This window comes from Bos javanicus, chromosome 25, assembly GCF_032452875.1.
Source record: "Bos javanicus breed banteng chromosome 25, ARS-OSU_banteng_1.0, whole genome shotgun sequence".
Lineage (NCBI taxonomy): Eukaryota > Metazoa > Chordata > Mammalia > Artiodactyla > Bovidae > Bos > Bos javanicus.
In genome coordinates, this window is record NC_083892.1 from 24,656,244 (window position 1) to 25,784,951 (window position 1,128,708).

Genomic DNA, 1,128,708 nt, shown 5'->3' on the forward strand with positions numbered 1-1,128,708 from the left:
TATGATCAGAGCATGGAGGAGGGCATGGCAACCCATTCCAGGATCCTTTTCTGGAGAATCCCATGGACAGAGGAGTCTGAAGGGTTACAGTCCAAAGGGACGCAGAGTCAGACACAACTGAAGTGATTTTGCACACGCACATGCATGATCAGAGCATAGACAAGACACACTCTGGGTTGTGTGCGATGGCTCCAGGAAAACAAAGTCAGAAATGGGTCCACATCCCTGATGGATCCCATCTCATTCACAGAACCTGGCACAGTTCCTGACACAGAGTTGAAACTCAATAAATATTTGTTGAATTAATTTTTATTCCACCTAATTCATTTCAACCAATCTTCCTGTGCCTTTAAACTGAAGAAAGAGAAAAAGAAATGCTTAAATCCACAGATAGGTATAGAATGCATACCAGAGTTCTGAAAAATGCTGGTACCACGGATGAAATGGCAAAGTAGAGCTAAGAGGCAGCCACAGCCCATCTGAAAGCTACTAACAATTGGGAAGTCACTCTTTTGTGGAACCTCCACTCTTCTTTACACAACTGCCATGACCTCCTCTCTCCACTAACAGGCTTCTTCTGTGATTCAGGGGTCCCAAATGACTGCTCCAACCCTGAATCTACTTGGCAATCCACTACCAATGGGGAACTTCCCTCTGAGTGTTGTTCAAATTCCAGGAGAGAAGCTAGCTGATTGGCTAAGCCCATCCAGGCTACACCAGTGATAGGTGGTGCGCCAACCTATACACTGGCTGTTCTCAGGTCACATGGTCACTGCTGGTCCAATCAGCCATGATTGGAAAGAGATGGGTGGAGTCACCTTTAACAGATGATGGCAATTTAAGGTGGCCAGGGCTGTGAGGTGGAAGTTTCCTGCAGAAAGAGAGGTGGATGCAGGAGCAAATTAGCATCTCTAGTTCTTTTAACCTGAGGTTCCTGAGGACCGAAATGTTATCCCTCAGGGAACCTGCCTCCTGGGATCTAAGAAATAGAGTGGTTTACATGAGTGTCTTTTACAATATTTATCTCGAGCTGGAAAATAAATATGACAAGGATTAAGAGTAGAGGCTGTACATTAAAAAGAATAAACTAATGCTATTTGCAGAAACATGGCTGGACCTAGAGATTATCATACTGAGTGAAGTAGGTCAGACAGAGAGGGAGAAACATCACATGACATCCCTTACATGTGGAATCCAAAAAGAAATGATACAAATAAACTTACTTACAAAGCAGAAAGAGACTCACAGGCTTAGGGAGTGAACTTATGGTTACCAGGGGAAGGATGGAGAAAGGGAGAGTTAGGGAGTTGGGGATGGCCATGTACTCACTACTGTATTTAAAATGGATAACCAACAAGAACCTACTGTCTAGCACATGAACTCTGCTCAATGCAATGTGGCAGCCTGGATGGGAGGGGAGTTTGGAGGAGAATGGATGTATGTATATGTACAGCCGAATCCCTTTGTTATTCACCTGTAACCATCACAACATTGTTAATCAGCTATATCCCCAATACAAAATAAAAAGTTTAAAAAGAAAAAAAAAAGGAGTACAGGCTGTAGAGTCAGTCAAATGAACAGTGATCTAATCCAGGGTCTGCCACCTATTGGTGTGTGTCCTTAGGCAAGTTACTAAATGTCTCTGAGCCTTCATTGTCTCCGGTGCATAAAGTAATCCTAGAAACTACTTCACAGAATTGTGCAGATTAAAGGTGATGGGATATGATGCCGAGTGTTAGCCCAGCACCTGGAACAAAGTTAATGCCCAATAAATGCCAGCTTTTTTCTTCTGAACAGAGAGCCTTCATCCACGGACTCCTGGTCACATCATTGGAGCACCTTGGATGCTTGAAGTCATCTGCCTTGGACTTTTTGGATAAATAAGCAAATAAATTCCCTATTGTTTGCACAGTCTTGTTTCAACTGGTTCTATATCACTCGTAGCCAAAAGTAGAAAAAAAAGTCCTGACAAAAACGCTGTAAAAAATTATTCTCACTCACTCGCTTTCCGATTAGCTTTCTTTCACAGAGAAAGCAAGCAGTGGGTTTGTAGCCAGGCACTCAGGATTGCACATAACCCAGAGTCTGTTTATCTATGCTTCTGGTCACCGGCTAGATGTGCCTGTGACATGATATTCCTGTGGGTATCATTTGCCCCACGTGTCATGACTCGGGGCAAGGAGGTTGAGAGCCTTTGGTCTAGACTGAACGGCGGTGCTGACACAGGGCTGTCCCCCAACTCCAAGCTGACTACTGTCAGCCCAGACACAGCCCAGCCTCTGAAGATGTGTCTGAAGTATAGGGGTCTCCACACACTCCCTACCCCCTCTACACACACACGTATGCACACAATCCCTGGGTGTTTCTGACAGTGCCAGTCAATGGGCAGAGACTAGGGTCCTGGCTCAAGCTGTCTGGACTACCTGGGGTAAGGAGCACTTCATTCTGCCAAAGACTCTTTCTATCATTCAGTTGAACACCCATTCTTCCCCTAAATGCACTCTTCTTCTGTGCCACACTCTGTTCTGGGCTTGGGGTCACAGAATGAATGACCCCTGTCTTGTGGCATGAGAGCGCCCCATCCAGCAGGGCTCTCAGCCACAGACATAGCTGGTACGGTAAAATGTAGCACAGTAAGAGGGGAAGAACAGCTTCTCTGGCGGCTCAGACAGTAAAGAACCCGCCTGCAATGCAGGACACCCGGGTTTGACCCCAGGGTCAGGAAGAGCCCCTAGAGAAGGGGGTGGCTACCCACTCCAGTATTCTTGCCTGAAGAATCCCATAGACAGAGGAGCCTGGTAGGCCACAGTCCATGGGGTTGCAAAGAGTCGGACATGACTGAGTGACTAACATTTTTTTTAGAACAGTCCCAGATCTGCATTTTCAGAAGTAAATGCCAGGACTCACAGCCTCACAAATACAGCCTCATTCACAAGGACATGATCAGGGATGTAGAGACTCTGAGGGATGGAGTATGGCCAGTGATGAGAGTGGTGACAGAGCAGGGCATGGCGAGAAATGGGGACGAGGTCAGGGATGGAAATGTGGTCAATGGGAAAGTCCCCAGGGTTGTTCAGGGATGTTCGGTTCCTCTGCCTTATGTCATGTGGTAGGACTGCACTTCTTTTGACATTAGCTGTGGCTCGGTGACTTGCCATGGCCATGATATGTCAGTGGAAGGGATATATGTCATTTTTGAGTGGGCAATGTGGGACACCCCAGGCGGTGGAGACTCTGTCCACCAGGTTCCTGACTGAGGAGAAACCCACGAGGGACATTTAGAAACCCATAAGGGAGAACGAAACCTTTGTGGTTCCGAGCTACTGAGACTGAGATAAGAGAGATGCTTGTTACTGCGGCAGCACGTGGTGTGCCCTGACTGCTGTGGGTGGGGAGGGGGTGAGGACAGGGCCAGTGCTGAGCAGAGAGAGGGAAGGGGAAGGATGGGACTAGGAGATCCTGCCCCTCTCCTCCCCACCTTCCGTAGGAGTCTGGCCCCACAGACCCTCTGAGCACAGCCAGCTGTCTTTATCTTCATTCCAGAAATTTCACTTGATTTCCCTGGAAGGGACCTGGGGAGCTCTCTCTCTTTCTCTTTATTACATTCTGAGGATGCCTCATCCCCTCTGTGGAGCCTGCGTTTATCCTAAACTCTATCAGCTCCACTGAGCAGCCATAAACCAGGAGCTGTCAGAAAGAGAATCTGCAGAGAAGAAAGTCAAAGCCCAGTTCCTCAGGCACAGAAGGGGCCTCTGAGAACAGATGCCCCAGAATGGTGCCAGGCCCTCCAACTCTAGTAGCAGGCTCTGCAAGGGGTCCAGGCACCACCACCCCAACCCAAGCAGCTAATGGTGGTACCAAATTCTGCCTCCTGGGATCAACAAGGACCATATTTCAACAAATCTTAGATGTCACTGATTGTCCGATGCATCTTCATGTGCCACTGAGAAAGAAAGAACACTGCCAACTAAACCAAGACACAATGCTTTATTATCACTTAGAATTTTTATTTTATATGTATTGAAAGGGCTCTCTTAGACTTATTTAAAAGTAGATTTTTATCATATGTCACTATTGTGCATATATAAAATGGTAAACATCAGCAAAATAAATTGGTCAAGTCATCCCACAACATCTTTGCTTTCGGAATTTGACTTTTGTGAGTCTCTTTTCAACTCAGAGTCATTGATGTTTGTTTTTCATACAATATCATCTTCTGAGACATCAAGAGCTTAGGAGATATAACATTTCTTAAAAGAGTGTTCCACCACGGTCTCTGAGATTTTATCTCAAGTAGACACTCATTCTTCAAGTTCTGACACTAGCACTTTAAAAAAAAAAAAAAACCTTGTCAAAAGGCCCCAGGCAATGACGAGTGTGTCACACTGCCATCAGGCCAATAACAACCGAGAAACGCCATTGATGATACAGTGAAGCCTGTTTTCAGGAGGGGAGAAAACGTGTGTCTCTGAATCAAAGGACGGTGCACCCGCCTTCCCTGGTTCTACTTCTAATGTAATAGACCAGAGTTTGGGGTCATAAACATGTGGGTTCGAACTCCATGTTAGTTAACAAGTTCAAATCCACTTGTTAGCTGCGTGACATAACCTCATGTTATTGTGCTTCACAGATACTGTGCTTTTTACACATTGAAGGTTTGTGAGCCTGAATCAAGCACGTCTGTCAGCAGCGTTTTTCCAACAGCAGTTGCTCAGCCTGTGTCTCTGGGTCATATCCGGGTGATTCTTGCTGTGTTTCAAGCTTGTCCATTAGTATTGGACTTGTTACCGTGATCTATAATCGATGCTCTTTGATACTACCCCTGCAACTTGCTGAAGGCTCAGATGATTGGTTAGCATTTTTAGCAGTAAAGTATGTTAAATTAAGGTATGTACATTTTCACTCACTCCAGTATTCTTGCCTGGAAAATCCTATTGAGAGAGGAGCCTGGTGGGCTACAGCCCACAGGATCACAGAGTCAGACACAACTGAGCATCTGAACACACACACACACACACACACACACACACACACATATATATTTTTTAGACATAATGCTATTCCACAGACTACAGTATAGTGTTAGCATCATTTTTATATGTACTAGGAGACAAAAATTTTGTGTGACTTTCTTTATTGCATATTCATTTTACTGCTGTGGTCTGGAATCAAACCTACAACATCTTTGCGGTCTGCCTGTGTTCACCAGGGTAGACTGAGATCTGCTTCAGTAACAATCCCAAAATCTCAGTAGCTTAATACAGTCAAAGTTTGTGTTCATGCAAACCTACTCAAGGTCAGGACCCCTTGTCAGGGCAGCTGCCCTCCACACGCTAACTGCCTAGAATACGTGGCTCCATTGCCTGTGAATCTGAGGTTCTTGTGTCATCTCAAAAGAATTCAGAGATGAAGTAATAGGTAAGAAGAGAACTTATTTAGAGAAAAACACACTCCACAGGCAGAGTATGGGCTGTCTCAGAGGCAAGAGGGTCTCAAAATATGGTGTGGTTAGTTTTTATGGGGTGGGTAATTTCCTAGGCTGATGAGTGGGAGGATTATTCCAATTTTTTCAAGGAAGTGGCAGGGATTTCCAGGAATTGGGCCACCACTAGCTTTCTGGCCTTTTATGGTTACACCCAGAACTGTCATGGCACTGGTGGGTGTGGCATTGAACTGATGTATTACAGTGAGCATGTGAGGCTCAAATTCTGCTGGAAGTCAAATCTCCTGCCATCTTGGCCCTAGATGGTTCTAATCAGTCTTTGTCATGTCCTGTGGTTAAATCACTCTTGCAAAGGTTGTGCCCTGCCCCCTTCCCTCCTGGTTCAGTTCCACCACTGGAGTTATAAGGCAGTAGCAGGGGGTGGGAAGACAGAATCCATTACTTCAGAGGGGCATTTCCCTCCTTCAGCCAGGAGGTGACACCCATCACTCCTACCCATATTTCAAGGACCAGAACTAATCATACGGCCCTGCCGAATGTAGGGCTGGAAAATGTTCTTTTCCGTGTAGGCAGGAAGGAGAAAAGACCGAAATATTCATGCCAGTAGTAAAACCAAGCACAGTGCTGCTAGGCAATTTGCTAAATCTCTCTAAACCTTTGTTTCTTGACAAAAGGGAGGTTATGACTGTGCCTATTCCTTTGGCTGGGTAAAGGATGACCCACGGGACACACACTGTATAGTGACCCACACAAGGTGAGCACCCGCTGAATATCGGATGCAATGTACTGTGACCTCCTGAAGTCACATGGAACCGCCTTCCCACCTGAAAATGACTATGTCCCCCCCGCAACGTGACACCCGCGCCCCCGCTGAGCCATATCTTCTCTCCACTAAAACAGTCCCAGCCCCCCTCACCCCCAATCCCTTCTCATGATTTTGCTCCCCAGAAGAGACCCTCAGAATCACTCATCACCCCTTCTTTGTATCTCTGGTATCCGACAGCCCTCATTCCCGCCTACTGTCTCCAAACACTTGCTGTGTGACCCCTGCCGAGCACACAGGCCTCTCCGGGCCTCGGCTGCCTCATCCATAACATATAGGATGGTGACAGAGCTCCCTACCTTGAAAGAGGCCTGGAAGTAACATCAGCAGGAAACTGGGTCCAGACTCTTGAGAAATGCAGGGGCCCACCCCCTGTCTGGTAGGTCAATGCTGCTCTAGCCCACAGTGGGGTGGCGAGCAGGCGGGGGACAAGTGTTTGTTACCAGAGCTTTTCGTTTTTCATAAAAAGGTGTGAAATCTGCTGGTTTTTTAATGTCAACAACTATTTCTTAGGAAAACAATTAACCCTGTGCATGCCGCTTCCCCGATGGGAATGCAGCAGACACAGAAGACGCAGGTTCAATCCCTGGGTCAGGAAGATCCCCTGGAGAAGGAAATGGCAACCCACTCCAGTATTCTTGCCTGGAAAACCCCATGGACAGAAGAGCCTGGTGGGCAAGAGTCCAAGGGGTCTCAGACACGACTAAGTGCGCAAGCCGAACAACACACGTCAATGAGGAATTTTTCCACCTCTCAGGAGAAGAACAGGGAGAGAGGTCAAATTTGCCAGTGACTGCAATGTTTCTGCTAATAGGACTTGGTCAAAACCAAGTTATCAGTAGGAACATCCGTGAATAAACCTGTAACAGTCCCCACTGCGGGCCAGGCTTGGGCCCTTGGGGAAAAATCAGATCCAGACTTCTGCCTTCAGAAGCTCCTGCATACCGGCGAAGATTGATAGATAAGCAGACCACTGGGCTTCCCTGGTGGTCCAGTGGCTAAGGAATCCACCTGCCAATGCAGGGGACATGGGTTCGATCCCTGGTCTGGGAAGATTCCACATGCCATGGGGCAACTAAGCCCCTGTGACACAGCTACTGAAGCTTGCATGCTCCAGAGCCTTTGAGCCACAACTACTGAGCCCATGCATCGCAGTCACTGAAGTCTGAGCACCCCAGAGCCTGTGCTCTGCAACAGAAGTCACCTTAATGGGAAGACTGGGCACCACAACTAGAGTAGCCCCACTCACCACAACCAGAGAAAGCCTGCATGCAGCAATGAAGACTCAGTGTAGCCAAAAATAAACGCATAAATTATTTTTAAAAAAGAAAAAGAAAGACAAACAGGCCCCTGAAGTAACAGGTGTGGAGACACCCCTGCCTGGGAAAGGTGGCTGGGAAGGACTGCCCAGAGAGGAGGCATCAGTCCAGGTGCTAACTAAAAATCTAGTGTTTTCCTTCCAGGGAGAAGTGACTGGAGGTGAGAACATGCTTGTTCCTTGAAGAAAAAAGGGACACTACAAAAAGGCTAGAGTCTCAGAGACACTAGGCATGTGGGAGGAAGGGAGACAAGCGAGCTGGGGAGGACAAGTCCCCACCCCCCAACTTCCTGGGGGTTCGCCTGGCGCAGAGCCTGCCACTAGCTGACATCATTCAAAATGTCTTCCCAGTGGGACTCCACTCCAGCAGCCCGTTTGGATCACCTACAGAGCTGTCAAGAATTACCACGGCCTGGGCCCCACCAGCGCCCAGGTAATCGGTTCAAAAGGTCCCCCAGGTGATTGTAATGAGCAGCCTGAGTGGAGAAAGAAGTAACAGAGAGGTGACGCTGAGAGCGTCATTGGGGCACTCACGAGGTGCCAAGCACTTCTGCAAGAGTTTTCTGTGGACCATCCCTCCGTCCTCAAAGCCGCACCGTGAGGCTCGTCCGGGAGTCCTCGCTGCCCAGACGCACAACGGGTGATGCACAAAAGTTAACAACTTGCCCAGAGACGTTTGGCCAACAGTAGAATTTCTAGTCCAACTCCAGAGTCCAGAAGGAAGTGAGAAAGAAGAGCAGGAGGGAGGAAGTTGGAGAGATGGATGGATGGAGAGAGAAATGAATGGATGGTGAGTGGGCGGTGAAAGAGAGGAAAGAAGGAAGGGAGGAATAGAGAAGGGAGAAAGGGAAGAAGGAAGGCTGGGAAGGAAGTGTGAGGGTCGAAGGAACGAAGAAAGAAAGGATGGGTCAATTAATGAAGTCAACCAACCGCGCGCATCAAATTTTGGTTGAACCCGCGGATACAGAGGGCCGGCTGTAGTATCTCAGTGTCTACAAGGGATGTGAGCATCCGCAGATTTTTGGTATCCGCGGGCGTCCTGGAAGCAATTCCCCGCGGAAACCCAGGGTGGGATGAAAAGGGATGAAGGGGCAGTGAGATGCTGCCCTGGACCAGCTCTGATCCTAGGGTACCAGAATTAGTCAGAGCGGAGGGCGACGAGGGGCAGATCTCAGGCCGGCGCCCTCCGGCCCCCGCAGCCCTGAGCCAGCTCGGGTCGCCGCCCCGCCGCCGGCTTTTGCATCCCGCCGCCGCTGCCGGGGACGTGGTCTGCATGCAAGAAGCCGAGCGGGGAGCCGCGCCATCCGCAGGGCCCTGCTGCACCCTAGCGGCCGAGCGCGGCACTGCAGCGCGGGGCGGCGGCTGGACTTGGCACCGGCCACCTTCCCCCGGGACCCGAGCCGCCCTCGTTCTCTAGCAACCGGCCCTAAAAGCTACCTCCCTCTCGGCGACTGCAGCGCGCGGGCTGCAAACTTTAGCATCTCCGGGCCTGGCATCCGCTGGAGGGAAGAGAAAGAGAAGCGTCTCCAGTAGCTTTTTCCTGAAAAGGTTTTCTCTTCTCGCCTCCGTGAAAAAGGATAACGAGGTGGGGGTGGGAGAAGGAAATGGTTTAAGTTAATTTAAACTGTGTCTGCCGCAGGCAACAATCCAGGAAAGGTTTCTCCTTGTTTTTTATTTTTTTTTAAGAATCACGTTTGAAGCATTGAAGGAAGCTCTTTGCTGCAGCCCAACGGCCACTCCTAGACCTTGGAAAGTCTCGGGAGAGAACTTGATTAGTTAGAAAGGGTCCCACGGAGGAATAGAATCTAGGTGTCGGGGTGCCCGTGGCCGGTGGATTCAAGACTAGCCCGCGACCCTTGAAAGGGCATGGCTAACACTGACTGTGGCGCTAGTGGTAATATTGTAAAGTTAAATAAATAAATAAAAAGAAAAAAAAAAAAAGAACCTGCCTGCCAGTGCAGGTACATATAAGAGATGTGGGTTTGATTCCTGGGTTGGGAAGATCCCCCGGAGAAGGGAATGGAAACCCACTCCAGCATCCTTGCCTGGAGAATCCCATGGACAAGAGGAGCCTGGTGGGCTACAGTCCATAGAGCTGCAAAGAGTCTGACACGACTGAAGCCACTTAGCACAAACATTGGCAGAGGGCTTCCCGTTTGCCAGGCATTTTCCCTACGTGGGCTTGTTTTAAACGCGGTGAGCAGTGAGGTTAGCTGATATCTGCCATAACTGCTATAAATGGGTGTTAGCACCCCTCTCACTGGACAAATACACTGAGACCTCCACAGGCTTATTCAAACTTGCTTGTATACAGTCTGCTGCCCAGACCTTCCCTCCCACCTTCACCCCTGAAATTTCCCCCTTGAAGTCTCAAACAGCCCCTTGGGCTGGTGGAGAAGTGTTAGCAGCCAACCTCCAAGGTGACCTGAGGCTGTAGTCCCTGTCAGCACCCCTGATGACACAGGCTTGTACAGAGGACAGGAGAGCTCAAGGCCTGAGCCACAATTCCTTCCCTGCTGTCTCCTGCCTCCATCTGCCATGTCTAGAGACAGAGCACTGACGACTCATGAGACTTCATTCTACCCGACATCTATTGATACAATCAACCAATATTTATCGAGCAGCTGCAGATGCCAGACACGATGCTGGACAGTGCGGGAGCCAGTGATGGGCAGGTTACTTCTTGATAAACTGAAAGTGGTTCAGTCGTGTCCGACTCTTTGCGACCTCATGGACTATACAGTCCAGGGAATTCTCCAGGCCAGGATACTGGTATGGGTAGCCTTTCCCTTCTCCAGGGGATCTTCCCAACCCGGGGATCGAACTCAGGTCTCCCGCATTGCAGGTGGATTCTTTACCAGCTGAGCCACCAGGGAAGCCCTGATAAAGACTGGCAACACACAAATCAACCAACCAGTGAACAAGATGATTGTGGATACCAAGTGCAGAGAAATGAATGAAACAAGTGATGTACTAGGAAGAGAGTGGGATGGGAGCATTGCTGTTATTACTCTTGTTTGAACCTAGTTTTACAGTTGCACCTGTTGGGTTCTGAGGTGTGTGCCTGTGTCTGCACCTGTCCCCCCACGATGAGATGAGATGGCTTGGAGGCAAAGCCCATCCTCCCATCCCTGCATCTGCACCCCAGGGCCTGGTGCCGGGCGGCATCTCAAGAAAGGAAGCAGAACTGATACGACTCATGCTGAGTGAAGGGGCCCAGAGATGGCTGGGAAGTCTACCTCATGGCATTGAATCAGACTCTAGCTTCAGGAGGGGAGATCCCAGTGATGGTCAAAGTGCTCTGAGCCCTTGCTCTGCTCAGCCATTTGCATACCTCATCTCCATCAATCCTTGCAGTAGTCTTTCAGATAGACACCATTGCTAACCCCATTTTACAGATGTGGAAACTGAGGTCGCACCTCTAAAGAAGGAGAACCAAGATTTGAATGAAGATGGCCTGGATTCAGCATTTGATTGAAGGTGCTGGGTTCATGGCCTTAGCACCATGATCCTAACACTGCACCCCACAGTTTGCCACCCAGGGGCCTTACACTCAGTAGTAGATGCTTGGTTGGGGTGGGGGGGGTAGTATTACCTTGAGCAAGTCACTTGTCCTCTCTGAGTCTCATTTCCTCAGGTGCATGAATCAGGGGAGAAGTGGCGTAAGTAACCCTACCTTGGCTTGGTTCATTTCAGGGTTTCAATAAGACAATGCAAGAAGCCTGCCCAGCAATACAGGAATTCAGGAATAAATTTCTTAATTCCATAATGAAGGGGACAACAGAAGATGAGATGGTTGGATGGCATCCCTGATTCGATGGACATGAGTTTGAGCAAGCTCTGGGAATTGGTGATGGACAGGGAAGCCTGGCATGCTGCAGTCCGTGGGGTCTCAAAGAGTCAGACACGACTGACCAACTGAACTGAACTGAAATGAATGCATGAGCTTGTAAATGTTAGTTCCCTTCCTTGTTCTTCAATTCTGTAATAATAGGGGAAAAAACTAAAAAGCATCTGCTAGGGCTGCTGCTTTGCCCAAATTCCTGCACACTACAGACGTATCCCCTCAGGCATCCCTAACAGCGTGCACACATTGCTGAGGGGCTTGCAGCCTCTCTCTAGAGCAGAGCTCACAGGGCAGCAGAAGCCACAGTTTGTGGCTAAAGTGTGAGGCAAGAGATCCCATCTGACTCCTTCTGCACAGGGTGGTCTTGAATCAGACAGACCCAGGTCTCCAAATCCCCATCACCTTTTTGCTGTGTGATCTTGGACAGATGTCTCAACCTCTCTGCTGTCTGGATTCTTCACTTGTTGAGAAGACACCTGCCACATAAGGCAGTTCTAGGAAGTCACACAAGTCCCCTTTCCCTGTGAAGCAGAGAGGTTGAGCAAAAGGGACGAGTCCAAAGGGGTGACGTTTCCACACACACATAGCTGTGAGTTTCCTGAGCTTTAAGTGAGGCCGAAATTGAGTCATCCATTACTCTCTTCCCCATTCTCCTTTCTCACATTGCCTTACCCCTTTGCTCACACCTAATCCACCAGGCATTCCTGTCAGTTTCGACTCAGACTACAACCCTGACCCCATGCTCTTCTCTGCATCCTGACCACTCCATCTCGGGTCCAATCTACCGTCATCATCCCTGGGGATAACTAGAAGAACCTCCCCAGTTGCTCTCCCCACCCAGTCTATTCCCCAGACTGCAGCCAGAGAGGTCAAGTTCATCCCGGATCAGATCACTCCCCAGCTTAGACCTGCAGCGGCCCCTTTTGGAATGAAGTGCACACTGGAGCCGCCCCTTCCATGTCCTGCCTGATCTTCCTATTTGTCCCCCAGGTCACTCTTTATCCTCTGTCCTGCTTGGTGTTGACCTGATTCAACATCAACTTTTGCCCTCTGGCTTCTGGTGGGGATGGCCAATGAGAGGTGCCCGCAGGGAGGTGCCAGATGGGAGGGGAGAGGCAGGGCATCACTCCCAGCTTCCTGTCTGCCTGGCCGTGGGTTGGCATGGCTGGCCCCTTCCTATAAGAGCTCCACATAGTCTCCTACAGCCACGACTCTTTCTCTTTCCCCTCCCAGCTCCTCCCTGGCTCCATCAGGAGTAGTGTGGCAACAAGGGCCCACTGCTATGGGTCCTGAAGTGCTTCATCCTTCCTTACTAGCCTCCTTTAACCCCACCCAACCTCCATCAACAGTCCCCTCATTAAACTTTCATCTCTCACCCTCCCTAAGGGTTCCATCTGTTTCATGCCTGGACAGCAACCAATAAGACCCTCAGGATCTAGCCCCTGCCTGGCGGTCTGTTCTCAGCTCACTCTTCACGATGTTCTGGCCACACCTGGCTTCTCTCTGACCCTCCAACACACCAAGTGTGGGGCCTCCTTGGTGCCACTCTGTTTGCCGTTCCATCCAGACTGGGACTCTGCTCTGGATCCTCACATAGTGGGTCTCAGGGAGGCTGTCCTCAACCACCTATCACACACTGTTTTTTCTATTTTTTCTCTAACACCTGGAACATCAAGATGTGAGGGTTTTTTTTCACACTAACAATCAATTCTCCAGCTCTCCACACACCAACTGGGTGTCAATAATTCAATGCAATCTGACACTGAGTACCTGAGGTTAGCACAGACCCCACAAGTTAAGGGTCCTGTCCCACAAATGCCCCCCACTTCAGACTCCAGTTGCAAGCCACTGGCCTCCCATACTCCTGACATACCAGCTATAAATCAGTAAATATTTATGGAATTAATACAAGATGTATATGTTAACTTAGAAGGAGAGATGGGGGACACCCACTCGGGAGCCCTGGAAGGCAATAGGAGAGCTTGGGTATCTTTTTCAAGCTGTGATCATGGCTTTGTTGCCTGAAACCTCTTTGTGAATCCTCTGAGGGCCTTGGATCTCTTGCAGTTCAGTTACAATCCCAGGTGTGTTTCCTGAGAAACAGGTGGATAAAAGAGCCTAGCTCAGGAGTCAGACACATCTGGGCTTCAATCCTGGCTCTGCTCTGCTTTCCACTTCCCTGAACCTCAGCCTGAAATAAAAGCACTGAAGGAATGGTAGCTATTGAAATCATGATGCAAGTTTGACTGTACATTGGCATCACCAAAGAAGCTTCAGGAAAGCTCTGAGGTAACAAAAGAGTGAAGCTTGTATTCTGAAAATTACAAAAAAAAAAAGTGATGCGTAAATGAAAGAAAAAGCATCCCATGTTCATAGATCAGAAAGTGAAGTGTTGCCGTTTTGACCAGGCTTCCCAAATTGATCTACAGATTCAGTGCAATCCCTGTTAATATCCCACCTGGCTTCTTTTTAAAAATCAATAAGCTTATCCTAAAACTCACAAGGAAACTCAAGAAATCCACAATAAAATCTTACAATCTTGAAAGAAAAAGTTGGAGGACTCCTAGTTTCCAACTTCAAAAGTTACTGCAAAACTACAGTAGTCAAGACAGGGTGGTATTGGCATAAATATCAGCAGAATAAAATTGGGAACTCAGAAATACACCCATATATCCATGGTCAGTTGATTTTTGGCAAGGGATAAAGAATAATCTTTCTAACAAAGTGTGCTGAAACAACTAGATAGCCACTGCTGCTGCTACTGCTGCTAAGTCACTTCAGTCGTGTCCGACTCTGTATGACCCCATAGACGGCAGCCCACCAGGCTCCCCCATCCCTGGGATTCTCCAGGCAAGAACACTGGAGTGGGTAGATAGCCACCTGTAAGAGTAAATGGAGTTGTTGTACCCCTACCTCACACCATGTAAAAAAATGGATCAAAATGGATCAAAGACCTAAGCGTAAGAGCTAAAACTATAAAACTCTTTAAAGAAAACATAAGTATAACCTCTGTAACCTTGAGTTTGGATCTTACATTTGACACCTAAATCACAAGCAGCCAAAGAAAGATGGAGGAATTGGACTTCATCAAAATTAAAAACTTTGTCCTTCAAACAACACCATCAAGAGTGGAAAGATGACCCACAGAATGAGAAAGTTTTTGCAAATTATATGTCTGACTCTAATGTAGACTAAATAAAAACATAATTCAATTTTTAATGAACAAAGGGTCTGAGTAGATAACTGTCCAAAGGAAATATGCAAATGGCCGATAAGCACATGAAAAGATGCTCAATATTATTATTCATCAGAAAAATTCAAATCAAAAACAAAGTGAAATACCATTTCACACCCTCCAGGAAGCCTATAATCAAAAAGATAATAAGTTCTGGTGGTGATGTGAAACAAAATGTAAGAAACACTCTTGCAGTTCTGGTATATGAATGTAAAAAGGTACAGCTGCTTTGGAAAACAGTTCCTCAAAAGGTTAAACACAGAAGCATCATATGACCCAACAATTCCACTCCTAGTATATACCTAAGAGAATGAAAACATAGATCCACACAATCTTGTACAAGAATATTTATGGTGGCTTCATTCATAATAGCCAAGAAATGGAAACAATCCCAGTTTCCATTAGCTGATGAACGGATAAACAAAATGTGGTGTATCTATATTGTAGAAGATTATTCAGCAATTTAAAAAATTAAGTACTGATACATCCTACAACATGGTGAACCTTGAAATCGTTATGCTAAGTGAAAGAAGCCATCACGAAGGACCACGTATTGTATGATTCCATTTATAAGAAATGTCCAGAGTACACGAATCTGAATGGACAGAAGGTAGATTACTGGTTGCCTGCAGCCAGGGGTGGAGAGTAGGGAAAGGTGGGGGGGGGGATTTGGGATGTGAAGGGGTGCATTGATATCTTCTTGGAGCAATGAAAATGCTTTTAAATTGATGATGGTGATGGATGCACAAGTTTAGGCACACAGTAAAAGGAATTAAATTGTAAGAAAGAAAGAAAGAGAAAGGAAAAAAGAAAGAAGAGACGAGAAAAGAAGAAAGAAGGAGGGAGGGTGAAGGAAAGGAAAAGGAAGAGAAAAGATGCTGAGAGACCTCCTGTTTGGTCCAGTGGTTAAGACTCTGGGCTTCCACTGCAGGGGGCACAGATTTGATCGCTGGTTGGGGAGTTAAGATCCTGAAAGCAATGTGGCATGGCCAAAAAACTTGAAAAAAGAAAAAATGATGATATCTAGGCCCCACTCCAAGGAAATCTTTAATTGGTCAGGAGGGCAAGTGTCTGAATCCCTACAGGCTCTGCGTACCAAGTCCAGAGCTCATAACACTGATCCTGCCAAAGGTAGCTCCTTCTTCTGACTCACATTAAGGTCCTGTGGTGATGCTTTGCAGGTGACTCAGTCCTGCTCTGACGAAGGGATGGAATACCAATCTTCCCTTCTTGTCCCATGAGACTCTGGTGTGCCTGACCCTCGCTGGTCCAGGGATAAGGACGTGACCCAAGCCTGGCCAATCAGAGTGCTCCATTCCCCTGGGTAGTGATTGGCTCAAAGATAATCATGTGACCTAAAATGATCCAATAAGATTCTCTCTCACAAGAATTTGAATCTTGAATGAAGTGACACAAGATGGAAAGTGGTTACAGCCGATTCGTCCTGATGGTGAAGCTGCCCAGGCTCTGCCTCCCAGACCACCCCCTGCCACAAGCCAGTCATCATGATGTAGCAGTTCCTCCACCACCGGGAACCAGCCCACACCCTTCATGAAGAAGGTATATATGCTTATGCAGTAAACACACTTCAAGCTCTCCGAGAGGAAGAACTCTTAGGAATTGCTGGGAAAAAAGAAAGTAAAAGGGGCTTCCATGGTGGCTCAGACAGCAAAGATCCACCTACAACGAAAGAGACCTGGGTTCAATTGCTGGGTTGGGAAGATCCCCTGGAGAAGCGAATGGCAACCCATTCCAGTATTCTTACCTGAAGAATCCCATGGACAGAGGAAGATGACAGACTACAGTCCATGAGGTCGCAAAGAGTTGGTAAACACGCTTCAAGATCTCCTAGGGGAAAAGTTCCTAGGAGTTGGTACTGCTCACCAAATACCCATGTGCTCCGGTGTTTACCAGACTCTCTTGCAGCTGGATTGAAGCCACACGGCCAGTGAAGGGGACGGGACTGCCATGTGCCCCTTCTGGACCAAGGTAGTTAAGAGCCAGACACTTCCACCTTCTAGCTCTCCTTCCTTGAAGGCCTTGTGTTCCAGACAGCACTTCTGTAAGATGGAAGAGGACAGCACCAGACTTCAGCCTGAGTAGGAAGTAAATCTTAGTTGGATTAAGACACTGAGATTGCTGGGTTTATTTGTTACTGCAGCAAAGCCTGTCCTATCCTTACTAAAACTTCCCACATTGTACTCCACACACTCATTTCTAGCTCTACGATGAAGAGAGCAGCATCCTTCACTTCTTAAGACAGGGGAAAAATAAGGCTCGCAGGATAGCATTTTATAAAGACATCTTACTCACCAACCCTTTTCCCTCCTCTTCATTTTCAGTTCTTTTCTATTTCTGAAGCATTGACAGGTAAAAGAGGACCGAAAGTTGGAGCACGTGTTTCCATCTACTTTATTTGACAGTCTACATAGAGAATTGGCATCTCACTTTGAAGCTGTTTGTCTATCTTATCTTGGTGCCTAATTGAAACCTCAGTTTTAACATCTAATTACACAAGACTGTCCTGACATAGCAAGACTGAATAATTTTCATTACCATTCCATGAGTGAAGTTATGCTCAACAAGTGATATTTATTATCACATTTAGTCCTATCTGGAGAAGGCAATGGCACCCCACTCCAGTACTCTTGCTTGGAAAATCCCATGGATGGAGGAGCCTGTTAGGCTGCAATCCATGGGGTCGCTAAGAGTCGGACACGACTGAGCGACTTCACTTTCACTTTTCACTTTCATGCATTGGAGAAGGAAATGGCAGCCCACTCCAGTGTTCTTGCCTGGAGAATCCCAGGTACGGGAGAGCCTGGTGGGCTGCCGTCTATGGGGTCACACAGAGTCGGACACGACTTAAGTGACTTAGCATAGCATAGCATTGGTCCTATCAGCAGCTCTTAGAGATGTTACTGTTATCATGGTCTCCACTTTACAGATGAAGAAGCAGGTTTGATGAGGTAAGTAACTTGCCCAAAGTCACACACTAGGAAGCAACAGAACAGGGATTTGAACCCAAGTCAGATTGGTGCCAAAGCCCCTGCTGTTAAGACCTATTACCCTCCCTGCCCTAAAATTCCTCAGTAGTAAGTTAGGGGATGGAAGTCTCCGCATGCTCCCTGCTGGTCAACCGTGGGAGTGACAAAACCATCAGGGTGCCAAGGTCACAGTCATCAAAGCTGGTGCCTACCCTGCCTCCATGCTTGTGAAAATCACTCATTCATGTCTGACTCTTTGCAACCCCATGGACTCTACAGTCCATGGAATTCTCCAGGCCAGAATACTGGAGTGGGTAGCCTTTCCCTTCTCCAGGGGATCTTCCCAATCCAGGGATCGAACCCAGGTCTCCCGCATTGCAGGTGTATTCTTTACTGTCTGAGACACCAGGGAGGCCTGAGAATACTGAAATGAGTAGCCTGTCCCTTCTCCAGCGGATCTTCTCAACCCCGGAATTGAACCCCGGTCTCCTGCATTGCAGGAGATTCTTCACCAGCTGAGCTACCAGGGAAGCCCTCATGTTTGTGAGGCACCCAGAATACAGTAGGGATATGGTGGTGTCAGCATCCCCTTCCATCTACAGGGAAATTAACCCAGTTTATCAACCTGGTGAGCTTCCCTGGTAGCTCAGCAGTGGGGGAAAAAAAAAAAAAAAACCTGCCTGCCAATGTAGGAGACATGGGTTCAATCCATGGGTCAGGAAGATCCCTGGAGAAATAAATGGCTACCCACTCCGGTATTCTTGCCTGGAGAATCCCACGGACAAAGGAGCCTGATGGGCTACAGTCCAAAAGAGTTGCAAAAGAGTCTGACATGACTTAGGGACTATTGTTGTTCAAGATGGCAGAGTAGAAGGACGTGCACTCATCTTCTCCAGTGAGAACACCAAAATCACAACTAGCTGCTGAACAGCCATCGACAGGAAAATGTTCAGTTCAGTTCAGTTCAGTTCAATTCAGTTGCTCAGTCCTGTCCAACTCTTTGCGACCCCATGAATCGCAGCACACCAGGCCTCCCTGTCCATCACCAACTCCCAGAGTTCACTCAGACTCACGGCCATTGAGTCAGTGATGCCATCCAGCCATCTCATCCTCTGTCGTGCCCTTCTCCTCCCACTCCCAATCCCTCCCAGCATCAGAGTCTTTTCCAATGAGTCAACATGAGGTGGCCAAAGTACTGGAGTTTCAGCTTTAGCATCATTCCTTCCAAAGAAATCCCAGGGCTGATCTCCTTCAGAATGGACTGGTTGGACCTCCTTGCAGTCCAAGGGACTCTCAAGAGTCTTCTCCAACACCACAGTTCAAAAGCATCAATTCTTCGGCGCTCAGCCTTCTTCACAGTCCAACTCTCACATCCATACATGAACACAGGAAAAACCATAGCCTTGACTAGACAGACCTTTGTTGGCAAAATAATATCTCTGCTTTTTAATATGCTATCTAGGTTGGTCATAATTTCCTTCCAAGGAGTAAGCATCTTTTAATTTCATGGCTAGAGTCACCATCTGCAGTGATTTTGGAGCCCCCCAAAATAAAGTCTGACACTGTTTCCCCATCTATTTCCCATGAAGTGATGGGACCAGATGCCATGATCTTCGTTTTCTGAATGTTGAGCTTTAAGCCAACTTTTTCACTCTCCTCTTTCACCTTCATCAAGAGGCTCTTTAGTTCCTTTTCACTTTCTGCCATAAGGGTGGTGTCATCTGCATATCTGAGGTTATTGATATTTCTCCCGGCAATCTTGATTCCAGCTTGTGCTTCTTCTTCAAGCCCAGCGTTTCTCATGATGTACTCTGCATATAAGTTAAATAAGCAGGGTGACAATATACAGCCTTGATGTACTCCTTTTCCTATTTGGAACCAGAATGTTGTTCCATGTCCAGTTCTAACTGTTGCTTCCTGACTTGCATACAGGTTTCTCAAGAGGCAGGTCAGGTGGTTTGGTATTCCCATCTCTTTCAGAATTTCCCACAGTTTATTGTGATCCACATAATCAAAGGCTTTGGCATAGTCAATAAAGCAGAAATAGATGTTTTTCTGGAACTCTCTTGCTTTTCTGATGATCCGGCGGATGTTTGAAATTTGATCTCTGGTTCCTCTGCCTTTTCTAAGTCCAGCTTGAACATCTGAAAGTTCACAGTTCACATATTGCTGAAGCCTGGCTTGGAGAATTTTGAGCATCACTTTGCTGGCGTGTGAGATGAGTGCAATTGTGCGGTAGTTTGAACATTCTTTGGCATTGCCTTTCTTTGGGATTGGAATGAAAACTAACCTTTTCCAGTCCTGTGGCCACTGCTGAGTTTTCCAAATTTGCTGGCATATTGAGTGCAGCACTTTCACAGCATCTTCCTTCAGGATTTGAAATAGCTCAACTGGAATTCCATCACGTCCACTAGCTTTGTTTGTAGTGATGCTTTCTAAGGCCCACTTGACTTCACATTCCAGGATATCTGGCTCTACATGAGTGATCACACCATCATGATTATCTGGGTCATGAAGATCTTTTTTGTATAGTTCTTCTGTGTATTCTTGCCACCTCTTCTTAATATCTTCTGCTTCTGTTAGGTCCATACCATTTCTGTCCTTTATCGATCCCATCTTTGCATTAAATGTTCCCTTGGTATCTCTAATTTTCTTGAAGAGATCTCTAGTCTTTCCCATTCTGTTGTTTTCCTCTATTTCTTTGCATTGATTGCTGAGGAAGGCTTTCTTATCTTTTCTTGCTATTCTTTGGAACTCTGCATTCAGATGTTTATATCTTTCCTTTTCTCCTTTGCTTTTCACTTCTCTTCTTTTCACAGCTATTTGTAAGGCCTCCCCAGACAGCCATTTAGCTTTTTTGCATTTCTTTTCCATGGGGATGGTCTTGATCCCTGTCTCCTGTACAATGTCATGAACCTCAGTCCATAGTTCATCAGGCACTCTATCTATCAGATCTAGGCCCTTAAATCTATTTCTCACTTCCACTGTATAATCATAAGGGATTTGATTTAGATCATACCTGAATGGTCTAGTGGTTTTCCCTACTTTCTTCAATTTAAGTCTGAATTTGGTAATAAGGAGTTCATGATCTGAGCCACAGTCAGCTCCTGGTCTTGTTTTTGTTGACTGTATAGAGCTTCTCTATCTTTGGCTGCAAAGAATATAATCAATCCGATTTCAGTGTTGACCATCTGGTGATGTCCATGTGTAGAGTCTTCTCTTGTGTTTTTGGAAGAGGGTGTTTGCTATGACCAGTGCATTTTCTTGGCAAAACTCTATTAGTCTTTGCCCTGCTTCATTCCGTACTCCAAGGCCAAATTTGCCTGTTACTCCCGGTGTTTCTTGACTTCCTGCTTTTGCATTCCAGTCCCTGATAATGAAAAGGACATCTTTTTGGGGTGTTAGTTCTAAAAGGTCTTGTAGGTCTTCATAGAACTGTTCAGCTTCAGCTTCTTCAGCATTACTGGTTGGGGCATAGACTTGGATTACTGTGATATTGAATGGTTTGCCATGGAAACGAACAGAGATCATTCTGTCGTTTTTGAGATTGCAGCCAAGTACTGAATTTTGGACTCTTTTGTTGACCATGATGGCCACTCCATTTCTTCTAAGGGATTCCTGCCCACAGTAGTAGATATAATGGTCATCTGAGTTAAATTCACCCATTCCAGTCCATTTTAGTTTGCTGATTCTTAGAATGTCGACGTTCACTCTTGCCATCTCCTGTTTGACCACTTCCAATTTGCCTTGATTCATGGACCTGACATTCCAGGTTCCTATGCAATTTTGCTCTTTACAGCATCGGACCTTGCTTCTATCACCAGTCACATCCACAGCTGGGTATTGTTTTTGCTTTGGCTCCATCTCTTCATTCTTTCTGGAGTTATTTCTCCACTGATCTCCAGTAGCATATTGGGCACCTACCGACCTGGGGAGTTCCTCTTTCAGTATCCTCTCATTTTGCCTTTTCATATTGTTCATGGGGTTCTCGAGGCAAGAATACTGATGTGGCTTGCCATTCCCTTCTCCAGTGGACCACATTCTGTCAGACTGCTCCACCATGCCTGCCCATCTTAGGTGGCCCTACAAGGCATGGCTTAGTTTCATTGAGTTAGACAAGGCCAAACTCAAACTTGAAGAAAGTAGGGAAAACCACTAGACCATTAAGATACGACCTAAATCAAATCCCTTACAATTATACAGTGGAAGTGAGAAATAGATTTAAGGGCCTAGATCTGATAGATAGAGTGCCTGATGAACTATAGATGGAGGTTCATGACATTGTACAGGAAACGGGGATCAAGACCATCCCCAAGAAAAAGGGAACATTTCATGCAAAGATGGGCTCGATAAAGGACAGAAATGGTATGGACCTAACAGAAGCAGAAGACATTAAGAAGAGGTGGCAAGAATACACAGAAGAACTATACAAAAAAGATCTTCATGACCCAGATAATCATGATGGTGTGATCACTCATGTAGAGCCAGACATCCTGGAATGTGAAGTCAAGTGGGCCTTAGAAAGCATCACTACAAACAAAGCTAGTGGACGTGATGGAATTCCAGTTGAGCTATTTCAAATCCTGAAGGAAGATGCTGTGAAAAGTGCTGCACTCAATATGCCAGCAAATTTGGAAAACTCAGCAGTGGCCACAGGACTGGAAAAGGTCAGTTTTCATTCAGCAATACGTGAACTGTGAACTTTCAGATGTTCAAGCTGGACTTAGAAAAGGCAGAGGAACCAGAGATCAAATTTCAAACATCCGCCGGATCATCAGAAAAGCAAGAGAGTTCCAGAAAAACATCTATTTCTGCTTTATTGACTATGCCAAAGCCTTTGATTATGTGGATCACAATAAACTGTGGGAAATTCTGAAAGAGATGGGAATACCAAACCACCTGACCTGCCTCTTGAGAAACCTGTATGCAGGTCAGGAAGCAACAGTTAGAACTGGACATGGAACAACATTCTGGTTCCAAATAGGAAAAGGAGTACATCAAGGCTGTATATTGTCACCCTGCTTATTTAACTTACATGCAGAGTACATCATGAGAAATGCTGGGCTTGAAGAAGAAGCACAAGCTGGAATCAAGATTGCCGGGAGAAATATCAATAACCTCAGATATGCAGATGACACCACCCTTATGGCAGAAAGTGAAGAAGAACTAAAGAGTTCTTATTCTTAATGAAAGTAAAAGAGGAGAGTGAAAAAGTTGGCTTAAAGCTCAACATTCAGAAAACGAAGATCATGGCATCTGGTCCCATCACTTCATGGGAAATAGATGGGGAAACAGTGGAAACAGTGACAGACTTTATTTTGGGGGGCTCCAAAATCACTGCAGATGGTGACTGCAGCCATGAAATTAAAAGATGCTTACTCCTTGGAAGGAAATTATGACCAACCTAGATAGCATATTAAAAAGCAGAGACATTACTTTGCCAACAAAGGTCTGTCTAGTCAAGGCTGTGGTTTTTCCAGTAGTCATGTATGGATGTGAGAGTTAGACTATAAAGAAAGCTGAGTGCCAAAGAATTGATGCTTTTGAACTGTGGTGTTGGAGAAGACTCTTGAGAGTCCCTTGGACTGCAAGGAGATCCAACAAGTCCATCCTAAAGGAAATCAGTCCTGAATATTCATTGGAAGGACTGATGTTGAAGCTGAAACTCCAATACTTTGGCCACTTGATGCGAAGAGTGGACTCATTTAAAAAGACCCTGATGCTGGGAAAGAGTAAAGGAAGGAGGAGAAGGGGATGACAGAGGATGAGATGGATGGATGGCATCACTGACTCAATGGACATGAGTTTGAGTAAACTACAGGAGCTGGTGATGGGCAGGGAGGCCTGGCGTGCTGCAGTTCATGGGGTTGCAAAGAGTCAGACATGACTGATCTACTGAACTGAACTGAACTTGCCCACCCAGTTTTCCCCACATTCAGTCCCTCCCATCAGGAAGTTTCCACAAGCCTCTTATTCCCATCTATCAGAGAGCAGACAGAATGAAAGCCACAATCACGGAAAACTAACCAAACTGATCACATGGATCACAACCTTGTCTAACTCAATGAAACTATGAGCCATGCTGTGTAGGGCCACCCAAGATGGACGGGTCTTGGTGGAGAAAAAACGTGGTCCACTAGGGAAGGAAATGGCAAACCATTCCAGCATTCTTGCCTTGAGAGCCCCATGAACAGTGTGGAAAGACTTAATAACTAAACAACAACAATCAACCTGGTCACTTTCTTCTGGAGGAGCTTCATTCTCTCTGGAAGATCCAGGAAGCGTATCCAAGGTCCCTAGGATGTATACACACACATAGGGGCTTCCAGGTGGAACTAGTGGGAAATAATCTGCCTGCCAATACAGGAGACATAAGAGATTTTCAATCCCTGGGTTGGGAAGTTTCCCTGGAGAAGGAAATGGCAACTCACTCCAGTATTCTTGCCTGGAGAATCCCATGGACAGAGGGACCTGGTGGGTTACAGTCCATAGTATCTCCGAGAGTCAGACATGACTGAAGCGACTTAGCATGCACACACACTCACACGCCCATTGCCATGACCATCCCATAAGAAGCCCCATCTGTTTTAAGCCTATCTTCAGAAAGACCTAATCCTCTTCTCCCTCCTCCCAGCATCCCGCACCGCTATCTGCCCTTGGCACTCACTCCAGACATATTATTCATGGTGAATTCATTTGCCCCAAATGTAGATATAAGATGTAATTCCCGAAGAATTCAAATGTAATTTAAAGTTATTTTCCAATATCTAATTTGCCTTTTATTTATTTAGGGCAATATTTCAGCAGGCGCCTCCCAGCCAAAGTGCCAGGGTTTGTTTACAGCATAAGGCCCGGCAATGGAGGGAATCCACGTGCCCGAGACACAGACGTTACCAATTTAAAAAGTAATTACAACATTGAACACAGCCTTAAATAAAAGCGAAAAGGCAGGAGACAGGAGGGGAAGCAAAAACATAAATTGGGAACAATGCCGTTTTCCCCAGACGTTTTGTAATATTTGCAGCCTGTCTGGAACTGGCGCCCTGCCTTGGATGCATCGGGCACAAACAAAGCACCCAGCAAGGAGGGACAGGGTAGCTCCATTCTGTAAAGAGCTGGAAAGATATTTCTAATTATGAGAAATCATCTATCTGCCTGTCTGTCTTTTTGGGTAATATCTTTCTCTAATGAGAACACTCTTACACCGGTTCTCAGGAAATAAATTAGTAAACTATACCATGAGAAGTGACCAAAACTCAGCCCAGCTCAAACGGACCTAACTAGAAAATGGGTATGTTCTGGCTCATGAAAGGACATCAGTATAAAGGCAGGAGGAGAAGGGGATGACAGAGGATGAGATGGTTGGATGGCATCACCGATTCAATGGACATGACTTTGAGCAAATTCCGGGAAGTGCTGAAGGACAGGGAAGCCTGGTGTGCAGAGTCAGACATGACCAAGCGAGTGAACAACATCAAGGGTTAGCATCAGATGTGGCTGGATCTAGGTGCTCAAAGTCTTCAAGAATCTCTTCATCTCAACTTTTGCCTCTGTTCCCTGCAGAGTTGACTTCATTTTCAGTCAGGCTTTCTCCACCCAGTGGCTAAGATAGTATCCCAACAACTTCAAGCTTACATCCTCTCAGCCTAGTGTTCTCAGCAGAAAGAGTGTGCTTCTTTTCCCACAGTTCTAGTGAAAATCTCAGGTCACGCTTTCACTGGTCCTCCCTGGGTCACGTGCTGATCCTTGAACCTGTCACTGTAGCTGGGGAGTTTCAGTGCTGTGATTGGCCAGGCCTGGGTCAGAGTCCCGCCCCTTGAGAACAGAGGAAGGACCAGTCTTGCCCAAACCACTTGGACTGAGAGTGGGGAGGGAAGGGTGACTCCTGAAAAGGAAATTGGGGTCCTCTGAGAGTTGAAGAAGCAGTGGGACTATGGACAGGCAAAGGCAGCTGATTTCTCCCATAGATATGAATGATTTCTGTCTGTTTTTAATCCCTGTGCTCTTCCTACATCATTTCTGGACCATGTTTAGAGATATGTGAGCATAGAAGGGGGTAATCTACGCTTCACTCTCAGGAGGATAACAAGACTGTCCTGAAGAACATCATACCTCTGGTTTCCTCCCTCAACTTTACTTGGGTCAAAGTCGCTCAGTCGTGTCCAACTCTTTCAACCCCATGGGCTATACAGTCCATGGAATTCTCCTGGCCAGAATACTGGAGTGGATAGCCTTTCCCTTCTCCAGGGTATCTTCCCAACCCAGGGATCAAACCCAGGTCTCCCACACTGCAGGCACATTCCTTACCAGCTGAGCCACAAGAGAAGCCCCAACCTTACTTAAAGAAGCTGTCAATTACAGATAGCATGACTGGAGCAGATGGCCTTTTGTGATCACTGAGCATAGCCTGCAGCATAGGGACAGGTACAAAGCAAGCTGCCCTTAAAGTGGATTACCTTCAAGACGTAACCTTCAAGATGTAGCAAGAGCTTTGAGGCTTGAGTGAGTCAAATAATTGCTTGTTGTTGTCATTGTTCAGTTGCTAAGTTGTGTCCATCTCTTTGCAACCCCATGGACTATAGCACACCAGGCTTCCCTATCCTTCAGTATCTCCAGGAGTTTGCTCAAACTCATGTCCATGGGTGGGTGATGCCATCCAACCTCCTCATCCTCTGTCGCCCCCTTCTCCTTTTTCCCTCAATCTTTCCCAACATCAGGGTCTTTTCCGATGAGTTGGCTCTTCTTCAAATAATTGCCAGTTGTCTAATAATTAGATCAGAGGGGAAGCAGGATATAATGGTTATGAGCTGACTCCAAACCAGTGACTGTGGGTCCATCTTTTACCCAAAGAGTGACTGTATATGTGAAACAACTAAGTTGACCATCGAGCTGTAACCGTGGGGCCAAATATGTGTAATTCGCAGCCAAGCATAGCATTGAAGAAGTGAGATACCCAGAAAGTAAACCCATGGTAACCACAGAACAAAGCATCCCCAAAACTGCAGAATTTAGCTTCAACAGTGACCCCTTTGGTAAGAAAAAGCAGCTTCAGCAGTGAACTTGCTATGAATGAACTGGAGGAAGACAAATTCCCTTGTGAACCAAGAAATTCTTTGAGGTTCAGAGAGCATGCAAGGGAGAGGTGGGGGCCAGGAAAGAACCTTAAGAGAACAGTAGTAAATGACCTACCAATAAGGCAGGTGAGTGTTGAAATAATTGATCAGAAAGATGCAAGCAGTTATTTATGCCCCCATGGAGGTGGAAAGCTCTTGCTGATGACACAAGAAATAGATAAGAGACTAAGTCTAAGTGACCATTCCTGGTAGGTTTGTTGTCATTTAGTTGCTCAGTTGCGTCTGACTCTTGTGACCCCATGGACTGTAGCCCCACCAGGCTCCTCTGTCCATGGGATTTCGCAGACAAGAATACTGGAGTGGGTTGCCATTTCCTTCTCCAGAGGATCTTCCTGACGCAGGGATCAAGCCCTCATCTCCTGCTTGGCAGGCAGATTCTTTATCATTGAGCCCCCAGGGGGGTCCTTCCTGGTACATAGTAAAGGCTAATATTGTCATTGTTGTCCAGGTACCATGGTCATCTTTCACTCAATACTACCTCATTTTCTTTAATCCTTTCAGAAATGCTGTGAGGTAAGTAGCCTTATTACTATTCATCCTCACATTCAGTTCAGTTCAGTCGCTCAGTCATGTCTGACTCTTTGCAACCCCATGGACTGCAGCACACCAGGCTTCCCTGTCCATCAAGAGTTCAGAAAGATGAGCAGAGATGCCCAAAGTCACATCATGGACTAAATCCGGACTTCTTACTTTCCACTCCAGTGCTTTCACTAACAGAAGTCTTTCTGTTTTTGAAGGGAGGGGGCAAAAGGAGATAGGAAACTTGTGTTTATCAGGCACTTATATTGCCTGGCCCTGTGCTCAGCACTTCCCCCATTAGCCTACTTCATCTTCCCCACAGTCCAGTGAGACCATTATATTATTTCAGCCCCGTGTTAGTAATGGAAAGTGGAGACTCAGAGAAGTGAGGTACCTTTCCCTGCATTACTTTACCAGATTGGGCCTCTGGTGAGATTCAGCACAAGAAGAAACCTAGAAATTCTCCAGGAACAGAACTCCTCACTCACCAGGGCTGGCACAGCCTCGTCTCCACCCCAACCCCCGAGACATCACTGGGATGCCCTTGCTTCCCAAGAAACCAAGTCTGTGCACAACCCTGGACCCACTGAGGGACCCCCCAGCTCTGCTAGCTGGGTGCGTCCAAGAGAGAGATGTCCAGGCTAACAGTGTGATGCCCGGTGATTCTAAGGTACAGAGAGAGGCACAGACAGTCAGAGCCCGCGAGGACTGGCAGAGAACCGGCAAGGAGAGGAGAGAAAGGGAAAGTGGAAGGGAGAGGACAGGAAGGAGTTAAGAGGAAGGGAGGAGAGTGGGCAATGGCAAAGTGGCAGAGGAGGAGGAGAAAGAGGAGGGGGCATCTGGGTGTAAACATACAGAGATTTTGTCATAAAGGAAAAAGGCAAGCTCTTTGTTAAACAGAGTCAACCCCTAACCTGTACTAACCACTGCCAAGATACAGTCATCACTCTTGAGCGTGTAAATGAACAAGTGTAAAATGATGCACAATCGATGCTGTGATTGTGGAGGGACTAGATTCCCCTGGAGACGTCAGGTAAGCCTTCACTGAGCTGCTGATGGGGATGCCAAGAGCGTGGAAAGTTTCCCATGTGGACAGGGGAAGCATTCCAGACGATGGGAACAGCATAAGCAGAGATCCAAGGATATAAGGGAGTGTGTGGAGTCCGGGAATGGCAAGGAGCTAGTAAAGGCTGCAGTGAAGAATGGAACAGGGCCCAGAAATGAGGCAGTGCTAGATCCTGCTAGAAACTGGGATTTTTATCTTGAGGACCAGTGTCTAAAAACTTTCATAAAGGGTCCCTGAGAGCTTGCTGATTTACACTTAGGGATTTATGAGTGCTCAGCAAGAACCTGTAAAATGTTGGTGTGTTCACTAGCAGGGTCTGATCATCTCCCTGACAACCAGCATGGGATGTCAGTGAACAGGTGATGTTTTTGTCTATGATCACTTTGAGGTCTAGTTACAACGTTTTAATTGTCCCAAGACTAAGGGAAAAGAACATAAGTAGACCAGATACAGAAATGATGTGTTTGTAACAGATAAAAGCCAATGGATGGCTTGCCATGACAATTAAAGGTGCTCAGAGAGAAAAGGGTAGAAGAATTGAGTCTCCACACCAAATAGTAAAGGCAGCTGGACTCAAAAGAACCTTTGCTAGGACAGCAATTCATCTTAGTAAGTGGCAGTTTAGTGTCACCAAAACGACATCACCTGTTTTCTTAAGGAAATAGACTAATTTGAATTTTATCCCTTTCATTTGCACTTAGTTTCTCATTTTCTTTATTCTTACAGCCATTTGTGAGCTTTGTCATTGATTCGAGAACAACTATAGAATTGGGATGCATCTCAAAATTTAGAGCCTCTTACGATTGACAGCACTTTTCCCTCTTACTGCTACAAAAACTAGTAACGCACGTTTGTGCATTTTACTTTTTAAATTAATTTTTGGAGTACAGTTGGAGTATAGTGTACATACAGTAAATATATCAGAGTATAGTTGCTTTACAATATTGTGTTAGTTCCTGCTGTACAGCAAAGTGAATCAGCTGTACGCATACATATATCCCCTCTCTTTTGGATTTCCTTCCCATTTAGGTCACCCACAGAGCACTGAGTAGAGTTCCCTGAGCTATACAGTAGGGTCTCATTAGTTATCCACCTTATACATATTATCAATAGTGCGTATATGTCAAAACCAATCTCCCAATTCATCCCACTTCAGTGCATTTTAGATTCAATGAAGATAGCACTTAGGGAATGAGATCAAATTTAGTTTTTTCTGTAAATAACTAAGTAACATAAAAAATTTTAAGTCAATGTGGAGCCCATAGAATGTCTTCCATAAAAACAATTTATATTGTTTTTATATAAATCAGTAGTCGATTTGGAATATCACTGATGACCATGAGGCAATAAGAAAAAGTTTTAATCACAGCAGTCAAATTTCCAGATTAGAAAGATGCCCTAGCACTATGTTGGAGAGAAACAGGGAGGCCAGTTTTGCAGGGGACCAGCTGAGAAATCATGAAGACCCAGACTGAAGAAATATAAGGGAAGATGAGGACTTAACTTGAAAAGATACGCAGGAGGCAGACTCGATCAGATTTAGTGACTGATTAGATGTAGAAGGGCGAGGATGTGTGGAGAGGGAAAGAGGGAGAAGCCGTATCCAAGGATGAGAGGGACTCACATGCCCCGGGTACAGAAAGGTAATGAAGATTGGGATGCTGTGCTTGTGCCAGTGACGATGCTGCTACGGACTGTCCTGTCACAGGCTGCGCTGGTGATGGGTGGTGACGGGGATGCTGAGAGTGAGGATGGAGACGATGGAGGTGGTGATGTGACAGAGCTGATGGTGTGAAAAGCGAAAGTGAAGTCGCTTAGTCGTGTCCGACTCTTTGCTGCCTCATGGACTGTAGCTTACTAGGCTCCTCCATCCATGGGATTTTCCAGGCAAGAGTACCAGAGTGGGTTGCCATTTCCTTCTCCAGGGGATCTTCCCAACCCAGGGATTGAACCTGGGTCTCCCACATTGCGGGCAGACGCTTTACCCTCTGAGCCACCAGGGAAGGCGATGGTGTGGTATTGATAAAACCGGCTTGGGTAGTGATAATGGTGAAAAGAGTGGTGATGATAATGGTGCTGACGGTGCTGCTGGTGGTGCTGATGGTGATAAAACTGGTTAAAGAGGTGATCATGGTTGTAGTGGTAGCGGTGGTAGCACTAGTGATGACAACGATGACTGTAGCAGAATTATAGTCAAGACGTTATATATGACCAGGAAACCTAGAAGTAAATTGACCCCTCAGCTTCCCCATCTTGACACCAGGTACCTACTGGGGAAGATCCTACCTTCTCCTGGCCCCATCCATGAAACAAAAATCACACCTCTCTTTCCCCCCATCGCAATGGTAGCTATCACTCTCCTGCTCTACTCACTCAATGAGAAATAAATTAAAAGTGAGCACTGGAACCAACGGATTCCCTCCACAGCAGGGAATATCCATTATTTACCCATAAAAATATTTCAAGGGTTATTAGCATGTAAACTGTGATTAATTAAATTCACAAAAATTGTTTCTGAGGCATGCAAATGAGATGGTTCCTGCTGGGTGAGACTGAGGTTTTACTCTATCTGCTGCTGCTAGCAGGTGGGGGTGGGGTGGACTTTACTGAACTTGTCTCCCATTCCAGAAACTTCAGAAAAAGTAAAACTATAGGGTCCATCTTAAGTGAGGTTCTGCTCTGAGCTCTTCCCAGTCTGCACAATTAAGGAGATACGTTCGGATGCTGCTTTCCCTATTTGGAAAATTATTCACACCCATGAATCTAGAAGGAGCCTGAAGGTCACGGAACTTGAGGGAACCAGAGGGAGTAAAACAGCTAGCAGTGGTCTACTCTGACCACTGAATCCAGGAAAAGGCCAAGACTAGATCCAAGTTACATTGACTCTTCTAGGGCTCTATGTGTGTCTCCCTAAATTCTTACGGGATTTTCATGAAGTCCTCAAGACCCTGACTGCATACCCAAAGGAAACTGGCCCAGAATTTGTGGCCAGAAAAAAAAGGGGGTGGGGGCAAAGGAAGATGGACAGACCAGATTGAGTTGAATTGCAGTGATCTCCAGCACCCAACGGGATTGTCCACTGTCTCAGTCTTTTAAGCCTCCAAGATCCATGTGGCTGTCTCTCTAGGCATTTGGTGCCACAAAGGGCTCACAAGGGTTTCAATTATCCAAGAACTCGTCCAGGTCCCCAGTGCCCACCCTGGTACAGACAGTCCTCAGCAAAGGTTGCTCTTCCTGCAGCCTCCACGAGTTCAGTCTTCTTTTCTCCAACCCCAGCAGTGCCCACCTCACCCAGACATCTGCCTGGGTCGGGATGTCTGGAGAAGAAACACACTGTGTGTGTCTGCATGGAAGTCCCGGCGAGTCGGCACCTCGGGGACACGCCCTCTCCTGCTAGGACCCGCCCACATCCAGATACGAGGAGGACTCGTCTACGCCTATGGGCGGCTCTGGTGTGTGTTTTCACTCACAGCCCTGCAAGTGATGCCATTACTCAGGTTTTCCTGATGGGGAAGTGGGGTCAGCCATGCCCGAGGGTACTAGAGAGTAGCCCCCGCTCACCACAACTAGAGAAAGCCGGCGGACAGCAACGAAGACCCAGCACGGCCAAAAGTAGAAAAATTGTAGGCGGGAAAAGCAACTGGTTTGGTATCCAAATCTCCCAAGTTGTTTTTTTTTTTTTTCTGCTATTCACAAATAAAGGGATAAGTAAGAGATACAATCAGTAACCAGACTTAGGAGATGAGGGTTCGATCCCTGGGTCAGGAAGAACAGAAATGGCAACCCACTCCAGTATTCCTGCCTGGGAAATCCCATGGACGGAGGAGCCTGGTGGGCTACTGTCCACGGGGTCACAAAGAGTCGGGCATGACTGAGCACAGAACAATTGAAGTATCAGAGGGCGCAGAGTCAAAAGGTAATTTCCCCATCTAATCCTGTCCCCCGTAGTCATTTTCAATCCCCACAGCGACCACTGGAACAATCTCAGGGGTATCCCTTCCAGGGAGGGTCAAGAATACACAAGCAGACATGAATACCTCCCTCGGCTTCTCCTCTCCCTTCCAGATGGAGACACGCCATCAAGACTCTCCCCATCTTGCTTTCCCCCCTTAATCTTTATTGAAGACTATGCCATTACAATATGTGCAAATCTGTCTCATAATTCTAAACAGCTATGGATAACCACAATTTATTTAATGAGTCCCCTTCTGAAAGGCCTTTAATAAGTTATTAAATGCATCCCATTTAATCCTCACAATCACCTCTGAGACACATGTTATTCCTGTTGAACAATTCAGTGCAATTCAAAGGCCATCCTTGTACCATCTAAAATGATTAGGAGTCCTGAGATATAGTGATTATGATTTATAATAAGAAATATGTATATTTGGCTTTTGTCCCTGTTCCTAGCACAGAGCTCCTAAAACCCTTGGAATTTCCTGGGTGAAAAGAGCAATAAAGGTGTCCTGATAATTATAACAAACCCCTTTTGACCGCATCTGAGTTTATGTTAATGAGATGACTTTTGGAAAGTACTTCTAAGGGGAACCAACCACATGATTGGAGGGTTAGACCATTCAATCTGTCGACTTAAAAAAGTATTCACAACCTGAAAGTTGAGAGTTATGTCTTATTTGGTGGGAATTTTTAGGACTTCAAGCCCAGGAGGCAGCATCTTAAGTAACCCTAAGAGAACTGCTCCAAGGAGGCAAGGAAGGGGAGAAGCCTGATTATATAGAAGCTTTGCATCAAAGGGCAGGTAGTCTGAACATCAAAAGATTTATTGTTAGTTAAAGACAACCAGATATCCCAAGTTAAGGAATTTAGCACTTTTCTATGTATGGAAAGATGCAAGGGTCTGGTCTTCCGAAATCACTCCTCTCATATGCATGTTCCTATCTGGAGCCAGTACCCTACTACATTCTGAGCTCCCTGGGGACTCACCATAGGGAGTGGCTGCAGTCGGGTGGCTATTAGAGCACAAGTATTCTTCTCATTTCTCTGTGCCCTCAGGGTTCACTGGCTCATATTGGAGGGCTGCAATTGCTGATGACTGTGACATCCTTATTTACTGACAAGGCAGGAAATAATCCATTTCTCAAATCCTACCCCCTGACCTTCCAAGAAGGGAGAGGGGCTGGAAATTGGATCAGTCTCCATTGGTCACTGATTTAATCAATTGTGCTTATGTAGTGAAGCCTCCATAAAAACCCAAAGACCTGGATTCAGAGAGCTCCCTGGTTGGTAAACACATGGAGATCTGGGGAGAGAGGTGTACTTAGGGAGAGCCTGGAAGCCTCACTTGCTTTCCTATGCCTTGCCTTGAGCATCTCTTCCATCAGGCTGTTGTTGAATTATACCCTTTTACAATAAGCCAGCAATCTATTAAATAAAATGTTTCTCTGAGTTCAGAGAGAGCTCCAGCAAATCTTTGGACCCTAAGGAGGGGATCTTGTGAAACTCTGACTTGTGCCCAGTCAGTCAGAAGCACAGGTGATGAGCTGGATTTTGACTGGTATCTGTGGTTGGGGTGGTATTGTAGTACTGAGTCCTTCTGCTGCTACCTCCAGGTAGACAGTGTCAGGACTGAACTGAATTATAGGACACCCCACTGGTATTCATGAATTGCTCTGTGTACAGTTGGCATCAGAACCATAAATCCTCAATCCTGGCTGGACCACAGAATTACCCACGGAGCCAGGCTGCCACTCAGAGGTTCTGGTCCCGAGGGGCCTATACTCCACCCCATCCCTGGCCTCAGCTGCTGGATACTGTGTGGGGCATGGTCCAGCTTTGTGATGATCAGCCCATCCATTTTTATTTGGTATTAAATGTGCTATTTCTACCGACTGCCACTGCCACCAGGCTACTTCGGGACATTAACCTTTATGGCCAGCCCTCCTCTGCCACTGTATCTTGGGTAGCATTTTACTCCTCTCAGGAGACCTGGGGACAAAGCAACTGTGGCAACAGTAACTGGAGAGTTAACCCTCCACGGCCCTTAAAGGACTGCCCTTCGAAGCTGGGACTGGTGGCATTTGGTTCCGTCCCCTAGATTGTGATGGATCCATACACAAATATAGTAAAAGAGCAGCTGAGAGGATGGAAACAAGATACCAAGGGAGGCAGAAAAAACAAGAGTTTTGCCCTTGTCTCAATTATACAAAGGTGATGTATGAATTGGCTCAAGGGCATTTTAATTTTTTTTTTTTACTTATATATTTGTGTTTGGCTGTGCTGGGTCTTTGTTGCTGCGCTCAGCCTTTCTCTAGTTGTGGCGAGTGGGAGCTACTCTCTAGCTGGGGTGTGCAGGCTTCTCATGGCAGTAGCTTCTCTTGTGGCGCACAGGCTCTAGAGCATGCAGGCTTCAGCAGTTGTGGCTTGCAGACTCTATAGAATACCAGCTCAGTAGTTGTTTCACAGCAGTGGGATCTTCCCGGACCGAGGATCGAACCCACGTACCCTGTACTGGCAGGCAGATTCTTAACCATTGGACCACCAGGGAAGTCCCAAGAGCATATTAAATCAGATAAATCATCATTTATTAAGACACTACTATCAATAAAAAGCATTATCCAGAGTGCCCTACTGGATGCCAAAGGTAATATAGACATCACTTCTAGTTCTCTCTGAAATCCTACAAGGAGGTATTATTGCAAAGAAACTAGACTACAGCCCAGAGGATTAAGTGTCTTTACTCAAGTGTATCAGTCAGTGGAGACTAGGTCTTGCTGTGGTAACAAACAGTCCCCCACATCCCAGTGTCATGAAACACTAGAGAGCAGAAAGCTAGCTCCTGCTCAAGCTACATGTCCAACAAGGGACGGCACTGACTCCGCTCCATGTCACCTTCTTTTGTGGACACTCTGCTTCACCCCCAAGACAGAGGATGAAGGACCTAGTCCTCAGTAATGTTCTGGTACATCTTCAATAACAGTTCTCTGGGAGGAAAAAATACATAGATACACATATTTGTTATTTTGCTTGATATCAAGACCGTATAGTGTACAGTTTATATAAAATAATAAAATACGTAATATTCTTTATTGCAAATTCCATATAGCCCAATAATTCTCACAGAATGCTGTTATTGGTTTTTACTGAACTCATACATCCACAGCCTACCGACAGTAGCAATTCAACAATGATTTGACATATTTTTACTATTCACAATGTAACAGCTACCCATAACACTTAGTCTGCCTTTTTTTTCTATCACTTTCTCAAGTCTTGACAGTCAGCCAAACAAAAGATAACGCCCTGACTGGTAGCATTTGCCACTTTCGGTGGGATGGATTTCAAGCTGCTGAGGTCACCGAATGCGGAGCTGGAGTTGCATGACAGCACTCAGCATGTAGTGTTTTCGGTGAAATAAAATGTAGCAAAGCAATTACTTCCTCAAGCAATGAGTTTTGAGTACTTATTACCTTTGTTTCTAATAAAAAGTATCTAACTATACACTTATGTAATTTAATTTTCAGTGAGGACTATATTTAATAACCGACTCAACCAAATTCCTGAACATTTAATAATGGGTTCTCGTGGGCTGATAGAAGCCAGCTCCAGTGCATCGCTACTACTCTCCAGCTGCTGGGAGCACTGCCTTCCGCCCACAGCTGTCATTCCTCTCCAGGAATGGCTCTCAGCTGAAGAACTCCATCTCCTCCAAGATCGCATCCCCTTCCTAAGGGTAACTTACATCCAGTGAGTGACTGACGTGAAGTATGAAAGCTCAGACCATTGCCTCAATGTGGGACATGTCTGAAAGAACACCCCAGCTTCAGATCTCTTTGCAGAGTCCAAATTCTCCATCTGCCCAACCTTACTTTCTTTCCTTCACCCATGAGCATGGGCCCTGAGAGTATCACTTTGAAACTTCATGCGGGTTATATCCTTTTCAGAATCTGCTTCCCAAACAGCCCAGCCTTCACTCTGAGGTCTGGGTTGGCAGATCAACACATCTGGAACATTTGTGTGGGTCATTATGGAAGAAGGAAAGAGACGTTTCTGAAGGGTGTCACTTCTGCTCACAACCCACTGACCAGAGCTAGTCACATGATTCTCTAACCATCCTATTTCATTCCCCCCAAATGGGTGCTCCAGAATATTTGGCAAACAGCACCGGTGATTACCACTGCACAGACACACGGCTGGGAAATAGCAGCTCTGGGATGGGACTCCAGGTTTCTCTGGCCACAGAGTCTATGGTCTTTCCTTCAGAACCTTCAGGTCCTTCTTCCTCACTAGGTCCTGAGAATATGAAGATGAGTAATATCCATTCTTCACCCTGAACACCACTCTGAAGCACCCATAATACAAATGCTGATTCGTAGATGTGTCAGGTCAGAAATTCACACACTGACTGGATCTTAGTACCCCCAAGAGACCCCAAGAGACCACCAGTTGAGGTGGGCAAATACACTCCATCCTCCCACCTCACATGATACATTGGTGACATCACTAATCAATCGTGACACTTCTTCCCAATAAACATGGATGTGGTGAGATCTCCACTGATGGTTCCAGACAGACATTACTAATCAATCAGAGGAAGCACATAATTTAAAACCACTTGCCATTCTGAAATCCTCCATTTTAAATATAAGGAAACTGAAGCCAGAGAAGAAAAGATTATAAACCACATCCATGCTAAGTCAGTTTGGCCACACTGTCATTGCAGTGAAGACATACATCCTAGAAAGTCAGAGGACAGTCTGCCTGAAACTAATCCACCTTGCTTGGTTGATAATAACTAACAGCAAAAAAAACAATGATGTTTGTCTTTTGTTGGGCACATTCCCTGTGTGAGCCCCAGTGGTAAGTCCTTGAAATGCACGAATCATCTCTCATCCTTACACCATCCTCAGGTTAGCCATAGGTAGCATGATGTCTACCCATTTCGAAGATGGAGAAACTGAGACTTAGAGAGTGAAGGTCCTATCTTTCCTGCAGCGGGTTTATTACATGGCAGGTTCCGCCTGTTTTGATCCTCAGAGCAGCCCTATGAAAGGGATAGTATCACCCCCTATTTGGCAGACTGAGCCCACTGGGGCTCAGTCAAGGTTGTGTCTGTGACCTAAAGTCTGGAATCCAGACCATCTGACTCTATCATCCAGCTCACGGTGGTGCGTGCGTGCATGCGAAGTCTCTCAGTCGTGTCCGACTCTATGTGACCCTATGGGCTATAGCCTGCCAGGGTCCTCTGTTCATGGGATTCTCCAGGCAAGAATACTGGCGTGGGCAGCCATGCCCTCCTCCAGGAGATCTTCCCGACCCAGGGATAGAACCTGCGTCTCTTACATCTCCTGCCTTGGCAGGCGGGTTCTTTACCACTAGCGCCACCTGGGAATCCCCTCTCATTGGTAGTGAATGATGATAAACAGAGAAGTTAGCATCTGAACCCCCGGTTAGTCTGACACCGTCAACCACTAAGCTTTACCGACAGTGCTCACTGCCCATCTGAGGGTGATGCTAAGGAGAGGCTTGGGGCTGGATCTGGGGTGCAGAGACCTTGCGGTCTGCAGAGCAGGGCAGGGCAAGAGAGTGGGATGGCCCACCCAAGGCAAGAGGTGATTGGCCAACAGGAAACTGATCCGGGAACAGAGTGTTCTGATTGGCCAGATCTCATGCCCACCACTGGGCTATAGTCCCCACAGCTCAGTGCAATGCCCAATAAAGAGTAGGCACCCACGAAATACTCGTTGAGTGATTATTTCAGTTTACTTTTACTGCATAGAAACTACCCCTAGCTGCAGTGGCTTGAAACAACAATCACTTCATGTACACACTGCTATATTTTAAATGGCTAACCAACAAGTTCCTACTATATAACATAGGGAACCGTTCTCAATGTTATGCGGCAGCCTGGATGGGAGGGGAGTCTGGAGAAGAATGGATACACGTGTATGTATGACTGAATCACTCTGCTGTGAGCCTGAAACTATCACTATTGTTAATCGGCTATCAGATCAGATCAGCCACTCAGTCGTGTCCGACTCTTTGCGACCCCATGAATTGCAGCACGCCAGGCCTCCCTGTCCATCACCAACTCCCGGAGCTCACCCAGACCCACGTCCATCGAGTCAGTGACGCCATCCAGCCATCTCATCCTCTGTCGTCCCCTTCTCCTCCTGCCCTCAATCCCTCCCGGCACCAGAGTCTTTTCCAATGAGTCAACATGAGGTGGCCAAAGTACTGGAGTTTCAGCTTTAGCATCATTCCTTCCAAAGAAATCCCAGGGCTGATCTCCTTTCAGAATGGACTGGTTGGATCTCCTTGCAGTCCAAGGGACTCTCAAGAGTCTTCTCCAACACCACAGTTCAAAAGCATCAATTCTTCGGCGCTCAGCCTTCTTCACAGTCCAACTCTCACATCCATACATGACCACAGGAAAAACCATAGCCTTGACTAGACTGACCTTTGTTGGCAAAGTAATGTCTCTGCTTTTCAATATGCTTATCTACGTTGGTCATAACCTTCCTTCCAAGGAGTAAGCGTCTTTTAATTTCATGGCTGCAGTCACCATCTGCAGTGATTTTGGAGCCCAGAAAAATAAAGTCTGACACTGTTTCCACTGTTTCCCCATCTATTTCCCGTGAAGTGATGGGACCGGATGCCATGATCTTCGTTTTCTGAATGTTGAGCTTTAAGCCAACTTTTTCACTCTCCACTTTCACTTTCATCAAGAGGCTTTTTAGTTCCTCTTCACTTTCTGCCATAAGGGTGGTGTCATCTGCATATCTGAGGTTATTGATATTTCTCCTGGAAATCTTAATTCCAGCTTGTGTTTCTTCCAGTCCAGCATTTCTCATGATGTACTCTGCATATAAGTTAAATAAACAGGGTGACATTATACAGCCTTGATGAACTCCTTTTCCTATTTGGAACCAGTCTGTTGTTCCATGTCCAGTTCTAACTGTTGCTTCCTGATCTGCATAGAGATTTCCCAAGAGGCAGGTCAGGTGGTCTGGCATTCCCATCTCTTTCAGAATTTCCCACAGTTTATTGTGATCCACACAGTCAAAGGCTTTGGCATAGTCAATAAAGCAGAAATAGATGTTTTTCTGGAACTCTCTTGCTTTTTCTATGATCCAGCGGATGGTGGCAATTTGATCTCTGGTTCCTCTGCCTTTTCTAAAACCATCTGAACATCAGGAAGTTCACGGTTCACATATTGCTGAAGCCTGGCTTGGAGAATTTTGAGCATTACTTTACTAGCATGTGAGATGAGTGCAATTGTGCAGTAGTTTGAGCATTCTTTGGCATTGCCTTTCTTTGGGATTGGAATGAAAACTGACCTTTTCCAGTCCTGTGGCCACTGCTGAGTTTTCCAAATTTGCTGGCATATTGAGTGCAGCACTTTCACAGCATCATCTTTCAGGAATTGGAATAGTTCAACTGGAATTCCATCACCTCCCCTAGCTTTGTTCATAGTGATGCTTTCTAAGGCCCACTTGACTTCACATTCCAGGATGTCTGGCTCTAGGTCAGTGATCATTTTGTACAGTTCTTCTGTGTATTCTTGCCATCTCGTCTTAATAACTTCTGCTTCTGTTAGGTCCATACCATTTCTGTCCTTTATCAAGCTCATCTTTGCATGAAATGTTCCTTTGGTATCTCTGATTTTCTTGAAGAGATCCCTAGTCTTTCCCATTCTGTTGTTTTCCTCTATTTCTTTGCATTGATTGCTGAAGAAGGCTTTCTTATCTCTTCTTGCTATTCTTTGGAACTCTGCATTCAGATGTTTATATCTTTCCTTTTCTCCTTTGCTTTTCGCTTCTCTTCTTTTCACAGCTATTTGTAAGGCCTCCCCAGACAGCCATTTTGCTTTTTTGCATTTCTTTTCCATGGGGATGGTCTTGATCCCTGTCTCCTGTACAATGTCACAAACCTCATTTCATAGTTCATCAGGCACTCTATCTATCAGATCTAGGCCCTTAAATCTATTTCTCACTTCCACTGTATAATCATAAGGGATTTGATTTAGGTCATACCTGAATGGTCTAGTGGTTTTCCCTACTTTCTTCAATTTAAGTCTGAATTTGGCAATAAGGAATTCATGGTCTGAGCCACAGTCAGCTCCTGGTCTTGTTTTTGCTGATTGTATAGAGCTTCTCCATCTTTGGCTGCAAAGAATATAATCAATCTGATTTTGGTGTTGACCATCTGGTGATGTCTATGTATAGAGTCTTCTCTAATCGGCTATACACCAATATAAAATAAAAATTAAAAAAAAAAAAAAAAGGTCACTGCATTTAGCTCGTGGATTCAGTAGAGTTGCTGGGGAGGCTCATTGGAGTTGGATGGTCTGAAGAGGGTTCATGCACATGTTAGCAGGCTGGTTAGCATCAGCCGGGCTGCTCAATTGTGTTTCACGTCATCTTTACTCATCCAACAGGTTCGCCCAGGCTTCTCCACGTGGAGTCTCAAGGCAGCTCAAGGGAACTAACAGCTGGCACTGTGCTTGCCAGCATCCCATTGGCCAAAGGCCGTCCATAACCAAGCTCAAATCCACGATTTGGAGTAGAGTTCACTTCCTAGTGGACGAAATGCATTGCCAAGGGGCTGGATAATGGAAGAATTTTTGTTGCCACCTCACACAGTGATTAAATAAACAAGTAGATGAGTAAATAGAAAGGCAGAATGGAACCAACAAAAAGGTTATGTCCAGGTTGAGCCTCTGAATTCTGTCCAACCTCAGAAACTCTTATATTCCTCTGTCCACGGCAAGGACTGGGGGACAGAGCACCCACAGCCCTCCGAGGGGATGAAGTGGCTGTGGAGAAGCCAGCAGGATTGAGAAGCTGAGCAGGTCCAGGTGCTCAGCTGAGTCTGAGCTCCAGGAAACTCCCGTCCAGGGCCCAGGTCCCCAGCTAGCCCTGGGGAGGAGAGACGGGCTTGTGTGGTCACCAGGTCCCTGGGTACCATCCTCCCACCTTCGCCTGCCCCTCCCTGAAGTCTGCACCCCAGCCTCTTGTCCCAGCCACCCCTCTGCCCACCTGAGCATTCTTCCAAATCCCGCCGGTGCCCCATGTGACGCACAGTGCAAGGGAGTGTAATTGCTGAAGTGATTACTTACAGCCATTACATTAAGTTTTAAAATGCTCCCTTCAAATTGAACAATGTTTTTTCAAAGTCAACAGCTGGTTCACAGCTTGAATGCAACCGTTAGTATAAATTAAATAAAAGGGGTAATAAAATCACAGCCTAAATTTAATTTCTGAAGAGTGCAAAGACTCAAAAAAAAAAAAAAAAAAAGCATTTAAATAATGCCTTTAAAATACAGCCAGAAAAGCAGAAGTTAACTCACTCCCTGATTATGTCAGCTAATGGACACACTGTCATGATTAACCACAAAATTGCCCTCGTGTAGACAAAGTCCTGAACTCACTCTCAGGGTTCTGCTATACAGCCTGCAGGGTCTGCGTGGGAAGGGGTTCTCAGAGAGGGGACTGTATATTCAGAGATCCCCACAAACTGGCTAACACAAACACCCACACACACACAGGTGAGCACATCATCTATAAGGGACCGGCTGTCCCTTGAAACAAACTAACAGCAAAGAGAATGTACAAGGCAGGCCTCCATCCCAAAGCATCTTCCCATTACCTGCAGCTACCTGAGCCACCTTTACCTGGCAGTATGGCTGAAGCTTCTTTGAACTTGCTTGTATGCAAGTTGCAAAATCCAGCTATAAAACCCTTTGGCTCTAAGAGGCTGCAGAATATACCAGCCCAAAATATACTTCTTTGGCCTAAGTATTCTTTTGAGCTAAAGGCAATTGAAATTAAGAGGATATAATAAAAGCTCTCCATCATCCCCCATTTGTCTAAAAGCAAGACATATATTTGTAGAGGTGTCCCTCCTCTCTGCCAGGATGGACAGAGGTTCATCAGAGACAAGGCTAGGCTCTCGTCAGCATCGAAATGGCACCAGAGGAGTCCACACACAACCAACCTACTAACTAGCTCTCATCTTCCGTTTTTGTTGTCATTCACTCAGTCGTGTCTGACTCTTTGTGACCCCAGGCATCCCTGCCCTTCACCATCTCCCGGAGCTTGCTCAAACTCATGTCCATCAACTCAGTGATGCCATCCAACCATCTCGTCCTCTGTTGTCCCCTTCTCCTCCTGCCCTCTATCTTTTCCAGCATCAGGGTCTTTTCCAATGAGTCAGCTCTTTGTATAAGGTGGCCAAAGTATTGGAGCTTCAGCTTCAGCATCAGTCCTTCTAAGGAATATTCAGGGTTGATTTCCATCTTCCATTAGTTTCCCCAAACAGTTACCTTCCCACTGTTTGCCATCCTGGATACCAAAATCCGTTCCCTTTTCATGTCACTTCTCTAGCACTATACTGTGCCTTCATTAAGATGTTATGTAAGGGCTTCTCTGGTGGTTCAGCGGTTAAGAATCCGCCTGCAAATGCAGGGGACATGGGTTTGATCTCTGGTCCATGCACAGCAAGGGAATTCCCTGGTAGTTCAGTTGGTAAAAAATCTGCCTGCAGTGCAGGAGACCCAGGGTTCAACCCCTGGGGTTAGGAAGATCCCCTGGAGAAGGAAATGGCAATCCATCCCAGTATTCTTGCCTGGAAAATCCCATGGACAGAGGAGCCTGGTGGGCTACAGTCCATGGGTTTGCAAGAGTTGGACACGACTTAGCCACTAAACCACCGCCACGCACAGCAACAAAGACACAGCACAGCCAAAAATAAATAAATAAAAATAGAGAAATTTTTTTAAAATTTAAAAGATGTTATAGAAACCCAAGCTCTAACCACCCCTTTGAGTTACATGACACTGTATACTCTCCCATGTGTATGCTGAACTTACATGTTAACAAACTTCTTGTTTGTGTCCCTCTTGTGAATCTGGCTTCTGTGGGTCTAATTCACAGGGCCCCAGCCACTGAATCTAAGATGGGTCCAGGTTCGATCCCTGGTCAGGGAACTAGATCCCACACATCACAACTAAGACCTAACAACAATTAATAAATATCTTAAATGAAAGAAAGAAAAGAAATCCCTGCTTGAATGAACATAGATCCTAGCAGGCCAGACAAACAATGAAAATAAGCAGGAAGCAATATGCATAGACTGGGAGAAGGTAATTCGCGTTTGGGGAAAATAAGGAAGAGGAAGGAGGGAGTGGGTGTTGTAGTTTTAAATAAGGTGTTTGGGGAAGGTTCTGCTGAGAGGGGGCGATTGGAGTAAAGCCTGAAGGAGGGCAGGGAGCCAGCCACGTGGATATCAGCTGACGAGCATCCAGGCAGAGGGAGGAGAATCGCAAAGGTCCTGAGGCGGGAAGGAGGTTAGTGTGTCTGGAGCAGAGTGAGCAAGACAGTGGCAGCAAGCGACGTCAGAGAGCTGCCAGGGGAATAATTAGATCCAACGCAAAGGGCTAATCCATTCATTTGATCCGTATTTAACATACACATCAGACAGGTTTGTTGTGAGAATTAAATAAGATCAAGCAAGGGCAGTTCCTGGGGCTGACTAAGCTCTCCCTACATAGGAGCCACTATGACTGCAGAGAGGGGGACTCCTGCATTCTGGGTCAGGGGAGGTAGACTCACTGCTCAGGGGAGCCTGGGTCCTGGCTTTGCCCCCTGGTCAGGCTGCGGACTCACTGCCAGTGAACCTGGCTCCAAAGCCAGAGCCTGAAAGTGTAAACTGTCCTTTCATGGGCTGCCCAAGGCGTTGGGCTCCTCTGGCGGCTCAGACAGTAAAGAATCTGCCTGTAATGTGGGAGGCCTGGGTTCAATCCCTGGGTTGGGAAGATCCCCTGGAGAAGGGAACAGCTGCCCACTCCAGTATTCTGATCTGGAGGATTCCATGAGCTGTATAGTCCATGATGTCGCAGAGTCGGACACGATTGAGCGACTTTCACGTATACTTTTCGGGTGGCTGGGGGATTTCTCCCTGGCCTCTAGTCCAGGCATGGAAGGTCTGCATCACAGTAAGAACTCTGCTGTCCCCTCTGCCCTTAGAGGAGAGGGACACAGGAGCTGGTCCCATGGAGGGAACCAGGGCAGAGAGTGAGAAATCAAGAGAAGGTACTCCTGCTCTGGAAACTGCCCTGCGCAGCCTTGGCTAGTGTGCACGTGTGCGTGTGCGTGTGCGTGTGCGTGTGTGTGTGTGTGTAGGCAATCCACCTCTAAAGTCCACCTGCTACCCTGCGATTATTCACTCTTCCTTTACTTACTATGCCATCCAGCCTGGGCACCCAGGTTCACTCACTACCTGAGTTGGCCACAAGGGGGCTCTCAAGGTTCCCCTTTCCTCTCCCTCATCCCATGAAGGTTTCAGACCAAGCCCCTCACATACACACACACACACACACACATATCCTTCTCCATCTTCTCTCAGTTCTTACTCTTGAAAGTTCTGGTCCCAGGGCTGGCATGGTAAGGGGGAACTCAAGGTCTCCTCTGGCTTCCGAAGGACGTTCACCCTGGGATGGCCTGATGGGTCACATGGGTCAGAGTTCTACAGAAGCACTGGGGCAATGCCTTCCTCTCTCCACTACTGTGCCCTAAGATGGTGTCTCCTCACCTGAGTGATATAAGATCTTAAAAAAAGAGCAGCTGATGCTTCGTCCTTTCAGGACGAAGATGGGGTGAATGAGACTCCCGTGGGCCCCCACGTCCCCCCACCTTAGGCTGTGGCATAGAAAAGATTGTCCAGGGAAGCTTCACAAACACTCGGGTGCCTATGGACTCCCTGGGCTTCTTGTGAAATTGCAGACCCTGACTCAGAAATTCTGGGAGGGGCCTGAGAATCAGCATTTATAACCAGCTCCTCCTGGACACTCTGATGCAGTTGGTCCAAGACCTCATGAGTAGAAAGGATGGGGGCTTATATGCAGTTTCCACCTTTATCACACCCTCTGTTGCAATACCCCCACTCTTCCCCTCTCTGGACAGAGAGCAGGGATTCACTGAAGCACTATTTACTTTTTAAGAAATATTTGACGTAACTCAAGTATCCATCTGTAGGAGTCTAGTTAGCTATTATACTATACTAAATTTTAGTATAGCCCTACAATTAGTGGAGTACCTTACGTGTTCATGGCATCCAGCCCTCTGAGAAGGGAAGCTCTGATTGGTAGAGCTTGCCCACTTCTGTGGAACAAATACTTCCTCCAAGGCCAGTTTCAAGCTACCAACATGGTGTCAGCCAGCTCACACAATTTCTGACAGTTTTACAAGCAGTTCTACTGATTCCAGCACAGACTACTATGCAGCTATAGAAATATATATATATATATATATAATAGTAGTAGAATAGTTAGAAAGCTTGCTCTGTTGACAGAGGTCCAGAATATACTGGTAAGTGGGAGGAAAAAAGAAAGATATAAAACAGTACATACAGTTTGATACCTTTGGTGTGATAAAGGAGGGAAATACACACACACGCACAAACACTTGATTGTATTTGCATAAAGAACTGTCAGGAAAAGTTGCACAAAAGTAATAAACGTGGCCATCTAAGGAGAGAGAGAGAAAAAAAATACAGTGAACAGAGATGAGTAAAAGAGTGATGTTGTTTTGTAAATATTTCCTTATATTACTTTGCTTTTTGAACGATGTAAACACATACAGCAGCAATTCAAAAATTTATGAAAGAAGGCATATCCAAAAGGCAAGCAAGTGAATGTGACATTCTTATTGGGGCCACAGCTATGAATTGTTCCATAACTCCCGAAGTAAAGATATGTTCCATTTCTTTAGATTTCTAAATCAAGTCATATCCCCATTAATAAATTCAATTATAGTCAATTTCTGGAGCCTCCTCCTTTCTGTGGATCATAGGATGATTCTAGGGTTTGGTCCAAAATAATTAGGTATGATCCCGTTTTCAGCTCCTGTGATCATCACCCTCACAGTTACTGCCTGTGGCTGTGGATCACAGGGACCAAGCACAGACTCTACAGCTTACTGCCTGTATTTAAACCTCAGCTCTCCTTTTCACTGGCTGTGTGACCTTGGGCAAGCTGCTAAACCTCTCTGTGCCTCAGTGTCCTTGTCTGCAAATGGGAGTAATAAACAAGACCTATGATTTCATGTATTAAATAGGAGACCAATCCAATGCCTGGCCCTAGGGAACGATTGATAAATGTTTGCTACTGACCTTGTCACCATCCTGCACAATGCCTCTGTCAACAGCTGCCCTTTGGGATAGGTGACAGATGCTCTTCAAGGGTACTCTTCACTGATGCAGGGCTGTCTGGGGCCCCATGGATCATATTCCCAAGACTGCAGGATGGAGAGTCCAGTTCCCAAAGCCCTAATGGACCCACGCCACTGAGGATGTACCACTGGGAGGGCCCTTTGCAAGAAGGCCTCACCCATCTCACCATTACCTCCAGAACTTCAGCATCCCCTCACCCTGTCTCAGAGGCTAAAAGATACCTCTTTCCCCTCCAAGCACCAGCCCCTTGCACCTCTGCAGCCCAGACTTGCATGCTCAGTCGCTCAGTTGTGTCCGACTGCTTATCGTCCCATGGATTGTAGCCCACTGTCCACGGAATCCTCCAGGCAAGAAGACTGGAGTGGGTTGCCATTTCCTTCTCCAGGGGATCTTCATGACCCGAGATCAAACCCACCTCTCCTGTATTTGCAGACAGATTCTTTACCACTAAGTCACCTGGGAAGCCCTCTACCTCCCAAAGGAGCCAGCTAAATTCCCCTCCATGGAGCCTCAAATATCCAGCCTTCTAACCAACAACATCAGAGTCTCCTAAGTGCCTGTTTAAAATGCAGAGTCCCGGGCCCACCCCAGAAGTGGGGGTGGGAGAGGCGGGTTCGGGAATCTGTGTTTTCAGCCAGCCCTCTTCATTCTGCATAGCTGCTCTCATGGGTGTGAAGCCTCCAATTTTGCAGCAGGTCCTGGGGAAAAGAGAAGATCCCTTTCATTGCTTTCTGATGAGCCTAGAGCCGTAGAGGAAAAAGTTGGTGGGGAGGGGAGGGGGGAAGACACCAATTAATTTTTTCAGTAATTCACACTGCTCCCTAGGAATAACTTTGAATCAGCTCTAATTCTGTTAAAGTTAATCATTCCTTGTGTGGTAGCCACGCGTTCCGGGAAACAAACTCACTCAGAAGGACAGTGCAGATAGTAGAGTGCAGTTTATTACACCGGCGGGCCCAAGGCAGAGTCTCCTCTTAGCCAAGGACCCCGACCAGTTGTTGTGAAAACCTCATATACCCTAAGTGTACTTGCTCAAACCCACCTCCCCAAATTCCTTGAAACTAGTCTGGACAAGGTAAAAGAGAGATAGGATCAAAGTTAGCCCATGATTCATGCGTCATGAGACTAGATAAACAGTGGACATTTATCAATAGGCCTGTGGTCATATCCCGATAAACATAATGAAATTTACCACTTTGTTCTGTTACAGAGATAATTACCATATTCTTTTAGGCAACGGAGAGTCCAAGTCCAAGTCCTGAGGCTCTTTTATCCGGGGGTCTGGTTTTCCATTGGTATGCCATTTCTATAGACGCCGGGCACGAAGTTCAGAGTCCATTGGGAGGGTGACCATGCGTGTAGCCTAATGTTCACAGCCTGGCCTAAGTTGGAGCCCAGCTCTGTCTGTTTCCTCCTTCACTTGACTTCGGTACTTTAACAGCTTTTAATATCAAATGACTGTGATCAGCCTCACCTCCAATTACAGCCCTCCACCGCACATTTGGGAGCCCAGTAGTAGGGTCTCAACTGTTTTAACACTCAGAAAACTTTTTGCTCACCAAATCTTGTCTGGAACTCCAAAACCGAGTGTCCCATTTTATGCAAATTTGCATCATGTGACTTGGAAATCGGGTGAGTTAAAAATATTAATACAGACTCACCGTATGCTCCGATTTTGAAATCATGCAGATCTTGCTTTACGTTTATCCCTCCGGGAAATTTAGTCTTGAATAATGCATGGCTTTGGCAATGAGTCCCTCTCAAAAATCTGATGAGAACCAATCTGCTCTGATGTGGGGAGGGGACCCCACACTTAACCCTTTCTTCCCCTCTCTCACCCTCCCGATGTCTCCCACAGGAGCCTGTAGCCTGCAGTCAGCTTGGGTGTACATTCAGCTTTTTAGCTAGGATTTCCTGACCAGTCACCCTGCTGAGACCTGCCCTCTCATCTGTTCAATCCTAATCTGCTAAGTGCCTACTGCGTGCCCATCCTGTAATGCTGGTGTATCATCTTCACAGAGTCCACACACTGGACCAGTCTTCCCAACAGGCTGAGAAGCCAGCATTATGCCCGTCCCCAGCTCAAGATGAGGAAACTGAGGCTCAGGTCAAGGTCACCCAACAACTATGTTGTGCAGAAGCCACCGCTGAAAGCAGGTTGTCTGATTCCATCTGTTGGTTGAGGGGCAGGATATTGGGTAGGGGGAGGGGGCGTCCCAGATCCTAGCCAAATACTGTTGCATCTCAACTACGGGTCTGTGTGGGGAGGTCACTGAGGTTGTGATCATGCTTCTGTGGTCAACCCTGGAGAGGTGGACAATGCCCATGTCACAGGAACCTCCTACCGCAAGAGAGGTCGGGAAGGCGTTTGGTGAGCACCTGGTTGACCCTTCCTATAAATATAAATATATATATATATGAGTTCTGTTATCAGAAGGGGGAGTGGATATTGAGAAGGCAATCCAGAGTGTTTTGTGCAGAAAGGAAGCTTGAGGAGGAGTCTGGGAGAATGATGGGAATGTTCCAGTTGAACAAAGGCAGGGGAAAAGGCTCTGCATACTGTAACTTTCAGAGGCGGGAGAAGGCAGCTGTTGAGCTGGAGACCCAGAGACGGAAGAGAGGGCCCGGGGGCAGAGAACAGGATGGAAGACAAGGCTCTGAGCTGCTGTGAGGAGATATCATCAGACTCGCAGGTTCCGACAGGTAGGACCCCGGTGGGAAGGAAGAGGGGTAAGAGCTTCTCGTCACACCTGTATGGATTCACAGAAGGACGACCCGTCTCCACGTGGATGTGGTTTGAGCTCCTGCGAGTTAAGCCTCTTCTTCATAAGACTGTGGTACTTTCTCCCTGGGAAAGTCTAGATTCTATGAAACGTTACATCTCACCTTGTTTCTGTAAAACCAGCCCCAAGGCCCTCACTCCTCTCGCTCTGAATTCTGCATATAAAGAGAAATGGCGCACGGGGGGCCCTGGTGCCTGGGACGGTGGGCATCTCCCTTCTGTGCCTGGCATGTGGCAGGTGCGGAGTTAATGACCATCTAACCTGGGGGGCCCCAGGCCCACTTGCCTGATTAATGGCAGTGACTCAGATTTACCTGCTTTGACAAGAATTTCTGGCCTCCAGAGTCCTGTCTTCCCAACAGCAGTATTTACGGGATTACTCAAAAGTACTCACCTGCATGTATGCTCAGTCGCTGTTACCTCAGTTGCTCAAAGGTTGTGTTTAACTCTTTGCGACCCCACGGACTATAGCCCACCAGGCTCCTCTGTCCATGGGATTTTCTAGGCAAGAATACTGGAGTGAAAAAATAAAGAATACTGGAGGGGGTTGCCGTTCCCTCCTCCAGGGGATCTTCCTGATCCAGGGATTGAACCCGTGTCTCTTTCATCTCCTGCATTGGCAGGCAGATTCTTTACCACTTTACCACCTGGGAAGCCCTTAAAAGTACCCACATAATACTCACAAATACTGGGTTGGCCAAAAAGCTCATCTGGGTTTTTCTGTAGATGTGATGGAAAACGTGAATGAACTCTTTGGCCAACCCAACAGATCTGAGCCCACCAGGAGTAGGTGCTTCCTCGCCAGGCATCAACGTTCCCATCACCCCAGTCCCCCAGGTATCACTGCTGTGTACCCTGTGGGGCAGGAGGGAAAGCAGGGGAGGAACATGGATTTTTTTTTTTAATTCACTGTTACAGCAGCCTCGTGTCAAAGTCCCTTGGGGCCAGTGTGTTCCAGAATGAAAGAGCTCTTTCTGTTTTGAGAGACAGCCAACCTCCCCCCACCCCCCTGCTCCCAGAGTAGGGGCTGCCAAGAAGTCTGAGTGGCCTCTTTGGCTCCAGCCGCAGAAACTTTCTAGACTACGTTTAGATCCTTGGGGATATGTGTACAGCTCCCAACAAATCCTCCTTCCCAAGGGCTGCCAAAGGGAGGGAGTCCAGCAAGAGATTCGCCCAGCTCCCTGGACACAGCGAAGGGACCAGCCTGAGAAGCTGACCCAAATGAACTTCTCGTGAGAACTGGATGCTGAGACCAAGAGACATGGCGTCTCTGTCTGTGAGGACCAGAATTTGCAACCATGGCCCCTCAAGAGGCAAAAATCTGAGAAATCTCACCCATGCTCTGGGCCAGGCAGAAACAGAGATAACAGGCACAAGAAAAAAGCACATGGATGATCGTCCTCTTCCCAGGTCCAGGCCTCTCCTTCCCCGTGACTTCCACGAGGCCTCTGTATCGTCCATGCTGGTCAGGGCTCTTGGGTACCTGCAACCGGCTCCACTCAAGTCAGTTGAGGAAATAAAGGCATTCATCAGACAATGTTCTCTGAGTCTCCAGAAGAATTAGAGAATCGAGCTTGAAGCCCACAAAGCCAGGAAGAGTCCCCAACAAAGATAATCACAAAGATACTGCAAAGATAATCACAGCTGAGACCCTGCAGTGACCACTCACACTGTGGGGGCTGGACCCACGGCACTCCTGCTGTCGAAAGCATGGTCCACACCCAAGCTGCAAGGGGGCTGCCAGACCACACCCCCTGGCTTCTATCTTGAGGAGGAAGGGCTACAAAGAAAGACAGTCTCCCAAAGGTGTTCAAAAGAAATCACAGATGTCCACTACATCACTGGAGTAGTCTCTCTCTCTCTCTATCTCTCTGCTTTGTCAGTGGCTGCTACAAAGTCTGATGATGAAACTCTGGGCTCAGCATCTTGACCTGACTCTGACCGCTAGAGCAGCTGAACCAGTCTGGCTTCTTACCAGGATCAGGAGAGGTGAGACAAGTATAGTGCTGGGGATGCAAAGCTTAAGGAGGCACTACTCTCAGGCTCATGGACGTGCAGGGCTGGGACCCGGGAGTGAGTATCTCCTTAAATAGGGTGTCTTTGCCTTGCTCTAGTCCAGGCCCTGCCCCTTGCTGCTCCCCAGAGCTTTGCTCTTCAGGTATCTCAGTCTTCACATAAACACAGACAGGGGAACCTACACCCCCCGCCATTCCCGGCACATTTCAGCATGTCTGAATCCACTTAAAATCCATAGGAACCACTGACATATTTGTTTGGTTGACTGATTAACAATGAGCGAAACAAGCAAAAAAAACACTAATCACACACTGATCTTGTGCCAAATGCTTGAGTATTTCATCAACCCCACAGCTCTTTGAGACTGATACTTGGATTATCCCCATTTTACAACTTCTAAGTCACAGAGAAGTTAAAGGACTCGTCCAAGGTCACACAGCTAGTAAACAGCAGAACCACGAATCGGCCCCAAATCTCCGCACTGCCTCTTCCAAGCCCTCTTCAAGGAAACCAGATGCTTGGCTGTGAGAGTCGCAGAAACAGTGGAAATGAACATTCTGAGTTCACCGAAGGTGTTTAGAATGGCCACAAGGTAGTTGGGTCATCACCTGAATCTACCAGCTATTGCTAAAATTAGCAGCCTAAGTGTCAGTGCCCCAAACATGACTATGGACCAATTCTTTTTTTTTAATAAAAGATGGTTAGCTTTTGCATTGCCTTTATTAAAGGGAGCATTTTTCAAACTTCAGTTTTTCTTTTTTGTTGCTTTAGAATTCCATTCCCATTATTTACCGTTGTCTCATCCTACCGCTGTTTCTCTTTTTATTCATTTGTTTATTTGGCTGTGTCGGGTCTTAGTTGCTGCTTGCAGGCTCCAGGGCGTGAAGGCTGCATAGCTGCACTGCAGGCTTAGTTGCTCCAAGGCATGTGGGATCCGAGTTCCTTGACTAGGGATGGATCCTGCATCCCCTGCATTGCAAGGTGGATTCTTAACCACTGGACCACCAGGGATGTCCTGGAGCAATTCTTTGTGTTGGGTTTAGGTGGGTGATCCATGTAACCTTCACTACAAGTAGAAGAGATGTCATTATCCCAATTTTACAGTTGGGGAAACTGAAGCACAAACAAAAGTCAAGTGAGTTGCCCACAATCACACAGCTAAGAAGTAACATCAGAGCTCCATGCGGGCGGAGTGATGGGGTGGGTGTGGGTGCAGACGGGCAAGAAGAGCCCATGAAACACATCCAACCTGTCAACCACAGATTCTTGAAATGGACTGAAATCTGCCTCCTCCCTACTGCTCTTTTGGGACCAAATTAAGGTCCCCAGGTGCCCCTTCCCTCCCCACAGCCTGTTCAGAGGAAAGATCATTTTCCCCGGAATCCCCACACAGTCTCCAAAAGACCAAAGCCTTCCAGAGGCCCCGCATGACCCTGGTGACGGTAACCAGATTTCTCCCATCTGTCAGCCAAGTGACATTTAATTCAGGCATATAAAACCCATCTAACATGTGGTAACAATTATATCACCATATTGAGGGTGAGAAGCAGTAAAGTTCAGCATTCAGTCAGTCAGACGAGCATGAAGAGGCCTGGAAAAGGGTGGCGGGGGCAAGGGTCCTTTCTGGTGACTCCCAAGCAAAGCCAACAGAAATCCGTGGGTTGGACTGGGCTAGGGGATACCAGGAGGGGAAGTGCGAGCTGGGTTCTGGGATGTGCTCTGGTATTGGGTGAGCACACAAATTTTATAAGATTCAATTCTGTTCAAAGTGGGGCTTCCCTGGTGGCTCAGATGATAAAGAATCTGTGTGCAATGCAGGAGACCCGGGTTCCATCCCTGGGTTAGGAAGATCTCCTGGAGCAGGGCATGGCAACCCACTCTAGTATTCTTGCTTGGAGAATCCCCATGGACCAAGGAGCCTGAAGGGCTACAGCTCATAGGGTTGCAAAGAGTTGGACACGATGGAGCTGACTTAGCACACACAGCACATTCTTTTCAAAGTAACTGTTAAGTCAGAGATGGTGATTAGTATGACATTCATGAGGTTCCACTAATAACTGATGCTGATAATGATTTGCACATGAATCACCGTCCCCTTCTGAGTCATGTTTACACCTTGGCATTTAACACAAGGTGCTTCAAATACAGGGGAGACTCATAAAGTACCTGTGACTCATCCTGAATTGTATCGGTGGTGATGAAAACAGGAGTGATGGTAGCGGTGAAAGCGGAGGTGGTGGGGATGGCGGTGGTGCTGGTGATGCGATGACGGGGAAAGTCAAGCGGTGGTGACAGCGGTGGCTCGTGGGGAGTGGTGACGGTGAACAGGCTCACAGTGTAAGGACGGTGACGGGGCAGTGCTGCTGGGGCTGATAACAGTGATGGCGCGGTGACGAGGGTGCCATGCTGATGGCAGACGTGGCACCACTGATGGTTTGGTGATAGAGGCAGTGGTCGGTGATGGTGGCAATGCCATGGGTGATGGTCATGATGTAACATGATCCTAAAGTAACAAGGACAGGGGGCTGGTGGTGAGAGGGTGGAGCATGGTGAACAGGAATATTTATAATAGGATGATGGTGATGGTGATGAAGGCTGTGTCCGTGTAAATGAAGGAAGATAAAGGAGGATGGAGAAGAAGGGGAAAGAATCTTGGGGCACTGATGTCATCAGCCCTGATTGACAGAGGCTTTGTTTCATCCCCTTTGGTCACTGGAGGTCAAAAAGCTCATCGTCCTCCAGGCGAGGGACCTCTCCCAGTACCCCCACTTCCGCCAGAATTCACAACCTCAACATGCACGTGCGTGCTAAGTCGCTTCAGTCGTGTCTGACTCTTTGTGAACCCAGGGACTGTGGCCTGCCAGGCTCCTCTGTCCATGGGATTCTTCAGGCAAGAATACTGGAGTGGGGTGCCATGCCCTCCTCCAGGAGATCTTCCCAACCCAGGGATAGAACCTGTGTCTTTTACATCTCCTGCATCGGCAGGCAGGTTCTTTACCACTGAGCCACCTGGAAGGAAATCCCTTCCTAGAGGGAAAACTGGCCTGGACCAGGTTTCATAAATACATAGATGCCTTCCCTCCCTCCATTGTCTAAATCATGAAGTCGGCTCCAAGGGAGTAAATACGCAAGATGATGTGGAAGTCAAGAATCTGGGCTCCGGAGTTCTCCCAGATTTGAATCCTTGCATGTGTCGTTCAGTTCAGTTCAGTTCAGTTGGTTAATCATGTCCGACTCTTTGCGACCCCATGGACTGCAGCACGCCAGACTTCCCAGTCCATCACCAACTGCCGGAGTTTACTCAAACTCATGTCCATTGAGTCGGTGATGCCATCCAACCACCTCATCCTCTGTCATCCCCTTCTCCTCCCTCCTTTAAGCATTCCCAGCATCTGGGTCTTTTCAAACGAGTCAGTTCTTCGAATCAGGTGGCCAAAGTATTGGAGTTTCAGCTTCAGCAGCAGTTGTGTCCGACTCTTTGCAACCTCATGGACTCTTTGTGACCCCACAGACTGCACAGTCCATGGAATTCTCCAGGCCAGCATACTGGAGTGGGTAGCCTTTCCCTTCTCCAGGGGATTTTCCCAACCTGGGGATCAAACCCAGATCTCCCACATTGCAGGTGGATTCTTTACCAGCTGAGCCACAACGGAAGCCCTGATGGTGCTGTGTGACCTTAAATAAGTTACTGAACCTTTCTGAGACTTGGTCCCTTCATATTTAAAATGAAGTTCATAACAGCATCTATCTCCCATGATTGTTGTGAAGACGCTGGGAGACAATGCCTTAAAACATGTGATTCAGTGTGGGGATTCAATAATGTTAGTTATTAGTATTACTGGCCACCACTGCTGTTAGACAAATAGAAGGGACTTCAACAAAGGGTCAGGTCCCCCGGATTCTATGGAGCAGGGGGACTGGCAACAAGAGGCTCTCTCTCCCGGGCTCTGCATGCTGTCTGCTGCCATCTGTCCATGGGAACCCAAGGGAGAGACAACCTGCTTTCAGAGCAGCAATGCAGAGGTCAGAGTGGGAGCCCTGTAAGACTGGGTTGCCTTTGGCTGGGGATGGCAGGGATCGAGTTTCCATCAGAGCAGCCTGTTGCTCTAATTTAGCTGTTCCTCCTGTCTCCACAGCCTCCAAACCTGACAGGAGCCCTCTGGAAATGCTGTGATCGACACATTCATTTGTTATTCCTCTTCAGCTTAAGATTGCTGGAGTGGCTTCTGTGGTCTGCAACAAAGAAACTTAATGGAAACAGCTGTGTTCCCTTGTTTATGGCCCACCTCCTCTGATCAGATGCTGTCCGTGCTCAGCCACACAGCTTTACTTTAGTCCCTCACCTTCTCCCAGGCACTGCCTGGAGCAGTTTTGCCTAAAGAGCCTACACCCCAAATCTCAGAGGACTGGGCACTAACCAATATTTCCCTCCTTCATCCAGTCTTAATGGATCAGGAGTCGGCTAAGCAGACTTCCCTGGTGGCACAATGGATAAGAATCCACCTGCCAATGCAGGGAACATGGGTTTGATCTCTGGTCTGGGAAGATTTCACGTGCCACGGAGCAACTGAGCCCGCGCACCACAGCTACTGAAGCCTGTACACTCCAGGGGCCGCAACAGAACTAATGAGCAGCTGTGCCGCAACTAGTGAAGCCCACACACCCTACAGCCAGTAAATTGCAACTACTGAGCCCGTGCTCCGCACGCAACGAGAGAAGCCACTGCAATGAGAGAGGCTGGTGCCCTGCAACAGAGTGGCCCCCACTCTCCACAAGCCCACACACAGCAACAAAGACCCAACACAGCCAAAAATAAATAAATAAAAAGTCGTTTGTACATGTCCGAAAAATAAAAGGCAAACGTTAAAAAAAAAGAAAAAGAATCTGCTAAGTATCTCACAGTCCCATGGGAAACCATTATCGCAAGAGGAGTGTGCCAGGGTGGGAACATCAATAAGAATGGTGTAATAACATGATTTAACAGGCACTCAGCCCTGGCCAGATAGCAAATGTTTTTCGAAGCACTATAATTCACTTAATTCCCACAGCAACATGATGAGATAGATCATAATATTCCCACTTTATAGATAAGGAAATCGAGACACAGACAGACTGAGCCACTTGGCCAGATTCTTAACGGCTTCAAGTAGAAAGTCGGGATCTGAAGCCCAACAACTGAACCCGAGTTCAGCTCATAACCACGCTGCTATCCTGTTTCTCTGAGGTTATTTAGGAGCACATACCAGAAGCACCAGACCGAGTTTTGTTTTATTTTGTTTTGTTTGGGGGCAGGGGCGCACAGGAGGAAGGGCAGGTAGCCTGGAAACAGTGGTGCTACCTCAGGGCCTGAAAGATTCCTGGGCAACAATGTGGGGAAGAGAGGGCGAAAGAATGTTCTTGGCAGAAGGGTTAGGAACTGCTTGTGCAAAGGCTCAGAGGCAAAAGGAAGCCCAGTACATGCCTCTGATCTATTCCAAATGCAACAGTACGTGGAGAGTTGTGAAACGATAGCGAATGGGAGGAAGATAATCATTCGTTGCTTGCTTTGTGCGTGCCAGGCACTGCATTAGTTAGGATAAGTAATTCCAGATGCTGTAACAAACAACCCCCAGTAAAAAGTAACTTCTTGCTCAGGGTCAGTCAGTCCAACATGGTGACTCCTGGCAGGCCTGCGGCCTTCTGTGTGGTTACTCAGGGGTCCAAGCTCCTCCTGTCTGTAGCTCCGCTATCTTCTAGGGCCAGGGTCGGCAAACATTTCTATCAAGGCCCAGACAGCACATAGTTTTGTTTTTTTGGGTCATAGAGACTCTGTCACAATTACTTAACTCTGCCATTAGAGCACAAATACACAGTAATAGATGATCTATAAATGAATGGACATGGCCGTGTCCAAATAAATTTTATTTACAAAAACAGGCAGCACATGAGATCTAACTCAGTTCAGTTCAGTCGCTCAGTCGTGTCCGACTCTTTGCGACCCCATGAATCGCAGCACGCCAGGCCTCCCTGTCCATCACCAACTCCTGGAGTTCACTCAGACTCACGTCCATCGAGTCAGTGATGCCATGCAGCCATCTCATCCTCTGTCGTCCCCTTCTCCTCCTGCCCCCCCCACAATCCCTCCCAGCATCAGAGTCTTTTCCAATGAGTCAACTCTTCGCATGAGGTGGCCAAAGTACTGGAGTTTCAGCTTTAGCATCATTCCTTCCAAAGAAATCCCAGGGCTGATCTCCTTTAGAATAGACTGGTTGGATCTCCTTGCAGTCCAAGGGACTCTCAAGAGTCTTCTCCAACACCACAGTTCAAAAGCATCAATTCTTTGGCACTCAGCTTTCTTCACAGTCCAACTCTCACATCCATACATGACTACTGGAAAAACCATAGCCTTGACTAGATGGAACTATGGGGCATTATTTGCCAACCCCCAGGTGGTGCTAATGGTAAAGAACCTGCCTGCCAATGCAGGAGACATAAGATACCCGGGTTCGATCCCTGGATTGGGAAGATCCCCTGGAGGAGGGCATGGCAATCCACTCCAATATTCTTGCCTAGACAATCCCATGGACAGAGAAGTCTGCCAGGATACAGTCCATACGGTCACAAAGGGACATGATTGAAGTGACTTAGCACACAGGCTTTCTTTTTCTTTTTTAATATTTATTTTTATCTATTTGGCCATGCTGGGTCTTCATTGTGGCACGTGGGTTCTTTAGTTGAAGCATGAAGGGTCAGTTCCCTGACAAGGGATCAAACCCGTGCCCCCTGCATTGGGAGTGCAGTCTTAGTCACTGAACCACCAGGTAAGTTCCACCAACCCTATTCTAAGTTATTAGAGCCTTCCACTGGAGCTTCACAATCAGCCAGGAGACAGGGAGAGTAAGAAGGATCTTGTCTGGCTTGGAATTAACGGCATCACTTAGGCCCACATTCCACTGGCCAGAACATAGTCACATGGCCACATTCAACAGCAAGTGGGACTGGGAAACATAGGCTATGCGCCCAGAGGAAAAAGGAAAGGGATTTTGGTGGACATACAGCTGTCTCTGCCACACACACTTTACATACATCCTCTCACTAACTGCCAGGTAGGTAGCAAGAAGGTATCAGTGGTCCCAACATACAGCTGAGTACACTGAGGCTCAAAGAGGGCTAGAAACTGGCTGAGGTCGCCCAGTCAGTGGCAAAGGCCTGACACTTCCAAAAGCAGTCTCGAGGGAGAAGAGGAAAAGGTAAGGAAGTCAGCCCTCAGCGAGGAGAGTATAAGTAAAAATCCTCCACAATGGAGGATGAATTTGGACTAAAATTTGCTCGAGCCAAAAACCCAGGCGTGGACTTCCCTGATGGGCCAGTGGGTTAAGAATCTACCTGCCAGTGCAGCAGACACAGGTTCAATGTTGCCCACGTGCCGCGAAGCCCAGGCACCATAACTAGAGTGCATGCCCTGGAGCCCACGCGCTGCAACAAGAGAGGCCACCGCAGTGAGAAGCCTGGGCACCGCCGGCTAGAGAGTAGCCCCCACTCACTGCAACTAGAGAAAGCTCATGCTCAGGAATGAACCCAGCACAGCCCCCAAAAATGTTGTATAAATACCCCAAGCATCATTCCCTGATGTCTCCCTTTCCCTCACCTGGTACAGCTCCTCAATCCAGGCGAGAGAGGATCCCACACTTTGGAGAACACTGCCTCCATCTCCCGTGGCCGCCACATCCTGGCACAGAACCCCCAAGAAGTCACAGAAATCCTAATGTAAACCTGGCTTCCCCAGGCCTACAAACAGCTGTCTCCCAGGCCTGGAGAGCAGAGGGTGTTTCATTTCATAATGGTGTTGGCTTGACCTCTAAATATTAGACACATGTGGGGATCCCCATTGGTGCTCTTGCCCTGGTCCTGCCAACAGTAGGAGTGGGGGACCATCCTTACCCTGCAACTCCACTTCTTAACCATGGCAAGTACCATCTCACCTATCTGTGCCTAAGATATTTCCTGAATTCACCCACTTCACTCCAACTCCACTGCTTCCACCCTAGTCCATGCCATCTTCACCTCTGCCTAGGCTGGAGTGATGAATGGCCTCCTAACGGGGCTCCCTGCTTCCCTTGGACCCCTCTCTGTCCTTTCCCCGTACAGCAGCCAGAACCACTATTGCTAAATGCAGTTCAAATCCCATTACTTCTCTACTCAACATCCCCCGGTTTCTGCCTGTTGTTCTTAATATGTTATCCGATTCTCATCACGAGAGCCATGTCTCATGTTCATCTATTGCTCGTTGCCTGCTACTGCTCAAGCATTTGCCACTCCTTCAGCAAGCCAAGCCTGTTCCTACCTCAGGGCCTTTGCACTTGCTATGTCCTCTGCCTGGACCACTCTTCCTCTGGAGAGCTGCATCTTATACAGGATTCCCCCACAATCCGAAAGTAAGAGTGTCCTATGAAACCTTTCGTAAGCTGAAATGGTACAAAGCAAAGAAGCAATTACCTCAGGACACATCTTGTTCACGGACGCACAAAATAAAACAAGACAAAGCACAGATGCTCACAGACACAGTTCAGAGCAGTGGTGGCTTGATGATGAGCTGCTGAGTGTGGCTCCCAGGGAAGGAGTTTGACAGGGCCACTCACTGCTGAGGGTGCTCCACACCTGTGTTTAACAGCTTGCATGAGTGCTAAGTCGCTTCAGTTGTGTCCCACTCTTTGCAACCCCATGGACTGTAGCCAGCCAGGCTCTTCTGCCCATAGGATTCTCCAGGCAAGAACACTCGAGTGGGTTGCTGTGCCTTCCTCCAGGGGATCATCCCGACCCAGGGAGGTCTCCTGCATTGGCAGGTGGATCCTTTACCACTGTGTCACCTGGGAAGCCTGTTTAAGAGCTTACTGGAAAACAAACCCTGACTACGGCTGATTCAGGTTGATGTTTGGCAAAAACCAGCACAACACTGTGTTTTGTGCCTCTGTTTCCCTATATGTACAACGAGGATAGTAGTAGTTCTAACCTCATAGGGTTGCAGTGTGGATTTAATTGACTCGACATTTGCAAAGCACTATGTGAGACAGTACATAAAGGATGCTGTGCCCGACACACAGTAAGTGCCCTGTTAAATAAATAACCTATCTCTCCCTTCACCTCAAGGGAAACACCAACTGAATAACCAAAGTCATGAGCTTGTAGCTATTCCTCTCTCTCTGAGAGTAATAGCCCCGAGGTGGCACTTACTTGTCTCTCGCTGCTCCTGCGAAGCGGCTTGTTCAAATGCCAGCTGCCACGTGTCACCTTAGCTGGCGGAAAGTTGTTCCACTTGGTCACAGCCCAGAAATTATGACGCTTTGCTGTTCTGCATGGAAGTACAGGCTGGGGCAATTTGTAAATTTCAGCACCTGCCAGTCTCAGCAGAGCTGATGGGGGAGAGAAAAATCCAAGGCCAGGAGCAGGCCGATGAAAAGCCCTCGTGGTTTTTCCGCGGGGCTCTTGCGCCGAGATGCATGAAATGGGTCAGGTCTCTCCTTCTCTGAACCCTCCAGCCCAGCTAGCCTGATAACTCCCTAAAAGAGTCTCAAGGTCAACTCCAGCCCAGCCCTAAAGGCTTTCTCCCACTTAGAGACGCTGGACCCCTTCACTCCTTAAGTAAGGAGGAGATAAGAATTGGTCCAAGGACTCCCCTAGTGGACCAGTGATTAAGAATCTGCTTGCCAATGCAGGGGACATGAGTTCGATCCCTGGTCCGGGAAGATCCCACATGCTATGGAGCAATGAAGCCTGTGCGCCATGACTACTGAGCCTGAATACCTAGAGCCCACGCACCGCAACTACTGAGCCTGGGGGCTGCATCTCCTGAAGCCCACGCACCTAGCGCCTGAGCTCCTCAACAAGAAGAGCCTCCGTGCACTGCAAGAGAGAGTAGCCCCCTCTCGACACAAGTAGAGAAAGCCCGCACGCAGTGATGAAGACCCAGTGCAGCCACAAATAAATAAAAGAATCGGTCCACTCTGATTGAAAGTCAGTGTCACAGAAGGGGGCCAAACTGGACCCTGAAGGAGGGTGACAGCGGCCCTGAAGCTCAGACACAGATGGGGTTTCTCAGGAAATATATCCGTTGTTTGAATTTTTCAGTAACTCACTGAATCTCTGACTCTTGTCCTTCGTTTTGTTGTGCCAGCAAAAGAGTCAAATTCAGTGTACTTGACTTTCCCATTCCTTCCTGGGGCTGGGGCTTGGCTCTTGGGTTCCACCCAGGGTTCAGATGTTTCTATCGGTTTCAGCAGGGTATGGGTCACCATCCACATGGTTACCACTGAGACTTCCAGCCTTCCATCCACATGACCACTTCAGAAGCAGAAGCTCTCTGTCACTTTCAGAACACCCTGGGGACCCCAGACACTTCACTGAAGCTGTGTCTGGCCCCGTCATCCCGAGGTCAAGACGTGAGATGCCCACAGAGTCCAGGCCAGTCAGAGACAGAAGCCAGGTGGACTGGCTGTGATGCAGGCGAGGGTTCTCTAGAAGTAGCAAGTTCAAGTCAGGCCCAAGGGTTGCGGAGGGGTGAGCACAGGCCCAGGGTTTCACGATCTCTTTTTCATGTGAAACTGCAAATCCAAAGCGGAATTTTCAAGCATTAGTCATCTCTCAGTAGTGTCTGACTCTGCCACCACATGGACTGTAGCCCACCAGGCTCCTCTGTCCATGGGATTCTCCAGGCAAGCATACCGGATGGGGTTGCCATTCCCTTCTTCAGGAGATCTTTCCCACCCTGGAATCGAACCCAGGTCTGCGGCATTGCAGGCAGATTCACCAACTGAGCCACTGAGAATTGGGAAATATCCAATCTCTTAAATGTTGACCAAAATAAATGGAAAAAAGTTAGGACAACTCTTGTGCCAAACCTAGCATCTCTGTGGGCAGGATTCGACAGAGGCGAGGCTGAGCTGGGGTCTCCCGCCTTAGAGGCGGCCTCCTGGCTGAGACCTGGTTGGGGAGGTGCCCGGAAGTAGAGTTCAGCTCAGGCCCCAGCTCCCTTCATCACCCCTCCCTTGCCCCAGTCACAGGAAGTCTCTCTGCAGCCTGGGGAGGGGATCGTTCTCCCGTTCTCCCCACTGTTATTCAAGACATTTCCGCGGTACCTCAAATCCCCTGCGGCCTCTTCGAGGAGAACGCTCTAAATTCTCCAGAAAGAGAAAAAAAAAAAAAAAGCCGAGAAAGACTTATGGATTATTTCTTCCTCCCCTTCTGCTGTATCTCTCCCCTGAGGCAACAGCTGCCTGCCCCGATGAGAAGGGAAAAGGGGGATCTGGAAGCAGAGGAAACAACAGAAAACATAAAGTCGTATATCAAGATAGGATGCCGCTTTGCGTACAAAAGCAAACAGGAGGACGTGGGTGAGGGGACGGAGCGGAGAGGACTGAAGTCCCTGGGACTGGACTGGGATTGAGGCCATTCCTCCCTGTGGGGCAGAGGGATGGACTGGGTTACTGGTTGAGATGAAACAGTCAGGGAAGGCCTCTCCTTCTGAGAGGTGACATTTGAGGTGAAACCTGAAGGATAAAGGAGTCGTCGGTGTGGAACTAACCAGAGAGAAGGCGTTCCAGCAAGTACAAAGCTCCCTGAGTGCTGCGTGCTAAGTAGCGTCGGACTCTGCGACCCCATGGACTGTAGCCCGCCGGGCTCCTCTGTCCATGGGATTCTCCAGGCAAGAATACTGGAGCGGGTTGCCGTTTCCTTCTCCAGGGGATCTTCCTGACCCAGGGATCCTACCCCTGCTTCCTGCATTCCAGCCAGATTCTTTACTAACTGAGCTACCAGGGAAGCCTCTCTTCTGGATCTTTTTACAAATTTTCTCTCAATCTGTGACACCCTCCTTCCCTTTGTTTCCTACTCAGCTCTCTTCATAGAACTCAATTCAGACCCAGGGATCGAACCTGCGTCTCCCGCATTTCAGGCAGATTCTTTACTGCTGAGCCACCAGGGAAGCCCAAAAAGGCCAATGGGCCCCCCAAAATGAAAATATTTGAAGTGAGCCGAAAATATTTCCTGAGCACCTACTATATGCCAAGCACAGTTCAGCAGGGAACAAGGCAGGCCAGTTCCTGCAATCAGGAGCTGCAGTCTACAGAGCAGACAGGAAATAATCATTTAGAACTTCCCTAGCAGTCCAGTGACAGGCATCTGCACTTCCACTGTAGGGGCCACAGATTCAATCCCTGGTCAGGGAGGATCCTGAGCTGTGCCAGTGCAGGCAAAAAAAAAAAAAAATTTATTTAAAATGCACGTCATGAGGATTTGCCTGGTGGTCTGACGGTTAAGAATCAGCTTTCCAATACAGGGGATGCAGGTTCAATCCCCGGTCGGGGAACTAAGATCCCACATGCCACAGGTCAACATAAGCCTGCATGCCACAAGGAAGAGCCCACCTGTGGCAACTGTTAAGACCTGATGCAGCCAAATAAATTAAAATAAAATTTTTAAAAAACACATGTCATGTTAAGAAGGCTGTGAGTGTTAGGGAGAAAGAGAAACCAGCAGAGAGAGGAGAGGAAGGCCAGAGCTATAATGTTAACTATTAGGTTCTGAGAAGGGATGTCGAGCATGGCTGTGAGAACAGTGACCCCTGGAGACTGGAGGTGGAGGAGGAGCACTCCAGGCAGAGGAAGCCAGAGCCTCAGAGGCCCTGAGGATGGGGAGCATCTGGAATGTTCTAGAAGCAGGAAGGAGCTGGGGTGGCTGGAACAGACAGAGTGAGGCAAGCAGGAGGACCACATTAGCAGGGCCCTGTGGACCATGGGAAGGACTCTGGGTACCCCCCGAGTGAAATGGGGAATAAGCAGAGGGTCCAACTCACCAAGGTCCACTCCCCTCGGCTACTCTGCTGCCCTCCCCCACATACCCATCAACCCCCTTGAGTCCTAGGGAAGGCCGGACATAGCCCCCTCTTCTCACGGGCTTTTCTAGCCCAGCTGTCATCCCTGGGGCCAGCAGTGTATGTGATTTACAAGTCCCTCCCCGGGATGCTGGATCTGGGGGCATCTGGTCCGTTTTTATTGCTTCTGGACAGGGCTTTGGTACTCCTTCACAGATCAAATCACTGCCTGCCTTCCCGCTAATTCAAACAGCTGGTTACCGCTCACCGATTCTCCCGTTCTAATTGCCAAGGGAAGAATTATAAATAAATGTGTACAAGCAAACAGATGCTGTCATTTGAAAAATCGATCCACCTAGCAAAAATGCCCCACTTAGGATTGAAGCGGCAGACTGCAGAGCATGTGTCTTGGTGACATTTTTAATGAAATCAGAAAAACAATGGCGCTAATGGATTCCCAAGGAGGAAAAGACCAAGGACGGAAGGAGGGACGAGGGGGTATGGACCCACTTTGCAGCTCCAACACATGGGACTCAGAGCCATAGCAGAGACACAGGACTCCAGCACTGTTCTGAATGAGCATCTCTGTTTCCCCCTCCTCCCAGCCTTCGCCTGCCTTTTCAACCTGTTGTGACGTCAAGTCAGATCATTTGTTACTGCTCTGAGTCTCAGATGCTACTGGTGGTCCTCACTTGTGGTTTCCAGGAATCTCAGTCCAGGATGAAGTGTCATCATCCCCTTTGCTGTCCTGAACGCACAGTGAGACTATCTCCCACCCTTCCTGGTGGCCAACTTTGCCCTGAGAGGTCACTGGAACCTAGAACAGAAATGACCACTGTCAGACATGGCCCATAAAAATCTCCCACGTGAGATCCACCACCATCTTTCCCATCCTCAGACAGAAGGAAGAAGACTTTGAGAGCCCTGCAGAGGGTGGAGCCTCAACTGGAAGGAGTGCAGGTCCTTGAATGACTGTATGGAGCAGAGCCCCCTTGTGTGTCAACACTGGGATGTGGTGAGAGGGAGAACTGCGTCTGGCCAGAATCTTGGGTTAGTTTCTTCCTGTAGGGATCCTACCCCAACAAATACAGAAATCATTTATTCACTCACTCACTGAGCACATAGTAAAAACAATATCTAATTGTTTCCTTCAGACATCACAACAATCTGGTGTAATGAATGTCACGAGCCCAGTTTTCAGATCGAGAAACTGAGGTTTGGAAAGATTAAGTAACCTGCTAAAAGACACAGAGCCAATAATAATAACAATGGCTCTCGTTAATGAACACTTCATATGTGCCAAATACTGTACTAAATGCCTCATCTGCAGAAAAGATACTTTTTTATTCCTCATAAAAATTCTTGTTGTTGTTCAGTTGCTCAGTCATATCAGACTCTGCAGCACCAAGGACTGCAGCGTGGCAGGCTTCCTTGTCCTTCACTGTCTCCCAGAGTTTGCTCAAACTCATGTGCATTGTGCTGTTGATGCCATCCAACCATTTCATCCTGGCTCCCCATTCTCCTCCTGCCCTCAATCTTTCCCAGCATCAGGGTCTTTTCCAGTGAGTCAGTAAGGAGATCAAACCATCAATCCTAAAGGAAATTAACCCTGAATATTCGTTGGAAGGACTGATTCTGAAGCTGAAGCTCCAGTACTTTGGCCACCTGATGGGAAGGGCTGATTCAATGGAAAAATTCTCATAGGTATTTTTATTATCCCTATTTTACAGATGAGGAAACTGAGGCTTAGAGAGATTAATCAAAGGGAGGAAGGGAGAAAAGAAGGGAAGAAGGAAGGGATAGAGGGAGGAGTAGGGGAGTAAATAAAAGCAGAAGGATTTAAGCTTTCTAGTTTGAACAGGCTAGCTAACACTGCCTGTTCTTACAATCCCAAGGAGTCTCTAATAAATGAATCACACTGCATCTTATCTCAAATCACACCAGCTTATCTCAAATCAAGTCAGCCCTAGAGAAACACACACACACACACTCCATAAAGGTTAAAACAGTTACATCAAAATAAAACATATGGCCACCCAAATCTGCATTTATTACATCTAATTGGAAGAGACGCAGTCAAGTACATGAATATTTTAGCAGTTTCCAACATGCAAATCACCGTGCCAAGACCCAGTTACTCTCTAATCGGCACGTGGCCCGCTGCTGGTGGTGCTGAGTTGGAACGGGCTCTATCCTTCCTCTCTGAGGACGCGGTGTTTGGGTGGTCTCTCATTCTGAGAGTTTGCATTTGTTTCTGCCTTTAAAGAGCACCCCAGGAACAGAAAGAGTTGAAAATCTCCCACTCACCAGGTTTATACCCTTGATTAGTGTCTGGGGAACACTATCAGCGAGCTATTTGGCTCTAAAACCAAACAGAAAATTCAAATCTTTTCATGTAATCTCTGACTAATCAGCTTTAATGAAGAGATTCTAGTGATTGTTGTTTAAGCCATTGGACATACAGGGAACAAATGGGAATTAACAGAGATTTATTTTTCTGGCCAATCCTGATAAAGGCCAGAGTTCCCATGCAGAGATCAAGATGAGAACACAACAGCAGTATTTCCCCAAATGCTACTCATTTAAGTCCTTGCCCTGAGGATTTCCACCATATCTGAGTATCATGTAGCAAGTAAGTCACTTATTTTTCTTTGAACTAATTCACTTTTTATTTTGGTAAATTTTGCATGAAATGAAAACCCAGTAACACTCTATTTAAGGTGTATTAAGTGATGCAGCAATAACATTTGATCCCAAGAGTTCAAAGGTTTCACATAACACTTGTTTCATTTTCAGAGTGGGTTGGCAGAAGACCCGCTTCACTCAGTCAATGAGTTTTGGGCAGAGAAAAGCAATATCATCTTAGAACAGCCAGAGAGAACAGGAGGGTTGCTCACAGGCTTTTAAATCTTCTACGCACAGCCCATTGGCCATGGATAGTCACATGGCCCTGTCAAAATCAGGGAACTGGGATATGGGGGTGGGGGGCGTGGGGGGTGGTGAGTGTGCATACTGATAAGCAGTGAACGTCTCTGTTCCAAAGAGTAACTGCCAAAGTAAAATAAATAGATACGATTAAATTCTACCTAGAAGGCTGTGCTGTAAGAATGCTCTGAACCAGAACATTAAAAAAGAAAAGAAATGAACATGTGTTAGAAATGTGTTAAAGACATTTGCAGCACCAAACTGAGACCTCCTCCTTGATGCCAGGAGAAGGACTAAGACAGCATGGAGAAGGCAATGATTGTCTCACAATGTGGCTTTAATGTTATTTAATGTACGTCCCTCTATCCACTAAAACCATCATCAAGAAAAACCACACCAGGAAAGAGTTTCTTTGAGGCAAAATAGAAACCAGATGGGAGTGAAAGACATTTTGAGTAAAATAAGAATCCTTGGTTGTGTAGCAGCTTTGCTAACGTGACAGATATTTTCCAAAAATGATGGTACCAGTATATCCCAACTCATAAGCTCGTACCATGTGACAATAACAGACCTCCACCCAACAGGCAGAGAATCTGCGGTCTCTCCCCTTCGTTCTGATTACAACAGAAGGGAAACCCATGACTTCTGAAGCTATGCTTAATAAAGTGATACACCCCAGTGGCAGTGAGCACACCTACCACCCGAATCTTGGCTTCTAATACCATCCTTCAATAAAAAGGAACCAGGGCTCCTTTGAGAAATGGCTGATTCTAGACAAGATCAAGAAACAGACACAATGAGACCGGAACATCTTGTAGAACCAAAATGTAAGGAAGTGAACACACACACACACACACACACACGATGAGAGGAGTGAAAGAGACACAGGAGTCAACCTGAAAGAGCGCCCAGTGGGGGCCAAAGCTAGAATTCTAGCAACAAAAAAAGAACATACCCTGAGCACAATACCGAGCATGAGCCAATACTGACATAAATCAATGGTTGCACACATAAATAAATGAGGGAGACTAGACAAATCTCCCAGGCAGAAGAATTTCACATAATTTATGTTAGATACTCTACCCTTAAGAAGATGGAGCCCGACTCCCCACTCCTTAAGCATGGGCTGTGAATATTACGTGACTTCCTTCCTCAAAATACAGTACGAAAGCAGGGGGGTGGGGGGAGAGTGATTTTACAGTGGAAAAAACTCACAGTCACCACCTCAGCCACCTGATCAAGATTAACATCAACAGTGAACAGTCATGCTGACGGTATGTGCCCTTGGTATGATGTGATAGGAACCACATTCACCACTGTGGTTTTCTACCCCCCCAAACCCATAACCCCAGCCTATTCATGATAAAAAAAACATCCAAGAGATCCCAATTGAGGGTCTCAAAATTGTCAAAGTCATCAAAAACTAAGGAAGTATGAGACACCGTCATAGCCCCAGGGCATCACGGAGACTAAATGTCCTGTGGTAGCCTAGATGGAACCCTAGGACAGAAAGGGGATGTTTGGTAAAAATTTTCATGGCAAATAGATGAGGAAACAATGGAAACAGTGACAGACTATTTCTTTGGGCTTCAAAATCACTGTGAACAGTGAACTGCAGCCATGAAATTAAGAGAGTTGCTCCTTGGAAGAAAAGCTATGATAAAACTAGACAGAGACTAAAAAGCAGAGACATTACTTTGCCAACAAAAGTGCATATATTCAAAGCTATGGTTTTTGCAGTAGTCATGTATGGATGTGAGAGCTGGACCATAAAGGTGGCTGAGCACTGAAGAATTGATGCTTTCAAACTGTGGTGTTGCAGAAGACTCTTGGGAGTCCCTTGGACTGCAAGGAGATCAAACCAATCAATCTTAAAGGAAATCAATCCTGAATATTCATTGGAAGGACTGATGCTGAAGCTGAACCTCCATTCTTTGGAGCTGACTCACTGGAAAAGACCCTGATGCTGAAAAAGATTGAGGGCAGGAGAAGGGGGCGACAGAGGTTGAGATAGTTAGATAGCATCACCGACTCAATGAACATGAGACTGAGCAAACTCTGAGAGATAGTGAAGGACAGAGAAGCCTGGTGTGCTGCAGCCCATGGGGTCGCAAAGAGACACAACTGAGCGAACAACAAAGGAGATCTGAGCAAAGTATGAGCTTTAGTTATAGAATTGTATCGATATCAGTTCATTAACTGTGATACATGAACAACACTAACCCAAGAGAATAGGAGAGACTGGGCATCAAGTATTTGGAAACTCTCTATGTTATCTTGGCAAGTTTTCTGTTAAATCTAGAGCTATTTGAAAATTGCTTTGATTTTTTTTAAGTGACAAAGCTTCCTTCTGGTACTCTTACTTGGGGCATACAACTTGGGTGCCCTGCATTGACATGTAGAAGTCCAGCACCCTGACACCATCTGGGTGCAGAGACTGTGTAGCAGCTGCCTGAATTCTCCCAGCCCAGGAACCAGACATGTGGGTGAGCGGCCTTTCAGCTGTCTCCAGCCCCTGGCCTTCCAGCTGCCCCAGGTGACATGAAATAGAAACATAGGCAAGCAATCCCCATCCATATCCAGTTCAAATTGTAGACTGGGGCACAAAATGAGTGTTAGAGGTTCTAAGTCACTACATATTGTGGTGGTTTGTTAGGCAGCATTAGATAAATGGAACCACGGGTCTGCAAAATCGACTTTGATGACTGATTGATTTCTTTTACACATATGTGTTGAGCTTTGATAGGTGCAGGGCAGTGGAAACAGCAATTTACAAGACCTGGTGCCTGCTCTTGAAGAACTCATTCCAGAGAAAGAAGCTGAGCTCTAGGAGAGTAAAAACAAATGAGAAAAATAGCAGATTTGATCGAAGAGATGGATGCAGCGTTTCAGACAGAGAGAAGATAGTAAATGACTCAGAGATCCTGAGATGTAAGCAAAGAGGAGAAAGAACAAGCATTTACTGAGCACACAATATTATGCTGTTCTGTGTTACAAGAGTCATGTGGATTAATCCTCCAATTGACCATATATATATATATATATATATATATATATATATATACACACACGTATACCCACACACACAAGTATTATATTATATAGATATATTTAAGAGACTTCCCTGGTGATTCAGAGGGTAAAGAATCTGCCTGCAATGCAGAAGACCCAGGCTCATCCCTGGGTTGGGAAGATCCCCTGGAGAAGGAAATGGCAACCCCCTCCAGTATTCTTGCCTTGAGAATACCATGGACAGAGGAGCCTGGCGGGCTACAGTCCATGGGTTCGCAGAGTCGGACACAACTGAGCAACTAACATATATACACACACACACACACACACACACATATATATATATGTAATCCTTCCAATTAACTCTATATTTAAAAATATGTACATATATATGTATGTATGCGTGTGTATATATATATTGCTACCCCACACAGCATGCAGAATGTTAGTCACCCAACCAGCGATCACACCTGTGCCACCCGCAGTGGGAGTTCAAAGTCTTTAGATTTAATTAATTAATGTATGTATTTATGGCTGTGCTGAACCTTTGTTGCTGCTTGCAAGCTTTCTCTGGCTGCTGCAAGCAGGGGCTACCCTCTAGTTGTATGCTTGGGCTTCTCACCATGGTGGCTTCTCTTATTGTGGAACATGGGCTCTAGAGATTCGGTAGTTGCAACACTTGGTCTCAGTAGTTGTGGCACATGGGTTTATTTGCCCCAAGGCATGGGAGATCTTAGTTCCTGGACCAGGGATCGAACCAATGTCCCCTGCATTGGCAGGCAGATTCTTAACCACTGACAATGGTGGGGAATCACAACCAATGCCAGTGAAGTCCCTCCAGTTAATTCTATGATGTCATTGTTCTAGTTGGTTTAAAGATAAGGAAACTGAGGCTTGGGGAAGTGAAGAGATTGCTTAGGGCCAGTCAGGTGGCAGAGATGGGATTTGAAGTTTCTCCCATCTATAAAATGAGGGTATCAGATAATGCACACCAAGGCCATTTCTGCCTCTGAGGTTGTGTTATGTATGGGTTTTGCCTGCTCAGCATCTGCTTCCTTTCTTCCAGTAACAGCATCCCAATTTTCGACAACAGAACTGCCCAATCCCGACTCTCAGTTAAGGGGGAACACATACCCAGTCTCAGCCAAGCAGAGTATCACAGCCAGCTTACACAGTGATTGGTTCAGGCATATACATGGGGACCCAGGCCAGCCAATGAGAGTTTTCTTCAAGACTTTGGTTACAACTCTTTGGAAAGAGGCACCCTATTTCCCCTGGAGTTTCTAAGCCCAAGTTGTAAACTTGTAGCTGCCAGGGGCCACCATAGGAAGAGAGTCTACCTAGAAATAAAGCCAATCAATTCAGCAGAAAGAAGAGAGACCAAGAGATGTTGCAACATCATCTGAGTGCCTAGATCCAGCCTTGCCTGAAGCCATAAATCCTTAAGATTCTCTGTGATGTGATTCAGTAAATGTGACCATTTCAGCTAGATTTCTATAATCAAAATATGTCTAATATAAATCAAAGAGGATGATATGTGATAGTTTGTCCTTATTCTTACTCTCCCTACTACTAATGTTAAGTTGCCAAGGACATAAAATATGCCCTTCCATCTTTGTAGCTTCATCCTCCCCACCCCCACAAGAGTCTAACAGTGCCTGGCTTATCAGAGGACTCAGGAAGTTATTTATGGAATTGCCCTGATGGGGATCACTGATCAATTTCACTCCACACTTCTCCAGCTCCTCCACTAGAGGCAAGTCCTCTGAAGGGTTGGGGTACTCAAGATTTGGTCTGCTCCCTTAAGGAACATGAGGTTCTGGGCAATTAAAGTGCCTTCCCACATTTTCTGCAATCAACCAGGACTAGAGAACTAGGGGACAGCTGTGCCCCAGTAATTGTATGACCTTGGGTAGGTAACTGCTTCAAGTTTCCCTTTTCCCTACTTTATAATGGACATCTAAGGACTTCCCTGATGGTCCAGTGGTTCAGTTCAGTTCAGTTCAGTTGCTCAGTCATGTCCGACTCTTTACGACCCCATGAATTGCAGCACGCCAGGCCTCCCTGTCCATCACCAACTCCCAGAGTTCACCCAAACCCATGTCCATCGAGTCGGTGATGCAATCCAGCCATCTCATCCTCTGTCATCCCTTCTCTTCCTGCCCCCAATCCCTCCCAGCATCAGGGATTTTTCCAATGAGTCAACTCTTCGTATGAGGTGGCCAAAGTATTGGAGTTTCAGCTTTAGCATCAGTCCTTCCAATGAACACCCAGGACTGATCTCCTTTAGGATGGACTGGTTGAATCTCCTTGCAGTCCAAGGGACTCTCAAGAGTCTTCTCCAACACCACAGTTCAAAAGCATCAATTCTTCGGCACTCAGCTTTCTTCACAGTCCAACTCTCACATCCATACATGACCACTGGAAAAACCATAGCCTTGACTAGACGGACCTTTGTTGGCAAAGTAATGTCTCTGCTTTTCAATATGCTATCTAGGTTGGTCATAACTTTCTTTCCAAGGAGTAAGCATCTTTTAATTTCATGCCTGCAATCACCATCTGCAGTGATTTTGGAGCCCAGAAAAATAAAGTCTGACACTGTTTCCACTGTTTCCCCATCTATTTCCTATGAAGTGATGGGACCAGATGGCATGATCTTCATTTTCTGAATGTTGAGCTTAAAGCCAACTTTTTCACTCTCCTCTTTCACTTTCATCAAGAGGTTCTTTAGTTCCTCTTCACTTTCTGCCATAAGGGTGGTGTCATCTGCATATCTGAACTTATTGATATTTCTCCCGGCAATCTTGATTCCAGCTTGTGCTTCTTCCAGCCCAGCATTTCTCATGATGTACTCTGCATATAAGTTAAATAAGCAGGGTGAGAATATACAGCCTTGATGTACTCCTTTTCCTATTTGGAACCAGTCTGTTGTTCCATGTCCAGTTCTAACTGTTGCTTCCTGACCTGCATACAAGTTTCTCAAGAAGCATGTCAGGTGGTCTGGCATTCCCATCTCTTTCAGAATTTTCCACAGTTTATTGTGATCCACACAGTTAAAGGCTTTGGCATAGTCAATAAAGCAGAAATAGATGTTTTTCTGGAACTCTCTTGCTTTTTCCATGATCCAGCGGATGTTGGCAATTTGATCTCTGGTTCCTCTGCCTTTTCTAAAACCAGCTTGAACATCTGGAAGTTCATAGTTCATGTATTGCTGAAGCCTGGCTTGGAGAATTTTGAACATTACTTTACTAGCATGTGAGATCCGTGTGAGGTCCAGTGGTTAGGGCTCCACAAATTCACTGCAGAATATGTGGGTTTGATCCTTGGTCAGGGAACTACCCGGAGAAGGCAGTGGCACCCCACTCAGGTACTCTTGCCTGGAAAATCCCATGGACGGAGGAGCCTGGAAGGCTGCATCCCATGGGGTCACTGAGGGTCGGACACGATTGAGCGACTTCACTTTCACTTTTCACTTTCATGCATTGGAGAAGGAAATGGCAACCCACTCCAGTGTTCTTGCCTGGAGAATCCCGGGGTTGGAGGAGCCTGGTGGGCTGCCGTCTATGGAGTCACACAGAGTCAGACACGACTGAAGCGACTTAGCAGCAGCAGCAGGGAACTAACATCCCACAAGCTGTGTGGTGTGACAAATAAACAAAATGAAATGAAATAAAATAAAAATAGAGTTTTAGTATCAAGGTCTCTGGAACTACAAGCAAAGAGAAAAGATGACAATGTGTATATAAAGCACCCGGTTCCTAAACACTCTAGAAATGGTAACTATTTCCACTGTTGAAAACAAAGGTTATCACAATCATGATGATGATAATGATAATGATGATGATGTTAAATGGCTCTTCCGGTCCCCTGGGGAAAAATCAATTAAGCTCTTTGTCCGTATTTGCCCCCTCACTGCTCACTGATGACAGCCTCTCCCGATGGACACAGGGATGAACACAAGCGAGGACAGGGCGTCCTGTCTGACTCTTGCTTCTGCTTCATCCTCAGAGGCATCATCACACCAGGCTGAGCGCAGCTCCCAGAAACCTCCTGCAGCTGGGGGACGGCAGGGCAAACAGGTAGCCAGTCTGAGAGAGATGCCTTGGCAGCTGGGACTAGAATGTTCTGTGAGGAGCAGAGCCCAAGCTGTCCCCTCTCAGGACAGCCCAGAGTCTCACACTTCTTCCCTCCCCTCTTTCAGTCTGCACTGAAATTCCTGAAGGAAGGACGACAGAACAGCGAGATCGCAGGTGGGCATTGGAGATATAAGAAAAACAGAGCGATGGCGCTGAGCCGGGAGCCAGCATTCCCCAAAGCGGGAGAAAATGTCTCCCCAGGCAGTCCTTAGATCACCAGTGGGAGTACCCACACTTTGGGGGTCTTTACTCTAAATCACCCCTACAGTCTCTTCTGCCCCCTCACCCTCCAGACACCCTGTTTACTCTGCCTGGAACAGCCCCCCTCCTCATGGAAGGTATCTGAATTCCTCCCCTTCCCTTTATTTAACTCTGAACTATCTCAAGCTCATTCATACAACCATTATACCATGCTTGCAGAGTTGATGGGGTGGGAAATGACATGGCAGAGACAGCTTGTCTCTACTCCATCATAACCAGGGTTCGGCTGGGAAGACTTGCATGCCTAGGGCTAGAATATTCAGAAGTCTTATTCACTCCAGCGCCCAGTACCTGGGCTTCAGGGTGGTCAGATGTCTTATATGGCCACTCTGGGCTCTGAGACTTCCAGCAAACCAAGCAGAAGCTTCATCAGTTTCTAAGACTCAGCCCCAGAACTCCCATAGCATCACTCCTGCCATATTCCACTGGTCAAAGTAGTCACAACCCTGCCAGAGACAAGGAACAGGAAGGGGAAGGGGAACCTGGACCAGTAGGTGAAGTTGGGACATATGGATTCTGGGACAAACAAGAGAATAGGGGATATAGCTTGAGACATATATTGTCTCATTAATACTCACCATGTAGTAGTCACGGGTATGCAGGTTCTCATACCCATTTCCTGGAGAAGAACACTAGGGCTCATAAAAGCAGTAAGTGTTCCGGTCTGTCTGACTTGACGTCAGAGATTTCTTGCCTCCATCCCGGTGGAATCCAGCTAACAACACACCATGTTTTTTCCTGCCCAGACTTCTAAGATCATCTTCAATTTACTAACACCTTGCTGAGGCAGTGAAGATCACATGCCAAAGTGGAATGAAGGCACAGAACAGGTAAGTGACCAGCCCTCAGTCACACAGCAAACCACTGGAAGAGCCAGTATATGGGAGGTTTTCACACCGTCTTCCAACAATGGGAGTGAATTAAACGTCTCTTCTGTTGCCAGGCTAAGTGTTGTTTTCCAGTTTGAGTTTTGTTTGCATGTGTATATTTTAAATAAATGTGATAATTAAGCCACAAACATCCCCAGCACACTGGGGTATATTAAAATTACAGGCTGCTGATCAAATGGAGAAAAATCACAAACAGGGACATAAATGATGCCTTTTATTTGCTCAGTGCTTCTTGAAGCACTCAAATGGGTCTGTCAGCTTGATGGCCAATTCCAAGGCTGCGGGAAATGAGGGGAGGTGGGGTGGGGGTGAATTGGTGAGGCTGCAGGAAGGGGAACCCCATGGTGAAAGACTGTGGTTCTTTTCTTTTCTAAAACATTTCATCTGTGCCCCTACTTCACCTCAGCCAGTTTTGAAAACACAAACAAGCTGGCAAAAGGGGTATTTATCATTGTCTGACTGGCAGCACTTCCCACTCAATGTTAAAGACCAGAATCTATTTCCTGATTGTGGAAGAAAATCAGAGTACCCTTCTAGAATCAGGGGGTCCTGGTTTCGAATCTCTTTTGGCCCCTGTAGTGGGGTCTGTCTGGGCTCCTACAGGCCAAGTGCCCCACTACTGCAGTCTCTGTCCATCCACTGTCAAATAAAAGTAAAATCAGACTTAGTAAGGGGAGGCTTTGATTTGAAAAGAGGATTGCAAAGGGGAAAGGGGGCTATTGTATCAGACACTGCTGTGACTATAGTTCTGCAAGCACCTCAGTGAAAGTGAAGTCATTCAGTCATGTCCAACTCTTTGGAACCCCATGGACCATAGCCCACCAGGCTCCTCCATCCATGGGATTTTCCAGGTAGGAGTACTGGAGTAGGTTGCAGGATCTTCTTGACCTAGGGATTGAACCCGGGTCTCCTGCATTGCAGGCAGATTCTCTACCATCTGAGCCACCAGGGAAGTTAGGGAATATTTTGTCCTGAGGCCAGTCTCTTCTCAGGAGGGGTTAGGCTGAGAGTGGGCCAAAATTAAGGGATTTGGGGGAAGGAGAGAATTTAACCAAAGTTTAGTTAACAAAGGTCAATCAAAAAAAACCTCACAACCTAAACAGTGAGAGTTATGTTTTGTTCAGACATTACTAAGGACTAGAGCCCACGATGGGACTTCCCAGGTGGCTAAGTGGCCAGCGTTTTCCCTGCCAATGCAGGAGAAAAAGGAGACATGGGTTCAATTCTTGGGTCTAGAAGACCCCCTGGAGGAGGAAATGACAACCCATTCCAGTATTCTTGCCTGAAAAATTCCACGGACAGAGGAGCCTGGTGGGTTGCAGTTCATGGTGGTCTCAAAGATTTGGACACGACTGAGCATGCATGCATAGCTCAGGATACAGCCTCTCAGATAGGAACTGTTCCAAAGTAGTGAGGGAGAAGCCAAGATATAGAGGAGATTTTGTAAAACAAACAAGCAACAACCAAAAACCCATGAAGTGGAACATCAAAAGATTGTTGCTAATTACAATACCAGATATCACAAGTTAACAATTTTTGAGCTTTTCTATGTTTGGGAAGATGCAAGAGTGTGAGCTCATTAAAATTTTCCTTGGGATATGCATCTTAACTATGGAGGGCCAGTATCCTGTTTTCTATATCCTGAATCCTCAAGGCTCACTGACAGGGGTGGCTCTAGTGGCCCATGGCTTGATGATGGGCAACATTTGTTGTTTACGGGCAACATTTTCATTTGTCCACAAGAAAATTTGGTTCAGATTGACTGCTGGAGACAAGTAGTTCAGTTAATCACTTATGAGGCAAAGAACAGGGATTCAGAGAGTCTGTGACTGGCCTTGTCATAGGTAAACAAGTAGGCATCCATGAGTTTTCCCCAGGTCATAGGGGGAAGGGTGGTTCTTTGCAGCAAGTGGTTTTCCAGAACGAAAAAAAGGGTAAGGGGACTTCCTTTCATCCTGTTTCCCAGGAGCATAGAGTACAATTGAACCCTATCATCACTCAACTGGGGATGATAATTAAAATAGCTATCTATGATTTTAATACTTTTAAAGTAACTTGGAAGCACTGAGTGCAGAGTAAAGGCTCAATAAATATCCATGACTCTCATCGTGAGGTCCATAAGGGCCGGGTAAGTTGATTCAGTGTGTTTTCTTAGGTGCTAGCACAGTTGCCAAAATCCACTGATCAGCTGAAGTGGCCTTCAGCAAGCTTCAGTATCCTGGACTATAAATGAGACATTTGTAGTCTATAGGACCAAAGGACCATCTATAGGAGATAGATGGGCCCCAGACTGAGCAGCTGAAGTTTGTCCCAGTGGACAGATATTCCAAGATGAAGAGTTAGAGGAGATGAACCCCGCCCAGACAAAAGACAGAGACCACAGATTTGTCATCCTCAAAGTCAAGGAGATCGTCCCAACTATACATTTGCACAGAAAGTTCCCTTGGAGGTCAAAAAAGGAGTGCTGCCATCCAACCCATAAGCCTCTACTGGAATCCATCTTGGCTAAGAGACACATGGGCATACAGGGAAAGACCATGAGAGTAACCACATAGGGACTCAGAGCCAGGCAAAGCAAGATGATTGGTCAAAGGGAATCCAGAGGAAATGCCTCATAGGAGTGACTCAAACTACCAAGAGGGCATGACTCTTTCACTGAGTCCACCCGTGTGTCTATTCCCAAGCACTCTTTTCCCTCCTAATAAACACCGTACTTGCTTCACTACTCTCTATGTGGAAAAGCATTTCCATAGAGCTTACGAGCCAGGGCCTTGTCACTGGCCTCTGCCCTGGTGGTCTAGGGGCTAGATTTAGCACCCTCATTATCAAGGCCTGACTTCAGTCTCTGGCCAGGGAACTGAAATTTTGCTTCAAGCTACTGCCAGGTCAAGGTCACTGAGATCAACATGATAATCTTGACTGCACAGGGTTGTGGAAAAAGCTGGTTTAAAACTTAACATGCAAAAAAACGAAGATCACGGCATCTGGTGCCATCATTTCATGGCAAATAGATGGGGAAACAATGGAAACAGTGACAGTCTTTATTTTCTTGGACTCCAAAATGACTGCAGATGGTGACTGCAGACATGAAATTAAAAGACATTTGTCCTTGGAAGAAAAGCTATGACAAATCTATACATTAGGTTTGTATAGGTGATTAAAAAGCAGAGACATTACTTTGCTAACAAAGTTCTGTCTAGTCAAAGCTATGGTTTTTCCAGTAGTCATATATGGATGTGAGAGTTGGACCATAAAGAAGGCCGAGCTCCAAAAAATTGATGCTTTCGAACTGTGGTGTTGGTAAAGACTCTTGAGAATCCCTTGGACTGCAAGAAGATCAAACCAGTCAATCCTGAAGGAGGACTTGCCTTGAAGCTCAGTCGGTAAAGAATCTGCCTGCAATACAGGAGACCTGGGTTTGATTCCTGGGTCAGGAAGATCCCTTGAAGAAGGAAATGGCAACCTACTTCAGTATTCTTGCCTGGAAAATCCCATGGACAGAGGAGCCTGGCAGGCTACAGTCCATGGAGTCCCAAGAGTCGGACACGACTTAGCAACTAAACCACCACCAATCCCAAAAGAAATCAATCCTGAATATTCATTGGAATGACTGATGCTGAGACTGAAGCTTCAATACTTTGGCCACCTGATGCAAAGAGCCGACTCACTGGAAAAGATTCTGATGCTGGGAAAGATTGAAGACAGGAGGAGAAGGGGACAGCAGAGGATGAGATGGCTGAATGGCATCACTCAGTGGACATGAGTTTGAGCAAGCTCTGGGAGATGGTGAAGCATAGGGAAGCCTGGGGTGCTGCAGTCCATGGGGTCACAAAGAGTTGGACATGACTCAGCAACTGAACAACACAGGGTTGTGGAGACAATTATGTAATTTTGGGAAATCTAAGGGGCCCGGACAACGCCCGACACATCCCTGGTAACCAGTGACAAAGACTCTCCTCAACTTAACTCTAGTCAGACTCTTCTGAAGAGTCCTCTTTGTAACTAGACCATGCCCTTGGGCTCTGCTTTTAATCTGTTTAGTCTAGTTTCACCAAGAATTCTGATGGGTCATTTTAGCAAAAATCCCCGACCCTTCATATCTGATCACAATCCTTATCCTCTGCCCTTGATATCTTATCACCCTGGCCTGCCATCAGCAAAAATTCTGTGAATTTGGTGCAGTTAGAATTCCCCTTACCCATGATGCTTCCTCTTAGTAAGTTTCTGTCCACTGAGCCAGATCTTGCTCCTTGGTTATCAATCCACTTGTCCTTCCTCTGTTCAGAGCTTTACTCCATCTCTATGCTATCACAACATACCGCACTCCCACCCCATGCTCCACTGCAGCAGTCTTCCATGGATAAAGTCTGGTTTTAGGGCTTCCCAGGTGGCTTAGTGGTAAAAAACTCACCTGCCAATGCAGAAGACCCAGGTTTGAACCCTGGGTCAGGAAGATCCCTTGGAGAAAGAAATGATAGCCCACTCCAGTATTCTTGCCTGGAAGATCCCATGGACAGAAAAGCTTCCCAGGCGCCATTCCATGGGGTTGCAAAGGGTTGGACATGACTTAGTGACTAAACAATACCTTCTTTAACAAATGTCACAAATAAAATTTTCTTTAACACCAGTAAATGAGTTTCCTTCCATTTCTACCCAGCCTCCAAAACCAGTATGAGCCAAACTCTTAGCATTCTGCTCAGTGCTTCAAATGCATCTGCTCAGCGCTTCCAACGGCCTGGTCCTTTAAGGTCATAGGGTGAATGATCAAAACCAGACGCCCTGGGGTGATGCCCACACCACCCAACATCAAGGCAGCAGTGGCAGAAGTGAAGGCTCTGACCCCCTGCATGCCACTCCACACTGACACCCTGGTCCTCTTCACTTCCACAGGCCATGGATGCAGCACTTGAGGGTGAACTTTGAAAAGTCAGCATCTGCGACTTTCCTAAAGTACAAATATTTGGCCACTTTATTTCACTGAACCTTGATTCTGCTGTTGTTCAGTAGTGCCCGACTCTTTGCAAGCCCATGAACTGCAGCACGCCAGGCTTCCCTGTCCTTCACCCTCTCCAGGAACTTGCTCAAACTCATGTCCATCCAGTCGGTGATGCCATCCAACCATCTCATCCTCTGTCATTCCCTCTTCCTCCTGCCTTGAATCTTTCCCAGCATCAGGGTCTTTTCTAATGAACCGGTTCTTCACATCAGGTGGCCAAAGTACTGGAGCTTCGGCTTCAACATCAGTCCTTCTAATTAATATTGAGGATTGATTTCCTTTAGGATGGACTGGTTTACCTTGATTCATCTCTCTGTAAAAAGAGGACTGACTGATAAAATGTGGGTGAGAAACTGCTTTGTATACGAAGTTACCGTTACAGAAGTAATCGCACGTGTCCCCACGCCACAGAGGAGAAACAAAGGGAAAGGCCCAACAACCCTAGGCCATAGCTCCACCCTCCCGCCTTTAAAATGGGCGGGGCGGGGCCACGGCATCGATCACTCGGCGCTTCGCTAGGCATGCCTTGGTGGGCAATCGAGCTGCGAGTGATCGATACTCCGGCAAGCCTCTGACTACTCGAAGAGGGCTGGAGCGTTCGGTTTTCAAAGTACAAATCGTCGCCGTCCTTCGGCGAGTCGATACGGTCCAAATCTGAGCCAGGTAGGTGAGCAACTCGAGAGGAGTGGGCAGCTCTGCCTCCTTAGAAGCGGAGGCCGGACTAAGGGGGAGGACTGCGCAGGCGTCCGATGTAGATGGAAAGCGGGCAGGGACCGTCTCGCGCGTGCGCCTTGGAAAGTCCGGGGGCAGCCCTTCAAAGCCCGAAACTCAGCGGGGCCTTGGGGAGGGGAAAACCGGGGCGGCGCATGCGCTCTGAGAACGCAGTTTAGCCGACCGACTCTCCAGAGCCGCCGAGGAGAGGGCCTAGGTCCCGCGCGTGCGTAGTGCTCTCCTTATGACAGGTATTGCTTTTTGCGCTTGCGTACGACCAGGTTGTTGTGCGCTTGCGCGGTTTTTGGTGTCTGGTTGGTTCGTAGCTCAGGGCTTGTCTGATAGCTCAGCGGGTAAAGAATCCGCCTGCAATGCAGGAGATCCCCGGGTTCGATTCCTAGGTCGGGAAGATCCCCTGGAGAAGGGCTAGGCTACCCACTCCAGTATTCTTGGGCTTCCCTGGTGGCTCAGCTGGTAAAGAATCCTCCAGCAATGGGGGAGACCTGGGTTCAATCCCTGAGTTGGGAAGATCCGTTGGAGGGGAAGGGAAAGGCACCCCACTACAGTATTCTGGCCTGGAGAATTCCATGGATTGTAGAGTCCACAGGGTCGCAAAGAGTCGGACACGACTGAGCAACTTTCACTGATGCGACTCGAAGGCCCCTACGCTTCACAGTGGTTGTACCGGCAGGTGCATGCCACCCATCTCTGCCTGGCCAGTTACCCTTTGTTGATCTAGAACTAGGAAGACTGAGCAGGCTTGAACCATCGGGCCCCGAGGGAAATAAAGTCCCGGGAGAGGCGCTGGGAAGGGAAAAGGTGTGAAACTTCCCCGTGGAGGCATGGTGGGGATACATAGAGCCCGTCCAGCCCACCCTTCCTGGAGGACCCGATGGGGCCTGTGCATGTGGCCGCCTGGAGGAAGGGGGTGTCTGACTCAATAGGGGTTAACTCTGAGCATAGGTGTCGCATTATGCGCCCTCGGAATCCAGCAAAGATAAGTCCTGGTGCTTAGCAGGGTTAGAGCAAGTCAGGGCAGGTGTTCAGATCACACCAGCCAGCTCCAGCCCAAGCCTTTCTGCACTTTACAGAACTGAGCAGTCTGTTCCCAGAAAGCTAGATTGAAGCTGATATATTCCGAGAAGCACTTCAGAGCCTTAAAGATAATTTATGAGAATTCTGGGATGACTGCAGTGGCTTCCTTGAAGGCTTTATTTTAGAGCTGACAGGAACCCACTTGGGTTGTTGTCTAACAGCCAACCAGACACCACCTTCCAATGATGTACTCCATCTGGATGTGAATTCATGAAGCTCATGACCCGAGTTAGGCCGTTGGTTGTATACAGCCTGTACTTGGCTCCTTGGTGTTTTAGGTGACCAGCAAGAAGCTGTTTTGAAGTTCACTTTAGAGTGGTCTGTACAGCCAAGACAAAAGTCACTTTGAGAGGCTATCTCATACAGTCTTTTTCTGACAACCCCCCCAGTACCACCCCTGCCTTTTCAAGATTATTTCATATGTCAGCAAACAGACCTTTATTGAAGAAGTCAAGACAGTACACTGAGAAGAGCAATTCTATGCAGCTGGTACCGACCTTCCCATGAAAGCTGTCTTACATGGAGAGGCCAATGCAGACAGGTGGTGCTCTGGGAGGTCAGTTTACAAAGCTAGGACACAGGAACATTCTCTGGAAGGTTCGTTCATTTAATACAACCTTTTATAAAAGGCAATTCACCTCTACCCTCACCCCTTTCAAAAAACAGCCATCTATAACGAACAAGACATCTTTTAAGGCCAATACCAGTTAATCCCAGGGAGACTGATTTTAAGGTGAATTTACAAGGCCACTCGGGCTTTTTCATATGGCAACATTCAGAAAACTAAGATCATGGCATCTGTTCACATCACTTCATGGCAAATAGATGGGGAAACAGTGGAAACAGTGACAGACTTTATTTTCTTGGGCTCCAAAATCACTGCTGATGGTGACTGCAGTCATTAAGTTAAAAGACACTTGCTCCTTGGAAGAAAAATTATGACCTAGACAGCTTATTAAAAAGCAGAGACATTACTTTGCCAACAAAGGTCCATCTAGTCAAAGCTATGGTGTTTCCAGTAGTCATGTATGGATGTGAGAGTTGGACTATAAAGAAAGATAAGTGCCGAAGAATTGATGTTTTTGAACCGTGGTGTTGGAGAAGACTCTTGAGAGTCCCTTGGACAGCAAGGAGATTCAACCAGTCCATCTTAAAGGAAATCAGTCCTGAATATTCATTGGAAGGATTGATGCTGAAGCTGAAACTCCAATACTCTGGCCACCTGATGCGAAGAACTGACTATTTGAAAAGACCCTGATGCTGGGAAAGATTGAAAGCGGGAGGAAAAGGGGATGACAGAGAATGAGCTGGTTGGATGGCATCACGGACTCAGTGGACATTAGTTTAGGTAAACTCCAGGAGTTGGTGATGGACAGGGAGGCCTGGCATGCTGCAGTCCATGGGATTGCAAAGAGTCGGACATGACTGAGCGACTGAACTGAACTGAACGGATGATTTGGGGGACTGTGGGTCTCAATTTGCCTGGAATAATGCCAGTTTATGACTTGTCCCTGAAAGCTGCTTCCAGTATTCAGCACTTCCAGCATTCGACTTGTGTAAGGTGAAATTCCTACATGCAGAAATGACAGTCCCAAGCAGTAAAGAACAGAGAAAATGATGAGAATAAACGATTTTGAAAGAGAAAAATAAATGTGTATTTTACCAAGCTTAGGCTTATCAATAAAAGGCTTATATATATAGCATTCTGCTTCCCAGGCGAAGAATCCACCTGCCAGTGCAGGAGACATGGGAGCCTCAGGTTTGAACCCTGGGTTGGAAAGATCCCCTGGAGTAGGAAATGGCAACCCACTCAAGTATTCTTGCTTGGGACATTCCACGGACAGAGGAGCCTGGTAGGCTACAGTCCATGAGGTCACAAAAGAGTTGAACATGACTGAGCAACTCAGCACTGCCTGGCATCCTGGTTTGTATGGTAAATTCTGTGGTTAACCGACCTATAGCTGATTACCAGAGGCTGTTTGTGCAACATGCTTATCCCTTTTATGTGGAGCTCTTGGTCAGGTGTGGGGGGTGGGCAGGTGGGCAGTGTAAAGGCCAGTCCACAGTCCCACTCTGAAAGATTGTTCATACAATTTACCCTGATTCCCTCCTCTGGAAGGCCCCTTCATTTACTACAACCTTTTATTAAAAAGGAAATTCAGTGAGGAACTCTGGGAAGCAAATCAGCAAAGCCAGGCCATGAGGCTATTCAGGCTGATACCCTTCTCCAGAAAATTGCTTGGTAACAATTGTCAAGAAACCTTTCTGTCAGACCAATGGGGAATGCTGGAAGCCTGATTTGTAAAGCCTGGATGTGAGGCCTGAATGGGGGCTTCCCAGTGGTGCTACTGGTAAAGAACCTGCCTGCAAGTGCAGGAGATGTAAGAGATGCATGTATGATCCCTGGATTGGGAAGATTCCCTGGAGGAGGGCATGGCAACCCACTCCAGTATTCTTGCCTGGAGAATCCCATGGACAGAGGAGCCTGGTGGGCTACAGTTCACAGGGTTGCAAAGAGTCAGACACGACTGAAGTGACTTAGCACACATGCACCAAAGTGAGGCCATTCAGAAAAGCAGTGTCATGTAGCCTATTCCTGACCTTCACTGAAAGGCTGTATCAACTGGTCATGTGAAAGCTGCTGCTTACAGCCTCGTAAGGCCAGCTCCTCTGGATGACTGTTTCATACAGCCAGGGAGGGGCCTTTCTTCTCTAAGCCCATTTCAGATGGCTAACAGGAATCACAGAAGATAGATTTGTAAAGCTAAGACAAAGTCCAGGCCTCCTCTGGCCCTGACACAAGAGCCCAATATGTAAAGAAGCCAGTTTTTAAAGCAGATCATGAGACCACTTTGGAAGAGATTTATATAATAGAATGTGACTCCTCCCCTGAAGGCTGTTTGAAGTGGCAACTATTTAAAAAGCCAAATCAGGAAATGTTCTGGGAGGCCTGTGGGACCAAGTCGTGTATAAGACTACTCCCAGGAGGTGCTAGTGGTAAAGAACCCGCCTGCCAAGGCAAGAGATGGAAGAGACGGGAGTTCACTCCCTGCATCGGGAAGATCCCCATGAGGAGGGCATGGCAACCCACTCCAGTATTCATGCCTGGAGAATCCCATGGACAGAGGAGCCTGGCAGGCTATGGTCCGTGGGGTCGCAAAGAGTTGGACAGGATTGAAGTGACTTAACGCACACGTATGCACACACACAGATGGTGGCCAGCATGGCACCTCACTGTGGCTGCCACGTGGTGCCCTCGTAAGGCTCTCTGGGAGGCTAGTGTTTAAGGTCAATCATGAGACCTGCAGGGCCATTTCAGTGACTCATACAGAGGCAACCTATAAAACTATTTTGAAAACGAACTCAGCTATCCTGAAGCTCCCACCTCTGAAAGGCTGTGTCGTGCAGTGTCAGCATAAGATTCTGAAGGCCTGGTTGTAAGACATTTGCTGAGGAACTCTGGATCCAAAGTAAATTACTCTGGCTATTTAATGTGGCCAAGAGGAGGCTGTTTTGTACAGCCATCTTGGGGCCCTCCCTCTCAGAAGGGTGGCCCATGTGGCCATCCACCTGAGGCTCTCCCGCAACCAGTTGGCAAAGCAGCCATTCTGCCACCTTTCGTTTGTATTTATGGAAACCAAATACAAGACCACCTGGGGAAGCCGTTTTGCAAAGCAGCACATGAGGGCACCTTGAAGGCTGGTTTTGTCAGGCCTGTGTGAGCTCTGCAAGGTACCTGGGGAGGCCGGTTTGCAAAGGTTAAAATTCTGCATCCCAGGGAACTAGTTTATAGGTCATTTGAAACCCTCTGGGAGGCTATTTAATAAGGCCACAAAAGACCAATTTACAGAGCTGGTACATAGGCCCAGTAGAAGCCGTTTTTCCATTAAGGCAAATAAGTGGTCTTCTGGGAGACCTTTTTATAGACCTTTGTGAGAAGCCAGAATATGAGGCCTCTGAGGTCTTTCCACACCCAAGATGAGATTTTTCAAATACGACTCAGGGAGCTCAAACCAGTGCTCTGCGACAACCTAGAGGGGTGGGATGAGGGGAGGGGGAGGGAGCAGGGGGGTTCAAGAGGGAGGGGACGTATGTATAGCTGTGGCTGATTCATGTTGCTGTATGGCAGTGAAAGGCGCTCAGTCCTGTCCGACTCTTTGCAACCCCATGGACTATACAGTCCATGGAATTCTCCAGGCCAGAATACTGGAGTGGGTAGCCTATCCATTCTCCAGGGGAACTTCCTGGAGAATCGAACCAGGGTCTCCTGCATAGCAGGTGGATTCTTTACCAACTGAGCTATCAGGGAAGCCCCCCTGTATGGCAGAAACTAACACAATATTGTAAAGCAATTATCCTTGAATCAAAAGCAAATAAAAAAATTTTAAATATGGAAGCAGAAAAGAAAGAAGAAAATTAAAATTACTCATGGTTTTGCCACTTGAAAAAAAATTGCTTTATAAGACTTATGTGAGACACTCAGGGAGATGAGCCCTGGGGCCACCCAGTTGGTGGGTCCACGTGCTCTTCTGCGTGTGGCTGGTGGATAAGACCACCAGCGCTGGAAAGCTGCACTGTGAAACTCTTCTAAGATTGCTATTAACGAGGCCAATGCAATTTGTTTAAGAATCTTCTAGGAGCTAGAGATAGGAATCATCCTGGCAGGCTTGGGCCAGGCCACTCAGGCTGTCCGAGTCTTGTCATGCAGTAAGCCAGCTGGGAAGGATAACCACTGTGAACCAAGGCTTGAAGTGGGATCCAGAGCTCCAAAAGCTGACACAGTCCTTATGCCTGAACACAAAGCGTGTTCTGGGTACACACTGCCACTTGCTATAAAGTTTAGGACAAATTGCTTATTTTCTCAAATCTCATTTCACTCACCTGTAAAACCTTACATTGTAGAATTGCGAGGGATATGTTAGATAATGTACACAAAGCAGGCAGCATTGGAGATTCCCTGGCGATCCAGAAGCTTGGACTTGGCGCTTTCACTGCAGGAGCGCGGGTTCAGTCTTAGCTGGGGAGCTACGATCTGCAAGCTGCATGACGAGGCCCAAAAGACAGACAAACCATGGAGCATTGATGTGGTACAGAGGAAAAGGGCATGGAGGTTGACCAGAAGTTTTAAGTCCTGTCTCTGTGCCCTTGATTGACTGTGGTGTTTTGGTTGAGTCACTTCGTTTTTTCTCCTGGACTTTAGTTTCCTCATCAGCAAAATAGGAGGGTCGGGTTTCAGGGGAAATGACCACATATATCCATGTTCATTTCCCAATATTGTGAGGAACAAAATTAGACGGGGATGCTAGGGAAACCATAATAGACTGCTCTTACTTTTGCACAGGACCAGGATGAGGTCCCTCAAAAACAGTAACAAGTGGGAAAGGTTCACCCTTCTCTTATGGGAAGTGATAGGATTTTCTCATCTGTAGAATGAGGATAATAATAATTCCTCAGAGTTTTCTTCAGAGTTAACCTAGGGAATTCCCCGGCGGCCCAGTGGTTAGGACTCCATGCTTCCATCACAGGGGCCATGGGTTCAATCCCTGGCCTGGGAACTAAGATCCCACATGCTCCATGGTGTGCCCAAAAAGAAAAATGGAATTAACCCAGATGTCTGGCTTCACCATGTGTTGGCTCGTGGTCTTGTGGCTCTGTTTCCTCATCTATAAGATCATGGACTGGGGGACTAGACTGAGGTTTGGGTTTTTTTTTTTTATGTTGGCTGTGCTAAGTTGTCCTTGCTGCGTGCGGGCTTTTCCTAATTGCAGAGAGCAGGGGTTACTCTCTTGGGTTAATCCCAAGCAGCGCTTGGGATTCGCATTCAGGTGGCATCTCTTGTTGCAGAGTGTGGTTTCTAGAGCACAGGTTCATGGTTGTGGCGCACAGGCTTAGTTGCCCCGAGGCATGGGGAATCTTTACGGACCAGGGATCGAACTGGTGTCCCCTGCACTGGCAGGTGGATTCTTAACCACTGGACCACCAGGGAAGTCCTGCCTGAGTTTGAAATTTCTGCTGCACCTCTTAAACTAGCTGAATTGCTTTAGGAAGTCATTTAACTTCTCTGCTGTAGCTTCCTTATCTGTAAGATGGAGGTGATAATACTTTTCTCAGAGTTTCTGTAAGAACTGAGTATATATAAAGTACTTGGAGCGTTCCTGGCTTACAGTAAACACTTCATGTACGTTATCAGCTTTGTAGGGTCATCATTTAGGGGAGGGGATGAGGCAATTCATATAATACTCTTATGGATTCTACCTGCTGAATACCAAATATTCCTGAGCTGGTAGGAAGTGAGCTGGAATGGGGCCCAGAAATAGGAATGGCTTGCCTGGCGCACCTTCAGGGGCCATATCTCTAGCATCCTTCATGCAAGTTTGCTTCTCTATCTACTCTGACCTCTTCACACACATTAGGGCCGAAGGGAGCCATGTCTGTCTTCCTGTTCTCTCTGAGTTATAGATAGAGTCCCAAGGTGTCCAGGAAATCTGGTAGAAGTGTTTATTATCTTCTGTTGTTCAGTCACTAAGTCGTGTCTGACTCTTTGCGACCCCATGGACTGCAGCACGCCAGGCCTCCCTGTCCCTCACCATCTCCCGGAGTTTGCCCCAAGTTCATGTCCATTGAGTTAGTGATGCCATCCAACCATCTCATCCTCTCCCGCTGTCTTCTCCTTTTGCCTTATTATCTATTACTGTGTAACAAATCACCATAAATTTAGTGGCTTAAAACAACACATGTTTCTTATCTCAGTTTCTGCAGGTTGGGAGTCTGGGCGTGGCTAGCTGGTTTTTTCCTGCATCAGGATCTCTCACAAGGCTCCAATTATGGTGTCAATGCTGACCTCTTATCTGAAGGTTCAACTGAGCAAAGATCTAAGCACCTGTATGCATGCATGCTCAGTCACTCAGTCGGGTCCAACTCTGTGACCTAATGAACTATAGCCTGCCAGGCTCCTCTGTCCATAGAATTCTCCAGTCACAAGTACTGGAGTGGGTTACCATTTCCTACTTCACTAAGCACCTGTGGTTGTTGGGAAAATTCAGTTCCTGAAGGGCTGTTGGATTCCAGGAGGGCCCTCAGTTCCTAGTTTGCTGTTGTTCTAAGCCACCCTGCGTTCTTTGTCATATGGGCCCCTACAGCAGGGCCACTTGCTCATCAGTGCATGCAAACCAAGAAGGCAGTAGAGAGAGTCTGCCAGCAAAATGAATGTTCCAGTCTTATGGAACCTGGTCCCAGAAATGACATCTCATCTCTTAGGCCAAAAAGTTAATAGCTACACATGGCTCAGATGGTAAAGAATGTGCCTGCAATGCAAGAGACCTGGGTTCCATCCCCTGGTTGGGAAGATCCCCTGGAGAAGGGAACAGCTATCCACTCCAGTATTCTTCTTGGAGAATTCTATGGACAGAGGAGCCTGGCAGGCCACAGTCCATGGAGTCGCAAAGAGTCAGACATGACTGAGAGTCCAGCACACTTAACACACACCAGACCTACACAGCTGTTGGTCGGAGGCATGTATTAATAGTTTTCTATTGTTGATGTAACTAATTATCACAAACTTGGTGACTTAAAGCAATATTTAAGCAATTTATTAGCTTACAGTTCTGTAGGCCAAAAGTGCAACATGGAATCAAAATCAAGGTCTCAGGAGGGCTTCATCCTCTTCTGAAGGCTCTAGGGGAGAATCTGTTTCTGTGCCTTTTCCACCTTTTAGAGACTGCCCATGTTCCCTGGCTTGGGACTCCCTTCCTCCATCTTCAAAGCAACACTGCATCTCTCTGACAATTCTGTAATCACATTTCCCTCTGACCCTTACTTTAGCCAGGAAGGATCATGTCAAGGACTTCAGTGTTAGGTTGGGCCCAGCCAGATAACCCAGGATAATCCCTTATTCTTAGTCACATCTGCAAAGTTCCTTTTGCCATGTTAGGTAACATCCTCACAGGTTCTGGGGTTTAGGACGTGGACATCTTTGGGGGACATTATTCTGCCTACCACTCAAATTACAGGTCCTGCCCATATTCAAGAGAAGGGGGATTAGATGGGGGATTCATAATAGCAAGCAAGGATCCCTGGGCTCTCTTCTGCCAGAGGGTGACTGGCTTTCTTCTGTCACAAGAAGTGAAGCATCTGATGGGGCTTTATCACAAGCAAGTCTTCATTCTTGCCTTCACCATCCATCTACCAGTGGCTCCTGAGTGTGAAGGGTTCTTTCATTATGAACCTCAGAAACCAACCCTGGCTGACATAAGCAACAGGAAATTTCTTGGAAGGCTGTTGGAGCCCATGGAATAGACAAAAAGCTGGAGAACTGTACTTGGAAAAGACAAGAACTAAAATGGTTCTGCATCCTAGGACTTGTAGACCATGATTGTGAGACCCTAGCAAGAGCAATCTGGTCCAGAAGCTGCCACTAGGAAGAATGAAATGTCAGCTGTCTCTGGTCTAGTTGATCTTGTTAAAGTTTACATTCAAAAGAGGCAACTCATTGACTAGCTTGGGTCCCATACCCACCCCTTGGCAACATCCCACCACACTGAACTCAGGGGGCATGATGGAATCTCTCAAAAGGAAATGGAGATGTGTTGTTAAGAAAGAGAAAAGATTTCAAGCCACCAAAACTCAACAAATGCCCGCTGTGTTCTCTGGCTCTCTTTCCTCTGCACCAGAAGGAAGTTACTGATCAGTCAGGGCAGGATAACTGTTACTGCAGGCATCAGCACTGTAGTGGCTAAACACAAGTTTAGTTTTTGCTCACGAAGCATTCCAGCATGGACATTCCTAGTTAGGGGGCTGTCTTGCGGCTCTGCCATCCCCTGGGGCCTCAGAGTCCTTCCCTTCCAGTCAGTGGGTAGGGGTAGCGTGGAGGATCGTATAGGAAGTGTTTATGGACCAGGCCTGGACCCTTCCATGCCCCGTTCCATGCATTAGCTGGAACGTGGTGTCATGCTCACATCTAACTGCAAGTGAGACAGAGAAATGAGGTCTAACTGTGTGCCCAGGAAGAAGATGGAACGGACTGTGGCGAACTTTAAGCCAGAGTTTGTTTTTGTAAATCACGTTTCATTGGGACACACCATAGCCATTTGTGTACACGCTGTAAAGTTGCTTTCGTGCTACAGCAACAGAGCAGCAGCAGCAGTGACTGTATGGCCTGCAAAGCCTAAAATATTTGATATCTGCACAGGAAAAGTTTGTTGACCCCCAGCATACAGCAGTCTCTGCAAAAGCATGATGGTCCCTATTTCTTAGTTTCAAATGTGATAGGGATATGACAGCTGTTAGTATAACACCTACAACTTGTGTGCATGCTCAGTCGCGTCCAACTCTTCGCAACCCCATGGACTGTAGCCCGCCAGGCTTTTCTGTCCTTGGGATTTCCCAGGCAAGAATAGTGGAGTGGGGTGCCCTGCCTTCTCCAGCAGATCTTCTCAGCCCAGGAATCGAACCGGCATCCTTTGTGTCTCCTGCGTTGGCAGGCAGATTCTCTACCACTGAGCCACCTGGGAAGCCATCACCTACAACATAGTAATGCAAATAGATAACCGTAAGTTGTGAGCAGTAGACTATTCACCTATTAGTAATTATTCCTGGAGACTGGACTGCCATCTGTAGATAATGTCCAGGCTAAAATTACTAAAGGCATCAACTGTGATAAACCTTTTTGTATAGGATTTATGTATTTCCAGGTTTCTTCCTGAGACGGTTAAGGTATCATTCCTTCAGTAGTCTGAATTTAGTGCCTACTATGAGCCTGACTGCAAGAAACTCAAGAGCCGTTCAAACCCAAAACACGGTCAGGGAATCTTGGCTCACTTCACATAGGGGATCATTTAAGATGGGCCTTAAAGGTTGGATAGGAGTTTGCCAGAGAGAAGGGGTGTTGGAGGCATTCCAGACAAGGACAGTACATGTTCCTCTCTGAACAAACATGGGTCCAGTGACCACTGTGTGCCTAGTATTATGCCAGGCTCTGAAGATACACTGGTGACCCCAGACAGATGGGGACCCTGCCCTCACAGGAAAAGACCACTGCTGAAGAATCAATGCAGATAAGGTGTACATTACACGGGACAAGTAGGGAAGCCTTGGGAACCTGTAGGGGACCAGGTCTGGGTATGGTCTCTAGATCTCTTTATCTAGGAAAATTCTTTATATATATTGGGTTGGCCAAAAAGTTCATTTGGGTTTTTGAAAAATCTCAGTGGTTGACATTCTGGCCACTGGATGTCATCACACACCTAGCTTGCTTCCCTACAGCCTTATTTTTTGAAAATACAGAACCATGGGTATATAGGCATAGAACGTGATGTTTTGCTGTAACTTAGTTTTCCCTGTGTGTGCATGCTAAGTCGCTTCAGTTGTGTCTGGCTCTTTGCAACCCTGCAACCCTGCCAGGTTCCTCTGTCCATGGGATTCTCCAGGGAAGAATACTGGAGTGAGTTGCCATGCCCTCCTCCAGGGGATCTTCCCAACCCCGGGATCAAACCCACGTCTCTGACATCTCCCGCCTTGGCAGGTGGGTTCTTTACCACTAGCGCCATCTGGGAAGCTATCTATATAGATATATAGATGGGCTTGTTTTATATATATATATATATTTATATATATGTATATATTTGTTTGTTCATATATATATATTTTTCCCTCTAGCACCTATCAGACTGAGCTGCCTGGCCCGATGGCGGGGCCCAGCACGCTCTGGGAGACCCTCCAGGCCCTCCTGCCCCACACGAAAGAGGAGCTGAAGCTGGAGCTGGGAGAGAAGGTGGAGGGCAGCGTGCTGATGCTGCTGCAGGAAGCCGCCGAGCTCTTCCTCGGGGGCCAGCGGCGCGAGTGTCTGCAGACCTGCGAGGTGCTCCTGGACTACTCCTGGGAGAAGCTCAATACGGGGCCCTGGCAGCACGTGGACAAGGACTGGCGGCGAGTGTACGCCTTCGGCTGCCTCCTAAAAGCCGTGTGTCTATGCGAGCCGCCCGGGGACGCCGCCTCCGTAGCCGCCGCCCTGAAAGCCTGCGACATGGGCCTGCTGATGGGGGCGGCCATCCTCGGAGACATCCTCCTCAAAGTCGCCGCCGTCCTCCAGAAGCACCTGCTGTCCGGAAAGAGGCCTGCCCCCGGCCCGAGCCAGGAGCCACCCGGCACAAAGGCATGGGGGGGTCGGGGCAGCCAGTGACCACGCCCAACAAAATCCATCAGCCCTATTTTCCTAGAAGTCACGGGTCAGCTCTCCCCTGGGGGGAAACCCCCTGGCGTGCTGACCCCTGTTGAAAAATGGCATCTGCATAAGTTTGGAAACAGAGCAACCTCTTTCCTTAATTTTTTTTTTTTCCAGCTTGTGCAAAAGCCGTGCCCCTTGGGGAGAGAGGGAGGGTGGGAGCTTTGTGGTTCCTGAGAAAAAGGACTCAGAGGGTTGGTGTGGCTGAGCCCTATATCCAACAGGAGCCTGTCTCGTTCAACTTCTTTCTGGCCCCTTGGTGGAAGTGTCACACACTTTTCTGGCTGCCTCTGTCTCTGTGTGGCCGAGTTTTTATGAGATGCTACAACTTGTGTGACTGATTGGTCCTGCCCTTTAGATACTTGCCTATGTCCTCGTGGGCTTCCCTGGTGACTCAGTGGTAAAGAATCTGCCTGCAATGTGGGAGACCTGGGTTAGATCCCTGGGTTGGGAAGATTCCCTGGAGAAGGGAATGGCAACCCATTCCAGTATTCTTCCCTGGAGAATCCCATGGACAGAGGAGTCTGGCGGGCTTTAGTCCATGGGGTTGCAAAGAGTCTGACACGACTGAGTAATTAACACTTATGTCCTCGCTGGTGTTTAAGGGCACGTGCCAGAGAATACCCCACAGATCCTCAGGGTTGTGGCCAATGGCTCAGTCATGTCCAGCTGTTTGCAACCCCATGGACTGCAGCACGCCAGGCTTCCCTGTCCTTCACCATCTCCCGGAGTTTGCTCAAACTCATGTCCATTGAGTTGGTTGATGCCATCAAACCATCTCATCCTCTGTCGCCCCCTTCTCCTCCTGCCTTCAGTCTTTCCCAGCATCAGGGTCTTTTCCAATGAGTCAGCTCTTCCCATCAAGTGGACAGAGTATTGGAGCGTCAGCTTCAGCGTCAGTCCTTCCAATGAATATTCAGTGTTGATATCCTTTAGGATTAACTGGTTTGATCTCCGTGTGGTCTGGGGAACTCTTAGGAGTCTTCTCCAGCTCCACAGTAATACTGATAATAAAGGTTAACTGTTGCTATCGTTCCTAAGCACACCTCCACTCTCCTAGCATTGATGCAAATTCCTGGTGAAATGCCTCAAATTCTGACCTTTCTGTGGTTGTCTCCATCTTGCTTTTCTGAACAGAAAGCGAGGAATGACCACGTGCCAATTCCAGACGTGACGACAGAAAGAACAGTGCCCCGGCTTCACTGTCCATCCCTCCAGTATTTCAAGAAGCATTTTTTGGTTCCAGGGAGGCCTGTGATTTTGGAAGGTGTGGCCAACCACTGGCCGTGCATGAAGAAGTGGAGGTGGGTGTCTGCCGAGGGCTGCAGGGTTCTTCTTCCCAACTTAGCATCCCCAAAGACTCCCAAATTCCTCCTTCCATGACCCCCCAAGAGAACACAGCCTCATAGACGCTTAACTGCCGGTTAAGTGGGACAGACTGCTGAGGGGTTAAACCTACATGGAAGGCACAGTCCTCTGAAGCAGTGCCAGAGATTATAAGGTCCTTACCGGCTGCAGTCTGCTTGCCCTAAGCAGTTTTTCATGACTGCATCATGGCAGTCCAGTGTTAACTGTATTATGCCATTTTGCAGGATCTCAGGAATTCTGTGAACTTTCTCAGGGGTCCCCGAGGCTTGAAAGTAGAAATAAGAACCCAAGACAGCCCCACCCCCTCTCCGCGGGCTCTTGGGTTTGCTGTCTCCTCATGGCTGCTTTGAGTCCCTCCCCAGGTTCATGGTGGAGGCGTCAGATCAGGCAGCTGGATGGTGGCCTTGAAACGAGGAGGCGTGTCTCAGGCAGGTGACGGAGCCAGCCTGAGTCTTGGCGGTGGCTTTGTGGGAGTTATTGTTTTCCCTGACGGGATGGGCACTGTCGTCACCTACGTTTTATAGACGAGGAACAAGGGCTCAGAGAGGTGAAGAAACTTGCCATGGGCCCCCTGGTGGGTGACAGGCAGGGCTGGACATGGCACCTGGCCACCAGAGCTGAGGACTCACCAGGCACCTCACCACCCTGTACTGTCCACCACTGGCCCAAATAAGGTCTCTCTGCTTGTGACAAGGCATGCGAGAGAGAAGTTAGGAGGCTAGGCCAGCTGGAAAATAGAGCTGCCCAGCAAGAACCAGATTCATCAGTTTTATCTGCAAACAGCTACCCAGTGCCAGGCGGGCAAGTGACCTCAGCTCTTCGCACCTGCATCTCCTCTGCAGTGAAGTGGGGTCTCCCTCCACCTTGTGAGCTTTTGTGCCAATGAAAGGAGCCCAGCGTGAAGCACGTTTAGCAGGGTGCCCAGCAGGTCTTAGCATAACGATGGCAATGCTGACCCCTGTCTTCCAAATAGTCTGGAGTACATCCAGGAAGTCGCTGGCTGCCGCACCGTCCCCGTGGAGGTCGGGTCCAGGTACACGGACGAGGAGTGGTCCCAGACGCTCATGACGGTCAACGAGTTCATCAGCAAGTACATCAGGGAAGAGGTGTGTCGTTCAACTGCACCCCACTAATACTCCGGAGGCAGGCAACGCATTACATGTGTGGGCAGAATAACTTCCATATGTCACCAGGGGAGGTTTTGGAGGAGTCAAGAAATCATACTTGAATGGCCTGTGGTCAGTAGGCTGGCCAAATCAAGGAAGGCAGGATGTATGGGTCCCCATTTCAGGTCCTTTTGTTTTTTGGAGGGTTTTGTTTATTTTTGAGTTAACAATTCAGTGCTTTTTGGTATATTTACAAGATGGTGCAACCATCACTGATTTGTAATTCCAGAACATTCTCATCACCCTAAAGAAACCCCATGCTCATGAGCAGTCACTTCCCGTATCTCCTCCCCACCTATCCCCAGGCAACCATGAATCTGCTTTCTGTTTCTGTGGATTTGCCAATTCTGGATATTTCACATAGTTGGAATCATACAACACGTGACCTTCTGTGTCTGGCTTCCTTCATTTAGCATAATGTTTTCCAGGATCTCTGTCATAGCACATACCTTTTTATGGCCAAATACTATCCCTTTGATGGATAGACCACATCTTGTTTATCCGTTCCTCAGTGGATGGCCATTTGGGTTGTGTCCACTTTTCAGCTGGTATGAAAAATGCTATGAACATTCACACGCACGTTTGTGCGTGGACGTGTGAGTCCACTTTTAGGTCTGTATGCGGAGTGGGATTGCTGGATCAGGTAGCCACGCTGTGTGTAACCTTCTGAGGAACTGCCAGATTGTCTTCCATTTTGTCGTTTCTTAACAGTGAGGACCTTGGGTTATCTTCCTCTTCCTGATACCTGTTGGCCGCTCTGGCCACTCTTGGGGTCAGTGGCGCCCAGCATTGCATCTAACCTGCCCCCATCTGACCCTTGCAGAAGCCCTCAGGCATATTCAGAGAATCCCTCAGCATCCAGGAGCCCGATTTGAAAAGCACTGATCTTTTCTTTCGTCTGCTCGGCAGAATTTTTCACAAAATGATCATCTCCTGTGTGGTCAGAGATGTGGGAAAGTGGGCACTCCCATTAACAGCTGGCGAGGGTATAAATGCTGTAGTGTTGGGAAAACAGCCTGGCAGAAGCTGTTAAGATCTAAAATGTGTGTAATGCGTGTGCTCCTCGAGCGCACTGTTCTACTTTTGGAGGCTTGTACACAGAAGGACCAGAGCATTCGGCTGTTCGGGCTTCCCAAGTGGCGCTAGTGGTAAAGAACCGCCTGCCAATGCAGGAGACATAAGAGACGCGGGTTGGAAAGATCCCCTGGAGAAGGGCATGGCACCCCACTCCAGTATTCTTGCCTCAAGAATCCCATGGACAGAGGAGCCTGGCAGGCTACAGCCCATGGGGTGGCAAAGAGCCGGACACAACTGAAGCGACTCAGCACGCACACATGCGTGCGTTCAACTGTTTACTGAAACACCATGGTAGAACCACGTGAATGTCTACCAGCTGGGGGATGGTTGAATGGATGATGATGCATCCTGTCTATAAAGCATGCATCCATCAAAAGAATGAGCCACATATGCAAGTATCCACTTAAAGAGACAGTCATGATGTGTCATTAAATTGAAAAGCAGACTTCAAAGTAATGCATATTGTATGATTCCATTTTTATTTTTAAAAAATCCTTATGTGTGTGCAGCCCCTTCACATTTCATGGAAAGTGAGCCCCGGGGCCCTGGGTGACTTACTCAGGTCCACCTCTGTAGCACAGGCAGTACCAGATCCTGAGTGCCCCCATCAGCCCATTCCTGCTGGCTGGTGAGGGATGACATTGGCCCTGGGGTCAGAGGAGGGGGACTAAGTGGGATGAAGAGGAGGCCCCTTGGGTGGTTGCCACAGGCCGGATGCTGAGAGCCAGCTGAACTGGCAGCTCCAGGGGCCTCTCTCTCACAACTAACAGGGCTTTCTGTGTCCCCTCTGGTTTTTCTCCCGTGGAGCAGCCGAAGGACATCGGGTACCTTGCTCAGCACCAGCTCTTCGACCAGGTAAGTCAGACCACGCCCCTCCATCCTTCACCCGCTCACCTTCTCCCACCTTCCTTCTGGGGCACCAGCCCCAGGGGGCAGGAAAGGGGTAGTAGCCTCAGTTGCTTCCTCCTGGTCCTGCCCCTGCTCTGAGCAGGGGGCACTCACCTGGTGCCCTTCTCACCAGCAGGCAGCAGAGGGCAGGCCAGGCCCCGGGACTGGGCGAGGGATGAGGAGGCCACCTCTGTGTGGCCCCCGGGGGATGAGTCGGAAGCCCGAGTGTGGTCAGAACTGGTTCTGAGAGCCAGGTGAGGGTGGCAGGCTCCAACCTGACCCAGAACAAGTGAGTTCCTGCTGATCTTGACCCCTAGCCCCAGCTGGGACTCTGCCAGCCTCTGGGAGCTGCAGGTCCAAAGCGGGGAGGCGGCGATGGGGCCAGGTGAGCTATGGTCTCTTGCCCAGGCTTCCCCATGTAAGGACTCATGGGTCCTTTCCCTGTCCTCTCTTGCTAAATGAGGGAAAGGGGGATTTGAGTTGATCAGGCCTCTGCTGTGTGGTCTCAAGAGACTGGCCTGTCCCATCCCCTGGCCTCCATCGTATCAGGGCTCAGCTCTCAGCTTGGCTCCCTATCCTGGAGCAGCTAATTGCCATTTGACTAGAATACAAGGAAGCACATTGAGGAGAAGGCAAAAACATGATTATTTTTAAGATGGACAAAGGCTTTGAAGCCGTTTTTGTCTTAGGCCCCCAGAGGTTTGTTTTCTCCTCTGTTGTTCCAACTACCATGGGGACAGTCTGAGCAACCAGAGCCCTGGGACCGCCATGCAGCACAGAAGGGACGCCCGGCTGGCTTCTGCATGGCTTCTGGGGCCTTCTCCACCAAGCTCAAGGTCTCCCACCCAAAACCTTTTGCCCCAAAACCTCTTACTGACTTTCCTCCCAGTGACCCCATGTTTCAGAATATTTTGTGCTAGGCCTGCCTTCAAGTCTAGCCCCACCTGGAACAGTTTCTCCTCTTAGGGTCTCTGAATCCTTGGCCCGTGCCTCCTATTACATCATCTGGCCAACCAGTCACCTCTCAGGAATCCCGATGATGTCACCAGGGACCAGTCAGCTTCCCAGCATCCCACACGGCCGGGGTCTGGTGTAATCCCAGCCAGAAACTGTGTGGTGACAGTGAGCCTGGCAGGGGAGAAGCAGGTGCTTCCCAGAGGCCTTGGGGATCCTGCATGTAGCTTGAGGACCACCACCCCCCCTCCCCCCCCCCCACCGCCCCCGCAACCCACCCACAGGACAAGGCACCTCAGGTCATGAACTTCTCCGTCAGCGCAAAGCAGTGAACACAGCAGCTTTTTTACATGCAAAACAGCCCAAGCTCCCCGCAGGGAGAGCATTCCAGCCTTCCCTAGTGATGTGTGCACTAAAGGAACGGCCAATCCGCCTGCAGGTGTCCCTTCAGACCTGGAGAGCTCACTCTGAAGATCCCTGATTAAACTAGCAGAGTGGGTCCCCTTTGCAACATTTTGGGGACCAAACTTGATTCTATGTTTAATTTCCCAGAGTCCCTGAGCACTTGCCAGCATAGCAGACAGTCTTGTCAGTTGGGGTTCAGCAGGGCTACGGTAGATTGGCCTCGTTTGGAAAGAACCAGAGTCTCAGAGGAAACCACTCACACTGGCTGAAACCACTTCCTGACCAGACCTGTAGAAGGCAGCTCCGGCCCCTCCCTCTGGGCGCTGGATTCCTCACCAGCCCTGGCCACGGAGCCCCAGCTGCATTCAGTCTGGTCGGAAAGTAGGGTGGGTGTGGGGGATAGGAAGACATGAGGGGGCTACACAAGGGTACTTGCTGTTTTAAAGTAGAGTCCCCAAATTATGATTATTCAACTTCATGGTCGTACCAAAGTGATAGGCATCAGTAGAAACTGTACTTTGGATTTTGAATTGTGTTCTCTTCCTGGACTGAGTGGTATGTTTACCATACTGTGTGATGCTGGGCTGGGCCTCCCAGTCCCTCAAGGCAGTCCATCACACAGTCACACCGGTAAGCAACGGATACACTTCCAGCCACTCTGGACCTGGATCACATTCTGGTTTTCACTTTCAGTACGGTATCCAATACATTGGGTGATACCGGTCAACACTCCATTATAAAATAGACTTTGCCTTTGATGCTTTTGCCCAGCTGTAGGCTAACGGAAGTGTTCTGGGCACGTTTAAGCCAGGCTAGGCGCAGCTATGATGTTCTGTTCTCAGCTTCTGATATTTTCAAACTACCATGGGCTTATTGGGACGCAACCCCACCATAAGCCGAGGGAGACTCTTATCTCATTAGAGATGTTCACTGATGATGCTGGGGCCAGTGAGCCCACCCACCTGCTCGTGCAGCCTTGCCTGCCTGCCCCCCACCTCCCCCGGAGCCCCAGCGTCAGTCCTCCTGGAGGACACCCCCATCCCAGGACACCTCCACACAAAGGCACAGCACAAGCTCACTTCCAACTGGTCAAGGTCTGCACGGCTTTAAGATGTCCACACATGATCACTTGAGGCCACCCGCAGCCTGGCATGGGGCTGCCCACTTCACCACACCCTCAGCACCCCTGGGTGTTATCACTTCTTCTGTCTTTGCTCATTTGACTAGTAGGAAATGATGACAGTATTTAATTTGTATTTCTTTGCTGATGGGACTGAAAGCCTTTTTATGTATGATCTTTGTCCTTTGCTTATTTGTGTAACTTTACCTATTGGGATCCCTATTATTTTATATGAATGCTCTACGTTAACCATCATTTACCACAGTTCAGATGTTTTCCATTTTATTGGAATACACTTATTTTATATTAATACACTTACTTTCATTTACCTTAAATGTACTGATTGTGATTGCTTTACCATCAGTAAATTTTGGGAAAACCTTCCTCTCCAGAGATTTGATAAATAAATACTTAGTCCCATCTTTTTTTCTTTGACTTTCTAAAATGTGATAGCTTTAGAAAATGGTAAGCTGGTTTATTTTTAAGACAAAGTAGTGGTGTCAGGTTTTTTAAAAAAGGAAATAAAGATAAAATGCATGTGACATGGAAAGAAATCTGAAAATTATAACCCTTCCCTAGTAATTATATATTTACTTTTTAAAACTGATTTTTTAATTCCTATGCAGTAAAATGTGGCTAGCGTCATATTACACAAGACGACGGTATTGGCCTTCTGGTTAAGAGGCGGTTGACATCTAGGTTGCTGAGTCGCACAGGCCTGGCCTTAACCCACCTCATCTGCTTTGTCAGATCCCGGAGCTGAAGCAGGACATCAGCATCCCTGATTACTGCTGCCTGGGCGACGGGGAGGAGGAGGAGATCACCATCAACGCCTGGTTTGGTCCACAAGGCACTGTCTCCCCACTCCACCAGGATCCCCAGCAGAACTTCCTAGCCCAGGTTGGAGCTGCTCAGAACCTCGGCCTTCCCCCTCCTCCTGGCCCAGCCACACATTTTCCATGTTTAAACACCACGGAGATGAACCACAGACGGGGGCGTGGACCAAAGTGAAACCAGAGACAAGGCACTGGGCCTCAGGGAGGCGAGGGGCTGCTTCCAGACTCCTGCATCGTCTGGGATCCCATCAGACGCCTCACGCAGGCAGAGCAGGGCCGGGGTGCCATCCCAGCATGGGGCAAGTGCCCCCACGGCTGCCGCCCGCCTGCTGTCCATCAGAGCTGGGCTGGCTTCTGCCAGAACCCTCTCCAAACACAGGGAAGCTGCTCAGCCACTGGGCGGTTTTCCTGGGACGCAGACAGGGGAGCCTGCGTGTGTTATAAGGGGAGGGGCCTGGCGGGGGGACATCTGTTATAAAACCTTCCGTCATAGGCAGAGAGGTTTGACAAGCCAGAGTGTTCTTCCAGCCCAGGGCCCATTCCCCGGGCGCGGCAGAGAGGCTGGGAGCCAGACCACCTGGTATGAAGACAGCTGTCCCCTCTCAGCTTTGCGAACGTGGGCAGCTCGGCCTCTCTGTGCCTCCACATCCTCACCTGTAAAACGGGGCGAGGGGATGATAAACCACCTTGGTCATGGCGAGGATTAGCTAACACACATAAAGCACTTAAACAGCAGTGGCCACACCCAAGTGCGTACTGACTGTTCAGGACAGTAGCAAAGGCACACGACCTAACACGAATGCTGGGAGTGGGGCAGCCTGGGCGGGGAGGGCGTGCGCGGGGACAGCGGGCACCTGCTCATGGAGGGGGTCTCTTCCCTGCAGGTGATGGGCAGGAAGTACATCCGGCTGTACTCCCCGCAGGAGTCAGAGGTGCTGTACCCCCATGACACACACCTTCTTCACAACACCAGCCAGGTGGGCCTAGGGGACCCGGTGGGACCCCCACCCTGTCTCTTGAAACCAGACGGGTGACTCCCTTTGCTTTCTCAGGTCGACGTGGAGAATCCTGACCTGGAGAAGTTCCCCAGGTTTGCTGAGGCCCCCTTCCTGTCCTGCATCCTGTCCCCGGGCGAGGTCCTCTTCATCCCGGTGAAGCACTGGCATTACGTGCGGGCCCTGGACCTGAGCTTCTCCGTCAGCTTCTGGTGGTCGTAGCCGAGAGCAGGGGGCCGGGCACGCAGAACGTTCTCGTGGTCACACACATCCTTCACACTGTGCCCGGCCCAGGGACCAGCTGCCTGAGGACACCTTCGTCAGAGACACGCAGGCCCAGGGGCGGCCCGGCCACTGTGGGTGGCGGAGGCAGGCAGGCAGGCCCCCAGGAGGACAGTCCAGGTCCACAACGCGCATGGACGCTCCTGGGCTCCGAGGTGGGCTGCCTGGATTCAGGCCCGGCCCCATCGCTGAACTGCTGTGTGGTTTGGGGCAGGCAGCTCCGCTGTGTGTGTCTCCATCTGGAACACAGGGCAGCGCTGGCCCTCGCCACAGAGGGCTCCAGGGATGGGGCACGGGCGGAGCTGTGCTGCAGACCTCAGCTGCTGTCACCAGGCTTCATCAGTGGTTCGGTTGTTAACACCGGTCTGTGCTGACTGGTCCGTCAGGACAGCCGCAGCCTGCGGGCTCTGGAGCACGGTGGCCGTGGCCCAGTCACAGGGGCGGGGACCCAGCTCAGGCCTCTGCTGGGTGGTGGGGAGTCTGGGGTGGTTTCTGTCTTTGTTACCCAAGTGTAACCTGCCTTCAGAGATGTGCTCACCCCCACTCGCTTGGTGGATTTTCCACTCTGCACCCTCCCACCAACTGGTTTCCAGTCAAGAAAGAGAACGTCTGGTAGGCTCCCCTCCTGTGCCTTGCTGTCTCCATTACCCAGGGGTCACTACTCTCCAAAGAGGGTTTTAGGTCAGGAGAGACGGAGGCTTCAGACTTCACATAAACACATTTGTTTCGTTTGTATAAAACATTGGTTTTGAGTTTTGACCAGGTGAGGATGCTGGGGGCAGGGGTATCACAGACCTGTAGGAAGAGCTGCGGAGGAAGCCCGGGGCCAGGCCTCCACCCACCAGGCCTCCTTCCCTCCCCCCACGCATGTCTGCTGGTCTGGCCTTGGTTTCCATCTTTCCTCTCTTGCAGGTGGGTAGCTTTCTCCCCTGGGGGAGATGGCCCCAGCAGGTCAACTCCAGATCCCTGCCCCTTGACCCACAGCTCAGAAACCCCAGGGAGGGTTCTGACCGGCAGGCCTGGGACCTGGGCCCACCCAGGTGCAACGCCAGGATGCCAGGGTGGCTGCTCTGATTGGTGAGGCCCATCTCGCAGGCCTCCCCCTGAACCCCACTCCAGCTACTGGGAGAGGCAGGGATAGAAAGCATTGATGGGCAGCCAAAACTAGCTCCTAATGTCCTCTGTAATCGGGCCAAGGAACTTGAACCTCACCACGTGGGTCTTGGGGCTTCAGAGTTTTGAGCGGAGAGACCTTAAGAATAGGCCCTAGAGGAAGCTGCCTCTTGGCCAAGAAGAGCGGGGGCTGATGGTCAAAGCTGCAGGGAGGCCGAGGGACTGATTCTGTGAGTGAGCCCAGGCCAGGGCCTGGCCTGATGGATGGGGAAATAAGAGAGCCATTTAGAAAGGAACTGAGGGCTCTGAGCAGGTGCTCGTGAGGTCGTTTATCCCCCTACCCGGCAATATCAATAGTTATTTACCTGATTTTTCATATGAAGAATTTATAGTAAAAACACCGCTGAAGGTAGTGAGGCATAAAACAGGAAAGCCACCGTATCCACAGGCTCGCCACCAGTGAGGAGCATGGCCGCGGGGCCGCAGACGAGCTGTTGCTCCGGAGCTGCCTGTGGAGCCCTCACCCCTCCCTGGCTCCAGCTCCCACAGCGGCCCGGTCCTGCTCTGAGCCGCGGATGACGGACGAGGAGCGGGTCATCTGGGTTCTGGTTCTGAAGTTAGGGACTAGGGGAAATGTTCTTTAGAACATATCACGGCCTGGCCGCCTGAGCAGATGTCCCATGTCAGATGGAGACGTCACAGTGGACATCTGAGTAGAAGCCTGATGGACCTGGAATCCGGAACTGACAGTGAGACTTGAGGAAGGTGCTCCCCGCAGCAGCTGCAGGGGCCCTGGGGCAGGAATGCCTTGGCGAGGAAGGGGACTGTGCAGCACTGGAGAGGGCGTGTGGGGTCAGCAGGGCCTGGACTGTCCCAGGGCAGGAGGGACGAGGTCTGCTGGAGCTGCCCTGTGAGGACAGAAGGGGGAGGCCTGAGAGCAGGTAAGCAGTGAGTGTCCCTGGTCCAGTGACCCCTGGGGTAACACGGTCAGGGTACCAGTGGGAGCGCTGGGCAGTGGAGGACAGGCTGTGCTGGGGGACAGGCGGAGCAGATCACACGGGCCCTGAGTGCCTGCAAACTGGGGGTTGGGGTCCCCAGGAAGTTCACACTGGTGGCCATGCAGGGGAGAGGGCAGCAGGGCAGCGCCCAGCAGCAGGTGCTCAGAGCCTCCTCTGCACCAGCCGGGTGCGACCCTGCCTCCTCGACCGCCCAGCCCCCTGCTCAGACAGGCAGCAGGCCGCGGGGTGCTGCTCTGCTCCGGGCCCCCAGCCTCCTGCCCCCTTGCCTAGAACAGCACTGTGGAGGACCCCCTCTCCCCAGGGGTGCAGCCTTGGAGAGTGCGGCAGCTGGGCTGCCTGCATCTTAAGGGTACAGCAGAGGATGGACGGGATAGTGGGAGCTGCTGTTTGGTGCCCACTGTGGCTAGGGAAGGGGTCTCACCAGCCAGAACGCCCGAGTCCAAGACTGTCTTTTCTGGAGCAGCTCTCCTGACTTGCTGTGCTTTCAGCGAGCTTCCTCAGAGCCTTGTGAGAAATCCCTTTTCTGGGTAAGCTGATGGGGGTGGTTTCCATAGTGTGCTTGGCACACACACCCGCCCCCACTAGTCGGGGCTCCTACAGGGCTTCATGAAGGCTTGCATTTGCCCTCAGAAGGCTGGGCCAAGGTCCAGCCTGGCTCATACGGGCTCCAGCTGAACACCTTTCACCGCCTGGGAGGCGGGCCTCAAGGCCCAGGCTGGACCTGGGTCACACTCCACACCCATCGACAGAGGTGAATCGGGCACAATGTCCCTCTCTGCACGGGTGGAGGACACCCCACTCTTTCAGCGCCCACGGCTCGTTCCCTCTCTGCCCATAACATCATATTCAATTTGCTGAAACTTCTTCCTCACTCGGCCATGTGGCTCAGGAGGGGCTCCTTCCTGTGGCTGAGGGGAGACCCAGGTCACCAGTGCCCCCTGGACTCTCCCACCCCACTTCCACAAGTATGCAGACTGGATGTTTGCTGAGATGAGGGCGCCACTAAATGAGACCTGCCCTCTTCCTCCTGACAGTGGGGACTGGGTGAGCGGCTGGCTCCAGGAAGTACAACGGCCATTTTGCTACCATGAAGAAAAGAGGCTGATTTGCTGGAAGACCATGTTTTAGCCCCAGCACGAGGCCAACACATGACAACAGGGTGGGGACAGCGATGCAGATGCATGGGGATGCCCCTGGACCCACTACATCAAGCCTCTTGAAGAGCCCCCCCGGCCTTCCGTGCTGACGCCAGTCTGAGTTGGGTTTTGTATCATGACTGAAGGGGTCCTGATTGATACTGGGGTGGAAGGGAGGTGAGTCAGGGAATTAAAGTAGTGTGGCAAGTGATGGTCGAGGACGTGCAGGGAGGTGGGGGACCAGGCATGGAGGTGTTGACCGCCTCGCCAAGATCTAAAGGGTGAACAGGTGTTGTCGGGAAGGGCAGGACACGCGGGGGGAGAGCAGGCAGGCGGAGGGACCATGTGTGCAGGCTGCGGGGTGAGAACAGGAAAGTTCATTCAGGAACAGAGAAACGCCACGCCCTGGGAAGTGGGAGTGGGGAGAGTGAAACGCACAGGGCCCCTTTGTGGCCTAAGCCTCAGGGCCACGGGGGCCATCAGGAGCTTCAGCAGGGGCGGCCAGGCACCACGGGAGGGTGACCCTGGGGGAGAAGCCGGGAGCAGTGCGCAGGGGAGGGGAGCTGGGCCAGCCTGGGTGGTGGCCATGGGGCTGAGGGCCATCCGGCAGGTGGGCTGCATGAGATTTGGTGGTAGGCTTGATGCAGGAGGCCCAGGGGAAGGAGGCGTCCAGGCCGACTTCCTCGGTCTGGCTTGGGGCAGCTGCAGGCGGGGCAGAGCGCCCAGTGAGGACACATGGCCACAGCCCCTCCCGCAGCCTCGTGCCGTTCAGGCCGGTGGGTGCATCTCGGGCCAGGGAGGATGCAGGGCATGGGGCGGGCCCAAGGCCAAGGCTCCCACACGTCCAGTAAGTCAGGCCGGCCAGTGTGAGTAGGACCAGTGACCAAAGCTGGGGACCGAAGGCAACGCTGCCCTGAGCAAGTAGCCTTGGGCCGTGCTGGGCAGGAGGCGCTCGGCCAGCCTCAGCCCGGACCCAAGGCTGGGCCCCCAGCTCTCAGTGAGTGCCAGGAGAAGGGCGCACCACCAGACAAGGCCACAGAGGCTGCTGAGCAAGTTTATTCCAAACCTGTTAACAAGCGAACGTAAAAGATAAAAAGGTGATCCATGTGAACCGTGAAACTGATGCCTCTCTTCCAAATGGGGCAGGCGGTCACTCCCCCGAAGGCAGGGGCCTGGCTAGTGCTGCCGAGACCGCGAGGGCCTTTTGTTCGATCTGGACATACCGGTCTCCCTCTCCTTTTCGGGGTCGAAGACTTCTGTACAGAAAAGCCAGAGGTACTGTGAGTGACGGGGCTGGTGGACGCCCCCAGCCACAAGCCTGTGCCAAGGACTCTGTCCCACGGAACAGTTCACCCTCCAGGGAGGCAGGATGAGCCCCAGTCTGGGGATGTGCTTTCACCTCCCCTCCAGAGACAGCTGCGGGGGAGCACGTCTACTGTACCAGACCCTTGCATGTCTCGGGGTTTCTGCTGGGTTCCAGAGCACCTTGCTGGACCAATGCCAGCAAGCAGGCTGGCCTCCATGCACTGCAGAAGGTACTTCAGTACACGGGGCCCGGGCCCGCACACATGTGGAGCCCTTGCTGGGGTGCCCTGTCCACCCCCCGCCCTGGTGCCCCCTCAGGGCCAGGCACGAACACTCCGGCATACACACGGCCTTGCCATACACACAGCCCTGCTACAGGCCAGGAGGAAAGCGAGTGGCTGGGGGACACAGACCTGGCACCTCGTGGGGCCAGTAGTCGTTACAGTGGGGGCAGTGTGGCTCCGAGCTGGACTGGAAGTACTTGGCCACACAAGGTAAGTGCATCCTGATTCCACACGTCTCGCAGCTTTGACCCTGAAATGAGAAGGTGATGGCTTGAGAGCCCGCTACACACCTCCATGTTCATAACCCTTCAGGAGACTGCAAGGAAGGCATCCCACTGGCTCGGTTATTTGTCTTCCAGGCCCCAAACTGATAATGAGAACAACTCTGAGTCTTCAGCGCAGTGGGTTTTAGTAAAGCAGCTGACGAGTGAGCGCAAAGGGAAGAAGCTCAGGGCTCCAGAGGCCACAGCAGGGCAGAGTGGGTGGCGGCCAGGCTCTTGGAGCAGCAAGGTCGCCCCCAAGCCTGGACTCTGAACACGAGTGGGCCCTGAAGGGGGCATGAAGACGACCACGGCTTTCAGAAGGCACTTCAGCAACATGGGGCAGAGCTTTAAACAGCTGTGTGCACGCTCTGTTCTAGAAATTCCACTCCTGGGATTCCAACCTAAGAAAAATAACCACCAGGTGCCCAAGGATGCATGTGCCAAGAGGCCCAGCCCAGTCCAAGTGATAACTGCAAAAAGAATGAAAAAGGAGGAAACACAGGGGCTTCCCTGGTGCTCCTGGGGTTCAGACTTCATCTTCCAGCACAGGGGGTGCGGGTGCGATCCCTAGTCAGGGACCTGATGTCCTACCTGCCTCACTGCTGAAAAACCAAACCATAGAAAAACAGAAGCAACGCTGTAACAAATTCAATAGAGGCCTTAAAAACAGTTCGCATCAAAAAAAATCTAAAGCAGAAAGACAAACACAGAATCCACCAGCACTGGTCCAGCTGCTCTGGTCTGAAGCTGTACAACGTACTCAGACGCAAACAGACAACAGGAATCTGTGGATGAGACAGAAAGATGCTTGGCGCATTGCTGCCAAGATAATATGGGCCACACAGACTTCTGAGAGCCATTCTGAGGAAAAAAATAAAAAGCGCCTGGGACAGAACTGAAGGACCAGGGAGAAGCAGGCCTTCGTGCACTTGTTGTCAGACGTTTCTGAGGAGATGCCCGTCGTCAGAGGCCTGGGCCCTGAGTGAGTCTTGGAGAGTGTGCCCCGCCCGGCCCGGGGTACCTGGATAAGCAGGCTGCGGCAGATGTTGCAGACCTTCACGGCGTCGGGGTATGTCTCCCGGATGTACTGATCCATCTCCAGGATGGCCCGGCCGTGCAGGGTGAACTCCCCTTCCTTCTGCGGGGACGCAAGGCGGGGGCATCTTTTATGAACTGGCACACCCGGCCCGCTTCCCACCCAGGAGGTACCTCTGTTCCCACGGCCCAAGGCCAGGAAGGGGCAGAGGTCCACACACCCCTCGCCCCGCAGGCATTCACACCGACCCCTTGTACAGTCTAAAGTAGGGAAAACTTAGGTGAGACCTGAAAGAAAAGCGAGGCGAGGACCCCCGCCCCACATTTCCTTAGCACCTTCCTCGTGCCTTCACAGACGAGAATCCTGGAGCTGCCCCAGCACCCCCGGATGAGGACAGAGGCCGGGAAAGGGAGCCGCGACCCCATGGAGTGAACCCCACAGCCCTGAGCCAGGCCCCTACTCCTTCCTCTCCCTTCCCCAGTGCCTCCCACCCCGACCCCAGGGAGCAGCACTGCAGTGCCTCCCAGCACCACTGCCTGGAGACTCTGCCTGGGCCATCCAAGATCACTTCCGCCCACACCACTTCACAGACGATGCTGGAGGTGGTCCAGGGAGGCCCCAAACCAAGTGGTGTGGGGCGTGGTGAGGCCTCCTGGTTCCCATATACAGACAGTCCACACGCTGTGTAACCCCAAATCATGGGAAAGCCAGAAATATGGAAAAACTTGGCTGACCCTACGGCCAACTCACAACGAAGAGGCAGGATGAGGAAGACCTGACTGGAGACAAGTGTCACAGAAGCTCATGGACATTTATGCATCCAAGTCAACTAAGGAACTCGGATGGAACTTCTTGAGCACATGTTGTAGCCCTGGGGGAGGAAGGGCTGCCAGTGGGGTCCTGGGCAAAGGTGCACAGTAGGGCAGGGGGCAAGCCTTGCAGGGGCCGCCCCCAGAGCCTGCAGCGCCGGGTTGGCTCAGCGCCCCTGCGCCGCTTCTCTACCTAACGCCACACATGAGGGGCTGCTGCTCCCACCCCACACCCCATCCCCACGACTCCTGCCTCCATCCAGCGTGTGCGGTGCCACCCGGCCAGGGAAGTGCGTTCATCCTGGGCCTCCAGTGTCAGGCAAGTGACCACCCAGGAGGAGATGGGCACAGGCGCAGAGTTAGAGAGCCAGAATTCCGACCGTGGGGAACAGGGCAAGCAGGCAGGACAGAGCCCGAGGACTCCCGCAAGTGGAGGGAGGCCCAGCACGAGGCAGTGGTGCCCTGCACCGCAGAGTCGGGCCAGTCAGGAAGGGGACAGGAGCTCTGTGCCCCGTGGTGCTGGGCATGAGAGGGCGGGGCCCAAGGCCGTCCGGGGGCCTGTGGCCGCTACCTTCTCAAAAGCCCCAAGTCCACAACAAGGCTGTCTCCATGGCCACCACCCTGATCTATCCTCCCCCTGCTCGCCCCTCTGGGACCCTCTTTGGAGACCTGACCTCTGTGAGGCCCAGCCCCTGAGGCGCTGCCATTCTTGGGCTGAAGAACCGAACCCCTGTCTGCCCACCTCCAGGCTCATTTTGTGCCCTTCCCCAGAGCACCCGGCCCCTCTCAGCTCCCTGAGCCCACCCTGCCCGCTCGGGTGCAGGCCGCTCCCTCTACCCTGGACCGTCGTCCCCACCCCAATCAGCTGCCTCCTCCCCAGCCTGCAGCGGGGTGCCACTTCCTCCACTGAGGGCAGGTCCCCTGTGAGCGCTGCTTCCTCTCTGTCTGCAACTCTTACTTCAGCGAGAGTGGGGCTGACCTCCATCTCTCTCCCCAGACTGTGAGCCAGGCCTGGTTTTGCTCACCCTGTGTCCCTAGCACCTGACGTGTGGCCCAGCACTCGGCCGTGTCATGATAAACATCTAAGGGGAAGAGTATATAACAGCCCTCGCATCGATCCCAAGGAGGAATGCCAAGGCTGAAGTGAGCAAGTTCAAGTTCAGAGTCAGGTTTGAGTCACATTTACTAAACGCCTACTAGCTGCCTGGAAGTGCCCCGTGCTCATCACTCACGATGGCGCTCACTCCTCTGTCACTAGGAGGGGCGGACTTCCCTCGATCTCCAAGGAAGATCCAACCCCAAGTGACCTCCCAGGCCTGACAACCATCCTGAGCTGGGGCCCTGCGTTGGGGACTGGTCCCTAGGCCGTGCGGACGTGCAGCTGCCAGCAGATGCCCAGGTTCCGAGCATCCACACTTCTCTGAGGCAGCCTCTGTCTCAGAGCCTCGCCCACTGATCCCAACCACCGCCCCCCAGGGCCCCCGAGGGGCTGCACAGCTGCCTCAGCAGCTCCGTGCCAAGGCAGAGCCTTGCACAGGGCAGGGCTCTCCTGGGACTTGGCTGGGGGGAAGGGGTCTCATCATAATGAATACAGTGCTGCTGGGGGACAGGTCCCCCAGCATGGCTTCTGAGGAAAGCCCCATTTCTGAGAGGCCAAGAGTGAGACTCAAACATGGTCCCTCCGGTCAAGGTGCTGCTCCAGGAAGGCTGATCAGAGCACCAGCCAGCACTCACCCCATAGCCCCTCAGCTGGTCCTTCAAAGTGACACAGAACACATGGCCATGACCGTGTTGATCAGCCTAGGGAGCACTCCACCCTCAGGACAAACACCGGCCAGCCAGCACGGTCCTCATCTTTCAGATGGGAAACGGGCTCAGAAGCGAGAAGCCACCTCCAGAGGGAACGGCCAGGCCAGAAGAGGACTCTGGGGTGTCTCACCACCATGCCCTCCCCTTCCCTGGCCTGTTTCTTCGTCCACGTGAGGCCCAAGGGATCAGTCAGCAAGGAGGGCTCCCTCAAGACTTGCGGGGCTCTGGAGGCCAGTACTCACAGAACCCCCAGGCCTCAGGAAGGCAGCACCAGCACCTCCAGTCCAGTTCCCCGAGGAGGAAGCAGAGAGGACAAGAGCTGGGGTCCGAGCCAAGTCCAGCAGACCCCCAGATGCGTTGTTTCCTCCAGTCGTCCCCGCTCTGGGCAGCAAAGCATCAGTCCTGATAAAGTCGGGCACCCAGCCCTGCATCGTAATGTGACAGCATCTAAGTGCGCGGGACCCACATGGCCAGCCGTGGGCCCAAAGCCGGGCACAGAGGCTGTACCAGGGCGCCAGAGGGTGAGGCCCAGGGAGACGACAGGTGTTCGTACCAACGTGGACTGTATGAGTGCCGGTACCTTCTAATCTACGAGGAGTTCTTGTATCATCTGGGGGGTACGTGTGAGATACATTCGGTTCTCTGGAACTTCAACTACCCGCTCGGCCACGTTCAGTAAGCAGCGCCTCCAGGAGTGACGAGGTACAAAGATGAGGTCCCAGTCCCTGCCCTTAGAAAGCTTGGCCCGAGGACAGAGTGCGGTCGGTTATGACCCGAGCTGTCCGAGAACATTCCGTATTGCCAAATCCACCCAAGAGAGGAAGAAAAACTGTGACGAAGCAATTGATGGGGGCCTGCAGTCACACTCGCGGGAGCCTGGACACGGCTCGGCCACTTGCCAGGTGGGGGACTTCACCCAGATCACGGAGCTGCAGTGGGTTCAGCTACAGAACAGAGCGAAGGGCTCCCCGCGGTCGCAGGGGCTGAGCACACGAGCACACGATGTGCAGACATGCCCAGAGGCGCTGACCCCACGAGCGGTTCCCACTACTCCTGCCCTCACCACTGTGGCCTCTCCAGACAGTTCCTCCTGTCCAGAAAGCACTGCAGGAACTGGATGTTTCTGGTCAGACTGCCAGGGCAGCCCACCCCGAGATCAACAACTCAGAGCACGGTTGCCACGACTCCAGAGCTGAGCTCTCCCCGGAAAGGAAGTGAGCATCATGTCACCACAGCAGCGGCCTCCAGCCACAGGTCTGACCACCAAGTGAGGAAGTTGAGGGCCCCTCTGAGCAGTCCTGCCCAGACACAGCCCAGAGGGGCAGGAGTGGGGTGAGCAAGGCGGCACGGAGCCTGTCTGGCTCGGGTTTCTTGGAAACTGTGGTGCATTTGTGGAAAAAGAACTGAAACGTCTGACTGTTCCAGCCAAAAGAAATAGACACAGGGTGTCAAGAAACTCGAACCTTTCAAAGATTGCTACAGCTCCTCTCCAAAAGCTTGTCGACACGTCCTCTTGGCTCTTTGAGGGCCACCATCTAAGAGAAAGGATCCCAACAGCACTGGCCTTGGAGAACTTGACAGTGATAACCATGATGGGGACAGTGACTCCTGTGGGCGCCCAGCACCGGGGCGTGACTCCCACGCCCTCATCCCGCTCCTCACTCACCTGGAGGTGGAGCTATTCCTCCCCTCTCACAGCCGAGGCACACGGGGCACCTGCGGCGGAATCTGGCAGCAGCACCGTGCTCCTGCCGACCGCACTACACCGCCTGCTTGGGGCTCAGAGTCCAGGGCCTGCACAGCTGCCTGAGACCCTGGCTCTGCCACTTCCAGTTGGACCTTCCCACCCAGGTCACTTGAGTAAACAGGGTCCTCCTTGCAGGGTCACTGTGGGCTTCATGCAGACAGCAGGGGTTCCTGACCTCCAGGATCTAAAGCCTGACAATCTGAATGTGGAGCTGACGTAAAAATGCACAGTGGGCTTCCCCAGGGCCCAGACGGTAAAAAATCCACCTGCAGTGCCAGAGACCAGGGATCGATCCCTGGGTGCGGACGATCCCCTGGAGAAGGGAATGTAATGCAATGCAATGCGCTTGAATCATCCCAAAACCATCCCCCCTCCTCAGTCTGTGGAAAAGCTGACTTTCACGAAATCAGTCCCTGGTGCCAAAGAGGTCTGGGATTGCTGAGATAAAGGGACCTGAACGGCCTCAGCTCAACAGACACCCATTAAATACGATACAATCTTGGAGGAAACAGTGTGATTCATGGTAAAAAGTGAGCCAAGCTGGAAAACCCACAGCGAGAAATACCTCAATCAGCCACTTGTTTTGTACGAACTTCTGCAGCACATGCTCAGCTTCCTTCTTCCTCATCTTCTTGCCTTTAAGCTGATCAACCAGGTTCAAAATATTTGTGGAAGACGCAAAGCCAGTGTCTGAGTCAATAATCAGCTCCAACTGGAAGAGACAGGAGCCATGTCCATCTATTAGACTGGGGAGAACAACTCTTAGGCCATAATGCCGATCCTGGCGGGATGCAGTGAGACTACTCATGTCACAGGCAGAACTGAGGGACTCTTCAGGAAAACAGCTTAACAATATGCATCAAAAGCCATAGATATGTTTTGACCCAAGTTGCTCCTGTAACAGCATTCCAAATGAAGGACCTTAATGCCCCCTGAATCAAGAAGGATCACTTTACCTCCCTGAAGATGGAGAAGATAAGGAACGAATGAATAAGGAAATGGGGCAGCACCCCTCCTACTCAGAGGTGGGCAGGCTGGAACCCGGAATGGAAGGCACCAGGGTGGCCCAGCAAGAGAACACACCGGGGAGCCACAGAGCTGCTGTGGACTGGGGCTAGGAGAAGCTGGCTGGAAGGTGCCTTAAAACTTCTGCCCACAGCAGAGCAGAGGAACCGGGAAGATAGGCTGCTTGTGTGCACACACGTGCACACACACACACAGCCATGTATTTACCATCTTAGAATCCGATTCTCAACCCTGGCTGCTAATCAGCCCCAGAGGCGGCTTAGGAAGGAATGATTCTAGGACTCAGGCCTCAGAGACCTGGACTCACAGACCTGGAGGGAGGCCAGAGCGCCCGCGTTACTTTCACCTCCTCAGTTACTGCGGGCACCCAGGGCTGAGAACCACTGTCCTAACCAGGTGCTCACCCGGGTGAGTGGCAAGGCGGCCGAGTGAACGGCTCTTAAGCCGGGCATGCAGAGCAGCACCCCTCCAATGACTGGGTAGATGGATCACTGGGCACCTTCTCAGAATTCAGGCTGGGATTCAGCAGTCTGGGTGGAGACTAGGGTTCAGCCTTTCCGGCAAGCTCCCCGGGGATGTTTTTGACCCTGGGACTCGAGCAGCAACACCTGCTCAGCTGCATCCCATACCCAGGAGGTCACTGCTATTCAACCAGTTGGAGTCAAACCCAGACCAGCTCTTCTTTCCCAGGCGGCCGTGGCAAGCTCCCCAGCAATCACCTGGCGGCTATGAATTCTGAGAGGGCCACTTGGTGACATGCCCCTGCAAAGGGCTTTCTCAGGCAGCAGGGGGACCCTTCCTGGGGTTGAAGTTTCCATTTCTAATGAAAGACGGACGTTTTCTGTAAGAAGCCTGGCTGATGGGCAATGGGAGTTGCTGTACTTACAGCCTTTCTAAAGAGATCCAGCTCATTCTCTGCAAAATCTGATGCCATTTTAGAAACTGAAGTCGTTGCAAGATTCACCTAAAAAATAAGTTAGCGTGAGAGTCAGGCTGTGCCCTTCACTTGTCACAGTTAAGTCACCTGCAGGCTCTTCCTTCCTCCCCTCCCCCTCCCCACCTCACCAGTCCTGGAGCACTTTGTGTCCAGGCACTGTGGGCCACGGGGATAAATTTGGAACCAGTCTTACAAGCTTAAATCTTTAGCTCAATCAATATGTCTAATTTTCAGAGATTTCAGAATTCCCAAGGTTGTGTGACAGCTCCAAACTCAGATGAATTCGGGAAGCCTGTCTGCATGCTAGTGGGGCTTCAAATGCAGAAGGCACTGAGAACTCTGGCAGTAAACAATACTGATTCACCGACTTAACCCAACATTTCCACAGCCCTTTCTTCCACAGAATAGGGTTTGGGAAACCCTGGGCTAAAGCCCCGTTCTGTGTGGGCCTGGCTGGTAGAAGCGTGGTCTCTGAAGGCCTAAAGGAGTTCCCTACCCAAAGATGGGGGCTTGTATCTCACATCCTTTTCCCTAGCCAGGAGGGAAAAAAAAAAAAATGTGAACACAGCAGGAGGCCCCAACGAGGTCTCAATCCTTAGTGACCTCACGTTTCTTTCTTTCCAAAGTTTCTATGTCTTGTTCTAAACGAAAAGGCATTTTTATCCCTTTACCCCTAATATTCCATTCATCTAGGGTGACTTGCAGATGCCTGGCAACAACCAAAATAAAAGCTAAGGCATGCTGCCCAGTCTCAGGGTAGAGGGGGCATTCCAGGTGGGGCAATAAAGCCAGCGCTGCGTTGAGAGCCAGGCCCAGGTTCTATTACCCCCAACCTTGATGGCTGCAGAGGACACTACAGACCAGGGGGCCGGCAGGGAGCATGGAGAGACGAGACTGGGTCAGGGAGGTGGCCAGGCCCAGTGTCTTTCGCCCTCCACGCCCCTGGTGAGGCGGGTGCACCTTCATCTGCACCCCAGGAAGGAGGGCAGAGGCTGTCTCCACTGCAGTTCCCTAAACATCCACCAGGGGGCTCTGTCTGCTCTCACCAGCGCGTAAATAGGTCTCCCGTCATCTTCAGTGACACCTTTCTTTATCTCTATGTACAAGGACTCCAAGACACTGTTAATTGTGTTGATGAAGTCCTCCAACTTCTCTACGGTAGCATTACCTGGAAATAAAGAGGCGAAAGAAAAAAAGCGGAGGGTGCTGTATCAAAAGTGTAGCTTGTTTCAATCTGCCATCAACCTGCACACGAAGCAGCAAAGCCACACCTGGGCAAAGGCGCGGCCCTGCTGGGTACTCGAGTGCCGGTGCCTGTGGCTTCTTCCTTCCTGGAGCATTCAAACAGACGGCGCTGTGAGGCGGAAAGCCTGCCGAGGTCTTCCTGTCTCGGCCGGCAGTCCCGGCCTCCTCACCCTCCCACCCCCACCCCCACCCCTAGTTCCCTGCTGCCCGGTCACCGTCCCCCCCAGGCGCCTCGGTGCCATGGGCATCACAACCAGACTCCCCGACAGAGCCTCCGTCCCTGCCCGCCTCACACAGGGATCACGTCCACCTCTGTCCTTCCTCCCTTCATTCAACACACAAGCACGGACTGAACACTGACACACAGGCCCTGTGTCATGCCCGGGGCTGCAACAGTGAAGAACAACCCCATGGTAGGAACAGCAGAGTACCCATCCCGGGTAAGGCCCTGATCTGAGCATTGTTCACACAGTTATGAACCCATCCTACCTGCAGAGGGGGGCACACTTGCCCAGGGTTCACTGGGAGCCCCTGACCTGAGTGCCAACCACCTCCTGCTGCCCCTGATGGCAGGAGGTGCTGCCCAGAGATGTACAAGGAAGCCAGCACCCTTCTCCAGGGCCATCAGCCCGGGACAGAGCCCGGGGAGCACTGCAGGGCCGGGGAGGATGGACAGCAGACTGGCTGAGGAAGGAGGGATGGCTGGGAGGGCTGCAGAGGCTGCAGTGGAAGGTGGGAGCCAGATGGCCCAGGGCCCCGTGAGCCGCAGGGTACAGAGGTGTGTGCCCGTCCTCCGGGGGCCACGGGAGCCTTTCAGAGCTGGGAGCACAGGAGGGACATGGTCAGCCTTGTGTCCTGGAATCACCCTGCTGAACTGAGAGACATTTCTTTTGTTTTTGTTTTTGTTTTTGGTCTCATCTCACTGCATGTGGGATCTCAGTTCCCCAACCAGGGACCCCAACCAGGGATCAAACCTGTGCCCTTGGCAACAGAAGAGCAGGGATTTTAATCACTGGACCACCAGGGAAGTCCCTGTGAGACTTTTAAACCCAGAGCACGTATTACTGCTTTCACTTACTAAAATAACAAATTTCGAAAAATTTGTGCCTTAGAAAAATAATCACTCCAAGGGAAAAAAAAAAAAAAAAAGGGCAGAAAAACACACAACATAACATTTATGAATAAAGCAATAATAAAATCAACAAAACAAAATGCTGCAGGAAAAAAGGTTATCTACCACACTGATGACCAAGGCCACTGCTAGGAAGGGAACTAAGGTGAGCCGGGGGTCAGCCCAGGGCACTTGATATCTGTTTGGCTTCTTACAGAGAGAGGTATGTGTAAGCTCTTTGAATTGCTAAATACTATGAAAGTCTAGAAAAACAAAAGGTCACTCTGGTGGCAGTGGAGGTCATGGCCAATGTAAGGGCAACAGCCGTGTCACAGGCACAGCTGAGGAGACCAGGACAGAAATACTGATGCGCATCACAGCAGGGGTCTAACCTTCCTTGATTTAAGTCACTTAAGTTAAAAAAAAAAAAAGTAACTGAAAGAAAAAATTCATATTAATAAACATGGTACATGGACGTGGCAAAAATTGTTCAGTAATGTGACGATGTGGCCACAGATGCTGTAAAACTGTGATCAGAGGAGTGAGACACGCTCACGTTTCCTGCCTCTGTGCCTCTGAGCCTCTGAGCAAGAGCCCTCCTTCTCACTAGTACGAAAGCCAACTTGCAGGACACTATTTTCCAAAAGCTGCTCTGGTGCTCCCCTCCTCTCCCACGCCACGCAGAGCACCTCCACCGTGGACTCCTCGACCCAGAAAAATTCGGCCGTGGAGAGGGGAGGCCCAGGCACCAAGACCCCCCTTCTGCTGATGGACAGGAGCTACCCCATCTACCCCAAGTGACACACAGCGGCAAGTCCCACCTCCTTTGAAAGTGAGAATTCAGTTTTTCCACTGAAAAGCCCTCTCCTGGGTGCCATTCAGAAAAATGTACTCGGGGGGCGGATCAAAAGCCTTCTGCTGCCTCGGACTTTCCAGAAAGCCCGTCTGCAGAGATGAGCTAATAGCCGCCCTGTGCTTCCCTTCGCCCACCACCTCTGGTTCATTGTCCAGCCTTGCTTTTCAGAAACATGAATGTTTTCAAAATATTTTCATCTAAGGAAAAAAAAAACCCACTTCCTATCGCTGTCCTTGCAGCAGCCCACCCCCTGCTCAGGGGCTCCTGTCTGCTCCACTCACCCCGCCCTCCGTTGAGTGTGAGCGTCCGTCAGGGCTCAGCCACAGTCCTCACCTCGGCTGACCTGCACGTGGTTCCCACAGACACGCGGTACCACGTCATCACCTGGGAATAAGCTTTCCTCCTGTTCAGCAGCACCCCCTCCCCAACTGGATTTCTTGGGGGCAACCAAGGCAGCAGGAGGGCCAGCCCAGGCCCGCCCCACCCCTCTGGGGCCCCCGAGGCCCGCCTCTCCCTTCCTCTGATCTCTGAAGGCCACCTGGTGCCTCACGGCCTCACACATACCTAGGAAACTTCCCTCTACCCTCTCTCCTCCACCGCCCCAGCTCCAACCAGCCAAGCTCCACCCCTCAGGCTCCCAGACGCCCCCTCGCTGCCCTGCCCACTAGACAAGGGTCCTGGGCTCTGCCTTGTCCCCCCAGAGTCCTCAGGCACATCCTCCCCTCTCACACTTTGTTCCAGGCACCAGAGCTGGCTGTCCTACTCCTGGAGTTTTTCTGCCATATGTGTGACTTTGGGGGGAGAAGAGACCCCACAACCAGAGAACCGGAGGGCAGGAAGCTGGGCAGGGTCGGGGGTCAGGTCCCAGGTCAGCCAACAGTGGGCCCAGGACCCATGTGCAGCCTATCAGACAGCCTCTCAGTCTGAGTGAGCGACCCAGGGCAGGCTGGGGGTGGCTCCAGCGCAGCCGCTGCAGAGGGAGAGGGGCTGTGACCGTGAGGTGCTGCTGTGCTTTCCGTGCCTTCAAAGCAGCTACTTTTCACTGCTCTGCCCCCTCTCCCTGGAGCCCCTAGTAGAGAAGCTACAGCTGGCAAGTCTGGGCTACACGAGTGTCTAATGATCCATTTGGCCCCAGTATCCCATGAGTCCAGGGTCATGATACCGGGCATGAGACACCGAGTGTATCACGTGATTCTGAAGCAACTATTTCTAGTCTTGGTTCTACCACTTCCAGGGACTTTAGCAAACTAACAAATAACATGGCTCTTCCCTTCAGATTCCAAATCAACTAAGGAAAAATGATAGGCTTTAGGTATCAGTGTATCCAGTTTCTGTGGGTAGCTCTGGGTCAGAGGCTGGGTCCCTCCACACTAATGACCATGCTCGGCACCATGGCTGGACCAAGCAAGGGTCTGTAGATCCTCGGCGCCCCTGTGCTGTCTCTCCCTGTATGCACAGCATGCGTACCCATGCCTTTCTTGTGGGCTGTGGTGAAGTTCTACTGCTGGGTTGAGAACAACGGGCCTGTAAATGCAGGGCTCGTTTCATCACTGCAAGAACACTAACTCCATAAGGTGAGTTGCTATCATCAGCTTTACATACCAGAGTTAAAGCACTTGCCCCGAGCTCCTCCAAGCGGAAATGAAGCCCAGGTCAAGCATGGACTTGAAGAAGAGCCCTCGGGGCCTCTGGGGAGCAGAGCAAGTGTCCCCTGGGAACATTCCCTGCCCCAGACCCCACCAAAGTCACATCTAATTCCTCTAGAACTTGCCCTTAGAGTCACAAAGAGAGACGCAGCCAACACAGAAAGAGAGTGAGTGTGCAGGCAGGGCCTGGGAAGGACGTCAGAGGGCCATGCCCAAAGGATATGCGCGGAGCTGGGCCCGGCCAACATCTCATCCATCAGCCAAGAGAGGAGGTCCAGCCCTGACCATTCGGCCAGATCACAGCTACGGGAGGAACTGAACTAGAGGACTCAAAAGAGAACAGAACTGCTCTTTCTGTAGCAGGAAGTGCCTCCCCGTAGGGGCAATTAAAAAACGGGACTCAGGGCAATGGACAGGCTGGGGCAGCAGAGAACCAACGAGACGCTTCTCTGAGGAGTTGTGGCTGGTTAAGTTGCTTTTGAGAGACTTTTTTCTGGCCATCACTGTATACATTATCTCTTTTTCTTTAAAAACAAATTTTAATTTAACCAGCAGACTTCTTATTCATCAGTCTCTGCTCCCCAGAAACCTATGAGAACCCAGGGTTCACTGCATGCTTGGGCAGCAGGAAGTCTGCTGCCCTAACTTCTGAGCAACAAATAGTTTTGTTCCAAACTAGGCACCACGGATAGGACATTTTTAGGCAGAGGAAATACTATTTCAGGCAGAGGAAATAACAGCAAAAAATAAGACCCCAGGGGACTGAACCACGCATGGGCCAACTTGCCCCATCAGAACCCTCTCATCTGGTGGGGCAAGCTGGGTGGTCCTCCTGAGTGCCGCACTGAAGACAGGGCAGCCCAGGCCCGGGCCAGACATGGGCACTGGGGCACAGCGGGCCAGGGAGCAGACCCCGGGGCTGGGCAAGGCCAGCAGGCAGGCACACTGGGACGCAGAGATATGCGAGAGGTCACGTCCCAGCCTGGGGCTTTCGTATTAACTGCCTGGGGAAGATGGTCCTCTTGACCAACAGTGCAATAGGCGAGTTGGAAGACGGGAGCTGACAATGGCACTTCCGTGGTGAGCAGTGAACAGTGCTGGGAAGAGCAGGCATGAAAGGAGGACAGCCCACAGACTAGGCAAGTTCTCTCCATCCGTAAGCACCTGCGACAGTTTCGTTCCCTCAGGATCTCATCAAAGGCCCCACAAACAACTGCCAAGGGGATACAGTAGAGTCTGTTTTCCAAAAGAGAACACCAAGGGTCAGAGAGGTTAAGGACTTAACCAAAATCACAGAGCAGGTGACAAAGTCTGGACCAGAAATCAAACATGTGGCCTTCAGCCTGGCACAGCAACCAAAGAACTTGAGCATTCATTTTTTAAAAAAAGGAAACAATTCTTACTCAAATATGCAATGAGGTCTGAGAACTACGTCAAAATGATACGAGGGACCGGTTAGGATCACAGATAAAATAAGATTAGTCATGAGTTGTTTTAACCGGGTGACGAGTACATGAGGCTACACTGTATTATTCTCTCTCCTTATCTCTCTTTTTCCATAATAAAAGGTTAAAAAAATATTTCAACACTCAACAATACATCCTGGTGCCATTAACCCTCAGGAGTCTGAAACAAAAAAGGGAAAAATGACAGTGTCCTGTGACAACAGAGATTAGCTCAGGGCTCTGATGGTGCAGAGTGAACAGGCTTTTAATAATGGGCTCTTTTAAAAAATCTATTGGTGAGAGATGTGTCTCCAGGTATAGACATTTCCCCCCACCAAAATCAAGAGGTTATTTCGGCTAGGAAGTCTACTCTTGGGCCTTACTTCAAATGACAGGGCATAAAACTTACTTTATAGCCCTCGGCATAGTTCCAGCATCTCGGCCACATGCATTAAGTGCCCTAAAACCCATGATAACATTGCTGGAGTGGCGACAGGGACAGACGCCAACTGTCCATATAAGTGCAGGAAGCCTACTCGTCAGCCATTCCCCTGGCCGAGGCCTATTTGTCAGTACTTCTGGCAACGGAGCAACAGGACTCCCATCATGATGGTACTGAGGCGGGGCAAAGTCCAAATTACACTGTGAGTCATCCCAGAAAACCCAACCACTTTCAGCAGAACTTCACTGCTGATGCTGTTCACGTGCCTCTCATTTTCATCTCGCCCTCTGAAAACAAGCGGTCCACCCATCACTGAGATGCGTGGCAGCCCCCACCCGCAACCATCCAAGCAGTCGAGGAGCTGATGAAGGCTCTGCAGGGCGGGGCTGCCACCCCTGCTGGACCGAGCAGCTCAGCTTCGTCCCTGAGCTTCTCCCTCAAGCTCATCTGAGCAGAGCTGTGGAGACTGACAAGCCAGATGTCCATGGAGGCCAGGCGGGAAGCACAGATGTGGCTAGCAGCGGGCACAGAGGGTGAAGTGGACAGCGAGCATCCCGTCGAAAGAGGCAGGGCTCTTCTGCACCAGGCATGTGCCCAATTTTTAGATTTTTATTAGAAAAATTGTTTTTTCTCATGTGAGAAAAGTTTAAAAAAAAAAAAAAGTTTTTAAAAATTAGAAATACTATAGGGTAAAAACTACACTTGCAAACTAGACCCCAATGACAGCACCAGTTTTCAAAATGTGGTTTGGGCTGGAACCCTGCCATAAAGACACAGGGAGACTACGGAGGCCACAGTGTCCCAGGTCCACCAGAGAAGCAACTGTGGTTTCTCAGAGGAAACAACTCAAAGGAACAACTGTGTCACACACATTCATCTGACAGACTGATGTACAAACCGACAATAACCATGTATAAAAACAGGGCTCTTATCCACAGTCGGCACGAACCAGCCCAGGAAACCAACCTATCACCTATAGGAAGCCAACAGTAAGCTCTGTAGAATGACCAAGTCTTGATTAATAACTGACAGCTTCCCTGATTTTTGTCTTAGGCCCAACCAGAGAAAGTCAAGAATGCTCCCCCAAACCCATCACAGGCTGTCCTGCCTCTAGTTAGCCTGCCTCCAGCTTCCCGAGCCGCAGCCTCCAATCGGGATACCACCGAGGCCTTCCCTCTCCCCTACCATGGAGCTTCCCCACTCCTCAGCCTGCCATCAGGTCTCCAAAACACAAGTGCCTTGAGAGAGCAAGCTCTAAGTAAACAGCTCTCGCCTGTCCTCATCTGGGTGGTCTTTGCTTAATACCCACACCTCATACACGTGGGAATTGGCTCAGCGGCCCATTCCCAGCAGGGCTTAGGAAGGGGCTGAAAGGCATGCAAGGCTGCGGTGCTGTCAGAAGAGGACTGACCACTTCCATCCTGCTCACTGCAGCCCTCCTCTGAGTCCCCACCACCTAGCCCGTCCTCCACGTGCAGCCGGGGTGAGACCAGATCCTCGCACCACCACCACCCACCTGGAAGCCACCCGTGGCTCCCACCACTCCCGGCCACACTCGTGTGTGCCTGCTCGCTCTACACTCAGTTGTGCTAGCCTTCCCCTGGCACTCACACCCCTTCGGCACCTGCACTCGTCATCTCCTTCTCCGAGGAAACGATGACCACACTTTCTAGATTTTCTAAGAAAACCCCAGTATCAGAAAATCAGCTTATAGAGGGCTTCTCTGGTGGCTCAGTGGTAAAGAATCTGCCTGCCAATGTAGGAGACACGAGTTCCATCCCTAGTCCAAGAAGATCCCACATGCCACAGACTAGCTAAGCCCATGCACCGCAACTACTGAACCTGTGCTCTAGAGCCCAGGAACCGAAAACTACTAAGCCCACGTGCCACCACCACTGAAGGCCGAGTGCCCTAGAGTCCATGCTCTGTAACGAGAGAGACTAACGCAATGAGAAGCCTGTGCATGGCAACCAAGAGCAGCCCCGCCCGCCACAACTAGCGAAAGCCCGCGCAGCAGTGAAGACCCAGTGCAGCCAAAAATAAATAATTTTAGGGAAAAAAAGAAAGAGACTGAGCTTACGAATTCCTATCGCAATTCCCACTGCACTGAGGACCAACGTCACAGACCTTCTGGGGCTCACTTCCCCACCCCCAGCCCCAGGATCTGAGAGTGGACACTATGGGGAGGGACAAGCAGGAAGGAAGGGGCCGCAAGGAGCAGGAAGTACGCTAAGCCACGCACGTCACCTAAGCTCCCTGTGTGACCCTCACAACTTTTCCATGAAGTAAATCAGATTTCCTTTACAAAACAGAAAGCAAAGACAGAAAGTGAAAAAAAAACAAAAAACCAAAAAACTTTTCCAAGTCCCTGATTTGAACTCACATCTTCAAGAAAAGGCTTCCTTGTTCCTGCCAGTGGTGTGTGTGGTGCTCCTGCTGAACTCACTGCCAGTCCTCCCACACACCCACAAGTCCGCCCCTCCTGGGGGGATGCAGTGCGAAACACATTCCGGACCTAATGAGGCCCATGCTTGGGAGAGCGTGGAGCACACCGAGGTCCCAGCTCAGCAGATCCACGCTGGCCTGGGAGGGACCATGCCCACCCCGCCACAACCTCACCCCGCGGACTTGGACGCAGTGAGTCTTTCAAGAGCCAGAGATGGGAAAGCCACAGCATTCGTTCCCTCCTGGCTGCAGAACTTCCAGAACCCAAAAGCTCCAGCCTGAGCACATATCACAGCTGCCTGCTGTGAAATTCCATATGTTTGAAAATTCATCAAGTCCCGTTGGAGATGTTACTCTTCATGCTAATTTTATGCCACTTTTCAGTTATGGGCACACGCGTAATCCCCCCTGATTAACTGGAAAGGCAAGCGGGCTGACAGCAGTAAGGTTATTATCACAGTGAAAGGAGAGGAATGTGCAATGAGATCGTTAAAAGTAGGAGGAAAACTTATCTGGAGCCAGCATCTGATCATCACTGAGTCCTCTGTGGAAAGAGAAGGTGCGTTTAAACGTGACTGCGGACACAGGATGGAATACCAAGCGGAAAGGTGGGCAGCAGCACTGCCTCGCCACTAACACAGGCCACGCGCCACGAGCCGGAGCCCTGCGCGCAGAGATGGCCGTGTAAACCCACACGAGAAAACAAAGCGAGGAGGAGAGGTCTGACAAACAGAAATATCCATCACTCCCACGTTCCTCTGACAGTGTCCCCTAACCTATTTTTGGTACATGCACTTCAGTTCACTAGTTTTTTGCCTGAACATCCTATTGCTTATTCTACTCACTGAAATAATGTGTCAATTTTTCAATCTAAGATTTTAGACATTCTACCTAATTTGTCCTTCCAACAAACTGTATATGACAACGAAATGTAACACGTGACGCTGGGGTGGCTCCTTTGCTAAAAAAGACGTGATTGGGACAACAGGAGAAACTCCAACGGGATCTGTGGACCAGATGATAGTGATGCATCAATGTTAATGTTTGGGTTTTAATGGTCGTCCTGTGGTTACGTAGGAGAATGTCTTTGCTAGAAGGAAACACCCCAAGAATGTAGGGGTAACAGAATTTCAAACTGGTAACCTACTCTCAGATGATTCAGGGTAGGGGAAGTTCTTACAACTCTCCTGTGAGTTTAGAACTACTTCAAAATACAAAATAAATTTAAAAAGCAAGGCTAGGAGCTTCAATCCAGGCAGGCCCTCAGTGAATCTGGCGCTAATGTGGAAGGCAGCACAGGGCAGTGGAGGGGGGAGCCCAGAGCCACTGTGTGAGAAGGGGCCGCACAGCAATCCACACTCCAGGGATTTCTACTTCCTGCTCTTAAGACAAGGAGGCTGCACCCAATGATTTCCTAAAACTCAACACGTTCAACCACACAAAACCAGAAAGACCAGCCCCCAGAGTTTAACAAGGCAAGTAACTTTGAGAGACTTGTTGCCATGAAACTGTGGACCGTGGTGACATTTTGCTTCTGCCCTTAAAGCCACACATTCCAACCAAGAGTCAGGTTCCGATTCGGGGCCCCTTCAATCCCCCAAGGTGGGCAACACCACTCCCTGACAGCATCATCAGGAGGAAATACCTACTCCCCAAGGGCTCCTGGGCCTCTTACAAAGGCTTCAAAATTCAGGTTTCCACGCTTGCTTTGTTTTTAGGAAACTGAACGCCAACTGTCTTGGGAGTCATTTTGAGGAGGGGGCCTCCTCACTTTGAGGAGGGGGCCTCTCCAGGTAAGCAGAAAGAATACTTCTCCTGAATGCTGCATCTATGTTCATTGAGTCCCACATTGATGACACAGGGTCTTATGAGACCAAGAGAATGAGCTACATTTTGGAAACCTGTTGACTTCCCTACACGGCACTGACAGGCCACAGAACACATGCCGCATGTTCCATTCATAAAGCTCTGGGGTTGAGTGACTTGATCAAGGTTACACAGCTACCAAGTAGCAAAGCTGGTTTAAATGCAGATTTTTTTTAAACAGCTTTGTTCAGATACAATTCACCTACAAGTTTAAAGGGCACAATTTAGTAAGACCCTTGAAACCACCACGACAATCAACATACTAAGCATATCCGTCACCACTTACAAGTCTCCTCATGTCTGTGTGTCATCCCTCTCCCACCCCTCACTACCCTCCCCTGCGCCATATCCCCAGGAGACCGCTGAACTCCTTTCTCTCACTACAGCTAAGTATGAGCTGTCCAGAACTGTGTATATATGGATTCATACAGTATATACTCCCCTTTGCTTGGCTTCCCCACTGGGCATGACCATGTTGAGATTCATTGATAACGTAGCACATAGCAATGGTTCGTTCCTTTTTAATGCTAAGTAGAACCCACCATCAGATGGATAACACCACAGTCCATGTATCAGTTCACCTGTCGATGGGACAATTAGGTTTTTTTTTTTTTTCCATTTTGGGGCCATTACAAGTAAACCTACTCTGAAGACTTAGGCGTGAGCCTTTGTGTGGACATATATCTTCATTTCTTGAGCCTAAAAACAAATACATGAGAGAGAAATAGCTGTCGTGAAACTGCCGCCCTGTTTTTCAAGATGGCTATAGCATCTTATACCCAACAGGAGGTGAGTGCTCCAGTTCTTCCGCTGTCTTGCCAACACATGATACGCAGTCTTTTAAACCACATCTATTCTGACAGGCATTTAGTGGTCTCTCACTGTGGTTTTAGTTTGCATCTCCCTAAGGTCTAATGAAAGGATAAGCATCTTTTCGTGTGCTTGTCTGCCATCCACAGAACTTCTTTGGTGAAGTGTCTGTTCAAGTCTTTTGTCCCTTTTTCAATTGGGTTGTATTTTTCTAAGTGTTGAGTTTTGAGAGTCCTCTATATATTCTGGATACAAACCCTTTATCAGATATGTGATATGCAAATATTTTCTCTCAGTATTTGGCTTGTCTTTTCATTCTCTAAGCACTAAGTATATTTCAAAGAGCAGAATTTTAAAATTTTGAAGTGCAATTATTAATTCGTTCTCTTATGGATCATATCCAAGAAATCTTGCCTAATCCAAGGTCATGAAGGTTTCTTCCTATATTTTCTTCTAGAAGTGTGATAGTGTTAGGTTTTATGTTTAGGTATATGATTAATCTTAACATTTATATACGGTGCAAAGTTGGCTCAGGTTCACTTTTTTGAAGATGGATATCTAATTATTTCAGCATTGTTTTTTGAAAAGACTATTTTCCCTGAGTTGCCTTCGCATGTCTATCAAAAATCAGCTGTCTCTATTGTATTCCACTGACCTGTAGATCTTTCTTTATGCCAATACCACACTGTCTTGATATAGTAGTTATAGAATGTCTTAAAATCAGGTCATCTTAACTGACCTAATTAACCTAATTAATCAGATAATTAATTAGCATTAATAACCCTAAGTTTGACTTCTTCAAAACAGTTTTTGCTCTTTTTGATTCTTTGGATTGCCATGTGAATTTTGGAATCAGCTTTTCAATTTCTACAAAAAAAAAAAAAAAAAGACCCTGCTGGAATTCTGATAGGAACAGAGTAAAGGGAAAAAGTAGATAATTAAACAGTTAATCCCACTAGGGGGCTGTAGGGCTTCCCTGGTGGCTCAGACAGTAAAGAATCCACCTGCAATGTGGGAGACCTGGGTTCCATCCCTGGGTTAGTAAGATTCCCTGGAGAAGGGAACAGCTACCCACCCGCTCCCGTATTACTGCCTAGAGAATTCCATGGACAGAGGAGCCTGGTAGGCTACAGTCTACCAGGCCAGAGTCGGACACGACTGAGCGACTTTCACTTTTCAGGGGACTGTAAATAAAGCAAGAAGTATGGGAGACCCCCGTAAGTTAACGATCACTCAAGAAAGCAGGTTTGCTTGACCACAAAACCAAGAAGGCTTGCTTAGCAACAAAACCATGCAGCAGGAGCATGAGACCCACCCTAAAATAACAACACTACAACAGTGGTGGCATGAGACCCACATCCTGCCCGTGAGCTAATGATTCCTAGGACACACTCCTCTGCTTGCACCAAAACTAAAAATCTAAGAATACAGTGACATTATACTAAAACCTGAAATGATTTACAATTTTTAGCATATGTTACTACCTTTTTGCTCATTTCCACTGTGCCATGACAAGTCCCAGCTTGACCATGTAGCAACAAGAAAAACTCCCCTGCCCAACCTGGAGAAGCTGATAAGGGAAGCATGATATCTACTCAAGAATAAGGAAGAAGGTAGTCTTTCAACTCCTTCCCACTTCTCTGTGATTATAAAACTGGAGCCCACTAAGTCCTCGGCACATGCCACCCTCTTGCTGGCCCATCTGTAAGCCTCACAAGCATCCTAGTCTCATAAATCACTTCTTACCTATCACTTTGCCTCTCGCTGGATTCTTTCTGTGCTGAGACATCAAGGATCAGAGTTCCCTGAAGTCCCCTGAAATGCCACCAAATCATTTCAGTCTGAGTGATATTGAGTTGAATGTATTAACACATATCATTTTGAGGAAAACTGGTATCTTAGCAATACTGAATTTTCCAGCCCATGAACATGGTGTGTCTATTTAGCTCTTTTTAAATTTTTCTCAGCAGTATTCTAGGATTTCCAGTTTACAGGGCTCCCTACAAATTTTTGTCAGATTTATTCCTAAGTATTTCATATTTTGATGCTATATAAATTTGGTGCTTTAAAAATTTTTTTCAATTTCTGATGATTCACTGCTAACACATAAAAAATGCAAATGATTTTTTGTATACTGATCTTGCAACCTGCAACTTTACTAGATCCACTTATCAGTTCTGGTAGCTTTTTCAAAGATTCCATCAGATTTTGTAATACACAGATGAGCACGTCTGGAAATGGACAATTTTACTTCTTCCTTTCCAATGTGGATGCCTTTATTTTATTTTTCCTTGCCTGAGTGCACTGGCTAGAACCTCTAGTACAATGACGAACAGAAATGATGAGAACAGACACTCCTGTCTTGCTCCTGAAATCAAGGGGAAAGTATTCAGTCTCTTACAATTAAGTATACTAGCTGTAGTTTTACATAGATCCCCTTTATTGGGTTAAGGAAATTCCCTTCCTTTCCTATTTATTCGTTGAAGGTTTTTTTTTTTCAAATCAGAATAGACTTTAGATATTTCAACTCTGTGAAGACAGTTGTTGATTCCTCTCTCCTGCTCTAAGCCTTGAGGTCCTGTTTATCTTGCTTACACCCTGCTCAGGAGGATCTCATTGGTTTTCTGTAAGAGACTTCTGCTTCATCATGTCAGCAAAGATAACTGGATTTTGTCAAATGCTTCTTCTGCACCTACTGAGATGATCTTACGGTTTTGCTTTTTTAGTTTGCTAATATAGTGAATTACTACACTGACTGATTTTCAAGTGCTTACCCCTTGCATGCTTGGAGTAAACCCTACTTGGTCATTTCATATCATCCTTTTTACATATTGCTGAATGAAACTGGCAAAAATTGTGTTTAGAATTTTAGCACCTACAGGGATTTCCCTGGTGGTCTAGTTAAGAATCCACCTGCCAAGTCAAGGGGCATGGGTTTGATCCCTGGTCGGGGAACTAAGATTCCACAAGCCTCAGGGCAACTAAGCCACAACTACTGAGCCCATGCACCACAACTACTTAAGCCCACGTGCCCTGGAGCCCGTGCTCCACAAGAGATGAGAAGCCACGGCAACGAGAAACTTACAGGCCACAAGTAGCAAAAGCCCACACACAGCAACAAAGACCCAGTATGGCCAAAAATAAATAGATAAAAAGAACTTTAGTATCTACATTTATGAGGGATCTTGGTCTTTAGTTTTCTCTCCTTGCAGTATCTATCCGGTTTTAGTATCAGGATAATGCAACTCTTACAGAATGAGTTGGGAAGTGTTCTCTTCAGTTTTCTGGAGGAGCTAAGGTAGAACTGGTATTACTTGTTCCCTGAAGGTCTGGTAGAATTCACCAGGGAAGCCATCTGGGCCTGGAACAGGCACTATTCCCAGCCCCATGTGAAAATCCCACACTGCTTCCCTAATGCTTTTTCTCAAGTGTTTCTTTCCTTAGCTTCAGGGAGCTCCTTGCTGATCAGTTCTCAGCTCGACCCTTGACAGGAGTGGAGGGGTGCTCTGCAGATCTCTACTCTTGTCTCCATGCACCTCTCTTCTCCAGTACCCTGTCCTGCAAACCCTAGCTGCTTTCATCTCCTGAGCTCTCAGCTCCTCCTCAACTCAGAGAGTCTGTCTGGCTCTGCCTGGTCCCCCTGTGCCATGGCCTGAAGACGCTCTCATGGCAGTGAGTGGAGGCAACTGTAGTGCTCACCCCCCTTTTCCCTGTGGTGTAAGAAAGATCCTTGGTCATTGTCCCTGGTTACTGGTACACAGTTCCTAAAACACTTGGAATTGCCTGAGTGACAAGGTGACAGGCAGGTCCTTTGTTCTAATGAGATGACTCTTGGCAGGTCCCTAACTAACTTCAGGATGAGGGCCGCTTGCAGAAAGACCAAGCCTTGATTTGGTGCTTGGAACTTTCAGCCTCATTCCACAAATCTGGGGAGTGGAGATTGAGCTAATCACCACTAGCCAATGATTTCATCAATCACACCTATGTGATAAAACCTGCACTAAAAAATCCCTAAATGCTGAGATATGGAGAGTTTCTCTGACGGTGAACACATCAAGGCCCTAAGAGGGTAGAGCACCCAGAGAGGGCACGGAGGTTCCAAACCACCCCTGCCTCCCAGAGCCTGGCTTTGCATCTTATCTGTACAACTGCTCTTGAGTTATATCCTCTACAATAAACTTAAAAAGCTTCCCCAATTGTGCAATGGATAAAGAATCCACCTGCAGTGCAGGAGACACAGGAGATGTGGGTTCAATCTCTAATTTGAGAAGATCCCCTGGAGGAGGAAATGGCAACCTACTCCAGTATTCTTGTCTGGAGAATCCCATGGACAGAGGAGCCTAGTGGGCTACAGTCCCTGGGGATGCAAACAGTCAGACAAATAATAAACCAGCAAAGGCAAGTAACATGTTTTTTTAAGTTTTAAGACCCATTCTACCAAAGTATTGAACCTGAGGAGGGTGTCATGAGAACCCTTGATTTACAGTCAGTCAGTCAGAAGAATGGGTGGCTCAGGACTTGCAACTGGCACAGGAAGTAGGTGCAATCTCATGGGACTAAGTCCCTCCCTCACTGGTGGGATCTGACACCTAACTCCAGGTACATAGTGTCCGAACTGAACTGAGTTCTTGGACACTGAACACTGCATACCCAGTTGGTATGCAGAGAACTGGGAAGGTAGTGTTGGGGGGAAAAAAAAAATGATGATGAGTATTTGGTGTCAAGATGGAAAAAACCCTCATTGCTCACCTCTCAAGAGATCACTGTCCTTCACTGACTAAAGTTCAGGGTTGCAAGTATTTTGTCCATTTTTCAATTGCTTCAGACAGGAAAGTAAAGAGTCCCTGTTGCTCTAACCCGGTCAAAAGGGGAAATCCTCCAGTACAAGTCTTCACCAGCACTCCACAGGCCTCCTGTACCTACGCCCATCTAGGGGGCTTACACTGAACTTGTCTGATTGTGTGTACATGACTCACAAAACCCAGAGTAAAGTTTATCTCTGTGTCATCAGCCCTTGCCCAGAGGCCTGGCCCACCGGGGAGTCTCAGGAAGTGTTGCCGGATGGCCACATGCTTGCACACAAGCCCTGGGCCAAAATTGAAGCTGCTCCAGTGCCAGGAAGAAAGGCCAAGGCTTCATACCAGGATGTCAAAAAAATAATAATAATAATAATTCTTTACTAGCCAAGAGATGTGGGGAATTGGTCTTCCCCTAATGACAGTAACAGGGGAGCCCAAATTAGGAAGTGTTTTGATAAAAGGGACAAACGCTACGGGAAACTGCAAGAATAACTTGCAGTTTCAATGACTTCTTTGCTTCGTCCTCCTTTGAGGACCTAAACATTTTTCTAGTTGGTAAATGGGGAATTTCCTAGGAATCTCTTCAAATGATAGGAGATTAATAATATTGGTCTTCTAAGCTTTTACTTAATTTTAGATGATTTCTTTTCATCATCCCTTGGGGATATTAATCTCTCAAATAACACTGACACTTAAAAACAAGCTTTTCTCTCTCGCTCTCCTTTTTTTTAATGAAAGATGGGAGAACACATCTGCAGTTCTATCCTGACTATCCTAGCCATGACCAGATCTTGATGAACAGAAATGGTACATGAAATGTGAAGAATAAATCAATTCCTAGACACATTTTACAGGACTTTCCTAAATTAGGTCATGACAACTTTAAAGGTCAAATAAAGGCAAAAACACTTTCATTCTTAGTACTGAGGCATCATACAGCTCCTTACAGTCAGCTCTGAAACTTCCCCATCAACAATAAAGCTCACAGTCAGGACTTAGATAACAAACTAAAAGAGAGAAGAAACGGTCACATAGGTAAGATTAAGAAAAACATGACTCTGCCTATCGCTGAAGGACACTCATGGCCAGGTTAAAGTCCTGCTGTATTTTTTAAAGAGCAAGAGAGGGGAGCTTAATAGGTGTAATATTCCACTTCTGTAAAGGAAAAGTGAAAGTATGAGTCACTCAGCCATGTCTCTTTGCAACCCCGTGGACTGCAGCTGGCCAGGCTCCCCTGCCCATGGGATTTTCCAGGCAAGAATACTGGAGAGGGTTGAGGCTCTCACCAAAGACCCCGATCCACCACGGTACAGGCAATCAGAGCAGATATATTTTCACCAGGAGGGAAGTCTCAAGCACAGCAATAACTATGTCACTGTCTTGCTTCAAATCCTTCCAGAAGGTCTGCAATGTCCACAGAATTAAAAAACAAAAACAAACGAACAAAAAAACCCACGACTATGGAGTACAATTATGGGCTCTTCATAACCTGTAAACCTACACACCACAAGAACATGTTCTCTTCCCACACAGCGTATGTTCTTGTCCAGAGTTTCCCAAGGTTCATACGTCAATTAAGTTTGGACACAAAGGATCAAGTGGAGTTTAAAGGGATTCCTTACTGAGGGCCCCTCCAAGTTTTTTAACTTGTTGCCATGCACCATCCAGCTCCCAGGATTTCCCATGAACATATCAGCAGACCAGCCACTTCAAACCCTGCCTCCTCTCTAAACGCCACCCCCTTCTGTCCGCCTCCTCCTGCACATCGGGAAGGACACTGCTCTGTATTCCCTGTCTTCCCTTACTGCTCTTCCCCCCTCAGCTCCTGGGGACCTGGCTTCTGCCTCCGTCACAACACAGACTACGGTTCTCTAACAAGGCAGCTAGTCTCAGGTCCCTTGACCAGTGTCCCCAGTGCCCCGCTCACACCTTACCCCAGCCCTCTTGGCTTAGCTATTTCCTTTGAAAATTAAAAATATCCAAAGAGGGCCTTCCCCGGTGGTCCAGTGGTTAAGAATCTGCCTTGCAATGCAGGGCGGGAGGAGGGGATGTGGGTCCGATCCCTGTTCGCGGAACTAAGATCCCACAAGCCGCAGAGCAACTATGCCTGACTGTTGCAACTACTGAGCTCAAACACCATAACTAGAGCGTCCGCGCATCGCAATGAAAGATCCTGCGTGACACAAGGAAGCGCCTTCATGCCGCAACTAAGGGCTGATACAGCCAAAAAAACTCACAAAACTACAGAAAGACAAAAACGTACAATAAAAAAACACTTATTCCTGTTAATCAGGACAACCACTACACTATCCTAATAATCCCATGTTTACTTCAAGTCTTTTTCTTTTTCAAAGAACAAAATAGACAATGAGGTGTCCATTGATTTCTAATGACAAAATGATCCCCCTCCTCCTCTCCCCAAAGATAAGCACCTTACAGCACACCCCACATCCTTTGAGAGTCCACTTTTAGATTTTTACACGCAGATGTATGTATTCACGAACAATAAAGATCGTTATGTCTTACAAAAAACTTAGCACAAGTACAATAGGTATAATTTACCAACTTTTTCACTCAATGAGATCTACCCACACTGACATTCAGCTGAGTAAGATCTATGAATGTGGGTTTCACTGATCTGTCCAAATGGATCCTCTTGCTTCTACTGAGACCTCCAGTTATTGAAACCAGGTCCTGTCTCTAAGTGCTCCACGTGTATTATCTTCGCTTCTCCCAACAACCCACTGAGAAGACGCTCCCAAGGCCCACAGCTGGCACAAGGCAGGGGTGAACTTTACCAGCTGGGCCAAGTCTAAGGCTGTGCCCTCCACCACTGTGCGAAGCTGCCCTCTTACGTCCACAGCCACCTGAGCGCCTCCCATGCCAGATGTGTAGTTCGTATCATGTCTCTTAAGCCTCTGAGCCACCCCGGGTGCCAAGTACAAACAAACATTCTCATTTCAGAGGTGAAGAAACTCGGACTGGAGAAGGCGCTAGAGCTTTAGTATGAACCACGACTATCCAGCCATCAGAGTCCAGGTTCTTAGCCACTGGGCTAAACGTCAGAGCTACTTTAAAAAAAAAAAATCAAGAGTTGAAGATGAGAAAGATGGGCTGGTGAAACCTGAACGCCCAGGTCAGGAGTATGGGCAGACTGGGTGCGCGGTGTGGGTCCAACGTCACTAGTCCCTGATCACACGGCAGCAGAGCAGCCTGGGAGCAGGGCAGGATACTCACAGTCATGGACCTTATAGCAGTGCTTCTGCAAGCGCTTGACGTCGCACTCTTCCAGCACACCGTGAGTCATCAGCAGCTGCAGGAATCGCCGGTGGACATCAGTCATGACACCCGTTCTCCTCGTGTTGCCCTGCATGGATGGAGGAGCTAAAAAAGGAAGCAAAGGAAATCCAGTCACGTCCGAGCACACCAGAAGTGATACGCCATGCTTCGTTCCAATTTACAAGTTTGTGATAGTTTCTAGAATCAAGTTCATCATGCTGATTAGTAAAAAGGTGAAAAGGACACACGTCAGGGACGACGCACGTTAGTACTGTGCAGAGGTAAGAAGCTTGAGCTTCCCTGGTGACTCAGTGGAAAAGAACCTGCCTGCCAATGCAGGAGACGTGGGTTCAATCCCTGGATTGGGAAGATCCCCTGGAGAAGGAAATGCAACCCACCTCTAGTGTGTTTGCCTGGGAAATCCCATGGACAGAGGAGCCGCACAGGCTACAGTCCATGGGGTCACAAAAGTCGGACACAACTTAGCAACTAAACAACAACAACTGGTGAAAAAAATGGACTCTGGAAGCAGCCAGAACGCCGGGGTTCCCAGGCTGCTCCACCACAGAGGGGTGTGAAATGGGGAAATGGACCCTCTACGCGCTTCAGCGTCTGATCTGTTAAGTGAGAATGACAGAAACATCCTCCTTAGAATTACTATGAGGATAAACGAACAAAGAACGTAACAGCCTGTGACAACTATAAATGGAGTATAACCTTTAAAAGTTGTGAATCACTCTGTTGTACCCCTGAAACTTAAAATATTGTATAACAACTATACCTCAATTTAAAATATACATATAGAAGCCTGGTGGTAACAGTCTAAATGCTATTAAAAAAAAAAAAGTTAGCCATTTTTACTAGTAGACAATTCCAAGTCTGAAAGTTGGCTCAACCTCCCACCAGGTCTATGGTCTGGGATAAATTTAGCTGAGGTCCCATTTCTCACTATAAAATTAGAATAACGTTCACTGCTTAGAGAGCTGCGAGGAAACAATAAGAGCTGGTTTCCCTCTCCTCTCCCAAACCACTGATAAAACAACTGTTGTGCTGGGACTGCAGGGTGTTGTGAAAATCTCCTTGCTCTCTACTAAAACGCTATCTTTCCACAAACCACAAAGATCAGAGCTGATAAAAGGAGCCTTGATTAAAAAAAAAAAAAAAAAAGGCACAAGTCTGATCTAAAAACCTGTTCCTGCCACAGAGAGGTGGTGCAGTGCAGGGGTAAGACCTGGGGTTTATTTAGAACTAGACGGAGGGCTCCGAGACCAGTGCTTGCCAGACTCGCCTGATCGTAAGAATCACCCAACTTGTGTATTACAAATGCAGATCTCCAGGTCTTTTCTGGAAGTTCTGACTGCAGAGGGGCTTGGAATCCTGAGGTTTTAATATCCACTTCTCATGACGCCATGATCTTATCAGAAAGTTGCTATTACCTTAGGGAAATGTAACACAGAATAAACAGAGGTTTAGCTAATATGCTTAACCTCAGTCTTTTAATCTATAAAATGGGGATAATACTATCTTTAACACATATGATGAAGTTTAAATGAAATATGACTACCAATGGTCTGCCAAGAACTAGGACCAGGAGATACGCAGGTTACTCTTCTTTCTAAAGGCATCATTGGCTAAGCCTCAAAACTAAGAAGACACACTATCTCACGACCAGCCCCTCTGCCTGCCTGCTAGCTACCCTCAAGTATATCTCACCAGCATCTCAATCTCAACCAACCCCTCAGCTGGACCCACCTTCTCCTTCCTCAACCCTTTTCCTCCCTGCAGTCCTCCTTTCGGAATCATTGGTTCCGGTGTTACAGTCCACGCAGACATAGAGACACCACAGACCTAATCTTCAAACTCTGATCCTCCTCTTCTCTGGGGTTGACTCAGCTCCAGAAAGTGCTCAAGTCCTGCCAAGTGTATTTCCTGTCATTAGGATAGGATATCTTCATTCATTCATTCAATTTTTAGGTACTGTGTGTGCATGCTCAGTTGCTCAGCTATGTCTGACTCTCTGCGACCCCGTGGACAGTAGCAAGTCAGGCTCCTCTGTCCACGAGATCTCCCAGGCAAGATACTGGAGTGGGTTACCATTTCCTACTCCAGGGGATCTTTCCAACCAGGGATCGAACCCACGTCTCCTGCATTGACAGGTGGATTCTTTACCACTGAGCCACCCGGGAAGTCCGTTTTAGTACTGAGTACACCCTTAATTGTCAGTGGTTGTTCCAGGGATAAGAACAGAATATTCTGTGGACTTTTATTCTAGAAACTATGGGTCTTTAAATAGATGATACAGCCAGGCTGTTAGATCAAAAACTTACCAAATTGAATAATGAATAAAACCTAGCTATATGACATAGAAGTTACTTCTAAAACATAAGAATGCCAAAAAATTTACAGTAAAAGGATAGGAAAATATACCAACTAACCAAATATTAATATGACACAAAATAGACTTTAGGGCAGAAATTATTACTAGAAATAAAGATGGTCCCCATAAAATGATACAAAGGTTCGGTTCCAAAGAAGCTCTAACAATTTTAAATATTTAAGCACCTAATATCAGAGCCTCCAAGTAGCTAAGGCAAAAATAATCGGACCTACAAAAACAAACATATAAATCCATAACTGTAGTGGAAGATTTTAACATAGTCCTCTCAATCACTGATAAAATGAATAAAAAGAATCTGTAAGTTTATAGAGAAGACTTGTAAAACGCAGCAAAAAGCTTAATCCGATGGACATGCATAAAACACTGCACCCAACAGCAACAGAATACAGAATCTTTAAGCATACTCAGAATAATTTTGCAAACTGGCACATACGGGCCAGAAGGCAAGTCTCAGCAAACTATGAAGGACTGGTCTCATTCAGAATATGTTCTCTGACAGCAGTGCAAGACAGGTGGAAACCAGAAATGAAAACTAGAAAAGCTGTTTAGAATTTAAGAAACATACTCCTCAATAAGCCATTGTTAAAGAGGAATTATTAATGGAAAGTAGAAAATATTTTGAACTGAAAATAACAAAATATTACACACAGAAAACCAGTGGAAGGAAACTAAAACAGAAGAAATTAACAGCCTTAAATTTTTATATATACTTGAGGGGGGAGGGCATGAAAATTAGTGAGTTAGACACCCATATCAAGAAGCTATAAAAATAATAACAGCAAATTAAATACAAAGAAAGTTAAAGAACAAAAAAAAAACAAAGACCAGAACCTAATGAAATAGAAAATAAGTACATATCTGAAAAGATCAACAGAACTAAAATTATTCTTTGAAAAAAATAATTAAGTGACAAACCTCTGACAAGATTTTTCAAGGAGAGAAAATTTATAAATAAATAACATTTGGAATGAAAAAGGGAAACCAAATGCAGACACAAACGTTTTAAAAAGATATTATAGACAAATTAATCTGAATTTTAAATATGTATAAAGTCACAAGAATTCATTCAAAACTAAAGATTATTTTAAAACGTAAACAATTTTAGAACCATTATAGACATTTTACGAGAAATTTATCTTCCCACAAAGAAAACTTCAGGTCCCAATGGATTTATCAAGAAGTTCTACCAAGTATTCTAGAAACAAATAATTTCAAATGTTACACAAACTATCACAGAGCCGGAAAAAGAGCAAGCTGTCCCCAAAGCATCTGATAAGGCTGACATAAGTCGGGCACAGAAACCTACCAAAGACGTCAAAAGAAAGTAAAATGAAAAGTTCAATATTTTTCATGAGCACAGATGCAGTAGGCCTAAGCAAAAACATTAACAAACCGAATCCAGCAACACAAAAAGAATGATATGTTGTCATCAAGCAAGGGTTTAACACTGAAAGTCAATCAAATGGCATCTGTCAATAATACTCAATAAAGCTGGAGAGGTCAGGGGACAAAATCAATGTGAGCAACCTGGGTTGGGAAGATCCCCCAGAGAAGGAAATGGCAACCCACTCCAGTACTCCTGCCTGGGAAATCCCATAGAGAGAGGAGCCTGGCGGGCTACAGTTCATGGGGTCGCAAAAGAGCTGGACACGACCTAGCAATTAAACAACAACATTAACAATCACATTAACAGAATAAAGGAGAAAAAGCACACAATCATCCTAATAGATGCAGAAAATAATAGCTAATAAAATTCAACATTCGTTCATATAAAAACTTTTAACAGACTTGGCATAAAAGGAAACTTCCTTTACTAAATGACATCTACAAAAACCACAGCACACAGAACACTTAAGGATGAAAGTTAAAAGCAGTCACTTCAAAATTCAAATTGATCCAATGTAACTGAATCAAAACAATTCCAACCAAAATCCTAACAGGCTTGGTGGGCATGACTGTGTGATTTGACAAGATGATTCTAAAATGTAAATGGAAAATGTAAACACAAAATGGCAAAGACATTCCTGGAGGACTTGTCATACCAGGCACCAAGACTTAATATCCAGCTGCTGCTGCTGCTAAGTCGCTAGTCGTGTCCGACTCTGTGCGACCCCATGGACTGCAGCCTACTAGGCTCCTCCGTCCCTGGGATTCTCCAGGCAAGAACACTGGAGTGGGTTGCCATTTCCTTCTCCAATGCATGAAAGTGAAAGTGAAGTCACTCAGTCGTGTCTGACTCTTATCGACCCCATGGACCGCAGCCTACCAGGCTCCTCCGCCCTTGGGATTTTCCAGGCAAGAGTACTGGAGTGGGGTGCCATTGCCTTCTCCGAATATATACAGCTAGAGTAATGAAAAAAGTGTGATAATAATAATAAAGTTGTGATAATAGTACAGAAATGGACAAACAAGGCCAATGGAACAGAACAGACAACTAAGGAATAGAAAAGGGTATATATATGGATACTTTGCATGCTGCAGAAATGGAACTCCAGGGCAACGCACTTTTCAATGAAAGGTGCCAGGACAGCCCATTATACATACATGAACAAAATAAAATTAGACCCTTATTTCACAGTATCCACAAAAACCAATTCTTGAGGGTTAAGGTCATAAGAAAGGAACACTATAAAACTTTTAGACAACAACACAGGAGTTTATCTTTAGGACCCAAAGGTAGGGAAGGACTTCTTTAAAAGATACGAAAAAAACAAACCATACAATACACTGATAAATCGACTTTCTTAAAATTAAGAACTTTGCTCACCAAAAACAGAAAGCAGGGGAGTCAGAAACAGAAGACAAGCTCAAACTAGAAGATATTTGAAACACATTTAAACCACAAAAGATCCATAATGAGATTTAAAAAAAAAAAAAAAAAAAAACTCTTACAAATCAGTAAGAGGAAGACAACTGGAAGAGAAAAATGAACATGGAAAATTTTACAAAGAGAATGCACAAGTGATTAATAAATTAAGATAAGAAATGTTCACTCTCTCAACAGGCAAATGAATGTTAAAACCATAGTGATTAATGTTTTATCCATCACCAGACAGGCATATATTCTTAAGAATGGCTGAGGCTGAAACTTGCATCAACTGCTGGTGAGAGTATAAGCCCTTATAATTACTTCAGATGTTTATTTGATAACATTAGCAAATCTGATATCCCCACAAAACCACTCGTAGGTATATGCCTTACAGAAGCTTTCATTTACCTCAGGAAGTAGGTTTATAAACTTCCTAAGGTAAAAGTAGCATGCTGTAACAGCAAAAATCTGGCAACAGTTTCAAGAATATCTACATAAAAGCATTTATAAACATACCATGGAATTCAAAGCAGCAATGAAGTAGAGCTACTCATGGCAATATGGATGCATCTCTTAGACATAACATTATGTGCAAAAATCAAGTCACACAAAATATATATTTGGATCCCATTTATATTAAATCCAAAAACCATACATTGCATTCATGAGATAATACTAAAAACTACAAAGAAGAACAAGGGCATGATAACACAATACTCAGAGCAGTGGTTATCTTTGGGGAGGGAAGAAAAGAATTTAATGTAGGCTTTGAGAAAATGATGTTCTATTTCTTAACTAGGTGGTGGATGGTCACTGTACTTTTGTTCTTCAAACATATATTTTATAGTTGTGTGTTACTATCTTAATAAAAAAAGAAAATGATATAAGTATGTTAAGGAATAGCCAAAATTAATGCTAATAAGCAGGAAGAGGTACAGAACCATATACAGTGCTATAATCTGGGGGAAAAGCAGTGGGGGAAGTGAAGGTGAAAAATACATAAGGCTTGTTTGTGCAGAGAAGTCAGTTGCCTCTATGAAGGGGGCAGGGGTTAACCATGGATATGTATTACCTACCCAAATAATTTATAAATAGAAGTTTGTGGAATAAGAAAATCTCAAACATAACCACCTGTGCCAAGTGTCAGACACAGTGTGAATGCTTCATGGGCACAGTCTCATTTCATCTTTGTCAGAATCTTATGAAGAAAGCATGATCCTATTTTACAGATGAGGAGCCTCAGGCTGAGAGGGAAGAAGGCAACAGATTTAGTAATGGAGACAGGGAGTGACCATACAAAAGCAGAGTTAGGAATTCTGACACCCTCGGTTCAAATATTCAAGAAATATGAGTGAACAATAAAATTATCATCCAGGTCCCTTCTCTGCAATTCTCAAATCGAACACATTCTCAAAAGCAAATCTTTTAAGTTTGAAAACCTGATCTAACCTAAGGTGAGATTATTTAGGGTTGTTATTTACCCCCATACATAAGTGTACATATGCATATATTTAGCTGAGAAAAAAGTATCAGATTACAAGACACTGCTCAAGACCCTGCTGAAGATATGACAGGACCTACAATGTATGCACATTACCTTTGGAAAATTCGAGAAATTCGGGATTCTGAACACATGTAGCCTCAGGGCTTTGAAATAAGGAGCTGCGCACTTGTACAAAGTAATAAGTTCTGTACCCAAAATAGTGGGGAAGCATAGAGGCTGTCAAGACTGAAACCATGGTCAGTGGAAGGCCGTACTTACTCAGATTAGTCAATTTTGTATTTCGCTTTTACAACTAATATTCTGATTTAAAGTATTTCTCCACCTAATATTACGGCTTTAAAACGTCCGTCTGCGTGTAACGGCCTAGCTTCCAGCCTGCCTAGCTCTGCTGCCCCTCTCGGGGCCTCAGTTTCCCCACCAGGAACTGAGAAGCCCCAGGCCCCCGGACCCCGGCGACACCCTGTGGCACAGCACGGGACCGACCCCGGGGCCTGACCCGCACCTGCTGCCCGCCCCTCGCCTTTCCAGGCGGCCGTTTTCTTTTCCCTTCAGCCTCCCGCCACGACGCCCGGATTACCCACCACAGCGCCCAAGCGCAGTCCACACAGACGACGACGAAGGCAGAAAGGAGGGTTCGGCTCCTCCTTCTAGGCGGGGCGAACGCGGATATGGCGCTCCCATTGGTTGCCATCGCAGATCTAGCCCTCCCATAGGGTGACGCACTTCCGTTCTGCAGCCCGCGCCGTTGCCATGGTGCCGCGGAATCTGTCAATTAGGTCCGGAGTTAGCGCATCCTACGCGACTCTCTGTACCTTATGGGAAAGGGCTTCCTCTTCTCGTCCTCCGCCTCCCACCTCGCAGTGGCACCCCGCGGCCCAATAAGAGGAAGAACAAGAGTACTGTGTGCCCTACTTAGTGGGTTCGATTTCATGGGCACAACTGAATGCTCTGTCCTGGGGCAGTTTCCCTATCTGTAGAACTGATAGTGTTTGCCCCATGGTCAAGAACGAGGCCTCTGTTGTCAAAGAGCCTAAACTAGAATCCTGGCTTTGCCACGTACTGGTTGCCGGATCTTCTGCAAGTCACTGAGCTGCACTGAGCCTCAGCTTCTTATTCTGTCAAATGGGGATAATAATATTACCAATGAAACAGTGTGTTTGTGAGGTTTAAAAGCGATAATGGTGCATGGAAGTGACTAAATGTTAACTACTGTCTTACCTGGGGATTGTTGTGAGAAGTAAATGACGTTATTAATAGAGGTGAAAGGACTGTTTTGCATCTCCTGGACACTCAAATTTACACATATTTGTATTCCTGACCCTGGTCTGAGTGCTGGTCGTGCAGTCTAGCAGGGGCAACAGGTAACTGATTACAGACCAGTAGAAAGTACAAGTGTCTATCCCTGTGATGATAGCTTCAAGTCTTCTTGAGGGGTTTTCCACTCCTGTGATCTTGGACAACTTCTCAGTTTGTCTGGACTTCAGTTCCCTCATCTACACGGGGAGGAAAGCAGTAGAGTACAGTCGTTAAAAGCTTGAGCTCCAGAGCTGGGCCTTCTGGATTTGAAACCTACTTAAAACTTCTGAGACCCAGGGCAAAGTACTGAAGCTCCCCACCTCAGTTTGCTCCTTCTATAAAGCAGGATAATAATAGCACTTTGTTGATAGGGTTGTTGTGAAGACTAAATGAGTTAATACATGCAAACCACTTACAAGAGTGTCTGGCACAGAGTAAACCCTCAGTAAATGTGAATTTTCATTACTAATAAAGCATACCTTATAAATTGCCTTAGGGGCAGTCAAATAAGAAAAGAACACCCCTAATGAGACTGTCCATGCTTTATTTACTCTGCAAAGTTTTTGGCAAAGTTTCAGCCCATCATCCCTATTTAAAGTAGAAGCATTTCAGTTAAAACTCTGAGGTATCTGACAGCTCTTGAAAAGTGGGGCAATGTAGTGACACTCAGCCTGCCCTTCCCCATGGCAGTGTTTGTGCAGAGCTTGGTAGAGACTACACCTGTTTGTAATGAATCGTGTGCTTCCTGGTGTGTGGAGAAATAAAAACTGAGGACCAGGAGTAGAAAACGCTGGGGACATTTCAAGATCGAAGGGCCAAGAAAGGAGGTAGAAAGAGAAGAAAGAGATTCAAGACAATGGTGTCGGGGTAAATAGGTAGGAGAGAGTTTTGAGAAGTAGGGCATGGTCAGTATCGTCAGCATTCTGGAGAGATCAAGAAAGAAGTGACACTAATTTAGAATCAGAGAGCCAATAAGAGCCCATAGAGAGGGGAGGAAGCTAGTTGGCCTCCAGGAGAAGTGGATGCATGGAAGCTGAAGTGGAGGTTGCTGACTACTTTTAGGAAAGATGGTTTAGGAAGAGGAGATGCAGGAGCAGAAGGAATAAAATAGAACAAAAACAGGGGAGACAGGAGACAGGAGAGGATGGGGTCAAGGACATAGAAAGGATTACTTTTACCCTAGACAGGAAGAGAGACACTCTGAAACAGGAAGAAAGGAGCTGAAATGACTTGATAAAGGTTCACCCCTGATATTTTCTACTTTCTCCCAAAATTAGCAAACTGTCATTCTGCTGAATAAAGGAGCTGGGGAAATGCGAGGGGACTTGAACAGAGTCAAAAGGTTTGCCGAAGAGAATGCAGAAATGAGGTTTCAGCTAAGGTTGAAACAATAAATGTGTAGAGAGGACTGGTCCTTCCCGCAATCTCCCATCCCCACGTCAGGAGCCTCAGAAGAGAAGCTCGGCATGGATTCATCCTGGGGTGGGTCTTGGTTGGGCCTATGCAACTGACTGTAGAAGGCAAAGGAACTGGAGGGCATTGGTGGGAGGACCTGTGAAGTGATCCACAGTGGTGGGCAGGCAGAGGTAGGGAAGAGGGAAAGGGCTGAGAAATTGACATAGAGGGTGCTGTAACCAGAGGTCTCATGAGGCAGGCTGGGTTCAGGAGAAGCAAGTAGAGAGTAAGGATTAGAGTTGATAAGGGAGTGACCACCTCCCACTGGGTGACCTTCCTGTCTCAGTGTGACTCCACCTTCAGAAGACAGTCCATTTTCTAGTTCGCTCAATGAATATCTGTTAGGACCTTTGCAGTGCCAGACTTTGGACTGTTTGCTACAAGACAAGCCTTTCTTTCGAAAGTTGACCTTCAGAGGTATGAGTCCCATGTCTGTAAATGTGTTGTACCAAAGGGACATGACTCAAGGTTTGGCTAACGAGGAAGCTGGGGGCAAAATCATAGGCTGGGGCAGTAGGTCTTTAACCTGAGGACCATAGACGCTATCAGAGAGGAAGTGATGAGGTCAGGTTTGTATTTTAGACAAAGAACGTTGGCACATCTGTTCTTTTCAAACACAGTGGCCGCAGAGGAAGCCTCAATAAATTCCAAAGAATCTACAGACTGTATTCACAAACCACAACGAAGTAAAATTAAAAATCAACAACAAAAAGAGAGCCAAAAAGAAACCCATTTGATTCACAGAATATACCTTAAATTAGTAACTGCAGTTACTTCTGAGGAGGGAGCCAGGAAGACAAAATGATTTGGTTTTTATCATATGCATCTATTACTCACATAAAATAAAATTGAAAATCATCAGTGTACATTTCAGTTTTATTTCTTAAGCTTATTTGTTTTATTTCTTATTATATATCTTTTTTACTTTAAAAGATTTTATAATACATCTTTAAAAGAAAAAGAACATACATTTGGAAACAGAAAAATACACATGGCTTGAAAAGAAAACCAATACAGAAATTAAAAAATATTTAGAAATAAATGACAATAAAAGCCTGACATAAAACTTGTGAGATCTAACTAGAACAATTAGAGGGGGTATTTATAGTCTTAAGGGTACTTATTCCAAAGCAAGAAAACAAAATTTAAGTGTTCCGTTTAAGAGGTACAAAAATAAAAACTGAAGAGACAATAAAAGGAAATTTTTAAAAGCAAAGAAAGAAGAGTAAAATGAAAAAAGGAAGTGAAATTGACTATGGAAACCATAGTCATATGGAGTAAAAATGTTAGAAAACATCAGAGTATACAATGAACAGCTTTATGTCAGTACATTTGAAAACCTAGATAAAAGGAGTAATTTTTGACAAAAATGCAAATTACAAAACTTGGTCCAAAAAGAATAAAAGTAGAACAACAATCATCGATGCAACTGAAAAAGTAAGATAGAAGATTGACTCCAACTGCCAAAATGCCTGGAACGAGGTAATTTTATTGGAATGATACGTATACACACAAAAAATTGCGAAAACCAAAAAACAAAACAGAACTATACAATGCAAACTTCAGTGGAATGTGAACAGGATCAAGTAGTCTATCCAACACATTCCATGAGGCTAGTCTAATCTTGATACCAAACAGCAGAATTAAAGAAAATGTCAGTTCCATGTATATTACAAATATGGATGCAAACACTGAGTCATGCAGTGTATATTCCAGAAGAGGAAATTCAGGTGGCTGCAGAGTGTGTAGAAAGATATTCAACCTTACCATTACTTGGAAATAAAAGCAAAGAGATACCGATTTCCCCCCATAAGAATGACAAAATGTTGCCAAGGGTGAGAGGAGACTGATATTCCACTACATATGTGGTCGAGTTGTAAACATTACAGCTGCTCTGGAGAGCAATTTGGTGTTACTGAAATTGAAAAACCTCATCTAGCAACTCCACTTCCAGGAAATTAAGTGGAGGAAAAACTCCCTTGTGCTCTTGAAGAGGGTTGCTGCCACAGTGTTAGCAACAGAGGAAAAAAAATGAAAATATCTTTAATAGGGAAATGAAAATGCAAAATATTCATGTACAATAGGCAATCGTGTAACATTTAAAGGGATGGATTAACTCACAAGTATTTCCATGGATGAATCTCAGAAGCATAGAATGGAGTGGGGTTAAAAAAAAAAGCAAGATACAAAAATAATGCAGCAGAATTACCACTGATGCAAAACTGGCAAAACGCATCATGGTAATAGTTTATATTTCCAAGAGATACATTTGTGCATGCAAAAATATTTTCTTTTGAAGGATTGGAAATATTGTCACAAACCTGAAACTAGAGGGCCTTTAGGAAGGTGGAGGGGGGTTTAGGATAAGGTAGAAAATAAAGAAACCTTGAAGTGTATCTATAATATGCTAACCTTAAAATAATAAAACCATATATGCATATATTATTTGTACAATATTCCAAACATTAACTTTAAAAAAGAAGACAAATATGCCAAAATGTTAACAGTGGTTAACATTGGATTGTGGGAAAATTGATGACTGGCAGTTTTTTTCTCTTTCACTTTTCTGTACTTTCTTTTAATTTCTCATAGGAAGAGTGAAAATAAGAGAACGAAAACCATATTTTTTATTTTTAAAAATATATAGCAATCAATGGAGACTAGAAACTCTTTTCAAACCCTTTTCATTTTTTTGTGACAGTCCTCTTTAGCATCTATTATTCACATAATTTGGGAATTCATTACATTTGAAGTTTGATGCAGTGGAGGTCATGGGTATGAGTTGGTGGAGCAGAAAGGCAAAGTCCCCTCTACTCATACCTTATCTTATAAGGATGGAGAGAGGCCCCAAAGGTCAACTTTTATTATATTTTATTTTTGTCTATACTGCAGCAGGCGGGATCTTAGTTCCCCGACCAGGGATTGAACCCTTGCCCCCTGCAGTGGAAGCCCAGAGTTCTTCCAAATCGCCAGATCACCAGGGAATGCCCTTTTTACCCCCTCACGGGTCAACTTTTAAAACAATCCCTGTTCAGAGTCTGAGGAGGACTCAGACAATGGATTGGGAAATATGCACACTGCTGGAGGCAGTGTAGGCTCTTCAGTCTTTGTAAAGGGCATCTTGGTTGTACTCATCACTAGTCTAGACATACCATGCTCTTTGACCTCATAAGTCCACTTCTGGAAATCTATCTGAGATCACAATCAGAGATGGACACAAAAGTTATTGTACAAAGTGTATCATAGCCTTAATTCCCTCAGAGGAAAATGGCAACAAGTTAAATGTCTCCATAAAGATCAAAAGGAGAATGACTGGCATCAATTAATATTCTGCAGAACATTTATAGCCTAAAAATCATGCTTTAAAAGAATACTTGAGGTCGGGGAAAAACCATAAAGAAGATTATTTTAAGAGAGTGAGAGAGAGAAAGCTGGAAAACAAGAAGATATACTAAAATATTATCAATGGATATCCCTCATTAGAGGGATTATGAGTTATGAGGAGGGCATGGCAACCCACTCCAGGATTCTTATCTGGAGAATCCCCACAGACAAAGGAACCTGGCAGGCCGCAGTCCATGGGGTCACAAAGAGTCAGATACGACTGAGCGACTAAGCATAGAGGGATTATAGGTAAACTTTTTCTTGTCACTTTCTTATATTTTCCAACTTTTTTCCAAAAGCCTATCTTGTTTTCTATTTATGAGGAATATTATTTTTGAAAATAAGTTGATTCTATCTGATCATAAAGATTTTGAATATAATGGAACAGACACTATAAAATCGGGATATAGTTACAGTCATGTTTATCCAGCGTCATCCGAGGATTGTTATATAGAAGGGAATTTTCAATATAACTGGATTATCCCTTTAGGCACTGATATTTTTTAAGGTTTTTCTATATTTTGTATTAATATTAATTAATTAATTTATATATTCTGTATTCTATATCAATAATTCTAAAATACTTACCTGCTGTCTTAATCTAACAATGATTTTTCTTGATGAGTACAGGGAAGTTTTCGAGGACAATTACTACTTTACTTTTACTTTTGCATAAAATACCCCAAGTTTTTAATTGTAGCATCACCTTTTTACAGTATCTCTATCTTCTTCCCTCTGTCAAGCTACCAGCAGTCCTAATTTCTTCTTGTAATTGCCTTCTTTCATGTCTCCTCATCTGAGCAAATCAGTTTTGTTGGAAAAATGGCGAAAAAGTAATAATAAAGCTAAATATTAGTAAAGTAGCCACATTTAGAATTTGCTACAGCTATTTTCACTTCTGAGACCTCTGTTTCACCTGCATCTGTGCTCCTCTTTTCTAAAGAGTGAAATTACCAGAGGAGTGAATTTCAGATAAGATGCAAGGTCATAGTGATTTCCTAACTGACTTAAAAAGAAAACTTATTAAAGTTTGCATTCAGGGCAAGCTGACGAAAACTCCAAATTCAGTGTGGTCTCAAGCAGGCCTTTTAAGAGCTCTTGAATTTCAATGACTGTTCTCATCGCATCAGAAGCATTCTGCATTCACTCTCCCAAGGGTGATCCATGGACTAGCAGCATCAGTATCACTTGGGAGATTGTGGGACATCTCAGGATGTGTCTGAGGCCCTCCCCTGACCTATTGGAGCAGAATCTGCATATTAACAAGATCCCCAAGTGAATCACAAGCAGGTCAAAGTTTCAGCAGGACTGAGTTAGAACAACACACTTAAATTTATTCGTGTGTCCCACGGCCCATGCTCTTAAAGCTTATTCAAATAAAAGCAGTTTCTCTCTCTCCTTTCTCTTTCTCATTGGGAGCAGATTGTAAATCATTTTCACTTTTACACGTATTTCTTTTAAAATGAAGAAAAGTGGAGAATTCCTTCTTCTCCATGTTTCTTACTCATGGGTTCGGCAGCTTCCGAGGACACTTTTTTCCCCTCTGATTTGAAAATTATCAATTCCTTTGGGAACAATAGACACAGAGTGCCAAACTGCTGCTTCTCTCTTGGTCTACAAAATAGTATTAAACATCAGAGTTGGGGTGGGGTGAGATGGGGAGATAAAAACCAAAGTAATCAACATGTAGTATCTGTCATGAATTAAGAGCTTAGTGAATATAAATTTTGCTCTGGTGTTTCAAAAGTATTTTATTTTTTGTCATTTAACAAATTTTTTGAAATTATGACAATCATAATATGATTGAAAACATACATAAGTATATATTGCCACTATTATTATAAAAATAGAGATATAATCATATTTTTAAATCTCTTAATTAAAACTTATGTGAAAATAGATATGGAAACCAAGATTGAAAAGAATGTATCTAGTTGACTCATCAAACTTTTCATTTTCATTCAACTTTTGACTTCATCCTAGCAAATAATTATTGAGAGTCTTATAAATGTACAGCAATGTGGTAGGATGCGAAAATTAAATCTTAGTAGTCCTTAGCCCAGCTGCTTATATATAAAGATAGCTGATTAAAAAGATAAGATAGATCCACATTGATACATGTGTGCTGAGTCGTGTCTAACTCTTTCTGACCTCATGGACTGCATCTTGCCAGGCTCTTCTGTCCATGGAATTTTCCAGGCAAGAATATTGGAGTGGGTTGCCATTTCCTCCTCCAGAGGATCTTCCCAACCCAGGCATCAAACCCTCATCTCCTGAATCTCCTACACTGGCAGGAGGAATCTTTACTGTTAAGCCACCTGGGAAACCCAGATGCACATTAATGAGTGTAATCAGAGAAGAAACTGCCAAGTACTGTAGAGTTTATCAGTTAAGATATTTTAGGTGTAATAAACTGATTATGGGAATTTAAGCAAAAAAATTATTGAAAGGATATTGGGTGTATATTATTCAGGACAGGCTAGGCTGTGGTGCTGTAACAAACATCCCCCTAATCATAATTTCTAGGTCATGCTGTAGTCCTTGTGGGTCAGCAGAAGTTCTGCTTTTCACTGACTGGGGACCCAGATGAACGGAGGCTCCACAATCTTGTAGCCACATCACCTGAAATGTGTAGCCTCCTTGGTGACCATGCAGGGATCTCTAGAGACTGGAGATTTGCACAGGGGTTTTTTCACTGCTTCAGCCTGAAAGTGACACGTGTCATTTCTACTCCATTGTCATCGGTAAGAACTAGTCACATGGTCTGCCCTAACTGCAGGGGACTGGAAATTATAAGGGGAAAATGGAATCGTTGGTGATCTTACTGTCTCTGCTACAGGTGGGTTCAGAGACTCAAAGAAAGAGCTGAAGAATCACCTCTTGCACTGAACAGGCATGACAGCAGCTTGGGGGACCCAGCTGGCAGGCGCTGTGAGGATGCGGTCAAGCTGCCATTCCTTTGCGGTTTCTTGTCACCCATCTCAGGATTTGTACCGGAAGGAGAGCGCAGCTGATTGGCCCGGTCAGGTTTTATGTCCCACCCAAGACAGAGGTAAGTGGACGGCGTGATTGACAGTTCCACCCAAAAGAAGGAGAAATCATCCATCCAACAAAATTGGTCCACTGTTACAATGGAAAGGGAGGGTGAAGGCAGCTGGGCAAAAACACACACCTGCCCCAGAGCTGATCCAAATATCCAAGGGTTCAGGATTGACATTATCGAGAAGGATTTATAGAAGAGGTGACATTCAAGCTGAGCCATGAGGATGGGATAAGTGTGATGAGGAGGAAACCTAATCTAGGCAAAGTGTATGATGCAGAAGAAGAACAGCACCTGTAAGAAAGAGGAGACTAGTTGAGTTTGATCAGAAGAAATGGTTTTCAGGCACCTTTTCAACCCCAGCACTCCCAGTTTGTCTTGGCTCCACTGGGTATCAGCTCAGGGGACACAAGGGAGTGGGGGCTGGTGGTAATGGCTCAACCTCCATCACGAGTTGGGGGCCTTGGTCTTCTGTCCTGGCCAAGATTCTCAGTTCTCCTCGTGGCCTCTCCTGGGGTTCACTTACACTTCCTTGCGCGTGGTGGTCTCCGGGTGATGAGATCGCTTATCTGATGGCTTAGGGCTCCTGAGGAGGCCCTAAGTGGAATCTGGTGCATCGTCCTGACCCAGAGTGACATAGCATCAGGCCCTCTGCAATCAAAGAGTTAAAGTATTTGACAAGACCTGTGCAGATTCAGAGTGGGAAGGAGCTGCCCAAGACTGTGGCTTGTGGATCATGGGAGATGGGCTCCACTGGGGGCCATCTTTGGAAACCAGGTACCATGGAGGGTATACTTACTCTTGGGCTTCTTACTCCCAGCCTCCAGTAGGAGGTACGTGGTGAGAAGTGAGAAGTGGGTAATGTTGCAAGAAAGGTAATTAGAGAGCTAGGTTGTCCAGGCACCAAATGTCAGCCAAAAGATTTGACACTTCTGTTTTTCATTTTTTCCCCTTATTTTTGATCACGCAGCCTGCAAGATCTTAGTTCCCCAACCAGGGGTCAAACCTGGGCCCCCTGCAGTGGAAATGCGGCATCTTAACCACTGGACCTGCAGGGAAGTCCCCAGAGTTTAAACTTTTAAAATATAGATGAGGGGATTCCCTGGTGGTCCAGTGGTTAGGACTCCACGCTTTCACTGCTGTGTGTCTGGGTTCAGTCTCTGATCGAGGAACTAAGATCCCACAAGCTATGTGGTGTGGCCAAAAATTAATAAATAAATAAAATAATAAAATATAAATGAAAATGGTAGTACTGGTGGGGGTGGGGGAACAGAGGTTTTCCTTTTCATGAGCCTCTTTCCAGATCTCCCCTGTATGTTTTATTCACCAAAACTGAATCACATCACTACCCTCTTGGTGCAAAGGAGCCTAAAATAGTGAGATCTGTCAAAGAGGATTAGAATTGCCGTTTCTGGCTTCAGTCAACCATGATTCATTCTCTGGGTATGAGCCATGGCAGCCTAAATGAACTGGGAGGGGAGCAAGCGTACAATGGTGGTGAGTAGGCTAAATACAGGAGCTGCTAGCAGCAAGAAAAAGCAGTGTGTTGCTTTAGTTCTGCTGATAAGGAGTTAGGGCTTGGACTAGGGCAGAAGCAGGAGGGAGAAGGAAATAAGGCAAACGGGAAAACGAATCGAGGAGTGGAGTGGGCAGACCATGGTGGCTCATGGCTGTCTTTCATGAGAGAGCAGGGAAAAGAGAGAGACAGACAAGGGGAAGTCATAGATGGCGACATGGTTTCCAGCTTGCTTCGTTGGATGGTGACACCATGAACTGAGGCTGAGAATACAGAAGGAGAAGTCAAGTTCGGGAAAGATGATGAGCTTGGCCTTCGGCAGTTGGAGACCATGACACTGAGGGGGAAATGTACACAAAGAGTGGGTCGTGAAACGCCGCAACTTGCGAGGACAGGCAGGGCTAGATGTAGAGATTGAAATTCGACCCAAAACCATGCTATCAAATTATGTCTGTACGAACTCCAAAAGAAGGCACATCTGAGCACTCAGAGAGATGTCTTCTGGTAAGAGGGATTGGGCGGATGGGGTGCAGGGGAGCAGATCCAAGGAAAAAACATTCACTGACTTTACATCCTTTTGTGTCTTTGAAGTTTTGATAACAGACATCTATCCAATCAGGGAAATGTAAGTTTGTAAACGAGCCGAACAAGATGGAGAGTGCTGGAAGGAAAAGAAGAGGATGTGATGAATGATCCCATTTTGAAGGCAGGATGAAAAGAAAGAGGAAAAGATGATCAGAGTCTCTGTATGGAATCTTGTGGGCTTCCATGGTGACTCAGTGGTAAAGAATCCACTTGCCAGTGCTGGAGACCTAGGTTTGACCCCTGGCTTGGGAAGATCTCCTGGAGGAGGAAATGGCAACCCCCTACTCCAGTATTTTTGCCTAGGAAATCCCCTGGACAGAGGAGCCTGGTGGCACTGCAGTCCATGTGGTCACAAAGAGTTGGACAGGACTTAGCAAATAACACCAATACTGTGGAATCTTGCAAATCCATGCAGGAGAACATTTGAGGAAGAATGGGAGGTTGCAGAGGTGAAGGAGACTGGGTAGGGCCTGGGAGGGGAAGGCCTTTGTGTGGAAGCTACTGCTGTTGACTCCAGAAAGTTCTACAAGTGTGAAGATGAAATACGGTCATATACAACTGTGATGACATAAGGAGAGAACACGCCAGCTCAAGAAAGCACTAGGGGGAGAAAAATGATATTTCTTAGCAGCAGGAGGTCAATCACATCCTTGAAATGTATTGTCCCATCGCTCTTCCCTTTGTCGATAGTATTTGACCTGTGGGACCCCCCGCACCCAGTGTAAGTGCTTGGCGAGCCTGTGCGAGGCGCATGCCAGTTATTCCTGTAACATCCTGCGACACCATGGGACCGGTAGTTGTTGTGGTAAAAGTACGTTGTGCATTTCTCTTTCCCACGAAATTTTTTCTAGCCACAAAATTAACCAGAAACAAAAGAAGCATAACCCCTGCCTCCCCCTCCCCCTTTTCTCAGCAACAGAGAGACAGAGTCCCTGATACAAGAGAATGAATAGCATGCCAAAACTAAGTTAGAAATGCCATCGAAACAAGGTGAGGATAGGCATGAGTTTCTTCGCCAGCCCCCTGCAGGCTGACCCCCGTGTTGCCATTTCGATCACGGATCGCCGCGGATTAAACGAACAGGGTTGTGTGATCAAATGGGGGCAAACTAAGCCCGAGGGGTTTGGATTGTTCACTCGTCCGTGATTTCTCCCTCCCTTGTGTGTTTTCTTTGGCTGTGCATTCACCTGTTCTCTGATGGGTACACTGCAGAGCTGCCTATGAGGCCAACACATGTATTCATGGGACAAGAAACATTACCTATCTATGACCTCCGTTGGCAGCCAGCTCTTATGTTAATATGAGTCTGGCCAAGGGAGTGGGGGCTGGAGAGTGATGCTCAGTGAAAGCCCTTACCAGGGCCCAGGAGCCCAAGATTTCCAGCCTGACACTGCCACTTTCTTTCAATAGTAACTGAGCATAAATTTCTATAATAACGGATTCAATGGAATGGCGTTCCAGGTGGCACTAGAGGTTAAAAAAAAAAAAAAAAAAAAACCCACCTACCAATACAGGAGACACAAGAGATATAGGCTCAATCCCTAGATTGGGAAGATCCCCTTGGAGGAGGGCATGGCAATCCACTCCAGTATTCTCGCCTGGAGAATCCCATGGACAGAGGAGCCTGGCAGACTACAGTCCATAGGGTTGCAAAGACTTGGATACGACTGAAACAACTTAGCATGCACACATTCAATGAAATACTTTAAGCTGCTAATACCAGAACCCCCAACTCACAGTAACCCTCATAATAAGGACATTTCAAATCCACCTTAACAGTGTTCTAAGACAGGGAGTTCGTAGATTGGGGCAGCAATTCAACAGTGTCATAAAGTTCCCTGACCCTTGCATCTTTCTGCTCTGACAATTTCAGCATGTTGACTTTTGATTTTATCTCTGCCCTAATTGTCACAGCATGGCTGCCACAGCTCCAAACGTCACCTCTCTCTCTTTAATAGTGTCCAAGGTCTCTATCTTTCTGTCTTTTTATCAGAGAGGAAAATCTTTCCCCAAAACCTCTTGCATACTTTTATTCAAGTCCTGTTGTTCAAAACTGGGGTATGTTTTCATATCACAGCTGCAAGTAAGGCTGGGAAGGTGAGTACTTTGAATTTTCAGTTTCTAGAGCAGAAAAAAAAAGGAGCTGAGAATGACTGTTGGGTAGGCAGCCAAACGTCCACAACAAGTAACAATAATGAGACATGTAATAGTAACTAATATTAATAAAGTTACTGGTATGAGATAGGCACTCTTCTAAGGAATTAATATGTTTTACCTTTGTTCATCCCAACCAAACTACAATGAGACCAGTCTCATTTTAGAGAGGCTGGGAGAGGTTTCAAAAATTTGCCTTGGCCCCCCTCTCGGGTTTTTTGGCGAAACATTTCTTGATCTCAGAAGACTCACGATTCAGAGGACAATCCAAGCCAGAAAGTAAATCATTGCAATGTGGTGAGGTAGGTGCTGATAGATACATAATAGGGTGTGAGTTAGTAAGAAACCGTCTGGCCTCAGCATCCCTTGCCCCCTCCCCTAGGCAAGCAAGACCACCCTGTGTTTCCAGTGAAAGCTCCCAGGGAGGAAAGGATCAGAGAGAAGAGCTTAGGGCAGATGAGCAGAAGCAGCCAGTTCTCCAACTGGGAAAAGGGAGATGAGGGCATTTGGAGATCATCTGACAGTGCTGTGCAGACTCAAGGTGCCCAGGGAGGTGACAGGATCCCAGATGGCATGATGATGTGATGCTATGAGGGGACGCTTCACTCAGCCACTGCCAGACTCTCGTGCCTCCCTGCTGGGAGGGACCTGGAAGGATACCCACCTTCCAGGGTCTGGCAGGATTGGACAATAGTCTCTTGGTGGTAGCCAGAGGGCTCTGCATAATTGTTTGCACTGCAAATATGCCTCCACCCTCTGTCTCACCCTGGAGGCTGAAAGAGTCTGCAGCAACTGCTTAGAGTGATTTATTATGCTCTGGGGCATGAGCTCTTAGCACCAGGCTTAATTTTATTGTGGAACAACAAATTCCTGTGTTGTGTCATACCTCCAAAGAGAGAGCCAGCCTGACTTTACAATTGCATGCACAGATAGATGGAAATGCTAAAAAAGGAATCTCTGTCTCTGCCATGGGAGAAGGGATCCAGGAATATCTCCACAGAGGAAGCACAGGTGAAGCAGGGTACTGACGGACAAACAGGAGTTCACTAGGTGGGGACAAGGGGGCTTCCCTGGTGGCTCAGATGGTAAAGCATCTGCCTGCAGTGCAGGAGACCCAGATTCGATCCCTGGGTCAGGAAGATCCTCTGGAGAAGGAAATGGCAACCTACTCTAGTACTCTTGCCTGGAAAATTCCATGGACAGAGGAGCCTGGTAGGCTCCATGGGGTCACAAAGAGTCATACACGACCGAGCAAGGGACAAAAGAGGAAAAAGATCTAGGCAAAGTCAAAGAGGTGTGAAAGACATTGCTCCTCCTCGGAACTGTCAATATTCTGAGCATCGGGCAAATGGCGTTGAAGTCAGGTGATGACTTTGGTGAAGAAGACATCGGGGTTTTACCTTTTTTTAAAAACTTTTTATTTTGTATTGGAGTATAGCCAATTAACAATGTTGTGGTAGTTTCAGGTGGACAGCAAAGGAACTCAGCCATACATGTACATGTATCCATTCTCCACCAAACTCCCCTTCTATCCAGGCTGCCACATAACATTGAGCCAAGTTCCCTGTGCTATACAGTAGGTCCTTGTTGGTTATCCATTTTACTTATTTTATTTTTGGTTGTCCTGGGTCTTCCTTGGTGCTCATGGGCTTTCTCTGGTTGCTGTGATTGGGGGCTACTCTCTCGTTGCCACGCACAGATTTCTCATTGCGGTGGCTTCTGTTTTTGCAGAACGTGGGCTCTCTAGGGACATGGGCTTCGGTAGTTGCAGCATGCGGGCTCGGTAGTTGTGGTGCACAGGTTTAATTGCTCCTTGGCATGTGGAATATTCCTGGACCAGGGATCAAACTCATGTCCCCTGCACTGGCAGGTAGATTCGTACCCACTGTACCACCAGGGAAGTCCTGATTATCCATTATAAATATAGTAGTGTGTACATGTTGAGCCACTGGAGTTTTATCTTAATCTCCAAGACCATGAGTAGGTAAGCCCACCTCTTAAAACTGCAGAAACGAGTTTGAATGAGAATTTTCCAAACCTGCACTTTTACATAGGAGAATATTTTCTTATTCAGGAAACCCTCCGTAAGCTGATATTAACTGTAACTCCAATATAAAAATCAGATGTAATAGGGACACATTTTTCCTTGACCACAACTGTCTTGAACATGATTTCACTAAAAAAATTAAATTAAGCCCCACCCTGTATGCCCAGTGGCAAGGCTGCTGAGAAAGCTTACCTTCATCGGAATGGGAGAACTCTATCACATCCAGAGTCAAGTGAAAATCCAAAGTCGAATCCAGTCCATACGGGGGATGAGAGCCTTGTGGTTTTCATCCACACAGATGACTTCCAGAATGTTGGCTGCCTTCTGCTGTCACCCCCAAGCTGACTCCCTGATGGAGGAGACAGGATTCTTCATGTGGCCCAGATTCCCTGGGGACACCAGGCAGCTGTTTCCCACTGAGCTGGCCAGGACCTCCCACCAGCCCTGTTCCCAGAGTGGAGAACCAGCCCACTTAAGCCCACTTCTGGAGGCTCCGACCTCCCCAGGCAGGCTGTCTCCAACTAAAACCTAAAGTACCCTGAGACTTCCCTGGTGGGCCCGTGGTTGGGAGTCTGCCTTCCAATGCAGGGCATGTGGGTTTGATCCCTGGTTGGGGAACTAAGATCGCACATGCCTTGGGGCAACTGAGCCCAAGCTCTCCAGAGTCCATGTGTCACAACTAAGACCCAGCCAATAAACAAATAAATACCAGAGAAAAAAAAATTTAAGTGCTTGTGCCTGTTAGTCACTCTTTGCAACCCCATGGACTGTAGCCTGTCAGGCTCCTCTGAACATGGAATTTTCCAGGCAGGAATCCTGGAGCAGGTTGCCATTAAGTGCCTTAACCAGATCTAAAGCAGTGTTTTTTCAAACTGAAGGTCATGACCCATCAGTAGCTTATAAACTCAATTTTTTGGGTCATGACTTCTAATGCTTTCACCATTATATTTATTATTTATTATCATTTAAGATTTGAAGGGTGGAATGACTCACTTTTAGAAATTTTATTGATTGATTTTTGGCTGAGCTGGGTCTTCATTGCTGCGAGGGCTTTCTCTAGTTGCGGCAAGCAGGGGCTACTCTTCATCACGGTGCTTGGGCTTCTCATTGCATTGGCTTCTCTTGTAGTTGAGCATGGGCTCTAGGGCATGCAGGCATCAGTATTTGTGGCACAGGGGCTTAGGTGCCCCGAGGCATGTGGAATCCTCTCAGACCCAGGATGGAACCCAGGTCCCCTGGCATGGCAGGTGGATTCTCAACTATTTTTTATTAATTAATTGTCTGTATGTTTTAGTCATGCACACATTTATTTTATCAGTCACCTATATCTTTTTGATGACTTTTGCCAAATATCTGATCATGAACTTATTCAAACATACCAAATGGAGAAGGCAATGGCACCGCACTCCAGTACTCTTGACTGGAAACTCCCATGGATGGAGAAGCCTGGTAGGCTGCAGTCCATGGGGTCGCTAAGAGTCGGACATGACTGAGCGACTTTACTTTCACTTTTCGCTTTCATGCATTGGAGAAGGAAATGGCAATCCCCTCCAGTGTTCTTGCCTGGAGAATCCCAGGGAGGGGGGAGCCTGGTGGGCTGACGTCTGTGGGGTCACACAGAGTCGGACACGGACACGGCTGAAGCGACTTAGTAGCAGCAGCAGCAGCAGCAGCAGAAAACATACCAAAAAGATGTAAAAAGACATATTTCCACCATCAGATTCTACTATCTAAATATATTTAAAATTTTTAGATGAAGATTATTTAAGTTTTAGATTCATCTTTAGACTATTTTTTTGGACTTCCTTGATGGCTCAGACAGTACAGCATCTGTCTGCAGTGCGGGAGACCTGGGTTCGATCCCTGGGTTGGGAAGATCCCCTGGAGAAGGAAATGGCAATCCACTCCAGTACTATTGCCTGGAAAATCCCATGGACAGAGGAGCCTGGTAGGCTACAGTCCTTGGGGTCGAAAAGAGTCGGACACAACTGAGCGACTTCACTTTCCTTTCTTAGACTATTTTTAGATTAATTTTTTACATTATAGTTTACCTACCATAAGATTCACCTACTTTAGTGTACACTTTAGCGTACCACCACAATCACGTCTCAGGATGGTGCCTTCACCACAAGAAAACTCCCCCTGCCCTCTTGCAGTGATCCTGCTTCCCACCTGGTCCCTGGCAACCACTGATCTTGTCCCTAGCAACCAGGGACCTAGCATCTCTCCCTAGAGTCTGTCATATGAACAGAACTATACGGTCGGTGGCATTTTTGAGCCTGGCTTCTTTCACAATACATCGTGTTTTGGAGATTTTCCCATAGTGTTGCGTGTATCCAAAGATTCTTCCTTTTGATTGTTGAATAGCATTCCATTGTGTGGATGAACCGAGGTTCGTGTATTCATTCACCAGCTGGGGAACATCTGGTTTTTGGCAGTTATAAATAAAGTCACTGTAAACATTTGCAGACAGATTGCTGTGTGAGGCTGGGTTTTCATCTCTAGGATAAATATCTTGGAGTGGAAAAGTGGGTCGTAACGTGTGTTTTATTTTATGAGAAACTGCCCAGCTGTTTTCCACACGACTGTAACATTTTGCATTTCCACCAGAAGTTGTAAGAATTCCAGTTGATTCACCGGCATGTGGAACTGTGATGTATTTTTTTTTAATTTAACGTTAAAACACGAGCCATTCTAATGTGTGTTGAGGTATCTCATTGTGATTTTAATTTGTAGTTCCCTAATGACAATGGAGAAGGCAATGGCACCCCACTCCAGTACTCTTGCCTGGAAAATCCCATGGACAGAGGAGCCTAGTAGACTGTAGTCCATGGGGTCGCTAGGAGTCGGACACGACCGAGCGACTTCACTTTCACTTTTCACTTTCATGCATTGGAGAAGGCAATGGCAAGCCACTCCAGTGTTCTTGCCTGGAGAATCCCAGGGATGGGGGAGCCTGGTGGGCTGCTGTCTCTGGGGTCGCACATGACTGAAGCGACAGCAATGACATGATGCTGAGCATCTTTTCATATGTTTATTTGCTATGTGTCTACATGTATTGGTCTGTTCAAGTCTTTTGTCCATTTAAAAAAACTGAGTTGTTTTTCTACTGAGTTTTAGAGCTCTTTAGATTATAGACACAGTCCTTTACTAGATACACAGTTTGCAGATATTTTCTCACTGTGTGTGGCCTGCCTCTTTATTTCCTTAGTAGTATCTTTTGAAGAAGAGAGAAATGCTTCATTTTGGTGAAGTGCAATTTGTCAGTTTATCAGTTGTTTCACTTATATCTACATTAACATGTTCAAACAGCTTTATTGACGTAAAAACCATACAATTCAGCCATTGAATGTATATAATTTAATCACCTTAGCGTGTTCACAGATTTGTGCAACCTTCAGCACAATCAAGTTCATGACCTTTTCATTAGCCCAAGAAGAGACCCTGTGTTCTTTAACCATTGGGATCCTGCCCTCTCATCCCCACGCCAATCTCTGGGCAACAGGATCTACATCCTGGCTCTTTAGAGTTGCCTGTTGTGGGCATTCTGTATATACAGAATCCACAACATATGGTCCTTCACAGGTGGCTTCTTGGAACGTTTTCAAGGTTGATCCATGTTGAAGCATGTATCAGCACTTCATTTCTTTCTATTCCCCAATAATATTCTCCTGCATGAATATGCTGCATTGTGTATATCCACTGTCAGTCAATGAACATCTGCGATGTTTCCACCTTTGGGCAATTATGAATAAACTTCCTGTTGTGTGCAAGTTTTTGTTGTTGTTTACGTATTCTAGGTACAAGTCTCTTATCAGATCTATGATTTGCAAAAATTTTCTTTGATTCTGGGGATTGTCTTTTCAATTTCTTAATGGTGTCCTTTAAAGCCCCAAAGCTTTTAAATTTGATGATGTCAAATTTACTTTTTTTTCCTCTTGTTGATTATGCTTTTTTTGTGTCATAACTAGAAACCATTGCCCAATTTAAGGTCAGGAAGATTTACAGCTATGTATTCTGGTGGCTCATGGTAAAGAATCTACCAGCCAATGCAGGAGACGCAGGTAAGATCCTGGGTCGGGAACCCACTCCGGTATTTTTGCCTGGAGAATCTCATGGACAGAGGAGCCTGGTGGGCTACAGTCCCTGGGGTCACAAAGAGTTGGACATAACTTAGCAGCTCAACAACAATAACAATTCTTCTAAGAGTCTTATGGTTCAACTCTCACATTAAGGTCATAAATGTGTTTTAAGATAATTTTTGTATCTGATGTGAGGTAAGGATCCAACTTCATTCTTTTGTATGTGAATACCCAGTTCTTCCAGCACCATTTATGACAAGGTGGCTCTTTCCTCAATCAATTGTCCTGTCGTGCATTGACAATTAATATTTACTTTATCACTTACCTGTAAACATTTCCATTCCTCTATCCACCCACCAATCTATTTTATTTTCTGATGCATTTCAGAAAGTGGGTTGTAGACATACTTCCTCCTAAGATTTCAGCATGCATATCATCAACTATAGTTCACTATTTGTTCGTGATTTTTTCTTTTTTTGTGAAATTTACATACAATGAAATACACAAAGCTGAAGTGTACCACCTGATGAGTTTTGACAGATGCACTCGCCTGTGCATGCAAATTCCTTATCAAGATATAGAACATCAACACCAACCCCAGAAAGTTCCCTCCCATGCATTTATTTTTATGTATTTATTTTTGACAAATGCATGTGCCCATGTAACCACCACCTTAATCAAGATAGAGAACATTTCCATCTCCTAAGGAAGCTCTTTCATTTCTTTGCTTTTAATCTTGCCCCACCCCATCCGCAGCCCAGACAGCCACTGATCTCATCTGTCCCACTGTAGATTAGTTTTGTCTGTTTCATAATTGCATATAAATGAAATCATATCATGTGTACTATTTTGTGATAAGCTTACTCCATCCCTGACCAACATTGGAAAAACAAAACAGAGCAGAACACAGCAGAATGATTGGCAAGTTGCTTTGTGAAATATTGCTTTGTTGATCTTTGTTTCACACATACACACATGCACGTGTGTGTGTGTGTGTGTGTTTGTGTGCGTGATCGTACTGAGCCAAAATAGAAAATGCATTTCTTACTGTGGGTTGCAGTCAAAATGATTTAAAAAAATTTTTTATTATTATTATTTTTTTTTACTTTACAATATTGTATTGGTTTTGCCATACATCAACATGCATCCGCCACGGGTGTACATGTGTTCCCCATCTGGAACCCCCCTCCCACCTCCCTCCCCATACCATCCCTCTTCCTGAACCAAAACTCTCGTGTTTTTTTCTACCTGTCTTGTCACTCTCCTTGCCCCGTCACCTTCCTTGATCTCCTATCAATTACCCCGGTAATTGGCCTCCTCAATGGCACCCCACTCTAGTACTTTTGCTTGGAAAATCCCATGGATGGAGGAGCCTGGTGGGCTGCAGTCCATGGGGTTGCTAGAGTTGGACACGACTGAGCGACTTCACTTTCACTTTTCACTTTCGTGCATTGGAGAAGGAAATGGCAACCCACTCCAGTGTTCTTGCCTGGAGAATCCCAGGGATGGCAGAGCCTGGTGGGCTGCCATCTGTGGGGTCGCACAGAGTTGGACACTACTGAAGCGACTTAGCAGCAGCAGTAGCAGTAATAACTTTGAAAAATCTGTTTCTTCCCTCAGGTTACTGTTCCCACCTCATTCTACTCACGTTCAAACTAGAGAACTCCTGCTCATCCATAGGCTGCCTCTCAGAACTGGTATGACATTGTGCCCTAATTACTTGGCCACGCTTTCCTCCAGCAGACCACAAGCTCCCTGGGGACGGGAACCATGTCTTTTTAACCTTTACAGTCTCTAGCTCCTCGGATGTGAAGAAGTACAATAGGCATCAATAAGTGTTCACTGAATGAATGAGTAAACCCCAGGGTTCTGGGTGACAGGGTTTGTTTTTTTATAATTGGAGTATAATTGCTCTACAATGTTGCGTTAGTTTCTGTTGCTCAATGACATGAATCAGCTATATGTATACATACATCCTCTCCCTCTTGAGCCTCCCACCAACCCGCCCACCACCCCACTCTTTTAGTCACCACTGGGTTTTATATAAACCAACCTGATATTTTTCCCAAGGGCCCACTCCTGCATTTTTTATTGTCCTGTATATCTCTGATTTCTTAACCATCATTTTTTATGACCTCCTTCAATCACCCTGAGACCTTAGTCTTCCAAATCTCTTCTCTCCACGCCCCACGCTAGCCCTTTCATCCTTGTAACTTCTTCCCAGACATACTGAGGCAAACGACTCCTTATGAGGATGCCATCGTATCCTTATCTTTGGGACCTTTGCCCCAGAATGGCCCCATCTTCCAAGGAGATGTTAGTGCTGTGACTGTGGATATGGGCACAGGTATGTAGGATGTAGATGCACCTATGCACAGAGAGATGGTCATAGCCAGGAGACTCACTGGCTCGTGTTGGTCTGGGTCCTGCTCTCAAGGAAAAGAAGCCCATAGCTATAGCTCCCAGATAGAATTCCAGAGGAGAAGTATAGCAGATTGGTCAAGGGTACAGGCTATGGAGGAGAGATACAGGCTATGGTCCCGTTTTTACCATATGCTAGCTGTGAGATCCTGAGCAAGTTACATAACCTCTCTGAGCCTCAGTGTCCTCATCTATAAAATGGGAATATGCAGTGTTGTTTGAAGATTTAATGGGACAATTGATTATATAACACTGGGCATATGGCAAGTTTCCAAGAAATGGAAGTGAATCCGGTCTGGGGAAATAACATTTCCCAACAGGTATGTCCGAGTGTCCGAAGAACACGAGAGAAGACCCAGCTAGAGGTAATCTGAGTTAAAGACCAAAGACACAGAGGACTTCCCTGGTGGCTCAGTGGTTAAGAATCCGCCTGCCAGTGCAGGGGACATGGGTTCGATCCCTGGTCCGTGAATATCCCACATGCCATGGGGCAAGTAAACTCGTGCATCACAACTGCTAAAGCCTGCATGCAGCAAAATGAAGACCCAGCACAGCCTAAAATAAAAAAGTCTGAAGACACAGACAGCACTAAAGGACGTCACCAAAGACAAAACAGCGTTGATTGTGCAGAGGCTGAAAGAATATCCTGGAATAAAGTCTGGAACCAGGAAGCCACTCCATTTAGGAAATGTACTCTAGGAAGGCAGGGCACATGTTGGCTTCTCCCACGTTGGAAGAATCTGGTGCTCTAGTGCCTCCTTCTTGCAAAACAGCTGGAGGGCAGGAGTGGGTGCCATCCTGTTGACAGCTTTGCAGTGGCACATTCTTCCTTCCTTCCACTGGAGACTAACCACTACAAGTATTTCCTTGCACGGGCTGAGCACCCAGTTTATGACTGCCAATGTTAAGACTGGAAAGATAACAGGTAAAAACAGGGCTTGTCACCTGGCAACGAGGGGACAAGTATGTGCGGTGACAAACCACTGATATCTACAACAAATAAAGCCTAGGTTCCTGCAGCTTTGGCCAACTAGGTGAAGAGGACAGAGCCATGCCAGCTGACAGGTGGCGGTCCTGCTGGCAGGGGAGGCCATCCTGGGAACACAGAAACACCCCAGGAAAGCATGAGAGATGGAGGCCCCGTGTGTCGAGAGCTGGTTTCCTTTTTGTTTAACTGTCCAGGCTTCAGCTCCTCCTTGGTCACTCCCCCCTGGACAATTGAGGGTGACTCACTGAAGCTTTCAGGTCTCAGCCACCTCAACCATCCCATTGGCCTCACCTTTGTTCATTCATTCATTCACTCTCCAAGCCATCTGTGGGTGCTGGGGACACAAGACTATTGTTTGCAGCTGTATGCCTGTACCTAGCATAGTGCCTGGCACATAGTAGGTGCTCAATAAATATTTGCTTCAAGGAGGAAATGAACAAGACAGAGTCAAAGTCTTCAAAGAGCTCACTGTCTAATAGAGGAAGCAAAACACAAAATCACAAGGTGCCCAAAATGCCTACACAAGGTCACTGGGTAAGTGCCCATAGGCATACAGAAGAGGAACCCCATCTGGGAACTCAAGACTTCTCCTCTGAGGAGGTGTCAGGCTTTCAAAAGAGAGGGTGGTTTCTGAAGAATGAGGAATGGAGGAAGAGCACAGCCAGGAACAGTGATGGAGAAGGGAAAGCTCATATTATTAACCACTTACTACGGGCTGGAAATTTTATACTTACTGAAGAATTGATGCTTTTGAACTGTGGTGTTGGAGAAGACTCTTGAGAGTCCCTTGAACTGCAAGGAGATCCAACCAGTCAATTCTAAAGGAAATCAGTCCTGAATATTCATTGGAAGGACTGACGTTGAAGCTGAAACTCCAATACTTTGGCCACCTGATGCGAAGAGCTGACTCATAGGAAAAGACCCTGATGCTGGGAAAGATTGAGGGCAGGAGGAGAAGGGGACAACAGAGGATGAGATGGTTGGATGGCATCACTAACTCAATGGACATGAGTTTGGGTAGGCTCTAGGAGTTGGTGATGGACAGGGAGGCCTGGCGTGCTGCAGTCCATGGGATCGCAAAGAGTCGGACATGACTGAGCAACTGAACTGAACTGAACTTACCGTCTTGGGAAAGATTAGAATCTATCCATGATGACATAGGAGGGCTCTGCCTCTTGGCACTCCTAGAGTCCTTCCGTCTCTTGCTCTCCTGTCTGCTGGGTCTCAGCTCACACTGGATGATTGCAGCACCCCAGCTGCTAACCAGCTGTGTCTCCTTCGGGTTCACCTTCCATGCAACTGCCAGAGGGATTGTTCTAAAACCCAGAGTTGAAACTCTCTTGCCTTGGTTTGAAAACCTTTTTTTAAATACCTATTTTATTTTTTGGCTGTGTTTCTATAGCTGCAGTGCACAGGTTTCTATAGTTGCAGTGCACAGGTTTAGTTGTCCTGTAGATCGAACCCGTGTCCCCTGCATTGGAAGACGGATTCTTAACTACTGGACCACCAGGGAAGTCCCAATTTGGAGTCTTTTTTTAACTGAGGATAATTGCTTTACAGGATTTTTTTGTTTTCTGCCAAATGTCCAATTTGGAATCTTTTGATGCTGCACATCACTCGAGGCTGGTAATCCAGACCTTTTGTAATACGGCCCTAAGCTGGATTGCCTGCCCCAGCCAGGCACTCCCTGAGATATACATGTACATCCCCACCCCTTGCTTGTGCTGCTTTTTCAGCCCAGAGGCCCATCTTCTTTCTAGGCTCCTTTAGAATGCTTCCACAGAAGCTCCCTCCTTTTCAGAGATGCCTTCAGGACCCATTTCAGAGGCCTTCTTCCTTGGAAGTCCCCACGCTTTCTGTTTGCATAGTTTTATCCCTGATCGCAATCTAGTTGTATTCAATCTGACTACTATCTCTTGAGTCCTCATTGCTACGAACTACAGGTCAACATCAGGGGAAGAGAAAGAAGACAAGTGAGGCTGGGTCTTTGCCCTTGGGAAGCCCACTGTATGATGGGAGGGTCTCCTGAGAGCCCCGTGGTCAAATTATCTTTTAAAGATTGGAAACCTGTTTCCTTTCGCCCAGTGGTTCTAAACCAGGGGCCACCCCCAACTCCCACTCCATGGGGCATTTGGCAAAGTCTGGAGACATATTAGTTGCTACAGTGGGCAGATGCATCTGGAATCTAGTGGGTAGAGGTCAAGGATGCAGCTGAACATCTCACAATGCATGGGACACACTCTCATGACAAAGAATTACTCAGATCAAAATGTCAGTAGTACCAAAGTTGAGAAACTCTGGTTTAACCTTTAAGCAATGGAGAGCCACAGGGAGAAGTTCACCCAAAAGAGAGAGATTTAACTCTGTGAACTCTGACAGCTGAGTCCATGGTGACTTAGAGGAAGGCAGCCTTTGGAGACAGTATAATTCAGGACTTTTTTCCCTTTCTCCCAGGAAATCAGTGAAGTAAGCACGCCTTCAGCCAGAAACACTAAGCTCTGTAGACATCGCTCTCAGATGGCGAAATGGCACACATTGCAACAAGCATGGTGTTGCTGTGTCAGTTAGGTTCCTGAGAAGAGTTTCTTTCTCCTGAGGAAGCATGCTCACTCAGCACTCATCAGCTATGCTATCTTAAGCAAGTTTCATACCCTTTCTGTGCCTTTTTCTCCTCTGTAAATGGACCCAACAATAGTACCTAGTTCCTTGAGTTTTTGTGAGGACTAATTAGTATATGACAAGAGCCTACAGCAGAGCCTGGTACACAGCGCCACATTGCTACATAAATGTTAGCTCTTAACATCATCCTCTCATCACCACCACCATCACCACCTCCATCCTTATCATCATCATCATCCTCCTCAGCTTCATCATCCCCACCATTAAAATCACCGCCATCATCACAAACGGCATCATCCCAGCCACCACCACCATGATCATCCCCATCAGCACCATCATTGCCGTCACCATCGTCATTATCACCATCATCGCTTTCTTTTGGAAGAAACCCTGTTTCCTGGCCCCCACCTTATCTGTGGTTTGATTGGATGTCAGTCAGCCCCACGGTGGTAGCAAAAGGGATCCACCCTCAGCCCCACTGATCTCTCAGACCCGTAGTCTCTCTTGCAGAGCTTGGTTCAAGGTTGTTATCAATTCCTCATGTCCTCAGTCCCCCAAAACCAGGTGAGCCAGGCCAGTTTAGAGACCCCAGTCAGCTCCAGTTCTTACAATAAACTCCCTGGATCTGTTCTGTTAAACTTCAAAATGACAAAAAGCCAAGTCACAGAAGCATAAACAGTCAAAAATTTCTCCTGTGGAGCAATGGTGTCTGGAAGTTAACCACAGCTGGTGTGATTCAGCTGTCCAAAGATGTCAGGGCCTCCACGTTGGGGAAATTCTTCTCTCCTTACCAGAATTTCAGATACCGGTGATTGCTGGAGTTGCTTCTGTAATTTGCAGGCCCCAGAACATCCACACTGCGCTTGTCTTAGCCTTCTCTCATGGCAGCAAGATGGTCTGTGTTCACAGCAGTGAGACCCCTTCTGTCGTGTGATGCTAACGGTTGTCCCAGAAGCACTTCCCCCATAATACACGGACGTCCTCGTACATTTTGTTGGCAGAGCTGGATCATCCAGCAACCCCCTCGGGCAAGGGAGGCTGGGAAAGTTGGAATGGGATTGTCGTGATTGGCTGAAACAAATCATGCTCCATTACCTCAGGGAGGGCACATGGCTGCCCTGATGAAGTCTGGGTTCTGTTGGCAAGAAAAAAAAAGGAAGGTAGGTACTGTGGGTCAGCAGCAGGTCAATACAATGGCTGCAAAACAAACTATCCCCAAACTTAGTGCATTTCTTTTGCTCCTGAATCTGTAACCTGGTCGGGCTCGGTGGAGATAGTTGGTCTCTGTGCTATTTGGCGTCAGGCTGAAACTGTCACAGCATTCATTTGGCTCGTGGCTTTGCGATCTGGTCAGGGCTCAGTGGACTCCGCTCGGCTCTGTTTCCCTTGGTGTCAGAAGTGGGAGCTGAAAACATCAGAAGTCTCCCTCGCTCACATATGGGCCTGGGCTGACAAGTTCCCAACAGCTGGGGCTCCTCAGGCCTTTCTATCTCTTTCCATGTGCTCTCTCTAGGATGAGTGGTGGCTTCAGCGTAGCTGGACTTCTCACACATGTCAGCTCAAGGATCCCAAGGTATGGGCTGAGACAGAGAGACAGAAAGGAAGGGAGAGAAAGAGAGAAGAAGGGAGGGATGGAGGGAGGGAAAGAAACAAAGAAAAATCAAGTAAGGAAGAAAGAAAGAGAAAGGAAGAAAGAAAAAGATTCTATACAGACCTTCTACCCATCACAAAAAGTAACCCAAATGGATCAGAAACCTAAATGTATAATACAAAACTATAAAACTTCTAGATGACATAGGACGAAATCTAGGATCTAGATTTGGCCATGAGTTTTTGGATACAACACCAATAGCATGATGCCCAAAAGAGAAAACTCAATAACTTGGATCTCATTAAGAGACAAAACTTCCACTTTACAAAAAAAAAAAAAAATTGTTAAGAGAATCAAAAGCCACAGGCTTGGAGAAAAATCTTTGCAAAGCACATGTCCAATTAAGGACTTGTATCCAAAATATACAAAGAATTTTTTTAAACTCAACTCTAAGAAAAGAAACAACCCAATTGAAAAATGGGCAAAAGTTCTTCACAGATGAAAAAGAAGATACACAGATGGCAAATAAGCATATGAAAATATGTTCAACATAATGTATCTTGATGGAACTTGCAAAGTAAAATGAGATAGCATTACACATCTACTAGACTGGCTGAGATCCAAAAAACCAACAGCACAAGATGTTCCAGAGCAACGGGAACTTGCATGTGTTACTGATGGAAATGCAAACTGGCTGAGCCACTTTGGAAGAGAGTTTGGCAGTTTCTTACAAAAATAAATATTCTTACCATATGATCTTAACAATCACACTCCATAGTTACCCAAAGGAGTTGAAAACATGTCCACACAAAGACCTGCACATAAGTGTTTGTAGCAGCTTTATTCATACTTGTCAAAAACTGAAAGCAATCAAGGAGTCTTTCCGTAGGTGAATAGCTAAATAAACAGTATACACCCAGACAATGGAATATCACTATTCAGTGCTAAAAAGAAATGAGGTATCAAGCCAAGAAAAGACCTGGGGGAGCCTTAAATGCGTATTACTAAAGGAAAGAAGAAGGCAATGGCAACCCACTCTAGTAATCTTGCCTAAAGAATCCCTTGGACAGAAGAGCCTGGTGGGCTGCTGTCCATGGGGTCGCACAGAGTGGGACATGACTGAAGTGACTCAGCATGCCTGCATGCATTGGAGAAGGAAATGGAAACCCATTCCAGTAATCTTGCCTGGAGAATCCCAGGGACAGTGGAGCCTATGGGCTGCCGTCTATGGGGTCGCACAGAGTTGGACACGACTGAAGCGACTTAGCAGCAGCACCAAAGGAAAGAAGCCAGTCTTAAAGAGGCTATATACTGTCAGATTACAACTATTTCTGAAAAAAGCAAAACTATAGGGACAGTAAAAAGATCAATAGCTTCCAAGGTTCAGGAGGAAGAAGAGGATGAGGCAAAGCCTAAGAGATTTTCAGGACGGTGAAACTCTTCTCTATGTTGCTATATGAGTGGAGGGGCTTCCCTGGTGGCTCAGAGGGTAAAGAATCTGCCTTCAATGCAGGAGACCCAGGTGCAATCCCTGGGTTGGGAAGATTCCCTGGAGAAGGAAATGGCTACCCACTCTAGTATTCTTGCCTGGAGAATTCCATGGGCAGAGGAGCCTGGGGGGCTACAGTCCATGGGGTTGCAAAGAGTCAGACATGATTGAGCAACTAACACTTTCACTTTCACATGAGTGGATAGAGGGCTTCCCAGGTGGTGCTAGTGGTAAAGAACCCACTTGCTAATGCAGGAGGTGTAAGAGACGCAGGTTCGATTCCTGGTTAGCGAAAATCCCCTGGAGGAGGAAATGGCAACCCATTCCAGTATTCTTGCCTGGAGAATCCCATGGACAGAGGAGCTTAGTGGGCTAAGTCCAAGGGGTTGCAAAGAGTCGGACACGACTGAAATGACCTTACACATGCACACACAGACATGCATGAATGGATAGAAGTCATTATGCATTTGTCAAAACCCATTGAACTGCTCAGGAGCAATGCTACTACTGGGCATATACCCTGACAAAACCATAATTAGATAAGACACATGTACCCCAATGTTCACTGCAGCACTATTTACAATATTTACAAACATTGTAAATATTTACAATTCACAACAGCCAACCCAGATGTCCATCGACAGAAAAAATTGTACATGTTGTGCATATACACAGTGGTATATTCAGTTCAGTTCAGTTCAGATCAGTCGCTCAGTCGTGTCTGACTCTTTGCGACCCCATGAATTGCAGCACGCCAGGCCTCCCTGTCCATCACCAACTCCCAGAGTTCACCCAAACTCATGTCCATCAAGTCAGTGATGCCATCCAGCCATCTTATCCTCTGTCGTCCCCTTCTCTTCCTGTCCCCAATCCCTCCTAGCATCAGAGTCTTTTCCAATGAGTCAACTCTTCGCATGAGGTGGCCAAAGTACTGGAGTTTCAGCTTTAGCATCAGTCCTTCCAAAGAAATCCCAGGACTGATCTCCTTTAGAATGGATGGTTGAATCTCCTTGCAGTCCAAGGGACTCTCAAGAGTCTTCTCCAACACTACTGTTCAAAAGCATCAATTCTTCAGCACTCAGCTTTCTTCACAGTCCAACTCTCACATCCATACATGACCACTGGAAAAACCATAGCCTTGACTAGACGGACCTTTGTTGGCAAAGTAATGTCTCTACTTTTGAATATACTGTTTAGGTTGATCATAACTTTTCTTCCAAGGAGTAAGTGTCTTTTAATTTCATGGCTGCAGTCACCATCTGCAGTGATTTTGGAGCCCAAAAAAATAAAGTCTGACACTGTTTCCACTATTTCCCCATCTATTTCCCATGAAGTGATGGGACCAGATGCCATGATCTTTGTTTTCTGAATGTTGAGCTTTAAGCCAACTTTTTCACCCTCCTCTTTCACTTTCATCAAAGGCTTTTTAGTTCCTCTTCACTTTCTGCCATAAGTGTGATGTCATCTGCATATCTGAGGTTATTGATATTTCTCCCGGCAATCTTGATTCCAGCTTGTGCTTCCTCCAGCCCAGCGTTTCTCATGAAGTACTCTCCATATAAGTTAAATAATTACTCAGGCTTAAAAAAAGAATGAATTTGAGTCAGTTGAACTGAAATGGATGAACCTAGAGCCTGTTCCACAGGGTGAAGGAAGTCAGAAAGGGAAAAACTAGTATCATATATTAATGCATATATATGAAATCAAGAAAAATGGTACCGTTGAGCCCATTTGCAGGGCAGGAATAGAGACGCAAACGTGGATAATAGACTTGTGGACACAGTGAGGGGAGGTGAAGGTGGGACAAATTGAGAGAGTAGCCTTGAAATATATACACTACCATGTGCAAAACAGATAAGCAGTGGGAAGCTGCTGTGTAACGCAGGGAGCTCAGCCTGGTGCTCTGTGATGATGTAGAGGGGTGGGATGGGGGTGGAGGGAGGGAGGCTCAAGAAGGAGAGGATATATATATACTATAGCTGATTCATGCTGTTGTACAGTAGAAGCCAACACAACATTGTGAAGCAATTATCCTCCAATTGCAAATGTTTTTAAATGAAAGAAAAAAGGAAGCAAGTGTGAACCTTAATGTAAACAGCACACTTTAGTTAATAATAAAGTAAAAATGCCAGGTCACTAATTGTTACCAACGTACTGCATTAAAGCAAGTTATGTTACTAATAGGGGAAGTTATGCACAGAGGAGAGGGTATATGGGAGCTCTCTATGTATTAATTTTTTGTTAAATCTACAGAAAAATTCTAAATAAATGTTAAATGTTTTTAAACCTGAAAGACAGGATTGAAAACAGGTAATATGATGCAGCGTGAGCTGAGCTGAGGACCGGAGTTTTTATTACTTTGGGGCCTCCAGGCCCCTGCCAAGGCCTGACACAGAGCAGCCACTAATAAAATTCAGGCAGCTCAGCAGGAACCCGAATAGTGCAACTGGATGCGAGATGGCAAACTTTACATTTATTATCTCTCTAGGGCTTCAGGACAGCGCCCTGTTTTCATTAGCTCTTTATTTTGACATAATTTCGGACTTACAGAAAAGTGGCAAGTACGAAGAATTCCCATATTCCCTTCCTCTGTGCTGCGTGCTAAGTCACTTCAGTCGTGTCCGACTCTTTGCAACCCGATGGACACTACGTAGCCCACCAGGCTCCTCTGTCCATGGGATTCTCCCGGCAAGAATACTGGAGTGAGTTGCCATGCCCTCCTCCAGGAGATCTTCCCAACCCAGGGATTGAACTTGTGTCTCTTACATCTCCTGCATTAGCGGGTGAGTTCTTTACCACTAGTGTCATATGGGAAACCCATTCCCTTTCTCTAGATTTCCCAATATCTTCACATCCGATCACGTCTACCCCTGCCTTTCCTAGCTGTTCAATGCTATTTTTTAAATATTTATTTCTATTTATTTATTTGACTGTCCCGGGTCTGAGATGCAGCATGCAAACTCTTAGTTGTGGCATATGGGATTTAGTTCCCAGTCCAGGGATCAAACCTCTGCCTGCCTGCATTGGAAGTGTCTAGTCTTAGCCACTGGACCATCAGGAAATTCCCTTCAGTGATATTTTTACCCCGTTTCACAACCAAGCAAACAGGCAGAGGGAGCAGGCTCTAAATTAGCTTCTTTCTTATCTTCCTTCTGATAAGAACAACAATGTACATTTATTGAGCGCCTGATATGTGCCTGGCATTGCTCCAAGCACTTTTCATGTGTTTCAGACCATAGGAAGTGGGGCCTGTGGTCATCCCCACTTTGCAGACGTGGGAGCTGAGGTACCGTGTCCGATCCACTTTGCCTCGAGTCCCATAGTAAGCAGAGGGGTTAGTGCATAGACACAGTCCATCTGGTAGAAGCTAGGGAAGAGAGAAGATGGCTTAAAGATGCAGAAAACAGGGTGGGAGCCCGGTTTGGGAGGAGAGGAGGGCAGACAGCTCAGGCCATACATTTCTAATGTGAGGCTTCTGCCATCTCTGGATAAATGCCAGTTGTTCAGTCATGTCCAACTCTTTGCAACCCCACGGGCTGTAGCCCACCAGGCTCCTCTGTCCATGGAATTCTCCAGGCAAGAATACTGAGTTGGGTTGCCATTCCCTTCTTCAATGGATCTTCCCGACCCAGGGATTGAACCTGGGATTCCCTCATTGCAGGCAGATGCACAGATTCTTTTACCGCCTGAGTCACCCACAAACTCAGAGACACCAAGACAGAGCAAAAGGTTTCAGGTTTACAAAGGGACCCCGGCACTGTCCAGCCTAAGTCTGCATACCTCCGACCTGACCTTCTTCCCCTCTCCCCTCCTGACGGCTCTCCAGTCAACCTGACCTCCAAGCAATTCCTCCAATATGCTAAGTTGGTTCCTATCCCAAGACTTTTGCACTGGTTGTTCCCCCTTCTAAACTAGTCTAGCCCCTGTCCTCCTTAGGCTCGGAGCTCAAATCTCTCGTCCCTGGGGAGGAGACAGGTCTCTCTCCCTCTCTCTCTCTCTCTCTTTTACTCTCTTCTTGGTAGCTTTTGTTACCTGAAATATTTTATTCATTTACTGTTTTTCCCCTACCTTCTGGGCTCCATCACGACTTTTAAGATGTTGCTTTTAAGGGATTAGTGATCCATGGTGCCTGGGTTCGAACCCCACACCGGCTGCATGATTCTGAACAAGTTTCTCCACAAAGGCTCTGTGCCTCGGTTTTCCCATCTAAAAAACTGGGGGACAGCACTATAGCTCCCTCACAGGGTAGCTGGCAGTTAATATTAATATATGCAGCGCCTTAGAAAGGGGGCTGCCAGACGGTACTATTAATTGAAGAATTGTTTTACTATCTAGAATTTTCTGGAATCCGGCGTATGGTAGGCGCTCCGAAAACATTTGTTGAAGGGAAGAACACACATCCGCATTCAGGAGAAGTTGGGCTTATCGGAAAAGGGAGCAGGCTTCAAGATGCCCAGCCCCCCAATCCTGCATGCACCTGCCCTCTTGCGGAAAGAGGCAGCTGGGGGCCTCAGCGGGAATGGCAGGGCCCGAGGCGACGGACGGGCTGATACCAAGTCCGGGAGCTGGGATTTTATTCTGAAAGCGAGGGGAAGCCCTGCGGAGTTCTCTTGGCTGGGGTGTTACCTCCCGTGGCCGCGGGGCCCAGGCGCTGGGGTCGCCTCCTGGAGAAATCGGAAGCCCTTCGGACTGCGGGGACTGAGGGGACAGGGACGCTGCCGGGACCTGCGGCGGCCCCAGCGGGAGGGCGCCCAGGGGAGCGCGGGGTGCCGGGGGCGGGGCGGCGCAGGCCAATGGGCGGGCACGGGGCGGGGCGCAGGAAGCGGGGCGGGCTCGCCCGACGCCCAGGAAAGCCCCGAGCGGCGCGGCCAGGGCAGGGACGGCCTCCCGGGGGGTCCCCTACTTCCCGCTCTGGGGCCGGCGCGGCGAATGGACCTGGAGCGCGCAGGTAGGACCCGGCGCCCGCGTACGGGTGAAAAGTGGGGGGAATCGGTCCGGGAGAGTCGTGGCGGCCGGGAGAGCGCTGGGCTGCCGGCGGCGGGGACCCCGGGATCACCCTATCCCCAGCGGGGATCGCCCACTTGCCGGCTTTTCTCGGCGAGCGGGGCTGCTGTGATTCCGTCCGTCCGGCTCGGCGCAGCTGAAGCAGGGCTGGGGAGGCTAGTCCTGGGTGCTTGGGAGCGTCTTGAGCGTGGCGGTGAGACGAATCTTGGGTCATCACCCTCCTCCCCCCCAACTCCCTTCCCGGTTCTTCTCTGGGTACTCACTCCCAGCCCGCGCACAGGAAGTTGGTGAGGATTCCGGGGAGAGAATGGGTGGGGAAAGTTCTGAAAACTCTGAAGTTGGAGACCGGATCAAAGAATCGAGTGAAACTAGGCCTTTCGACCTTTGCTCTCCTTATTTGAATACTAGATGGGCCCAATAATAGCGAACATTTGCTGGAACTTAGGTTGTATGGGTCTGTCCTGAGCATTGAAAGTATTCTGAGTTAAATCTCAAAATAGCCTTTCTGGTTGGTGCGCTGTGCGTATTGTGGCCATTTTGCAAATGAGGAATGCTGAGGCAGAGGCAGCTTTAATGACTCGCCCAAGCTGATGCCCACAAGGCAAGTGTGGAGCAGGATTCAGACCCAGTCATTCTGGCACCAGAGCCAGAGCAGTCCACAGAACAACAAAATTTGTCAAACTATTTTATGAACGAATTCTCCAGGGGATTCTATTAAGATGCACATTCCCAGGCTCTTTTTGGTGAGGTTCAGATTCAGTCAACCCCAGAATCTAGATGATTCTTCTCCTTCTTTTCCTTGAACAAAATCTGTATTTCTTATAATCAGGAGACACTGGGGACCAGCAAACTTGATGCCTGCTGCTAAGATTCACAGATCACCCCCCAGGCCAGCACTTACCCTGTTGGAACCCTAGCATTTGCCTTCTGTGAGGTGTGACCCCTCCCCCGCAGCTCTTCCCCTGTGGGTGGCCTTTAAGGAACACCAGGTATTTGCTGGGACATTGGAGCCTTTACGAAAATCCTCCAGTTCAGTGGGGAAACTGAGGCTCGGGTTTATGTTAGTCTGGGTTTCCCCCACAGTCAGGGCATTGCAAAGGCCACTTGAACTAGCTAGACCCACCATGAGTACAGATGAGCCTGATGAGATGTGGAAGGGGGGATGACCTACCCCAGCCATTCATTCACTCATTAGCATTCACTGGGCTCCCACTGGGCACTGCTTGAGTGCTGTTCAGGGCACTGGTGTGTGCCTTCAAGGAGCTCCCCCTGGGTGAAGGGGTTGTGGGGGCAGGGGAGAGCTATGAGAAAGAAAGGAAGCATAAGGTGAGGGTGATCAAGCTTCATGAGGCAATGGGATGGACTTCGTGGAGCAGGGACCTGTGAGCCAGCCTTGGGAGAGGAGTGGGGGAGCTTGGTAGAGGCACAATGAGAGGGAACAGCATGCTGAGCAATGGGAACAGCATAGATAAAGGCTAAGGGGTCGTGCAGGGATGGGGGGAAGAGGGGGGAAAGCCAGTGATGGATGGAAAGGTGGGACGTGTCATGAAAGGCCTTGCATGCCATGAGAGGAGTATAGGTCAACGTGTTTTACTTTTGCCCGAACCATAAAAATCACAATGCAGATTCCTGGACCCCCACCCTGGATTTCTAGAGTCAAATCTTGGGGGGAGGCTGTGGGAAGTTCTCAGGGAGGGAGAAGCACTAGCCTGTAGCCCTGATTACAACACACTCAGTTCCCAGCAGGTCTGGGATGACCTGAGCATTTCCAAATTCTGGGTAGTGACTCAGTGACTGATGCGTTTTGCTGTACAACTAAAGCCCAGGGTTGCAGAAAGCCCAGGCAGAGACAGGAATTGTCCCCGAAGGCATTTACAATGTCCTGGTGCTCAGATCCAGAAAAAAAAGCTGAGACGAAGTATCAGGGATGTGAGAAGAAAGACCCTTTCCTGGACCTCCTTTTCTCGAGCGTCCCCCACCCCCACTCTCTCACAGGAGAGAGTTCGGGATCAAATGCCCACTGCCCTCGATGCCACCTGGGAGTGGAGGAGAGACGCAAGCCCCCTGGGTGCTTCATTTCCTCACATTTGTAAAACTGAGCTTCTGTGAGTTGTTAATGACATCATGTTTCATAAGCTCCCCAGCGCAATTTCCAACACACAATACATCCACAGTCAGTCTTCATGTCTGTTGTACCTGTCGAGACGTATAGCTTGGAGGTTAAGAGCATGGACTCTGGAGCCAGGTCGCCCAGATTCAAATGCTGGCTCTGCTCATTCTTCTATTTATTTATTATTTATGGCTGAGCTGGGTCTTTGTTGCCGCGAGGGCTTTCTCTAGTTGCGAGAGCAGGGACTACTCTTTGTTGCAGTGTGAGGGCTTCTCATCGTGGTGGCTTCTCTTACAGTGGAGCACAGGCTCTAGGTGCACGGACTTCAGTGGTTGTGGAGTGTGGGCTCAGTAATTGCGGCTACTAGCAACCCACTCCAGTGCTCTCGCCTGGAAAATCCCATGGACAGAGGCGCCTGGTAGGCTACAGTCCATGGGGTTGCACAGAGTTGGACAGGACCGAGCAACTTCACTTTCACTTTCAGGCTCTAGAGCACAGGCTCAATTGTTGTGGTCCACAGGCTTAGCTGCTCTGCGGCGTGTGAGATCTTCCCAGACCAGGGATCGAACGCATGTCTTCTGCATTGACAGGCAGATTCTTAACCACTGAACAGGGATGTCCAGGTGTTACTTCTTATGGAGCCACTGTCTCAGGACCTTAGTTTCCCCATTTGTGAAATTATTATGACTACTTTATACCTTTTGTAGTGATGAACTGAATTCATAAGCATCAGGCATACAGAACAGTGCCTGGTGTGCAGTAAGCACTGTGTATTTATTAAGCAAATAAATGAATCCCATTGGATGGCGTTGAGTCTACCCACCCATTTTACAGGTAAGAAAACCAAGACTCAGAGATGTGCACAGTAGCCTTGCCTAAGGTTGTATATCTAGGAGTGATAGATGGAGGGATTCGAACCTGCTTTCCTTCCCAACCTGTGTCCTTTCCCATCATGCCAGTCTGCTGGGGTGGCTGAAAGGAGCATTCCTTAGGGCCAGAAACACGCCCAGAGTTGTTTGACCAGATTTCCTTTGGCTCGGCTAGAAGAGAGGATGATGGCTTGCCTAGACATTGTCCAAACTTGCCCTGTTAAGAGTGTGGATGGGAGGACCCCAGTGGAGGCGGGGGGTCCTGGAGAGACCAGGGGACCCTGCGTCTGATGGGCCGTATTCCCGGTTGCCTTGCTTCTCTGAGGCTGAGGCAGAGAGAAGGGCACAGGTTTTAAGTCAGGGGCCCCAGATTCAATTGTGAACTTGCTCTTCCTGTCTGTGGGATCTGGAGGAAGTTGCTTAACCTCTCAGCCTCAGTTTTCTTGTCAGTAAAATGGGTATTTGGAGGGGGGAGGGGTGGCATTTGTGAGATGATTTTTTGGAGGGACCTTGCCCATGGCTTGGTGATTGCTGTTTCTCTCCCCAGTGAGGACAGAGTCACTTCTTCACATCCAGCTCCCGACTTCCTCATTCATTTCTTCTTCGGATATTTATTGAACACCTGTGTGCCAGGCGGGGCTTCCCAGGTGTTCTTGCCTGGAGCATCCCCTGGACAGAGGAGCCTGGTGGGCTACCCAGTCCATAGGGTCACAAAGCGTCGGACACGACTGAAGCAACGTAGTCATACACACACACATGCCAGGCAAGGTGCCAGAGGACTGGCACAGAGTCCTCGTCCTCCAGGAATTTGACCTCGAGTTGTGAAAACAAGCAGTACACAAACACGCGCACAGAGCTACACTCCTTATCTAGCATTCGAAATCCACAAGCTCTGAAAACCGGAAGTGTTCTCGTCACTCAGTTGGAAGCAAGACCTGACGTGAAGTAAACACGAGGCTGTTTGGAGTCCTCATTTCTTCCCCGTGGTGTGAAGGCTCGTGTGTCTTGCTGCAGAGACACACATGTGGTTGGTCACAGGGTGCTCCTCGGGCCCTGTGGGGGGCAGGGATCGTCATGACGGGTGGTATGCTTTATACAAGATGACCTTTCTCTAATCTGAGTAATTCTGAATTTGGAAACACGTCTGGGCTGCGGGAGGACCTGTCTTCTGCAGTGTCGTGTCATGTCCCCTAGCGACAGCGCTCAGAAGAAAGTAGAGCAGGATGCGGGCGGAGTTGGGGGAGCCTCTCTGAGAAGGAACATTTAGAAGGGCAAGGGGCCCTAGAGGAGCAGGCCAGATGGAGGAAACCACAGAGGATGCTAGAAAAGGTCTTGTCCAGCCCACCGGCCCCACTTCCGGGCCTGCTGCTTGCCCCCACTCTGGGTGCACTGTTCTACGTGCGCACATCTGTGCCTTTCCAAGAAGTGGTGATGCCTCTGAGGTTTCGGGTTTGCCTCCAACTGACTCATTCTCATTCTTGGGGCCCCCTCAGGCCTCCTCACCTCCTCGTTGGCACTTAAATCGAGGTCTTCACCGAAGCAGGCGTGGGAGCTCTGACTCACTGGGCAAGCTCACCCTCTGAGCTGGTGTCTGAGTCCCCCTCCTTCTCCCTCCAGGAGAGAGGGAGGAGACAGATCCTGGTGAAGGGAGGAGAAGCCTGGCCCTCCGGGGTTTGGTGGAACAGATTTCCTGAAAAGGAGGAGGTGTTCTGAGCAACAGGACTGCAAAGGCACCAACAGCCTCCAGCCTGCAGATCCCATTTGCAAAGCTAAAAGTGACAGGCACGCACGCTGTCTCGAGTGCCTGCGTGGGGCTCGCTGCTTGCAGTCAACTCAGCAAGTGTGTGGAGGCTGTGGACACAGCAGCAACTGACACAGAAGCAAGGGTCCTCGTGGGGCTGGCTGTCTAGTGGAGGAGGTGACTTTTGAGCTAAGACCCAAAATAGAATGACAGGCAGATATCTGGGGAAAGAGCGATCCCGGCCGAAGGCTGAGGTGTGTCTGACTCAGCACAGGGAAGCTGATGTGGTTGGACGGAATTGAAACAAGGCGAAGAGGGGAGGGGAGGGAGGTCAGGAAAGCCAGCGGGAGCCAGACATCTACCTGCATTGCCTCATTCATCTTGTGCCGAAACCGTACAAGGTGGGAACTGCTCTTATCCAGATTTTACAGATATATATATAAAAAGACAGGGCAGCGGACTTAGTAACTTGTCTGGGGGTCACACAGCTGTGAACCCGACAACTCCAGCGTCCTCAGCTTTTCCCACTGTGTTTAAGCACATCATGGAAACTATTCAAGTGCTAAAGGCCCACCCGTCACCATCCACTGTTAGTGCTCACCTGCCATGGATCTGCTCAGCAACCTTTGTGCACGTGGTCAGGCCGGGCTCAAGATCGCAGGTGATCCGATCATTGTGCAGATCATTTTACTGAGTATTTTGCCAGCGAGCATCCTCTCCAACATGTCAGACAGGAAGGGCACTTTAAAGCAGAGGGGGCACGGTGGGGGTGCAGGCAGTGGGGGGACAGACTCCCCCATCAGGCGTTGTGGTACACGGAGGCAGGTAGACGCATGGGTGTCTCCCCATTTCCCTGGGGAGGAAACTGAGGCTCAGGGAAGAGTCTTAACCTGGAGACGCAACTCGGAAGTGGCAGAAGCTGCTTTCAAATCTGGGGCTGGGAAAGTATGCAAACTTTAACCACTATTCTGAGCCGTCCAGCCCACGGAGCAGAGTTTAAAAGAACTAGGTTTCTTGGTTAGAAATAAGGGAGTGTAATCACCAAGGACTATTTTGGAGAACTGTGAAAGGCCTGAGGGTTTCCAGAAACAGCCAGAAAAGTGTTTTGTCTTTTTAAAAGAGGAAATGGAACTTCTCCGGAGAGGGAGAGGAGGGATGCCAGCCCTCTGCGGGGGCAGCCCTCCAAGCCCACAGACCGACCCTTGCCCCTGGCCTCCCAACAGTCTTGCTTCTGGGGAGTAGGCCTTCTAGAAGCCAGATTCCTGCTGTTGGACAGCTCTAACTAGGAGATGTTTCCTGGGAGTTAGCCAGTTCAGCTTTCCAGGAGCTTTCACTTTCTAGCTTTGGAGGTTGTAGGCATTGCCCTCCAATCCAGCCCAATGGTTCTCTATTCCTTTCAAAACAATATTTATGTATTTATCTATTTGGCTGCACCAGGTCTTAATTGTGGCACATGGCATCTAGTTCCCTGATAGGGGATTGAACCTGGGCCCCCTGCATTGGGAGCATGGAGTCTTAGCCACTGGACGTCCAGGGAAGTCCCCTTAATGGTTCTCTCATTCAGACAACACAGCCATAATTCATTGTCATTCTTCCTGTTCAGTCTGGCTTTGTACATGATCCAGTTGTCGGAGCCCCACATACAAACCATTGCCTCTCCCAAAGCCTTCCCCAGTCAGAAAGGAGGGAGACTATCACCTGCTTGGTCTGGAACCCATACCTCTGTTGATATCACCTGTCGTCCTTCTTTGTAGTGGCCACATTCCCCTTGGGGCTGGTATTGGATTTGTCAGCTAAATCCTCCAGAATTCCCTTCTACTGTTTTGTCACTGAGTGGTGACCGACTCTTTTGCGACCCTATGGACTGTATAGCCCACCAGGCTCCTCTGTCCATCAGATTTCTCAGACAAGGATACTGGAGTGGATTGCCATTTCCTTCTCCAGGGGATCTTCCCAACCTAGGGATCGAACCTGGGTCTCCTGCATCATAGGCAGATTCTTTACCTCTGAGCCACCCAGGAAGCCCCTCTTCTACATGAGCTGCTGTCAATAAGGGTTTCTTCCATTCTGAGACTCCTTGTTTGTGGCTAACAATTGTTCTCAGTCTTTCTTGTTCCCTAATAAATCTACCTCAGGCTATAATTTTTTCTAAGTACTGCCATGACTTTATTCCACAGTTCTTGTAACACAAAGTCATTCACTACTAAAATAGTTGGTCATTTCTTCTTTGATTAAAATTGTTATATACTTTATGGTTTTTTAAGGTGGATGGAATTTTTAAGTTATATTTTGATTATTGATTTCTATGGATAGTGGTCAATATTTGTAGCTTCTATGATCTCAGTGATGGAGAATTTGTTGAGATCTTCTTTGTAGGATTTTCTGATCAGTCTTTCTGTCTGTTCCTCTTGTCGTTGAAAAGATGTGTATTTCTGGCTGGGTGTAAAGTTATAAAATATGTCTATCTAGGTCATGTTTATTAATTATATCATTTGTATTTTTCATGTTTTTTATGTAGTTTTCTCTACCTGCTTCATCTCCCACTATAATGGAAGCTCTGTTCATTTTTCCTTGACCTGCTCTCAGTTTCTTCTGTCATTTAAAAGATATTTATTTAGCTATATCAAGTTTTAGCTCTTTCATCACAGCACAAGCACACAGGCTCTCTAGTTGTGGCACGCAGGCTCAGTGATTGAGGCACACAGGCTTAGTTGCTCCAAGACACATGGGATCTTAGTTCCCTGACCGGAATTCAGGCCACATCCCCTGCACTGCAAGGTGGATTCTTAACCACTGGACCACCAGGGAAGCCCTTAGGTTTTGCTTCGTTTTTGGAAGCTATGTTTTCTGGTGCATGTAAATAGAATGTATGACTAGAAGAGGGTTCATGACTTTTACACCTTCTTAGTGAGTTGCTCCTTTTATCAATATAAAACAGCTACCTTTCTCTCTTTTAATAATACTTTGATGCCTTGAATTCCATTTTATTCAGTATTAATAGGACTCAATGGTAAAGAATCCACCTGCCGATGCAGGAGACACGGGTTTGATCTTTGGGTTGGGATCCTTCCTGGAGAAGGAAATGGAGAAGGAAACCTACTCCAGTATTCTTGCCTGGGAAATCCCATGGACACAGGAGCCTGGCGCGTTACAGTCTGTGGGGTCGCAAAAGAGTCAGACACGACTTGGCAACTAAACAACAACAGACAACAGCAACAACAATAATATTTCTATACCTGTTATCTTTATTTGCATTTTCCTTGACTAATTTTCCAATTATTTTCTTTTCTTCCCTTCTGAACTTGTAGGACTTTTCTTTGACGCTGCTCTGGTACCCAGATGAGTTTGTTTTTTTTTTAAAAAAAAAGCAAAACAAAACTTGCATCTTCATCTCAGCTCTGCAACTCACTTGCTCAGTAATCTTGGGCAAGTCATTTGCCCTCTTTGGGCTTCAATTTCCTAAACCATAAAATGGGGATATGACTTGCTTTGCCCTTCTCTAGGGTTTTTGTGAAAATAATAACATAGTGAATATGAAAGACCTTGTAAACATACCTGTACTCATATTAGTCACTCAGTGTCAATATTGGCCAGCACACCGGGCGGTGAGAATGGCACGTACAAAGGCCAGGAGGGAGCTGACCTCCAGGCAGCCTCGGGGACACCCACGATGAGGCAGCCGACTTCAGTTTCGCAGGCATTGGTTGGCTGCGTCCCGTGTTTGCAAAGAGGCATGATGAGTAAGACACAATCCTTGCCCTGGAGGACTTTTAGCCTGGAAAGACAGAGTAATGACAGGCATGTTTCACCCTTTATGAGAATGGAGAGGATATTGGGACAGAGAGACTGGCAGAGCTGTGAAGTGGGCAGAGGAAAGAGTAGGGTTTGACCAGGAACTTTCTGAGGGTGCGTAGGTGGAGGGCACCGGGAGGCAGAGGAAATGGCCCAAGGGAAGTGGGGAGTCTGTGGCACATTGGGGGACGGTGGGGCGGGGCAGGGAAGCTGTAAGGACTGTTCTTTGCCCTCCCCGTGCCTGCCCCCACTGAGGAGGAAGGCAGTGGGGCTTGCAAAATTTTGGAATTCCTCACTGAAAAAGTGTTGCGGCTCAGCCACACAAGAGTAGGCGGTGATGGCGTGCCTCTAGCCCTGCTTCCCCTCCCCACCATAACAACTGCATCCCAGAGGGACAGAAGGAAGGGAACGTTTGGGGGTGCTGGAGCTTAGAGAAGGTGCAGGGGGTCTCACCTGTTGCTCCTTTCCTCTTGTTGGGGGTCCTGGCGTCTCAGGACACTCACCTCTCTGCCCACCCCCACCCCACCCCACCCCCTGCAAGAGGACATCAGCTGGTGGTTGTAAGCCAAAAGGGATCACAAATGTGGTGTGTGGTTTTTAAAAATCAAACATTTAAAAATCAAAGTAGGAGCCTCCATCTTGAGGCCAACTTGGAGACTGGGGGAGAAGGGTCAACTCGGAGAGTACGGGAGTCCTTCACACTTACCCCACACCTTGAAAAAAAATAAAAATAAATAAATAAATAAAATAAAAATCAAAGTAATATACATAAAAATCTGGATTTCTAGCTTCTTGTGGAAAATCGAGAGTCCTAGCGAGGCCTAGGCCTTCAGGTACATGGTGCAAAGCAGAGTGGTGGGCGGCTGCCTGTTAGGGCTGGACATGCGCTCACCACTGTCCCCTCTCTACTCTCTGAGGTCGTGTGTCTGAAGTCTCTTAGATGTTTGAGTTGATGCTGGGGGAGGTGACTCTCCGTGGCCACGAGAGGTGGCTGGAAGCTGCCCCCAGAAGGAGTGAGTGCCCCATCTTTGGGGGCAAGTAGCTAGAGGGTTGATGGCGCTGTGCAAAGGCCTAGAGGGACCTGCAGTCTTACCAACCGTGAACTCCAGAGTCTTTGGGGATCCACCAGCCCTGAGAACTGGCTGTTCTGGGACCTTTGCTGACATACCCTGATCACCTTATGCATTCTCCTCTGCTCTCTTCCTTTCTGTCTCATCCATCTTTTTTTTTCTTTTCCTTTTTATTGCAATGTACATGCAGGCAAAGGCCCAGCTTCACAAAGTAAACACGAGCACGTATAACTTGATCAAGAAACGAAGCATGACCAGCACTTCCCATAGCAGTTTCTCTCCCGCCCCACCCTCTCCCAGGACACTCTGCCAATCACTAACCCCAAGATTGGTTTGTCTCCTTTTGGACTTTATCTAAATGGAGCACATATCGCCCTTCCAAGCCCAGCTTCCTTCGCTCAGCTTGTACTCTGAGACCCCGTCTGTGTGTCGCGGCATTTGCCGTGTCCTCAGGGTTGCAGAGTGGTCACTTGGCGCTGGGAGACGGGCTCTGTCACCTGTCCCGTCAGCTCTGCCCCAGGCCTCCTTGCCCAGCCATGCCAGCCACGGTCCCTTTGCCTCTCCTCAACCACCCCAGGAGGCAAAGTGGTCCTGCTCTCGTTTCACTGATAAGGAGACCGAGGCTCTGTGGTCTCCAAGGACCCCAGCTTGCCAAGGTCTCCCAGCCAGTTAGTGCCAAGCCCACGCTCAGAGTTAAGCTTCCGTGTCTTAGGTGCCCTGGGGTCCGTGCCCACATGGGTCACCCCACATGACTGACAGGTGTCCCTGACTGGGCCAAGAATGATAAGGAATGAGACAACAGAAAGAACTCCAAGGAGAGCCCCACCCCCAACCCCGCCTGTCTACAGACCGAGACCTTGAGCAGGGAGCGTTTCTCTGTGCTGCCCTATCAGGTTTGCCTAGGGGGCAAAGTCCTGGTTACTGTTAAGACATGCTCCTTGCAAGGGCTGGGCAAACAGAGTGTGTGTGCGTGTGTGCGCTCAGTCATATCCAGTTCTTTGTGATCCCATGGACTGTAGCGCGCCAGGCTCCTCTGTCCATGGGATTCTCCAGGCAAGAATACTGGAATGGGTTGCAATTTCCTACCCCAGGGGATCTTCCTGACCCAGGATCGAACCCATGTCCCTTGTGTCTCCTGCATTGACTGGCAAATTCTTCACCAGTACGCCATCTGGGAATCCTGGGCAAACAGTGGTGGAAGCCAAATTCTAGCTCATCACTTCCTTGGGACTATTACTGAACCCCTCTGAGCCTCGGTTTCCTCTTCTGTGCAAGGGAGGTTTGACCACATCTTCCACACGGGGCTTGCTGGGAGAAGCAAGCAGAGTGGCATATAAAAAGAGTGAGTTTATGGCTGCTTCCTCTAGGCCAGGTGCTGTACTGTGACTCAGAAGATCTGGGTTCACTTCCCAGGCCCACCGCTGACTCGCTGAGCATCCTCAAGCAGGTTTCTGAACCTCTCTGGGCCTCAGTTTCTCCCTGTCTACAAAGGGAATGATAATAATTTCACCTTCCATGTTTCTCGGCTGGGGAAAAGGGGTGGGCCCTATGGGCAGAGGGCCCCAGGGCCTGATCTCTAAAGACTCAAGGAACTGGGGGAAATCATGGTGACTTCTGGTGACCTTAGGAAGGAGGCGCACCAGGAGCCGTGACTATCACTAAGACGGCCAAAATCTAATCAGCATCCGGAGCTCCAGACATCTTATATCTGTGTCTTAGGGCAGTGAGCACTAATCATGATAATGCCCCAATTACCAGCTCTTGGGAGGTCAGCCCCCGCCTCCTCTCTGGGGTGGCCAAGATCCGTGTGGTGCCTGCATCGGGGTATTCAAGGAGACTCTGAGCCCAGATTGGTCAGTGCTTATCCAGCAGTGCAAGGCAGAAAACACCAGTTCTGGGAGTTGTATCCCTGCCTCCATCAGGGTTGGCTGGCCAGACCTCACTGCACACAGCCAGGGGGCACTCGTCCATTCATTCTTCCATTCAGCAAATATCTATGGAAGCCCCCTGCTGTGTGCCAGGCCCTGTGCTAGGCTGTAGGGCTATAGCAGCGAACAGGGTGGGCATAGCCTCTGGCCTTGTAGGAGCTGGCTTTCTCCAGGTGGGGGGGCGGGTTTGGACAGCACACAGCAGGTGTGCGTGAGTGATAAGCAATGAGGATAGTGTGGGCAGAGACACGAAGCAGGAGAAGGTCTTGTAGAGTGATGGAGGCTGGCTGTTGGCTCAGCAGGTGATGTCTGCACACAGGTCCCTCAGTCTCAGCTTCCTTCCTGGGGGCTCTGGTACCTTCTGAGGATGGGCGTGGCTTCCAGGATGCTAGATGGGGTCACCCAGATGCCTCTCCTGTGGACACTTGCACTCACCGTGTCCACAGCCAACCTGAGTGTCCACATTGCCATAAAGTGGCTGTTGGAGTAGGATGCCAGCCCGTCCCTGAGATGGTGACCCTCACTCTGGGAGTCTGGCCCAAGTGAGTCCCATGAAGGAGGTCCACAGTCCCCAGCCCTCTCCTGCCCCCCAGATGCGGCTGTGTCTCACTCTGCACAGCGAACCCTGGGCTTGAGCCACAGCTGATGACCCACAAACCTGTCTCCTCCAATGTGAGCCTTCCCTCTGAGCTCTGGGCTGCTCGGACATACTGCCTCCTGGATGCCTCCTGGGTCCATCACCCATTTGGACCCACCAAGTCCACAGTGCCTCAAAGCATGTGATCTTCCCCAGCAACACCACACCTCTTCCCAGCATTCCCCCACAATCCACACATCCGTCCGTGCCCCAGCCCAAGGCCACCTGCCGCTCCCAGCCACTAGGCATCACCAGGTTCTGCCACGTCCACCTCCCAGACAGAGCTGATGCTGCCTGCTCTTCTGCAGCTCCGGCAGTACCCGCTCCTGTGTCAGCTGCTCCTGTGGTCATTCACACACAGGTCAGAGTGAAATTTCTGGAAAGCAGCTCCCCTCCTGCTTAATAGCCTTCAGTGGCTCCCTATTGCCTTGGGGACGGGGTCTGAATTGCTTACCATCCCTGGTAGACAGTGTTGCCCTGCTGGAGGACCCTTACCCATCGCTGCAGCCCAGGGCCTGTCTTGTGGGATGGGAAATAGACCACACCTTCCTCCTTTTAGGCTCCTTCAGAAACTATAAAATGGGTTTCATCATTGTATTCATCTCACAGGGGTCCTTAAGCATCCTAGATCAGCGCCCTGCACTAAGGAAGCACTGTATCAGTGTAAAAACGGGAATAAAGTCAAATACACAGGCTCATTTGTGGCATTCCTGCTCTGTGCCAGGTGCGGGGCTAGGTTTCTCCTTACAGAAGGTGAAGCAGGTTTCCTGCCCTGGCGGGGCCACGTGCCTTCTGGGACATGTTCTTCCTTCCTCTCCACACACCGCTGCCCCTCCCCTGGGCGAGTCTTGTTCATTTACCCATCCCACCCGCCCTCACCGACCCTGTGGGACCAGGGGGACCTTCCCGGCCCCTCAGCACTGACAGCTCCACCCTCACAGCCTTCTACGTATCTGATGGTGGCTGACCTCAGTCCACTCCATCTTGGTGGGTGGCACCTCCATCCTTCCAATGGCTCAGGCCAAAGCCCTCAGGGTCATTTTATAAAAATTGTTTATTTATTTTTGTATTGACTGTGCTGGGTCTTTGTTGCTGCACAGAGGCTCCTCATTGTGGTGGTTTGTCTTGTTGCAGAACGTGGGCTTCAGTACTTGTGGCACACGGGCTTAGCTGCCCTGCGGCATTGTGGGATCTTCCCGGACCAGGGGTCAACCTCAAGTCCCCTGCGTTGGCAGACGGATTCTTAAGCACTGTGACCACCAGGGAAGTCCCTCAGAATCATTTTTTTTTACTTCTTCTAATCCCCTTTTCTCTGCCCCAGCCCTCAAACTCCATTCTGTCAGCAAAGCCTGTTGACTCTACCTTCAAATCAGATCTAGAATTTAACCTATTCTTACCTCTTCTTCCCTACAACCCTGGCACACCTGGCGCCTAGTACCTGGGCTAGTCCAGTGGCCTCCTCATGGGGCTCTGCTTCTGCCCTTGACCCCCCAGGCCAGAGGGAGCCTTTGATAGTCTCACCTCTGTGCCCCAGATCCTCCAGTAACTTTTCTTCTGGCTCAAATATTTGTTAAAGGCAAGGAGGAAGACATGAATGAATGAATGAATGTCCTTTTTCACATCTGTAGTAGCTGGCAGATAGTAAGTGCTAAGAAAGCACCTGCAACAAGAATATACGAGGCAGGACTTCCGTGGTAGCATAGTGGATAAGAATCTGCCTGCCAGTGCAGGGGATGCAGGTTCAATCCCTGGTCCAGGAAGATTCCACATGCTGTGGAGCAACTAAGCCCATGTGCCACAGGTACTGAAGCCCACACACGTAGAGCCCGTGTTCCGCAACAAAGAGAAGCCACTACAGTGAGACGCCCACACACACCAGGAAGAGTAGCCCCTGCTTGCTGTAACTAGAGAAAGCCCCCGAGCAGCAACGAAGACTCAGTGCAACCAAAAATAAATAAAAATGAAAAAAAAAAAAAATACGTGGGGCACGAGTGAGTGGGTGAGGATGGGAGCACACAGTAGGTACACGGGGAGCCTGGTGGGGACAGGAGCACACAGTAGGTTACATAGGGAGCCTGGTGAGGACAGGAGCACACAGTAGGTACACGGGGAGCCTGGTGAGGACAGGAGCACACAGTAGGTACACGGGAAGCCTGGTGAGGACAGGAGCACACAGTAAGTACACAGGGAGCCTGGTGGGGATGGGAGCACACAGTAGGCACACAGGGAGCCTGGTGAGGCCTGGAGCACACAGTAGGTACCTGGGGAGCCTGGTTAGGACATCAGCACACAGTAGGTACACGGGGAGCCTGGTGAGGACAGCAGCACGCAGTAGGCACACAGGGAGCCTGGTGAGGCCTGGAGCACACAGTAGGTACCTGGGGAGCCTGGTTAGGACATCAGCACACAGTAGGTACACGGGGAGCCTGGTGAGGACAGCAGCACGCAGTAGGCACACAGGGAGCCTGGTGAGGCTTGGAGCACACAGTAGGTACCTGGGGAGCCTGGTGAGGACTGAAGCACACAGAAGGTACATGGGGAGCCTAGGGAGGCCTGGAGCACACAGTAGGTACATGGGGAGCCTGGTGAGGACATCAGCACGCAGTAGGCACACAGGGAGCCTGGTGAGGCCTGGAGCACACAGTAGGTACACAGGGAGCCTGGCAGGCTCTTGAGTGAGGTGATTCTTGCTCCTGGTGGCAGCAGAAGCAGCCCTCCAACCAGCAACCCCTCCCCTCCCTTCTCGGGTTGGGAGTGGGGCAGGCAGGCAGAGCCCAGGCCATCTCGGGGCCCTGGCCTGGCCAGCCTCTGTTTTGGGTGGGGCAGCTGATGTGGCCACTGGTTCCGGGAACCCTCACTGGGCAGCAGTTCTGGGAAGGCTGTGTCTTCCTTTCCCTCCTGGCCCCCTGCCAGACCGGCTGAGCTGCCCCGGAGAGCAAGGGAAGCTGCCGGCCAGCTTCAGATTGTGAAGTTTCAGGAGTCAGCAGCTCCCAGGGGCGGTCCCCCCACGGCCCTGCTGTCCTGGGCTCCCTCTCCACGTGCTCCTTGTCACGGGGCTGGCTGCATCCTGTCCGCTGATCCACCCCCTCCACCACCACCCCTCCCTTCACTGGGTCGCAGCCAAGAGAGGAAAGAGGAGTAGGAGGCCTGTGCACCCCGCTGGGCTCAGGACGGGCAGACGGGTCAAGCAGACGGGTCACTTCCATACCCCTGCTGGCTTCTGACATTTCAGGACTCACCGCTCATCTCCCCCCAGATCAAAAGAGTGAGTTAAGTGTGTCTCCTGCCGCACACTCTGGGTGCTTCTGCTCTCTTCTTGGCTCAGACTTCCCCCAACTCTGCTGCTTCCTAACTCTGTGACCTTGGCTTTGTCACTTGTCCTCTTGAGGCTTCAGGCTTCCTCTCTGGCCAGCGGGACTGGTAACGCTGCATGCCAGGGCTTCAGGAACTGTGTTTCTAGAGGCAGTGAGTGGTTAGGTGCATGGGTTCTGGAGTGAGATTGCCTGGATTCAGATCCTAGCTCTGTGCCCACAAGCAAGTGCGCTAACCTCTCTGTGCCTCTGTGGCCTCATCATTAAAATGGGGATTGGTGGGATGGGGAGAGAGATGGGAGGGAGGTTCAAGAGGGAGAGGATGTATGTATACCTATGGCTGATTCATGTTGAGGTTTGATAGAAAACAACAAAATTCAATTATTTTTCAATTAAAAAATAAAATAAATTTTAAAAATTGAAACAAAAAAAATAAGAAAAAAGAACATAGCTGAATTTAGTAGAAAATGACCAAAATAAATGTCATTCAAATAAGAAATAACATAAAAAGATTTTTTTTTTAACTGGGGATTTTAACGGTACTTGTGAGAACTAAATTGCTCAGTATGTTATAGGCACTTAGAACCAAGTCCTGCAAGCACATAATAAGCATTATATATGCATAGCAAGTGGAATGAGCAGAGGCTTGATACATACTCCATGTTTAAAAACATTATTGTCTTCACTGTGGTTGAATTTCAACCAACATTTCATAGATGTTTCATGAGCACACACCGTGTACACGTCAGGCATTGTTTAGACACGGGGACAAAGCAATAACCACAGCTGTTTTTCTCAAAAAGATGTTTGTTTTATCGATTTGTAAGACCACTTTATATATGAAGGCCCTTCACTTTCTAGAATGCAGATTGCTACTATTTTGCTAATCTTTTGCTTGCTTGCTTTTTTTCTTCATGGTGTGTTTTGATCTGGGAAAGTTAAAAACATTTTTGTTACCAAAGCTTTGTGTCTTTGCCATCCACATCCTGAAATAAAATAAACATTCACACATATAACCTCAGTGATATGATTAGAGGTGGTGATAAGTGCATGACAGAAATAAACAAGGTGCCTAGATAAGAGGTAACGTGAGCCCTCATTGCGTGGTGTTTCCTGATATGTAGGCTGCAAAGGAGCAAAGAGACAGGAGTACATCAGAGTGTTCAGAAGGCCACTGGGATGAAAGGCGCTTGGGGAAACGGAGCAGGAATAGGAGGGAACAGTACTGGGGTCTCAGGATCCAGATCATTACGGGGATTTGGGATTTTTTTGTGTGTGCATTTTCTTAAACTTTTAATTTTATGATAATTGTTGTAAGAACGAGGGCTTCCCTGGTGACTCAGAAGGTAAAGAATCTGCCTACAATGTGGGAGACCTAGGCTTGATCCCTGACTTGGGAAGATCCCCTGGAGAAGGGCATGGCAACGCACTCCAATATTCTTGCCTGGGAAATCCCCATGGACAGAGGAGCCTGGTGGGCTACCGTCCATGGGGTCGCAAAGAGTTAGACATGACTGAGCGACTAAGCAACAACACGACAAAACAAAGAATTCGTCCACACAGTTGTAAGAAATAATACAGAGAAGTCCCTTATACTCTTTCTGCGAAAGGTAATACTGTCTTACAAAACTGGAGTTCAATATCACAACCAAGATATTGACGTGGATAGAATCCCCTGATCGTCCTCAGATAGCCCCTGTTGTGCTTGTCTGCATGTGTTTACAGGCAAGCACACACACACATGTTCTTTTTATTCATTTTGTTAGCCTGATTCTTATTAGTTTAACCTTATCACGTGCACAGGTTTTGTCTCCACAACCACAGTGAGACACAGAACAGCCCTTTCCCTCTCCAGGATCCTCGGGTTGCCTTTTATAGGCACACCCCCCTCCCTCCCTCCTTCCCTGCCACGCCCTCCCGCCGCCACCGGCAGCCACTCATCTATTCACCATTTCCATAATTTGATCATTTCAAGAACGTTACATAAATGGAATCGCACAGCGTGTACCCTTTTGGATTGGCTGTTTGCATTCCGGGGTTTGGATCTGATGCTGAGTCAGAGATGCTGTTCTGGGATGGGTTGTGAACCCTTGGGGCTCTGTGGCCCACTCCCCCCCACCCCTCCGAGTGAAGACATCTTTCAGGAGCCAGAGGCCAGTGAAGTGAGCAGATCATAGCCTGGTTTCCAATTTTAAAATGATTCTGGCTGTGACATGGGGTGCAAGATGGCAACATGGGGTGCAAGATGGGGTAACTCATGTTTGTAGTAACTGCTCACTGCCCCCCCACCCCTGGCTTCCCCTTATTCCATTGTTCTCCCTACCTCCAAACTAGGTTTTGGAAAAAAGCTTGACATGACCCTATTCAGAGATTCTCAAACACTGCTCATGGCCTATAGGAGGGCCTTTGACCTGGAGTCCTTACTTGGGCTTCAGCAAGCTCAAGTGGGCTTCCCTGGTGGTTCAGTGGTAAAGAACCTGCCTATCAGTACAGGACACAGGAGACGTGAGTTCGATCCTTGGGTTGGGAAGATCCCCTGGAGGAAGGCATGGCAACCCACTCCAGTATTCTTGCCTGGAGAATCCCATGGACCAAGGAGCCTGGCGGGCTATGGTCCATAGGGTCACAAAGAGTTGGACACAACTGAAATGACTTAGCACCCAAGCAGGCAAGCTCAAGTAACCTCTGTGTGAACCACTAAGATGGAATGCAAAATTAAATGTTTGCGCTTTTCTAGGAAAAGATCTTGGAGTTTGCAACGGATGTTTAGATGAGTCAGTGACCTCCAAAGCTTTGAGGACTCCGGTGTCTAAACACCTATAGTAGTTAAGAGCCAGCAAAGGCTCTGGATCCTGACTGCCCCTGTTCAGATCCCAGGACTGTCACCTCTCTGTAACCTCAGACAAGTCACCAAACTTTTCTGAGCCTTGGTTTCCTCATATGAAAATGGGAAAAAATAATAGTACCTACTTCATAGGGCTGTTTTAAATATTGAATGCTCAAACTACCGCACAATTGTACTCATCTCACATGCTAGTAAAGTAATGCTCAAAATTCTCCAAGCCAGGCTTCAACAGTACCTGAACCAAGAACTTCCAGATGTACAAACTGGTTTTAGAAAAGTCAGAGGAACCAGAGATCAAATTGCCAACATCTGTTGGATTATTGAAAAAGCAAGAGAGTTCCAGAAAAACATCTATTTCTGCTTTATTGACCATGCCAAAGCCTTTGACTATGTGGATCACCACAAACTGTGGAAAATTCTTAAAGAGTTGGGAATACCAGACCACCTGACCTGCCCCTTGAGAAATCTGTATGCAGGTCAGAAAGCAACAGTTAGAACTGGACATGGAACAACAGATGGGTTCCAAATAGGGAAAGGAGTACGTCAAGGCTGTATATTGTCATCGTGCTTATTTAACTTATATGCAGAGCACATCTTGAGAAACACTGGGCTGGATGAAGCACAAGCCAGAATCAAGGTTGCTGGGAGAGATATCAATAACCTCAGATATGCAGATGACATCACCCTTATGGCAGAAAGTGAAGAGGAACTAAAAAGCCTTTGATGAAAGTGAAAGAGGAGGGTGAAAAAGTTGGCTTAAAGCTCAACATTCAGAAAACAAAGATCATGGCATCTGGTCCCATCACTTCATGGCAAATAGATGGGGAAACAATGGAAACAGTGAGAGACTTTATTTTCTTGGGCTCCAAAATCACTGCAGATGGCGACTGCAACCATGAAGTGAAAAGATGCTTACTCCTTGGAAGAAAAGTTATGACCAACCTAGACAGCTATTTAAAAGCAGAGACATTACTTTGCCAACAAAGGTCCGTCTAGTCAAGGCTATGGTTTTTCCAGTAGTCATGTATGGATGTGAGAGTTGGACTATAAAGAAAGCTGAGCACTGAAGAACTGATGCTTTTGAACTGTGGTGTTGGAGAAGACTCTTGAGAGTCCTTTGGACTGCAAGGAGATCCAACCAGTCCATCTTAAAGGAAATCAGTCCTGAATATTCATTGGAAGGACTGATGTTGAAGATGAAACTCCAATACTTTGGCCACCTGATGTGAAGAACTGACTCATTTGAAAAGACTCTGATGCTGGGAAAGATTGAAGGTGGGAGGAGAAGGGGATGACAGAGGATGAGATGGTTGGATGGCATCACTGACTCAATGGACGTGAGTTTGAATAAACTCAGGAGTTGGTGAGGGACAGAGAGGGCTGGTGTACTGCAGTCCATTGGGTCGCAGAGAGTCAGATATGACTGAGAGACTGAACTGAACTGAATATATATATGTGATGTTTAGGGCTTCCCTGGTGGCTCAGTAAAGAATCTGCCTGCATTGCAGGAGACCCAGGTTCAATCCCTGGGTCAGGAAGATCCCCTGGAGAAGGGAATAGCTACCCACTCCAGGAAACTTGGCTTGTTTAAATATTGGGGTAAATATTGTATATTTGTTGACTGCATGATGAGGCTGCAGGAGATGGGAGCACAGAGCCCTTTAGGGAAGGGCCTGCTAGATCCTCTGGGGTTTTGGGGCCCTCTCTGTGTCGGTTGTCATCCTCTCAACAAGCTTCAAATCAGCAGGATTCCTTCCAAAGGGATGCAGTTACAGTTGGGTACTGTCACGTCCCTGGTCATGGCTCTCATATTTCTGTTAATATGGCTTTAGCTGGAAGGACTCTTTTGATTATTGAATTAATCTATGTAAAAAGTTTAGAAGGAAGCAGAATAACCAACTCTTCCTGGCTCATTTCGTTCCATCTTGTTGGGTTCAGTCTGTGGTTCTAGGAGAAGTTGAAGGAGTTGGTATATTGGAAGGTACCTGGGCCCAGACCCCAGCAGACCTGGATTCTGACCCTTGCCCTGCCCTCTCTCTAGCTGTGGTATCTGATGGGCAAGTTATTTGACCTCTCTGGCCTCAGTTCCCTTAGGAAGAAAGTGGGAATAACAACCCATCTTGCAGGGCTCTCCGGCTGAGTCAGTAAAGTAATAACTCTAGTGCGCTTGGCAAAGGGTCGAGTGAATACTTGACAAGCAGGGTTCTGTTTACACAATGCTTGGTTAGGATAAAGAAGCTGTTTCCAGCAGTCAGGCTCTGCTCAGAAATGACCTGGGAGTGAGCACCACGTCCATGGAGGACTACAAGCAGAAACTGGACGGCAGCGTGTGAGAAATGGAATATTGGCAGGCACCCCTGTTTGGGTTGGCATTTGGACTGGGCTCCCAACCCCAATCTCAGGAATACCACAGTGAAGGGTGGGGACTTGAAATTATTTCCTCTTGACACATGCCTTACCTTGATTGCTTGCTAATTATCCCTTTTCATTCCTTTTCTTCTCGGCACCTTTGCCTTTCATTCCCTGTGATGTTCAGAGAGCCCTTGTTGCCACCCCATCTGTGCCGTGTGAAGACGTGCACATCACATCTTGCGTTTTCCCCTGAGATGCAACACCCGCTGTCCCTGTGAAACCAGTCGGTGTGCGTATGTGGGTGTGTGTGCGAACATACATACGCCTGGATGTGCCCTCCAAGACAGATCAAAGGTAACACCCTGCCCGCTGTACATGTCATAGTTCAGTCTTCCCTGAAAGGGGCTTGCTTTGCCCTCCCACACCATTTTAGAGGACTTCACCACGTTAGCCTTCTGCTGTGTGACCCTGGACATGCATCTTGACCTCTCTGTTTCTCTTTACTCAAAATTTGGGCTGGAGTGACCCCTTTGCCATCTCTGCCACAGGATGCTGTGGATCTCTGTGATCTTTCGAGAGGGAAGATTATGCGGACTAGGCAAAGGAAACCAGCATCACAGCCCTACCGCCCCACTCCCATCCCTCCTTCCTTGGTCTTCACAGCAGCTCTGCCAGGAAGGCCAGTTCAGGTGGATACCAAGTCTCCCCTAGGGAAAGTTTTCAGCCCTGTGCTGAGCCCATCAGAGGCGCCAGATCATGTCCAAAGTGAATTCATTCATGCTTTGTACATGCTTTCCTAGCACAGGCGTTGTCCTAGGTACCAGGAGCTTGATCGTACACGACACTTGTCTGGGCTTTTGGGATGATAGATAGACAATTGAAAGGAGAAAGTCTCCCAGTCTCCTTGCCTTTCGCCCAGGGCACTTTTTGAAGAGTACAGGCCACTTACTATACAGACCACCCTTCAAGTAGGCTTGTCTGACATTTCCTCGTTTCCATGTGACTCGTGCACTGGGGACAGGCCCCCAGGGAGGGGATGCTGTGGTCCTCCGAGAGCATTGTTTTCCGAAAGCTCGTGACCTTGATTTGTCCCTGGCCATGTCAACACACACCATTTGGTTAAGGTGGTATCTGCCCGGTTTCTGTGTATAAGGCTCTATACAATTATATATACATCTATATATATAAAGTACTGTATACAAAATATCTAAAGTTATAAAGTTAATTAATGGGGCTTCCCAGGTGGTGTTAGTGGTCAAGAACCCGGCTGTCAATGCAGAAGTCCTAAGAGACGTGATTTGATCCCTGGGTCAGGAAGATTGCCTGGAGGAGGGCGTGGCAACCCACTCCAGTATTCTTGCCTGGAGAATCCCATGGACACGGGAGCCTGGTGGGCTATGTGTCCATGGGGTCCCAAAGAATCGGACATGACCGAAGCGACTTAGCATTCGTGCATAGTTAATTAATAAGTATTTGACTCATTAATTCATAATAATTAATATGAGTTTGTGGGGAGATACTTGGAGGCTGCCGTGGTGAAGTAGAGCTGTCCGTTCCCCCCACTTACTCATCTTTATCACCTTAGACTTCTGCACCCCTATTTTACCTCTTAAGGGTTACAGTTGCTTACTAAAAGATTCATTATGAGGTTCCAGTTTTGCCTGTTTTGGCCAGTGGGCACCCATTCTAGCTGGCTCTGTCTTTTCGAGAGGTCCTCATCATTCTTGGAGCCCGCCCTTACTGGCACAACAATTCTAAGCTTTCCGTGTACTTTCCCTGCTCCTAGAGTCAGCTGTTTCTCCGAGGAGCTCTGGTTTCTGTCAGTGCAGAATAATATTTAGAAGCCAAGCCCTGGGCGCTGGGATGGCATGGTCCTCAGATGCATAAAAGGGCATCGTCGGAGCAATTAGCAAAATGGAAATAGGGTCTGTGGGTTAGCTGGCATCCGTGTTAACTTCCTGCTTTTGATGGTTCTATTGTAGTTATGTTGGTGACTGTCCTTGCGTTTCTTGATAAAGTACTCGAGTATTAAGGGGTCGTTTATTCATTATGAATAAATGTATAAATAAATGAATACACGAGAGGGAGACAAGAGAGTGTGCAAGAATGAATGAGGATAGGGAGAGGAAAGGCATGGGGATGAGAATGAGTTCCTGGTGTGTTTGAAGAGTGGTGGCAGGAGGTGAAGGTGGCCAGTGGGGCAGGAGTGCCTGTGTAGGTGGGGGCCAGGTGGAGAGGAGGCGGGGCCAAGTACAGAGGGAGGCGGAGCCAGGTGCAGAGGGAGACTGGGCCCCGCTGTGGAGGGATTTCAAGTGGGACAAAGTCACTGGAAAGCTTCCGACGGAGCTTGGGGCTCCTGGCGTGGTATTAGGCCCATCTCGTGCTTCCGACTCTGTGCCAGGTGCTGTAGGTACACAGCTCACTTCCTCTTTGCAACATACCTGTGAGGTTGATCTTAGTATCTTTTCCACGGAGCAGTAAAAGGAGCCAAAACTCTGAAAGAGTAACTCTGTAAATGGCGCATGAACTTTGAAGCAGCCCGAGACCTGGCAGCTGCTTTTCCGGATGGGACCCCCACATAGAGACCGCTGCGGTGCTAGCCGGTGGCGGGGTGGGTGCGCACAGTCAAGCCAGGGGAGCCATCCCAGTCTATTGCTTCTGAGAGGGCGTTTGGCATTACGCGTCAGGAGTGGTAGGAGGAAATTGCAAACTCCGTGACCCCTCGGGAGTCGGGAGTCGGCTTCTGAGCGCTTTTCTTAGTGATGATAACTGCTGACATTACTTGACCCATTACTTTGTTCAGGTCACTGTTTGAGGACTCCACCTGTGTAGATTTATTTAATCCCTCACAACAGGGACTTCCCTGGTGGTCCAGCGGTTAAGAATCTACCTTCCAATATAGGGAACTCAGGTTCGATCCTTGGACGGCATAAGATCCCATATGCCACAGGCCTCAACTAGAGAGAAGCTCCAGTATGCCTGCAACTAAGACTCTACACAGCCTAATTAATTAATTAATTTGTAAAAGATCCTCATAACATCCCAGTGAAATGGAGCGTACTGGCCCCACCTGATGCATTAGGAAACCGAGGAACAGGGGCGTTATGCAATTTGCTCTGTCCCAAGCCACAGAGCAAGTATTTAAAGTTAAGGAAATAATCAGAGAAATGTATGGTGATGGTTCTCCAAGGAAGGGCTCATAAACCCCGCTGTTTATAGTAACAAAGTAATAAACATAATAAATAAGGGCTAAAATCTGACAATGGCCACACAATGGAATACCACTAATTAACTGCTGGGGATCTAGTGGCCTGGAATGATGTTAAAGGATGTAGTAAGTTTAAGTTTTAAGCTTTAGCATGTATTTGGTGCTGCTATTTTGGTAAATAAAATTTATATTTATCTCTCAGTTTTTATAGAACAGATATGGAAGAATAGATTTCAGTACGTAAGGGGTTCTTGCTGGGCCTTGTGATTTGGGGGGATATGAATTAGGTTTTCTTTGGGGTAACCACATTTTCTAATTTTTATTCCCCAATCATGGATTGGGTGCTGATTCTAGGAAAGACTGAGGGCAGGAGGAGAAGAGAGCAACAGAGGATGAGATGATTGGATGGAATCACCGACTCAATGGACATGAGTCTGAGCAAACTCCAGGAGATGGTGAAGGACAGGGAAGCCTGCCATGCTGCAGTCCATGGAGTTGCAAAGAGGCAGACACGACTGAGTGACTGAACAACAACAGATCATGGATTATGGGATGTCATTAACACACTAGGGGTGATGCACGATTCCATTTGTGTAAACAGCAAAAAAGCGATCCAGGGGTTAGAAGTCAGGGTGGTGGAGTAACGACTGGGGGGGACAGCAATAGTGTTGTGTAACAGCTGACCACAAAACCTCAAGGGGCATGTAACAAGAGACATTTTTAGCTCAAGCTCACGGGGGCAGCTTACCTGGGCTTGGCTGATTTTGCTGGGCTGATCTCACTAGTGCATCCAAGGTCAGCCTCCAGTTGGCCAGGCAGCCCTGCTGATCTTGACCTAACTCAAGTGACCTCACTCTCCCAAATGGGGCAGCCGCCTGTTCCCTAATGCAGCATGAAACTGCTGGGGCTGTTGCATGTCAGCATACTCCCAGAGTCTAGCCCAGGCGTGTTGTCCAGGCAGCGGCCCTGCAACAGCATGTCTCCCTGTGCATCACTTTTGCTAATGTCCTACGGGCTGGAGCTAGTCACATAGCTGAGGCCAGGGTTTAAGGGTTGGGGAGAACACCCTACCCGGAGTGCTGATGGGGGTGGGAGCACCGCAAGATTGTTGGTGTTCAGTTGCTAAGTCATGTCTGACCCTATGGACTGCAGCACGCCAGGCTTCCCTGTTGTCCACTATTTGCTCAAATTCATGTCCACTGAGTCTGTGATGCTATCCAACCATCCCATCCTCTGCCGTCCCCTCCTCCTTTTGCCTTCAATCTTGCCCAGCATCAGGGTCTTTTCCAGTGAGTCGGCACTTTGCATCAGGTGGCCAAAGTATTGGAGCTTCACCTTGAGCAACAATCCTTCCAGTGAATATTCAGGGTTGATTTCCTTTAGGATCCACTGGTTTGATCTCTTTGCTGTCCAAGGGACTGCAAAGTTACATGGGTACAGGAGGAGTGAAGAACTAAGCCATGGATGTAGTAAATCTACCACACTCAGCAGCGTCACTTTCAGTGGCTGCCTAATACTTCATGGGGACTTCCCTGTTGGCTCAGTGGGTAAAGAATCCACCTACAATTCAGGAGACACAGAAGCAAGTTCAATCCCTGGGTCAGGAAGATCCCCTGGAGAAGAAAATGGCAACCCACTCCAGCAATCCCATGGACAGAGGAGCCTGGTAGGCTACAGTCCGTGGGGTCGCAAAAGAGTCGGACACAATTGAGTGACTAAGCACAGCACACAATACTTCCTGGCATGGGTACCATCATTTATTTAACCAGCTCTGTTGCTGCTGCTGCTGCTAAGTCGTGTCAGTCGTGTCCGACTCTGTGCGACCCCATAGACGGAAGCCCACCAGGCTCCTCTGTCCCTGGGATTCTCCAGGCAAGAACACTAAAGATTGACACTTTGAAAGTATATTTCAAGGAACTGTAAACTGCTCCAGAGCTTAATTGGGGTTTTCACACACACACACACACACACACACACACAGACATAAATGAAGGTTAGATCTGGAAATAAATTTTGTAAGCCTTGGGTTAAATGAAGAAAGATAGATTCCTTTACTGTGAGACTTAACAGAACCTTCACATGTTAATGTGTATTATGAATTTGCAGAAGTCTAAGGGGTTTGCTCAAACTTAACAGACAATGGGGTTTCTTTTAAGAAGCATATCTTGGGACAGGTGTTCTGTGGCTCTGACTCTGGGCTTTGTGCGGGTGTGTTGTGTTTAGTGGTTGTAGACAGAGCTCTGGGGGGTGTGGAAGGCTTGTTGCTGGCCAGGGGAGGGTCAAGTCTGGAGGGAGGTAAGCTCTGAAAGCTGCCCTTGGGTTGATGGGGCTGGGAGATCACGAGTCAGTGCTAAACCGCTAAGCTGATTACTTGCTCCCAGCAGGCACCATAGGATCTCCAGATGGGGCGGCTTCTCTCTGTACTCCTGTTCCCAGTGAGCTGCCTGATCCTGTTATGGGTGGCCGGCTCTGGTAAGTAACCCCCCGTCAGTCATCTGTGCCTTCCTTCATTCAGCAGACCTTTGGATTGTTTCCGCACCAGGCCCCCAGGATAATCAGAGAACAACACAAAGATTTGAGGAGACCGCATGATAGTGGGAGGGGACAGCTGATGACAAATGCTTCTTAATATTAAGGAGATTCTAAAGATCCTTAGGTGCTTCCCTGATAGCTCAGCTGGTAAATAATCCACCTGCAATGCAGGAGACCCCAGTTCAATTCCTGGGTCAGGTAGATCCACTGGAGAAGGGATAGGCTACCCACTTTAGTATTAAGAGTCTGCCTGCAATACCCAGGTTCTATCCCTGAGTTGGGACGATCCCCTGGAGACGGGAAAGGCTACCTTAGAAGGTGCTGCTGTTGTTGTTCAGTCGCTAAGTTGTGTCTGACTTTGCAACCCGAGGGACTGCAGCATGCCAGGCTCCACTGTCTCCCAGAGTTTTGCTCAAATTCATTCAGAAGGTGGTGGCAAGAGACAAAATAGGGCAGATGAGGGAGGACTCGGAATGCTGGCTGGAGGGGGAGGACTGTGATTTGAAGATGGAAGGGAGGTTCAGGAAGGGAGGGGACATGGGTATACCCATGGCTGATTCTTTTTGATGTATGACAGAAAACCACAAAATTCTGTAAAGCAATTGTTCTTCAATTTAAAAATTAAAAAGTAAAATAAATTGCCTGGAGTCACAGTGGAGCAAAAATTTGAGGGAAATGGGGAGCCGAGCACACGTCCAGGTTAGGAGTGTTCTCAGTGGCGGCCCGGAGCCCAGAGCCTGCCTGGAGTGTTGGAGAGACCAAACGAGGCAGACGTAGGGGAGTCAGTGAGCAGGAGGAGGGAAGAGGTGAAGACAACTAAGTAAGCGGGGGCCCGAGCAGGGTGGGAGCTGGGAGGCAGGGAGGAGGCACCGTGAGACGGGTGGGGCCGGGACGGGCAGAGCAGAGGGGGCGGGAATTGGCATTTGGATCCATCTGAAGGTAGATTTGAAGGCAGATTGGAATTGAGATGAGAGAGACAGAGGTAGCAAGAATGACTCCAGTATTTCTAACCTGAGTGACTGGGAGGGACACAGTTGTCATTGATGAGATGCAGAGGATATTTGGAGCGGGCGGGGAATCAGGAGTTAGTTTTGGACATGAGGTGCGTTTGGGATATTTATTAGACATTTAGACTCTCCTTGGGCTTCCCTGGTGGCTCAGTGTTAAAGAATCCACCTGCCAGTGCAGAAGATACGGGTTTGATCCCTGGGTTGGAAAGATCCCCTGGAGGAGGAAATGGCAACCCACTCCAGTATTCTTGCCTGGGAAATCCCAAGGACAGAGAAGCCTGGTGGGCTACAGTCTGTGGGGTCACAAGAGAGTCTGACATGACTTAGCGACTAAACAACAGCAAGATTCTCCTTAATGTGGTAACTCCTTTATCCAGTGAACAAACGCAAGTTGATGTGAGCTGGGAGGGGCCTGGTACTGAGCGTGGGAGCCAGAAGGCACCTGGTGGCCAGGCATGGCCACCCAGAGCAGGGCAATAGCTCCCTGATGATTTGGCAAACCCAGCATTCATCTGGCTGGGTTCAGATTCCAGCTCTGCCAACAAACTCGCTGGAAGAAGTCCCCCAAACCTCTCATCCGGTCCTTCAGCATTGGCCCAAGCCAGAGGACAAGGCGTCTGGATGACAAGGCCATGAGGGTCAGCCTCCTGAACACAGAGAGGGCTGGGGAATAGATTGGGGGCAGGGAGCAAGTCAGTGGAAAATAGTGCCTCCCCCAACCCATACCATGGGATAGATGCCTGTGGTGGTGGGGTAGCAATCCCCAGACTGACATGTTTTTCCTTCAATTCAGCCACGGGCAGGTCATTGAGTTTGCAGATGATAAAAGTGCATTTGGTCTGTCCCCGCTGATGGACCCTGTCCCAGAGGGTATTTCTTCAGCTGCAGGCATCATCCCAGTGCTAGCTGGGAAACTCCCAGAGCCCGGTCTTGGCCCCCGCTCTGTAGGGACTGTGCCTGGGACAGTGGTTTCATTGTTGTGCGATGGGCCCCTTGGTCCTGTGTGGGCTGGTTTCTGACTCATCCCTCTTGGTCGTCGGGCTCCAGCTGCTCAGAGGTCTCCTGTGTCTCCCCAGGGAGCATGAGGGTCCTTCAGGATCCCACCTGCTTCTCGGACTACATCAGCAACTCCACCTGTGAGTGGGAGATGGCCGGGCCCACCAACTGCAGAGCCGAGCTCCACCTGTCCTACCAGCTGAATTTTTACTACTCTGAGTAAGCCTGGGCTGGAGCTGGGCGTTGGGGAGGGTTTGCCTTGGATTTCATCTGGCCTAGGTGGTGCCCTGGAATGCATGTGCTAAATTCAGCTCTTGGGGGCTTGACTGGGCACCGTAGAGATGAGGTGCCCTGGGGTGCAGGGTAAGAGGCAATGAGTGCATTGTGGTGCTCCAGGCTCAGTGTCACCAAGGCACCTGGCAGGTGGATGTGGTGGAATTCTGGACTAGATCAGAGGTTATCAAACATTTTTGTCTCAGGATTCTCTTGAACGCTTAAGAATTAGCGAGGACCCTAAAAGCTTTAGTCTGACATCAGCTGTTGTTGCTATTCAGTCACTAAGTCATGTCTGACACCTTGCGACCCCCATGGACTGCAGCACGTCAGGCCTCCCTGTCCTTCATTATCTCCCAGAGTTTGCTCAAACTCATGTCCATTGAGTCAGTGATGCCATCCAACCATCTCATCCTCTGTCACCCCCTTCTCTTCCTGCCCTCAGGAAGAGACCCAGCATCAGAGTCTTTTCCACTGAGTTGGCCCTTTGTATCATGTGGCCAAAGTATTGGAGCTTCAGCTTCATCATCAGTCCTTCCAATAGATATAGCCTGGGTAACTTACATCTATTGATATTTTCTGTATTAGAAATTAAAACAGAAAATTTAAATCACAAGAACCAACAAGTTCACATTCAACAGGCTGTCGGAGCAACAACATGGCCACAGATCATGTAGCCTCTGGAAAATTCCACCCTAAGCTTGTGAGAGAAAAACAGTGGAAATGACGGCTGATGTCAGAGTATTACTATGAAAACTGTTAGACCCAGTGGAACCCCAGACCACACTTTGAGAACTTCCAGGCTAGACCATTGTTTAGGGGTGCAGTGTAGTGATAGAGCTCACTGCAATGATTGGTGGACCATGGAACTTGGAATGTTTTTCCAGTTCACTGGTTCCCTGGGATATCCCATGGTACACAGGGCTAGCTGTTGTTGCACGTGGTACCCAGGACATGACCTAGTACACAAGACATACAGGTATGGAGCACAATGGGATATACAGCATACTCTATGTGGGCTACTGAGTACACCCAATGTGGCTCCCCAATTTGGGCTACCGACTGTGCTTCTGTATGCACATTGGCTTAGACTGGGGATCTGCAAACTGCCCCATGGGTCACATCTGGCCCACCACCCATGTTTTTTAAATAAAGTTTTATTGACACACATCCATGCCCATTTGTTTATGTATTGTCTATGGCTGGGGCTTTTTTGTGCTGTATCAGCAGAGTTGTATAGTTAGGACAGAAAGGGTATGTCCTGCAAAGCCACAAATATTTAGTATCTGGTCCAGTACAGAAAACATTTGCCAGCTGCTGGCCTAGCCCATGAGATGTGGGGTTGGCTATTTTGGGTGGCACATTAGGATTAGGCTGTGGGGCACAGGGCACGTGCCCAGGCTAGACAGTGCAACCGGAGAGGCACTAGGACACACACATGTCATTACAAATTCTTTTATGCCATGGGTTCTTCCCCTTCACTGGCTTTCAGGGTCCAAGCCTGGGGACAGGGGTGGATAAAAGTCCACGGTGGATGTGATGAGGAGCTGTGGGCAGCAGGGAGGTGGTCCCAGGCCATTGTCCCCACCACACCCCAGCTACTGGGATCCCAGGTCCCCAGATCTGGTCCTTGAGGCAGGGTGACCAGGAAGCTGGAAGGGCCTGTGGTTTCTTGAGGCATGTCCCGGGGACGCCGGTGAGCCACATGCCCAGCCTAATGCAACATCTGTGTTTGCAGAAACCACACATGTGTCCCCGAGAACAGAGCAGGTGTGGGGGGCACGGTGTGCGTATGCCATATGCTGATAGAGAACCCAGTCAGACAAGACATCTACCAGCTGGACCTGTGGGCAGGGAAGCAGCTACTGTGGAACAGCTCCTTCAAGCCCAGCGAGCACGGTGAGTGGGGTGGGGCGGGGCGCGGGGCGGAGGGGTGGAGGGGCGGGGCGGGGCGGGGCGGGGCGGGGCTGCAGGTATTCCTGCAGTGTGCTGGGCAGGCTTCATTCCGGGGAAAGGGCCATCCAAGCAGCCTCCTAGCTTTTCTCAAATCCGAAGGGGTTCGTGCCCCTTTCTTGGCCTCAGTCTTCCCATCTTTGAAATGGAGTTGGGCTCAAGAGGACATCAGGCCCCGTTGAGTTCAGATATTTCAACCTTCAGAATTTAAGTGCCCAGATCAACGTGTTGAATGAGGTATGTTTGGTGGAAGGCATGCTTGCTGCAGGTCAGAAACTGAATTGGGAACCATCCTTCCACCCTCTGTTGACTATTCAGCTGCTGCTGCTTTAGACAGTGTAGACCATGGGAGGCTGTCCTTATCCTGATACCCAGAGTTCCCACAGGAATCCCTGGAGAGCATGCTGGAGTGTAGTAACAGGAGTTTAAAACACCATTTATTCCTGTGTGACCTTGGGCAAGCCGTGTTACCTCTCTGAGCCTTGGTTTCTCAAAGACAGTTATTACCCCTATTTTGCAATTGAGAAGAAAAAAAGTACATAGTTCAGAGAAGGCAAGTAACCTGCCTAAGGTCACACAGCTATTAAATGGTAGAGGCAGTATTCTCACAGAGCACACAGTCTTCGCCACTACATCAGCAATTCCTGAAGGGATTTCTCATATCCAGGGTGGGGTGGGAGTGATTTAAATTGACCTATGAATGAATCTGTCAATTAAAATAATTTTTACACATGCATATTGATTTTAGGGGCTTCTCTGATAGCTCAGTTGGTTAAGAATCCACCTGCAATGCAGGAGATCCCAGTTCAACTTCTGGGTCAGGAAGATCCACTGGAGAAGGGATAGGCTACCCACTCTAGTATTCTTGGGCTTCGCTTGTGGCTCAGCTGGTAAAGAATCCACCTGTAATGTGAGAGACCTGGGTTTGATCCCTGGGTTGGGAAGATCCCCTGGAGAAGGGAAAGACTACCCACTCCAGTATTCTGGCCTGGAGAATTCCATGGACTGTTATAGTCCATGGGGTTGAAATGAGTTGGACACGACTGAGTGAGTTTTAATGCTCATTATGTACCTGTGATCTCGTGGGTATGATCATTTTAAGAGATGAAGTTTTAAAACACATGAATCAAAATAAAGAAAAATGCTTAGTAAATAATACAGTACACAGATGTGGCCAGAAGTATGAAGGATCAAAGTGGAAAAGCCAGAGTTCAGGTTACTTGGCTTATCCATTTTGCATTCACTGTGAAAAGGTAGTTAATTACCACTGAAGCGCTCAGTGGACTTCCCTGGTGGCTCAGTGGTAAAGAACCCGCCTGCCAGTACAGGAAGCTCAGGTTCGATCCCCGGGTAGGGAAGATATTCTGGAGAAGGCAATGGCAACTCACTTCAGTATTCTTGCCTGGGAAATCCCATGAACAGTGGAGCCTGGTGGGCTACAGTCCATGGGGGGTGGCAAAAAGAGTCTGACATGACTTAACACCTAAACAAGAAGAACAATCAGTGCTCAGTAGGATTTTAGCAACATGAGAATCGGGTATATGGTTATAATTCTCTGTTATGACTAAATCGATGTGGTTTCCCATTGATGTGCTGCGGGGGTGGTGGTGACTGAGAACCTGAACTGTCTACATGCCTGCATGGGCCCACCTCCTCCCGTCGCCCCAGCCACCCCTCACCAGCCACTCCTTCTCCACAGTGAAACCACCGGCCCCCAGAAACCTCACGGTTCACGCCGACATCTCCCACACGTGGCTGCTGACGTGGAACAACCCGTACCCTTCTGATAACCTCCTGTACTCCGAGCTCACCTACCTGGTCAACATCTCAAATGAAAATGACCCCACGGATGTGAGTGGGTGCCCCTCGGGGTTTCTCTGTGACCACTTGGTACTCGGGTGGGTGGAGACTCAGACTCTGGGGTGTGAGATGGAGACAGCAGCCCCCACCTGGACGTGGCTGGTCATGGCTCTGTTCAGGGACCAGTCTTTCCACCTCTCCAGGCCCCTGGTTCCCAGTGTGCAGGCAGGGAGTTTATTTTCAGACGTGGCTTCTCATCTATAAAGGAAGAACTGTGGACCACATCTGTTTCCCAGGGGTGGGGCACGTGAGATTTTAGGCGATACCTCTGCTGCTGCTGCTAAGTCGCTTCAGTTGTGTCCGACTCTGTGCGACCCCATAGATGGCAGCCCACCAGGCTCCGCCGTCCCTGGGATTCTCCAGGCAGGAACACTGGAGTGGGTTGCCATTTCCTTCTCCAGTGCATGAAAGTGAAAAGTGAAAGTGAAGTCGCTCAGTCGTGTCCAACTCTTCGAGATACCTCTAAACACACTTAAATGACTGAATCTCAGGGCGAGATGGTCACTCCCTCCTGACACTGACTATCAAGAGTCGCTTCTCAGCTGAGCTTTTTTTTTTTTTTAAGAAGATTTATTTACTTATTTATTTGACATTTGAACTAAATCTGTACTTTAGTTAATAATGCTGTATCACATGTTAATTTCCTGCTTTTTTTTTAACAACATAGTATTTAAATCCTCAGAATTGGATTAGAAGTTTCAAGCCTCATTCAAATACTTTTTTAAAGCACTATGAATAATAAACTTTCTAGACTTTTATCAGTAATACTAGATACCAAAATACATGGAACTATTATCAAAGTTTTGAATGAATATAAATTAGAAATTTGTCAGCTGAGCTTCTTTGTAACAGAGAAGGGCCTGCAGGCTCAGAGCCTTCCCTCAGAAAACATGTACAGCCATAATCTAATGCCTTTGCATGGTTTGGATTGCATTTACTTTATGAGATGTCCATGGCATCTTGATACTTGCCCCCAGTCACAGCAGTGGCAGAGGGGTTCTATTTTATTTAATTTTTTTTATTTGTGATGTTCCTTTTTAAACAAATGTATTTGGAACCAGAGGTCAAATGGCCAACATCTGTTGGATCATCGAAAAAGCAAGAGAGTTCCAGCAAAACATCTACTTCTGCTGTACTGACTACACCAAAGCCTTTGACTATGTGGATCACGACCAACTGTGGAAAATTCTTCAAGAGATGAGAATACCAGACCACCTGACCTGCCTCCTGAGAAATCTGTATGCAGGTCAGGAAGCAATAGTTAGAACTGGACATGGAACAACAAACTGGTTCCAAATCAGGAAAGGAGTACATCAAGGCTGTATATTGTCACCCTGCTTATTTAACTTATATGCAGCGTACACCATGCGAAATGCTGGGCTGGATGAAGCACGAGTTGGGAGAAATATCAATAACCTCAGGTATGCAGATGACACCACCCTTATGGCAGAAAGCAAAGAAGAACTAAAGAGTCTCTTGATGAAAGTGAAAGAGGAGAGTGAAAAATTTGGCTTAAAACTCAGCATTCAGAAAACTAAGATCATGGCATCCAGTACCATCACTTTATGGCAAATAGATGGGGAAACAATGGAAACAGTGAGAGACTTTATTTTCTTGTGCTCCAAAATCACTGCAGATGGTGACTGCAGCCATGAAATAAAAAGATACTTGCTCCTTGACAGAAAAGCTATGACCAACCTAGACAGCATATTAAAAAGCAGAGACATTACTTTGCCAACAAAGGTATGCCTAGTCAAAACTATGGTTTTTCCAGTAATCATGTATGGATGTGAGAGTTGGAATATAAAGCTGAGTGCCAAAGAATTGATGCTTTTGAACTGTGGTGTTGGAGAAAACTCTTGAGAGTCTCTTGGACTGCAAAGAGATCCAACCAGTCCATCCTAAAGGAAATCAGTCCTGAGTGTTCATCAGAAGGACTAATGCTGAAGCTGAAACTCCAACACTTTGGCCACCTGATATGAAGAACTGACTCATTTGAAAAGACCCTGATGCTGGGAAAGATTGAAGGCGGGAAGAGAAGGGGATGACAGAGGATGAGATGGTTGGATGGCATCACTGAATCAATGGACATGAGTTTGGGTAAACTCTGAGAGTTGGTGATGGGCAGGGAAGCCTAGCCTGCTGCAGTCCATGGGGTCGCAAAGAGTCAGACACAACTGAGCGACTGAACTGAACTGAACTGACTGACATTCTGGGGCTTCCCAGGTGGCACTAGTGGTAAAGAACCTGCCTGCCAATGCAGGAGACGTAAGAGACGTGGGTTCAAGCCCTAGGTGGCGAAGATCCCCTGGAGGAGGGCACGGCAACCCACTCCAGCATTCTTGTTTGGAGAATCCCATGGACAGAGGAGCCTTGTGGGCTACAGTCCACAGGGTCACAAAGAGTTGGACAAGACTGAAGCGACTTTGCACGCACAGCATTGACGTTTTTAAAACAGGGAGAGTTGATATGTAAGAAACCATCGAATAGTCTCAGGGCTATACAATGGATGGCTAAGCCCTCCTCTATTTTAGGTGCACTCACGTTCTCGCCTCAGATATTCACATTGGAGGGACGACATCTGAACGCCAGGGGCCCTGGCGCCCCGTGGAGCCAGGTTCCAGTACCTTCCCTGCCACTTGCTGCATGATCTTGAGTTTCTTGCTCACCCTCCTCTTGCCTCGGTTTCCCCATCTGTAACTTGGCGCTAACAAGAGTGCCCAACCCCGCAGGGCTGTGGAGAGCACAAAGTGGGTGACACAGACAGGCGCCCCTGGCTGGCATGACAACGTCATAAACGTCATCTTCCTTTTCCCCTGAGAGCCTCGGGCCTCAGAATCCCACCCATCTCGTCCTCCTGGACCCTGGTCTGTAACTATTGAGAGTCTGCTGGGACCATGCCTCGTGTCCTGGAAGCCAGGCCGGCCTGACCTTATCTGCCGCGGAGAGGCCCCAGACGTCTTAAGCTGCCACATCAGCTCTGTTCCTGCTTCCTCTCTTTCTGGCCAAGCCGGGGAGGTGGTGGGTGTTGATTACATCTCTCAGGTGTGGTTTCCCTCCTTGGCACTGGGCCAGGATGTGGGGCAGGAACAGGAAGGGTAGCGGGCTCGTACTGGAGAGGCTCAGAGCAGTTGGGAAGAGGGGGTTGACATAGATGCCAAAGAAGGAGGCAGTTTGGTCAGTAAATCGCCTTCCAATTCCTGGAACTGTGAAGGCTTAGCTCAGGGGATGGGCTGGAGGGGAGAAAAGGGTACCACCTATGGGATCCAAAGGAAGGTCATGTGTTTGCTCGTCACAGTTGGATCCAGTATCCTGGAGTCTCCATCGTTTGGTCCTGCCTTATTCTGTGCTGGCTTCATTTTTTTTGTTTGTTTGTTTGTTTTATTTTTGGCTGCGCTGGGTCTTTGTCGCTGCAGGCGGGCCTTCTCTAGTTGCGGTGAGTAGGGGCTACTCTGGAGCTGCGGTGCTCGAGTTTCTCAGTGCAATAGCTTCTCTTGTTGCAGAGCACAGGCTGCAGGCACGTGGGCTTCAGTAGTTGCGGCGTTTGGGCTCCTTAGTTGTGGCTCGAAGGCTCTAGAGCACAGGCTCAGTAGTTGTGGTGCCTAGGCTTAGTTGCTCCACAGGCATGTGGGATCTTCCCAGACCAGGGATTGAATCCATGTCCTCTGCCCTGACAGGCTAATTCTTTACCACTGAGCCACCAGGGAAGCCCTGGCTTCATTTTTTTTTCTTTAATAATTTCATTTATTTATTGTTTTTGGCCGTGCTGCGTCTTCATTCCTGCCCAGGCTTTCTCTGGTTGTGGGAGCGGGGGCTATTCTCTAGTTGTGGCGCCCGGGCTTCGCATTGCGGTGGCCTCTCTTGTTTCAGAACACAGGCTCTAGGACTCTCAGGCTTTAGTACTTGTGGCTTCCCAGGCTCTAGAGCACAGGCTCAGTAGTTGTTGCCCATGGGCTTAATTGCTCTGCAGCACGTGGGATCTTCCCAGATCAGGGATCGAACCCATGTCTCCTGCATTGGCAGACAAATTCCTTACCACTGAGCCACCAGGGAAGCCCTTGGCCTCATTTTTAAGCAGGCTCTTTGCTCACATAGAGGCCAATATGCCCAATAGAAGCTCCGGCCTTAAAGCCATGGTGGGAAAAGTTCTTCCCTCCGGATAGCCTCAGTAAAAGTCCCGGGGCCAGTGATCAGATACCTGCCTGGGACCACATGCCAGTCTCTGAACCTGTCACAGGCTGTAGGCAGGAGGGGGATGCTGGGGCTGTGTTCACACTGGCCAGGGGAGGATTACATTACCCACTCTGGAGCGGGTCCGGTCAACCCCGCCCAGACCAGATGGGCCGAGAATGAGGGAGGGGTGGCTCCTCAAAGGAAGTTCTGAGGAACAGGGAACAGAGACTGGGCTGGCTGAAATGCAGCTGGGTGTAGGACCTGGCACCACACTCCAGCCTGGCACCACACTCCAGCCAGTGGACAGAATCGGTCAGTGTGCCTGGGCTGTGGCTTAGTGGTCATGTAGGTGCTCAGGGTTGCCCCAGGTCTCAGAATTCCATTTCCAGCTTCTTTTGTTGATGGAGCAGAAGCTAATGAGACATCTTCCCCCAGCTTTCTCTTCCCAAGGACAAAACTGGGCTGGGAAGAATTCCCCTCATTAGTCATTGGCCAGAGATGGTCACTTGCCCCTCTCTAACCAATCACAGGCTAGGGAATGAAATAGCCATGATTGGTTTGGACCAATGAGAATTAACCCTGGAACTGGAGACAGAGGTTTACCTACCCAGAGCTTTGAGTACTTGACCCCAGTGGTATGGATGCTGGGTGGGTGTCCAGCTGTGTTTGCTACAGTACTGCAGACACCAGCTGTGGCTCAGACCGGTGGGATCAATTCTCAAAATATTAGAAACTCACTGTGGAATTCGGGAGATGGAGCTACTCCTTATCCTGGATGATTTCTGGAAAAGATTCTGTAATGGAGTTTTGGCTTGGGCATTGAAGGATGTATAGGACTTCTCTAGCGAGAGGATAGGCCAGGTAGAAGGCTTGGAGGTATGAAAATTCATGGCGTATCTGAGGATTATGGGGCTGTGGGAGTGTGTACAGTGAAAAGGCAGAAAATGAGGCCTCAAGCCTACTGAGGGCCGTGAATGCCGTGTTCGTGATCATTTCTTGAGTGCCTACTATGTGCCAAGCATGATGTGTATTGTGACTAATGGCTGGGAAAGCCCTGCAGGTGGAGAGGTGTTTGTCTCTCCCTTTAGTGATGAGGGCGCTGAGGCTTGGAGAGGTGGAATGGCTCACCCAGAGTCCCAACATTGGAAATGGCCAAGCTGGAATTCGAAGCCAGGATTTAAACTCCACAGCCTGTGCTCTTTTCCCCTCCCCTGGGATCTTTTGCCCAGAACAGCCTCCTGAACACCTGGCCCATTTGTTAAAAAAAAAAAAAAAAAACAAATGTACCGCAAGTAGTTCCTTGGAAGCTTGATTTCTTTTTTGTTTCTTAGAAAAATATTTCTCAATTCCCTGATCCTCCCTAGAGTGTATGATTCCTTCTGTGAACCAGCTCCAGCTGCTGCTTCCTGTTTATTGCAATTTAGAAAGAAAGGGACAGTAACAGTGAGAGTGCCCTTCTCTCCCTGCCCTGGGTCTCCTCCTGCCACCTCCACCCTGTACCAGCTGCCCTCCAGTTTCTCCAGCAGGCTGTTAGGACTTTGCTTCCTTTTTGTGTACAACCTCCGCTCCGCTCACTTTATACCAGACCGTGTGGCGCTAATGGTAAAGAACTCGCCTGCCAATGCAGGAGATGTAAGAGACACAGGTTCTATCCCTCGGTTGGGAGGATCCCCTGGAGGAGGGCATGGCAACCCACTCCAGTGTTCTTGCCTGGAGAATCCCATTGACAGAGGATCCTGGCAGGCTACAGTCCATAGGAGCTCAGAGAATTGGACACAACTGAGCAAGCAAACATTATAATATTACTGCAAACACGACTGCTTGAAACAGCACATATTTATTGCCCCAGAGTTTCTGGGGGTGAGGAGCCTGGGCATGGCTTAGCTGGGTCTCTCAAGGGTGCACACACATGAGTTGGCAGGGGGATTCCTTCTGAGCTCCTGTGACGTGGGCAGCATTCAGTTTCTCATGGGCTTTGAACTGAAAGCCTCGGGTTCTTGCTGGCCTTTGGCAGGAGGCCGCCCTCAGTTCCTTCCCTGGTGACCTTTTCAAAGCCAGAGTCTCCTGGCAGGTTGGAGTTACAGTCTTCCATAATGGAATCGCATCCGTGTGGTCCCTACATATTCATCACCTTTGCCATATTCTGTTGGTTCAGAATAAGTCACATGCCCTCCATCCCCCGCCCCAGGCAAGGAGAGGAGAGGGGACCGAAGGACCCAAGGACGTGACATGAGGTGAGGCTCATGGGGCCATCTCAGAGCCTGTCTGCCACCATCACTAAGCCTTCTCCCTTTCTGTTTTTAATATCAAAGCCAACAGACAACACGTGCTAGTCTTCATCCTGCCCTTTTCACTTAAGGGCAGATCTTGGAAGTTCTTTCTCATTGAGGGGCTTGGTTGGGCGGGACTGAGATGATGGGCCATTGATTCTGGGCTTGACTGGGGAGGCTCTAGAGTGGCCCTTGAAGGAGAGAGAGGCACGTGGCAACCCTGTCTGTGCTCAGAAAGATCACTCTTGTGCTCCCTGCATGCCTGGCCCAGCTTGAAGTACTGACCTGTATTAACCCACTTAATCCTCACAACAGCCCTGGGAGGACGGCACTTTTATTATCGCCATTTTGCAGAAGAAGACATCAAGGCCCAGAGAGGTTATGTCACTTATCTGAGGTCACACAGCCAGAAAGTAGCAGTAGGAACTCTTACCTTCATTTTACAGATGAGGCAACTAAAACTCAGAAGGATTCATCAGCTTGCCTCAGTAACATCAAATGGATAATCAATGAGGGGGTGTGGAGGGTAGGGAAAGAGTGGGTTCTGTGACCCATCTTGCTTGACTCTGGTCACTGTCGTGAAGCTGGCAGTGGCCTAGAGTTGGAGGAGTAACCAAATACCCAGGCTGGTGGCTCTTCAGCACTGTGGGGTCAGCGAAGGACAGCAGCCTGGGAGGGAGCTGGTTCTGCCCTCCCCCAAGCAGATGCACTGACAGCTCCCTTTCTCCCACCAGTTCAGAACCTATAATGTGACCTACATGGGGCCCACCCTGCGTGTCGCGGCCAGCACCCTGAGGTCTGGAGCTTCCTACAGCGCACAGGTGAAGGCCTGGGCTCAGAGCTACAACAGCAGCTGGAGCGCGTGGAGCCCCAGCACCAAGTGGCTTAACTGTGAGTACCCTCCCGGGAGTCCTGAGCAGTTAGCATCTCTCTCTGTCTCTGTTTTTTGGGGGGTTTCGTGAGTGTGTGTGTGTGGTTTTTCTTTTTTTTTTTTTTTTTGGCCTTAACCTCGCGGCTTGCAGGATCTCAGTTTCCCCACCAGGGCCCAGTGATTGAATTAGAGTCACTCTATGGAAAGCCTGGAACCCTAACCACTAGCAACCAGGGAATGCTCAGCAGTTAGCATCTCTGCTCCCCACTTTTATTCCGTGGCCACTTACCCCAGCCCAATATCTGGTTTCCATATCATAAGATGCCTCTAACTGCAATAACACAATTTCCATCTGATGTGGTATACAGTCAGGGTGTGGGGTAGGTTACAGTAACAAACCCACAAGTTCCACAGCTTAACACTATAGGAGTGGATTTCTCGCTCAGGTAACAGTTCAACATGAACTTTGCTGATTGCTAGCTGGTTTTCCTCCCTGTGGCTCCATCATTTTCTAGGACAAAGATTCTTAGCCTTTCTGCATCATGGACAGTCCAGCGAAGCCTGTGGACCTCATCTCAGTATTTTTTAGAGTATAGTTGATTCACAATATTATGTTAGTTTCAGGTGTACAGCAAAGTGATTAATTATACATACTCATATATCTACTCTTTTTCAGGGTTTTTTTCCCATATAGGTTATTAATGAGTACCGAGTATAGTTCCCTGTACTATATAGTATGTCCTTGTTGATTAATTCTTTTACTTAAAGTAGTGTGCATATGGCCAGTCCCAATCTCTCAGTTCATCCCTCCCCCCACACCCCTTTCCCCCTTGACAACCACAAGCCAGAATATTTTTAAATGTATGAAATAAAGTACAGAGGATTTCAATGGAAACCTAGTTGTATTGAAATGTGATTATAAAAAGATTTTAAAATATATTTGCTATCTAAGAATATAGGCTTCTTTAATAACACATTAAAAATAGGATCTAGTGGTAGTTCTCATAAGTACGGTCATTTCAAAGTAGATGAGCTTAAAGGATATTTCATGGTACTCCTGCCATCGGGTGATAAGAGAATACCTGTGGTTTCTGTTGGGGCCTGAGTGACTGATGCTGCTATTACTGTAGCTTGCTGTCTCCATTCCTAATGGGAGGAAACGCCAGGTTTCAGAAGTTTGTGAAGGCTTCCCTGGTGGTTCAGTGGTAAAGAATCTGCTTACCAATGCAGGAGACACAGGCTCAGTCCCTGATCTGGGAAGGTCCCACATGCCATGGAGCAGTTAAGCCCCTCCACCACAACTACTGAGCCTGAGCTCTACAGCCTAGGAGCCACAGCTACTGAAGTCTGCGTACCCTAGAGCCTGTGCCCCACAACGAGAGAAGCCACCACAGTGAGAAGCCCGTGCACTGCACCTAAAGAGTGGCTCCCACTCCCTGCCACTAGAGAAAAGCCTGTGCAGCAATGAAGACCCAGTACAGCCATAAATCAATCAATCAATAAAATTATATTAAAAGTTAGTGAAAATAAAGCTATCATTTCTTTCCCGTCAAAGCTCCCAGACCCCTAAATTCTAATGGCAACCATGTTGGAAGTCCCCAAGTGAAGAATCCCTGCTCTAGGGCCCTGCCATCATCTGAATCCAGCCAGCAGAAAGGGAATGAGAGTGGGGAGACCACAGCTGCTTCTTAAAAGCCTCAGCAAGAGGTGACACACATCACTTCCTCTCAAGTTCTATTGGTGGAAGGTCACATGGCCACACATCGCTGCAAGGGGTTCTGGGAATTACAGTCCCTCATCTGGTACTCTGTTCCCCTAAACAACACTTTGTGACTTTTTCAGTAAAGATATTGAATTATCTCACATAAAATGAGGCCTTACAGGGGAATTCCCCAGCCGTCCAGGCTTTACGATTCTGTGCTTCCACTGCTGAGGGCCCTTGTTCAATCTCTGGTCAGGGAACTAAGATCCCACAAGCTGCACTACGTGGCCAAAAGAAAGAAAAAAATAAAGAGGTTTAGCCAATGAATACTGCTGCTCGGTGACGTCACTCCGGAGTCTTGTCTTTCCCTCTGCCACCCCTAGCATGGTAGCATTTTGTCCTTATCTACTGTCACCTCATGGCCCCAGGCTGTCTGCTGCAAACACCCTCACGTCCCAGGCCCAAAGGGAATGGAAGGCTGCCGCAAGGAGTACATCCCGTGCACCTTTTATCAGGAAGGTGCATGGGACTGGAAAAGTCCATAGGACTGGAAAAACCGTTCCAGTCCTGGTGGACTTCCCCTTGCATCTCATCAGCCAGGACTGTCACATGGCCTCTCCCAACTGCAAGGGAGGCAGGGAACTCAAATACCTGAAAAGGGGAGAAGTTTTGGCCCATGATTGGCCCAAACCTCAGGGGGGCACATCACAGTCTGGCCAAGAAGGGGAGACAGCTGTAGGGTGGGGGAGGCTGCGTGAGGCATCATCTGAACAGTGGGAGAAGGAAGGGCTGTTGTGAACGCTCACTGTAGGAAGAGTTCTTCAAAGTGCTAGGTATAATGGCAGGTACCCCACCCCAACCCATCACGCCCCTCTCAGCATCGCTCATCCTGTTCTGTCGACGCCTCTTGACCATCTGTGTCCAGCTCTGGGCTGTAGTCCCTGTGAGTGGTGCCTGCTCCGTGTCTGTCTCCATTGTCCAGCATAGCACCAGGCACATAGTAAGTGCTTGGGAAAGTTTAATCCAATGGATTTTCCCCTTTGACCTGGAGAAGGGAAGGGAAATAGATTGTGTGGGACAGATACCATGTGCTGGACACTCATTCATTATTTCCACAAATATTTCTTGAGCTCCTACTACATATTAGACACTAGCCCAGTGCTAGATGCCGAGGGATCAGTGGTGAACAAAACAGACAAGAATCCCTGTTTCTGTGGAACTGACATTTTGGAAAGGGAGACAGTAAATAAACGAGTAAACAAAAATATAAATGAGATCTAGATCTAGTAAGTCCGAGAAGGAAATAAAGCAGGGAAAAGGGATGGGAGAAGGTAACATTAGAGAAGGGGTGAGGGAGAACTTTCTGGACCTGGCAGTGAACAAGGAGAGGGGTCCAGCTCTGTGAAAACTGCTTTGTTTCTGCAGGCCCTGCTTCACATGTATATTAAATCGTATAAGCCTCACAGCAATGAGTTAAGTAGTTATTAACCCCATTGTACAGATGAGGAAACTGAGGCACAGAGTGGGTGAGCCTCTTGTCCTGGGTTGCCAGCAAGTCTCTGACAGAGTCAGGCTTTGAACTGAAGGCATGGAACTCCAAGTCTCTGCACTTGACTTCAGTGCTTCAGGAAAGAGAGGCAAGTTCAGGCCCTGAGCTTTGGGAGAGCAGGGGACAGCGAGGAAGCCAGGGTGGCGGGGGCTCAGAGCGGGGAGTAGGAGCTGCCACGGCAGCCAGCGCACGCAGAGTCTTGGAGGGTCCCAGAGCCCCGGGCTCCTTCTCTGGGAGGTGGAGACCAGGCTGGATGTGGCGCACCGAAGGCTCACAGCTTCCCTCTGCTTCCAGACTACGAGGACACCTGGGAGCAGCGCCTCCAGCTGGGCGTCGGCATCTCATGCGTCATCGTCCTGGCGGTGTGCGTGTCCTGCTACATCAGCATCATCAAGTGAGTCCCGGGCTCCAGCCGCCCCGGAGTGTGGAGTGGGCAGGAATCTCCCCTCTCACCTGACAGCTTGCAGCCCTGTTGCTCAATGACAGATACTTACTGAGGAGCTACGATGTGCAAGGCACTGAACGGACAGGGACCCTGTGTTCTTGGGGAGGCAGAAGATGCCAGGCCAGCAAGTAACCATGGCTGTTTCCCATAGTGACCCTTGCACTGAAGGAATCGGGCCAAGATGAGCTGGGGTACATTCCAGGGGTGCCAGGGCGGGTTCCTCTGAGGGGTGATGGCCTGACGGTGGGATGGAGCTGGCCGGGGACAGGGCCTTCCTTTGGCAGAAGGGAGATGGATCGTACCCAGGGTACGCCCCAAACATTTGAAGGCAGGTGGTAATAGACAGGAATTCTAGACGATTGCCCTGCAGAATCAGGAGACCTGGGTTTGGATCCTGGCCTTGGCACTTGGTAACTGTATGACCGAGTTTCTGAACCTCTGTTTAGCCTTGGGTCCCTATTTCATCAGTCCCAAGAGTCCTAAGGGAGTCCAGGAGCTCTGGGTGCAAGGAGCCTTGTCTCCAGTGAGCATGAGCCCTAGGAATGTGGAGTCTCAGAGCCTCAGTCCCCCCACCTCTGAAATGGGACTAATGGGCCTAAGCTGACCACATAAGGAAGGGCGATGGTGGAGGGCTGATGGTGAGTGAGTATCCGCAGTCTGCCAGGCGCACAGTAGGTGTGCAGGGAATGCAAGGTCCCTTCTCCACGTCTGTCGCTGATACCTCTGAGCCCTCTGGGCTGGTCTTTCCCCTTCTCTGAGCCTCAGTTTCCCCATCATCTGTCCTCTCCACCCACCACTCTTTGTATCCTAGTTCTCCAACCTCCTTGCTGTTCTTCGAACCCCCAACCCAAGCAAGTTCTTCCCTCCAGTCCTTTGCACTCACTGTGCTCCCTGCCTGGAAAGCCCTTTCCCCAGGCATTGCTGAGACCCGCACCTCCTCCACCTTCAGTCGCCTCTCGGAAGCTACCTCCTCAGAGAGGCCTTCCTGGATCACACTCTTTATTCCTCTCTGGTCCCTTATGGCCTTTATTTTTATTCCTGGCACTTCCTGTCAGGAATGAATGATGTCATATAGTCATTTCTGCATCTGTTTGTCTGTCTCCATCTTCTAGAAGGTCTGTTCTGTGAAGGCAGGTGTTTCTGTTTGTCTTGTCCGCTGAAGCCTGGCACAGTGAGTGATACCTAGGAGGTGCTCAGTAAATGGGTGGTAACTGACTGAGTGGAGTAGGTGGAGGCTAATCAAGAGGTAGTCTGAGAAGATTCCTGCCCAGCCCTGACCCAGGAAGGGAGGAGGAACCCCTTGGCCTCTCCGGCCATGCCAGACTTCTTCTGGGCACTTTGTCCTCCGCTGCTCCAGAGGAAAGGTTGTTGAAGGGGAAACCCAGGATTCTCTCTCTGCATCTTATGTGTGTTGCGCTCAGCTGCTCGGTCATGTCTGACTCTGTGACCCCATAGTCTGTACCCCACCAGTCTCCTCTGTCCATGGGACTCTCCCGGCAAGAATACTGGAGTGGGTAGCCATTTCCTCCCCTAGGGGATCTTCCCAACCCAAGGATCGAACCCATGTCTCCTGTGGCTCCTACATCGGCAGGCAGATTCTTTACTATTTGCACCACCTGGGAAGTCCCTCTGCCGCTTGGGTCTCCCCTAATTCCCAGGGACTTGCTCCCTCTGGGGCGGAGGCGGCCGCATCAGGAATTCCACTCTGGGTAGCAAACCGCTGGACCCGAACCCAGCTCTAATGCCCCCGAGGTGGAAGAACCTGTTTCACGGGGTGAGGGTGAGGGAGCCAGAAATCTATCAGCGTGATCTCTGAGCTAATAAGTCTGGGTGACTGTGAATCTTTTTTATGGGGAGAACATCAACCTGTTAGTGATTCTCAGGGACCAACAACTTGTCCTTTCTTTTTTAGGATTAAGAAAGAATGGTGGGACCAAATTCCCAACCCAGCCCACAGCCCCCTCGTGGCTGTTGTCATCCAGGATTCTCAGGTAGGAAAAGGGGTGGGTGAGGATGCTTTGGGTCGTGTGTATCGGGAAACACATGTCAAGACACGTGGGGTGTTAGGGATATCTCTTGACTTTGCGGGTTGCACGTGGGCAGTCAGGAAGATTTCAGGGTAGGTTGAGTCAACAGCTAGAGGCTTTGGCTTCCCTTCTTTGGCTTCCATGAGTGTTCTTTCAGCTTGGGGGGTGGGGTCCTCTGGAATTGGATTTCCTGCTTTGTTGTTGTTCTGAGGTCTCTGAGGTCCTCTGCATATCATCTCCTAGGGAGGTACCTGTCCCGTGTAGGACAGGAGGTCACAAGGAGTTGAAGAGGGAACAAGTTTTCCGTTTCTTCCTCTTAAGAGCAGGAAACTGCCCCAGAAGCACCAGCAAATCTCTCCATTCTCAATGACTTGAATTACATCACAGCCTCTTTCATAAAGCACTCCCCTATAAGGAGTGGGAATACTCCTCACAGATGGACCATCCAGATGGACACTCCTGAGCTAGGAGTGTGGCCAGCTTCCCCAGTGCAGTGGCCACATGGAATTTGCCTGAGCACCATCAGGGTTCTCTAGGAAGGGGCGCAGGGGGGGATACAAGTCCTGTCTAGAACGGAAGGTCTGTGAGTCTTCAGTTCTCCAGGGACCCTGAGGCAGGCTCTGGAGTCAGCTTTGAACCCTCACTGTCGCTTATCTGCAGGGTAGACTTAACAAGCTGCTTAACTTCTCTGAGCCTCAGTTCCTTCATGTGGGTTATAGTAGTGGTTATAACAGGGCTGATGTTGGAATTCACTGAGACAATTCACAGAAAGTGAATATTACAGCACATGGTGTCATTTATGTATCAGTTAGCTCTTGCTGTATAACAAATCATCCCCAAATTTAGAAATTTTGATGATGTCAAGTCTCCTCAAGTCAAACAGGCTCTGAGCATTGCTGGATGCCAGGCTGGGTGGGAAGGCCTCTCTGCTCTGTGTCATTGGCTGTTTCCACGTTTTAGGTGTCACTGTGGAGGAAGCGGTCTCGAGGCCAGGAACCAGCCAAATGCCCGTATGTAAGGGGCTGGAATTAGGGTGGGGGGCCCCATCTTGAAGCTGGAGTCACACCCCCCTTGATGTCTGCCTTTCCTTCCTGGGTGTTCAGCACTTGTCCTGTGACACTGGGTTTTGAGGGGTGGCAGAGGGAGGGGTGGTCTGAGTAGGTCAACTGCCAACTGAGCCCCCTGAGTTTCATTGGTTGGGGGGTGGTCAGTGAACCCCTTTGGGATGCCCAGTCTGTCCTGAGCAAGGCTGATGGTGGTAACAAGCAAGGCAGCCGTGCGTGCACGCTTGCTAAGTTGCTTCAGTTGTGTCCGACTCTTTGCGACCCTGTGGACTAAACTGTAGCCCACCAGGCTCCTCTGTCCAAGGGACTCTCCAAGCAAGAATACTGGAGTGGGTTGCCATGCCCCCCTCCAGGGGATCTTCCAGACACATGGATTGAGCCCACATCTCTGATGTCTCCTGCACTGGCAAGAGGGTTCTTTACCACTATCACCACGTGGGGAGTTGATTAGAGGTCAGACAAGAAATCCTGGCAAGGCTTTATTAGAGCCCCTGCTGCAGTGGGGAGCAGGGGTGGAGAACAAGTAACAGATTCCCTTGCTGACTACCAGGGAGGGGCGAATTGGTTCATTATACAGGGTGAGGGCGGGGGTGTGTCCAGGGCTTGGGCTGGAAAGATGGCATAGGTGTTTTGCCTGATTCTCTGGTGGTGTGGTGTGCAGGGGGCATGCACAGAACCCTGCTTTTATTCCTGACACTGCTTTTGCTCCCAGCTCTTCAAAAGTGGCAGTTGAGGTTTGGGGTCTTTTTGTATCTTTTGTCCATTGTTTGCCCCAACTGTAGCATGCACACAGTTATTTTTACTTCCATATAGTTTCTTAATATTCTGTTGCTCAAGGAGAGGTTTGTTCCAGTGTGAGCATTGCAGCAGTGCAGCAAAGGGTCCCAGGTCCCAGCCTGTCTCAACACCAGTTCAGGGTGATTTTGAGCTGGGCTTTGAAGGGTGAATAGGAGTTTGTCAAGAGGAGAAAGTGAACTGTGATTAAACTTTGTTTTTGTAGACACTGGAAGACTTGTCTTGCCAAGCTCCTGCCCTGTTTACTGGAGCATGGCATGGAGAGGGATGACGACTTCTCTAAGGCTGCTAGAAATGGGCCTTCCCAGGGTTCTGGGAAAGTAGCATGGTGCCCCGTGGAGGTCAGCAAGACGATCCTCCGGCCTGAGAGCATCAGTGTGGTGCGGTGCGTGGAGCTGTTTGAGGCCCAAGTGGAGAAGGAAGAAGAGGAAGTGGAGGAAGATAAAGGGAGCTTCTGCCCATCACCTGAGAACAGCGGGGGCCTCTTCCAGGAGGGCAGAGAGGACATTGCGGCCCGGCTGACAGAGAGCCTGTTCCTGCACCTTCTCAGAGATGAGACTGGGGGCTTTAGTCCACAAGGTGTGGAGTCCTGCCTTCTTCCCCCTTTAGAAAATGCAAATGCTCAGAGGCCCTGGGCCGAATTCCCAAGGGTGGGGCCCCAGGAGGCATCATCTGAGGACAAGGAACAGCCTCTGAGCCCAGAGTCAAGTCCTCCGGCCACTCCAACCCAGAACCCAGCCGGCCTGCCTCTCCCAGAGATGCCCGCCACCATCTCAGACAACCCTGCTTACCGCAGCTTCAGCACCTTCCTGAGCCAGTCCTCGGGCCCTGGAGAGCTTGACTCAGACCCACAGCTGGCCGAATGCCTGGGGGAAGTGGACCCCAACATCCCCACCACCCCCGAGCCGGAACCAGAGACCTGGGAACAGATTCTGCGTCAGAGGGTGCTCCAGCACAGGGCGGCCCCCGGCCCCGCCTCGGCCCCTAGCAGCGGCTACCGGGAATTTGTGCAGGCGGTGAAGGAGGGTGGCACCCGGGACAGTGGGCCGGCCGGCTTCGGGCCCTCTGAAGAGGCCGGCTACAAGGCCTTCTCCAGCTTGCTTGCCAGCAGTGACAGCTGCCCTGCGACTTCTGGGGTTGACCCCAGCAGCGGGGAAGGGGGCTACAAACCCTTCCAGAGCCTTGCTTCTGGCTGCCCCAGGACCCCTTCCCCCACTCCCGTTCCCCTGTTCACTTTCGGCCTGGACACGGACCCCCCTCACAGTCCTCAGGACTCAGAGTGGCCTGAGTTGGAGCCAGCAGTCAAGGGAGACGATGGACAGAAACCCCTCTTCGCCCCCGTGCCGGTCACAGACCCTCTCAGGGACGACCTGGGCAACGGCATCATCTACTCAGCCCTCACCTGCCACCTATGTGGCCACCTGAAGCAGTGCCACGGCCAGGAGGAAGCTGGCAAGGCGCAAATTGTGGCCAGCCCCTGCTGCGGCTGCTGCTGTGGGGACAGGTCCTCGCCTCTGCTGAGTCCGCTGAAAGCCCCAGACTCCCTGCCCCAGGGGACTCCACTGGCAGCCAGCCTCTCTGCGGCCTCCCTAGCACCCTTAGGTGTCTCAGAGGAGGGTAAGTGCCCTCTGTTCAATGCCCCCAGCCATGCCCAGAGCTCAGGCCAGGCTCCTGCAGTGACTGCCATGCCCTCCCCAGGCCCCATGTGCATGGACGCTCCCTAGGTGCGTGCCCGCTCCTTGCTGAAGTCTACAGAGGAGATGGGGCCTTAATCAGGCCTGTGAAATGCCTGCCCCTGGAAGGCCGCCAGGCTGGCAGAGTTCCAGAAGACCCTGGGAACTCTGGAGTGAAGTTCTCAGACGCCAGGTCTACAGGGACTGGACGCCCCCAGCTCCCTTTGCTGGCCCCGGCTCACCACCTCCCATGGGAGTGGGGGCTCCAGGCAGCTGTGCCCACAGAGGCACCTGCAGTCATCTGGAGATTCCCCGGGCACCTTGGCTTGTGCACCTTGGCCACTTCACTGGTTCACAGATGTGCCAGCAGACTGTCCCTGGCATACTCAAGGCATATTCTGTCACTCTGACCCAGTTCTTGCCCAGACTCCGGAGTAGCTACCACCATCTCTCTAGATTGGATGCTGAGCCTAGAAACTCACCAAGCCAACTGGGGAATTGACTTGGGAGGCCTTGGGAAATTGAGGTCCAGGAAGGGTGGTCATCTGCCCAGAGATGTCTATTCATTCAACAGAAGTTGACGCTGGGGGCAAGGTCTGAGCTGCAGAGGGGTGATTAATTAAGCGGAGTTAACCAAGGACATGATAAATTGTGATTTCTGAGACGTGACAGCTTGTGGCCAGCTTCCCACGCAAGGCTGGGATTCCTGTTAAGCATTGGATCCCCAGAGAGGAGGCATGCCTGGCAACCTTGGGGCAGGCGTGTGCCCCCAGGGATGCCATTGCTGGCATCACTGCTTCAGAAGGTGTGGCTCAGGCCCCCTGATCCAGTGAGCTGGGGCGACCAAGACGCTGACACCAGGCACATCACCCACACATCATCAACTCCCACCTCAGGTTGAAGAATGCTTGTTTGTGTGCATCTCAAAAATTATTTCATCACTGGGTGTTTGTGTTTGCTGAGGAGGGTGGAATGGGAAGAGATGGAGTTTTGTATAAATAAAGGTTCTTTATCTCTTTCCCCTCCCCCGCCACCATTTATTAAACATCCTGCCAAGCATCCTTGGCAACTGTTTTATCTCTATTAACTCACAGAATCTTCCCATCCAGAGGAACGGAGACCAGCCCAAGAGGTTAAGTAACTTGCTGTCTCTTCCTGGGTTTCCCCAAGACCGGAATTCAAGTGAAGTTCATTGAAATAGGAGGTGACCCCAGGAAGTCCTGCTTGGAGAATGGGGAAGGGAGCGGGGAAGGGCAGGAAGCAATTGAGGTGTTATCACACAGAGTGCCAGCGCAGGCAACAGCTGCTTCAGCCGCTGGGAGCTTCAGAAAGCCAGGCACACCACATGCCTCGAGGTGGGGAGCTGGGCTGTTCATCCACACATTCCCATCTGTCCTTGGTTGAGGGCTGTGTCCAGGGGCATTAACTCCCCAGCACTTCCAGCTGCTCCAGGAAAGTCCTCAGGTTGAAAGTAGGGGGCACAGGGAGGAGATGTGGGCAGGGCTGTACCGGCAGCTGCTACTTTGCCAAGGTCACTCAGCCAGTGGCAGACTGAAGCTGAACCCAGGCAGGGTCTCCATTGCCCAGGCCCTTTGTAGGTGATCCGTGCTTGACATCTGGGTGGTCGGTGTATGGTGTGGGCCTCAGACATGCAGGCAGGGGATCTTAATTAAGCTCCTTTGTCTGCAATCATTCTATATTTCTGAGTTGCCGCCCTGACTGCCATGCTTGCAAAATGAGGGGCTTTTTGACGTTCCTTCTGCTCTGGCATTCTCCGTAATACACTATAGAGGTGATGGGGAACTCATTACCTCACATGCAGCCTGATGTTTGTGAGAACTGTCTCCTTTGTGCTAAACCCGAATCTATCCCTTTAGCTGCCTGAATCACCACCCTCCACACAGGTTGCTGATGGAGAAACGGCTCTAGAAGGAGCCCATGCAGTGAGACTTGAAAAGAGACTTGCCCATGCAGCGAGCTGCAGCAAGCAACGGAACCCAAACTAGTCCTCTGCAGCTGTTGTCTTCAAGGGAGCTTTGTAATAAAATGTAACAATTAAAAGTAACTATTTAGGACCAAGCAATATGCTAAGTGCCATCCACTGACTATATCACAGCTCTAGAAAGCAGGTTATTATTCCAATTTTACAGATAAGGCAGCTGGCCCAGAGAGGTTGAAGTTTAGCTTAGGGTCACACAGCTGGAAAGCCTGGGAACTAGGATTTGAGTCCAGATCTGACTGCAGGGTTCCCAACCATCATGATGTACTGTCTCATGAATAGCATGGCACCATCTCGAATGTCAGCTCTGATCCATTTAGCCTGTGAGTCATCTTAGAAAATCGAGTTTTAAAACTAAGCATCCAACAAAGAAAAAACACTCAGGTGAGTGCTGGAGAGTTCGTTGGGTTGTAAATCCAACAGAATTGAGACTGATTCGTTCTCTCCCTAGGATGTTGTGAGACCCAACTTGTCAGCTGAGGCACAAATTACAGAATCCTCTGGGCTTTGGGAAACTAGAATGGAGAACTACACAGAGACACTTCCCATCTATTTTTTCTTGCCTTGAGCACATAATGTGATCTTAGTTCCCCGACCAGGGATCAAACCCACACCCCCAGCAAGTGTGAAGGCTTAACCAGTGGACCACCTGAGAGGTCCAATCTCTTATCCGGATTTAAATCCACCCTCCCAAGTTCAGGGAAGCTGGTGGGAGGCCACTGTTCTGGCTTCCCCACCCCCCAGGGAAGGAAGAAGCAGAGAGAGCAAGAAAGCCACACATCCCACCAATGTTTCCTGAGAACCTGCTATGTGCTAGGCAGCATGCTGGATGTGAGGAAACAAAAGTCCCTTCCCTCCTGGATCTTACAGTTCAGTGGGAGAGACAGATATTAAAAAGAAAGAAGGAGGGACTTCCCTGGTGGTCCAGTGTTTAAGACTCTGGGCTCCAAATGCAGATTCAATCCCTGCTTGGGGAACTAGATGCCATATACCACAATTAAAGATTCTGCATGCTGCAACAAAGATCGAAGATCCCACATACAGCAACTAAGACCCAGTGCAGCCAAATTTTTAAAAATAGCCGGGAAGATCCCCCAGAGAAGGGAATGGCTACCCACTCCAGTATTCTTGCCTTTTACTTTCCATCTCCATGGAGATGGAAAGTAAAAGTGTTAGTCGCTCAGTTGTGTCCGACTCTGCAATGCTACGGACTGTAGTCGGCCAGGCTCCTCTGTCCATGGAATTCCCTAGGCAAGAATACTGGAGTGGGTTGCCATACCCTTCTCCAGGGGATCTTCCCAACAGGGATCAAACCTAGGTCTCCTGCTATGTGGGCAGATTTTTTTTTACTGTCTGAGCCACGAGAGAAGCCTTAGAGAATTCCATGGACAGAGGAGCAAAAAGACACGACTAAAGGACCAACATTAATATAAATACACAAAAGGAAAAAACCCCACAAACCCTGAAAGGTGCTATGAAGAAAATAGGAGTCTGAGATGGGGGGTAGGGGGTTAGCAGAGGTCTTTATGGAGGTGACATTTTAACTGAGCCCTCCTCGACTAGGAGAACCAGGATGGTCTGGAGGAAGAGTATTCTAGGCAGAGAACAGACGAAGGGCAAAGGCCCCAAGGCACAGGGAATTTGGCATGTTCACATATAGAAAGATCAGCTATAGCAGTGAGCCAGGAACAGTTCTGAGACATAAGGTCAGCCAGGACTAGAGTAAGGAATTTGTATTTGGCTTAAATGCACACTAGCCCCACCCACTGAGAAATACGGTCCAGGAGACACATCTCTCTTCCGTCTCCCCAGTCCCCAAATGAAATCCATCCACAAGCAGGAGTCCAGGAGCGGAAGTGGAGGCACTGGAGGTGTTCCTCCAATAGGACTCCCTCCCACCTTGCGTAAGCGGAGCACGAAGGTTCCTCCTGAGAACAGCAGCCGGGGTGGTTAAAATCTTCGTTGCTGACAACTCTCACTCAGAAGTAAAGTGATTCCCACCAGAAACGTGTTCATTAGCACAAGGGTGGTGACCTTCCTCGGTGGCTCAGTGGTAAAGAATCCCCCTGCCGATGCGGGAGACACGAGTTCGTGTCTGATTCGGGAAGATCCCACGTGAAGGGGAGTAACAAAGCCTGTGTGCCGCGACTACTGAGCACAGGCCCGAGAGTCCGGGAGTCACAACTACTGAAGCCTGCACGCCTAGAGCCCGCGCTCTGCAACAAGAAAAGCCACTGCAATGAGAAGCCTGCGCGCCCCAACGAGAGAGTGGCCCTCGCTCAGCACAGCGAGAGAAAAACCTGAAAAGCAGCGAAGACCCAGCACAGCCAGAAATAAATAAATAAATAAAATTATAGCACAGAGGAATGGCTGGCCGCCAGGATCTTTCTTGGGAATTTCTTTGCAAAAGATTTTTTAAAATTCCCTTAAAATCTGGTCTTGACCTCCCAGGCACTAGTCTTCAAATTAGGCAGGGATCCCTAGGGTCTTGTTAAGGCCCAGACTCTATGACTGCTCTGTCTCCTTTATCTGCCTGTGTCTTCGTTTTGTGTGTGTGTGTGTGTGTTTAATTTGTAAAATAGGAAGGATAACAAAATCTGCATTGGAAGGTCATCCTAAAGATCATCTACATTATCACCATCTTCATCATCTCCTGGGTTTACTCCATCCTGGTGGGGGGCACAGATGACAAGAGAAAAAAGGTACAACTTGCTATAAGGCGAGGGCAGAGAAACAGAGAGCAAGCTGGGCAGTCAGGCAAGAAGAGGAAATTTATTAGAGGGAAGAGAGGGTGGCGGGCTCTTAGGGAGAACCAGCGTTCTCCCTTTCTGACGGAGTCCTTCTTATACCCCACCAATGAAAAATTCTCTGAAGGGATTATCAGGCGAGTGTAATCTCCTCGGTTCTGTCTCGTCTCAACAAAAATTTGAAGTGACGGACATTAAAGCCCTAGGCGCATCACAGCTCTTGCACAGACCGTGTTACAGCTCTTAGACAGATCAGTGTTACAGCTCAGTTTTATTTAGAAAATAGCAGGAAAATACATCCTCGAGGAGGCGTGAGGGAATGCCGACCCAAAGACGCGAAGAGAAGAGAGAGCCCCGGCCCTTTGGCTCCTCTTTTTATATGTTTTTTCCTCCCCCCGGGCCTGCCCTGTGTAAGTTGGGCTAGCCAGGAGTGCTGTTTGTTCTACCTGAGGTCCTCACTCCGGTCCTCAGACCTTCCTTTGACCCTCCTTTGTTCTGTTTTTGCGGGCCTTTCCCTTCCTTGTCTTTTAGCCACTGCCATTTAGGACTCCTGTTTCCTATTTTAACAACCTACCAGGGATGGTCACGTAGCCGGAGGTCTGGAATTTGGTGGTCTCGCAGCTTTGAGAAGATAGGCACAGTGAGTTAACAGGATGCCATTTGGGCAATTTGGTCAGTCTCAAGGATCACTGTGATTTATTCTTTGTTTGGGAAGCCGACATCACGAGCCATCTTATCAGTGAGAGCCCATGTTGACCCTATCGCCTGCCTTAAGAAATCTAGAATTCTCAGCCCCAGCCACTGCTCTGGGCTTCCTCTCATGGACTAAAAAAGAAATGTTGCCATTTCAGTCAACACAAAATGGTACCTGAGCTGTGCTTAGTCGCTCAGTCGGGTCCAACTCTTTGCAACCCCATAGACTGTAGCCCACTAGGCTCCTCTTTCCATGGGGATTCTCCAGGCAAGAGTACAGGAGTGGGTTGCCATGCCCTCCTCCAGGGGAATCTTCCCAACCCAGGGATGGAACCCAGGTCTCTCGAATTGCAGGCAGATTATTTACCATCAGAGCCACCAGGGAAGCCCACCTGCCAGTCTACTAAATAACAAATGCTGCCCACCATCAAGCCATCAGTGACTGAAGCTGACAGTTTATGGTGAACAGTGTCGGATTTGTGATCTCCAAAGATTTAACTTTGGGACCAGGGGCCAGGCTTGATCACTCAAGAGCTTTTATATAGCAGAGTTTTATTAAAATATAAAAAGGGACAGAGAAAGCTTCTGACACAGACATCAGAAGGGGAACGGAGAGTGCCCTGCCCCCCGCTAGTTTTAGCAAGCTGTTTTATGTCAGTTTCATCAGTTCAGTCGCTCAGTCGTGTCCAACTCTTTGTGACCCCACGGACTGCAGCACGCCAGGCCTCCCTATCCATCACCAACTCCCGGAGTTTATGTCTGTTAGAAAGTTATTAATCAGGTAAGAGAAATGCCTCAAGGCTAACAGAGTTTCACCAGGCCCCTCTCCCACAGTATGCAATTCTGAGATAGGATGGCACGAGGTGTGACATCTCCCAGCCATAAAACAATTTATATGAATACTGGTTTGTTGAGCTATTATCAGCCAAAAGTTGGTCTTGCTGCTGCTGCTGCTGCTGCTAGGTCGCTTCAGTCGTGTCCGACTCTTCACGACCCCATGGACTGCAGCCCACCAGGCTCCTCCACCCGTGGGATTTTCCAGGCAAGAGTACTGGAGTGGGGTGCCATTGCCTTCTCTGAAAGTTGGTCTTAGGGGGAACCATTTTGAAGAAAGGCAAATTCCAAAGCAAATACATAGTTTCATTAACATAGCTTAAGAAAAACATTTCCATAAGAAAAACGCATTGGTTAGCTCAAGGTTTGAGAAAAGTTAAGTTCAGGTGGACAGGGAGGCCTGGCGTGCTGCGATTCATGGGGTCACAAAGAGTCAGACACAACTGAGCAACTGAACTGAACTGAAGTTCAGGTGGAACCAGATGTCGTCATAGCAACACAGAATTTTAAGAGACATTTGCACCCTATTTCCTCCATTTGGAGACCTCTGGCCTTCCTGCCTGTTACGCTCTCTCAGTTGCCCACCTCCCCCATGCCAGGGAGCCCCGAGCCCCGAGGGAATTCAGGATGGCGAAAAACAGGATATCGGCCCTAGATAAGATATACATCAAAGGAGTAATTTCAGTAAGCCCAGACTCTTGCTTCTTCCCATACAGAGAAAAACACTAAAATCATTAGTTTGAGATTCTGTTTTTGTAATTAGAAGTAATCTTTTGATGTTCGACTACACTTTTTTCCCCCCTCAGCAAAAACACCTGTATATCCTGGCTCCTCCCTTACCTCTTTGGAACAGAGCCTCAGAGCTATCTGAGAGGCTGTGTCTCTGGCTACTTAGTTCTCAGTAATGTCCCCAAATAAAACATAATTCTCCACTTTCAGGTTTTCAGGATGAAGAAAAACAGGATATTGGCCCTAAATAGTTAAGATGTACATCAAAGGAGTAATTTCAGTAAGCCCAGACTCTTGCTTCTTCCCATACATAAACACTAAGATCATTAGTTTGAGATGTCTGTTTTTGTAATTAGAAGTAATCTTTTGATGTTCGACTACGCTTTTTTTTCCCCTCAGCAAAAACGCCTGTATATCCTGGCTCCTCCCTTACCTCTTTGGAACAGAGCCTCAGAGCTATCTGAGAGGCTAGATAGAGCTATCTGTGGTTACATAGTTCTCGGTAATGTCCCCAAATGAAAATTAATTCTCAACATTCAGGTTGTGCCTTTTTTTTCCCAGTAGACACTCCAAACCTTCATGGGAAGCCCCCAGTAACCCCCGCTGCTATTGGCTGATCCTGACACAGAAGACCATCCCTGCCCTCCACCCTCATGCTCTAGCTTCTGCCTACTCCTTCAGAGGCAGGAGACAGATGGACTTCAAGCCAGACACTTACAACTAGCCTCCTGTTCGTATTTCTTGAAGCCAGGAATAGATGGGCTCTGGGTTAGACATTTACAGCCAGCCTCCTGCTTACACTTCAGATAGAAATAACAACAGGAACAGGGTAAATAGCTGGACTTTGCCTCCTGGGAACACTTGAAGATAACAGTAATGGCAGGGGCAGAGAGGAATTAAGCCCTGCTTGGGTAAAAAGATCAAGAAGTCACAAATTCCTCATCCTTGGTGTCAGGGAGACCTCAACTGCCCACGCACAAAATGGCACCTGCCATTCTGCGTTACGCTTAGTCACTCAGTCCCATCCAACTCTTTGTGACCCCATGGACTGTAGCCCACCAGGCTCCTCTGTCTGTGGGGATTCTCCAGGCAAGAATGCTGGAGTGGCTTGTTCCAGTTCCACTCTGAAAGTCCCCGAAGCATGACTTTCTCTAGGTTCGTATGTTGGCATGTTACTCTGCTTTTCTAATAAACGCTTTACTTTGCTCTCTACTTTCTGTCTCCTTGTCAAAATTTTTTTTCAAGGCAGATAAGAGCTAGACCCTGGTGGTCTAGTGGTTAGGATTCAGCACTCTCACCACCGCAACCCACATTCGATCTCGGCCTCACTTCCAGCTGTTGCTCACTGCTGTCTCTCCAAATTTACTTTGTGGTCAGGACTTCCTCACACCAGGCCTGGTGATTCACTCTTTCGCTGAAATATTGATTGAGTGATTACTCCTGAAGAGGAATTGTTAAAACAAAAACAAATTTCTCAAATTATGATCGTGGATCACAATTTTTACTTTATGTTTTTTAGAGAGAGAATCAGAAAAGAGAGGATATTGGTTCAAGGAACAATCTTAGAGTACCAAACTCAAGTTCATGCGTGCAATGCACAGAGAAACCAAACAAACCAAAACTTTGGAGTTTGGAGCAGAGAAATGTATATTGCTGGGCCGTGCAAGGAGAGCGGGTGGCTTATGCTCAGAAAACCCTGAACTCTCCAAACTCCAAAGGGGTTCAGCAAAGGATTTTTAAAGGGCAGGTGAGGGAGTGGGGAGTCACAGGGTGTGTGATCAGCTCATGCACTGTTCTCTGATTGGTTGATGGTGAGGTTATCAATTTTTCGGCGCTCGTAAGTCTGGGGCTCATCTGTATCAAGCAGTTAATTTCTTCCATTTGGTAGTGGTTTTAGCATCCATAAATCAGCTGAGGAAGTGTTATCTAGGGACTTTAGAGAGAAGCTACAGCAGAGGATATGGGGGAGGGGTCTGTCCCCAGATGACCCCATAGAGTCCTACTCCATGTTACATCAGGAAGGGATTTATAACAAGACAAATTGTTAGGGGAAGCACACTGATTGAAACCGCCCACCCTGGCCAGGCACCATAGTAACCATTTGCATGAGTTGTTTTATGACAGGAGATCCTGATAAGGAGCTAATAAGCCACCACCAACCGGAAGAGGTCGGGAAAGGGCTAAAGGAGACACCGCGTGTCCGTCCACTTCCCAGAATCCCTCTCGCCAACATCCATCTTGGCTGAGCGATGCGTGCGCCACCAGGAAAGACTCTGAATTAAAATGATTGGCCAAAGACCACCCGGAAACTAATCCCATCACCATAAAACCCGAGACTGCAAGCCACGCGGCAGAGCTCTTCTCCTGGGTTCCCTTACCCTACTGCTCTCCACCCGGGTGCCCTTTCCCGATAAAATCTCTTGCTTTGTCAGCACATGTGTCTCCTCGGACAATTCATTTCCGAGTGTTAGACAAGAGCCCAGTTTCGGGCCCTGGAAGGGGTCCGCCTTCCTGCCACAGAATGAGTGTCTAGAATAAGGCTATCCAACAGAGATTTTTGCTATGATGGAAATCTTTCACTTTGTCCAATACCATAGCACTAGCCACCTATGGCTGTTATACACTTGACATATGGTTAGTGTGGCTGAGGAACTGATTTTTTTAATTTTATTGAATTAATATTTAAATAGTCACAGGTGGCTAGTGATTACAGTAGGGACAGTACAGGGCTAGATTATTAGACCCCAAGGTACAACTTTATCAATTGCCTCAGCGTGGAGGAGAAAGGGTATTGGTCCGGAGAGATGAAAGGAGAGCAATGGGTCAGACTGCCTCAAATGTTAGCCCCAGAGCTATGGAGGGGCGAGGTCTAATGGATCTGGTGGGACCAGAGTGAGACTGCCCTGGCCAAGTAAGAAGCTGGCAGCCGGTGTGGGCAGAGCAAGATGCTAGCAGCGTGAGTTTCCCACCATTCCCCTCAAGTCTGGACCAGAGCTGTGGAGAGCAAGAGAGACGGCCCACAGTAGCAGCACCAAAGAGGGCTGGGCGCGCCCCTTAGGAGGTTCTCAAAACCTGGAGAGACCTCCAGAGACACTGAATTCAGGGTCTCTCCAACCCAACTCTGCATACCCCCAGCCTCGATTTTGCAAAGATTTTTCCAGGGGGGTGGGGATGGCAAGGTGGGGACTGTTTCCACTTTAGTTTTTTTTATTAAAAAAAAATAAACAAAACCCCTACTTACCAATTTTTTTCTGATTACTAAATTGGCACGTGCTGGCCTTCTCTGATTCAGAGAAAACCTAAAGGTATAAATAGGAAAGTGAAAACCACCGGAAATCCCATCCCCCGCCCAGGCACCTGGCACCACGTGGGCGGTCCCCAAATGTATGTTTGTTTTTAAAGGTGTATCTCTGTTAACATCCTGTTGAATAATCTTTCTGACATTACTTTCCCACGAAAGTTATTAATTAAACACGCACACACCCACACAAACAGCTAGAAGAAGTTTCTGAGTCCCCGCTGCAAGAGAGGCGTGATCTCACTGGATCCTCACAGCAGCCGGAGACCTCTGTGGGAGACATTTCCATGATGTACCCCGATTGCTAACCACTCTTGTCTGCCGTCTGTCTAGATTCTTCTACCCCTTTTACAGGTGAGAACGCTGAGACTCAGAGAAGCAAGGGCTCTGCACTCATCCTGCCTCAGTTTGGAACCGACCTTTGCCAATTCGGAGCTGTGTGACTGTGGACAAAGTATTGACCCCTCTGGGCCTCAGTTTCCTCCCCAGCAAAGATGGATAAGAGAAGTCCCGGGGCAGCCCATAGTGGTGGGGTGAGGAGTGCATGTCTTGATGGGTGAAAGCCAGGCGATGCCCAGCTGCTCTTGTGATTAACTTGCCTAAGCTCCCTGACAGCAGTAGAACAGTGCCAGATCTTCCATAAAATCCCACCCTTTTCCAGCTTTATTAAGGAGCTGAGGACACGAGGCCGGGGAGAGCAGATGGGCTGGAGACCAGCTCCTTGGTTCTTGCTGCCCCCTAGTGGCTCACTCTTGCCCTGCGCCTGCATCAGTGCCCAGGGAGGTGCCACACCCAGAAAACTAGACCTGGGGTATCTCCACCCTCCCAGCCTCACCTCTCTTTCATCCCTGCCTTTCTCCTCCATCTCCTCCAGCACCTGGTAAAGGGCTTGACTTACGTTAGGAACTCAGCGTGCTCCAAGGATCAGCAGTGTGGCTCAGAGCCAATCGTGCCATCTGTGCTTCCTTCCTCCTCTGTAAAATGGGAATAATAATAGTACTGATCTCGTGGATGTTAGCGGAGAAGGCAATGACACTCCACCCCTGTACTCTTGCCTGGAAAATCACATGGACGGAGGAGCCTGGTAGGCTGCAGTCCATGGGGTCGCTAAGAGTCAGACACGACTGAGCGACTTCACTTTCACTTTTCACTTTCATGCACTGGAGAAGGAAATGGCAACCCACTCCAGTTGCCTGGAGAATCCCAGGGATGGGGGAGCCTGGTGGGCTGCCGTTTATGGGGTCGCACAGAGTCGGACACGACTGAAGCGACTTAGCAGCAGCATGGATGTTAGAGTTAAATGTGTTAATACATATAGGGCTTAAAGAGGTGCCTGCACACGGTTAATGCTTTCGGAATGTTTCCTAGCATTATTGTTATTATACTGAATGGGTCTGTGGGTGTCATAGAGTAAAAGTGAAAGTCGTTCAGTCGTGTCTGACTCTTTGTGACCCCATGGACTATACAGTCCATGGAATCCTCCAGGCCAGAATACTAGAGTGGGTAGCCATTCCCTTCTCCAGGGAATTTTCCCAACCCAGGAATAGAATCTATGTCTTCTGTATTGCAAGCAGATTCTTTACCAGCTGAGCCACAAGGGAAGCCCAGGTGAGGGCATAAAACATAATTAAAGGAAATAACAACATTCTAAATTTAATGGACTGACTGGACCAATAGAAATCCGAGACAAAAATTGTCCTGAAGGAATGACCGCACCGACTGTATTTGTACGTGTCCACATCACTTCTACAAGCCATTCCGCATGCAGAGTCAGAGTTTGTACATTTGCACAGGTTTATATCATGCATTTCTCATCATATAGTCATATTTATTATATGACAGGTCTTCCCAGAGAAGGAGGGCAAAACAAGAGAGACCAAGCTACAGAGAGAGAGAAACACAAAACGAACTTCTAGTTTGAAACTTGACTCCAACCACAAAGTGACATCTGACTCAAGCTGTAGACTGATTCCTGACCCAGCTGTGGACCTATTTGCGATCCTGGCTGCACATCGACCCCAGCCACATGCTGATCCCTAGCCCTGGCCACAGAATTACCTTTGACCCCAGCCCAGAGACCAATCTCTGACTCTGGCCACCCAGATCCCTGACCCCGATACACTGACACCCCACCCTATCTGGGATTGGCATTTTCTGATTTCAGCTAGTGAATTCAGCTTGAGTTGGTCAACATATCTGGTCTGTCTTTCCTTCCTCTCTGCCATGGAACTGAGGAGAAAGCTCATAGTTCTCCTTTCTAATCAAAGAGGACAGGGTTAAGAAAGGCCCCTTTGCCACCTTCTGTTCTGCTTTGGATGTGATGTCTGGTGGTTTGGCAGCCATCTTGTGATCATGAGGGGACAAGCTTGGAGAAGAAAGATAGTGTTCTGAATGTGGCAGAGTGAGAGGGAAAAAAAAAGGGCCTGGATCTTTGATGATATCACCAAGTGATCAAATTGACCTCTGGATTCTGAAACAAACCATAAACATGCTTTTGTTTATACCATGTAGTTTTTCTTTTGTAATCACAAAGCAGCTTTAAAGACTGTAGTCAGTAGAGTAATGGACCCCTAAAAACGTTCACATCCTAATCTCTGGAAACTGTGGATGTGTTACACTGCAAGGGAGAATCAAAGTTGCAGATGGGATGACGATTGCTAATTAACTGACCTTGAGATGGGAGATTATCCTGATTATGTGGATGGGCTGATAGAATCAGAGTCTATAAGTCAAAGAGGGATGTAGGAGAGTTAGAGTCAGAGAGAGATTTGAAAATGCTACCCTGCTGGCTTTGCAGGTGGAAGAAGGAGCCGGGAGCTAAGGAAAGCAGGAAATTGCTAGAGGTTAGAAAGTCTAGGAGCAGACTCTCCTTTTGTGTCTCCAGAAGGCACACAGCCCTGCTGACATCTTGATTTTCAGCTCAGTGAGACCATGTTCAGACCTCTGACCTCCAGCACTAGAAGGTAACACATTTTTGTATTTCAGGCCACTCGATTTGCAGCATTGATTACTGCAGCAGTAGGAAACGAATCCACAGATACTTCTCCTGCATCTGGACACATCCCAGCCTTCTTTTCCTCAAGCCCTTCCTGCATCACCATCCCCCTCCCTCATTTTTGCCACCCAATCCCTGCTTCCAGAAGGTTCTGCTGTATCTCTGCCCGCTCCTTACCTCCATCAGCATCCATTATCTCTTGCTAAAGTGGACATGGTGCAGGGCTGAACCTCAAGGACAAGCCACCAGGGTCCTTGATGCTCTGAGGTCCTCTTGCTGAAAGTCCTAATCATTTTATCTTTGAACCTGAGCTGTGTAAAGGAAGTCCCATGGGACAGTGGAGCATGTGCCGAGGCGTGGAGACTCTGCTCACACCTCCCGCCGTCTGTCTGCTGCCCTGAGAGAGGGTCTTAGCCACCTACTCCAGTACCCCTTGGCCCTCTGGAAACCACTCAGCCTCACCCTTCCCACCCACATCCAGTATTCACTGGAGAGAGCTGTCCTGTCCGATTCTCTGCGACCCAATGGATTGTAGCCCGCCAGGCTCCTCTGTCTACGGGATTCTCCAGGCAAGAATCCTGGAGTGGGTTCCTATGCCCTCCTCCAGGGAATCCTCCTTACCCAGGGATCAAAACTCATCTTCTGCATCTCCTGCGTTCCAGGTGGACTCTTTTTCCCACTGAGCTGCCTGGAATGCCCATGATACACTGTGAAGCGAAGTTACTCAGTCGTGTGCGACTCTTTGCGATTCCATGGACTATAGCCTAGCAGGCTCCTTCGTCCACAGCATTTTCCAGGCAGGAGTACTGGTGTAGGCTGCTGTTTCCTTCTCCAGAGGCTATACTGTATGTAATAGTAAGGCCTTGATTTCTCATCAAGTCTCTCATGTCCTCCACGAGAAGGTAGACTTCATAGGGACAGAGATTTGGGGTTGGTTGGTTCACCGCTCTACCCCAGGGTCTTAGCACAGAGCGTGGTACATAGTAGGTGCTCAAGAAATACTTTCTGAACAAGTGAATGATCTCTCCACGGATGCATCCACATCTCAGACTCAGTGTATCCCCTGCTGAATTCTTCGTCATCCTCCCCACACCTCCCCCTTCCAGGTCCCAGTCTCAACTGCTAAATCTAAAGAGTGAGCATCACTTCAGGCATTACTCCCTCCTCCTTCCCTGCTGAGATTTAGGCACTGGCAGCCGTCTATGGGGTCGCACAGAGTCGGACACGACTGAAGCGACTTAGCAGCAGCAGCAGCCTATGCCTAGCCCCTCATCTCTTCACCTGGAATTATGCAAACAGCATCTTCTCAAACACTCTCCCCACCATGACCTGGGCTATTTTTCTGTGTCCTTTTCCTGTTCACAACTGCCTCCTGGCTTCCATTAGCCAGAATTGTGGGACACATACCCCAGGGGTAACCCAGGTAGAGACACAACCCCTGGGGTCCCTAAGATGAGAGTGGCATATGGGTGTGGAGTAAAAGAACATCAAACTGAGAAAGTGATTCCTTTTCAGTTCACTTTCTCTTGGTCCAACTAGCCCTCTAAACGCTATAGTATCCAGCCAGAATTTCACAGCTAATTTTGGGTACCATTGTCCTCATTTATATAGTTCATTTCTATCACGATAAGGAAGGCAGGCTCTCCGTTTGTGATGGTGGCAGTGTTTCTTGCAAAAATAAAGTTCTTGGGACTTTCCTGGGGATCCAGTGGCTAAGAGTCCATGACCCCAAGGCAGGAAGCCCGGGTTTGATCCCTGATCACAGAACTAGACCCTCCCCCATGCTGAAACTAAGATGAATGAATAAATAAATATTAAAAAATTAAAGTTCTTTAAATAAAAAAAGTAAATCAGTATGAAGAAAAAGTTTAAGTAAAAAGCGACGGAGAGCGACTTCCCTGGCAATCCAGTGGTTACGATTTTGCCTCCCAGTACAGGCGGTGAGGGTTTGATCCCTGGTCCGGATCCCACATGCCTCGTGACCAAAAGACCAAAACATAAAACAGCAGCACTATTGTAACAAATTCAGTAAAAACTTTGCAAGTGGTCCACATCAAAGAAAAAGTGATGGAGAAACATGTAAGTCTGGAAGAAATAAGCTGTGGCAGTGTGGCTGAGGAACAAAAGTTTGGAAGATGCAGGTCTACAGACCAGATCCCAAACCCCCTGCTCTCAGTTCCTCCCCCTCACCCCTTCAGGCCATGGTACTTGTGCTGTGCTTACTCGCTCAGTCGTGTCTGACTCTTTGCGACCCCGTGGACTGTAGCCCGCCAGGCTCCTCTATCCGTGGGACTTCCCAGGCAAGAGTACTGGAGTGGGTTGCCATTCCCTTCTCCAGGGGATCTTCCCAGCCCAGGGATCAAACCCAGGTCTCCTGCATTGCAGGCAGATTCTTTACCTTCTGAGCCACCAGGGAAGCCCCCCTCCAGCCCATAATACTCCCCAGATACAAGACCTGGTCTGATATTGGGATTTATAAGAAGAAATACGCATTTGGTCTTCTGCCTGTTACTGGCACAGGGCTCCTAAAACCCTCAGAATTTCCTAAGTGAAAAGAGCTTTTGTTATGTTAATGAGGTGACCTTTGGGAAGCCCCTAAGTCATCTAATGAAGGAGGCCGGTTGCCAGGGGAACCAACCTTGTGAAGAGAGGGGAACTGCCAACCCCTCCCTTCAGTCTCCTGGGGAGGGGGAGGGGCTGGAGACTGCATTGAATCACCAAAGGCCAATGATATAACCCATCAAGCCACTACAGAAATGCAAAGGGACAGGATTCAAGGGTTTCCAGTTTGGTGAGTATCTGGGGGTGCTGGGAGATTAGCTAGCTCTGGAGATGACCTGGAAGCTCTGTGCCCTTGCCCCATATCTTGCTCTATGCATCTCTTCTGTCTGGCTGTTTCTGAGTTAAATCTTTTCCAAATAAATGGGAATCTAGTAAATAAAACGTATCTCTCAGCCACGTGAGCTGCACTAGCAAATTAATCAAACCTGACTAGGGAGTCGTCAGAACCTCCACTCTACTGCAAGTTGATCAGAAGACAGGGGAAGTCTGGACTTGCAATTGTTGTCCGAAGGGGAGGGGCAGTTTTGTAGGACTGAGCCCTCAACCTGTGGGATCTGATGCGATCTCTGGGTAGACAGTGACAGAATGGAGTTAATAGGTGGTGTAGAAACACACACACCAGAATTGGAGTCAGAATTGTACCATGGAACTCCTAGACATCATGATGTAGCCACTGTATCCAGACCACACTATGTATTTGCAAACCCCCAAGCCTCTGCTCATGTCCTTCCATCTACCAAGTGTACCCTCCCACATGTCTCCATCAGGCAACTCCATCCTCATGCAAAGGGATTCTGCTTTTGTCTGCCCAGCATCTACTCCTTCTATTAATAGGACCTGTTCTTCCTTGGGGCCATTCTCTCCCTACTCTTAGTTCATGTCCTTCCCAAGGAAGGATGCTTTCTAATAGGATCCATGACTCAGACTCGGCCAATCAGAGAGTTCCTTCCCCACTCTGTATAGTGATTGGTTCAGGGATAGGCATGTGATTCAAACTGACCAATGAGAGTCTTTCTTGATATGCTCGCTGAGACCATTAGAAAAAAGATCTAGTCTTTTCTCTGTGCTTGTTAAACTGGTAAGTTATAAGCCTGGACTTCTGAGAACTTATTTTGCAGGGAGGAGGAGGAAGGGAACTACTGAGTTTCACTCAGCCTGCTTGAGAATGAAGCCAATACAAAAGAAACCAGATCCCAGAGGTGGAGCCCTCCAATCTGAAGAAATTACTTGAGCACCTTGATCCATCCATGCCTGAAACTGTGTAGTTGAACTTAAAAAAAAAAAAAAAACCTCTTTTTATGAGCCAGTAAATCCATTTTAGAAAGCTAGTTCTGTCACTTGCAACTGCAAGATTCCTGGTTGAAATGGCTTTTTTTTTTTTTTAAGATACAATTCACGTAACATAAAATACTCCATTTTAAACACTTCAAAATATACAAGTTACTGAGTTTTAGTATATTCACAATGTTGAGTCCATCACTACTATCTAATTCCATTATTGCCCACCAAACCCCTCCTCGGGAAAAAACCCTAATCCACCAGCAGTCATTCCCAACTTGCCCCCTTCCCGTTCCCTAGTCACTGGAGATGAAACATCCTCTTTTAAGATCCAGTTATCCTGGGCATTTCCCCATATCCTTTCACTGAACACCTGGCAGAATGGTCCTCTTTCATGCACATTTCTTTCTTATCACTTATGATCGTCAGTTTTATTTGTTGTTTTTAATAGTGGAATATTTTGAACATACAGAAAATGACTCCTCCTGTTTCTCTTACTAGACTCCTTTGAGGGCAGGAACTATAATCTATTTCTTCTGTGTCTCCTAGCCCTCAGCCCGGGGCCGGGTTCCGATGAAGTGCTCAGTGAAATAAACAAATAAGAATAAAAACAAAATGTGAACAAGGGCTCAGTCCAAACATCCCAGCGCTGGGCTGGGCCAAGACATGAAGATGCCAGCAAAGGTTTGTTGACTGACTGCTGGACATCCTTGGTAAACAATTCCACAACGGAACACCACTCTCCTCTGGATTGTGTGTGAAGGGGGTTGGGGCAGCATACTTTAGCTGAACTGATCACTTCCCACACTCTGACATTTAATTAACCCCCAAAGTAAATTTACAGTTGGTTGCCATGTCTGGGTACTCCCTAAAATTTCCCCAAGCCACACCCACTTCAGATGCTTAGTGGTAGCACAGTGGGGAGGCACGTTGACTGAATGTCTTTCATCTCAATTGTCCCATCCATACAAGGGGCTAAAAGTAGTAAGTACCCCATAAGGTCATCAGAGAATGACGTGAATGAAGACTTGTGTAGCACTTGAAAGAGCACTGGCTCATTTAAGAAGTCTACTAAACAAGATGCTTTTTCTGGGTTAATCAAGAAGTGCATGAGATTGCTAAGTCACTGCACATGCTGTTTCCCCTGCTTGGAAATACTCTTCTGTTCCCCTTACTCACTGCTTCACTCCATTGCCTTTCCGCTTAGATGCCCCCTCCTCCAGGAAGTCCTCTGGCTCCCCAGGCTTTGGTTGGCTGTCTCTCCTCTGGGTGCCTCACACCTGTGCTATTCCATCAGCATGGGTAGGGATGATCTGAGACACCTTGGGGTGCCCAGTGTTCAGCACAGGGTGGGTGCTGAGTTCAATGAAAGGACATAACAGGATACGCATCAAAGGATGAACAAATGATTTGGTTCTCATCCCTGAGCCCTTCAAACTGGGACTCCTGCCCTGCCCTGGGCATCAAGGCCCTGGCTGCATCCTCCATGTGTCCCTGGGAAGAGAAGATAGTGGACCAGTGGGTGTCAGGCCAGTTCCCACCAGCTCCCAAGAGCAACTGTGTCATCTTGACTCAACCCAGCGAACCATGACATCACATTGGTAGCTGGAAAGTGGCCAGGTGGGAGTATTTACACCACAGAAAGCGTCAAACACCACATACTGAGTTTTTGTTTTCTGCTTTTTGATGGCTGACCAGCACACCTTCAGTTGTGATTTGGGGGGGGAAACCACAGAGCCTTTGTATTGGTCTCACCAGGACATGCTTTCCCACCACCAGATTTTGTGCTCACATCTCCCCTGCCTGGACCCCTCTCCCCCTCACCCCCATGGCTAACCACAGCTCCCTCATGGTGCCTGACCTTTGAAAGACAAGCCCTGTGCTTCTTCCTCACCCTCTTTCCCTGTTGCGCCCAGCCCAGCATGCAGGCTGCCCCTGTCAGTAAATGCTTGTTGATTGACTAATGGACGATTCTTGGTAAATATTTTTTGCAAGTTTGACCTTTTCCCCATGTGAATGTGGGGAAACCACGGCAGCCTGAACTTTCAGTAAATAGGAGCCGCTTTGAGGAAGGGAGTCTTTGCAGAAACTCACCACAGCTGCCTGGAAGTCGAGTCATTGCAGCCCTTCCTCCCTTCGTGTGCAGCCACTTGGAAGCCCCAGGTGTCTCGGGGCCACGGCTCCCTCAGGTGCAAGAAGAGGGAAGAGGAGGAGGTTGGGGGCTCTGGGATAGAGGCTTGTGGTGGGGAAGGAGGCCCTGGGGGAACTGGGGGTGACTGGCACACGTGTGCATAGACACACACACGTGGGAGTATGCACATGTCTGCAAATGTATGTAAATCTGTCACTTGGAAAATGGTCTAGTTTCAGTCGGATTGACAGAGACTTGCAGAACCTCAGACCACAGAAGGTGCTGAAAATAAGGCTGCTCTCCGCCCCCAGCACAGCCACCTCTTGCCAAGACTCAGGTTGTACCCTGTGGCTCCAGCAGAGAGGTAAGGGTCTACTCCTGTGTGCACGTGCGGGCAATGGTACTCAGTCTCTGAAGCACGGGAGGGCTCAACTCTGCAGAGTGTGTGCATGTTCAGTCGCTTTCAGTCATGTCTGACTTTTTGGGACTCCATGGACTGTAGCCCCCTGAGGCTCCTCTGTCCATGAAGTTCTCCAGGCAAGAATACTGAGTGGGTTGCCATTTCCTCCTCCAGGGGATCTCTCCGACCAGAGATCAAACCTGCATCTCCTGCATTGGCAGGTGGATTCTTTACCATCTGAGCTACCTAGGACACCCCTCTGCAGAGAAAAGACTCAATAACCAGGACACGCACTGATGACAGTGTGTGCATGTCTATGCTTGCACACCCCCTCTCCATTTTACACACGTTGGGAAGATGGGAACTCTGTTTTCATCAGTATTATATCCCCAGCACAGTGTCTGGGACATAGTAGATGTTCAATAAATATTTGCTTATATCCAAGTGTGCACATGTACACATGTATGTGCCTGTGCTCACGTGACAATGTGTGTGTGCCAGCACGCTGGTGAAAGTGGGTGGATAGGAATGTTGCATGCTTTCTGTTCAGCCTTGTGAACAGGGATGTGCATGCCTGTGGGTAAATGTGCTTGAGGAGGGAGTGTGAACAAGTGGGGTGAGTCCTCGCTGGCCCACGTGACCACATGTGATGCGTCGCTGGATACATGGGAATCTACCTCTGTGAGCTCGGGTTGCTTTGCACATGGGTGATTCCATGTGCATTTGTATGTGAGATCTGTTCAGATATACACACAGGAGCGTGCATGGACATTAGTGAGAAAGATGACGGAGTGGTAGTTAGCCAATTGTCCGGGCTCAAATTCCTGTTTTCATTTCATAACTTGTCCATCTGAGCAATGAGTTACTTAAACTCTTTGTGCATCAGTTTATTCATCTGTGAGGTGGGGTGATAATAGCAGCTGCCTCCTGGACCCATTTGGGAGACTAAATAAGATACTGGCACTTGGCACACAGCGAGTCCCAATCATGCCACCTGATGCTGTTTTCTTGTTGGTTTGTTTTAAATATTTGTTTATTTGACTATTGTGCCAGGTCTTGGTTGTGGCATGCATGATCTTTGATCTTCTTTTCTGCACTGGGGATCTTTAGTTGCAGCATGCAGATTCTCAGTTGCAGCATATGGGATCTAGTTCCCTGACCGGGGATGGAACCCAGGCCACCTGCATTGGGAGCTCAGAGTCTTAACCACTGGATCACCAGGGAAGTCCTACTGCGGTTCTGTGTGTTGTGCACAGCTATACGAGCACACCTGTGTCCCCAACCTGCTCCCACTTCAGCCCCAGAGAAATAAGGGCCCTCTCAGCTGGACACCAAGATTTGCAGGTGGGTCTCAGGGAAGTAACCAGGCTCAGGTCTAAGATGGTTGGAGCGAGGTGGAGGTGGGGGAGACTGTCTGGACCCTGAACATCATAGCTCCTTCTCCTCAGCCATTCTTCCCCCCAATTCACAGAGGAGAACTTGGCCTTTCCTTGGTCACCTGACTCCATCCTCGCAGCCTGGAGAGGTTCTTTGCCACGCCACCTCACTGGGCTCAGCGGAGGCAGATATGAAATGATGGGAGGAGAGATGACTCTGAGGATAGGTAGTCCCAGGATGCATGCATGGTGATCCCATTAAGAGTGGGTGTGCCCTTTAGAGGGTCATTGGCCTGGAATCTTCCACGAATGCCATAAAATGGAAAGAGTCATGTGTCTTTGAGGGGTCTAAAAAGAGTTTCCACGCTCAGGTGGGGAGCTGTGTACCTTGGAAGGCATCAGAGGAGCCTGGCACCCATCAGAGTGATTAAGGAGGATGGGGACTTCCCATCACTCCTGCCCAGGCTCTAAAAGGGGCTGGAGGACAGGAAATGACCTCTGAGGCTAACCCAGAATGTTCATTCACCCACTGATTCACTTGAATCACATTTTCTTGAGTCCAGGAAGGTTCTAGCTCCTGGGGGATCAGAGACCCATTCCTACCCATGTGGAACTTGCAGTCAAGTAGACAAGCCCCAGTAATGCAGTGTGGTCCACTGCACAGTGAGGGAGGCATGGGCCCAGAGGTGGGACAAGTCACCTGGTCCTAGGACATCAAGGAAGTCTTCCTGTAGGAGGTGACCTCTCCATCAAAATCTGAAGGATGAGGAACAGTTTCCCAGGAGATGGTGGGGCAAGAAGGCCCCTGGTGGAGGGTACAGCACAGGTGAGGTCCTGGGGGAACAGCCTGGCCTGGCTGGGCACACAGTATGAGGTGAGTGAGATAGGAGGTGATGCCGGAGGGAAAAGCAAAGTCCTAGGAGTCACACGTGGGGTCTGAGGCCAAAAGGGACTTGTTATCTGTAGGTCAGCCTGACTTGGGGCTGCCAGGAATGCCTGTTTCCTGAGATGAGTCCAAAGTGGAGGTGGGGACTCCCCCGGTGGTCCAGTGGTTAAGAACCTGCCTGCTAGTGCAGGGGACGCGGGTTCGATCCCTGGTCCAGGAAGATCCCACGTGCCTCAGAGCAACTAAGCCCGTGCACCACAAAGACTGAACGCGCACTGTAGAGTCCACAAGCCACAGCTACCGAAGCCCTTTGGCCCTAGAGCCTGTGTTCTGCAACAAGAGAAGTCGCTGCAATAAGCCTGAGCACTGCAGCTAGAGAGTAGCCTCCATTCGCTGCAACTAGAGAAAGCCCACATGCCACAACCAACACCCAGCACAGCCAAAAAAAATAGGAAGTGTCACTCAACCCTAAGGTTTGGAGTTCACACCAAGACATCACTAGTAGAACTGGAGGTCCAGCCCCCCTCCCACCACAGCACCCTATCAGGGGTCCCCTCTGGTTTTCACTGCTGGCATCAAGAAGCCTAGGAGGCTGCTCAATGTCCTACCGGGCAGAGGACAGTCCCACAACAGAAAATTATCCAGCCCAAATGTCTAAACACTGAGGTGGAGAGCCCCAGCTCCCCCATCCTTCCAGAGCTCCTAAGAGACTGCCAGAGGGTCTGGAAGTCCCTCCCTAAATGGGAAGTGAGCCTGTGCCAAGGTGGCAGTGGTCATTGGGCAGCTGTGGCTACAGAGGCTGGCTCTTCTGTGGAACTGAACTTGACATCCGCGTGGATTTTTCTCTCCTTCTCAATTGGCCCAGGCATCTCAGCCCCTTGTGTGCTGATGGTCTCCAAGGGCCCTGTGTGGCCCCAGCCCTTCATCCTGCTGAGAGCCTTCCGTGCTCCATGTACCACCTTCCTCTCCAGTCTATGGCTTGACCACTTCCCTCTTGTCCACCCACACCAGGGCTCTTATTCCCTGAATACCCTGTGTCTCTGCTGGGGGCATGCTTCCTTCCTTTTTCAGTCTCTTCTTATCTTGATTGTTTCCCTTCTTTTATTTTCTTCTGCTTTTATCTTGTTGCTCTGTCCCCAAATTCTCAAGAGGAGTGTTTGAGACATTCCTGTATAGCTTTAGTTCTTTCCTAATTGAAGAATTTTTAAGGCTACACATTTACCTCTAAGTGTTGTTCTAGCTGCAACCTACAAGTTTCAATATGTAGTTTTTGTATCTTTAAGTTCAAGATGTTTTCCATTTCTCATTGTCTGTTAGGTGATTTAGAATTGTACTTTTGGTTTCCCCAATGACATTTTCGAAAACCGTTGGAATGGCCTCTCTTATTTTCAACATGGTGAACTGCTCTTCCTCCTTCCAAGTCCAGTTCAAGTGACCACCTCCTCTGTGAAGCCTTCCCTGGACACTTCCTCCACCTGACTCCAGGCATGTAATTGGTACTTGCCTCTTTTCTGCTCCCACGGCACTTTGTACAATCATTGCAGCACTCGAAGACACACAGTTATGTACTTTTAAGGCACACAGTCAAACTCTTTCAGTTTCAAGTGAAAGAAAATGGATTCTTTTGGCTGAAACCAAAAGGGAACTTACTGTCTCATTTCACTAAAATGTCTGGCTTTCAGGCACAGCTGGATCCAGGCGTTCTGACTCTTGATGACTCAGTTAATCTCTTGGTCATTTCCTGTGTGTTGACTCCATTCTGTGGCAAGTTCTCTCTTTGTGGCCATGAGCTATCTGCAGTAGCCCATCCTCTCTGCTCCAAGCCTGGAGTCTTTGCTCTAATTGTCTCATTAAAAGGTTCATGGAGCCTTACTGACTCTAGTAAAGAATCCGCCTGCCAATGCAGGAGATGTAAGAGATGTGGATTCAATCCCTGGGTTGGGAAGATCCCTGGAGAAGGGAATGGCAACCCATTCCAATATTCTTGCCTGGAGAATCCCATGGAGAGAGGAGCCTGGCAGGCTATGGTCCATAGGGCTGCAAGGAGTGAGACACGACTGAAGTGACTTAGCACGCATGCACGGGTCACATATTCTGACTGGACTAACTAATGGGAATAAAGTACATTGACTTAGGACAGAGTCATGCACTCCTCTGGGGAGAGAGGCAGAAAAGATGGGGACACAATTCCAGGAGAGGAGTAAGTTAGTGCTAGAAAGCAGAAAAAGTAAAAAGGCACTACTCCTAAATTCTATTATCAACACTACTAACAACAACTCTTTAAGTCAGTCATATACTCAACACCTACCATGGTCCCAAGCGCTTTACGTTTACTCCTGCATGTCCATTTCCCAATGGATGTGAGACTGTCGACAGTGAGGAAGTTCTGTTCTATTAACTGAGAAAGATCGGAGGCTGCAGGGGAGGGAGAAGGTGATCAACCCTATTAGCGACCCCAGTAGGGTCCCCCTCAGCCCTGTTAGCGTAGCTGCTGCAGGACTCTCTGTCTTAGCTCCGGCTGCTACGACAAATACCACAGACCCAGGGGCTTAAGCAACTGAAATTTATTTCTCACAGTTCTGGAGGCTGGAAAGTCCAAGCTCGAGGTGCCAACCCATTCAGCTCCTGGCGAGAACCCACTTCCTCGCTTGCAGAGAGCTGCCTCCTCCCTGGGTCCTCACATGGCCTTTCCTTGGTGCCCATGGAGAGAGGGAGAGAGGAGGAGCTCCCTGGCACCTCTTCTTGGAAGGACAACAGTCCAGTCCTTAATGACTTCCATACCGCTGCACGGGTTAGGGCCACGACATGTGAATTTCAGAGAGATACATTCAATTCAGGACACTCTCCTTCTAGCGTAAGCCCTCCCACGTCTTTCCAAAAATCAGAGCCCCACAGACACTCAACATGAAAGGAGCCTCCATGGCCCTGTGGTCCAACCACACGTTCAATCAATCCGACCATGCGCCCACATCAACAGGTGGCCAAGCCTTGGTTTGCATACCACCGGCGACCGGAAGCTCACCATCTACTTTAATTAGGCAACTGTGACTGCCGTGGTCTGGAACTAAAGGTCAGCTCTCACATCCTCCACCCTGAATCTTCCCTTCTTCAAGCTAAATACCTCTGCTTTCCCGTGGTTTTCAGACCCTCTTCACACCCCTGCCCACCAACATCTTGGTTGCCTGTTTGAATATACTCCAGTTCACCAGTGTTCTTAAAATGAACTGGACAAAGACTGCAGGTATGGCCTCTGTAGTGAGACTCACCTCCCTCGCTCTGGGCACCACGCCTCTATTAACGCAGCCTCAGGGAGTCTCAAGTTTCTCTTGGCCGTGATACGTTCTTTTATGTATATATGTATATATACATTTAGCTGGGTCAGCTCCTAGTTGTGGCATGCGGGGTCTTTTTTTGTGGCCCACGGGCTCAGTAATGGTGGTGTGTTGGCTTATTTGCTCTGCGGCGTGTGGGATCCTAGGTCTCCAACGAGGGATAGAACCCGTGTTCCCTGCATTGCAAGGAAGATTCTTAAGCACTGCACCACCACGGAATTTTTTAATTTTGATATTTAAATGGAGGACAATTGCTTTGCCATGTCGTTGGTTTCTGCTGTACAACAACGTGAACCAGCTATGAGTATACACATACCCCTTCCCCTCTTGAGCCTCCCTCCCACCCTCCACCTCACCCCTCTAGGTCATGTGACACACTCTTGGTGTTGGGAAAAACCCCCGAGCACATGTTGCTTCAGTGGTTCTAACCCTCACGCCTGTGAAATTGACTAGTTGACCCGAAGGAAATGACATTGCACTCATCCTTTTTTCCCCCCGCTCTGAGCATGTGGGATTTTAATTCTCTGATCAGGGATCCAACCTGTGCTCCTTGGTATGGAAGCGCTGAGTCTTAATCCCTGGACTGCCAGGAAGTATCACCATCATTCTTGATCAGCATCTTTGGAAGGACCACTACTCACATCTCTTTATATTTTTAATGCCTTCCCTCTTGCTGTGCCTTCTCCCCAGCATGCAGATAGATGCTTGGTGACCTTCCTTTTTTTAATTTCAAATATGAAGACAGCTTTATTATGTTCCTCAGATTCCAAAAGCGATGTATCACTTTAAAAATCAATACAGGAGGGCTTCCCTGGTGGCTCAGGGGTAAAGAATCTGCCTGCCAATGCAGGAGACACGGGTTCGATCCCTGATCTGGGAAGATCCCACATGCCTCGGAGCAACTAAGCCCATGTGCCACAACTATTAAGCCTGCGCTGTAGAGTCTGGGAGCTGTAACTACTGAAGCCCGCTCACCCTAGGGCCAAAACTGCAACAGGAGAGTGGCCCCTGCTCGCTACAACTAGAGGAAAGCCCATGCAGCAATAAAGACCCAGCACTGTCAAAAGTAAGTAAATAAATAAAAATTAATAAAAATCGATACAGGGGACTTCCCTGGTAGTTCAGTGGCTAAGACTCTATGCTCCCAACTCAGGGGGCCTGGGTTCGATCCCTGGCCAGGGAACTAAATCTTGCATGCCTCAACTATAGAGCCCACATTCGACAAAGAAGACTGAAGATCTCATGTGCTGCAACTAAGACCCGGCACAGCCAAATACATTTTTTAAAATGGACTTCCCTGGTGGTCCGGTGGTTAGGAATCCGCTTGGCAATTCAGTGGCCACGGGTTCAGTCCCTGCTCTGGGAGGATCTCACATGCCACAGGGCAACTAAGGCCGTATGCCACACCTACTGAAGCCTCTCACCTAGAGCCATAAGAAGCCACCACAATGAGAAGCCTTGGCACCGCAACTAGAGTGGGGCCCACTCAGTGAAACTAGAGAAAGATCACACAAAGCAATGAAGACCCAATGTGGCCAAAAATAAATGAATGAAAACTTAAAAAAATAAAAATCAACATAGGGAATTCCTTGGAAGTCTAGTGGTTAGGCCCCTTGATTCCACTTCAGGGAGCCACAGGTTCAGCCCCTGGTCAGGGAGCTTAGATCCTGCGTGCCATGCAGCATGGGCCAAAAAAAAAAAAAAAAAAATTTTTTAATTAAAAATTCCTACCAACTAGATATAGTCCTATTAACACTTGGAGCTAGATAGCTCAGGTTCCAACCCTGACTCGACCACTTACCAACCCAATGATCCTGAGCAAGTTGTTTAATCTCCTGCACCTTCATTTCCTTGAGTCTAAAAATGGGGGAAATTAAAAGTGATAGCTTAGTACAATGCCTGTTAGATGGTGAATTCCTTAAAAATGTAAACAATCTTGTTATTAATAATTGTGTTAGGGTTCTGTTTCTCTGTAGAGAATCTTGACTAATACAGAGAAATACGTCTTAGTCTGTTCAGGCTGCCATAACAAAATACCATAGATGGGGAGTGGGTCAGGCTTAAAGGACAGAAATTTACTTTCTCACTGTTCTGGAGGCTGGAAGTCTGAGATCAAGTCTGAGCCAGGAAGTTGGCATGGTTGGGTTTGAGTGAGGGCTCTTTCCCTGGCTTGCAGACAGCCACCTTCTTTCTGAGTCTTCACAAGGGGGCAGGGGAGTGGTAGAGAGAGAGAGGGTGGGGCAAGAACTCTGGTGTCTCTTCTTCTTATAAAGCCACAGTCTTATAAGATTTGGGTTTCACCCTTTATGACCTCATTTAACTTTAATTACCTCCCAACGGCTCTATCTCCAGATAGTATCAGATGGGGAATTTGGACTTTAAGCTATGAATGGGCAGGGGAGGTGTGTGTAATTCAGTCCTCAGCAATAATATTGGTATATGTGATGACTACTGCCTACACAGCATAACTCTATACCCAACCCTCCTTCTTTTGATGATAACCACAGAGATGGGTTGGCAATTACCCCATCAGAGCATCCCTCCCTCTGGCCACAGTAACCGGCATAGGGATTGCCAGGTGACTTAAGCTGAGCCTTCCTTGACCCCAGACTGGCACATAGATTGGTCTGTGATTCAGTCCAAGCCAATGCAGATAATTCCCTGGGAATTTTCTGGCTGGAGTCCATGGAAACTCTTCCTTTCCACGCTGACTGCAGAACTCGTGAATTGGGAGTTTGCAGTCTACAGATGCAGCAGAGAGAGAGCCCCACTGCAGAGGGAGGGAATTCCTTTCTGAGCTTTGACCTGCTACAATGCATTCCTAGGTTTACGAAACTTGCTTGGTTTGGTTTCCTCCTTCTGCAACTGGAATAATACTGTTGGTAACAGGCCCTGAGTAATACAATTTGTATAGTTTAGTTTCTAGCACTTGATAGAGATTGCTAGTTGCCTGTGTCAGTTTTAACCTTTTTCTTCCATAACAAGTCCCGGAAGGACATCTGTCCATCAGTCAGGACTGTTTCTGCATCTGTATCTTGTGTGTGTGTTCATTCGTGTCCAGTTTTTTGAGATCCCGAGGACTGTAAGTCCGCCAAGCTCCTCTGTCCATGGAATTCTTTAAGCAAGAATACTGGAGCAGGCTGCCATTTCCAACTCCAGAGGATCTTCCCAACCCAGGGGTCGAACCTGCACCTCTTGCTTCTCCTGCTTTGGCAGGTGGATTCTTTATCACTGCGCCACCTGGGAAGCCCTATCTCTATGTCTATATCTGCCTCCACATGCAAATCTGTATCTGTCTTAGTTCAAATACAGGTTCAGTTGCATGTAACAGGAACTTAAGTTCATGGTGGCTTAAATAAGAGTTTTGTGTTTTTTTTTTTCCCTCACATGTCACAGTGTAGATCGACCGAGGTGTCCAGGGTTGAGTGGTACTCCACAAGGGCATTCAGGCACCCAGGCTCCTTCTCTCCTGATTCTGGGCCATCTTTAGGATATTACCCTGGTCTGCCTTGCCCGAGATGGCCACCACAGTACCCATATTCCAGGGAGCAGGAGAAAGGAAGGGGGCAGAATGGCAAGTTACATTCCCTCTCTTTGTTTATTATTATCATTCTTTAGTGACTTTAAACAGTTTGTCATGATGATGGATTCTGTGAGTCAGACATTTGGACAGGATACAGCAGGGATACATTGCTTCTTCTCCATAGTGTCTGGAACTTGAACTGGGGAGATTTTTTTTTTTTTTTTTGACCTCACTGTGTGACTTGAAGGATCTCAGGTCTCCGACCAGGGATTGAACCCAGGCTATGACAGTAAAAACATTGAATCCTAACCACTAGACTACCAGGGGACTCCCAGTGCTGGAAAGATTTGAAAGCTTTGGGCAACTTAACAGCTGAGGGCTGGAATATCTGATGGCTGGGTCACCTGCAGGTCTGGCAGCTGGGTCATTGTTGCTGTTCAGTTGCTCAGTCGTATCTGACTCTTTGCAATCCCATGGACTGCAGCACACCAGGCTTCCCTGTCCTTCACTATCTCCTGCAGTTTGCTCAAACTCATGTTCGTTGAGTCGCTGATGCCATCGCACCATCTCATCCTCTGTTACCTCTTCTCCTCCTGCCCTCAATCTTTCCCAGCATCAGAGTCTTTTCCAGTGAGTCAGCTCTTCGCATGGGGTGGCCAAAGTATGGTCACCTGGGTCAGAGTGACTCAAAAACAGGGCAGCTGACCAGAAAACCTACACGTGATTTCTCCGTGCAGCTGGGCTTCCCCACAGGATGGCCGCCTCAGGGTGCTGAGAGTTCTTGTGCAGCAGCTCAGGACCCCAAACAGAAGTGCTCCAGTCTTGTTTTGCTTCTATAAACGTAAAGGATTTTAAAAGTATAAGGCACCTCCCTACAAAGGTATGACTCTGAAATTGCACGTGGTACTTATACTCACGAAGCTTGATTTTCTCACTTGACCTATTATACCTTTTGATTTTAAATGATATAGGAATCTATTTCTATATCATCTCTTTTACATACAAAGAAATTACCCCATTTTAATATCTGTGGAGTATTCCCTGATATCAACGTTTCATAAATTATTAATACAAACCTCTCATTCTGGTTCATTTAGACTTTGTCAGTATTTTTATATGTACCTGGCATAACTTGTTCTACCAATCTGGGTATACAGTAAGACCCTTTTTCTTTTTGATAGTCCTTTAAAACCCTGTGTAGTTAGAGGTTACATTCAGATGGTATGAGAACAACCACTGGGCTGAATTACTTAAAAGCCTATTCACCTGTGTAATGTGAAGCCTGAAGGCAAGTAGCTGCTGATACTGCTTCATAACGTGTGATATCAGCATCAAGTTCTCTGTGATTTTCTTGACCTTTCTCTTTGGTTCCAAATGGCTGCCAGAGCTCCAGCCATCACATCTATACTTCAGGCAGGATAAAGGAGGAACTGGAAGAGTAGGAGGGCCAAAGGGTGCTCTCAGAAGCCCCATTTGAAACATCTCATCATTAGCTGCAAGCAAGATTGGGAAGTGGTCTGTTAGCTGGGCATGTTGCTGACCAGAATTACACTGCGGTTCTGATAAGAGGAAGAAGTACAGGGTGGAAGCTAGGAGGCAGCAGTTGCTGCCATTCGCTTTGTAACAGATGTCGGAGCTTCGCCCCCACCCCCTCAGCTCTAGGCACTGAGACGTTCTCATTGCCTATACTTGCAGCCAGCAGCCTGAAGGCTTATTTCGGCTGCAGGTACACACCGTTGGGCAGCTGAAGTGCTCCTGGAAGCAGCCCCCTGCTAACGACACATGGGGTCCTAGCGAAGAAACAACCCGGACTTCCTCGTTCCTTAATCTGCTATGGTTTGGAGAAATTAACTGGATTAAGTTTCAGTTGCCATAAAAAGGAATGAAATTGGGTCATCTGCAGAGATGTGGATGTACCTAGAGACTGTCAGACAGAATGAAGTCAGGAAGAGAAGAACAAATATCATATATGAACGCATATATGTGGAATCTAGAAAACTGAACCTATAGGCAGGTGAACCTATATGCAGGGCGGGAATAGAGACAAAGGTGTAGAGAACAGACATGTGGGCATAGGGCAGGGGAGCGGAGGTGGGATGAACTGAGAGATTGGGATTGGCATATATACACTGCTGTGTGTTAAATAGATAGCTAGCGGGAAGCCGCTGTATAGCACAAGGAGTTCAGCTCGGTGCTCCGTAGTGACCATGTTGGGGGACCTAGAGGGGTGGAATGGGGGGTGAGTGGGAGGGAGGTTCCAAGAGGGCGGGGATATATGTATACATATAGCTGATTCACTCCATTGTGCAGCAGAAACTAACACAGTATTGTAAGGCAACCATGCATGTGTGCTAAGTCCCTTCAGTCGTATCTGACTCTTTGCGACCCCATGAACTGTAGCCCGCCAGACTCCTCTGTCCATAAGATTCTCCAGGCAAGAATACTGGAGTGGGTTGTCATTCTCTTCTCCAGGGGATCTTTCTGACCCAGGGATCAAACTGACATCTCTGACATCTCCTGCACTGCAGGTGGATTCTTTACCACTGAGCCACCAGGAATCTCCAAAGCAACTATTTTCCAATTAAAAAAAAAAAAAGTTCTAAGTTGCCATAGTAGTAATGTGTTCCTTAGAGCTCTCTAGTGGCTTCCTGCTCTGCCTCACTTCCCCACTCCCATGCAAGTGTTTCCTGGGATCACCCCTCAAATCCATCACATGTGCTTGAATCCTTGTCTTGGAAATTGTGGCTAGGGAAACCCCAAGCACCCCTCTTGCCTCAAACAGCTATAATGTGATCGATGGCTGGGAGAATCAGATCAGCCCACCAGGGAGACTAATTTGAGGAAGAGATTTACAAAATTCTATGACATCATTATCACGTACTTGAATGAGAGCCTTATTGGTTCAGTGCCTGAAATAAGCCAAGATGAGCGTTTAAGCAGGATAATCCTACCTCTTCTGTGTTACTTTAACTGAGGACAGTTAAAGTAACTGTTTATTTGTTACTGTAATTTATTTGATACTGTAGTTGTTATAGTTTAGCTGTTTATTTGTTTTCCCTTTATATTCAGCCATTGTTCTTGAAATAAATCCGCTCTATGAGGGTAACAGTGAAAAGAGGGCTCCAAGTCTCAGTCACATATGTGTAAAACCCAGCCCTCCTGCCAAGACCCTCTAGATGTTACTTTTGTCTCTGATGAGTTCTCAGTGAAACGCCTCCTGCCCTTCCTTGGCTAGGGTTCTCAGCAGAGCATCTGGCCCGTCAGAGGAGCCCTGCAGTGTTGGGGATGTTGGGGATCAAAAGCAAATGGATGAGGAAAGAGGTGCCTGAGAGAAATTTTAAAAGATCTATATAAACAGAGAGCTAGTTCTTGGGTATGGAGCAGAAGACAATATTTTTAAGATGGTACATTTCCCCTAGTTGATCTATAGATTCAACACAATCCTTGTCAAAATCCTAGGAGATATTTTTGCAGAAATTAACAAGCTAATCCTAAAACTTATGTGGAAATCCAACCAAGCCAGAATAGACAAAACAATTCTGAATAAGCCCGATAAAGTTGGATGACGTTCACTTCCAAATTTCAAAGCTTGCTACAAAGTTACTGATATCAAGAAAGTGTGGTATTGGCACAGAGATAGACCATAAAGCAATGGAACAGAATAGAGTCCTGAAATAAACCCATACATTTACAGCTAATTAATTTTCAAAATAGGTGTCGAGATAATTCCATGGAGAAAAGATACATTTTATTTAACTTATTATGCTGGGACAATGGAATGTTCACATGCAAAAAGATAAATTTAGATTGTTCTCTCACACTCTACACAAGCATTAACTCAAAATGGACCATAGAGCTAAACATAAGAAGTAAAATAATGAAACAGTTAGAAGAAAACATAAAGAAAAATTTCGTTACCTTGGGTTAGGTACAGTGTGCTTAGATATGGCACCAAAATTGCAACCTACAAAAGAAAAAAAAAATGGTGAAACAGCACTTTAACAAGCTTTAAAATGTACAGAATTTCAAGGATCAGTCTTTCCCACTGAAACACGTATGAAGCTGGCAGAAACTGTCAAAATTGACTTTTTTCCTGGAATCTAATCAAAACTGTAAAGCAACCAGGGGACTGCTTACCCCAAAAAGAGACTCTTAATCTTTGCTCAGAACGTGCTGTGGCATTTTTGCTCACCTGCTTACCGTTTCCTTCTCCCCAGCTCAGTGGTGGGTGCAGGAACAGTGGCCTGCATTTTTGGTGTGTTTTGCTGGAGGAAGAAAGGGTAACAGAGCCTTTGTTCTCAAAGAATTGTGGTTGTACCTTTTGATCTGCCTGGTAGCTTCTTGAGGGATTGGCGTAGGCATTTGCCTTTGTTTTGCACCCCCTTGAAAGTCTTTCAAGACTGGAGCTGCTTCCTAGGCAGTGTCTGTTGAAATAATTTAAAGACATACACTGCCCAATGGGGGTAAGGGGGGGATGGAAGGAACAAACGGCAGACAGACCAAAAAGCCTGGGAAGAGGAGGCTGAAGAGGAAAACACAAAGGCTCTGAAAGGCTTCCATCTGTACCACAGGATCTGGAGTGCAATGCAGATGCTGAGGGCTGAATGCATGCACACACACACAAAAACAATAGGACCCTAGGTTTGCACCTCGGGTTGATCTTTGGACTCTTCACAAACAGGTGACAAGCTAAGATGAAAGCTAAAATGTAGTTGTAGTCAGCCTGGCTAAGCACTGAAGAAGAGTCCCAGCTCAGAGCTGGTCTCTAAATGACGAGAAAATATTTTTTGTTCTGTTGTACCTTATTCATTTGGGCACCAGGCGTTTAAGGAAATCTCTATCAGATCGTTGGCTGGCTGCCAAGATAATGGAACAGAGACTACAGTGAACCTACAACAAAAAAATACATAGTTTTTGCAAAAAGAGATGGGAAGTGTCATTAAACAAAGGGATGGATGTAGCCAAAACAAACAACAAACGCTAATCCTACGGGGCAGAGGAGAGTGAATTTCCAGAGTTATCACTTTATAATATTCAACATCCAGTTTTCAACAATAACAAAAAGGCATAGGAAATCACAGCCCATTCACAAGGAACAAACAAACAACGAAAAAAGAATTTGACAGAAACTGTCCCTGAAGAAGTCCAGACATTGGACTTACTAGACAAAGATTTTAAATCTGGTGTCTTAAATATGCTCAAAATGCTAAAAGAAACCATGGATGAAGGACTAAACCCAGAATGATGTATGAACTAATACAGAATATTAATTAAAAGATAGATGTTATTAAAGGAACCAAATAAAAATTCTGGAGCTGAAAAGTAAATATTGAAATGAGAAATTTACCAGAGGGATTCAACATCAGATCCAAAGCAGTCAAAACAAAGAATCAGTGACTTGAAGATAGGCAAATTGAAATTATCCAGTTTGAGGTGTATGAAGAAAAAAAAGTGAAGAACAATGAACAGAGCTTAACTGACCTGTGGCACCCCATGTCAACATATGCATTATAAGAGTCCCAGAAGGAGGGGAAAGAAAGGGGCAGAAAGAATATTTGAATGGCCTCCACCACTTGTTACTACAAATGAGTAACCTAACTATACACTTTAAGGAAGGACTTTCCTGTAACTCAGATGGTAAAGAATCTGCCTGCAATGCAGGAGACCCGGGTTCGATCCCTGGGTAGGGAAGATCCTCTGGAAAGAGAGTGGTAACTCACTCCAGTATTCTTGCCTGGAGAATCCCCATGGACACAGGAGCCTGGTGGGCTACAGTCCATGGGATCACAAAGAGTCAGCCACGACTGAACCACTAACACTACTACTACTAGACCTCAAGGAACTAGAAAAATAAGAGCAAATTAAACCCCAAAACTGACAGAGGAAGGAAATAATAGAGATTAAAGTGGAGACAAATGAAACCAAGCATAGAAAAACAATGGAGAAGATCAACAAAACCAAGAAACTGTTCATTTGAAAAGATCAACGCAGTTGATAACACTTTAGCTGGATTAAGCAAAAAAAGAGACAATGCAACCAATTAAAATTAGAAATGGAAATGAGGTTGTTACTACCAACCTTACAGAACTAAAGATTATAAGAGAATAAACAATTATATGTCAAAAATTGGATAACCTAATTATCCATTTAGGAAGGGAAAGATTCCTTAAAAGACATAAATTGCCAAAACTGTCTCAAAATGAAATAGAAAAGCTAAACAGATGTATAAAAAAGCATTGAATTAGTAATCAAAAGCCTCCTAACAAAGAAAATTCCAGAGTCAGAAATGCTTCAGTGATAAATTTTACCAAACATTTAAGGAAGAATTAATATCTATCCTTCTCAAACTGTTCCACAAAACAGAAGAGGAAGGAACACTTCATAAGTCATTTCATGATACCAAAGCCAGATGCAGATAGCAGAAGGAAAAAACTGCATTATGTGCCAATACCCATTAGGAATATAAATACAAAATCCTCAACAAAATACCAGCAAACTGAATCTTATCACATGTTAAGAGGATTAGACACCATGACCAACTAGGGTTTTTCCAGGAATTCAAGAGTGATTCAACATAAGAAAATTAATCAATGTAGTGCAACACAATAATAAGATGAGGAAATACCTGTATGATCATCTCAACTGATGCAAAAAAAAAAAAAGCATTTGATAAAATTCAACACCCTTTCATGATAAAAACACTTAGCAAGCTAGGAATAGATTGGAAATCCCTCAACGTCATAAAGGCCATACGTGAAAAACCCACAGTTAACATCACACAAGATAAATGATGGATTAAAAGCTTTTTCCCCTGCGATCAGAAACAAGGACGCCTGCTGTCACCACTGATACTCAACATTGCACTAAAAGTTTTTGCCAGAGCAATTAAACAAGGAAAAGAAATAGAAGAAACTGGAAAGGAAGAGGTGAAATACCTCTATTTGCAGATGATATAATACTATATCTAGAAAATCCTTAAGAATCCACAAAGAAATTGTTAGGGCTAATGAACAAATTCAGCAAAATGGCAAGGTACAAGATTAACACGCAGAAGTTGGTTGTGTTTCTAAACCAATGAACAATGCAAACAGGAAATTCAAGAAGACAATTTCATATGTAACAGTATCAGAAATAATAATATACTTAGGAATAGATTTAACCAAATAGATGAAAGATTTACACCCTGGAAACTACAAAACATTGCTGAAAGAAAGTAAAGATTTAAGTAAGTGAAAAACCATCCCATGCTCATGTAATACAAGAATTAACATTGTTAAGATGGCACTATTCTTCAAAACAACCCATAAAGTTAATGCAATCCCTATGAAAATCCAAATAGCCTTTTGTTCTTTCAGTAATGGAGAAGCTGATCCTAAAATTCATAGGAACTCGGCCAGCGGGCGTGGGTAGAGGTGGGAGGAGGAGGAAGTGATAACTTGGGAGATTGGGATTGACATATCCATACTGCTGCTGCTGCTAAGTCACTTCAGTTGTGTCCGACTCTGTGCGACCCCATAGACGGCAGCCCACCAGGCTCCCCCGTCCCTGGGATTCTCCAGGCAAGAACACTGGAGTGGCTTGCCATTTCCTTCTCCAGTGCATGAAAGTGGAAAGTGAAAGTGAAGTTGCTCAGTCGTGTCTGACTCCTAGCGACCCCTTGGACTGAAGCCTACCAGGCTCCTCCGTCCATGGGATTTTCCAGGCAAGAGTACTGGAGTGGGGTGCCACTGCCTTCTCCATATCCATACTACTATATATAAAATAAGGACCTACTGTATAGCACAGGGAACTCTGCTCAGTACTCTATAATGACCTATATGGGAAAAGAATCCCCCCAAAGTGGATATATGTATATATAACTGATTCATTTTGCTATACACCTGAAACTAACCCAACATTGTAAATCAACTACATTCTAATAAAAATTTAAAAAAATGAGACAAAAACCAACCAAACAAGAACAACACAGCTGGAGGGCTCAAACTCCCGATTTCAGAACTTACTATGAAGCTCGAGTAATCACGTGTGTGTGGCTGATTCATTTTGCTGCACAGTAGAAACTAACACAACATTGTAAAGCAACGACGCTCCGACAAAAACTAGTTAAAAAAATAAAAGCAGTGTGATACCGGCCCAAGGATAGAGACAGAAATCAATGGAATTGAATCAAGAGTCTAGAAATAAATCCATGCACGTAAGGACAAGGATGCCAGGACAGTTCAACGGGTGAAAGAACAGTCTCTTACGAATCAGTGGGTGGGCAACTCAAAAAAGGAAGTTGGACCCTTGTCTCCCGTCATATACAGAAATTAATAACAAATTAAACTGTTAGAGGAAGTAAATCTTCATGTCCTTCGATTTGGTGATGGATTCTTAGACACGACACCAAAAGAATGGGCAACAAAAGGAAAAAGAGATAAACTGTACTTCATAGACATTCAAAACTTCCGTGCCTCAAAGGACACTATAAATGAAAAGATGATCACAGAATAAGAGAAAATATTTGCATATCATATATCTGATAAGGGTCTGGGATACATAAAAAGACCCTTATATATATATACACCAGGTATACTTATAATGGGTCTGGTATATATATTCTGGTATCCAGAAAGTATAATGAACCCTTATAATTCAATAGCAAAATGAGGGACTTCCGTAGCGGTCCAGTGGTTAAGAATCCACCTTGCAATGCAGAGGACGAAGGTTCGATCCCTGATCGGGGAACTTAGATACCACATGCCAAGGAGCAATTAAACCCATGTGCTGCAACTACTGAGTCCCTGAACCACAACTAGAGAAGCCTGCGCACCACAAGGAAGAGCCCGTGCGCTGCAATGAAGATCACGTGTGCCAAAACTAAGACCTGACACGGCCAAATTTTTTTAAAAAATGACAATCTGTCTTAGTCTGTTTGGGCTACCGTAACAAAACCCAGTAGACTGGGTGGCTTATAAACAACAGAAGTTACTTCTCACGGTTCTAGAGACTGGGAGGCCAAACATCAAGGTGCCAGTAGATGCCCGTAGGTGCCAGATAGAGCCCGCTTCCATGTCGTGTCCTCACATGATAGAAGGAGCAACCTATCTTTCTAGAGTCTCATTTATAAAGGCACTTTTCCCATTCATGAAGGCTCTGCCCTTGTGACCTAATCATCTCTCAGAGGCCCCACCTTCTAATACCCTTACATTTGGGGGTTAGGATTTCCACATACGATTGTTTTGGTTGGCGGGACAGACAGTCTACAGCCCAGCCCAATTTAAAAGCAGGCAAAGGAGGGACTTTCCTGGTGGTGCGTGGTTAAGAATCTGCCTTGCAATGCCAGTTCCATCCCTGGTCTGGGAAGATCCCACATGCCTGGGAGCAACTAAGCCTGCGCGCCATAACTACTGAGCCAGCACTCTAGAGTCCATGAGCCACAACTTCTGAGCCCATGAGCCACAACTACGGAGTCTGCAAACAGCAACTGCTGAAGCGCGTGCGCCTACAGCGCCTGTGCTCCACAAGGAGAGACGCCCCCGCCGCCGTGAGAAGCCGGTGCACGACGAACAGTAGCCCCTGCTCACAGCAACTAGAGAAAGTCCGCGTGCAGTATCGAAGACCCTCCATGGTCAAAAAATAAAATAAATAAATACATCTTTTAAAAATAAATGAACAAAAATAGAAACAGGCAAAGGACTTGAATAGACATTTCTCCAAAAAAAAGATCTATGAATGACTACCAAGCACATGAAAAGGTGTTCAGCATCATTAGCCATCAGGGAAATGCAAAGCAAAACCACAATGAGATACCACTTTATACCCACTAAGAAGGCTGTAAAAAGAAAGGAAAATAATAAGTGTTGGCAGGGATGTTGAGCAATTGGCACGCGCATACGTTGCGGGGGGTCATGTCAAATGGTGCAGCTGCTGTAGAAAACGTTTTGTCAGCTCTTCAGTAAGTTAAACATAGAATGAACATATGGCCCAGTCATCCACTCCTGGGTATAGTCCCAAAAGGTTTGAAATGCATGTCTGCACATAGATTTGCATGGAAATGTTCAGAGTGGTATTGTCCATAATAAAGATATGAATAATTCTTTCACAGTTCCAACAGCGAAAGAATGGGTAAACCAGAGCTGGCATACCAGTGTGACACAGTATGATTCGGTGATAAAGATGAAGTCCATGCTACCAGGCAGATGAAACGCACACACGTTATGCAAAGTGAAAGAAACCAGACATAGAAGACCACACGCATGATTCAATGTGAATCAGAAAAGAAAAAGGAAGATCAGTAGAGACAGAAAAGAGATTACTGGGGCTGAGAGTAGGAATGAGATTGCAAACAGGAACAAGGGGCCTTTTTGGAAATGTGCAAAAGATTAGGTGGTTCCAAAACTCAGCAAACTTACTAAAACTCAGTGAACTGTATACTTCTAATGGCTGATGTAAATTATACTTCAATAAAACTGCTGAAATAAAAATAAAAAAGAGGAAATGGGTGGAAGGAGGGGTTGTCTCAATTATTTTTTTCCGAGTGGGCCCCTTGGCTGAAATGCAAATTTAACCACTTCCTCCCCATTGACCAGCTTTAAATACTTGGGGGTGTTGAGAGATCTTACTTCACCCTCTTCTGAGACCTCCGAGGCCACACTCACCAGACAGGCACAGATCCAAAGAGGCCCCTTAAGGGACCCTTCCCTCAACTTAGATCTATTTCTGAGGGGACTCAGGTTCACCCCAAAAGACACGCAGCTGTTAATTTTCCACCTCCAAAAACATCTACTTTAAAAAATTTTTTATATTATTATTATTATTATTAAAAGTTTCTGGCCATGCCTCACAGTATGTGGGATCTTACTTCCCTGACCAGGGATCGAACCCACACTCTCTGAAATAGAAGCATGGAGTCTTAACCACTGGACTGCCAGGAAAGTCCCTAAAAGCATCTACTTAAAAAGAAAAATAATAACAGAAACATTTTCTTTGGGGAAAAAAAAGATTATATTGAAATAAGGAAAATATTGTTCATATTGAAAGAAGATTGTTGATTAGCAGAATAACGATAGCAGAAGTTGGCATTTTAGGCAGGCAGTCACAATTTGAAGACCAAGAAGGCATTCGAACTATTAATTGTATTAAATTGCTCTCTCAGTTCTTTAATAATCCCCACGACAGTATAGATAATTTTTATCATCTACTGCCCCGTTCTGTATCTGCATTGGTTACTGCCAGTAGACCTTGAAGGGTCCCACACATATGCATTCAACTGAAAGATGATGGCCACAGCTTCTCAAGTACTCTCTCAAGCATCTACTTTTTAAATACCAGGGATTAAGTTGCCCCTGCTACATCTCACCCACTCCCTAAGTCAAGGCTGGAGCCCTCTTTTGAAAATGTAAATCAGATTAAACCACTCTTATGATGAATCCTCAGATGACATGTGATTGCCCTTGGAACCAAATCTACCTTCTTCACTGCAGGTGGTGTGCAGCCAGTAGGACTCCCATGACTCTGCCTCCTAGCATTCCTTTGTTTGCTCACTCTGTTCCCCACACTGACCCCAAATTCCTGGAGTGAGCCACACTCCTTCCTTCTCAGCACTTCTGCCCCTGCAGGTCCTTCTGCCTGAAATGCTTCCCCTACGGCTAGGGTATTTCTTACCATCCACAGTGCCCCTTCTATGTCACTCTCTACACCTCTCATCTGCTTACTCCTTGGAAGAAAAGCTATGACAAATCTAGAAAGTGTATTAAAAAGCAGAGACATCACTTTGCCAACAAAGTCTGGAGAGTCAAAGCTATGGTTTTTCCAGTAGTCGTGTACGGATGTGAGAGTTGGACCATAAAGAAGGCTGAGCACCAAAGAATTGGTGCTTTTGAACTGTGGTGCTGGAGAAGACTCTTGAGAGTCCCTTGGACTGCAAGGAGATCCAACCAGTCAGTCCTAAAGGAAATCAATCCTGAATATTCATTGGAAGGACTGATGGTGAAGCTGAAGCTCCAATACTTTGGCCACCTGATGTGAAGAACTGACTCATTGGAAAAGACCCCGATGCTGGGAAAGACTGAGGGCAGGAAGAGAAGAGAACGACAGAGGACAAGATGTTTGGATGGCACCACTGACTCAATAGATGTGAATTTGAGCAAACTGCGGGAGATGGTGAAGGACAGGGAAGCCTGGCATGCTGCAGTCCATGGGGTCGCAAAGAGTCCCCATGACTTAGCGACTGAACAACAATGACAGTTTGCATTTAGTTTATCCATTACTTCTTTGTCTAAATTAATTAATCTATCTGTTTGGCTGTGTTGGGTCTTAGTTGCCACACACTGGACCTTCTTTCACACTCAGGATCTCCTTTCATTGTTGCATGAGGGCTTTTCACTGTGCAGTTGTTGCAAAGCATGGGCCCAGTGGCCCCATGGCATGTGGGCTCTTAGTTCCCAGACCAGGAATGGAACCTGCATCCCCTGCAAGGAGGATTCTTAACCATAGGACCACCAGGAAAGTCCCTCCATTACTTCTTTTTGTCTCCCACCAGAATACAAGGCTCCAGGAGGGCCATCACGCATATGTATTTCTGGAGAATCCGTCACATCCATAGCTAAGGGCATGTTCGGTGTTGGTGGAGAGAAGACTGGAGGGAGAGCACGGATGGTTGCTTGGGCGTGTGCCTGGAAGAATGGATGAGTGGGTAGTGGGTGACTGTGTGGGTGGAGAGAAGGGGAGAGAGGAAGGCAGGCACTTGGAAGGGAGGGTAGGAGGGCTCGACCAACCTTGGGTTAACAAACATCCAAAAGCAACTTGGTGAGTGACCAGGAATGTAAACTCAGGAGCCTGAAAGACTGAGTTCCAATCCCAACTCTGCCAGCACCAGCTGTGTGACCTTGGACAAGTCACTTAACCTCTCTGAGCCTTGGTTTCCTTGTCTGTAAAAGTAGGATGATGTCAGTGATGGTAATTGCAACTACCTTCTTCTGAGATTTAAGTGAGATGATACATTTTTTAAAAATTAATGATTTCATTATTTCTGTTTGCACTGGGCCTTCCTTGCTGCCCACAGGCTTTCTGCAGTTGTAGGGAGAGAGGGCTACTTTCTAGTTGAGTAGGCTTCTCATTTCTGTGGCTTCTCTTGTGGAGCACGGGCTTGGGTGCTTGTGCCCAGTAGTTGTAGCACAGGGGCTTAGTTGCTCCACTGCATGTGGGATCTTCCTGAACCAGGGATGGAACCTGTGTCCCCTGCGTTGCAAGGCAGATTATTAACCACTAGGCCACCAAGGAAGTCTGAGATGATCCATCTTTAAAGTCCTTATAACCCTGGCATAGAATCAGCTTTCAGCAAATATTAGCTGTTGTTTCTGCTTTTAAAAAATTTTTTTATTATTACTCCTCTTGATCTTACGTCTACGGTATCAGAAAACTCACCCTGAAGATCAGGAGAAAAAGAAAAGTTGGCTTCCTCACAAAATACATGCTCCAGAGAATATAAGATATTTTGGTTGTGAGGAAGAGAATCTCTGTAGGGCCAACATCCTTCAAATCAGCCACAGGGGAATTTGTACTAACTTCCTCAAAAACAGTTAGAAAAAGAAAAAAAAAAGGAATAAATAACAAGATGCTTTCTCTTTTTCTCTGGAGTGATCATGTGGCTTAGCTGCAAATTGTTTCCCAAAAATGACTCAGCTTGGGGGGAGATGGCATGTGTGTTTGAGCCCACCTGTGTCATCAAAATAGCACAGAGCAGCCCTCATCCACACTGGTAATTCAAGGATGAAATGTTTGGGTCCAGTTTCCACAACTTGGTGCAGACTTAGGAATCCCATCCGCCCAGGTTCACATCCCATCTAGGACACTTCTTTGCTAGTGTGATACATTCCCCCTCTGAGCCTTGGTGTCTCCCGCTGTAAAACAGGAATAATCTTATTTGCCTCACAGGGTTTGTGGAATAAATGAGATGACTTAGTGCCCCAAAAATGCAGGATACTGAAAAAAAAAAAAAAAAGCAGGATACTGACAGTATTAGCTGTGGTAGCATCAGCTCTCTTTTGAGGCTGCTGGGTGTAAACTTGCTGAATTTTGTCCCCAGGTCTCTTAAACATCAGCCAGAGACATCTGACCCTCTGGAGGGCTCCTGGCTTGTCGGCAAGATGAAAACTCTCTGGAGAATTTGTTTTCACTATTTCGTTCCCGAGTTCCCATGTATTAACGTCTAGGTCTCCCCATTGGACAGAAGGGCAAAGTGAGGCATTCAGAGCGGTGATGTGACCTGCCCAACGGCTTGTCTTCTCAATGGCATGCGGATAGCATCCTGCTCCCTGCAGCAGGAAGCTGGATTCAAAGGAAACAGGGGCAGAGAACTTGGGAGGGACGGTCCCGAACTCATACTCCTGCTGGGCCAGGCAGGCAGCGTGTATGAGTGAAGCCGGCCAGTGGGCAAACACCGCTTCTCCCCGGGACCTTGGGCAGGTCTCTGGGCTCTCACGCTTCTCGCTGAGCTAAGACCCCCGGGGACATCCCGGGTCTCGCCTTACCACCTCCGCACCTTGGGAGCCTCAGTTTCTACATCTGTGAGAAGCGGCGGCTCACCACCTCCCCGCCTGCCTTAAAGGTCAAGACCGTGAGGCCTGCGGGGGTGATGTCACCGTCCAAAGGAGGCAGACATCACCCCGGTGGCCCTAAATGTCTTGCTAACAGGCGACCTTTGGGGAGCAGTGGACCTTGCCCCGGGGCCCTGCCCCCTCCCATCTCTTTCTCCCTCCCCGGGGGAGGAGCCGGCCGCTCCGTGGGCGGGGCCTGCGGGCGCGGCGCACCACATCCTCCCCTTCCTCCCCGCCCTGCGCACGCGGCTGGGGCTCCGACGGCAGGCGCCGCCTCTGGCGGACCTGCGGGCGTCTCTGCCGAGTGACTGAAGGGCTCGGGGTCTGACTGTCTGCCCGCTTCTTCCTGAGTGTGACTGACAGCCGCGCAGCTGTCTGTCTGCCTGCGCCTGCCTACCTGTCTGTCTGCCTGGCTGGCCAGCCGTCTGTTTTGCTTGACTTCTGTCTGTCCGCGGGGCCCCAGCCCTGGTCTGCTCTCCGTTCATCCCGGGTACAGCGGATCGGCCCCTGTCCCGCAGCCTCCGCCTTCTGTCCCTGTGTGACCTCTTTGGGATGTAACTGATGGTCGCCTTTGCCTCTGCCTGGCCCGCCTGCCCGGAGCCCACCTGCCGTCCGCGGGGGTGACAGGTCCGGCCCTGTCTGATCGGTGGCTCGGGGCAGGTTGCAGCTTCCCACCCCAGACCCCTGCCTGTTCTCCCAGACCCCCATTCCCCTCCCCATCCCCCCCAACACCAAGCCCAGCTGCCACCCTTGGGAGCCCACCGGACTGCTCGGAGCGCAGAGAGAATGGATTTCTGAGAAAGAAGTAGAACAGCAGGTAACTCATCTCCAGCCACCGCTCTGGGGGCAGGCGGGGAGGGGACCTCCTCTGCCCGGGGAGGACGCACGGGAGTCCTGTGCCCTCATCACACCTGGGGACAGTGAGACCAGCAAAGTTAAGCTGGAGTCTCTTGTTCCGCCGAGCTCAGGGTGACTGGAGTGCCTTTCTGGAGATCGCAGGAGGCCCCAGGGACAGACAGGCAGAGGCATGGCTGAGACGACCCCCTGAGCTGGTGGAAACAAGCCTCCAAAAGGCAGGAGCTGGGGAGGGCATGCTGTTTCCAGACTGAACATGATGTGATAGTCAGCGTGGTTCTGGGCAGCTGAGCTGGGCAGAGGTGGACATGACTGTGATCAGGCCAGTGTGGGGAAGGGAGGAGACATTGCCTTTGTACCAGGTTCAGTGTTTTATCTCCTTTATTTTGTCTAAATCCTTTAAGACGGGTTGGTGTCCGCATTTTGAAGATGAAAACTGAGGCTCTGAGAAATAGAGTGGTTTCCCCAAGGTGACTCAACCATTGCGTAGTTGGGTGGGCAGGTGACTCGGAGGCTGGTCCTACCCTCCACGCTGTCTCCTCTTCTTTCTCAAGAAAACACAGGGGACGGGCAGCTGGTGAGAGCCAAACTGGTTCTGTGTGTGTGGAGGAGAGTGGGGTGAGGAGGCTTGGGGAGGCTGAGCCTTGAAGGATGGGTTGGATTTTGACTTGAGAAAAAGGAGGGAAGGAAGGAACAGGCAGACAGGCTCTTGGGCAGAGGGGGAGTTGACGCCTGGCGGGAAACTTAGGATTCAGAGGACCCAAGGCAGAGGAAGGGGCATTAAAATGTCAGGGGTTCCTCCTGGGAGGACATATGCTTTCCCCAGGGGGAAAGCGTGGGGCTTTTAGAAGCACATGGTAGAGTGGGGGAAAACCTGGAGGGTTCAACATCCAGCCATGTGGCTTTCTGGCTGGGTGAACTTTGATGAGTTTCTCGGCTTTTTTCTAACTTCATGGAGCCTTGGTTTTCTCATCTGTGAAATGGGCAGAATGGCAGCTCCATCTTCATAGATCTGGTTGTGAGGATTCGAGGGCATGAAATAGAAATGCTGTTGGCTGGGGGGTCTACCAGGGGAGAGAATTTGCATCATGAGAAACCTAGAGTCATCAAGAGAAAGGCCAGTTTCCAAGAGTCATGGAAGGTGCAGTGACATACTCAGGAACCTGCAGTCTTGCCTCCTCAGCCCCCTGAGTTGTGGTCCTCCCAGGCTGGAGCTCAGCATGTGACAGGCGCGTGAAGCTCTCCCATTATCCTCATGACCCCAGGTGAGGCTGCTGGCCTCTTTCAGCCCGTTTCACAGATGAGGAGACTGACACTCACTGGGGAGAAGCTTGCCCCAGATAGCTGTGACTGAAAGATGCAGAGCTCAGTTTGGAACCCCAAGGTGTCAACCTGCTAGACAGGATAGTGAAAAAGCAAGAGCCATAGCCTGGGGCACCTTCTGAGAGTGGGGCATTGAATCAAGGGGGCTAGGCAGACCCCAGAGGGGGAGCCTCGGTCACCTGTTCCCCTGGTGGGTTCAGCAGAAATCCTGGCCCTGCCTGCCCCACACCTGGCAGGAAGTCTAGAACCTTACAGCCTTGTAGGGGAGGAAACTAAGAGCCCTTATGTTAGAAGGTGGCTGAGACCCGGGGCCAGGAGAGACAGGTGAGCAAGATGAAGGATGCATCCCAGGTGCTTCAGGCTCCCACCTGCCCAGCAAAGAAGAGAAGGGGGTTGGTGGCTAAACGGGGAGACGGAGGGGGCTTGCAGGAGGAGGGGGCCACTTTAAGAGAAGATAGAACAGGTAAAGCAGGCCACTGGAAGCTTTGAGTGGGACCAGCTTCTCTGCAGCTTCGGGACCGCCCCGGGGCCTCATAAATAAATGAATGAAAGGAAAGGAAGAGCATCCTTCCTCTGAGTGAGAGAAGCCAGTGCCTACAGAATCGCCAGAATGATGGCCTGGCTTCTCCACGCAGCTGGGAGGTCTCTGCAGTCCACTGGGGGGCCTTGAATCTGGCTCACTCACACTGCCAGTTGTGATCCGGGCTTTGGAAATGGTCAGACCTGGGCTTGAGTTCCAGCTCCATTACTTAGTACCTTTGTGACCTGGAGTTAGTCACTTAACCTCTCTGAACCTTCAGTGTCCTTATCTGTTATACAGAGATAAGAACACCTATCTTGGTTTGCTGTGAGGTTTTACTCAACATGTGTTTCTGAAACACTGTCCTAGGTCCTGGGGATTCAGTGATGCTCAGACAGAGCCAGTGCAGTTATGAGTGGAAAGAGCCTTGCAGTGGCTCTCGAGAAATAGTAGCTATATGTTTTACTTTAAATATCATTGGTAATAATGTTCTCATTGTTACTCATTATTAACACTTGGTATATCTTCTGGCATATACCCAGCCCTCAATAAATGATAATTCTTATCATGACTCTACTCCCCCCTTTCTCAGATGGGAAAACTGAGGCTCTGAGAGGGGTGGAGGTTTTCTAGGGTCACCCTGGGAGTCATGCACAAGCAGAGGGAAGAAAACTGTGAAGACATGGGAAGGAGCACTTCCTCAAGGAGTAGGGGTCTTCCCCTCATCACAGTCCCTTCCTCACCTGCTTCTTCTTTCCCTGCCCTTCACTGCACACCAGCCCAGAGGGGCAGGGGAAGCGTGGCAGCAGAGAGGAGCCCCACCCCCACTTCATGGCTCACAGGTGCCCCCGCCTCCACTCCTCGCCCTGGAGCCCTGCCAAAGGGACTTTTTTACCGCTGCTCAAATGAGAGCTCTGAGTAAACTTGGAACTTCTGAAACAACCTGAAAATATTCCCCAGGGTGTGGGCAGAGGCCCCTCTGAGGGCCCTCGGGTAGCCAGGACACCTGCCAAAGCACTGCCCCCGACCCGGCCCCCAGCCTGCTGGTCCTCCCAGCCCCCAGGAAGGATCAGGCCATTCCAGTTGTCCCAGTGGATGTGGGGCAAACACAGCAGCCTGGCTCCCTGCTCAGGCCCTGGCCCTTCTTGCTGTGTGACTCTGGGCAAGCCTCTGGGCCTCTCTGGGCCTCTATTTCCTCATCTGCCAAGAGGGCTTGATGATGTAGCCTGGGACGAGGGCCTGCAGACTTTCTTCAGTATGAATCAGTAACCCCCAGTCTACTTTGGCCAGGGTCAAGCAGGCTGGTGGGGGCTTGCTGGGCAAGGACGAGGATAAAGGGCAGGTTCCCAGCCCCACACCCACCCCCCACCTCATGACTTCAAACAGCCATGGAGCAAAGCATCCTTTTTTTTCCCTCTGCCTTACAACCAGCCCCTCCTGGCAGGCGTGGTGGGGTGAATGGGGCTGGGGCAACAGGAGCTGAGGCAGGTGGCACAGTCTGGGTGTGGTCACCCAGCATGGTAGAGGGCAAATCAAGATGGCACAGGCAGGAAGAGCTTGCTGGGAGCAGGGCATGTACCTTGGCTGGCAGAGGGTGCACAGGCTAGAGAAGTTCCAGTAGGGAAAGGCCGGTCGGGCTTGGAGAACCTGCGTGGACATGGGTTCATGGCCCCCCTGGGAGGGACAGACAGACTAGAAGGGTCTACAGGCTGAGAGGTGGCCCCGGCTGGGAAGGCCTCTCCCCTCGTGTTCACCAGCTACTGACTAAGCTGCAGGTCCAGGGTCTCAGCACACCTGTCCTCAGACACCTGCCCTTTGCTACCACCTCCCTCCCCCAGATATGTAAAAAAGCAATTCCCATTACTCACACTCCAGTGTGCCCAGCACCAGCCTCACGCTCCCTCATCTAGGCCAGAGTGAGTGCCCCCATTCTACAGATGAGGAAACTGAGGCCCAGAGAAAAGAAGAGCCCAGGGTCCCACTGTAAGTTAGGGGCCAAGCCTCCTTCCTGATCCAGGGCAACCAGGCTGGAGCTCTTCCCCAGCCTGAGAGCTCTGCTTTACGTAAAAACTCACTGTGTGACCCTGTGCAACCCACTGTCCCTCTATGATGATTTCTTTCTCTTATAATTGTATATATTTTTGGCTGGACTGGGCCTTCACTGCTGCACGGGCTTTTCTGTAGTTGCAGTGAGCGGTGGCTACTCTCAAGTTGTGGTGCACGGGTTTCTCATTGTGGTGGCTTCTCTTACTGCGGAGTACGGGTTCTAGGGCTTTCCAGCTTCAGTAGCTGCCGCACGTGGGCTCAGCAGTTGCAGCTCCCAGGCCCAGCTGCCCTGTGGCGTTGTGGGATCTTCCCGGACCAGGGATCGAACCCATGTCTCCTGCATTGGCAGGCAGATTCTTAATCATTGGACAACCAGGGAAGCCCAGAAAGCATTTTTCTTGCATTTAGTCACTCATGTAATGAGTGCTTTGCCAGACACTGGTTAGCCATTGACATTCAGCGGTCATCAAGAAACATGTGGTTCTTGCCTAGAAACTGCTCAGAATGTTGCCAAAAACACCATGAGTGGTGTGCTCTGGGGGAAGGATGGACCCTAGAAGAAGGAGTGACTCATATGCCTTGGAGAGGGCAAAGAATTATGAAGGGGATGACATTTGAACTGGCTTTTGAAGCTGAATAGGAAGCTGACAGAGATCAGAGAGTTCTGGTGGCTAAAACAGCAGGTGCAAAGGTGTGGAAGGAAGTCAGATGCACGGGGGTGTTGTGAAGAGGTCCAGGTGTCAGAAACCTGGAGTACCCGGAGTCCGGGATGAAGACTAGGGGCAGAAGGAATGTTGGGGACACATGCTGACATGGTTTGAATGCTGAGCGAAGGAATTCAGGGCTTTCTCTGAAGATGTGATGGGGAGCCACAGAGAGTCATGGTGAGGCCTGGGTGGGAGGAGCCGCAGCTGGAGGCACAAGGTGGGGGAGGAGGCCACGGGAAGGGCAGTGGGCAGAAGTCCTTGGAGACCAGTGATGGGCTGGAAGCCCTGTCTTCTGTGTTCCTTCTTGGGAAGTCCCTCAGTCTTGACACTTCCCCTTCTGGCGACCTGTTGGCTCTTGTTTCTGGCACGGCTGGGGAGTCCCTCTGCCCCCATCTCGTGTCATCTGGGTCCCTATGGGAAACGGGCCATTTTACTTTCCCCCTCACCTTTTGCTTTCCAGCCCCAGTCCCCACCTGGGTCACACTGGAAATTATGATCGGCTTGAGGATCTGAAGGAGTCCCATTCCTGAATTATCAGTGAGCAAAAGAAGGAACAGGGAAATCAAGATCTTAGGTTCTTTTCAGTTTGGGGAGGTTGTAAATAATGCTGCTGTGAGCACCCTGGTATATGTCTGCTTGTGTACATGTATATTTTGCCCTTTGGTGCATAATCTAGAAAAGGGCTTCTTGGGTCTCCTGTTTAGCAGAGTTTTCCAAAGTGATTGTACCAATTCACATTCTTTAGAGAAAACTGAGTGGAGATTAAGAGTTTTGATTGCTTCCTATCCTTTTTTAGCACTTGGAATTTTTTCGTTTGTTTTCATTTTAGTCATTCTGGGTTGATGTGTAGTGCTCTCTTATTGGGATATACATTTGCATTTCTTTGATGAGTAATGATTTTAAGCACTTTTTAACATGCTTTTGGCTATTTGGATGTCCTCTTCTATGGAGTGTCTGCTTAAGCTTTTTGTCCATTAAAAAAAAAATGAGTCCTGAGTTATTTATTTATAATTGCTTTGTAGGAGTTCTCTCTATATGTTATATAGAATTATAGACATAATTTTATATATTATACATTTATATATAATATATAAAATGTGTAATATAACTATATGAAAGAAACTATATACAGATGTAGATACAATCTCCTATTTCAGTTTCTTTTATATTCTCTCTTTTTTTTTCAATTTCTCTTTTTGTTTGTGTCTTTTATAAGTGAAAACTTTTCTAAATTCAAAAGATATTTCCATTGGAGAAAAAAATGGAATTATAGTGTGACTTATTATTGTCCCTTTTTTAGAGAACAATAATAAGATTCCAATTTAATGAAGGTAGCTTTCTCCATCAACCCAGATATCTTCATCAACATGTGGCAATTTATCTGACACCTCAGTATGTTAACCTGTTACTGCCTGGTGCATATTTTTATAGATTCTAGAGTTACTCATACATAAGGTAATTGTGCAAGTACTTATTTTCCTTTTGAAAAGCAATCTGCAAAGATACTAGGACACAGAGGCATGATTTATTTACCACATTCACTATTTCTCCATACTTAAAAGTTTTTTAATAAAAAAAATAGTACATAAGTTTTGCAGTGTGACTTATAACTTCTTAAGATGAAACAGTTGACTCAAAATAGAGGTCAAAATTAGCCTTTGAATGTTGATACTTAATCATGTATCAGTTAATTTCTACAAAATTACTTAAATGTAACATTTTTTGGACCACATTGTGCATGAGAGATCTTAGTTCCCCAGTCAGGGATTGAACCTGTGTCCCTTGCGGTGGAAGCCCAAAGTCTTAACCACTGGACTGCCAGGGAAGTCCACATTCAATTTTTTAAAGATAAATTTATCAGAATCATACATTGCTATTTAAAATTTATATTCTCTATATAATTGATAGTTTATTTCATAATTTTAAATTCTCTCTAGTTTCAGTGATGGTGATATAAAGTTAAGTATTTTTTAATAAAATATTTCTTTATTTATTTGGCTGTGCTGGGTCTTAGTTGGAGCAGGCAGGATCTTTAGTTGCAGCATGTGGGATCTAGTTCCCTGACCAGGGATCAAACCTAGGCCCCCTGCATGGGTAGCTTGGAGTCTTAGCCACTGAACCATCAGGGAAGTCCCTAAAGATAAGTATTTTTAACAGCTGTGTCATTGTTATTAGAGAAAATTAATTGTATTCAAGTGTCAGTATATTTTAGTTTCTGCAGCATTACTCAGTCTTTATAAAATTGCCGAAAGCACGTGTTCAGTATTTTTGACATGTTTTGATCAAAAAGACATCGATAAAGCTATAATAAAATGCAATACTCAATGTTGGTGTAACAATATAATTTATGTGGTAGTCTGCTCATGAAATTTAACCACACTGAATAAGATGCTTTGGACTTATGCATTGCAAGTACATCACATTAAAAAAAATTTTTTGCTTCATTTTTATTGTGGCTTTTGCTCAATAATGCACCATATATTTTTTCTTTCTACCTTTCAATTCTATTCACCAATTCTTCCCACCCCTACACCTTTCTTCTGGCAAACATCAACCAGTTCTCTCTGTATCTATAAACTTATTATTATTATTTTTGGATTCTACATATGAGAGATCATACTGTATTTACCTTTCTCCATCTTTCATATTTCACTTCATCTTTCACTCAGCATAATACCCTCGAGGTTCATCCATGTTGCCACAAATGGCAAGATTTCATTATTTTTCACGGTTGAATAATATTCCATTGTGTGTGCATATCACATCTTCTTCATCCATTCACCTGTTGAAGGACACAAGTTGTTTCCAATCTTATTTATTGTCAATAAAACTGTAATGAACATAAGGGTGAAGGGTATCTTTTTGAGATAGTGATTTCATTTCTTTTCAGCGTATAACCAGAAGTGGAATTGCTAGATCATGTGGTAGTTCTATTCTTAATTTTTTAAGGAACCTCCAACTGTTTTCCATAGTGGCTGCACCTAATACATTCCCACCAGCGGTGCACAAGTGTTCCCTTTTCTTCATATCCTCAGCAACATTTGTTAAAGTCTTTTTGATAATAGCCAGTTTTTAGCAGGTGTCACGTGAAATCTGCAATCTCATTGTGATTTTGATTTGCATTTCCCTGGTAATGAATGGTGTTGAACATTTTTCATGTACCTGTTGTCCATCTGTGTGTTCTTCTTGAAAATGTCTATTCAGACCTTCTGCTCAATTTGAAATCAGATCGTATGAGGTCTTTAGTTTGCATAGTATTCTCTTATCAGATAGATGATTTTCAAATATTTGCTCCCACTCAGTAAGTTGCCTTTTCATTTTGTTGATGGTTTTCTTTGGAATGCAGAAGCTTTTTGTTATGATGTAGTCCTACTTCTCTTTCTGCTTTTGTTGCTTTTGCAGCCTACATAGAGGTCTGTCCAGACGTTTTATTTCTTCATAAGTCAGTCTTGGTAGGTTGTATGTTTCTAGGAATTATCCATTTCTCCTCCACTATCAGGTCTGTTGGTATAGGGTTATTCATCGTTGTATCTTACCATCCATTTTGCTTCTGTGGTGTCTGTTGTAATGTCTCATCTTTCCTTTCTGATTTTAGTTATTTGAATCTTCCCTTTTTCTTAGTCTAGCCAAAGGTTTGTCAACTTCGTTGATCTTTAGAAATATAATATATTTTTTATATTGGCCTCAAATTCATTGCCCTTGCTTAACAGTTATTGTCTAATAGTTTATTTACTAAGTATCTGGACTTTTAAGACAGTCTTTTACCATTCCAGTCCTTATAGTTTACTAATATTTATAAATTTATTTATTTTCCTGGCCTTATTGCATTGAACAGGACCTTCAGTACAAGACATCCTTGTCTTTTCCCTGCCCTGGAGGATAACGTGTTCAGTATCTGACCTTTCGGGATGTTAGCTGTGTATATTCTGTGTGTGTGAGTGTGTGTGTGCGCGCGCGCACTCCTCATCAGATCAAGGGAATTCTTCCTATTCCTGGTTTCCTGAGAGTGTTTTTAAAATCATGAATAAGTGTTTCAAATTATTAAATGTCACATTAAAATTATTAAATTGTCATATAGAATTTCTTTATTCTGTTAATGTGGTAAAACAGATTACTGATTTTCAAATGTCAAACAGCCTTGTATTCTTGAAATAAACCTCATGTAATAATGATGTATAATACATTTGTATATATTAATATCATCAGACATGATTTAATATTTTGTTTTCAATTTTTGTCTGTATATTTGTGAGAGAGATTAAACTATAATTTTTACTTTATTTTAATGTAAAGTATTCGTTTCAAGGTTAGGTCTTTAATTTGTGGTCACTTCATTTACATTTTATTAAAAATGTTGATGTGTTTGGGATTAAGTGTACCTTCTTACTACTTGTTTTTCTTTTGTCTTATTTATTCTTTGTTCCTTTTTCTTCTTCTTTGTCCCGTTTTCTAAATGAATAAAGTTTTTAAAATTATTGTTCTGTGTTTCCTAACTATTGGTTTGTTATACTTTGTTTTGTAACTCTTTCAGTGTTTTTCTTAGAGATTATAGCATGCATACTTGAATTTTTTGAAGTCAACCTTATACTAAGGGTTTTCCTGGTGGCTCAGACGGTCAAGAATCTACCTGCAGTGCAGGAGACCTGGGTTTGATCCCTGGATCAGGAAGATCGCCTGAAGAAGGAAATGACAACCCACTCCAGTATTCTTTCCTGGAGAATTCCATGGACACCTTATATTAGTACATTTATCACTTTCCAGACAAGACAGTGACTTTTTTTTTTTTTTAACACAGTGACCTTTATCTTTGTTCACTTCTTATATTTAGTAATCATGGTAATGTATTGAGTTGGCCAAAAAGATTGTTCAAGTTTTTCCATAACATCTAAATGATCCTTTTGGCCAACCCAATGTTCTCATTCTGCATATAGTTTAAACTTCATAAGACATTAACATTATTATTTTCATTAATTAATATTCATTTATATTTTTAATGTTCTATTACTCTTCATTCCTTCCTATAGTAAATTACTCCCCATCTGAGATTATTTTTATTTTTCCCCCAAAATTCACTTGTGATGCTGGTCTACAGGTGACAAATCCTCTCAGCATTTTTTTTTTTTTTAAGAAAAGTAAAGCTTTATTTTGTCTTTATCTAAAAACATTTGTAATTAAGGTCTGATTCATATACCATAAAATGCACTCTTTTGATGTGCACAATTAAGTAGTTTTTAGTATATTTATAAAGTCATGCAGCCATCACCACTATCTAACTGCAGAAATTTTTATTTCTCCAGAAAAGTGCTATGCCCATTAACAGTCACGCCCTATTCCCCCTCCCTCCAAAGTTCCAGCCCCCGACAACCACGAATATACTACCTATCTATGGGTTTGCCTACTCTGGACATTTCATACAAATAAAATCATACAATATGTGACTTCTTGTGTCTAAATTCTCTACTTTAAATTTTAAAGGTCCACCCATGCTTTAACATATATCCGTCCTTGATTCATTTTTATGGCGGGATAATATTCCATCGTCTGTGCAGTCTACATTTTGTTTGTCCATTCATCAACTGATGAGCATTAGAGTTGCTTTCAGTTTAGGGCTATTATAAATAAGGCTGCTATGAACACTTGTGTAGAAGGGCTTTCTCGTGAATACATGTTTTAAGTTCTTTTCCCTATGTGCCCAGGAGTCAAATTGCTTGGTCATGTGGTGACACTATCTTAACTATTGGAGAAACTGTCAAACCGGCTTTGCATAGTGGCTGCACCATCGTACATTCCCATTAGCAATGTGTGAGCCTTCCACTCTTACATCTTCACCCACGTTTTTTATTTTCCATTTTTAAAAATAGCCACCTAGTGGGTGTGAAGTGGTACCGCACTGTGGTCCTTATTTGCATTTCCCAAATGACTCATGATGATGAGCATCTTTTCATGTGTTTAATGGTCATTAGTATATCTCCTTGAGAAACATCTATTCAGATTTTTCACACAGTTTAAAATTGGGTTGGATTTTAGACCTTCAGAGTTCCTTATATATTATGAACACTAACAAATATATGGTTTGCAAGTATTTTTCCCATACTTCCTAGTGGCTCAGCTGGTAAAGAATCCACCTGCAATGCAGAAGACCTGGGTTTGATCCCTGGGTTGGGAAGATCCCCTGGAGAAGGGAATAGCTACCCACTCCAGTATTCTGGCCTTAAGAATTCCATGGACTATATAGTCCGTGGGGTCGCAAAGAGTCAGATACATCTGACTACCTTTCACTCACTAGGGATTCCCTGGTGGCTCAGAGGATAAAGAGTCTGCCTGCAGTGTGGGAGACCTGGGTTCCATCCCTGGATGGGGAAGACCCCCCTGGAGAAGGAAATGGCAACCCACACTAGTATTCTTGCCTAGGAAATCCCACGGATGATGGAGCCTGGCAGGCTACAGTCCATGGGGTTGCAAAGAGTCGGACACCAGCAAGGGACTTCAATTTCACTTTCACTTTCACGTATTGTCTTTTCACTATTTATTTATTGAGCTGTGTCGGATCTGAGGTGCCGCACGCGGGATCATCGTGTGTCAAGTGGGCTCTTCCGCTGGGGCGCACGGACTCTCTAGTTGTGGTGTGCAGGCTTAGCTGCCCCTTAGCATGTGGGATCTTGGTTCCCTGAACAGTGATTGAACCCGCATCCTCTGCATTGCAAGGCAGATTCTTAACCACTGGACCACCAGGGAAGCCTCTATCTTTTCACTTTCTTGATAGTGTATTTTGAAGCACAACAGTTAAAATTTGAAATCCTTCCATATATTTGCCTTTAGTTGCTTGTGCTTTCGGTGGCATGTCTAAGAAACTATCGATGAATTCAAGGTTCTGAAGATTTACTCCTATATTTTATCTTAAGATTTAATTCTGCCACTTCATACTAGGTCTTTGATCCATTTTGAGTTGATTTTCATATATGGTGTGAGATGGGAGTCCATTTCATTCTATTTCATGTGGTTATCCGGTTGGATGAACACCATGTATTTTAAAGACTACTCTGTAGTCCTAGAAAATTTAGCGGGAACCATTTTTGTTTGGTTGTTTACCATGTTTCATTTACTTGGTGTGGATTCTTTAAGATGCTGCATGTACAAGATCATACCATCTGCAAACAGAAATGCTTTACTTCTTTCTTTCAAATATGGATGTCTTTTGTTTCTTTTTCTTGCCTAATTGCCTTGGCTAGAACCAAAGCATCAGCACAGTGAGAGTGGATATCTCTGTTTTTTGTTTTCTAAATTTATCTATTTATTTTTGGCTGCTGGGTCCTTGCTGTTGCATGGGCTCTAGGCGCAGCGAGTGTGTACTGCTCTCTAGCTGCAGTGGGTGGGCTTCTTCTCTTGCAGCACAGCACGGGCTCTAGGGCACGAGGGCTTCGGTAGTCGTGGCGCATGGGCTCAGTAGCTGTGGCTCCTGGGCTCCGGAACACAAGCTCAATAGGTGTGGTGCATGGGCTTAATTGCCCCACAGCATGTGGGATCTTCCCAAATCAGCGATCAAACCCATGTCCCCTGTACTGGCAGGCAGATTCTTTACCACTGAGCTACCAGGGAAGCCCTGGACATCTTTGTTTAATAAAAGTCATGAGAGTGGACATCCTTGTCTTGTTTCTGATCTTAGAGGGAAAGCTTTCAGTTTTTCCTTATTAAGTATGATGTTATAACTATGGGATTTTAGTAGATTCCTTTATCATATTGAGCTTGCTTTCTTTTTCTGAAGGATATTTTTTTTCTGGATATAACATTCTAAGTTGGATTTTAAGTACATCTTTGTCTTAAATTTTTAAAGTCATTTTTCTATGATGTGCCTAGATGTGGTTTTCTTTGTATTCGTTTTGGGGGAGGGGTGGTTATAGAACTCCTTGAATCTGTAGCTTAAAGTTTCTTGTTAGCTTTGAAAAATTCTTAACCAGTTTCTCTATCATTGCTTCTGAATCATTCTCTCTCCTCTTTTTCTTGACTCCAAATACATTTGTTAGACCTTTTCACAATGTCTCATATGTCTCTTTTGATCTTTACTGTATTTTTAAACATTTTTTCTCTGCATGCTTCAATCTGATTATCTTCTACCAATCTTTCAGTTCACCAATCCCCTCTTCTGATTTTTTAATCTGTTGTTAAACCCATCTGTTGCTGCTGCTGCTAAGTCGCTTCAGTTGTGTCCGACTCTGTGCGACTCCATAGATGGCAGCCCACCAGGCTCCGCCATCCCTGGGATTCTCCAGGCAAGAACACTGGAGTGGGTTGCCATTTCCTTCTCCAATGCGTGAAAGTGAAAGGTGGAAGTGAAGTTGCTCAGTCGTGTCCGACTCTTCTCGAGCCATGGACTGCAGCCTACCAGGCTCCTCTGTCCATGGGTTTTTCCAGGCAAGAGTACTGGACTGGGTTGCCATCACCTTCTCCCAAATCCATCTGTTACATTCTTATAAATCTCAATTATTGTGTCTTTCAGCTCTCGAGTTTCTGCTGTTAAATACATTGCTTATTTCTGGTGGAATTATTGAACACATTGATCATTGTTGTTGTTGTCTAGTCGCTAAGTAATGTCCAGCTCTTTTTTGACCCCATGGACTGTTGCCTGCCAGCCTCCTTTTGTCCTTGGGATTTCCCAGGCAAGAGTACTGGAGTGGGGACCATTCCCTTCTTCAAGGGATCTTCCCTACCCAGGGATCAAACCCGGGTCTCCTACATTGGCAGGCAGATTCTCTACCACTGAGCCATCAGGGAAGACCAATCATAGTTATTTTAAATTCTGTCTAATGATCACTTATGTGTCTGTTTCTGGTTTTGTTTCTTTCTCTTGGCTTTTGGTCATTTGGTACTGTTCTCTGGTTTGTCCTGTCAATTTAATTCAATGCTGGACATTGTGTATGAAAAGAATGGAGGCTTTAGATGAAGCCAAGTTTTTCTGGATAGGTTTTGATTTTTTTTTCCTAGCTCACATATAGCATATAGGCAGATTATCTTGATGCAGTGAAGGCTGAATATTTCTGATTTTTTCCTGATTCCCAAGGCATCTTTTTTTTTCCCCCTGAATAACTGGGTATTTATCGGGGCCCATTTTTCTTAAACTTTGATTCTCTCCTTAGCACTGTGAAACTGACAAAATCTCTTCTTAGTTTTTTTAGCCTCTTAACAGATGCTTTCTGCTAGGTTTCTTGGAATGCAATGATTTGGCAAATTATTTAAGGGGGCATTGCGTGCAGAGAATTTTCCTTCTCTCTGGCACCCTGGCCTCTCAAGTACTATCTCACTTGGTTGCTTTCTCATGCTTCCTAATAGTTTGGTTTTTTTTTTCCCCCCTCCTGCTTAACAGTTGTTCTTAGTAAGAAGGTTAATTAGTTACCAACTACTTCATCATAGCCAGAAGTGAAAGTATTCTTTCACATTTTAGTTTATAATTCACTTACATTTAAAATGTTATGAAATAGTTTGGACATATACAAAAGTATAAAGGAAAATATAATCAACACCATTCACTCAGTTTTACCAAACTGTTGAGACCACTGAAGATCCCCACCTGATCACATCCCCTCCTAGTTTACACTCTTCAGAGTTTGATGTTTCTCATCCCCTTGGGTTTTTTCTATATATTCAGGACACATGGATATTCACTGAGACAATATATAGAGCTTCTTTACATGGTGTTGTGTGACACATGGGCTTTCCCGGTGGCTCAGCAGTAAAGAACCCACCTGCAATGCAGGAGCCGCAGGAGACTGGGATTTGATCCCTGGGTGGGGAAGATGCCCTGGAGCAGGGCATGGCAACCCACTCCAGTATTCTTGCCTGGAGAATCCCATGGACAGAGGAGCCTGGTGGGCTACAGTCTGTGGAGTCAAAAAGAGTCAGGCATGACTGAAGTGTCTCGAAAGTGACATAGATAGTGTTATTATGCCTGTGTTCTTTTCTAACTTACTTTTCTGTTTCTTCAGAAAGAGTCGTTTGCTTTTTTATTTTTTTTGGTTGGTTTTTTGTTTTTGTTTTTTCTGTAAGAGTCATTTGCTTTGTTGTGTGAAGCTATGATTCATTTTCACATTGGGTGATTACACCATAGTTTATCTTTCCATTCTTTTGCTGACGGAGATTTAGCTTGTTTCCGGTTTTTCAATATTTAAGTCAATGTTGTTGCAAACATTTCTGCCTCGGCTTCTTGTACACATGTGCCAGTGTTTCATCAGTAGTATACTTCACAGTGAAATTGCTGGATCTTAGGGCAAATACCTGTTCAAGTTTGTTGCTGCTGCTGCTACTAAGTTGCTTCAGTTGTGTCCGACTCTGTGCGACCCCATAGACGGCAGCCCACCAGGCTCCCCTGTACCTGGGATTCTCCAAGTAAGAACACTGGAGTGGCTTGCCATTTCCTTCTCCAATGCATGAAAGTGAAAAGTGAAAGTGAAGTCGCTCAGTCGTGTCCGACTCTTAGCGACCCCATGGACTGCAGCCCACCAGGCTCCTCCATCCATGGGATTTTCCAGGCAAGAGTACTGGAGTGGGGTGCCATTGCCTTCTCTGTAACCAGGGTGAGATGGTATCTAATTGTAGTTTTGATTTGCATTTCTCTAGTAATTAGAGATGTTGAGCATCTTTTTATGCCTGTTGGCCATCTATATGTCTTCTTTGGAGAATTGTCTAGTTTTGCCCATTTTTTTTAAATCTTTTTGAGTTGTATGAGCTGTTTATATAGGAGGTTTAGTCACTAAGTCGTGTCCAACTCTTGCGACCCCACGGACTATAGCCTGCCAGGCTCCTCTGTCTATGGGATCCTCCAGGCAAGAATACTGGAGTGGGTTGCCATTTCCTTTCTCTGTTTCCTTCTCAAGTTTGTTAGACCATGCCAAACTGTTTTCCAGACCAGTTGTATTAATTTACATTTCCACTAGCCGTAAATGAGAGTTCCCATTACGCCACGTCCTCAGCAGCATGTGATATTGTCAGACTTTCAGTTTTTACTAATCTGATAAAATTTAAATGGCATGTTATTGCGGTTTTCATTTGCATTTCCCTGTTGACTGTGAAGTTAAGCACTTTGAATTCTCCATAGCACCTGCTTCCATCTGCCTTCCTCCCCCGAGTCTGCTCCACATCCCCAGACTCTCTTGAAATTTGGCCAACTTTTAGTCTGAATGACCACAACCTCAGAAATCATTCCTAGGCACTGGAGCCTTGTGGATAAGCTCTTCTTTAGGGCTCTATCCCGTCCAGGACTGTGCTGTACTTCTGCATTTAGTGCCTGCAACAAAGATAAGAAAACAGAATCAGAGAGGCTAGGGACTTGCCCAGCGTCACACAGCTGGCACCTGGCAGATCTCAGCCTTCACTCCTTGTAGGAGGCTGCAGGGCACCCTCTGTCCTTCACTCAGGAAGCACACCTGCTGGTCTGGGTGCGCCTAGGGAGTAAGTAGCTGTTGCCCTCAGGAGTCTGCTGAGCAGGAAGCCCCGTAAAGGGATGGATTCAGGGCAGGAAGGGCCATGGGACTGGGAGGCCTTTGTACTCAGTGCTGTGGAAACCAGAGGAGATGACTTGAAGACTTCATCATTCAAGGCTGATGTTTCCCAGAACTTGAGTGGCTTGTTTTAGATGGTTTTAAATATCCCTGGACCCCCTAGTTAGAGAGTGAGACCCTTTTCAAATTTCTTTGGCTCCTCTGCTGTTGACGAGGTGGTGGTGGAGGGGGAGAATCTCAGTTTGATGCTAGTATGTCTTCAACACCTCTCTCTGATACTCTTTAATCTCCCTTTTTAAACAAAGGCAAACCAGATCTCCAACTCATCAGAGTCTTAAGCAAGGAAGAGTGTCTTGCTAAAACTCAATTTCTGTCTTTTGTTTTCCTTGTATTCAGGTTTTACATTTCATTGCATTTTGTTTCATGGTGAGTTGGTTAGTTTAAGAAACACGTATACGATGCCTATTAACATGCCAGGCACTGTTCCAAATGCTCTAAAAACACTGACAACTCTCCCAAGAACTCTATGAGGTAGGTTATTAATATCTCTATTTTACAAATGAGGCCTCAGAGGCCCCGAGAGGTTAAGTAAACTCCCCAAGGTCACACAGTGTATAATCAGCAGTGCTGAGGTTTAAACTGAGGCGGGCTGGCCCAAGTCTGTGTTTTAACCACCGTGGTGCATGCTGCCTCTCTGTTTCATACTAGTCACCTGTGGAAGGAGGGCTTCCCTGGTGGCTCAGTGGTAAAGAATCCTGCAATGCAGAAGTAAAGCCTGCAATGCAGAAGACATGGGTTCGATCCCTGGGTTGGCATGATCCCCTGGAGGAGGGCACGGCAACCCACTCTAGTATTCTTGCCTGGAGAATCCCACGGACAGAGGAGCCTGGCAAGCTATAGTCCATAGGATTGCAAAGAGTTGGACATGACTGAAGCAAATGAGCATGCATGCATGTACCTATTGATGGTCTGATTTTCCATTTTGAGATGTTTATTGGAGCAAAAACTATGAGACCAGATAAAGAGAAACAGCAAGTAGATCACAGCACTGGTAAGAACCTTGAAGGCAGTAAGTGGCAGGAGTTCTAGAACATTCCAGCATAGCTTCATGGACACAGGGATGGAGCAGGTGGGTCATGAAGACTGAGTGAGTGGCGGGGGGGGCGTGGAAGATGTCTAAGAAGCAAACTCGGCACAGGAACTTGTCTCATGCAAAGGCAGGGAGGCATGAGGAGGCCTGGGATGCTGGGGACTGGTGAGTAATTCAGAGCAACTGGCCAGTAAGAGCAAGAATCCAGCCCCCTGGACAGCACGTTACGGTTCACGGAGCACTGCGGCATCTGCTTTCCCACTGACTCTTCTTAACTGCCAGGTGCTGTGTGCATTCCTGCCCCTAGTTTAGAGATGATAACTGAGGTCAGAGAGTTAGAAAACCAAAGAAAAGCTATTCTTTGCTCCAAGATGCTCTGGCCACAAATTTGGGGCTCTTTGTTCTGTTCTACTATGTCAGGTATCTTAGATAGCAAGCCACAGAAAAATAATTCTACCAAATAGGTGGGTGGAGTGGGGGGAGGGTTGGTGTATGTTAAATCCAGGTGTGGACATCAGGTACAGCTGGATCCAGGCCCTCAAGTGCTGCCATGGGGACTCTGGATCTGTATTTCTCAGGATTGACATTTCTCTGAGATGACAGTGGAGAAGGAAATGGCAACCCACTCCAATATTCTTGCCTGGAGAATTCCATGGACAGAGGAGCCTGGCAGGCTACAGCCCATGGGGTCGTAGGAGTCGGACATGGCTTAGCAACTAAACCACCACCACCAAGAGATGACAAAGATAGCTACCAGATTTTAGCAGGCACCCAAAAGATTACCTCTTAATAGAGTTCTAGAAGAAATTCCAAGATGGCTCTCGTTGGCCTTGCCTGGGTTGGTTTCTGTGTCTGATCCCCTCACTTGACCAGGTGGGTGGAGTGCTTTATTGGTCAGAGCTGGATTAGGTGCACACCCTGGTTCAAGTCAGCTTCAGTTGGAGGGGCTGTTCGTAAAAGGGGAAGAGATGCCTGGAAGACAGAAGCAGCAGAAACATCCTCTCCTTCCCCAGGGGCTTGTTTGTCATTGGTGCAAAGCTGAGGAATGAGGGACCTTGAAACTGACAAGGAATCTTGTGCTTTTTCCTGTGGCCCCAGATGGAGCCGCTGGGAGGGATGTGGACAGAGCCATGCCAGGCCCTGTGCCGAGGCTGGAGTCAGAGATGTGGACACATCAGTGAGGGGCAGATGCACACTCCATCTTCTCTAATGGGAAGCAGGATCCCTAAAATGTGATGATCAGATTCCTCCAGGGCGTGGAGCCAGGCATGAGCAGAGCTCCTTAGAGCAGATTTAAATACTATCTGTGCCAACATTGTTTTATTTTAACAGTGATATTATTCATTTTAAAGTGTGTTGGGGAGGGAATTCCCTGGCGGTCTAGTGGTTAGGACTTGATGCTTTCCCTGCTGTGAGCCCTGGTTCAATCCCTGGTCAGGGAAATAAGATCCTGCAAGCCATGTAAGGAGGCCCCCAAAAAAGTGTATTGTGGAAAAAATGCACAACCATGAACATTATTGCTTAGGTTGAGGTTGGAGTTAAATTTTGAAGAGTTCATTTAGAGAAAATAAACAGTAGTATACATGATCTACAAATATGGCCAACTTTTTGAAAATGAGACATTTAAGAACCTCTTGGCTGGGTCGCTCAGGGAGTCTGTCCATTTCTGGTGCTCTAAAAGCCTGTATCCATCACTATTTCTTGAGCATTTACATGTCAGGGGCTCTGCCAGGGGCCCAGCAATTCTGTAAATGGAGTCTTTGAATTCTTGAAGGCATCCTGGAAGCGGGCTTTACCACCTTCCTACTTATAAGGCTCAGAGAGGGGAAGTGTCCAGCCCAGAGTTCCACAGCTGAGCCTCTCTGTGCCCTGCCACTGCTGCTTGGTGGCTTGTTAGGGAGTTCAGAGGAAGCTCTCCTGGGGGCCAGAGTAGGATCTGGGGAACCCAGGCTCAGGGATGGCATCCGGAAGAAGCCACACATGTGACCTGGTCCCTGCGTGAGTCAGTCCTCTGGGCTTCAAATCCAGCTACACCCCTGTCTCTGGGGTCAATCTGGGTGGGGTTCCTGGACCCACTGGTCTCTGACTGGTACCATCCCACGCAGGCACAGAACTGAGGGTGCAGCTGGCAAAGTGCCAGCCTGGTGAGTTGTCCCTCTGCCCAGGGTACCAAAGTCTGCTTTTCCTGGACAGGCTGACTCGGATCTCCAAAGAGGTCTCTTCTCAGTCTCACACAGATCAGGGTGAGTCTAGGGCAACTTCACGTGCTCAGGCTGGGTTCCCCGTTGCTTCCTGGTGGGCTCACCCAGGCAGGCTCTGTGGTCAAGTTATCGGGCTAAGCATATCTTAGTATTAGGCAGTGATCTCCTTTGTGGTCTAATCTTGGATTTGTTATTCAGTGAGAAGCCAATTCAGGGAAACCTGGTGTGCTGCAGTCCATGGGGTCGCAAAGAGTTAGACACCACTAAACAACAGCAACAAGAAGCCAATTAATTGGGCTAACATCAACATGGGGATTTCATGGGAAGGAAACATCTCTGCTTATCAAATACAACTTTCCAAGCCACTCTCCCTTTTCTTATCTAGATGGATAAACACACACACATCCTGCTACAGCGACAGGTTTATTGGAATCTTTGAATAGCAAGCTCCTCCCCATTTCCATCCCCCTCTCACTTGTGACTGTGCTGGGTGCCCAGGAAGAAGGCGGGGGAGATGGGGGAGGGACCCCGGGAGTGCAAATTGGCCACTTCTAAGGGACAGGAACCCTTGGGAGCAGTCACAGGCTCCTCAAACACTTCCCCCTCCCCCCGCAAAAAAAAAAACAAATCCAAGGAACTGAGAGGCAAGTCTTCAAAAGGAGGGATGCGGACCAGAGTGGGGCAGTTCAGGGCCCTTTGGTCTCTGGATGCCAGGCTCACCCTCTCGCTGTGTGTCTCTTCCAGGCTCCGGGAGGCAGCATGCCGTGTGCCTGGGCTGCGACTTTGCTCCTGCTAATGCTCCAGGGAAGTAAGTAGCTGCCCCAAGGTCTGCAGGTGGGGAGCGGCCATGCTGGCCTTGTGGGTTGCAGGGCGGGGCTAGAGGGTCTGAGCCTGTAGCATCTGTCCACTTACAGCTGACACAGATGCAGTAGCCCTCTCTGCATCAACCAGAACCCATTCAACCAGCGAGCTCCACCATCTAGAAGTGGTTCACGCGAGTCCCACGTGATCCAGCCCACCGTCCTGGGTCTCCAGGTCTCACTGGCTGGGGAAGCTGGGTCTAGGGGAGGATGAAAGACTTCATCCTTCATCTCCATGGCTCTCTGCCTTGGCCAGCTCCCAATTCTTGGAGGGAGGAAGTCCTGCCTGTGGTCTAACCTCAGTTTCTCCTCATCTCCTAGGAGATGGTTTTCAACAATCCCTGGGTTCACTGCTGGCACTGATATTCCCCAGAGATGTTAAGCCCTGAGCTGGGAGAGGCCAGGAGTTACACTTGGGGGCAGAGTCGGGGCTGAGAGATCCAGGAAGCCTGCTGGGAGGAGGCGGACACAGCACACAGGCTCAGATAGGGGCTGGACTGGGGGCAGGGTTGGGGGGGGGCGGGGCCCTCTGCCGCGGCTCTGCTGACTCATGGGCATTTCTCTCCGGTTTTTACCGAAAGACCCAGAGCTTCAAATAGCTCCGTCAGGAAACAGATGTCAGGCTCCTTTGTTTTTCCTTTCTGAGTGGTCAGCAGCCCGGCCTGGCACTAAAGGGCCTTTAGGTCACCTGCTGCCTCTCCCCACCTCGCGGGCATAAATTCCAAGCTCCTGCTGTGTCCCGGGCACCAATGGCACCCCACTCCAGTACTCTTGCCTGGAAAACCCCATGGGTAGGGGAGCCTGGTAGGCTGCGGTCCATGAGGTCGCGAAGGGTCGGACACGACTGAGCGACTTCACTTTCACTTTTCACTTTCATGCATTGGAGAAGGAAATGGCAACCGACTCCAGTGTTCTTGCCTGGAGAATCACAGGGGCAGCGGAGCCTGGTGGGCTGCCGTCTATGGGGTCGCACAGAGTCGGACACGACTGAAGCGACTTAGCAGCAGCAGCAGCAGCTGTGTCCCGGGCACCGCCAAGCAGCCTGTGAAGTTCACGCAGCCCTGACGCCCAGTTCTCTGCTGAGGAAGCTAAGGCTCAGAGAGGGTGGGCGGCAGGTTCATGGCCACACAGGCAGGCAGTTGCGGAGCTGGGATCGGTTCCCAAAATCTGCCCGATTCCCATGGTCTTAACTGCTTTTACTGCGTAAGTGCCTCGTGCAGGCCGCGTGGGCTGCCCCAGCATGATAGCATCTAAATACCTCCACATGCACACACCCCCTCAAGAAGTCAGTGTCCAATAACAGGGACTCGGAGCTGTTGTGAGTCACGTGTCCACTTTCCTTGGTTCCCACTGCCTCCCACATGCTGTGATAACCCTGTGGGGTGGGGGTGGGGGTGGAGGGATGGTGGCCCTGGGGCTCTCTGCCCAGGGCTCAGGGTACTGACCAGGTGATGGGGTTTTTACTCCTTCTGGTCCCTGATGCCACCTCCATGCTAGTTTCTGGGACTGCTGTCCCCTCCTCAATGTTTCATTCCACATTCGAGACAAATCTTGTCCCTTGGTAAGGGCTTCCCAGGTGGTTCAGTGGTAAAGAACCCACCTGCCAATGCAGGAGACATATGGGTTTGATCCCTGGGTTGGGAAGATCCCCTGGAGGAGGAAATGGCAACCCACTCCAGTATTCTTGCCTGGGAAATCCCATGGACAGAGGAACCTGGCGGATATACAGTCCATGGGATCACAAAAAAGTTGGATATGATTTAGTGGCTGAACAACAGTAGCTGTCCCTTGGTGGCCTTAAGCCTCCAAGCTCTGGAGTCCTGAGAGAGAATAACCAGGATACGAACCCAGAGAGGACATGGCCACATGGGTTTGGGTCCTGCCCAAATCTGTCCTCTTTTCTCCACAAATTATCTGAACTCGCCCTTCTGTGCCCACCGACGGGCCCTATGTTCCTCCCCAAAGGATGCCTCCTCCTAGAACAGGATTGGTTTCCACATCTCAGATCCCTTGCTAATGCTGCCAGAAGCCTTCTCAACTGTGCTAAGGATTCTGAGGCCACACCCGCTGGAAACAGTGCCGTGATCGATTAGCAATGTCTGCCATGTGTGCGGCTGTAAAGACCCAGCAGAGATTAGCTTCTGCCCTTCCTGGGTTTCATCAGCCCAGACCAAAGAGAGAGACAGGAGGCATAGCCCAGCCTCAGAGCCTCAGTATTCTCATCTGTAAAATGGTGGAAAGGAGAGTGAAAGTCGCTCAGTCGTGTCTGACTCTTTGCCTCTCCTATAGTCCATGGAATTCTCCAGGGCAGAATACTGGAGTGGGTAGCCTTTCCTTTCTCCAGGGGATCTTCCCAACCCAGGGATCGAACCCAGGTCTCCCACATTGCAGGCAGATTCCTTACCAGCTGAGCCACCAGGGAAGACTGTAAAATAGTGGTGGGATTAGAAATAAAAGCTGTTTCCAGCAACAATGTTCTTGGCTCCAAATCCAGCTTCTGAGCTAGACAGAGCCCTGGGAGGAATGTACTCCCACCCTCTGGATCTTCATTAGTCAAGGAAAAATAGGAAAAGGCCACTAAGAATGAATCCGCTTAAAAGGGGAACAGATTTCTGGTAAATAGTAGGGATATGGGGGTGGGGGATAGCAGTGTTGGCACTTGATCTTACAAAACAAAACCGAGCTAAAACTCAAGTGGATTTTGTCAAACATTTACCAAAATTTAAATTGTGATTGGACCTATATTTTTAGAACCAAAGTGAAGCAATTGACATTGGATGTGGGCGAGTATGAAATCTTCCAACAAAATTGCCTGCGAGGGCCAGACCTGTGCCACTCTGGCGGTGGTGATGGCGCTTTGGGTAGTAGGATACATACATTTTGGCAAAAATATTCAAGGGCTTCTCAGTTTTCTGAAGGCTTCTTGCTCCTTCAGAGCACTTCCGGTCACCGAGGTCTTTGTCCTGTCTGAGACCAACTGCAGGGGAATAGAACGCTCCTCCTTGTCTCTCACTGGCTGCGTGAATCCCTCTCACGGGACACGCAGATGCATCTGGCATCTGGGGCATTCAGGATGCGCCACCTTGAGAGGAAGGCTGGCCACGAGGGATGATGAGCTGGTGTCTGGACACGGGGCTTGTGGGGAGAGCCCATGGTAGGGACCTGCTTAGTTTAGGAATCTCATCCTCCCAGCCAGCCTCAAAATTTTGGAGGGCTCAAAAACAGAATTCTCAGGTGGCAAGAACCCCCCTTGCCCCAGTCCTTCATCTCAGTGGCCCTTGAATCATCATATTCATCATGGCCCAGGGACCCCCACTTCCCCTCACCATCCAGCCCTCAAGGGGTTAGGAGGTGGCGATCCCTGCAGCCCCCACCCTACCCCCTCACCAAGGCCTCTGTCTCCCCTGACTCTCCAGCCTGGGGCTGCTCCAACCTCGTCTGCTACACCGATTACATCGAGACTATCACCTGCATCCTGGACACATGGGCCAGGCACCCCGACTCGCTCACCCTCACCTGGTAAGTGACTGGGCCTCACCAGCCCTGGGGATGATATTCAGGGTAGCCCTGGAGGGCTGGGATGAGGCAGGACCACCAGAGACCTTGGATTGAATTGGACCGACTGGGTGCCTGGCAGGTTTTGTTGTTGTACAGTCTTTGTGTCTGGCTTTTTTGCGATCCCATGGACTGTAGCCCACCAGTCTCCTCTGTCTGGATTTCCCAGGCAAGAATACTGCAGTGGGTTGCCATTTCCTTCTCCAGGGGATCTTCCCAACTCAGGGATCGAACTCACATCTCCTGCATTGGCAGGCAGATTCTTTACCACTGAACCACCAGGGAAGCCCTCCTAGCAGGTAGTTAAGCAGTTTAAAAATATCTACCGCTGCGTGCGGGTTCACTCAGCCCTTTCACAATGGCACTTGGTTTCATTGTGGGCTGAGAACATGATCTGGGACCATGAGCTACTGTCTGACTGTGGTCTGGGAATCAGTCTACCCATCTTACAGATGTTCACACAGGGCTCCTGAGACTTGTCCAGTAAGCAGGGCTACAGAGACCATACTCTTGCCCACACAGGCCTGACTGTGGGTTTGAGACTTCAGGATGACCATACTCCCACGGCTGTCTTGAACACTGAATACATGCCCCACATCCAGCTATGCTTCACATGAATGATCATTTCTGAGTCTCACAGTTATTACTCCCATTTTACAAATGAGGACACTAGGGATCAGAGAGGTTATGCAGTTTGCCCAAGGTCACACAGCCCGTGAATGGTGGAGCTCAGATTCAAACACGGGCAGTCTGACTCCAAGATCCGCGGGTCCCTATTAGTGCATAATGCTAAAGAAAACATTGTTCATTGCACTTGTTAAAGAATGGTAAGGTGTATTTTTTTCACTTTATGTTTTAAAACAGAATGAGGGGTTCATGCTTTTATTTTATTTATTTATTTTTAAATTAAAAAAACAATTTGGCTGTGCTGGTTCTTTGTTGTGATGCATGGGCTTCCCTCTAGTTGCAGTACACGGGCTCAGTTGCCTCATGGCAACTTAGTTCCCGGAGCAGGGATCAAACTCACGCCCCCTGCCCTGGAAGGAAGATTCTTAACCACTGGACGACCAAGGAAGTCCCAAGGCAGATTTTATTCAAGACCATCATGATAGGTGTAGGGGCTGGGGGTTTTGGTGTGGGGAAGAAAGATTGGTCTCAAACAGAATTCAACAAGGAAAACTGGGAATTTATAGCCAAGGAGAAGGGCAGTGAATGGAAAAACACTAAGAGGAAACATCAGGGGTCGGAGGGAGTTCCAGATAAACTGACCTGAACTGATGGCAGCCCAATATGATCAGACATCACCTGGGTAATGGCTCAGGATGAGGAAATTGACCAGTTGTGAAGGATGGACGATTCTGGCTAAGCTGAGTTAACAGGATCCTTGCTGAAATTAGCCAATGCCCCAAAGTCAGCACCTAGTTAAAGAGAGACTTCCAAGGAGCCTGAGCTGAGCCTGGTCAAGGAGAGTCTTTGTCAATATACTGCTCAGGATAGAAAACAGGTGGCTTTCATTCTGTCATCACCAATTCGTTGGTTCATTCACTTACGTCTTCAGAACATATTTATTAAGCTCTTGCCAGACATTTGGAGGCACTGGGGGCTCAGTAGAGCCCAAGACTGACAAAGTCCCAGCTGTCGTGTAGCTGACACACTGCAGGGAAGACAGACAATAACCATGTAAACAGCCAACAGGATACGTTCTGAGACTGCGTGCTTTAAAGTCCAGGAGTCTCGACCCTGGAGTAGAGAGTCAGCAACATGAGGGGAGAGCGGCTTTAGCCAGGGCAGTCCAGCCAGGCCTCTCTGGGTGAGGAGAAGGCAGTCAGGGAGCTGGGGAGAGGGCATTCCAGGCAGAGGGTAGTGCATGTGCAAAGGTCCTGAGGTGGGGACAGGATGGTGAGTTTGAGGAATAGGGAGGAGGTCAGTGTGGCTGGAGCAGAGTAAGCCAGGCTAAGGGAGAACCACCAGGGAAAGAGGGGAGTGGTAGGTGGGGCCAGCTTTTATTTGTGTGGGTGGTGAGAAGCCACCTGAGGATTTTAGGCATGGAGGTGACAGGGAATTTTTAAAGGTCCCCCTGGATGCAGTCTAAGAGTCTTAGAGACCCCTTTTTTTTTCAGCAGAAGTTTCTATTCCAGTAAATACTTGGCAGAGAACTGAGTCCATGCCTCCATATTAGCCCTGGAGGGTGGTTATGTTCATAGCCTGAAGAGGTAGGTAGGGGAATAAATATCTGGTGAACTCCTATACATACTTCAAAACCCACTGTTTCTGCTCACTGGCAGTTAAAAAGCCAGAGCATTTTCCCCTAACTTTATACCAACAGCCTTCCTGAAGGCCACCCAAAGCAGGCGGTAAAGTTCATTTAGCTCTTATCTTGGCCTTGAGCACAAGCGCTTATTAGGTATGCATCAGATATTGGACAGAAAGTGGGCAAAAGGGAGACTTGAAATGCTTAGCTTCCTTCCTCTAGGACAGTGATACAGTTGATGGAACTGACAGGGATATATTTAGGTTCAGTCCAGGAAAGAATGACCCAAATTTCCAAAGTCAAAAGCTATTGCTCTCAAATGGGGCTTCCCCAGTGGCTCAGTGGTAAAGAATCTACCTGCCAATGCAGGAGACATGGGTTTGATTCCTGGGTCAGGGAGATCCCCTGGAGGAGGGCATGGCAACCCACTCCAGTATTCTGGCCTGGAGAATCCCATGGACAGGAAAGCTTGGTGCGCTACAGTCCATAGGGTTGCAAAGAATCAGACACAACAGAAGCGACTGAGTACATGTGCATGCATGCTCTTAAGTGAGGTATTGAGTTCCTGGTCCCCTGGAGGCATACAAGCCAAGCCTGGACACAGTCCATCAGGGCTGCTTCAGGGAAGGAATATCTTCCCTGGGAAAGCAGCAGTTGGACCAAGTAACCCCCCAGCCCCACCTGAAATCCCTCCCAGCACCAAGATTCTGGGCTTGGGCCCTGGCCCTGAGCCCTGAGCCCTGCTGGCTTCCAGCCATGACTGGCTGCTCTGTCTTTGAAGGCATGACACATATGGAGAACTGGAGGATGACGTCACCTCCTGCAGCCTCCTCCGGTCCACCCACAACGCCACCCACGTGGCGTACACGTGCCACATGAATGTGTTCCGCCTCATGGCTGACGACTTCTTCAATGTAAGCATGACAGACCCATCCGGCAACTACTCCCAGGAGTGTGGCAGCTTTATAGTGGCTGCGAGCAGTGAGTATCCCTCAGCCCCCAGAGTTTAGGAGAATGCATGGTCGCTGGGCTGGCCCCCCAGGCCCACCCTCTCCTTAGAGTTCTTTTTGCTATAGTGTGATGGGTTGATCAGTAGGTTTGAGTCTTAACCAAAGAGAGGCAGCAGGGTTATGGAAACAAGTTGGACTGGGACCCAGGACCTTGGCCTTCAGTTCTGGTTCAGCCCCTGCCTGTCTGTGACCTTGGACTGCTTCCCTATTTATAGAGTGAGGATTCCTTGAACCCTGACTCTTAGGGATTCTGTTCCCATGATGGGGGACATTGGGTCCCAAGAGAAAAACCTCGCTGAGTTTTCTCCCATTCATTGGCTCCTTGAGGCCCAGCATCTCCCTCCAGGCTGGCGGTAGGGGGGAATCCACAGGCAGAAGGGGCCCAATTGTCTCTCTGGAAGCAGTTGTCTCTCTGGGTCCAGAACCAGGTTGGGTCCAGGTGTGTCCGAAGTGGGATTTCCAGGGAGAGGGGGTGAGAGTCCCGTGCCCAGAGGCATGCAAACACAGACTGCTAAGAGAGTCCTGTCTTCCTCGGGAAGGCTCAGCCTCCACGGTTTGGCAGTTTCTGGCCCTGGATCCCCAACGGTGGGGCGTGGGGTGAGAAGGTGTGTGCCATTCACACCCTGGGGGTCTAGGTTTGGATCATTTCACTGTGGGTATCACACCACACAAAGTGTGAACAAAGCTTCACACACACCCAGACACACCCAGAGTCTCTCTCACATACACGCATTCATAAATACACCCTCGAACACAGGCATGGGTGTCCCACCCCCCCCTCAGCCTATCCAGCCTGGACACCTGCCCACATGCTCACTCCTACACGGGCACGCGTGCCCGCACGCTCTCTCAGCCACGCAGATCCAAGCGTGGCTAGTTCACAGAACAGGGGTGCCCTCCTGCCCCTCTGAGAGAGCCGGGCGGACAGCAAGCCTGCCCCTGCAGAGGAGAGGGACTGCTCCACTGCCCCCCACCTCACAGTGGGGCTCCAAGTCACTTTTCCCTCTGGTCCTGCCTCCCCTCCCTGCCAGGGTCTGAAGCCAGGCCTGTACCCAGATTTGGCAGGGGGCACTGTTCTCCCCTACGCCCAGACCCTTTTCTTCTCCTGGGCCCTGGACCCCTGTCCTTGACCCCATCCCTGATCCCCGGCTCTGGTCCACACCACCCAGCCCAGGACATACCAGAAAGTGGGAAACCAGGCCTCCATTGGCCTGGGGAAAAGAGGAGAGGATCTAGAAGCATTTCCAGTCCCAGGTGACAATGAAACTCCCCCTGCCCCCTACCACCTCCTGAGCGTGTGCCTTCCCCCATCACAGTTCAGGGTGCCGAGTTGTCCGCAGCTTCAGAGTTGCTGTTTGAAATCCCTGGCGGGGATGCACGTTGGTTTCACAACCATCTCTTGAGGGCCTACTGTGTGCCAGCTCTGTCCTAGGAGCTGTGGACATGGCATTGACTGGAGAACAAAACCTCTGTCCCAAGGAGCTAAGATTCCCCCAGACAGGGGCAGGTGGCAAGCAGGATCACAGAGCCCTAGAGGGCATGGTGTGGTGACTCAGATCTCTGCTCCTGCACTTTCCAGAAAATGTCCAGGAGATGACAGCATTCACATCACATCCCCAGGGCCCCTTCAGGCATCAAACTACTCCTGCAGAGCAGCCCGGCAGGCACTCAGAGGTGGTAACTTCCATCATTAACATAATTTGTGCTAATTAATTAGCCTGATGCTAATTACAGTCTCTTGACTTCTCAAGGAAGCTGCAGTTAAAAGAACACGATGCCGTCATTTAGAACAGACATGGAGAACATGTGGGTCTCGTTGGTTTTCTCCCTCTGGCCGCCGCCGGTCTGCATTCTTGCCCCCTTGAGGGGTAGCATCCCCCTTGAGACTGGGAGGGCTTGGTCTCCAAATCTGTGTCATCCATCTCTGTCCCCTGCCCAATTGGGTTGCGTTTGCAACCCAATCTCATCTAAATCTCCCGTTTCTCAGATGAGTAAACTAAGGCCAGGAGACGGGGTGCTTCACCCCAAGTCATTCAGGGTCACTAGTCTTCATCTCATCAAGAATGGATCAGGCATAAGGGAATTTATTCCCATCACCGCATCCTTCTCAGCTGCTGCAAAATCTCATCCCATTTTTCTCTTTCTGGCTTTTTCCTGTAAGTCAAGCCATCTCCCCCTTTCAACGTGACCGTGAACTTCTCTGGATATTATAATGTCTCTTGGAGTTCCAGTTCCAGTTTCAGTCCCAGTGACCGTGTCTATGCGCTGAAGGACAAACTTCAGTATGAGCTGCGGTACAGGAAGGTTGGAGAGCCCTGGGCTCAGGTGAGGCCCTCAGAGGACTGGGGTGGAGGGCGTCGGGGGCGGGAGGGACGGGATGCACAGAGCATCCAGACAGGAGGAGGGGCAGCCACAGGTGAGCCTGTAATTCACGGTCCAGAGTGGAAACCAAGGACTCGCGAGGGATGGACGCTCTCCCTGGCGCTCTCTCACTCCATGCTGCCTCGTCTCATTTTTCCCCGGGGTAGGAGACCCCTTAAAATCCCTTCCTTCCTGTCCCTGTGTCCTCTTCTATCAGCGTGCCAAAGAGGAAGGGATCGGCACCATCCCTGGTTCTATCTCAGGTCTAGTTCTGTCACAGTAGGAAAAGTTTCAGAAATGGGGCAGCCTGGAACTGTCCCATTAGACTTAGAATGGCCACTGTTGGAGACTTCCAGAAGCATTGATAACCAAGGAAGTTCAGAGGGAACGTTGTTTCAAATGTGAAGGCTTCTGAAGGCGTTCTTTGTTTAGAGTGTTGAAGAGTTCCAGAATGGCCTGATGTTTAGAACAGTCACAGCTGAAGAGTTTTAGAACTATCCATCCTTTAGAATGGTCCCAGTTGAAGACTTTCATAAATGCCATTGTTCAGACTGTCCCCAGTGGAAGACTTGCGGAGGCATCAGTTGCTAAGATGCCTGTAGTTACAGATGCCCAGAAATGCCCACTATGGAAAATACCCACTGTTGACAAATTACAGAAGTGTCCAAGGTCTGGAATGCTGTCAGTTAAATATTCCCAGGAATGGTCACTGCTGCTCCTGGGACATTTCCAAGCCCAGCCAGGAAGGGTCCCCTGCCAGGCCTGTGAGTGGATGAGCTTGGATCAGAGAGAAACAGAACAGAGCACTATATCTTAGTGAGGCCACGACTCGGTGCTGCCCAGGCCGGAGTGTCCAGAACTCAGACTGGGGCTTGATTCTTGTGGAGAGGGTTGAGACTTTGTGGGAGAGACTCCACCCCTTTCGTGGGGGCTGGTGAAGTATGGTTCTGCTGGGGATTGGCGGGGCTGGATTGGGGGTTCATGATGTGGTGCATCCTTTCCCTGTGCCAACAGAGTCCAGGGAGAAAGCTGATCTCAGAGGATTCCAGAAGCGTCTTTCTCCTCCCTTTGGAGTTCCACAGTGGGTCAAGCTACGAGCTGCAGGTGCGGGCAGGGCCCCAGCCCGGCTCCACCTTCCAGGGGACCTGGAGCGAATGGAGTGACCCAGTCGTCTTTCACACCCAGCCGGAAGGTAGATGTGAAACAGGGATGGGTGGATGGATTGACACCCACTCCTTGTACTAGATCTAGTGCGGCCACCCCGAGCCTGGCTGGAGGGTACCCACTGAGTCCTGTGCCCGCTGGTTGCCACTCCATAGCATTTCTAGGGCCCCTGCTTGCCAAGGCCTGAATTGGGTGCTAGGCACGTCTCCCGGCAGGGCATTTGATCCCCCTAATACATCTGTGAAGTAGGAATTATTATGCCCATTTTGCGGATAAGAGAAGGGAGACTCCAAGAGATTAAAATCACTTGCCTGGGGTGGGGGTTGGACCCAGGTCCATCCCACTGTGAGGTAGCAGAAGCCTTCCCACCCTCTTCCCCACCAGCCTGGACCCAGTGCCCCCCACCCACACCCGCGTGGCCTCTTATAAAAGTCAGTCAATGTCACCCAGCGTTTGCTTCCTTCCCAGAGAGAAAGGGAGACCTGTATCTTCACCTGGTTCCCATCCCGCTCATCCTGGTCTGCCTCATCTTTGTCTTCTTGGGCCTGAAGGTCCCTTGGAGGTGAGGCCAGGGCACAGGGAGGCAGGGAGGGATTCAGCCTGGGCCAGGATTTGGGGGACACCTCTAGGAGCTGGGGTGCCCAGGGCCTCCACTCCCCGACTCCTCCCCGCAGCCCCGTGGAGTTGAGGGTGGAGGAGGAGTCAGGGCTCAGAGCCGGGCAGCGTCAGCTCAGCACAGAGCAGGCAGCCCAGCCCTTGAACACTGCACCTTCAGGAGACTCGCTGCCCCATTTTACAGATATGAAAATTGAGGCCTGGGGCAGAGGGGCGGAAGGGAGGGGCCCGAGTTGTGTCTTGGAGACACTGAGTCTCCCACAGGACACATTTGGGGTGCAGCTGAGCAGGAGGCCCTGCTGCCCTCTGGGAGGACTCACCTCGTCTCTACCTTCCCAGGCCGTGGGAAAAGGTATGGTTGCAGGTGTCCAGCCCAAAGCCCTTCTTCCAGCCCCTGTACGTGGGCCACAGCGGAGACTTCAAGGTGAGCATCCCCACCCTGTGATGAGCCCCTTGGAGCCTCTCGTCTTCTGGGAGCTTGCGTCTCCCCTCACACCTGGACCCCCCAGCCCCACCCTGCAGGTCGTGGGCACCCAGATCCCTGCCCAGCCCGGAGCCAGACTTCATTCTCTCCATCCACAAAGTGCAGGAAGGAGTTCCCGTGGAGCAGGAACACTGCAGATCCTGCAGCGTTTCTCAGGCCAAGGAATCAGACTGGGGCAGAGGGGGAGCTAGGTGGTCCCTTGAGCCCCAGACTGGCCTCCCAGTCCTTTTGTAGAAACCCTTGCTCTGGAGGTGGGGAGGGAGCAGCTTCTGGGAAGGAAATGGCCCCACCTGCAAAATACATGGGGCCCCCACCCCCGCTGCCAGCACCCATGGGTTCTCTGTGCCCATTTACCGCCCCCCCCCCCCCCCCCCCCCCACCACCCCCCCGGAGGCGGCAGCCACCACAGAGAGGATGTGGTGATGGCGGGCGGGGCGGACAACCTGCTCCAGCCGAGCCTGAAAGTCAGGAGGTGTGACCTGCCGGCTGCCTGGCCATCAAGGAGCGCTGTCTCGCCTCCGCCCTTTCACCCGCGTAGCAGCCCCTGCGAGTGGGTGGCTGGGTGTTCCATTGTCCCAGGGGAGACACGAGGAGCCCAGAGGCTGAGGCTCAGAGACAGGCGGGGGCGGGGCCTAGGTTCCATCACGTTCAGCCAACCTTTCCTCTTTCCTCTGCCCTTTCTCTGAAGCTCAGCTCTCACGTCTATTCTGCGTTTGTTTTTACCAAGACTCATATAGCCCTCGCTGGTGCACTGGCTGCTCTGCTAGGAGCTCCACAGATGTTATTCAATGTATCATTTAATCCCCACAACCACTCTGTGGAGTGGGGACTGTTAGCGGGCCCATTTTACAGATGAGGAAGCACAGAGAGGCCAAGTAACTGGCCCAAGGCCACACAGCTGAGAAGTGACTTCCGATCAGGGGTGATGGGCCTCAGCAGGGTTCTGAGATGAGCTTTCTGACCAGGGAGCTCAAAACTGGGAGATTTTGGTTCTCAGGGATGTTCTCTGCCGACTGGATGGAGACCCTGTGTCATGAGGGGAACCCCTGGCAGGCAAGGGCAGGGAGACCCTTAAAGCTTAAGGATGGCTGCCTCAGTTCATCTTGCCCCGCAGCCCTTATCAGGAGATGCAGTTTTGATCCCTGGGTCAGGGAGATCCCCTGGAGAAGGAAATGGCAACTCACTCCAGGATTCTGGCCTGGGAAATCCCATGGACAGAGGAGCCTGGTGGGCTACAGTCCATGGGGTTGCAAAAGTCAGACATGAATGAGCAACTGAACCACTGCCACCACCTTATCCTTTATGAGTGGCTGGTCCTTGATTCATTCTGCTCATTCATTTACTTAATATATACTTTTTGGGTGTCTACTGTCTGCCAGGCACTGTGTGAGCCTCTAAGGGACAGCCATGACCCGAGAAGCAAGGGGCTTTGGCCTGGCCACATGTCCACCCTAGTAAGGACATAAACAGGAGAAGCAAGGTTTCGAGAAATCTCCCCAAGGAAGATAAAACAGGAGGCCTGGTGGGGACCCTGCCACTCAGTCCTCAGGGCCTCCTGCCCTCTGTCCCTGCTACTCGGGAGTCTTGACCCCACACCCACACAGATCCCAGGCCACCGAGCAGTGGATCTTCTGCGCCTGCAGGTTCCCAAGAGCCATGGCTCCTTGCTACAGGTGGGGAAACTGAGGGCCAGGGACGCAGGGACAGTGGGGGGGACCATCTCTGGACAGGGACACAGCTGGGTGCTAATCTCCCCCACCCCCATCTATCTATGTTCTGAAGTCTTCCTTTCTGTCTCTCTTTCTGTCTGTCTTGTCTCTGTGTCTGTTTATGCATAAACAGCCTACCCCCTTACCCCTGTCCGTGGGCTTCCCAGATGGCCCTAGTGGTAAAGAATCTACTTGCCAATGCAGGGGATGCAAGAGTTGCAGTTTCAATCCCTGGGTTGGAAAGATCCCCTGGAGGAGGAAGTGGCAGTGCACTCCAGGATTCTCGCCTGGAGAATCCCATGGACAGAGGAGCTTGGCGGGCTACAGTCCGAGGGGTCGCAGAGTCGGACATGACCCAGTGACTGAGCACCCTTGTCCCTGCTCCCATCCATGACTCTCCCTCCTTGCCTCTCTTGCAGAAATGGGTGGGCACACCCTTCACTGCCTCCAGCCTGGAGCTGAGGCCCTGGAGCCCAGGGGTGCACTTGGCCCTTGAGATGTGCAGCCCATGCCCACCGCAGGGTGTAGTCAAGGGGCTGGTGCCCACGGAGCTGCCGGAGCCCACAGACCTGGTAGAAGCTGACGGAGTGCCTGAGCCGGGCTCCTGGGGCCCAGTGCCCTCCACCGCCGGCAGCTTGGGCAGCTCGGTTTACAGCCAGGAGAAGGACCGGCTGTACGGCCTGGTATCCATCGACACGGTGACTGTGGTGGATGCGGAGGGGCTGTGTGGCTGGCCCTGCACCTGTGGGGACGATGGCTACCCTGCCCTGAACCTGGACACTGTCCTGGAGCCTGGTCCGGACACAGAGGAACGGCTCCTGAGCACAGGGACCACGATCCTGTCTTGTGGCTGTGTCTCGGCCGGTGGCCCCATGAGGCCGGGCAGCCTCCTTGACCGGCTAAGGCTGTCCCGTGAGGATGAGGCAGATTGGACACCTGGGCCGTCGGACAGCGAGGCGGGCTCGCCCCCGGTCGGCCTGGACATGAACACGTTTGACAGCGGCTTCGCGGACTCTGACTGTGGCAGCCCCGTGGAGAGTGACTTCAGCAGCCCCAGGGACGAGGAACCCCCCAGGAGCTACCTCCGACAGTGGGTGGTCATGGCCCCTCCACCTACGCCGCCGGGGTCCCAGGCCAGCTAGCGATGCCCCGACGGGACACCTGAGCCTGGTGTTCAGAGTGTGCATCTGGGGTTCAGGGGCCCACTGGCGTGGCTGTGCATGTGTGTGTGTGTGGCCCGCGTGCCTGGGTGGACAGGAAGCACCCCCGTGGTGATGCCATGTGTGTGTCTGTGCCGATGTGAGTTCCCCGTATGCATGAATGTGAGCGGCACGTGCCTCTGTGCACACGAGGACAGTCTCCCTCCCAGCCATGTGGGGGTGGCCCCCGGGACACGTGCCAAGAAGCCAGTCATGCGGTGGGACCAGGGCCCTGCCTGGGACAGACCACAAGCCCAGCACCCACCGCCCCCCACCCCAGGTCCTGCCTCTGGGAGCCGCACAAGATCCACACTCTTCCTCATCACCTCGAAGGGGGCGGGAAAGGGGACCAAGCGAGCCCACCGTGACCCTGGGGGTGGGAAGACTGGCGGGGGGTGGGCGATGGATGTAGCTCTGAATCCTGACTCTGACACCTCCTGGCTGTGCCATCTTCAGCGAGTCACTTCCCCTCTCTGGGCTGGAGTTTCCTGTCTGGACCATGTGGGTGGCCTGACCTACCCTGTGGAGAAATCAGAGAGGTCGCCCACATACGGTGTGCAGCCCAGACCCTCAATAAACATCAATTTCCTTCCTTCTGTGGCCAGGACCACGGTCTGTGCTGGAGGTTGGGTGGGGCTGAGAAATCAGACAGACCCAGGTACCTGCGGGCTGTCCCGCCCTGCAGAGCGGCACCTGCGGGATTCTGGGCTGAAAACCAGCTTTGTTTCTTAGAATCAGCCCCTCAGCAACCAAGATTTTGTTTTTGGGCGCCTGCTGCGCATTTGTTGTTCCCATTATGCGCCCAAGAGATATTTATTGAGCACACACAGGTGCTGGGATGCTGGGAGAGGACCCTCTTGGCATTCACGGTGGGGGAAGAACACGACTAGGCAGTAAGGACACGGTGGTCCTGGTCCCTGGCATCTTATTTGTTCATCCTGGGGAATTAGAGGAAGTCAAGTTCTTGATGGTTTGTCAGAGAGCCTGCTGAAATGTGAAATTAAGATGCTAAGAAAATACTTCTTTGCAACATTTTGAAGGCAACTTACTGAACATCAGCTTTTCACAGGAGCTGGAAATTGGTGCTGCACATTGCAAACAATTCTTACTTTAAAAAAGGAAAAAAGATCCCAGGAAAATCAGAATGGACATCTCTGTAGTGGGGCATAACGTGCAGAAGTCCTCCCCATCCCCTTCTCTGCTGCTGCTGCTGCTGCTAAGTTGCTTCAGTCGTGTCCGACTCTGTACGACCCCACAGACGGCAGCCCACCAGGCTCCCCCGTCCCTGGGATTCTCCAGGCAAGAACACTGGAGTGGCTTGCCATTTCCTTCTCCAATGCATGAAAGTGAAAAGTGAAAGTGAAGTCGCTCAGTCGTGTCCAACTCCTAGCGACCCCATGGACTGCAGCCTACCAGGCTCCTCCGTCCATGGGATTTTCCAGGCAAGAGTACTGGAGTGGGGTGCCATTGCCTTCTCCGATCCCCTTCTCTACAGCTCGATAAAAATCAAAATCAAAATCAAAAGAAAGGAAAAGAGATCATTTTTCTCCTAAGGGTGCTCACCTTTAGAGGCAGGCTTTTCGAGGCCACTGAGCCAGGTTAAAATAGCAGAGTCTGTTTCAGCCACCAGCTCTCAGAGCCCTGAGGGACTCTCTGCCCCAGCCTGGCCCTGCCTGGCCCATGGTCCTTCCCAAAAGTCAGGCTGCAGGGCACCACCTGAAGCTCTGGCCTGTCTCAGCTTTTGGATGAGGCTGACCTGTCAGTCCTGCCGATGGCTCCTCTGACTTCTCTGTAAAAGGGGGAGGGGGGCGGTGGTTGGCAGAAGTCGCTGAGAACACCGGATTCCTTGGTTCTGAAAATTCTAGAACATTGATGGTCTTAATAGTGGGGCTGGGATCAGGATGTGCGAGGTGCAGATGGGAGCACAAGTGTGAAACCACAGCTCCTGCAGGTGTGAGCAGCCCTCCCCACCCCCCACCGTCGCCCCGGAGATGCTTGGGCCAAGGTGTGCTGTGGTTTCACACCTTCAGGGAGACCACGGGCTCCAGGCACTCATGAGCCGTCGGCTCTCCGGGGAAGCAGCTCAGCTCTCCAGCACCCAGAGCTCTGGGCCCAGGTGTGGGGAGGAGGGGACACCTGTGACCCCCGCTGATGGCAGGCCAGGGTTGGGGAGGGGCACGGGTCTCTGGCCTGGGCCAGACAGGACTCCTCACCGACACTTTGGGTCCTTGAAGGGGACCCAGCTCATAAAAGTCAGTGCAGAAGGGAGACAGGAGCTGGCCCACCTGGGGGGCTGGAGTACCAGGAGGTGGGTGGGTGGATGACCGATGGACGAGTGGGTGCATTAGTGGGTGGAGAGAAGCATAGGCTGGAGGGAAGAACAGCTGGATGGATGGATGGAGATGAACAGCTGCTAGAGACAAGGATGAAATGCCAAACACAAGCTCCAGAAGGCAGCAACGTCACCTCTTGTGTTAGCTGCTTCACCCCCGAGCAGGCACATAGGGAGCCCTCCTCAGTAAAGCCTGACTTGCAGGGTTTACTTATTTCCACAGTGAAAACATTTCACCACGGTCAATTGGACTTGATGGCTTTAAATACGGGGTTGGAAGAGATGTTTATAATCGACACTCCTAGCTGGTATGAGGCAACCCCAGCACTTGGATGGGAGATCAGAGCAGGTAGTAGGAAGGCCGTGGGGGGTCTTCAGGGAGGAGGTGGTATTTGCTGGGCTCTGGAAAATGAATAGGAGCTGTAAGGGACACCAGCTACTCAGGCAGAGGGAAGAGTTTGAGCAAAGGCCTGGAGGTGTGACAGAGCCCTAAATACGGGGTGAGGGGGTCAGAGTCCAGGCCATACAGTTACTAACAACCCTGTCTTTGGAGGCAGGAGGGTGCCACCCACTGCTCCTGGCCCAGGCCTTTTCCCTCTGCAGGCTCCCAGGGGCGGGATATCCATTCAACAAATGAAGTGAAAGTGCAGAAGGGACCGGTGACTTGTCTGCGGTCACACCCTGAATTAAAGGTCAGAGTCAGAGCTTGAACTCTGGGCTCCTGACCCCAAGTCCAAACTCTCCTCACCTTGCTCTGCTGCAAGGCACCTGCATCAGGAGGGAGGAGACAACCCTGGGTGCCTGAGCTTGTGTCAGCATCACTGGGGGGCTGACCCCAGGTCTGGGAATGGCTACGTGACCCGGGCCCCCCCACCCTGCAGAGTGCATGCCATCCTCCTGGTCTCAGTGAGGGTTCAGGGTCGGACATGTGACCCTAGCTAGTCCGTATGCTTTTCCTACGTGCTATAGGGGTGGGCTAATCCTGAAGCAGCTGGGGACGGGGCTGGGTTAGAGGGGAGAGCCAGGAGGGAACAGCTCATCTGAGGTGAGGCCAACACATTGGAAAGCAGAGCTAGGAAGTGGACCCGTATTCCTGATAATACCTCTTAAGCTCTTGGATCCAGCCATGCCTGAAACTACACTCCCCATGGCATCCAGTCCCATCACTTCATGGGAAATAGATGGGGAAACAGTGGAAACAGTGTCAGACTTTATTTTGGGGGGGCTCCAAAATCACTGCAGATGGTGACTGAAATTATGGTGAAATTAAAAGATGCTTACTCCTTGGAAGGAAAGTTATGACCAACCTAGACAGCATATTCAAAAGCAGAGACATTACTTTGAACTCTGTCTAGTCAGACAAAGGTCTGTCTAGTCAAGGCTATGGTTTTTCCTGTGGTCATATATGGATGTGAGAGTTGGACTGTGAAGAAGGCTGAGCGCCAAAGAATTGATGCTTTTGAACTGTGGTGTTGGAGGACTCTTGAGAGTACCTTGGACTGCAAGGAGATCCAACCAGTCCATTCTGAAGGAGATCAGCCCTGGGATTTCTTTGGAGGGAATGATGCTAAAGCTGAAACTCCAGTACTTTGGCCACCTCATGCAAAGAGTTGACTCACTGGAAAAGACTCTGATGCTGGGAGGGATTGGGGGCAGGAGGAGAAGGGGATGACAGAGGATGAGATGGCTAGATGGCATCACTGACTCGATGGATGTGAGTCTGAGTGAACTCCGGGAGTTGGTGATGGACAGGGAGGCCTGGCATGCTGCGATTCACGGGGTCGCGAAGAGTTGGACACGACTGAGAGACTGAACTGAACTGGGCTTTTGAGGTACATCTCTGGGGGCAACAGATGTGAGCATCCTCTTTTTAAAAACTGATGGCCCCAGAAAATAAATTTTAGATTCTGCAATTTGGGGGGGCGTCTCTCAGCATCATGATGGCCACCCACCCAAGACAAACTCCATCTCTGGAAAGGAGCCTAAGCAGGGAGGGCTTTGAGGCTGGATGGCATGAGTTGGGAAACCAGGAAATCCAATTACCAGCTTTCAACCTGCAGAAACCATTTCACTTCCTCATGCTTCAGTTTTCTCATACATGGAATGGGTATATTGATCAGGACCAGGAATCAATACGTGTGAAGTATGGACAGCGGTGTCTGGCACATTGGAAGTGCTTAGAAAATGTTGTTACTTTATCATTTTTGTGGACAAGTCAGTCCCACCCTGACCCCCACTCCCATATACTTTTGTTGATCTCAACCTTAAACTTTGCTGGACAATGAGCTGTATGTGCGTGCACGTGCGTTCAGTCCTGTCCATGGCATTTTCCAGGCAAGAATACCAGCGTGGGTTGCCATTTCCTTCTTGGGGGGATCTTCTTGATCCAGGGACTGAACCTGTATCTCTTGGGTCTCCTACATTGGCAGGCGGATTCTGGGCCACCTAGGAAGCCCACACAAGCTATGAATACAGACATCTGGAGACCAGACCAACCCTCCGCAAACGGAGATGTTGGGTTGCTGCTGCCACCTGCTGGTGACCACTGGAACTTGGCTGAGGAGCCTGCTGAAGGGGGTGTCCTCCCTGCGCAGAGGTCCAGGGGCTCCACTCGCACCTGCCTGGCACTGCCAGCTGGCTACACAATTGTCACAGCAACTCAGTGCGGAGGGAATGTTCACAAGGCGAACCGGTAGGTTCTTTTGGTTACAGTGCTGTTAGTTTCAGATGTACAGCAAAATGATTTTTCTTTTTTTAATTTTTTTTTTTGCAGATTATATTTCATATAGGTTATTACAAGACATTGGGTATAATTGCTGCAAGGTAATTCTTGGTTCCCTGTTTTATGTATAGTAGCTTGTATCTGTTAATCCTAACCTTCCAATTTGTCCCTCCCCTCCTTCTCCCCTTTGGTAACCGTGGTAAGTCCTTTTTTATTATTTATTTATAGTATGTTCAATTTTTTTTCTTATAATCTTTTAAATTTAAAATTTGTTTTAAAAATTCTTATTTTTCTTTTTTAGTAGGTTCTCTTTTAAATTCAACAAGGGCTGAATTCTACTCCTTGGGAGGGTGGGCGGGCCTGCATTGGGCACCAGGCGGAATGGGTGGTGAGACCACACTAAGCAGGGAGATCACGTGTGCACACACACACATATAAAAAATACACATACACGTCACACATACAACACACATACACACAAACACATGTGGAAAATTCCCTGGCATAAGTGGGGTAAGGACCCAGGGGAAGAGTGGGTAGTCAGGTGAAGCCAGAGGACACAGATCACTCAGCCCGGGATTCTGGGTGGCCTTGGGCAAAGCGAGGCTGGAAGGGGAGGAAGGGGATGTGGGAAGCTGGCAGCTGCCAGACACTGAGCGAGATCTGATTGGGCTCCAGAAGGAAGAGAGGCGGGGCCTGGGAAGGCAGAGAAGATGCTCAGTGGGGAAAACCAGGAAGCAATTTCAGTGAAGAGGGAGTAACATCAGGACCTCAGTGCCAGGACTCCCGCCTAGACTTACCTCGTAACTCATGGCTCTCTACGTGCAGGCACCAACGTGCAAGGGCACTCCAGGGTGAACCACAGCTGGAGCTGTGTCAGTACGCAACATGCCATCACAGGTCTGTGTTTTCTCGGGGGTGGGGAGCATAAAAGGTATGTAAATGCAGAGAAAAAGGCCTGGAGAAGAAAGCAGCCTGCAGGTTTAGGTGTTTAAAGAGAATGGATTAAGTATGGCTTATGTTAGCAAAAAGGAGTAAAAATGAAGAGTGTGGGCTTCCCTGGTGGCTCAGATGGTAAAGAACCCACCTGCAATACAGGAGACCTGGGTTTGATCCCTGTGTCAGGAAGATCCCCTGATGAAGGGAGTGGCACACCACTCCTGTATGCTTGCCTGGGGAACTTCATGGACAGAGGAACCTGGTGGGCTACAGTCCATGGGGTCACAGAGTTGGGCATGACTGAACGACTCACACCTTATGTAAGTAAAAAGGAGTAAGAATGGAGTGTGGAGGGACAAGGAACCCAGAGGACAGACCTGGGGGTCTGGGCGTGCTGTCACTCGGGGTGAACAGGACATGACCCCTCTGGCTTGGTGCTCCCCACTCCCATCCCGTGTTTTACTAGGTAAGTGAAAAGTCGCTCAGTCGTGTCTGACTCTTTTCGACCCCATGAACTGGAATTCTCCAGCCCAGAATACTGGAGTGGGCAGCCGTTCCCTTCTCCAGAGGATCTTTCTAACCCAGGGATCGAACCCAGGTCTCCCACACTGCAGGCGGAGTGTTTTACTAGGTGGTCAGTGTTTAAAATCTTTTTTTTCTAAACATGAATTCTTTCTCACCCTGGGCATACAGATTTTAATTTTCCATAGTTCCTACCCTGCCTGGTATTAACCAGGCCACTTTATATTACCTGCCTGGCCCTGATCTGATCTCATAGCTTCTGGTCTACACTTCCGGTTTTGCAAACCCTGGGTGCAGAGCTTAGAAGGGCAGAGAGCTACCTTGGGTGGGGGCTAGCTGAGGGGGTAGATGGACACACGGACAGATTGATGGGATGGGTGGGGGCGGGAGGGAAGGAGGAAGTCATCCTTGCACGGGATGCCTAGATGTGGGAATGTGGGTCACCGAAACCCCCGCTCTCCACTGGAGAGCTGACTCCTCGCCCATCTCCTAGACACATGCCCGAACTGCCCCTCAACCTGGGCACACAGGGAAGGAAACAGACTTCACTGCGTCCTGCTACGTGCTTGTCCGTGGTGTTCTCCAGCTCATCTGGCCCTCCTGTGAGGGCGATGGTCTATCCCCATTTCTCAGATGAGAAAACCAAGGCTCTGGGACAGGAACATCAAGACTGGATCCCAACCCTACCTTCCTCCCGCCACGAGATGCAGTCCCACACAATCATCATCTGTATTTTCTGTTTACAAAGCAAATCATATCCATTGTTCTACTTGATTACCCAGATCACCCCAAATGCTGTTTTTTCACTTTAGAGTAAAAACGAATAAAGAAGGAAAGAAAAAAAAATGATGCCAAAACTTGGCCAGGTCTCGGCAGTGCTGGGGGTGGGGGGCGGTTCACTCTCAAGACTCTGGACCCCATGCCTCCTGTTCTTTGCCCCGTCACCCTGGAGTCTGGCCCGGGGACCAGGTCCCTGGCAGAGAGAAGCTGGAAACCCAAGGCTGCCAGGTGGGCCAGGCCATAAGCTGTAGGTTAAAGTGAGAGGAGCTCTGATGGGCCTGAGACCTGGCCTGGGGGCGGGCCAGCCGTGACTGGGGGGGGCGTGTCCCATACTTGTGACTGTCACATGCAGTATTTCTAGATCTTTCCAGAGAAGACAGAGTTCTGGATTTTTTTTTAAATGTGAAACCTCCAGTTTTAAAGAAATGTTGGTAACTAACTAAAAAACAACAAAGAAATACTGTGAGCGAAAGAGACCAGCCGTGGGCCAAATCCACACTCCAGGCTTCAACCTCAGCAGCCTGCCGGCATCGCCTCGGCCACAGGCCTGGCCTGAGTGCGGCCGGATGCCTGTTAAGGGACAGGCCGGGGCCCGGCTGAGTGGGAGGAAGGGTTTTAAGGCAATGGCGTGCGGTGAGGCAGTGCCAGGATGGGCCGAGCGAGCTCACCCCCAGCACCCAGCTGTTCCTTGGGTTTTACCGACAACGTCTATCCCCGGCTGTTCATGGTGGAAAACAACAAGCCCCCGGTGGGTCAAAGACTCTTTAGGAAATACAAAACGAAATGCGTTTTACTTCGCTTTAATTAAAAAAAAAACATATAAATACATGCCAGGGTTTTTTTATCAATAAGGAAAGAGGCTGGGAAAAAAAAAAAAAGACAAACCCCAAACCTGTAAGGACTCCCCGTTTCCAGGTGGCAGGAGTCCTGCGGGTGGCTTGCAGGCTCAGCGGTCAGGGGTCCTGCCTCCAGAGGAACGAGTCTCAATGGCAGCCTTGGCAGGGGGTCACCCAGCCCGCGCTCTATGACATGTCCCCACGAGGCCCTGTCCCTCAGAGCAAGGGGGGCTTTCTGAGGAGCACAGAGAGTCCTCCATGATGGGGTGGCCAGAAGCTGGAACATGAATCTGCGTGGATGGGGCAGACCCCTGAGGCCCACAGCTTCTGACCCCTCACTGGCCAGCAGGGGGATATCCAGAGAAGGTTCAGGGCCTGGGCAGGTGGCTCTGCTCCCGAAGGGCAGGATCGTCTCGGAAGCCCTTGGAGGACCAGCCCACCGGGGCCTCTCACTACAACCCAGGATCCAGAGAGATTGGAAACAGGAGGAGAGCAGGTGGGGAGCAGCATCGCTGAGCTCCCCCACCCAGCTCCGGGGGCGACAAAGCACAGTCCTGAAGGCTGGCCGTGGACGGGCTGGGAGCAGGCGGCCAGCTGGTCCTCCGTCCAGAGTTCCAGGCCAGAAACCACAGCCAGGGCCGGGCTGGGCACACAGTGTTCCCGTGGGCGGGATGCAGGAATCCTTGGGTCCTGACCTTGCCAGGCCGCCCCCACACGTGGGCAGAGGCCCCCAGGAGAGAATTCCCGGGAGGCTTGCCAGGACCACACGGGCCTCAGAGGTGGACCCACTTGTTCCAGCTGACCTCGTTGGGGAAGACGCGGCCGAGGCGGATGGTGCAGTCCAGCGTGGGCTCGTAGAACACCACGGGGCTCTCGTCCAGGCTCAGCGGCGCCTCTCCCACCGGCGGCTTCGAGAAGAGTGAAGCGGCCGCGGGCTTTCTCAGCACGCACTTTTTAATGCAGCCCAGGGTCTCCAGCCCCTGCAGTGGCACAGACAGACGGATTTCCAGGGGCATTTAAGGGCCATGTCCTCTGTACCCAGAGCAGCCTCCCAGAACAGACACAGGAGGGTGGCCTTGGGAGACGAGCAGGGATTGACCAGGTGGGTTTAAGCAAGAGCCCAGGGTGAGAGAGAGAAGGTCGTGGCCAGCATTTATACAGCGGTCCTGTGTAGAGCAGGGGCTGCAGACCTGGCTTCCAGACGGGGTTATTTGGCCCAGACCTGCTGTGAAGTGCAGGGAACTGTGCACTCAACTTCCTGCTCCTGCTTCTGTCGAGGAGCTGGAACTCCTGTGCACACACGGCCGGAGCCCAGGGCGGCCATCAAGCCGAGCTGCCCTTAGGAGACTGTGGGCACCTCACCAACTCTCCCTGCCACCCATGAGGGTTGGTCACTCACCTACCTGCTGGTCCCCGTGGGCACCAGGGTCTTGAGAAAGGGTCAGAGGTAAGACCCCAGGGATGCTTCTGTGTAAGCCTAGGCAGCAGCTCGGGGCTGAAGGAGGACCTGGGAGGCACAGCTGGGGCGGGAACCCGGGGCAGGGGTGGGGGCTGTGGGAGGCTGAGTGCTGAGAACTGGGGCTGGGCGCTGGCAGCGCTGAAGAGCAGATGCGGGAGGAAGGAAATCGGCGTGGGGCTCAGCCGGCGCAGTGGCCTCAGAGGGCAATGGGGCTGACCTCTCTGGGCAGGGGTTGGGAGTAAGCTTTGGGGGTGGCGGGGGGAGGATACCAGGGGCCCAAGACTTCTGAGGAGCTGGGTCTCTGCGAGGAGGCCAGTGCACCCTTGTGGGCTGAGCTGGTAAGCAGTGGCCGACCCCAGAGCTCAGCCAACGTGCCCACTGCCCCCCGCCCTCTGAGACCCCGGAAGAGGAAAGGTGCAGTGGGGACGGGGTCCCAGCAAGCACCCTCCCCGCCGAGAGGCTCACCTGGAGCAGCTCGAGCACGGCCAGTGGCTGCAGGACGCCCTTGTAGTGCTGCAGCAGGCAGCTCTCGGGCACGCCGGGCCTGGTCATGATGTGGTGCAGCACCGCCTCCATCATGCCCTTGACCACCGGCGTGTTCAGGCGGCCGTCCACGATGCGCCACGGGCGCCCGATGAAGCGCACGCTCTCACAGTCCCTGCGGCGGGTGGGGGCGGGGGAAACGGGCATCAGGCTTAGTGGGGAGGGGAGACAGCGGATTCCACGTGGCCCCCACCTCGGCAGATGGGAGCCCAGCCCACTGGCGGGGCTGAGGACCCCCTCCCTCCTGTTCTTCTGCCTCTGGCTCTCCTGCCGCCTGAAGGGACGGGCCCCAGCCCCCTCATCACCCCACACTGGTGGGGCGGGGAAGAGCCAGGACTTCTAGATGTACCAGCTCCCTCTGGGACCTGACAGAACCTGCAGGTTATTTTTTTCTTTTGTAGGGAAGACTCGACAGGACTCTTAACCTAGTAGCTGGTCCCCTCGTTTCCCAAACGGTGTAAATTCTGCTTAATGTAACTTCTTTTCCGCTTAAGCATTTGCATGACTATTGGTGCTCTGAAGTCAATTCTAAAAATGCGCAAGTTATAAATGCAGAAGAAAAGAGTCAACCTCCCAAACCAAACCTAACAAGGACCCCTGAACTTTTTCCTAGGACTGAAAGTAGGTTTCAGTTCTGCCTTTGTTATAAGTTGACCCTAAACATCTGGAAGAAAATGGAACTATCTGCGTCTTTGTATTTATTACTTGGTATCATAAAACTTATTTTCATTTAACGACAACAACAAATGGCCGCACCCCCTTCTGACCACGCTCAGGTCCGCGCGCGGCAGGTCTGCCGGTGCTGTATTCGGGGGTTCCAGGCACACTCTTCCGGAAGGTTTCTACTAACAACTAAAGCAGTGACTGGTTCAGAAGTGTTAGTTGCTCCGTCATGTCCAGCTCTTTGCGACCTCATGGACTGTAGCCCGCCAGGCTCCTCTGTCCATGGGATTCTCCAGGCAAGAATACTGGGGTGGGTTGCCCTTCTCCAGGGGATCTTCCCGACCCAGGGACTGAACCCACGTCTCCTGCATTGCAGGCAGATTCTTTACCGTCTGAGCAACCGGGGAAGTCTGACTGGCTTAGGTTTTTACTAAAAACTAAAGCAGTCACAGGTCTGCCACACAGGGTCCCAGTGTGGGACACCCCAGGCCAGCTGGACACCTGGCTCTGACCATGTGACGGGGCCCGCCCAACCTGAGCCAGCAGAACACGGCCCTTCAAGCCGAGGGTGATGCACACCCTGTGGGAGGCGCCCCTCGGACTTCCGTGACACCCACTGTTCCCAGCACACGGGGCGCTACAGCCGTCAGCACTGTGGCCTCGTCCACCTTGGGCAAGGAGCGCCTGCCTGGTCTCTGGTGAGAGGGACCCATGGTCCCTCAGGTGTCTGAGACCCCTGGCCGAGAAGTGCTGTGCTTGACAAACCTTTGTGAAAGACCTCCAGGTAATAATCTACCCCGGACCTTGGGCACCACCCTCCGAGGCTCTCATCGCCCCCTCCCAGCCCAGGCCGCTGGAGCCTGAACCACACTCACCTTTCCCATGCCACCTGGGAGAGGTTGCCAGCTACAGAACCATCTGCCAGACCTGACAAGAGGGGAGAGGCGTGGGAGACTGCAGAGGTGGGGCCCACCCGTCTCTCCCCCAACCGTTCATCCCACGGGTCCTTCTGGGTATGGCGGTAAGGCCGTGAGCACAGAGACAGCACCTCCCTCCTCGGGGCGGCAGGGTGTGGGGGCTGCACCCCCAGGACAGTATCAGATGGACAGACGGTGGGGTGCCAGTCTGGGGGCTGTGCTCAGGGCTCGGTGATGCCCCCAACCCAGGGGAGCAAGTGAGTGACTATCCTTCTCCAGAAGCCCTAACCACATAGCTGGGTGTATAAATCCCTGGGAGAATTCCAGCAGAGGAGAGGAAAGGGGTGGGGGGCACCTGCCAAGTCCCCTGGGAGGCGAGACCCTTCCCCTTCCAGCTTCCTGGTAAGGACACCTCAGGAAATGCCTCTTTGCAGAACCAGAAGAGAGCCTCGTCCTTGTAATTAATCACAGGTCGGCTAAGGAGCACGAGGCCCCTGCCCTCTAGGGGGAAGACGAGTGTCAACAGGCAAGAGACTCCCGCTGAGTCGGGGCCGAGGAAAGCTGACGCAAAGGCCCCTCTTGTGGCAGCAGCAGGCTCCTGGTCTTGAGGAAGGTGGTGTTGGCCCTTCAGGCCCCGACAGAGAAGGAGCGGGTGGGGGAAGGTGGGGTGGGGACAGGGTTTGGTACCTCTGGGGTCTTCAGGGGCCTCTGGAAGCTGGGCCTGACAGCTCAGCTGCTCCTGGCCTGGGAAGCTGGGCACCTCGACACCCTCTTGGTCCCCTGGCCCGGCTTCCGATGCACCTCCATCCTCAGGAGCCGCGAGCAGGGCAGGTGCCAGAGTCCCCAGCTCCTCTTCTGCTCTGGGCCCTGGGCTGGGGGCCAAGCGTATGTCCTGGAGTGCAGGCCTCTTTGCGGGGGGCTCCAGGGCACTCTTGGGGTCAGCAGCCCCGCCCTGGCTATTTGTGTCAGCGCCGGCCCAGCTGCCACGTCTCTTGGTGCTCTGGGGGCTCTGAGAGGGCGGTGCCTGCCTCTCTGGGGGGTTGTCCTCGCTGGAAGGCCCCTCGGGCGGTCTGGCCCGGTGGTCGTCTCTTTGAAGGTCAGCACCCCCATCTTTGTCTTTCAGCCGCACCGAGTGCAGGAGCCAGGGCTGTGCATTGGCCATGGTCACCAGGCGAGCAGTGTTCCCGCCGACTTCCAGCACCTGCTGGTGCTCTAAGAGGTCCTAGGGAAAGGGGAGACAGAGGGGTCTGCAGGGAACCCCAGGGGCATCGGGGCTCGTTCCCCTGCCTGAGTGTTTTAAGCGTCCTGAGCCAGTGGCTAGTCCACCTCCTTAGGGCAGGTGACCTCTGCCTCGACTTCTTGGAACCACAGTTGCACCCTCAAAGCTGATGTGACCTTACCAGTCTCCTGCCCGGCCATCTCCTCCCAGACTCAACACCCCGAGGCCCCAGTGCTTCTGCAAAAACAACACCCCGTGATGCCCCTGCCTCACCTGCCCTTTAAAAATGCTTTGCTGAAACCCTTCAAGGAGCTCAGGGTTGTTAAGGCATGAGCTGTCGTCTCCTGGCGTGGCCCTGCAATTAACTTTTCTCTGCTCCAAACCCTGTTGATTCATTCTGTCTGGCCTCACGGTGCATTGGGTACACGGACTTGTGCTAACAAAGCAGCGAGACTGCGGATCAGCGGCAGGGAGTCTGGAGACAGCAGAGAGCTGGGGGAGAACGAGGCCCAAGGCTTGGGTTGGGGAGGCTCCAGCCAGCTCTGCTGAAGAAACAGGGCCCAGAGAGGACAGACGGACCTTCTAACTTTCAGGAGAAGCTAGGGTTTTAGGCAATCTTCAATGTTGACAACCAATTCAACTTTTGAAAAAAAAATTCCACACGCCCCAAACCAAGCCCACCCATAGCATGCCTCTGGCCCAGGAGTTGCAACTCCTGCTTTTGCTTCTGCGGGCTACCTGAGAGCACAGCTCACCTGGACATAGTCTGTGAAGGTCCTGGTGCGCTCACTGTCTGTCCTGGCCAAGGCGAAGAACTGTTTGCTCAGCTCCAGCCGGTCCACCCCAAAGCAACCAGCTGCTGCAATGGCCTCCTGGATCTCCAGGGCGGCAAACACGTCTCCGGGCTGGTACCCAGACAGCGCCACCTGGTGGACGAACTCCTCCAAGCTGCAGGTGTCCTCCGGGCTGTTTATCAGCCTCGTGAAGGTGTCAGGGAGGCAGGAGGGCCCCACCGTCAGCTCCTCCAGAGAAGGGTCTGTGGAGACCGGGAGGACCAGCATCAGCCCTGAGAGGCCTCCTCCCCTCCCCAGACCAGTATACAAGCGATGCCGAGGCAGGTGCACGCCAACATGGACTCGCTGCTTTCCAAAAGTCAAGGGGTCGCTTTCTGAGTGGACACGGCTGGGCCCCTGGCAGTCAGGTTCCTGATACATGCCTCTGGGCCCTTGACTGCAGCCAGCTGGATCCCCGGGGCCATAAGGTTCTCCTGCTCACAACTCACAGTGAAGGGGAAAAGGCGGGGCTGGGGCCTCTGAACAGAGTGGGGGGCGGCGGTCCTCCACTCTGGCTGCCTCGGGCCCACCCTTCCTGATGCTCACATGTTCACGGCTTCTGAGACCCTCTGAGATACCCTGGGACTTCTCCATAAATCCCCACTTTTGCTCACACCCGCCGGGGCTGGTTTCTGGTACTCCCTGGACAAGGTATTTCTGCTAAGACCACAGGCCTCAGGTCGCCACATTTTTGCCCAGGCCAAGCTCCCAACACAGCGTGGGACACTGATCGTGGTTACGAAACTAGACACCTCAGACTTCCCTGGTGGTCCAGTGGATAAGAATCTGCCTGCCAATGCAGGGGACACGGGTTTGATTCCTGGTCCGGGAAGATTCCACATGCCCTGGAGCAACTACGCCCGTGTACCTCAACTACTGAGCCTGTACCTGGAGCCTGTGCTCTGCAACAAGAGACGCCACCACAGTGAGGAGCCGCAGCACCACAACCAGAGAAAGCCCGCACAAAGCAATGCAGACACAGTGCAGCCGAAAATAAACAAACTAGCTACAAGAGTAAACTCCTCAACACGTGAAAATGAAGGCGAGTCAGACGGGCCAGGGAAGGGAAGGGTGAGAAGGGCAGGGACGAGGCCGTAGCATTCTCATTATATGTGCAGCGAGGAGAGTGCCTGATATCGAGGGTGCAGGAAACGGAGGTCAAAGTAAGTCATTAACGTTTCAGAGGCAATCAATACAAGAACTCAAAAACGTGTAAAAACTGGAAAAAAAGGAGATAAGAGGTAATGGATATAAGTGGAACACTCAGCTTTCACAGCAAGGGGTCAAAAGACTTAAGTAAAAAAGATCACGCTGAGCGCTAATCACAGCAGGAACAGCCCAGGGCTCCCCAAACAAGCAGGCAACTCGGGCCGCGCGCCCACCCTCCACGGCCCGCCTCGCCCCGGTCAGCGGCTAAGGACAGGAGGGGTTTCCTTTGCTCTTCCCTTTGGTTTGGTCAGCGGTGGCTTCCCCAGGCAGCCCTGGGAGCCTGGCCATGAGCTGGGGGTCTGGGCCTTGGGGTGGGCAGGGGCGGTGCTCACCTGTGAGCGCGAGCCTGGTGGGCTTGGGGGTGCAGCGCAGGCGGAACTTGACCAGGCAGGAGTTCACCACGACGTTGTCGTTGGGGTTGAGGTTGCGGTTGCTGACGATGCCGGGGACGCAGTAGCCCTTCATCAGCAGGTAGTTGGTGTGGGAGGCCTGGTGGGCTTTCACCTCGATGCTCCGGCGCTTGGCCCCCGAGCCTTCGTCCAGGTCTTCCTCTTCATCCTCGTCCTCTTCCAAGGTGCTGTCCTTGCCTAGGCTGGGAGCAGACAATGGACCTGGGTGCCGGAGCCCGGCGGAGCCTTCTCTGCTGGTCTGGCTGCCCCCTCAGGGAGCGGTGCTCTGGCCCTGGACGGCCCTGGCATCTGGCTGAGGTCAGGTCAGCATGGCCTGGTGTCCAGATTACCCGCCTCGTCCACCTTCCCACACTCCCCTCCCCACTCCCTACACCTGCATCTTTGCAAGGGCTGGTCCTTCTGCCTGGAAACCCTTCCTGGTCTCTGTCGAAAAGACACCCATTTGTCCAGTAAACCCCACTTCAGCTCTCAAGCCCTCAAGGAATGGTCCCCCTTCTCTGCCTCCCCATGCCTCCTGGCCACACTGTCCTAGGTCCTTCTCTGGCCCAGCCCAGCCGTCCCCTCCTGTGGGTCCCCCGGTGCCTAGAGGCATCATCAGGAGGCGCTGTACTGGAATTCCCGGTTCACAGCTCCTGGGAACCACTGCCGAGACTCTGCTGTCTTGGTCCACATGATGCCAAGCACAAGGCAGAGAAGTGTGTTTGTTGAGTGAATAAAAATGAGAATGAGTGAGCAAATAAAACGGCAGACGCCCAGCCTGAGGGCAAGTGACGGTGCCTGTGGCCCTCACCTCTTAATGACCTCGTTCTCCACCATGGAGCTGTCCACCACGACGATCTGTTCTGGGATCCTGACGTCCACAGAAACAAGGCCCAGGGAGAAAAGGATCAGGGCGGTCACGCAGTTTCCTCCAGGGCCGTCCAAAGAGAACGCCACCAGGTCGCTCGCAGGCTCGCCACAGTTTTGGTCTTTGAAGGAAAAGTGATCGGCCTGGTCCCGCTTGCCCGCAGCCAGGAGTCTGCTGAAGAACTGGAACGATTCTGTGCAGACGGTGCTCGGAAACCGCCATGTGAAAATCCTAAGACAGGACGAGAAGGGGAGGGCCTTTCTGAGCTCGGGGTGCCCAAGCCTGGGGGTGGATGGGCCGCGGGCACTTCCAATCAGCCGCTGACACTGCACACGCCGGCCTCTCCCCGGAAGCCCTCTTTCCATCTCAGACGAAGGCGCTGTGCTGCAGGCTCCATGAGGCCGCTCCCCGGAGCGCCTTCAAGGGGGTGCTGTGACTCTTCACCCGAGCCAACACTCTAGGCCCCTCGGTGCTGAACTGGGGAAGATGAATGTGCGTTCTGTCGTCAGCTTTACACAAGGCGAGCCCTGGACCCCTCTGGAGGGGAGGGGACAGACGTGTGTGTTCAGTCTGTCTCCACTCGGTGCCTGCACGCAAGCCCTCGCCTCTGTGCAGAGGGGGGACTTTCATTCCTCGTAACAACACCCTCTTGCTGATAAGCCACAAACCGGGTCTGAACACGATGGCTTCCAAAGGAAGTGTGTCAGTCCACAGGGCAGACAGCCTGGTACAGCTCTGAGCCGTGGGACTAGGGACTGAGATCACTCCCAACCAGGAGGGTGCACTTTTAGCCGGCCTAATTGTTGGACACTCATTTCACCCAATTTGATGTGAAAAAAGGAAAACAAACTACCAGCAAAACTGGTAAATGCCCCCTTACGAGAGACCGCCGGCATGAACCTTATTCCCGGACAAGGAAGGACGCGCGCTGATGGGAGGCTGGTCCCAGAGGCTGGGTCTCGCACAAGAGGCCAAAGGGCCCAGGCTGCCCTGCCCGGTGACGAAGAGGGACACCGTCACTTCCGCTCCCTCGGCCGACAGGCCCGCCCTCCCTGCTCACCTGTGGTAGGCCTGGGACAGCTGGTAGGACATGGGCGCAAAGGGCAGAGCGCGGTTTTTCTTGGGGCCCAGCGTGTGGTTGACCCGGCGCCGGTTGACTAGGCTCCTCCGCTGGTAGTCCACGAAGGCCTTCACCAGGACCTGTTCCTTGTAGTCCCGGTACAGGCGGAAGGTCTGCAACACAGCAGGCCAGGCGTGAGCGGGGCTCTCCAGCCAGCAGGGCGTGGGGGTGGGAAGTGGATACACAGACGCCATGGCTGATCATCCACGGAGGAAGGCTGCTGATGGCGGGGGGCGGGAGAGGCTGGGAGGCCGGAACGGACACTTGGGGTGCAGTGGGGAAGAGCCCAGAAGAAGCCCGCAGCCCTGTGGGCAGCCTTGACCCACCAGCACATCCCCTTAGAGAGTGCAGAGGACAGGCAGGCGGAAAAGGCAGGCTGCACCCGCGCCTACTCTGGATGTATGGATGCTGGGAGCCGACGCAGAATCATCTCTGATACCAGGTATCCTTCAGCTCCCACCTGAGCCATTGGCAGATCTGCTTGGGCCGATCTACTCTGAGTATGTTCCAGAAGCATCCAGGCTGTGCCACGGTCTGTCTGGGTCACACCACGTTGCTTCTGCCTGTGACTGCCTATTCTTCCGGCTTCTACCTGGTGCTCCCTGCCCCCACCTCTGACCACTCTGCATGGCAGGCAATGTAGCCCTTTTATGCCTACATCAGACCACATGTCCTTCCCTGCCTCAAAAGCCCTGATGGCTTCCCTCTGCAGGGGGACCACCCAGTCCTAACACTGGACCCTCAAAGAATTCCCTAACCTCATCCCTGTGACCTCCCACTCCTTGCTGCCATGGGTGGGGGTCCCTGGAGAAAGGTTCTGCATCCCACTTGGGGTCAGGCGACCTCTCTCATGCGTCTTTCCATGCCCTGGGGAAGTCAGGGAGAGTGACAGCCCTTTGGCACCACTGTTATAGTCCAGGCCCCACCTGGAAACAGAGTTGAAGGAAGGAAAAGTGAGGCTGGGACAAAGCCCCACTGGGACGCAGGGACCAGGCTCCTGCTGTACCCTGGGGGCTGGACTTTCTCATGTAAAAGGTGGTTGGACCCACCCTTGAGGCTGTGCCAGCTCTAACTCCTACTGGGCAGGAGAGCTTGTCGGGGTCCTGCCCCCTCCACTCCGGTCTATGGTCTCCGGGGGTGGGACCTGGGGTCCATGTGCTCTAAGAGCTGTCCAGTTGACTCTGAGACGCCCTAAAGTTTGGGACAGCATCCATCTAAACACATCAGCGGGATAAGAAACACCACCAGCCCTTTGTTCTCTAACTTCTTCCTTCAGGTTCCAAACTGGCTTGACTTCGTCAAGTAAGCCGTAGGAGCTGAATTTTAGGTTGTGAGATTAAATACAAACATAGATAAGGCCTCCTTGGAACACACTTTTGTGATCATTAAAAATAAGGGCTTCTCTGGTGGCTCAGGGGTAATGCAGGAGACACGGGTTTGATCCCTGGTCCGGGAAGATTCCACACGCTTCAGAGCAACTAAGCCCGTGAGCCCCACTGTTGAGCCTGTGCTCCAGAGCCCGGGGGCCACAAGTGCTGAGCCCATGCGCCACAACTGCTGAAGCCAGGCACGCTAGAGCCTGTGCTCAGCAATGAGAGGCCACTGCAATGAGAAGCGTGCTCACTGCAACTAGAGAAGCGCCCACGCAGCAATGAAGACCCAGCACAGCCAAAGAAAAGGGAAAGGACGCATGAGTTCGTGCAGCAGACTCCTCTCCGCTGGGGCCTTGGAGCCACACAGACTCAGGTTTGATGAACGAGCTCTGGGATCTTGGTCATGGGCTTTTTAACTTCTCTGAGCCAAGTTTTCACACCTATAAAGTACTAAGCCCCACCACTTTCCCAAGCTCAGCACAGGGTCAAGGAGATCTGCCTTCTCCTTCGTCCTCATTCAGCTACAATCCAAGCAGCATCACGGTTCTAGTATGTTCTCAGATGTGCAAGACTCAACGCCCGCAGAAAGGCAGCTTCCCCACCGGGGGACGTTTTCTAGCAATCAAACTATGTTGACACTTGTCCACTATAATTGGAAAAGATATGCTACATAGCCAATTAGCTTCTCAGTTCTTTTGTCATGGCTCATTTCTCCTTCTGCCTAATTGTCTGCCTTCAAAGTTAGATTCAAAACCTCAGCCCTGGGAGAGATTTTGGAGGTCACCAGATCCTGTGCCCATACTTCAGTGAATGGGTGGCGGGGCGGGGGGGTCTTCCCTGGCAGTCCAGTGATGAGAACTCAGGCCTTTCACTGCAGTGGCCCAGGTTCAATCCTTGGTTAGGGAACTACTAAATCCTGCTAGCCACGTGGCAACACCAAACAAACAAAAAAAGATGAATGAAGATTTGGCTGGAGCCTCGGGGAGCAATTAGGCCCCCTGAGACCTCATAGGTAAGAAGAGAAGGAGGAGAAACCTCATGGGCCCCCAGCCTGGGAAGGGTCCCAAGTCCTGGAATGCTGCTGCAAAGGACGCTGTGTCCCCAACGCCCACCTGGAACGACTGGCAGATCTCCATCTGTCTGTCCGAGAGGGCCAGCGTGCTCTGGATCAGGTTCTGGAGCACCAGGAAGTGGATGTCATCCACGCTGCAAGAGATGCGGGGGCGGGTAGCGACATGGCCACGTGAGATGGGGGGCAGGTGCAACAGGGCCACGTGAGCCCACAGACCACGTGAGATGAGGGGGGAGCGGACAGGGTCATGTGAGTCCACGGGCCACAGGCCACCGCTCATCCTGCTGGTGGATTCTACCTCAAAAAATCTTTCCAATCTCCTGACAAGTGATACAAATGTTTCAACTAGTCATAAACCCAAACAAAAGGAATGAATGGTGGTTTTTACCCCTTACAGACTGGTCCATTTTCGAAGGGAAAAAGTTTTATTCTAGTGGGTAAGGGGTGACATAACCTAGGAATAAGTTTTCATGACAACGAACATGTGTGGTTAGTGCTTCCATTTTTTTAAAATCCAGGTTTATTTATATTAATTTTTAAACTTTTGGAGTATAGGCTGAGATGGTTGGATAGCATCATCAATTCAATGGACGTGAGTTTGAGCAAACTCAGGGAGATGGTGAAAGCCAGAGAAGCCTGGCGTGCTGCAGTCCGTGGGGCTGGTAAGAGTTGGACACAACTTAGTGACTGAACAAGAACAACACAGTCGATTAGTGCCGGGAGCCGGCATATTGCATATTGAGTGCAGCACTTTCCACAGCATCATCTTTCAGGATCTGGAGTAGCTCAACTGGAATTCTATCACTGCCGGTAGCCAGCGTGAGGTACTCCGCCCATGACAAAGGTCATGAGGAAGGAGGCTCGGCACACGCAAAGGCGGGATCGAGCCTCAGGAGTCCCCCTGGAAATTCTCGAGCATCTACCCCCAAAATCAGAGTCTGCCTACTTTCTGCTTTGTGCTTTCACCTACACCTCTGACTTTATGGGGGGCTGTCCCCCACTACCTCTCTGAAAAAAGAGTTAGCTTACAGCTCCAGTTAATAATTCCTGGGTGTGACAGTGTTTAACCTACAAACTCCTTTGGAAATCCTCTAGCCTGCCTGAATAGGTTTTTCCGGCCACATGTGATTGTTCAGAGCCTCCCAACTGTGAGAGGCAGGAGATGTTCTAAACTGTCTAAACACAGATTCTTTTGAGTAGTTAAAAGATTGATTAGAAATTGTATTGGTGAAGGGATTTTCACTTCTTGGGCCAATGTTTGCTGCTAAGTCTCCATATCCCTTACCTGCTGTGTCCCTGGCAGTGTATTGATTAATATAATTGGTGTAAATAGTAGCTTTAATGTTTGTAACCTGGGACCCTCGAGTTAATTCTTTTTCTTGTTGTAGCCCACCACACCTTTGCTCTGTAGGAATGCAACTTTATCTAATGCTTTTGGAGGGTGGCTCCTGACCAATCACCTTTAGAGAAAAATAAGTTTTCTGAAGAAAAGGTCTTAAAATGTTAACAGGCCTCCGGGCCAGAAGATGATGCAAATCACCTAAGCTTTTGCATATGATAAGTTTGCAGGAAGAAAGCCTGGTTTGCTGCCTGACTCTACCCCTTCCCCCATTATCCTCTATGCATAACTTAAGGTATAAAAACTACTTTGGAAAATAAAGTGCGGGCCTTGTTCACCGAAACTTGGTCTCACCATGTCGAAACTTGGTCTCACCATGTCGTTCTTTCTCTTACCTTCTGGCTGAATTATTCAGCCTCTTTTCTACACTGAATTTCCTCACTGAGCTATCCTTATTTCAACCGCTTTTCTCCACTAAATTTCCTCACTGAGCTATCCTCATTCTATTACTCTTTATATCCTTAATTAACATTTAATTAAGCAATTGTCACCTGATCTTCGCCTAAGCCGTCTCTCCTTCGAATACCCTGGATCAGCCAGGGCTGGTCCCCGGCAGATTAGCAATGCTGTGGTAGGTGAACAGCGAAGGGATTCAGCCATATATTTTTTTCATCCAATTTTAAACAACTGTTTCTCAAATAAGAATAGGCTTTTCACTGAATACAGACCTAAAAATCAAATATTGATTATGCAAGATGGAAAGAAAGGCTGAGTTTTCTAACCCGCATTTTCCTTGGGAAGTTCATGGGCTACGAGTTCATACCCCTTCTCCAACCCGTCCTCAGGCTGGGCTGGTGACAGGCGAGGTGATGGGTTGGCCTGCTTTTCTCATGAAGGGCCACATAATTTAGTCTCCGTGGGCCCCATGGTTTCTGTTGCAGCCCCTCAGCTCTGACGTTCTGCCCTGAAAGCAGCATGGACCACACATGGAACGGGCGAGGCCGTGTTCCAATAACACTGTATTTCCAGAAATGGGCACCAGGCTAGATTCGGCCCTCGCCGATCCCTGAGCCAGGCTGCAGGCAACCCAGTGAGGCGGCCGAGGAAAAGGCGCAGGGCCTCCAGCTGCTGTTGTTCTTTAGTCACTTAGTCATGTCCACTCTGCGACCCCATGGACTGCAGCCCGCCAGGCTCCTCCGTCCAGGGGATTCTCCAGGCAAGAATACTGGAGTGGGCTGTCATTCCCTTCTCCAGGGGATATTCCCGACCCAGGGATCACACCGGAGTCTCCTGCACCGGCAAGCGGATTCTGTACCACTGAGCCACCTGGGAAGCCTTGGGCCTATGAGTACTTGCCTCTTAAGTTCATCCTCTTTCATGACTTGATCTTTTTTGTCTCCAATCACCAAAACTCGGTATCTGCATAGGAAACAGAAGAAGCGCTTGTCAAGGGAACCCAGCCGACCTTTCTGAGCCAAGGTGATGCTCGAGTGAGGTGGCTACTATCAGCTAAACGTTGGAAAAAAATAATTGGTAAACTCCCTAAAATTCAAACTCATACATGTAAACTAAAATGAGAAAACACTGCGTTCTGCCCAGTGAATGAGCGTGTTGTAAGAACGAGGGTCGGAAAAATGAGGAAAGTTCGGTCACTGACCATCTTGAGGCGATAAGGGGACATGTTAACTTGTAGACAGTGACTGTTAACTGTTTCCGGAGGAGGAAGACAGCTGTGGGCTCATCACGATGAACAACAAGCACAGAAAGGAGCCCGGGAATAAACAACCTCACAGGGGAGGAGCTGTAGGTGATCGTGTTACACGTTAACTCCCCATCTATTTTTCTGCGCTCCATGCAATTTTTAAATTAAAAAAAATTTTTTTGGGCCACACCATGTGGCACATGGCATGTTAATTCCCCAACCGGGGATTGAACCTGTGCCCCCCGCGTTGGAAGCGTGGAGCCTCAACTACTGTGCTGCCAGGGAAGTCCCCCTGAGATCCATGTAATACTGTTTTACTGTGTTTGGACCAAGCAAATAAAAATAAACCACAGAACTCTATGAAAAAACCCACGGCCATTTATTTGTAAGTCACGTCTTGGGTTTCTACAACACTGAAGTCAAAATTCATCTCTGCAATAGTAAATTCTTCCTAAAATTTAGCAGTAAGACAAAACATCTTTTCAGAAGAATGTGAACTGGTTTTAGTCAAACGAGAAAATATTTGGGACCATTTTTCTCTCTTACTTTGCCTGCCAGAATGCTCAAGATCAAATCTAGTGGTCAGCTGTTACAACTGGAACTTTTTTTCTTTCCTCTAGATAGGTCATGAACTCACCTTTACAAATCTTTGTCTTCTTTAACAACTTAAAGTTGGCCCATGTGTTTATTAAAAACACGTGGGGATAGAAGTTACAGGTAGGTAAACAAGCTGCCTGAAACACCTTCACGACTGAAGACAAAGCACAGCACTTAGGAGTTCTGGGTAAGAGTTTGCAGCAAAAGCAAAATCTATAAGCAACTACAGAGTGCTCCTTGGCCCTGGCACAGAGTGGGCAGGACACGAACTAGTTGCTGGGTGAATGAAAGGATGAGACCCCCAACCAAAACAGAGGGCTGGCTGCAGAGGTACCACACAGCTCACAGTGGGACCTGACAGATGGACGTCGTCTCTAGAGGAAGAAATTTGGAAATACAGTGGCCACAGGGACTATGCTGATGAGGATGGTGAGGAGAAGGGATTCACATCTGGATGAGGCAGCAGAAACAGGCCTGGTTCAACAGCACTCAAGATTTTACAACTGCACAGATTCTGGGAAGCTCAAGTGTGTTCCTCTCCAGGTGCCCAGGGGTGGAGCTGTAAAGAACAGGGGCTCTGGGGTCAGACCCACCTAAGTTCAAATCCCGGCCTGGGGCGTACTAGCACCATGACCTTGGGAAGCTTCGTACATCTCAAGGTTTCCTTGTGCATAAAATAAGCAATCTTAAAAGCACTCCAATATCTGAGCAAGCCCGGAGTGAGCCAGAGCAGGGCCGCACCGGAACGGAAGGGAGCGCCCCGTGGGGTGTAGGGGATGGCGGCGTCTCCCCAGTTTCAAGCCCCCCGGAGAGGAGACGAGAAGTGCAGAGTCAGAGGGGCACAGGGCTCGCTGCCGGGTCAGGTGAACGGCTGGTGGGGGATGCACCTGTTGCTGGTGATGTACCCTCTTGCCCCAAGACCACACAGAACCTTCCTGGAGGAGCCTTACCTGGCAAACAGCTCCTCGAGCGTGTCTGGGATTTCAAGGTTTGGATTCTTTAGGGCTGAACTGAACTTCTCTCTAAGCTTTGCCACAAATTCTTTAAACTCGCTGGCACAAACCTGTTGACGTGAGAGAACGAGACCTTAAGCCCTTTCTCTCCTTGAAGGGAGGTTTCACTAACACACAATGAGGAAAATCCTGGAGCAAATGCCCAGAGCAGCGTGCCCCCAGAAACCCAGACAGAAACGCTGTATCCTGTGCCCTCTCCCAGCCCCCAAGACCACTGGGAAGGTGCCGGGTGCTCACCACTCTGGAGCCGGCGAGCCTTACACCTGCACCGCCAGCGCTTGTCCCCAAGCCCTGAACATATCCCAGGGAGTCCCTCCAATCAGCAGCCTGTGTCCCCTCACCACCTCCCTCCCTCCTCTGTGCCTCACCTGTGCACGTCGGCCTCCACCCCCACACTCAGCCGTGAGCCCCAAGCCAGCCCCTCCTCCTCTGTACCCACCCATGTCCGCCCAAGACCAGACCTGGATCATAGCGTGGCCCCTTACTGCCTCGCCACCCCAGGCTCGTGCCTCCAACTCCTCCTCCACGGTGTGGCTGGCAAACCCACCCTGTCACCCTGCCAGCTGGTGCCAGGGCTATAGGACAGGGTCACGCTCTTTCCTGATGCCTCTCGCTGAGGCCCTCCCACGGGGCGCCTCGCCCCTCTTCCTTGTCTGCCTTTCCTTGGCTGGTCCCTCGTCTCTACAGTCTGGGCTCAGTGGTGACACATCTGAAGGGCCCTGTGTGATAACAGACGGTTGCCTACTTCCTTCATCCCATTCTTCCCTAGCGGTGGAGCCAGCCCCAGCGTGGTGTGGGCAGGCAGCCTGCCCAGCCTTGGGGGCGAGTCAGGACGGATCTTCTGGAAACGGCTGTCCCCTCCTCCCTTGACACAAGGGCCCTCTCCCCACTTCTTCCTGCCTTGGGATTCTGTTGTGAGATGTCAGCCATGAGGTGACCAGCATGAAGACGGAAAGCTGACCCCCGGGGATGGGGAATGAGTGACAGAATGAACCCGGGACCCTGACGTTTCTGCTCTGCTGCCCCGTGAGGGACAGCCGACTTCCGGGCTGCTTAGCACAGTGTTAGGTTTTCCTCTGTCACTTGCATCAGTCAGTTCAGTCGCTCAGTCAAGTCCGACCCTCTGCGACCCCATGAACCACAGCACGCCAGGCCTCCCTGTCCATCACCGACTCCCGGAGTTTACTCAGACTAGTGTCCACTGAGTCACAGATGCCACCCAACCATCTCATCCTCTGTCGTCCCCTTCTCCTCCTGCCCTCAATCTTTCCCAGCATCAGGGTCTTTTCAAATGAGTCAGCTCTTCGCATCAGGTGGCCAAAGTATTGGAGTTTCAACTTCAACATTAGTCCTTCCAATGAACACACAGAACTGATCTCCTTTAGGATGGACTGGTTGGATCTCCTTGTAGTCCAAGGGACTCTCAAGAGTCTTCTTCAACACCACAGTTCAAAAGCATCAATTCTTCTGCGCTCAGCTTTCTTTATAGTCCAACTCTCACATCCAGACATGACTACTGGAAAAACCATAGCCTTGACTAGATAGACCTTTGTTGACAAAGTAATGTCTCTGCTTTTTAATATGCTGTCTAGGTTGCATCAGAAGCACTCCTAATTCTCCCTCTGTGACCTCAGCACCCTGTGCTCTCCTGTGGGGTGGCTACACTGTTCTGCGATGTCCACTTCTCTGCCTGACTCACTGGCCTCGGCTGGCACCAAGGCTGGACACACACACAGCGGAGTCCAGTGCTGGCTCAACAAATCAGGGGTAAGCAGACTGTGAGCCGCATGGCAGAGGAGTCTGGGTCTGGAAACATAAGATTCCTTCCTGGTCAGTCCCTGTCCCAGCCCTGCCCACAGAAAACTCAAAGAAAACTCATCGCCTATCCGTGAGCTTTCCAGACGTCTAAATGTTTGTAATTTCTGAAGAGCTGCCCTACTTTCTTAACAAAATAGACCCAAGGCACAGCAGCGTTGCCAAGAGGCAAGCCAAATTCTAATTGTCTTTAAAAAACTGATGCTGGATGCCAGATCAAGAGAGGTTCACAGCCAAAAACCTGACAAGTCAATTTCCCAGATGAGCGCGGGAAAAGCCCAGGCCTGCACGGCCGGCAGAGGGACCCAGAGGACCAGACCTCTGTGTCTGGAAACCTAGAAACCCTTTCCTTAGGGCAGGCTGCGCCCAGCCACCGCACGGCACCCACCTTTGGGTTTCCGTAGTCACCTTTCCGACTCAGGAACTCCCCAACAAGCGCCTTATCCTGGTACACCTCGGCGAGGCAGACCCTGCAGGAAAACGGACCACAGGGAAGCCTGGGCACTGCAACCATGCCCACGTTCAGAACCACCCAAGATTTCTAACGCTGCTGGCGTCAGCTAATCATGAAGTGTGACCGGCTTGTGTGCCTGCTGGGTGATCGCAGCTTTCGGAAATGAAGGATTCGGGGTCAGCCTGTTACTGCATACACTTTACACCTCGGCCTCTCCAAGCTCCCACTCTCCTGCCCCTCACAGGGGTTTGGCCAGGACTCTGGGAAAGATCTACGTGGAAGCATATCATAAACTTAAAAACAGGCCCCAGGGGTTGGTATTAAGAGCTCCAGGCTCCTCCATCACCCTTGTCCACCACATCCTTCTTCACATCTCTATGGTGACAGGACAGCCTGACTGCCCACCAGGAAACAGAGGGAAGACAGCCAGTGTGTGCTGAGCTCTTGGGGGCCGGGCACTTCTGACCCTCACAAGGAGCTTGCAAGGAAGAGGCTGTCATTCCATTTCACGGCTTGGCGAGCTGTAGGGACCCCCTGCCCCTGAGGTCACACAGAGGCCAAGGGTCAGGTGGAGCCCTGCTCACAGGTGGGGAAACAGCCTCTGACGGGGTAAGCGCCCCGTCCCAGGCCCCACGGCTCTGAACTGCGGTGAGGACGGAGACTCAGGCCTCCAAGCCCTGCAAGCCCTCTCATCCCCTGCCCTGGCCGCTGCAGGACGAGAGCAAGAGCGTCAGGCGGGGGCCGGGAAGCCCAAGTCCAGACCTCACTCACTGCAGCTCTCCGTCACCCAGCAAGCACCCATCCTCTCTATGCGCCTGTTTCCACTTTGGGAAAAAAGAGGACTTTGGACCAGGGGATCATAGCCTTTTCTGATAGAACATTTTAAGAGCATTCCACATGCCGGGCAAGTGGCTTCACACAGGAAGGCCCCCTGGTGTCTAACCCAGTGGTTCTCACCAGAAGCGATCTGGGCCCCGTGGGAGATGTGTGAAGACACTTTTTGCCGTCACAGTTGGGGAGGGGGGGTTGCTACTGGTGCCTAGTGGATGGAGACACGGATGCTGTTAAACATCCCACAGAGCATAGGATGCCCCACACAAATGATCCGGCCCCATGTGTCAGCAGCGCTGAGACCCAGAAGCCCAGAAGAGCTGAATCTCCTCCATGGTCAGGGCTGGGTGCCTTCCCTCCAAGCTGGCTGACTGCACGCAGCCCAGGGCTTGGGATCAACCTGGAGCCGAGCTCTCTCACTGACCCATGGCACGGGCATCAGCTGGTGGGAGTTGTTTCTCCCAACCCTGCTTGGGTCCCCTCCTGGCTCCACCCTCCTGCTGGCTGCAACCGGAGAACATCTCTGGCTTCACAAGGCATCCTGAAGTCTAAACAACACCTTATGTGTGCGAGTGCCCGGAATCACACCCAGCCCCCCGGATCAAGGGCCACCTCACTAACGGCCTCCAAAACACATCTGACGTGCTCCTGGAAGACTCAGACTTTATCCACCTGGATTCTACAGCCGACTCCTAAGCAGATGGGATGAAAAAAGAGGAAAGAACAAGCGAGAAGCCCGGGGACACCCTCGACGGGGAGTTCCGGAAGTTCAAAGGCGGCTTACTTGTAGTTCAGATAGGCTTGTGGGTTTTTGATTATGTAGCGAGCTCTTCGTCCGACCGACAGGGAGGTTTTATCCAGAGACTCTTCCAAGGTCGAGTGCAGGATGTCCCGCACAACCTGCCAGGGGACGAACGGGCCCTTCACCTGGATCAGACACAAGCCGAGATGGAAGGTCAGTGGCCCCGGAGCCCACGGCACGGGCCACTAGTGTGAGGGAGGGGAGTCGGCCTGTGCAGCCTCTTCCCTCAGCAGACACACAAAACTCGGCCACAGTTACTGGGTACTGACCACGGGCCTGGCGCCAAGTAGGGGCTGGGAAGAAAGGAGTAAGACAAACCCTTGACATCCAGTGGGAAGCGTCTCTGGGTGACTAACAGAGGTGCCTGGAGGGTGCTGGGTAGTACTGACTAGAAGGCAATGTTAGGGGAGCTCAGGAGGTCTGTGACATGGTTTGTGGAGGGTTGTGCTCAGAAACGCTGTGTGTGGCGCCTGCGGTCACACTGATGGCAACAGAACGCGCAGAGTCCCGGGCTCAGGGCCCCCCTCAGGAAACACGGGCAGGAAAATAGAGCCCAGGCGAAGAAGGGGCATGATGACAAGGTTTTTTTCTTAGTGCCTGAGCATGAGGGGGCCGGGTGTGAGTCGGGTGTGAGTCTGGTGTGAGCTGGAGTGAGTGAGTGGAGGCTCCATGTAGGCCTCTCCCATCATCACCATGATGAGACAAGGGCCAGGCATGAGGGACAGCAACACGCCATCAGGTTCCTCCTGGCAGAAGGGGCCGGGATGCAATTTAGGAACGCACAAAGAGGTAAGAAAATGATTAAGCAAAGGGGTTTAATGAGCTTAAATTAAAGGCAGAGAGCAACACACGGCCTCTGGGTGGGTGTCTTTGGCCGGTACGGCAGAAGGACAGGAAACACTGACTATGCTGTGAAGCTGCCTCACCCGTTCTGCCTGGTGGTGTTACTACCTGCCGGGGCCCCGGACGGGAGGCTGGCGGAGCCCACACTCCTGGGGGCTTCTATGGACCAGCCTGATGGGACACTGGCCTTGGTGTGGCTGGAAGGTGGGGCATGAACCCAGGCGTGAGCCTGGGGCCATAGCTACGCAAATGCGTAAGAAGCCTCTCTGCCTCTAGAAGCAGCCACTCCAGCGGGCCAAGAGGGACCAGAAGCCAGAGGAGCAGCGTGACATGTGTGTGGCCAAGGGGCGGAGCGAGGGCGCAGTAACCACTTCCTTTTGGCAGATCAATGGTGCCTTTCCAGAGATGATAAGCAGTAAATGAAAGATAAACAGGACTATTCCAGGCAGATGAGGATGGGAGGCGGGGAGCAGGCAAGGGACAGAATCCCGGTGAAGAGACAGCGAGTGCAGCTCTCAGCTGTGTGACGCTGCTTGTTGTTGCTGTTTACTAAGTCACGTCCGACTCTGCAACCCCATGGACTGTAGCCCGCCAGGCTCTTCCGTCCATGGGATTTCCTAGGGAAGAATACTGGAGTAGGTTGCCGTTTCCTTCTCCAGGGGATCTTCCCAACCCAGAGATCAAACCCGCGTCTCCTGCACTGGTAGGTGGGTTGTTTATCATCTGAGCCACCAGGGAAGCCCGAGCTGTGTGGTGTGCAGCCAGGCGAAGACACAGATGTATGAGCTGAAGGCTGGAAAGAGAGGTGCAAAAGTGAGTGTGGGGTTCACTGGGAAGATTCTGGGAGATGCTTCTCCCACAGGCCGAGTGGAGTAGATGCGATGAGTGGTCCCAGGGCCATGCTCCTCCCTGTGTGGGTCAGAAGAGAAAGAGCCTCCCAGACGAGAGGGACTCACAGTCAGAGGGCTGGAAGCTGGGGTGGGGTGGAGAGGCGAGTGGGATGAGGGGGCGCACCTTGGTGTTGAGGACGTTGCTGGCGATCCGGCAGAGCATGAGCAGCCCGTCCTCCTGCAGTGACCAGGTGACCCGCAGCCGTGTCATCCTCTGCAGGGCGCTCTGGTCCGCCTCGTCATGGTAACGCCTTTTGTTCTTGTCTTCCGGGAGCTCTTCTAAGGCGGGGATAGCACAGGGGGCTTTGAACAACTGTTTGAGAGCTGTTATTCCAGAAAGCAGAAGGGTCCCTACCCAGTGGGTGGGCCTGGATCAAGGTGTCAGTTATCAGCTTCTCATCAAGTGGGGAGTCATGTCAACTAGCCACAAAAGACTCAGCCCAACGGGACAGATTTTTTTTAACCCCTTTCATCATTTCTGTTTGGTCAGATTTCATGGTGACAGGCTGGGCAGCCTGATGCAGCCGGTTATCTGCCTGCCTCCAATCTTTCCCTCGGAGGCACTGAGCCCTCTGAAGGTGCCTCGCCTCCCTCAGAAGCCCTCTGAAGGAACCTGCTCAGGGCGTGCTCTCCAGATAAGTGGGACCCCACCATTCCCTGCTCTGCGACCTCAGAGATGCTGTGTACACTCTGGTGCAGCAGGGCGACAACAAGGCCCACTGTCCAGGGCTAAGTAACTTCAGGACTGACCCAGACGCCTTAAAAGCACCTAGAGCAGTGCCTGGTGCAAAGGAGCTGTTACCTAAGTAATATCAAGCACAAACATTATGCAATATTTGCTGGGTGCCAAACACTGGCTTAAGCTTTTTACATATATTCACTTACAATAATAATACTTGGCAACCATGCTAGGAGAAGGATACAACTATTATCCCCATTTGGCAGGTGAGGAATCTGAAATGCACAGAGACCCAGCACCTTGCCTGAAGTCAAAAATCCTAGGAAGCGGCAGTTAGGATGGGAACCCTGAGCTCTAAAACCACTGGGTTTCCCCAGACTCCACCCTCCGCTCCCCTCCCTGCTGGGAAACACTGGCAGGAGTTCCAAAGGCAGATGCCATATGCTACCGCCAATTCTAAAAGACTGTTTGCTTAGTGAGCATATTTCAAATGAGAGCAGGAGAAAAGTGGGCAAGATCATTTGCATTCAAAGCAACACCACCATTGGATTTTGCTTTGCAGTGAATTCAGGTCTTTTCGAGCCAATCTGATCTTACACGTATCTGGACAGGCTAAACGGAGGGGGCCGTTTCAGCTGATGGGAAGCTATTTGTTATGAGCACCAGCTGAGTAAATCACTAAAAATGGGTTCCTGTTAAAGCATTCTGCTCTCAGCTGAAACAGCTAAAGCTATCAGATCATTGTTAAAACGCATGGTCCACTGAAATGACATAAAAGTGACTAAGAACCAGGACACTGGTCTCCTTGCTGCCCTCCTTCACTGTGAATGGTGCCCGAATGAAGAATTCAAAATGGGAATCGAACAGGTGCCGTGCACAAGGGGTTCACAAGATCCAGAGAGATCCCGCAGGCTTAAATGACTCCCGCGCTCCCTCTGATTTAAAAACACAACTTGAAACTTTGTCCTGAGTACAAATGCTGATGTTAAAAGGTGAACCAAGAGAATAATAGGATTTGAACCGGCTGTGATGAGGCCTTGGCTAAGGATTTTTGCAAAGGTTTTTTTTTTTTCCCAGTTGAGATGAAATTAAAAATGTGAACAGAAGGAGTCACTAACTGAAATGGCTCTATATACTACCGTATATAGACTGAGAAAGCAGGGGGGGATGTATAGAAAGTTCAAGGCCCTCTCGGCCAACAGGCTGGGCTTGGAAAACAAAACACAACCACACAGTTAGCGCTGCAAGCGGAGTGGGGAACCGGAGTCTGAGGGCAGCACTCAGGCCGGGCTACAGGGAGGCTGCTGCCCGTCCCTGGCTGGACCGGGCAAAGGTGAGCCCCACAAACACAAACAATCATGGCCAAACCTTTCTTCTTCCTCTTGATCTTCTTCCCTGGGTCCTTCTTCAGCCGTTTGCGCTTCTGGCTTTTCCCACCCTTCACTTTCTGGTTCCGCTCCAGCGTGGGCTCTCGCTCCACCTCGACGTGCTCGTCTCTGTCGGCACACAGCCCCGATCCAGCTCGAGCGTCTCCCCAGACCGTCAACCTGCCGTTGCCTGGAAACAAGCAAAGGAGCCCGGCATTGCAGAAGGCCCCCGCAAAGGCTGGAACACGGCGCGGCGCAGGGGTCCCACCGGCCCAAGCTGGCCCCGTGTCCGTCGATGCTGAGCTCCCGGCCCACGTACCTCCGGCCCCAAGAGGCATCGGGCGCTTGGACAGAAACGTCTGCAGCCTCATCGTGAGCCCGTTCTCCGACGTGGTGGTCTCCTGAAAGACAAGGATGGCACTGAAGTGTGAGCTTCACTGGGCCCCCAGGAACCCAGTGCAGCCACAGCGCTGAGTGTTGAGTCCCTGATGACGAGGCGGCGCAAGGACCGCCACCTTCCTGTGGCACACACACCCTGTCTCGTGGGACCTGGCACACACACCCCGTCTCGTGGGACCGCTTAGACTTTCCTTTCTTTCTTTTTAAAAGGAATACTTGTACTCATCGAAGAATAAATTAGCATCCATGGGGGGAAAGAAAAAAGAAAGTCAGGTAGATATTTACAAAGTCCTGCTGTACCTTCGGTACTTACGGATGCAATTACTCGTGTCTCTGGTCAATTTTGGTTTGGCCAATTCAAAAACTGTGAGCTGGGACTTTCCTGGTGGTTTAGTGGTTAACAACCCACCGGCCAATGCAGGGGACACGGGTTCAATGGTCTGGAAGATCCCACATGCCGCGGGTCAACTAAGCCTGTGCGCCCCAACTACAGAAGCCCGAGCACCCTGGAGCCTGCGCTCCACAACGGAAAGAAGCCACCGTAATGAGAAGCCTGAGCACTGCAATGAAGACCAGCCCCCTCTCGCCACAACCAGAGAAAGCCCACACACAGCAATCAAGACCCAGGGCAGCCAAAAACAGAAACAGAGTAAGTAAATCTTAAAAACAAAATCTGTGAGCCAGGGAAGGGAGAGGCAGTGAGCAGTGATGGCCGGGGCTGGGTGAGATGGTCCCAGGACGGACGCCCACCTTTTTGGCCTTGTCCATGATATAGCTGGTCCAGATCCAATTGCGCTTCAGGTGTGCGTAGAAGCTGGAGTCGAGCCCCGCGGCTCCCAGGCCGTCTCCGGGGATGATGCCTTCATCCACGACCTCGCGGCTGCCCCTGGGAGTCGGGAAATAAACAGACACCGAGCCTCCTTGGGAACTGGGAAGAGAGCCCGTGGAGTGGGTGGGGACATGTACTGCAACTGCTACCTTCCCACAAAGACATCTGACAGGTAGCAGTAAAGAATTTGTCAAAAATCCAGATTTTTATGTAAAAATCCCAGTTTTTGAACTTCGGCAACTGGTTCTTTTTAGTTTTTGACAATGGGGAGGCTAACTGCCTCATGGCTGGGGCCAGAGTGAGCCATGGCCACCAACCCGCAGCCCCACAGCAGGGACTCAGGCCTCCAGGTCTGACAGGAAGCCTGACTGCGGGGGGGCGGCCCACAGCCTGCAGGACGAGACCCCTGCGGCTGTGCACTCGGGGACGGGCGGGACGCACATGGTGTACTCCATCATGGCACACTTGCGCTCCAGCGTGTACTTGTCCATGGCGTTCTCCTGCTCCTTCTGCATTCTGCCCTCCTCATCGCTGCCCTGGTCTGGGCCGCTGCTCTTCCGGGCGCGTGGGCAGCGCACTACGCCTAGGAAAGAGACACGAGCCCCGCTGAAGACACCTTTCTGCCAATGTCTGCTGCTGGGTGGCAAGAGGAGTGAATTCCCTTTCTGGGACTAGGATCCCCACCAGGGAAGAGGGGCTGAAACCGGTGGACCTCTTTGCACAAAACATCTTACATCATCATGTCGCGGGGGAGCAGGAGGAAGAGTTAGTTAGTAAGGCTGGTGGGTGAACCTGAGAAGAGACTGCACAGCCTGGATTCTATAAAGGCGGGAAGGCGAGCAGGCGACCAGAGAAACCCCAGGCCTTCTTTCTTCCTGGTGGAGGCCGCAGGGAGCCACATGCCACAGGCCCGGGCTTACCCAGGGGCTCAGTGGTAAAGAACCTGCCTGTCGATGCAGGCAACACAAGCTCGATCCCTGGGTTGGGAAGATACCCTGGAGGAGGAAATGGTAACCTACTCCAGTAAAGTATCCTTGGCCTGAAGAATCCCATGGACAGAGGAGCCTGGCGGGCTACAGCCCCTGGGGTCGCAAAGTGTGGGACACGACTGAGTGTCTGAACAACAACAGACACGACCACACAGCTCTGGGGTACACGCGCTGTCTCTTCACCAGGATCCCTGAGTGCCCTCTGCAGAGACGCATTTGCTGAGAGGAGAAAGTAAGCAAACTGCACTTCTTGAAAAGAAATGTGAAACATGATTAAAACCTTTGCTTGAGGGGCTTCCCTGGTGGTCCAGTGGTTAAGAATCCGCCTGCCAATGCAGGGGACCTGGGTTTGATCCCTGGTCCAGGAAGATCCCACATGCCATGGGACAACTAAGCCTGCGTGTCACAACTGCTGAGCCTGCGCCCTAGAGCCCGTGCTCTGCAATGAGAAGCCACTGCAATGAGAAGTCCAGTCTCCGCAACTAGAGAAAGCCCGTGCATAGCAATGAAGATCCAGCACAGCCATAAATAACCAATTAATTAATTAAAAGAATTGCTTGAGTCAGGCCAGGGAAGGTTATGATAATCTGCAGACTATCAAAGAGCCTCCTGCAACATGGTCAGCTGGAGACTTCAGCCTGACTGGTGGCAAGGGGCAACAGGCAGAGCCCGTGCCATGCACCTCTCAGCCAGAGCTTCACGTGAAACGTCTGGTTCAAGCTTCCCCTCAGCTCCACGAAGGGGCGGCGGCGGTAGTGTTCCCGGATTAGAAATGAAGAAACTGAGGCTCAGGAGGCTCCAAAGAGCTCACCCAGGGTCGTGTAACTGAATGGACTACGAACCTAAGAGGACCTCAGGCGATGCCTCACCTGGCACCGCCAAGCTGCATGTTGGGGACGCAGCCTTAGGCCACCCCCAGGACTGCTGAGCCCAAGTCCCTGGACGGCACCCAATAACCCGCATTTCAGCACGCTTCCCCAGAGCTGCCGGTGCACTCACGCTCTGCGAGTCCCACCCTGGAGGATGCCCACATCTTATTATATGATGTTTCCCCTCGGTCTGTGGGGCAGAACCCCCTCGGCCCCCGCAGATGTTTGCTGATTGAAGGGACAGTCAATGTCTGATTATCAAACTCAATAAGCCTCCCATATTTCGGCTCAAGAACACAAAAAGGGATAGAAATTCACCCGTTGTCAAGCCTGAAAGACTTTGGTGCAAATAACATACTGGTTCGCAAATTTTTATCTAGTATAAAATGCAGGGGAATTAGGGCACTTTAAAATCTGCAATGCTAAAAGCCTCGCTCATTGCTGCTGCCAGAGGAGCCTACAAAACACACTGTTTCTAACATTTGTCTGGACCCATTAAATGATCTATACAAATGCTCGTTAGCCTCTTAGCATTAAACAGTTCTACCCAAATCACAGGCTTTCCTGGTAGCTCAGGGAGGCTCAAGTTCAATCCCTTAGTCAGGAAGATCCCCTAGAGAAGGAAATGGTAACCCACTCCAGTATTCTTGCCTGTCAAATCCCATGGACAGCAGAGCCTGGCAGGCTACAGTCCATGCGGTTGCAAAGAGTCTGACACGACTGAGCACACATCAACACAATACACATGTGGCTCCTGCTTTGCAAAAATCAAAGCGTAACCTTGATCTTCAGGCGCTGTGACAGGAGGAAGACAGAAGTCCTCTCCCAGGTGCAAACGGAGTGCAGCATCCTTCTCCTGGGAGAAGTGGCAAGACAGGACCCGAGGAAAACCGGCTTAGAGGAAAGAGCACCAGAATGGCGGTTCTATCGCCCTCTACAAACCCTCCATTCATTCTTATAAACATGTTCAGGATGTCGCCTGTGTATCAGGCACTTTGAGACACGCTGGGGATGAACGCCAAATCTCCTGTGCTCAAGGGATTCCCAGAATGACATCAGATGACAGCAAAGATGCTGGAAAGGCTTTCTCGGAGAGAGAATGCTTGAAGTAGGGGCGGCTCGGAGAAGACGACGCAAGCCAACGCCTAACACAAAGCCCGAGCCACCCAAGAAATGGGCAGTCCGGTCAGTTCCTCCTCCAGACCTCCCACCTGCCCTCTGTCCTTCACTGTCACCAGAGGACCCGAGTCACAGTCTCCAGCTGGCCTCCCTGCCAGCTCTGGTGCCTCTCAGTCTATGGTCCACACAGCAGCCAGAGCAGCTTTGAAAGACATGAGATCTTGACTTACAACCACCAATGGATTCTCGCTGCTTCGAGAATAAAGCCAAAGTCTCAGGCAAGTTTGGAAGTTTGCAAGTTCTCCTGCAAGTGTCCTACAAGGCCCCCGAGTCTGACTCCTGCTTGCTTCTCCATCCCAGTGGTCAGTCTCCCTCCACATACACTGGCCGATTCTGCTTCTTAGCTCTGGTCATGCTGGCTCGGCCTCATCCTTTAGAACTCAGCTCAAACTCTCCTGCTCAGAAAGGCTGCTTCCTGACCAGCCTAGGAAAATACCCTCGATCCGACACCCAGTGCATTTCCTCCCCAGCACTTAACACACTCTGAATCTCTGTGCTGTGTGTCTTCCCCAAGAGAGCACAAGGCCTGCTGCTGTGTGATGTGTGTACGGGAAAGCGCACACAAGGTGTTCAGTAAATACCTACTCAACACGCCCAGTGAATGAAGACAGAAGTGGAGCTGTCTACTCAGTGGGGTGGGGGCTGGGGGCCCTCCCAGGTAAGATCCATCACATTCCTTTCTAAGAGAGCTTCCAGGATACTCCAGGCCTCGGGGGACAGTCTGAAAACCAGCAGGCGGTTTCTCTCCAGCTCTAACCCCACAGAAAGGAGGGAACACAGGGAATCCCGTAAAGGCGGCTGGTACCTAGTGGGGTGTTGAGGCAGACGCACTGCAGATCGAACCAGTAGTTCTCCACGTCCTGCATTGAGTTCAGGACATATGAACGCCTCTCGAAGGGCCGGCTGCTGCGGGCCACGTTGTAATGGGGGTCACAGGTGGTGGTGTCCACGATGCCCACGTTCTTCTTCAAGTAGACAAAGACCTACGAGGGAGACAGCGGACGGTGAGGGGGAAGCACAACCTCAGAGTCGGGTTAGAGGCTGGAAATGCTCAGGACCAACCACCTTCGACCGCATGTGAAGGCCGTTTACCTGATCTTTATCCTGGAACTTCTCTGTGGGGCCGAACTGGAGCAGCCCCATGAAGCAGAGCCTCTGAAGGTTCTCCACCACCGAGAAAATGAAACGTCTGTAGGCAGAGGGGGTGGCGGGCGCTCAGTCATTATCAGGGGGTCAGATGGGAGTGAGGGATGGGACTCGCTGCTTCTTCCCTCTTCTACCTGTGGGATCTCGAGGGCGGGCTTTGGGCCTGCACTGAGCTGAGACCCAGGACCCCTAGCCCATCACCACCCAGGGAAGTGGGGCACTGCTTCTACACAGGGGGGCTTGAGATCAAAAGTAACAACAGGAAAACCCACTTCATGACCTGCAGTCTTTATCAGCAGATTTTACTTTTAAAAGAACCTTGCAATCAAGGGCTAAAATGTCCCGGCCCACACTGCAATTGCCTCTGTGCTTTACGTAGGTCACAGAGTGGCTGAATTAATGACCTGGGGTCTCTACAACCTGGAAAAAGCAGAAACCTTTCCTTTTCTGGGTCAACCGTTACTCAGAAGCCTAATTCGGAGGGGCCTGCCGGGAGCCTCAGCTGCCCCGAGTGACCGCAGGGACCTCACCTCTTGTACAGAAGCTGCTGCCGGATGGACCTGGGGAGAAAGCGGATCAGCGTGTGCTTCTTCAGGGGGTCGTTCAGAAACTCCTCGAGGTGGTCCACCTAAGAGGGATTTTCAGTGCTCAGCTCACCCTGGAGGCCAGGGCAAGTTCCAAGAGCCGTGAAAAAACACTCAGCACTACGTTCTGGGCTGAGGTCTCACTGAGCCGGGTCATCTGCCCCATGGGGACCTGGATCCTCCTACTCACCCCCCACCACCTCCCACATCGCTCTCTCAGCCCTGACACCCCTCCCCTCCCACCCTTCTGCCACACTGCTGGGGACCAAACACGTGGCCTCACTCACTGCTGGTGGGCATACAATGTGCTAAAACATTCCTGGGGGAGCACTGGGAGAGGAATATATTTATTTATATTTAAAAGAAAGAAAGATGGGACTTCCCTGGTGGTCCAGTAGTGAAGACTCAGTGCTCCCAATGCAGGGGGCCCAGGTTCGATTCCTGGTCAGGGAACTAGATCCCACGTGTCACAACTAAGACCCTGAGCAGCCAAATAATTTTTTTTTTTTAAAGATAAAGGGTGCTTATTGCCTTTAAAGCCATTGATTCTGCTTCTATCCTTACCCTTAGAGAAAAAATTTTAGGAGCTACCCACAAATACAGCTACTAAAAGGTATTAATCATCGTGTCATTTACAACACCAAGAAACTGGAACTTAAACACCCCAAAATACAGTACTGGTTAAATAAACTAGGGTATGTACATAAAAGGAATACTATGGAGGGAGGTGGGAGGGGGTTTTGGGACAGGGGAACACATGTACACCCGTGGCTGATTCATGTCAATGTATGGCAAAACCCAGTACAATACTGTAAAGTAATTAGCCTTCAATTAAATTAAATTAATTTTTTTAAAAAAGAAATACTATGAATTTACTTAGTATCAAGTTAAAACAATGGTGTGGAAAACACAATACATTGTTCAGTGGTAAGAACAGATGATAAAAGAATAAACACAGTATGATCTCAACTCAGTATTTTTTTAAGAAAGGAAGCTCTCATATATACACACATTCATGTTCATACAAACACAGCATAGGAAAAAAAGAGTAGATGAAAACACAGGTAACACAAGCAGCGACGTCTCTGAGTGATACAGTTATGGCATTTCTATGGTAATTTCCGTTCTTTTTTCTGTATTTACTGAATTTGTAAAAACATTTTATTACTCCACCGTAACTGTCTATTGACTGATCTAGAAGGAACAAGTCTTTGAAATATTTCCCTTGACCCACCGTCCATCCAACCCCCACAACCTACCCTGCCTGCTTGCCTGCCTATTTAATCCATCTGTCTGTCTATCTGGCCAGCCACCCGTCACCCAGCCAGCTACAGCTGAGCGCAGGTCCCCGGTGTGGATGGAGCCACGACACCAGCCCCTGCAGCGGCCTGTGAGTTGCCGTACCTTGTAGCTGACTTGCACGACCTGGGTGAAGATGGACAGGGGCAGGCACAGAAGCAGGTCGCTGACCAGGGCCCAGCCGAAGCCGAAGTCCTTGTGGACTGGGATGGGGGGGACATAGCGCTTCCACGAGGCTTCGTCCACGAACACTAGGAGAAGACAGGGGTCACTCCCCAGACTCCCGGTCTCGGTGCTGCTCTCTCCTCCCTGGTCCTGCTTCCCTCACCACAAACTTGGGCAAAACCCTCCCCGTCGGGCAGGAGGCCCAGAGGCTCAGGAAGGCTGGGTGATGTCTGTATAGTGATTGGGGCAGTTCAGATCATAAGGAAGAGGCGCCGCCCCGGCTCCCCGCTGGACCCTGCTGTGGCGTCCCGGCCCAGGGCGTCTCACCGGTCTCCGTGGCGAGCTCCACTTCGCCCTCCCAGGTGTCCTTGGGTGCGGCATCGAAGGAGGCCTCCAGGTCACTCCTGGAGGAGGACGGGACTCCTGCCTTCCTTTCCGAGAAGCTCAGCTCCTCCACCGTGGTAGGGTGCCCGTAGATCAGGTACCACAGAAACATGTGGATCACCCGCAGGCGAGGCATTTTGGGCAGAAACCCTAGAGAGCGCCCCAGTCCAGGAACTGGGGCGAGAAGGAAGCAGGGTGGTACGTGAAAACCCCAGGCTCCCTTCGGTTCACTTCATTCAAAAACGACCGAGGGCCACTGGGTCCCAAGGAGACAGCAAATGCTTGCATCCTCGTGGGACTTACTTCCTAGACGACAGACAACACAGTACCTAAGATAGCACACTGGATGGAAACAGCTGATGCAGATGATAAAGCAAGGAAGGGAGAGCAGGGCGATACTTGTGCAGAGGCCTGAGGGGGCGGCCTGGAGCTGGTGGAGTGGGCCATGCAGACACACACACCCCAGGGCGAATGCAACGCGCCTAGCTTTCCTTCCTGGTGGCTCTGCTGGTAAAGAACCCACTTGCCAATGCTGGAGACTCCAGAGACGCGGGTTCGATCCCTGGGTCAAATCCCCTGGAGGAGGAAATGGCAACCCACTCCAGTATTCTTGTCTGGGAAATCCCATGGACAGAGGAGCCTGGTGGGCTACAGTCCATGGGTTCACAGAGTTGGACACAACTGAGTGCACATCCACACGCAGCATACTGGGGAAGGGCCAGGAGGCCCAAGGGACGGGGTAGAGCAAGGAAGCAGGGGAGTGGGAGGTGAACCGCGGGGAGCAGGGAAGGGGTCCTCCAGGACAGGCTCAAGGCTGTTCTTCTAAACACTCCAAAATCAGGTTCTTCTAAAGAGCTTATTTCTTTGACACCAAGTACCCCCTGACTTGCCCCAGACAGAAGAGACAGGTGAGAGACAAGATGTGGCGGGGAGGACAAGGGGCCCAAGGGCCCCTCCTCCGGCACCAGGCCTAGACCCTATGAGGAGCCCTTGGCTGCCTCTCACCCCGCCAGGCACGTGCGCTGCTTGGGTGCACGTCCTCGTGTGAGTTCCCCTCCCCCATTTGCACTTTCTAACTGAGAAGCCTCGAGAGGAAAGGCCGAGCCCACGTGTCTGGAGAACTCAGCAAGTGGGGTCCCTCCTGCTAGGCATCCCCGGCCGCTGGGGCCCCCGCCAGGACGTCTCCGCCTGAGGTCTGTGCCCTGTCACCGCTGGCCCCTCCACCAACGTGCACGCTGTGACCACAACTGCAACTGAAGCTCTGACTACGAAGGCCAGGCTGTGTGCACGGCCCAGCAAAGCTGACGTCAGAGCAGCTTGGGGCAGGGGTGAGGGGAGGTGCTGTTGTTCGGTCGCTCGGACGTGTCCCACTCTTTGCAACCCCACGGACTGGAGCCCACCAGGCTTCCCTGCCCTTCACCATCTCTCGGAGTTTGCTCAGACTCCTGTCCGCTGAGTTGGTGACGACATCCAACCATATATCCTTGCTGACGGGAGGCAGCCCTGTTGGAGACCTGCATCCTGGAAAACTGGATGAACGCTCATACTCATCAGTGGCTGTAACTCCCAGAGGCTGCAGGGTCGGGAGAGGCAGAGATTTTCAGTGGTTTACCGAATGATCCGGCTCAAGGATACTCAGCAGAAGGAGCTTTGTGTGTGTATGTATGTGTTAGTCACTAAGTCGTGTCCAACTCTCTTATGACCCTGTGGACTGTAGCCTGGCAGGCTCCTTTGTCCAGGGGATTCTCTAGGCAAGAACACTGGAGCGGGCAGCCATTCGCTTCCCTGAGGGTTCTTTCTGACCCAGGAATTGAACCTAACGTCTCCCACATTGCACCTCATTCACCATCTGAGCCACCAGGGAAGCCCCATCAAATAAAACACAACTGGACCCTGACAAGGAGCGGCCTTTTACCTACGACAGGGTGGTAGTTCTTCAGCTGGGTTACGCCCATTTTCTCATGGGTCTTTTTCACCCGTCCACCTTCTGGTTTCGAGGAGGCACTTGGCTGAGCGTCTCCTGATCCACTCGGGCCCTCTTCTCCTTGACTTTCCTCTTCGGCTTCCTCTTGAGGCACTGGAGGCTGGGGCGCTTTCATCCTAAAGGTCACAGGCAAGATGTGAAGACAGTACGTGAGAAAACCAAGGGCTGAGAAACGACAGGGTCTGTCCTCAAGAATTTGGCCCCGCGGAGTCAAATCAACCGCCCACAGGGGCCAGACAGGTGATCGTCAATGGACAAATTGTGTCAGGGCACTGGACATGTGGGGGTGACCTGGAGAGTAAACCCCCACCTCCGGGGCAGCTACTACCTTGCGGGCAAGGCGGCCTACTGTGCGGATCCTCTGACACTTTCATCCATGCCAGAAAACAGGAATGGGACGCGAAATTAACTGTGCAACTGATTCACAGCACCCATGGCTGAGGCACGGCTGGCCACACAAGCCAGCGTCTGCGAGTCACATGCAGCCCTGCGCCTGCTCGGGCCCCACCTCTACTTTAAACTCAACCGAGAACATTCTCCCACAAGCTTCTCTCAGTCCATTAGGTGGCTTATGAACAGAAAGAAAGAAGACCTCAGAGAGGCAACTGGTCACATCCAGCCCTGCGCCCACCCAGGCCACACCTCTAAGTTAAACTCAACTGAGAACACTCTCCCACAAGCTTTCTCTTGGTTCATTAGATGGCTTAAGAACAGAAAGACAGAAGACCTCAGAGAGGCAACTGGAATCCTTCTGAGCTGGGATGAAACTAGGCAAGTGTCGCGTGTCACAGGGCCTATGATTTGAAGCACTCTGTCCACACTCTATTAAAAAAGAATGAGGGACGTTAGGATTTTTTTTTTGTCTTAAAGAATCCAGGGACTTCCCTGGTGGTTCAGAGGTTAAGAATCTGCCTGCCGGTGCAGAGGACACAGGTCTGATTCTGGGTCTGGGAACTAAGATCCCACACGCCTCAGGGCAACAAAGCCCCAGAGCCGGTGCTCTCCAACAATAGAAGCCACCACAACGAGAAGTCCACACACGGCAACCAGAGAGGAGCCCCTGCCTGCTGCAACTGGGGAAAGCCTACGTGTCACAACGAAGACCCAGCGCAGCCAAAAATAAATAAACGATAATGAAAAAAGAATCCCGAAATGGATCCTTTTTGAGACCAAGGGATCATGAATCATAAACTCCAGACCAGTGAATTCACTGATCGCACACAGCATGAATAAAGGGCTTTTGTGGAAACGGCGTCAGGTTGGAACGCTGGCCGGGGCAGCCTTACTGTGAGCTCCTGCGGAAGCGGCCACTTGCCTGTTGGCTGTGCTTGAATTGGACATCCGGAAGCGAACCTGCTCGATGGCACTTCTCACGAGAGGGTCGTTCTGGTCCATGGACGGGTGCACCACCAGGTCAACCTGCAGAGAGGGATGCGGGGGGCTCCTGAAGGAGAAGGGAGGAGCCGGGGTAGACTCAGTCCCACACCCTGGCTCCCTGCTGGATCCCTGGTCATACCTGCTGCCATTAACTTTCCAAGCGGCACTGATGGAACCAAGTGAGATGCTGATCAGTTTACCCTTACCATTTCCGGCACCCAAATCCCTCAAGCACCCAGCCACAAAGCTCTGCCGCTGCTAACGTGCTGCTCTGACGGCTGAGGAATTCTGGCCTGGAAACAGAGCAGTCTGCCCTGCGGTTCCCCAGCTGGGCTGTCATGGCCCACTGGTCCCTGCTGCTAGCTGGGGGGCGGCTCCTGACTCCCCGCTCCTGCAAGCGGAGTATCTCCCACAGGTGCCCGGGAATCCCAAGGGCTTCCATCTGGAAGAGGAAGGCGGCTTCCATTAGTCTCCCCTCGCTGGGCACGATCGGGGGCTCCTGCCAGCTGTGCCTCTGCACACACGGGCAGAGGATTCAGGGCTGCCTGTGTTGGTCTCGTGTTTCCAAGATACTGAAGTTCAACAGGAAGGTGGTGATCATTTCTCGAGCCCTAACTAGGCTGATGGATGGACATGACTTGGTGGGGCTGAGCAGCAGAGTTGGGGTGTGACAGCCGTACAGGAGGTGGCAGGCATGGTGACCTGGACCCGGGAGGGTTGGCTTCCTCTGAGAGAAGATGGCAAGGGAAGGTCTGCTAAACAGGGAACTGTGGCCAGCAGGCTTCCTGCCCAAAATGGCCTGAGAGAGGGTGGGTCACAGGGAACCAGTGGCCACATCTGGGCGGCTGCTGCTGCTGCTAAGTCTCTTCAGTCGTGTTCGACTCTGTGTGACCCCATAGACGGCCGCCCAAAAAGCCACACTTGGCTCCATCTTTTCTGTTCCTCACTTGGAAAAGGGGACCCCTGCACTACCCTGCCAGCTCTTCTTTGTGGTTTTGTGAGGTTCAGGTGAGATTAAAAAAAGTTAAGCAACACTTCAAGAGCATCTGAAAGCCTGGGGCCAACACCCAGCACTCCTGGCTCCCCACTCTTCACAGCCAAATGGCCAGCCAACCTCCCAAAGGCCCCCGGTGGACAGAGGAGACGCAGGAGCGACAGCGAAAGGTGGGCGCCGGGCACAGCAACCCCAGCCATCGAGGCTCCAGCAGGGCGGAGGGCCGCCTGCCAGCAGCCCACGCGCTGGGTGCCAAAGTGCTACCGAGAAACTCAAGCTTATTCTAGAGGCAGATGTACAATAACACGGTGGCCCTTTCCAGCTGGCAAACAGGCTACTACGTTGGTACCCTGTGGCACGAGGCCCCCAGTACTGGGCACAGATCATCAGTGTTTACCTGGGACATGCACTCCCCATCCCCAGCTCCTTGCCCATTCCCTTGGGTACCACCTGGTGGACACGGCACCAAATAGGCGCATGGGACGTGGTGGATACCTATATATCTCTATAAACACAGACTCTCTTGACTCCTAGACAGGGTAGATATCCCTGCCTCCAGCGACTGCCCTGGGAAGGCTGCGCATTCCAAAGACCTGCTCCAGGAAGATCAACAGAAACCAGAGGTGGTGCTGCTGACCGGCTGGGCGACTGTCCCCTAGTGAGAGAGGTCACAGCCCAGGACTTCCGGCCATGCTCAGGGGGACGAGAGGCAGGCTGGCTGGGGATGGGCACGGGGCAAGGTCAAGAGGGCTCAGAGCAGGTACAAAAACTGATGAGAGCTGCCAACCTGGAATGGTAGAGATGGAGTTTCCGAAGCTACTTTTTGGGATTGCTGTTTCTCAAATTTCAAAGGTCTCAAAAAATAAGGTAAGTAAAAGAGACCCTAAATGACCTTGCCAGCTTAGTCAGAAAACAAAACATCAAAGCGGAGCTTTCTTAAGGCAAGAGATTTAAAACGTCGTCAGAAAAAAGGTCAGGGAATTGCAAATGCCCATCCCTGGAGCACCATTCTCTCTGGTCCCCATGCCTAGCCGGGTGTCTCGAATGACTCTGACCCTGAAAAATTTATGCCTTCGAATATGTGCAAAGCCGCTGAGCTACAGCTGCTTTGGGTAGGGCTCCAAGCTTTAAATTTTACGGAAATAGATCGATCGGGACAGAAGAGATCTATTGTCCTCACTGGACGCCCCGGCGGGGCATGCTCACTGACTCGCTGCCACCGTTTCCTCTGGGATGTGTTTTTTGCACATTTCTGTGGATAATGTGCTTGCTGCTTAGCCTGAATTTTCCACCTTCTCAGTGTTGCCTAATTTCTCCCAGTGCTACTCAGCTGAACTTGGATATGCCTCCCTTTCTCCTCCCCTTCGAGGCCGGCTGTGGGGCTGGGCCCCTGCCTTGGGCTTACACAGGCTGCGTCAGGCAAGTTATTCCTCTTTTCTGTCTCTAGCTTCCACAGGAAGTTGGGGTAAATCCCCTGCTGCCCCAGTGAGGAGGCCTGATGGGAAATTCCAAGTCATCGGCAACAAAGGAACAACCCGGGCACCAACGAGGATGTGAGAAGCTGGTAAGAAAATGCCCAGCTTGCGCGGTGGCCATGCGATACCTTCTTCTTGATGCCGTCCTGAATGACCGTCGTCCGGTACAGCCTCAGCAGACCTTCCTCGGACAGGTTCTGCACCAGGCGGATGATGGATTTCTTACAGCACTTGGTGGACACGCCTTCTTGCTTCTCCTGATCCATGATCATCTTTTGAATTCTGTGACACCACAAAAGCAGCCGTTTAATAGTCACAGTCTCAACATGGAAGGCCAGTCTCAACCCCAGCAACTGACGCCTGCCTGATGGGATCCAGCCTAAAGTGGGGGAGAATAACAGGCTGTTTTGCTGCTGCGAGGATGACTTCTTAAGATGGCAAAGATCATCTCTTTCTTAGATAAACGGGTTAGCTAAAGACAGGCCACCATTCACAGCAGCTTCATGTTCTGAAACTCTCACCGGGACCTGAAGAGATTATATGATTTGTGACAAAGACGGCAGAGTCTCCGTGTTAATTCAACAACCAGCCAAGGAATGGCCCAGTTTCTCACCATCGACACCCTCAGCTCTGGAGCTCTTTTGATTCTTCTCCTCCTACATCTCTCGAGCTCTTACAGAGCCACTATGGTGATGTTTCTAGATCACCAGTCACAGAACGGCAGGGTCAGACGGGGCCTCAGGAACAACCAGCTCCATGCCTCTGCGCCCAGGAGAGGAGACACAGCCAGCAGTATCCGCAGGTGGTCCCCCCTCCCCTAGTGAGGGGACTCCCGTCCTTGCCTCAAGGGTAAGGCTCCTTCCAATCAAGAGGCTTCGATCTTGACTGCCCAGAAGCCCAAGTATGCTACCCAGAACATGGTGGTGACAGTGGGTCAGAAGGACCAAACCAGAGAGCAGAGCCTCCACCGAACCCGGGACACGAAGCTCCACGTGTCCCTTCTGCTTTTGCTTTCATACGACATTTTCTGGACAAAAGGCTCCGTGGAGGCAGATGCTATTACCTGCCTACGCTTCCTCTCACCCTGTCCTGAGCACAAATGCCTAAGGAAGCAGCAGGGCAAACGCACTTCCCTGTGGCCTCAGTTTCCTGCTCCACTGTGCTTTCCCTGTCAAGTGTATGGGCAGATATTCTTCAGCGTCTACACTTTTCAAATCACACAAGCAGATTCTAATCCTTCCTACCACAAAGGGCTCCTGTGAGAATCAATACAGAAGAGAGATGCAAATGCCTCCAGGTCCTTTCTGCGGATGGTGATGACTCCCACGGGCGTTATTATTAATGTAAAACAGACAGACAGACAAACTATTGCTTACGTGAATAAGCTCTCGATTAAGCGGAGGTTGGTGACGGCCTCTATGATCAGATTCCTGCGCTTCAGCAGTCGGTAGGTCTCATGGGGCTTGTCTTGGCCTGGGCCATGCTTCCCTGTCTTCTGGGAACCGCCGCTGTCCTAGAACAGAGACCGAAAGAGAATTAAAAACAACGGACTCAGCAAGGCTTGGGGGCCAGACACCATGCCTGCCGGTATGCTTTCCCTCTTTACGGAATTCTACACCACGTTTCAAGAAAAGAAGTCAAGAGGATCACAGCTCCCACAGGATCCCACTACCTCACTACCTCAATGCTTTGAAACAGCACAGACATGCCAGAGGTTTATGAAGGTCAGCTGGCTTCAGAACAGAAACCAGACACGTCTACTCCAGCCCTTCCTGGAGAAGGGGACCGCCTTCACTCAGTTCTTACTTGCTTCTTCCACAGTGGAAGGAAGGAAATGGACAGACTGAACGCGGACTCCCTATGGTCGCACTGTGGGGCTTTCTTCATTCAAGCCTTATTATTCAGGTTCCCATTTTACGGAAGAGGAATCCAGGGCTTCCTAAGGTAAAACGACCGGATGGGGTCCAAGGGCGTGGATGCGCACCAGGATGGGCTTCTGAGTCCATGTGGAGGAAGCCACGGACAGCCTCTCCAGGGACATAAAGTAGACAGAGAGGCAGCCTCGGAGTGAGTCAGGATGAGCAGGAGAGAACAAGGTGGAGAGGAGGGCAGACGGGTGTCCTCCCCACCCTGCCACCACGCCCACACCTCTCTTCTTGCCTCCTTTCAGGAGCCCAGACCCTGACCTTATTCTATCTGCCCTCAGATCACTTACCCTAAAGCCCAAATCTGCGCCCTGCAGCGAAGGGAAATCCCAACCCCAACACATTCCTGGAAGATCCCTCCGAACAACTCAGGGCCTATTCTGCTGGACGCGCTTCTTACTTGGAGCAGCGCTTCCAGGGGAACAAGAACACGAAGAGAATACACGTGGGCAGGGGTCCCATCACCTCCCTTCTGCCACGGATGCTCTGGGAGGAGCTCACTGATTTCCTCAATCAGTGGGGCCTGGAGGGAGAGGGAGTCACAGATCCAGGAAGGGGCCCAAGAGCGGCAGAAAGACTGGCTCTCTCCTCCATTTCAGAGCAAACGCTCTGGAGGAAAACCACGTTAAAGAAACCTGCCTGCTCTCCAAGGGGCTGCCGGGCAGCAAAGTGAACACACGCTTTACCACGAGACCTCCAGACAGTGCGGATCCTGCCCCTCTTCTCAGCAAGTAGACAAAAAAGAAGGACGAGGACTCTGGGGACAGACTTCTAAGAGGAAAACACAGGGCTGAGCGAGGACCTGCAGGGCCTGGAGGGAGCGTGCTGCTAGGGGCACGAAGACCTGACGAGGAGGTGCAAAGAGCGGGGCGGGGTGAGGACGGCAGGGAAGACCCTCAGGAACCTGGTGGGCCCCACCTGCCGGCAGGCCCGGGCGCTTCAGGTGGAGACGAGACCAACCAAGACTTGAAAAAGAGTCACGGCATCTGATGACAGGATAGGGCTACAAGGTTCTAGAATGTTCCACAGAAACCCCTCACTCTCTTACACCCCACCTCACCCCTCCTTGCTGTAGGGACAGGGCCCATGCTCCGGCTTCCATGCCAGAGACAGAGAGAAGCAGGGCAGGGTGGGAGCTGCAAGCCCACAGGCTCTAATCTCCATTCTGTCATCAGCTGAGCAGGCAAGTCCCTCCATCCCTGGGGGTTTGCTCGCCTCCTCCAGGACCAGATCCGGCTTGTGTCGTCAGGGCTGCTGCGAAGCTGGAACCAAACAGCAGCACCACCACCGAGCCACGCCGGTCCCAAGTCTGTCCTGCGACGGACGACTGAGGCACCGCTGGCCTAACTTATCCGAGGCACATCCAGGAGACCGAGGACAGCACTGGGGAACTGAATCACTCAATGACAGGGCTGCTCCTGCGTCAACTGCCTTTTCATTCCTCTAATAACATAGAGGAGAATGTACTGGTGGATACAACACGATCTGACCAAAAAGAACTAAACAAGCTTTGTTTTTATCAGACCTATTTTACGGTCACTTTCTTTTTAGGGCAAATTATACTGGCTTTTCATCTAAAGCGGGGTTTTTCAACCCCAGCATTGCTGACGCTCTGGGCCGGATAACTCCGCTGCGGGCTGTCCCGCAGAGTCTAGGACATTTTGCAGCCTCCCTGGCCTCTGCCCACAGGACGCCGGCAGCGCCCTCCCCGCACTGGGACAGCTGACAACGTCTCTATGTGCACGTTCGGTCATTTCCGACGCTCTGCGTTCCCATGGACTGCAGCCCATCAGGCTTCTCAGTCCACGGGATTTCCCAGACAAGAATAATGGAGTGGATTGCCACTTCCTTCTCCAGGGGATCTTCCCGGCCCAGGCATTGAACCTGTGTCTCTTGCATCTCCTGCATTAAGACACTGCCAAATATTCCCTGGGAGGCAAAATAGGGCCAGAGTGAAAACCATTGATTTAAAGTAGCCATACGGGGACTTCCCCTGTGGTCCAGAGGTTAAGAATCTGCCTTGCCATGGAGGGGACTCAGGTTCAATCTCTGGTTGGGGAACCAAGATCCCACATGCTGTGGAGCAACTAAGCCAGAGCACTGTAACTCCTGAGGTCACTCTGAAGCCCACGCGCCACAACCAAAGATCCCGCAGGACGCAACTAAGACCCGGTGGAGCCAAGTAAATAAATATTAAAGGGGGAAAAAAAGTAGCCATACACATTTTCGCTCCAATATAAATTTAAATAAAAAGAGTGCTGCTGCTGCTGCTAAGTGCTTCAGTCGTGTCCGACTCTGTGCGACCCCAGAGACGGCAGCCCACCAGGCTCCCCCGTCCCCGGGATTCTCCAGGCAAGAACACTGGAGTGGGTTGCCATTTCCTTCTCCATGCATGACAGTGAAAAGGGAAAGTGAAGTCGCTCAGTCATGCCCGACTCGGTGCGACCCCATGGACTGCAGCCCACCAGGCTCCTCCGTGGTATGTTGTGACAAATGCCCAAGTTCTGCACAGAACAGATGCCTTCTGGTCAAGGCAGGCCGTGTGGCAGGTAAAGAAGCGCTGCGCTCCTCCCCACGGAGCCCTGCCCCCTGCCCACCCCCCGGCCCGAGCACGAGGCCCTTCTACTATTACGGGTTTTGTTGTTGTTGTGATTCGTAAGCACAGAAAAGAGAAGGCTGATGCCCACCTGCCACAGGCTCTTTCCTGGAGGAAGCAGCCTCCCAGTGGGACTCACCTTGGAGTTTTCAAGCCTGACCTCTTCGATCACGGCAATGTCGCCACCATGACTGTCCACGCAGTGGGGGCCCAAGGACATGCCGAGCTCTGAGGAGCCGCTGGTGTCCAGGTTGTCCCCACCGAAGGCGCCCCGAGAAGCTCGCTCTTCGGCGGCTCCCGGGGAGAAGGACGGCTGCTTCTTCAACGGGTGGAGGTTGATGACCTTCCAGCCCCCTGCGGCGGAGGACAGGCGTCGGTGGGATGACCATGACCGCAACAGAGGGAATGTGAGAGGGGCCGCTCCTGCTCAGCTGCCAGGCCAGAGCTGCCCAGGCCAAAGGAGCCCACGTGGTCAGTTTAAGACGAGGGTGGTCGGCCAGCAGGCTACCCCTCCCAGTGTAACTGCCCCATGCCTGATTTGCAATTCTGTCATCAGCACCAGCATCCACATGTCTAAAAAACAGCTCCCATAATTTAACTAAAATCTCGAGGAATTACATAGATCGTTGGAGGGAAATGGATAGAGGAAGTTTAGAGAATTCCATCCCTTTAATAGTTAAAATATAACAAAACATGGGTGAAGGGGAAGAGACTTGATGGCAGCCTGGAGACAGACCACACGAGGCTCTTCTGAGCGTAAGATTAAGTGATGCGTGTGACACCAACATCCCTTGCTGGCCCAGCACCCAGGCCACCCTCGGGCGTCCGCTGGACTGAACGGCCCCAGAGCCAGACTGAGAACGCGCACCCCTCCCGCCCCCGCCCCGAGCGCCCCTACCCTTGTTCGGGGTGGAGTGGTGAGGCTGGGTCCTGAGACCGCCGTTCGAGAAGGACCTCGCGTCCCGTGGAGCTCTCCTGCCTTTTCTCTTTCTGCCGCCGCCGCCGCCCTCCTCATCACTGTCCAACTCGGAGAGGAAAGCGTCCTCCCCCTCGGGCAGCAGGGACTCCTCCTGCACCGAGGCCAGGCTCACGGTGGTCAGCAGCTCATTGCGCGCCTTCTCCCTCTCGTACTGCCGGCTCAGGTCACTCTCCTCCGCAAACACGCAGGAGATGTACTTGGTGGTCCGCTGCCGCCCTTCGTCCTCCATGAAGCCCTGGGCGGGGGACACAACGTGTCTAAGACAGCAGAGGACACGGGGCCACCCAGGCCTTCAGGTGACCAGGGCTGGGAGGGTAGGGGGCCCTGCAGTGTCTGTTGGCTTATCATTCCTGCCTTTCCCCACGCCTCCTCCATCTCTTGTCTGCACCCCGGCTCAGCTCCTCAAGATGCTCCCTCCTGTCTACCAACCCTCAGCTCCTGCTCCACAGGAAGCAATCCTGACTGTCTGCTCTAGGAGACCCTGAGCCCCTTGCTGGGCAGTGCCCTCACCTGGCCTTCCACAAACTCTTGGGCCCGGGATGCCCTAGGCCCACGGGAAACAGTAAGCAGAAGTGAACAGATTCTAACTGTTGTCAAGATGCAGAGTCAGAGCCTGGGGGTCTCCAGCTCTGTTGAGCCACTGCTGTGGTGATTGGGAGTGAAGCTGACCTACTCCCTTTTGTCTTCTAGAATGGGGGGAAGGGGCTTTCTGCCCGTAATGGTAGAAAGGGTAACACCTTCCATGTACCAACCACACGCCAAGGACAGGGCTAAGCACTCGGCAATCATTAGCTCAACTGTTAACACTGACGTCCAGCAAATGGCCAAAAAGTTGGCAACAAGGGAGTGAGGCATAAAGGGCTGAGACAGCAGGTCTGGTCCCGAAAGGGGATCCCAGACCCAGTGAGCCAACTTGGTGCCCCCAGGACCCAGGCCAGGGACACAAACAAGAAGGAGGGTGGGGCGGGGACTGAGGTCTGGGGGTACCTGCTTTATTTCAAGGGGCACTTGGAGGCGCCAGCCTCAGCTGACTCCCCACGGGAATGGGGGCGGGGGAAGGTGCCTGCTCCCCAGACTGCAGCATCTCCCACTGACTTTTCAATGCTGATGACTCAGTCAGTTTTCAGAAGTTGAAAACCAACAAAATCCACGGCAGGGAGGGGGCACCGCGCAGGTGGGCTGCATTTGGCCCCCTCCCCCGGCAGCCACGTGCCCCCTTGATGGAGACCTGGGCTCCTGACCGTCGGAGACAGCCCTTTAGAACCACGCCGCGCACGCACCCAAGACAATGAGCCACGTGGGATGACTCACGCTGTTACCTTGACAACTTTGAATCTCTGAAGCAGACGGCACAGCATCCTGGCTTCCAGCTTTCCCACATTCATAGCCACTCGGATTTCAGCCTGGGAAATGCCTTTCGTGCCTCGGCGCTCAACTGTGAGAAACAATCCACTTGACCCCCAGCCTCCACCACGGAGCCCCTCTGCACAAGTCGGGTCAGCCCCCACCCACCTTTCCTAGGCACGGACATATCAACACAGGGAAGCCGACAAACAGAATAACACACCCTGCCTCCCCTCTCCCTGGGGCCCCAAGGCTCGGAACACTCTGACTCATGGCTCATTTCTAAGCGCTCCCTGTCTGCCTCCTCCATGTCAAAGGTGTAAATGTCAAGTGATCGAGGCCTGATCCACTGAGTTCCAGGGACGCCGTTTTTCTCTTGCAGCGGGAAGTGAGTGCTTTCATATGAATGAACTTTCTCAGCTAGATTAAACTCAGCCTTTTTAAAAAAAGCATGGAAGTAATTTTAATGCAGAACTTTTTCACTTTCCTGTCTTTCTCGGTAGACTCAGAGGCACCATGGACACAGATTACTGTATTACCCTGTAACAGCTGCCGGACAGCAGGGGCTAGGGAATAAAATAACCCTATTTGGGCCTGTAATAAATGATCAGTGGACAACTGTGCAATTATTTGTTCTGTCTGGTATGTCAGCCCCTGCTCTGCTACATGCTGGGCTATTACTGGATCTGCCTCTAAAGAGCTGTTTCAAATATACTCAGAGATTGGGAGGCGCCTGTGAGGGTGGGGGTAGGGGTGGGCAGGAGTCCCTCCAGTAAAACACAGCAACTATAGGGCAGATTTTGGGGGAAAATTCTGCACTGTTCAGAAAGAATTTCCCTTTCATTCCCTGATGGGTCACACACGAGGCTGCTAGGCAAAGCCAATCTGAATCAAGGCAGTTTTGCTATATTTATTGTCCATGGATAAAAATTTAAACAGCAGAATGCAAAGAAGTGATCAGCATGTGCTCCTATGTTGAACTAGCAACTTGCTACAACCAGGGATGAAAGGGTTAGGACAGTTTTATCCCTAAATTGTGTCTGAGCGGTGTTAAGCCCTCCCTATAGGCTGTGCTGATTCGCCTGGTGGCCTCCTATCTGCTGATGGAACCACACCTCCTGCGGCCCCTCACCTGCTACTCCAGACACGCTCCCCTACAGGGGACCTGCGGCCACAGCACCTACGGGACTGGGTCACAGCTGCCTTACACAGATGTTAGGAGAGTCAGGGGAAGGAGGGGAGGGGTGGAGACGTGGTTGTTCCCCACCTTCATCACTATAATCCCCAGCATGCAATGAGTGATCCCAGGCCAATTTTAGAAGCTGGAAGGTGACTCTCAAATCTTTGAATAGCAATAGTAATAGCTAATCGTTTCCGTGGTCCCTGTGTACACCAGATGTTTTAAGCCTATGCATCCAGCCGTCCTATGTGCCAGGGGGGATAATGGCCCCATTTTACAGGTGAAGGAACTAAGGCTCAGAGACCTTGCTAAAGTCTACAGCCGGCATACAAGGGGCGGAGCAAGGCTTCAGACTCAAATCTGACCCCAAAGTCGAGGGAAACGACTTTGCTCCCTGATGGAAGACATGCCCCACAGCGGGGCCCTCATTTGACGTGAGACCGAAACACGTCTCGACCCAAATCTCGGGACCCAAAGCAGGCGTGAGAACGGGACCTACTGAGCTCGTAGGTCTGCGTGAGCATGTCCCGCTCGAACACGATGTCCACCGGGGGCACGCCCTTGGAGATGACGTCCTCGTCGTCGTCGTCATCGTCCACCTTCCTCTTGAACTCCTTCAGCAGTCGGAGGCAGCGCACCATGATGTCGGTCCCTGGGGACACAGACATGCGGTTCCACAGTGACACACCAGCGCGGCTTCGGCAGAGCCAGAGCCCCCGAGGAAAGGCCACACGTGGCGCCAAGTTCCGAACATGGAAAACCACACAGCTGGGAACACGAGTCCTGAAAACTGACTCCACAAAGTTGCTTTTTAAAAAATATATATAACTAGAAAACAAGGAAATGCAAATGAAAGGAATAATGAGATGCCATGTTACGGCCTATTAAATAAACAGCAGCCTCTGCTTCAGACAAGCCCCAATGACTACAGGAAACGTGCCTGTTTTCTCCCATGGGTCCACCCCACCACCTACCACTCCACTCCGGAATAATGTCTGGAACAAAGTAGGCATGCGTGCACGGTATCGCTGCAAGGATGAAACACATCTTCTCCCTTTTAAGCCAATACCCACACCACCATGGCTTCCCTGGTGGCTGGGCAGTAAAGAATCTCCTTGCCAATGAAGGAGACACAGGTTTGATCCCTGGATCAGGAAGATCCCCTGGAAAAGGAAATGACAACCCACTCGGGTTTTCTTGCCTGGTAAACCCCGTGGACAGAGGAGCCTGGTGGCTACAGTCCAGGAGGTCACAAGGAGTCGGGCACGACTGAGACACTAAATGACAAGCCACTCCTCAGACACCTGCCAGTCCCTGAGGCTAGTCTAAGCCCTCCTGTGGGCTAGTCCTCATCATGGCCTTAGGAGATGGGCTACAATTCCCATTTCACACTTGAGAACACGAGGAGCTAAGGCACTGGCCCAAATCCCCGCCCTCAGGAGGTGAGGAAATGGGATTTATCGGGCACTTCAGCCTCGGAGCCCAGGCCCTAAGCCTCTGACCACATACGGCCCCTAATTCAAAGATACCCGTGTGACTGGGAGCCAGAGTCGCCCACATGAGAGGGGGCTTGATGCAGCGCCTAGGGCAGGCAGTTGGACATGTTCTCAGGCAAGAGCCCAGCTTTACTTCTTCCACACTTTTATAACTTCCTTAAGGGCTTAATTAGCCAAGAAAAGCTACACAGAACAGCCCTCAGAGTAAGTGGAAGTGGAAGAAGAGAAGCTGCAAGTACACTTGTGGACTCTGAGGCACCGAAAGACAACGCTCTCCGCCGTCAGCCTTCTGCTCCTCACGCCAAGGTGGTAACTGGGCTCACGGGCATCGGCCCCCAGAGCCTTCTCCCGCCAGCACAGCTGCCTCCTCTGCTGACAGCCAGGAATAAATGATGCTCAGAGGGAGGTGGGGGGATGAATGCACTCCTGGGTCGGGCACACGTGGTTTCAACCTCAGCTCTGCAACTCTGGGCAGGCGATCTGCTGTAGCTGTCTGCTCCCCACTTAGTAAAATGAGATGACCATGCTCTCTGCCTCACACACTGGTGTTAGCTTGACCTGAGATAATGTCTGTACGTTGGCACGATGTCGACTTGGCATGGAGCTGGCACGGAGCCATCACTTAACACTAATGCCCAGCTCTTGCCATGGGCCAGGCACTGTGTGCTGAGTGTTACATAAATTAACCCATTTCCCGAGGTTCTAGAGTTTTTCATGACCCAGAGAATCTTGATTTTGATTATTAAAATCCCTTCAGCTCCTGCTTGCCATTTTTTAGGGAGACTGTTCTAGAGCACAAGTCAGCTAACGGCAAAGCTGCAGGGACCAGAGTGAGACTGGTCAGCATGTCTATGCTGATGAACGTGGCCTCTCATTCCATGTGAGCCGCCAGGGAGATTTCCTGCAACCACCCTGGAGGCACGAGCCTGTTGATGATAACCCCTGACCCCTGGGTGCAGGGCATTCTTTCCAGGAACAAAAGGCAAGAGAATCGGCCAGCTCACTGCATACACTTTCAAATACACAGAGTTCTAGGCATTTCAGACACACAAAAACTTTTGTGGTGTGTATGAAAGTCAGCACTTGCACACACGCCGGTCAATGACTCAGGATGGGCACCAACTTAGAAGGAAAAGAGCCTTAATTTACACATTCTGAAGACCCAGAAAGAAAGAAGGGAAGGACAGAATCCTTACTGAGCACCCCGGATGAGCTGGGCACTGCGCTAGGTCCTTTCGGAGACTATTTTACTTAATTGTCTCCTGGCTTCTGCAAGTTATTGTCACCGTCTGAAGGAAAAAAGGAAACTGAAGCTCAGAGGGCTTGAGGGATCTAAGGGGCCCTGGACCCAGCAAGTGGCCTTCCTTACACGCCTGGCCACCTGGAGGGGTGCAAATTTCACATTTCTATCAGAAAGCACTGTTCCTTGGAAAGGAAAACCCAGAGTGGCTATGGCGTGGAACCAGTAGCTGTGTGTCTCACGTTCTCATCCGGCCCCTTAGCAGAGCGGTATCCTTGACTGTGATCAACTCGGTAAGGACCAAAAGCCAACAGAGGAGCCCAGGACAGACTTCCTCTTACAGGGTCACAGACAAAGCGACGTCCTCCTGGAAAGTCGGGCAGATGTTATATAAATTCAGAGTGCTACCCCCATCGCCCCACCAACCTCCCTCCCTGAATGGAGCTGGGCTGGTCAGCGATGGGGAGTCATTCAGATAGCCTGGGAAACTGAAATCACAGCAAGCCCATGGGACATCCTGAGGAGAGGGGCATGCCCTGGGTACCGGCAGAGGGAAAGTATTAGTTGCTCACTTGTGTCTGACTCTCTCTGACCTCATGGGCTGTGTAGCCCACCAGGCTCCTCTGTCCATGGAATTCTCCAGGCAAGAATACTGGAGTGGGTTGCCATTCCCTTCTCCAGGGGATCCTCCCAACCCAGGGATCGAACTCAGGTCTCCTGCATTACAGGCAGATTCTTTACCATCTGAGCCACCAGGGAAGCCCAGCAGAGAAGCCTGACCAGAGATGGAAGGACAGAATTGGGGGCAGCACCCAGTAGGACAGAGGAGGGGCTGCAGCCCACAACCCAGGGTGAGAAGCATGTGCTCTGGAGTCAGTGTGTCGGGTCAGAACCTGCCTCTGGCACTTACAGGCTGGATCAGCACAAAGCCCTGGGCCTCAGGCTGCTCAGCTTTGAAATGGGGACAAGACAGTATCTTCCTCACAGAGTGCTCAGTGAGTAGTGCTTGCAACTGTCTCATCAATACTCATCACAACCTCTGAAAAGCACAGCTCAGGGGCCAAGTGTCAGACCATGTCACTTGGGCGGAAACTGTCAGGAGGCTGCCTGGGGCCTTTCAATTTGATTTCACAGCATTTATTCTGTAATGGGCCCACGACATATAAAGAGGGATGAGACAGGGTTCCTGCCCCTGCAAAGGGCATGTCTGAGAGACAAAGAGGCCAAGGAGCCCAGCACAGGGTGTTGCGGCTTCTCACAGGCCTGGGTGTGTACTCTGGCTCTACTGCGGACCAGCAGTGAACCTCTCTGGGCCTCAGGCTCCTCGTCTACAAGACGGAATAATTCTACAGCGTGTCTACACTACCCTGGGGTGAGGACTAAGGGGGAGAATGCGCGTAAGTGCTCAGGGCATGCTATCTGGCTGGATGACTACAGAGGAACTGGCTACGAAGTGCTCAGGGCTCTGCTTTCATAACACACAGAGCCGGCAGAGGAGATAAGGCGCAGGACGGGCTACACAGGGGGAGAGAGAGAGGAGGGGCCACGTGGGTGGGATAGTAAAGGATACAGAAGAATGATCTTTGCAGAACAGGGCAGGCTTTCCAGGCAGGAGGAAGGGCACCAGCAAAGGCGTGGAGGTGGGAGAGGACTGTTCGGGAAGGGGCTGAGGTGGGGGGAGGCGGGAATGAGGGTGAGAATGATGAGATTCCAAAGGTTGCTAAGCCAAGGAGAGATTTATGTTTCACTCTTCCGGAAGATCCCCTGGAGGAGGGCATGGCTACCCTCTCCAGTATTCTTGCCTGGAGAATTCCAGGGACAGAGGAGCCTAGTGGGCTACAGTCCATGGGATCACAAAGAGGCAGATGAGACTGAGCACCTAACACCTTCACTTTTTCACACCGCAGGCATCCTGGTTACCCCGGATGTGGAGGGCGGCCTGGAGGGAAGAAGGCCTGAGGGATGAGTCTCCCGCCATAGAGGAGACTCACAGAAGCTCATAGAGGCTTCACCTGCGGCTCAGCCCCTCTCTCGCCCCCTTCCACTTCCTCTCAGGGAGGGGGAGGCGGGCAGAGGGACCTGATGGCTAAGGGCTCAAGAGGCCGCACGGCTGTGGTCCCCGCCCACTCCACCCCACTCCCCGCCCCAGCACAACCCAGCTCTATGACCCCAGGCAGGCAATCTGTGCTTCAGTTTCTTATCACTGAAATGAGGAGAATGAGCAGCACTGAGAAGATGGGGCGATAAAAGGATCAGAGTCAAAGAACTGACACTTGGCTCCGAGCCAGGCACATTCTCTCCATGGGTCTTCCACCCCCACCCCACAACTGACCACGAAACAGCTAACAAAGTGCAGGCTCTCCCCCAGCCCTTTCCCCCACCTTTGTCACATTCTGAGACAAGTCATCAGAGTCGAAGGTCTCTCTGGGTCGCTGTGGGGTCCTGACAACAGCACACGGGGCGCTCACACCGGCTTGGGAATCTGCACAAACGGCCTCAGGCCGGAGGTTCAGGCATCACTCTGCCTGGTGCGAGGACCGCCTCCTCAGCCTCTGGATGGATGGCTTAGGTCCCCAAAGCTCTTTGAACATGACTGACAGACGGAAAGGCCTGGGTAAAAACCAAGGTGTTGAGCAGGAAGGCCACAGTGGGCCTTTTCTTAGGGCTCCGAACCGGGCACAGTTCAAGAATGAAACCTCACCGCGCGGCGAAGCCACTCAGTCACTTCTCGGCCCCCTTGGGCCCCTCCGTGGCGAGGCTGCTCACCTGCAGGCCAGCCCCCGTGCTCACAAGCCCCAGCACTGGCCTCGGGGCTCTCCCAAGCACGGGGAGCCTTCCCATCTCATCCCCCAAACCTCAAAGTCATCAGTGGGCTACACCGTGGAAAGTTCTGCAAGGACCACATCGACCTCCGTGCCAAGTCTACTGCTGTCTGTCCCCGTCTGATTCTCCGGGATCCTGCCCCAGCCCCTCACCTGCCGCCAGCCTGCTCCTTCCACTGCATGGCCCAGGCAGGTCCATCTTTCTGCTCACGGGGGTCAGTGGAGAGGCCAGCAGGTTTGAGCCCCTGTTCCCTCCTGGGGGGACAGAGGAGATGGAGAAAAAGACTGGTTCCCCCTACGGGCGCCCCCTCGGGAGAACTGCCTCCACCCCTGAGTGAAGTCACCCAAGGCCCAGAATTTAAGTCACAGGATTCTACGCCTTTCTCTACTCTTTTAAGTCCTGTCTAATAGGTTTTTTTTTTTTTTTTTTTGCCACATTAGAAGGTCTGTTTCTTTTGTCTTAATTATTAATGATGTAAATACTCTTCATAGTTTAGCTAGTGCCCTTTAATCAATCGTGTCACTTTTAACTTAAAGAAATCACTATTTTTAACTCAACTGTTTTTCCCTCTAGTACGATTCACTGTCTAGGCTTTAAATTTTCCTGACAATTTTCTATTCTTTTCATGTTTATGCTTGCCTTCTATCCCCTCTGTTTCTGATCTCCATTCTTTTTAATTCCAGTTTTCTGGTTCCAAAGCTCTTTAAAACCTTTACATTTATTTTACTGCATTTTAATCCTTCTTGGTACGGCTCATTTCTCTTTTTTCTTAGCTGGTATACTTTAATCCTACTGTAACTTTTAAAATGTCCTCTTTTGCCATTTTAATGACCAGAATTTAGTTTGCTATTCATTGTCAAGTGTTTGTTGGATGCGGCTTTTATTTTTTATTGTTATTTTAACAGCTTTCTTGAGACGTAATTCATATGCCACACAATACACCCATTCAAACTATGCAAGTCAATGTTTTTTTTTTTTTTTGTAGAGGGGCTTTTAAAAATTTATTTACTTTTAATTGGAGGATGATTGCTTTACAATGTCCTGCTGGTTTCCGATGTACATCAACACGAATCATTCCCTGGTATACATGTCCCTGCCCTCCTGGGCCTTCCTCCCACCCCCACCCCATCCCACCCCTCTGGGCTGTCACAGAGCGCCAGGTTGAGCTCCCCGAGTTACACAGCAGCTTCCCACTAGCTGTCTATTTTACATATGCACGCGTGCATGCTAAGTTGCTTCAGCCGTGTCTGACTCTGTGCGACCCTGTGGACAGCAGCCCACCAGGCTCCTCTGTCCACAGGATTGTCTAGGCAAGAATACTGGAGTGGGTTGCCATTTCCTTCTCCAATTCTACATATGGTAATATATATATTTCAATGCTACTCTCTCAGTTTGTCCCACCTTCTCCTGCCCCTGCTGTGTCCAAAGGTCTGTTTTTTGTGTTTCTATTCATGTCCAGCAAACAGGTTCAAGTCAATTTTTTTAGTGTATTTCACAGGTATATGCACCTGTCACGAGTCAACTCTAGAACATTTTCATCCCATGCTTTAGCTACCACCCCTCTGCGCCCCCACTGCAGCCTTTAGCACTCATTACCTACTTCTAGATTCCCTATTCTGGATTCTCCCCTAAAAGGAATCACACAGTAATGGTCTTTGGTGATTGGCTTCTTCCTCTACTGAGTGGTCTTGGCACTCTGGCTGAAAGTCAGTTGACCACAGAAGTGTGTTTATTTTTCTGGCTGCGCTGCATGACATGCGGGATCTTAGATTCCCTATCAGGGATCAAACCTGTGCTCCCTGCAGTGGAAGCATGGAGTATTAACCACTGGACGGCCATGGACTTCTGCATGTGGGTTTATTTCTCACTCTCAGTTCTATCCCATCAATCTCTAGGTCTATCTTTGTGTCAATAAGTACCACGCTGTCTGGATTACTGCTGCTCTGTGGTAAGTTTTGAAATCAGAATGTGTGATACCTTCTACTTGATTCTTCTTTTCCAGGATTGTTTTAGCTTTCTGGGTACCCTTTAATTCCAGATGAATTTTAGAATTAGCTTACCAGTTTCTAGGTGACACTTCCCAGGTGGGGAGGGTGGTAAAGAACCCGCCTGCCTATGCAGGAGATGCAGGTTTGACCCCTGGGTCCCAAAGAACCCCTGCAGGAAGGCATGGCAACCCACTCCAGTATTCTTGCCTGGAGAATCCCATGGACAGAGGAGCCTGGCGGGCTATAGTCGATAGGGATGCAAAGAGTTGCACACGACTGAGCAACTGAGCATGCACACACACATCTGTTTCTACAAAGACATCAGCTGGTATTCTGATAGGAATTGTGTGGAATCTGAAGATCAGTTTGGGAAATAGGGGCATCTTAACAAGGTTAAGTCTTCTGACATAGGAATAGGGGATATTTTCCCATTTACTTACGTCTTTTACAACCATCTTTTATAGTTGTCAAGTATGTGTTTTGCATTTGTTTTAATTATTCCTGTCTTATTCTTTTTGATGCTACTGCAAACAGAACTGCTTTCTGATATTTCACTTTCGGACTGTTCATTACAAGGGCGTAGAAATACAGCTGATTTTTGTATATCGATCCTGTTCTGCAATCATGTTGAACTTGTTTTTCTGTTTTTGAAGAGTTGTTGGGTGACAGCTTAGGGAAGAGCCCACATCATAAACAGGAAGCTAAAGATGCTAAAACACTTCTTCATAGTTGGACTCACCTTGCCACAGAACCTGGAAACCCGCTAAATGCCTGCCTCAGTCATCCAGCCCCAGGGAACCCAACTTCTGTTAACTGCTTCCGACTGTGACCCTTTTCCGAGGATTACAAAGTTAACTTCTATTTCTCCTCCCTTCTGTTCTCGGCACAATTTAATAAACACAGAATGACTGCTAAACACTTGGAGAGAATAATCCAAATTTGCAAAGCAGATCAGTTCAGGGTGAATGTTTCCATTACCGAGGTTTTCTTGCTTTTGCAAAACAGGTCACAGCGGCTTTCTGTAATGCATTTGAAATATGCCGAAATCCGAACTCTTTGTTTATGGGCTTTTAGAAACAACTCGTATATATCCAGGCACACCTGTAAATTTACATGAAGCAATACATCATCTTTATTTATTATTTAAGTCTTGCTTATTCCATAACAGCTGGGAGGAAAGATTTTATGTTAATTTTGCAAACTGGGAGGACATACTTCAAGCCAGGAAAAGATGAAAACTGTGCAGTTATCCCTTATCTCTTGCATTAGGAAAGTCACTGAAGGGACACCTAAATTAAATTCCCTAAACATTTACTTAGTACCTGCTCTGCTTCCCTGGTGGCTCAGATGGTAAAGAATCTGCCTGCAATGCAGGAGACTTGAGTTCGATCCCTAAGTTGGGAAGATCCCCTGGAGAGGAAAACGACCACCCACTCCAGTATTCTTGTCTGGAGAATTTTATGGACAGAGGAGTCTGGCAGGTTAGGGTCCACGGAGTTGCAAAGAGTCAGCCAGAACTACAGGACTAACATTTTCACTTTCTACCCTGTTCCCAGCAGACAATGCATAGGCATTGGCTTCTCTGGTGGCCCAGACAGTAAAGAATCTGCCTGCAATGTGGAAGACCTGGGTTTGATCCCTGGGTTAAGAAGATCCCCTGGAGGAGGGCATGGCAACCCACTCCAGTATTCTTGCCTGGAGAATCCCCACAGACGGAGGAGCCTGGCGGGCAAGAGTCAAGACACGACTGAGCGACCAAGCACAGCACAGGCATTAAGGACAGAAATTACGTGAGGGGTGGAGCCACCACCTCAAGGAGCTCATGACTTAGTTGGGAAAAAAGTCACACAGATAAATAACAGGAGAAGGGAGGGGAAGTCTATCCAGGAACTCGCACAGCTGAGAGGTGGTAACAAGATACCAAGCAGGGCCCTGCGGGGCTCCTGGACACAAAGCCTTTCTGTGTCCCCCATTTCTCTGATTACAGGAAACATCCTTCATTCAGCCTCCAAGACATTCCTTGAGTTCCAACGGGCTTATCCAAGCAGGGGATGAAACAAAGAGTTAAGAGCAGCCTTGGGGCGAGGTTCTGTTTCCTCATCTACAGATACACACAACAATGTCTTCAAACCCCCTGCAGGTGGGAGTGCTAACAGGATGGCAGGCTGCCCACAAGCACGGAGACCCAGACCTGCTGGACCTGAAGGGTGCTGATGAAGACCCCTACCTGTGTGCTCAGTCATGTCCAACTCTGCAACCTCATGCACTGTCACCCGCCAGGCTCCTCTGCCCATGGAAGTTTCCAGGTGAGAATACTGGAGTGGTGTGCCATTTCCTTCTCCAGGGGATCCTCCTGACCCAGTGACTGAACCTGCAGCTCTTGTGTCCCCTGCGTTGGCAGGCGGATTCTTTACCATTGTGCCACTTACCTCAGCATCAGTCCCTCAGAAGAATGCAAGTTCTTCACTGCCTTGATCCATATCACCAACCCCCGACCAGAAGCCTCGCCCACAAGAGCTCTCCCTGTTCCCCAGGGAAGGGGGTACGGTTCTTGAGAAGCCAGCCTACTGTGTTCTTCTTTGCCTGACAAAGAAATAAAGCCACTTTCCTTCTCCACAACTCTGTTTCCCCATATTTCTGTTCAGCATCAGTGTACAGAGAGCCAAGGTATTGACATCACACATGGGCATGAGATGAGCCTCCTGAATGGCCAGAATGGGCTCACTGAGTGTGTGCATGACAATCTGAAAATGCTGTCATCTCCTCAGCTTAGGTATTTGCCCTCTTAACCTTACCACTGCCATCCTTAGTACCCAGCCGGCGCTGTGAGTCGTGCTCACCCTTCCTCCTGGTGTTGGGCCTCGGGAAATGAGGGTCACTCATCTTGGGACGTGAACACACCTTGAAGCTTCAGGCAGATGACATACCAGACTGAAGCCGCTGTGGGTTACACAGCAGCAAACAGGGCGCGCTTGGTAAATGGGGAAGCTGAGTCCTCTCGACAGGGGGTGGCGCCTCTCTGCCTCGCTAACTGCTAGTAAAGAAATACAGTTCAATGTCGCCTGGTTTTACTTTTAGAGAGGAGTGGAAAGTCTGACTTTGTAGGTCAAATTTCTGATTTTTAAATGCCAACAACTACAGTTAAAACAAACTCCATGACGCCAACAAAATACACTGCCAGAGGCGGCCTAAAGGCCTTGCTCTGTGTACACTGTCTCCTGTAAGTCCCACAACACTCTGGAAAGAAGCTCTAGTATTACTCCAGATAATCCTGATGAGGAAACTGAGGCAGAGAGCGGTCAAAACTCAAAGGAAATTCCACTAGGAAGTGACAGGACGAGAATTCCAACCCAGGCTGTCTTACATCAAAGTCCACTCAGGTATCTGTTAGTTTCAAGGGGCAAGTTTGAATTTCTAGGTGAGACCATGAAGGGGGCAGGTGCAACTTCTAAGAGAATGACACGGCCCATAGACGTGACATAAAATGATTAGAATCAACCAGGTGCAAGGTCGTCTTCCACTAGACCTTCCGCCTCAGTGTAATATATCAGCACACTAAATGACATACCCAGAGGAGCCACGACCACAAAGGTCGAAAAGGGGGCCGTGGCGCAAATCCTGGAAATCCCCACTTCTTCCCCCAAATAGCAGAACACTCCACCCATTCATTAGCCTATGTAACTACTCACCCCTATAAAAACTGACCAACCCACACCCTGGTGCTTCTCTTGCCTTCCAAGAGGCCCCACACTCTGTCTGTGGAGTGATTCCTCCCTGAATAAACCTTTTTTCACTTTATTATGGCTCATGCTTGAATCCTTTCCCATGGTGAAGCCAAGAATGCATATTGGTGACTGTCCCAGGGATGTGGATGTGATCTGGGATATAACCATCCTGTCACACCCCATTCTCTTTCCTGTAACACAGGGACCTCAAACCATGGAGAAATCCAGCAAAATAAACAAATATATATATATATATATATATATGTATGTATGTATGTATGTATTCACATATATATTTAAAGCTATTTTTTTCTTAGATTCATCTGCTTATATTTAATGCCTTTCTTTGAATGTGTGTGTTAGTCGCTCAGCTGTGTCTGACTCTTTGAGACCCCATGGTCTGTAGCCCACCAGGTTCCTCTGTCCATGGACTTCTCTAGGCAAGAATACTACAGTGGGTTGCCATGCCCACTCCAGGGGATCTTCCCAACCCAGGGATTGAACCCAGGTCTCCCGCACTGCAGGCAGATTCTTTACCATTTGAGCTACCAAAGTGACTTTTTTTCAATAGGTCAGAAATAAAAATGCTTATTAGAGCCACAGGTCACGCTATTTTCAGCATTCAGATAATCCTATTTCCAAATCAAATGCTAGGTGGAAATCCCTAGCACACCTCTCAGTTCCCAGAGCCTTTTCTTGCCTGCTCAGGAGCCAGGGGAACTTCCTGCTTCCCTGTCTACCAAAGGCTGATGCTCCCCACTGCTTCCCTTGAGGAATTCCAGTCATTCAACCAGTCACACACCTACTCAGCATCAAAGACACTTATAAGTTGAAGTCTGCTCGAGGGGGGCTTCCCTATCTCCAGGGGCTCCTGGTTTTTATACACCTGTTGTGTGGTCATATCAGTGTGTTACCATCTCCTTCACAAGACTTTCAGACACAAGGAAGTCAGACAGGGTGGGCAGTGATTCCAGTAACTGAAAAAGGAAGTAGAGGAAGAGACACAGCTCCCTCAGACTGGCAGTTCAGTCACTCAAAAGGCACACCACCTCCTCCTGCAGGCAGAGCTCTGGTCTGTCCTCATTTAGCACACATTCTCCAGAGCTGTTAGCAGTCTCCTTAGGTTACTTGCTATGCTCTAAGTTTTAAAACTATACACCTTTTAGTTTTAACTGGTGTTTGTATCTTTTTTTCCCATTTGCTTGGTTTTCTCTGTACAGATCACTAATACTCACTCAGAATCACTGCCAGCACACAACTTTCCCGACACACGTCCACAGGCACTCAGCACCTCATGCTTTGTATGGACTCCTGCCCTGCTAGTGTCTGTCATAATGATTTCCCTTCATCATCTCCCCAGGGCTCCCCTTGTCCTGGCTCTTTCTGGACCCCATGCTTTCCTGTCTCCTGGTTTGGTCTGTCATTTGATGGCGTACATCCTCCTGTCGCTTCCAAAAAGGGAACTTGGAAGATGAGAGATGAATTGTTTCCAATCCGCTTGTATGAAAATGTTCTCACACCTCGTTGATGGTAATGGTGAATAAAGATGTCCAAAGTGAAAGTCCATCCCTTTCAGAAAGTGGCTGATGCTGCACCAAGGTCTCCAGCTTCTGTTACTACTGGGGAAGTCGGATATCTCCTCTCTGGAGGCTCTTCAGCCCCAGGCTTCTGAAGTCCCAGTCTGTCAGATCTTGGTGTGGGTTTCTTCATGTTCACCATGCTAGACATCTGCTCGGTCTTTTGATCTAGAACTTGACTCCTTCAGATCTGGGGAAAATTCCATGTCTGTCATTTCCTGACTGTCATCTCCTCCTTTCTACTCTCCTGAACACACTCCCTTCCTCCGCCCCCAACTCAAGCCCCGACTGTGTGGAGGTTGGATCTTTGAGGCTCAGCTTCATATTTTCAACTGAACTCTCCTATTTCTATCCCTTTTGAGTTCCTATTCTTCCTGGGGAGATTTTCTCGACTTTCTCTCACTATCTTTCCTTCCACTAAATCTTGCATTGCAATGTGCTCTGCTTAGTCACTTAGTCACTCAGTCGTGTCCAGCTCTTTGCAACCCCACTGACTGTAGCCCATCATGGGGACTGTCAAAGCAAGAATACTGGAGTGGGTTGCCATACCCTCCTCAGGGGATCTTCCTGACCAGGGATCGAACCCAGGTCTCCCGTACTGCAGTAGTCCTATTTACTTCTAAGAACTCCTTTTTATTTTCTGCATGTCCCTCCTTTATTCATAGCCTCTTGCTCTGGTTTCTTGGATGCAGTATCTTCTCTTCCCCCTTTGTTTTTCTCTACTCCTCATTTTGCTTCTATTTCCTAGGTTAATTTGTGTCTCTTACATTCATGTTAAGTGTTCTCAGCTGCTTGGTGAAACATTAAAATGCTGCATTAAAATATTTTAAAACACCTGTGTTTTGCAGGCTGGGGAGAGAATGCCAGTGTGTGGACTTCCATGAAGGGTGAGCAGGCACAAGCTGGCTACTGTACTAGGAAACACCTAAATTTCAGGATCTAGAGAACTTTTTCTCTTGGACTGGTCAGTTTCTACAGAAAAGAATCCTCCAGCTGCTGGCCTCGAGGACTGTGTAAGCTTGGCTGCCAGTGTTCTAGGAGCCACGGGGGAATGCAGGGAGAACTCCTACCTCACAGTGTATGGAGATTACACATCGCCTGTTATCAGCTTTGTACCCTGTCTCCAGCTGCATCTCATGTCTGAGTCTCGAAAGCCTCCAGTGCATCTTCTCTCTTTTAAAAAACGTATTTACTTATGGCTGCAATGGGTCTTCAGTGCTTCCTGTGGGCTTTCTCTAGCTGCGGCAAGCAGGAGCTCCTCTTTGTTGTGGTGCACAGGCTTCTCGCTGTGGCGACCTCTCTTGTGAGGCGCACAGGCACTAGGGTTCAGGGGCTTAACAGCTGTGGCACACGGGCTTAGTTGCTCCTCAGCATGTGGGATCTTCCCAATGTGTCACCTGGGCTGGCCGGTGGACGCTTAACCACTGGACCACCAGGAAGTCCCCAGTGCATCCTCTCTGGAGGTATGTCCAAGGAATGAGGATTCACTGGAGGTGCTAATGAGGAAGGACTGTTAAGCCACAAAGTCCAGACCTCTGTCTTTGTGGGAACCGGCTTGCTACCTTCTATACCAACTAGGGGAGGGGACCTGGGGGGTGCAATGGTTCTTCAGACAGACTTAGCTCCATCCAAACTGGGGCTTTCAGAGGGCCCTGGTTTATCTCAGGTTTGAGGTTTCCATTTTTGGCTACTGTCCCGCACAGGCATTCAGCTTTCCAGTCTGCTTGGCCAGTTATCATTTATCCATCTGCCTCCGAGCACAAAAAAGCTGACAATCTCCTTGCTGTCACATTCCTATGATTGCTAGGGAGGAGCTGGGAAGAGTACAGATAAACACATCTATTCCTTCTGTCATCTTTTACTGACAGCTATGACCCTCAGCTTTTTAAATGATTTTCATTAATCCAGAGGGAGCATGGGATAAAAATCAAGAAGAGAGAAAAAGCAAAGGACTAAAGGTTTTTAAAGTTCCATAGTCCATTGTCCTTAGTTTAACTTTCTTGTAAGGTTCAAATCTCACCTGTGCCACTTTCTGATTGCTTAACCTCATGTATGTTACTCATCATCTCTTAAACTTAACTTTTCTTACCTTTAAAATGGTGATAATAACACCGACCTTGCAGGGCTAGAAAATGCGATCATGCAACACAGATCAGGTACTCTAAAAATACTGGCTGAAGAATGAATAAGAGGGTTTAGATAAGAAGAAAAAGAGGAATTTGGTTTCTGAACACCAGGAATGGGAGATGTTGGAGGGACATCCATATAGACATGTTTGCTGAGAATGAGCACAGGTTTCATTCAGCAAACATTTCCTGAGTGCTTTATATATAGAAGGTCCTAAGACAGGCACTGAGCAATAAAGAACTGAATAAATAACGTGATGTCATCCCACTGCAGGGCAGAATGTGGTAAGAAGACAGGCTGGTGCTTAGAGGCGAGAAGTGAAAGCCGGCCGAGCAGCCCAGTGAACGGCTGAGCCTGCCTTTACCTTTCTTGGTCTTGCAAGGTCCACGTTCAGGGTGGATCTCTTTTAAGGGAAGAGGCACCACCTTGGCCAGCCCCGCGTTCAGCATGTACTGGTACAGGCGCTTGAATGTCCTCTCGCACAGTCCCTGCAACATGTAAATGCGGCGGTTAGGTTCGAGCACGCCGTGTGAAACTACCAGAGGCCCGTGTAAATGAACAAGCGGGGACCAAGTTAACTGATGATCTTGAATGAGGAAACACTGGGGGCACTAATGAGGAAATACCACCCAGCCACCTTGTCCCGGGAACAAAATGAGTCTGGAGCAGCATAGAGACCATGCTACTTTTTGATGATGAAAGGGGGAAAGAGATTTGCCTGAAAAGATCCTGAAAGGATACACCTCAAAGGGGTGAGAATGAGGCAGTTGGGGGCAGCACTAGACGATTTCCCGTATACTTTTTCATAAGTGTTTTGGTTTTTTAACCAAGTAAGTGTACTATTAATTTCTGGGGGTGGGGGGCCATGCCATGTAGCAGGATCTTAGTTCCCTGACCAGGGATCAGATCCTCGGCCCCTGCAGTGGAAGTGTGGAGTCTTAACCACTGGACCACCAGGGAAGTCCCTACTATTAAATTATTAATAGATATATACAGACATACACACAACTCTCACAGGCAGTGAAAGAGGGAAAAAAAAATTAAATTAAAAAACTTTTAGGTTAAAGAAAAGAAAAAACCTTTAGGGACTTCCCTTGCGGTCCAGTGGAAAAACCAAAATAACCATATCTATTCCTAAAGCTGTCAGGGTTACCAAACAGCCGCCACCAGTGCAGGCCTGTGTTTCCATCTACATGCGTTTTTTTCTTTTTTTGAAGAAAGAAAGTTACTTGCCAACATTGAAAAGTGAGAGATATCATGCTAAAAAAAAAAAAAAGGAAAAAAAACCCACAACAGATTCTGGCTTCTCTCAGAAAACAGGATGTGGCAACAAGTCCTAGCTTGTGGTTCATCACAACAGTAGCCGGCGGGAGGTGAGGACCAGCTGCTCCTTCAAGACACGCACACCTGGCCTGGACGCCCCAGCCTTCCCCAGCCATCGGACCCCTTACACGGTGAGGCTGAAGGGCAGTCCTGTTTATCACCCTTTTTGTGCTGCTTTTCTCTCAGGATAGCTAAGAGGAAAGTGGAAGATTTCTTGAATCCGTACTGATGTCAAGAAAAATTTTTTGTTGTTTTTGGCTGCACCACATGGCTTCCAGGAATTCAGGTTCCCCTGGCCAGGAATGGAACACAGGCCACAGCAGTGAAAGCGCTGACTCCTAACCTCCAGGCCACCAGGGAACGCCCTCAAATACTTCATACCACCCTCCAGGCCACTAGGGGCCGTTTCATTCCGCCACCTCTAGACCAGCGAGGGAGGCGATCACCTGATCCAAAGGAGGCGCTGCCAGGAGTGGTCTGTGGCGTCTCCCAGCCTCCCTTCTACACTGTGGGGGAGAGAGAGAGCGCGTGGCCCACGGGGAGAGAGAGAGAGCGCGTGGCCCAGGGTTGCTGCGGCCGCGTATGTGGCGTCTCCCAGCCTCCCTTCTACACTCTGGGCGGGGAGAGAGAGAGCGCGTGGCCCAGGGTTGCTGCGGCCGCGTACACATGATCACCTCTCAGATGAGCCTGGCTGCTCGGCAGCAGAACATATGGTCATCAAAGAAATATAGACAACTCACAGACACATTCAGCCCCATGGCACGTAAATGGCACCTATCGTAAATCTAGCTGTGCCCCCAGCGCCATGGAAAGTCCTTGAAGACACCCATCCATCAAACCCCAGCACTCTACATATAGCCCTGAGCCCTGGACCACCCTACAGGAGAGCTGCCAAGGAGGACTCCCATGACCTGCCCACAGGATGGAGGGCGGTGGAGTCCTTCCCTTACAGGGGGCTTCCATGGAGGACTTGCACAATCTGCCCAGCTAAGGAGAGAGGTTAGCCTCCCTCCCACTCCCCTGAAAGACAGCATCCACATTCAAAGCATCCACCTCGTCTGGAGGCTAATTATTTACTAAATCCTGCTCAGCCTTCTCTACCCCTATTTCCAGCTACTGTACAGACATTATTACCAAGTCAAAGTCCCAAAGATCTCCATACTCTATAAATCCTACAATCAAATTTGTCATGAGACTTCTCCCGTGATCCAATGGCTAAGACTCCATGCTTCCAATGTAGGCAGGGGGTGAGGGTTTGATCCCAGGTCAGAGAACTAAGATCCTACAAGCCCCACAGTGAGGCAAAAAAAAAAAAAAAAATAACAACTACAACTATTATATGCCTCGTCCTTGAGCAAACTCGCTCCTCTTTCTGAACTGTCTACCTCAGTCATATACTCATTCAACAAACACGGGCTGAGCGTTCACACGTGTAGGGCCGTCCTTATGGTGGGTGGTCGGCACACAGGGTCCCTGCCAGCAGGTGCCTACCCTCAAGCTCTGGTCCACCCTAGGGAGGGGCTGTCACTCAAGACAGACAACAGATTCCTTCTCCTTTGTCCCCCTCCCCCAACACTCACACCCTAGCTTCAGTCCCTCACCAAGTCACCCCCCTATTCTGAGGCCCCAACACCCACCTCCACACCCGGCCTCCAACCTCCCCTCTGCCCACCAGCTTATTTCCTAAACATTCTTCTTCTGGACTTCTTGGTGGCTCAGAAGGTGAAGAATCCACCTGCAATGCAGGAGACCTGGGTTCGATCCCTGGGTCAGGAAGATTCCCTGGAGTAGGAAATGGCAACCCATTCTAGTATTCATGCTTGGAAAATCCCATGGACAGAGGAGCCTGGTTGGCGCCAGTCCATGGAATCCCAAAGAGTCAGACACGACTGAGCGCGCACATACTTCCACGTCATCTCTACTTAGAAACTGCCACCAGCAATTCCTCAGGCTTAAGGCTGAAACCCAACTCCTCAGCCTGGCACTTGAGACCTTCCTTATCTGGCCCCAACTTTCCTTTCCTGCCGCCTCTCTTACTACTCCTGAGGGGCACCCTGCTGCCTGGCTGCCCCTGGGTCACTGCCAACCTCGGAAACCCCCAGCACCTCCCACTGCCCCAAGCCTTTGCTCCAGCCGGTCTCCCCATGTGTCCTTGGGGCTCATCTCATCTACAAAGCCCAGCGCAGCTGGAACTCACTCTACAAAGCTTCTCCCAGCTCTCCTTTCACGGAGCTCAGACGCATCCTTCCAAGGAGCAGTCTGGCCTGAGCGTGTCGTCATGTCAGTCTCTCCCATTAGACGGCTCCGCGACAGCCTGAGACTGTCACCTTGGTTAATTTCTGTCACTGTGCTGCGGAACACAGTTCTGACTCCGAGTGGACACTCACTGAGGTATCTGTTGCGGGTTTCCCTGGTGCGTCAGTGGTAAAGAATCCGCCTGCCAATACAGGTTTGATCCCTGATCTGCGAAGATCCCATATGCTGTGGGGCGACTAAGCCCCTGAGCCCTAATGACTGAGCCCACCCGCTAGAGCCTGCTGGCTGAAACAAGAGAAGCAACTAGAGAGGAGCCCCTGCTTGCCATAACTAGAGAAAAGAAAGCACGAAGACCCAGCACGGCCAAAAATAAATAAGTTTTTTAAAAAAATTAGAGTATCTGTTGAATGAATGAATAAATAAATGAATAAACAATGTCCTTTATCAGTCAAATTCTGTCACTTAGCTCTTCCCCAGTGCTGACCTGAGACTGGATCCACCCCCTCTCTCCACCCTCGAGTAACTCCGAAGGGCAGAGGATATCAATCTCCAGTGTCCATATGGGCTGGACAGACAACAGAAAGAATACAGTGGGGCAGGTATTTCTTCACTGAACGTGTAGGAGTCTCCTTATTCTTGACTAGGGTCTCTCAGGAAGAGGCCTTGTCAGTCTACCTTTTATTCCCCACTTTTGACAGATACTCAGATACTGAGAAATACTTCCTCCTACTCAGCAGCAGTGCTCACAGAGAGACAAAAGGCACTGCCCAGGTGCCTGAGAGCTGACAGGAGGTGTAAGGGACCTGGGATGGGAGTAGAGGGGCCGGCAGGATGGGCACTGGCCAGCGAACAGCCAGCTCCATGTAACTGCTGTCACGAGAGACCACAGGCCCAGGCTGGCCAGAGCCTCTGATATTTCAAGAGAAGCTGATAACTTAAGATTTTGATGCAAAATCTCATTTCTTAAAAGACCCTACTACTACGCCAAAGTTCTTCTTAACAATGTGCAGGCCAGATCTGACCCACGAGCTCGATTCATAATCTCTGCTTTTTTATTTTTTGGCTTCATCCTGTGGCTTATAGGATGTTAGTTCCCCAAGCAGGGATTGAACCCAGGCCCTTGGAAGTAAAAGCACGGTGTCCTAACCACTGGACCATCAGGGAAGCCCCATAACTTCTGTTTCAAATAGATGGGCATGTGATGAATTGAGCCGTAGAGGAGACAGGTCTCCCTTCTCTCTGCACAGTGAGATCAGGGAGCAGGGCCTCCCCAGGGCAGCACAGGTGAGGAGCTAGAATCTTGCTGGAGGCTGTCATAAGACTGCAGGCTCTTCTGGGGACTAATTACTATGACCCGGCAAACCTTGACTTTAGGTCCTACCGTTTCACCTGCAGGGCAATCTTATTTTCTTCCCATTTTCAGTGTCGGCTCTTTCTGAACTTCTACCAAAGAGCGCTCACTTCAGACGGGAAGCAGTAGCCCCCCAACCCCAGTGCTTTCTCCCCTCACTCTCTCTTCATCACCGCCTCGGTTCCTGGGCCCAGAGATGAAGCAGGTCCACCCATAACTGCTTTATTCCCTGTGTCGTCTCACCTCTTCTCAGTACAGTCACCCTGCTATTTCAGTATAAAACTGGAAACAGGGGACTTCCCTGGTGGTCCAGCCACTAAGGCTGAGCTCCCGATGCAGGGGGCCCTGGTCAGGAACTAGATTCAATGTGGTGCAGCTAAGAATTTGCAAGCCACAACTAAAGGTCCCTCAAGCTGAAACTGAGATCCAGCTTGGCCAAGAAACAGAGGAAACACACAAACAAACAAATCTTTAAAAAAAACAAAACCTGAAACAGGAGGGAAGGGGGCAGGGCACAAACTTTAAAAGAATGACACAGCCCAGGGACATGACACAAACTGATTAAACCAAATTAAGTCCAAGATGGTGGACGAGTGGGCTTCCACTAGACCTCGAGCCTCAGCATGTGCCCATCATCACACATCAGCAAGCTAAACAACACCCCCACAGGCGCTATGACGGTTCTGGGGCTAACAGCAGAGGCCAAAAAGTGGGTGGTGACCCAATTCCTGGAAATCCCCATCCCTTCCCCTGAAATAGTTGGGATAATCCTCCCCCTCATTAGCCTATGAAACTACCCAGCCCATAAAAACCAACCACACCACATTTTTGGGCTGCTCTGCCTTTGGGGATGGCCCACACTCTATCTGTGGAGTGTGCTCCTAAGTGAATCCACTTCTTACCTATCACTTTGTCTCTCTCTGAATTCCTTCTACAAGGAGATATCAAGAAGCTGAGCTTCAAGTCCCAATCTGAGTTACATGGTTACAATACCAGTGGGAAGAAAATTATAAGCCTGATTATGAAATGAACTGATTATGAAAGTAAATCTTAATGCCCAGATTCACCGCTCCACGGGAACTTTTATAGCTGGACTTGGCACAAACCCCAGGGGAAAACCAAGGCCACCCAAGAGCAGGAGGGGTTTAAATGAAAGACTGAGCCCTTTTTCATTCTGTATAAACCAAAGGAAAACTCTGCTTGTTTCACGAGGGGCTGGGGGTGGTCAAGTCCGTAACAGAGCTCTTGACTGCAATGCACAGAGCCTTCATTTGACAAAGATGCCCACTGGGGCACGGACGCATTCAGGCCCGCACGAGGGCAGCCGGCAGCTCACCAGTTCCTCCCTCAGCTTTCCCAGGGTCTCAGTCCGGTTATTCCGTGCGCTCAGTAGAGTTGAAAGCTTCTCCATGAGGATGTCGTATTTGCTCCTCCTGTGAGAAACACAAACACTTCATTTTTTTAGACCTATTAGTAATGACTGCCTATTTTTTAAAAGATGTCAAGGTTTATATGACAACATATCAAACTACGGAACCTTGGTCTTCAGTCTCAAGAGAACAACTCCTGTCCTTTACAGTGGGAAGACTGGGGTGGGGGGGGCGGTCTGAGTGGTTCAGTCACACGGCCAAGGTCACCTAACTAGCAGCAGTGTACAGACTGCACTCTGTGGCTAAAACTTTCAGGAAATGATTGTTTAAAATGCTTACATCTTTTGATCATACTGAAGAATTTCTTTAATTTAAAACAGAGAAAAACTGGTTTGGGAAGTTTTATTTGTGGTCTGTGCTATCCCTCAATGGGTCTTACAGATGCTAAGAAAAAGATTAGAATAATCATGGTTAACAGGAAATAAATTTATGAGGAAAGATACTTTTTCCAAGAAGGTAGAAATTTTTTAAAACAGGACTTAAGTCAAATGAATAAAGACATCTTTAGATGGTTATTAAAAATGGGTTAAACAAGATGGACATTTATGTGATTAAAACACCGGGTTTTGATATTACACTTCCTAAGGTTAAATGCAACAAAAAAGGATGTCCTAACTGGTCCTCAACATTAAAAGTTAAATAAGTCATTCTATTTACCATTTACAGTTTATGTACCATTAATGTACAGTTTAAATATGTACAAAATTATATAAGTATAAATATAAATTTGGGCTTCCCTGGTGGCTCAGTGGTAAAGAATCTGCCCGCCAATGCAGGAGATGCAGGTTCGATCCCTGGGTTGGGAAGATCCCCTGCAGAAGGAAATGGGAACCCACTCCAGTATTCTTGCCTGGGAAATCCCATGGACAGAGGAGCCTGGTGGGCTACAGTCCATGAGGTTGCAAGAGTCGGACACAACTTAGTGACTAAACAACAACAACAAATAAATATAAATTATATAAAGGGAGGGCTTCTCTTGTGGCTTAGCTGGTAAAGAATCCGCCTGCAATGTGGGAGACCTGGGTTTGATCCCTGGGTTGGGAAGATCCCCTGGAGAAAGGAAAGGCTACCCACTCCAGTATTCTGGCCTGGAAAATTCCATGGACTATATAGTCTATGGGGTCGCAAAGAGCTGGACACGACTAAGCAACCTTCCCTTTTACATATAAAGGGAACAAAAAAATTTACACTGAGATAGCCAACCAGCAACTATTTGGGCCAAAGGGCCTGAGCTCCTTGGCTCAACCCTACTCTGGGGATCCCAGAGCCCTTTATATAAACTGATAAAATGGACAGGAAATAAAAGAAGGAAAGAAAAACTTCTGAAACTCCTCCTGTAAGATCAAAGCTTATTGATTAGATCCTAATGAAGACCAAAGTTAAAAGGTATCAAAGTAGACAGAATTGAGATGAAAGTGTATAAAATTGGTATATTTAACTGGGCTTTATTTAAGATGCTTACATCTCTTTTGCTTAATTATATTGTGGGGCAGACGTGTTTCATTGGGGAATGTGTCCCCCGTGTTGTATTGTAAGACCAGGTATATATCAAGAAATGTACCTCTCAGGAAATATTAACTTAACCGTTAAAGGAAACCAATAGGGTTACCTGAGCCATACAAATAAGTCAAAATGGAAATTAACATTCAAGGGCTAATAAAAATAAAAACGGTGATTTTGCTCTGGGTTTAACTTGTAAACTCAGAAGATATTTGCTGAACACCTTATACAAGCCTTTGGAGGCATGATAAATTCTAAGTTTTAGAACACAGAACTCATAAACTTTAGTTTACTTATTGTCTCACTGATAACATAAAGTCAGACAAATCAATCTTTCAGAATCATTTAGGTGACAGACCTGCTCTTGGGGGGATGTCTTTCTCTTGCAAATCTCTACAAACCAGAAATATAAAGTATAGGTCATAAGGATCTGAGATTGAGCCTCATTAATTAGGTCAATCAGGCAAGACCTGAAACCAAGAGGAAAAAAAAAAGTGGCAGTTTTAAAATTCAAACCACAGGGAATACTCCCTCGGCCAAATTTTACAAATAGTAAAGCCTTAGTCATCTGAGCAAGCAACTTCAATGTATTCCAACTGTTCTTCGTAAACTAGTAAGTTTACATTGTCTCCTGGGTCGGGAAGATCCCCTAGAGTAGGAACAGGCAACCCGCTCTAGTATTCTTGCCTGGAAAATTCCACCGACAGAGGAACCTGGCAGGCTACAGTCCATGGGATCACAGAGTCAGATCTGACTGAGCGGCTGTGCGCGCACACACAAGTTTACGCTGCGATACCTGACTCATGAGGAGCTTTTTTTTTAAGTGAAGCCATGAGATCTCCAGTTTTGCCTGTTTACACTGTATGTCTGTGCACGTGTTATACATGAGATATCTCTACCTGGGCAAAGTATTATCAACACTGAATTTACACACCATATGATGTCACTTACACGTGGACTCTAAAATATGGCACAAACAAACCTATCTATAAAACAGAAACACGCTCACAGACATAGAGCACAGACTTGTGGTTACCGAGGGGGAGGGCACGGGAAGAGAAAAGGGACTGAGAGATGGGGATGAGCAGATGTAAACTGTTACATACAGGGTGGATAAACAGCAAGCTCCTAACGCACAGCACGGGGAACTACACTCAGTACCCTGTGATAAACCATAATGGAAAAGACTATAAAAACCAATGTCTACATGTGCGTAACTGAGTAACTTGGCTATACAGTAGAGACTGGCACAGCACCGTAATCAACTATACTTCAATTAAAAAAAGCTGAATTAATAAAGCGCTCTATTCAATTTAAAAGTAAGAGCTTACAAATTAAAGAAAAGAAACTGGCCAAAATGACTTTCAGGTTCACGGGAACTGGGAAATATTCAATATTAAGCTGCTATTTGGTATTAAAGTTTAAGTTTGTTGATCGAATCATGTCTTTTTAATTTGTCTGTGGGTTGGTCCTTTTCAGGGGGGAGGGGCATGCTGGCATTTGAGGTCTTAGTTCTCAACCAGGGAAAACCAGATATGCCAAGTTAAGGAATTAAGTGCTTTTCTTCGTGTGGGAAGACGCAAGAGCCAGGGCTTACTGAAATCATTCTTTTGATGAGCTCCTCAGCTATCTAGGCCTGAATCCTACGTTCTCACATCCTGAGTTTCCTCAGGGCTCACCGGCTCAAGCAGGATGGGTGTAACTCCTGATGTCTGTGACATCCTTGCTTACTGATACGGCAGGAAATAATTCCATTCTTCACGCCCTTTGTTGCAAAACTTCTATATAACCTGGTTCTCCCTACCTCGTCTCCTCAGAGCAGTTCTCTCAGGGTTGCTTGAGATGCTGCCTTTGAGGCTTAAAGTCCTAAAAATTCCCACCGAATAAAATATAATCCTCAACTTTGAGGTTGTATTTTTTGAGTCAACAATACCGTAAAGTTTTAGGAGGCATCTATTTACACATTTCCTTATAAATCAGATGGCAAGAGAGGATAGGGATGATTTCACAAAGAAGTTCAGCTTTTTTAAAATTCAGGCACAAAATGTGAACCTAGGTCTCCTTCATTGAAATACAGTGCTCTTGTGTATTAATCAGGACACACCTCTGATTCTGCTCTCACTTTACTGGTGTGAAGGCCCTTCCCTTCCTTTGCATTTTTAATGTGAAGTGGAGGTCATAATAAATGCTCACAAGCTAATGGCCACCACAGGAAGCTATTAAAGGAGCCCAGGGCTCCTCAGCTGTGGCGAACAGGGACAGAGTGAGGGGTTTGGGGGGAAGGGGTTGTGCTAGGAGAGGGGCGGAGAGAAAGATATTGTCATGCCACTGTGGAAGGCGAACTTGGCTTTAACTACCCACACAGGTCTGGCAGCAGCAAGGGCAAATGTATGGGCTCGGGAGACTTGTTCATTTGTCCTGCCTTTCCATGAATGAAAGAATACACGAAGGCACAGATATGCACTGCTTAGGAACGAGCACCAAGCTGTGCCAGGGCCTCTCTACAGAAGAGGGAAACAGCGGTTCAGTGAGGTCAAGTGACTGTGCCCAAGTCAGGAGCAAAGAATTAAATACAGATCTTGACTTCAGCCCCTTGTTCTCTCTTCTACCCACAGAATTCTGTCGCCATAACAAATCAAATTTGACTTATCGGCTTTTCTTTCTACCCTCCCCCTAAATTTCACCGAAACGTTAACAGTCCCTACTGCTGGGCTGTGGGGCGAGAGGTATTTCTTCCCCCTTCTTTTCTATATAATTTCCAGATTTTCTAAATAAGCATGGCTTATTTGCATAATCAGAAACAGATGGAAAATATCTTTTTCCTAAAAGCTAGCCATATTTGATTTCGCCTCTAGGATTTTGGTTCTTTTTTTTTCTTTTCTTTGTTGGCTGCACTTCAAGGCACAGAACTTCCAGACCAGGCATTGAACCCGCACCCCCTGCAGGGGAAGCCAGATTCTTTACCACAGGACCACCGGGGAAGTCCCGCCTCTAGGAATTTTAAAGGCACAGGACACCAGGCTGAAATACAGAGGTAAGGAAGCGCTCCGGAGTCTACACTGTACCTGTCCATGTGAAACCGGTTCAGGAGGAGGAGGATTGAGTGCTGCTGGGCCCCGGTGGGCAATCGGATCACATGGGACTGCATCGTAATCAGCCCGTTTTTGTTCAAAATTTTCCTGTGATAGTGAAGCTTCCCAGCATCAACCCTGGAGGAGAGGAAGAGAGCAGTCATTTTGCTTTGCTGGTTACTTTCACCCCACAATGCAGAAGACGTGAATACCAGAGACACATCCCCACCCTCTCCCCCCATCCAGTCAACCTAGGAGAGCTGCTGCTATGTGACAATGGCCATGGACAGCAACCCAACCTAAGGCGCATTCTGGTTTGCCAGATGGGCTCAATTTATGCCCACTGCCTTGCATTCCTTCTGGTCAGCTCCACCTTTCACTCTCAAAATATCTAGTTTGAACGATAAATTCTATGGTCACCGTAGGGTCTGTTTTTTTTTTTTTTTTCCTATTTTTGGCCGTGCCATGCAGCATGCTGAATCTGAGTCCCCTGACCAGGGACTGAACCGGTGGCCCTTACAGTGGAAGCGCAGGGTCTTAATCACTGGACCACCATGGAAGTCCCCCCTTTTCTTTTTTTTTTCCAGGGTCTCTTCAATGAAAAAGTACCATGCCTTCAACCACCACAGATGCTGGGACTGCCCAGGTGACAGGGCCTGATGGTCAGGGAGCCCCGACATTTACAGCAGAATAGCAAAGCATCCTCTTACTTGAAAGCAGTGCTGTGGAGGTCTCGCTGGAGCTCCCCCTGCCACCGGGACCGGCCTAACCGCTCCAAGATGCAGTAGGAGAAGTCTGGGAGCTTCAAGTCGGGGTCGCCCTCAAAGCCGATCAAGGCCCGGTACCGCATGTCCTGGGAGGCAACAATGATCAGTTTCTTCCCCCACCTGCAAACCAGAAGCCACAGAGGGAAAAAAAATCACTTTAATTTTTTTAAGAAAATCGAAATGTTTAAAAGCAGAACCTTAGTGAACCATGGTTTCCTGCTTCTCCTCAGAGGTTCACAATCCCCAGTTAAGGAAGTTTCCATCCTTAGAATCACAAGAGGGTTCAGGGGGAACAGAGCCAGTCTCACCACTTCCTTGCCCGGACCCCTCCCAGTCCTGCCAGGGCCCTGGGACCCAAACCCAGACTACTCCCCACCAGAGCCTGGAACCTTCTACACACCCCCACTGCCTGGCTCTGCACCCACAATGGCCCCATTGGTCCTCTGCCCACCTCATCCTTAGGCTACTAATTCTCATCCTTTAGATCACCGCTCAGATACCAACACCTCAATTCTCCATAAAAATGCTAACCAAAAGGCCATCCCTGCCTCTGACCATTTCTGGACTCATCACACACCTGGCACTCTTAGTAATGGCCACATTTTGGGGGGCACACGTTCCTGCCATAAGCGCCCTAAGTGGGAGGGGGGCAGGTTGTCATCTGGGTCCCCAGGACATCCTCAGTGTCTTCAATGGTTACAGAAGGGCCTCTGTAACCATCTATTAAGTAAACGAACTCGCCTCCTGAACTGGACTGAGAAAACAAAACTTCAGAGTCAAGAACAGTGCCCTGTGTGATGGGTGAACCTGCAGTTCTTGAGAGCAGACCCTGGGACAAACCATTAGCTCCTCCTACGGTCTGGGTGTGTGAAAAATAATGCCTGCAAAAGAGGTCAAGCCCCCATCCCAGCAAGGCGCTTCGAGAAGCCCTGGCTTGGGATATAGACTTCTCTGATGAAGCTGAATAGTCCCCAACGCTGAAGACAAAGAGACTCTGCCCTGGGGCCTTGCCTGCTGACTTATTAATAAATGGCCGTCTTGGGCAGACTGTCTCGGATCCCAGCCCTGCTGCAGAGATCCCACGAGGGTGTGATGGCAGAGAAGCCATCCTTACTTACTCCTTGGCATAGAGACACACCAGCTGGAGGAGCTCCCTCTCCCAGGGGAGTAAGTCACTAAAGGTCTGTATGAGAGCCCACGGGCTCCCAAGCCCTCCCATCTATAGGCAGCATTTATTCCTCCCAGTCTGTGGTTTACAGATGCCTGATCCTAAGGCCTGTCTTCACTCACATCACTCAGCCTGACAGTTCTTCCTCCTGCTTCCCTCCCACTGCCAAAAAACAGATGATTCCACTGCTCCTACCGAGCAGGCAAAAAGTAAAAAGCTGAGATTGCCAATGTTTTCATTTAACTGCAACTTCCTTCGCATTGCTTGTGACCCAGTTAGTCTTCTGTACGGTCCATCTCTAAAGAGTGTTAGGCAGCAAATACGCATGATGGACAAGACAGTCTCCTTTCTGGGTCTGCACGTCACAAACTTATGACCTGTGTCCTTGAAACAGGTTCATTAAGTTAAAATGGAACAGCTCAGCTGAGAAAAGTTTGAAAACAGGGACACTGACTCGCTGCTTTAAAAATGTATTCAGGGTGGTTTACCCCCGTCCTGTGGGAACTCCAACCTTTCCCAGTAGCTGACTCTAGGACTCGTGCCCGAGGCCTGATTTGCTGACTGTGGTCATCAAATTATCCAACACTGATTAAATGCCATGCAAAGAACCAGCAATGCCAAGATAAATAAAAAATGGCATCTGCCTTTGTGGAGCTCACAGTCTAATGAAGAGAAAGACAAGAAAAGAAATCACTTATAAGGGGATGCGATAACTGAGACTGGGGTTATGAAATGACATGTACAAGGAGCCCCCAGTTCGGGCCTACGAGTGTGAAGAGAGCTTGTGGGCTGTCACCAGGGAGAGCTCTCAAAGAGGGGGGTTCCTGAGGAGGCAGGAAGCCCAGTGGGGCAGGGGCAGGAAGCAGGCGCTGCAAAGCTCCAGGAGGGGAGGGGGGATCCAGGGGGACAGAGAGCGAGTGTGGCTGTTTCTTAGAAGCTTGGCTCCAGCAACAGTCAGTCACAGGGGATCCGAGGTGGGGAGAGGGTCTTGTTTTAAGACGAACGAATCACAGTGTCAGGCTGGGGAGAAAGCAGTGTGGATAGGGAAAAGCTGAAAATAAAGGAGAAAGATGAGCCAGCTAACAGAGGCGGGAAAGAGCACAAGGTTCTGGGGAGAAAGAGAGGAAGAGAATCACCGGCGGAGACAGGGCCTGGTTTCCGTCTCCTCTGAGGTGAGGGAGGAGGGAAACGGGGGCCAAGCCTGCAAGCTGAGGAAGAAGGTGGCAGCAAGGTGAGTTCACGCTGGAAGCTTCTCCCTGTTTGTCAAGGAGGAAGGGAGGTGGGGATGGGGCGAGGGGCTTGGGAAATCGGGACCCTGACTGAAGACTCACAAAAGGACCGCTCACTAGGTAACAAAGGACGGAACCTGGACACAAAGGGAAAAGAAAGGCAGCCTTCCCCACCCCCACCCCAGCCCAGGCAAGATCAGCCCCAAAGGAAGCGGAGTGATGAGGCAGAGGGCCAGCTTAGTTAGGGCAGGGTGGACACGCTCTGAGAACACCGGGGCTGCACCCCGTCCTGGTGCACTGACCACACACCCCAGCTCAAAGCAGGACGATGCCCACCGGTCTCCCACAGTGCAAACGAGTTACCTGCCAAAGGCTTCCACCATCGTGCAGCGGGGCTGTAACATCTTGGTTCTGATGTCGTTGGTAATGTTCTTCCTCTCCTTGAAGTACCGGCATGAGCCCTGGATGCCATCTTTATTCTCCAAGATCATGTGAATGGGGTAGACATCCTCCAGAGGGACCGGGTCCCTCCTGGACTCCACGATGCCCGTTTCCAAATCAATTTCTTCATACCTAAGGCGGGGAGGTGGGGGTGGGGGGTAGTGCACAAACATCGAACTGCAGCTCAGCCTCAGAAGTAACACATGCTGGGTGTGTTCTTCTGACAACCTCTGGCCGAGGTCGGGGAGAGGGAGTAAGAGTCCCTGGTCTCCCTGCCTTCCTAACGCAGGACGTCTTGACAAGCACTGTTTCTGAGTCTCCATCCCAGACAACACAGATCTTCCCAGGAGCCTCCACGTTCACCCGCAAGGATGAATGGTGAAATTGGAACCACCTTCCTGGCCCCACCACCTTCCTTGCTTTTCATTTTCCCTGCAAATCCTGTGCCTGGTTTCCAAACCATCAAGTTTGGACTTAATGTCTCAAGGCTTCCCTACTCAGAGATGTCACCTTTCCATCTCTTTAACTACCCCTCTTCCACTTTCACCCATTTTTATGGTTTTCAATTATCACTTGGCATGTTAACAATTCTCACCATCAAATCCTTAGCCCTGTTTCTTGCCCCCAAACACTAATCCTGTTTTCAACTGTCATGTTTGATGAGATCAAAACCAAAGTTATGACGGCCACTTTTTCTCCCAGTGGCCTCTTATCAACACCATGGAGACATCCTGAGTTGTGCTTCTTTTATCCAGTCAGCTACGTTTGTCAAGTGTTCCTTCGGAATCCTGCTCACATCCTGCGCCTGTCAAATCCCATCTGCATTTGTCAGTGCCTTTCCTTCTTGCCCTGTCTGTTACCTCTGCACTACTTAACCCTCCATTCTCAAATCACACCTTGTCAATTCAGGCCATTCTGGCCTGCTGTCCTCTGGCTCTCCAGTTATAACGTCCCAGGCTTCTTTTGAAGGCTCCTGGGCCTTCATCCACCCCAGGGGCCATGTCTTAAGGCTTCCAACCACACTACACTCTCTCCCAGGGAGGGTCCTGGCCAAGAGCTTCCATTACCAGTCACAGGGGTGACTCCACGTGCCCAGCTCAGTCCCACTCTCTGACCTGCTGACCCTCCCACAAAGCTAGATGTTGACCAACCAGAATCTCCAGTGTGTTTCAAGATTCGTTCAGCATATTCCCCACTTTCCCCCAGGTTCAACCTCCCTGCTGCACTTCTGTGGTCCCCATCACAGCAAAGGGTAGCAGTCGTCAATTTTAACAGAGAAGAGCAAAACCTGGATCTGTTTCTTTTATTTAACCTTTGCCATTCGTTGCTTTTGTTAATATAATCACTAAAAGGATGCTGTCAATAGCTGTAAGCAATCAAAATGGCTTGCCTCAGGGGAACCTGCCCCAACCCACCCCCCACCCCCCCATCAGCTCTAATGGTAAACTGACTTGCCTTTGTTCAGCTCACAGGGATGCATTCTGACCCTGCCCACCTGTCAATGGCTGCAGACAATAAGAAATTAGCACATCCTTTTTCCTCTGCTGGCCCAGCCAAGAGATAGTCTGCAAGATTCCAGTATTCTTGCCTGGAAAATCCCAGGGAGAGAGGGGCCTGGCAGGTTACAGTCCATGGGGTCAGAGTCGAACACGACTTAGCAACTAAACAACTACTTCTCATGCTGGCCCAACCAAGAGATATTCTGCAAGACTAATGGCCTTTCAGGGGCTTCCCAGGTGGCCTGGAGGTAAAGAATCTGACAGCCAAGCAGGAAACACAGGTTCAATCTCTGGGTTGGAAAGATGCCCTGGGAAAGATGCCCTAACCCACTCTTGCCTGGGAAATCCCATGGACTGAGGGGCCTGGCGGGCTACAGTCCATGGAATCACAAAAGAGTTGGATATAACTTAGAGGACAGCAACAACAACAATGGCCTTTTAACTTTTTGCCTCACCTCTTCCACCCTTAACAGAAACTGGCATTCAAGAATCTGGTACTCAAGGGTGCTAGCCTGCCATCTTCATGGATGCTCAGTTTTCTGAATGAAGTCGCTATTTCTAGCCTCAACATCCTGTCTTCTGATTATTGGCCTGTCATACACTGTGGTGCTGGAGAAGACTCTTGAGAGACCCTTGGACAGGAAGGAAATCAAACCAGTCAATCCTAAAGGAAATCAGTCCTGAATATTCATTGGAAGGACTGATGTTGAAGCTGAAACTCCAATCCTTTGGCCACGTGATGCAGAGAGCTGACTCAATGGAAAAGACCCTGATGCTGGGAAAGACTGAAGGAAGGAGAAGGGGATGACAGAGGATGAGATGGTTGGATGGCATCACTGACTCAATGGAAGTGAGTTAGAGCAAACTGCTGGAGATGGTGAAGAACAGGGAAGCCTGGTGTACTGCAGTCTGTGGGGTCACAAGGAGTCAGACATGACTGAGCAACTGGACAACAAGTAACACACTCAGATGCCCAAAAGTCAGGAACTGGATGGCATCATCCTCCAGACCTACTTTTCTTTATACCCCACACCCAACCAGTCACCAAATCCTGCAGATTCTTCTGCCTCATGTCTGATTCCATCAGCTTTTTCTCTTCATTCTCACGCCCAGCATGGAAAGCCAAACCCTGACTGTTGGTTCGTGAGTGGATTACTACAGATCTCTCAGCTTCACTCTTTGCCTCTAGTCTGACCCTCCCTTTGGTGGTGTAGGCTTTAAATGGATTAGTGCAGTCCAATTGGTAAGGGCAGGCTGGATTCTGAACCAAGACTTCCTGGATTCAGTTTCTAGGTTCTGCCCCTGCTAGTAGACGACTCTGTGTCTCAGTTTTCTTTCTCTTGAAGGAGGTAGGGATAAGAATATCCTGCTTTGTATAAATAGTACTTAGTATATTCAAGAATCTTAGAACAGTCCCTGCTTACAATAACCATATACATAAATGTCAACTATTATTCTTCATTCACTACTTCCAGTTCTACACTTCAACCAAACTTATTTCTCTTCCTTTAGAAAAATTCTGCCAACTGGCTACCTAAATCCAACCTTTAAGTCTTGTTTTACACAGTATTCCCTCTGGAAACCTGACCCTCAAAACAAAAAGAAAAAAAAAAAATCACAGCTTTGGGAAGCGAATCAACATCCAGTCACCTACAACGTCCGTAACTTTGGATGGGTGACTTAATTTCTCTCCATCACTGTTTCCTCCGCTGCAAAATGGGGAAGATAGCTGGGAATTCCCTAGCAGTCCAGTGGTTAGGACTCAGTGCTGGATGGGGAACTAAGATCCCGCAAGCCACACACTGGAGCCGAAAAAATTAAAAACAAAAACAAACAAACAAAAAAAAATGGGGAAGAAAAGAGCACCTTCCTCATAGGGTCAATGCAAGAATAAAATGGGTTCAATCTCCTGAAACAACAGGAACAAGATATTGCCTAGTACCAAGTTATGTGTTTGTGCTCAGTCGCGTCTGACTCTTTTGTGACCCCATGGACTGTAGGCCGCCAAGCTCCTCTGTCCATGGAATTTTCCAGGCAAGAAGACTGGAGCGGGTTGCCATTTCCTACTCCAGGGGATCTTCCTGACCCAGGGATCAAACCTGCGTTGCCTGCTTGGCAGGGGGATTTCTTCACCACTGCACCGCCTGGGAAGCCCACAGCACCAAGGCATAAGCAGCAATAAATAAATGTTAGCTATCATTATTGTTGTTGCTGGTGTTGCTAAACTTGCTGTCTAATCCAGCACTGAATGAATGCTCCATAAAGGTTTGTTGATTTCAACTGGTCTCTAGTCTTGATCTGAACAGCCTTACTGCTTCAATCCTAAGCTCCACTTCAAAGAAAATACTCTTTAAAACCCAAAGCATACCCTCCCAAAGCATATCCTTCCAGTTCTGCTCACCATCACCCCAAACACACACGAACATAATGGAACATCACAAGGCGATCCCCCAACTCCATCAGACGCCTGGGCCCTGCCAGGCCGAAGACCCCCCAATCAGCCTTACTCTGCGCCCCCCCCCCCCAATCAGGCTCCGGGTCTTCCTTCCGCTCCACTCCTTTCTCTCCCCTCTCGTAAGAACCTGGCAGCCTCCCAGCTCCATCAGACCCCGAGCTCTGCCCTCTCCCGCCCGCAGGGCCAGGCCGCTGACCGGTCTTGGAGCTGGAGGTCTGGTCGTTCCCGAGGCTCCTCGTAGAAGCTGATGCCCGGGTTCGTGGCAAGGGCCCGCCACAGAAACTCCTGCGTGTAGGGCTCCAAAGGAAGTGGGAAGGGCGGCACTCGCGTCTCCAGACGGCTCCAAAGCGCGGGAAGGCACAGGCCATCAAGCCCCTCCAGGGCCACCTCGTCCAACAACGACTCCAGCGCGTCCATTGCTACTTCAGTTAGCTGCACCCGGGGCGCCTGCGTACCACGCCGCCAAGGGCCCCGGTCCAGGGCGCCTGCGCACAACGACTGGCAGCCAGGGAGGCGGGGCGGACCCGGGAACCGGAGGAGGAGTTCCAGACCGAGATCGTAACGTCACTCCCTTTGGGGGCGGGTTCATTCCGTGGAGCTCCTCCGCTATTGGTCCGGAACCCCGCAGTAACCAGGGGAACTTCAAACAGTGTAGAGGCCGCTTCCGGTTCGAGCTCCCGGAACCGCCGCCTCTAGAGATGGACGGTGAGTATCCGTGGGCCCCTCCGGGAGGTCGGGCAGTTACTCTCCCATTCCTCCTGAGGGCCCTCAGGGCAGAATCCTAGGCCACAGACCCCTGGACCATCACTGCCTGACCAAGGGAGTCGTCGTCGGAGGGAAAGGGAACCTAAGTGGTCCGGGATGGAAAGAGGAGGCTGGGGGGAGTGGTCAGTGATTTGGTCACTGTGCTGCCTGTGGTTGTGTTGGGACCCGGTACTGGCCGGGGCATCAGAGAAAGGGTTTAGGGTGGGTGGTGGTGGGGGGGAACCAACAACAACAAATAGAGGTCTGAGGGGGTGGGTCTTGTGTGTCATGGGTGTGGAACTATGAAATATAGGAGTTAATGAGGGTAGGCATTTACAAGGGTAGTGCAATCATCAGCTACTGGGGATGGGAGTCGGGGGAGACTAGGGAATACTCTCTGTGCTTTGATGTTAATGATACTGTTCCGTGCCAAGAACTCTGTAAATGCTGTCAAGCAGCTCGATAAGCTTCATAAATTTTTTGAGTGTTATCCCATTTTACAAATGAGGACACAGGCTCAGAGAAGTTGAAGTATCTTACCCCAAATCAAAGTCATCAAGTGGCAGAGTGAGAAAGGGACCCAGGCACTGGCTCTGGAGCTGAATTAGGGAGTTAGAGATATGGAAGGAATTTTAGAAGCCCTTCATTCCAGAAGTTGCAAATACAGACTTGCAGGGGCAAGTCTAATGGGCTGGATTGGGCTGTGATTAAAAGTCAATTTCTTTTCTGAAAGAGAAGCTTCTCACTCAGCTCAAAGCAATTATTTTCCTCGGGGGTGCTTCTCAAAATGCTGTGATGGCTAATCATGCTGAAGGCCAGATGCAGCCTGTGGGCCATCATTTGGGGATCCTCAGTAAGAATCATGGCGTCCTCAGTGGCTCAGATGGTAAAGAATCTGCCGGCAATGCAGGAGACCTGAGTTCTATCCCTTGAGCAGGAAGGTCCCCTGGAGTAGGAAATGGCAACCCACTCCAGTATTCTTGCCTGAGAAATCCCATAGACAGAGGAGCCTGGCAAGCTGCAGTCCATTGGGTCAGAAAGAGTAGGACACTACTGAGCAACTAACACTTTCACTTTCAATAAGAATCATAGAATTCTATGATTCCAAAAATAGGCTATCTTGATATCTCATTTTATAAATGGGAAGACTAAAGTCTAGAGAGATTGGTAGAGTCTACTAGCAGTAGTACCTACTGGCACACCAGTAGAGTCTACTACCAATAATTTTTCCCACTACACCACTGTCCCTCACTTCTGAAAAGTTTGTTCCTTTGTTATATCTGCCTAATACAGTATGGAAAAAAATTTTAATTGAATAATCTGTTTTACGCTTAAAAGACATCTTTGGCCTTTGGACTTCAGAGGTACTATAAAATGTCATTCACCAGTTTGCCCAGTGGAAAGGTCCATGTTAATGTTGCTATAGAACATCAAAACTCAGATCTTCTTTTTACTTAGGATGCCTTTATGCTCTTACCTCAAAAGAGCTTTGTATGTATTATGTCTGTGATATTGACCATATCAGAAATGAAAGTTGAGAAAATCTTAAATTTATCATGTATCAGTTCATTTAAAAGTAATAATAAGTGCATTACTTCTGAACATAATACTTTTAATGAAAAGAAGCTATATTCCCCACCAAAAAGATCAGTAGAAAATGTGATATTGTTTTACATTTTCTTAAATCTCTTTAATACGTGGATTAGTAGGAAATAGCTAGACTCATTTCTGCTTCATCAGTCAAACTGTGGTGGTGTTATTTTGGCTGATGTATTTGAAGAAAATGGGGCCCCACACAGACATATATTTGGGGCAGGGAATATTTTAATTGCCATTTTATATAACTATAGACATTCTTCTTTGATTCTATTCCAAAACTTAGCAAGTGGTAATTTCTCGAAGGTCAGCCACAATGTGGCATCTGAAACCATATCAGTGAACTTTTGTATTCTGTTACATTAAAACCCATTGGTCTATCTTGCCCTTTGATTGCATATTTTACCCATGTATGATTTCATAATATTAAGCATTGGTCATTTGGAAAATGTTATTTCACTGATGTATGCAAATCTTCATGTTGACATTGGAAATGACATTCCATTTATGTAGTATTAAATGGCATGTCATTACACAATGTCAAAAAATTACATTCCTTTAGTATTCCTATCATTTTTTTTTAAAGGAGTTTAAGTATTGGGAAACTATTAAACTCAAAGTGTAGACTAAACAAGTTTCCTACTTATTTCCACTGGAAAGCTTAAGATTTTTCATTGGCAACAAACCGTCAGTTGTTTCCAAAAAGAGACAGGCTTACTTTTTTTGTATTTAAGAAAATGTCTGCCACAGACTCATGTCTGAATAACTGTAGTTTGTTTTTTCGTTGTTCATTCAAGTAAAGATGACATTTGATAAAATATTTGGCTAGTTCAGCTGGCAAATTAAATAACCACACAAGTGTTTTCTAGACCAACTGTTGTACTTTGGCTTATAGCAGAAGTGTTTGATGTGTACCTTGCATTTTTTCACACAAAATATTAAAAAAAAAGTGTTCTCATGGGTTCAGGTTTAATAAAATTAATTTTTCCTGTTTCATCAGTTCAGTTCAGTTCAGTTCAGTCGCTCAGTCGTGTCCGACTCCTTACGACCCGCAGCACGCCAGGCCTCCCTGTCCATCACCAAGTCCCGGCGTCCACCCAAACCCATGTCCATCGAGTCGGTGATGCCATCCAACCATCTCATCCTGTGTCGTCCCCTTCTCCTCCTGCCCTCAATCTTTCCCAGCGTCAGGGTCTTTTCCATTGAGTTAGCTATTTGCATCAGGTGGCCAAAGTATTGGAGTTTCAGCTTTAGCATCAGTCCTTCCAAAGAACACCCAGGACTGATCTCCTTTAGAACGGACTGGTTAGATCTCCTTACAGTCCAAGGGACTCTCAAGAGTCTTCTCCAACACCACAGTTCAAAAGCATCAATTCTTTGGTGCTCAGCTTTCTTCACAGTCCAACTCTCACATCCATACATGACCACTGGAAAAACCATAGCCTTAACTAGACAGATCTTTGTTGGCAAAGTAATGTCTCTGCTTTTGAATATGCTATCTAGGTTGGTCATAACTTTCCTTCCAAGGAATAAGTGTCTTTTAATTTCATGGCTGCAGTCACCATCTGCAGTGATTTTGGAGCCCAGAAAAATAAAGTCAGCCACCATTTCCACTGTTTCCCCATCTATTTGCCATGAAGTGATGCGACCGGATGCCATGATGTTAGTTTTCTGAATGTTGAGCTTTAAGCCTACTTTTTCACTCTCTTCTTTCACTTTCATCAAGAGGCTTTTTAGTTCTTCACTTTCTGCCATAAGGGTGGTGTCATCTGCATATCTGAGGTTATTGATATTTCTCCCAGCAATCTTGATTTCAGCTTGTGCTTCCTCCAGCCCAGCATTTCTCATGATGTACTCTGCATAGAAGTTAAGTAAGTAGGGTGACCATATACAGGACCTTCTTAAGTGGAAATGTTTTGTTGTCTGTTTTGTCGTCAGTCATGGCACTAAAGAAAATAAGGACTACTGGTACAGTATGGTGCCAGTGCCTTGTAGCCACTCAAGCTATAAGCGGTTTTATTAATACCTACTGTTGTTTTTGCATCATCAGTGCAAATGCTGACCCAGTAGAAAAAGTCTTAGAATTTATAATAGAGATAATAATTGTTCAGGGAACCCCTCTTCCTCCCAGGATCTGTGGAGCACACCTTGAGAAGCATTGCTATAGACCATTGGCAAGAGGTCTGTTCAGTCACTTCTAATTGTTATCTTCTGAGCACTCCTAGAGCATTATTATGACCTGGCAGAGGAACCTGTCCATTTTTCAGACTGGTTGAAAAGTGAAAGTGAAAGTCGCTCAGTCGTGTCTGACTCTCTGCGACCCACCAGAATACTGGAATCAGTAGCCATTCCTTTTTCCAGGGGATCTTCCCAACCCAGGGATCAAACCCTGATCTCCCGCATTACAGGCGGATTCTTTACCAGCTGAGCCACCAAGGAAGCCCAAGAATATTCAAGTGGTAGCCTATCTCTTCTCCAGGGGATCTTCCCCACCCAGGAATTGAACCGAGGTCTCCTGCATTGCAGGTGGATTCTTTACCAGCTGAGCTACCAAGGAATCCCTTTCAGACTGGTTATAAAAAGAAAAAAATTGTTCTCTTTAAGAAAGTATTTGCCCTAAGATTAGATTTAGCATTCAAAGGATCCCTTTTTCCTTTGCAATTTTATAAACTTTGATCTCTACACAGTTTTGCAGGCACATATCTATTGGGTAAAGTGAAGCATACCTTGATGAATTATGATTCTAGCCAACTAGATAGATAAGCCAAGCCCAGCCTTGTTAGAAAGATGTTTACTTCCTAATCTCACAGAAGTTTAAATATCTGCTAAGTATCCCCAGACTGGATTGTAGTTTGGTGTATTCCACCTGTGCTAATCGGCATAGCTTTTCACAACATTTTCCCCTAGCTCATTGGGTTTGGCTTACGGCAGATTCTGTCTGGCTCTGAGATGAAGGTATTGTAATGCTCATAGGTTTTCTGGGCCAAATAACTCTGGACTTGGTTCTCAGTGGTATACTCTGACCTCAGTTTTCTGAGTCTCAGTTTCTCTGAGCCTCAGTTTTCCTGTCAATAAAGTGGAGATGATACTGAAGCTTGCCTTGTTTTGTATGCCAATTCGTTGGTGAATCTATAATTGTGGATTCAAGGAGACTTATGCGCAAACACACTTTACTCCAAATCTGGCATGTGAAAAGCACTCCTACATGGAGGTTATGCTGTTATTACCTGCCATTGTGCAGATTTCTTCTGTACTGCTGACAGAAGAGGGAGAAGGGAACCTGGCGAAGCTCGCTAACAAATAATAATCTTGGCACTTAGCTCACTCTTTGTTTAAAAGAAATCCCAATGTTTGACATGGTTTATTTACACAAAAGTAAATTGGCAGTGTAGGAGTCTTCTGCCTCTGAAAATGTTCACCTTTATGTCAAAGTGGAATTCCCCCCCATGCTTTTAAAATATGAGATAGCTGAGAGAAAAAAAAATTCTCCTCAGTTTTGCAGGAACATGATAATTAGACAAAAGTTCAGCGCATCGAGATAATTAGATAGGATTTTAAAGCTACGCGTTTGCTTTAGTTCCCCCCAGAGCAAATATTCGACGTCTCCCCTATTTATACTGTTCATTTGCTTAGCAAACTTTCTCTAAGAATTAATAATGCCAACATGAAATTTAGCCTCGCTTGTCTAAATAACCCCAAACTGCAAAACGGGTGATAGTTGAATTAGTATGGTTTTGCAGAAAGTACACTGTCAGCGTGTCTCATCTTTTCTGTCCTTGGGCGGTGTTTACCTGGGGTCCTGGTGATTTGTCTGTTTCTCTTCCTACTGAAAATAAATCAAGCCAAAATAATAATAATAATAACAATAAAAAAAAAACAAAGAAAGCATTCAGCAGGCAAAATAAATGTGTGGTCCATGTCGTCTGTGTGTTGGTTCTGTTCCCCTTCCTCCTTGGCTTCAGTCCTTCTATCTGATTGATTTCTTTTCCCTTGCCGTTCCTCAGCATTCATTCCATCCTGGAGTTTTAGCTCACAGGAACTTGGCACACTGTTTTGTTTATTTTTCTTTGGGGCATTCTTTCAGTGACTCCACATTTCAGCACCTCCTGTGCACTGGGATCCAGAGACATCAAGATGAATTAGACTGAATCCAGGTGAAGAGGGGCTGGGAGCTCAGTGTACTCTTCTCCGCGTTCTCTGTAAAGTTGATTTTTAAAGACATAAGTTACGATTTTTTTTATCCTTAAAAAACAGAGATGGAGAAAATTTGAAAATGAAATCTTTATATCAGAGGTTGCAAACTGAGAGCCTCTGGCTGAGTCAGCCCACGAGCATATTTATTTGGCCCATAATTTTTTTCTTTCAATTTTTTTGAATATGTTGTCACCACTGAAAAACTGGAAGATTTCTCATAAATCTCCAATTATGTTTTTTTTAAAATACTGGAAAAGTCAATTTATGAATCCCAATATATATCAATAAAGTTAATATCAAATTGAAATTCAGCATGGCAGGAGTTCCCTCTGCGGGAGCTATGTGGAGACCACCCCCTAAGAAGAGAAGATCTCTTTCCAGTCCATCACAGCCCCGACCTGGCTGGCTTCCCTCGTTGCCTCTGATAGCTACGTGGGCCCCTGTAGGTATTTGAAGTTACAGTCCTGCCCTAGTATTAACTGGGACCATTTTGAAAATCCCTGTACACTTTAGCGTGTACCACACTGTGCTTTGCTTCTTCTTTTAGCTTTAATCTGGGAGAAAAGAAAGGGGAGGCCTTATATTCTCTTCCCTTAAGAACTTCAGAGTTGGGTGAGAAAGCCATACATAAACATAACTTTAGTCCAACTTGGTGGTCCCCAGAAGATAACATTTGTAAAGGTGTTCCCCACGCCCAAAGTACTCTGGTCCACTGCTGGCTTTTGTAAATAAAGTTTTATTGGAACAGAGCCACACCTATTTATGTACAAATGTACACCCACAGTCCATGGCTGTTTTCATGCTTCAGTGGCAGAGTTGACTCATTGAGACAGGGACCATATGGCCCACAAAGCCAAAAATATTTGCTGTCTGGCCCTTCACAGGAGGAGTTTGCCAACATCAGCTGCAGAGGACTCAGTTTGGTCCTTTCGATGGCTCAATATGCTGCTGTAATTATGCTCATTTTGTACTACGAGCTAGTCAGTGGCAGAACCAGGACTCGTTTGAGTAAAGTCTACATTCTAGTGTGTCATCAAAGACCTGTCCCTGCCAGTGCTGACCCGGTTCTCACACCTGGGGAGCGAGTCTGCGAGCTTGGGGAGCGAGTCTGCAAGCGAGGCTTGCCCTTTAGGCTGGTGAAAGAAAAAACACAGTTTAAAAGACACCGTCCCGAACTACTTTCCCAGCTCTCCCTGGACTCTGAGGCTGCTCCTCTATTCCCACGTAGGAGGGGGCTTACAAGAAGCAACATGGGTGGTTAGAAGGAGGAGCTTGGAGCTGTTTATAGAGTACTTTGTGTAGGAATAAGAAAGCATCCTTGTCCTCCACATACCTTGTCCAATACCCCTGGGCTGACTATTGATGCCCCATGGGGTTTTGAATAGCCTGAGCCTTGTAGACCTAGAACAGTTGCCCTGTGGACATAGAACTTTTAACCAGAGAATTTCCCTGGGGAAGCTGTCCCCTCCCTTCCCCTATCCCTCAGTTGGCCTGCTGGTGTCCCCCTCCACCCCCTGCCCCCATCCCTGTCATTTTCAGATACTCACCCACCCATTCCCATGCTCAGAGGCTTTATACTGGGGCTATAGATGTGTTTTCCTACATTTAAAAATAATGTTCTGCTGCTAAGCTGTGTCCAACTCTTTGCAACCCCATGGACTGCAGCCCAGCAGGCCTCCTTGTCCATCACTATCTCCTGGAGTTTGCTCAAATTCATGTCCATTGAGTCAGTGATGCCATCCAACCATCTCATCCTCTGTCGCTCCCTTCTCCTCCTGCCTTAAATCTTTCCCAGCATCAGGGGCTTTTCCAATGAATCAGTTCTTTCCATCAGATGGAGCTTCAGCTTCAGCATCAGTCCTTCCAACGTATAGTCAGGGTTAGTTTCCCATAAAACCTGGACTTTTAATGTCTCCCAGTAAAGTGGAGCTTTAGCCCCACAGGGCCTGCCTTCCTACACAGCCCCAGTCCTCCAGCACTAAACAGTGGCCACCCTCTTGACCTTGGACTTGCGATGACAGTTTGACTCAGTCTTCTGGCTGGTGGTGCCAGTCATCAAGTGTTTACTTCTTACATTGAGTACACTGGGCTGGCCTTCAGGCATCTGTGATTTCAACCCCTAGCCAAGCCACCTGGGGAAGCTGGCCTCAATCATTCCAGTATCCTTTCCCACCTCCCTGCCTTGCCTTTTCTCTGCTCCCTGCCAGCCGTGCCCTTCTCTCAAGTCACTTCCATGCCATAGATTAACAGTGACTGGTGTCACGTGTGGAATTAGCTCCTCTCACGTGGTTCTGGATCCCATGACCTCTCAGGAGTGGTGCTAGATCACGGTTACTGGGCTCTGCACCTTTCTCCCTCTCTGTGCGAGGGAGAGAGACCCACTCTTGTTTCTTTGCATGCCCAACACTTGGCCCAAGGACTGGCACAGGGAGATGCCCATGAGTGTTTGCTGGGTTGACATTGTAACCAGGAAAGAGATGAGCCCATTTACTTGATCCTTAGTGAATTTCTGGCTGGTCTCCATAAAGCAGAGAAAAAGCCCTTGTAGCCAAGCCTCCAGGCCAAGTTCCAGAGACCTCAGCTGGTTTCTGTTTTTCTGGTGGACAAGGATGGTTCATCCAGACTTTGTACTTTGCAATCATTCAACCCGTCTTAACTATATTCTAGCCTAGCTACCTTTACTACACCCCAGAGCCTCTAGTTGTATTTTGTTCTTCCTCTACTTTTCATTTAGTGTTCCTGTGCTCCCCACTTCTCTATCCCAGTGAAGTCCCGGTCACTGCTATCTCCCATCTCATCTTGGAGCCTGATGCTACCTTGACCACCCTGGGTTGATGGATTCTTCAGACACGGCCCCTGACTTACGTCCCTCGGGGATAGTAAAGCTACAGGTGAATGCAGCATCACATATGTCTAGTCACCAACCACTGGACCCCTGCAGGGACCATGACACTTTTCTAAACTCTAGTGAACTTGAACTTCATGATGTGTGTATGTGTGTGTGTGGGTCCTCTCCAAAGAGGCCCAAAATAATTAGATACATTGTATAAACCCACATAAAATCACAGAAGGTTAAAGCTGGAAGGGACCTGACAGATCTAGTCTAGGATCCCATCTGGGGATGCTGATATATCTCAGAGCCCTGAAGATCCTGTAGAGATGTCATAGATGTAGAAGCCTGCAGGGACCGGGCAGGTAATATAACACAGCGGCAGCCAGGGTTTGTTTCATTATGCTGCTTTGCGTCTGGTTCTTTCAACACCTGAATATATTTTGCATATCTGGGAATTTCCTAAAGAAATCTGCCGTCTACTAATTTCTTAAAGCTTGTGGCTTCCTCCGTCTCGGTCCTCTATGTTGTTGCTGTTTAGTTGCTAAGTTGTGTCCAACTCTTTTGTGACCCCACGGACTGTAGTCCCCCAGGCTTCTCCTCTGTCCATGGGATTCTCCAGGCAAAAATACTAGAAAGTGAAAGTAGCTCAGTCGTGTCCGACTCTTTGTGACCCGATGGACTATACAGTCCATGGGATTCTCCAGGCCAGAATACTGAGTGGGTAGCCTTTCTCTTCTTCAGGGGATCTTCCCAACCCAGGGATCGAACCCAGGTGTCCCACATTGCAGGCGGATTCTTTACCAGCTGAGCTATCAGGGAAGCCCCTAGGGTTGCTATTCCCTTCTCCAGGGGATCTTCCTGACCCAGGGATTGAACCTGAGTCTCCTGCATTGGCAGGCAGGTTCTTTATCATTGAGCCACCAGGGAAGCCCTCTGTCATCTATACAATAGAGATAATAAAGGTATTCACCTCCTAAGGTTGTTGTGAGAATTAAATACATTAATAGCTGCCCAGCCCTTAGATCAAGGGTTAGCACGTAAAAAGTACACATGTAAGTACTTATGATGACAATGATTCATTCTCCCAGAAACGTGAACCCATGAACCTTCACTTGCATCTTTACTGTAGGGAAAAAACTGTGAGACCTGCTGATAAATGGCAACTTGGACTTGACCTCAGTGGCAGAGAGACAACTGGGGAGATGGGTGGGGGTAAGGAACCAGAGGGTACCACGCCATCTGGCGGGCCATTGCCCTCAGCTCCCAACAACTGTTGCTAGGCAGGAACACAGACCCCATGTCAACTGATTTTTCAGTTTTTCCAAAGAATCCAGAACTCAGGATTTATACATGTGAAATCTGCCCAGTTTTAAATGTTAGCTGGAAAAAAAACATTGTTTTTTGGAGACCAGACAAATGTATATGGGCTGGTTTCAGCCAGTAAGTGACTTTGAATGTAGTCTGATCACTATCATTTATAAGATGTGGAGGCCATGGCATGGGGGGAGGTGGGTGGTTAAAAACCCCTGACGGGCAGCCCAGGAGTGGGAGAACAAGGCCCAGATCTCTTTCAGTGCATTGCTTCTACCCCCACGACAAAGCCTTTCTCCCAGTGAGCCTGCACAGTGGGAGTTCTGCCTCCTGCTTCCATTGGGATGGAGATTTTATTTTAACCATGCAGAGGGGAACCATAAAAACCAGGGCTGAGAATTTGGACTCTCCTCTCCTTCTCTTCAAGGGTTTCCCTGGTGGCTCAGGGGTAAAGAATCTGCCTACAAGTGCAGGAGACTTGCAGGAGATGTGGGTTCAATCCCTAGGTCAGGAAGGTGCCCTGGAGAAGGAAATGGCCACCCACTCCAGTGTTCTTGACTGGGAAATCCCAAATCCCACAGTGGGCTACAGTCCATGGGGTTACAAAAGAGTTAGACACAACTTAGAGACAAACAACACAACTCCTTCTCTTCTTGTTGATGATGCTCACCTGTTGTTGTTGAGTTGGTAACTTGTGTCTACCTCTTTGTGACCCCATGGACTGCAGCATGCCAGGCTTCCCTGTCCTTCACTATCTCCCAGAGTTTGCTCAAACTCATCCTGGAGTTGACCTAAAGGGGTTTAAATTCTGGAACTCCTCTTCCCAGCCGTGTGATCTCAGCCCAGGGTGGGGGGTAGGGGGTGGGGGTTAGTTACTTCATCTCAGTACCTAGACTCTTAAATTGTAAAATGGAGTTTAATAGTAGGATCTTCCCATAGGGCTGTTGCAAGAACCAAGTGAATTCAGTTAGAACAGTTCCCAGTACTTAATGAGCTCTCAGTAAAATTAGCTGTCAGGGGAAGGATTGCATCTTTTTCCTTGGGAATTTGGGGATCTTCTGCACAGTCTCATGTCTTCCAAGATACTATTAGTTTGGAGAGAGGGTGAAAATACCCAAAGGACACTTTAATTTGAATGCACATATACATACACATATTTTCACAAATCCAGGGGCCTCACTTGTATTCCCTGGGGAACTGGAATGGGAGGCGGGGGAGTGTGGCATGGGAGTAAGTTTGGAAGCTTGTATGATGGATACAGAGGTAGACCAAAGTCCATTTTAGCCTAGGAAGCATGTCTCACAGAGACCACCAATTAGATTACAGATGTGTGGCATTTACTTATCTTTACTATTTCAAATGAAAAAAAAATCAATATTTTTCAATTATCTCCAATGGTGTATTAAACTTACTTTGTCATATTTCATTTCGCTGTCCCGGAAAGAGCAAGGGGAAAGGGTCAAGAAAACACATTGTAAGAGAAGATGAAGTCTTTATAGCCGTTCGTAATCATGCCTCCTGCCTTTCCATTCAGATATTTGGTCATTCACTCATTCATCGATTTCAGAAATGTCTCCCCAAGCCTACTCCATTCTAGGCACTGTTCCAGGTGTGGGTAATACAGTAAGTAAAAAAAAAAAAAAAAGCCAGCCAGCAGCCTCTGATCTCACAGAGCTGATATCTAGTAAGGCAGGCAGACCGCATCATCAAAAAAAGAGATCAGATAAGTGCTGTGTAGATCAAAGTCGGGAGAACTGGGCCCTAGTCCTCTCTGCGCAAGGGGGTCCCTTTAGGCTGAGACCTGATTGACAAGAAGACCTAGGGGGTAAGGACAAAGGCCCCGAGGCAGGAAGGGATCCTGAATCCAGGGAGAAGACTGGGAGCTGCAGAGGTGTGAACATAAAGGAGGGAAGAGGGAAGTGTACAAAGTGAAACACACCAGAGGATGGTCAAGCAGGCGAATGATGAGGGTCTTATTTTTAGATGGCTGCCTGGGGTGGGGTTGGGGGGGAAGCCAGGAATAGCAGAGGCTGGAGATCTACCAGGTGGTTATTGATGAGATAACGGAGTTCACAAAGGGATGATGGAGAGGAAATGGCAGATTGAGGATATGTTTGGGTACCAGAGACCACCAGAACTCCCTGAGATCCACGAACAGCTGTTTCTGGGAGAGGAAACAGCTAAGGTTTCCTCTGCTGCTAAGTACTAAGTAAGTTTCCTACTGCTGGGTACCTACTATGTGCAGGACACTTCTGTGTTTGTTTGTTTGTTTGTTTTTATTCGGCTGCCTCGGGTCCCAGTTGTGGCACACGGGCTCAGTTGCGGCTCTTGGGCTTAGTTACTCTGCAGCATGTGGGATCCTTAGCTCCCCAACCAGGGATTGAACCTGAGACCCCTGCATTGCAAGGCTGATGCTTAGCCACTGGAGCCCGGGGGAAGTCCCTTACATGTCCTACCTTAACCTTAAGATGGATGGAAATGGAGTCGGAACTATTAGGACTCACAAACAGGTAATGAGTGGCTGACCCAGAGCCCAGCCTCTTAGCCACCGCACAGCATCCCCCCCAGGCTCTCATCTGATTACAAAGCCCAGCCAGAGAATGCACGGCTAAGCATTTCTAAACCAAGCAAATGAGTGGAACGGTGTGCAGGTTATAAATAACCATTTCTAGCTGCCAGCTGCTGTTTAGGTTTGGAAAGGAAAAGAGGATCTTAGCATGACTTGTTTATCTCAGGTAATTTGGCAGTAAACTGGGCCCTGGGAATTTCATTTCTACAGAAAATGCAAAGGAAGAGTGACAGGGATATTGTTTCGGGTGTTCAGAAAACAGGATGGAACTCAAAGGAACAGAACCAGCCTGGAGGTGCACAAGAAGAATTTGAAGAGGAAAGTGTGTCTCGGAGCCAATGTTTGTTTACTTGGCTCCCAAACAGTCATGCTCTTTGTCTAATAGATTTTAGTTATTATGATGAGATTTCCTTAAAGAGGTCTCTCCCCACCCACATGCACAAGAAAGGGTCCATGACACAGATGAGGAAGTAATGGGAGGAGGGATTTTCCCATCTTCTGCCCTAGCTGTCTATTAGGTTAGAAACTAGAGGCTTCTTCTTTTTTTTTTAAGTCTTTATTGAATTTGTTACAATATTGTTTCTGTATTAGGTTTTGTGTTTTTTGGCCATGAGACATGTGGGATCTTAGTTCCCCAACCAGGGATCAAACCCACACCCCTTGCACTGGCAGGCGAAGTTTTAACCACTGGACCACCTGGGAAGTCCCAAGAGGCCTCTTTTGCTGGGCCTGTCCAGAGCACTGACATTTTTTTAATTGCTTGTCAACATTTAAAAATTAGAAGCTTTTTCACAAAACTGTGCTCTTCTGGAAGAATCTCACCCAACAAAACTGAGCCAACATTTCTGCCTGGAAACCAGCAGCTGGAGACGAATCATGATTCCTCATTAAGCTGGGCAGGGGCTCAGCCCTGTCCCCACCCTGCCGTTTTCTTCTGTCACACATGTCTCTGCAGAGGCTGTAGGTGGAAGCCAGGATCAAGGTTCAGAAAGCTGGGATGGGGCTGAAGGCCAGTGGGGCTGGGGCACTCCCATTCCTGGAGTTGAAGGACAGGCGGGCAGACTGCCAGGTGTAGTGAGCAGTGGATTAGCAGCTAGGCTGACGGGTTGCTAACCCAAGTTCTTTCCCTTTGTTGCTCTGTGACCTTGGGCAAGTTACCTTACTTCTCTGAGCTTCGTGGCTTTGCTGTTGCATATGACGGTGATGCTGGTTTAGTTGCTAAAGTCATACCTGACTCTTTGGCAACCCCATGGACTATAGCCCACCAGGCTCATCTGTCCGTGGGATTTCCCAGGCAAGAATCCTGGAGGGGGCTGCCATTCCCTTCTCCAGGGGATTTTCTTGACCCAGGGATCGAACCCGGGCCTTCTGCATTGCAGGCGGTTTCTTAACGGTTTGAGCCACCAGGGAAGCCTGTTGTAGATGATAGGGAATTCCAAGAACTGTCACCTGGGGAGGAACCTGGCAGTGGCAGGTGCTCAGTAAATACTTGGAAATCATGAGTCCGAGACAACCCATCTGGACAGGTTGTAATCTTCCTTTCCTTTTTTCTTTTTCCATTCTCACCTTGTCTAGCCATTTTATTTAAAAACAAACAAACAAAAAAAACCTTTACCCTCAAATAAACAAGCAGGTCACCACCAGCCTACTGGCTTAGTTTAGAGATTGTTTCAATGTCCAGAAACCATATTTCATCCTTATTTTATTCTTATCTCTTACACATTACAGACTGATGTCTTGAAAGAAGTAGTTTAGCAACTTCCCTGGTCCACTGCTTTAAGGCCTCAGGCTTCCACTGCAGAGGTGGGCAGAAGGCGGGGGCGGGCTTGATCCCTGGCTGGGGAACCAAGATCCCGTGGTGCAGCCAGAAAAAAAAAAGGCAGTTTGTCCTCCGATTGTGCTTTCTTTCAAGCAAGGTCCATGGAAGCTTACTTTTTTTCCCTCCCTTGCACCTTGGATTGGGAATGTCAACAGCATTTTTCACTATATTTTTAAAAAATCTGAACCAGACCTTTTGGACATTTAATATTTTAAGTCTATTCTAGTTTCTTTTTTTTTTTTTTAGAGTCCAAAATACATTTTTTGTTGTTGTTGCATTCTATGTATCATGTTTTCTGGGCTTCCCTGGTGGTTCAGATGGTAAAGAATCCACCTGCAATGAGGGAGACCTGGGTTTGATCCCTGGGTTGGGAAGATACCCTGGAGAAGGGAATAGCTACCCACTGCAGTATTCTGGCCTGGAGAATTCCATGGTCAGAGGAGCCTGGAAGGCTACAGTCCATGGGGTCACAGAGCAGAACACAACTGAGTGACTTTCACATATATCATGTTTTCTGATATACTAGTTAAATTTCTTATGCCAATTCCAATCATAGTGTGATTTCCTTTGTTTCTTGCTTTTTAATTTTTTTTTTTTTTTGGAGTTTAGTTGCTTTACATGGTTGTGTTAGTTTCTGCTGTACAGCAAAGTATTTTAGTTTCCTGAATAGGAAATATATCCATCTAAATCCTTCAAAAATAAAAACAATATAAAAAATTTACATTGAGCAGTCGCTCTCGTGCATGTGCTTTCCAGGTGGTTCTCAGTATAAATAGAACCAATACAGTCTTATTTCCCCTCTTTCACAGAGAAAAGAATCATATAATGTCAAGTTTCTGCCCCTCGAGTTTTTCACTGAACATATGGCCGTCTTATCAGCTTGCCATTCTCTCACCCAGTATTCCATTCCCTTGTGTGGATCCGCCGTATTTATTCAGCCAGTCACCCGCTGTAATAGACTTATAGGTCACTTCTCATACTTTCCATTGCAAATTACGATGCAGGGAATACCTCGTGCGTGCATTTGTTTCCTGTTTGTGGAGGTATTTCTTCCCGGTTGATTCCTAGAAATGATATTGCTAGTTTAAAGGGATACTGCCTAAAGACTCTCTGAAGATGTTGCCAAAATCCCCTCCACAGCGCCTGCATCATTTTATACGTCTCCCAACAGTACTCTAAAAGGCCTGCTTCCCAGCTCTCGTCAGCAGTATATTGTCACATCTCTGGATTTTTGCCAGCCCAATGATTGAGATGAAGTGGCATCTCAGTGGGATATTTGCCATTTAAATGAAATGACATAGATACATAAAATGAGAAAGGATGAGCCCTCGTATTTGGACAGCAGAAGAAATAAACTTCTTCAGGGATCAAACCCAGGTCTCCTACTTGGCAGGCGGATGCCAGATGCTTTACCACTGAGCCACCTGGAGAGCCCTCCTATACTGGTTTGTTTACATGTATCAATGGCTATTTTCACCCTCCAATGGCAGGGTTGAGTAGTTGCACCAGAGACCTTAAAACTGCATGACTCTATGACCTGTAAATTTTTTTTTTTTTATTTTATTCTCTGGCCCTTTATAAAGAAAGCCTATTGACTCCTGACCTGGAGGAGTGGATGTGAGAATACAGGAGATGAAGCTGGTGCATAGATCCTGGACCTTAGTAGGTGTCCTGTCCAGAACATTTCTGCTGCTGCTAAGTCGCTTCAGTCGTGTCCGACTCTGTGCGACCCCATAGACAGCAGCCCACAAGGCTCCCCTGTCCCTGGGATTCTCCAGGCAAGAACTCTGGAGTGGGTTGCCATTTCCGTCTCCAATGCATGAAAGCGAAAAGTGAAAGTGAAGTCACTCAGTTGTGTCCGACTCCTCGCGACCCCATGGACTGCAGCCTACCAGGCTCCTCCGTCCATGGGATTTTCCAGGCAAGAGTACTGGAGTGGGGTGCCATTGCCTTCTCCAGTCCAGAACATTTAACCTTCATCATATTGGTGCCCGGTTCGTGCCCCAACCTCTGACAAGTTCCTCCTACCCCAAGCCAAAAAAAATAGAGGGAAATAATTACAATAGTAATAACTTAGGGACCTCCCTGGTGGTCCAGTGGCTAAGACTCCACATCTCCCAAAGCAGGGGGAGCTGCATTCCATCCCTGGTCGGGGAAATAGATTCTGCCTGCTGCAATTAGAGATCCCACGTGCCATAACTAAGATCAGAAATCCCACGTGTCACAATTAAGACGTGGCACAGCCAAATAAATAAATAAAAATGAATATGTAAAAAAAAAGCATAGATCATAAAAATTAAAAATAGTTTAATTAGAAATATCATAAAGTTATATTTTGCATGTCTTTTATCACATACCATGCATTTCCAAATGCACCAAATATTACACATGCACATAGGTCTACATCAGTGGGTATAAAATCTTGTGTCCTGGAGACTGTTCTTTACGAGACATTTAAGGCTCTTTTCCAAGGGGAATTTTGACACTGATTTTCCCATGCCTGCCGACTGCAGAATCTAACATCCAAGGAAAATGCAACTTCCCTCTAAGTGGCAGCGATGAACATTATTATCTGCATCTAGAGCAAAGTAAAACTGAAGTGTCAGAATCTTCCAACCATTGAAAATTAATCCTAAGTGCAGATACAATCTCTCTGAAAGCCTACATGGGAGAATGGTGTTGTATTTACAACAATTCAATCCAGTCATTTTTTTTTCTTTTCCCCAGGCCCACATCTGTTTTCTAAAGTGAGGTGCACATGTAGTGTTTACATTTAGCCTTATTTATTGTTTTCTGGCTGCAGCTGGCAGGGTCACCTTGCAAAATGCGGAGGAACAGCCCCTTCATTTCGCAAGCAGCATATATTGATGTTAATGTCACCTTCTTCCCCCCTCCCTGAGTCGATCTTGGTAGGAAGCTACTCAGAGGAGCTAAGTGCAGTAGACAGGCGCCGTGTAATCTGGTTCCTTCTGTCCGTGGGGAGAAGGAGCCGTCTCCACACTGAGCTACCTGGAGAGGAGAGGGGCTCAGTGATGAGAGGACAGAGGCATTTGATAACAAACATGCATAATTAGAGTGAATTATCTTCACTGGAAAATAAGCAAATTATCTTCCAATTTAATGAATAAAGAAGCTTCTAATTAACTCCGATAGAGAAATTCGCTTGCAAATTTCAGTGGTTAAGCTCTCTGTTCTTTGCATTAATATTTTCTTTTTATTGCCCACCCTAATTTTCTTTATTGCTCTTTATTGGTATCACAGAATTTTAGAGGTGGAAAGCAAACTCATTAGGTGATTCAGCCTACTTCTCATTAAAAAAAAAAAATGAAAGAAAATATGGCCCAGAGAGAACCTGTTGGATCCTGTGAGTTATCCAAGATCTCATAACATGTCAGCAATCCCCTGGACTGGATCCTCGTGCGTGTGTGTGACCGGCACGTGAAGGGCCTCCGCCGGACTCTGGGGTCTGCTGTGTCCACCCTGAACCAGCTTTTTTCCCTCCTGCTCCTGGCCCTTGCCCTGGGCTTTGCTTGGCTCTGCAGCCATCTTTCCGACTGCTAGACCTCCCTGATCTGTCCACCCAGCAGTCCCGGTCTCCAGTCTGCTCTGTCCCCTTCCAGCTCCCGGCTCCTCACTGCATGGCCTACTACCTGGTATGTCCTCTCTGGTCTACCTTAGGGCCGACTCAGAGGCCCTCAACCAACAGCCAGAGCAGGTGTGCACAAGGGTTTGGAGGAGCCGTCCACCCTAGCTCCTGCCCAGAGCATTAGGGATCAGAAGTCAGGTTAAAATTGACATGACAACCTGGATCACCTGATCCCTAGATCCCAGGCTATTTTTTTTAATCAATAAACTTTATTTTATGGAGCAGATTTAGGTTCATAGGGAAATTGAGTGCAAAGTACAGAGTGTTTTCATCTACCCCCTGTCCACACATGTGAAACCTCCCCCGCTATGGGCATCCTGCATCACAGTGGTATCTTTTTCTGGGCTATTTTTTTTTTTAAGTAATTAATTAATTTTATTTTTGGCTGTGCTGGGCTTTGTCCAGTTGCAGTGTGTGGGTTTCTCCTTGCAGTGGCTCCTTTTGTTGCAGAACATGGGCCCTAGAGTTCTCAGGCTTCAGACGTTTTGGCTCAAGGGCTTAGTTGCCCCAAGGCGTGTGAAACTTTACCACACCAGGGATCAAACCCAGGTGCCCTGCGTTAGCAGTTGGATTCTCAGTCATTGGACCACCAGGGAAGTCCTTTTCTGGGCTCTTTTTCGTCTTTAAAACCCTAGGTTGTCTTAAGGCCAAAAAAAAAAAAAAGCAAACACACACACACGAAGAACCTAATCAAAGTAGGTGTCTGTGAAACACAAAGGCATGCATGCTGAGCGTGTCAGATCCATTCACTCCGTCTTGTCATTCTGTGTTTATCTGTCCCTAAAGCCAGTGGCTGGTGGCTGCTCACACGTGGAGGTAGCCTTGCTCCGGCCCTCTCTCTTCTCTCTTTCAGAATCAATTTCAAATGTTGGGGGCTGGGATTCTCATTGGCTGTGATTGGGTCAAGGGCCCATACCCAGTGGAGCATACCAAATTCAGGGTATGGGGTCATGTTCAGTCATGGTTGCCACAGGATCACCCTGGGGATAGAGAGGAAGGAAAGAGAGAAGGGAGCAGTCTAGGGTGTCATCATGAGCTGAGCAGATACCTCCAATGGTGTCTGCTATACTATGATACTGTATTACCCAGGGTCTCCTACAAATAGCTACCTCTTTTCTACATCCTTTTATGTATTGGCCCAAAGTTTGGCCAGTGCCAGAGGTTCATCTTTGCACCTTTGCTTTTTCCCTTATCCTTTTTTGGAAAGAGCCTCATCCCTTGACCTGAGCTTTTTTACCAGCTATGAGCAGCTCTCTGCGTCTTACTCACATGTGGACCCACCGGAAGTGACCACATGCAAAGATAAACATCTGGGACTTACCTGGCAGTCCGTGGCTAAGACTTCGTGCTCCCAGTTCAAGGAGCCCGGGTTCAATCCCCTGTCAGGGAACGAGATCTCACGTGCCACAACTAAGACCTGGCACAGCCAAATTAATTTAAAAAAGAAAGTCTTTCCTCTCTGACTCTGTCCAATTCTCTCGCCTCTCAATAAGTCATCACTCAGCCTTTCTGTTCCCACCTTCAGAATGCTCCTGGTTAACGGAACATGTGGTTGTGACATTCTCATGGATAGCCACCCGAGAGTGAAGTTGGACAATTTGTGAGACACACTGATGGTGTGCAGTGAGACTCCCATCTTATGTTCTAAAAGCAAAGGGAATCATTAATTTTCCATCAGGGACTCCGTTCATAATGGCTGCTTCCATCAGAGTTGTAAAAACTGCATTTGGAGTAGCACATTTAAACATCCTGATGTCGATCTGTGAAATGTATGCACACCTTCAGTGTTAGTCTTCTAGTTTTCTGAGAAAAGCAACAATTCTCTCTGAAATTGCCCCATTATGTGAAATGGGGCTGATTACTGCTAATCCACATTTGCACCAGCACCTATGTGGCGAGATCGGAGGTTTGCGTTGCATATTGGCACGCTCTCATCAAAGGTTGTATGTATGCGCACGGTGGAAGGCATTTTATATAATTCCAAACAATTTAATAAAAATGTAATTTGACTGGGAAAAACTACAGTCTGTCGGCCCTTGCAAAGTGCAGATAATGTTCTAGATTAAAGAGCGGAGGCTTTGTTCATTATAGTCAAATAATGTGAGTGTGTGAATTACCATTTCATTGCCGTTGGTCTATTTCAAGAGTATGCCATTTTCCCATTATCATAATAGGCTACATTTTCTTAAAATCATTTGATTATGATTGGTCCCGTCTATTCAGTTTTGCAAATAAAAAGCTTTTTTGGTGATAAACTAGCTGTTTTAAAACAGCCTCAAAATCTCTGGTTCTGCTTTTGAACTGCTACAGGTCAGACTCTGCGAAAGGCTGAGAGAAGCCGGTCCTGCTCTCGGGAGAAAAAGGAGGTAAATGAGCCACTGATGAGGGCTGGTGGGAGGCAATGGAATTTAAAAGAATCTGAGGGAATGGGCTAGTGATTTAAAGATCCCTGGATCTCCTTTTCTGAGTCTCTAGCTTAAATCCCTGACCCAATGATAGTTGGCAACTGGAGTTATCAACCCAGTGTCACTAATAATCTCTTACTGAATGTATCAGTCAGTTATGGCTGTGTAACAAGTCACCCAGATTTTAGTGACTTGAAGTAACTATGGGTTTAGTTCATGATTCTGAGGGTCAGCCATTTGGGCTCAGCTTCCCCTAAAGATTCTGCTGATGGGCCAGCACTTGCTGACCGCAGCTGGGATTTATTTATGCATTGGCCATTAATAGCTGTGTCACCCTGGGGCTGTCTGAACATCCGTTATGGTGCTTTAATTCTCCTTCAATGTCCTCCCCTCTTCCAGCAAGCTAGACAGGTTTGTTCACATTGAGGTTCAGAGGTTCAAGAGTATAAGAGTGGAAGACTCAGAAACTCCTGAGCCTTAGGCTCAGCACTTGAACGGTGTCACTTCTGCTAGCTTCTGTTTTTTAAAGCAGATCACAAGGTCAACACAGGTTCAAGGGGAAAGGGGAAATAGGCCCCAGTTCTTCATGGGAAGAGCTACAAAATATTGAAATATACCACATACTTGAAACTAACCATTCTTGAAATTTTTGAAATGTACTAAACTGAGCCCACTGGCACTGTGCTAGGCACCAGGGCTAAGACTAAGGGAGGGATGAGAGACAGGCCTTGATTTAGGGTGTGCACAGCACCGTTGGAAGGGATGTGCCACGAGATTATCACAGTACAGTGTGAAAGTGCCAGTCCCGGGAGAGAAGGACAAAGGGTGGGATTTCAATACAGAAAAGAGATCACCTACCTCTGCCAGTGGTATCAAGAAAGGCTGATGTAAAGGTTAACTCTTGAGAGTGAGTAGTTTTCTAGGCCAGATAAACAGCATGGTCAAATGCAGAAAGATACGAATAAGGAAAGTTGCAAGGTCATTGAGCCTGAGAGGGGAAGTGGCAGGTAGGACCCGTGAATGACTGAAGGGCCCTTCGATCAAGTCCCAAGCCTGTGGGAGTTTACATTTGAGTTTTATTTAGTGGCTGATGGGAGCGGGGGTCTGAAGTCTTGGGTGCTCATCACCTATATCGACGAATCTTGAAATTCATTAACACTTCAGTACTCACACTCTTGACTGTAAACAGACCTGATTCCAAAGACAGAAGGAAACTTCTCAGGCTCAGATGCATCCAGGGGCTTAAACGGCCACAGGACCTGATTCTTCCTTCCGTAGCTCGTGGTGCTGCTGCTTCTGTGATGGCCTCGCCCCAGCCAGCTCTGAGGAGGCGGGTTAGGGTGGGCCTGCAAAGGACCCTGTGTTCTTGACTATGACTCTCATCCTCTCTCCTATTACCTCCTCTCTCAGCTGTAGTCAGAACAGCCAGCATGGCTTTCCTTCCTATATAATCGACCTTCTTGGGATGAGGGCTTGGAGATAACTGAGGAACTTGGATGCTAAGAAGACTGCAGTGTCAGCCCCCAGTGGGCACTCCAGCAGCTGAACTAGGGTGGATCTTCCCACTCCTTTCTGATGGGGGCATTTTTCTGAAGAAGTATCAAATGTGAGAGTCCTTTTGAATATACAGAGTAGAAATACTTTAGGTCAGGGGTCCCCAGCCCCCAGACCATGGACCAGTACCAGTCCACGGCCCGTTAGGAACCAAGCTGCACAGCAAGAGGGCAGCAGGTGAGCAAGTGAAGCTTCGTCTGTATTTACAGCTGCTCCTCATCACTCTCGTTACCGCCTGAGCTCCACCTCCTGTCAATCAGCAGCGGCATTAGATTCTCATGGGAGTTTGAACCCTATTGTGAAATGCCCATGCGAGGGATCTAGGGACCTTATGAAAATCATCCCGAAGTCATCCCTCCCCCCATCCCACTGCTCCCCCCATGCCACCCTGATCTGCAGAAAAATTGAAAGCAAAAGTGTTAATCCCTCTGTCATGTCTGGCTCTTTGCAACCCTATGGACATTAGCCTGTCACGCTCCTCTGTCCACGGGATTTCCCAGGCAGTGGGTTGCCATTTCCTCCACCAGGGGATCTTCCCAACCCAGGGTTCCAACCTGGAGTCTGCTGCGTTGCAGGCAGATTCTCTACTGTCCACAAAATCGGCCCCTGGTGCCAAAAAGGTTGGGGACCACTGCTGCTTTAGGTGGTTTTTTTCGTGCTGCTCTTAAAATTCACGATTGATTCGTTGAAAGAAAATATTTGCAGTTGTTTCATCTGGGCAATAAGATTATGGAAGTGTTTCCCCCCCCCCTTGTGTTTTATGTACTGATTTTTATCATGAGGAATAAAGTAAACCCTAAAAATGAAAAAAGAAAAAAGCAGATGTACCTGTCTCCATGAAGATCCTTCCAGAAGCCTCAAGGTGGAGAAGCCAGAATGGGGGTGAGCACTGGCCTGCAGGCACCTGGTCTCCCCCGATTAAATGACCAAGAGCGAGTACCAGTCCTCTAAGGCCAGGAATGAATTGTTTAAACCTGAGGCCTTTGGTTGCATAATCACAGCATCTTATTTATCCACATTACGAAATTCACTGGAAAATGATGGAGCAAGGCATCCAGTAACTAGCAGAGACACTTTACCCCTCCCCTCCTCTCTCTCCTTGGCAACAGGACTCCCCTAATTGCCACTTTCCTGGCTACTCCCATCATGCCAGCCGCGGAGAGAGTTTCACATCACTCCTCTGAAAAATGCTTGAAGTGAGGGAAGACAGAGGATGGGGTTGTTTATCACAGCATCCAAGTTCAATCCTGAAAGACGTTTAAAATGGTTTCAGGCCCACTGAAAAAGAGAGTGCTGACTGTCTTAGCACAACTTTTGTTTGGTTAGAAAAACAAGAGAAAGAAACTAATAGCAAGCTGCCAGGACGCTCATCCTGTACATTATAACATGCCTTTCCACCCACCTCCTCTTTCCGCATTCCTGCCCACGTTGTCTGTGAAGTCCGCACTTCCTGACTTTCTCTGCCTTACACAGGATGCCAGGTATAGCAGAAGCTTTGTCCCCATGAGAGGCAAGGGAAAGACAGGCTGGTGAGAACAAGTAGATGGGGTCCTGTGTCGTGTTCCTTCGGGGGTCGGGTATACAGGACAGCACACACCTTGGCAGGTGGACGGGCAGTTTGTATCCTGAGTGGGGATTGGGTACCATCCTGCATGGTTGTGGGCCAGCAATGCAAAGGGAGGACGAGAAGCTGTTCTCCATGAGCTTGCCAGGCCACTTTCAGCTCCAAAGTTGTGTTTTATTTGGCCCATACCATGTGACAATCTTTTAAAATTAAGCGTTGTTGTTCTTTAGTCTCTGAGTCGTGTCTGACGCTTTTGCAGCCCTATGGACTGTAGCCCACCAGGCTCCTCTGTCCATGGGATTTCCCAGGCCCAGAATACTGGAGTGGGTAGCCATATCCTTCTCCAGGGGATTTTCCCAACCCAGTGATCAAACCTGTGTCTCCTGCTTTGGCAGGCAGATTCTTTACCACTGAGCCACCTGGGAAGCCTGAAATTAGCTGATCACATTCAAAAATTGAGAGATTTCACCCAAAAAATGCAGGCTTCTGGCTTCTCTGCAAAATGGAGAGTGGCAACATTGAGTCCTTCCTTGTTCCTATGAGGCAACAATGGGCATTTAAAAAACAAAACATTTTAGGGCTTTCCTGGTGGCTCAGTGGTAAATAATCTGCCGATCCAGGAGGATCCCACATGCCCTGGAACAACTAAGCCCATGTGCTACAGCTACTGAGACTGTGCTCTAGAGCCTGGGAACTGCAACTACTGAAACGCTTGTGGCCTAGAAACTGTACTTCGCAACAATAGAAACCACTTCAATGAGAAGCCCACTAACTGCATCTACAGAGTAGCCCTCGCTTGCTGCAACTAGAGAAAAGCCTGCACAGCAAGGAAGACCCAACACAGCCAAAAATAAATAAATAAAATTTAAATGTATATGTATGTGTGTATATAAATATGTTTGGTATGCCAGGCCTTAGTTGCAGCATGTGGGTTCTGGTTTCCCAACCAGGGATCAAACCCGGACCTCCTGCACTGGGAACTCGGAGTCTTAGCCACTGGACCACCAGGGAAGTCCCTGCGTAATGACTTTTGATGAAGACGTGTCCTCTTTTAATGGGACCCTCCCTGCCCCACCCTCCACACCTGCGCGACTGCAAGCAGGTATCAGAACCAGGCCTTGGGCTGGATGCTGGATGTCAGCGGTTCACAAATGTCACAGCATGTTTGTATCACTTGGGAGCTTTTAAACAACCTTATGCTAGGAGGGATTGAAGGCAGAAGGAGAAGAGGGAAGCAGAGGATGAGATGGTTAGATAACATCACCAACTCAGTGAACATGAATTTGAGTAAACTCCAGGAGATAGTGAAGGATGGGGAAGCCTGGCGTGCTACAGTCCGTGGGGATGTACAGAGTCGGACACGACTTAGCAACCGAACGACAGCAACAACGGCCCAGGTCTCTTTCCAGATCAGTTAAATCACAATCTCTGGGGGTGTGACCGACGCATCAGAATTTTGTAATTCCCCCCAAGTGATTCTGACATGCAGCCATGGATGAGAACCAGCATTTATGTGCGTGTCTGTTATTATTTATTTTTAATTGGAGAATAATTGCTTTGCAATGTTGTGCTGGATTTTGGCATACAACAGCATGAACCAGCCATAAGTATACTTCTGCCCCTTCCCTCTTGAGCCTCTCCCCCACCCCGCCCAGTCCCACCCCTCTAGGTTGTTACAGAGTGCCGGACTGAGCTCCCTGTCTTATTCAGCAGCTTCCCACTAGCAATCTATTTTACACATGATAGTGTATATATGAGGGCTTCCCCAGTGGTTCAGCGGTAAAGAATCTGCCTGCGATGCAGGAGACATGTGTCTGATCCCTGGGTTGGGACGATCCCCTGGAAGAGGGCATGGCAACCCACTCCAGTATTCTTGCCTGGAGAATCCCATGGACAGAGGAGCCTGGTGGGCTACAGTCCAGTGGGTTGCCAAGAGTTGGACCTAAGTGAAGCGACTGAGCACACACGCAATGTATATATGTCAATACTAATCTCCCAATTCACTCCACCCTCCCCTTTCCCACTGTTGCCCACAGATATTGAGAACCAGCGTTTATACTTATTAAGTTCTCAGCCTGGGTGCTTCCCCATGCACTGCATGCCTGCACTACCCCCTACTAGACAGACAAGCACACATCATAGCAGAAAAGCATAGAGGAGATCCAGATCAAAGCCCCAGTGGGTGTTGGAGGAGAGAGAGAAGACTTCCTGGAAGAGGCGGCTTTAACAGAGGCTTAGGAAGCGTGACAGTCATTTCTGAAAGAATATAGCTTGGATGGCTGGCCTGAAGTCAGTAGCTACTTTTGAAGTAGCTGGTAAAAATATCCTCCACCCCTTCTCTAGCAAGGATTCACGGCTCCTGCCTGTGGAGTTTATGTAGTGTTTCTGGCCTTTGGTCATGAATTGTTAATGATTTCTGAAATCATGGCCATTGTGGTTTACTCAAAAATCATTAGAAAGTAAATTTTTCATACAGTGTTAAAATTTTTAAAAAGCAAACAGGAAAACATAGAGGAGGAAGAAATATTTATTCATCAATCCCTTATTGATCAGGGCCCACACTGATGGCAACAGAAACACCGCGGGGCTCGAGAGCAAGGTGTTGAGGACACGCCCTGCTCTAACACATAGCCGTGGAGGCCCCAGGCCACTCTGTGAACGGAGCCCGCAGTGTGCTTCTGCTCAAATGCTTGTCCTGTGACCTTTAGCCTAGTCTCTTGACCCGTCTCACCTCATTTGATAATTCCCACCTTGGAGATTTGGTATACAGAATCAAGGCAGTGATAAAGCGCTTAGCGCTGTGCATAGTAAATATTCCATAAATATTAGTTGCTACATAATTGTGATCATTCCTTAGCGTGTCTAGAATTTAACAGAGACAGCCATGGCCTTGGATGGAAAAGACAGCACAATTGCACTCAGAGCTGAAGGGGTCTTCCTTGCTCCCGGCGGACTGTACGCTGATTCCAGGCTTCCGGGTTCCTGGCTGTGCGCCCCAGGCAGGCAGCTCTGGGCCCGCACTGTAAACCACTCTGAGAGCCTTTTGTGATAATGGACTGCTTCCTCATGCAGCTGATGGGAGATTCTGCAAAATGCCCCTGACAGCACTCTCCTCTGCTGAGCTCACTTTGTAAAGGACTGCAGAAGTCATTTAACTCAAGCGCCTAGAAAATGTTAAGCCTTCCCTTTGCACACACATGTAAGTGTGCACATGCACACACACGAGCACTTCCTGCTGTTAACAGAGCCTTGTGGTACAAGGACTAGAGACGTCTTTCATGTTCGCCAAGCAGAGGAGGAGACTGGGATCTCAGGGGGACCCAGCAAAGCAGGGAGGCGAGGATTCAAGGTGCCTCCAGGGACCAGGCTCTCTGGACAGCTTGTCTGTGTGCCACCATGAACACGCGTTCATTCCCCTCTGGGCCCTGGACCTGGTGCTGTCTTCATACTCCTCTCTTCCAGTTATTCCTTCTCCCGGCTCAGAGGCCAGAGAGGGTCTGATCAACCTGCCTAATCAATACTAAGGGGCAGGGACTCCCCTGGTGGTCCAGTGGTTAAGAATCTGCCCGTCAATGCAGTGGACCAGGGTTCAGTCCCTGGTTGGGAAGATCCCACATGCCACAGGGCACCTGAGCCCCACGTGCCCCAACTACTGACGCCTGTGTGCCCTAGAGCCCCAGCTTCACAGCTGGAATAGCCACAGCAATCAGAAGCCCATGCACCTCAATTAGGGTCTAACACCCCAATCGCCACAACTAGAGAAAACCATAGCATAGCAATGAAAACCCAGAACAGGCAAAAATAAAATAAATAAGTGAAATTAAAAAAAAAAAAAACCCACTAAATACATTGAAGGGTACGATGCTCTTGACATTAGCCCCCCAGTTGCCCTCCCAAGAGACAACCATTGTAATCAATTTCTGCCCTTCCAGAAATATTCTATCTGTCCTCTCTGCCCTTACCTCCACCCCCTGCCTTTTAACACAATGATAGCATGCAATACATTGTTCTGGATTTTTCTTTTTACTTAACAATGTGTCTTAGAGAATATCCTGTAGCAGCACATGTATACAAATCTCATTCATTCTTTTTTATGGCTGCCTAGTATTTCACTGTGAATGAATAAAAACCCAATCCTTTATTTGACATCTTTGGAGCCAAATGTGTTTCTAATTTTTTAGAATTTAGAAAGTAATATCCAAGTATAGCCCTGGGTCAGCATTCTGTAGTCAAATATATTAATATATGTGCAGGAAAATATGAATGTTTATACTACTATTAAGTGGGATAAAGACTTTAAATTTCATGTCAGTTCAGATCTGGTTTTGCTACTAAAAAATGACATATAGAGAATTGTGAAAGTGAGAAAGTGAAGTCGCTTAGTTGTGCCCGACTCTTTGCGATCCCATGGATAGTAGCCTGCACCAAGCTCCTCCGTCCATGGGATTTTCAAGGCAAGAGTACTGGAGTGGGTTGCCATTTCCTTCTCCAGGGAATCTTCCCAACCCAGGGATCGAACCCAGGTCTCTCACACTGTAGACAGACGCTTTACCGTCTGAGCCACCAGAGAAGTCCAAGAGAATTGTGAACTTGTCCATAAATATATGACTTGTTGTTGTTTAGGCTCTAAGCTGTGTCTGAGTCTTTTACAACCCCATGGACTGTAGGCCGCCAAAGCTCCCCTGTCCATGGGATTCTCCAGACAAGAATACTGGAGTGGGTTGCCATTTCCTTCTCCAGGGGATCTTCCTGACCCAAGGATTGAGCCAGTGTCTTAAATCTCCTGCATTGCAGGAGGATTCTTTACCACCGAACCTCCAGGAAAGCATAAATATATAACTAGTTCCCAGTTAACACCCTGGAGAAGGAAATGGCAACCCACTCCGGTATTCTTGCCTGGAGAATTCTATGGACAAAGGAGCCTGGTGGGCTACAGTCTATGGCGTTGCAAAGAGTTGGACATGACTGAGCGACTGACAAATACTTCCTGGTTAATGACTAATCTAGGCTATCAGGAGTCTTCTGCTACTGTAAGAGTTCAGTTCAGTTCAGTCGCTCAGTCGTGTCAGACTCTTCATGACCCCATGAATCGCAGCACGCCAGGCCTCCCTCTCCATCACCAACTCCCGGAGTTCACCCAGACCCACGTCCATCGAGTCAGTGATGCCATCCAGCCATCTCATCCTCTGTCATCCCCTTCTCCTCCTGACCCCAATCCCTCCCAGCATCAGAGTCTTTTCCAATGAGTCAACTCTTTGCATGAGGTGGCCAAAGTACTGGAGTTTCAGCTTTTAGCATCATTCCCTCCAAAGAAATCCCAGGGCTGATCTCCTTCAGAATGGACTGGTTGGATCTCCTTGCAGTCCAAGGGACTCTCAAGAGTCTTCTCCAACACCACAGTTCAAAAGCATCAATTCTTTGGCGCTCAGCCTTCTTCACAGTCCAACTCTCACATCCATACATGACCACAGGAAAAACCATAGCCTTGACTAGACGGACCTTTGTTGGCAAAGTAATGTCTCTGCTTTTGAATATGCTATCTAGGTTGGTCATAACTTTCCTTCCAAGGAGTAAGCGTCCAGTACTATAAGAGTACTGGAAAGAATATTCTAGAGCAGGCATCTCTGTGCAGTTGTGCAGGAATAGCCAAAGGTTAACTCTTATAAGTAGAATTAATGGATCAAAGAGGATGTGATTTTTTAAAATCAGTGTTCCTAATTTGTCTTGTAATGGTGAATGAGTGGGGCAGAGTTTTTTGTTCAGGACACCTTGTGGAATTCTGGCCAGATTTGAGTATGGCTGCCCTTGGCTGAGGCACCCACACTCAGTAGCCTCATCTGTGGTTCCCTGGTCCACTTTTCTTAGCAGGGAATGGGAGCAGGGTATTGTCCTGAAAACACGGGGGCATGTCCAGCACCTCGGTCTCCTGGGCCCTCGGCCCCAAGCACCTGTCGTGGCCAATTGTAGGAGGCCAGTGATTCTTCTTGTAAGTTTCAGACCGCGCCAGCCTGCAAACAGCAGACCCTTCCCTTTGCTCATTTCAGTTCTCAGTGTTCTTGCAGCTTCAGTTTTCTGCGGGGATCAGGAACTGCCTCTTGCATATTTACAGATCTCCACTGCTTTGTTGAAAATGTTAAAAAAAATTTTTTTTGAAAAGGAAGGGAGAGGGAAGAAAAGACAGTGGAAGCTAATGGTGCTGCATTACAAGAGCCTGTCCAGTGCAACAGCTGACATTCCAAATCTATACTTTTCTTGGAATGAAGCCTTTTAGTTCACATTTCTGGGCAGAGAGGAGTGAGATTCATTTTACATCCAACAGCTAGTTGCATTCCCTATGGTGAAGTTAGTCTTTCTGCTTCTCGTGGTCTTGGTCTCTGTAGCTTTGAGAACTTGGACAGTGGGGCCTCTGATGACATGAACAGCTTCTGATTTCTATAGGGGCAGGTCAGTCACATGGTGGGTTTAGAAGCAGCATAGCCAAGTAGTTGAGCCTGTGAACCCTGGACCCAAACAGCCCGGATTCCTAGGCTCCTGCCATCACTCAGGCAAGATACCTATCCTGTCTGTGGCTTGGCTTACTCTTCTAAAGAGTAGGAATATGGGCTTCGCCTGCCAAGGCGGTAGACATGGGTTCAATCCCTGATCCTGGAGGATCCCACGTGCCTCGGAGCAACTGAGTCTATGTACCACAACTATTGAACCTGTGCTCTAGAGTCCAGGAACCACACCTACTGAGCCCATGTGTCGCAACTACTGAAGCCTTTGCCCCCGGAGCCCTAGCTCAGCAACAAGAGAAGCCACTGAAATGAGAAGACTATGCACCATAGTTAGAGGCTTCCCTGGTGGCTTAGCTGGTGAAGAATCTGCCTGCAGTGCGGGAGACCTGGGTTCCATCCCTGGGTCGGGAAGATCCCCTGGAGAAGGGAAAGGCTACCCACTCCAGTATTCTGGCCTGGAGAATTCCATGGACTGTATAGCCCATGGGGTCACAAAGAATTGGACCCAACTGAGTGACTTGTGCTTTCCCGCTCTCCACAACTAGAAAAAAGCCCATGCAGCAACGAAGACCAAGTACAGCCAAAAATAAATAAATAAAATCATTTTTCTTTTATTTTTTCAAAAAAAGAGTAGGGATAGTATAGAACCTACGGTCTAGTGGTGACGTAAGGATCCAGTGAGCTAATGCATGTAAAGTGCTTAGAATGGTGCCTGGTACTTACTAGGAGCTGGATACGTGTTGAGTATTATAATTTAGGACTGGTATTGTAATTAGTATTATACTGAGGGCAAAATGCCCTGTTTAAAAAGCTAATCCCTTCCGAGTCAGAGGTGAGTGAGAACTCTTGCTAAGAAAAAGCAGGACACAGATTGGTCATTGTTCCTCGCCCCTTCAGTGCGATGGAACAGCACGTCATCCCTCTTGTGAGAATTACCTTGCCCTTGAAATCACCAGCCTACTCCCAGGCCCCAGCCATCAGGCTGTGAGCTGCAGGAAACGTGTACGCAGCTGCTGAGCCTGTAACCCAAGCTGAACAAACGGCAAGGCCAAGAATCGAGCTTCAAGAAGCAAAGAGAATCAATTTCTGATAAAGTGCCAGGAAGGAGATTGACACGTCTAAAACCTTCCTGGTATCAGCTGAGCTTCCAACACAAGATTAAACTTGAAGAAAAAAACCCATCAGAGAGCTGCAATTTGTGACCAGAAGGAGATAATGTTGACAGCTTCTTCCCAAGTCAGGTTTGGATAAGCAGTGTGCCCTTCACCAGAGCATCAAAATTTTCTATATCCTCAAATCCTAGGCATTAAATTGCCCTGAGTCTCCCTTTACCTCTCCACCCCGCCTCCCCAATCACTTTATAGAATGCAGAATATGATGAGAAAAGAAAATGATACTATCCAAGTGAAGGAGGTTCCTGCAAATTACTAATGAAAGGTGTGTGTCGTGGTGAATAGGAGCCCAGAACTATTGCCCAGTCTGGGAACACCTCTGGAGGAGCAGGGCCAGGGCTGTAAGAGTGCCAGGCCCCCGGGGCTCCCGTCCCAAGTTACCGTGGCTGACCGTAGGCACACCCTTGCTCCCTGCTCTGGGCCTCCGTTTCCCCTGCAACCACCCCAGGCCTGATAAGAGCTGACATCAACTTCATCAGGGCCCACAAGCCATGTCTCTGAGGCTCTGTTCAAGTGATAGTAGCCCTCCTCAGCCCAGCTTCAGGGCTTCTCTGGTGGTCCGGTGATCTGGTTGCCATGCAGGGGACACCAGTTCGATCCCTGGTTGGGGAAGATCCCATATGCTGCGGAGCAAGTCAGCCTGTGAGCCACAACTAGTGAGCCAGAGTGCAGCAACTATTGAGACCTGCATGCCGAGGGCCTGTGCTCCACCGCAGTGAGAAGCCTTCCTTTCTCAATCCAGATGCTATAAGTTAACTTTCCACTTTTATGGGTTTACCTAAACAAATATAACATGCTGTAACATCTGTTAGGCACCTTCCTTAGCCCTTCTCGGTCTCCTTAGCTCTAAAGTGGACGGTGTTCGTCCTTCCTCTCCAGATGTCCAAGGGCTCTCTGTGGATAAGGAAGATATACATGGGAAGCCCAGCCCCGCTCGGAGGATGCCCTTGCCTTTCACACCAGGCACTTTCTCTCTCCTCCCCACGGATCCTGCTGCTGGGTCAGAACTAGACAGGGTCCCAGACTCCTGGGACCACAGGGCTGGGCAGGTGAATGAGAAGCTGGGGCAGTGACTGCCAGATAAATGAAAGCCTCAGTTTTCTTGCCCGATGACCCAAGATAGTCTGACACTGGCCTTCCCCAGCTAAGCACTGTTAATGATGGCTACATTCCCATTTGTTGTTGTTGTTTTAGTCACTAAGTCGTATCCAATACTTTTGGACTGTAGCCCACCAGGCTCCTCTGTCCATGGGATTTTCCAGGCAAGAATACTGGAATAGGTTGCCAATTTCCTTCTCCAGGGGACCTTCCTGACCCAGGGATTGAACCCAAGTCTCCTGCATTGGCACGTGGATTCTTTTGCCACTGAGCCACCTGGAAAGTCCTGCATTCCCCTTGGAGGCTGCTGAAGAGATTATATGCCCCTCCTCACCCTCCGCTATGTGTAGGAAAGTCCAAGAAAGTTCTCAGCTTCTTTCTACTTTGATGGCCTTTTGCTTTTTCAATATAGAAGCCTAAACTCTTGCAAAAATCTCTTTGAACTGCCCATGCTCTGTTGGTGCCCTGGGAGATGGCTTGGCACATGAGAAACGGAATGGCAAGAGTGATCAAGGGCAGGGAATCAAGGGCTTTGGTTTGCATCCTGGTTCTAACTCTTAATTTGCTGTGTGGTCTTTGAAAGTGAAAGTAAAAGTCACTCAGTCACGTCCGACTATACAGTCCGTGGAATTCTCCAAGCCAGAATACTGGAATGGGTAGCCTTTCACTTCTCCAGGGGATCTTCCCAACCCAGGGGTCAAACCCAGGTTTCCTGCATTGCAGGTGGATTCTTTACCAGCTGAGCTTTCTTGGCACTTTACATAACCTCTCTGTGCTTCAGTTTCCATCTGCGAATGGAACTGAAAGCATGGTACCATCTCATGGGGCTGTTGAGAGAATTAAATAATACATATGAAGTACTTAGAACTGTACCTGTAAGTCCTGTTTAAAAGTATGTTATTGTTATTTGTCCAGTCCCACCGCTGGGTCCCATTCCAGAATGTTCCATCAGCTGGGGTAGCTGGGGGAGGCAGTGTTGGTGTAGTTCATATCTGCAGGCATTGACCTCAATGGGGCTGGCTCCAGACATTTTAATGTCTTTTTGATTCCAGAACTAATGCATGCCTATTGTAGAAAAATAGAAGAGGCTTAATGCTACAAAAATTCATCCTTATCCTACCATCTGTAAAGTCACTATTTTTATTTATTTTTTTATTCCCTTCTCAGTTCAGTTGCTCAGTCATGTCCAACCCTTTGCGACCCCATGGACTGCAGCACGCCAGGCTTCCCTGTCCATTACCAACTCCTGGAGCTTACTCAAACTCATGTCCACTGAGTTGGTGATGCCATCCAACCATCTTATCCTCTGTTGTCCCCTTCTTCTCCTGCTTTCCATCTTTTCCAGCATCAGAGTCTGTTCCAATTGGTCAGTTCTTTGCATCAGGTGGCCAAAGCGTGGGAGTTTCAGCTTTACCATCAGTTCTTCCAATGAATATCCAGGACTGATTTCCTTTAGGATAGACTGGTTGGATCTCCTTGCAGTCCAAGGGACTCTCAAGAGTCTTCTCCAACACCACAGTTCAAAAGCATCAATTCTTTGGCACTCAGCTTTCTTTATTATCCAACTCTCACAGCCATACATGACTACTGGAAAAACCATAGCTTTAATTAGATGAACCTTTGTTGGCAAAGTCATGTCTCTGCTTTTTAATATGGTGTCTAGGTTGATCATAGCTTTTCTTCCAAGGAACAAGTGTCTTTTAATTTCATGGCTGCAGTCACCATCTGCAGTGATTTTGGAGCCCAAGCAAGTAAAGTCTTTCACTGTTTCCATTGTTGCCCCATTTGCCATGAAGTGATGGGACTGGATGCCATGATCTTCGTTTTCTGAATGTTGAGCTTTAAGCCAACTTTTTAACTCCCCTCCTTCATTTTCATTAAGAGGCTCTTTAGTTCTTCTTCACTTTCTGCCATAAGGGTGGTGTCATCTGCGTATCTGAAGTTATTGATATTTCTCCCGGCAATCTTGATTCCAGCTTGTGCTTCTTCCAGCTTGGTGTTTCTCATGATATACTCTGCGTATAAGTTAAGAAAGCAGGGTGACAATATACAGCCTTGATGTACTCCTTTCCTGATTTGGAACCAGTCTGTTATTCCATGTCCAGTTCTAACTGTTGCTTCTTGACCTGCATACGGATTTCTCAGGAGGCAGGTCAGGTGGCCTGGTATTCCCATCTCTAAGAATTTTTCACAGTTTATTGTGATCCACACAGTCAAAGGCTTTGGCATAGTCAATAAAGCAAAAATAGATGTTTTTCTGGAACTCTTTTGCTTTTTCAGTGATCCAATGGATGTTGGCAATTTGATCTCTGGTTCCTCTGCCTTTTCTAAATCCAGCTTGAACATCTGGAAGTTCATGGTTCACGTATTGCTGAAGCCTGGCTTGGAGAATTTTGAGCATTACTTTGCTAGAGTATGAGACAAGTGCAATTGTGAGGTAGTTTGAGCAGTTTTTGGCATTGCCTTTCTTTGGGATTGGAATGAAAACTGACCTTTTCCAGTCCTGTGGCCACTGCTGAGTTTTCCAAATTTGCTGGCATATTGAGTGCAGCACTTTCATAGCATCATCTTTTAGGATTTGCAATATCTCAACTGGAATTCCATCACCTCCACTAGCTTTGTTCGTAGTGACGCTTCCTAAGGCCCATTTGACTTTGCATTCCAGAATGTCTGGCTCTAGGTGAGTGATCACACGATCATGGTTATCTGGGTCATGAAGATCTTTTTTGTATAGTTCTTCTGTGTATTCTTGCCACCTCTTCTTAATATGCAACTATATATATTTCAGGCTTAGGATCATACTAAAGGACAATTATAAATGCCTACCTTCCATTTCTTTTTTAGTTACTTTTTTATTGCGGTATAACTTCCATATGATAAAGGGGACAATCTTTGGTGTACAGTTTTATGAATTTTATGAGTGCTCCTGTGTTACCACTACCCACGTCAAAATACGGACCATTCCTAGCGATGCAGGAGGCATCTTCATGCCCGCTCCCAGGTACTGCAGCTCTCCAGGAGGGGGACCACTGTCTTGGCTCTAGTGGTATAGATTAGTTTTGCCTGTATTTGAACTTCATATAAAAGGATTCACAGAGTAAGCACAATTTTTTGGTCCTTGTTTTGTTTTTGTTGAACGTATCTGTGAGATTCATGCATGTTTTTGTTTTATTTACTTATTGTGGGGTGTGCTGGGTCTTTGTTGCTGCACGCGGGCTTTCTCTCGTTGCAGTGAGCTGGGGTTACTCTCCAGTTTGCCGTGCCCGGGCTTCTCACGGCAGTGGCTTCTCTTGTCGGGGCGCACGGGCTCTAGAGCTCCCGGCTTCAGTAGTTGCAACACACGGGCTAGTTGTAGCACAGGGGCTCGGCTGCCCCACAGCTGAGGAATCTTCCCTCACCAGGATCAAACCCATGTCCCCTGCACTGGCAGGAGGATTCGTATCCACTGGACCACCAAGGAAGTCTTCATCTGTGTTTTTTAAATGTATTAATAGTTTGCTCTTTACCACTGTGGTATTAAACCTTCAGTTATCCTTTTATTAGAATAATTAAATTGTGAATTTTAAAAATAATTTACCTGTCATTATTTTTTTAAATTTCAAGTTTGTTCACTAAATTAAAAAATGTTCTTCAAACATACCCCAACCTAATAACCCTGTCTAGAAATAACCTGGTTTTTTTTTTTTTTACTTTTTTTTTAATTTTTAAACTTTACAAATTGTATTAGTTAGAAATAACCTGTTATTTGTAGAATGTTCACCTTTCTAGACTTTTTCCTGTTTATTACAGTTCTAGTCCTTGTTTCAGTTGGAAGTGCATTTGGCTGCAAAGAATAGGAAACCCAACTAACAATGGCCTACACCAGGGATCAGCAAGCATTTTATGTCACGACTACTCAATTCTGTCATTGTAGTGCGGAAACAGCCATATCAGTATGTTAATTAGTGAATGGGGCTGTGTTTCAATAAAACTTTATTGACCAAAAAAAAATATGTGGTGGGACAGATTTGGCCTGTGGGGTATACTTTTTTGGCCCTTGGGTTAACAATAGGGATTTATTTGGCTCATGTGGCAAGAAACCTAGAAATAGCCTTATAAAAAAAGCCTAAAGATTTATATTCCTACTAAAAATATTTGAGAATGCCAGACTCTCAAACCTTGCTAATAGTGGATATTAACAGCCTATCCTGTTTTTGCCAGTACTTTTTTGTCCTTATTCCTGGGTTTGGGGAAACACCTCTGCCTGATCTTCCAACTCAGTAATTATATCTATATCTATTCTGTTCTCCATTATCTTTAAAAAAGTTATTGATTGATTTATTTTGTTTTTATTTTTTTGTTGCACTGAATCTTCACTGGTGTGCACGGACTTTCTCTAGTGGCAGCAGCTTCTCGTTGCAGTGGCTTCTCTTACTGTGGAGCACGGGCTCTAGGCACGCAGGCTTCAGTAGTTGCGGCACACAGGCTTAGTTGCTTTGCAATATGTGGAATCTTCTCAGACCAGGGATCGAACCCATGTCCCCTGCATTGGCAGGCAGACTCTTATCCACTGTACCACCAAGGAAGTCCTCTTCGTTGTCTTTTGATCTTTTTTTAGTTTTGATGATTAAATGTTTTATTCATGATTTCTTATTCTTTTCCATAGTAGGTAGTTCAAGGAGTCAGTGCCTTCTCTGATTCTTCTGATAATATTAAAAATGTTTGTAATGCCTCTGCTTGCATCGTTATCTCTTTCTTTCATTGTTTGTTTGTTGAATTCACCCTTCTCTTTCATGGTGTGAGTTTTCTTGAAATGTTTGGTAATTTGTGAATATGTGCTCTTCTATGTAATGTGATCTGTTTTGTTGTCTGTGAATGCTTTTTCTTTTTACGAGAGTTTGCTACCAGTGATTATGGGAAGAAGGGTGGAAATTACCACAAAAAATGTGATGCTTGTCTTCTGAACACAGAATTCTTCCTTTTTCTCCTGGATATATCCTGCTGTTCTGTCCCAGAGACCCACAGTCACAGCTCCTACAATCTGGATGGATTGAAGAGCCACTTCTTGGCATCCTCATAGGCATTCTCAACGCATCTCTTTCACCTTTAACCTCAGGTCCCCTCCTCTCCCTGGAGAATGTGTTGCCTCTAGGCTTGGAGCAGCCCAAGACCCCCTTCCCGTGTCACAATCCTCCTTCCGAGCTTTCGATTTGGCCTGCGCTTCTTTTCATTCATCCAGTTCTGTCTGCCAGCTTTTCTCAAGAATTTCTCAACATTTTAAATCCAGCAGTATCACCCGTCCTCATCTTCCTATGAGTTTTATTTTGTTTTTTAAAAATGTTTATTTATTTAGTTCAACGTGTTAGCTGCTCAGTCGCGTCTGACCTTTTGCGACCCCAGGGACTGTAGCCCGCAAGGCTCCTCTGTGCATGGGATTCTCCAGGCAAGAGTACTGGAGCGGGTTGCCATTTCCTTCTCCAGGGGATCTTCCCACCCCAGCAATGGATCCCGGGTCTCCTGCATGGCAGGTGGATTCTTTACTGTCTGAGCCACCAGGGAGGTTGCATGAGGTCTTAGTTGCAGCAGGTGGGGTCTTTTGCTGAGGTGCGTGGGCTTCTCTCTAGTTGCGGTGCCCAGTCTCCAGAGCCAAGGGCTCAGTAGTTGCAGCACATGGGCTTAGTTGCTCCATGGCATGTGGCATCTTAGTTCCCAGACCAGGGATCAAACAAACCGAGTCCCTCTATTGGAAGGCAGGTTCTTAACCACTGGATCACCAGGGAAGTTCCTTATGAATTTTAAATGGTATCATTTCTATGGACTTGGGTAGCAGAGGCTGCTGTGTGTACTTGCTCTTGGTCTTCCCAGCTTGATTCAGTCTCAAGGTGACTTCTTATTAAGAGTTTTTACCTTCCTGGTCACCTTCATCTGGACAAGTTCATTTTTCTCTAAAAATACACTGTCAGAACCAAACTGAGTATTCCGACTATGAACAGATCAGTATAGACCATGGAGATGGAGTGTACTTTCTAGGAAGAACTGGGTTCCCATACTAACTCCGCTCTCTGCTACACTGGTCAAGTCCCTTCACTCACCTAAGCCTCAGTTTTCTCACCTGTCAAATGGGAATAACACCCCCTCATAGGTTAATGAACGTGTCAATTGCAATAATGTGTCAAGTGTTTAACGTGGGGCCTGGCACACAGTAGGTGCCGAAACGTGTTAGTTCCCTTCTTCCCTCTGATCCTGACAAAATTTCTAACACGCATCGTGTGTGCTATGGTTGTGGCATGCTTTTGGCAGCCACATCGCCCTGTTAGCTCATACTGAATACATTAGCTAAAAGCCCTGCCTTTGTCTCGTGAACTTTTCTCAAGCAGACTTTTCCAACGCCTCTCCTTGTATAGGACCTTTACCCTGGCCATGATGCGTTTTATCAAGCCATTCTTGATCCATCTCTAGCCTGTAGAAATTGACCTGAACCCAGATGCCGTCATCCAGTTTATTCCATGTGCCACCCATCTGAACGTCATCTGCCGACTGAATAAACAGCCTTCAACAGCCAGATCTGGCCATTGATAAAATTATGGCCTGGGATAGGACCAAGGACAGAACCCCACGGCATGCCACCCTTCAGGGGAGAGTAATTTAAGTGACTGAGCAGGATGATTAATCTGTCTAGTTCCTGTAATAGTCTGTCCTTGTGACTTGATTATAATAATAATGTTAGCAACCATGTATTGGGTGTTATTTACAGGCCAGGCACTGAGGTAAGCATTTTTCATATATTATTTTTATTTTTCTTACAACAAGTCTATAAGGTAAACATTTGTCTTACTTAGGACTTGGTTGTAAAAAATAAACTCCATCTAGCTTTTGCAGTACTCTTGCCTGGAAAATCCCATGGACAGAGGAGCCTGGTGGGTTGCAGTCCATGGGGTCTCAAAGAGTTGGACATAACTGAGCGACTTCAATTTCACTTTTCACTTTTCACTTTCATGCATTGGAGAAGGAAATGGCAACCCACTCCAGTGTTCTTGCCTGGAGAATCCCAGTGATGGCGGAGCCCTGTGGGCTGCCGTCTATGGGGTCGCACAGAGTTGAACACAACTGAAGTGACTTAGCAGCTTTTGCAGAACAAGGACTATATCACTTAATTGTTGTTGTTGTTTAGCCACTAAGTCATGTCCTACTCTTTTTCAACCCCATGGACTGTAGCCCGCCAGGCTCCTCTGTCCATGGAATTTTCCAGCAAGAATTCTGGAGTGGGTTGCCATTTCCTGCTCCAGGGGTCTTCCTGACCAAGGGATCGAACCCACGTCTCCTGCATTGCAAGTACATTCTTTACCACTGAGCTACCAGGGAAGCCCATATTACCTCATTACAAGGCTCTAAAGGGGAAGTGCTCCCCAGAAGCCAAGGGCGGTGATGTTCCTGGGTGGCATGATGACAGAAACGGTGTCAAGAATGGTGAATCAGTGCCTGGGGCCCTCTGGGTTCCAAAAGTCCTCTATGGCTCTTATCTTTACATCTGTCAGTATCTGTCCTTTTTTAATTTTTTAATATTTATTTATTTGGCTGTACCAGGCCTTAGTTGCAGCATGTGGGATCTAGTTCCCTGACCAGGGATGGAACCCAAGCCCCACTTGGAGTCTTAGCCACTGGACCACCAGGGAAGTCCCTGTATCCTTCTTCTCACCTGGTACAAACCAGCTTTCTGTTTCTTGGTTCACCTAGTAGACAGTAGTCCCACTAGCACCTCTGAGTTCATGTTCCCCTTTTCGAGAAAGCAGTCAGATCTTCCCTGAGCCTGTTCATCCCAGTTCCCCAGGATTACTGGCCCTGCATGGGGACTTCCTTTAGCTCAGACAGTAAAGAATCTGCCTGCAATGAGGAGACCAGGGTTCGATCCCTGGGTTGGGAAGATCCTCTGGAGAAAGGAATAGCAACCCGCTCCAGTATTCTTGCCTGGTGAATCCTGTGGACAGAGGAGCCTGGCTGGCTACAGTCTGTGAGGTTGCAAAGAGTCAGACACGGCTGAAGGACTCACACTACCACTGGCCCTGCCTGGATCAGATGCCTGCTCCCAGGCAGCACTGGGGTCAGCTGTCTGGACATGACCTCCAGGAGTCTCGCGCTATGACCTGGTGGCCGTGGGGCCAGCAATGTCCAGAGTCCTGCCCCGTGTCATTTGTACATTTTACAAGTGAAGAGGAGACCCAGAGTCACATGGCAAGTAAGTAGAGGTACCAAGACTTAATCCTGGTCTGTCTGATGCCAAAGCTGGTGGTGTTGATGCTCTGCTCCTTATATCGGGCCATGTGGTCCCAGGGTGGCCCCTGTGGTGGCCTTGGTTAGGGCTGGCCCATGTCCCAGCCTGGGGAGCTTGAGCACCCACCTTTTGCCTCTCTGTAGTTCAGTCGCAGATCAGGACTCTGAGGTTCTTGGTTAGTTGGTTTGCTTGTTTTATTTATTTTTTTGGTGATTCGGCAGATGCTTCAGCTCTAGTCCTCACAGAACTCAGAACTTTGATGAGGGACCTGATGCTTCAGAGGTTACGCACAGACTGTGGAGTCCAGTAAAACTGGGTTCAGATTCCCGTTCTGCCACTTTTTCACTGCTGGCTCTCTGCCTCGGTTTCCATAACTATTAATATGAAATGGAGGTGATGCTACCTACTTTATCTGTTGGTGTGATGATTCAGTGAGATGCTAGAGGTAAACCACACGTGGCCCGTATAGACCAATCAATTCTATTGATGTTACCAGTTAATTAACTCAGAAACAATGGGAAAGGCACAGGAATCCAAAGGAGAAAGGCTTTTTCTAGAGAAGATTTTTTGTTGTTGTGGACCATTTTGTAGAGTCTTTATTGAATTCGTTACAATATCATTTCTGCTGTATGTTTCGGTCTTTTGACCACAAGGCAGGTGGGAATCTTAGCTCCCTGACCAGGGTTTGAACCTGCACCCCTTGCATTGGAAGGCACAGCCTTAACCATTGGACTGCCAGGGAAGACCCCTAGAGGAGATAGCCTTTTATTCGTCGACAGGGTAGGGAGTGAAAGGTAGATTGGTCAGGGTCCCAAGAGGAAAATGATGTTGAAACTTGAAAAGTGGAGAAGAGGATTGAGGGAAGGGCCAGTCTGGTAAGAACAGCTACAGGCATATGAGCACATCCAGCCATGTGAGGGACCCGTGGGTAGTTTATTGTGATAGAAGTGAAATATTGGGAGCAAATGGGGTTGTGAAGCTGGGGTCCGATCGAGAAAACATTACTTATTCGTGTGTCCATTTGGCAAATATTTGTCGATGACTTGCTGTGTGCCAGCCATTGCCCTGGGTCCTGTCGGTTCTGCAGTGAACAGAACAGGCACAAATCTGCACGTTTGTGGCACTTACTCCCAGTGGTTAGAGGTAGGCATTAAGCAAATAGATAAAATACAAAGGGAGTCAGAGGGGGAAAAAAAAAACAGGCAGGGAAGCAGAGTGGGGGCTGCTAGGAGGGTTGTTATGTCACATAGGCCCTTGGGCAGAGACTAAAGGAGGGGCAAGGGGAGAGCTTTGGGCAGAGAAGACAGTGAGAATGAAAGGCCTGAGGTTGGCGCTTGTGTGGCTGAGTTAAGGGGGACGAGGGCAGGGTGGTGGGAGGCGAGGACAGAGGGGTAAAGGCCAGTCATATAGAGCCTTGTGGCCATTTGTAAGAGCCTGTGGGCTTCCCAGGCGGTGCTGGTGGTAAAGAACCCACCCGCCGGAGCAGGAGACGTGAGATGCTGGTTTGATCCCTGGGTCGGGAAGGTCCCCTGGAGGAGGGCATGGTGACCAACTCCAGTATTCTTGCCTGGAGAATCCCCTGGACAGAGGAGCCTGGTGGGCTACAGTCCATAGGGTCGCAAAGAGTCAGACACGACTGAAGTGACTGAGCACACACAGGCTATTGAATGAGTGGGGGGGAACTCATGGGACATTTTCACTGACAGAGGGCCAGGACCGGACAGGTTTTAGCAAGATATGCTTCCTGGCTATGTGGGGAGAGTAGACAGTGGGGAAGGGCAGACGGGGAGACCCATCAGGGCTGCTGCAGAAGGTCTGTGGAGGTGACAGTGACTCGGGCCGGGGGGCAGCAGTGAAGGAGAGAAGGCAGTGGGTGCAAGACAGAGTCACTTGGATCTGTGGCTGGACCCGGACATGGACCCGGAAAGAGAGGAATCAAGAAGGACTTTAAGTTTTGGGCTGAAAAGCAGAGAGACTGGTCTTCTCCTGCGATGGGAAAGAGTGGAGACAGGTTTTAGGAGGAAGATCAGAGATTCAGCTTCAATGCTATGAAGACCTGTCAAACAGCTGGAGCAGACTTCCCTGGTGGTCCAGTGGTTAAGACTCTGAAGTCTCAAGGCAACAGGCATGGGTCCAGCCCCTCTTTGGGGAACTAAGAGGGATGGCCAATAATAATAATAATGAAGGTAGCTGAATATGGGATTCTGGAATTCAGAGGAAAATCCTGTCAAGCTGTATCCATCTGGAATGTAGAATCATTGATTCTATTTTGAGAAGAGAAGTAGGGTGGATGGAGGTCATTAGTTATGCAGGTAATATAAGAAAACAACATCCCGAAGAAAATATTTTTAACCTGTTAGATCAGCCCACAATCCCTTTTGCTGATTGCCACCCCTTCCTAATCCCCAGTCTTCCCCTCCTGGAGTAACTGTTGTCCCAGGCTGGGCATGCCTCCTTCCAGGCCTTTCTCTGTGCATCAGCATACCCCAGCGAATCCATAAACTGCATGTAGTATCTTGGGAGCGTAGTATTTTAACAAAATGGCAACATAATGAATGTGTCACATGTGCTTTCGTCACTTGTCATTTGCCCCTCTTCTCTGAACTGTGTCTTAGAGATCCGCCCTCGGTGTTACAAACAAGCCTAGCTTTTTAAAAACTTGTCACCGTATGTTATGGACAGACTGTGGGTTATTCAGCCGTTTTCCAGATGGAGGGCATTAGCATTTTGCACATTCCTCCTCCAGCACCTGTGTGGGTCTCTCTGGTAGATTCCAGGGATTGAACTGACTGGGTCTGAGTAGATTGAAGCTAGGCAGGGTTTTGTTTTGTCTTGTTTTAGTGGAGACTGCCACGCCGCTCCCCGAAGTGCCTCTGTCAGCTTCCTCACCAGCTGTGGTAGGTTTTTAATGAGGGAGGCCACGGGGATCTGTGCTTTAAAGCAAAGCACAGTGGTGGGCTGTGGGTTGGAAGGAACGAGCAGGAAGCCAAGAGACCAGGGAGTCTCTGGGCTGCTGATCCACTCTTGGGTTTCCCTGGTGGTTCAGCAGGAAAGAACCTGCCTGCAATGTAGGAGACGCAGGAGATGCAGGTTCAATCCCTGGGTCAGGAAGATCCCCTGGAGGAGGGCATGGCAACCCACTCCAGGATTCTTGCCTGGAGAGTCCCACGGACAGAGGAACCTGGTGGGCTACAGTCCATAGGGTTGCAGAGTCAGGCACGGCTGAAGCAACTTAGCACGCACTCACGTTCTGCTCTTAAGAACCCAGATTTTGGGGGAGACACAGGCTACTTTTGGGGCTGAGATGGTCCCCTTCCCTTCCTTTCCTCTTGGAAATAGATTAGCACAAATGAAATGCTGCTGTCCCGCAGCCTGCATGCCTGGCTTCTTCCCTGTCAGCCAGTTTCTATTTCTAGCCCTCCTCACCAGCCAGAAGTCATTCTCTTCTGACAAAGACACCAGTCAAGACATTATAAAATCGCTGTTTTTATTAGAGCAGACCAACTCCTCCATCATCGAGACCCTTATCCTGCCACCAGCCTGGTAGCATCCTTGCCTGACACGCTCGACGGCGCGTTCAAGGGCTGGTGCATGACCAAGGTTGTGTTTGTCACTAGCCTGGCGCCTGTTGGAAGAGTGTGATCACAGCCCCACTCCCAAGACAGACGGAATCCTACAGCCAGCTGCTCTCCTGTTCCTACACTCTCCTGTTCCTGCATGGGGAAAGCAAAGTTGTAGCCTCTGAAAAGTTACGTCATCTTTTCTTTGCCTGAATTTCAGGTGGGTGTTAACTTTGTATAAATTGCCTTCCCCGTTAGCTCAGGGAACTAGGTCTAGGGTCTAAACTTCAAGTTTAGATTTTGTGCGCTCATAATTAGAAACTTTGAAATGTTTCTCTTCAGCATCATCTTCATTGCTAACCTTTATCAAGAATGTATTACACAGCCGGCAATATTTTAAATGTTTTGTGTTTATAAAGTAGGTGCTTTTAATTACCATCCCACATTTTTTTCCTTTTTTGCATTTTTAAATTGAGATATTTTATGTAACACAAAATCCACCATTTTAACCTGTGCAATTCCTGGACTTCCCTGGTGGTCCAGTGATTAAGCCCCCGAGCTTACACTGCAGGTGCCACAGGTTCGATCCTTGGTCAGGGAATTAAGATCCCGCATGCCTTGCATTAGGCTTCCCAGATGGTTCAGTGGTAAAGAATCTGCCTGCCAAGCGATCTCCCATTGTATGGATATGCCAACAGCCTGTTTTTCCTTTCACCCATTGAAGGACAGTTGGGCTGCTTCTGCTTTGGGGCTATTATGATGCATGTCTCTAGGACCACATCTCACTTTGACAGCTGAGGAGACTCGGACACCAGCGTCATTTCTCACTCAAACAAGCCGGATGGGATTCTTACCCAGGTGCCTGGCTTCACAGCTGAGCCCTCACCACCCAACTTGGCTGTTTAGCTGACGAGTGAAGGTCTAGGAATTCTGGACCTATGCCGCATTCGTGGCATATTGCCTTCGCGGCAATTGTGTTTCCAAATTAAATATTGAACCCTGTGGTCCGAGGAGTTCATTTTGGGGGACTTGGGTCTGTCCTGTTTGAATCATCACCACTGTGGGACATCCTGGCTAAGCCAGGATTGTTCATTCAATTCAAAATGGGTTTACCAGTGGTCTTTGATGTAATTGACTCAGTCCTGCCCTGGGAGTTCATGGTCAAGTAACTGACATAGGTTCCCAGGATGCAGACTCTGGGATGGAATTGCGTGTCCAGGAGGCTGATTTGAGGCGGGGGGGGGGGGGGGGGCACTCTCAGGAACAACTGGAGGAGGAAATGCAACCCACTCCAGTATTCTTGCCTGGAGAATCCCATGGGCAGAGGAGCCTGGTGGGCCACAGTCCAAAGGGTCACAATGAGTTGGATACAACTGAGCAACTGAGCAACTGGGCACACACACTCAGGAACAACACCTTTGTGGATGAGGGAAGTAGGACTGGGCACAGGGAGGAGCTGAACTGTGATGCCAGCCGTGCCGATCCCCCAGGGAGTGGTGGGGATGGGTGGCCCTGGCAGAGGTGCTCCCAGTCGAGGCAAGGAGCCTGGGTCTCTGTTCCTTTGTCAGCAGTCAGTATCAGAGATCAGACATAACCCGGTATGAGAGGGGCTTCTCCCTGGGAAGGGACACAGCTCCCAGCAGCTAGGGACGTGACCTGGGCTCACACCCGCTATACACATCTAGCCCCACATCCATGGTGGCCCAGATCAATTCTCCGACAGAGAAGGGTCTGTGAAGATGCTGCCGCACACAGCTAAATGGAGGGTGTAACCCAGCCTGGGGTGGGAGTGATCAGGGAGGAAGGGTCATCTTAACTGTGCCGTGAAGTGGATCCCAGACCTGCATGTCCACTGCCAGCCCACGAACTGCTCCTCTTGGGTGCCTCAGTGTCTCTACCCGACTGCCCCAAACCCAGCTCAGCCCTGCGCCTCCTCCAGCCTTGACCCCCTGAGAAGGGCACTGCCATCCCTCTAGTTACACAGGCTGGAAGCTGCAGTTGGTTGGTTGCTCAGTCGCTAAGTCGCGTCCGACTCTTTGTGACCCCATGGACTGTTAGCCCGCCAGGCTACAGTTTTCCAGGCAAGAATAACTGGAATGGGTTGCCTTTTTTCTTCTCCAGGGAATCTTCCCAACCCAGGGATTGAACCCTTGTCCCCTGCATTGGCAGGTGGATTCTTTACCACTGAACCACCAGAGATGCGGCAGAGTCATCCTTAATACCTGTCCTTCCTTGCCGCCTTTTTCCAGACCATCACCCAGTCCTCCATCCTCACGTTCAAAATATGTTCTCCCTGCCTTTTCCTTGTTGCTGACACCTCTTGTCTGATCACCCACAGGAGCATCCTCCCAACACCCCCACCCAGCACCCACTTCCGCTGACTTTCATTCCAACCTCTCATCCCAACATCGCCCCTCTGCCCCAGTAATCCCACGCAGCTTCCCATTGGTGTGGGGTTAAGAGCAAAACGCCCTTCTGTGGCCCACATGGCTTTGGTGGTCTTGCCCGCCCGGTCCCGAGTCACCCGCTTGGCTCCTGTGCCCCCCATCTCCAGCCCCTCTGTTACTCCGTGTCCCTTTTACTCTCTGCTCTCACCACGTGGCCTCCACATGTGCATCCACTTTGCTTGGAGCACACACACCTCTGCGCCTCTCAGTTAACTAGCTCATCCTTCACGCTGCAGGTCTGTTGTCGCCCCTCCATGGAGCATCAGCTGACCTCCCAGCCACAGTCATGTTTCCCTCTGAAAACCAATCAGTCCTGAATATTCACTGGAAGGACTGATGCTGAAGCTGAAGCTCCAATACTTTGGCCACGTGATTTGAAGAGCCAACTCTGTGAAAAAGACCCTGATGCTGGGAAAAATTAGAGGCAGGAGGAGAAGGGGGCAGCAGAGGATGAGATGGTTGGATGGCATCACTGACTCGATGGACGTGAGTTTGAGCAAACTCTGGGAGATAGTGAAGGACAGAGGAGCCTGGTGTGCTGCAGTCCTTGGGTTCGCAAGGGGTCAGACATGACTTATCGACTGAACACCAACAAGGCATCACTCACCCACCTCCAGAAATGGTTGATGATGTACATTTGGTGGTGGGGCCCTTTGCTTAAAGTTGGTCCTCCTCCCTAGACCATCTGCTCCGAGAGGCAAAGGAACTGTCCCCATGTTGAAGAGGAAGTGCTCAGTCAACCTAAAGAGAGGGAAGGGGAGGAGGGAGAAGAGGGGGACTGGGCGGGGAGAAAAAGATCCCAGTGCCACACGGCCAGGGACGAGATAGGGGCGAACCGTCATCTCCTCTACGTGCCTGGATCTCTGGGACCTCACACGGCAGAAATCTTGACTAGTGTGTGAGATGACATCTGTTCCAGGACCCTGAGTTCCACCCACTGCACCACCCTAGATTTGAGCAGGACATTTCACTCCCCACCGCGTAGCACCCGTCATCAGCACAAACAGGCTTTGCCCCTCATGAGGCTTTGAGCTGGCCTGGAAATGTCAGAAGCCAGGGGATCACCAGTGTGCCCTGACCACTCCTCTCGTCCCAGCCTCAAGACGGCTCCCGGGTCTCCTGGTGCTGGGCCTTTGCATATACTGCTCTGCCCGGATGCCCGCCCCGTCCCTCCTCTGCCTGCCTCCACCCACTTCTGAGCTCCCTGCAGCCGGCATCCTGACCTCTCCTCTGTAGAGCCCGCCCAGCCCCGAGCCACACCGGGCACCCGTCCTCTGCACCCACAGCTCCCGGGCCAGCACCCCCCCAGCCCCCCACCGCCTCAGAGCAGTGTCTGTCAGTCGCCGCTCCTCCAGTTCCTCAAGGACAAGGAGCTGATCTTCCTTCTTTCATCTCCTTCTTTCCCTCCTTGTCCCTACCTTTCCACAAATTCACCGCCTCAGCCCCCATGGGCCTGCCATCCCAGTAGGAGAACCACAGACAAAACAAACAGAGGTAATTCCAGAGCGGGGAAGTGCCGCTGCCACGTCGAGGAGGCTGAGAAGGCCGGGGACAGTCAGAAGGGGTCCCTGGAAGGGCCCCATGTGCCCGCAAGAAAGAGGAAGCATTCCCAGCCGGGGAGACCACAAGTACCCCGGCCCTGAGAGGAGAGAGGCACGGCCTCTTGGAGAAACAGCCACAAGGGCTGCTGGGCTGAAGGGTTGTGCAGAGTGGGAATGAGATCAGGAGGGTGGTGCAGCCAGATTATTTATCGTTGTCTCTGGCCCTTAGCGCAGCACCCACCCGCTAGGAGAAGCTCAAGGAAACTGTTGGGTCGATGGGGCGGGGCCCTGAGGGCTCCCCCGTCTTCAGCGGGGTGGCGAGGGGACGGTCCTGGGAAGAGAGCGTCCACTTGGGCAGCTCCGCTTGCTGGTCAGGAAGAGTTAGGGAAGGTCCCGTTGATGGATGCACTTGGCGAGAGGTCCATTCCTTTAGAAGGAAATTTTCAGTGGATGTCCCTCGTGGTCCAGTAGTTAAGCATCCACCTGCTAAGGCAGGGGACGTGGGTCCGATCCCTGGTCCAGGAAGCTCACACATGCTGTGGAGCAGCTGAGCCCGTGAGCCACAACTGCGGAGCCCCAGCACCCTAGAGCCTGTGCTCCGCTGGAGAAGCCACCGCGATGAGAATTCCTCGTACCACAAGTAAAGAGTAGCCCTGCTCACTGCAGCTAGAGGAAAGCCCGCCCGCAGCAACAAAGACCCAGTGCAGTCAAAAATAACTAATAAAACATTTTTAAAAAGAAGCTACTCTTTATATATATATGTGAAAAAAAAGCTCTCGGATGCAAACCAAGTGGTGGAGGCGGAGACTGGAGGGAAAATTCCACCCAGGTGACGTCTCTCCTCCCATCAGGCCAAGTGATGGCGCTGTGGGCTTGGAGGCTCTGATGGGCAACAGCCGCCCTGAGTCAGTTTAGTACCAGCCTGGCAAACACCCAGAGACTGTCTGTACAACTGGGCTTGCCCGGGGGCCCTGCAGGCCTGCGTCCCCTCCCGAGCTCTCCTCAGGGTGGACGGTGGGAACAGCCTCAGCCCCTGGCAGTTCTGCTCCAAATCCTCCACTAGCCTCCTGGCTACTTCAGAGTAAGCCCAGAGTCCTCACCATGGCCTCCACCCCCGCCTCAGAGCGTTTGCACATGCTGTTCCTGCCACCTGGAAGCTCCTTTGTCCAGATTCCCATAGGGGTCTCCTCCTCCACTTCCTTCAGTCTCCTCTTGAAAGTCATTTCACCAGAGGCCTTCTCTGACCCGCTGGCTAACATAGTAGCTCCACCCTCTATTCCCTCTGTTTTTCTCGACCTCTTATTTTCCACAGCACTGAGCTTCATTTGATATAATATACCCCCTCCCCTGCTTTTTTAAAAAAATAACCTGTTTCCTCTCACTAGAATGTAAGTTTCTTGAGAGCGGAGTGTTTGATGTGCTCGCTGTGTGCCCAGAGGAGTTGTTCAATAAATACTGAGTGAATGAATGAATTGGAGAAATGAGGTCAGTGCCACCCGCCACTCGGGGTCGTGTGAATGTGGAATTTCGGGCCTTGCGCTTCCCCGCGTGTGGTTTGCATGCCTGCATTGCCCTGCAGGTGGCAAGTAAACATGCTATTTCAGAAGGTCCGTATTTCTCTTTGCCTTCTGTTTATGGCAGGCGATAATGATTTTCCATTTATGGCATTAATATAAAGTTTCCTTTTTGAAGCACGCTCATTCAAGATTAAAAAAAGAGAAAATCTCTGCCTGCCTAAAAGACAGTATATAATGCACATTGCTGTCTTATAAAAAAAAGTTTTCTGAGAATAAAAAGAAATGTTAATTCTTTTCGAGTGGCTATTGAAAAAGATTTTATAGATAGCTGTGGAAGAAAAAATGGTTTCATAAAGATAGTGTCCTGTGTCCTGGAGTTCAGGAGAAAACCCTAGATTCTGGATCTGCGTGAATATTCTAACCTGAAATGAAGCATAAAATCTCAAGGTATACATGGGTTTCAGGAAATAATGGTGCATAGGTATTTGAGAAATAACCCCAAGTCTTCCTTTAATGATCCATCTGACTTGCGCATAAGCATGTGGTTTTGTCCTTCCGTCTACCCATGGCCATGAGAAACTTTGCTTCAGTTTGTGTTGTTTTGATCCACCTCTAGGGGGCAGTCTCAACCGTTGGTTTAGATCTTGCAACCTAAGCATGCAGAATGTGGAGTATCTGTTGTTGTTTTAAGGATGGGAGTGCATCTGATATGTCAGCAAAAGCCTCAACATACAAGCTCAGAACTATACTTTTTCACTCAAGTAATATGCATTCAGGACTTACTGTGCCGTGTTGGGAAACCCGAATCACTGGGAGAACACTTGGTTGGGTTCTGAAGGCAGAGTAGGAGTTTTGTGCTGTAAGATACATTTGGATCGCCGATTTCTGGGAGCACAGGGCCATCCTTGAGAACATTCATTAAGGTTTTTTTAAAAAAATTTATTTGTTCATTTTTTATTTGGCTGTATTGGGTGTTAGTTGTGGGACACAGGCTCTTCATTTTTTCCTGGGGGATTTTTCACTGGGGCCCATGGATTCTCCAGTTGTGGCTAAGGCTCCAGAGCACGTGGGCTTAGTAGCTGTGCTGTGCTGTGGGCTTAGTTGCCCTCCGCTTGTGGGATCTTAGTTCCCCAACTGGGGATCGAACCCACGTCCCCTGCTTTGCAAGGCGGATTCTTGACCAATTGACCACCAGGGAAGTCCCTCAGGTATTATTTTAAACCTCTACTGAATGCTCCACTGTTGCTAGGACCTGGTAGTGACTTCAGGTTCAGATACCTCTTAGTATTAGTTCTACCACTGCATCACTGAGAACTCACTCAGTGTGAATCACACGCACACACACACACACACACGTGGCTTGAGTAAAGAAAATAATGTGTTAACTCTTGTGACTTAAAAGTCCAAGTAGTGCTGGCTTCAGGTGGGGCTAGATACAGGGGTTAAACATGGTTGAGAAGTTCCCGTTTCTATCTGGTCGTCTATCTGTGTCCTCAATTCTGCTGGCTCTATGTTGGTGTTACTCTTGGACAGATCTCTTCATGGAACATAGAAGGACATTTGTAACTGTGAACCTAATCAGTTGATAAAAATAGCTTCTTCATTTTGGTGACCTTTGTAGCTCACAGCTCATGCATGCATGCTAAGTCGCTTTAGTCATATCTGACTCTGTGCAACCCTATGGACTGTAGTCTGCCAAGCTCCTCTCTCTCTCTATGGCATTCTCCAAGCAAGAATACTGGAGTGGGCTGCCATGCCTTCCTCCAGGGGATCATCCCGACCCAGGGATCGAACCTGAATCTCTTACATCTCCTGCTTTGGCAAGCGGGTTCTTTACCACTACTGCCACCTGGGAAGCCCCCCTTCACAGCTCATATCAACTAATAATTCCAGGGGAAGAGAGAGAGGGGCTTTTCTAGCAGATTCAACCAATCACTGGTTTGAGTCTGTTGACCTGGCTTTGGACACAGCCCTAAACCAGTCACATGACCAGGGAGACAGACTAGCCAGATTAGCCTGGCCTTGGCTGTCCAAGCCTCAGTCATGTGCTCACCCTTGAGGAGTTGCCAGTATGATTTCCACCCACACCATGTATGCTGAGAGTGAGGAGAGATGGTTTCCCAAAGGCAAACCAAGGAGATGTAACTAGAAGAAAATGAATAGGGGCTTCCCTGATGGTCCAGTGGTTAAGACCCTGAGCTTCCACGGCACGGGGCATGGGTCTGATACCTGGTCAGGGAGCTAAGATCCTGCGTGCCCTGTGGTGCAGTCAAAAAAAAAGAAAGAAAGAAAGAAAGAAAAAAATGACAAAAACAACAGATGTCCACTATCTTCCCCTGGACATGGCTTTGGGGCAATTTGCTTCAGCTTTCAAAGCCTCCGTTTCTGCCTCTGTAAAATGGGGATAACGATCCCAGGGCATATCATTCTTGCAGACACCCACAAAAAGCACCTTAAATGGTCATTGAAGTGGCCCAAAACCTGGGCTTCAGTAACCTGTAATGTTCGCTTGTCACTCATGAATGGTTCCTACGGTAAGATGTGGCACTTGGCTGGGGGAGGGGCAGAACAGATGGAGTAAGTCAGGTGTGTGGAAGTGCTCTGTGAACTCCGCATGGTGCCCCCGACACAGCGTGTTCACAGCCTCATCATTAAGCCATTCCAAGTTATTGTTCTTCTCCGATGGGACTTGACACCTGCAAAGTCAGGTCCCCGACATCTGCCGGCCCTGGAAACCAACCCAACGCTCTCAGCTGCTCGTGAATGCAGCTCAGGCTCTGGCGCTTGCTAAATCAACCCTCTTTAGGAGAATTCCAATCTTCTGGCCTCAGAGGAGTACGTGATCCCTGAAATATAGACTCTGTCGAGCTCCTTTAAGCATAACTGATTCTAGGCGTTTCTTTCCAATTCCATTTTTTTTTCCCCCAGAGAGAATTAATAATACGGCCATTGATAAAATTCTACAAATTTTTCTGGGGCCAGCATTAGGGATAAAGATGATAAGGATAACAATGATGGCCATGGGACTTGGCTTTCATGTCACGTCCGAATTCCTTAGACCATTTGCTGTACTTAATTCGAGCCTCCTCGGCACCTGTCACTCTAGGCAAACCCAACTTCTGACTGATCCATGAGCCTTTTCAGGCTTTTTCAGACTCCCAAACCTTAGCTCCTGCCCCTCCTGCTGTGTGGACTGCCTTTCTCTTGTTGTCCAGCGAGCCTTTTAACTTTCTTTTTTTAATATCTGTGTGTGTGGTGTGTGTGTTAGTCGCTCAGTTGTACCCGACTCTTTGTGACCCCATGGACTGCGCCCCCCAGGCTCCTCTTGTCCATGGGATTTTCCAGGCAATGGTTCTGGAGTGAGTTGCCATTTCCTTCTCCAGGGCATCTTCCCAACCCAGGGATCGAACCTAGGTCTCCTGCACTGCAGGCAGATTCTTTACCAACTGAGCTAAGAGGGAAGATATTTAATATTTATTTTTATTTATTAATATTTATTTGGCTGCTCCAGGTCTTAGTTGTGGCATGCAGAATCTTCCATCTTCATTGCGGCCTGTGGGCTCTTCAGTTTTGACATGTGGGATCTAGTTCCCCGACCAGGGATCGAATCCAGGCCCCCTGCACTGACAGCACAGAGTCTTAGCCACTGGACCAGATGGAAAGTCCCCAGACTGTTTAGTTTTCAAATCTCAGCTCAAACATCTTATTTATTCATTTAATGAGGGCTCATTGTGTGCCAGGCACTGTCCTAGGGGCTTAGAATACACAAAGCGATCAAAACAGTCTCTGCCTTCATGGAGAAGTGCAGGGGGAATGGCCCAGTAATAAGAGGCATGATGACTAAGATCAAGGAGAGTTTATATTAGTGAGGGTTTGGGAGTATGTGTGTGTGTGAGTGTGTGTGTATACATGGCTTGTAATTTTTAAAAATATTTGTTTTTTCCTGCATTGGGGTTTGGTTGATCTTTGTTGTGGCTCACAGACTCTTTAGTTGTGACACCCGGGCCCAGTCCTTGTGGCGTGTGGAATCTTAGTTCCCCAACCAGAGACTGAACCCACATTCCCTGGATTGGAAGCTCGGCTTTTTAATCACTGGGCCACCAGGAAAGTCCCTGGAATTTTAAGTAGGATGCCTGGGGAGGACGTCGCCAAGAAGGTAAGATCTGAGACCAGCCTTGAAGGAGATGAGGAATCTGGGTATTTACCCTGGGGAAGGATGGTGAGTCAAAGGCCCCTGGGTGGGTGGGCACAGGCTGGGTGTTTCGGGTACCGGAGTGATGAGGTGGTCAGAGACGTGGGTGGAGGCCCAGTGGGCGGGGCCTGGTGGCCGCTGGGAATCCCCGCAGAGTCCAGAGTAGAGAAGTGAAATGATTCGGCTTCCCTTTCATCAGGACTCCCGGGCTGTCGCAGGGAGGATGGACGGCAGCGGGGAGGGCAGGAGGGGGAGGACAGTGAGGAGTCCTGAACCGGCGCGGTAGCAAGGAGGTGGGGAGAAGTGGTCAGATTAGGGAATAAGTGGTATTTTTCACATGATGCTGATGGATTGGACCTGGAGTGGGAAAGTGAGTGAGTGAGTAAGTGAGGCTCTCAGGATGACTCCCAAGGATTTGAGCCTGGCCATGCCCTCAGAAGCCTCCCCAGGCCCCTCCTTCAGATCCCTGGCATCACATTTGATACACTTTTGTTATAATCCCTTGGGGCTTCCCTGGTAACTCAGCTGGTAAAGAATCTGCCTGCAATGCTGGAGACTGCTGTTCAATTTCTCGGTTGGGAAGAAACCCTGGAGGAAGGCATGGCAACTCCAGGATTATGGTCTGGAGAATCCCATGGACAGAGCAGCCCGGCAGGTTACAGTCCACAGGGTCGCAAAGAGTCGGACACGACTGAGCCACTATTCACAGCACAGCATAATCAATTGTCTCCTTTCTGTGGCCTCAGATGCCCTTGGGAATCTGATGAAAATGATGGACTCTCTTCCTAGAAAAATACCCTTATGCATTCAACTGAATGGGTGTCCCCAGACCCCACTGCGGGCCATTCCCTAAATTATAGACCCCTGGCCAGTGTGTTGCTTGACTGAGCGCATGACAGCAGGGGCTGCCATTCACATCCCTCAGAACCGGAATGCGAGGTGGAGTTGTAAGGATCAGCCCCTGACTGAGGGTTGGGTGCAGACAAGCTGGGATCTGACTACCCACTGGGTTGAAGTTTTTGTTAAATCCTCATTGCATAGGTAACAGCCACACAGTAAACACTTGATCAACATTTGCTAAAAGATGATGATGATAAACTTGGTACTTTACAAGGTTCTGCTGTGTTTGTAGGATGTCTGATGTGTGTGCGTGCTCAGTCATGTCCGATTCTCTGCCAATTCATGGGCTGCAGCCAGCCAGGGTTCTCTGTCCATGGGATTTTCCAGGCAAGAGTACTGGAGTGGGTTGCCATTTCCTACTCCAGGGGGAAGGCTTAAATATTAATTAATACTCACTCACTCTCACATTCCACGTTCTATAGCCTGAGAAATAAAGCCTCAGCAAAGTGAAATATGCCGTGCCAGGAAGAGAGGTGTCTGGCATCTGACCAGGGTGAGAGTTAACTGGTGGGCACTGGTCATCCTCAGCGGTTACCATCACGGAGCTGGACAATGTGGAAGCTGAGACTGGGGCCCAGGGCTCCAGGCTTCCCACATGATGGTTGGTTCCCCCACTTCCGCACAGTTCTACATTCCAGAAATTTATAATCCAGCTAAGGAATCAGTAATAAGAAGAAAGAAAAGGATCCTTAATGATTTCCACTTTTATTCTTAGAGTAGATCTGCAAGGTAGACCTTATTAACATCCCCTTTTTACAGACAAGGAAACAGAGGCTCAGAGAAGGTAAGTAGCAGAGTTCAGGGCTCCCCTCCAGGTCTCCAAATCCCCAGATAATGAGTGAGCAATAGATATAGTTAAAGGCTTACAACGTAGCACTTAATTATATACGATTTCACCCTGTATTGTGTGTAACTTAATACTAATTGCAGGGTTTCAAACTGAGCTGAAGTGAGAGGGGGGTGAGAATGGCAGAGGAAGCCTCCATGGAGACTTGGGGAGCTGAGCTGGGCCTTGGAGAGGATCTGGGGGGAGCCGCAAGGGGAAGGGAATCGAATAATTAGGGCATCAGGACAGCAGTGAGCTGGGTGGGGTGGGGCGGGGCTAAGATAGTACTATTTAAATACTGAGAACTACCCAGGTGCCAGATTCCATGCTGCGGCCTTCTTATTGTTATTGCATCCAACTCACCTTCGATCCTGAGTTGTTGTTGCTGTTTAATCACTAATTCGTGTCTGTGACCCCATGCACTGTAGCCCGCCAGGCTCCTCTGTCCATGGGATTTCCCAGGCAAGCATATTGGAGTGGGTAGCCATTCCCTTCTCCAGTGGATCTTCCCAGATCAGGGATGGACCCTGTGTCTCCTACACTGGCAGGTGGATTTTTTTTTTTTTTTTTTGACCACTGAGTCACCAGGGAAGCCTATGAGGGAAAGACAGATCCAACCAGACAGGTGCTATTGTTACCTCCATTTGACAGAAACAAGTAGCACTGTTGTGACTTGAAGCTGTGTCTCCCAGGTGACGCGACTGGTAAAGAACCCACCTGGCAATGTAGGAGGCGTAAGAGATGTGGGTTTGATCCCTGGATCAGGAAAATCCCCTGGAGAGGGGAATGGCAACCCCCTCCAGTATTCTTGCCTAGGAAATCCCAGGGACGGAGGAGCCTGGCAGGCTACAGTCCATAAAGTCGCAAAGAGTTGGGCTCAAGTTAGCGACTGAGCGTGCAACCCACACGGGACTCCAAAGCTCACATTCTTCACAGCTCAAGTTCAATGCTGACCTGATTAGAGGTGGGCATATTGTGAGTAATGAGGAGTAAACAGGGCTGGTCCAGGGCCTCGCTGGCAAAGTGTGGCCCATGGGCATTGCCTGGGAGCTTGTTACAGGTGTCAGCTTGGGCTCCTGAATCAGAGCCTCGCTTTCCACACAGTCTCAGGTTATTTACACACGCATCAGCATTTGAGAAACATGGGGTTGATGAGAAGTTTTGCTGGCTCTGTGCCTGAGCTCTTCAAATCTTTCCAATGACATCTCCCTCCTGGCAGAGGCGAATAAATGTATTCCCGGAGGTGAAAACCCAGGGCAGCCCACCCCGAGCTGCGATCTCTTTGAAGTCTCATATTTCACCTAAAAATGTCATTGAATATTTCATTCCGTACCATAATATATCAGTGGCCATTTTAATTTCTCAGGATAGTTATGTAAATTACCATGGAGTAGGATCCATGTTTCTGGAAGGCACATGGGATGGATTTCCTTGTATCTTAAATGGGGTGGTAATAACCACTTCAAGGGTTGCCGCGAAGATCAAAGGAGAATCATGTATATGGAAATGCTGCGTCAACTGTCTGCCTCGTACACACGTTGTTCTGAAAAAGGAACTGAGAATCCTCTCCAGACCCCATATCCTGCAACCTACCAGCTCTCCTGAGGTCACGGTGCTTTCCTCACAGTCAAAATGAGGCAGGACTCAGTCCAGGGAGGACCAAGGAAAGTCTCTGGGCTTCTCAGGAAGCCAGGGAAATAGGAATAGGAACACCTATTGCTAGTTTGTTTAAATTTCTTATGATTTCAGAGTATCATCCTTTCTTATTATTCTTTAGTTCCTGATTGGCCAGATTAGCTAGCCCGAAAAACCCCAGGAAAACTCGGAGGCTTCAGAGACTCAGGGTGAAAGAAAAGACGGGAATCCAGCATCCTCTCCCCAGGTGGCTCAGAGAGAGGGGAGCCTGAGAGGAAAAGTGGGGGCAACAGGGAAAGAAGGAAGCAGACGGCCACAGCCTAGGGTCCTTCCTGCAGGAAAAGGAGTGAGAAGGGGGCTGGGCTGTCAGCGCTGGACTGGCAGGGACCCGTTTCCTTGGAATCAGAAGGAGACGGGAAGGCAGAGGGAGAAAGGCACAGACAGCTGAGATGGAGAGAGACAGCGACCATCCATGCCCAAGGCCAAGGAAGAAGGGCAGCCAGAGAAGGTGTGGGAGGGGAGGAGCCTCGTTCAGAACCTCGGAAGCTAGAGGGGGAGAACTTGAGGAACGGATGGGTGGGAACAGCTCCCCGTGGCCCCGGATCAATGGAAAAGGATGAAGTTGGAAAGAGCTATCATATTTGCTTAAGGAGGTTATGGGTCACCCTTGGGAAGAGTTCTGGTAGATTAATGGGGTGCAAGGCAGATTTTGAGAAGCTTAGAAGAGAATGATGGAAATTCTCTTTTTTTTTCTTCTCCCCATGATAATCGTTAGGATTTTCACACAAATTGTGTTTCTATTACAAGCGTCTCACTTGCCATTTAACATTTAATCCGTCTGACTTGTGGCTAGAATGAAGCCTACACTGTCTCTTTAGTTAAGAAGTTAAGTTAGTTAAGAAGCATAGAAGATGGCAAAGCATTGTTTACAGTATGACCCTACTTTCGTTTAAAAGAATGTGTGTGTGTGTTTATAAATATGGATATATGTATGTTACAAGCAAAGAAAAGCATCTAGTGGAATATGTATCGAATCAGAGTGGAGGTTTTACTGGTGTTACGTATGTCGCTGCATTCATTTGTTTTTGGCTGCGCACGGTCTTCGTTGCTGCTTGTGGGATTTCTCTAGTTCCCTCGAATGGGGGCTGCTCTTGGCTGGGGTGTACGAGCTTCTCCCTGCGGTGGCTTCTCTTGTTGCGGAGCACAGGCTCTAGGTTTATGGGCTTCAGGGTCTGTGGCACACGGGCTTGGTTACTCCTGGACATGTGAACTCTTCCCAGACCAGGGATTGAACCCGTGACCCCTGTATCACCAGGCAGATTCTTATCCACCTCACCACTAGGGAGGTCCGTATGTCACTTTTAATATTTATAGTTTATTATACATTTACTATCCCCCCCATAGGGCTGTAAAAATCTTTAATAGAGATAATCTTTATCTCTAATGATCAGGCCATGGTAACGACTTATATAATTCTATTGGCTGCAAATGACAGAAACTCAGTTGAAACAAAATAACGTTAGGGTCATAGCTAAGTTGTCCAGACACTTCTTCAGGCACGGGTGGATCCAGGGGCTCAAATTATGTCATTAGGACTCTCGGTCTTTGCATCGCTGGGATCTGCTATCTTCTTTCTTGACTTCGTTCTCAGGCATTGCCAAGCCTGCATCTCGTTACCTTAGCACCTGAGTGGAAAGAGAGTAGCTTTTCCCCAGGAGTATCAGTAAAGTCCTTGGGCTGACTTTCAAGGGCCAGGCTCAGGCTGAGGCTCATCCCCTGACCAGTGGATCCTTGCGGCCAGGGGAAGTACTGTGTTGATGGGCGAGACCAAGGTCAAGGTATGTGACCCGAGCGCAGACCAAAGGAACTTTCAAGGGCATCTAAGGAAGCCAGCGAACTGGGAAAAGGGACTGAACAGTTCCCCCAAAGAAATCCAGAGTTCTGTGACCAGAAGGGGAAGCAGAAAACCACGAACATCTGCTTCAAAGGAATCTTCACTCTCTGTATCGTATATTTTTGTAATGACTGAGTTGTTTATAATAAGCATGCATTTCTTTCACAGTGGCAAGAAAAAAAAAAATGAGATTTCTCTCTCAAACAACTGATTTGGGTTCCATCTGGTTAGGGCAATAGAGATCACCAAATCACGAGCATGGAGAAAACAGTAAAGCCCAAATCTTCTCAGAGTCCTTGATTTTATTAGGGCATGGGAGGAATGAACAGTGAGGCTGGGGAATCAAATCACCCTTCTCCTTTTCGTAGACTGTTAGTTGCGTATGTTCTAGATCCACTGGGCCGTCAGACAGTCTCTGGGGCTCTGGGTCGCCAGGGTGATGCGCCCAGGGAGCGGGGCCTTCGTCAAGGTCAGCCTCTGCCTCTCGGCCTCCCGTGGGGCGTGTGCTGTACCTGGGCCTCAGTAAACGCTCCCCTACATTCCGACATCACACCGCTCTGTTTCTTCATTTCAGGGTTACACTAAGGACATGGTGACAGACTTTGATGAGAAGCACGATGAGTATTTAATATTGCTCCAGCAGAGGAACCGGTAAGATGCAGCCGCCCGACAGCAGCCCTGATATTAACCAAATCAAAAGCCTATTTAGAGTTATTAACAGCGTGCAGGCTCGGTTTCACATCGGAACGGGCTGCAGTCGCCCTCCACGCAGAGGCTTGGAATAATATCTGCCATCCCAGTTCCTATTTCTCCATTCATTGATTTAATCGCATCTTTCGATTGAGCTGTAGCAAACCGTCGGACGTGTGGGGCCCGCTTCTCGTCTCCGTGCCTCCGTTCTGGGAGAAGCTGGGTTTGTTAAGAAAAGCTAGAATTTGGCAGGGCCGGTGTGTGAATAACCTAGCCTGTGATCTCACAGGCTTTGAAGGTCCCTGGAAATCTGAGCCTATAATCATGCCTTGTTATGTAAAGGGAGAGTCCTTTTACACTTGTGTTTGAAGTTGGTCAATGTCGTTTAAAGCTGTCAGTCCTGATTTGACTCTGGAGTGCCGGTTCTCATAAAAAACCTGCAGCCCGATGCCATGTGTACTGAGGTCAAAGCTTGTGGTCTGGCTGGAGAGTATTATGTTCTCCAGGCCTTTGCAAGGCTATGCAAGTTCACCTGCAGTTCATTGTGGTTTGTCTTCAGGCCCTGGAACCTTGGGGAAAGCTGGGTTTGCAAACTTAGATGCTAGGAGGGGTCAGGCAGTGAGTGAAGCTAGCTCGGTGGGGACAGTGGGTGCCTGGAACTCTCACGGGCCCAGGGGTTCATATCCTCCAAGGAGACAGGAGACACTGAAAATCTGGACTTGTGTGGTGAAATATCCTGAGTTTTAAAATGTTGGTGTGTACATGCTAAGAAGCTTCAGTTGTGTCCAGCTCTTTGCGACCCTATGGATTGTAGACTGCCAGGCTCCCCTGTCCATGGGATTCTCCAGGCAAGAAAAATGGAGTGGGTTGCCATGCCCCCTCCAGGGGATCTTCCTGACCCAGGGATCGAACCTGCATCTCTTGGGTCTCTTGCATTGGCAGGCAGATTCTTTACCCCTAGCACCACCTGGAAACCCCTACAAGATGTTGGTAATGAATTCAAATCAAAGCGCAAGACAGACAGAAGGATACTACAGCTCCACACCCCCCAGATCTGCAGGAGCGGGAAGGACAGGGGAACTTATTTGGGACTTTGTGCTTTGGGGCTGGCTGTGCTTGGGGTCTTGTAGGCAAGAGTCTGGGGGTTGTTATTCTGAATATGAATTCAGCCCTTGTCTGGTGGGCTGGATTCCGAGTACTTGTCACCTGGGGCCCTGGAGGCGTGTTGCACGGGGAGAGCTTTTAATGTACAGGATTGCCCCATGTGTTGTAGGAGTTTAGCGTCCCTGCCTACCTGTCCTCTTACTAAATGTCACTAAGACCTCCAGTATCTATGACGACGAGACCTGCCCCCATTCCAGATGCCTGCAAGCAAGGCAATCCTGCCCCCAGTAGAGCACCTTTGAATAGATAAACTCTCCAAGACCAGCCAGAAATGCCAGGCAACATCCCATGTGCCCAGCTGCTCTGTGCTCATCTCCCTCCGTCCCAGGGGCAACCTCAAACCCAGGCTTGCGCTGATTAGACCAATGTGGGTTTTTATCATCCTTAATGCCGGGGCACAGAATGTTTTTATTCAGTTTCTGGCAGGCTGGATGGTGCCACCGAACACCTGGGTGATCATTGAATCGTATACATGTGACTTGTCTGGGAGGAGAGTGTCATAGTTCCTCATGAGCAAATGGCTTCTCATTAATCGAGGGATCAATACGTGTGTGATCAAAGAGGCGCCGGCCAATAGCATAGCTGAGAAGAGCTAGAGAGGAGGTCGCAGCACAAAGGCAATTAAAAAATATGTCAGAATGAAGCTGCCATAAGATTTGGGAGATGAGTTTGTCACCGAGAGGGAGCTGGCTTGATGACAGGGAATTAGAAGGTAAAGCTAGAAACGCCTCCAAATGGAGACATATGCAGAGTGGGAGTGCCCTGGAGCTGGCCTCAGATCAAGCCTGAAGAGGCACCTTTGCTGAAGTGCCAGCTGTGTGGCAGGCAGCTTGCCCCCATCCTCTCGTTTTATCCACACACTGCCCAATAAGGCAGTTATTTCACCAGTTTTACAGATGAGGAAGTGGAGACCAGGACAGCAAGCATTTGCCCAGTGTCATGCACCCAGGAAGTGGTGGAGCTGGGCCCTACATTTTTTTTCTTTTTCAGCCGTGCCATGCAGCATGTGGGATCTTAGTTCCCAGACCAGGGATTGAATCTGCGCCTCCTGTGGTGGAAATACAGAGTCCTAACCACTGGACCACCAGCAAAGTCTCCGTACTTTCTTATTTACGTTTTGTTTGACGCTGTCATCAGTAATCCAGGGGAGAGAAATCTGCCAGGGTTGCCAGTGGCTCTAAGTTCACTATGGAGGGGTTTTGTAGGGGTAAACTGAAATTGAGTTGGAAATCTACTTATAAGACTGGGTAGAGTGGGAAGGAGGTTCAAGAGGGAGGGTACATATACACGTGTATATAGATCTATACATATAGATACGTACACATATAGCTGATTCACTTTGCAGCACAGGAGAAACTCAGACAACATTGTAAAGCAATTATACACCAATTTAAAAAACGACTAGGTTGAAAACCAGCCGCTGAGCCTTTTTAAAACTTTTTTTTTTCTACGTGGACCATTTTTAAAGTCTTTACTGAATTTGTTACAATGCTGCTTCTGCTTTTTGTTTTGGTTTTTTGACCACAAGGCATGTGGGATCTTAACTCTTCAACCAGTGATCAAACCCTCACCCCCTGCATTGGAAGGTGAAATTGTGACTACTGGACCACCAGGGAAATCCTAGCCTCTGAACTTCATATTGGGCACAGAAGGAGGTGAAAACCCAGTCTGCATACTGGGTTGCCTGTGACCCAAGAAGAGGGTGTGTAATCACTGGGCTGAGTTCTTAGAGACCTGTTTGGAACACAGCTACCCACAAAATGCTGATCAGGTTTTTCTTTTATTCTTTCAGCAGGATTCCACTGAGTACCTTCTCAGTACCTGCCACTAGTACTAAGGAGAACATTGCAATGAGGGAGACACAGGCAGCCTTAGTCAGTGCTCCTCTGCTCTAAGGGACAGGAACCCAGAGTAAATGACTTTAAACAGTGAAACTTATTGCCTTGCAAAATAAACAAATCTGGGATGATATTCGGGCTTCAGGCATAGTTGGATCCAGGTACTCAAAGTGGGTCACTGCAATCAGTCACTCTCCATCTCTCAGTTCTGTTTTCTCACCTTGGAACCACCTCACAAAGGTACCTCCCTCAGAGAGGCCAAGGCAGTCCCCGGAAACCCACTGACATCCTACCTCTAGAGGAAGAAAACACATCTTTCTTAATAGTTCCAGCCCATCCTCACTCAAAAGTCCTGAGTTTCCATCCATGAGCCAACCACCGCCCTGAGCCTGGTGGGGTGGCAGAGTCTGCCTGGCCCCTCCTGGGCCACCCCATGAAGCTGGGCAAGGGTGTGAGTCTCGCTCAAACCAGGTGGAGTAAGGGGAGGAAGGGGGCAGTTCTCAAGGGGAATCTGAGCTGTGTTTGGAAGACGGGGGCGAGTGACTGGACAGGTGAAAAGGACAGGTGTCTGGCACACAGCCCTGGCCTTCGAGGAACTCCCTCCAGGTGAGCACAAGGCTACCCAGGACTGGGCCAGAAGGGGCAGAGAGTGACCGTGAGCTCCGGGAGAGGACCAGGGAGGGTGGGGGGATGCGGCAGCTCTTGTTGACCCGCGCACAACCCTCGCCCAGAGGATGCTTAGTGATTCTGCTCACTCGGCGTCCTCATGAAAGATGTAATCATGCCTAACAGGACCCATGAAAAAGCAGCCCAAATCATCAAAGGGCTGAGACAGGAGGAACAGTCAAGAGCTAACGGCCGAGCGGGGCTGTAATATACATGCTAGAGGGCGGCAGGTCTAAGATCTAAGAAGCCAGCAATGGTATTGTTTTTTTTTTTAAAAAAAAGGTTGTTTGAGGGAAACTTACAGGAAAATGTACCCAGTTGAGAGGTAAACCCACTGCCCCATGAGAAGATTTAGGCAGAAGGAAGAAAGGGGAGAACCAGCTCTGAGGGGGTCTTGCACAGACCAATCTCTGAGCTGGAACTTCATCTGGCATCCCCTTCCATCCTCATGAGCTTAGACATCCTGGGTCTCATTTTACAGAAGAAGAGACAGGCCCCGGAGGTGTAGGGACTTGCCCATGAAAGCTGGGAAATGGCAGAGCCCCCAGCACGGAGCTCGGTCCTCTGCACCACGCCACCTCCACCCACACGGATGGGGGCTGGTGACTTCCTAGAGGACAAATACTGGAGCTTGTGAGCCACTAGGTTCCAGGAGGAACGGCAGGCTCCTTGCACCACTGTCCCCTGTCTCTCCATCCTTCAAGGCTTCATTCAAATGCCACTGCCTCCAAAAAGCCCTGCCTGGGAGCCACTGCTTCTCCTCTGCACTCTCCTTGTATGGAGCTCTGTGGCGTGATGCCTAGTGAGGAGACAAGAAACGGCAGGATGACGTGGCAGGGAGATGAGCTCTGGAGCCTCATGGACCAGAATTTAAATCCCAGCCACTTCCTCGACTCTCTGACCTTGACAAGTACATCTATAAAACAGGCCAATGCCAGGATCTTAATTCCTGGGCCAGTGAAGGATTGAGCAGGACAAGGTGTTTGAGGGTCTGCAGTAAGCCCACCCATCCAAGTATGCGTTCTCCATCATCATCGTCATCTTTTTGGTGATAAATATGTCTTCTTGAAAGTGAGCTGAGGGACTTCTCTGGGTGTTGTAGCGGCTGGGACTCCGCACTCCCAGTGCAGGGGGCCTGGGTTCGATCCCTGGTTCGGGAACTAGATTCCACATGCCACAACTAAGACCTGGCACAGCGAAATTAAAAAAAGTGAGCGGACATCCAGATAATCCTTGGATGCCTGACACTTAGAGAGCCCCTCAGCTGACCCTGGGGTTTCCTGAGATCCAAAGGAGGCACGTGGCCAGCCCACAGTCACACAGCAGCAAGGCGCCTATAGACCAAGACAGCTGTTATAAGCCTGGTCACGAGCAGACCTGTGAGCAACGCGCTCCCTGCCCTTGGAGCTCAGCTAAGTCCTCTCCTCACCTGAACCCCTGCTTGTGCCCCGACCACCCATGTCAAGCATCTCACGTCCCCCGTCACAGCCCCTTGTGCCACCCTGTGCTCTAACTCAGTGTTTCCACTTCGTCTTCTGTACAAAAGAGCTCTCTGCACAAGTGCCCCCGAAGGTCATCACGAGATAAGCAGAAACGATGCCTGCGACATGGTTAGATACCCGGGGGCTGGATTAGAATGCACATCCATGCCTTCTCTCTCCTGCTAGACCTTGAGTTCCAGAAATAGGTTCTGAGAGTATTCCTCACCTTTCCTTGCCCTCAGTACAGACCCCACACCCGGGGTGGGGGGCATGAAGGGAGAATGAACAGGCACGCAGATACTACACTGCAGTGTGAGGCAGGGAGACTCGTGACATGAAACGTACAGAATCTATAAGTCAGTGGTCCCAAACCCACTTTGGCACCAGGGACTGGTTATGTGGAAGATGATTTTTCCGTGGGCCAGGTGAGGGGGATGGTCTCAGGGTGGTTCAAACACATTACACATATTGTGCTCTTTATTTCTATTATCATTCCATCAGCTCTATCCTCAGATCATCAGGCGTTAGGTCCCAGAGGCTGGGGACCCCTGAGCAAGTGCCTGGAGGCTCCATCTCCATCAGGGCAGGGGACTGAATCTGATTTTCCTGAATCCTGGACACCAAGGGCAGTTTTTTATGCAAAGTAGGCTATCCATTAAAAAAAAAAAACACCCACTTTTCTTCGATGCCACGTGGGTATTCCTGATGCACTCAGCTGCAGTAGAGGAGTTCCTCTAGTGAGTCTTTTCACAGTCTGACTAATTATCTCCTCGTTTATCAGTTTCATAAATCCACATTTTCATAAATCAGTCTGCTTAAAGAGAGACCCACGTGGAGCACCAGCCACAGAGCTTGGGTAGCAGGATGCCACGGTGACCAGTCAGGAAGTATCAGGAGAAAAGGTGGTCTCTGAAAGGAAGTTGAGGCAGGCGCTGCCTGGCCAGGTGGTCAGATTTTTGCACCTGCCGACCATCTCAGGGTCTCGCAGGGCCTGGGTTCCCTGCTCTCCCTCCCCGGGGATCACTGGTATCCACTGCGTCCTTTGATTGTTTGCGCCAGAGAGCGCAGCTACTGCCGTGTTTGGAAACTGTCTCTTAGTTACTTGTGTTTTCCTTCTGTTTTATGCTGTTGCCCAACAATCAGGCATCTCCCAGGCTTCAGAGGCTGGCAAGAGATAAGCAGTCTGTAATGAATGTTCCTGCCACGATTGCCGAAAAGATGGATGTATCAACCGCCAAAGAAACATTTAAAAAAGCAAACAAAGAAATCACCCACAATGCCACCACCCTCCCTCAACAGCTGATTTAATTTTCACATTTATCACCTTCCAGTCTGGGTCCCACAAACACACTTTTTTCCAACTTTGCGCTTATCGGCTAGGTACTGTTTTTATCCTGCCTTCTCCCCCCATCTCTGAACAGATCACAAACATCCCCCATGTTTCGACAGAATCTTCATAATTATAATAGCTACAAGAGATCTCCTTTTCCACTACCCTAGTGTGGGACATTCCGGTCGCTCTTGTGGTTTTGTTAGGACTGAATGCCGGCCATTGTTCCTGATCAGAAACTATTTGCTGACTGAGCGAAGACCAAGTGCATCGCATGTTCTGTTTCCAGCCATGTCTAAGCTTGTCAGTTTCAGCTTGCTAGCTCTTGAAGTTGTCTTTGTTGTGGCGAAGATTCTGGAGCCACACTGCTTCAATTTGCATCCCAGCCTCACTGCCATACTAGCTGTGTGACCTCGGGCAAGTTACTTAACCTCTCTGTGCTCCAGTTTCCTTATCTATTAAATGAGGTTAAGAAAATTAATGACCCCATAGGGTTGTTGTACAGATTAAAGTCTTAATACAGTCAATCCTTATTCCACATTTGCAGATTTATCCACCCACTACAATATATTTGTAGCCCCTGAATCCACACTTCCAGTGCTTTTTAACAATCGGATACTGTGTGTGCATGCTCAGTAGCGTCTGACTCTGTGACCCCACGGACTGTAGCCCACCAGACTCCTCTGTCCATGGGATCTCCCAGGCAAGAATATGGGAACGGGTTGTCATTTCTTCCTCCAGGGGATCTTCCTGACCCAGGGATCAAACCCACATCTCCCGCATCTCTGCGTTGGCAGGTGAATTATCACTGTGCTGCCCGGGAAGCCCTTACCTTATACAGTAAAGTGTCCTTTTTCTGTTTTACTTAGTGTCCTGTTTTTTATATTTTTGTGTTTTTCAGCGGTGACTTCCCTGTTTAAACTGGTCCCTGGTATAAGGTTTAAGTGCAGCTGTCCCACATTCTTAAGCCCAAGAAGGCTATGATGTCTCTTGTGGAGAAAATACACGTGTTAGTTAAGCTTCATTCAGTCATGAGTTGGAGTGCTGCCGGCATGAGTTCAGTGATACTGTATTAAGTATCAATATATATTAAATACTGGAGTGGGTAACCTTTCCCTTCTCCAGGGGATCTTTCCAACCCAGGGATCGAACCCAGGTCTCCTGCATTGCAGGCAGTTTTTTTTTACCAGCTGAGCCACAAGAGCAGCCCAATATATTAAATAAGGTGCATTTAAACGGAAACACACATAAAGCAAGGTTTTATTTTGATCAGTTGATGAACACGTTGTGACCAGAGGCTCACAGGAACCAAATCCTGTATTTTGCCCTAGAAACAGTGGTTCAGTATTCACAAATTCAGTGTTTGCCTCAACTTTATAGAACTTATCTCAAACAATGGGAGTTGGCTCTAATTTAGAGGGGCTTCCCAGGTGGCGCTAGAGGTAAAGAACCCACCTGCCAATGCAGGCGATGTAAGAGATTCTGGTTCATTCCATCCCTGGGTCAGGAAGACCCCTTGGAGAAGGGCACGGCAACCCACTCCGGTATTTATGCCTGGAGAATCCCATGGACAGAGGCGCCTGGCAGACAAAAGTCCATGGGGTCACAAAGAGTCAGACACGACTGACATGACTAAGCCCACACTGCACACAAAGCGTTTAGAACAGAGTTTGGCTTTCTACCTTTTATGGTTTTACCATTACTATTATATTTAAAAATATCTCTTTACTGGGTTGTGTCGGGGCATAGTTGCAACAGACAGGCTGCTCTAGTTGTAGTGTGCAGACTCTAGAGCACACAGGCTCAGTCGTTGTGTGGCCAGTGGGCTTAGTTGTCCCGTGGCATGTGAGATCTTAGACCAGGAATCAAACCTGTGTTCCCTGCATTGGAAGTCGGATCCTTATCCAGTGGACTATCAGGGAAATCCCACTATTGTTTTTAAAAATTTACATTTTGCTGCTTTGGTAAGAACTTATTTAATCACTGAAGAGGATCCACTTTTTAATTTTTTTTTTTGCCACCGTGGTTGTTTGTATTTCTCCTTCTGCGAAAAGAAATCTAGTTGGTGTAGGAGTGTGTGCAGGCATTTGTAAAGGCTCTGAAGGGTTTGACGTCAGATGGGAGCAATTCCGAAATGGGCATTGGGCACTGTCTATGGCAGGGACCATCAGGAGTGGGGAAAGGACAAAGCCAAAGTGTGAGGTTGGACTCTGGAGAAAGATGAACAAGGAACCTGGCCACGCTCACGCCAAGCCCCTTTCAGGCAAAGGGTTTGATCATCACATCATTAATCTTGAACAAAGCCTGCACTGGTATATTTTTAAACTGCATCTGAATGTAAAATGATGACATTTGGGATATCAGGGGTGTTGGAGAACACATTTATGTCTTGAAGCCAAAAATCAGTCTGCCTGGCGTGATGGCAGCTGTTTTCTAATGTGAGGATGTGTTCCGTGAAATCTCTCACAGAGGCTTAGACCACATTTTGTTCCACGTGGAACAAAGTGCTGCTGTCCACCAAGGGGAGGTGCGTGACATTGGGCTCACCCCAGGAAACCCAGGCCGTGTGCAGCAGCATGCACACACCTGCTTTTGCCCCTGTGCCACCATGGGGCAAGGGTGGTACCCGGGTTTTGGCTGAAGTACCTTTGAGCCTCAGAATGAAAGCAGAGCCCGTGGAGCCTCCCCCTCCCTGCTCCTCCATGTGCGTAATGGGCCTCTTAGGGCTGTTTATAGAGGAACAGCTGGGCGCCTGCCACCCAGCCTCTGATTAGAAACGCTTGCCTGTCAGAGCGGCAGGTCCCTCCCCACACGGGGGTGGGCGGTGGCTCAGGCTCCTCGGATGAGACGCTGGTGATCGTTTCTCTTCCAGGATATTAAAGCATCTGAAAACCAAGGACCCCGTGCAGTTAAGGCTGGAGCACCTGGAACAGGGCTTCTCAGTCTATGTCAACGGGGCCAACTCTGAACTGAAGACGTCCCCTCGGAAAGCCGTCCACTCCGACTTTTCCAGAAGCGCCTCCCACACCGAGGGGACTCATGGTGAGCACAGTACTGCCAGGTCAGCACCAGCTCTGCTGACAAATGAGGGACGATGGAGCCACATCCCACGCACAGAAACCAGTGAGCCCGTGCAAGTTAACTCTGTCCACTTGGCCACAAAGAGACAGCATGAAAATGAGAGAGAGAGAGAGAGAGAGAGAGATCCTTTTTTTTTTTTTTAACTTCTTTTTAAACTAGTCTTGGCGTCCACTCCCACAGGGCAAAGGAGACCAGAGAAGTCAATTCCTGGCTTTTAACATTTCCTGGATCTCACATACCAGTCGTTTAAGGAAAGGTCTAGGATAATTTTGGTGAGACCTGCTTTTCACTCACTGTGTCTTAACTTCAGTACCTAACCCCTGTGATAATTGATTCCACTGTTCAGGTCTGAATTCAGTTAATCCATACTCTACAGACTTTAATCGGATTTCACGTATCTTATAATAAAAGGATACATGGAATAAAATCTGGAAGTGGAATAGGAGATGCCCGATCCAGCAGCTGGCCCCATACGGGCCCCCAGAATGATTTGGTGGTGGTTGGCAAGTCCCACGGACAGAGGAGGCTGGTGGGCCACAGTCCATAAAGAGGTCATAGAGAGTCGGACACGACTGAAGCGACTTAGCACGAATGAATGCAATGGCAGCACGTAGGAGTCAGACTGGGGCTTCCCAGGTGGCGAAGTGCCTGCCAACGCAGGAGACACGGGTTCGACCCCTGGGTAGGGAAGAGCCCCTGGAGTAGGAAATGGCGAAATCCCATGAACAGAGGAGCCTTGTGGGCTACAGTCCATGGCGCCGCAAACAGTCGGACGTGACTGAGTGACTGAGTGTGCGTGCGCACACACACACACACACACACACACACACACAGGAGTCAGACACAGTTTGGCCGTGTTGCTTCGGGGAAGCTGTTTGGTCTCACCGCACCTCTGTTTTTCTCATCTTTAACATGGGACCAATGAGTGCCAGAGTGCCTTTCAAGACTGTCATTTTGTCTGAGAGCCCAGTGTGCTACTTACTTACGAGAAGAGGATTTGGAACAAGGCTGGGTTGGGTTCAAACCCTATTCTGCCCCTTTCTAGCTCTGAGACCTCTGACAATTGGGTCCTCTCTGATCCTCAGTAAAATGGGAGTGATTACGCCCACCTTGCAGATTTCCCAGAAGGACTGAATGATAAGAAGTCTAAAGTGTCCAGCACACAATAATCTTTTTTAAAACGTTTTACTTTATATTGGAGTATAGCTGATTCACAATGTTGTGATACTCTCAGGTGGACAGCAAAAGGAACTCAGCCATACATATCCATGTGTGCATTCTCCCCCAAACTCCCCTCCCATCCCGGCTGCCACATAACATTGAGCAGAGTTCCCTGTAGCATACTATTCTTGATTTGTGTTCCAACTCATTGGCTCATAGGTATGTAAGATCCCAAGCCGTTAACAGGCAATAAAAATGAATACAACAAGGGGATAAAAGGAGAAAGTGGTGTCTCCAAACCTTCCCCAAGGAGAGCCACTGCATTTCAACCTGGAGTTTAGCATGAGTTTCCTAGCCCCCAGGGCAAAGAGGGAAATGGGATGGACTCTCCTAGCTTTCACAGGGGAGAGTTAGGCTGACCTGCTGGTTAGGAGAAGCAGGACTTGCTAGGGTTCAGGGAAGGGCAGATAATGGGAGTTTCTGAATTTGGGTCCCTAGTAGTATGCTCAGTCATTCAACAGTTCTCTCCCCTCGCCCCTCCTTTGGCGGGCCTGTTGTGCGTGCTGTCCTGACCCGCTTCTGTATCTTAGAGATGCTCCTTTTGTGTGCAGACTTGCCCAGTTCAGCTGCCCACTGTTATATATACTGTTCCATAGCATGAGGGGCTGTGACTGACTCGCCATCCCTTGTTGTTGGGCATTTAGCTTGTTTTCTTTCTCTCTCTCTCTCTTTTTTTTTGGCCCCACTGCTCAGCCTGTGGGATCTTAGTTCCCCAACCAGGGATCAAACCCATGCCCTCTGCATTGGAAGCATGGACTCTTAACTGCTGAACCACCAGGGAAGTCCCCATTTAGCTTGTTTTCTGATGCTTTGTGGCTGCAAAGAGTGCTATAAAAGCGAAGAGCTTCACAGATTCGCCCCTGGGCACCCCGATGGGCATTGTGGCTGCAAGTTACAAAACCGCCATCAGTGTGGGTTCACCTTTGGGGGCTCACCAATTCTCTTCCCCTCATCTCTGTGCAGATTGTGGACGAAGAACGCTGTTCCGAGAAGCTGAAGAAGCTTTGAGACGCAGTGCACGGACAGCTCCCAGCAAAGTCCAGCGCCGAGGATGGCATCAGGTATGGAAACCCTGGGCAGAGTCAGGATGGTGGCCCCAGCTCACACTTTAGAATAAGGAGCAGGCTTCTTGTGACAGAAGAAATGTAGGGTGTTCAGAAACCCCAGGGGTAGGGGTGGGTCTAGCTGGGCACTGCCGTGGTGCCCTCTCTGCCTGTGGCACTGGCCTCTGGAGAGTGGAGGAGCCCTGGGGACCCACCAGCCCTCTCTGGGATATGATCCCCGCTTCTGAATGGGGCCACCCCAGGTCAGACTCACACCATCACAGGTCAGACTCACAGTCCTGTTGTAATGATGCATTCTTACAGCTGCTTTTTATTAAGCACCTGTGATATGCCAGGCACAGTCTCAGATGCCGGGGATACAGTGGGTGTATAAGACAACACCCCCAACCCACAGGCCTGAGATGCCACATCAGGTTGCTACGATACTGCTGGTCCAGCGGCTTGGTTTTTTGAGCACCTGCTGGTATCAGGCGTGGGCTAAGCTGCCACATGACTCCTCTCCTTTGCCCTCACAGCAGACCTGCAGGATATATTCCAAAGTCCTTCCTCCTTTTTTTTGGCCATGCCATGTGGCACGCGGAATCTTTAGTTCTGCAAACACCCCCATGCCCCTTGCATTGGAAGCACAGAGTCTTAACCACTGGACCACCAGGGAAGTCCCATGTCCTTCCTCTTTTAAGGACGCTGAGGGCACAAAAGCTCAGAAATGTTAAGTGAGCTTTCCAAGGTCAATCACTAAGAAAGGGTGGAATTAAGATTCAGATCCAAATCTGTTGCTCCAAGCTCAGCGTTCTTGCTCCTATAGTCCTTACATCTTCCCTTGTGGTTACTCAGCCTTACCTGGGACCAGGGGGACCCCCACTGTGCATTCGCATCACCTGGGATGCTCAGGCCCCACCCTCAGAGATTCTGGCTCACTTGGTCTGAGATGAGGCTTAAGCAACATATGTATATACACACACACACACACACAGATACATACATACATATATATATATATACATACATACATACATATATATACACACACACACATATATGTATGTATATACTGTCATGGTCCGTATGCGAGTTGGAAAATAATTTCCAGACATGAGACAGAATGAGAGGAGAATAAAGTTTATTGGAGAGGGAGATGCTGTTAGAACAGCAAGGTGGCTCAAGGCGGAGCCAAACCCTTTCATAGGCTAGTAGGCAATTTTTATGGCCTCAAGGCAGAGAAAGTTCCTACTGGAATGGTGTCCTTAGGTGACTGGTTAGCATGCTATAGGGTGCGTAATAGGATGGGTATTTTACCTAATATGGGGTCAGGGAACTGGCCGGTTTAGATCTGGAGGCTCATGGCTACAGTTGATTGCTATGGGGCTTGGTCAGTTCCAGAGATTTTTTTTAAAAATCAATTAATTTTAATTGGAGACTAATTACTTTACAATATTGTGGTGGTTTTTGCTGCCCATCGACATGAATCAGCCATGGGTGCACATGTGTCCCCCATCCTGAACCCCCCTCCTGCCTCCCTCCCCACCCCATCCCTCTGGGTTGTCCCAGAGCACCAGCTTTGAGTGTCCTGCTTCATGCATCATACTTGCACTGGTCATCTATTTTACATATGGTAATATACATGTTTTAGTGCTATCCTGCTTCTCACCTGTGACCTTGGTATGCGCCCTGCTGTGCTTAATTGCTCAGTTGTGTATGACTCTTTGCGACCCCATGAACTGTAACCCAGGGCTCCACATATAGCATATGTTCAGATCTGTGGTAAATACTAGGGCTTCCCTGATGTCTCAGCAGTGAAGAATCTGCCTGTAGTGCAGGAGACACAAGTTAGATCCCTGGGTTGGGAAGATCCCCTGGAGAAGGAAATGGCAACCGCTCCAGTCTTCTTGCCTGGGAAATCCCATGGACAGAGGAGGCTGGTGGGCTGCTGTCCTTGGGGTTGCGAAGCGTCGGACACGACTGAGCACGCTTACACAAACAAGTGAACATGAAAGGCAAATACTTTTAATTTTATTAAAAGTACAATCTTTGCTAACCCATCTTTGCTAACCCCAGAGGAACCTGAGTATCCTCACTGTGCCACTAACGAAATCGAGGCCCAGAGAGGTAATAAGGTGACCTGCTCCCACAGATGCTGACAGAGGACAGTGGCTGAGGATTGGACCCTCAGCCTGTTCTCTGCAGGTACTTTTGTACAGCCAGGATGAAATGGGCAGGAGTGTTCCTGCCAGCCTAACTCCCAAGCCTCATCTCGCTGCTGATGAGCAAGGCCCTCGGGTCACACAGCCTGGAGGCTTCCTTTTGTCCCCAGCAATGAATATTAATTTCCCATTAATGAGGCCTTTCTCCACTTCTCACTTCAGACAGTTCTCCAAGCTGTCTTGAGTGCCTTCTATTATCAGGAGCCGTTATTTGCGTCTTAGACGGTGACTTAATGGCTGGCCCCAGAGTCTGTGCAATTTAAAGACTTGGCCTAAGATTAATTAGCATCCCTCCCTGGTCTCTCCCTGTGGTCCCACACTTCACAGGGCCTAATCATGGCTAATTCCCTGGCTTCCTGATGCCACGAAGGCTATAATTGTCCTTCTGTACCCAGTCCGTCAGGGGTCAGTCAGTGCCTAACAGGGGAGACCCCCAGGCTATTTGAATCATAAATGAATGGAAGGCTGGGAATGGGGGGAGTGCTTACAAAATCCTTGGGCTGGTAAGAAGATGAGCTTGAGCTAGGCCTCCAGGAGCGGTATACCCAGTATTCTCAAACGGGCCAGCCAGGAAAGCTGTTACCTAGGACATAGGAGGGAAGATGGGGGATCAGCCTCAAGAATGTGTCACCTGGGACCTCCCTAGTGGTACAAGGATCCGCCTGCCAGTGCAGGGGACATGGGTTCTATTCCTGGTCCCAGAAGATCTCACATGCTGTGGAACAACTATGCCCGGGTGCCACAGCCATTGAGCCTGTGCTCTAAGAGCTGGGGAACCACGACTACTGAAGCCCACGTGCCCTGGAGCCCCTGCTCTGCAACAAGAGGAGCCACCGCCACGAGAAGCCCACACACACCACATCTAAGAGAGTAGCCTCTGCTCGCCACAACTAGAGAAAGCCTGTGTGCAGCAACAAAGACCAGCACAGCCAAAAATAAGTAAGTAAATAAGTAAAAGAATGTGTTACCTGAACTGTGATCGAGGAATCAGGAAGCCAGTGCCACAGCCGTTGGCCTCCGAGCGACCCTGTGTGTGCTAGTGAGACACTTGGAAGAAAGACCTCGCCCACAGCTCACCCAGCCGGGGTGGGACGTGAATGAAAACACTCCTGGCCTCTACCACGTGCTTGGCACAGAAGCAGCTGGCGTGTGTGTGCCCTTTGTCTCCACTTCACCTCTGCTGTGCCTGCCTTCCACGAGGCCACCGGGTCAGCCACACCCATGTCACATCCAGACCCTGGCTAAGAGGGAGGCTGGGAAACGCAGTGTCTGGCTTTCCGGCCTCTAGTGAGCCAAGAGGCACCCCCAGAAGAGAGTGAAATGGGTGCTGGGGGGCACCATCCCATCAACTCTGCTCCACCCACACACAGTCCTTTGGGGACCACCCCTCAGAGATGGAGACAAATATAGAGTCTTCAGAAGTGGCGATTGGACTGGGAGCCACTCATGAAGGAAGTCATCCATTAAGTTAATGAACATGTATTACCATGGGCTGGGCAGTCTGCCAAGTGTGCCCAAAATGCCCCAGTCAGGCTCAGTTCCTGCCCTGGAAGATCTGACTGTGAAGACATGGGCACAGCTCATCCTGGGAGGAAGATGCCACAGCTGTGCTCCAGCATCTGAAAGGCCAATCTGGTAGACTCTGAAAATTAACCACTTGAAGCCTGTGGGCTCAACTTGTGCCCCAGATAATGGTTTTGGGACTCACACAATTTATAAGAGACTTAGTCACTTGGTAACACTTTAATTCAAAAAATTTTATGTATTTTTTAAAAAAGCTTGATTCCTAATTCCCCGGGAAAATGGAAAGATCTAGCCCCCAGGCTGGGTTGCCTGCCCATAAGGCAGCCATCAGCGGTCCACTTCTTTAGGTAAGAGCATCTGGCGGCAGGGGACAGCCAAGTCCAAAGTGTTAAGAGCACAGACTCAGGGACGGCAGCCTGGGTTCCAAGCCTCAGCCACACCACGTACTAGCTAAACGGTCCCGGAGAAATGGCTTAACCTCTCTGTGCCTGTCTTCTCCTCTATAAGCAGGGTTGGTGATGGCACCCTCCCCATCGGGTAGTTAATGAGGCTTGAATGACTGAGCTCGCCCAGTGGTGCCCAGCACAGAGGAAGCTGGCAGTGAATGGCGCTGACTGTCGTCATCAGCCAAGGGGGAGATGCCTAGGGTAGCTTTTCCCTCCAGCATGTTCTTACACTCATTCAGTCCTCCATTCATTTGAGGACCATTTACTGGATACTTTTGGGTTCTGGAGTCAGAGCATGAGTGAGGCAGGCCAGGCCCGCTCTCCTGGTGCTCACGGTGATGGAGTAAGTGAGTGTCGGGTCAGTTACTCTCATAGGTCATAGGTCAGAGGACCTATGAGAGTAGGTCAGAAAACCCCAGGAAGGAGTTTGGATTTCATTTTAAATGCGAGGACTCTCCTGGAGGGTTTTCAGCAGGAGAATTATGTGTTGGGCTCCTGTTTGGGAAGCATCCCTGGAGGTTGCCCTAAAGGGCCAGGCTTGGGGGTGGGGAAGGGGTTTTGAAACAGGGCTCCCTATAAGCCTAACAGGCCTTTTCTCTCCCCCAACCTTCCCCAGCCCCCACTCTCACAGCGGTTCCCTCCCCGCAGCTCCGTCTTCTCACTGCAGCCTTCTCTGGGTCACAGTTTTTCCTTCCCTCCATATTCATTTGTTGAAATTTTCCAAGAGAGAGACCATCTGAATCTTTCCATTCTTTTTTTAAATTATTATTTAAAAAATAATTTTATTCATTTATTTATTTATTTTTTTGCCTGCGTTGTTTTTGCTGCTGTGTAGGCTTTCCTCTAGTCGCAGTGAGAGGGGGGTTGCTCTCTGGTTGTGGTGCACAGGCTTCTCATCGTGGCGGCTTCTCTTGTTGTGGAGCCTGGGCTCTAGGGCACACGGGCTTCAGTAGCTGCGGCCCCCCGGGTCCTAGAGCTCAGGCTCAGTAGCTGTGGTGCAAGAGCTGAGCTGCTCCACAGCATGTGAGATCATCTGGGACCAAGGATCGATCCCATGTCTCCTGCATTGCCAGGCAAATTCTTTACCCCTGAGCCACCAGGGAAGCCCTCTAATTTCATTTTTGTTTCTCGGGTCATGGGCTGGCTTGCTTCAGCCTGATGAGACACCCACTCAGGCCTCAGTCAGCTGGGACTGAAGGTGGAAGCCAGGTTAGATGATTCAAAGCCTACCTGCCCTAAAGATGTCCCCCGCACAGGGACTCGGTCCCCACCTTCTTGTCGAGGAGGCTGTAGGCAGGACAGTAAACAGACCCAATTTGCCAACTGCTCTATGATTGTCAGGAGCAGGAGGGAATGGATTGGCTTCCTTTGGCCCCAAGGAGTGGGGTTAAGTAGAAAGTTTCTCCACGGTGGAAAGTACGCGGGGACAGATTTTGCAGTGTGGAGGATACAGAGGAAGGCAGTCTCTCTCTTTTCACCCTTTTGGATGGGTACCATCATCCAGAGGTCTGGCAGAGTGGTGATCAGGGCTGCACAATTTCCGGTGGCCCCTGGTGGCCAGTTCTCAAAAGCTACCCCATCAGGAGCAGGTCCACAGCCTTGTCCCAGTCCCAAGGTTTCTCTTGTACGCTGTGCCCAGCAGGACGGACAGGTGGGGCCACACAGTCCCTCGCTATAGTCCCACTGGCCCAGGCTGGGTCAACAGGGAGCACAGTGGTCCCAGTGCGCAGTGGACCCCACGGTACAGGCCTCCCAGCCAGCACCACTTCTTCCTCGTCACGTCCCTGCACCCTCCGACTTGTCACCTTGCCAGTTTCTCTGCGAGCGTGTGTGCTAAGTTGCTTCAGTCGTGTCTGACTCTTTGTGACCCCATGGACAGTAGCCTACCAGGCTCCTCTGTCTGTGGGATTTCCCAGGCAAGAATACTGGAGTGGGTTGCCATTTCTTCCTCCGGGGGAATCTTCCCGATCCAGGAATCAGACCCACGTTTCCTGCTCTGCAGGTGGATTCTTTACCACCGAGCCACCTGGGAAGCCCTGGTTTCTCTGAGCAGCCCCTTAAACTCTGTTGAGGCACACGTAACCCTTCCACTGACCAAGCCCAATGCCACTTTCTGTAGAAAAGACTTCCCTCCTTAGGGTCTTGCTCAGCAACTAGGAAGCACTTTTGGGTGGAGCTGCCCTGATGGAAGGGGCTGCAGGTGCACAGACTCCAGGATCCCTAGGCCAGAAGGTGAGAGAGTCATCCATACGCTGGCCAAGAGGCTGCCGCTCCACCTGAAAACGCCTTCCCGACTCTCCAGTGCTGGAGGGACCAGGGACCCAGATGGCTGTGCTGGGCTGGGCTTCTGAGCGGCCGCCCGCGCAATGGATCAGGCTGGTGGTGATAAATGGCTCTAGTTGGTGCTGTCCTTTCTTCCCCCACCACTTTTCGGCCTTAGATCTTTCTGCTGCTATCAGTGGATTAAGATTTATGGCTTCCTCAGCCTTGTAATACTTGGGTGGACAGCGGCCTAATCAACAGAGCCGTCGTTTACCAAAATGCTGTCAGATTTGATGAACGTCATCGACTCTTAGCATTAAATTGGTGGTGAAGGGATTGGCCTTCCAGCAATTTACTGTGGGGTGGGCTTTCCTTAAAGGCCTGAAAAGCAAGTTCATTGCAATTATTAAAGCACAGGTTTTGTTCTCACTCTGCTGCCATATCCGGTTTCCTGTTGGGGGTCTGGCAGCTTAAGCACCTCTAGGAAAACTCACGAGTGAAAATGTGAAGCGTGGGGGACCCTTCCCTTTGTTTTTTCTTTTCCCCCTGAGTTTTGAAAACCCCTGCAGTGAGAACAATAAATGAAACAACCCATAAAGCATCAGCTTTACAGTGACCTTGCTCGACACAGACTGTCAGAGCACGAGCACTGTTAGTTGTAAGAGATCAGACAGATCCAGGAAAACCGTATCAAATAAGATCAATTTATTCCCCACCCCAACCCAAAGCTGTCTCTGTCGGTATCTTCGGAGCTCTCCCGCCCCTAGAGGGAGCCATTTACATAGTGCACAACCTGTGCACCCATCCAGGTCACCTCTCAGCTTTGCTCTCGTTTTTTTCCCTAAGTGATGATAAGCGTAAATGCACACCTCTTAGAATACTGTACTAGAAGGGTGGTGAACATAAAAACTCTGGGCATGACACTGGGCTGAGTGTGGCTGAGTACAAAACAAGCTGCCCTTGGGCTGGCAAGCTGGTTTGTGGGTGTTTAGGCATGTTTAGGGGCTTCCCTGGTGGCTCAGACAGTAAAGAATCCACCTGCAATGCAGAACTGGCTTCGACCCCTGGGCCAGGCAGATCTCTTGAAGAAGGGAACGGCTCCCCACTCCAGTGTTTTTGCCTGGAAAAGTTCATGGACAGAGGAACCTGGCGGGCTACAGTCCATGGGATCGCAGAGTCAGACCCGACTCAGTGACTAACACTTTCACTTTCACTTCAGGGTGTTTAGGGCTTCTGAACCCTGTTCCAGGATATGGTTGATAGTGCAAGGGACTACCAGATCTGGGTGCTTGCAAGTAGGCAGGAGAGAGCAGCTGCTCAGAAACGCCCACTCTGGGTAAAGCGGGGAGCCAGCCAGAACCTCGGGCATCATCTTTGCAAGGACGTGAAGGTGGGAGGCAGGGAGCGGGCTGGTGCACCCAGGGGCTGGCTTCTCGGCGGCAGCAGGTGGGCGTCCTCGTGTGGGTGGGGCTGCTCACCACCTCCTCTCCTTCGTGGCAGAGGCACCTCCTGGGGCCGGGGCGGGAGAGCCGGCCAGATGGAAGGACTATTTATTTCTCTCTCCAGCACCCACTCAGCATTTAGAAGCTCTTTCTGGACCACATTAATTTTGTCACATGTTGCTTCATAAACACATTTTTCCGTTATATGTGCTGAGTGGGTTCCTTGAGGCCAGGGCATTGGTTTACATTTTTTTTTCCCCATCCTCATGCTTCCAGAACCTTGATATGCAGTTAGCACTTGGTAAGGACTTGCTGATTAAGTTCCTTAATGCGCTGTTGCAAACCTGTCATACCTTGATGAGGCAAGTAGTTGTGCTAAGCTCCTTGGAGGGAGGAGGGAGGACTGTGGGACAGAGACACACACACGGACTCTTCCCCGTGAACTGGAGTGCTTTCTTATATTTATAATTAAGATCAAGCCAGTAGAGCTGCACTGAGCCCAGCTCTCTCACTTGCTTGTGGGAAATTCCCACTTCAGACATGGCTGGATCCAGGTGCTCAGACACTGTAGCAGGGCTCGTTCACCATCATCCAACTCTGCTCTTTTCCATGTTGTCCTGGCAGAACCACAATGGCCACCAGCAAGCAGCCCCCAACTCACATTCTGTCATCTGCTGTTGCATCTCTTTGACTCCCCTAAACCTATCACTCAAACATAAGGGCCAGCGGGATCTAATGCTCAGACTGGCCAGGCCAGGGTCATGCGCTCCCTCCACCCCTGGATGCAGTTCCATATGAATGCTTGGATTAGGGGTGGGGAGGGGGAGGATTTCCCAAAAGGAAACCAGGGTACTTTTACCAGCGTACAGGGGACTGCATACTGGACAGGCAGAAGCAACAGTGCCTACCGCCAAGCCTCAGAGACTTTCTGATCTTACACTTCTTCCACTGAATGTGTGTTTAAACCACCTGGGGTCTTGTTAAAACGCAGGTTCTGATTCCTGCATCTGAGATGGGGCTTGAAACTTTGTATTTCTCACCAATTTACTGGAGAAGCCAATGCTACTGGGCCCTGGATCACACGTGGGGTAGCAAGACTCTTGTCCCAGGCCTCCGTTTCCAGATAAAGGAACAGACACGCACGGAGGGGCCAGGCTGCTCCCCAGGCAGGGCCCCCGTGCCCAGTGGTCCTCCCTCCCTCCTCCTCTCTCGTACTGTTTCTTCCCAGCATTTGAACATTATCGAATGATTCCTGGGAAAGAGGGAGGGGCACATGGTGGAAAACCCATCCCAGCCATGGACTTCAAAGGCTTCACAGCTTCACCCTGACCTGGGGCAGGGAAGCCCCCAGGAGCTTCCTGGCCTGGAAGCCCCAGTTCTATGGATTCCGTGGCACCCACTCTCCACGGACCCCACTGCTGGTGCCAGCAAATGCTCTAAAGTGCGTTGATAAAGCCTGGGAGGCAGTGATACCCCACGGGGAGCCAGAGCCCAGGGCAACAAGGTTGATGGTCAAACAGAAGATGGGTGGAAGTTGCCATTCTGGAAACAGCCAGGTGCACTTGGAGTCTGGGGAGCGTCACCACATGACAGGCGGCCTGTGAAAGAAAACGTGTCCCAGGGCCCCTTCCTTCTGCGTTTCTGCCTCCTGCCTATTCTCCGTTGGGGAGCTCCCTACCTGCCTTTTCTGCCTCTTACACTGTCTCTCCAAGGCCTTTTCCTGGAATGATCTATGGCCCAGCTCCTGTGTCTTTAGTGTTAAATAGTCTCAGGAAAGTCTTGAATCCCTCTCTGATCTCCCCAAAGGCTACTCTAACCCAGCCTGGACACATTTCTTCTTCACGTGCCTGTTGGGGGCAATACAGCGTGGAGGTTCAGAACTGGGGTCAGGCAGCAAACTACAGCCTTGGAGCCGAATTCACCCACAGCCTGTTTCTGTAAATCAAGTGCCTGGGGGACACAGTCATGCCCATTATTACGTGTTATTATTTATCTTGTGGTGCTAGTGGTAAAGAACTCACCTGCCAATGCAAGAGACATAAGAGACTCGGGTTCAATCCCTGGGTCCGGAAGATCCCATGGAGAGGGCACGACAACCCACTTTAGTATCCTTGCCTGGAGAATCTCGTGGACAGAGAAGCCTGGCAGGCTACAGTCCATGGAGTTGCAAAGAGACAGACACGACTGAAGCGACTTAGCATGCATGCATGCATTTATTTAGGCAAGGCTGCTTTGAGCTACAATAAAACAGTGGAATGAATACTATAGCAGAGACTGCAGGGCTGGCAAAGCCTTTAAATATTTACTCTTTACAGGAAACTGACCCATCCCTGGTTTCCAGTAAGGCCCCTGGAGCCACACTGCTGGGATTCAGATATAGGCTCTGCGGCCTCCTAGCTGTGGGACACTGACCACATGGCTTACAGCCTTGTGCCTCGGTTTCCCCCTGGAGTAGCTGTGAGAACTAAAGGAACACAGGCCCCTGAAGCTGATGGAGTGGCGCCCGCTCTTCATTAAGTGACTTAGTGTCCAGTGTGATGGTGGCGGGGTGGTGGGCACGGGCAGTGTAGATGCGGCTCAGAAAGGACTTCCGTCCTGACCACTGCGAGTCCTGCAGGGCAACAAGGCTCACGATCTTCATTATCAAGATAACGACACGATTTACTATGCTTGAGGGGAAGCTGCATCTTATCCCGGGGAGTGGAGTTTTCTAAAGCTAGGGCATCGGGAAATGCAAGCTCTGAATCACTGTTGACTGTGCCTCGGCTGGGAAGTAGATCCAGTACACGGGGCTTGGGGGACCTCTCCTGACCCTCAGGCGGTGCCTTCGTGGTTTAGTCGCTCAGTCGTGCCTGACTCTTTTGCGGCCCCATGGACTGTAGTCCACCAGGCTCCTCTGTCTACGGGATTTCCCAAGCGAGAATACTGGAGTGGGTTGCCAATTCCCTTCTCCAGGGGATCTTTCCAACCCAGGGATCGAACCCGGGTATCCTGCATTGGCAGGTGATTCTTTACTACTGAGCCACCAGGGAAACGCATAAGCCCATCACAGTCTCAGAGTGACATTTAAAGAGGCCCTGGCTCTCGGATTTGTGCACATGCACAGCCTCACCAATAGGAGGCATCCCTTAGATTTTGCTCTCTGGGCACCTGACTCGCCCCTCGCCCTCCGCTGGCCCCAGTCTTGTCCAACAAGTCCAGCACAGCCAACGTTGGGAGTCAGAGCGCTGATCCAGTGACACTTTCTTTCCTTGCCTAGCCGGGCAGCTTGCTCCTGGGTTCACGGTGGATGAAATGTACCCTTGAGGAGGAGGTCTGGCCCCCTTACTTGGTGCCATGTAGGGCGAGTAGTGCAGCCCTACTATCCACTGGATGGGTTGCTAGGCTGACAAAGCTCCTGATACTCAGGGGCCAGGAAAGTTATGCTTGGCTCAGGTATCAGGTGCGTGAGTGTATGTGTGGGAATCAGCGTAGGAGAAAGAGGTTGGGGCCGGGTCGTAGAGACCTTCACATGCCAGGTGTACCATTTGGGGTACAAGTCTGGCTGCGAAAGCAAGGGGACCCAAGTAACTCTGGCTTCAACAGCGTGACAGTTGGTGTCTCCAGCAAAGGTTAGTGGTGGGCCGTCACCTTGCTCCGAGAGGTGGCAGAGGAGGCCAGGCACAGCCTCTTTCGTCGCTTTAGCCTCCTCCACAGGCTGTCCCCTCCCCACCACGCTCAGCAGCTTGCCATCACCTCCTCACTCCAGCTGGCAGGAAAGGGGGTCAGGGCAAGGGTGGGCACAACCTTGAAGATACACACAGTCCCCCTCACCCCCACAGCACTCAGGCCAGAACGCGCTCACCTGTTCCCCACCCCAGTCACAGGGAATGCTGGGAGCATCACGTGCACACCTGGAAATGCAATACAAGAAAGGGAGGGGAAATGGACGTTCAGGGGACGTTCAAGGGGTGGGTTTCCCAAAGAGTGACTCAAGGGATGCTAGGAGGATGGGGTCCCACCACACAGCTTCCACGGCCTCAAAAGTTTGCCATCTGTTTCATCTGTATTTTACTGGATTAGCCAAACAGTTCATTCAAGTTTTTCTGTAAGATGTGATGGAAAGACCCAAATAAACTTTTTGGCCAACCCAGTATTTTTAGGATTGTCCCCAGTGTGTGTGGAGGAGGGGACGAGGGGGCCTATTAAAAGCCCTGGGAAGTCCTGGTCCCAGACTCGGGCTTTCCCATACTTAGATCACAGAGCCCATTTGGGGAAGCTGAACACCTACTAAAATTCTACTGCTATGTCCAAGCAAAAAATTACTAAAAAATTCTACTGCATACACTTGGGGCATAAGAACCAGTGAAGACTTGAATAGGAGTGGTTCAACCTATCCAGCCAGCCTGTCCAGGGTGATGCCCGTTAAGGTGCACCCTGACCCTGACCACCTACCACGACTGAGTCCCTGCCACGCTCGCCCCTCGGAGGACTCAAGGAGTTTGTTTCACCATATCTGAAACGGTCTGGCTTTTTGTGCTTAGAAATCTGTGCAGATCAGAACGGAAGCTGGCCCGCGGCTCCACATCCAGCCTCCTCCGGACTATTCTGAAGACTCTGAGCCATGTGGGGGTGTGACTGTCAAGGTGAAGGATGCTTCTGGGGACCGTCCACAGGTAGGACTGGCTTCAGTTCAGGGCTAGAGCAGTTCTCAGGGGTGCTAACAGTTCCTTATTTCCATCCTTCCTTCACAAGAGCCTGCCTTCCTTCCCTCTTGCACTTATTTTCTGCACTTTAATGAGCATACAAACCTCGTGCTAGATGCTCTGCTGGGAGCCCACATCCAGAGATCAGCAAGGCTGGTGTCTGACCTAAAAGAGGCACCGACATATAATCCCTCTACTGAAAGAGGGAGCTGAGAAGTGGGGCAGGGCATACGGGGACCAGGAGGGAGAGGATCTGGGAAGGCTTCCTGGAGGGAGTGGCATTTACCTGGTTCCTAAAAGCTGGAGGGGAGGGGAGGTAAGCCGAGCTGATAACCTGTCTGCACCTGTATGCGTGCGTGCTAAGTCACTTCAGTCGTGTCCAACTCTTTGTAATCCTATGCACTGTAGCCCGTCAGGCTCCTCTGTCCTTGGGATTCTCCAGGCATGAATACTGGACTGAATTTCTATACCTTTCTCCAGGGGATCTTCCTGACCTAGGGATCAAACCCATGTCTCTTGCGTCTCCTGCATTGGCAGGCAGTTTCTTTATTCCTAGAGCCACCTGGGAAACCCTGTATGCATGCACCTGCTGTTAAATATTGTGAATTTCCAACCCTCTGCCACCCCCACCGCCCAGGCCAGCAGAACCACACACATGGAAATACCCAGAGGCCCGTGTGTAGCTGTAGCACAGAGTCCCAGGCCATGCAGCAGCTGACAAGGTTGACCCCTGCGGTGTTTCCCTTCCATGCCTCCAATTGTCATTTCATTTCTGAAATCCTTGGAATTGTGACAGTAAATCCCAGTCTCCCTTTCACCATGCATTTGTTGCATACCCACTTTTGAGCATAAAGCTCAATCCTGGGCATCAGAGACACAGAAAAGAACAAAACTGACAAGGCTCCTATTCTTAAGCAACTTATGTTCCAGAGGGAGAGATAGACAGTAAAGAATAAAATCAAAAACTCAGAAACCTTTCAAGACATGCAAAGTAAAAATTAAAAGTGAAATACAAAATTTAAAAAAAGAAGAAAATCAAGAAATAAATAATGTGTTCAGGGAGGGGGGACCAGAAACGGGAGATGGGACAGTGTGGGCAAGAGGGAACATTAGATGATAGAAAGGGAAGGAATGCTTCTCTCAGGTGTTACATTTCAGCTGAAACTTGATGGGTAAGACAGAGTCGGCTGGGGAAAAGCATTCCAGGCCAGGGGAACAGCAGGCACAGGGGACCTGAGGCTGGGTTTGTTCAAGGCGCACGATGCAGGCATGATGTGAGCAAAGGGGAGTCAGGAGGTGATGAGGTCGGAGGAGCAGGGGGGCCAACCGGCCAGTGTGCACAGAGAGCAGGGTGGGGGTGGGGATGGAGGATGGGGTTTTATCTCAAGGGCACTGATTTTGTAATTAGGATGAGTGTGTAGATTATCGCCACGGTTATGTACAAGCTGAATGTTAGAGAGGAGGCAAAGTCAAGCTGCTGAGCCAATCCTGCCCCATTTGCTGAGAATGAGATTGTGACCCAAGCTGCAGATTCCACAGCCTCCCCAGGACAGACTCTTCCTTCCGCCCGCCGCTTCTGTACCTGAAACCTGCTTCTCTAGAATGAAAATGACTCACAAAGGAGACAGGAATGTCACCCTGGAAACATTCCTCTGATCACCGTTGCATGTTGGTCTTCCCTTCTTTGCTCATCAAGGAAGGACAATTAAGGAGCAAGGGATCACTTTGTTTCACATTCCAGCTGCAGAAAATCTGAACGATAATTGTTCAGAAATTTTTGTTCTTCCTGGATTAAAAAAAAAAAATGTTATTTTCTATGGAAGGACCCAATGACCTTGTCTCCGTAAACAGTCCATAGAAATGGGATTTTTGCAGCGGGCAAAACTGTGGACTTTGTTGCCTTCAACACCCACCTCCCACACAACACACACAACACACACACACACACACACACACACACACACGCGCGCGCTTTTGAATCACCTAAAGGTTCCCTGCTCAGGAGGAGTCTGTGCTAACAGCCTTCAGCTTCCCTTCATTGGGGAGGCTGGTTTGAAGCCAAGCTCAGTCTGTCACAGCCCCAGCCCCGCCCCGTCTCAGAATGCCTGCGTGGCCTTCAAGCATGTTAATCCTCTCTCCTCCTTTGGCCATTTGGTACCCCCCACCGCCACCGCTACCCCGTTAAATGAACATATATTCCTTCCTTTGCAAGCTCCCAAGCTCCCTGCAACGCCAGGCAGCCTGTCCCTCACAAGCTATTAAGCTCCATTAGCATTCCTGGGTGCGCCTGCTCTGGAGCAGCATCGCCCCACTCGCCTGCACTTAATTTTTTCCACCGTGAGTGCTTGATTGTATTTCCTCCTTCCCTTTTTCTCCCCATCTTGAGGGGGCACTCCGTGAGGCTTCACAGTCAATTTCCCCTTGGAGTTATTTTCCTCCTAAGTGAAAGAGTAAAATGGCCACGCCAGTTTTCAGCAAAGGCAGAAGCCTTAAGAGATGCGATCTGAACAGAGAAAGGGAGAGAAAAAAAAGAAACGCCTGGCTAAATATACTCAGTCCCCCTCACAGTGTTTGCAAGCGCAGCCTGAAGTGGAGCAAAAGGAATTGCTGTCCGCGTGTGTACTTTTCATTTGACCTTCACTGTTGAAACACACCAGCCTTTTCGCCTTTCATCAGATCCTTAGTGAACTTCAATTTCTCGGTGCTCTGAGTTCACAGATGGGGCATGTGCAAGCATGTTCTGTTGGCCTCCACCCCCCTCCCCCGTTGACTGTGCTTTTTAGAAAGATGTGAATTACTAGCTGACATTTAAGAATCAGGAGATTCCATGTCAATCTGCACTGAGGGCTTTTCTTGAAAAATCAAAAGATTTGGGAATCACATTCTTTAATGACATGTGTGGAGCTGGGGGGTAGCTCTCCCCTTAAACAAGAGCGTGTTGCATGTACCACGGTCCCCACCACATCCGAGGCGCCATCTAGATCCTGGAGATAAAGCAGACACATATATAGTATGCCACTGGGCAGAGTAGGGCTTCCCTAGTGGCTCAGACAGTAAAGAATCTGCCTGCAATGCAGGAGACCTGGGTTCGATCACTGGGTTGGGAGGATCCCCTGGAGAAGGGAATGGCAACCCACTCCAGTATTCTTGCCTGGAAAGTTCCAAGGACAGAGGAGCCTGGCGGGCTAGTCCATGGGGGTCACAAAGAGTCGGACATAGCTTAGCAAGTAACACTTTTTAACAGTAGGGCAGAGTGAGGAGCTGGAGGAAGTGGGCAGAGGTTGCCATGTTACGTGGGAGGAGGGGGCTTGCCTTTGATGAGGTGCTGTTTGACCAGGGGCCTCAAGGAAGACAGCCAGTGGGCAGGTGGAGCAGAGCCTCTGCACACAGCGGGCAGCAGGCACAGAGGCCCCAAGGAGGGAAGACAGCACAGAGGCTGGTGTGGCCGGAGCTGAGCCCACAAGGGGGCGAGGAGGAGGGGGTTAGGCCAGAGACAGAGTCAAGGCTCAGAGGACACTGGGCTTTGAGAGCTGTGCTCAAGGTTGAGCGATTCTGCTATGAGTCGGAGGAGGAGCCATTGTAGGGTTTTAAGCACCTTAACAACTCCAGGGGAAGGAGGGCACCTCTTTTTCTTTCCATAGAGTTCTGCTTAAGTGCCCGATCCGGGTCACGTTGGCTCTCTTTGGGGTATGTGTTGCAACAGTTAGTAAGTCTCCATCCAAATGCTTTTGGCTCCATTTAAGGACCAGGAATGAAAGTACATATTGTTTTCTATGATTAAGTTATCCTTTTCCCCCTGATAATGCATGATCAGTATTAAAAATTCAAAATGATACAAAGAAAAATAAAAGTCCTCTCATAATCCCACTGCCCTGGAGACTATTAATGTGAATAGGTAGGTACATGACTATCCAGACTGAAAATTGCATGCATACATTATATTCCTTGAAAGTATATATCAATTATATCCAACATGAGATAGTTGATCTGAAACGTTCTGGTCCTGGCCTGTTCCCAATGAGTCTGTGGTTAGTTATCTTGTCAGTCCCTGAGAGCATGACAGGTAATGGGAAGAAGGTTTGCCCACTGTGGCAACTTCCAGAAAGCCTTCTTGAGCTTTTCTTTGCATCCTGTAGATCCTGGAGTGGTGTGAATTAAATATTAGCCCACAATTACAATTCAGGGCTTTGGAGTCATTGTTCCTTGCTGACACCTAGAGACCCGTGCCAACCCGTGTGCCACATGTGGACTCTGCTGTGGCCCATGACATCTCACCCACCTGTTGGTGCTATGTAGATTAGGTGGTGGTTCCCCCACTGGTGGAGCATCCCCCAGTGACCCACCTGTCCCACTCTGTCCCCAGCAGGGCTCTTCAGTAAATCCCTTCAGTCACCCTCCATTAATTTCAACGGTGAGACTTAAAGAGGGATTTTTTTTTTTTTTTTTAGGGCAGTTCTCTAGGTTGGGAACTTCTGCAGTTTCAGATTACCATATAAATAACCTTTAAGCAAGTGCCTTTTTTTTCTTTCTTTTTTATTGTTCTTTTCACATAAATGGGATTATTTTCACATAAATCAGGCTCTTTGATAATCCCACAGTTTTTAGATACCAACATACTGGGGCCATCTCACAATACCCGTATCACTCAGACATCTGAACCCAATGGCTCTGGTTGTTGGTGGCCCTGAGTGTGAATCCTGGTTCACTTAGCAGCTGTGTCTTGAAGTGACGTTGGTAAAGCAGGGGTGAGTTCCAAAAGATGAACTTGAAGAGTGAGAATGAATGAGGGGAGGCATGGAGACCAACAGAGGGGAAAGAGGACCCCATTCATCTCCAGGGATGTAAGTTACTTTTACCACGCCCAGTTCTTTCTGCTTGTCCTTAGGATACCAAATCTCCCACCAGCACCACGCCCTGTGATTTTAATTTCTCCCTTCCGAACGCAAAAGGACGCCCTGACCCTCCAAGCAGTACGGACAGAGAAAGGATCCTCTTAACTATTCAGGATGTGATGGTAAGATGGACTTTCAGATCCTAACTGTCAGGGGTCAGGGTCTTCTCTGTACTAAAATAGCTGGGCCATAGGATAGACCCCCATGGGAGAATCTCCATTTACACCTGGGAACACAGCACAGATTACAACAGGACTGGATGTGAAAAAAAAAAATGTGTGGTCCACCCACCAGGTTTCAAACAACACATGAGAGACTTGACTTGACGCCATGCCTTTCTTTTCTTTTTTTAAATTGGACTATAATCGCTTTACGTTGTGTTAGCCTCTGCTGTACAGCATAGTGAATCGGCCGTGTGTACACATATATCCGCTCCCTCTGGAGCCTCCCTCCTACCCCCCACCCCACCCCTCTAAGTCATCACAGCACAGAGCTGAGCTCCCTGTGCTGTATAGCAGCTTCCTGCTGCTGTATCTGTCTTATACATGGCTGTGTATATATATCAGTGCTACTCTCTCAGCTCAGCCCCCGCCCCCGCTCCTGCCCCCGCTGTGTCCACAAGTCCGTTCTTACATCTGTGCCTCTATTCCTGCCCTGCAAATAGGTTCATCTGTACCATTTGTCTAGACTCCATATATATATATGCATTAACATACGCTATTTTGCTTTTCTCTTTCTGACTTACTTCAGTCTGTGCGACAGACTCTAGGTTCATCCGCATCACTTCGTCGTTTGCTTGAGTGATAGTAAAAGCTCACATTAAATGAGCACTTACTCAGTGACCAGTACTGACTGGAGAATAAGTCATCCATCACTGCTTTCATGAATGCTGTGAGTTAAGTGCTAGGTATTTGCATTCTCCTTTTATAGTTCGAGGAAACAGACATGAGAAATGATGTCGCTTGTCCAAGTCTCAGGGAAGCCCAGACTGGAAACCCTGACCCCAGGGCTCCTTGTTCCATGAAATTAGCAATCACAGGCCAGGAATCGCATTACGTTGTTTTTGCTTCCGAAAGGGCCCAGGTCTCCGTAGGGGCAGGGTCTATTACGAATATTATTTATGTTCTGCCCAGGAGGAAGGTGTTGAGAGGTGGCCATCCATCAGTTATGTTTTAAACAATGATGGGGAAGACCTCTCCTCTGCCAAACATTTCCCCACTGAACCCAAGGCTGGGAACATTGATGAAAAATGTTTCTCAAAAGTGAAATCTAATGGGGGATACAACCAGACAAAGCCAAATTGAGGGACAGTCTATAAAACACCTGGCCTGGAGTCTTCAGAAATGTCAGTTGCGTTAACAGACAGAGAAAGGCTGTTCCAGGTTAAAGGGAGCTTAAGAGATATCACAGTTCTGTAATGTGAGATCTTGGGGGGAGGGGCAGGTGGTTTAAAGATAGTTTGGGGAAATTAATGAAATTTAAAAATTAACCATATTATATAATATTGTAACCATAATAGAAAATAATATTGTGATGTTAAATTTCCTGAATTTGATAAGTGTATTGTGGTAATGTAAGAGAAGGTCCTTGTTCTCAGGTCTCAGAGAACCGGTGAAGAATTGATGAATGTAGGTGCTGGGTATTTGGGTATTCATTGCACCCTTCTATTACACATTGCTGATAAATTTTCTGTGGGTTTTACATTTTTTCAAACTAAGTTTTTAAGAAGCTAGCTCATTAAGGAGGAGGTAAGCTGCTTCAATAGAGCTAAGCATCAGCAAAGAAAGAAATAGAAAAAAAGTGAAAAATTGAGACCTAGTTTTTTTAAAAAAATACTTAGGATTGTATTGATGTCAGTTTCTAGATTGTGTTATCATATGAGATGTTACCATGGGGAAAACTGGATGAAGGGTACACAGGATGACTTGGTATTGTCTGCAATTAGTTCAAAATAAAAAGTAAAAAGCTAGCTAAATAAAATAAGCACAAATGCCCAGCTTCCATCATCCAAAGGTTTTGATTCTGATCCTGTTTAGGCTCAAACAAGGCCCCTCTTGTTAGGCTCCCCACGTGATTATAATTTGCAGCAATATTTGAGAACCCGGCTTCCCTTGTGGCTCAGCTGGTAAAGAATCTGCCTGCAATGCAGGAGACCTGGGTTCTATCCCTGAGTTGGGAAGATGCCCTGGAGAAAGGAAAGGCTACCCACTCCAGTATTCTGGCCTGGAGAATTTCATGGACTGTATAGTCCATAGGATCGCAAAAAGTCAGACATGACTGAGGAACTTTCACTTTCACTTCACTTTTATATAATCCTATATAATTCCTTATAATCACCATTATAAGGAAAAGAGAGCGAGCCGTGGACCCTAAAATTTGATAGGCACAGGAATCATTAAGCATATTTGTTTAAGATGCATGTATTAGGTCTATTTTTTTAAGCTAAGAGACTTGTTTATGGACGGTCACATAGTTTTTAACAGACAAACTCCTGGGGATTCTGAATCAGAAGGTCTGAAGACCAGTTCAGTTCAGTTCAGTCACTCAGTCGTGTCCGACTCTTTGCTACCCCATGGACTGCAGCACGCCAGGCCTCCCTGTCCATCACCAATTCCTGGAGTTTACTCAAACTCATGTCCATTGAGTCAGTGATGCCATCCAACCATCTCATCCTCTGTCATCCCCTTCTCCTCCCACCTTCAATCTTTCCTAGCATCAGGGTCTTTTCCAATGAGTTAGTTCTTTGCATCAGGTGGCCAATGTATTGGAGTTTCAGCTTCAGCATCAGTCCTTCCAGTGAATATTCAAGACTGATTTTAGAATATTCAGGACCGAAGATTAGAGTCAACTTCAAATGGAAGGAAAGTTTTTGAGATCATCTGAAGCTTGTGGCTTGGATCTGGGGACTCTAAAAGAAAGAAATGTTAAAAATGGAAGTTAAAATCTCCTCTACATCATATAAAATTAAAATAACTGTAAAGAAAAAAAATAAAACAACAACCACAAAATTCCATAGGTTCACAAAAGCCAGAAAAGGATGGGAGGGGCTCTGCCCTTGTCTTTAAACCACATCCTGCACTTCTGTGAACTCAGTCAGGAGAGGATGTCACTTAATAAATGAAAGATGCGAAAGCGTAATAGCTCCTGGCAATATCTCCTGTGTTACAGATCAATTTCTATCCAGAATATCGACCATACATATTATGAAAAGACTAAATTATGTTTACTATACACACTCTTTTTAAGAAGACAAGGAAGTCAATCTATTTTAGAAATGTTTTAATATAAAATTATTTTATTTAGGTTTTTGACTAAATTATTTTATTTAGGTTATTTAAAGACGTGAATTTTAGAGAGACAGAAAATTGTTTTGTGTTATTATATTTAGACAATGAATATGCACCCTTCATATTTGGTTTTCTCACCTTGGTCACATTCAAAACATGTCACACGTTCAAAATATGTCTTAAGCTTGAGAAAAAACAATTCCTAAAACATAGGGGCGTGTAAGAGAGGATTTTTTGTTGTTGTTGTTGTTCAGTTCAATTCAGTGGCTCAGTACTCTCTGACTCTTTTCGACTCCACGGACTGCAGCCAGGCCTCCCTGTCCATCACCAACTCCCAGAGCTTGCTCAAGCTCATGTCCATTGAGTCAGTGATGCCGTTCAACCATCTCATCCTCTGTCATCCCTTTCTCCTCTTGCCTTCCATCTTTCTCAGCATCAGGGTCTTTTCCAATGAGTCAGCTCTTCGTATCAGGTGGCCAAAGTACTGGAGTTTCAGCTTCAACATCAGTCCTTCCAATGAACACCCAGGACTGATCTTCTTTAGAATGGACTGGTTGGATCTCCTTGCAGTCCAAGGGACTCCCAAGAGTCTTCTCCAACACCACAGTCCAAAAGCATCAGTTCTTCGGCGCTCAGCTTTCTTTATGGTCCAGCTCTCACATCCATACATGACTACTGGAAAAACCATAACTTTGACTAGACGGACCTTTGTCGGCAAAGTAATAGCTCTGCTTTTTAATATGCTGTCTAGGTTTGTTATAGGTTTTCTTCCAAGGAGCAAGCGTCTTTTAATTTCATGGCTGCAGTTACCATTTGCAGTACTTTTGGAGCGCAAGTAAATAAAGTCTGTCACTGTTTCCATTGTTTCCCCGTCTATTTGCCATGAAGTGATGGCACCGGATGCCATGATTTTAGTTTTTTGAATGTTGAGTTTTAAGCCAGCTTTTTCAGTCTCCTCTTTCACTTTCATCAAGAGGCTCTTCAGTTCCTCTTCAATTTCTGCATAAGGGTGGTGTCATCTGCATATCTGAGGTTATTGATATTTTAATCAGTTATGACTTGGAAAAAAACTGTGCTCAAATTCAAGATAAGGGTAGATGCATGGGTGCTCAGCCACTAAATTGTGTCAGTCATCGTGACCCCTGTAGCCTGCCAGGCTCTTCTGTCCATGGAATCTTTTAGGCAAGAATACTGGAGTGGGTTGCCCTTTCCTTCTCTGGTAGATCTTCCTGGCCCAAGGATCAAACCCTCATCTCCTGCATTGGCATGAGAGTTCTTTACTACTGAGCCACTAGGGAAACCCAGGAAGGGTAGATGCGTATCAATAAATGGAAAATGTATCCAAAGGGAAGGGCTTGGACACGTGACCTCAATAGCCAGCTTCAACACGCAGGCATGTTTCATTGGCTGGCCTGGTGTTGTACCGTAATCATCATTGTTGCTGTTTTATTTTGAATTAGAAAACTTTTATTCTGAGCCTGAACCCTTCAGTTTGCCCTGGTCTTCACCACTCCATATTGTCTAACACCAAGGCTCCCATTACTATTTCACACAGCAGTACATTTTCTGAAGATGTGGGAGTCTGTGGCTCCTGTTTTAGGAAGGAGAAAGAGCAAGATTAGACTCAGCAAGTCTGGAGAGGGTAGTGTGGGCTTTTCTATAAACTCTGGACAGAGAAGGCAATGGCACCCCACTCTAGTACTCTTGCCTGGAAAATCCCATGGACAGAGGAGCCTGGTGGGCTGCAGTCCATGGGGTCGCTAGAGTTGGACACGACTGAGCAACTTCACTTTCACTTTTCACTTTCATGCATTGCAGAAGGAAATGGCAACCCACTCCAGTGTTCTTGCCTGGAGAATCCCAGGGACGGGGGAGCCTGGTGGGCTTCCATCTATGGGGTCACATAGAGTCGGACACTACTGAAGTGACTTAGCAGCAGCAGCATAAACTCTGGAGGGCCTTGGCTATGTCACACTTTTTTGGAGCCCCATTTCCTCCCCTGTGACAAAATGGAGTAGATAAGGTATTTCCTGGGCCTGTCAGCTCTGAAATCATAAATCCCAGGGGGAGTTTATAGGTGTTCCCATATGCCAAAGTCCAGAGGATTTTGCAGAGGATACGTAATAGTGCATGGAGCCCCCTCTCATCCCAGGACTATTTCTGAAGGCTGTTTGCAAGTTACATATTTAGGGCTTGCACCACCCTTCCCCCACCCCAGATCTAAGTTTCAGTTTGGCAGAGACCTGTGCTGTCTCGTTGCCTGCTGTGCCTCTTGTCCCTAGAAGAGTGCCTGGCCTAGAGTTAGTTTGCAAATCTTTGTAAAGCAAGTGAATTGAGTAACTGATTGATTGAATCAATGAGTGAGCGTGGCAGAGATGTTGATTAGGCCCCCCGGCCAGCCCACACAGAGCTGAGTTCAGTCATCACACCGCTAAGTTGTAATTATGGTGACAGTATTTTCCAAACTATGAATCAGGACACATAATCTGACAAAAGAATTTTTGTGCTGTTTGGGGTAGAAGAGTCATTTGGGGAGATGTAGCTTGGATTCTGAAATACTGGGATTTCTGGCAGATGGTGCTAATTAAAATGGATGTTTTAAGTGACATGAGTGACTCTTTGGCAGGGGTTGGGGGGAAGAAGGACAGCACTCGGCTTGGGTGTCAGGGCATGGCAGGGCATAGTGGGGACATAGGGAATGGCCTCTACATAGCTCGGCCGACTTGTCATTATGTGGAAATAGGGTCCCAGTGATAGCAGCCTTTCTAGTTACAAGAGAAGCCAAGTGTCTGGGCTTGTTTGTGTTGTGTTTTTCTCTCAAATTTTTATGTTGGTAACTAATTCACAAGGGCTTCAGTGATGAAACCTGATGGCTCGGTGGTGAAGAGTCCACCTGCAATACAGGAGACACGGGTTCAATCCCTGGGTTGGGACGATCCCCTGGAGAAGGGAATGGCTACCCACACCAGTATTCTTGCCTGGGAAATCGCATGGACAGAGGAGTCTGGTGGGCTATAGTCCATGGGGTCACAAGATAGTTAGACACGACTTAGCTACTCAACAACAGCAAAACTGATTCATGATTTTCTGTGGACCAAGCAAAATGTGTCTGCCAGTCAGATTTGGTTTGCAGACCACCAGCTTGTAACTTCTGATTTAGACAATGAAAGTTTTGTTCCCTCCTGAGCTTTTTGTCCTTTCCAGTGGTACTTGAGTTAGCCCCCCTGGTACCCAGAACCATCATGGGCATGGTGTCCTGAATGAACGTACCCAGAGGTACCTGGCTGGATAGCTCAGACCAAAGGACCACCTGGTTGATGGCATTAGACTGGTTCCTGAGAAGGTAGGTCAGACAGCACAAAGCCAGCTGAGCAGAAATAATTCAGTGATGAGCATGAATGATTCATGTGGAGTGATGCTGAACAAGCACAAATACCCATGAAATGCTGGTCCAGATCGGAGAGACATAGTAATCCTTTCACCCAGTAGAACATTCCTGTAAGTGAAGATACTGAATGGTATTTGACTTCCTAAAGCATCCTTTTCAATCTTCATAAAAATGTAAAATGATCTCTGAATCAATACTGGAATAAATAATATTTTTTATTTCTTGTATTTATAGCCTACTTAGAATTTCTTAGGTATTTTCATATTATTTTGTGTCATTTTATATAACATCTAATATACAAGTGATTTCCCATTAGAAAAGAAGTTAAGAAGTAAACTGAACAAAATAGGAAAAGCTCTCTCTACACAGACAAACCAGGCCCGGCTTTCAGTTCTACTGAGCATGCATTCTTTCTTTATTTTGTCATTCATTCATTTATTGTTTTCTATTTCAGTTCATTTCTACTTTTATCTTGATTCCTTCCCTAAACTTTTTAGTTTATTGCTTTCATTCTCCACCATCCCCGTTCCCATACCTGGCTTCTTACTTTAAATGCTTAATTCACTTATTTTCAGACTTATTTTCTAATACAGCAATTTTAATGCTACATATTTTCCTCTGAATACTGCTTTTGCCTTATCTCATAATTTTTCTTTTATGTATATAAGTATTTTCATTGTTGTTTACTCCAATTGGTTTGTGATTTTAGAGTTTTTTTCCTGTTTATTTAGAGGAGTTTTACAAATGTTCTAAATAGAGAATTTTTGTCTTTCTGGGTTAGTTTCTAATTTTGCTGCATCCTGATTAGAGATTGGTCTGTTTGATTTCTGTTGTTTTGGAAGTTTTGGAGACTTTGTGGGTCTACCAAATCATTTTTTGTGAATGTCCTATGGTATTTCAAAAGAATAATCATTATCTTTCTGGTATAAAGTTTTCATGATTAAAGCAAGCTATTAATTGTGCTATTTAACCAGGCAATTACGCAGGTCCCAGTATAGTCCCAGATCACTTTTTATCAGAATCACTAGCTTCTTATTTAAAATAAATTTAAAATAAAAGATTTTAAATCTAAAATGAAAGTAAATTCTCATATTCCATTAAAAGATATAGAACTGAGTTGAGAAGGGAGCAGGGTGCTCAGTATCTGTATTTTTAATAGGACTCCCAGAAAATTCTTATGCTCATTAGCAAACCACTGCAATAGAGTGTTACTCAATTTTTGTCTATTTAATCTGGGTGATTTCTGTGAACTTGTCAATTTTCTGTTATATTTCTCTGTTTTGCTTTATATATTTCAAATCTCTGTCATCATGTGCTTATAGAGTCAAGGTGTTTTCTAACAGGTTGTTCCTTTTACCATATGAATATATCAGTATCGTTATCTTTGTCCTAGAATAAAGTGACGAACTCTAATTTCAGGGTCCATACTGTGTATTTTTAAATCACATTTCCTTACATCAATTTTCACAGAACTATGGCTAGAAAAATTTGAGTTTTATACCTGAGCGTCAATTACCGGTGCGATGTTTTTGCTTTTCTGCTACTTTCTTACACCCCCCATTCAACCTTGGATTTATTTTCACTGATTTTCATTCAAAGATAAATTGATGTATGAAGCCCTTCCCCCAGAGTTCAGTCTTAAATGTCCACTATTATGAAGGAAAAAGCCATCCTGAGTCCTTGTCTGGACTAGGTGGGTCTTCTCAGTCTAAAGGCTTGTGTTTTTCGTTAGCATTGGAAAATGCCCATTTATTATTATTGTTGGTGTTATTGTTACTATTTTCCTTGTTTCTGTTCTATCCTCTGGAGCTTCTCTTGGACAAATGTTGGCCCAGATCTTCAAGTCTCCTAAGTTTTCTTTCATATTTTTTGTCTTTTTATACTATGTTCTTATGAAATGGTTTGGCTCGAATTTGTAGCACACTAAATAGCTTTTCCTGCTATTTATCTTTTTAAAAATGTTAATGATAAAATTAAAACTTAAAATCTCTATGTGCGTGCTGAGTCACATCAGTCATGTCCAACTCTTTGCAACCCTATGGACTGTAGCCTGCCAGGCTCCTCTGTCCATGGGGATTCTCCAGGCAAGAATACTGGAGTGGGTTGCCATGCCCGCCTCCAGGAGATATTTCCCACCCAGGAATCAAACAGGCATCTCTTCCATCTCCTGCATTGGCAGGCAAGTTCTTTACCACTAGCGCCACCTAGGAAACCCAAGATCTCTAGTTGTTTCTTTTTCGTGGACGAAATGTCCTCTTAAATCTCTCCAGGGACATTAATTGTCAGTATTCTAAAGTCTTCCTTTATTCCTTTTTTAAAAATTAATTTACTTTTGGCTGCACTGGGTCTTCGTTGCTTTCTCTAGTTTCAGCAAGTGGGGGCTACTTTCTGTTGTGTTCAGACTTCTCATTGCGGTGGCTTCTCTTGTTGCGGAGCATGGGCCCTAGGGCGTAGCTGCTATGCCGCACATGAAATCTTCCCAGACCTGGGAAGGAACCCATGTCCCCTGCATTGGCAGGCGGGTTCTTATCCACTGCACCACTAGGAAAGCCCTTTCCTCTACTTACTCTATTAACTTTCCTTCATTGGATATTCTTTTGGTAAGTTTTATCTTATGCCAGTCTTCAGGATTTGGATAAATGTCTGGTCATTCTTGGTTGTCTGCTCATCTTTGTATCTGAGAATCCTTCTTCTTCTGCCTGTTCCATTCGGTGTAACCTGACCCTGATGTTGGCTGGGGCACAACACACTCCTGGAAGCTGTGTGCCTTAGTCCCCCTTCCAGGAATGGGAGCTCCTAGGCTACCTTGGGGACAAAGACCTCCTGGGGCATTGCCCTGCCTTCCTGCCCCAGTGCCTGCGTTCCGGCATCAGCCTGCAGGTGAACATCTCTCAACTTAATACAGCTGGGGAGGGGCCACCAGCCCTAAGAGCAGGCCCCCGTGAATGCTCCAGGACTTCCTCTCACTCCACCTTGACTCTGGACTTGCTTTGTGTGTGCGCGCACACACACACACACACATGCGCACACACACACACATGCATGCACACACACACACGCACGCACACACACAGTTCCTTCTATGGAAAATTTTACTGCCCTTGTTTTAGTCTGTCGTTTCCTCTGCTTTTACTGCTTCCTAAGTGTAATCTCTGCTTTCTTGCCTTTCAGGAATTCCCCAGAATTTCTAGCAGCGTTGTGGCTTGTTTGGTCTCTATCCCGCCATCCCTATACAGTGTCCTTCTCATGATCTTTCAGCCACCCTCCCCCCACCCCTGCTCTGGGCAGGCTCAGGTGAGGCGTCCACAGCACACTGATGCCACAGGGTTGGCCCAGGGCATCACAGCCAGGAAATGGTACCCGTCTGCTTCCTGAGTCTGTGCTCTTTCTTTTACATCACCCCACGCCCTCAGATGTGGATGGCTTTCCCCTTCATAATAGTGGACATTTGAGACTGGAAGTCTGGGGGAAGGGCTTCAAACATCAATTTATCTTTGAATGGAAATCAGTGAAAGTAAATCCAAGGTTGATGGGGGAGAGGTGTGTAAGAAAGTAGCAGAAGAGCAAAAACTGCACCGGTAACTGACGCGTGAGTATAAAACTCAAATTTTTCTAGCCATAGTTCTGTGAAAATTGATGTAAGGAAATGTGATTTAAAAATACACAGTAGGGACCCTGAAATTAGAGCTCGTCACTTAATTCTGGTAAGTTTGTGGTCTAGATGCCACCAGGCTTGAGGTGTAGATTGGTAAGCCTCAGACATGTGTTCCTGACACTCGTTATGCTTGTAATTTCTTATGGAATAGCTGTCTTTGTTGCCAGATTATAAATTTCATGAGAGCAGGGACACTGTCTTATTCATCACTCTGTCCCTAGCACTTAGCAATCAGACCTGCTTATGGGGACACATATATTCAACAAGAAATGAATGAAAGGGAGGACAAATTAGTTAATTAACCCCTTCCTGCGGGGTAAACATCATTTCCGGGCAGTTTAATATCTGTAAAATGGTTCATATCAAACAGTAGGAGTTACTGGAAACTATTGCAACTAACCGTGCACGTGAATTCCAGTTTTATAAAATTGCCAATCAAATAAGAGATGAGGGGTTCAGTGTGCATCTGTGACCTCCTCCCCAGAGACTGCTGCTTCCTCTTGAGGACCGTCTTAAAGTATCCAGTGTGGCTTCATGGTCTAAACATCTGATCTTCTTGTCGGCAGTGTCAATAGGGTCTGAGAAAGAAAAAAGAATATGCTGTCATCTCAATGTTAAATTTTCTGTAAAATCTAGACCTCTGTTACAGCAATCATGAAACACTAATTCATAGCTATTATCTCATTGCATCCCTTCCACAACCTTGTCAGATTGTCAGGGCAGTTTTTCTCACATGAGAGCTAGGGGCTTGAGACGTGCCTGGGGACACAGGGTGACTGGAGTCGGGCCCGGAACCCACACCCAGAACTTAGACTGAGCTGTTCCCCTTTCTAACTGTAGTTACAGATTTAATGCTTCATCTGCTAACACCGAACACACGCTTTAACACGTGTAGTGGCCTCACGGCAGCTTTGTATCGAAAGCTCTTACAGGCAGATGTCATAAATTTCATGTAAACCAATGGACGATCACAGAGAACCTGACTTTCATCTCACTCTCGAGACCACTGGCTTCCAAGGCACTGGTGCCAGGCAGGGAATAAATGTGGGCACGGGATGAAAAACCTGGACTTTTGAGACAGACAATCTTTCATCCAAACCTCTGGCTCTGCCCTTTATAGCCTCATGACCTTGGACTGCTATGTAAGTGAACCGAGCCTGTAAGATAAGGATACCTAGGATTTCCCTGGCAGTCCAGTGGTTAAGACTCTGCTTCCACTGCAGGGGGCATGGATTTGATCTCTGGTTAGGGGAACTAAGATCCCGCATGCCCCCCAGTGTGGCCAAAAATTTAAAAAAAAAAAAAAAGATAAGAACACCCTCACACAGGGATGGTGGGAGACTGTAGGGAGATGAGGCTCATAGAAGGGCTAGCTTGGTGCCTGATATGTGGCAAAGGCTTTGTAATTGGCAGGTTGATGTTGATATTATAGTTGCTGTTGCTACTATTGCAGGAGCTTCCCAGGTGGCATTAGTGGTAAAGAACCTGCCTGCCAATGTAGGAGATGTAAGAGACACGGGTTCGATCCCTGGGTGGGGAAGATCCCCCAGAAGAGGAAATGGTAACCCTCAGTATTCTTGCCTGAAAAATCCCATGGACAGAGGAGCCTGGTGGGCTACAGTCCATGGGATCTCGAAGAGTGGAACACGACTGAAGTGACCTAGCACGCACGCGTGCACTACTAGCACACACACGCACACACGACTGTTGCAGACATTTTGTGTGTTATGGTGACATGTCTGGTTTTGCTCTTTTCCTAGCCCAACAGAAAAGAGAGAAGACCAGGAATGTAAGGCACTAATCCACTGACCATCAAACCTCAGCTGCATTTTAGCCCCTGGTCCAGCATGCTTCCTTCCCTCCATCTCCTCCCTGGCTCTCCAGCAAGGAGGCCAATTTGTATACTGCCCCGTCATCTGCTTTCCATCTGTGGTGTTTGCAGCTGGCCTCCATGCAGAAGACTTCCTTTTGAAAGGGCTTGAACTGAACATTTTATGGGCTGAGCATTGAAATTGCATATAACAGGGTTTTGAAGCAAAGCTGTAAAGTAAGTTTTCACAGAGGCATTTCGGGATGATAGCTTCAAAGCCACTGGTAGATGGCCCAGCGTGGTATCCCTTTGAAGTGTCGGCAGGTTGGCTTTCAAAGCCACCAGCCCAAGGTCCTCATCTTTCCAGATGGAAAGGGTTTGAATAACTTTCTCGAGGGAATGTGGCTACTTAGTTCAGCTCCCCTTTGCCCCTCGAACAGATGGTTTTCGATCACATGGGCATTATAAGGGCCTAGGTTCCTAAATTTTGCTCTTTCAGTGTGAGCAAATGTGTTATTTTCCTTTGTGAAGAAGATAGCAGCCATACAGAATCTAGGCTCCTTTTATGTATAATACATATATATATTTACTATATATGTGTATATACATAGTAAATACAATTATGGCATTTAAATTTGAGTTAATTTAAAAGGAGCAAAACCAAAGTGAAACAGAAGGGATGATTGAAATTTAGATTTCTTTATCACAAGTAAGATTTCTTAAAATATCCCATCAGTTTAATAAATTATGAACAAAATATTAAGAGGCCAGAGTTGCCATTTTTAAAAAACTCTGTTGTTTCCACTCAAGATGGATTTGAACTGACTCATCTGCTATGGAAATGATGCCAGGGTACTCCCACACTGCCTGCCCTCTTCCAGTTCTGTGAGCTTAGCTAAGAGCTTAGGCTTAGAGTGTTACGTTTCGTGACCTGCATACGCATGATTGTCTAATACAGTTGACCTTTAAACAACATGGGTTTGAACTGCATGAGTCCACTTGTACACAGACTTTTAAAAAAAAATAAATGCAGTTCTTATATTTTTGTTTTATAGATCTGTAAATATAGGGAAGAGTTTATGCTCCATTATAGATCACAATATGTGGAATTAAAAGAACTAGGATTTAAGTCCTTATCTATCCAGACTGCTTCAGCTTCCTGCTCTTGGGCAAGCCATTGATCAATTCCTTTGCTTTTGAGGCAGAGAGAGCAGTACATGGATTTTCAACCCCTTGGGGGGTCAGCACCCCAACCCCTTGTGTTGTTCAAGGGTCCCCTGTATTTCTTTAATCACTAAACGGCATCAGTATTCACTATTAGACCTTTCATCACAGCGTCTACTGGTCTCTGTGTGTGTTTTTTTTAATGTTTATTCATTTATTTTTGGCTGCACTGGGTCTTCATTGCTACGCAAGGGCTTTTTCTAGTTGCAGCGAGTACCCCCCTAACAGCGAGTAGCGGTTAGAGGGCTTCTCACTGTGGTGACTTCTCTTATAGCAGAGCACAGACTCTAGAGCATGGGCACCCGGGCTCAGTTGCCCTGAGTCATGTGGGATCTTCCCTGACCAGGGTCAAACCAGTGTCCTTTGCCTTGCAAGGTGGATTCTTGACCACCGGACCACCAGGGAAGCTCCCATGTTCTTTATTTTGACTTTACTTTTCTTTGTTTGGATCTTGTCCTCTGGAGGTTCTTCCTGAGAAGGACTTGTGAGTGGTATATTTCAGTTCAGTTCAGTTCAGTCACTCAGTCGTGTGTGACTCTTCGCAATTCCATGGACTGCAGCATGCCAGGTCTCCCTGTCCATCACCAACTCCACACGGCCACAGTTTCTTCCTGTTAAGACTGATGATGCTGTTCCTCTCGAATCTGGACCACTGTCTATTGGATACAGGAAGTCAGGCTGTTCCATCATCTGATGGTGTCAAGTGCTACTGCTCACCCATTTCTGAATCACTGTTTCAGAGAGAAGATGTCCCAGGGCTAGAGATCAGGGACTTTTCAGACAACTGACTATTGAGGGTCCTCCACACCACTGTTCCTACCACTCCTATAGGGAATTTAGTTTCAGGAGGAAGGAGCAGGATTTAAACGTAAATGTAAATACCTATTTTTTTTCCTATTTATAAAATTGAGAACAATGCTTACAATGAAAAATTAAGTAAAACTAGGCTTCCCTGGTGGTACAGTGAATTAGAATCCACCGGCCATTGCAGAGGACATGGGTTTGATCCCTGATCTGAGAAGATTCCTCATGCTGCGGGGCAACTACCCCGAGAGCCCCAACTACCGAGCCTGCACATCTAGAGCCTGTGCTCTGCAACAAGCAAGGCCGCCTCAGTGAGAAGCCTGAGCACGGCAATGAAGACCCAGCGCAGCCAAAAATATATAAATAAAAATTAATTGCCATTTAAGGTAAAACATTTAAGTAAAACAAATCTCCCATAATGCCACCCCCAATGAAGAATGTTGTTAATAGTTTGATGTTGATTTTTCCAGGCTTTCTGTATGCCTATGTGTATGTGGCTCAGATCGTAAAGAATCCACCTGCAATGCAGGAGACCAGGGTTCAATCCCTGGGTCAGGAAGATCCCCTGGAGAAGGGAAAGGCTACCCACTCCAGTATTTTCTTGCCTGGAGAATCCCATGGACAGAGAAGCCCTGGCGGGCTATAGTCCATGGGGTTGCAAAGAATTGGACACGACTGGAAGAGTAACACTTTCACTTTCATACGTACAAATATGATAATTATTTTAAAAATCAGGTTTATAGGTACATTTATCAACGTGCTTCTTTTACTTAAACCTGTTTTTTTTTCTGAATAAGCACATAAGATCTGCCTTATTCTCTGTAAGGGCTGCCTGGAGCTCCATGGACACCTGCTCTATTAGTAATGTAACCCATCTCTGACAGATGAATATGCAGATCATTCTCTATTATAAATGACGCCTCAACAGTCTTTGCTGCTGAAGGCTGAAGGATAAATTTCTAGACGGACGGCAGTGAAAGGTATGCACGTGGTTCATTTCTAGTTAGCATTCCTGTGTCTCGGCCTCCAAAATACATCTCAAAAATGCCTCTCCCATCCCCACTTCTGCCACCACCTTCCTCTTTACCTGCAACTGTCTGCCCTGCATTCATCCTGACCCACCTCTCAGAATCCACTTGGCATCCAAGAGCCGTAGTGATTTTTTTTTTAATTAAAAAAAATATTTATCTATCTGTGCCAGGTCTTAGTTATGGCACACAGGATCTTCAGTCTTCACCGTGGCATGAATGAACTTCCGTTGGGACATGCAGAATCTAGTTCCCTCACCAGAGACTGAACCCAGGCCCCTGCATTGGAAGCACCAGGGAAGTCCCCTGTTTCTTTTTCTTTATGCGTTGATTGTCTGAGCCTTTGCCATCTTGCTTCTCTGGTGGCTCAGACGGTTATGAATCTGCCTGCAATGCAAGAGACCCGGGTTCGATCCCTGGATCAGGAAGATCCCCTGGAGAAGGGAATGGCAGCCCACTCCAGTATTCTTGCCTGGGAAATTCCATGGACAGAGGAGCCTAGCGGGCTACAGTCCATGGGGTTGCAAAGAGTAGGACATGACTGAACGACCAACACTCTCACTTTCCTTTTGCTTACTCCCCACCATTACCTCAGCCCTTAGTGTAGCACGCCTATATGCGGAAATAAAAAGATGGTGATAGTGGCCGCATCTTCTTCGCCCGTGGTTGGACCATGAAAGTGAGTCTGTTTTATAGTTGGATAATCTAGAAGGAGTAGAGATCAGGGCTTGAGCGCACACGTCATGACTCTGCCATCTAATCATTGTGACAGGTTGGACCTGCTTGAAGGTTATAGACCTCAGTTTGCCAACTTGGGGGGACTCCAGAAATTCAGTCACTTAAACTATGAGGTTGCCACCCAGTGAAGGCGATGAAGAAGCTGGAGGGAACCTGCTCAGCTGGCGTGGGTTCTAGAATCCTAAGGGTTAGTCGCTCAGTTGTGTCCGACTCTGTACCACGCTCCTCTGTCCATGGGATTCTCGAGGCAAGAATACTGGAGTGGGTTGCCATTTCCTTCTCCAGGGGACGTTCCCAACCCAGGGACTGAACCTTAGTCTCCTGCGTTGCAAGAGGATTGTTTACCATTGGAGCCACCAGGGAAGCTCAATCCTAATGTCCCATCCAAATATTTCCTGGAACTGGAGTGGATGATGGATGGCTCTCCTCAGCCTTAGACATTAGTAGGCAGGATTCTGGGCCCTGGGACTGATCAAGATTTCCTGGAAGACGCAGCAGTCTCCCAGCTAGGAATCTCCCAGTTTGCTGGCACCCATTTAATCATTTTGACCCACATAACTGGATGAGAATACTAAGGAGGCAGAAAGAGGGGTCGCCCACTGTTTGTTTGTTTGTTTTTAATACTTGTTTGTTTGGCTGTGCTGGGTCTTAGTTGCGGTACACGGGTATTAGTTGTGGTACATGGGATCTTCGATCTTCACTGTGGCATGTGGGATTTTTAGTTGTATCACGCAGACTCTTGGTTGCAACATGTGGGGTCTAGTTCCTGACCAGGGATCGAACCCAGGCCCCCTGCATTTGGGAGCAGGAAGTCTTTGCCACTGGGCCACCGGGGAAGTCCCAAGGAGTTTGCCCTCTGTTTTCTCACTCAGCCTTGCCTTCACGTCGGCAGAACATAACACTGAAGATGACCCCATCTGAGATTGGGAAGAGAGTGGGCTAAGAACAGGAGCCAATTCCTCATCCCGTGGTAACAGGAGTTCACGTTATCATTAGAGCAACTTTCACCCCACCCACCTATCTTGCAGGGTTATTGTGAGGATCAAATGAGAGGAGGAGTTGAAACTGTTTTGTAAAGTGCAGAGCATCATTCCGCTGTAAAGGATTACTGCTTTACAGTTAGTGCCTCTGCTGTTAATCAGCAGGCCACCCAGGAACTCATGTTTCCCTGTGGAGGAGCAGTGACTGTCCTCCAATGGCCCACCGCGATCAGACTTTGAAGACACGAGCCACGACCTCAGTCTGGCTTCCAGGCGGGTTGCGTGGATCATGTCAATACACTCAATTAGAAGACCTTGTTATTATCTTTTTAAATGCCTTTGGTAAATACGTGCTCCCTTTCACATAGGCTTTTCCAGTCACACCACCACTGACGTTGACCACATCAGTCTTTGTTGTGGGAACTGTCCTGTACATTCTAGGGTGTTTAGCGGCATCCCAGTTTAGCAGCTTTACCTACCAGTTGCCTCTAGCACTCCCTTCCCCTAGTTCCAACCAAAAACATCTCCAGTCATTGCCAAATATCCCCTGGGGGGCAGAATCATCCACAGTTCACATCACTTCTTTAATAGAACAGTTCAGCGAGGTCGGCATTTTGTAGCTCGTTTTTTAGGGATATCAAAATGCAGATGAGGGAAGTTAAGTGATTTGCCGTGAGTCACATCACTACTGTCACCGCCCAGGCAGGTGGGTGCTCTCCACTCCTCCCCAGTCATTGGCATAAATTAGTCATTCGGCAAATATTTGTCAAGCATCTACTATGTGCCAGGCAGTGTTCTATTTGTTCAATAAATATCACTGATACATTGGGCAGGGTGGGAGGAAGAGAGGTGTAAGAGGTAGGTAGCTGTATTAGCGTCCTGGGAAATTCCCTGGTGGTCCAATGGTTAGGACTTGGTGCTTTCACTGCCCAGGGGTTGGGAAACTGTAAAAAGTGAAAGTGTTAGTCACTCAGTCACGTCTGACTCTTTGCAACTCTTTGCAACCTGACCCCATGAAGCCCACCAGGCTCCTCTGTCCACAAAATTCTCCAGGCAAGAATGCTAAAGTGGATAGCTATTCCTTTCTCCAGGGATCTTCCCGACCCAGGGATGGAACCCGCGTCTCCTGCATTGCAGGTGGATTCTTAACTGTCTGGCTACCAGGCCACCTTCTGGCCAAGTGATAGGGAATCTAAAGTCCCTCAAGCCTCGTGGCATTGCCAAAAAAAAAAAGTTTCCTATTGCTGTTGTTAACAACTTAGCACAAACTTCGTGGTTTACCTTAAGTCATGGAGCTCAGAAGTCCAAATTCAGCTTCACTGGTCTAAAGTCAAGACATCTTCAGACCTATGTTCTTTCTAGAAGCTCTAGGGGAGAATCTATTCCCTTGCTTTTTCCAGCTTCTAGAGGCCACCTACATTCCTTGGCTTGTGCCCTTTCTTCCTTTGGGGCCAGCAATGTAGCATCTTCTTTCCTTCTTAACCTCTGCTTCCATCCTTATATCTTCTCCTTCTGATGCTGATCTTCCTGCCTCCTCTTAGTAGGACCCTTGGGATTACATAGACCCTCCCTGAATATCCAAGATAATCTCCCCCATCTCAAGTTCATTAACTTGATCACATCTGCGAAGTTTGTTTGCCACATAAGGTGATATTCACCATCCAGGGGACGAGAACATGGACATCTTTGGGGCCCACAACAGTCTGCCCTCTGGCCCCGAAAGATTCATGTCCACACGCAAAATACATCCATCCATCTGAAGGGTCCTCAAAGTCTCAACCCATTATACTGCCAGCTTAAGTCCAAAATATCTTCTAAGTCTCATCTTCTCAAAACTCTCAAATCTCATCATTTACATCTAAATTGTGTAGGAGTGAGACTATGAGTGTTACTTTTCTTAGAACAAAATTTCTCTCCCTCTGTGAACTTGTAAACTAGGAAATGAATTATCTGCTCCAGAATACAGTGGTGGTTCAGGCACAGTATTACAATTACAGACGTTCTCATTACAATAGACAGAAAATTAAAGGAAAACAAAAAAAAGAGTCACCAAACCCAAGCAGTTTTGAAATCCAACGGGGCAATCTCCATTAGGTTTCAAGGCATGGGAATAATTCTCTGTGGCCCAGGTTTCCACCCTCAGGCCCGTGGCTCCACCCTGAGCGTCATTCTTCCTCTTGCATGAGGGGTGGTGGGCGTCTGCAGCTACACAGTTTTATCCACCTGTTTCGTGCCTGTAGAATTTTGGGAGTCTGACAGCTTTCTTTTATTTTGTCCTTTCTCCCTCTCATTCAGTCCTAGCTGGCAGTGTTTCTGCTGGTATGACATTCTCAAAAACCACGTGAATTTCCTATGTATGTCTCTAGGATTCACTCCTAGAGAGTGAACAAGAGACTCCGCCACAGATCTTTCCTGGATAATCCTATCTCTATTCCTGGCTTCCACTGAGCTGTCTATGGGGATTCATGAGTCACATGTCTCCTCTCTTCAAAGAACCTTAAGCTTTATTGAATACTCTAAACTGTGGATCCTTCTGAGGTTTTAACCAAAGGTTGTGCAGCCACACCCTTCATTTTTTCTCCAGAGCATGCTTTTCTAACAGTGCTGTGCTCAGTCACTCAGTCATGTCCAACTTTTGCAACCCCATTGACTGTAGCCCACCAGGCTCCTCTGCCCATGGAGATTTTCCAGGCAAAAGTACTGGAGTGGGCTGTCATGCCCTTCTCCAGGGGATCTTTCCAACCCAGGGTTTGAACCCAGGTCTCCCGCAGTGCAGGTGGATTCTTTACCATCTGAGCCACAGCCACTTATACCCAGGACTTTCTAACAGTGAATTTCCTAATTTTAGCATCTTTTTTGATCTGGATAGGCTGAGAGCTTCCAAATCATCAAATCCCAGTCCCATTTTACTTAACAGTTCTTCTCTCAGCCTGTCCCTTTCCTCTAGCATTTTACTGTAAGCAGCAAGAAGAGACCAGACTGTATCTTTAACTCTTTGCTTGGAACTCTCTTCAGCTAAATATTCAAGTGTATCATTTAAAGTTCCACATACCACATAACTATAGGACACAGTTTGGCTAAGATTCTGCTGCCACATAACAGGATTTTCTGCCCTTTAGTTCCCAATAACATGTTCCTTATTTCCTGAACCCTCACCAGCAACATCTTTGACGTCCATATTTCTATCGTCAGGTTTTTAGGATGATTTCTCTAAGATGATCAAAGTTTTCTATATGGTCTCACTTTATGAGCCCTCACAAATTCACTGGGTCCAGGGATAAGGACTTTAACGTCTTTGGGGAGTCATTATTCAGCCTGTGCTGTGCTGTGCATAGTCACTCAGTCTTGTCCAACTTTTTGCCTCCCCATGGACTGTAACCCACCAGGCTCCTCTGTCCATGGGATTCTCCAGGCAAGAGTGCTGGATGGGGTAGCCTATCCCTTCTCCAGGGATCTTCCTGACCCAGGAATCAAACTGGGGTCTCCTGCATTGCAGGTGGGTTCTTTACCAGCTGAGCTACCAGGGAAGCCCCATTATTCAGCCTACCACACAGCTCTTGTTTATGGTCAACCGTAAACTTGATTGTTTCTCATGGTCTCACATCTATGTTAATTATGACAAAGGCTACAGGGAGAGCACAGCTAGACTGACAAAACACACTGGTTTCCCCCGACAGTCCAGGGTATACTTTTGTCCCAGTGTAAAGGCAAAATCACTGCAGATGGTGACTGCAGCCATGAAATTAAAAGACACTTACTCCTTGGAAGGAAAGTTATGACCAACCTAGACAGCATATTCAAAAGCAGAGACATTACTTTGCCAACAAAGGTCGTCTAGTCAAGGCTATGGTTTTTCCTGTGGTCATGTATGGATGTGAGAGTTGGACTGTGAAGAAAGCTGAGCACCGAAGAATTGATGCTTTTGAACTGTGGTGTTGGAGAAGACTCTTGAGAGTCCCTTGGACTGCAAGGAGATCCAACCAGTCCATTCTGAAGGAGATCAGCCCTGGGATTTCTTTGGAAGGAATGATGCTAAAGCTGAAACTCCAGTACTTTGGCCACCTCATATGAAGAGTTGACTCATTGGAAAAGACTCTGATGCTGGGAGGGATTGGGGGCAGGAGGAGAAGGGGACGACAGAAGATGAGATGGCTGGATGGCATCACTGACTCGATGGACGTGAGTTTCAGTGAACTCTGGGAGTTGGTGATGGACAGGGAAGCCTGGCGTGCTGCAATTCGTGGGGCTGCAAAGAGTCGGACACGACTGAGTGACTGAACTGAACTGAACTGAAAGGCAGTAGGCAGCCCTTGTTCTGTTTCCAAATTATCCTGGCTTCAGGGATCAATTTTCTGATCACCATAAGAATAGATCTTAATGCTTGGTCTCAAGATTGTAAATCCACAGTCTCATGGAGATGAAACATAAATAAACAAAAAAAAAATCAAGCAACTGTAGTTGAGAACTAAATGTTACAATGTTTACAAGTGCATCCAAACACCCTTCAGTATACAGGGCAGCCCCCACAACCATCTGCCAGACATTTTACCACCTGGAATATCAGGATCATCTGGAGACCTTTGGGATTTCTCAGTCAGGGTGTGGTCCCTGGACCAGCAGCATCAGCATCACCTTGTTAGAAATGCAAGTTCTCAGGCCCCATCCAGGCCCACTGAATCAGAAGCTCAGGGGATGGGACTCCACAATCTGTTTTAACAAGCCCCCACGTCAGAATTGTTACACACACAGTTTAGTGGCGTCCTCAGCCTGTGAAGCCACAATTAGTACTATAAATGTTGCTCAGTCCAGAAGGGAGTTGCTCGTTGCCCCTTTATTTTCTCATCTTCAAAGTGAGGATGACACATGGGTTGAGACAGTTTTAGTAAATGTTAGTTTGATGGAAATAGTTCTTTGATTCCTGTGATCTATTTTCAAAGGCGTTTTTCCTCAAAGGAACATATTTCATTTTTTCCTTCTCTCCTTGACTTTTGGCAGGAGCTAAGAAAAAGCCTGGAACTTAGTGTCAATCTACAAAGGAAAGAAAAGGATGGTTCCAGTGATGAGTATGACTCTATCGAAGAAGATGTACTCCCTGAGCCGGAGCCCGAGGACCAGGTGCTGGTGGGCTGTCCCAGAGATGACTCCCCTCTTTCCCAAAGGGACTCAGTGCAAAAAGATGCTCCCGAGGACCAGGAGACAGAAGAATGCCCTCCCCAGGGCCCAGACACCCTCATAGTGCTGGAATTTAACCCAACTTCCAAAAGTAAGCTCCATCTTATGTGGCATTTCTTTGCCTTTGATGTCTCTAATAGTAGAGCGTAAATATCCAGCGGTACTTTGATTTTCAGCTTTGCATAGACTGTCTCACAGGCCAGGGTGTATATCAGTTCAGGTCTCTGCGGATTGCCACAGGTGAAGGCTCCCAAAAGCTTACAAATGACCCTGAAATTGCAGACGGTGAAGTCTGGCAGATAGTTGCAGGGGGCTCTCCTGTGCATTATAGGATGTTTATCAGCATCTGCACACCAACTGGCTGATGAAACTGACTTAAGCGAAAGGGACTATTTATTGACTTGGATAACTGAGGAGTCCAGGACTGTGTTGTTGTTGTTATTCAGTTGCTAAACTGTGTCTGACTCTTTGCCACCCCGTGAACTGTAGCATGCCAGGCACCTCTGTCCTCCACTATCTCCCGAAGTTTGCTCAAATTCATGTCCATAGAGTTGGTGATGTGATCTAACCGTCTCATCCTCTGTTGCTCCCTTCTCCTCCTACCCTCAATTTTTCCCAGCATCAGGGTCTTTTCCAATGAGTCGGTTCTTCGCATCAGGTGGTCAAAGTACTGGCGCTTCAACTTTGGCATCAGTCCTTCCAATGAGTATTGTGGGTTGATTTCCAGGACTATCAGATCAGTTCAGTTCTGTCACTCAGTCATGTCCGACTCTTTGCGACCCCATGAATCGCAGCACGCCAGGCCTCCCTGTCCATCACCAACTCCCAGAGTTCACTGAAACTCACGTGCATCGAGTCAGTGATGCCATCCAGCCATCTCATCCTCTGTCATCCCCTTCTCCTCCTGACCCCAATCCTCCCAGCATCAGAGTCTTTTCCAATGAGTCAACTCTTCGCATGAGGTGGCCAAAGTACTGGAGTTTCAGCTTTAGCATCATTCCTTCCAAAGAAATCCCAGGGCTGATCTCCTTCAGAATAGACTGGTTGGATGTCCTTGCAGTCCAAGGGACTCTCAAGAGTCTTCTCCAACACCACAGTTCAAAAGCATCAATTCCTCGGTGCTCAGCCTTTTTCACAGTCCAACTCTCACATCCATACATGACCTCAGGAAAAGCCATAGCCTTGACTAGATGAACCTTTGTTGGCAAAGTAATGTCTCTGCTTTTGAATATGCTGTCTGGGTTGGTCATAGCTTTCCTTCCAGGACTATAGCAGGACTCATATGTCTTCTCCTCCTCCCTCCTCCCCTCCCCTCCTTCCTCTTATCTCTGCCTTCTTTCATCTTGGTACCATTCTTACATGGGTTCTCCACATATAGACATAGAATTGAGACACTGGCTTTGCAACTCGATCAGAAAGCGGATTTTTCTTCCTAAGAGTTCTAGAAAATCCCCAGGCTTGGCTCTTGAACCCATACGGGGTGGCAGCTCTGAACTAGTCACTGTGGCTCTGATTGGCCAGGGCCAGCCAACAGGACTGGGGGTATGATTATCACCACCCAAACCACATGGACAGAGATAGGAGTTTCCAAAGAAAAAATCAAAGAGCGTCTGAAGGAGAAGGAAAACAGATGGGCACTCATGGCAGTGGTCCACTAGAGAAGGCTTTTCAGGAAAGACCCTAGAAGGGACATTCCTGGCAGCCCAGCGATTAAGGCTTCACCTTCCAGTGCCGGGGTTGTGAGTTCGATCCTTGGTCGGGGAGCTAAGATGCGACATGCCTTGCAGCAAAAAACAAACAAACATAAAACAGAAGCAATATTGTAACAAATTCAACAAAGACTTTAAAAAATGGTCCACATGAAAAAAAAATCTTAAAAAAAATATAAACCCTAGAAGGTAAAGTCACCAAAACAATTGGTGGGTTTGGCAGGGAGGGGCCCATCTACAATAGTCCTCCTCTCTGATCCCCAGCTGGCATGGCCTCTGCTTCCTCCTCCCTCTCCGTTCTGAGCTCATTTTCCCCAGAACTGGGTGAACCAAAGAAAAGAAATGAGGGAGTGTTTGAAGTCAGGCAGTGAGCACACTGGTCTGCTCAGGATGCTATACAATGTACACAGAGCAGAGGTGGCTTCAACAGTCACAGTTATGTATTTTTTCATGGTTATGGAGGCTTGGAGTCCAAGATTAGGGTGCTGGCAAACTTGGTGTCTTCTATGGCTTCTGTCCTTGGATTGCAGATGGCCAGTTTCTCCCTGTGTCTTTACCTGGACTTCCCTCTGAGTGTTCCTGGGTCTTTTTTTTTTTCCTATAACCTTATCTTATTTATTTATTTTTATTTGGCTGCACTGGATCTTCATTGGAGCATGCAATATCTTCAGTTGCACCATGCAAACTCTTAGTTGCTACATGTAGACTCTAGTTCCCTGACCAGGGATCGAACCTGGGCCCCCTGCATTGGAAGCACAGAATCCTAACCACTGGATCACCAGGGAAGTCCCCTGTTCTTGGGTCCTATCTCCTCTTCTTATAAGGACACCAGTCATGTTGGATTAGTGCCTACTCTAAAGGCCTCATTTTATTAATACCTTAACTAGCTCTCTAGAGATGCTGTCTCCAAACAGTCACATTCTGAGTTGCTGGGGGTTAGGACTTGACCATATGAGTCTTGGTGGGGGGACATAATAACAGGCAGATCTGGAAAATCTACACCCCACGGTTGAAGTCTGCAGACAGGAGAACATTTGTCCCTTGGACACGCTCTCTCCTCCTTGCTGGGCTGTTCCCTCCACAGAGATCACTACTTTTCCTTTCCTCTCCACTCTGACCCACGAAACCCAGCTCCTTGCTTTTCCCAGAGGCTCCTTCCTCCAGGAAGCTTTCTTAACACTCCCAGCCCAGCTAGCTAGGTTGCTGCCTCCTCTGCTCCTGTAGCATCATCTGGCCCTGGTCTCGCTGTCCCCCGTTGCCTTTCTTCCCCTCTGGCCTGTGAACTCCACCACCAGGGCACAGTCCAGCTCTTCCCTCCATTGCATCTCCAGCATGCAGCCCTCACCTGGCACATTCAAGTCATTCAGGGATCTTTGTCAAATAAAGCAAGGACTTATGCCCCCTCCACCCACCCCTGCCCCTACCCCACCTGCTGGGTGGCTCAGACAGTAAAGAATCTGCCTGCAATGCAAGAGACCTGGATTCAATCTCTGTGTCAGGAAGTCCCCTTGGAGGAGGAAATGGCAACCCACTCCACTTCTTGCCTGGAGAAATCCATGGACAGAGGAGCCTGGTGGGCTACAGTCCATGGGGTCGCAAAGAGTCAGACACGACTGAGCACCTGACACTTTCACTTTCATGCCGCCCTGCTAAAGCATCTAGTGATCAGGATAGTGTTGATGCGTTTCTAAGTGAAACCCACTGGGGCTGCATCCTTGCTGTGGCTTGTGTTTCCTCCAAGGGGACAGAAGGAGGGAAAGGCTGTGAAGAGATTGACTGGCCCCATGACATTTACTTCCAGGTGTGAAAGACCAGGTCACTGAAGGAGAGCCGTTGGACCCCAGGCAGTTTAAGAGTCATTGCTGTTTAGTCCCTAAGTCATGCCTGACTCTGCTACCCCATGGACTGTAGCCACCCCCAGGCTCCTCTGTCCATGGGATTTCCCAGCAAGAATACTGGAGTGGGTAGCCATTCCCTTCTCCAGGGAATTTTCCCAACCCAGGAATCAAACCTGGGTCTCCTGCATTGCAGGTCAATTCTTTTACTGCTGAGCCACTGGGAAGCCCTTAAGAGAGATACTTTCCCATAAGTGGAAAGAGAGAACTTCACTTTTTTGCCATTTTACATTTTTTAACAGATTGCTTGGCAGGCCTCACATTGACCGTGGTGATGTCTGCCGGGGGTGGAGGGCAGTGCACATGCCCCCTACCGCCACCCTCAGCCACTGCTTTCATCTGCAGCTTCTTAGCTTCAGCAGGGGACAGGCTCCCACAGAGGGGAGCAGGCAGGAGGCCTGTTACAAGGTCCCCCCAGACTCTAGCATAGGATTGGAGCTCTGAGCCACTCCTGAGCATTTACTCAAGAGCAGTCAGCAGTAACCTGAAAAGATGTGCCTGGTTCGGGGCTGTTCCTTTATTCATCTGCTGGGCATGTATCATGGTCCAGGTACTATGCCAGGACAGGACGAGCCCAGTCGTTCTCCTACATCACGTAATCCTGGCAGAGAAAACAGACAATAAGCATGCGTGCATGCTTAGTTGCTTAGTCGTGTCTGACTCTTAGCAACCCCATGGACTATAGCCCACCAGGCTCCTCTATCCATGGGGATTCTCCAGGCAAGAGTAGTGGAGTGGGTTTCCATTGCCCTCCTCCAGGGGATCTTCCCAACCTAGGGATCAAACCTACGTCTCTTACATCTCCTGCATTAGCAGGCGGGTTCTTTATCGCTAGTACCTTCTGGGAACCCTGACAATAAGCACATAACCAGATAAATAATAACAATTGCCAACACTGAGTTGTTACTGATATGAGCCAACCACTGTTCCAAGGGCTTTACATATAATCCCTCATTCAATCCTCCCCACAAACCCAAGGGAAGTCTTGTCATTGCACTCGTTTTGCCTATGGGGAGAATGAAGCACAGAGATGTCAGATAACTCATCCAAGGTCACACAGCCAGGAAGGAGCAGAGCAGAAGTGAATCTGCAGCAGTTTGAGCCCGGAGCCTGTGCTGTTAACCTTTCAGTTCAGTTCAGTTGCTTAGTCATGTCTGACTCTTTGAGACCCCATGGACTGCAGCACACCAGGCTTCCCTGTCCCTCAACTCCTCAACTCCAACTCCTGGAGCTTGCTCAAACTCATGTCCATCAGGTTGGTGATGCCATCCAACCATCTCATCCTCTGTCATCCCCTTCTCCTCCTGCCTGAGGCTAAATAAATAAACCAGATGAGATTACAAAGTGATGACTCAGCTTTGAGAATCCAGTGAGTAACCCCAGGCCCCTCTGTTTCCCCTTCTAAGTTCTGAAACAAATGAGAGATAGCCATGGGATAGATGAGCAAATGATCACCTTTCCAATTGATAGGATCGGTGGCTAGGCAGTACTGCCCCTCCGCTGTAGACAATCCCCTGGCCCCAGAAGCTAATGGCATCTGGAAGGGGACCATGTCACCTGAGGGCAACCCCTCCCCCCTCCCCTGCCCAGAGGGAGCCCTGATGGCTTCTTGCCCCCACTCTCTCCCATCCTATTCGTCTTCCTTGTGAGCAAGGGGCAGTGAGTGAGTGGCACAGAGAAAGGCAGAAGTTATTTTTCCAGCAACTGGAAAGGGGAGAGTTGGGTCAGGGTCAGGTTAGGAATTCAGGGAGGAGGAAAGAATGGTACCCCGATGGTCTTGAAAGTTGTGAATGTTATAAAACAGGACACTGGCAGGGGAACTAGGGTCAGAGAAGGATGCTGGTAGCTGGAATGGTGAGAACAGCCTTCTCAGAGGAGGTGATGTTTAAATCAGGAATGAGGAGAAGGGGGCAGCCTCGGGAACAGCAATCCAGGTCCAGGGAACAGCAAGCATAAAGGGTTTGAACAGGGAAAGAGCTTGGTGTACCCGAGGACAGAGAAAGGGCCAGTGTGGCTGGAGCTGAGTGAGCCTGGGAAAGGAGGGAGGGGCAGGCGGGAACACAGTACAAAACGAGTGTCCCAGCCTACTTTCCATGAAGACATGAGGATTCTAGGGTTGCACCAAGAGTCTGGGTCCTTTGGTGCCCCAGGAAATAGCCTTGTATAGCCTTCTGATGGCCAAGGTAGGCCTCCGCAGCTGCTGGAGGGCCATCTTATGGAGGAGAGGGAGCCGGTAGGAAGGCAGTAAAGTGGTTAAGCAAGCATGCAGTTGCTCAGTTAAGTTGCTTTAAGTTGCTCAGTTGTGTTTGACTCTTTGCGACCTCGTGGACTGTAGCCCTCCAGGCTCCTCTGTCCATGGGATTTCCAAGGCAAGAATACTGGAGTGGGTAGCCATTTCCTTCCCCATGGGATCTTCCCGACCTAGGGATCAAACCAGGGTCTCCTGCACTGCAGGCAGATTCTCTACCATCTGAGCCACCAGGGAAGCCGAAAGTGGTTAAGGGGAGGGCTCAAACCCTGATTCCATCACTTCCTAGCTCTGTCACCTTGACAAACTGACTTGCACCTCAGAGCCTTAGTCTGTAATAGTAGGTATCAGTTTTCTATGACTGCTGTAGCCAATGAACAAAACAATGCAAATTTATTATCTTATAGTTCTGTGGGTCATAAGCGTGATGGGCCAGAATCGCAGTGTCAACAGGAGGCTCCAGGGGAGAACCTGTTTCCTTGCCTTTTCCGGCTTCTAGAGGCTGCTGCGCACCTTGGCTCCTGGCTCCTTCCTCCACCTCCACAGCTAGCAGCATTGGTGCTCTGTGGCTTTCTTCTTTGACTCTCCTCATCAGCAGCCCCTTTTCCATTTGTGTGTGTTCTATTGTGGTAGAATATACATAACATTCCTTTATTATTATAACATTCTGTATATAATATTGTAACACCCTACACATAACATTTCTATTCTTTTACCTTCTTCACCATTTTACAAAATTTATTTATTTGCTTTTGGCTGCACTGAATCTTCATTGCTGCATTCGGAGGCAACTCTCTAGTTGCAGCGGCTTCTCTTTTTGTGGCCCACGGGCTTAGTTGCCCCGCGGCATGTGGAATCTTCCTGGACCAGGTACTGAACCCATGTCCCCTGCCTTGGCAAGTGGATTCTTAACCACTGGACCACCAGGGAGGTCCCTTCTTCACTGTTTTTTAGAGCGCAAATTGGGGTCATGAAGTAGACTCGCACTATATGTAACCATCACCACTGTCTTTCACCAGAAGTTTTTCATCATCCCAAGCTGAAACTTCGTCCCTCTGCCACTCTTAAGTGAAGTGAGTGAAAGTTGCTCAGTCGTGTCTGACTCTTTGTGACCGCGTGGACTATACAGTCCGTGGAATTCTCCAGGCCAGAATGCTGGAATGGGTAGCCTTTTCCTTCTCCAGGGGATCTTCCCAATCCAGGGATCGAACCCAAGTCTCCTACATTGCAGGTGGATTCTTTACCGTCTGAGCCACAAGGGAAGCCCACTTTTAAGGACCCATGTAATTACATTGGGTCCAGCAGGATAATGCAAGATAACCTCCCTAGTTTAAGGTCAGCTGATCAGCACAGTTAATTCCCCTTTGCTTTGTCGCCTAACACTTTCAGGAATTAGGGTGTGGCCAATTTTGAGGTCCATTATTCTGCCTACCCTCCACTCACTAGGATGGCTGGCCAGGGAAATACATGAGAAAGCGTGTGCCAAGGGCCTGGCCCAGTGTCGGGTTGTCTGGAGGAGAACTGAATATATGCTAGCTGTCATTCTTACCATCAGCAGCATATTTTCAGCACTTGGGCAGTCAGTCTCCATTTGAGCATTGGCCCTTTTCCTTTCTTCCTCTTGTCTCATTGGACATGGTGGGTTCTGGCTCACACACACACACACAGGTCTGCCCTTGGGCCCAGGGTGTCAGGACAGCCAGGGACCAGCCACTTCAGAAAGTGTAGAGAAACATATGCCCTTCACAAAGTCAAGGGGGGAATGGCAGAGAAGTTAGTGCAAATCAGACAGACCTCACCCACGTCCCCATTATCTACCCTGAGCTGCCAAGAATCCCACGGGGCCCTTGATTCTGGGGCTTCACTCCTTTGGGCCATCACAGACCCCAGGATTTCCTCGGAATTTCAGCAGAAACTTCCCGAGGCTTTCTGCCTTTCCAGGCTGGGGTTCCCAAGTCCAGGAACTACACTCTTCTGCCTGATTTTTCTCTTTAGTCCATTTAGCCACCTGCCTCACCTCCCACCAGCCTGCTTTCCTGCTTTCCCAAGCGTGTCCTCTCATGTGCTTCTTTGTTTAACATTTATTTATTTGGCTGTGCTGGATCTCAGCTGCAGCTCTCAGGATCTTTGCTCTTATTTACGGCATGTGAACTCTTAAGTTGCGGCACGTGGAGTCTATAGTTTCCTGACTGTGGATTGAACCTGGGTCCCCTGCATTGAAAGCGTGGAGTCTTAGCCACCAGGCCACCAGGAAAGTCCCTGTCTTCTCATGTTCTTAAGCCTTTGCTGGTTCTAAAGCCCTGCAACCACTGTCCCCAAACTTGCATATGTGTGTACATGCTCAGTCACTCAGTCACGTTTGCAACGCCAGGGACTCTAGCCCACCAGGCTCTCCTGTCCATGGAGTTCTCCAGGCAAAAATACTGGAGTGGGTTGCCATTTCCTTCTCCAAGGGATCTTCCCCATCCAGGGATTGAACCCGCGTCTCTTGCATCCCCTACATTGGCAGGTGGATTCTTTACCACAGCATCACCTGGGAAGCCCCCTCCCCAAACCTGAGTCATGTTCAAACCTTCGTAGTTCTTTTGCCAAATTCACAGCCCACTCGTACTATTTTTTTTTTTTTAGCTATTATTTAAACCAGCAAACTTATTTTGTTGTCTGCATTATTCACACCTCTAATTCCAAGCTAGCATGGTGCCAGAGCAGGGGTTCCATTAATATTTGTTGAATGAATAAGTGAACAGACGAATAAACAGATGCCCGAGCAGAATGTGCCATCTCTGCTTGCCCCGTGTGTGACATATAAACAATTGTGTTTTTACAGGTAATAAAAAGGAAAGGAATTTGTCTGCTAAGAGGAAGGACAACGCTGAGGTCTTCATTCCCAGCAAACCTGAGCCACACCCGAGTCCCCAGCCCCCAACCATGTTCCCGGATCAAGACAGGGCGTGCTCAAGTAAGAGTTCTGGGGTCCGTGATCGGGCTTGGCACTGGGCTTGCATCACTCTCATTGGGGTGCCATGAAGGAGGAGTCCTTGCTTCATCACCCATCTGAGCTGATCTTTAGCAAATGTATTATTAGTCAAGGTCTCCAGAGAAGGACTTCCCTGGTGGGCCAGTGGTTAAGACTTTGCCTTCCAAGGCAGGGAGTGCAGGTTCTATTCCTGGTCTGGGAACTAAGATCCCACATGCCTCGAAGTCCCCCAAAAATCAAAACATGCAACAGAAGCAATATTGTAGCAAATTCAATACAGACTTTAAAAATGGTCCACATTAAAAAAGAAAAAGAAACTTTGAAAAAGAAAAAAGTCTCTAGAGAAACTGAACCAATAGGATGTATATGTATATAGGGAGAAATTTATGTTTTTACTTTTTTAGAATTAGTTAATTTATTGTATTATTTTTGGTTGTGTGGGGCTTTGTTGCTGTGTGCGGGCTTTCTCTAGTTGTGGCAAGCCAGGACCACTGGCTTTGACTGAAGAGCTGGACTCTGCATGGCTCAGTTGAGTGGACACATAAAATTAATGGCCATAGTTACTTTCTGGGTCTATAGCTAAGATGTGGTTACGATTGAAAATTTGTTTTATTTTTCTTTTTACTTTTAAATGAATTTTCTTACTTTATATGGGTAACAATGGGTGCAGATGATATTACATTCTAAAGGTACAAAGGAGTTTATGGTGAAAGATTCATCTGATACCCTTTTAATAAAATCAGGGTGTCTAATGATTGAGCACTTACCTTGAGCCAGCCACTACGTAAGCAATTATTATATTTACTATATGTTTACTTATAATGTACTTATATACATTATATAGTATGCTAAGTCGCTTCAGTCGTGTCCAACTCTTTGCGACTCCATGGACTGTAGCCTACCATGCTCCTCTGTCCATGGAATTCTCCAGGCAAGAATACTGGAGTGGGTTGCCATGCCCTCCTTCAGGGGGTCTTCTCCACCCAGGGATCAAACCCTTGTCTCTGGCATCTCCAGCATTGGCAGGCGGGTTCTTTACCACTAGCCCCACCCAGGCCTGGACAAGTGCACTCCAAGCTTGAAGCCCTTTTCCAAGCAGCTCAGGCAGATGGTAGGAGGTAGAGGAAGGGGCCACAGTCCTTCCACTTTACTGAGCGTTTGCTCCCTGCTATGTGAATATTGTCTTGGTTTAGATTCCCCAGAACCAGACTCTGAGATAAAGATTCCAGAACAAGTCATTGAATTGGAAGGTGGTTCCTGGAAGAGGGCTGGAAAGGAAAGGAGCCAAAACTGGCTTCATCACCAGCAAGGTCACTGGCTGGGCAAGTGGAGCACCACTTGGCTGGGGAGCTCCAGCGGTGGGGGGGGATGGGGGGCAGTGCTGAGCAGAAGCCTGCTCCCCATCCCGGGGTGGATGAGGGACCCTCCTTTCAGTCCTGGGTGTGAGCTGTGTTGACCCTTGAGAGCTCTGGCTCTGGGGGTCACGGTTGGAGGTCTGGCCGAGGGACTGTGAGCAGGGGGCACCCAGGCATTCGGTGATTAACCCTTATCAAACCCCACCCAACTGGGAGAAAGCACTATACTAATACAAGATATTTGATCTTTTTTTTTTTAATTTTCTTACTTTTATTTTTGGCTGTACTGGGTCTTCATTGCTGTGCAGGCTAGTTGTGGGGCACAGGCTTCTCACTGCGGTGGTTTTTCTCCTTGCTGAGCGAGGGCCCTAGGGCTCGAGGGCTGCAGTAGTTGTGGCTCTCAGGCTTAGTTGCTCTGCAGCATATGGAATCTTCCCAGACCAGGAACCAGACCCATGTCCCCTGCATTGGCTGGCAGTCTTAACCGCCGGACCACCAGGCAAGTCCAAGACAAGGCGTTTTAGATAGCAAGTGATAAAAAGAGTGGGCTGAAGGGAAAGTGTCTACATCAATCCATGTAAATGAACTTCCAAAGGTGGTGTGATCACTGGGCGCAGCCGGACCCAGTGATTAAAATGTGTCAGCAGTCTGCCTCTCCCCACCTCCCAGCTCAGCTTTCTCCTTTTTGCCCTTCATTCTGAGAAAAGCTCTTAGACGTGGCGAGAGGGCCACCAGCAGCTCTGGGCCGACAGCCCACGAGCCCAGCAACCCTGGCAGAAAATAGACCTGGCAGGCTCTGCAGCCTGACCACCTGGTGCAAATCCTGCCCTTCCGCCCACCAGCTCTGTGACCTTGGGCAGGTTACTTAACCTCTCTGGGCCTCCTTCGCCCATCTCTCAAATGGAGATAAGAATAGCACTCTGGGGCTTCCCTGGTGGCTCAGTGGTAAAGAATCTGCCTGCCAGTGCAGGAGATATGGGTTGAACCCTTAATCTGGGAAGATTCCATATGCCTCGGAGCAAATAATCACAAGAGAAGCCACCGCAACGAGAAGCCTGGGCACCACAGCTAGAGAGCAGCCCACACTCACGGCAACTAGAGAAGAGCCCATGCAGCAATAAAGACCCAGCTCAGCCTAAATAAATAATTTTTTTTTTTAAAAGAAGAGCACTCTGCCCTGAGGGTCACTGTAAGGATTAAAAGGGTGGATGGATAGTCAGCTTAGAGGAGCACCTGGCTCAAAGCAAGCCCTTGCTTAAGGTCAGCTGGTGGAGAGTGTAACGATTCCTGGGCCATTGTTCCTTCTGCACGCAGACTGGCTCCACTGACCACTGCTCAACTCGACAGGACTCCAGTCTGTACTGCTGGTATTCACTCCATATGAAAAATTAATAACGGCTTTTAAATTTCTCCAGAACAAGGTGTTAAATAAAGCCAAAGGCAGTGTGCCATTGTGTAGGAACCTTCCAGAGGCCCTGGTAGAGGGGGAGCAGCCTGGTGGTGGTCAAGCACCCTTCCTGGTTGCCTGCTGGGCTCACTGGGACCTCCCTCCTTCATGTGTGGGCTGCAATCACTAGATACTTACATTTCTGGGTAATACAATGAAGAGCCAGCACTTATAAACCCCTGAATCAGCTCCCAGGCTGTGTTTGGCACCACACATGTTAATCTTACATTTAATCACCCAAACAACCCTGTGTAGTAGGTACTGCTATACTGAACACTATTATACAGAGGAAACCCAGGCACAGAGAGGTTAAGGAATCTTAAAAACCTGGCTGCCGAGTATCTGTCCCTAATCACTCTATCGCGTGGCCCCTCATGTGCCAACTAAACCGCTGTTGGCTTGCAACACACCTACATCCGCCTAGTCCTAAACAATGACACACCTAAAGCCCACTGGTTGGAGTCACTTGGTCTATTTTTCCTAATATTCAGTAATATAAATGTAATATAAATATATACAAATATTTTTAAAATATTTATTTACTTATTTGGCTGCCTTATTTCTTAGTCGTGGCGTGCAGGCTTAATTCCCCGCGGCATGTGGGATCTTAGTTCCCTAATCAGGGCTTGACCCTGTGTCCCCTGCATTGGAAGGCGGATTCTCAACCACTGGACCACCAGGGAAGTCCCCTAACTGTTATTATTTTTAAAGTTAAATCACGTATCAAGTAAAGTCATTTTGAATACTGTATTAGTTTCCTAGGCTGTTGTGACAAAGTACCAAGATCTAATTGGTTTAAGCAATAGAAAGTTATTATCCCATTTCTGGAGGTTGGGAAGTCCCAAATCAAGGTGTCAGCAGGACCATGTTCCTTCTGAAGGCACCAGGGATGAGCCTGCTCCAGGCTTCTCTCTACCTCCTGACAGTTCCTTGCTTTGTGACAATGTAACTCCAGCATTCACCTGCTGCTTTCCCGTGTACACCTCTGTCTCTGGGTTCAAGTTTACTCTCTTTATAAGGACACCAGTCATGTTTGATTGAGGCCCACCCTAATGACCTCAGCTTAACCTGGTCATCAGCAAAGACCCTATTTCCAAATAAGGTGATGTCCACAGGTCCTAGGGGTTTGTCTTCAACAAGTCAACAGGTAACACATACCTTGATGTGTGGCATTTTGAGAAGTGGAGCTTCATTAATTATTTATAATCTGCCTTTCTCCAGGAAGTTCTGACATGACAAATTGGGTAGTGCAAGAAGACTTTAACAAATACGTAAGGAAATGAAGGTAAAGGGAACACAAGAGTAGGAACAATAAGATGACGCCAGGGGGTAAACAAATGATGTCTGAGGTGGGGTCACAGGCGTGACTGTGAGCTTCCTGGCCACCATGGCAAAGAAGCGTGCCTTCGCATACACAGTGGGTCCATCTGATAAATATCGGATTACCAGCTGTCCCCAGTACGTGGTTCTTAGCTTGTCCCATTGACTCCCTTAAAGAGGACGCTGAGGTGGTGGAATCCTCATTTTCAACAGATTTGGAGCTCAGCCTTTATCTGATAAAGGTGCATGCTCCTACATAAGGCAAATTTGAAGAAAAGAAAGTTGAAAACCATTGTGTTGCACCACCCTTACACTGAAATGGGATGACATTGCAGCCACATGTCACACACGGATGAGGTTCTAAAGGTCAAGGAAGTACAGGTGCCAAATCTACCCTTGAAATCCCTCCAACTGATGATCAAGGGTAGCATATATACTGCTCTACCTAGAAACCCCATGCAGACATATTATCCTTCCTTAAGCCCAGGAGAGTCGTTGCTCCTCCAGGGTGGGGACGACCAAAGCTTCTTGGCTGAGCCCCAGATGAAGCAGTTGGATATGTTTAGAGCCTGGGTTGTAGGAAAAATGTGTTTTTAAGCACTGGCATTACGCTGAGGTCGCTGGGATGTCCATGCTTCCAAGGCACAGGACCTTGACTTGCTGCAAGGACAGAAGAACCAAACCCACTTAGCCTTTTCCAGGAGAAACCTGTACTGCTTAGATGCTTTACTTTCTGTTTGTGGGGGGATGTCTTTTGCGAGGGGCATACAAAATCAGCCTTTTTATGTCTTCTGGTGAACTGAACCTTTTATCTCCATGTACTGTCTCTTTTTTACTCTAAAAATGCTTTTGTCTTTAAGTCAACCGGCTTTCTGTTGGTTCGTGTTTATGTGGTGTGTCTTCTTTCTTTTTTTAATCTTCTATGTGGTGCATCTTTTTTCATCCTCTTATTTTCAAACTTTCTGCATCCTTACACTGGGGTTTATCTCTTGTAAACAACATGTAATTGGTTTTTATTTTTATCCTCTAACAATCTATGTGTTGTAATGGGCACATTTAGTCCATTTACATTTAATGTAATTGCTGATAGATTTTATTTTAAATCTACCATCTTATTGTTTGTTTTTATTTGTTCCGCCTCTTTTATGTTCCTTTTTCCTCTCCTTTCTTGCCCTATTCTGAACTGATTACTTTATATTATCCCTCTTTTTTCTTCTCTATTAGCTTGTTAGTTATACATTCTTTTATTATCCTTTAGTCATTACCAGAGATTGCAACATGCATTCTTGACTTATTAGCGTCTCCTTTAAATTAGCAAGTTTACTGCTTCTCATTCAGTGGAGACCTTACAAGTCTAACTCCATTTACCCCTCTCCAAAATTAAATGCTTATTGTCATGCATTTTAATTCTCTGTAAATATTCACCAGACATCATTATTATTACTGTTGTTGTTACAATAGTCAACTGTAATTTGGATTTGCTTGTATTGCTGTGCCCTTCACTCCTGACTATTTCTGGGCCACCCTGACTCTCAGACTGGAGCCCCAAGTCTGTCACCAGCTCTGTGCAGTTTCTCAGCTTTGCAGAAGCTCTTAGAATCAGCAGCACCTTGAGGGGAAGCACTTCCCAGGTGCTGAGTTCACCTCTCTGGGTTTCTCATTTCCTGCCTGTAACCCTTCATAGTCTTATTCACTCTCTATGCCTTCAAACAGATTTCTCTTTATAAACAGAGTTTCATAATACTATTTGGTCCAGGCTTTCTGCTTGTGTTCCAGGGATGGGTTGATCTGGATTAGCTAGCTAGCTAGCCATTACCATAAGTGTAACCTATGGCCTGCACTCTTAAAAGAGTTATTTCTCTCCTTGTCCCTTTATCTGTGACCAAAGTCATAAAATTGAATTTGTGTCAATTAAATGTACATATGAGGCAACTCCACGAGAGTTTAATTCCTCTCTATCACTATAATTATCCCTGCTTCTAATGAAAGGGCCTCATGTCTTGGATTACTTTGGTCTCGATCAAATAGCCTTTCAGGAAAGGACCTGTTGTCTTGTTGCGGGTGAGAGAACATCAGTCTTTAATGTAGAAAGTTTACTGTCCAAGGTGTCAGAGTGCTTTAGGGAAGTGATATATCTGAACCACTTTTCCCAGACAAGCTGCCAACGTAGAAATAAAGTAACACCCCTCAGCATGAGTGAATTAGAAGATCTTGACAGCCCTGCAGTTAGCATTGCTGTCAAGAAGACCTGCTGCAGAAAGACCATTCTGCCAAAGTCCAGGGTCTCATAATACGTGTCAGTGTTCACGATTAACAGCAAGGGTCAGAAATCCAAACCGGCTGAAGCAACAAGGGAAAATGTATTGCTCACAGATCTGAAAAGTCTGGGACTATAGTCTAGCTTCAGGCATGGTGGGATCCAGGTGTTCAGACAATGCTATCACCAGGAAGGTGTTTCTTTATCACTTAGCTCTACTCTCCTCTAATCCAGTGCATCTCAGACTTGAACATGCATCAGAATTATGTGATAAATAAGCAAATTAACACCCCATTTTTGGACCCTGCCCCAGTTTCTAATTTAGTGCATCTAGGGTGGAACATAAGTGTTTTAATTCTTAGTAAGTTCCAGGTGATACTGATTTTACTGCTCCAGGGACCACACTTTGGGAACCACATCTATAGTCTCAGGCACAGCCCAGAGATGGTCCCTGGTGGCTCCTCTTCCTAACAGTCCCAGAAGAGTCCAAGAACCATCTCTCCCCTGAACTGATCTCTAAACTCCACAGTCAAGGAGAGGCACCTGTTTTCTTGTGGGCCCAGACAGGGCCAGGAGTGGGGATAGATGCAGTTGCCTCCAAACCATGTGGACTGAGAAGCTGGGGAAGAGGTGGTTCCCTGAAGGAAAACATGGATGCCATGAAGGTCACTGTCTCTGGAGCCCGAAAGTAACTGCTGCTCATTTCATATAAAAATTAACTACACAGGACATTTTGCTACAAATTCTTCAGAGGCCAGGTATGGAGCAAAGGACTGTAATATGCAAGAGGAAAGAGTAGAAGTTGCTTAGTCAGTGAGGAGGAGATTGGGGGCTGACACCTTCCTTGAACATCATTAAAAATCATGTGCATTCCTGAGCTCACGAAGAGACAGCAGCGGAAAGATGAGTGTTAAGGGCTGCAGAGAGCATCTGCCCCTAGAGGCCCCCAAACAAGCTTTAGAGATGAGATGAGCACAGGCTTTGACAAGCCAGGTGTAACAGCTATCTCCTGCTGCCTGACAATCCCCTCCATGCTGTAGTGGCTGCAAGCAACAATGCTTTTTATTATTGCTGCGGGTGGACTGGCTGGTTCCATAGTGAGCTAGTGGGCTGGATGAGCTCACATGGCCTCACTCACAGTGTCTGGCAGGCCCCCTGGCCCAAGGACCTCAGCTGGGACAATTTATCTCTGCTCCATGTGGTCTCATTATCCAGCACCTGGGGGTCTCTAGGCAGCCAGAGAGAACACGCCTCAGCATGTAAGTGCTTTTTAAAGGATCTGCTCAGTTGTGACTGCGAAGGACCTGTTGGCCAAAGGAAGTCACCAGGCCAAGCCCAGCTAGAGAAATAGGCTCCAGCTACCTCTTGATGGGGGGGCTTCCCAAATGGTGCTAGTGGTAAAAAAAAAAAAAAAAAAAAACACAAAAACGGCCTGCCAATGCAGGAGACCTGAGACCCAGATTTGATCCCTGGGTCAGCAAGATCCCCTGGAGGAGGACATGGCAACCCACTCCAGTGTTCTTGCCTGGAGAATCCCCATGGACAGAGGAGCCTGGTGGGCTACAGTCCATAGGGTTGCAGAGTCAGACATGACTGAAGCAACTGAGCAAGCACTCACCTCTTGATGGAGGGTGTGGCAGTGTCACAGCATGATGCGGCATGTTGCATGTGGGAGTCGTTTGTGGTCATTTGTCACAGTCTCCTGAACCATGGGAAGCAGGTAATGGATGAGACTGTGTGTGCATTCTCAGTGAGTCAGGTTAAAATGCACAGAGGCTCTGGAGCACTCAGATGTCAGAGATCCTCCCAGCAGGCAGCCCCCATCCCCCTCCTGGCTGGATTTCAGAGGGAGTGTGGGCAGCTCAAGACAGAACGGGGCTAAGTCAGCCATTTCCCTAGACCTTTCACCATACACATCACGCAGTTGCCAGTCTGAGGGGCATGTGACCACCACTGTGGAAACTGGAGGGCCAATGCCCTGCCTACAGGGGGCGCCGCTCCCCACCTCATAGCTGCCATGTAGGCATGCATGGCAAGGGCTGTCAGGTCACATGACTTTTCAAGAGAGGCCAGGAATCCCGATTTTCACGTGAATTTCCTCTTTTTTAAAAAAATGTATTTTAACTTAACATGTGTTTCCAATTACAAAAGTCACTCAACACAATCTACAGGCTTGCCTCAGCCACTGGGCTTTGGGTCTATGAGCTCTGCACTAGACCTGTGTGATTCTCAGATGTAATGTTTGCCATTTCATCGGATTCCCGGCTGACCTCAAAGACCACTTGCCTCTGGGAAGGGGCCATTTTGCTAAGACTCTGAATCACTGAGTGACAGCCAGCGGGTGGGGAGAAGCTGCCTGGCTGGAGAGCCAACTGGACAGCCCACGTCTCTCGTCTTCTTTGTGACATGTGCTGCGTTCACGATAAATCTCCTCAGTTGATACGCTCTTGTTTCCAGAGATGAAAGCCAAGTTCTAGCGAAGCGAGGAGAAAGTGCAGTTCACAGAAGAGGGGTAGTTTTCAACCAGAAAAGAGCAGCTTTGGGATAAATTTAAATGTACCATTTGGCTTTCGCTGGTGGCACTGATCTATTGTGTGAATAAATCCACTGTTCTCCACAGCTGTGATGAGAATAAATCCAGCCTCACATGGGCTCAGGCCGGTGCAGAAACAGCTCACCCAAATGAGCAAGGGGAAGTTCCAACGAAGTCAAAAGGCGGCACCCTCGTGTGCAATGAGGAGATGCAGTCCACACAGCCCGGCAGCGGGGGTGTGAATCAGGAGGACGCGGGCAGTGTGTACACATTTCTGGGCAGCCATGGGTGGGGAGAACTCTGGTAGTGGAGCTGCGGCACTGACCTTCACTGGGAGAAAGGCTGATTTAATTTTTAAAAGCATCTTCTTAGCATAATATGACTCAAAGGGCACAGGCAGGACCCAACAACCATGTTGTCGCGGGAGCGTTCCCTCCCAAATGAAATACACTCAGGGCAGAAGGGTTTGTACAGGTAAAACTGGACCCTGCGTGAAGAAAATGCCTTCCTGGTTATCCTTTCCCAAGAAAAGGAAAGTGTAAGGCTACAGATAATTGTCTTAGATGCGCCGCTCCACCCCAGCCCCAGGTCACTGAGATGTGAGAGGAGGAGGCTTTTGCCCACGTGGTGGTGGTGGTTTACTCGCTCAGTTGTATCCAACTCTTGCGACCTCTTCGACTGCAGCCTGCCAGGCTCCTCTGTCCATGGAATTTTCCAGGCAAGAACACTGGAGCGGGTTGCCATTTCCTACTCCAGGGGATCTTCCCAACCCAGGGATCAAACCCGGGTCTCCCACATTGCAGGCAGATTCTTTACCTTCTGAGCCACCTGGGAAGTCCCACATAGTGATAGTAAAAAGGCACGGGCCACCACGTAGTGCCGCTTTTTTGACTGACTTTGTACGTGTTCTAAGCAGGAAATGCAGAAGGAGCTTACGGGAGAATGGATACTTGTGTTATGTATGGCTCAGTCCCTTTGATGTCCGCCTGGAAGTATCACAACACTGTTCATTGGCTGTGTGTGTGTGTATGTTCAGTCGCTCAGCCTGGCAGGTTCTTCTGCCCGTGGAATTTTCCAGGCAAGAATACTGGAGTAGGCTGCCATTTCCTATTCCATCATTGGCTGTACCTCAGTACAAAATAAAAAGTTTAGTAAGAAAAAGTCACAAACATCCAAAAAGGAAAAAGAAGGAACTTATGAATCGCCCAGGTTCTCCTTATCCTTGTGCTGCCAGAATCTCGCACTGACACTGGGGTTTGTACCCCTAGATCAGAGTGTTGATGTGTTTGTTTAACTGTACACAAGCTCTTCAGCCCTTATTTATGGGGTCTTCTCTAGGATCTGAAGGGACCTTGAATTTCTCAGCTCTGCTTTATTGCAGATGGTGGAGGGAACAATATGTTTTATGGACATTCACAGATACTGAGACTGACGAGGTTCAGAGTTGAAATCACTTTCCACCCATTAATTGCGCTGGGAACCAGGGTGTAGCGTTAAACAGGTAGGCGTGGCCTCCTGGAGTGGCAGGAGGCCTCTAAGGCGTAGGTGGCCCCGGGGTCCCATGAGAGCCCAGCTGAGGCCTCTCCAGCCCTGCTGCCCACCAGACTTCCCCTCGCTCCCCCAGCCCAGCCCCCGTGCCATTCCTCAGTGTGCCAAACCCCGCCCACCACAGGGCCTTGGCATCTGCTGCCCCCTCGACCTGGAGGAGCCTCCCCATCTGGGTATTCACAAGGCTCAGCACTCTAAGGTCTCCACTCAGATGTCACCTCCCCTGACTGAGGCTCTGAAATAGTTTCCTTCCCCTCCTGTCATCTCCGGCCTTGATTTTCCTCCCAGAACACGTCACCTACTGCCGGCGTGTCCTGTGCACTGATCCACGTCTGTCTCCGCCCCGTGACTGGGAGGTCTGTGAGGATGGGCTGCGCCTGTTCACCCACGTCTGTACCCCCACCCACCCAGACCAGCATCTCATCTCACAGTGTAGTGACAGTCGAGAGCCTGTGGCATTAATGCCTGTGCCATGTGGGGAGCCCGTTTCTGCTTCAGCTCCCCTTGGGGTGAGGGTGCACTGATGCTTCAGGATTCCTCAGTTCCAGCTCCAGAGGAGCCCACGGCCACGCCTTCCTTTCACCCTCTTTTCCATCCCCCAGCTGCTTCAGGGACCTGTGTGAGGAAGATCCCAGTGGCCTCACCACACCCCCTGGACCCGCCGTGTTTCCATAGCAATGCGGGTCCCCACCTTCATCAGCTCCCTCCAGCTCTCACCTGCTCATCCCTCAAGGGGCAGAGCAGGCCGAGTAGCTGATAAGAAAGGAAAACAGTTAAAGCAGCCTTGACCAGGGAGACCGGAATCCCCAGGTCACGTTGCTGGCAGTGCTTACCATCTGTCCCCAGGAGCAGCACTTGAGCCATGGCAAACATCAGAGTCAGAATGACCCACCACCGCTATTGCCCAGGCCAGCCTGCCACCCAAAGGCCCATAAAGGTTCCTTTGGGTGCCCTTGACTTGCCTGGGGGAGTAGCTTGGACTTGCCATGACCTGTATCAGACCAGCCCTTGAGTTCTGTTGGCTTTCATGTTTCCTAAAAACTGGAGTACTTTATGAACAAATACAATTTAGGGTTCAGTTCAGTTGCTCAGTCGTGTCTGACTCTTTGCAACCCCATGGACTGCAGCATGCCAGGCTTCCCTGTCCATCACTAACTCCCGGAACTTGCTCAAACTCATGTCCATCGAGTCGGTGATGCCATCCAACCAGCTCATCCTCTGTCATTTCATATTCTAGCTTTTCATTTCATATTCTAGCTTTTCATTTCATATTCTAGCTTTTCTTTGGGAAAAAAAGTTGGCAACACTAGAAGCACAGCACTATCTATCTGGTAGGTGTTGGCTGGAGCTTGGCGGTGGCTCAGCTGTTCCTCCCCCATCTCCCCCACTCTCTCCTTCTTCCCCACCCCCCAAATTCAGTCTCAATTACTCAGTAATTAATAAGTAATTACTTAGTCCCCAGACATTCACCTTGAAAACCCCTCTACTGGATGCCTGGTAGAAATTGGTGTCCCTTCCTTTTAGCTTAGGTTTTCCATCAGCCCAATGGCAACCCACTCCAGTATTCTTGCCTGGAGAATCCCATGGACAGAGGAGCCTGGCGGGCTATAGTCCATGGGGTCACAAAAGAGTCAGGCGTGACTGGACGAGCACACACGTGCCGCACCTTTTCCGTCAGCCCAGTGTCTGGCTGTCCTGGAAGCCACCCCAGTAGAGCTGCTGTGTGTGTCCTTCCCTCTCCAGCCAAAGCCATTCTTGATGTTGCTACTTGAACTCTCATTTAGATGCAAAATACAACAGAACATAGCAGGAGGGTAAAGGGCTCCAGCTGAATCTTTTTTTTTTTTTTTATTTTATTTTATTTTTAAACTTTACATAATTGTATTAGTTTTGCCAAATATCAAAATGAATCCACCACAGGTATACATGTGTTCCCCATCCTGAACCCTCCTCCCTCCTCCCTCCCCATACCATCCCTCTGGGTCGTCCCAGTGCACTAGCCCCAAGCATCCAGTGTCGTGCATCGAACCTGGACTGGCAACTCGTTTCTTACATGATATTTTACATGTTACAATGTCATTCTCCCAAATCTTCCCCCCCTCTCCCTCTCCCACAGAGTCCATAAGACTGTTCTATACATCAGTGTCTCTTTTGTTGTCTCGTACACAGGGTTATTGTTACCATCTTTCTAAATTCCATATATATGCGTTAGAATACTGTATTTATGTTTTTCCTTCTAGCTTACTTCACTCTGTATAATAGGCTCCAGTTTCATCCACCTCATTAGAACTGATTCAAATGTATTCTTTTTAATGGCTGAGTAATACTCCATTGTGTATATGTACCACAGCTTTCTTATCCATTCATCTGCTGATGGACATCTAGGTTGCTTCCATGTCTTGGCTATTATAAACAGTGCTGCGATGAACATTGGGGTACACGTGTCTCTTTCCCTTCTGGTTTCCTCAGTGTGTATGCCCAGCAGTGGGGTTGCTGGATCATAAGGCAGTTCTATTTCCAGTTTTTTAAGGAATCTCCACACTGTTCTCCATAGTGGCTGTACTAGTTTGCATTCCCACCAACAGTGTAAGAGGGTTCCCTTTTCTCCACACCCTCTCCAGCATTTATTATTTGTAGACTTTTGGATCGCAGCCATTCTGACTGGTGTGAAATGGTACCTCATAGTGGTTTTGATTTGCATTTCTCTGATAATGAGTGATGTTGAGCATCTTTTCATGTGTTTGTTAGCCATCTGTATGTCTTTTTTGGAGAAATGTCTATTTAGTTCTTTGGCCCATTTTTTGATTGGGTCGTTTATTTTTCTGGAGTTGAGCTGTAGGAAAAAATATACCAGCTGAATCTTTGATAACCATGGGCGCCTGTTTACTGAGGTCATGGGGATTGAAGGCTGCTGGTTTTTTAACAAGTCTTTGCACCAGGCCAGATATATATATATAGTCCATATAGTCAAAGTATGGTTTTTCCAGTAGTCATGTACTGATGTGAGAGTTGGACCATCAAGAAGACTGAGCACCAAAGAATTGATGCTTTTGAACTGTGGTGCTGGAGAAGACTCTTGAGAGTCCCTTCGACAGCAAGGAGATCAAAGCAGTCAATCCTAAAGGAAATCAACCCTGAATATTCATGAGAAGGACTGATGCTGAAGGTGAAGCTCCAGTACTTTGGCCACCTGATGCAAAGGGCCAACTCATTGGAAAAGGCTCTGATGCTGGGGAAGATTGAAGGCAGGAGGAGAAGGGGATGACAGAGGATGAGATGGTTGAATGGCATCACTGACTCAATGCACCTGAGTTTGAGCAAACTCTGAGAGATGTTGAAGGACTGGGAAGCCTGGTGTGCTGCAGTTCATGGGGTCGCAAAGAGTTGGACAAGACTTAGTGACCAAAAACAACAAAACCCCAGAGGATTCATACATGTTAATTCCCAGTTATTTGGTTATAAACCAACGTTAATGTCAATCCTTGATACTATTGTTTGTTTTTCTGTGGATTTTTTTGTTGTTGTTTTGCCTGTACTAAGTCTTCGTTTCTGCCCATGAGTCTCGGGAAGCAGGGGTTACTCTTCATTGCCGTGCACAGGCTTCCCTCATTGCGGTGGCTTCTCCTGTTGCAGAGCATGGGCTCTAGGCACGCAGGCTCAGTAGTTGTGGTGCACAGGCTTAGTTACTCCGGTGTGTGGGATCTTCCCAGATCAGGGGTTGAACGTTCCCTGCATTGGCAGGTGGAATCTTAACCACGAGGCCACCAGGGAGGTCAGGAGACTATTGTTAAGTGGTGCCATCCAGTTGCCGATGTTGAATTCATGTCTCCAGCCCAGACCACCCTCCCAAACTTCACACTCATGTGTGTGCAGGCCAACTGGACAGCTCCACCCTGATGCCAATCACATCTCTCGGTTCCAAGCTGCCCTTGCTCTTCTCTTCCAAACCTGCTCCTCCCACAGCCCTCCCTAGCTCAACCAAGAGCAACCCCATCATCCACTTCCTCAGACCAAAGTCTTGGAGTCATCCTTGACTCCTCTCTTTCTGTACCCACCACATCTACTCTGGCCGGAAATCCTGTTGGCTCCATCTGTAACATACACGCAGAAACTGACCACACTCTGTGTCGCCCCTCCCCTGCACAGCTGCAGGAGCCTGGCCCCTCTGCTTTCCCCTTCATCTCCCTTCATTCTGGTCTCCACTCAGCACCTAAGTCAGATCAGGTCCCCTGCTCTAGAGCCTTTGACTCCTCAGTTCTCTCAGAGTTATGACCTTACAGTGTCTTCCAAGGCCCTGTGTGACCTGTCCTCCCCACCCCTTCTCAGATCTCTCCCTTCGCACTGGTGTGTGGACCACACTTCCCCAGTGCTCAGCGAGGCCCATCTTGCCATCCTGTACTTTCCATCTCTGTTGCCCTGCTCTGTTTTTATTGTTTTTCCCTATCATCTCCTGGCATGGAACACCCTAGACTATTTATTGTTTCTCCAGCTATTGCCTCCCTCCACAAAGGTGAGACTCTTGGTCTGTCTGGTCACCGCTGTCCCCAGTACTAACAACAGAGCCTGGCAGAGTGGCACTCAATATATATTTGCCTAGAGGATGAAATTCAGTAGGTTAAAGCCTCTTTAAACATCCCAATGGCAACATTTTGAGCAGTTCTGTTTTTAAATAGAGATTAAAAAAAAAACAAACAGAATCCAAATATGAGTAATTGAGATGTTATCATAAGACACCCCCCATGTTCATTGCCTAACCTAGGCAATAGTCAGTTGATGGCCAATTTCTGTGACCCCACCCATTCCCCACCTGATTATGAAGCAAATTCACGTCGTCATGTTTATCTGTAGATATTTTAGAATGCCTTTTGTTTTTTACAGCTGCATAGTATTCCACTGGGTGAACAAATCACCCAGGGATAGTACCTACGTGTTGGGGCTTCCCTGGTGGCTCAGTGGTAAAGAACCCACTTGGCAGGAGACTTGGGTTTGATCCCTGGGTCAGGAAGACCCCCTTGAGGAGGAAGTGGTAACCCACTCCAGTATTCTTGCCTGGGAAATCCCATGGACAGAAGGAGCCTGGAAGGCTATAGACCATGGAGTCGCAAAAGAGTCAGACACAACTTAGTGACTAAACAAGAACAACAGAACATAACATGATGTATTTTTTTTTCAACCAGTCTTGTTGGGTACTTTTTGCATATCACTTTGTAAAGTCACTGTTCACTCATTAGAACTTCTACCATCAACTTCAGTTTTGCAATACTTTTTTTCTTCAACTGAAGAGTAGTTTCTTTGTAAATCTTGTTACCCACACAAAAACAAAATAAACTAAAGCACAATGATTCCGAACCACCCGTTCTTCTCCACAATATTAGGGATTATTCTTTATAGGCACTTTGCTAGACGTCTAATTTTTTAACTTTTTATTTCGATTTTGGATGTAAAGGCAAACTGCCAGGACAGTACAACCAACACCCCCATCCCCCCAGGTTCACCACTTGCTAACATTTTGCTGCGGTTGCTTTATATTCGCTCTCTCTCTGTGTATTTTTAAATCATTTGAGATTAAATTGTAGACAGCATTCCCCTGTACCCTGAACACTGCAGTATGTATCTCCTAAGGACAGGGGCATTCATCTTCCATCGCTACAGTGTACTTACATGTGACATTCAGGATATCTAGCATTAATACAATACTGTTATCCAAGCCACAGCCTCTACTCGGATTTCTCCACTTGCTACAATTATGTTCTTTAGTGTGATGTCTGCCCACCCAGGATCCACCCCCAGGATCGCTATTGCATTCAGCTGCCGTTTCTGCCCCAGCCCCTTTCATCCGGAGCATCTCTCCAGTTTATCTTTGTCTTTCTTGACCTTTACATTTTTGGAGAGTACAGGCCAGTTGTTTTATAGAATGTTCCTCAGTTTGAGTCTAATCGATTTGGAGCAACCCTCCCAGAATGCAGTCTAAAGCAGAACCCCCTGCTTTCCGCCCCCAGGACCCGGGAGCCGCCGAGAGAGACCCCTATCCGCAACCCGGAAACCAGTGCGCGAGGATGAGGACCGAGAGGAAGATGCCTCGGCTGTGCTCAGAGCCATCCAGGTGGAGAACGAGGCCCTGCAGAGGGCGATCCTCAGCAGAAAGTCTGAGCCCCCCACCAGCCCACCGCAGGTGTGTTCCCTGCAGCGGGAAAGGATGGAGGAGGACTCGGGCTACTCAGGGACCAGGCGGTGTCTGAGCCGTGCTTGCCAAGAGCACGTGGTTAGCAGAGAGAGCTGTGGGGGTGCCCCTGACCTCACACCAATCAGCCTGTCTGCTGCCTGATTCTCACTGACCCATCCAAGTCCCCATTTCCTCCACCTCCTTTCCATCTTTTGGTCCTAAGTGCCTCCAGTCCTTGCTGATTTCCCTGCAAACCCTGAACACCTTAAACCAGGGTTGTAGACTGGTACGTCAGAGCAAGAATGGAGACAACAGCCACCTCTGGCTGCTCTGGAAAGACCCCCTTTCCCAGAGCATGAGCCCTTCCGGCCTCAGCAGTCCTCACCGCTCCCTAAAGCCCCGCCCCTGGCCTGCTTCACCTACTCGGGAAGCTCCCCCACCCCTGGCCCTACAGGAGTTTAAGTTGGCGCCCACAGACTTGGTATTTGAGCAGCAAACAGAAAGATGGGTGATGGGGTGGACTGGGGGGCTTCGGGCATCCCTCGGTGTCCACATCCTTTCTCAGAAGCGTGTTCCCTGACTCACCTATTGAAACCCTTTGCCTTAACTTGCTCCGCTTGATGCTCACAGTAGTCCTGAGACAGGCAGAACTGGTTTCATGACCCTGTTTTCTAGATATGGCTGATGGCACCCAGGAATCAGAGGGGCTTTCTCGGGGCATGTCTGTCTATGGCAGTGGCTGAGATCTGAGTGCCTACAAGCCTAGAGCCCCATCCACACCACCAGTTGCTCCCCAGGCCCTGTCTCAGGCTACTCTTTGGGGCGATCATCAAGCATCATCTGTTGCCTGTTCTCTTGGCTCAGCCCTATGCCCCCGACATTCGCGTCTGTGATCCCAAGACGGTCTTTGTCTCTGTCGGTGAAGGGGGTGCAGTGGATGGCTTTATTCTGACCTCAGATCATGTGATTCCATCATTCCAGGACACAGAGGGACCACGAGCAAAGCCCTGGACCAGTCTGCTCAAGGAGGAGACCCCTGAGGTCAGTGAAGTCCTGAGAGGAGCAACAGCGCCCGACAGTCTCGAGAGGGCCTCCCTGCCACGGTCCCAGCGGGCCCTCACTGTGCTTCCTGAGCATGCCGGCATTCTGCCCATCTCCCAGCTCGGGACACCCGGGCTGGAGCGCTTTGCCCATGAGTATGAGCGGAAGCCAGAACTCACCCAGGCCTGCTGACTCCCAGTCCCTTGTTAGGTTTCTATTTTTTTCACAAGATAATACAAAAACAGATCTTAGTATCCCAGATAAATATACATCTGCCTAGTTGGATTAGGCCAATCTTAGCAAAGGTGGCCCCAGGAAAGATGGATTTGAGTTAATGAAACAGCTGGGAATGTCTTTGCTAGTGTGCCCAAGGCTACTCCACGTCCTCAGAATACAGAGGTGGCCGAGACAGACCAGATTAGCCCCTGGCCTCAGGGAGCTTGCAGCCAACGTTGCAATTAAGCCGTCCATAACCCGGTGACTTCAAAGAGAGATGACAATAAACGGTGCTAAAGGTCAGGGTGGGAGACTCTGGGATGGTGGCTGCCTCCCACAGGGTGGTCTGAGGAGGCCCCTTGGAAGGCATCCGGTCTAGGCTGAGCCCTGTCTATTAAGAAGGAGTCAGCCAGCAAGAGAACAGCATTCCCTGTGGAAGGAACGGGGGAAAGCTTTGAAGTGGGAATGAGCCTAGCCCAATCCGGGAGGGGAGGAACTCCTGGAGGAGAAGAGGGTAGGGGAAGTAGGGGGTGGGCAGTGGGGAACTGGAGAGAGAGCTCATGAAATAGAGTGCTAGGCAGGGCAGCACCCCAGAGCAACACTATGGTTTTCTTTTTGCAACCCTCCTGCTTTTTCTATTATTTCCTGGTCCTCTGAAACTGTTGCCAGTCAATATTTCTGACAGGTTTGCCACACTGCCTACCCTGTGGTCCAGGATTTCTGGATGACCTGACCCCTGATTCACAGAGCTTCCAATGACTACAATTACTTGCAGATAGAGACCAAAGCACATTTTTAGTTCAGATGATAAATGAAAAAGAAGGGGAAAAGGCTTGGAGGATTGAAAATCAAAGGGTCTAATGTTACTGGAATTCTCCACAGAGTCCCATTACTTTGTGGCAAACAGCACAGAGGTTCACTGGAGGTGGGCAAAGGTTTTGATGAGAGAGAAATTTTTCAATAGCTCATTGAAGCTGATCGTTCCCTGGGACTTCCCAGATCATAAGAAACAGAGACCCCGTCTTTTGCCGAAGATCGAGTGAGGGTTTTCTAGAAATCTAATCAGCCCAGGGCAGCTGCTGTCACCCTCATTCCAGCTCCTAGTTGCCCGCAACGGGGCTGATGATCTGTGGAGCGTGTCCTTTTGACCATGGCTCTGCTGTGGCTTGGGCCAGGAGGGTCGCCTCAGACATCTGTCTCATGAGCTTTTGCATCCTTCCTCAGCTGCCTCCCATCACCACAGTGACCAGCACGCAGGAGCCAGCCAGGGCAGCAGGGGGAGCCAGAGCCGTCAGTGAAGCCATCGACAGAATTGGCCTTTTGGGGAGCAGGTACTTATCTAAGCGGCTTCAGAACGAAAACAAGCAGCCCATAGTCATGCAGCCATGAGAATCTTATTAACTGAGGTTTTTCTTTGCATTTCCTATATGATTCCAGACCATTTAAAGCTGCTTGCTTAGACTGTATCCCCCCTCCCCCTCCCTTCAGCCCAGAAGCATGAAATTGACTTGATTGCTTTCAGACCCGTCTCTTGGCTTGTTGGGTTTGGTTCAGCCAGTGTAAAACTTCAATCTTCTCCGAGCTTTCCAGGGAAGCAGCCCACACGGCAGGCAGTGACCCAAAGCAGTGCCCTTTGAACCTTCTTTTCTCTATTCAGAGTTCGTTCAAACTCTGCTTTCTAGTCCCTTCACACGTAGCTTCAGTGATCGGCACTGTCAGATTTTATTATCAAAATAAAGGCTTTCCTCTAGTCTTCGGGCCACATCAATCTTCAGAAAGATGCACCAGCCGGAGCCAGTAGGTTCAAGAATGCACTCATACCCCGCCGCACTCTGCAGGCTGCCGTGGAGAGTGGGCGCATGCTAGGCTGTGCAGTGCTGAGGGGCGAGAGCAGCTGGAGTCCAGCCTGCGTGGTGGTCGCTAAGCTGAGGCTCTGGCCTGGGGCTGCATCAGCCCTGAAAGATGGGGGCTTTTTCTTTGCATGAAGGAGGAGTTTCCTGGCCAAGCTTCATACTCTCCAGATCTATGTCCACCCAGAGGCAGTTTGCCTTTGATAATTTCTAGAAAAATTCTGAATAGGCTAAAGGCACCGCTAGCCATTCCTCCAGGAGTCTGCAGACCCCAGATCGGAAACCACGCTGTGAACCCCTGTGACCATAAATCAGAACTTGAAGTTTCCTCCAGGAGCGAAAGGGCTGAGCCATGAGGATGTATCACATCAGATACAGTTTTATTTACAAGTGCTTCTTTCTTTGTCCTCAAGATCCTTTGTGCTTCAGGGTCTTGGGGATTCTCAGCCTTAAACAGCACAAGTAGGGTGTGTTTGCAGACGACCCTCTTCTGGGTTTGAAATGCTGTGTCCTCAGAAACTAGAGGTGCTGAGCAGGTCAGGAATTGGCAAACTTTTTCAGTAAAGGAGAGGAGGGCAGATTGGGCTAAGGGAACTGAAGTTGCTTAGACAAGAGGTCATGAAAGAGTTGCTCAGTCGTGTCCGACTCTTGGTGACCCCATGGGCTGTAGCCCATCAGGCTCCTCTTTTCCATGGAATTCTCCAGACAAGAATACTGCAGTGGGTAGCCATTCCCTTCTCCAGGGGATCTTCCCGACCCAGGAGTTGAACCCAGATCTCCTGCATTGCAGGCAGGTTCTTTACCATCTGAGCTACCAGGGAAGCCCCTTTCAGTAAAGGGCCAGATAACAAATCCTTTAGGCTTTCCACTCTTTGTTTTGTTTTCCGTTTAACACCATAAAACCATTCTTAGCTTTCAGGCCACATAGAAGCGGGCTGTGGGCTGTGTTCGATCCGCAGGCTGTACTGTGTGGACCCTGCTCTAGACTCTTGGGGCCGTACTGCGTCTTCATTGTGGCACACAGTGTTCCTCTAGTTCTGGAACATGGGCTTCGTTGCCCTGCTAAGGGCATCTTAGTGGGATCTTAGTTTCCTGATCAGGGATCGAACCCGAGTCCCCCGTATTGGAACGTGGATGCTTAACCACTGGATGACCAGGGACATCTCCCCATCTAGACTTGTACAGGTTAAAAGTTTGCTTGAGAAGATCAGCTGACTCTGGCCCCAGGTGGTTTCTCTTGCTTGGCCCTTCTTTTGGGGCTAATTGTACAGTTATTTATAAAGGGAGAAAAGCAGCCCATGTGTGCCTTTGATCTCTCTGCTGGGTGTGAGTATTTTCTTCTCAAATTGTTACTTCTCTCTGAAATGGAAAAGTAAGCGTGGTACCCTTAATGGGAATGCTGTCTATTGTGTTATCATTTATTACTACTTGTTTGCTAAAACAAAAATCACATTTCAGACAGCAGCAGAAGCTTCTGAAAGTCCTCCAGGCCATTGAAAGTGACTCCGCCCGTCTCGGCTGGGTTGTTTCACCCACGGAGGAGCAAGTGCTGGACCCAGAGGTGAGAACCTTGACTTGCGAGGCTTTCCCAGGGCATTCTCATCTTGCCTGCAGGCTGAGGGAAGAAGGGCCCCTCAGGACAGTCGTTTCTATCCTGTGGGAACTGCTCTGACAGCGGTAAACTTGCGTCTTTCTGCCCAGGTCTCCATCCCCCCTCCCCAGCACTCAGACATCCATGTAATGAAGCACAGAGTTTCAGCGGACAGAAGTCTGTCCACCCAGGAGGAAATATAAGCAGCCTGTCTAATAGAAAAATATCCAACATCACTGATAATCAAGAAATAAAAATTAGGGCAACCTTAACATTCCATTGATATCTGAGTTAAATCATTTTTGATGATCACCTCTAGCACTGGCAAGGCTACAGTAAAACTGACCATCCTACTCTGCTGGCAGCAACAGAAATAAGGGCGGAAAGCTTTTGAAAAGCAGAAAGGACAGACTTAGGCAAAGCCCTAGAAATATTTACGTCTTCCAGCCTGACAAGCCTACTTCTTTACCCTAAAGAAACCACTCAACAGAAATTAATAAATATATAGGCACAAAAATGTCTCTTCGAAAAGTATTGAAAGTAGGTGGAAGTGAGAGGGAAAAAACACAGAAATAATATATATGTCTCACAATAATACAGTTAATCAGAAAAGTATGATATATGGGCACCATGCAGTTATGTAAAAGGATGGACATTTCATTATGGAGGTTATGCAGATAGGAAATGTTAAGGACATAAAATTAACTGCAAAAGGTAATGTTCATCTTCATGAAGTCCAATATTATTGAGTCACGGAGTCCAATATTATTATAGCAAGTGGGCAAAGATATGGCTGGCCGAGTGGTTTGATGGAGCTGAGACATGAAGAGTGAAAGGGCAAGAGAGCATCAGGATGGAGGAATAACAGGTGATGCTTTTCTCTTTTTTGGTCAAATGGTTTGTGTCCAACACATCCTCTCCCCACTTCCTATACGCAAGCCTTTCTTATAACTGTTTGGTACAGCAGTCACTCACCTTGTGATTGGCCGATGGAGACTTAACAGGAAGTCCTCCCAAAGGCACACGTAAAGCTCATATGACATCAGAAGGAGCCCTGCTGCAACCTAGACTGGAGTTCTGGCTTGGAGTCTTTACCATCATTTAGAGGTCGTGTGACCCTAGACAAGCCTCTTAAGCTGTCTGGTCCTGGGAGTGGATGGCTGTCCACTTGGGTAAATAATCCACAGCCCGAGGGGCCGCTGTATGGCTGCAACAGGAAAGGTCTCTGAGGGCAAGTGGCTTGGTGCCTGGCACCAAGGCAAGGGGGAACCAGGAAATATGCCTTCTAGAAAAATCTACGGAAAGCAAAGCTAGTGGCAGCCCACTCCCGTACTCTTGCCTGGAAAATCCCATGGACGGAGGAGCCTGGTGGGCTGCAGTCCATGGGGTCACTAGGAGTCAGACACAACTGAGCGACTTCACTTTCACTTTCCACTTTCATGCATTGGAGAAAGAAATGGCAACCCACTCCAGTGTTCTTGCCTGGAGAATCCCAGGGACGGGGGAGCCTGGTGGGCTGCCGTCTATGGGGTCGCACAGAGTCGGACACGACTGAAGCGACTTAGCAGCAGCAGCAGCATTCTCCCTGTATGATGTAGTTGCTTTCTTAGCTATAAAGATCCTAAGTGTGGTGAAACCTCAGTCACATTAAAAAGAACCTAGATGGGACTTCCCTGGTGATACATTGGATAAGAATCCACCTGCCAAGGCAGGGGACATGAGTTCGATCCCCAGTCAGGGAAGATTCTGCATGCTGAGGAGCAGCAAAGCCCAAGTGCCGAAAATATTAAGCCAGTGGCCTAGAGCCTGAGAGCCACAACTACTGAATCCGAGTGCTGCAACTACTGAAACCCTCGTGCCCAAAGCCTGCACTCCCAAATAAAAGAAGCCACCTCAGTGAGAAGCCCGTGCAATGCAATAAAGAGTAGCTCCTGCTCATTGCAACTAGAGAAAGCCTGCACACAGCATCGAAGACCTAGGACAACCAAAAATTAATTAATTAAAAAAAAAAAAACTTGGATGGATCAAGTCTCCTTATATTATAGGAGACAAGAAACCCAGGGCAAACTGACTTACACAACAAAGAGAAGAAAAATGAGAGATTTCTTTGTAGTGAATGTCATAGTCGGGCTCAGGAAGGGCTTGATCCAAAAGCTTACACAGTGTCTCCACCATGTCAGCTGAATCTCTGAGCCCCATCCCCACCTCAGTGCCCAGTCCCAGCTCTGCTCCTTCCCTATGATCTCTCAACAGTGATTCCCACTTCTCCCCGTTATACCCTGAGACCCCACAGTCAGGAGAACTGAGCGGTTTCTCCACACACAGATCTGAGACTAGGTCACATGCCCATCACTGACCCCCTCCCTCCAGGTGGCCCAGGCATCAGGACACCCTGATCAACTGGACCAGTTCAGCTCCTCCTCGGGGTAGGAAAGCATCTTTCTCCTTGTTATCTCACGGCTCAGAAAAGAGAAGGGGCAACTTTGACAAAAGAAAAGCAGGTGGTCTTGGTGAAAGAGGGGCAGTGATACCAGGGTCCAGAAGCTTCCCAGCCAGTGTTCGCCTCACACCCCCTCCCTCCTAAATTGAGCAGGACTCACCATTAGGTTGCAGCACCGACAACTTGGGACACTTCCTTAGTTAACAGACCCTTCAGCTTCTTCATTTAGAAACGCTGCTGAGGGCATTCACACTTTTAGATTGCACGGGGCGTGAGATACAGCAGCCCCTCCTGGGGGCAGCTCGCCTCCCATCTGGCCTCCCCGTGACGGCCCACAGCCGAGGTGACCAGCGCCACTTCTTCACGCCTCCCACGGGGCTTACCTGGCAGCGGATGCGCCTCCCAAGCATAGTTGATTAACCTCCCGAACCTCACGCTTTGAGCCGGGCCAGTGGAATTTTATCACCTTCCTGCCAGCCTGGGACTCAGGCCCAAGGCAACAGAGGGCTTGGCCCTGGCTCCACATGGGCCCGTGGCAGAGAAGGAGGAAGCCGTGGGGTCTGCTAATAAAAACAGGCCCTACGTTCCCTCCGGGAGCGGGGAGCTGACCTCCCTCCCTCCGCATCCCCGGCCCATCGCCTGGCAATCAAGGCTCATCCAAACGCACGCTGAGAGCGCTAGCACGTCTCGCTGGCTATTAATTAAAAAAAATAAGTAGGGAACAGTTGCTGTTCATTTGCTCAGCTTCCTGCTCACAGGACCATCGCAGATTACAGTGCTAATTAAGAGAGGGCATGTGCATGTGGGGAAGGCACCATTTTCTGAGCGGCTGATCCGTGGCGACCAGCCCTGCGGTCGGGGCGACAAGGGGCCTCAGGAAGCCGTTCCGCGGCATGGCCATTGATTGATGGTGTTCACACCCTCCCAGACCAGACAGCCTGCCCGAGAAGGAGGTGGGCATTAAAATCAGTGGAAGAGAGACATGGGCAGAAATGGCCACTTACAGAGGGCGTACAGGTCGGGACTGCTGACCCGGCCTTCTCGGGGCATTCACACGTGCTTAGTCACTCAGTCATGTCCGACTCTTTGCGACTCTTTGGACTGTAGCCTGCCAGGCTCCTCTGTCCTTGGGATTTTTCAGGCAAGAATACTGGAGTGGGTTGCCATGCCCTCCTCCAGGGGATCTTCCCAACCCAGGGACTGAACCCGAATCTCCTGGGTCTGCTGCGTTGCAGGCTGTTTCTTTAGCCACTGAGCCACGCATGTATCCTGATTAATCTCCAGGATAGGATTGTCAGATTGATGGTGTCATCTCCTGGCCCCCATCCAGGCAGAGGGATGTCAACTGACCCGTCCAGCGTCCTGTGTTATCTACTGCAGTGGTCCCCAGCCCTTTTGGCACCAGGGATCGATTTCGTGAAAGATAGTTTTTCCACGGACCGGGGGTGAGGGGATGGTTTCGGGATGATTCAAGCATATTACAGTCATTGTGTGCTTTTATCCCCTAATCTATCATGCTGCTGCTGATCTGACAGGTGGCACTGGTCCTCGCCCCGGAAGTCGGGGACCCCTGATCTACTGTATTACATAGGTTGTCTGCTAGGCTGCCACAACCACGTGCCATAGTCTGGGGGCTTAAACAACGGAGACTGCTTTTCTCACCAATCCAGGAACAAGGTGTTGGTAGGCGGGCTTTCTTCTGAGGCCCGTCCTTGGCTTGCACATGGCCACCTTCTCATTGTGTCCCCACATGGCCTTTTCTCCTTGCTTGCCCATCCCTGGTGTCTCTCTTGGTGTCCGAATGTCCCCTTCTTGGAAGGACATCAGTCAGAATGGGTTAGGCCCACCCTAACAGCCTTATTGTGTCTTAATTACCTCTTTCTAGGCCCTATCCCCTTCTGACCAATTAGGGTTTGGGCTTCAGTATCTGAATTCTCAGTGTGGGGGGGCGGGGTGGAGGTGACACAGTTTAGTCCCTAATGAAGTGAAAGTCGCTCAGTGGTGTCCAGCTCTTTTCAACCCCATGGACTATACAGTCCATGAAATTCTCCAGGCCAGATATCGGCCCAATTCAGCAGAAGTTGTGATGTGCCTACAGGACCTGAACCCTTGGTCGTGGGTGAGAAAAGTGCATATTCAGGAAGAATCTGATGCCTTTAAACATTTTAAAATTTTATTTTATTATTGCTTATTTATTTTTGGCTGCGCTGAGTCTTCCTCGCTGCTCCCGGGCTTTCTCTAATTGCGGTGAGTGGGGGCTACCCTCCAGTTGCTGTGTGTGGTGATTTCTCTCGTTGCAGAGCACTGGCTCAGTAGTTGGGGCTCACAGGTTTAGTTGCTCTGTATGTGGGATCCTCCTAGACCAGTGATCAAACCCGTGTGCCCTTCACTGGCAGGTGGATTCTTAACTGCTGGACCATGAGAGACATCCCTTTAAACATTTTTTGTTATTTGTGGACTCTTACAGAAAATACTAAGTGCCAGGGTTCACTGATAACTTTTTTTTTTGGCCACACTGAGTGGCTTGCGGAATCTTAGTTCCTTGACCAGGGATGGAACCTGCGCCCAGCAGGGAAAGAAGAGAGTCCTAACCACTGGACCGCCAGGGAATCCCCACAGTAACTATATTTTAAATGCCTTACAAATATGAACTCATTAAATCTCCATGGTAACCATCTGTAATGGGTGCTTCTCTTATCCTCGTGGTACAGATGGGGAAACCAAGGCACCGAGAGCCTAAATACCTTGTCACTTCACGGTCGAGCTGGATTCCTCCTGTCCTGTTTTCATCCACTGGCATTACGTTTCTTCTTGTTAAGGACAAATCGGGACCGAAAGCGGAAGAGATCAAAGATGCCATCTATGTGACCATGGAAATCCTGTCCAACTGGGGCAACACGTCGTGGGTGGGCCTCACGGAAGTTGAGTTCTTCGACCTGAACAACACAAAGCTCTACGTGTCGCCCCATGACGTGGATATCCGGAACACAGACATGCCGGGGGACCTGGGCCACTTGGTCAACAGGAACTTAGCTGTAAGTGGAGGCGGTCCTGAGTGAGCCTTGGCCTCGTGCTTTAACGCATTTTTTTCTGTCCAGGATAAGTCCATGGTGAGGGTGTGGGTATGGGGAGGGGAAGGATGTTGTGACTGTCTCAGCCATTCATTTGGGCAGAGTGGGGAGGAGCCTGGGAACAAGGTACAGGCAGAGCCTCCAAACGGTACCCCCACTCCCTGAGCGCTTTTCCAGATCCCTGCTCAATGGGGGTTTCTTTGGGGGTTTGGGGGACAAAGAGGAGCCAATTCACCCCGCTTTATCTACCTTTGCGGTTTACCACAGTCATCACCACCAAACACGGGACCTGGGGAAGGGGAGTGTCATTGAGGCCCTTGTTTTGTAGATGAAAAAACTGAGACTTGGACAAGGGCATTGACTTGGTCAAGGTCACAGAGCTAGAAGGTGCGGGAGGGGCAAACCCTGCAGCCTGGCCCAGGGCCCATGTTCCCCCGCCGGGCCCTGCTTTCCTGGGACAGAACACACCTAGAAAACACGGAACATTGCTTCCTTTCAAATATCTAAAAGTTAAAGAAAGAAAAGCTCTGGCACTTTCTCTTCCTGCCACTTGCAAGCTGGACACAGGAGACTGAGCTAAGCTGAGACAGACTGCCCAGCACCGACGTCCGTACTGTGCTGTGGGCTTCAGCGTCCATCACCTTGACCTCTGGGAGGGGCCTGGGACACGGGACCAGAGGTTGCCTCTGGGTCATGGAACGGGCCGAACAAGGGACGGGGCGATAAGAAGGCTTTCTCTGGGATGCTTTTTCGTACCTTTTTAATTTTCTGCCCTGTACATATATTTTCTATTGCAAAGAACAAATTATTAGTTTTTTTCAAACATTTTATGTATTTACTTATTTTTGGCTGTGCCGAATCTTCGTTGCTGTGCTCAGGCTTTCTGTAGTTGTGGCCAGCGAGGCTACATTTCGTTGCGGGGCACGGACTTCTCACTGCGGTGGCTTCCCTTGTTACAGAGCGCAGGCTCTAGGCACTTGGGCTTCAGCAGTTGCGGTGCCCGGGCTCCAGAGCGCGGGCTCAGTAGTTGTGGTGCATGGGGTTACTTAGCCCTGTGGGATGTGGGATCTTCCCAGACCGGGAATCAAACCCGTGTCCACTGCATCAGCAGGCAAATTCTTATCCACTGCGCCACCAGGGAAGTCGAAATCATTAATTTTTAAAAAAGAATTGAAAATGAAAATGGTTGTCACAGTTGTAGTTCTTGCCTTGTGTCAGGCACAGTGCTAAGTATGTCGTATGTATAATCTTATTTAAACATAACAGTGCACAGACCCGAGAAGCAGAAAGGCGTGGCTCCAAGCTTAATCACGTACCGCTTCATGACCACCAGTAACTTACCTAACATCTACTTGGTTTTCTCATCTGTGCAACGGGGATCATAGTGGCACTTACCTTGACACAATTGTAAGGATCAATGTAAATATAAAGAACTTGGCACCATGCCTCCGAAAGAGCTCTGAAACACCAGCTGTTGCTGTTTTCATTGTTACCAGTCGTAGTAGTAGTAATACAGTGAGTGCTAAGTCGCTTCACTTGTGTCTGACTCTTTGCAATGCCATGGACTGTAACCTGCCAGGCTCCTCTGTCCATGGGGTTCTCCAGGCAAGAATACTGGAGTGGGTTGCCATGCCTTCCTCCAGGGGATCTTCCCAACCCAGGGATCAAACCCATGTCTCTTTTGTCTCCTGCATTGGCAGGCGAGTTCTTTACCACTAATGCCACCTCTGTGAAGCAAATATTATTCCCATTTAAAGAAAAAGAAGCCAGAAAGGAGCGCTTTGAAATCCCCAGTTCTAGATATCCAGGTTCTGGTCTTGACTCTGTGGCCTTGGGCATCTTACCTTCCTTCTCTGAGAGTCAGCTTTTTCCCTCCTCCTGGAGAATGGGAGTGGGAGACCTGGATAATCTATGTGATTCTTATTTTGCCAGCAAGAGACCCTGAGTCTGGCTCGCTTTAGCAAATTTTTGGAAAGAAAATGTGTTGCAAGCCTTTTGCATAGCTGGCGTATTCACTGAGACTCAGGCCAGAATCAGACAGGCCCCATGGGAAACTTGGGGATTCTGGGTGACATCCAGGGATGCCTGAACACTGGAAGTTTGGTCATTTTTTTGGTGGGAGGCTGCCCTGTTTGTTGGTTGATTGGTTGCTTAAATGGTTTGTCATTTTGTCTTTCTGCTGGGGTTATCCAGTCCCAGGAGAGGAAGGCTGATGGACCAACCTGACTAGGAGGCCCAGGCACCTTGGTGCCAGTTCCACTAAGATGCCCCAGTGGGGCAGGGAGGGAATCCTCCCTGAAAAAATTCATGGCTGTTACTGAAAGAAAGGCAGTGTAGATGTGAGATAGCCAGGAAACACCGCCTGTCCACAGGGCTGGACAGAGCAGTCTGAGCCCTCTTAAAGATCAGCTGTGTGACCTTGAAGGAAACAGGTCCCCCCGTGGGCCACGACCACTTGGATGCTCTGGCTTTGCATTCCCTGCTCTTCCTGCTTCAAGTCTGTGGACTCCCGCATGTGCCGCTGGGGCTTGGACTGGCCCTCGCCAAACCTCTCCGGTCCCCCTTGTGCACAAGGCAGTGAGTGGCGTTTTGGAAGTCTGCTGTACAGAGCAGAGCACACCAGGGGCGATAAAAAGCATCATTGGATTTGATGGGGACCAATTCTGATGATTACTCTCCCCTTTCCTCTGCTTAGCAGAGGCTGACGAGCTTTGCCTTGTCATAGCAGTGAGGACTTTAGCCCAGGGTTTTGGTGGGGTTTTTGTTTTCTGTTTAGTTTTGGGCCTTGAGGCTGGGACATGAGACAGTTGTCTCACCTTAAGCTGCTGAATCTCCAGGCCCAGCTGTGGGTGGGCTGCATTCCTCCTGCCATTCTGGTCTGGGGTCTCTCTGACAGTCATCCTGTGTGTCAGGTCCAGGGCCACCAGAGCACACCACCTCTCAGAACCATCACGTTTCACTGGGCCTCGGACATCCCTTGCTGAATTTCACTCTGGGATGGCTCTCCCCATTTGGTAAATGGGAAAATCAAGTCTCCGGGAAGACTAGTGACTCCCCCAGGCCACACTGCTGTGGAGTGGCTGGGCTCAGCTGGAAGCTGAACAGATGGTACAGCAGAGTCTGGGTTTGAAAGAGAAGTTACTTCAGTGGATGTGATTGGGGGACACGTGGGGGGTGTGAGTGCCCCATGTTTGGTGCAAACCCGCCTACCTGCCCTGCCTGCCCCGTCTCTCTCATCGGCCTCCCCCCAGGCTCACGGCTTCAAGATGACTCCAAATTTATACACCCAGCCCTGTCTGCTTCTCTGAGTTCCTGACTCAAATGTCAGTTTCCACTCCATGTCTCGGACCTCAGAGATCTAAAACCTAAGTTTCAATTCCCCTGCCCAAGGCCACATCTCTTCCTTCTCCAGCAGTCTTTTGCTTAGAAAATGGCATTCTCTTCTGCTCAGCTGCCAAGCTCACCACTTCTTTGATTGCCCCACACCCCCCCCCCCTTCAAGCACATCAACCCGTCCTATTGATTCCTCCTCCAACTCGGAGCCTGGACTTGGCCCCTTCTCTCCATTTCCATTGGTTCCTCCCAAGTCCCTCTCATAGGAACATTAAACGGCCTCCTCTCTCATTCCTTTCTTCCATTCTTGCTCCATCCACTCCATTTTCCACCCTGTACCCAAAGGGAGCTTTTACAAATGTCACCTCCCCTGATTAAACCTCTGCCGTGACTTTCTGGGAGAAATGGGATGCCTCCCTGGGATCTGGGAGGCTGTCTATAAACACGCCTCCAGCTCCTCTCTGCCTGCTGCACCCACCAGGCTCCAGAAGCCACAGGGTTCCCTTCTGCTCCTCTGATCTGCCAAACTCGTTCTCACCTCTGTGTTTGGCCCTTGCTGCCTCCTCTGCCGAGAGCATGCCTCCTTCAGATGTTCACATGGCTCCTTCCTTTCTTCTCACTCAGATATCAGCCCAGCTATCACTTTCTCAGTAAGACCTTCCCTGACCCTACAAACTGGAGGAGTTCTGTTCCCTCTCCACCGCAGTCTTGATCACATCAGCCTTTCTCATTTTCTTCAGAGCAGTTCTAGCTCTAAAAAATGATCCTGTTTGCTTGTTTCTGATCTGACTCCTCTCATCAACCTGTAAGTTCTTGTCTGTCCTATTCACACTATATTTCCAGCACATAAAGCAATACATTTTTGAAGTTTTTTGTAAAAAAATAATTATAGTCTCACAGAAAATCATAAAAAAAAAGGTGCAGAAAAGAGAATGACAAAGCCAAAAGATGTTTTATTTGAAAGAATCAATAAAATGAGTAAACCTCGATTGAGTGAAGAAAGGGGGAAAATATTCAAACTACTAAAATCAGAAATGAAAAGGGGGCCGTTACTACCAAACTTACAGAAATAGAAGGGAATTTTTTATTCCCTTTTATTATGGGAGTATTATGAACAATTTTATGCCAACAAGTTAGATATCCCAGATGAAATGGACAGATTCCTAGAAAGACATGAATTACCAAAACTGACTCAAGAAGGAAGAAAAAATCTGATTAGACCTATAGCAAGAAAAGAGACTGAATTAATAATCAATAAAAAAAGAAAGAAGAAAAGCCCAGGACCAGATGGCTTCACGGGTGAATCTTACCAAATATTTAAAGAATTAACACCAGTCCTTCACACACTGTCCTAAAAGAGGAAAAACTCATTTTCCAAGGCCACGATTACCCTGAAGCCAGAACCAGACAAAGCCATCAGAAGAAAACTACAGACCTATCTTGGCCCTTATGAATATAGATGTAAAAATCCTTAATAAAACATTAGCAAATCAAATCTAGTAGTGTATAAAAAGATTTATGTATCAAGACCTAGTGGAATTCATTCCAAGAATGCAAAGCTTTCAACAAACGAAAATCAGCCGGTTGAATATGACATGTTAACACAATAAAGGGGGAAATAATCACATGGCATCTTAATAGACACAGAAGAGGCATTTGATAAAATTCAACATTCTTTAATGATAAAAAACATCAACAAACCAAGAACAGAAGGAAAGATCCTCAATTTGATAAAGGGTATCTGTGAAAATCCATGGCTAACATCATACTGAGTGGTGAAAGACTAAAAGTTTACCCCTAAGGTCAGAAATGGGTCAAGGATGCCTACTTTCACTCCTCCTATTCAACACTGCTCTGGAGATTCTACTCAAGAAAGTTAAGCTAGAAAAGGCTGGAAACAAAGAAATAAACCATATTTGCAGGTGATATGATCTTATTAAAAATCGTGAAGGATCAAGAAAATCTGAGAGTCTGCAGAAATTACTGATAAAGCTAAAAGCAAGTTCAGCAATTTTAAAGGATAAAAGGTCAATATACAAAAATCAATTGTATTTCTGTACACTAGCAATGAGCTATCCAAAAAGGGAATTAAGAAAATTCTTAAAATTCTTATTATGTAGAATAGCATCAAAAAGAATAAAATACTTAAGGATAAACTTCATCTAAGAAATGAAAGACTTGTACATTGAAAAGTATCAAATATTATTGACAGAATTTAAAGACAACCCAAATAATGAAAGATGGGAATATATCTGTGTTCACGGATTGGAAGACTTAATGCTATTGATATGGCAATGCTCCCAAATAATCTATAGATTCAATGTAATCCTATCAAAATTCCAACTGCTTTTTTTTTTTTTTGGTGGAAATTGACAAGCTCGTAAAGTGTTTATGGAAGTTCAAAGAATACAGAATAGCCCTCAAGAGTGTTGGGAAAAAACAAAGTTGGAAGACTCACACTTCCCAATTTCAAAATTTACTGCCAAGTCACAGTAATTAAGACTTTGTGGTCTGGCTTAAGTATAGACATATAGATCAATGGAATACAACTGAGACTGCAGAAATAGATGCATACATCTATCGTCAATTGTTCTTTAACAAGGATGCCAATCCCATTCGATGAGGAAAGAATAGTTTTGTCTCAACAAATGGCATCAGGACAACTGGGTTTCCACATGCAAAAGAATTAAGTTGGACTCTTCCCTCACACCATCTACAAAAGCTAACTCAATGGATCAAAGACCTTGAAACTTTTATAGTTTTAAGGCCATAAAACTCTCTGATGAAAACATAGGTACAAATCTTCGTAGCTTGGAATTTTTCAATGGAGTTTTAGGTACAACACCCAAAGCATAAACAACAAAAGAAAAAAATAGATAAGACCTCATCAAAATTTTAAAACATTTTTGCTTTGAGGAACATTATCAAGAAAGTGAAAGAACCTACAGAAAAGGGAGAAACTGTTTGCAGATCATATATCTGAGAAGAGCCTTCTATCCAGAATATATAAAGAACTCAGACTCAACAGCAAAAAGACAAGCAGCCCAATGAAAAAAGGCCAAAGTACTTTGAATAGATATTTCTCAAAAGATTTACAAATGGCCAACAAACACATGAAAAGATGCTCAACATCATTAGTCATTCAGTTCAGTTCAGTTCAGTCACTCAGTCATGTCCGACTCTTTGCAACCCCATGGACTGCTGCATGCCAGGCTTTCCTGTCCATCACCAACTCCCAGAGCTTGTTCAAACTCATGTCCATCGAGTCGGTGATGCCATCCAACCATTTCATCCTCTGCCATCCCCTTCTCCTCCTGCCTTCAATCTTTCCCTCATTCGTTATTAGGGAAATGCAAAGCAAAACTACAAAGACATACTTCATACCCATTAGGATGCTATACTTAAAAAAAAAAAAAAACAGAAATAACAAGTATTGTAAACATATGGAAAAATTGGAATCATCATACCTTGTTGTTGGGAATATAAAAGAATGGCACACCCATTGTGCAAAACAATTTGGCAGTTTCTCAAAACATTAAATGTAGGGACTTCCCTAGTGGTCCAGTGGCTGAGACTCTGCACTCCCAGTGCAGGGGCTAGGGTTCCATCCCTGGTCAGGAGAACTAGACCCCACATGCTGTAACTAAGATCCAACATAGCCAAATAAATAAATAAATATATTTTTTTAATTAAATGAACAGTTACCATGTGACCAAGCATTTCCACTTCTAGGTATATATCGAAGAAAATTAAAAACATATATTCACACAAAAACTTGTAGACAAATGTTCATAGCAGTGTTATTCATAATGACCAAAAGGTGGAAACAACCCTGACGGCCATCAAATGATGCACGGATAAACATCTGTGGTCTGTCCATACAATGGAATATTATTCGGTCGTAAACAGGAGCAAAGTCCTGAATAAACTTGGATAAACTAGAAAGCATCATGCTGAATCACCAGGCAGCGTCATGCGGAAAGACGAAAGTCGGACATAAAAGACCATATATATTGTATGACAGCATTTATATGAAATGTCCAGAATAGGCAGATCTGGAGAGACAACAGGTAGTCTCGTGGGTACCAGGGACAGGGGAAATGTAGGAATGGGGAGTGACTGCTAAAGGGCACGGGGTTTCTCGGAGGGGCAATAAAAGTGTGCTGGAAAAAGATAGTGGTGATGGTTGGACAACCTCCTGAATACACTAGAAAACCACTGACTTGTTCACTTTAAAGTGGTGGTTTTTTATATGTGAATTTTATCCCCCTTTCTTTTGACCACACTCTGTGGCATGTGCCCCCTGCAGTGGAAGCGTGGAGTCTTAGCCACTGGGCTGCCAGAGCAATCCCTGAATTTTTAATAAAGTATAGAGAGGTTCCATGTGCCTTTGTCTTGCTTCCCCAGTGGTCACATCCCCACAGTACATCATCAAAACTAGGACACTGACATTAGTATAACAAGCAGACCTTCGTACACCTGTTTGTGCAAGTGTGTACGTTCTTTTCAGTTTTGTCACATGTACATTTGTGTAACCACCACCACACAGCAAGATACAGAAGAGTTCCATCAACTCAAAGGAATTCCCTCATGGGACCCTTTCTAACCATCCCACCTGCTCCCTGTCCCTAACATGCTGCTACTGCTGCTAAGTCACTTCAGTCGTGTCCGACTCTGTGTGACCCCAGAGACAGCAGCCCATCAGGCTCCCCGTCCCTGGGATTCTCCAGGCAAGAACATTGGAGTGGGTTGCCATTTCCTTCTCCAATGCATGAAAGTGAAAAGTGAAAGTGAAGTCGCTCAGTCATGTCTGACTCTTAGCGACCCCATGGACTGCAGCCTACCAGGCTTCTCCGTCCATGGGATTTTCCAGGCAAGAATACTGGAGTGGGGTGCCATTGGGCAGCCATCAATCTGTTCTCTATAATTTTTGTCATCTCAAGAATGTCATAGGGACCTCCCTGGCAGTCCCATGGTTAAGATTCCATGCTTCCAGTGCAGGGGATGTGGGTTCAATCCCTGGTTGGGGAACTAAGATCCCTCATGCCACACTGCACAGCAACCACCCCCGCCAAATGCCATATGCATGGGATCATACTGTATGTAACCTTTCTGAGACTGACTTTTTCCCACTCAGGATAATGCCCTTGGGGCTCCCCTGGTGGCTCAGACGGTAAAGAATCTGCCTGCGATTCAGAAGACACGGGTTTGATCCCTGGGTGGGACAGATCCCTTGGAGAAGGGAATGGCTGCCCACTCCAGTATTCTTGCCTGGAGAATCCCATGGACAGAGGAGCCTGGCGGGCTGCAGTCCATGGGGTCTCAAAGAGTCAGATATGACTGAGCAACTAACAACATAATGCCATTGACACCCATCCAAATTGTTGCATCAGTAGTCCGTTCCCTTCTTTAAAAAATGTATTTATTTTTGGCTGTGCTGGGTCTTTGCTGCTGCACAGGCTTGCTCTAGTTGTGGCAGGTGGGGGTTACTCTCTAATTGTGGCGCTCAGGCTCCTCACTATGGTGGCGTCTCTTGGGGCAGACCCTGGGCTCTCGGACACGTGGCCTTAGTTGACCCGCACATGAGGGCTCTTCCCGGACCAGGGATAGAACCTGTGGTGCCCTGCATTGGCAGACGAATTCTTTTTTTTCTTCAAATAACCTGTTTATTTTATTTGGAGTCTTCTGGGTAGTATTTTTAAATTTTATTTATTTTTTAATTGAAGGATAATTGCTTTACAGAATTTTGTTGTTTTCTGTCAAACCTCAACCTGAATCAGTCATGCTAAGTCGCTTCAGTCGTGTCCAGCCCTGTGTGACCCCATAGACGGCAGCTCACCAGGCTCCTCTGTCCACAGGATTCTCTAGGCAAGAATACTGGAGTGGGTTGCCATTTCCTTCTCCGAATCAGCCATAGGTATACACATATCCCCTCCCTCTTGAATGTCCCCCGCATCCTCCTTCCCACCCCTCTAGGTTGATACAGAGCCCCTGTTTGAGTTTCCTGAGACATACAGCACATTCCCGTTGGCTATCTATTTCACATATGGTAGTGTAAGTTTCCATGTTATTCTCTCCATACATCTCACCCTCGCCTCCCCTCTCCCCGTGTCCATAAGTCTGTTCTCTGTGTCTGTTTTTCCATTGCTACCCTGCAAATAAATTCTTCGGTACCATCTTTTTAGATTCCGTTTATGTGCGTTAGTATACAGTATTTCTCTTTCTCTTTCTGACTTACTTCACTCTGTATAATAGGCTCTAGGCTCCCCACCAGGGAAGTCCAGTTTGTTTCCTTTTAAGATGCTAACTTATTAAAGTGAGGCTACTTCTGAGGGCTGTCCAGCATCACTCTGAGGGTGTGTGGATCTGTGTCAGGTTAATGTTGGAGACAGCATCACCTTCCTTAGGAGTCAGAAAGAGACCTCCTGAGAGAGGCCTTCTCTGACCATCGGAATGACCATTGTCACTCCGGTGGCTGTTAATAATTCTCTTATGTTTGCTTCATCAAATGTATCCCCCTGCTTGATTATCTTTTCCCTTGGCAATGTGACTTGTTTGCCTCCTCTGCTCACCCGAGCCGGGACCGTCTGGGCCGGGATCCCCCGCACTCAGGATTTGTTGAGCAAGTGGGTAGCAGATGCTGCTGGTGCCTGCCCTGGTCCTTCACCCCTCCCACTGCGGTCCCTGCTGGCTGCTCTTCCGCCTGCCAGCAAACACCTCTCTCCTATGGAAGGTTTGTTTTCTGGCCTCCAGGACCCTCTTTGCTTCCCCCTGCAGCAGGTCCAAACTGGCAGGGAATGGAGCCCCCAGGAGCAGCTCTGAACCGTCACAGATGGGAACTGGAGTATGGGCACAATGATGGGAACTGGAGTATGGATACACACCGGCTCCTTTGTCCTTCCCTGTCTAAATCAACTCCTTATACTGAAATCCTTGCCTCAGGGTCTGCTCCTGGGGGAACCCAAACCAAGACAGAATGATTGAATGAGTGAATGAAAAACCTAAGTTTGAATCCTCACTCCAAGGACTTCCCTGGACGTCCATTGGGTAAGACTCCACACTCCCAGTGCAGGGGGCCCAGGTTCGATCCCTGGTCAGAGAACTAGGTCCCACATGCCACAACTAAAGATTCTGATTGCCTCAACTAAGACCCGGCACAAACAAAGAAATCTATCTTTTAAAAAATTCTCACTCCATCACATGCGCAAACCACATCTTTGATGGACTCTGATCTTCCTTCAGGGACTCACCATCCGTCTCCCTGCTCCCAGGGCTTGGAGGGAACCCAGTGGAATAACAGCAGCAGTGCCCAGGTGCCCTGATTCTTGTTCGACACTCTTGATTACCACCTGCGATGGGCAGGTGCAGCCGACACCCTGCCTGCTGCGCTGGCACCTGGAGGTTTGCCCAGCGAGCCTTGGGTCAGCCTTCGGCAGCTTCCAGCAGCCTTCCTCCCAGGCACTCTGTCAGTGGAAAAGAAGAGTCAGAAGGCCCAGTGGCTAATGAGGTTCAGAGTTACCTGTAGATTAACGTTCTCTGACTCTGAACAGCACGATTCTGGCTTAGCCCTCCTGCTGACAGAAATGTGATGGGAAATCAATACAGTCCCCGCGCTGGCATCTAAGGGTCAGCCTTCAGTCTCTGCCGTTGTCAGGCAGCCTCAGCGACCCACTCTAGGCTCCAGCTCAGAGAAGGGATGAGACATCGCCCCTGGGTTTGGAGATGTGCTGTCCTGACCCCTCGCAGCTGCCCAGAGCACTAGAAGTTCCCGCAGAGCCCAAGAAACTTGCCAGGATAAGTCAGAAGCCCTTGAACTCATCTCAGCAGTGTCCCGCCTCCTGAAAGGCACCATTGTCCCTGGGACAAGCCACCTCTGTCCTCCGTGCAGCTGGAGACTGCGCCTCGTGTCTCCTGGGGGCCAGTGGACCCCCCGAGGCAGCCAGCATCCCCCCTTCTCTGCTCTGTCAAGTAGCAGGCACGGTCCTGGGGACATGAGCCCATGGAGATGTCCTCAGATACAAGGCGATGCTCGTTCTAGATAAAAGGGGCAACTTCAGCCAGTGTCAGAGATGCACGTTGCTTATTGGGATTTGTGGTTGTCAGCCCCTAAGCAGGGACCCTAAACTTGAATGCCTGCATTTAAGGGGCCGGGCAAAAGCATAACCAGGGAGGCAAAATGAGTGTAGAACAATAGTAAGTGCTGGGGACTGGGGGCCTGGCCACCCCGGCAGTGTACTCAGCTCCAGCTGTCAGGGACCCCGTGTTGCCACTAAGTCTATAGACAAGCCAGGCATCTATCTCTGAGGGGCAGGAGATATTTTCCATCTTTAAGTTTTGGCAACAAGTTGCCTTTTCCAGAAAGCAACAATAACAGCACTTAGTGAGCTAAACAGAACAGCTCTGCCGGTCAGATCTTTTTAGTCTCTTCTTGAAAGTTTCAGTGAGGGGCTTCCCTGGTTGTCCAGTGGTTAGAACTCTGAGCTTCCAATGCAGGGGGCGTGGGTTCAATCCGTGGTTGGGGAATTAAGATCCCACAGGCCCTGCGGCACAGCCAAAGAAAGAAAAATAAAGTTTCCGTGAGAGGACAGATATTAGCAGGTGAATTTCGTGTATTCAGTCATTTTTTTATTCGACTGTTGTTCCAAAAATTCGATTCAAAGGTTCTTGTTGTCGTCTCCCCGGTGCCAAGGAACTGTGCTGAATGCTAAAGGTTCTGGAACGAATGAGAAGAGCTTTGAAGCTGAGTGTGTGTGTGTGTGTTGTTGGGGGTGGGGGCTGACATAGACATGAAGACAGGGAATCGTGGGGCACTGAGTAAATGATACCCACAGGCGTATTGAGGAGCCGTGGGCACCTAGATGGGGGAGTGATTGTGTCAAGGGAAAGGGTGACCGAGAGGGTGACGATACCCTTGAGCTGCATTTCCCAGGGTGAGAAGGACAGAAGAGTGGTGTGCTTTTGGTTTTGTTTTTTGGTTTTTATCTACTTGTTTATTTTTGGCTGCCCTGAGTCTTAGTGTTGCTGTGCACGGGCTTTCTCTAGTTGCAACGAGCAGATGCAACTCTCCAGTTGTGGCACACGAGCTTAGTTGCTCCGCAGTACGTGGGTTCTTCCCGGACCAGGGACGGAACCCGTGTCCCCTGTACTGGCAGGCGGATTCTCAACCACTGGACCACCAGCGAAGTCCCAGGCCAGGAGAGTATCGCACACGGAAGCCCAGCCTGTGCAAAGGCACAGAGGCCGAGCCAGTGTGGAGATGTTGGGGAGCCGCTGTGAGTTTTGTCCAGACAGAAAGCAGAAGAGCAGAAGAGGTGCCTAAAGAGATGAGGGGAGGCAAATGGAGCTGAGAGAAGTCCCTTCCCCACCCCCGTTTCTCCTTTCCACCTCTGTCCCAAGGGCTCATGATACAAAATCTTGTTGGTGTGAATTAAAATGCCAGCAAGACTGCCCTGCTCCTCTGCCTCTTTGGCCTTGAGAGTGGCCTTGGCAGTTTCTCCAGCAGGCGGAAATTGCACACGGGGGTCCCGAGGCTTGGAAACCCTGAAGGGAACAGAATAAATCCCAAGGCTCAATGCCATGGCCCCGTCCCAACAGACGCCTGAGCCAGATTCTTTCTTTTTTATTTTTACATTTTTAAAATTCTACAGGGTTTTACAAAAGAAAATCAAAGGCTCTGTTTGCCAGGTTAATCAAACAAGCCCAAGTCGTGGCTCTTTTCCCATCCTTCCCCCTCCGGTCTTTCTCCACGCAAAGCCGATTAGGTTGATTAAAATAAAGCCCCCTGCAATTTAAATTCAGTCTGGTGGGAAAGGCCGAGGGGCCCCTGTGGCGGCTTTGTGCCGGGGACGGGGTCGAGGGTCAGTAGCCTGCTCCCAAGAGTGATCCAGATGGGGTGAGATCTAAGACTCCACCCGGGATGATGTACAGGAGGCGGCTGGCTTCCCACCTGATCCCTTCCCTGGTTTCCATGGTCACTGCTCATTTACTGGGTGGTGGTGGTGGTTTAGTCACTCAGTGCGTCTGGACTCTTTTGCGACCCCATGGACTATAGCCTGCCAGGCGCCTCTATTCAGGGGATTTCCCAGGCAAGAATACTGGAGTGGGTTGCCATTTCCTTCTCCAGGGGATCTCCCTGATTGAACCCACGTCTCCTGCATTGCAGACAGATTCTTTACAGACTGAGCCCAAACTGGGAAGATTACTGTGGGGTAAGGCAGAAATGTGCTAACCATAACAACGTCCTTCTCTTGCTGGCATTTCAGGGCAAGAAAGACCCTTCCCTGTGGACGTGCCCCTTCCACCCGCCACTCCAGCTCTTCTTTGTTATCCGCAACACGGGACAGCTGCGTGACTTTGGTCTAACCAAGATCAAGGTTTGGAATTACTGGACGGCTGATGGTGTAAGTAACAGGCTCCAGTTCCTCACTGAGCATTTGACTGATGGCAGCACGTAGCGTTTTCCGTAACCGGATTCATTCCCCAAGCTGCAACGTGAGGACCAGGTGGCCCCACTGCCCTTCCTCCTGGGTGCAGCAAGCACCTGCTGGGGACTTTCACTTGGCATGTCAGAGCCCCCCAGGAGCACAGCTTTTGCTGAAGATTGGGGAAGTGGAACCAGGTCACCCTCTGGGGTAACTGGAGAATCATGAACTGAGGCTCCGTTTTAACAGATAAGGAAACAGACATATAGAGAGATTGTCACGTGACCCAAGTCACACAGCCAGTGAGTGTCACAGTGAGAATTTGAACCCCCGCAATTGGACTCCAGGCCCATTTGCTTCGCCAGCGCTTCTCAAACCATAATCCGCAATGACTCCCTTGGGATCTTGATTAAATACAGGTTCTAATGAGATGGTTGGATGGCATCACTGATTCAATGGACATGAACTTGTGTGAAGTCCGAGAGACAGTGAGGGAAAGGGAGGCCTGGCGTGCTACAGTCCATGGGGTCACAAAGAGTCGGATATGACTTGGTGACTGAAAAACAACAATCCAGCAAGTCTAAGGCGGGCCCAAGATTCTGTGTGTGCGGCCGGTTCCGAGGTGCGGCAGTGCTCCTGCTGTGTGCGCCCCGCTCCAAACAGCCAGGCTCTTCAGGTCTGTGCTCTTGGGCCTCTCTGATTTCAGAGCCCCTCCCCTTCTTCCTACCCTCACACCACTACCCGCACCCAGGTCCTCATTCTTGCTTTCTCTAAGCTATTTCCCACGTATTCATTTGCATTTATTCCTTCACTGAATACTGGTTCTTGAGCACATCCTAGGTACCATCAGGTTTCATGATCGGTTCTGAAGACACTGATATAAAGACACGGTCTATGCCTTAGACAAGGGGTATCCCCTGTCTAAGAGCCGGCAGACAAGTGATGTAGATGAATGAGACAGTGTGATGAAGACCTTGATCAAGCTGAACCCAGAGTGCCATGGGTTTCAAATAGAAACCTCAGGGACTCTGCAGGGAACTCAGTTGGTGAGGAGGGACAGGACATGGTTTCCCTTCTTTTGATAGAAAAGGGGGCATGAACTATTCTACCTTCCTTTATAAGTGGCTATAAGGGAATCAATAGTATAAGTGAGATGATAAATGGAGACCAATTCTCAGCCTCATTCTTGTTAGGGAGACATTGGGGCCTGGTGGGGAGTGCAGCAGACTGGCCAACACATGGCCCAGTTAAACGGCAGGCCGTTTTTCAGTTTAAACTAATGTTTGCTATGGAGCAATGCCAGCCAGTGCTGCTAGATCTTCCGAACATTCCCAGGGAGCTGGAAATCTGAGTTGAGCTATTTTGTTTGCAAATGTCAGTAGCTAACTTAAATTCTTCTGAAACCACCATATCCGTGCGTGCTCAGTCGTGTCCCACTCTTTGCGACCACCAGACTCCTCTGTCCATTTTCCAGGCAAGAATACTGGAGCGGATTGCATTTCCTTCTCCAAGGGATCTTCCCAGCCCAGGGATCAAATCTGAGTCTCCTGCATTGGCAGGCAGATTCTTTACCACTGTGCTACCTGGGAAGACAAAACCACCATATAGTGCAAACCAAATTCATCTTTGAGCCAGAGCTGGCTGTTCCCAGCTTGCACCCTCGAGGAGGAGGGTGTCCACCTCGAGCTGGAAGAGGTCAGGGAAGGTATGAAGGGAGAGCACACCTGAGCTCTAGTGGGAAGAGAAGCCCTGAGCTAGGCAGACAAGGGAAAGCATCTCCAGGTGGAGGCAGATGCTTGGCAAAAAGAGGTGTGGAAAAGTATAGCCTCCTAACCACTCTCCCTGATCCCAGGCCCAGGCCTCTGGTTTGTCTCCAGTAGCCCCTGGGAGGTCTGATCATGACTGTGGTTTCAAGCCCTCAACTTCAGTCAGTTCAGTCGCTCAGTAGTGTCTGACTCTTTGCGACCCCATGGACTGCAGCACACCAGCCTTCCCTGTCCATCACCAATTCCTAGAGCTTCCTCAAACTCACGTCCATCAAGTCAGTGATGACATCCAGCCATCTCATCCTCTGTCGTCCCCTTCTCCTCCTCCCTTCAATCTTTCCCAGCATCAGGGTCTTTTCAAATGAGTCAGCTCTTCGCATCAGGTGGCCAGAGTATTGGAGCTTCAGCTTCAGGATCAGTCCTTCCAATGCTCAAACTTCAAAGGCTTCCCTTGATCCAGAGGATCCAGGTCAGACCTCTGAGTGTGACATCAGGGCCCCCTAATCCCCGTGTGTCAGGCCTGCCTCTCTCTCAGCACCTGCCCCTTGTTCATGCCCCGCTCCAGAGTGCCAGCTGCTCTTGGGGCTCTCCACCAGCCTTCCTTGTAGGCACAACTTTAGTCCCCGGCCCCTCCCGTCTCACTCAACTCCAGGTGCTTGTCTATGCCTCATATTCCTGGAAGACCCAGGCCTCACTTTCTCCAGGGCGCTCACCTGACCCAACCCTTGTGCACTTCTGTACCACGTGAACTAGTTCCATCACCCTAGACCAGGATGCGCACCGGCCTCCCCATCACCCGGGGCATCTTCCTAGCAGGGCCTGAGACTTCACCACTGTTCTACTCCAAGTAGAAGAACATGGCTAGCTAATGAATGAATGAGTTCATTCCCCTAAGAGCCCGTAAGCAGTTGTCTCATCCTCCTTGAGATCCAGACGAGTGACCTAGAGCAGAAGAGGTTAGGATGCCTTCCCCAGGTCACACTGCAGGTTAGAGGCCAAGCAGGAGACCCCAAGCCTCGTCCCTCCTTCCCATCCTCCCCTCCCCTCCTGCACCTCTCCCTGCTGGTTCTCTACCCACCCACTCACCCAGCCGTCCCTCCACATGTGTTCAGTTGCTTCAGTTGTGTCTGACTCTTTGTGACCCCGTGGACTAGCCCCTCCAGGCTCCTCTGTCTATGGGATTTTCCAGGCAAGAATACTGGAGTGGGTTGCCATCTCATCTACAGGGGATCTTCTCCCTCCAGGGATGGAATCCACATCTCCAGGTGGATTCTTTACCACTGAGCCATCCCTCCAGCTCCCAGATAAACATCTGCTAGGCTCTGGGGATCTAGGTTCTAATGTGGCAGACACAGTCCCAGCCAGCTCTTGTTGACACACGACACTCCTCAGTGAAGTAACAAAAAGCTTTCTCTGATTTATGGTTTTTTAAAAAAACAAATGCCTTAAGTTTAAATTTGAGAAACAGTCCAAACCACTGGATAAGTGAGGAGGTTGCTGTGGGCCTACCAGGCTCCTCTCCCCACCCCCATGGCCAGCTTTGACCCAGGGTGTGTAGGGGGCTGTCCTCCAGGCCGGGAAGGGAGCCCCAGCCCCGAGTAGTGGGCTCCCAGCATCTCAGGCCGGGTCCTCCCGGCCACCCAACACTTCCTGGCAGGCGGTCATCAGCATCTTCTGTAATGAGTAATGAAACAGCACTGACTGCTCAAGCCTGTGCCCTGTAGCCCGGCCCTGTCATTGACTATACAGCTCAGGCCAAGAAAAGCGGATTTTGATGTGCTGGATTACAAAGGAGATAAGCTTCATCTCTTTTGGCCGCAGCCTGCCTTTCTTCCTTAACCTGCACTCGGCCTTCCCTGTGTGCCAAGAATAGAAAAGAGGACCAGGGCGTCAGGGCGTCGTGGCGGGCGCTCTAGGCGGCGGCCGGCTGCGGGGATCAGAGACTCCCGGTGTTCCGACACAGAGCAGCGCATGCAGGACCGAAGGCCCCGGCAGGGCCACCACTTACGTAACGCACACCCATCTGTTGCCAGCATTTTCCGGGGGCAGAAAGCACAAACAAATGCAGCTGCAGGTTGGTTTGATTTAATATTCTCCAGAGAATGCTATTACTGTGTGTTTTAGAGGAGATAAAATGAGAGTTTATAGGAAATATAGCTCAGCCTGGTAGACACGGCTTGTTAAGACGGGTGTTTTGTGTCTGGGAATCTGAGGAAGCAAAGTTCAACGCGAGGCACTAATCCAACTAAGGCTTATTTAGAGCATAAGAAAAGAAGGTGCTGGAAGAATAGGAGTCTCTTATTGGAAGATCTGCTGCCTGTTTAAATCCTTGGGCTAACTTGGATGGGCTCCTTCACCCTCGTTAGGTAATGCGGGGATTCGGAGCCGGCCGGGAGTAGAGGACTTCCGGGCAGGGTAAGGACTCCGAAGCCAGCATCGGTTCACGCAGCCGCACAGGGCAGCCCGCAGATGTGGGTACTCATCACAGCTGCCGTTTTACCCAGCACAGCGCACATCGGGCAGGCGTGAGGCCCCGAGTAGGGGCTCCATAAACATTTTTTTCTTAAATAATTTTATTTACTTATTTATTTATTTTTGACTCTGCTGGGTCGTCGTTGCTGCACAGGTTTTCTCTAGTTGCGGCGAGTGGGGTCTACTCTCTAGCTGGGGTCACTGGCTTCTCATCGCAGTGGCTTCTCTTGATGCAGAGCACGGGCTCTGGGGCTCATGGGTTTCTGTCGTTGCGGCTCCCGGGCTCCTAGAGCACAGGCTCAGTAGTTGTGGTGCTCGGGATTTAGTTGCTCCACAGCATGTGGGATCTTCCTGGATCAGGGATCGAACCCGTGTCTCCTGTATTGACATGCGGATTCTTTACAACTGAGCCACCAGGGAGGCCTACTCGGTAAACATTTGATGCCTGATGATGAAATGCATCATCTCAATTAACCTCCTACCCATCCTACACGTGGACGTTGTCAGGCCCCACCTTGTAGATGAAGCTGGGACTTAGAATAAAGAGATCCCAGGGAGCAAATAGACTGGCGTTTCTTTTGTTGGCTCTGCTTGGGAATGCCTGCCTGGAGTGCTGTTGAGAAGGATCTGGAACTTTCCTCCTGGTGCATCCAGGATTGATTAGTGCATGTGATTGATCATCGAGGTTTGTCTTGGGCTCAGGAAGAGGATGTGATAATAGGTTTTCACATTTTGTGATGCTTTGCCAGATTAAATGACTGGCCCCGCTAGTGAGGAGTAAGGGGCCGAGGTGGGATGGGAAGATGGGGTCTGTGGGTTTCCCTGCGGTTTTTCTCTGCACGGCTTCCCCTGCAGAGCAGCATCTGCTAGGAGAAAAGAATCAATAGTCTCTCCTAGGATGTTATAACTCATCCAAAAAGTGGACTTTCAGCCGTTCCCCACAGTCCATCTGTTTTCCTATATATTAATAACAAGCATATTATCCTGCTACGTGGTACCACCCTTGAGTGAAAACAGGCAAGTCATCACCATTTTTGCCAACAGCATCACCACACAGGTTCTGCCTCCAGTCTGGTCACACCAGCAAGAGAAGCAGGACCCAGTGGTATATGTTACACATGGAAATGGTGCTAATTAAATAGCTTTTGAATGAATGAATGAGTGAGTGACTGTTAGATTTACCCAGTGGTATGTTTCTGTGACTTGTCGTGGTCAACCAGGCCAATACTGCCCAATAGAACTTTCTGCAGTGATCTTAACATGTTCTCTCTGCCCTTAGTGAGAACAATTCAAGTTCTCAGCCCCAGGTGGCCACTGAGACCTTGAATTGTGGCTTCTGTAACTTACAGACCTACATTTTACAATATATTTCATTTTAATATTAATATAAGTGCCACATGTGGCTGGTGACCATGTATTGGACCACACAAGTCTTGGTGCTCAGGGAGCCGTGTTGAACAAATAGACAAGGCCCTGATCATACAGTCCTCTCCCTTCTCATGAGGAAGGGAACAAGAAACGAGGGCACAAATGACTAGTGTCATCTCCAGTAATGCTAAGTGTTCTGAAGATGATGACATCTGGCAACCAGAGAGGGACAAGGGGAGAATGAAGCAGAGCCGCGCTGGACAGGTTATCAAAGGCATCCCTGACCTGAATGTTGAGAAGGAGTAGCCGTGGGGACGTAAGTGGGAAGGGAATTCTTGGCAGGGGGCATAGCAAGAGTAAAGGCTCTGAGGCAGGAACAGCCAGTTTAGGCAGAGACTAAGCTGGTGAACAAAGGAAAGTGTAAGGGGAGTCCCCCAGGGGTGGGTGGGAACCAGGTCATGTAGACCTCACTGGTCTGAAGGCAGAATAGGGAGAGGGTCAGAATCAGCTTGGCTGGGGCAAACCCTGGCTCCTCCTCGTCCTAGCTCTGTGACCTTGGGGGTGTTGTTCTGGACCTCTCTGACTCAGTTTCCTCATCTGTAAAATGGGGGGTGATTATTGTTCAGTTAAGACATATGAAGTGCTCGTGATTCCTGGCCTTCATGAACTCTATACAAAGATCAGCTCTTGGTATCATTATGGGAGGGTTTGGGGCAAAGGGTGACACAATCTGATTGAGGAATTTAAAAGATCATTCTGGATGCTTTTTGGAGAAGGGGTCAGAGGGAAGGGGGAGCCCCAAGAAGAGGCGTTTTGGGGCCTCCACAGTCTAGCTTGGTGGCTTGGATGAGGGCCTCAGTGCTTCTGGAATGCACCATGCTGCTGCTGCTGCTAAGTTGCTTCAGTCGTGTCCGACTCTGTGCAACCCCATAGACGGCAGCCCACCAGGCTCCCCCGTCCCTGGGATTCTCCAGGCAAGAACACCGGAGTGGGTTGCCATTTCCATCTCCAATGCATGAAAGCGAAAAGTGAAAGAGAAGTCACTCAGTCGTGTCCAACTCTTAACGACCCCATGAACTGCAGCCTACCAGGCTCCTCCGTCCATGGGATTTTCCAGGCAAGAGTACTGGAGTGGGGTGCCATTGCCTTCTCCAGGAATGCACCATGGATAGATTCAATTCATCCCAGGGCAATATTTGTATTTTCAGAAAGGCCTTTCATGGTGGGGTAGGGATGGATTTTCAAATGAACGCAAGTGAAGAGATTAGTTCATTAACAACCTATGTACCCTTCTCCAGCTTCAATAGTTATCTACATTCTGCCATTTTTGTTTCCTCTCTTCCCCTAACATTTAAAAAGAAATTGTAGGTATCATATCATTTCACTCATAATATTTTGCGTGCATCTCTAACAGATAAGAAGTTTGTTTTTATATCATCCCGATGCTGCTATCATACCTGACAATCATTCATTATTATGCTTCAGCACCCAGTCCACATTCAAATATCCCTAACTGCCTAATTTTCAATAGTTAATTTGTTTGGCCACACCATGTGGCATGCAGGATCTTAGTTCCCTGACCAGGGATCGAACCCTCGGCCCCTCCAGTGGAAGAGTCTTAGTCGCTCAGGCATGTCTGACTCTTTGCAGCCCCAAGGACTATAGCCTGTCAGGTTCCTCTGTCCGTGGAATTCTCCAGGCAAGAATACTGGAGTTGGTATAGCCACTCTCTTCTCTAGGGCATTCTTCCTGACCCAGGTATCGAACCCAGGTCTCCTGCATTGCAGGCAGATTCTTTACCACCTGAGCCACCAGGGCAGTAGAAGGGTGGAGTCTTAACCACTGGACACCAAGGAAGTCCCAACAGTTGATTCGTTTGGATCAGGATACAAACCAAGGCCAAACATGGCAATGGCTTTGAAGTCAAAGATGTGACCTTCGTTTGGGCAACTGAGTCAGTGTAGCCTGATGGCTCCGCCACATGGTAGGGTCTGGGCACCTCTGGCCTGGGGAGCACCCTCAGGCCTGGCGAGCATTCGTGTGTGTGCACGCTAAGTCACTTCATCATGTCTGACTCCTTGCAACCCCATGGACTGTAGCCCACCAGACTCCTCTGCCCATGAGATTCTTCAGGCAAGAATACGGGAGTGGGTTGCCATGCCCTTCTCCAGGGAATCTTCCCGACCCAGGGATTGAACCTGCATCTCTTAAGTCTCCTGCATTGGCAGGCGGGTTCTTTACCACTAGTGCCATCTGGGAAGCCCTTGGGGACCATGATGGCATCTTAATAGGGTGGCTGGGAGGAAGGGCACTGACCCAGATGCACAAGAGCCTTCCTTAGGTGTTGACTTTGGGCTTGGTCTGGGCCACTGTCAACTGCTAGAGGGTGCTGTCTGGTGGGTGAGCTGCAGCCTCTAAAGCCTGTGTGCAGAGTCCATGCTCGGGAAGGTAAGGCATGGTCACCTTGAGAGGTCCACGAAGCTCAGGTTTGAAGCAGGCCCCCAGCCAGCAGAGGACAGAGAGGTGAGCAGAGAATTCCACCTTGAGAGAGGGGGCCCCACAAGGTGTTCAGGCTCCAACCAGAAGGTTGGAATTCAGAGGCAAACTGTACTCCCAGCAGGAATGAGAATACAGATGCAGAACAGGGGTAGAAGCTGAGGCCTGTATCTCTGTACTGCACAGACCAGGGGACGAGCTGCTTCTGGGACCAGACAGATGTCTAAGCAGAGAGGGCTGTTCACCCATGTGCAGGGGCCAGCCTAGGGCAGCGAGACAAATCCCAGACCCCCTAGAGGGTAGAGCTCTCCTCTCCCACCTCCTGCCTGCCTTGGCCAGGACTGACTTAGTAGCTGAATCTGTTGATTAAAATTCTCAGTCCCAACACTAGTGTTATCAGCCAGGATTCTTTTGGTAACAAAAGACAAGAAAACCCAATTAAATCCAGCTTAAGGACAAAAAGGCGTTCTTTGGCCCATGTTACAGGAGAGTATGAGTTGGCCGCCTTCAGGCATGGCAGGATCCAGGAGTTCACATGATGCCATCAGGAATCTCCACCCTCTGTGTTGGCATCATTCTCCGGTTCCAAGTGGTGGTCCCCGTTGACATTGCTCTTGATTTCAGGAGTGCTTGCAGAAAGCCCCAGGTCTATGGCCCCCTGGCCAGGCCTGGGTTGCGAGTTGGAGCGAGGCCTACATTATCCACATGAAGTAAGGTCAAGGGAAGAGTGGATTCCCAATGAAAAATTGAGGTGCTGGCTAAGGAGGGAAAATCACCAGGGAAAGTACAAAATGAGACCCAGACTAGGTCCTTTTCTTTCCCTCTAAGATCGTGGAAGTCACCTGCCGGTGAACGTATTCATCAGCTCCCAAATCTAAACCCACCCCAAGGCTTAATTTCTGAACCAAGCTTCTCTCCTGGCCACGAGATGCTTTTCTTCGGCATTTCTGCCCGGCCGTGTACTGAAGCCCTTGCTTTGGTACCCCAACCCCAGACCCCTCAGCCCCACTCCAGGCTCTGCTTTCTTTTGCTGTCTGCAGCAGCACTTGACTCCCACCTTTGAATCCTCCGCTCCCCCTGTGCCCCTCCCTGCCAGTCATCTTTAGGTCCTACCGTTTCCACTGCCCTAATCTGCCTCCTTCCAAGTCCAGCTCCTCCTTCCCCTGCTGCCTGCTGTCTCCTCCATCTCCCGCTCGGCTCACTCATCTGCTCGGTCCCTCTGTCTCATCGGCAGAGCCATATCGATCGCCCCAGACGTTGTGCTGGGGCCAGGAATCAGACATGCTGTCTGCCCCTGTGAGCTCTTGCCCAGGCAGGTAGGCCCAGGGGGACCCCTGCAAACCACAGTTCGGTGGGGCCAGGACAGTGGCGGTGGATGAGCTGAGGGCCTAGCTGCTACAGAATGCTTCAGGGGAGTGACCACAGTCCCCGGCCAGCATGTGCTGCCCCAGACATCCTGGGAAGAGGCTGTGCCCCGGTGGACCGAAGGCAGCTCACAGATTGCAGCTGGCTCACACTGTGTTTTCAAAATTCTTTGGGTTTTATGTGTGTGTGTGTGTGTGTGTGTGTGTGTGTGTGTGTTTTAAATTATTTATTTATTTGGATGCATTGAGTCTGAGTTGAGGCGCTTGGGCTTCTCTCCAGCTGTAGTATGCAGGCTTAGTTGCCCTGCAGCATGTGGGATCGACCGGGGATTGAAGCCACATCCCCTGCGTTGGAATGCAGACTCTCAACCACAGGACCACCAGTGAAAGTGAAAGTCCCTCAGTCATATCCGATTCTTTGTGACCCCGTGGACTATACAGTCCACGGAATTCTCCAGGCCACAATACTGGAGTGGGTAGCCTTTCCCTTCTCCAGGGGATCTTCCAAACTCAGGGATCAAACCCAGGTCTCCCACATTGCAGGCAGATTCTTTACCAGCTGAGCCACAAGGGAAGCCCAAGAATACTGGGGGGGGTAGCCTATCCCTTCTCCAGGGGATCCTCCTGACCCAGGAATCAAACTGGGGTCTCTTGCATTGCAGGCTAATTCTTTACCAACTGAGCTATCAGGGAAGCCCACAGGACCACCAGGGAAGTCCCCAAAGTTCTTTGAATCAATTCAGTTCAGTTCAGTTCACTCAGTCATCTCTGACTCTTTGCAACCCCATGGACTGCAGCATGTTAGGCTTCCCTGTCCATCACCAACTCCCAGCGCTTTCTTCAAACTCATGTCCATCAAGTTGGTGATGCCATCCAACCATCTCATCCTCTGTCATCACCTTCTCTTCCTGTTTTCAATCTTTCCCAGCATTAGGGTCTTTTCCAATGAGTCAGTTCTTTGCATCAGGTGGTCAAAGGATTGGAGCTTCAGCTTCAGCATCAGTCCTTTCAATGGATCTTCAGGATTGATTTCCTTTAAGATTGACTGGTTTGATCTCCTTGCTGTCCAGGGGACTCTCAAGAGTCTTCCCCAACACCACAGTTGAAAAGCATCAATTCTTTGGTGCTCAGCCTTCTTTATGGTCCAACTTTCACATCCCTAGGTGACTACTGGAAAAACCATAGCTTTGACTGGATGGACCTTTGGTTGGTAAAGTAATGTCTCTGCTTTTTTTTTTTTTTTAATTACTAACATTTAAAAATTGGTGAGTTTCCATGAAAAATAGGGACCTTTAACTAGAAGATCTGGTGACATCAGGTCACATCCACTCCTGGGAGCTTTGATGGAGCTGAGTCGGGGTGCGGCAGTCACCATCACTCTCATGCATGTCCCCGACACAGTGGCACCGTGGTCCTGACACCACACCACCCCTCCCACTTGACATGTTTCCGTGGGCCCTGCACACATGTGCCTCCTCCGCTCTCAGAAAGCGGGCTCTCTGGTGCGTCCATCCTTACGGAAACTCCATCCCCTCTGGTCCCCGGGGAACTCTTCTCTCCTCTGTGACTTTGCTCCTGCCCTGCCCAGCACGTGGAATGCATAGCCAGTCTTATTACAAACCCTGTCTTTGGAAACTTCGAAGTTCTACTTAAGTCCCTCTTCACCCACCAGCCTCCCGCACACCCCCAGCCTGCCCCAGGCCCCTGCTGATGGTCTCAGCCACCCCTTCTGGGCACCAGATTTCGTGCTTCCCTAGGGTATCCGTCAGTTTCCTGAGCCTCCCATGTCTCAGACAAACAGGTGCCCCTGGCCAAATGTATCCTACAGGAGTGCTCCATTTGGCGCTCACGACATTGCACAGCTTGTGAAACATTTGACAACGTGGAAAGCTGGCTTCTGATGAGTGGTGGTATTCCCTCTGTAATGTCCGCCGGCTGGAGCCCAGTGACTCCTGCAGCCTCTAGACTTGTAGGCAGGCACTTCCCGGTTCCTGTCCCCCAACGTGGGCGGTGCTGTAAGCATTTGAGTCTGTGACCCCTAATTATTTAGGCTTTTGTGAACTTCTCAAGGAGAGGAGCCCCACTTTCCTCTTTTGTGTGTCACACAGGCCAGGATCCTGAGAGGCCCCCGTGTGGTCCATGCTGGGTTGGATAAAACTGTAAGAATTGCCAGCTAGGGCCCGAGCCCAGATCAAGGGGAATCTTTTTTTTTTTTTTAATTAAAATATAGTTGATTTACAATATTGTGTTCATTTCAGGTGTACAACAAAGTGATTCAGTTATGTATTAATATATATATGTGTGTGTGTATGTATTATGTATGAGTATATATAGATGGGCTTCCCCAGTGGTACTAGTGGTAAAGAATCTGCCAATTCAGGAGACACAGAGACTTGGGTTTGATTGCTGGCTCCGGAAGATCCCCTGGAGTAGGAAATGGCAACCCGCTCCAAGATTCTTGCCTGGAAATTTTCATGGACAGAGGAGCCTGGTGGGCTGGAGTCCTTGGGTTTGCAAAGAGTCGGACACGACTGAGTGACTGAATACACACACATGTATATGGATACATACATATATCCATACATATATGCACACACACACATATAGATAGATAAATAGATAGATTCCTTTTCACATTCTTTCCCCTTAAAGGTTATTGCAAAATATCGAGTATCATTACCCATAACCAACAGAAGGTCATTGTTGGTTATCTATTTTATGTGAAACTGAAAGATGTGTCTTGACTCTTTGGGACCCCCTGGGCTATACAGTCCATGGAATTCTCCAGGCCAGAATACTGGAGTGGGTAGCCTCTCCTTTCTCCAGGGGATCTTCCCAACCAAAGGATTGAACCCAAGTCTCCCACCTTACAGGCCTATTCTTTACCAGCTGAGCCACAAGGGCAGCCCAAGAATACTGGAGTGGGTAGCCTATCCCTTCTCCATCAGATTCTTCCCAACCCAGGAATCGAATCAGGGTCTCCTGCATTGCAGGAAGATTCTTTACCAACTGAGCTATCAGAGAAGCCCTTATATAGTAGTATGTATCTATTAATCCCAACTCAAGGAGTATTGACCTAAGTTAGCGAGAGTAATTCTAGGCCCCATCCTAGAATGAATGGGGTTCTCCTGAACCTGCTGCCAACCTGCAGCAGGAACAGGGGGTCACTGCACCCACCCTTAGGGAAGCAGGGGGTCTCTGGCCACCCTACCCCTGAGCAGCCAGTGTCAGCGGGTATAGCCGTCCAGGCAGTAGGTTGGGTACAAGACAAAGATGGCAGCTTCTTGAGCGTGTATAATGTGCCAGGCGGCATTCAAAGGACTTTACATACATCAGCTCATTTATTCCAAACTGCAGTGAGATGAGTACTATGGTGGTCAGCTCTATCCTACAGATGGGGAAACTGAGGCGCAGAACAGCTTGCTGGTGGTCACATGACTCCCAGGCAGTCTGGTGCCCATCACCTGGCCCTGCCTTTCAATAGAGGGGCACTGTGGTCCCCGGTGAGCCAGGACCTGCCTAGGGCAGCTATCCCTGCCCTGGCTCCATCCTGCCAGATGGCCTAAATTTTTAAGAAAAGCCAAAAATGCACATTGTTATGTGAACACTCTCAGTTTTTGGACAGCATCAGCTGGTTCTGAACATTTAACTCCTCTGTGGGCCGAACCAGCCCAGGGTCAGCCACAGGGGCTCCAGTTAGTGACCCCGTCTGTCACATCCCATCCCCGTCCTTCCTCCTCTGTGACTTTGGGCGGGGGCGGGGGAAGGGGTCAGTCATTGGCTCCCAGCCTGGCTTGTAGTAGGTTATCTGCAGCTTGTAAAGTGTCACATGCCCCACCATCTTCATCAAGTTACTGTGTCACAAAGAAGGGTTTTCATTGGTCTTCCTCCCAAGGGACAGACGAAAGGTCATTGAGATCTCATCCCCAATAAAGCATTCTAGTTCAGGTGCTCCAGGAGGGAGCAGCTTTAGTTCTCAGAGCCCGGTCTTAAGATAGATAGGAATAGGCCCGTTTCCCCGTCCTCAAAGGCCTCCATCCAGGCGAGGACAGGTTGGCACGTGGGCCCACAAGGTCGTTGGCGCGGGGGTCCCGGTGCACACTCAGCTCTGAGAGCCCAGAGGAGGACCCTCGACCCAACCTAAGGAGGCAGGCGGGGCAGGTGGGGAAGGCCGGGGGCTTCCCAGAGGAGTCAGCTCCCGAGCCGGGTCCTGAAGCCTGCATGATGGCTGTCTGGGGGGCAGCGGCTCACCCCCCAAAGGCCCCCATCCCCAGAAAGCCTCGCAATCATCCCTCAGCCCCTTGGCCCCTTCTGTTCGGGACCCAGCACTCCTGGGCAAAGAGAGCAGTGAAGGATGGAAGCTCGTCTTCTCCCTGTGCATCGGGGCCAGCCCGGGCGCCCAGCAGGAGACAGAACAGCTGTCTGGGGGGCTGCCTGGGCTGTGCACGAGTGAGGTCCAGCGGCACACAGCTGGCTTGGCTCCACTCGTGCCCCCATACCAGTGAAGGCTTTGCCTTAAAGCTGCAGTCTCCAACCTTTTTGGCACCAGGGACCAGTTTCCTGGAAAACAGTTTTTCCACAGACTGGGGGTCGGGGGGTGGGGCTAGGTTTCAGGATGATTCAAACACATTACATGTATTGTGCACTTTATTTCTATTATTATTAACATCAGCTCCACCTCAGATCATCAGGCATTAGATCCCAGAGGTGGCGGACCCAGGCAGTGAACCCTCCCTGGCATCCAGCAAGTGGGCCTAGCCAACTCTCTGCTCCAAATGATTTCCTTCCGGCTTTGCTGCCTGTGCCCAGGGCCAGGTATCAGTCTCTAGGCAAAGTGTGTTGTGAGCACAAGAGCCCCTGCCTCTGCTAGGCTTGTTGTCATGATGAAACCAATCCGCCATCAATCTTCCCTGAGCAATTCGTGTGCTCATTGGAAGAGACATGTCATTCGACCCCAGGGCCAAGGAGGGATGTGGCCTTACCGAGTCAATTCAATCACTTAGATCAAAATGATATTAATATTGTTGGGTTCAAATGCATTACAGTTCCAGCGTGATTGGTTCTGGGCAGCTGGAAAGAAGGGTAAAGCCCTTTTTTGGACAAGGAACGGTGCTCCCCTCCACCACGTGCCAGTCACAGAGTTTCAGTGTCCTTTTGAAGATGCATTGCAAAAGGGGTTTGAGGCAGCATCAACAAAGGGCATAGCAATAACTCTAGTTAAACGAGGAAGAAAATGTGAGCACCAAGGGACAAGTACACACACACACACACACACACACACACACACACACACAAATGATTCTCGAGGGTGAGGTCATCCGCAGAACGGAATTTCACCTGGAATTCTTGGAAGCCAAGGCAAAGGAGGAAATAGGACTAGAGCCTTCTGGTTGGAAGGAGGAAGCAGGCTCGTTCTTTAGCAACAAGAGAATTTTCCCCTGGATTTATTCCCAAAGGCACCCTTCGTCCAGAGCTTCACTGAGGGGATGCCGACGAGTACAGACCTGCAAAATCTCAACCCCGTCTTCCCCACGACTCAGAAGTGTATCTCAGATGGCTTCTGACCACGTGCTTGAGCTGTGATGGCTGCATCAATATGTACATAAATACGTAGGAAAAGTCTGCAAGGACAGGAGCGTGGGCATGCCCCCCGCCCCCGCCAGCACCCACTTCGATTGCCTCTGGGGAGTGAGGAGGAGTCAGGATGGAAGTGTGAGACTCTTGGTCCATGAGGACTAATTGAAAAATAGTAGGAGCTTAGAGTGCACCCAAAGCAAGTGATTCTGCCAGTGGCCAGGCAGGCACAACTGAGACCAAGGCCTTCTCCAGGTCTGGCTTGACCCAGAGAGAGATGGCAGTAGGAGATTGGGGTGCCAGCGAGAGTGGCTGTCTGTGCACCAGCTGTGTGACCTCAGGGAAGGCTGAGCCTCAGTTTCTTCATCTGTCAGATGGGCCCTAATGCCCACCCTGAAGTTGTTTGAAGGACAGCATGGGACAATGTGTGTGGCTTTCATGTTTCACACTTGGCATCCCCAGATGCTGTTCCCCACCCGGGATCCCACCCTGGTGTTGCTTGGGTCAGATTCACCTACAGATATGGCTTGTTTGACCTGGAGGGTGTTGGAACTTTGGCAGATTTAAACAGCATCAGGCAGGGGGTATGAGCCTCTCAGTTCCCCAGGACCCCCACCACTCCCGCTGGCCTCAAACCTAACCTTCTCTCTCCTACCTGTCCAGTCCTGTGAGCACTGGTGGTCACAGCCTGCCCCAGCCTGCTCCCCACTCTCTATCCCCACTCAGCCAGGCTTCTTTTTATTTTATGTATTTATTTGGCTGCCTTGGGTCTTAGCTGTGACATGCAGGATCTTCACTGCCTCATGTGGGATCTTTCGTTGTGGCCCACAGGCTCCCTAGTTGCGGCCATCAGCTCAGTAGTTGCAACACACAGGCTTAGTTTTGACATGCAAGAGCTTAGCTCCCCAACCAGGGACTGAACCCACGTCCCCTGCATTGCAAGGTGGATTCCTAACCCTTGGACCACCAAGGAAGTCCCTCGGCCAGGCTTCTTGGAGAGAGCTGAGATCAGGAGGGGCTCTAGATGGTGCGCAGATGGTCAGCGAGCCCATTGTGGAGACCAGGCATCTCCTGATGGGATCCAGGATACCCACCTCGTGACTGTGGGACTGAAAAGCGTGCTCCCCACCCCCTCCCCCCACCTCTTTCAGTGACAGCGTGTCTTCTCCAGATGTTTGCACAGCGGTAATTTTGCAGAACTACTCACTGGAAGCTGCCCGGGCTGTCCTTCTCCAGTAGCTATTTCCTGATTAATTCACAGCACGCGCTTGCTCTGCGCCTCCGCTAAACAGAGAACACATCCGTATAAACATGTAAAAGGGTGCTCTGAGAATCGACTTTTCTGACAGGCAGCAAATAGCAGCCTGCCATCCCGCAACTGGACGATTGAAGCCGGGTTCCTGTCGTCTAACGGTTCTCATCCCAAATTGCTCCGGAAACCTTCAGAACAGTAGCTCAGTGAGCTACGAATTTAGTTAGAGCTTCCCTGCCCGGCTTTCAGGAAGGCAAAAGGGGGGAAATGAGTCTACATGGACACATCTGGGAGTCTCCGATCTCACATCCCAAGAGTAGATCAGAAGGCAAAGCAAGACGGAACACGGTCTGGGGTTGAAACCAACAGGCTGCCATTTTTCTGATCAGGTTTGTTCTCTGAGGATTGTTAGCAGTGCTATCCGGGGAGAAGAGTGGCTGTGTTGATTCGTTTGTAATTCCAAAATGATGGCCGAGCAAAAACTGTGTGCCAGGTGCTTGCTGGGCCCTTGGATGAGACTGGTAGCACCTCTGCTGTCTCAGAGCTGGTTTATTTACTTTTTAATTGTGGTCTTCGTTGCGGCGAGGGCTTTTCTCCAGTTGTGGCAAGCAGGGGCTCCTCTCTAGTTGTAGTGGCTTCTGTCATTGTGGTCAGTGGGCTCAAGGGTGTGTGGGCTTCAGGAGTTGCAGCTCTCAGGCTCTAAAGCACAGACTCTGTAGTTGTAGCATACGGGTATAGTTGCTTCACGATATGTGGGGTCTTCCTGGGTCAGGGATTGAGCCCATGTCTCCTGCATTGGCAGGCGGATTCTTTACCACTGAGCCACCAGGGAAGCCCTGGAGCTTAAGTTTGAGTGTGTGTGGGCATGCTCAGTCATGGCCAACTCTTTGCAACCCCATGGATTGTTTGGCACCAGGCTCCTCTGCCCACGGGATTTCCCAGGCAAGAATACTGGAGTGAGTTGCCATTTCCTCCTGCAAGGATCTTCCTGACCTAGGGATCAAGCTCGGTCTCCTGGCTTGCAGGCAGATTTTTTTTTTTACCACTTGAGCCATCAGGGCAACCCTAACTTTGAGTGGGGGAGACAATAAATAAATTAGAAAGCTGATGAACAAGACCATGTCACAGACAGGAAGAAAATAATACAGGACCATGGGCTAGAAAGGGGATTGGATGGGGTGGGGCCTGCTTTAGGGAGAGCAGCAACATCTCTTTGAAGACAAGGAGGAGCCAGCCTTGCAGGTCTCTGGGACAGAATGTGCCAGACAGTTGCCCAGGTCCCGAGGTGGCCTTGAGCTCCACAGAATCACGGAGCAGCAATTGGAGTCATGTGTTGGGAGGGGGAAAGGAAGGGGAGAGAGAGGTCATCATGGGACCAGATCACACAGGCTATGTTGACTCCTGAAGGGAGCTGGCATTTATTCTCAGAGTGATAGGAAATCGTGGGGTGGTTTTAAGCAGCGGCTGCCATGATCTGATTTGTTTTTGTCGTTGCTGTTTTGTTCTGTTTTCTGGACATACCACACAGCCTGTGGAATCCTAGATCCCTGACCAGGAATTGAACCCTTGACCCCTGCAGTGGAAGTGCAGAGTCCTAACCACTGGACCTAATCCTAATCCACTAGGGAATCCCCTAGTGGATTAAGTTGCTTTTTAAGAAGGACTGGCTGCAGAAAATGAAATGTGTGTGCTGGGGTGGGTTGGGGGCGGGTGTGTGACAGTGCAGAGTGGAAACACAGAGACCAATTAGGAGGCTACAGTTGTTGTCTCTGGGAGAGATGGTGGTGGCCCGGGCTAGGAGGCAGTGGCCACCCGGGAAGAAGAGGTCAGATTAGGGAGGGCTTTGGGAGGTGGAGCCATGGGAGCTTCTGATGGATTGGATATGTGTGTGAAAGAGCAAGAGGGCTCAAGGACCCCTAGTCTGGGGCAGTTGGTTGAATGAAGGAACCATTTTTAAGATGGATGAAGATGAGATTTGGGAAAAGTAAACTGATCATTCTGTTCGGGGTATGTTAAGGTTGAGATGCTTGTTAGATATGCAGGAGGAGTAGTCACGTGGTCACTGGGGTCGGATAGAGAGGCCAGAATTGGAGATTAGAACAGTCAGGAGTCCAGTGTCCAAACAGCACTGTTTACATTAGCCAAGACACGGAAGCAACCTAAATGTCCATTTATAGAGACTGGATTTAAAAAAAAATATATATATATATATCAGATCAGATCAGTTGCTCAGTCGTGTCCGACTCTTTGTGACCCCATGAATCGCAGCACACCAGGCCTCCCTGTCCCTCACCAACTCCCGGAGTTCACTTAGACTCATGTCCATCGAGTCAGTGATGCCATCCAGCCATCTCATCCTCTGTCGTCCCCTTCTCCTCTTGCGCCCAATCCCTCCCAGCATCAGAGTCTTTTCCAATGAGTCAACTCTTCGCATGAGGTAGCCAAAGTACTGGAGTTTCAGCTTTAGCATCATTCCTTCCAAAGAAATCCCAGGGCTGATCTCCTTCAGAATGGACTGGTTGGATCTCCTTGCAGTCCAAGGGACTCTCAAGAGTCTTCAACACCACAGTTCAAAAGCATCAATTCTTCAGCGCTCAGCCTTCTTCACAGTCCAACTCTCACATCCATATATATATATGTCATATATATATCAAATGATATATATGTCATATACACACACACACACACACACAATGGCAACCCACTCCAGTGTTCTTGCCTGAAGAATTCCATGAACAGAGGAGCCTGACAGGCTACAGTCCATGGGGTCACAGGAGTCTGACACGACTTAGCAACTAAACCACCACACTCACAAGGGAATACTACTCAGCCATAAAAAAGAATGAAATAATGCTGTTTGCAGCCATATGGATGGACTTAGAGATTATCACACTAAGTGAAGTGAAACCTTTGTTGTGCTTTACTCACTTAGTCATGACTGACTCTTTTGCGACCCCATGGGCTGTAGCCCCCAGGATCCTCTGTCCATGGGATTTTCTGGGCAAAATTATTGGAGTGGACTGCCATTTCCTCCTCCAAGGGATCTTCCCAACTCAGCGATCGAACCCATGTCTCCACGTCTCCTGCAGTGCAGGCGGATTCTTTATTGCTGAGCCACTGGGGAAGCCCAAAGTAAAGTCAAGAGAAAGACAAACATCATATGGTATCACTTACGTGGAATCTAAAAATTGATACAAATGCATTTATTCATCAAACAGAAACAGACTCATGAACATAGAGAACAAACTTGTGGTTACCAAAGGGGAAAGGGAGTGGGAAAGGATGAATTAGGAGTTTGGGATTAACGGGTACAAACTGCTATATATAACACGGATAAACAACAAGGACCCACTGTATAGCACAGAGAACTATATTTACTATTTTGCAATAAAACATAATGCAAAAGAATCTGGAAAAGATATATACATATATAAGTGAATCACTTTACTGTACACCTGAAACCAATACAACATTGTAAATCAACTATACTCCAGTAAAATAAATTAAATAGTTGGGAGTCACCAACGCGAGGATGAAATTTAGGGCCTTAGGCCTGAGTGGGACCACCTAGTGAGACAACACAGGAAAATCAGGAGGCCCGGGACCTGCCCAGCCAGTCAAGGAGCAGCAGGGAGCCTGGGCTGCTGTGAGAACAGGAAGCAGGGGGATGACCTGCCTAAGGACTGAGAACTTCCCAGTGTGTCTGGTCACCTGCTGGACCCTAAGACGGGTTGTCCAAACCAGGGCACCCTTGGGAGTGGAAGGAGGGCCCTGTGAGTGATAGACCAGGACAAGAATCAATCGGAATCATCCAGACAACAAGGATGATTGTTATCATCCCAGTTACTGGCAGCCTTGGCAGAGTGGGTTCATGCGGAGGGGAGGAGGCAAAGGCTGACTGAGGGAGGTGCAGCCTCCCAGAGTTTGCTGTAAAGGTGGATGAACAGACAGACTGTGGGGTACCCCAGAATAGACTGCTGCTCCTCAGCAATAAGAAGGTATAAAACTCTTCACGTCGGCAACATGGATGAATCTCGGAGATATTATGCTGGGGGAAAGAAACCAGACCCCCAGGTCCCATGGAGGTCATAGTGTGTGAGTCCTTTTGTATAAAAATTCTAGAAAATGCAAACTAATCTGTAGTGACAGAAGGCTGGTGGGTGGTTGCCTAGGGGTGGGGTGGGAGGGATTACGAAGGGGTATGAGGAAGCCTTCAGGTAATGATCGTGGGTGTATATGTGTTAAAACTTAAGTTGTATTTGTTGTTCAGTTGCTAAGTTGTGTCCAACTCTTTGCAACCCCGTGGACTGCAGCGCTCCAGGCTTCCCTGTCCTTCACTATCTCCCGGATCTTGCTGAAACTTATGTCTATTAAGTCGATGAAGCCATCCAACCATCTCATCCTCTGTTGCCCCTTCTCCTCCTGCCCTTTGTCTTTCCCGGCATCCGGGTCTTTTCCAGTGAGTCAGCTCTTTGCATCAGGTGGCCAAAGTATTGGAGCTTCAGCTTCAGCATCAGTCCTTCCAATGAATATTCAGGGTTGGTTTCCTTTAGGATTGACTGGTTTGGTCTCCTTGCTGCCTAAGTTGTATGCTTTACTATTTATTTTTAATTGAAGTATAGTTGATTTACAGTGTTGTTTTAGTTTCAGATGTAAAGCACAGTGGTTCAAATATATATATATATATATACATACATATATACATATAAAAGATTATATATGTTTATACCCTTTTACAGATTCTTTTCACTTACAGGTTATTACAAAATATTGAATGTAGTCCTCTGTGCTTTAAGTAGATCCTTGTTGGTTATCTATTTTATATATAGTTGTGTGTATGTGCTAATCTCAAGCTCTGAATTTATCCTTCCATCGCTCCTTTCCCATTTGGTAAATGTAAGTTTGTCTTCTCCGTCTATGGGTCTGTTTCTGTTTTGCAAATAAGTTCATGTGTTCTTTTTTTTAGATTCCACATGTAGGTGATATCATATGATATTTGTCTTTCTCTGTCTTACTTCACTTTGTATAATATTCTCTAGGTTCATCCATGTTGCTGCAAATGGCATTACTTCATTCTTTTTTTATGACTAATATTCCATTATATATATACTTCTAGCACATCTTCTTTATCCATTAAGTTGTACACTTTAAATATATCCAGTTTACTGTATGAGGTAGGTATTACATTCCTCAAGAAAGCTGTTTATTAAAACTGTTTTTGTGTAAAAAAGAATGACCAAATAGGGCAGTGGTAGAAGGTGTGGTTCGATTTTAAGTGTGAAGCATTGTTGCCTGATGTGGGGCACACATGCGAGGAGAGGGGGAGAGAGAAGACCAGGCAGGGACCCTCTTGTGAAGGTCATTTTGTGTCATGCTGAAAGTGAAAGTTGCTCAGTTGTGTCTGACTCTTTGCAACCCATGGACTATACAGTCCACGGAATTCTCCAGGCCAGAATACTGGAGTGGGTAGCCTTTCCCTTCTCCGGGTGATCTTCCCAACCCAGGATCGAACCCAGGTCTCCCGCACTTCAGGTGGTTACCAGGGGTTCAGAGTTCATCTCACGTGCCTGTCATCCTTCAGCTTCTGTGTGCAAAGAAACCATCCAGATTATCCGTCACAAGTGAAGTGCCCACACTGCATCCTCTGGGCTCCCCTCTGATTGCAGCCACAGTGAGTTGAGACAGTTTCTGGGCATGCCAACTGGGCACCACCCCCAGTGCTTCCAGGCTGTCAGCCTTGCTGCTTGGGTCCCTTCCCCAAAGCCACCAGAGGGCTCAGCCTGTGGACGTGGCGGGGCATCAGTGCCCCCTGGGGCAGCCGTCAACCGCAGGGAAGGGGGTCAGTGGATAAATGTCCAACCCCCCACCTTTGGAGGGACATTTCTGAGATTCTTTCTGCAGGTTGCTTACAGTGTCCTAGCTGGAGGGAGCCCCAGTTGCCCACAGCAGTGACCAGCCTGAAAACCTTTTTGCAGTCTCACCTGCCCTACCTGACTCTCCCTCAAAGGAGCAGCTGCCCATAAGCTACCTGCACTCAAATCCTTGTCTCAGGCTCTGCTTTCAGAGCCCCCAAAATACGGCCCCTCTGGGACCTAGAACGCCTGCATTTCATGTGCCTGCCCAGCTTTTCTGGTGCAGGAGGCCCAGAACCCATACTTTAAGGAACTATAGGCGGCGAAAACACATGAAGGATTTCACAAAGGGACCTGATGGGGCCAGATCCAGCTCTTGTAGGAAATTAACTCTGGTGGCAATGTGAAGCTGAGGATGAAGGAGCAAGAGACAGGAAGCAGGCAGACCAATTAGCAGGCTATTACCCATGTCCCAGCAGGAAGTAATGATGACGAAGATGGCAACAGAGGAGCCTCTTTGTGAAAGGCCTTTGATTTATAGCGTATGGAACCCTTTGCACCGAAATGAGATAGAGCCTGATTTAACAGCCCTAGTGCTGTGGTCTCAGAAAGCTCACGTTTTTAGCATCCCACATTTCTCTTTTTCATCTGCTACTTTTTTTTTTTTTTTTGGCTGCACTGGGTTTTCACTGATGCACAGTGGACTTTCTCTAGTTGTGGCAAGTGGGGGTGACTCTCTAGTTGTGGTGTGTGGGCTTCTCATTGCAGTGGCTTCCCTTGATGCAGAGCACAGGCTCTAGGCAGACAGGCTTCAGTCGTTGTCCACATGGCTTAGTTGCCCCACCATATATGGAATCGTCCCAGATTGGGGATCAAACCCGTGACCCCGGCACTGGCAGGCAGCATCTTAAACAGTGGACCACCAGGGAAGTCCCTCATCAGCTGCTTTCAAAACTTGATACATCAGTGCAATGCCACGCACCTTCATTTTGTGAAATTTTATGTTTTTAGGACTTTGACATCGGGGCTAAGAACGTGAAGCTTTATGTCAACAAAAAACTCATCTTTGACGGCAAGTTAGACAAAGGAGGTGGGGAGGCCCCACAGAGCATCCTGGTGGGGCTGCAGGATGAGAGGATGGAAGAGAGCGATGCTGCCCTCTTGGAAGAAAGCAGAGGTGTCCGCAAGACGCCCGGAACCGAGGGGGACGAGGAACTCCGTGCCAGTCACTTGCAGCCAGCTGGAGCAGGAGAGGATGTGAAGGTTTCTTCACAAGGAAATTTATTTGTTGGAAGGATGAATTCTCCCGACAGCGTGAAAGACAGTTTGTCCCAGTTAGAGGAGGAGCTCAGCAATTTAGCCGCCCCATCCTCAACAGGGGGCGAGTCCAGGGGTCCTCCCCACTGCCCCTCTGTGGAGTGCCCTCCTCCTCCTGACCAGGAGCTCTCACTGCTCCAACAGCTGGAAAACCTCACGGGCAGAAAAGTCTCTGAGCCACCAGGGAAAACCCCATCCTGGTTACAACCTTCTCCCGCGGGGAAAGGCAGGAAGCCAGGAGGCCCGAAGTTGAAACCCCTCTGGCTGAGTCCAGAGAAGCCGCTGGACTGGAGAGACAAGCTTCCGTCAGACGATGTCATTGGCGAGGGGCCTGGAGGATCCAAGGCCAGGGATAAAGGCTCCAGACGTGAGCAAGGGCGGGTGAACAGCTGGAATGTCATCGCCGCTGAGAGAGCTCAGAGGACGACCCCCAAAGTCCACGGTGATGACTTTGACATCTTTAACCAGCCCCCCCACAGGGAGCAGCCTGCCAGTGGGAGGAGGGGCCTGAGGAGGGATGCTCTCAGCCTCAGTCATGGTGACAGCCAGCCAGCCAGCAGAGGTAAGTTCCAGAACCCGTCTGACTCACTGGGTCTATCTCACTGGAGCCAGGGGCGCTAACTGGCATGAAGCTGTATTACTCCCTGGACCTCAGTTCCCCCACCTGCAAAACAGGAAGGTTCTTGTCAACCGAAGGTCACAGATTCCCTGTCTCAGGGCCACAGGGGTAGTAGCAGTGAGTGAAGAGGGTAAGGCACACTTCGCCTGTGAAACCCACAGGCGTGTTTGTCACTGGCTCCAAGATACATTCCTTTGTCCATTTTTCTTGCCGACCGTGGCTTTTCCAATCTAGTCTGTTATCTAACCTCTGATAGAGACTTTTGGTCTCTAATTACCTCACTTTATTCTTAACTGTACTGTTAGGAAAATAATGCAAGCGTGATGATAAATAGCAATTGATTCTTGCCTGGGAGTTGGAAGGACTATAGGGAGTGGTGAGGACTGTGGCAAACTGGAGAGCACAGACCCATATAAAGGGGGCTTTTTGGCATTCAGAAATAGAAGCCCAGGGCTTCCCTGGTGGTCCAGTGGTTGAGAATCTGCCTTGTCATGCAAGGGACATGGGTTCGATTCCTGGTCAGGGAACTAAGATCCCACATGACACAGAGCAACAGGCCCATGGGCTACAATGAAAGATCTCACATAATGCAACTAAGACTGAAGGCAGCCAAATAAATAAATATTAAAAGAAAAAGAAATACAAGGCCCTTGGGCCAGATCTCCCTTTTCCTTTTATCAAGATAAATCAAAATTGTAGAATATTCTTATTTTTCAACATTGACCACTGATAGAGATTATTTTTAAAACCACTGTTTGGGTCCAAACAAAAAAAAAAATCCACATCTGGTAGCAGGATTCACCTGTTTTGTGAACTTTGCAGTAGATTATCTCTAAGAGATCTGAAAGGAGATGGGTTTGCACTGAATATTTGCACTCAGATTTGGCTACCAGGACAAAATGTCGCAGAGCAACACGAGTCAAACCACTTGAATTCAGACTCAGCTACTTGTAGACCTGAGACTTCTCGCCTGGGTCCTGTAGAGCTGGACACTTCCACTTTCTGAGCCTCAGCATCTTCATTTGTGAAATGGGAATGAACCCCCACAACTGGCCCTCCCCGCACAGCATTGTGAGAAATGAATGAGATGATGGCTTCAAAATAGTGACCAGAGCCTGGCATGTGGAACGTGCTCCAGAAGCGGGGGCCATTATTTCAACCCTAGCTTCTATATCCTTTATTGTCCACAAAGCTCCTGGACCTACCGACACAGGGTTCACCTCGAGATCCTCTGGGTTTATCCCCACTCTGTACCACACAGAAGCACAAGCCTGAAATCGAACGTTTATCCTGGTTCCCCACTGCCAACCCAAACTGTGGGCAAGCTCTGAAATCCCTCTGAGCCTCCATTTCCTCATGTGGAAGGAGGTAGATAATACGCAACTCACGGTGGGCTAGAAACTGGGAGGATCAAATGCGATCATACAGGGGCAGCATTTGGCACTGAATCTGGCACATAAGAACACCCAGCAGATGTTCGATGCTGCTGTTTATTATTGTCGTTGTCAGCGGCGGCGGCAGCATCCACACTCTGTGATGCAGCAGCAGCAGCATGGGATGGTGGTTTAGCGCTATGCAAAGCCCATGCATATACTTTTAGTGAATTACATTAGCACCCACACCATTCTTGTCTAGTGGACAGACCCCAAAGGTCTGCATTTAGCCAGAGTTACACTTAGAAATGTGGAGAGTTTGTGGTCTCTTTCAGACCCTCGATGTCACTTGGGGCAGAGCAGTTCCCTCAGACTCTTGAGTGCCTTTCCATGGTGAGAGATGGCTCCCTTCTCCCAGACAGAGCTTCTGTTTCTGACTCCCCAGCCTTACAGACTGTGCTGCCCGCCCCACCAAGACTTAACCCTGAGACTGTGTATCAGAGAGGAGAGCAGAGTGGAAGAAAAGGACTCTTTAGGGGCAGGGGCCATATGTTATTTGTGTTGGGATCCCCAGGACCTCGGGTTTCCTAGGTAGCACTAAAGGTAAAGAACCCACCTGCCAATGCAGGAGGCATAATGAGACTGGGGTTCAATCCCTGGGTCGAGAAGATCCCCCGGAGGAGGGCATGGCAATACACTCTGGTATTCTTGCCTGGAGAATCACATGGACAGAGGAGCTTGGTGAGCTCTTCTCCAGGGTGTCACAAAGAGTTGGACACGACTGAAACAACTTAGCACACACACACCCCGGGACCCAGGTGCCTGACTCATGGTGGGTCTCCTGCAGTGTGTGGGAGGAATGATGAAAAGAAAGAACTGCAATGGCTAGATGCATGGCATGCTTGCAGTAAACCAGGCTGGGCATCTAGGCATATTACTCAAACAGGCTCATTTAATTCTCATACCAGCCCCATTTTACAGATAAAGAAAATGTGGAGATCTCCCTGGTGGTCCAGTGGTTAAGAATCCACCCACCAACGCAGAGGACATGGGTTCAATCCCTGCTCTGGGAAGGTTCCACGTGTCACAGGGCAACTGAGCCTGTGCACCAAAACTACTAGAGCCTGCGAGTCGAAACAAGAGAAGTCACTGCAATGAGAAGCCCCACCCTGCAACCAGAGAGTATCCCTCATTCGCCGTTAACTAGAGAAAGCCCATGCACAGCAATGAAGACCCAGTGCGGCCAAAAATAAATTAATGAATTAAAAAAAGAAAATGTAAGGTCAGAAAGCAGGGTAAGGTGGAAGGTTCAAAATGGTGGCATACGAAGAACCCACTCACTTCCTCCCATGGACGCAACAGAACTACAATTGCATGTGAAATAATTCCCCCTGAAAAGGACCTGAAAGCTGGATGAACAAAGTCTCCACAGGAAAGGGTAAAAGGACAACATCAAGGTGGGTAAGGGAGGCAGAGAGAGATCTCATTAAGGAAAAAAACACACCCCAGCCATGACAGTCTGCAGATGCGAGGATTACACAGGTACTGTTACTTTCTCTGGGGATTAAGGAATTTGAGCATTAGGCACCCCGATTCTTGGATCCTGCACATGAGAGATGAGCCCCCAAAACATCTGGCTTTAAAAACCAATGAAGAATACACCCCAAACTATGGAACTGCAGAGAACGGAAAGCTAGCTTTTAAAGGGCTCACTCACAGATTCACTCAACCTGAAAACCAGCACAAAAACGCTGGGTTAAAAAGTTCATGGGCCATAGGTGAATGGGACCCACGTATTAACCTCAGAGCATCTGCTGGACCCATTTTGGATGCTCCCTGGGAACTGAGAAACCGGAGGGAGCCATCTTTGCAATTTCAGGCCACTTTGCTGATCCCAGTGCCTGTGGGTGTCATTTTGGAATTCTCCCTCTAGTCTGAGCACCAGTAGGCACACCCCACTTAGAACTCTACCCACCCCTATACCTCAGCCAGGCCTCACAGCTGACTAGGTGATAAAGCCGGCCCACTAGAACCCAGCAGCCATCGGGCCAGCATTGCTGTCTTTCCAGGGGTTAGCCCTGTCTCCAGTGCATAGCAGCACCCATGACCCCGCCACAACAAGAGCGTGCATGCAACCCATAAGGGGACACCCCTTGAGCACCTGGCTCTGGTTGCCAGGCAGAATTGCATTTCTGAGCCCTGCAGGATATCTCTTACATAAGGCCACTCCTTCAAGGCCAAGAGAGGTAGCCGATTTACCTAACATCTAGAAACAAACACTGAGAATTAGGCAAAATGAGGAAACAGGAATATATTGCTATTGAAAGAACAAGACAAAACTACCAAAAAAGAACTAAACAAAACAAAGATAATAATCTACCTGGTAAAAAGTTCAAAATAATGGTCAGATGATGCTCACAGAAATTGGAAGAAGAATGGACAAACCCAATGAGAACTTCAACAAAGAGATAGAAAATGTAAGAAATTATCAAACAGAAAGTATCACTGAACCAAGAAATACACCAGAGGGGTTCAATAGCATATTGGATGAGATAGAAGAACAAATCAGCAGGCTGGAAGACACAGCAATAGAACTCACCCAGGGACAGAGCAGCGTAAGAAAAAAAGAATGTTAAAAAATAAAGATATTTTAAGGGAGCTTTGGAACATCAAGAAGAATAACATTCATATTATAGGCTCCCAGAGGAAGAGAAAGGGCATGAAAAATTATTTGAAGGAAAAGTGGCTGAAAACTTCCCTGGGGATGGAAACAGACATCCAGATCCAGGAAGCCCAGAGAACTCTGAATAAGAGGAACCCGAATAGACACATACTAGCCTGTACACTGCAACCACTGAGCCTGTACTCCAGTGCCCTCGAGCCACAACCACTGAGCCCATGTTCCCTAGAGCCTGTGCTGGCAACAAGAGATGCTGCTGCAGTGAGAAGTCCCTACGCTGCAACTGGAGAAAGCCTGTGCACAGCAACATAAATAAATAGAATTTTTCAAGGAAAGAAAGAAATATGACATACCAAAATCTGTGAGATATAGTAAAAGTGGTTCCAGGAGGGAAGTTCATGGCACTAAAGGTTTGCCTCAAGAAATAAAAAACCCCAATAAACAACCTAACGTTACACCTAAAGGAACTAGAAAAAGAAGAAAAAATGAAGCCCAAAATTAGTAGATGAAGGAAATAATAAAGATCAGAGCAGAAATAAATGAAGTAGAGACTAAAATAAAATAGAAAAAAATTAGTGAAACTAAGAGCTGATTCTTTGAAAAGACAAATGAAGTTGGGAAACCTTTAGCTAGACTAACCAAGAAAAAAAAAGAGAGAAAGAGCTCAAATAAATAAAATCAGAAATGAAAGAGAAGTTACAATGAATACCACAGAGATACAAAAGATCATAAGAGACTACTATGAACAGTTAGACACATAAATTGGACAACCTAGAAGAAATGAACAAATTCCTAGAAACAAACAATCTTCTAAGACTGAATCATGAAGAAATAGAAGAGTTAAACAGACCAATTACTAGTAAGAAGATTGAAACAGTAATCAAAAATCTTCCAACAAACAAAATCCCAGGACCAGGTAACTTCACTGGTGAAGTCTATAAAACATTCAAAGAAGATTTAATATCTAGTCTTCTCAAACACTTTAAAAAAACTGAAGAGGAGGGAAAACTTTGAAACATTTTATGAAGTCAGCATTATCCTGATAGCAAAACTAGACAAGTACGCCACAAGAGAAAGGAAGGAAGGAAGAAAGAAAATTACAGGCCAGTATCACTGTTGAATATACATGCAGAAATTCTCAACAAAATATTCTCAAACTGAATCCAACAGTACATTAAAAGGCTCACACACCATGAGTAAGTGGGGTTTTGTGGATCACAACAAACTGTGGAAAATTCTTAAAGAGATGGGAATACCAGACCACCTTACCTGCCTCCTGAGAAATCTGTATGCAGGTCAAGAGGTAACAGTTAGAACTGGACATAGAACAACAGACTGGTTTCAAATAGGGAAAGGAGTATGTCAAGGCTGTATATTGTCACCCTGCTTATTTAACTTATATGAGAGCCCAGAAATAAACCCAAGCCTATATGAACTATTAATCAATGGCAAAGGAGTAAAGATATAGAATGGAGAAAGGACGGTCTCTCCAATAAATAATGTTGGGAAAACTGGACAGCCACATGCAAAAGGATAGAACTAGACCACTATATTAAACCATACCCAAAAATTAACTCAAAATGGATTAAAGACCTGATTATAAGACCTGAAACCATAAAATTCCTAGAAGAAAATACAGGCAGTAATCTCAACGACACCAACCTTAGAGGTGTTTTTGTGGCTCTGACTCCAAAGACAAGAGAAACAAAAGCAAAAATAAATAAATGGGACTACATCAATCAACAAAGCAAAGGAAACCATCATCAAAATGAAAAGGCAGCCTGTTGATGGGAAATGATATCTGCACATCATGTATGTTTTAAGGGGCTAATATCCAGAATATACAAAGGATGCATACAACTCGACAACAAAAAACAGGTTTAAAAGTGGGAAGAGGGCCTAAATAGACATTTTTCCAAAGAAGACATACATATAACCAACAAGTACGTGGAAAGGTGCTCAGTGTCACTAATTATCAGGGAACTGCAAATCAAAACCACAAGGAGATACCTCCTCATACCTGTTAGGATGGCTACTATCAACAAGACAAGAGATAACGAATGTTGGAGAGGATGTGGAGAAAAGGGAATTCTTGTATACTGTTGGTGAGACTGTAAATTGGTACAGCCACTATGGCAAACAGTATGGAGATTCCTTAAAATATTAAGAGTAGACTGCTATATGACCCAGCTACGCCACTTCTGGGTACTTATCTGAAGAACATGAAAACAGTAATTTGAAAAGCTATACCCACCCCCATGTTCATTGCAACATTATTTACAAGAGACAAGATATGGGAAAAAACCTAAGTGTCTGTTGATGAATGAATAAAGATGCGATATGGTACATGTATGCATGGAGTGATATATGTACAATGTAATGTACATGAGTGGACCTTGAGGGTATTATGCTAAGTGAAATAAGTCAGAAAGAGAAAGACAAATACTGATGTCTTCACTCATATGTAGACTCTAATAAACAGAATAAAATAAAAACAAATTCACAGATATGGAAAGCAGACTAGTGGTTACCAGAGTGGAAGGTGTTTGGAGTGTGGGTGAAATGGATGAAGGAGGTCAATTTTATGGTAACAGATGGGAGCTAGATTTATGGTGGTGATCACTTTTTAGTGTATACAGATATTGAACAACCATGCTATACACCTGAAAGTTATATGATTATAAAAAGAAAAGAAAATATGAGGTTTAAGTAATTTTCCCCAGGTCACACAACCAATAAGGGCTGGAGCAGGATTTAAGGCCAGGCAGCCCTGCTGGCTTCAGCAGTGGCTCAGCGGTAAAGAACCTGCCTGCAATGCAGGAGACACCGGACACTCGGGTTCAATCCCTGGGTCAGGAAGATCCCCTGGAGGAGGGCATGGCAACCCACTCCAGTGTTCTTGGTGGAAAAATTCCATGGACAGAGGAGCCTGGCAGGCTAAAGTCCATGGGGCACAGAGTCAGACATGACTGAAGCAACTGAACATCACACACAGCCTGGCTCCAACATCCATGCTTCGTGCTACTACCCTTCAGCGCCCTGCTTGCTCTGCTGTCATCAGCCACCTGCCCCCAGAAGACTTAGGCAATTCCAAGCCTTCCTGGCAAACAGACCTAGAGAACCGCTGGGAGTTATGAGGTGATGGGCATTTTTGTAACTTGTCCACGATCCGAAGACTTTGTCTCACTTTAATTTCCTTCCAGGCATTTCACTGCTTGGCTCAACACACATTAAGAACTGAGCTCTTGAGATTTCATGCTTGTTAAGCTGGTTGTGCTAAAAAGGAGAGTTGCTTAGAAATTTTAAATTACTCATTACATAGAGCCAAATCCCACAGCCATGCCCTTCAGGAAAGGTTCGGGTCGAGCCCTCCAGCAGTGCTTGTAGAATGAATGACTGCCCAAGTTCCTCCCTGGGGCTGGAATCCTGCTGTCATCATAAGACATAGCCTGGAAATCCTTTTGTCCAACAAAGTATCTCATTGTAAGCACATCTACATTTTGGAAATGTCTTTATCTGGGCTCAGTTAGCTACAGGTGAATGAAATCTCATCAGTCCAGTTTGAGCATAAGGGAGTGTTATTTGAGAAGCCTCTGGCCCTGCAAAGACAGGATGCATCACATGGGATTGAAAGGAGGAGCCAGAAAGCCAGCAGGCACCAAGGATGCTTCTCCTAAACTCTCCAGGGCTGCTGGGCCCTCCCTCTGCTTCTCTGCAGGTCCATTTCCCCTCACTGTTCCTCCTGAGATCAGTTTTTTCAACTCTGTGCAAATAGCAGGAAGTGCCCTTGCAGTCTCTTTCTCTGACATTAGTGAAGTGAGGTGAAATTTGCTCAGTCATGTCCGATTTGCAACCCCATGGACTATACAGTCCATGGAATTCTCCAGGCCAGAATACAGGAATGGATAGCCTTTCCCTTCTCCAGGGGATCTTCCCAACCCAGGGATCGAACCCAGGTCTCCCGCATTGCAGGTGGATTCCTTACCAGCTGAGCCACAAGGGAAACCCCAATCCCAAAGACATGGCGGAATCTGATTGGTTGGCTTGGGTCAGATGTCCACTTCTTGTCCTATCAGCTATGGCTATTCACCTAGAATAAATGTGGCTCTGTTGCATCTCACTATGTGCTTTTTCACTTCCCCTTTTAGTAGCAATTAGTGCCTACCTCAGGGTTTCCCTAGTGGCTCAGCTGGTAAAGAATCCACCTGCAATGCCGGAGACCTGGGTTCAATCCCTGGGTTGGGAAGATCCCCTGGAGAAGGGAAAGCCTACCCACTCCAGTATTCTTGCCGGGAAAATCCCTTGGACAGAGGACACTGGAGGGCTACGCTCCGTGCAGTCGCAAAGAGTTGGACATGACTGAGCAACTAACACTTCATAGTGGTGCCAGTGGTTTTTATAAAGTGAAGTTCAGAACTTTGCCGTTCGTATTAATCTCCACCAAGGAATAGTTTTGAACCTTCAGGCCCGTCATCTCATATTGCTCCCTCCCAAACCGTGCTGACTGCAGATGAAAGCAGTAGCTTTCTGTTGTCCGTTCAGATCTGTGGGGAGGAATGTTGACGGACAGGACAAAGCACTGATCCCAGCAGTTGCCCAACTCCCAAGGATTAACAAGTCGCCTGTCCTACCGCAAACAGAGGGAAACTTGGCCCCAGCCTGCTGTCACATCTGAGAGGTCCAGGGCGAAGCCTACACCTCTCCACTTTTAAAACCCAGAGCGTGCCTCTCTAGGGGAGAGTGGGTCAGAAAGCAGACACGGGATGAAAGCCAAGTCCTGCCTTTCTCGCACACCCCAGCAGAGAAAGGCACGCTGAGTCCCTGACACACATGACTTTTGGTGCTTTCTCCTTCCGTGCCCTTGAAGACCAGACAAGCCCATTCATTTCAGTCAGTGGAAATCAAATCACAATAAACTGAGGTGCTGACGATCCATATGGAAGTTCCTTGTGCCAGATGTTAAGCCTCACGCCTGGAAGCAAGGATGGGAGGGACTCCTGGGGTCTTGTTAATGACAGATGAGAAGTGGGGGGTGGTGAGGAGGTGCAGGAGGACTGACAGGCGGAGGGGGGAGTCCCTCGGCCTCCAGCCCTGAGCACAGTGGGGAACGTGATAGTGGTGCCAAGCCCCCGTCCCTTTACTGACATACACTTAGGAGCACGTCCAGGCACCGTTTCTGTGCCAGGCCCTGGGATGCAGCAGGGGAGAGGGCAGAGAAGGCCTCTCCCAGAAGGAGGGTGTCTAGAAGAGCCGGTGTAGTGGGTCTCTGGGGCAAGAGCGTTCCTGGCAGAAGGGCACCGTGAGGGCAAAGTCTCTGAGGCCAGGAGAGACTTGTGGGTGGAATGAAAGGCTGGCATGGCTGGAGTGGGATGCTCATGGAGAGAAGGGTGGGAGGTGAGGCTGGAGAAGTCAGCTGAGGTTGGGGGGTGGGTCACACTCAGGGCCCTGGGGGCACAGTGAGGAGTTAGATTTTCTTTATTCTCAGTATCATAGTGAAAAGTGTTAGTTGCTCACTCGTGTCTGACTCTTTTAGACCCCATGGACTGTAGCCTGCCAGGCTCCTCTGTCCATTGAATTCTCCAGGCAAGAATAGTAAAGTGGGTTGCCTTTCCCTTCTCCACGGGATCTTCCCGACCCAGGGATTGAAGCGGGGTCTCCCACTTTGCAGGCAGATTCTGTACCATCTGAATCACCGGTATAGTAGGGATAATGCCAATTAGAGGGTTTGATCAACTCCACTTTAGATATCTGGAGTTGAAAGTGACAGAGTGGACATGTCTGGATGTTCCAAGGGATCGTGGAAATTGGAACATGGTACCCCAGGGAGAGAGGCCAGAACTTGGCTTATGACAGTGAACAGGGCTTGCATGGGAGCCAGAAGCTGGATGAAGGGAGTGTTGGGGGAGGACAGGAGGGGGCTGAGGCGGTCTTGTGCAGCCAGAGTTAGAGCACTGGGAGGAGCGGAGGGCGCTGTGGCACAGAGAGAGGCGCTGTCGGCAGGGGAGAGTGGAGAACCAGGAAGAGATGTCTCCTGAGCAGGTGGAGGGGGCACCTACCTTGCCTGGGACGTCAAGCAGGGACAGAGGACCGAGAAAGATTGCGTGCTTGGAGTCATTGTGTACTTGGATAAAGTTGCTTCAGTGGAGGGGTGGTGGGAATTATAAGACTCTTAGGGATGCAAAGGACAGAAAACCACCAGGGGTTTGACTTCAGGCATGGCTGGAGTGTCATCAGGACTCTCCAGCTCTCAGTTCACATCCACCCACTTCATTCTCAGCCACGCTCTCCCATCCCCACAGTGTAGCCAATGGCCACTCCATCCCTCCATCCCACCAGCTCAGCATACATGCGTGTGTGCTAAGTCACTTCAGTCACGTCCGACTCTTTGCAACCCCATGGACTGTAGTCCACCAGGCTCCTCCATGGCATTCTCTGAGCAAGAATACTGGAGTGGGTTGCCATGCCCTCTTCCAGGGGACCTTCCCGACCCAGGGAGGGAACCTGGGTCTCTTGCGTCTCCTGCATCGGCAGGCCCATTCTTTACCACTAGTACCTCCTAGGAAGCAGCACCAATTTAAAGACAGCCTTATCCTTCCCCATAGTTCCTTTCATGAACCCAGCTTGGAAAGGTGCTGTCAGCATTCACCTAAACTGCATGGCCTAAAAGTCCAGGGTACCCAAAGAAAAAATCGGGATTTTTGTTCCAACGAGAAGGTGAAGTGGACCTTGGGTTGGCAAAACGCAACAGCTTTGCACAGAGGAGCCGGGTTACAGGGGGTAAAGAGAGGGTGGGGGTCACGAGGATGCAGTGTCTGCAATGAAAGGAGGGATAAAATAGGACAGCAGTTGGAGGGAGCCACAAGATCAGGTCAGCTTCCTTTTTCTTTCAGGTAGGAGAGATTTATGCATGTCTGCAGGCAGAGAGAGGGGAGATGCCAGTGGGGAAGGAGTGATTGAAGATTCTGGAGAGAGGAGATAATTGATGGAGTCAGGCCCCCTGGGAGACAGGCAGAAAATGGAGTACAGGGCACAGGACGAGATGAAAGGAGAGGAAACAGAATGCCAGGGTCGCCAGCTGCTGTTTCTCCAGAATGACACCCCTAGGTGTCGGTTAGCCATGGCTTGGCCGGGGGGGCCGGCCCCTGCTGGATGCACGTGCTGGGCTTTACTGTCCTACAAGGAGGAGGGCAGGGCCTTCGGAGCCACCCCCTGAGGGCCAGGCCCCTGTTCTCCACGTGCTCTGGACATAAACTCGGCTCTTGGAATCAATTTCAACACAAATAGAAGTAAATTCCTTACCTTTTAGTATACCTGGGTCATTTGGCTTTTTTAATAGAATTTTGTCCTTGATGATAAAAATAATACACATAGGGAACTTAGAAGAGAAGATGTCAAAGAAGAAAGTTCAAATCTTTCCTACTCCCCACCCAGGAATGATATTAACACGTTGGGACATGCTGCCCACACGAAAGGCCGCATCTGAAATGGCATATCTGGCTTTCCGCCCCCCCCCTCCCTCCACATAACATTCTTTCACAAGCCTTCCACCTGCCATTCGGCAGTCTTTGAAAAACTCTGTTAGGGTCATGTGATTGTGACAGCCTCCAGAGCAGACCCTAGGGTTGCTGACTCAGACGCCGCAGGCAGCCGCATCGCTTTGGGTCGGGTGAGTTTCTGAAGTGGAGATGACTTCTGGCAAAGGTTCTCCCACAACCAAGGAGTGTTCCCTTGATTTGCATGGTCGTCGCATTTTTAGAAAATCCAAAGTATATTGAAAAAATACTTGTCTCTTTGTAAAACAATGAAGTTCCAGACTCGGGTGACCACAAACAGTTTTTTTTTTACCAACCTGAATGGTGCCTGAGACAGGAGACCAGAGTCTGTGCCTGGACCATTCCTAGTCTCATCCCTGGCTCTGCCCTTCAAGTATCAACAGGGCCAGCAGGCACCGAGACAACCAAGAGCATCACACCACCCACCGGTGAAGAATTGGGGGGGGAGAGATAGGGAATTTGGGGTCAACAGGTACACACTGCTACATTTAAAATGGATAACCAACAAGGACCTACTATATACACAATGAACTCTCCTCAAAGTTATGTGGCAGCCTGGATGGGAGAGGAGTTTGGGGGAGGATGGATATGTGTATATGTATGGCTGAGTCCCTTTGGGGTTCATGTGGAACTATCACAACATTGTTAATTGGCTGTGTTGTTGTTTAATTGCTAAGTTGTGTCCAACTCTTTGCAACCCCATGGACAGTAGCCCACCAGGTTCCTCTGTCCATGGGATTTTCCAGGCAAGCATACTGGAGTGGGTTGCCATTTCCTTCTCCAAGGGATCTTCCCAACCCAGGGATTCAAACCTGTGTCTCCCGCATTGCAGGTGGATTCTTTACCACTGACCCTATGTTAATTGGCTACGTGTCCATGCTAAGTCAATTCAGTCGTATCTGACTCTTATCTCATGTCTGACTCATGTCTGACTGTAGCCGCCAGGCTCCTCTGTCCATGGGGATTCTCTAGGCAAGAATACTAGAGTGGGTTGCCATGCCCTCCTCCAGGGGATCTTCCTGACCCAGAGGTCGAACCCTCATCTGTTACATCTTCTGCATTGGTGGGTGGGTTCTTTACCACTAGCACCACCTGGGAATTGGCTATACTCTAATATAAAAAAGTTTTTTAAAAAATACCCACGGTTTCTAGAATATGCCCCTGAGGGTGACCCCACCCAGCTGAGAGCCACCAGATGAGACGATGTGTAAGGGTCCCCACTGCCTCCTGCACCACTAATGGAGTTTCACCCCTCCTGTGTCCTTCCTTCCAGAAGGCACCTGGTCCACCCGGATGCCGCCACGGCCCCGGTGGCACAGCGAGCCGGAGCACACCTTGCACGAATCGTGGGACTCCCTCACGGCCTTCGACCGCTCCCACCGGGGACGCATCTCTAACATGGAATTCCAGGGCGATATCCTGGACGAGTTCCTACAGCAGCAGAAAAGCAGCCGGCAGAGCGACCAGCCACCCCCCTGGAAGGAGGAGAAGCCGGAGCCCGTGAAAGGGCAGGACCACGGCTCCCCTGAGGCAGACGACGGGGGTGACTTCAAAATCCCCGTCCTGCCCTATGGACAGCACCTGGTCATCGACATCAAGTCCACGTGGGGGGACAGGCACTACGTTGGCCTCAACGGGATAGAAATATTCAGTTCCAAGGGGGAGCCGGTGAGAATCGAGAACATTCAAGCCGACCCCCCGGACATCAATATCTTACCAGCCTACGGGAGAGACCCCCGTGTGGTCAGCAACCTCATCGATGGGGTAAACAGGACCCAGGACGACATGCACGTCTGGCTGGCCCCCTTCACGCCTGGCAAGTCCCACTCCATCTCCATGGACTTCCTGCAGCCTTGCCAGGTCGCCCTGATCAGGATCTGGAATTACAATAAATCACGGATACATTCTTTCCGGGGCGTGAAGGACATCACGATGCTGTTAGACTCGCAATGCATCTTTAAGGGAGAAATTGCCAAGGCCTCTGGAACCCTGACGGGAGGTATGGTATGGCTGTAAGAGTGTTCTTGAAGCCCCTACCCACTACTCGCTGAGGCTCTGAGGAGAAACTAACTTAGTGTCTGGCCAGTGACAGATAGATCCCTCTGCTTTCCTAGACCCGGCCCTCTCCTTGCCTTTTGCAGAGGGGTGTGCAAGAGCTGGTCTTACTGTGATGCCTGCTCTGGGTACCAGCCTTGCTCAGCTTCCTAGGGCCTGAGTCTGACCAGGGGATTCCTTCCATAAGTGACTGATGGAGAGAGTGTTCTTGGGAGAACCTGTAGGACAGGAAGGGATGTAGGATGTGGAAGGGTTGGAAGAGAAACTAGGAAGGAAGCTTTTTCAGGGGAAGCCCAGCCTCAGCCTGATCCCAAGGGGAGCTCAGGAGTGTAAATTTCAGCATTTGTCCTGCCTTACGGCAAAGCAACAAGGCTTTGGAACCCCCAGGCTCCCCTGGCGGGGGACATAACTCCCACACCCTTCCAGGCAAGGCCCCCTGCAAGGACCAGCGAAAGACTGTGTGGAGCACCAGCAGGATCAGCTTCCGTGCCTCATGGGTGCCTGTGCAACATCCCTTATTTCATGACAGATCACAGTGATCCTCATTAGATTGTGCTAAGGCCCTCAGCCGTGTCTGACTCTTTAGGACTCCCTGGACCATAGCCCACCAGGTTCCTCTGTCCATGGGATTCTCCAAGCAAGAATACTCGAGTGGGTTGACATGCCCTTCTCCAGGGAATCTTCCCAACCCAGGGATGGAACCCGGGTCTCCTGCATTGCAGGCAGATTCTTTACCGTCTGAACCCCCAGGGAAGCCACCCTCATTAGATTAGGTGCCTTCATTACATCTGTATGGTTCTTACAATCCCTGAATTCCATCTGCAAAGATGTAAAGAAGAATAAGGCTCAGTTACTCAAATCAAAACCTGTTAGCAGGTTGGAATTTTCCTAGCCCAAAGATTGATGGATTTAGGTTCCCAATCTGCTCCTCGTTGCAATGTGGGATGAGCTGACTCTTGCATCTTCCCGGTCCCCCTGTCAGCTCCAGAGCACTTTGGCGACACGATCTTATTCACGACCGACGATGATATCCTCGAGGCCATATTCTGCTCCGATGAGACGTTTGACCTGGACGTGGAGAGCCTGTGCAGCCTGCAGAGCGAGGAGGCCCTGCAGAGGCCCAGCACGGCCGATGGCCAGGGGGAGGAGAGGCCGCACACCCAGGCCGGCTCGTGGGCTGACGACCAGGTAGGACTGGTGGCGAGGGGAGCGGTGTGGGAGCAGTGGGGACGGCACCCGGATAGATTTCTGCTCCTGACTCAGAGTAGAGCAGGAGGGATGAAGATGGATGTCCCGTAAGCTGCTGGCACTCCTGTTTTGACATTTCCCATTTTTCTGCTTCATTTTTTGTGCTGTGTGTCGTATTTCATTCTCTAATTTTTTTTTTTTTTAACCAAAGTGAAGAAAGTATTCAAATTTTAATCAAAGCTGGGGAAATCAGTTCTGTGTCATCTCTGTAATTTAGAGGTTGGCAGTCTCAGGGGAGTTTTTGCTTTGGGTTGTGTTTTGATCACTCACTGTTGTTTTTGACGGAAGGGCTGCAAATGCTTTTAATAGGCAGACTTGAGAATTAAAATAATGATGATCCTGGCAGTCACTTCTTGGGCACATATCGTGATCAGTCGTGGAGCACTTGTCTTGGTGTTTAACCCTCCTCACAGCCCTTGGAGTAGAGATGATTAATAATATCCCTATTGAAGAAACCAAGGCTCAGACAGGCTAAGGGACCTATCCAGGGACACCTCGTAGGGGAGTAACAAGGCTCGAACTTGAATGCAAGACTCTACCAAGTCTGTGCTTTTCTTTTTTCAAATATTTACTTATTTTATTTGGCCAGACCGGGTCTTAGTTGCTGCATGCGGGATCTAGTTCCCCAACCAGGGATCGAACCTGGGCCCCCTGCATTGGGAGTGCAGAGTCCTAGACACTGGACCACCAGAGAAGTCCCAAGTCTGTGCTTTTAATGGACTAATTGAAAATGAAAGATGACCTTCAGGACAATGGTCAGCCCAAGTCAAAGACCAGTGGTCACGGTGAAGAGATGCCAGGGTCTCCAGGGATGTTCTTGAGGCCATAGGAGAAAGAGGACATAGTTAAAGAGGGTGGGGAGAAGAGTGCAATCAACCAACCAGGAACCAAAGACAAAAGGTTCAGCTACAGGAAGGTCACGACCAAGACAGGGCAGTGATACGGCTTGTCGACCGCACTGTGTTCACAGGTTGCAGCCTGCAGGGGCCCGCAGAGCACCACGTGAGATGGGGAAGGGGCGAGGAGAGACCCTGTCCTCCCCTCACCAGACAAGCTAGCTCATTGCCAGTGATTGTCCTGATTCTTTCATAGAAAGCCAGAAATCTGGATTGTTACGTAAAATCTCCCCAGTAAAAAAAATGTTGGCCACCAATTCATAGTATTTTCAAACCTTCTGCAGGCCGCAGAACATGTCTGCAGTCCGGCTTTGCTGTGCGGGCCTCCAGCTGAGAGAGGGTCTCGAAGCCTTTCACTCACACACCGTTTTCCACATGGTGAAGTCCCTGCTCAGGGACTCTGATCCAATGGAGTCCTGGGAGGGGCAGAGAGGGATCACTCTCTGCCTAGGGGATAAGGACAGCGAGCTCAGGGAGGTCATGTCAGGGTCACACCCCTAGCAGGGGGCTCACCTAGTGTCCAGGTCTGTCCATCCACCAGGGGCCTTCCTAGGAGGCTCAGGGAGGTCAGGGGATCGGGGAAGGCAAGAGAAGGCACGTGGGCTTTAGGGCAGCAGTGTTCCCGGCGGCCCAAGGCATCAGAGGACAACTTCCGGCAGACAGCCTTCCTCTTGCTCCTCCGCATAGCCAGGCAGGGGCCTGAAGGGGCTGGACTGAGGGGTCATTAGGGTGTCATCAGGTACCCAAACACTGTCCCCACTAAAACTCTAAGATCCGGACAAGTGGCTCCACCTCTCTTTGCATCTCAGCTTTCCTGTCTAGGTCAGGAAGATCTCCTGGAAAAGGGAATAGCTACCCACTCCAGTATTCTTGCCTGGAGAATCCCATGGACAGAGGAACCTGGTGGGCTACAGACCACGGGGTCACAAAGAGTCAGAAATGACTGAGCGACTAACACCTTCCCGTCTGTGAAGAACTATGGGCTCTTCTACCCTGATTTACAGTGCAGAGATCTAATGCGAGAAGTTTACGATTACACAGAGACCAAGGAGCAGGATTGTGGTGGCCCACTCTGTCTGTAGACCAGGGGTTCTTTATCTGCCTGCCCATGGGAATGGTGGGAAGGTTTAAAAAATGCAGATGCAGGAGGACTTCCCTGGCGGTCCCGTGGTTAAGACTCCACACTGAAAATGCAGGAGGCATGAGTTCGATCCCTAGTTAGAGAACTAGGATCCTGCATGCCATGCGGAGCAGCCAAAAGATTTTTTTTTAATGCAGATGCACAGTCCCCAGGGTTGAGAACCGTTCTGTATGTTTGAATTCTTTCTCCTCCTTCCCTCCATCCCTCCCTTCCGATCTCTCTCTCTCTCCCTCCTTCTTCCAGCTCACTGGATAAACTAGATACAGTCCTTCCCTGGTCCAGAAAATCTGATCACCTGAGCTGATTAGTGTCCAACACCTCCCCTAACAGTAAGAGCTTCTGGCAAAGACATCAGATGCAGGAGGGTTTCTGGGCCAGTCACGGGGCTCCCACCAAGGCAGAAAACAAAACACCGGAAAAGACACCGGGACTTACCTGGGGCACAGGGTGGGCAGCAGTAGCTGGAAGAATGGCCAGTGGGTATCACTAGAATCACCCCTTCCCTCTGCTTCTCCCCCACCCTGTGTGCAGGGCCTGGAGCCAGAGCTGCCCCCCAGTCCCCCTGTCCCTGATGTCACCACACCAGAGCCGGGCATCTACCACGGCATCTGTGAGTACCTGGGGCAGTGTTGCAAGAAGGAGGACCTTCGGGGGTCGGGGGTGGGGAGGGAGTCATGGCCGCTTGGGACAGGGTTTCCCGGGACAGTGGAGGAGATTGTACCGTGTTCAGAGACACCAGGCCCTGGGACAAGTCAGGGCTGAAACCAGCTGGTGCTGGGCTCATTGGCTCTGGCAGGGCTGCAGCCCTTCAGAGGAGGGGTCCTCCTGGCAGTGTGCCCTCCCAGAGGGCCACACACAGACATCTGATGTGTTAGCTGCAGCCCTGACCCCAGAGTCAGTGGGAGCCCCAGAGTTATAGAGCAAGAAGACATAAGAGCTGGAGAGACCTGGGCATCTGTCCATCCAGGATTCGAGTTGCCCCTTCAGACTGGGCCACAGAGCAGATGCTGGAGCAGAGGAAGCCTGCATCCTCCCAGCTCCAGCTGGGGTGGGGCATCAGGAGTACCGGCCCAGGTGCCCACTCTTCTAAAAAGTCAGAAATCTGGATTTTTTATGTGAAGTCTCCAGGTTTTTAAATGTTGGTGACTAATTTTATAAAAATGTAAAAACAGCCTATGAGCCAAACATAACACACATGTGTTTGCCCAGCCGGCTGCTGGCTGGTGGTCTCCGGGCAGATCCCGTATGGGTTTTGCTGTGTCTGTTCTCTGTCCTCGGCCCGTGTGCCCCTCGGGCCAGGTCCTCTCTGACTCGGCACACGTCCCCCACCTCTGCCTGAGTCCTCGGGGACCCTTGGGCCCCGGTCCCACTGTCTGTGGTCTCTGCCTCCCGTTCCCTGTTCACAAGGCTCTGCCAGCTTGCTCGCTGCCACCTCCCCTCCTGCTCTTTCTTGCCCCCTGTGCCCGCCATCCACCTCCAGTCATCTTCTGAGAGGAAGCGATGCGCCATGCCATCGTCATGTCCCCTCCCCACCTCCCCACCATCATCTCCAGAACGGAGCCTTAAGGTGTCAGAGTTTAGCCTCCTCTTTGCTCCGCTCCTCCCCGCCCCATCTCCTGAGCCCCTGCCCCCGCAAGCTTCCGTGCAGGCCATGCCCACCTGGTGTGCCCTTGCTCTCCGTCTCTGCCCTTTAAAAGGATGTCAACTGCCACTGTCTGGGTCCCCAAGAAGCAGCCTCTGAGATGATGGAGTTTACTGGGGCGTGCTCTTGGGGGAGGGTAGGAAGCAGGGCTGGGCACAGAGAACTGGGCCACGGGGCAATCACACCAAGGCCTCTGCCAGCCTGCAGGGAGCTCAGAGGCCCCTTGGAGTCATCTTGAGTAAGGGGGCTGGGCCTTTACACGCCTGTGTTAATAGGCCACCTTATACAGGCTGGGGAGGGGCAACGCCAAGTGTAGGCACAGTGGGGGGTCGGCAACACTCCCAGTCCTGACGTGTCACCCCTGGGGGTGGGAGGCGGGATCTGGGGGGTGTCCCACACTGCCCACCACACCCCCTTCTTAAGGCCTTGCTGTGACCCACTCCCATCTCCATGGTGTCCAATGAGAACTCAGCTCCCCCTCCTTCATTCCACAAGCACAAATCACCTCTGAGAAGAGAAGAAGAAGCCTTCCCTTTGGATCCTCAGCCCCTTACTTTCCAGAACTCTCTCTCAATTACTTTGGGACTTAGGGACAACCGAGTAATTTGAAAGCCAACCCAATGTAAGCCAAGGCCCAGTTTGAGGCTTGGTTTCATCCCCCATCCAGGCCCTGTGTTGGGGCTTTCCCTGCCTTCTCTCACTTCCAGCTCTTATTCTCCCCATTTTCCAGATGAAGTTAGGAAACTGAGGCTCCAAGAGATGGAGAAAGCCACCTGGGGTCACACAGCTAGTATGAGGTCAAGGACGGGACCGAGTCTGTCTGAATCCACAGTCCAGGTCCTCACCACTCAATACACTCCAGAGAGGTCTTTGGGAAGAGTCAGCATCTCATGAAACTGGGAGACAGCAGTCATTTCTGGTTTAGTCTGGGCTCCCCTAGGTTGGTCAGGATTCGGGGTGGGGAGCTGGGGATAAGGGAAATTGAATTCAAACTGAGTTAAGCAAAACAGGAAATTTCTTAGCTTATGTAGCTAAAAGGGCTTCCCGGTGGCTTAGTGATAAAGAATTTGCCTGCAGTACAGGAGGCGGAGGAGACAATCTGTGGGTCAGGAAGATCCCCGGAGAAGGAAATGACAACCCACTCCAGTATTCTTGCCTGAAGAATTGCATGGACAGAGGAGCCCGGCAGGCTACAGTCCATGGGGTCGCAAAGCATCGGCCGTAACAGAGCACACACTCATGCATGTAACCAGGAAGGTCAGGGATTGCTAGTTTTCCACACTGTTGGATCCAGGTGTGCAAATGATGTCATTTCTGCCCCATTTCTCGGTCTCTCGTCTGTCTCCCATTCAGACCCTATCCACGTGGGAGCTCCTTGAAGCTCCACCCTGTAATCCCAGGTAAAAGAGCTTTTGTTTCCCCGCAAGTCCAACAGTGTTCCTGGAATGTCTGCTGACCTGGCTCACGTGCCCATGCTTAACCAATCACTGTGGCTTACCTCGGTGGGAAGGGAAAGAATGGGATGGAAAACATGGATTGGCCTGGCCCGGGTCAGAGGCCCATCTTTAGAGCCAAGAGTCGGGAGTCAGCCACCCTGATGGTGCTTCAGAGGAGGCTAGAGTGCCGTAACCAGAAGAAGGAAGGAAGGAAGGCCAGCCAGAAGCATCCAGTGTCCCCTCCATCTGATGATTTCCTCCAAAGATGCTGTCTGTAAATGTTTTTCCTGCTGAACCAGCTTCTGACCTTTCTCAGAAATGTTATTTCAGTGCCCTGGGAGTTTTGCCCTGGAGTAGAGCTCCCAGACCTTTTTGCTACAAGAAAAGCGTAATTTCTCTGTGTCTCTACTCAGCAGGATGGCAGAAGAACCTGCTGCCCAAGGACCCTCTGCCCACTTTGAGACCTGTGATTTCCAAAGCTGCCTTCTCTGAACCTTTGGCTTTTTCCTCCCTGTATCCCAAATCCTAAATGTGCTCTCCTAGCCCGTGCAAATGAAGAATGCTTTGATAAAGTGACCCAGGGGGGGTGCATTGGGGTTGGTAAATACGGCCCATCCTATTAATGTTTTGAAAGGAGATATATGACTTGCTAATTTGCAGATGACACTAATTTTAGAAGTTTTGCAAATATCAGCAGTGATGAATAGGAAAGGAGCTGAGAGAGTTGAAACATGGGAGAGAAATAACAAAATTAATTTCCATTTATATAAATACTAATTGATACACCAGAGGAAAATGAATATGGAACATGGATATTAGCTCAAAGAGGAGAGTAATCGCTTTCGCAGCAACCCTAGATTAGATGGTATCTGAGTGCATCTCAGAGCCGACTCATCAGAAAAGACCCTGATTCAGGAGAAGGAGGCAGCAGAGGATGAGATGGTGAGGGAGCATCACTGACTCAGTGGGCATGAATCTGAACAAACACCGGGAGATAGTGAAGGACAGGGGAGCCTGGCGTGCTGCAGTCCGTGGAGTTGCAGAGTCGGGTACGACTTAGCAGTGGAACGACAGCAGTGCCTCTTGCCAGGCAAACAAAGTCAGGGCGGATTGGGAGAGTCTGGGCACTGCCTCTTGTTTCAAGAGGGAGGTGGCCTTTCTCCCTCACAGGGAGCCCCCTGATCTAAGTCGGCTCCCTGCTGCCTTCCGGGCCTTCTCCATCTAAGGAATGTGGTGCCCGCAGCCGCTCTGCCCCTTGGGTCAGGAACGTTTTCTCTTTCCCTCAATTCCATCCAGGCCATTGAGAGTCCTGGCACTGCTGTCTGTCAGTCTGTCCACCTTGTCCCGGCCACAGGGATCACAACAGCGTCCTCCCTAGCCTCCTTATGGAGTCCAGCCCCAGTGAGCTTTCCAAGACACTGGTCAGATCGTGGCACCTCTCTGCTCCCAGATCTAAGCCTCCCCATTGAAGAGAAGAAAATCCAGACCTCCTGACGTGATCTAGCCCCCCACCTGCCCTTCTGATCTCATTTTCCTCCACCTTCTCCCTCGGTCACTTAGTTCCAACCACAAATCAAATGTGTTCCCATCCCAGGGCCTTTACCGTTTCTGTCCTCTCAGCCTAGAATGTTCTTCCAGAAATGCTACAGGATGGCGGCCTCCTTCTCATCACCCAGGTCTCAGTTTGAACGTCACCTCCTCCGAGAGGTCCTCGTGACTACCCCCCCCACCCCTGCCTAGTCACTCCCTATCCCATCCCATCCACTTTTTTCCATGGTATTCATCGCTCTGTGGAACTATCCAATTTATTTTTGTTGTTGTTGTTGTTGTTATGTGTTCATTGTCTGTCTTCACTGCAATGGAAGCTCTTAGAGAGATTTTGCTGTGTATTGATATTTAGCCCTGAATCTCCAGTGCCAAGAACAGGGCTTGGTCCCGTTGCTGTACAGACCCCATAGACTGCAGCACGCCAGGCTTCCCTGTCCATCACCAACGCCAGGAGCTTGCTCACACTTAGGTCCATTGAGCTGGTGATGCCAGCCAACCATCTCATCCTCTGTTGTCCCCTTCTCATCCTGCCTTCAATCCTTCCCAGCATCGGGGTCTTTTCCAAGGAGTCAGTTTTTCGCATCAGGTGGCCAGAGTATTGGAGCTTCAGATTCAGCATCCGTCCTTCCAATGAATATTCATGAAAACCCCATGAACAGTATGCAAAGCACTTGTTACATTAGTGGCAATAAATATTTGTTTACCATTGGCTGTGATTTTGGTGAAACTCAAACGATTGTATTTTGATTCGTTTACCTCCAGGTATCTACTAAACATGTACTCTTCAATCAATCATTTTTTTTTAAAGCCTTAAATGACCATCTGTTTTCAGATACTGTTCTAGGATCTGGGAATAAAACAGTGAACACTGTCAACAGAGTTCCTGCCCTCAGGGAGCTTCCATCTAAGTGGGAAAGACTGATGAAAATAAATAAGCAAAATAATAAGCAAATCAATGAAAATAAAGAAGCAAATCAATGTAGAACATCTCGTTGGATGACAGAAAATAAAGCAGAATAAGAGTTTTGAGAGAGATGGTGAGGGTGCTATTTGAGCTCAGATGATTAGGCAGGGCCTCTCTGAGGCGATGACAATTGAACTATGAATATTCATTGGAAGGACTGATGCTGAAGCTGAAGCTCCAGTCCTTTGGCCACCTGATTCGAAGAGCCGAGTGATGGAAGAAGACCCCGATGCTGGGAAAGATGGAGGGCAGGAGGAGAAGGGGGCAACAGAGGATGAAACGGTTGGATGGCATCACCGACTCGATGGACATGAGTTTGAGCAAACTCCAGGAGATAGTGAAAGACAGGGAAACCTTGTGTGCTGCAGTTCATGGGTCACAAAGAGTCAGGCACGACTTGGCAACTGAACAACAGCAGCTAAGGGTTTTGAGAGAGATGGGGGAGGGAGCTATTTGAGTTCAGGCAGTTAGGCAGGGCCCCTGGGCTTCCCTGGTGGCTCAGATGGTAGAGAATGTGCCTCCCCTGCAGGAGACCCAGACTCCATCCCTGGGTCAGGAAGACCCCCTGGAGACGGCAATGGCTACCCGCTCTAGTATTCTTGCCTGGAGAATTCCATGAAGAAAGGAAACTGGCAGGCTACAGTCCTGTGGTGTCACAAAGAGTCGGATGCAACTAATACTTTCTCTTTCTCTGAGGAGATAATTGAACATGAATGTATCAGTTAGCTTCTGCTGCTAAACAAACCAGCCCCCAATTTAGTGGCCTAACATAATCACCATTAATCATGATTCATCATACTTCAATAGCTTGCTTGGGCGTTTCTTCACATCTGAGCGTAGCTGGCCTCTGTGGTGTCTGCTCTTGTGTCTGCTCAGCTGGCAGATGCACTGGCAGCTGAACAACCTAGGATGTTTTCAATTACACAGCCGGCAATTGGGAGGCTGGCCCGGCTCTTTCCCGTGGCAAGACTCTCAAGTGTAGAAAGATGGGCCAGAGCTCCCTGCACACGCACTTTACAGATTCTGCTGGTTTCACTCACTTTTGCTTCTATTCCATTGGCCAAAGCAAATCACATTGCCCAGACTCAGAGAGTGGAGAAATAGACTCCACTTCTGTATGAGAGAAGCAGCAAGATGACGTGACACAGAGGCAAGGACTCAGAGGGAGGCATCTGTGGCTGTATTGCAGGCTACTGATGCTGTGAGAGGCTGTGATGCATCCAGAACCACTCTGGTCACCCATCTGTTTCATCTGCCCCCAAGATGCTCAGAGCTACCTTGGCATCATGAAGAGCAGAGGGATCTGAGGCCAAGTTATGAAACGTATGTTGGAAATGACAAGAGAGGAAGCCGTATTCCAGGATGGTTTTCTGCTTTGGCCTCACTTCCTGGCCACACAGATATCTTCAACCTCCCTGAGCTTCTGCCTCCTCATCTGAGCTGAAGTGTGTGGAATGCCATGAATCCAGGCTTCCTTCTTCCAGTGCTACGGTGCTGGCATTCTGTAACAGTTGCAACAAGTGTGACTCTTTGGAACACAGCCACCCAGAAGAGCTCTAAAGTAGGCCCCCAATTCTCCAAGGGTAGAAGAGGTCACTGGACTTGGGCCTGCTGACAGGAGACCGTTAGGGAAGAGAAGTTCCAGCCAGATATCAGACAGAGATTCATTCACTTTGAGCTTTCTGGGCAAATGAATGACTTACCTGGGAAGTTTTGCCTTGGGACCACAGAAATTCACTCCTAAATGCTCCCTGATGATCCAATGGTTAAGAATCCGCCCTGCAATGCAGGAAACTTGGGTTTGATCCCACATGCCATGGAACAGCTAAGCCCACATGCCACAGCTAGAGTTTGTGCACTGCAATGAAAGATCCCGCATGATGCAATGAAGATCCTGCATGCTCCAACCAAGACCCGACGCAGCCAAATAAATAAATATGCTTTTTAAGAAATGCTCCCTGATGGAGCAGGGGTGGAACAAGGGCAAAAGAATGGGGGTGTCACTTTGGATCACTTCCTTTCCCTTGAATCCATGTGAATCCTCGTGATAGTGGCCAATTTGCATAAAGTATCCATTTCCGACCTTATGGCTTACTGGTGCAGCCACCTCCATGTAGTTAATTATTTAATATTTCCACCTGTACTGGGCTCCTACTATGTGGCAGGTACTGTGCCTGGCTCTGGGGGCACCATGATCTAACAAAACTGATGGGATTTCTGCCCTCAAGGAACTCACCATCTGACAGGCCAGATGGAAATTTACCAAAGAGTCCCAAGCTCACCATGGTGATCAGGGCACAGAAGGGGACATTCACAGTGGCATGCCGGCTGAGAATGGAGGCTTGATGTGGTCAGAGAAGTTGGGAGGGCTTACCTGAGGAAGTAAGCTGGGATCTGAGGGATGGGCACAAGTTAGCCTAGGCTGTGTGAGTTCAGGAGTGAGGAAACGGCATGTGCAAAGGCCCTGTGGTGAGAGACAGCATTGTGAACGTGAGGGATGGAAAGGCCATCAGGGTGGCCCCAGGGATCCTGGGCACAAGATGAGATTAAAGAAGTAGATAGAATCCAGATGGCAGGCATGCTGGTTGAGCAGCATGGGAAGCTATGCTAGGGTGCTAATCATGGGGTGGGCAACGTGACTGATGAGTGGAGAAAGGACCTAAGGCTGTGTGCAGGGCTAACCCACACAGGTCCATTCATCCTGCAGACATTTCTTGAGTATCAGCAGTGACCCAGGCCCAAGGGCTACTGAGAAGAAAGGCAGAGCCTACTCTGAAGGCCCTTTCATTCAAGTCTGAGTTTTCCAGCTGGTAGAATACAGAGTCTGAAATCAGTTCTCTTGCCACCTCCGTCTTGAGTTGTCTTTGTTCAATCGCTCAGTCGTGTCCAGTGCTTTGCAACCCCATGGACTACAGCACACCAGGCTTCCCTGTCCCTCACTATCTCCCGGAGCTGACTCAAACTCATGTCCATGAGTCAGTGATGCCATCCAGCCATCTCATCCTCTGTCGTTCCCTTCTCTTCTCACCTTCAATCTTTCCCAGCATCAGGGTCTTCTCCAGTGAGTCAGCTCTTCACATCAGGTGGCCAGAGTATTGGAGCTTCAGCATCAGTCCTTTCAGTGAATATTCAGAGTTGATTTCCTTTAGGATTGGGTACCTCCTGCAGAATCTCTGGTGCTCACTGGACACTTCTCTTCCTGCTGCAGGCCTGCAACTGAATTTTACTGCCTCCTGGGGTGACCTACACTACCTGGGGCTCACCGGCCTGGAGGTGGTGGGCCAGGATGGCCAGGCACTGCCCATCAACCCACACCAGATCTCTGCCTCCCCCAGAGACTTAAATGACCTCCCTGAGTACACGGACGACTCCCGGACCCTGGACAAGTGAGTGTCTGTAAGAAGCACAAGGTTCATGACAGCAGGGGCTCGGGGACCTGATGTGCGTTGTAAATTTCAGACTTAACCATCAACTGGCATCCCCTGGCATCCCCTATCCCACCTTCTTCCAGCCACCCCAAGGTCTGGGGTCTGCCCATTTTATAGTCAAGGGAAACTGAGGCCCAGGAAAGGGCCACACAGCTGGAAGAGGTAGACAGGATTAGAAGCCAGGCTCTCCTGTTTTCAGACCCAGCTGGGCTTTGTGTTTCCTCCATGGTGCTTGAAGTCCCTGGTGGCTCCGACAGTAAAGAATATGCCTGCAATGCAGGAGGTGCAGGAGATGTGGGTTCAATCCCTCAGTTGGGAAGATCCCCTGGAGAGGGGAGTGGCTATCCACTCCAGTATTCTTGCCTGGAAAATCCCATGGGCAGAGGCGCCTGGTGGGGTACAGCCCGTGGAGTCACAAAGAGTGTTTGTGACTTTCACTTTACACTTTCATGGTGCTTAGCATGGGGCCTCAAACACGGTAACTGCTTGGTAAGCCTTTGGCTCTGTGTTTAGGCATGAGGGACCCAACCTCTCGGGGGCTGAAAACTTTCCCCTCCCTGAGGCTGGAGATGATGGCTGAAGCTTCACTTTCCTCTGCATTTGTCCAATTTCATAAGCCCAGGTTGAGTCAAGTCAGTAAGAGGACAAGCCTGGACACAGCATTGATCCACAGCGTTCAGGCACCCCTGAACCAGGACAGCTGTCAGGCTTGGGGCCTGCCTGCAGGTGCGAACAAGAAGAGTCTAGGGGAGCCAGAGGGATGAGAATTCAAATCCTGTCTCTGCCCCTTGCCAGCTAGTTTCTTAACTTCTCCAGTTATAATAATCATAATAATAACTGAAATTATAATTGCCATTTTGGGAGCACTTATTAAATGCCAGACACTGGGCTTTGCTAAGCAGATTATAGATATTCATTCATCTAAATCTCAAACAGCCCTAAGAGGCCCCCACTCTACAGATGGAGAAACTGAGGTACAGAGAGGTACTTCAAAGGTCACCCACATTAGCTGAGTGGCAGAGTCATGATTTGAACATAGGCTCGAGGAAGACCAACACCTGTGCATTTAACCACAAAGTTATACTGTCTTCCCCTGCCTCAGTTTCCTTATCAGTAGAATGGGACAGTAATCTGGCTATTGGGCAGAAGGGGGGTTGCCACGTCACCACTGCACCCACTGCCTGGCCCAGAGTGTGTGGGATCAGTGGTGGCCTCCTACCTGCCTTCCTCCAAGGTGCTCCTTAACCGGGGCCATCGCGGCTGCTGCATTGCCCAATCAGGGGCCATCTTGGTGAGTCACACTCTCACAAACTTAGACTGGGAGCCTGTGGTCCCTGCTGCCAATTGTAAAAGTGATCTGCTCATAGCTGGCCTGGCCTCGCTTGTTCATCCACACCCACCCAGTTCCTTCCCCTCTGCCCAGACTATGTTGCAGCAAATCCCAGGTCTGAAAGTATTTCATCTCTGGGTATGTATCGCTAAACAATAAGGACTTAAACCTGATCCAAGTATCATTATTCCACCTAAATGATTAACAGTCCTTCCTTTAAATTTGGAGAAGGAAATGGCAACCCACTCCAGCATTCTTGTCTAGAGAATCCCACGGACAGAGGATGCTGGTGGGGTCACAAAGAGTTGGACATGACTGAGTGACTGAGCACTCTTTTAAATTACTAGATATCTAGCATATTTCTATTTCCCTCATCATCTTTTTTCCCCCTTTTATAACAATTTGTTCCTTGAATTGACATCCAGATATGGTCTATACATTGTGATTGCTTACTGTGTCTCTTTAAAAATTGTTTTTTATAATTCCCTGGCGGTCCAGTGGTTAGGAGTCTGTATTTCCACTGCTGGGGGCCTGGGTTTGATTCCTAGTTGACAGGGAACTAAAATCCTGCAAGCTGAGTGCCATAGGGAAAAAAACAAATTTTTTATTTTTAAAATTTATTAAAAAATACTATTGACATATAGTTGATTTACAGTATTGTGTTAGTTTCTGGTATATGGCAAAGTGATCCAGATATGTATACATATATATGTAAATATATGCATATGCATTTGTGCTGTGCTAAGTCATTTCTTGTCTGACTGCATGACTATGGACTGTAGCCCACCAGGCTCCTCTGTCCATGGGATTCTCCAGGCAAGAATACTGGAGTGGGTTGCCAGCCCTCCTCCAGGGGATCTTCCTGACCCAGGGATCAAAGCCACGTCTTTTAGGTCTCCTGCATTGGCAGGCAGACTGTTTACCACTCGCGCCACCTGGGATGCCTGTATAAGCATATACATATATGCATATGCACACACATACATGCATATGTATATGTATATATATAAATTTATGCATATATGGGCTTCCTTGGTGGCTCACATGATAAAGAATCTGCCTGCAATGCAGGAGACCTGGGTTTGATCCCGGGTTGGGAAGATCCCCTGGAGAAGGGAATGGCTACCCACCCCAGTATTCTTGCCTAGAGAATTCCATGGACAGAGGAGCCTGGTGGGCTGTAGTCCATGGGGTCTCAAAGGGTCGGACACAACTGAAAAACTAACACACACATATGCATGTATTTGCGTATAAAATATATATATATGTATATTCACTTTCTGTTAGAAGCTATTAAACAAAATATTGAGTAGAGTTCCCTGTATTATACAGTAGGTCCTTGTTGGTTATCTATTTTATATGTAGTAGGAAAGGGCAACCGGCTCCAGTGTTCTTGCCTGGAGAATCCCAGGGACGGGGGAGCCTGGTGGGCTGCCGTCTATGGGGTCACACAGAGTCGGACACGACTGAAGTCATCAGCAGTGTGTATATGTTAATCCCAAACTCCTCATTTATTTCTCCCCTGCCTCTTTCCTCTTTGGTAACCGTAAGTTTGTTTTCTATGACTGTGAGTCTATTTCTATGTGTTAATAAGTCCTTTGATGGTTGATAGATCACCTAAACCTCTCATAATCTCTGGGTTCCCTTCCATCTTTTTTCACTTTTTGCTTATAAATGATCTGTAGAAGAAACCAGGGTTTTTGCTCTGTTGAGTCTGGATTTTACTAGATCAGTAAAATCCAGATTACTGGATTTTAAAATTTAAATATTACTGGATTTAAAATCCAGTATTTAAATATTACTGGATTAATATTATACTATATTATACCATATTATAGTATAATATGCATAATACAATATATAATATATTATATTAATTATATATTATATAATATATTAATATGTATAATAATTATATTAATATATAAAATATTATTGTATCATATATAATAATTATATTAATATATTATATAATATACTATAATACTATAGTATGGTATTATGTTATATATTATATATATAATTAATTATTATATATAATTAATATATATATAAATATAATATAATAGATATATAATATAACATAATATATCATATATAGTATATATGCTGCTAAGTCGCTTCAGTCGTGTCCGACTCTGTGCGACTCCATAGACGGCAGCCCACCAGGCTCCCCCATCCCTGGGATTCTCCAGGCGAGAACACTGGAGTGGGTTGCCATTTCCTTCTCCAATGCATGAAAGTGAAAAGGGAAAGGGAAGTTGCTGTCCGACTCCCAGTGACCCCATGGACTGCAGCCCACCAGGTTCCTCTGTCCATGGGATTGTCCAGGCAATAGCACTGGAGTGGGGTGCCATTGCCTTTTCCATATTATATATTAGTTATATATATTATTATAATAATTATATGCATTTATTATATATAATATATTACTATACTATTCTATTATACTAACATTATACTAATTATAAAATATTACTGGATTAATTAATATTTAAAATATTACTGGATTTAAAATCCAGATTACTGCATTGGTAAAATCCAGATTTTACTACATCACTGTAGTATTGTTTAACTTGTTCCTCAAGCTCCTGTATTTCTTGTAAACTGTTCACTAGATCATATTGAGATTTGGCCATTAGGGAAGACGTAGCTATCAGGTCATGTATGTTAGTGCACATTTCCTTCGGACTCGTGGGACATCTGGTTGTCAGGCTTTTCGTGATGCTGTTAGCCAACATTTGGAGGTTAGATCTACTGCTCTTTTAGGGGTTGTGGCACGGTGATAGACTGATCCTATCATTCTTTTTGTTAGTTTTTGTCAGTAAAGGGAAAATTTGCCTCAGTTACTTGGTTACTTTGAGGTACAGTTCAAACAGGAAAGACAGTTTGATGCTTGATTCTTTCCCTTTATTTCTTCAGTTTTCAAAAGAGCAAAATTGTTTCTCTAGAATCCTTTAAAACATTTGTTTGCTTTTGACTACCATAAACTCATGGATTTAAATCTCCTGTGTCTGAAGGGTTTCAATCTACTGCAGTTTTTATCCTATGGATGCTCAAATTGATCCCTCTTTGGACACTGGGGGCTCCAGAATCCTTCTGTAAAACAGTCTCTCATAGCTGCCTTCCTTTCTGATAAGACAAGAAATCCCAGATTCCTCTTGTACATGTATTATCCCCGGTATGGGATCAGCCATTTCTCCTAGAAGCCCAGGTTCCTTCTAGTGGGAAATGGTATTTAGAGACCATAGTGTAGCCACTAGGGATGCTCATTGTTACTGGGTCAGTCCTTGTTTCTAGGCTTTTTTGTGGACAGAGCTAGGAAGTACCATTTCTATATTCTTGAGAGTGTCCGTTAGGGAATTCCCTTCACTGTCAGCTCTAAGCACTTCAGCAGGTCTCTCCACACTCAGAACTGGGCAGTAGTTCTTTGGAAGTGGCCCCATTTCTAGGACAGGGAGGTAATTGCTTTTGGAAGGAAACAGAAGGTTCTCTAGTGGTAGACCTCAGCCAGCTTAATTCCACAAACACCCCAGGGTTAAACTGCTGAATTTTCTCAGTTCTAAGATGCCAGCAGTTGTAAGACATACCATCCATCAATTTAATAACAACCTTTTAGAGGAAAAAAAAGAAACATTACCTTCTTGGATGAACACTTTGCTTGTAAGATTTATTCCAAGTCCAAAACTTTAAAATGTTAAAAGGAAAAGCAAAGTTTATCTTAAAATCTAGGAGGGACTTACGTGGCAGTCCAGTGGTTAAGACTTCACCTTCCAGTCTAGGAGGTATGAGTTCGATCCCTGGTTGGGGATCTAAGAGCCCACATGCCTCTCAACTAAAAAACCAAAATGTAAAACAGGCAATAGTGTAACAAATTCAATAAAAACTTAAAACAATTAATAATAATAAATTAGATCTAGGAAACATGGCAGCAGCCTGAGGCCCTACCAGGGGCCTCAAAGCTTCAAAGTCACCTGGAAAATGGGACAGCGCGGGGATGGGGGCCACCCAAGAGGCTGAGAGGTGGGTTCCTATCTCCAGGGCCAGGCCTCTCAGTGGAAGAGAGACCAGGGCTGGGGTCAGGGCTGAGGTGTGCTGGACAGAATCGGAAGGATGAGGCAGGAGAACCAGAAACTGGCCTGGGTGGAAGTGCAGTATGGGCCAGCTGTCGAGCTCTCTTAGAACATAATGGGGCTTCCCCAGTGGCTCAGTGGTAGAGAACCCACCTGCCAATGCAGGGGACACAGGTTAGATCCCTGGTCCGGGAAGATCCCACATACCAAGGAGGAGCTAAGTCGGTGTGCCACGGCTACTAAGCCTGTGCTCTGGAGCCCGGGAGCTGCAACTAGCAAGCCCACAAGCCACAATTACTGAAGCCTGCACCTCTTCGAGCCTGTGCTCTGCAACAAGAGAAGGCGCCACAGTGAGAATCCCGCCCGCTGCAACTGGAGAGTAGCCCCCGCTCTCCGCAACTAGAGAAAAGCCCGCATAGCAACGGAGACTCAGCACAGCCGAAAAGAAAATTAATTTTTAAAAGAAGAACGTGAGGGTGCTGAGGACTCCCGCCCAGTGGTGGGCAGGCTGCCCTGGGCCACCCAGGCTGAGTGACCACAGGCCAGACCACCTCCCTCCAGAGGCACCTGCCCCTTCTCGTACTTGTCCCACGGCGGGAGCTCCCAAGTTCTCCCTGGTGCTTTAGTATCTTTCTCCTCCAGCACAAGGAAGAAGGAATAGAGTTCTTTCCAAATGTACCATAGAGTCAATACAGTATTTTACAGAAAGCTGGGGAAATAGGAATTGTCACTTCCCATCCCCTCTGACAGAAACATATTTTTCATTTTTGGTCATCTCTCTTGGTCCTTGGCCTCATTTTACAACATTAAAGCCAGTGCTCCTGCCATCCCACAGCCTGCCCTTTCGCTTTATCCTTTTCCCATCATCCTCGTGATGATCATCTTCACTACTGTTTGATGTACTGAACGTTTCCCTCTTTTGAGATCTTTCAGGGTTGGTTTGTTTGTTGCTAATGTAAGTAATATCTAGGTACAGATGGCTTTCTGACATGCTGAATAAACTTTTCTTAGGAGGAAAAATTCTAGAAGTGGGACCACTGGGTTAAAGAGTCCTGAAAAATAATACATGCCCCACCCCCATCCTTTTTTAAAACCTTGATGATCGCTTCACTGTACCTTTAACAGCATCTAAGTGTTAGTCGCTCGGTTGTTTCCAACTCTTTGCGACCCGGTGGCCTGTAGCCCACCAGGATCCTTGGTCCATGGGATTTCCCAGGCAAGAATACTGGAGTGGGTTGCCATTTCCTTCTCCAGGGGATCTTCCCGATCCAGGGATCCAACCCGGTCTCCCACATTGCAGGCAGATTCTTTACCATCTGAGCCACCAGAGAATCCCTTTAATAGCACAGGCTGTTGTCTCCCCCAGTTTCTTGTTTTGTCTAACTTCACAGATAAGTGATGACTCCTCACTGTTGCTTTGATTAGTCTCACCTCCCCTTCATGAGCCTGATCCAGCCAGGCTCATGCCAGGTAGGGGCGGCCGTCGTGGTGGGGAGAGGAGTGGGTGCCGACCCCACGCTGTGAGTTCTCCCAGCTGACCGGACTGCCCTCAGCTCTCCCTGCCCTCCCCACTGAGCGCAGGTTAATTGATGGAGCCAACATCACGATGGAGGATGAGCATATGTGGCTGATCCCCTTCTCGCCGGGGCTGGACCACGTGGTCACGATCCGCTTCGACAGAGCCGAAAGCATCGCAGGCCTTCACTTCTGGAACTACAATAAATCTCCCGAGGACACCTATCGAGGGGTAAGCCGGGGAACAGCGGCCGCGCTCGGTCCCCTGTCAGGGAAACAGCGCCTTGATGAATGGCTGGTGTGGCTGCCGGAGAGGAGCGTAAATCCTCCAGAACTTTCCAAATGGAGCTGGGGGAGGTTACCTCCGGGGAGCGAGAGAGCTGCTGCCGTTTCCTTCTTATGCAAATAGCAAATGCAGGCGAAAGAGCCCAGGGCAGACTCGGGGAACTGCAGCGCCTCGTGGCCTCTGGGGACTCAGGGGTCCTCAGCGGCCCCCCTGTCCACAGTGCCTAGTTGCAGAGCCCTGGTTCCCTGAGAGCTTTGGGAACCACGTCCGGGCTGAGGGCTTCTCACACCTTTGTCATTTCACTGGACCCGCATCCCAGCCTCTGGGAGGCAGGTGTTATTACCCCCGTCTTTCAGGATATTGAAAACTGAGGTTCAGAAAGGCCCAGGCACTCACCCAAGGTCACACAGCTAGAGGCCCCGTCCCCGTGTGCCCGGTTTGGTTGCCCACACTCTGATTTCCACGGGGTGGAAAAGCAGAGGCCTCTGTTGGCTTGTGGAAAAGAGTTATCAGGAGGTGCCCCCTTTCATGGGCTTTTCTACCCGGTGTGCCCATGAACCGTGAGACAGTTGTCCCCTCCCACTACATAGACGTGATGATGACCAGGTCACCTAAAGGTCGGCAATGCAGTTAAGACCCTAAAGTCACCAGGCGCTGCGTCTGAGTCTGTGTGACCATTGGCACGTGGCCTGCCTTCTCTGGACCTCAGTTTCCTTGTCTGTGAAAGGAAGAGGAGAAGGACACCTGCCTCTACCCCACAGAGGTTGACAAGGCCAGGACCTGGCCTGTGAGGCTGCCCTGAGCCCAGGTCTGGGCTCCTCACCACTTCCAGGTCCTCAAGATGCTGGTCATTTATCACAGCAGAATGATCAGTCCCCCTTCCACCATGCCCACCCCGCCCCTAACCTCCTTCAGGAGCCTTGGCTCCCCTGAGCATGCAATTTATAAACCCCCCGCCTGAGGCTGCCCTGGTGTCTTTGTAAGCATGCTCTCGGGTCAAGCGCGTATAAAATGTCAGCTATATTGGCATTAAAAAACATTCTTCTGCCTCAACTTGTGCCTCTGGGCCTTGCTCTTCCCTTGAGTGAATCCATCGGTCCAGTTGAGCTTCCACGATGCTAGATTTACTGCCTGGAAATGCTGGGCCTGGGGCCCCTCTTCCCAGGTGTGGCCCCCACCAGCTGCAGTACCAGTGACGAGTGGCCACTGTTGGGGGGTGGGCACCATCTGAGAGGGTGCAACCTGGCCGCGGTGGGATGGAAACTCTGGCCCCCTCCCTCCCTCCCTAGGAAAGGGTGCCTCAGATGCCTACCCCACAAGGCACTCCTGGGCACCCTGGCTCCGGGCCCCTGGCATGAGGTTAGAGCCAAGCCTGGCACTCCGGGAGGTGGGCTCCACACCCCTCCAGTGTGTCCTTGGGCAAATCGTTGACCTCTCTGAACTCTAGTTTCCTTCACTGTAAGATGGAGATGATAATTAAAGCTCCCTCTGAGGGAACGAATGGGGGGCTGGAGAAGTCAGGGATGCTTCCTGGAGGAGGTGGTGGTTCTAGAAGAAGGACAAGGGCTTCCTGGGCCTCAGCTTCACTTCAGGTGGCTTTCTCCACCAGGCAAACCCTGGCAGTGCTAGACTGCATCCTGCCTGCTCCAAGTCCAGCAGAAGAGAGAACTCCTCTTTGCAAGCAAGCCAGCAAAACCCCAGGAGCCATGCCGATTGTTCTAGTCGAGTTCCATCTCTCTGAGCCAATCACATGGCTAGGGGGTGACAATTCTCCATCCGGCCAGGCCTGGGGCCTGGGCAGGAACCTTGAGGAAAGCAGAGTGGAGGTAGAGCGACAGCTTTGGGGTTGCCACATCCAGCCGTGCCTGGAACTAGAGCCCCTCTAACACCTTCTAGGTGTATGCACCCTGTGACTGACTAGGAAGGGAAAGTGAAAGTCACTTAGTTGTGTCCGACTCTTTGCGACCCCATGGACTATACAGCATGGAATTCTCGAGGCCAGAATACTGGAGTGGGTAGCCTTTCCCTTCTCCAGGGGATCTTCCCAATCCAGCAGTCAAACAGAGTCTCCTGCATTGTAGGCAGATTCTTTACAAGCTGAGCTACCAGGGAAGCCCTGACTGACTATGGAGACCCCCTAACTGCTGAAGGAATGAAGGGCCCCCAGGTACATTGTAATCATGAGACCCAAGTCAGGGCCCCTTTCTTTCTGCACAGAGAAGCCTCTCTGTGTCTCCCAGGGGTGAAACGCTGTCAGTTTGGTCGGCAGTGGTCCGTTCTGCTAACCATGAAGGAGCCCTGACTCCCCTTCTCTGCTCACGTATTATTACTGCTGCCCAGGGGACCAGAGCTGAGCCACCTCAGACCTGGCTGTTAGGCTCTGACATTGAATGGCTGGTTGCAGCCATCCGGCTGGCAAGATCTGGCCTAGAACAGGGGGACGTGTTAGCCCACATCCAATCAATTCAGCCAGGTCTCAGTAAACACCTACTGTGTGCCGGGCCCTAAGGTGGATGTAGAGATAATCCAGCCAGGGTCTGCCATCAGGGAGCCCAGAAACCACCCAGGACATAGCTATGGGGTACATGCCCTCAACAGGATGGGCCAAGGGCTCAAGAAGGAAAATCAGGAAGGAGTCCACTTCTGTTCCGAGGGAAAGGGCTAGGAGAGGAGAGGAGGTGTGAATCGGGGGTGGAGAAGGATGATCTAGGTAAATACTGGCCCACTGTGTGCCAGGCACTGTTCTGTTCTGGAGACTTTATGTAAGTTAGCTCCTCACTGAGCCCATTTAACAGATGAGGAAAATTGAGGCAGAGGGGTCAAATAACTTGCACAGCTACTCACGGTGGATCCCAGAGCAGCTGAGTCCATGCCCTTGACGACCCCAGCCCTCTGCAGCTGAGTAGACCAGAGAAGGCCCATATGTGTCCTCCGTGGCAGGGGCCTCACCCACCTGCTCCTCTGCTGTCTGCCCAGGCGCCTGGCACAGAGTAGGGATGGCAATCGGAAAGGAGCCCCCTGACCAGGTGGGGTCTGGTCTGGGAGGAAGGCCTGGGGGGTTCTGTGAAGGCCCTCGGTCGTAAATGGCAGCCACCAGGACCTCCAGCCACATCAGCGCTCACCACCCTCCTCACACCGGCTCCTTCTCTTCAGCCTTGTTGTTTTTTTTTTCGTTTGCTAGGCCAAGATCGTCCACGTCTCCCTGGATGGCCTGTGCGTCTCCCCTCCCAAGGGCTTCCTCATCCGGAAGGGACCGGGCAACTGCCACTTTGACTTTGCTCAAGAAATCCTCTTTGTGGACTACCTGCAGGCCCGACCGTTGCCCCCGCCAGCCCAGAGGTGAGTGGAGCGGCTCCCCAGACGGTCCTTCCCAGCCTACGGGCCCTGGCTTTGCATCAGGCTCTGAAGCCTGTACCTAAAGCGCTTTGAAGTGATGATCAAACACATTGCTTTTCAACTTGGCCAGTTTTCTAAAGCTTAGCCAAGCCTCTCCGGAAGCCTGGGGATGTACCCACCTTGTCTGGGGATGTTTGGGTTTCTCACAGTCTTGGGTGTTTGAGATTTTAAATGCTTCATTGGGCTTCCTGCTGGGGAAAGAGGCTCCAGGCTGCCTAGATTCCAGAAACGCCCGCTGGCCCATTCGTCGAGGGGCCTCCTCCGTCTCGTTTCTGTGTTCCTGATTTAGAAAGAGTCAGAGAGGAAAACGGAGCCTAACATTTCATGGATTCGCTGGGATTGCTTGGCCCCAGTCTCAGCTGCTTTAAGTTGCTAACAATTTGTAAATGCCACGTTAAGTTTATTCATTTAAACCCCCTGATGTCCAAATACCAGAGGCCAAGCTCTCGAAACAAAATGAGTTTCCCTCTACTGTAGCTGGCATCACTCCTGGGGCCAGATACTGGAAATAGTCACTTAATTACAACATTGCCCTTGAAATTGAAGAAAGCAGGCCAGAGCCAGAAGTCACTGGCGGTAGGCCAGGGAGAGAAGCCCTGCAGGGAGGAATCTGGGGGAGGAGAGAGGCTCCCTCCTGGGTGCCTGCTCTGAGCCAGATGCTTTGTATTCATCCTTCAGATAATCCTTTCAACCATCTTTGAAGCAGGGGTTGTTATGCCCATTTCACAGATGTGGGAACTGAGGCCCAGGCTAGTGAAACCACTTGCTCAGGATCCACGAAGCCAAAGCCTGCAGGGCTCTCCCCACCTCCCAGCCTCTTCTCCCTGCCTGTCTCCTATCCCAGCCCACACCCCCGACTGGCTGCATTTTGGAGCAAACACCAACTGCCCAGCTCCTTCCCACCAGCCTTTGCTCTGGGTGCTGTTCGTCTTGGAAGGCTCAGCTCTGACTCTTCCCATGGCTGCTTTCTCCTTAGCTCAGACATCACGTCCCTGACCACCGCCTGGGGTAGTAACCTGCCCGCTCCCAGCACCACAATCCGTGGGTCCATCATGGGTCTCAGCTCTTAGCATTGAGTGGACTTAACCTTGTTCATGAAGGGACTGAGGTCGAATGGGATGGTTCAGAGTGTGGACCCTGAAACCAGATGACCTCAGGTCACATCCCACTTCTGCCACCTCCCAGCTGTGTGACCTTGAGCAAGTGACTTCACTTCCTTGTGCTCCAGGGACGTGGGAGAACTCAGCTCCCAGGGTTGTTGTGAGGATTATGAGTCAAACCCGAGGCGACGAGCCTCTCCCGGTGGATGGGAACTCCGTGTGAGCAGAAGCTTGTCTGTCCCTCCCCCACCGCCTTCCAGCGGGAATAACTGACCAGCGACTCGGGCCACTACAATCCTCTGCTTCTGTGTTTGCAGGCTGGACACGAAGCGCCTGGAGCGGGCGAGCATGGACTACGAGGCGCCCCCGATGCCCTGCGGCTGTATCCTCCTCCTGTTGGTGTTTAGTCACTCAGTCGTGTCTGACTCTCTTAAGACCCCGTGGCCTGCAGCCCACCAGGCTCCTCTGTCCATGGGATTTCCCAGGCAAGAATGCTGGAGTGGGTTGCCATTTCTTCCTCCAGGGCATCTTCCCCACTCAGGGATCGAACCCAAGTCTCCCGAGTTGCCCGCACGGCAGGAGGATTCTTTACTGCTGAGTCATCCGGGGACTCCTCCTCCTGCCACCCACACGTTGCACAGCGAAGGCCTTCAGGGCCACACCCAGAACCCAGGGAGAGGGCCAGGCCCTTGTAGCTCCTTGCTGGCCCTGGGGCGGGATCTGGGTGTTCACTGTGGCACTGGGTCTCAGCCAGGCCGCAGCCGAGGCAGCGGAGCCCATGCAGGGCAACTGCGGAGAGGTTGGGCGGGCTCCCAGGTCCTCACGGAGATGGTGCTTCTGGGACTGGGGTGGGCAACACAAGTTCTAGACCCCACCCCCCTGCTGGACTGAGGTTCAGAAGGCAGCGCCAAGGACTGTCGCTGGGAGGGGCTGGAGAAGTGGGAACCCACCTGGGGATGGGGCTGGGGGCTCTCCTTGGAACCAGACAGGGAGGAGGTGAAAAGGGAAGGAGTCGTAGCTCAGACGTGCTGGACCCTCCTGCTGCCTGGCACTGTCGGCAGTGGGTCGCCTGTGTGAACCCTCTGGTTAGCCCTGTGAGGCGGGCACTGCTAGCATGCCCATTTCACAGCAGAGAACACTGAGGCCCAGGATGGTTAAGTAATTTGCCGGCTCACACAGCTGGGAAGAGGCAGAGTCAGGTCTAATGAGCACAGACAGCCTGGCACTCTCTTGCCTGTTCTCCCCCGAGGACCACCTCTGACTTAACCCCCTCGGGATCACCCTCCCACTTCGCAGGCTCCTTGGCCCGCCTGCTCCTGGGGATGCTGGGAGCCAGTGGAGGACAGGGCTGCGGAAGGGCTGGCACCTGGGATGCAGTCAGCAACAGGAGGGGGTCACCCTGGCACAGCCCATCCCCCCAGAGCTGTGACACTCCCACAACCTGCCTTGCCATTCACGCCCTCCACACTTGAAATGGGTGGAGGAGGGAACAGGTACTCTGTTCTTGTCATTTTACAATCAGGGAAACTGAGGCAAGAGGTGTTTTTTTTTTTTTTTTTGAGGTCAGGTCACTGTTCAGTCCTATACACTGAGTTTGTGACAGATGCTTCTCCATCCTGCCAGCTCCCTGAAGGACACCCTCCCTGCCCGTTGCCCTGTCTCCCGGGGCCTGGAGAAAGCTTCTGAATTCTTCAAACACACATACACACATTCATATTGCTGTTTAAATGAAAGAAAATTTCATGCCACATACATTTTGATTGACTTCAGTCTCGGAGGGGAAAAAAATCATTTTTTTCTCTCGTTCATCTCTTTAAACCCATATATATATATACACACACACACACATATATATATCCCTGTTATCTTTGTAATTGTTTCCCTCTGTTCTCCAGAAAATTAAGCCTGTTTTTTCCTTAATAACATGTTCCAGTCATTTTCCAGTTTCAGCTCCTGACCAGCTGGGGTGACCCCTATTACATCGGTCTTACCGGCCTGGAGCTGTATGACGAAAGGGGAGAAAAAATCCCTCTTTCAGAGAACAGTATCCTTTCTAGGCAGAAGCGGGGCTCCAGCCAGACTGCAGGGAGCCCGGGAGGGCCCGGGGGAAGGAACAGAATCCTTGAATGTAGAGGGAAATGTCCCTGGAGGAACCAGACCTGGAAAAAAATGCCACGGCTGCTGCTCAATCACTTCAGTCGTGTCTGACTCTTTGTGACCCTATGGGCTGTAGCCTGCCTGGCTCCTCTGTCCATGGACTTCTCCAGGCAAGAATACTGGAATGGGTTGCCATGCTCTCTTCCAGGGGATCTTCCCAACTCAGGGTTCAAACCCAGGTCTCCCACTTTATAGGCGGATTCTTGACCAGCTGAGCCACCAGGGAAGCCTATGAATATTGGAGTGGGTAGCCTCTCCTTTCTCCAGAGGGATCTTCCCGACCTAGGGATTGAACCCAGGTCTCCTGCATTGCAGGCAGATTCTTTACCAACTGAGCCACTAGGGAAGCCCAGCAACCCCTTTTATTCGGGCCTCTAGCAGCTCCACGTACCCATGTTTTCCAGCCTGCTCTCTGCATACTTCCTTCTCCTTTCCTTGAAACCGGCCACCCCTCCACTCTTACCCCCACTCCCCTCAGCCTCCTCACCTTCCTTTCCCCCCAGAACATGTCTAATTTGGCTGACACTCCTCCAGCAGCCCTGAGCAGCAGGCAGCGGCTCAGCCCACCCCGGCATCCCCCCCAGGCCACGCCATCAGCGTGATGGGGGCTGGCGGCCGCAAGAGGGGCCCACAGTGCCTGGAGCCGAACACACTGCTTTGGGTTATGACAGCTTAGAGATGTCCTCAGATATCGCCGCCTTCCCTGACAGCGTCAACTCCCTGGAGGGTGTGTGCGGGGACGTCCGGACCCCTGACAAGCTCATCGACCAAGTGAACAACACCAGCGATGGCAGACACATGTGGCTGGCCCCCATCCTGCCCGGCCTGGTGGGTTCCGGAGGCTCCCAGCCCTGGGGTGGATGGGGGGCTGGCGGGGCGGGGGGTGTGTGTGGCACTTTCTGTCCCCAGTCTCAGTGACACATCTTCCTTCCAGGCCAAGTTAACCTCGAAACAAGTCAGAATGCCCAGGGGCTGCCAGGAAGGCTCAGGTCTTTGCTAACACATCTTCCCAGCCAGAGGTCTTTCCCTTTGCTCTGGGGGTGCTGATTATCAGGTGGGCCTCTGAGGCCAGGATCCCAGCACAGCAGGCCTGGGGGCGTGGGCAGCCCTCGGTCCCTGTGAGCCTCCCTCTCCAGTTCTCTTTCCTGTTTCTGCTTCGCTCTCCTCTTCCCTCTAGCCCCAGCCTCTCCACATTCCTGATTTCTGCTCCTTCTTTATGTCACCGGGTACTTGATCCCCACCTTGCCTCTCTCTGTCCTCAGACCTGCCGGGTAAGCTCTTCCAACCCACCGACTCAGTCTCCCAGATCACAGACTCTACAAGTGTCGCACCTGTCTTTTTGCTGCAAGCCTGATGGCGAACCTGGGGGTGGGCCTTTGCTCATCTGGGCCTGGCCGATGGTGGTGGCAAGGGAGGCAAGGGGCCACTTGGGATGGGATGGGGCGGATCACAGCCCCCCAGCCTCTCAGCCACGGGCCCAGATGCCTGGGTAGATGTGCAGCAGGGGCTAGGGTGCCCACCCCTGTGACCCCGGAGGGAAGACAAGGGATACATTCTCCTCTCAAAATCCTCCCAGGAAGGGGCAGCATCCCTGCGATGTTCCATCAGATTCCCTTGAGCAGAGGCCGACCCCCCCCGGCCCCAGCCCCACCACTGCAGACGGGAAGTGCATCGATCTGTCAGCTTTCACACCTGGGGCTGAGAGCTGGTGGCCCCTAGCCAGTCTAGCCTTCGGCCATCTTGACCTTGACCAGCAGGCATTTGCCATTCTTTCACACGAAGACTTTCGGGTGTGGGGCAATCTCCCCGTTTGTCCTCTCTCAGCTGGACTCAAGTATTTGTATCCATTGAGTCCCATGGGCACTCACTTGGAGGCCCCTCATCTAAATTGTTTCCATGGTACAAGCAGAGAAGGCTGACTTTTCCTGTACCCTCCTATGTCCTCTTGGGGCTGAAACCCTGGGCCTGGGTCAAAGCTAAGCCTGCAGCCTGTGGCCAACAGTGAATTCTGTTTGCTTTATCCTATCTTGCAAGGGCTCCCGCACTAATATTTGAGAGTCTGTGTTGGCGGGGGGGAGCTGGTGGGGGTCTCTTGGGTCCCACTTTACTAGCTGATTTTTGCCACTGATTGGAACACCCCCCCCCCACCCCGCCCCCACTACCCCACACCAGAGGTTCAAAGATCTCTGCTGAAATTAACCAGCACCGCCTTCCTGGGCAGTCAGCGATGCTTTTCATTTGTGATTCGGGGAAAGGACAAACAGGGGTCACGGCTGTGCTGATTGCTCCCCAAGGGTGGGGGGGGGGTGTGCCTCTTGACTCTGGAGTCGGGGGCCATCGCCCTTGGCCCCGGGAGCCCCAGACTGTGTTTCTGGGCCTGGCCTGGAGGAAAAGGAAGGGTGTCCCCGATTCTCCGCAGGCATTTAAATGAGAGCCACGCCAGGCCCAGAAAACAGGCCCTTCAACAGCTAGCTCAGCGGTTTGTTGCAAACGCAGCCACACGTGACCTGACTCAAGATGGGCTTCGGGGAGATGAGAGGCAGTGAGAACCCCACGCCCGGCAGCCCCAGAGAAGCCCAGCCGGCTGACACGGGCCCACGCCTGGCACCCCCCGGCCCAGCCCCTTGCCTCTGTTCCCAAACACGCCTGTTTGAATTAGTTCTTCACTCTGACAGGTGAACCGGGTTTATGTGATTTTCGACCTGCCCACTACGGTGTCAATGATCAAACTGTGGAATTACGCAAAAACACCACATCGAGGGGTGAAGGAGTTTGGCGTAAGTACTTATTAGCTGGGTTTTGGGAGATAATTATGCCCGTTGGTAATTAGGCCACCGGCAATTATCATTTGTCACACTTTGATTTACTTCTGTTGGCTGCAACCTTAGACACAAATGCTGGGTCCTCAGAGGCAGGGATCTATGCCATCCGTCCATGATTTCAAAGGCTTTCTCTGAGTGATTTGAGTCATTACCCCGAAAAAACAGAACGCTGCTTTTCTTTCATCTTTTCTCCTCGAATCACAGTGGTGTGGGGAGTTCTTCCTGCCAGGGGGCAACTCAGGAGAGTGGGGGGTCCTGGGGGTCAGAGGCCCGAGTTTGCCTCTGAGCTCTGCCACGTGGGTTTAAGATTTGAGCCCTCGGAGCCTCAGTATCCTCATCGGCAACGTGGGGCTGGTCCAGGCGCCTTTCCTGGCCATCGTGAAGATCTGAAATCACAGCACGGGCTGAGTACGTAGTAGCCGAGCCCCTGGGCAGTGATGCCCTTCACGTGCGGTCACACATGGGAAGGGGGAGGGCAGCGCTGGGCCGCAGCCCCTCTTCTGCCTGTCCAGCTCCTGGTGGATGACTTGCTCGTGTACAACGGGATCCTGGCCATGGTGGGCCACCTGGTTGGGGGCATCTTGCCCACGTGCGAGCCCACGGTGCCCTACCACACCATCCTCTTCACCGAGGACGCGGACATCTGTCACCAGGAGAAGCACACCGCCATCAGGTGCGCCCCCTCCCACACCGACCTGGCCCCATGACCTCCCCTCCTCTCCGATCTCCCCCCGCCAGCCCTAACGGTGGAGGATGGCAGGGACCTGCCGTCTGGAGCCGGAAGGCACCTTCTGGTTTTTCCCTCTCCGCAGCAATCAGGTAGAGGACCAGGATGTGCAGATGATGAATGAAAACCAAATCATTACCAACTCGAAGAGGAAGCAGAATGCAGTTGACCCAGGTCAGTTTCCTTCTCTGCTCAGAGCACCCCTCCCACCCCGCTTCCAGGGTCTGGTTGGAACAGAGAAGGAGCTGGCAGCATCAGACACTGTCTGTCATCCCTGCCAGCCCTCAGCCCCCTCTTCACCTAGGAGCCTGCCTGGGGGGCTGTGAAATGGGTGATGGGGTCAGAACCCTGGGAGTAACATGGTATGCTTCCCGGAAGCCAGGTCTTGCAGGTACAGAGAGGAGAGGGCCATTGAGGGCAGAAGCGCTATATAGAGAGGGTGGCCTTGGACCATGGGAAACCCAGAGAGGATGCGAAGGGTGAGGGCTTCCCGGAGAGGGGATCCTTGAACTTGATCCTAAAAGATACACAGGGCTGGGCAGGCAGAGGGAACAGTGTGGGCGAGCCTGCTCTGAGCTGGAGGCTGCTGGGGGCGGAGGCCAGGTCTCCAGGGGCCTTGAGTGCTGAGACCCCAGGCGGTGTGGGTTTCACCCCCAGGGCAGGGGGCAGCCCTTGGGGATGGAGGCTGGGTAACACTGCTTCCTCTTGTGCTCCCCCTCCACAGCCTTACGCCCCAAAACCTGCATCAGCGAGAAGGAGACAGCGAGACCGTGGTGGTGCTGACCGGCGAAGGAGCGGGCTGGTCCTCTCAGCCAGGACGGGGCTCCATCACCAGCCCCCAAGCAGCATCTGCGTCCCCGGCCCTCAGGAATTCGTTCGGGCCCTCCCAGACCCCAGACCCCAGAGGGCGGAAGGGAGCTGCAGTACAGAGGGGCCCAGTGGGAAGAAGGAACTCGAAGGGTGAACCGCCCTGGGAAACACAGGAGTTCAGGGGGAAGAAGGGGTGTGTGGTCTTCCACTGGCCCCTGCGGTCCTGGGGTCAGCACAGGGAGCCCAGGGACTCCTGGCTCCGTGACTTTCTGGTGAGATCCCGCAAAGCAGGCCCATCATGGGATCCGTGGGATCTGCCTGACTCGAGGTAACACAGTGACGTGGCCTGGTGAGGCCTCCCAGCCAGCCGCCCCAGGGCCTGGGGCATGGCTGAGCCGGGTGGAGGAGACCAGGCCTCAGATACCAACACCAACGGGCGTGGGGCCCTGCCTTCCGAGGCCCCCACCCCCACTGCATCCCTGCCTCATCTGGGGGCTGGCAGAGCTGGCCGAGAGGGTGGGGTTCTCCCCTGGACCCCTCCTGGACTGCTACCATCCCTTCACTCATCCCAGGGCCAGGGGGTCCCACCCAGGCCTGGTGGAGAAGGAGGGATCCCGTGAGGGTCCCTGGTCATGCTGTATCTCTGTCCTCTGGTTAAGCCCGAGAAGGGATCGGGAACTGTGGAACTGAGGCAGCTGAACCCACCTGCCACCCTGAGTCAGCCCTGTACCCCCATCCGGCATGCAGGCCCTCCCTGCAGTGCTGCCAGGCCCAGACAGGACAGGCAGGCAGCGTCCTACCCCAGGGGGCCAGGAGGGCCCATCCAGATGCCCTCTAGATGCCAGGCCGGGAGACAGAAGACCAGTGCCACAGCCGCACCCTCAGCCCCAGAGGCCACGCCCCCTGCCACTTGAACTAGCCTGGGGGTGGGGGGCGGACTCCCTCTGTCTGATCCAGGCTTTTCTCCCTTTCCATCCGTTCTTGTCCCTCTGCGTCCTGGGCCCCAGGCGGTGAGGTTCTTGTTGCCCAGGGGTCCCCACACCTTTGCCCTCTTCCAGCAGCTTCTGGGCAAGTTGGACATGTGCCTTGCCCCATGAGCCACGTGAAGCCCAGATCACATCTATTTTCATCTGTGTAACAAGCTCAGATCAGGGACCTCATTGGTTTCCCAGTGGTGGGTAATTTCTCGTTCCAAATATTAATCCATTGTTTTCCTGGCTCCCAGCCCGGCCCCACTGCCGCCGTACTGTACTCCAAGAAGGTTCCTATGCAACCAAAAGCCCCAGCAAATACTTTATGAGCTTTGCAGCTTCAGCCGAGCAGCTATGCAAATGCGTTTTTCATTAGGAGCATGGGGCCAGACGTGAAGATAAGGAATTGTTTCTCCCAGAGAAGATCCATAATTTTGGTAGCTTCCAAGCCCCGTTTCTAGGCTCACCTCACCCTCCCGGATGTGGCAAGCACCTCCACCTCTGGGCCTCCAGACTCCCAGGAGAATCGGGGGTGGTGCAGCAGAGAGGGGAGAGTTGATCGACTCTTAGTAACCAAAACCAGTACCTTGGCTTTAAAGGGAGCCCAGCCTTCTATTCCCGCCTGAGGCATTTGTAACAGGTCAGATATGTTTGGGAGATCACACAAGTACCACACTCATTTGCTCCCAGGATCTCAGTTGATATTTATAATAATTGTATGTACCATGCAAGTTAGGAGGGGAGGGAAAAAAAAGCTGTACAGGCATTAACTCTAAAATAAATTTCTATTTTTTTCTCTTGCAAGATCAATAAAAGATGTTATTAAGAATATGGTCTGATGTGCTAGATTTGGGGTCAGACAAGAGGGAGACTGTGCTGCCTCCAAGAATGGACTGAGTCCACTGGAGGCCAACCACTCCCTCTTCCCACCTGCGAATGAGGTCATGATCCTGGCCAGATAATAGAAGCCCATACGGTTTACCAGAGAAGGCGATGGCACCCCACTCCAGTACTCTTGCCTGGAAAATCCCATGGACAGAGGAGCCTGGCGGGCTGCAGGCCATGGGGTCGCTAAGAGTTGGACACAACTAAGTGACTTCACTTTCACTTTTCATGTTCATGCATTGGAGAAGGAAATGGCAACCCACTCCAGTGTTCTTGCCTGGAGAATCCCAGAGACGGGGGCGCCTGGTGGGCTGCCGTCTCTGGGGTCACACAGAGTCGGACACGACTGAAGCGACTTAGCCGCAGCAGCATATGGTTTACAGCGGCTGTTATTCCCAGGTGGCGCTAGTGGTAAAGAACATGCCTGCCAAAGCAGGAGACATAAGGAACTCAGGTTCGATCCCTGGGTCAGGAAGATCCCCTGGAGGAGGGCCTGGCAACCCACTCCAGTATTCTTGCCTGGCGAATCCCATGGACTGAGGAGCCTGGTGGTAGGGTCGCAGAGTCGGACACAACTGAAGTGACTTAGCACATATGCCTGGAACTGACTCGTTTCACCCGAGTTCAGCCTTGGAGGGTAGGTGTGATTACAATCCTCCTTTTACAGATACAGGAACTAAGGCGCAGAGAGGCTGAGTAACTTGCCCGAGACACTCAGCTTGGGGAGCTATTAGTATACAAATCCTGAGATAACCACGGGAGAACTGGGGTGAAATTTCCTGGACCCTGGGGTTTCCCTTCAGCACGAGTGGATCCTGAAATCACAGCCCCCAAATTGATTGCTGGCTCCTCCTGCGGTTCCCCACCCCTGCTTCCTTTAGGGGTGAGTATCAGCATCCGGATAAAGCAGCCCTCGAGTAGGAAGAAGGTTCATTTGAAGGGGCTAGCGGTCTAGACTGCAGCTCAGTTGCCAGCAGTTGTATTGGGGGCTGGGTAAGGGGGCCCTCTGGAGACCCTCCCTCCATCTATTAAACTGGCCAGAGGGGAGAGGGCTTCTGTCCTGCCAGCATGTAGGGATAATGGCTGGGCCTCTACTGGGCCAACCCCGCCCCCGGCTCCCCTCTGAGTTCCTGTGAAGACAGAGGGGCCCTGCCCTGCCAGGGCCTGGTACTACCGGGGCTTGTGTCTCTGGGCCAGCCCGGGAGACTGTGAACGCAGGCCAGCCCTCCCTGCATTCCAGCCGTGGGCTGGGAGGCCGGCCAAGCATCCCAGCTTCTAAGCCTTTCCAACCACCAGCCAGAGCGCTGGGCCTGGGTCCCTATTGTTCAAGGGCCAGGCAAGCAACACCAGGGGGCAAAGCTGGCCTTGCAGGACCTGGTCAACAGAGCAGCCCAGGCACCTTCTGCGGCTCAGAGCCCAGGGTCCCGCCACACCAGGTCTTCAGGGGGTTTGAAAGAAGCCAGGAATCCAGGTGTTGTATTTATTTTTAATGTGAAATCTAACTCTTAAATGTTGGCTCTAAGTTAACAAACATAGAGTGAGCCAAGTAAATCCAGTTACAGGTCCTATGTAGCTGACCCTCCACCACAGCTCCCATCCTAGCTCAGCATGAACATCGGCCCCCGCTTCCTTCCTGGCTCCCTGGAGCCTGCAGTCCCTGACCTGAAAGTCAAAGTATTAGTCACTCAGTCGGGTCCCACTGTTTTCAACCCCATGGACTGTATAGCCCGCCAGGCTCCTCTGTCCATGGGATTCTCCAGGCAAGAAAATTGGAGTGGGTTCCCCTCCCTTCTCCAGGGCATCTTCCCAACCGAGGGATTGAACCTGGGTCTCCTGCATTGCAGGCAAATTCTTTACCATCTGAGCCAGCAGGGAGGCCCGCAGTCCCTGATGCAAGGCTCCATGAATGCCCAGGGCTGGTTCACCCCAGTCCTCCTCACCTTCCCAGGGAGGTAAAGAGAGGGAGGAGACTCTTCCTGGCCCCGCCCCTCTTGCCCAGGGGGTCAGTGGAGTGACCTCAGCGGACTGAAGCTGCAGTTTCCACCCCCAGGCTTTCTGGGGAGCAGAGGCCTTCCTCTCCCTCCACATCCCGCTTCCCTGCCCATTCCCTGGGTCCCACCCCCACCCTGTAATCTACAGGGCTGTAAATCAGCCCCGAGCTGCAGCTGTCAGGGGCACAGGGGCTGGTTGGCACCCAGGCATGGCTGCAGGGAATGAATCTTGGCCACAGCTGACAAGAGGGTTAAGGAAGAGCAGGCAGAGTCTCCCAGGGGAGCCTCCCCTCAGGCCCCGTCCCCTGGGGACCTGCCTTCTCTGACCCACAGAGGGAAGGACCTGCTTCTGTCTGTCTGTTTCTTTGGCTCCAGCACTGGCACCACAACCTCAGAGGGCCCCCCAGAGCCTGCCAAGGCCGTTTCTGTAGCCAGACCAGTGGCCGCTGCCCCCACACTTGGGCTTGTTTGCTGAGATGTCCTGAGTCCCTCCCCAGACCTCACTGCCCACCCCCGCCTGAAGCAGCATGGTCCCTTCCTGAGGCCCGAGCACCTCCCCTTCCCCATCACTCAGCCTCACCCTCAGCCTCCTCGGGATTGGCTGGCTGCACTGGTCTGCCAGTTCCTTGCTTCTCTAAAAAAACTGGAAGCTGTGGCAGCTCTGGTCCCATGTTACCAGATGGTCCCAAAAGCCAGAGCTGGCCCTGAGCCCGGGCAGCGGCTCCCCAGTCACCACACTCGCCACCCGCCCCTGTCGTCTCGCGCTCGGCCTGCTGCCCTCCCCGCATCGCTTCACGCTTCACAGCCCTACAGGCATCCGAATTCACACCTGGAGACAGAGGCAGGTCATTTACATGGAGGAGCAGGAGGGGACGGGGTGACAGTGATGGGGCCTCACCCTCCTGCGCACGCAGAGGCTCTCGTGCGGCCCAACGACTCAAGCTTCTGGTGTCCAGTCAGGGAACAGGCCCAGGACAGGTGCCGGGGGGAGGTACGGGGGCCTCTGCCAAACGGGCTGTGTGTCCCTGGGTGCTTGGGGCTGGCGGTCAGGCATGTCCCTGGACCTCTACATGGCAGTCATGACACCACTTCCCGGCTCCCAGCCTCTGGGAAGCTGTTCCACTCACACACACTCCTGACACAGGGGCAGGCTTTAGCAGTCATCTTCTGTAATAATAACAACCAAAGTCGTAACTGTCAGTACAGGGACTTCCCTGGTGGCCCAGTGGCTAAGACTGTGCTTTCAATGCAGAGGGCCTGGGTTCGATCCCTGGTCAGGAACTAGATCCCACATGCCGCACCTAAGAGCCCACACTTTGCAACTAAAGATCCAGAATGCAGTGACTAAGACCCAGTGAAGCCAAATAAATGTCAGTCAGTACATACTAAGCTCTCACCTGACCTGGATGCTCTATGGGTTCGTCACTGAAGCTGCGTATCACGGTTAGACGCTGAGACCTCATGCTGCAGGTACCCATTTCCCAGCGAGTTGGTGATGGAGAGCAACCTGGGGCTGCCTGGCCAGGGTTCAAGTCCAGACCCCACTACCTCCTAGCTGTGAGCAACCTTATGCCCGTGCGTCCTCGGCTTCCTTACCCAGGCCTCAGGATGCCCGCTACACCTGCTCCTCAGAGTCACTCTGGGCATCCTTAGGAGCATCTCCTGGGAGGCAGGGCACACTGGCTGAGTTCCACAATGGCCCTCATCTTCTTCTTGTTCAGTCGCCCAGTCGTGTCTGACTCTTTGTGACCCCATGGATAGCAGCATGCCAGGCCTCCCTATTCCTCACCATCTCCCAGAGTTTGCCCAAGTTCTTGTTCATTGCATCAGTGATGCTGTCTAGCCATCTCATTCTCTGACGCCTTCTTCTCTGGCCCTCAATCTTTCCCAGCATCAGGGACTTTTCCAATGAGCCATCTGTTTGCATCAGATAACCAAAATACTGGAGCTTCAGCTTCAGCATCAGTCCTTCCAGTGAATATTCAGGGTTGATCTCCCTTAAGATTGACTGGCTTGATCTCTTTGCTGTCCAAGGGACTCTCAAGAGTCTTCTCAGCACCACAGTGTGAAGGCATCAATTCTTCAGCACCCTGCCTTCTTTACAGTCCAGCTCTCACAACCATACGTGACCACTGGAAAGACCATAGCCTTGACTGTACAGACCTTTGTCGGCAGAGTGATGTCTCTGCTTTTCGACATGGGAGGAGGGAATGGCAAACCACCCCAGTGTACTTGCCATGAGAACCTCATGAATCTTCATCTTACAGGTGTACAAACTGAGGCTTTCACAGCAAGAGTGGCCTGGGGGCTGAGATGGGAGGCTGCTCAAAAGGGCAGCATGGCCCTCCTGATTTTCCTGGATTCCTCCCAGCCTGGGCGCCGGCCTTAGAGAATGAGTGCTGTCTCCCCTCCCATGCCAGCTCTTGACCTGTGGAGCCCCTCTCTTGCCTCCTCTCCCTAACCCACCCTGCGTGCACCCCTCCACCTGACAGCCACCCACCCACCCTGGAAGTTCCAGGGGAGGGAAGGTCAGGAGTGTATGTAGAAGGGGGCTTGGTGCCCTGACGCACCATCTTGGCCTCCTGGCATGGAACTCGTCCCGAGCAAAGGCCCCTTACTGCTCCCCCAGAGCCCCAGGCCCCCTCCCTCCCCCATGTCCTGGCCAGTCCTGGCCTCTGCCCGCTGCCCACTCCCTTGCCAGGCCTCTGGCCATTCCCCAGCCTCCGGCCTCCCTACAGGCCGAGGCTCAGACAGCATCCGTCCAAGATGAATTATGGCCCAAGAAGCAATTACCAGGGTATGGTGGGCCGGGCCGCGTGGGCACGGGGCAGAGGTCTCGCGTTGTGATTTCCTGTCTGTCTACGCAATAAATCTCCACGTGGAAGAGATTGGTTTTTCCTCATGACTGATGGTCGTTGTCTTCAGTCCCACGGCGGGGCTGTCCTCCGGTGGGGCGGTGTAACGTGCTCATCGCCCACAGCCCCCGGGTGAGAGGCGAGGGGGCAAGACTCCAGGCCCCCCAGGCTGTGTGCTCCAGGGCTCCATCTCTCCTGGCTTGGGGACAGGGGCTTTTCTAAGTCATCCACTTGGAGAACAGTCTTTCCTGGTTTTCACCAAGGCCCCGCGTGGCCTGCAGCATCCCTGCCTGCATAGCATCGAAGCCCAGGAGGGAGGCTCAGAGAAAGGCTGGTCCAGGCCCAGCGCTCCCTACCCCTCACTCCCTCCCCACCTCCCAGCAGGACCCACAGCAGCCCCTCTCTGGTCACCTTGCCTCAGCCCTTCACCCCATCTCCCAGACCCAGAAGCACTTCCCAAAATGAAAAGCCGGTGTGTCCACCTCTTAACACCCTCCTGTCAGCGGTTCTCTGCAGCCTTCGGGTGAAGGTCAAACTTCCTGTCACCATGAGGCCCCACACCAGCTGACCCCAGATGCACACTCAGCAGCAACCCTCATGCCCCCACCTGGGGCTCCAGGCACCGTGTCCTGCCCCAGGGCTGCACCCAGGCACACGGCATTCTGTCAGCCCCAGGGCCTTTACACATGCTCTGACTTCTGCCCACACCATCTCACCGCCTCCTTCCTCATCCCTCAGAGCCTGCTGCCACGGCCCTTCCTCTGAGGGGCCCACCCTCACCCCTGCAGTTTAAATCCGGACTTTCTGTGGTTCGCCTACACAGCACTTCTCACAATCTGAACTGAAAACTTTTGCTGTTGGAATTATCGGAGTCATCTCTGTTTCCTCCCTGGAATACTCCCTCCACGAGGATGGAATCGGTGCCTTTCTGACTCGCCGTGGCAGCTCCAGTGCACACTCAGCGCCTGCCACACGGAAGCCCCTTGGCAAATAGTTCTCGATGAATGAAGACCCACACAGGTCAGCAATAGCCTCGGGATTTTAACTAACTCCTCAGCCCTGGGTGCTTTCCTCTGTCCCCACTTCCTCCCAAGGAGGGGTCCGCACCCTGGTGGCAGCAGCTTCCCCCAGGGATGAGCTTCCCAGCACACTGCGCCCTCAGGCCCAGCTGCCGGCGGATGAATGGCCATGAATCAAGTTGACATTACCATTACCCGAGGGAGTGTGTGGCTGGATGGGTGGGCTTTGGTGGAGGCTGCAGGGAAGACGGCTCGTCACAGCCACCAGCCCAAAAGGGCAGTCGGCCCAGGGACCTCCAGCGGCCTGGACCTGCCAGTTAGCCCCCAGGCAAGGGAAGGACCAGGGCCCTGAGGCACCTGAGGAGAAAGGGGGTGAAGAGTTGGACGCTACTGAGAGACTGAACCTAGCACAGGCTGGCTTCCCAGGCGGCCTAGTGGTAACCTGCCTGCCAACACAGGAGACAATGAGACGCGGGTTTGATCCCACGGTCAGGAAGATACCGTGGAAGATGACCTAGCAACCCACTTCAGTATCCTTGCCTGGGGAATTCCATGAACAGAGGACCCTGGTGGGCCACAATCCATAGAGTCGCAGAGTCGGACACGACTGAAGTGAATTAGCACGCGCGCACACACACACACACACCTGAGCAAACACGACAGAGCCCCATTCAGGGTGGTGGGCACGTGCAGACCCAGGTCCAGGGCTGGTGTGTATCCAGCACCAGCTCGTGCACACAGGAGTGTGTGCTCAGCATCAGCGGGCACACAGAGACGTGGGTGGGTTAGCACGTGTGCACGAACAATTGCTCACTCAAGTTTGTACAATGTTGAGGTGGGTGTGTCCACACAAGCCCAGGTGTGTGGCTACAGGGAGGCTGGGAGCAGGTGTCCAGGGCAGAGCAGGCTGTGTAAGAGCTACTCTGGGCTGTGGGTCAAGCCAGCCTATGGGGGTCAAGGTCAGCATCCAAGGCCAACAGCCATTCTATCTGTGGAGAGGGATGGTCTGCTTGGTGCAGGGGATGGGCAGGAAAAGTTGTGCAGGAGTGGGAGGAGGGGGCTTTGCCTCCCCATCCAGGCCTCTGTGTGCTCACCCAGGACCCCTGCTTTCAAACCAGGTGGTCCTCCTCGCTCCCAGGTGCAGGCAGACAGTGTGGCATGAAGACAGCCCTCCCAGTAACTCCCAGTAGGGACCCCTTGGGATCGCTCACCTGGCCTGCCTGGAAGTGCTTCCTTTTGTCTAACCTGCAGCCTTCTTGCTGCAGCCTCCATGGGACTGAATGGCAGTTACTTCTCTCCCCCTGCCCAGCAGGCACCCAAAAGGACTTGAAGCCTGAGTGAGTGGTCCCGTGAGCCTCCTCTGTCCTCCCCATCCCTCTCTGGGCTGAGCAGAGGGTAAGAATGGCCCTTGCTTGAGGCATCCGCATTCCATCATCACATACCACTTGCACGATTATTTATTTAATATTTTTCTTTAAGCCAACTTTTTTGCCTTTTAACTTAAATGCCTATTTTGGCTTCATCCTAAGCAATAACGTCTGTGAAATCACGGCACTCGCGTGCCCGTTATACATTTTTTTCCTAATACACAATTTACATAAACACAACTATTAAAATAGATAAAAACTTTGCCCATGTTTCAACAAAAAATCATCTCCCAGACCTCTGTGATCCACTTGGCAACTTCAAAAGGATCCTAGAAGAGAATAAAGAGCTCCAAGGTACCCAGGGCCAGATTCCCATTGGACACGGCCCTGCCCAGTCTGAAGCTGGAGCTGCTGCAGCGGTTTCTTCTCGCCCAGCTGACCTCCTCACCCTGATATTCAAAGCCTTTTTATTTGAGTCCCAGTCTCTCTCCCAGACCCAGCTCCTGCCCCACACAGTAGGTCCACGATAGTTACTAGATGAATGAATCACTGACTTGATTAACAAATGCATGAATGAATGGGTGAATAAACACACATCTCCACCTGGGTGTCTCCCAGGCACCTGAGACTCAAGACATCTGAACCTGCCCCCACCTCCCCCCCAGCCCCTAACCTGAGTGTCATCGCTGACTTTCCCCTCCCACCCTCCCACCCTCCCACATCAGCTCATTTTCCCTCCTGCCTGCCTCCTGAATCTGCCCTCACCGTGCTGTCCCAGGAACTCCACTCTGAACCAGTTCACCCTTTCCCCTCCTTTCACATGTGGTGAGGACAAGGACAGGGGCCATCCCCCCCAAGTCTATTCTCTGCCCAGAGCTGCAGAGACCTTCCTGGGATGCTCAGCTGGGCACTCCCTGCTTTGCCTGAAAGCATCTCCCGTGGATCCTTCCTAAAGAGGCTTCAGTCCCTCCGGCTCCACTAACATCTGCGGCCTGATTTCTCATCCGCTGCCCTTCTTTCTCTCTACATATCTGCCATCTAGACTATCCCAAAGTTCCTATGATGTTCCCAACTTTCTTTCCCTCTACACTCTTGCCTGCCTGACATCTAGACAACGTCATATCTCAGCTTAAATGTCATTTTCCCAAAGGAGCCTCCCACGAGCCCCACTCCCTCCTACAAGCAGGTGCTGCCTATGGGCTTCTGCAGCACACACACTCCCACCCCCGCCAACTTCCTCTCATTGAGAAAACAGCAAAGACCGACAGAGCGTTTATGTGCCAGGCTCTGTTCTAAAGGCACGTATATTAGCTCCTTTAACCCTCAGAAGAACTTTAAGAAGTATGTGTACTGATAATCCCCACATGCCCACAGGGGTGAGGCACAGAGAGGTCAGGTAACGTGCCCCCGATCTCAAGTAGAGGAGCTGGAATCGGCACCCAGGCTGCCTGGTCCCAGAGCACTCCACACACTGTTCTGTCTTCACCTGTCTAGTTTGTGTCCTGCCCATCTGTGAGCTCTTTGAGGACAGACACTGTCTCTGAATTAGCATCCTATCTCAAGTGCCTGCCACAGTGTTTGGCACACAGTAGGAACACAAGGAATTGTATCATTGAGTAGATGGATACACAGATGGATGGCTGAATAATGAGGGCAGGTGATACGTGAAAGGATGGATGGATGGATGTCTGGTAAAAGGAAGAATGACCACTGATGGGTGGATAATGGACGGACAAATGGATAGATGGACGGTTATGGATGGATGATGAATAGATTGATGGATAGATGGGTGGATGAATGGACGGACAAATGGATAGATGGATGAATGAATGGATGCGGGGATGGGTTATGGATGGATGGATGGATAGATGGGAGGATGAATGGACAGACAAATGGATAGATGGACGGATGAATGGATGGGTGATGGATGGATAGATGGGTGGATGAATGGATGGACAAATGGATAGATGGATGGATGAATGGATGTGGGGATGGGTTATGGATGGATGGATGTATGATGAATGGATGGAAGGATAGATGGGTGGATGATGGATGGATGGATGGATGGATGGATCGATGAATGATTGGTTGGATGATGTGTTTATAGAAGAATGAAGAACAACATTCTCTCCTTGAGGGAAATTTCTAGAAATCCTTTGGGAAGGGACAAGGCCTCTTGGAGTCAGGAGTCCTAATTCAAACCCTTAACCCTGCTTTTGCTAGCTCTGTGATCTTGGGCAAGATGCTTCATCTCTGTGACCCTAAGTTCCCTCATCTTCATAATAGGAATCTGTTTCTTCAGGCATCTAAGCCCTAAGGTTTGATATAAATGTGACTCTAGACACAGGGTAAAGGGTCCCCATGGGGGTCAGGGTGGCTGAGGGCCTGGGTTTGAGGGCCTATCTATGGCCCTCTCCAGTGTCCTGCCTGCCTGGCACCCACCTCCCCACCCTCTGGAATCCAAGAGAGCCTGCCAGCCTGGCTCTATCCTGATCCCACCCCCCGACCCAGTCTCAGCTACAGGACCACCCCCCTTTCCTCCCACCCACCCACACTTCAGCATCTAACCCTGACCAGCACACTCAGGGCTGTCTTATCTTCAGGCTCCTTAGAGACCTGATAGGGTGGGGCCACAAAGGGGCAGCCACAGCCCAGAGAGCAACTGGCCTCCACACGCAGCAAGAAAACAGATCCAACAAGCATTTATTGAGTCCCTGCTCTGTGCCTGCAGTGGGACCCTCCCCCGCTGCGGGGCCAAGGCCACAGCCCCTCTTTCAAGAAACCCCACTCATTCCCTGTCCCCAACAGGGGACCTCCGAGACTTCCTGGCTGGCTTGTGGGTCCCAGCCCTTTAGCGGCCAAGGTCCGTATCCTTCTCAGCATCCCAGCCGCACCCAGCAGGGTTCTGCACGTGACGGAGGCAGGAGTCAGGAGTGGCTGTCCCCAAGTCATACTGTGCAGCCCCTCAGACGCCCTGGCCCCAATTCCAGGACGCTGAGACCCAGGCAGCCGTGGGCAGGGCAGCCCACGTGTCTCCCACGCAGGCTGGCTGAGTTCACAGCACGCAGGCCAGGTTCCAAAGGCGCCAGACCAGTGATCCTGCGGCAGGGGGCTGGTGCTGATGATGGCCCGAGGTCTGGAACCAGGCTGTTCACGGTCACACCCAGTGCCCCAGGACCCAGCACTGGCGGTTCAGCTCTGCTGCCTCGTGTGCAGAGCTCCGGGGCCAGGAATCTCCCATGTGTGGCTGGTGTCCTGCCAAGGGGACAGGGTGGTCAGTGCTGACAGCTGCCTTCCTCCACCCATGTGCCACCGCCCCCTCCCACTCCCCATCCACCCATTTGTCCACCCACACGCAACTCTCCACCCACTCACTGTTCCATTCAGCATCTCACCATCCACTTACCCAACTCTCCGTCTCTGCCACGCCCCCATCAGCCACTCTCTGCCCACCCATCCACCAACACCTAAACATCCGCCTGCCAACACCCGCTGCCATCCACTCACCAACCCACCAATATACCCACCATTCCGCTCACACACGATACCCACCATGACTCCCCGAGCCTTAAAACCCAGTCAAGCATCTCCCACCTGTCAACACATCACACACCCGCCAACATCCCATCCATCCTCGCAGCAGCCCAGAACACTCCCACCAGCCCTGCTCTCCACACACACATCTACCCATCACCCAAAACACCCACCCATGCACCCGCCCGGCCACTTTTCACCTCACCCACCTACTTGTCTGCTTCCCAACCTACCAACACATCCACACCCACACGTCAAGTCTCCAGCCCTTAACTCACAGACATTCTCATCCAACTATTGCCCACTGCCCAACCACCAACCCTGCACACGCACCTGCCCTCACTTCATCCACCCCACTCAAGCCATCCACCCACCCTCTTTCCACCCTTCACCCACCCAAAGGCTTCCCCTGTCTCCCACCACCCCTCAACCCCATCTGGCTTCCCTGGGGTCCACTGCGTGCTCCCAATATGCTCAAGGCGCTATGGGAGGGTTAGAAGGAGAATCGTGTAGATGACTCCAGAGCCGCGACCTTACTTGACCCTTACTTGATGCTTACTTGAGCGAGCGAGTATGTGGACATCCGAAAGCCAGCCCTGAGCTGCTCCCTGGGCCAAGGCAGGCGGCAGCCTCTATGACCACAGCCTCTGCTCCGCCTGGGCAAGCAGAGGGGCTGGGAGGCTCATCTGATCCAACGTGCACGCTCACTCTTCTGTTTTTCTTGATTCTCGGAAGCTCGCTCCCCTGCCTTCACCCAAGCACCACCTTCATGTCTTCCTATCTCACTAGGCCATTCCCATCTCCAAGTTGGGACCTGCTTCAAATGTCCTTGTACCTACTATCAAACTGAACCCTCAAAGCCCAGCTCAAATCTCTCCTCCTATAGGAAGCCCTCCAGACATCCGCTCTCTGACCTCAGGGGTCTCCTTCTCTTAAGAGCACCCACCCTGAATGGTGCTCCACCAGCCTTGTCACTATGAGACCACTAGCCCAGGAGAGAGATGGCTCAACTCCTGGAGAACCTTCCATGGTGACTCCTTGGAGCCAGAAAGATGAGAACAAAGAGGAACGTGGGGAGGAGAGACTGCCTGGAATGGGGAGTGGGATGGGTGTGAAGGGCGAGGAAGCAAACTAGCTGCAAAGGAGCACTTAGAGTCCACACACCATGCTAGGTTGTCCCGAAAAGCCTGAACCCATTTTACAGATGAGGAAACTGAGGCTCAGCCAGCATAAGCAGCTGCCTTAGGATTCACAGCTACACTGCTGCTGGGTTGAATTAATTTCTTCTTGATTCCAAACTTCAGCATTTTTTTTTTAATGTGTTCTGCTCAGATAACTTCTCATCCTTTAGGGTCAGACATCCCTCAGAGCAAGCCCCTTGAGGTGGAAATTCCTGCTGAAGCCAAGAATTCTTGCTTGCATACCTCCAAGGGCGGGCAGCTCATTATTCTTTCTCCATGCCCAAAGCAGCTCTGACTATTGGGAGATTCTTCCTCATAACAAAGGCAGGAAGGGAACAGGCAAAGATGAGGAAGATTGTGCCAATGCTGGGGAGTGTGCACACGTCATTTTTTTTCCCCTTTGGCTTTTCTTCTGTTTTTAATATTCTTTAATGTTGGTGCTTTGCTAATTTTACTAGATTTTTTAAAAGGGGTGGAAAACATTTGGCAAACATTCGGCAAACATTCTGGAATCGTTTGGCCTTAGGAAAAACATTTGTTTTGGCCCCAGTCGCTGAAACAGTTGCATTCTTTGAAAGTGCTTGCTGCCAAGATATAGGTGTTGGGATTTTTTTTTTAATCGAAAAGCAAATATTTGGTGTACAGAAAGGTTTGATTGTTTTTCTAAATGAGTATTTAGAAATGATTGTAGTTGCTCTTACTGTAGCCAACTAGCAGAACCTTGGAGAGTTTGATGGAACAGAGGGAAAGTGATCATGTGTTTTTAGGGGAAAGGAGGGGCCGTGATCCTTATCCTTCTTTGAGTAAAAATCAGGCTTCCTAGGACTTCCTCGCTGGTCTTAAGAATTTGCCTTCCAGCGCAGGGGACGTGGGTTCGATCCTTGGCCGAGGAACTGAGATCCCAGGTGCCACAGGACAACTAAGCCCGCCTGCCACAAGCAGGAGACTGGGGTTCAACCCCTGGGTCGGGAAGATCCCCAGGAGGAGGGCATGACAACCCTCTCCAGTATTCTTGCCTGGAGAATCCCATGGACAGAAGAGCCTGGCGGGCTATAGTCCATGGGGTCGCAAAGAGTCAGACACCACTGAGCAAGTGAACGGCAGAGCTCATGCAGCCTGGAGCCCGAGCCACAACTGGAGAGAAACCTGAGCGCCGCAACCGGAAGATCTCACATGCTGCGGCCAAGACCTGATGCAGACCAAAGTAAATACATATCTTAAAAAAAAATCAAATACAGGGGATTCTCTGGCTGTCCAATGGTTAGAGCTCTGCACCCTCACTGCTCAGGGCTGCAAGCCACACAGCGAGGACAAAACAAAAATCAAGCTTCCTGTTCCCTGGATCCCAGGAGAGGCTTGGGATCCAGAGTCATTTACAGTGGGAGGAGCCCTGTCCTCACCACGTACCCCACTGGCCTACCACGACTCCCCACTCACTTCCCTTCTCTGGGGCCCTTTACATTGGGGTCAATCACCAGCCAGGGAGGAAAAAAATCCTTATGGTACAGATCAGGAAATCCCACCTTAACATGTCCACTGGGCCCAAACCAATGACATAACAGGGTGAAGCGGTCAGAAGCAGCCTTTCCTTAGCTCTGGCCAACTGTTGCCCCAGGAAATGTGGGCTCCGATCTTCCAAAACGCTCAGAGAGACTGACAATCCGGATTTTGAAATCAAATCTCCTGGCTTCTAAGTGATTTTAAAGGGCTTTTCAAGGGCTTCCTGGTGGTTCAGCGGTAAAGAATTTGCCTGCAACAGGAGTTACAGTTTCTTCCCCCTGGATTGGGAAGATCCCCTGGAGGAGGGCATGGCAACCCCCTCTAGTGTTCTTGCCTGGAGAATCCCATGGACAGAGGAGCCTGGTGGACTGCAGTCCATAGAGTCGCAAAAAGTCGAACACGACTGAAGCGACTTAGCACGCACACAAGGCTTTTAAAGCATTTAAAACCACCGGTGGGCCAAGCAGCATCTCCCAGGCTGGACTCAGCCTGCAGGAGCCACTTGTGACCTCTGACTTCTCCCTGGCCTGCATCTTTGTCCCCTGACTCTGTTCCATGGCTTTGCACATTCTGGTCCCTGGGCCATGTGCTCTTCCCTGCTGTCCTCTGGCTGTTGAGCCCCCGGGTCCTCACCCAAATGCTCCCTCCTCTGCAAAGCACTCCATGGACCTCTGCACCTGTACACCAAGCTGCACGTCGTTCTCTCCCGTGACTGTCACTTTCTGTTGTCAAGATCCCTGCCACTAACCTGGAGAGACTCAGTGCTGGCGGGGACTGAGTCTGCTCCATCCTGGAGCCTGCAGCCCCCAGCAGGTGGCTGGGCCCAGAGCAAGCCCTGAGCTCATAAATGAAGAAACCACTCAGGAGGAGGATGGAGTGATCCCTGCACTGGAGGCCTAGGCACCCCCCCATCTTCCCGGATCAAATGGACATATTCTCTGTACATTTGAGAGGCTCTTCGCTCAGCCTCTCCTCCTTTGGGTACAGGCTTGTGGGTTGGGGGTGAACTGTACTTGGAGTCCAATCATCAAAGGTTCAAATCCAGGCTCTGCCAATAACAAGCTGAGCGACTTTTTTTTTTTTTTTAAGCTGTTTGACTTTTGACAAGTGGCTTCATCTCTCTGGGCCTGCAAATGGATGTTAGTTGTAAAGGCATCAGCAGACCCAGCAAGCCCCCCTGCTAGAAGCCCTCCATTATGCAACCTCAGAGAGATGTAAAAATAACAAAATGCTCAGGGTAGAGGAGGTTGAGGTTCAGCCACCTTTCTTCACAGATGAGCAGGCCAAGGTCCATAGGTGGGAAGAGATTTGTCCAAGGCCTCACCCAGACGGTTGGCTGCAAGTACTGTGTTTTAAATCCCCTTGGCACCTCCCAGCATAGCAGAGTAGTCAACCCATAGGAGGTTCTCAGAAGTTGTGATTTATCTTCTCTTTTTAGTCGAGATATTAAACATGAAGTTTTTTTTTAACATTCGGTCTCTTCCAGTCCTAACATCTCAATCCCTTAGTGGAGAATCACCATCTTGAAATTCCCCAAGGCACTGAGATCCCAAGAGATCAGCTCTTAGCTCTGTTGAAATGTATGAAATTGCAATCACTGTTCCAAAACAAATTCACTGGGTTGGAAGGGCCCGTCGAGACCAAGAACGGCATCACCAATGCGCAGAAAAGGAAATGGGGACAATCAGAGGGGAAGTGACATGTCCAAGGTGCTCTGAAGCTGGTAGAGCAATCAGTGAGGGTGGGGAGATGTCTGGTGTTGGCATTCTTGACCCCGTAGGAGCCGCGCCTGATACAGAAGAGCCAGATGGACCGCACCATCCACTGTCCAAGGTGCTGACTTACTCTCCCCAGGACTCATGGGTCATATCCAGAGCCTACTCTCCCGGCTGCCCAATCTGGAACTCTTACCTCCAGACAGATATAGGATGTGGGAGAGAGATATGGAGATGGATCAAGGTTGGCACTGAGCTGTCTGGCTTTGGATACCCTTCCAGCTAGTGACGTCATCACTCCTCTTCCACGGCTACCTGACTGCCTCTCCAGGTCAACCCTGCTCTGTCAATCTCTACCTTGAGGGTGCTTCTGAGACTCTCATATTTGGTAATATCTGGTCACTTGTTCCCTTCCATTTTCCTTTTCTAGGCTGTATACAACCCAAGGACACAGACTAGCTCTGCTTTTATTCATCACTGTGTCCCCAGCACTCAGCACAATTTCACACACAGTGTTGAGAGCATAGATTTGTTGAAAGAATAAACGATGGAGGACTAGGGAAGAAGAGCAGGTTTGTGTGGGATTCCTGCTGGGGGGAAGGCTGAGTTTTCCAGCCTGCTTTGGGGGTGGCTTGTCCTAGGAGATCAAATGGAATTCCATCCCTCTCTTCATTCAAGTCTAGCTTCTGGGGACTGACCGTTTTACATTCTCTTCATCTCTTTTCCACACTTGGGATCAGGCTGAGTCCACGGGACCTGCCACCTTTCCCCAGAGCCACTGATTGCTTCGTTTCTTTGTTTGCTGAGCACCTACTCTGTGTCAGCCTCCCCACTGGGTGCTGGGTCTGGAGACATGAGTGAGATGCAGACTTGTCCTCTGAATGCTCACAGCCTAGTGAGGGGGAAGAGATGACAAAAGCAGGACTGCCCTGGTGGTGCAGTGGATAAGAATCCGTCTGCCAGTGCAGGGGACACAGGTTTGATTCCTGGTCTGGGAAGATCCCACATGCCGAGGAGCAATTAAGCCCATGCAACACAGCTACTGAGCCCGAGCTCTGGAGCCTGTGCTTTGTAACAAGAGAAGCCACTGCAATGAGAGGCCTGTGCCCCGCAGCTAGAAAGCAGCTCCTGCTCACCACAAATAGAGAAAAACCCGAGTGAAGCAACGAAGACCCAGTGCAGCCAGAAATAAATTTAAAAAGAGAGAGAGAGATGACAGGAGAAAACATTCCTCCAGTTCTCACTGTGCCCTGCGTTCATTGACTCATGCAATCCTCAAAAATGGAAGTTAGGTGCCATCACTATGCCCATCATACAGATGAAGAAACCCAGGTCCAGACAGGTTACATCCTTGAGGTTTCACCCCTGAAATTTGAACCTAAGCAGCTTCACTCTAAAGGCTGGGCTTGGAAACACTGTAAACCTCTCTCTCTCTCATCTATTCAAATGTCAGGGCAGGGAAATGCAGAGGTGAACACAACCTCCTCTGTTGGGACTGGAGAGGGGGTTGATTGCTAGCTACTCCTGGACATCTGAGCTAGACTTGGAAAGCCCCGTGAAGCTCAAAAATTCCACCGGTAGTTTTTTTTTTTTTTTTTGCCAAACGGAGGCGGGGAGGAGGTCACTTCAGGCAGAAGGAACAGAGTGTGAAATAGGTCCTTGGCAGGTAAATGAGGCTTTTTGGAGGTATGAAAAACATAGTGATGGTGGCTGGAGGAAGGCAAGATGGTTTGTAAGGCTGGAAAGCCCGGCACACAGGGCTGGAGGGGTAAGGAGCAGAGGGCTGCAATTGCAAAGATGCTGGGTGCCAGGTGTAAGCAACCCGGCAGCCCCCCAGGGAGTACAGGGTTCCTCCTGTACCTGGGGTTTCTTCTGCGTCATCAGACTTACCTGATGCAGATTCCTGGCCTGCCCCGAACTAAGGGGGGCAAAAAGGGACATAAAGAAGAACAATGACCCAGCTTGAGCTTGGAGTCACCCAGACTTGTGAGCCAAGAAAAATAACGTTGTTGCTCGAAATCCAAGGAACTTATATGAGGATGAAGTGAGCTGGACCATTCACTGGAAAGGTCCTGAGGAGCAACCCTGTTCCAGGCACGAATGTGGTGACAAGGTCCCCGTCCTCCTGACATTTCCATTCCAGTGGGGAGAGAGTTAGCAGAGAAGGATTCTGAGAGTGCTGAGTGACTGAAAGAAAGCTGAAGCAGGGGTGGGATGGTGGGAGAAGGCTTCTTGGGGAATGTCCGGGAGGAGTCGGCACAGACCTCATACCTACCCCACCAAGGATGCTCTCATGGGAGGGTTTGGGCTGGGAGGGGGTGAAGAAGATATGATTCAGGTTGTGTCTTTGGGGGATGGATGGGAAGAGTCATGACTCCAGAAGCAGCGATTTCCACCCAGAAGCTGCTGAATAGCCCAGTGAGTGAGTGATAGTCCTTTTGGTCATGTCTGACTCTGCAATGCTGTGGACTGTAGCCCGCCAGGCTCCTCTGTCCATGGGATTCTCCAGGCAAGAATACTGGAGTGGGCTGCCATTCCCTTCTCCAGGGAATCTTCCCAACCCAGGGATCAAACATGGGTCTCCTGCATTGCAGAGATTCTTTACCATCTGAGCTACCAGGGAAATCTGCTGCTGCTGCTAAGTCGCTTCAGTCGTGTCCAACTCTGTGCAACCCCAGAAATGGCAGCCCACCAGGCTCCCCCGTCCCTGGGATTCTCCAGGCAAGAACACTAGAGTGGGTTGCCATTTCCTTCTCCAATGCATGAAAGTGAAAAGTGAAAGTGAAGTCGCTCAGTTGTGTCCAACTCTTAGTGACCCCATGGACTGCAGCCCACCAGGCTCCTCTGTCCATGGGATTTTCCAGGCAAGAGTACTGGAGTGGGGTGCCATTCCCTTCTCCAGGGAATCTTCCCAACCCAGGGATCGAACATGGGTCTCCTGCATTGCAGAGATTCTTTACCATCTGAGCCACCAGGGAAGCAGAGCAGGTGACAAAATGAAGACTCCCTCCTGGCAGGAGCCTGGGGCCAGGTGTTGCTCAGAGTCTGGTCCATGGAGCAGCAGAAGCAGCAGCCCTGGAAATGCAGGATCCCAGGCTCCACCCTCCTCAGCCAGAAACTCCAGCGGGGCCTGGGAATCTGTGTTCCAAGAAGCTGGAAACTCTGGGGTGAGACTGGGAAATCCGTGTTTCAAGGAGTCTTCCAGGGAATTCTGATACTGACGCTGGCTTGGCTCTCTCTACCTCAGTGCCAGGGTCTCAGAAATCTGCAAGCTGTGTGCCCAGCAAGCTGGCATTGATATTTATTTCAGAAATATTGTCTGGTTCCATTTTAATAAAGGAAGCCAACTCAGGCAGTACTATATTGGATCTGATTTTGGTCTAATAAAAATGCCAAGTTGCTCCGAGCCCAGAAAAGTCTTCCTTGAAATTCCCTCTGCTATTCTGAGGGCAGCAGCGGCAGAGACACGTCTAGACAGAGCTCTCAGAAGCCACCTCTGTACCCGGCGAGTGACAGCCTCTCAGCTAGCCTAGCCTCACAGACACACCTGGCAAAGTCAGAAGCTTGTCTTGGGCATTGAACTTGACAGCTGCAATCAGCTGCAAACCCCAGTTGCCCCTAAAAGGAAGACTCAAACACCTGGACCATATGGCAGCATCGCCTCCATGAAATGTCACATCTGAGGAGCTCCTGAGCTAGCTGGTGGCACTGCAGAGCCCCAAAGGTAGGTTTCAAAACCAAACGCTTTGCTCAGAAAAAAAAATAAAAATAAGTGGCAGAATCTATATCACAGTAGCCCCAGAAAAAAAATAGCAACTTTTAGAACAGTTAAGAAAAGCAAAAGCTCATGTAACTGTTTATATAAAAGTGAGTTCTCAAGGGGGATACAGTGTGAGAAAATGAGAAGTTTAAAGCAGTAATTGAGCACCTACTGTGTGCCATGCACTGTTCTAGGCTCTCAGGATACAGGTGTGAACAAAACAGAAGATAAGGCGCCTAGGATTTCCCTGGTGGTCCAGTGATTACGAATCTACCTGCCAATGCAAAGGACATGGGTTTCAATCCCTGGTCTGGGAAAATCCCACATGCCTCGGGGCAAATAAAGCCACAACTTCTGAGCCTGTGCTCTCGAGCCCTCGAGCTGCAAATACCGAAGCCCGCGCGCCTAGTTTGTGCTCTTCGACAAGAGAAGCCATCGCAGAGAAGCCTGCACAATGCAATTAGAGAGTAGCCCCTGCTCGCCACAGCTAGAGAAAGCTTGTGCGCAGCAACAAAGACCCAGCACAGCCAAAAAGAAGTGATAAATTAATTATTATATTATTATATATTGGGCTTCCCAGGTGGCTCAGTGGGTAAAGAATCTGCCTGCAATGCAGGAGACACAAGAGACGTAGATTTGATCCCTGGGATGGGAAGATCCCCTGGAGAAGGGCACGGCAACCCACTCCAGTATTCTTGCCTGGAGGGTACCATGGACAGAGGAGCCTGGCAGGCTACAGTCCATTGTGTGTCCACAATGAGTCGGACACAGCCGAAGCGACTGAGCACACACACATTACTGTATTATTAATTAATATGTAATATTAATTAATTGATAAATTATTAATTAAGAAGAGACAGGGTGCCTAATCTCAAGGAACCCAGCGGAGAAAGGCAACAAAACCAAAACCAGGTGTGCAAATATAATTTCAAAGAGGTATGGACACAGTGAAGAAAACAGTGATACGAGGTTGACAGGGGAAGCTGGCGCAGGTTAGGGGAGCTTCTCTGAGCAAGTGGCCTTCAGCTGAGATTAGAGAGGAGACGGAGCCAGCCAAGCAAAGATTTAGAGAAAGAGCATTCCAGGTGGGGAGGACATGTGCAAAGGTCCTGGGGTGGGGGGTGGGGAATGAGTTTTACTTGTTCAAGAAAGAGAAAGGCCATGGTGGTTGGAGCCAAATGAGGCAGGGGAGAGAGGGAAGAGATGAGGTGAGGAGTTTGGGGGCCAGAGCAGGAACAGCCTGGTTCCCAGGATAAAGGGAAAGAGTTACATGCCAAACTGAGCCATCCTGCCCAGAGATCCCACCAGAAATCTTGACAAAGTCAGTCCATGTCTCAGAGCCTCAGTCTCGCTGTCTATACAATAAGAACAACTACCCTCCTTCCCAGGGCTGTGCCAGCGGCTATGAAGTGCTCAGCAGAACCTGCACTCAGTAAGTGTTTAATAACGCGGGCTCCCTGGCACTCCTTCTCCCCCGTGCCTCCTGCTGGGGAGTCAGGCCACCACCAGATCTGAACAGTTGCTCAGCACAGAAATATTGCAAAACGCATCCAGGCATTTCCAAAACATTTTCTTGGCCCAAACTCCACCAGCAGCTAAGAGGCCACATTCTGCAGATGGTGTCATTTCCCTGGATGGTGGTATCAGGCTGCTCTCTAGCCCATGACCCATGTGAGAACCCAGTCCATTGTGGCTGGGCCCTGCACCCCCAAAGGCTTCCTGGGGTATGCATGGGGTATGGCAGACCATCCCTGATGACTCGGGGTATGGGCTCTGGAACCAGACAGGCTGGGCACACATCTACTTCCTGGCACAACCGTAACCTGCCTGGGCCTCACTTTCCCTGTCTGTAAAATGGGTCTATCAGTTCAGTTCAGTTCAGTAGCTCAGTTGTGACTGACTGTTTGCGACCCCATGGACTGCAGCACGCCGGGCTTCCCTGTTCATCACCAACTCCTGGAGCTTGCTCAAACTCACGTCCATCGAGTCGGTGATGCCATCCAACCAACTCACCCTCTGTCACGCCCTTCTCCTCCTGCGTTCCCAGAATCAGGGTCTTTTCCAGTGAGTCAGTTCTTCACATCAGGTAGCCAAAGTATTGGAGCTTCAGCTTCAGCATCAGTCCTTCCAATGAATATTCAGGACTGATTTCCTTTAGGATGGACTGGTTTGATCTCCTTGCAGTCCAAGGGACCGTCAAGAGTCTTCTCCAACACTACAGTTCAAAAGCATCAATTCTTCAGCGCTCAGCTTTTTTTATGGTCCAACTCTCACATATGTTTGGGGTTAGATGAGAGGGAGAAGATCAACGTAAAGTCCTCAGAGCATCCACAAGGGTGAGATATTGCCATCAGACCTGGTGGGGCTGACGGAGCTCTTCCGGTTGGCTGTTTTCCTCATTAAGTCCAGGTATCATCATTATAGCTGTCGAATTCAACCAAGCCGGAACACCCAGAGACGAAGTACCCCTCTCTTTCCTCTTCTCCACCCCTCCCTCACTCAGCAGGATGAGGCATCTGGCCTCTTGTCACAGTGGCTGCGCTGACCCCATGGTGGCTCTGGCCAACACTACAGAAGCGCTTTGGGAGCTCCCGGGCCCAGACTCAGCTTCTTCATCTCCATGTTCCAGAGCCCTGCATGCAACGCCCAGCCCAGAGAAGCATCTTTAGCAAAGGTTTGTTGAATATGTGAGTGAATCAATGACTTTCACGTGGCCACACACAGCCCACTTCAGGACAATGACAGTGACCGGGGCCCTCCAGCCAACATCCTGCCCATGCTCTGCTGCCCCTGCCCCCAGCTCCAACAGCAGACCGGGTCTTTCTCTACCTCACTGTTCGAACTCTGAGTCCCCAGTGCCTCCACTGGTACCGGAGGAAAGACAGCCAACCCACTAGCTTGGCTACCTGATGAAAGGCAGGCCTGGCAGAGGCACTGTGGGGTCCACACTTCCTTTCTTCCCCGAGAAGCTGGGGTTTGAAAAACCTCTGGGAGCTGCAGCCCCTTCTCCACCAGCTTCCCTGCTTCTCATTCTCTTTTTTAAAGCTACCTAATTTTTTACAGTAATTTTATTTTATTCATTTATTTATTTATTGGCCACACAGCACGTGGGTGTCTCCCAGCCAAGGATCAAACCTACGCCCCATGCATAGGAAGCACAGAGTTTTAACCACTGGACCACCAGAGAAGCCCTTCCATGGTTCTATTTGAGCCCCAGGGTGTTAGGACCTCGTGGCTTCTCCATCTCTCCCCACCCTATATGACCCTAGACCATCTCAGCAGTCCCCCAGCTTCAACGGCCTCTGTTCTCAACCTTACACACCCCTAAAACTCTACACAGATGCCATATCATCGCATCCCCCTCAAACTCATCCTCTCCGTTTCCATCAGTGGGTGACATCTGACCCTTGACAGCTGACTCGAAACTTCCGAGCATATCCTAGGTTCCTGGCCCGCTCCTCATCTCCAATCAGACAAGCTGATGTTGTGGGCGCCCATCCCCCCAAGTGAAGCCTGTTGCTCATCTCCTGTGCAGACTTCCTCCAATCCACCCCAGGAGATTCATGCACCCCACCCCACCCCACTCCAGCAGCCCTCACACAAGGCCCAAGGAGAGTTGCTGTCATGGTTGGGGGGATAACTCGGACCACGTGCTTGGCCCTGGCTCCCCGAGTCCCCCAGCGGAGGCTCCGCTGATGACCACTTGGAAGGTGACTTTCACCTGCCACTGCCTTTCCCTGCGGAGCCCGCCTGCCAGGCGCCTATTTGCACTTTCTGGGATGCTCCACATAAGGCACTTGCTGTTGAATCTTCATCTCGGGATCCACTCTGGAGGAATCTGCAGCAGATTAGGCCACCATCACTCCTGGGATGATGGCGACAGCATCTAAGCTCTTCTCCTGGTCTCTCTCTTCCTCCCCTTCTGTCCTTTTTCCCAAGTGCATATGGATAGAAGGAGGACGGGTAGACATGGGTATGGATAAAGATGATGTAGATACAGATACAGATAAATAACCTGGGTAAGGGGCTTCCCAGGTGGCCCACTAGCTCAGACTCCTCATTTCCCAATGCAGGGGGACTGGGTTCAATCCCTGGTGAGGGAACTAGACTCTACATGAGGCAACTAACAGCCCTGATGACACAACCAAGAGTCTGCATGCCACAACTTAAGATCCCATGTGCCACAATAAGACACGGTGCAGCCAAATGAAAAATAAATACTAAAAAAAAAAAAAAAGAATAACCTGGGTACGTCTCTTCCCTGCTCAAAATGCCCCTGGGCTCCTCACTGCAGAGCCAATTCCTTCGCGTGGTCCCACCTCCTGGGTCCCCCAGCCCCATCCCCCAGCCCGCCATCCATCCCCACCTCCCCATTGCTCTCCCCACCCCAGCCACGAGGCCTCCAGGGCTGGCTGTCCCTGCCCTGGGGACTTGGCACCTGCCGCCCCTCTGCCCAGAAGGCTCTTTGGCTGACTCCTTCTCACTCCTTAAGTCCCCGTTCCAGTCGCTCCTCAAAGAGGTGGCTCTAAAGGGGTGTCCTGGATCCCGCTTTATCATCACGTTCCTTAGCTCTTGAGATAGTCTTATTTGTTTCTGAGTTCACATCTCACTTGATTCTCTCCTCTAGACTCCCCGCCTCACAGGCAGGGGTGTTGTCTGATCTGGCTTCAGGTTGCATCTCTAGCACCAGTATGGAGGGCCTGCACAGCTCAGTATTTGTTATGGGCACAAAAGAAGGAATTCTCCACGGGCTGTTGACCCGGGGAATGCATCTGATGCTTGGGAGGTGAAGTGGGTACCGGGGCTGGGCTGGGGATGCAGGGCTTCTGAGGCTCCCCTGAGCCTGGCTGTCCCCACTCTCCATCCCAGGGCTTGCATTCAGGGCCAGACACTCCTTCAGTTCTTTCTTCCATCCTCAGGCCCCAGGGATCTGGCCTTTCCGCCTCCTGTCTCCCAGCTGCCCCCAAGACAAGCCCCACGACCTCTTTCCACCCAGGGCTTCCTGCCCTCTCTGCAGGGCTCCCCTGGGAGGGGGCGATGCTAGGTCCAAGGAGGGAGTTGGTGGTGCTCTGGGGTGGGGCTCTGGAACACACCAGGGCTCTCAGCCCATCCCTAGCATGTGCTTCCTGCTCTCCTCTGTTATCAGAGGAGCTAACACTTCCCAGCCACCTCCGTGCCCTGGTTCCTGACCTCTTCCTCCAGGAAGCCCCCCATCCTGACACCTGACATGAAACCACAGTATATGTGCCCACCACGCACTCCAGTTCCTCAAGCAAGCAGTTAGCATTCTGACCACCTTCCCGGACTGGTGCCTCCCCCAGGAGCCTCTTCCTTCAGCATGGAGACCAGACCCTCTCCTCCTCCCCAACCAGGTCTCCTCCCAGGCTCCTTCACCACCTCCATCTTCTTTCTCCCATCAGAGCCATTCCTCACTCAGTTACTAGGATCGTGGAGGGTGGGGTCAGACAGACCTGAGTTTAAATTTCTGCCATCTTGTTCAGGCTCCCCAGAAGCAGACCCTGAGATAGGAATCAGAGCAAAGGGGAGACGCTACAGAGGTGCCACCAAACTTGGCGGAGGGGGAGCGGGCCCAGGGAGGGAAGGCGGTCAGCCCAGGTGGCTGCCAGACATGGTGCTGTGTGTTAGTCACTCAGCCTGTCTGACTTTGTGACCCCCATGGACTGCAGCCGGCCAGGATCCTCTGTCCATGAAACTGCCTAGGCAAGAATACTGGAGCAGGTTGTCAATTGCCCCTTCAGGGGATCTTTCCGAGCCAGGGACAGAACTTGTGTCTCCTTCGTCTCATGCACTGGTAGGTGGATTCTTTAGCACTGAGCCACCTGGAAGCCCACTAGACTGGTAACACTTAGGTAATCCTGCAAATCACACACCTCCAGGCGATCCTACTCAAGGGGAAAGGGAGCCAGGGTGCCAGCCTCCTTGTGCACTTCCTGCCTTCTGAGGGTAGAGGTGGAGCAAGCCCCCAGGCACAGAGACGCAGATACAAACAGCTGGGAGGCAGTGTAGTCTCCTAACAGGTCTGAGACATAGGAGCATCTGCTCTAACAGTCCTGCCACTGACTAGCTAAGCTGTGTGACGTTTGGCAAGTGGCTCCACCTCTCTGAGCCCTCCTTTCTGCAAAGTGTGGATAGTAATCCCAGCTGTTGGGGTTGGTGGTCAGCAAGAACAGGAGATCAGGCATAAAAAGTCCTTAGTACAGAGTGGGGTGGGCAGGGAGCACAGGGTGGGCAAGCAGCAGGCTCAGATGAGACTCTGCCCCTTTAATCTTGTATCAGCTCCTTTCTTTTCTGTCCGGAGCAAAGCCTTCCTCTCTTTTGACCTCTCTTTTGCTTTCTGATGTTTGTTTTCTGCATAGGAACCCTAGGTTCTGTCCTGTACAGAGAAGCCTTCTGAGCTTCTGGGAGCATTCACGGCTCAGAACTTGGGACCTGGGACTCCCCCTGATTTGGGTAGTTCCACCCCAGAGCTCCTGTCCCTTCAGGCCCATGGCGAACCCGGCCTGCATGGAACTGTGGCTCCCCTGCCTGTCTTTAAGGTACCCAGTGTCCCTCTTGCTTCCTTAGCATTCCGACCCCATTGCAAGGGCTGTGGCTGCTGCATGCAGAAGATTTGCTCTTCTTGCCCCCAGCCTCAGTTTCGCCCTCTGCAGTATATGTCTAGGGGAGAATGCAGGGGTGCAGGGAGAGGTGGGCCTGGCTGGTCTCCAGGGTCCTCTCTTCTCAGACGGCCTACAAATCCGCAGCGCCGGCTCCTGCAGCTGAGGCCACTTACGGGCAGGGTATCTCTCGTGGCGGCAATCCAAGCGAAAGTCCTCCTCCTCGTGCCCGTCCCCCTTCTCCATCCTGGAAAGAAAAGAAGCCAAAAGCTGGCGTAAGAAAGATCAGGCTGAGCTGGCAGAGACCCAGGACCTGGAAAAGTGTGGCCCCTCCCCCCCTCCGGAGAACACGTGGCAAAGCAACTTGGCACCATCGCCCCGTGGGATCCTTCCCGTGGCCCTGTGAGATGGGCATCATCCCTCCATTTGACTGATGAAGAAACTGAGGTATCGAAAGGTAATGTGACCGATCGGGTGCCATCCAGCTGATAAACAGGAGGCAGAAGAGGGAGGCAAACCTATGCGCTCTCACAAAAAGATGTTCAATCACGTGCAAATGGCATATGACAAAAGAAAGTGTGCCGTGTGTTTGAAAAATCACACACTAGGCCTTCCCTGGTGGTCCAGGGGTCAAGAATCTGCCTGCCAATGCAGCGGACACAGGACGGATTCCTGGTCCAGAAAGATTCCACATGCCGCGCGGCAACCAAACCGGTGCACCACACTACTGAGTCCACACTCTAGAGCCCACGCTCTGCACCAGGAGAATCCACCACAATGAGAAGCCATGCACCGCACCTGGAGAGTAGCCCCTGCTTGCCGCAACTAGCAAAAGCCATCGGACAGCAACGAAGACCCAGTGCAGTAAAAAAAATGCATTAATTAATTTAAAAACTTTAATTACACACTGATATGCACAAGGCATTACTTGGCAGAACGTATACCAAAAGGTTAAGGTGACTGACCCCAGATGAAATAAAGGGGATTAAATCTGAAGCCTTTTATTTTTTTAATCTTTCTCCACTCCTGGAAAGCCTTCTTTTTGAATTTACCTCTATTTTCTGATTTCTGGGCAAAAGACTTTGATTAGCTGTGTCACTTTTCTTAACTAAATTAAAACAACTCCCATAGATATTTCTACATAGAAACAAGGCTCTGGTCTTCCAATATCTGCCACAATTCTCTTTCCTCTCAACAGCTGTGTGAATTTCTCCTCTGGAGCGACTGGCAAGGCTGGGATGAGCGACAAGCACAGAGCAGAGGCTGACAAGGGTCAGAGTGGAGGCAACTGCAGACTCTCCAACATGGTTCCAGCCCTAGACCCTCACCCCCATCCCACTGAAGGCAGAGTCAGAGAATGGGCAGGTCCATGTGCCCACACGGCACTCACCCATGTGTGACCCAGACACATTCCAGAGCTCCCGAGGTCCAGTCCACGTGTGCTGTTCCTTTGTCTGTGTGTGTGTGCGCGTGTGCATGCATGTGCACGCACACATGTGTGTTCAACTCTTTGCAACCCCTTGGACTGCCGCCCGCCAGGCTTCTCTGTCCATGGGATTTTTCAGGCAAGAATACTGGAGTGGCTTGCCATTTCCTTCTCCAGGGGGCCTTTCTGACCCAGGGATCGGACCCACATCTCCTAGGTCTCCACCCCACATCTCCTAGGTCTCCTGCATTGCAGGCAGATTCTTTACCGCTGAGCAGTGCCTTTAGACAAATATAACCTAGTCCCCGGAAGTAGAAACAATTCCCACCACTACTGCATGTCCTAAGCACACACTGCAGGCACCTCCCAGCCCTTATCTGTGGCCCTGTGCCTTGACATCATCCCTCCGTTCTTCACTTTGCTTTTAGTTACCTCGGAGCTTATGTTTCAGGAGAGAACCACTGTGCCTGGCAGGTACCCCACTTCCTGGACACCCAAATCTTGCTGCTAAGAAGCCCAGAGTTCAATAGTCAACATATGAGAACACCAGCCAGTTAGCAAACACCTGTTGTGCTGGGGACCACAGGGACAACTCAGAGAGGTCCCAGCCCTTGAGATGCTCCTATCTGCTGTACACATGAACCGATGATCACAACTTCACGTTAAGTTTTAAGGGAGGACATTACGAAGGTTGAATAGGGTGAGTGTCTAGTTAGTGGCTGACAAACTTCTTCCGTAAAGGTCTGGATGATAAATATATGAGCTTTCATAGGCCAGATGATCTCTGTCACAACTACTCAAACACCCTTGTAGCTGGAAGCAGCCGCAGACAATATGTAAATGAAGGGCCGTTTTGTTCAGCAGATAATTACGGGCTTCCCTGGTGGCTCAGACAGTAAAGAATCTGCAGCAACGCCGGAGATCTGGGTTCAATCCCTGGGTCAGGAAGATACCCTAGAGAAGGGAATGGCAATTCACTCTAGTAATCTTGCCTGGGAAATCCCAAGGACAGAGGAGCCTGGCAGGCTACAGTCCATGGGATCGCAAAGAATCGGACACGACTAAGCAACTACGTTTTCACGTTCTTATGTACTAGCTTCTTGGAGATAGTGTGTTAACCTCTGGTCTAGCCAGTGGTTCTCCACGTGGAGGTCCCCTGACATCACCAGGGGAGTCTTCAATTGCCCGGTGATTGCAATATGCAGCGAGGGTTGAGATCCACTTGCGTGGGGACCAGTGGAGGCTTCATGGGAGGAAGCGATGCTGGGGCTGCATCCTGGAAGTCACAGCACACGCTGGCCTCTCAGAGAGGCAGCTGGAATCCAGCTGGGGTCTGCCTGATTTCTGCCATGCTGTGAGGCTATTCTGGAAAGAGCTAGTTCCTTGCACAAACGCGGCCCTTCCATCAGGTTCGCCAATGAAAATTACGGGTCTGCAAGGTCCCGGCAGCCATCTCCAAACTGATGTTTAAGGAGAGAACCACTATGCCTGGCATGGCACCCCACTTCCTGGACACCCAAACCTTGTTGCTAAGAGGCCCAGAGGTCAATAGTCAACATGTGAGAAAACCTGCCAGTTAGAAATCACCTGCTGGGCTGGCGACAACTCAGAGAGGTCTCAACCAAACCATCTGATAAAGGGCTGGGTTTTCCCACCTTAATTTTCAATCTACCTTGGACTAAATTTTTAATAAAATAAAATAAAAATGAATTGCTGGAGACTTAAATGAAAACACACGAGCACACACGAAAAGCAAGCTCGGGTGTACCAGCAATGTCAGTTACGGCAAGAGCTCTGACCCTTCGCCCCACCCCGTGCTCCCTGGCAGGAGATACCTGAGGGCAAGAGATGCTCTGGGTGCGACTGAGACCTTGGGCCCTGCAGGGAGGTGGGGTCGTGGCTGAGTCCAACTCTGCTATGAACGGGCAGCTCACCTGAAGCTCTGAACCTCTGTGTTCTGGAATTTTCTACATGGCCATGGGCAGGCCAGTGGTGGTGGGAATGACCAGAAGGACAGACACCATGGCCCCACTGGTTGCTGTGAGGATGGGAGCCCAGGATCTGGTATAGAGGGAGGGTCAGAACAGAGTAGCCCTACTGACTTTCAATCAGTTTCATCATTGGTCCCCCCGCAAACACTTTAAACTCAGAAAAAGGATGGAGTTTATCTCCTTCACTTGTAGTGTCGGGGTCCAGCACTGTGATGGCAAAAAGTATCCCAAGGAATGTTAGAAAGGAGGGAAGGAGGGGGAAGGAGGGAGGCAAGGAATTGAGGAGAAGCACATTGCAGGAGACACAGGTTTGATTTTTCCCTGGGTCGGGAAGATCCCCTGGAGGAGGGCGTGGCTACCCACTGCAGTATTCTTGCCTGGAGAATCCCAGGGACAGAGAAGCCTGGGGTAGGGGTGGGGGGGTCCATGGGGTCGTAAAAGAGTTGGACACAACTTAGCGACTAAGCGCGAGCACGAGCAAGCTGCGGCTACAAGCAGCCCGCTGGGTTCATCCAGGAAGGCTGAGCTTTGCGTTAAAAGAAAAGGAACTACTCAAATGTCCCTAGATGACTATCTTCTTTCATTTGAAGTACAACTTCCTGCAGGAAACACTACATGCTTTCTGAAGATAGTTTTTTTTTTTTTTTCTGATGGCAGTGTGAGAGGTGACCCATGAATCTAAATAAGCACTTTGAAGGGTCAGTGCGGGCGCTGGGGGTGAAGCAGTGCTCAGAAGGGGCAGCGGGCTGATGGCAGGGCAGGGATTTGAACTCAGATCTATCAGTCCCTAGAGCTCAAGCGTGTTTCCGTTGTGCCCTGCAGATTCCTAGCTGTCAGAAGCTCCACCAGACCCACCCTGGGTACACCTGCGCGGTGAGGTCCCATGGAAACTGGGGCTGGGCACTCCTGGGCCCTCCCAGGACTGCCACTAGGTGTGTAAAAGGGTGGTGAGGGGTGTGACCACCCTGTTACATGGTCACTGCTCTGATGACCCACAAGATCTGCAATCTGGGAATTTGCTCTTTGGAGAGAAGGAGGCAGGCGAGTGATGGAGCAGGGAGGCTTCAAGGATCTGAGAGTCTGAACCCACGTCTCGTCCTGCAGGGAGACTCCCGGTACCTGCACATCTTATTCCAGGGAGAAGTGTGGCCACAGCAGCTGGGGACCGTGGCAAGGGGTCCACCAGGTCTTACCTCTGCTGTGGCAAGAGTCCCAAGCCTCCCCAGCACAGAGTGCCCAGCCCGCTCCCCACCTGCCATGCCTTCTCTGTGTCATCCTCAAAGCCACCTCTTTCTCGCTGCCCCAGGCTGGCTTGTTTCCCAAGTCTCCACTCACTTCCTGGTATAAGGTGGCAGTCTATGCGCTGCGCTTCTCAAATCATCTGATAAAGGGCTAGGTTTTACACACACCCCCTTTAATTTTCAACCTACCTTGGACCAAATTTTTAATAAAAATACAATAAAAATGAATTGCTGGAGAATGAAATGAACACACACACACTCACAAAAGGCAAGCTTGGGTGTACCAGTGATGTCAACTCACCGTGAAAGTTCCCAAACACGTGTCTCAGTTTCTCTCGTTTTATCATGGATGTGTTTGCAAATGGGCCCTGGTCTGGGGACCATACTTTGAGTAGCACAGAGGTACAGACCCCTTCTTTATCCACGGGCCTCTTCTGACCCATAACCGGGGTTGCATCCACTCTGTCTTCCAGATCAACGTTCCCCAAATGTGCCAGTAACCACAGATAACTCGAGGAGCTTTTTAAAATGCAGATTCTGGTTCCATAGGTCTGGGGTTGGGGCCTGAGAGTCTGAACTCTAACAGGTTCTCAGATGGGGATGATGCTGTTGGCCCCCAGATCTCATCTGAGGAATCGGGCATTAGACCATGGGCTCTGGGCACCTGTGAGCCTCCTGGAAGCATCAGCCCAATCGCCTTCCACGTCCCAGGCTGTTGTCTGGGTGCAGATCTCCCGTGCCCTCCCCAGAGTGCCAGCTGCAGATGAGAATCACCTAAAGAACTGGCAGTAGTGACGGTCGGGCAGGAGCGCGCCCAGAGCCTCCCCGCCTCGTGTTTCTCTCCACTGGGCTGACACTTGGAGAGAAGGTCAGGAAGCAGCTGTCCTGTGAGGCTGTTCCTATCTCAAGGACCACTCTGTGCCTTTCACTTTCCTTTCACAAAGGGTTGGTTATCAGGTGAATCTCGGGACAGCCCAGAAATTCCCACAGCGCCATCTCCAATTTCTGGGCATCTCACTCCTCTTGAGACTAAACAGTGGCATCAAAAGACCCCAATAAAGACAAATAAGATGTGAGGCACTACTGAGAAGTAATATTCAAGCAGCGAGAGTGGAAAAAGACGGGGAAGAGGGAGCTGTGATTGGACACGTCTCAGAGGCTAAATGGCTAAGAAACAGTCGCAGGGGACAAAGAACACAATGATTTTTAAACGATGCACTGATGATGGGATGAGGTATAAAATTAAGAGAAAATTTGGCAAATAAATGACCATGCATAGGAGATTAATATTCTATAACATCCCATCAGAAGTGCCATTCCAAGACCGGGGGAAATAAATGGATTTTTTTAAAAGAGCCTCCCTCCGGTTTTTTCTTTTTCTCTTGCCATTTTGTAAGCAAGCTCATGATACAGAACATTTGGAAAATACAGGGAAGATAAATATCCACAGTGCCAGCACCCTCCCCTGATCTTTGTGTGCAGTTGACAGTTTTACCTCCCATTTCTCTGAAATTGGGTTTTAAAAAGAGACCTCAAGATATTAGCACCTTGAGATTATTTTCGGAACTGCATGGGCTACAAATTATTACTCAGAAAAACAACCACTAGCATTAATGGAGCCCCCACCCCACACCCCCAGCCCCGCCTTCAAGAGCTTCAAGGGCTCCCGACAACACGGAAACCTCTAGACCTGATTTATCTCCAAAATCCCTTCCTCAGCCCAGCCTTGGGGACAACGAGAGAGACCAGGTGAGCAGTCACAGAGGTGGGCACACCTGAGCGGGGTGCCGTTCAGCATGGCGGCAGCAGTGGGGGGAAAGGATGGGCAAGCAAATCCAGAGGCAGCTCCCAGAGGGCGAAGGTCACCTTGGCCAACAGACTGGCTAGTGACCTGCCCCAAAGGCTCCTGCCCTTCTGCTCTCTGTCACCCTCTCCATCCAAACCGTACTCAGGAATTTAAAAGGAAGTGGACCTGCATCCCTGCCCTGTGCACACGTGGCCGGTGCTGAAAGATGGGGGATTCCATCCAGTTCAGAATGGATGCTTAAGGGACTTCCCTGGAAGTCCAGTGGTTAGGATTCTGTACTTCCAATGAAGGGGATGTGGGTTCAATCCCTGGTCAGGAAACTAAAATACCACTTTTAGCATGGCAAAAAGATAAAAAAAAAATTTTTTAAAGGTCGATACTTGAAGTAAGATCTGCAGGCCCAGAATTGACAAGGCAAAGAAGAGGGGCACCCCATGTGAAGAGGACAGCTGTCCTGAGGCTACAACAGAAGCAGAAGGATGACCTGTCTGGGGAACTTCCAGCGGAGGGGAGGCTTAAGCAGGGAGGGGTGGGGGCCGATCCATGGCGAGGCTTGTAAGTTACCACAAGGAGCTGGGCCTTTGTCCTGGGGCTGTGGGAGGCACTGGGGTGTTCCAGCAGACAGATGAGGGTGGGGGCACCCTGATCGCATCAGCAGAGAGGAGAGACTTTGGTTGCTGGGGGAATACAGATGCCAGGGGCAAAGTGCCCTCCAGTAGGTAAGAGCTGTCGCCCAGGATGAGGATGGCAGGAGTGGAGATGGAGAGAAGTGGCCCACCCACAGGGGGAAAGCACTGGATATGGGGTGTCTGGATATGAAGGGTAAGATGTGCACATGTCTGCTTACTCAGGCAGGACATAGAGAAGTAAAGGAGAGGGACGTGAAACAGGACCCAGTTTGGGGGAGACCATCTTAAATGGGTCCTGGCCATGTTTATCATTTTTTGGCAATGCCATGAGGCACGTGGGATCTTAGTTCCCCAACCAGGGATTGAACCCACGCGCCCTGCATTGGGAGTGTCTTAACCACTGGCCAGGGAAGTCCCATGTTGATTCTTGATGCCTTTGGGAATCCAGAGTGGAAACACCAAAGAGGCAGCTGGATATGGGGCCGGGGGTCTGCAGGGGCCCAGGAACTCATAAGTCCTGGTGCATGCATGACCACAAAGGCCAATGTCAAAAGAGGGCCTGGAACTGACCTTGGGAGCATCACCATCTAACGGAACAAGGCGGAGGGGTGGGAGAGGGCACCCAGCGCCTGGAAGAGTGGCTGGTGGGAGCCCGGAGAGGGTGGGCAGGAGGAAGGGGGTATACCCATTCTCCGGGCAGCTGGAAGCTCTTTCTGCAGAGACGGGGGTGGGGAGCAACTCGCAATGGGTCGAGCTATGAGTGGGAGGTAAAGAGGTGGAGACCAGCCCTTCAAAAAGTTTCCCTGTGTACAGGAACCAGAGCAGAGCCAGCGAGGAATGGGGTCTTTGTGGCCCTTTCTGCACCGGTCCTGGGGATGGGTAAAGAGGGGTTGGCCCTCTGCTGTGAAAAACGATTTATTCCCCCTGCTTCCCCAGGTAGGAACAGGGAGCCCCATGAGGCCTGGCACCCAAGAAGGAGGTCTGGGGAGGGTCCCCATGCCACCTTCTGTGCCAGCGCCCCACCCCAAACACTGTAGGAGGGTGAGAGAGATGAGTCACCCAGGCCCGACTCCTACCAGCTCCCCACTCTCAAATCACACCAAACTGCTCACATTTTCCTAAACACCTTTGTTCGTTACTATTGCCTCTGCCTGGGAGCATGCCCCTCCACCCCCCACCCACCTAGCCAGGAGTGCTGGCCATGCCTTTAAACACTTGGCTTGGCACTTCTTCCCTGCTGATCCAGTGGTTGGGACTCTGTGCTTCCAATGCAGGTGGCTTGGGTTCAGCCCCTGGTCGGGAAACTAAGATCCCACGAGTAGACTAAATAATAAGAAGTAATAAAAATAAACAGAAACTTGGTTTGAGACCTCACCTGTGAAGGCTTTTCTAACCTCTGCCTCCCCCAGGGTGGTACCAAACTCCCCACCTGGAGTCACCTCCAGGAAACCCCATCGTGGCACGCAGGGTGTTTTGCTAAGCTCTGCAGACCAGATCCAGGTGGCCGGGCAGGTGACGGAAGAGGCTGGAGGTCTCCGAGGTGAAGTGATTCACCTGGGGACCCTCAGCTAATAAATTGCAGGGTTTATTCCAGCCTGGATTTATTTCCTCGTGTCTTCCACAGGGTTGAGTTGGAGTGTACTGGCAAGGCCCTCGAACAGGGATGTGGGGGGCGGGTGGTGGGCGGGGAGGGGGAACAGCATCACTATAATTAACAATATAATTATACCAGAGAGTTAATAACTTGTTGAGCCCCCATGGTTCCAGGTGTCAGGGACAGAGCGAGAGCCAAGAAAGCACCCTGCTCCTGCGGTTTGCACATGCGCGGGAGGAGGAGGCCAGTAAATGAAGGAACTTGGAAGTTCAGAGACTGGGATGGGTGCCTTGTGCCTCGGAGCAGGGGGCAAGGGAATGACTGGGAGATCTGATCCTGGGGTGGGGCAGTGTGGGCACAGGGAGGGAAAAGCTGCCTTCCCTGAAGCCCCAGGCTTCTGCTTGCTCCCATCCATCCACTCTCGAGTCCCTTGGACTGCAAGGAAATCCAACCAGTCCATCCTAAAGGAAATCAGTCCTGAATATTCATCGGAAGGACTGATGCTGAAACTGAAGCTCCAATATTTTGGCCACCCGATGAGAAAAACTGACTCATTTGAAAAAACCCTGATGCTGGGAACGATTGAAGGCGGGAGGAGAAGGGGACGACAGAGGATGAGATGGTTGGATGGCATCACCGACTCAATGGACATGAGTGTGAGTAAGCTCCGGGAGTTGGTGCTGGACAGGGAAGCCTGGCGTACTGCAGTGCATGGGGTCGCAAAGAGTCAAACACGACTGAGCGACTGAACTGAACTGACTGAACTGAACCCACCCACTACAGCTTCCCCAAGGAAGGTGGGATGTTTGCTCAGTTGAATTCCCTCTGGAGTCCAATCCAACAGGGTCTCATTTCCTTCCCATGTTGTTAAACCCGATCTGAACATCAAGCATCCAGGAAAGCCCCGATCTGCAAATATTTAACTTTTCATCCTGCAGCTTCCGCCCCTCCCCTGGGAGGCCCCATTAAGGCACCCTCCTTGGGGACGACAGGCAGGGTGAGGCTGGGAGGGTTTAATCCCAGATGTTTCTCAGAGTTGGCATAGGCTGCTCAGAGTCAGGGCGTGCAGGTTCAGCCTCCCTGACAATCCCAACACATGGGGACACACTGGCCCCTATACACACGTGTGCACACACACACATACCTTTCTTCCACACACCACTACATTATGAAACTCTGAAAAACAGTTTAGAATCTGCCCAGTCACACCTCTGCTCCTGCAAAGAAAAATCTGACAGGACAAGGGTGGGGTGTGATGGTGGTGGGGGGCAGCAATCCAGGCCCTCCTGCCCCAATCCCCACAGGGTCCCATCTTGTCCTCAGTCAGGGGCTCCCCTCCCGATGGCAGAAATGGCAGGGGCGGGGGGTGGGGACATCATCTGAAAAAACCTGCACCCTCTCCCAGACATCCCTGACCCCAAACCCTTCTGTATTCACAGCCCGCCTGACACCTCACCCACCCGTTTGCTGTGGTTATTAACATGATTATTAGATGCCCAGTGTCTATCGCTCTGTCCTAAGCTCGTCATTGCCGAGTTTTATACTTTGTATCAGTAGCAGAAGGGACAGGAATCCACATATGAAATGCCCGCCTGAGCCACACACTGTGCTAGCCACCTTTCCTGGGCCATCCAATTTGAAGCTTCCCGAGATGCTGAGAGCTCTGGGCTCTCTCCTACTGTGGTTGAGAGGAAACCAGCCCAGAAAGGCTCAGTGACTTGCCCCAAGTCACACAGCAGTCAGGCAACAGAACTGGAAAATTCAGGTCAGGGGACTCCCAAACCCCTGTTCTTCCCACATCCATCCCTTGTAGCCCAGGGATCAAGAAACATGGGCAGGTGGGGTCAAGGATCTCTTCTCTCGTGTCCCTGGCTTTGGTCTCAAGGACTCTGGCCCCTGCAGGAGTTCAGCCCTGCAGCTGGGCCCCTTGCAGATCTGAGCAGACATCTGCCTGTGTGCTCTGAGCTCTTTGTAGGGAAGGCACCAAAAAAAAAAAAAAAAGTGAACAGCCCAGCTAAGCTGAAATGTTCTCCTTGGAGAGGAAGGAAAATAAAATTTGATGAACCTCTGCATAATGTTCAAGTTATGAACGTGTAAAGTGATATTCCGCACATATGCTTGGAAGCATTTATCTTCTCCCATGTCGTTTGGGCCTAAGCTATGAGGGACCGGTAAACGGCAGCTTCTTGTTCATGAGGTGCATAGAGGTCCTGTCTTCCACCTCAGCAAAACGAGGGCGTCTACGGATGCCCCGGGCTCTCCCATAGCCGAGGTGACAGCAGAGGCGGTGATAATGGGGCCACTTTCAACACCAGGCTGCTTATGTGGCTGCTGTAAACATTTCCTGAGTGTCTACTATGAGTCCTGTGCTCTGCCAGTCATCATCACCTTCCTAGTAGACGCACTGTCTACATAGCCATGGGTAAGGCGGGCCTGTGTGCCAACCTGTCCTGAGCTCCCTGGGCACAATCGATTGGCCTGGACCTGGACACGTGACCTGGGACTTTGATATAGGAACAAGATGCTGTATCTGCCCAATGATGGTGGGGCTTGGGCTGAAAGAGTACCAGGCTGAGGCAGGCAGGCTGAGGTCTCCAAAAAGAAGTCAGTCAATTACACACACACACGTCAAACTAACCCCCAGATGTTAAATGAGCACCTATTAGGTACCCGGTCCAGTACTTGGTGCTCAGAATATAGTGGGAAAGAAGATAGCAGAACCCTCCAGACCTCACGGTCTACAAACTATTAAACCGATGGGTATGTGTGAGTCACTCAGTTGTGTCCGACTCTTTGCAACTCCGTGAACTGTAGCCCCACCAGGCTCCCCTGTCCATGGAATTCTCCAGGCAAGAATACTGGAGTGGGTCGCCATTCCCTTCTCCAGGGGATCTTCCCGATAAACAAATAGGATGATGTCAGGTTATGTAGGTGCTATGAAAAAACAGCAATGGGATAAAGAGGGATAGGACAGGGTGTGTGGGGGTGTGGGGGGGGGTGTGTGCAGTTTAGACTAAGTGATTAAGGAAGGCCACGCTGAGCAGGTAACATCTGAGCTGATACCTTGGCGAGCCAGCCAGTGAGGAGTCCAGGCAGGGCACAGCAGGTGCCAAGGCCCTGAGGTGGGGATGGACTTGCCGTGTTCAGAGACAGAAAGGAGGCTCAGGTGGCAAAGGAGAGATGAAGGGGTCTGTAGCAGTCAGAGCGTGGTCCCTGTGGGGCCCCCACCCTGAGACTTCTTGGCTTTGAAACCCTTCCATGTGCCCCACGGGGAGTCTAACTTCTCAGTGGTGCCCAGCTTCACAGTCTCCCTCCTTCTTTTCCTCCTCAGACCCTGTCATCGGTCCTGAGAAATCCTGTTCCCTGCCACTGAAAGTCATTAGTGCATGTCCAATCAGCACCCCCAAAGCAGACTGGGGTACAGGTAGTTTATTAAGGAGGTGGTCCCAGGAAATGTGATAACAACTTGCCTGTCCTTCCACTCATCCGTCAACCATCCATCATCCATCCATCTAGCATCCATTCATCCATCATCCATCCAACCATCCAGCATCCATGCATCCATCCATCTATATTTCCATCCACCCATCCATACATACACACATACATCTGTATATCCTTCCATCATCCATCCACCCAATCATCCATCCAGCCATACATCCACCCACCATTCACTGTCACCTACTCTCTTCCCAGCTGGTCTATAAGGACACGGTGATCAGATGTGGTCCCTGACTTTGAGAAGCCCTTCTCCTCTGGCAGTCATCACCAATCTCATGCTGAGTCTTTTTTCACTCAGTGCTATGACAGAGCCCAAGAAGGAAACCTTAGTTCAGCATCTCTGTGACCCTACCTTGGTTCCAAAAATCAGGAAGCCAGGGCAAACACTCAAACTTGATTCCCTTCTTAGCTTCTCAAGCTCTGATCACATCAGACCAAGGCAACCTCATGCCCCATAAAATATTAAAATACCCCAGAAATTTCAACACAGTGGAGTCCAAACTCTGCCTCCCCCGGCCTGCCCCTTCCACCCCATGACCCTTTGGTACACTTCTGTCCAACCGCTCTAGTTTTTCAAGTGGAGCCCTGTGGCCACTGAGGCTGGGTCTTGGGCTTCCGATTCCCGGTGGTGGCCAGAGGTGACGCCATGTTGCACTGACCTCTCCCGGAAGTACTTGACGGCCTCAGGGTCTATGAAGGTCGGCTCCTCCCGGTAGCCCTGCTCAAAGACCTTGCGCTTGTGCCGGAACTCAATGACCGTCTTGGTGTAGGAGTTGAGCGTGGTGACAGAGGCTGCCATGCAGCAGGTAAAGGAGCCCCACGCCAGGCTGCCAAGAGACGAGGAGAGAGATGCCACAGTCAGGGTGGGCAGGGGACAGAGAACCACACCCACCAGACAGCCAGATCTGAGCAGGGGCTGCCGCAGAGAGAAGTAAGCCTTGGTCCCCGCTCCCGGTCTGGCTTGGGAGGCAGCACTGTCTGGATATTGTGATACAGACATGACAGAGTTCATTACTGGGAGGCAAGAGTCATTCCATCCACAGGTTGGCATCAGGGAAAGTGACCAGAACACAACCACGCTTGCACTGGGTCTTGGTAGATGAGAGAGAGTTTGCTGGGGAAACAGCATTCCAGGAAGACAGAAGAGCGTGTGCTAAGGTATAAAGACAAGGGGCAGTAGGAAGCATTCCACACAGTGGTGCCCTATAGAGTACCACGTCACAAGGTTGTTGCAAGGATTCAAGGAGAGGATCCATTCAAAATGTCTTAGAACAGGGTCTGGAAATAGTAGGCCCTCAAGAAAGGGTTGCCCCCATCACTTTCATCACTATTATCAACATCCTGACTACCCATTCTAGCTGTCTTGGTTTCCAAGTTATTTCTCTGTTAGATTAAGGCTCTTGGCTCACACTTCCCTCTGTGCACAGCCGGGGATTCTTGGCTGCGTTCATCGGATGTGGATGTCGAGCCAACCAAAGCCAGAGAACCTGTCCTATCCACATCTGGAAAGAAAGGGAGCGGGGTGTGGAGCTAGGAGAGTCAGCTGGTGAGGGTGCTGGTCTTCTCTGCCCCCCTGCCCATTCTCGACATGGCTTCCTGCCTGATTCCTCTGATCAAGACCATGCAGTAACATACAGAACAAGGAGGGGGTACCCTCCTTGCTCCAGGCACACCTGGTGTGGCCTCCAGTCCCTAGTTCCCAGTCTCTTCCCTAATAACTGATTTCCACCACATCAAGGGCTCAGTTTTATTGCTTCCAAGCCTGCACTGTCTCAGGGCCTCCAGCCTCCTCTTTTGCCTGCCACCCACTGGGTGTCTCAACATGACCACCCCTGCCTTCCTCAAGGTCAGTGCAGTCCACCTCCCACACCCACTTCTCCTTGTCAGCCTCGGAATGCCCAGAAGGAAAACAAGGTGGAACCTGAGGATTCAGCCTTTTTCTCAGGGACCACCACCACCACCCCGCAAGTCATCATGTGCTCCTTATCGCCAAACTGTTTAGTTAACAGCAGTCCCCAATCTTTTGGGCACCAGGGACCAGTTTCATGGAAGACAATTTTTCCACCAACTGAGGGTGGGAGGAATGGTTTGGGGATGATTCAAGAACATTACATTTACTGTACACTTTATTTGTATTATTACATCAGCTCTACCTCAGATCATCAAGCATTAGATCCGGGAAGCTGGGGAGCCCTGCTTTAGTAAATTGCCCTATGCTTTCATCAGGAACTAATTTAGATCCTCTGGAAACTCTGTGCATCTATAATAGGCAGCTTTGGAGTATCCATCTGGCCCTTTTAAGACCTACCCTGTCCATCAAAGGACCCAGTAAGTGACCGCACCCTACTGTTCTTAGATGACTGAAGCAGAGCTGAACATCTGGCCAACATTGGTCCAACCAGATACTCTCTCTTCTGAGCAATGAATCTGAAGGCTCCAGCCTAATCTGGGATGTCTGTTTGAACTAGAGTGATGGACACCCAAGCTTGAGGATGGAGAATGAAGAAGCAGGCTACTTCTGGGATTCCATGAGTATACGTCTGTTGGTTTGGCCTGACTAGCACCCATTCTGTAAAGGGACCATGACTCCCCTCCTCTTTGGTGATGTAATGTGTGTGGGGCTGACCTCACCCCCAACTTTCAGGGGTGCCTGCATGACCCAGGCCTGGCCAATGAGTGTCATTTCCCTCTGGCCACAGTAATTCAGGGACGAGCCTGGAACACTCAAGTCAGCCTATTGAGACTCGACCCCAGGACTTCTGCTTATGCTGTTGGAAAACAGGGTTCATCTTTTTTCCTGGGGTACCATGCTGGTGAGATTTCAGTCAGGAGCTGCTGGAGCCCATAAAGCCCCACCCCGCAGGCTAAGGGTGAAGCTGACTCAGAAGGAAGCAGAGCCACAAAAAGGAGCTAGATCTTCGAAGCCATTATTCCTGGACTTGCAATTATATTGTAGGAGCCCAGATTCCTTTTTTGGATTTTTTTTCCCCCTCAAGCCAGTTTGAATTGGGTTTCTGTCATTGGCAACAAAAGTTCTTATACAATTACTTTCTATAAATTCCATTCTTTTGCATAAGTTCCTTTTGAAGTGATTTTCTAGTCTTTATAGCCAGGGATCTTAACTGAACAGGTCTAACTCTCAACTGTGATGACCTGACCAAGGCGCAGCATTGAATTCTATTAATATCACATTTAGTCACTAAGTCATGTCAGGCTCTTTTGCGACCCCATGGACTATAGTCTGCCCAATTCCTCTGTCCACGGAATTTCTCAGGCAAGAATACTGGAGTGGGTTGCCATTTCCTTCTCCAGGGAGTCTTCCCAACCCAGGGATCAAATCCGAGCCCCCTGCATTGGCAGGCGATTCTTTACCACTGAGCCATCAGTGAAGCCCGATTCTACCACATAATGCCTATTTAATTTCACCAGTCCTCAAAACACCCTGTACTTCTCTTGTGTCTTTTTATCTATTATTTTTTATTCTTTGTTTTTTAATTAAATGTTTTATTTTAAGATCATCATAAATTCACATGCAATTGTAAGAAATAATTCAGAGAGAGCCTTGTGCACTCTACCTTGTTTCCCCCAATGGCAAAAGTGAAAAAGTGAAAGTGTTAGTTGCTCAGTCATGTCCAACTCTTTGTGGCTCCATGGCCTGTAGCCTCCAGGCTCCTCTGACCACGGGATTCTCCAGGAGTGGGTTATCATCTCCTCCTCCAGGGGAATCTTCCCAACCCAGGGATCAAACCTGCATCTCCTGCATTGCAGGCAGATTCTTTACCATCTGAGCCGCCCATGGTTCAGTTCAGTGCAGTTCAGTCGCTCAGTAGTGTCCAACTCTTTGTGACCCCATGAATTGCAGCATGCCAGGCCTCCCTGTCCATCTGTAATACCTTACAAATATAGTATCAGGCAGGATACTGAAACTAATACAATCAAGATACAAAAAGTTTTCCTCCATCACCACAGTGATCCCTCCTGTTGCCATTTTTACAGACACACCCACGTGCTTCCCAGCCTCCAGCAACCACTCATCAGGAATGTTATATTCATGGAACCATAAAATATGTGTGTTTGGGATTGCCTTTTTTTGCTCAGCATAATTCTCTGGAGATTCATCCAAGTTGTGAGTATTATATTGCTGAACAGAATCCCTAGAGTAATGTATGAGCTGTTCCACACCCTCACCAGCTTTTGGTGTTGTCACTATTTATTAATGTTAAGCTATTCTGAGAGACATGTAGAAATATCTCATTGTGGCTTTCATTTGCATTTCCCTAATGGCTAATGGTGGTGAACATCTTTTCATTTGCTTATTTGCCATCTGTGTGTCCTCTTTGGTAAAATGGCTGCTCACTTTTTTTTTTTTTGCCCACTTTCTAATTGGATTGTTTGTTGTTGTTATTTACTGTTGAGTTTTGAGTGTTTTTCTATATCCTAGATACTGGTTCTTTGTCAAATATCTGGTTTCCAAAAGTTTCTTTCAGTCTGTAGCTTATCTTCTCAACCTCTTAACAAGATTTTTTCACAGAGGAAATGTGTTTAATTTTGATGAAATCCATTTTATCAAGTTTTTCCTTTGATGCTTTTGATGTCAAGTCTAAAAACTCTTTGCCAGGTCTAAATCCCAAAGATTTTTCTCATATTTTTTTCTAAAAATTTTATAGTTTTACATTTTATATTGAGGGCTGTGATCTATTTTGAGTTACTTTTTATATAAGGTAAGGAATAAAGATTGATTTTTTTTTTTTTGCCTATGACTATCAAATAGCTCCAGTACCATTTGTTGAAAAAGTTATTTCCTGTTCCACTGAATGGATTTATACCTTTGTAAAAAATCAGTTGGCCATATTTGTATGGGTCTGTTTCTAGGTTCCTTATTTTGTTCCATTGATCTGTATGCCTATCCTTCCAGCAAGACTACACAGTCTGGGTTACTGTAGCTCAATAGTTAAGTCTTGACATTAGGTAGACTGACTCCTCCCACTTTATTCTTCTCTCTCAAAATTGTTTTAGCCCTCCCAGTTCTTTTGCCTTTCCTACCAAATTTTAGAACAATCTTGTCTAAACCTACATGAAATATTGCTGAGATCTTTATACCAACTTGAGAATCAACATCTTTACCACGAACATAGTATATCTCTCCATTTATTTAGATCTTCTTTGATTTCTTTCATTAGCATTTTGTGGTTTGGGCATGCAAATCCTGTGGATGTTTTATGACTCACTTTTTGAAGTGTACAGGGTATGGCATTTTTTACTTTTGTCGTCCAACTGTTTTTGCTAGCTTACAGAAATGCAACTTTTTTCTATTTTTACATTGTATCCTGACACCAAACTGAACTCATTTATTAGGTCTAGGCATTTTGGGGAGGCATAGATTTCTTAGATCTTTCTACATAGACAATCATGTCATCTGCAAATAGGTGTAGTTATTTCTTCCTTTTCACTCTCTGGAAAATCCCGTGGACGGGGGAGCCTGGTGGGCTCCAGTCCATAGGGTCGCTAAGAGTCAGATACGACTGAGCAACTTCACTTTCACTTTTCACTATCTTGCATTGGAGAAGGAAATGGCAACCCACCCCAGTGTTCTTGCCTGGAGAATCCTAGGGACGGGGGAGCCTGGTGGGCTGCCGTCTATGGGGTCACACAGAGTCGGACATGACTGAAGTGATTTAGCAGCAGCAGCAGCAGCCTTTGATTTACTTTTCATGACACTAGCAAGAACTTCTAGCACTCTCCTGAGCAACAGTGGTATTTACAGTCTTGGGGAGAAAGCATTCAGTCTTTCAACATTAAGTGTAATGTTAGCTGTAGGTGTTTATAGATGCTCTTTATCAAGTTGAAGTAGTTTCTCTCTATTCCTAGCTTTCTACAAGTTTTTAAAAAGTCATGAATGGATGTTGAATTTTGTCAAAAAATTTTCTGCATTGATTGATATGATCATGTTGTTTTCCCTTTATGCCCCTTAATCTTGTACCATTAATAATATAATTGCCTTAAATATTTCCTCTGAGTAATTTAGAACCATATCCCGTGCTGTAATTTTTCCTTCAATCATCATGCATGACAGAAAACTTAAGAGGAAAAGTAAAAATGTTCTTTTCTTCCTAATGTTCCAAGATTTCTTCTTAATTTTTTTTTCTATTTAGAGAGATTTTTTTGGCCATTCTTTCAGGATAGGTCTGCCAACAACTTTTCTTAGTTTTCCTCCATCTGAGAATGTTTTGATTCCTCCTTCCCTTTCCTAAAGGATATTTTTGCTAGAAACGGAATTCTAAATTGATGGGTTTTTTTCTTTCAGCACTTGAAACATCATGTCACTTCCTTCTAGCTCCATTGTTTCTGATGCACACCCCCCTGTTTAAATTGGTTTTCCCTACAGTTAAGGACTTCCCAGGTGATGCTAGTAGTAAAGAACTTGCCTGCCAATTCAGGGGGTGTAAAAAGACGTGGGTTCAATTCCTGGGTTGGGAAGATCCCCTGGAGAAGGACATGGAAAACCACTCCAGTACTCTTGCCTGGAGAATCCCCATGGACAGAGGAGCCTGGCGGGCTACAGGCCATAGCATCGCAAAGAGTCAGACACGACTTAAGCAACTGAGCACACACAGTTAAGGGGGGCTTCCCAGGTGGCGCTAGTGGTAAAGAATCCACATGCCAACGCAGGAGGCATAAGAGGCACAGGTTCGATTCCTGGGCTGGGAAGATCCCCTGTAGTAGACAATGGCAGTCCACTCCAGTATTCTTGCCTGGAAAATTCCACGGGCAGAGGAGCCTGGTAGGCCACAGTCCGTGGGGTCACCAATAATCGAACACGTTGGAGCACAGTTAAGGTACTGTTTCACTCTTGCTGCTTTCAATATTTTTTTCTTTGACTTAAGTTTTTTTAAAAAAAAAAACAGTTTATCTATGATGTTCATAGACAAACATATCCTGAGTCTACCCTGTTTGGCTATCCACTCAGTTTGACTCTGTAGGTTTATACCTTTTACAAAATTGGGGGATTTTCCAGCCATTATTTCTCTGAGCACTTTTTCAGCACGCTCTTGCCTCTTCCCTTTTGGCAGTTCAATGTTAGATCTTCTGCTATAGTCCCAGAGATCCTTGAGGCTCTGTTCATTTTTCAAAAGTCTGTTTTCTCTGTTGTTCACGTTGGGTAACTTCTATCTTCAAGTTCACAGATTCTTTCCTCTGTCTTCTCCAGTCTACTGCTGCGCCCACCCACTAAGTTTTTTATTTCAGTTATCATGTTTTTGAGTTTTAAAAATTCCACTCATTTCTTTTTTACATCTTCTAGTTCTTTCCTAAGACTTTCTATTTTTTTTTTCATTTGTTTCAAGGGTGCCTGCTGAAGGATTTTAATAATGATTATTTTAGAATCTTTCTCAGATCATTGTAACACCTCTGTTATCTCAGTATTGGGATCTATGGAGTATATTTTTACTTTCAGGTTGAGATTTTCCCAGGCTTTCATGTGGTCAGTGATTTTTAGTGGCAACCTTGAGATTTGGGGTATTTTTTATGAGACTCTGGACCTTGTTTAAACCTTCTGCTTTAGCTGACTTCCTCTGACACCATTCTGACAAAGGAAGACGGAACACTGCCTCGTAACTGCCAGGCAGGAGTAGGAGTCCAGGTTTCCCACTGGGCCACTACTGACATTCAAGGCGGAAAGGTTCCTGGTTACTGCTGGGCAGGGGTGATTAGTTCTGACCCCCTGAAGCCTCTGCAGCTACCACTCTGGTTAGGAAGGGTAGGAGTGACTCATTATGGCTCCCCAGTTTGCCTCCACTTGATACCACAGGGGAAGGAATGACTTCATCATCCCACCCCCTCCCCAGCAGTGGTGACAAGCCTGACTCTCCACGACTTCTCCTCTGATACCGCCTCAGCAGGGATGGGGAGGGGCACCTTGTAACTGCCTATTGGGAGGGAGTCCGAGCTCCCCATGTGACCTCTATAGACACTCAGAGGTGCATGGGGCTTATTAGAGTCAAGCAGGGTGAAAGCCACAGCTCTCTACTCTGGTTCCAGTCCAGCTAGATGTGGGTGCCTTATTACAGTCCGGTAAGGTAAAACCTAAACTCGGCACAAGTAGGGTAGAGCCACAGGATGGTTTTTTGTTTCTTTTGATTTTATTTGTTTTTGGCTGCACTGGGTCTTTATTGCTGTGCATGGGCTTTCTCTAGCTGCCGTGAGCAGGGTTACTGTTCATGGTGGTGCACGGACTTCTCATCGTGGTGGTTTCTCTTGTTGCAGAGCACAGGCTCTAGGCACACGGGCTTCAGTGGTTGTAGCTCGTGGGTTCAGTAGTTTTGGAGCACAGGTAATAGTTGCTTCATGGCATGTGCCATCTTCCCGGACCAGGAGTTGAATCTGTGTCCCCTGCATTGGCAGGCAGATTTTTAACCACTAGAGCACCGTAAAAGCCCGTGTTCTGGTTTTGATGTGGGTGAGGGGCTCAGGGCTGCATCTTTTAACCACTAGAGCACCGTAAAAGCCCGTGTTCTGGTTTTGATGTGGGTGAGGGGCTCAGGGCTGCATCTGTGAGTCTTCAACTTCCCCATTGCCCAAACCCCAAGGCTCCCAGGCCCACACGCTAGGCACAGGCTGAAAACCTCGAGGGTGGAAGGCCTGCTGGGGTTTGCAGCTTACGTGGCTGGACTGGTACAGTGAGGTACGTGGGTGGTTGACCTGGTTTTTGGAGACAAGGACAGAGTGGCCACTGTGACACTGATGGGGGGTGGGCAGTGGGGGTGGCTGTCAGTAAACTCTCTGTCCTCTGGGAGCTACAGGGGTGGGTCATGGGAGGGACGCTAGGGGACCAGATTCAGACACTTAGATGCCACCTTGAAATCTACCCCAGGCCCTGCTCAGCGGAAAGACTGTACCTGGTCACTGAGGAAGGCAGTCCTTGCCTACCTTCAGGCCAGATGGGCACAGAGACACCATGTGGGGCAGGACAAGGCACAAATGCTCCTAATTTAGGCCACCCTTGGTGCCCATGAATGAAGAGACCAAGAGATGATGATGGCAGGTTCTGGGGGGCCCAGCTGGTCCACACCATGCCAGCAGGGCACGCGTGGGCACCACACTGCTCTCTCCCCACTTTGGTCTTGCAGAAAACAAGGCCAGTGTCACCTGCTTCAGGGATATAAGTAAGAGTAAGAGCTTTCTGCTGACCAACACAGCCTCTCAGTAACACCAGCAAACACCCAATGCAGTGGTTCTTTGTAGCCAAGGCTCTTCCAGAAACCCCCTCTCCCACTGCAAGGGATCAACTTGCTGAAATGTAGAGAGGGCAGGGCAGCCTGGGGTCCCCAGAGAGGGAAAGGGCTAGACTACTGTTTCCACAGGGTCAGAGAGATTGAAGAGGAGGGGAGAGGAAGAGAGGAGGACAGTAGTGAGGCCACATGACATACAGATGGACCCCAGAAGCAAACGGAGAGGTGCCGCCCTCCTGGGACACGGCCTAACTTGCCACTCCTTTGCTGTGTGACCCAGAACAAATGGCTTAACCTCTCTGGGCATCCTGTGTTTATAATACAGCTCCACGATGGTAGGTTCCCCAGCCCTCATTCTGTTAAGCATTCTGTCAATGCTCAGGGCTGGGGTCTCCCTCTACGTGTGCTGGGGTAGGAGGGGCCCTTTTCCCATCTCTCTCCACTTTGACCAAATGCAAAACAGAAGTAGAAACTGATCCTAGCTTTCCATTCTCCCTTCATCATCAGGAAATGTTGACATTTCAAGTAAGGGTCACGCACTCCAATTCCTGCAGAGTCAGGTGATGACTGAATGAGGAAAGTGTGGGTAAGGCGATGGGGAGCAGTGGGGACTGTGGTAAAGTGGCGAGCTGGTGATTCATCTAAAGGGGCAGCCTCTACTCAGCTGAAGCTGCCATGAGGCAATGTGGCTTAGGCAAGGACATATCTTCCGATAGTCAAGAGAAGCCAGAAACCTGGATTTTTATGTCAAATTCTTATGAATTCGCATGTTAGAAATAAATGCAATTAAGAAAGAAAAAACACCATGGCAGGTCAAACAAAATATCTGCAGGCTGGATTCAGCCCTGGGCTGCATGTAACGTGGTATCTTCTGAGGCTGTGCACAGCACACAGAAGCTATGTGACCTGGACCTTTGCCCTGTCTGAGCATGTGTCCTCATCCCGCAGGTGGGCATGGCAACCCCACCAAGTGGGAGTCAATGGCCAGAATGAACAGCTCAGGGTTTATAAAGTGCCTTCCGCCATGCCAGGTACAAAGGAGGTGCTGACCAACCTTGGCCTCATCCACCCGCCCCCCAAGCCAAGCAGCTGCCTGTGTCCCCATGACCCCAGTCCTCAGGGGCTTGCCTTGGCGCTGCCACAGGACAACCTGCAGAGAGTTAAGACAAAGAGCTGAAAAAAGTAGCAGGCAGGAGAGTTGGAGGGCCTGGGGCACAGGACAGGGATGGGATTCTTCCGCTTAGTGTGTGTGGGGGGACCTGCTCAGGGAGGGGAGTCGGGGAATAAGGAGAGGGTGCAGTCAGGGCTGGATCTCGAGGAAACACTAAAGTCCTGGGAACCACGTCCGGGGAACCACGTCCGGGGAGACTGGCGAGAACAGAGTGCAAGGGATAGCCTGCATGCCCCCCAGATGCCATCCTCTCGGACATCTGGATCACATGCCTCTCAAAAAGCCAGCATGGCATTATCAAAGGCCCCCATGTCATTATCACCATTTATAATCACTGCCACTTACAGAGCACTTCTGGTGTATAAGCACTCTGAGAGCTGGGTGCCACCTGGTGCTTACAAGGACGCCATTAGACCCGCAGTACTATGATCCCTGCTCTAGAAAGGAAGACGCTGAGACTCAGGGACGATGTGGCGCTTGCCTTTCATAACAAAACACGCACTGAGCACCTTCTCTGTGCTAATGCCTCACAGGCGTTATTTCACGCAGTCGCCAAAGATGCCCCTTCCCCCGCCCCGAGCCACACCTCCTGGGGTTCACGCTTTGTGCAGCCCTTTCTCCTTGCCTCTGGCCCCCATCCCTTGCTCGTGACCATCAGAACACAGCAGAAGTGACACTGAGTGATTTCTGAGGCAGGCTCAGAAAATACACTTGCAGCTTCCATTTGAATCTCTGCGAACGTCTGCTCTTGGGACACTCTCCAGGGACCCCACCACCATGCCTGAGAAGCAGATCCTGCTGACAGCCTGAGCTAAGCTCCCAGCTCCAGCCAGCACCACTGCCGGCGATGTAAGGACTGAACCCAGGCTGGCGGACACCCAGCCCCAGAAACTTCACCTCCCTGGGCAGGTGTGGCTCTCGAAAGCTGGTCCCCAAGATTGGCTGAGCTCCTCAGACGTGCTGGACTACAAGCCCAGGGGTTATTCCACCCCAGCTGGGCCAGGAGACAGAGGCTGGCGCTGTCTCACCGTGGAGCTGGCCTCCTCCCTGGCGGGGGGTGGGGGCAGAATTTTGACAAATGGCCTCACACATATTAAACAAGCGAGATGACACTGCACGGCCCTGGCAAGGCCCCAGATGCGAGGGATGAAAAATGGGGCTGATCCATCTTGCAGGCCTCGGTGACAAGGAGAAATGGATCAGCCCTAATAGGGGCCTCACACTGGGGCCCGGCCTTAAATACGTTAAATGGGAATTGGGTGCCCCCCAGGAGGCCAGCCCAGGGGGAGCTGAGGAACAGGGCAGGAGGTCTGGTTCCAGAGGAAGAAAGGTTCCTGTGGCCGACACAGCAGGCTGGGCTCCCTGCCAGGTTGGAGGGCCAGCGGATGCTGGAAAGAGAGGCCCGTGGGGGGAGGAGATTCTGAATCCTGGGCAAGTGACCCAACCTTTCTGAGTCTCAGTGTCTACATATACAACAGAGGCTTATTGTGAGTGTTAAATTTCACGTCAGTATCGGTAATATTAGGAAAACTAGCGTTTCCGGAGCACTTACGTGTGTCATGTGCTAAACACACACGATCTCTCATCCCCAAAGCAAGCATCTTTTAATTTCAGGGCTGCAGTCACCGTCCACAATGATTCTGGAGCCCAAGAAAATAAAATCTACCACTGTTTCCATTTTTTCTCCCCGTCTATTTGTCATGAAGTGATGGAACCGGATGCCATGATCTTAAATGTTGAGTTTTAAGTCAGCTTTTTCACTCTCCTCTTTCACCTTCCTCAAGGGGCTCTTTGGTTCCTCTTCGCCTTCTACCATTAGGGTGGCAGCATCTGCATATCTGAGGTTGTTGAAATCCCAGGTAGCGCTAGTGGCAAAGAATCCATTTGCCAATGCAGGAGATGCAAGAGTCACAGGTTCCATCCCTGGGTCGGGAAGATCCCCTGGAGAAGGGAATGGCAACCCACACCAGTATTCTTGCCTGAGAAATCTCATGGACAGAGAAACCTGGTGGGCTACAGTCCGTGGGGTCACAAAGAGTCAGACATGACTGAGCTCACACACACACACACACACACACACACACACACATACACTCTGAGAGGCAGAATATAGAGGTTGAGACCATAGACTGCAGAACCAGACTGTCTGGGTTCAAATCCCAGCTCTGCTGCTCACAAGCTGGATTACCTTGGACAGGCTACTTAAGTTCCCTGTGCCTCAGTTTCCCCTCCATGAAGCACCTGCCTCACACTGCTGCCGATTCCCTACAGCTGTTCTACTTAAAGGTATTGGGGTCTCTGTTGGCCGGTCAAGGTCCCTTTAAGGCAGTGGTCCCCAGCCTTCTTGGCACCAGAGACTGGTTTTGTGGAAGACAATTTTTCCACGGACTGGGGCGGTAGGGGATGGTTTGGGGATAACTCAAGGGTATTACATTTATTGTGCACTTTATTTCCAATATTATTATATCAGCCGCACCTCAGATCATCAGGCATTCGATCCCAGGGGTTGGGGACTTCTGCTTTAAGGCACAGGCCTTTAGCTTTAAGGGGGCGGGGCCAAGCAGAGAGTGAGAAGGGGCAGAAATACAGCAGGAGTCCCCATTGGTCCTAATCATAGCTCTTTCTGCTCTATTCTGACCATCTCTACCAGAGATGCCCTCTCACTGCCAAGTCTTTGCACCTGCCATCCCCCTGTCCAGCACCTACCTTATCCCCTCCTCCACCAGCTTGTCTGATCAGATTCTCCCTGAGGACCTTCCCCAGGGGAAGCTGGGTCAGGGACCCCTTCTTCCATGGCTTTCATGGCTGTCTGTGATTCCCCCCAACCACCCACATCATAGCATGGTTCAGTGGATAGCGTGTCTACTTGTCTAGAACTCCTGTCACAACGCTGTCTCAGCCACTGCTGTACCCTCAGTAGCTAGAAGCCCCAGCACCAGCTGCCCCTGAATGAGTGCTCACTCAGCTAATGTGTTAGATGCTTGAGTGGATGAATGGTCCCTAAGCTCCAGAACCGGACCACGGATACCCTGTGGAACAGACTGTGGTCACTTGTCTTTCTAGGGCGTAGTCCTCCTCTTGATAACAGCTCACTCCACTCATGCCCCACTCCAGGCTTCCCATTAGAGGATCTCTCCTCCATTGCTCTGTCCAACAGTGTGGATGGGGCAACCCCACCCACCACACCACGTGACTCATGCCAGCCGAATTAGAACAGTCGAGTCCCCTCAGGGGCTAAACCATTGGTTGCAGTACGGTCAGGTGACTTAAGTTAATCCAGTGAAAGTTATATCCAGGATTTTGGCTGGCAATATTGGGAAGAGGCCCAGTCTCTCTTCTGGTATTGCTACATTTGTAACATGTAAGCTTGGAACTAGTTTGCCCCAGATGGTGCTAGGGGTAAAGAACCTGCCTGCCCATGCAGGAGAGGTAAGAGATCCCGGGGTTGGGAAGATCCCCTGGAGGACAGCATGGCAACCCACTCCAGTATTTTTGCCTGGAGAATCCCATGGACAGAGAAGCCTGGCAAGCTACAGCCCATAGGGTCGCAAAGAGTTGTACACGACTGAAGTCATTTAGCACAGCACATAAGCCTAGGACTGGGCTTGGTGACCAAATTTGCTACCACCTGGGGAAAAGTTGCTTATGAGTAAAGTTGACACAAAGAGAATGGGGTCAGAAGTGGGGAGAGAATGACTGGGTTCCTGATCAATCACATGACCACCTGGATCAAGCTGTGCCTGAAGCAGGCATTGTGGTAGCTCACTTAGCATCTGTTCCACTCATTCACCATTTAGGAGTGTTGGACTCATTCCTTGTTCCAGAAGAATGGCCCAGCTGAGCCAATCAGCTCATGGCATTCCCCCAGCCATGGTGATGATTCAGAAGAGAGAAAATGACCGAAGTTGAGCTCATCAGAGGGAGGGTTGGGGGACGTCAGTGAGTGTTAGGGAAAGAGCTCTTTCTCCTTCTCTATGTGAAGGAAGGAGCACCAGCCTCAAAGGAGCTTTCTCAGCACCAGGAGCGAAGCCCACTCAGGGACACATGGGGAGTGAGCAATGCTCAGGTGACCACAGAGGAAGAAAACTCAGCTCTGATGACATCAGCAACTCTGGATCAAACATTTCCTGAAGTCCGTGCCAAGCTGTGCTTTCCATTAACAGGAAGCAATGTGTTCCCTTTTTGACTGGACTGAGGTGGGTGGGTTTTTCTGTTACAATCCATTCCCTCCAGCCCCCACAGCTGACCCACCTGGACTTTTCAATTCCATGAACTAACACACTCCTCTTGTTTACTTAGGCCTGGGATTCCATCACTCCCAAGCCAAACAATCCGACAGAGTCTGCCTTTATTTCACACACCATGCTCTAAGGTGCTGGTCCCTGCTCCCTGCATCCAGCGCCCCTCCCTAGGCTCTTGACAGCTTCTGTCTCTACTTCTGGAGCAGCCTCTAAGGCAGAGGCTGGCCAACTGTCTCTGTAAAGGGCCAGATAGTAAATATTTTAGGCTCAGTGAGCCATTCAGCCTCTGTCATAACTGCTCAGTTCTGCTACTCTAGATTGCAAGCAGCTGTGGACAATATGTAAACGATGAGCCTGGCTATGTCCCAATAAAACTTTATTTATGGACACTGAAATCTGAATGTTCCAGAGTTTTCGCATATCACAAAATATTCTTCTTCTCTTGATTCATGTTCAACCATTTAAAAATGTAAAAATCATCCCTAGTTGCAGAAAAACAGGTGATGGGCTGGATTTGGCCCAGAGACTAGAGTTTGCCAACCTCAGTTCTAGGATCACAAAGCATCTTTGGACTCTGAGTTCCCTCCCCTTCCCCTCCTCACTCCCACCTTCCTCTGTTTCCCAGCTGAATTGAGCTACTAAAGTCCCAGCATGCCTCAGGGATCTGGTGTCTGAAAGTCAAAAGCCACTTACCAGAAGGACCACCCGTAGTCCCAGGAATGGGGTCTCCAGTCTTCAGGGCCGAGGCTCACGGTGACCTGGAACACCTGCGTGTACATCATGTGGGCTACCATTCCCAGGAGGCCTGTTGGGAGGGGGAGCAGGACAAGGTGTCAGGAAGCAAGGTGGGGCTTTGTCAGCCCACCATAGGCCTGTTAGTGCTGGGGAGAACATGAACCCCCCAGGAAAGGGCAGCCAGTGGGACCAGAGCACAGAAGATCAGAGGGCGGTGGTTTTCTAAGCCCACCAAGAAATTTGAGTTCAACCAGAGGGCAAAGGGCAGCACTGGAGAAATTTAAGCAAGAGAGACACAGAGTCAGGTCTATTTCTGGATGGGCAGCTTTTCTGTTAGGGACCAGATAAGTCAATATTTTAGGCTCTGTGGGTTGGGCCATGTGGTCTCTATTGCAACTATTCAGCTCTACTGTATTAGCACAAAGGAACCACAGACAGTGCACAAAGGGATGAACATGACTGTGTGCCAATAAAACTTTATTTACAAAAGCAAGTGTTGGGCCAGGTTTAGCCAATGGGCCAGAGTTTGCCGATACCTGTGTAAGAAGGTCATTTGGGAGAAACTGCTTAGAGAATGTTTATCAAACAGCAGGTCTTGATGCACTAGACAAGTGGATTGTGAAATCAACTTCATGGATTGCAACCAGCGTTTTAAAAACCTATTGGAATGGAATAGAAATATCTGATATCATCAAATGTAGCAGGAGTAAATATTGCTTTGTGAAACTTTCAGTTCTATACACATGTGTCTGTGTGTGCAGCTGTGTGTGTAGCGACTGTAATTATGAAATCTTTTTCTGTGGCTCATGTCAAAAATTTTGGAACCCACTGGCTGGGAGAACTTTGATTCCAAAGGATCTGAGTGGGAATCTTTTTTTTACCATGTGGCCCTGGGGGAGGTACCTCACTCCTCTGAGCCTCAAGTCTTTCAACCCTAAGATGAAGATTATGACAGATAAGGTGAAAAATGACTGAAATGAAGCAAGGTGGCCTCCATGTCTGCTGCCTAGCAGGCATGCAATTGATACAGTTACTAGGGTTATTATAAGCCAGGGGACACTGTACTGTGTGGACCATGGCATCTAGAGCCTTGTGGGTGCCACAGCATGTAGCTAACTGGCACACACCTAATTTTAAATGGAGTGATACAGTATTGATGAGGAGGGAAGGGGTGCATGACAAGAGGAAGAAAGGAAACCAATAATGCATGTGTACCTACTGTGTGCCAGGCACTCGTCAGACTCTTTCACCTCCATTATTATCTTTCACAACAACCCTCTGAAGTAAGTAAGATGATGTGGGCCATGTACCATTGTTCAGGTTGCCCACTGCACAATTCCACAGGGCTCCATTCACATCAAAGTCTAGGTGCCCGTCACTCCCTGAAGTCAAAGCAAAACCACACCTCTAATATAGTAGTCCTGAATGTGACTATTCCCATTTCACAGGTGAGAAAACAGAAGCTCAGAGTGGTCAAGTCTGTCCCAGGTCACAAAGAGAGTAAATGGGTCAGTCGTGACTGGGGCCCAGATCCAAATGCCCTTAAAGCCAGGGTTCTTCCCAAGCTGCAGAGAAGGTATCTCTCCTCCCCTTGTTGCCCCAGTCACCCTTTCCCCTCTGATACAAGAGAAGAGACGGAGATAAGGAGAGGAATAGAGATAAGAAGGAGAAGGCAATGGCACTCCACTCCAGTACTCTTGCCTGGAAAATCCCATGGATGGAGGAGCCTGGTAGGCTGCAGTCTATGGGGTCGCTAAGAGTCGGACACAACTGAGTGTCTTCACTTTGACTTTTCATTCTCATGCATTGGAGAAGAAAATGGCAACCCACTCCAGCGTTCTTGCCTGGAGAATCCCAGGGATGGCGGAGCCTGGTGGGCTGCCATCTATGGGGTCACACAGGGTTGGACACAACTGACGCGACTTAGCAGCAGCAGCAGCAGCAGCAGAGATAAGAAAAGACAGAAGTAAAGAGGAAGTGAGGCTCTGAGTCCTGAATCCAGACTTAGGGGCAGGAGTGAGGGTGAAGGTGGACATCCTGTGTTCCCACGGTGTGAAGGTAAAAAATTTTTTTTGCCGCCTGGCATGCAGGGTCTTAGTTCCCCGATCAGGGATCAAACCTGTGCCCCCTGCAGTGGAAGCATGGAGTCTTAACCACTGGATCACCAGGGAAGTCCCCTGAAGGTAAAGGTTTAACAACACGTTCTCTGAAGACAGAGAGAAAAATAAAGAAGCTATGATTTGTAGTGTTTGACAGTTTTCATGGTGTGAATAATCCCACTGTGGTCAGTTTCAAGCTACCAAGGTGATGTCACTGAAAGCGGAGCAGAGAAAAGATGTGCATGGTTGGGGCTTGGGGGCTGAGCCAGCAGGATCCAGCACATCGGTCTCCTTCCAGTCACCTCACCCCAGGCCCCCTGGAGACAGAGGACTCAGAGCTGGTTGCCCGTATCTCTGGGCTGAGGCCAGCCTCTCATGGACCTCTGGCCTCAGATAAGGGGTGCTCTCCAGGGCTGGTGAGGTGCACTTGAGCCAGGAAATCGAGGAAGGGGGTGATTGTGACAGGTGCTGAGGCCCCCAAAGACTCCTAAGGGCTCAGCCTGCCCCAGGCTGTCTCTGCCAAGCTTAGACCTCATTCATAGTCATGCCCCAGCAAAGGTAGGCTAGAAACCTCTCCAGTCCTCTCTGCCTTGGCTCCCTCTGTTGGAAGGAAACAAGGATTGAGCCATATGGATATTTTCTTTTTCTTTTTCTGTTTGTTCATTTATTTTTGGCTGTGCTGGGTCTTTGTTGCTGCGTGCAGGCTTTCTCCAGTTGCAGCAAGCAGGGGCTACTCTTAGCGGTGCTGTGCGGGCTTCTCATTGTAGTGGTTCCTCTTGTTGAGGAGCACAGGGCTTCAGTAGTTGTGGTGTATGGGCTCAGTTGTTGTAGGTCTGCAACATGGGCTAGAACATGGGCTCAGTAGTTGGGGTGCAGGGGCTCAGCTGCCCCAAGGCACGTGAGATCTCAGTTCAGGATGGAAACCTGAGCTCCCTGCGCTGGCGGACAGTATGCCTAACCACTGGACCACCAGGGAAGTCCCTCTTATTTTTCTTTACTTGACACAATTCTTGGTGAACTTCCAAAAAGTACATAAGACGTACCTTATTCTTTGGAACCGATGCATAAGATTTCTTGATAATGATATATCATGTTTTATTTATCCAATCAGTTGACACTCTTTCCAGCTTTTTTACTCCCTAAGCAATGCTGCAACAAACACATTTCTACAAGTCTCTTTGTGCAGACAAGCAAGTATTTCTCCAGCGTGAAAAACAAGAGGAATTGCCGGGTCATAAACGCCGTGTACGTTTTGAATTTTGATCAATGTCAGTGAACTGCTCTCTTGAGAAGCAGAACTTTGTGGAACTTCTGCTAGCTGTGAGAGTCCTCACCCAAATCCTCACCAATACTTCATATTATAAAACATTACAAATTGTATCCACGGCATGGTGAAAAATGACACCTCAACATGGTTTTAAATTTTACATTTCCCTCATTACTCGACTGAAGTGACTTAGCAGCTTAGCAGCATTACTAGTAAGCTTGGGCATTTTTCATGTGTTTATTAACCATTTATATTTCTTATTCTATGATTGTATCTTTTGTCAATTTCATTTTTTTAAAAAATCTTTCTCTATCAATTGATAGAAGTTCTTTTTGTCTTCTGGATACTAATCCTATTGTTATATCAACTCCAAACAGTTTACCGTTTGTCTTTTCTTATGTATAGCACATCTTTTTTTAATTAATAGGTTTTATTTTTTAAAGCAGTTTTAAGTTTACAGAAAAAGGATCAGAAAATAGAGAGTTCCACAGTTCCCAGCCCCCCCTTCCCCCACAGTTTCTCCTATGATTAACATCTTTCAATAGTGCGTACATTTGTTACAACTGATGAGACAGTAGGGATACACTGCTGTGCTGTGCGTAGTTGCTCAGTCATGTCCAACTCTTTGTGACCCCATGGACTGCAGCCTGCCAGGCTCCTCTGTCCATGGGGATTCTCCAGGCAAGAATACTGGAGTGGGTTGCCATGCCCTCCTCCAGGGGAACTTCCCAACCCAGGGATCAAACCAAGATCTCCTGCGTTGCTGGTGGATTCTTTCCTGATTGAGCCACCAGGAAAGCTCAAGAATGCTGGAGCGGATAGCCTATCCCTTCTCCAGGGGATCTTCCTGACCCAGGAACCGAACCAGGGTCTCCTGCATGGCAGGTAGATTCTTTACCAGCTGAGCTACCAGGGGAGCCCCGGTGATACATTATTACTAAATCCATCGTTTACATTAGGATTCACTCTGTGTTGTACAGTCTATGGATTTTGACAAAGGCAAAGTGACATGTATTCACCATTGTGTCCAATAGTTCAGTTCAGTTCAGTCGCTCAGTCGTGTCCAACTCTTTGCGACCCCATGAATCGCAGCACGTCAGGCCTCCCTGTCCATCACCAACTCCCAGAGTTCACCCAGACTCACGTCCATCGAGTCAGTGATGCCATCCAGCCATCTCATCCTCTGTCGTCCCCTTATCCTCCTGCCCCCAATCCCTCCCAGCATCAGAGTCTTTTCCAATGAGTCAACTCTTCCCATGAGATGGCCAAAGTACTGGAGTTTCAGCTTTAGCATCATTCCTTCCAAAGAAATCCCAGGGCTGATCTCCTTCAGTATGGACCGGTTGGATCTCCTTGCTGTCCAAGGGACTCCCAAGAGTCTTCTCCAACGACACAGTTCAAAAGCATCAATTCTTTGGCGCTCAGCCTTCTTCACAGTCCAACTCTCACATCCATACATGACCACAGGAAAAACCATAGCCTTGACTAGACAGACCTTTGTTGGCAAAGTAATGTCTCTGCTTTTGAATATGCTATCTAGGTTGGTCATAACTTTCCTCCCAAGGAGTAAGTGTCTTTTAATTTCATGGCTGCAGTCACCATCTACAGTGATTTTGGAGCCCAAGAAAATAAAGTCTGACACTGTTTCCACTGTTTCCCCATCTATTTCCCATGAAGTGATGGGACTGGATGCCATGATCTTTGTTTTCTGAATGTTGAGCTTTAAGCCAACTTTTTCACTCTCCACTTTCACTTTCGTCAAGAGGCTTTTGAGTTCCTCTTCACTTTCTGCCATAAGGGTGGTGTCATCTGCATATCTGAGGTTATTGATATTTCTCCCAGCAGTCTTGATTCCAGCTTATGCTTCTTCCAGTCCAGCGTTTCTCATGATGTACTCTGCATAGAAGTTAAATAAGCAGGGTGACAATATACAGCCTTGACGTACTCCTTTTCCTATTTGGAACCAGTCTGTTGGTCCATGTCCAGTTCTGACCTGCATACAGATTTCTCAAGAGGCAGGTCAGGTGGTCTGGTATTCCCATCTCTTTCAGAAAAATCCCCTGTGCTCCACCCAGTCATCCCTCCTCCTTAAACTCTGGCAGCCAGTGATCTTTTTACTGTCTCCAGAGCTTGGGTGCTCTCAGAATGTCATAGAGTTGGAATCACATAGTATGTAGAATTTTCTGATTGGCTTCTTTCACTTAACAATATGGATTTCAGGTTCCTCCATGTGTTTCCTGGCTTGATTACGCTTTTCCTTTTACTCCTGAATAATACTGCAGTGTACAGATGTATCACAGGTTATTTACTCATTCACTTATTGAAGGACTTCTTAGTTGCTTCGAAGTTTTGACAATTATGAATAAAGCTGTTTTTGTCATCTATTTTGATTATTTACTATAATCAAAGTTAGCAGTCTTTTGATGTTTAGTTTTTGCTTCCTGTGTCTGCTTTAAGAAAATCAACACTCTCCTATATTTTTCTAACATACTTACAGATATTTATGTTGATTCATCTGGACTTTATCTTGGTAAGCGGCGTGAGATAAGGATATAACTTTATTTTTTTAATGAGTAGGTAATTGCTTTGAACCCTTATAGAACAAACTGTTCTTTCCCCACTGATTTTATTTTATAATTTTATTTCTGAGTTGTAAAAAAAAATGAATTAACTTTCACTGGAGTAGAGTTGCTTTACAATGTTGTGTTAGTTTCTCCTGCACAGCAAAGTGAGTCAACTGTGCACAGACATATATCCCGACTGATTTTAAACCATGATTTTGTACCACATTCCAAGTCTCGCGTGACATGGCTGCTCCTAGCTCGTCATTCTGTGCCATGAATTTCTTTGTTCCCATGTTGATGCCGCACTGTTTTCGTCACTATAACTTCCAGTGGAGCCTTTTGGTTCGAAGGACAGGTCTCTGTTCATTTTGGCCCATTGCTCACTCCCCCAGAACTGCTACCCTACCCAGAGGCTTGCTTCCCAGATGGTGCTAATGGTAAAGAATCCACCTGCCAAAGCAGGAGACGTGGCTTCGATCCCTGGGTTGGGAAGATTCCCCGGAGAAGGAAATGTCACTCCAGTATTCTTGCCTGGAGAATCCCATGGACAGAGGAGCCTGGCAGGCTGCCGTCCACAGGGTCGCAAAGAGTCACGCGGGACTGAAGCAGCAGAGCGCACACACACACACACATTCCTGCTCCCTCTGCGAGGCTCATTCCTTAGCCCCATCCCAACCTCGGCCCCTCCCCAGTCTCTTTCTGAGGGCTGGACCTTGCTCTCCAAACCCTCAGCTGTTGTAACTTCAGTTACACGCCACGCCAGTCCAGATGCTTTCTGAGTTATCGGACCTGTCAATGCCTTGGTTTTCTCATCTATAAAGTGGGGATAGTAGCAGACATAGGCAATGTCAGAAAGCAACCACTGAAGAAGGAAAATATTCATGAGGACAACTACCCCACACACTAGGACAGTGGGGACATAAGAGTATTTTAATACAAAAACTACCAATTAGACCCAGAAGCTGAAGCCAGCCTGTTGACAGAATAATCAATTTTCCAAATTGTTACTTTAGAAATGCATTGATTTCTCAATTGAATCCCATTTATTCCCAAATATGAAAGGCCATGCTTTAAGAAAATTCAATAAATGAAGCGTACAAATCATTCAAAGATAGGTTGGTGAGATTTTCTGATTGCATTCTAAAGTGAAAAGTGAAAGTGAAGTCGCTCAGTCGTGTCCAACTCTTTGGGATCCCATGGACTGTAGCCTATCAGGCTCCTCCGCCCATGGGATTTTTCCAGGCAAGAGTGCTGGAGTGGATTGCCATTTCCTTCTCCAGGGGATCTTCCCGACCCAGGAATCGAACCCGGATCTCCTGCATTGCAGGCAGACGCTTTACTGCCTGAGCCACCAGGGAAGCCCCCGATTGCATTCTAAAGACCCTGCTTTAAAAACTGGGCCCTCGATCAAGTTTCAGGAAGCATGTTTGTTCTGTGAAGTGCGATCCACCAACATCTGCTGTAAGAATCTTCAGCAGGAGGAATTGTTTCTAATTCATTCTGAGTTAAAAAGTGACTTTCTGTCGAGTTACGGCACCTCCTATAAATTAGCGGCAACTAAATGAACGTGGCTTTCTCTGCTGCGACTGCTGCTTCCTGGCGTGGGCCCACACCAGGAAACTCGCAGCTGTAAATCTCTCATCCTGTGGTTTCTCCCAACTCCTGACACCATAAATGGGATTTCCAGCCAGGGTGGTGAAGCAGGCATGGCTCCTCCCTGTCCTCTGGAAGACCTGGGAGAGCAATGGGGTGGGGGATACTGGCCAAGGGCTCAGAGCTGGGCTGAGTGTGGTGCCCTCCGGAACCCAAGACAAAAAGAGCTGCCATGACCCCCAGCCCACCCTCCACTGGTCAGACCGAGGAAGCAGAAATCTGTTGTCAAGGCAAGAGGGGCTGGTATGGGGCCAGAATAAAGTCACAGGTCAGGAGAGTCAGATCCCTGGGTTGGGAAGATCCCCTGGAGCTGGGCACAGGAACCCACTCCAGAATTCTTGTATGGAGAATCCCCATGGACAGAGGAGCCTGGTGGGCCACAGTCCATGGGGTCGCAGAGTTAATACACCACTGAAGGGACTTAGCGCGCACGCATGGAGGGTCAGGAGGTGAACCCCGAGTAAAGCAGGAGTAAAACAAAGGGAGGGGGAGGGGCTGGTTTCCAGCTCTCTCACCAGCTGTGTGACCTGGATTACCTCACCTGTCTGTGCCTCAGTTTCCTCAGCTGTAATAGGGGATAATAACAACTACCTCAGTGGCTCAGAGCTAAAGAATCTGCCTGCCAATGCAGAAGACTCAGAAGACTCGGGTTTGATCTGTGAGTTGGGAAGTCCTCTGGAACGGGAAATGGCAACCCACTCTAGTATTCTTGCCTGGAGAATCCCAGGGACAGAGGAGCCTGGTGGGCTACAGTCCATGGGGCTGCAAAGAGTCGGACACGAGTGAGCGACTGAGCATGCGTGCACAGATTGGTATGAGGATTAAGTGGTTTATACAGTAAAGCAAGCACTTAGAACAGTGCTTGGCTCATAATAAGCCCTATATACGTGTTTCATGAATGCATAAGTGCTTAGAACTCGCTGTGTAGGCTCCTTGACTATACCCTAGTCCAGGATCCAGGTCTGTTTTGCTCTCCAGCGACTCCCCAACACTGAGCCCAGGGCCCCACACATAGTAAGTGTGCCACACGTGTCTGTTAAATGAATAGATGGTTATTCAGTTCAATGCTGAGTGCAAGGTGCTTTGGGGAAGTGGGCTGGCTGGTGTAAAGGTTTAGGGTCTGGGATACGGGGATAAGCTAGGACAGGGCCAGATTTGAAAACTCTGGACAGCAAATTGTCTACAGACATGAACAAATGTCAGACTCATCGTTTGTTTATTTATTATTCATTCACTCAATCAGTCATCGAATATTTATCCATGCTTCTCATATGCCAAGCATTGTTTCCGGGGACGTGGTGGCGGGAACCCTGCTCTCAGGGTCTCAGGTTCTAGTGGAGAGATCCACACAACATTGATTAACAAGAAAACGTCAGACGGTGAAGACTGAGAAATAAAATAGGGCAAATGCCGGGGGCTTTCCAGAGTGGGTGGAGGGAGGGCCTCTCCCAGGAGGTGACTCAAGTCAGCAGAGATCTGAGCAGGGAACTGGAGGCAGCCACACGGAGGTCTGGGGAAGGGCATTCCAGACACAGGGAGTGACTGGCTGGGGCAAAGGCTTGGCAGCAGCAGAGCCTGGCCTTCGGCAGCAGAGTGGGAAAGGGACAGGGGGTTGGGGGGATTATAGAAGGGTTAGGAAGGCAGGCGAGAACTAGGACATTGTAGATCACGGTGGGGAGTCTGACTTTTTTCTAAGTACACCGGGATGCCATTGTAGAGGGTTGAAACAGGGGCCTAATTTACATTTTAGATCATTCTGGTTGCAGTGTGAAGACAGATGAAGGAAGTGGGGGTAGAGAAGGGAGCCCAGGCCCAGCTGTTGCTGCTTGAACTAAAGTTGTTGCCAGCTCCCAGGTGAGTTTTGAGGGTGGATTACTCAAGACCTGCTGGGTGTGGAGGGCCAGAGCTACCCAGAGATTGGGAGGACCGTGGGGGTTGGATTTGGGCAACTGGATAGATGATGGTGCCAATCACAAAAATGAAGAAGATGGTGGGAGGAAGATGCCTGGGTGAGTCAAACCCCACCTGGGCCAAGTTAATTCAAAATGCCTATATTAAACCCAAGCTGAGACATCATACCAGCGGTTGGGTGTACAAGTTTGAGGCCTAGGAAACAGAGCTGGAGATTTAAATGCATGTGTCATTGGTATGTGGACGTGGGCCTACAAGAGACCACCTGGGCGCAGATGGTAGGGAGAGCAAAGAAATGTTAAGAATGGGGCCAATGTCCAGTGCTGAGCAGGGAAGGCAGGTCCAGCAGAGGAGAGTGAGGATCAGAGGCAGGGAAAGAAAAGAAATGAAAGTGAAGTCGCTCAGTCGTGTCTGACTCTTTGCAACCCCACGGACTGTAGCCTACCAGGCTCCTCTGTCTGTCCATGGGATTTTCCAGGCAAAAGTACTGGAGTGGGTTGCCACTGAAAACCAGAGGCAGCACTGCCAAGGCCAGGAGAAGGATGCACACTGAGGAGGAGGAAGCAGTTTGTTAGGTCAGAGATGAAGACCCGGAAGTGATTGCTGGATTTGCCAACATGGAGGCCATGGGGGCAGATGCTTCATGGAACAGGCTGAGAAGAGGAAAGAAAACAGCCAGACAGAGAGAAGACATCCAAACTCACTGCATGGAGAAGCAAAAAGATAGGGTGATAGCAGAGGGCGCCCGGAGTTCAGGGAGGGTTCCTGAAGAGGAGAGATACAGGATGTTCCCACCTTTACCCAGAGCACTCCAAGTAGACAGAGGGAGCCTGAGAGCACAGATGAGCCAGACAGCAATAGAAACCAGGGAGAGAGAAGGTTCTGGAAGACAAAGAAGCTGGCCTTTTAAAAATCGAGTTTATTTATTTGTTTTTGACTGCACTGAGTCTTCCTTGCTGCGTGCGGGCTTTCTCTAGTTGCGCCAAGCAGGGGCTACTCCCTAGTTGAGTGCGATGCGCGGGCTTCTCATTGTGGTGGCTTCTCTTATTGTAGAGCATGGGCCCTAGAGCTCGTGGGCTCCAGAGGTTAGCTCCATGGCATGTGGGATCTTCCCAGACCAGGGATCAAACCTGTGTCCTCTGCATTGCAAGGCAGATTTTTATCCATTGCTCCACCAAGAGGTCCTGGAGCTGGCTTTTGAAGGACGCTGGGACTCCTGGCACAAGGGAAGGAGAACGCCGGCAGGTGGGTGCAGGTCCCAGTATAGGGACGGCTCTGCTTCTCCCTGTCTCCCAGGAGGCCAGGTCACCAGCCGAGAGCAAGACAGCAGATGGGGGGAGGTTTGAGGAACCAGGAGACGGTATGAAACGGTCCTTTTGGAGTATGGGAAATGCAGACAAACCATGGCAGTGTGTGTGGCCAGCCGGGCAGTGCTGCTTGCATGTGACGCTTGTGGTCAGGAATTTAAAGTGAGGCCACGCAGTGTGGCTGCAGGTAGCGGGTGGGGATAGGAGTCAACCTGACCACGTGGAGTTGTGCCTCCTGGGTCTGGAGGACACACAGGAGGGCCAAGCCATGATGCCTCCTCTCGGGAAGGATACAGAGCAACAATGTCCAGCTGACTTCCAGACCTCCTCTTGCCTCCAGCCTCCCTCTTTTTCATAGGGTTTGGATGTATGATGCTAGTGGCATGCTCCATTTAATTGAGATATCAGAGGGATCCGCTGATGAATTAATTTTTAATAGAGCTTACCATTAAAGGCGCTGTCCAAGTTATTACTCAGAACACTCAGGGGATGTTCATGTCTAAACAAGTATTCTGTGTACGTGGGCCCTGATCTGGACTTGCCAATATCTCGGGCGTATCATGTCAGAGATGTAAGACAGAGGGGCCCCTGGGGACCTGGAGGAAGCTGAAATCTGATGAGGTGGGGCAGGAAGGTGGCAAAGGGAAACCCCTGCAAGGGCAGCTCGATTTTTAGTCATTAGTCACCGAGCACGTATTGAGCACCTGCTGTGTTCCAGGCCACCTTCTAGCTGGGGAAATATGATGGGGGATCAGTGACCTGGCTTTCAACACTCTCAGGGAAGACAGAGAAAATGGGATGCCTGTGCAGCAGGACAGTTAATGGGGGAAGGCGGGGGGCCTACAGGACCCCGAGCTGGGGCTCTGAGACCAAGTTTGGGGGGGTCAGGAAAGGCTTCTACAGGGGGTGACATCCAAGCAGAGAAGAAGCGGGAGGGTGGACCAGACAGTGGAGCAGCCCTGGCCAAGCCCACAGGCATCGGGGCTTGTTGGGGCCATGATGAGCCGTTAGGTAGGGCATGTGGGTGGAGAGCGCGCCGCTGGAGACATAAACAAGACAGTGTGTGGAAAGTTTTGAAGCCATGCTGGGAGTTCAGGCTTTCTCCTGAGAGCAATGGGCAGGAATTACATAATTGTAAGTTCGGGGGTGAGAACAAGGCAGCCTTTTTTTTTCCTCTGTTTTTTTTTTTTTTTTAAGATTAATTTATTTAATTGAGGATAATTACAACATTGTGATTTTTGCCATACATCAACATGAATCGGCCATAGGTATACATGTATTCCCCCCGCATCCTGAAGTCCCCTCCCACCTCCCTGCACACCCTACCCCTCTAGCCCTCTCTTGCCACTGATGGAGGACAGATTGGCAAGAAGGTGGCAGGCAGGGAGGTCCTGGAGGGGCAGCTGAGTGAGAGGATGAGGCCAGGAGGAGGGTACTGAGCGGGGTGGGCAGGTGTCTGGAGGAGCCACGTCTGGCACTGCAGAGACGGATGGAGTCCCAGCAAAGCCTCGGGCCCTGGAGAGCCCTGACTCAGAAAAGGGAACGGACTGGGAGAAGCTGGTGGGGCTGACCCGATTAACATCAGCCCTATATCATCCTCTCACGGAAAGAAAACTTGGAGGGGCCAAAGGTTTGTATTTCTGACACCAATCAACATGGGGGCAGACAGAAAAAGAAACCCCTTATCTATGCACATCTAAAACATCCAGATGTTTGCCCTGATGGGGGCTAAAGGCTGACTCTCCCTCCTGCCCTTTGGCCCGGGGAGGAACTCATACCGGGCATGCCTGCACTTAAAACCATCCCCGAGAAGCCGAGCTGATGCTATGTTTAAAGCTTGCCCAGATCTATTTTTAAAGAACAGGCTATTTTTAGATACTCTCCCGAGAACCCGCAGCCTCTCTTGATAGCATATTTCAAGGTTTTAAAAGTTCCTCCTTACACATAACCTAAATCTTTCCAGCGCCAATTTAAGCTAATTTTTTGCTCTGCCCTCTGAGGACAAGGGGGATGGGGGTGAGCCGGTTGGCATCTTCCTGAGAAGAACCTTCCCAGAGCTTGGCAATTACCGAGCCACCCCTCAAATCTGTCATCTGGCACTAGATCATTCGAATTATCCTGCCCTTGCTCCAGTGGTCTCCTTCTAGGCCCCCTGAGTCATTAGCATCACCCTCGTTTGGATTCTGCCTATTTCTCTATTTGCCCTTTAAAGTGAAGTGGCCCAAATCAGAGCTGGCATTTAAGGAGGGATCAAGGTGGTGCTAGGGATCAAGGTAAAGAACCCTCCTGCCAATGCAGGAGACATAAGAGATGCAGGTTCGATCCCTCGGTTGGGAAGATGCCCTGGAGGAGGGCATGGCAACCCACTCCAATATTCTTGCCCGGAGAATCCCATGGACAGAGGAGCCTGGCAGGCTACAGTCCATAGGGTCACACAGAATCGGACATGACTAAAGCAACTTAGCACACACACACGTAAGGTTTACTGAATCCCCACCAGCCTCTGTCACCCAGCTACCCCCATCCAGCCCCGAGAGAACAAATGGGCTCAGACAGCCCAGCCCAGAGGTGGAGGTCTAGAATGAGTCCAGAGGCCATGCCCCAGTTCTTGGTGAGTCTCGGTGTTAGGGAAAATACTGGCTGAAACCACCCACCCTGTGGCCAGGGGTGGCCAGGCACCACGGTAACCGTTTGCATGAGTTATTTTATGACAGAAAATCCTGGTAAGGAACACAGAACTAACAAATCACCACCAACTGAAAGAATTCAGGAAAGATCAATAGGAGAGAGGAGATATCAGTCCACATGTCACCCCAGAATCCTCCTCACCAGAATCCATCTTGGCTGAGCGATGTGCACACCACCAGGAAGGACCCTGAGTCAGAATGACTGGCCACAGACAACCCGGGAACTAATCTCATCACCATAAAACCCAAGATGGTGAGCCCGTGGCCGAGCAGTTCTCCTGGGCTCCCTTACCCTCCTGCTCTCCACCAGTGCCTCTTCCCAATACAGTCTCTTGCTCTGTCAGCATGTGTGCCTCCTCCGACAATTTATTTCTGAGTGTTAGACAAGAGCCCACTCTTGGGCTCTGGAAGGCATTGCCTTTCCTGCAAGAGGCTCAGACACCTCCGTCCCCCAGGTGAGAGTCTAGAATGAGTCCAGAGGCCATGCCCCCAGTGGGTCTTGGGGTTGTTGCTACTGTTGCTGATGTCCAACTCTTTGCAACCCCTTCCCCCCTGCAGCATGCCAGGCTTCCCTGTCCTTCACTATCTCCCGGAGTTTGCTCCCAGAGATTCATGTCCATTGAATTGGTGATGCCATCCAACTATCTCATCCTCTGTCGTCCCCTTCTCCTCCTGCTCTCAATCTTTCCCAGCATCAGGGTCTTTTCCAATGAGTCGGCTCTTCCCACCCAGTGACCCAGGGCAATTTGGTGGTGGATGATTTTTTTTTTTATATTACTGGATATGTCCCCACACCCTCCTTCATTTGAGTAACTAGACATAAGACCTCCACAGAGGACTATCACAGAGGACTGAGAAAACAAGAATCAAACCCCTGGCTTTGGGGATTTCTAAAGCCTACATGCAGGTGCTCCATGAAAAGGTTTAGAAGCATATATGATCAAGCAGAGCCAGTTTCTCCCCACTCCACCTGGAGACCAGGTAAAGTTGTCTGCCTGGAGGAAGTGGCAAGAAGAGGAGGAGAAGGAGAGGATAGTGGATCCCAGTGAAACAAGAGGGGAACAAACTGGCAGGACACAACCTTTGAAAGAATGACATAGCCCAAGGACACGTCTTGGAACGCACTGGTTCCAAATTGGGAAAGGAGTACATAAAGGCTGTATATTGTCACCCTGCTTATTAACTTATATGCAGAGCACATCAATACAAAATACCGGGCTGGATGAAGCACAAGCTGGAATCAAGATTTCCGGGAGAAATATCAATAACCTCAGATACGCAAATGACACCACCCTTATGGCAGAAAGCGAAGAAGAACTAAAGAACCACTTGATGAAATTGAAAGAGGAGAGTGAAAAAGCTGGCTTAAAACTCAACATTCAAAAAACTAAGATCATGGCAACTGGTCCCATCACTTCATGGCAAATAGATGGGGAAACAATAGAAACAGTGACAGACTTTATTTTCTTGGGCTCCAAAATCACTGCAGATAGTGACTGCAGCCATGAAATTAAAAGACGCTTGTTCCTTGGAAGAAAAGCTATGGCCAACCTAGACAGCATATTAAAAAGCAGAGACATTACTTTGCCAATAAAGGGCCGTCTAGTCAAAGTTATGGTTTTTCCAATAGTCATGTATGGATGTGAGAGTTGGACCATAAAGAAAGCAGAGTGCCGAAGAACTGATGCTTTTGAACTGTGGTGTTGGAGAAGACTCTTGAGAGTCCCTTGGACTGCAAGGAAATCAAACCAGTCCATCCTAAAGGAATTCAACCCTGACTATTCATTGGAAGGACTGATGTTGAAGCTAAAGCTCCAATACTTTGGCCACCTGATGCAAAGAACTGACTCATTAGAAAAGACCCTGCTGCTGGGAAAGATTGAAGGCAGGAGGAGAAGGGGATGACAGAGGATGAGATGGTTGGATGACAAGCTCCAAGAGCTGGTAATGGACCAGGAAGCCTGGTGTGCTGCAGTCCATGGAGTTGCAAAGAGTAGTACACAAATGAGCTACTGAACTGAACTGAAAAGTGAAAGTGAAAGTCACTGTGTCGTATCCGCCTCTTTGTGACCTCATGGACTACAGAGTCCATGGAATTCTCCAGGCCAGAATACTGGAGTGGGTAGCCTTTCCCTTCTCAGGGGATCTTCCCAACCCAGGGATCGAACCCAGGTCTCCCCGCATTGTAGGCAGATTCTTTACCAACTGAGCCAGCACAGAAGCCCAAGAATACTGGAGTGGGAAGCCTATCCCTTCTCCAGCAGATCTTTCCCAGGAATCAAACTGGGCTCTCCTGCATTGCAGGCGGATTCCTTACCAGCTGAGCTACCAGGGAAACCCTGAACTCAAGGACACGACATAAACCAATTAGAACCAAATAGGCCCAAGATGGCAGACAAGTCGCCTTCCACTAGACCTTGAGTCTCAGTATATGTTCATTGTAACCCATCAGCAAGCTAAAGGACACACCCACAGGTGCATGATAGTCCCAAGGCTGACCACAAAGGTCAAAGAGTGAGTCGTAGCTCACCTCCTGGAAATCCCCACCTCTCACCTGAAATAGTTGGAGTAATCCTCCCACTCATTCGCCTATGAAATTACCCAAACCCAAAACTAACCACCCCAGATTTCGAGGCCATCCTCACCTTCCAAGATGGCCCACACTCTATCTGCGCAGCGTGTTCCTCTCTAAATAAATCCACTTCTTACGCACCACTTTGTCACTCACTGAATTCTTTCTGTGATGAGACACCAAGAACCTGAGCTTCAGTAAGTCATGAAAGCAGGTTTGTCATCTCAGTTAGAAGACCATGGGTTTTGTCCGGGTTTGAGTCTCGGACATGTGGGTTAAAGTACCAGACTGAGGTCCACAGTTTCACCAGACATGATGCAGACATGAGCAGGGCAGCCCCAGGGTCCCAGCCTCCACTTCATCCCCGGGAGCACATGGGAGTGAACAGGCCTCCACAAAGGGTCTTGTGCCCATCTCAGTGGACAGGGGACATCCTGGGTGTTGATCCACACGCTCACGGACAGGGCCAGCACATCCTATTCAGAATGAGTGCTGCCAGCCCGGGTACCAGCCCTTGACTCCCGTGTGACTCTTCACGTGGACAACCCCACTGTGGCAGCCTCGGATGCTCCTAAGACCCCCGAGAAGGAAGGCCGGCCCTCTGGCCTAGAGGATAATGGGGGGAGGAAGAGGAGAAAGTCCCCTGGCCTGTGCTTGGGGGGCACTCAGTAAAGCCCGCTGGAAACGTCACACAGAGATCCAGGCAGAGACGGGAGGCCCCCTTCACAGGTACACATGCCCAAGTCACGGTCCTGCCCCCTCCCCGCCTTCTCCCACATCTCCACCCTGGAAATCCACATGCCACAGCACTTGGTCTTGACATTCCATTCTAAGCCTTGGACTTGGGCTGCCTCTGTGGGGAACAGCCTTGACTCTGCGAAGCGGAGCAGAACCCTGTGGGCCTCCTGGGCATGAAAGCCTTTCTGTGTCCCCCATTTCTTGTTATAGGAGAAGACTTCATTCACCCTCCATGACTTTTCCTGAGTCCCAAGGGGCAGGTCCAAACAGTTCCTAATTAGAGAAGGGACAGAGGTGGAGACACGGGAGGAAGAGCCAAGGTCCCTGTACCTGCAGGGACCTCCCTGGGGGTACAGTGGATAAGAGTCTGCCTGCCAGTGCAGGAGACAGGGGTTCGATCCCTGGCCTGGGAAGGTTCCACATGCTGTGGAGCAACTAAGCCTGTGCGCCCTAACTACTGAGCCAGCACTCTAGAGCCCATGAGCTGCAACTACTGAGCCTATGAGCCACAACTACTGAGTTTTCGTGCTACAGCTGCTGAAGCCTGTGGTCCTAGAGCCTGTGCTTTGCAACAAGTCATCGAAATAAGAAGCCCGGGTACTGCAACAAAAAGTAGCCCCTGCTTGCCGCAACTAGAGAAAATCCGCCTGCAGCAACAAAGACCCAGCACAACCAAAAATAAAATAAAGAATTAACTAATTAAAGAAAAAACAGTGCATCCTTGGGGTAGGGTCCTGCTCCCCGATCAAGGGATCCACATAACAATATCTTTGAACTGGTTTGCAGATACTGAAACCCTGACCAAGTGGGAGAAATTGACTGAACGCCGCCCACAAGCACATAGACTCTAGGCAGGTTGGAACCAGAAGGTTGATGATGCTGACTCCCACTTAACTCACCACCGACCAATCAGAAGAATGTCCATGAGCTAACCACGCCCTGCTCCTTGAACATGCTCAGACTCCTCACAGCCCCCCATCCAGGTCAGGACACACAGTTCTGAGGGCACACAGCCCTCTGTGACCCACCTTTGCCTGGCAAAGCAATGCAGCTGTTCTTTACTGCTGCTGCTGCTGCTTAGTCACTTCAGTCGTGTCTGACTCTGTGCGACCCCATTGATGGCAGCCCACCAGGATCCCCCGTCCCTGGGATTCTCCAGGCAAGAACACTGGAGTGAGTTGCCATTTCCTTCTCCAATGCAGGAAAGTGAAAAGTGAAAGTGAAGACACTCAGTCGTATCCAACTCTTAGGGACCCCATGGACTGCAGCCTACCAGGCTCCTCCATCCATGGGATTTTCCAGGCAGGAGTACTTACTACTTCACCCAAAACTCCATCTCCGAGATTTAATTTGGTGTCAGGGGACAGAGGCTGGATTCGGCTTCACCTGGGCATGATGTTCCCTCCCCTATCTGCTATGTGGCACCTTCTCAGAGGCTCCCAGCCAGTCCCTTCTGCAACCTCCAGGCCCTGCTGCTAACCAGAGATCCCTGGGCACTTACAGCAGGATCCAGAGAGGTGGGAGCAAGGAGCAGATTATAGGGCAGAGGAGACAGCCAGGGTGGCCAGCCTGCTCAAGCCTTTTCACCTCTCCACCTACTAAAAACAATGGGTGAGAGTGACAGGGACCACGTCATTGATTGCCCAAGCCAGGACACCTGTGAGATGAAAGGGGATGTAATTAAAAATTACCCTGGGACAAGAGGGATACAGACTCTTGACAATGATGGCAGATAAATGAACGAGGGAGTGAGCCCCCATCTCTCCAGGGGTCCCCCTCCACCTGTGGATGCCCCTAAACTTTACTGAGGACTTTCCCTCTGCCAGGGACTTTTTGCACCTGCTGTCTCTCTGATGGGTGCAGAGTCCTCTTAGGGTGTCCCTCTCACAAGTGAGAACAAAACTGGGCCAAGGAGAGGTTACATGCCTGACACACCAAGGGGAATCCGGGAGTAGAAGCCACAACACTTTTTTGCTCAAGTTTCCTCCCTTCTTCCTTCCTTTCCTTCCATCCTCTCTTCCTTCCTTCTGTCTTTCCCTCCTCCCTCCTTCCACATGTAACGACTGAGCACTTCCTCCAGACCAGCACTGTGCTAGGGACTGGAGAAAGACAGAACTGAGACAGACATGGCGCCTGCCTGCTTGAAGGTCTGGCTGGGGAAACAGACACATGAGAAAGCAACCGCCAAGGATCAGTGTTGGGAGGTGGGAGGGGCAGGGGCCAGAGGAGCTGATGGCTGGGGTCCTCGGCCCTGGGGATCAGGGCAGGAATCTCTGGGGTGGATGTTCCAGCTGAGCCTGAAGGATGAGGCGCAACTAACCAGGTCAGAGCTGCCCGAGTATGGGGCACGCCTCCCTGGGGTGCTCAAGCTTATTTTAGATCAGGAGTTCTAAGCCTCAGCACTCTTGGTATCTAGGGCCAAATAACCCTTTGCTGAGGGTGAGCGGCCCTGTGTACTGCAGGATGTTTATCCACAAGATGCCAGGAGTAGTCGCCTCCCTCCCGCCTCCCCTAGTCGTGACCATCCCTAAGGTCCCCAGATGTAACCAAGTGGCCCTGGGGGTCTGGGGAGGGTCTGAGAGGGCCAAGTTACCCCCGGGGTGAGACCACTGTTTTAGATGCTACATAAACATCTTTACAATCGTAATGTTTTCATTTTTACAGATTTACAGTTCCTTTCTATTTATTACAAAAGATGCTGACTTTTAGTCCCAATAGTGATCAGAAGCTTCCTTTCTGAATACATTTAAATTTCAAAAAGAGTGATTTAGAGGGGAAAAAATGCTAAGTATGTAACAGCACATGGATGTGGCTATAGTCATGGAGGAAGAATGCACAGGTCTGAGGGGTAAGAAATACTGAGTCAGGGACTTCCCTGGTGGTCCTGTGGCTAGGACTCCACGTTCCCAGGGCAAGGGGCCTGGGTTCGATCCCTGGTCAGGGAACTAGATCCCACGTGCTGCAACTAAGACTTCGCATGCCACAAGAAAGATTCCACGTATGTGTTAAGTTGCTTCAGTTGTGTCCAGTTCTTTGCAACCCCATGGACTCTAGCCCGCCAGCTCCCTTGTCCTGGAACTCTCCAGGCAAGAATACTGGAGTGGGTTGCCATGCCCTTCCTCCAGAGGCTCTTCCCAACCCAGGGATCGAACCTGGGTCTCCTGCATTGCAGGCAGATTCTTTACTGTCTGAGCCACCAGGGAAGGCCGTGAAAGGCATTAGGGGCCCTGAAATAGATGGGGCCAGGGCCAGCATACTGGACAGTCCTATCTCGCTGTCCTCTGGGGCACATGCTCATAGGGGCCACTGGGCAGAGCCCTGCCCCCACCCCGACCCTTGGCTTTTTCTCTTTCTTTTTTTTTGGCCATATCACACAGCATGCAGGATCTTAGCTCCCCGACCAGGAACTGAACCCACACCCCTACATTGGAAGCATGGAGTCTGAACTACTGGACTACCAGGCAAGTCCCAGGTATTTTTTTCTCTTCCTGCGCCTGACTCTATCTCCCTCTTTCCGTTTCCTCTGTCTCTGCCTTTGACTCTCACTCCATGTCTGGTTGTCCCTCTCTCACTCGCTTTCTCACTGCCCCGGGAATATCTAGTTACATGTGTCCAAGTCACAAGCAGGAATATTCACTGTACTTGGGTTTCACCTCCGTAGAGTGACCAGAGACCATCATAAGCAGCCTCAAGAACATTCCTCCCAGGGCTACCCTTCCATCCCTCTGTCGCATTAACTGAAATGCAAATCTGATTCTTCTGGCCAGTGAGATCTTAAGTGCTCTGAGCTTCCAACTTCCCCACAGCAATGCTGTGATACCATCCAATTAGTTTCATTGCCCAGGAAGCCACCTTCGTGCTAGGAAAGTGAGATGCCTTCCTGCAAAACCTCTAGAGAACAAAATCTCTGCACAGACCTTCCTTCCCTGGGGACTCTACCGTGTGTAAAGCACTCAACTGTCCCATGTCTCATGTAGTCCTTGCCTCATCCCAGGAAGGCTAGGCTTGGTGACGCCTCACCCAGGGTAACACAGCATGAACAGAGTGTGAGTCCAGGTCTTCTCAACTCCATCTAAATGTTTACCATTCCATCACAGCCCCTTCCATTCATTCATTCAGTCAATAAATATTTATTAAGCACTTACTGTGTACCAGGCTGTCTTCATGGTTCAGGATATAAAGGAGTATGTCACACAGGGTGAAATAAGTCAGAAAGAGAAAAACAAATATCCCATATTGTACATATATTGGAAGCTTAAAAAAAAATGATATAGATGATCTTATTTGCAAAGCCCTGGAGGAGGGCATGGCAACCCACTCCAGTGTCTTGCCTGGAGAATCCCATGGACAGAGGAGCCTGGCAGGATACAGTCCATAGGGTCGCACAGAGTCAGACACAACTGAAGCAACTTCGCATGCATTTGCAAAGCAGAAATAGAAATGCAGAAGTAGAGAACAAGTGTATGGACATCGAGGGAGGAAAAGGGAGGTGGAATGAATTGGGAGTTTGGATTTGACATATATACACTACTATATATAACTAATGAGAACCTACTGGATAGCACAGAGAACTCTACTCAGGGCTCTGTGGTGACCTAAATTGGAAGGAACTCCAAAAAAGAGAGGATATCTGTATTCGTATAGCTGATTCACTTTGCCGCACAGCAGAAACTAACACGCGGTAAAGCAAATATAGCCCGATAAAATTTTTTTAAAAGACAAGCATGATCCCTGCTCTCACAGAGCTGATAGCTTCATGAAGGAAGACAGAAAATAAACATAGGTGCATATGCAAAATTCAGAGTTTAGAATATGCTATGAAGGTAAAGTGGGGGCGTGAGAAAAAAGGTGATCGGGAGGGGCTTCCCGGGTGGCGATAGGGGTAACGGGTGATGGGGTAGTAAGTCTGGTCAAGGAAGTCAGGGTGGGCATGTCTAACAAAGTGACATTTAAGCTGAGACCTGAAATTTTTAAAACAATTTTATTTTATATTGGCATATAGACAATTAACTTAGGGCTTCCCAGGGGGCACAGTGGTAAAGAATCCACCTGCCAATTCAGGAGACGCAGAAGACACAGGTTAGATCCCTGGGTCGGGAAGATCCCCTAGAGTAGGAAATGGCAACCCACCCCAGTAGTCTTGCCTGGAAATTTTCAGGGGCAGAGGAGTCTGGCCAGCTACCATCCACGGGGTCGCAAAAAGCTGGACACGACTGAGCGATTGAACATGCATACGTAGCCAATTAACAACACTATGATAGTTTCGGGTGTGCAGCACAGTGACTTCATTCATCGAGACCTGAAATTTTTGGAGACTTGGGGAAGACAGGCCCAGATGAGGGCAAGCCAGAGGCCCTGAGGTGGAAGGAAGCCACTTTCCTTGGTTCAGGAGACCAGGAGGGTGGGAGCCTCGTCTGTGACTACAGGGAGGAGGGCTTATGTGCTATATGGAGGTGGGGGCAGGGCACTAGCAGCTCCTTCTTCATAAGTGATGCTGGCTCAGGGAATCTTTCCCCAGGCCCCTTTCCTGATTTGGCTCAGGAGGACTCAGAGGGGCCCAGATGCCAAAGGACTGCAGATCCCATGGGGCCCACCTCTATCCTGGGACAGGAGCCAAGAAGGAAGCCTTCAAGACTGGGACCTGGCCATGCACAGCCAGGGTGATGGGAGGGCAAAGCAGGAGTGGGGCAGTGCAGTGAGCCTGGAGCTGGGCGCTGAGGGGCTGTCACCTGGTCCCCTCCAAGTGCTGCTGAGAGCTCCCTCAGGTGAGCAGCTGGGATTTTCTGGGCCCAGGGGGTGCTCATGGAAGACAGGGTATGTCATGAGCATCACTTCAGGGCTGGACATCACTGCCTTTGCTCCTGTCCACCCGGCATCCCTGCCCAAGACCCTCAGCTTTTCTCCTCTGCTCCTTCCTCGGGCAGGAGTGGGTTTTCCAGCCTTTCTTCCAAGGAAGGTCTGGGATTCGGGCAGGTGCCCCCACCAGGGCTCCCCAGTGCTGAGAGCAGAGATTAGTACTGGAGCGGGGCAGTGGGGGGGGGGGGAGTGGTCCTCAGACCATGGGGGTTCATCTGCATCTGCCAGCTACAGAGGAGCACAGGCAAGTGAAGGGCGGTTCTAGGTAGTACCTCACTGCAGAGGACCCCTGCCTGTCCCAGCAAGGCTGAGCCATGCAGCCACATCCACTCTTGGCTCCCCTGCTCCTGACCTGCGGCCTCCAAGAGGTGGGGTCTGCATGGGTTCCCTTCCCACGTCAAGTCCAGGAGCGTCCCCTACACCTCATCCCACCCCCAAGCTGACAGAGGCCTTCCCAACCAAAGTATTAAGTTCCATCCCAACTGCTGATTATCCTCCCAGGCTCCTGGGAATAAATCATCCCCATCACCCAACCCCTGCATCCCAGACTAGACCACCTCCACCCTCCCCCTTTGCTGGTTGGGTCTCTTTCCCCAGCTAGCATGACCACCTCAGATGCTGTCATGAGAGACAGGACAGTGTGGACTCCAGAGTCGGAGTCCATACTGGATCCAAATTTGCCTCCACACAGTCCAGGATTTGCCTAGGTCTAAATCCTGTATCCAGCACTTACTGGCCTTGTGCCCTGAGCAATTCTGTTAAATGTCTATGACTCAGTTTCCCCATCCAGTTATGAGAATGAACTGTGGGTCCATGTAGTCTGCTCTACAGGTGCTGAGGAGGTACTGAGCACTGTCCATGTTCCCCCTTGGAGAGCCAGGTTCTCCAGATATATAACACCATCAGTGCCTCCATGCACCCTGAACCTCAGAGAAGAGCTATGACTAAGCATGATGATAAGAAAAGCAGAAATCTGGCTAGAGGAGGGGGAAGGCCTGAGAGCCATCAGAAGCAGCCTCAGGTGACAGGGGATGGAACTCCAGAAGACCCTAGATGAGAAGGATCAGGGCACATGTGAGGCATAGGGGTGGCCCTGGATAGTGACCCAGATCTTGCCTGCTGGTTGACTCTTATGTGGGCTCCATCCCAGTGGGTCTCAGAGCCCCCAGGCCTCTCCAGGACTTGTAATATCACATGGCCAGTGGATGGCTTAGCTCTATTCAAAGAGAAGAGAATGAAGGGACAGCAGTCCCTCATTCCAGTCTTCCCAGACTCCCTGGCACACCTACCTGGACAGTGCTGGCCTTCAAGATTCAAACGCCAGCCAGATACCTGCCTGTCATCTCAAGACAGCCAACAATGTCAATTTGGCCATCCAGCAGGGAAGAGACCACTGGCTGGAAGTCAGGCAGAATCTCAGTTCTGCAACATCCCAGCTGTGTGTCCAAGGGCAAGTTACTGAACATCTCTGAGGCTCCATTTCTTCGTCTGGAAAGCAGAGATAATAAATACCTAGTCACATTTACTCATACAACCAATATCCCTTGAGCAGCTATTATGTGCCAGTTACTGATCTAAGTCTTAGGGAACCAGTGGCAAACAAGACAGAGTCCCAGTCCTCATGGAGCTGACATGCAAGTCGGGGAGACAGACACTAAACATGTGATTTCAAGGAAGAAACTGAGCAAGGAGACAGAGTGCCTGGGGGAAGCTACTTCAGATTAGATTATCGAGGAAGGCCTTGCTGGGAAGTGACTTCAAGCTAGAACTTCAAGCTAGAACCTTCCTAGAGAAGAAGGAGTTGGTCATGAAAAAGCCTGAAAGAGTCCCAGGCAGAGGGAACAGCAATTGCCAAGGCCCAGGAATGGGGAGAAGGAGTCAGTGTGGCTGGAGCCTGAGATCAAAGGGCTGAAGGGTGCAGGGAGATGGGGAGGTTGGGATTTCATTCAGAACACAGCAGGAAGTCATAGGAAAAGTATAAGTGGGGGAGGGGTGACACTCCTCCCGTTTATAGTCATATTATACGTAAGCGCACAGAGCACACAGGAAGTGTTGGATACGTGTTGGCTGACTCTCTGGTCTCCACCTGGGTGGGTCTCAGAGCCACCAGGCCTTGTGATGTCATGAGAGGTGACTCAGCTTTATTGAGAGGGGAGGCATGGGGGTCAGGGGGCTCTCCTTCCCAGCCAGGTGTTCTGCCATCTGGCCCCCTTCCCAGAGATGGATAATGGGCAAGCACAAACTCAATTCTGTGTCTCAAAATAGCCATCAGTTAGTTTCCAATTCCTGGGGAAAGCACGTTTGTGAGAAGAGTTCTCAGGCGTGGAGAATTTCCATCAAGGAGAAGTGTCCTCCAAGGGGCTCTTAAGACTCCCCAGCCACCTGGAGCTGTGGGGCAGGGGGGAGGGGTGGAAGAAAGATGGGAGCCTGGGAGCCGGCAGAGCCCTTCAGTGTGAAACAGCCAGGATGCGACACCAGGCCCAGGCAGGGACCAGGGAAGTAAGGGTGTGGAAGACCCTAAGAGGAAGCCAGCTGAAGGGTCAGCTGTCAAAACTGAAAACACACCTTCCTTTTGATCCAGTAATTCCACTTCGAGGAATTTACCCTCAGATATATTTGCAGATGTGAGCAAAGATACATGGACAAGGTTATTCATCGCTGAGGAGGACTGAAAATATCTTAAAAGTCCACCATCAGTCCGGGGGGGCTGATGGATTAAGGAATGACAACAGAAATCTATGTCTCCCTCCCCGAACTTACCCCTGCCCTCCTCCCCTCTTTCATTCCTCTTGAGACACTCTGGCTTCCTGTTGTCCCTTGAATGCGCCAATCAGGTTTCTACCTCAGGGCCTTTGCACTTGCTGTCCCTCTACCTGAACCATTCCTCCTTTGGATCTCCACATGTCTTATCACTTCACTTCTGCGGTAGGCAGCTTCCAAAATTTCCACGTCTCGCCAGAGCATCTCTCATCACACACAGAAACCCCCTAGAGTTACTGTCGGGCAGGTTTCTGTTACACTCCCCTGGTCAACAAGTATTTGTGGAGGCCAACTTTGAACCAGGTACTAGGGATTCGGGAACCACCAGACAGATCAAATCCTGCCTTAAAGCAAGAGAGTGCCTAGCACGTTGGTGACAATATGGAAACTCCTGGGAGCAGAGGGGCCTGGCTCCTGTGTGGATCAGTCATGGACAGTGCAGATTAGTGCACCCCGCCAAAGAGCTGTGACTGGAGTCCCTCAGAGTCCCCTTCCCTCTGGTGAATGGAGAACTCCAGTCCCTCCACTAAGCCCCAGCCCACCCTGCCTAAGAGACTCCAGAGTGTGGCTTTCTCCCTACAGCAGGACTTTGGCCTCAGTTTCCCTACCCAATCCTCTCCCCCAGGGCTGGACCCTGTGCCTGTCCAGCCCCAGCTGGCCGCAATCCTGGCCACCAGAGGGAGAGTAGAATAACAGGCTTCCGGGAGGATCTCCTGCTGCCCCGCCCACCTATTTGATTTCCGCCAAAGCCACGCCCCAGGACCAGGTGACACTTCCTGACCACGCCCCTCAGAGTCCAGCTTCTACTGGGCCAGTACCTGGCTGTCCTTGGGTTTCCCCAGAGACCAGGCCCCTGAGCACCTGGCATCCATCGCTACACCCACTCCATAAGTAGGTTAAAACCGCTAGAACCAGGCAGTTCCAGGATCGTGGGTTTTACTTCCAATTTTTATTAAACTTATTAAAATTCTTGCTTCCTCCTATCCCCCCGCCAAAGTCCAATTGCTGCCTGGCTCTGTGCCTGGGGCCAGGCTCATTTGTATGAAAGGCCCAGTGGCCTGCATACACCCCCAACCCTCGCTTGCAAAAGCATGCACAGGATGTGGCAGAATTTTAATCACCACAACCAGTCTGGGCAAGGCCGAGGCCAAGCACAGGCTGCCCCTCGGCCCCGCCTACCGAAAACACAGCTGACAGGTCCTGGTGCCCCTCCTTAATCTTCCAACCACTCTGCAAGCCCCTGACTTGCTTCTAACACTCCAACTCATTCATTCAACTAACATTTGTGAAGCATCCTCTATGTGCAAAGCATTGGATCAGCCACCGGGCATACAGCTGTGACTATGGCATGGCCATTCTCCCAGCGCTAATGAGGAGGACCATGTAAATAGTGAAGGAAAATCCTTGATTACGAATACAGAAACAGAAATACGTACATCTGCAATAGAAAAATGGCAGGCCTGGACTGAACCCAACCTGCAGAGGTTGGCTACAGCTGTGAAAAATGATGAATTTTTTTTCTGGAGGGGGGCAACACTTAAAAATCTGGAGGATTTCCATTAAAAATATGGGAGTTTTGGCTTCTCTTGTAAAAATCAGAAACTCTGGCAAGACTGGGTCCACATTTCCCCTCGGTGACCCTCAGCTGGAGCTGATCGGAGCCGTGCTGTTCAGTGAGGACCAGTGGCCAAGCCTCACGGGATACGTGGTACCCGTGGGGCCCCATCATCGCCCAGTCTGCTGCCTTTGTCAATCTTGTAATAGTCCCACCCACTCACACATCCACATTTCCTTCCATGTCGCTGAAAGCATGTACGTTTTCAACCCTTGGAAGGAGCCATAGGGAGAGAAGAGGTCAGTGTTACCCAGGCTTAGGGAAAGGCTTGGAAGAGGAGGTGAGCTTCGAGCTGGGCCAGGAAAGATCAACATGTGTTCACCAGGAGGGAACAAGGGGAGGTGGGGAGGAAGGAGAAAGGCAGCCTGGACCGGTAAACAGCCCAGGCAAAAGCAGAGAAGAGAGGAGCAGCCCGGTCTGGGCCTCCCTGTCCTGCTGTGTCTGGCACTGGCTGCTCTGATGGGGCTCCTGACTCAGGACGGTCCCAGTTCTGCTTCTGATCTCTGGGACCTCCCTCAGGCTGGAGAGAACAAGGCGACAGGTGACAGAGACCACACGGTGCAGGGGACACAAGAGGGGAGGTTTCCAACCAGGTCATCTCTAAGCCACCTCGTAACTCGTACTGGATTTGTTTTTTCAACTTATTCTGAGATAATTATAGATTCACAGGAAGTTGCAAAGAAATGTACAAGGGGACTTCAACAAGAATCCAACTTGCAATGCAGTGGACGAGGGTTGATCCCTCATCCGGGAACTAAGATCCCATAGGCCTTGGAGCAACTACTGATTCCTCGCACACAAGAGCCCGAGCCCCTCAACTAGAGAGAGCCTGCGCGCGGCAACAAAGAGCTTGCGTGCCACGATGAAGACCCAGCGCAGCCAAAATTTTCTTTAAAAAAGGGAGGAAAGAAACGTACAAAGAAGTCTCACGCACACTTACCCAGTGCTAACACTTAGCAACTCGCATGGTCCTAGGGTCCAATATCGAAGTCAAAAAATTGACCAGGCCACAATTCATAGTTGACTCGCATTTCACCAGTTCTGCTTGCACCCTTGCGTGTATACGTGTGCTGCTGCTGCTGCTAAGTCACTTCAGTCCTGTCCGACTCTGTGCGACCCCACAGACAGCAGCCCACCAGGCTTCCCGTCCCTGGGATTCTCCAGGCAAGAACACTGGAGTGGGTTGCCATTTCCTTCTCCAATGCATGAAAGTGAAAAGTGAAAGTGAAGTCGCTCAGGCGTGTCCGACTCTTAGCGACCCCATGGACTGCAGCCCACCAGGCTCCTCCGTCCACGGGATTTTCCAGGCAAGAGTACTGGAGTGCGGTGCCATTGCCTTCTCCGGGTGTATACGTGTAGCTCCGTGTAATTTTATCGTAAGCGCAACCTTGCATAAGCACCACGTGATCAAGATACTCCACTGCACCACCACTAGAGGCTGCCTTTTTCTACACACGCCCAATTCACCTGCCATCCCTAATCCCTGGCAACTCCTAATCCGCAACTATGTTATTAAATGACGCATAGATGGGATCATGCGATCTGTATCCCTTCGTTCACTCAGCATCATTTCCCAGATGTGTATCCAAGTTATTGTGTGTATCAGTAGCGGTCCCCCCCCTCCTTTTTTTTTTTTTTTTTGCTGAGTTCCATGAGATGGATGTGCTTATTTATTTACTTTTTAATTTATCAAGTAAATATTACTTTTATTAAGTATTTATTAACTATATTTGTTTACTCACTCACTGAAGGACATTTGGTTACTTTCTGGTTTGGGGCTATTACAAATAAAGTCAGTATGAACACTCCTATACAAGTTCCCATGTGAAAATCCGTCTTCCTTTCTCTGGGATCCATGCCCAAGAGCACAATTCCTGGGTCTCTGGGTAAGTCTTAGGGTGATCCATTCTTACTTTTGAAAATAACTGCTGAACTATTTTCCAGAGCAGCTGTACTGTCTTATATTCCCACCAACAATATATGGGTGATAACTTTCTTGATAATTGGACTTTCATTTAAAAACAAAAACCTAGAGTTTTCACTGGGGATCCAATCTTTCCGCAGTCTCGACCTTTCTAAGTGATCCCAGAATTTGGGCACCCTGTCATGGTCAGTCATTGTCGGACTCGGACAACGCCTGTCTCCTCCCTCCACCACTCCCAGGCCATAAGTTCACAGAAACTGGGGGGTGTGGGTGGGTCACACTCTGCTCAGATCTGCAGCCCTGGGTCTAGCACACGTTCAGTGCGTAGGAGGCGCTCTGTGAAGGAAATTAAATTGCACAGAACGACTAAGTCAGCAAAGACCCACAGCCGGGAAGTAGATCAGAGAGGAGGGTAGATGCCAGCCCCCCAGGTCCCAGGGCCATGGTTCGACTCACTTCAAGGCAGGCTGTATGTGAAAGTCTCAGCCTAAAAGGTCACTACCATCCTAGCACATGCAAAAAAGAAAAAAAAATCCAACTGCATAGAGAGCACACATGTATATAATGTAAGTAAACAGATGTATAGAATAACTGTGGAGTTCAGATTTCATGAGGGGCGGGGCAATTAGGGAAAAAAGGTATAAAACATGGAACAAGATTGAATATAAGGTTGAGGGACTTCCCTGGAGGTCCAGTGGTTGAGAATCCGCCTTCCGATGCAGGGGACGGGGGTTCGATCCCTGACAGGAGAACTAAGGTGCCACACGCGGTGGGGCGACTGAGCCCTCATGCCGCAGCTAGAGAGGAGTCCACACGCCACAACAAAGACTCAGTGCGGCCAGAAAGTAAAATACAAATGAATGAAATGCTGAGAAACACTGCCCTGGCAGCACAGGCCCAGCTTTGATGGTTAGGTAACTTAAACATAGTTTCAACATATGATATTTTCAACTTCAAATGATGAGTTTATCAAGACATTATTGTTATTCAGTCGCTCAGTTACGTCCAGCTCTTTTCGACCCCATGGACTGCAGCACACCAGGCTCCCCTGTCCTTCACTATCTCCTGGAGCTTGCTCAAACTCATGTCCATTGAGTCAGTGATGCCATCCAACCATCTCATCCTCTGTTGCCCCCTTCTCCCCCTGCCCTCAATCTTTCCCAGCATCTGGGTCTTTTCCAGTGAATCGGCTCTTTGCATCAGGTGGCCAAAGTATTGGAGCTTCAGTTTCAGCGTCAGTCCTTCCATTGAATATTCAGGGTTCATTTCCTTAGGGATTGACTGGTTTGATCTTGCAGTCCAAGGGACTCTCAAGAGTCTTCTTCAGCACCACAATTCAGACGCGTCAATTCTTTGGCGCTCAGTCTTCTTTATGGTCCAACTCTCACATCCATACATGACTACTAGAAAAACAGTAGCTTTGACTATACTGACTTTTATTGTCAAAATGGTGTCTCTGCTTTTTAATATGCTGTCTAGGTTTGCCATAATTTTTCTTACAAGGAGCAAGTGTCTCTTAATTTTTTGGCTGCAGTCACCGTCCACAGTGATTTTGGAGTCCAAGAAAATAAAATTCGCCACTGCTTCCATTTTTCCCCCCGTCTATCTGCCATGAAGTGATGGGACCGGGTGTCATCCTCATTTTTTGAATGCTGAGCTTTAAGCCAGCTTTTTCATTCTCCTGTTTCATCTTCATCCAGAGACTCTTTAGTTCCTCTTTGCTTTCTGCCATTAGGGTGGTATCATCTGCATATCTGATGTTGTTGATATTTCTCCCGACAATCTTGACTCCAGCTTGTGGTTCATTCAGCCCAGCATTTTGCATGATGTACTCTGCATATAAGTTAAATAAGCAGGCTGACAATATACAGCCTTGACGTACTCCTTTCCCAATTTGGAACCAGTCTGTTGCTCCATGTCCGGTTCTAACTGTTGCATCTTGATCTGAATATGGGTTTCTCAGGAGACAGGTCAGGTGGTCTGGTATTCCCATCTCTTTAAGAATTTTCCACAGTTGGCTGTGATCCACACAGTCAAAGGCTTTAACGCAGAGGCTGGGTCAGTGTTGGTGTCTTTGCTCTGCTTTCTCGCTGTGTCTCCTCCCTTCTTCTCTGTCTCTTTCTCCCTGTGTGTGTCCCCTCTGCATTCTAGTGGGTCTGTTCATCTCCCTCTGCATCCCTCAGCCTCCTGCTCCATCTCTTTTATTATCAGGGGCTTTCTACTCTCCTCTATTCTCTGTCCCCGCCCTCCTAGCCCTGGACAGGTTGAGACGTGATGAGCAAGCATTTCCCACGAAAGGTCCTGTCTCAACCCTCACACACCCAGAATGCAGCCCTCTGTCTTCCTGACCTCAGGGCACGACTCCCCACTTCTCCATCACAGTCAGCTGTGATGGGGCACACTGACATCTCCCACCCCTGCCCTCTGGTTTACAGACTGCCAAGTCTTGCCAACCCTGCTTCTCTCCAGTCCACCCCCATCCTTCTCTGCTCGCACTGCCACCATCTCCTTGTGGCCAGATGTCCACATGGCCTCACAGCGAGGCTCCTGGATTGTGTCCACCCCTTTCTCCTCCCCATGCCCACGTGCTTAGTCACTTCCATCATGTCCAGCTCTTTTCGACCCTATGGACTGTAACCCACCAGGCTCCTTTCCAAGGGATTCTCTAGGCAAGAACGCTGGAGTGGGTTGCCATGCCCTCCTCCAGGGGATCTTCCCCAACCAGGGACCAAACCCGTGTCTCCTGCATTGGTGGGTGGATTCTTTACCCTTGAGCCACCAGGGAAGCCCCTTCCTCTACCCCAAGAACCATCTTCATAGAACTTGCCCCCGAACCTTACTACTTCTTCACGTAAAGCCTCAGAGGTCCCCAACTGCATCTGCTCTTGGGCAAGGCCCACATTTCCTGGCCTGGCATCCATAGCAGGTCACCATGAGACCCAAATTTCCACTTCCCTACTGTTGCCCAGAGCATCTGCATCCATGTCTGGCCCCTCTAAGGACACTTCCCTGCTGAAAACCCCTAAAGGCTGGCTTCCTCCCTCTTGTTTTGCTAAGAAAACTCAAGCCTTGCAACACTGGCCTCTGTGTCTCACTCATCTCCAGCCCCCCTGCCCCCCGGTCTCCTCTCACGGCCACCTTCTCATCGATCCTCCAAAATCCCACCCGTTTCAGGCTTTTGAATTTGCTGCCCTTCTGATGGAGCACTCTCTCTCTCTCTTGCCCCCATCACCCCCACTGCCTCCTTCCCCAGCTGAGTCCTCCCATCCTTAGGGCCTCTAGGAAGGCCCCTGAGTCCCCACAGGGCATGGTCTCCAGCCTTGGGACTGTCTCTTCACATCCCAGTCCCAACCACTTGCTAATTCACTGCCTCCCCCACTAGACACAAGCCCCCAAGGGCAGAGTGCTCACCTGCTTGCTCTCCTGGTACCTGGCACAGAGGCTCCAGGACTATTTGCGGAAGGAGAAATGGATGAAGGATGGATGCCGTGTGTCCCTGGAGCCTCAGCATCTGTCATCCAGCTTCCTCCTGGGCAAGGGCTTTCCACCCATCCTTAAAGGCTCAGAGAGTCTTTTTCTATGTTTCTGTCAGCCCCAGGGTGGAATTAAGACTTACACCCAGGGGACAGGCTGCTGTCAGAGCCCGTCCCCCCAGCTCCAAACAATCCGACCCTGCCCAGCCTCCCTCCCAGCTGCCCAGCCCACAACAACCACAAGTAAAACAAAGCCCAAATGAAAGTCAGCAACTCAGAGTCAAAAAAAAAAAAAGAAGTCCGATGGTTCTAGCAAGCTGAGAGAAGCCGAGCAGAAACAGATCAAGCACTGGACTAGAAGAAAAAGAACAATTCAAAAAAGGAGTGACGGCGGGAAAGGCTGGCATTGGGGGTGGGTGATTTCTACCTTAGGAAAGAGGAGAGAAAGATACAGACATTTTTTTGGCTGCTTCGGGTCTCAGTTGCCGCAAACAGGATCTTCTGTTGTGGGGCATGGACTCTCTAGTTGTGGTTCGTGGGCTTAGTTGCTTCGAAGCATGTGGGATCTTAGTTTCCCTGACCAGGGATCAAACTCTTGCCCCCTGCATTGCCAGGCGGAGTCTTAACCACTGGACCATGAAGGAAGTCCATGATGTGGACTCTTTTAAGAAGAAACTCACAGAATAAGGCAAGAGCTGATCCAGCCCCCATCCCCACCCACCCAGTCCAGCCAAACTGGGTAAGCAGGCAGTTTAGACGGTTTCTCAACAGAACCAGGATGCTTCTGAGAGTGAAGTGGGCCCTGTTTACAATGACACTGGGACTCCCCTGGACACACCTGGACACAGGGTTGCCTCCTCGTACGGGCAGAGCCCTCTGATCCCACTGTTCTGCTGCTCTCACCCAAACTTTTCAACGAACAAGACCGAGAACAGGCTATGTGCCCACCCTCTCCACTGGCTCTTTGCATGGTCGGGTGATTTCATTTGATCACCCAAACCCATCTTGTGTTGGTGCAGACAGGGACAAACAGCTAGAAGTAACTCGCCAGACCACACCATTTCAACAGGATCCAGCTGCGGTTTGACCCAGTCTGTGTGGTTCTAGAGTCCCTGATGGTCCTACTGAGGCAAGGTGCAGACCCCAAAGCTCCAATACCAATAACCTCCCTCTGCAAGGCACGCCTACATTCAAAGAGAACGCTCTAAGGGCCAGGCCCTGGGGATACAGCCGTGAAGAAGACACTCACAGCTCTTGGGGAACCCATTATCTGGGGCAGTGGTTCTCAATCAGGCATGATTTTGCCTCCTAAGGGACATTTGGCCATGTCTGGAGACATTTTGGTTGTCACGACTTGGCAGGTGGGTATTCCTGGCATCTGGGGTAGGTAGAGGCTTGGGATGCTGCTGGTCAACAATGCACAGGACAGCCCCTCTCCCCCCACTCACAATAAAGAATGATCCAGTGGACTTCCCTGGTGGCCCAGTGGTTGAGAATCCACCTGCCAATGTGGAGGACGTGGGTTTGATCCCTGGTCTGGGAAGATTCCACATGCCATGAGGCAACTAAGCCTGTGGGCCACAGCTACTGTTGCTCAGCAACAAGAGAAGCCACCGCAATGAGAAGCCCAAGCATTGCAACGAGAGAGCAGCCCCTGATCACTGCCCGAACACCAAAACTAGAGAATAGCCCCTGATCACTGCAACTAGAGAAAAGTCCACACAGCAACAAAGACCCACAGAAAAAAGAATGATGCAGCAAAGAACGTTGAGAAAACCTGGGCTGAGGAGGAGAGATAGGGAAGCAGACATGTAAATGAATTAGCAGACAGTGTAAGTTCTCTTATCCACTCAACCAATATTCATCGGTATCTGCCACATTTTAGTTGCTGCTCAGAAAGCATTATGTGCCATTAAGAAAAACAAGCAGGAGGGGGTGGAAATGACAGGGGCCGGGGGTGGTGAAAGCTCCTAAAGGAGATGACATTTGAGTGGAGAGCTGGCTGAGGGAAGAAATGAGCCAGGAGCGGGTGGGGAAGGCAGCACCAAGGAGGGAACTCCAGGCCTGGGCAAGACCAAGCTTGGAGAATGCGAGGACCAGTGAGGAGGGGCTGGGTTGCAGGAGATAAAGTTAGAGAGGACAACAAAGGTCATATTTTGTAGTCTTAGGAAGGAGTTTAGATCTTATTCTACAAAAGTAACATTTGATAAATACCAACTAGAAATGACAAAAACAGACTTTGTTAAAAAAAAAAAAAATCCCCTAAAATGGTCCAGTCAGGCTAAGTGAGAAAAAAGCCTGCTAGGTTTAAAATTCTAAAGGAGATGAAACTTCATCACATGGAGAGCCATACATTTGATGAGTATCAACTTGAGGTCAACCGTTAAGTATGCAAAATGATGACTTGGCAAATAGGCATGGCGAAATATTTTTAGATGGTAATTCATGTTTTTTTCCCCTTCATTTTCTCCCTTTTCCTTTCGCTTCATTCAAGGGGTAAGAGGCTCTGGACTTTTTGGTCCCAGAGGTTTTGCAGCAAAGAGGAAAGTAAAATCCATCTTCAAAATCCTTCCCTCCTGGCTTTAATCTTTAGAAGCCTTAATTTATCGAGGAGATTAGGACAGGGACCTCTGAGTGGGGGACAGAAAGAAAGAACAATCTTCCAGTCCTTTTTTTCGGGGGGGAAAAAAAGGGTGGTATGGTCTGTGGCAGGGGCAGAAGAGGAGACTGAGGTTCTGCAGTGATGTTTTGTTAGCTGGCACGACGGTTTAAAACATTTTGAATTAAAAATTTAAACAAGGTAACTCAACAATTTCTCTCCTAGGAGAATGTATGTGCACACAAACACCTGGACACGAATGTTCATAGCAGCATTATTCATACGAGCCAAAAAGTGGAAGCCACACACGTGTCTATCAACTGGCAGACAGAGAAATAGATGTGGTATATCTGTGCCATGGAATATCATTTGGCAATAAAAAGGAAGCTAACTAATGTGAACAGCCGATTCATTGGAAAAGACTGATGCTGGGAAAGATTGAGGCATAAGGAGAAGCGGGTGGCAGAGGATGAGATGATTGGATAGCATCATCCATTTGATGGACATGAACTTGGGCAAACTCTGGGAAACAGTGAGGCCGGGGGTGCTGCAGTCCATGGGGGTCACAAAGAGTCAGACACGACTGAGCCACTGAACGACAACAGCAAAAAGGAACGCAGGGTTGATACAACCTACGACGGGGATGAACCCTGAAAACACCATGCTAAGTGAAAGAAGTCAGTTGTAAAAAGCCACAGAGTGGGTGAGCCCAGGTATACACAATGTCCAGAACAGGTAAATCCATGGAGATAGCAAAGAAGGACATCAGTAGTTGCCTAGAGCTGGGGTGGGGGCCGGGAGAAAATAAGGGGTGACTGTCAGTGGGTATGGGGTTTCTTTTGGGGGCGACGAAAAGATTTTCAAATTGGATTCTATGGTGGTTACTAAAAGCCTTTATACACCTTACAAAGGTGACCTTTACAATATGTAAATCCCATCCCAATAAAGCTGTTTTAAAAAACATTTTGAATTAAAAATCAGGCAATTTTTCCATAAAAAACTCAGATTTTGGCTTTCCTTGAATGCCACGCATCTTCCTCCATGGCAACACTGGGGTGCTGAGGGGGTGCGCACTTCCAGGTTTGTCGTCATGCCCACATCCTCTGCTGTGTTACATCTGGACAGCTTGGCTCAGTTATGTCACCTGCATGGCCCCTGTGGGCTCTGCACTTGAGACCTCCTATCAGCAGTGATGAGACCACAGGCCCTGAGGTCACCAGCCCCCTGCTCCCATCTCCCTCCTGACCCGAGCAAAGAGCACTGGGGGCCAGAAGGGACCCTGTGGACAGCACTGGAGGCTCAGCGGCAACCTGCATGGACCCACATAATAGTAAAGCACGTGGGCTTGGAAGCCCAAACCGCCACTTACTAAATCTGTACCTGTTTTCTCAGCTGTGAAATGGGAATAATAATAGCACCTAGCATCATAGGGTTCAACAGAAGGAATGTGTTCAGAATGGTGCCTGGCATACAGTAGGTACTCAATTCAAGTACCTATAATTTCTCTTCTGCAATTGCAAATTCCCAGACCTTCTGAAATCTAAAACCTCCTTCATAATTCACTTGGCCACAAAAATCTGACATGGCCTGAACTCATTTAGCAGTCCAGCCTGACCTGAATGGACATGAGGCTGTTGACCATCTTTATTTATCCCCCCAGCATGAACACTCATGGTTTTGCTGTATTTGCTTACAGAGTATGGCCCTAACCCCTACTGGGGTGTTACGCAATGGATGATCTATGTCACCTTAACTCCTCAAATCTGAAAAGTTTTAAATTCTGAACCACTTCTAGCCCCAAGCGTTTCAGATCAGGGTCTGGGCCGTTTGATGAAAATGATGATGGCAAAGACACTTTGTCAGGCACTGCATGAGTCCAGACAGTTGTAGCACAGCCAATACAGAGTAGCCCCTCAAATATGACAATAAATCCGCTACCAGCCCAGGAGGATGGGAGCATAGAATCAAAGTGAAGATCGTTTCCAGAAATGAAAGAGCTGCCTTGTTCCTCACACACCTGGCTTCGGGGGGTGAGGACGACACAAGCCAGGTTAGTGTTAGAGGACAAAGTGCGGGGAGCCTCCTGGGCCTTTCATTCAATGTCTCTTCCTTTGGCTGATCCTGGCTGGTCCTTTTTTTAAAAAAAATATGCATTTTAATTTTATTTTTAATGAATTCGTTTTCTTTTTGGCTGCACTAGGTCCTCACTGTTGCATGCAGAATTTCTCTAGTTGTGGTGCATGGGGGCTACTCTTCACTGCAGTGCAAGGGCTTCTCATTTCAATGGCTTTGCTTGTTGCAGAGCCCGGGCTCTTGGGTGAGCAGGTTTCAGCAGTTGCCGCACACAGGCTTAGTTGCCCTGCGGTATGTGCAATCTTCCCGGACCAGGGATTGAACCCATGTCTCCTGAGTTGGCAGGTGGATTCCCAACGACTGAACCATCAGGGAGGTCCCAGATTCGTATCCTTTACGACAATGCCATAACCCTTAGTGCTTTGCTGAGTTCTGTGAGGAGTCCTAATGAAAACCAAACTTAAAGGGGTCTTGGGAACATCGATTTGCAGTCAGCTGGTCAGAGGTACGGGTGGCCTGAAGATTCCCTGAACTAAGAGCTGGCACCTGCACAGTGGGACAGTCTTGCTGGGACCATGGTTTCTAACGGCAAATAGCATCAGATCTGCACCGCAAGGCACAAGTTAATGTCAGCGTACTCCCCTTTGCCTTGGTTTGTCCTCGCCCCTCACCCCTGGCCAACACCAGAGGTCACCTGCAGCTCTGATTGGCAGCTCCTGGGAGTGTAGGTGACCTCCTTCCTCAAACACTTTCCTTCTTAAGTGGAGAAGGGTAGAAGTTCAGGGGAGAAAGGGGTGGGGTGCTGACCCAGGAGTGACAGAGCCAGTGGTGGATGGGAGCCGGTGAGTAAATTCCACTGCTTTCTCATCCCTTGTCCTACACAGTCTCTCAGAGGGTCCCCAACAGGAGGAATCCCAGTTGCCCATAGAGGTCACCCACCCACCCACACTCCCTTTACTGGCCCTCCTGCCTTCTTGTCTTACAAATTCACTGTCCCACCATATTTCCTGGGATCACCTCCCAAATAAACTACTTGTACCCATATTTTCACCTTAGGGTTTGCTCTGGAGGAACCCAAATGAAGACCTATACCATTCCTGGGGCTCTGAGTTCTTCAGCTCCACTGTTGATAATCTCCCAACTTGACAAGTCAACCAACTCCCAACCACTAGGATTTGCAATCAATCAGTGCCTTTGGGCCGGAGAAGGCAATGGCACCTCACTCCAGTACTCTTGCCTGGAAAATCCCATGGACAGAGGAGCCTGGTGGGCTGCAGTCCATGGGGTCACTAAGAGTCGGACACAACTGAGTGACTTCACTTTGACTTTTCACTTTCATGCATTGGAGAAGGAAATGGCAACCCACTCCAGTGTTCTTGCCTGGAGAATCCCGGGGATGGGGGAGCCTGGTGGGCTGCCGTTTATGGGGTCGCACAGAGTCGGACACGACTGAAGCGACTTAGCAGCAGCAGCAGCAGCAGTGCCTTTGGGCAACCACTTGTCCACCCCTGCATACTAGTCCTGCTTGGTCCTTGGCCAAGCCCATACCACAGGTGCGCCTATAGAGACCCAGATCTGGCTAACCAGAGTATTTCATCCTTCAGGATGAGGACTGGTTCAGGAATAAATCTATGAATCTCATTAGTCTAATCACTGTCTCCCTTGGAGTTTTGTACTGGAAAGAAGCTCTCTCTGCTTCTGGAGTCTTATCTAAGCTTGGAGCCACTTGTGACCATCCTGTCTCCGTAGGATGGGCTTGACTGAGACCGAAGCTAAAAGAAATCAGAGTCTGGAGATACAGCTAGATTCCTGACGACATGATCTTCTGGATGCAGCCATGCCTGAAGCCTACGCACTCGGTACTCTTCAATTTACATGAAATCAATATACTTCAATCATCTTCTCCCACCTGCCTTTCTTCCTTCTGCTAATATGATTGGGTTCTGGTCACTTTCAAGCAAAATAAACTTTTAATAATATGGAAACACTCATTTCTCTTAGAGCCTCTGCATGTTTAGACACAAAAATACACAAAAGTACTTGCTGTCTCAGCTATGAGCAAGAGACCTAGTCTGGTCAGGGCAGAAGAAAGGAACAAAGGGAGTTATAGGCAGAGGGTTCTTCTAGGACAGGCCTAAGAGGTGGGATAGTTGGTGGAATTATTGTCCCAGGAAACTCACGCTAAAATACAACGGTGGTTTACAGTGTGTGCATGCTCAGTCCCTTCAGTCACGTCTGACTCTTTTCAACCCCATGAACTATAGCCTGCCAAACTCTTCTGTCCCTGGGATTCTCCAGGCAAGAATACTGGAGTGGGTTGCCGAGCCCTCCCCCAGGGGATCTTCCTGACCCAGGGATCCAACCCGCATCTCCTGCGGCTCCCGCACTGCAGGCGGATTCTTTACCACTGAGCCACCTGGGAAGCCCAAGTGCCCACCAGCTCTGTATGTTTTTGGTCACAAAAGCATCAAAACGTCCCCATTCCCATCATACCCCATTCAGTTCCCTTTCATATTGAAGACATTCTGTATTTAAAAAAAAAAAAAACTATTTTCAAATCATACATTTTGTATATAATGTCACAAAACAATTTCTCAAACATGGATGAAGGTTAAGAAATTAAATACAGGCTTAATAGTGATGTACTGTGCAGTGAAATATACACTTTATGATGAAAGCAAATATGCCAAGATTACATAAAAGATAAGATTCTAGTTTCCCGGATTCAAAGAGCTATCTCATCCTTGGTCATTTTTTGTTTAGTCGCAAAATTTCTTTTTCTTGATACTTAACAAAATAGACGCTTGCTGACTTCTCCACAAGGTCTCATCATTTCCTGGAAACAGACTTGTTTCCCTTCATGCCAGCGCAGGTTTCAGTAAAAGCCCACCGTTGTTAGCCTGATGATGTAGGAATTCTCCAAATGACTTTCTCTCCTTCCTAAGTAGATCACTCTCATCTTTCAGAGGAACTGGGGAAGAAGAGACATCTTCTAGCCTGCTTTCACATCCCCTCCAAGATACAAAACCCTGGCCAATGGGGGAAGAGACTAGGGCCGAGGAAGCTCCATCTTGCCCAGCACCTCAGCTAAAACCACAGGACCGGGCGGGCAGGGGGACCTGGCATCTGGAGCCATACTGCCCCTGCCCCCACCCTGTCTGGAATCAGTCTTGCTCCATCCTGAGAGACAGAGAAAAGCCATAGCCCAGTTCAAGGCCACATTATGACTTTCATGGGCCCCAGGCACTTTTCCCTTCAAGGGCCTGTTCCTCCATAAAATAAATATTAAAAATTACATTTTATGATGGCAGTGGTATAAAAAATATAATCCAGTCTAGATTCATTCTTATGTCTTCATTATTATTCTATTTTTTCCTTCTGATTCTAAAAGCAGTCACAATTTAAGCAGTTTGTGGGTACCTAGAAGCTCGGGGAGCTCCAGGCTCTGAACCAGAGAGCCAACCATCACAGCCCCTGCCTCCAGCCCTCGGCGGGTGACCGGTCTGTACAAACACCCTCCTGCAGAACGCAGGATCTGAACACATCCCTGCTGGCCCGGCCCACTACTCCTCGGTTTGCTGTAGAGTCAAGATCCCTCCATCCCAGCCTCACTGAAACAGGGCTGGCCCCTGGGGCCACCATCTACCCCTCAGTTTATTCAGGGACAGCTAGGAAGAATACTCAGAGAAGACAATGGCACCCCACTCCAGTACTCTTGCCGGGAAAATACCATGGATGGAGGAGCCTGGTGGGCTGCAGTCCATGGGGTCTCGAAGAGTCGGACACGACTGAGCGACTTCCCTTTCACTTTTCACTTTCATGCATTGGAGAAGGAAATGGCAACCCACTCCAGTGTTCTTGCCTGGAGAATCCCAGGGACGGGGGAGCCTAGTGGGCTGCCGTCTATGGGGTCCCACAGAGTCCGACATGACTGAAGTGACTTAGCAGTAGTAGGAAGAATACTAGCAATAATAATAACCAATGACAATCTGAAGTCCTCAGCCCTGCTCAAAGCACCCTGTGTGGCAGGCTCTGGGTTCAGCAACTGACTAGCTGTGTGACTGCCAGCAAGTCAGTTTTCCCATCTGTGGAATGGACATAATGTTAGTCCCTCCCGCAAGAACACTGAGGCATAAAGATATGAACACATGCAGCAGGTCAGCCCAGGGCTGGTGCAACCTGGCATCTCAGTTAGTTTTGGTTATTACAATTAACCCTAACCCACCGATTCATTTTTTAAAATATTTATTTATTTGGCTGCATCGTGGCTTAGCTGCCATGCGCTGGCTTTTTGTTCTGTCTCAGGGGCTTCTCTCTGGTGGTGGCGTGAGCTCAGTAGTTGAAGTGCGTGGGCTTAGCTCCCCCCACGGCATGTGGGATTTTAGGCCCCTGACCAGGGAGCAAACCTTTGTCCCTTGCATTGGAAGGCAAAGTCTTAACCACTTGACCAACAGGGAAGTCCCCCACTGCTTCTTTATAACAATTATTTATAATAATTGGTTCCAGTAGGGGCCACCTCACCTCCTCCTTCTCCTCTGCCCCAGAAGCACTGACCTTGAGCTGAGCACCCCTCAAGTGTGAGCTGGTTCAGCAGCATCAGAGCCCAACCCTCTCCCCACATGGCCTCAATTGACGGACTCTCCCTGATCCTGCTTGCTTGCTTCTTCTCTCCCAGAGGAGCAAACCAGAAGCCCACCCACTTCCTCCAAGCCTCTCACCTCCACCTCCCCATCCTTCCCCAGCTGACTTGTTCTCAAGGGACTCCCGAAAAACCAGCTTTCTGGTTCCTCCAGGTCAGGCAAGTCAGGGCTTGGCTCCCTCTTGGTCTCCTGTTTCTCCTAGGTTTATCTTCTCCCAATTGGACCATAAAGAATGCTGAGCGCTGAAGAATTTATGTTTTTGAACTGTGGTGCTGGAGAAAACTCTTGAGAGTTCCTTGCACAGCAAGAAGATCAAACCAGTCAATCCTAAAGGAAATCAACCTTGACTGTTCACTGGAAGGACTGATGCTGAAGTTAAAGCTCCAATAATTTGGCCACCTGATGCGAAGAGCTGACTCACTGGGGAAGACTCAGATGCTGGGAAACACTGAGGGAAGGAGAAGGGGACGACAGAGGATGAGATGGTTGGATGACATCACTGACTCCATGGATATAAGTTTGAGCAAACTCCAGGAGATAGTGAAGGACAGGGAAGCTGGCATGCTGCAGTCCTTGGGGTCGCAAACAGTCAGACACGACTTAGCGACTGAACACAGGCATGAATACAGACTCCTTTCTCCCCACCACCTGCTTATCACATGATCTGGCTGCTACATCCTTCTCAGATACTGTTTTCTGAGGATGTAAAAGGTTTCTCCCTCCCCACCCGTGGGTTCACTCCTGCACTGCGATCCTGAAAAACAAACAGAGGGCTTTGAAGCCAGCAGGAGTGGGGTTTAAGCCCAGCTCCACAACTGACCAGCCGTGTGACCTTGGGCAAATCAGTTAACCTCCCTGAGCCCGGCATTGTTTATCTGCCTGAAATTACGAAGACAATCTTATTTTCTTTCGCAGTCGGACTCCCTGCTAAAGGAAACCGGGGTATTTTTGAGGGGTGAAAACTTTGATAAGCTCTTCAAGGTAGAGGCAAGAGTCCCCTAAGCCCCCTACTTGCTTTCCCACGAGGAGGCTGCTTGTAGAACTGGAGACGTTTGCCTGGGGCTGGCTGCCAGCTTTTGTTGTGTGACTGGAGTAAGCAGGTTGAGGGGAGGGATGGATGCTTGGGATAATGGAGGGGATTCTTCAACGCCTGGTAGAGAGAAAGAAAAGGAGAGATAAAGCCACTGACAAAGAAAGGAGCTGGACATCTTTCGGTGCAAGGAGCTGGACATCTTGCGGTGTTGCAGGAAGGGGGACCCCTTCCAGGGCCCGAGAGTGGGCTCCTGTCTAACACTCAGAAGTGAGTTGTCCGAGGAGACACACAGGCTGACAAAGCAGGAGACTTTATCAGGAAGAGATGCCCGGGTGGAGAGCAGCAGGGTAAAGGAACCCAGGAGAACTGCTCTGCCATGTGACTCTCGCAGTCACGGGTTTTCTTATGATGGGATTAGTTTCTGGGTTGTCTCTGGCCAATCATTCTAGCTCAGGTTCTTCCTGGTGGCATCACTCAGCCAAGACGGATTCCAGCGAGAAGGATTCTGGGAGGTTGGTAGGACATGTGGGCTGATGTCTCCTCTCCTTTTGACACCCAGCCTCTTCAGAATGGACCCATCATCTCTTCCACCTGCTCTTTTCCCACCTGCCCCTTCTCTATGGTACCACTACTTTACTCTGTCCCAGCCAAATGCCAGCCCAGATCAAGGGGTCTGGTCATCTCAACCTAGGGTCCCATCCCCAGAATAATGTTTTTAGCTGCATAAAATAAAATAACAAGATTACAGAAGAAACCAGTTATATTGAAATACCATTAGAAAAATACACAAACACATGTGTTGTATCATAATATACACACGCCTTCATTACCATGTTAGATAAGATTCGGCGGAAGCTCTAAGAAGCATTGCCCTTTTGAAGGAGTGCTTGCAAGATATCTGCACAACCATAGGGTGATATGAAAACTGCGGTTCCTATTGGTGGCTACGTCACAGGTGCCACCCACGACTGTGATGTGTTGCCTCCCTTCATATTTAAAAGATATTCTAAATGTCAGTTACAAGTTAAGAGAAATAAAGATGCAACTCCCCCCCCATCCAGGTTCATAGACTCCCTCAAGTCTGTGGACTCCACACTAGGAACCCCTGACCTAAAGGCTCTGTTTTTCCACAGTCACCCACTCCCACTTACCTCTCCTAATCAGTCTGCAAGCCCTGCTGACTTCTCACTGGAGGGCGCTGGGGCTCATCTCCCATTCCCAGGGCCACTGCACAGGGTTGGGGGACTCACCCTTTCTCACCTCCTTTCCCGTCTCCTCACCTCCATTTTTGCTCCACTCCGCCCATGCTGCACCCTGAATCCTCATCCTCCAGTGCAAACCTGACTGTATCACCCTTTGCTCTGGATTCTTCAATGGCTCCCTATTGCCTGTAGGATAAACTCTACAGACGTTTCCAAGGCACCAAGACACTCTCCCGGCTCTCCAGCCTCATCTTTCAACATCCTTCTCACCTGACTTTCCACACTCCCATCATTTTTAACTACATGAAGTTGCCAGAATATGACAACTCACTAGGCTTTTTCCTATGCTTTTCTCTCCAACTAGAATGCCCTCCCCAAGCTATCCATTGGGCTTCCCAGATGGTAAAGTACTTTACCACTACCTAGTGTAAAGCACCCGCCTGCCAATGCAGGAGACATAATAGACACAGGTTCAATCCCTGGGTCGGGAAGATCCCCTGGAGGAGGGCACTGCAACCCACTCCAGTGTTCTGGCCTGTAGAATCCCATGGACAGAGAAGCCTGGCAAGCTACAGTCCAGAGAGTCACAGAGTCAGACACGACTGAAGCCACCCAGCATGCATGCACGCAAGCTGTCTATCAAGCAAACTCAAAGTTTATTCCAAAGTTTCAGCTCAAATGGTTGCTTGCCCAATTCCCCACCCCACCCATCTGCACCCCTAGGCAAACGTAGGTTCCCCCCTCTTCCCCACTTCCCACCCCTCCACCCCACCTCCGCCCCGCCCCTCAGGACTCACCCCCACCCAGTTCACCAAGTTACAATCTTTTAATGAGTCTGTATCTCTGAGTCTATATCTCTCCAAGATTACAAACTTCAGGAGGGCAACAATGGAATCATTTTTTCTTTGACTCCCCTAAACCTAGTACTTTCCCTGGAGCCCAGCAGGCCATCAGTTGAATAAATGAATAAAACATTAAAAGAGAAAAAGAACCATGAATGAAAACTGATTTTAGGCATAATAAATGCATTTAACAACTGCAAAAAAAGAATAAACTATCTCTCGATCTGGAATAGCTGAAAACAGAGTAAGCAGGGGGCCGAAATCAACACTGTGCCGTGAGGCTCTCTCTGATTTTCTGTTCTTCCCTTTACTATTTCAGTTAGATTGCCCACATCCTGGGAATGACGATGCGCATGTTTTGATCTATGGATCGTGCTATAATTTCTTGAATTCTGCTCCCTATTCTTTGAGAGATCTTTCTGTTATATATACATACCTCAATTAGGGGCCGATTATTTCCCTTACCTAAAGGTTCATCGTTTCGGTTTCATTAAACAGAGAGTTCTTCCAGTGCATGAAGAATAGGATTAGATTTATAGAAATTCAATTTACATTTGGCTTTTGAGGAATAGCTGTCGTACACAGCCAAGCCACGGCTCTATCTGTCAGGCCTCCTGAAGTTATGGTTTACAGGCTCCTTTCACTCCCTTCTGGCCAACTCCCAGCTTAACCCCTTATGGCCTGGATCTGCTGAAGCTATTCTGGGCACCTGGCCACCTAATCCAATGACCTTTCCTTGGAGTCTTCTGTCTCCAGCTCCTGGAGTCGGGCTGCCGCCGCCAACCATCCAATTCTTTCTAAAACCCTCAAAATCCCTGACCTTTGCCCAAGATCTCTGCTCACCCCGCCCCCACCCTTGAGCTTCCAGATGGGTTTGTTCATTTGGCTTCCTGCTGGCCATCTCCCCAAGGATGTCTCAAGGGCAATAAGCTAAAGCAGATAATCAATGTGCCCGCCACCCGCAACACGTTCCCCTTTCACATCCTCCAGGACACCACAGTCTGGCCTTTATCATGGCCACCCCACTCTCCCTTGCACACACATCCCACCCATCACCTCGCCGTGCGGCATTCATCTCCTGGAAACATCTCCAGCTAACCCTCTCTCTGTCCCACATGTGTTAAGCTTCACCAAGAGCCGCAACTGTCTGTTTCCATTCATTACTCTAACCCTGGTACTTCTTAGCACCCAACCTGGCACACAAGACACCAGTAAACATAAGGAAGCAGACAAATCCCACTCTACAAATTGTAACACTGAGGCTCAGAGAAAAGAAGTGATTGGTCCACAGTCACCCGGGAGGGGGCCAATCAGGTCTTAGCCCGAAGGTGGCTCCACCCCCCTGCATTTTCCTCTGCTCTGAGTGCAGGACTGGTTCTGTGTATTCTTCCCCCACTGCCCGAGGCCCCCTGCTTTACCTGAGAGCACCGTGAAGACAGCTGCGAAGGCATTGAGCTTGAGCCCGTCGATGACATTGCTGGAGTGGAAGAGCTCGAGACACATGAGGCTGAAGCCAACCACCAGCAGGAGGATGTAGAGTACCTCGGAGACCACTGACAGCCACAGGACCCCTGCATGGAGGAGGGAGGTCGTGAGATGAGGACCCACAGGGCGGACTCTCCCTGTGTTCACTCCACCCCCACGCCCTTGGGTTGGGGGATCAAGTTGTTTTAGAGAAGACCATCGGATCTAGGGTGGGTCCTAACTGGATAAGGAGATCCTGGCCAGCCATCCTCCTCACGGGGACTGGCTCAGGAACCCTAGCTGAAGTCCGTCAGATCATGGCACTCTTGGGGTGATGCTTACTGGTCCAGGCAGGCATGTGGACCGTAAGCGGGTCCATTCAGACTGGAGGCAAGAACTTCCATCCTGTGACTGGATAAGAGGCTCTCTTTCTCATCTGTAAAGTGACTGCCACTGAGAGCCATCTCAGGGCTGACACTAGTTGCTGAGCAGAGAGATGGAAAGATGATCTCATCGTTGTTGTTTAGTCGCTAAGTCATGTCCGACTCTTTGCGACCCCATGGACTGTAGCCCGCCAGTCTCCTCTGTCCATGGGATTTCCCAGGCAAGAATACTAGAGTGGGTTGCCATTTCCTTCTCCAGGGGATCTTCCCAACACAGGGACTGAATCCCTGTCTCCTGCATTGTAGGCATATTCTTTACCACTGAGCCACCAGGGAAGCTCATTGGGATACCCTAACCACCAAACCACCAACCCCCCGGGCTTCCCCGTAGCTAAGCTGGTGGTCTGTGTAGCTAAGTGTGGTGGTCTCTGCTGCCTGCAGCTATAAACATCCCAGCTCTTACACACATCATGGTTGCCCTCAAGGGACACTTACATTTTTATTTACCCCGTACCCCACTCCATTTTTTTTCTAGAAGCCACTTACCTTCCAAGCCACACTAACCATAGGTTTTGAGAAGGGACTATGGACCAGACCTGGCCAGGAGGAGATGGACATATGACCCAAATCAGCTCAATGAGTCAGACACAGGACTTTTGCTGGAACTACTAGGAAAGAAAATTCCTTTTTTTCCACTCAGTTTGAGATTGGGAAGGATGGAAGTGGCTGCACTGAGTAGCAAGGGCCTCCCTGAGGGCAGAGCTAAGGTCAAGAAAGGTAGCACCGAGAGACAAAGGAAGATCGTGTCCTGTGACATTGTTTGAGCCCCTCGATCCAGACATGCCTGAAGCTGCCAGTCATTTGTTCTTTCAATCAGAGGAACCAAGAGTTCTTTTTCTTTGCCTAAGTTGGTTAGAGGTAGAATTTCCATCTCTTATAATCAACAGTCCTGATCCTCAGCTTTTCTTTTCACACAAGCTGTTAGACCGGTCCTTCCCTACCTCTCTGCCTTTGCACAAGCTGTTCCCTCCATGTTAATGTCCTAGGGACACCCCGATACACAGCATCCAGTGAAGGAAGCAAACAAACAGCGATTTCGGGTCCCCTATCTACTGGCTGATGAAGGATCCAGATTCTCAAACATCCACTATCATTCCTGACGCAAAGGGCCTTTCAGAGCTTTGAAGAACTTTTCTCTTTCTCTCTCTCTTTTGTGCTACAAAAATATCACCTTTCTTGGGCAATCCCTTGGATTTCTGTAAGAGAATAATGTGCTCTTGGCAGCCTGCATGTTGTTAAAACACCCCCTGGCACCGAACACTCGCAGCCTCCAAAGCCCTTTGTTGGCCCAGGGCCCACCAGGCAGTGGGGAGGAAGGCAGGAGGTGCGGGGCGAGCTGGGCCCTGCAGGGGGGCGGATGCCCGCAGGGAGGCCTGGTCTTGCTTCCAGAAGCCTTTACCTCCAGCTGCTGTTGCACTGCTGGTGGGCGGAGGCCGCCCCTCACCACAGTGAAGCTCACTGACTCAGCCGACTCCCCCGCATCGCCCCCACTCCCCCAGCGGATGCTCTCCTCCTGCCCACGTGGGCCTGGGGCCAGGTCCGCACCCCACCACCTGCCCCTCCCAGCAGGGCCCAACTCTGCTCTTTCAGACGGGATGGGAGATGGCATGGGCGTGGGGCAGTGAGATGCTCCAGGAGTGAGTTAACCTCGGAGAAACAGGCGCTGGAATCTCAGATGCATGGCTGGGGTTATGCTGCTTCTTTCTGCCAGATTTTTTTTCCTGTCTACCCACTGGGCTCAGAGCATCTGTCTGAAATTTTCAGCCCACCCAAGGCAAGGAAATTAGTAACGAGAGTAAGAAGCAGGATCATTGCTGAGGTTATGCAAATAGTAGCAGCAATGCCGCAGTAAGGGCCAGGGGTTTTTAGGCATCTTTCCGGTGCCAAGTCACACTGGATGGTGTTAATGTTCCACCCAATGTCCTTGCTCCTTTTTTCAGTGTTTCTGTCTTTGGAGGATTGTCTTCAGGAAGTCTTTGGACTTCATTTTGCCCATCTTCATTCAGAAAGTACCTGGAAACTTACATTTTTCCTCTCTGCGATGTCATCAGCCAGAGGCTGATTGGGGTGGTCCCGCCCTGGGGCTCTGGCAGAGGCGATTTTGGGACCTGATGCACATTGCAAAATTCCCTCCGGGCCAAAGCGGAAGCTGCCCTTCCTGGGCTCCGGCTGCACATCAACCCGTCGCTTGCCTTCCTCCCTTCCCCGTTCTGCTCTCTCCAGCTCCCTTACCACTCTCCTCTGGGGTGTGCATGCGTGCTAAGTTGCTTCAGTTGTGTCCCGCTCTTTGCAACCCCCATGGACTGTAGCCCTCCAGGCTCCTCTGTCCAGGGGATTCTCCAGACAAGAATACTGGCGTGGGCTGCCATGCCTTCTTCCAGGGGATCTTCCTGACCCAGGGATCGAACCCACATCTCTTAGATCTCCTGAACTGGCAGGTAGGTTCTTTACCTCTAGTGCCACCTGGGAAGCCCTTCCCTGGGGCATTTCTTTATAAATGATTTGCACATGGATCCTCATCCCAGGATCTGCTTCCAGGACTCTGGCCCCAGACACCAGTATTCACAAGCATGATCTCCCCCAGTCTTCCTGACAGCTTAGCAAGGCAGCACCCATTTTATAAATGAGCAAACTGAGGTTCCGAAGGATTAAGCCACTGGTCTACACAGCTAGGTAGTGAGTGATACAGTCAGTCTGGTTTCAAACTCAGGCCTCTCTGACTCCAGAAACCATCATGGGCAGGGAGGTTATAAATTAGCAGGAGAGAGTGGCCACTTTGAAGTCATATGGGGGAAGCTGGGTTCCCTGGCCACAGCTCTCATCTACATGCACCCCAGCATCCCTAGGAATTCTTGCAGGAAGAGGACCACAGAGTAGGACTGTGGTTGGGGAGGGCATTCTCAATGATCCTGAGCCCAAATGGCCATGAGGTGTGGTGGGGAAGGAGGCCACAGGGGAAAGTAGATGAGTCTTAAGGATGCTGGTGAGACAGGCTGGGACCTGGGACCCTTGGGTGCAATGCTTGCACCTGGACAAAACTCTCTTCAAGCAACAAAAACACACAGAAACTATCAGGGACTAAAAATAACTGTGCCTGCGCAGTTGGGGCAAATTATGGACAATAAGATACAAAAAGACCAAAAACCCGGGGCCTCCCTGGTGGCTCAGTAAAGCATCTGCCTGTAAATGCAGGGGACGAGGGTTCCATCATCCCTGGTCCAGAAAGATCCCACATGCCTCGGACCAACTAAGCCCGGTGCACCACAGCTACTGAGCTGGCTCTCTGGAGCCCATGCTCCACAGCAAGAGAAGCCACTGCAATGAGAAGCCTTGGCACCGATGGCTAAAGAGTAGCCCTCCTTGTCACAACTGAAGAGGCCTGTGTGCAGCAAGGAAGACCCAGCACAGCCAACAAATATCTAAGTAAAATATAGAGTAAAAAACGCTCTTTAAGAAAACAACTGCCACCGCTGAAGAGCTGGGAGCAAAAGCAGGTACTGCTCATGACCCCTACACACAACACCATCAAAGGGGTGGGCAAGCCACCCCTCTGGCCAGATCCCTGGACTCTCCCCTACTGTCAACTCATATAGGGAAATAGCTTGTCCTCTCGCCTCCACCCCGCTGGGGGAGCGAGCAAGAGAAACTGTTGCTTGTTCTCACCCCCAATAAAGCCTGGCCTGAATTACCTGTCTGGCCTCTTATCAATTTCTGTTGATTAAGGAGGTTAAGAGCCCTGGTTGGTAACACTGAGAACCAGGCTGAAAAAGATGGGCTTGACCCATGACACAGAGGCAGGTGCTGTCCTAAAGGCCTTAGCAAGGAAAAGGCCTGCCAGGAGACTCCCTCTGGAGGGGGGCCTGACTAGCATATCCGCTGGAGGTTTAGCCACGCTCCGTGAAGAATGGCACTAGTGGTAAAGAATCCACCTGCCAATACCGGAGACATAAGACCTCAGGTTCAATCCCTGGGTTGGGAAGATGCCCTGGAGGAGGTCATGGCAACCCACTCCAGGACTCTTGCTTGGAGAATCCCATGGACAGAGGAGCCTGGTGGGCTACAGTCCATAGCATCGCACAGAGTCAGCAATGACTGAAGTGACTTAGCACACACACACCCATGAAGAGACGCTGGTGGTCCAGGCCACGACAGTGGCAGGGCGACGATGGTGAGGACAAGTAGGGAGCTTGACAACTCCAGAGGGGTGGGCTCAGTGGTCTGCTGACCCATGGATGTGATGGCCAAAGAAAGGGAGGAGTCCAGAGTGGGACCATGTTTCTAGCCCAGGCATCTGAGCAGTCGGTTCTTGCTCTGCAGTGAGAATGGGACAACACTAAGACAGGAACGTGTGAGTCGAGACCTACAGGTGCAGAATCTTCAGCTGCTGCAGGACCTCTGGTGAGGATGTGCACGAGGGGAGCCCAGACAGGGACCTGGGGGCATTGGCAAGACATGGCATTGAGTGTTCACCATGATTGTTAAAGAGATGGATGCCCCCCAGAAAGCATGACAAGCAAAAGAAGAAATGGTGGGAAGCAGAATCCACCGGAACATCAAGACTCAAGCAGAAGGGTGGTGAGGGGGCTGTGACGGTGCAGCCATACTAGGGATGACCCACCCATTCCTGCCCATGACCTTTCAACGCACCTGCCACCTGCCAGCACCTCTCTGCCCCAGGGTTTGCCCTGGTCATCAGAGCCCATGCCCCACCTGCTGGGAGATTGACACCACCCTGCGCTCTACCCCAGGAGCAGCCCTCAACTGATGCCTGATGTGAGTTAATGAATAAGTACCCAAGGGGTAGGTAACACTGGGCACCAACCAGGTGGGGTGGGATCTTCAAATCTGTGTTTCCCATTGTAATAGGGAGGGACAAATCTGACTCCATACTGGATCTGTTTCATTTACTTTTTAAAAATTGTTTTTAAAATAACTTTATATTTTTAGAAATATCTGTCAGTTTTCATTCCAATCCCAAAGAAAGACAATGCCAAAGAATGTTCAGTGTGGTAAGTTGCTTCAGTCATGTCCGACTCTTTGCAACGCCATTGACTGTAGCTCATCAGGATCCTCTGTCCATGGGATTTCCCAGGCAAGAATACTGGAGTGGGTTGTCATTTCCTTCTCCAGGGGATCTTCTTGACCTAGGGATTGAATGCACATCTCATGTCGCCTGCATTGGTAGGTGGGTTCTTTACCACTAGAGCCATCTGGGAATTATCCAAAAAAGAATGTTCAAACTACTGCACAACTGCGCTTATCTCCAATGCTAGTAAGGTTATGCTCAAAATCCTTCAAGCTACCCTTCAACAGTATGCGAACTTAAAACTTCCAGATGTACAAGCTGGATTTAGAAAAGGCAGAGGAATCAGAGATCAAAGTGCCAACATCTGTCAGATCATAGAGAAAGCAAGAGAATTCCAGAAAAACATCTACTTCTGCTTCATTGACTACACTAAAGCCTTTGATTGTGTGGATCACAACAAACTGTGGAAAATTCTTAAAGAGATGGGAATATCAGACCACCTTATCTGTCTCCTGAGAAATCTGTATGCAGGACAAGAAGCAACAGTTAGAACAAAAGACTGGTTCCAAATTGGGAAAGGAGTACATCAAGGCTGTATATTGTCACCCTGCTTATTTAACTCATATGCAGAGTGCATCATGTGAAATGCCAGGCTGGATGACTCACAAGCTGGAATCAAGATTGCTAAGAGAAATATCAATAACCTCTGATATGCAGATGATACCACTCTAATGGTAGAAAGTGAAGAGGAACTAAAGACCTCTGGATGAAGGTGAAAGAGGAGAGTGAAAAAGCCAGCTTAAAACTCAGCATTCAAAAAACTAAGATCATGGTGTCCGGTCCCATCATTTCATGGCAAATAGATGGGGGAAAAGTGGAAGCAGTGACAGATTTTGTTTTCTTGGGCTTCAAAATCATTGTGGACGGTGACTGCAATCATGAAATTAAAAGACACTTGCATTTTGGAAGAAAAGTTATAACCAACCTAGACAGCATATTAAAAGCAGAGACATCACTTTGCTGACAAAGGCCCGTATAGTCAAAGCTATGGTTTTTTCAGTAGTCAGGCACAGATATGATAGTTGTACCATAAAGAAAGCTGAGTGTTTGAATTGTGGTGTTGGAGAAAACTCTTGAGAGTTCCTTGGACAGCAAGGAGATCAAACCAGTCAGTCCTTAAGGAAATCAGTCCTGAATATTCATTGGAAGGACTGACGCTGAAGCTGAAGCTCCAGTACTTTGGCCACCTGACTTGAAGATCTGACTCGTTGGAAAAGACCCTGATGCTGGGAAAGATAGAAGGTGGGAGGAGAAGGGGACAACAGAGGATGAGATGGTTGGATGGCATCATCGACTCAATGAACATGAATTTGAACAAATTCCAAGAGATAGTGAAAAACAGGGGAGCCTAGCGTGCTTCAGTCCATGGGGTTGCAAAGAGTCAGCTTAGGACTGAACAACAGCAGTTTATTTACTTACTTACTTATTTGGCTGCATCAAGTCTTAGTTGGATTCTGTTGCTTTTGCTAAAAGTTAAGAATGTTGCCTATAGCCTGAAATATACAGGATGGTCCATTCTCAAGGTTCTGACCTTTAAAAGTGTGACACTTTCCCATTCATATAGAGATTTTTTAAAAGTGGCAGAACAGAGAATAACATTTGTCTCATTGGAGGTTTACACGAATATTGTGTCCTGAACTAGGTGGATAGCTGCAAGAACAAAGAATTCCTACACCAAGAAGTTTGCAACACTAACCACAACCCCTCCCCTTTTAGTATAAAAGAAGCCTGAATTCTAACTCGGGCAAGATGGTTCTTTGGGACACTAGTCCACCATTTTCTCAGTCTGCTAGCCTTCTGAATCAAGTCGTTATTCCTTGCCCCAACAACACGATTTATTGGCCTTCTGTGCATGTCCAAGCTTGGACTCAGTAATACCACCAGAGGAAAGATGGAGTTAAGTGTGAATAAGCACATTAAATTGTCTGCATCTGAGTGAAAACACTATTCATTTCCCCATTATTTTAAAAATTTTATCAGCTCCACCAAGCATCTCTGTTTGTTGCCAATATGTTCTTAATACCTTCCTAACACTTTGTTTGAAACAATGCTCAGATCTTCAGCAGCTCCTAGGCAGACTTGAGGCTGAAGCTGAAGCTCCAATAATTTGGCCACCTGATGCAAAGAGTCGACTCACTGGAAAAGACCCTGATGCTGGAAATATTGAAGGCAGGAAGAGAAGGGGATGACAGAGGATGAGATGTTTGGATGGCATCACTGACTCGACGGACATGAGTTTGAGCAAGCTCTGGGAGTTGGTGATGGACAGGGAAGCCTGGCGTGCTGCAGTCCATGGGGTTGCAAAGAGTCGGACACGAATGAGTGGCTGAACGACAACAAGGCAGACCTGCAGAACATTTTGAAGTTTCCTTCTGTGCTGGGAACTCTCCATCTCCCCCATCCTCTCTTCCCTCACAGGCCACTGCTCTCCACCCCTCTCTGCCCTGCTCTGTGCCCCAGGGACCTGACTCCTTAGACAGCATCCCCAGGCTCCCTGGCTCTCTGAGTCAGCAATGAGGGGCACTAGCTGGAAACTGGACCCCGGGAGGAGAGAGGTCAGTGTGTTTCTGCCCTGCTCCCTCTCAGTCTCTGTCCACTTTTCTGGCAGTGACTTCATTCTTCTGCCCACGACTACAGCTCCGCTGTCACAGCTACTATTCTTACAGGCACCAGAACACCGCTCTGCCCTTTTATCCTTCCTGCCCAAGGCTGGTAACAGCTCCACTCCATTGTCAGCCTTCGGGTGCCTCAGATTCTCTCAACCCTTCCCATGCCTCTTTGAGTTCTTTCATCCAAGAGCCTTCATTTGAACCATGTGGGGGATTCTGTTTCCTGCAGAGAGTTCCCCAGCACATCAATTTTTATGGCAAGGGATCCAATTAGAGGAGTGATCTAAGCCAGTGATCTCAGACTGGACTCCTGACCAGCAGCAGCGGCAACACTTGGGAACCTGCGATGCAAATTCTTGGGCCTTCCTGGATCTGGAAACTCAGAGAGTGGAATCCATCTGTGTCTTAATGGGCTCTCCAGGTGATGCTGATGCATATTCAAATACGAACGTCATTGATCTGCAGTTCCCTTTCAAACGTACCGAGAAAAAAGCCAGTCAACTTTGGGGGGTGGGGGGAAACTGAGTCAATGCTAGACCGTAGGTGTTGGCGCCTGGCAAACAGAGAGAAGGTAGAAGGGGAATAATGAAACGATTGGGAATCATCACATAGTGTCTGGTCTAAAACCAATGTCCACTGTCATTATTAGTGCTACAGAACGCACTGTACGTACGTGTGAATAAGGGAAGCCGGCAGGACAGTGGGCTGGGAGCCTCTGGGCAGGATCAGCAGGGGGCCTTGGTGATGTCCAGAAAGGCTCAATAATCACAGAGATGATTGTTTCTAGTCTCTGAAACTTGCCACTAATGGCTCGAGTCACAGCTGAGAACTGGTGATGTCCCGGGGCAGGAGCAATGAAATGATTTCTTATCAGCTGTGGGGCCCACGAGGTGACAGCTAATCCTCTTAGTTGCACTTTTTGCCTTTTTAAAAAACATCTTCGCGCGTGACGCCAACTCTGACCCTCCACTGATGGAACTGATGGGTTTGGAAGAACGATTTCCCTTTCGCCTAGGAATCCCTCCCTTGCTAAGACAGTTTCCAGGGCCAGCCCTTTAACAGAGGGGACATCACAGGTGGGAACTGTGTCTTGGATGGGTGACCTTGGCGGGGGAGGGGGGGCTTACCCCTTGGCCCTCTGTTTCCTCCACTGAAAAATGGCCATAATAGACTTGTCATCAGCGTTCAATGAGACAATATCTTGAAGTCACACAAGCCTGACACTTGAAAAGTGTTCACAAGAGCTAAGTGTTACTATTACTTCCTAATTAGTATAATTATCGGCAATTACGGTAATTACAAGAGGCAGGGAGGCACAGGGGTGAAGAGCCAGACGTGGGCCAGGCCACCAAGGTTGACACTTGCTCTGCCAGTTATCAGCCGGGAGACTGTGTCGTCTCCCATGATATCTGTTTGTATCTGTTTTCTCGCTTAAACTGGGGATAGATCCAGAACGCACTTATGGATGGTTGTGAAGATAAAGCGATTCAATCGATGAGTGAAGAGCTCAGGGCAGTGCCTGGCACATAGCAAGAGTTACGTGCATTCGCTGTTACTATTATTGCTGTCATCATTGTTATTCACATGGGTAGAGCCAAGGAGTAGGCAGCCTGGAACGAGCGCATCTCAGCCACGGGACAAATAAAACCCTCGTGGGGAAGGCAAGGAGGGCAGAGGGGGATTGTGGCAAAATCACATGAAATCCCAAGACACAATGGCATTTTAAGAGAAAACATTTTTCCTTCCCAAATCCATCTGTTTAATACGTCAAATCACTAAGTCGTGGTGCAGTGGCCGCTGGCTGTGGGCTTGGTGACACACCCCCTGAAACCCAGCAGGTTAAATCATGTAAATGATGCTGTTCGGGACCTTTGAGGCTAGAAACGGCTCGGTGACAGCTGCTGTTTGTGAAATGTCAATATTGGAAGCTCAGAGGCAGGGATGCATGGGGGGCTGGGAGGAGAAAGCCAGAGGCCTTGAAGAACTGTAGTGAGGGGCTTTGAGGGTCACCAAGTCCCCAGCTCTCCATCTGCAAATGAGAAATTAGCCCAGAAAAGAGTCAGGATGTGTGCGTGTCACAAAGCATGCTGAGGGCAGACTGGAGCAGGGGCAGGTCTTCCACCTGCCAGGCTACGTGAGGTTGCATCTTTAGGGAATGAGGGGATGCTATCAGAGGCACAGGGATTGAGATTTTAGGGGAAAGACGCTGCCTCGGAAATGGTGGCTGCACTGCACGTCTGCAGCCCTGAGTTCCAGCCCCAATGCTATGGGTCCTCTGGGAGACCCTGGTGTTTCCCAGGGGCCTCAGTTTCCCTCCTCGGTAAAACAAGTGGCTTCTCAAACAAGCTGCCAACAGGCCGAAGCCAGCCCACAAAATTGTCTTGTTTGGCCCACACAGTATTTTAAAAATATCTGAATTCATTATCAACATTTAAAAATAGGAGACTTCACAGAAAAAAAAATCCAGATTTCCGGATTTGTTTGCAAAATGGGTGGATGCAAGAATGCAGGACCCACACCCCCATATGACTGTGGGGCTGAGGTGGGGTGGGCCCCCTCCAACAGGGCATGTATTCCTGGGTCAGCACAGCCCCAGCCAGCCCCACTCACTCCTTCATGGCTCCTTCCAAGCACTCGTGACCATTTGAGTTTACAGCCCTCATACAATGACGTCTAAGGTCATGTCTATTCCTGTTACTCCACAGTCATGCAACATTTTGAGACCCTGTATGGTCCTCCCTGATAAATACATGTAGGAGTGAAATATACATCAAACTCTCAGTTATCCAGCTCCCTCATGGATTCGGGGGTTCTAGCAAACACCATGACACTCCACCATGAAGGTGCTGAATTTCAAAAGAAATTAGCTTCAAAGGAAAGGCATTCAGCTCTAAAAATATGCCCGGATTGATTTATCTGAGTCAAATGCATGGATCCTAAAGCTATTTCCAAGAGTCATCTTGTCTACCTCAGCCCCACATCCTATCCATGAAGGCCTAAGAGGGCTGGTGAGTTGCTGGAGGGCATGGCACTGGGAATCTTCTTTTCATGAGTCAGACAGAACCTTTGAGACTTTGACTTCAGGTCATGGCAGGGGGCTTCCCAGGTGGCTCGGTGGTAAAGAACCCATCTGCCAAGGCAGGAGCTACAAGAGATAGGGGTTCGATCCCTGGGTCGGGAAGATCCTCTGGAGGAGGGCATGATAAGCCACTTCAGTATTCTCACCTGGAAAATCCCACAGACAGAAGAGCTACAGTCCATGGGGTCACAAAGAGTCAGACACGACTGAGCAGCTGAACACACACACACAAGCAGACATGCAGGTGACTGCTCCTGCAGGATGTGCAAAAACATGCGGTAACAGAGCCCCTGGGAATGGAATGCCATTCAAACGCCAAACTGGGTGCTGCTCTGCAAACACGGCGCCTGGGCGAGGCTGTTTCCTGTGTCAGTCATCATCTTTCCCAGAACTGTCCTTTTCTAGAGCCTCTCTGGACTTCCCAGGTGGCGCTAGTGGTAAAGAACCTGCCTGCCAATGCAGGAGATGTAAGAGATGTAGGTTCAATCCCTGGGTTGGGATGATCCCCTGGAGGGGGGCAAGGCAACCCACTCCAGTATTTTTGCCTAGAGAATCCCATGGACAGGAGCCTGGCGGGCTACAGTCCATAGGGTCGCAAAGAGTCGGATAGGACTGAAGCAACTTAGCACACACGCATGCACACACAGAGCCTCTCTACACAAAGCAGACCAAGAGCTATATTTTAACCAGCTCCCCAGCTGACCTGAATGCACGTTCAAGTGTGAGGAGCGCTGTTCTGGAAGATGAAGTTTATCTGTCTTCATATGGGACCCTCATTCTTGACCAGCAGATCCTAAGGAACTCTGCCCACCTCCACCCTCAGCACCGGCTACTTGCTGAACACTTCATCATCCCCATACCTCCAGCATGGCCCTGGCCCTTGGAGTGTTGTCCTCTTCCAGGGTCAGTTGAATAATGGCCACAAAGATATTCATGTCCCAATCTCCAGAACTTGTGAAGATGTTACCTTACATGGCAAAAGGGACTTTGCAGACATGATACCGCCCCACCCTTGGGCTGCACCATGAAACGTGGGCTCTTAGTTCCCTGACCAGCCTCTTAGTTCCGTGCCCCCTGCAGTGGCAGCTCAGAATGTAGATATAATTATGATCTTGAGATGGTGACATTATCCTGGATTAATTGTACAAGCTCAATGTAATCAAAAAAGTCCTTTTAAGAGGGAGGGAAGGCTTCCCTGGTGGCTCAGTCATGAAGAGTCTGCCTGCCAATGCAGGAGACGCGGGTTCCACACCTGGTCCGGGAAGATTCCATGTGCGTTAAAGCAACTAAGCCCGTGAGCCACAGCTCCTGAAGCCCGCACACCCTAGAGCCTGTGCTCCGCAATAAAAGAAGCCACTACAATAGAAACCTGCACACCACAACTACAGAGTAAGCCCCCCTCCCGTCATCACAACCAGAAAAAAGCCTGTGCAGCGTCCAAGAGCCACCACCGCCAAAAGTAAATAAATAACTTTTAAAAAAACAAGGGAACCAGGAAGGTCCGAGGAACACAAAATGTGACAATGGAAGTAGAGGTTGGAGCGACATGGGACCATCGGTCAAGGGATGCGGGCAGCCTCTAGAAACTGGAAAAAGCAAGGAAACAGGTTCTCGCCTTGAGCCTCCAGAAAGGAATGCTGACACTTCGCTTCTAGCCCCATGAGGCTCATTTCAGAATTCTGATCCCAAGAACTTTAATAAATCCATGTTATTTTAAGTCATTGAGTTTGTGCTTAATTTGTTGCAACAGCAATGAGAAACTAATATATCTTCTTTCTCAGTTCAAGACACCACCTCCAAGAAGACTCTCCTGACTACCCAGCCCCACTGCAGCCCTCAGACAGACCTCAGCAAAGAGGGAAGCTTCCCCATCACTTCCAGGTGGCTAAATGCCTGGCTGAGATGGAGAGAGCCTGGACTTGGAGTCAAGCAGGTCTGGATTTGACCTTGGACCCTTACCTAACCTCTCTGAGCCTCAGTCTCTTTGGCCGTAAAATAGAGTCAACACTACCAATCTCACACATATTCTGGGCAAGTTAAGTAAGATTGTGTCTGCAAACCACACCTCCACCCTGCTAGTCTAGTTCCTGGCATATTGTAGGTCCTCAGTAAACATTGGTGTATCAAGCTGACAAGCTGAGCCCAGAGAAATGAGTCGTCCTCCTCTGGGCTCACAACTGGATAAATGAGTTGGTCAGTAGAATGGATTCTGACAATGTCTCATTGCCCCCGGAGTTCCACAAGGTTACAGGCACCATCAATTTAGATATGACTCTGGTAGACATGCCCTTTAGAAATGGGTCTGTTGGAACCTGGGGACAGTCACCGAGCATTTGAGATGTGTCATGGTGACCTTGGCCTATCAGACTACAATGATTGTCCTCTCTCTTTAGGATCCAGAAGCTGGCCTTGAACATAATCTCTGGCCCACTCATGCAGGTCCTGGGGAGGAGGCTGGGAGGGAGCGCGTGATGGGAAGCACTTAGAAGTCGAAGGCTGACTTTGGCCACCACTCCACCGTGGCCTCTCATCATTTGGGTACGTCCTCTCACCCCGTGAGCCTCCCCTCTCCCATCTCTAAAATGGGCTTGCTCCGCAGACCAAGGAAGCAGGATGGGGTAGGTCAGAAGTCACAGACTGGTCTGAAGACAAGTTTTTGAGACTCTTTTGTTCTGTTTCTTGGGTTTGTTTGTTTGTTTTTGTTGTTCCTTATCTTTGTCTCTGTCATTCTGTCTTTGTCTCTCTTGTTATACGTGGTATTTTTTTAAATTTTGAATTAGATACCAACATTTGAAAAACAAGGGCTTCCCAGATGGCTCAGCAGTAAAGAACTGGCTTACAAGGCAGGAGACATAGGAGATGTGGGTTCAATCCCTGGGTCGGGAAGATCCCCTAGAGGAAGGCATGGCATCCCACTCCAGTATTCTTGCCTGGAAAAAACTTCATGGACAGAGGAACCTGGTGGGCTATGGTCCATGGGGTTCCTCCCTGCAAGGGGTGCGGGGAAGGAAAGGTTTATCTGCTGTGAGATGATAGCAGTGGGCTTCCCTTGTGGCTCAGCTGGTAAAGAATCTGCTTGCAATGCAAGAGACCTGGGTTTGATCCCTGGGTTGGGAAGATCCCCTGGAGAAGAGAAAGGCTACCCACTCCAGTATTCTGGCCTGGAGAATTCCATGGACTGTGTAAACCATGGAATTGCAAAGAGTTGGACACGACTGAACGACTTTCTATTCTATTCTATATTCTAACAGCATGGCCTGCAGACAGACCTCGTCTCTGCTACTGACCTGCTGTGTGAGCTTGGGCAAATTCCTTTACCTCTCTGAGCCCGTTTCCTTATCTACCCCTGAGGGTGGTTGGTTGTGAGGATTCAATAAGACACATAAAGAGGCATAATCCGGGTTCAGCTCACGATAAGCCTCAATACATGCCAGCTATCCCCATTTAACAAATGAGAACATTGAGACTTGGAAATAAGAAAAAATTCATCTGTCTGAAACCTGACAGAGCCAGGCTGAGCAGGCATGAGGGAGATACTGTCAACTGGGTGACCTGGATTCAACATTTGCTCAGGATCCCAAAATGAAGCACATTTTAGCCTCTGCCTGTAGTCTCTTTGTAGTCCTTTTGCAGAATCCAGGGCACTCTGACTTGCCCTCCCTGATCCTGGGCCCTACAGTGTTCCTCTTCCCTGAAACTCACCTGAAAAACTCACAGTCTGTGCACCAAATTTCCCAAACCCAGACCCTGCATCAGGCACTATGAGGAAAGCAAAGGGGAACAGATTTGGATCCAGCCCTCTGGAAACCCCAAATTTAACCTGAGGGGTGGAACCTTCCTAGTAGCCCAGTGGGTTAAGGTTCCACCTGCCCATGCAGGAGACAGGGGTTCGATCTCTGGTCCAAGAAAATCCCATATGCCATGGGGCAACTAAACCCATGCGACACAACTGCTGATCCTGTGCTCTAGAACCTGTGTTCCGCAACAAGAGAGGCCACTGCAATGAGAAGCCCCTACGCCATGGCTAAAGTGTAGCCCCCTTTCTCTACAACTAGAGAAAGCCCTCTCGCAGCAACGAAGACCCGGCACAGTCAAAAATAAACCTAGTAATGTCTTAAAAAATAAATAAGTAAAAAAATAATCTGAGGGGTGAGACACACACCCAATAATGACAATCACATTTATTGGGTTGGCCAATACCACGTGACAGAAAAATCCGAACAAAATTTTTGGCCAACCCTATACAGGTGGCACTATTGGTAAAGAACCCCCCTGCCAATGCAGGAGACAAAAGAGATGTGGGTTTGATCCCTGAGTTGGGAAGATCCTCTGGAGGAGGGCATGGCAACCCACCCCAGTATTCTTGCCTGGAGAATCCCATGGACAGAGGAGCCTGGCGGGATGGTCCATGGGGCCGCAGGGTTGGACACAAATGAGCGACTTTGCACGCACGCACATACATCACCTAAGGAGTGTCAAGCCTTGTGTTGGGCCCTTAGCAAACAGAAATTCATTTCAACCTTATAATGGCTTCAGATCAGATCAGTCGCTCAGTCGTGTCCAACTCTTTGCGACCCCATGAATCGCAGCATGCCAGGCCTCCCTGTCCATCACCAACTCCCAGAGTTCACTCAGACTCACATCCATCGAGTCAGTGATGCCATCCAGCCATCTCATCCTCTGTCATCCCCTTCTCCTCCTGCCCCCAATCCCTCCCAGCATCAGAGTCTTCTCCAATGAGTCAACTCTTCGCATAAGGTGGCCAAAGTACTGGAGTTTCAGCTTTAGCATCATTCCTTCCAAAGAAATCCCAGGGCTGATCTCCTTCAGAATGGACTGGTTGGATCTCCTTTAATGGCTTAGGCGTTATGATTATCACCAAGTTACAGACGAGAGAAAACTGGGCATGGGCAGGTTACTTATCCAGCCCAGGATCACAGCTAATAAACGACAGCTGGGATTCAAAGGCCAGCCAGCCCAGGTCCCCATGAAGGACAAGCCCAGCGGGCCTCGAGGTCAGTGGAAGAAAGGGCACCTCCTGATAACCTCTGGCTGGCCTGGCTGGTCCCTTCCAACAAGCATTCAAAACAGCTGATACAGGCTCCATCTTACCAATGAGCACACTGAGGCACAGAGAAGGAGAGTGATTTGCCCAAGGTCTCACAGCATTGGCGAGGGGAGTAGTCAAGAGTGATGCTCAGCTCTGTCTGAGCCCTCTTCCGGCTCTCTGCAGGGGATCCGCCTCTTTTCTGGAGCATTGGACCCCTACGGCATCTGATGAAGCCTCACATTTCTCCCTGAACAATGTTTTTAAATGCATAAGACAAACATACAGGATTGTAAAGGAAACCAATATACTGAAATGGAGTTATCAAGACATTTAAAAAAATCAAATGTATAATACCAACCTACGTGCTTCTTTATTAATGCACAAAATAACAAGATCAAGTGCAAGTCTAATAACTTCTGCGACTTTGAAGCAGCCAGAAAGAAAGTGATATTTTCAAGACCTCTGCACGCCCTGTAATGTGTTATGAAAACTCTGGGATTCCACTCAGCAACAAAGTCCCAGGTGGGGCTGAGACACCACATATCATGGAGGGAAATGCTAACTGCCAGTTAGAAGGCAGGGAGAGTAAAGATGTGATATTTGGCCACCCAAGTTCTGCGATCCCCTGAATTCTGACCACTGACCCCTTGGGAATTTCCAGGTTAATAATTTCTGCCTGAAGCAGTTGTTCTCAAATATGTAAGTGCCTGTTAAAGTGCAGTTCCCAACGCTGGCCCCAGGGAAGCTGATACTGCAAATGGGGGGAAAGGCTGGGCTCTGCATTGTGAAAAACACCCCAGGTCATTGTAATTTGTTTGTTATTTAGCCTCTAAGTCAAAGAGTCCGACTCTTTGCGACCCCATGGACTGCAACACACCAGGCTTCCCTGTCCTTCACTATCTCTCAGAGTTTGCTCAAACTCACGTCCATTGAGTCATTCTGATGCATGGGCCATATTTTGAGTAGTGTCTTTTAAAAATACAAATACCATGAAGTCTCCTCTTTGTTGCAACCTTCTGGAGATTTCTCATTGTACTTGGAACAGGCCCCAACTTCCTGCCTGTCTTTTGAACCACCACCCACCTCCACCAAGATTGTCAAGCCTCCGCCTATCCTTTGACACCTCCTCGCCCATCATGCTCCAGCCACCCCAGGGCCTTTGCACTTGCTGAGCTCTGTGTCCAGAATGCTCATTTCCCAGCTTTGCTCAGTTGCTTTCCAGCTGAGATGCCATGGACCACTCCATCTAAAGGAGCCATTCCCACAACATACACACAGTCACTTCCTATCCTTCACTCCGTTCTCTTTTTCATTATTTGAAATGGTAACATTATCTCTTGGCCAACACATGTGATCGGTTCTCCAGCCACAGTGAAAATTCCACACAGGCAAGGGTTTTGTCAGACCATTCAGCGCTATCTCCTAGAACAAGATCTGGCCCCGACCCAGAAGATGCTCAGCAAAAAGTTGTTAAACAAATAATTAAGAAAGGACATAAGCCAAGAGGAAACAGAGGAGACGGCCAGCAGCAAAGGAGCCAAGGGAAGAAACTGCTTCAAGGATGAGGCGGCTGCTGCTGTGAATGCCACCCAAAGGTCAGGAAAATACGAGGACCAAGAGATGAGGGAAAGGCCACGGGCTTTGGAGATTTGAGCCCCTCTGGTGACATTTGCAGGGAGAGAAGCAGATTCTTCAGAGGGGCCGATGCCAAGGGGAATGTGACTTGAGGCACTGGGAAACTAGTGGGCGGTGATGAGGCAGGAGGCAGATGCCCTGGGCACACCCCCTACCCAGGGTAAAGCAATTGGAGATTCATCCTCTAGTGACTGAAACTCCAAGAGGAGAAGGAGGTTGGACCCTGTACAGACCACATATTTCTCATTCCCAAAGTCAGGAGACCTCTCTGACCACACAAGCACAGAAGAGGCTCCTTGGAGGCCAAAGGGGAGTCATGACAAGGGACGTTCTACCCAGATGCCTTTTTGGTAGAATCCATCTTGGCTAAGACATGCACGTGCACACATGAGAAAAACCTGAGATATACCAATATGGACCATAAACCAGGCAAATCAAAATGATTGGCCAAAAGAAAATAGGAAGAAATGTCTCACGGAAGTGATTTAAACTGCTGTGTGGGCACAACTCAGAGACTCACTTGAGCCCACCCATGTGTCTCTCCACAAGTACTATGCTCTTTCCTCCTAATGAACACTTTACTTGCTTCACTAGTTTCTGTCTTTATGGAAATTCTTTTCTGCAAATCTGAAGAACCAAGGCCTTTGTCACTGACCACTGGTCTAGAGGCTAAGATCTGACGCTGTCACCGCCATGACAGAGCCCACCTCTGGCTGGGAACCCAAGCCCTGCCCCAAGCCTTTGCAGGCCAAGGCCACCAGAGATCAGTGAAGCTGGTGGTGCAGATGCCGTGGGTTTTGATGATGAGACTGGCTGGCCTGAAGGGAGGTTTGCTCAAGCTTCATTGCAGAGGGAGAGAGAGGGGGAAGTTTGAGGGCTTTCCATCTGAACTGGGTCAGTACGCAAGTCATTCATCCCATTCAGTGGGGAGGGACAAGGTGGGGATAAGAACAGGGCTCTAGGGAGCCCTGACAGAGTGGATTCAATCCTCTTCCACTTACCAGCTGTATGATGTGGGGCAAGTTATTTAAATCCTGTTGGGCCTCAGTTTCCTCATCTGTGAAATGGAATGCCTCCAACGCCCACATCAAGGGCTATAGTGGGGATTCAATGACCTATGTGGAAACGGAGCCTGGTTCACAGTGAGTGCCTAGCAAGCGTCATCTTTTATTTCTTAATTGTGCCGGCACTGTGATGAGCTGGAATGTCATGATGAAAGGCCACTCTCAGGACATGCCAGAAAGATGAGAGCCAGAGCAGCAAAGCACGGATGGTCCACCGATGAGTCTGTAAGCAGGGGCTGTGGCTAGACTGGGGAGTCCCAAGAGTTTCTGTAGGAGGTACTGTATCCAACGGGACTTCAAGGACGAGAGGGAGCCAGGAAAGGCAAACCAGACCTGGGGAAACAGGAGTCAGAACCACCCGGGCCCTCAGGTGTGGCTGGCCCACAGAGGCCAAGCGGGGAAGGGCTGGGGCTGCGCAGAGGAGGCCACTTTATCTCAAGGGTAGCAGGGACCTGGCGTCCAAAAGTTGATGCTGGAGCCACGCAGACAGGGGAGGGAGGAGGGAGCCTGGAGTTGACGCTGATCTGTGGGGGCACGATTGTGACAATCATCGCTGAATGGTGACAATTCAAAAGGTAAGGGTGGAGACTTTGGCTAACACAGGCACAGGGCTCACCCCTGACAACTCCAGGTTGTGCTAATTTGACACGTGTCCCACGAGGACAAGTACCCAAGGAGCCTACTGGTAGCACAGAGGGGGAGGGGACTTCAGCTGCTGAGACTCCATCCTGGGGGCTGCGGACAGACAGAACAGCCTCAGAGCTGGAATGAGCCAGCAGGGCACCGCCCCCTGTAGAGCAGGCCAGGCGTTCAGGGCTTGGTGGACAGACTGCAGCTCCACCCTCCTCCCCAAGTTCTCACTTGGGAAGTCCTGGCCCCAGGAGTTCCCAGCCAAGACACACACCCTCCTTGGTCCTCCATGAAGCCACTGGGAGAGGGCGCTGCAGTGGGCTCAGCATGCATTCGCCTGTTCAGGGTCAGCAGTAAAACAGCCTTTAACTCCCTGACACCTCCTGACCTCACCTCTACCCCTCCTCCCCCTTGCTCACTGCCTAGTCAAACTGGGCTCCTTGTTGGTCAGTCGCTAAGTCATGTCTGACTCTTTGCGACCCCGTGGACTGCAATGCGCCAGGCTTTCCTGTCCTTCCTTCCTTGCTGGTCCTTAAACACATCACTCACACACCTGCCTCAGGGCCTTTGCACTTGCCTCTTCCTTCCCCTGGATCCCCTTCCCCGCTCCTAAGTTTCTCCCAAATGTTCTTTTTTAGTGATAGCTTCCCTGATCCCACTATTTGCCCACATCCCTCCCTAATACTCCCAATCCCCTTCCCCTTTTTATTTTTCTCTCTAGCATTTATCACCATTCAGCAGCCCAAGTCCAGAATGTAAATGGAATCTTGCTTCTTCAACCCCTCAAATGTGTAAATGTTTTCCCATCACACTCAAAATAAAATCCAAGTTCTTTCAAGGATTCTAAATGATCTGGCCCCTGCCCGTCTGTCTGGCCTGATCTCCCTTCCTCCCTGAGTCTCTTTTCCCATCCACAAATGCACAAAACTCATTCCTACCCCAGGGACTTTGCACATGTTTTCCCCCTGACTTTTGATAGAAAACATGGGAACAAGGAATCTCTTACTTTCTTCCTTCAGTAAATGCACAAGCACAATAATAAATGGAACTGACACCCTGCTTCCATGTCAGGAAGACAACAGGGCAACAGGATGGCAACTGTGACCACTGGAGGGCCCACCGCAGGTAAAAGGAGAGGCCGCTCAGCAGACCCATGGGATGTTGCAACCAGGGCTGCCAGATCCTCCAACTTTTTAAAAGAAACCAGAAATCCTGATTTTTTTTTTATGTGACATCTCCCCACTCCAAAACATCAGCAACGAATCCTAATATTTCCAAACACCACACAAGCTGAGTCTGTCATGCAGAGTGAAGTAAGTCAGAAGGAGAAAAAAAAAATTGTACATCAATGCATATACATAATCTAAAAAAATGGTACAGAAGAACCTGTTTCCAGGGCAGGGATAGAGAACAGACATGTGCACATAGTGAGGGGATAGGGGAGGGTGGGACAAAGTGGGAGATTGGGATGGACATATATACACTACCATTTTCCAATAGTCATGCATGGATGCGAGAGTTGGAGCATAAAGAAGGCTGAGCACCAAGAACTGATGCTTTTGAGCTGTGGTTCTGGAGAAGACTCTTGAGAGTCCCTTGGACTGCAAGGAGATTGAATCAGTCAATTCTAAAGAAAATCAACCCTGAATATTCATTGGAAGGACTGACGTTGAAGCTCCAATGTTTTGGCCCCCTGATGCGAAGAGCTGACTCATTGGAAAAGACTCAGATGCTGGGAAAGATTGAAGGTGGGAGGAGAAGGGGACGACAGAGGATGAGATGGTTGGATGGCATCACCAATTCGATGGACATGAGTTTGAGCAAACTCCGGGAGACAGTGAAGGACGGGGGTGGGGGAGTAGGGATGGAGAGCCTCGCGTGCTGCAGTCTATGGAATCGCAAAAAGATGGACATGACTGAGCGGCTGAACAACAACCACACATGAGTAGAATAGATAGCTAGTGGGAACCTGCTCTAAAGCATAGGGAACTCAGCTTGGTGCTCTGTGATGACCTAAATGGGTAGGATTGGGGTCGGGGGGAGGGAGGTCCCTGAAGGAGGGGATGAACATATACATATAGCTGATTCGCTTCGTTGTACAGCAGAAATTAACACAACATTGTAAAACAAGTACATTTCAACTAAACACACACATACACAGCTGAGCGGTGGGGGGACCCCAAGGACACTAGTGTGCAATACTTCACAGAACTCAAAACCCCGTCATAACTGAGTGCTCTCCACATCATTATTCAAATAGTAAAAATTCACCCCAGAGAGGGAAGAATTAAAGAAGGTCGCACAGGGCAGGCATGTGGGTTTCAGTAGTTTCGGCTCATGGGCTCTACAGAACAGGCTCAGTAGTTGTGGTTCATGGGCTTAGTTGCTCTGAGGCATGTGGGATCTTCCCAGACCTGGGATCGAGCCTGTGTCCCAGACTCAATTGGCAGGTGGATTCTTAACCACTGGACCACCAGGGAAGTCCCAGGACTTCTGATCCTTAACAGACATTTCTTTAACTCCTACAATGCACCAGGCTAGACCACACAAAGGGGAAGATGCTAGTCAAGTTCCTATCAGCCCCATCAAGGCATGCACAGAATCAGATGGGAAAAAAAATGTTTGTGGGCAGAGATCTGTTAAGGCTTATCTGCAAGGGTGCGTGAAAGGTTATTCTAGCACTTCTATCTGAGTAAGGCATTCATCTTGGCAGGGGGTGGGGGGAGAAATGTACGATTCTGCCTGAGTGTCCCATGCACTTGGAATGTCTATTTTATTGCCCTGGACCCAGACAGCATCTTTTCTTTTCCAAGAAGACCAGCACCCACCATGGTCAAAAGGATCCCAGGTTTTAACACTCCAGCAGAAGCTTCTAAAAATACCTAAACTCACCAACTTCAGGGGTTTATTCTCTCATCTGGGAGGCACCCACAAAGCTTTGCCAATATAAATGGCATTTCCTTTGGTATTTTTAAAGATCAGAGAATCCAAGAGAATATGCAAGCTGGACAGGGCCTGTGAGATCACAGCTTCCAAATGCCTCATGTTTCAGGCTTTTTTTTTTTTTAAGGGTTTTTTATGGAGACCCAAAAGGTTAGGTTTCCAGATAATTCACAAAAGAAGAAACAACTGTAGCTAAAATTGTATGGGAAAATATATTCAACCTCATTAGTAGTAAAATTTAAATGAAAACATCCATGAAATAACACCTCTAACAAGCCTACTGAGCAAAGGTTTTTCAAGTAATAGATTCTGGAGGAAGGGGGCTTCCTTGGTGGCTCAGATGGTAAAGAATCTGCCTGAAATGCAAGAAACCTGGGTTTGATCCCTGGGTCAAGAAGACCCCCTGGAGAAGGGAATGGCAACCCACTCCAGTATTCTTGCCTGGAGAATTGCAGGGGGAAGATGGTAAGGGCAAGTGGGTTTCTCTTGCAGGAACACTTACTTCTAACTCAACAACCATGTGGTCCCCCTGTGTTCCAGACCCCTTGCAGACTAGAAGGGCTCATGACTTCTGGCCACCATGCTTTGAGCAGAAATATAGATCACTTTTGAGGAAATGCATAGAAAAGCCAGTGCAGGACATCTGCAGCCCTCACTCCTGATAACCCAGAGTGTGAGAGACCACGCATTGAGATGTTGGTGTGCAGACCACCCACACTTCAGCCTCGGGCCCTCTGAACGTAGATGTTCCTTCTGGAATGTTCTTCCACCTTATCCTCATGTGGCTGGCTCCTTTTTCTGTTCAGGTCTCAGCTCAGATGTCAACTTTTCAGAAAGGATCCAGAAGAGTTCCAGTCTCTCCACTAATCCAACCTTCCGCTCCCCAGACCCTCCTCATGCTGACATCTTGTTCATCTCTAGCAGCTTTCCCATTTTGATCTCCTCACCAGTGAAATAGGCAGCTGGACTCAACAGTTCATAAACAGCCTTCCTCTAGACATGACTTGAGGACCCTGATAGGTACTCCACTCCCTTCGTCATCCCCCACACTACCCCCACAGTTTCCACTACTTCCCCCGCATCCCTCTTGGGAATAGAATCTGCTTTTCCTTCCAGGGACCACAGCTCCCTACTCCAGTCCCCGTGATGGGTGAAACAGACCACCCCTTCCGGTTGCAGTGGGGCTGAGACCCAAGCCACAGTGATTGGTTCAGGGATGGGCACGTGACTCAAAGCTGAGCCAATCAGAGTCAGGTCCCAACTTTGTGGAAACATCGGGGAAAGCGGCGTTCCTCTTTAGCGCTGTGGATTGCCAAACAGAGGAAGATGGAGCTGTCCTGGGGCATCTCTGACATTAAATAACCCACCTGAGGATAAAGCTGACACAGGAACGACGAGCTGACAGAAGCGACCTCCTAAGAGCAAAGTGGACCCTGCTGTGCATTTCTAAGATCTACCCCACCACTGGGTTACCTGAGTCAGCAACTTCCTCCTTTGGCTCAAGCCTGTTGCAATGAGTTGTCCAGAACAAGAACAGCCTGGTGAGAATGTCTGTCACAGCCCACAGAATGTTTGCTTATTGGCCTGGTGTCCCTCCAGGCTAGGAGCTTCTCATAGCCTTGGGCAGAGCCTCTAGTCTCTCCGCCCCTCCACAGCCCTGGTCAAGTGACCAGAGAAGACAGAAAGCTCAGCAGCTCCAAGTCTTTAATTGGGGAGCCATTCTGTCAGTCCAAGAAGCTTCAGACTGCGTGATCTGAGCAATTAACCTTTCTGCAGAGGCCAAGGCCAATTACATCCCCAGGGCCATCTGTGACATCTGTGTAACAGACCAAGTACCTCAGCCTGACTGCCTTGGTTTTTATAGGACAAATGTAGCATAATCAATCTCCTCCAGCCCCACTGCTGTTGCCGTGGTCCAAGCCCAAGTCTTTTCTCCTGGCTGCAGCAGCCTCCTCGCCATTTCCCTTTGGCCCCTCCGGTCCTTCTCCACAAGCTCCTTCCCAATGACCTCTGTTGCTTCGTCTGCAGCTTCCCCACACCCCAGCCCTCCAATCCCCCAAACTCCCAGTGCGACAGATTGCAGCCATGGCCCCAACTCTTCACCCCTCCTTGTGTCTGTGTCCTCTGCACTACCCCGCCCCCCCCCCGGGGACTTTGGGCTTCACCACGTGATTTGCATTGACCAATGGGGTTTCAGTGGATGAGACGCAACCACAAAGGTGCCCTTCTGCTTGCACCTCTATTATTGCCACAAGGTCGGGCCCCGCGGCAAGAGATAACTGACACATGGTGACACACAGGAGACAACTGACATGTATGACACATAGCTCACATATCACTACCGCAGCAAGAGATCACTGACACATCTTCCAGTTCTCCCAAACACCTTTAACCTTTGCAGGGGCTCTTCCATCTGCCTGGCGAACCTCCCCGTCCCCACTCTCATCTACAGCTCCTACACATCCTTCAATACTCAGCTCAAGGGACTTTCCTGGTGATCCAGCACTTAAGACATGGAGCTTCCTCTGAAGAGGTCAGAGGTTCGATATCTGGTCAGGAAACTAAGATCCCACGTGCCACGGAGCCAAAAAATAAGAATATGTATATATATATACTCAGTTCAAGTGTCTCATTCCATGGAGGCTTCAGTAACTTCCTCCTCCCAACCCACCACCACAAGATAGTTCACCACTCTGTGCCCTTGCAACACCCCTCTGTTAAAACAGGCTGGAGTCAAGGGCTTCCCCAGTGGTCCAGTGATTAAGACTCCAAGCTTCCAAGCAGAGGGGCTAGATTCAATCCCTGATCAGGGAACTAAAATCTCATATACTGCACAGAGAAGCCAAAAAAAAAAAAAAAAACCCTTGAGTCAGATAGTGTGGGTCAAGTCCTAAAGCCATCACTCACTAGCTCTGGGGGCTTTGGACCCATCCTGTCACCTTTCTAAACCTCAGTTTCCTCACCTGAAAACTGGGCTGATGAAAATAGCGCCAGCCTAACAGATAATCCACAGGAAGGGCTGAGCGTGGTGTCTGGAGCACAGATTTAAGTACACCGTACAGCCAGCTGTTGTTATTGTTACCATGGTGCTTATCACATCATGTGTAAAAATGGGAGTGTAAAAAAGGCCCTCCATGGGGCAGAACTGTGCAATTATTTTAAAAAAAGAGAGAGAAAGAGAGAAATCAGTCCCCCAGGAAGCCTAGCTGGGGTCTCAATCTCCCAGGGCCAGGACAATGCAATTATCTGGCTTCCTCATCAAGGCAAGAACGTATTTGGGCCCCAAAGTCAAGACCCACCCCTTGTTCACCACTATCTGCCCATGGCCTGGACAATGGAAAGATAGAAAACATAGTGACCTAAAACCCACCATGACCCAGCTCTAGATAAGCTGGCACTGCTCATTTTATAACGAGGACATTAATAGTCCCATTCATTGCCAAGAAAACCAAGGTGCAGGGACTTCCCTGGTGGTCCAGTGGCTAAGTCACCACACTCCCAATGCCAGGGGCCAGGGTTCAATCCCTGGTCAGGGAACTAGATCCCACATGCCGCAAGTAAGAGTTTGCATGCCCCAACTAAAGATCCTGCATGCCGCAACTAAGACCTGACATGCTGAGTCACTTTAGTTGTGTCTGACTCTTTGCGACCCTATTGACTGTAGCCCATCAGGCTCCTCTGTCCGTGGGATTCTCCAGGCAAGAATACTGGAGTGGGTTGCCATGCCCTCCTCCAGGGGATCATCCCAACCCAGAGCCAAGTAAATAAATAAATATTTTTTAAAAAGGAAAACCAAAGTCCAGAGAAGCAACATAAATTCCCCATGATCACAAAGCAATTAAGTGATGTACACCTTTCCATACCCCTCCTGTCCTGTCCATATTTGGGACAAAGATAAATGTTGTGATCTCCAAGACAAGTGAGTGCTTTTCTTTGGTATAAATAATAATAATGATGATGATAATAATAGCTAATATTATAAAGTATTTTTATAGTACCGGTGCTACTCTAATTGATTGATTTATTTCAACATACTTAATCTTTGCAAAAACCTCTATGACTTATGGCTGATTCACGTTGTTCTATGGCAGAAACCAACACAACATTGTAAAGCAATTATCCTCCAATTAAATATATTTTTTTTTATTTTAAAAAAACTCTATGACAAATTTATGTACCATAATACAAAACAGTTTGAAATAAGGGCGTGGGAATCCTAGAAATAACCAAATGGCTATCAATGGTAGAATAGATAAATTATGGTCTATTTACACCATGGAATGCACCATGGATTAGGAAAACGGGTTAGGCTACACACATCAACATGGATGAATCTTAACAACAAAGTGTAAACCAGTGATAGAATAACACATATGCAATTATTCAATTGATCTGGTATGTATGTATGTGCTCAGCCACTCAGTCGTGTCCAACTCGCTGTGACCTAGCCTGCCAGGCTCCTCTGTCCATGAGATTTTTCAGGCAAGACTACTGGAGTGGGCTACCATTTCCTCCTCCGGGGATCTTCCTGACTCAGGGGTCAAACTTGTGTGTCCTAAGTCTCCTGAATTGCAAGTGGATTCTCTACCACAGAGCCATCAGGGAAGCGCTTCAGTTGATCTGAAGAATAAGCAAAACCGTATAATGTATCTTGAGAAAGCAACTTGTGGTAAAATAATGAGCATAGGAACAAGCAAGGGAATGTTAAACAGGGAAGTCAGGAAATAGGTTCTCTTTGAAGGAAGGAGCTGGGGCCTGGATTTTTAGGGCATTCAGGGCTTCAACACTAACAGTAATTTTCGTTAAGTTGGTGATTGGCAGGACTTCCCTGGTGGTTCAGTGGCTAAGACTCCACATTCTCAACTTCAAGCGACCCAGTTTCAATCCCTGGTCAGGGAACACGTGCCGCAACTAAGAAGATCCCATGAGCCACAACTAAGACCCAGTGCAGTCAAATAAATAAATATTTTTTAAAAGAAATTGGTAATTGGATGTTCATTGCATTTTCATTATTAGTACTTTGAACTTATTTTCATAGTCTTTTGTATCTATTCCAATATTTAATAAAGTCAGGTATTTTTAATAAGGAAAATGATAGGGCTTCCCTGGTGGCTCAGTGCTAAAGACCATCTGCCAATGCAGGAGACACAGGTTCAATCGATCCCTGATCCAGAAAGATCCCACGTGCCACGGAGCAGCTAAGCTCCTGCGCCACAACTACCAAGCCTATGCTGTAGAGCTGGCGAGCCGCAACTCCTGAATCTGTGTCGTAGCTACTGAAGCCCATGCACCTAGAGGCTGTGCTCTGCAGCAAGGGAAGCCATGGCAATGATAAGCCTGTGCACCACAACTAGAGAGCAACCCCTGCTCATCGCAACTCGAGAAAACCTGCACGTAGCAACAAAGACCCAGCACAGTCAAAACTAAATAAATAAAACAGTGCTGAATAAATGTATTAATGAGTTAATTTTTTTAAAAAAAACAAGGAAAACAATAATTAGGGTAAGTTAGAGCAGAGGTTGGCAAACTATGCTCCCTGGGCCAAGTCTGGCCCATGTCTTGTTTTTACAAATAAAGTTTTATTGGAACACAGCCACGTCCATTTGTCCATGCATTGTCTGTGGCTCTCACACTGCAGTGACAAAGGTGAGTAGCTGCAACAGAGACCGTAGGCTCACAAAGCCAATGTTTACTATCCACATATTTGCTACCTGGCCCCTTTGCAAAACATTTTTGCTGAACCCTAGGCTAGAGCAATGAGCCAAACTCACACACTGATTATTTTCAATGTTTTCCCTTTAAAAAAAATTTTTTTTAAGTGATACATGCTCATTGTGAAGATTTTGAAAAACATAGAAGCATGAAAAAAAAAAAAACACTTTTCCATATAAGGTCACCACCCAGCAATAACCATTAGGAAAATTGGGAGATATTTCCTTCCTTTTTTATGCATCTGTATATCTCTCCACTCCATAACCAAGAGCACGCTGATTATAAAATTTTGTTTCCTGCTGCTTTCACTCAATATCATCTTAGAAGCATTTTTTTTCCTGTGTCGCTTAATTACATTCCATTTTTGCCATTATAAGTAATGATGCGATTAGTATCCTTGTACACACATTTTTGTTGACAATATGAAATATTGTCCATATGAAATATTATATAGTCATTCAAAATGAATTCTTCAAGGAATTCTGAATGATATAGAGACTGTCACGGCTGCATTATTTATACCAGCAAAAAGACTGGAGAAAAGATGGATGGCAGTGGGAGAATTATTATATGAACTTGGTACATCGTTGGATGGAATATTCTGTAGCTACTAAGAGTGATGAACATAAAGAATGCAAAAATGGCTATCTTTCAGAGCCTCAGTTTCCTCCACTGCAAAGTGGAGATAATACCTTTCAGAGACATTTTAGGAGGATTAAAGGACATGCAGCTCTGGAAGCACCTAGCACAAAAATAATAATATGGGACTTCCTTGACGGTCCAGTGGTTAAGACTGCGATTCCAATGCAGGGGGCGAAGCCTCGATCCCTGGTCAAGGAACTAAGATCACACATGCTTCATGAAGTGGCCAAGTAAATACACATTTAAAAAAATAGATAAATAAATACAATCCATCCATCTAAAATAAAAACAGTATATAAACAGGTAAAAGGATATGATCAGGCTGATAGGTCAGTCCTGCATCCTGCGTGCTCATGTGCTCTGCTAAGTCGCTTCAATCGTGTCCAACTCTTTGTGACCCTATGGACTGTAGTCTGCCAGGCTTCTCTGTAAATGGGATTCTCCAGGCAAAAATACTGGTGAGGGTTGCCATGTCCTCCTCCAGGGGATCTTCCCAACCCAGGGATCCAACCCATGTCTGTTTTTTCTCTTGCGTTGCAGGCAGATTCTTTACTGCTAAGCTATGGGGGAAGCCCCCAGCTGCTGAATTTCTGAAGATCGCCCCTGGCTACATCCACACCTAAGTGAAAATAACCAGCATCTGGCAGGGACCCGGGCAAAGTGGCAGAAGGCAGTTTTCCAGCTCAACTTTGCAGCCCTGTGATGACTGTTCACATACCATTTGTGTGATAATTGAAGGACTATGATCGCAAATGGGCTTTGATGAGAACCCACCAGCAAACAAAAAAAAAGCAAATGGCTCTTGACTACAGACAGAACTGAGCTGCTACTACATAGGTATTGATCGAAGCTGAGGTAGACTGAGAGGAGTGACAGGGCGACTCTCTCTCCCCCAGAGGATGTGTGTGCATGCACGTGTGCACGCACACGTGCACACACGCACTCACCAAGTTGGTTTCAAAAACAGGAAGGAAGGAGGGAGGGACGGGGTGGGGTCTGGATATGGGGCCTGCTGCCAGGGAGGTCTAGTGATTTAGGGAGGGTTTGCCAGACTCCTATTTCAGTTAAAGAAAGAAATATTTGAAAGCAAAGAAATCCATGAACAGCAGGAGGCCTTGTGGGGTCACAAAGAAAGATCAGTCATACAGGGCAGGGCAGTGAGCAAACAAACCACAGTGGAGTCAACTAACCACCTTGGCTCATAGGCTGCACCAGTCCCCATTCGCACCAAGAATATTTACTGAGCGCCCGCTATGTGCCGGGCGCTGATCAAGGTGCTGGGAACGCAGCTGTTTCATTCAAAACAATGAGTCTGCTCTCTTGGGGAAACTGACAATAAACCAGCTTTAGCATTGTTGACTCAATGGACATGAGTTAGAGCAAACTCCGGGAGAAGGACAGGGAAGCCTGGCCTGCTGCAGTCCATGGGGTGGCAAAGAGTCAGACATGACTTAGCAACTGAACAATAAGTCAATGAATCTTGTAATAACCTATAATGGAAAAGAATCTAGAGCTGTACACCTGAAACGAACACAATATTGTAAATCAACTATGGGTGTGTGTGCTCAGTCATGTCCTACTCTTTGCTACCCTATGGACTGTAGCTCGCCAGGCTCCTTTGTCCATGGGATTTCCCAGGCAAGAATACTGGAGTGGGTTGCCGTGCCATCCTCCAGGGGAATCTTCCCAATCTAGGGATCAAACCCACGTCTCTTATGTCTCCTGCATTGGCATGCAGGTTTTTTACCACTAGTGCCACCTGGGAAGCCCTTTGATATACACATATATTATGAAATGATTACCACAATAAGGTTAGTATATCTTTAAGGTCTTATAATAGCACATTATAAGTCTTATTTAAGCATTCATAATGATTAATGAAAAAAAAATTGTTCAAAGCAAAATAAGTGTCTAAGGAGCTACATTCATTAGAAGTGTCCAGGGAAAACATCTATGCGGAGGTGACATTTGAGCTATGTTCTGAGTGATGAAAAGGCATCAACTAAGTGAAGAGCTGGATGAAGAGAAATCCACACACAGCAAGTGCAAAAGCTCCATGGTGAGAAAAAGTCTTGCTAAGTGTTTTGTTCCTGTAACAGAAAGGTGGGTGTGCCTGGAACCTCAAAGGGTTTTAAGTAAAGTAAAAAGTTAGTCTCACAGTCGTGTCTGACTCTTTGCAATCCCAAGGACTGTAGCCTGCCAGGCTCCTCTGTCCATGGAATTCTCCAGGCAAGAGACTGGAGTGGGTTGTCATTTGTAGGCTAATCTGATTTACACTGCAGATCACTCTGGTTGATAAGAATGGATTTGTTGGCTGCTTAACAAATACTTACTGGTGGCTCATTTTGTGCAGGGCAGTATAACAAGAATTTGGAAGGCGTCAAAGGTGAACCTCACATCAAGGGGTCATGTCCAGAAGAGGCAGCGAGGCTTGGCATCAGAACTGCAGAATCCAGGGACTTCCCTGGTGGTCCAGTGGTTAAGAATCTGCCTTGCAATGCAGGCGATGCGGGTTTGATCCCTGATCAGGGAACTAAGATTCCACATTACATGGGGCAACGGAGTCATCATGCCACAACCACTGATCCCTCAAATGAAGATCCCACATGCAACAACTAAGACCCAACACAGCCAATAATAAATAAAAACTTTAATGTAGTTTTAAAAAGAACGCTACAATCTAGAAAGTGCTGATAGAGAGGGAAAGGTGAAACCTGGAGAAGCCTAGGGGTGGAAGGCTCCTGAACCATAAAATACAGCGGCAGGAATGTAGATGTGAAGAGAAAGTGAAGGTGCTCCAGGTAGATGGAACGGAATGAGCAAAGGCACAGAGGTGGAGAAGGAGGAGATGGTTGAGAGAGTTTAAAAGTCCAGTTAACCTAGAACACAGGATGCCTTAATCTTCTGAAGCCAGAGAGAGGAAGTGGAGCCAGACTACGCGAACTCTTACGTGCTGGGTAAGAACTTGACCCAAGGCAGTGCAGAACTATTCACGAAGTTTTGAAGAGATAAGTATTAAACCATCTGTTTTCTGCATACTGAAATACAAAATTTATAACAACTTCTTTTAGTTGAAAGGGATAGAAAATAAAACCCCAATAGATGTAAACAGAAGACTCATTTATCAGCTGCAAATATAAAGGCAGGTCTAGCTTCAGGCACAACTGAATTTCAGACCTGGCCCTGTCTCTTATGGTTCCACTTCCCACTTTGTGACTTGGGTCTTAGACTCCTGGCAGTAGCAAGAAAGCTGCTGGCGGCCCCCAGGCCAGTGGAGTATTGGCAAGTCAGTTCTCAGGGGAAAATGGTCCCTGATTTACGGCAAATACTTCCAGTTGAGAGCTTCTTGGAAAGCAAGGAGATCAAACCAGTCAATCTTATAGGAAATCAACCCTAAATACTCTTTGGAAGGACTGATGCTGAAGCTGAAACTCCAATATTTTGGCCACCCGATGCGAAGAGCCGACTCATTGGAAAAGACCCTGATGCTGGGAAAGATTGAAGGTAGAAGGAGAAGAGGGTGACAAGACGAGATGGTTGGATGGCATCATCAATTCAGTGGACATGAACTTGGGCAAACTCAGGGAGATGGTGAGGGACAAGTGCTCACTTGATGACTGAACAACAACCACAACTTCCACTGTGGCTAATTTTGAGCTACCAGTACGGTGTCACTGAATGTCAAGTTGAGAAGAGGTATAAACGAGCTCTCAAAGACATCTAAACAGGCCTAGCACACTTAGGCCTATATCCTCCCACCTGCAAATCCACGGGCAGGGGAGCCTTCCCCAGGGGTTGCAGCAGATATTTCAGTACATCTCATTAACCTCTGTATGGTCCTAGGTCCATCTCTGTCTTTTTTAAAAATACTTATTTATTTGGTTGTGTTGGGTCTTAGCCCTGACACTAGGGATCTTTTCCAGCTGTGGCACGTGCTTAGTAGTTGAGGTACATGGACTTAGTTGCTCCGAGTCACGTGAGATCTTAGTTCTGTGACCAGGCTCAAACCTGTGTCCCTTGCACTGGAAGGTGGATTCTTAACCACTGGACTAAGAGGGAAGTCCCATGGGTCCATCTCTTGATCTACTGCCATGATAAGGGGACTATCTATGATGGCATAGGCCTGAGTTTCATGCTCCAGCCTCAGCCTCAAAGCACACAGCCTGAACACAGGAAGGGATTGGTACCATGCAACACAGGAGGGAATTGGTATCAAGGAAAAATATCCAGAGCATGGTTACCAGAGAAGGGATGCTGGGTGTGAGTCAAACATAAAAGATTGCTAAGCTCGCATGAGAAAATAGCCATGAAACTCTTTGTAAACTGGGAAACTCTGTGTAACTTTCCTAACTTGCTAGCTATTTTTATTCTTGGTCTGGTGCTCCAAGCTGCTGATACATCTGATTTCAAGGGCCATAAAATGCCATAGGAGACACCTCCGGGAGCGTGTGGTCTTGAGATGAATGATTCACCACTCCATTTTCTTTACCCACGGCAGACATGGCTAATGGATCACAGCACTCTCCCATAGAGCCCGGGAGGTGCTCACAGTCCTTCTCCCCTCAGCTGTCCAGGCAGGCACTACCAAGTGAACAGAGAAGGAATGAAAGATGGAATCCTTTAGTTATCCTTCATCTAGCCCACTTCCATCATGAACCAGCATGGAAAAAGGTCCAGAGAAGGGTGCCACTGCCCCACTTCACTGAGCAAGTCATCAGCAGAGCTTGGGGACACCTCGAGTCTTCCAATTTCTAATTAATCCTGGTAATATCCAAGATGACTCATATGGAGGGATGAGTCAGGGGCAAAGAAAGTTTGAGGGTGTGGAGATATTCAAAGTGGGGATGGCTTCCCACTTCTGTTAGAATAAACTCCAAATTCTTTTTTTTCTAATGTTTATTTATTTGGCTGCACTGGATCTAGTTGCAGCACACAGGACTTTTAGTTGGGGTATATGGGATCTAGTTCTCTGACCGGGGTTCACACTTGGGCCCCCCACATTGGGAGAATGGAGTCTTAGCCCCTGGACCACCAGGGAAATCCTCCAAATTCTATAGTATAGAGTTCAAGGCTTTCCATAGGCGGTCCCTGCCTTTCTCTCTGATTTCATCTCCTACAAATCTCCCTTCGCACTCCAGGCTCTGGCCATCCCATCCTTTTGTTCCTTAAAACATGCCAAGCTCAGCCGCTGCTCAGCGCCTCTGAGAGATTTCCTTCACCAGCAGGTCCAGACTAATATCCCACCAGCTTAGCCCCCAAATCCCGCAGAAGGAGATCACCCCTTTTCCACTGAGTGCAGCAAAAGCCCCAAGCCTGCGTCTCATCAGCCTATTAGCATCCAGAACCCACTGTGGCAGCCAAGAAGATGGAAAACTGACTGGCCAGGCATGGATCCTGAATCCCTGGAGAGCACAGTCCGCCTCACCCTGACCACAAAGACTGACAAGGATGGAGAGGTGGTTGCCCATGGGGAAATTAAAGCACGCTGGCAAAGGAAGGGAAGACAGGCTCCATGGACACTCTAGTGGATAATGGAGAGTCTGTGTCATTTGGTTTTCACCTGGAAGGAAGAACTTGAGAGACAGGATGTTTAGATGTTTATTTTCCAGGATCAAGAACAAACGGTGCAGGGCAAGTGGGTTTATACCATCTCTCCGGATGAGGGCCATCCTACCCCTCACACCCCCACACCCTGCAGATGGTATATTCAGAGATGGATGCACTGGGGAAATATTGGGCAATCATGACGGGGGTGGGGGGAGCGGAGGGACATTTTAAGCCACGATCAGAATGTTTTCCTTTGAGAGCTATTGAGGCCTTACGTTACCATTGTACTTGACAAGGATCACACACAGGAAAAAAAAAAAAGGGAGACAGAGGGGAAGAGAGATCTCTCATGTTTTAAGATACCCCCTGTCCCAAGCCCTGAATAGCCAACATTTGCATCCATGCCCCTGTAAGCATTCAGACTTAGTGGTGCTATGATCAATGAGCAATGTCTGCCATGAGCAGAGGAGTGGGGAACAGTGGTATGCCTGCTGTGTCTTTGCTGACGCTAGTCTACCAACTTTCTTGGACTGTCGCGTGGCTGCCTAAGGCCAAAAAGATTCCCACCTGGACCTGATCTGTCAGCACACCAGGCTGACTTAATTAAAGTGAGCAGAATTACCAAGTCATTATTTAACAGATCTAAAGCGTTTTCAGAAGTCCTTGGGAGCAGGTACCCCCTCCAGGGAACGGCTATGCTTTCTGTCTTCCGCCCAGGCTGCGTGGCTTTCTCCCTTTTATCATCTCTCCCGCTGCAAGTGTTTTCCCCGTTTGCGAACTGATCTCGGAAAATGGGAATGAGACATGTTTTGCTCGGGAAAATGCAGAGCAGCCCGAGGAGCGTGGGCTGGCCACTGGGTACAGCCACCATGCCGGGGAGCCGCTGTTCATCACTGCACGCTCCTGTCACGCTCCCAGCGACAGCCTGCAGGAGCCTTGTGAAGGGCTGAAAAGCCCTCAGGGAACCTGTAATTAAATCCCAGAAGATTGCCAGTTCTCCTGCCGGTAAGGGGAGAAAAGAGCAAGGCACAGCAGGCGTGTCCAGACAGAGCCGAGCACAGACAGCTAGCTCGGGCAGAGGCAGCTCGGGCTGCAGGGGCCAAGAGCAGACGACGTGGGGGAGCTGGGGATACATTCAGTCACGGGGAACGAGGGGCCAGATGCAAGCAAGTGATTTCTGGCTGGGCCCAGTCTGAGAAGGAAACTGTGTGGAAAGAAATCAGCCCAGGTCCCTATCCATTCTAAAATCCTATAACCCATCAATCTATTAATACCTGGCGAACAAACATTGGCTGTGACCAGAGCCACTTTTCAGAGCATAAATCTGATTGTATCATTCCCTTGCTCCCATCTCAGGTCTGATGGTCAGCTGATATACAGCCATTCTGATGGCTCAAATACTAAAATCCTTTCTTTTTGGCCGCATCGAGCAGCAGGTGGGGATCTCAGTTCCTCGACCAGGGATCAAACCCAAGCTGCCTGCACTGGAAACGCGGGGTCTTAACCACTGGATTGCCAAGGAAGTCCTGCAGTACTTTCAGATCAAATACGTTTATACAGGTAAATAGATGCTATCTGGAGCACCACCTCCCCGCCCCCAGTGTTCACCATACAGTATACACTGTCCCTGCCCCTCTCCAAGACCCTTAGTTTTCCCTTCCAAGACTTGCCCCAGCACCCTGGCCATGTCTGTTCTTCCATTGGTGCCTGAATGTTATTTAAAAACTTTGAATATCACTCACCACTATTTAAAATCTATAGTCCATGGCTCAGAGGCAAAGAATCCCCTGTGATGCAGGAGACACAGGAGATGTGGGTTCAACCCCTGAGTTGGGAAGATTCCCTGGAGGAGGAAATGGGACAGAGGAGTCTAGTGGGCTACAGTTCCATGGACAGAGGAGTCTGGTGGGCTACTGTCCAAAAGGGTCGCAAAGAGTCGGACACGACTAGAGAGACTTAGCATACTATGAAGTGAAGTGAAGTGAAAGTCACTCAGGCATGTCTGACTCTTTGCAACCCCATGGATAGTCCATGGGATTCTCCAGGCCAGAATACTGGAGTGGGTTGCTATTTCCTTCTCCAAGGGATCTTCCCAACCCAGGGATCGAACCCAGGTCTCCCGCATTGCAGGCAGATTCATTACCAACTGAGCCACCAGGGAAACCCTAGTACACTATGGAGAACCTTAAGAATTGGAAATTTTTGTTCCAATTTTGTATGGAATTCAAAATGGAAATTCCTTAAAAAACTAAAAATAGAGCTACCATATGATGCAGCAATCCCACTCCTGGGCATATATCCAGAGAAAACCGTAACTCAAAAGAATGCATGTCCCCCAGTGTTCAGGGCAGCACTATTTACGATAGCCAGACAAGGAAGCAAACTAAATGTCCATTAACAGAGTAATGGATAAAGAAGACAATGGAATATTATTCAGCCGTAAAAAGAAACTAAATAGTGCCACTTGCGGAGATGTGGGTGGACCTAGAGACTGTCCTACAGAGTGAAGTAAGTCAGAAAGAGAAAAACAAATATAGTATAATAACACTTATATGTGGAATCTAGAAAAATGGTACAGATGAACTTATTGGCAAAGCAGAAATAGAGTCACAGGCGTAGAGGACAAACTTATAGTTACCAAGGTGGGAAGGGGGTGAACTGGGAGATTGGGATTGACATATATACACTGCTGCTGCTGCTGCTAAGTCACTTCAGTCGTGTCCGATTCTGTGTAACCCCATAGACGGCAGCCCACCAGGCTCCCCGTCCCTGGGATTCTCCAGGCAAGAACACTGGAGTGGGTTGCCATCTCCTTCTCCAATGCATGAAAGGGAAATGTGAAATTGAAGTCACTCAGTCGTGTCCGACTCCTAGCAACCCCATGGACTGCAGCCCACCAGGCTCCTCCGTCCATAGTACATACACTACTATATATAAAATAGATAACTAAAGAGAACCTGTTTATTTAGCACAGGGAACTCTACTCAGCGATCTGTGGTGACTTAAATGGGAAGGAAATCTAAAAAAAGAGGGGATATATGTATACACATAACTGATTCATTTTGCTATAAAGCAGAAACATATTGTAAAGCAACTATACACCAATTAAAATTTAAAAAAACAAAGTGCATAGCCTTTCATCTGGCATATTATTTTATACTCTCACTCCTACTAACTTTTCCAGCCTCATCTCCCACAACACAAGCACCATGAACCCCAGCAAGATAAATTCCCCATTATTCCCCAAGCAAAACACAACAAGGCAAAATCTCCCTACTTAGATTTCTATTTCCCTCATCTTTCCTGCAAAACTCCTATTCATCCTTCACAAGCCTTCACAATTGTGTCCTAGTTCATATAAGTGGGGGCTCCTCCGATAGCTCAGTTGGTAAAGAATCCTCCTGAAATGCAGGAGACCTGGGTTCGATCCCTAGGTTGGGAAGATCCCCTGGAGAAATGAAAGGCAACCCACTCCAGTGTTCTGGCCTGGAGAATTCCATGGATGGTATAGTCCATGGGGTCACAGAGTCAGACACGACTGAGCGACTTTCACTTCATATAAGTGAGTTACCTGCCAGTTGAGAAACTGGCTTGATCACTTGGATTCTGCTCTGTGTTTAATCAGCTTTCTGTCTTGATTTCTTTTCCAGGATCCTGCTTTGATGATGTGTCTTAGACTGTAGCCCTCTCCTGAGACGAAGACTCTGCCTTTACCATACCTGTCACCCATTTTTTTTTTTTTTTTTGGCAGCAGCAAAAGACAGGAAGGGAAACCAAAGCATCAGAATGCCATGGTATCCAATTACTCAAGCCAACCCCGTAAAGACCACCAGAAGAGTATCTTCTGCCTTCCCTCCATCCACTATATCCTCTAATCAGCTGTGCTGATGAGCAGAACACATAAAACAAATTTATCAACATTACATTTATTTACCCTTGTTGTGACCATGCCTGTACAAATCTCCTTTATCCATCACCCATCCTTTCCATCCTGAAAATGACTTATTTCTCTTTCCTTTACATTACTCTAGTTCCCCCATCTTTCTTGGGCACAAGAATGTCAAAACTGCAGTTTTCCCCTCTTTATCATGCCTGTGTCTCCAAGTATCTTGCTGCACAAGACATTTGTCTATTTCCATTGATCCAATATATTCTATTTCTCCCAACAAAACATGCCTATAAAATATCTTCTAACACACATGGCCATATAACTATACTTTTTTTCCTTCACATACCTATAACCAAATACCTTTTATATACTTAACAAGTAGAGTAGATTGGCACCCAATTAACATTACCCATCAATTCTAGAGGAATATGGGACTGTCTGATGCAGATGCTGGCCTAGATTCCCAGTCTCTGTGACTCTCTAGGTCCTTTCCTTTGTTCGCTCTGCATTCTGCTTTCTCTCGTGACTCAAGCCTTCAGCACTGCCCACTGGACAGCTCCCCAGCACCATTTACCCCAGGATTCAGAATCCAAGGGTGGATGGCACTCAGTCCTACACACCAGCCTTCTCCCCAAACACAGACAGATGGAGATATCCCATATTTATCCTCTTGAATCTCCTCATCCCCCCTCATTCTCCACAACTGATTCAACATATAATCATTTAAGCATACTCTTTGCATATACAGATTTGACAAATTGGACCAGTATTTACTTGCTGGATGAAGCCTAGTGCTGGGAGATGGGCTGGACATGATCAGCAAGCTTTGTTCTGCTGCCTCTGTCTAGGATCAGGCTCTGTGTGGCATTCAGCACACCACAGCCATCTGGGCAGCTCTTGCTTAGCTCCCATCTCTGTTCCTGCACCCCCAAGAGGCTCCAGACACCCCCCAGTGTAAGTACCACATCTCACTTCCAAATTCCTGATACACTCCTGATACACTCCTGATACACTCCTGATAACCTTCCTGTTATTATAAATAGAAAATAAAATATATAGTCTAAATTTATATTTAGAAAATGTTTAATCTGTAGGAGCAAGATTATACATATATGTGAATATACACCTATGTATATATACAGAAATACATAAATATATAATTATATACATTATGTACTTAGTATACACCATATATTCTCGCCTGGAAAATCCCATGGACAGAAGAGCCTGGTGGGCTGCAGTCCATGGGGTTGCTAAGAGTCGGACACGACTGAGCGACTTCACTTTCACTTTTCATTTCATGCATTGGAGAAGGAAATGGCAACCCACTCCAGTGTTCTTGCCTGGAGAATCCCAGGGACAGCGGAGCCTGGTGGGCTGCCGTCTATGGGGTCGCACAGAGTCGGACACAACTGAAGCGACTTGGCAGCAGCAGCAGCAGCATACACCATATATACTTACTGAACTCTGCAAACAATATTATATATCATTATAGTACACTACATACTATCCTTTATAGAGTATATTTAGTATAATGAATATGTATATGGGGGGCTTCCCAGGTGGCACTAGTGGAAAAGAATCCACCTGCCAATACAGGAGACCTAAGAGATGCAGCTTCAACCCCTGGGTCTGGAAGAGCCCCTGGAGGAGGGTATGGTGGTCCACTTCAGTATTCTTGCCTAGAGAATCCCATGGACAGAGGAGTCTGGCAGGCTAAAGTCCACAGGGTCCCAAAGAGTCAGACACGACTGAAGCAACTTCGCATGTGCACATGCACACACGTGTGTGTGTATATCTGTGCACACATTACTAAAGGTAGCATGAAGTGGAGGCAGAAATGAACAAATTTACTACCATAAGAGTTATCATCATTTAAATTATTTTCTTCTGATCTTTTTTCATTTGCATACATTTTATATCATGCTGGACTTACAGTTTTGTGTTGAGTTTTGGGGATAAGGAATGTGACAGGGACTTCCCTGGTGGTACAGTGAATAAGAATCTGCCTGCCAATGAAAGAAACATGTGTTCAACCCCTGGTCCAGGAAGATTACACATGCCATGGAGCAACTAGACCCATGTGCCACAACTACTGAGCCCAAGCTCTAGAGCCTGAGAACTGCAACTACAGAGCCTGTGTGGCTAGAGCCTGTGCTCTGCAACAAGAGAAGCCGCTGCAATGAGAAGCTTGCACACCCCCAACGAAGAGTAGGCCCTGCTCACCACAACTCAAGAAAGCCCACACACAGCAATGAAGACCCAGTACAACCAAAAATTAAATAAATAAAATTTTAAAAAGAATGTGATAAACACCATTTCATGTGACTACAGAACCTGAGAGTTCCTTTTTAATGGCTGTATAATATTCCAAAGCGCAAAGAGACCTGGATTGACTTAGCTATTGCCCTTACATCTGATAGAGTGCTTTAGGGTACAAGTAATAAGAAGCCCCGATTCAACTGCCTTAAACAAAAAGGGCTTTTCTTAGCTCACATAAAAGACACCTTGGAAGGAGAGCATCTCTGTGGTTGATTAATTTGACAGCTCAACAATCTCATCACAGAACCCTTTCTATAGTTATGTTCTGCCATCTGCAGATGATGGATTGTCCTAATTTTGACCCTGACGATCATAACATGACTGCAGTGATCCAGGCTGAAATGGAAGAAGGGGCTGACTTTTTTTCCTTCTTAAGAGTAAGAAAAGCCTTCCACAATTGCCCAGCAGAACTGGTTTACACTCCTACTTCTAAGCCAACCACTGCCAAGTAGATGGGATCACCTTGTCGATTTAGACCAACTGGGTTTCATTCCAAGGCTGGGGATACAGGGTCACATTCCCCAAGAGTGGATACATGTGAAGAGCTGAACAGAAAACAGATTCCTTTGGAAGGAGGAGAGTAGGGCAGACAGATACTGGGGAGACAGCTAACAGTATATGCCTTGTTCCTTGTTTGTAAGTTTCACTTACATCCAACTTGAAGGAACAATTAAGTCTGAGTAACGGGATTAAAATGCTTAAAAGAGGTGACAATTTGATATGGGCTTTAAAGGATGTGTAAATATCAACAGTGCGGGAGGAGCCAACATTTCTGGTTGAAGTTCTAGCATGACTACAGTCAAGGTGCAATAAACTGTGGGACGTTCTCCAGGAAGAATGAATGTCCCAGGGAAGCTGGGATGTCAGGTGGTAGAAGTGAGAAGGGTGGAATGTAAGGCTAGATTGAGGCCAAATTGGAGTAAATGTTTAAATGCTAGCTGAAGCCTGCTGGACTCAGAGTTTGGGGGTCATGGTAAGTCACTGAATGTTTCCGAGAAGAGACACAGAAAAGCTGAAGTTTGAGGGGGAAAATCTGGGTGTAGATATAGAATGCACAGTAGGGGAGGGGTGGCTGAAGGGAGACCAGTTGAGAACGAGCTACAATCACCCAAGGGTAATACTACAGGTTCCCGCAGGGCAGCACTCGTGAGAGGGAGGCGAGAGGGTCCACTCATCCAGGGAGGGAGAAGCCACAGAACCAGCAGCGCTTGCATGTTCGGACAGGGGCCAAGGGGCAGCGGGTGATGAGAACGAGTGATGGCATCATTAACCAAGCCAGCAAAGAAGCGAAGATAAAGAATATGACCCCACCTGCGGCTTGCATAGAGTCCTGGGTTTCCAGGCTATGTGCCAACACCTCAGATGGTGACAGCAGAGCAGCCCAGGAAATCCAAACAAAAATGCATTTATGCCAACATCAGAGGGCAAAGGGAAAAACTAGCTGAATGAAATGCTGTGAGTGTTGTTAAAATTCCAGAGGCAACCTCTGTGAAAGTTTTTCTGCATTAATTGAAGTGGGGCTTCTAATTGGGTTTCAATAAAATGGGCTTCACAAATGGGAAACAGAGAAAAGGAATGACAAAGCCTAATCTATTGATACAGTTACGGTTCCATTTTCTCCAAGGAGAGGCCCTAAACATCAGATTGTAAGTGCAGGGAGCTATCACTGAAGGGTTCACAACCACCTGACCACAGTCTGGACTCAGTCCTGGTTTTATAGCGTGTGGGAGGAGTTGTCCGTTTATTTGTTCCTTCCTGCGTTCCTTCCTGCATCCACAAACATTTATTAAGTCCATGCTATGTGCCAGGCTAGAAAACAGAGCTATTAGGAGGTTACCATAGTCCCTTGCACAGCAAGAAGATCAAACCAGTCAATCCTAAAGGAAACCAACCCTGAATACTCATTGGAAGGACTGATGCTGAAGCTGAAGCTCCAATACTTTAGCCACCTGATGTAAACAACTGATTCCTGATTGGAAAAGAACCGATGCTGGGAAAGATTAATGGCAGGAGAAGGGAGTGACAGAGGATGAGATGGTTGGATGGCATCACTGACTCTATGAACATGAGTTTGAGCAAACTCCAGGAGATAGTGAAGGTCAGGGAAGCCTGGCGTGCTGCAATCAGGGGGTCGCAAAGAGTCAGACATGACCGAGTGACTGAACAACAACAACAGTCATCTGGTGAGCAAAGATGGAGGGTTGCATGAGGGGGGTGGTTCAGTGTAGTGGTCAAGGGCTTTGGGTTTGGGCTCAGTCTCTGACATGTTTCTTAGTCCTTCTGAGCCTCAAGTTCCTTATCTGAAAAGGGAAGATAGTAATAAGAGCCAGCTCACTGGATCGTCATGATCATCAAATGGTAGATAAGTACCTGAGTACACAGTGCACTTCACTGATGCCAGCCTTCTAGGCTACCCTCTTATTCCTCAGTCGTCACCCCAGATGGCATGGCTTCCAGCTCATTGCTTCTCCACTGGGATTCCCTGTCAAAGCATTGCATCAGTTTATCTTCTCTTCGTTTGCACTGGACTGACCATGAGCTCCACCAAGGCAGAGACCATCATGACTTGGACCATGGCTCTGTCCTCCTTCAGTCCACCCTCCACATGGCAGTCAGGGGATCTTAGGAAAAGGCAAATCTGACCTTGTCATTTTCTTGTTCAGTCACTCAGTCATGTCTGACCCTGTGACCCCATGGACTGCTACATGCCAGGCTTCCCTGTCCATCACCAACTCCCAGAGCTTGCTCAAACTCATGTCCGTTGAGTCAGTGATGCCATCCAACCATCTCATCCTCTGTCATCCCCTTCTCGTCCTGCCTTCACTCTTTCCCAGCATCACGGTCTTTGCCAAAGAGTCAGTTCTTCGCAACAGGTGGCCAAAGTATTGGAGTTTCAGCTTCAGCCTCAGTCCTTCCAATGAATACTCAGGGTTGATTTCCTTTAGGATAGACTGGTTTGATCTCCTTGCTGTCCAAGGGATTCTCCAGAGTCTTCTCCAGCACCACAGTTTGAAAGCATCAATTCTTCGGCACTCAGCCTTCTTTATGGTCCAACTCTCACATCCGTACAGGACTACTAGAAAAACCATAGCTTTGACTAGATGGACCTTTGTCAACAAAGAGATGTCTCTACTTTTTAATATGTAGTCTCGATTTGTCATAGCTTTTCTTCCAAGGAGCAAGCATCTTTTAATTTGTCCCACCAGAATACTTCCAAGGCTTCCCTTACTGCTGAGATGGAAGAAACGTTCCTCGCCATGGACTGACTTCAAGACCCTGTGCAGTCTGCCCCTCCCATGTCTTCACACTCACCTGCTCTGTGCTCCCGCCACACTGGCCTTTTGCAGACATCTTCCCAATGCTAACTTCAATCATGCCACAGGTCCTTTGCACATGCTCCTCCCCTGCCTTTGACACTCTATTCTTCCTTTACCCTCACGAAGCTTCTTAGTTGGCTTACACCTATCCTTCAGCCCACCAGTCACCTTCTCAGAATACATTCTATGACTTCCCAGTCTAGGGGAAATCGCCCCAGGACAGCCACAGTGGAGAATCAGTGCCTTATCATAATGTCCTCAATGGGCAAGTCATCATCTTATTCATGTTTGTCCCTTCCACTAAACTATAAGCTCCATGGGGGCAGAAAGTTTCCCCAAGCACGCCTCACAGTTCCTAAGAAAGTAGGCACTCAACAATACTTATTCTGTGGGTGAGGATCACCATTGCAGTCAGCATGTGCCAGGGCTTCACATACACCACCCCATTTCATCATCACAAAAATGCTATCAGGTAATAATCCCTATTAGCCCCACTTGACAGATGGGGAAACTGAGGCCCAGAGGCCAGAATCCAGGTCACAAAAAGAGTGGCTTCCCAGTGGCTCAGTGGTAGAGAATCTGCCTGCCAATGCAGGCGATATGGGTTCGATCCCTGATTTGGGAAGATCCCACATGCCTCAGAGCAACTAAGCGCGTGCCCCACAACAAGAGAAGCCGCGACAATGAGAAGTGCACGCACCGCAACTGGAGAGTAGCCCCCGCTCTCCAAAACTAGGGGGAAACCTGCTGGGCAACAAAGATCCAGCACAGCCAAAAATAAATAAATAGGTAAAATTATTTTTAAAAAATCACAGAGAGAAGCAAGCTCAGAAGGTGGATTCCAACCCCAAATACATGACTCCAGGACTTTTCTTCTTCTCCAACCCTGCCCATCTCCTCAGGACATGGTAAAAAATAACAAGTGTGAAGCTGTAGCCCCTTAGGGGACACTGATTAAGTGTTTGACTTGCTCTTTCCCAGCCTCTTCGCCTCCTGAGCCTGGTTCTAAGGAAAATGAAACCCTTATGAGTGGAGAGAAAACAAAACAAAGACCAGGGCTCTGTGTGTCAGGTCCGTGGCGCGCCAGGCAGAGGCGTCTAATTGGACTCTGTTCAGCCGATCTGGAGGTTCTTGCTGACATCTGGCTGCTGGTGGTGGAGGGCATGATAAAGACCTGGGTCAGAGGGTCCTCGGAGTGGCCCTCAGCCCGGGCAGTGCGACTTTACCCTCAATGGCTTTGATGCCCGTCAGAAGCCACGCTCAGCTGAGGTTCAAATTGATGACCGCCATCCCAGAAGACCCGGACACCTGCCCAGAGCTCAATGCTCAATTTAATACAAGCCAGAGACTGGCTAAGAGGTTTTGAGTCTGGTTATGGATTTCTGTCCTTTTTAACTTTCTTCCTTTTGAACTGGGAGACTGAAAAATCTTTAATAATCACAGAATGATAATACATGGAGGGAATTAAGGTGTGGGAACCCAGGAAAGTGGTTCTCAGTTCTGGCTGCCAGAGAGGCATTTAAAAAATAATAATGTTGGCGTCCCACCTCAGACCTGAATCTATCCAGTTAGGGCTCAGATACCCGTATTTCTTTTTTTTTTTAATAGTTAAACTTTCTTATTTGTAATTGAAGGATAATTATTTCACAGTATTGTGTTGGTTTCTGCCAAACATCAACATGAATCAGCCGTAGGTATACCCTGTTCAAGAGGGAGGGGACCCATATTTCTTAATATCAGGTGTTTTTAACCTGCAGCCAGACTTGAGAACCATTGCCCAAGAGGTTAAAAGGCTCCCTGGAGGAGGTGACAGAGGATGATACCCCAGTGGATTTGCCCAGTCCATTCTCCTCTCTTCTACTAACAGTTGCCTGGTTTTCCTTATCCTCCGCCACCCTTGTCCTGTGGTTTGGGATAGTCTAACTGCTGGCCCCAGGGATGGTCACATGACCCAAACCTGGCCAATCAGAGTTTTCCATCTCCCTAGTGACAGTGATTGATTTATAAAGGGCAAGTAGCTAAGTCATCCCACAGAGAAACAACTTGGGGTTTTTGCGGGTGCTGCCGACAAAGAGAAGCTGTCTTTCCTCTGGGGTTGCTATGTGCAGACCCTCCAGCAGTCACTGGGCAACCTCCTGGAAAGAATTGGCCTTATAATAAAGTCATCACAGAGGAACTGCAAACCCATAGCTGAAAAGAAGGTAGATTCCAGAGATGTAGTGTGAGTCCTGGATCCAGCCATGCTTGACAGTTGCTTTTCAAGTTACTTGGGCGACAAAATCTTTTTCCCTTCAGCCTGCCTCAATTGTGTTTCTTTCGTGTGTCTGTGTTTAAAAGTCTTGATGGCTGGACGTGGGACTGGTCTGTCTGCTCCATGGTGAGCTTGGTGAGGTAAGGCTGTGGACCACACTCCATCTCACGTGCCCAAGGCACCCAGCCCAAAGAGAGAGAATGAGGACTGCGTGGGCAGGGTCCCATGTCTCTGCTCTTCTCCATCCTGCTCTTTCTCTCCTGCTCTTGTGGGTCTCCTACAGCCCAGATCACACCCCAAAAAAGATCTTCTGTGATGAAGCAGTAGCCAAGCCCTGCACAGCTGGCCACCCCTACACGTACGTGACTTACTGGGTACCCTGTGCTCCATGTTAGAGATGAGGGTTTGAGCCCCACTGCACCTCTTGACCAGGGCTGGAACTTGTGTGCCTCCAAGAATGAGGGTCTCCTTATATTCTACATCCAAGGTCCCTAGATGTCAGGAGCTGCTCTTAATACTTATTTGTAATGCCTTGCTGGCCCCACACAGTTGGTCCCCTCGTCCCCTTTGGGCCTTTATTCAAATAAGTCTTCCTCCATAGCCCTATTTGCAAGTGCAACTACCCTGCCCATTTCCGATCTTAGCACTTAACGCCACCTAAACACACCACACGATCCATTTCTTGTCTGACTTCATACTAGAAGGTGAGCTGCAGGAAGATAAATTGTTTTCCTTTTATTCAGTGCTGTTTCCCAGAGCTTAGCATATGCCCAGCACATAGTAGGTGCTCAAGCAATGTTTGTTGATTGAATGAATGAGTTCAGTCCTTATAAGGTTCTATTATCATCCCCCAGGCGATACTATTGTCTTTCAGCTCCCCCTGCACACAGTAGGTCCTCAACTGATATGGTTGATATGGTTCCAAAATGTTATTTTCATGATTTCCACAGCACCCTGAGAAAGAAAAGTTACGGGGTGCCTCTCGGTCACTCATAAAACAGCAAATAAGATGAAACATCTGCTTCTTCATTCAGGTTCTTCACAGGGCCAAACTAGGGACAGTAGGAGTCCTGTCTCAGAGCTGCTAATAAAGGTTAAATAATGGATGCCACCGGGACAAAGCAGATGAGCCTGGACTTGTTTCCAGACGAAATCACCTGCCCGTGTCCACTGAGGACTCAGCCACATGGATGTCCTGCCCAACGTGTCTAAGCACGTAATCTGCAGGCCGCTGGGCCCAGCCCAGCCCCCTTCCCAGCCCCTCCCCTCCTGGCAGAAAGCACACAGTATGAAGGATATGAAGAGGCCGCTTCCAGAAGCGGAAACTCAAACCCGAGGGGCACGTGAAGAGACACTCAGACGCATCACTAATCAGAGAAATGCAAATTAAGGCAACGAGACATGACTTTATGCTTTCTACTGATTACACAGGTAAACATTTAGAGAGCTGGCTGATACCCGGATGTGAGTCCGGATGATCCAACGTAGGGAGTGTAGGACCCTCCAGCGGCGGCTAGTGTTAATTTTGCAAATTAAGTATACCTTCCCTGATGCCCTGCAACCCTGCTCCTGGGTGTATACCTCACGAACACTCTCACTTAGGTCCTTTCGAAGACAGACCTCAGGATGTTCTTTGCAACATCATTTGTGATGAAACAACCCTAGTGTCCATCTCTAAGAGAATAAATAGCACACAGAGGAGATGCTCAAGGTAGAGTATCAGGCAGATGCTGGACTGGGTGTGCACACAGCTACATGGATGGATCTTAAACACATGGGACTCAATGGAAACTTAAGAAACAAAGTGACATCTATAATGTATACTGCAATCGACTGGATTACTGTTCAGCCAACTTTCACACCCCTTTCTTTTGGGGCAGAACACACTTCCCTACCCTGCTAACTTTAGCCCTGGCTATGTGACTTGTTTTGTCCACTGGAATACAGGCAGAAGTGACCATGTACCATTCTTCAGCCAAGACTTAAGAGGCATCACAGATTTCCTTTCCTTTCTTTCTTTTTTTTTAGGATTTTCTTTTTATTCTTGATGTTTTGCATCTGCAAATGGGATATTTATTTAATCTTATTGAAGTATAGTTTATTTACAATGTTATATTAATTTCTTCTATACAGCAAAGTGACTCAGTTATATATATATATATATTATTTTTCATATTCTTTTCTATTATGGTTTGTCACAAGATATTGAATATAATTCCATGTGCTATACAGCAGGACCTTGTTGTTTATCCATCCTATATATACCAGTTTGTCTATGCTAATCCCAAACTCCCGATCCATCCCTCCTCCACCCCTCCTCTTGGCAACCACAAGTCTGTTTTCTGTGTCTGGCATCACAGATTCCTCTCAACCCTCCTGCATTTCTGCCATCGCCATGAGAATATCCTCTGGGTAGATGCTGGCCCCAGCATGACAAGACAAGCCCAGGACAGACCTGAAACCAAGGCACAGCCAGGAACCAAGCCCAATTAGCCCAGAACCCACAGCAGTCACCCCACCAAACCCTCAGACCCACGAGCAAGAAAAATAAAGCTGGTTTTTATAAACCATTGAGTTTGGGGGTGATTTGTTATAGTACAGCCTTACTGCAGAAATAGTAATATGCGTACTATTTATATAAATGTAAAGGATGCAGAAAGTGACACATTTGTAAGAACATATACAAACACAAGCGCTTTAAACAGAATGGAGGGTTGCCAGAATGGAAGGGAGAGGAATGGGAGGAGGGAACGGGGGAGAAAGAGAAATCAAACCATCAGTTAGATACTCGCATGGACCACTGATGGTTAGGGTCTTGATCAGAGTGGTAGTAACATCAGCTTAATCTTTTTCCCTGAGTTTCTGCCTCACCAAAGTCAAGTCCAGGAGGGCAGGGACCTAAAATAACCTTGGGAGGGTCCCCAGTTGGTGCTCAGTAAAGACCCCTTGAACCAAAGACGAAGATAAAAAATCTGAAGACTTTTTGATTCTCAGAACCCCAGAACCTCCCTTCCAGAAGAAAGGTTCACACAATTTTGTCAGAATGCAGAACTCAAGTGTCTGGAGGGAGGGTCTTTGTCACCTTTACCTAGCAGGTCTCAGAGAGGTTCAGAAACAAGTTCAAGGTCCCCTGGGAGCTGGCCCTGCATGGCACCAGATTCTGCTGGAGGCGAAAGCCCTACTTGGAGCCCCACCCATGGTGCTCCTTCCACTGGCATGAGTGTAGGAGGGAAAAAGACCAGGGTTGAACTAAATTAAATCTTCCTCACCTTCGCAGCTAGTTTATTTGTCAACTTCAGTCCTAAAGGGATGTTGATGAGAACTCCACAGGACATAATGAGGCAGCAGAGGGGGAGGTAAGTGGCAGCCAAGGAGGCAGGGCGGCCTTCCATGCCCAGTGGGTCGCCAGTCCTTTGTAAGGGACTCTCCATCTCCAGCTTGTGTGTGTGTGTGTGCTCAGTTGCTCAGTTGTGTCTGACTCTTTGTGATTCCATGGACTGTAGCCCGCCAGGCTCCTCTGTCCATGGGATTCTCCAGGTAAGAATACCGGAGTGGGTTGCCATGCCCCCTTCCAGGGGATCTTCCCAACCCAGGGATCTAACCCACGTCTCCAGCATCTCTTGGATTGGCAGGTGTACTCTTTATTATTAAGCCCCCTGGGAAGCCACCTCCAGCTTATTTAATTCTAAATAAACCTCAGGAAGGAAGGCCCTCGAGGTGCAGAGAGGGAAGGAAGGCTTAAGTGAGCTGTGACTTTCATTTCCAAGGAAACTAGATTCGGAAGAGAGCCACAAGTAGAGGAAACCCAGAGCAAATGACTTGAGAACCACCACAGAGCTGGTTCTGGAGTCCAGGTAGCTCCAGGGTTGAACACTGATGCTATCATTTTGCAGCTGTGTAAGTGTGAGCAGGGTGAACAGCCTCTCTGAGCCTCAGTTTTCCTGTGTGAAGAATGGGGACAAGAATTACCCCTATGTTGTGGGGCTGTTGGGAGAATTCAGTGAGATGGTCTGTGCACAGAGCCTGGCTCAGCCTGGCTCCAAAACGCAGCTCTGATATAGGCTCAGCTCCAGCTGGGCGCCAAGCACTGTGCTGGGACTCGGCGCCGAATGAGGCAGGCGAGGCTGCGCCCGCATGGATCTCCAGGTGTTTTGGAAACAAGACAGAAAAGTAAAGGCATCTCACAAGATCATTTTAGGGATTCGCGGAAGTGGTAAATCAGAGCGATTAGAGATGGGGGGAGTCCGTTTCAGACAAGCTGGCAGGACAAGACTTCTCCGAGGACATGACATCTCTCTTTGAGGTGAGACCATAAGCTGGAAAGATGGCCACATGGGAAGTGCTGTTATAAACAGGGTGCAGGAAGAGACTCCCACTCTCACCGCAAACAGCGCTCTCCTGCCCTGGGGAGGGGCTGCTAGGAGGGGTGCTGAGATAGGCCCTGCCCACAGGTCCTCTGAAAGCATACCTGGCCCCGCCTCCCCATCTCTTTACAACCTATTGGAGGAAAGGAGGGCTTCAGAGTCAGCAAGGGGGTTGGGGCTCTACTTGGGCTTTTATTCCCAGTGACACGTGGAGTCCATGACACAGGCTTTGATTTGGGGCTCTTTTTACCCTGAATTTGTCAGGCTCTCTCCGAGAGACAGACCTCCTCTCAGACCCTCCCCAAGCTCCCCCAGAGTTCGGAGAGCTGCTGCTTCCAATGATATCCCTCTGCCTAGAGGTAGCTGTGAATCAGTTTCCAGAGTTCAGATCAGATCTGCCACTGCTGGTTCCATTGCTGATCCTCTGGTAGCTTCCAGGATAAAGACCAAGCTTCTCGATATGACATTTGAGGCTTGTGGCAACCTAGTCCTGCTGACCCCTCTAACCTGGCTCCTCACTGCTCCCCGACCTTTGGTGTCCAGCTAGAGCCATTAGCTGCTGCAGACAGAACAGGCCATGGGCATCTGTTCTCCTCAAATCTGCACATGTTGCCAAACTTCCCTGGTGGTCCAGTGGCTAAGAATTCATTTGCCAATGCAGGGGGCACGGGTTTGATCCCTGGTCTGGGAAGATTTCACACGCCTTGGGGCAACCATTCCCCTGTGCCACAACTACTGAAGCCCATGCTCCCAGAGCCTGTGCTCGGAAACTAGAGTGAAGCCCCTCTCCCTGCAACTAGAGAAAGCCCACGCGTGTCAGTGAAGACCCAGTGCAACCAAATAAACAAATAATTCAAAATTAAAATATGAAATTTGCACATGCTAGACTTCCCCGGAGGGCTAGTGGTGAAGATTCTAAGCTTCCACTGCAGGGGGCATAGGTTGATCCCTGGTCAGGGAAGTTCTTCATGCCTCACAGTGCAGCCAAAAATAAAAAATTCTACATGCTGATCCTTCCAGCTGAAATATCTTTCCCTGTCTTACCATTTAGCCTACAAGATACATCGAGATGGTATTGCTCAGTAACCCCTACCTGATCATCTGATCCCTTCCCCAAGCACAGTCACATGTAGCTCTAGGACCCACGGATCAACCCCACCCATTCAGGACCCCATGAGACCTTCACCCAGGGGCCTGCCCAGGACACTAAGCATTTCACGTGGTCAGTGCCACTGCAACCCAGACAAGGACAAAGGAGGTGCTAACATTCGTAATACTCTTCAGTTCAGTTCAGTCGCTCGGTCATGTCCAGCTCTTTTCAATCCCATGGACTGCAGCATGCCAGGCCTCTCTGTCCATCACCAACTCCAGAGCTTGCTCAAACTCATGTCCATCGAGTTGGTGATGCCATCCAACCATCTCATCTTCTGTCGTCCCCTTCTCCTCCTGCCTTCAATCTTTCCCACCATCAGGATCTTTGCCAATGAGTAAGCTCTTCATATCAAGTGGCCAAAGTATTGGAGCTTCGGCTTCAGCATCAGTCCTTCCAATGAATATTCAGAACTGATTTCCTTTAGGATTGACTGGTTTGATCTCCTTGCAGTCCAAGGGACTCTCAAGAGTCTCCTCCAACACCACAGTTGAAAAGCATCAATTCTTTGGCACTCAGTTTTCATTATAGTCCAACTCTCACATCCATAGGTGATTACTGGAAAAACCATAGCTTTGACTAGACGGACTTTTGTCAGCAAAGTAATGTCTCTGCTTTTTAATATGCTGTCTAGGTTAATCATAGCTTTTTTTCCAAGGAGCAAGCATCTTTTAATTTCATGGCTATAGTCTCCATCTGCAGTGATTTTGGAGACCAAGGAAATAAAGTCTCTCACTGTTTCCATTGTTTCCCCATCTATTTGCCATGAAGTGATGGGACCGGATGCCATATCTTCATTTTTTGAATGCTGAGTTTTAAGCCAGCTTTTTCACTCTTCTCTTTCACTTTCCTCAAAAGGCTCTTCAGTTCCTATTCTCTTTCTGCCATAAGGGCAGAGAGTAATACTCATAAGTAATATTCTTACTTGGGGATGATCCTGCCCACTTTACAAATAAGGGACCTGAGGTAAGGTTACCTGACATGCAAATCAGAGCTGGGATTTGAACCCAGGTCTTGGGTTCCTCTGGTTCAAAGCCCTCCTCTTTCTCCTAATCCAAACAATGGTTCACTCCTCATCCCCCAGCCACAGTAGCCCTGTCAGTCATCTCCATGACCACACCCCCTTCACAATGAAACTGACCACAACCCTGGGGCTATCCTGGGTGATCCCACCCCCTGCTTCGGCTCATCCAACCTGAGTTGTTCCCATCTTCAAGCTGGATCAATCATTTTCCATCCTCAAGTTTTTGAAAATGGGACCTAGAGATTCAGTTAACTGATAAAAGGTCAGAAGACTACTATAGGCCTATGGTCATCATGCAGGAGAGGCCACAAGAAAAGACAGAAACAGATGTGCAGAAGAATAGAGGTAAGACCCCTGATCAGTTTCCTTCTCACGTTCGAAGTTCTGGTCCGCAAACAACTCTTCTCTGACCCTGTGGGGTTCTGTACTTTATGAATTCATTCCAGCCTCTGGGGCAAATGAACAGAGTCCAGGGTGTGGGGACCCCCACTGGGTATCAGCAGCCCTTTGTTGGTGTGCAGGGGAGAATCAAGGACCTGAAAGCAGGTAATGGGTGTTCTGATTCCAAAAACTAGTGTTAGGGGAACCACTGTCTGAAACCGCCCGCCATAGTAGCCACTTGCATGAGTTATCTTAAACAGGAGATCCATTTCCCTCGTGGCTCAGATGGTAAAGAATCTGCCTGCAATGAGGGAGACCCAGGTTCAGTCCCTGGGTTGAGAAGATCCCTTGGAGAAGGGAATGGCAACCCACTCCAGTATTCTTGCCTGGAGAATTCCATGGACAGAGGAGCCTAGTGGGCTACAGCCCATGGAGTCATAAACGGTCGGACACAACTGAATGACTAACACTTTCACTCTCACTAGTAAGAAATGTGGAACTAAGAAGCTACCACCAACCAGAAGAATTCAGGAAAGGTCAAAAGGAGAGAGGAGGCTCTAGTCCGTATGTCCTACCAATGTCCCAGAATCCTCTTCACTGGAATCCATCTTGGCTGAGTGAGGCGCAACTCACCAGGAAGGACCCTGAGTCAGAATGATTGGCCAGAGACAACCAAGAAACCAACACAAATACCATAAAACCTGCGACTTCGGTCCACATGGCAGAGCAATCCTCCTGGGTTCCCTTACCCTCCTGCCCTCCGCCTGGGTGCCCCTTTCCAATAAAGTCTCTTGCTCTGTTAGCTCATGTGTCTCCTCGGACAATTCATTTCTGAGCGTTAGACAAGGGCCAACTCTTTGGCCCTGGAAGAGGTCTGCCTTCCTGCAACACTAGTATCTGCAAACTAAAATGTGGTGGACATGCAGGCAGATTCTTGAGATAGCCACAGTTGAGTGATATTTTAAGACATTAGCTGAGGTTTCCTACAGCCTTCCTGAACCCCCTTCCTTCCTCAGCTATATTCACTGCTGCAGGGGACGGGGTGCAGGAGAAGTCAGGCCCAGATCTCAGGACACAAGAGCAAGGCTTCTGAGCTACAAAAGCTGCAGTTTAAGTTCAAAAGCCACAGTTTTAACTATAAATATTGTATTTAGAAAAAAAGAAGAAAGTCTGGGCTCCCTCCCCTCTCCTGCCCCTTCTCCCCCACATCCCACACTTAATAAATCCTCCCCAGGGACATCCTTGATGGTCCAGTGGTTGAGACCCCACACTTCCAATGCAGGGGGTATGGGTCCAATCCCTGGTTGGGGAACTAAGATCCCGCATGTCAGACGGCAGAGCCAAAAAATAAAAATAAATAATAATAAGAGGAATAAAATAATTTTTCAAAAGAAATACTTTAAATAATAATAATAATATTGTCCCCCTTGACCTGGGGAACAAAGAAAGGAAAAGATAACAGGTATGGCAGAGACTTCCATGTGTCACCAAAGTCCATTTCCTCTTCCTTGTGGGCACCTAGATAAACTACATTTCCCTATAGCCTCTGTGGTTGAATACAGCCGTGAGACTGAATTCTGGCCAAATGAATGTGGGTGCAAATGAAAGGAGCTACTTCCTGGCCTAGCCCGCCCCATGGGGACCTCCCAGCTCATCCTCTCTCCCCAGTTGCTGGCTGGATGGAGAAGACCCCAGCGCCTGCAGGGGAAGGAGCATGAAGCTCTGGATGGGAATGAGGAAGGGGATCTGCCATGGTACCATCTGCACAGCACTTCCCATAATCAGAAAACTAACTCTTACCACAAAAGGCAACTAAGATTTGGAGATTTCTTTGTTACAGCAGCTAGTGTTACTAATTCAGGGGAAACAAGAAAGCATAGATGCTGGAGATCACTGAAGGGGGCCCTGGCACTTTCCCTAACATGCATGTACACACACACACACACACACACTGTCCTGCCAGGGAGGAAATGATAGACTAGGAAATCTTAAAGCAGAGAATCATCCAACCTTCCAAGGAAGACAAGGAGAATAGCAAGTCTCAAGAGTTCTCCTGCACCCTGTACAGGGCAGGAGCAAATGAAATGTGTGCAAAGGACAAACGGGCCTGGGACAGCCTTGGAGTGTTTTCCATGAAGCCAAAAGGGATGTGCAAGCGGCTGGAGAATCAGAGTTCCTGGACGGATGGCTGGATAGATGGAGGGGTGGATGGATGAATAGGTTTTGGATGTGCTTGTGCTCTTCACAGGAAACGCAGGGGAAACTTCACAGCATCGAACTGGGTTGGCCAAAGCATTCATTCTGTTTTATCCACAAAATGGCTTTAAGAGCACTTTGTGGTCTTTAACTTCATTGGAAACAATTTTGTTAGATTGCATTGTGACAGCTCTCATATCAGTATACATTTACAAAAAATTTATCAAAATTGGTGACTTTTTGTATAGCCATTTTCATATTGGAGCTGGAAAGGAAAAAGCAACACTTCTGGTTTATTATGCTTTATTTCAAGAAAGGTTAAAATGCAACCGAAGTACAAAACCAAAGATATGTGCAATGTATGCAGAAAGTGCTGTGATTGATCAAAAGTGTCAAAAGTGGTTTGCAAAGTTTCATGCTGGAGATTTCTCACTGGACAACGCTCCATGGATGGGTAGACCAGTTGAAGTTGATAGTGATCAAATTGAGACATTAATTGAGAACAATCAATGTTATACCACACAGGAGATAGCTAACATACTCAAATATCCAAATCAAGAGCTGAAAATCATTTGCACTAGCTTGGTTATGTTCATCACTTTGATGTTTGGGTTCCACATGAGTTAAGCAAAAAGAAAAAAAAAAGAAAACCTTCTTGACCCTATTTCCAATGCAATTCTCTACTTAAATGTAATGAAAACATTCCGGTTTTAAAACAAATTGTGACCAGTGATGAAAAGTGGATACTGTACAATAATGTCGAACAGAAGAGATCACAGGGCAAGTGAAATGAACCACCACCAATCACACCAAAGGCCACTCTTCACTCAAAGAAGGTGATGTTGTGTGCATGGTGGGATTGGAAGGGAGTCCTCTATTATGAGCTCCTTCCAGAAAACCAAATGATTAATTCCACCAAGTACTGCTCCCAATTAGACCCACTGAAAGCAGCACTTGACAGAAAGTGTCCAAAATTAGTCAACAGAAAGCCTACAAGCTTCCAGCAGGATAGTGCAAGACTATGTGTTTCTTTGATTCTTTGATAACCAGGCAAAGACTATTACAGCTTGGCTGGGAAGTTCTGATTCATCTCCCCTATCCACCAGCTATTGCACCTTCAGGTTTCCATTTATTTTGGTCTTTATAAAATTCTACTAAAGGAAAAAATTCCACTTCCCAGAAAACTGTAAAAGGCACTTGGAACAGTTCTTTGCTCAAAAGGAGAAAAAGTTTTGGGAAAATGGAATTACCAAGGTGCCTGGAAAATGGCAGAAGGTAGTGGAACAGAACAGTGAATACACTGTTCAATACAGTTCTTGGTTAAAATGAAAAATGTGTCTTTTATTTTTACTTTAAAACCAAAGGGACTTTCTGGCCAATCCAGTATTTGGCAATAATCTCTTGGGTGCAACAACAAAAACACAGGCAACAAATGAAAAAAAAAAACAAATAAATTGGACCTCATAAAAATTGAAAGCTTCTGTGTATCAGAGGACATTATCAACAGAGTGGAAAAAGCTACTCACAAAACAGAAGAAAATATTTGCACAGCATGTACCTGAAAAAGAATGATATTCAGAATAGATACAGAACTCCTACAACTCAACAGCAAAAAACAAACAACTCAATTCATAAATGAGCAAAGGAGCTGAAAAGACATTTTCCAACGGAGATATACAAAGGGTCAAAAAGCACAAGAAGATGCACATCCTCACCAGTCGTTAGGAAAATGCAAGTCAAATTCACAATGAGATACAACCTCACCATCATTAGGATGGCTACTGTCAAAACGGAAACTAACGAGCATTGGTGAGGACGCAGAGAAACTGGAAGCCTGGCGCACTGTGAACATAAAATGGTACAGCTGTTTTGGAAAAAGAGTACGACGGGTCCTCAAAAAATTAAACATAGAATTACCATATGATCCAGCAATTCCATTTCTGGGAGGAAGAAGTGAAAACAGAGATTTGAATGGCTGTTTGTACACCAACGTTCATAGCAGTATTATTCACAATGCCCACAAGTTACAAACAACTCAAATGTCCATCAACCAGTGGATAAACAAAGTATAGTATATATACCAGACCAGACCAGAACATTTTGTTTCTGATGCATCTACAGCGAGATACACGGATGAACCTTGAAGACATTATGCTAAGTGAAATAAGACAGGCGTGCGCGCTCAGTCACTAAGTCATGTCCAACTCTGCGACCCCATGGACTGTAGCCTGCGAGGCTCCTCTGTCCATGGGATTTCCCTGGCAAGAATACTGAAGTGGGTTGCCATTTCCTTCTCTAGGGGATCTTTCTAACTGAGCCACCTGGGAAGCCCTAAGACAGGCACAGAAGGACAAATATTGCTTAGTCCCCTTATATGAGGGACCTAGAGCTGTCTTATCCACAGAGACAGGAAGTAGAATGATAATGGGTGAGCGGGGAGAATGGGAATTAGTGTTTAATGGACATCAAGTTTCAGTTTGGGAGGATGAAAAAACATAGAGATGGATGGTGGTGATTGTTGCATAACAAGATGAATGTACTTAATACCACTGAACTGTACAGCTAAAAACGGTTAAAATGGTAAATTTTGTGTTATAGATGTTTTACCACTATTTTCAAAATTAAGAACTTCATTCATCAGAAGATATCCGTGAAATGGCAAGCCCCCAGAGGAAGAAAAGGAATGTGTAATACCTATAAGTAACAAAGGGTTATAATATGCTTTAAAAAAAAATAAACCACCTTATAAAGCAGTAAGTAAAAGACAAACCATCTAACAGAAGTATAGGTGAATGATGTGAACAGGCACTTTATGCAAGAGAAAATCCAAGTCACGATAAACATGAGGAGATGCTCGACCCTGTTAATAACTGCAGAAATGCAAATTGAAAGCCACAATAAGATACCGTTTCTCATCATTCATTTGGCAAATTTTAAAAATCTGACAAAAGTTAAGTATTGCCAAGAATAGAACAATGGGAATTCTCACACCACGTGAGCAGGAGTACGAATTGGTACACCCACTTTGGAAAACAAGATGGCTTTACTTAGTGCAATTAAAGCTACACAAAGCTGACCCAACAGTTCTGAGTCCAGATAAACACCACAGCAGATTCTCAAACTGGAGGATGCATCAGAATCACCTAGAGGGCTTGTTAAACACAGGCTGCTGGCCCTCAACCCAGAGCTTCTTGTTCAGGAGGTCTGGGGTGGGGCTTGAGAATTTACGGTTCTGATAGGCTCCCAGGTGATGCTGCTGCTGCTGGTCTGGGGTCCACATTTGAAGAATCAACAGCACAGGGACCTCCCTCATGGTCCAGTGGTCAAGAATCCACTTGCCAATACAGAGGACACAGGTTCAATTCCTGGTCCAGAAAGATCCCACATCCGTGGAGCAACTAAAGCTGTGGCACGTGCCACAGCGACCGAGCCCACACGCCGAGAGCCCGTGTTCCACAACAGAGAAGCCACCACGATGAGAGGCCTGTGCACCGCAATGAAGTGAAGAGCCAAAACTAGAGTGAGCCCTCATCCAGAAACCAAGACCCAGCACAGCCAAACATACATAAAACAAATAAAATTTATTTTATAAGAACCAACAGCACTACTCATAATAAAACTGAAAATGCCCCAAATATCCACTGAGAGCAAAATGAACAAACATGATGATAGAGCTATGTGGTGGAAGATTACACAGTAATAAAAAGGAACAAACTACACTACACGATTGCTGTAGACTGGTTACGTGTATTCCACTGCCCCCGAAATACATATGCTGAAATTCTAACTCCAAATGTGATGGTACTTGGAGGTGGGGCATTGGGGCTATTAGATCATGAAGGTGGAGGCCTCATGAAAGGGGCCTCATGAAAGAGACCCCAAAGAGCTTCCATCCCTTCTGCCCGGTAAGAACGCAGTAAGAAGACAAGGGTCTGTGAACCAGGAAGTGGCTTCTCACCAGACACTGAACCTGCCATGCCTTGATCTTGGACTTCCAGCTTCCAAGGTTGTGAGAAATAAATTTCTGTTGTTTTTAGCAGCCTGAATAGACTAAGACAGTGATCAGCACAACGTTAAGCAAAAGAAGCTATACATACTCACACAAAAAATCCATCATATAACCATATTTATATCGAAAGGTCAAAAATAAGTAAGTCTATTGTGATTAGGCTTGCATACTTGGTGGTTCATATATGTCCAGAATTGATAAATCTACAATTACAGAAAGGAGATCATTGGTGGTCTATGTCTGGAGAATTGAGGGATGATGGCTAAAGGAAACAGTTTCTTTTTGGGATGATGAAAATATTCTACAATTCCAGGACTTCCCTGGTGGTCTCTGTCTTCCAATGCAGGAGATGGGGGTTTGATCCCTAGTCAGAGAACTAAGATCCCACATACTGCAGGGCAATTAAGCCCATGCACCACAACTACCGAGCCCTTGTGTCGCAACTAGAGAAGTCCACGTGATGCAATGAAGACCCCGCACAGCCAAAAAATAATGATAATGTTTAAAAGAAAATATTCTATAATTCACAGTGGTGATGACAGCACAACTCTGTCAATATACTGAAAACCATTGAACTTTAAAGGACAAACGTATGGTAAGTGAATTATATCTCAATAAAGCTGTTACCCCCAAAACAAAAAATTTTTTAACTAACGAATAAAATCAACAGCCTCTTCCCTCGCCACCAGAGATGGGCCAGGCAAGGGGCATGTATAATGAAACCAAGGAGAGAGACACCAAATTTGGAGAAACCATATTCCTTCCTGGTGTCTCTATAAAGCACGCACACGCGCGCGCGCACACACACACACACCCCCTGGGGCTTTGCCTGCCTTTGACAAAACCCCTGCTAAATACCAGAAGCCCACGAGGCTAGAGATCCTCTGGACAAGCAGGTGACCAGGGCACTCCTGCCAAGAGACAGACACAGGACTCTTTCAACTCAAAATTAAATTTTAAGCAAACGCCTAAGTGAAACAGAGCCCATTGGAGAAAGGCTGGTTCTAGAACCCACGCCTGGCCTGGGGGAGCAAATTCCTGGGTAGCAAATTGGGGCAGGGGCTTCAGCCCTCCCAGGACACTCCTTCTGAAAGGGCTTCTCTCTTAAGCCCATCGCTCCTAGCGGGTTCAAGGTGTAGGTAAGGTCTCAGGGACTTAAAGCCCTCTGCTCCTCACACAGGCTAAAGGCAGCATGTTTGGGAAAGACGCATCCCAGACTTCGCGCCTCCAGGGAGCCCAGCAGATGGTTACAAATGACGAGTCTGCAGGAGCCAGCAGATGTGATGCGTGAGGAGCAGAGGGTGCCAGGAGCAACCGTGGGGCCTCTCAGCTGCCACCTCCCTCTGCTCCACGCAGCCTCTGACAGCTCTGAGCCAATGGGACTGCCTCGCTGGGTCAAAACACACAGCAAAGACAACCAAAGAATTTTCTGGGCCTGAGGAGCAGAAGAGGGGCCAGGAGGCCCCCTGGCAAGGTGGAAAGACCCATGAGGTGTGGCAGAGACAGCAAAGGAATGGGATACATCGCTTTGCTGTGTGATCTCAGACAAGTAGCTCAACTTCTCTGAATCCGTTTCTCTGGGTGTAAACCAGACATAACCGCAAGTCCTCAAACAGCTGTCAAAAGAGTTAAATGAACCAAGAGATGTGGAAGTATTTAGCGGTGAGTAGAATTCCGTGTGTGATTCAGCGAAGGTTGGTTGAGAAACACCAACTGAGTTTCACTTCAAGTTAGCTTTCTAGCTGGTTGAGCCAAAGTGAGGAGATAGGGGAAATACAGTGGAATTATCAGTCATTCAAGCTGGTATTGACTGAACCAGACCCTGTGCTAACCCCTGGCGTGGATCATCCCATTTGGTTCTCAGAAGACCCCCACAAAGTGAACGCTATTTATCCCCATTTTTCAGATGAAGAACGTGAACCATAAAGAAGATGAGAAGCATGCCCAAGGTTCACCCCACGTCATCAAACCCACGTCTCCTGCTTGGCAGGAGGATTCTTTACCACTGAGCCACCTTTTAGTCCTTCCCTAGTTACAGGGATTCTTTTCCTATTTTAATAGTTGACATCAACGCAGCTTCCTTGATGTCTCAGTGGGTAAAGAATCCACTTGCCAACGCAGGAGACACAGGAGACACAGGTTCGATCCCTGGGTCAGGAAGATCCCCTAGAGGAGGAAATGGTGACCCACTCCAGTATTCTTGCCTGGAAAAAAGTCCATGAACAGAAGAACCTGATGGGCTGCAGTCCAAAGGGTCTCAAAGAGTCAGACACCACTGAGTGACTAAGCACATACACACACTCATCAAGGCAGCAAGTGGAACTGTGAAAGCACAAGCACTTTGCCGCCCACAAGTCCGGGTTCCAACCCAGCTCCATCATCACAACCTGTATGGCCTTGGGCGAGATAACCCTCTGGGCCTCAGTTTCCCCCACCCACCAACCAGTTTAAAGACAGCACAAACTCATCAAGTTGCTGGGGGATCAGTGGGGTCTGACATGTTAGCAAAACAGAAATGTTTTTGGTATTATTATTATTTATTTTAAAGCATCTTGGAAAAATATACCCTGGCACACTAAAACCATGAATGACAGACCTCACTGCTCAGGATGAGATGAAAATAATTTGACTCTATAAGTGAATCAATGTAAAGCTAAACAATAAGTGAATAATAATATAGATACTGCGCAGTATACAGCCCAAGTTGGGAAGGCAGTGCAAAATAAGAATTCAGGGCCTCTTGCAAGAGTTATTAATAATTTCAAGACAGTAACAGTGCAGCATTAAACCAAATGGAGGGCCCTTCTATGCATGGAACCCTATGTAACTACAGGTCACGTGTCCACCAAGCTGGCCCTGGTTGCACGTTTTGGTAAGGATATGGGCTACATCCTTGGATATATTCATGCCTTTCATGCATTTCTTGAAACTCATTGAATGTACATTTAAAACCTGTGCATTTTCCTGTTTGTATATCGTATCAGTAAAATTATATCAATTTAAAAAGAAATGTGATGAAATAGGGTTATAAATCTCCTGCTTATCACAGGCAGTGTGGTTCTGCAGTGAGGCACAGGTATAGACTGTATATTGAATGCTGTCTTCTGTAACAGTCTGTGTATCCCTGATCCCTGTGTACAGGTGTACAGGATGTGCACTGCCCAATCCTATGCCATTCACATAGAAAAACCATGACCGCCCGAGTTGCACAGTGGGTAACCTACACAACTGTCCATGGTGGCCTTGACTGTATAACTTCATTTGAAGAACTCATCATTTGTCTCAAGGGAAGACCCTGTTAGAATGCAAGACTAGAACCAAATAAAGAGTCTTATTGCAAATACCATCCCAAGACCTCCCATCCAGGCAGAAGTCTAGAAGGAACCAGCTCATGGATAGACTTTCCTGGGATGTGCAAAGGAGCCATCCTTCAAATTCCTCCAACCCTATGCCATTCAGCAAGCCCTGTTTCCCCAGGGCTACTGAAACCTCTGCTCAGAAGGCCAAAGGGCTGGATTTAAGCATCTGAGCTAATTTCTCACACCAAAGTATGATAAAACCAAGGAGTCATTTCAAAATGTAAATTACCACTGTTTACACTTAACAGAGTCTTCTCACCAAGGAGAAACTGTTTCCAATTATGAAACATGAAAGCTGGTCACTGTTTGGGGTTAATATGACACTTTCGGAGAGAGTGAACAGGCAAGACTACCCAGACACCTAATTACCTGGAAAGATAATCTTGAATAATTGGAATTAGAGAAACTAAAGCAATTATTGGATGTTGTGATCTCCGGGAGAAATCCTCCACCAGCACAGGGATTCAATCACTTTTAATAAGAGCACGTAATTAGAGGAATCCAGAATTTCAAAATAAAGTGGCAGAATGAAGGAGGTGGGAGGACCATGTGTGATGCTAGAGAAAAGAGGCTGGAGGCATGGGTGGAAGGAAGGGGAGGTGAGAAAGGATGGGTGGGGTTGGCAGGGTGGGCAGGATCCTGATGAAAAGACCACAGGAACCTGGAGGATGAGTCTGAATCTAACCTAAATTTGCTGTGTGACTTTGAGCAAGACACTTAACCTCTCTGGGCTCTACCTTCCTTCCACTCTTCAGTCATTCAGCGAATGTCTATTGCACATCTGCCACATGCCTGGCACAAGGATACTGGTCTCACATCTTGGCACAGGCCATTCATTCTGGCAGGAATGACACCCTCCCCTACCGCAGTGCCCCTTATGCAGAAGAAGGAATACCACTCATCCTCCAGGGCCCTCCCCACATGGGACCCTCCCTACACGGGACCCTCCCCAGACTGCCATCATTCCTCCCACAGACCTCTGGCCACCTACTCTGGGTCCCTGATTCACAGATGATTCTCTACCTCTTTATGTGCCGACCCCACTAGACAGCTCCTAGAGATCAGAAGCTGGGGAAGGGGGTTCCCCTCGCTGTCCCAGCTCCTGGCATACAGCCTGGCACCAAGGGATGCTGCCACTGGCCTGAGGCAAGGGGGACAAAGGTCCCTACAGCCCTTCCCTGAAAGCAAGGGTACAGCCTGGCTCCAAGGATGAAATGGCACCAGGTGAGGTGGCCTGTGTTGTGAGTTTGTTGAGAATGGCCAGGCAATGATCTCCTTCTGTAGGAATATTCCATCCCTTTCCTACCTCCATGGAAGCAGCAGGACCATTCAGACAGACAATGATTCCCACCCGCAGTCAGAGGGCTCCTAGAATTAGCTCCATGCTGGCTGGGAATGGCAGGTGAGAGGAAAAGACGGACATGTGAACCACTCGGGCTGGGCTCCGGCCTCTTTGCGTGCTGAAGTGTGACTCACTGAGATGAAAGAATCAGAGTTCCCATTTGGTCAGGCTCTGGAAGAGCCCAGTTGTTGAATCGTTAACTTGTGTCCAACTCTCTGCAACCTCATGGATTGTAGCCCACCCAGGCTCCTCTGTCCATGGGATTTCCCAGGCAAGAATACTGGAGTGGATCCTCATTTCCTTCTCCAGGGGATCTTCCCAACCCAGGGATCAAACTCAGGTTTCTTGCATTGTAGGAGGACTCTTTACCATCTGAGCCACCACAGTGGTACTAGTGGTAAAAACCTGCCTGCCAGTGGAGACAGATGTAAGAGCAGGTTCGATCCCTGGGTTAGAAAGATCCCCTGGAGGAGGGCACAGCAACCCACTCCAGTATTCTTGCCTGGAAAATTCCATGGACAGAGGAGACTGGCGGGCTATGGTCCATCAGGTTGCAAAGAGTTGGACACAATTGAAGCAACATAGGAGACCAAAGTTGGTGTAACTAACTCAGTCTGGGGACCAGAGAGGACTTCACAGAGTCAGGATCTTTGAGAGGTGAAGGTCACATGGAGGTCCCCAAATAGCCAGGGTGAAAAGATCACCCAGGATTAACGTACAGGCACCAGGATGCACCAGCGACTCTGTTCAGGCTGCAGCTGGCAGGTGACCCGCTCGCAGCTCCAGTGTCAAGAGTCTGGGCAGCTGTGGAAGCTGTTTCTTCTCTCCCTTCCCTTCAGCATGTTCTGATCTATGCACGTTTCAGTTCTATGGCATAAATCAATAAAACGCACTAAATAAATTAAGTGAGCAGCAGAACTGTAAATCGATTTCAGACAGAGAACAGAGAGGTTGAGGGAACCAACAAGAGACAATTAAGGAACTCAAGTGAGAAATGACTCACGCAAGACTTGGGACTGTGGTCGCGGAGCCACCACCTTGTTACACATCCCTGAAATATTAAACAAATGAAACTTACAAGCTTTGGAGATTGTTTCACAGAAATTGCCAGCTGGTGGCCGCCAGAAATCCCAGCTCTCTGGGAAACACGAGCAGGAAGCAGACAGAGATGCCTTAAAACACAACTCAGCCCAGACGGGATGGAAGAGACCACGGCTTCCGGAGTTGCGATCCAGGTTTCCAAAGCCAGATAGGACAGCCAGTGTCTAGAACATGGCCCTCATTCCTTCCTTCCTTCTTTCCTTCCTTTCTTCCTTCATTCAACAAACCTCTATTAAATCCTTGCTGTGTGCCAACTCCATGGCAGCACAGGAGCCACTAGAAATCTAGAGAAGATGTAGTGCCTGTCCTCAGGGAGTGTCCAGTCTGGTAGAGGAGATCACCACAAGGCGGAGTGATGGGTTCTAATAAGATGAGCCCTACATGTGTGCATGCACACTCAATCATGTCCAGCTGTTTGCGACCCCATGGACTGTAGCCCACTAGGTTCCTCCGTCCATGGGATTCTCCAGGCAAGAAGAATACCGGAGCGGGTTGCCATTTCCTTCTCCAAGAGATCTTCCTGACCCAGGGGTCGAACTCGTGTCTCTTGCATCTCCTGCATTGGCAGGCAAGTTCTTTACCAGCTGAGCCATCTAGGAAGCCTGAGTACCTTCAGAAGATGTCATGTCTCAAGTGGGTTTTAAAGGATACACAGAAGTTTGCCAGGTCGGCAGAGGGAAGAGAATATGCAAAGGCACAGAGGCATGAGCGATGATGGAGAGTTTGGGGAGAAATGTACAAGACCCACATGAGGGGCTGTAGGAGGTGGAGCGGAACAGGCACACATCAGAACACGAAGGTCCTGTTACATGGTGTATGTCTGGAGCCAGGAAAGGCTTTTAAGCAGGAGGCTGATGGAGCTGGATTTTCACTTTAGAAAGATAATTTAGAATTCAGTGTGGGAATTTTTTCTTTGACTTCTTATGGAAGTATCGCATATACAGAAAAGAGCATAGATCACAAAAGTACAGCTTGATGAACTTTCATAAATTGAACACATCCATGTAACTATCACCCAGATTAAGAAACAGAACCTCGCCAAGCTGCCAGAGCCCTCCACGGGCTCCCTTTCAGTCACACCTGCTCTTCAAGGGCAATCTCTGTCCTGGCTTCTGACAGCGGAGATCTGTTTTGCCTATTTTCCAGTTTTATACAAATGGAATCACGTACAGTGGGTCCCTGTGACTCTGGCTTCATTTGCCCAGCATCTATGTTGCTGGGAACAGTTATAGATAACACAGCACTCCACGGTGTGTATGAATGGACATTGAAGAATCACAGTGAGTGGTTACTGGTGCAGCCTTGATGGCAAATATGAATCATGACAGGCTCAATTCCTTCCTTCCTTCCTTCCTTCCTTCTTCATTCAACCATTCATTCACAGTGAGAACCCACCCACCTTCGAGTGGGAGCTCCAACCTCAGATTTAGGAGCTGGGAATTTTCCCCACACCACACCTTGACAAATGATAAGACAGAGCTCTACTGAGAGATGGGAGCAGTTAATATAAGAAAAGGACAGAATCCTCATGGACCCTACCCCACTGTGGCAGGATCAAAGGTGGCAGCCATCATGTCCCCAGCCTTCTGTACTGGAAGGTGGCATCCTCTTTGTCACTTGGCTGGAGCCCTTCCACAATGCCTGATCGCCATGTACATAGCTGTCTCCCACTCTGGTAGGGCAGGGACTTTCACTTCATTCATCCCCACACTCCCCTGACCAAAGCCTAGCCCACAGCCTGGATCACAGTAGGTGCTCAGAAAATCTGTGTTGAATTGGAAGCCCTGTGTGCAGATGACGGGCACACAGGGGCAGCTCGACTGGTTGGTTGGTGGGGGAATGAACAGCCGTTACCTCCCCCCAAGCATTTAGGGCACTTTGGGACAAATAAATAAGTCACTTTGGGATGACAATAAACAGAGGAGACCTTGATAAGCAAATTAATGAGTCACCCTCAGGATTTCCCTGGTGGCTCTGCCTGCCAATGCAGGGGACATGGAGTCCATCCCTGGCCCAGGAGGATAACACATGCTGTGGAGCAACTAAGCCCGTGCGCCACAATTACTGAGTCGGAGCTCTAGGGCCCAGTGAGCCACAAGTTCTGAAGCCTGCGCACCTGAAGCCTGTGCTCCACAAGACAAGCCACCGCAATGAGAAGCCCAAGCACTGCAACGAGAGAGGGGCCCCTGCTCACTGCAACTAGCCGTGCAAAGCAACGAAGACCCAGCACAGCCAAAAATAAAAAAAAAATTTTTTAATGAGTCATCCCTACACATATACATCCAGAAATCCAGCTGGGCCAGTTTCAGCACAACCAGCTGCCAATCATCCTTAAAGACTGTGGTCAGACCCAGGGGTGGTGACCCAGGTGATTAGACTACCATTCAGCAAATATTTATTCCCGCTCCATCTTCCCCTCTGGATGGGTCATTCATTTCTTGCCCCATTGATGTTGTTTGCAACCACATGACTTGCTTTAGCCAATAGGATGTTCACAGATAGGATGCAAGCAAAGGTTTTAAACATGCTTGTGCAGTTAGCCACGTTGCATTTTTGTTCCCTCTACCTGGCCCCTAGTCTGAGACTGAAGCCCACCTGATGCAAAGAGGCAACTCTGGAAAAGACCCTGATGCTGGGGAAGACCGAAGGCGGGAGAAAGGGATGATAGAGGACAAGATGGTTGGATGGCATCACCGACTCAATGGACATGAGTTTGAGCAAGCTCCAGGAGAAGGTGAAGAATAGGGAAGCCTGGAATGCTGCAGCCCGTGGGGTCGCAAGAGTCGGACACAACTGAGCGACTGAACAACAACCTGGTCCCTAAGATGAATATACATGGAACAGACTTGAGCCCAGTCTACATCCTGGAACTCAGACAGTCTACATCAGTTAAACCTAAGTCAACCCCAGACATGCAAGCAAAAAAAAAAAAAAATGTCAAGTGCCACCAAGTTTGGAGATGGTTAGTTATAGCCACCAGCATTATGGTGGCTATTGCTGACCAATATGCGGGCTTGACGATTATCCAGTTGGTCACATTATTTGGTAGGAGAATCTGGCCCCAGGGAACAAGAGACTGAGACTTGGAGAGATAAAGGAAGCTTGAAGCAGAAGATTAGGAAGTTTTTCCTCTGTATTTTCATATCAAGTTCACAACACACAAACGTTGCTGTTTATCTGCATTTGCACACTTCATCTTCATAAACTGCTCAAGCATCTTTCATTCCTCCTCCTCTGCCTCCCATGGCCTGCTGGGAAGATCTTTGTCAGAGAACCTATTACTCTGCTCTGCCAGCAGGGCTCCTGAGCCCTCCTGGGCTGAGCCCTGGAGGGCCCCGTTCTTGTAAGGGAGAAAGATGTGTGTACAGGTTGCTATTATTCAGCTATGATACAAGATTCTCAAAGTGTACCAGGGATGTAATCCGAATGTCCAGCTACAAGGCCTGATTAAATAAATTGTCTCCATGTGATGGGCTATTACACAGTTGTTCCAAAAGATGAAGGTGAGTTCTATGTACTGATATAAAAACAATCTACAATTTTATACAGGTATATAAGAATACAGTAAGTCCCCTACATACAAATGAGTTTCATTGTGAAAGCACATTCCTAAATTCAGTTGGTTCATAAGTCCAACAAAGTTTGCCTAGGTACCCAACTAACACAAGCAGCTATGTAGCACTGTACTGTAATAGGGTTATAATACTCTTCACATAAATAATACACAAAAATCAAACACAGAAAATAAAACAGTTTTAATCTCACAGTACAGTACCTTGAAAAGTACAGTGAAACAGCAGGCACACAGGGGCTGGCATCAAGTGAACAGGCAAGAAGAGCTATTGGCTGGAGGAGGGAGAGGAGGTGGGAGACGGTGGAGCTGAAGGATCGTCAGCAATAGGAGACGGAGGGCAGGCTGAAATTTCACTCATGCCTGACACTGATGGAATGCATGTTTGCATCTTTGAAAGTTTGAAACTTGAAGGAGCATATGTAGGATACTTACTGTATATATCTCTGTGTGTGTGTGTGTGTGAGTGTGAGTCACGCAGTCGTGTCCAACTCTGCAATCCCATGGACTGTAGCTCGCAAGGCTCCACTGTCCATGGAATTCTCCAGACAAGAATACTAGAGTAGCCACTAGAGTCGGTAGCCATTCCCTTCTCCAGGAGACTCTTCCCGACCCAGGAATTAAACCCGGGTCTCCTGAATTGAAGGAGGATTCTTTACTGTCTGAACCGCCAGAGAAGCCTCCGTGTGTGTGTGTGTGCACACATATGTGTGTATTTATCTATCTACCTACCTATCTTTCATCCTTCTATTCTTCTTCAAGGACTCATAAATCAAACCATTACCAGTGAATATCTAAGGGTGGGCTTATAAGAGACTTTCATTTCTCATTTGTACATGTAAGAATTGCTATAATTTTGATAACAAGTGTATACAGTAAAAAAAAAAATCAATGTTCATATTTTGATTAATTCAATATTGCCAGCATTGCTCTGGCCCCCGGGAATACAGTGAGTCACAAACAAGACAGAATTCCTGCCCTCATGGAACTGACAGTCTGTCAGGGGAGACCATTGTTAATCAAAGAAGCACTGGACACATTTCATATATGATGTAAAGACAACAAAACAGAGAAGGGAGTGGCAAAGAACATGGTAAGAGGAAGGGCTGCTCTAAGGATGTTAAAGGAAGATATGACATTCAAGTGATGAGAAGGAAGCAGCTGTGCCCAGAGCGGAGAAAACAGTGTTCCCAGGATAGGAAACAAGTGCAAAAGTCCTGGGGCACACACTAGCTTGGCCGAGTCAAGGAACAGTCAGGACTTTGTGGTGCTGGAGAAGACTCTTGAGAGTCCCTTGGAAATCAAACCAGTCTATCCTAAAGGAAAACAATCCTGAACATTCATTGGAAGGACAGACGCTGAAGCTGAAACTCCAATACTCTGGCCACCTGATGCGAAGAGCTGACTCACTGGAAAAGACCCTGATGCTGGGAAAGATTGAGGGCAGGAGGAGAAGAGGAAGACAGAGAATGAGATGGTTAGATAGCATCACCAACTCAATGGACATGAGTTTGTGCAAACTCCAGAAGACAGTCAAGGACAGAGAAGCCTGGCGTGCTGCAGTCCATGGGGTCGCAAAGAGTCAGACATGACTTAGCAACTGGACAGCAACAAAAAAGATATTGGAGACTGCAGTGTGGTAACAGGGGGAGGTCTCAGGAGAAGGGCTCCTGTATGTCCAGGGCCAGATCCCCTAGACCACACAGGCCACAATAAGGATGCTGATTTTTCCTTTGAGCGAGATGGGAGCCAAAGGAGGGTTTTAAACAGGGAACCACATGAGATGATTTATGCTTTCAAAAGATCATTCTGGCCACCAGTGAAACAGGGGGCAAAAATAAAAAGGCATAACCCGTTAAGAGACTGTGGCAGGAATCCAGATGAAACGTGGATGTGGCTTAGGCTGGTTTAAAATGGAAAGTGATTTCCCACATGAAGCAGAAAGCTAGAATGATCAGGAGAACTAACGAAAATATGCCATGGTAAAAACTCTGATGACAGACACATATTTTGCCAGGGGAGAGAGTAGGGGAGGAAAAGACAGGAGAGTATTGGAGAAAATGGCAAAGACGGGGGCCATTTTGAGAAGCGCCTCAATCACACATACTCACAAACACACACAATCACACACTCACACACAGGCGCGAAAGGCCTAGCTTTTTAGCAGAAGAACCAGGCATTTAAGCGCCAGATGGCTCAGGTTCAAATCCCAGCATCCTAACTATGTGACCTTGGGCAAGTCAATTAACTCTCTAGACCTTAGTCTCCTCATCTGTAAAATGGGGATTAAATGAGCCAATGGGTGTAAAGTTCTCACAACAGTGCCTGGCACGTGGCAAGCACTGCAGGAAAGCCAGTCCTTGTTAGTGTCACCTAACACTAATGATTATGATTGGATTTTGCAGAGCAGGCAGGAAGTCACAGGGGAAGGGGGGTGAAGTCACAATCTGGCAGAAGAGTGCTCTTAGGGAGAGAACACACGTGGGCTCCAACATTGCCGTGACCCAGAACCAATCCCTCCCGCTCTGAAGCTCAGGCTCCTCATCTGTGAAATGGACAGTCAACATGGTGAGGACTCAGTGAGCACACAGAGGGTCAAGGAGCATTATGTTCCTGCAGGTGCCCCTGGGAGGGGCCAGGAGGCTTGGGAACTGCCCACCAAGCTACCACAACCAAACCCCTCTGGCCCCGAGGGAGACCTTAAGTGCTTGAGAGGCAGCAAGTCCATGAAAATTGGTCTGCAAAACCAGCCCACTCAGCCTCCTTATAAACACTTTAATATACACAGATGGAAGGTCTTCTGCATGGCCGCCAAGCCCTGAAAGTAAAATCACAAGGCTAGTAAACACAAAGAAACAACTTCTCTGGGGCCCTGGGTCCTCATAAAAGAAGCAGAAATAAAGCTCTGATGCCCCCAGCAGGAGGCAAGAGAAACCCACCTGCTGCTGTGCATGCACACACATGCCCATGCACACACATCCACACACTCCTTTGTGCACACACACACCTGCCTCCCTGCCCACACTCACCCACCAGTGTGCACGCAGGCACACACATAAGACACATGTGCACAGTCTCACGGGAGCACCTGCTTATGGCTGCACACCCTCACCCTCAACCAGACACGCACACACATTTACATGTGCACACAAGGAGAAGACTCTTGAGAGTCCCTTGGACTGCGAGGAGATCCAACCAGTCAATCCTAAAGGAAATCAACCCTGAATATTCATTGGAAGGACTGATACTGAAGCTGAAGCTCCAATACTTTGGCCACCTGATGCAAAGAGCCGACTCATTGGAAAAGACCCTGATGCTGGGAAAGATTGAAGGCAGGAGGATAAGGGGGAAACTGAGGATGAGACGGTTGGATGGCATCACCGACTCAATGGACATGCATTTGAGCAAGCTCCAGGAGATGGTGAAGGACAAGGAAGCCTGGCGTGCTGCAGCCCGTGGGACCGCAAAGAGTCAGACATGATTAAACAACTGAGCACCAGTACACGGGTCATGCTTCCTGGAAGTCAGATCTGGAGCAGAGGTGACCCAGAAACTCCAAGGCCTTGGGGATTACGGGATGGGCATCACAGAGGTTGCCTAAAGGTATCGACTTCTAAGATGCAGTACAAGAGTGGGGTGTAGAACATTCACTCTACCCCTTGTGACACGATCCCCAACCTTTTTGGCACCAGGGACTGATTTCGTGGAAGACAATTTTTCTACAGACCAAGGGTCACGGGGAGGGATATTTCTGAATAATTCAAGTGCATTACATTTATTATGCCGATGCTGATCTAACAGGAGGCGGAGCTCAGGCAGTAATGAGAGCGATGCGGAGCAGTTATAAATACAGATGAAACTTTGCTCACTTACCTGCCACTCACCTCCTGCTGTGACCCAGTCCCTAATCACAGACCAGCACCCATCCATGGCCCAGGGGGTGGGGACCCCTGCCTTATGAGATGTGAGATGTGAGTGGCTTAATGTCTCTAAGCCTCCGTTTCCTCATCTTTCAAGTTGGGTGAGAAAGTCAGCTCCTTCTTCACAAGGTTGTGGGGAGATTTCCAAGTTAATACATTCAACGTGCATGGCCCAGTGCCCAGCACATGGTATCCAAACAATCAAATATCAGTCATTTATTGGCAGCTGTATTCATAGTATTTTCTGGAGATCTCAGTTTGAGAGGTACAATCTGAGTTGCTCAGCCCTGGCCGTATGCACGTGTCGACTTTTAAGATGCAGTACAAGGGCCAGGTATGGAGTGTGGGAGGGAAGCAAAGGAAACAGAGGTGGCAGTCGCCACGGCCACAAGTTTGCTCAGCAGGGGAGCCCAGCCTCTTCTTGGGCCTGAGGGCACTTCAGGCCTCCTGTCACAGGCCCCTCAGTCTCACGAGCTGTCACCTGGCCAGAGCTCTCCAAGGGGACAGTGTGTGCAAGATAGGAATGTCATCAGCCTCAATGGCACACACCCCCTGCCTACGCCGTCTCTGCCAACACCTTGGAGGGGTTACAGTCCCAGTTCACCAGGCTCTTAAACCTCCTAACACTGCAAAGAAATCCCAAATTCAGCCCTACCAGCAGGGGGTGTGGGTGGCCACATGTCCTGGACTTAATTTCCCCTGACCCATGCTTGCCAAGGGCTTCCCTGGCAGCTCAGTGGTAAAGAATCCTCCTGCAATGCAGGAGACATGGGTTGAATCCCTGGGTAAGGAAGATCCCCTGGAGGACGAAATGGCAACCCACTCCAATACTTTTGCCTGGGAAATCCCATGGGCGGAGGAGCCTGGCAGGCTCTAATCCATGGGGTCGCAAAAGAGTCAGACATGACTTAGTGACTGAACAATGACAGTGCCTACCAAGGCCCCCCATATTTGTATAAGATGTATACAAATATAGGACTCCAATATATAGGACTGAACTCTTGCCTGTTTCCCGATCCCAACTCCCAGGACCAGAGCCCTCTCCTAATCTCCAGGCTGTTTAAAGGGACCTGCACACCTGTTCTCTCTTGGCAGGGGTTCTCCTTGGTGGTGGGGCATAGGCAGGAGGGGAAGCAGCTTGCCCCATGTTCTTGTGACAGCACAGTCTCCAGTATCCATTCTCCTGCTCCCCCACAATGATAGAACCCCTGACTTTTAGCTGAGCCCACGGTTGCTGATTAAGACCTCATTTCCCTGACTCCTTTGCAGCTCTAATCAAGTTCTGGCAAAGAGAAAATGAGCCCATGTCATGGGCCAACTTCTGGGAACCCAGTTGACATGCAAGATTTGCCCGTTCTTTCTTGCCCTTCCTCTATCCTGTTGCCTGGAGTACAGATGTGACAGGTGGAGCTCTAACCGCCCTCTTAGACCAAGAGGGCAAAGGATGATGGAGAGGGCCCTCAAGTGCTGGGATCCTGAGGACTGTATGGAGCATATCCACTCTGGATTTCAAACCTTTATAAAAGCTATAAACACATTTCTCCACTGAAGCCAGTTATTTGGGGTCACCTGGTGGCTTGGTTAAGAATCTGCCTGCAATGCAGGAGACCCGAGTTTGATCCCTGGATCAGGAAAGTTCTCCTGGAGAAGAGAATGTCTACCCACTCCAGTAGTCTTGCCTGGAGAATCCCATGGACAGAGGAGCCTGGTGGGCTCAGTCCATGGGGTCACAAAGAGTTGGAAACAACTGAGTGACTAACACTTACTTACACTTTACTCCCAACTAAACGTAATCCTGACTATTCTGCCTCTTATATATGCTGCAGCCCACTCCCAGTCATCCTATCTGAGTGTCACTGGGCTCAGAATCTGATATCTGGCCCTGAACACCAATGGCTCCTCTTTGAAAGGAAGTGTCCAATCAGGCTGGACCTCCCCACACCTGTGAGAGGACAGAAACAGAACATCTGGCTTCCCTCCCTCCCAAGAACAAACCCTACACTGGGAGGCAATGCCCCCAGCACTGTCTTGCCTGACCCCAAATTCCACACACCCATTCTACCTCCGCCAAAGTCCCAGCAAGCTGTAGAAGTAATAGAAGTGGAAGGATTCTCAGGACCACACACCTACTGTGGGTAGGGAGAGTGGCAGGGGGCAAGATGAGGACCCCCCACCTGCCTCTCCCACTGCTCTGACTGCTTAAGGAACTCAGAGCTTCGCAACAGGATCCTGGCCCCCTGGGGCGCCACCACCCAGGGGTGCTCATGGACAGGCTCTCCCAGGGCTTCGGGAAGTGTCCCAGAGGGCGAGGCTCACATGCCTGAGCTGGGCACACCTACCTTTCTCTGAAGCCGGGGCCAGGTCAATGAAGCTGCGGCATTTTTCACCTTTGGGGGGAGAAAGAAAAGAAAGGTTTTCAGAATATGAGAGGAAGTGAGAGCTTCGGGCTTTCACCTCTCCCCCTTCCAGGAGCCCCAGACTGAGCCGCCACCCAAGCATGTCTAACCCGAGCAGCCTCTTTCTCTAACCTTAATTCCCAGAAAGCTAACGCCATGATTAATGTGGATGGCAAAGATGCAAACTCAATGGACAACCCCCGCTGTGATGCCACCTCCTGTCACCTCCCAGCGCAATCCATCCAGCCTTATCGCTCACACCTCCTCAAAGCCCTGTGGCCCTTTCCTCGGCCTCCACCCATCCAGGCTCAGCAGGACGAGGGCAGAAGCCATCACTGGGCTCCCTGGGCCTCTGCCTGATCCACTCTCCACACTGCAGCTGGAGGGTATTTTCACACCATACATTATGTCACAGGCACACACGCAAGAACACACACTCCTGCTCAAAATATCATCCCAAAATCAAGCCCAGATTCCTTTACATGGACTCAGGACTGGCCTCCATCGGCCTCTCCATCCACACTCCATCCCTGTCTCCTCCCCTCCCAGGGTTCCTTGGTGGCTCAGATGGTTAAGAATCTGCTTGCAATGTAGGAGACCTGGGTTCGATCCCTGGGTCAGGAAAGATCCCCTGGAGAAGAGAATGGCAACCTACTCCAGTATTATTGCCTGGAGAATTCCATGGACAGAGGAGCCTGGCAGGCCACAGTCCATGGGTCACAAAGAGTCAGACAGAACTGAGTGACTAACACTTTAAGAATGCATGGATTTTGAATGCATCACCTTAAACTTTCTTTGTTATATTTTTCCTCTCAAAGAAAATTTTCCCTAGAGAGGGAAGATTTTTACCGTCAAATTCATATGAGCAGCAAGGGCCCCATTAAGACTTTGTGGACCCTAGGCTCTTTCGCCTTTGGGGTCTCTTCCTCAACAAAAAATTAAATTAGAAATTATATTTTAACAAGTGCATTGGTTAAAGATTAATACATTAACATTATTTCTGGTTTGCCAAAAAGTTTGTTCAGGTTTTTCCATAATACCTTACGGAAACACTGGAATCAACTTTTTACCCAACTCAGTGTATTGAAATTTTTCTCTTTTTCTTTGATTCTAAAAGAAATTAAAATATTTTTATAGACTTTTGTTCTGACTTTGTACCTTGAAATCTTGCTGAATTCATTTATTCTAGTAGATTTTAGTGGATTATTATAATGTACTATATACAAGAATGCATATATACTATATACAATTCCATGGACAGAGGAGTTTGGCAGGCTACAGTCCATGAGGTCACAAAGAATCGGACATGGCGGAGCATACACATGTCGATATTCCTTTCATAGATACTCTTTATCAACTGGCAGAGCTCTCTTCTATTCCTAGTTTGTTGAGTAGTTTTATTGTAAAAGTATGTTTGCTTTCTCTTTAATCCTTTACAGCCTGTAATGTAGTTCTGAGAATCCCTATTTTAGAGACAAGCAAACTGAGGCTCTGAACTTTCAGTGACTTGCTCAAGACCACATAGGCAGTAAGTGACACATTCAACCCAGGTCCATAGGCTCCAAACTCCATGCCCTGAAGTTTTTCCAGCTATCTATTCCCATTTGCAGAGCTTCAGGGTCCTGAAAGCAACTCTCTGAGAACATACCTCCACATACATGGGGAAAATCCTCTAGGGGCCTAAATAAAATGACTCTCACGCTTCCATTTCCAACCACGTGGACAAGACCAAACTGAAGATGTTTGAGCAGAGATGGTCAAAATTGGCCCACACTGCCTGTGCAGGGCAAAGCTGAGGTTTAAGGACAAATAATAGTGATGACATAAGAAAGCCTGGATATATCAATGGTCAACAAGTCTAATGACAAAAACCCGAACTCGGAAGAGATTTTTTTGGGCTCTAAACCCTTAGTTCCATGATAAAAGTTAGCTAACCATTTGTGAGAAAGGTATAAAACTAACATATTGGCTAATTGCTTTTAGAAGTAGTTCTAAAAATGTTAATGCTTTTTACAATCATTATTAAGTCTATATGTGGAACAAGGGATTTCATTTGGGTATAAAACTGAAGACAAGTGCGCTTATCTGTTTGCACGGAGGCTTGTCAATTAGATCATGGAGCTGTGGCCTGTGACCGCCACCTGAGGGCAGCATACCTTCCTTGAACCACAGAAGCAGAAAGCTGGTGATGATGGTGGTTTAGCTGCTCAGTTGTGTTTGACTCTTGCAACTCCACAGACTGCAGCCCAGCAGACTCCTCTGTCCATGGGATCTTGTTTCAGAGCACAGGTTCCAGGACACACAGGCTTCAGTTGTGGCTGAATCTCCCGAGGCATGGTCTTCCTAGACCAGGGATTGAACCAGGCAAGATATACTGGAGTGGGTTGCCATCTTCCTCTCCAGGGGATCTTCCCAACCAAGGGGTGAAAATCAGGTCTCCTGCATTGCAGTGCAGTTTGGTTCAGTTGAGTCACTCAGGCATGTCCAACTCTTTGCAACTCCATGGACTGCAGCACACCAGGCCTCCCTGTCCATCACCAACTCCCGGAGCTTGCTCAAACTCATGTCCATCGAGTCGATGATACCATCCAACCATCTCATCCTCTGTCGTCCCCTTCACCTCCTGCTGTCAATCTTTCCCAGCATCAGGGTCTTTTCCAATGAGTCAGTTCTTCCCATCAGGTGGCCAAAGTATTATAGTTTCAGCTTCAGCATCAGTCCCTCCATGAATGAAAATTCAGGACTGATTTCCTTTAGGATTGGCTGATTTGATCTCCTTGCAGTCCAAGGGACTCTCAAGAGTCTTTTCCAATACCACAGTTCAAAAGCATCAATTCTTCAGCACTCAGCTTTCTTTATAGTCCAACTCTCACATCCATACATGACTACTGGAAAAACCATAGCTTTGACTAGACGGACCTTTGTTGGCAAACTAATGTCTCTGCTTTTTAATAAGCTGTCTAGGTTGATCATAGCTTTTCTTCCAAGGAGCAAGTGTCTTTTAATTTCATGGCTGCAGTCACTATCTGCAGTGATTTTGGAGCCCAAGAAAATGAAGTCTGTCACTGTTTCCATTGTTTCCCCATCTATTTGCCATGAGATAAGGGGACTGGATGCCATGATCTTAGTTTTTTGAATGTTGAGTTTTAAGCCAGCTTTTTCAGTCTCCTCTTTCACTTTCATCAAGAGGCTCTTTAGTTCTTCTTCACTTTCTGCCATAAAGGTGGCATCATCTGCGTATCTGAGGTTATTGGTATTTCTCCCAGCAATCTTGATTCCAGCTTGTGCTTCATCCAGCCCAGCATTTCACATGCATTGTAGACAGAATCTTTATCAGTTGAGCCACCAGGGAAGCCAGGAAGGATCCTAAAGGTCACCCAGCGTAAGTGGTTCTCAGCCCTGGGAAGCCCACCCACAGACATTCTGATTTAGTTGGTCACCAGGAGGCCTAAACATCAGTGGGTTTTTAAAGCCCCCAGGTGATTCTAGTCAGACAACCAGGGTAAGATTCACACTCTAATCTGATCGGTAAAAACATCTATTTTTGAAGCTTCCCTGGTGGTCCAGTGGTTAAGAATCTGCCTGCTAATGCAGGGAACATTGGTTCAATCCCTAATCTAGGAAGACCCCACATGCCTCGGGGAAATTAAGCCACAAATGAAGCCTATGCATCCTGGAGCCTGTGCTCCAAAACAAGAGAAGCCACAGCAATGAGAAGCCCGCGCACCACACGGAAGAAAAGCCCCCGCTCGCCACAGCTAGAGAAAGCCAGCACACGTTAACAAAGACCCAGCGCAGCCAAAAATAAACATATTTATTTTATATATATTTTTTAAATACATATATCTTATTTTAAATATATATTTTTAAATAAAAATCTCGATTTTCAGCATTAGGAAAGCAATAGTAAGTCATTTTAGTGGTGGTCGGTGCTATCGCACTGGACACTCCTTCAAGCAGCAGTGTTTATGGGGCAGGAGAGCAGGGGGGCCAAGGCCTGAGCGCTGGAATCAGTAGGGCTGGGCCCAAATCCTGACTCCATCACTTCCTGTCACATGAGTGCCCATTCTGGACCTTGAGTTCCTAGTCTGTAGAACAGGCACAGACCTGTAGGGGTGTTAGAAAGATTCAACATGGGCAAAGAACTTAGGACGCCTAGAACAGAGTGAGAGCTTAGGGACTTCCCTGGTGGCCCAGTGGCTAAGACTCCACGCTCCCAATGCAGGGGGCCCGGGTTCGATCCCTGGTCAGGGAAATAGATCCCACATGCTGTAACCAAGAGTTTGCATGCTGCAACTAAAAAGATGCTACGTGCTGCAACTAAAGATTCCACGTGACGCAACTAAGACCTGGCACAGCCAAACAAACACATAAATGCAATATTTTTTTTAAGAAAAAGAGTAGGAGCTTAGGAGATGGTGACTGTCATCATTGTCGCCTTCCACACAGGGGTCAGAGAAGACATGGGACTTCGTGAGAGGAAAGACAAGACTGACCTGTGGCCCACCACCACGGAGTTGGTGGCACGTGGCCATGGAGCCAGACCTGCCTGGGTTCCAGCCTGGCTCCATCCCTTACTAGACGTGCAACATCAACACAAACCTTTTGGTGCCTCAGTTTCCCTATCTAGAAAAATGACGATCACGAATGCTAGTGTTTCCATAGTGCTTATTACAGGGTGGATCCGTAGGGGTCAGTGCCAACAGCAGGTGGCAAGGCAAGGGCCACTCAGCAGCCAGGAGTCCAGCCGAGTGGTATTTTCAGGGATAAAGGGGTTCCCCTATGGCCCCACGCCTTCCACTGTTCCCCTCAAACCCCTGGACACTGCCTGCTAGCTGCCTCATTTGTGCCCCCTTGAAGATGCCCTTTGGCCCGTCACTCCCTCTGCCTCTGAGCCCCTCTGACCTCCTTCTCCCAGAAGACCAGAGGTTCTCCCAAAAGTCCTGAAAACTTCACATCACCGCAGGGCTGGGAGGGAACCTCCATTATATGAAGTCTGAATTTCCTACTATCCCAGAGAATGGATATTCAGTCCCATGAAGACCAGAGAAATAAACTCATGGGAAGCACTTCGCCTGTAAGAAGTGACTCAGACCCACCATAGCCTCAAAGGGAAACATCCTGCACGAGGATCTTCATCCTTGTCTCTCGCTCCAAGGTCCGTGGTCAACGGATAGGACTTGGCACCCAGCCCCAACGCAAGGGTAGCCAATTCATGAGCTCTCAATACCCAGGAATGACTGGGGAAGCCTGTGTGGACTGGGTAACCTAGAGGGTGTATGCTCTGTCTAAAGGAATATGAATTAACATCCTGGCCATCTGGACCGGTCAGGGTCCCGGCAGGAAATAGATGGCACCCTGGAAGGGGCTCGCCGCAGACTGCTGAGCGAAGGGTCTATTCACAGACGTGGGGACAGGGGTGAGGGGCCAGCAACAGCGGGGAGCCCTCAGCTCCAGCCTGAAGGGGCTGGGGAGGGAAAGGAGGCTGAGAGAGGTGAAGCCACAGAGAGGACATGCCCCTTGGAGTTCAGCCGTGCCGAAACAGGTATCAGAACCAGAAACTCTGGGGTAGGACCTGAGAAGCTGCGTCTCTGACAAATTCCCAGGGCCTAGCTGATGCTGCTGATCTGGGGACCACACAGTCCTTAGAGGAATGTGGTCACTGTCAAACTTCAACAGGGTGAGAACTAGACAAGGTAGGAGGACCACCCCAACTTTTTAAAAAATGGATTTATTTTCATTTTTTTGGCCGCACTGGCTCTTCACTGCTCCACTCAGGCTTTCTCTAGCTGTGGTGAGCAGGGGCTACTCTTCGATACGGTGCACGGGCTTCTCCTTGCGGTGGCTTCTCCGGCTGCGGAGGACGGGCTCTAGAGCGAGTGGGCTCTGGCAGTTGTGGCGCACGGGTTTTGTTGCCTTGCGGCATGTGGGATCTTCCCGGCCCAGCGATCAAACTCGTGTCCCCTGCACTGGCAGGCAGGTTCTGGACCACCAGGGAAGTCTCAACCCAAGCTTTCTCCCCCTTCTGCCCTCTGATTTCCTGCTGATGCCTCCCACTGGCTGGAACCCAAGAGAAAGCAGAGGATGCAGGAGTCTGCACACTGCACCTGAGTAGGGCAGTCTCTCATGGCACAGGGGGCAGAGGACAGATGTGGAGGGGTGAACAGCCAACAACCCGTATGCCACCCTACCCACGGTGGCCCTCACCCCTCCTTAGCCATCACCCTCATCCCCTCACCCTGCATGCTTCTCTCTTTCATAACCTTACCACAATCTCCATCTAAAATGATCTTGTGTATGCATGTGGTCATGTGTTTATCATCTGGGTCCTCTACGGGATGCATGTGGACTTTTCCTCTACATGGGTTATATATACACATAGATATGCCTGGGCTGTGGGCTTGACCACATTCTGGACCATTCTGGAAACAATTCAACAGTGCAGATGAAACCACTCCCTCTCTCTGTCTCTCTCTCTGTCTCTCTCTCTGTCTCTCTCGCAATCCTAGGAATCCAATCACAACCAGCAGTGATACTTGAGGATGTTGGGATTAATTTTGAGCCCTAAAAATATTCTTCTCTTTGGTTCCCAATACCCATGTTTGATATTCATGCAATTATACTCAGTGAACATTCATTGAGCACCTACTATGTGTCAGGCACCACTCAAGGTGCTGGGGACGCAGCAGTGAACCAGAAGGCAAGTGCCCGCCCTCATGGAGCCACTGATCTAATGTTAAAGTGTATGTATCAAGTGCTCAGAATCCTTGCACCAAAAGAGGACATTTCCCAGCTCATGTGAACAGTATTCAGACGCATATACTCAAACAAAACTAAGTCAGAAGGATACATGCACTCCTATGTTCATAGCAGCAATATTCACAATAGCCAAGGCATGGAGGCAACCTAGATGTCAGTCAACTGATGAATGGATAAAGATGTGTTGCATATATACAATGGATGCCATTCAGCCATAAAAAAGAAGGCAATAATGCCATTTGCAGCACCATGGATGCAACCAGAGGCTATCATACTATGTGAAGTAAGTAAAAAAGAAAGATGAGTACCATAGATCACTTATACATGGAGTCTAAAATATGACACAAATTAACCTATCTGTGAAACAGAAATAGACTCATGGACATAAAGAACAAACTGGCAGGTCTCAGGGGCAGGGGGGTGGGGGAGGGATGGAGCGGGAGGTTGGGGTTAGCAGATGTAAGCTCTTATACGTAGAATGGATAAACAGCAAGGTTCCACTGTACACCACAGACAACCATATTCAACATCCTGTGATAAACCATAATGGAAAAGAATATAAAAAGAATCTACATATGTGTGTGTATAACTAAATCACCTTGCAGTACAGCAGAAATTAATACAACATTGTAAATCAACTATATGAAAATTAAAATTAGTAAATAAACACTGCCCAGATAGCATCTCTGAGACAAGTGGAAGCTCCGTGACCACGCGTCTCATTTGCTGCTGTGTCCTCACAGGCTGTACAGTAACAGGTGCTTGGGACGTGACATGGTGATGGAATGAGTAAACGAAGAGCATTTCACAAATGGCCTTTGCCAAGGATGACACCATATGGGGGCGGCTCTACAGAACCCTACAGATGTGGCCATCACACCTGCAGGTCAAGGTGAGACCAGAAACTGAGCTCTAGAGCATCTCGGGGCCCGCCTGAGAGGAGAGAGGCAATCAGAGAGGCATTCCAGCCTCACAGCCGCCAAGACGCAGAGGGCTTGGAGCCCGGAGATCAGCCTGGAGGTGATATTTTTCATGGCCACCTTTCACCTCCTTTTCTGCTGCTTGTTGCCTGGTGGTTCAGATATATAACCTCCCTTTTCCCACCTCTCAATCTCAACATCTTCTCTCCCTCCATTTCCCCATATTTGACCCATCCCTAGCCTTCAAGTTCGCCAGCTCCCCCACCACAAATCAAGTATTATCCACCAACCACCTGCCCCACCCTGAAGGGATGTCTCCCTGAATTTCCAGTGTTTCACCTCCCAAGACACTGTCCCCTTCTATTTCCGGCACAGCTTGGCCCCTGTGGCACTGTAAATAGCAGATCTATCCACCACCAGGTAGAAGCTAGAGGATCCAGTGACCCAAGAAGAGTCCAGAGCAAGCAGCATGCTAAGAACCTGGTACACATCACCACTGTATGAAGTCAGTATTCATCCCCACTTTACAGATGAGGAAACTGAGGCTCACACAAGCAAAGTGACCTACCCAAGGTTACACAGCCAGGGAGCAGGAGAACTGCAAGCTGGACCCAGGTCTGCATCTTTCCAAAGTGCTTTCCATCATGAAGGAGACTGACTTGTACAGAGGAGGGGGGACCAAGGGCATTCCACAGCCAGACTAGCTTGTTTGGACTCCAGCGATTCAACACTGTCTCTGAAATACACTTTTTAACCATTATAATATGGGGAGTTCCTATCCTTTGCAAAAGCAGAGAGGCTAGTATGAGAGTCCCATGTCCCCATCCCAGCTTTAAAATTGTTGCTCCATGGTCAGTCATTTTTTTCTCTCTGCACCCACCACCCCCACCTCTAGTGGAGCTGCTGTTGTTGTTCAATCAGTAAGTCGTGTCCAACTCTGGGCAACCCCATGAACTGCAGCATGCCAGGCCTCCCTGTCCTTCACTATGTTCTGGAGTTTGCTCAAACTCAAGTCCATTGAGTTGATGATGCCACTCAACCATCACATCCTCTGTCATCCCCTTCTCCTCCTGCTCTCAATCTTTCCCACCACCAGGGTCTTTTCAGAGTTGGCTCTTCACATCAGGTGGCCGAAGTATTGGAGTTTCAGCTTCAGCCTCAGTCCTTCCAATGAATATTGAGGGTTGATTTCCTTTAGGATTGACTGGCTTGATCTCCTTGCTGTCCAAGGGACTCTCAAGAGTCTTCTCCAGCACCACAATTCAAAAGCATCAATTCTTTGGCACTCAGCCTTCTTTATGGTCCAACTCTCACAGCTGTACTTGACTACTAGTGGGGTTATCTTGAAACAAATCTTAAAGGTTTGTATCTAAATGTCTCTGAAAGGTTTGCTTCCTTGCTCAGAAAAGACAAATGGAAAGTCATTTCTTCTTAAACCCTGTGGCGTCACCCTACTGGGGCTGTTGACTTTTAGCGTTACAGGAATAAAACACGCAACCCAAGAGGTCCTGACCTGCTCTGGCTGTTGACTCCTTCTGACCCACTGTCTGGGACCTGGCTGAGCTAAGGGTGAGGGCGGCTCAGAAATTGCCCTCAACACAACATCTTCAGTGTGTCAGCTGGTGCTCTGATCCTGCCACCAAGGGGAGCGCCTGGCACAGGTTCTCAGCAGAAACAGTAGAAATGAGGCTTCCAAGAATTCACCCCAGAGACTATCGGTGGGTCAGAGCCACCTCCTCTCTGACTCACCACGCACGCATGATTCCAGGACTCTTACCCCAGGGTCCCTCCTCCAGGTCTGATCTTCTTGAGAAAGAAGCTCATGGTGAAGGCGGCCAGGGGAGGTGGGTGCCCTGGGCACCCGTGGGGGCCAGGCAGGCTGTGCTCCCCAGTGAAAAGCCTGCACTCTGACTTCACAGGAGTTCAAAACCCAGCTCTGCCACCTGCCAGCTGTGGGAACTCTGGGGGAACAATGGTTTTCATTTATTTGGTTGGGTTTTTTGACCAGGAAAAGGGTGATGGTTTCAGCCTCATGGTGTTGCTAAAGGGCTAAACGAGGTAACAGGTATAAAACAAGATGTCTTCAGTTAGGATTTAAATCAGGCAACACCTGCGAGGGATCAGCCTGAGGCATCGACACCCACATCCCCCTGTCATTCATCACAGCTCCCAGGGCGCCCTCCTAGAAAGGTGAACGGAGGTGTCGGGGTTCCAAAGCCATAAGACGTGAGTTCAAATCCCTCCTCTGCCTCTTCCTGGCCCCGTGACCTCAGGAAGTGGCTTCACTGGTCTGAGCCTTTGCCTCAGCTGCCAGATGAAAGTCCTTTGGGATCTGCCCTCTAGGCTTGCCAAAAAGGATGAAAACAGAAGGGAGTGTGAGATGCCTGCCCCGTGCTTGGCTCCATAAATAAGCGCTATTTTTGATTCGGTCCCTGGATCCCAAGTTAGAGTCACACAGTGCTCCTCCGAAGGAAAGAGCCTGGACGTCTTCCCAAGCCAGAAGCAGGAGGCTGTAATGGTGCCGTCTCAGCCTGAGCAGGTGGGGGGAGCCTGGCTGGGCCACGAGCACAATCCAGGGAGGTGGTAAGAGGCAGATGCCCAAGGCTGGCAGAAGGCATGAGGAGCCTTGAGGGTCAGCCAAGTCACCCTTGGCATGAACACACAGGCACCAGATCTGCTTGGCAGCAGGAAGATGAGCAGCAAGAGGAAGGGGCGCTGGGGGCGGTCCCAGAGTCCTTGGCTGGGTCCCCAGATCCTGGTCTGAGGATCGTGACTTAATTCCATGTTCCATCTGATGGTGAAGGCGAGGTTTCAGGGACTTGCAGGGTAGGTAGAGGGCATCTGGAGGGAGCCCCATGGGTGAGGGGCCAGGTTCAATCTGCTTTACAAACTACCACCCCCATTGTACAGATGAAGAAACTGAGGCACAGACAGACTGAGTAACTTGTCTAAGGTTACACAGCGGAAGGTGGAGCCAGGATTCAAATGGAGATAGCCCATCACAGATCCTTTGAATTTAGCCACTTCTCTGGGCTGCCCCTAGGAGAATAAGCTGGTTCTAGAAAAATCTATTCTTTGTGAGGGAAGTCTCAGATCCCCTCCGAAAGGACTCCAGGAAAAAATCAGCATCCATCAAGATGCGGCTGCATTTCAAGAAGTCAGGCCAGATGCCCAAACATGGCTGGTTCTGAGTTTACCTCTGGTTCTGAGACCCAGATTCCATGGAGCCCAACCTCTGGGCGGGCACTTGGCTAGTTGTCTGTATAGCAGGAGTCTTTGACTCGCTGGGAGAGCAGAGGAAAACAGTCCTGGACCCCCAACAAATGTGGCCGAAGAGAAACTATTTTAACTGTTTGGCAAGGGTGAAAATTCACACACCTTCGCTGGGCTGGATTCAAGGCATTCAGCACCAGGAGCAGAAAGTAAAGAAACATGCCAGCAGACCCGAAGTGAAGCTTCTCCTCTCGCTCTCCACACTGGCAGCAGAGCCTTGGCAAGCCCTTCCTTGGAATTCTCTGGAGGCCTCTGCCAGTTCAACTGACAGGGCAGCAGATGGCATACACTTATCTGCTGATGATATTTTGATTTATTTATCTCTTACAGATGGTACCAGGCCTTGATTTCTGGCAGGAGTTCAAAACATGGGTCAACTTTCTGGGGATAATCGTTTCTCCAAGTGGATGAAATACTGGAAACTAAAATCCTGCCTGGCATCACAACTGCATCACCCTGACCCCCAGACACACCTTGCTCGGGCACCTGGGGCCATTAAAAATGGAAGGGAAGAATTTGTTCTGAAGAACTGTACAGCCAGAAGAACCTAATTGCTTATTTCAGATGAACACCATAGTGGTTAAATGCAAGAGCTATGAACTCAAGGACTTCCCTGGTGGCTCAGATGGTAAAGAAACTGCCTGCAGTGGGATCGGGAAGATCCCCTAGAGAAGGGAATAGCTACTCACTCCAGTATTCTTGCCTGGAGAATTCCATGGACAGGAGCCTGATGGGCTACAGTCCATGGAGTCGCAAAAAGTCGGACACAATTGAGCGACAAACACTTGAACTCATAGAGCCTCTGCCACTTACAAACTCTGGGACCCAGCCCAGACTCTCCGGGTCTTAGTTTCCTCATCTGTAAAATGGGTGTAATTGTCATCTCCGCCACATAAGCTGTGACAGAATCTGCTAGCTATGCATCCAAAAAATGGGCCACGCCTTTTACAGTGTGGAGTTATTGCTACAGAGTGGCTGCCCCGCCAGGCACAGTATTTCCCAGCACTCCTACATCCTGCTGGGGTCATGTGACTGGTTCTTGCCTATAAATGTGAGTGTAAGTGATGCATGGCACTTCCTGAGGCGGGCTTTTAGGAAATGGGCGTGCCTTTTCTTTCCTCTTCAGCCCAGATGCAAAGGGCTCCGAGGCCCTAGGAAACGGTGGAGGCACAATATGGAAGTTGCCAGATCCCCAAATCCCTGTGTGGAGGAGAGCTGACTCTCACCAGCATTAGCTGTGTTCCAGGAGCTACTGTGTCAGTCCCCCTGCCATCTCAGGGGTCTATTCGTTACAGCAGCTGTTACTGCCTTATACATAGCTCAGGAGCCAATGAAAACATACATGCGAGACAGCTGGTGTGTGACAAGAACTCAGCAAGTGTTCACAATTATTATTACTGTCCTCTTTCAAGGGAGCTTGATAAATAAAGGATATTGTGGTGTTTTTATGTCATCCCATATGCTGGGTTTGGTTAAAGCAAAGCTGCTTTTCTCAACACCTCAGTCTTATCTGTGCCCTTTTGTTTTATAGTATCGAATATCTTTCATTCTCTGTTCTACCTCACGCCTCAAAACGTTGTTCTGAGAGAGAAATTAAGGAGAGAGTATGTATAGTTTTCCTTGGTACCCTGTGGCTGACACAGAGACTTATGGTCGACAATCATTTGTATTAATAGCCCCACTTCTCTCCTCTGCTCCCTCAGCCCAGAAGTCTCCACCTTGGCTGGGGATGGGAGGAGGGACTTGGGGACCATGGAGCCCACCTCTCTCAGTTTCAAGACATGGATGCGAAAGCCCAGGGAGGGCTTGTGATTTGCTTATCACCTTGTCATCAGGCGGATATTGAGCTGAAGCTGGAACTTGAGTTCTATGTCTTCTAACCCAGAAGGAGGTATGAGGTGCCAGGGGCCTCACTTTTTGTGGCTACAGAAAGTAGCAGCAGCCAACCCTTACAATCAACACATGTGAGGTGCCAAACATAAAAGTGAACTTGCTCAGTCGTGTCCGACTCTTTGCAACCCCGTGGACTGTAGCCTGCCAGGTTCCATCCACAGGATTTTCCAGGCAAGAATACTGGAATGGGTTGCTATTTCATTCTCCAGGGGATCTTCCCAACCCAGGGATCAAACCCAGGTCTCCCACACTGCTGGCAGACTCTACTGTCTGAGCGTTAGGTGCCAGGCACTGTTCTAAATCTCCATAAGCACTACCTTGTCTAATTCTCATAACAACCATAAGAAGGAGACACTATTACTGTTCCCATTTACCAGATGAAGAAACTGAGGCCCAGTGAGGTTAAGTATCTTACCCAAACCCACAAAGATAGTAAGTGGTTGGATCCAGGATCCCACCCAGGGAATCTAATTCCAGAGGCCTCACTTTTTTCTTTTTAATTTGGCCACACCACACTGCCTGGGGGATCTTAGTTCCCTGACCAGGGATAGAACCTGCACCCTGAGCAGTAGAAGTACTGAGCCCTAACCGCTGGACTGCCAGAGAAGTCCCTGAGGCCTCTGTTTTAATCATGTTTGGAGGGATGGAACTTGTAGGAAACAGTTGGTTTTTTTTTTTTTTTTTTTTCTGCTTGACTTCAGGACCAGAACTAAACGCAGTGAGCCCAAGGAGCAGCTCTACCCAACACAACCAAAGAAGAGTCCAGCCACAGAAAAAGTCCCTCCCCGGTGGCATTAAACTTCCCAGTAGTGAGAGATTGCCCTGGGGGTCCAGTGGTTAGGACCCTACACTTCCACTGTAGGGGACCATGGTTCGATTCCTGGTCGGGGAACTAAGATCCACCAAAACAAAACAAAACAAAAACGAACAAGCCAAAAAGCCCTCAGACTTCCCAGAGCTGAGAGGATGTAAGAAAAGGTTGGAGTCCCACATGGAGATGTTGCCAGGAGATTCAAGCAGCTAGTGGGGTATCAGACTGGGCGGTGCTGCCTCATGTCCCACACATGGTTCATGATAGGAAATGTGACACTAAAGAACACTGTCCCATCACGAGAAGTGATTTTCCCTTCCAATCCTTCAAGATTACTTCCAGAAAGAAAAAAAAAATTTCAGTTTTGTGCTAGCCTGTCCTTAACATGGCTCTAACACTTGTAATCTTCTGTTTTAAAAAGAGAGAAACAGCAAAAATACCCAGTTAGAATCTGACTGCATTGTTTTCTTGTATGCATACACATACACACACGCGCGTATATATTTCTTCTATTTTTGGCAACCATGCTGACTTTCTATTTCCAATTGGAATTGAAAGCTCTCCTTTTAAATTCATTTATGTAAGGAAAATGTGAGCCAATATGAAGCATAAAAAAAAATCATAGTAGAACAGGAGTATGTGACTAAGAACAAATTCAAAAAGGTGTTAAAAGAAGAACTGAAGTCTGCCAAACCCTGGGATAAAAGCATTCTGTGCTTCTAGGTCCACTCCAAGCTCAGAGCTTGCCGGGCTGCCATCCTGCACAAGGCTGGGAGGACCAGCCACATGATAGTTTATACAAATGAGATTCCCTGGAGTCCTGCAGTGCACAGCCTGTATGGCTGTACACAGCAGCCATGGATATTTTTAGAGTAACAAATACCCCCAAACATAGGACAAAAGAGAATTAATCTGCTATTCAGCTAGACTGAAATTGGCAAAGTTCCTCACTCCAAATTATGGCACTCTTTGATCTTCCCACCATGTATCCGCCCCCCCACACCGTGCTCACAGGCCACCAGGCTGCCCAAGCATTGCTGGCACCCAATCCATCCTCAGGGATGAATGGAAGAACCAGAACCCAGGGCATGGGATGCTCCTGGGGAGAGGCGGCAGGAAGATAAATGGCAAGTGAGCTGCATGTTCAACTACAAAGGCAGCGGAAAGACATCCTCAGATGTGAAGGCACTTGGAGAATAGAGTGTCCATGAATCATTCTGGGAAAAGCTAGTTGACACTGAAATTCAGCTCACCTGGGGATGAACCAAAGTCAACTCAAGAATGGAGAAGTCACAGTAAAATCAGCAAGGCGAAGAAGGCGCTGTGGAAAATTCTTCAAGAGATGGGAATACCAGAAAATTCTTCAAGAGATGGGAATACCAGATAGGAGTACAGATTTCCTGAGAAATCTGTATGCAGGTCAAGAAGCAACAGTTAGGACCGGACATGGAACAACAGACTGGTTCCAAATTGGGAAAAGAGTACATCAAGGCTGTATATTGTCACCCTGCTTATTTAACTTATATGCAGAGTACATCATGCAAAATACTGGGTTGGATGAAGCACAAGCTGGAATCAAGATTGCCGGGAGAAATATCAATAACCTCAGATATGCAGATGACACCACCATTATGGCAGAAAGCAAAGAGGAACTAAAGAGCCTCTTGATGAAAGTGAAAGAGGAGAGCGAAGAAGTTAGCTTAAAACTCAACATTCAAAAAACTAAGATAATGGCATCCGGTCCCATCACTTCATGGCAAATAGATGGGGAAACAATGGAAACAATGAGAGACTTTATTTTGAGGGGGCTCCAAAATCACTGCAGATGGTGACTGCAGCCATGAAATCAAGACGCTTGCTCCTTGGAAGAAAAGCTATGGCCAACCTAGACAGCATATTAAAAAGCAGAAACATTACTTTGCCAACAAAGGTCCGTCTAGTCAAAGCTATGATATTTCCATTAATCATGTATGGATGTGAGAGTTGGACCACAAAGAAAGCTGAGCACTGAAGAATTGTTGCTTTTGAACTGTGGTGTTGGAGAAGACTCTTGGGAGTCCCTTGGACTGAAGGAGATCAAACCAGTCAATCCTAAAAGAAATAAACCCTGAATATTCATTGGAAGGACTGATGCTGAAGCTGAAACTCCAATACTTTGGCCACCTGATGGGAAGAACTGACTCACTCATAAAACCCATACAAAAATCAGGAGGTCAGGGACTTCCATGGTGGTCCAGTGATTAAGAATCTGCCTGCTGATGCAAGGGATACAGGTTCAATCCCTGGTCTGGGAAGATCCCACAGGTCTCAGAGCAACTAAGTCCATGCAGCCACAACTACTGAGCCAGTGCTCTAAAGCCCATGCTCTGCAACAAGAGAAGGCACCACAATGAGAAGCCTCAGCACCACAACGAGAGAAAAGCCCTCCCACAGCAACGAAGGCCCAGGACAGCCAAAAATAAAGATAAATAAATAACTTTTTAAAAAAAATCAGAAGGTCAGAACAGTAGGAATGTTGTTCCTCTCATGTTTCTCAGGAGGAGTCTAATACTGGAAACACTTTGTTTAAAAAGGCTACAAGCACACGTTTTTTTCCTTCCTTCCGATGGCACCCCACTTTAGTACTCTTGCCTGGAAAATCCCATGGACAGAGGAGCCCAGTAGGCTGCAGTCCATGGGGTTGCTCAGAGTCGGACACGACTGAGCGACTTCACTTTCACTTTTTACCTTCATGCACTGGAGAAGGAAATGGCAACCCACTCCAGTATTCTTGACTGGAGAATCCCAGGGATGGGGGAGCCTGGTGGGCTGCCATCTATGGGGTCGCACAGAGTCGGACACGACTGAAGCGACTTAGCAGCAGCAGCAGCAGCACCACCTTCCCATTACAAGGGCAACTATCTACCTAGAGTCAAATTCCTGGGCAGAAGAGAAGGGAGATTAGAATTCAGTCCTCAGGTGTGAACACATGTCCCCAGCAACCCCAAAATGGCTCTCTGACCCAGGGTCACTGAGAAAGAGCCTCTCGTGTTGTAGGAATTTCCCAAGTTGATTAAAAAAAAAGAAAGAAAGAAAGAAAATCAACTTATACTTACCTGTGCCAGGTCAGTCCTAAACATCTCTATCTCTCTCTCACACACACATTCATTTCTCTTGAGGTCCAGCCTTCCCGCAGTCTCCCTGCCTCCACACTGTCAGTCACGGGGATGTTTATGGAGCCCCGATCTGAAATTCTGTTCAGGAATCCTCACTTAATTTCAGTTCTCATCAGAATCATCATGTCCTCAGACATTTATTAAACATGTAGACTCCCAAAGATGTATATTCTCTGTGACCCAACAATTTCATTTCTTGGGATTCTTCCTACAGACATACCCACATGTGTGCAAAATAACAGAAGGTCAAGATAATTCATTGCAGCATTATTTTAATAACAAAAGACTAGATGTAATCTAAATTCCCATAAAGTAAATCAGAAATACACATTCGATTTATGGAAAACTCACATGTGGTGCTAGTGGTAAAGAACCAGCCTGCCAATACAGGAGACATATGAGACACGGGTTCTATCTCTGGATCGGGAAGATCCCCTGGAGGAGGGCACGGCAGCTCACTCCAGTATTCTTGCCTGGAGAATCCCATGGACAGAGGAGCCTGGTGGGTTCCAGTCCATAGCATTGCAAAGAGTCGGACACAACTGAAGCACCTTAGCATGAAAGCACATCCATTAAAGCAGCTCTTTCTCTCTCAGAATATTAACATAGAATATTAATATTCATTGATATCAGTACAATACACAGGTTATCAATATTCCATGAAAAAGTGGTTTCCCCACTGAAGTTTGAGACTCATTCCCCTTACAGAATAAATCTAAACATTTCATCTGCCTTTTTTCTTCTTTTAGCCATGCCACGTGGCATATGGGATCTTAGTTCCTCGACCAGGGATTGAACTTTCGCCCCACGCATTGGAAGCGCAGTCTTAACCACTGGGCCACCAAGGAAGTCCCTTCTGCCCCTTCTTTTCTCCAGTGTGGTCTCAGTCTTCTCCTTCAGACACTGTGTTAGTTTCCTATGCTGCTATAACAAGCTTCCACAAACTTAAAGTCTTAAACGGTACAAAATTTCATCTTGTAATTCTATAGGTCAGAATTCCAACAAGAGTCCCACTGAGCTAAAATCACGGCACTGGCAGGGCTGTGTGTCTTCGAGGAGACTCTGTGGACGATTCCCCAGCCTTGCCTTTTCTAGCTTCTCATGGCTGCCCACAATCCTCGACTCATGGTCCCTTCGTCCATCTGCAAAGTCAGCCATGTTGAATCACTCTCCTTCCATAGACACAGCTCCCTCTCTGATGAACAACTGGAAAGGGTCTCCTCTTTCAAGGACTCATGTGATTAGATTAGGCCCATCTGGAACATTCAGGATAATCTCCCCAGTCAAAATCCTTAACTGAATCACATCTGAAAAAAAATCTCTTTCACCATTTGAGGCAGCATATTCATGGTTATGGAGATTCTTACGGGGACCTCTTGGAGAGACAGCCTTGTCTGCCCACTGTGGATACCCCAGACTCAAGCCAAGGCACTCGTCACATCTCATCAAACTCAAGACCATGTGATGATATATCCATCCCTCTGCCTGAAAAGCTCTTTCTCACCTGCCAGACTCCTACTCAAACCTTCAGGACTGAACTCCATAGCCACCTCCTCAGTGAAGCCCTCCCTGATTCCCTCAAGAAGAATTAGGGACACAGCTAGCACTCTGGAAAGACCCCTCCATATGACATTTGTCACTTGGCATTTGAATGATTTGCCTATATGTGCCAGCAAGCAACTTAAGAGTGAAAAGTTATTCACCACACATCCCCACCATTCAGCATGATGTCTGGCACGTGGTAGGTTTAGCAAACACTGAAGGAATGAATGACTTAATCCTTTCTATTTTACTGTGGCATGCAAAATATACATAACGCTGCTGCTATCTAGTCGCTAAGTCATGTCCAACTCTTTGCGACCCCATGGACTGTAGCCCACCAGGCTCCTCTATTCATGGGATTTCCCAGGCAAGAATACTGGAGGGGGTTTCCATTTCCTTCTCCAAGGGATCTTCCCAACTTAGGAATCAAACCCACATCTCCTGCTTGGCAGGCAGATTCTTTGCCACTGAGCCACCTGGGAAGTCCCAAAATACATATGTATAAAATACATATATTATGTATATATATATATGTTTAATACATATATGTATGTGTATATATGTATATATCTATGTATATTTACTTATTAATACTTATATAATTTGCAATCCAAAATATGTTTTTATGTATCTATTTATGTTGTTATTACAATGGATGCTGTTATTATTGTCAGTCCACGTGCCTGGCATATGACAGGAGCTCAATAAATATTTGCCAAGTAAATCAATTAATAAGCATACCTAATGTTTATTGAACTTTTTCTATATTCCAGGCACTTGGCTAAGCTTTTTATAAGCTCTGCCTCCCTCATTAATTTTTCCACAACAACTCCCAGGGGAGCACTACTGTATCTGGGTAATGAATACTAGCTGCTGTTACAAATATCTCAGAATCTGAAAGGCTTATCTCTCGGCTGTCTTTCTTGCATGCCTCCCATCCACGAGGTGACTCAAGGACCCAGGCTGCTTCCATAGCGCAGCTGCACCATGGGAAGAAAGAGAAGGGATGGAGAGAACACACGGGACACTTCCCCACCTTGGCCCAGAAGGGACCTGCATCACTTCCATTCATATCCCACAGTCACATGGTCAATCCCACTGCAAAGGATGCTGGGAAATTCAGAGGAGCTCACGGATACTGGTTAGCATAGAGGTCAGCGCCACAGTCATTATCTGCCCCATCTTACAGTTGAAGAAACAGAGGATCAGAGGAATGGAGACATGGCCCAAGACCTTGCAGCTAGCGTGGGTGGGAGATAATTCAAGCCCAGGTCTATCTGCCTGCATGACCACCCTCTTAGCCACTGCCTGCTCACAGTCCACCACAGAGGACAAAGGCCTGAGACCCTGCTGAGTGGCAGGAAGGATCCCACCCTGGAATGGGTACTTTCTCTGGACAATCCCCACAGTGGATAAATCCACACAAGAGAACACCGGGAGATGGCCAGGTCCAGACCCACAATATTCCCTTACCCTTCTAGTGTCAGTTTATTCATAAGCATCTGAATACTGACACGAGGCAGACGTTATGCACTTGATTTTTCCCTCCAGACTGTTGCAAGAGGGGAAACAAAATCCATTTTTTTAAGCGAGCATCAGATGATGCTTGAACAAAACCAATAACTCTTTCAGGACGAGCAGCTCTCTAAGCTTCCCACATACATTCTCCAAGTGTCATTTCTGGCATTTCTTTGGCAGTTGTTTATTGTCTGCAAAGAAACATCACTCCTTCCTGCATGCCTCTCCTCTCCTCCTCCTGGTAACCTTCTCCCATGGCATTAGCCCTCTGCCCTTGCAGTTTAAAATTGCAACCAAAAAAATTTCCCCTAACTCCCCTGAGTTGCTTTGCCAGCATCAATCCCAGATCCTGCATCCTCTTTCCAGACCCTATCATTCTTGTCTGCCTGTTCCTTGTCTTTTAGCGTCAGCAACTCAGCTGACACAACTGCAATTACAAGTCAATTCGCGATTATTCAGCGCTGATTATTCAGGGAGTAGATTCCTCAGGCTTCTTGCTTCCCTCCTCTCTGTGGACCTGGCACTGCTCGTTAGCACCTCCATCAGCAGGGAAGAAAGGAACAGAGAGTCTGCCAAACTCCCATCCATCAAGACCAGTTCCTGGGGCTTCTCTGGGGGTCCAGTGGTTAAGAACCCGCCTTCTTATGCAAGGGACACAGGTTCCATCCCTGATCCAGGAAGATTCCACCTGCCTTGAGGCAACTAAGCCTGTGCGCCACAGCTACTGAAGCCCACGTGCTGCAGCCACTGAAGCCCGTGCACCCAGAGCCATGCCCCACAGCAAGAGAAGCCACTGCAATGAGAAGCCTGCACATTGCAACAAACAGCAGCCCCCGCTCGCCGCAACTAGAGAAAGCCCTCAAGCAGCAACGAAGACCCAGTGCAGCCAAAAATTAATTAGTTAATTTTTTTAAAAAAAGTCCAGTTCCTGATCAGTCATTTCTGTTTGGCAAAGAGGCAACTCGGACACTGGCCTCATCTGCTCATGCTGCCTCTTCCCCAAGTCACACAGATAATTCGATGCTTACAATTATTTTTCCTGAAAGGAGAAGGGAGCTATGGCCGGTACCAGGCTGGATCTCCCATGCTCAGGGCTGCTCCCACCAGCCTGTGACATCGGCACACTTCGCAACAGCAAGCGCGCTGGTGTGAGTGGTGAGCCTGTTGTCAGCTACAGCACACAGCTTGATGGCAGGGGCTGTCTCTTTACAGCATGAAATATGTTGAGGGATCATTGTGTGATGGCTTATCTAATAAATGCAGTGAATTTTTTAAAAACAAAGCAGAGAGAGACAGATGGAAGGCAACTCACCCTCACAGGAAAGAATCGCTGCTGCCAGCTGCCCTAAGACGGGGCTTGTTTCCTGACACAAGGCCCTTCCCCAGGCCAAGCCGTCCCCCCTCCCAAGTCTTGAGAAATCTGAACCATGGTCCCCTACTGAAGGACTCTAGGGGACCTGCTGGAGGAGGTCATCTCAAGGGCCCAAGAGAAGGAACAGACACCCGCCCAGTGGACAGCGTGCACATCAGCCCAGTAGGGGACCCAAGGTCAGTCCAGACACAGCTGGGCCACCTCTGCTGCGCTCACCACCTCCATGCAGCCTGGAAGCCTGGTCTTCACCCACCACTTGGGAACTTTCCATCATCTACTGGGAAGCACAGCCAGTGGGCAAGAGGAGGGGTCCTACGTGAGAAGGAGAAGGGTCCTTTACTCTCTCCCTGCAAACCCAGACAAGTTCCAGGTGATTTCTCAGCCCTTTTACCATTTTCTTGCATTCAATCAACAAATTTTCATTAAGCACCTACTATGTGCCAGGCACTATTCAAAGCACTGAGGAGCTGACAGTGAACAAGACATGAAGTTTTCATTCCAGCAGAGAAGACAATAAATAAGTGAAGAAATAAGTAAATAACAGATGGTCGTATACACTCTGAATACAACAAAACAGGATGTAGTGATGGGTGGGTGAGACATCTTTGACAGAGTGATCAGGGCCTCCTCTCTGATGAAAGAGTATTCTAGCTGCAGGCTGATGAGGACAAACCAGCCATGTAAGGATCCAGGGGGAAAGCATCCCAAGAAGAAGCTTGTCGAGTGCAAAGGCCGTGGCGCAGGAATGTGCTTGGTGAGCTGGGGAAGCAACCAAGAGTCTGAAGGGCCTGAGGCCAAACGGGTCCTGAGTGAACAGCAGCACAGGAAGCTGCAGGATGGGCAGGGCTGTGTCTCTTACTGAACCCAAATGCAGAGACTACAGGCATCCGAGAGCCATTGGGAACCAGAGCAGCCTCTCTCCGGCCATCTTGGCTCCAAGGTCTTTTGTCTCAGTCCCTCTCTGCTTCTCAGACCACAGGCCCAATTCAAATGCTCCAGTCCCTGCTCAGAACCCAGCTCCACAGAGCCTGACCAGTCCTCCAAATTCCAGGTGAGTTAAGCTGATTGGCCCAGCTCAGATCACCTGTCCAACCTAGTGGCCAGTCAGCACAGCCCGGGAAGGGCGGGGCAACCCAGGAAAATATGGCTGCCGGCAGTGGCTGCGACTGTAGGTGGGGAACCCCCCAGAGAGCAAGGCTGGGCTGGGCTGTGCTGGGCTGGGCTGGGAAGACACCTCCAAGGGCCCTCTGCTTGGCTGTTTCCCAGAGCTCTCTCTAGGCAGCCTTCGTTGACTTCCTGTATGCCTGTCTCCATCTCAGTCCCCACCCTCAACTCTCCAGGAGACTGTGGGCTGGCCAGATCACCAGAGTTCCCTGGGGTTTAGGAAGTGGGGAGCTTCCCATTCAGAGCATCAGGGGGCTGCAGATGCAGGGGCAACAGAGGGGACAGGCCAAATCTGAAAGACTGAGGCTGGGGTCTGGCAAGGAGAAAGGCTACTCTGCAGACCATGAAACCGGAAATCAGGAGCAGACAACAGTCAGTGCAGCAGGGTCAGGGTGACTGCCAGAACAGCTGCTGATGCCCACGGCCAGTATCATGTGCCAGCCAGGCCCAGTGGGGCTGACAGCGGCTCTACCAGAGGCTCCTGTGTGCATGGCAGTGTCAAGGAGAAAGGACAGAGTCCACTGGGAGCACAGAGAACATGGGGGACTCAGCCTGGCTCCTCTGTGGCTCAGTGCCTCCTCCCCCACGCAAGGAGGGGTCTCCATCGTCACCTCAGTGCTGCTGCCTCCAGGGCCCCACCCTGGAGCCCTGGGCATGTCTGGACCTTGATCAGTCAGTGGAGCAATTACAGAGGGGTGCTCTGGGAGGAACGGCTGGCTGAAGGGGGACGGGGAGCTGAAGCAGCCCTCTCTCAGTCTGCAGGGCCAGGAAGAGACCAGGGGGAAGGAGGGAGAGAGATTAAATGGGTGAGCACTGAGGAGACAGAGGGACAGGGAGTGACAAAAAGACAGAAGAGAGGAAGATGAGGACAGAGTAATCAGAGCCAAAGAAGCCAAAAGGGAGAGAGAGATGGATATAGAAACAAGGAGAAAAACCACTGAAGAGCCAAAGAGGGAGACCTGCCTGGGTTCAAATCCAGGCACCACAACGAATGAAGTCACTTGTATTTGTTGGTACCAATAACTGGGTAGCTTAAACAACAGGAATCACCTCACAATTCTGGAGGCAAGATCAAGATCAAGTTCAAGATCAAAGTATTGGCAAGAATGGTTCCTTCTGAGGCTGTGAGCGAAGAATCTGTTCTGAGCCTCACTCGTTGGTTCGTAGATGGCCACCTTCATGTTCACATAGCACTCTCCCTGTAAGCATGTGCCTCTCCAAACTTCCCCATTTTATAAGCACGCCAGTCATGTTAGATTAAGGCCCACCTTAATGGCCTCATTCTAACTTGATTACCTCTGTAAGACCCTATCTCCAATTAAGGTCACATTCAGAGGGACTAGAGGGTTTAGGACATCAACATATGAATTCTGGAAGGACACAATTCAACCCATAACCTCTTTGTGCCTCTATTCTCTCATCTACCTTCATTCTGAGGATTTGTGAGTTTCTAAACATAAAACCTGGCAAGCAGTAAATGCTTAATAAATGTGAGTCACATTACAATCTTTATTTTCATTATTTGGCTTGGTAAGCAGGATAATGGCCCCCAAAGATATCCATGCTTTAATCCTCAGAACCTATAAGGATATTACTTTCCACAACAAAGGGGACTTTACAGATGTAATTAACTGCACATCTTGAGATGCAGAGATTATCCAGGATTATCCAAGTGGACCCAATGTAACCACACAAGTCTTTAACAGCAGAGAACCTTTCCCTACTGTGAAAAGACTCAATCACCATTGCTGTCTCTAAAGATGGAGAAAGGAGTCACAAGCCAAGAACATCATGACCTACAGAAGTGAGAAGAGTCAGCAATTTACAGGCAGCAAGAACACGGTCACCTGAGTCCTACAACCTTAAGGAACTGAATTCTTCTAAATAAGCAGAAATAGAGCCCACAGTAGAGCCTCCAGAAAAGAAAACAGCCTTCCAACACCTTGATTTTAGGTGGCTAACTTGTACAGGACTTCTGAACTCCACAATTGTAAAATTTAAAAATCTGTTGTTTTAAGCCTCTACACCTGTGACAATTTGTCACAGCTGCCCCCCTACCCCCTCACTCACTTACTGCAAACCCCGTGGCTTCCATGCTGTAACCCACACACAGCCCAGCACCATCCAGGCTCAGACCTTTGAACCTGCTTGCTCTCTTCCTCCACATATCCATGGGGCTCTCACTCTCAAAGATATGACCCCCATAACAAGAGAGCACTCTGCCCCTGCCCCGCTGACCCTGCTGAACGTGCCTTGGCAGCCCTCAACCCCGACTGTGGGAACAGACGCCTTTGTTCCTGTGTTGTGTGCGCTCATCATTGGTCTCCACAGACCGTGATCTCCATGAGGGCAGAAGGGTCCCCTCTGTCTTATTCACCACTGATGCCCTAGTACAGTTCCTGACACAGAGCGTGGGCTCATCACGTATCGATTGAGTGAATAAATGAACGCTTTGCTATTACCCTCATCTCTGGTCATACTAGGGATTCCTTGGTGGCTCAGATGGTAAATAGTCTGCCTGCAATGCAGGAGACCTGGGTTTGATCCCTGGGTTGGGAAGATCCCCTGGAGAAGGGAATGGAAACCCACTCTAGTACTCTTGCCTGGAGAATCCCATGGACAGAGGAGCCTGGTAGGCTACAGTCCATGGGTTCGCAGAGTCGGACACGACTGAGCGGCTTCACTTTCACTTTCTGGTCATACCAGGAAGGTTCGTGATGGGAGTGAACTCAGCACCACCATGCAGCAAAGAGGCTTCCAAAAGTTAGAGATGCCCCAGAAAGGGCACTGGACTTGGGAGTCAGTGGGCCTAGAATTGAGTCCCAGGGCACACCTCATCCAGCTGGGTCACCCTGAGAGATTCACTGTCCCTCTCTGAGTCTCAGTTTTCTCATCTGTAATATGGGGGTGATGACTTACTTCAGCCCATCTCACACCTGTGAGCAGCAGGACCAGGTTGAAAAAATGTCTTGTCCTGGCTGCCAGTACCAGAATTCCTCGGGGGGACAGAAATGACTTCATTGAGAAAAATGTTTGGACAAGTGCTGGAGTAGAAGGTGATGTCCCGTCACACATACTCACACTGGTTGTACTGGGAAGGCCTCGGAGGAGAGGCATCAGACACTTCATGGGAAACCCGGGTAGAAGGTGGGGGCCCATCAGATGCCAGAAGCTCTGCACTGTGCGATGTAGCCTCCCACGGATCTTCAGTAAAGTCAACTAAGTCCCCCAAGGCTCTCTGAAGAGGGGTTTGTCACCATGGAAACCAAAGAAAGGACAGCATCTCATCTTGAAGCTAACCCCATTCATTAGGGGAGTCAGTTGTAGGAAACCCAGACCCTGAAGGCACAGGCGGCCTCTGGGAATTTAGAAATAGTAGGGAGTGGGCCAGGGGTTGCGGGGGCTTCCCAGGTGGCTCAGTGGGTAAAGAATCTGCCTGCAATGCAGGAGACACAGGTTCGATTCCTAGGTTGGGAAGATCCCTTGGAGTAGGAAGTGGCAACCCATCCAGTATTCTTGCGTGGAGGATCCCATGGACAGAGGAGCCTGGAAGACTACAGTCCATAGGGTTGCAAAGAGTTGGACACAACTGAAGTGACTGAGCATGCACATTCAGGGCCCAGAGACCATATGCTCTATGGGGAACTGCCAGATGGACTTGGTTCCTCAAGGATGTAGGGGTCCCAGCTGAGAGCTGGCACTCCAGAAGAACAAATGAGACCAGACCTCTACTGGTACGGGAGAGCCTTTTTCACACTATGGAGTGCTAGTCGACCTTGAGGTGACAATGCCCTTTCCTGCCCACAGGGGCCTTTGGTTTCCAGGAGGCCCCCAGACCCTGGGAGACAAGCTTCTATGCTCTCCAGCTCTAGCTGAGTGTCTCCATCAACATTCACCCTCTAAAAGAAGACCCATTATCTCCCTCCTGCCTGACAGTCTTAGCTATGGAGGTGCTGGTGTCAGGAATCATGGATACGGATGGATGGCGGCAAATATCCCAACATGGGAAATCACTCCTTGGCAACTGGTCCCCAGCAAGAGTGGGGAAAAAGTACTATCTAGAGCTTCCACAGGGTCTTGACTGCAAAATCTATACATAGCCGAGTGGCCCACGATTGCCTCCGCACAGAATCCCAGGCCAAAAGGCGCTGGGTATGGCAACCCACTCCAGTGTTCTTGCCTGGAGAATCCCAGGGACGGGGGAGCCTGGTGGGCTGCCATCTATGGGGTCACACAGAGTCGGACACGACTGAAGCGACTTAGCAGCAGCAGCAGCATGCCAGCCTCAGGCCTTTCTGGGAGGAGAAAGCAGGTCTGGGAGCCTCTGAGGGCAGGCTGAGCGGGGAGGCTCTGCTGGGTTGCCAGTGCTCACCTCTGCGTGGGGACCCCCAGTGAGAGTCAACTCCCAGGACAAGGAACTCAGATGCCTCAGGGACCACTCAGGTGGTCCACTCAGATGCAGGTGAGTGAAAGAGCAGATATAAGATGATGGATGCCAAAAAAAAGAGTCAGGGACACCAAGGGAGTGGTGGGGACTGTGGAGAACTGAGAGCCCACCTGCTGGCTGGTCCCATATAGAAGGGTAGATGCTGCTCAAATCTGTGTGGCCTGGTGTAACTCACCACTGCTGGATTCCTTCTGTTGTCCAAGAACTGAACCCTGATGCTTCCCTGAAATACCCTGGTCTTCCCAGTTTGAAATGAGAGAGACTCTTATTCGGCCCCAGTATCCACCCCCTCTCCTCCTTTGGCGGCTAGAACCTGGCCATGGCTCTGGACTGTCTAGGACCATGTGGATGAGGGCAGTGTGTTGGGGACAGCACAGCAATTATCGAGAAGAATCCTGGGTCCCCAGTGTGGAGCTGAGATGCCTGACTAGTTCAGACTCTTATGTGAGAGAGGAAAAAAGCTTCTAGCACACCGAAGCCACTGCTATTTTAGGGTGCTTGGCTCCACGGTCAGACTAATATAAATCCTAACTAATACAGTTGGCCCCAGATTCCACAGTAGGATGCTCAGTGAGTCCAGCCAACTCCGTCAGCCAGCAAGTGCCAGCTTGCAGCCCTGACCTGAGGTGATGTCCTAAACAGACCCTGTGGTCTCACATGGCTCCTTGAAGAACCTCTGAGAGTTCCCCTCAAGTCAACTAAGCCCAAACTCCCTGAGACCCCAGAGCAGGGCCTGCATACCCTGCCTTGCATTTGGCTCCATCTTTTACACGCCCACGTAGTCGCTATAGCTACTCCAAACTACCCACAGTTTCTAAGTCTCCAAGGTCACCGCCTCCTCCAGGCAGCCACCCGCTCCCCCAGGCTGAGTCAGTCATGCCCTCCTCTGCCCTCCCACCACCCCTTAAACATACCCTATTAATACCCTATTATAGCACACTTCATGTGGTGTTCTAATTGCATCAAGCTGTGAAAGCCAGGGCTCCGGAGGCAGACAGACTGAAATCTCAGTGCCCAAACTCACAAGCTGTGTGATCTGAGGCTGGTTAGTTCCTCAGCCCCTCTGAGCCTTAATTTCCCCATCTGTGAACCGATTAGACATGTGATAAGTAGAGACAGAATACCTGTTTACCAGGTGTCTGGCTAAGTGCTGAGCATACAGAAATGCACCTGTCATCCTTAAGCTTACAAACCCAGGGAGAGGATTGGCTTGAAAGAAAATCATATACAACAGAAGTTACTTCAGGGACTTCCCTGGTGATCCAGGGGTTAAGAATCTGACTGCCAATGCAGGGGACACGGGTTCGATCCCTGGTCTGGGAAAATTCCACGTGCCGCTGAACCACCAAGCCCACGTGCCACAATCCCTGAGCCCACGTGCTGCAACTACTGAAGCCCGAGCTCTGCAACAAGAGAAGCTACCATAATAAGCCTGCGCAGCAACAAAAGAGTAGCCCTTGCTCATTTCAACTAGAGAGAGCCCGCGCATAGCAACAAAGACCCAGTGCAGCTGAGAGTAGACTTCCGGCCACAGTGGAGGAAGGAGAGGGTGGGACCTATGGACGAAGTAGCATTGATATACGTACAGCATCGTGTGTAAAGTAATAGCTGGTGAGAAGTTGCTGTAGAACACCGGGAGCCCAGTCTGGTGCTCTGTGATGACCCAGAGGGGAGTGGGGGTAGGGAGGGAGGCTCAAGAAAGAGGGGATATATGTATAATTATGGCTCATTCTAGTTGTTGGGGCTTCCCAGGTGGCACTAGTGGTAAAGAACCCACCTGCCAATGCAGGAGACATGAGAGACGTGGGTTTGATCCCTGGGTTGGGAAGATCCCCTGGAGGAGGGCATGGCAACCCATTCCAGTATTATTACCTGGAGAAGCCCATGGAAAGAGGAGCCTGGTGAGCTACAATCCATAGGGTTGCAAAGAGTCAGCCATGACTGAAGCAACTTAGCATGCACGCATTGTTATATGGCAGAAACCACCACAACATTGTAAACATTAAAAAATAAACAGGAAAATAAATGGGTGTAATAATAAAGTCTTCCTCACAAACTGGCAAAAAATAAATATTTTAAAATAATAATAAACAGATATTTTTTAAAGTTTCCTCAATGCAGTTGTGATAAAATTTCTAAAGGAAAAGTACCATGTGTGGATAAAGAGGGAATCCAGTCTAGTCTGGGAGAGGAGGCCAGAGAAGGCTCCCATGAGGAGGTGATATTTATGAAGAGACAGAAAGCAGGGGCTGGTTGGGCTGGTGGGGAAAGCTGCGGGGAAGGCCGTCTCAGGAAGCAGGAACAGCATATACAAAGGCCCTGCAGCAGGGAGAGAATGTCCTTTACCAGGAACCCGACCGGACGATGCTTGTGAGCAGAGCGGCTATGTCTTTGGGTCTCTGGGGCACAGATCAGTGCTTGGCACACAGCAAACGTTCACTGATATCTGCCAAATGAATGAGGGATTCTGTTGAGTCCGCCCACCTCCAATTCAATGACTAGCTACATTAACCACGCACTGGCTGGGCGTTTGCCAAGCACCAGCCACACACCAGGTGCTGCATGGGACTGAAGAAAGATGCAGAGATGGACCAGTCCGGGATCCTGCCCTCAGCCTGGCCATTCCCAAAGCCGGGAAACACGAACAGGGGACCCCCAGATATGAGGTTAAGCTGTCGAGGCTTGTGGTAAAGACTAGCCATTGCCCACCAAAACCTGTTTCCTTTCTTCCCTGGTACTGATGTCTCCTAGACTCCCTGGGCAGTGGGCACAGCCATGCAAAGCTCTTGCCAATGGCGTGTGAGTCGGTACTTCACGTCGTGGATGAAGACACCAGGCAGGCCTTCCCCATACTCTTTCCCAGCTTCCTGGGTGGCTCAGTTTCAACCAGGCAGACAACAGGCTGTCCTAAGGGTTGGCAGAGCGATGACTTGGATGGAACCAAGGTCTTGAGATGACAGGCAGGGGTGGCGCAGCTCCACTAACCAAGACTACCATCTAAAAGAGACAATAGCCTCTCTGATCCATAAGCCTCTGTATGAGGGGCAGGGGTCTGTTATGGGGCTTCCCAGGTGGCTCAGTGGCAAAGAATCCGCCTGCCAATCCAGGAGATGCAGGAGATGTGGGTTCGATCCCTGAGTCAGGAAGATCCCCTGAAGGAGGAAATGGCAACCCATTCCAGTATTATTGCCTGGAGAATCCCATGGACAGAGGAGCCTGGTGGGCTACAGTCCATGGGGTCGCAAAAGAGTCAGACACAGCTGAGTGACTGAGCATGATACAACACACACACACACCTGTTGTTACAGCAGCATAACCTTACATGTGAATAAGGGACAGGGTTCTAGGAGTTTGGAGCAGGAAGTGGCCATTTTGGACTAGAGGAATCAAGGAAGACTTTCTAGAGGAAGACAGCATTTGCACTAAGTTTTAAGGAAGTCTGTATTCCAAATAAATAAGTGTATATCCATTGGGGGATTACTAAACAGTTATTAAAGACATTGAGGCTGATCCCCAGGTACAGACATGAAGCCATGCCTGAGCTCTGTTTTCTCAAGAAGACAAGTACAGTCACACACTTCCATTGCTGTACAGAAGAACGTGGTTGTATATGGAGAGAAAACAAACGGGGAAATACAGGCTACACTGAGGAGTGGGGCCACAGCACAAGGGAAGAAGAGGGATTTTCTTAATTTTCACTTTTTTTGTCCTGTGGGGCTATTGTGTCTTTTGACAATGAATACCTATCATGCTATAGTACAACTTTCCTGTATTTCTAAAGCAAATTAGAAATGTGCTTGTCCTGCCCTGCCCGGCCAGGACGTGAGCTTCATTCGGAAGGAAGCCTTAGTGTAATTACTAGTCCTCAAGAGTGCGGGACGCAGGAGTTTGAGAGCAATGAGGTTAAGAATCACTTTCCAATTAGTCAGGGCTTCCCTGGTGGTTCAGACAGTAAAGAATCTGCCTGCAATGCAAGAGGCCTGGGTTCAATCCCTGGGTTGGGAAGATCCCCTGGAGGAGGGCATGGCTACCCACTCCAATATTCTTGCCTTGAGAATCCCGTGGACAGAGGAGCCTGGTGGGCTACAGGCCATGAGGGTCACAAAGAGTGGGATACGACTGAGCGACTGACACTTTCACTTTCCAGTTAGTCAAGCCTGAGCTTAGTGGTTTCCCTGAGACAAGTCTTAGAAGGGGGCTTCGCTGGCAGTCCAGTGGTTAAGACTCTGTGCTTCCATGCAGAGGGCACAGGTTCTATCCCTGGTCAGAGAACTAAGCTCTCACATGCAGAAAAAAAATTTTTCAAGTCTTAGAGGGAGGGAGTTTGCCCTCTCTGCCTGGGCCAGGAGTGAGGAAATGTGACTTCAGAGGGCCTGGCCACGGCTATCCTGGGAAGGCCTGGGCAACTTCCTGGTATAGGCAGGATGAGTCCCCTCTCTCCTGGGGTACAGGATGGACGGTGACTCCGTGGGGGAAGCCCACCCACATGAAAGGTGGCCAGACGAATCCCAGCTGCTTCAACTAGCGACTCCTCACATCTTATCTGTCCTCAGCCACCAAGGAGAAACTGAGGCAGCCCTGCTGACAATGACGAGCTTGGACCCACTGCATTATAGAGCCTCTTTGTTACAGCAGCACGCCTCTATCACAACAAAGTCTGGCCTCTGGGAAAAGGCTGAGACCTCAGAGCAGGAAGAGGCTATAGACCCAGGAAGATAACCATTCTCATAGTTCTAGAACAGAGGTCAGCAAACGTTTTCTGTACAAAGCCAGAGAGCAAATATTTTAGGTTTTGTGGGCCATCCTGTCCCTGTCACAATTACCCAACTCTCACCTTGTAGCAAAAAAAAACAGCCATACAAGATACATAAACAAATGAGCATGATCATGTTCCAATAAAACTTTATTTACAAAAACAGGCAGTGGGCACAAAAATGTGGATATACTTACCACTATGGAATTGTACATGAAAAATGGCTGAGGTGGTAAATTTTATGTTTTTTGTAATAATTAAAAATTAAAATTTTCTGGGACTTCCCCGGTGGTACAGTGAGATACGAATCCTCCTGCCAAGGCAGGGGACAAGGGTTCGATCCCTGGTCCAGGAAGATACCACATGCTGTGGAGCAACTAAGCCCATGTACCACAGCTACTGAGCCTGCACGGTCTAGAGCCCATAGTCCAAAACGAGAGAAGCCACCACAATGAGGAACCCAAGCACCGCAATTAGAGAGTGGCCCCTGCTCTCTGAAGCCAGAGAGAGTCCACTCGCAGAAACAAAGACCCAGCGCAATGAAAAATATAAATATATAAATATTTTTTAAAGTTAAAATTTTCATTTAAATGCAAAAACAAAACATAAAAACAGGCAGTGGGCTGAATTTGCCAACCCCCTGTTCTAGAACATCAGAGTTGGAAAGATTCTCTGAGGACAGTCTCTTCTGCTCTAAGGCAGACTTCTTTAATAAACACACCTCACCCATGTTTGGTAAACAAGGAAAAGATGTTGTTATAACAAGGAAATCATGCCCATACACGATTTTCCCCAGCATGCTAATATTTTTAAATAGTCAGAAACAAGCACAATTTTTAAAATATCCTTCAGTTCGGTTCAGTTCAGTTCAGTCTCTCAGTCATGTCCAACTCTTTGCGACCCCATGAATCGCAGCACGCCAGGCCTCCCTGTTCATCACCAACTCCCAGAGTTCACTCAAACTCACGTCCATCGAGTCAGTGATGCCATCCAGCCATCTCATCCTCCGTCGTCCCCTTCTCCTCCTGCCCCGAATCCCTCCCAGCATCAGAGTCTTTTCCAATGAGTCAACTCTTTGCATGAGGTGGCCAAAGTACTGGAGTTTCAGCTTTAGCATCATTCCTTCCAAAGAACACCCAGGACTGATCTCCTTTAGAATGGACTGGTTGAATTTCCTTGCAGTCCAAGGGACTCTCAAGAGTCTTCTCCAACACCACAGTTCAAAAGCATCAATTCTTCGGCGCTCAGCTTTCTTCACAGTCCAACTCTCACATCCATACATGACCACTGGAAAAACCATAGCCTTGACTAGATGGACCTTTGTTGACAAAGTAATGTCTCTGCTTTTCAATATGCTATCTAGGTTGGTCATAACTTTCCTTCCAAGGAGTAAGCATCTTTTAAGTTCATGGCTGTAATCACCATCTACAGTGATTTTAGAGCCCAAAAAAGTCTGACACTGTTTCCACTGTTTACCCATCTATTTCCCCTGAAGTGATGGGACCAGATGCCATGATCTTAGTTTTCTGAATGTTGAGCTTTAAGCCAACTTTTTCAGTCTCCTCTTTCACTTTCATCAAGAGGCTTTTTAGTTCCTCTTCACTTTCTGCCATAAGGGTGGTGTCATCTGCATATCTGAGGTTATTGATATTTCTCCCTTAGCAGGATTTAAAGAACTGAAGAAAAAGAGTGGAATTCTGCCTTCCCTTGCTGTAAGTAGTGGCTGGATCAGTGGCTCCAAGAACCTCTGTGCTGTCACGGGATTAAACCATCTGGGGACATGGCAAGTTGAGATGAAGAGGCTACAAAGTCGTGCCTACCTCTCCTCTCCTGGAACAGTGGATTAATGCCCAAGGCTATCCTTTCAATTATATCTTTGTTGATCAAGACGGTCCTGGAGAGAAGCCACCACCCCCTAGGACCTCCCTCTCAAGAGGCAGCTGGAGCCTCAGGTTTAAGGTTTGACTTATGGATGACTGTGTAGTTGGGCACCCTTAAGCATGTGCAGACAAGAGTTTGGGTTTTTGGTTTGTTTTTTTTTTTGGCCGTGCAGCACAGCTTGAGGGATCTTAGCTCTCTGACCAGAGACCCTGACGAGAGTCTACATGTGCTCAAGTGTTTATTAGAACTGGTATTGATTTTGTGGTGCTCTGGCAGATTTTTCAACCATCTATCCTAACTCTTTTTCTCATCGGCCCTGTTCTTATTAGTGCACAAGTCTAATCACGAGGTCTCATAGGAACACCTTTACGGCAAGAGAGGAGGGACACCTGCAACTTTTCTCGACCCCCCTGCACCACTGTGGATGAGAACTATGACCGATAGCGGCTGCTAACATTTACTGAGCACTTGCTAGAGGCTGACATTGTGCTAAAGAAGTTATATACCCCCCCAAAAAAGAAGAAGTTATATCCCCTTCTCTCCCCGCAATAACCCTATATTATCATCTTAGCTCCCTACCAGGGATCCAACCCGCGCCCCCTGCAGTGGAAACAAGGATTCTTAACCACTGAACCACCAAGGAAGTCTCTAACATCCCCACTTTAATAGAAGAGAATACAGAAGCCCAGAGAAGGTAGGGGAGCTGTCCAAGTCAGGAATTAGAGCCAGGGAGGGCCCCCTCGCATCCTCTCAAGTCTTCTTGCCCACCCCACTTCCTCATCTCCCTGCAGCAGGCACACCTGAGAACCCTAGAATTTGCCTTCTCCTGATTATTGAATACAGTTGATTATTCAAAATACATAGAGAGAACCGAGGGAGGGAAATTGGATGCTGACCTTGAAGAGAAGTTCCTGATGATGTGTGGGCAAATCAAATCAGGGGCAGTTTTGATGACTGAGAATGGCAAATCAGTTTCTCCCCTTACTAGGAACTCGAAAATCAGTAGACCCCAGAGATAAAGCCATGAGTGAGGCATTGGCCTTAAGCCCCCCAAAATCATTTGGGGTGATCATTTAAAGAAGTATGAATGCCAGGACTTCCCTGGTGGTCCAGTGGCTAGGACTCTGTGCTCCCAATGCACGGGGCACGGGTTCGATCCCTGGTCAGGGAACTAGATCCCACACGCCACAACAAAGATCAAAGATCTTCTGTGCCACAACTAAGACCTGGCACAGCCAAATAAGTGGACAAATGTTCAGAAAAAAGAAGTATGAATGGTGATATTTAATGGCATGAGGCAAAGCACCTTTAAAGATCAGAGATCACTTTCCTTGACCACAGGATCATTCAGAAGAGAACAAATCCAGGTCCAAATGTTGGTGAGGATGTAGGCAACACGAGAATTCAGGCACTACTGCTGCTCTGCTGCTAAGTCACTTCAGTCGTGTCCGACTCTGTGCGACCCCATAGACGGCAGCCCACCAGGCTCCCCTGTCCTTGGGATTCTCCAGGCAAGAACACTGGAGTGGGTTGCCATTTCCTTCTCCAATGCATGAAAGTGAAGAGTGAAGGTAAGACACTCAGTTGTCTGACTCTTCGCGACCCCATGGACTGCAGCCTACCAGGCTCCTCCATCCATGGGATTGTCCAGGCAAGAGTACTGGAGTGGGGTGCCATTACCTTCTCCATCAGTCACTACTAAGGGAGCATAAATGGGTACAGCCACTTGGGAAAAGCACTTGGCATTACCTAATCAAGTCAGCGTGTGCATTCCTATGACCCAGCAATCCACTCAAAAGCATACGCCCCAGAGTCACTCTTGCCCATGTGCACCCTGAGACACGGACAGGAATGTCCAGAGCAACCATGTAGGCAATGGGACAGAACAGCAAGCATCCCAAGTGCTTCCGATTATATACAATTCAAGGATAGGCATCATTAAATATCATACGTTTGGGGACACACAGGTGATAAAAGTGTAAAGAACAACAGAAAATGATCAACATAGATTTACAGATAGTAGCGGGCTTTGGGAAGAAATAGGTCGTGATGGAGAGGGACACACCGGGAGTATCTAATGTTCTAATACTTAGGTGGTAAGTATATGAATATTTTATTATTATTCATTAGACTATATGCTTAAGTTTCAAACACTCTTTTGCATAAGTGATATAGCTCACAAGTTAATTTTTTAGATTTAAAGTTAAAAGAAAAGGAAGAGAATGGTCTAGAGGTAGGATAGAGCAAATTCAAGACCCTGTGGATATTTAAGGGGCACCCAATTCTCCACAGTAGGAGGCAATGGCACCCCACTCCAGTACTCTTGCCTGGAAAATCCCATGGATGGAGGAGCCTGGTGGGCTGTGGTCCATGGGGTCGCTAGGAGTCAGACACGACTGAGCGACTTCACTTTCACTTTTCACTTTCATGCATTGGAGAAGGAAATGGCAACCCACTCCAGTATTCTTGCCTGGAGAATCCCAGGGACAGGGGAGCCTGGTGGGCTGCTGTCTATGGGGTTACATAGAGTCAGACACGGCTGAAGTGACTTAGCAGCAGCAGCAGCAATTCTCCATAGCCTCAGATAACATGCTCAAACACTGTCTATAGTATTAGGAATGCCGCTTGTAGTAGAAACCAAAAGCTCCCCAACAGTGACCTAAATAATACAGGCATTCAAAGATGTGTCATAACAGGAAAGCTAGAGTTTAAGGGTTGATCTAGTAGTTCAGTGATCCATTTCGGAAATTCTCCTAGAGGCACAAGATGGCTACTGCAGCTCCGGACAACACATCTTCACCCACCCACTTCCAGAAGTAGGAAAGGAGCCAGGATAGTGAGAAAGACTTTCTTCGTAGGCTTTTCATCAAGGGGGAAAATGTTTCCCAAAAAGTCCCAGCAGAGTTCCATTTATACCCCACTGGCCAGAACTGGGTCGTTTTTTTATCTTTATTCTTTGATTTATTTGTTTATTATTTGGCTATGCTGGGTCTTAGTTGAAGTTGTGGCATGTGGGATCTAGTTCCCTGATCAGGGACTGAACTCAGGTGCCCTGCATTGGAACACAGAGTCTTAGCCTCTGGACCACCAGGGAAGTCCCAGAACTGGATCATTTAACAACTGCCAGGCACAGGACAGAGGATGATATGGTTGGATGACATCATCAACTCAATGGAAATAAGTTTGAGCAAACTGCAGTAGATAGTAAAGGACAGGGAAACCTGGCGCGCTGCAGTTCAGGGGCTTGCAAAGAGTCAGACACGACTGAGCGACTGAACAACAAGCCACAAGGGAGGCTGGGAGAATGTTTTCCCTTTTCTTCCTCCCTATCAGAAGAAAAGGAAGGAGAGGGACTACCCACTGGGCCAGAAACCATAATGCCTATCACAATCCGCCCCCACCTCTAGGCATATGAAGAACATCTCTTCTACCATCGATGCCTTCGAATCTGTCAAATAACCCATGCCTCCATGGAAACTGGAGTGGGTACCACACAGCCCCAGAATGAATGAATGAGACATGTCTGTTTCTTCCGTGAGACGCCTGGTGGTGGGGGAGGGGTCGTGCTCTGAAAAGCCTTGGCTCTCCAGCCCCCAGCTCATGATCCGACACAGAGTGATAAACTTCACTTTGTCAATCGACGGACACTACCAGATGACGGAAGTCAGCAAGTCCTCCTGCTGTCGTGATCTGGTCAGCTGGGACTCTGGTGTGTCACAATGACAACCCCGATGCTAAAGCCTATAGAAAAGGGAGAAGCTAGTCGGGCGGCAGCGGGGGCGGGCCACCAGCCACTTTATGCACTGGTTGTAAATCAACTGAAAACTTGAGCTTCGAGGGCCCAACAGTTCACTATGGTGGTGAGCCACAGCAGCCAAGACTGGTGGGAGGGAGCAAAAATCCAGGCCGTGCTGGCCTACAGTCCTGCAGACAATGACTGCCTGGCACTTGAAAGACAGTGACCCTGACAGAGGACATCTGCTGTCCTGTTTGCCCCAGTCCCCACCACTCCCTACTGTTTCTCCAATGCTGAAGCCAAGGGTTGACTACTGTTTAGCATCACGCTCACGTGGTTCTTCTTACCCTTGGCCACTTCCCAAAATTTGGGTCACCCATCCGGCCTTATAGACACTTGAGTTTTGGATCCTTGAACTAGAGCACTGAAGACGGTCAAGTTCCCTGTTCTGCGGTGAAAGTAACAAGCCTACTCTCACATCAATGCCTTCCCTCGCTCTGGGGCATTGATGTGGTAAGTGATTGAAGTCAAAGACTCCAGGCTTGTTCCCAAAGAGATGAAAATCAGCCCTACCATCTTGCTGAGCATCAGTCCCCGTGGTGAAGCCGACATGCAAAACGGCCGTGTGGGGTGCCATCTCTGCGCAGTGGCTCAAACGCCGCTCTGGCGGTTACTCCAAAGCATGGCTCTTCCTGACTATTGTGACATGGTATGTCATTCCAGGAAACCTGAACGCCGACTGACAGCTACAAAACCAGGAAATAAAATGAAGCCCGGAAAAAAAAATTCGTGAAAGACGGTGCACTTGGCAACATTTCTGAAATAAAAACTAGTGCTCATGTGAAGCTTATCATGTCAGCCACTGTTCTAAGTGCTTTCACACTGATTAATTCACTCAATCCTCACACAAACCCCAGGAGGTGGATACTTGTTTTGTTGCTGTTGTTCAGTTGCTAAGTTGTGTCCGTCTTTGCAATGCTAATGGCTGTAGCCCACCAGGTTCCTCTTTCGATGAGATTCTCCAGGCAAGAATACTGGAGCGGGTTGCATTTCCTATCCCTGTTTCAATGGGATGTGGTACCAGCCCCCACATGACTCCCAGGGATCCTCACCTCCTGGTCTTCATGGCCCTGTACATGGGTCAGGGATAGCCCATGGGACTCATGGAATACCTCAGAAGTGACAGTGTGTGGCTTCCAAGGCCAGGTCAAAGGGCGCTGTGAGTTCTGACTTGGTTTCTGGACTGTGTGCACTGGGGGAAGCCAGCCGCCATGTTTTGAGGACCCTCAAGCAGCCCCGTGGCGAGGTGTGTGTGGAGAGGAACCCACTGGCCAGTCCCAGCTTGGCAACGAGAGAGTGAGCCTCCATGGAGGCCAGCCCTCCAGCTCCAGGGAAGCTTCAGATAACTTCAGTCTCAACCCTCATCTCCTGCAGTCTCATGAGAGACCCCAACTCAGAATCACTCACCAGGTTCCTGACCCAGAGAAACCAGGGGAGATAACCCACAATTACTGTTTGCAGTCACTAAGCCTTGGAGGTGATTTATTAGGCAGCAAATACGGCTTCCCTGATGGCCCAGCAGGTAAAGAACCCGCCTGCAATGCAAGAGACGCAGGAAATGCAGGTTCAGTCCTGGGGTCAGGAAGATACCCTGGGCGAAGAAATGGCAACCCACTCCAGTATTCTTGCCTGGAAAATCCCATGGACAGAGGAGCCTGACAGGCTTCAGCCCATGGAGTTGCAGGGAGTAGGACATAACTGAACACTCACGCATGCACGCTGTTAGATAACTAATACAGGTGGTAAGACTCGGGGAGCAGCGGGATTCCCCAGTGGTCACCTTCCAGTACAGGGAGCTCGGGTTTGATCCCAGGTTGGGGAACTAAAACCCCACATGCCTTGGGGCAACTAAGCCCATGCAGCACAACTACTGAGCCTGCGCCAGAGCCTGTGTGCCCCTAGAGAAAGCCCGCATGCCCCAACGAAGACCGGCGCAGCAAAAACAGAAAACTCAGAAAGGGAGACAGAAGCTAAATAATTTGCCCAACTGGCAACTAATGGAGTCAGAATTTGAACCCAGGCTATCTGGAGCCCATGCATCTAACCACTCCACTATACTGCCCCTCCGGCCACTTCCAAAAGGGATCCAGCTGGTGTTCAGCTGTATCCATCTCCCTTTTGCTGAGTGCCTACTCTGTGTTCCTAATGTTACCTATATGAACTCATTTCACACTCTCCCAACAACTCAGGCAAACACGTAATATTCTCTGCATTTTATTTTTTCTATTAAAATGTAATTAGCCAAGTAATGCATCAATGCATTCCTCCTTTTAAAAAAATTCAATTAGAAGATAAGATCCCTAAATCTCCTTCGAACACTCCCATCCCTACACCCAGGTCCCTCTCCCAATCTGACATCGACAGTTTGGTGGGTACCTTTCCAGATATTTCTTCCTAGTCATTTATTTATATTCATACTTCTGTTCCCCCCACTCCACCCCCCCCCCAAAAAAAAACTACATAGCCAAAAAACTATGGGATTAAGTCTCACAAAATAATGTTGGGCAGGATACCCGTCACAACAGAATACACTGTGTGACTCTTTTAATGTAAATACAAAATGCAGGCAAAATTATACTAGTGTTTAGGGTTGCAGGTTTAAGCCACAAAATGATCAAGTGAATCAAAGCAGTGACCGCCATAAATGCCAGGACTGTGAGCGCTTCTCAGGGTAAAGGTGGGGGTCACTGCAGAGGCGTCAGGGTAGTTTCGAGGGGCTGGTACTGTTTTACATTTACCTCCGAGGTGGTTCCATGAGGTTGGCTTTGTGATAAATCATTAAACAGGGTGTTTTCATTTTGTGTACCTTCCTATAAATATAATTCACAATTTTAAAAGGCCTAGTCTAAGAAAATACGTGTTCTGTATTTCTGTTTTATAGCAGATTTCTCATTCTATCTTTCTAAACACTGATTCTGTTCACTCACCAATAAGTCTATCCATTTGTCACCTGAAAACGTACTTCATTCTTTTTAACAGCTACAGTATATTCTACAGAGTGGGAATTCCAGATTCGCTTAGTCATCCTGTACTGACGAACATTTGGTTTGTGTCTCGTTTGAACAAGACTGCAGTGAGCATCTTGGTGGACATGTGCATTTTCTCAGGAAAGACCCCAGCAGCTGGAATTGCTGTGGCCAAGATATGAATACTGATAGTTTTTTTTATTTTTGGCCACGTCCTGTGGCATCCTAGTTCCCCAGTCAGGGATGGAACCCACGCCCCGAGCAGTGGAAGTACAGAGTCTTAACCACAGGACCGCCAGGGAAGCCCCTCTTTTTATTTTATTTTATTTTATTTTTTGGACACTGATAGTTTTAGTAAACATTGCCAAAATAGTGTTCATTGTAGACATACTGGTTCCTCTCTCTCCAGCATCAGGTAAGGATTCTCATATTCCTCACCGACTCATGATATCGTCAAAGTGCTCCATTTGGGAGCCATCTGGGGGAAGGAAAATACTGCCTCCTAATTGTCCATTTCACAGATGAAGAAACAGAGCCTCGGGCAACTGAAGCCTGAGATAACATAGCAAGGGCTTCCCAGGTGGCGCTAGTGGTAAAGAACCTGCCTGCCAACGCAGGAGACACAAGAAGCAAAGTTTCGGTCCCTGGGTCGGGAAGATCCCCTGGAGAAGAGCACAGCAACCCACTCTAGTATTCTTGTCTGGAGAATCCTATGGACAGAGCAGCCTGGCAGGCTGCAGTCCACGGGGTCACAAAGAGTCAGACACGACTGGAGCGCCTTAGCGCACATGCACACACATAGCAAGAAAGCAGCAACACAAGGACTTGGATTCAGATCTTCTGTTTCCAAACCCAAGCTCTTGCCAAGATGTAGGGTTTTGCTCCTTAAAGAACAGGTACTCCTGAGACATGCCATGGATACCCCCTATTGTTGTTTAGTTGCTAAGTCATGCCCAACTCTTTTACGACCCCATGGGCCAGGCTCTTCTGTCCATGGGGTTTCCCAGGCAAGAATACTAGAGTAGGTTGCCATTTCCTCCTCCAGGGGATCTTCCCAACCTAGGGTTCAAACCCACATCTCCTGCTTGGTAGGTGAATTCTTTACCAATGAGCTACCCAAGAAGCCCATGGATATTCCCTAGCGAGAGGCTAAAGGCAACCCAGTGTCCCCAAGGTCACAACTAGGTGAGATGCACATGGAACCTGGCCCAGGGGCTGGCAGGTAGACCACCACCTGCATGGAAATCACTGGAAAGGAAATGAGCTCGAAATGGAATTGACAAGGTGCCGCCGCCAACTCTGATAGTAAATTAGATAAACTTGCATCTGACACTATGCATTTAGAGCAAGGGAGCGCGAGGTTCTCAGCAGTCCTCAGCTGCTCCCGAGCAACAAGCCACTGGGAGTAAAAAATAAAACAATCTCAAGCTACAAAACGCAATAATGAATGATAACAGGCCCCAGAGCAGCAAGGGAGAATTATTGGAAAATCAACTAAGAGCCCATCAGACGGGAGGCCTGAGCAGCTGGTAGCAGGAGACGGTGGCAGAGAAAAGAGGGCTTGCAGTCAGAGATGTCTGGGTATGAGGCGACTCCCACACTTGCCCGCTAGGTGACCTTAAACAAGTTCCTGGAGCTCTCAAAGATTCAGCTTCCTTGACTATAAAATAGGAGTGGAAAGAGTACGTACTACCTTCCAGCACTGTTATGAGGATTAAACGAGATTTCAACTAGACAGGGCCCAGGGTCGCCAAGCACAGTTGTTCAGATCGGGCACAAACAAGGCCGTGTACCTGAAGCTGTGAGTGGGGTTACAGCTGCACCCACCCTCCATGCACGAGCAGGAGGCTTTATCAAATTTGCCAGAGCCCACCGTGTACAGTATCAGCCTCGAAAGTGCTGGGCACATAGTAGGTGATCAATAAATGGGAACATTAGGATCATGGCAACCTGATTCCCCAGTTGGGGGTGCAGGCCTTTCTGACCATGGCTGTGACAAGAGCTCCTCTCCTAGGACCAAGAGAAAGCCCCTACGCGGGTCCTGGAAGCAAAGCTTGCAGGACTGAGTGGAATGAGCCGTGTTCCCCCCGAAGCCCATGAAGGAAAGGCTGGGACTCCAGGAAGTGCAAATGGAAAACGAGTTGCCATGCCCTGTGTGGCTTCACACTTCCGTAGAGATGAGAGCTCCAAGGAGGGGAGGGCATGGGGGGACCAGAGCCCCATCTCCAAAGGGCCATCCCCATGGACAACTTCCAGATCTTTGCCTGTGTTTTTCTTTCTGCCTAAAATGCTGTTTTGTCAGTCTCATTCTTCTCAGACTCAGCTCAAATGCCCACTTCCTTGCTCCCTTCCCCAGATCCCTGTACCCCCCATCCCAGGCTAGAAGGACTAACTGCAGCTTATGCATCCTTGTAACCATCTACCCACCCACAACTGGACATAATTGGTTTTCTCTCCGTCTGATAAGTTAATGAATAAACGAGTGAGAGAGAGCCTGGCCTTCCTCTAGGACCCTATGAAAGAGCAGGGACCTCCCCCTCCATCCTGGCCTATCCTTTTATAATTAGGACCAGTGAGGTCTTAAGTCAGAGAACAGTGTGTTAGGACAGGAGAGGGCTGACAGTTGGGTGTGACGGGCCTGTCATTCTGACAGCCCCAGGGGCTTCAACAGAGTAAAATGTGACCCACAGCCAAGGCAGAGACATGCCATGGCAGGCTCTGTGTGCAGGATAATGAGCTGGGGAAGGATGCTCCTTGCTACAGAAAGAAGAATCTCTGGAGGCCTCCAGTCTTGCCAGACCACCTGCACTTGTAAGACTGCACTTCTAATCCAGGGTCATTTTTAAAGAAATTGATCAGACAAACACAGTGCTCTGGACCCAAGGGCAGCCTGGTGTTAAAGCTGAGCTCCCAGGTCATCCTGGACCTGGGTCTGCCAGAGCCCTGGTCCTGCTGCACCCTCGTCACTTGCTTGCCCTTCACTCCGCCTCTGGCTGTGAGCACCTGGAGGGCAGGGACTGAGTTTCGTTAAGATCTTGCAGTGCCGGCTCCCTGCAGGAGGTCATTAAGTGATTCTGACAGAATGAAAGGCAGCAAGCTCAGGCTTCCCTGGTGGCTCAGTGGTAAAGAATCTGCCTGCCAATGCAGGAGACATGGGGTCTCCCGGGAAGATCCCACCTGCCATGGAGCAACTAAGCCCATGCACAACTATGGAGTCTGTGCTCTAGAGCCCAGGAGCCTCAACTACTGAGCCCACGGCCGTAGAGCCCGTGATCTGCAATGAGAGAAGCCACTGCAAAGAGAGGCTCACACACTGCGACTAGAGAGTAGCCCACTAGAGAAAAGCCTGCGCAGCAACAAAGACCCAGGCCAGCCAAAAATAAATACATAAAATTATAAAAAAGAAAGGCAGCAAGCTCAAGAGAAATCAGGAGAGGAGCCCCCTCTGCCCTGGCCAGAGTTTGGTCCTCACCAGAGTGTGATGCTGTCACGATTGTGTGACCTCAGATCCCAAAGTGGATGAGAGCTGGAAGCTGGATGGGACCGGGGGAAGAGGGTCAGGGTGTGTATGAGGCAGCTCTTGCTGCAGCGATGAACAGTCCAAACACCTCAGCCGCTTTCAATACCAAACACTGCTTTCTCGTGCTTGTTACACAAGGGCAGCAGGTTGGCCACAGCTCAAGCCGGTTCAGCTGGGCTCGGCTGGGCTTGGCTGCACTGGGCTCCACGTGCCCTCTCTGCAGGACCAGGCAGAAGAAAGAGCCACAGTGTGGGGCTCTGTGTTCTCATGTCAAGGGTCAGAAGCTAAAGGAGGGCAGAGGCGCATGCTTGCATATCACATCGGCTTGCATTTCAATGGTCAAAGTGAGTCATGTGACAATTCAATTGGGGTGGAATGATGGAGAGGAAATGAAAAACTATGAACAAATAACGCCATTGAGCTGAGTACATTATTTTTTACTCTCCAGCCTCCCCTCTCCTCCATTCCGGAAACATATTCCATGTGGTATGAGCAGATCTAATCATCCTTGCCTCTAAGTAGGCAGATGAATTAGGCCAGCCAACTGGAGTACTGTATTGACACCTCCCAGGCCACGATGATTGGCTCAGGAATGGACATGTGATATAAACAGGCCAATGAGAGCTCTTCCCTGAGACCTTTCTGCCAGAGCTATCAGGAAAGATGCTCTGTTCTCTCTGGGGTTGCTGAGCAGGTAGGATGTGAGTGCAGTGCTTCTAAGTAGCCACACCGGTCTCCACAGAAAGGCACAGTCCAGTATGACAGCAATGAGGAAGAGGTTCTATGCTGCCCACATGTGACTGTGGCTGGTGCAAATGAGTTACTGCAGTTCACACTTCCTTTGGGGTTTAACTTAAATTTCATTTTAATTCATTTACATTTCAATCTAATAGTCATAGATAGCTAGTGGCCAAGATATTGGATGTAATCAGTATAGAATCTTTTATGATTTTTTGGGGGTCCCTGTGTCCCATTGACCCTGATGCCTTTTGTCACTTATAAGAGCAAGTAAGTGTCATTGCATCACTTTGTGGACAAAGGTTCGTATAATCAAAGCTATAGTTTTTCCAGTAGTCATATATGGATGTCAGAGTTGGACCATAAAAAGGGCTGAGTGCCAAAGAACTGATGCTTTCAAATTGTGGTGCTGGAGAAGACTCTTGAGTCCCTTGGACAGCAAGGAGATCAAACCAGTCAATCCTAAAGGAAATCAACCCTGAATATTCATTGGAACCACTGATGCTGAAGCTGAAGCTCCAATACTTTGACCATGTGATGCAGAGTCGACTCACTGGAAAAGACCTTGATGCTAGGAAAGATTGAGGGCCAAAGGAGAAGGAGGTGGCAGAGGATGAGATGGTTAGATAGCGTCACTGACTCAACAGACATGAATCTGAGCAAACTCTGGGAGACAGTGAAGGACAGGGAAGCCTGGTGTGCTGCAGTCCATGAGATCACAAAGGATCAGACAGTACCTAGCAACTGAACAACAAAACTGTCTTTGCTTAAGATAGTAAGGTTTCCAACAACAGGAATGGAAAGAGTCTAGAGACTTCCCTGGTGGCCCAACAATTACAAATTTGCCTTGCAATGCATGGGACGCTGGTGTGATCCCTGGTTGAGGAACTAAGATCCCACATGCCATGGAGCAACTAAGCCCACACACCACAACAAAAGATCCTGCATGCCACAATCAAGACTCAAGGCAGCCAAATAAATAAATAAGATATTAAAAAAAAAGAAGTGAAAATAGTCCTAAGCAGTGCCATCAGCAACAGTATCACCTCCATTTATTTTGCCCTATTATATGCTAGGGGGCTTCCCAGGTGGCAGGGAGGTAAAGAATCCACCTGCCAATGCAGGAGATGCAAGAGACATGGGTTCAATCCCTGAGTCAGGAAGATCCCCTGGAGAAGGAAATGGCAACTCACTCCAGTATTCTTGCCCAGAAAATCCCATGGATAGAGGAGCCTGGCGGGCTATAGTCCATGGGGTCGCAGAGAGTCAGACGCGACTGAGTGACTTGGCACATTACATGCCAAGCATACAGCTGATACACATCTCAGTGATCTTTCTAAATAGGCCCATGAGGAACTTGGAGAGCCAGACAGCCTAGACTTGAGTCCCACCTTCACCAATTACCAGCAAGGGGCTTCAGGCTGGGTATGCACTTTCTGATCCCTCAGCTTCCTTTTGTGTCCAGTGGGGCTGACGTTGTCCCTGCCTCGCAGGGCTGTGAAGGCCAAGTGAGTTATTATGTGGAGTGCCTACAACAGTGCCAGGTATGTAGCAAACACTCCCTCGTGTTAACCTTTTTTTAATTATTATTCTCATCCTGATTCTGCAAAGTGATGAAGGTAACAGGTGACAAAGAACCAGGACTGAAACATCAGCCTATAGGACTCCAGAATATAAACTCTTTACCACTACCTCATTCTGTTTGTGGCTTTTAAACTCCTCTGTCCATGGACATGAGAAAAGTAATATGAATAAGTATTAGCACTAATCGTATGTCCAAGAATATAAATCCCAGGCAGTTTTGCCTCGGAGCCCAAGCTTTTTAACTCTCAGAGAAAGAAAACGATTCCCTTTTCAATGCTCCTCCTGTCCTTCTGTTAATGCCAAGGAGAAAGTCCCCGCTCAGTGCCAACGTATCTTTAATGCCTCTCCAGTACTTGTGCAGAGAGAGCCAGCCTAAGGCTCAAAGCCGACCCCAGTATCTGGAGGGGATTTAATAGGCGCTGTGCTTAAGCTCTGCTTTATGCCTCAGGCAGAGGCAGGAATTCCCTCTCTCTAGAGCTGCTATGGCTCCCGGTAGCCAGAAAGGCAGTGATTAGAGAGGGGAGGGCTTGGCTTCAGGAAGCTCTCAGAGCCTGCGGAGGTGACCCACAGTCTGCGAGGCTCTCCTTCGCAGCCCAGGTAAGTTTCAGAGGGTGGTGGATGGCAGGGCACTGGGGGGCCAGCAGCCTTCCATGACCACCAGATGTCACCCAGCCTGCAGCGGCTAGTTGACAGATTCTCGACCTGCGGTGAGTGGAGTTGCAGAAAGCACCCCACCTCACAGCATGTGATCAGGAGCCAAAGGCCCCGATCTGACTCCCGGGCTGAGCGTCTGTGGGCAGTCACTCCCTTCTCTGAGCCTCAGTTTTGTCATCTGAGAAACAGACATAACAATGCCTACCCCCGGACTTCCCTGGTGGTACAGTGGATAAGAATCCGCCTGCCAAAGCAGGGGACATGGGTTTGAACCCTGTCCTGACCTTAGAGAAGATCCCACCTGTTTCGGGGCAACTAAGCCTGTGTGCCACAACTACTGAGCCTGTGCTCTAGAGCCCGCAGGTGCAATTCCTGAACCTGAGAGACACAGCTATGGAGCCTGTGTGCCTAGAGCCTGTGCTCTGCAGCAAGAGGAGCCGCCGCCACGAAGAGCAGCCCCTGCTCGCCGCAACTAGAGAAAGCCTGCACACGGCAACCAAGACCCCACACAGTCAAAAAGAAAGAAAGAAAGATTAAAAGAAAAAAAATAATACCTACCCCCAAAGAATGATCCTAAGAAACTAAAGGAGGCCATACGTGAGAAAACACTGTATAAGGAAGTGAATAAACATAAGCTACTGCCGTTTTTATTCTTTGAGTACACGTGTGCTATTTCCATGTAGGAATCATCCAGACAAAGTCAAGGGCTAATACAAGGGTGAGATGGAACCACCTGTAATTTTTCGAATTATCTTTGTTTTTGCATCTGTCTCTTGCAGGGCAGGGATCTTCTTTCCCATCTGGGCAGCCCACTGCCTAAGGCAATACCTGGCAGAGCAGAGCAGCAACAAAAATTTCTTATATGGACGGATTATGGATGATGGATAAATGGAGAACTGGATGTGTGGATGTATAGGGGCATGGATGGATGGAATGAAGGGATGGATGATGGACAGACGGGCTGTGAATGGATGAACGCACACGTGGTGATGGATAGATGGAAGGGTGAAGGATTGATGGATGATAGACATATAGTAGATGGATGAGAGATGGTTGGATGAATGGATGGATTGTGGATGAGTGGGTGATGTATTTATGGGTGACAGATGTATACCAGATGGATAAATGGATGGAGGATGGATGGGTGATGAAATTGAAATTTTAGGATGCAACTCTTGGCTAGGTCAGAATCTTACTCTGGTACTAGATCCCAACACCCCAAACCCTCAACCACAAGGAGCGTGTACGTGTGTGTGTGTGTGTGTGTGTGTGTTGTGTGTGTGTGTGTGTTGTGCTGTCCTGAGGGAGAATTTGACAGACAATGTGGGTTTTGGGGAAAAAATGTTCAAATTAAAACATACTTTTTAAAAAATGCCAGGCAGCCCCATGACAGGTCTCCAGCATGGGCACGAAAGGACCAACACACAAGTGTCCTGGCACCACTTGGTTGCTAGCTAAAATGCATAATACTTTTAAAACAACTTCTGGAGTATGCCCTCTGAGAGCCTGCTTCCTCCCCAGTCTCCTATGCCAGCTACATCATCCAGACCAACACAAAGGAAGGTCTATGTTCAGGAGCCTGCTGGTGAGGCCAGTCAAGGCGAAAGACCCTGAAAAGGCATTTCTCATGTACTTCAGCACAGTCCAGCACCAAGGGGCACTGATTTTAACTCAGATTTTCCAGGGTGGTTGGGACCAAGAGCTCCGGCCTCCTCTCACCAAAATTCTCAGTCACTTCAAGTGGCCCATCCTCTAGGCCACCCACCTGTGGTGGGTTAGTCTCAGTGTTCGTCTGCCTCACCACTGGTCTCTCAAGCCCTCCTCAAGCCAGAGGCGGGACCGGCAGGTAGTGACCTGGTGCAGCCTAATTCCCAGCCCCTTACAATACTCTGGCTTCCCTGGTGGCTCAGACGGTAAAGAATCTACCTGCAAAGCAGGAGGCCAGGTTCGATCCCTGGGATGGGAAGATACCCTGGAGAAGGGAATCGTTCCCCGCTCCAGTATTCTTGCCTGGAGAATTCCATGGACAGAGGAGCCTGGCAGGCTACAGTCTGTGGGGTCGCAAAGAATCAGACACTACTGAGCAACTAACAAATTAACTCAGTACCTCACTGATGGGAATGCAAAGAGGGAGCAAGTAACCCCGCCTATAGAGGCCAAGGAAACCTTAGCAGGAAAGCAGTGCTGACTTAGAGTTAGGCTTGGAGGATGCCCGGGAGACCCGCAGACGTCTCACAGAGGCTGGCTGAGCGCCTGATCCACACTACTGGGGACCTCCTCATGCACACCACAAATCCACTGACGAACAGGTACCGATGACTGAGCGTGTATGGAGAAATGACTTTGCACATCCCTGCAAGCTAAGGGGACAGAGAACAGGGCACAACAAGGCACACCAGATCACAGCTGGAGGGTGCCTGGCTTGCACAACCTTGAAGAAAGAGGAGGAAGGAATTTCCCAGGAGGACCGGATAGGAGCCATTTCAGAAGGTGAGGGCTTGTAAAAGACACAGAGGCATGAAGCAGCTCTTTGGAGGACAGTGCAGCAAGGGGCTTGTCGGTGGTTCAGCCCGCCAAGCACCCAGGCCCCTCAACTCTGGTAACAGCATCTTGACTCTCCGTCAGGGACCACCACCATCAGTGTGTGAGATCATGCTGGGGCTGACTCTGGCAGCGAGCAGACGACCCAAGGCTAGACTACCAGGGCTACATTCTTTACAATGGCAGGGTAAAGGGTTGCCCGTGATCCAAACCTGACTAATGAGCCCCACCTGGGAGGTTTATTGGTGCTAAACTGGAGGGGATATAAACATGGAGCTGTTGGGGGCTACCATAGAGTCTGTCCTGCTCAGTCGCTCAGCTGTGTCCAACTCTTTGTGATCCCATGGACTGTAGCCCACCAAGCTCCTCTGTCCATGGGATTTTCCCAGGAAAGAATACTGAAGTGGGTTGTCATTTCCTCCTCCAGGGGATCTTCCCAACCCAGGGATTGAACCTGCATCTCCTGAATCTCCTGCATTGGAAGGTGGATTCTTTACCGCTGAGCCACCTGGGAAGACCCTACTATAGAGTAAATCCAACAAAAAAGAAAGAAGAATTCTGAAATGGAGAGGGGGAGAAAAAAAAAAAAAAACAGAAACAGAGGAGAGGCAAAAGGAAGTGGAGAGAAAGAGAGACACTGAACCCTGTCAACATCGTATGAGCACCTGGATCTAGCTGAGCCTGAAGCCGTCCCTTTTGTGTTGTTGTCACTTAAGACCTTTTTTCCCCCCAAAGTCTCTTTGCTTAAGCCAGTTTGAGTTAGATTCTGTCACCTGTGACCAAACAAGTTGCCGTATTCATCTGTGTATCCCAACATCCATACCAGGAACTCAGGACATGGGGAAGAGACGGGGTGGGAGGAATGGCAGTCAGCCTGGCCTTTTATGGTAACTGCACACATGCCAAACGTTCACTAATATGAACACTATGACTTGAGTTTACCCATTAACTTTCCCAAAGCAGGGTGTCCCGAGCATGGGGCCCCTCTAGGTTCCAAATGGATGAGTGCATTTGTCCATTTATAAGAGGCTTGACCAAAGGGGTGAATTTAATTTCCTGCCTACTTTTATATGCCAGATTCTTTGTGGTAACCTGATGTGATCTGAGAGACAAGCGCAGTTCTAACTCCAGCACGTGGACGGTGCAACATAAATAATTACCCAATTAATTGGTTAATGCTGCCTTATGTAAATGGGATTCCCTGGTGGCTCAGACGGTAAAGAATCCGCCTGCAATCCTGGAGACCTGGGTCCAACCCCTGCGTTGGGAAGATCTCCTGGAGAAGGGAACAGCTACCCACTCCGCTATTCTGGCCTGGAGAATGCCATGGACAGAGGAGCCTGGTGGGCTACAGTCCATGGGGTTGCAAAGGGTCAAAGATGACTGGAGCGACTTTCACTTTCATGTAAATGTTAACATAAATATGAAACTCGATTTCTGGGTGTGCAGAGCACAGAAGGTGAACTCCATGTGAGTCTCTATCAGCAGCCTCTCCAAGGAGAGCTTTGACACAACAGGAGACAAAAAAAAAAAAAATGCATCCTGGGACTTGTTGAGCCTTGGCAAGAATTACAACCTCACTGAAAAGGAAAATAATCTAGAAGTAGAGAAAATTAGGATTTATAATGAAAAAGTCAACTAGAATGCATTATGCCACAATCAGCAGGGAGTGGCGTCTCTTGGGTTTTCAGGATGCACGGGAAGAGAAGAAATAGCCCTGGCTCTTTACCGGGAGGTTCCTCTCCAGTGAGCACCGCTGACATTCAGGGTGGAAATGGCTGGAGATGCATGAGCTCAGTGGGAAACCCAGAAAGTCTTTTTTTCTTAAATTGGGTATTAGGCAGACTTTGTTTCTCACCTGGATTAGGTAAAGCCACTGAGACAAGCAGGAAAGTTTCAAAAACCCAAATACTAGCAGCCAACCATCTTTAAATCCACTACAGCCCATGTTTGCTTTGGAAAATTAGAAAGTTACAAAATAAATAACAAAAATGAATGATAACATGCAGAGCTGGTATGCACATGTGCTAAGTCACTTCAGTTGTGTCCAGCTCTTTGTGACCCTATGGACTGTAGCCCGCCAGGCTCCTCTGTCCATGGGATTCTCCAGGCAAGAATATTGGAGTGGGTTGCCATGCTCTCCTCCAGAGGATCTTCCCGACCCAGGGATCAAACCCACGTCTCTTGCAGCTCCTACATTGCTGATGGATCCTTTACCACTGAGCCACCGGGGAAGACCAGAGCTGGTATAATTAGAGTGAAACAAACAGATTCATACACTGAAGTGTGCACTCCCTAGGTAACCTCAACCCATCCTCCCCGACATCTCCCATCCTTACCCCATCATCCCGACCCTGCTCCCCTCTGACATTGCCTCTGGGGTGTCACACAGACACAGTAAACTAAACCCGGCCACTCTGAACTCAAGATTCCCTCCCCTCCTGCTAAACAAATTAATAATAAATAACAGAAAGCAAAAACCTATTCCCACTCCAGTCTTCTCCATCTCAGTAATGGACACAACCCTGTGTTTCTCAATAGAACAAAAATCAAGGAGGCGTCCTCAAGTGGCTCCTTTCCCTCACTCCACTTTCACTTTGTCAGCTGATCCTGTTGGCTGTACCTTCAGGCTGTCTCCTGAATCCATCCAGTTGTCTCCATCTTCCCCAGAGGCCAAGCCACCAGCATCTCTCACCTGGCTGATCGCCTGTTAAGCTTCTTATTCCTGCCTCCATCCAATAGTCTCCACTCATCAGTCAAAAACACTCCTTTGTTCAATGGAAATCATATCCTTTCTCTGCTTAAAAGCCCTGAAAGGCATCCCAGGGTATTTAGCATGAAGTCCAAATTTTATACCACAGCCAACAAGGCTCTGCATGACCTGTTCCCTCCCAAGCAATCTACCTCCTTTGAGGTCTTAAAATCTCCCAGTCCATTCCTACGCCAAGGCCTTTGCACGTGCTGCCCCATCATCCTATACCACTCTTCCTTCCATTCTTACCATCTTCTAGGTTTCCACTCAAATGTCACCTCCTTAGAGAGGCCCTCTCTGCTTCACCTTCCATCCAGAGGAGCTCTGCTCCCATACACGTCCACAGGGAGAATGGTGGGCTTAGTGCGGACCCCATTATAAAAAATAGATATAGACAAATACTTGAAAAGTAATACCAGGGGTCACCCCTAGAGAGGAAGTGGGTGGCTGAGAACAGGGAGATTTTTTTACTGTGCATTGTTTAATGCCTTTGAATTTTAAATCATGTGCATATGTTATTATTCCAAAATGTGTGATTAAATCAAATAAAATAAGGAAGAAAAGAAGGAAAGAGAATAAGAGAGGGAGAAATACTCTTGGAAAATTGTCCTAAGGAAATAATTCCACAAACAAAAAATATCCATGTAAGAAAATAATCACTGTGGTGTTAAACCACAAGGAATCCAAAAACTAAAAATAAAATAAATGCCCAGCAACACAGGAAGGACTCGGGAAATACTGCTTTGTGAAGAGGTTGGAGTAGTATGAAGCTCTCAATAATGGTCATTATTAAGCCTGCAGAAATGTGGAGGAATGTTTATGACAATCATTAATGGAGAAGCAGACTCTAAGGGAGTACACTAAGAAGGGAAAATAGGGTCGTGAAAAACGGGAAACTGCTGAAGAGAGAAGGCCCACAGCTTTCATCACTTTCTCCAGGGAGTGTGCGACATGAAAAACTGTTGGTAACATCTCAGCTCTAAGCCTGAGTTTGGATTTTAGGCACTTTCCTGCTTTACCTAGTCTAGGGGAGAACCAAGGTCGGCTGGGTACCCAAATGACGAAAAAAAGCTAGGACTTCCCCGGTGGTCCAGTGGTTAGGAATCTGCCTTGAAATGCAGGGGATGATGTAGGTTCGATTTCTGGTTAGGGAACTAAGATCCCCATGCGGTGGAGCAACTAAGCCCATGCGACACAACTAGAGAGTCTGCTGTTGTTTAGTCGCTCAGGCGTATCTGACTCTTTGTGACCCCCCATGGACTGAAGCCCACCAGGCTTCTCTGTCGGGATTTCCCAGGCAAGAATACTGGAGTGGGTTGCCATTTCCTTCTCGAGGGCTAGAGAGTCCATGCCCCCCATCAAGAGATTCCACCAGATACAACAAAGATCACAGACAGTACAACTAAGACCCGACGTAGTCAAATAAATAACTTAAAAATAACAGAAAAAAAGACTTTCTAGGTTTCCCATTGAGTCCAAGCATCTCCAGCCATTTCCACCCTGAACGTAGGGGTGCTCACTGGAGAGGAACCTTCCGGCAAAGAGCCGGAGCCGTCTCTCCTCTCCCCTGTGCGTCTTGAAACCCCAAGAGATGCGGCTCCCTGCTGATCCCTGAGATCAGAAACTGAGGCTCTGAGGGGGCCCACGCAGGACTGGGGTGGCAACAAAGGCAGTGAGCGACCAGAATTCAGGCTCCAGGAGACCTTAGCAGGGTGATACCAGGCCAGGGTTCCCCAGCCTCCGCACTGTTGACATCTGGGGATAGGAAATTCTCTGTTGTTAAGGACAGACCTGCGCACTGTAAAATGTTTAGCAGCATCCCTGACCTCAACCCCTGGAGGAGGGCATGGCAACCCACTCCAGTACGTTTGCCTGGAAAATCCTATGGACAGAGGAGCCTGGCGGGCTACAGTCTATGGGGTCTGTTAAGCACACAGCATGACCCCAACCTACTGGATGTCAGTAGCAGCCCTCACCCTCAGTCAAGAACCTCTGTGTGAGTGCTCAGTCACTTCAGTGTCCGACTCTTTTTGACCCTAGGGACCATAGCCCACCAGGCTCTTCTGTCCATGAGATTCTCCAGGCAAGAACACTGGAGTAGGTAGCCGTTTCCTCCTTCAGGGGATCCTCCCAACCCAGGGATCGAACCTGCATCTCCTGCGGCTCCTGCATTGCAGGAGGATTCTTTACCGCTGAGCCACAGGAGAAGGCCCAACTGCAGCTATATTTTTAATGTTATTTTTAAATCTTTATTTATCTATTTACTTGGCTGCACCAGGTCTCAGTTGCGGCATGCAGGATCTTTCATCTACCATGCGAGCTCAGTAGTTGTGGCTCGAGAGTTTAATTGCCCTGCAGCATGTGGGATCTTATCAATAGTTCCCCATCCAGGGAGTGAACTCACGTCCCCTGCACTGGAAGGTGGATTCTTAACCACTGGACCACCAGGGAAGTCCCTAATTACAGCTGTATTTTTTAAAGAAGATGTATATTAAATAGATTTATATGGTGCTTTTTAAATTTAAATAAAATAGGTGGGAATCCTTTTCCCGTGGGAAGCCCAATTGAGAGTTTTTCGGTAGCCTGTCTCAGTGACAGTAATTATTTATCATCCTCTCACCCCCGCACACATACAGGTCTGGTTTTATAGCACACGGGTGCTCCCTCACATGGGGGCTCTAATGGGGCCACGATTAATTCATAAAATATTAGGAATCACTTTGCCACACCATGATAATAGCCCCGATTTCCACACAGGGTCTTTGTAGTTTAACGGCAGCTCAAATAATAAATTGCTTTAATGTCTTATTCAAGCTTTTTCCAGAGACTTGAAATGTCAGCTCTAGAATTAGATATTTCCTCATCCAACCCTCATTTTTCAGATGGGAAATCTGAGCTCTTTCCATACAAAGGGAGGTGACCTTCTGAAGTCTCACAGCTCATAAACAAGAAAGCTGGGAAGAGAGCCCGGGTCCCCTGGTTCACTGGGCTACTTCATGGCCACCCAACCCTACTCCCTTGGGAAAACACCCTTGATCAGTATAGGAGTCCTCAGAGTCAGTAAACCGGGCACTTCTGACCAACAACTGAGCATCTGAGTGGGTTCCCATGTTTGGATTTAGCCTGAGAGTGAAGCTGGAGTGGGTGGTTCGGGGGGGTGGGGGGCAGAACAAACAAAAAAAAACAGCTTAAAAAGTTATTCTTCCTCCACGTTCACCCACCCCCAAACTTCCCCAGTCACCTGTGGGATAATGAGCTGGGGTGACAGCATCTCTCAGGTGGGAAACACGGACCAAATACCTTCAAGAGTCCACGTCGAGCAGGGCAGACCCAGCTCCTAACCAACAGTCATCCAGACATACTTCCCCAACCCCAGACAGGAGGCTCCCTGCCAGCTCCCCAGTACCACCCTTGTGCCTCCACACCCAACACCTTCCAGTGCTTTCTCCAGCCCCAGAGCATGCTCAGCCAGCACACAGAGTGGGGAGGAAGTCAGTGATGCCCTCAGCCAATGGCCCATGGCAGCTGGTGGGAAAATGCTTGATGCCCCCACACCTCATATTGTCCCCCAAAGTTCTCAGTGAGGTTCCACATTGGAACATGCAGAGACCCAGCTTCCTCCCCACCCTGTCTCATGGCTCACCTCTTTAGCAGGACTTCTGGAACCCCCTCCCAAATAAACTGCAGGCACACAAATCCTCAAGTCTTCATTTCATAGTTGGCTTATAAGGCAGGAGCCAAGCAGCCCTGGCTGGTCTGAGCTAAACTTCCTTCCATACGCTCTTGCCAACACAGTCTCACCCTGACTCTGGGGTCCCCTGGGACAAGTCAGGACTCTCTCCACCACAGAAGCCCTTGACACATTTCAGAACAGCTCTCAGATGCCCCCAGGCCACTCCCCACCTTGCATTCTTCTCTCTCCTTGGCTTAAAATGCTTTTTCCCAGAGCTGAAATGCACACACATGGTATTAATTGCATTCCCATTGTATATGAGAGTCATGTGTCTGGTTTAAACTAATAGACGAGTGTGCACTCCATGAGGGCAGAACTTCTCTTTGCATCTTCCTGAATTCTTAGAACTGCAAGGCATTAAGAGATGAATAAAACACAGCCTCCACTTCCCTAGGAAAAAATCACCCTCCTGGCTCCTCTCCAGAAGACTCATGATTGTTCATTAATGTCCCTCGAAGATCAAATGCTTTGGGTGTGCCTCTACTATGACAGAGAGGGACCACACCTCCCTCATGCTATATATATAATGTTTTAAGTGATGTAACCCAAGGTCTGACAAAGGATGGTTGGATGGCATCAATGACTCAATGAACATGAGTTTGAGCAAACCCTGGGAGATAGTGAAGGACAAACAAGCCCGGCACATTGCAGTCCATGGGGTGACAAAGAGTCGGACATGACTTGGCGACTGAACAACAACCACCCACGGTCACACTCTGGGTTTTGGAAGCCATTTTTCACTGTTGGCACAAAATAACAGTAACAACAATAGCAGCAGCAACAATAACAGTGATATACATATATGCTGAGCCAGGCACTGTTCTTATACCAAGTACACAGTTAACCAATGCCTTGCTGAATCTTTCACGTGTTGCTGGACTTGACCATTAGATCCTGTCCTTTGCACTCTGGACCTGAGTGCCCCATGTTACGTTTTTCCATCTAATATTTCCTCTAGTGGGATGCAGGCACCACCAGTCTCTCTCCATATCTCTGCACCTTATATTCCCCCTCCTCCTTACTGCCTGATGGCTACATGTTTGATCAGAGAGCCCCCAATACCTCTTGCAGGTCATGGATTAAATGTGTCCGCATCAGCAAGGACAGCTCCTCACCACGCCCTCTAGACACCCCGCACCCTCTGGCCTGGACGCCCAGACACTCACACACACACACATTTGACGTGCTTCTCCCCCATCCTGCCATGGCTTTGCCAAGCTCTGCAGAAAGTGGATATCAACCACCAAGCTTGTTAAGTTCACTGACTTAACATACACTTATGCCGCCAGACATGGTCCTAAAAGCTTCACAAATATCAATCCATTTAATCTTCACAACTCTATGGTAGGCCCTCTTATTATCCCACTTTACAGCTGAGGAGCTGAGGCACAGAGAAGCTGAATAAAGTGTGGTACACATCGAGTAAGGCAAGAAGTGAGATGTGAGCCCAGGCAGGCTGCCCAGCCTGGCACCAGCACAGGCTACCAGAGTCATGATCTAGTTCTCAGGTAATCTCGTCCTCAAGGGCTCTTATTAAATACATAAATAAAACACAGCATGGCCACGCACAGACCTTTTTTGAGAGGACAACGTGAACCACAGGTTTGGTTTGATTGACTTTGTTCATTTGTTTGTGTGTTTTTAATCAAGGAACCCTATCATTCTGGGTTCCTGAGATCCATATTAACAATATAGTCAGTGAGGGCACACTCTAAGAGTTTTTGAGAGTTCACAGGGTTCTCTCCCACTGGAGATGGAGTTTGATGCCCCCCACCCAAAGCCGTGTGGGGAGGGGGAGTACTTTATCTTCATTTCACAAATGAGGAGACGGAGGTTCCCAGAGGCTGAGCCACTTACCCACAATTGCACAGGATTGTGTGATTCACACAGGAGCAGGCAGAGGCAGCACTTGAACCCACAACCCTGGAGTCCAGATCCCACAATGCCACCCCACTCTAGGGCCTCCTCTGACTTCTCACTTCTGCCCAAGCCAGAAGGAGCTGGGGTAGAGGGAGGACAGTGTGTGTGTGTGTGTGTGCGTGTGCATGTGTGTGTGTGGTATACATACATGCAGGAGTGAGGAATCAGCTCCATGGAAAGAAGGCAGGAGTGGCGGGGCGGGGTGGGGGTGGGGGAGTCTGTCTCCATGGTTACGCGGAACCTGAACAAAACATCATCCACCACACAGATTACCGTAGCCTTAAGCGTTGCCACTCCTCCTCCCAACGATAGCCTGAGACAGCCGACCGCAGGGCCTTCCAACCTGCCTGCCGCTTCTGAGAGCCTTCCTTTTTCATTATTCCCGTTATTAAATCTGGCACTTTATAACAGCTAAATGTTTTCTAATTATTTACAGGTTCACCTTCACAGCACCCCATGAGATAATGATCCTGCTGCACATTTCTGTAACATTCTGCCCGCCTCCAAAAACTCAAATTGAGTTACCAAGATTATCTCATTGATCCTCCCACTTAAGGCTCTGTCAGATCCATAGAAAGCAGGTGGAATTGCTTTCATCTGACCTGGAGGGACACTGAGGCACAGATGGATAAAGGCTGCTGTCTAGGATTTTACTGTAAATCAGAGCCACAAAGAGCATTCTGGGTTGCTTTTTTTCTTTTAACCCAAGAATAGAGGGCAAGATGTTGGATGGCATCACCGACTCAATGGACAGAGTTTGAGCAAACTCTGGGAGATGGTGAAGAACAAGGAAGCCTGGTGTGCTGCAGTCCATGGGGTCACAAAGGGTCAGACAAGACTGAGAAACTGAACAACAAGGGAGAATAAATGGGTTTCATCTCATTACCAATCTCCGTCATTGATAAGAGTTCCTGGTCAGCTATGTTAAGAAGGATTCTGAGGCAGTATCTGAGATTTGTAGGACAAAGTAATGTGATTGGGGATTTCCCTGGGGGCCCAGTGGTTAAGAATCTGCCTGCTGCATTCAAAGCCAGTGCTCTGGGACAACCCAGAGGGATGAGGTGGGGAGGGAGATGGGAGGGGGGTTCAGGAGCGGGGGGACACATGTGCGCCCATGGCTGACTCATGCTGATGTGTGGCAGGGGCCATCACAGTGATGTGAAGCGACTGTCCTCCAATTAAAATAAATAAATTTTTAAGTAGAAATGCAAAATAAAAAAAAAAGAATCTGCCTGCTAAAGCAGGGGATACGGGTTCAATCCCTGGTCCAGGAAGATCCCACATGCCTATAACTACTGAGCCTGCACATCTAGAGCCTGTGCTCTGCAACAAGAGAAGCCACCACAATGAGAAGCCCAAGCACCACAGCTAGAGAGTAGCCCCTGCTCACTGCAACTAGAGAAAGCAACAAAGACCCAGTGCAGCCATAAATACAGAAATCAATTGTTTTTCAAAGTGATGTGATCAATTAAGGATGCTGGCCATGGGTGAGGGAGGGGTGTGTATTTTCCATTTCTTCTTATGACAGTGGTAAATGTCCCTGGCAAGATGTCATGCCTGTTCTCAACCAGGAGAACAAAATCTTCTAAGATTTTGCCCCCGAGGGACATTTGACAATGCCTGGAGACATTCTGGTTGTCACCCACTGGAATGGGTACCACTGGTCCCTAGTTGGTAGAAGCCAGTGAAATTTTTCAACACTCTACAAAGTGTCAGGGACTTTCCTGTGGTCCAGGGGCTTAGAATCTGCCTTGCAATTCAGAGGACATGGGTTCAATCCCTGGTTGGGGAACTAGATCCTACATGTCACAAGCAAGAGTTCCAATGCCACAACTAAAGATCCCACACACCACAGCAAAGAGGGAAGATCAGGTGTATCCCAGCTAAGACCCAGTGCAGCCGAATAATTAATGGATTAGTTAAAAACCAAACAAACAAGACGTCTGCAGTATCAAGGTTGAGAAGCCCTCAACAGAACACACCCACTCTCATATGCACACACATATACACACACACTCACAGAAGTTCGGACTTCTGTCCTTTGTTCTCAGCAAGTCAGATGCCAACAGGAATATCTAGACCTTAATATGCCAAAACCCCAGATTCCTGATTTCCTCCCTAAACTTGTTCCCCCTCATTTCCTCCATCTCAGTAAATGGCACCACCTGTTCATCAGGCCTAAAACCTAAGGTTCATCCCTGACTCTTCTCCTTCCTTTGTTAGCCCCACCATCAGGTCCTGATGGTTCTTCCTGTGAAACAACTCCCACCCCCACACCCCCTCCTCCAGGCACCCCACCCCAGCTCCATCTACCACCTTGTCCGGACCACCAGAACTGCCTCCTAACTGCAGCCCCCCAGCCACACCCACCTCTTTTCAGTTCCTTGCCCCCACCTCAGGGCCTTTGCACTTGCTCTTCTCCCTGCCTGTTCTGCTTTCCCCAGATCTTCACTGCGAGGCTCCTTTTTGACATTCAGATCTCAAGAAGAACATCACCTCCTCAGAGAGGCCTCCCTTCCCTGACCACCCGAACTAAACTGCTTCTTGGTTATCCTCCATCCAATCACTAATCTTTTTAATTAATTTAGTTATTTTAATTAGAGAATGATTACTTTACAATATTGTGGTGGTTTTTGCCATACATCATCATGAATCGGCCACGGACACACATGTGTGCCCTCATCCTGAACCCCCTCCCATCCCCCTCCCCACTCCATCCCTCTGGATTGTCCCAAAGCCCTGCTTCATGCATCAAACTTGCACTGGTCATCTATTTTACACATGGTAATGTGCATGTTTCAATGCTATTCTCTCAGATCATCCCACGCTCGCCTTCTCCCGCTGAATCCAAAAGTCTGTTTTTTACATCTGTGTCTCCTTTGCTGCCCCGCATGTAAGATCACCAGTACCATCTTTCCAGTTTCCATATTTTTGCGTTAACATACAGTATTTGTCTTTCTCTTTCTGAATTACTTCACTCTGTATATTTTTCTTTTTATTGTAATTTTCACTCTCTGAAACCATCTTATGTATTCATTTGTTGCCTTATCACTCCCCCAAAAGAGAACTACAGGTCATAAGATTAGAGACCTCATCTTTTTCATCACTGTATCCTCCTTGTTGATTCCTAAAAAACCCAAACACAAAACAAAATACATACAGCACTCAGCATGCACTTCAATTTAATAAAACTTCAGGGATAGATGCCCTTCCAGCAACCTACAAAGAGACCCTTTTCAGTAGGGCAGGACCCAGGAGATGAAGACAGTCTCACAGCCCCAGAAATGAGAATTTTCCCTCCGCTGAGCTGGGGCCCCTGTGGGCACTCAGGCAGATGAGGGGTTTGCAGGTAGCTCCAGGGCCTCCCACAACCCCCACTGCGCCTCCTCCCCACCAGCCCCTCAGCCAGGACAGTGCTGACTGGCTACCCAGGCATTTCTTGGAACCAGTTAAGATCTAAACAGACTCTCTTTCCTCAACAGCATCCCCATCCCAGAACCCCCCTCTAAATTCCAAGCGGTTTATTCAGACTTTAAAGAGCACATACCCCCTCTGCTGAGTGCTATGGGAGAGGTCTTGCCTGCATTCTCTCAACCTCCCAACAACCCTTCAGATGTTTGGGGGGGGTGGCCATTTTATTGATGGGTGCAATGAGGGAACTTTAAGCTGAGTTATTTATTCAGGATCACACAGAGCTGGTACTGGAAGAACCCCTCACAAGACAAAGACCCAACAGGAGTCATCCTTTACCTCTAGTACCTATTAGGTAAGCACCTGATGCAATATAAGCAAACATCCAGAGGACCGATGCTGAAGCTGAAGCTCTGATACTTCAGCCACGTGATGCCAAGAGCCAACTCGTTGGAAAAGACGCTGATGCTGGGAAAGACTGAAGGCAAAAGGAGAAGGGGACAGTAGAGGATGAGACGGTTAGGTGGCATCACTGGCTCAAAGGTCATGAATATGAGCAAACTCCAGAAGACAGTGGAGGACAGAGGAGCTTGGCAGGCTGCAGTCTGTACAGTCGCAAAAAGTCAGACACACCTTAGAGACTGAACGACAACCCAGACCTTAATAAATGGTCATGGGGGCCACAATTCCAACTCATATCTTCTTGTTGTAAATCCAGAAGAGATTGAGGTCTCCTCTCCTCTTTATCAAAACCTACACTGAACAGAGGGTGAAGGACTTCTGGCTTAAGACAGGTGGCACATGGATTTCCCTGGTGGTCCAGTCACTAAGACTCCATGCTCCCAATGCAGGGGGCCTGGGTTCAATCCCTGCTCAGGGAACTAGACCCCATATGCCACAACTAAAGATCCTGTGTTCTACAACTAAGACCCAGTTCATCCAAATACATAAATGTTTAAAAAAAAAATGCTGGTGGCAGACCAGGGATATATGACTTGCCCCTTGGGGCTAGTGGCAGAGAACCTGCCTGACAGTGCAGGAGATGTAAGAGACGCAGCTTCAATCCCTGGGTCAGGAAGATCCCCTGGAGGAGGACATGGCAACTCACCCCAGTGTTTTTGCCTAGAGAATCCCATGGACAGAGGAGGCTGGCAGGCTACAGTCCATAAGGTCACAAAGAGTCAGACACAACAGAAGCGACTCAGCACACACCCATCTTTCAATCAAAAGGCTCAGGGAGACACATGAAGCAGTGACGTATTACAAGAGAACTAGCAATTGGGCCTATAGTCAATGATCTCTGCCAGACCGAGAAGGAATTTCCATTCATCAGCTTATCTTTGCAGCCAAGAAGGAAGACCAAAGGGGTTCCACTGCCCTAGCTCAGTGACATCACTAGATCTGGGAGAAGCAGTGCCCACCCTCTGTAGCCCAGGAGCCACTTTCTGAGGCGACCAGGACTGTTCAGTCCCCGGCCTCCACCCACCCAGTATCCGTGATGCCCAGTGAGGGCACATGGTAAGGGTCAGAAAGAACAGGCAACAATGCATTGCATCTTGAGTTGAAGTAAAATGGGGCAAAGATAAGAAGAAATGTAGGAATGCTGGGGGAACCATAGTTTTACATCAGCCGTGTCTCTTAAGAAAAGAACCAGAAAGGGGGCTTCCCTGGTGGTCCAGTGGTTAAGAATCCTATTCACCTTCCAATGCAGGGGATGTGGGTTCCATCCCTGGTCAGGGAACTAAGATTCTACACACCTCCAAGCAACTAACCCCAGGAGCCACAACTACTGAGCCCACACACCACAACAAAGATTCAGCATGCTACAACTAAGACCCAACAGAGCCAAGTAAATAAATAATAACAACAACGAATAACTAGAAAGTACTGCACAGAACAAGAAGGTCATTCCTCCTTTCCATATCAAACCACCAGCAGGAAGAGAGGGAGGTCCTACTTCCAGCAAGCTGAGTCACAAAATGTAAACATATCCTGAAAAAAAAAAAAAAATAGAAATCAGCTTAGTGATATAAGTGCCAGACTTCTGTACCACTTAAGATACATGAGGAAGAATCTAACAGCCACCAGGTGAAAAATGAGGCAGATTAGAGAGAATCCACACATCCTATTTTGGAATAAACATTAGGCCTGAAGAGACCTTTCCAGACCCAGAGATGAGGAAAAGAATCATGAATAGGGCACTGGGGATCATTCTACAACCTAAAAAGAGGAACAGAAGCACATCTTTGAAATGCACTTATTCTAAGATAATTCGTGGAAGCATTTGTTCCTGTCCCTGAGAAAATATAAACTCCATAACTGAGACTCAACAGATTGGAGAATAAGACAACAGATTTAGTTGAGAAGAGCCGCCAGGAAGGCAGTCTAGGTGAAAGGAAGGACTTTAAGGAACTAAAGATTCAAATTGTTAGTTGCTCAGTCGGTCCATGGAATGGTCTAGGCAAAAATACTGGAGTGGGTAGCCATTCCCTTCTTCAGGGGATCTTCCCAACCCAGGGGTCAAACACAGGTATCTCACATTGTGGGCAGATTCTTTACCATCTAAGCCCAAAAGATGCAAAAACAGAGTCCAGATACATATCTGAAGCAGTGAAGAGCAGACTCACCCCCACAGAAAATGGAATCGACATTGCAGGATGGCAGTTTACCTCCAAAAACTTACACCATTGCCCAGGAGGAGATGCTCTGACAAGTCAGGGACACCAGGAGGCACAGCTCAAGGAGCAGAGAGAATCTTCTCTTGTGTTTCTGCTCCTCTGAGCTGGAATTAAAACTAGGGCCTGGTGGGACTTCCCTGGTGGTCCAGTGGTTAAGACTCTGAGCTTCCAATGCAAGGAGTACAAATTCAATCCCTGGTCAAGGAACTAAGATCCCACATACCATGCGGTCTGGCCAAAAAAAATTTTTTTAAACCTGGAGCCTAGAATCTCTTGCTTTGATGGAAGCACAACATTTCCTACCCTAAAGCTCCCAGCAGAATCAGGCTGGAGCACAGGGAAGAGGAAGCGAGAGGATCTCTCTGACTAGACCAAGGCACCTTCAGAGCTGCCCAAGCACGATTTAACCATAATCACTGGAGTAGAAAAGCATAAAGGATTTAGGGCCAGAATCCATGCTTCTGAGCAGAGATACCAAAAGCTGGAGAACAAACTTTCTAAACTATTTTGGCATACAAAAGAACGAACGGGATTTCTGGTTTTCCTCCTGGCAGGTGAGAGGCTTGGAAGTCACCAATCCACCCTGCGTGGGTATGCGCTAAATCACTTCAGTTGTATCCAACTCTGTGTGACCCTATGGACTGTAGTCTGCCAGGCTCCTCTGTCCGTGGGTGTGTGAGTGAAAGTCCCTTAGTCGCATCCAACTCTGCGACCCCATGGACTATAGAGTCCATGGAATTCTCTAGGACAGAATACTGGAGTGGGTAGCCTATCCCTTCTCCAGGGGATCTTCCCAACCCAGGACTTGAACCAGGGTATCCTGCATTGCAGGCGGATTCTTTACCAACTGAGCTATGAGGGAAGCCCATGGGATTATCTAAACAAGAATACCGGACAGTGTCGCCATGCCTTTCTCCAGGGAATCTTCCAATTCAAGGATCAAACCCGTGTCTCTTATGTCACCTGCATTGGCCAGTGGGTTCTTTACCTCTAATGCCACCTGGAAAGCCCCCAATCCATCCTAAGAACAAGTAAAAGAAAAAGCTAAACGAATTGAAAACTCAACAACTCTTTTTAGAGCTCCAATAGAAGTGAGGTCACAAGGCAAATGGCTGTCCCCAAAATTGGTGGAGGCTCAGGAGGATTCAGAGAAACACATCCCAGAGCAGAAACCTCTGTAGGAACCAGTGCCGGGTGAAGGCATCCTGAACTGTAATTGATGAACTGCTGGAGGCTCAGTGTGGATAAGCCTGAGAAATGAAAACTCCTGCGGGGGACTCCGTCATCCAGGGTCCTCACACTTCTGTGATTTTCACATGAAGAAGGTCTACCACATCCTCACAGTGAATATTAGAGAAAAAACCCCTCATACTTCAGGAGGGAACGGGGGTAATGAACCATATGAAGTTCATCAGAGCATTCTGTTCTTCTCAACAAGATTTACCCTCAGGACAAACTAGGTAACCAGAGTCCAACCTGTATATTAGTTGCTCAGTCTTTGCAACCCCATGGACTATAACCTGCCAGGTTCCTCTGTCCATGGGATTTTCCAGGTAAGAATACTGGAGTGGGTTGCCATGTCCTCCTCCAGGACATCTTCCCACCCCAGGAATTGAACCTGGGTCTCCGGCATTTCAGGCAGATTCTTTACCATCTGAGCCTCCAGGGAAGCAGAGTAGTCTAACCTGCTGGGGTGTTATCAGAGCCTTACTAACCTGGAGGAAGGGAAATACCCAATTCCAGCGATTCTATGCCACCTAATAGTACAGGGGACTGAGAAGCACATGGGAAACTCACAACCCAGGGGCACAGGCTCACCGAAAGGCTGAGACCTAAGTCACAAGACCACAGGACACTTGCCCTGCCCCACACATCACCATCACATTACTGAAGGCTATCAACAGCAGTTCCTTTTACCCAGTACACCATTTCCAGCTATTAAGAAAAAAATTACTAAGTATGGCTAACATGTGATCTGGCAATTGTGCCCCTGGGCATATATCCAGAGGAAATTCTACTTTGAAAAGATACATGCACCCCAATGTTTGTAGCAGCACTATTTATAATAGCCAAGACAAGGAAGGAACCTAAGTGTCCATCAACAGATGAATGGATAAATGAGATGTAATTAAAATACGTATAAAGGAATATTACTCAGCCATAAAAAGAATAAAATAATGTCATTTTCAGGAACATGGATGGACCTAGAGGGTAACATATTAAGGAAATAAGCCAGATGAAGACAAATATCACATCATACCACTATATGTGGAATCTAAAACATGATACAAATGAACTTATTTACAGAACAGAAACAGACTCACAGACATAGAAAAATAACTTTTGGTTACCAATGGGGAAAGTAGGAGGAGGAATAAATTAGGAGTTCGGGATTAGCAGATATGCACTAATATATAAAAAATAGATAAACAACAAGGTAGCACTATCTGTAGCACAGGGGACTATATTCAGTATCTTAGAATAAACCATAATGGCAAATAATATGAAATATGATATACATACATTTATGTTATATTTATTTTATTTGGGATATATACATACACCCCAAATTAACATCAGACAGATCCAGAAAGTTCAGAGAATGCCAAAAAGAACATTAAGCCTATGTGACAGAAAATAATAGCCATAGAGGTCAGGGGACAGAAAACAATCCCATAAATAAGAGGTGGGTGTTTCTGAAGAAGAGCCCAGAAAAAATGGCATAGTAGAAATAGTTGAAAATACAAGACAATCAAGCCTTCCTAAGCTGATAACAGCAGGTACTTGGCCAATTTTAAAAGAGATTTATTTATTCTGTGATGAAATTCTATGTTGAGGATAAATGGGAAAAATCATACAAGAATCAAGGAAAAACAGAACAAGTTGTCTACAAAAGAAAAAAATTAGACTGACTTCAGGCACCTCTTCCTCAGTGAGAGACGCCAGCAAATATGGAATGATGCCCACAGGACACTAAGGGGAAAGGTTTAAACCTGTGTCTTCTATACCCAGCTATGGTGTCATTCACAGCCAAAGGTCACAGCGAGCCATTCTTAAACAAGAGCTAAGAAGCAGATCAAGTGCACTGGGGATAAAGCACAGTCCTCCATGCCTACAAAGCTCTGATCTTATCTCTGCTCCCTGCCCCACTTTACCCCACACCACTCTCCCTAGCTCACTACCCTCCAGCCACATCCAACTTCTCTCTATTCCTCCCACTCGCCAAGCTCTGTCCCTCTGCAGAGGCTTTTCACTGTTGTTTCCCCTGCCTGCCCCAGGCTAGCTTCCTCTCATTCTTCAAATCTCACTTAAATGCCCCTCCTCAGAAGGAGATGGGTTTGCTGCCTCATGTATTGTTAATATACGCACATTCACACATGAGCAGATGTATGTGTGCACACATACACACTAGAACTAGAACACATATACACATACAACTAGAAGTTCCAGGAGGGCAGGAATTACCTCACTGGCCTCATCTCCACTGCATCTCAGCATCAAGCATGGGATCCAGCCCACAGCTGGTGGCCAGAACATACACCATCATATCTAGTGTTGAAAGTCAACCAGGACATGAATAAAATGGGGTAGGGGTGGAAATTAACTAAAAGGACTTAGAATTAGTATTGAAACCAGTTATGCAAGAAATCAAGTTGCAATTATTATTACAAATATGAGTAAAAACCAAAATTCAAGAGCCACTAATCTCATCCTAGGACTTCTCCAGTGGTCCAGCGGGCTTCCACTGCAGGGAGTGCAGGTTCAATCCCTGGTGAGGGAACTAAGATCCTTCATGCTGCATGCTATGCTATGCTAAGTCGCTTCAGTCGTGTCCGACTCTGTTCGACACCATAGACGGCAGCCCAACAGGCTCCCCGTCCCTGGGATTCTCCAGGCAAGAACACTGGAGTGGGTTGCCATTTCCTTCTCCAATGCATGAAAGTGAAAAGTGAAAGTGAAAGTGAAGTCACTCAATCGTGTCCGACCCTCAGCCACCCCATGGACTGCAGCCCTCCAGGCTCCTCCATCCGTGAGATTTTCCAGGCAAGAGTACTGGACTGGGGTGCCATTGCCTTCTCCGTCATGCTGCATGGGGCAGCCAAAAAAAAAAAAAAAAACAACTGGCTTCCCAGGTGGCATTCATGGTAAAGAACTGCCTTCCGATGCAGGAGACGTGAGAGACACGGGTTTAATCCCTGGGTCAGGAAGAACACCTGGAGAAGGGCATGTCAACCCACTCCAGTATTCTTGCCTGGAGAATCCCATGGACAGAGGAGCCTGGAAGGTTACAGTCCATAGGGCTCCAAAGAGTAGGACACAACTGAAGTGACTTAGCGCACAATCTCATCCCACCACAGAAGATGTACTACAAACAGCTCTTCATAATTATTAGAGAAATGGAAATCTAAGATTTAAAAACAGAATTAACAGCAATGTGTAGACTTTTCAAGTCATCAGCAAAGAAAATAGAAACAAAACCAAAAAGGAAAAACAAAGAACATGTTTAAAGAGAAAGGAATAAAGAATTGAAACATTCTACAAAAAGACATGAAATCAAATGTACTGATTACAGAAATAAACATCATTTGATTAAGACCCCCAGGTGTCCCAAAAGACAGACTCTAACTATGCCGCTCTCACCAGATGTGCACCTAACAGAAAGACACAAAAAAAGTTAAAATAAAAAGGCTAGAAAGATATCAAGAGGACACAAACAAAAGAAAGCTGGGATAGTGATATTAAAATATGAAAAAATAGAAGCCAGAGCAAAAAGCATTCACTAGGGGAAAACAGTCATTTTATCTTGACAAAAGATAAAATCCACAATTCCACAATGAAAATATAACTGTCACAGATCTTTTTGTGATGAATAACAAAGAATCAAACTTTATAAAAACAAAAACTATTAGAAACACAAGTAAAAATGGAAAGAATTCTATTGAAGAGAAAGACTTTGACCTACCGCATCTAGCTTTTGACAGATCAAGAAGGCGAAGAGAAATAAACAACAAAATCATCCTTGAAGTTCTAAATTTTATAAACCTGCTCTACCTTACACACAGGGAAACTAAATAGAACATTCAATTTGTCAAATAATTTTTCCCAAAAAAGTACGAAGCAGAATTTCACAGGCCACCTCCTTCAACATTCTGTAAAGCTAAAAATTAATGACAAAAAATTTGTGAATAAGGCAAAGCACCAGGAAATTCTTAATGCTCCACCAAATTATTCTTGAAGATAAATTCAATGAAAGGGACTTCCCTGGTGGTCCAGTAGTTAAGAATCTGCCTTCCAATGTAAGGAACATGAGTTCAATACCTGGTCAAGGAACTAAGAACCCCCAGCCACAGGGTGGGCAACTAAGCTCACGCTCCGTAGCTAGAGGAGCCCATGCACCACAACAGAGACCCAGCTCAGCCAAAATAAACAAGCAAATAACTCAACGATGAAATGAAACTGAAATTTCAGAAGTGCTGAAAACAAAATTACAATTTCAGAACTTTTAGAAAACCATTTTGAAAAAGGCACTGCATTTCTAAGCTCACAAGATTTGAGCAAAGTGGTGCTGATAGGCAAACTCATAGCACTAAATGCATTCTTGTTTTTAAAACTATGGAAACAAAATTTTCAACTCAAATACTTGAAAACAGTAATAAAACAACCCTCACAAAAGTAAGCCAAAAGAAATTAATGATGCATTAGGAAATTTAAACTGAATTTCTAAATACAAAAGTATGGCTTCTTTATTTAAAAAAAAAAAAAAGGTGGAGGGGACAATTAAACAGCCTAGCTGGTAAGACCTGGACCGAAAACAAGAGAAAAATCAGGGACAAATTACCGGAGCCTTCAACTTGAGAATGTGACATCTCGGTACAGATTTCACGTAAAGATTTCAAGCCAGTCTGCTCTTTTCTGGAGGGTCTGAAAAGCAATTTTCACCAGGACCCATATCACCCTCAGCAGATTTCAGCAAAATAAATCAAGAGAAAGAGGGAAAATATATAGTACTAGGAGTGTAAAGAGGAAACTAATTAAACAGAGACTTTTCCTTTTAATCACAAGAAAATACTTTGCTAAATTTTATGCAAATAAGTTTGAATCTCTTGATGAATAAATTATTTTAGGAGAAAACACAATTCTCTAAAAACTGACTCAAGAAGTAGAAAATGGATGAACTTATTCTGCCTAGAACGCTGCCCCCGTACCCAGAACTCTGTGTGGCCACCTTATCCTGGTCATTCAGATCTCAGTTCAAATGTCACCCCTTGAAAGAAGTTCCCCCAACACCCAATCAAGAACCCCACCCTCACCTGCTATCTCATGACTCTGCTTCATAGCACTTAGGTCTACAGTGATTGAAAATATATGAAATTATGGGCTTCCCTGGTGGCTCAGACAGTAAAGACTCTGCCTCCAATCCAGAAGACCTGGGTTCAATCCCTGGGTCAGGAAGATCCCCTGAAGAAAGGAATGGCTACCCATCCCAGTATTCTTGCCCAGAGAATTCCATGGACAGAGGAGCCTGGTGGGCTACAGTCCATGGGGTCGCAAAGAGTCAGACACAACTCAGCTTTCTTTTCACTTAAGTTTTCATATGAAATTATTTATTTATGTTTGCTTAACTTATTTATTTTCTCTCTCCACTGGAATATGAGCTCCTTGTGAGCAGGGATCTCATTCATTAAGTTCACCCAGTATTCCTGGTACAGAGGAGGGGACCCAGCACAGAGCAGGTGCTCAAAAAACATGTCTGAATGAATGAAGATCAAAGAAGACACAAAGATAGCTTCCAAATAATCTCTTATTGCAAAGGAAGACAAATCTTTCAAGATGGAAATAACTATCCAGTAAGTGTCAGAAGTAGTGGGCCAGCAGTCATATATGGGAAGATGACTGACCACAGGTCTCAAAATCCTACTCCAACACAATCAGAGGGGGAATGAAGAACGGGCTTGAGAAGCAAGCAACCTAAACATCCATTGACAGAAGAATGGATAAAGAAGATGTGGTACGTATATGCAATGAAATACTACTCAGCCATGAAAAAGAATGAAATCATGTCATTTGCAGCAACATGAATGGACCTAGAGATTACCATACTAAACGAACTAAGTCAGAGAGAGAAAGACAAATATCATAGAATATCACTTATATGTGGAATCTAAAACATGGCACGAATGAACTTATTTACAAAACAGACTCACAGGCATAGAAAACAAACTTAAGTTACCAAAGGGGAAGGTCGGGGAGGGATAAATTAGAAGTTTGGAATTAACACACACACACACTGTTGTTGTTTAGTCACTAAGCCATGAGCTACTCTTTTGCAACCCCATGGAAAAGGGTAGCCGGCCAGGCTCCTCTGTCCATGGGATTCTCCAGGCAAGAATACTGGAGTGGGTTGGCATTTCCTTCTCCAGGGGATCTTCCCGACCCAGGGCTGGAACTCATGTCTCCTGCATTGCAGGTGGATTCTCTATCACTGCGCCACCAGGGAAGCCTCCAGATACACACTACTGTATATAAAAGAGATAACCAACAAGGAGGACCTACAATACAGCACAGGAAACTAAACTCAACGTTTAGTAACAACCTCTAAGGGAAAAGAGTCTGAAAAGTATATATGTGTGTGTGTGTGTGTGTGTGTGTGTGTGTGTATAACTGTGCTGTGCACCTGAAGCTGAAACTAACATGATATTGTATTCATAAATCAACTACACTTCAATTAAAAAACCTCCATTAAAGACAGTGAGTATCTGAATGTACAAGAGATTCAAAAATAAAACAGATAAACAACAAGGACCTACTGTATAACACAGGGAAGTATATTCAATATCTTATAATAACCTATAATGGAAACGAATATGTATACATAACTGAGTCATTGTGCTGTACACCAGAAACTAACACAACATTGTAAATCAACGATACTTCAATTAAAAAAAAAAAAAAGACAGTCTGGAAAAGTCACAGAGATGTGACTGGTTTATGCAGTTAAGAACACACGTGGAAGCACTGAGTGGCCTGGCACCTCACTACGCATTAGATGCATTCCTCTACTCAAGCCACTCATACCAGGAGGGCAGAGGGGAGGCAGAGAAATGGCTGGACTCTGGATGTATTTCTATTTTTGTTAATATTTATTTATTTATTCATCGGGTCTTAGTTGACACACGTGGCATTTTCCTTGAAGCACGTGGGAATCTTCCTTGCGGCACACAGGCTTCATTGCCCCAAAGCACGTAGGACCTTAGTTCCCCAACCAGGAATAGAACTCGCATCTGCATTGGAAGGTGGATTCTTAACCACTGGACCACCAGAGAAGTCCCTGGATGTATTTTGAAAAGGAGCCAATAGGATCTGCTGATGGATTGAATGCTGATGTATGTGTGAGAGACAGAGAGAGGGGAGAAGGGGTTAAAGAGAACTTCAAGGTTTCACCTGGGAAAGACGGTGCTGTCCTTTATTGCTTGTTGAGATGGAGCTGAAGGGGCAGGTGAGGATGAGGTATCCAATCACGGTTGTCACCAGTCTTCTCAAGCTCCGCTTTCTAGGCACCTGGTAGGACCGCCATGCTCCAGCCCCCAGGAGATTAGCTAATGCCATGTGACTTGCTTTGGCCAATGAAACGCAAGCCAAATGGCATGAGCCACTTCTGGGCAGAAATTCATCCCCCTTTCCTGCTTCTACAGCCTCAGAACCCGGAGACAGAGCCTCTCTTACCCGAGTCCAGGATGGGAACACATGGAATACAGCCCCTGGGGTTGTCTGAACCTTCCTGGACTTGTAGATGGTCAGGGCAGAGTGACCCAGCCTCCCCCAGCCAGTGATGGCAGAAGAACAGACAGTGGGTTGGGGACTTGTTCATTGGAGATGCAGGTTAGACCTCTGAGCAGAGGTCTCAGCTGAGGGGAGCCACTGAGACTTGCGCCCAACCCCCCACCCTTACTGTGTCTGGGGAGGGTCTTCCTCCCTCTGCTCCTCACCCAGGACCACCCAGATTTCTCCTGAGACTCAGCAAGGCAAGTGTTAGTCACTCAGTCGTGTCCGACTCTTTGCAACCCCATGTGCTGCAGCCCACCAGGCTTCTCTGTCCATGGGATTCTCCAGGCAAGAATACTGGAGAAGGGTACTATTTCCTCCTCCAGGAGATCTTCCCGACCCAGGGATCAAACCCATGTCTCCTGCATTGCAGGTGGACTCAACCATCTGAGCCACCAGAACCAGCAGGGAACAAAGCTGGCAGCTGAGGGCATGGGACAAGGATGGCAGGGAGAGACAGTTCTTCCAGAGCTCGACCCTGGGACAGAGCAAGCAGGATGGAGAGAGACCCAGAGAGAAGAGAGGACAGACAGACAAGGACAGAGGGCAGGGGAGGCTCCACAACTTCGTCCCAGTGGCCACCAGGATACAGATCCAGTTGACTCGCTGAGAAGCTGCCTCCTACATAGTGATTATACTTGGGCTGTGAAAGACCAGTTTTGCTAAGATGTGTTTATTACTCTCATCATACATGAGTCACCACCATCATTATTATTGACCTGTGGCAGTTTAGAGAGGGGCTGGAGAGCCTCGATGGGCAGAAGCCCCCCAGTAGCACAACACCAAGCCCACCCACTCCCCCGAAGCAGGGGAGGGATGGAGGAAGGAGGAGGGGGGAGTCTGGGGAAGGGGAGGGTCTGGTCTGGCTGCCGCACCTTCCCCACCTGCCCGAGGCACCAAGGGCTGAGGCCTCACGAGGCCACCCCTGGCAGTGCAGCCTCCTCCCATCATGGACTCAGCCCTCCTGGAAAAGAGCAGCAAGAAGGGGGCCATATGTGAGCCTTCCCGCCTCCCCCGGGCTATTTCAGGCTCCCCTTACTTGCCTCTCCTCTCAGCAACTAAGGCCTGCCTCTGTGTGTGTGTGTGTGTGTGTGTGTGTGTCTCGGTGTCTCCCTTTCAGTTACTCTGTTTCCCCCCTAATTGCTGCCTCTGCTTCTCCCTGTGTCTCTCCATCTGTGTGTGTGTGTCCCTGGTTTGTAACTCTGCACATCCCTCTGTCTGTCTCCACGTCTCCTGCCCTGGTCCCCTCTGTATGTGTCTTTCTTTCTCTCTCTCTCTCTGTCACTCTCTTTCATTATCTCCCTTCCTGGCTCCTCTGATCGCAGCCTTACCCTGGATCCCTCTGATATTCGGGGTGTCTGCAGTCTCTGATCCCCTCCCTGGGAGGCTGGGATGCAGGACAAGGCCCCTCCCCACCACTGTCCCTCCCCCAGGCTCCAGATCTGCTTCGGGAAGCTGGAACATGGACATCCCCTGGCTGGCATCCACCAGCAGCAAGAGGGCAGCCCCTGGGAGAGGACCCTGCAGCCCAGTATCCAGAAGCAATGAGGAGGCAGCCTCTGCATGGGCAGTTTGGGGCCGAGCCACCCTTCACACCTCAGTGAGTCACCACCCAGCAGGAATCCAGTGACAGAGGTCAGCACTGCCATCTTCATTTTTTGTCAGCGATTCTGGCCTCCCCATTGGAATAGATTTAACCACCAGGACTCATCAGAAAAGACCCTGATGCTGGGAAAGATTGAAGGCGGGAGGAGACGGGGAATGACAGAGGATGAGATGGTTGGATGGCATCACCAACTCAATGGACATGAGTTTGAGTAGGCTCCGGGAGTTGGTGATGGACAGGGAGGCCTGGAGTGCTGCAGTCCATGGGGGTCACAAAGAGTCGGACACGACTGAGCAGCTGAACTGAACTGACTCACAGGAAGGAGCCGAACCAAGAGCTCAGGATAATCACCCCACTTGCCAGGTGGGGAAACTGAGACCCACATTTCCTCTGAAAACTCAGGAGAGGAAAACTTCCCATTCACTCTGCTCTAAACTTCTGTCCCCAGCAGTGTCCCCATCCTCTGTGTGGGATCACACCTTTCTTCCTTGTGATCCTGCACGTCTGCCCAGGCCTCCACTCTGAGGACGCTCAGGGCCTCCCCTCGCTCCTATCGTGACCTGGGGAATCCTGGAGCCCTGGGCTTCACCACCCTGGAACAGTCTTGCGGGGCTGTGGGGTGCTCCCAACCAGCCAAGAGGGCCTCTGCACTTGGGCTGATTCTGCCTGTCACTTTCTACCCTCTTTACACACACACACACACACACGCACGCATGCACTGACCCTCTTGACAGCCCTCAATTTTGCTTTGTGCATTTCCAAAGTAACATGTACATCCCATGGAAAGACCCTCATCCTGCGACATTGAGACCCTGGGTACCAGCTCTCCCATCCAAAGGGATTCTGCCACTTCCTAAGGACCATGGCGTTCTGGCCCAGGGACACCACGGTCAGAAGTTGAACACAGTCTCTGGTCTGCTCTGAGCTGCTCATTTTAGGATGAGAGGTACAAGTGATAAATGCACTTGGAAATTTAAAACAAACAGACAAAAAAATCATCTCAGCGGGTGGGAAATGCTGTGAGGAGATTGTGGGAGAACACAGCATCGAGGGCTGGGGGGTTGGGGAGGGTCTTCGGACATGACAGCCTCATATTTAGAAGAAAGGAATCCGCATGAAGGACCAGCGAGAGCACACACGCAGAGGTGGGAAATATGCTGGATGTGGCCGGAAGTGCAGAGAGCGTGGCGCAGAGCCGGAAGTGGAAGACCGTACCGGAAGCTGAGAGAGCAGGAGGCAGAGGTGGGCTGGTAGTGAGGGGCCTGGCCGGGGCTCGCTGCCCACTTGTCAGATGCAGAATGAGAGGCCTGGATGGGAACACCGGGGCCCACACCTGCTGTGCTTCAGAAATCCCTGGGGAGCTGGTTAGACGTGTGGATCCCTGGGGCTTCCCTGGTGGTCCAGTGGTTAAGAATCCATCTGCCGATGCAGGGGACATGGGTTAAATCCCTGGTCCGGGAAGATCCCACATGCTGAGGAGCAACTAAGCCCGTGTGCCACAACTACTGAGCCCAAGCTCTGGAGCCTGTGCTCTGCAATAAGGGAAGCCACTGAAATGAGAAGTAAGAAGAGTGGCCTCTGCTTGCTGCAACTAGAGAAAAACCCTAGGGTGGCAATGAAGACCCAGCGCAGCCAATTAATCAATTAATTAAAAAAGAAATTCAGATCCCTGGGCCTTACCCCCAACCTATCCAGCAGAAGGTCCAAGGGCGAGGCCCTAGGGAATCTGTTTTTTAGCAAGTTCAGGTTAGACAGCATCACCGACTCAATGGACATGAATCTGAGCAAACTCCGGGAGATAGTGGAGGACAGAGGAGTCTGGCAAGCTACAGTCCATGGGGTTGCAAAGAATCAGACACGACTTAGCCACTGAACACCACCACCAACAACTAGATGGCTCTGGGCACAGCCAGGTTTGGGAAACACCAGATGGATCAGAGGTCCTCAACTTGGGGTGGTCTCCAGCGTGGGTCTCCGGAAACCGCAAGCCAAATTGTGTGTTTAGGGGGACCCGGTTCTCTGGATGGAGGCCCCAGGTTTCCATCTCAGCATCACAGAGCCCAGAGGGCCACACGATCAAGAACCTCTGACTCAGGCATAGCTGCAGTGTCTTGGCTAAAAAGAACTGGGCCAGAGATTGGGCTCAGCCACAAACTCCTTCAGTTCCTAGATGTACCTTTGTTTTGTAAGTAGGGGGCATCTGTTGTCCTTATCTGCCCAGCATCTGTTTCTGGGTTGTTGTTGTTCAGTGACTCAGTCATGTTCAATTCTTTTGTGACCCCATGGACTGTAGCCCTCCAGGTTCCTCTGTCCAAGGGATTTCCCAGGCAAGAATACTGGAGTGGGTTGCCATTACCTTCTTCAGGGGATCTTCCTGACCCAGGGATCGAACCTGAGTCTCCTGAGTTGGCAGGTGGGTTCTTTACTCTTGAGCCACCTGGGAAGTCCCTCTTACTTGGACAAGTCCCAGCTTTGAAGAACCACCTACAATACAGTGATTGTTTTAACTTTTTTATTGTGGAAAATTTCAAACATACACAAAAGTGAAAGGAGCAGTGTAATAAATCCCCATGAATCTATCGGCTACCATCAAGAATTATCAACACCTGGCCAATGTCATCTCATCTATATCATCCTCTTGTCCTCTTTCCCTTTTTTTAAAACAGAAGGTCCTTGTTGGTTACTTATTTTAAACAGAGCAAGGTGTATATGTCAATCCAATGACTGTTTTAATGGCCCCAATTCTTCACTGTCTCCTGTATCCATAGACAGTTTCCCTGGTGGCTCAGATGGTAAAGAATCCGCCTGCCAATGTAGGAGACTCAGGTTCCATCTCTGGGTCAGGAAGATTCCCCCAAAGAAGGAAATGGCGACACTCCAGTATTCTTACCTGGAAAATCCCACGGACAGAGAAGCCTGGAGGGCTACAATCCACAGGGTCGCAAAGAGTCAGACACGACTTCACCTAAATAACAGCAACAACCTATATCCATGCCCTTGGCCATTGTAACTCTGTGGTGCCCGCAACAGTGACTCCAGGCTCAGCTGCATGATTTGCTTTGGCCAATGAGGTGTCAGCAAAGCAAATAGCCAGCATACGTGTGAGTCACCTAATATTTAGGCCCGACCTAATGTGGACCCACAGACTATCAAGCTGAGCTTACAGCTGTCTGCCCCTGAGGTTCTGCTGTTACACAGCATCACTGTGGTAAGTGCTGACTGGAACAGCCCTCTTCCACTCTCAGGCCTCATGGTTGAGGGGAACCTGTCCTCATATCCTGTGGTCAATCAATACCATCTACCCCTCAGGCCACGCCCATCAGTTCAAGGACATGGAGACACAGTCCCAAACTGATCCAGTGAGAACAGGCTCTGGGACTTTTGTTTGGAACCTTGGACAGAATGATCTCTTTTGCCCCTCAAGTTACTGAAAGGACAGAAGGTAAGTCCAAAGTTTGGGGGATATCCACAGGGGGAGAGTGGACTTGAGAATGAAGCTAACCCAGAGGAAGGCAGAGCCAAAGGCTGGAAAGAGAAAGTCCCAGTTACACTGTGATCCAGCCACGCCACAACCTGGACTTTTCTTAGAAGACTTTCTATCAAGAGCGACCATAAGTTCTTCTTTTTTTTTTAAGGCCATTTCAGGTGATTTTGTCTCTCACGTGGTGAGACCTGGAGTCCTGCCTAATGGGTCACCTCCTTTAGGGATGTCCATCCAAGCCCCCACCCTTCCCCCTGGCTTGAAGCTCTGCTCTCCTCTCTTCACAGGACGGGCTTGTGTAGATCCTACACCCTCCACTCCCGGACAGAGCAGACGGAATCAGCCATCAAGGCCACCACGGGCACCACGCCGTCCAATCAGATTCTTTCTCAAGACTGTGAACCAATAGCCATGGAAACAAGGAGCTGGGACTCCAATCACAGGAGCAGCAGGGCTCTGGCCTAGAAGTTGCAAACTGGTGGGACAGGGTCTGCTCACCCTTCATAAATGTTAGGCCCAGTCCTGCAGAGCACGCTTCTTATTAACTGAATTCATTGCCAAATTTCAGCCATTTCTTGGAGGGCTGATAAAATGGACAACTTTGGTCCTACAGGGTCCCCCTTCCTGCAATAATAATGGGCACTGGAGCTGAACAATAGCTGCCCCTTTAGGGGGGCAGCCGCTCCCAGTTCCCCACTGGCCCCTCCATTCCCCAAACTTTCTTTGGTTTCCAGTCTGGCCTCAGTAGGGTTTTAGTTGGTGACTCTGGACCTGCAGGAAGATTATCAGCTCTGGCCTCCAGGAGCCCAGATAGTCCTGGCTCTGACTTCCAAGGCCTTTGCCTGGATTTTGTAGGCAGCAGCATCCTCCTTAAAAGAAAAAAAAAGAAAGAAAGAAACCCTGTCCTTAAGTGGGCTTGAGTCTGCTCCTGTCGGTTCGGACCACAGATGGCCCCACTGGAAACACAGAGCCCTGAGGTCACAATATCCCCACAAGGTTCCAAGTCTGGCCCCAGGATTTAAACAGGGAGGATGACCGCATGAACCCCCTTAGCCCCTTACAGCACCCCCACTGAATACCTCTTCTCAGAAGGAGAACAGGGAGGGGAAGAGGGAAGAAAGGACATCTGACAAGTCCAACGGAACAGCAGGCACAGAACCGGGGGCCTCCCGCTGCACACACGAGTTCTGAGAAGGTCCTAGAACCCCACATGCATTCAACACATATTCACCGAACCCTCACTCAAAGCCAGCATTATGTAAAATGCACCAAGTCTTGCCCCCATGAAGTCAGCATCCGAGCAAGGGAGAGACATAATAAGGATAAATGAAAACAGAAACAGAGTCACAGATGTAGAAAACAAACTTATGATTATCAAGGGGTGGGGGAAGGAGGAGAGATAAATTTAGAGGTTGGGATGGACATATGCATGTGTGCTGTGCTAAGTCGCTTCAGTCGTGTCCAACTCTGTGTGACCCCATGGACTGTAGCCCGCCAGGCTCCTCTGTCCATGGGATTCTCCAGGCAAGAATACTGGAGTGGGTTGCCATTTCCTTCTCCAGGGGGGTATCTTCCCAATCCAGGGATTGAACTCCCGTCTCTTATCTCTTACATCTCCTGCAGTGGCAGGCAGGTTCTTTACCACTAGCGCCACCTGGGAAGCCCTGGATGGACATATACACACTACTATACATAAAATACTATATATAAAACTAATAAGGACCTACTGTATAGCATGGCAACCCTACTGGATACTTTGTAATGGCCTATATGGGAAAAGAATCTTTAAAAAGAGGGGAGATATGTACATGTAACTGATTCACTTTGCTGTACACCTGAAACTACACTGTAAATATACTATACTCTGATAAAATTTTTTGAAAGAAAGGAAGGACGGAGATAAATGAGTGATAGGTAGTGGGTAAGACAATAATTAGAGTGATGGGGGAATAAGGAGGGGTGGGAAGTGTTTGGAGACGTGAAGTCACTGATGTAGACCACATGGTCTGGGAAGGTGGTCTGGGACCATGTCCACTGAGAGAGGACATCTGAGCAGAGCCCTGCCTAAGAAGGGAGGGACCCTGGCAGGTACCTGGAAAAGAGTTCCCACATTAAAGGAGCAGCAAGTGCCAAGGCTCTGAGGCGGGAGGGCCTTGGCCTGTTGGAGGACCGGCAAGCAGGCTGGTGTGGCCAGGGCAGAGCAATTGCGGGGAGAGATGGTCAGAGAGGCACGAGGGGCAAATTTCAAAAGGCCCACAGGGCTTCGACGATGCCTGGCTGTAACCAAGTAGGACAGGATGCACGGGAGGGCCCTGTGCAGAGGAGGGACTCGGATTTAACAGGATTCCTCTGGTGCCGGATGGAGAACAGACGGGGGTGGGGACCAAGGGCAGGAGCCCAGGGAGGGGTGACTGGCCTAGTCCAGGGGAGAGATACCAGGGCAGAGCTGGTCAGGACATGGTCAGGTGGGGGCTGGACTCTAAATGAAGAGCAGGCAGGATTTGCCCATGGATGAGACGTGGGATGTGAGAACACGAGGCACCAAGGAGGACCCCAAGGCTTGGGGCCTGGGTGGATGGGGGAGGGCAGATGGTGGGGGGTGGGGGGGATGGTGGACCACGGGGAGAGGCAACTGCCACCCCCACAGGAACCTGGGCCCAGTGCTGATGGACCTGCCAAGTTTTTGAGAAAAGCCATCAATCTGGATGTTTCTGTGAAGTGTCTCAATTTTCAAACACTGGCAACTTATTCAAAGATGCTGAAAACACCGCAGGGCCAAGAAAACAGATGGACAGGGTCTTCCCTGGTGGTCCAGTGGTTAAGGCTCCACACTTCTACTGCAAGGGGCAAGAGTTCGATCCCTGGTTGGAGAACTAAGATCCAGCATGCCATGCAGCCAAAAATATATAAATAAACCAAATATACCTATTTTTTTTTAAATGGACAGTTTGAAGGTGACCCAAGGGCCACACGTCCACAGCCTCTAACCTAAGGTCAGATGACCACAAGCTCCATTATTGAGTGATTGCCATATACCAGCCAAGCACCTGTGTTATCCACCTGAACTCCAAGGATACAATCGTGAGGCAGATATCATCATCCTCTTGTCCCAGCCAAGGAAACTGAGGCCCAGAGAGGGCAAGCCCCTGCCAGAGGTCACACAGCACATGAGTGGTGGCTTAGGGGCTGGAGCCTGGACAGTGCGACCACAAGGCCTATGGTCACTGGGTGCTCTGCCGCCTCCATCATGCAGACAAAAAACAAAACGAAATGTTCATTTTACACACAAGGAAAGACAAGGCCAGAGAGAGTGTGTGACTTGTTTAAAGTCCCTCTGCAAGCTGGCACTGGAGGCTGGATTCGAACCCGGGACAGCCTGGGTCAGGACAACTGGCACAGTGCTCTTCCCAACAAGCCTTTTGGAGGTGCCAGGGGAGCCTTATTAACTGGGGTGGTGGAGACGGGGTGCAGCACTGCACAGCAGACAAGGGCCAGGCTCTGGAGCCTTCTGCATATCACAGCTCTGCCACCTGGAAACTGTGTGGCCTTGAACCAATCACTTTCCCTCTCTGTGCCTCAGTTTCCTTACTGGGCATAACCATGGCACCTACTTCACAGGGTTCTTATGGGAACCAAAGGAAGTAACACTTGTGGGGGGCCCAAGCCACCCCCTTCAAAGTCCAGCTTTCACCCATCAGCTGCTCCTGGCCTGTGTAATATTACACTGATGTATTCCCAAGCACTGGAAGCTCCAGGTTGGGGACATCATAGGACTCTTTATACTTGTGAAAATGGAGCAGCATAATGTAAGGGGCAGACAGAAGGGCTGAGGTTTCTACAGAAATGAAGGGGAAGCAAGAAGGCATGGGGTAGCAGGGGGCTTCTCCTCCCCAGCAAGGGTCCCATTATGCTCACTGGTGAGCATAGTGAGGGGCAGGTGGAGCAGAAACCTCAGCAGAAGGGGAGGGGTCCCCGGCCAGCCCCCTGCTTCACTGCAGCATAAGAAGACACTTGGAGCCTGGCAGAGAACTGCACCCAGAAAACAAGTTATAACAACCGAAATCCATCCCACAAAAGGTGATGGAACCCCACTATGTGCCAGCACTGGGGACCAGTGTGGAGAACCCAGATAAACTCAACCCCCAGCTGCACAGAGCCCATGGACCACACACGAAACAAACTAGGAACGCTAAGCAAAAGTCGACGGTGGCAAGCGGCTAGAAATCAAGCAGGGAAAGTGTGGGGAGATTAGTGTTGAATCAGGTGCTGGGAGAGAGCTGATTTCAAGAAGCTTTGGGAAACAGGAGCTTCCCTGGCACTCCAGTGGCTAAAACTCCATGCTCCCAAAGCAGGGCACCCGGGTTTGATTCCTGGTCAGGGAACTAGATCCCACATGCGTGTGTGTTTAGTAACTCAGTCATGTCCGACTCTTTGCAACCCCATCGGCTGTAGCCTGCTAGGCTCCTCTGTCCATGGGATTTCCCAGGCAAGAATACTGGAGTGGGCTGCCATGCCCTCCTCCAGGGGATCTTCCCGACCCAGGGATCGAACCCGTGTCTCTTATGTCTCCTGCATTGGCAGGCAGAGCTCTTTACCACTAGCGCCACCTGGCAAGCCCAGATCCCACATGCCACAACTGAAAGATCCAACATGCTGCAACGGTGCAGCCAAATAAATATTTTTTTTTTTAATTGCTGAAACAGTCTTTGTGGCCATCTGCTGGAAGAGCCTTCCAGGCAGAAGGGAGGACCAGTGCAAAGGCCCTGAGGCCACGTTTGTCTGGTGCTGAGGGCCAGTGCAGCAGAAGTCAGTGACCAGTGTGGGAAGGAGAGGACCCAGAGAGCCGGGGGAGGCTGAGGGCCACCCTCATGCGGGGCCTCAAGCTTCGGGGACCATATGGCTTTGATTCTAAGTGAGAAGGGGACTGTCAGAGGGGCCTGTGCAAAGGAGGGACAGGATCCGACGATTACTCAGTTGCAGAGTGGACAGGGATGGGCAGGGATGGGGGCAATCATGGAACAGGTGCAGAAGTCCACGGGAGAGACACAGTGTGGCTCAGACAGGGGGCAGCGCAGAAGTGAGACCAGGCATCACACATCCAACAGGTGCTCAGCACATCCCTTCACTGTTTCACTGAATCCTTGCTCCCTGAGCAGCTGCTAGTCGCGCTGATCCCCATAAACCCCATTCTACAGGCCAGCAAACTGAGGCCCTGGCCCAAACCACACCACTATAAAGAGGCATTGCAAGGCATCCATCCTTCCTGGACCTTGTCCATCCATGACAGGGGACAGAATAGGTCTAGAGTCAGGACACCAACCATCCTGTTCCTCCTTCCCCTGACTCATCTCTCCCTTCTCACCGGCCACCCCAGTCCCACTTCCCTCCAGACACCCTCACAAGCCCCCCTAGACCTGGCCACCCCATCAATCCTCCGGAGTCACCCTTCTCCTGAGGCTCAAACACACCCTCCCCGAGCCGAAGTCAAACATCACCTGCGCTCCCGTCAGCGCAGCCTCCTTCCCGCCACCCCCTCCCGCCCACCGCCAGACCTTCCCTCATCACTCTTCCAGGCCTTTCTCTGCCGCCCCTCCCACCCCAAGGCCTGCGTCTGCACCCACCCGCGCCTTCCGAGCATCTCAGCCAGAAGAGAAATCCAATTTGCGTGAAGGGCTTGGGGTAATTCTGTGTCGAGGCCATGCTTCCCTGTCTGCCTGTTGAAGGAGGCTGATGCTCCTTCTTAGAGGAGAGAGAAAAGCGTCCTTTGTGCCGGGTCTGGGGAGATTGTGTCTGTTTAGGACAGGCTGCAGTTTTCTTTGTGAATCCTGTAGATTTTTTTTAGTGTGGGAAAAGGGGCTTATTAGATTTCCCTGTGGCTGCCCAGAGTCGGGAGAGGTTTTTACCCTGAGCACAGAAAGAAATTACCGAACAGGCGTTTGAGAGGAAGGAACATTTAACAGCTGCCTCTCATGGAGAGGTTAGGATTTCGTGGTTGGTGTTTTCACTGGAGTGAACATAAAATCCAGAGAAAGGAAGAAAACCTTTCCTGTAGTTTCATGGTGGGAGGGAAGGAAGTTGGTTGGCCATGTTCTGCGGGGAGAGTAGGATTTTGTTCCTGGGGAGTGGGCGGGAGGGGTGTGTTGGGGTGTTTTTTTTCCCCCTCTCCAAGTAGAAAGAAATTTTAAAATGGTTGCAGAACCCAGAAGGAAGGTTGTCATAGCAACAAAAGTTTGAGGCCAGGTACCTCCTGGCACCCTTTCAGTACCATGGCGATGGAGGGGTAGGATCTGGGCACCGTAGGATCCGCTGGGAAAATCATCCAAGTTTGGCTCAGACTTCCCAAATTTCTCACCAACAGTGACAGGCTGATAACTGTTTTCCAAGCTCCCAGGGAGGAAAATTGTGATTTTCTGGGAGGGGCGATCGCTAACCAACAGTGATCAAAAGGAAAGAGAAAAACTGTGGGTTTGTTTTATTTACCCAACAAACTAACCATCCACGTTTTTACTAAGAGAGGACTGCAGGTGAGGGTCTTATGCTGAGCCCTCTCCCAAACTGCCCCTTTCTCCAACCCCCAACTGCACGGTTCTCTTCTCTGATCACTTCATCTGGATTCCTTTCTGCCCCAGAAAGACAACTCAGGCCCCCTCATCAGGTGTGAGGCCAGACAAGAACCTCTCTTAACTTCAAAGTCCTCATCTGAAAAATGGGCACCATAGAAGTGCCTGCCACGCAAGGGTGTTCAACAAAATTTCGCAGGTGAGACGTTTTCACAATTCTGGTACACATCAAGGGCTCAATAATTGTGAGCTAGCATTGTTTTCAATTTTTTTTAACTAACATTCCTTAATACTTAAAGAATTTAAACATGCTGTGTGGGGATATGCATATACATATCGCTGACTCACTTTGTTGTACAGCAGAAACTAATACAACACTGTAAAGCAACTATACTCCAATCAAAAAAATCCTTAACATCTTGTGTCAAGCCCTGAATGAGCCACAAGGATGAGCTACAGGGAAATAACAGCAACAGTTCGGGGTGTGACCTTCAGGAAGGGGCCTGGAGGGACCTCCAACAATTGAGAGGCTAAGCTGGCCAGTGGAGACCCTGGCACTTCATGGAGCAGAGACGGGACCACGCCACCACCAGACACAGTGTTGGATCTAAGTGTGTACACAAAGGAAGGAGCAGGTGGTCTGAGAGTTTCCATGAAGAGAAACTTGGTAAGAGGTAGAGGTGAAGTGTGGGGAGGGACCTCTACCCCCAAAAGGGTGCAGATCCTTTCCAGCATAAGGCATTCCGGGGCCTCTGTGGGAGAGGACTACGATGAGTGGAAAGCAGGGAATTTTAGCCAAGATGTCTTTTAAGGTTAATTTATTATTATTACATCCCAGAGTAAAATACTCATGTCCTGAGTGCACGCCAGAAGTAAGTCTGATGGGGTGAAACTGGTCAGGGCATGACCCGATTCAGATGGTCTTTGGCAAACAGCCAGTATCAAGCAAGTGGTGCCATAAAAGTTCAGTGGATCACCCCCAGAGGCAAGACAGAGCAGGCAGCACCCCAGGAAACCTCCAGTCCATGGTCCCGAGGCCTCACGCAACATTACCCTGCAAATAGGTACTGAAGACCTTCTATGCTCTAGACAATACCCAGAGGCTGGGCATGGCAATGAACAAGATGGCTAGGGCCCTGCCCTCATAGAGTGCCGCCCTATGGGGACCAGGGACAAGAAGCTGGTGGCCAAAGGCATGCCCCCAGAAAACTTCAGGTTGTGCCAAGTGTGATGGGGGAGATAAAAGTGGCGATGAGATGTCAATACAAAGAGACTCTGCTTCCAAAGGGGGACAGGGAGGTCTTCTCTGCAGGGGACCCTGCCAGGAAGTCCCCACGGAGCAGAGGAGGAGCCAGCCAGGGAAGACATGGGAAAGGGCATTCCCTACAGGGACTGCAGCCTCCCTGGGTTTATTCCACACCTTCTTCCCTCTGTCCTTTCAAACAGTCAGGCCAAAGCCTAGCTCAGGGCAAACGAGGTTTGTGGCCCACTCCTGTCTCCATGTGGCTGCACACATAGCCCACGTTGACATCTGAGAGCTAAGTGACAGAGGAGAGTTTTAACCTTGGGGAGTGAGGTCAATTCACTCAAGAGGGCCCCCTCACCTGGACTTGGAGCAACATCCTCTCCAGCGTCCGGGAGGTTCCGGGTGGTGTGGACCAGCGTCCCCAGCATGGGGCCCCGGGGTCCTGCCCCGGCCTCGCTGCCTGCCTCGGAGACCCTTATTCCAGCCCTGGCCGTCTCCTACGGGTACAGGCAAGGGTGCGAGGCCAAGGGCGCAGTTGGATCTGTCTTCTGAAAAGTCACCCCCTTCCCCCACAGACCTGCCCCCCCACCCCGCCCCCCGCCTCAATTCTGATTGGATCCTCGCCGGGCTGTCCCGCTTTCCCGCCTGCCTTCTCTTCCTCCCGCCGCATCTTCTCCGGGTAGGGGCCGGACGCGAAGCGCTCCTTGCCCCTTGCAGGGAACCAACCGGACTGCCCCCACTGCTCACTCCCCAAACCGGGGCTGGGAGCCGATGAGCGCGGGTTGGAAATGGGGTGCGGGGAAGAATGACCCCCTGGGCTCGGGGCTCTGTGGATCTGCGTTGGGAGGGGGCAACACCCCCACCACCCCGGGCGGGACGGGGGTAGCCAGAGCCCCGCGAAGGGAAAGGGGGGAAGGGGCGAGCGTGAAGATGAGTTCTGGCGCGGAAAGGAACGCGCGCCCCGCCGACCGGCAGCCGGGGCGGGTGGCCGGGAGACGCGCCTCCCCAAGGCGCGGCGACGTCCCCCCCCCCGCCGCCCCCCACTAAAGGCGCCTGGCGCTCGGAAGGGGCAGGAGCTCCTCTTGAACCTTGAAACGGTGGAGCGTCCCGAAAGCCCAGCATCTTACAGACACCACCACCACACCATCCGGCAACCTGCCCACCGCGCTCCCCGCGGGAACGCTGGGCCGGCCGAGCCTGCGGAGCGCGGGGCACGGCGTCCTAGCGGCGGCGCGGGGCCCCCAGCCCCAGCGCCAGGAGGGAGCGCGCAGCCCCGGGGGAGCCGGGAGCCGAGCCCCGGGGCGCCCCCGCTCACTCACCGAGCCCGCCGAGCTCCTCCTCGCACGAGTACCAGATGCCGGTGTGGAAATTCCTGAAGAGGAAGCGGTCGTCTCCCGTCTCCCAGCTGTAGAGCGCGCCGCCAGGGGGGCCGTTCCCGGCGGCGGGGACGGCGGGGGCGGCGGTGCCGTTGGCCGTGGCGTTGGCGCCCGAGTTGGGGCAGTTGGCGCTCCCGCCCTGGCCGCAGCCCGGCTTGGGCACCCGCTGCGTGCCCTGGCACCAGTGCGTGGTGAGGAAGGCGGTGGTGGCGAAGAGCAGCGCCAGCAGGTTCAGGGCCACGGCCAGGAGCGCTCGGCCGCGGCGGCTCGTCTTCATGCCGCCCGCGCCGCCGGGACCGCGCCGCCGGGGAGCTCCGCGCGCGAAGTTGGCAGCCGGCGCCCCGCGTCAGCGGCCGCTGCCCGCCGCGCCCCGGGGCTCGGGCGCCTGCGATGGGCGGCGGCGGACGCGGCGCGGGCCCATGACCCGCCCCCCTACCCCGGGGGTGGGGGCGCGGCGCGCGGGGGGCGCGCGGGGAAACGCGGGGTCGGGCGGCGGCGGAGCGGCTCCGGCGCACCCGGAGCCCGGAGCGCGAGTGCACCTCGGCGAGGAGCCGCGGGCGCCTGGCAGCGGCCACGGCGCAGGGACGCGCGCCCCTCCGTGGGGAGACACCTGCAGGCGGCCGGAGACACTGTTCTGGCTCCCGCCCTCACGGGGAGAGGGGGCGCCCCTCGCCGGGCGCGGGCGGAAGGGGGCCCGGCAGAGAAGGGGCGCCGGGGAGAGACCCGCACCCGACTGGAGGGTCTGAAAAGCAAGAGTGCCAGAGAGGCGCTCTCAGAGAAAGAGGGAGGTGAAGCCACAAAACCAGCCGGGAGGGGTCATCTCGCGCAGGAACCGAAGAGGTCCCGCCCTCTAGAGAGAAGAGCAAGCCTGCTGGGGTCCCCACGAAGAACAGGGACCCGCAGCACCCTCGCCCCAAGAGGGAACCCCAGGAAGGATCCCCAAAGAGTTTGAGCTGCAGAGTTGAGGATTTCACACACCAAGGAAGCTGCTGGACCCACTGGGAAAGATGCTTCATTACTGATTCTGGAGTTACAGGACCTATCAGGAGGGGTACCTCACCATGCAATAGTCTGAAGGGCTTGTGCTTCCCCTGGGGGGTCTCTCTCCTACGGAGATTTGGGATGTATGAACCAACAGGACAGGCTCGCCCGGCAGAATGAAGCCTCCCTATCAAGGCATGGAACCGCCAGGAATGAGCCACACAGGTGCCCAAATGGTAGATATAGAAATGGAGCTTTCCCTTGCAGTCCATCCCCACCCAGCCTAGATCCTTAGCAGTATGACCCAAGGAGATACCACGCCAGACAGGAACCTGTTGCAGTTATCAGACAGGGGTGGCCCCACAGAGGCTGCCAACCCAGAATCTTCAAGTTTGGGAATGGACAGACAAGTCAAGAATACTGACTTTGGAGATCAGGCAACCCTGGGGCTTGACCACCTGTGGGCCTTGAACCAGTTACCAAACCTCTCTATTTCCATATCTATTTTTAAAAGAGGGGGGAGGAGGAACAGGGAGGAATACTGGGCTGTTGCGATGAGATTGTGCCTGCAGAAAGCACTTGGCATATAGTAGGTGCTCAGTAAATGCTGGCCAGTATTATTAACGTGCTTCCCAGGTGGCGCTGGTGGTAAAGAACTCGCCTGTCAATGAAGACATAGGTTCAGTCCCTGGGTGGGGAAGATCCCCTGGAGGAGGACATGGCAACCCACTCCAGTATTCTTGCCTGGAGAATCCCAGTAGACAGAGAAACCTGGCGGGCTACAGTCCTTGGGGTCACAAAGAGTTGGACATGACTGAGGCAACTTAGCACACATTATGATTAACATCTGAACCAAGATCATCAGATCAAATTTGCACAGACCTTCTCAGGATCTCTTGTGCAAGGTGGGATGGTCTGACTGTGAGCACTCCATCTGTATCTCTGCTCTAAGATAACCACGTTCCTTGAACCCCGGCCACGCTGTACAGCACACGGTGCCCAGACGCCCGGGATGTGCAACAATGAGGTGCGTGTTGCTTGCAAGAGCTCATTTGAATTCCTCCCAAGCTGAGAACAGCTCTCACAAGCCCCAGCTTGTGGAATGGCAGGACTTGCAGAATTCAAGGTTAACGGATTATGAATTGCCTCACTCTGATGAGTGAGCTCCTGCTCCCTGGAAGCTGCTGCTATTCTGCCTGGGGGTAGGTGAGAGTAATTGTGGGCAATGTTCCTGGCAGGAACCCGTATGAAGGATGGCCAAGGGTCCCCAGACTTGTTTATTAGATCCCTTTTCTGGCCTTAGGCAAGGCGTTCCCAACTACTTTGAGAAGGAGGACTTCCATTCAATAATGGTGGCATTGAGAGTATTGGTCGACAGAGAAAATAAATCATGGCCAAGCAGCTAAAAGGAATTCAGTAGCGCTTTTAAACGGCTGTACAATATTCATCAGAGGAGCATCTGTACACATTTGAAAACCAATCCCTCAGATGTTGGCTTGAGACAGTGGCACGTGCATATGTGTAGGGCTTAGGGACCTAAAGGCTGGGAACCCTGTCGTGGTTGTCCAAAGCGAGGAGAGCCCAGGTGACATATGTCTCAGAGACCACACTCTCTTAAGATATACCTAGAGGAAGCACAGAGGGTCTGATATTTCTAAGATACTCTTCCATTTGGTTGCTCAGCACCAAGGAGAAAAGAGCATGATGGCATTAATAAGTACGTTGGAGAGTCAGCAGGTGTCATGAGCTTGGGAGAACAACAAGGCAGGGAGGTGCAGAGAGGTGAGGGTAGCAGGTTGTGGCTTTAAATCGGGGCTGCAAGGGGATCTCAAGGGAAGGTGACAGGGGAGCAAAAGTTTGAAGGAAGGTGGGAGCTGGCTGTGGAGACATCCCAGGAAAAGAGGTTCCAGGAAGAAGGAGGGGATAACTGAGAGAGCAGTATGGTCGGAGCTGAGGGGGCAGGGGAAGAGCAACAGGGGAAGAGTAGAGAGGAAATGGGGGAGGGGACAGGTCATGGTGCGTGGAGTCTGTTACAAGGACTCCAGCGTTTACCCTGAGGTGGGAGGGAGCCTGGGGAGGTTCTGAGCAGAGGAGAGATGTCTGCTCAGAGTATAACAGGACCACGTAGGATGCTGGATTAAGAAGGCAGAATTCCCTGGTGGCCTAGTGGTTACAACTCTGTGCACCCAACACAGAGTGGGGCAAGGGTTCGATCCTTGGTTGAGGAACTAAGATCCTGAAATGCCCTGCAATGTGACCAAAAAAAAATAATAAATTACAAAAAAAAAAAAAAGGCCAAGAAAGGAGCAGCTGGGGGCTAGTGAGTGAAACCAGGCAAGTAATGCCATGACCAAGTGGCCTAGACCATGCAGTGACGATAGGGTTCTGCATCTATTTCAATTTTAGAAGCAGATCCTGGGACTTCCCTGGAAGTCCAGTGGTTAAGACTTCACCTTCCAGGGCAGGGGGTGCGGGTTCAGCCCTTGGTGGGGAAGCTAAGATCCCACATGCCTTGTAGCCAAAATAAAAAATGCTATAAAACAGAAACAATATTGTAACAAATTTAATAAAGACTTTTAAAATGGTCCACATCCCAAAAAAAGCAGATCCACTAGGATCTGAGATGGGATGTATAAGATGCCTTCGAGGTGTTTGGCAGGAGGTCCTGGGAGAACAGCATTTCGTAGGTGGGGCAGCTGAGTTGGAAACAGGGGGCAGGACTAGCTCCACGGTTCTCACTGATTTTGCCCCGGGCCTTGCACTCAAAATAGTCTGGGGCTTCCTGGGGGGCACGGTGGTAAAGAATCTGCCTGCCAACGCAGGAGATGCAAGAGACACAGGTTAGATCCCTGCATCAGGAAGTTCCCCTAGCGTAGGAAATGGCAACCCATTCCAGTATTCTTGCTTGAAAAATTCCATGGAGAGAGAGAGGACCCTGGCAGGCTATAGTCCATAGGGTCGCAAAGAGTCAGACATGACTGAGCAACTGAGCACACATGCGTGCATGCTCACGCACACACACACACACACACGCGCGCGCTTGCACTCAAAGTGAAGATGGAACAAGGGGATAGAGTCTGTGCCACTGGAGGGAGCCGCTGCTTGGGTCTACACACCCTTCCTTAAACAAAACCCAAACTCAAGAGCAAGCACCTTGGATAGGATTTATCCTCAAATAGGTATGCGGTTGGAATTACCTTGGGTATGGACAGGTGTTAAAGAAAAATTATTCATGACACTTGATAAGGCAGTAAAGCAGCCTTTATTCAGGGACCGCTGCAAAAGGAGTTTTGCCCCAGGAGAGAAATGAAGCTCAACTCTGAATACAAGAACAATAGAGGATTTAGAGCCAAGGAGGGCGGGGGTCAGCAGATGGAGGAAACCTGAAGGCTGGAGGGATTCTGGCGAAAGTGACTCGACAAGATTCCTGCTAAAGAAGAGTAAGAGCTCCAGAGTGGGGAAGGAGGGACTTGATCAGGTTTCGAGGACGAGGGATACTTGCTAAACTGAGCCAGTAGGATTCTTGCTAAAACTGACGTAGGCAGGCCAAGGACAGGACCCAAGGTCAGGCCTATAGCTGAGAAGAGAGCTCAGAGGAGCCTGATTCAGGTCTGGCGGAGGAGAGGCTTTGTCTGGGTGTGGTGGGGGTGGAGCTTGTTTACGAGGCCAGAAATGTGGGCCCACACCTGTCCCCTCCTCTTTATTTTTTCATTTGGCTGCACCGGGTCTTAGTCGCCGCACGTGGCCTCTTCCATCTTTGTTGCGGCATGCAGGATTACTTTTGGTTGTGGCATGAGAACCCTTAGTTGCGGCATCTAGTTCCCTGATCAGGGATGGAACCCAGGCCCCCTGCATTGGGAGCATAGAGTCTTAGCCCCTGGACCACCAGGGAAGTCCCCTGTTCTCTCCTCTTTAGACGGAGTCAAGGACCCTGTCTCCCAGGACCACCGACCAGGGATTGAACCCAGCCCACCGCAGTGAACGCACCGAGTCCTAAGCACTCACTGTTGTTTGGTCGTGTATGACTCTCTATGACCCCATGGACTACAGCCCGCCAGGCTCCTCTGTCCGTGGGATTTCCCAGGCAAGCACTCTGGAGTGGGTTGCCACTGGACAGCCAGGCAATTCCCCAGTGCCTCTGCCGGCCCCTGGATAGAGTCTACATGCCTCAGTTTGCCTTTGCAGGTCCTAGGCGGCTGGGCCTGCCTGGCCTACGTCACTCTGATCTCCCTGGGCTCAGACAGGTCCCCAGGCCCCCGCCCACCTCCCTCCCTCAGCCTGGATGCCCTTGCTGTACTTATCCTGTGTGTTCCTCCAAGTATGGTCACACATCGCTCCACACACCAGAGCCTTCCCTGGCCCCGCCTCCCACCATCCGGCCCTTGTCACTGCTCCTCGGAGGTGTGATGTCTGTCTTCACACTCCTCTGCCCCACAGGCCCTGGGTAGGGGGGGAGTGTCCCTCAAGGTCACCCCCACCAGCAGCTTGCAGGCCAGGTTTGGCCCATGAGCTTCTTTTGTTTGGCCTGGATGAAATTGGCCTCCACAGGGTGTTAAATTTTCATGAGTGGCCAACATTCAGTAATCATGATTTCACATAAAAATCTAGACTTCCAGCTTCTTTTGCAAGATCAAATTACCTGCTGACACTGGGCCTGCATTTTTGCCTGGAAACCATAGGCAAATGTCCCCACAGAGGAAGTCCCCAGGGGCCACAGGCCCACTAGGCGCTTCCATCTTAGGGATACCTGTCGGGGGGCGTTCGAATTTGAGAACCTGGAATCAAGGCTCCAGACATTTTGGATAACACCCATCTATGGTGCTAAAAGTCGGGTGATGGTTACTGTCAGGAGGAGGCATAGTGGCTAGGAGAGGCCCTGGGGCGGGGCGGGGCAGGGGTTGGGGGAGGGTTGGGGGAGCAGGAGGTGGGGAGGGAGGCTGGTGATTGGTTTATGCAAACTCATCAAAGCCCTACAGTTGGGAATTGTGCCTTTTTTTATATTCAACAAAATTTACCAGAAAAATCGTTGCTATTAATAATGAAATTCATACTTTTCAGGAAACGTGAATATGCTTTGAAGGGACATGACCCAAATGCATCTCGCTTTCCACTTGGAGTCAGCTGCTGCAGGGATTCTCAGCAGCTTCTGGACCTCCTCAGTCACTTCCTGTTTTCTAAGCTTTCAAAATAAAGCTTGAGGAACCAGCGCATCCCCAGCCTCCAGGACCTCCTCATGATAGCAAGGGATTAGCCAATTTCCAATTACTGGTGAGGTTTTTTTAAACATTGACTCCCAAGGTATCTAAGCCTAATACACACTTTACTCTCTGCTTAAGATGCTTCTCCAGGGCTTCTGTGAGAGCCAGCCTGGCGCTGCTAGTGTGTTTATGAGGCTGTCTGCTGCTCAGGGCCGGTGTTCCCAGGGGCAGGAGGGACCCTGGTGCTCAGTACAATCCAAGAAGTCCCAGGGGGTGGGTTCTCTGGAGGAGAAAGGAACCTACTTCATTAGCCAGTGACTAACTGGAGTTTCTTTGAAATTGTCTTAGCTCTTCCAGCAACTATTCAAGAGGAATTTGTCAGGCCCTGGCTCTGTGTCAGGCTTTTGGCAAACTGGACCAACCAGGTCTGTGCCTTCATGGGGCTTATGGTCTAGAAGAGAAGATAATCATGAACAAGGAAATCACTCATCAGTTCAACAGTTGCAGATGGGGAATCAGGATGCAAGAGGAAGCAACCAGGGGCCTCGCTGAGGAGGGACGGTTGAGAACATGTCCCCGATTGAGGGTGGAAGGTATAAATTTTAATCCCCACTCTGCCACATCTAGGCAGCCCCTGCCTCTCAGAGCCTCAACTTTCTGATTTGTAGATAGGGTGGGGCAGAGGACAACAGGTGCTGAGTGTCCTCAACATGGGAGGAGGGTACCACCTCCAGGCACTCTCAACCCTCAAGGGGCTAGTTACCTCCACATGACAGGTGGGAAAACTGAAGAAGCAGAGGAGAGAGAAGCTTGGAGTGCAGGGGATGGGAGAGAGCTCCCATGCCACAGCCTGGAACATCAACCAGGAGCTTAGATCCTACCCCACCAGCGATGAAGACTCACTGATGACTGTGGAGCCGGGAGCATGACACACTCAGGGCTGTGTTTCTAGAAGGTCATCCAGGGGACTGGCAGGGTGAGTGGCTGGGAGGTGAGGCGTCCTGCAGATGTGTCAGAGGCTCAGACTGTGCTCCACGCCTGCTCTGGCGATGAGATGGGAGACCAGACTAGTTACCTGGCCAAATTCACAGAGAATAAGGCCAGGGCACACACGCACTGTGGGGGCATCTGTTCAAAAGCGTGCTCAGAAACCACAGCCATAGGGTGACCAGCAAGTCAGCCACGGCTCTGACGTCCAGGGCAGGAGGGAAGTGAGTCAGGCCTGGAGAGAAGAGGGAGAAAGGCAGGAGGACCTCACACTGGTCCCAACCATCAGCCATGGCCTCCTCTGGATGACCAGCCAGGGAAGATCTCAGGGGACAGAGCGTGAATGAGCAGGAGGAGTCTGGGGACATTTATTTAGGACCAGGGGCATATCAGGCACTTTGGTCAAAGGGATATCACTGAGCCCTTTTGGAATTCTTACTTTGGGGGGGGGGGGGCCTGCCCACATGGCATGTGGGATCTTAATTTCCCCAGCAGGGATCGTGAAAGTGCAGTCTTAACCACGGGACCGCGAGGGAAGTCCTGGACTCTTCTGGGATTCTTGATCTCAGCTAGAGAAACTGAGGCTCAAGAAGTAGCAGGACAGAGGCCGGAGTCCAGGGCCTGACACTGTTGTCTTCAGGTGAAATCAGGGGTCCTGGTAAAAGCCCCACAGCCCACTGACTCCCCTCCTTGTGCTTAGCACTCAGTGGGATTTTTCCAAGTCTTTAAGAGCTGTAGCTGGTTTGTCTCACCCCCATATTGAGGAGGGACAAGGAAGGTTGGGGAGAAAACACGTTTTAAAGTGTCTCCTGGAACCAGCCCTGCTTGGGTAGTTTTTGCGTCCTTTTGTTTTTTAAACCCAAGTTGTTTTTTGCTTCCCTCTTCTGCCCCCTAGAGGATAAAAGTGGAATGCCAGCTTTGCTTCCCCAAATCAGGAAGAACCCCCCCTTTCTCCCCATCCACCCACCAAGAAGCTAAAATTGCCCCGACGCCTGACCGACACCCTGGAATTCGATTTAGTGACTAAGACCGGAGGTCTCCAACTGGGTGTAAATATTTATAAGTCACATAAGGATGCACAAATATATTACAAGCAGTACATTATACATTAAAAACATATTAAAGCATACATAAAAACTAGCAGAGACTTCCCTGATGGCCCAGTGGCTAAGTCTCCACGCTCCCAATGCAGGGAGCTTGGGTTCAATTCCTGGTCAGGGAACTAGATCACACATGTTGCAACTAAGAATTTGCATGCTGCAACTGAAGATCTCCCACGCCTCAATGAAGTTTGAAGATTCCTCATGCTGCCACTAAGACCAGTCAAATAAATGCACAGTCAAATAAATGAAATTAAAATAAATATGTTAAAAACTAAAAAGTTTTAAAGGGGGAATGTAAAGAGTAAATAAACACTGCATTGAAATATTTTTATTTACTAATAGTATAGAAGACCTTTTGGCCTTCATTAAACATTCTTAATAATATACTTTTACAGCGAGCAATGCAATAGCATATGCTTTTTTTAATTTTTTGAAAAGCATGGGTTAACTGTGCTGTCTTGATTCAGAGGTCTGGTTCTATGTGGTTATTTCCATACTTGATTTGATTGGCTATTAGAGCTGAAAACAGGGCTTTAATTTGGATTTATACAAAGATTTCTAAATCCAAATGAAAGAAGCACTTTATGGGCTGTGCTTTCTAAATATCAACATTCATATTTAGTCGCATTCTCAAAATAGGGAGCCATTTTTGGTGAAATCTGGGTAATCTACTTCCATCTTCCTAGATATCCATCACTAAGTCCTGCAAACAAATCGGAAGATTAGTATTCATGTATTTTTAACAAATGGGATTCAAAACTCCCTGAAAGTTTTCTTTTGGGAAGCTTTTTTTGAAATTGATTGGAATCTTCTGTTTGCAAGTTCTTAAAGTATGCAGATTTGGAGAGTTTCTAAGGGAAACATACTTTGCTTTGGGGCAATAAAAGCTCATAACAATGGAAACATTTCTGAACATCTGCTTTCAAAATCCTCTTCCCAAAGATGTAAAAAAAGTCAGTTACATTCTCTCACATTGTTTAAAAATTACCTTCCTCTTGGGGGAGCAGATGAGGTGCTTTGTTTCCAGGGTGAAACAAATAGTCAACAGTCAGGTGTCACCCCAGAAGAGGTCAGCCAATGTGGGCGCTTGTTTTTTTCACAAAAGAAACATGTGAACCTCATTTCCAGGCTCAGCAGCTGCTTGAAGTCACACTCAGGATCCCTCCCCATCTCGTAACCAAGTATCACTGAAGTCTTCTATGCAAAGGTCTTGTTCTTAGCAGTAATAATATAAATCATAAACACTATAAAGAGAACACCGACCCTGTGTCAGGCCGTATGTAAGCAGGCTCAGGGGCTTCCCTGGTGGCTCAGTGGGAAAGAATCCACTGGCCAGTGCAGAAGATGCAGGTTTGATCCCTGGGTTGGGAAGATCCCCTGGAGGAGGAAATGGCAACCCACTCCAGTATTCTTGCCTGGGAAATCCCATGAACAGAGGAACCTGGCGGTCTGCAGTCCATGGGGTCATAAAGATTCGGATACAATTTAGCGACAACAGCTACAAATCATTTGGCAATTATGTCATTTCTAGTTTTTCAATAGAAGCAATGCTTTAATGCACATTTGTTAACATACTTCTGATGGACACAGGCCCCAACTTCTTTTTTTTAATTTATAAACTCATCCCCTGGGTATACTTGTGCCACACATTGGAGGGAAGTGTGTCATTTAGGGCTGGCTTAAGCCATTCAAAGGGCACTCACTGAAAAACCAAGGGAGAGTCTGGCTTCAGTTGTGGCTTGGTCTAGCAGCTGAAACATGTCAGAACTTGGGTCCTCTCCAGCCTTCCAGTTTACCTTCCACAGTGTTAGCTTCATCTCTCCAATCCATGGCTCCATATGGAAGTCTCCCAGAAGCTCCAGGCCCTCCCTGGGCAACAAAATTGCTTTCTTGATTCTTGATCTCACATTCTCACACCTCACCAGCTCTTCCTTAGACGGTGAGGGAGTTTCTCTTTCTCAGAAGCCCCAGCAAATGGTTCCTGATGTCTCACTGTAGACAAGGAAAATGGGAGGCTCCAAGTGACTTAAGACAGGACCCACCCCTGGAGCTGTGTCTGGGGTCAGTCCCTGCCCAAACATCATGACTGAGACAGAGAGAGAGGTGGCTACAACAGTTATCTATTGCTGCACAAAAAACAAGCAACACTCGGTAGCAATTACTGTTTTTCATGATTCTATGGGTTGGAATCTAGACAGCTACATTTCTCTCTCCTGGCACCGTTCATGGGCTACACCATTCTGATGGCTTGACTGGGGCTGTAAAATCATTGGTGAGCTCACTTGCACACCTGGAAATCTGTACTGTGCTGCTCAGGGTGCCCTGTTCTCTCCATGAGCCCTCCCCTCTGGTCAGCTGGACAGGGCTCCTGTTTTCCATGGCATCTTGGGGTCTTAGAAGGCATAGGTGGAAGCTGCAAGGCCTCCCAAGCTCTGCCCTGTGCACTCACATGGAGTCACTTCCATGCATTCTGTTGGTCTCAGAATCTCTGCCCAGATCTAAAGGGAGGGCACCCCACCTCTTAATGGGAGGAGTGAATTGCAAAGAGCTGGTAGGTCTGCAAACAATCCCCACAGTTGATTAGGGTAGATACAAGAGAATGGATTCTGGGTGTCAAAATGGCCAGTGACCACCACGAGAGGGCAGGGAATAGAGGGCTGCTTCTGCCCAGGCGCACCCTGGCGATTGCAGCAGGCGACGCCCCCGGAGACAGCGCTTGTGTCAGTCACAGGCGTGTCCCTGGGACCTACACCCAGGGATAATCTTTGAGATCAGGACAGAAGGGGCTGGGATTACATGTCTCCCTCACTAAATTGAGTCATGAAACTTTTATTAAGGGATATAGTCTGTCAATGTCAAGAAAACAAGGCAATTCTGGGCAGACCCATTAAGAACAAATCCTTCTCCAGTTTCGCCGTCGCCAGTCCAGATGGAATTATGAAGTGACAGGGCGATGACAGGAGGGGGGCGTTCCTTGCAGCAGGGGCTGTGAGTCCGCTAATCGCATGCAAAGTGCTTTCCCGAGCCCTTGAGAATGCGGGCACAACAGCCACATCCAGTTTTCCAAGGTTCCCTCCCAGAAGGGCTGCCTCTTTCACAGACACGGGTGACAGCTCCTTCCATCGGACACGGGAGTGTGTGCCCAGCCCCTTCTCCGTCAGCCAAGAAGGAGGGCCACATGTGGCTTTGTCCATCCAGGAACCTGAACACCCCCTGCTGACCCCTCTGGCTGAAGGCATCAGGGCCCCAGCCCTCCTAGCCAGAGAGATCCTCTGGGCCCCTCCCCAGTCCACCCAGGGAATGGGGCCATGCAGGGCCCCCACGTGGAAGACTATGACGTCACCCATACCCAGATTCAGGCTTCCCGGATGGCTCAGTGGTAAAAAAAAAAAAAAAAAACTGCCTGCAATTTCGGAGACCTGGGTTTGATCCCTGGGTTGGAAAGATCCGCTGGAGAAGGGCATGGCAACCCACTCTTGTACTCTTGCCTAGAGAATCCCATGGACCGAGGAGCCTGGCAGGCTGCAGTCCATGGGGTCACATGGAGTCGGACACGACTGAAGCGACTTAGCAGCAGGAGCACCCAGACTGGTCATCTCATAGCTCTGTGTTGCTGGCCAAGCACCTTAGCCACTCTGAACCTGAAGATGGGTACAACGAGATCCCTTAACCTGTGGGAAACTCCTGGCATGACTTTTTTTTTTTTTAATATGTATTTATCTTGGCTGTGCTGGGTGTTCAATACTGCCGGGCTTTTCTCTAGTTGCGGGGAGTGGGAAGGGGCCTACCTCCGGTTGTGCTGTGCGGGCCTCTCATTGACGTGGCCTCTCTTGTGGCAGAGCACAGGCTCCAGGCACGTGGGCTTCAGTAGTTGCAGCTCCAGGGCTCGAGAGCACGGGCTCAGTAGTTGTGGCACACAGACTTAGCTGCCCGAGGCATGTGGGGTCCTCTCAGACCAGGGATTGAACCCAGGTGGATTCTTTACCACTGAGCCACCAGGGGAGCCCCTGACTTGTTTTTTTTTTTTTAATGTGAGCCAAGGTTTTAAATCAGGAGATTGCATACAAACAATTGTATTCCCCAGCTTCTTAGAAAGAGTCTAAAGCTCTTGGCAGCACTGGGCCTGTATTCCCAGGTGACAGGATTGGCTGGAAGGTAAGTAATTGCTTTAGACTGGAGAGTGTCCCCACTTTGCCACAGTCCCCACCACTCCTTATTGGCTCACATCAGCTCTACTTTGCTCATTTTTATCCCTGGTCTAAACCCAGCAGGCACTAGAGTTTGCCACCACTGGGTTAGAGTTTTAATTCCACTGTCCCCAGAGCTGGGCTTCCCAGGTGGCGCTAGTGGTAAAGAACCCACCTGCCAATTCAGGACACATTAGAGATGTGGGTTTGATCCCTGAGTCAGGAAGATTCCCTGGAGGCAACCCACTTCAGTATTCTTGCCTGGAGAATCCCATGGACAGAGGAGCCTGGCAGGCTACAGTCCATGGGGTCGCAAAGAGTCAGACCTGACTGAAGTGACTTAGAACACAAGCACGTCCTCAGAGCTCCAGCAGGTCTTTATCCCAGGGTCCACTGTCACCAAGCACATGGCTCAATCTGATCTTTGCAGGGAGCCATCGTGGGCTCCCTCTGCGTCCTCCATTGCTCCAGCCACCAGGCGCTGACCGGCACTAAGGACCTGAGAACCACCTCCCTAGCCAGGCATCTGAGTGCCCTGATGAGCCCTCAGATGTACTGACTCTTCCCTGTAGCTGAAGATACTGGGATGAGGCCTCTGCTTTAAGCAGCTCACAGGGCCCCAGAATCCAAGTCCGTTTTCATCCTCCAGGCACTCAGTCTGCAAACGGTTTCATCTCTGTCTCTGGGCTCTTTGACTGGAGCACCAGCTGCCACATCTGCTACTCCCTGAATCCTTCAACAAATCCCCATCGATCATCTGCCACAGGGAGCAGAGACCCATGGCCCACAGGCCAAACGCAGCCCTCCACCTGCTGCCTTCTGCCCATGAGTGAAGAAGGGTTTTTACATTTTTCAATGGTCGAAACAAAATCAAAATAAGAATCCTATTTTGTGACACATGGAACTCATGAAATGCAAATTTCAGTGTCCTCAAATAATGTTGTATTGGAACATAGCCATTCATTTCCATATTATCTGTGACTGCCTTCAGGCTCCGGGGCGGAGCTGGGCTGTTGTAACCCACGGAGCCTCAGATGTTTGCTCTCCAGTCCTTTCCAGGGAAAGCCTGCAGCCCCTGTTCTGCTCTGTTCTAGGCCCTGTTCTGGGGATTGGCGCTACAGGGCTCTTTCCATTGGTCTGTGTAACAAAAACCACAAGCTGGGGGTGCTTAAAACCAAAGAAATGGATTCCCTCTGAAGTCAAGGTGTCGGTGGGGCCATGCTCTCTCTGGGGGCTCCAGGGGAGTGTCCTTCTTTGCCTGTTCCAGCTTCTGGAGGCTCCAGACACTCCTTGTGGCAATCTGTGTGTGCTTGCTCAGTCGTGTTTGAGTCTTTGCAACCCTACAGACCATAGCCCACTAGGCTCCCCTGTCCATGGGATTTTCCGGGCAAGAATACTAGAGTGGGCTGCCATTTCCTCCTCCAGGGGATCTCCCTGAGCCAGGGATCACAACCAGGCTCTCCTGCGTCTCCTGCATTAACAGGCAGATTCTTTACCACTGAGCCACCCGGGAAGCCCTGGTTGCCTCCCTCCGATTTCTGCCTCCCACCTTGCCCTCTGTTGTCTCCCTCTGGTCTCTGCCTGCCTCCTGCCTTCCTCTCTGTAAAGACACTCATCATTGGGTTTAAGGCCCATTGTAGTCTCATCTCAAGATGCTCAATTATATCTACAAAGACCTCTTTTTAGAAGGGTTGCCTTGGGACTTCCCTGGTGGGCCAGTGGCGAAGATTCCGAGCTCCAAAGTCCAGGGCCCGGGGTTGGATGCCTGATCAGGGAACTAGATCCCTCATGTTGCAACTAAGAGTTTAGTTTGCATGTTGCAACTAAAGAGCCCACACACCCCAGTGAAGATCCCTCAGGCTGCAACTATAATATCCCAAGTGCTGCAACTAAGACCCAGCTCAGCCAAACAAATAAATACTTAAAAAATAAGTACAATAAAATAAGGCTACATTTACCAGTTCTGAGACCTGGAAGGGACCATCATTGAACCACCACAAGTGGGGTTTTTTTTGCCTTCTAGAATCTTCCATTCTTTTGAAGAGAAACTGATGATAAGCAGCCCCCACCAAAAAAAAAAAAGTAATAGATCAGATGTTGATGAGAGTTATGAAGAGTAGCTTTGAGTAAAGGAGGTGAGGCAGATAGAGAAGAGGCCGTTTATATATGCTTGAGCAGAGATCCCTTTTGAGTTGCAGGTCCCTCACCACCTAATAAGGACTCAATGCTCCCACACGCCATCCTACGTATCTGCACTTAACATGCACACTCGCAGTCAATTCCTCCACAGCCCTAACTTGGAGCTCTGATGATCGACATCCCTCCCTGATCATGTGCACGAGTAAACCAAGGCAGGGGACCTGTGCGAGGTCTCTTAGCCCGACGGCAGTAGAGCTGAGAGCCAGGGTGATGGTTCTCTCACAGCCCATCCGCAGGGCCTTTCTGTAAACAGAAGGAGCCAAAGGGAGGACGCTGGGTTTCACAGAGTTCAGCCTTGCCCAGATTGCAGAGCAGACGTGTTTTCTCCAACAGCAGGAGGCTCCAGAGGTGCTCGGGAGCGGCAGCGGGTGTCCTGCTCTGACTTTCAAGGAGGTCAATTAACACAGAATCACAGCCTTCCCAAGCAGAGCCCCGGGGGCAAGTGCGGGGGTGTGTGCGTGTGTGCGTGCGTGTGTGTGTGTGTGTGTGTGTGTGTGTGTGTCTTGTGCAGTATTGCCAGGCTGGCCAGCACCAGAGGATGCATCCTGTCCACTATTGTACATGTGGGGTTGGTTCAAGGGGCCCGAGAGTTTATAGGGCCCCAAATTTGGGGTCAGGGGGAAAACAAGCCTCAGCAAGGGCTGCTGAAATGATGGACTGAGACCCCCCTCCTCTCCATACAAGGCAGCTGGGGCAGGACCTCAGCTCTGACCTGACCTGGGCTGTGCTGGGGCTTGGGGCGTAATGGTTTGTACTATTGTGAGGGTTTTGCTTGTTTTCTTTTTTACTTTATTTTTAGCTCTGCTGGGTCGTTGCTGCTTCGTTGTTTCTGGTTGCAGCAAGCGGGGGCTCCTCTCTAGTTGTGGTGTGCCCGCTTCCCACTGTGGTGGCTTCGCTTGTTGCAGAGCACAGGTACTAGGCGCACGGGCTTAGCTGTTCCTCGACATGTGGGATCTTCCCAGACCAGGGATCGAACCCATGTCCCCTGCACTGGCAGGCAGACTTCTCACCACCAAGGAAGACCCTGGTTTGTCCTGTTGTTGATTTTCAATTACTGTTTAAAATTCATATCAGAATAGTAGATGTACAGACTTAAATAATCAAATAACATCTCATAGTACTCCAGCCCCTCTAAACTCCATCCACATTGGCCTTCCTTCCGTTCTCTGGCTCTTCCAGCTGATTCCTGCCTCAGGGCCTTTGCACTGCTGCTTCTCCCGCCTGAGGACCCCTCCAGTGTCTCACTGGATCTCAGCTCCAGGTCAGCTCCTCCATGAGGCACCCCACTACCGTTCACCCTGTGACTGCGCATGCACCCCTGCCCCAGCGCCATCTGCATTTCTCTGCATGATCCCAAATGGCCACATTTAGCCATTTACAACTGTTGTTCATTTATGAGCTGTTCTGTCTCCTCCACTGGAATGCAGGTTACATGAGGGCAAGACCAGCGCTGTGGCTCACTGCTGAGTCCCGTGGGCCTAGAACAGAGCCTGGCCTGTAGCAGATTCTCACTGAATGTTGGTCAAAGAAAGAAATAAAGAGGAATCAGGGGGATGGGGAGAGGCAGACACAGCCACAGGCACCCACCCCTGGCCTTTCTCACTCTGCCTCTGGTGAATGGAACCCAACCCTCACCCTTGAACCTGACCCAAGTATAGCAGCTGCCCTTCTGGGCAAGCAGTGGTGGAAAGTTAGAGAGGAACCCTGAAGAACTTCTTCCAGAAGCCCCAGGCCCATCTCAGCCCAGACTCCACGAGGTGGCCAGAGAGGGCTGCTCACTCCATCCACCTGGCTGAGATTCTTTTCCTGGGGATGTGGCAGGACTAGGAGCAGGGCTCTGATGTCAGACGCGTGTGTTGGATCTGGGACCCATCACTTACAACCTGTGCCAGACACTGACCATCACTGTTCTCCCTTTCCTCACCTGTAAAGTGGGGGCGGTCTGTCTGATGCTGCAGACATTCATTCAGATAATATGCCAGTAACAGGCCACCCCAGGGGATTTATTTTTCCTGTTTTGTACATGCTTCGCAGCTAAGATCCAAAGCCTAGGACAAAAGCTGTTAAGGATCCCACATTCTAAATAGGCATAGGCTCCTTGAGGCTTGTATAGACAGACTGGGGGTGCCTGCAAGGAAGGGCATCTTGTTTTCCAGCTGGATGTTGGCTGAGCTGGAGGCTCGACAGGCATCCCTACGGGAGAGAAGCGTGGGCAGAGAGCATCCTGGGGGCCCTCAGAGGTGCATAACGCATCTTCATCTTCAGCCCTTCTCCTCCATTGTAGGGTCAAAGGTGGGGGGATGGTATAGCAGTTAACCAGGGGCCAAGATAACACCGTGTAACAAAGAGCCACAAAATCTCAGTTGCCATCTGGGGCATCTGCGGCTGGATGATCTAGAATGAACTGGCCAGGACAGCTCTGTTGATCTCCACTGGGCCTGCTCACACATCCAGGGGGTGGCCGGGGTCGGCTGCTCTCAGCTAGGTTATCTGGGCTGCTCCATGATCCAGTCGAACTCACTCTTGTGTCAGAGAGTTGGGAGAGGTCTGCTGATCTCAGCCCAGCCTGCCCGCCTGCCTGGGGGTAACCTAGCCTGGGCTCTGCAGGGCAGCTCTGCTGAGCTTGGTGGGCTCGCTCAGGTGTCAGCAGCTGACTTGTGTTGGTGATCTGGGCTGGCCTTAGCTCCTCTCTGTGTGTTCTTCATCCTCCTCCCGGGGCCAGGAAGGTGGCCCAGGCCTTCTCTTTTCATGACAATGGCACAGGTACAAGGAAGTGAGCATGAGGCCTCTGAAGGCTTCGGTCAAAACTGACATGCTGTCACTTCTGTCGCTAAATTCAGCCTCTGTTCCCGGTGCCGAATAGAAGCGCAGAGACCGAGTTTGGGATGAAGTAGAAAAGAACAGCTGTATTGCTTTGCCAGACAAAGGGGGCCACAGTGGACTAATGCCCTCAAAACTGTGATCCTGTGTCCTGCTCTGGAGGAGGCAGTGGGGAGTCTGACAGTGTTCAAGGAGCAGGGTGTGGTCAGCTCGTGGACATTCTTCTGATTGGTTGGTGGTGAGGTCATCAGGAGTCAGCATCATCACCCTCCTGGTTCCAAGTGGTCTGGAGTCCACATGCTTATAGATCGTGTACAGTTAACTTTTTACAGCTGGTGAGGGTTTTAGTATCTGCCGAACAAGCTTCCAATTCAGGAGGCCCGAGTTCAATCTCTGGTCAGGGAACTAGATCTCATGTGCTGCAACTAAGAGTTCAAATGCTGCAACCAAAGATTCTGCATGCTGCAACTAAGACTTGGTGTAGCCAAATTAATAAATAAACAATTGTAAGGCAGAAAAAGTGAGAATAAGCTCTCCCAGGGGCCAATGTTTGGGGAGTGCATGAGGGACCTGGGGGGCTGCCCAGCCCAGGACTATCTCCTCTCCTGACACCTGCCTCACGTCTACACCTGGCCCATGTGCCTGACAGTTTTCTCAGGCTGACTCTATCCTTTACAATTGAGTATCAGCTGAACCTAGACAGCATATTAAAAAGCAGAAACATCACTTTGCTGGCAAAGGTTCATAGAGTCAAAGCTATGGTTTTTCCAGTAGTCATGAACGGATGTGAGAATTGGACTATAAGGAACGCTGAGCTCCAAAGAACTAATGCTTTCAAACTGTGGTGTTGGAGAGGATTCTTGATAGTCCCTTAGACAACAAGGAGATCCAACCAGTCAATCCTAAAGGACATCAAGGCTGAATACTCATTCAAAGGACTGATGCTGAAGCTGAAGCTCCACTACTTTGGCTACCTGATGTGAAGAGCCAACTCACTGGAAAAGACCTTGATGCTGGGAAAGATTGAAGGCAAAAGGAGAAGGGGATGACAGAGGATGAGATAGATAGATAGCATCACCAACTCAATGGACATGAACCTGAGCAAACTCCAGGAGATAGTAGAGGACAGAGGAGCCTGGCACGCTGCAGTCCATGGGGTTGCAAGGAGTCAGACATGACTTAAGTGACTAAACAATAACAACAGATCAAGTGAACCCCCAGTCTCCCTAACCTGCTGGCCAAAGCCAAGCCTCATGCTCTATGGATTACACACCCCAACAGCCCAAAGGAGTCTATATCAGTAACAATCCAAAGGACCGTTGTTCTGTCGCAACTACGGCAACCCAGGCTTGAAGCTGAATACATCCATCACCTCATGTGGTCTTTCAACAACCCTGGGAGGAACTCATCCTAATTCCCCTTTACAGCTGAGGACTGAGGACCAGAGAGCCTAAGCGACTTGCCCGAGGTCACACAGCTGGGCTGATTGATTGACTTGTGCTTAGAAGCACAAGAGAGAAATCAGCCCACAGACAAGTGTAACATCACTTTGCAATATTAAATCTAATTCTATGACTTAGATTTTTTTCCTCATCCCGTTTTATTGAGGTACAATTGACTTAGTATTTTTATTTTTAATTACTTTGGGGTTGGGGGCAGGGGAGTTGGTCCTCCACTGTTCCCAGTGTTTAGGATCTAGCCTTGCATTTAGGAAATAGTAACGTATGAACTTGACTCCAGATCTTTCTGAACCTGACTCTCAAGATCTTGGCAAGAACCGACAGACTCTGAGCGCCACCATGCTCCCAAACACCCGCCTCTCGCTACGTCCTCACCTTCAGAGAGGGGCTTGGGACTGGGAGGGGAAGACAGAAGGCGGGATCCCCAGGAAGGGCCAGGCCAGCTCCCCACACACACTGTTGCCCCCACCCCCACCTAAAGGGAGGGCCTGTGGGGTCGTCTAGCAGGAAGAGTCCTCTGGGATTCTCTGTGTTAGTTGCTAAGTCATGTCAGACTCTTTGCGTCCCCATGGACTGTAGCCAAACAGGCTCCTCTGTCCATGGGATTCTCCAGGCAGGAATACTGGAGTGGGTTGCCATTTCCTCCTCCAAGGGATCTTCCAAGGAGGAAGATCTTTTGAACCTAGGGATCAAAAGCCCCCATCTCTCGCATTGGCAGGCGGATTCTTTTACCACTGAGCCACCAGGGAAGCCCTAGCTGGAGGAGTCTAAGGGATCTAGAAATACCTGTGTGGCCATCTAGTGGACAAGGTCACACACGCAGCTGCCCACCATCTTTTAAATAGCCTTTGTGTCTGGGGGCCATTCTCACACTGGGAGTCCATCTCCTGGCACGGAAGGCAATACTCGCATTCCAGCGTCCCTGTCCCAGCCTCTGCCTCCATCATGTGCGCCCACCTAGGATTCCAGTTTAGGAGAGAGTCCAGTCGCTTCCTGGAGTAGGAGGCAGAGCATGGTGGGGGACACCAAGATTTTAGAGGCAGGGGTTAGGACTGACCAGTGGTTGGGGTTTAGGTCCCCGGGGTGGAGCGCCAAGCCTGATTAGGGTTCCCTGGGCAGCCTCCTGTTCTCACCTGCTGCTCAGCACTGAGAGGTGAGACTGTCTGGACGTGGTCATGAAGTGCCCCCTCCCTGGGAAATCAAATATTCTTAGTTCTCCTTGCTGACCCCCTCAAGGATGCGAGGCCATGGCTGACCCCAAACTCTGTCCCCGGGAGGCTGGATTGGAGGCCAGGGGGGCCAGAAAGAGAAAAGATGGAGCATGAAGATGGGGAAGGGGACTGCCACCTGTCACCACATCCAAACTGCCAGACTGAAGACCAGTTAGTGAGCAGCAGACCCCTCGGGAGCCACACAAGTCGAGGCTTCGTGTGGGCAGCGGCCTGCGTGATGCCCAAGACTGACCAGCAGGACTGACGCCTGTCTGTCCCAAGCTCTGGCTCCATCCCCCTCTGGCGTCATTTCTTGTCACAAACTCCTTTTTCTACTGTCATGGCCTGTCCAGAGTTTTCTGGAAGAGTGATGGGGGTTGGACCCTGGTGGGAGGGAGTGGGTGGCTGAGGGTGGGAGGGGAAGCCCTAACCCACAGGGCCTGGGTGGAGTGACAGGGAAATGGAGACTTCAGGCACCAGTAACAACCTCAATATTTCACCTGCTGTGTCCTGGTGGGGACAGTTAAGGCCAGAAGTCACAGGCAAGGGAGTGGCACCCAGACACACTTAGTCCCAGACACGGAATTGAGTCAGTGATGGATATTCATGCCCTTTTGGCCTGAGGATTCAAAATCCAAAATAAGAGCTAGATGTCCCTCCCCCAACCTCATCAAAACACATAAGCCGCCTCCCCTTGAAAGCCATCTTGGAAAGAAGAGGGATGCCGGGGAAAGGAGGCCTCTGGAGACGAGTTTCAGTGGGGAATTTGACAAATTCACCATGGACAGCTGTGCAGGTTGCTCACTGTCCAACAAGGCCTGGCTCAGGGAGCAAGTGTGGGTGGAAATTGTGCCCACCCTCCACTCTCCTGGTATGGAGCTGCACCTGCATGGGGGAAGAAGTGCCTTTTGAAACTCTCACAAAATTTGTCTAAAGTTTGAACTTTAACCGAATATTTTATCCAGAAGAGTCTGTTTTAAATCTGGAGAGAATAATTTCTGTCTAATAGGCAAATTTTTTAAAAATACATTTCTCCAGCCACTAGTTTTCCAGCATAAAATGAGATCATTTCTAGAAACAGGTGCATTTTGTGGACACCTGAGTCACACCAGAGTTCATTTTGTCCACCATCCCTCACGTGTGCATGTATACACATACACACTCTCTCTCTCGTAATTATGATGATATAAAGGACATGGAACAATTTACATTTGCAGCGACATGGATGGACCCAAAGACTGTCATCCTGAGTAAAGGAAGTCAGAGAGAAAGATAAATACGTATGATATCCCTTATATGTGGAATTTAAAAGAAATGATACAAAAGAACTTATTATAAAACAGAAAGAGACTCACAGACTTAAAGAACTGGACATACGGTTACCAAAGGGGAAGTGTGGGGGAAGAGATAGAGAGTTTGGGACTGCTACGTACACACTGCTATATTTAAAATGCATATTTAAAACCAACAAGGACCTACTGTATAGCACATGGAACTCTGCTCAATGTTACGTGCCAGCCTGGATGGGAGGGGAGTTTGGAGGGGAATGGATACATGCACATCCACAGTTGCTCTGCAGTGTACCCGAAGCTATCACAACATTGTTAATTGGCTATACACCAATATAAAATAGGGCTTCCCTGATGGCTCAGCAGTAAAGAATCTGCTTGTAATGGAGGAGACACAGGAGACTCGGGTTCAATCCCTGGGTCAGGAAGACCCCCTGGAGGAAGAAATGGCAACCCATTCTAGTAGTCTTGCCTGGAAAATCCCATGGACAGAGGAGCTGGGTGGGCTACAGTCCCTAGGGTCGCAAAGAGCCAGACATAACTGAGTGCACATGCCAATATAAAATTAAAAGTTTTTTAAAAAGAAAAAAAAAAGGACACGGTACACTTTGCTGAGGGCAGGACCCATGGTTTTCCATGCATGGGTCCTCGACCCAGCAATGGTCGCAGTGTAGACCCACAGTAAATGCCTGGTGACAGCCTGGCAGGCTGAACCGGTGAGTGAGTGTGACACGCACCATCCTATTAAGGGAAACCTACACAGCTGTGGCTTGACTCCGCACCCCTGCACAGAGAAACCCCAAGGAGCCTTGTGCTCAGGGATGGACCTCCCAGAAGTACACCCCACCTGGGCCACCTACACAAACTGGACTCTGAAAACTACTCTCAAAGCCACCAGGGAAAGCAGAACCAACTTAGGTATGAAGCCTGCTGTGCATCAGGAAGCAGATCTGCTCCTCACATGCACAGGCTCTCAAAATCAGAGAGAGAGGGATGGGGCCCGGCAGACACCGTGAACCTGAGCCCCCAGGGACCCAGACTCACGGCTTCCTGCTCTCCCCACAACCAGCTCAGGCCCTGGAAACCCCCCAGCCCCACCCCCAAAGCCCCTCCTCCAAGGCCCATGAGGAAGCAGAATACAGAGCATGACAGCCACAGCAGCTCTGCTAGGGAACAGTATTCAGAATCCTGGAGACCCAGTTTCCCGCCCTGCCACATGCCAGCTGTGTGACCTTATAAGCCTACTCAGTCGCTTCAGTCATGTCCAACTCTTTGCGACCCCATGGACTGTGGCCCACCAGGTTCCTCTGTCCATGGGATTCCCCAGGCAAGAATCCTGGAATGCTTTGCCATTTCCTCCTCCAGGGGATCTTCCTGACCCAGGGATCGAACCCAGGTCTCCTGCGTCTCCTGCACAGGCAGGCATGTTCTTTAGCAGTGGGCCACCCGGGAAGGCTGTGTGACCTTGGGCAAGCCACATAACCCCTCCGGGCCCCAATGTCCTTCAGGTTTAAGAGGAACAGTGACAAATGTCCAGCTCATTGGAATATGAGCTTAGGAGGAATTTCCTGGTGGTCCAGTGTTTGGGGCTCCGCACTTCCACTGCAGGGGCACTGGTGCGATCCCTGGTCGGGGAACTAAGATCCCACGTGCCAAGCAGCATGGCCGAAAAAAAAGGAATATGGGCTTAGGAATGACTGACAGGAGCATGGAAGCTTCCAGGCCCCTGGGCGTGCCACTCCTGCAGCATGGCTGAGCCAAGGCCAGCGCCTCCACGAGCACTGGCAAAGCAGAAAGAACGCAGGCAGGGCAGCACACAGACCTAAAACGGGACCCCAGCTTTGCCAGTGACTTGCTGTGTGGCCTTGGGCAAGTCACCTCCTCTCTCTGAGTCTCCGTAAGCATGTGCTCTAAGAGCAAAGGATTCCTAACGGGGTGAGATGGGTGCCTGCAGAGGGCAAGCCCTGGACAGGATCTGGAAGGCAGCCTGTCTCCAGCAGCAGGTGGGAACCATTTTTGAAAATGGCACAACACAAATCAGTAAGGTAATAACAGCCCCCAGAGCAACCGCTGGTGGCTCAGATGGTAAGGAATCTACCTGCATCCCTGGGTCGGGAAGATCCCCTGGAGAAGGAAATGGCAACCCACTCCAGTATGCTTACCTGGAGAATCCCATGGACAGAGGAGCCTGGCAGGCTACAGTCCATGGGGTCGCAGAGTGGACATGACTGAGAGACTAATGCTTTCACTTTTTCACAGCTTCCTCAGAGTTTCCAGCCCCTCACCGGGCAGGCTCAGTGGGAGGAAGTTGGAGATGCTGTGCACGTCCTTCTCCGGAGCCTGAATCACTTCTACTCCAGTGCCCTTCAGAGGCTGGAAGCAAGGTCGCAGCAATTCCTGTCAGCTCAGGAGTCATCCACTTGGTGGGCAGAGGCGGGGTGGGCTGATGGCAGCCTGTGGACCAAAGGCCCCACCTCTGCAAAAATGGCAGGTAAGCCTTCCTTGAGGGCTCCAAGAGTGGACAGCATCTGATGGCTTCTCTGGAAGGAGCTGCGCCTCTGGATGAGCCTCCTGTTTCAGGCCTCATGCTAACTCCAGACACTCATGTGGGTCTGAGAGAAATGAGGGCCCAAATTACCTCTCACAGTGTTCCAGGGGCCGCTTCTCTCTCACCAGCCCCAGTCATGTCTTGGCAGAAACAGCCAAAGACAGCTGGGTTCTCTAAGGGGCCTGTGACCCACCAAAAGGCATGTACATGCAGAGAGGCCTAAGGGGCCCGGACCCTGCCGTGCATGTAACATTGTCTGGTTCACCCTGAAAGAGATGTGTGGATATACAGACACACAGGGAAAGGGTCATTATAATGCCTTAAGAGATTTTTATTTTATCAGAAAGGAATATGCATTATTTGTACAATAAAGAGAAGGAAAACTGGAGCTGTGGGGCTTCCCCTGTGGTCCAGTGGCTAAGACTCCACACTCCCAATGCAGGCCTCGGTTTGATCCCTGGTCAATGAACTAGATCCCACAAGCTGCAAATAAGACCCAGTGCAGCTAACAAATATAATAAATCAAATATATTTTTAAAAACTGGAGCTACTGGAGGTGTTTAAATCATTATTCTCTCCTCGCCCTCCCCCACCACCACCACACAAAGACTCTTGGCTTAGACCCAAGGGGCTACAAAACCCAGGTCTGCGGTGAAATCTACCACCCACCTCAAGGGCCTGAGCCAGTTAATTAACGTGGCTCTTAAAAGATGTCTCCGAATGATGCAGACAGGGGAGAGCGGAAAAGGGAGTCCTTGAACTGAAGAAATCCTTCACTAAAGAGCCATTCAACTTGAGTGCTTCTCCCTGAGCAGCCTGAAAGCAAGGCCAGGCGATCTGAGCAGACACCAAGGATACAGCTTCATTATGTTAAAAATTAGCCAGAAGAGACCCCAGTGTGACTCCAGCTTCCTCCTGTGAGGAAAAGCCCATTTGGGTAAATCTGGAGAGATCCTCGCGTGCTCAGTGTTCTGGGGGCACCTGCCCCAGACCAGGCCCTACACACAGCACTCGGGACACAGACGCGCCCCGGCCTGCCAGGGGCCCTCACCCTGGTCGGGGACACAGGCACTGCGGGGTCAGCGAGGAAGCCTGTGTCAAGGGGCGGGCAGGAGAGCTCCTGAGGAGGGGAGGGCCTGGGGAGGGCAGCCGGCTTGTCCAGAGGGTCAGGGAGGACCCCTGCTTTCCCCAGAGCTGGTGTGGAGACAACCCAAACCGGTCAGACTGCAGCGGCGGAATACACTATTGTGCATCCTCTGTCTCAGTACTCGGGACCAGCTCAGAGTCAACCCCTCCCAACGGGCCAGGAGGCTGCACCTGAAGCTGAATGGAAGGACGTCGAGGGTCGTCTGTCTTTGCATTAGTCACTCAGTTTTGCCCGACTCATTGCAACCCCGTGGACTGGAGCCCGCCAGGCTCCTCTGTCCATAGGGATTCCCCAGCCAAGAATATTGGAGTAGGTTGCCATCCCCTTCTCCAGGGGATCTTCCCAACCCAGGAATCGAACCCAGACCTCCTGCATTGCAGGCAGATTCTTTACATCTGACCCACTAGGGAAGCTCTGCTACAGCACAACAAGCCTCCCAGGGCCAGACACTTTCTCCTCCAGGACCAAGGAGAACAGAAGTTGACACCTGTAGTCCCAGAATTGCTGTTGATGATGTCTCTTCTTACTCAACGCATCCTGGTTTGGAAGAAAGATTTTAGTCACCCCACCCATCTGTCCACCAAAGCTTTGTGGCAGTCTTCAAAACGTCTCCAGCCAGCTCCAGCCTGCTCATCAGCCTGAAGACGCTATTGGACTTGGGTCTTCACCATTCCTCCACCTCACCCCAGGTGAGAGCCCGCTCAGGTGACACCTGCAACGAAGCCTCCCCTGACCCCCTAGTTCGACAACCTGTGTCCGTTTCCTAGACTCTTCACCCCCATCACCCCCAACAGTCCTGAATACTTAGATCCTGTTTTTCCGCTGTGCTGGGTCTTCGTTGCTGTGTGGGCTTTCTCTAGTAGCAGTGAGCAGGGGCTACACTTCATTGTGGTGCTCAGGCTTCTCATCACGGTGGCTTCTCTTGTCGTGGAGCATAGGCGCTGGGGGAGCAGGTTTCAGTAGCTGCAGTTGTGGGCTCCGGAGTGGCGGTGCACTGGCTTACTTGCTCTGCAGCAAGTGGAATCTTCCTGGACCAGGGATCAAATCCATGTCCCCTGCACTGGCAGATGGGTTCTTATCCACTGTACCACCAGGGAAGTCTGGTTACACATTCTGCAATAATCTCTTTGCCTTTCTCAATGGTGTATGAATTCCTTATAGACACAGGCCGTGTCTTATTTGTCTCCAAATCTTTCCTTCCCTTGCAGCCTAGCACCTGGCTTAAGAAGGCAGATGATAAGTTTGTTGAACTGATGAACCACCATCAGTTATGGCTCCTGTCAAGGCCCAAGGAGTGGACTAGAACTGTAACCTCTTCTCCCCCAGGTCCCAGCCGCCTTGCAGAGGTGTCCCTCAGGGGCAACAGTGTGGCTCAGAAGTGGGCAGGAGGCCTGTTTAGGCTGCCACTAACTAGCCAGGCGCCCCCAGGGGCTCAGAGGCCCTGAGATCCACAAAGCCAGGGGCTGACTTGGAGCCTTACAGCACAGACATCTTGCAGCTCTGAAATCTGTAACTTTCATCATTCTCCTGAAATAGAAATCAGGCTCACTGATACCTATCATAAGCCTCAAAAATATTTGATGCAGCAATTTCAGATGCAGGACTGAACCTATGGAAATAATCACGCAAGTACACCAAGATTTATGTGCATAGATGTTCACTGCAGCATCATTTGTAATAATAAAAAAAAACTCAAAACTTCAAGCAAATCATGGTTATTACCATATGAAAGAATACAATTACTGAACTGAGGTTCATGTGCCCTACGCACAGTGAGACCAAACACCACCAACACGTCGGAATTTGAGCAGAGAAAGGTTTATTGCAGGGCCACACAAGGAGACAGGAGGCTCACGCCCGCCAAACGCTGAACTCCCTGAAGGATTTCAGAAAAGCATTTTAAAGGTCAGGTGACGGAGGGGTGCTATTGGTTGTCACCAACTTCTTGGTGCAGTAATCTTCCATCCACGGAGGTTAGGTCAAGATGTTCCTGTAAACCTCCAACAAAACAAATGTCATTCTGTTCTACAACTTTTTATCTCTATATGAATAGAAAAATGTTATACTCTTAAAGGTTGGAGCCTTGAGAATGGCCTATCCCGTATATTTTAGGCAATAGGCAATGTTCTTAACTCCAAGCAAAAGAACAGGATACAAAGGTTAAAGCAGAAGAAACAGCTCAAACACGGAGTCAGATTTGTTCTTTCCAATTATAATACCGTCCAAGGTTTAAAATCATGATTTAGTATAATACATAATAACACTCAGTGTAATACTTAATAATGGGGCTTCCCTGCTGGCTCAGATGGTAAAGAATCTGCCTGCAACGCCTGATACCCAGGTTCAATCCCTGGGTCAGGAAGATCCCCCTGGAGGAGGGCACAGTAACCCACTGCACCATTCTTGCCTTGAGAATTCCATGGACAGCGCAGCCTGGTGGGCTACAATAACTAGGACTGCAAAGAGTGGGACACAACTGAGCAACTAACACTTAATAACATGAGAAAACGGTGATGTTAAGTAAATAAAAGGGAGACTACAAAAACAATGGGACCTCAATTTAAAAAAAAAAAAAAGGAAAAGAAATGAGAAAATTGTTCATTTCTGCACATATATAGGAAAGAAAATTCACAGAAGTAATTTTTTAAATACTTATTCGGTGGCATGGGTCTTTGTTGTGGCACGCGGGATCTTTCCTTGCGGTACACTGCAGTCAGGAGGCATCAGATCAGAGCTCTGTCTCACCTCCCCCGAGGGGAGGCTGCCTTTCTGCCCTTTCTCCTCAGGGCCCTTCTTCTACCATCCCAGGTCCTGCCTTGCGTTTCATGAGTGGAGCTCACAGGGGACCAAACCCATCCCCTCCATCTCCAGGCGTTCACAAAGCCCTGTCATAACGCCGGCACAGACAGTGCTCCCAGCCTTGCCGAGCAGACAGGTGAGGCAGTATTTATAGTGTGAGAATAATTAGATGCTAATTCCCTTCTGTACGAGAGTGACTGAAGTTCAATTCCCTCCTCTATGAACTCAGAAGTGGGGCTAGCTGCAGCTGGGAGGCTGTGACTGACAAGGAACAGGGGACCGTGTGCACAGGCACGTGCATACACACACACAGCTCAAACCCGGCCCAGGGCCCGACTCCCACCAAAGTGACTCTTATCAAGAAAGGCCCTGGAAGAAGAAGCCATCGGCCAGCTCCCTTCCTCTGCAGTTCTATCGACAACCGTGACCCTGACCCTTACCCCACCCTTACTTTCGGGTGAACACACCTCTTCCTGCCAGGCGTGGTAATCCTCATGAGAAGCAACCCAGTGCTGTCAGTCCACTCCCAGTCTCACCTGAAGCAGGAGTTGCACTGATCCATTAGCCCAGAAACTCCCAGGACAAGTGCCTCTCTGCCCATGTGTCTGCTCTCTGACACACCAGCGAGCCTGAGTCCCACCCACTCCTCGCCCCTCACATGAATGGCTGCACCGTCCTTCCCTTCTCCAGCCACCACTCTCAGAAAGTCCATCAGGAGACCCCCGCCACCCTGCCACTCTCGGGTGAGACCCTGGGACCCTGAGGGGCCCACTTCCTGGGAGGGGGAGGAGTAGACATGGCTCGATGAGCAATGGGGTGGGCACCACCCGGACGCCAGACCTCGCTCCACTAGGGAAACCGCCAGTGGAACCAAGTCCCCTGCCCTTCCTGAACATGAGAAACGGGGGCCCTGAGTCTTCTCGTGGTTAAGGACGTTGTCGAGAAGAGGGTGGAATGGAAGCCAATGCTGGGAAGGGCTCTCCCAGGGCACCGATGCAGGGCCCAGCCCTCGTGGCCCCGCTCCCCGCCAGGCCTGACCCTTCACCTGGATGCTGGACCCTGAGGAAGTGGTGGTGTTTTTTTTTTTTTTTCTCTTGAGAAAGTTTTGAGTGGAAAAGAAGCTCCCTAACCAACGTTTATATAACAACAACATAAGCATTTTATTTTTTCATTAAGCTTCTTAGTTTCTTAGTATCACAATGGAATGATGAGAAAACAAGAACAATCAAAAAAAAAAAAAAAAACAAAACCCCATGAGTCTGCAAATCTCTGACAAAAAGCAGAGACTTCAAGGCAATTTAGGGGGAGGGAGGAGAGGCTGACGGAAGTGCCAGCGCAGTCCCAGCTTCAGGCCTCTCCAGAGCGGGCTGGGCCGCGGGTGGGGGAACGGCGGGAAGGTGGCACTGTCGCAGCCGTCCTTGGCATCGCTGCCTGGTGACTGACACGCACGAGCTGCACGGACCACCCCAAAGGGCGTCCCGGCGCTGCCCTGGTACCTGGCAGCACGACCCCCGCCTGCTCCAAACACCCCATGCACGCCCTTCAGCCAGAGCTGGGACGCCCCAGAGCCGGTTCTGCTGGGCGGGCAGCAAGACAGGAGCGTGGAGGAGTTGTGAGCATCGGAGGAGCGGCCGAGGCCGGTCAGGAGACACCGGGGGCCGCAGGCGGAGGTGGTGCGGGGGCAGCGGCAGGAGTCGGGGTCCCTCGGGCGGTGGGCAGGCCGCACCTAGAGCTTCACGGTGCCAGGGGGCAGGCTGTCGTTGCAGAGTCTGTAGTAGCGCAGGTCGTTCACCAGCCTGTGCACATTCTGGGTGAAGGAGGGCAGGTCCTGGAAGGCAGGGGCACAGCTGCAGCCCAGCCCCACACGACACCCAAACCACCCACACCTCCCAGCCACTGCTTCCCACGGGGTGTTCTGGAGCTCTGCGGACACGCTACCAGACTCGAAGCTGTCCTCATTCTTGCCCCACACGTGAGCAAAAGCACAGCAGGAGAAAAAGAACGACGGCTGGCACGGCCCTAGTGCCCACCACATGCCAGGCCCTGTCCCCAAGCAATTTGGAGACGAACTCATTTAATCCTCACGGCCAGCCTGCGACACAGATTGTTAGCACCATCACTGGAAGGAGGAAGAAAGTGAAGCACAGAGAGGTTAGGGAACCTGCCCCGGGTGACACAGTCAGGAAGGGAGGGGATCCAGACTGGAGTCACTGCCATGGCTCCCCTTCACCATGGCCGGCCAGGCCCCTCTGCAGAACTGTCTCCAACCAGGGCTCCAGGCAGGCCCTGCCAATCAAGAGTCACACACGCGAAGTGGCCTACATGCCACCCGACACCTAGCCTGATGGCCACAGAGTGCAAACAGAGAAAGCCTCTCACGGGATGCCCCAAGTCAGCCATGGACCTCGACGGGACCACCGGAGGTCATCTTCTTCATTTTGGGCTTGGATCAGTAACGCCGGATTGCAGGTCCACACACAGAGGAACATCTACAGTGCTTGTCCACACCTGCAAGGCCAGCTGGCTACCCTCGCTCCTCTCAAAGCCTGCCTCTTCCAAAAAGGCCACTCAGATACGACCTATTTCCTGGCCTCAAGGGGGGAGGTCATCGCCTCTGCTCCGAGCTCTCAGAGGCCCGTGGCTCTCCCTGCCCGTGGACAGGGCACAGGTTCCGGAGCCAGAACCCCTAGCTCTGGATCCTGCTTCTTGAATCTACCAAGCCCAAGTTCTGTACTGCTGGCTTGTCTGAGCCTGGGCTCCTCTGTGAAGCAGGGTTGGCAATAGGACCCACCCTTCACAGAAGGCTGTGGAAGGCGTAAAGCAGCCAGTGGAGCTGAGCTCCACCAGATCCACTGAGCTAGTGGCTCAGTGGGAAAGAATCCACCTGTCAATGCAGAATTCCCTGATCCGGGAAGATCCCACATGCAGTGGAGCAACTAAGCCCATGTACCACAACTACTGACCTGGGCTCTCCAGCCAGTGAGCCACGCTTACTGAAGCCTGTGCGTCTCAGTCGGTGCTCCAGAACAAGAGGAGCCACCACGGCGAGAAGCCTGTGCACCACAGCTGGAGAGCAGCTGCCACTCTCTAAAACTAGAGAATCCCAAGCAGCAACACAGACCCAGCCCAGCCAAAAATAAATAAATAAAATAAAAATTTTTTTTAAAGCCAAGCACATAAAGTGCTTGGCTCAGCGAGGTCCACAGAGGGCGCTGTTGCCTGTCTTCCCAGCAAGATGCCTGGAGGCAGGGTGAGTGGCGCTTCCAGAAACCCTGGCACAGGGCCTGAGACGCAGCCAGCTTCAACTACATGGTGGATGAATGAATGGAGGCACTGACTACTTATTTCATCCTCGTGAAAACAAACCCAGGGATGTTTTTAAAATCAATGGCTCCTGAATGCCAAGTTCAAATTTCTTGAGTGAAACACAGGAGTACTGCTGCAAAAGCACCCCAGGTGCTTGATGCATACTGAGATTTGAAAGCCACTGTCTTAAATCCAGAAGCTGACCCAACAATGACACCATTAGAAACCAATCACTGAACATTAGGGCCTCCAAGACAAGGATGACAGAAATACCCAACTAGCTGAAGCGAACTTCAAGAAGCTCAGGAGAAAACAAGATCAATCCCAGGGAGAGAAAGACTCCAAGACAAGGGAAAACAGGAGCTAAGTCTAACAAAGAATGATCCTGCCACGTATCACAGAGGAGACGAGCAAGGAGCATGTGGAGTTTCCCCCTGCAAGAGCAACACGTGACCCTGAAGAGGAAGGGGGACAGGGTCAGGTCAGCAACAGCTGAGGACACAGGAGAAGGAGCAGGCGTCACTGCGTCAAGTGTGAGGAGGCGGAAGACAAAAAATTATTGAACACATAAAGGTCCTGGAAGAGCTCCTGGCAGGCGAGCAGCGAAGACTTGACAGGGGAAACAGGAAGGAGGAGGGCAGGTGAGGGCCCAGCAAGGAGCCCCCAGGGCAGAAGAGGCTGGCACCATGGGACCCAGACACACCAGGATGGCTTCCCACACTCCAGAGACCTCACCACCCCTCCCACCTGAGGGGCTGCCCGGCCCACCTGACTGCCTCCGGGGAAACAGCGTGGGGAAGAGTGTGAACGCCAGGAGGCTCCTCCCAGGCCCCAGCAGCAGGTCAGCCCCGCTGTGCCTGGCGTCTGAGAGGAGCCCAAGGCCCCACCTCTAACCCTGGGCTCCCTCCCAAGCACCAATCTTCTCGGTCTGTCACAAGTCCGGGCTGTGCCAGCTCACAACCCAGAGGAAACGAGCTGGGCCCTACTCAGAGGTGGGGTCGACAGGGTGCAAAGAAGCTGAGACAAACCAGGTGGATGGCTGGGGCCAGAACAGGGACTGGGGGCTGAGCAGCGGAGACAAAGAATATACTCGCCACAGAGGCCACCCCGAGGGACAGCGCATGCCCCTCAGTCCGGTCACAGCACCAAGTCCCCCAGAAGCTGCATGAGCTACAGCGGAGCACGCCCAGGGCAGCCTGCTCCGCCTCTGGGAACGGGCGCCGGGCCTGAGCGCCCACGCCTGCCCTCCTCCCTTCAGCCGGGCCTCCCTGTCCTCACCCGATCCATCTTGAAATTGCGCCCCAGCACGTTTTTCTGGTTGGCATCCACACCGTCGCAGCTGGTGAGGAACTCCGGGAGGAAGGCCGTGAAGAAGCCATCGAAGTCCACGGAGGCCATGTTGTAGATGGCGATGCCAATGTCCTCCTGCAGGAGGTCGTGGGACCTGCACACCAGGACCTGGAGCAGCACGTTCACGAACTGGAAAAGCATGGCGCTCCGGAAGATCTTCTACAGACAGACAGACGGACGAGCGGGGTGAGCGGAAGGCCGGCAGGCTCCACAGCCACTGACCGGGCGGGGTGGGGGGGCGTCCAGGCCTGGGCCCATGACACCCCCGACGATGAAGCCTTTATCTGAGAGCTGGTGGGGCACTCACCTTGTGGTACAGCTTCTGCTTGGTGTTGAGAGTCTCCAAGTAAAAGAGGTTTTGTTTAAATAGGTGGATATCGGGCTGGAGAAAGGACTGTCCAAAAGCCTAGAAGTAAGACCACCATTTTATTAGCGACCTTTACACACCCTTAGATCCAGCCCTTCCAGGGCACCTCCCTACACCCAGAGACCTGACACTCGCTAGCGGCTCCCTGTGTCAACACAGGGTGAGGGCGCCTACTGCCTCGCTCTCCTGGCCCGTCTGGCCACATCTTTGGAATGCTCCTGTGCAGTCTGGGCTCCCAAGAACTCCCCACTGGGCCTCACTTATTGGTTGCATCTTGACCCTTTTGTAATAAACCTCTAACCCCCTTCACAGGGTCTGTCTTTGGAGGGAGAAGCTAACACCTCAAGGCAAATACCTCAGCCATCGCAGCAGATACCAAAGGCTGCCCACCACCAGCTCATGCCAACCACTCACCCGTAAGCCATCCTCTTCATGGCATCCCGGGTCTTATAAACCACAAATCCTTGAAGCTCCTACACAACCGGCTGCCTCTGCCTTGGGGTTAAGCAATAGCTCATCTTTAAACTGCTTTGCAGGATCTGGGCTGTGGAATTCCGTTACTCGTTCACCCTCCCCACTCCAAGTACAAAGAGCCCTGCTCCAACAGGAAGTGACTGAGGAGGGGGCTTTCCTGGGGGTTCAGTGGTAATGAATCCATCTGCCAATGCAGGAGACATAGGTTCCATCCCTGATCATAGGCCACGGAGTGACTGAGCCCATCACGGGCCACAACTACTGAGCCTGTACCCTAGAGCCTGGGAAACACAACTACTGAAGCCCGCACGCCCTAGAGCCTGTGCTCCGCAGTAAGAAGCCACGGCGAGAAGCAGCCTGTGTACCGCAACTAGAGAGTAGTCCCCGCTCGCCACTAGAGAGCTAGAGAGAAGCCCTCACACAGCAGTGAAGACCCAGCACAGCCAAAGATGACAATAAACAAAAATTATTTAAAAAGTCTGACTGAGGAGGAGCAGGGTAGGCCAATGAAACGCAAACCCATTGGTGGGCAGGACACACCCCACAACAGGCCAGCTGACAGCTTCATCATTCTGTCCCTGGGCTCCTAAACTATAAGAAGGGGGTCTTATAATCCTTGCGCCGTGATGAAACCTTCACGACATCCAATGGTTTTATTTTTTAATCGTGTTTACTGAAGTGTAACAGTAAAATTCACCCCTTGATGGTCACCATCGTGCGGTTCTAAGCAGCACACAGAGGCATCTAGCCACCACGATCATCGATAACAAAGATTCCCTCGCCTCAGAAAGCCCCTCACGCCCCCGCTGTGGCCAGTCCTCGCCCCCTTGCTATCGCTGTTGTTCACTCAGTCGTGTCTGACTCTTTGCGACCGCATGGACTGCAGCATGCCAGGCTTCCCTGTCCTCCACAACCTCTCAGAGTATGCACAAATTCATGTCTGTTGAGTCAGCGATACCATCTAACCATCATTTCCTCTGCTGCCCCCTTCTCCTCCCGCCTTCAATCTTTCCCAGCAACAAGGTCTTTTCCAACGTGTCGACTCTTCAGGTCAGGTGGCCAAAGTATTGGGAACTTCAGCTTCAGCATCAGTCCTTCCAATGAATATTCAGTACTGATTTCCTTTAGGATTGGCTGGTTTGATCTCCTTACAGTCCAAGGGACTCTCAAGAGTCTTCTCCATGACTACAATTCAAAAGCATGAATTCTTTGGCTCTCAGCCTTCTTTATGGTTTAACTCTCACATCCACACATGACTACTGGAAAACATGGCTTTGATTATACGGACCTTTGTCAGCAGAGTGATGTCTCTTAATGTCTCTTAATACATTGTCTAGATTTGTCACAGCTTTCCTTCCAAGGAGCAAGTGTCTTTTAATTTCATGGCTTTCCTCTCCCTCTACCCCTAGGCAACCACTGCTCACCCTGTTCCTCTAGATTTGCTTTTTCCAAAACATGTGTCATATGGTGGGATGGAATCAGCAGTGTTTCCAAAGCAGCCCTTTGGAGCTGGTTTCTTCGTACTGGGAGGCCACGGCACTGCTGCGGCAATGAGAACAGTGCCTTTTCACTGCTGAGGCGCAGGTGTCAACAGTCTGTCTAGTCACCGCCTGATGGATATTTGGATTGTTTCCAGCTTTTGGCAATTAGGAAAAAAGCTGCTATAACATCTCTGTATAGTCTGTGGGAATACATGTCTTCATTTACCTTAGGTAAAAAATTTAGAGGTGAGATCGCTAGATCATGGAGTAACTACATGTTTAACTTTGTAAGAAACTGCCAAACTGTGAAGCTGTTTCCCAAAGTGGCTGTTACCAGTCCTGAGTGGAGGACTAGCCATCTGTCTACCAAACGCATCTTGAAAGCAAGCACGGAGTTGAAGAAGGAGGTAGGAGGGGAGGGGAGAAGGCACCTGAATATTCCAAACCCAGGCCGGCCACGGGGTGTCGGAGATGGAAGAACAGCAAAATAACTGCCGAGACCAGGGGTGCAACAATTGCTCTTCCACACCAGGAGTGTGTCTCACGCATGTGTGTGTTGGAGGGGAGCTAAAGTGAAGAACAGTAGAAACCCCTTTGGCTTCTCTGTGAGGAAAAACTAGCACTGAAAAACCAGGAAATAAAAATAACCCTCTACTTTGACCGAGACTTAGAATAAAAAAGTTGTACAGCTGGGTGCAGAACAAGGAGCGTGCCTGAAAGCAGTCAGGGAGCAGCTGGCCACCCTCTGTGTGCTCGGCCCCCAGGGCTCACGACCATCACACCTAATCGGAAAGGGAGACTGACTCCCGGGGCAGGGCTTCTCCCAAGTCACACAAGCCAGAATCATCTTTGAAAAACGCAGATCAACTACCACAGTGCTGCGGGTGAGGAGGCCCAGGTGTACCCGACGCAGGGGGCTGCCTACACATGGGCTAACTCCACCGCAAGGGAGAGGGAGCTCATGTGGACCCAGCACTCCAGGGGCCAGGAACACAATGTATGCTCTCATGTGACCCACAACAAAGCCATGAATCAGGCACTGTTACCCCTACTTCATGGAGAGACCAAGGCTCCAGGAAGTTAACTAACATCACAGGTATAGAGCAAGAGTTGAGCTTCAGATCCAAGACCACGAGGCTTCAAAATACCACTCTGTGGCACCCACTGCAGCAGCCACATTAGAGGAAGTGGGACCGTGAGCCGGAGAAGCAAAGTGAAGGACAGTCGGCCAATAGACGCACTGGCGTCCAGAATGGGGCCTGCCTGTCCGTGGATTCCACTCAGCCTCACCAGCTCTCCAGGTTACCTGCATGATGGCACTGAACTGCGGTTGGTTCTCCATCTGCTCCTCAGCCATGCCCCTCTGCACACTGGCCAGGATGGTGGACTTGAAGAAGTACCTCCAGTTGTGATGGAGCGTCCGGAAAAGGAGCTCAAACAGCTCTGCCTTCACATCAGGGGAGGGGCGCTGTGGAGACACACACAGACCCTCGCACCTTTCCTTCCCGAAGCTCAGGAGCCACCCACAGCCTGGTCCCAGCGCAGGGAAGAGGTCTGAGAGATGCCTGCTGACAGTCAGCAGCATGCCCCCTTCCACGTGGCTCTCATCCTGTCCAGCCCACTGTGGGCCAGCAGTTCAAACGAGGAGTTCGCTCTCATCCCATTTAGCCCCCCACAGGCCTGCAGTTCAAACGAGCAGCACTTAGGCCAAGACAGGGCCACAGCTGAGACACACAATGCCTGGGTCAGTGCCAAGGGGCCCTTTTTCTGATGGAAGCACTCACAGCTTTTCAAGCTAGGAAAAAAGGTTCCTAAGTGGAAAAACAATTAGGACTATGGATTTCCTGTTTAGAAAGCAGTTGATCTGATCTGTCATGTTCCTTTGCCAGAATTTTTTTTAAAAAGTGTCCGGGCTCACCTACTGGTCTTATGCAACCTCTGAGGATAGAGACAGATGAGAAGGCTTAACAGAGGTTCTACCCTCTATAGAAAAGGAGTTTAAAAAGCACTTAGAAACCACCGAAAGCAGCATGAGAGGGCCTCCAGGTGGAGGTGGCACCTCACGGTGGAGGCAGCTTCTGGTGCTACCTGCTCTCTGAGTCTGTCTCCTCTTTCACCAGCAGGAGGAGGAGGAGGAGAGGGAGGCAGGCTCAGCAATAATTTTCTAATTTACCCAAAAATCTCCAAGTCGTGGAAGATCATGACAGGTCACATTATTCCATGTGTCTTGGCAGAAGTCAACATTATAAGGCCCAGATCTATTTAATCCAGCCTTGACTGAAATCAAGACCAGGGGGCACCAGCTTCCATGACAGAACACTCAGAGGGCCAAGATGTGTTTAAGGACACAAAGCAACTGGAGTGACTTATGCCTGAGCTTGGGCAGTTAGAAAGGACAGCCCTTGTTTATGAAACTATCATAGAAAACTTTAGTAAAAATATACTGATTCTGAATTCGGTCATGCTGATGGCTGTTTTCTAAGAAGGACAAGGAGCTTTCTAATGATGAAAACCTTGAATGGCTCTAGGAACTTGTTTTGTATGCTTGAGATTACGAAAGTTCTTAATAGGAAAGTATTACAAAATTTTGTCATTATAATGTTTGTTACATCTGCTGGAGAAAACCACATATTCACCTCAAGTTATAGACCGTTTCCCATGGGAGGCTGATCTTACCAACCAAGCCACCTTGTGACAATGAACCTGCTATGCTTAGACTAGATTAGTTCTAATTAAATCAACCAGTGTACCAAGCTAGTAGCATTCTCAGAAATATCATCTTATGAGAAAAATAAAATACCTAATAAATTCGCTTTAAAACACAACACTTTTCCTCAATATCTCATTCCTTCCCCAGTCACAGGCAGCACGGGAGACCACCCAGCCCCTCGTACCTCGGCAATGATGGGATACACCTGCTCCATGCACAGGGCGATGATGCTAGGGAGAAAGGGCTTGAACACCTGGCCGGGCTCCTGGACCACCACCTGCAGGATCTTCAGGAACTTCTCGACCACCCGGCAGCCAGTACTGCCTTCGTGGAGGATGCTCTCAGCCAACTGTTCTCTGAAGACAAGAGAAAGCACACCATAGCCAAGGAAATGGTTCTCTGGGAGCAGCACGTGGCAACAGAAGAAAGGGAGCAAAAAGGCCCATGCTTAGTGGCCAGGTCACACCACTTCTCATGTGGAGCCTAAAAACCACAGATAGCGAGCAGGTCAGCAGTTACCTGGTAAACATATTGAGGAAAGTCTGTATGATCTGCTCAGTGAAAGGCACACCCATCTGGACTCTAAGGCCTCGAAACAGAGTAAGGAAGAAGCTCAGCATCTCATCAGTCACATCTAAATAAAGGGACAAAGCGAGTGATCAGAGGCACATCAAGAGCAGCCCCTGGCTAGACGCACTTCCTCCCGCAATCTGCACTATCCTCTCTCGCTCTAAGGCTTCCTGCTGGAAAAAACTTAGCCAGGACCATCAGAGCCAATGATAGAAAGTGGAAAATGATTGAGGACATGCTGAGAAAACAGCCCTAATATAGACAACTCCACCCAACGGCTCATGGTAGGAAAGGAAGGGCATCTTGAAGCCACCCTCACTGCCCAGCATCCAGCGCTGTGCAGAGCGCTCACTGTGGCTGGGTCATCTCATGCTCGCGGATGCTCTACTGAACTGCGTCAGCACCTGAAGGCTTCAGCCACTTTTCTCTGCAGTTGGGTCCAGGGTCAAGTGGCTGAAAGTGGATAATGGTGTACTTCTGACTGCATGCCCCTGGGCCATTAAAGGGACTAACTGCCAAAAATATTGGTTACATTTAGTGTGGCTGCACTTCCAGATCTCAAAAATCTGTACAGTATGTTCTGGCTTCAACCACATACACTCGGGAGCAATTAGTGAGGATCTGCTGACTGAGAAGCCCTGACATTTCTCTCACAGACTGACAGGACCACGGTCACTGCTCAGGAGAGCCAGGCCAGCACACCCAGAGACCCAGAGAGAGCTGCTCTGAGCGATGGTGACAGAGTGCAGGGAGGGTTAGCATCTCAGCAAAACCCACCTTGCCATGTAATAAGTAAGTGGAACTCCCAGAAAAAGTTCTATGTCGGCCCTGGAATAACGCCCCATCCACTGATGTGTTCCCAAGTGACTCAGCACCTCATGACATCACCGCCCTCAGCCCTCGCCTCTAGTCTGCGCAGCCGACCGACTCAGCCTACCCTACAGAGCTAGGCAGGACTCTGGGCCCTGTCAGTACCACCCAGCAGCGGGGCCTGCAGCCAGCTCCTACCTGACTGATGGATGAAAGCTGGAAAGAGGGCCAGGGAGACCTGAACGGATTCCTGCAACGACTGATAGCAGATCTGTCGGGACTTGGTGGATTCCCCAGAGATATTCTCCACAATGTCTTCTAAGACACTAAGTGTCTGGTGGATGATCACTTTGGCTGCAAACCAAGAGTGAGCAGCAGGTTATGACTTGTCTGAGGAGAAAAGCAGAGTAAGAGGGAACACCGAGAAGGGGAGGAAATCTGCAAAGGTCTTTCTCTGTAGGACAGTCACACAGAAGCCTCTCCTGACTGCGTTCTCAATCTCTGTCTGGATCTCTCCGCATCTTCTTTCTCTTTTGTTCCCTTTTGACTGTCAGGACTCTAACTGCCTGCCAGCCGGCCTGTTCAGTGTTTTACCTCTATTCTGCCTCTTATCACATGAAACATGTCCACAGAGAAGATGAAATGTCCCTCGGGTTTGGTGTCTTGGACTTGAGACTTTAAGATGGTGAACAGACTAGTGAGGATGTGAGGGTCGTAAGGGCACAGGTGGGAATGGACACACGCAGATCGAACCCTCCCCTTCACCTCCCAGTATGACTCCAGCCTGATACCCACACAAGCACCTGCTGAGCACACCTACTGCCGCCGTGTTAATCAACTGCCTGCTCAAACCTTGGTCTCTTGGGGCTGAAAATGTATATAATTACTGTTATCGTCAAGGCTGTATATTGTCACCCTGCTTATTGAACTTATATGCAAAGTACATCATGAGGAACGCTGGACTGGAAGAAGCACAAGCTGGAATCAAGACTGCCGGGAGAAATATCAATAACCTCAGATATGCAGATGACACCACCCTTATGGCAGAAAGTGAAGAGGAACTAAAAAGCCTCTTGATGAAAGTGAAAGAGGAGAGTGAAAAAGTTGGCTTAAAGCTCAACATTCAGAAAACGAAGATCATGGCATCCAGTCCCATCACTTCATGGCAAATAGATGGGTAAATACATGGGGAAACAGTGGAAACAGTGTCAGACTTTATTTCGGGGGGCTCCAAAATCACTGCAGATGGTGACTGCAGCCATGAAATTAAAAGACGTTTGCTCCTTGGCAGGAAAGCTATGACCAACCTAGAAAGCATATTAAAAAGCAAAGACATTTCTTTGCCGACAAAGGTCCATCTAGTCAAGGCTATAGTTTTTCCAGTGGTCATGTGTGCACATGAGATTTGGACTATAAAGAAAGCTGAGCACCAAAGAATTGATGCTTTTTGAACTGTGGTGCTGGAGAAGACTCTTGAGAGTCCCTTGGACTGCAAGGAGATCCAACCAGTCCATCCTAAGGGAGATCAGTCCTGAGTGTTCATTGGAAGGACTGATGTTGAAGCTGAAACTCCAATACTTTGGCCACCTGATGCGAAGAGCTGACTCATTTGAAAAGACCCTGATGCTGGGAAAGATTGAGGGCAGGAGAAGGGGACAACAGAGGATGAGATGGTTGGATGGCATCACCAACTCAACAGACGTGAGTTTGGGTAAACTCCGGGAGTTGGAGATGGACAGGGAGGCCTGGCATGCTGCAGTCCATGGGGTCACAGAGTCGGACACGACTGAGCATGACTGAACTGAACTGACAACGAGAGTCAAGACAAGCCTGCAGGGGGAGCTATTATGCCCCTCCATGCTTGTCAATTACTCCCAACAGGTAGGTGTTACCCACTTCATCCAGCAGGAAGAAGAAAACTACTCTTCTTCCTGAAGACAATCCAGCTAATCAGAGACTGTTAACAGCCCAACCAATGAGAAGCCTTCATATTTTGGACTCCCAGCTTCTTTCAGTGGACTCTGGTTATTACAGACCCTCTCAACCCCTCCCTTTGCCCTAAAAAAGCAAGTGCCCCTTCCTAGCTCTTTGAATCTGCCTATGGTCTGCCATGGTCCTCATAACCTGAGAACTGCAATTCCTCTGGCTATTCCTGAATAAACCTGCTTTTGCTGGTAAAAGAATTGACTATCACCAAAGCTGACAATGACAAAATAGTTAAAAGGGTTACTTTCCAAAATACTAAAAACGATGAGATTTAAGAATTCCCTTTTCCATCTGTATATCATTCTAGTGTTTTTGTATAATGAGCTTGTGTTAATATTCTTAATTGTAAAAGTAATGTACTTTAAAAAGAACGTTGAGTACATATTACTGTCACAAAGCATTTTTGTTGACATCATCCAATAATGTTCTATTACTTTCTCACTGTGAAAAGAGACAATTTTCAAACTATTTCTGTAATATTTGTTATTTCAGGAAGATTGTTCAGAGAAATCTGATGCCTTCTACTTGAACAACTGAATTCTCTTTTTCTCCCTTCTTTAATATAAACAACTCAACTTGAAAATACCAAGCTCCATCACTTTTGAAGATACCAAGCTCTTTCAAAGCCTCTAAAACATTTGTATTTTGAGAAAGGTTAAAAACAGTCAAAAGATAAGTTTCCTGTTTCCCAGTGTGGAGAAGTCAACTGCTTTGACTGTTTACACAAGTACCCAAGATGGATCAATAATCACTGAAGGGTTTTTACCCACAGAAGTCACCATCAAAGAGGGTCTTCAAATGGATGTATTTCTTATTGTTGACATGCACCCTGCATTCAGGGAATAGGTCCACGTGACATGTTCACTGAATTCCACAGATAAGCACGGTTCTACCTGAGTCAACTCTGTGGCTGAGCAGCTGGGTGACGGTGGGCAGATAAATTTACCCATGAGCCCCAGATGCAAAGCCCATCTGCTACAAAGGAAGAATGATGCCAGCTCTACCTATCTCCCCAGGCTGCCCCTGCCTTGCGGCCACTTACTGTCATCCAGGGGCATTTTCCTCTGTGGGGTGACAGCATTGGGCTTCAGATTGCGATAATCCCGGGACAGCGCAGAGATGAGGCTGGCATGGTTCATGGAGCGCACGGGCCACTGCTGCTCATTCTCTGGGAGGTTTGGCCACGGAAGCAGCAGGATGTTCGAGAGGGCTCGGCACACCAACACCTGAGCCTGGAAGAGACCCGAGGGTATCCATCCAGCAGAAGTTCAAGACCAACGTGGACAGCAGAGCAGCTGTACCTGACGTGACCTTTGACACTGACCACACACGCTGAGCTCAGGCCTTGGGCTCCTTTCTTAAAACCTGGGCCTGGAACTTGGGTCCAACTTGAACAATCCAGGAAGGAGAGAAAAACTGAAGAAACACCACCACATCTGGGCCCAGCACATCTGAAGGCCACCTCAATCATCACTCTTACTGCTGCACTTCCCCTCTGATTCGTTGCTTGAAGCGTTAAGAGGGGGAGAAATCACCGATGCTGAATCTAACCTGTCCCTCGGCTGCCCGCTCCGGATACCCTCCGCCGAGAAGCTACTCAGAACACTGCTGTCGAGTCTTTTACGCTCAATGTGCCCTTGGGGACAAGTCAGAAGCAACACATTCACAGTCCAGGTACTTTTAAGTAACTGCTTTGACTCCCCTATGACCCCGCCCCCATTTCACTGCTTTAAACTTCCAGCCTGAGCCTCCCAGAGGACTGTAGGAGAATACACTTGTCTGGAGTGTCTCAACCCTAAGAAAACAAACATTTAACAATAAAAGCAGACTGTTTTAAACCACAAAGAATACAAAGAGGACTCTCCCAGCTCCAGCCAAACTGCCAGCTCTCAAAGCACCATAATCACCAGGCCTGTCGGGGGGAACTTTTTATGTCTGAATCAGCACGAGGACCGTGTTGAGAAGGAAGGTCTTAACAAGAGAGCACTGAGGCTGCATCAGTGTCATACATTTAAGAAATCCACGTATACTGGCAGGGCCTGTAAGCTCTAAGTACAAGATGAAAGGTTAGATTCTTCTTCCTCAGCCTCTCTGAGCCTGAGCCACAGGGCTCTGGGGACCCCAGAGGAGCCCTGAGGCCTCACCTTATCGACAAGTCGCTGGGCAGAGGCGTCAGTGATCCTGTTGAATACTTTCTGCACTGCAGGGATGCTGATCAGGAAGACAGGTCGCACAGTGGTGGCCAGTGAGACCAGTAAGTGGCACGCAGATAGCAGCAACTTGTCTTGGACCTGGGGAGGGAAGAAGACATGTCAGCTCACAACATCTTCTATGAGACTGGTATTAGAACTTGAGGAGGCAGCCATGAGCTGAATACGGGGCTTGATGCCAAATTACATCAACTAGACTCTGTCTCAAAGAAGTTTTCCTATAATGACGCCCAGTAACAAGGTTTCCTCTTCCCTGCCACATCCATAGCTGCTGCCCTCAAGCCAAGACCGTCGTCTCTAATTTTCTAGTTCTCAGCCACTAGTATCTTTGAACTCAGTCACTTCTCAGCTCATGAATCTACAGTGGCTCCCCGTCAGCATTTAAACCACATGGCAAACTCCTTGGCATATCATTCACACAACTGGGGATTGTTCATCTGACTCTTCTTACTCTAGTCAAGCAGAGCTCTCTCTTAACCCCCCATTCTGCAGTTCATCAATCACACGAGGCTTGCCTACTTCCTTCACTTCAACAGGCTAATCAAACCCTTGGTTTAAGTACCATTCCATCCCTTTCAAGTAATCTAGCAAAAGCGAAGATGCCTTGAAAATAGGACCAGATGCTAGTAAGACTGCAATCCAGCAGCACACCAAAGAGCCAGTGGTATGCAGAATAATTTAGAAAAATTACATAATTTGCTAAAACCACAAAATATCCCTAATCTTTGAACCCTATAATCCCACTTATTCTAAGCAAATTACCTAAAAGGATAAAGCTACAGTCATGAGTACACACATTTCAAAACTATCTGTAATGAACTGTTAACAAATGGACACAATTTAAAAGATCAGCGATGGATAGGTGAATTCTGAAACAACCCCCTCACAGGATTATCGTACCTCATTTACAAAGTACAATTATGAACACCACAAAAATTTCCAGAAAACAACACATTGTTCTGTTAACAGTGGTACAGAATGCCATGTATGAGTAAAACTACCAGAAAAAGAAGAAAAAAGGAAAAGAAGTATCTGTCTGCTTTAGTAATATAACTTGGTGGTTTCCTTAGGACAGCTTAGAATCTATCAAATTTTACATGGATAGAACCTTAGACCCAGCAATTACACTTCTAGGAACCTATCCTCCAAGGATGTACATACAAGGATCTAATTTCCATCAAAAGAAGAGTTATCACACACCCCGACTACAGAACAGCACTGGTCAGTTTCACACACTGCACTTGTTTGACACATGTAAAGGTCTCCAAGGCACACTGTTACACAAAAGAAGGTATTAATGTATCTCCAGCTGTCTACCAACGTTTACTTATGTATATGAGAACCGGGAAAAGTCTGAAGGCTATACAACCAACGGCTGACAGTGCTTACCCTGGAAAGAAAGATGTTTTGGAGGAAGGAATTAAAGAGTACCATAATTTTCTAGCCTATACATTTGAATAGTATTTTACTTTTAGACAATGAGCATGTATTCATGGGAGACTTAGAGAACTGAACGAACAGGTATATTTGAATTTATATGGACTAGAACTGAAAAGGAACATAAAATGGCGCACGCTTCTATCACGGCAGCAAGAACTGGGTCTCATATTATGTGGCGTTATAAATGGGTATATGAAGAGGAGGACAGATGGGGAGTTAGAGAAGAGATGCAGCCTTTGCTGTTTCAAGACCTTGGTGGTGATGAGAGGTGTGATTGCATCCATGGTGGTGGAGATGAGCGAAACGAACTGCTGGGTATTCTGCCGATGCGCCTCGCTGCAGTACTGTGCTAGCCAGTGAGAGTACGCCTGCAGGGCAGCCAGGGACTGAGCGTGCCTGCCAACAGAGAGAAGACGCGAAGTTAAAGGTTAAGGTCAGAATACATTAGCACTAAACCTACTTTCATAGGAGGAAAGAATTCCACCCATCGCATTTACCAATCTACAACACGCGTGACAGGCTAGAAACCTTCTCTTGCGCCCTAAGGACCTAAAGTTAAAACCTGTCATCTAAATATTGCCACCACCGCCTGGAACCCAGAAGGCAGTTAGCAAACGTCTATCAGATCTCATTCAATCTTCCTGTGACACACATGGGGTCAGGTGAGAGAATGGTAAATAATAAAACCAGAATCCAAGAATTCAAGTGATAATGTGTTAGACTGGGAAACAGTAAAAATTTTATATCCCTAACTACAGACCAGGACGTAGAAAACTACCAGGAATTAGAGCTTTACATATAAGCTTTGATAAGAGACTCTCAGCTTTAAGCTTCCATCACACCATACATGGTATCTGGCTGAGGCTTGAGGGAGCAAAGACTGTAGTTTCTGCCGATGTTGTACTGCACCATACGCACGACAAAATATACATCATCAGTTCAGTTCAGTCACTCAGTCTCATCCAACTCTTTGCAACCCCATGGACTACAGCACGCCAGGCCTCCCTGTCCATCACCAACTCCCAGAGTTTACTCAAACTCATGTCCATCAAGTCGGTGATGCCATCCAGCCATCTCATCCTCTGTCGTCCCCTTCTCCTCCTGCCCTCAATCCCTCCCAGCATCAGGGTCTTTTCAAATGAGTCAGCTCTTCGCATCAGGTGGCCAAAGTATTGGAGTTTCGGCTTCAACATCAGTCCTTCCAATGAACACTCAGGACTGATCTCCCTTTGGATGGACTGACTGGATCTCCTTGCAGTCCTAGGGATTCTCAAGAGTCTTCTCCAACACCACAGTTCAAAAGCATCAATTCTTCTGTGCTCAGCTTTCTTTATAGTCCAACTCTCATGTGCATACATGCTGCTAAGTCTCTTCAGTCGTGTCTGACTCTGTGAGACCCCATAGACTGCAGCCCACCAGGCTCCCCTGTCCCTGGGATTCTCCAGGCAAGAACACTGGAGTGGGTTTCCATTTCCTTCTCCAATGCATGAAAATGAAAGTGAAGTCGCTCAGTCATGTCTGACTCCCAGCGACCCCATGGACTGCAGCCTACCAGGCTCCTCTGTCTGTGGGATTTTCCAGGCAAGAGTACTGGAGTGGGGTGCCATTGCCTTCTCCAGTGCATATATGACTACTGGAAAAACTATAGCCTTGACTAGAAGGACCTTTGTTGGCAAAGAAATGTCTCTGCTTTTTAATATGCTGTCTAGGTTGGTCGTAACTTTCCTGCCAAGGAGCAAGCGTCTTAATTTCATGACTGCAGTCACCATCTGCAGTGATTTTGGAGCCCAAAAGAATAAAGTCTGACACTGTTTCCCCATCTATTTGCCATGAAGTGATGGGACCGGATGCCATGATCTTCGTTTTCTGAATCTTGAGCTTTAAGCCAACTTTTTCACTCTCCTCTTTCACTTTGATCAAGAGGCTCTTTAGTTCTTCTTCACTTTCTGCCATAAGGGTGGTGTCATCTGCATATCTGAGGTTATTGATATTTCTCCCAGCAATCTTGATTCCAGCTTGTGCTTCTTCCAGCCCAACATTTCGCATGATGTACTCTGCATGTAAGTTCAATAAACAGGGTGACAATATACAGCCTTGATATACTCCTTTTCCTATTTGGAACCAGTCTGTTGTTCCATGTCCACTTCTAACTGTTGCTTCCTGAACTGAATACAGATTTCTCAAGAGGCAGATCAGGTGGTCTGGTATTCCCATCTCTTTCAGAATTTTTCACAGTTTATTGTCATCCATACAGTCAAAGGCATTGGCATAGTCAATAAAGCAGAAATAGATGTTTTTCTGGAACTCTCTTGCTTTTTCCATGATCCAACAGATGTTGGCAATTTGATCTCTGGTTCCTCTGCCTTTTCTAAAACCAGCTTGAACATCTGGAAGTTCATGGTTCATGTACTGTTGAAGCCTGGCTTGGAGAATGTTGAGCATTACTTTGCTAGCATGTGAGATGAGTGCAATGGTGCGGTAGTTTAAGCATGCTTTGGCATTGCCTTTCTTTGGGATTGGAATGAAAACTGACCTTTTCCAGTCCTGTGACCACTGCTGAGTTTTCCAAATTTGCTGGCATATTGAGTGCAGCACTTTCACAGCATCATCTTTTAGGATTTGCAATAGCTCAACTGGAATGCCATCACCTCCACTAGCTTTGTTCGTAGTGATGTTTCCTAAGGCCCACTTGACTTCACATTCCAGGATGTATGGCTCTAGGTGAGTGATCACACCATCGTGATTATCTGGGTCGTGAAGATCTTTTCTGTACAGTTCTTCTGTGTATTCTTTTACATCATAAAAACTCACAATTCACCAAAGAGAATAAATCTTTGAAAAAGTGAGGCAGTTGTCCCAGAGCTTACAAAACACCGGACCTTCTAATAAACATAAATGGGTAATTTCTCCCTTTTCTGAAAAAATTAGTAAGTAATTTTTTGGGTGGGGTGATACTTTGAGACTCCATAAATAAGTAGCACCCTCCACAACAAATACCCATTGAGAAGCCATGCCTAAATCATTCTTAAAACTTGGTGGTTGCAAACGAGGGATTTTTCTAATTATTTTTCTTTTCATTAGCTATATTCTTCTGTAAAAAGAACTTTCTTTCCCCGATCTTTTCTAATCATATGGATGCTGTATATTCAATATATTGTAATTCCTTATCATTCTTACTCTTTCTTGATGATCACATCGTCAAGTTGACCAGGAAGCACCCTTTCTAGCTGGCCCCCGTGTCCTTTTCATACATTCCCAACCTTCCCAATTGGCTCAAACAGATTCTCCAGTGTCAGCCTGCCCCAGACTTGTAGCATTTCTCCAAGGAGCCCTGATTCCTTTTGGTGGAGAATGTATCTCAGAAACCAAGAGCCTGAATACTAAAGGGAGCACTGCTTCTGCGGCGTCACTGCTTCTAGGACCTTTCAGTGGAAAAGCAAGGATACAGCAGACACTATTTAAAAATCAAACTCAGTATCAATAATTCCAGGGCAAACCAATCTCTAAGGTTTCTAGACATGATGCAAGAAGGACACACCATCACACATATAACATTCTTGCTAAAATGTTTAACCTTGATCTAATACAGACAAAAACTAGACAAATCAAGATTTTTTTTAAGTTTTTCTTAAAAAAAAAAAAAAAATTTAGATGTGAATCTCCAAAAAGTAAGTCTCTCTCCCCACCCTACCCCTCCCAAACACACAATTTGGGGAACTAACTTGTCTAGACTATAAGAGAAACACATAATGAGATTCATTAGTTAGAACCTGGATCTAAAATATATACATCTATAGATATATACGTATAAAGGACATTCCTGGGACAATTAGGCAAACTAGAATATACATATAGATATGCTTAAAAACAGGAGATGACATTACTCCATCTATGAAAGTTTTTGAGTGTTAATAATGTATTATGGTTATACAGAAGAATGTTCCTAGGAGATAAACGCTGAAGGATATAAAGATAAAATGATGTGTTGTCTGCAATTTATTTTCAAATAGTTCACACAAAAAACACGTATGTGTGTGCACATGTGTAGGGCTTCCCTGATGGCTCAGCAGTAAATAAGCCATCTGCAGTGCAGGAGACACACATCAGATCCCTGGGTTGGGAAGATCCCTTGGGGGAGGAAATGACAACCCACTCCAGTATTCTTGCCTGAAAAAATCGCATGGACAGATGAGCCTGGCGGGCTACAGCCCATGGAGTCACAAAAGAGACAGACACAACGGAGCCGCTGAGAATGTACATGCGTATGTGCATACAGAGAGAGCAAAAACAGAAAACACACACACACACAACAAACGTGGCAAAATACTTATCAATGCTGAATCCAGCTTAAGAGTATAGTATATGGGTGTTCATTCTATTACCCTCTTTTCTATAAATGTGAGCTTTTCCAAAGTAAAAAGTTAGGTTAAGAACAGGTACTAAATACCTTTCAGTAAGAAACTGTAAGTTTTGGGATTTTGGTATTCAAATTGACAAAACAGTTATTTTGTCACTTATTTATCTTTAGAATCCACTGATCGAAAAGTGTGGAGAAAGGCATCGAAGTCTGTCCTGTGAAGGGGTGTCTAAGAATTTCTGCCAATCTTTTACATTTATACAGTTCCTTAAGCCTCAAGGAAAGAATGCTAAAACTTCCCCAAATTGTGTGCAAGGCGTGTTTATGAACAAATTGGCCTCTTTCTTGGAAGAAGCTTTCTCTAATTTCTCAAAAAGGAGAGCAATATTAAAAAAAAAGAAAAAAACTTTTTTAAACCACCATAGTAAATGAGACTCTTTTTGTATGTATCTAATTTGAAGCTCCAGAATGCTCTAGAACAGGGATCAGAGACTTTTTCTGCACAAGAGTCAGAATATAAATGTTTGTTTTTGTAGGCCATCCACTCTCACTCAGAACTGTTCAACTACTCTGCCACTACAGTGCAAAAGCAACCATAGGTAATACGTAAATGAATGGGCAGGGCTGTGTTCCAATAAAACTATTTTTAAAAGCTAGCACGGGGCTGAATCTGGCAGCATGCCTCTCCAGCCGAGAGCAAGCCTTCCAGGCAGTGAGTTCTGGGAGAGGGCCCCATCTCCAGTCCCCATTCCTTTACCCCATCTCTACGTCACTTTCCTAATGGCCTCCCACTGTCTATAATGTTTCTCAGTGTGGTCCCTGGGTGCCCAGCTTCAAAGTCACTTAGGGTTCTTGTTTAATACACAAATACCCAAGCCTTGTACCATCCTGCTATAGTCAGAATCTCCAGGGGCAGTTTCAGTCACTGGTCTCCAGGACACAACTCATGGCATTCACAGTGAAATAGTCCTAAATGCCTATCCAGCTTCACCTCCCACCACACCAGCTGCTCCCCACACCCCTACCTGTGTGACTCTGCACCACTTCTGTGTCTTGGCATGCGCTATTCTTTCCTCCTGAAATGCCTACTCCTTATACTTACCCTCTGCTCCCAGCTCTCATCTGCCTGATGAATTCCACTCACTCCAGCCACCCCAGTCCCCAGATATAACAAGCCTTCTCTCTTTTGAGGTTTGGAGACGGGAGTTTTTCATCTTTTCACAACAGCCACTACAGTCTCTTTTTATCTATAAAGCCATTTGGGGGCAGAGAACAAGTCTTTCTGAGAATACACAAACATCTAACTATACTTACACATCAATGAGATCAGGCTTCAATACTGATGGCACAGCAGTCTCAATGTTGTACAATTTTATCTGAGATCCATACAAAGTGACTTTGACCAATCTGTTGGCAAAGAAGAATTGTACAAATGAGGCCACACTCAGTTTGTGAACTAAAGCAGACAAAATGGACGAGGTATCAACAAAGGTCTTGAGGACACACTTTTTTCCAATCAAAAAAGAAATCAAGACCAGGTTTTCAATTTTATCCCAAAGATGTAATGTGAGATATGCATAAAGATTTATATACTAAGACACAGTCTAAAGCACTACCTACAGTTTCAAACTTTTTGAAAATATAAATATCCAACAGAGAACATAATATAATATATCCAATATGATCAGAATGGAAATTGATATTGTATATGTAGTTTATCACAATTTTAAAAAATGGAAAAACAAATGTTTCAGGTAGATAGACATATGATAAAGAAAATACAGCAAAATTTAACTGTAGAATCTAGGTGATGGGTATTACCTACACAATTTTTTAACTTTCTGAAGATATGAAATGTTCATGATAAAACACTGTGATGGGGTTGGGAAGGGGGGGACATGAAAGTTTCGAACACAGATTAAGCTATTTTTAACTTTCAGCACAATTCTTTAAGAAGCAAGTTATTGAGCCCACTGGTTGCCCAAGGGCTCACTACATATAAATGAACATTAAATACGACCAGCTCTGCTGGGAAACGGGAGACTGCTCTTCCATTAGAGACACTCCTTTCTGAGTAAACATTAAAAAAAAAAAAAAAAAGAGCCCTAGAGACTTGGCTAAGTTCTCTCCGTGCCTGCTCTGTAAGGAACCCTGGACTCAGGTCTGAGGGGCACTCCAGGGAAGATGGCGTGTGTTTTGCTCCCTCAATCCAACAGCACAGAGGGTCTCAAACTTCACTGAGCAAAGAAGTCAACTGGGGAACTAGTTATAATACAACTTGCTGGTGCTGCCCCACAGACGCACACTGCAGCTCTGAGGGGGTCTGAAAATGTGCACCTCTGAAGAGCATCCGTGGGACTCTGATGCATGGGGTCCATATTCTGAAAAATATTCCTCTCTGATAGGGGCAGAAAGCAGGATTTTATTATAAAAAACCATGAGCTTGAGTCACAAGTTATTCAGGGTTGGGCAGCAGTCAGAAAGAGGTATTTCCAGTAAGCCAAGAACTAAGTAAAAGAGTAAAAGAGTCAAGGGTCCTCAATCTGAAGTTCTAGAAAGTAGGGTATGGTGATGGTGATAAGTAGGCATCAAAAAAGTCACCATCAGTAAGTAATACACCAACGAGTGCCCAGTGTTTAATTCTTTAAATTGTTTTACATTCATACAATATGTGTACAGTTTACTGATGTTAAATATATTCATAACACACAACTACCCCCATCATCTACCTCCATGACTCTTTCCATCTTAGAAAACTGAAACTCTGTATCCGTTAAATAGTAACTCTCCACAACCCCTCCACCCCTGGCAACCACTGACTTTCTGTCTCTACCATTCTGACAACTCTAAGTACCTCATAGAAGTGAAATCATACAGCTTGTGACTTGATACTCTTCACTTACATTCAAAAGCATTCTTTAGTGTTGCTCTACACTAAAAATGAACTTCTAAATGTGTCTTTTAATATTTCTATGTTTAGCAGTCTTGATACTAATATTATGTAACTGACAAGTAAGAACGCTACTGATGGCAGTGGCTATTAAGATCATGTAGCCATAACGAGGAGGCTTCTCTCACACTTTATTCTAAATGAAGACAAAAGAGCCAAGTGCATTTCACTACTGAGCCTGCAAACTTAAGCAATGCAGAAAGATGTATATACATAAGGACCTATAAAATAACCATCCAGAATCTCTCAACAGTCACCTCCCTGTGAAGCCAAAATGACTGATGGATACAATACATGGCTTAAGTTTAAATTAAAAAAATAAAGACTTCAGACAGAAAGACATGTTCTATTTCTACTATCAGAGGAAACAGGCCTAGTGTGGGAAGAAGAGGAAAAAGAGCTTGAAGTAGAAGCTCGTGGCTGGAGAGAGCTCAGCATTTGGGCTCAAGAAACTGGTAAAAGTCCAAGTGCGGCCTCTCACGAACTGCGTGGTCTGAGGCAAAGCACTCGCCCTCTGGGCCACAGTTTACTCAGATAAAGTGATAATACCTGTCCCTCAAAATTCAGAAAGAAAATGGACAAAATTACTTTCTAAAATCTCCTACTACTGTATACTGCTTTTCTTATTAACATTAATCTGGCTTTTCAGATTCATTTAAAATTCTCAGTCATGTCTGCTTTTAAGCGAAGAGCAACAAAGAAAAATCTGACATGCAAGTCAGTAGGCTTGGGCCCTCACTCCCCTAGTGTGTTCCCAATGACAGCCACCGTGCCAATCAAAGCACCAGGTGACTCAACTTTGGGCTGGACCCACACCCCCCTGGTTTTGATCTAACCTACTTGCTGGTTACCATGAAATGACCTGGACGTTCTGTCCCTTTTATTTTCAGCAAATGGCGTTTTAGGTGCCCGAGTTCACGAGAAGGGATGGGAGGACCTCAACAAATGCGGCCGTAAAGCCTGTGAGGGACCCTCGAAGAAGAAGTAGTAATGGGAGCTCGGTGCAGGGAAGGCGGGGATCTGCCCCTCAGTCAGGCTTGGCGGCTGCCCAGCTTCAACTTCTCAGGACCCTAAGAGGACTGCAAAAACCAGTCCCACTCTAAGAGAACCAAAAAAAGACCCCTCTGGCATCTGGCCGCCCAGTCAAGAGTGCAGACTGCCTACTTGTTTGTCCTCTTATTAACAGGGCTGTCTTAACGTCTCTTTATGACCACACCTGGTTTCTCTTGAGGTTACTCCTGTCTTTAAATGTAAGCTCTTCCATGAAATCGCAGCTTATCTTTACCGTGTGCTACATGCTAGGCCCCGGGCTCAGTGCCTTACCTCATATAAATCTCACAATAAACCCACAGGATACTAATGTCCACTCCATTTTACCAGGACCCAAATGAAGTTCAGAGAAGGGCGGTGACTGCTCCACACCCCCGTGTGCGGCGGAGCCTCGAGTCACCTGGGCAGGGCAGAGTTGCCTGGCCACCACAGCCCCTCATATAAGCAGGCGAGTTGAGTTCCATGCTGGGACTGCCCACCCACCTCTCCACCACTGTGAGGGCATCGCTGAAGCGCGCGGCGAACACGTCCCCAGTGAAGTACTCGGCCAGGCGGCCCACGGCCTGCAGGAGGGAGCTCAGGTCTCTCAGGGAGCAGTGCAGGCGCCGGCAGTCGTTCTCCGCTGTGATGTTCAGCCTGGGTCCTGGAACAGAAGGCCTCGGGTGGTTTTTCAACAGGAAGAACATGCTCTAATTCCCACTACAGATAACTGCCTTTTCGTATGGTTCAAGGGATTCTCAAGGGACAGGTCCGTCTAGTCAAAGGTATGGTTTTGCCAGTAGTCATGTACAATGTGAGAGTTGGACCATAAAGAAGGCCGAGCTCCAAATAATTGATGCTTTCAAACTGTGGTGTTGGAGAAGATTCCCAAGAGTCCCTTGGACTGCAAGGAGATCAAACTAGTCAATCCTAAAGGACATCAACCCTGAATACTCATTGGAAGGACTGATGCTGAAGCTGAAGCTCCAATACTTTGGTCACCTGATGCCAAGAGCCAACTCAATGGAAAAGACGCTGATGCTGGGAAAGATTGAGGGCAGGAGGAGAAGAGGGTGACAGAGGATGAGATGGTTGGATGGCATTACTGGCGCAGTGGACATGAGTTTGAGCAAACTCCAGGAGATAGGAAAGGACAGGGAAGCCTGGAGTGCTGCAGTTCATGGGGTCACAAAGAGTCGAACACAACTTAGCAACTGAACAACAACAAAGGATAAGTAACGGGGCTTCCCAGATGGCTCAGTGGTAATAAATCCACCAGCCAATGCAGAGACGCAGGTTCAATCCCTGGGTTAGGAAGATTTCCCCAGAGAAGGAAACAGCAACCCACTCTAGTATTCTTGCCTGGGAAATCCCATGGACAGAGGAGCCTGGTGGCTACAGTCCACGGGGGTCACAAAGAGTCAGACACAACTGAGCATGCACACACCCATGGATAGGCAACACAGTAGAGAGGAAGAAGGAAGGCTGACACCTAAGAGCTGGAGGGATGAGTCAACGAGTTCGATGCCACATGCGTTTCCAACTGATGAGGCTGGAACAGAGCCCGTGACAGCCCCGAAAGGAGGACAGGAGCCTGGAAAGGGGGACACTGTGGCCAGGGCACTGTGACAGTGGGTCACGCCCCAAGGAGCCAGAGGACAAAAGCAAGTGGAGGAAAGAGCCAGTGACAAACCAGCCCTGACCTGCCCGACCACCTGCCCCCCTGCAACACTCCTCACGGAGAGCAGAGCCTTGTCACAGAAACATCCAGCAGCAGGATTATCAGCCTGCAGGCAGCCCTGCCAAGGCCACGGGATGGGTGGCTAAGGAGGGTGGGCCAGCTCCCGGGGTCAGAGCAAGAGGGTGAGCACCCCACACTGCTAGCCAGAGGAGCCCACAGAACACACAGAGCCAGAAGTGGTTGTGGTCGCGTGTGGTCATGTGAGGGGGGCAGTGCCTCTGCACCATCCTCTCCCGGTTAACAAAAGCACCACCAGCACACACCTTCCGAGCGTCAAGGATATTCAGGGCCACCACTACGCAACCGAAGCCCAGGGTCAACCAAAACCTGCCAGAAGATGGGTTCCGATTCCTAATCAGTGGCCCCTCCCTCTCCCTGCACACACCCATCCTCATCACCCACACAGCTCTACCCTGATAACCCGCTTTCAACTTTTTCACTAATTCTCAGCATAAAGGGAAAGATCCTGTGTTTCTCTATTAAAAACCAAGCCAAAACACCAGCCTACATCAGGTTTCCCTCATGGATGGTCATGAGACAGCTTCACAGTCATCCTTCTTCCCCTCTGCCCCCTCATCCACACACACATCTGGCGCACGGCCTTCCCCAGCTCTGCCCCCTCAGCCTCTTCCCGGACCCCTCAATAGAATGCTAGAGCCGATGCCTCCTGAGGGAGTCTTCCACCTTTGGATACCTTGGTCAGAAACACAGGGGTCTCCCTGATAATTCCTCCTATCATCCCCTGGTCACACCTCTGTCCATTAAATTCTCTAGACGAGAATACTGGAGTGGGTTGCCTTTCCCTTCTTTTGGGGATCTTCCTGACCCAGGGATCAAATCTGAGTCTCGTGCATTGCAGATAGATAATTTACTGTCTGAGTCACCGAGGAAGCCCTTCCACCCTTTGAGGGGAGAACAAAAAACAAGCTTAATTTAAGCCTGCTGACACATGGCAGTCTTGGGGGGATGTGGAGGGAGGGTCACATTCTTGGCGAATCTCCTCTTGGCTGAAATACACACCTGGTTCCTTCTGTTTTCTGTGCGCACCCCTTCTCCAGAATCCTGGCCATTCTCATCACTCTCATTTAAACCTGCCCTAATTTTTCTGATAAAAAAGCCGTCCTAGAATGACAAACGGCCTGGAATTGCTGTGTGTGTTTTGAACTATTGGTTTGAAGCACATCAATTTGCTGCCATTTGCCTGTTTCTGGCCTACGGAACCATAGTAACTCATAGAGTTCAATTCAACACTATGTGCCATCCAAGGCTCAGATCAATCAAAATGGCAGCTGCTTCTTTCCTGATGCGTCTGCAATGCAGCCAAACGCACAGGCAGCAAGTACTCCAGATCAGTCTTTAGCCCTGCCCCCAGCCTGGAAACCTCATACTACCATCACCACAAAACCATGCAAGGTAACCACCCTGCCCCTGAGGGGGAAGGCCAGAGTGCCCACTGTGAAAGGCTGTCCAGATCAATCCACATTTTATTGTTTGGCTGAGGCTTAGTTTCCTCCTCGCTCCCATCAACAACACAGAACATCCGCCCAGTGGAGCCTGCAGGTGAGGACACTACGACACGCAGGTTTCAGAGACAGAAGGTATCACGGCCACACCAAAGTCCAACCTTCCATAAACCACGTTACCCAGCAGCTGTCTAGACAGATGTCCCCTAAGCCACACCCAAAGAACAGCCCACAGGACTTGCCTGGTGGTCCAGTGGTTGGCACTTCACCATCCAACACAAGGGATGTGGGTTCAATCCCTGGTCGGGGAATTAATATCCCATATGCCTCACAGCCCCACTCCAAAACAAAATGAAACATAAAATAGAAGCGATACTGTGATAAACTTAATAAAGACTTTAAAACGTTCCATATCAAAAAAAAAAAAAAAAACTTAAAAAAAAGCACAAAGAACAGCTCACTGGAAAGTCACTGCCCTGGAAAGAAACACATTAATGTTAAAGGAGGTCAGTGGTTAAGACTTTGCCATCTAAAGCAGTGGGTGTCAGTTCAATGCCAGGTCAGGGAGCTAGGAGTCCACATGCCTTGGGGCCAAAAAAAAAAAAAAAGCCAAAACATAAAACAGAAGCAGCTATGTAACAAACTCAATAAAGACTAAAAATGGTTCATATTAAAAAAAAAAAAACTTAAAAAAATAAATTCAGTCTTTTTTTGGGGGGGGCGGTGGACTGGGCAATAAAAATAAAAATATAAAACTTAGCACTTAAGTTATTCCACTCTGAGAGAACAAACAAGTCATAAATGAACCTAAGCAGAACCAAGAATTTAAGTCCAAAAGTCTGTATCATAAGCAATCTCTTAGGCAGGGAAGTCTGCACGGCTAAACAAAAAAGTTAGCAGGACTGCTTGGAGCAGAAATATTGCCCCAATGGGGGAGGATCTCAGTGAAGAGCGGCAGAAGCCAAACACCTACAGGACAGACCCTCCGGGACATTTATGGACACACGCGCAGCACCAGGGGCACAGTGACTGATGAGGGGATGACGCAGACCACCAACAGTGCGAAAGACGGAGCCAGGGCAAAGATGACTGCCGGGCAAAGGAGGCACGGCGACGGCATGTTTTGCCTTGGACTTTACCAAGGAAGCAGAAGCAGGGGGATCAACAGAAGCTGCGTAAAGAGTAAGACTCCCAGGAACTTCCCTGGGGGTCCAGTGGCTAAGACTCTGAGCCCCTAATGCAGGGGGCCTGGGTTCGATCCTGGTCAGGGAGCTAAGATTGTACCTACCTCACAAAAGTAGCCAGGGGAAAAAAAAAAAAGTAAGGCTTCCATCACTCCAGAATTCAGGCCAGGAGAAGGTAAATGCAAATGAAAGGAATGAGCCCTACCCATTGGGGAAAAGAACGTGGTTTCTGGTAAGAGGCAGTAAGGCTGACTAATATAGCATGAAGGTTATGTGAGGGGTAAATGACCATGGGAACCAAGGAACAAATCGTACTCAGAGTTTCCATTTTTTAATAGCCTTTGCATTGGAAACTTGGCTTTTGCTTCATCATGGATAAGAAAGCTCATTTTAAAACAGGAAATAAGTATTTCTCTGGCCTGAGAGGTTCTGCCCCTTGAGTATATGCCCCAAGGATCAGTGCTTGGGATGAGGTTTAGAAATGACCTGAAGAGCCAAGCGTACTGTGAAACTGACAGTAAATGGGCTGCGATGAGAGCGGGCCTACAATACTTCATTTAGGGGAAATCCATCAGATTCTCCTGCTCAGATGAGAAAATCTAAGTTATGAGATAAGCCTCAGAAAAAGGACTTGGGAATCACCGCAGACTGTCACCTGAAGACAGACTCAATGTAATGTTAAAAAGTCAGCTACTAACACTGACTTTAGGTATCTATTCTGAGGGAAAGAGAATACATGCTCAATTTCATCTTTAAGATCAATAATAACTTTTTTAGGATCCTGTGGGTGTGCTCAGTCTGACTCTTTACAACCCTATGGACTGCAGCCCACCAGGGTCCTCTGTCCATGGAATTTTTCAGGCAAGAATACTGGAGCGGCTTGCCACTTCTTCCTTCAGGATATCTTCTCAACCCAGGGATCAACCTTGTGTCTCCTGCATCTCCTGCACTGGCAGGTGGATTCTTTACCACTGTGCCACCTTAGGGTCCCGAGTATATTCTAATTTGAACAAGGGCCCTGAGGGAGAAGCCATTACAGTATGGTTTTTTTCCCCAAGAATTTTTTCCTAGATTTTGGAAATATCTGCAGCATCTGTACATAGTCCAAAGACTTCCATGAATGTTGATGGCAAATGCTTTGAAAAGTAGTCTTTTTAAAGTTCTTACTCGATCTACACAAATCAGGGTCTAGAACTGGGGCATGCTAAGTCCGTCAACCTCCTGGGGCCCAGCGGACTGTTTACTAGTAGAAGCTAATCTAGTCATGGAAACAAGCAGTCACAGGCCACCAAGAAGGGCAGCCTCACAAAGAGCCTCTTGGGGAGGCTCTGCCACAAATAACAAGCTCATCCAGGCGCTGGGCTGTACCCTGGGCAGCTGTGTACCAGGCTGAAGCAGCAGAGTTATACGAGAGGGGTAGTCGGCCAGGGCCAGGGTAACTCCTGTAAGGAAAACTGTGTGGGTGTATGGGGGTGTGTGTGTGTGTGTGCAGCACAAGTGTGTTTGCAAGCACTTGGTTAAGTTCCTATGTGTCTGTGTATGTGTCTATGTGTGTGTGTTTGTAGCACAAATGTGTTTGCAAGAATGATGTTCCTGGTGCTTTCGGCTGGCAGAATGAATATCAGATTTTGGCTAATTTCAACTTTTTATCATTTCCTAGTATACCCTCCTGGGACTAGCACCACAAGCTATGTAACCTTGGGTAAACTAACATCTCTGAACATGAATTTCCTCTTTTGTAAAACAAGAGAACTGTAATTAGTACTTATACCTCACAGGAGAGTTGAGAGAATTAAATAACAAAAGCAAATAATATGGTGCCTGGCATGCAATACCTCTTCTACAAACAGAAGCTATTATTATTAACAAAATAATCCCAAAATGCTAATCCTAAACCCCCAACTAGTGAAACCTGCCAACAGCAGGCCAAAGCCTTCCCAAATGGCTACAGTCAGAGCCACTGACACAGGAGGGCTTAACAGGCGGTGCAGTGGTAAAGAATCTGCTTGCCAATGCAGGAGACACAAGAGACACAAGTTCGATCCCTGGGTCAGGAAGATCCCCTGGAGAAGGAAACTCTCTTTAGTAGTCTTGCCAGAATAATCCCATGGACAGAGGAGCCTGGCAAGCTGTAGTTCAAGGGTCACAAAGAGTTGGGCACGACTTAGCGACTAAACAACAACGCTGACACAAGAGAGCTGACAATCCCCATGATCAGCTCTACCAGGCTGTCCCTGCAGAGCTGCTCCCAGATCCTCCCGATCCTAAAAGCCAGAGATGGAAGAACACAGCCCAGCAAAGTCCAGGGCTATTTTTTTCCCGAGCTTATCAACTGGTTTAAAGGACACAGAGAAATATTCTAATTGCCAGGGTTTTTAAAAAGTCCTACTTCTTTATGCCAAATTAGCTTCTCTCTCACTGAAACACTGCTTTGGGATATACTGTCACAGCCTCATCCTCTACCTCCCTCACAGCTCCTTTTTAATCATGATTTTTTTTTTTTTTTAATTTTTTCCTATTTAGAAATTGACAGACAGGAAGCAGTGAGGAGGGGGCAGTGGAGAAATCTTGTTCTGACAACACAGAAGGCAGTAGTTAAGTATTAGTCCACAAGGTCTCAAAGAGTCGGGCACGACTGAGCGACTAAACAACAGTAACACTGACACAGGAGAGCTGACAACCCCCATGATCAGGTCCACCAGGCCGTCCCTGCAGAGCTGCTCCCAAGTCCTCCCGGGAGGATGATTTTTCAGAATCTTTTATCTGAACGTTAAATTAGAAAATAAAAGACAGTTTACCTGACCCTGAAGTAACTATAAACTGCTGTAACCCCAGATAAACTTCTAAATTGTCCTGAAGAACTGGAAACTGAAAGAAACAAAAGATTAAAAAAAACATAAATGCGAATTTTAACAGCACTTCAACATTGAAAGAAGTATCTCTAGTGGGAGGAGCAGGATAAAAAACTTTTCTCTGGGAGCCTTTACACGCAGCTAAGAAGAGGTGGCACCCCTCAGCACCTCCCACCCCCAAGGAGTCTTCTACAATTAAAACCACCAGTTAATATTTGGAATAAGAAAGAAAATAACACACTAGTTCCATACTTTTCTAAACAAAGCACTATGATTATTATGACAGTTACGTCCTTAAAGGAGGATATCAAGCCCCCAAATGATCTATACTTTCTAGAGATCTAAGACAGGACCCACCTCCCTTCAAGTCCAAGGAAAACCCTGCCCTTGGAAAAAAAGCACAGTTATGCCTTACAAACTGCATGACAGAGTGAAGAGACAGCCAAATTATTTGGAGTCAGTTTGCCTTACTCATTTAGCAGACAGGACCTTCATAATCAGAGCTCTATCTTTTCTTCCTAAAGCTGCTAACTCACCATTAAGATAAAATTAAGACGTTACTGTGACAGGTCCCCAAGAAAGGCAGATGGCAAAATAAGATGGCACTCTCCATGAGAAAACACAAGACACAGCTGGGCGGTGCAACGCAAACCCGACCCCAGTGAATTATCCTGCCTTTAGAGGAGACATGGACTAATGCAATGCCTTCAAGTAACAAGCATCACTTAGTGAATGAAATCAGTCCTTATGACTAAGGATTCTGTGTTCACATAAACATAGATAGTGCCCAGCAAATAATTTGCCAACAGTTTTGTGAGTTTTACAAAGGCTAACTTTCCAACAGTATAATTTTTATAAATAAATCTTCCATTTGGCTTGGCCACTTGTAAGCCACTGGTGAAAGCATAAAGGCATCAGTAAAATTTATATTATACCCAAGAGTTTAGGAAAGAATAACAGAGCTTCCAAAAGCTCATTTTAAAATACTGGGAGGAAATGTTAAACACATTAAATCCAAGGGTCGGTTATCCTAATTATTATTCTCTGTTTAAAAAATATACATTTTATAAGACTGGTGACCACAAAAGCCTTACTACTCATGCTATATGCAGGGAAATAATTAGGCTCTTCATTCCCCTCCAAATGGTGCGTACCAGCGTTGAGAAGGCGTGTGTGGGAAGGAGCTCCATCACTTTGGCCACGACCTCCAAGCTCTGGCGTAAGTACCGCTGCCACTCTGTCTGCTGCTGCGGGGCAAACAAAGAAGGATCAACTCTTCCCAGAATGGCAGAGCTCATCAGCTTTCCTGCCAACCTGCCCCCCACCTCAAGCCCACTCTCAGACGTAAGTATGTGAAGAAATAGTAAACCAGGTTATTTGGTACTTTAAAAAGGCCAAGCTAAAAAAATTTTTTTTGATCCAATGAATTAATGTCATAAGAACCTGGTTCCTCAAAAAGTAAACAATTCACATAGAATGACCTACTTTTCTCTCTGTCATAGGAATAAGAGATTTTAAACAGTGACTGGTAAAATAAATGCTCAAGTCCCCTTTCCGTCATCCCAGCTATAGGAATTTGTCATTCATTACCTTCTGAGACAGCCCGTTCCTGAGCTTATATAACCGGCCACACCAGTGCTACACAAAGTATGGTCGATGAACAGGCAGCATGGGCATCTCCAGGGTGGGGGTTGTCAGAAATGCAAATTCTGTGCCATGCTCCCCCCCACCCCCCACACACACACTTCCTGAATCAAGGTCTGCTTAACAAGCTCTCTCACAGTGACTCTTATTCAGGCTAAACTATGAGATGCACTGGCTTACATCAAACAGGTAACAAGAAGTGAAGCTAAAGTCTACCAAGTGCTACCAAGCACCTATTACCCACCAGGCATGTGCCACTATGCCCACGTGTGCTGCCCTCAGCACGTGGCCAACACAGGTCGGTTCAGACATATCCTTCCCCTTCTGGGACACGTGGAAATTAGACCTCAGAGAAGTTCAGCGACCAGACTGCTACCTTCTTCGTACTCAAGGCTGCACAGTCAAATCTAGGCCATCTGGTTCCAAGCACAGGGCTGTTTCTAACCCAGATATGGCTATCCTCAAGGTCTTAACCACAGCACAGTGGCTGCTATTCTGAGAGCCATAACAGTGACTTGAAAATGTTTAAATGCATGGTGGTTAAGAAAAAGGAACACTGGAATTGTATCCTTAAAGACATTTTTCTTACCAACATGGGGCACGCCAGCATCAATAAACTCAAGGTTGATTTTAAGAGATATGAGTTTATATTAATAAGATATAATCAAAAGAGATGTCCTTTTATTCTAGCCTTATCATTTAAGTATCTCTAACTATCCCTACCAGTATCCAGCTAGCTTAGATTTGTTGCCCAGAATGTGGATGCAAGGCAGGGGAAAATAGGTGGGATGCCAAGTTCTTACTAAACCACTTTTCACTGTATGCATGGTTTCTTTACTTACGTCTCTAGTCCATATAGGTAAATGCCTGTAAAACGTTTTTACAGTTCATAAACCCAAATCGACCAGCAGAATACAAGTTTCAAATGTGTAACTCAAACCGTAAGACTGCTCTGGCTTAAAGATGGTCTCCAGAGCAAAGAGCTATGGGTTCCAAGTCTGCATTTCCATTCATACCACAGCATGGCAAGGACTAAGGCCAACGAGGCTGTGCTGCTTACATCGTCATCCAGAGTCTCATCGTCCAACTCCTCCAGCTGGGCCTGGTTGTATCTGAACTGGATTCGATTCAACACCTCCGTCAGCAAGAGGACTAGGGCGTCTTCGTACCTGTGTGGCAGGGAGAAATGCAACATCAGGTGAAAGCAGGCTTTTAGCCTAGGATTTCAAAAAGGCCCCCTGCATTCTGCAGGGAACGGTGTCTCCACTGGACTACCACACACAGGAAGCATCTAGACTAACGCAATTTATGGACTGGCCAACGTCATGTGACAGGGGACAGGAGCAGGGGTGCGGCTTATGCAGCTACGTTCCAGGCACCTTCTTGTATGATATCCTTTGTCTCTGGTAGCAATTTTTGTCTTAAAAGTCTATTCTGTCTAACTTAGTAGTCAGCGGGTAGACAATCTGCCTACAATGCAGGAGACACAGAACATGGATTCACCCCTTGAGTAGGGAAGATCCCCTGGAGGAAGCAATGGCAACCCACTCCAGTATTCTCGCCTGAAAAATCCCATGGATGGAGGAGCCTGGTGGGCTACACCCCAAAGGGTCACAAAGAGCTGGACACGAATGAGTGACTAAGAATACCCCCCCACACGGTGTAGTTACCCTAGCTTTATTTTGGTTATTGTTGGCATGGAATATCTTTTCCTATCTTTTTACTTTAAACCTATTTGTGCCTTTAAAATCAAGTAGGTCTCTTGTAAGCAACATGAAGTCAGATCATGTATTTTTAGTCCATTCTGCCAATCTTTGCTTTTTAACTAGAGAAGTTAAGCCTTTATATTTAATGTAATTACCAATAAGAAAGGAATGACTTTTGCCATTTTGCTATTTGTTTTCTCTGTGTTTTATCTTTTATTCCTTACTTCCACTAGGACTGCTTCCTTTTGTGTTAAATAGATAGTTTTGAGTGTACTATTTTAATTCCCTTGCCATTTCTTTTACCATATATTTTAAAGTTTTTTTTTTTCTCAGTGGTTGCCCTGAAGATTATAAGTACTGTATATAAATATCAATTAACTCAATGATTTCATTTTTTTGGCGGGGGCGGGGGCAGCGCTGCACCACATGGCTTGTGGGATCTCAGTTCCCTGAGCAGGAAGTAAACTCAGGCCACGGCATGAAAGCCCAGAATCCTAAGTACCAGACCACCAGGGAACCCAATGATTCAATCCTGTCAACATCTGTGAGAGGTAGGTGGTATTACTGATACTTTTCTGATGAGGAAATTATAGTTAAGAGAAGTTAAATCAACTGCCCAAGGTCACAAAGCTAGCTGGTTTGAACCCAGGGCTCCCTAACTCAACACTTCATGTTATCTCTACACATAAACCACCAACAGGCTTTGAGCCTGCTCCACCCATTCCCCAAAACCTCAACTGTAATCAACTTTTAAGAACACTTAAAGCCGAAAAGAAGACATGGAAAAAGTCTAGGGACACCCTAACCCCTTGATCTGTCTAAAAATAATTTCTCAAAGAAACATTTGGAGCCAGAGGCTTGGATATTTCCTGTGATAAGAATCTAACTCAGCACCAAAATTATATGTAATAGTTGCTACCACAAGGGCCAACAAACCACTAATTTTCAAGAACAAATCATGTGGCCTAAACGTCTGCCTTAAATATTTCCTGAAATGTTTCTACGAGAACTTCAGGGCTGGGCCCACTCAGACCAAAGCACCCACCCTGGTGGTTCAACTCCCAGCGCCAGTCCACTCTCATATTCTGTGATGCTGGGACTGAGACCGTGCACAACACACTTCATTTCTGCTTGTTGGACTCTATCAAACACTGGAGGAAAACTGAACAGCAAAGGGACCCCACTCTTCCCGTGGGCTTGCTGTGCTGGCAGTGTAACCCCAACAATGGTTCCCCAGGCAGTAACAGCAGTAATAACAGGTTCCAGCTTCCAGCTTCCACACTCCCCAAGCCAGCCCCATCACACCCTCTCTCTGAGGTGCCAATAGGATCCAGGTCACAACCTCTCCTCAAAGGAATAAGTCCCAGCTCCCTGGGGCCCCTCTTCTGAGCTGTGGCAACGGGGGGATTCCCTCCCCTCAGAGATCTGACCTCTAGCTGCATGGAGGCCGTCTCTCTGATAGTCAATGTCCCCGACACCTTTCTGTTGTACCCCTAGCCCTAGGGATGAAACTACTTCCTGTAGTTATCATCTGTGTTGTCTCAGTATTCCCTTTTTGCTTTCTACTCCTCTAAAATTTGTTCGAGCAATTTCCTACATTGAATTCTTGAAATAAGTAAGTGTAATTTCTGCTTTCCTGACAAGACTCTAACTTATCAATCTTATACCTCATCTTATACCAGGAATACCAGGACAACAAGAAAATCAAAGCCAAAAGGTATCCAATACCAAGACCAAGTACAGTCCATTCAGTCTAAGAGTTACAACCCCTGTACTGAGACTGTAGATACGGTCTAAAGACTACTTAAAAATCCTTCTGAAATGTCACATTTCAGAGCTCTGTGGGCACAGGAGCTCATTTCTTCATCAGAGACAGAGATACTGTCCCCCCTCAATCCCTCAAAGAGTCCCTCATTATTTGCAAATAACTTAACAAGCTAGACAAGATAAGTAATTAAGCATGATGGCCCAGAGGAGAATGTTGGCAGAGAAAAATCACTAATAAAATAGGCAACATCTGTGGGAAAAGTTGCAAAAAGAATCAAAATCCCACTTCAGTAGACTTTAGAAAAAGGCTAAGTTCAAACACTTGCGCCTGGAGCTTATATTTGTCATCTGCCTACCCAACACTCTTCTTCCCCAGTAAGAGAACACGAGGCCCTGATGCCAAATGAAAGACTACAGTTCCCAGTCTTCCTCTGCAGACAGGAGTGGTCAAGGAAATTTTAAAAGAAGTTATTTGGTGGGGCCTCTGGGAAAGCTGCTTTTGTCCAACCTCTCCCCTTTACTCCTGCTGGCTGAATCACGGGTGTGATGTCTACAGATTCAGCACCCATCTTTGACCATACAGTGACTGTGGAGATGGAAGTCATGCCTAAAGCTGGCAGAACAAACACGTACAGGGCTCTAAAACAGCTGACATACAAAAAATGAGGAGACACTGAACACCCGTCAGGGAAAGACAATCAGCAAACTGTCACAGATGACACAGATGCTGGAATTATCGAAGATTTTTAAAGCAAGCTATTATAAGCGTCATTCTTGAGGGTTTTCAGCTGGAGGGTGTTTTAGACTGAACTGTGTCCACTCAAAATTCGTATGTTGAAGCCCCCAACTCTCAGTATGACTGTATTTGGCGATAAGGCCTGTGAAAGGTAATAAAAGTTAAGTGAGATCATAAGGGTGGGGTGGGCCTTAATTACATGAAAAGAAAGAGACATGAGGGAGTGGAGTGTGCTCACGCTCCCTCCTCCCCATGCAAGCACAGAAGAGAGGCCATGTGAGGACATGAAGGGAAGGCAGCGTCTGCAAGCCGGGAAGACAGCCCTCATCAGAAACCAAATCCGCCAGCCCCCTCATCTATGACCTCCATCCTCTACATGTAAGAGAAAATTAATTTCTATTGTTTAAGGCACCCCGGTCAGTGGTATTTCATTATGGCAACCCAAGCTGGCTAATCGAGAAGGTAAAAGATAATCAGAAAGAAACCTGGGAGCTTCCCTGGTGGTCCAGTGGCTAAGAACCTGCCTGCCCAGGGCACCGCAACTACTGAGCCCACAGGCCACAGCTAATGAAGCCCGAATGCTCTAGAGCCCGTGCTCTGGAACAAGAAGCCACAGCAAGGAGCAGCTCATGCACCACAGCTACAGAGTAGCCCCTGCTTGCCACAACTAGAGAAAAGCCCTCGCGGCAATAAAGACCCAACACAGCCAGAACTAAATAAATAAAATTATTATTTTTTAAAGGTTTTTCTAAAAAAAAAATCTGCCTGCAAATGCAGAGGACACGGGTTCAATCCCCGGTCCAAGAAGATCCCACACGCCATGGGGCAGCTAAGCCTATGCACCACGACTTCTGAGCCCACGAGCCACCATTACTGGACTCTGCGTGCTCTGGTGCCTTTGCTCTGCAACAGGAGAAGCCACTGCAACGAGAAGGCTGCACACTGCAAAGAAGAGCAGCGCCCAATCACCACCACTAGAGAAAGCAACGAAGACCCAGCACAGCCCCCCAAAATTAATCAGTTAATTACTTAATTTTAAAACAGAAACATGGAACTTCAGAATGAAGGGAAAGCATGAGAACTGGCAGATCTCTGGGTAAATATAACAACTGTTTCTCTGTTGATTCTCTTAAGATCTTTAAAATATGAATCTGGATGAAAGCAAAAAACAGAACACTGATGGGATTTTCATTGCTCACAGATGGAAAATATAGGGCAACCTCAATACAAGGAGAGAGAGCAAAAAAGTAGTGAGGCTTCTATATTACACTTGACGTGGTAATATGTTAACTCGAAAAGTTAAATATATATTCATTTTAATATACAGAGCAACGACTTTAAAAACTCATAAATACAGTCACTCAGTAGATACAGTGAAAGGGAAAACTAAATTTGTGTGAAATTAACAGTTGTCGTTTAGCTGCTCAGTCATGTCTGACTTTTTGCAACCCCATGAACTGTAATCCATCAAGCTCCTCTGTCCATGGGATTTCCCAGGCAAAAATACTGGAATGGGTTGCCATTTCCTTCTCTAGAACTAACAAAAGAGTCTCAAAAGAAACGAAGCAAAAACTGATAGAACTGAGAGCAGACATACACAAATCCACAATTTTACTTGGGAGAATTCACCCCTCTCTCAGTAACTGATAGAACAAACTAGATAAAAAGATAACATGTAGAACACAATCAATCAATCTGATCTGACATATCTAGAACACTCCACCCAACAATAGCAGAACATACACTCTTTCAAGCACAATGAATAAGCCCCAAGAAGAGCAGGTCATAAAACAAATCCTGACAAATTGAAAAGAACTGAAATCACACAAAATATGTTTGCAGATAATAATAAACTAGAAAACAGCAGCAAGACGACACAGGGAAAATCCACAAATATTTAGAAATTGAACACCAAAGAGGAATTCTCAAGAGGAATTACAAAATAAACTGAATGAAAAGGAAACTAAAACATATTAGAATTTGATAGATAAAGCTAAAGCAGTGCTCAGAGGGAAACTAAGAGCATTAAATGCTTAAATATACAATGGAAATGAACCTACAGATCGGTGTGGCTCAAACCACAAATGTGATTTCAGAAGCACCCCAACTTCTTCTGAGAGTTAAATAAAATGTTATGTTAAGGCAACTACCTAACAGCTGCTTAGTAAATGTATGATGAATGAAAGAGAACAAATGAATCAATATGCAGGCAATAAACAAACAAACCTACAAGTCAGATAACTACAAAGCACCGAAGCACAATCCTGGATAGCTTTTTCAACTCAGTGAAATAACTAAGATCCTATTCACTTGCTCTCTGGGGCAGTCAACAGCATGAATTTCATGTATGAAGAGCCAGAAAGCTACTGGAGCCCTGACATAAACCTAGTTAATACCTTTTACTAGCAAAATGCTGTGTGTCACAATGGCACTTCCTCTTTACTAAGCAGAAAAACCCGCTCACAAGAAAAGGGCAGCAAGTTTTCTCACGCCTACCCACATTTGTTTACAGTCCAATCTAATGTCACCTGGAATCCCTAGCAGGTCTGTGGTCAGCACTTGCCAGTACTCTCATGACAAAGGGGTTCACAGGACATGACTCAGTAACTTTAGGTTGCTTAACACACTTCAAGTTTCCTCATCCTCCTGTAAAAAGAAGTTCTACCCAGGTGTCTCCCTACACATTGACAAGCACAGAGAGAAGGAAGTTAGAGAAAGAGACAAAGGATGAGAATACTTATTTACTGAACATCTACTATCAGCCAAGGTACTTTACACACACTGGTTCATTTAATTTGCTCAAGAACTTGTAAAGTAGGCACAACCATTCCCAAAGTACAAAGGGGAAAAGGAGACTGAAATTCAGGTCTTCCGACACCACTGATTCAAAATGGCAAACCTGGACAGTGAACCCCACTGGCAATCAGTTCAGCTGGGTGCGTAACAGAACATTTATCTGTTAACAATGCGACTCAAGTTCTCCAAGCCCCCACCAGCCCTGAACAAGAAATTCTTGAGCATCCTCATTGAGCAAGGAACATGCGGAGCTCCAATTTCCAAACTCCTAGGACCAAAAATAAATCTATGTACATTTATACTTCTAAATTTGTAGCCTACAAAGCCTACCACTTTGTTGTGAGGAATGATGCAAAACCTATAAACCACAAGAGACAGGAACTGAATGCTGTCTCTGTGACTTAACCACACCTACGTCTCCCATTTAAGACACCAAGAAAACATCTGACTACTTCCTGCAAGACCAGTTGCTTCTGAAATTCTGGTTCAAGTCACAAAAGCCCCCTGACTTCTTTCAGATATATTTTATCAGTTGAAAAACATTTGACTGCATTGACAAGCTCTTCACTAAAAATCAATGAGGTAATTATCTGTAGCCAGTGCTCTTTATCAGCTGCTTCAATATATTGGGATCTCTAAGATAACCCAGAGCTGTGGTTGCCAAACTTTGAAAACTTTAAGATTTTTTGAGTATGTACTTCTATAAATATGCTCCCTAAGAGGTGACAGGAAACACAGAGTTCAGCTATTTTCTCTGAGCACGCAGCAGACTGCCTTGAACACCATTCTTTGCAGTCTACTATCTTTGACCACTAGGGGGTGTCAGACTGACAAGCTTCCCCCAGATGATGGTCATCGCTAACGGCATAAACCAGACGAGCTTTTGAACGTTTGGGTTGTTTTTTAAAAGTATGAAAGTGTTATATGTGTATTTTTTTTTAAGTCATGAAAAATCAGAAAGCCTTATTTAGGATAATAATCCAATGATCAATGAGAAAAATCCCTAGTGTTTAAAGCGGTCAGCCAGGACCGCTGACAACTGTGAAGACAGATGCCTGGGCAGGCAGGCCGGTCAACATCTGCAAGTGGGCTGAGGAGTCTCTGTTGTCCAGGGGTCCTGTCATTTAACTCCACAGTCACCACCTCAAACGACAGCAACGTCTTCGATGACTTATTATTACTGTGTGGTCACTACTGTGACCATCCACTGAGTGCCTCACATGTGATCGACACTATGCCTGTTATTTTATATGCACGATTTCCTGAATCCCAGCCATTCTGCGAGAGGTATTAGTATGCTCGTTTTGCAAGAGGAAATGTGATTACCATATGACTTGACCAAAAGTAACACTGCTACCATGAAGCAGAAAAGGAATTTAAACTGCACCACTGCTCCTTCTATTGGTGCAATAATCAGCGCAAGTATCTCTCCGTGGAACAATACCGTATTCTCCTCACCTAAAGCACATCTGTACTGTGCTTTTAAAAGCATTTTCGTGCTGATCATTTCCTCAGCTTATTCTTCCAAAAAGTCTGAGCGATGTGAAAGAGCATCTAACCACTTAAATATAGCAAAATCAGGCACAGTCCCAGAAGCAAAGGATGCGACTGCTCAGCATACAAGAAAGAGAATCTGGTGGAAGCGCCTTTTCTTTGAAGAATCTCATTCAACAACACAATTACTCACAGTTGGCAAGTTCACCAAAAACAGGATCTACTGTTGTGTAAGAAGGTTTCTGATACACAAATATACTACCCAGAACCACATGTGACCTGACACCATAACAAGCTGGAAGCTATTTTGCAATCATAAAAATAGTTTGGGAAATGAAAGTGCAAAAGCTTAAACTTGGAATGCAAATACCGTTTAGAATTTTAAAAACTCTTCAAGCCTCAGCGATGGAAAGAGTTTTAAGAGGTTCAGTCCAACTCTCCCCAGATGGGAGTTCTCCTCACCACCTCCATTTGGCCCTCTCTGCTGCTGCTGCTAAGTCGCTTCAGTCGTGTCCGACTCTGTGCGACCCCAGAGACAGCAGCCCACCAGGCTTCCCCGTCCCTGGGATTCTCCAGGCAAGAACACTGGAGTGGGTTGCCATTTCCTTCTCCAATGCATGAAAGTGAAAAGTGAAAGTGAAGTTGCTCAGTCGTTCCCGACTCTTAGCGACCCCATGGACTGCAGCCTACCAGGCTCCTCCGTCCATGGATTTTCCAGGCAAGAGTACTGGAGTGGGGTGCCATTGCCTTCTCCTTGGCCCTCTCTAGGAGAGACGTATTCACTGTCTCCACCATCCACCACTGATAATATTTACTGAGCATTTGTAGTGTGCTGAACACTCTAGATATATTAGCTTCAAATAGTTACATATATAAGGACCACAGTGTACAGGAAACATACTTTCTGCCTGCAAACAAGAAAAATGGTCTTGAGAAACGTGGGGAAAAAACATTTCCCCATTTTCTGTTTCTAAACTATAACAAGAAGTACAAAACTAATTATCTCTGGATAGTGGGATTATAGAAAACTTATCTTTATTTTTCTATCTTTGCTAGTTTTTAAAATAAATACTTTTTTCCCTGATAAGTATTCATTATTTAGGAAATTTTCAAGCACATACAAAAGAAGTGAGGATACAATGAACTCCAAGTTCCTACCAACTAAGTTCAACATCACTTGTCAACAAATGGTCAACCCACTTCCCTCACTAGCCCCAGGGAATTATTTTAAAGCAAATCTCAGACGTCATATCATTTCATCCAATAAATACTTCAACTTATATCTCTAAAGTAGGGGTCATGGGGGAGAAGGGGCCACAAAAGCATTATCATACCTAAAAATTTAATACATGTTACTTTTTTAATCAGAAAAATGTTTTTAAAAATGAGGTATCTAAGGGGAGAGAAGAAGAGAATGCTCAATGGCATTACTACCTGAACAGCATAAGTGACTCGGTTTCACTAAAGCGGTCTGACTGCGTGGCGGACTCTAGGCCACAAGAGAAACTGACCAAAATGTCTATTTCTAGTTATTGATGTTTCTGTGGTTTACCTGTTGAGAACTGCTTCCTTGTCTCCCAGACGGCTTTTAATTTTACTTGTCAGATAGTCCAAAAAGAGCGTCCAGATATCCAAACAAGAGAAGTAACCTTCATGAGTAGGCTATGGTGCAAAAGAAATCCAGACAATGAAATTACTTAATGCAACTACTCCTTAGAAACACACCCACCAGTGTTTACTTCCACCAGAACGCTACAACTATAAGCCTAGGTTCCCTGGACTTCTTAGTAATAACCACAGTTGGTGTCTTTTATTTGGTATTCACGATTGGGCCCTGTTGAATTAACAAGACAAGGTTACCACGGAACATATTATTAAGGAGATATTATGCAGAACAAACCAATTTACAAAATAAGCCGAGAGAACACCTATGTTGAACTCTGAGACTGTGATGTGGAGAGTTCTCACTGATCCTCCGATTCAAATCTGCTTCAGAGAAAAAGAAATTGAGATCCAGAGATATGTTCAATGTCAGGGATAGGAGCAGGTCTCTTTACTCCCCCAGCCAATGCTCTTTCCACTATGTACTATTATAAAACAAAAACTAAGTTTCAGAGGCTTCTAAATGACAAGTTTACACATGTGAACATTAGGAAAGAAACACTTGCAGTCTTCCTACATGACAGACTAAGTGAGCGCGTTAAGTCTGACCCACAGGCTCCGGCTCATGTGCAAAGTAGATGTGTCAAACAGGCTAACAGCAACCTCTCGCCTGAGTTTTGATAAGGACAAAGTGAGAAGACAGCAAGTCTTTATAGGGTCCTAGAAACTGGACCACTGCACTTTCTCAGGAGTTTTGCTAAATCCAGGCACTCTCTTCTCCAGTATCCAGTCCTCCTCATACACATTCAGTTTCATGTGTGGCACCCCCGCCCCACAATCCCTTATGTATCCCTTCGAATTCTTGCTACCTACAAGAACTCCTTGGATTTACTTGTGATTACTTCATTCAACTACATCATTGGTAGCAGGATTAGATATGGCAAGAAATAATAACACGATCTTCTTAGATCAGCTTCCTTCCATTTCTGATCCAAGAAAATCCAGAAGTTTACCTGGGCAGGTATGAAATTTGTCCAAGAGGTAACTTACAATGATGGTGGTGGTGTACAGTGAGAGTTCTATACCCAGGCTGAGTCTAATAAGACAGAAAAGCTATAAACTTAAAAAATGTGGCAGGGACTTCCCTGATGGTCAGTGGTTAAGAATCCGCCTTCTAATGCAGGGGAATTGGATTTGATCCTTGGTCAGGGAACTAAGATCCCAGATACTGTGAGGCAACTAAGCCTGGGGGCTCTGGAGCCGGTGCTACACAACTAGAGAAGCCTAAGTGCCACAACGGAGAGCCCGTGCGCCACAGCTAAGACGTAACACAGTCAAATATGTAACCTTTTATTTTTTAAAGTGGCAGACGCCACTCATAATCCACAGGGCAGCCCTGGAACTAGACTGCTAACAGCTCAATCAGGACCACTGGCAGGGCCATCCTCAGAGCACAAAATGAATTAGAAAAATAAGCAGGAAAAAAAAACACAATAAGCCATGTGGAAATAATATGGGTAGCCTGTGGACAGGCACTGACTGGCAGCCAGGAGATGTAGCCTTGTCTTGGCTGTAGTGTGCTGTGCTTCCTGTCAGGAGCTTACCCAGTCACCCTTCCTTGACTTGAAAAGCAATACCTATCAGCTCCCTCACCAAAAAACATAACTGATGCATGTGGCTTTTGAGAAAAGCGAAGAGCTAATGGCTATGTCAAAGTGCTTCACGATTACACACGTCTTTCTCATGCCTTTGAATTGAGGGTTTACTATGTGGCTTGAGGCTGGAAGAAAGTTGGGCAGATACACCCTCTTCAGGACCTGAAACACCATGGTTCACATCCATATCTACAGGCCCCACTGTGAGGCCTCCTGTGCTGCCCACAATCTGGCCTTTGACGACTGCTCTGGGCACAGAAGGCTAAGGTCATAAAGATGGATGGGCTGACCGCACTTTTGGTGTCAACTCTGCAGAGCCCTCACAGACTCCTTTCTAAAATGTACCCATACTCAGATTTACTCATCAGATTCCAGAGCCAGTTAGTCACTAAAGACTAACTGGCAAGCGCCTTTAGAAACTAATGATACCACTTCTCCTTTCTCCAGGGGATTTGTTTCCATTTGCATTTGGTCTATTTGACCTTCACAATAGTCCTGGAAAACGGAGAGATATTTTTCTTCTTTCCATTTTACAGACTAAAGAAACCAAGGCTCAGAAGTAAAGTCACCTGCTAAGGTAACAAGATAAGGAACAAAAAGAGAACTAGAGGACTTCCCTGTGGTTCGATGTTTGAGAATCCACCAGCCAATACAGGGGACACAGGTTCAATCCCTGGTCCAGGAAGATTCCACATGCCACGGGGCAAGTAAGCCCATGAGCCACAACTACTAGGCCTACATGCTCTAGAGCCTGTGCTGTGCAATGAGAAGCCCTTGGCCGCCGCTAGAGAGTAGCCCTCACTCACTACAAGTGAAGAAAGCCCTCATGTGGCAAGGAAGACCCAGCTCATTCAAAAATGAAAAAAAAAAAAAAAAGATGCCCCCCTGCAGTCTAAATCCTTAGAAATTTAAAAGACATGTCCAAGGACAGAGGCCTATTAGAAATAACCAGAGCTCAAACACTCAAAGAAGTAGTCATTAGACATGCATACTTAAAACATTTTTTTAAGCTTCCTTCTATAACATGTATCTTTAAAAGATCCCATTTTACATAGAGAGCAAAGCTATACGACATTCCATTCTGTTTTCCCAAATAAACCCCTTCTTTCTGCCCCCAGCACTGGTTCCTTCTCTCTCACATCTACTGCACTTACTCTACAGTATCAATCAAAGCCTTCCTTCTCTCCTGATTCTCTTTCCAGTTTCTCCCATTTCTGATATTTCTCTCCTACATCCTCACCCTCCTGTATCGCATCACCTCTCTGTCCCATCTTAGCCCTGGTGAGCTCAGCTGGCTTCCTCCTAGCTCTGCGCTCATTGGCCCCTCTATCAGACATCTCATCAATTCTTTAACCTCCTCCTCCTCCACCCATGCCCTTCCAAATCCCCTATTACATTCACACACCCCTCCCGGCCTCCACCCTTGCCTCTCCTCTAGCCTCATGAAGTTACAACATGTTTCAAACTACCAAAATGACTAGTTATAAAATCAGATGCCCTCCCTGACCTAGCAGTTCCATCCCTAGTACACACCAACAGAAGGAGTTATGCATGTCACCAAAGGCAGGCACAAAAACGTCTGCTGCATGATTCATGACCACCAGAAACCGGAAGTAGCCCAAATCAACAGTGACACGGCTTCTAATGACTTCCTATAAAACAGTGAGAAAAACTCCTGCCACACACAACACAGATGAAAAACATAATGCTGAATGAAGAAAGTCAAACAAATCTACATTGTATGCTTCCATTTAGAGGCGTTCTAAAACAGGCACAACTAATCTGAGCTGCTAAAGTCAGCACTGGGGAGGATCTGGGAAGGACATGAGGGCGATTCTGGTAACATTCTATTTCTTGACTTGGGTGGTGGTTACCTGGGAAATCTTTGTTCATTTTGGGAAACCTCATGAAGCTGTACACGTATGATTTGCACACTTCTTTAGGTGTGTAACCCTTCAACAAAAAGCTCTGGAGGGGAGCAGGGAAGTCTGCACCTTGAGGTTTGCGGAACCTCAATTCCCCTGACCAGAGATTGAACCCAGGCCATGGCAGTGAAAGCCCAGAATCCTAACCACCAGGGAACTCCCCAAAAAGCTCATTTTAAAAAGGACACGCAACAAGGACCTACTGTATAGCACAGGGAACTCTGCTCAACGTTACATGGCAGCCTGGATGGGAGGGCAGCCTGGGGGGAGAATGGATACGTATTTATGGGTCACTGAGTCTCCATGCTGTCCACCTGAAACTATTACAACATTGTTTATCATCTATACCCCAAAACAAAATAAAGTTAAAACAAATAAAGACAATTATACAAAAGGGAAAAAAAAGACATGCAAATGAGCACAAGTGAAAGGGCATGACTGAAAGATCCAAAACAGCACTGCGATGACGGCTGCCCAAGTCCATGCGTCTACTGAACACCGCTGAATTGTACAATTACAACGGGTGAATTTCTTAACAAGTGAATTCTATCTCAATAAAGTTGCTAAAATATATACAGAAATAAAAAATACTGGGTGACCAGAATCTAAATTCTAATGAAGAGAAAGGACTTGGCTTAAGAGGAAATACAATAGGAGCTCAAAAAACAACTGCAGAATGGGGGGAACAACTGGATCCACCAAAACTGAACTCTTGAGAGCCGCACTACCTACCGTCTCCTTGTGGGAAGGCTTAGTGACAGCTACAGACTACAGCTGCAGGCCCTGTGGGTTCAAATTGTGGCTACACTGCTTACCAACTCTAAGACCCTCAGCAAATTATTCTTTGTGCCTCAGTTTGTTTATCTGTAAGATGGGGATGATAATAACACCTACCTCAGAGGGCTGTTATGAAGGATAAAGGGGTTCATCTTCATATAGTAAGCACTAGTAAATGTTCGCAAAATACAATAATGTCCTTTCTCCTCAATATAACAAAGTGGGCTTCTTGGGTGGGAAAGGGATGGATATGGGCCATTCCAGTGCTTTACCTGATGAAATGTGTACTTGAACAAAAGTGTCAAAAACTCCACCACAGGGAACTGGGAGTAGGACTCGATTCTCCTTAGGTGAACGCTCACAAAGAGCCGCAGAAAGTCAGTAAACTTCTCGATGTAGCTAGAGAAGACAAGAAGACAAAAGGCGACAGTGAGAAACGCAGTCACCTCCTTAGAGGAGAATTCAATTCAATCCAAATTTCTTCAGTACAAAACTATACAGATTTATAACATATTTTCAGTTAAAAATATAAAGGCCTGCAACAATTACCTACAGGTCAGGCAACCCTCCATTCCATTACCACCTGAAACACAGCAGAAAAGCAACTTTAATCCTCAGACACCATCTACTAAGGCATCTTATAAGCTAGCATCCTCACATTTGCTAACTCAGTGTGATGACCCAATTAAAGGGAAAGGAAATGGTACTGAAAAGGTCGACGGGCGGATCTGCTGTCATTTCAATGTGGCACGTCTGGAGGGCTGGTTTTCTTTGCTAAGAGGCCAAAATATTAAAACAAATGTGCTAAAAACCCCAAAACAAAGCAAGGCTATACAAAAGGCGTGGCATCCAGGTAAGATCTATTCAAGCTTGCAACCGAATGTTCGGGTTTTTCCCCACCCTCTAGCTCTAGTGCTAATTAAACATAGCACATCCCAATCCACTCTAAAAAATTTCAGAAGTAAGGGAGGAGGGCTGTTCGAGCTGGACAAGACTCAGGGACAATTTAGTGATGCTTCATATTACAGATGAGGCCCAGAGAGACAAAGTGACTGGCCCAAGGTCACTCAGCCAGCTCATGGAAGAATGGGACCACCATCCACTCCCAATCCAGTGCTCTTTTCTTTTCACATCACAGGGAGTTCCCAATTCATGTGTATTCAAAAATCATTTCACAGAGGAGTGTGGGTCACAGCTGTAAGGATAAGAGATGTCTGTTATTAAATACACAGCACGTCATCACTCTCACATTTCAGAAACTGTCATTATAAGCCCCTCAATACCAAAAGGTGATTAGAAAATGAGATGGGTGTACCTCCATAATTCACATTTCAGAGACTGATTAAAAAAAGGTAAACCTGGCCTTAGCCAAAAATTATGTTGACTAAAAGCAATTCTGAAAGTCCTAACTGCAAGAAGCTGGCTTTTTTGTTTAAAGCAAAGATATATTAGATAATAAAGGGGAAGAAGACTAGTCCTGAGAAGAGCAAAACTGGCCCATCAATAAACGTCCCAAATTGCTTCTGGGACCTAGCACCTGAGGGTGACCAATCTGTCTGTGTGGCCGCCACACACAGGCAAGTTTATCTGAAGCTTTAAAAAAAAAATTACTTTGTTTGATAAGGATCATGGGGCCAAACACTTAAAAAACAGTAAGGCACCAATCAACTGTTCTTAGAGATGGGAAAGTACAAAAGAACTTCTCTCTGAAGCCTTCAATCACTCAGACTCAAGAGCAGGAACTCTTCATTCCTTGCTCTGCTTATTACATTTTGACGTGGTTATTCAAAGCTGTCAACCATTTTACTGCTCTTCAGGAAGCTGTACTCAATTCCCTACCACCCATAAAAGAAGAAAGAAAAGTCGTAGGTCATGTAACACACAATCTCATTTTATTTTCATCTCCAACTCAATTTTTAAAAAGAATACAGGCAAGACTGTTTGGCAGCTGACACTCAGATTTTATTTCACCTCATTTTCTTTCCCTTGCCCACCTTCTGGTACAGGTGCCAATGAGCAGTAGAAAGTTAGGAAAAAAAGCAGGAGAACAGAGGCAAGAAACCTGGGGTTAAGTAGCTCCTAAACAACTGAGAAAGGACTTAGCTGTTTAGAATTAGGGGGAAGGGACCCAAGAGCCAGGAAGCAAGCACACAGTATTGTTCATGTCACCTTTCTGCTTCCAGGCACCTCTCAGCTTTCACAGGGCAAGAGGAAGCACAGGATTAAAATATAAAACCAAGAGCACAAAAGTTACATGTGACAAAATCAGTATACATCATCCATGATGACATTTTTATACCACCCAAATGTAAGCCGTAACAGACATTAGACTAAAAGTAAAAGTCAAAACAACTGATATCTATTTGATGGCTGGTGTAAGCTGCTAGGTTAACTGTTAAGTTTTTTCAACCATATGAAGATACAGCCTTACTTAACCAAAGCTACAAAGGATATAAACATATACAGTTGTGTGTTTGAAAGCTGATACCTTTGAATTCAGATAGAAAGCCATTATCAAATAATGCAAAATAAACCCACATATTACCATATCAGATTATGAGTTCCTTTGTGAATATACGAAGAAACTTTCACAGAAAGCTTGTTCATGATGAACCAAACCAAAATAATCTTACATACCAATTTTTTTCAACTTTAGAAAAACTTGTGAAACTTGCTAAATTTAAAAAGGACTAGAACTGTCTTGACTCTAGGCACTTGACTTTATATCCCACTGCTTACTCTAAGGAAAAGGAAATGGCTTAACTCTGCATAGCTTAACAACAAAAACAAACCACGGAAAATTAATTGAAATACTAACGACTTTTGCTCCCAGGCAATCTAGAAATATTTACTAATTCAATACAATTTATTTGCTTGAAACTTTCTGAATGGTCAACAAAATGTTCTTGATATATACGCTTCCAATCTTCCCTTGTTTTTACACAGCAGTAGCATCACATTAATGAACACTGTAACATTCATAAATGTTATCATCTCTAACGGAAATAAACAATGAGACTGTGCCTCAGCTCACTGTGGAGTCATCTGAGTTCTTAACAAAGACAGGTGAAGTGACTTTAGGCTGCTTTCAAGAGGACAGTAACCAAGAAACACAGATGTCTGCCCACAGGAACATCCCCCTCTCTTCTGAGGAAACCTTGCCAGCGGTGTAAACTTACAATTGTGACAACATCCCTATACAGTGCACGACGTTCATTTGGGAAAAGTCAAACAGTGAGAACCAACAAGCAACACCAAGCGAGGAAAGGCGAGTGTAACTCCTGTACCTCCACGGGCCTCCTCTCCTGTGCTTGGCTCTGCCGGAGCAGCGGTCCCCGCTCCTGCACCACCTCAGACCTGCAGGCAAAGAGTGAGGAAGAGGGCGGACGAGGGAGGAAGGGAGGACAGGAGATGGACGGGCAAAGAAGACAACCAACCTGTACAATGTACAATCGCTTTTCCTCCTCAACTTATTTCCCTTAACCACCCGAGCCCTTGTGGCTAAGCTCAGACTTACTGGTACATACCTACCTCTCCATTCCTCACCAGGAGCCCCAGATTCTGAAACCAAAGAGGATTACGGACACTATGCAGCACAACGTGATCAACAGTCAAGGCCCGTTCTTGGGGCACAGCCGAAGCCACACCTGTTGTCATTACCTCTCATCGAGTTCTTCTAGCCTGCTCTTCACTGTGTGGGCATTGTTATCCTTGGTGATTTTCTGAAGGAGGTAGAAAGTCTGCTGGAACATACGCAGTAAGTACTCCTCAAATTCCATAGGCACACAGTTCTTGGACATGAGTTCATTGATGCAGGACATGGCCAGGACCCCCAGCCGGCCTCGCTCTTGACCCAACACACAGTTCTGGCTGCTGCCGTTAACTGATGCCATCTTTCTGGCCCGGATGTCACAGCCAAAGCGCGCAAAGTGGAAGATGGTGGTAAGGAGGGACGGGGTGATGCTGGCAGACAGAGGAATCCAACTGAAGAGATGGGCCAGGCACTCCAAGGCCAGGGAACAGATATACTCACTCTCCGCATCAAGAATGGGGATTGGCTGATTCAACAGTTTGGCTGAGCTAGGACTCTGCAACAGGTTACTCAGTAAGTCACCTGAAATACAAAAGACTTTAAGATACACGCCATCAAATCTCTTACAAACCAACTTAAGAAAGAATTCTCCTTAAAAAACAAAAAAACAAAGCATTAGTACAAAGCAGAAGTTCTCAAAGTTTGGTCCGGGGACTCCTAAGAGTCCCCAGGAACTCCCTTTGGGGGTTCACAAATTCACAGTATTTTTAAAAGAATGCTATTTTCCCCTCTCATTTTTATTATCTCTCAAGTGTAAAACAGAGCTCTCCAGAGGCTACATTCCACTAGCAAGAAAAAGCAAAAGCTATCTATTATTAAGCTATATGTTAGAGATTTACAAACTATAAAATAACTCCACTCTAAGTAAAAATTTCTGATCGCTTTGGAAAGTTATTTTTTCATTAAGATATATTATTTGTTTATATGTACTGAGTTCAGTACAGTTACTTTTAAAAGAATTAATATGTAAATCGACTATATTCCAATAAAAAAAGAATGCAGGGGACATGGGTTCAAGCCCTGATCAGGAAACTAAAATACCCCATGCCTCGGGGCAACTCAGGCTACATAACCACAAACAAATAACCCAAGGGCCACAACTGCTGAGCCCGTGAACTCTAGAGCCCATGCTCCACAACCAGAGAAGCCCTTGTGCCACAACAAAAAACACTCATGCACGGCAACCAGAGACCCTACTCCCTCTCACCGCAACCAGAGAAAGCCTGTGACCCACAATGGAGAGCCGTCATAAAATCTCATAATGTTCTGAAATGTGCACAAATATAACAGTAGTACTATTACAACAATACACTATAAAACCAAGATGAATTTATATATAATGACACCTCCCAAAAAAGGATTAATAAATATTTCTAAATTTTCTCAGTTTTGATATCAATAGATAAAACTCATAAAGCTCTTTGAGGACCTCAATAATCCTTAAGAGTACAGAAGCTGAGGGTGGGTCAAACAGGCTGAGAGCAGTAAAAAGGTACAAACTTCCAGCTGTAAGATAAATAAGCCCTGGGGAGGGGATGTGATGTACAGTATGGTGACTATAGTTTACAATACTATATTCTATATTTGAATGCTGCTGAGAGTATAAAGTAAGTTTTCATCCCAAGAAAAGTATTTGTAACTATGTGTGGTAATGGGTGTTAATAGATTTACTGTTGATAGATCAGAATGTGGTGATCATTCTGCAAAATATATACAAATTATTACATTATGCACCTAAAACTAACACTAACAGTGTTACATGTCAGTTATATTAAACATCTCAATTTAAAAAGAGAGAGAGAGAATAAACAGGCCCGAGGACCAAAAATTTAAAACAACTGGGCTAGTCAAGGTGAGGTCTGTGGACCTGCATCAACATAACCTGGGAGCTTGATACCAAGATGCCAATGATGGTTATGATACCATCAGAGACACCAATGATCAGGCGCCACCCACTCCCACTGAGCCAGAACCTAGGAGGGTGAGGAAGCTGTGCTTGTACCAGCTCTCCAGGTGATTCTTATGCTTGCTTACTAGTTTTGAGGAGCACTGAACTAAACACCAAAGGAAATCACACAAAATGAAACTGGGGGTGGAGAGATGCCTATAAAACGATTTTAGAAAAGACAAAAAAAAAAGACATTCAGTAACTATAACAAGAAGTCTTCCTGAAATAAAGATGAGACTTTATAAAATAAAAAGGCTTATTCTACCCCAAGAAAAAAAGTAAGGAGTAAACAATACAAAAACTTTAGGAATAAAGAAGGAATGAAGGCAACAAAAGCGCATACACAAGGAAGAAAGCCCTGAATCCAGATTCACAGTAACATTCAAAGCCAAAAGCAGAGGCGCGCCGTCGCAAGTTCTGGGCCAAAGAGTGACTTAAGCCCAAAGGTCTCCTTTCAAACGTGCAAAAACTCAAATAATATATTGACAAATTCTTAGGGAGAATAATGAACAAAGAAACCACGTAAATAAAGAGAGAAACAAAAATGAAGAATTACGGAATGGAGAAGCTGTGGCAAAGGGAGTACTGGATTAAATCTAGAATCAAGACTCAACAAATGGAAGAATTATAGAAGGCTGTGCTAGCTAACTTTCTTGTCTTTCACAAGCATTAAGTCAAAACATATGGACTAAAATTAAAACATGTAGTCAGAAATTTGTTTTCATAATCTTTTTTTTCCTTATCCTTGGAGATATCTTTTACAAACTAATATTCCTTGTGGAAAAACGTCTCACAGTCAGCAATTACTTCCATTTAGTACTTTCTCTTAAATTCAAGTAAAACTAAAATTTAAAAGCCTTTATCAAAAAATAAAAATAGGACTTCCCTGGCGGTCCAGTGGTTGAGTATCCACCTGCCAATGCAAGGGACAAGGGTTTGACCCCTGGTCCCAGAAGACTCCACATGCCGCAGAGTAACTAAGCACGTGAGCCGCGACCACTGAAGCTTGTGCGCCTGGAGCTGTGCTCCGCAACGAGAGAGGCCACGAGAATGAGAAGCCCAAGCACCACGACGAGGTCAAGTTCGGGCATAACAATGAAGACCCAGGAGTCCAAAAATAAAAAATAAGTAACTTTTCTTTAAAAAATAAATAAATATATGTGTTATGATGCCATTTTGTCCTTTTATTCAGGACAAAATTATTTTATTTACTCTATCCTTATATCTATGTAGAAAGAGAGGTCTGAAATGATGCTATATCTGGAAGGTGGAATACTGGATAAACTTTTACATTCTAAATATTTTTTTACCTTAGCAGCAGTTTTCATATTTTGGGGTCTTAGAAGTCTTTACACTCTTAAAAATCATTGAAGACACCAAAAACATGTTTATATTGGTTATTTCTATTGATATTTGTCATTAGAAATTAAAGCTGGAAATTTTTCAAATATTTAATTCATTTAATAATAATTAAGCCTATTTACCTGTTATCATAAATAACGTTTTTAAACAAAAAAGATTATATTTTGCCCTATAAAACGTTAACGTGAAAAATAGCACTGTTTTTACATTTTTGGAACTCTCTTTACTCTGTGGCTTAAAGGAAAATGAGGCGCTTCCCTGGTGACTCAGATAGTAAAGAGTCTGCCTGCAATAAAGGAGATAAAAGTCTGACTCTGGGGAATGGCTACCCATTCCAGTATTCCTGACTGGAGAATTCCATGGACAGACGAACCTGGCAGGCTACAGTCCACTGGCTCGCAGACAGTCAGATACGACTGAGTGATTATCACACTTTTGAAAGAAGACAGCTAGATTCTCTCATCTGCTTCTGTACTCAGTCGGTTGTACTGTGTTGTTTTACTGACATATATGAAGAGAACCCAGCTTTACAGATAATAAAACTGAAAGAGAATGAAGTATTTTAGTGGCCTTTTCAGATAATGGCAGCTACTCTAATAATAAAATTTGAAAAGCACCGATTTCTTAAAGGTTAACTGCAATGCAGAATCTGAACGAACATGTTTTTCAGTACACTCATAAGAGTGAGAATAAAAATGACAAACCATGTCTCAACAATTTTTATGAAAACATGGTTGATCTCTGGGACCCTGAAAGGGTTTGGGGGTGACCTCCACAGGTCCCCAGACCTACTGAGACCTGCCACCTTATATTAATGTTGGATTAATATGAACAGAGTAGTTAACCTTTCTCAGCCTCAATCTCCTCAGCCATTAAAATGAGGCTTTTGTGATTTATTAATAAGGACTTTAATTTCCACTGTTAAAACCAGATTAAACAGTTGTCCCCTGGCATCTATTCTGAAAGGTATTTGCTGGTTTCTGTTCTGAAAGAGCTGCATCCGATACCAGATGAGACTCATCGTGATCTCAGCTACCCAAGCTGATAATCAGAAGACCTGGCTTCAGAGAATAATGCAGAAGGATGTTCAAGAAGAATCTGCAAACATTTCAGTTTGTTACTGGATTAATTATTTTGATTGCTGTGGTGGCTATCCACCTGAGTCACACAACCTACTCTCTATCAATGACTATTTCTGGTATTACTTCTTTCATCATGGAACATGGAACATGGATCATGGAACAGCCGTTTATAAAAGATGCCAAAGTCAAAGGAAATCACCATTACCCAACTCTTAAAATTATCAGAGCATTTATCAACCAGGATCAAACTAAGGCTTTAGCAATGGAAGAACCAATCAGCACCACCTCAGTATGATCTTAAATTACACCCAGACATCTTTGGGACCCTGGGCCTTTTTTAAAGCCTCTTGAACCTTCTGGAAAAGAAATAAATTCTGGCTTTCAAAACAAAAAAGGCGGCCCTATTCTTCAGCTCAGAATTTTTCCAGAATGGGATTCCAGGGGGATTTAGAATAACTAAAACACAGATAATTTAGGCATTTCCCCCATGTTCCTCAGTTAGAGGCAGAGTTGAAACTAAAACCCAGGTCTAGCTAAAACTAAGGCTTTGGGCCTTAGTATTCCCAAAGCCTATGCTCCTTCCCAGAAGCCAGGTCAGGAAAGATTATGCAGCCAGGAAAAATGAACAGTCAGAAAACTAATGTTCAAATATAGAAAAGTATAGAAGATCTAAAGTCATATGTAAAACAGTGTGTGTCCACCATGACCGAAACTACAGAAAAGATACCGGCACAAGGACAAAGACTGACCAGGATTATGCAAAGGTAAACACAACCTACTGATAACGATACAGGACGATCTCTGATTTTTCTCCCCTGTCAAAACAAGTATCTTTTAATGTTGTTTCTCGGTAAAAATATTTTACTCAACTCTCAATCTTCAGGGGAATTTTAGTAAATCAAAGAAGAGTTTATAACAAAACTGTTACTTGAATCCCAGTGTAGGAGTCACCACAGAACAGATACACTGCTTCATGCTGCAGCATTTCCAAAGCAAAGCTAAGGCTTTACAAGCTACCTCCTTGATTATACAAAAACCTGTCAGTGACCTCCTCGTCCCTGAAATGGGCCAGGCACCAGCAGCAACAGGTACCCAGCCCCAAAGTAGTATGTGAGCTACTCTGGGGCATTTACTAACTTGGGAATACCTCAGACATGGTTGGAACACTTGTAAATGGGCTTTTATGAAAAGATCTCCTCAGCTTCTTCATTTTCTTCCTTACTGAAATTCCACGTTTTCTATTCCATTCTACCTTTTCTAGGTGTTTCTCAGCCTCAGCACTACTCACATCTGAGGTTGGCTAATTCTTTGTTGTTGTTCTATGTATTGTAGGATATTTACCAGCATCCCTGGCCTCTACTCACCAGATGCCAGTAATGCTCTTTTTCTTTTAAAAAAAAAAAAATTTCTCCACAATGCCAAATATCCCCTGCAGGGCAAAACCACCCCAACTGAGAACCTCTGACCTAACTGTAGCCTCAGTCCAGTAAAATGAGGAGGAATTCTTTTCAAGAAACCCTTGGAAGGAGGAAACAAGATCCTAAGAGTTGTGATAACAAGTCCCATTTTTCCTACAGGTGAGAAGATATGCAAGTGCATGAACCTGTGCAACTTGTAAAGAATTTGGGGGAAAAAAACAGGAAGGTATAAACTGCTCACAATCAATTCAGGCCCTCTAGGACACCTTTACCTAAAATCTTTCCATCGACAGCATATGTACAGGTCTATATTTAAAACTGGGCTTCCCAGGTGGCTCCAGTGGTAAAGAACACGTCTGCCAATGCAGAAGACAAATGAGATCTGGCTTCAATCCCTGGGTCAGGAAGATGCCCTGGAGGAGGGCATGGCAACCCACTCCATTATTCTTGCCTGGAGAATCCCCATAGACAGAGGAGCCTTGTGGGCTAGAGTCCATAGGGTCGCAGAGAGTCAGACACGACTGAAGCAACTTAGTCATGACTGAACGCACATATTTAAAACTAAACACCATGTGGGCAAGGACAATATGGCCCCTTAATTTTTACTACAGAACAATCAAAGCTAGTTCAAAACTACAGTATTTATGTAATTCCATTTTGGCCACTTCTTCCCCACCCCCAAGCGAGGACAAGAGGAGAGTAACTAAGGAAGAGGGCTGGGGCTGCACGAGTACAGAAGGAAGCTGAACCGCAGCATGCAGATGGGGCACACCCACCTCCCCTCCCTCGCTCCCCAGAGCACGTCGCTCTTCTACGAGCACATCCAAGGGCAGAGAAGGTAAACTGAGTAAGCGTCAGAGCCAGGACTCCACCCGGGAAGGAGGAGGCGGGCAGAAGTGCTGAACATTTGGTACTGAGACAGCAACTCAGGAGACAGTGCACCTCAACTTGGAATGATGGTTCACATCACTGCAACCCTCCACTGGTGATGTGACCTCTGGCAAGTTACCCCCCACCACCACTATGAACCCCAGCTTCCTTTTTAGTAAATGAGCTATAAAACCACCATTGACTTCACAGGATTATGGACTGGTGAGGTGAGTTTAGGAGATGAGTCAACAATTTGGGGGAACTATTCTGAGAAATTCAGAAAAGGCAATGGCACCCCACTCCAGTACTCTTGTCTGGAAAATCCCATGGACGGAGGAGTCTGGTAGGCTGTGGTCCATGAGGCCGCCAAGAGTCGGACACGACTGAGCCACTTCACTTTCACTTTTCACTTTCATGCATTGGAGAAGGAAATGGCAACCCACTCTAGTGTTCTTGCCTGGAGAATCCCAGGGATGGGGCAGCCTGGTGGGCTGCCGTCTATGGGGTCGCACAGAGTCAGACACGACTGAAGCGACTTAGCAGCAGCAGCAGCAGCAGCATTCTGAGAAATTAACTACATATACTCGTCAAAACTTTTTCTACCTCCATACTGTTAAGAGTAGTTGTTGCAGGGACTAGTCCCTGGGTTTTATTCTTTCAAAATGATCAGACAGAAAATGGTATTACAAAAAAGTATATGAAAAAAGAGACCAAAAGCTCACAGGGCCAAGTCTGATGGGCAGTTGGGCAGGGCAGTGAAAGTCTGGCAGGGACTGCTCACAGAGTGTGTTTAGGAATTATCTGATCTACTCACTGGGCCCCACAGTTTCTCAGAAGGAATTTCCTCCATAAAACTGAACTAATAGTCAAGAGAGCTAAAGAATTTTCTAGAAGTTTTACCACTTAACTGGGTCTTAAGGGCACAAAGGCAGTTGAGCAAAACAGAAGTTGATTAAATCATCAATATTGCCCAAACAGTGAAGCAAGACCTGATGACTTCACCTGCAACTGTCATAAAGAGAAAAAGAGTTAACAAGTGAACATGTAATTCTTTTCCCCTTGAAGAGGAAGTGTGCCAGCTTAAAAATTTACTTAACTCCTTGGTCCATCCTCCCACTAGTCTCAATTATTTTGCTTTGTCTCAAATACTACAATTCAAAACTTCAAAAACTGTAATAGTGCCTAAGAGGCAACTCTCAAAAAAGTATGCATCATATTTTAAGGTTTTATTTATATGGAAATGTTAACTGAGTTCTTATCTTATTTCACCTAACCTCATAAACAAAACCTAGGCAAGCATTTATTATTTGTATTATCTAATATTACCCAACCTGACCTCCAGAAAATAAGTCTATCAAAGTATAAACTGAGTTAGCTCAGAACATGTACCTAAAGAAGTCAACTAAAACTCACAGCTTTTGGTACTGGAAAACAATCTCAGAAAAACAAGTTTTACTAAAGTAAACTGCTGCTATTCACTTAGCCATGACACTAAGCTAGCATTCAACCATCTAAAGAACTGACTTTAGCAAATTTCTATTGAAATGAGATTTTATTTTTTGCCACACCTCGAGGCTTATAGGATCTTACCAAGCAGGGGCTGAGCCTGGGTCCTCCACAGTGAGAGCAGAGTCCTAACCACTGGACTGCCAGGGAATTCCCAAAAGGTCAAATTTTAAGATCAGCCAAATTGCAAGAGATTTCAAGGTATCTATTCATAAAATCAGATCTCTCCATCTTTGCAATTTCTTTAATCATTTAATATTTCAAAATATTAATCTGCTAAGTCACCTCAGATATCCACTTTGAAAATGAACGTTTGCCACCAAATAAAAATAAAATTCAATTTCTTATAGGCTTCTAATATCCTCTAGAACTCTGTAACAGTTTTTATCTAAGAAGTATGACAAAAGACTCTTAACAGTTTTTAATCCAAGTATGATAAATAGAATTGGAATAAGTTAGTAAACTGTGAGCAGTCCTCAGAACTTCAATTACATTTTCAATTCAACCTCTATATATTTTCAATTCTACAGTAACTGCAAGAATTTCAACTTCCACATATTAACAACAGGCTACATGAAACCACTAGAGCTTAGAGCTGTCCAATTTCAACAGCCTATTTCCTTGAGGTAGAAGAGAAAGATGAGGAAACATTTCTCATTAGCCACATCAACCTTTACAGTAGAGGAAGAAGTGTGCGCACTTCACAGGATGTACTCTACTTGAAAAGCATTTGTGATCACTTGGTGTAAACAGAAGCCGTTTAGAAACTAAAAGTTCCTGCTCAGACACAATTTCCTCTTTCCATCCATCCTTGAAAGGAGCCATTTTTAGGTGAACTGCACTCTGACTTTCGAAACAGATATTAATACTAGGGACAATACTAAGCCACCAATAAACTATTCAATGGGCACTGCAAATACATCCACACTGTATCAAATGAATCTGAACTGAAGTAAGGTGTGCTGATCTCTACACGCTGGACCCCAATCCATCCAGACCAACATGACTTTTCCCTGAGCCCATGGAGAAGAAAACACTTTACAGGCTCATGCCAGCTCCTTCAGGCTGCCACCCACTTCCTATGACCTGACCCCTGCAGGCCTGCAGAGCAGACCTGTCATGCCCACAGGTTCATACCAACCTCAGCAGGAACCACACAGCCAAGGAATTTAAGAAAAAGGAAAAAGAAAAGGCCAGGAGGGACAGCAGTCATAGTCTGAAGGTCCCATCTCCCTGATAGGCAAGGAAAAACAAACTATGTTGTTCAGAATATTATATTAGAAAGTACTTATAAGGAACTAAGAAGTAAGAAAGACAGCTACTCAGAGGACAAGGGCAGAGAGGCCAAAAATAGATTAAGGAAGAATCTACATCTGTATATGGCACAGATAAGCATTTGTTACCCTGTTGAGACCCCCAAACGCAGTTAAAAAGAGGAACACGTGTGTGCTGCAGACCATACCGCTTTCTCCTGAGGTCGGGGATGGTGGTGGGGTGGCAGCAGTCACGCTGTGTTTGTCCCAGACAGTCTCCAAGATACCTGCCAGGAAAGGAGACACTGAGTTGAACAGAGAAATAAAACTCAACATATAAAAGTCAGATTTAGAAAAATGATGTATTGATATCTCTGATCCAACATCAGTATTTAAAAATCTGTCCCTCTCTCCAGCTGCTTTTTCTGAACACCACCACTGGATATTCCAAACTCAATGTATTTTCTCCCACAAAGCAGCCACCAATCTTCTCAAGTTCCTCACCAGACGTAAGTGCCATCCCACGCAATCTCGGCATAGGCCTTTGCTCTCCAAATCTGGCCTCACCTGCACCCCACGCACAGGCTTCACCACACTGCACTGTTAGCTGTTCCTTCATCATGTGACCTCCTTCTCAATCTCTGACCTGCTCTCCGCCTTCCAATCCAACCTGACCTTTCACCAGACTAACTGCTACCTATCTGTCAGAATTTCACTCAGCTGTCACCTCCTCCGGGAAGTCTTCCCTGCTCAGTTTTGCCTGCACATGAAACATGACTACCATAACTCTTACTCTTAACGCATTATCTTTCTCCGCTAGTAGCGCACACACTACAAGAGGGCAGGGACTATGTTTCAGCACTCTTTGTATCTCCTTACAGAACCTGGTACATAATAAGATCATAAAAGCTTTTGAAAACATTTTGTTCTCAAAACATTTAATATTACAACGTGGAAAACTTTGAACGTATCATGCTAAGTAAAAGAAGCCAGACATAAAAGATCATGTATTCTGATTCCATCTTTGTGAAAAGTCTAAATAGGAAAATCCATTGAGAGGTAACAGGGTCGGGGGTGACAAAAACATTCTAGACAGCACGCTAGTAGTGCAGCCTTGTGAGTCTGTTAAAAATCACTGAGCTGTTACACTTTAAAATGGTAGATTTTATGATACGTGAATGACATCTTGATTCAAAAACTTCAATGTCCACACAAGTAGGACACAGATATCAGACATGGTCCCTAACTTTAGAAAGTTAACATCTAATTGCGGGTGTCAATAAATATCCTTCAATGAATAAATGCTCTGAGGTCTGGGTTTCCTCCTAGAGATTTGGGGAAGGATGAGGGGGCAGGGGGCGGGGAGAGTGACAAGTTTAGTTTTTAATCAAGCACTCTGACAACCAATTTTAAGTGCCCACCACATGCTAACCACTTCTGTTAACACATGCCAAAAAAAATAAAGTTCCTAGACATCCAAGAAGCAGCCTGGGTCAAAGAGCTAGAAATAAAACCCTTCCCTTCCCTACACTATTTTCTCCAGCAGCGTGGCTTGGCCTCACCGCCTGGCACAGCCCAGAGCCACAGGTGTCTCGGAACCCGCAGGTCCACCAGTAGCTCAGCAGGCATGGCCTTCACCCTGCTGCCCTCAAGACACCAGGGCTCCACTCTCTTCCTTGTCGTCCTCTCTCATTCTGCAGTTTGCTTTCTATTTGTTGTTACTCTTCGCTCATCATCACAAGGCTCTAGTACAACAGACCAGATGACAAAACAAACGCCATATACAGCTCCAACCTGGCGCACTGAGCTCCAACTCCACACCTGGGCTCACTTCCCTGCTCCGTATTTGAAATGTTCACATCTTCCTCCTCCAACTTCTAGTGATTTAAATTCAAATTGTCTTAAATAAAGTGCCTGCCACCTGCCTTACTTTTAATGCAGTCATCAGTATTTCAGTCACCTTCCCATGACCCTGTCTGTATCTCATTAATCACAGCTATCATCAAGTTCAAGTAACGGGAGACTTTAAAAGGAAAATAAATTACAAACATTTTTTTTTAGTTCCTCCCATGTGCCAGACACTGGGCTGGGTGCTGGGACTACGGCATCACATTCTTTCTGTCTTCACGCTCCGTCTCGGTAATAGCTAAAGCTCAAGAACTCTGAGTTCCAGGGCCACACTCGGGCGTCTGCAGGCAGAACTCTGCCATCTGGCGCCACCCAGCCACTCACCTGTCAGCAGCCCGAGCACCGTCTGCACCTGGTCCAGCAGGAGCTTCCGCAGCTCCTCCTTCCGAGCCACGCTGAGGTCCTCACGGGGACAAGCCAACTCTTCCGAAGTTGTCTTCAACATGATCAGCCCAAGGGGAGTTGTCACGGGGGACTGGATCAACTGCCAGGAAAAAGTCAGCTCTGAGCAGAGTGTCTGGCTAATTAAGGCACAAAGAAGGCTAACTAATGGTAAACCAGCTAAGTACAGTTGTTCCTTGGTATCCTCAGGGGGCTGGTTTCAGGACCCCTGTGGATACTAAGGCAAAAAAAACAATCTTTCAGATGGTTTAATCAGAAGATGGTATAATGGTGAAGTTGATTCCAGAACCAGTTTGATCTTGTTTACTCATACCTGAAGAAATTTATCATCATTATCAGAAATGTCAGCAATGGAGCACCAATGGTTTTTGACATGGCTTTCATGCCTCTGACTGGTTGTCATGCAAGGATAAGCAGAGAATAAGACAACTGGAAAGAATTTTAAAGATCACTTAGTCCAATTCTCACATTTTACAAGGAAAGAAATGGAGTCTCACAAAAGTGGCAGGAGTTGCTAAAGTCAAGGTAATTTGGAACAAAAATCACCACCTCCTGGTTCAGTGTCCCTTCCACAAAGGGGTGTTTCGAAGCCATGAGGACTGCAAAAGGTGAAAGGAGTCATTTATGAAGGGTGGGCAGAGGGAGGTAGTGGGGAAGAGAGGAAGACAGCTACCCTTTTGGAATCTCCATGAGCACCTGACCTAAAAGGGCTCTTCCAAATTCTCATTTACAATCATTAATTAAATCTCATGGGCAGACAGGTAATGTCTGTTCTTCATCAAAGAAAATGATCCCGCAGGCACTGTCTCGAGCCAGGGGTCATCCTCATTGCTGCCGACAAGACTCGGCTCTCTGTCTGCCTCACGTTCCATTGCTGCTTCACACAAGACACACCACTGACCAACCCACAAAGGCAACCACTCAGACCGCCCCCCTTCCGGGTCCTTTCCATCTCCGTGGACTTCCCGGCTCCCTCTTAGAGAACATGGAGAGTAACCACAAGTTCTTTCCAACTTGGAGAGAAGGCAAGTGTGTCAGAGAGCCAGCAAGCCTCTCGCCTCTTAAGCCCCAACTCCAGGCTCCTGCCTGCTGCCCTCCTCAGGTCTTTTGCACGGTTATTCCCTCTGCCTACAACACTGTTCCTGTTCCCTGGATGCCTACATGACTCCCTCCATCACCTCCACTCAGGTTTCTGCTCAGATGTCTGCTTCACAGAAACGGCTTTCAGGATTATCCCTCTAAATAATACCCCTGATATTTCCTTCTCTTCACCCGATATTTAGTTTGTGCACAACACTTTTATTAACTACCTGAAAGAAGTTATTTGCTTATTATTTGCTTATTGCTTACTGACACTTCCCCCTTGGGATTATAAACTCCATGAAGGTGGCTATTTGTTCACTACTATATCCCCCCATAGGAGAAGGCAATGGCACCCCACTCCAGTACTCTTGCCTGGAAAATCCCATGGATGGTGGAGCCTGGTAGGCTGCAGTCCATGGGGTCACTAAGAGTCGGACATGACTGAACAACTTCCCTTTCATGCATTGGAGAAGGAAATGGCAACCCACTCCAGTGTTCTTGCCTGGAGAATCCCAGGGATGGGGGAGCCTGGTGGGCTGCCATCTCTGGGGTCGCAAAGAGTCGGACACGACTGAATCGACTTAGCAGCAGCAGCAGCAGCATATCCCCCCATGACGTGCTTAGTTATTCGTATTGATACGTGGCTGGTATTCAGAAAACAGTTTACTAAATGCATGCATCTGGATGCTCCTAGTGGTCCAGTGGTTAATAATCTGCCTGCCAACGCAGAGGACACAGGTTCGATTCCTGTTTCGGGAAGATTCCCACATGCTGTGGGGCAACTAAGCCCATGTGCCACAACTACAGAAGCCCAAACAGCCTAGAGCCCGTGCTCGGTAATAAGAGAAGCCACGGCAATGAGGAGCCCACACATCGTCACCTAGAGAGAAGGCCTCACTCACTGCAACCAGAGAAAGCCTACATGCAGCAACAAAGACCAAAAACAAAACGTTAAATGCTAATCTCAGAAAAAAAATTTTAACCGATGCATGAATTTTCTTTACAATACCAATGCAATAAATCTCTAGACACATGAATCACCATACAAAACAAAATAGTACTGAGTGAAGAACTGCTGTGCCACTTTGAGAGGCAATCTGAGAAAAGCAAGATGGATGCTGCTGCTGTTTTTTTTAATTGCTGTATCATTCAAATGGTTTGTAGGGAGAAGCAGTCAAACATTAGAAAGTGCTACTGTTCAGGAAAATTCTGAACCTGTAGTCACTGAGACTATAACCAATTTTCAAAGACTGTTATTGCTATAATCTGTACATGATACCCATTTTCTGCACACCCAAGACTGCCTCAATAATATAAAAACACTTCCAACTTTATCACAGGAGTCAAAGAAAGAAAGCATCTCCCCCTTGGCTTTTAGGGCCCATCTATTCCCTGATGATTTCCAAATCCTGAACCCAGATCCACATTTCCTAATGTCTCACTTGATGGACGCAGAAGCAACATACAAATCTTAAATGTATTCTCTGCGAAACTGAACACACCATCTTCTACCCAAACCCATTTCCTCCTCCTCCATCCCTGGCCTGGAAAATCTACCATCTGAGCCAGAAACCTGGAAGGCAGTCTAGCTTCCTCCTCCCCCCATCCTCACAACCCAGTCCCTGCCCAAAACCTCGTGATTCCGCCTCCTCCGCTCCCCACCAAGGTTCACCAGGCAAGCCCCAGCTCGGCTGAGGCCCCTCAGTTCACTCGATGTCTCCAGCAGCAGCCTTCCTAGCCTCCATTCCTACCTCGCCCTTCTGCCACCCAGAGTTCACACTGTTGCTAGAACCGTCACTCCAGCATAAAACTGTGACCACATTGTCTCCCTTTTCCAAACTTTTCCTCAGTCCTCAAGAAAGGACTGTGAATCAAACACCGATGCCCTCTGCGAGAGCAAGGCCCTTCCTGCCCTGGCCCTGCCCATCAGCCCAGCCTCTAATTCTACCACTTCACCACCTCGCATCACCAGCAACACTGGAAACTCAACACTCAGCTCCATGAGTCTAAATGCCGTGTCACCACCACACTCTGCATACTACACTGCTGTCGTTACATATTGTGGGGTAATTATTACTTGCATAGCAATCTTCCCACTAAACTATAACTTCATCCTGGCACCCAACACCTAGAGCGGCACCCAACAGGGCTTCCAATATTTGCTGGACAAAATTTCACGAGAGGTTAGCACAGCAATTGGGGCTCCCCATCCCCCACCTTCTCCACTGCACCAATGTACAACCCATCTGGAGAACAAAGCTTAAGGGAATGAGCTAATCAACCCCACAGAGCCCTCACCACTGCAGGTCTAAAAAAGTCTTAAAATGCCTCTTCCAGACAGAAAAGAATCACTCCTACAAACAAATTATTTGCAAGATCAAGTTTCCCTAAGTATCTCCTTACCTGTAAAATGTTAGTAAAAAAGTCATGGTAGAACATGGGCCAATCTTGACGGCCAATGTCAACAATCACTTTGCAGAGCTTATTCCGGATGAAGTAAGGTAAGGTTTTGTGGTGAGCCAAGAGGAGTTTGGGCAGGCAGCTACGGATTTCCATCTTATCCTGAGATGGGACCCCAAGCCACATTTTATTGATCAGGTTCTGAAAAACAAGCACACGTCTTTTAAGTTAACAATCTACTGCTGGCTAAGTGGGAAAGAATCCACCTGCCAATGCAGGAGACGCAAGTTCAATCCCTGGGTCGGGAAGATCCCCTGGAGCCAGAAACGGCAACCTACTCAAGTATTCTTGCCTGGGAAATCCCACGGAAAGAGGAGCCTGACAGGCTACACTCCATGGGGTCGCAAGAGTTGGACACAACTTAGCAACTAACACAGAACAAACTGACTTTCATCCCACAGCAGCTGTCTCCCTCAAACAAGAAACTCGGCTTTCAAACAAAGGCTTGGAGCAATTTGGCAATGACAATAATATTCAAATTCTATGATACAACAACTTCATTTCTGAGAAAACTGGCAACATAATCTAATGGAAACAAAAAAGGGCAGGTACAAAAACTTTCGATTACACTACTGTCTCTGTTAAAAAACAATGGCAGAGACAGCTGTAACGTAGGGGCAGGAGAGCAGTTTGGTGAGTAAAGGCATGATCACTTACAGGAGTATCACATAAAGGCAAGTGCAGGGAGGGAGGGGCCAGTGCACGTGGCATGAGCAATGTGATTTACAATTACATTTTTTTTAAAAAGTATGCACTGGAAGACAATGATTGGAAGAGAGTCGACATAAATGAAGATTTCTGTGGTTGGGATGGTATAATGGTAACATTCCTCCTCCCAAACTGCTTTTCTTTCATTATCTCTTTTAAATAATAACAGGGAAGAGAAAATTATATGTTACGACAGAAGACCTCCCAACCTTACCCCATCTTACCTTCTGGAGTCAAGGAGAGAGAATCCTGACAAAGGCAGCACGTGGGAAGAAGTCCCTGCGCTTATTCCCCAACCATGTACACATCAAAAGTGAAGTCCAGCGCCAAGGACAAGGCAATGTGACTACAAAATACTCTTCAGAATAGTATAGAAGTATCTGACAACTTACCTCAAAAACCGTTAAACTGTACATCATTACATAGTCGTTCCTAGTGCTGGAGAGAAAATACAAGCAGAATCTCCAGGCTCCTATTTGCTGAGCAAAGTTATTAAGAAGTTCCTCTGGAAAAGTTAAACAGCAACAAAAAAAGCTATGAAAACACATGAAATTAATACAAGGCTGGGTTGTCCTATTATTTTTTTAAATGCCTCTCTCCACACAAAGCAATGACACCAAAAAAAAAAAAAACAAAAAACTACAATATCCAGCTGACTCTTTAAGATAGAAAGGACAAAGCATACAATATTTTTCTGACCCTAAGGTGACCATGAACACTGAGTCTAAAATACCAATAAATAACCTAGCTATGGACACTTTCTTAGGCAGAGAAACTTTCACTGTTGAAGTGCTTAACCTAGTGAGCGGATAGATAACTGTAAGAATATCATTTTTGCCTTATAAATGATGGCTGATTGGTAACTTACTTCCTCTGGGGTACAGCTATACACACATATATCTAGATAGATAGAAAGATAGATTAAGATAGATATATCCACGCCACTCACTCAACACTATTCTTACATACAATTACACACACACAATGACAGCTAGAATAAGAAAAGAAAAATTAAGACTAATGTTATAAATACAGGACTGGAAAAAATGGAAGAGAATTCAAGATGGCTAACTCCCTTCATGTGAGTTGGTTTTATTTTAAAACACCACCCAAAGAGTTGGAAGTCGGTAAATAAAGAGTAACAACCATGGGAGTTTCCAGGAACCCTGTCTACCTCAAATCACTTGGAAATGGTTTTCTTCCTCCTGAGGCTGCTGGACAGACAGCACCATTAAGAGTCTATCACCGTGCTTCGAGACATGCTGCCCATAAGTCATATTTTATGCTGTGTGTGTCATAAAATATAACACAAAGTGGGTAAAAATACAAAGGCTATGACCCCGAGAGATTCTCAAAATCCCCTGGAAAAGCAGCGAGCACAGCAGCCCATCCTGATCCTACAGTCACTGCTCTGCCAGCGCCCCACCACTGAGGCTAAATGCACCAGGGCAGTCTCATTACAAATCCCAGAGAAGCAAGCGTATGGTGCCTTCTTACAATAATCAGGCAAACCTTCCATGTACCCCAGAGGTGAAGTCCAACCAGAGACAATAACCTCTGACTGGAAATGAGGAGCTCTGGGCTCTGTTCTAGACTCTATCACTAACCCGCTGAGTCTAAGCCCAAGTGAATCCCTGCTCCTCATTGATGCTTCAGCCTTCTCCACTTTTAAAAATGACCAATCTGTCTCCAGAGGCTCCCTGCTATCAGCTCTGTCTCTAGAGCACTAATAACACATTTCTGGTGGAGGATGGGTGGGGCCCCTATAATAAAAGGTCTCCTTCCTTTTCCCCACCTAGCCTGGAAAGACTGTAATTTATTCTAAGATATCAAAAAAGAAGCAAGAAGTGGTTGCAGCCCACACACTCAAATAAAGCTACGGAGACTAGGTACAAAGAGAACTGAACTAAGGCATGCCTGTTACTGAGCCCCCGGATTCCCTTTAGCCAGCATTTAAATTAGACATTTGTAGCATCTGGTTATTTAAAACTACTTTAAAATCAGATTAGAATACAAACATGCTAAAATGATACCACTTTTAATGCATGAACACTGAAGATGAATAACATTTGCACTGCAAACTGAAATTTAAGAGAAAAACAAAAACATGTCCATTATAAGCTAAAAACAGGACTACAGAGAAATCTGTGTTGGAATATATAACAGATTGATTTAAGGGAAAGATCCTTCACCTCCTTTGGTAAAAATCACCAATGATGTTTTTACTGTAAGGTACTTTGGTAGCATAAAACTAATAAGGGGCTCACTCTGGGAGCAGGAGTTGCATCAACACAACTGAGTAATAAGGGAACCTAGGGGAGCAAGCAAAGGGGGTCTTCTGAGCCAGGTGCCTGACCATCCACTGGGCCCAGCTTCTGTCAGTATCCCCCACTGATAAATGCTCTGGTTCCCTATAGCACACTTCCTTAGAAGAGAAAGGCATATACAGGGGAGGTCCAAAAGAGACCACCTCGTTTAAAATGAAAAGCGATAAGAAGGTGCATCTCCCAGGAGCTGATGTGATGCTCAAAGGATGCTGCAGCCAAAGCTTCACTGACTGGCCACCTGAAAATCCTAACCCTAATCAAGCTTTGGACCAAAGGCAGAAATCGGCCTGAGCTGGCTAACATAACTTAGAGAAGCCACATGGGCCAGAGAAATGGCTCTACAGAGTCCTGCAGACACAGAAAAAGGCCTCCAAGGAAGTAAAAGCAATGAAGGTCAGTGCAGAGCAGCCAGACATGCAGGGGCAGGCCTGCCGGTTTGGATCAGGAAAAACAGTTTTCATCTTCAAGTTCAGGACTTGGAGACACAGAGAGAAAGACTACTCTAGGACCAAAGTACAGCATGGCTCTGAAGCAGAGATCTCACACTTGAATACCCTTCTAATGTACAGCATGCTTTAATGAATATCGTGCATGCAGATGAATATAAAATTTAGAAAGAGGTTCTAGAAGGCGCTGAGATTCCCAGAAGACCTGAAGTTATCATACGTACATCTCTCTGTTGTTTGAAGCTTTTGTTCAACAAAAGTTGCAGAAGGAGAGGAATAACAGTGGCGATAAGGAAAAAGCAAGAACTGGGGGTAACACCCGTTAAAGGATCTCTGGGCACTAGGTAAGATTTCAGCTAGACTTCTACACACCAAAAGTATGATTGTTTTAATGCTTTTTATGAGTTTTTTTTTTTAATTAAGTCACAGACTTCTTGTAAAAGTTCAACACTGCTGAAATCAAGAGCAAAGCAGGAGAAAGGGTTTCCACATATGGCCAAAGGAAAGAAAATCCATCACTCTGGATTAAAGTGGGCTCTGCTGACTACATCCATTGCAGCTAGGTTTATAGATCCCACCAGTCACTGACCAGCAGGACTGGAGCAAAAACAAGCCAGAACTCAAGGGGAAAGATTCAGGCTTGACCAGTCGAGAGTACCAACTCCTTCCTGCCCTCTGGGGTCTGTTCGTTATAAATGACTCTTTACAATTCAACACTCCACTTACCTATCTCACGTTTCCTTTCATTGGTTGTACAGTCATGGAAAAACTCTGTCATCAGACTTTCCAATGCCCTGAGAGAGGCTTCTTCAGATGCCTAACAAAGGAATTTGAAAAAAAAATCAGCAACTGTATTTTCAGTTCTATGCTCCTCAGTTCCGTCCAGGTCACATTCAACAGTCATAGTAATTTACTTCCTCAAAACATCTTGTCAACATTCTTCAGATGCATGATATAAGCCAGAAAAATTGCAGGGAATTTCCCACTTGGCTCAGTGCCCAAAGCTTTAGAATACTGTATATATTCATACTACTGTGCAATTAATTTTCAATTATTTATGCTAAGGAAAAAGGGAGCAATAATTTAAAATTTAATTCTGGAAACATATTAAAAGCAAATTAACAGTCCCTGATTTATTTTAGACTGAACAGGTAGAGTGAAGAGATTCAGGGAGGTTAGGGTGCTTTATAGACTATTCGTCATCAATATATCTGCCCCATGTCTGAACTGCGTGTGTTAGTGACAGTCGCTCAGTTGCGTCCAACTCTTTGAGACTCCATGGACTGTAGCCCGCCATGTTCCTCTGTCCATGAAATTCTCCAGGCAAGAATACTAGAGTAGGTAGCCATTCCCTTCTCCAGGGGATGTTCCTGACCCAGGACTCAAACCTGGGTCTCCCTCATTGCAGGTGGATTCTTTACCGTAATATGAGCCACCAGAGACTACTGGCCATATTCTGACTCAGAACAACTGTCGTCAAACTGCCGCATGGATTTCTGGGGGTTTTCAAAGGGACTTCAGGAGCCAAACATGATCCCTCAACTCTCAATCTCACATGAGCCGCCAACAGAGATTAAGGTGCAGCTAAGAGCCAAGCAGAGCAAGGACTCAAAATAAGAGCACCTCCCAACTACAGACCCGCAGAGAACCCAACTACAGACCCGCAGAGAGCCCTACTCTCAACTGAACCACTCCAGTGGAGAATGAGAAGAGAGGGGCCCGAGGCTCCCCCAGGGCTCCTCCTCTCCCTTTTCCATGCGGAACCCCAAACCCACTTCCTCTTCTCTTACTGAAGGCAGGAACATCAAGCACAGCAATGAACTTGAGTCTACACTCCTCACATAACCAGTCTACGACAAGGTGAGCGCTGGCAGGCCCTTTGTGAATCTTCACTGGCATTAATCTACCATGAGATGATCAGGAGACTACAGCAGTTTTGATTTCTTAATCGTCTATTAATTTCCTCCTTTCCACCCACCTTTCCCATATCCTCTCCACTACCTCCAGAGTGAGAGCTGACCATTAAAACTGCATTTTAAGGGAACTTTCCTGGTGGTCCAGTGGTAAAGAATACACCTTGCAATGCAGGGAATACAGGTTTGATCCCTAGTCAGGGAACTAAGATTCTGCTGCCAGCCCTTGGGTCGCCAACTACTGAGCCCATGGGCTCTGGAGCCCTTGTATCACAACTAGAGAGTCTGTGCGCCACGACGGAAGATCCCGCCTGCCGCAAATAAGACCCATCACAGCCAAACAAATAAACAGATATTTGTCTAAAAACTGCATTTAAAACAAGTCCACATTCAAATGTGTCATGTATCAAACTGCAGTATTAGCAGGGGCCTCTACTTGGTAACTGGCTTTGGAGGAGACTGAGGAACTCGGGCCATTTCTGTGGGTGAACCAGCACTTCTTAGGACTGGTACTAATGATACAGGCTGAATCAGGCTGTATCAGCCCATCTACACCAACCAGCACATGTAAACACGCCGTACAGCACACGGGGCCACGTTCAAGCAGTGCCAGGCACAGCTGTCCCTCCCGCGCTGTGGGCATGGTGACAGCCATGCAGTGAGAGCGCAACTCTGACACGTGGAGTGATGGACTACTGCTCAACAGTTCCAGCACTTGCGAATCTGAAGGGCTTTCTTGCCTGAATTTCACGGTAAGTATTAGCCCTCCATTCCTTTTTCAAACCAATACATCAGGTCAACCAAGAAAAATTACTGGATTGCAAGCTGCTTAATTCTAAACTACACAATTTTTTAACACAGAAATAACCAGAATGTGCGACAAAAATAAGACTGCATTGTGTGTGTGTGTGTGTGTGTGTGTGTGTGTGTGTGTGTGCTGATCAAAACGGCCTCGCTGTTCTTACTGGCAGATTTTCTAAGTGTTATAAATTCAAATTTCAAAATGAATTTATATAAATAAAAGAATGCTTTGGTCTGCTTCACAGATCAATTTGGTGTGCCATTTCATCTGAAAAAATGATTTTCCGTTTTTAAAAGTTTGTGAGAAGATTTGAAAGAACCAAAGTAAAATCTATGTTAAAGTAACTTTTTGGCAAAAAAAAAAAAAAACCATAAATCAAGACATATTTCTTGAACTAAAAAAAGCCAGCTATTTAGCTAAAATAAATCAATAGTTTTCTGGAGCCAAAATAAGTTCCTGAACACTAAAGACACATCTTCAAGTCACACCTGCTTCACAAGTGATTCTTTACTTTTTGGCCGAAGCATGCAGCTTGTGGGGTCTTTACCAGGGATAAAACCTGGGCCCCCTGCAGTGGAAGCGTGGAGTCTTAACCACTGGACCACCAGGGAATCCCTCCACAACTTATTCTTACAGTGAACCACACCAGCGTAGACTAGAAAAAACTTGAACTCATCACATTCCGGCTGTCAAGGTTTATTTCAGATGGGTTCTTGAGGCAGAAGTTCATAAACTTGACAATCACTGGCCATATATCAAAGGCTGCTGAAGCAAGTTTCTGCCTCCACAGAAAATCCATCTCTGTCTCCACTCCAGTCCCATCACACCCACCCTCCTCACAGCTCCAACCCAAGAAGCTAACACTCCCACAGAAAGGGGAAAGATGAGCACCCACCAAACCATAGCATGTGCTTCTTATCTAATGACGGTCGCTATATGAAAACGGAAACCTCCAAAACCTGGTAACCCAGTGCCGTCACCGGGAATTTCTCAACAAGGACAAATAACGTGCTGCCTGCATTTTCAATCACTTTTCTAACTGCAAAAGGGATACCTACTCTACAGGGTGTTAAGGGGATCAAATGAAACGCTCCATGTTAAGCTGCTGGGTAAACTCCTAGGAGCTATCTAATTCCCGGTATGCCTGCTATCGTTTTTATTTAGTCCCAGATACCAAATGAAAGCAGACCAAAGCAAAACAACAGAAGTATTCAGGCCTCCTGTGAAACTGGAGATTCATGCCCTAAGGGGTTTGTCCCAAACATATTTAATTTAGTGGGGCTTTTCTAACTGGATTTCAAAACGCAACTATTTTGAGGGGAAGGAAAGGAGGTTGAGACTTTACTAGGGTCACACAGTCAGAAGAGAGATATAAAGGATAACATTCAAGACCTGCAGATGATTGAAGGGATATTGGAGAACTATCCCTAACTGGCAAGATGGCCAGTGGACCCCTTGCCAGTTGTTTTAAGCAGGTGGTGAAGCCAGAATTCAGACAGCAATGGGTTAAGAAATTAGTGAAGAGGAACTCAAAAGCCTCTTGATGAAAGTGAAAGTGGAGAATGAAAAAGTTGGCTTAAAGCTCAACATTCAGAAAACGAAGATCATGGCATCCGGTCCCACCACTTCATTGGAAATAGATGGGGAAACAGTGGAAACCGTGTCAGACTTTATTTTTCTGGGCTCCAAAATCACTGCAGATGGTGACTGCAGCCATGAAATTAAAAGACGCTTACTCCTTGGAAGGAAAGTCATGACCAACCCAGACAGCATATTCAAAAGCAGAGACATTACTTTGCCAACAAAGGTTCACCTAGTCAAGGCTATGGTTTTTCCTGTGGTCATATACGGATGTGAGAGTTGGACTGTGAAGAAGGCTGAGTGCCAAAGAATTGATGCTTTTGAACTGCGGTGTTGGAGAAGATTCTTGAGAGTCCCTTGGACTGCAAGGAGATCCAACCAGTCCATTCTGAAGGAGATCAGCCCTGGGATTTCTTTGGAAGGAATAATGCTAAAGCTGAAACTCCAGTACTTTGGCCACCTCATGCGAAGAGTTGACTCATTGGAAAAGACTCTGATGCTGGGAGAGATTGGGGGCAGGAGGAGAAGGGGACGACAGAGGATGAGATGGCTGGATGGCATCACTGACTCGATGGATGTGAGTCTGGGTGAACTCCGGGAGTTGGTGAGGGACAGGGAGGCCTGGCGTGCTGCGATTCATGGGGTCGCAAAGAGTCGCACACGACTGAGCGACTGATCTGATCTGATCTGAAGCACATGAGACTACACTTTCAAGTAATAAAAGGACAAAGAAATAAAACCAAGCACCCTGATGTGCTAGGAAGAGAGGTTTCAATTCCCAAAGGCTATTCAAGCACTGCACTGATTAACCGACGAAGAACATTCAGAATTCAGACACACCTGACTGCTTCCCATCCTGGACACGATTTAAGACCCAGATCTTAACAGAACAAAAAAACGAGGTCAGCTAAAAACCAAGCAAGGCACATTCCACACACAATAAAATTTCAGTTACATGCAGGTATAAAATATAAGAGGTAAAACAATAAAGCTTCTAGAAAATATAGATCATCCTCATGACCCCGGGGTAGGGAAAAAACTGTTGAAAACACTAAACACAAAGAAAAAGACTGGTAAATGGAAATGGTCATCAAATGGCACCATGAAGAGAGTGTAAAACAAAGCCACAAAATGGAAAAAGATATCATCAATATGGGTAACAGCATAAAATAACTGCTACAAATCAATCAGGAAAAGATAAATGACTCAATTTTTTTCAACAGGCTAATAGTTATAAAAGAGGATACTCCAAAAGCTGATACATAGAACAAGTACTCAACCTCATTAGTCATCATAGAAATGTAAATTAAAAACAATATAATGCCACAAATCTATTAAAACGGCTAAAGTTTAAAAGACAGTAACAGGTAGTGCTGAAGATGCTGCTGGTGGGACTATAAATCGGTATAACCATTTTGGAAAATGAACACATGCATACTTTATGACCCTGTAATTCTACTCCTTGACAATATAGCCAACAGAAATTTGTACCCCACGAAATGTACACAAATGTTCACAATACCACTATTCATAACATCCAGAGAGTCCAAAGAACCCAGTGTCCACCACTAGTGGGATGGATAAGTTGTGGTTTATTCATCAGGAAGATGTTATAACAGTAGAAACGAATGAATATTGCTTCATACAACAACATGGGTGAGTTTCACAAACAAAGCTGAATGAAAGAAGCCAAGATGCATCCAACCTTCATTATTTGTTTTATGCTAACTTTTAAAAATGAGCAAAACAAATCCATGGTGTTACAGAATGCATGCGTGCTCGGTCGCGTCCGACTCTGCGACCCCATCAACTATAGCCTGCCAGGCTTCTCTGTCCATGGAATTTTCCAGGCAAGAATACTGGAGTGGGTTGCCATATGCTCCTCCAGGGGATCTTCCTGACCCAGGGATCGAACCCATGTCTATTGCGTCTCCTGCATTAGCAGGCAGGTTCTTTACCACTGAGCCACCTGGGAAGCCCTATAATCAGAAGAGTGATTATTAGCCTTTGGGGAGGAGGGATTCTGGGATGCTGGTAATATTCTATTTTCTCGACCTGAAAGTTACAAAAGGATGACTGCTTCATGCACTTGGTAAGTACATACACACAAGTCTTGAAACTTAAAAGGAATACTTATTTTTAACATTCAGGTTGGTGTCTGCAGACTCTGATTTTAGAAACTGTGTTTTTTCCTCTAATAGCACAATTATTAAGAGCAGTCTGGGGACCCAGAGATGAAGTCTGAGTGTGAGACTCCTAAATTCCTAAGAATCATCACCTATTTCTCCTCAAAGCTGCAAGGATGACAACAGAAAGTTACAATTCCATAAGTCTGTATTTCCCTTAGACTTCCCTCAATAGCAAATTTATACAGGATGGTGAATTAAATGTGGCTCATAATACACTCGTGGAGACCCATGTACATATCTAAAAAAATCTTTTCTGTCCCAGAAAGAGTTAAAATCTGCCAAGTGGAGCTTTCAACTGTTCCTGCCTTAACTTTATCTGCTTTTTTATGGCACTGCTCATGGTCTAGCAATTCAGAGACTATATGACTGATTTATTTATTAAGTCAACCAAGACTCACAATTACCTAACAACTTACAAAAAAAATTGAGAGAAGGGGAAGGTCCACATAATTTGAAATCTTCTGACTCTTCCCCACTTCCACTTCTACCAGGCCCTAACCCCCTCCTGCCTAGATTAGTGGAACTTTTTACCTAGTCATCCTGATGTCAGCTTTCCCAATTCCAATTCCATCTGTACTTCACTACCAGATAAATGCTTCTAAATAGCCATTTTCTGCCCCAGTTAACCTAAATCTAGCTTTCAAGAGACTTTATATCTGGACCAACTGAGATGTTCAGTTAACTCTTCAAGAAACAATCTCAATATTCACTAAGTAACGAATACTGCATTAGGTCCTTGAGATACAAAAGACTGTCCTTGACTTCCAAGAACTGGAGATGGCCTAGGGAGCCCGGGCAGGGCGGGGAGCGAGGGTAGAGACTATGGGGCCGGTGGGGGTGGCGGGGAGATGTAGAATATGATGCTTTATATCCTACAGTAGTGACATATGGATAAATAGCTTTAGGAGCCCAAACAGAACTCTGAGAAACACAAGGAAAGCTTCACAGAGATGACAAAATCCTTAGGGATTTGAAGAATGCAGACGTTTACTAGGAGGAAAGCATGCCTATGCCTGATTCACTGTTACTCAGCACAGTAAGCCGTCACTCTGGTCTGAACACTCATGGTCTCCAGAACAAACAGCTATTCCCACCCTGCATTTGCTCCTTGGTCAGGTGGCGCTAGTGGTGAAGAACTCACCTGCCAATGCAGGAGATATGAGAGACTCGAGTAGGATCTCTGGGTCAGGAAGATCCCCTGAAGAGGGGCATGGCAACCCTCTCTAGTATTCTTGCCTGGAGAATCCCATGGACAGACGAGCCTGACAGGCTACAGTCCATAGGCTCACAAAGGGCCAGAGAAAACTGAAGCAACTTAGCACGTACGCACAACTTAGCACGTACGCACAGCAATTCACAGTTCAACCTTCATGAAATTTCTTATGAAGTTTTCAGTACAGATCCCTCCCTTGTTTTCATCTTCTGTATTTCCTTGTAAGCGGTATCACAGAATTTTGCCCATGGCAGTGTTCTCTGCTCACTTCAGAATGGAACCATTAAAGAGCACAAGCTCTGGTGTCGGGTTCCTCGGGTTCAAATCAGAACACACCTCAACCTCGGCCTAGTTATTTAACCTGTCACCCTTTCTCCTCTTACGCACAACTGGGAATAATAAGAAAACCTAACTCATGGGGTTGTTCTGAGGATTAAAGAAAATAATCTGTGTAAAGCATGTAGTAAACATAATGCCAGGAATAAAGGAAGGAGGTGAAGTCACATCTCTACCTGTTAATAATTCATAGATGCCAGGCCTCTTCCTCTAATGAGAACATAAAACTGTCTGGAAAGAGATTCTGCCCAATACGTTCCTACTTGCTGTAACAGCCAGCATGGTTGCAGTAGTAGTGTCAGTCGCTGAGTCGTCTCCGACCCCGTGGACTGTAGACCACCAGGCTCCTCTGTCTGTGGGATTCACCAGGCAAGAGTCCTGGAGTGGGTTGCCATTCCCTTCTCCAGGGGATCTTCTCAACCCAGGGACAGAATCTGGGTTTCCCGCATTGCAGCCAGATTCTTTACCATCTGAGCCACAGGGAAGCCAGTACGGACTGGCACTCAAATATCTTACAGACCGAATTCAGGAGAGTAAAAGGAACAAGTAGACTGTTGATTCAGTTTTCGTTTCTCAGGAATAGTGGTAATTCTTCCAAACTCAAGATACATAAAACTGTGCTTTAATTTCCCCCTTTGAAGAGCTCCGATCATAATGACTTTTGCTCACAAGCACCCAATGATTAGGTTCTGAAAACCAGGCGATTGCTAACAATTTATCGTAAAAACACTGAGACTGATAACGGATAATACTGTGCTTTGTCTCCTAAGACAAGACACCTAGATGACAGTTTTCTCAAATCCTGATAAATCTGCAATGTTTTACCTAAGTGCCTCTAGAACACCCCTCTGGAAAGCATAACCTTTTTATAAAATTGGTACTGGGAAAAAAAAAAAAAGACTCTTTCTTTAAAAGAAGGTTGTTAATCAAGCTTTTCGTCACCTTTGCCAAGAGCTACATTTTGTCTGTTCTTCAATGAGGTGAATCACATGAGCCTTCTGTACTCAGGCTGATGCTTCCTTGATAGTAAACCTAAATATGAGGGCAAGCACGCAGCAGAGTCTGAGCTCAAAGACTCCTACAGCGGATCCAGAACATTTTACTACTCCAGTTGCTTCTATCTAAAGAAGGTTCTGGAGAAAAGTGATTCTATATTAACTGCTGACCAAGGTTAAAAATAAAAAGTATGCAAAAGACACCTGGTGTGTTAATAAGAGATTTCATTAGCAAAGAAATTCAACCTCATGTAAACTCTGGAAGCTAAGAGGATTACCACGGATGTCTAAACTCTCAAAAGAAAATTCACATTCTTCCCTGCACCCTTCACCAGTGCAAAGAAAACTGATGAGGGAAAATCTCCTTGGCCTTTAGGCCTGCATATAAACATGAGATGAAATACGAAGCTTAAAATAACACACAATGGAAATCAATGTGACATCCATCCGTCCATCCCGTCCTGCAGGCAGTTCAAAACGCCAGGAAGCACACCAGGGAAGACCCAGGCAGGAGAAGGGCACGCAGAACAAGACTTCTTACCCTTCCCATCACTGCTCTTTGTTTTTTACAGGACAGTGTCTGCAGATTGAGACACAGACTAAACAAACCATGGTGAACTAGAAAACCTATTTTATTTCTCTAAAAGCAAACTGGTGAAACCAGTTGAATCTTCAAAGTCTAACACACGGGCTGCTGAATGCTGAGGTAACAGATACATAGTGAAGTAATTTATATACAAAAGTTGCATGGCAGGGGTTGGTGGGGAGCGGGACATGTATTCTACTGATGGAAATACAGGGAGCACCACACCATGTTCTGGGAAAACAAAGCCCAGGCAGATGTACTTATCACAACTCTATGAACACGTGTCTGCAGCTAACTACTGAAGTTATACATGTGCCCACAAAGGCTCCTGGCTGTCTCGCCTACAGCTTAAACTGAATGACATTTGCCCTTTGAGAGTAACTACAGACATAACTTTGTATGAGATCATCATGCAGATACTTAATATTTGATTAAAACATATACTGCGGCTACATCTAAACATATTTCTAACCGTTAAAAGGCACCTTTCTGCTTTAGTCTAAATCTACCATAAAGTTGATCAACGGCAAGACATCCCCCTCTCCCGGTCCCAGTATTTCTTGGGTCTGCAGAAAGTGCCCAGTCAGATTCTGTTTCTTCCATGAACAAAAGGCTCTGTTGACAGCTGAGGACTGGGAGTGAGGAGCAGTATGACAGCCCAGCGTCTGGGCCAGGAAGCCCACTGGTCCCACCGCGGTCACGAGAAGTCAAAGCAGTGTATTCTGTCCCCACGGGGACCAATTAGAGGAAACATCTCGTACCCAAAAGACAGTGTGTTTTATGTCCGGAAAACCTTATCCCTGTACTACTGGACGAGCTATAAAAACAAGAGGCACCAATTAGCTACGAATGGACAGGTGCACTGGTTTCAAAAATGTCCAGCAAATCTAAAGAAAACCACAGAGTCATCACAAGTAACTCATACCTGATTCTAGACTAGATATTGCACTGGAGGGGGGGAAAAATGCTATAAAGAACTTAATTTGGCAAACTGACAAAATTGGAATACAGATGGTAGACCAGATAAAACTACTGAATCGATGTTAAATTAAAGTTGACAGCTGCACCGTGGTTATGTAAGAGAATATTTCTATTAGGAAATACACTATATTGGGGCAGTGGACATGACACAGGCAACTTACTCTCAAATGATTCAGAAAATATCATGTGTGTGTATGTATATACATATATACACATATATACTAGATACACACAGAGTAAATGCAAATAATAAAGCAAATACGGCAAAATGTTAACAAAAGCTGAGTTTGTAGAAAGAGTGTTAAGAGTGTTCCTGGCACTACTCTCTTTGCCAGATTTCTGTCAGTTTGAAATTTTTCCAAATAAAGTTTTTTAAAATCTCGTCTGTTGGATTGGTACGCTCCATCTTGCTCCACATTGCTCCAAGTTAGCTGGTCAAAGAGGAAAGAAAAAGTGAGAAGAGAATACAATAAGGGAAGAAATTATTTTACTTTCTCAGATGCCAGATTTATTATCTCACACTGTTTCTGAAAAAGGATAATACCTAGGTCAGACATTAAAAATTTTGCATCTGCTGGTTGGACAAGAACCACATCCCACTAGAAGCTAAAATACATACAATTTATATTGTTATTTATCTATATTCTAGTCAGAAGGCTTTAATTAGACAGCCAAAAAAGCAAATGATAAAAATAGTTATTCTGCAACAAACTGTCTAAAATAAATGAGTAATACAGCTAAGACTAGGCTGTCTCTTCACAATCCCATCTGCTTCTCTTTCCCAGGTACATATCCCAGGAGAACAAATGTTTACATCTGCATGTGGAGTCAATTAAACTCAAAAGATACTCACTGAGCACATTTTAACACAAGGCATGCTACCATGAATTCCTAAATCAGGACCATGGAATCTTGAGAGAAATAAAACAAACCCCAAAGAACAGCAAGTCAACCTCCTTTTATAGATCAGGAAAATAAAGCTCGGAGAGAGAATCTTGCCCAAAGTCGGCCAGCTACTGGTCAAGTCACCGGGCAGGGCCACCAGAGTCCCTTCCCAGCCGTAGCTCCTCTACCCCTTAAACAAGCGCAGAGGTGTTCTGCTCCAGGAGCTGGAGGGATGCTGAATGACCGGGTGTTACCCTGCCTCTGATGAAACCAGGAAGTGGATGGGTGAGGGGCTGACGAGCCACGGTAAAAACAGGCGGCAAGTGTGAATCACAATTACCACTGCAGCTCCAACCTAACCGATTCCATCTCACTGCTGCTGCCACCGGAACTGTTTAGGAGCAAGTCTCCTGCAAAACCCATACCACGTGCCTCCTAAATTACTCTGGAACAGAACTGGCTTTTTAAATAACAGTTAAAATAACGTTTGAAATTTTGGCAAACATCTCCAGGCTGTATTACAGAGTGCTGGAATCTGGGAGAGCATAATCACTTCCTTTGCCTCGCCCTAGTTCTATCCATCGATATATAATCACTTCCTTTCCCTCACCCTAGTATTATCCATTGATACATAATCTCAAGAGACGACGTACAGATCAAAGTCTAATGTCCTCCTCAGGATGGGCAAAGCTGCAGCCTCCTTCCTGTTCTGAACTGCCCTGGCCTGCCCAGGTCCAGCCACGACAGGAAGGCAGGACACAGAGCAACATGAGCTTCTCCTGCGGGGAGGCAGGTGAAAGGCTTGAAAGCTGGGTGGTTTTGATGCAATGACTTTCTACCCGGTAGATGCGGGCCATGTTGCTAGGCTCCCCCCCACCACTCACTCATCATAAACAAAAGAGTGATCAGTCTCTCCTGTGGGAAGGAAAAAAAGCGAGGAGGGAGACAGCCCGGAAGAATGTGCTCCAGTACAACTCCCACCTCGGGTACAGATGACAATCCCCCAATGGGCACCAAAGCAGGAATGAAGGGACACAGAAAAGGAGCTCTTTACATGAGAAATGACTGAACAGGCTTCATGCGAGCCAATGCTAACACTGAGAGGTCCTTGGCCACAGAGAAAATGCCAGGTGAGAGGCAGCCCCCGCTCCAGAGTACAGCCTACATGACTTTGGGCAAATCCTGCAAGCTGCTGGACAAGCATCCTTGGACTAAACGCCATCAGGTATGTGTTATGCAGTTGATGATAAAAGGAAAACGCAAAGTGTTAAATTGTTCAGTCGTGTTTGACTCTTTGCAACCCCCATGGACTGTTGCCCACCAGGCTCCTCCATCCATGGAATTCTCCAGGCAAGAATACTGGAGTGGGTTTGCCATTCCCTTCGCCAGAGGATCTTCCCAACTCACGGATCGAACCCAGATCTCCTGCATCACAAGCAGATTCTTTACTGTCTGAGCCACCAGGGAAGTTGACGATAAAGCACCATGTAAATGTTAGCTAATATAGTTATCCCTCTCTCACTATGCGTTACTCTCAGCCTACCCTTCACGTTCGGATTTGCTTTTATAAAGACAAAGTCCCCTAAGTTGTCGTCAGCTTGTCCCTCTCAATACACCCTGCACCACCTTAATACTGTAATTCTTAATTTACAATCAGTCACGTTACTTTAAGGCTCTCAAAGTACCACTGCCAACTGCCCAACGGTGCTGATGTACCCCACACAACATAAACCACGATGGCCATGAGAGCAGCTGCCGGAGGACCTCTGAGGGTGCTGCATGCTGCAGGAAGCGTGATGCTGCTGCACAAGCAGAGATGTGCGCTCGGTAGGAAGTGACGCTTCCTGGCTGGGGGCTCTAAATGCTCCTCCCGTCACCACAGATGACCATGAGCCACCAGCAAAGAAGACACCATGTGCTCTGGTAAGAGCGCTCTCTCGGCCAGGGACTCTCCTGGGTGCTGGGTTCCGCACAGCACTACTAGTCTATGCAGCTGTCTTTTAAGTTTTACTTTCAAGAATAAGCTTGGTACTCATGACTGTGATTTTGTTTAAAAGCTGTAACTTTTACAATATGGAAAGCTACTGTAATATTGAAACTCTACTGATTCTGTGCCTCCAGCACTTTGAAGATTCACTGGGTTACAAGGGCAGAACAGCGGCAGTTCCAGGGGTGTTTTTTCGGGGGGTGGGGGGAGTAGGGGAAGTGGAGGTGGGAGGTACACAGGAGAAAGGAAATGGATACTTAGCTCCTGTCCAACTGTCTGACCTGCCAGGAACCCTGGCCTTGTTCATATCCCTGGGTAAGGCAAGGATGACTCAACAGCTTTCCACCAGCCTCCAATCCCCACATAACAGGAACAACTAGCTGGAAAGAGGAGTATATTATGGCCCTTTTCACGGTTCTCAACTGGGGTAAGGAGAGGAAGACGGAAAGAGAAAGTGCGGCTTTTGATTCCCACCTCTAGCCTTTGCTCCTCATGGGCAACAGCCCAAAGCCAAGGGACAGAAATTCCACGCCACTGCACCTGTGGTGCACTTGCCCCGTTACTGGGAAGGCTGGATCCTACCGATCCTGGGAACGCCTTAAAAGTGAATTGTGTCTGACCTCTAACCTGTGTCTGACCACTAACTTCACCACTTACTTGGTGCATGACCTTGGACAAATGACTTCATCTCTCTCAGCCTCAGGTACTTCACTTGCAAAATGGATTTACAACAGTCCCCCCACACCAGGCAGTTATGAGAAGTCAATGACATAACACAAATCCACCGCCACCCTTAACCATAAAGGAGCAAAACTATTTCACTATTTTTTTCATTGATGAGTCAGTAACCTTTAAAAAAAAGGAAGACACCAAAGAAAAATAATTCCAAACAAGAGTCAACTAAATGCTCAAAAAAATTCCAAGAATGCCACCATCTTCACCAGGGCTACAAACAAAGACGAAAAGAATGGTGCCATCACCTTCCAGACTTCTATTTGTGTTTGGGACAACATGGGTTGGAACCAAATCCACGATTGCAGCAGCAAAAGCTGTTTGGTTTGCTTTTGTTTTTTTAAGGAAATAATATTACACAGAATCCCAATACATAATACAGACTCAATCAGAAACTGCTGCATTAACAGGGATGAACAGGAGAACTGAAACACCCATCCAGCATTCAGGACCTCTCCAAGAAACCACCACACTAAAATTCCTAGCATTAAAGCCCTTCCAGCTTTGATTCAGGTTCCACCAAGTATGGCAAGTTTTCTTCAGGTAATAAATGGTTGCTAAAGACTGGTTTACAAATTCTCTAAATATCCTTCAACTGGAAGCCTCTCACCACCACCCAGGGTCTTTGCCATCTGGCCATCACGGGTGACCCAGCCACCCCGTCACCTGGCCTTGACCCGCCCCTTGGCCCTCACCAGGCCCACATTCCCTCTTCCAGTTTCCTCACCCATCCTGGGCCCCAGCTAGACCCATTTTCTCCACGCAACACCTCCACGTCTTCTCAGACGCCATTCCCACCTTTTCTACCTAGAGAACTCCTGTCTATGCATTTTTCAAGACTCCTTGAAAAACGGCACCACCTCCGTGAAACCTACTGAAGTTCCCCCGGCTGGGCCAGTCATTGTTTGTGGGCTTCCTAACATCACACAATGGCACCCCACTCCACTACTCTTGCCTGGAAAATCCCATGGGCGGAGGAGCCTGGTAGGCTGCCGTCCATGGGGTCTCAAAGAGTCGGACATGACTGAGCGACTTCACTTTCACTTTTCACTTTCACGCATTGGAGAAGGAAATGGCAACCCACCCCAGTGTTCTTGCCTGGAGAATCCCAGGTACGGAGGAGCCTGGTGGAATGCCGTCTATGGGGTCGCACAGAGTCAGACACGACTGAAGTGACTTAGCAGTAACATTACACAGAAGACGGTGGACTGAAATGACCTCTTTGACTTGCACACAATGCTGGTGAGACTGAAAACCAGTACCACCACAACGGAAGACGATTTAGCAACATCTACAAAAATTTAAATGCACAGACAGCTTCATCCAGCAAGTATACTTTTAGCAGTTCCCCCCGCCCACCCAAAGTTTATGTGTGCAAGATCTTCAGGTCAACACTTTATAAAACAAAAGATTGGGAACAACCTAAATTTCCCTCAAAGCAAGATTAGTTAAACAAGGTACATCCACATCATGGAATACTACGCAACTGTGAAACAATATACCAGTAAGTGCAGTATGGTAGCCATTAGTAGAGGTAGAGTGGCTAAGAGAAAAATACACACACACACACACACACACACACACACACTCTCTCTCTCTCTCTCTCTCTCTCTCTCTCTCTCTCTCATTTACAACTGGCAATGGTGCATGCTTCTAAAGAAGAGAATGGAGTACTGGGGGCAGGGGAACAGAAAGAGGCCGACTTTTCTCTGTACACTCTATTGCATCATTTAAATTTTGTACATTGTTCACTTGTTTAAAAAGAGAGAGAGAGAGAACAAGAGAAAAAAGAAATTTCCTGCCAGGTCCCTCCAGTGGCCTGGAGTGCAGAGGCAGAGACTATTTCCAATTCATCTCTATTCCCAGGGTCTACCTAAGCACACAGCAGGCACTTAATAAACACCTGTCACAGGAGTTACTTTAATTCTCTTATATTAAGTGAGCTGTAGACTAGTTACCCAATGGTGATAACTTAGAAAGCTAACACTTACTCAGCACTTGGCACACACCAGGCACTCTCCTACGTGTATCAGACTCTGCCATCCCATGGACTACAGCCCACCAGGCTCCTCTGTCCATGGGATTCTCCAGGCAAGAATGCCAGAGTGGGTTGCCATGCCCTTCTCCAGATCTTCCCAACCCAGGGATCGAACCTGGGTCTCCTACATGGCAGGCAGTTTCTTTACCCACTGAGCCACCAGGGAAGCCCTGTCCTAACTTGGTGCTTGGTGTATTTATGGAACCATATATAGCTTCTGTGGTAAATTCTGCTGTGGGCAAGTCAGTATCTTGTTTTCATTAGTCAACAAGTTAATCACTTCCCCAGAGTGTCCTAATGAACTGGGATCAACTCCTTTAATCCTCGTAACAATCCCACTGCCCAGACAGGAAACAGAAGCCCAGAAGGATTAAGTAACTTGTCCCACCCAGGTCATATGGGAAGAGGTTAAGTGGGAGAGCCAGGATTCAAACTCAGGCCCCAAACCCATATTGTTAAACAAGAGGTTATACTAGTCTTCAGATATCTAGGAATGTATTAAAATCACTAAACACTGAATTCACTCCTTTCTGAATACTTGCTGCAGAAATGTGTCCTTAACTGCTTAATCATAAGCAATGTTGAAATAAAATGAAGTCACTGCCTACCTGGGGGACTGAGGTGTCTCTAACACAAGTGCTGATCACTGGCTTTGCTGATTCACACTGACCCCACCCACTCTGAGAAAGTGATTAACATGTTGACTAATGAAAACAAGACACTGACTTGCCCACAGAAGAATTTACCACAGAAGCTATATATGGTTCCATAAATACAATCCTCCATCTACACCAAACATTCCATCTCAGTGAGTATCTGATCAAACTCTGAAGGCCCTTGGAAAAACTTCTATGCGAAAAATGAGAAACACACAGAACTTCCCCCACTTCCCAGGACTTCCAGCAAAGAGCTCCAACACGGAAAACAGATGCCCTGGCCCTCTGTCTGTCCTTGCTGTCCCCAACACCAATCTTACTTCTAGGCAAAAATTCACCCATTTCCTGAGTGCTTGTGTATTAGATACTATCACATACATTCATTTTTAGGCTATTTTGTTGCTCTTTTTTTTTTGATGACACAGAGGGAGGCACCTTACCTAAAGTTCTTCAAATCATGTTGCTGTAGAGGTTAACTTGAGAAGGGCTTCCTGTATATTCCCAGCCACGGAATGTGCTTTCACTTCATTGGCTTTCACTCTCCAAGCACCATACTCTTTCTATCTTTGTCCTTATTTTAGGTTCCCTCCTCCCCGCAAGGCCTGTCGCCCTCTGTCATCACCAACAATCACAAACCAGGGATGGGAAACCTTGACCAACTAAATATGCTGAATTAAGACCGTTTAACAGATGGACTGTCAATTTTCAAACTCTAATATTAATACATAGATTCAATTTGAATTTTACTTAATCTAATTCATTTTTTTTCTGCTTTAAAAGATACTGAGAGGTCATAAATATTGTGAGAATTGGAATATTTCCTGCCATATCAATAAACAAGGATGTCACAGTCATCAGCAATTCCAGCCCTTCAGGGCACTCAGGAAGGAGAGAGGTACCTGTGATCTAACAGTCATCAGACTGCAGCCACTCCCTCTGGTGAGCTCAACAGAGGTCAGCATGTGAAAACACAGGATACTGGCCCCAGGATAGCTGAGATGCATTTGAAAGGAATGATTTCAGTGAGCCCAGACTCCTGCATCTTCCCATACATAGAAAAAAAAAAAAAAATTGCTAAATTTCTTAACTTGGGATATCAGATTTTCTTTGCTATTCAGTCGCTAAGTCATGTCTGACTCTTTGCAATCCCATGGACTGCAGCACACCAGGCTTCCCTGTCCATCCCTGTCCTTCACTATCTCCCAGAGTTTGCTCAAATTCATGTCCATTGGTTTTCTTTAATTAACAGTAATCCTTTGATGTTCAGACTACCTGCCCTTTGTTGTTAAGACTTCTATATAACCTGACTCCTCCCCTCACCTCTTTGGAGCAGTTCTCTCAAGACTATTGAGATGCTCTCTCCCAGGCTTAAGTCCTAAAAGTTTTCACCAAATAAATCATAACTCTCAGCTTTTAGGTTGTGACTCTTTCTTAAGTTGAATGTGATTCCATATATATGAGACATCAGAATAAGCACACCTACAGAGACAGAAAGCAGCTTTGTGGTTGTCAGGGGCTAGGAAGAGGGAGAAATGGGGAGTGACTATTCCTGGGTACAGGGTTTCCAATGGAGAGTCAGAAAGCTCTAGAACTAGAGAGTGGTGGTAGTTTCATAACATGCTGAATGTACTTTCAATATCAATAAACTGTACACTTCAAAATGGTCAACTTTCTGTTATATGTACCATGCCATGCTAAGTCACTTCAGTCATATCCAACTCATTGCGACCCTAGGGACTGTAGCCCACCAGGCTCCTCTGTCCATGGGGATTCTCCAGGCAAGAATACTGGAGTGGGTTGCCATGCCCTCCTCCAGGGGGTCTTCCCGACCCAGGGATCAAATCCACGTCTCCTGCAGCTCCCGCATCATAAGCAGATTCTTCACTGCTGAGCCGCTGGGGAAGCCCTTCTGTTATGTGTACTTTACCACAATTAAAAATAATAATAAAAATCTACTTAAGACAATGAGAAAAAATGCTTAAGGCACCACTTCTAATAGATGTCAGTAAAGGATAAATAGTTAAGTAAAGTAACCATAAGGGATGTCTTCTATAAACAAACAAAAAGAAAATCTAACTTGGTAAAAACTTTTCCTACCAAAGAAAAAAAACTGAGGAACAATGAAAAGCCATTTTTTAAACCTACTAATTCTACCACAATTTTTCTGAAGGCTACACAATGCTGGTGAGTATTTTTCTATAGCTTGTGGGAGAATAAATTGGTATAAACTTTCTGGAAAAAGACTAATGACATACCTTTAAAATAAAAGATTTATTTTAAAAAAAAAAGAAAAAAAAAAACTTCATACCCTTTGGGCCCTTCTGGGAATCTATTCTAAGGCAATTTTCTGAAACACAGAAAAAGCTTTTAGCAAAAACATTAATCACACATTATTTACAATGGCGAAAAATGGAACAATCTAACTATTGAAGAATTCATGCAATGTGATATTATAGAGCCATTGCAAATACTTATGAAGTATTTAATGACTGGGAAAACTACTTATACCATATTAAGTGGAAAAGGCAGAAGAAAAAAGTACATTTACGGTATGATCTCAACCATATTTTAAAAGTAAATAGAAAAACACACTGGAAGGAAAGAAAAATGTTATTAGAGACTGAATCAGATGGTGGTAATTTCTTGCCTATTTTATACTTATCAAATAGTCTACAGAGTTCAAAATACCTTTTACAATCAGGAAAAAATAAGCAAAAACAAACAAAAAATGGTGGAGAAGACTTTGTGATCACATTAGTACCAACTTTAGCTGCCAAACAGTACTAGAAGCAAGTAGGTGCAGAAACTGAGCTAAACTACTGGCCACAAATCTTGGAGACTGGGCTACTGTGCCTCTGTTTTTGTCTTTAATAAATTCCTATGAATAAAGAGTATACAGAGACTCCCTGTACTCTTTTTGCAACTCCTCTGCAAGTCTAAAATATCTCAAAACCAGATGCTTAAACTGAATACATAAATCCATGATAGATCACTTGTTTTTTCTCTAAATGCAAATCAAAACAACAATGCAGTATCACCTCACTCTGGTCAGAAGGGCCATCATCAAAAAGTCTAAATTTAATAAATGCCGGAGAGGATGTGGAGAAAGGAAGCCCTCCTCCACCGTTGGTGGGAAACGTAAACTGGTGCAGCCACTACAGAGAACATACGGAGGCTCCTTAAAAACACTGAAAACAGAACTGTCATATGGCCCAGCAACCCCTACGCTGGGGCATATACCCCAAAACAGAAAAAGCCCCTAATCAGAGATACATGCACCCCAATGTTCAAAGCAGCACACTGCTTAAAATAATCAAGACACGGAAGCAGCACAAATGCCCCGTGACACACTACACTCACCAATGCAGCCACCGAAAAGAACGTAAAATGCCATCTGCAGCACCTGGGTGGACCCAGAGACTATCAGGCTACATAAAACAGGCCAGAGAAAGACAAACACCGTGATCTCACTTATGAAGACGCTAAAAACTGTACAAATAAGTTTATTTATAAAACAGACTCACAGACATAGAACACAAACTTATGGAAAGGGGGGGGAGGATAAATCTGGGATTAACAGATACACACTGCTACATATAAAACAAACAAGGGCCTACTGTATAGCACAGGAGACTATATTCAGTATCTTGTAATAATCCACAATGGAACAGAATCTGAAAATATATATATAATTTATATTAACATATATATTATACATATATATACAGATGAATTACTTTGCTGTACACCTGAAGCTAATAAATCAACTACACATCAATAAAAAATAAAAATTAGGGACTCCTTGGCAGTCCAATGGTTAAGACTTCGCGCTTCCACTGCAAGGGACACAGGCTCAGTCTCTGGCTGGCGAACTAAGATGCCCCATGTCACATGACATGGCCAAAAAAAAATACTACTAATAATAATTAAATTTATTTATCTAAAAACAGGACGCAGAGTATAGAGGAATAATTTCCTAGACAATAATAAAGCTCCTTTCCTCAGTAATTAAATAAAGCCTTTCCAAGAGCAGCCGCCTTTGGAGACACTATCGTCGCTGCCTATTTCTGTACTTTTCCCCCAGCACTGTAATCACGTGCTGCCGTGCACATCTCATCTTCCAAAAGTTAAAAACCTCTGACTTCTAGTCAGGGCTTCCCAAGTGGCTCAGTGGTAAAGAATCCGCCTGCCAATGATGCAGGAGACACAAGAGACACAGGTTCAATCCCTGGGTCTGGAAGATCCCCTGGAGAAGGAAATGGCAAACTACTCCAGCATTCTTGCCTGGAAAATTCCATGAACAGAGGAGCCTGGTGGGCTACAGTCTAAAGGGTCGCAAAGAGCGACTGAGCGCGTGCGCGCACACACACACACACACCCCCCTTCTAGTCACCCTTTCCCATGTTTACACACACACACACACACACACACACGCACACGCACATGCACACACCTTCTAGTCACCCTTTCCCATGTTTACATTCAATAGCTGCAGGTCAGCTGATTTGCATTATTTTGGAACTCTGTTGCAAGTGAGCCCCCAAATTCACCAACAGTGCTTCCTCCCACTCCTGACTTTGCATTTCAGAAAAGAATTACAAATTACACACATCCTGGTGAACAGAGTAACATCACAAGTTAACTGTCCTTTCAACTTTCTCCAATCAGCAATGTTTGCCAAGGCCCAGCATTCACCTAGTATTACGAATTGCTTTCCTTTCTTTCCACAACTAGAGTGTGGTGGATCCAAGACACCAAATTTTAACACTGTACTCTAATTTGTCCATAACTCCTCTATGCTAACTAAGAACTTTTACTTCCTCAGATCGTTTCATTTGCATCATTAGTTCTACCAGTTGGATTTCTTTGGGGGATTACTTTTCATAATGTAATAAAGATTTTCATAACTTTCAAATCATAACCCTGAAGAGTAAAGAACCCCCAGACTGTACTAAGCTAGGCAATCAGACAGGCCCACTTATATGCCAGCCAAGAGACTTGTTCCAGACACCTGAAGGCACTGCAAGTCACACTTCTCTAAAATAACAAATGACTTATCAAAGGCTTTGAAAGTTACTGACAAATAACCAAAAACACAAGTATTACATGTCAAGAGTCTACCGAGATGCCAATAGTTCTCTTTCAATCTGTTCACTCTTAAGGTATAAACAGGGATGGTTTATATTTCTGAGGTCTTTTCAAGTCTTCAAGTTTTTCCCCTTCATAAGAAGTCTCCTTCACAGATACCCCATGATATGATTTTTCAGCACTCCTCAGATAAGTACGTCTATCCACAGAACTCTGGAGACATGATCAGTCAACCCCAGCAGAAAAATGTGACGGTGGACAGAGTGCTCCTCAAAGAGAACGAATGTGTCTGGGACTTTCCTGGCAGCCCAGTGGTTAAGACTCCTAGCTTCCAGTACAGGAGGCACAGGTTGGATCTCTGGCTGGGGAGCTAAGAACCCACATGCCTTGTGGCCAAAAAAACAAAACATAAAACAGAGGCAATATTGTAACAAGTTCAATAAAGACTTAAAAAAAAAAAAAATATATATATATATATATATGCCTGGATCTTTGTAAAGATGGGAGGAGGAGGAAAGGGAAGAAAAAAGGAGAGGGAGAGAGGAAGAAAGAAAAATATATATTGACTTCTAAACAATATTATTGACCTCTAAACAATAAAGATTTAACATACAGTTCAAGATTTGCAAGAAATTTCAGGTTTGAAGAGAGCTGCTTTGACCTAAAGCCCCAGGACAGGGGCTTCTCTTAAGCAAGTGTAGGCTCTCTGCCATTAGAGGAATTTCAGTAGAAAATCAGAGAAACCCTAAGCGTGACTGATAAACTCTCCCATGAAGTTATTTCATATATCCTTTAACATTCTAAATTAATACACCAAACTAACAGGATCAGCAACAAACGATTATCAGAAAAATCATTCACTGGGATGAATTCTGCAACTTTCTGGCAATGGACCCACTTTCCTGCAATTAAACCTGTTCTTACATTATGTTATAACAAATAAACCTGAAACCAAGTGGGGAGGAATACACAATTAACTACACAGATCATCAGACAAAAGGTAAATGTATGATGGTTCAGAAAATTACCAAAACTACCAGATTATACAGTCCTATCCCAAGACAATCATTTTATTCAAGTCTACAATATCAGAATATAAGAAATTATAGTGTTCTTAATCTAACTAAAATTAGTGGCATGAGATTAATCAACCAAATGTGCAGGCTATTCCAAACCTAATTTTATCAACATTCTGAAACTAGTCAGCCAAATTACATTTTTCAAATGATTGTTGGCTGACCCATCAGAAAAATGTATAGAGGTCAGGAATGGTCAGCTGACACAGGAAAAAAAACACATGGAAATAAAACATCCAAAGATGTTCCACTTCACTCATAACCAAATTCCTAAAGTGTCATTTTCATCTTTCACATTAAAAAGTTTTACTGGTGTCAGCCAGAATCCCACTAGTGATAATATAAACTGATTTAATCATTTTGTAGAAAAAGCACTAAATACCAGAATTTTTAAATGTACTGTTTGCCCCACAATTTCACTTCTACAAACTTATCCAACAATCTCAAAAAATGGATAAAGATACATTTAATGTGTTTACTGTAGTTCTGATGCAAAACACACTAGAAATCTAAAGTATCCAACATTAGGAAACTAGGTATAAACATGAAGGTAGGCATACCATGTTCCCAGGAAAAATCAGGAACAATGATCCACACTAGAGATAACCTGAGTTACTGAACTTCAGTAATACAGATTTCTTCCAGCAACCATGCAAAAAAGGCAAGTTCTCTCTCACTGAGGTAAAGGGAGAGGGACATTACATGAATTGGGATAACAAGGCTTTCCCACACAACAACCTTCAGTGGCAAATGCCAAAGCCTTTGACTGTGTGGATCACAATAAACTGTGAGAAATTCTGAAAGATATGGGAATACCAGACCACCTGACCTGCCTCTTGAGAAACCTGTATGCAGGTCAGGAAGCAACAGTTAGAACCGGACATGGAACAACAGACTGGGTCCAAATAGGAAAAGGAGTACATCAAGGTGGTATACTGTCACCATGCTTATTGAACTTATATGCAGAGTACATCATGAGAAACACTGGGCTGGATGAAGGACAAGCTAGAATCAAGATTGCCAGGAGCAATATCAATAACCTCAGATATACAGATGACACCACCCTTATGGCAGAAAGTAAAGAACTAAAGAGCCTCTTGATGAAAGTGAAAGAGGAGAGTGAAAAAGTTGGCTTAAAGCTCAACATTCAGAAAACTAAGATCATGGCATCTGGCCCCATCACTTCATGGCAAATAGATGGGCAAACAGTGGAAACAGTGGCTGACTTTATTCTTTTGGGCTCTAAAATCACTGCAGATGGTGACTGCAGCCATGAAATAAAAAGACGCTTACTCCTTGGAAGGAAAGTTATGACCAACCTAGACAGCACATTAAAAAGCAGAGGCATTACTTTACCAACAAAGATCCGTCTAGTCGAGGCTATGGTTTTTCCATGTATGCATGTGAGAGTTGGACTATAAAGAAAGCTGAGCACTGAAAAACTGATGGTTTTGAACTGTAGTGTTGAAGAAGACTCTTGAGAGTCCCTTGGACTGCAAGGAGATCAAACCAGTCCATCCTAAAGGGAATTCAGTCCTGAATATTCATTGGAAGGACTGCTGTTAAAGCTGAAACTCCAATACTTTGGCCACCTGATGCGAAGAGCTGACTCATTTGAAAAGACCCTGATGCTGGGAAAGATTGAAGGCAGGAAGAGAAGGGGACAACAGAGGATGAGATGGTTGGATGGCATCACCAACTCAATAGCCATGAGTTTGAGTAAACTCCGGGAGTTGGTGATGGACAGGGAGGCCTGGCGTGCTGCAATCCATGGGGTCGCAGAGTCAGACACGACTGAGCGACTGAAGTGGACTGAACTGAACCTTCAATGGTAGGAAACAATGGAGAAATATCCAAAGAATTCTAAAAAAAAAAAAAAAGTACGACCCATGAATATTATACCCAGCCAAGCTGTCATTTATGGATAAAGACAACAGACACTTTCAAAATGAGTAATTCAGGGAACAGAGCAACCATAAACTCTTTTGGGAAAAAAACTATATTATATATGTATATACACACTATATATCAGCTCATCAATGTTAAATAGATTAAAAGGTTCAAGAAAACACTCAATCCCAGATGGTGGAACAATGTCTACAAGATCTAAGGGAAAGAGTGCAGTTCAAGAATTTTATACCCAGCCAAGATGTCCTTCACATATAAAGGCAGAGACATTCTTAAATCACCAAATAAGGCACTATTTCTTAAGAGTGACAATAAACTCCAGCTTACAGGGAAATGAATCAAAAATTTCAGACATGGAAAGACCATAGTTAAAAGAACTAGTAGGGGGACATTTGGATTCTTTAAAATATGAAACTAAAACTAAACACTGAGGGCATTATGGTTATAGAATAGACTATAAATGCTCTAAAGACACTGACAAAGTAAAATAACAAGAGTAAAGAGGGAAAAGTGGAAAGACTACACATCTTCTTTTCCTATTATGAAGTTCACTGATGCTGCCTAGAACTGAAACATGGATATATTAAAAATAATGCCATCTCTGTAATGGTTTCCATTACATAGAAATGTTTTCCACTTCCTTAACCTTTTTTCCTTAACCTACTGAAATTTATCAAGAGCTAATAATTATTGAAGCAAAGATATGTTTGAAATTAACAAATCATTTTTCAGTTTCATTTGTTTCTTTTTCTGCTATTAAACTGAAATGAAATGGAGAGACCTCAAGAGGACTGTGCTCAGAGGGGGAAAAAAAAAAATCAATACCAAAAGGTTACAGCCTGCAGATTACATTCGCACAACTCTCAAAATGACAAAACTACAGAGATGGAGAACAGATAGTATACTGGTTGCCAGGAGACAGGAGGAATGCTACAAAGGGTATTAGGGGGAAAAAAGTATTAGGAATGAGTCAGACCTTCAGTGGTGATGGAACAGCTCTGTACCTTGACTGCTGTAGTTACATGAATCAATACATGGAATAAATTGCACAGAACCACACACATACACGTAAATGCAGGTTACAAATGGTGAAAAGGGAAATAAGTCTGTAGTCTAGTCAATAACTGACATGTACCAATGTCAATTTCCTGGTTTTGATATTGCACACAGCTATGTAAAATGTCACCATTGGGGGGATCTGGGTGAAGGGTACAATGGAAAGCCTTGTACTCATTTTGCAACTTCCTGAGAGTATATACATATTGCAAAAAATGTACTTTTTTAAATGCAAATGATAGTAAAATGATTTTTATTTTAAAACAAGCATGACCCCAAAAATCAGCATGATCACTTTTTTAATGAAAGTACTTATTTTAGGCATCTATTTTCCTTATCTTATAGACAAATAGAAACATATATGGACTATTAATCATAGTTCAGGGTACGAGGATCTAAAGGATTTCTCTTTTTGCCATGTTCTTTATACCTTTTGATACTGCCTGATTTTGAATGAGCATACATAATTTTTATAAAAATTACCCAGTTGTTACTCTAAAAAAAAAAAACTTATCCCAAGTCTGATTATTAGCCAATTTAAAAACCAATGAGGGCTTCCCAGGTGGTGGAGCTACTGGTAAAGAAGCCACCTGCCAATGCAAGAGACATAAGAAACACAGGTTTGACCCCTGAATCGGGAAGATCCCCTGGAGGAGGGCATGGCAACCCACACCAGTATTCTTGCCTACACATCCTCACAAGGCAGAGAGAAAGAAAAACCAATGATTCCCCTCTACCTCAACTGCATTTAACTCATAAAATACCTTTACCTTTCCAGGGAGTCTGAGACCAAAGATCTTTTTTCATGATAACCTTCATACAAAAGAGCAGCAGACTGCTCTGATGTAAGTAAACCACCACGTATGCTACGCCTAACTGAACTGAAACACGTACAGAAGTCAGAGCACCTTCCTCTATGTTGCTCTGTAACGTGCTCCAGCTACCACATTACCCTCAGGAGTCACATGTTCTCTATTCTGTCACATCAGAGAATAAGCAGAAATAGCTTTTCTCTCATTTGTTATCAGCAAACTTTTACCATATTGCCCTTTCTATTTTAAGAGGTAAATTATACAAGTTTTAAGGTTATTATCACTATATGTACTTCCCTGGTGGCTCAGATGGCAAAGCATCTGTTTACAATGCAGAAGACCCAGGTTCGATCCCTGGGTCGGGAAGATCCCCTGGAGAAGGAAATGGCAATCCACTCCAGTACTATTGCCTGGAAAATCCCATAAGCTCTTATGAAATGTATGATTTGCAAATGTTTTCTCCCATTTCACTGGTTACCTTTCCAATCTGTCCAAGTACACGAGGGCCCTAAACAAAGCTAGCACGGCGTGTAATTGTGAAACACACAGACCTTTTTCTCCCGCTAACCCCCAGCTTCCTTCCCTTCCCATCAGCCTCTCTCACCGCCTTCATTTCTCTCTGCCTTGTGGGTTTCCTCAGCCACTATCCACAGCCCTCACCTCACGCCACCCCCACTCCCACTCGTCCCCCAGCAGTTCTCCCAGGAGCAATCAGTTTCAGGGGCCTCCCAGGAAGTGTACCACCTACACAGCATTTGTTCTGACAACTCCTTTTGCTCACCTGCTCCTCACCTCTACCTGCCCGAAAAATTACCTGAGCTTGCTGGCTGCATGGCTTTTGTAAAAATTATACTCATACTCTATTTCAATCTTACTACGCTCTTTGAATGCTGCTACTATCAACTACTAACCTCAAGGGCCTACACTGACTTTCTGGGATTTGCTGTTTTTACACCTCTTTTTTTTCTTTTGTTTTGTGGGTGGAGTGGCTCCATCACACAGCTTGTGGGATCTCAGCTCCCCAGCCAGGGGTTGAACCCGAGCCTGCAGCAGCAGCAAAAGCAGAGTCCTAATCACTGGACCGCCAGGCAAGGCCCATCACACCTGACTTCTTCAATTACCTAAATATCTGCTGAATGCTTACTGGGCACTGGAAATGTAAAGAGTGAGACTCATTCTGCTATGGGACCATAAAGAGAAGGAATCAATCCTCCCCACCCCCAGGCTTAGAGGGGAAGGAATGGAGAAAAAGCCAGGCAAAGGATGGAGGAAGTTCCCATTTTGCTCTTCAAACTTCTGAATTATCTGACACTTACTACAAGAATAGTCTTGTAATTCTTATATAATAAAAACAAATAAATCAAAATAACATAAGTAAAAAAAAAAAAAAACTATAATCAAAGATAATAAATGTTAAACTAGCGGCTGGAAAGCCTCAAGGGGGTCATGGTCATGGTAGGTAAGGTCTCAAACAGAAGAAAAGGATGTTCAAGCAGAGGGAATAGCACTGAACAAAGGCAGAGACGTATCAAAGTGTACTCGGTGTTCTGGGAATGACAACTGGCTTGCAGAGGCTATAGAACAAGACATAATTTGAGAAGTCTTTAAAAGATATTCCGAACAAATCACTGTAAGCATTTAATAAATCATCTTCATCCTTACTGAGAGGACTAAGAGTAAGAGAAATTGTGAAAATCCAGGGCCCATGTGCTTTCCACTACTCTGTCATGATAAAAACTTGGTCTTCGACAACACTGCGGACCCTCCGCTCAGAACACTTTGGGGTCAAGTGACATGACCACATCTGAGGTCCGTGAGGCAGCTCTGGCAGGAACATGGAAAGAAGATGGATTGGTGGAGGAAGAATCTGGAAGCTGTGAAGACACCAACTACGAAAGCAAGAGATGACAGTAGCCTCACCAAGGCAGAGGGAATGGAGGGTAAGGCTGAGGTCAGACATAAGTTAGCTACAGAATCAACAGGTCCATAAGTGGGGGACTGAAGGCAAAGAGAAATTTAAAGATGACTCAGCTTTATCACTGGAGTGTCCGGTGAACAAGATCACTAAGAGAGTTAGGGTATAGGGGAGGAGGTGCTAACCTAAATGGAAGACGATGGGTTTCGTTAAGACACATTTAATTTGATGTCTACAGGGCACTCCAATGGATATCCAAGGCAAGAGAATGTGACTGAGTTCTCACTGGTTCACAGCTCATAGCTGGAGTCATAAGAAAGAAGATCAAGGGAGACTGAAACAAGAGTTATATCATGGAAGCCAATGGAGCCGAGAAAAAGTGTTTCCGGGCAGGGGGTGGGGAAGGGCGGGTGGGAAGCCGGAAGGGACCAGTGGTTGCCAACAGCCAAAAGAGGGCATAAGGACTGAAAAGAGGCTATTTATGTATTCACTGGACTACACCAACTGAGAATCTGTGGATTTAGGTATACTCAGGGGCTCCGGGAACCAACCCCATGGATGCCAAGGGATGACTGTATACTGGATTCAGCACACAGTGGTGGCTGGTGGTCTTGAAAAGTAGTGACGACAAATCAGTCTGCAACAGGCTGCAGAACAAACCACCGGTGGAGACAAAAAGGGAGGAGGAAAAAGCAGCAATAAGTAACAGCTACACATTCAAGAATTCCGTCCCTCTTCACCCCAGCCTGTGCAGTTACACCTCCCTTGCACAGGACACTTCCGCTGACAACCCAACCACCTACAACTGTCACAATCCTTGTCCTGTCCAAAGACAATTACCTTCACCTCGACACAGCAGTGACTCTGTATCTACAGACAGAGCCAAATCCCTTATTTTATCAGCACATGGCCTATCTCCTGTCATCTTCCTATCAGTTCACCTGTCATCTCTTTCATCCCTACCAAATCCAATCACCAATCAATTAAAATTTCCCACCATTCCCAATCGCCAGTTTAGAGGCTTCCAAAATCAGCTTGAGCGCCTCCCTTTTCTTCGTCCCTTGCATCTGGAGTCCATCTGTTATAAGTGATGACTCTCTTGGTCAAGTCTTCCTCTCCACTCCTAACTCCAAATCCAAAGACAAGCGTTTGTCATATCCACATAGATGTTCTATCTGGTTTCCTACACCAATCTAACCTACACACAGCAGATGAATCAATGTTCCTTCAAGAAAAAAATTAACCAAAAAACAAAGCCAAACTCCCTAGGATAGGGCTGGAGCCCCTCCATTACCCAGCTTTTAACTGCTTTTATAAGCTTTCTAACTGCTTCTTCACAAAAATCACCACCACTGCCAAACTAGTCTATTAGAGACGCTATCGTAACACTACATGTTCAGTTACACCCTTCTCTTCTCAAGTGCCCCCTCTCTGCAAGTTCTATTCACTCTCCTTCTCTAAAAACCTTAAACACACAAGACTGCCACCGCATTCCTAACTACAACATAACTGTCTAGGATTTCCCTCATAGCTCAGTCGGTAAAGAATCTGCCTGCAATGCAGGAGACCCAGATTTGATTCCTGGGTCAGGAAGAGGCCCTGGAGAAGGAAATGGCACCCTTCCTCAGTATTCTTGCCTGGAGAATCCCATGGACAGAAGAGCCTGGCAGGCTACAGTCCATAGGGTCACAGAGTCGGACACGACTTAGCGAATAAACCACCACCACCACTACAGGAGGAATACTGTATACTGTATACTCCTGGGATACATCAGTGAACAGAGCAAGCTATAGGAAGTTAGTATTTTGGCAGAAAGAGGTAACAAAAACAGACCTCATAAATAACATTAAGTTTGTAAAATGTTTAAAAGTGTGTGTGCTACAAAAAGAAGTGGGATGAGAGTTCTGAGATGGGATCACAGTTTTCAGTAAGGACTGGCCTCGCTGGGAAGATTACTCCTGAGAAGACTTGAAGAAGTTCACACTGCTCCTGTAGCTGTCTAGGGGAAAGAACAGCCCAAGGAGAGACAACAGATGGGGGCAGGCACACATCTGGAGCTTCTCAAGGACAGCAAGGAGGCCAGGGCAGCTGAACAGAATGAGCCAAGCAGGGAAGAGCAGGAGAGGGGTTCAGAAAGTAATCACAGCCAGAACACGGAGGGCACAGCAGGCCACGGAGGCGCACCATGGCCTTCCCTCTAAGTGAGCTGAGAAGCCAAGGAAACAGAACAAAGATATCAGGTGCCTTCGACTTTTCAAAGGACCACTGAGGCTACTGTGTTAATATAGTCTATAAAGGCGCAAGGTCAGAAGCTAAGAGAACAGTTAGGAGACAACTGCAATAATGCAGGCAAGAGATGCTCAAGGCCTAAACTAGAGAGACAGCAGTAGAGGGAACAAGAAGTGAAAATCCTGGCTACAATTCAAAGGTAGAAAACAATCAGCCTTCCTGATACAGACCAGATGCGGGACAGAAGAGAAATAAAGGTCAAGGATGACTCCAAGTTTTTGGCACAAGCAATTAAACGGATGGAGCTACCCCCAACTGAGACAGAGAAGCCCTGTGGGTGGAAAGGAATTAAGGCAAAGATCGGGAGTGGAGTTTTAGACAGGTTACATTTGCCATGCCTGACAAACGAGCTTGCATGTCAAGTATGCAGCTGTGTATGTGAGAAAGGCAGCTGGAGAGACAGGTCCAGCCTGGGAGCTCACTGGACCCGAGGCTTAGAGCACTCCACCTGTTCAAAGATCGTGGGATGAGGAAGAAATATCCAGTAAGATGGGGGGAACCAAAAGCACATTTTAGCGTCCTGGAGGCCAGGTGAAGACAGACTTAACTGAGAAGAGAGTATTCAACGTGTCCAATGCTACTGACAGACTGAGGAAGATGAGGACTAACCTCTATGTTCAACAACTGTGGGGCGGGACCTTGACAAGCGAGCTTAAGAGAGAATGGAAGGAAGGTGTGGAATTAGAGATCACTCTTCCCTGGAGTTCTGCCGCAGAGGAATGAGGAAATGGAGCAGCAGCTGGCCAGGAAGGTAGCAGTAAAGGTATTCACGATGAGAAAAAATAGCATGTTTGTGTACTGCGTCCATATGGGCAGCATGTTTGTGTACTGTGTCCATACCGGCACACAGAGCCCCTACTAAGCCCATGCACCACAACTACTGAGCCCTACAAAGTCCTGAGCACTCAACAAATGTCAATTCCTTCCTTCACTTCCACCCTTATTTTCTATTATTTTTATTGATCTATATCTAATCTTTGTAACTGTCTGCAAATTTTCAACTAGAGGGCTCTTTTTTTCCTTGTCCAACTCTTCTGAATCCTTCACGACTCAAATATTTCTCTTGGGAACTCTTCCCTGGCCACTCTGCCCCACTAACCTCCCTCAGGTGTGCTACCAATGAATTCGTCTACTATGTGTTAGTCAATCAGTCATGTCCAACTCTTTGCAACCCCATGGACTGTAGGCAAGAATATTGGAGCGGGTTGCCATTCCCTTCTCCAGGGCATCTTACCTACCCAGCGATCGAACCTGGGTCTCCTGCGTTACAGGCAGATTCTCTACCATCTTAGCCACCAGGAAAGCCCTATTCTTCTACTATGCTAAACCTTATCACACAGCCTCTCGTAATTACCAGAATATATGTCCCATTTCCTCACTAAACTGACTCCCAGGGGTCAGGGGCAATATAACCCTTCCTGGGGTAAAAGTGTAGCAGTTGAGAGCACTGACTCTTGAACCAGACTGCCAGGCTCTGAATGCCAATTCTATCAGTTGGTTGTAGTGTGAGCTTGAGAAGCTGCCTAACCATTCTGGGCCTTGAATGTTCTCATCTATAAAATGGGAAATAAAAATAGTCTCTGCCTCCTGGCATTGTTTGAAAGGCTCAGATAGTTAAGTATCTGCCTGCAGTGCAGGAGACCTGAGTTTGATCCCTGGGTCAGAAGATCACTGGGGAAGGGAATGGCTACTCTAGTATTCTAGGCTTCCCTACTGGCTCAGATGGGAAAGAATCCACCTACAATGTGGGAGACCTGGGTACAATCCCTGGGTTGGGAAGATCCCCTGGAGAAGGGAATGGCTACCCACTCCAGTATTCTGGCCTGGAGAATTCCATGGACCTCCAGAGAAGCCTGGCAGGCTGCAGTCCATGGGGTCACAAAGAGTTGGACATGATTGAGCGACTTTCACTTTCTTTCATAGAGACTCTTTCATGATGATAATGTATCCACAGATCCTAGGATTTTAAGTTTGATGCAGGAAGTCAATAAACAGATGAATAAACTGAGGCACTACAAAGCTCTGGACTGTTGTACAGAATAACTTCTCGACACCACGTTAATAGTGTTTTGGGGGTCTGTTTAGCAGGTCATTTTATCATTTGAACCATACATCGCCTCATTTTTTCAAAAGCTGTTCAAGTCTTTCCTGGATAGTTAACCTGTCTCCCAGAAAACCTCTGTGCCAAGACTGCCACAGAGAACCTGAGTACCGCTGAACCTTGCCCTGTGGTCTCCCTCCACCACCACAGCTTCTTCACGCCTCCAGTCCTGCAGTGCACAACGCAATACAGTTGCCGAACTAACGGAAGGCACACCAAGTGAGGAGCCAAATTTAAGGTCTGATTTTCCCTCCATTACAGGGACTGTTCACAGAAGAGGACATTCAAAAATGAGAAGGCTTAGTAACCAAAGCAATCTTCCAGGCAACTAAAAAAAAAAAAAACAACCCACTAATTTAAGCAAGGGTTCAATTTTGCACAAAATTTCCATAATAAGCAAATCTGACATTAAGTAAGAACTTTTCAGAGAAGTGGTGGGAACCTCTGAGATGTTACATCACTTGAGAACTCATGAGAATTCAACCCAAAATGATTTCATCAAAGGTAGTTACAATCTCACTGTTCTAGGTATTCCTTGCTGAACCTACAAATCTTTCACTAATTCTAAATTTGCAGGTCAAAACTCATCTTCCTAGAGGGAGACTTTAAAGGAAATTCCTATGGTCCCTTGCCCACATCACCATCTCAGAACCAAATAAAATATAGTTGGATGACATTCCCAACCATCTTCCATGTGAGGCAGCATCTGTACCTCAAGGAGCAGAGACTTTGGAGAAGGGCAGCGTGGGACCAAATGCCAGCTCCACCTCTTGTTAAACAGGAATCCTACACCAGGTATACTCACCTCCTCCTCTAGTAGTAATGGCAATATGGTAACCAACCTAGCAGGGCTGGTGTGCATAACTGATACTGAATGACTGAAAAGAAACAAATAAATGAAACACAGGTAGCTCAGTGTAGATACTTAACCAATGGTAGTTCTATCATATTACATCATTTTCATCTTATTAGGGAACTGAAATTTAGAAAGAAGGTATTACAAAGGCCCCAACTTATTTGCCAACGCTTTCAAGGCTTTTCAAAGCAAAAATGTCAAGTCACTACGAAATGGAAAAAGAGTTTCTGGAACAAATAAAGAACTGTGATCCCTCCCCTCAAATGAGACACAAACCAGGCAACAGCTTCCTTGCAGTCGGGGGCAAGGCCTGCCCCAGCCACACCCCTGAACCTGGGATACCTAAGGAGACAAACCCCTGGGGTCAGTGCTGCAAAGAGGACACGATTTGACAGTCCTATTGGCCTCACATCCGCTGTGGTCACCCACTGTGTGCTAAAATAAGTGAGGGGAAGGTTACAAAAAACTTGACTCAAAAGTTATCTCAGAAAAAAATGGTAAATGGTGATCATGAAGTCAACTACTTTACAATTAATTGCTCAAAGGTGGTTATTTTCATAACGCTCTCCTGACTGCCAATTAAAATGAAACCTGAATACAAGGGTGCTCGGCCAGCTAAGTCGATACACAGTAAAATTCTGCCCAAATGTTCTAAGGCAATGTTGTCAGCTACCTGAGAGAAGGTACCTGTCTGTCTTGTTTATCTGACATTTGCTAGAGCCTCGCGTACGATGGCCACTTAAATTCATTAAAAGATGTGTACACCCGTGTTCATATCAGCATTTTTCACAATAGCCAAAAGGTGGAAGACACCCAAGTGTCCATCAACAGATGAACGGATAAACAAAATGTGGGCGGCACACACAATGGAATATTATTCAGTCATAAAAAGGATGCTGACAGATGCTACAACACAGATGAACCTTGCAGACATTACGCTAAGTGAAATGAGCCTGTCACAGAAAAACAAAAACCGTACGACTCCACTTATATGCAGGCTTATACAGTAGTTAAATTCAGAGAGACAAGTAGAAGCGTGGTCACCAGGGGACAGAGAAGAAGGGACTGGGAGTTTCTGTTTAATGGGTATAGTTTCAGTTTTACAAGATGAAAATAATTTTGGGGATGGACACAATATGAGTGTACTTAATGTGACTGAACTTTACCCTTAAGGATGGTTAAAATGGGGCTTCCCTGGTGGCTCAGTGGTAAAGAATCCACCTGCCAATGCAGGAGACACGGGTTCCACCCCTGGTCAGGGAAGACCCCACATGCTACAGAGCAACTAAGCCCATGCATGTAAGATAAAGGGGGAAAAAAAATGGTTAAAATGGTGCATTTCATGTTACCTATATTTTACCACCATTTTTTTTTAATTCATTGAAAGAATCAATGAAGGCCCACTGAATACTACTATCATCATTCATTCAGTGTTACACCTCATACTTTTGTTCATTAGAGAATTCCTGTCTCCACATTCTACAGCTGAGGACATTGGGACTCAAAAAGCTTAACTGATCTGCCACTATCCATCCTACCTACGCATGGTACAGGCAACACTATACAGTGCTGCCTGGCATTAATGGTGCATTTTATCTGACTGGTTATAAGCACCATGAAGACAAGGGCTACAGCTTAGGTCTCCTCTCTCTGCCCCAGACCTAACACATCACCTACAGGACACTCCAACGTTCAGAACACCACGCTGGCCTGAAGAGCTATTATCACAGACAATGTCATGGCCTCCTTTTCTCTACTAAACCCCTAACGTGACAGAGATAAAATGGGCAACCTATAACTGGAGGTGCTCAAACACAGACTTGACGTCTCAAGCATCTTCCGTGGGCCTACTATGTACCAAGAGCCAGAGAAGATAAAAATTCTGACAATTTCACCTTTGAGGGAACTGAGTCCACCACAATGGACAACTACGGCTCAGAAATAATCACTCCAACAAGACAAATGCTAAAAAACAGATGTGCACAAATCTCAGGAAGTACTGAGAGTGCCTTTGGGCCTGGAAAATATGGAATGTTATCCTCAGAAGAGGTGGCTTCTGAACCAGATCTGGAAAGATGAAGCGATCTCCAGGCACTCCAGGGCAAAGGTCAGAGCATGTAGTAGACAGGCAGGCAGGGTGAGTGTCAACAGAGTACAGTTCCTGACTTTGCAATGATCTAGGTAAGTGACCTTTGCAAACCACAAACCCTCTCAGCTGCCCTGTATATAAGCTTATACCAAGATGGCAACCCACTCCAGTATTCTTGCCTGGAGAATCTCATGGATAGAGGAACCTGACCGGCTGCAGTCCATGGAGTCGCAAAAAGTCGGACACGACTGAGCCGGCTAAAACAAGATCCACTCCAACTCTGTCAAGTGTGTTCTACTAGGAGCTCTGAAATCAAACTAGGTTCAAACCTTGCCACTGTCACTTAAAGAGTGACCCTGAGCTGGATATTTAGTTGCTCTGTGCCTCAGTCTCCCCACTTCAGAACACAAGGCTGGTGTACTAATTAAATAACACATGTCAATCACTTAGCACAGAATTGTTAGCTACTGTCGTGATGAGCTACAATGTACGAGAGGCAAACAACAGATTCAAGGGTTGTGTCTGCGTCCAGGTCCCTCCCAGTCCTGAACCATCCCTGGGGCGGGAGGCGGGGTGGAGGGGGGGGTTTGGGGGGGGATGGGAGCTCAGAGCCCGGCTGCAAACCCTGCACGCATGTGTCACTGCCGTACTCGGCACGCGCCTCTCCCCGCCCCAGGGAGAAGCGATGGCTCAGCAGTCCCGGGCCCGCTCCCACCGCTCAGACTTGGCACCGGGAAGGAAGGGGCTCCGACCCCACTTACCATGCTGGCCGGGGGAGGGGGCGGCTCAGGTGAGCTGGCTCTCGGGCTTCGGACACGTCCGGCTTGCACAGTTCAGGTCATGGTCCCGGCAGGCTCGGGAAGTCCCCCGCCCATGCAAAGACAACCGCTTCCCCACCCCCGAGCCTCGCGGGGACCCTCTAAAAAGAGCGCGGCCCCCCGGCCCGCCTCATCGGGGACCCCCGGAACAATTCATCCAGACCCACCCGCCCCTCCCCAAAGAAACTGAAAAAAGCAGGAAATGGGGCTCGGAGGGCTGACGAGGAGGGCAGCGGCTCGGGGCCCCCCGCCCGGGCCCGACCCCCGAGGGGAGGCTCCGGGCCCAGGCAGGGTCTCCCCGGCCCCCGCGTTCAGAAGCGGCGGTGGGCCCGGCCCGGAGGCTGAAGGGGCGGAGGCTGAAAGGGCCTGGGCGGCGCAGTCCGAGCGGCCGACTCAGGGGAAAGGCCCGGGAGCCCACGCTATCCTTGCCGCCTCAGCCCACACAGCCGCTGCCGCCGCCCCCCGGAGCATCCCTGCGCGCGCCCGCCCCGGAGCTGCCTGCTCGCGCTGCGCGGCCGCCCCCGACCAACAGCCCCAACGCGCCGGAAGTGGCGAGCGCTCGGCGCGGCCCCACTGCGCGGCCGCCGGGCTGCGGCGCTGGAACCGGACCAATCCGGAATCGAGCGGGCGGGGGCCGGGGGGCGCGGGGCGGGGCCGCACCTGACGGCTCCCTCTGGCCCCGCCCCCTCCCGGCCCCGCCCCACGCCCGCCGCCCTCCGCCGGTCCACGCGGGCAAGCGGCCATGTTGGTAAAGGGAACTGGCCCTGCCATCTTGGTAAAGGGGCGGTTTCTCTTTCATTTCCTGAGCTCATTCATTCCACCCATCTTCAAGGAGCACCTTCTATTTGCCCAGCACCCGGCTAGAAGTCGGTGGCACGCAGCCTCTTCCCTTGTGGAATTTACATCCATTCAGCCCACAGAAATTTTAGCTGCTGTGGACCAGGCTCAGCTGTGGATGCCAGGACTAGTACAGTAAACAAGATCGCTGTAGTCCCTGCACTCAAGGAGGCAGATAAGCAGCAAGTAGCAAGCAAGTGAATAAATTAATTGTAAGAAACGAGAAGTGTTGTGAGTGTTATGAACGAACGAACACACAGGGGCCCCAGGTAGAACATGGAAGGGAGGAATGGAAATGTAAATAAGCCTGAGGATAAAGTCAATAGCCGCCAGCGTGATCAAAGTTAAGGAACAGCAACTGCAGAGATTCTAACAAGGCAAAGATGTGGTAGGTTCCGGTTCCTGTTTCTATCCTCCAACCCACTTTACTTGTGAAAGTACTGACTTTAACAAATAGAAGCAAGAAACAATGCCCAGCAGTAGAGGTGCGGCTAGTCATGAGCTGGACCAAATCTGTGTAGTGGCCTTCAAATTCCAGCATGAACTAGAATCACCTGGAGGGCCTGTTAAAACACTGATTGCCCTTCCCCACTCCCAGAGCTCATCAGTTCAATTCAGTTCAGTCGCTCAGTCGTGTCAGACTCTGTGCAACCCCATGAATCGCAGCACGCCAGGCCTCCCTGTCTAATCGGTAGAAGCTCATAAATTACATTTCTAAAAAGTTCCTGGGTGATACTAATGCTCCAGGTCCAGGGATCACCCTTGGAGGACTGCTGATATAACTCAAGGCCACAGAAAGCAATGGCTTTCATTTATTCTTTCATTAAATATTTATTGTTGCCCACTAAGTGACAACCACTGTTCTGAGGATTCAATGCTGATAAAGCAGACACACTTGGGCCTTTATGGAATAGAGAGATGAATTATTTTAAAAGTATTACCAAATGAGTCATCACTTTTAATTGCAATAAGAGCATTGAAGAAAAATACAAACCATTTGAGGGTTAATAGCCAAGAGATCTAAGCTAATCTTGGGGGTTTGGATGGGGAGGCAGTCAGGAAGTGACATTTATTTACCTGTGGCTTGAATGACATGTTATAGTTGGCGAGGCAAAGTGAGGGGACAGAATCTCCAACTGCATGTACAAGAGAAGCCATCTCAAAAGATAAACAGATGAATCAGGATGGATGCCAAGTGGCCTGCCCTGTCTTGGCTCAGTGTAGTGAAATGAGCCAAGACTTTGGAATGAGAGATTTGGAGTGGGAAACCCAGCTCTTATCACTGAAAGTGAAAGTGAAGTCGCTCAGTCGTGTCTGACTCTTAGCGACCCCATGGACCGCAGCCTACCAGGCTCCTCCATCCATGAGATTTTCCAGGCAAGAGTACTGGAGTGGGGCGCCATTGCCTTCTCTGCTCTTAATCACTAGCTGAGGTATACTGAGCAAGAGACTATCAAAGTCTTAATTTTCTCACTGTGTAATTAGATGAAACAACAGGAAGTCAACTCACTCTCAATAAGAAGTATGCCAGGACTTCCCTAGCAGTCCAGTGGTCAAGACTCAGTGCTTCCAATGCAGGGGATGTGGGTTCAGTCCCTGGTCAGGGAATCAAGATCCCACATGCCACATGGCCAAAAAATGGATGTATGCCTTTGGCTCACATAATTCGCAAACCTGGACAACCAGAAATAAGTCAGCTTCAGGCTGGGAGTGATGGGTGCCCTGGATCCATTAATCTAGGATTTTCTTGGCTTTGCCATCCTAGGTGTATCAGCCTTGTCCTCAAGATGGCAGCCAGTGCCAGCCAGGGCCACAAAATTCCCTGTTCACATCCAGCAAGAGAGAGCACTTCCCTAGTGGTCCAGGGGCTGACCCTGTGCACCCAGTACAGGGGACCAGGATTCAATCCCTGGTCAGGGAACTATGCCCCACATGCCACAACTAAAGATCCCACATCCAGCAACTAAGACCCAGCACAGCTAAATAAATGCATATTTTAAAAAGAGAGAGAGCATAGTTTCCCATGTCTTATCTCATGGCAGTAAGTTTTATACTTCTGGTCCTAATTGACCCAGGCCTGCCCATCCCTGAACTAGCCATGTAGAGGAAGATGGAATTGCTAAGACTGACTTAAAGAAGCCTCCCCTGGGGCTGATTTCAATTCCCCAGAATAAAGTGGATTTGTTGGCATCACCACCATGTCCATCATACCTTCATTGCCAGGATAGAGTGAAGATTAAACTTAATGTACACAAAACATCTAGCACATAAGGCAGACAATACATCACAGCTATTATTAATTTTACTCCAGGGATTTTGTCCAAGTCAACTAAATAACATTTTGTTATTAATATTAATCTCAAGCGTGTCTATTCCAAAAAAAGATTTAAGGCTGCTGTTACCTTTTGTTGGCACTGCAGGGATGGCCCCTATCCATCTCCTTCTGCCCATTCCTATTGCTACTGCCTTGGTCTCATTCATTCTGCTATTTGTTCAATATTCAGTTAGTATCAACTTTCTGCCAGACCTTTTGCAAAACCTAAGATTTCCAAAATGAATAAGATTCAGACAAACTGTTCACTGCCTCATGGTGGAAACAGCCACCAAACAATTACCACAGTGTGAGAGATGCTATAATAGAGATAGGTACAAACCTTCTGGGCTTCCCAGGTAGCACAGTGGTAAAGAATCCACCTGCCAGTGCAGGAGATGCAAGTTCGATCCCTGGGTCGGAAAGATCCCCGGGGTAGGAAATGGTCACCCACTCCAGTATTCTTGCATGGAAAATCCCATGAACAGAGGAGCCTGGCAGGCTACAGTCCATGGGGTTGCAAAGAGTCGAACACAATTAAGCGACTGAGCAGCTGAGCACACACACTTTCATAAGTTTTTCTAGCAATAGTAGGGGAAGTAGTTGTGAGGCTAAACAAAAATGGTAACGTTTCAGTTGGATCTTCTGGGATGAATAGAAGTTCACCTGAATGCAGCAGTGTCCCCACCTCCTATTCCAACTCGAAGCTGTCTTCTACTGTGACAAGACTCTTCCCACTGCAAGTGACAAAATTGGGACTCTAGAGTCGGAACTCAACTATCATATGAAAAAAAGGGACTGTATTGTTTCTAGGAGAGATCCAACGGGTTGCATGGATTTCAGACACAACTGAATTCTGGGTCTGAAATGATATTACAGAACTCAGTTTTTCCCCATTTCTTGGTTCTGCTTGAAGATCCATGTGGTGGGCCTTGCATACCCAGGCTTTATCTTCTCCCAGATGGAAACCTGGTAAAAAATAGAGTATGCCTCTCCTACAAATGTTCCAGGAAAATAATCCCATTGGCTTTCGTTGGCTCACTATGAACCAATCATTCCAACCAGGGGTGAATATGATGCTGTGATTGGCTGGACATTAGTCACATGCTCCACCCCAAGCTCCACAATATCTCTTTCAAGGGAATGGCCAAGTTCTCTCTGAGCCCAACTACAATTGTGCCAGGCTGTTAGAACCTGGAGAATTCTCCCATTTTGCAGATGAGGAAACATGTTAGTTTCTCAAAAGGTGTGTTAACAGTAACACTCAGTATGGACTTGGTGAAAGAAGGGGGGGAAAAAAAGGGTAAGTGGTGTGTGGCACCCTCTATAGGTGATAGGAAAACTGTCTTTAACCTGTCATTCAAGGCCTTTGACAGTCTGAAACTGTATAACCAGACTCTCTGGGTTGAGTCTCTACTCTGCCCTTTACTAGCTGTGTGGACTTGAGGAAGTCACTTAAACTCTCTGTACTTCAGTTTCTTCATCCATGAAATGGGAATAACATCAGTACCTACCTGGCCAGGTAGGTACCTGTGTGAGTCAGATTCTATCCAAAAACCCTAATTTAGATTTGAAGGATTGACAGGGCGTAATTCAAAGGCGAAGAGTTGACTCACTGGAAAAGACTCTGACGCTGGGAAGGATTGGGGGCAGGAGGAGAAGGGGACGACAGAGCATGAGATGGCTGGATGGCATCACCGACTCAATGGACATGAGTCTGAGTGAACTCCGGGAGTTGGTGATGGACAGGGAGGCCTGGCGTGCTGCGATTCATGGGGTCGCAAAGAGTCGGACACGACTGAGCGACTGAACTGAATTCAAAGGCGGGTAAGGAAACCCTTCAAAGGGTAATACAGTACCCGAAGTCTAGCCATAGTAGGACAACTTGCACCTCTAGACCTAACAGGGCAAGAGGAGGAATGGCTGCCAGAATCTGACAAGGGAGAATCAGGTGAAAGAAGCTGAAGTAAGCATCCAGCCAAGGTGATCCTGCAGGGAAGAAGCCAGTGGAACAAATATGCTGACCTCACTGTCTTCCCTCCCCCTCTCCTGCTGGGACTCCCCATTGCATAAATCCAACTAGCAGCCAGGGACCAAGGGATGCTGCTGATACTGTTCATAGAGACCAACCTCTTAGACTCAGGACTAGGCAGAGAAGGGGAACAGAAGAGAACCAGCAGAGTACCATGAAGTGTTTAGAACAAAACCTGGCATTTAAACATGTAAAGTTTTTTGTTGTTGGGTTTTTGTTTTGTTGGCAGAACATGGGCTCCAGGGTGTGCACTTAGCAGTTGTAGCTCATGGACTTGGCTGCCCCGTGACATGTACGATCTTCCCGGAACAGGGATCAAACCCATGTCCCCTGCATTGACAGGCAAATTCTTACCCTCTGCACCACTAGGGAAGTCCCTAAAGACTTTCAATCATGTTAGCTAGCAATTACTATTTCCATCCTAGTTCCAGCCCTCCTTTCAAACTCCTCTTCCTCAAATCCTCATGGCTCCTGGAAAACAGTAGGCTCTTTCAGGTCTCTGCGCCTATGCTCATGTTGTTCCATCTTAGGATGACCTTTTCCTTACCCCTTGCAGTCTCGTATTCATCCCAAAGACCAAACGAAGTTGTCTCCCACAGAGTGTCCTCTTCCTGTGGAGTAAAAGAAAGTGAAACAGTGCTAGTTGCTCAGTCCTGTCCGACTCTTTGCGACTCCATGGACTGTAGCCCACCAAGCTCCTCTGTCCATGGAATTCTCCAGACAAGAACTTTAGAGTGTGTTGCCCTTCCCTTCTCCAGGGGATCTTTCCAACCCAGGGATCAAACCCGAGTCTCCTGCATTGCAGGCAGATTCTTAACCATCGGAACCACCTGAATAAAAGGAGTTAATAAACCATCATTAATATGATATTGGAGAAATACTGCCTGCAGCTTTACCTGGTTGTAACAGCCCCTGGAAATATCCAACAGGAATCATCCATAGATACAGCATTATGCGACAGAGACCTCTAATGTCCAGCCATGTCAACGACAGATTGTACTTCCCCATTCCTTGCAGTTGACTGAGTGGAAGTGACCCATGTCACTTCTGGGCCAGAGCATTTCCTTGCATGGGTGATTCCCTTCCATTCTGCTCTCCCCTGCCATAGTGAACCCTGAGGCACCACGTTGAAATTGTGGCACCATGAAATGAAGTGACTGCACGGGAAGAACCCTTTCCTGACCCACACCAGACCAGCAGAATGAGCTGATTTTGTTTTCAGACAAAGTGATAGGTAATAAATGGATTTATTTAGAGAGAAATACATTTCACAAAGAAATAGAGGGAAACAATAGAATGGGAATGACCAGAGATCACTTCAAGAAAATTAGAGATACCAAGGGAACATTTCATGCAAAAATGGGCACAATAAAGGACAGAAATGGTATGGACCTAACAGAAGCAGAAGATACTAAGAAGAGGTGGCAAGAATACACAGAAAACTATACAAAAAAGATCTTCACAACCCAGATAATCACGATGGTATGATCACTCACCTAAAGCCAGACATCCTGGAATGTGAAGTCAAGTGGGTCTTAGGAAGCATCACTGTGAACAAAGCTAGTGGAGGTGATGGAATTCCAGGTGAGGTATTGCAAATCCTAAAAGGTGATGTTGTGAAAGTGCTGCACTCAATATTCCAGCAAATTTAGAAAACTCAGTAGTGGCCACAGGACTGGAAAAGTCAGTTTTCATTCCAATCCCAAAGAAGGGCAATGCCAAAGAATGTTCAAACTATGAACAATTGTACTCATCTCACATGCTACCAGAGTAATGCTCAAAATTCTCCAAGCCAGGCTTTAATAGTACATGAACTGAGAACTTTCAGATGTTCACGCTGGATTTAGAAAAGGCAGAGGAACCAGAGATCAAATTGCCTACATGCACTGGATCATAGAAAAGCAAGAGAATTCCAGAAAAACATCTACTTCTGCTTCATTGACTATACCAAAGCCTTTGACTGTGTGGATCACAACAAATTTTGGAAAATTCTGAAAGAGATGGGAATACCAAGCCACCTGACCTGCCTCCTGAGAAATCTCTATGCAGGTCAAGAAGCAACAGTTACAACTGGACATGGAAAAACAGACTCATTCCAAATCAGGAAAGGAGTACGTGAAGGCTGTATATTGTCACCCTGCCTATTTGACTTATATGCAGAGTACGTCATGTGAAATGTCAGGCTGGATGAAGCAAAAGCTGGACTCAAGATTGCCAGGAGAAACATCAATGACCTCAGATATGCAGATGACAACACCCTTATGGCAGAAAATGAAGAGGAACTAAAGAGCGTGTTGAAAGTGAAAGAGGAGAGTGAAAAAGCTGATTTAAAATTCAACATTCAAAAGGCAAAGATCATGGCATCTGGTCCCATCATTTCATGGCAAATAGATGAGGAAACAATGGAAACAGTGAGAGACTTTATTTTCTTGGGCTCCAGAATCAGATGGTGACTGCAGCCACAAATTAAGACTCTTGCTCCTTGGAAGAAAAGCTTTGATAAACCTAGACAACGTATTAAAAAGCAGAGACATTACTTTCCCGGCAAAGGTCCGTCTAGTCAAAATTATGATTTTCCCATGTATGGATGTGAGTGTTGGACCATAAAGAAAGCTGAGCCCTGAAGAATTGATGCTTTTGAACTGTCATGTTGGAGAAGACTCTTGAGAGGCCCTTGGACTGCAGGGAGATCAAACCAGTCAATCCTAAAGGAAATCAGTCCAAATGTTCATTGGAAGGACTGATGCTGAAGCTGAAGCTCCAATACTTTGGCCACCTGATGCAAAGAACTGACTCATTAGAAAAGACCCTGATGCTGGGAAAGATTGAAGGCAGGAAGAGAAGGGCCCAACAGAGGATGAGATGGTTGGATGGCATCACTGACTGGTGGACATAAGTTTGAGCAAACTCTGGGAGATGGTGAAGGGCAGGAAAGCCTGGTGTGCTGCAGTTCATGGGGTTGCAAAAAATCGGACAGCACTGAGTGACTGCATAACAAAGCAAGGAGAATGAGTAGCTCATGCTCAGAAGACCCAAACTCTTCAGTGGTTTCAGTGGCAAGGGCTTTTAAAGATGCTGTTGAGGGGAGGGTCATAGTATGTGGACAGCTTGTGGACATTCTTCTGACTGGTTGGTGGTGAGGTAACAGGGTGATGTTTCAGGAATCTCAACGTTCTGGTTCCAATCAGCAGAGGGCCTGTTGTAAAGCAGCAGGAACTCACCATCCTCCACCTGGGTGGGGAGTCTTAGATTCTGAAGAACAACCCAAAGATATGCATCAAATTGTTATCCATTTCCTTTTAGGAGGAACTAGGAGTCCTGTGGTTCTTGTCCTAATCACTGATTGCTTGAGCCTGCTCTTTGAAATTCAGGGAAGGCCTTGGAGACCGAAGCCTTTTTTCTCCTACAAACAAGAAGTGGAGGGACTTCCCTGGTGGTACAATGGTTAAAAATCCACCTTACAATGCAGGGGACCTGGGTTCAACCCTTGATCAAGAAACTAGGTCCCACAAGCTGCAACCAAGAGTGCTCATGCCGCAGGGAAGATTGAAGATCCCAAGTGCCTCGACTAGACCCACAACTAAGACCTGCAAACTATTTACTTGCAGCCAAGTAAATAATTATATTAAAAAGGTTGGGGTGGGGGACGCTTCCCTGGTGATTCAGTGGTAAAGAATCTACCTGCCAAATGCAAGGGACACAGTTTCGATCCCTGATCCAGGAAGATCCCCCATGCTGTGGAGCTACTAAGCCCGTGCACCACAACTGTAGAACCTGTGCTCTAGGGCCCGGGAGCTGCAACTACGGAGTCCACGCACCGCAGCTACTGAAGCCTGAGAACCCTAGAGCTTGTGCTCTGCAATAAGAGAAGCCGCTGCAATGAGAGGCCTGCATGCCCTGCAACTGGAGAGTGGCCTCTGTTTCCCACAACTAGAGGAAAGACCGTGCAGCAACAAAGACCCAGAACAGCCAAAAATAAATGAATAAAGGTATTAAAAAAAAGAAAAAGAAAGAAAGAAATGGAGGTCACAGAGGGACTTTTGTGCCTGAGAAGGCCTGCAGGGTCCTGCTTGGCTTCAATCCCCCCTTTTCTTTGATATTCCTCAATTCTGAAGGGAACAGGGTTGGGACAAGAAAGGGAATAAAGTTTTGTATAGAGAGATTAATCATAAACTCAGCAGAACTGAGTTTGAGGGAGATTCAGTTTCATATTTAGTAAGAGGAAGAAAATGTCAAAAGGAAACTGAGGGGGAGATGAATGTTCAGTAAATTGAAAACAAGTGCTCCCCAAATGAGCACTCTCTTCCCTTGAAGAATCCCAGCCTGGAGGAGGCCCAGGCTAATCGCATCCTCTCACAGGGCAGTACAATGGACTGGAGTGACCTCCATGATGGAGCAGTACAAGCCAGCTAGACTTGGGCCATGTGGTCAGAGAGAGTTTCCCAGAGGAACCAACACTTAATCTCAGGCTTGAAGAGTGATGGTGTTGCAAGAAAAAATGGGGTGCGAGAGGATGGTCACTTCCCAGGTCTCAGGGGATTCCCTGGGACCAGTTGCCAAGTGACAGTCCATAGCTTCACACAGGAAAGAATTCAAGAATGAGACACAGTCAAATGAAAGCCCAAGCGTATTTAGAGATTTTTGGGCCACCGCCCACTTTTTGGCCTTTTATCGTTAGCCTCAGAACTGTCATGGCACCTGTGGTTGTGTCATTTAGTGAAACTGAAAGTGAAAGTCGCTCAGTCGTGTCCAACTCTTTGTGACCCTACAGACTATACACTCCATGGAATTCTCCAGGCCAGAATACTGGAGTGGGTAGCCTTTCCCTTCTCCAGCGGATCTTCCTGACCCAGAAATCGAACCAGGGTCTCCTGCATTGCAGGCAGATTCTTTACCAGCTGAGCTACCAAGAAAGCTGATATCATTTAGATGCTAATGCATTAAAATAAGTGTATAGTGAAGCTCAAGGTCTATTAGAAGTCAAATCTTCTGCCACCTTGGAGCTGCTGCTGCTGCTGCTAAGTCGCTTCAGTCGTGTCCGACTCTGTGCGACCCCAGAGACTGCAACCCACCAGGCTCCCCCATCCCTGGGATTCTCCAAGCAAGAACACTGGAGTGGGTTGCCATTTCCTTCTCCAATGCATGAAAGTGAAAAGTGAAAGTGAAGTTGCTCAGTCGTGTCCGACTCCTAGAGCCCCCATGGACTGTAACCCACCAGGCTCCTCCGTCCATGGGATTTTCCAGACAAGAGTACTGGAGTGGGGTGCCATTGCCTTCTCCGATATCTTGGAGCTAGTTGGTTCTAACCCGTTTTTGTGGTATCCTCAACAACTATGTTATTCTTTTAATAGTTGGGCCCTACCCGCTTCCCTCCTGTCTCAATGGGAATCAGAATCTCCTATGTAAAAGGGTTGTTGCTTAGTTGCTAAGTTGTGTCCAACTCTTTGCAACCCCATGGACTATAGCCCACCAGGCTTCTCTGTCCATGGGATTCTCCAGGCAAGAATACTGGAATGGGTTGCCATGCCCTCTTCCAGGGGATTTTCCCAGCCCAGGGATCGAACCTGCATCTGTTATATCTACTGCATTGACAGATGGGTTCTTTACCACTAGCGCCATCTGGGAAGCCCAAGAATACTGGACTGGGTTGCCATTTCCTTCTCCAATGTAAAAGGAGAGGTGGTGGCAAAGGAAAGAACGTATGTAAAGGCCATGAGGTACTACAGAATATGTGAATTTCTCTTATCTTCCTCACTATCAAACTTGTAGGATTTGAAACCAAGAGGAATGCCCTCTTTGATTTTCAGTCATCTCTAGAAAAGAAAAAGGGAGGTAAAATGAACATGATTTATAGATGATACAGTTGTATATCTGGAAAATCCAGGTGAATCTGTTGAAAAAAAAACAAATAATAAAAATCTTCTGTTACTTGGATGGGTCCAAAATTAAACTAAGGACATCAATAACTTCCCTATTTATATCAACCACAACTGCTTAGAAGATACAATGGAAGTGATGACCCCCATTTGCAACAGCAACACAAAAGGTAGAAGACCCAAGAATAGACTTACTAAGAAATGAATAAAATCTCTATGAAGGAAACTTTAAAACATTGCTGAAATGATGCGAAAGAAGACTGAAGTCATAAAATGACAAACTTTTTCTTGAAGGAAAAGTCAACAGCATAAAGATGCCACTTCTTCCTAAGATGATCTATATAGTAAATACTGTTGTAATTAAAAAAAAAAAAAAACCTCCCATCTGTTCAGACCTCACTAATTCTTTAATGTGCCTGCACGTGTGCTCAGTCATGTCTGACTCTTTTGCCACTCTGTGGACTGTAGCCCACCAGGCTCCTCTGTCCATGGGATTTTCCAGGCAAGAATACTGGAGTGGGTTGCCATTTTCTCCTCCAGGGGATCTTCCTGATCCAGGACTTGAACTTGCATCTCCTGCATTGGCAAGCAGGTTCTTTATCACTCTTTAAGTCCCAACTCAAATGCCATCACTTCCTACATGAAGCACCCCTGGTCAGAATGTACTGCTCAGTGTTCCTTTTTTTCCCCCCAATATTTATTTATTTATCTGGCTTTGCCATGTTTTAAGACAACACACTGAATCTTTGGTTGCAGTTTGTGGAATCTAGTTCCCCGACCAGAATTGAACCCAGTCCCCTGCGTTGGGAGCTCAGAGTCTTAGCCATTGGACCACCAGTGGAGAGCCGATCAGTGTTCCTTGACCTTTATTCTGCTTCCAATCTTTATTAGAATTAGAGGCAGACAGCTGTGACTCTCCCTTGATTTTTTTGCTGCACCTGGAGGCATTTGGCATCTTAGTTCCCTAACCAGGGATCGAACCTGGGTCCCCTGCAGTGAAAGTTTGTAGTCTTATCTGCTGGGCCGCTAGGGAATTTCCTGTGGATGCCCCTAAGGAGGACTTTACTAAGGGCAAGGACTCTCTCCCACCTCCCTTCATGTATCAGGTTAGTAGGGTTCAAGCTGATGTTGACCATGAGGCTGGGGAGGCCTGGAGTCACAGGCTTTCCCAGGGATCATGCTACAAGCAGGCTTTGTCTGGAGTGCCAGAGGCAGCTACCCAGGCCTTCTCCTGGCCTCCTTGTTCCTCTGCTGCCTGGGACCTTGGATTTGCCATCTAATCCCACTTCTTGCCATCTTCCTACTGGGACCTGTTGTTGGCTCTTGCTGTCCTAGAGTCTAACCTTGGTCAGTTCTGGGCACTTTTTTCATCCTGTATATCAAGTCCTGGCAACTGGCCTGGTCTCTTTTTGGGAATTAAGTCACCTTAGTTTTTGCCTGGTTTGGGTTTGATTTCTCCTCTCTCAAGCCAGATCTGGATTCATACCTCACCCTCACACTGTACACCAAAATAAACTCTAAGTAGACCAAAGTTTTATCTGTTGTTGGTGTTTTTTGTTTTTTTTTTTTTTAAGCTATAAAAGTACTTGAAGAAAGCCTGGGCAAATTCCTTTCAACATTGGCATTGGAGCATCCTTACCTAATATGGTTCAAAATCTAGAAACCATGAAAGATTGATTAATTCAACTGTAAAAAATAAATTTAAAACTTCCTGGCAAAGTAAAGGCATAAGCAAAGTCAAGAGACAAATGAAAATCTGGGGAAAATATCTGCAAGTCAATGTCACAAAGAGGTAATCATCTCCTAATTACAAAAAGAACTCTTAGAAATGTAGACAAGAGTCCAGCAATTTAGTAGGAAGAGAGGGGCAAAGTACGTAAATTAATAGTTCACAAAAAAATTGTGACGTCACCTCCCAGTTTGGCTCCAAATTCAGAAGTTTGACAACACATCCTATTGGCCAATCTGTGGAAATAGATACTCTGTGTAGTTTGTAGGGGGCTTCCCAGGTGGCACTAGTAGTAAAGAGCCCACCTGACAACACAAGAGACTTAAGAGATGTGGGGCTGGGAAAATCCCCTGGAGGAGGGCATGGCAACTCACTCCAGTATTCTTGCCTGGAGAATCCCATGGACAGAGGAGCCTGGAGGACTATGGCCCATTGGGTCGCAAAGAGGTGGACACAGCTGAAGCAACTTAGCATGCACGTGTCCTGGTAGGCGTCCACAACTCTGGAGAGTGAGTTGGCACAGTCCACCAAAGACACCTTTTGACCCAGCAGTTCTACTTTGGTGAATTTAGTCTACAGATCCTCTAGTCCACTTACATGCATAGATGCACAAGATTATTTTTTACAGCATTGGTTTTGTTATTAAAAGAATGGAAAATATATTATCTAGGGTCACATGCTTACCCCTCGGGTCACATGACACCAAGGAGTGGGATCAGGCCAGCCAAACTTCACTGAGAGGAGAGGAAAGTTACCTTCTGAGCAATATTGGGGATATCAGAACAAGGGACAGGAAGAAAAGGACAGTCCTGCACCCTCCATGCTCTTCCTGTGTAACAAGGTACAAACAGCGGCCTTTGTCAGAATGCTCCAGAGCAAACACAGCTGACGTGGTACTTGTGGTACGATTTCAGGGTGTTTTCAGGTGACCAATGATGGTGGCTCCACCACCTTCTAGGGAGTTCCCTATTTGTCCAGTGGTTAGGACCGGGTGCTTTCACTGCTGGGGCCCAGTTTAATCCCTGATTGGGAAACTTAGATCCTGCCAGCTGGGTGGTGTGGCCAAAAAAACAACACCCCCCCCCCAAAAAAAAATAAAACACCTTTTAAGAATATATTGTAAAGCCAATAAAGTTTTGAATATTTATTTGAAAAAAAAAAAGGAATAATGGGTTCTCGATGTGAGGTCCTTTGCTTTGCTGAGCAAATGATGAGCATGGATATGCAAACATGGGGTAACATCCATGTGATATGTCTTGTCTCTGTGTAATACTGAGGAGAGAAACTTGGGATTTGGAATGAAATTCTGGAGGGAGAGAAATAAACTAGACTGCCAGGCACTATGAGAGATGATGAGCTAAAGAAAAAATGATCCGGTAGCAGTTTTGCTGATGCAAGATTGTAGGAAAAAAAAGCTGAAAGCGTGAATGAAGGTCTTAGGTTATTTCACATTGGGGTGGGTGATATAGTCCCCTCTTCTGAATTCTTATGAAAACTTTAGTAAAGATGGGTTCCCGTGGCTCTGGTGCACAGTTGCTCTTTTGAGGATGGTACTGTTCCTGTGCATGCTAAGTCACTTCAGTCATGTTTTGGCAACCCTATAGACTGTAGCCTGCCAGGTTCCTCTGTCCATGGATTCTCCAGGCAAGAATACTGGACTAGGCTGTCATGCCTTCCTCCAGGGGCTCTTCCCGACCCAGGGATGGAAACCACATCTCTTATGTCTCCTGCATTGGCAAGCAAGTTCTTTACCACTAGGGCCACCAAAACTTGGGAGCTGGTTCTACTGGTTACAGTGACTGCCAGGAGTGAGGGCATGATCCTTACTGTCTCCGTGGCCAGGATCATGCCATCTAGTGAGATGTTTCTCATACATGATCTGTTTGCACCCCCAACTGGAAACACTGCTTTGGTGTGAGTGAATTGTCCGGGAAAATTTGAAGATGTTTTAGGTTTTGCATCCAGGTTGATGTAAGGAAAAAAGGAGAGCACACAGGAGTCAGAGGACAAAGACACAGCTGGCACTTGGGTTACACTTGTATTTAAGACTTTGATTATATTGTAGCTGCGTCACTTAATTTCTCTTGTTGTATCGTCCTTCATTACAGCCCTAGATTTATCTCCTCTTTGTCCTCTGCTTCATAATAAATTCTTTTCTTTTTTAATTAAAAAAAAACTCTTTTAACTACAGCACCATGCAGCTTGTGGACCCTTAGTGCCCTAACCAAGGATCAAACCTACACTCTCGGCAGTGATAGCACAGAGTCCCAACCACTGGACCGCCAGGGAATTACCATAACTTGACCTTTTAGTTTTCTGCATTGTACATTTCCCGCCCCCATTAGGTCTAATCTGCATATAAAATAGAGGTGTTTTGCACCCAATTTGTCCTCTTCTGTCTACAGACCAGGGCTCATCCTCTCTTCTCTCAGCACCATATTTTTGGAAATCATTTGCCATCTTTTACCACCCTCCCCATGTTCATTTGCCATTTAAAAAAGCAAGTTATTTATGGGTTTCTTAAATTTAGATGTTGAGGAATAAATTTAGATAAAAATATCTCTTACCAAAAAAAAAAATCTCTTCCATATACTGCTCAGGATCAAGGTATTGCAACCTCACAATTTTTTTAAAAAATTAATAATACATATGCCCTGCTTCATTCTTTCAAAGTTTGCCAGGCCAAGAGAAATCCGTGTCAGCAAGATGGTGAAGGTGGGGGGTTGGGTTTGAGCTGGAGGGCTCTGATCTGAAGGTTGCCTGGGGCTCAGTGAAGCTGTGGAAGACCAGGGAGTGTCTCCAGGTTGGATGGTCTTGATCTTCCAAGATGTGAGCCTCAGGCGTTCTCTGTCTTTTAAGGACACAGTCAACAGAAAATGGGCCAGGTCTCCTGTCAAGGGGTTGCCCGGTGGTTGACTGGGGTTATGGTCAACTGGTTTTTATAGTCTGACAAGGAAGGAGCTGTGATGGCTCCTTATGGGCTCCCTTAAAGGGCAGACCCTTGCTATAGTGTCCTGGTTCCAGATTGTTACAGGTACTGGGTATATACTGTTGTCTTCCAATATGTAAATGACTTAAGACAACTTATTATTATCTGTCACAATTCTGTGGATTGACCAGCCCTAGCTGGATATCATTTGGGGTCTTTCATGCAGTGGCAGTCAGAGAGGTGCTGGGCCTGAAGTCTTCCCAAGTTCCAACTGGGCTCAACCATTCAAGATGGCCTCATCCCTCAGCTGGGCCAGCTGTGATGGCTGGAAGCTGGTCAGCCAACTGTCTCCTTCCCACTGTCTTTCCATGTGGCTTGCCAGAACTTCCTCACAGCATGGCCTTCTTTGGTAATCGGACTTCTTACACAGTGGCTGATTTGCTCTGGAGGGAAATATTCCTGGGAAAAAGCTATAGGCTTTCTAAGATCTAACTTTGGAAGTCATGCTCCCTTCCACTTCATTTCATTGGTCAGAAGTGAATTCACAGGGCCAGTCCAGGTTCAAGGACAGGGGACTACATAAGGCTGAGAATACTGATAGATATGATTCAATAGGGGTTTATCTTTGCACACATGGTCATGTGTATCAGTCAGGAAAGGCCAGGTTATGCTACAGTAACAAACCACCCCCAAAATCTCACTGTCTCAAAACACAAAAGTTTAGGCGTCTCTTGTCTTTTGAGATGGCCCATACTCTGTGGAATGTGTTTCTCCTAAGGCCTCTTGCCTTCCAAGATGTCGCATACTCTGTCTGTGGAATGTCAGTTCAGTTCAGTTGCTCAGCCGTGTACAACTCTTTTTGACCCCATGGGCTGCAGCATGCCAGACTTCCCTGTCCATCACCAACTCCCGGAGATTGCTCAAACTCAGATCCTTTGAGTTGCTGATCCTATCCAACCATCTCATCCTCTGTCATCCCCTTCTCCTCCTGCCTTCAATCTTTCCCAGCATCAGGGTCTTTTCCAATGAGTCAGCTCTTCACATCAGGTGGCCAAAGTATTAGCGCTTCAGCTTCAGCATCAGTCCTTCCAATGAATATTCAGGGTTGATTTCCTTTAGGATTGACTGGTTGGATCTCCTCGCAGTCCAAGGGACTCTCAAGAGTCTTCTCCAATACCACAGTTCAAAAGCATCAATTCTTTGGCACTCAGCTTTCCTTACTGTCCAACTCTCACATCCATATATGACTACTGGAAAAAACATAGTTTTGACTAGACGGACCTTTGTTGGCAAAGTAACGTCTCTGCTTTTTAATACACGGTCTAGGTTTATTTCAGCTTTTCTTCCAAGGAGCAAGCATCTTTTAATTTCGTGGCTGCTGTCACCATCTGCAGTGATTTTGGAGCCCAAGAAAATAAAGTCTCTCACTGTCTTCATTGTTTCCCCATCTATTTGCCACAAAGTGATGGGACTGGATGCCATGACTTTTGTTTTTTGAATGTTGAGTTTTAAATCAGCTTTTTCACTCTCCTCTTTCACCTTCATCAAGAGGCTCTTTAGTTCTTCATTTTCTGCCATAAGGGTGGTATCATCTGCATATCTGAGGTTATTGATATTTCTCCTGGCAATCTTGAGTCCAGCTTGTTCTTCATCCAGCCCGGCATTTCTCATGAGGTACTCTGCATATAAGTTAAATAAGCAGTGTGACAATATGCAGCCTTGACATACTTCTTTCCCAATTTGGAACTGGTCCTTTGTTCCATGTCCGGTTCTAACTGTTGCTTCTTGACCTGCATACAGGTTTTTCAGAAGGCAGGTAAGGTGGTCTGGCATTCCTATCTCTTGAAGAATTTTCCAGTTTGTTGTGATCCACACAGTCAAAAGCTTTGGTGTAGTCAATGAAGCAGAAGTAGATGTTTTTCTGGAATTCTCTTGCTTTTCCAACAGATGATGGCAATTTGATCCCTGGTGCCTCTGTCTTTTCTAAATCCAGCATGAACATCTGGAGGTTCTCAGTTCACCTATTTTTGAAGCCTGGCTTGGAGAATTTTGAGCATGTCTTTTCTAGGGTGTGAAATGAGTGCAGTTGTGCATAGTTTGAACATTCTTTGGCATTGCCTTTCTTTGGGATTGGAATGAAAACTGACCTTTTCCAGTCCTGTGGCCACTGCTGAGTTTTCCAAATTTTGCTGGCATATTGAGTGCCTCCCTTTCACAGCATCATCTTTTAGGGTTTGAAATAGCTCAGCTGGAATTCTATCACCTCCATTAGCTTTGTTCGTAGTGATGCTTCCTAAGGCCCACTTGACTTCGCACTCCAAGATGTCTGGCTATAGGTGATTGATCACATCATCATGGTTATCTGGGTCATTAAGATCTTTTTTGTATAGTTCTTCTGTGTTTTCTTGCCACCTCTTCTTCTTGCTTGGCACCCTGCAAATAAACCCTTACTTTGTTGCAAACATCCACTGTCAGAGTTTGGCTTTCTGTGCCATGGTTACATGAGCCCTTGCTTGGTAACAAATACAATTAATAGGGATTGAAATCAAAGATTTTTTGGACTTCCCTGGTGGTCTAGTGGGTCCAGGGGTTAAGAATACTCCTGCCAATGCAGGGTACATGGGTTTAATCCCTGGTCCAGGAAGATTCCATATGCTGCCCATGCATCACAGCTACTGACCCCAAGAGGAGCAACTATTGAAACCCAAGGGCCCAAGAGCCCATGCTATACCACAAAAAGAGTTTCTGCAGTGAGAAGCCTATACACCACAATGAGAGTAGCTACTGCTCACCGCAACTAGAGAAAGCCAATATGTAGCTGTGAAGACCCAGCACAGCCAAAAATAAATTTTAAAGAAAAGGTTTCTTTCTCTAGCAGAAGGAAGGGGCATATGGTTAAAAGTAGGCCAGATGGACTTCCCAGGTAGCTCAGTGGTAAAGAATCCGCCTGCCAATGCAGGAGCCACAAGAGACCCAAATTCAATCCCTAGGTTGGAAAGATCCCCTGGAGGAGAAAATGGCAACTCACCTCCAGTATTCTTGCCTGGGAAGTTCCATGGAGAGAGGATCCTGGTGTGCTACAGTCCATAGGATCACAACTTAGCAACTGAGCACACGTGAGAACACACACACACGGGCCAGAAGGAGCCCTCTTCCTGGGAATTTGAATACTGGGACAAAGAGAGTGAAATGACTGCACTGTGACTTCAGATACGGTGCCTACTTCACGTAAAGAGTTCCCCTTCCTGGCCTCTGGAACTGCCCATCTCCAAGCTTCCTGTTAACTCCAGAAGCAGCCCATTTCCTTCCATGAAATTCACTTTTCCTTAAGTTGGCCACAGGTGATGTGAAGGTAGGCTATGCTGCTGTAATAAATAATCTAAAATCTCAGTAGCAGGACTTCCCTGGTGCGTCCAATGGTTAAGACTCTGGGCTTCCACTGTAGGGGGTGCAGATTCAATCCCTGTTCAAGGAACTAAGATCCTGCATGCCACACAGTGCAGTCAAAAAATAAATAAAATCTCCGTAGCTTATCACATGTTCATGTCATGATCAGTGATTTGACGGGAGGGCTCCATTTCACATAGTCATTCAGGGTTCCAGACGTTTTTCATCTTGGGGTTCAACCCACCTTTAGGAACTTGGAGTCCTTCAGATCCTCTGCATCTGCTGGTAAAAAGAAATAGAAAGTAGAGGATTCCACTGGAGGTACTTTAGAAGAAAGATCTGGGAGTGTCATATATCACTTCTGACCCAGAGTCCATTGGCCAGAACTTAGTCATATGGCCCCACCCACTTGCAAGAGAAACTAAGAAATGTAGTCTAGCTGTGTGCCAGGATGAACAAAGAAACTGTGCTTGCCACCATCGCTTACTACCAAACAAAGTATATCTTGACTGGGACCTCCCTGGTGGTCCAGTGGTTAAGAATCCACCTGCCAATGCAAGGGACGCGGGGTTCAATCCCTGGTCCAGGAAGATTCCACATGTCAGAAGGCAACTAAGCCCGTAGACCGCAACTACTGAAGACTGTGTGCTCTGGAGCCCGTGTTCTGCAACGAGAGAAGCCACTGTAATGAGAAGCCTGTGCACTGCACCTAGAGAGTAGCCCCCCGCTTGCCACAACTAGAGAAAGCCCACGCAGCAACAAATACATATTTTTTTAAAGATTTTTCAAAATATATCTTGACTGATACACTCACTCGCTGTATTTTTAGCCCCTGGCCCCATACCTGACACAGAGTGTGCACTCAATAAGTATTTACTGAATGAAGAAAAAATGAGTGATATTTTCTATTATTTAGTCTTCACAGTAACCCTGCTAAGACTCAGAATAGTTAAGTAACTGGCTGAAGGTCACCCAGCTAGTATGTGGCAAAGCCAGGATTCAAAGCCAGTGTCTCTTCCATTGTTCAATGCTGTCATCCAAAAGTTCCATCTGTGTGCAGAGCCCTAAGCTGTCTAAAAACCAGTACCTGGCCTGGAGGAGTTCACATAAAAAGAGAAAAGCTAAGAACAGCCCAAGTTTGCCAAGATTTAAAAACCAGTTCCCTGGAAATTTCCTTGATAGCTCAGTTGGTAAAGAATCTGCCTGCAATGCAGGAGACCCCAGTTTGATTCCTGGGTCAGGAAGGATCCCTGGAGAAGGGATAGGCTACCCACTCCAGTATTCTTGGGCTTCCCTTTGGGCTCAACTGGTTAAGAATCCACCTGCAATGCGGGAGACCTGGGTTCGATTCCTGGGTTGGGAAGATCCCCTGGAGATGGGAAAGGCTACCCACTCCAGTATTCTGGCCTGGAGAATTCCATGGACTGTATAGTTCATGGGGTCGCAAAGAGTCGGACACAGCTGAGTGACTTTCACTTTCAAAGACTCGTTCAGGATAGCAACAAATGCAATGGTACACAGTTTAGTGCCAAATGCACTGCACAGATAAGTGTGGAGGGCTGAGGGATGCACTTTGGGCTAGAACCAATGGTCTGGGGACAAAGGTCAAATGGTCAGGGACAAAGCAGAGCTCAAACATCAGGAGAAGCTGTGTGCTCACAAATTCTCCCAGGGACACTTTGGAATCAGGCTCTGGTCAATCACTGCATTGCAACGGGTCTGACAGCAGACAGTGTGGGTCTTAAGTCTCAGCCTAGCTGCCTACATGCCACATCGTTCATCATGAGCTGAAATTCTCAAGATGGTTTTAGTTTGTATGAGAGAAAGCAATTCAAACTAGCTTTAAGAAAACAGTGGTGTGTTCTGATTCACATGTATTCTTAAAAGTTTAGGTGCATGTAACCTTCAGGCATAGCCGGATCCAGAGGCTCCTCCCACATCCTTGGTTTCTCTTGTTGTTCAGTTGCTCAACCATGCCCAACTCTTTGTGACCCCAGGGACTGCAGCACATCAGGCTTCCCTGTCCTTCACTATCTCCCAGAGTTTGCTCAAACTCATGTCCATTGAGCTGATGATGCCATCCAATCATCTAATCCTCTTTCTCCCCCTTCTCCTCTTGCCCTCAGTCTTTCCCAGCATCAGGGTCTCTTCCAGTGACTCAGCTCTTTGCATCAGGTGGCCAAAGTATTGAAGCTTCAGCTTCAGCATCATTCCTTCCAATGAATATTCAAGGTTGATTTCTTTTAGGATTGACTGGTTTGATCTCCATGCTGTCCAAGGGACTATCAAAAAGTCTTCTCCAGCACTACAACTCAAAAGCATCCACTATCTTTCTATTACTTCACTTTTGCTTTGCACTTGGCCAGGGTCTCCTCTAGTTGTAGACCCTGATTGCTCCAGACTATTATCCTCTCAGGAATAATTCTAAAGGAAAGAAAGATTTTCCTCCTGAATTGTTCTGGGAAGAGTCTGAGGGCTTATTCTAGATTGGCTTGGCTTGAGCCATCACTCTTGAGCTGTATGAAGGCAGATTTAAGTTCCAGATAGGACACAGGCTTCACCGCTGACCATATCTGTACTCTGTCAGCCCTCTATTTTCAGGCCTTGATGACTTCAGTTGAGGAAGGGTGCGGAAGGAAGGGGCTCGAAAAAGGACTTACCCTCTCATAAAGGCTGGGACCTCTCCCTAGAGCAGTCAGGAACCTGCCTGACATATCACGACACACCCTAGAGAAGACCCTATTAGAAATGCCTGGATTTTCCTCAGATACTCACTGAATGGGCCCTCTGTTTCCCAGAAAGAAGGCCAAGGAGGTGTGGTGGGTCCCAAGGTTGACAGTAGTAGGTGGACTATCTCCACCCTTCAGCCTACTTGAAGAACCAAGATTTTCCACTCATTGCTGCTGAGCAGCATTTACTTACCCACGTGACTCACTTTGAAACATAGAGCCTAGTGTTGGGAACACCAGAAACAGAACTGCTGACTGGGTCTGGGCTGAACATGATGGAAGGTGGTTAGGAATTCTCTTGCATCCGCATGGCCCAGAATTTAAGACACTGTCACTGCCTAGGGACCAGCTGCAACAACAAAGAGAAGCTCATTTGTGCTAACTTAAAGGAAGATGGGCTCAATGAAGGACAGAAATGGTAGGGACCTAACAGAAGCAGAAGATATTAAGAAGAGGTGGCAAGAATACACAGGAGAACTGTACAAAAAAGAGCTTCATGACCAAGATAATCACGATGGCATGCTCACTCACCTAGAGCCAGACATCCTGGAATGTGAAGTCAAGTGGGCCTTAGAAAGCATCACTATGAACAAAGCTAGTGGAGGTGATGGAATTCCAGTTGAGCTCTTTCAAATCTTGAAAGATGATGCTGTGAAAGTGCTGCACTCAATATGCCAGCAAATTTGGAAAACTCAGCAGTGGTCACAGGACTGGAAAAGGTCAGTTTTCATTCCAATCCCAAAGAAAGGCAATGCCAAAGAATGCTCAAACTACCGCACAATTGCAGTCATCTCACACGCTAGTAAAGTAATGCTCAAAATTCTCCAGGCCAGGCTTCAGCAATACGTGAACCGTGAACTTCCTGATGTTCAAGCTGGTTTTAGAAAAGGCAGAGGAACCAGAGATCAAATTGCCAACATCCGCTGGATCATAGAAAAAGCAAGAGAGTTCCAGAAAAACATCTATTTCTGCTTTATTGACTATGCCAAAGCCTTTGACTGTGTGGATCACAATAACTGTGGAAAATTCTGAAAGAGATGGGAATACCAGACCACCTGACCTGCCTCTTGAGAAACCTATATGCAGGTCAGGAAGCAACAGTTAGAATTGGACATGGAACAAAAGACTGGTTCCAAATAGGAAAAGGAGTACGTCAAGGCTGTATATTATCACCCTGCTTATTTAACTTATATGCAGAGTACATCATGAGAAACACTGGACTGGAAGAAACACAAGCTGGAATCAAGTTTGCCGGGAGAAATATCAATAACCTCAGATATGCAGATGACACCGCCCTTATGGCAGAAAGTGAAGAGGAACTAAAAAGCCTCTTGATGAAAGTGAAAGTGGAGAGTGAAAAACTTGGCTTAAAGCCCAACATTCAGAAAATGAAGATCATGGCATCTAGTCCCATCACTTCATGGGAAATAGATGGGGAAACAGTGGAAACAGTGTCAGACTTTATTTTGGGGGGCTCCAAAATCACTGCAGATGGTGACTGCAGCCATGAAATAAAAAGACGCTTACTCCTTGGAAGGAAAGTTATGACCAACCTAGATAGCATATTCAAAAGCAGAGACATTACTTTGCCAACAAAGGTCTATCTAGTCAAGGCTATGGTTTTTCCAGTGGTCATGTATGGATGTGAGAGTTGGACTGTGAAGAAAGCTGAGCGCTGAAGAATTGATGCTTTTGAACTGTGGTGTTGGAGAAGACTCTTGAGAGTCCCTTGGACTGCAAGGAGATCGATCCAACCAGTCCATTCTGAAGGAGATCAGCCCTGGGTGTTCTTTGGAAGGAATGATGCTAAAGCTGAAACTCCAGTACTTTGGCCACCTCATGCAAAGAGTTGACTCATTGGAAAAGACTCTGATGCTGGGAGGGATTGGGGGCAGGAGGAAAAGGGGACGACAGAGGATGAGATGGCTGGATGGCATCACTAACTCAATGGACATGAGTCTGAGTGAACTCCGGGAGTTGGTGATGGACAGGGAGGCCTGGCGTGCTGCAATTCATGGGGTCGCAAAGAGTCGGATACGACTGAGTGACTGAACTGAACTGAACTGAAAGGAAGCAATAGTATATACATTAGAAGTGCTTTCAGCAGCAAGATACAAAGACATTTTTCTTGCTTAATAGTAAATAAGTGATGCTATGTAGACTCAGCTGCTAAATGGCTCCACAGCATCTCCGATTCTCCTAGATTTGCCTTCATGGTGGTAAGATGGCTGCTGCAGCTCCAAGTATTGTGTTCACATTCTAAGTAAGAAGCAGAGGGAAAGAGATGGTGGTGGCAGCCACATCTGCCCCCCTCCTTTTTTTTTTTAATAAAGTTAAAGCCTTCCTGTAAACCTTGAGCAGCCTTCTGCTCTCATCTTATTGATGAGAACTGAGAAAAAAGACTTCCTTAAGCTGTAAGAGAGGCTAGGAGAGAAAACATTTAGCCTTTCTAGACTGTGTAGTGGCAACAGCAAGAGAGAAGCAGGTGAGGAATGCCAAATAGTGTCAACCACAGGAAAGTTTACTGAACATGTGGCAGGATAATATTTGGAGATATTAACCTGTTTGTTTTTTTTTTTTATCTCCTGATATTTTCTTTTTTCTTTCCTGCTGTCAAGTCAAAGCCTGTGCTTGTCACCTCAAGAGAGGAATGTGAGCAGGTAGAAAGCAGTAAAAAGCCATGAATCTGGCTTTTGTGTCCCAGTCGCTTAAGTTCTAATTGGAGAAACATAGAGGCTTGCCAAACCTCAGATCAGAAATATTCCCCTGAGGTATGGGACAAAAGAGAGAGAGGCAGAAGAGCGGTAATAAGAAAAAGAGAGTTTGGGAAGTCTCTGGGGATGAGGCCCTGAACTCAACTTCCTGAAGGACCCCAGAAAGAGATTTTGAGAAGCCCAAGGGCAGGTGGAAAGAATGCAGGCAACATTCTTGGAATGTTGGAGCAACAGAATCCCTCAGGATGGTCCAGAAGAGGCCAGAACTCACAGACAGAAATAAGAGAACCTGGACAAGTCAGTGGCAGATACCTGAGAGCTGATGTTTGGACACACCGACATGGACAGAGGGCTTCCCTGGTGGCTCAGTGGTAAAGAACCTGCCTGCCAGTGGAGGAGACATGGGTTTGACCCCTGAGTCAGGAAGGTCCCCTGGAGAAGGAAATGGCAACCCTCTCCAGTATTCTTGCCTCGAAAATCCCTTGGACAGAGGAGTCTAGAGGGTCACATGGGGTCGCAAAAGATTCAGACACGACTTAGTGACTTAGCAACAACAACATAGATAGAGGACTTCAGGACAGATATCACCCACTGTTGCTGGGCATTTCAAAAACCACCCAGGAAATTAGACATATTCACACAGTGACATGTAAGTGCCATCCTGGCTTGCAATAGAAATTATGCTAAGATACAGAAAATGCAAAGAAAGTTCTTCATGTACCCGTGAGTAAGTACATGGACTGAGGTCATGGTCTGTGGTTGCTTCCCCTAGCATCCATTCTCCCCTTGCTCCTTAGGAATAAACCCTGGCTTTTAGCACACTTTCCAAACTCCCTTGCAGCAAGGTATCATCATGTGACTAAGCAACAGCCAATAAGATGTAATCAAGACTGCTCCATGGGACTTGAAGGAAGTTGCCTTAAAAGGGAGGGACCTACCCTTTATCCCTTCCTCCTTTATGCTGCCTGGAATAAAGCAGCTGCAGCAGCCATCTTGGTCCAAGAAGTAACCTTGAAAATAGACAGTGGAAGTAAAAGTGGAGTCTGAGTCTTTGTGACATGGCCATACCATCTTGGACTGCCCTACTCCAGGCTTATTTGACATGAATGGAAAATTAACTATATTAGTCTGCTTGAGCACCATAACAAAGTTCTATAGGCTGGGTGGCTCAAACAGCAAAATGTATCTTCTCAGAGTTCTGGAGGCTAGAAATTTAGGATTGTCAATAAGCCTCTCTCATTGGCTTACAAACAGCTGTCTTCTCCCTGTTTTTACTTGGTCTTCCCTCTGTGTGTTGTCCTAATCTCCTCTTCTTATAAGGACACCAGTCATTGGATTAGCCCACTCTAATGACCTCATTTTACCTTAATTACCTCTTTAAAGACACCATCTCCAAATACAGTTGTAACAGGGAAGAACAAATCTGACTCCATATTAGACCCGTTTCTTTTACTTTAACCTTTGTGTTCTATAGCCTTTACTTCCAGTTAAGGATGTTGCTTATTGCCTGAAATATAGAGAACAGCCCATTCTCAACACTCTGACCTTTAAGAGTATAACACTTTTCCACTCATACAGACATAAAAAGTTGTAGACAGAGAATAATATTTGTCTCCTTAGAGGTTTACAGGAACACCTTGAGTTGACTTATGTGGACAACTGCAAGAACAAAGGATTCCAACACCAAGAAGTTTGCAACAACCAACCACATCCCTCCCTCACCTTGCCTTTAAAAATGCTTTGTTGGGACTTCTCTGGCAGTCTAGTGGCTAAGACTCTGTGCTTCCCTATAAACAATAAATGCTGGAGAGAATGTGGAGAAAAGAGGCGCCTCTAGCACTATTGATGGGAATGTATATTGACACAGCCACTATGGAGAAAAGTACAGAGATTTCTTTAAAAACCAGCAGTCCCACCACTAGGCATATATCCTGAGAAAACCATAATTGAAAAGACACATGTACCCCAATGTTCATTGCATTACTATGTACAAGAGCCGGGACATGGAAGCAACCTAGATGTCCATCAACAGATGAGTGGATAAAGAAGCTATGGTACATGTATACAATGAAATATTACTCAACCATAAGAAGGGGCGAATTTGAGTCAGGTCTAGTGAGGTGGATGAAACTAGAGCCTATTACCAGAATGAAGTAAGTCAGAAAGAGAAAAACAAATATCATATATTAACACACTATATATGAAATCTAGAAAAATGATGCTGATGAACCTATTTGCAGGGCAGGAATAAGGACTCAAAGAACAGACTTACGGACACAGCAGGGGAAAAAGAGGGCGGGCCGAATTGAGAGAGTAGCATTGAAATATATACACTACCATGTATAAAATAGATAGTTAATGGGAAACTGCTGTAGCGCACAGGGAGCTAAGCCTGGTGCTCTGTGACAGCCTAGAGGGATGGGAGGTAGGAGGGAGGTTCAAGAGGGAGGGGCCGTGGATATACTTATGGCTGCTTCATGTTGATGAATGGCAGAAACAAATACAACATCGTAAAGCAATTATCCTCCAATTAAGAATAAGTAATTTTTTAAAAGGGGAAAAAAAGAGACTCCATGCTTCCATTGCAGGGGGCACGGGTTTGACCCCTGGTCAGGGAACTAAGATCCCACTTGCCGAGTAGCCAGGCCAAATAAATAAATAAATAATAAAATGATAATAAAAATAAAAATGCTTTCCTGAACACCTTTAGGAAATTGTGGGCTTGAGGAGCACAAGCCACCTCCTTCCTTGCATGGCCCTGCAATAAAACCTTTCTCTGTTCCAAACTCTGATACTTTGTTTGGCCTTACTGTGCATCAGACATAGTGACATTCTACGGTTCTGGGGTTCGGTTCAGTTCAGTCGCTCAGTCGTGTCTGACTCTGCGACCCCATGAACTGCAGCACGCCAGGCCTCCCTGTCCATCACCAACTCCCAGAGTCCACCCAAACCCATGTCCATTGAGTCGGTGATGCCATCGAACCATCTCATCCTCTGTCGTCCCCTTCTCCTCTCGCCTTCGATCTTTCCCAGCATCAGGGTCTTTTCAAATGAGTCAGCTCTTCACATCAGGTGGCCAAAGTATTGGAGTTTCAGCTTCAACATCAGTCCTACCAATGAACACCCAGGACTAATTTCCTTTAGGATGGACTAGTTGGAGCTCCTTGCAGTCCAAGGGACTCTCAAGAGTCTTCTCCAACACCACAGTTCAAAAGCAACATATGAAGTGGGGGAGGGAGACAGCACTCCAGAACACACACTTGCCAGCAGGGGCCAGACCCACCCTGCTGTGCAGCTCTGGGTAATTGGGCCTCCTGCCCGTTCTGAGCTTCGGTTTCTTCTTTTGTGAAGCCTCGGTTTCTCCTTTCTTAAGGGGCTTAACCTGCTGATGTCTGCCGTTGTGCGTTTTGCTTCTCAAGCTCCCCCTGGGGCTGCTTTTTAGCTAAATTTAGAGCCAATCTGTCCCCACCGTGGGCTTGTGGAGCTGGAGAAGGGTGTGGGTGGACTCGTGAAGTGACGGCTGCAGGCCTGCAGCCTCCCCACCCCTCGGCCTCACTCACGGTCTCCCTCCCTCTCCCACGGTGAGGCTTGGGACCCCCTCAGGCCCTGCACTGACCGCTGACTGTCCTCCCAGGATGCACTTGGAGGAGGTATGGACAAGGTCTCGTCCCGCACCTGGCTTCTGCAGCCGGCCTACTCAGGGCCTCAGAGGAGAAGCAAGAGTTCCATTCAATAAACTCAGTGCTAAGTGCTCTTCGTGGTTAGCTCATGGTACAGATGGTGAAACTGAGGCAAACCCCTACGTTTATACCTGGGCCTTGAATCCCAACCCTCCTACCTTCTTTTTTTTAAGACATTTTCTAAAAATTTATTTTAATTAATTTGTTTATTTGGCTGCTCCAGATCGTGGGATCTTCCATCTTTCTTCTAGCACGTGGGAACTTTAGTTGCAGAATGCAGGGTCTAGTTCTCTGACCAGGGATCAAGTCCAGGGCCCCCTGCGTAGGCGGCACACTGTCTTAGCCCCGGACCACTAGAGAAGTCCCCCAACCCTCCTACTTTTTTGAGAACCCCTCTCTTCTATATTTCCAACACTTTCTCTCAAGTGAAATCCATCCCATTAATTGTTTTGAGTAAATAATTTACTGTTTAAAAAAAATGCTAAAAACAAAATAAATTTCTATTTGTCATTTCTATTCTCCAGCCTCCCTGTGTCCCAACCTTTTGTGGTAATCACTTTTTACTATTTCCCTTCAGTGCTTTGTTTAATGTAAATAAAATATATTTTCTTATTTCCCATTTCCCCTGTGTCTTACACAAAAGATGGCACTCTAAATATACTCTTTCTTCTCTTGCTTTTTTTTTTCACAAACAGTGTATCCCAGCGATCTTTCCACTACAATACATAGAAACTTTCATTTTTTTTATAGCAGTGATTCAGTCTTTTTAAAGTCTATAGCAAGTATTCATAAAATGTTTATTATTTGAATGAATGACTAATAATTTCAACCCAACAACCTTCAAGTTGCTTAAAACTATGATAATATTTATATTTTCAAATTTCATACGATCTTATTCTTCCTCTGCTGTAATTTCTAAAAGCTTGATAAGTCTTTCTATTTCTTATCAAAAATTCTTATGCAGTGAATCAGTCCCCTTTTGATGGCTTCTTGGGCTATTTCCAGTCTTGTAAGAAAAATGGTCAACAGAAACAATAACCCACACACACACACACACACACACACACATATTTTCATCCGTGCCAAGTTGCTCAGTAGCATAAATTTTCAGAGGTGGGACTTCTTAATCAAAAGATAAAAGCACTTGTAATTTTAAAATTTTATTGAACTATAGTTGATTTACAATGTTGTGTTAATTTCTGCTGTATATCAAAATGATTTGGTTATATGTGTATATATTCTCTTTCATAATATTTTCCATTATGCTTTACCACAGGAGAATGAACACAGTTGCCTCTGCTATTCAGTGTGTGTGTGTGTATGTGTGTGTGTGTGTGTGTTAGTCACTCAGTCATGTCCAACTCTTTGTGACCTCATGGACTGTAGCCCTCCAGGCTCCTCTGTCCATGGAACTCTCCAAGCAAGAATACTGGAATGGATTACCATTTCCTTCTCCGGGGGATCTTCCCGACCTAGGGATCGAACCCTGGTCTCCTGCACTGCAGGCAGATTCTTTACCACCTGGGTCACCATGGAAGCCATCCTATATATAATAGCTTGCATTTGCTAATCCCAAACTCCCAATCCTTCTGTCCCCCAGCCCAGGCATCTGTAATTCTGCTGCTGCTGCTGCTAAGTCACTTCAGTCGTGTCCGACTCTGTGCGACTCCATAGACGGCAGCCCAACAGGCTCCCCCGTCTGATAGACAGTAACAATTACCAATCACAAGAATTGTACCAATTTGCACAGCCTATCGGAAATATACACAGGGGCCTATGTCTCTTTTGTCTCACAGGAGTTTAAAGAAAAATGACATGCTAAGGGAAATTATTGCAGCTCATATCACAAATGCAGGGATTTTCTGCCTAGTCTGTAGAATTCCTAAAGTCAATAAGAAAAAAGGCCAATGAATCAATAGGAAAAATGGGTAAAAATGTAAAAAAAAAAAAAGAGAATCTCTAAAGAGAAATTTCCCCTCAACCTATGAAAAGATGCCATGTTCACTCATAATGAAAGAAATGTACATCAAAATCACACTGAGAGGCTATTTCTCACCTATTAGAGAATGGCAAAGGGCCCTGGTGGTCCAGTGGCTAAGACTCTGAGATCCCAGTGCAGGGGGCCCGGGTTCAATCCCTGGGCAGGGAACTAGATCTCACATGCCACAACTAAAGATCCCATGTGCTGCAGCAAAGATCAAAGATCCAGCGCAGCGCAGCGCCCCCCCCAAAAAAAGGGAGTGGCAAAGGAAGTTCAAACATTTGCCACCTCATCAGCCAGGGCTGCTTGTAAACACCCTCCAAGGCACAGGACAGCCCCACAACACAGAATTATCCAGGCCAAACATCCACAGGGCCGAAGCTGAGAATCCCAGCCCTGAGGTTGCCTCTGCCAGCGACATTAAATCCCGGGGAACTTTTCTCAGTCTTCACCACTCTTGGCCTCTCAGCAGCATTCACACTCACCCTGCCTCCCTGCATCTTGAAAAGCTGACTTCTGTGACCAGGTTTCCCATTCTTCATTCTCATTCCTGGCTCCTCCCCCTCTTTGTGGCAATTAAACGTGGGCATTCCCCGAGGTGGGGTCCTAGTCCCTCTTTTCCCCTCACTCCACACTAACCCTCCTTGATGTCACTCACTCCCTGAGTTTAATCACCATCTGGCCAAACCCACCCTTGAGGTTCGGTTCTGCACATCTAACTTCCTGTTCGTCAGTTCCACCCAGATGTTTCCCACACCCGCAGGGCCCATGAGGCTAAGCTTGCCCACCTGATGCTCCTACCAATTCTCTTTCCATGTTCCCTGTTTCAGTGACACTGCCAGTCTAGACACATGAGCCAGGAGCCCAGAAGTCCCCCTCGTCCTCCAGCCTCACCACATCCCGAGATTTACCCTCAACATAGCTTTCACATTCATCCATGTCTTCCAGTCCGCTCCAGGCCTCTGTCACCTTTAGCCTGGACACGACAGCATCTCCCACGTGAGTTCCCCACCCCCATCCTGCCCCCAGGAGCCAGAGGGAATTTTACAAGTCATAAGTCTGTCCCTGTCCCTAGCCTCTCTTTACTCTTAGGATCAAATCAAAACCCTTCACCCGCTTGCACAGCCTGGTCCCTGTTGGCCTTACTTCACAGAGATGATCTTCCAGGGGCCTCCCCAGCTTAAATAACTGTGAAATTCAGGCTCCTGGTCATTTACAGTCCTTAGACAATACAGTGACGTGAGTGACACAAACCTGAGGGCCCCTGTGGCAAAGCGATGTTGCTACCTAGAGAAGTGTTCCAGGTAAATGAACAGGAAACACAGAGACCCTTTGGGGATGAGAGAAGTTGGATATCTTCCCCCATGTACTTATTGGCTGTTTGTTTTTTCTTTGTTTTGAAACTGCCAGTTCACAGACTGTGCTCCTGGTCTTATTGAGTTCATGGTCCTTTGTTTCTGATTTGTAAGAGCGAATATTCTATTAAGGGCACTAGCTTTTACTTGTCATTTGTAACTACACTTTAAAAATAGTTGGCCATTTGTGTGTGTTCTGTGGTTGTTTTTGCTATGTAGAAATTTTAATATTTTTTTGGTAGTCAAATTTATAATTTCTGAACTTGATTTCTCACCCCGAAAACACTTTCCCATTGAGATTATTTTTTAAATTCATTCGTATTTTTTTCTAATTCGTTTATAGCTTTATTTTTAACTTTGAGATCTCTGATCCATCTGTTGTTTCCTATGCTTTAACGAGTGAGTTATCCAATGAGTGAGGGCCCAGATTTCTATTTTTCAAAGACTATCAAAAAGCCCATTTTTTTAAAATAAGCCTTTTTTTCACTAATTTGAAATGTCCCAGGGACTAGTATACCCCTGCTATACTAGACTTTGTAATGCATAGGACGCATATGTGCTAAGTCCCTTCAGTAGTATCCAACTCTTTGCGACCCCACGGACTGTAGCCTGCCAGGCTCCTCTGTCCGTGAGATTCTCCAGGCAAGAATACTGAAGTGGGTTGCCATGCACTCCACCAGGGGATCTTCCTGACCTAGGGATCGAATCTGTGTTTCTAACATCCCCTGCACTGGCTGCTGCTACTGCTAAATCGCTTCGGTCGTGTCCGACTCTGTGAGACCCCATAGACGGCAGCCCACCAGGCTCCCCGGCCCTGGGATTCTCCAGTCAAGAATACTGGAGTGGGTTGCCATTTCCTTCTCCAATGCATGAAAGTGAAAAGTGAAAGTGAAGTCGCTCAGTCGTGTCCGACTCCTAGCCTACGAGGCTCCTCCGTCCATGGGATTTTCCAGGCAAGAGTACTGGAGTGGGTTGCCGACAGAGGATGAGATGGTTGGATGGCATCACTGACTCAATGGACATGAGTTTGAGTAAACTCCGGGTGTTGGTGATGGACAAGGAAGCGTTCTATGGGGTCGCAAAGAGTCAGACACTACTGAACTGAACTGAGGCTCTCCCTGCAAGCCACTTTTCTGCCGGGGTGAGCGCGCTGTAGTAAACTCTGCCCATAGGGGGCGCTAGAGGCACACTTCGGGACTGGAGGACTGAGGACCCACATTGACCCTGGGGCAATGGTGATGGTTAGGGGTGACTGAGGGGCTTAAACTCTCCCACCACTTCGTCAATCACCCCCTACAAAGTCATCACAAATAAACATAAAATTCAGCGGCAGCCTGGTTCTCCATCGCTGCCTCTAAACAAGCGCCTCTTCCTCTTGAAATCAGCTTGCTTTCCCAAAGATGTCTATGGAGAAATTATGAAACTGACCTTACTTGGGTTCAGAAGGAGAGATCATCGAGATCTAAGGGGGCTGCTCTCCCAGGTCCAAGACGCACCTTGCTGAATGCTCAGTCGCTCAGTGGGTCCGCTTCTTTGCAACTGTAGCGGTCCAGGATCCTCTGTCCTGGGGATTGCCCAGGCAAGGCTACTGGAGCTGGTTACCCTTTCCTACGCCAGGGGATCTTTCCAACCCAGGGACTGAAACTAAGTCTTTTGCATCAGCTGCATTGGCAGGCAGATTCTTTACCACTAGCGCCACCTGGGAAACCCCCACCTTGCTGAGACCTGCAGGCAGTTCACCCAGCCCACAAAACTTCTCCGCAAAGCTGAGCCCACCCAGTATATTGACCCAAAGACAACATTTCCTGCCTCCCACTCTCTGGCTCCTCCTCCCCACCACATACCACTCCGGAAGGAGAACCCAGACCTGAAGGCAGAGTCCCCTGGTGCCAGGGACTGACCATGCTGGGCTGGGAATCCAGCCGCATCTCCAAGGCCATCAGGCTTCCTCAGCTGTGGCTGGTACCACGGTAGTTCTTTGGACAGCTCATGACAATACAGGAGCGTGAGGCAGCCGCTGTCTAGCTGGCATCTGCTGGAAGGGCTGCTGTACGGAGGGGAAGGATTTTATTTCTTTAGCTTGAGTCCCCAGGGGTAGACATAGGGCTAGTGCATAGAAGGCACAGGGGCCCTTCCCATTTCCAGAATCCATCTTTGGAGGCAGTGAGTTCCCCATCAGTGATCCTTTCTCTGGAATGGTTTTCTCCCAAGTATTAACATAACTCACCACTAACTTCCTTCAGGTATTCCACTCAAGCATCACTTTACCAGTGAGGCCATTCCCGACCACCTTATCTAAAATTGCAAACCGCCTTCTGCAGCTGTCTTCCTTGCTCCACTTCCCTAGGACACTTTATCATATATTTATTAATTGATCTTGCTTACTATCTTTCTTATATGCTTACTACCACTAGAATACAAGCCTATTATTTCTTATATGCTTGTTTAATTATTTGCTGGTTTGCTTTTTATTTTATTATTTGCTTATATGCTTATTTTATTAATTGATATTGCTTATTACTTTATCTTATATGTTTCTTATCACTGGAATACAAGCTCCACAAGGGCAGGGGTCTTCATCTGTTTTTTCATGACTGAGTTCTTTGTGCCTAGGATGGTGCCTGCCACACAGTAAATACTCAAAAAATATCTGTCGACCAAATTCCTCCCAACCACTTTCAGAAGTATTATTTTTAAATTTTTAAAATATTTTTTATTTAGACGATTTTAAAAGTTTTTTATTGAATTTGTGACTATATTGCTTCTGTTTTATGGTGGTTGTTTCTTTGGCCACGAGGCATGCAGGATCTCAGCTCCCAGACCAGCGATCAAACCCGCACCCGCTGCACAGGAAGGTGAAGTTCTAACCACCGGACAGCCAGGGAAATCCCAGCATTATTTTTATCTCCGTTTCACAGCTACAGAAATGAAAGGTTAAATAACTGGCTTTAGCAGCAGCCTGTCTCCAGTCCCAGGCATTCTACATCCAGGGCCTGTGCCCTTACTGCAGTTACAAAATGCTTATATTGCAACATTGTCTGTAACAGAAGAAGGCTGGAAACAACCTAATTTCCCATCAGTAGGGGAGCGGTTAAATAAATTACAGTATTAGGCATCCTGTAATAGTCTATAAAAGCAACCTATAAACGAATTAAGAAGATCTATATGTGCTTATCTGAAATGACCTCCAAGGTATTCTTGAGTAAAAATAGCAAGACTCAGAACAGTGCATTGCATGGGCTCTTATCTGTACGAAATAAGCAGGATGACCAGACACACAGGCTGGATGTGCAGAGAAATGTCCTGAATGAATATTCTAGAAACTGTTGACAAGGCAAAAGGGAGGCTGGGGTCTCAAGTGGGAGAAAACTTTTGTATACCATTTGATATTTAGGGGATTTTAAATCACACACATGACTTACCTTTTTCAGCAATGTAAATCTTCGACACAGTTTGAGCTACAGGGCTTATATCAAAAATTAGCAATCACCTACCCTCCCCCCTCTTGTATTCCACGTCTTTTCCTAAAGGCGATGAATTCAAATCTTCAGCCGTTCCTTCTGGTTGCCGCTCTTTCTTTCTTTTTAAAATTTTTTTTATCTTTTCCATTCTCTAAGTCAGGGTTTCTCACTTCAAGGAGCACATGAATCACCTGGGATCTTGTTAAAATACAGGTTCTTATTCAGCAGGTCTGAGGCGAGCTCCAAGATTCTGCATTTCTAACAAGCTCTCCCGGATGATGTTGATGCTACCTGTCCATGGATCATTCTTTGGGCATTTTTCTAACTAACATGCTAATATAGCTATTTCTTGATATTTTGTTTTTGATCTTACTTCCTAATATAGAAAGTGAAAATTTTGTTCTCTTCTCCCCCTGTCCCCACACATGTGCATCCTATCCCCATTCTCCCAATATAGTTAGGTACCTTTTTGTTTAAAACAGTTTAGTTATTTACATTACTATTTCTTTATAGATGGGCTTCCCTGCTGGCTCAGATGGTAAAAAGTCTGCAACTTTGGAGACTCAGGTTCAATCCCTGGATCAGGGAGATCTGCTGGAGAAGGGAATGGCCACCACGCTAGTATTCTTGCCTGGAGAATTCCATGGACAGAGGAGCCTGGCAGGCTAAAGTCCACAGGGTCGCAAAGTCAGACAAGACTAAGGGACTAACACTTTCCCTTTGATAGATAATATTCACAGCTCAGTCACATAATATACCTTGATTACATTTCCTTTCTTGTGCAACTTTTTGTTTTCCCTGGAGTTAATAATTTCTTCATTTTTTTCCATTTCACCTTCCTTAATGCATACTCAAACCCTTTGGACAAAACTAAAAGTTTCTTCTTAAGAGATCCAAACATACATCATATAATCTACATCTTGGCACCTTCGTCCTCTTGGACCAATACAGACTGATTACTCTTCTATTTTTTCGTTTAAAAAGATCAAAAGGTGGACTGGTAAACAGAGTTTATGGCAGAAAGCAGAAAGGAGGGTTCAGAGCCTCAGCTATGAATCAGTCCTTCCTGACTTCAAACTGGATTCCATTCTCGCTTCTCCCTTTTTGTAATACCCAACCCCTGCCCCGGTTTTTAAAAATGCATATGGCTGTGCAGTTCGGGGCTAAATTTCCCAGTCATCCTTGCAGTTAAGGGACCAACTGCTTGCTGACAGAATACAAGTGAAGGTGAGGAAAGCCCCTTCTACATCACTCCATCTTTCCTCTTTCTTAAGGACTGAAAACTCAGCATGATGCCCATGAGCCAGCTTCCACCTAGAGGACCACCTATCTCTAGACTATTACCTAAAGAGAAACAAAATTCACTTGTAATAAAGAAAACCTGGAACAAACCTGGGTTTGAGATATAACTTTCTCCATGTGATATAATTCTCAAGATTCTCTGAGAAAACATTGGCATTTGTGGCAAAATGCTTAAGCAATATTCTGATAAACCTCAATTCAAGTAAGACCTCTTCTAGGAAGCGAGCTTCCTATCTACTCAGCTGTCAGTCACTCAGGGAGCTAATGTTCTAATATCAGACACTCCTCTTGTTTCTAATCAAACAACAAATATCTCAGCAGTCTCTTTCCTCTGAAAGGGAAAGGTCTCCTTGAATCAACTTGGCCATAAGCCTCTTTCTTCATGGCAAATCTGAAATAAAACGTTAGCATGTGCTCTTAATTAATTTGTCGGAAGATTTCTTTTGAGCCACTGTAATTGGAGGCCTTTTTTTGACTGGCTCATACAATTCTCCCCACAATCCCACAAGGTGGGTGTTTGGAATAAACCCCAGCAGCTTTTGCCTGCTCACCATCCCTGGGGGTGAAAAACAATGAGAATTGAATCAAAACAAGGGAGATGGGGGTCTGCATAGACTGAGAATAACAATGTGCAGGAACTGAAGAGGCAAAGGGAAAATTAAAGTGATAGTCTCTCAGTCGTGTCCAACTCTTTGCAACCCCCTGGACTGTAGCCCACCAGGATCCTCTGTCCATGGAATTCTGTGGGCAAGAATACTGCAGTGGGTTGATATTCTCTTCTCCAGGGGATCTTCCCCACCCAGGGATCAGACACGGGTCTCCTGAAGTGCAGGCAGAGACTTTACCATCTGAGCCTCCAGGCAAGCCCCCACCATGAACTGAAGGGAAGAATGAACTCTGCCTTCTGAATACCTGAGTCCAAATGGAAAATAAGGGGCATGGGGCCTGGGCAGGCAGGGCAGGTTGTAGGCCTGGCAGTCACTATTCACAGTGGTTCCTGGTTTCCGAAGGCCAGGGTGCTAGGCTGGGAACCCAGCAGATGGTCTGAGTGCTTCCAGCCAGCAAGACATGGGTCCAGAGTCCATCAGAAAAGGCCTAGGTTCTCAGAGAAGAAGGCAGGGCCTCTCCAAGGTGAACACATCTCAAGCCTCTTTCCTTTCTCTTCTTCTTCTTTTTTTATTTTATTTTTTTATTTTTTTTTTTTTTTACCTCTCCCCACCCCCACCCCTTCTTCTTTTTTTAAATGTTTATTTATTTGGCTGTGTCGGGTCTTAGTTGCAGCACGTAGGATCTTTCATTGCAGTGTACAGACTCTAGTCGAGGAGCACTGACTTGCAGGGCTTACAGGCTTAGTTGCCCCGAAGCATGTGAGATCTTCCCTGACCAGAGACTGAACTGTGTCTGTCCCCTGCATCAACAGGCAGATTTTTAACCACTGAAACACCAGGGAAGTTCCAGGACTCTTTCTTTTTTGGAGGCTCACTGTGTCCTGGAAACATGCAGAAATGCCAAAAACAGCAAAATGAAGACCGCGGTATATCGTAAATGTTTATGTGTGTGTGTATTCACTCAATCGTGTCCGACTCTTTGCGACCCCCATGGACTGTAGCCTGCCCGGCTCCTCTGTCCATGGGATTTTCCAGGCATGAATACTGGAGTGGGTTGCCATTTCCTCCTCCAGGGGATCTTCCTGACCCAGGGATCCGACTCTCATCTCTTATGAATCCTGCATTAGCAGGCAAATTCTTTACCACTAGCGCCGTCTGGGAAACCCATCATAAATGTTTACACTTGCCTAATTAACACACACGCAAATAGAGTGCAAAACAGATATTCCACTTGCAAGACAATGAGAGGGTTCATAAAGGACACTGACTCAGGGATAACCCATGAGGTCAGGGGAGAGTGTAATCTGAGCTGGGACAAGCTCTTAATGTTCCATAAATGTTCTTGGTTATCAACCCCATCAGAAAATTGTCATGCCTGAATATATAACTTTCTCTTCAGAAGCCTGAGCCAGACTCCCCTGATGCCTAAGACAGTTCTGTGAGCGGAGCCTGAGCCCAGGAGGATGGCTGGGGCTGACCCTAAGTGCCAAGGGTTGCAGCCCTAACTCCAGTCCCCCAGAGCTGGTGGGACTGCCCCTGCTGATGCATTTTTGGCCCATAAATCTGGTGCCGGGGCAGTCCCTCTTGGAGGGGGTTAAATGGCTGAGATGCAGTGCTCAGACTCTTCCCAGGATGCCTGGGGCAGTTTGGAGATGCCTGATGACTAATCTTCTCTCTCCAGGCTGAAGTCAGAGGGGGTGAGACCCAGAGTCTCAGGCTCCTGAGAACTGGGTCTGAGCCTCCACCCCCCACCCTCAGCCCAAGAGCCAGACCCAGCCACCCAAACAGGAGACAGACAGAGCTTCACAGCCACTGAGAATTAAAACCTATTGATTTTCCCCATTAGCTAGAGAAGGCCATCAGAGTGCATTAAAACCAGGCAAAGCACCAGCATCATGAATAATTAACATCCACAAATGACAACCCCAGGGGGCCCAGGGGAGGGGGAAGGGGTGCCCAGAGGCCTGGGGCACCTGACCCCTTATGACTCCCACCCCCCGGGAGTCCTGGCCTGGCCTGACCTCCCCTCCTCTCCTCCTCCTCCTCCATGAATCTCTACTAGTCCTCCTGTCCCCTCTCATTTCCTGTCTCAAAGAAACAAGTCTCCAAGGCAAGCGACCTAGGAAGACAGAGTGCTGAGAGGGGAGTCAGGTCTGCCCAGCTCTGTTGTGTGTCATTGTGTGACCTCGGGGGAGTCTGCCCCTTTCTGGGCTCATTTCTCTGGCTAAGTCCATAGATCTGTGGTTCCGTAGAGAGGGACCAAAGCTCACACCAGGTCTGCAAACAGAGCCCATACTAGGACCTGGGGCCTCTAGTCATCCTCACCCCCAGTCCAGCCTACAGGGTACCTTTAGGCAAATCCAAAAAAAAAGGTCACTCCCCTTGGATTGACCAGTTGGAAAATGGCACCCATCTGGGGGAACCAGTTAGATGAAAGTGTGCCCTCTGAACAGGCCAATTCAAAAGAGATCCCTCTGAGTGGACTGATTTTTTTATCTTTATTTATTTAATATTTATTTATTTGGCTCCACTGGTGTCTTAGTTGCAGTAGCTAGGAATCTTCGTTCTTCTTTGTGGAATGCAGGATCTTTAGTTGTGGCATGCGAAGTCTTAGTTGCAGCACGTGGGATCTAGTTTCCTGACTAGAGATCGAACCCCGGCCCCCTGCATTGGGAGCTCAGAGTCTTAGCCATTGAACTACCAGGGAGATCCCTGGACTAACTTTTAAAAAGACCCTCTTCAGGCTGACCAATAAGAAACAGGAACTCTTTTGAGTGGACCAATGAGGAAAAGGTGCCCTCCCCCAATGAGGTCACAGTTTTAAAGGTGGAAGGCTTGGCAGAGCAAGAGGTAGGCTGGATGTCAGCCCCCACTCACCGTCTGCCAGGTTGCCCTGTGCAGAGTGTGCAGCCTAAACAACTGTCTGTGGGGGCTCCACCTTTTCTGGGCCAGGGAGACCCAGATCTGTCGTCCCAGCCAGCAGAAGTCAGTTCACTGAACTGATGTTTCCTTCTAAGCTGCTCCATCTCCCACGCACCTCCTCGGCCCCTCGGCTGGCCCAGGTCCCCGCTTCCATCCTCCTCCCACCCAGCTTTCCTCCTCAGAGCCCCAGGAGAAGCAATTCGGGAATGAATACCTCCTACATCTCTGACCGTGCCTGCATCTTCTTCCTGCCTTGCAAGGCACCATGCATCCCCCCCGCCCCCGCCTCCTTTTTTTTTCCTTAAAGATTTATTCATTTATTTTTGGCTAGGCAGGGTCTTTGTTGCTGCACATGGACTTTCTCTAGTTGCGATGACGGGGGTTACTCTCTAGTTGCAGCGAGCAGGCTTCTCATTGTGGTGGCTGCGGGCTTCGGCACTTACTGGCACACAGGCTCAGTAGTCGTGACGCATGAGCTTAGTCGCTCCACCGCATGTGGGATCGTCCCAGACCAGGGATCGAATCCATGCCCCTGGCACTGGCAGGTGGATTCTCAACCGCTGGACCACCAGGAAAGCCCTGTGCATCCTTTCATGAGTCTTTGCAGGAACTCTGCCCTCTCTGCTGGTGATGCCCCACCTCTTGAGCCCCTGGGGAAACTCTATTCGTGCTCAAACTCAGCTTAAAGACCTTCGCTGCTCCTCACTCTCTTCCTTAAACATACCAGCTAGTTCTTGCCTCTGAGCCTTTGCACCTGCTGACCCTTCTTCCATCCAGATATTCCACTGGCTCCTCTTCCTGCTGGTCACAGCTCCAATGTCACCCCTGTGAGAGGTCTGCCCTGAACACCCTATCCAACCACCTCCCGGTTAGTCTCCCTCATCTCTCCCTGTTTTCTTTTTTCATAACCGTTTTCACAAGCTGAATTTTTCCTTTGTTATTGGTGATTCCAGGGCCACAATGAATGGCTATGCATGTTGTAAGTTGCAGAGGAAGTGAGTGGGGCTAAAGGCCACCTTGCGATCCACATTACAAGCTGGGTGCTGGGGAGAGGGGTTGAGGGGTGTGGAAGAGGCTGCACCTGCCCAGCGGGAGCGCCTTCCTCAATTCACACACTGCCAAATTTCAGCCCCAGTGGCTTCCAGCTGTGACAGGCAAGCCCACCAGGACAGGAGGTGTCTGCTGTCTCCGTTGCTGTATGTCCAGTGCTCAGCACAGTGCCCGGCACATAGCCGGTGCTCAAGCATATTCTTTCATTTTTAAAAAATATTTATTTATTTGGCTGCAATGAGCTGCAGCCTGTGAACTCCTAGTGTGGCACGTGCTTTCAGTTCCCTGGCCTGGAACTGAACCTGGGCCCCAGCATTGGGAACGTGGAGTCTTACCCAGTGGACCACCAGGGAGGTCCTGCAATAAACATTTTTTCTAGCAAACAAACTCTACTCAGATTCCTCCACTCCCATCCACTCCTTATACTCTTCAGCAGAATACACCATGCATGTGGTCCATCTCTGGGGCTGTATATGGTTCATCTAGTGGGGGATCTCATAGGAAGCCAGTGACAAAACTGGCCCCATACTTGGTGACAGTTATTGTTTGTTAAGAGAATGCCAAGGGGCCCCAGGAGTGGGATGTGTAAATGAAGGAGTCTTGGGGATGCTCCCTAGAACTCAGTGCCCTGCCCATGCCAGGGACCCTGCCCTGAGCCCCCAGTCTAATCCAGCTTCCTGGAGGTTCACGTGGTGAGGTCAGGCAGCTGGGGCATTCTGATAGAAATCCAGATGCTGAGCGCCGCACAGTCACTCACAGGCAGGAGGTGACATAGGAGGGTCTCACAGCGGGGACGAGGGGGCTAGGCCAGGCTTTTGCGCAGGCAGATCTCAGGCGCCGCCTTCCCTCCGCTCCCTGTGGCCATCCGCCCACTGGCCTCCCAGCTCCGGCAGAGAAGGAGTTAACCTCCCGGCTTCTCAGCGTGAATGTAGAGCTATTAATACCCACAGCCAAGCCGGTGTGCCAGAGCAGCCGCTGCTGGAGGAGCCGGAGGAGCCCTGAGCCCAGGGAGCTCTAGTCCGAGCTGGCACTGGAGCCAGGAGTCCAGGGACCAGAACTTTTCTCGTGGACAGCGTGGGCACCGTGCCAGCCTCATCTGGTCCTTGCCTACCTTTCAGCTTCAGGTCCCGACCCTCCCTCCTGGAGGCCACCCATGCCACCCACCCCCCGGGGGAGAACAAACTTTCTTGGAGAAACCACCTCTACTGCCTGTACTGGCCCGCTGGGAAGGAGCAGACAGCCGGACAGCCAGATGAACAGATGGGCAGGGCATCTGTGAGCCTGTCCTCCAGGTCGTGCCTCTGACCGGCTGCAGTGGAGAGGGCAGCCGAGGAGCCTCAGGCACCACCAGGGGCGGCGAGGGGCCCTACTGGACCTTTGTCCACCGGCCAGCTGCCTCTGAGTCCAGGTGGCTGGGAGCTGCTTCCGAGGGCCCAGCCCTGGGGCTGGAAGGTCCGTGGGTCAGGACAGCGGATCCCATCAGATAGAGCCACAGGCTCTCCCGCTCACCGAGGCGACGGGTAACCTGAGTGAAAAGGCACAGGTGGCAGGTGGGCAAGCGCAGGCGCAGGGTCCTGAGGCCAACAGGCTACTGACCCTGGAGCACGCTGGCTCGGGGAGCCCTGCCCAGACGAGGGACGATGCTGTCGAGGCCGCCACCAGCCACCCCTGCCCCGTCCTGGAGCTGCCTCCGGCCTGGCCCCTGCGCTGTGGGAAGGAGGATGTGCCAGCCTTCTGCTTCGTCTGTTTCCACAGGGAGGAGGAGGAGGAGCTGCTGGAAGAGGTCCCACTGCAGAGGTCAGTGCCCGAGGTGGGCAGTGGGTGGGCAAGGTGAGGGCACAGGGCTTGGGAAGGGGCCTCTTGGGGGCCGGGGATCCTGCTTCTGAGTTCCTCTGTCCACTGCTTACCAGCCCCGCCCCCTCCCTGTGTCAGACTCCCAGATCTCTCACCAGGGTATCCCCACAGCCTCCTCCCTGTCTCTCCCATCCTGCCCCCACACTGACCCTCTTGTGCTTTCCCCCTGTGGTCATGTCCCCTATGCTTAGAGTCTTCCATGACTCCTGGCTCCTACACAGTGAAGTCAACACTCAGCTGGACATTCAAGGCCTGTGAGATCAGATCAGCCCCACCCACCTCATCTTCGTTCTACTCTCCTGTATTCACCCTCCATGAAACCCTGCCCAGACTTGCCTTCCCCTAGCTCCCCTCCTTCCAAGCCCAGCTGCCATAACTCCTCCTCCAGGAAGCCCTCCAGGAAGCCCCTGCCCCATCCAAGCTGAGAGTCACCTTTCCTCCCTACACTGCACTGACACTTTTTAGTGTTAAGTTTTTGTTGAATTAATAAGTGAAAATGTCTTCATGTGCATACGCATGCATGTGTGTGTGTGTCTGTATAAAAGGGAGGGGAGGGGATGGAAGGCTTGTGTGTCCAGGTGATTGGGTATTTGGGGGTGAGTGTGTGTGTGTGTGTGTACATGTTTGTGGCACTAGGTGTGAGCTCTATGTACTCATGGTAGGGGGCAGGGTGTGCACTGGGCCGGGGGTGGTGAGGGATTCATGCCCTACAGATCAGGGTCTCTTTGGCCACCTCTCCCCACCCCCACCTTCAGGGAAACCCAGGCTCCAGCCAAGTTCATTTCCCAAGCTGTGACCACAGGCTCCGGAAATAGATGGAACATCTGTAGGGGAGACAGGGGTCACCTCTGCTCCAGCCCAGCCAGCCCACACCTCCATCACCACCTGAGTCAGCACTGCCCTGGGTGGGGAGAAGGGCAGGCTCAGTGCCAGCCCAGGTGTGCCCTCCCGGCCCCTAGCAGGAGGGCAGGGGCTCCTGCAGCCTGGGACAGGCTCCTCCCTAAATCTCACTGGTGGACCTGGGTGGGTCATTTGTCTTCCATGGGCCTCTGTCTTCTCATTTGTGAAACGGGGCTACTCTGTGCATGGTGGTCAGTTCATCATTCAGCAGTGACTGAGTACTCAGAGCGCCGGGACCCCAGAGCTCTTGGGGTCCAGCCTGCTAGGAGAGACCTCGATCACACGGATCAGTTTGGCAGTGATGGGCGCTGGTTGGGCATGAGTGCACTGTGCTCAGGGAGTGAGGGGGACAGATTGACCACCCCTGCCCACAGGAACCCTGGGAGCCCCTGCAGGTCTGTCTTAAGGACAGGTCCTCTTCCAGGTACAGAGTGAAGTTTTTTTAAAACGTTTTATTTTGTATTGGAATATAGCCAGTTAACAAAATTGTAATAGTTTCTGATGGACAGCAAAGGGATTCAAACATATATACGCATGCATGCTTTCTCCCCCAATACCCTTCCCATCCAGGCTGCCACAAAATACTGAGCAGAGTTCCCTGTGCTACACAGTAGGTCCTTGTTGGTTATCCCTTTTAAATAGAGCAGTGTGTACCTGACCTCCCCGAACTCCCTAACTATCCCTTCCCCCCATCCTTCCCCCAACCCTGGCAACCATAAGATGGTTCTCTACGTCTGTGAGTCTAGGAGTGAAGTTAAGGAAAGGCCATCCAGGCAGCGGGGATGGAGAGAGAGCAAAGATCTAGTGAGTCGAGAAAGAAACTGTGTGGGCGTGGCGCGCATGGGGCTGGGAGGGTCTGCAGGGGTCAGGTCACCAGGGGTCTTGACTGCTGAGCCCAGGACTTGATCTGTAGGTGATGGAGCGAGCTGTGGGGAGGGCGTTGAAGCAAAATGGAACGAGTTAGGTGATTCAGTGAGACCACAGGTGTGGAAATGTTTCCCGAACAAAACAATGGACTCCTGAGAGCATCACTGTTTTCATAATAGGAACTCAAAATGCTCGTTGAATGATTGAATGGATGGATGGATGGATGTGATGTGGGGAGATGGAACATCAGAATCACTGAGCTGATTGTTAAAAAATACACACTCCCAGGCCCTGCCCTGGAGACTTCGTGGCCTCACGTCTCAGAGGGGAGGAATGTATATTTCTAATCAGCCCCCCACCAGGTGGGGCTTCCCTGGTGGCTCAGTGGTAAAGAAGCCACCTGATTGAGACTCAGTTTAAGGCAACCCGCTCCAATTTTCTTGTCTGGGAAATCCCTTGGACAAGGAGCCTGGTGGGGCTACAGTCCATGGGGTCGCAGAGAGTCCGACAGGATGGAGTGATTAAACAATAACCACCACCAGGTGGGCAGCTTGAATAAACCAGCATTTGGGAAACCCCAGAATGAGACAGGGATGGGCTCTAGAGTCAGGCAGTCATGAGATCCTGCCCTCTTCCCTCATCCCCCCATCTTCCTCCTCCATTTCTGGGGACTCCTCCTGTAGGACATGCCCCTCAGCCTCTTGTCCTGGCAGTATGGTGACCTGTGTTGGCAGAATCTGGTCTCCTTTCCAGCTGGTGGGTACTGGCCCTTTAAGATCTGGAGAGGGGACACCACCAGGCTGGGCAAAGACAGTGACCACAGGTGCCAGGTGGTGAAGCTAAAAATACTGAGTGATGTGGACGCCCAGGCTGCAGGAGCCAGGCAGTGCTAGTGGGTAGTGTTGGCGGGGGGAAGTTCTGGAGTGTTTCTTTCCTACTGGAGGAGGGGCAGTGAGCAGTGAGGTTTGGTGGGGTCACCTTGGGGGTTTAGAGGAGCCTGCTCCCCACCCCCACCACTCTCAGCCTTTCTCCAGCCCCTGGAAGGCGCCAGGTTTCACTCCCAATTTGCTGCCGTGTTTAGCCGCCCCAGGGAGTGCTAACTCTGCAGCATCCTGCTTCTCTGGGAGGCTGGGGAAGTCCTTTCTTCTCTTTGAGCCTCTGTAAAATTAAAGAACTGCTGGGGCGCTTTTAGGGACAGAGATGCAAGAAGGGATGTAGGGAGACCAGTTCCCTCATTCGTGGATTCAACAAAGATTCCCCAAGGCTTCCCAAGGACTAGAAGCTGAGGCCAAAGAGATGAACAGGAATCAGGCATTTCCCTGGAAGAGCCAGAGAACACACACTGAAACAATGGCTTGCCGCACAACGTGCTGTCACTGAGGTGTGAACTCCGTTTCTGTTTGGGGCTGAAGTGAGAATCCGCCCCCACCAAGAACTCATCTGCATTTAATGAGAACTTGTCAACAAAAGCATCACCCACCAGCCATCTCTATTTGATGTCTGATGCGTGATTAGGTGAGGCTCCACTGACGAGCCTGGAACCACGTGTGCATCAACGGGCAGACCCTCCCGGGCTGCTCCTGCAAGGTCCAGAGAGGGCCGGGCGGGGTCGGGGGAGACTCTGCTCCACTCCGTCTTTTGGGGACCCAGGCACCGCCCACCTGTGATGCTGTCATCAGCCAGGGCTTTAGAATCCACTGGATTCTCTGCTTCCACGGGCAGCTGAAGAAGAAGGGTGGAGATCACATGGAAGGGTTTTCCAAACCAAAGCTGCAAGTGGCCTACTTCACTCCTGCCCACGCTATGTGGCCAGGGCAGCTAATTACAAGAGAAACTCGGAAACGTAGTCCTGTTGTAAAGATGATATGTTTGGTATACATGAAAGCACTTGGCACAGAAGAGGTGCCCAGCGCATTCGTGCGGAAATTCTGCAGACTTCACTGAGCACCCTCCGTGGACTAGCCCTAGAAATTGGACAGAGAAAACACATCTCACTGCTCTCACTGGAATTTTTTTTTTTTTTTTTTGGCCCTGCAGTGCAGCACGCAGGATCTTAGTTCCCTGATCAGGGATTGAACTCATGCCCCTTGCATTGGGAGCATGGCGTCTTAACCACTGGACTACCAGGGAATTCCCTCTCGTTGAGCTTTTATCAAAGCGGGAGTCAAACAAAACCCAAGTAAACAAACAAATACAATCATCCACATTCAAAACCCACTGTTGGGACTTCCCCGGTGGTTCAGTGATGAAGAATCCGCCTTGCAATGCAGGGTACATGGATTCAATCCCTGCTCAGGGAACTAAGATCCCACATGCCGCCTAGCAAGAACACCCCACATGACACAACGAAGATCCCGCGTTCTTCAACTAAGACCCAACGCAGTCAAACAAATAAACAAATATTATATATTAAAAAAAAAAAAAAAAGATACTGTTAAGGAAATTACCAGAGGCATGGTAGGGAGACACCCAGTTGGCATAAGGGGGAGGGGCTGCTGCTGCTGCTAAGTCACTTCAGTCGTGTCAGACTCCGTGCAACCCCACAGATGGCAGCCCACCAGGCTCCCCCGTCCCTGGGACTCTCCAGGCAAGAACACTGGAGTGGAGGTAGGGACAATTCATCTGAGACCTCAAGAAAGAGAAGGAGCCGAGCAGAGCAGGGGGAGAAGTATTCCCGGCATAGAGAATAGGGAGTGCAAAGGCCCAGAGGCAGGTTAGAGTTGGGGAATGTGAGAAAAGACCAGGTCAGTATGGCCAGGGCAGGTAAGTGATGGGGAGAGAGACATGGGCAATGAGGGGAGACGGGAATGGGCTGGATCATACAGGCCTTGTGGGCCTTCATGCAGAGGATGGATTTTTTTCTGGTATAAAATGTGACTGGAAAAGCTTCAGAGACTTTTGAGTAGGGGGAAGTGGCATAAGTTGATTGGCATCTTAAGCGATCAGTTGGGCTCCTCTGGGGAGAATCCATGGCAGCCAGGCCAGAGCGGACACTAGAAACCAGTGTGGAAGTCATGGTGGTGATGGAGGGGGCCACGGTGTCAGCCTGGATCAAGGTGTCCCTAGGACGTGGGAGAAATAGATACTTTCTAGATATGTTTAGGAGACAGAACTTGCTGATGGGTTAAAAGAAGGGAATCAGGGATGAATCTGAGGTTTCTAGGTTGGATAAATGTGTGGATGAGGGGAAGGCTCAAGGGTGGGAAGAGATATAGTGGGAAATTCAGGAATTCAGCCATGGAGGTTCTCAACCTAGAAGCACATGAGACACCCAAGTGAAAACGTCAAAGGGAGACTTGGTACTAAGAGACCGGAGCTCAAAGTGGGAGTCTGTGGGCCGCCTAGGAGATGTCAGAGACTTTGGCATGAAGGTGGCTCTGAAAGCCATGAGGTCACACTGGAGAGTCAGAGGAGAGGCCCCAGGATGGAGCCCAGAGGAACACTACAAACGTGAGGTCACATGGAGGAGATGCTAGCCAGAAATAAAGTAGGAGGAAAACCAGGAGCGTGGGTAGTCATGGAAACCAAGAGACGAGTGTCTCAAGGCAGAGAGAGAGGTGGACAACTGGCTTCAAAGATGCCGAACAGCCAAGGAAAAGGAGACTAGATCTAGCAGCACAGAAGTCGAAAGTGACCTGGATAATTACAATTCCTGGCGGGGTGGAGACAGGAGCAGGGTTGAGTGGAGACTTCCGGTTAAAAATGGTGGATTGAACACACACATTTAAGTCCTCTGTGTCCTGAAACCCCATGAAAAAGAAATGAGTGGGTTTTATTTTTTTCTTTTCCATTATGGTTTATTACAAGATATTGAATATAGTTCCCTGTGCTATACATCAGGACCTTGTTGCTTATCTATATAATATATAGTAATGTGTATCAATTAATCCCAAACTGTTAATTTATCCCTCCCCCCACTTTCCTCTTTGGTAACCACAAGTTGGTTTTCTATGTGAGTCTGTTTATGTTTTGCAAATAAATTCGTCTGTATCATATTTTAGATTTCACATATGTGATATCATCTGATACTTGTCTTTGTCTGACTTACTTCATTTAGTATGATCATCTCTAGATCCAGCCCTTTTCCTGCAAATAGCATTATTTCATTTTTACAGCTGAGTAATATCCCACTGTGCATAATATACCACATCTTAGTTATCCATTTGTCTTGTCAGTGGACATCGAGATTGTTTCCACATCTTGGCTATTGTAAATAGTGCTTCTATGAACATTGAGGGTATTCTTGCCTGGAGAATCCCAGGGACAGGGGAGCCTAGTGGGCTGCTGTCTATGGGGTCGCACAGAGCCAGACACGACTGAAGTGACTTAGCAGTAGCAGTATCTTTTCAAACTAGGGTTTTCTCTGGATATATGGCCCAGAAGTGGGAATGTAGGGTTGTAGGGCAACTCTATTTTTAGCTTTTTAAGGAAACTCCATACTGTTGTCTACAGCGGCTGCATCGATTACATTCCCACCAACAGTGTAAGAAGCCCTTCTCTCCACGTGTGAGTGGGTTTTAAGGTGCATTTATTCATCTTTTGTTGCCACCAATACAAACTACTGCAAACTTAGTTGTTTAAAACCAAATTGATTATATTACTGACTATATGTCAGAAGTCCAACACGGGTCTCCCTGGGCTAAAGTCAAGATGTTGACAGGGCTGCTCTTGGGAACTCTTTCTGGAAGAACTTTCTGGAAGTTCCAGGGGAAAATCCACCCCCTTATCTTTTTCAAGGTACCGCCTTTCAGAGGGCCCCCCTCCTTCCAGCGAGGCAGCGTCTCTCTGGCCCTGCTTCTCTCACCATCTTTCTTGGACCACAGCTGGGAAAGGTTCTCAGCTTTTAATGCTGCATGCTATTATCTTGGGCTCACCTGAACAAGCCAGGATTATCTTCCCACCTCAAGGTCCTTAACCCTAATCACACCTGCAAAGCCTCTTTCTGTCACCTAAGGTAACATACTCCCAGGTTCTGGGGATGACGACATAGACATTAATGGAATTAGGTGGGGCATTATTCTGCCTCCCACAGCATGAATCAGCAAGGACTTATACAGTGAAAAAGGAGACAAGAGCAACACGACGTTGAAATCTAGAAAACAGATGAACATGGTGAGGGATATAGCTGTCCGGTGACGCGGCACCTCAAGTGAACCCTAAACTGGGCATGAGAAAAAAAAAGGGGGGGCACCACAGTTTCCACCACAGAACCTCAAAGGGCCCTAGTGTTAATGGACTAAGTACCTCTGGGAGGGGGAGTAAAGCTAGGGCCAAAACCAGGAGGATTGGTCTAAGAAGGGCTTTAATTCTCAGATTTCTTTCTCTGCTCAGCTCCTCGGGGCAGCTGCCCCTCCCCCACCCTGACAAAGACTGAAGGCTTATTCCCCAGAGAGGATAAAACACAGGGTCTGTGAACTGGAGGACAGGGCACCCTGAGGATAAGGAGGAGTTCTATGCTCTACTGGAGGGATTATTTGAATATTTGCATCTTGAACGTGGGGTGTCCTGCCCCTGCCCCCCATCTGGAGCGTCCTGCCCCGCTCGGCTCCCAGCACAGTAAAATCTGGTCCAGACTCTCCAGGCAGGACACGGCAGAGTTCACTCCCTTCAGCCTCTGAATATATTGACGATGGGTATTTTGTTCTTGCTGGTCTCTTATTTCCTGTTTTCGTTTTCTTCTCTCCCTGCATGCATGCGAAGTTGCTTCAGTCGTGTCCAACTCTGTCCGTGGAATTCTCCAGTCGTGAATACTGGAGTGGGTTGCCATGAGCTCCTCCAAGGGATGCTCCCAACCCAAGGATCATACCTGTGTCTCTTCTGTCTCCTGCATTGCAGGCCGGTTCTTTACTGCTAGTGCCACCTGGAGAGCCCCCCAAAAACTACTACTACTATACGCAGAGATTTAGGAACATACATTGTAACTATTAAATGAAAACTAGATGCTATTTTGAAAGAAAACGAACCTCCAAGGATGAACAAAAAAGTTCTTAATTTAAGAATGTTATAGCAATGGGAGTTTGGGGTTAGCAGATGCAAACTAGTATACGTAGAATGGATGCACTACAGGTCCTACTGGACAGAACAGGGAACTGTCTTCAAGATCCCGTGGTGAGTCAGAATGAAAAAGAATATATATTATATATGTATATATGTACATATATCAGAGAAGGCAATGGCAACCCACTCCAGTACTCTTGCCTGGAAACTCCCATGGATGGAGGAGCCTGGTAGGCTGCAGTCCATGGGGTCGCGAAGAGTCGGACACGACTGAGCGACTTCACTTTCACTTTTCACTTTCATGCATTGGAGACGGAAATGGCAACCCACTCCAGTGTTCTTGCCTGGAGAATCCCAAGGACGGGGGAGCCTGGTGGGCTGCCGTCTATGGGGTCGCACAGAGTCGGACACGACTGAAGTGACTTAGCAGCAGCAGCAGCATATACATATATATGTATGTATAACTGAATAACTTTGCTGTACAGCAGAAATTAACACAACATTGTAAATCAACTACACTTCAATTTTCAAAAAAAAAAGGGTATCATAGCAGAGTTCAGTTCAGATCAGTTCAGTCATTCAGTCGTGTCCGACTCTTTGCCACCCCATGGACTGCAGCACGCCAGGCTTCTCTGTCCATCACCAACTCCAAGGGCCTACTCAAACCCATGTCCATTTCATCAGTAATGCCATCCAATCATCTCATCCTCTGTCATCCCCATATCCTCCCGCCTTCAATCTTTCCCAGCATCAAGGTCTTTTCCAATGAGTTGGTTCTTCACGTCAGGTGGCCAAAGTATTGGAGTTTCAGTTTCAGCATCAGTCCTTCCAATGAATATTCAGGACTGATTTCCTTTAGGATGGACGTTCCTTTAGGATTGACTGATTTCCATCAATCCTAAAGGAAATCATAGCAGAAATGGAAAACTTTTAAAAGAGTTAGGACAGGGAGTCCCTGGTGGCTCAGTGGTGAATCCGCCTGCCAATGCAGGAGACATGGGTTCGATCCCTGGTCCAGGAAGATCCCACATGCCAAGGAGAAACTAAGCCCGTGCACCACAACTACTGAGCCTGTGCTCTAGAGCCGGGAACCACAACTACGGACCCACGTGCAGCAACCACTGAAGGCCAAGCAGCTTGGAGCCTGTGCTCTGCAACAAGAGAAGCCACTGCAATGAGAAGCTCACGCACTGAAATGAAGACCCAGTGAAGCTGAGAGAAGGAAAGAAAAAGAAAAGGAAGAAAGGGAATGAACAGCCCCATTAAAGAAGGGGGCAAAGGATCTGAACGGTCACTAGATCAAAGATGATATACAGACAGCAAATAGGCTTATAAAAGATGCTCAACATCAGATGTCATCAGGAAATAGCAAATTAAAACCACAGTGAGATACATTTACACACTGATCCAAAATACTGACAACTATGAATGCTGGTGAGGATGTGGAGCAACAGGAACTCTCATTCATTGCTCTGAGAACTCAAAAATGATACAGTCACTTTGGAAGACAGTCTGGCAGTTTCTTACAAAGCTAAACATAGTCTTTCCATATGATCCAACAATAGCATTCCTTGGTACTCACCCAAATGAGTTGAAAACGTATGTCTGAACAAAACCCTGCACATGGATGTTTGTAACAGCTCTTTTTCATAATTGCCTGAAAACTTGGGAGCATCTAAAACATCCTTCAACAGGCAAATAGATGAACAAACTATGATATATCCACACAACGGAATATTATTCGGTGATAAAAATGAGCCATGAAGCCACAAAAAGACATACAAGAATCTTAAATGCATATGGCTGGGTGGAAGAAGCCAATTGGCTTCCTTGGTGGCTCGGTGGTAAAGAATCCGCCTGCCGATGCAGGAGACGGGGGTTCGATTCCTGGGTCAGGAAGGTCAGAAGAAGGAAGTGGCAATCTACTCAAAATTCTCACCTGGGAAATCCCAAGGACAGAGAAGCTATAGTCCATGGGGTTGCAAAGAGTCAGACATGACTCTAAACAACCACCACCATAAGGAGAAAGAAGCCAGTCTGGAAAGGCTATGAGCTGTAAGCCTCCAACTCTATGACATTCTGAAAAAGTTACACTAGAGACAGAAAAAGATCAGTGGTTGCCAGGGGCTGGTGGGGAGGGGGAGTGAGTAGGCGGAGCACGGAGGGTTTTTAGGGCAGTGGGACTATTCTGTATGATACAGGAACGATGGGTCCATGACCCCATCCACCTGTCAAAACCCATAGACTGTACAACAGAGGGAGCCCTCATGTAAACTATGGATTGTGGTTAATATTAGTTTATCAGTACTGGTTCATCAATTGTAACAGGCTCACCACACTAATGCAAAATGCTGACAATCAGGGAAAATGCAGAGGGGGGAGGTATACACGAAAACTCTCTGTACTTTGTGTTCAGTTGTTCTATAAATCTAAAACAGAAAATCTATCATAAAAGGGAAAAAGGGGGAAAGAAATCATAGTATCCCACAGAAAGTTGTGTTTCCACCCTATGTAAATACTATCAATCTTTTTTCCCCTTTTGGCTGTGCGGCAAAGTTCCCCAACCAGGGATCGAACCCATGCCCCTGTAGTGGAACCACAGAGCCCTAAGCCCTGGGCCACTAGGAAAGTCCCCAGCGCTATCAATCTTTTTTTTTATAATTTTATGTATTTATTCATTTTTGGCTGTCCTGGGTCTTCGTTGCCGCACGAGGGCTTTCTCTAGTCATGGCATGTGTGCGCTACTCTCTAGATGCCATTTGCAGGCTTCTCATTGTGATGGCTTCCCTGATTGTGGTACACAGGCTTTAGGGCACGGGCTTAGTCATTGTGGCACATGGCCTTTATTGCCCCGCGGTACTCGGGATCTTCCTGGACCAAGAATCGAACCCACGTCCTCTGCATTTGCAGGTGGATTCTTAATCATTGGACAACCAAGGAAGTCCCGCCAACACTACCAATCTTATCAATACTATGATGCAATGTTCCCGGAGGGTGGGAGACAGGAAGTGGAGGGAATGGACGTCAGACAGCTCCATCTTCATCTTCCAGCGTGGGAAGTGGAGATGAAAAGCATGACCTAAAACATGCTACGCAGGAAACATAGGAATGAAAACTACTAATAATCAGCTAAAAGAATGGAAATAATTGTCCCAAAGCAGTGGGAAATGGGAGTGGGAGCTGCCCGTGTTTCTTGATAGAAATGGATGGAGACGTGTAGTGGAGGGGAGTCCTAAAGAATCCAGGGCCCAAAGGAGGGGTTGGCCTCGGGAGAAGAGCCTCCCCACCCCCACTGAAGCTGCTGGAAGAAGTGAGGAATGAGGGGCTGGGTGGGTTTGTGCTTTGATGCTACTGCTACTGCTAAGTCGCTTCAGTTGTGTCCGACTCTGTGCGACCCATAGATGGCAGCCCACCAGGCTTCCCATCCCTGGGATTCTCCAGGCAAGAACACTGGAGTGGGTTACCATTTCCTTCTCCAATGCATGAAAGTGAAAAGTGAAAGTGAAGTTGCTCAGTCGTGTCTGACTCTAGCGACCCCATGGACTGCAGCCTACCAGGCTCCTCCATCCATGGGGTTTTCTAGGCAAAAGTACTGGAGTGGGGTGCGATTGCCTTCTCCAAGTGTTGATAAAAGGAGCCAATGAAACTGCATCTGGTCCACCTGTATTCTCAGTGAAATGGGAACCATGGTTTGAGAAGAGAGGGGAAGGCGGGAGGACCTTGCCGCTCAGAGGAGGGTGCGGGAGCCAACAGCATCAGCATCCCTGGGGGGCTGGTTAGACATGCAGAAGCTCAGGCCTCACCAAGATCCCTAGGAGAGGCACAAGCAAATTAAAATTTGAGAAGGCCTGGTCAGAGAGAGTGGGGAAGGGCCACTGGCAGCCATACTGGGGTTGTGGGGTGGCAGCGAGTGCCCCTTGAAGACCATGAAGGGAAACTCTCTACTTGGTGGGGGACCCTCGGACCAGTGCTGGCTTGTACGGTGCAGGCAGAAAGCAGGTGATGGTTGGCATTTTGCCAGGCAGGTTCTCCAACAGGAAAGCTGGGCACAGCAGGGTGGAGATGAGGGTGCCAGGGAGCAGCCATGGTGATGGTGTGCGGAGCCCAAGCAGGGCACGGTGGACCGTCATGGCAGAAGGGGGCTGATGGGTGAGAAAGGGATGGGGGCCGTGGACTGGTGGCCTCAATGGGGTCAAAGAACTATTGCTTGTGGTTACCAGATGAGGATGGAGAGGGAAACACGGAGGGAGGTGATCAAAACAGAATCTCAGAGCGGGTGGGGTGTGGGATAATTACATGGTACGGGATGTGAGCCTCAGAGGTGGAAGGGAGCAGAGAGGGTTAAAGGTGTCAGAAAAGGCCAGAGAACCGAGAGGCTGAGATCTCCAACCTCCATCTGAGGTTTGAACTCCGAAGGTCTAGTGATGGTGAGAGGCTGATTCCTTTGCCCTGGGCGTGGCCGTGCATCAGGACTTCTGAAAGCTCCCAGTCAGACTAGAATGTGCAGCAGAGTTTGAGAACCACGGGTGTGGACAAGGAGACCCAGGTTCTGACAGAGAGAAAGACACAGGGGAGTAGCCGGAAGGCTCCCTGGGGCTGGCATCGCTGATGGTGTCTGACCAGGGGGAAAGGGGAAGCCGGGTAGGGGCCGCATGTGGCAGGTGAGAAGGTGGAGATGTTGTGGTCTTCCCGCTGGAGAACTAGATACTGAATGTGCGCGCGCACCCGTGCGTGCGTGCAGGCGCGTGAGACAGAGAGCCAGAGACAGCGAGTCCGGCGGCTGGCGAGCCCTTCGTCTGTCCTGCACTGCGGCGAGTCGGCCACTAGAGGGAGCGCCGCGCCCGCACTTGCCGGGACGGCCCCGCTCGTTCCGTCCGTCCGTCCGTGATGCTTCGGTCTTTTTCTGACAGATTTTATGTCCAAGCTTAGATTCTGCAGGTATATACCCCTGGGTTTAACTCCAGGTCCCGCTACTTTTAGGCTGCGTGACTTTAGCCAGTTACCCGACCGTTCTGTGACCCAGTTTCGTCCTCCGTACAGCTGTGACTCTGACCTGAGATGGTTCAGAGGATGAATGAGGTCAGGCGTGTGAAGCGCTGCCCCACACTGGGCGATGGCTAACCCGATCTGACAGTGCCGGAGGTTCTGCCACCGCCTCTGTCTCTCTCTGCTTCTCCTGCAGCCCCTCAGCCCAGCCCTGCCCAGCCTAGATCCAGGGGGAGAAACAGGTCAACTTCTGGAATGTTCCAGAGCAGAGGCAGAGTTAAGGGTGGCCTGTAAGGCAGGGACAAGCCTGGGTGCCTCCCTTTCCTGCTCAGTCTTGCTGGTTCTCTTGTTTGGGAGCAGACCTCACCCTGTGGCTCATTCCTGGCCATGGTCTTGTCCTTCTGATCCCAGGCCTTCTCCTGCTCCTCCAGGCACCCAGGGGACCAGCAGTTGCCCTTGCCTGGCAACCATATTATCCTTAAGAAATGTCATTGTTCTGGTGCCCCCCAAGGGCTCAGAAGGGGTGCTCCATCCTAACTGCCCCCATCCTTCCAGGATCCTGCCCAGACCAGCCAAGAGCTGACCTACGAGGCCGCACCTCGTGGAGAAGTGTCTTCATGTATCTGTGTTCCCAGGCTGGCCGAGGCCGCTGGTGTGGAGGTCATGGTGTGTAGAAGACCCACAGAAGCAGCCCCCCTTGTCTTAAACTCGGTTCCTCAGAGGGGGTCTAGCCTTCCTGACTTTTTTTTATCAATGATTTGCCAACATTTTACAAATCAGATCCAGGTTTCTAACTTCTCTTGGAAAATTAGAAGCTCTGAATACCTGAGTTCACATTCCCACGTGACAGCAATGGGCCACAGGGGAGGGGAGGCCACCACTTAGATGGGCTAGGGCTCTCCAGCTCACCACTGTCCCCAACCCAGGTCATGCACCCCATTCACAGTCCCTCCCTGGGGACAGACTCTCAGTCTGTGACTCCATGAAAGGAGAACTGTGCCCGAGAGGCTTCATGTACCTTGTCCATGTTGCAGCCAGTGCCCCCAGGCAGGCAGAAAGGCAGAGGGAGAGGGGTAGGGTCCCAGAAATGAGAGCGGACATGCAGGGGCAAGGAATCCAGGGGCCAGAGAGCTGCTTGGTGTCCTCAGCTGTTGGTGGAATTTCACGGTCCAGAGGCTGAGGGCAAATCACACACACACACACACACACACACACACACACACACCCCACTGTCCAATCTGTCAGCAGATGCTGTCACTTCTCATCACTTCTGTTCCTACTACCTGGTCCCTTGCTATCTTGTTTGACTTCGCTGGGTACCGGAGCCTCCTCACTTCCCTTCTTGCGCCGCCAGAGGGAGCCTGTTAAAACCTATAATCCACCTCCTCCCTCCTCTGCTCAAAACCCTCCAAGGACTGCCAGTGCTCTCAGAGTCAAAGGCAAAGGCTTACTGTGGCCCTGGATGAACTTTCCCCATCACCTCTCATCTCCTCCCAGGCTCCATCAGCCTCATTGTTCCTGGGCATCCCAAGCATACACTCTGGCCTCAGGGCCTTTGCACTGGCTCTTCCCTCTGCCTGGCCCACTTGTACCTGCCTGTCTGCCCTCATTTCAGCATGGCTCCCTTCCTCCCTCACCTCCTTCAAGTTTCTGCTCAAAAGGAGGCTTCTCTGTGAAGACCTCCCTGCTTTATGTCTTCCCTCCATTAATCCCTTGAAGTATGGTCCTTTATTCACATACCCTGTTTCTTGTCTTCTCCCCTCACTACAATGGACGAGGGCAGTGATTTTTCTGTTTCGTTCACTGCAAGTGTTGCCTGGCACATAGGAGGCACTTGATAATATTTGGTGATTGAATGGATGAATGAACAAATATGTGAAATGAGGGCAGTAACAATCCCGGTAAGCAGAGTGGCTGTGAGAACTCAGTCAATATGTATCATGCAGGGCCCCAAACTTGGGCTCTAGTGCTCTGTGGTTGGTACCGTAGAAATTTTTCTTTTCTTTTCTTTTTCTGTCTGTGCCATGCAGCTTGTGGGATCTTAGTTCCCCAACCAGGGATTGAACCCACGCCCTCAGGTTAATACAGAGTCCTAACCGCTGGACTGCCAGGGTATTCCCAGCAGCTTGCCATTCTTCATCATATCACCTTCGAAGTGTAAGTGAAGTCTGAGTAACAGTGGCACATGTGAAACTTCCCTGGTGGTCCAGTGGTTAAGACTCTGTGCTTCCACTGCAGGGGGCACAGGTTCAATTCCTGGTCGGAGAACTACGGTCCTGCATGCCACAGTCAAGGTTGATGTGCTTGGTCTGGCAGCGGCCCGGATACCAGGAAGGTTCACGTCAGGTGTGCATCAAGGGGCCCCAGGCATCCGTGATGCCCAAGGCAGCATCATGTTCAATAGCAAATATAGAACACTGTTGCGGGCAGAGAGAGGGGCTTGGGTGGGAAGGGAAAGCTTCTCTCCCGCTCTCTAGACAAGAAGCCTCACATTCTGTAGCTGGCCCTTGTGTCAAGGACACACCTCACAAACAGTATATACTCCAGCCATGGGCACTGTTGCTGTTGTTACTCAACGCCCCACGATCAGAGGGAAATAGTGCCCAGCAAGAGAAAGCCCCCAGGCTCCCGGGCCAGCCGCTGCTGTAAGCAATGGGTGGAGGACAAACCACACCCCTTCCTCTCGGCCTCAGTTGCGCATCTGTGAGCTGGGAGAGCACCAGGAAGGTTTCCCTCTGAAACCTGGGGGACGTGTGGGTGGCAGTCATGGTTTCTGGTCAGGGACTGTCATGGCTGCTCTGCTAGGAGCCTGGTCGGGGCTCATTTTCAGCCTCCATCTCCGAAATGTTCAAAGGGGGGATAGAGCTTTAACCCCTGAGGGATGGGTAACAGGGGACCAGGTTTTTGATGGGGACTTCAACCCAAGCATCAGTAGCATGCATGGCCCGTAACTTCAGAAGGTGGCCGCAGACCCTGATGGCCAGTGCGGGCCCTGGCAGTGGCCTTAGCCCAGTGGAGGCTGCAGATCTGATGAAAAGGGGAGGCGCCCAGCACTTTGCCCCCGACCCTGTGTCCTGCCTAAGCCCCCATCTCTCTGGAGCCACTAGGATTGGAGCCATTCTGCCAGATCCACTTAATTAGCCAAGCTCATTAATTCCCACAGGCTTCTCCTCCCCACCTAATTAACTGACTTAATTAGGGCTTGCAGGCCTGGCTCCACCCAGCCTCCCCTCCTGCTGCAACCCTGCCCACCTCCTCGAGGGCCCTGGCGCAGCCCATCCTCTCATCCACTCAGGACTGGGAACCGGTGGGGGCCCAGCACTCAGGCCTCCACCCAGTGCCCCTCCCTCTGGTAGGACCAGCCCAGTGCCTCTCCCCGGGCTGCAGCCCAGGAGCAAAGGATTGGAAACCGAGAGTGAGAGGTGGCTGGGAAGAGGGATGCAGGTGAGATCAGTGGGATCAGGTGAGAGGAGGCCAGGATGGTGGGGGCTGGAGAGGCTGGGCAGCCAGGTGGTTAGGGGCCTGGACTCCAGAGCCGGCCTGGATTCGAGCCCCAGCTAATGGGTCAGCCTCGGCAACCTCTCCCCTCCCTGCATCTCGGATACAAAATGATCGCTCACCCACACAGTAAGTATATTATGAGGTTTAAACGAGTTCATATGTTTAAAATGCTTCAAATCTGGCCAAATCTGTGTTTGTTAAATAAGTAGGAGGGGCTGGAGGAGGGGAGGGGACAGGCAGAAGGGGCCATCCCCAGGGGTCAGGGAGACCCCCCCACCCCCAGGCAGGCTCTGGGGTGCAGGCAGTGGACTGGGCCTGGGAACTGCAAGCAGGGCTGCCAACTAGGAGGGACCCTTGGCCTGTTGTTGTTGTTGAGTCGCCAAGTCGTGTCTGACTCTGCGACCCCATGGACTGCAGCACACCAGGCCTCTCTGTCCCTCACCATCTCCCGGAGTTTACCCAAGTTCATGGCCATTGAATCGGTGGTGCCATCCAACCATTTCATCCTCTGTTGCCCCTTTCTCCTCCTGCCCTCAGTCTAGTGAAACCCTTGGCCTGGGAGAGGTTAAGAGGACAAGTAGCAAGAAGGGCACAGGACAGGGTGTCCCGTTCCTACTCCAGGGGATGGGAAAGGCTGGCCTTGTTAGCGCAGGACTGCCATGGTCATGCCCCAGTTTCTCCACCTGGGGATGGTCTAGCCTTCTGCAAGCACCTGGCACACCCTCGATGCTTGATAAATGTCTAGAGACTCATCCCTGAGCAGTGAGGTGACACAAAAAGATGCTCAATAGCCTTCACCTCCCTGGGGACCAAAGCAAAGAAAGCGGGCTGAGCAGGCAGCAGGTAGGATGCAGATTAGACCTGAGGTGGGACTTCCGGGGTTGAGGAGTACAAGATCCGGAAGGTGTGAAGGAGAAAAAGTGTGTCTGAGCTGCTGAGCGGACTCCTTGGGAGAGATGGGCAGTCATCAAGGATCAGAAGGGAGTAAGATGAGGCTCTGAACACTGCGTGGCCCTTTACCTGCTTAGCTCAGAATCTGACATTTATTGGTGTAATTAGTATAGAGATTCCCACCCCCACCCCCCACTAGACTGGAAGCTCCTGAAAGCAAGGATTGTCTGTTTAGCCCACCTTTTTATCCTGCTACCCTTTTACAGTTGTTGTTGTTATTTAGTCACTCAGTCCGAGTCTTTTGCGACCCCATAGACTGTAGCCCGCCAAGTTCCTCTGTCCATGGTATTTTCCAGGCAAGAGTACTGGAGTGGGTTCCCATTCCCTTCTCCAGGAGACCTTCCAAACCCAGGGACTGAAGCCGGGTCTCCTACATTGCAGGTGGATTCTTTACCCCTGAGCCATCAGGGAAGCCCCCTTTATACAGTAGGTGCCCACGAATAAGTGTGAATGTGCGAATGGACGCATGCATGCAGGAACCAGAGGTTCCTGATGCTTAGAGGGAAGTGGACCACATGGCAGTCTAGGCTCCCACCCTGCATGCTCAGCTGTGACCCCCCAGCTCCTCACATGACCCCAAGAACAATACCCTAAGGAGACAGGAGCTGGAACTCCCAGGATTCCAAACTCCTGCTCCTGGACACACTGAGCTCCCTCTGAGAACCTCCTCAGACATCCTGGGTTGCTGAGCAAATAGTTATTATGGCAGACAGAGAGGAGAACCTTTCACTTACACCTGCATCCTTAAACACTTTAGAAACCCCCATTTACACACAGTTTACACTTGGGGGTGTAAGTGACAGAGACTCTATTTCAACTGACTTCAGCACGAAAGGGACTTTATCAGGTTACAAGACTGAAAAGTCCAGGGACTTCAGGCATGGCTGGATCCAGGGGCTCAAATGATGGCATGTGGCTTCTGATACTCTCCATCTCTTGACTGTTCTCTGCTATGTTGGCTTCTTCCTCTGGGAGGTTCTCCCTGGTGGAAGCAACTCCAGGCTGACATCCCACCCTTTTTCAGTGCAATAGTAAGTTCTGGCACATCAGCCTGGCGTGGATCACAGACCCATCTCAGAAACAATCACTGTGGTCAGGGGGCTGGCATATGCTAATTGATGGGAGCTGGGGTCACAAGCCCAGCCCTAGAGCTGAAGAGGTAAGCCCCACCTTCAGAACCCCTAGTGAGTATGGAAGGTATGTCAAGGAATGTGAGTCCCCAAAGAAAAATTGAGGTTCTGTTGCTAAAAGTGAGGGACAGATGATACAGGGTACCAGAATTCCACTCCAGTTGGAATAGGTGGGCATCAAGCCAGCCTCAGGGCCCTGTTCTAAGTGCTGGTTATTTGTGGCAGACATTGTCCCTTCTCTGCCTGTGTCTCCTTGGAATGCATGCATGTTCATGCTTAGTCGTGGCTGACTCTTTGTGACCCCATGGAGTGTAGCCCACCAGACTCCTCTGTCTATGGGATTCTCCAGGCAAGAATACTGGAGTGGGTTGCCATTTCCTCCTCCAGGGGATCATCCCAACCCAGGGATCGAACCCAGGGATCGAACCCAGGTCTCCTGCTTGGCAGGCAGATTCTTTACCACTGTGCCACCTGGGGAGCCCCAGGTCTCCTTAGGCCCCTTCCCCACTTCTACTCACGCATCCTTGCCTCTGTTCCTGAGTACCTGCTCTGTTCCAGTCTGCTCTGCCCATGTCCACAGCACAGTCTGCACCCCCCACCCAGCAGCTCTCACCAATGACTGACACGAGCCGGGATATCATACGTGTTCCCTGTATGTCCGTGCATGTTCTGCACTATCTCTGAGAGCTCTCCAGTGGGTTCACCTCTAGTTGCCCGCAGTGGTAACTTGTCACTGCCTCCCTGACTCTTTTCTCTACCCTTCTACCTGGGATCACCTAACAACAACAACAACAAAAAACTGATCTCAAATTCCTGGTTCAGGGTCTGTTTCTAGGAAACCCAAACTAGGACATCATCAAAGCCAGCCCCCTCAGGGATGCGCACCAGACCGCACTGGCTTCCTTCAGAATGTCTACGTTCCTGAGGCAAGAGCAGAGATTGAATGCGCTCTGAGTAGCCTCTGCTCCGAGGATGCTCCCTGGTCCCCCTGCAGTAAGTGTGACAGGGGAGGGGCAAAGACCTATCAGATCCTCAGGTCACAACCTCCAGGGAAGCAGCCACATCTAGCCCTAAGGGGCCTAAGCATCCTGATCTCCCATGAGCAGTAGGGACAGGTATCGGGGGCCCGGGAGCCAAATGTATTGGGTTGCCCAAGATGTTCATTCGAGCGTTTCTGTAACCTGAAGGAACTTCTTGGCCAACTCGAGACTACCCATTCCCATGACCCTCAGAGATCACGTTGTTGTTATTCAGTCTCCAGGCTGTTTCTGACTCTTCGCTACCCCAGGGACTGTAGCACACCAGGCTTCCCTGTCTCTCACCGTCTCCCGGAGTGTGCCCGAGTTCATGTCTATTGAGCTGGTGATGCCGTCCAACCATCTCATCCTCTGTCACTCTCTTTCATCTGCCTTCAGAGAGCGAGAGATGAGATCATTTCAGATAGCTCTTAGACCTGGCTTTAGAAAACAGAATCCCCCAGTGAAAAAGTTCTTTTTTTCTTCTCTCTCTCTTTTTTTTTTTAAAAAAAAAAAAAAATTTATTTGGCTGCACCAGGTCTTAGCTACAGAATGTGGGATCTTTAGTTGCAACATGGGGCATCTAGTTTCCTGACCAGCGATTGAACCCAGGCCCCCAGCATTGGGAGCTCGGAGTCCCAGCCACTGGACCCCCAGGGAAGTCCCTTTCCTCTCTTTTCCAGATCCCATTTAAAAGCATTCCCAGGTAGTAATTTTTATTTTGAAAAAAAAAAAGAAAACAGAGAAAACGGTAACCCTGTGCCTATCCATAACTAGAATCAATGGTAACATTGTATTGTATTTGTGTCAGATGTTTCGAACAAAAAAAGACTAAAACATAACAGATAAAAGCGAATTCCCATGATCTGCCCCAGCCCCAGTCCCATTTCCTGGATTCCATCCCTAAAGGGCAACCACAGATGTCTTCTCAAATCAGCTGGCATGCTTTCAGCTGCAAGGGACAGAATTCCCTTCAAAGCAGCTCCAAGTACAACCCAGCAGCTCTGCGATGTCATAAAAAGCGGGTTCTTTCCTCTCTGTACTTCCCGTCTTCCTTGGCATCCCGCTGGCCTCCATCACGGAGTTGTATTTCCACCAGGGAGGTGTGGAGCCCGTCAGGACTGTTGCTGAACACGATGTTTCTCACTTCGGAATATATTCTCCAAAAAGGTGATGAGAGATTCAAAGATCCATGGCCTCCAGCTGCCATATGTCCTGGACTGTTCTGCCGCCTTCTCTCTGATCCATCGTGGGTTCTGGTGGATTCATGGTTTTCCTTATCAGATACAAATTGACTTGTGTCTCCCAGTGGCCCTGAATGTTCCCAGTCCTGGCTGTGAGCAGCTTCGGTGCGCACATGCTCAGTCGCTAAGTCGTGTCTGACTCTGTGAGACCCCGTGGACTGTAGCCCGCCAGGCTTCTCTCTCCGTGGGACTTCCCAGGCAAGAATACTGGAACACTGGTTGCCATTTGCTTCTCCAGGGGATCTTCCCGACCCAGGGACTGAATCTGTGTCTCCTGCATTGGCAGCCGATGCTTTACCACTGAGTCACCAGGGAAGCCCCAGAAGCTTTTGGACCTTTGCCTAAAATGCCGTTGTCTTCAGCATCCTAAGCCTGATCAGCTCTGAGCTACTCAGCCACCAATGCCACCAGGGTCCCTGATCATGCTGCATGAACCAGTTGCCACAAGCAAGGTCCTGGATTTGATGGTAGCCATCCAGGAGAGGAGACTGTCTCTGCACAAGCCGATCATAATGCAGATCAACAATGCAGGGATGTCCTCTGCCTATCATGACTGGGGCCAGATGAGATAAGGAGCACCACAGAACACAGACTACAAGGGCCATCATTGTTCCACTGATGGAGATAATTGATATGGCCAAGACAGTGTCCCAACAGAGCCCTTTCAGTACGGCTGGTAGTGTTACCCAAACTCATACAGTTTGAAACATGATATCGTGTCCCACACTGCAGGCAGATTCTTTATGATCTGAGCCACAAAGACCCTCCTCCTACTACAGGACAAGGATTCTATTTCGATTTCTCTGCTTCCCGCAATGGTAACAGGAACTTCTGACACATCGATGAATATCAAATGCAGCCAACTGGGAAAGTGCATCAATCATCATAAATCCTGAAGTTCCTGGCCTCACTTGGCTCCCTGCGAGATCAGCAAGTGATTGCCCAGGAGAATGAGGACATGTCAACACTGGAGAGGGATATGGGAAAGGAAATCTAAATGGAAATCTCTGTTTTCCAGTGTTTCTTCTCTGTCGCTATGGAGGTCACAGTCAAGCTTTACTTTGTGTTCAAATCACCTCCATCAGACTTCCTGGTGGTCCAGTGGTGAAGAATCCATCCCGCAATGCAGGGGACACCGGATTGATCCCTGGTCCCTGAAGATCTCACATGCTGTGGAGCCACTAAACCTGCGCGCCCTAGAGCCTGTGCTCCATAAGAGAAGCTACTGCAATGAGATACCCCCACACAGCAACGAAGAGTGGCCCCCACTCACCTCAACTAAAGAAAGCCTGAGCACAACAATGAAGGCCCAGTGCAGCCAAAAATAAAATTAAATAAATAAATGAAAACCGCAGCCCTCAAGACCCTCTCTCGCAAAGGCAGCATTTGCTGTGGATACAAAACTGTGAGCGGGCCAAGGTGGATTGTCTCTGAATGTCAAACAACATTTGCAGCATTCAAACAGATGCTCTAGTTCTTCTCTTCAGATACACTACAGTGGTTCAGCCTTCCAAGAAGCGAGCCAAGATGGGGTCAGATGTGCAAGGTACGGGAGGTTGGGGGTGGAATGCTTGAGAAGGAACATACAGAAGGAGCCAGAGGAGGCTGGGAGAACCATTGGATTGCAAGACAGCCGATATTTGGCAAAGGGAAAGAAGGAAGGAATGGGGGATAGGAAATCTTCAACTGCAGTGCAAGGTTAAGAAAGTTCCCACGAAGCCAGTGGAGAGTCCTTGATCTCAAGTCGCCCATCAGAGAAGCCCTGTGTCTCCCAGGAACTAGATGTTTTAGAGTTCCTGCTGCACTCAGTCATCGGCTGGGATGGGCTGGAGGGGATCAAAGGCACCTCCTGTGTGAACTCTGCAGACTCCACGACTGCTGCCCCCAGAGTCAGCAGCCCTGCAGTCAGAGCTCCGGGTGGTGCATTTTCAGGACTGCCCCATCCCGCCCCTCATGCTGCAAAGCTCTTCCATGGGTGCCGTGAGCCTCTCTTTCCAAGCAGAAACTTTCAAGAGGGACAATAGTGGAACGAACTACAGCTCCCCTCCCCTCTCCTGCCCTTGACTTGAGGACATAAATGGTACTCATCTTCCCCACCCCCACCACCATCCATTCTCAATTATCCGAATGCTTAGCTGTCACCTGGGAAGATCTTGGTGGGTTACCTGGTGGTGTGACCTTTAGTTCTGAAGGGTCTCAACTCTGGGTTGCATGCGAAATCGCTTCTGTCATGTTTGACTCTATGGACTGTAGCCCGCCAGGTTTCCTCTGTCCATGGGATTCTCCAGGCAAGAATGTTGGAGTGGGTTGCCATGACCTCCTCTAGGGGTTCTTCCCAACCGAGGGATCAAACCTGGGTCTCTTACATCTCCTGCATTGGCAGGTGCGTTCTTTACCACCAGCGCCACCTGGGAAGCCCAGGCAGGTTAGGGGCTTCTCTGGTGGTCCAGTGGTTAAGAATCCACACTGCAATGCAGCGACACAGGTTTGATCCCTGGTCCGGGAAGATCCCACATGCTGCGGGGCAACTAAGCCCGTGTGCCACAACTACTGAGCCCATGCTCTGGAGCCCGCCAGCTGCATCTACTGAGCCTGTGGCCCTAGAGCCCATGTTCAGCAACAAGCGAATCCACCGCGATGAGAAGCCTGTGCACCACAACTAGAGAGCAGCCCACGTGCAGCAACCCAGCACAACCACAAACAAAAATTACACAAAATGTTTAAAAAGCCAAACTCCTGGTTATCATAACCAATAGATTACTCTGATGGCTCACTGGTTCCACGTGTATATCTTCCTGCTCCCACTTTGTAAAAGCAGCCCTGCTTTTACCTCACTGGTGCTAGACTTATTGGTGCTATTATCAATTTTAATAATTGACCAGGGTACTTCTAATAACTTCTAATAAACAATCAGGGTGGGTGTCTACCACCAGAACAGTGACTTCTCTTCTTACCTGCTGGTCCCAGAACACAGAGTTTCCAGAGTGTCCTGGCAGCAACCATAGCTGCTTAAATTTTAATGAGACCCATGCTGTGTCCCCTAGTAAGAGTTTGCCCCCTTTGGGGACCAGGACTTCCAACCCTGCAGAGCTGGAGGGTGGGGAGGCTGATTACCCACAGTGCATTTTGGCAAACTTAGTAATCACACGCACTCAGTCACATCCAATTCTATGCTACCCCAAGGACTGTAGCCTGCCAGACTCCTCTGCCCTTAGAATTTTCCAGGCAAGAATACTGGAGCAGGTTGCCATTTCCTACTCCAGGGGATCTTCGTGACCCAGGGATCGAACCCATGTGTCTTACGTCTCCTGCATTGGCAGGTGGGTTCTTTACCACTAGCAACCTGGAAAGCCCACTAATCACAGTGGTAGGAATCAAATCCCCAGTTGAAGAATCAGGGAAGGCTTCTGCTGAAAGTGGCCTTGAACAGCACTACCCTTGATAACCATGGCTGGGAACATTTCAGTTCCACCTCTGCCCTTCTCTAGGCCTCAGTTTCCTCATCTGCAAAAAGAGGAAGTACTCTCTAAAAGCTAATGTTCTGGGACTCAGGTGTTAGACTCAGGAAGATATTCCCTTCCCCCTTCCTCCCTCTATAGTCTTCCTCTACGAGCTGCGCAGTAACTCAAACCCCTCCATTCATTTGGGCAATAAGGCCTCAAGTGGAAAGGATTAGAACACAGTTAGGATGAAATCTGAAACACTGGCAGGACAGGGAGGAGAGAGGAAAAGCAGACAGACATAGAGGAGACATCTTCAATCCCCACGCCCCCCAACCACACAGCATGTGGGGTCATCTTAGTTCCCTGCCTGGGGATCGAATCAGTGCCCCTGCAGTGGGAGTGCAATGTCCTAACCACTGGACCACCAGGGAAGTCCCCACGGAGGAGGTAGCTTGGAGGAAAGCTGTTTGGAGTACAAGGAAGAGAAATGTTCTAGACAGAGGAGGCAGAAAAAAAAGAGAGGGGTTCTAGGACGTTCTAGGAACACCAGCTGAGGTCAAGGCCAAATGGAGAAGAGGCAAAAGTAGGAGACCTGAAAGGCTAAGGGTTTTGAATGCCAGGATAAGGTTAGATTTTTTCGGAGGTGGTGGCTGTACAATTGCTAAGTCGTGTCTGACTCTTTGTAACCCCATGGACTGAAGCACACCAGGCTTCCCTGTCCTTCACTATCACCCAGAGTTTGCTCAAACTCATGTCCATTGAGTCTGTGACGCTCTCTAATTATCTCGTCCTCTGCTGCCCCCTTCTCCTTTTGCCCTTAATCTTTCCCAGCATCAGCGTCTTTTCCAATGAACTGTCTCTTTGCCGAGGTATTGGAGCTTCAGCATCAGTTCTTCCAAAGATTATTCGAGGTTGATTTCCTTTAGGGTTGACTGGTTTGACCTCCTCCAAGTCCAAGGGACTCTCAAGCGTCTTCTTCAGCATCACAATTCGAAAGTATTTTCAGAGGTAACAGGAAGTTACTGGTAATTTTATGTCTGAGACTAACCCAATCTACTTTGTACTTTACGGAACTGATGATCACATGGACTTGGATGCTTTTTTAAAAGTTTCGATAGAGGCTGGAGGGAGACAAGGTAGGAAGTAAGGCAATATTCTTCCCGGCAGAGGTTTGATGGCCCTGGGCCAGATTTGGTCCCAAAGAATGTTTGGTGGCTTAGTGGTAAAGAATCCACCTGCCAATTCAGGAGCCCAGAGTTCGATCCCTGGGTCGGGAAGATTCCTTGGAGATGGAAATGGCAATCCACTCAGTATTCTTGCCTGGAAAATCCCACGGACAGAGTAGCCCCGTGGGCAATAGTCCACGGGATCGCAAAGAGTCAGACATGACTTAGTGACTAAAACACCAATGTTTCATTTGACCCATTCAGTATTTCTGAATTTGGGGAATTCGTCTCAAACGTTTAAAAGTTGGACAATTGAGGAATTCCCTGGTGGTCTAGTGGTTAGGACTCCACACTCCCACTGCTTAGGGCCTGGATTCAATCCCTGGGTGGGAAATTAAAATCCCACAAGTTGCGTGGCGTGGCCAAAATTGTATTTTAGAATATGGATTCCCTGCCTGAAAAATCATCTGTCCACACAGGGCCCATGATACTTCAGTTTGCTTCATCTCCACCATTCCCTATGTTGTTACACCTGACCCTAGTCAGTTTGCAATCAATGGCTCTCAAACTTCTAAAAATGGAGAATTCCCAGGCAGACTAGTGATTAGGAGGGTTCAATCCCTGGTCAGAGAACTAAGATCCCACAAGCTGTGTGGCACAGCCAGAAACAAACAAACTCAAGCTTCTAGAAGAACAGAGAGGTGTGGTTGGAAAGAGTATGCTGGGTGGACAGATAGGAAAGGTGCCGGGGGTGTTAGGGGTTTTCTCCTGGGGAAACAGTGTCGGTGAGGCTGCATGGATGAGGCTGAGAAAGAAAGGAAAATAGAGCCTGGGAGGGTGAGCTGTTCCCATCTCATCTCCATCCTCATCCACCCCACTTCCTTCCAGGTCATCAATTTCCAGTTACCAAACAGACAGTGGGTAATGCCTTTGCACATGCTGCTGCCTGGAATCCCCTTCCCTCCCTTCTATCTGGTGAACTCTGTGAATCTCAGCTGCATCTCATGACTGGCTACTGCCTGTTTACAATAGGGGTCGAAAACGCAACCTGGGCTGACTTGACCCTGAAAGCCCCAGTTTACGACCTCTTTCCTAAGTAGGATTTCCTGAGTTAGTTTCTCTGAGGTCCTGCTCGGATGGATGGATGGATGGATGGACGGATTGATGAATTTATATCGGATTGCAGAGCTTAGATGTTTCCCTCCTTGAAAAAGACACAGGCTCCGCCCCACAAGAACAGACTGGGACAGTCTGAGACAGTCTGGTCCCGCAGGGGCCTGGAGGCTGGACCAGGTGACCCTCTCAGACTCCCCCGAGTCCTCTCTAACCTCATTCTCGCCCCCTTGTGGGCTCTGACCTAGAAAAGACGGGAATGAAGGAGAGAGCAGCAACCCACGGGCGCTAGGACCCAGCGCGGCCGGAAGGCGGGGTGGGGGCGCCGCGCGCCACTCCCTCCGCGCGGGGAAAATCTGCGCCCCGCGGCGCGCGGCAGGAGGGCGCGGCGGGAGGGCGAGCGCGCGCCGGGGTTAGTGCGCGTGCGCGAGGGCGCGCGCCAAGCGGGGCGGACAAAGGGGCGGGCGGTGGCGCGCGAGCCGGAGGGCGGAGCCGCGGGCTAGGCGGGCAGGTGCGCGCAGGCCGGAGGGCGGAGCCGCGATGCCGCGATGGAGCGCTGCCCGGGCGGGCGCCGGGGCCGGGGCCCAAGCACCGGGCGGAGCGCGAGCCGGAGCCGCAGCCGGAGCCCGGACCAGGCCGGGGTCCGGGACCGCGGGGCCGGGCTGCTCGTAGCGGCGGCGACGGAGCCCCCCAGCGGTTGAGGGGCTTCCTCCCAGCTCCTGCCGGTGGCCAGGACTCAGCAAGCCCCCGCAGCCGGGGAGCGCGGGGATCCCCCCCGACCACATCCAGGACCCAGAGACCTTTAGGAAAGCGAGTGGGCCCCCCAGATCCAACAGAGATCGACTCCCCACCCGGGGAAAACGGAGACTACCTCCGTATTCAGAAGACAGCGACCTCCCTGCGGTTCCGCGGACTCCCCCTCTTCAGTCTGGGCCCCCACAAGACCTAGAACGCAGTGACCCCCTGTCCGGGATTGTGGGGACCCCTTCTCAAGATCCTGGCCATTACAACTCCACACCTCAAGACACGAAGATCCAGCTCAGAACGCCCCTAGATCAGGGGTCTTAGATCCCCCGATTCCGGCGCACAGAAACCCCAAATCTAGGGACCCGAGGACAGCAAGAGCTATCCCTCACCAGCAAGAGGCTTCGGAGACCCCCACTGAAAGCTCCAGGACCGGGGCGACTGAGCCCCTCGCGGCCCCTTTCTCATCCCGGCCCATGATCGTGGCGCCCTGAGCCCCCCGGGCCGGGCTGACGACGGAAACCGAGACGGCGCCCAGGCCCCCTGCCGCGGCGTCCCCGCGGCCCCAGCTCAGGTAAGCCGGGCCCAGGTGAGGGGCAGCAGGTGAGTGGCCGCCGAGGTCCCTAGCCCTGCAGGTGGGGAAGGAAGTATGGGGTGCGCACGGCCCCCTCCCCAGCGTCGCCATGGAGCCGAGGCTGAAGGACGTCTCTTTGTGTCTCGCTTGGAGGAGCCGCCCCCTCCTCCTCTCCCTTCCCCCACCCCCCACCCTAGCCCTGGGGTTCGGGCACAGCTCCCCAGACCGCGGGGGAGTGGTGGCAGAGACCCTTCGGCCGCGAAGAAGGGAGAAGAGGGTGGGGAGTCCACCCCCAAAATCGCGAGCCTGGAGCTGTTGGGACCCTTGGTCCTTGGAGGATATACACCCCTCCCCCCAAGGCCAGGCTGAGTTCTCAAGTGAAGTCCTCTCCTGGGAAGAGAAGATTTGGGGTGTCCACAGGTGAGGGGGTCTGCAGTGGGTGGCCCTAGGGTGATGGCTGGGGCTTTGGGTGTGTGTCTTTGTCTGTGAAAGTCAAGGAAGGGGTGTGTTTGAGAGAATGAATGGGATTCCCTTCTTTTCTCTATGATCCCATTGCACCCCCCCCCACCCAAACTACAGGGGACCTTGGGGGATCTTCACCCAGGCCATACTTTGTGCTCCCTGCAGGACAAGGAAGGGGGAACAAGCCCTTTCTAAAGTGAGGCTCTGGTTTCTGGGGAGGGGAGGAAGTCTGGATCAAGGAGCCATTTCAGGTCAGGGCACCTTTCTGTCCCCATTTGCCCCAGGGGCAGCAAAGCCAAGGCTCTCCCTTGTCCTCCTGACCTCCGGGATACCCAGGGCCAAACCTCAGGTGGGGTCAGTGTGTCCTGGACAACCAAGGAACCATTCTAGGTTCCGGCTTCAGCTTTACAGGTGGTGTACAAAGCAGTATCCCCGCCCGGCCATCAGTGCGGTCCTGAACCCCAGCCCCTGCAGCTCATGGGAGGATGAGAGGCCCGGGGGATGTTTTATCCTGGAATTCTGGATCAGAGGTCCTGAGAAGGGACGGGACCGTGCAAGGGAACACACGGAGCCACTGGGGTTTCTGCCAGCCTCCTCTCTCAGCCCTCTGCAGGCGAGCAGTGATGCTGAAGAAGGTACGACTCTGGGTACAGGTAGCCTCACCAGGAGTTCCTTTGTTCACTGGTTCATTCAACAAACGTTTTAGCTAGTGTCTGTGAGGTACCAGGTACTGGAGTCAAGGTCCTTTTTCCCACTTCATCCCCTTTCCTGATCTTTCCTGTTCATCACGTCTCTGGGCTGTTCTCAATTTGCCCGTACTTGGTTGGACCAGTTGAGGTGGGTCTGGTCAGTTCTGATCCCACACCTGAAGCATCTGAGCCTGGGTAGCAGGTTCCTCTTCTCCCCGCTTCCCAGTACCAAGTGCCCCACCCCTACGTGCTACTGGTGTTGACTTAAGGGGTGGGATGTGGCCAGCAGGAGAAGAGGCTTGGGGGCTCCAGGTCAGACCCCTGGCGGCCCCGCCTTCAAATTCAAGGACAATTGAGACAGCCCCCGCCTCAGCTCAGGCTGTGGGGGAGCTGATTGCCCTGAAGACTGGGTGACCTTGGGCAAGCATGTGGCATCTCCCAGAGAGAACGACAGCAAGGCACTCACTCTGCAGCAGGCAGGGTGGATGTAGCTCACACCTGGGCCCGCAGAAGTATCCAGGTGTGCCCTCTCCATCTCTAAAGGAGCTCCTCTTCCCTCACCGGGTTCCCAAGAGCCCAGGGCCTTGTCAGACAACCCACCGGCAAAGAGTGGAGTCGGCGGCTAAATGAGTGGAGATTTGAGTCACTGTGACTAGGGAAAACCACCAAGAGACCAGAGGGAGACAGAGAGTAAGCTTTCCCGGCCAGGCTCACCTGCGATGGCTCCCCATTGAGTCTGGAATGAGCGCCATCAGAGCCCTTTGCAGTGTGACCTGAAACCACCTCCCAAGCATCACCTCCCGTTCATTCCTCACTCTCCATCCTCTACTTCTGGCTCATCTCTGTCCCCCAGCTCCTTCCTTCCACCGTGTGTTGTTCCCCCAACCTGAAAAGCCCCACTGCAGGATGGCTCACGGGCAGTTCTCTGTCTCCACCCTCCCCTTTTGCTCTGACCTGGGCTGGCACAGAACGGAGAGCAGAGCTGGGCTGGGCGATGGTTGGTGGCTGTGAGAGTGTATCTCCACCTCGAGACTCCGAGCTCCAGGAGACGGGACCAGGTCTGTCCCCAACTCCCCGCAGCATCGGCTTTGCCTACCCCAGAGCCCAGCATATTGTACAGCACATGTTGTCAAACACAATTTCTCGACACATTTTGTTGATCCAAACAGTGTTTTTCTCCTGTTTGTTGCCAATGTTAAACAAACATGCAGTGTCACATACAAATATTGATTTGGGGGTCCTCTTGAAAAATGCTGTGACAAGCCGAGACCAGAGCTGAAGAATGACGACCTCCTTTAGATGAGCTGTCATCATCTAGCTGGCCCCAGGCCCCACCTGGCCTGTTCACTCATTTACATGACCTGCTGGGCCCTCTTGTAGCATCTAGCTTTGCAGGCCTAACGTAGAGGCCAGAAAATGTTTGCTCAGCGGGTGACCTTTGTCTCTGTATATCTGTGCACTCAGGTCTTCCCTGCCACCCGCGTGGCCAGGTTAGAACAACCACAGAGCAGCAGCTCTCCAAGGTCTTTTAGGCCAAGAGATGAAGTGAGCCTGAATTCCTCCATTAGCCAGAAGCATCTCCACCCTGGTCTCACTTTACACTCTGGGCCCCATCTTATGCCCCTTCCTCTCTTCTAGAAGGATTCAGCCAGCAAAATCCTGTTGTAACTGTCCCACATGCCCCAAGAGCAAAAGTCCCAGGTTCTAGACCAAGGTCTTGCTGAGGCCTCGTGGGGGAGGACTGCACTCCGGGCCTCAGTTTCCCCATGTGTCAGGGAGGAATTAGACTAGAAGTTCTGTCAGCTGTAATCTTCCTCCTTGTTCTAACACTCTAGGACTGAATCTAAGTTTTGGTCAGGTAGGAGAGGTCGGGCGGGGGGCAGGGGGGGGCATCATGCCAAAGTCATGCAAAAATATTAACCTACCCTAAACATTGAGGAAACCAAGGGGTGATACTAAGTAGCTGCACAGGGTGTGCCGTCTTCCTGGATGAAGGTCAACAGCATCCTGAGGCCAAAGGAATCAGCGGAGCTCTGTAGTTGAGCTCTGGACTTCTGGGGTTTGAATCGCCGCTGTGTGACCTCAGGCAAGTCACTTAACCTCTCTGAGCTTCATTTTACTTATGTGGAAAACAAGGATACTACCTACCTCAGGGTCAGCAGGGGGATTAAGTGAGCTAAAGCATGAAAAGGGCCTTGGACAGGATCTGCCAGGTGGCATTACCACCAAGGGTTACTCATCCACTTGCCAATGCTCTTTCCAATAGGAGCCAGTCGTGCTCAGAAACTATTCTTGATTTTCCTATTGGGGAAGCCAGAGGGCTTTTGGTACTCACCTCAGGAAAGGGGAGGTGGGTGTTTGAGCAGTTCTGTGTGGTGCTTAATGACATGCCCCTGCTACGGGTAGAGGTAGGGTGAGAGTCGAGTGTGAGGGGTGGGATCTATGTTAGCTGTAGCTGAGGTCCTCTTCCTGACCAGAGCCACTTTCCAGGTGAGGTACTTGCCAGGCTTGTGTCCCCAGACTTCCTGTCCAGGCAGATGGGCCTCTGGCCAGAGCCAGACCAGCATCTCCAAAAGATGTGTTCTGCTCCAGGCTTCCCCCTCCCTCCCCGACTTCCTTAGTCCCCCTTCCGGTCTCAGAAAGCTGTGGCATAAAGCCTGGTGGGGCCCTAAGAGCACCTCTCCTCTCCTGTCCTTCTTCTCCCTATCCTCCCCTCCCCCCACCATATAGCTTGGCCACAGCCTGAGAGGGGACAGGTCTAGACTCCCAGCTCGGCCCCCATTCGGGGAGCCATGTAATATCAGGGTTCAGGGAAGCATTTTTTAGTGTCAAGTGTCCCACGCCGGTCTCTGGACATCCCCTCTCCCATAGAAGGGAGAAACAGCACCTCATTAACCCAGTGTGGGGATTTGAGCCCAGCCCGGTGAACTCCCAAAGGTTCGTGTGAAACTAACATCAGACCTGCCTCCACGCCTCTCCGGCTGTGTGACCTTGGATGAGGCAGTTTCCTCCATCCTCAGTTTCTTCTGATGAAGAATGGGAATAGTACCAGCTCCTTCCTAGTGTGGGGAGCACTTTTAGTGGTGCCTGCTACTTAAGTGTTTGCGTATGACTTCTGCCACCAGCTGCAGGGTCCGCGATGAGTGGGTCCAGCCACTGTGACTCCCTTCCTTGTGGCCTTAGCCAGTCCTGGGAGAGGCAGAGAATGTTCCAGCTGCCTCTGCGTGTTTTGATGACCCTGAGGGGCAGGGATGGGGACTGGATAGTGGACAGGATAGAGCCTCCTCCTGGTGAGGCCCTGTAGAGGCTGTACTGATCCCCACCTCAGGATAGCTCCTCATCTGATGGGCCCGCAACATAGCAAGAAGGCGTCTTTTTCTCTCAAATTGGGGGCCCACAGTCCTAAGGCAGATCAGATCATCCCACCCTGAGAGCTCAGGTACCTGCCAGCCCAGATCCTACGTGTCTCCAGGAAGTGCAGTGGGACCCGCAGTTAACAGGGGTTAGTGGCCAAAAGCACAACTTCTCGACCCGCTGTGTGACCCTGGGCAAGGTGCTTAGCCTCTCTGTGCCTCAGATCCCTCAGCTACAAAAAAAGGGGACGAGACTAGTCCCTGACTTGTAGCGTCATAGTGAAGATTCAGTGATGAAGGTATGTAAAGCGCTGTGAATGGCACCAAGTACCCTCTATGCTTTGCTGTTAATATCAGCCCCCTGAAGCCCTGAGCAGAAAGGGAATGTTAGCCCCATTTTACAGGTGAAAAAAAAGGGGGGGTTGGGGTAAAGACCTGTACTCAAGCGTCCATATCTAGGATTCAGAGAGGATTCTATCCATCCTTCCATCATTCACACACAGCGCACAGGGCATGGCCAGACAGAAGGAACCAGCAGAAGCTAACTTGGGCTCTGGCCGTGCTCCTGGACACACTGCCCTCACACCTCACTTGGGGCCACAGCTGCTGAGAGCTGCAGCACCGAGGAATCTTCGAAGGAGGTCTGAAAGGCTCCCCACTCCTTCCTCTCTCGGCCCCTCCAAGGACAGTGGTGGGATGCTGCTGGCCTGAAGGGGTCTCTGAGTGTAGTCGGGTCAGGTTCCTGCTGTCTCTTGGCCTCTTGGGGCCTGGCGCATGGTCTGGCTTCAGGAAAGTTTTGCTCTGGTCCAGAGACTGGCATGCATCTTACTCGGAGTGAAAGGCAGGTCCTCACTGCGGCCTCTGAGGCCCTGTCCACTGTCCCCCACCCCTTACCTCTATCTACCCTCCCCCCTGGCCCTTGTCCCTTGCCGCCTGCTTCAAGCCCTGCCGGCCTCCTCACGGTTCCCTGAACACACCAAGCACAGCACGTGCCTCTGCCAGGAGGACTCTTCCCCTACAAGATCCACAGTCTCCACAGGACTTGCCTGGGTGTCCAGTGGCTAAGATTCCAAGCTTCCAGTGCAGGGGGCCCGGGTTCGATCCCTGGTCAGGGAACTAGATCCTGCAGGCTGCAGCTAAAGACCCCATGTGCTACAGCTAAGACCCAGTGCAGCCAAATAAATAAATATTAGAAAGGAAAAAGACTCCCAGGCCCACAGTTCTCCACGTGCTTACAACCTTCTCAGTAGGGCCTTTCCTGACCCCCTCGTCCCCTGTCCTTCTACAGTTCCATTCCCCACCCCCAGCATTTCCTTGCCTCTCCCTGCTTTGTTTTTTCATTTAGAACATTGCACTATCTGACTTCTGTCTCTTACTTAACCTTTATCATTGTCTGTCCCCAAATGAGAATGTAAGGTCCTTGAAGACAGGGCTGTTCGTTTGGTTCATGAATGTATTCCAGCTCCAGGCACATAGTAGGTGCTCAGCAAACATCTACTGAATGTTCTGGAGCCAGGCAGAGCTCTGTAAGCCATGCCCTAACTGCGTGCCACTGGACACGTCACTTAGTTGCCCCTTCTCTGAGTCTCAAGTCTCCTGCGCAGTGAGGGATATAATGGGAGCAGCAGGAGCAGCTTCTCCTAAAATGGTTGTGAAGTATGAATGAGTCAATATGTCTAAAGTACTTTAGGTGGTTCATAAATGTCAGCTATTATTAATAACACTTTAACCCAGACCACTATTAACCCTATTTCCTGACAAGGAAATGGAAGCTCAGAGAAAGCAAATGACTTACCCAAGTGACTTCATGGCAGGGTGTGGTGGTGACCTGGTTCCACCCAGGGGGGACCGAATCTGGGCTCCAGGTTCCCAAGCTAGGCTGCATCTCCCCTTCCATCCCTCGCTAGGGGTCAGGGCAGGGGGGCACAGGGAGGGCGGGGGAAGGGTTCAGCTCTTCAGGGAGCCTCTTGCTCACCCACCCAGCGACCGCCCCCTTCCACTGGTGGCCAATCAGCCAAGGACCCTGAGGGCCAGGCTGCCCGTGTCACCCAGCAACAAGGCTCATGCCTCCTCTCGCACCCATGGGGGCTGCCACAGGTAGGTTGGGAACAAGGAGGCCCAGGGCTCCCACCTCCCCTCAGGGCCTGGCTAGAGTGCCTATCCCAGCTCTGGGCACCAGCTGCAGGCAGGCGTAGCACAGACTATTAATAACCACCAAGGCTGTGCCCTGGGGAAGGGGCAGACCGCGCCAGCTGGGCGGGAGGCTGAGGCAGAGGCTGGAGCCAGAAGCAGAACCTGGCAGCACAGGGAACCCCAGGCCGCCCCTGGTGGGGAGGGCAGCGGGAAGCAGGTTGTTGGCAGCTCCTGCCGCTTGATCTCGGGTCAGTCTCAGCTCTCCCTCTCAGTCTCCTCACCTGGGAAATGTGGTGATGGGCTACGTGATCTCCAAGGTCCCTCCTGGCTCAGGCAGGTCTGGGGGGTGAGATTTAGTAGAGCCAGCATGGCCCCCATGTCCAGCCTAGAAAACCAAGACGCTCAAGATGGTACAGCGTCTTCAGGGTCCAGGATGGAACCAAGGTCTCAGTCCCCTCTGTGCAGCAAATTCTTACCAAGCATCTGCTGTGCCAAGCACTGTAGGAAGTGCCCCTTTAATTCTCACAGAAGCCCATCATGTTAAATGGGCGTTCTCATCCCATTTTACTGATGGACAAACTGAGGCTTAGTTAGGCTTAGGCAGGGGATACAGCCAGAATATGCACCATGAGGGGAAGATGAAAAGATCTGAGAATATTATCCTCTTCCTCTTGAGCCGGAACAGAATGTTTGGTGGAGTCTATTTGTGTCAAAGGACCAAGGAGAGGGAGAGGACTTCCCTGGCCTCTCTTACGGGCTTCTCGGGGCCCTGACATTGTATGCAGAAGTGTATAGGTGGTGGCTGGGGACATTTTTCAGGGTAAAGAGAACTGAGACTTTGGTGACCCATGAAGGAACATGAAATAGCTCATTTCATAGATTGGAAACTTGTGCAGAGCAGGGTCTGGGGGCGGGGCTGCACAAGGTTCCCTGGGCATGAGCAGCAAAGGCTGGAGCTTTCCCAGGCAATTCACACTTCTCTTTTTGGGGTGAGAGGACCCAGCTCTGGACCGCCCCCCACCCCACTCACTTGCAGTGGATGGGAGAGCCCACGTGTGAACTGATTTCTGCCCTGGGGTAAAAACCAGGAGGGTCAGGGATACCCTTCTGAGAAGGTGTTAAGTGGCAGAGAACCAGACTGGGGCACTGGCTGTGGGGGTGGAGGGGGGAGGGCTCCCCTCGGGGGTGAGTGTCAGGGGGGTTCCCAGCTCCCCTCGCTTCCTGAGCCTGGGCCAGCTCCATGTGGTGATTCAGGGCAACCAAGCTGGGCCACTCTTCCCCCCAGGCCCCTCTCTGGGGACACCCACCCCAGAGTGCTGAGCCTGGATGAGTGGGCACCATTTCCCCTCACACTCTCCTTTGGGATTGTCTGCCCCCCTAACCATGCCTGGTTCCTTATATCCCCCTAGATCCAACAGGACTGTACCCAGTGAAAATTTAATTCTCACCCTGCCCCTGGTCATTCAGTTCCCACTTCTTTCCCCAGACATTCATTCATTCATTCACCAATATTTATTAAGTTTTCTACTATGTGCCAGGCACTGTGCTAGCTGGGGATACAGCAGTGAACGAGACCAGCCTGACAGAGTCCCTGCCCTCCTGATGCTTACATTCTTGTGGGGAAGAGAGACATCCACAATAGACGTTATGTTAGACAGGGCTATGCTCTGCTGGGGGAGAAAGTAAAACAGGAAAAGGGGAGTGTGGTTGGATAGCACTAGTTGAGAAGGTGCTGTTGGAACAGAACTTGGAGGAAATGAGCCATGTGGATGTCTGGGGGCAAAGGGAACAGCTCCCGGCTGGGGAGCTGGCGTGTTCAGGGAACAGCAGGGAGACCAGTGTGTCTGGAGCAGCAGGAGGGATGAGACAGGTCAGAGGGGTAAATCAAGGGCTGTTGTAAGGACTTGGACTGAGATAGGAGCCCCTGGAGGGTGATGAGCTGGGGAGTAGTGTGGTCTGATTGGGGTTTGATGGGCTTCCTGGCTGCTGTGTCAAGGAGAGGTTGAGGGGGGTAGGGAGCAGCAGCTGAGCCCTGATGATGGCTCAGAACAGTGGGAGTGAGTGCTGAGGATGGTCAATGAAGACACCTTCATTGGTGTCTGGTTGCATCCAGAGTTACTTTATGCAAATGCAAGCAAATAAGAAACTCATTCCTGTTTCCCCCCTCACTTCAAAATAATGTACTAAACAAAGTGATGTGGCGGCCCAGAGAGAGCCAGGAAGCTGGTGGCAGCTGCTGTGTCCCACAGCCCTCTCCTGATGACTGGGGTGGGCCAGTGGCACAGCCCCCTGAGGGACTTCAGGCTCTGTATAGAAATCCTGGATGCACTCATCCTTTAACCTGGCAACCCACTTCGATCCTACAGACACACCTGCACACTGCCACAGGACTTATGTACAAGGCTGCTCATTGTTCGTGGCAGCAAAAGGTTGAATGTACACAGTCAGCATCTATCAGTTGGTTAAATAAACGGCAGTGTCTATATCCATGGGCTTCCCAGGTGAATCAATGGTAAAAAAATCCACCTGCAATGCAGGAGATGTGGGTTTGATCCCTGGGTCGGGGAGATCCCCTGGAGAAGGAAATGGCTACCCACTTCAATAGCCTAGGAAATCTTGTGGACAGAGGAGCCTGGCAGGCTACAGTCAATGGGGTCGCATTAGATTGGACATGACTTAGCAACTAAACAACAACCTAAATCCAGACATACCTTTTCATGCCCTGGGAGCCTTGGTCTGTCAGCAGTTCCTCTGTTCTGCAGTCCAGCCTCCTTGGACCTCCCCTAGCCTTGCATTTAATGCCAGCCAGCCCGGGTGCTGTCCACACCTGTGGTGCTGAAGCTAATGGAGCTGGAGGGAGGTCTGGGCTGCAAACCAGAGACCAAAGATAGGAAAAGGGAGACAGAGCAGGAAGCATTCAAGGTTCAATTCCCAGCTCTGCCTCTTACCAGCTAGGTGACCTTGGGCAAATTGCTTAACCCCTGTGAGCCTCAGGATCCTTATTTGTAAAATGGGGTTGCTGTGAAGATTGCATGGCAGCAGCAATGTAAAGCATTGGCAATTGAGAATATAAATAGTCCTTTTGACTATTAATGTATCATTTTAGAGACTGTAATGCATAGTGGAGAAGCATCTGGACACTGCAGTGATAATGCCTAGATTGGAATCCTGGCCCCGCCACTTACAGGATGGATGGTCTTGATCAAGTGACATGACTTGCTCTATCCCTCAGTTTCCTTGTCTGTAAACTGGAGTGAATAGTAGATTAGATGAGTTCATTTACATGAGGGACTTGGCACACGACAGGGGTTCCTTAAGTGTTAGTTGTTGCTGTCAACTTCCTGTCCATTGTATTCAGCATTCTGATCGTGAATACACCCCAGCCTCTCTGTTCGCAGTGACCACTGTCACTCACCGCCACTACGATCTCTGCTGTGTTTGGGGCTGGGAGCTGTTACAGGGAGATACACCTTGTCCTGCAGACGCCCTGGCTTCTAGTCCAGCCCTGCCACTGACTCTCTGTGCTTTTTGAGCAAATTGTTGTTCCCTTCTGGCCATCAGTCTCTGCACCTGTAAAACGGGGCTAATGATATCTCATGCAGACCCTTGGGAAAATAGCTATGTGCCTGCAGGGTCACATTCAGGAAAGCCAAGATATAAAAAGTTACAGCTTCCCAAACACGTAAAGAATTATTCACCCGGCATTTGTCACACCCTGGCTAAGAGCTAGGAATAGCAAGATGATTAAGGCATGGGGCTTGCTTTCAAGGAGCTCTTGGGTTTCTTGCTAGATTGTCAATCCTCTTCAAGGCCCATTCGGGTGTCACCTCCTCCAGGAAGGCACCCTGATCCCCACTGCCAGTGTCCTTAGAAATGGCAGAGCACTGATCATGGCCTTCCTGGCCTCATGATTATCTGAGTCCTTCTTTGGTTTGCCTCCTTGATTTGTAGGCTGATACCCTCTATCTAATCTGCACACCCAGTGCCAGTACCCAGCACAGTGCCTGGGCTTGAATAGATATGCTTGTCTGGAGGCTTTAGGCTGTGAGCTACATAAATTCAACTCAAATTGGCTTAAGCCAAAAGGAAATGTATTGATTCAGGAAACAAACTTTCAGGAGTATGACTGACTTTAGGCATATCTGGAGCCAGATGCTCAGAGTCATCAGAAACCTCTCCATCTTTCAGCGCTGCTTATCTCTTTGTTGCTTCTTTCTCGGGCTACCCTCATGCTGGCCAAGCCCAGCAGCTCCAGGCCTGTGTTCTCCAGCTTTGTAGGCCAGGGGTCAGAGGTATCTCTTTTCTTATAACTTAAGCAAGAGTCCTAAAGTGAGATCTCAGTGGGTCACCTTGGATCACATGTTCATCTTAGAACCAGCCAGAGTGACCTCGCAGATGGGATGCATCCCCTGGTTGACTGGCCCTGGATCAGGTCTGCGCTGAGAGTCAGGGTGGGGACAGCCCTAATGAACCAGTGGACTGAAGGAGGGAACCATTCCCCAGAGAAAGGGAAAGTGATGCTGAACAGGAGGCAACACTATAGGCCAATACAAGAAACCACCAAAAATGCGAACAAGGCAAGGATCAGGTCAACTCTGGCCTTGAGACAATTTATCTGACCCCACAGGTGTGGAGGACTAGAGGGGAGATACCTGGAGACAGGCTAGGGGAGAATGTGGGATGCAGAGAGCTGGCTCAGCCACACAGGCTGAAGGAAGGAAGTGACAACCTCTCGCTTGTGTTATTGTTGTTTAGACACTAAGCCTGGGCTGTAGCCTGCCAGACTCCTTTTTCTATGGGGTCTTCCAGGCAAGAATACTGGAGTGGGTTGCCATTTCCTTCTCCAGGGGCCTTCCCGACCCAGGGATCAAACCCGTGTCACCTGCATTGGCAGGCAGGTTCTTTACCACTGAGCCACCAGGGAAGCCCAGCCTCTCATTTGACACAGAAGCAAAGTGAAGCAAGTGAGAGAGGCCAGCTTCCATCCCTATTCATTATCTGAAATTCCACATTGTGGCTGCTTTTTCTTGGGAACTTTTAATGATACTGCAGATGCAAAGAGGGGACCCCTCCCCCAAGGCACAATCACTGTTTGATGGCATCCTTCCAGGCCAGGGCTTTGTAAGGACACCCTTGGGGTTTGCCTGTGCAAAGGGCAGAGCATGGGTCCAGAGACCTGAGGGAAGGGGCCCCGGCATGGGGACTGAGAATCTTAGAATCCCAGAGTGACAGTAAGAGAGGGCTGGCTGACTCGGTCCAATCTCACCCCCCACCGATTCCCCCCAACAGATGGGCTTCCAGTATCTGCTTCTCTGCTCCCAGCGACGAAGAACGCACTTCCTCCCTGCTGTGAGACTGTGAGACTGTGAGAACTGTCTCGTTTTTGAGTTGCTGTCTGCCTACAGGAGCCTCGCAGGACACAGCGCATGAAAGCATGCGATCTAAAACCTCACAGCCTAAGTTCAAATCCCACTCTGCTGTTTATTAGCTCTGGGACAAGTTACTCAACCCATCTGTGCCTCAGTATCCCTTTCTGTAAAATGGGGAGAAGAATAGTAGCGCCCACCTCCCAGACTTGTTGGGATTAAATGATTTAATCCACTGTTTGCATACCAGCTGGCATACAGTCAACACTCAGTAAATATTTGCCGGGGTGATTATTCTCCCACAAGACAGGAGAAGAGCAGATTCCCTTACCTTCACAGACTGGTCACCCTCCACCTAACTCAGTAACTGAATTCTTGTCACTCGGTTGCCAGTGTTACCACCATCCAGGTTCCCTTCTCTGGCCACATCCCAGGAGTCCAAACACTGAGGTTCAAATCTCAGCTCTTTTGCTTACCTGCAGCATAACCCTTGAATCAGGGTGATGTCAGCTGCTCTAACAACTAAATCTCACATACATCAGCAGCCTAACAGGACAGCATTTTACTTCCAGCTCACAAAATACCAGAGTGGGTAAGACTGGTCAGCAGCAGGCCTCTGACACCTGGGGACCCAGGTTCCTCCCATCTTTAGTTCCACCACCATCTTTTAGAGTCTTAGGGTCCTCTGCATCAAGCCACAGAAGAAGAGAGACACCTTAACCACTCTTAAAAGCCCCAGCCTAGAACTGACACCTCGTTTCTGTTCACATGCCACTGGGGAAAACCCGCCACAGGTGTCCACACCTGGATGCAAGGGAGGGGAGGGATGTAGTTCCCTGTTGACCACCACCCTGCAGAACAGCTGTGTGTCACAGAAGAGGGAACACAAAGCTCTGACAGGCGGTTGGCCATCTTTGTCATAACCACAATAAGTCATCAACCTCTTGGGCCTCTACTCTTCATCCGTGAGGTGAATCACTTGATGGAGGCAGCAGTTGCACAGCTCTGTACATTTCCCTAAATCACCGGATTGTACACTTGCTACGGGGGAGTTTTGTGATATGCCGATTGTTGTCGTTGTTCAGTCACTAAGTCACGTCTGACTCTCTGCGACCCCATGGACTATAGCCTACCACGCTTCTCTGTCCGTGGGATTCCCCAAGCAAGGATCCTGGTATGGGTTGCCATTTCCTTCTCCAGGGGATCTTCCCAACCCAGGGATCAAACCCGTGACTCCCGCATTGGCAGGTGGATTATTTACTGCTGAGCCACCAGGAAGCCTAGATATACGAGTTACACCTCAGTTAAGCAGATTTTTAAAAATAGGAGGCATCTTGCCCCCTTCTGAGGGCACTTATGAGGACTCAGTGAGTGTGTGTGTGTGTGCGTGCGTGCGTGTGTGCGTGGTAGGGAAGGGGATCCCAATGTAGACCTGACTTGGGTTACACATTTACTGTTGTTTTCACAAAGGTGGGACCCAGCTTGAGCCACCTGCCAACAGGAAGTGGTAGGTGGTTCGGTCTTGCTTAGGAAACTCTCCCCCACCACCGTGGCCCTCCCAGCCTGTGGCGGAAGACCCAGCCCACGGGGCCGGAGCCTTTGTGGTCAGGGCCACAACCGCTGCCATGAAGACTGGGCGAGGCCCTCTTGCCTTCACCACAGACGGGGAATTGAGGGCCTCCCTTGGGGTCAGCGAGGACACACTGGAGGTGCAGGTCACATGGGGTCCCCAAGGGCAGCACAGCCCTCGCGTGTGCACAGATGCAGTACCAACTGCACAGGGTGAACGGAGGCCAGCCAGGGCCTCCATGCCTGGTGCTGGGAAGTTCACAGCCACCAAGTTCTCAGCTGCTCCTCCAAGGGGAGGAAGGGACGATGCTGTAGGCGAAATACCTTAAGGTCAAGTTCCCCATGATACCAGACATCTGTGCCCTCAACCACCCAGCGAGGCTGAAGGGTCTGACTTCATTCTTTGGGCTCAAGTCTCCACCTGAAAAAAGGAGCTGGTATACCTTGGCTTCCCAGGTGGCTCAGAGGTAAAGAACCCGCCTGCCAATGCGGGAGATGCATGGTTCAAACCCCTGAGTCGGGAAGATCCCCTGGAGAAGGAAGCGGTAACCCACTCCAGTATTCTTGCCTGGGAAACCCCATGGACAGAGGAGCCTGGAGGGCTACAGTCCAAGGGGTCGCAAGGAGTTGGACACGACTGAGCGTGCGCACATACCTGCCACAGGGACTGTTGTGAGAACTAAGTTAGTTAATACCTGGACCAGCGCCTGGCCCTCAGTCAACTCGCCACAGGAGCTCCAGGAGGGCATGTGCATCCCTGGCTGAGGCTCTGCCCCCTTCTGGGCCTCCATTTGCCCGCTCGGATACTGAGGGATCTGCAGGTGATGTTCTCACATTCTGTCTTGGGAAAAAAAATAGAGGTGGTTAAAAGCACCGACTTTGGAGCCAGTGCCAGCACCAGCGAGATGACATTGGGCGAGTTCTACAGTCTCTGTGCCTCGTGCTCATCACCCCTAAAATGGGGATACTAATAATCCCTCCCTTGAAGATTTCCCTGGTGGTCCAGAGACTAAAACGTCATGCTTCCACTGCAGGATGCATGGGTTCAATCCCTGGTCAAGGAACTAAGATCCCACAAGCTGTGCAGTGCAGCCAAAAATAATAATAGTAGTAGTAACAATACTAATGATAATACCAGCTACCTCATGGAATTGTGGGCTTCCCAGCTGATGCTAGTGGTAAGGAACCCCCCTGCCAATGCAGGAGACGTAAGAGACATAGGTTCAGTCCCTGTGTCAAGAAGATCCCCTGGAAGAGGAAATAGCAACCCATTCCAGTATTCTTGCCTGGAAAATCCCACGGGCAAAGGAGCCTGGCAGGCTACAGTCCACAGGGTCGCAAAGAGTCAGACACAACTGGAGGGACTCAGCATGCATGCACGCCTGGAATTGTGAAAACGAGATGAGGTCAGCCTCCAAACAGGGCTTGACATGCAGTGAGTACATTTAAGTGTCTGCCGTCACCCCTGTTACAACTGTTATTTTCTTCATCTTACGGATGAGGAAGCTGAGGCCCAGAGAGGGGTTGTGACTTACTCAAGGTCACCCAGGTAAAAAGTGGCACACCTTAGGATCAAGGCCAAACCTGCTGAGCCCCAAGGCCCTTGCTGTTTCCATCGCTTCCCCACTGCGCCTCTGAAGTCATGTGCGTAGTAACTGGGTCAGAGGCAGCGTACCTGGGGAATGATGCGGCAGCGTCAATCAGGGACGGGTGCGGGTCAGTCCCTTGTCTCCTGCTGACACCTTGCGGAGAAAGGGCCTGGAGGAAGAGGCGGGTTGAAGAAGTGAGTGTGGGGAAGAGATGGAGGTCCCACAACCTGGACCCTCAGAACCAAGGGAAGGGACCGTGGAGAGTTGGATTTGATGTAGCACTAGCCCCCAGGGTAGTCTTGGCCTGTTGATGGGGACTGACAGGATAAAGCTGAGACCACCCAAGATATTCAACAGGGGCTGGAAGAGAGAGGCATACAGACCCTGCCTGAACCCTGGGGCCCCTCAGAGACAGGAATTGACACCTGGGGCAGCAGGGAAGGCTTCCTGGAGGAGTAGGACCTGAGGATGAGATAAGGGGAGGGCAGGCTAGCAGGAATGGTGGAGGGCGCTGGAGAGGCAAATTCAAGCTGATGAGCAGCATTGCTGGTCAGTGGTCAGAGCCTGGGCTGAGCCTGGGGATGAGGAAGCCGGTGTGCCCCCCACCCAGCCCGCAGACCCTGCCCAGGGCAACTCTTGAGGCCAAAGCGGCAGAGAGAAGCAGGCACCCCACAGTCCCTGGGGGAGGGAAGAAGGGCCTCTAGCAACTTGCAGCTGCCAGTCAAGCTCCCAGAGGATGCAGAAAACAGCCCCAAAGGGACCTGACAGGACCAAAGCCCGAAGTGGGAGCATTGCCACATGTGTGCACACAGGTGCCTGCACACACAAGGCAGCCCTTGGGGAGTCCACACAAATATCAGGAGAAGTAGGTCAGCAGAGCAGCCCAGGGTCTCTTGATGGGCAGGGGGGAAGAGCCCCACTCACTCCACAGGAACAGCCTGACCTCCCCCTTCCCCAGGCTTCGTCAGAGCCCATGACCTGGCTGTTCCCTCTTGGAGTCCTCTCCACCCAGACAGTGGGCAAACATGTGATGGGGATCCGGAGAGCTGACCCTTCTAGCCCGGAGACTGTCATGGGGATATGTCACCCTACTTTAGCCCTGCAGCGGGGAGATGCCCAGTGCTGTCCTGCCCTGAGCAGGCACCGCATAGACTCGGTGGCCATGCCAGGCAGGGCTGGGTTCAATACACTGTCGCTGGTGGAGGAAGCAGGGCTGGGGGTCCTAGGTTCTCGCTGGAGACGCTCCGAGGGGAGGGCACCGTATGGGACTTCATGAATGGAGGGGAGGGGCCTTTGTGGGGGAGCAGAGATACCGAGGAAGAAGCTGGGGGCGGGAGCCAGAGGAGGGGAGAATGGCTCCCTGCACCGCCCTCCCCGTCCCCCCCACCGTCCCCCGCCCCGCAGCCAGCCAGGAGGACGTGCAGATGGAGCTCCGTTTGGGGCTGGGTGGGAGGCAGGAAGTTCCCTCCTGATGTTCCTCTTCTCCGCGTGAAGTGGGAGGCTGGGTCGTGCCGAGGGGGAAGGGGAAAGCAGAGGAGGAGAAGAGGGTTTGGGCCTGGAAGGGGAGCGGCCGGGCCAGGGGTAGAGACACCAGGCTCCCGGGCTGGGCTCACCCCAGCTCCCAGCCTCCAGCCCAGCTGAGCGGGCGAGCATCATTGGAATGAGAACCCAACCACACCTGCCTCTTGGGGGTCACTTACTGTGCACCAGGGGCCAACCACTTCATGTCTTGTAACCCTCAGGGAAAATATACTATTGTATTCTTTTTGTAAGATGGGGAAACCGAGGCACAAAGACAGGAAGGAACTTGCACAAGGACAACCAGCTAGCAAGTCATCGAGCCTGGCTTCCAACTGGGCAGTCTGGCTCCAAGTCTGTGCCTTCACTCTGAACCGCGAGGGCAGGGGTGGGGGCTGAGAGCGCTGGTGGTCCACCTGTGACAGGAGGGAGAAGGGAGTGAGGGCGGAGGAGCTGCACCCAGGGACGGCTGCTGAGGCTCAGCCCAGAGGGGCTTCATCGGCCGCCTCCTTCACTGGTGCACAGGCAGACATGGACACGCGGACACTTGATCCCAGATGCTCGGCTCCCTGGTCTAAGCCTCCCCCCAATAGACGGATGAGAAATGCAAACCCCAGATAAGCCTTTGCTGTCACCCATCCCCGAACGCTCCCCACTGCAGCTCTCTGCGCCCCCAGCGCCATCGGGAGGCAAACTCAGTACCCCCGGAGGGGTAGGTGTGTCCAGGAAGCCCCCTCCCCCAGCCCATGTGAACACAGAAGGGGACCAGCAGTGAATGTGGAGGATGGGTCGTGGTAGAACAGGCATTCTGTCCTTGTATCCGGGGAGCCTGGGCGGGGACCCGGGAGCTACAGCTGCAGCTGTGTACTTGAGCTGGGCTGTGTGTGGTCGTCTGAGGTCGGGGAATGGATTTTAAGGCCGTGTGGGGATGTGGCCAGCCTGCGCCGCCCTGCCAGGGTTTCGTCTGAGACTCCTGCCCCCTGTTATGGCTTCCCTGGTGGCTCAGTCAGTGAAGAATCTGCCGGCAATACAGGACACCTGGGTTCCATCCCTGGGTCGGGAAGATCCCCTGGAGAAGGAAATGGCTACCCAGTCCAGTATTCTTGCCTGCGAAACCCCACGGACAGCGGAGCCTGGCGTGCTGCAGTCCGTGGGGTCGCAAAGAGCCCAAGCGACTGAACAACCTCCCCTCACATCCCACCTGCCCCTCCCCAGCCTTATTTTCTCTATAGCCAGTGTCACCTTTTATCACAATATATAATTTGTGGGCTCACTGTGTATTGTCCATTTCCCCACCTTGAACATAAGTTGTGTGTGTTCAGGGCTGTGTCCCCAGGGCTCCAAACAGTACCTGGCAAACAGCAGGTGCTGATCAATACTTGTGACTGGGAGCACCCATGTGAACTCAGTATGTGGCGTGTCTGTGTGTGACAAACACATGTGCCTTGCCTGACACTGTGTCTGGATGATAGCATGAGACACCCAAGGAGGGAGCAGTGGGACAATGGCCATGTCTCTGGGGAACGCTGGCTCAGGCCTGACCCTGAAGCTTCAGGGAAAAGATGGGGGGCTTCCCAGATGATTCTTCTTTACCACTGAACCAGCTGACTCCGTGGTAAAGAATCCACCTACCAATGCTGGAGACGTAAGAGACGCAGGTTTGAACCCTGGGTCAGGAAGATCCCCTGGCAGAGGCCATGGCAACCCCCTCCAGTATTCTTGCCTGGAGAATCCCATGGACAGAGAAGCCTGGTGGGCTACAAGTCTGTGGGGTCTCAAAGAGTTTGGACACGCCTTAGCAACTAAACAACCAACCATTCGCAGCAAAGATGCTTGTCGCCCCCTGGTGGTCATCTTAGGCCTGGCATCGGGCCCAGTCCCAGAGATCCTGGGCCCTGGACGGGGAGGAGGTGGGGAGTGGAGGGGTCTGATGTCACACTCCATCCCTCTCCCCACCCCCACACCAGGGAGAAGATGAGCGTGGGCTGCCCAGAGCCCGAGCCGCCCCACTCCCTGCCCTGCTGCGGGCCAGGGACCGCCCCCGGGCTGGGTGCTGGCGTGCCTCTCCTCACCGAAGACATGCAGGCGCTGACCCTCCGCACAGTGGCCGCGAGCGATGTCACCAAGCACTATGAACTCGTCCGGGAGCTGGGCAAGGGCACCTATGGGAAGGTCGACCTGGTGGCCTACAAGGGCACGGGTGAGTGTCTGCAGGGCGGCCCGCTGTAAGACAGGAGCCACGACCTGGCGACCTGGTGGGGGCTCTCTGTGGGGGCCAGGAGGCCAGCAGGGAAGGAGAGTCTGTGCTACCTGTGGAGAGAGTGTGGCATGAAGCAGCCCGGGAAGGAGGGGACAAGGGAGGAATCTCTGGATAGAGTGGGCTGCTCTGGGGCCATCCACAGTGCCCTGAGGACAGCCAAAGAGGGCAAGATGGTGGGATGGATTCGCCGACTCAATGGACATGAGTGTGAGCAAACTCCGGGAGACAGTGAGGGACAGGGAAGCCTGGCATGCTGCAGTCCATGGGATTGCCAAGAGTCAGACACGACTGAGCAATTGAACAAAAGTGCCCTCAGGACAGTCAAGGAGATGCGCCTGGGGACATGTGGAATCAGGGGAAAGGTCAGGGCTGGCAGTGGTGTTTGGGGGATGACCAGCACATATGTGATAGCTACCCCCAGGAGGGTGGACCAAACTGAACTGGGGTCTTCGCGAACAGAGCACCATGCTTAACAGCAGGTGGGAGAGGGCCCTGTGAGGTCCACGTGGCAGCTCCATTCCTCAGATCCCGAGGACACTGAGACCCAGAAAGATGCAGTCACTCAGCCCAGGTCATGCAGCTACAGAAAGTGTGAGCTAGGATGAGCCCCCATTCTTCAGCTCCAGGGCCTTCTCGTTTAACCGCTGAACGTGATGCCTTCCCCACAGTGTAAGCTCACTGCAATGCCCATCAGCCAGCCAGGGATGGGGGCTGCATAGTTGCCCACAGCTGCATTCAGAGGGGACCGGGCCAGAAGGAGGAACCTTGGACATGGGGTCACCTGAGCTTTGCTGCTTGCTGTGTGACCTGGGGCAAGTGACTTAACCTCTCTGTGCCTAGGTTTCCTCCTTTGTAAAATAGAGGAGTATTAATGCCCAGTTGATAGGGTCTTTATAAAAAGTGAGTTGTAACCGTGAAGTGCAGAAGGCAGGACCCGCAATGTGTAAGTGCTCTGTGAACACACACGTGTCACACAGCTCTGTACTCAGGTGGGTACAGATGGCTGCTCAAGCTCAGAGTCGGGGACACGTGCCTTGCAGGCCCTCACCTCTGTGTGTCTAGTGTCTTCTTATTCATCTGCTTAACAAACGTTTTCGGAGCACCTGCTGGCACCAGGCTCTTCTGTGAGTGCTGGAGATACAACAGCAAACAAGACACAGGTTCCTGGGACTTCCCTGGTGGGGCAGTGGTTGGGACTTCAGCTCCCAGTGCAGGGGAGTGCCGGTTCCATCCCTGGTCAGGGAACTGGGATGGCACATGCCTCACAGCCAAGGAGCAGAAGCAAATTCATGAAAGACTTGAAAAAATGGTCCACAACAAAAAAAATCTTAAAAAAAAGACAGTTTCCTGTGCTCGAGGGCCTTCTGACTGGGGGCAGACAGACACGATACGTAAGTACACAGTGTATCAGGAGGAAAATGAGAGGGTGGAGGAAGCAGCAGGCGTGCCTCATGGAGGGCTGCAGGTGGGGCAGAGAGGACCCAGCTGACCCCTGACTTGCTGCATGGCCTTCCCCTCTCTGGGCCTCAGTTTCCTACCTGTGAGACGACAGTCCGCCCACTGGGGCTCCCGTCGAGTTGTGCGCTGTGGCCCGGACAGGCTGCGCAGACAGGCCTGGCTGTGTGAGGCGCAGGGGCGCAGGGAGAGGGGTCCTCACCGCTCTCACTGTTGCCCCACTAGGCACGAAGATGGCGCTGAAGTTTGTGAACAAGAGCAAAACCAAGCTGAAGAACTTCCTGCGGGAGGTGAGCATTACCAACAGCCTCTCCTCCAGCCCCTTCATCATCAAGGTCTTCGACGTCGTGTTTGAGACCGAAGACTGCTATGTCTTCGCCCAGGAGTACGCGCCCGCCGGGGACCTATTCGACATTATTCCTCCTCAGGTACCTGGGTGGTGGCTGAGGGAGGGGAGAGGCTCTTCTGGGTCCCTGAGTGTGAGAGCTGAGGAGGAGTCAGGCCCCTCACTTAAATCATTTATTAGGCGCCTACTGCATATCAGCCATTGTTTGGAGGGCTGCGGATACACAGTGAACAAAAGGTCTTGCTATGGGTCTAGTGGGAGAAACAGACCCTCTACAGTTAGCCAGATGAGGCACTAAGATGATGGAGAAGGGAATGGCAACCCACTCCAGTATTCTTGCCTGGAAAATCCCAGGGACAGAGGAGCCTGGCCTGCTACAGTTCACAGGTTCGAAAAGAGTCAGACACGACTGAAGTGACTTAGGCACCGCACTGCAATGAGGACCAGCCGGTGGGCGGGATGAAGTCCAGCAGCCCCCTCCTCCGCTGCTGCATAGGAACAGGTGGGGACCCAAGAGGGGAAGTGGCAGGACCACCAGCCTTCCCAGAGGAGGTGCACGGGATGGGGAGACTGCCCCCGGGGATTCCCAGCACCTGGCTTTGCAGTCGGCCAGGATGAAACACTGCCCTGCCGCTCACCGGATAAGTGACAAGGGCTCTCAGAGCCGCCGATTAAGGGAGATTAGGTATACAGTAGACCATGCGGGATAGGGTCCTTATTAGCCCAGTACTTGGCCCAAAGCAGGCGCTCCGTACAGGTACTGGGGGAAAAGCTGGGGAAGGTTCGAGGGGTGTGTGGGGGCCAGGGAGGGAGCCGAGGATGCCCAAGTAGGATAAGGAAGGGCGGTTGGCCCTGGATCTGCCCAGGAAAGGGACCCCGCAAGGAGTTCGGGTAGAGGGACAGGGCGGGGGCGGGGATGGGAAGGAGAGGGCGGGACGGGGAGTGGGCGGGGATGGGAAGGAGGGGGCGGTTGGGGGGCGGGGATGGGGAGGAGAGGGGCGGGGGGGGCGGGGCGGGGGTGGAAGGAGAGGGCGGGGCGGGGCGGGGCGGGGACTGGGCGGGGATGGGAAGGAGGGGGCGGTTGCGGGGCGGGGATGGGAAGGAAGGGGCGGGGTGGTACGTGCCCGCGCCCCTGAGCCGCCCTCCCTTCCTCTCCCGCTGCAGGTGGGGCTCCCCGAGGACACCGTGAAGCGCTGCGTGCAGCAGCTGGGCCTGGCGCTGGACTTCATGCACGGTCGGCAGCTGGTGCACCGCGACATCAAGCCGGAGAACGTGCTGCTGTTCGACCGCGAGTGCCGGCGCGTGAAGCTGGCCGACTTCGGCATGACGCGCCGCGTGGGCTGCCGCGTGAAGCGGGTGAGCGGCACCATCCCATACACAGCGCCCGAGGTGTGCCAGGCGGGCCGCGCCGACGGCTTCGCGGTGGACACTGGCGTGGATGTGTGGGCCTTCGGCGTGCTCATCTTCTGCGTGCTCACCGGCAACTTCCCGTGGGAGGCGGCGTCGGGCGCCGACGCCTTTTTCGAGGAGTTCGTGCGCTGGCAGCGGGGCCGCCTGCCGGGGCTACCGTCGCAGTGGCGCCGCTTCACCGAGCCAGCGCTGCGCATGTTCCAGCGGCTCCTGGCGCTGGAGCCCGAGCGCCGCGGGCCGGCCAAGGAGGTCTTCCGCTTCCTCAAGCACGAGCTCACGTCCGAGCTGCGGCGCCGGCCCTCGCACCGCGCGCGCAAGCCCGCCGGGGACCGCCCGCCGGCCGCCGGGCCGCTGCGCCTCGAGGCGCCCGGGCCGCTCAAGCGGACGGTGCTGACCGAGAGCGGCAGCGGCTCCCGGCCCGCGCCTCCCGCCGTCGGGCCCGGACCTGTGCCGGTCCCCGTCCCCGTGCCGGTCCCCGTCCCCGTGCCGGTCCCCGTGCCCGAGCCCGGCCTGGCCCCCCCGGGGCCTCCCGGCAGGACCGACGGCCGCCCGGACAAGAGCAAAGGGCAGGTGGTGCTGGCCACGGCCATCGAGATCTGCGTCTGAGCCGCCCCCGCCGCCTTCGGGGCCCGGGCGCCGAGCAGCAGCCAGGCCGGGGCGCAGGGAGCCGCCCTGGCCGAAGCGGCCAGCCCCCCGCGGCGGCAGGAGGGAGTAGTGGTAGGCGAGGCAGGCGCCCGGCCCGGCAGCGGGCCGGTAAGATGCCACCAAAGGAGCCCAGCCCCACAGACCCGAGGATTCAGAGGCCCCCCACCCCCCACCCCCGATACCAGGAGCAAGGGAGCTTGCCGGCAGACTCCCCCACACCTCCCTGAACCCTGGGACCCTGAACTAGTGGCTCCGGGCCCTTTGCACCCCCCTGGCAGATCATCCAGCAGCCCCACCCCTTATCCTGCCCCCCTCCCCACCTTCCCGCCCCCACTCCCACCCTGGGAATGAAAAGGAACTCAAGTGTTGGGGCCGAGAAAGGGCTTAGGGTGTCTAGGCACTGTCTGGGAAGAGGGCGGTGAGCCGAGGGCAGGGGTGCTGCTCATCGAGACCGGCCCCTTTCCAGGGAGAGTTAGAGAGGAGGGACCACGCCCCTGCAAAAATGTAGCAAACTTCTGGATGTCACAGCAGTGTGTGTGTGTAAACAGGCCCCAAGAATCCAGTGACTCTCCCACCACCCATTCCTCCCCCCGACCCCCTCTGCCCCATGAGGACACAGAGCCCAAAAGGAGGGCGGTAGGCCAAGACCACACACATCCAGAGAAGCCGCAGCCCTCCCCCTCCCCCCACAGGGATTTCAGGACAACTGGTCTCCGTGGCCAGGGGCCTCATGCAACTGCATCACTAGGCCCGGGGAATGAGTTCAGAGCCCGGGCGCGCCCCAGCTTGGCCTGCCCACTGGCACCTTCCCCAGGCCAGGGAAACCTTGCTCAGATCTTCTCAATCCTCGCTGCCCCAGCCCAGACTAAGTGGCCTGGACTTTGAGCAGGCGGTGAGGTTACTTGTGCCAGGAATTTCTCCCGGAATTCTGCTGGAGTCCAACATCTGAGCCTGGGGCTGACTCCATCCCCACGTCTCCCAAGTTTCTGGTACTGGGGTGTCGATGTGAGGATAAGGGGCCCTGGAAATGGGAGGGGGTGAGCGTGTGAACAGATACGTGTGCAGTGTGAGCACATGCAGAAGACACCTGTGTGCGTGTAGCCTCGTGTGTTCAGTGGCTGCATCCAGACACCCCAGTCACTCCGCCCCAGGATTCTCAGCGGGCAGCTGCCAGAGGGCGCCCAGGCCCCCGGCTCAGCACACCCCTCAGGGAGCCTGGCAAGGAGGCACCTGCAGGCCTGAGGAGCCCAGACTCACAAAACCCACCCTCACGACTCCTGCCCTGTCCATGGAGGCCTGGGACCCCGCAATAACCTCATCCTGGGAGAGACTGCTCCCTCTGCCTGGCGGTGCCCCGCCTGCTGTCCCGGGCCACACCTTCCAGGGTCCCTTCTGGGGTTCTCGGCCATTTGAGGGGGCTCCCTAGTGGGCCAGGCTGACCAGAGGGGACTCTCTGGCCGGGAGCCCCCACTTCTCCATTCACCCTCATTCCCACCACGCAAAAGGGCTATAGGTCCCCCCGCCCTGCCCGGGTCCAGTTTACAGAGTGCGGTTGCCCCAGGGCCTGGTCCCCCTCCCTCCTCAGTGTGCCCGCCCATCTAGAGACCCACCTCCCCGGCGGGTATGGGGGCCCAACATATGCCAGGTAAGTAGCAAAACCCCCCCCCTCCTCCCACCAAGGGCCAAGCCTTGGAGCAGGGCCTGCCTCCCCATCACTGCCCCCTCCGCTCAGCCCACCTGGAGCCCATCTGGGCACCTCTCCCAGCCGCAACTTCTCCTTTTGCCTTAGGCCTCTCGACATCCCGTCTCTCCTGCAATAACACGGAAGCGAGATTCCAAGTAGACGCCCCTCGCGTGCGCCCTCTTTCTCTCTCTCTCTTAAGATCCTGTTTGAGAGTCTCTCCCTCGTCGTAGTATCTAGGATGTTAGAGTTGGGAAGGGACCGTAGTTCTGTAGCCCAGCCCCTGTTGTCAGAGGCACAGAGGGGGGCAGCGGCAGCCGACAGCGAAGCAGGACTAGAACCGGTTCTGTGCCCGCCCTCCCCATCGGGGCCTTGCTGCCGCAGCCACCACCACCTCTACTGGGGGGTGCTGGGACCCTTTGCCCCTTAGGAGAGGTGTTGGTCACAGATGTTTACCTCAGTTTATGTCACTGTCAAAGAACAAGTAAATAGCAAAAAAATGAATCACACCGTAGACCTGAAGACTTAGGAAAAAAAAAACCCTCGCGATTCTTCTGTGCAGGTGTTTGTCTGTGCGCACACGCGCGTGTGTCTCTGTCCCACCCTGGGCCGGCCGGGTCATCCCCGACCTCTGTCCCAGCCCCGCGCCCCCTACACTGCCCCCTGTCCTTCGGTGCTTCCCAGAGGCCCCTCGGAGCTGGCCTGTGGGGTGTGGCAACCCCCTGGGCAGGAGGCAGGGCCACAAGTTAGCTAAGCGTCTGCCACCAGGCCAGCTGAGCAGAGCCCTAAGGCTGCCAATGCTCCCCGGGCCCACACTGTGGCCGGTGGGACCATCCTGGTGGCTGGTGTCAGCATTCCAGCCTGACTCGGGGCCTGGGTGGGATCCCAGCCCCACAGCCCCAGACCCTCATGTTGCCACCGTCCTCCACCGTGTGTTTGTAAATAGTCTGGCATCCTTTGGCCCTGAGAAGGTTTTTAAATGTGTTATTTACTTCTCTAATCATGACAATTGCTATAAAATAAACAAAAGTTTAGAAAAATTACCACTGGGTGTCTTGTCTTGTCTCAGATAGGGCCTAGAGAGGGGGGTACACACAGTTAACTAGAAACTGAAGACAACACATTGTTTAAGGTGGGGTCTGCAGAGTCCAAAGGCAGCTACCCCAGGCCTGTGACCTCTTGTGTGAGCTAGAGGAGGCCCCAGCCAGGGATGATGGAGCATGAAAGGAACAAGGACCCGGGTTTTGTGGGGGAGAACTAGGGAGCTTTCCCTGAACTGGACTCCAGCTTCAGCGTGGAGCCCTTCAGACTGGGCAGGAAATAGCGGCCAAAAAGCCCAGAGGAACAGAGTAGGCGATTCATCCAGCCGCCCAGCAGCAAATGTTTACCGTGTGCGTTCTGTGCACCTGGCTTCCTAGCAGGGCCTGGGGATGTGCCAGTAAACAGGACAGATGGGGCCCCGTCCTCAGGCAGCCAGTGATCTAATGATGTAGCAGACATCACCCACGTGGAAGGCTGGGGGCCACGAAATTACGTAACCGGGAAGCCGGGAAGCCGGTCAAGCTTGGAGGCGGCAGGAACTCCCCAAAGACGGAGACCAGAGGCTTCGGGAATTGTCTGGGTGGCGGGCACAGCGGGTGCAAAAAAGCTGATTGGATGAGGCTGCAGACTCGAGGCAGCAGGCAAATGGAAGTTCTAACGCAGGGGAGTCAGGCAGGCGAGGAGGAGTTTCATGATTCAACATTCATTCAGCAAATATTTATTAATTACGTACTCGTGACAGCAGAGCAGTTCTGTTGGCTCTGCCTTCAGCCACAGCTCTACGCAGAATCTGAGTGCGTGCACTGCCAGCAGGGAAACTGGCACCCCTCGTTAGCCTGGTGCCCCTCACTCACTCCCCGCTTCCTCTCCTGAGCCTCTTCAGGGTCTTATCAGGACAGCAGCCAGAGTAAGTCTGCACATAGGTGACACCTGTCATCCTGTTGGAAAGCCTACAAAAGCTCCCTGCATGTATGCATGCTAAGTCGCTTCAGTCATGTCCAACTCTTCGAAACTCTATGAACCGCAGCCCACCAGACTCCTCTGTCCATGGGATTCTCCAGGCAAGAATACTGGCGTGGGTTGCTGTGCCCTCCTCCAGGGGATCTTCCTGACCCAGGGATCAAACCTGTGTCTCCTGCATCTCCTGCATTAGCAGGGGATTCTTTACCATCAGCACCACCTGGGAAGCCCCAGAAAATCTCCCAGCTGCTGCTTCTAAGTCACTTCAGTCGTGTCCGACTCTGTGCGACGCCACAGATGGCAGCCCAACAGGTCCCCTGTCCCTGCGATTTTCCAGGCAAGAACACTGGAGTGGGTTGCCATTTCCTTCTCCAATGCATGAAAGTGAAAAGTGAAAGTGAAGTCGCTCAGTTGTGTCCGACTCTTTGCGACCCCATGGACTGCAGCCTACCAGGCTCCTCCATCCATGGGATTTTCCAGGCAAGAGTACTGGAGTGGGGTGCCATTGCCTTCTCCGAAAATCTCCCTACTTCACTCCAAATCAGAGCTGAAGTCCTTACAGTGGCCTTCAAAGGTCCCACTCCCTACTCCACGCCTGTGCCGCCTTCAGGCCCTGTTGGCCTCTAGGTCAGCCAAGTACACTCTACCATCAGGGCTTGTGACCTTGCCTTGGACTCTCCCAAATGTCCCTGCAGCTCCCCTTTCCCCTCCTTCAGGTCCCTGCTCCAATGTCAATGATCAGAGTCCACTTCCTGGAGGAGATGCTCCTCACCCTGCTTCATGCCCCACCATTCCTGATATCAAGTATTGGTTTGTTCTCCATTTCTCCCCACTAGAACATAAGTTCCATAAGAGCAGAGTCAGTATTTGGCAAACCGCTACTCCCCTTCCCACCCCCACCTGATGCCTAGTACAGAGCCTGGCACGTGACACTCCATAACAATTTGTCAACTGAATGAATGAATGCCTAATACTATTTTAGGGGCCGAGGATACAGCAATAAACAAGATATACAATCCATATCTCCTGAAGCTTACTTCCTAAAAACAGGCATTAAGTAGGTTACAAAACTATCTATGAAATTGAAAGGCATGGAGGTAAAAGAGAAAGGGGGGAAATAAGTGGGAAAAAAGACTTCTTTAGTGGTCCAGTGGCTAGGACTCTGCACTCCCAATGCAGGGGGTCTGGGTTCAGTCCCTGGTTGGGGAACTAGATCCCAAATGCCACAACTAAAGAGTTTGCATGCTACAACCAAAGATTCCACAAGAGGCAACAAAGATGGAAGATCCCACAGCTAAGACCTGACACAGCCAAATTAATAAATAAAAACAAATCATAAAAAACAGAGAGCGTGAGGGAGAAAGACAAAATCCACCCAGACTAGATCAGATGGGGAAGGATTCCTACCCAAGAATTTTTTGAAAATGTCTGCTATCTGTTTGCAATGATAAGGGTGGATACCTGGGGGCAATAGTCCCTTATAAAACAGAACACTTTGGTGAATCAGTGGTAAAGAATCTGCCTGCTAATACAGGAGACATGGGTCAAGAAGATCCCCTGAAGGCAATGGCAACCCACTCCAGTATGCTTACCTGGAGAATGCCCTGGACAGAGGAGCCTGGTAGGCTACAGTCTGTGGGATTGCAAAAGAGTTGGACACGACTTAGCAACTAAACGACAACAACATGGGGATGGAAGGGAAATCTACAAATGTACAAACATCCCCTCTTTGTAACCCCCAATGTGTCAAGCCTGGCATGCTGCTGTTCATGGGGCTCCAAGGAGCAGAACAATGTGTCAGAGAATGCCAGGACTTACCACTAGGGGGCCCTGGTTTTCTGCGCTGTTGCTTCTGTCTGCCACTCAGTATCACTGCTGAACTCAGGCATCCTCCAGGTGATAAAAGTCATCGTCCTGCCAGGTCAAAGGGGCTTGACAAGAAGGATTCCCATAAAAACATTACACTGTTTCTGAACCCAACCAACCCCCGGAAATCCCTTGGATCCTTCTGGTTAGCCCAGGGCACAGCATATTCAAAAGCAGAGACATTACTTTGCCAACAAAGGTCCGTCTAGTCAAGGCTATGGTTTTTCCAGTGGTCATGTATGGATGTGAGAGTTGGACTATAAAGAAAGCTGAGCGCAGAAGAACTGATGCTTTTGAAGTCCTGGGTGTTCATTGGAAGGACTGATGTTGAGGCTGAAACTCCAATACTTTGGGCCACCTGATGCAAAGAGCTGACTCATTTGAAAAGACCCTGATGCTGGGAAAGATTGAAGGCAGGAGGAGAAGGGGACAACAGAGGATGAGATGGCTGGAAGGCATCACCAACTCAATGGACATGGGTTTGGGTGGACTCCGGGAGTTGGTGATGGACAAGGAGACCTGCAGCTCATGGGGTCGCAAAGAGTCAGACATGACTGAGCGACTGAACTGAACTGAACCTCTCCTTGATCATGGAAAGTTTCTTCTCCAGAGCATTTAGTGTCCTTTTCTGCCCATAGTCCTCAGTCTAGATTAACTTAGTCCCTCAAAAGATTTCTTATGACACTGAGCTTCAGAAGAGAACAGATTTTATTCTTTGGTTCCTTTTTCCCCAAGGTACTCCTTGAACCCCAGGCAAAATTTCCCCAGTCCTCGCCTGTGACAGCTAAGGCTGCCAAGACAAGGAGCACTGGAGGGGGGCAACCTCAAAGCTCCCAGTATACCCTTCATGCCAGACAGTGGATGCCTACTCAACTTACATCACTCAGGAAGACAGTTCCCACACAGCATCTCTCTCTCAAAAATGTCAAGCCCTACCCAGCCATCTAGTGCCTGGATTGGGGTGGAAATGTGTGTGTGGGAAAAGCAAATTTGAGGTATTTACTAGAAGTTGACGGGAGGAGAATATTCATTACCCAGCCTTGGGTTAACAGAGCTTTGGGGCAGTGGAGGAATTCAGGGGTTTCCATGTGGAACCAAAAGGGGAGAAAGAGGATGGTGGCTTCAGAGGCCGAGAGCACATGGGGACTGCCACAGAGTAGGCTGTATAATTAACATACTGTATTGTATACATGACGTTTGCCACAAAGGTATATCTTGTGTTCTCACCACATAAAATTTGAACTATGGGAGTTGAAGGATATATTCATTAGAATGATGGTGGTGATCATTTCGTAATATACACTTACATCAGAACATCAAGTTGTACACCGTACATGGCGCGTGGGTGCTCAGTCGTGTCCGACTCTTTGCGACCCCATGGACTGCAGCTCTCCAGGCTCCTCTGTCCATGGGATTTCCCAGGCAAGAATACTGGAGTCGGTTTGCCATTTCCTCCTCCAGGGGATCTTCCTGACTCAGGGATCAAACCCACGTCTCCTGCATTGGCAAGCAGATTCTTTACCACTAGCGCCACCTGGGAAGCCCCATTGTACACCCTAAATATAAGAATTTTATTTTGTCAATTAAACCTCAATAAAGCTAAGGAAAAAAAAGTAGTAAGCTAGGATGGCCTAACTCAAGAGACAGTGAGCCCTGGGACTTCCCTGGTGGTCCTGTGGCTAGGACTTTGGGCTTCCACTGCAGGGTATGTGGGTTCAATCCTTGGTCAGGCAACTAAAATCCCACATGCCAGGTGGTTCAACCAAAAAAAAAAGAGACAGTGAGCCGAAGTTGGGAATCCTCAGAAAGACCATGGAGGGGCTTGGTTATCCTTAGCATGTGGTGAGGGGCTCATGACATTTTATTTTGATGTTAAATGAAAATGGGGATGACTGCAGAAAGTAGAGGACTGGCAGCTATAATTAATTACAGGTGTGATAAGGACCATGCGATGCTAAAAATAACAGAAGACTTAGTGGACATCTGCTTTTCCTGTTCAGCACGCATTTGCCCCTCTCTGGGTGACAGCAACCCAAGTTTCCCTTGCATGTTCTTGATCCTCGTGGTTCCGGTGGGGCTAACTCCACCCCTTGGCTCCATGGGGTGATCACATGACCCAGGTCTGGTCAAGCAGCATCTTCCTACCCATGAGCTACAGCAATTGGCTCAGGTTTACGGAACTGGTTTATACAGCCCAAGTTGTATAATTACATTTAGGCAGCTCCTGGCCCTTCTCCACACCTATTAGGGGGAAAAGTACGCTCTTTTCATTAGAGCTGTAACCTGTGAGATGTAAGCCTGGTGGCCATCATTGCCACCACTTGGGGAGATTCAGGTTAAGCATGAAACTGACACAGTGAGTGAAGCAGAGTTGAGACAAGGAGTGGTGGACTCTGATGACATTATTTGAGTACAAGGATCCATGACTGATCCATGGGCTTCCCAGGTGGCACCAGTGGTAAAGAACCTGCCTGGCAATGCAGGAGACATAAGAGACACAGGTTCAATACCTGGGTTGGGAAGATCCCCTGGAGGAGGAAATGGCAACCCACTCCAGTATTCTTGCCTGGAGAATCTCATAGACAGAGAAGCCTGGCGGGTTATGGTCCATAGGCTCACAAAGAGTCGGTCGGAGGAGCCTTCCAGGCTGCGATCCATAGGGTTGCAAAGAGTCGGATACAACTGAAGCAACTTAGTATGCTTCCATGACTGAAATTAGATCAAAATGGGGTTTGCAGTTACATGAGCCAATATATCCTATTTGAGTTTGTTGTCTGTCCCTTGCAAACAAAGAGCTCTAACTGGACTTCCCTGCGGGCCCAATGGTAAAGAACCCACCTTGCAATGCAAGGGGCACAGGTTCTATCTTTGGTCCGGGAAGATTCCATATGCCACAGGGCAACTAAGTCGGTGTGCTACAACTAAGACCCAATGCAGCCAAATAAGTTTAAAAAGAGAGAGAGAGAGAGCTCTGACTGGTAGGCAGAGAAACCTAATCTGTAAGACCCCTGAAACCACCAGTATCTATGGGGTCCTGTCCCACAGCAGCCACGGATCAACATAGGTAACATTGATTTCTAGAAGCCACTGAGCCCTTCTGGGTCTAGATTCTCACTTCTCATGCTGAAATTACCTGAGTGTTCATCAGGATCCATTTGATCCCGAATAACAGATAAACGGGGCTTCCCTGGTGGCTTAGTGGTCAAGAATCTGCCTGCAATGCAGGAGACCCGGGTTCGATCCCTGGGTTGGGAAGATCCCCTGGAGAAGGGAATGGCAACCCACTCCAGTATTCTTGCATGGAGAATCCCATGGACAGAGGAGCCTGGCAAGGCCTACAGTCCACAGGGTCCCACAGAGTTGGACACGACTGAAGTGGCTAAGCAGCAGCAGCAGAGCAGCTGGAATAGATAAACCAACACAGACTGGCTGATTTGAAACTGATTTGTAAAAGTGAAGCACAAATCAGGGGCAGCTTATGCAGAGGCTTCAATTTCAACACCGCGATGGATTTCCCTCTCCACCAGCTCGGCCCCTTCTGTGTCAACTTATTCCGGGACTTCTTCCTCTCTGCCGATGGTGTAGGATGGCTGCCAGTCCCCCCAACCGGTGTCATCTCAGAGTGATTCCCAGCTGGAAAGAGTGCGATTCCCCTTCCTCTCAGTCTTGTGCTCGTTGGTGTCTGCGTTGTGTTTGGTTGGTCCTGAATGGATCCTGTATCACGGATGAGCCAATCACCAGTAGCCAGGGCAATGCAGTGCTCTGATTGGCTGACGCCTTGTCAGCTACTCCACCCCTGAGCAGGAGGCGGAACCTCACTCAGGGAACTGACAAAGAGGGTGTATTCTCCCGGGGAAAATTCAGATGGGGTGTGAGGGATGTATCCTTTGCCTTCAATCCTTCACCCTTTCTCCACCCACGTCCTTTGCCAGATTATTTTGCAGTGCCCTCCAACCACGGGCAGGATGACCTGCCCATTCTCTTGAATCTGGGATCAAAGCATATGACTTGAAGTCAATGGGGTATTAGCCCAGTGTGAGCCCAGGTGTGATCCTGAGGCTTGAAAGGGGGTTTGCTCCTGGGTGCTCAATGTCTCGTACCTTCTCCCATTGCAACGAAACCATGTTTGTTTCTTCTTCATGGATCAGGGGATAACTGCCTTTGTATTCTTCCCTGTTTTTCTTTTTCTTTTTTTAAGTACTACTTCACAGTCTGTGTGGTTGCAAAGAGTTGGACACAACTCAGCGACTAAGCACAGCACAACACATGGAAGCCTGCAAACATCAGAATGTCATCTTTTATTTTTATTTTATCTTTCGGCTGTGCCACATGGCTTGCAGGATCCTAATTCCCCTATCACGGATCAAACCCAGTGAAAGCACAGAGTCCTAACTGCCGGACCACCAGGGAGTTTCACCCCCTATTTTTCTTTACTCCTTATCTGCATACGCATGTGTTTTTAAGGACTAGAAAGTATTGAAATAGTTATCTTCTTTAAGAATGGCCCTGTCCCTCCACTGGCAATGGAGGGGTCCACTGCCATGTTGGTGCCATAGCTGGTAACTTTATGGGTAGTCTCAAGCTGTCCCAAGTTGGGCCAGTTTGAGTCTTTCTCCCAGAGGTGTAGAATTGAAACTGAGAAGCCAATCAATACCTGCTTCAATATATCAATAAAATATGAGTGCGTAGAAATCATGGGGCAGCTGTGTTTAATCTGAGCCTAGGGAAGCAGGAAGAGTCAATGTGTTGGTTAAACTGATGCTGTAACACGTGAAACTCTAAATCTCTGTGGCTTAACATCATAACTGATGTGGCAAACATTATATCTGCCTCACCCAACAGCCTGAAGCTGGTCTTCTGCATGGTGATTTAAGGACCTCTGTCTGTGGTTCTGCTCCCCCTGAGGCCTCAGTTGGGAGATGGCAAACAATTTAGAGAGAGGATAAATTCTCTCTCTTTGTCCCAGAAGTGGAACATACTTTCCACTCACATCCCATTGGCTGGAACTGGTCATATGACCACACCTAAAGATTCCCTGGAGAAGGAAATGGCAACTTACTCCAGTATTCTTGCTTGGAAAATTCCATGGACAGAGAAGCCTGGCGGGCTATAGTCCATAGGGTCGCAAAGAGTCAGACATGACTGAACAACTAAACAACATCTAACCATACGAGAGGCTGGAAAATAGATGCCCAAGAGAAAAGGAGCCACATTTCTCTGCTACAGAAGGACTAGAGAGAGAGAGCAAGAGGGAGGAAACTGATAGAGTAAAGCAGAGAGGAATGGCCAGAAATGATCATGAAGATAACTGGCTGGGTACTTACCAATTTTCTGGTTCTAAATTCCTACACTCTAATACTTTGGCCACCTGATGCGAAGAGCCGACTGAATGGAAAAGACCCTGATGCTGGGAAAGATTGAAGGCAGGAAGAGAAGGGGACAACAGAGGACAAGATGGTTGGATGGCATCACCGACTTGATGGACACGAGTTTGAGCAATCTCCAGGAGATGGTGAAGGACAAGGAACTAGGGGGAAGAAAAGTTGGCCTGGTCTATCAGTGATTCGCAAACTTGTGCATGAATAAGAATCACATGGCTGGCTGAAACACAGATTCCCAGGCTCCACCCCCAGAGTTTGGAGACAGGAGGTCAGGAGCAGGGCCAAAGAAGCTGCATCTCTAACAGGTTCCAGGTGCTCTGATGCTGCGGTCCCAAACCTCACCATGTGTAGCTGTTCTAGACTACCAGAGACTGAAAAAAATGCAACATGTAAATCTTACTGGGTCCTGATTTAAGAAATAAACATCTATAAACTCATCTGGGAAATAACTGGGTTCATTTGAATGTGGACTCAGTATTTTTGTAGCCATGGGTTCCGGGAAACAAACTCACTCAGAAGGACAAAGCAGATAGTGGAGTGCAGTTTTTTACACCAGCGGGCCCAAGACAGAGTCTCCTCTTAGCCAAGGACCCCGACCAGTTTTTGTGAAAACCTTATGTACCCTAAGTGTATAAGGTTCCCTGAAACTAGCCTGAACAAAGGAAAAAGAAAGATACAAAGTTAACCCACGATCATATGCCTTAAGCCTAGGTAGTTATCAGTGGACAATTGTCAGTAGGCCTGTGGTCATACCCCAATAAGCATAATAGAATGTATGATTCTATTCTTACACAGATAATTAGGGTATTCTTTTAGGTTATGGAGAGCCCTGGGGCTCTTCCTTCTGGGGGCCTGGTTTTCCAGGCGGTCTGTCGTTTCCATAGATACTGGGCATTAGCTCAAAGTCCAGAGTCTGGCCCAAGATGGAGTCCTGCTTTCAAGATAGGGCCTGTTCTGTTTCCTCCTTCAGTATTAGAAGATATTTGAGGATGACTGTTACTTTTCTTGGATATGATGAGGGCATGGGACTGTGAAGGAAGATGTCCCTATTTTTAGCAGATTCATGCTGAGGTCTTTAAGGGTAAAGTGCCGTGAGCTCTGGGCTTCCCAGTTGACACTAGTGGTGAAGAATCTGCCTGCCAATGAAGGGGATGTAAGAGACTCGGGTTCGATCCCTGGGTTGGAAAGATCCCCCGGAAGAGGGCATGGGATTGGGAAGTATTTTTGCTCCAGTATTATTTGCTCCAGTATTATTGCTCCAGTATTTTTGCCTGAAGAATCCCATGGACGGAGACTGGGAGCTACAATCCATAGGGTTGCAAAGAGACCGACTTGACCGAATCGACTTAGCATGCACGCACGTCATATTGCCCACAACTAACTAAAATGTTTTAGCAAAATACACACACGTGGCCCAAGCAATAAAGCAAGTATTGGTAATTATTGAATCAGACGATGAGTGATTGTTATACCACTCCTTCAGTTCCTCTGTGTTTGAATATTTGAAAAATAAAAAGCTGGGGAGAAGGTATGGCTGCTGCCTAATTGAGTAGAGGCTGCTCTTGTCAGCCCTTCTGGGTCATTTAAGGACCTTGGATTCCATCCTGAGTGCGTGAGGAAGCCCTGGAAGGTTTCAAGCAGGGTGTGACATGATCTGATTTTATTTTTTTTAATTTATAGTTTTAAAAAAAGATGTTTTCCTTTTGAGGCTTGGCAAAATGGATGACCTAGAAAATGGTTCATGGCCAAGCCCCAGAGAGCTGCCAGTCTGCACCAGGAAAGCATAATTATCAAATTATAAACCAGAAGACACCGCATGTGTTCATCATTCTGAATAAAACTAAACTGGGTTTAGGGTTTGGGTTCCCCAAAGCTGCATGAAAACAAAATCTCATAATCACTTACAGATAACTTATTATTAATAACACAGGGACTTCCCTGGGGGTCCAGTAGTTAAGACTGGTGCCTCCACCTCTGAGATTGCCGGTTCAATTTGTGGTTAGGGAACTAACAAGCCATGCAACACAGCCAAAACATAATAACGGGACTTCCCTGGTGGTTTCAGTGGTAACGAATCTGCCTGCCAAGGCAGGAGACACAGGTTCAGTGCCTGGTGCGGGAAGATCCTACGTGCCATGGAGCAAGCAAGCCCTGCACCACAACCACTGAAACCCACGCTCTAGAGCCGGTGCTCCGCAGCAAGAGAAGCCACTGCAACGAGAAGCCCGAGCACTGCAGCTAGAGAAAACCCGTGAGCAGCAGCGAAGACCCTGTGCTGTCAAAAATAAATAAACAAACTATGGAAAAACAGAAAAACATATTGGGGCAGGGAGGAAAGATGTGGCTGAAAACTTCCTAAACTTGATGAGATTAATCTGTCCGTCCAAGAATCTCAGCCAATGTTGCTAAGACATGTAAACTCCACTCAGTGCTGAGCCAAGTAGTAAATTATAATCACCTTCCCTTTCTGCGCTTTTGGTTTTCCAAAATTGTTAGTAATTTTCTTTCTTTTTCCCCCATTTGCTTAGAAAAAGCTATGCATGTATTAATTCAATCTCAGACTCTCCACCAGTTGTTTAAATTGTTTCTCAAGGTGTTCGGTTGGGTGAACTGGTTTACAAATCTAATCTTGAAGAAAAGCTCTGCTGGAGCCCCTTGCCCTGCTCCAAGGTGGACTGACCACTCGCTGAACCATGTCATGTCATCCTGGGGTCTGTCTTTCAATATTTCCCAGAGGAGTCCCTCCCCTCTTTCTATGTTGGAGCTCCTATTCCTATATTAAATTATGTTTATCCTCCTTGATTTCCTCTCTTGTTTTGGTGGAGCAAGTTCTTTTGCAGTTGCTCAATAAAGTTTGCATAAAATCTTGCAAAAATTGTTATGGGATGTTGCTAAATTGCTTTCTAAAAGAGCTGTTAACAGTTTGCATTTCCATCAGCAATATATGAACCCCAGACCCCTCCAGTTCTTTCACTTTTGCCTACCTGCTGGGTATAAATTGCCAGCTCATTGGAGCTTTAATTTGCCTTTACCTGTTGCCTATGAGATTGAGCATTTTTAGTTTATGGATTTGCCATTTGGATTTGCTGTCTACCTATAAGGACTGTCTGTGCGGAACATGCCTGGACCATCTTTGCAAATACAAATCATCCCTTTTAAAAAAAAATAATTTTATTTATTTAATTTTGGCTGTGCTGGGTCTTCATTGCTGCTCAGGCTTTTCCCTAGTTGTGATGAGTAGGGGGCTACTCTCTACTGCGGTGTGCAGGCTTATTGCAGTGGCTTCTCTTGTTGCAGGGCACAGGCTCTAGGGCACTTGGGGTTCACTAGTTAGGGTGCACAGGCTTAGATGCTCTGAGGCATGTGGAATCTTCCTGCATCAGGGATTAAACCCCTGTCTCCTGCATTGCCAGGCAGATTGTTTACCCTGGAGCCATCAGAGAAGTCCCTAATTATTCTTTTAACTCTGCTGATGGTATCTTCCCATACCTTTCCCTCTAATTTTAACATAGAATCATCTAAAGATTTTTGGTGGCCTCTGGGCTTTTTGACTCGGTTTAAAAATATTTCCCCCAAGCCCTAGATTGTAAATCTAATTTCCTGAATTTTCCTCTAAGACTTTCTTCTGGCTACACTGGGTCTTTGTTGCTGCCCGCAGGCTTTCTCTAGCTGTGGCAAGCAGAGGCTACTCTCTCATTGCAGTGCTCGGGTTTCTCATTGCAGTGGCTTCTCTGGTTTCAGAGCACTGGCTCCGGGGCACGGAGGCCCCAGTAGTTGTGGCTCCTGCCCCACAGCATATGGAATCTTCCAGGACTAGGGCTCAAACTCATGTCCCCTGCATTGGCAGGAGGATTCTCAACCACTGGACCACCAAGGAAGTCCCTCTTCTAAGACTATTATTAAGATTTTAATTCACCTTTAATTTACTTTTGCCTATGATACGAGGGGATATTGATTCAATTTTATTTCTTTATTTCTTCCAAACAGCCAGTTGTGCTGGAACATATTACTATATAAACTGCCCTCTTCTGGTACTTCCTTGGTGTCCAGTGGTTAGGGCTCCGAGGTGCTACTGCAGGGGGCACAGGTTCGATTCCTGATGCCTGGTCAGAGAATTAGGATCCCCCAGGCCACCAGTATGGGCCAAAAAAAAAAGTTAAAAATAAATAAACTGCCCTCTCTGATTAATGTGAAGTTCCACTTTTGTAATGATTATTATAGATAACGGGATCCATTTCTGTGTTGTCTATTTAGTTGTTCTGGTTGCAGATTTTGACATGTTCCATGCCAGACCCATGTCCATCGAGTCAGTGATGCCATCCAGCCATCTCTCCTCTGTCGTCCCCTTCTCCTGCCCCCAATCCCTCCCAGCATCAGAGTCTTTTCCAATGAGTCAACTCTTTGCATGAGGTGGCCAAAGTACTGGAGTTTCAGCTTCAGCATCATTCCCTCCAAAGAAATCCCAGGGCTGATATCCTTCAGAATGGACTGGTTGGATCTCCTTGCAGTCCAAGGGACTCTCAAGAGTCTTCTCCAACACCACAGTTCAAAAGCATCAATTCTTCAGTGCTTTGCCTTCTTCACAGTCCAACTCTCACATCCATACATGACCACTGGAAAAACCATAGCCTTGACTAGACGGACCTTTGTTGGCAAAGTAATGTCTCTGCTTTTCAATATTCTATCTAGATTGGTCATAACTTTCCTTCCAAGGAGTAAGTGTCTTTTAATTTCATGGCTGCAGTCACCATCTGCAGTGATTTTGGAGCCCAAAAAAATAAAGTCTGACACTGTTTCCACTGTTTCCCCATCTATTTGCCATGAAGTGATGGGACCAGATGCCATGATCTTCATTTTCTGAATGTTGGGCTTTAAGCCAAGTTTTTCACTCTCCACTTTCACTTTCATCAAGAGGCTTTTTAGTTCCTCTTCACTTTCTGCCATAAGGGTGGTGTCATCTGCATATCTGAGGTTATTGATATTTCTCCCAGCAATCTTGATTCCAGCTTGTGCTTCTTCCAGTCCAGCGTTTCTCATGATGTACTCTGCATATAAGTTAAATAAGCAGGGTGACAGTATACAGCCTTGACGTACTCCTTTCCCGATTTGGAACCAGTCTTTTGTTCCATGTCCAGTTCTAACTGTTGCTTCCTGACCTTCATACAGGTTTCTCAAGAGGCAGGTCAGGTGGTCTGGTATTCCCATCTCTTTCAGAATTTTCCACAGTTTCTTGTGATCCACACAGTCAAAGGCTTTGGCATAGTCAATAAAGCAGAAATAGATGTTTTTCTGGAACTCTCTTGCTTTTTCCATGATCCAGCGGATGTCGGCAATTTGATCTCTGATTCCTCTGCCTTTTCTAAAACCAGCTTGAACATCTGGAAGTTCACGGTTCACGTATTGCTGAAGCCTGGCCTGGAGAATTTTGAGCATTACTTTACTAGCATGTGAGATGAGTGCAATTGTGCAGTAGTTTGAGCATTCTTTGGCATTGCCTTTCTTTGGGATTGGAATGAAAACTGACCTTTTCCAATCCTGTGGCCACTGCTGAGTTTTCCAAATTTGCTGGCATATTGAGTGCAACACTTTCACAGCATCATCTTTCAGGATTTGAAATAGCTCAACTGGAATTCCATCACCTCCATTAGCTTTGTTCATAGTGATGCTTTCTAAGGCCCACTTGACTTCACAGGATGTCTGGCTCTAGGTCAGTGATCACATCAACTCCAGGAGTTGGTGATGGACAGGGAGGCCTGGGGTGCTGCGATTCATGGGGTCGCAAAGAGTCGGACACGACTGAGCGACTGAACTGAACTGATGTGAACTTCTGTAGTAAAGTTCATTATATCATGTTATCTAATTTTGAAAA

General features: G+C 48.7%; 9 protein-coding genes and 2 non-coding genes across 27 annotated transcripts; 5 read left to right on the plus strand and 6 right to left on the minus strand.

Annotated features, from left to right (window-relative positions):
• Positions 1 to 80,916: 80,916 nt before the first annotated feature.
• On the plus strand, positions 80,917 to 102,844 carry KDM8 (lysine demethylase 8). Its single transcript, XM_061401477.1, has 8 exons — positions 80,917 to 81,086; positions 92,883 to 93,378; positions 94,585 to 94,751; positions 95,789 to 95,921; positions 97,869 to 97,913; positions 101,176 to 101,325; positions 102,146 to 102,238; positions 102,314 to 102,844. The coding sequence occupies exons 2-8, from the start codon at positions 92,911 to 92,913 to the stop codon at positions 102,476 to 102,478; spliced, it is 1,221 nt and encodes a 406-aa protein (XP_061257461.1). The 5' UTR covers positions 80,917 to 81,086; positions 92,883 to 92,910; the 3' UTR covers positions 102,479 to 102,844.
• Positions 102,845 to 106,846: 4,002 nt separating this feature from the next.
• NSMCE1 (NSE1 homolog, SMC5-SMC6 complex component) lies at positions 106,847 to 142,361 on the minus strand. 2 transcript variants are annotated; one of them, XM_061401475.1, is made up of 8 exons: positions 142,259 to 142,361; positions 134,925 to 135,071; positions 116,069 to 116,190; positions 114,972 to 115,049; positions 113,625 to 113,771; positions 108,680 to 108,796; positions 107,525 to 107,645; positions 106,847 to 107,062 (listed from the first exon to the last, which is right to left on the minus strand). In XM_061401475.1, exons 1-8 carry the CDS (start codon positions 142,356 to 142,358, stop codon positions 106,983 to 106,985), a joined length of 912 nt encoding a protein of 303 aa, XP_061257459.1. In that variant the 5' UTR covers positions 142,359 to 142,361; the 3' UTR covers positions 106,847 to 106,982. The 2 variants fall into 2 exon arrangements, with proteins under 2 accessions (XP_061257459.1, XP_061257460.1); XM_061401476.1 differs by lacking the exon at positions 142,259 to 142,361 and adding an exon at positions 142,180 to 142,258.
• Positions 142,362 to 175,169: 32,808 nt separating this feature from the next.
• IL4R (interleukin 4 receptor) lies at positions 175,170 to 225,422 on the plus strand. 7 transcript variants are annotated; one of them, XM_061401483.1, is made up of 12 exons: positions 175,176 to 175,292; positions 196,188 to 196,357; positions 199,566 to 199,783; positions 201,596 to 201,683; positions 203,830 to 203,968; positions 205,761 to 205,921; positions 207,675 to 207,826; positions 215,013 to 215,169; positions 218,695 to 218,794; positions 220,758 to 220,836; positions 221,833 to 221,882; positions 222,937 to 225,422. In XM_061401483.1, exons 4-12 carry the CDS (start codon positions 201,614 to 201,616, stop codon positions 224,453 to 224,455), a joined length of 2,427 nt encoding a protein of 808 aa, XP_061257467.1. In that variant the 5' UTR covers positions 175,176 to 175,292; positions 196,188 to 196,357; positions 199,566 to 199,783; positions 201,596 to 201,613; the 3' UTR covers positions 224,456 to 225,422. The 7 variants fall into 7 exon arrangements, with proteins under 7 accessions (XP_061257462.1, XP_061257467.1, XP_061257464.1 ...); XM_061401480.1 differs by lacking the exon at positions 196,188 to 196,357; XM_061401481.1 differs by lacking the exons at positions 175,176 to 175,292; positions 199,566 to 199,783 and adding an exon at positions 189,721 to 190,760 and having other exon boundaries at positions 201,593 to 201,683.
• An 18,209-nt stretch (positions 225,423 to 243,631) lies between these two features.
• On the plus strand, positions 243,632 to 303,797 carry IL21R (interleukin 21 receptor). 3 transcript variants are annotated; one of them, XM_061401493.1, is made up of 10 exons: positions 243,632 to 243,728; positions 243,904 to 244,034; positions 288,742 to 288,805; positions 292,274 to 292,376; positions 295,445 to 295,644; positions 297,835 to 297,998; positions 299,049 to 299,226; positions 299,667 to 299,760; positions 300,153 to 300,237; positions 302,426 to 303,797. In XM_061401493.1, the coding sequence occupies exons 3-10, from the start codon at positions 288,757 to 288,759 to the stop codon at positions 303,146 to 303,148; spliced, it is 1,596 nt and encodes a 531-aa protein (XP_061257477.1). In that variant the 5' UTR covers positions 243,632 to 243,728; positions 243,904 to 244,034; positions 288,742 to 288,756; the 3' UTR covers positions 303,149 to 303,797. The 3 variants fall into 3 exon arrangements, with proteins under 3 accessions (XP_061257477.1, XP_061257478.1, XP_061257476.1); XM_061401494.1 differs by lacking the exons at positions 243,632 to 243,728; positions 243,904 to 244,034 and adding exons at positions 267,995 to 268,583; positions 273,678 to 273,754; XM_061401492.1 differs by lacking the exons at positions 243,632 to 243,728; positions 243,904 to 244,034 and adding an exon at positions 267,996 to 268,583.
• Positions 303,798 to 311,284: 7,487 nt separating this feature from the next.
• Positions 311,285 to 390,991, minus strand: GTF3C1 (general transcription factor IIIC subunit 1). 2 transcript variants are annotated; one of them, XM_061401485.1, is made up of 38 exons: positions 390,693 to 390,991; positions 386,465 to 386,674; positions 383,648 to 383,824; positions 382,932 to 383,075; positions 378,273 to 378,369; positions 372,371 to 372,494; positions 357,530 to 357,682; positions 355,826 to 355,941; positions 354,426 to 354,741; positions 353,667 to 353,881; positions 350,383 to 350,519; positions 349,135 to 349,288; positions 346,476 to 346,579; positions 345,092 to 345,276; positions 343,120 to 343,350; positions 342,733 to 342,878; positions 341,275 to 341,372; positions 340,691 to 340,787; positions 340,404 to 340,581; positions 337,003 to 337,144; positions 336,483 to 336,618; positions 335,653 to 335,734; positions 335,335 to 335,523; positions 333,412 to 333,566; positions 331,537 to 331,679; positions 329,856 to 329,937; positions 327,590 to 327,702; positions 325,697 to 325,759; positions 323,042 to 323,135; positions 320,497 to 320,669; positions 319,380 to 319,667; positions 318,512 to 318,771; positions 316,893 to 317,173; positions 316,411 to 316,629; positions 315,606 to 316,140; positions 314,877 to 314,928; positions 313,261 to 313,453; positions 311,285 to 312,316 (listed from the first exon to the last, which is right to left on the minus strand). In XM_061401485.1, exons 1-38 carry the CDS (start codon positions 390,911 to 390,913, stop codon positions 312,110 to 312,112), a joined length of 6,510 nt encoding a protein of 2,169 aa, XP_061257469.1. In that variant the 5' UTR covers positions 390,914 to 390,991; the 3' UTR covers positions 311,285 to 312,109. The 2 variants fall into 2 exon arrangements, with proteins under 2 accessions (XP_061257469.1, XP_061257470.1); XM_061401486.1 differs by lacking the exon at positions 316,411 to 316,629 and having other exon boundaries at positions 390,693 to 390,990.
• A 109-nt stretch (positions 390,992 to 391,100) lies between these two features.
• Positions 391,101 to 621,806, plus strand: KATNIP (katanin interacting protein). 3 transcript variants are annotated; one of them, XM_061401489.1, is made up of 30 exons: positions 391,156 to 391,201; positions 411,519 to 411,574; positions 435,364 to 435,526; positions 450,833 to 450,909; positions 460,300 to 460,469; positions 462,693 to 462,790; positions 475,192 to 475,323; positions 480,239 to 480,367; positions 502,155 to 502,422; positions 511,011 to 511,142; positions 527,620 to 527,792; positions 528,765 to 528,824; positions 530,265 to 530,371; positions 532,349 to 532,451; positions 537,741 to 537,956; positions 551,588 to 551,725; positions 574,902 to 575,769; positions 588,706 to 589,431; positions 590,470 to 590,675; positions 593,304 to 593,382; positions 601,571 to 601,748; positions 608,775 to 608,940; positions 612,176 to 612,333; positions 613,808 to 613,872; positions 615,424 to 615,534; positions 616,336 to 616,475; positions 618,323 to 618,424; positions 618,982 to 619,142; positions 619,282 to 619,370; positions 619,921 to 621,806. In XM_061401489.1, the coding sequence occupies exons 4-30, from the start codon at positions 450,848 to 450,850 to the stop codon at positions 619,977 to 619,979; spliced, it is 4,896 nt and encodes a 1,631-aa protein (XP_061257473.1). In that variant the 5' UTR covers positions 391,156 to 391,201; positions 411,519 to 411,574; positions 435,364 to 435,526; positions 450,833 to 450,847; the 3' UTR covers positions 619,980 to 621,806. The 3 variants fall into 3 exon arrangements, with proteins under 3 accessions (XP_061257475.1, XP_061257474.1, XP_061257473.1); XM_061401491.1 differs by lacking the exons at positions 435,364 to 435,526; positions 480,239 to 480,367 and having other exon boundaries at positions 391,101 to 391,201; XM_061401490.1 differs by lacking the exons at positions 411,519 to 411,574; positions 435,364 to 435,526 and having other exon boundaries at positions 391,122 to 391,201.
• TRNAG-UCC (transfer RNA glycine (anticodon UCC)) lies at positions 504,753 to 504,825 on the minus strand. The gene has a single exon. It is a non-coding gene; the product is annotated as a tRNA-Gly (tRNA).
• TRNAG-CCC (transfer RNA glycine (anticodon CCC)) lies at positions 591,357 to 591,429 on the minus strand. The gene has a single exon. It is a non-coding gene; the product is annotated as a tRNA-Gly (tRNA).
• A 9,974-nt stretch (positions 621,807 to 631,780) lies between the features above and the next one.
• On the minus strand, positions 631,781 to 883,503 carry GSG1L (GSG1 like). 2 transcript variants are annotated; one of them, XM_061401495.1, is made up of 7 exons: positions 883,092 to 883,495; positions 796,219 to 796,266; positions 721,198 to 721,350; positions 674,923 to 675,034; positions 660,250 to 660,417; positions 647,578 to 647,648; positions 631,781 to 632,349 (listed from the first exon to the last, which is right to left on the minus strand). In XM_061401495.1, exons 1-7 carry the CDS (start codon positions 883,423 to 883,425, stop codon positions 632,252 to 632,254), a joined length of 984 nt encoding a protein of 327 aa, XP_061257479.1. In that variant the 5' UTR covers positions 883,426 to 883,495; the 3' UTR covers positions 631,781 to 632,251. The 2 variants fall into 2 exon arrangements, with proteins under 2 accessions (XP_061257479.1, XP_061257480.1); XM_061401496.1 differs by lacking the exon at positions 660,250 to 660,417 and having other exon boundaries at positions 883,092 to 883,503.
• Positions 883,504 to 912,212: 28,709 nt separating this feature from the next.
• On the minus strand, positions 912,213 to 1,018,801 carry XPO6 (exportin 6). Of its 2 annotated transcripts, none has more exons than XM_061401499.1 (24): positions 1,018,670 to 1,018,801; positions 982,551 to 982,641; positions 979,444 to 979,556; positions 978,287 to 978,484; positions 974,723 to 974,882; positions 972,700 to 972,777; positions 963,120 to 963,573; positions 959,732 to 959,858; positions 955,053 to 955,162; positions 946,062 to 946,170; positions 944,512 to 944,601; positions 943,304 to 943,373; positions 936,622 to 936,781; positions 933,453 to 933,545; positions 928,033 to 928,177; positions 926,276 to 926,422; positions 925,174 to 925,363; positions 922,344 to 922,499; positions 921,285 to 921,399; positions 920,950 to 921,121; positions 919,362 to 919,523; positions 916,041 to 916,139; positions 915,662 to 915,892; positions 912,213 to 912,905 (listed from the first exon to the last, which is right to left on the minus strand). In XM_061401499.1, the coding sequence occupies exons 1-24, from the start codon at positions 1,018,670 to 1,018,672 to the stop codon at positions 912,804 to 912,806; spliced, it is 3,375 nt and encodes a 1,124-aa protein (XP_061257483.1). In that variant the 5' UTR covers positions 1,018,673 to 1,018,801; the 3' UTR covers positions 912,213 to 912,803. The 2 variants fall into 2 exon arrangements, with proteins under 2 accessions (XP_061257483.1, XP_061257482.1); XM_061401498.1 differs by having other exon boundaries at positions 944,512 to 944,604; positions 1,018,670 to 1,018,800.
• A 41,779-nt stretch (positions 1,018,802 to 1,060,580) lies between these two features.
• SBK1 (SH3 domain binding kinase 1) lies at positions 1,060,581 to 1,114,634 on the plus strand. 3 transcript variants are annotated; one of them, XM_061401501.1, is made up of 4 exons: positions 1,060,581 to 1,061,426; positions 1,107,762 to 1,107,994; positions 1,109,735 to 1,109,937; positions 1,111,020 to 1,111,965. In XM_061401501.1, exons 2-4 carry the CDS (start codon positions 1,107,769 to 1,107,771, stop codon positions 1,111,869 to 1,111,871), a joined length of 1,281 nt encoding a protein of 426 aa, XP_061257485.1. In that variant the 5' UTR covers positions 1,060,581 to 1,061,426; positions 1,107,762 to 1,107,768; the 3' UTR covers positions 1,111,872 to 1,111,965. The 3 variants fall into 3 exon arrangements, with proteins under 3 accessions (XP_061257485.1, XP_061257484.1, XP_061257486.1); XM_061401500.1 differs by lacking the exon at positions 1,060,581 to 1,061,426 and adding an exon at positions 1,084,667 to 1,089,115; XM_061401502.1 differs by lacking the exons at positions 1,060,581 to 1,061,426; positions 1,107,762 to 1,107,994; positions 1,109,735 to 1,109,937 and adding an exon at positions 1,109,944 to 1,110,357 and having other exon boundaries at positions 1,111,020 to 1,114,634.
• Positions 1,114,635 to 1,128,708: the final 14,074 nt, after the last annotated feature.

Excerpts from the sequence above, each read along its gene's own strand:
- KDM8 (XM_061401477.1), top strand. The coding sequence starts at position 92,911 with ATGGCGGGGCCCAGCACGCTCTGGGAGACCCTCCAGGCCCTCCTGCCC. Across the intron at positions 93,379-94,584 it reads AGGAGCCACCCGGCACAAAG|AAAGCGAGGAATGACCACGT; the intron begins GCATGGGGGGGT and ends TTTTCTGAACAG. Across the intron at positions 101,326-102,145 it reads AGCAGAACTTCCTAGCCCAG|GTGATGGGCAGGAAGTACAT; the intron begins GTTGGAGCTGCT and ends TCTTCCCTGCAG.
- NSMCE1 (XM_061401475.1), bottom strand. The coding sequence starts at position 142,358 with ATGGGAGCGCCATATCCGCGTTCGCCCCGCCTAGAAGGAGGAGCCGAA. Across the intron at positions 116,191-134,924 it reads CTGCTATAAGGTCCATGACT|GTAATGCTACCGTAGAGAAG; the intron begins GTGAGTATCCTG and ends CTTTATTTCCAG. Across the intron at positions 108,797-113,624 it reads AAAACAAGTGGCTGATTGAG|AAGGAAGGGGAGTTCACCCT; the intron begins GTATTTCTCGCT and ends GCGTCCCCGCAG.
- IL4R (XM_061401478.1), top strand. The coding sequence starts at position 201,614 with ATGGGGCGGCTTCTCTCTGTACTCCTGTTCCCAGTGAGCTGCCTGATC. Across the intron at positions 201,684-203,829 it reads GTTATGGGTGGCCGGCTCTG|GGAGCATGAGGGTCCTTCAG; the intron begins GTAAGTAACCCC and ends GTGTCTCCCCAG. Across the intron at positions 218,795-220,757 it reads TGCTACATCAGCATCATCAA|GATTAAGAAAGAATGGTGGG; the intron begins GTGAGTCCCGGG and ends TTTCTTTTTTAG.
- IL21R (XM_061401493.1), top strand. The coding sequence starts at position 288,757 with ATGCCGTGTGCCTGGGCTGCGACTTTGCTCCTGCTAATGCTCCAGGGA. Across the intron at positions 295,645-297,834 it reads CTTTATAGTGGCTGCGAGCA|TCAAGCCATCTCCCCCTTTC; the intron begins GTGAGTATCCCT and ends TTTTCCTGTAAG. Across the intron at positions 300,238-302,425 it reads GCCACAGCGGAGACTTCAAG|AAATGGGTGGGCACACCCTT; the intron begins GTGAGCATCCCC and ends CCTCTCTTGCAG.
- GTF3C1 (XM_061401485.1), bottom strand. The coding sequence starts at position 390,913 with ATGGACGCGCTGGAGTCGTTGTTGGACGAGGTGGCCCTGGAGGGGCTT. Across the intron at positions 383,076-383,647 it reads CTCCACAGCACTGCTTTCAA|GGTTGATGCTGGGAAGCTTC; the intron begins GTAAGAGGATGC and ends CCTCTCCTCCAG. Across the intron at positions 323,136-325,696 it reads AAAGAGGATGAACTTAAGAG|CGTGGATGACATCCACTTCC; the intron begins GCAAGTACTCAT and ends CATCTCTTGCAG.
- KATNIP (XM_061401490.1), top strand. The coding sequence starts at position 450,848 with ATGGTGACAGACTTTGATGAGAAGCACGATGAGTATTTAATATTGCTC. Across the intron at positions 589,432-590,469 it reads CTCTGGAACCCTGACGGGAG|CTCCAGAGCACTTTGGCGAC; the intron begins GTATGGTATGGC and ends TCCCCCTGTCAG. Across the intron at positions 590,676-593,303 it reads GCTCGTGGGCTGACGACCAG|GGCCTGGAGCCAGAGCTGCC; the intron begins GTAGGACTGGTG and ends CCCTGTGTGCAG.
- GSG1L (XM_061401495.1), bottom strand. The coding sequence starts at position 883,425 with ATGAAGACGAGCCGCCGCGGCCGAGCGCTCCTGGCCGTGGCCCTGAAC. Across the intron at positions 660,418-674,922 it reads GACTACGGGTGGTCCTTCTG|CCTGGCGTGGGGCTCCTTTA; the intron begins GTAAGTGGCTTT and ends GTCTCTTGGCAG. Across the intron at positions 632,350-647,577 it reads CCACGAGAGATACCCTGCCC|GACACCAGCCACACATGGGA; the intron begins GTAAGTGGCCTC and ends TCCCCTTGGCAG.
- XPO6 (XM_061401498.1), bottom strand. Across the intron at positions 921,122-921,284 it reads TTCCTCAATATGTTTACCAG|AGAACAGTTGGCTGAGAGCA; the intron begins GTAACTGCTGAC and ends TCTTGTCTTCAG. Across the intron at positions 919,524-920,949 it reads TGTATCCCATCATTGCCGAG|CGCCCCTCCCCTGATGTGAA; the intron begins GTACGAGGGGCT and ends GTGTCTCCACAG.
- SBK1 (XM_061401501.1), top strand. The coding sequence starts at position 1,107,769 with ATGAGCGTGGGCTGCCCAGAGCCCGAGCCGCCCCACTCCCTGCCCTGC. Across the intron at positions 1,107,995-1,109,734 it reads GGTGGCCTACAAGGGCACGG|GCACGAAGATGGCGCTGAAG; the intron begins GTGAGTGTCTGC and ends TTGCCCCACTAG. Across the intron at positions 1,109,938-1,111,019 it reads TCGACATTATTCCTCCTCAG|GTGGGGCTCCCCGAGGACAC; the intron begins GTACCTGGGTGG and ends CTCCCGCTGCAG.